Below are 1,153,433 nucleotides of genomic sequence, written 5' to 3' on the forward strand. Positions count from 1 at the left end.
AAGGAAAATATAAACCAAAAATACAAAAATATGCCAAAGTATATTGAATATTTTACTGGATATATTTCAAATACTATTACTATTGCAGTTTTAATGTACCAATGCATTTGGTGTCTGTAGCTATTAAACTAAAATACTAAAATATAAATGCTTGACAATAAATAAAATTAAAATTAAATATAAATGCTTGACAATGGACACAACAGTACTTATCAAAGTTAATAGCCTTTTACATGGTCCTTGAATAAATGCAAATCTTTGAAAAGCAGTGTTTGACATAATAAAATGTTCACTTAGGCTGAATATCACATATATTCATGAAATTCACATAAATTAATGTGATTAAATTAATAAATTAAACTTCATGCATGTTTATAAAGGTTTTTTTACACTCAGAGGCAATTAAGGTTATATAGTATAATGACTCATTTTTTATTCTGAAGTTTTGTAAGAGATAATGCAAATTTATGTGTCATCACTCCCTTCAAAAATTAATGAGATTAAATAATAATAGAGTTATTAAATGTACTCGAGAATAAATTTTTAAAAATTGACAGTATTTTAGCTATTGAATCAAATGGTTCAATAGCTAGAATTAAATGATTCAATAGCTAGAATCAAATAAAAATTATCTCTTCTTTGAACTTTCTAGTAATACATATATGACACTAAAATAAAGTAATACATATGTGACATAATGGAAATAAAGTAATACATATGTGACATGAAAATAAAGTCCTTGTGGAAATCTTTGCTAGAGAAAGCAGTGCATCCCCTTCACAAATACACATTCACTTACTTAATTATCTTCATATTTAATTGATCTTTTAAATAAAGTCACTCACCTTACAGAATAGTTACCAAATAATCTAAAATTAAAATAGTTTTTTATCAGTATATAAAGTACTTAAAATATTTAAACACTAAGTTTGTTCTTAAAATCTTAACTCAGCTATTATGAATTGTGCTGCTATGAACATAGGAGTACACACCTCTTTTTGGTTGGGTGTTATGGAGTCCTTGGGGTATAACCCCAGGAGATGAATTACTGGGTCATATGGAAGGTCCATGTCTAGCCTTCTGAGAGTTTTCCAGACTGCTCTCCACAGAGGCTGTACCAATTTACATTCCCACCATCAATGTAAAAGGGTTCCTCTGTCCCCACAACCTCTCCAGCATTTGTTGCTGCTGTCCTTTTTGATGTATGCCATTCTTACAGGAGTGAGGTGGTATCTTAGTGTTCTCTTAATTTGCATTTCTCTGACAATCAGTGACCTAGAGCAGTTTTTCATATGTTTGTTAGCCTTATGGATCTCCTCTGAGGTGAATGTTTTGTTCATATCCTCTGCCCATTTTTGGATGGGGTCATTTGCTTTTTTGGTGCTAAATTTGCTGAGCTCTTTATATATTTTGATGATTAGTTACCCAGGTGCCCAACAACCGATGAGTGGCTGAGAAAGCTGTGGTATATATACACAGTGGAATACTACGCAGCTATCAAAAACAAGAACCCACCTTCTCTGAACCATCTTGCACAGAGCTAGAAGGAATTATGTTAAGTGAACTAAGTCAGAAAGATAAAGATGAGTATGGGATGATCCCACTCATCAACAGAAGTTGATTAAGAAGATCTGAAAGGGAAACTAAAAGCAGGACTTGATCAAATTGTAAGTAGGGCACCAAAGTAAAAACCCAGTGGTGAGGGGTAGACATGTAGCTTCCTGGGCCAGTGGGGGGTGGGAGTGGGCGGGAGGGATGGGTCACAGTCCTTTGGTGGTGGGAATGGTGTTTATGTACACTCCTAGCAAAATGTAGACGTATAAATCAGTAGGTAATTAATATGAGAGGGGGAAAATCAATTGTATGTCTCAAAGTTTCTCAAAACACAAACTGAATCCTTTTAACATATAGGCTGTGTATTTGATATGCGGACTCTCTCAAAAGCCTAGACCAAGTAGAACAGAAGCATCCAATAGCACAGCTATATACAAGATATTGGATACTGTACAGCAAACCATAACAAAAGGACTTTTCAAAGTTAACCCAATTACCAAATAATATATGTGATGATAACATTAACTATCCATTGTCTTTTAGAACCCTAAGACAGCAGAAACCTCACATCTCCACTATAGAGGCCCTACTTCCCCCAGTCCTGGAACCCTTGGATAGGGCCCACTTTCCCGTATACATCTCCCAATCCAAACCAAATAATATTACATCCGCCGATCACAACCTAACCAATGCAACAATTGCCACCTCAACATGCTTCACCTCAGACTGTGTCCAGAGACTTCACGTGTGGAATGACAACCCTTCAGCTTCATTGCTTGGGTGAGACCTTTCCTTTTATAGTACACTCTAATTTCATCTCAGGTAGTTCACTTTCTAACAAAGTCCCATAACCTAGATATACACCAGTTTCTGTGAGAGAAAGCTTATGTGCACACGTATCCATAAACTACTGCAAAATATATACCAGAAAGCAGAAGTACAATAGAGTTTGCAGTGAGTACCTCCCTAACACTTCCTCTCCACTATTCCAAGCTTGGGATCCATGATTGCTCAACAAATTGCTTGGCTTCGTATGTTAACTCTCTTTTCAATCACCAGGTTCCAGATGCCACCAGGATGCTGGCCAGGCTTCCCTGGATTAAAGACCCCACCAATGTGTCCTGGAGCTCAGCTTCCCAGAGACACACCTTACTAGGGAAAGAGAGAGGCAGACTGGGAGTATGGACCAACCAGTCAACGCCCATGTTCAGTGAGGAAGCAATTACAGAAGCCAGACCTTCTACCTTCTGCAACCCTCAACGACCCTGGGTCCATGCTCCCAGAGGGCTAGAGAATGGGAAAGCTATCATGGGAGGGGGTGGGTTATGGAGATTGGGTGGTGGGAATTGTGTGGAGTTGTACCCCTCCTACCTTATGTTTTTGTTCATTAATCCTTTCTTAAATAAAAAATTTAAAAAAATCTTAACTCAGGAAAATTAGGAAGGAAGGGAGGAGAAAATGAAAGAGGAAAAACAGAAAGAGAAAGACAAAACCTCACTGATTTGGTTAACTAAATTAGCATTTACTAATAAAAATGAAATTCAGAAAAAATAGTCTAGGACAAAAAAGTCCCTAAATAACAATTATAACTAAATAACTAAAGTTTATCTATCTTTAGCATTATATAATATAGATTGTATAATATAGACCTGATTTATGGAAAAGTACCAAAGATTAATTAAGACAATTTAAAATAAACTTTTATTCAAATTGAAAACACAGTTGTAAATTGCGTATACTCCTTTGGCATGCAAAGATATCATAAATTCAGTCACTTCCTCACGCCCCAGAAAATGTGGCCATTTTTCAGAAAGATTATTGCTTTCATACTATTCCTACCATGAAAAATGCTACCTTTTTTGGCTAATACAAAGAAACCACAATTAACAGTGAAACCATAAATACTTTCTGTGCTAACCACAAATGGCCTTCCCCATAGAGAAATGGCTTACATGTGTTCCAAATGTGTTTAGTTTCATTTTTGTGTGGAGGGAGTTGTGGGTATGTTTTTATCTAAGGAAAGAGCATGGCATGCACAGCTTTCTAAAATGAGAAACACTCATTGAATTTCATTAGAGACTTGTCTGGGCTCGAAAGGCAGAACAAAGCCCCATGGGTAATGATGGTAGGTTCTCTGGAGAGGACTTTAGTATCCACATGCCCAATTTTGGACTCTCAGTACCACAGGAGACAGGAGGAGTCTACGCCATGTTAGTGGGTCTTATGTTGAGGGGCTGGGCTGTGACACATCAGGCTGAGCTTATATGTCACTAGGTCTTATCTTATAATGGGTCAGTCTTCTAAGTGTACAAGCTTCACATTGTCCAGTCAGTTCAGTTTGGGTCAGTACCAGATACAACTAGTCACTACTCAGGTTCAGCCCCATGTGTCCTGAAGCGTCCATGGGTAGTTCTATCCCATTGCTTGAGTGCACATCAGACAGTTAATATCAACTATAGGTTGATATTAATATGTATTCCTCTATTTGAATAGAACAAGTGCTAGGTCATTTTTATAAGCGTTGTCCACTTTTGGTCCGAATTTTTAAATTTATCTCCATAATTTATAGGAATATTCCAAATAATCAAAAGGAAGTTGTATCATTTATAAGTATAAAACAATAAAGATGCAGTCATAATATTAAAGCAATAATAAATCCCCCAATAAAGAAATTAAAAAAAGAATACTAAAAAAAAAAAAGCTATCACAAATGAGGGCAGGAAAGATATACAGCATAATGGTTATACAAAGACTTTCATGCCTGAGGCTTCCAGGTCCCAGGTTCAATACCCAATACCACCATAAACCACTGATGAGCAGTAATTGGCCTCTCTCTCTCTCTCTCTCTCTCTCCCCATCTTTCTCCCATTAAAATAAAATGTTTAAAAACAATTGCAAAAGGAAAATATCAGAAAATAATGAAAAAAACAGTTCTTTAGAATTATTTACATAAATCTCTTTATTGCATTTTATAACTTCTGAATTCAGACTAATTTGAATATGTTTTATATTTAAAGATAGATAGATGGTCTGTAATTCAAAATCCCAAAAAGTTCATTAAGTGGTTGGCTCATTTTCATGAGGATAAAATTTGGGGAACTGGGAGGGGGTTCAGTTAATGAGTGATTTCCAGGGTGGGGTTCACTTTCCTGAAGAAGAGGGATGGAATTATTCACAACAGTAAATCCTTATTTATATTTATTTAGTTAGGTGCCACCAGTGCTATTGCTATTGCTGGACCACTAATCCACCACTGTCAAGGACTTTTTGTTAACTTTCTTGTGTTTATTTATTTTTTAATAAAGATTAAGAGAACTGAGAGGATTGGGAGGTGGCTGGGAAGAGAGAGAGAGAGAGAGTTAGAGACTGTAACACTGCTTCACCAATCCTGAAGCTTCCCCACTACAGGAAGGATGGAGGCTTGAACATGCGTACTCTACCAGGTGTGTCACTGTACAACCCCCTGTAAACCATTATTTACAGTTAGTTGCCTCCTAAATTTTAGTGGCACATCATTGAAAAATACTGGAGTGGTCCAGGAGATGGCATAGTGGACAAAGCATTGGACTCTCAAGCATGAGTTCCTGAGTTCAATCTCTGGGAGCACATATACAGTGTAATGTCTAGTTCTTTCTCTCTCTCCTCCTATCTTTCTCATAATGAAATTAAAAAAAAATCTTTTAAAAAACTTTAAGATCTATTAAAAATATTTAAAGAGAAGAAATGCATTGTCTTATTTTGCTTCTATACAACTATCTCTTTATAAAGCAAATTCAACTATAATGTCAAAAACTCTGGGTTGCTCTTTGATATACTGAGAACCAATCTTCTCTGTTTGTAACCAAGACAGTAACTCTATATTTAAAATTTTGTCAGATGTATATCATTAAAAAGATATGTGTCATGAGAGGCATTATGATTTTAATTAGAGTTCAAAACTTTAGACAAAAAAAACATGAAAATATAATATCAACCTAATGGAAAAAACTGTAAACACTTTTGAGTAATCTTAAAGTGTTTCTTTACAATAAATTACAAGGATAAAAACATTTCCTAAAAATAGTTTTAGTATAAGATTGTGTTAATAAAACAACTTTAAAAGTTTCTAATGAGAAGTAAGAAGAGTTTAATTTATTACTGATGACTGACATCCCCATTTAGGGAAAATAAATTTTATAAAGATGGCATGGAACAGAAAGCAAAGAAAATAAAAACTTAGCTCTGAATATTTAAAAGTTTCTTCTTAAAATATAATTCATGTTGCAAAACTGAGCATTTTTTCCACAGTATATTTCCATCCTCAATACATTTTCACTTACAATACAAGCAAGAGAGAAAAAAAAAAGAGTTCCACCACCTATAATCAAGACTATTTTTATTTTCACAAATAATCAAGACTATTTTTATTTTCACAAGAATGCTAAAACAATAGTGTTGTACAAATAGCACCAGGCTTATAAACGAAGTTAAAAAAAATGTACTTAGTCAGCTTTTGCATTCACTGTTTTTATAAAGTTATCTTTCAAAATAATTCTCAGAATGCACACACTCACTATCATTCATTCTCCAAATAGTGAAATATTCAGGAAAAACATAGTAGGATCTTTGTCCACCTCTATCCGTTTAAAACAAGACATCCAAACTACATGGAAATGTATCTGACCTAAGAGATCTCTGTCCTGACAAAGCACTCTTTCTGTGCTTCAGGCCCTGAATTGGCCCCTGTCACCATGTGGGAGCATCACTGATGGCACAGGGGGAGCTCCATAGCTGGAGTGGGGGAGGAGGAGGAGGTCCATAGAGGGTGCAGGGGAAACTCCATAGATGGTCCAGAGGGAGCTCCATAGATGGCCCCGGGTGGGAGCCATAGATGGTCCAGGGGGAACTCCATAGATGGTCCAAAGGGAGCTCCATAGATGGTGCAAGGGGAGCTCCATAGATGGTGCGGGAGTGTTGTGGTGCCCTTCCCTTCACTTAGTTTCCCTTACTGTCTCTCAGAAATATTGAACAAAAATAATTGATCCAGGGCCATTCATGTGTGCGTGAGACTAGACGTTTACTCTCTGTTGTTTTCTGTTTGTTTTGTTTTTAAAGAAGACTCTAACATTTGCTTTTTCTTTTTTTTTAATTTAAACAGCAGCACTGCTCAACTCTGGCTTAGGGTGGTGAAGGGCATTGATCCTGGGACATGGGGACGTATGCATGCAACTCTTTTCTTTTTTATTATTTATTCAATTTTTTATTTATAAAAAGGAAACATTGACTAAACCATAGGATAAGAGGAGTACAACTTCACACAATTCCCACCGCCAGAACTCTGTATCCAGTCCCCTCCCCTGATAGCTTTCTTATTCTTTAACCCTCTGGGAGTATGGACCCGGGGTCATTTTGGGATACAGAAGGTGAAAGGTCTGGCTTCTGTAATTGCTTCCCCACTGAACATGGGCGTTGCCTAGTCGATCCATACTCCCAGTCTGCCTCTCTCTTTTCCTAGTAGGGTGGAGCTCTGGGGATGTGAGCTCCAGGACACATTGGTGGGGTTATCTGTCCATGGAAGTCTGGTTGGCAATATGCTAGTATCTGGAACCTGGTGGTTGAAAAGAAAGTTAACATATAAAGCCAAACAAATTGTTGACCAATCATGGACCTAAAGGCTAGAATAGTGCAGATGAAGAATTGGGAAGCCTCCATTTTGTAGGTAGCTAGTAGGAATATTTTAGTTATATTCCAAAGGGCCTGTGGCTATACTAGTGGTTTTTTGTTTCTTTGTTTGTTTTTATATGAGCTTGAAATCTAATATGCAGGTGGATCCTAATTATTGTCTGGGGAGGTAGTGTCATGGCTGGCAGAAGGTCCAGAAAACTGGATCAAGGAAGCAAGTAGCTCCCAAATATGAGAAAGGTGTATAAATATTGTTGTCTGTAAACCCCACCAATTTGATGTGATCTTTTTTTCTATAGCCACTATGCTGAACTACCTCCCCTCTAACAGTCCCTTAAAGCCTGAATTCAAATCTCTGAAGTCGCAGCTAGAAATCTGTCTTTCCTACCTTTCTATATCACTGACAGTAACATAGCTAGAAAGATCTTAGAACAATCACTCCAGGAGCATAGGGTCTTAGCATCTCGTCTGTACTATGTGCCTGGACTGGAAGAGCACTGAATATGGGAGTTGCATGACTAAATCCATAACTAACCTCTGCCCCCATGTCTGAGACCCTCACAGCTTATTGCGACTCACAGATGAACAGAGCAGAATCTTCAACCCCTGCTTCAAATTCCTCAGCTCTTGAACAATATGAAAAGCCAACACCTCACATTCAGACTTCACAATGCAAAATCCACACTAAAAGCCATGTATAGAACAGGATATAGAATGAAGAGCAAATCATGTATATTCCTATGTGACTGCATGTATAGTCTATGCCTCCTCGAATGATTCTCAGGAGAAAAATCCCCGCTACCTAAAGGGTAATTTGGACATATAGGTGGGTGATTCTATCTACTAGCATTGAATTGAGCACTTACTGACTGAAAACAGTATGTGGTTCCTTCTTATATTTCTTATGCATGATAATTACAGCAGTATAGATCCTTTAAAATGATGGGTATAGGTAGTTAAACATTAACTATAAATTTTATTTAACATTTCTAAACTTGGTACCCTACAACACATATTGTGGTACTAATTCTAGTATGATTGAAAACAGTCACTGAGCAATTGAATAATTATTAACTTAAAGATTTCACTAATACAATTAGATCCATATCTTCCCTTTTAGAAACCATTCACTGAGTGACTAAAAAACAAGACCAGAGCAGTGTCTTGTTCATATACAGTACCAGGGTTTGAACCCAGGACCGCCCAGTGTGAAGTGATATGATATACCAACAGCCATTTCCATGACTGCAAGTAGAGTAATATCAACACTTGCTTGATAAAATGCATAAAATTGGAGTAAGTAATGTTATTTCAACTTCCTGATGCTACTGAAACTTTTCCTTAGTTGATAAGTGTTCATATAGTATTCAGACATATTTCAGTGGTCAGTAGGAAAATGCAATCTATCCTATGCTGCCAAATATATTAAGTTGACCAGGGTTATTATCTACTTTGTTACCCTAAGGAAATTTGATCAACTAGTTGGTTATTATTCTCTTGATGACTTTTTTTTTTATTTTTAGAACTTTTTTTTTTAAATTTTTTATTTAAGAAAGGATTAGTGAACAAAAGCATAAGGTAGGAGGGGTACAACTCCACACAATTCCCACCACCCAATCCCCATAACCCACTCCCTCCCATGGTAGCTTTCCCATTCTCTATCCCTCTGGGAGCATGGACCCAGGGTCGTTGAGGGTTGCAGAAGGTAGAAGGTCTGGCTTCTGTAGTTGCTTCCCCGCTGAAAATGGGCGTTGACTGGTCGGTCCATACCCCCAGTCTGCCTCTCTCTTTCCCTAGTAGGGTGTGTCTCTGGGGAAGCTGAGCTCCAGGACACATTGGTGGGGTCTTCAATCCAGGGAAGCCTAGCCAGCATCCTGGTGGCATCTGGAACCTGGTGATTGAAAAGAGAGTTAACATATGAAGCCAAACAATTTGTTGAGCAATCATGGATCCCAAGCTTGGAATAGTGGAGAGGAAGTGTTAGGGAGGTACTCACTGCAAACTCTAGTGTAATCCTGCTTTCAGGTATATATTTTGCAGTAGTTTATGGATACGTGTGCACATAAGCTCTCTCTCACAGAAACTGGTGTATATCTAGGTTATGGGACTTTGTTAGAAAGTGAACTACCTGAGATGAAATTAGAGTGTACTATAAAAGGAAAGGTCTCACCCGAGTAATGAAGCTGAAGGGTTGTCGTTCCACACATGAAGTCTCTGGATACAGTCTGAGGTGAAGCATGTTGAGATGGCAATCGTTGCTTTGGTTAGGTTGTGATCGGCGGATGCAATATTATTTGGTTTGGATTGGGAGATGTATACGGGAAAGTGGGCCCTATCCAAGGGTTCCAGGACTGGGGGAAGTAGGGGCTCTATAGTGAAGATGTGAGGTTCCTGCTGTCTTAGGGTTCAAAAAGACAATCAATAGTTAATATTATCATCACATTATTTGTTAATTGGGTTAACTTTGAAAAGTCCCTTTGTTATGGTTTGCTGTACAGTACCCAGTATCTTGTATATAGCTGTGCTATTGGAAGCTTCTAATCTACTTGGTCTAGGCTTTTGAGAGAGTCCGTATATCAAATACATAGCCTATATATTAAAAAGATTCAGTTTGTGTTTTGAGAAACTTTGAGACATACAATTGATTTCCCCCTCTCATATTAATTAACTACTGATTTATATGTCTACATTTTGCTAGGAGTGTACATAAACACCATTCCCACCACCAAAGGACTGTGACCCATCCCTCCCGCCCACTCCCACCCCCCACTGGCCCAGGAAGCTACATGTCTACCCCTCACCACTGGGTTTTTACTTTGGTGCCCTACTTACAATTTGATCAGGTCCTGCTTTTAGTTTCCCTTTCAGATCTTCTAAGTCAGCTTCCGTTGATGAGTGGGATCATCCCATACTCATCTTTATCTTTCTGACTTAGTTCACTTAACATAATTCCTTCTAGCTCTGTCCAAGATGGGTCAGAGAAGGTGGGTTCATTGTTCTTGATAGCTACATAGTATTCCATTGTGTATATATACCACAGCTTTCTCAGCCACTCATCTGGTGTTGGGCACCTGGGTTGCTTCCAGGTTTTAGCTATTATGAATTGTGCTGCTTTGAACATAGGAGTACACACCTCTTTTTGGTTGGGTGTTATGGAGTCCTTGGGGTATAACCCCAGGAGAGGAATTATTGGGTCATATGGAAGGTCCATGTCTAGCCTTCTGAGAGTTTTCCAGACTGCTCTCCACAGAGGCTGTACCAATTTACATTCCCACCAGCAATGTAAAAGGGTTCCTCTGTCCCCACATCCTCTCCAGCATTTGTTGCTGCTGTCCTTTTTGATGTATGCTATTCTTACAGGAGTGAGGTGGTATCTTAGTGTTGTCTTAATTTGCATTTATCTGACAATCAGTGACCTAGAGCAGTTTTTCATATGTTTGTTAGCCTTTTGGATCTCCTCTGTGGTGAATGTTTTGTTCATTTCCTCTGTCCATTTTTGGATGGGGTCATTTGCTTTTTTGCGGCTAAGTTTGCTGAGCTCTTTATATATTTTGGTGATTAGTTTCTTGTCTGATGTCTGGCATGTGAAGATCTTCTCCCATTCTATGAGGGGTCTCTCTGTTTGTTTAATAGTTTCTTTGGATGTGCAGAAGCTTTTCAATTTGATGTAGTCCCATTAGTTTGTTTCTGCTTTGGTCTTCCTTGCAATTGGGTTTGATTCATCAAAGATGTCCTTGAGGTGTAGGTGGGAAAGTGTTTTACCAATGTTTTCCTCTAAGTATTTGATTGTTTCTGGTCTGACATCTAGGTCTTTGATCCATTTGGAGTTGATTTTTGTTTCTGGTGAGATAAAGTGGTTCAATTTCATTCTTCTGCATGTTTCAACCCAGTTTTCCCAGCACCATTTATTGAAGAGAGCCTCCTTTTTCCATTTAATACTTTGGGCCCCCTTATCAAAGATTAGATGCCCATAGGTGTTGGGATTTACTTCTGGGCTTTCAATTCTGTTCCACTGGTCTGTGTGCCTATTTTTGTTCCAGTACCATGCTGTTTTGATGATGATGGCTTTATAATATAATTTAAGGTCTGGGAGTGTGATGCCTCCATTTCTGTTTCTTTTCCTTAAGATGGTTTTGGCAATTCTAGGTGTTTTCAGGTTCCAGATAAATGATTGTAGTGTTTGTTCTATTCTCTTAAAGTAGCCTGGTGGAACTTTGATGGGTATTGCATTAAATTTGTATATGGCTCTGGGGAGAATATTCATTTTGATGATATTTATTCTTCCAATCCATGAGCATGGGATATCTTTCCAGTTCTTGGTATCAGTTTCTATCTCCTTGAGTAGCAACTCATAGTTTTCAGTATACAAGTCTTTCACTTCTTTGGTCAACTTTATTCCTAGGTATTTGATTGATTTTGCTGAAACAGTAAATGGGAGTGATCTTGGTGACTTTTTAAAACAATCAAATATTGCATATCAATGCAGATAAATACATACATTGATGTATACATAGACATATATATATAAGTGCATATGCGTATGTATCTGTATATATTACCACCAGAATTATTGCTGTGGCTCTATGTCTGTATGGTGACTCCATTATTCCAGGCAGAAATTGTTTTCTGTTTATTCTTTCTTTTCTGATAGGGAAAGTAAAAGAGGGAGGAGAAGGGAGAGAGAGTTTCAGCATTGATGCACTGCTTGTGAAATCTCTTTATGCTGTGAGGACCAGGACACTCAACCTCAGGTCCTTAAGCATAATAGAATGTGTACCTTCATGGGGTGCCCCACCACCCAGTCCTAATGCAACTTTGTTATCTAGACTCATCGCCATTCAAAAAACCACACAGGTAACAGTAACAATAAGGGAGAGTTATCCTTTTAGTAGGAGAATTCTTTTTAAATTTTTATTTTATTTTATTTACCCCTTCTGTTGCCCTTTTTGTTTTTTATTGTTGTTGTTATTATTGCTGTTGCTTCTATAGATATTATCATTGTTGGTTAGGACAGAGAGAAATGGAGAGAGGAGGGGAAGACAGAGAGGGGGAGAGAAAGACAGACACCTGCAGACCTGCTTCAATGCCTGTGAAGCAACCTCCCTGCAGGTGGGGAGGCCAGGGGCTCAAACCCAGATCCTTACACCGGTCCTTCCACTTCACTCCAAGTGCACTTAACCTGCTGCACAACCGCCCCCTGAATAGGGGCATTCTTAATATGTTCTTATATTTGACAGACAAAGCCATGGAAATTACTCAGATGCTATTGAAAAGCAATATCAACTCTAGATTTTGGTGTTCTTTTCTTCCTTAGAATGTTAAATCACAAGGACATAAACAAAGCTCTTCCTTTGAGAAGTATTGTGTTCTGACTTGCGCAGGTAAGTGATGCTGCACTCCTGATACACCTCTCATGTCTGCCATGTTGGAGGGCAGGTGTGTCAGGAGTGATACAGTGTCAGCATCCGGATGCCTCTATCAGCAAAGGAGGAGGCAAAGAGGACAACAGTGGAAATGCAGCCGGTGATGGAGTTACGAAAAGCTATTCATCACCATGTTGTATGAAGACTGTGTGACACAATGTTCCCACCAGAGCTACTCTCTACTAATCAAACCTCTGACCTTCTCTAACTCTGACCTCTGAGCTTCTCTAACTCTGACCTATGGCCTTATCTAATTGAACCACCAGGGTGTATGTTGCATAGTTTTCCAGAACAAAAGCAGATTTATAGAAGAGGGGCTGAAATAAACTCAGATGATTAAAAAATGCATTAAGTTGGAAATGCCTCCTTGGGCTAGACTACGCCATAAATTTTACAAAACATGTCATGAAATATTTATAAATTTTATTTTGTCTCCTTTTCTGCAAAACTGACACCTGTATCACTTAGCTCTGCAAAATGAATCATTGTTCAAAACTGAAAACTTTGTATTAATTTTTTTCTTATTTATTTCCCTTTTGTTGTCCTTGTTTTTATTGTTGTTATAGTTATACTTATTGTTGTTATTGATGTTGTTGTTGGATAGGACAGAGAGAAATGGAGAGAGGAGGGGAAGACATAGAGGAGGAGAGAAAGACAGTCACTTGTAGACCTGCTTCACACCCTGTGAAGCAACTCCCTTGCAGGTGGGGAGCTGGGGGCTCAAACCTGGATCCTTACACCAGTTGTTGTGCTTAACTCACTGTGCTACCACCCGGCTCCCAAAACTTTTTTTAAAAGTAAATAGCATTTACTAAACTATGAAGTATGGTAGGTAAATAAAATTATATAAGATATGGGTTTTTACTTTAAAATTTTTGGTTTGTCATACTGAATCACAACTAACTTACTATATGCTTTCATATAATCACCCTTTTCTAAGGAACTAACAAAAAACCTAAGCAATGAATGCAACATACTGAGACACAGCTGCAGGACAGTATGGCATGTAAGAGATACACATGCACATATGTGAAACATGGGGAATACCAGACAACTTCTCCACTGGGTGCAGAGGTATCTAAGATGTGTCATGCACATGACTTTCCTGATTATGCAGCACTGAGTTGATTTTCAATATTTCCTCTGTGCCTTTCATTTTGGGTTTGAACCCCTGTATAAGAGAGAGCTACAATCCAAGGGGGTGGAGATTGTGAGGAGTTTCAGAGAAATTTATTCCTTGTCAGAATGATGCAGAACTTTTTGGAGGTCTATTAAACACAGTGAGAACAATTTCAATTCTGCCCACCATTATTTTGCTTCAACCCAAGATTTCCAATTCTTTCCTACCCTGGGAGAATAAAGGGATAAAAGAACTTGTGTGTTCCCACATTAGTTTCTTCCACAAGGTTAAAAAAAAAAAAAAAAGAACAAAGGAAAAAAAAAAAACACAGTCACAATCATCAAACATGTTCCGTCCCCAACTTAGATAGCTGTGATTCTAGAGGCAGATCTCATTGGAACCTAAGAACCACAGATGACCCTTCAGAAGATAATTCACAGGTCTCTGTGTTCACCCCAATCACATGATTCTGGTGTAGGGCAGAAGGTGCCTTGTAGAGCATTGCAAATGGGGGTCTTAACCCAAGCTAACCTGTGTGTGCGATAACGATCTACTTCATAAAGAAGTCCTCACTCCTCAGATTGCAAAGATTCCTGCAGCTTTGCAGGAAAAATATGAAAAAGCCAGCGCCCTGTCCAGAGCTGAGCAAAAACATTCCTATTGGAACTGTCAGCTAGACATTGTTGTGAAGGCTTCAAGCCCTTCCTTCTGTCATTAGTTTCACTCCCTCCCACTTTCTTTCTCACTCTCTATAGTGGACATTCATAATGCTTAACACTGGCTTTTCTTCATACATCAATTAAATCGTCTTCAGGAAAAAATCTCCAACTCACTCCAATTAAATGGCTTCTTGGTTATCAACACTGCACTGACTCTTGTCTAACACACAGTATACCTGTGCTTATTATAAATTTAACTTTCTGCTTAAAATTCTGCAAGTTCATGGGAGCAGAACACCACCCTCATGTGGTTATTACATTACTAAGACTTAATATTTACACAGAACAGGTATTTAATAAGGTATCAGTTGAATGAATGAATGAATGAATGAATACCATTTTAGTATCAGGGAGTGGTAACTAATTTCTGTCATGAGACTCAGTAATCAGTTCTGCAAACAATAAACAAATTGAGTGTATGATTGTTCTGAACACGAAAGTTCTTACCACTAAATCCTAAAAACATCTCCAGATTGAACTTTCACCAGATGCCCCCTACGTACTTCTGTTAGTTTTTGGAATCCACTATGGATTCCATTAGTGTGATGGGTATTTTAAGGGGTCATTTCCTTAGTTTTAATTATTCTCTCTACACACACCCCCACCTTGTATTTGTCCTTCCTAACTTTCTTTTTTTTTCACCTGTAATTGTAATTTTATTGTAAAATCTATTTTTTTATTTAAGAAAGGATAAATTAACAACTCCATAGGGTAGGAGGGGTACCTCCACACAATTCCCACCTCCCAATCTCCATATCCCACCCCCTCCCCTGATAGCTTTCCCATTCTCTATCCCTCTGGGAGCATGGATCCAGGGTCCTTCCTAACTTTCACACTGTTAAGTTGGTTATTTAATTCTTATCTTTCAACTCTCCACCAAATTTACACTGTAAATCCAGGAACGTCTCATTGTGTTCAGTGTTGTAACCCAATACCTAGCACAACATACACATTGATCAGTGCTGTGTATTATTTTTAAAAATATTTTTATTTATTTATTATTGAATAGGTACAGAGAAAAATTTAAAGGGAAAGAGGAAATAGAAAGGGAGAGAGAAGATAGACACTTGCAGCCCTGCTTCACCACTTGTAATGCTTCCCCGCCCCCTGCAGGTAGGGACCAGGGGCTTGAACCTGGATCCTTGTGCTCTGTAATGTGCTTAACCAGGTGAACCACCTAATATTATTTACTATTAAATGCATAAATGAACATATTTTGCTATGGCTAAAATCACCCAGTTGGTATGACTACATGTCCTTACTGGTATTTATCACAACACTGTGTCTGTAACTATAAATTCTATCCCTAGTAAAAATGAAAGAAAGCCAAAAACGTACCATGTATTTTATAATCATTCCCATTTTACCAAAAATCAAGAATTTCCCATAGATATACATCAGGTCTACAATTCCTAGATTTCCCCACGTGAACACTGATGAGAAAGTCTTGCCTTAGCATCTGTAAATCCAGCCTTGCATTGTAACCTGTCACACTCAGGGGTCCTTGCTACTTGTTCTTAATAGGAACAATCATTTAAAGATGAAACTGAGGAACTAGATCACAAAGCACTTAAGTGCCATATCAGATAAATGCATTCACAAAGATCTCAGCTACTCAGTTTCATGAGAAACCTGCTCCCCTGCTCCCTATGCTAGATGGATGACTAGAACTGGTATTTTGATATCTCGGACCTCAAAATGGTAAGGCCTGACATTACCACTCATTAGAAATATCTAAAATTGATTTTAAGTGGAATAAAAGTGACTTTATACAAGAAGAGATAAGGCACTGAAGTAGATGCAAAAAAATAGATACAATTTTCCTTTCCCTGGTGACAGGAACCCTCTGGGTGTGAATTGTTTACTAGCAATGGGCTTGTTTGCTACCATTCCTTATTTCCACTGCTCTAAACTGCAAGTCTTATTAAAGGAGGTACAATTTGTATATATATTTTGGTGGTTGTGTTTGGTTCATTGAGGTATATCTCCAGAAGCATTACATGGTCATAGGGTAGGTCCACTTCTAGCCATATGAGAGTTCAAGGAGGTGCAATTGACTTATCAACCCAACAGCTTTTTTGCAGATGTATGTCTGGTTGTGACAGAGCATGTGGGAATTCGATTTTGGTCACCAAGCCCAGGTTCCTCTAAACTGCCCATGTGCCAGTTACAGGTTGACTTGCAGATATGTCAGACACACCAAGTGTCCTGGTTTCCAAATAGAGAGACTCCAGAGTCTTGTCCTCTAGCTTACAATTTAAACCCTGGAATGAAAGTACCCTTCTGGGTAGTGTGGGTGCACTGTTCGCAAGCTTTGTCTGAGCTGAGTTGCCCCACAAGGAAATTACTGGCACCATTTCACTGTGTTTCTGCTCTTTTGATGTGGTATACATTTTTTTTGGAGGCATTTGCCTAATTTAGAAGGTACCAGGATTTCACTCGGATAACCCCCAAGCCTTCCTAGCTTTGGAGAATGACTAGACTCTGTGCAACCACAAGAGCCCACTAAAGAAACTGAAAAAAAAGGGGGGGGGGTGATTTATTGTACATCTAGAATATTTGGAATAGAATAAAAGAAAGAAAACTGGTGCGTGCAGATTAGTGGCATTTACACTTCCTATGTCATCAGACATTGTCCTCTTTCCCTGGTGAGATTTATAAAAGCTTTGAATAAACAGAGTAAAATAAGACCTACACTGTTTAAACAGAAATGCTAATGGGCATGTGTGCCCCTGTGATCATGTGTTACCCACATCAGCTAAGGAGTAGAAATAGTCTACATGTACTCAGACAGTTGACTGAGTAAAGAAGTTATGGGATATACATATATTTATTCCATGGAATACTACTCTGCAATAAAAATGATGATACTGTGCCCTTTGGGACAAAAGAGATAGAAGTTGAGGTGATTGTGTTTAATGAAATAAGTAAACAGGTGAAGGGCACCTACCAGATGGTTACACTCACATGTGGAATCTAGATAACTGCAATGCATAAACTTTAAGGGGGAAAATAATCGCCTCCAAAACTTTATGAGAACTATGGTAATTATCACTGGGAGGGGTGGGGGAATAAAGCTGTGGTGATGGGTCTTAAACTATACCCTGTAAAAAATATAAATAAAAAAATTAGAAATAAAAAATTTGGTCCTTGAAGAGGTTGGGTGTGGTATGCAGACACCTGTCACTGGAAGATGCACAACTGTACACATTTGACGACTGTCTCTTAATTTGCTTATATCACTCCCATAATGTGATTTTTAAAAATGTGAAAGGCAAGGGAAATAGCATAATGGTCTCACCAAGAGATTCTCATGTCTGTAGGTTCAACACCCCAGGTTCAGTCTCCAGCACCACCAGAAACCAGAGCTGAGCAGTGCTCCAGTAAATATAAATAAACAAATTAATGAACTTGAACCATGTGGGCCATAGACGAGAAGGCAGACCGTGTAGTAGAGGTGAACCATATGATGCAAAGGAAGTGTTTCAGTCAAAGACCAATGAGGAACCCTCTACAGATGTAAATAAAAATAATTATGAAGACCAGGCAGTGGCACGCACTGGTTAAGTGCACACACTACAGTGCAAACAGACCCAGATTCAAGCCCCTGGTCCCCACCTACAGGAGGGAAACTTCGTGAGTGGTGAAGCAGGGTTAAAAATGTCTCTATGTCTCTCTCCTTTTCTATCTCCCCCTCTCTTCTGAATCCCCCCTCTGTTTCTATTGAATAATAAATAAAATATTAAAATAATAATAACAATGATTTTGCCTGGGGATGTTTTATTCCTCTTTCCAATGAATCATTATCTTTGGAAAACAAAATATGGGCAAACTTCTAAAATGCCATTGAAATAAACCCATTTTCTTGATTATTTGCAAAACAATTCACTTGCCTGTTCCACTTGGTTTGTACTGGTATAAAAACTCAACCTCCAAGGGAGTCAGACTGTAACACAATGGGTTAAGTGCAGGTGGCCAAAGTGTAAGGACTGGTATAAGGATCCAGGTTCAAGCCCCCGACTTCCCACCTACAGGGTAGTCACTTCACAAGTGGTCAAGCAGGTCTGCAGGTAACTTTCTTTCCCCCTCTCTGTATCTCTCCATTTCTCTCTGTCCTATCCAACAACGACAACATCAATAACAACAACAATAATAACTACAGCAATAAAACAAAGGCAACAAAAGGGAATAAATAAATAATATTAGGAGTCAGGCGGTAGCACTGAGGGTTAAGCGCACAAGGCGCAAAGCGCAAGGACCAGTGCAAGGACCAGCTTAAGGCTCACAGTTCAAGCCCGTGGTTCCCTACCTGGAGGGGAGTCACTTCACAGGTGATGAAGCAGGTTTGTAGGTGTCTTTCTCTTCCCCTCTCTGTCTCTATTTCTCTCTGTCCTATCCGACAACGATGACATCAATAACAACAACGACAATAACTACAACAATAAAGCAAGGACAATAAAAGGGAATAAGTAAATAAATATAAATAAATACTAAATTTTTTTTAAAAAACTCAAGCTCCATATCTAAATGATTTCAATATGCTAGTGATGAGAGTCAAGATGAGAGTCAAATATGACTGCATTATCCACTGTGTTCCTTTAAGTGTTTGAAGTGTTATTAGAATAAATTAATTATAATGGGCCAATACAAAAAAACTTGGCTTTTCTTTATAAGATGATTGAACCATTCTCACATTCATGGCATTAACAACATCACTCACACAAATCTTTTTTTTTTTTAATGTCACATTAAAAAAAAAAAAAAAAAGGGTCTTGCACTAAAATTTGTAGCTACCATAATATGAATTCAGGAAGCATGGAGTTAAAGAAGTTGGCTTTTTTTCCCTTAAATCTGAACAATTGGAATCAGCAGTTTGCATTATTTTAAAAATGAATGCTGAGAATCAGCAATTTTCTTTCTTTTTTTTTTAAGATCTTGAGGGTTTTTTTTTTTTTATTTAAAGTGGAAAACTACATTAGTGGAAAACTACATTAAGTGCAAGGCAGTCAACAAAGAAGCAGCCATAAAGCCTAAGTATTCCTAGAGTTATAAAATATGTCCATTGTGCCAATTCCACTGCCAACAATGAAGTTTTAAGCATTAATATGCTTTCATTGCAGTTTTAATGCCTTAATATTGACTCTATAGCTCTTTTGGGTAATTTTGCTTTCTCTGGTACTTGAAAGGTGATGATGTCAGCATTCTTCACACTGATTCATATGCAGGTTGATGAAGCTGAGTTATTTATTGAGTTCCATTATATTTTCTATAAACATTAGTTCTCAATAAACAGAGACATTTAGCCGAGAGTTTATTTATTAAATAGGTACTGTACAGATGGTTTTGCCACACATGATGTGCTGCAGAGGATATTACTCAGGAATAATCAGCTGTGTTATAGCCTGGCTAAATTAATAAGATGATAATGATGAAATTGATGCTTTTGAGCTAGGCTTGGTAAATGGTTTTTGCATAAACAAACTGATAAATTTGAGAAGCAATTACTTGCTTGTCAAAGATAAAAACACAACAGGGCCCATTTATAGTTAGGTCCTATTTATTTTTAAAGATTGTACCAGATTTTATGTTTAATACACTGCAATTAAAAATAATACTTAAATGAAGAAGTATAAAAAATATAAGTTTCTGAGTTATCCTTCAAATCTGAGGAAGCAGCACTGCTTGAATAGATATCAAGCAAACTTTTATTTTTGTATCTGAAGGGAAGATATGTCTTAAAAACAACATGGTAACATTTTACATAAAATTTTAATCATATAAACATGTTGTAGAAATTGACAGCTCCCTCTACTGTAATTCATCCCCTTACACACACATATGCAGACACAATACACTTAAAAACGAGTCCTACAAAAACTTTTAACTGAGTTTCCATAGAAAAAGTGATGTTTAACCTAGCTAACAGTGTTCTATAAAAGAAACCGAGTTCATTCATTCTCTTTGATCAAAAAATCCTTATGCTTTAATTGGAGCATGGATATTGAGAATGCATGCCTGTTGGTAACATTTACTAGTAAGATTCTGTTACATAATGCTAGTTAGTTTTTACCATGGTAAAGTCAGAACTTACATCTAAGGTCAGGGAAGCATTAGTTTCCTAACCGCTTCTAAGATAAAAATTCTATATTCTGATAAAATCATACCCTGAAAAGTCACCTTTTAGATCTAATATGTGCATGCTTACCCCACTATTCTCATTGAAAGTTGTGTATATTATATACAGTCCATCTGTGTGTGTAATTTTTAGCTATATAAGAAAATGTGATCAGCAGTATATATGTTAAGGTAGCTTATCAAAAACTTTCATACATAGAAAATGGCATTTTTCATTTTTCTTTAAAAAGTTTATGATTATTAAAAAAAAGTATATTCACCCTCTATCGGTATTTTTACTGGTATCTAAAGTGAGCTATTTTTCATACAGGAAGAAAACACATAGACAAGTACATATATGTATTCTAAGTGCTGGAATTCAAACTTTTGTAATCATAGTGCATATGCTTTTTAGACACATCACTGCTATTCAGAAGAATAGCATGAGTCAGATACCTTGTTTTGTTAATAGAGTCACCCCCTTTGTTTTTTGTAAAGAAGACTTTAATATCCTTGACTTTAGAGTATTAGCTTAAACCCCTTTGCTTTTTGTAAAGAAGACTTTAATATCCTTGACTTTAGAGTCTTAGCTTAAAATAAATGAACACTGTTCACACACAAAAAAACAAAAAATGAATAAATAAATGAATGCTGTGATCATTAAATGCAAAATTGAATGTTCTAATCTGTATTTTTGTGTACAAAATGTGATGGAGTAAAGTGTTGCTTATGAGTATAGTATAAATGCTATCTTCTGGGCATCTCAAAACCAAAATATTTATCTTCTCAAACATTTCCAGTCAGAACCGAAGTGCTCACAACCACTTGGTCCAGAATCAAAAGCTCACAAATTAACTAAGAATGAGTAGATTTTTTTTTCATGCTGAGGACATTTGTATCATACAAACTCATATTGTATTGCTATAATATCAGAATGCCTAATGTTTTGTTATAAAACTTCAGTTGTGATTCTTCTCCTCAGGCTAATTGGAAGCAACTGCTCTGCAGGACTAATTACAACTCCATCAAAAAAGAAGGAGAACACATAGATGTCTTAAGGGAACATGAAAACATTGAAGGTGAGGTCCCATAGACTAAATTAAGGATCAAAATTTAAAACCATTTAATGAGTTTTTTTTTTTTTTGGAATTATCGCAGTGAGCAGCAAAACAAATACTAATTTAGTGAGTTTCTTAGTGATGATGTCAAGAGGCATGAAAGTATCTCATACTGTGATGTCCTAGGCAGGGGATCTCACATTGATCAGCTTACAAATTAATTATTGTTAATAGAAATTCTGTGTTAGAGCTGCAAAATAGAATGTGCTTTACTACAGCTAATTTTAGTAAGTGCTTAGCAGAAAGCTCTGCTGCCTGAAACTAACTGTGGCTAAATCTGAATTTACTAAGAGAGCACTAGTGTGCGTCTGAATTTTGTAGCACAGTACTAATACACATGTGCACTATGTTACAGTCTTAGAAGGAGAGCTCCCTTACATGAACCACTCAGCTGATAGTTTGATATTATAAATAAGCCACATAATTAAAAAATAAATGAGGGCAATGATGCATTCCTGTTATTTGCTGGGCTGTTACAGATTGCAGTATTTCTGTTGGTTTCCCATACGTTTGGTATTGTGTCACACACACACAAGCATCTGGATCTCCTCTTGCCTTGGAAGATGCCTCACAATGAAGATTCTTAGTGATACACAGCATACTCCTGACAAATAATGCAAAGATTTTTTGGTTCTACTACTAATAGGATTCACAAAGATATATATGTTGGTGGTTAAGACAGATGGACAGTGTTATTTGCTGGGCTGTTACAGATTGCAGTATTTCTGTTGGTTTCCCATACGTTTGGTCTTGTGTCACACACACACAAGCATCTGGATCTCCTCTTGCCTTGGAAGATGCCTCACAATGAAGATTCTTAGTGATACACAGCATACTCCTGACAAATAATGCAAAGATTTTTTGGTTCTACTACTAATAGGATTCACAAAGATATATATGTTGGTGGTTAAGACAGATGGACAGTGTTAAACCCAGGAAATATATCTCTGCAAATAACAAGATAACAATTGTCCTAGTTGTGTAGTTTTTTCTAACCAGGATTTAAGCATCACTGAATATTTTTTTCTCATAAAAATATCTTGGAGCTAAACTAGTAAAAATTTTATATAAAAAAACATTTTGCTAATAAAAAACCTTAGTCAATAATTTTATACTTAAAAATATTGTCTATGTGATTTATCACATTTTTGTCAGTGTATCCAAAGTTACATTCGACACTTGCTACACTTAATTGTTCCACTTTAAATATTAATAACTTATTCAAATAGATAATCAAAATAAGGATAAAATCATTTTCTTTTTGACATGTTTAATAAGATAATTTTAGGTTTAAATTTTAAGTATTATTTTATATTTTTTCATGATAAACTATGGTTTGAAAAACAGCAAACTACTTGGAAAAATTACCTAATTCTAACATATATGAGCAAAACATTTTTAATATGTTTATTTTCTGCATACAATATAGCCAAGGCTTCTATGCTTATGAAATATTCCCCCTCTGTCTATATGACTTCATTGGTCAGAATAAACAAAATAATATTTATTAAGTTGTGAATTCACATTAAATGAAGAACACTGGACTTAGCAGCATTGAGATTACAAACTCACAGACAGCAGGGTTTCCCTGCAGGCTTGTCATTTAGAAAACTAAATTATGCCGATTACAAGGTGATTGTGGAAGATTGTTTGCTTGGATTGAACACCAAGCATCCATTAGAAATGTGAGTGGGAGACTTTCAAAGACACTGAGTAGAGTAGACTTACACAGCCTGCCACTCTGTCTCTTATTTGCCACATACATAAATGTTGATACATTTCCAGCAAGCTAAGCATGACCTCATTTACTCATTCGTTCAATCAATCACTCATTGTTTGTAAATCTATTTATTTATTTTTATTATTTATTTACTAATAAATAAATACAGAATACTTATGGATTAGGGGTACTAAAATGAATCAAGAAAGAGCCACAGAAGATCCGGAACATTGGGGAAGATGGACAGATGTGTATGCATAAGAGAAATGCATCCCATTACAACCATTTTAAATATAGCATGGGGAAAATCTATTAAAATGTTTCTATTGAACCAATGTTCTCCATTTTATGTACATGAAAAATGAAAATCCTATGTGTAAAAAAAAGCTAGAAAAATGAAAAAAAAAATGAAGCGAAACTGATGAAGAACATAGTAGAATATCCAAAAGAGATGCCCTTTCACTTCAGAGATGTTCTCTAGAAATAAAAAAAAGAATGTGAGTGACCTGGTGGTGGTGAATATGGCTGAATAAACACATCATTGTGCACAAGGACCTTGGTTCAAGCTCCTAGCCCTCACTTGTATGAGGGAATTCATGGGCAGTGAAGCAGAGTTGCAGGCACTTTCTCTTTCCCTCTCTATCTCCTCTCCCCCTCTCAATTTTTCTGTCCTTTAAAAATAAATAAATAAATATGTAAATAAATAGAAAAATAATATTTTAAAAAGTATGTGGGACTGAATTCCAGTTCTAAAATGCAAGACCATATGGGAGTGGAAAAAGAAACAAGAGAGTGGCAATAGGGAAATGAGTGAAAAAAAATCCCTTTAGGTATTGCCAATACATAGTCCTTCTGAAAGTACTATTCTTTTTAGTAATAGGTACAATTTTCTACACATATTCCCAAATGTTTCTTTATATTGAAGTGCAGGAAATTTCTATCTTCTGCTGTTGGAAAGTGAGGTTGTTGGAGAGTGGACAACAATAATGTCTCTCATCCTCCAACTGACTCCTCTGCTGAGACTTCCAACAAGGGTATCACTCTGTGCTAATTGCCTTGATGTTGGAGACGTGGACAACTGCTTTTTTTTTTTTGCCTCCAGGGTTATTGCTGGGGCTTTGTGCCTGCACTATGTGTCCACTGCTCCAGGAGCCATTTTTTCCCATTTTGTTGCCCTTGTTGTTATTATTGTAATTGTCATTATTGCTGTTGATGTTGTTAGATAAGGCAGAGAGAAATCAAGAGAGGAGGGGAAGACAGAGAGGAAGAGAGACACCCACAGGCCTGCCTCACCACCCGTGAAGCAATGTCCCTGCAGGTGGGGATCCAGAGTCTCGAACCACTATCCTTACACCGGTCCATGTGCTTTGTACCATGTGTGCTTAACACTGTCTTCTAAGTAGCCAGACAGAGCCCACCAATTCATTTCTCACAAGCCATCAAACAGATACCAACTAGCACTACCCTCTGTTTACCATTGGTTCAAGCCAAGATCTTCTCCCATGAAACTGATGATAAGTGGCCAGATCAGTATTTACTTCCCTACGAGTAAAGGACCAGTGACTGTAGCAGCAATCATGACTTCCTTCCACTCTCCATATAACCTCCATATTTAAAATTCATACAGTCAGTCACTCTTAACAAGTATTTTAATACTCATTGAAACAGAATGCAGATTAAGATTCATGTGTAGTTTTAAAAAATATGGAAACTCAATTTACATATTCATGCCCCACCATAAGATGAGGAGGTAAAGAAGGCCTGCTGTATGTTAAATTCCAAGAAGCAAAATAAACACTATCAACATCAGGGACGCATTGTATAACCATCTGCATATTGTAGTTCTCTGAAATAATGCTTAAAGTAACTTTAGAATCCTTAAGTAGAAGTGGATTCTCAGATGACCATATACATTTTAGATTTTAAAGGGGACTCAGGTTTCTTTCTAAAATGGTAATCCAAATAATCAAAGTGTAAATTGTAGTATTTAAAGAAATTAAGAAATGCTGTTCTAAAATGTACAGACCAAGGAGAAACTTTTTGGTTCATTAGTAAGAAATAGGACTGAATAATTAATTTGGGATCTGTCCTAAGAGGTCTGAAGTGTGGCTGCAGGGGAACTCCAGGAATATTGATCTTACAGTTAAGTAAATATGGGCTAGAGAAAGATCAGGGGCAGAAATGGAAGCTAGAAAATAGTGAGAGTCTTCCATGAGCAACGGAGTGTCTTAGAAAGCTTGTTGATCCAAGACTTAGATGATAGACTTCAGACTTAAAAGTAATACAACTCTTTAATTGACTGGCAGATGATGGAAAGATGTTAAAGTTAATCCTAATAGGTGCCAGGATGTAATATGCTGGTTTGAAAAATAAATGTTTGAAGACACAGGGGAAGCAAGTATAAGGGAGCAGGGGATAGGGGGAGTGGGAAGAATAGTAAAACCCAAAGTTCAGGAGGACAGTCCAGCACAGCTATATGTCTTTATACTTTTAGCATCATTTCAAAAGGTGTAACAGTGATAAACTGGAGGCAAAAGAGAGTGTGAGAGACTGCTTAGAATTGAAAGATGTTTCAAATTACTACCCAGTCCTTACCCTCAAAAGCACACTTTCAACCATGAAAAGTGATGCAGCTTCACCATAAAACAAACAAAAAACACAAAAAGGAGATATTTAGAAAGAATTAAAGTGAGATATATCTTAATGGCATAACAAGACATAGATGTGCATTTACTGTCCAGATCTTTGATACTGACTAAGTCAGGGTTTCTGGAATTTTGACTTATGGAAGCTGAAAGCTCTCTCTTTGGCTCTATCTAAAAGTAAAACAAATCCTACACTAGATCCTGCATAGTACAGCCTCTCCCCATGCATCCCCACATCCAAAGATTTATATGATCTATCACAGATAGTGTCAGACTTAGAGATGGAGTCAAGCTAGAGAAGTCCTACTATAACTACCAGAAAACAGAGTTGCATCAGCATTTACTTAGCACTAGCTAAGATACTTGACTAGTAAATGTTCCCATTAATTTGTCATTTATTAGTTCATAAATGAACTAATATATTTGCCTTACTTTTTATTTTTTTTATTTATAAAAAATGAAGCATTGACTAAACCATAGAATAAGAGGGGTAAAACTTCACACAATTCCCACCACCAGAACTCTGTATCCAATCTCCTCCTCTAATAGCTTTTCTATACTTTAATCCTTAAGAATTAAGGTCATTGAATTAAGGTCATTGTGGGATGTGAAGGTGGAAGGTCTGGCTTCTGTAATTGCTTCCTCGCTGAACATGGGTGTTGACAGGTCAATCCATACTCCCTCCCAGCCCATCTTTCTCTTTCCCTAGTGGAGAAGGGCTCTGGGGAAGTAACTCCAGGACACATTGGTGGGGTTGTCTGTCCAGGGAAGCCTGGTCAGCATCTTGAACCTAGTAGCTGAAAAGAGAGTTAACATACAAAGTCAAACAAATTGTTGACCAGTCATGGATCTAAAGGCTGAAATAGTGCAGATGAAGAGTTGGAGGGCCCCCCATTTTGTAGGCATATTTTAGTTATAGTCCAAAGAGCCTGTGGCTATACTAGTGGGGTTTTTTGTGTTTGTTTGTTTGTTTGTTTGTTTGTTTTGCCTGAGCTTGAGATCTAATATGCAGATGGATCTTAATTGTTGTCTGGGGAGGTGGTGTCATGTCTGGCAGAAGGACCAGAAAGCTGGATCAGGGAAGAGAGTAGCTTCCAAACATGGGAAAGGTGTATAAATATTGGTGACTATAAACCCCATGGATCTGATGTGATCTGGGGTCCATATTCAGTTTAGGAGCCTATGTGACCTCTACATGCCTGTAGACATGAGCAATATTCTGTGGTCATAAGTAGGAACGTTCCAAGCTGCCCCAATATCAAGCTTCTTCAGGTGTAGTATAGAGTATGTTGTCAAGCCTCCCTCGGGTGGATGGGACATTCTCTACCATTGTTGATCCAAGTTCTGGGCAAAGTCTTATGGGGTCCCACAAAAGGGTCTATTGTGTTGTTCCTGATAGGAATGACTGTTAATAATGGAGACGGGTTTATTTGAGGTCTACACCCATTATGTCAGTTTGGGAATCTCAGAACTCCCCAAATACGACCCCAGCTGATGGGGTGGCCTGACAGTGACTAAAGAGTCATTGTTAAAGTGTGCCAGTCTCTTGCCCTTATTCAGCTTTTGTAGCCTTGCTTTGATGAGGTTAGCTTTGGAGTGAGTGAGAGAACTGTAATAGGAAGTAGGTGAGGAGGGTATCTAAGTCTAAGTAGACACTATTTCATTATGAACTTTATACTGACGCACTGCAGACTATTGTATACTTTTGCTTTCAGGTATATATTTTGCCCTAATTTATGGATAAATGTGAAAATAAGCTCTATATTGTGAGACCTGGTCTATATCTAGGTTTTGGGATTTTTGTTAGGTAGTGAACCTCCCGGAATGGAATTTGAGAATACTGTGACAAAAGGTCTCACCTGAGTAATGAGGATGAAGGTTTGACATTCCATGCCTGACGTCTCTGGACACAGTCTGAAGTGAAGCATGCTGAGTTGGTACTCCATGCATTGTTTAGGTTAGGATCCATAGACGCAATATTATTTAGTATGAATTGAGAGAAGCATGCAGGAAAGTGAGCCCCAACATAGCGGTTCCAGGACAGGGGGAAATACAGGCTCTATAAAGGAAGTAGGAGGTTCCTGCTGTCTTAGGGTTAAGAAGACAATAGATAGTTATCACTATAGTTACATTATTTGGCAATTGGGTTAACTTTGAAATACATCTTTGTTAGGATTTGCTGTATCATACACAGCATCACCATAATTTATGTCCTGTGGCATTATTCGTATATAGCTTTGCCACCAGTTGCTTCTGTTGTCCCTAGTCTAAGATTTTAAGACAATCAACATATCAAAGACTCAGCCTATGTACTAAAAAGGCTCAGTCTGTGTATAAAAGGTTTGAGACATTCCATCAATTTTCCTCTATCATGTTAATTAAATAGTGATTTATATGACTACACTTTAATAGGAGTGTACATAAACACCATTCCCACCACCAAAAGACTGTGTCCCATCCCAACCCCATCCCCTTCACTACCTGCCCCATAAAGCTGAACATTCACTCTCACCCTAAACCCAGGGTTTTTATTTGGTGCCCTACTCCAAATTCAGTCAAATCCTGCTTTGAGTTTCCCTTTCTGTTATTCTTTCTCAACTTCTTTTATAAGTGGGATCATCCCATACTCATCTTTATCTTTCTGACTTAGCTCACTTAACATAATTCCTTCTAGCTCCATCCAAGATGGGTCAGAGAAGGTGGGTTCATTGTTTTTAATAGCTGCATAGTATCCCATTGTGTATATATACAACAACTTTCTCAGCCACTCATCTGCTGTTGGGCACCTGAGTTGCTTCCTGATTTTGGCTATCATGAATTGTGCTGCTATGAACATAGGTGTACACAATTATTTTTGGTTGGGTATTATGGAGTCTGAGGTTTATCCCTAGGAGAGGGATTACTGGGTCATATGGAAGGTTCATGTATAGCCTTCTCCAGACTGCTCTCCAGAGAGGCTGGACCAGTTTACTTTTCCACCAACAGTGCAGAAGGGTTCCTCTGTCCCCACAGCCTCTCCAGCATTTGTTGCTGCTATCCTTTTTGATGTATGCCATTCTCACAGGAGTGAGGTGGTATCTCAATGTTGTCTTTATTTGCATTTCTCTGACAATTAGCAACCTGGAGCAGTTTTTCATATGTTTGTTAGCCTTTTGGATCTCCTCAAGAGTGAATGTTTGTTCATATCATCTGCCCATTTTTGGATGGGGTCATTTGCATTTTTGGTGCTAAGTTTGCTGAGCACTTTGTATATTTTGGTTATTAGTCTCTTGTATGATGCATGGCATGTGAAGATCTTCTCCCATTCTGTGAGGGGTCTCTTGTTCTGTGTGATAGTTTCTTTGGCTATTCAGAAGCTTTTCAATTTGATGTAGTCCCATTGGTTTGTTTCTGCTTTAGTCTTCCTTGAAATTGGGTTTGATTCATCAAAGATGTCCTTGAGGTTTAGGTGGGAAAGTGTTCCTCCAATGTTTTCCTCTAAGTATTTGATTGTTTCTCATCTAACATTCAGATTCTTGATCCAGTTGGAGTTGATTTTTGTTTCTAGTGAGATAAAGTGGTTCAGTTTCATTCTTCTGCATATTGCAACCCAGTTTTCCCAGCTCCATTTATTGAAGAGAGCCGCCTTCCTTTGGGCCTCCTTATCAAAGATTAGATGTCCATAGGTGTGCCGGTTTAGTTCTGGGTTTAGTTTATGTTCCACTGCTCTGTGTGCCTATTTTTGTTCCAGTACCAGGCTGTTTTGATGATGATGGCCTTATTATATAGTTTGAGATCTGGAAGTGTGATGCCTCCATTTCCGTTTCTTCTTTTAAATTATTTTAATTATTTATTTATTCCCTTTTTTTGCCCTAGTTGTTTTCCTTGTTGTTTTATGTCTTCACTGTAGGATAAGATAGAAATGGAGAGAGGAGGGGAAGACAGAGAGTGGAAGAGGAAGATAGACACTTGCACACCTGCATCTTTGCCTGTGAAGTGACACTCCAGCAGGTGGGGAGCTGTGGCCTCAAACCTGGATCCTTACTCATTGCGTTTTGTGCCATGTGTGCTTAACCAGCTTCGCTACCACCGAACTCCCCATTTCTGCTTCCTTTCCTCAAGATTGTTTTGACAATTCTAGGTGTTTTCTGGTTCTGGATAAATGATTGTAGTTTTTGTTCTATTCTCTTAAAGAAGCTTGGTGGAACTTTGATGGGTATGGTGCTAAATTCGCATATGACCCTGGGGAGAATATTCATTTTGATGATATTTATTCTTCCAAGCCATGAGCATGGGGTGTCTTTTCATTTCCTGGTGTCAGTTTCTATTTCCTTGAATAGTGACTCGTATATTGCAATATACAAGTCTTTCACTTCTTTGGTCAGGTTCATTCCTAGGTATTTTATTAATTTTCTTGTAACAGTGAATGGGAGTGATTTCTGGAAGCCTTCTACTTCAGATTGGTGTTTGCATAAAGAAATGCCAATGATTTTTGTACACTGATTTTGTAGCCTGACACCTTGATATATTGCCTAATAACTTCCAGTAGTTTTCTGCTGGATTCTTTGGGTTTTTCTATGTATACTCTCATATCATCTGCAAATAGTGAGAGCTTGACTTATTCCCTTATGATTGGTATTCCTTTCATTTCTTTCTCTAACCTGATTGCTATGGCAAGAACTTCCAATACTATGTTGAAGAGAAATAGTGATAATTTACAACCCTGACTAGTCCCTGATCTGAGGGGGAATGCTTTCAGCTTCTGTCCATTGAGTATGATGTTGGCTATAGGTTTGCTATACATGGACTTCACTATCTTGAGGAATTTCCCATCTATTCCCATTTTTCGTAGAGTTTTGAGCATGAATGGTTATTGGATTTTGTCAAAGGCTTTCTCTGCATCTATTGAGATAATCATGTGGTTTTTGACTTTGCGTTTATTGATGTGGTGAATGACATTGATTGACTTATGCATGTTGAACCAGCCTTGCAATCCTGGGGTAAATTCCACTTGGTCATGATGAACAATCTTTTTGATATACTCCTGTATCCAGTTGGCCAAGATCTTGTTTAATATTTTGTCATCTATGTTCATCAGAGATATTGGTCTGTAATTTTCCTTTTTTTGTTGTGTCCATATCTACTTTTGGCATGAGGGTGTTGTTGGCTTCCTATAAGGTAGAAGGGAGTGTTCCTGTTTCTTCGATCTTGTGGAAATCTTTAGAAGTATAGGTATTAACTATTTCCTGAAGGATTTTGTAGAATTCATCTGTGAAGCCATTTGATCCAGGACTTTTGTTGTTGGGAAGACTCTTAATAAATGTTTCCATTTCTTTGTCTTTGATTAGCGCATTTAGGTTTTTTAGTTCTTCTTGATTCAGTTTGGAAGGGCACATGTTTCTAGGAATTCTTCCATTTTTCCAGATTCTCTAGCTTGGTAGTCTATATCTGCTCTAATTTTAGTTATTTCTATCCTTCTGTTTGCCAAAGGATTCCTTTGTTCCTATTCCTTTAAGTCTGTAAGGCGTGCAGTAAGGTCTTTTATTTGAGCTTTTTATTGTTCTCTCATATGGGATTGTATGGCTATGAGTTTCCATCTCAATACTGCTTTAGCTGTGTCCCAAATATTTTGATAGCTTGTGTCTTCATTTTCATGTGTTTCCAGGAACATTTGAATTTCTTGCTTCAGTGTCTCTGTGACCTAGCAGTTCTGAAGCACCATGTTGTTGAGTTTCCAAATTCTGTGACTTTTAGTAATTTTCTGTTTGTTGTTAAATGTTAGCTTTTCTCCACTGTGGTCTGAGAAGATACTTGGGATGGTTTCAATGCTCTTGAATTTGTTTATGCTGTCTTTGTGGCCTAACATGTAGTCTATCCTTGAGTATGTGTTGTGTGGATTTGAAAAGAATGTGTATTACAGTTTTGGGGGGTGAAGAACTCTAAAATGCCCAGAAGATCTAGTCTGTCCATCTCTTCATTTAATTCTCTTGTTTCTTTGTTGATTCTCTGTTTTGTTGATCTGTCTAAGTGTGAGAGTAGAGTGTTAAAGTCTCCACTATTACTGTATTACTGTTGATGTATTTTTGTAGTTCTTTCAGTAGGTGTTTGATGTATTTAAATGATCCCTCATTGGGTACACAGATATTAATAAATGTTAAATCTTCTTAATTGATTGATCCTCTAATCTAATGGCCTTGCCTGTCCTTTATTACTTTATTTAATTTAAAGTCTATTGTGCCAGATATGATAATGACTGCTCCTGTCTTTTTTGCTGGTCCATTAGCCTGTAGTATAGTTTTCTTTTTTTTTTTCTTTTTTATTTAAGAAAGGATTAGCTAACAAAACCATAGCTTAGGAATGGTACAATTCCACACATTCCCACCACCCAATCTCCATATCCCACCCCCTCCCAAGATAGCTTTCCCATTCTCTATCCCTCTGGGAGCATGGAACCAGGGTCATTGTGGGTTGCAGAAGGTGGAAGGTCTGGCTTCTGTAATTGATTCCCCGCTGAACATGGGCATTGAACATGGAAGTTCAATGGTAGTATGGAACATGGTCCATACTACCAGTCTGTCTCTCTCTTTCCCCAGTAGGCTGGGTCTCTGGGGAAGCAGAACTCGAGGACACATTGGTGGGATCTTCAGTCCAGGGAAGCCTGGCCGGCATCCTGATGACATCTGGAACCTGGTGACTGAAAAGAGAGTTAACATACGAAGCCAAACAAATTGTTGAGCAATCATGGACCCAAAGCTTGGAATAGTGGAGAGGAAGTGTTAGGGGGTACTCACTACAAATCCAGTGTACTTCTGCTTTCAGGTATATATTTTGCAGTAGTTTATGGATACGTGAGAACATATGCTCTCTCTCACAGAAATGGTGTATATCTAGGTTTTGGAACTTTGTTAGAAAGTGAACCACCTGAGATGGAATTAGAGTATACTATGAAAGGAAAGATCTCACCCGAGTAATGAAGCTGAAAAGTTGTCACTCCACACGTGAAGTCTCTGGACACAGTCTGAAGTGAAGCATGTTGAGGTGGCAATCGTTGCATTGTATAGGTTGTGATCAGCAGAAGCAATATTATTTGATATGGATTGGGAGAGACATATGGAAAAGTGGGCCCAATACAAGGGTTCCAGGACAGGGGGAAGTAGAGGCTGTATAGTGGAGATGTGAGGTTCCTGCTGTCTTAGTGTTAATGTTATCATCACATTCTTTGGTAATTGGGTTAACTTTGATAAGTCCTTATGTTAGGGTTTGCTGTACAGTACCCAGTATCTTGTATATAGCTGTGCTATTGGTTGCTTCTGATCTACTTGGTCTAGGCTTTTGAGAGAGTCTGCATATCAATTACACAGCCTATATATTAAAAAGATTCAGTTTGTGTTTTAAAAAACTTCAAGACATACAATTAATTTTCCCCCTCTCATATTAATTAACTAGTGTTTTATATGACTACATTTTACTAGGAGTGTACATAAACACCATTCCCACCACCAAAAGACTGTGACCCTACCCTCCCATGTACTCCCACACCCCACTGGCCCAGGAAGCTACATGTCTACCCCTCACCACAGGGTTTTTATTTTGCATCCCTACTACAATTTGGTCACGTCCTGCTTTTAGTTTCCCTTTCAGATCTTCTTCCTCAACTTCTGTTGATGAGTGGGATCATCCCATACTCATCTTATCTTTCTGACTTAGCTCACTTAACATAATTTCTTCTAGCTCTGTCCAAGATGGGTCAGAGAAGATGGGTTCATTGTTCTTGATAGCTGCATAGTATTCCATTGTGTATATATACCACAGCTTTCTTAGCCACTCATCTGTTGGTGGGCACCTGGGTTGCTTCCAGGTTTTAGCTATTATGAATTGTGCTCTATGAACATAGGAGTACACACCTCTTTTTGTTTGGGTGTTATGGAGTCCTTAGGGTGTAAACCCAGGAGAGGAATTACTGGATATATGGAAGGTCCATGTATAGCCTTCTGAAAGTTTTTCAGACTGCTCTTCACAGCAGCTGGACCAATATACATTCCCACCAGCAATGTAAAAGGGTTCCTCTCTCCCACAACTTCTCCAGCATTTTTTGCTGCTGTCCTTTTTGATGTATGCCATTCTTACAGGAGGTGGTATCTTAGTGTTGTCTTAATTTGCATTTCTCTGACAATCAGTGACCTAGAGCAGTTTTCATACGTTTGTTAGCCTTTTGTGGTGAATGTTTTTTTCATATCCTCTGCCCATTTTTGGATGGGGTCATTTGCTTTTTTGTTGCTAAATTTGCTGAGCTCTTTATATATTTTGGTGATTAGTTTCTTGTCTGATATATGGCATGTGAAGATCTTCTCCCATTCTGTGAGGGGTCTCTTTGTTTTTTTAATAGTTTCTTTGGATGTGCAGAAGCTTTTCAATTTGATGTAGTCCCATTGGTTTGTTTCTGCTTTAGTCTTCCTTGCAATTGGATTTGATACATTAAAGATGTCCTTGAGGTGTAGGTGGGAAAGTGTTCCTCCAATGTTTTCCTCTAAGTATTTGATTGTTTCTGGTCTGACATCCAGGTCTTTGATCCATTTGGAGTTGATTTTTGTTTCTGGTAAGATAAAGTGGTTCAGTTTCATTCTTCTGCATGTTACAAACCAGTTTTCCCAGCACCATTTATTGAAGAGAGCCTCCTTCTTCCATTTAATTCTTTGGGCCCCCTTATCAAAGATTAGATGTCCATAGGTGTGGGGATTTATTTCTGGGCTTTCAATTCTGTTCCACTGGTCTGTGTGCCTATTTTCCTTCCAGTACCATGCTGTTTTGATATGATGGCTTTATAATATAGTTTGGCATCTGGGAGTGTGATGCCTCCATTTCTGTATCTTTTCCGCAAGATGGACTTGGCAATTCTAGGTGTGTTCAGGTTCCAGATAAATGATTGTAGTGTTTGTTCTGTTCTCTTAAAGAAGCTTGGTGGAACTTTGATGGGTATGGTGCTAAATTTGCATATGGCCATGGGGACAATATTCATTTTGATGATATTTATTCTTCCAAGCCATGAGCATGGGATATATTTCCATTTCTTGTTATCAATTTCTATTTCTTTAAGTATCGACTCATAGTTTTCAGCATACAAGTCTTTCACTTCTTTGGTCAACTTTATTCCTATGTATTTTATTGATTTTGCTGAAATTGTAAATGGGAGTGATTTATGGATGTCTTCTTCTTCATATTTAGTGTTTGCATAAAGAAATGCCACTGATTTTTGTACATTAATGTTGTAGCCTGATAGCTTGCTCTATTGCCTAATAACTTCCAGTAGTTTTCTGCTGGATTGTTTGGGTTTTTCTATGTATACTATCATATCATCTGCAAATAGTGAGAGCTTGACTTCTTCCCTTCCAATATGTATTCCTTTGATTTCTTTCTCTTGCCTGATTGCTATGGCAAGAACTTCCAATACTATGTTGAAGAGTAACGGTGACAGTGGACAGCCCTGTCTAGTCCCCAATCTGAGGGGGAATGCTTTCAGTTTCTGTCCATTGAGTATGATGTTGGCTGTAGGTTTGCTATATATAGACTCCACTGTCTTGAGGAATTTCCCATCTATTCCCATTTTTTGTAGAGTTTTGAGCATGAATGGGTGTTGGATTTTGTCAAAGGCTTTCTCTGCATCTATTGAGATAATCATGTGGTTTTTGGCTTTGCGTTTATTGATGTGGTGAATGACATTGATTGACTTACACATGTTGAACCAGCCTTGCATTCCGGGATGAATCCCACTTGGTCGTGATGAACACAATCTTTTTGATATGTTGCTGTATCTGGTTGGCCAAGATCTTGTTTAATATTTTGGCATCTGTGTTCATCAGAGATATTGGTCTGTAGTTTTCCTTTTTTGTTCTGTCCCTTTTTTGTTCAGCTTTTGGTATCAGGGTGATGTTGGCTTCATAGAAGGTGGAAGGGAGTCTTCCTGTTTCTTCATTCTTATAGAAAAGCTGAGGAATTTGAGTACTAACTGTTTCCTGAAAGTTTTGTAGAATTCATTTGTGAAGCCATCTGGTCCAGAGTTTTATTGTTGGGGAGGTTCTTAATAATGGTTTCAATTTTTTGTCTGTGATTGATACATTTAGATTTTGTAGTTCTTCTTGGTTCAGATTTGGAAGGGCATATGCTTCTAGGAATTGTTCCATTTCTTCCAGATTCTCTAGCTTGGTGGCGTATAGTTCTTCATAGAATTTTCGCAGGATTCTCTGGATTTCTGTGGTGTCAGTTGTGATATCTCCTCCATCGTTTACAATTCTATTAATTTGAGTCTTCTCTCTTTTTTGTTTGGTGAGTCTGGCTAGTGGTTTGTCAATTTTGTTTAATCTTTCAAAGAACCAACATTTGGCTTCATTGATCTTTTGTATGGTTCTTTTATTTTTTATGTTGTTTATTTCTGCTCTAACTTTAGTGATTTCTGTCCTTCTGGTTGCTTTAGGGTTCCTTTGTTCCTCTTCCTCTATGTCCTTGAGGTGTGCAGTAAGGTCATTCATTTGAGCTTCTTCTTGGTGTTTAATATGTGATTGTATAGCTATAAGTTTCCCTCTCATTACTGCTTTAACTGTGTGCCAAATATTTTGATAGGTTGTGTCTTCATTTTCATTTGTTTCCAGGAACATTTGAATTTCCTGCTTGAGTGAATCTCTGACCCAGTGGTTCTTAAGGAGTATGTTGTTTAGTTTCCAAATTCTGTGACTTTTAATAATTTTCTGTTTGTTGTTAAATGTTAGTTTTACTCCACTGTGGTCTGAGAAGATACTTGGGATGATTTCAGTGCTCTTGAATTTATTGATGCTGTCTTTGTGGCCTAACATGTGGTGTATCCTTGAGTATGTGTTATGTGGATTTGAAAAGAAGGTGTATTCCATTTTTCTGGGTGAAGGAATATGAAAATGTCCAAGAGGTCTAGTCTGTCAATCTCTTCATTCAATTCTCTTGTATCTTTTTTGGTTCTCTGCTTTGTTGATTTGTCTAAGTGTTAGAGTGGGGTTTTGAAGTCTCCCACTATTATTGTATTACTATTGATGTATTTTTGAAATTCGTTCAGTAAGTGCTTGACGTGTTTAGATGGTCCCTCATTGGGTGCATAGATGTTAATAATTGTTAAGTCTTCTTGGATGATTGATCCTCTAGTCATTTTGTAATGTCCTTGCCTATCTTTTATTACTTTATTTAATTTAAAATCTATTCTGTCTGAGATGAGAATGGCTGTTCCTGCCCTTTTTTGTGGTCCGTTAGCCTATATGATATTTTTCCATCCTTTTACTTTAAGTCTGTGTTTATCTCGTTGTGACAGATGGGATTCTTGCAAGCAGCATATGGTTGGGTTATGTTTTCTGATCCATCACCCCATTCTGTGCCTTTTGATGGGTGACTTTAAGCCATTGACGTTTATTGATATTATGGATTTAATGTATTGTAGTTCCATTGTTCAAAAAAATTTTTTTTGTTTGGTCTGATATATTGCCAGTATTATAGTCATGTTCTTGTTTATAAGAGGTCTTTTAGAACCTCTTTCAGGGCCAGTTTGTTGATGGTTTCCTCCTTTAACTGTTGTTTGTCTAAGAAGGTTGTGATCCTTCCATCTAGTTTGAATGAAAGTCTAGCAAGTTATATTATCCTTGGTTGAAACCCTTTTTCATTCAGGGCTCAATAGATATCTTGCCATTCTCTTCTGGCTTTTAGAGTTTGAGTGGAGAAGTCTGCATATAATCTTATGGGTTTTCCCTTGTGTGTGACTTTTTGTTTCTCTCTTGCAGCCTTTAGGATCCTTTCTATATCCTTATTTCTTCTCATTGCCACTATGTTGTGTCTTGGTGTCTCCAGGTCTGGGTTGATTCTGTTTGGGACTCTCTGGGCCTCTTGAATCTTGATGTTCTTTCTGTTATTCAGGTCTGGGAAGTTTTCTTCTATTATTTCCTCTAGAATGTTTGCTTCCCCTTCCTCTCTTTCTTCCTCTGGCAGGCCAATTATGCGAATGTTACTTCCTTTGAGATCATCCCATATGTCTCTGTTGTTGTTTTCAGTGTCTCTCAATCTCTTTTTAAGCTCTTTCACCTCTTTCTTCGTTTTCTCTAACTCATCCTCTGTCTGACTAATTCTGTTTTCTGCTTCTTTTAGTCTGCTTTCCCTTGTCTCAGCTTCTTTCTTCATTACAGCTATTTCAACTTTCAGTTATCTAACTTCCTCAAGATAATCAGTATTTTCCTTGGGGGTCTCAACTGTTGTTTCCCTAATACTGCCATTACTTTCCTCCATGTTGTTTTCATTTCTGTGATTAATAAGTTTATTATTGCTTGCATACTTTTCTTATCTATGGTTACTTCTGGCTGATTTGTAGTTTCTTCTGGGCTCCTGTCTTCATTCATTGGAGTAGCAGTATTATTTGTTTTTGATCTACCCATTTTTTTGATTTATGTGTTTCTTTTCTATGCTCTGTTGTTCCTCAGTTGTGTCTTGAGTACAAGCAACACTGTATGAAATACCTTTATGAAAATTGCACTCACCAACCTCAGGAATTACAATAGCAACAGAAGCAAGTATTGAAGTAGTTTAATCACTACCAGTTAGCCAAACAATTTCTCCAGTCTGTGAAAAAATAGTAACCAAATCACAGTGAAGAAGAAAGAGAAAAGAAAGAAGGGATAGTAAGAATAGACATTTATGTAAATCTACTATCTACTGTATATTCTATGGGTAACAAGAGGGGAAAGGGAAGTAGAGCAGAGATACACACATAGATAGTCCACTCTGAGTCAGATTTTTTCCCCTAAATAATTCACAAATTCAGAAAGGCAAAGAAGAAGGAAGGATGAAGTGTATGAAAAGATTAAAAAAAAGAAAAAATAGACAAGAGAGAGAAAAGATAAAATATAAGAAAAAGAGCTTTAATTAAAAAGCAGTGAAAAGAATGGGTTTTTTTATTACTTTATTTTTAATTTAATTTAATTTTTTCATTAGCTAGGAGGACGAGGGAGGGGAGAGTCTGTAGAGGAGGTAGGAGTACCAAGACAAGTTCCTCCCACAGTAGATAAGATGCCCACTCCCCTAGCTATGAAAGATACCCTAAGAGTTAATTCTGATCAACCTAAAGGGGGGGAGATATATGCCTTTATACAATATTAATAATAAAATAGATCAGGGTAAAAAAAAAGCCTGTCCCAGATTACTTCAAACCTCATGATCATAGGCAGCTGATTGTTAAGAAAGAGAAAACAAACCCTCAGGACTAGACAAGGATAGCTGAAATAGACAGTTATGCAAATCTACTATCCACTGTATATTCTAGGGGTAGCTAAAGGAGGAAGGGAAGTTGAGCAGAGACACTCACAGTGAGAGTCCACTCTGAGTCAGAATTTTTCCCCAAAATAATTCCCAAAAGTGTATCAGTGAATTCAAAAAAGCACACTGTTTGGTGGTGTGGTGGATGGGGCCTGTGATTTTGGAAGCTGTAGGATTAAGGAAGATAGAATGACAAGAATGAGAAAAAGAAAAAAAAGAAAGAGAGAGAAAAAAGAAAAAGATAAGAAAAAGAACAGTAATAAAAAAGCGGTGAAAGGAAAGAGTTTTTTTTTTTATTTATTTTAAATTATTTAATTAGCTATGCAGGTTGAGGTGGGGGGAGTTGGCTAATTAGAAAATAAAGGCCAAAGTTTTCAGAAGGGTATAGACTTAGAAAGAATGATACTCCCTGGTGGGACAGGAATCTTGGTAAAGAAAGAAGCTCAGCAGGGGAGCCTGCTAGGAGCTGGTCCCCAGGGACTGGTTATGGGGGGGGGGTAAGGGAGAGGAGGTGTGCTTAATAATTTAAAAGAAAAAAAAATGTTTTCCCTTTTTTTCTACTCTATTTTTTAACCCAAATTATGTTATAGTCACCTCCTTGGTGTCACTGCTAGGACCCCTTATTGACTGGCCTACTAAAGGCAGAAAATCCTACTGTTCCAGAAGATGTGGTCAGAGCTCAAGCCACTAGCAGCTTCTCAGTCCACCATCTTCCGGGAACCCCCCGTAGTATAGTTTTCTATCCTTTCACTTTAAGTCTGTGTTTGTCTTGTTGGGTCAGATGGGATTCTTGCAAGCAGTATATGGTTGTGTTTTGTTTTCTGATCCATCCTCCCACTCTGTGCCTTTTACGAGCTGAATATAAGCCATTTACATTTATTTAGATTATAGATTTAATGGATTGTAGTACCATTCTCCAACTTTTTAAAGATTTTCTCTGATATATGCAAATATTATGTTGATGTTCTTGTTTATAAGAGGTCTTCTAGAATCTCTTTCAGGGAAGGCTTTTTGATGGTTGCCTCTTTTAACTGTTGTCTGTCTGAGAAGGTTTTGATTCCTCCATATAGTTTTAATGAAAGTTTATCAGGATATATTATCTTTGGTTGAAACCTTTTTCATTCAGGGCTCCAGAGATATGTTGCCATTCTCTTGTGGCTTTTAGAGTTTGAGTGGAGAAGTCAAATCTTACGGGTTTTCCCCTGTGTGTGAATTTTTTTTTTCATGCAGGCTTTAGGATCCTTTCTTTATCCTTATTTCTTCTCATTGTAACTATGATATGTCTTCGTGTCTCCAGGTCTGGGTTGATTCTGTTTGGGACTCTCTGGGCCTCTTGAATCTTAATGTCCTTTCTGTTGTTTAGGTCTGGGAAGTTTTCTTCTATAATTTCCTCTATTATGTTTACTTCCCCTTCCTCTCTTTCTTCCTCTGGCAGGCCAATTATATGAATGTTGCTTCTTTTGAGATCATCCCATATGTCTCTGTTGTTGTTTTCAGTGTTTCTCAATCTCTTTTTGAGTTCTTTTACCTCTTTATTTGTTTTCTCTAACTCATCCTCTGTCTGGCTAATTCTGTTTTCTGCTTCTGTTAGCTTGCTTTCCCTTCCCTCAGCTTCTTTCTTCAGTTCAGTTATAGTATTAGCTTGTTCTGCTAATTTACCTTTTAGTTCAGTTATTTCAACTTTCAGTTCTCTAATTACTTTGAGTTATCTTGTGTTTTCCTTGAGGGTCTCATCTGTTGTTTCCCTAATTCTGATAGTCCTTTCCTCCACAGTTGTCTTCATTTCTGTGACTATTAGGTTTATTATTGCTTGCATACTTTTCTTATCTATGGTTACTTCTGACTGATTTAGAGTTTCTTCTGGGCTCCTGTCTTTACTCATCGTGGTAGCAGTTTTATTTTTCTTGATTTAACCATTTTTTTAATTGATCTGTTTTGTTTTTTTATTTTTCTCCTATGAGTCATATTTCTTCCCCTACATAATTCACAAAAGATTATCAGTGAATTCAGAAATTAAAAGAAGGAGAAAAGAAGAAAGGAAGAAAAGAACAAGAAAAAAATTTTTAAAAGAGCAGTGAAATGAGGGGGGGGGGTTGTTGTTGTTTGTTTGTTTGTTTTTGAGTTAGCTAGGAGGAGGGAGAAAGGAGAGTGGAGGGAAGAGGTAGAGAGAATCATGTTCCTCTCACACTTGATAGGTCTCCCCATAACCTAGAGCTGGAGAAAACAAAAAGTTAATTTTGGTCAACCTAAAGAAGGAGCGGGGAAAAGGGACAAACGCATATAATAATAGTAATAATAAAATAGACTAGAATAAAAAAAAAACCTTAACAGACATTCTGCAGGTTGGAATGCTCAGGATCAGAAAACATGAACAAAGACAGCCAATTGTAGGAAGTATTCAAGAAAAAAAAAATACCAGGTAGTCTTTCCCAGGCAGGGGTGAGGCTCTGATTGGTCAGGAATTTTGTCACTCAGATAGAGCTCCAGCCACTTAAAAAAAAAAGAGAGAAGGAAAACAAAAAGTGAAAATATTTGGAATGACACCCCTTGTGATCCAGGAATCTTGGTAAAGAAAATAGCTCAGAGGGGAGCCTGCTAGATTCTGGGGTGGGGGGGAGGGGTGAGCTTCAGAAATAATCAAATAATCAAAATATTCCCTTTCTTTTACCCCCAGCTTCCGTTTTCTAACTCAAGAGTGGTCTCACCCTTAGGAACACTTATTCTCCCTCCTGTTGCTATCCCAGGATCCTACCCTATCTAGAGAATCCCCAGTCACAAGCTTCTGCTTGTTGAAGCTCACTCCAGCTACAGTTTGCAAGACTCCATCTTCACTCTGCCCCCTTGCCTAACTTTTTAAATTTTTTTATTGTTTATTTATTTATTTTTATTTAAGAAAGGATAAATTAACAAAACCATAGGGTAGGAGGGGTACAACTCCACACAATTCCCACCACCCAATCTCCATATCCCATCACCCCCTGATAGCTTTCCCATTCTCTATCCCTCTGGGAGCATGGAACCAGGGTCATTGTGGGTTGCAGAAGGTGGAAGGTCTGGCTTCTGTAATTGATTCCCCGCTGAACATGGACATTGACTGGTTGGTTTACTCCCAATTTGCCTCTCTCTTTCCCTAGTAGGGTGGGTCTCTGAGGAAGCAGAACTCCAGGACACATTGGTGGGATCTTCAGTCCAGGGAAGCCTGGCCGGCATCCTGATGACATCTGGAACCTGGTGACTGAAAAGAGAGTTAACATACGAAGCCAAACAAACTGTTGAGCAATCATGGACCCGAAGCTTGGAATAGTGGAGAGGAAGTGTTAGGGGGTACTCACTGCAAACTCTAGTGTACTTCTGCTTTCAGGTATATATTTTGCAGTAGTTTACGGATACGTGTGAACATATGCTCTCTCTCATAGAAACTGGTGTATATCTAGGTTTTGGGACTTTGATAGAAAGTGAACCACCTGGGATGGAATTAGAGTATACTATGAAAGGAAAGGTCTCACCTGAGTAATGAAGCTGAAGGTTTGTCACTCCACACGTGAAGTCTCTGGACACAGTCTGAGGTGAAGCATGTTGAGGTGGCAATCGTTGCATTGGTTAGGTTGCGATCGGCAGATGCAACATTATTTGATATGGATTGGGAGAGGCATACATGAAAGTGGGCCCTATCCAAGGGTTCCAGGACTGGGGGAAGTAGAGGCTCTATAGTGGAGATGTGAGGTTCCTGCTGTCTTAGGGTTCCAAAAAGACAATTGATAGTTAATGTTATCATCACATTATTTGGTAACTGGGTTAACTTTGAAAAGTTCTTTGTTCGGGTTTGCTGTATAGCTGTGTTATTGGTTGCTTCTGATCTACTTGGTCTAAGCTTTTGAGAAAGTCTGCATATCAAATACACAGCCTATATATTAAAAAGACTAAGTCTGTGTTTTAAGAAACTTCGAGACATACAATTAATTTTCCCCCTCTCATATTAAATAACTAGTGATTTATATGCCTACATTTTACTAGGAGTGTACATAAACACCATTCCCACCACCAAAAGACTGTGACTCATCCCTCCCACCCACTCCCACCCTCCACTGGCCCAGGAAGCTGCATGTCTACCCCTCACCATAGGGTTTTTACTTTGGTGCCCTACTTACAATTTGGTCAGGTCCTGCTTTTAGTTTCCCTTTCAGATCTTTTTACTCAACTTCTGTCGATGAGTGGGATCATCCCATACTCATCTTTATCTTTCTGACTTAGCTCACTTAACATAATTCCTTCTAGCTCTGTCCAAGATGGGTCAGAGAAGGTGGGTTCATTGTTCTTGATAGCTGCATAGTATTCCATTGTGTATATATACCACAGCTTTCTCAGCCACTCATCTGTTGGTGGGCACCTGGATTGCTTCCAGGTTTTAGCTATTATGATTGTGCTACTATAAATATAGGAGTACATACCTCTTTTTGGTTGGGTATTATGGAGTCCTTGGGGTATAATCCCAGGAGAGGAATTACTGGATCATATGGAAGGTCCATGTATAGCCTTCTGAGAGTTTTCCAGACTGCTCTCCACAAAGGCTGTACCAATTTAAATTCCCACCAGCAGTGCAAATGGTTCCTCTGTCCCCACAGCCTCTCCAGCATTTGTTGCTGCTGTCCTTTTTGATGTATGCCATTCTTACAGGAGTGAGGTGGTATGTTAGTGTTGTCTTAATTTGCATTTCTCTGACAATCAGTGACCTGGAGCAGTTTTTCATGTGTTTGTTAGCCTTTTGTATCTCCTCTGAGGTGAATGTTTTTTTCATATCCTCTGCCCATTTTTGGATGGGGTCATTTGCTTTTTTGTTGCTAAATTTGCTGAGCTCTTTATATATTTTGGTGATTAGTTTCTTGTCTGATATATGGCATGTGAAGATCTTCTCCCATTCTGTGAGGGGTCTCTTTGTTTTTTTAATAGTTTCTTTGGATGTGCAGAAGCTTTTCAATTTTATGTAGTCTCATTGGTTTGTTTCTGCTTTGGTCTTCCTTGCAATTGGGTTTGATTCATCAAAGATGTCCTTGAGGTGTAGGTGGGAAAGTGTTTTACCAATGTTTTCCTCTAAGTATTTGATTGTTTCTGGTCTGACATCCAGGTTTGATCCATTTGGAATTGATTTTTGTTTCTGGTGAGATAAAGTGGTTCAATTTCATTCTTCTGCATGTTACAACCCAGTTTTCCCAGCACCATTTGTTGAATGTGTTGTTTTCGACGGGTTATGTTGTTTTCTCCGGGCTGGCTTCACAGGCGGATAACAGACGACCAGGGACTCAGGGTTGAGCTGTAGGCAGTATCTCTTTATTCATGCAGGACGCAGCACAATCTAAGACGAGCTAAGCTAAACTCAAGTACCCTAAAACTCACAATGCTGTCTTTATATATACTTGCCAAGAAGGGTGGAAACAGGATGTGACATAGAGAGGGTGGAGAGAAAAGTGACTGGTGAAAATCAGAGTGTGACAAGGAGGGGGCAGAGCTGGCGAGAATCCTATCACTGAGCCACAAATGCCCTGGAGGGAGTGCTTTATGTAAAAGTGATTTATGTAAATAGACCAAAGCTTTGAATGGGATTAAATCTATCCCTATATAGGCATATGGTTAAGTAGAAGCCAGGGGGAGCTGGCATACTATCCAACAGAAGAGAGCCTCCTTCTTCCATTCAATCCTTTGGGCCCCCTTATCAAAGATTAGATGTCCATAGGTGTGGGCTTGCCTTACTTTTTATGTCAGTTTGAATCTTTCCTTTTTTCAACCAGAGCACTTCTCAGCTCTGCCTTGTGGTGGTGCAGAGGATTGAACCTCGGACTTTGTAGCCTCAGGCATGTGAGCCTCTTTGTATAACCATTATGCTGTATACCTATGCCTTTTATGTCAGTTTTTAACACAGTCACAGTCATTCACAATACAAAGAGGAGACACTAGAGTTCTGAGTATTACTTCAATATAAGCACTGAAGGTTTCAAATTGGTAACCTGATTGAATTTTAATTTTAAAGGTGGGTTTAAATTTACATTTCTAATAATGACTTTTTCTTTTAAATATTATGTCACCTATAATCTCAGACCAGGGAGACCAGAAACAGCTGGTCTTGTTTGTATAGAAGACACAGTTATTTGTAAGTGGCATTAAATGATATACATTATGGTAAGGTCTTGTATGGTACAGTAAATCCTAATCATGGAATTTTCCAAGTAAAACAAACTCCCAAATAACCGGGTTATAGCAGTAACTATCTGATGCCTTCTTAAACTCTAAGATAGCAGGAACCTTCCCCATAATCTATAAGACCCATGTCTCTCCCAGTCCTGGAATCTCTGGGGAATGGCTCATTTTTCTTTATGCTTCTCTTTCCCACACCATTTGATCCTGCACCTGCTGATCTCAACCAAATCAGTGTAACCAGTGCCAGTGACATGTTTCATATCAGAAGGTATCCAGAGACACCAGGCCTTGGATGTCAACCCTTGAACTCCGTTACTCTGGTGAGACCTTTCTTAGTTCATATGACCCCTTAATTCCATTTTGGGCCGTTCACTTCCTAACAAAGCCACATAACCTAGATATAGACCACTGCTGTGTCCAATGTTCACCTGAGAAGAGGCAAAGCCCATCTTTCCATTTCAGATGAGAAAATTTACTCAGCTGTGAAGAAGTGACTCGCTCAAGGTTCTGAGAGATCAAACAGGAAACAAGAGGCATCTGACCCCAAAACCCATCCTATCTAAAAGACTTTGTTTCTAGGGCCGGTGCCATAGCTCACTGGGATAGACCTTCTGCTTCACCATGTATGCAACCCAGGTTCAAGGAAAACTCCAATGAACTGAAAGAAAAGTTGCTCTCCTCACTCTCTTCCTGGGCCCTCTGCCTCTATCCTTCTCTGTATCTAACAGTAATAAATAAATAAATAAATAAATAAAAACAACTTTAGTTTTTTACCTTCTGGACTGTACTCAGTTCTGGAGACTGTATTCAAGTTACCAACAGAGAGGATGGAGAAAGAGGGAGAAGGAGAGGAAGTGGGGGGGAGGGTAAACATAAGAAGGAACTCATTCTCTGACCCACATGATTTTTCTCACCCAGATGCCTGAAAACTGGATCTTTCAAATCTGGGATCGAGAACTCTTATTTGTTGTGGCAGTATATTCCATAAAAATCTGGATTTTAATTTCAGACTTTCATTATATGGTTCCTCTTACTATTACTTATGTGTCATTTAACAAAACATTTTCAAAACTGAAGCAGTTAAGGCCCATTACAGGTGCACTCAAGATTGTTTTCATTTGGCAACCTATTAAAATGTATTAATTTAGAATATGTGAGAGAGAAAGTAGCTCAGTCTTACTGAATAGTCTTAACACAAAACATTCTAACTAAAGGTAATCTTAGTATCTGCTGTAGACCCCTCTGTCAAGGCAATGCAGCCACAGGGTATAGTCCACATCTCCGTAAGATGGGAGTCTATGTACCTCAACCCCCTTCCCTTCACCCCTCCCAGTAACCAAAAGGTCGGTCACTTTTTTCCACAACAGGATCCTGAGTGCATCCTCATCCTCATTCCTCTCCACTCCTCCTAGACTCTGACTTCTGGGATCTGCTCAAAATCACAAGGGACACCACAGAAAAGGTTTAAGACTTTTAATGTTGCCAACACTAAAAGACTCTTTATAGAGTCGAGCATAGTTTTGATGGCTCACTGCCTTTCCCCCAAATCTCTCCTATCACCTGTGCTGCTTGGAGAATCTACAATATAGCCACATATCATAGGCACCCCACTCTATGAAAAGGTCAGTTCAAGGGAGTGAGCCTTTTCCAAGGCATGGTAACTTCACAGATACAAATATTAATAATGATTTAAAATAGCAGTGCTCTAATAAATAATTGTATTACTTTTCTTCTGATTAGGAACACTACACTCTCACACACAGATGCCTGTGGTATGTGCTTAGTTTTCATAAAGCTTCTAAATATAATTGGAGAGTATCCAATCCTAGAAGCTCTGATGTCAATATTTATTTTACAAGCACCAAAATGTATATCACAAGAAACTGTCATTCATCATGACAATTTACATATAATGCATTGTTATAATAGAAAAATCTAAAGTTTCATTATGTTAATGTTGAGCAATGAAAATAAAACATCATAAAAAATAAGCACTCTTCAATGATTGGCTATGGCAATTTGCTGTCAGCTTTTAACACAATAAAGACACTGAATGAAAATGCCAGGAATCCAGCATCACCAAAAATGTTTTCTTGGATCCTTGGAAATCTAGTGTTAATAAGAATCAGCCCAAATAAGATAAAATACATTAAATTACTTCTGTAATAACTTAATTGTTCCGGAGAAGAATTTAAAGTATTCTTATACACTAAAAGTGAAAAAAAATGGTCTAAATAACATTTCCCTAAATAATAGATTCGATTGTTCAAAATTTAATAGCTAATTTGCATCAAATTCAAAACAGAACAAAACTGCTGAGCAGATGAAATATGGAAGTAATCAATAGCTTGAGGGTTTTTTTTAGGTAATACAGATATAGACTTGATATCCTACAATGGAGCCATCTTGTACAAAAGAAAATAGCCATATGGACAGTACTGGTATGAATAACTGTAAGTATTTTCTATCCAGATACATATCTATTAGGTAGTTGATAGAAATATGATTGGTGTAAGAGGAAATACTACTTTAGTTTAATATCACTGTTCTTATCTCAGAAAGTTAATTATTCATAAGATTCAGAACTTCCTCACTTAAAAGATATTTATCTATTTCCCTTCTCTATTATTTTGTCTAAAATTTCTTTACTATAGCAATTCTTTTTGGAATAAAACATATTTTTGTCACACAACATGATTTGGGTAATCAAGATAAAATGTATGATGATTATATAAAATGTAATCATGATAATAAATACATATTTAAGTCCCATTTACTGTTTCATGCAGAATGTCTTTCTGAGTAGACCTCTCTATTTGAAGAAGACTAAATAGCATCTCCCGTAAACTAAGAAGAAGCTATGCAGATGAGTTATCAAGCCAATGATTTTATCCCTTTATCTACAAATAATTCATGTAATAAAAATTATAGAAAGCAGGAAGATGAGCTATGTGGTGGCACACCTGGTTGAACACATATGTTACATGTGCAAAGACCTGGGTTCAAGCCCCAGCTCCCTACATGCAATGGAGGCTGCTTCACAAGTGGTGAAGCAGGTGGCCTGGGTGGTAGCAGGGATAAAGCACCAGGTCCTGAGTGCAATCCCTGGCAGCACATGTACTAAAGTAATGCCTATTTCTTTCTCTCACTCTCCTTCTTTCTTTTCATTAGTAAAAAAAAAAAAAAAAATCAAAGTGGTGAAACAGGTCTGCAGAAATCTGTCTTTCTTCCTTTATCTCCCTCCCCTCTTGATTATCCTCTGTCCTGTCAAAGAAAATAGGGTAAAAAGAGGAGGAAGAAAAGGAAGAGGTAGAGGAGAAAAATAAGGAAGAGGAGGATAAATGGGAAAAAAAAATGGTCAGAAGCATCAGTGGTTTAATAGTGCTGGCATAGTGTGTCAGCAATAATGCTGATAACAATTTTAAAAAATATAGAAGGTTAGTGAAATAGCTCAGTTGCATAGCATGACACTTTTCCATGTACACAAGCCAGGTTTGAGTCCCTATCACACTGAAGAAGCTTCAATACTCTCCTCTCAATCTCTCTCCCTCTTCCTCTCTTAAGAAATAAAAAGAAGTAGCAAATGGGTTATGCCATGATTTCATGGCTGAGGCACCAAATGTCCAGATTCAATCTCCAGCAGTAATATAACACAAAGATGAGCAGTGATCTGGTAAAAGAATAAATAAATAATTAACTGAATAAATATTTTAGAAATTATTAAAATGTTATTTTTTCCTAAATCAAGAATGCTGTCCCTAATATTAGACAGTTGAAAAAAGTCATGATACATTTTTGTATCAGGAAAATTGATTGTATGTCAAACTTTTTAAAACACAGACTGAGTCTTTTTAATACATAGGCTGAGTCTTTGATATGTGGACTCTCAAAAACCTAGACCATGTATAACAGAAGCAACTGGTGGCACATCTATTTACAAGATGCTGGGTATTATACAGCAAACCCTAACAAAGGGACTTTTCAAAGTTAACCCAATTACCAAATAATGTGATGAAAACAATAACTATCCATTGTCTTCTTGAACCCTAAGACAGCAGGAACCTCACATTTCCACTATAGAGCCTATATTTCCCCCAGTCCTGGAACCTTAGGGTGGGGCCCACTTTCCTCAAGGCATACTAAATAATATTGTACCCGCCGATTGCAACCTAAACAAAGCAACGAGTGCCACCTCAGCATGCTTCACTCAGACTGTGTCCAGAGACTTCAAGAGTGGAATGACAACCCTTCAGCTTCATTACTCAGGTGAGACCTTTCCTTTCATAGTATTCTCTAATTCCATTCCAGGTGGTTCACTTCCTAACAAAGTCTCAAAACCTAGATATAGGCCAGGTACCCTGAGATAGAGCATATGTTCTCACCTATCCATAAACTAGGGCAAAATATATACCTGAAAGCAGAAGTACACAAGAGTCAGCAGTGAGTACCCCCCAACACTTCATCTGCACTGTTCCAGCCTTTAGGTCCATAATTGTTCAACAATTTGTTTGACTTTGTATGTTAACTCTCCTTTCAGACACTAGGTTCCAGAGGCCAACAGGATGCCAACCAGACTTCCCTGGACAGACGATCCCACCAATGTGTCCTAGAGCTCCGCTTCCCCAAAGACCCACCTTACTAGGGAAAGAGAGAGGCAGACTGTAAGTATGGATCAACCAGTCAATGCCCACGTTTAGTGGGGAAGCAGTTACAGAAGCCAGACTTTCCACTTCCTGCAGCCCACAATGACCCTGGGTCCATACTCCCAGACAGGTAGAGACTGGGAATGCTATCAGGGGAGGGGATGGAATATGGAGATAGGGTGGTGGGAATTGTGTGGAGTTGTACCCCTCCTATCCTATGGTTTTGTTACTATCTCCTTTCTTAAATAAATAATTAAATTAAAAAAAGAAAAAATTCATGATGCATTTTTTGCACAGAAAAATACTTCATGGGGCAGTTGGGCATGGCACACTGTGTTAAGCATACATAATTCAAAGCAGCAAGGACCCACTCAAAGTTCCTGGTTCGAGCTCCCAGCTCCCCTCCTGCAGGGGAGTTGCTTCACAAGGAGTGTTGCAGGTCTCCAGGTGTCTATCTTTCTCTTCCCCTCTTGGTCTTCCCTTCATCTCTCAATCTTTCTATCTTATCCAATAAAAAAAAAAAAAAGGAAAAATAATGGCCACCATGAGCACCAAGCCCCAGCAATAACCCTAGAAGCAAAAAGAAAGAAAACAAAAGAAAAATACATCATGACTTTTATAACAGTTGAATTGAATATAACCTATTTTTAATGAAAAGTGTTAAGTGCTGGTCAATTATACTAAATTTTGTCTTAACAAGTTTAGTTAGATGTTGCTCAAGTCAGGACTTTGTGAAACTTGGTCTCCCTCCATGAGTTCAATTCCTTTATATCCAAGAACAGTGATTGTACAATAAAAGCAAAATTTGAAATGATTGATATATTTTTATTGATTTGCTTTCCCTTTTGTTGCCCTTGTTGTTTTTTATTGTTGTGGTACTTATTATTGTTGTTATTAATGTTGTTGTTTTATAGAAGATTTGAATAAACACACCTCTAATTCTAGATAGAGCCATGCCTATGCTTCTCTGATGGCAGAGAGGTCTCTACAGGCACTGCCCACACCCTGGGCTATACATCCTCTCTTAGTCCACACAGGTTCCTCGTGGTTTTTGTTGTCTGTGAAAACAGTCTCTTGACTGTAGAGAAAGAGAGCTGGCTGGCTGGAACTGTGTGCACCAAGTAACATACTGTTGAACAGTGCCTGAGGAAGTAGAAGAACATTATTTTAAATTATCTCAATCATAAAATCCAAGTGAAGATTTGGTAATAGAGATGCAAAAGAAAAAAATCTCAAAACCAGTCATTCCTTTTAAATAAAAACAAAAATGAGAAACAGTAACTATTAGAAATCCCACCTGGTGCTTTTCCTGTGTTAATGACGCTTCTTAAATTGCATGTGGGTAAGTGGTAATTTTGTTTCACACCATTAAAAACTAATGGAACCCTTGATGATAAGAAATGCCATAGCTAGCTTGTTGGAAAACGTTTAATTAATAAAGTAGTAAAATTATTGTAAACTAGTGCAGTTTCGGGAGAATTCAGTGGGATATAAAACATCCTAGGGAGTTTGTATAGGAAATAAACATTACTATATAAAATACCATATAAAGTTAAAGGGGCTTGTGTTACATAAAATTAAAATTAGCTATTATACTAATAAAAATATTATTCTTTCAGGGAAAAAAACACTGGAGAAAACAGCTTATAAAAAGCTGTTTCTAACTACCCAAGAAAGTAGAAAGAAAAAATTAGAAAGAAAAATATATATAGATTATTTTATTTTCCTTAAGCTGGATCTCAGAATTTAAACACAAGTATATCTATAATAAGCTAGACATAAAATGATCAAATAGTTAGTTAAAATGAAAACCATTAAGTCATTCTCTGCCTTCTTTAAATAGTGGTTAATTTTCTTTAGATAAACATTTTCTTCTCTCACAACACTTAATATTTTATCAGACATTCGGAATTACACAGGAATTTCAAGTGAGAAAGATTCCAAAGGGTAAACCACTAACTTAAAAGTTCTTTTAAAAATGTATCTATTTTAATTGATAAGACAGAGTATTGAGAGGGGAAAAGGGAGACAGGGAAGGTGAGAGAAAGACAGACATGGGAAGCTCTGCTTCACTATTCATGAACCCCCCCCCATTAGGTAGGGACCAGGGATTTGAACCCAGATCCTTGTTCATGACAGTGTGTGCACTCAACCAGGTGCCCTACTATCTATCCTCTACTAATGGTCTGTCTTCTTAATCTATATAGACTCTGTAATTTATTATTGATTATTTTTCTTTTTTATTCCTGCCTCCTTATTGACTCTTTTTCAATTACCCAACCCTCCTTGGTATCCTAGTTCTATTATTACCTTGATGCTAATACCACAGAGGTGGGGAAATTGCTCTGTCTGCAACACAGGAAATTGACTTGCTTGAGACCCCAAAGATCCCAGAGTTGATCCTGTACCACCACAGAGTTGAACAGAACACTGAGTGCTCTGTTCTCTCTCTCTCTCTCTCTCCCTCTCCCTCTCCCCCTCCCTCTCCCCCCCTCCCTCTCCCTTTCCCTCTCCCCCCCCTCTCTCTCTCTCGCATCTCTTCTCTATCTCATCTCTTCTCTATCTCTTGCTCTAGCTCTTCTCTAGCTCTTCTCTATCTCTCTATCTCTATCTTTATATACATCTAACTCTATTTCTATCTCCTCTGTTGGGAACATGTGTAAGCCTGATAGAGTTTAGGGAGAACCACCCCCGTCCTTGGATGGAGGTCTAAGAAGATAACCTCTTGGTAAATCTCTCTCAACCGAGGTGAGCATAAGGGGGGACACTCAGACTTGGTTCTTTCCTTCTTGACTCTCAGGCCCACAGAAACCCCAGTACTTCCCTCCATTAACTGCAGGCCACATGGCTGCAGATTCACTTATTCAAAGTCACCTTCTGATCACAGAAGAACACACCTTATCACACACTTCATCACACACCTCAGACCCCAGACAAGAGAAATTCCAAACTATATGGCTCTTTGATATCCATCTTCTCTCTGTCTCACCCTACGGGTTTAACCCCTATGCTTCTCTCAGATACCTTTGGATAATTAAGTTGCTTGCGTCATGGAGAATAACTGTCTTGTATCTCATTAATTCCTGTCATACCAGTCCCCTACCTTAGGGGCATGCAGACCGTTAAGAAACCTATAATTTCTGACATATTTCAACAATAATTCCCTTCATTGCTTTTCTATTTAACTCACGTCCACTTTGCTAATAAACGGATTCTAGGCACGCTAAGAGTCCCCTGGTGTCTTTTACTTCGTGTCACCCGTTGTGAGTGAGAAAGAACCAGCCTGTTGCCTTTCCCCTGGAGATCACCCCGCCAGAGAGAGACCCCGAAACTCCTCTATTTCTGTATCTTCTCTATCTCTATATCTATCCCTTCTTTATCTCTTCTCTATCTCTATATCTAGCTCTCTATCTCTATTTCTATCTGTCTTCTCTTTCTCTATATCTTCTCTATCTCTATCTTTTCTCTATCTATATTTCTATCTGTCTCTATCTCTATCACCTCTATCTCTATATCTATTTTCATCTCTCTGTCTTTTGTTTTCCTTGTCTCCCTAGTCTTCATTTAAAAAATAGAAGTGTCTAAGGTGGTGGGGGTAGCATAATGAGTATACAAAAAGGTTCTAACTCCTGAGGCACTGAGGTGCTAGGTACACTCCTTAAACCATAGCCCACTAGGGCAGGGTAGTGCTCTGCAAAGTCAACATCCTCTCAGAAAAATGTGGAATCTTCAGTCAACAGGAAAAAATGCAGTTCTAGGAATTTACAATAATACCTACCAAGAGGCCAGAAAGATTATTCGTAAGTTCCCTCACCCATATTTCACCAAATTGATCTGGTCATCAAAGTTTAGGTGACTCTGTTTTCTTCGTGTCTCTTTATCTACCCTCCTATTCATCCACACCTATAACCTTAGCTTTAGTCAGAATGTCTAGTTTGACATTTTAGTTTAATAACCTTAACTTACATTCTTTCTAATCCACTCTCTACTATTTTTTAATTTTTGTTATATTTTTGCTGCTGCCATGGTTATTGCTGGGGCCTGGTACCTGTATAATAAACCTACTATTCCCAATATCTTTTTTCTCCTATATTTGATAAGACAGAAATATATTAAGAGATGAGTAATATATAAAAGAAGAGAAACACCTGAAAACTTGCTTCACTTCTCCTGAAGCTTTCCCCCTACAGGTGGAGAGCAGGGGATTGAACCTGGTCCTTAAGCATGATACCATGTAGCCTTAACCAGGTGTGTCACTGCCTGAATTCCCTGACCATTTTTTTTCTTTTTTATTTAAGAAAGGATTAATTAACAAAACCATAGGGTAGGAGGGATACAACTCCACACAATTCCCACCACCGAATTTCCATATCCCACCCCCTCCCCTGATAGCTTTCCCATTCTCTATCCCTCTGGGAGCATGGACCCAGGGTCATTGTGGGTTGCAGAAGGTGGAAGGTCTGGCTTCTGTAATTGCTTCCCCGCTGAACATGGGCGTTGACTGGTCGGTCCATACTCCCAGTCTGCCTCTCTCTTTCCCTAGTAGGGTGGGTCTCTGGGGATGCAGAGCTCCAGGACACATTGGTGGGGTCTTCAGTCCAGGGAAGCCTGGCCGGCATCCTGATGACATCTGGAACCTGGTGACTGAAAAGAGAGTTAACATATGAAGCCAAACAAATTGTTGAGCAATCATGGACCCAAAGCTTGGAATAGTGGAGAGGAAGTGTTAGGGGGTACTCACTGCAAACTCTAGTGTACTTCTGCTTTCAGGTATATATTTTGCAGTAGTTTACAGATATGTGTGAACATATGCTCTCTCTCACAGAAACTGGTGTATATCTAGGCTTGGGGACTTTTTTAGAAAGTAAACCACCTGAGATGGAATTAGAGTATATTATGAAAGGAAAGGTCTCACCCGATTTTTTTTTTTTAATTTTTTATTTAAGAAAGGATTAGTGAACAAAAGCATAAGGTAGGAGGGGTACAACTCCACACAATTCCCACCACCCAATCCCCATAACCCACCCCCTCCCATGATAGCCTTCCCATTCTCTAGCCCTCTGGGAGCATGGACCCAGGGTCGTTGAGGGTTGCAGAAGGTAGAGGGTCTGGCTTCTGTAATTGCTTCCCCGCTGAACATGGGCGTTGACTGGTCGGTCCATACTCCCAGTCTGCCTCTCTCTTTCCCTAGTAAGGTGTGTCTCTGGGGAAGCTGAGCTCCAGGACACATTGGTGGGGTCTTCAATCCAGGGAAGCCTAGCCAGCATCCTGGTGGCATCTGGAACCTGGTGATTGAAAAGAGAGTTAACATACAAAGCCAAACAATTTGTTGAGCAATCATGGATCCCAAGCTTGGAATAGTGGAGAGGAAGTGTTAGGGAGGTACTCACTGCAAATTCTAGTGTAATCCTGCTTTAAGGTATATATTTTGCAGTAGTTTATGGATACGTGTGCACATACGCTCTCTCTCACAGAAACTGGTGTATGTCTAGGTTATGGGACTTTGTTAGAAAGTGAACTACCTGAGATGAAATTAGAGTGTACTATAAAAGGAAAGGTCTCACCCGAGTAATGAAGCTGAAGGGTTGTCATTCCACACGTGAAGTCTCTGGATACACTCTGAGGTGAAGCATGTTGAGATGGCAATCGTTGCTTTGGTTAGGTTGTGATCGGCGGATGCAATATTATTTGGTTTGGATTGGGAGATGCATACGGGAAAGTGAGCCCTATCCAAGGGTGCCAGGACTGGGGGAAGTAGGGGCTCTATAGTGAAGATGTGAGGTTCCTGCTGTCTTAGGGTTCAAAAAGACAATCAATAGTTAATATTATCATCACATTATTTGTTAATTGGGTTAACTTTGAAAAGCCCCTTTGTTATGGTTTGCTGTACAGTACCCAGTATCTTGTATATAGCTGTGCTATTGGAAGCTTCTAATCTACTAGGTCTAGGCTTTTGAGAGAGTCCGCATATCAAATACGTAGCCTATCTATTAAAAAGATTCAGTTTGTCTTTTGAGAACCTTTGAGACATACAATTGATTTCCCCCTCTCATATTAATTAACTACTGATTTATATGTCTACATTTTGCTAGGAGTGTACATAAACACCATTCCCATCACTAAAGGACCGTGACCCATCCCTCCCGCCCACTCCCACCCCCCACTGGCCCAGGAAGCTACATGTCTACCCCTCACCACTGGGCACCAAAGTAAAAACCGATTTTTTTTTTTTAATGACAAGATACACAAGTCTCTTTCAAAACCTTCTGTAAATTCCCATAGGTGTCCTCAAATTAAACTTCCTTAAAAGCAAGACCTTTGGTCGCCTGGCCCCTCCCTGCTTAACTCTGAGAATTCATTACTTCTCACTACTTTTTCTACAAGTACCCTACTACATATATCTATTTGTATTAAAGTAGTGGGTTATCAGAAAACACATGACATCTTCTTTCTATGTTTTTATGCAGAAATGTGGTATAAAGTTCCTGGCAACCCAATATATATGTTATTCTATCTTTCATGGAACAGCTATCTCTTATTTGTCCATGTCCCCATACCTTGGCATATATGGTTTCTTCTATCTGGTCTCTTTTTTTCTTCTCTTTCAGCCCCACTTTTTATATTATACAAGCTTAGGTGTTACATGATTTTCTCCTAAAATCGTTCCCTGAACTTCTTCACTAAGAGACAAGTATAGAATTCTTCTGGAATTGTATTCATTATGAAAGTAGTCTGCCCTTATATTATATTCCAATGTTATATTGGTACTTCTAACTCAAAGACTTGGATTCCCTTGAAGACAAACATATGCATGAAATAGATCTTGAAATGTAGAAGGTCCTCAAAAAGTTGGAAAATGTATTGCCATGCACCCAGGGCACCTACCCATAGGCAAGCATTTTCACTAATAATATAGTGAAAATAATCACTGACTCTCAATACCCACATAATAAATGAATCTTAGCTGTTCTGGCTGAAGAAAATCATTAAAATCAAGTGAAACATGAGGAAAATCTAGTCCTGGTAAGATTTTCAGGTAGAGCTTGACATTAGAGCACTGTCCACACTCATGCTGAACTCCTGTCACATAAACTGGTGTTGTTATCTACATTGATGCATGACTCTAAGTCCACATATTTAAGATAATGATGTTTCTAGTGACAGTCACAAAAATATGTCCTCAAAATAGGTTTTTAGACTGGAGAAAAATCTCTTTCCACTGCAAAATATCTGGATCTGTGTTTGATTTGCATAGTAGTAGCAGTTCTGTGGTGTGATGATGTTTGTCAACACAGGATGTAACTATGGATATGAAGGAAATGATAGCAGCAGACACTTGGACAGATCAGTCTGGCCAAAAAAAAGAACATGAACAGGGGAAGCTCTTAACATCATAGATCACTCAGGAGGCAGAGAGAGATAAAAGGTGTCATAAAAGGCTACAGGACAGACAAGTTTTTTTTAAGTCTGGACTCAGAAGTAGGGAGCTTCTTTGAGTCTGGACTCCAATATGCTAAGTGGACATTTCTTCCAAAGAACCAGCATGCAACATATGTTTACTTGTGTGTGTACACAGATAAAGTGACATGACACTCTTCAAAACCATTTCAACTTCATAAGGCATGACATTATATTATAAAAAAGACATTTTATGGGGCTGTGTTGTAGTGCACCTGGTTGAGCGCACATATTACAGCACCCAAGGACCTGGGTTTGAGTCCCCAGTCCCCAACTGCAGGGGAAAGAAAGCTTTGAGAGTGGTAAAGCAGGGCTGCAGGTGTCTCTCTGTCTCTCTCTCTCTCTCTCTCTCTCTCTCTCTCTCTCTCTTCTTTACCACCCTCTTCCCTCTCAATTTCTGCTGTATCAATTCAATAAATAAATAAATATAAGAAAAATATAAAAGGGGGGCCAGGCAGTAGCACAGCGGTTAAGCGCAGGTGGCACCAAGCGCAAGTACCGGCATAAGGATCCCAGTTCAAGTCCCTGGCTCCCCACCTCCAGGGATTCGCTTCACAGGCAGTGAAGCAGATCTGCAGCTGTTTATCATTCTCTCCCCCTCTCTGTCTTCCCCTCCTCTCTCCATTTCTCTCTGTTCTATCTAAATACAACAACATCAATACCAATAACAATAATAACTACAGCAATAAAACAACAAAGGCAACAAAAGAATATGGTTTTAAAAAGTATTTTCTATATTGAAAAAAAAGAATTTTAGCTATCTCTCTTGTTCACACTTATTTTAAATTGCTTTCTCTCTCTTTTACTGCAGAATCAAGTTCCTCAAGTTAACAGTGGTATTTAAGAATATCCTCCACTGTGTGAAACACAATAACCTAGCAGCCCCTGGTGGATATTTTTCATTCTTCTTCTTTTATTCCTTTGTGGCTTTTGATATTTGTTTATTGATTATTGGCACTCGCTCCTCAGACTTTGTTTTCTCATAGCTTTCCTCCTGGGCCCTTGACCATTCTTCCTTCATTCTCTTCAATAACTCTCTTCTCACTCTGGCCCTTAGGATTTATGTCTTGGGAGTAGGACTAGAAAGCTGGATCAGAGCAGAAAGTAGCTACCAAATATGGGGAAAGTGTATAAATACAGTTAACTGTAAACCTCATTTATCTGACCCTATTTTCAACTGTGACATAGTCTGTCCATATAGTACCTTTAGACCACCTGCTCATTATTTGTCCACTCCAGGCAAAAGTTAGTAGTCATGAGCCCATCAAAATATAGCTAAAATAGACTTCCTAGCTTCATCCAACATGGAAACTCCAAATCTCATCTGCAGTGTTCTTATATTTTTAGGTTCCTGGTTACCAAACAAATTGTTCTGTTTTATATCTTAATGTTTTTTCAGTCACCAAGATGCACATGACCATGACACCAACCTGACTTCACTGGGCAGACAACCTCATCAGTGTGTCCTGGGACTCCGCCTCTCCAGAACCTTGCCCCACTAGGGAAAGACAGAAACAGGCTGGGAGTATGGATCCACCTGCCAACACTCATGTATATCGGAGAAGCAATTACAGAAGCCAAACCTCCCACCTTCTGCACCTCATAAAGATCTTTGGTCCAAACTCCCAGAGGGATAAAGAATAGGTGAGCTTCCAAAGGAGGGGATGGGACAGGGAACTCTGCTAGTGGGAATGGTGTGGAATTGCACCCGTCTTATCCCACAGTCTTGACGATCATTATTAAATCACTAATAAAAATGTCCTGCACCCATCCCCAACAACAGCATAGCTCACCTAGGAGCATGTGTGTTTCATATGTGGCAACCCCAGCTCAGCTGTCACCCCTTCTCAATGACAGATGCTTCACTGCTGTGCTCACTTTGTTTCTCTCCCCTATCTGAAAAAGTTGGTCCAGAGCAGTGAAGCCTCAACAACAAGATGAATAAAAACAAGTTAACAAACCCTCATCCAAACCACACAGGAATGTACACACACACACTCAGTCACATACATACTGTCACCTGTGAAAAGAGATTTCCTATCTCACTTTCTTTACTGTATTTGGACTAATTATCTGAGGTCTTAGTGTTGTTAAGTGTCCTTAAGACACTAAGAATATCTCCATTCATAAAAAAAATTGACACAGGGTGGGGGTATAGCATAATGGTTATGTAAAGAGACTTTCATGCCTGATGTGCTCAAGTCCCAGGTTCAATCCCCCCACACCACCATAAGCTAAAGCTAAAAAAATTTTGACACAAATTAAAAATAAATGTGTAGACATTACAAATCTAAGATTTCAATAAATGAATTGCTGGGGTGGTGGATATATAATGATGTTAAATCCATGCCTTTAATATAAAGAGATAGATAGTTAATATTGAAAACTAAGAAACAGACAGTTTAAGTAAGTAGGAACTTTTGTTTTTGTTATTTATGTTACAAGAGTTATCACTGGGGCTTAGTGCCTGCATGATGACTCTACTACTTCCACAGTCCATTTTTTTTTCTTTTTTCCTTTTTCTCTTTCCTTATAGACACAAAGAGAAGTAGAGAGGAAGACAGATGGGGACACAGAGGAAGAGAGAAGGAGCAACACCTGCAGCATTGTTCCACTGCTCCATGAAACTTCCCCTCTGCAGGATTTGAAGCTGGGTCTTCACTCATGGTAATGTGTGTACTTCAGTCTGGTCCCTTATGGAAGTTATTTTAAATATGGAGGTAAACATCGGGGAGAAGACAACTAGAAACCCTGAAAGTGTTTCTCTGAGGAGAGCTACAAAAAGTCAGAAATGTGGTTGACAAAAAGATTGCAAATTTTCACAACATTCTTAAATGCCATTTGGCTCTTCAACTTTGTAAGCATCCACTGGAGAGATGAAAAGGATGCTTCTCCATTTTCACCCATTTCCTATATATAGGTGCAATCTGAAATAAAATTTACCTCAATAAAAAGATAACTGACACCATCCCAAAACAGACATCCAAGAATAGGGCAATAAAATAGGATAAAATGTTCAAAAGGCAGTTAGAGGAGACCAAGCAATACTGCCATCTGGAATGATAAGACATTGACTGCAGATCCTTTTTTCTATTAAGCCCCAAACTATACTTCTATACTTCAACAAACAACTCTGAAGTCTCTTTAATACCGTTGTTACAAGCAACTCAGCCAATAGGTGATCCTTGGTAAAATTCTACCTGACAACTGTTGTTTCTGATCTTAAATCTAAGTCTATCTTGACAGATATATAGATATATGATAGGTAGATAGACAGATAGATATAAATAGTTTTTGTTTTTTTTTTAAGTGTGACCAAAGTTATGTCTGAGGGTCCTTACTTACATGATGCTTCTGTTACTGGTGGATTTTTTTGTTAAATATATAATGAAAGACAGATGGAGAGAGAAAGAAAGAGAGGAAATACAGAGAGCACTGCTGCATCTCCAGTGGGTGAATCCCCTCTAGGCAGGTGCTCCTACACAAGGTGAGGAACTTGAACTCTGGTTCTCACACATGGCAAGGTGTGCAGTCTTCTTAGGGAGTCTTCTCCTGGCTCCCTGTTTGATATTTAACTTATACTTTAGATTAAAATTCATAACCTGTCATTTACAGTCCCTTTTTCTGACAGATAATTCAACCACTATATCTCTTAATTCCATACATTTTAAGAATAAAAATATGAACATAAAATCATTGGTCATATATCAAGAGTCTCACATTTCTAAGGTATATATCTTTTGTGTCAAGTATAATATTGCAAAAGAAGTCAGTCACAGGCCAATACATCCCCAGTGCTACAGTAAGCACATTGTGTGGTATCAGTGTGGCATACAGCTTTGGGGCTGTTCATGAGTTCTTGGATTCCAGTTCAAATTATTGACCTAATGTATCTTGTTTACAGATATTCTCAATTAAAAAAAAAAACAAGAGAACAGGTAGAAAGGGAACATGGGGAAAAAGAAGGATAATTCATTAGCAATCTCAAACTGAAAGGTGATCGTAATCCAGCAATTCAGCAGACAAAAAGTTCCCTCTGATTTAAATCAACCGACATTTATATAAATGTCATAATGCTTACAAGACATTACAACAGGTACACAGTATATTGATTAGCATGCAGTAGGATATTAAGTAAATAAATACACCACTCACCAGAGCCAAGGACTATCTGACACTCCATAGTCTTGACCAGAACAGTATGTTTTTAAAAACCATTTGTCCATTTAATGCATAAGTCCATCCATGTTGCATTGTGTGCTCTACAAAATATCCTACCCCTTTTGATAAGTAGCCACGTAAGTATTCAACAACCCAATAGTTTTAACACCATCTGTATGAATGACACCGGCATATTAAATTATCAGTGCATACCCACAAGGAAAAGTCACAGTAGTTTGGCAAAGCATGTACAAACACTGCCACCTAAGCTAAATGCTGCTGAATGGGTGCCCTAGATTTCTTCTTACTCCACTTCAAACAGGCCTAATAGGCTGGGGAATCAAAATGTACCAAAATGCAAACTCTATATTGTCAAAGGAACTTTCTAGAAATGCAAAAGGCTCAACAAAACCAACATTTAAAATTCATTTTTCTTATTCGCACTTAAAAGATGTCCTTAAAAGTTTGAGATTGAGAGAGAGCTTATGTTCACACGTACCCATAAACTACTGCAAAATATATACCTGAAAGCAGAAGTACACTAGAGTTTGCAGTGAGTACCTCCCTAACACTACCTCTCCACTATTCCAAGCCTGGGATCCGTGATTGCTCAACAAATTGATTGGCTTCGTATGTTAACTCTCTTTTCAATCACCAGGTTCCAGATGCCACCAGGATGCTGGCCAGGCTTCCCTGGATTGAAGACCCCACCAATGTGTCCTGGAGCTCAGCTTCCCCAGAGACACACCTTACTAGGGAAAGAGAGAGGCAGACTGGGAGTATGGACCGACCAGTCAACGCCCATATTCAGCGGGGAAGCAATTACAGAAGCCAGACCTTCTACCTTCTGCAACCCTCAACGACCCTGGGTCCATGCTCCCAGAGGGATAGAGAATGGGAAAGCTATCATGGGAGGGGGTGGGTTATGGAGATTGGGTGGTGGGAATTGTGTGGAGTTACACCCCTCCTACCTTATGTTTTTGTTCATTAATCCTTTCTTAAATAAAAAATTTTTTAAAAAAGTTTGAGATTATGTATATCAAGCATGAGATCCCTAGTTCAATCCCCAGCGCACTGTACCATTCTGGTTCTTTCTCTCTAAATATATATACATTTACTGCAATTTTCTGTATAGATTGAAGAGAACTAGGAAAAAAACCCTCAATCAGACTATGAACCAGTCCCTGCAGTAAATGTAAGTAGAGTGGTTTGTTAGGCTGTAACACACATGGGCAAAATAATAAATCTCCTGTTAAGTGCACAGTCAAGTTACTAAGTAAAAGTAACTCGAGGGAATCTGAAATCTATTAGAGTATGTTAGGGAGTCAGCAGTAGAGCAGGTGGTGCAAAGTGCAAGAACCAGCAAGGATCCAGGTTTGAGCCCCCGGCTCCTGCTTCAGGGGAGTCGCTTCACAGGCGGTCTGCAGGTGTCTGTCTTCCCTCCACCCCACCCCACCCCAGTCATCTTCCCTTCCTCTCTCCATTTCTCTGTCCTATCTAACAATGAGGACATCAATAACAAATAAAAAGGTGGTGCAGTGGATAAGGCTTTGGATTCTCAAGCATGAGGTCCCTAGTTCAATCCCCAGGGCATATGTATCATTCTGGTTCTTTCTCTCTCTCCTATCATTTCTCATAAATAAATAAATAAATAAATAAATAAATAAATAAAATCTTTTTAAAAAGGGAAACAAAAGGGAAAATAAATAAATAAGAATTTTTTTAAAGAATATTAGTCTCATCTTTCTATCAAACACAAATTAACCTCTAAAGAGGACAGATACTTCACAAATAACTAATTATTACTCATTCATACCCTAGTCATGGATAAACTAGTTATTTTGTGCCCCGTAAAACTAACTTAAATATGTGGAAATCTAATTAACTTATCTTCTATGTTCAATTGTACCTTGAGGTTTAAGAATGCTTCCTAGTAGAGTTTTATTAAATATGCACAAGAAAGGAATCAAGCCACCTGAATTAAAATTCTTCATTTTTGACTCTTTTCTCCTCTGGGGTCTTAGCAAGTTATTTATTGTCCTCATGCAGAGTTGGGGCAGAAAGGAGGTTGGAGAAGTTTGTATAAACTAAATCTGTTGAGGATGGAATAATGCAGAGACATTCAGAGTGCAGGATTATCTCCTTGTCTAACATTGTCAGGGTCTCAGTGCTCAGACTGGAGGATGGAATATAAACACTCTTGGGAGACGATGTTATTATTGTTGACATTTTTGTTATTATCATACTATTTTGCACAAAGTGCTTTCTTTTGTAGGTCTATTATTTTACAATGATGAGTGTAACATGAGAGAGTTCATTAAATACCTCCTACCATTTGGGTTTCACAATATAAATATGGTATATCTGCATTTAGGAAAAAAAATGATTCACAAAACAGTTTTTGGAGGTAGTATTTTTTTTCTAACTGCAAGCAAGATATGCTTATTTTTCCATCAAGAAAGGCATTTTTTTTTTTTTTATCAAATTGGCAGTGAGGTTATGTGTAAGGCACATTGTGATTGAGCCAATAATCTGTCATGTCACTCTTGCCATCCGGAATGTTCACATGAAGATATAAACAGAAAAAGAAGCCACTTCATATGTAAAGAAAAAAAATGGAGATGATGTTTCCACATCTCAGAAGCTCAGATTCACATGCATTGCTCCAGAGAGGAGAGTTAGCTGAGCAGCAGAAAAGGTTTAAAGGAGAGAGACATCAAGTGCTAATGGGGGAGAGGTGTCAACTACCAGCAGTGAATGTATGGTAGTCCTGACCTTGAAGTTCAGTCACAGCAGATAGCAAACCTGACTGGCTCCTCAGCCAGCACAAACAGGTGTTTCTTGAGAAAGAACAGCATGACCTCTAAGGTGTCTTGTGTGCAAACACCCACAGCTCCCTGGTGACCTGGGCCCAAGCCTATGAGATTACTAATAGATTCAGAAGTGGACTCAGGACAAGTTCTCTCTCTTGGCTTCCCTTACCCCAGCCCTTGAATCTCCTCTTTAAATGGGTATCTCTTCATTCCAGGGGCAGTTGACAGTTGTTAGAAGCTATCTTTCCATGCTTTGGGGACAGTCCATGGTCTCAGATAATTATAAAGTACACAAATTAAAAAGAATATATTTTCTGATTAGAAAAACAAAGAGGAAAACCACATGGATATGCACATATGTGCTCATCATTTGAGAAGGATCACTGTGCTAAAAGTTATCTTAGGTGTCAATCAGCCTTAGTATCCAGACATCTATCTATCGAAAAACTTAGCTTACCTAAAATCTACAACTAAACTGGTGCTAAAAAAGTAATTAGTTGGGGGGGTCCCTTCATGTGCTGAGGTCAGAAGGATAAGGAGCAGAGGAAAGGAAAAGGAAAAAGATGCATTAGGGACTCACTGTATCAAGTCACAAGTGACCCACACATTGGCCTTTCACCACAGCACTCCTTTTTTAGAGCCACTGTATCAGAAACCTGGGCAAAACTCCCAGCATGCAAAAGGCTGGATCTGAAACCAAATCCTCTCCATTCCACTGTCTACCTTTATTACATCTGGCTGGGAATTTACCAATGGAAATCATTACAAGATTTGTTACAGAGCTCAGTTAGCATCTTGTACTCAACTGAAAGAGAAATGGGCACGGGTCTCTATCTTTACAGCTCTTACTTCTATTAATACTACTTCACAGAGTCAAGAAGGTGGCTCAGGGGAAGTGAGTATGTCTAGCATGGCAGGAGACCCTGGGCTCATCTGCCAGCACTGCATAAAAACAAGAAAGACAGATAAAACTGTAGCTCATCATAGAAACAGTGGGATAGTGCTCCTGCCCTCCCACACCCTGCACTGTATTTCACAATTGAAAATAAATAGTGTAGCAGTAATGATTTAAATAATGAGTTGAGCTCCTGACAGTTCATTGTGAACTCTTGCCTACTGTATAACACCTAGCACAGGACGTAGTGGCATACAGTAGATGTTTACTATTTAAATACTTCCTTCACAAATAAAGAAAGCAATGACCTGGGGAAATGGGTTACCTGAACCTCATAGTGTCTCTCAACATAAAGAACTTTCCTTTTCTAGTGGAAAGGGATGCCATTGAAAGCAATTATTTATGTCTTTTCATAAACCTCAAACCTGAAATTGAAACACAACAAAAATGGCAAAATTAAAGCTGATGGCAGCATGAATTTTCATGTACACAAACACATCATATAGCCATGTGTGGTTTCAGGGAAATGTTCCTTGTCTTATGAAAGAGAGGCAACTTGTTATGATTTGTTAAACTTTAATGAAATACCAAAGGGGGGGCCTCCTGTCACTTGTCAGCTAGTTCCATCACTGCTGAGGCAGAGGTATCATTGCATATGCACTCCCCCTCTGAAAATGTATTGAAAGAGGCTTTGGTAAACTCCTGCACAAGCAGATCATATGTGCTAAAGCCAAACTGACTTGAAACTATTCCCTGATGATATGCGCATCAGATGCATCACTGATTAGTGACAACCGACACAGAAACAGAAAACTTCACTCTTGGGACATGGACAACTCACACAGGAGTGTTGTCAGGGAGGCACCCTCTGCATAGACAGCAAGCATGCCCCTTTACCAGGAGAAAACTCTCGTCAAGGAACTTTGCCTTTTAAGTACCAAGCTCTCAAGCTGATTTTAAAACACTCATGAGAATACATAGCAATATATTGTGCTCACTAAAGCCTTATAGTAGCAAGAATGACCCCCTCTCTGGTTAAAAATAATCCACTCACAAATATTTCTCAAATGCTTACTCTGTGTATTGAGTACTTCACTACGGTATAAGTTACAAGAAAGATATGCTAGTAGCATAGAAATGTCAAAATTGATTCGATAGTATACATTATTCATATGTTGAGCAATTCTCAAAGATGTCAAAGGGCAAGAGAGGGCCAACAAAGATGAGTGCCTTACACCAAGATAGAATTCAGATATCAGAGAAAGGGTGAATATCTATCATATGTGTACTAGATACATACACAAAGCACTGCATTCTTCCATTTGATCATTTTTATTTGTCCTTCTGGACAGTTAACATGAACCTCCATTAACATATGGAAAACTCTGTCATAACATTAAGAATAATAAAGAATTTTATCCATGCATGAAACAAAAGAAACCATTTTCTTCTTTTAGAGAAAAGCAAAAATATCTTCAATGAGTAATTGACATAAGTTCTCACATGAGCCCAAATTGCATGGGGACTTGGACTTAACTTGCACAATTCTTTTGTCGTATCCTTGATTGTTTTGTTGTTGTTTGTTTGTTTTTAATTCTTTACTTATCAGGTAGATTTTTTTTCTTCATAAACATAGACACGATTTTTCTCTCATATTCTATTTTTTCTTCTTTAGCACAGAAGTCTCCTGCATGTGCAAATACACTGGGCAAGCCATTTATTCTTTTTATTTCAGAAAGAGAGAAAGAAAGAGAGGCCGAGAAGGAGGAGTAGACACAACAACACCAGAGTTCCCTTCTGATGCAGTGCTTCCAAGTGGCGCCAGGCCTACTATCTAGCTCTCCACACCCTACCTGATAAGTTATCTTTCAACCCTGCAATTCATTTTGTGATGTTATTTGCCATACCTCTTTTTTAATACTTATTTATTTATTCCCTTTTGTTGCCCTTGTTTTTGTTTATATTGTTGTAGTTATTGATGTCATCATTGTTGGATAGGACAGAGAGAAATCGAGAAAGGAGGGGGAGAAAAAGATAGACACCTGCAGACCTGATTCACTGCTTGTGGAGTGACTCCCTTGCAGGTGGGGAGCTGGGAGCTCGAACCAGGATCCTTATGCCAGTCCTTGGGCTTTGTGCTACCTGTGCTACTGCCTGACTCCCTCTTGCCATACCTCTTAATGGGGTAGATTTAAGAACTCAAAGAGGGAAAATTGTGTAAGGTCTCTGACAGTGAAAGAAAGGAAAGTCCTGAAGTATAACCTACTCCATATCCATACCATACTCAATCAATTTTATTCTGAATATGTTGGTGCACTTGTTTAGTTTCTCCTGACACAAGTGTTTACTACTTGTCCTGTATGTACCTGCCTGCCTCCATCAGATCTGCTGACTTTGAGCTCTTTGGAAAGACTTCCTCCTGCTATTCTCTCTGCTACTTGAAATGCCACTCAGAGAAATTAATGACAAGATAGCTTCATTCAGTTTGCCTAACCTGTCTTCTCTCCCCACCCTAAGTATGACAACAAATGCCAGTCTCTAAGAGACATGAGTTTTTGTTGAGAGGGTGCAAATCTATCCCTACTGCATCTTACCTGCTTACAAGGTTAAGAGGAGAAAGCCAGAGTAGGTGCACCTTACCAGTTCCTATAAACTATTTTACTCAGTGATAAATAGGAGCCCTTCCTCCTTCCTCCTGCATGTATTCTGACAACCCTTCTTCCTCCCTCCTTTTTTTTTTCCACTCCTGATTCAAGGAACAGCCACACAAACGTTGCTGCAGATGCATGATTCCTGTGACATACAGGTGTGTTCTGCCAGACACACTGCTGCCTGGACTCTTCACCCCTTGGAGATCTGTGCTTACAGGCTTCCACACCAATTTCACATTCTGACTTTGGTGCAGTCGCCAGCCCCTCCAGAAGGCTGTGTATTTAAAGTTTTCCATACCAGAAGACATGCACATCAATGAAGATATATTTTGCCAGTCCTTCCAGAAACAAACAACACAACAGAACAGGAGCAAGGGGATCTTTATCAGAAAGTGAGAAAGCCTAAAGCCAAAATTCTAGGCCTTGGTAATACCCATCCTTGGTTTCTCTTTTACAAGAAATATCTTTCACATTCTTCTTTATTATTCAAGTACAAATAAAATCATGTAAATTCCATTTAAATGTTTGGTGGTTTTGTTTGTTTGTTTGTTTTTTAGCTCTTTTAAGTTTTTTTTTTTAATCACATGAGCCACTGGCTCTAATGTCCTTGGTATCTTTCTCTTAGTTCTCTTGCTTGATGTGGTTTTTGATTGTTTTTACACCCTCATCTCAATATTGTAATACATAATGAAGGTTTTCCATCTCAGTCTACATTATTTGCCAGCACTAAGTCAACTTGTATTATGTATATCATCTTAGAAATATTTCACACTTATGAAAAGGAAGCTCACAGGAGAGACTACTGTTTTGTTTTGTTTTGTTTTGTTTTTAACTAAGTCATTCCATCTGACAGTTGACTATTTACTAGAACAATACCACCTTCATGAATTGGCTGCCTTTTGCACCACCAGTTCCTGATGTTAGCAGAGGTGATAAAGAAAGTACAAAACAGAAGAATGATATTACAATCCAACCTGTTGACATTTTGAACAAGAAAGCTCTTTCTATGGCACTAAATATATTTAATGCTCTAAGTATAACTACATTAACTGTAGCATACTATTTGGGGACTTAATATACTTAACACTCTAAGGAAAACCTCAAGGTTTTAATTCTGATCCAGTCACTTTTCATAAGTTTTATGATCCAAAGTAACATATCTCCAATCACCTACTTGTTATGAAAGTCATTAAATTCTTGCAGATTGGAGGTGGAAAAATAAATTGTGTGTATTTTCGACCCTGAATGATCTTCTGATAGCAATTTTAGAACTAACTATGAAGAATTCTGCAATTTTAATCTCCTCAGTAGCTCCTATTACTAGACAAGCAGAACTCCACGGTACAAATGTAGATGTTACATGTCATCTTGATCTGCTGCCTTTTTTTCTTTCATTAAAGCTTTAATGTAGCAATTATGGCTACGTTGCCCTATAAAAAAAAAAGGAAAAGGCAGTTTACTTTAAAAAGTGAAATTGCATAGCCTACTATTTAATTATACACAAATGTAAATGGCCTATTTTTCCATAACTGGTTATTACAGCACTGTTTTACTTTCTGAGTTTTCACAATCTCTAAAACCTACAAAGCTTCCTGCTATATAATTGTTTTGTTACATTATTGTTTTCATCTTATTTTTTCTTTTAATGTGAGTGCAGCGGGATAAATCTTGGTTTTAAGCCAGCCACTACTTCATCTACTTAAGCTTTTATAGATGAAGATTGCTGTAATTATCAGAATACCCGCTTATTTCTGAAGTATTATCCTGGCAACCTGCTGGCATTTACAACCAATTAACAAGCTTTGCCATTAGTTGCATAAGGGGTATCGCAGAGTAAACCCATTGTGTGCTAATTTTCTATTTTAGATAATCAGTTTGGCCATCCAGAATGGAAAGAAAAAGAAAAGAAAAGGTTTGACACTCAGTGGTAGACATATACAAATGACTGCATGCCCCCTAGAGACAAAGGTATCCTGCAACTCAGTGATTGCTTTGTTGCCTTCACTATTGGTTCTTAAGTATTTCCTTTTGTTTCTTTTGGAAGAAAAAAAAAATGGGGATTCAGCAAAGTAATCATGTCCTGTCTCACATGCTCTCTGTCTTTTAAAGCTGAGTAGCTTCTCTAGCTGCCCTGCCCATAATTTGACCAAATTGTACAAGTGTTAAACACCTTTTTAAAAACACAGAAAGAAATTGAGCAGGAGTTCTTTGGGGCTTGGGGATTTTTTTTTCCTTTAACAATGCTTTTCAACCTCTCCTCCTTTCCTCTTCCCCTCTTGCTATTAGAGTAAATTAATGCAAGGCTCCTTCCAATGGGGCTGCCGCAAAAATTAGCCTGCAAGCAGAGTTTAGTTAAAGTGGTGTGTTGTCACTTTATTGTTCAGTTTAAACAGTTTCTAATGTTAGTATGTCCTGAAATTTGGTCTAAATCAAGACCAAAAAAACATGCAGGTAATGTTTTGCTCTTAAAGCTCAGGCTTCATCCCAAAGAGACAAATGGCATCATCAGCCTAGAATGTCAGCATAGGGCCACAGGAGACTTTGGGGGCTGATGTTCAGAGGTAAGCTGTCCTTTGAGTCATGAGCCATGCTCATAACTCACTTCACCTCATGTTGCTTGCTTCTGTCTGAGAAGTTCTAAACAAAAAGTTGCACCCTCTCATGAGCTGCAGGTCATTCCTAATCAAGTGTAATTCCATGAGGGAAAGCACAGTGTCAGTATTGATCTGAACTCTCAATTTAAGTATTGACCAGTCCTCATTACTAGTATTTGCAAAGTTCTTCTCATGCTAAACAGCTGTTTAAAATCAGTTTCTAGAATTTCCAAGATGAGTTCATAGATTATCTTTATTTGCTGTCAAGCTGGCCTTTTGATGGTAACTTGTAGTGTTCTTGAAAGAACTCAGTATAAAAGAGCATGTCAAGTGTGAAGAACATAAATCAGCATCCTTCTTGTTTTGTTAATTCTTAAGGGAATTGTATAGGACAAAATGTACCCACTGCTATGGACTTAAAACTGCTTTATCCTGGACTAATACACTAATTCAGTTCCTCTTCCTCTTTTTCCTTCTCCTCCTTTTTCTTCTTCTTCTTCCTATTCTTCTCTTTTTCTGAAAATTCCCACTATCCCACCATCAAATTAAAACCTCTAATAATTTTCTTTTGTCCAAGAGCTTGGTTACAGATGAAAGTGTGTGACTAGAGGCAGAATCATATTATCAGGGCAAGGCGCTGTTATAAAAAATAAATAAATAAAACCACAATTCATTATGACATTATATAAAAACAGTCGTCAGCAAATGAAGACAACAAGTCTGGTTTCTCACACAAACTGCTTATTGAAATCAAGAAAAGTCATTCTTCTTAAGATGTGTAATATTGTCATACTATTATCAAGTTCTCATGAAAAAAAATTCTAATTAACTTTCAGCTTTAAGATAAATCTGTGTATTTTAATTATTATTAAACTATCTATGATTATTTATATTCTGTTAAATAAGTAGCCAACTTCAGATTGTGGTAAACTGAATTTTAATTTTTACTTGGTTGTTGGAATTTTAACAATGTAAAATAAAAAAAAAACATTAAAATGCCTTTTGAGAGAATGTTAGAACTAGTAAGATCAATAGATGAGTAAAAGGAACTTTCTCCAAAAATGAAAAGTTTTTTTTTTACTCTCTCAAAAAAAGAGCACAGCTATTCCATGGATCCATTAAAGAGACACGTATTGTTCTCTTATGGACCCTACATCCACTTCTGCATCCCAAAGTCCCTAGAGTTGTGAAAATTTTCTTTCGCAAATAGTCTCACAGTCTGTGACATTGTGTTCTTGACCTACTTGCCTACTTGTCCTCAGTTCTCTAATCTGTAAAATGTGAAGGTAACTCATAGTGTTCTTGAAAGAACTCAGTATAAAGGAACATGTCAAGTGCTTAGCATAGTGTGAAGCACATAGAAAATATCACTGTAATTTATTATTATGTGATTTTTTATCTAGCAATCATGTCAAATACTACATGACTTCCAATATAAATCTGGGCAGGGGTTGTTTCACAAAAAGTTATATAACCAAGTAGAACATACAGGGAGGGGCTAAAGGAAATAGACCAGAGGCAGCACACTGAGGGCAGGAAAGACACAGTGAACTCAGTTCTCAGCATAACATAATGCCAGAGTTGAGAGCAGAGTTCTAGTTTATTCTCTCTTTCTCTCATGGAAACAAATCTTTACACACACACACACACACACACACACACACACACACACATCATTGGCAAAAGGCAGGGTGGGGGAGAATTTAAGAATATTTCAATATGTCCTCCTAAGTATAAGAGCTATGGCCTTGATTATGTCTATTATGCAGATAATGCTTAGGTTAAAATGATTTCAGCAAAGAAGTCTAATTTAGCTACACCAGTAAGCACAGGCATAGCATTTTGTAATCATCTGTTAATTTTTACAGGAGACTTAATTAAAATAAGTGAAATAAATAACAATCTCTAAATATTGTCACTAGGTCTTTGGTATTTAAAATGTATATCCCAGCTAAAATTGGTTGAATGTATCATATAACCAGACTTATGTTTTTTTTCAAAATGAGCATCATTAGACTCCTTAGAAAGTGCTTCCCACAAGAGAGGAAGTTTAGTTTTTTGCCTGTAAATTCTTTAATAGCAAAGTTCCTCTCTTTTGTTTATTCTTGCATCTCCAGATTCAACCAACATTATACACAGTGATTACATTTTGGAAGGATTAATGAATGATTCCAATTGCTGTTTTTAGTATTTCTATCACCCATTGGTCTTTAATGATATGTTTATTAAGTTAGAAAGTGTTAAATCTCTAGTGTTGTCTAAAATTATGAATTTAGAAACAAAAAAATGAGATAGAAGGATTTTTTTTTTTACTCAAAATAGCTTACTAAATAGTTGTAGGATATCTTTAAAGCCCCTGTGGTAAGTCTGCTAAGTTTAAAAACAATAACGAGCTTTTCTAAAAACTGCAAAAGCATTCTCAGGCTGCAATGTTTTATAAACAGCAAATTGAAACTTTCCATTTCAGAAGAATGCAACAAGACTGAACACACTCTCCTGCATCCAAACCTGAAAACCCAGGTAAAGTCCCAGGTTTGCTTCTTTCAAGGAATGTCCAGAGAGGTAGGATTCCTAGGCTGGCCCCTTGCCCCCTGTTGATTTAACAATCAACCATGAAAAACGTAAAATGAAGAGCAGCTTCTGAATCATAGTTGCAAATTATTGCATAAAAGACGATTTTAAATCAAGTGAATCAATTTCTAAAATAAGACAACCTGGTTTCCTTTCTTTCTTTCTTTCTTTCTTTCTCTTTCCTTTTCTCCCTTCCTTCCTTCCTTCCTTCCTTTTTTCCTTCCTTCCTTCCTTTCTTTTTTTTTGTTCTTTTAATTTTGGAATGGAACAATTACATGCCTTACAACTTACAATCCTCCTAGGCCCATTAAACTTCTCAAAGGTGATGTTTACTCTGCCTCCCTACAACTTCATCAATGTTTTCCAAATGACTGTCTTAGCTGCTGAGTGCTATGTTTCCATTATATTTCAGATGACTTTCTAGTGTGTTTTTTAATTGGCAGATGCTAAAGAAACATTTTTTATATAACAGATTCTTTTCACATTAATGAAGATGAATAAAACCTGACTAAATTATCTTCTATCAGTTTGAAGTTTATATATTTTTACATGATGCTAAACTTAAGAATGACAGAATCTAGGCAAGGAAAACTTTTAGAATGAAAACACTGAAGTTCAGATTAAAAGCAATAAGATCTTTTTCCACAAAAATGTATCCTACAAGGGTCTGTAGATCTTAAACTAAACACAAGTAAAGATAATTATAACATATTCATGTTTGTAGCACAATAATTAAGAATACATTTTAATTACCATGTTTTTTTTTAGACTAAGTATGATGTCTTTTGAAGGGAATCTAAGAACACATAAGGATGCCACGATCTGAGTTTCTTCTGAGTTCCTCATGTATACATAGAATACACAGAATCACAGGAAAGGTCCAGTTTAGTGCAAACCTTTATACACTTTATCTGTGATGCAAAAAATTCAGGTCAATACTGTCTCCAACTTCATTGTCTTCATCACATCTTCTTAAGTTGTACAATGCCAGATGAAATATAATTTATGAATATAGGGGAGTATGAAAATCTTTCTAAAATATCTATAGACCATTTTTCTCTAGAGCATAATAATTTATACATAAACCATATCTATTTTTTATTCTTTTAATTTAAGGCTAAGAGCTCTTCTTAATGCATACACACATATACACACTTTTTATCACTTTTTAACAACTTTTTCAAAAGCATTTTAAAAACAATAAGTCTATGTTTTCAAGATATTTGTGAACAAAGCCTAAATCATCAGAAACAAAAATATAAGTACACACACACAGATATATATATCACTAAATAAAAGTGCACACAGACTCTTAAGATAATCCTTACCATGCCCCCACTTTTGAATGGAAAAAGAATAAAGGTCAGGTAAAGCAAATGTTCAGCACAACAGTCTGGAATGAAAGTGAAGTGTTGCTTATCATGACATAAAAAAACATCACACAGATGAAGTGTTCTGGGTTTGGAGAAAGGGAAGTATCTGAAATTGTTGCAGAATATCATGTCAGAGTAATAGCAGAGAGGGCCCTCTCTTCCTGATTCTATGATATAATGATAGCAGCTCAAGCTGTGTCATTCACAGGGGCTCACTTACCTCCATGCTGGGAAGAGCAGTTGGCAGCCTAAATGTCATTCTCTAAATTCAGGCCCCAGCCAATAGCTCAGCCCCAATCCTAATGACAGGTCCTTCTTACCAACTTTGCTGAAGGAAACGAAAGAGTAGCAGATGACTACAGCGTAGCCTACAGCTGAAGAATCTGGAGACTACTCCTGCTTTGTGGGCAGTGGTAAAGCAAAAGGGATCTCTGGGGCTTGCATTCAAATCCTAGCTCTACCAATTCTAACTGTGTGACCTTATGTAAGTCATATAAGCTCTCGGTAGTTCATTTTCATGCTCTGTAAATGGAGATAATGATAGCACCTACCTCTCAATTAAACAACTGCCAAGACTCCATAAACTGCTGGGCATAATGCCCAGCACATATTTGGGTCTCTATAAATATCAGCTATTATTATCCTGATTGTAATAGGAGCAGTGTCCATCACTAACACTAGCTCAGTTGTCTTCCTGGTTGTGACCCACTGCACCAGAAACTACTAAAATTAATTGGTGATTCAGGACACAAACAAGCATTGAGATGGCTCTAGAGAGCAAAGTGTGACTTTAACTATTCAATCACTGACAGTTTGAGAACTTCATGATCATGTAGACTAGAGATGGATACTGAGGGCAGTGAATACAAACCATCACACAGATGAAATATTCTGGTGTTGGAGAAGGTAAACAATGTGAAAGAGTTACAGAATATAATGCCATTATGACCATGTGGTGCAAAACTTTCAAGGTATGCAGTCAGACAGAAGTGACTTGGGATCACTCTATACTTGTCAGCTATGTAGATATATAACATAGGTAAATTTGCTTGTTTGATGATTTGTTTTGAAGATTCAGGGTCTCCCACATGCACAATTATTGCTTCCAGACTATCTTTGCATCAGTGAGAGGGAGAGAGTGGGAGAGAGATCACCTCACTTGAGCTTCCCCCAAATGCCATGGAATTCTCATGCAGGCTGTATCCTTTACCTGGGCCACACGTACAGACATACACATGTGCTATCTGAAATTTCAACTCTCTCCAGTCCATGGTGAATTTGAATAGTTGAATAATATATCTGAATTGAAAAATACAAACTAATAACAACTATATTGTAAGACTGAAAACCTGAGAGGCTACAGGTAAATATTAGGAAATAGAGGCAACTTTGCCTGGTACACAGAAATGACTCCATATAGATAATGTGTCTATCAAAAATAAAAAGAGATTGTGGGAACAGGGGAGGTGTTAGGCAAAAAAATATTGAGCCCCCAATGATGTCCATGCTCATGGAGCATATGAAGATGTATGAAGATCTGTCCAGAAGATGGCCTCTTGGAGCCAAGGACAATATCCATTACGTCATCCTCACAACTGCAACGAGTTGGATCCAGCCAACATCTGTGTGATACTGGAAGCAGGCCTATGTCACAATCACAGTTGATATCTTTATTTCAGACTTGTGAAACAAGAGGGCAGAGGAATCAGCCAAGTCAATGTAGATTTCTGACGTGTAGACCTATGAAATGGTAGATTTGCGACTCCAAGTGGCAAGTGGTTAAGTTTATGGCAATTTGTTAATGCAGTAGTGGAAACATAACACAGATTCTCCCCTGTTATCCAGAAGTTCTCATTAAGTCACTTTGAGTTTTTACAAAAGGTCCATATTAGAATAGCAGATGCCTTTCATTTCATTCTCTTTCAGTTATAACATGGCAGAAAAAAAGATAATCCACCCATTGAACAAAATGATGTGAGTAAGGACATTTTTTGAGATATTTAATTTAATTTAAGAACAAGATTTACAAAAACTTATTAGATATATTAGCTTGGCACTGATTGTATCTATTTTTACTAAGTGAGAAATTTGAGTGGAATTTTTCCTTTTCTATGTTCTTATTTTAAAAGAGTGACAGAGAAAGATAAAAAGAGAACATGACACCAGTTTCCATCCATGCAGAAGGAGGGCAGGGCTTGAAACTTGGTCGAGCATATGTCAAAGCACATATACGTTCACTTATTTATTATTTATTTATTATGCATACAGTGAAATTAAGAGGAAATGGGGAGATAGGGAGGGGAGGACACAGAGAGAGAAAGAGACCAGCAACTCTGTCTCGTGCCTCACGAAGCTTCTCCCCTGTATATGGGGACGGAGGGCTTGAACCTGGGCCCTTGCCCATGGTAATATGTGTTCTCAACCCAGTGCACCAAGACCTAGACTCACACACAGATATTTTCTTTTATGCAGAAGTGAAAATAGCAGTGAGTGTCTGTTTTGCAGCCAGATTTGTGAATTCAAGCAGTAAGCATGGCATCCAGAACTACCTTATACAGGCTGTGTATTTATCATGTCATTTCTGCTCATAAAAGATGTTAGTAGGGGGATCTGGGCGGTAGCGCAGAGGGTTAAGCTCACATGGTGCAAAGCACAAGGGCCTGTGTAAGGATCCCAGTTCGAGCCCCCTGCTCCCCACCTGCAGGGGAGTCGCTTCACAGGCAGTGAAGCAGGTCTGCAGGTGTCTATCTTTCTCCCCCAACTCTCTGTCTTCCCTTCCTCTCTCCATTTCTCTCTGTCCTATCCAACAACAGCAGCTATGACAATAACAACTACAGCAAGCGCAACAACAAGGGCAACAAAATGGGAAAGATGGCCTCCAGGAGCAGTGGATTTGTAGGGAAGGCACCAAGCCCCAGTGATAATCCTGGAGGCAAAAAAAAAAATGTTAGTAGGGCTGGGGAGACAGCATTATGGTCCTGCAAAAGGCATTCATGCCCAAGTTTCTGAGTCCTCTATGAGTCCTCAGTAAGTCCAGTACCACCATCAGTAAGAGCTGAGTCTCTGTGTCTTTCTCTTTGTATCTCTATCAGTAAAATAAAATTAATAAGATTTTTAAATGATGTCAGTGTTTGTGATTTTGTCTTCTTTGGTTTGATTTGGTACAGTATTAGGGGGTCTTAGAAGGCTCAAAACATTTTCCACATCAATTCATGATTTTATATAATTACAACTTAAAGAAAATGTTATTACACTCTATTTTTGCACGGCAAAGGGGACTTGTATAGGAATTATTATTAGAGGTGTATGGGCAGTGGCACAACCAGTAATTGTACATATTATCATGTGCAAAGATCCATGTTCAAGCAGAGGGATGCTTCAGGATTGGTGATGCAGGTCTTACTCTCTCCTTCTCTATCACCTCCCTCCTCTCAATTATGCTCTGTCCTATCAAGTAAAATAAAGGAAAAAAAAACTTGCTGCTAAGAGTGGTGAATTCATATTGTAGCAATGAGCTTCAGTGATCACTCTGGTGGGAAAAAATTAAATAAGGAGAGTTATTATCAGAAGTACGGTGACTAGTAGATTGCAACAGTATCAGCTGAAATGAGATCTGTTTGAATATGGTATGTTATCAGATAATAATGACTAATGTTTTTTTATAATTTCCTAAGAAGGATACAAAGTCATGTGCTTTGCATGTATTATTTCTTTTTCTTGTCATCCATTCTGTAGTAGCTGCTACAATTGCTATCTTATAAGTGAAGAAATAAAGAGACTGAAAAGCACAGGAAGGTCATTGATCTGACCATAATCACACAGCTCACATATAGCAGAACCAGGATTCAGATTCCATCAGTAATTCCAGAGCACAAGCATCTCTCAGCACAATGTAAAGGTTGACATGCCATAAAATAATTATTTTTGGTAAGTAATTGAAGACATTAAGGAATGTATACTAAGAAATAGAGAAGTTTGTATACTAAGAAATAGAGATACTAAGAAATAAGAGTTCAGCTCTGCCCACCTAACCAGAACTTTTCATATACTGAATTCTCTCAAGAACCCTGAAGGCTGAGCTATCTAAGGTGGAATGATCAAATGATTTCTCTACTAATTACACCAGGCTATGTTTTTCCTTTTGTGTAGCCAGGGTCTCTCACATACAGTTTCATTGCTCTTAGACCACTTTTTTTTTCCAGAGAGAGAGAGACATTGTAGTGCAGGTTCTTCTTTCAGCACCATAGTATCTCCCATGTGATGCTTGGCTGGGACCTAGACCACATGTATGGCAAGGTATACACCTTACCTGGTGAGCTGTCTTTCTAGCCCCTAAAATAAACAGTTTTGATTGGGACACTCAGATCACAGATTACTCTTCACAATATCACATAGCTGAAGAACCTTCCCAATGCACAGAAATTGACATTATTATTTTAGTATTTATCTACCTTCAAGTACCAAGGAAGTTCAACTATCACAGAGGACCAGTTGAATATTATCTCAAAAGTATGGAAAGTTTGTCATTTTGACAGGTTAGAGGTATTTATGGACAGACCAAAATCTATGCCAAGCAAAGAAGCAGCTACAAAAACCAGAACTCCCTTTCTGTATCTCAAAAAGAATTTTGGTTCATACTCCAGAAGGGAAAATATTAGGGAAGGAGCATCCGAGGAAACAAAATCACAGTTCACTGGGACTTGGAACTTTAGTGATAAGGTACCTTTATTTTTGTACCATCACAGACAGGAAAGAGATTATGGATAAAATCTAACAATGACAAGCACCGGTTTGCTTATCTCAAAGGGAAGAGGAAAAGGAAAAACAATTATGGGATGATTTCACTAAGAAGTGGAATACAGAGAATTGAACCACATGAACTTAAATATATATTCAATTCATAACTATTTTCTTGGGAGAACTTAAGGAGGTTACAGTTAGGGGTGCAGAACTTTGGTGTTGGGAGTGGTGTGGAATTATACCATCGTTATTTTATAATCTTATAAATCACTAAGAACAATTTAAAAACAATGTTTCAAAACTTTAATAAAATTAGTACTTTTTACACTCTTTCCTTACAGTTAATTGGGTCTTATTTTGAGTTAATGAAGGTCCATACCTTCAGGGCTTTCTTATCTTTGGGTAAACAATGTTAGGATATTATTTGAGCTTTGTCTTTCGTATAGTTTATCATTTTTACTGGGGGGGGGGGGTAATGGTTTATAGTGCAGTCAATACACTTGATACACTTTCTCGTCTCTCTGTGCATTCTCTGCAAAACTCTCCCCCACACACCCTAGGTCCCTTCACACATCCTGTATTAAGACCTTAACATTCTCTTCAGCCCTCCCTTGCGTCCTTCCCCAGAGTCCTTTGTTTAAAGCAATTCACCAGGCCCAGTTCAAATTTCACTTTTTTTCCCCATCCTTGACCCTACTCATTAATTAGGGAGAACACAAAATAAGACTTGGGTTGGATAGGACTATCTAAATAATAAAGAAATTTTCATATAAATAAACTCATCTTCTTCTTGTAAGTCACTAGAAAGCCAAATTGTTAAAATAGAGACCGTAAGGATGATGTCCACCATTGTTTGAAATGCTTTTTAGAATGGTGTGATGTAGAAATGCAGTTCAAATTATTTCATGTTTTAATAAGAATTATATACATGTAGATTTAAATATTTCTTCTATGTACTTCTAGTATTCCAATTTCTAGTTTGACTTTATCACTATCTCATGAATGACCATACTGGGTAAACATGGTCATTTGACAAATAAAATAAACTTCCTACTGTATCCTTTTTTAATATTTATTTATTTTCCCTTTTGTTGCCCTTGTTGTTGTTGTTGTAGTTATTGATGTCGTTGTTGTTGGATAGGACAGAGAGAAATGGAGAGAGGAGGGAAGACAGAGAGGGGGAGAGAAAGATAGACACCTGCAGACCTGCTTCACCACCTGTGAAGTGACTCCCCTGAAGGTGGGGAGCCGGGGGCTCAAACGAGGATCCTTATGCCGGTCCTTGCACTATGTACCATGTGCACTTAACCCGTTGTGCGACCACCTGACTCCCAAAAATACTGTATTTCTATTCTCAGTGGAATCAGTTAGAATTAGAATGAAATTAAATGGAATAAGATCTCAGTCAACTCTAATCCAAACCAACAGTAATCCAAATCACAAAATATGTACATTTTTACTTTGTACTCAATAGATTTGATAATGAATTACAACCATGACTGAGAGATGCTAGCTTCAAAAACAGGTTTCAGTTAGCTGTTTAATACTACATTATCAAGCTATGAAAAAATATATATATGCAGGAATGAATTCAAATATTCTGAGTTTTTGTTCTATCCTTTCTTCATTAAAAATTTTCACGTTTATTAAATACAAAAGAACTTGAGCAAATTGTGGTATATATACACAATGGAATACTACTCAGATAATTAAAATGGTGATTTCACCATTTTTAGCCCATCTTGGATGGAGCTTGAAGAAATCGTGTTAAGTGAGATAATTCAGAAACAGAAGGAAGAATATGGGATGATCTCACTCACAGGCAGAAGTTGAAAAACAAGATCAGAAGAGAAAACACTAAGCAGAACCTGGACTGGAGTTGGTGTATTTCACCAAAGTAAAAGACTCTGGGGGAGGAAGTACAGGTCCTGGAAAAGGTGGACAGAGGACCTAGTGGGGGTTTATATTTACATGGAAAACTGGGGAATGTTATGCATGTACAAACTATTGTATTTACTGTTGACTGTTAAACATTAATCCCCCAACAAAGATGCTGGGCTAGCGTGGGTGTGCCTCTTCCCCAGGTACATGCTCTCTGGGTTGGAGAGAACTTGACTGGACTCAGCCTGGGCTGCTACTCACTCAGCAATGCAGGAGACAGATAACTCAGGAACTCATGGCAGTGTGGTAATGCAAAAGGATCTATTGATCAGAGAGCCAATGCTTTTATAGGATAAAACTGGAGTGGCAAGTCAGAAACGGAAATGTCTAGGAAAGGGGGTGGAGAAAAGCAAAAGCACACTGGGAAGGTAGAAGCTTCCTTAGCAACTGTTGTGAGGGCTTTAACTGGTAGGATTAATGTTACCTACAGGCAGGGTGGGTCTCAAGGTAGAAAGAAGATAGATCAATAGAATGGGTGGGAATCTTTCAGGCAAAACAATGATTATGTAAATAGGCTATAGTATCAGCAATGCAGGATGGGGGGGTTAATGCCCGATATCTCCCCCTTTCTTTTTATCTAATGGCCATAGTATCAGGAACGCAGGGTGCTTTGTGAGGCAGGGAGTCTGATAGGATGAGACACACCTTTGGGGTTACTACTATTCCTCCTTGCTCAACCTCTCGGTACAAAGAGAGACTAACAGGATAGACACACCCCTCTGGTTCAAGCCCTGCCAAGCTCAACCACATCCTCACAATTTCCCAACATCTCCCTCTTTCTATTATCTAGTGGCCATAGTTAAATAGGTCAATGTCTGTAAAAGACTCCATTTCTGTCAGGGGAATAGCAGTGTAGGGGTGAACAGAAACCTTTTGGGCAGCAACCTGAATGATATCATGCAGATATTTTTAAAAGAACTGGAATAAAACAGGGAGTGATAAGTAAGAATAACAAGGGCCAGTGTGAAACTGAAGAGAGGCCTGGTAGGTGGAGAGGGGCTGCCTGATGGGTGGAAGGGGGTACTGCCTGATAGGCCATAGTATCAGCAATGCAGGATGGAGAGGAGGGCGGCTGGCTTAATGCCCAACAAAAGAAATTAAAAAGGAAAGAAAAAATAAAAAAGGTAAAGGAAGTAAAAGATGCCTTATTTCTATTAATATTATTTATTGTAATTGTACTTAGTAAGCCTCAATGATTCAAGTGAACTTAGAGAATTTAATCATAATTAATGCTTGATTGCCTACTGTGTGTAATAATGTCAAATTAAAACTTATTTTTAGTACAAGTATTAGTTACAGATGACAATATTTTAGCTGAGTTAAATACAAAAAGCAACTAAAAGAGAGCTTTTGTTTTAGTCTTTGAAACGGACAGACTAAACAATTCATCACAATAGCATATGACAATGATAAACCAAGAATAGTTGTAATATAACAGGCTACATTTTCACAGTTTTTCAGAAGGTGATAGTTCTCAAATATTTTCCTACATTGACTGACTACTACTCAGAAACACAGGTAAACTGTGTCAGTCTCAATTACTAGCAAGCAATAAAATTAACTTCAGCAACAATCCTTTATAGGAAGATTTTCTGTGGCAATTATGAAAAGAACAGGAAATTTGAATGTTGGATATAGAGACAGGCAGCATTCAAAGATACACCCAAAGGACTAAGAAGAAGGGAAAAGAAAGCACAGAGCCCCATTTATGGTGGGAAGCCTGCAGTTAAGCATGCCACCTGTATGTCTTTGTTGCTACTGCTGTTAGGAAAGCTTCGAATCACACCCAAGAACTTGGCATCTCAGGACATGAATGCTCCCGAGAGGGTGTCTTATTGGCCAAACTTGATACTCAGTTGCCCTCTGGCAAAAACAGGGGAAAGGAAAGAAATAATCTAGTCCTCAAATTAAATTTCAAAATCATTCAGAACTTCTTACTGACTTGGAGAGACAATTTCTCCTTAAAAGGATCGGAGGGAGGCCGACAAGAGTCTTAAAGAAATAGTGCACAGTCTGGGCAGCTGAGACCTGTCAAATGTTCAAGTCAGTGTAGCTAAGACAAGACCTATGTTTATTATAAGGGAAAAAAAATAAAGATTTTATGAAACACATTTTGATTAAAGTCTTTTCAAACTTGAATTTCAGCCCATGTGTAAGAAATTGAATTTAATCTCATTTAAATTAATATCACCCCATAATCTCATCCACCCTTACACTTAAAACTGTTCCCTGATCTAGAAAGAATAAAGCCTGGTGGGAAAACTTTAAGGAAATTTATTCATTCGTTCATTTAATGAAAGCTCAGTCACTTGAGATAGAGAGCTATCATGCACAAATGATGTAAGTACAGTCTTCTCCTACCTTTCAGGTTCAAGAGTTTAAAAGCAAATTTACTCTTAACATATGTCCTCTTTTTCTTTTCAAGGTAATAATGCCTTGCATTTAAATAGCATCTTTTAACGGAGACAATTTCAGTGTCTCTAATCCTAACAATGCCTCTACACCCTAAAATGAAAAGTATTATTCATTTACTTTAGAATATAGTCACTTTTCTAAAGTCATACTAGCTACTTTGCAGAGGGTGTTACCAGATCATCATGCTTATCTTGGAAAGTTATATTATTTTTCAAAGTCTAACTTTCAGCCTAACACTACTGTTTTAATAGGATGTTATAGATGAGAGTAATGGATAACCTATGTACCCGGATTTCCTCATTCAGACTTTATAGTATGTGAAAATATTGGATAACAAAGTGCAAAGTGACAGTGAGTCAAGTCTTAAAGTGTTTATAGAAATTTTTCCAGTGGAAACAGCAATGCCTGGGAGAAAAAGAAATACTAAACTATCCCTATAATGGATGAATGAACAGACCTTGGTCCCAAGGACTTTTCCTTTTTATTATCTTCATATTAGATATGAACAGCCACAAGAAAAATAATCAGTTATAATCAACTTCCAGTACTCAAATAGTCGATGAAACCAAACTAATTATGGTACAGTAATCTATTTCACACAGAAAAGTCTGACTTGGCAGGGGGAATGCTTTTTGCGTCAAAGGTCATCTTTCACAACTAAGGATTACAAGAAGAGTATAAAGATTAAATGAGATAATGCATGTGAAAATGCCTTGTAAACTACAAGAGAATTTCAGCTGTACAGTAGATCTGGAACATAATAAAATGTCTGAAGGACAAGTTCACAGACTTTTTAATAAGTAACAAAAAAATCCAATGGCTAAATACAGATTCAAAAAATATGCCTCTTTTTTAAAATATCTTTATTTTTGAAAAAAATTTTGAGTTATGAAAAAAAAATGCCCAATAGAATACCATTTTTGCAAATAAATAAATGCACTGAAGACATTAACAAGAAAAATTAAGCCCAAAATATGTTGAAAAACCAATGACCTGTTTCCTATTCCTTACATTGATTCACTTTGACCTGTCCTCAGTGTTGGCAATTGACTTACATTCTCATCCCCCCATCAAAATCCTAATAGGAGAGCAATTCACAGTCTGGTTGCTGACTATGTTTCTCAGTGAAGTATGGAACACTACAAACACTAAGAACTTCACCACTCCTGAGAAAATGATATACAGATCAGTGGGATCATTGCAATTGATAAATTCAAGGGATGTAGTATCAATGGCAGAATTTGAGGCTTCAGAAAGTGAGGAAGAACAGGTCACATGGGATTGGAAGCCTCCTGAGAATAAAACCAAGCTCCTCAGTAGAAATAGGGCTTCAACAAAAATGAATTCTAGAAACAATCTAACATGTCAAAATCTAAATTGTGACAAGAATCTGTTGACAAGAGTGAGAAGCCTGTAGGGAAAATGAGAATCCTGGGAAAGGCAAGACCTCTTGGCTCTCTGAGCATCTTCTGATGTTGCAGTTGACTCAAGGCTTCTTTTCATTGGTTGGTTTACCTCCAGTTCTCTAGGAGGGCATCATTGACTGTAAAAAGATCACAGGCAAAAGAAAGATATGAACCTTGAAGGATGTCCCAAGTTTCATTGGGAATCTTTCTTACATTCTTGGGGCTAATGAAATAGCTTCTTGGAGAAGATGCCTTCCCCGACTTGAGCCCCTCATTGACCACATGAGGTTACTATGGCTTTGGAGTGAGGATAGGTTCTTTGGTGTTTCTGTGTCTCTGGATCTACAGAAACTTTCTGACTTTCTTGAGATTTGAGAAAAATGTATAATTTACACTGATCACTTATTTGTAAGATGTTCTACAGGTGGTAAAAGAAAAAAAACCCATTTTGCAAATATGAATGGACCAACTAGTGCATGTCAGATACAATTTTAGGCAGACATTTAACTTAAAAAGTAAGTGAAAATAAACACACAAAATGAATTAATGGTAGTGAAAAATACTAAGAGCACTTTGTCATGAGATCTGTAGGTAGAACCTGGGAAAAATTTACAAATATAAAAAATTTTTTAAAACTGGGAAAGACTTTGAAATAAACAAATATTTTTAAAGATCACTATATGCTTTGTCTAGCAGACCCTGCTAGTTTATCTCTGCCTTTCATTGCCTGTGTAATATATATATATTGTTAAAATTAATTATGACACAAATTACTTTGTTCCACAGGAATAAAAATAAGCTATGACCGCTATGACCTACAGAACACAACTGATTTTTCCCTTGTAAGTATTGACCACTTTGGCATGCTTGTCAATTAATTTCATTTCTCCATCTGCCTATCTATGGGTGAATGCAAATGTGAGCACTCTTTTAAACAGGTTAGAACACTGAGCTGTTTCTCTCGTTAACCAATGAGTGCATAAAATATTTAAGCATATATTCAGTTTGCAATTATATGAGAATTATAACTACACCTTTTCAAAAAATATATTTATATATATATCATTTCAGCAGTTTATAGCAAATGTTCATTATGGGACCACTACCTCCAAAGATTATGTTTAGAAAGAAATAGAAAATTAATTTTAAAGCTCTTCAAATGCAAAGCATTAAATGTAGGGAAATGGTTCCTTCTTTATACAATTGTAGTGTTTTAAGTTACATTTGGTAGGGCCTCAAAGTGCTTCACACTTTATCCCAGATAAAGGAATATAGCTGAGCTCTAGGCAGAAAAAAGAATATAATATCCCTTCTTATTTTTTGCTTTAGAGAAATAATAAACTGCATTGTTGTAACTCAGTGTAAGTAGATTAGAGTAAGGCAATAGCGATAGATGCCAGAAGCTACTCATAGCGTTCTTTAAAATGGAAATTTACCGTCTGCTGCATCACATGGACAAAATACTGAACTATTTTTCACAGCTTGTTCACTGAACAGATTATTGTAGAAAAAAAAACTTTTACATTTTCTGCAGATTCCCAAATCTCAGTCAAAAAAACTCTTGGCAATTTTTAGCAGTGAAACAGACTTCACTTTCAGATTGAGAGACTCCATTTAGCAGTAGTCAGATGATCTTCCAAATAAATATAGACTCATTTCACTCTTGATTTTATTTAAAAAAAAAAATGTTTTCATGAGGTGTCTTGGAGGAAACTTGCACTTATTTGGTTTTCCCAAGCTAAAGCAAAGGAAAACTCTAAGGTCTAAAAATCAGAGTTAAATTAAAAAAAGGAATGGTAAACCAAAAATGTTATTACAAATAATGCATGTTCATCACAGAACCAATAAATAAATAACCCTATAAAATCTAGAATTAGTTTCAAAAATGCTCCAGTCTTTTCTGCCCTAAATCTCAGCTCCCCAAAATATTACTAAACAGAAGTGCATGTGTTCAGTACAATATAACAGACAGCAATATGTTGAGATATTTCACACAAAGAGGTCTCTGGGCCATATTTCTCTTTCTAGAATAGCTTTATCATTTAGGTAAAAGTCTACTGCTCTTTGAATTTATTTCTAAGACCATTTTTCCCCTTTCCTACTGGTGTTTCATACCACAGAAAATAATAGGTTATGTTAAATTTAACACAAAGTTAAGCCAATGAAAAAATACTAACATGAGAATAACAACTTTAATATAATCTTATATCCAAATTCATAGTTCTGTGAACTTGATACCTTCTCCCTAAATTCCAGTATCATATTTCCTTATTCTTCTACCTATGAAAATATATATATTGTAAGTCATAAATAGCTTCCAGAAATATTGGTTATTTTCTTAATTTAAATATTTATAAAACCATGTGATACACACACACACACACACACAGGCATAATACAGGGTGTAAACTAAGCTTCACTTTTTTTTTTCTATTTTTAACAAGAGTTCATAGACTTGTTAAGGTCACTTAAATGGCACTAAAGCTGATGCCAATCATAATCAAAGCAACCTATGTCTAAAACAAAAGCTTTGCCAAGTGGAGGAAGCCAGAAATCATTCACGTTTTTAAATCTATTTATTGTCCTTCTAATGGCAATTTCACTCTCTGGGGAAGAGTCATATTTCCATAGTTAATCTGACATACTGAATAAATTAGTTTTTAACTTATATTTTTGTAGTACCAAGACATCTCACATGAACAAGCCCACTGCTTTCAGGCCATATTTATAAATGTCATTTATTTTTAGAGAGAGAGAGAGAAAAATGGAGAGGGCAAGAGACAGAGAGAGAGGGAGAGTCATCACAGCCATCAAGACTCCCTTGATGACATAGTGTTCCTATGTGGTGCCAAGGTTTGAACCCAGGACCTCAGGCATGTGGAAAGACAGTAAATTATGGTTAAGCCATTATCTAGTTCCTAGGTTAGCTTTCTAATCCACTGTGAATAATTACGAAGCTTCAAGGGGAAAAAAAGCTGTTTTTTTTTTTCACTATATAATTGTGACTCCACAAGGATTTAGATAATGTGAAAAAAAATCCTTTTCATATGATCGCTTTAATAACATAAATAAATATAAAATATGTGAAAATCTGAGTAAAGTAACAATGTCACAATAGCAAATGTTACATTTTATTTGGAATAAAAAGCACAAAATTGTGTGGTTCTCAGATTTTGATTCAGATAAAACTGTTGTGCTTTTTTATTTCAGTGCTTATTTTATTTACAGGTCAGTGACTTAAAAGAAGGAAGAAGAGTGAGGAAAAGTAAAAAAGTCTAACATTCAGAAATATCTCAATTTTTAAAAATATATTAAATGAATAAAATTATCTTTAAATTACACTTCAAGCAAATAGAAAATGATGTACAGTAAAATTTCATCTTTACTACATATCAACCTGTTCTTTCTTTTCTTTCTTTTAACAAAACTAACCCATCACCATAACTTTTTGAAAGTTAAGTCTTGAAAGATAACATATACTTCTCCCATGCAAAAGGTCATAGGTTGCTTCCTGGCACAGCCAGACTTGTGTGGTGCTTTACTGGAAAAAAAGAAAAGAAAAAAAAAGCACTACTTGCTTTAAAAAGAAATCATTAGAATAAAGTATAATCTAAACTTTAACCTGACAAAGTTTATACAACTAAGGACATTACCTTAGAAAAATAAAATCAGGGGGTAGGGCGGTAGTGTAGTGGATTAAATGCACATGGCGCAAGGCACAAGGACCCGCCTAAAGTTAGAGCCCTGGATCCCCACCTGCAAGGGAGTCGCTTCACAGGTGGTGAAGCAGGTCTGCAGGTGTCTATCTTTCTCTCCCTCTCTCTGTCTTCCCCTTCTCTCTCCATTACTCTCTGTCCTATCCAAAAACAATGACATCAAAAACAACAACAATGATAATAACCACAACAATGTTAAACAAGGGCAACAAAAGGGAAAAATAATAATAACCTCCAGAGCAGTGGATTTATGTTGCAGGCACTGAGCCCCAGCAATAACCCTGAAAAAAAAAAAAAAAAAAAAAAAGTCAGTTAAATACTGGATGTTCAAATGCGTGCAGCAAACAGGCAAATTTATCATGTAACCAGTAATAAATATGCGACTTTGAGACTGAGCGAAGGATTAGAGAAGTTGAAGAGAGACAGAAGGATGATGCATTTTAAACACCACAGGTCTTACAAATCTGATGTTCACGTGCCAAGGTGTGACGTTCATCTACCTTCACAGAGGACCATGACGACTGTGACATTGCAAAATGATTTTCTACTGATCCTCATGGCTGTTTTAAATATCCATAAAGACAAAGAGGGTTGGTGACTATTGATAGTAAAAAAAAGTTATGGTGATAGGTTTTTATTAAGTAGTTTTTATCACAAGGCTTTTTTTTTTTTTTTTTTTTTTTTTTGCCTGCTCACCTTCTTTTTCTTAGATATACAGAGAGAAAAAGAGGCAGAGAGAGAACGGAAGAGACCACAGCACGGAAGCTTCCTTCCATGCGCTGGGGGCTGGACTTAAACCTGGTTTGCACACTTGAGAGAGCAGCACACTGTCAAGTGAGCCATTTCGTCAAGTCTCAACGTTTTCTTTTTTCATCACTTAATTTGCTTTTACTCTCACTTACAACTCAGCCTCTCTAAGGACCCTTTGACCTTATGAATCTTACGCCACTTGCTCAAACTCATCTTGAGATATGTTCATTTCTTACTAATTTTTAGACTAACTGTCTTTCTATTTTAATAACAGAAAATTTTGTAGAGGAAAAAATATATAGCATTCAAGTGATGAATATCCTTTTAACACCAAACAGGATACCTACAACAATCACCCACGTAAAGAGCCCACGTTTCTCACTCTCTTTCTCCCCTTCCTTCTTCTGTTCAGGAGAGGAGGGCTGCCTACTGGGAACAGTGGGTGTACTTCATTCACCTTGCAATCATTATCATTCAGTAAGTTTTCAGCCATTATCTGGTTTGTAGCAATACCTATGAATTCCATTCTAGCGATTTTATTGCTCACAGCAGTCATTTTGCTCTTCATTCCATGCCTGATCTTTCATTGATCCCTGTGCCTATACATTCCAAAATGCATCTTTCAGACTCATTGTGCAAAGCTGAGTGCATGGCATGGTCAGGTGAAATGGCATCAGTTAAATAAAAATGTGAACAATTTTATTTAGATAGAAAGAAAAGCTAAATGGTGTCATGTTCAAAATTTTGGTCATAAAGTTGCCAGAATCTAAATGATTATTAAATCCCAACTCGTCATTTTGTATGTGAAGAATCTATGACACAGGGAGCTTGGGTATATTTCAGACCAGGACTGGAGAATCCTACACTCTGTTACAACACCTAAGTACTAGACCTTTAGCCTATTTTTACTTGTAATATTTTACTACACACCAATGAATTAAAAAGTAAACTTCATATTGAATCTGCACTGCCTTCACTTGGTGAAGACTTCCTTATAAACTTCCTAACACCATAAAAAGGCAGTGCAAGCCATGCTCTAGCTCTGCATAAGGACAATGAAATATATTGTCATCCACTTTTAAGAATATGCATAGTCACTGAATTTGACCTATCGATAGGAATTTTATGGGTTGATAATTTATAATAATTTGAGTATAAATGTATACTTAGTTTGACATTTTAGTTCCCATGGATTCTTCTATTCCAACCAATATTTTCTACACAAGGTTTTATCCCAGGAATGAATGAATGTTGTCATTCTCTCTCAAAAGCAGACTCACTGTTGGCCCATCGACCTGACTACATCTCAATTCTTCCTCAATAGAAAATATTTTATTTATTTTCCAGGCTAGCGTGGGGGTGCCTTTATTTATTTATTTATTTATTTATTTATTTAACCACATGCCTTGTCTTTAATTTCCAAGGAAGCTGAGGATTTAAATATCATCTTAACTTGGACTTTGCTCATAAGCAACAATAGATTGTAAAAGAAATATTTTCCCAAGTAAATCTTTAAAATATAACACATGCATCTGAACCTCTAAAGGGAAAGAAAAATAAACAAAATTTTAAGTGACTTTACCACATGATGTTTACAGTAATAGAAGTAATGGAACACTGGGTTTTGGCAGATAAGCACTTGAAAGGTTGTCTAGGGTCCTTTCATAGGTCTCAACTCTACCATAATTAGCAGAGATCAAAGCACTTAATTCTATAAAACTGTGATTTTTTATTTAAAGCTTCCATTGATTCCCTGCCTGGATACACTGTTTTTAACCAATCTTGGTAACACCAATGGTTCAGATTCTACAACTTGGTTCAGTTAAGTAGCCCCAGGAACTGAAACTGCATTTTGGCTTAAAAGGTATAATTGATATTGGTATCACAAATGACAAGAAAAAGTTATTAGTAACTAAACTTTAAAAAAGGATTTACTGAGATTTGACTCACTTATATGCAATGCGCTCTTAATTCTCCTTTGTGAGAAGAAATCTCAATATATACATACAAAAAAGTTATGAGAGTAACAAAATAGACTTTATGTTTTTCTGTAATCAGTCAATGACTCAGAGCCCTAGTACCTGAATGATTCACTATTCACAAAAGGAGACTCAACAATAGGATAAACACACATTTTATGAAATCGCTCTATAAAATAAACACACACAAAAAAATCTCCTTGCTTCTTCTCTGTAGTTAGGAAATCTACTTCATCAAACTGGGAAGATTATTTTCTTTCTCTTTCAGAGAAAACCTGAATGTTTACATTTTGCATCATGTTTTAACAATTTGGCTCAGGAAATATGTTTTCCTCCTGTATCTGTCAGTAACATCTGAGTTTCAATCTTATTACCTTTTCAAAAGTCAATGCTCTGCTCATTTTTTTTAATCCAGTTATCCTAGTTCTCAACTCCATACTAAACTAAACTTCTTTTTAAAAACACTCTTTTTTTTCCTTGTCTACTATCCAGGCTGAAAATAAAATCTCTGTGAATTTATCATTGTAAATAATCCTATTAAAATAATAATAAAACAACCAAGAAACAAATAATTGTATTAGGTTTTTATTTTATGTAAATCATTTTTATTTTACTTTAAGAAAATACACTATTTTAGTATTCATATTATGCCATGCATTAAAAATAATTCATAACTTTTTCTTGTTTTAAACAAGTTTTCTATCAGAACTTCTTGGCTATTTAAATATGCTTAAGCTAATGATTTGCTGTAATTTGTCCCCTCCCCCCTTTGGAAACATACCGTGCCATTGTCAGTTTCTAAAAAGAAGCAATCTTCTGACTTTGAGATTGAGTGGGTCAAGGAAAAATTACTACTGTTGTAAACCCCATAATTAAATAGAAAATGCAGCTGCACTTAGGAGAAACTAAAATTAAGTTGATTCTATTAATACTTGATTCTAAAGTGTTTGAATTTTTGGTGCAGCTTTCACTTAGATTCAGGTTTGATTTATTTTCTATCTCTGTTAAGTACTTTTAATAAGTGACATATAGGAATATAATATTTGTATTCCTGTGGAAAGCATTTCACACTCACTTCTTCCTCCTTAAACTATCATTATCAAAAGTATTTTTAAATAAACTGCCAAAAGTTTTCTCAGTTTGAATTTAATTTATTATTTCTTAATAAATATACATGTCCTCCCAATTGTTAAACTATATGTTCAAGTAATATGTTTTAAGCACTAACCTTAATGACAGTTTTACCAAAAATCTACTATTTAAAAAAAATAAAATGACAGTTTTTCTTCTGTTAAGTTTTCTCAACGTATTATACTACTTTATGAAACAATACTTGTCAAAAAGGGTTTTCAGAGAGTGCAAGCTTACTGTTGAATTTATAGAATCACCAGTTCTATCTCTTGATTACAACTCCTGTGTGAACAATTCATCAAATTAGGTTACACTTAAAGAGTTAAAACATTTTGTATAAACACAAGACTAATAAACAAATACAATCATTTAGAACAATTTAAAAGTCATAATATTTGTCACTGCTTAATTCCAATAGTGCTTTTTAACAAATCAAGATAAACACCCTTTAACCTCCCCTACAAAACTCTTGGATTGAAATCTGAATAACATTTGCATAAAATTAGGTTTAATGTGAAAGCCTTATTAAAGCAAAAGTATGAGTGCTATAAAATTATTTACTTATTGAAATTGTAATAACCTTCACATGAAAGCCAAAGCTGAGTGCAGAATACATAAATTCTTGTTGCGGTCTTAATCATAAAACTTATATTTTTTCATGTTTTGAGTGCCACAGTAATATATAAAAAGTATAATATTTAGCTGCAAATATATCTTAACTCTTAAACTTTGAAACTTCTACTTTAGAAAAAAAAATACTTCTTTTTCTGGGAAAGTGCGTTCTGGCTATGTTTTTGCTTTTGTTTAGAACTGTTTTAAACACATCATCAGTAAATATGTGGGTTTCTTCACCGAGCCCACAGACAGACCTGTGAAACTGTAAAACTACAGTATACTTCTGGGAGACAGGCAGACAATAAATACACTTTTCATTTAGTACAGATTTATGGCAACAGAGTAGCAGAGAGTGATAAAAGTACATGGTTGAAAGGAAAATTTTTACTATAAAATTTTTACTTTATTTTTACTTTGATGAAAATAGTCCTCTTAGACATCTAGTCCAGTAGTACTCCATGTTTTGTTCGGTCATTTCTATTCATTTGTTAATGTTTTAAAGGTTCTTGGAAGTCTATTTTTCCAGATGCTTCTATTCCACAGTGAAAAGGAAAACTGATCCACGAAGGTGCTATTTGCATAAGATGTAGAAGCATCTGTCACAGGCTTTGTCCTGGTTGAGTTTGGCATCTAGGGATCATACAGCTGGTGTTCTTCAGTACTAGGTGCCCATGAAGGCAATGAGAGTCCCCAGTGAGGGTGGCATCTAGGGCCAAGGACACAATCAGCATAAGAAACATTACACGTTTAGACTTTTGATAGAACGGTGGCATAACCAAATCTCTCTCTATCAAACACACAGAAATTAGCTCAGGCTAAACCCTAAGAGCAATGTTATGTTTCTCTGTAAACATCTTTCTTCTCAATGTGAAGAATAACTCCTGATCATGTTGCAGAGGATAACAGAGCACTGAGACTAGAAAATTGAAGGCAAAGTTGGAGTTGTTTCCAGGGTTAATTTTAATATGAATCTTTGCTTTGCTTGGTTTGGTTTCTTCTTGTCTTCCTTTGTGACTAATCAAAACCTATATGTGTAGAGTTCTTCTTGCTCACTACACACACACACACAAACACACACAGCTATTGCTGAAGAATGTTGTAAAATCAGGATGGGACAAATAAATTTTAAAGAAGGATATTTGTTTTATCCCTTTTCTCAACTTACTCTTGCCTAGTACTCAAACCAACAATTCTAAGTGCCAAGGTCAGTGACCAGAAACATCTATAATTAAACTGTCTATAAATGCAAGTTAAAGGGTTATGGGACACAGTTTTCCACAGGAATAAATATAAACCAAATCAAAACCAAAATTGTTTGCAACATTCTTTAAAATCTACTTTAAATACATGCCAAAGTGTCTACTGCATAACACTATGTACAAATTTTAGTCTGCATTCATGGTGCTAGTACACTCACTGTTCCTTATTTCCTGTAGACACAGTTCAGGCAATCTGTCTGATAGGGTCTTTGTGGGGAAATGGCACAGAGGAGCAGGCAGAATACCCGTTAACAAATTCAGAGTAATAACAGTTCTTTGTAACAAACTGGTATAATTGGACTAAAAGCTTCTCTGATGCAAGTTCATCAGTAAGCAGTAATCAGATAGGAGGCTTCTTTGAAACTTTTTTGATTCATAAATAATATAGTAGTTTATAAAGAGGAAGTTTGTGGGAAGCGGCAATAAACAGTCTCGCAATCCATCTGTTATTATGGAATCCAGAGGAGCTGAATCAGGATCCATATTGTTTATGATATAAAAGATGCTTGGGAAATGTCTCTGAAATAATTATTAACCCAAAATGTCATGTTGTTACTTTTTAAGATCTGAGTCTTATGGGTTGTAATAAAATGTACCCACCTGTGTGAGTAAATACAGTGAGTTTACCTGGATTATTTAGCAGAACAGCAAACAGAGCCTCTAAAAAAGTATCCCATCATCAAATATTTCCCTGTTCTTGAATTCTGGCTAATTTTTTTAAAGTTACATTCAACTATGTCCTTTTTAAAGAGTTGTGTTATTTTAAGAATATAGCTTTAGACTTCTATTGAATCAAAGAGTATGATTAAGTATTCAGTATGTGAAATTAAGACAGCCAATCATTGTATTTCCTGACCTTGACTCTTTTCCTCCTCACCAGTAACCCCATCACATGCGTGAAACACACACACACACACACACACACACACACACACACACACACACAGTGAAGAGATTCAGTGGGAGAATTTCACTCCTGTTGCAGTTTTTTGCCCAGGAATTATTATTCCTCAAATTGAATTTGCTTGAGACTTGTCTTTCTTTAATTTTGGAAAGAACAAACCATGAAGTGTGTTGATGCAAAGGAATTTCAATAGTGAGGCCTATGTTGATTCAGATTTCTAAATGAAATTGACATGTTCTTCTGCGTCAACACTTTTGTCTAGTGCATGATGACAATTTAAAGTAGGTAACCACAGCTGGAAGTCATGGTGGTCTCCAGCAGAGCAGTGGTTTTTCACATCCTAAGACAATAGCAGGACTGGAGATCTCCAGCATTATTGACCCACTAGTAAATACTTATGTTGACTATAATCCAACTAGTCTATTACCTCCCATTAACGTCGTAAGGAATATATATATATATATATATATATATATTTTATTGTGGTAAAAACAAATTTAAAATGTACAAAAATAGCTTGTCCAAATAAAATTTTATTATACTGAGCAGAGATAAGTAGCAAACACATGAATCTAGAGTATCAACCTGTAACACCGCCCTTGAATTTCAGATTACTCTGAAACATTTTATTCTTTTTACAGAATACAGAAAGCACCAATAACAACAATCAGATCTACGTGCAGTCCTGTTAAGTATATTCTGCTGCGCGGAGCCACAGAGAAACCAGCTTAAAATTTTGTTCCTCATCCTCTGCCCAAACCGCTCTCTCCCCTTGCAAACATTGACAATAGCGCCATCTTCTGGTTCAATGAATAGCGCATTTCCACACTAGTCAAATTGCATAAAGTTTGTTATTTGAACAATGAATAATCATCAAGAAGGCTTTCAAATACTATGCTATTTAATAACAAGCTATGCCTCTGTGACTGGCTTAGGGCAACTCTGCTATTCTTTTCTTTTGACGTATACTTGTACACAGAAAAGTCTTTGTCGCCAACTGTAAATTATTTCTTTTCTCCTTGCTGCATCCAGTGCTCATCTTTCATCTCTGGTATTCACCTTAGCATGAGCCTAAGGAGACCAAGTTTTTCTCTCCTAAAATCTGCCTCTCTTTTAAGAACTCTGTGCACATGTCTCAACAGCTCTGTCACACTTGCTTCCCCAGAAGCATAGGAGACGTTTACTTAGAGTTTAAGCCATATATCATCTTCACTCTCCTGTCCTGGTATTCCTTCTGAGGCACCCTCTTTTAAGTAACCATTACTTCCTATAATCCAAGGCAGTATTACTTAACAATTAGGGAAAAATGTGCCCAATAGCAATCTTTGCTTTAAAAATCATCGCAGGACCTGGTGGTGGTACACCTGGTTGAGCACACCTGTTACAGTGCACAAGGGCCTAAGTTGGAGCCCTTAGTCCCCACCTGCAGGAGAAAGCTTCATGAGTGCTGAAGCAGAGCTTGCAGGTGTCTCTGTCTCTCTCTATCATCCCTTTCCCCCTCAATTTCTGACTGCCTCTATCCAATAATAAATAAATATAATAAAAATGAAAATTAAAAAATCATCACCACAAAATATGGCTTACTGTTGATGAACATTAGGAGAAAATCTACATCTTTTCCTGGGAATTCAGCAACAGATAAATAACCAAAATAGTAATGTCTCTTTCAACCTTTCAGTATGTCAGTGGAGTACAACACCACATGGAGTAAAGCTAAGATGTGAGGGGGATTCTGTCTCTCCATAATGCGTTCAGAACTACCAGGGAAAGTAGCAAGACAGTAAATACACTGGGCGGGCTGACCAGCCACCACTGAGTGGAAAGCAATTCATCCACCAGGGCTGAGTTACGGCACAGGGGGATGGCAAAGGTGACAGGAAGATGGTTTGATTAGAAGGTTCATAGAGTGTGTGTAAATTTCCCAACCAATTGAGTGCACAGAGGACACTGAGCCTTTGGTGTGTGTGTGTGTGTGTGTGTGTGTGTGTGTGTGTGTGTGTGTGTGTGTGTTTGCAAGTACTGAGCTTGTCAAAATCTAATCAGGTAGAAAGATAACTGACATTTGAGGAATAGTAAATTAGTAAATGATGAAGAAACTAAAGTGGGCAAGAAAGAACAAAACAAGGCCAGCACAGTGTACCCTGGGATGTGCAGAGCCCAAAGGGAAAAGCAAGGAGGGTTCAGCCTTGGAAACCTTGACCTTGAACCTGGTTAATATGGGCAAGTTAAAAAAAAAAATCAACTAACACATCAATTGTTCCTGAGGTTTTGTGATTCTAGAGAATGTGCTCTCTGGGCCAAAGAGATTGACACATAAAATGAATAGGTTTGAGCATCTCCTGACTGGAGGCCAAAGGAATCCTGAAGATGTCTGTATAAACAGTAACCCAGCCTGGCTTTGCACCCCTGATCACCTTCCTCGTAACTACTTCACTGGTCTTACTCTCCAACGGCCACAGTGCTTTTCAGACTGGAGTACATATGGAAGCTACTAAAGGAGATTTTAAACTTCTTCTTTTAAACTTGCCTCTCCACAGGTCAGGCAAGGATCAGCTGAGTTTCTGGATCTTCAGATCCTCTCTGTGTGGGAACCACTGAGCTGACTACCTGTCCCCACTATACCCCCAAGGGCAGGAGGTAGAGGCCAGATGCAAATACACTGACCAGAGAGGTGTAGCAGACAGAAGACAGCTGGTTCACAAAGGTATCTCCTGTGTTGTTTCTGCATGTCACTTTACTTTTGATTTGTCTTGAAAATTTTCTGTCCTGTGATGGGGCATCCACACCTTTGGAGATGATATTTGTTCTTGGTGTTCTGCTTGGTTAGACATACAGGGTACGAGGGACATGCACAGTGAAAAGAGGACAGAAAAAGAGAAAGTACTGGAAACTGTATGACAGCGTGAAAAACAAAACAAGAGCATGTAAAAGCCAGGAGCTGGCAAGAATGTGTGGTCAGCATGCTGTGCCAGGATGTCTTCTTTAAAATGATTCAAGTTAACTCTCCACAGTTCCTTTGTGGAGATTAGGCTAAGAGGTACTTAACACACCTTTGTCAAGTACAGTAATCAGCTTATTTCTACTTCTGTGCATGTGTCAGTGGTGGATTTTATTCCAGACCCATTTCCCTCCTCCTGTAGTCTGGATCCCAGCTTTCCTGCTTCCTAGTCCTATGACCCAGGACAAGTCCTAGGCTCCCTAGGGGATTTAGTTTCCTCCTTTGTGCAATGGGCTTTGGCATAAAGCTGTTAAGAGGATCAAATGAGATAACTCAAGCAAATCCCTCAGCTCAGTGTCTGCCAAACAGCCAGCACTCCAAAAAATGTCAACCATTATTATTATCCATTTATTCATGACTTAATTCCCTGCCAGCAGACAGGATTTTTCCCCAAAAAAAAGTCATTTGTGAAAGAAAGTATCAAGAACTTTATCATTGAATTCTGAAAATGAGGGGAAGTCTGAGAGACAAGAAGATGAAGCAGTCTTTGAGGGAAAGATTTAAAGCAAATTAAAGGGCACTTAAAATGCCCTTTAAGTCCAAAAGCAGACACCTACCTTGTCTTTTAACCCTCCCATGGCGTCCCCTAACGGAACACTGAAAACAGGCAACCCATAAAGGGCACTTCAGATCTTTGTAGAAAGGGAAGCAAGCTTCAAGAGAAGGAATGGTACTTTCAGAAGTGACCAGCTGGGGATTCCTCTGTCCTGTGGCCCCAGCCAAGACCTTGGTCTTAGTCTGGCTGAGCTGTGAGCTTGTGGTCCATGTTCTACAGGAGAAAGTTTCTTGCATTGCGATACCATGAGGTCAGTCTCTGACTTTCTTGCAGCTGGGCTGCCTAAGACACTTCCCTCTGGACCCCCAGCCAGAAATTCTTCCTGAAACAGCTGAGCAGCTCCTGCTCTCAAGCCTCCCTACTCCTGCCCCTGCTGATGGTCTCTCTTCAGTGTTTTGAAGAATCTTTGCAAGCTGTCCAGTTGCAAAGAACCTTGTCAGGGTGCCTCCACTGAAGGGTGGGCAGAGAGCCACAGGAGTGGCAGGGCTGGTGAAGCACCACTGTGAACAAGATGCAGCCTTATAATTGAGTTAAATGCATTACCTTTAAGTATTTGAAGTCTGAAAGGCAAATTAACCTAAGAAGTTCTTGATAAGCATTCTGGCAGGGTAAGAAGCAGATTTCTCTGGGTAGGAAGGGTTTTCTCAAAGGCCAGGAAAGCTAGATGATTGGCTATTATGTGTAAATTGGTGTCTGTTTTCACAATAATCAACTTGTTAATTTTCAGTGAAATTATTTCAAAGAAATTTTAGCATTTCCTGAACTCTCTTTATTTGCCTCACTCCTTTTTCTTTCACCAGATGGACATAATGTCAATGTGTAAAAGGAAGTATTTATGTCTTTCTTTTAGCAGTTAATTACTACCTGTCAGGCAGTTGAAGACTTCAGGCAAGCCTGAGCAGAGTCAAATATGTCGCCTTGCAAGACAGAAATTCAGTCATTCCAAAAATGCATATGAAGTGTGTGCTGTGTGTAAAGCCCTAGTGTTTTCACTTGAAAGTGGTCAGTAAACACATTCAGAGAGACTGGCTACCACTGTCATCACCCCTTCCATGTCAAACATACACAAGTAAGAAAATAAGGAGCCATATTGCCAAGGACTGAAGTGTGCTCTCCCTGAGTTCATATACTGATGTTTGAATCTCTAATACCTGCCCCGCCAACACACACATAACATGACTGGATTCAGAGATGAATGGTCCCATCCGATCTGACTGGTGTCCTAGTAAATAGAGGGAATTGGGAACAGGAGGACAGCAGGTTACATGTACACAGAGACGCAAAGGGCACGTGAGCAGAGATGGCCAGGAGAAACTAACCCCATCAGCACACTGAGCTTGGAGACCTAGCAAACAAACTGTGAGAAAATAAATTCCTATTGTCTAGGCCCTTTATCCTTCCTGTGGTATTCTGTAATCGTAGCCTAAGCAAACTAATATTTGTAAGTCAAATCCTAGCCTGGAAAAATGCCTTTCCTATCTTCCTTATTCACTAAACAATCCTGTTCCCTCAGATGCCATTTTGGATCTTGCTTTGTTCCAGAAGGCTCAGTCCTAAACTTATCCTGGGACCCTTTGGACAAAGATGCTGCCATCTTTGCTGCTAGCAATGACTACTGTTTTGTTTGTTTGTCTATCTGGATAAAGACAGAGGCAGAGGAAGAAACTACAACTCAACTTTCCTTCAGTGCAGTGGGCAAAGCAGCACACTAAGAGAGCTCTTCAGCTGTGCCTAACAAAGAAAACTCTGATGTGAGTGGCTGTGTGGAGGCCAAGAACAGAGTCTAAGAAGGGCATGTAGCAAATAAGCCACAACCAAAAAGTGCAGCAAAAAAAAGTTTGAAAGAGTACGTAGGAACTTGATACATCCTCCTAATTTCCTTTAGAGCAAGCACAATAAAGTCAAACTTCATTATATCATGGAATACAATTTGTACAAAATAATACTACTTGTGAGGTGAGAGATTAGCTCTGCCTGAATCCAGTACACATGTCATATTTCTGGAAAGTCATTTGACATGAATCAGTCTAAAAAATAAAACAAGCAGGTGTGTAATGTAGTCCCCAGAATAATATAAACATGTCTTCATTTTTGAGTGTCAGGAGGCTCTATTGCTCCCATTAAATCCCCATCAGCTGCTGAACGTTAAGCACAGGAGCTTGGCGCCCTCTTGTGTCCATGATAGGGACAGGTTTGTGGAATTTTTGAGACTTCAAGTCAGAGCATGTCTAATTCAATCTTCAAAATTGCAGATCAGGATTTCCTGAGGCAGGGCTAAGGAGCAGCAGCATCTGTGTTTCTCTCCTCTCCTCTCCCGGGTCAACTAGGAATACCAAAAGAGACCATCTGGGACCACAACAAGACAGGACTAGAACGACTTCAGGAGCCCACCAAATCACCAGTGAGTACAAACACACAAACACATGTGGCTCCTGGACAGAGAGGAGCCTAGGGAGAGATTAAGTGGGTGGTGACAGTCCAGAAGTTCACCAATTGAAACACCACCTACAGTCTGTTTCACCAACAAGGGGACAGCTGAAGGGAGCAGAAGACTCCCCTGAGACTCCCCAAATGCAACTGTGAGTCTACATTGCTCCTTCCCTCAAAATCTGGAGCAAAGGCAGGTAGGCCCTGTGCAAACACCAGGGGACAGAGAACTACCCAGGAAACTTAGAAGATCTATACCTCCATGGCCTAGCAGTGGGGTTGTGAAAGCCTCTTTGCATAACCACTGGATTATCTCTACCACACCCTGCTTTATCTCTTGGTCAGGAGTCAGTGATTAAGCAAAGAAGCCTACTTATAGTTTAAAAGCCCTCAGGATCCCATAGCCTACAGAGAAGAAAAAGCACAAAAGAGACTTTTAAGCCACTGAGCTACAACTTAGGGATTAAAATAATATTGAAACAAAAAATACAATTTCCACAACTGTGAACCCTTTAATTACCTTATTTAGACACAAGTCAATCCAGAAAAGGGTGATCAGTAATTTGAAAAGTACTGAGAGAGGGACCTCATAACATAATATATAAAATGGTTAAACCAACAAGAAGAAATATTGGAGAAATGAACCAGGACAAGAGTACAGCTAAAAGCCCTCCAAAAAGTGAAGCACAAAATAATGAGGTCAACAACCAAACACTAGTTAAGGAAATAATCACAGGAGTGAATAAAGAGTTTGAAAGAATTGTCATCAGAAATGCAGAAACAACAAATGAGACTCTGGAAGAAAACACTAATTATCTCAATGTTATTAAAGAGCTGAAAGCTGAAATAGCTGAGCTAAGAACACAGCTAGCTGAGCAAGGTAAAACAGTATCAGAACAAGGTAACAAAATAGATGAACCCCAGAAAAATGTAGAGGAGAGAGAGAATCAGTGAGGCTGAAGACAGAATTAGCAAGATCGAGGATGAATTAGAGACAACTGAAAAAGAAGTAAAAGATTTTTAAAAGACATTAAGAGGGAGTCAGGCGGTAGTGCAGTGGGTTAAGCGCTAACTGGCATAAGGATCCTGGTTCAAGCCCCCGGCTCCCCACCTGCAGGGGAGTCACTTCACAAGTGGTAAATCAAGTCTGCAAATGTCTATCTTTCTCTACCCCTCTCTGTTTTCCCTTCCTCTCACTATTCCTCTCTGTCCTATTCAACAACAACAATGTTGATAACAACTACAGCAATAAAACAACAAAGGTAACAAAAGGAAATAAAGAAAGAAAAAATAGAAGAGATTAAACATAAAAAAAGACATTAAGAGATACTAAAAACAACAACTGAGATCTATGGGATGACTTCAAAAGAAATAATATATGTGAGGGTTGGGAGCTAACATAGTGGGTTAAGCTCACGTGGTGCAAAGCACAAGGACCAGCTTAAGGATCCCAGTTTAAGGCCCAGGCTTCCAACCTGCAGGGGAGTCGCTTCACAGGAGGTGAAGCAGGTTTGCAGGTGTCTGTCTTTCTCTCCCCCTCTCTGTCTTACCCTCCTCTCTTGATTTCTCTCTGTCCTATCCAACAACAAACAACATTAACAAAAATAATAATAACCAAAACAAGGCTACAACAACAATGTCAACAAAAGGGGGAAAAATGGCCTCTAGGAGCAGTGGATACATGGTACAGGCACTGAGCCCCAGCAATAAGCCCAAAGGCAAAAAAAAAAGAAAGAAAGAATATATGCATTATTGGCTTACCAGAGGAAGAAAGAGAGGGAGGGGAAGAAAGCATTCTTCAGGACATAAAAGCTGAGAACTTCTCTAATCTATACAGCATAAAAAACATGAAGGTTCAAGAGCCCAGAGGGTCCCAAAAAGAATTAACCCAGACTTAAAGACACCAAGAAACATAATATTTAAAATGGAAAGGAATAAGGATAAAGAAAGGATATTGGAAGCTGCAAGAGAAAAACAGTCAACTGCAGAAGAAAACCCTAAAATTAGCCGCAGACTTCTCCACACAAACACTACAGGCCAGAAGAGAATGGCAAGATATCTATGGAGTGCTCAACGATAAAGGTTTTCAACCAAGAATACTGTATCCTGCTAGACTGTCATTCAATCTACATGGAGGCAGAAAAACTTCAGAGAAGCAACAATTGAAAGAATCAATTAGCACCAAGACTGCCCTGAAAGAAGTTCTGAAAGGTCTCCTATAAACAGTCAGACCACCAGAATAGGCCATATATCAGAATACTTTATAACTCTATGAGAAAGGTGTTAAAATACCTTCAATTTTTGATATCAATAAATGTGAATGGCCTGAATCCACCTATTAAAGGGCACAGAGTAGAAAGATGATCAGAAAACACAATCCAACAATATGCTGTCTACAGGAAACCCACCTAACTCAACAAGGAAAACACAGACTCAAAGTGAAAGGATGGAAAACTATCATACAAGCCAATGGCCCAGAAAAAAAGGGCATGAACATCCATTCTCATATCTGACATGATAGACTTTAAAATAGATAAGATTTAAAAAAGATAGGAATAGACACTACTTAATGCTCACAGGATCAGCCAATCAAGAAGACTTAACAATTACTAACATCTATACATCCAATGAGAAACCATATAAATACATCAAACATCTACTGAAATAGCTACAGCAATATATTAACAGCAACACAGTCATAGTAGGGGACTTCAACACCCCACTCTCTCAACTTGACAGATCATACAGGCAGAAAATCAATAAAGACATAAGGAAGCTAAATGAAGAGAGAGATAAACTAGAACTATTGTACATTTTCAGAGTCATTCATCCCAAGAAACTGGAATACATTTGACTCAAGTCCATATGGGTCATTCTCAAGGATACACCATATGTTAGGCCACAAAGACAGCATCAGCAAATTCAAGAGCATTGCAATCATCCCAAGCATCTTCTCAGACCACAGAAGAATTAAAATAACACTTAACAATCAACAAAAGATTAGTAATCAGCCCAAAATGTGGAAGCTCATCAGAACACTATCTAAGGACTACTGGGTCAAAAAAGAAACAAAGGAAGAAATCAAAATGTTTTGAGAGTTCAATGAAAATGAAGACACAAGCTATCAAAATATTTGGGACACAGCTAAGGCAGTAATGAGAGGGAAGTTCATAGCCATACAAGCACATATTAGGAAACAAGAAAAAGCACAAATAAACAGCCTGATTGCACAGCTTAAAGATCTAGAAGGAGAAGAACAAAGGAACCCTAAAGAAACAAGAAGGACATAAATCACTAAAGTTAGGGCAGAAATAAATAACATTGAGAATAAGAAAACCATACAAAAGACCAAGGAAAGTAAATGTTGGTTCTTTGAAAGAGTGAAAAAAATATTGACAAACCTTTAGACAGACTAACAAAACAAGAAAAGGGAGAAGAACCAAATAAATCAGATCATAAATGAAACAGGAGTTATCACAACAGAAACTGCAGAAATTCAACATATCATGTAAGGTTTCTATAAAGAACTATATGCCACCAAGCTAATAAACCTGGAAGAAATGGATAAATTCCTAGAAACCCACCAACTTCCAAAACTAAGTAAAGAGAAACTAGATAACATGAACAGCACCATCGCAGCTTATGAAACTGACAGTTATCAAAAACCTTCCCAAAAATAAGGTCCTGGATCAGATAGTTTTATAAATGAATTCTACAAAACCTTCAAAGAAGAACTAATACTTCTACTTTTAAAAGTCTTCCACAAGACTGAAGACACTGGAATACACCCTTCCAGCTACTATGAAGTCAACATCAGTCTGATACCAGAAGCAGACAGGGGCATAACCAGAAAAGAAAACTATAGACCAATATCTCTGATGAACATAGATGCTAAAATATTGAACAAAATTCTAGCCAACTGGATACAGCAGTATATTAAAAATATTTTTCATCATGACCTAGTGGGGTTTATCCCAGGCATGCAAGGTTGGTTTAATATATGTAAATCAATCAACGTGATCAACCACATTAATAAAAGCAAGACCAAAAAACACATGGTCATATCAATAGATGCAGAGAAAGCCTTTGACAAAATACAACATCCCTTTATGATCAAAACACTACAAAAAATGAGAATAGATGGAAAATTCCTGAAGATAATGGAGTCTATATATAGCAAACCTACAGCCAGAATCATACTCAATGGTGAAAAACTGGAAGCATTTCCCCTCAGATCAGGTACTAGACAGGGATACCCACTAGCACCATTACTATTCAGCATAGTGTTGGAAGTTCTTGCTATAGCAATCTGGCAGGAGCAAGGAATTAAAGGTATATAGATTGGAAGAGAAGAAGTCAAACTCTCCTTATTTGCAGATGACATGATAGTATACATAGAAAAACCTAAGGAATCCAGCAAGAAGCTTTTGGAAATCATCAGTAAGGTGTCAGACTACAAAATTAACATTCAAAAGTCAGAGGCATTACTCCATTCAAACACTAAGTTAGAAGAAGTTGAAATCGAGAAATCAATTCCTTTTACTATAGCAACAAAAACAATAAATTATCTAGGAATAAACCTAACCAAAGAAGTGAAAGACTTGTATACTGAAAATTATGAGTCACTACTCAAGAAAATTTCCAAAGAGGTGGAAAGATATTCCATATTCATGGGTTGGAAGAACTAACATCATCAAAATTAATATACTACCCAGAGCCATATATAAATTTAATGCCATCCCCATCAAGATCCCAAGCACATTTTTTAGGAGAATAGAACAAATGCTACAAATGTTCATTTGGAACCAGAAAATAATTGTCATAACAATCTTAAGAAGAAAGAACAAAACTGGAGGCATCACACTCACAGATCTCAAATTGTATTATAGGGCCATTGTCATCAAAACTGCTTGGTACTGGAACATGGATAGGCACACTGACCAGTGGAATAGAATTGAGACCCCAGAAGTAAGCCCTCATACCTATGGACATCTAATCTTTGACAAAGGTCCCCAGACTATTAAATGGGGAAAGCAGAGTTTCTTCAACAAATGGGGTTGGAAAAAAATGGGTTTAAACTTGTAGAAGAATGAATGTGAACCACTGCATTTCACCAAATACAAAAATAAATTCCAAGTGGATCAAGGACTTGATAATGCTAGACCAGAAAGTATCAGATACTTAGAGGAAAATATTGGCAGAACTCTTTTCTGCATAAATTTCAAGGACATCTTCAATGAAATGAATCCAATTACAAAGAAGACTAAGACAAGCATAAACCTATGGGACTACGTCAAATTCAAAAGCTTCTGCACAGCTAAAGAAACCACTACCCAAACCCAAGAGACCCATCACAGAATGCGAGAAGATCTTTACATGCCATACATCAAGACAAGAGGCTAATAACCACAATATATAAAGAAGTTGCCAAACTCAACAACAAGAAAACAGATAACCCCATCCAAAAATGAGTGGAGGACATGGACAGAATATTCACCACAGAAGACATCCAAAAGGAGGGGAAGCACATGAAAAAAATGCTCCAAGTCTTTGATTGTCAGAGAAATGCAAATAAAGACAACAATGAGATGCCACTTCACTCTTGTGAGAATATCTTACATAAGAAAAGGTAACAGCAGCAAATGCTGGGGAGGTTGTGGGGTCAAAGGAACCATCCTGCACTGGTGGTGGGAATGTAAATTGTTCTGTCTTCTGTGGAGAACAGTGTGGAGAACTCTCTGAAGAGAGTAATGGACCTACCCTATGATCCTGCAATCCCTCTCCTGGGGATATATTCTAAGGAACCCAGCACACCCATCCCAAAAGATCTGTGTACACATATGTTCTTGGCAGCACAATTTGTAATAGCCAAAACCTGGAAGCAACCCAGGTGTCCAACAACAGATGAGTGCCTGAGCAAGTTGTGGTATATATACACTCAGCTATAAATATATACTATAAATAAATATATACTACTCAGCTATATACTAAATAAATATATACTACTCAGCTATAAAAAATGTGACTTCACCATTTTCTGCCAATCTTGGATGGACCTTGAAAAATTCATGTTAAGTGAAATAAGTCAGAAACAGAAGGATGAATATGGGATGATCTCACTTTCAGGCAGAAGTTGAAAAACAAGATGAGAAGAGAAACACAAGTAGAACCTGAACTAGAATTGGAATTTTGCACCAAAGTAAAAGACTCTGGGATGGGTGGTGGAGAAAATACAGGTCCAAGAATGATAACAGAGGACCTAGTGGGGGTTGTATTGTTATATGGAAAACTAAGAAATGTTATACATTTACAAACTATTGAATTTAGTCTGGAATGTAAAACATTAATTTCCCAATAAAGAAATTTAAAAAATTAAAATAAAAAAGAAAGAAAAATAAATAAATTCTTTTAAAATAAATAAATAAATAAATTTCATATATATAAGAAGAAAAAAATGAAGGAGACCAGTCAGTAGAATCCAAATGCCTCTTCTCCACATGAATTTTGCTAGTTGTTTCTCTACATGCATTTTGCTACTTACAAAGATGTTCCCCAAATGTATGTTATCAACTTTCCACTAAACACTTTCTAACTTCTGAACTCATTGAATACTTGAGCCGTCTTTTCTGCAGACTGTTACAGATAAAAGCTTTTTCTTTTGCCTTTATAGTAGACAGATATTCATAATAATTAAACACTAGATACTTTTACATGTTACAATGCTTGGCTGTAAAAAAAATTCCCCTACAAGTGCCCTTGGAAATTTATTTTTTTACTCAACTTTTCACTGAAAAATATTATGCAAAATAGTTTGAAAATTAAAGTAGAAAATATGCTATCTGCAACTGTACATCTTTGAAATACCCTTTGCAAAATGCTACTGTTGTTACTACCATTTTTTAAAAAAAAAAGGTGGGGTTGGGTGGTAGCACAATGGGTTAAGCGCACTTTGCACAAAGCCCAAGAACCATTGTAAGGATCCTGGTTCTAGCCTGGCTCCCCACCTGCAGGGGGTTGCTTCACAGGTGGTGAAGCAAGTCTGCAGGTGTCTGTCTTTCTCTCCCCCTCTCTGTCTTCCCCTCCTCTCTTGGTTTCTCTCTGTCCTATCCAACAATAATGGCATTAATAATAATAATAATAATAACCACAACAATGATAAAATAACCAGGGCAACAAAAAGGAAAAAAATAGCCTCCAGGAGCAGTGGATTCATGGTCCAGGTACCAAGCTCCAGCAATAACCCTGGAGGGAAAAAATGAAAAGCCGGGGCTGGGTGGTGGGACACCAGGTTGAGTGCACATGTTATAATGCCCATGGACCCAGGCTCAAGGCCCCCGTCCACACCTGCATGGGAAAAGCTTCATAGTGGTGAAGCAGTCCTATAGGTGTCTCTCTGTCTGTCTCCCTCTCTATTACCCCTCCCATTTCTATATCTGGCTGTGTCTATCAAATAAATAAGGATTAAACAATTTAATTATTTTTTTAAAGTATGCTTATATGTACTTTGCCAAAGCATAACCTCACACATATCAGCTGAGCATGTGGTGATCACAGTACAAAAGGCTACATTGCACATTCAAGCTAATTTCCTCAAGTCAGATCTAATAAAACATCCACCTTGGTTATTTGCTTGTTTGATATATGCCGGGCTAGCTTCTCGGGCGGGAGAGAGAGACGACCAGGGACTCATGGCTGAGTGGTACGCAGTTCAGTCTTTATTCATGTGGAGCGCAGCACAATCTAAGCTATCTCTAATCACAATCTTGTCCTTATATATCCTGGGGCTGCCAGTGCAGATCAGCTTATAGGCTCTCTTCAGAGGCTGTTAGAGACGGAAGTTCTGGTGAAGTGCTTCTGATGATTCTGGTGACAGGGCAGCTGTATATACTCACCAAGTAGGGTGGAAACAGGATGTGATGTAGAGAGGGTGGAGCAAAAAGAGATTGGTGGAAATTAGTGTGTGACAAGGAGGGGGCGGAGCAAAAAGAGAGCATGAGTCAGTGGGATTAAACCAATGCCCTGGAGGCAGAGTGGTGCTTAGTTAACAGTGGTTTATGTAAATAGAATACAGTGTTAAGCAGGGGGCATTAAACCAATGGAACAGAAGGTGTCTTAGAAGCAGAATTTAGAAGCATACTAACAATTCCCCCTTTCTTTTTAACTAATGGCCATAGTATCAGGAGTGTGGGGTGAACAGAAACCTATATTATACAGGCCTTTTCAAAAGAACTGGCAGAAGACCTGGAGGAACAAGTAAGAGAGCAGCAAGAACCAGTGTGATGCCAAGGGAAGGCCTGAGGGGGGGGGGATGTTTCCTGCATCAAAGGGCAAGGCCTAGCAGGCAAAAGGGCATATCCTGCCTCTGGGGGCATCTCTTACCTCTGGGGGCGTTTCCTGCCTCAAAGGGTGTTTCCTGCCCCTGGGGGCAGGACCTATTAAGGAGGGAAGGTTTCCTGAATCTGGGGAAAGGGCCTGCAGGTGAGGGGCTGTATCCTATAGAGTCCCAAGGCTCTGGCTGCAAAGTTCATGGACTGATGTGGTCAGTCTTTGAGAAAGCCAGCAGCATAAAGGGAAACTGCTGTAAAGTTGTGTAAAGTGTCCAAGAGGTGTACCAGTAAGTCCAATAGAAGCATCAGTCCAAAGCAGATGACCACGGATGAAATGCCAGGGGATGAAATGCTGCATGTCTGCCTTGATGGGGGTCAACCACTGTAATTCTGTTTTTCTGTAGAGAGTGAGCTTTGGAGTCTGTGAATCAGTTTCTTCAGGTAGTGTCAGGTCACATCATTGGTTTCGTGGGTGCGTTGTAGTCATGCCATCTTGTGGACAATGTCAGAGAACAGGGGTCCAAATGGATTTCTGGGGATTTCATTTGAGCAAATGCTTTTTCATGTGAAGACTTGACAGCTGTAATTCACTTACTTGTCAAACAAAACTTGTAGCAGATTAGAAGTTTACTATAATTGATAACTCCATTATAATTGGTTTAAGTACCTTTATAATTTTGGAAGTCCTTTCTAGTATGGTTTCAAGGTTGTTTAAACAGTATAAGCTCAATAGAAGAACCATGGTTAGAAGCCTCAAGCATGAGAATCATTAGCATAATCATTGCACTATCTACCCCACCCATAACTCATACAGTTTTCAGGATTAAACGTTTCAGATTTATACCAAGATGTAAAAAAAAAAAAAATCAAAAGAGGAAAAAACAGTTTTTTGGATTGTTTCTGGATGTCTCTAGAAATCACGGCTGAGTCTAGCATTTTTTTAAGCCAATGTCATACAAAAATTCAGTCATTCAAATCACTCTCTTATGAAACGCAACTGAAAGCAGACAGCAAACTTAAGATATTCAGAGAGAACAATGAGAGGGGAATCGAGAGAAAAGACGTAGGCAGCTTTTGTTTCTTTCACCTTGAACCAGATTATCCAGATCTCACCATGTAGCATCATGAGTCTCCAGAGGGCATCCTAGTCCAAAAAGCTCCTCGAAGTTCCATTTAGGATGCTTCTGATGGTTCCTGCTGGATTGCTGCAGGCCCCCATTTTTAAAAACATCTTCTTATTGAAGAGAGAATCCAGTCAGGAGGGTAGAACTAACCAGGTGCCTCCATTCTTGGGGACTACCAGGGTACTGGAGAATTCTCTTCAAGTTAGAGTAGTCCTTCTCCATGGGAAACATGTGAGAGGAAGTCCAGAAAGCCCAAGGAGAAATTTTCGAGCATCTCTCAAGCTCTATGATCACAGTCATAAGAAACCAAAGTGTGGCCCAGAGCAAAATGTAGTCCTCCTTGGTAAACATGGGAGAGGGAATCCAGAAAGTCCAAGGAGAAATCTCCATGCATCTTCCAAGCTCTACAATCACAGTCATAAGGAACCAAAAGTTCCTGGTCAGGGAACCAAAGTGTGGCCCAGAACAAAATGTGCCAGAGACAGAGAAACTGTCTCATGACAAAACAGTAGAGGCTTTGGGAAACCTCTTCATAAGTAGAAAGGCAGCCCATAGTGGATAGGTAGCCAAGTTTACTTATCTGGGGGATGGGCAGGTTAGGTCCCACATTGGTTGGACACCATATGCCGGTCCCTGTTCAGGTGCCATTATGCCAGGCTAGCTTCATGGGCAGGAGAGAGAGACGACCAGGGACTCATGGCTGAGTGGTACACAGTTCAGTCTTTATTCATGTGGAGCTCAGCACAATCTAAGCTATCTCTAATCACAATCTTGTCCTTATATATCCTGGGGCTGCCAGTGCAGATCAGTGTATAGGCTCTCTTCAGAGCCTGTTAGAGACAGAAGTTCTGGTGAAGTGCTTCTGATGATTCTGGTGACAGAGCAGCTGTATATATACTCACCAAGTAGGGTGGAAACAGGATGTGACATATAGAGGGTGGAGCAAAAAGAGATTGGTGGAAATCAGGGTATGACAAGGAGAGGGGATGGAGCAAAAAGAGAGCATGAACCAGCGGGATTAAACCAATGCCCTGGAGGCAGGGCAGTGCTTAGTTAACAGTGGTTTATGTAAATAGAATACAGTGTTAAGCAAGGGGCATTAAACCAATGAAACAGAAGGTGTCTTAGAAGCAGAATTTAGAAGCATACCAACAGATATAGATATCATAAATATGACTGGCATCTCTATCATAAACCCTCTGAGGCTATTCTTATTTCTTGTTACTAAAATGTAGTTCAAGTAGCTTGCATCATACTCTAGTCACCCAAGTTATAGTTACACTGTACACAGATATAAAGCCATGTTCATCTAGAGGACTTTATTTACTTTAAAGATATCATTAAATTCCTAAAGAGGATTCATTAAGCTTAACTCCAAAGACAGGAAAACTGGCAAAGTAACAAATAAGGGCTATTTAAGACGCTTTTAGAAGTTGCAAAGGCAAAGCAAAGAACTTATAAGTCACAGAAGAGACTGACAACCATTGAGAGCAAAGAGAAGTAGGGCCAGATGGTGGCACACCTGGTCAAAGGCACACATTTGGGTTCAAGCCCCTGGTCCCAACCTGTAGGGGTGAAGCTTCATGAGTAGTGAAGCAGGGCTGCAGGTGTCTGTCACTTTTCCTCTCTGTTTTCCTCACCCCTCTCAATTTCTTTTTGCTTCTATGCAATAAAATAAATTAAAATATCAAAAAGACAGAGATTAAAGATAAGCAGTTTAAAGTTGGAATCATCATAAATAACTGTAAGACCAAGTAAAAAATTTGACAAGGAGGCAGAGGAAGAAACTTTTCAATCATAAATCTGTCACATGCCAGGTGATCAAGGTAGCAAACTGATCTTGTCTCTGAACAATTTTATCTCATCGATAAAATGGAGATAATTCTTACTTTATGAATTATTCACATGACAGAACATAATAAATATTAAGGAAGGGATACAGGAAAAAAAAAGGATATAGTTGATTAGTTGATTTATCAGTACAGTTTACTTTTTCTGTTTGTTTGTTTTACCACAGCACTACTCAGCTCTGGCTTACAGAGGTGCAGAAGTTGAGCCTGGCACTTCAGAACCCCAGACATGGAAATCCTTTGCATAGCCATTATTCTCTCTCACCCACCTTTATCAGTGTAGTTTAAATATATAATACAGATCTGGAAGGGATCACACTAGTCATTTCCTTGTCATTGAAACTATGTTTTGATTACTTCAGACCCTGAGAGTTAGTCTAAAATTTGAGCTAAGTACAGTCATACCTACATGAATCCTGAAAGTATTAAGAAGATAGGTTAAAACAATATGCAGAATATACCACAGTGTGCATGGACCTGGGTTCAAGCCCCCAGTCCCCACATGCAGGAGGGAAGCTTCATGACTGGCTGGTGAAGGAGATCTGCAGGTGACTCTCTCTTCCTCTCTATCTCCCTTTCCCTCTCAATTTCTCTATCCAATATCCAAATCAGTTTCTCCGTCTCTATCCAATAAGCAGACAAATTAAATAACAAGGTACAAGAACAAGCTGTAAAGGACACAGCATTAAAAAATAAAAGAAACGTTCATTTGACAAGTAAATGATAAGAGCCACAGACAAACATGTAAACCAGATCATATGGCACACCTTCTGGGAAAGAGCACAGAGAAAAGGCAAAGAAGAAGGCTGTGATGAAGAAAGAGAAAGAAGGAAGAAGAAGGAGAAGAAGAAAGAAGGAGAACTGTCTGTGCCAGGCCAGGCAGTGGCCCACCGGGCAGAGCAGACACGTTACCATACACAAGGACCCAGATTCAAGCCTCCAGTCCACACCTGCAAAGGGGACACTTCTCAGGTGGTATAGTAGGTTTGCAGGCATCTCTCTTTCTCTCCACCTTTCCTTTCCCTTTAAATTCCTCTCAGCCTATCAAATAAAAGAAAGGCAAAAAGAGTGAAATAGCCTCCAGAGTAGTGGATTCATTATACAGGCACCAAAGCCCAGTGATAACCTTGATGACAACTAAAGTAAATAAATAAATAAATAAATAAATAAATGTGTGGACTTAGCTAGTCTGTGACACCCAGTTGCTTAGTCAAATGCCAGTGTAGGTGCTCATTTGTATGGCTTACAATGAAGTAGCAGACTATGCATGAAGCAGATTAGACTCCATGAGGTAGATGGGTCTGGCCCAGTCAGTCAATGTACCTAAGAGCAAAGACCAAGATTTCCTAAAGCAGCAGCAATTCTCCTCAGTGTGGGTGGCATGGAGATGCCTCACTGAGTGTCAGGCAGTGACTCATCTGGTTAAGCACGCGCAAGGACCCAGGCCCAAGCCCCTGGTCCCCACCTGCAGTGGAAAAGCTTTGCAAGTGGTGAAGCAGGGTTGCAGGTATCTCTCTTTTTCCCTCTCTTTTTCCCCCTCCCCTCTCTATTTCTCTCTGTCTCTAGCCAATAATTAATTAATTAATTAATTAAATTAAAAAGAGCCACCTCAGTGATAGAGCTCAGGACTTAACATACCTGAGGTTCCCAGATTTAACCCTCCGTACCACCATAGTTCAGAGCTGAGCACTGCTCTGGCTTCACTTTCTGGCTTTCTCACAAAACAAACTAATTTTTAAGACTGCAATGTGGAACTCTACTTGCTGACTTGCAATATAAATTTCTGCCTACTTTCCCACTATGCTTACAGATTTTAGACTTGCCACAATCAGTTATACACACACACACACACACACACACACACACACACAGGCACATATGTATTTTCCCCGACTAGCATATTTCATGAAACAGAATCAGAGAAAATAAATAATTAAGTTGGCAGACTTGAAGTAGAACAAATAGCCCTCCACAGTCTGAATCAGGCTTGTCTAATCAGTCGAAAGCCTGAGCTTTTGAGTGGAACCTGGAAGGAGTCCAGAAAATGAAGTTAGAAGAGGTGGAGGAGGGGAGTCGGGCTGTAGCGCAGCAGGCTAAGCACAGGTGGCGCAAAGCACAAGGACTGGCATAAGAATCTCGGTTCGAACCCCGGCTCCCCACCTGCAGGGGAGTCGCTTCACAGGCGGTGAAGCAGATCTGCAGGTGTCTATCTTTCTCTCCTCCTCTCTGTCTTCCCCTCCTCTCTCCATTTCTCTCTGTCCTATCCAACAACGAAGACAACAACAATAATAACTACAACAATAAAACAACAAGGGCAACAAAAGGAAATAAATAAAATAAAATATTTTAAAAAAATTTTAAAAGAAGAGGTGGAGGAGAAGGGGGAAAAAAGAAGAAGAAATTATGAATACGGTGGTGATGAAAACTAGAAGAGGGAAAAAAAAAGAAAACTAGAAGAGGGAAGTGTTCTGATGATGGTGACAGTGACAATGACAGCGCACCAAAATATTCAACAATATACTCAAAGAAAACAATAACACAGGTTGGCTGATGATAGCTCAGGGACAGCAGAAAGAGACAAACTAAGCAAGAAACACCCAAGAAGCTTGTCCTGATGACACAGAAAGAGCCAACAAGAAAAGAAAAGGCAGGTTTGGGAAATGTTTTTGTTTCTTACATCAATAACTTGCCTTAAAGTGGTGAAATATTTTTTATTAGTTTCATTGTATACTTATCACTTATAACACAAACGTCTTTGAAGTTTCCATGGACATTTTATGGATGCAGCATTAATCATGCTCTTTATCACATAATTTTCCTTTTAGGAAACACTCCTAAAGATGTTTCAGAGTCTGGCCACAAAAATAAAATAAAATAAATTATCTTAAGTTAATAAGAGGGAATGAAGAAAAGAGCATTGAAGGAACAGTCAAAGAGAAAAATCTATTTGTTTTTTTTCCACATAACATTAACCAACCCTAATGAAAAAATTACTTGTAAAGTCAACACTCTTTCTCTTCCTGGCCTCTAGAATCAAACTGGTTCAAAAAGAAAGTTGTTAGGTGAAGAATAACTGGTAAACTAAAATAATTATTTATAAGCACTAACATGTTCATCTGAAACTTCAGATACCAGCACTAAATCTCAGGACCGAAAATGTGCTTGGCTTAGGGAGGAAGCCACTGAAACACCATGGGTTTGGCATACTGAAACAAGCCAATCCCTTTGCTATTTGAGTTCATTTATTCTTGGAAAAATCTAACTTCCTGCTCCTAAGAAGAAAGATTTTTAAAGTCTCATAAAAATTATTCCCAAGTTCGCTTAGACTTCAAAAGGCTCTTACAAAACAACATTTTTATTAGTTAAATTTATGGAATATGGTGCATAAAGATTATATTTTCTTATATCTTAATAAGTAACAATTAGGGTGAAACCGATGTAATATAGAGTCTGGAAAGGTTTGGCAAAGAAAAAATCCACAGGGGACCACTTTACCATGACTTACAGGAAAACACACACGTTCAAAGAAGGGAATGTGCTTCTTATTCCCCTTCCTCTCCCTTTCTCCCTCTCTCAATTTCCAAAACTGGGGTGTAGCTTTGTTTTGCTTCAGATTAGCAAAGTCCAAATTCTTACCAAGGAAGGTATGTACGTTCACACCAGTGGCCACTGGAGCTTTCATTGTGTGAGTACAGATGCCTGTCCATGGATGCCTTTGTTCATTACTATTTCCACGACCTTTCTCAAACATCCTTTTGTGAGTCAAGTAAGTCAGGTTCTTGTTCAGTGATGTTCCATCAGTTCAACTCCAGCATCAGGATGCAAAAAAAAAAAAAAAAAAAAAAAATCAAATCACCCCATTGTTGGCATCTCAGTGGTGGTTCATATCTTTCAGAGGGATCCAGGATTAACATTGTGTAGTAAAGAAGCCACAGAAAGAGTCAAAATGTGAGCAGGAAAGCCCCCAAACCACAACCCATTGTACAGAAAACCAAAGGAACTCAAGGTTCTAGTGGTTCAGGCAGACTGAGCAGTGATTTTCTGTACTAAATAATGTACTAGGTTGAAAGTCCTGGAATTTAACCACAGGGTTTATTTAATGTAACCAATTGTATTTATTTGCATTATTTTTGGTATCTCATGAGCCTCTCCCATGTGAGATTTCCCACACCATACCAGTATTTTCGGACAGAGAAGAAACAACACCTCAATAATGCTTCCCCAGTTCCATCATATTTCCATGTGACATGCCTGAGACTTGAATTTGTGTTGCACTCGTGTTGAGACAGACATTCTAGTGGGTGTGCTATGACACCCCCCCATCACAGATCTTGATTTTCTAAACAGTGACCATGTGATTTCCTGAAACTGAATTATTGCTTAGGAAAAAACAAAAAAGTCATTACAACGTTTTCTTTTCTTTTTAAAAAATATTTATTTATGTATTTATCCTCTTTTGTTGGCCTTGTTTTATTGTTGTAATTATTATTGTTGTTACTGATGTTGTTGTTGTTGGATAGGACAGAGAGAAATGGAGAGAGGAGGAGAAGACAGAGGGGGAGAGAAAGACAAGACACCTGCAGGCCTGCTTCGTCACCTGTGAAGCGACTCCCCTGCAGGTGAGGAGCTGGGGGCTCGAACTGGGATCCTTATACCGGTCCTTGTGCTTTGCACCATATGCACTTAACCCGCTGCTCAGATACACCCACACACACTAGGGCTTGGCCCTAAGCTTTACACATGCCATACAAGGTGAGATATCTTCTAACTTTCTGCATTCTGATCACTTCCATTCCTATCCCAAAGACAAAGTCTATGCACATTAGCTTGGACCACTTTTTCATCAGCACTTATGATAAAGACAGCTTAGAAGTAACTTTCTCACTGATCCTATTTCCAATACTTCCCATACTGACACATTTGAAGAGCAAGAGAGAGAAACCTGGAGAAGGTTGTTTGCTTCTTGAGGAGGTGGTATAAGTAAGCAAATGTATACTGCTCTGCCTGTCTACACACTTGCTTTACAGTTGGGCATCTTGCTATGCATGACTGAGTCCTTTCTTAGCTGAGGAAAAGGGGAATGAAAGTTGTAATACAAGCAGCAACAAAGCAGGGAGCTGAAACCAGAAACCACTCACAATCCTGCTCACCTGACCCACACACATTCAGATCAGCTGTGCTCAGATTAAATTCCTGTGCTTTCATAATAATAATTGAATGCATTCTGCACTCCAAGTGTATATATATTAATTCAGTCCGTAATTACATTTTTTGGCTCTTTTAGAATTGATTATTTTATCTTACACAGAACTGGCAAAATAAATTCATCTGGTTTGCCTCATATCTTACCACTAGATGGCAGCATGAAACTGCCACAGAATCACTCCTAAGGCAGGCAGGAACCCACACAATGGATCCCTGGAACTCTCCTTTGTCTTTGGTTATAAAGAAACTACAGGGACTGACTACTGATGACAACATAAAATTTCCTTGTTTCGGCCCTGGGTAATTGATGCTAGCTTCTGAGCTTTGCTATTATGCCAATCATGGATTTTTTCACATTAATTTTGATATTTAACATTAAAATATATGACAGTGCTTAGATGTTTTAAGAATGACTAAGGGATTTTGTACACTCCAAATGTAATGACTGAGGAAAAGGTGAGGTTTTCCCTTATCTGTCCATCTGTTTATGCTCACTGTTCTCTGGTCTTTTTTTATCACCACTGACATATCCTACCTGTTTCACTGATTTGTCCTACCACTACTTCATTCCAAGTTGCCACACACCAATTTCTTCTTTAGCTCTCACTCTCTTTTCTCCCTGCCACCCTCTCTAGCACAGGGTAGCATACAGCAGTAAAAGGAGAGGCACTGTAGCTCTCACCCACCCTTCATAAAGCTGCCATGATGATGAAAGCCAGAGCCTTGGGCCCAAGTCCTCATCAGGGTAAAGTGTGCACTAGCAGCTACCCCCTGGCCTTCTGTTTTAGTTTCCATTAGAGCCCAGAGGAAGACAGGAAATGGAAATGGAAGGGAAGAGGAAGGATGAAGAGATTCAGAAAATAGAAATCTCAGAACCTAGCCAGGAATCTTAAGTTGCTCCATTTAGATTACAAGCTCCTTGTGGCATATCTGTGGCATAGCTGTGGTTATGGCACAGTGGTTGCACAAAACAAGTACATAACAAAGCCAGACAGTAGCGTACCAGGTTAAGCACATACATTACAAAACAGGTACAGGTGCTGCTCTTTCCAGGTTGGTTAAGATGATCATCTAACAAAAAATAATAAAGGTAAGTGCATTTGACATAATGTCCTGTGCAGACTGTTCCAGGGACTTGACGAGTGATGATATCCAGGGATGCTGTAGCTAATGGCCTTTGTGCCTGCCTCACCTTGAAGAATCTTGGTGTGCTTAGCTCTTGAGAAGACCAAGTGTCAGGGACTGGGTGGTGGTTAATCACACATAATAAAATATCACAAGCATCTGCTTAAGGATTCCGGTTCGAACCCCTGGCTCCCCACCTGCAGGGGGGTCGCTTCACAGGTATTGAAGCAGGTCTGCAAGTGTCTGTCTTTCTTTCTCTCTGTCTTCCTATACAAAAAAAATTTAAAATGGCTACAGGAGCAGTGGACTCATAGTGCAGGCAATGAGTGAGCCCCAATGAGAAACCTGGAAGGAGAAGAAGGAGCAGAAAGAGAAAGAGGAGAAGGGGGGAAAGGGGGAAGAGGAGGAGGGCGATAAGGAAGAGGGGAAGATAGAGGAGGGGTGTCAGGGTCTCTGGCGGGGTGATCTCCAGAGGAAAGGTAACGGACCAGTTCTTTCTAGAGTAAAGACACCGGGGAGCCCTTCAGCATGCTCAGAACTCATTATTAGCAAGGTGGACATGAGTTAAATAGAAAACCAAACAAAGGGAATTATTATTGAAATATGTCAGAAATTACAGGTTTCTTAAAGGTCGGCTTTCCCTTATGGTAGGGGGCTGGTACAACAGGAATTGATGCAGATACATAAAGGTCAAGATAATTAGTCTCCTGATGCAGGCATTTAATTACCCAAAGGTGTTTTAGGGGAGGAGAGGGGTTGAACCAGTTAAGGCAAAATAGAGAGAAGATAAGTAAGGTTTGATGCAAACTGAGGACATCAAAGTGCACTGCTAGGAGTGTGTGATAAGGTGTGTTCTTCTGTGATCAGAAGGTGACTTTGAATAAGTGAATCTGCGGTCATGTGGCCTGCAGTTAATGGAGGGAAGTATTGGGGTTTCTGTGGGCCTGAGAGTCAACAAGGAAAGAATTAAGTCTGAGTTTCCCCCCTTTTGCTCACCTCGGGTGAGAGAGACTCACCAAGAGGTTATCTTCCCAGACCTCCATCCAAGGATTGGGGTAGTTCTCCCTAAGCTCTATCAGGCTTACACATAGTCCCAACAGAGGGGGAGGAAGAGAAAGGGGAGAGGGAGGACAAGGGGGAGAAGGAAAGGGAAGAGGAGGGGAGGGGGAGGGGAGGAGGAGGGGGAAAATAGGGGAAAGAAGAGGAGGAGGAGGGGAAGAAGGAGGGGGAAGAGGCAGAGGAGAAGGGGGAAAAGAGGGGGAAGAGGAAGAGGAGGGGAAGAAGGTGGGGGAAGAGGAGGAGGAGAAGGGGAAAAAGGGGGGAGAGGAGGAGGAGGGAAAGAAGGAGGGAGAAGAGGAGGAGAAGGGGGAAAAGAGGGGGAAGAGGAGGAGGAGGGAAAGAAGGAGGGGAAGTAGAAGAGAAGGGGAAGAAGGAGGGGGAAGAGGAGGAGGAGAGGGGAAGAGGAGGAGGAGAGGGGGAAGAAGGAGGGGGAAAAGGAGGAGGAAAAGGGGGGAAAGAGGGGGAAGAAGAGGAGGAGGAGGGGTAGAAAGAGGGGGAAGAGGAGGAGGAAGAGGAGGGAAAGAAGGGGGGAAGAGGACGAGGAGGAGGGGAAGAAGGAGGGGGAAAAGGAGGAGGAAGAGGAGGGGAAGAAGGAGGGGGAGAGAAGGAAGAGAAGGGGAAGAAGGAGGGGGAAGAGGAGGAGGAGGAAGGGAAGAAGGAAGGGGAAGAGGATGAGGAGGAGGGGAAGAAGAAGGGGGAAGAGGAGGGGGAAGAGGAGGAAAATACCAAAGCATGGAAGGTCCCAAGGGCCCTTGGAACTTTCCTCAAAACCTAGTCAAATAAAGCCATTTTTCAGTAACTCACTGTCTCTCTCCCTCTCTCCCTTCCCCTACCCTCTTGATTTATGTCTGCCTCTGTCCAATAAATAAAGATAATCAAAATTAAAAATAATAAAAATTAAAAAGAATGCCTGGCTTGGGCCTCCTCCCCAGCACTTTGCTCATTTTCTCTGTAGTATTTCTCATCTGTGGTGTCTCCACTGCTCTGCTGTTTCTTACCTGGCTCCAGTGGGAGGTTGTGGGCTCTGTAACAGCAAAGCCAGGGGCTGACTTGACTGTTGATTGCTCAGTGACTGGTGGACTTCTGAGACACACTCAACAGTGAGTTAGTAACCAAGGTGAGTCTCCATTTCTTTGTAACCTTTCCATCTACAAATGAAATGTATGTTCAACTTCTGATTTGTCAAAATGAAAAGGCTTCAGAAACTAAATGTATTATCTAAAATCTTATGACATTTTTCTTTTATTGTACATATGTTTAAAATCAACTAAGTTACATAGCTTAATATATACAGTATTAGACTCAAAATGGATAAACAGATTATAGCTGGGTTAGCTACTTTCTAACAACTGGTAACTAAAGCTACTTTTACTTTTTAAATATATTTGATATCTTTTATGGTGACAAAATCCAAATATCTTTTCACTTTAACATTTTTGCCTCATCAAAAATAATGTTAGCTATAACTTTTATTTGAAACTATCATGTTTAGTTTCAGTGTTCTTCAGGTAATAGAAAATGTAAGTGATGGGAACTGTGTAGAACTGGCCACTCTTATCCAGTGGAATTGTCATTCATTATTAAGTAATGTTTTAAAAAATCTAACAAAACAAATTTTCAATGTACCTTGGTGGTGCAGCTACTGGACTTTGGCTGGTGTTTGAGAAGCAGGGATCTGGAATAGTGTTTCTCAACTTTAGATCTAAACCCAGGGCACTAGAATCACTTGGAAATTTTCTATGAATGCAGGTTCTTAGTTCCATCTGAAACTTCCCATATCTGAATCTTTATTTTCACAAGGTCCCCCCATGACCAGTAAGCATTAGAAAACTGGGTTATTACACTACCCACCCATTAAGTTTAGTCCAAACTGTAAATTTTATTGCATAAAATACATGATTTTATATACGTTTTGAAGTCATTAATCACTTGTTGTGTCACAGTCTGATCTTGATTATGAAGGCATGATGACCCTAGAATATTCTGAATCTCCTAATGTTCCTTCCAGCTTTTTTGATTCAGTCAATTAGTCTCGTTTCTATAATTGACATGTCCTATGATAGGTGACGCCACCAGTCCTAGTGACTGATAAGAGCACAAGTGTATTTCCTCCTTCTGTCTGTGCTGACTGGAGGTTACTGTTGACTCCACTCCTGCTACTACACATACCTTTACTTGGTAGGAGACTGACGGAGGGGATCTATTGTGTTGTGCTTTTCTGGAGGCAGAAAGAAAAGTGCAAGAGGGCTGCTGGAAATGTACAAGGGCTCTTAAAAGTTTTGTTTGCATATGCAATCCATCACATTAGCTTGCAATCCCTTGCCAAAATGAATCACAGGATAAATACAGTGTCAGTGGGGTGGAAAACTTGTTTTTCCATAGGAGGCAGGTTATAAAGGGAGCATTGCATCCATCCATCCCCTCTCCCCTTCAGATGAGAAATCTCATCTTCAGCATGTCTGTTTTGGAAGTGGAACTCTGGGGAGGCAGTTGGGTCTGGTGTTCAGTGAGGTCTGTAACGTCAGGACCTGAATTTCTCCTACTTTCTTCTCTTTCTGCTCTCCATCTTCCTATTTAATAAATTGTCTTCAGGGCTCCCTGCTTTAGGCTGATATTTACATAGGAAAAGTGAGACAGAGAGGCAGAGAGAGAGAGATATAAAGAAACAATAGAAACAAAGCTTACTTCAATACAACTGGGGCTGGGCTCAAGCCTGGGTTGCACACCAGAAAAATCAGTGCAATGAATGAGCTATTCAGCAACTCTTTTGCTCAGGTAGAATTCTTGCATGGTGGAAAAACTAGTCTCTACACTCATATTACACAAGAGTTAAAGCAACTAATCAAAATGCATCATTTACCCATACACAAAAAAAAAAAAACCTTAAACTAAGAAAATATTGTCCTCAATTGTTAAATAAAAATAGGCAGAACTGAACAATAAAGTTATAAATACTCGTGTGTGTGTGTGTGTGTGTGTGTGTGTGTGTGTGTGTGTGTGTGTGTGTGTGTGTGTGTGTGTGTTTGTGATCCTAAAGAAATAAATGGCAGATCCTATAGGGTGTGGCAAAAAAAAATCCATTGCAGAGAGCTTCACAGGGAAACTGGGGACACTTGTAACAGCTAGAGTCCTCTTCCTAAGAGGTCTGGATTTTATCTCCATGGGGCACTGCCTCTTTTCTTAGTTCAGGTTACTAAAACAAAATACCCAGAATGGATGGCTATAAAACAGCATATTTGTTTTTTACAGCTCTAGAGATAAGAAAGTCTGAGGTCTGGCTACTAGAATGGTCAGGTCTTGCTGAAAGTTCTGACAGGTCTAGGCATTTTTCTCTACTTTTTTGAGGAGTAAATGGTTTATAACACAATTATTGAAACCTGGGTACAGTAACTCATCTCTCCATAGTAGGTGTCTACTGAACTCTTCTCCCAGCTAAGGTTCCTTTGCATCGAGGTACACCAAGACCTTAAGGCACATTTCACCACCTCCCACTCTCTTCTTCCCCTGATACTTGTGCAACCCACAGTGCAGTGCAGGTCTGGAAATATATATATATATTAAAAACACAGAAAATATGGTGACAACATAATGATTATGCAAAAGGCTTCTATGCTTGAGGCTCCAAGGTTCCAGGTTTAATCCCTTACACCATCTTAATTTGGAACTGAGAAGTTCTCTCATAAAAAAAGAGAAAGAGAGAGAGAGAAATAAAGAAAGAAAGAGGGGGCTGGAAGGCAGGTCTATGAGAAGCAGCAGATCTGTTTCTATCCTCTCCTCTCCTAGATCAATTAGGAATACCAAAGGAGACCACCTGAGACCAAAACAAAACAGGACTAGAACAACTTCAGGATCCCACCAAATCACAAGTGAGTGCAAACAAGTGTGGCTGGTGGACAGAGAGGAACCTAGAGAGAGATTAAGTGACTGGTAACAGTCCGGCAGTTTATCAGTTGAGACACTAGCTCCAGTCTGTTTCACCAACAAGGGGATGGCTGATGGGAGAAGAGGACTCTCCATAGACTCACCAAGTGCAACTCTGAGTCTCCATTGCTACTGCCTTCAGAATCTGGAGCAGCATCAGGGAGGGACATTAGAGGACAGAGATCTAACCAGGAAACTCAGCAGAAGACATATACCTTGGTGGCATGGCTGTAGGGCTGTGAAAGTCTCTTTGCATAACCACTGGATTGTCTCTGCCACACCTTTATCTCTTGGTCGGGAGTCAGTGACTAAGCTAAGAAGCCTACATATAGTTTAAAAGCCCTCAGGCTCCCATAGCCTACAGAGAAGAAAAAGCACAAAAGAGACTTTTAAGCCACTGAGCTACAACTCAAGGATTAAAATAATATTGAAACAACTTAACTTCCACCACTGTGAACTTTTTATTTATCTTACTTAGACACAAGTCAATCCAGGAAATAGTGATCAGTAATTTTAAAAGTACTAAGAAAGGGAACTCATAACATAATATATAAAATGGTTAAACCAACAAGAAGAAATATTGGAGAAATGAACCAGGACAAGAGTACAGCTAAAAGCCCTCCAAAAAGTGAAGCACAAAATAATGAGGTCAACAACCAAACACTAGTTAAGGAAATAATCACAGGAGTGAGTAAAGAGTTTGAAAGAATTGTCATCAGAAATGCAGAAACAACAAATGAGACTCTGGAAGAAAACACTAATTATCTCAATGTTATTAGAGAGCTGAAAGCTGAAATAGCTGCACTAAGAACACAACTATCTGAGCAAGGTAAAACAGTATCAGAACAGGGTAACAAAATAGATGAACTCCAGAAAACAGTAGAGGAGAGAGAGAATAGAATCAATGTTGCTGAAGACAAAATTAGCAAGATCGAGAACAAATTAGAGACAAATAAAAAAAGAAGTAAGGGAGCTCAAAAAGAGATTAAGAGATACTGAAAACAACAACAGAGTCCTATGGGATGACTTCAAAAGAAACAATATATGCATTATTGGCTTACCAGAGGAAGAAAGAGAGGGAGAGGAAGAAAGCATTCTTCAGGCCATAATAGCTGAAAACTTCTATAGTCTAGACATCATCAAATACATAAAGATTCAAGAAGCTCAGAGAGTCCCAAACAGAATTAACCCAGACTTAAAGACACATCATATTTAGAATGTAAAGGAATAAGGATAAATAAAGGATGCTGAAGGCTGCAAGAGAAAAACAGTCAACTACAGAGGAAAACCAGTAAGATTAGCAGCAGACTTGTCCACACAAACACTACAGGCCAAAAGAGAATGGCAAGATATCTATGGAGTGCTCAATGAGAAAGGCTTTCAACCAAGAATACTGTATCATGCTTGACTATCATTCAGGCTACATGGAGGCAGAAAAACCACAGACAAGCAGCAGTTGAATGAATCAACTATCACCAAGCCTGCCCTAAAAGAAGTTCTGAAAAGTCTCTTATAAATAGTCAGACCACCATAAATAGGTCATATATCAGAACACTCTAAAACTCTACAAGAATGCCGTTAAAGTATCTTCAATCTTTTATATCAATAAATTTCAATGGCCTGAATTCACCTATTAAAAGACACAGAGGATCAGTTCTGGAAGATAGTGGAATGAGAAGCTGCTAGTAGCTTGAGCTCTGACAACATCTACTGGAAACGGTAGGATTTTTTGCCTTTGGCAGGACAGTCAATAAGGGGTCCTAGCGGTGACACCAAGGAGGTAACTTTGACTCAGTTTGGGTTATAAAATAGAGTAAAAAGAAAGGGAAAAAATTTTTTAATTATTATTCCTGAAGCACACCCCCTCCCCCCTTCCCCCCATAACCAGTCCCTGGGGGCCAGAGATCTACTCCTAGCAGGCTCCCCTGCTGACCTTCTTTCTTTGCCAAGATTCCTGTCCCACCAGGAGGTGTCATTCATTCTAATTCTATTCCTTTCTGAAACCTTTGGCCTTTTCTCTTTCTAAGGAGCCAATTCCAGATACAGATATTCCACCTAGCAGAGTCTTACAGACAGGGAAAAACCATCAGACTTTTTTTGTTTGTTTGGTTGGTTTTTTTTTTTTTTTTTTTTTTTGCTTTATTTTCTCAACAATCAGCTGCCACTGCTCAGGGGACCTGAGGCAATCTGTAGCCATCCAAGCTGAAGACAGGACAGGTTTTTTACTATGTTCTACTTTATTAACAATACAAGATAAATGTGTACCCCTTTCCCCCTCTCCTTCAGGTTGACCAGAATTAACTCTTAGTGTATTTTCCATTGCTAGGGGACTAGGTGCCTTATCCACTGCTAAAGTAACTTGTTTCACTCTTCCTACCTCCCCTACCCATTATCTCCCTCCCCACCATGCATATCTAATTAAATAATAAAAAATAAATAAATAAATAAAAACTCTTTCCTTTCACTGCTCTTTAATTACTGCTCATTTTCTTATCTTTTTCTTTTTTCTCTCTCTCTTTTTTTTTCTTCTTTTTCTCATTCTTGTCATCCTTTCTTCCTTCCTCCTTCAGCTTTCTGAATTCACTTATACAGGTTTGGGAATTATTTTGGGGAAGAAATTTGACTCAGAGTGGACTCTCTGTGTGTGTGTCTTTGCTCTGCTATCCTTTCTCTTCTATCTACCCCTAGAATATACAGTGGGTAGTAGATTTGCTTAACTGTCTATTCCTGCTATTCTTGTCTATTCCTGAGGTGATTTTTTTTTTCACTTTCTTAACAATATGCTGCCTCTGCTCAGGAGGCTTGAGGCAATCTGGGACAGGTTTTTTTACCCTGCACTATTTTATTATTAACATTATATAAAGGTGTATCTCTTTCCCCCTCTCCTTTAGGATGACCAGAATTAACTCTTAGGGTATCTTTCATTGCTATGGGACTGGGTGTCTTATCCATTGTGACAGGAACTTCTTTCACTACTCCTACCTCCTCTACAGACTTACCCCTTCTCCCTCCTCCTATCTAATTAAAAAAATAAAATAAAATAAAAAATAAATTATCAATTAAAAACTTTCCTTTCACCGCTCTTTTGTTACAGATCTTTTTCTAATCATATTTCTTTTCTCTCTCTTGTTTTTCAATTTTTTTTCTTGTCTTCCTTTCTTCCTTCCTCACTTTCTGAATTCACTGATATTCATTTGTGAATTATTTTGGGGAAGAAATCTGACTCAGAGTGGACTCTCTATGTGTGTAACTCTGCTTTACTTCCCTTTGTCCTCTTGCTACCCATAGAATATAGGTGGGTAGTGGATTTGCATAATTGTCTATTCTTGCTATCCCTTCTTTCCTTTATCTTTCTTCTTCACTTGGACTTGGCTGCTATTTTTTCAAGGACTGGAGACATTGTTTGGCTAATTGGTAGTGATTAAACTGCTTCAATCCTTGCTTCAGTTGCTATTGTAATTTCTGAGGTTGGTGATTGCATTTGTCATAACGGTATGTAGCACAGTGTTGCTTCTATTCAAAATACAACAACTGAGGAACAAAAGAACATAAAAATAATAAACACATAAATCAAAAAAATGGGTAGATCAAAAACAAATAAAACTGTTACTCCAATGAATGAAGACAAGAGCCCAGAAGAAGCTATAAATCAACCAGATGTAACCATAGATAAGAAAAGTATGAAAGCAATAATAAACTTGCTAATCACAGAAGTTAAAACAACATTGGAGGAAAGGAATGGAAGTATTATGGAAACAACAGTTGAGGCCACTAAGAAAAATACTGACTATCTTGAGGCAATTAGAGAACTGAAAGCTGAAATAGCTGAACTGAGGAAAGAAGCTGAGGGAAGGGAAAGCAGACTAACAGAAGCAGAAAACAGAATTAGTCAGATAGAGGATGAGTTAGAGAAAACTAAGAATTAGGTGAAAGAGCACAAAAAGAGATTGAGAGACACTGAAAACAACAACAGAGACATACAGGATGATCTCAAAAGAAGTAACATTCAAAAACCACATGATTGTCTCAATAGATGCAAAGAAAGCCTTTGACAAAATCCCACACCCATTCATGCTCAAAACTCTAAAAAAAAAATTGGAATAGACGGGAAATTCCTCAAGATAATGGTATACATATATAGCAAACCAACAACCAACATCATACTCAATGGACAGAAGCTGAAAGCATTCCCCCTCAGATCGGGGACTAGACAGGGCTGTCCACTGTCACCATTGCTCTTCAACATAGTATTGGAAGTTCTTGCCATAGCAATCAGGCAAGAGAAAGAAATCAAAGGAATACAGATTGGAAGGGAAGAAGTCAAACTCTCACTATTTGCAGATGATATGATAGTAAACATAGAAAAACCTAAAGAATCTAGCAGAAAACTACGGAAGTTATTAGGCAATATAGCAAGGTGTCAGGCTACAAAATCAATGTACAAAAAACAGTGGCATTTCTTTATGCAAACACTAAATCTGAAGAAGAAGACATCCAGAAATCACTCCCATTTACTGTTTCAGCAAAATCAATCAAATACCTAGGAATAAAGTTGACCAAAGTAGTGAAAGACTTGTATGCTGAAAACTATGAGTCGCTACTCAAGGAAATAGAAACTGATACCAAGAAATGGAAAGACATTCCATGCTCATGGATTGGAAGAACAAATATCATCAAAATCAATATTCTCCACAGAGCCATATACAAATTTAATGCAATACCCATCAAAGTTCCACCAAGCTTCCTTAAAAGAATAGAACAAACACTACAATAATTTATCTGGAACCAGAAAACACCTAGAATTGCCAAAACCATATTGAGGAAAAGAAAAAGAAATGGAGGCATCACACTCCCAGATCTCAAACTATATTATAAAGCCATCATCGTCAAAACAGTATGGTACTGGAACAAAAATAGGCACACAGACCAGTGGAATAGAATTGAAGGCCCAGAAATCCCCAAACCTATGGACATCTAATCATTGCTAAGGGGGCCCAAAGCATTAAATGGAAGAAGGAGGCTCTCTTCAATAAATGGTGCAGGGAAAACTGGGTTGTAACATACAGAAGAATGAAATGGAACCACTTTATCTCTCCAGAAACAAAAATCAACTCCAAATGGATCAAATACCTAGATGTTAGACCAGAAACAATCAAATACTTACAGGAAAACATTGGTAAAACACTTTCCAACCTACACCTCAGGGACATCTTTGATGAAATAAACCCAATTGGAAGAAAGACTAAAGCAGAAACAAGCCAATGGGACCATATCAAATTGAAAAGCTTCTGCATAGCCAAAGAAACTATTAAACAAACAAAGAGACCCCTCACAGAATGGGAGAAGATCTTCACATGTCATACATCAGATAAGAAACTAATTACCAAAATATATAAAGAGCTCAGCAAACTTAGCACCAAAAAAGCAAATGACCCCATTCAAAAATGGGCAGAGGATATGAACAAAACATTCACCTCAGAGGAGATCCAAAAGGCTAACAAACATATGATAAACTGCTCTAGGTCACTGATTGTCAGAGAAATCCAAATTAAGACAACACAAAGATACCACCTCACTCCTGTAAGAATGACATACATCAAAAAGGACAGCAGCAACAAATGCTGGAGAGGATGTGGGGACAGAGGAACCCTTTTACATTGCTGGTGGGAATGTAAATTGGTACAGCCTCTGTGGAGAGCAGTCTGGAAAACTCTCACAAGGCTAAACATAGACCTTCCATATGATCCAGTAATTTCTCTCCAGGGGATATACCCCAAGGACTCCATAACACCCAACCAAAAAGAGGCATGTACTCCTATGTTCATAGCAGCACAATTCATAATAGATAAAACCTGGTAGCAACCCAGGTGCCCAACAATAGATGAGTTGCTGAGAAAGCTGTGATATATAAACACAATGGAATACTATACAGCTATCAAGAACAATGAACCCACTTTCTCTGACCCATCTTGGACAGAGCTAGAAGGAATTATGTTAAGTGAGATAAGTCAGAAAGATAAGATGAGTATAGGATGATCCCACTCATCAACAGAAGTTGAGTAAGAAGATCTGAAAGGGAAACTAAAAGCAGGATCTGACTAAATTGAAAGTAGAGCACCAAAGTAAAAACCCTGTGGTGAGGGGTAGCCATGCGGCTTCCTGGGCTGGTGGGGGTTGAGGGTGGGTGGGTGGGATGGGACAGAGTCTTTTGGTGGTGGGAGTGGTGTTTATATACACTCCTAGTAAAGTATAGTCATATAAGTTCATTAGTATGAGAGGGTGAAAATTAATTGTATGTCTAGAAGCTTTTAAAACACAGACTGAGTCTTCTTAATATATAGGCTGTGTATTTGATATGCAAACTCTCTCAAAAGCCTAGACCAAGTAGAAAAGAGGCAACCAGTGGCACAGCTACTTACAAGATCCTGGGTACTATACAGCAAACCCTAACAAAAGGACTTTTCAAAATTAACCCAATTACCAAATAATGTGATGATAACATTAACTATTCATTGTCTTTTTGAACCCTAAGACAGCAGGAACCTCATATCTCCACTATAAACCTATATTTCTCCCAGTCCTGGAACCTTAGGATAGGGCCCACTTTCCCGCATGCCTCTCCCAATCCATATCAAATAATATTGCATAAGCCGATTGCAACCTAATCAACCCAACAATTGCCACCTCAACATGCTTCAGCTCAGAATGTGTCCAGAGACTTCACGTGTGGAATGACAACCCTTCAGCTTCATTACTCGGGTGAGATCTTTCCTTTCATAGCATTCTCTAATTCCATCCAAGGTGGATAATGCTGGGAAATTGTGCAGATGCATTCACATCTGCCATGTTTTCCCCTCAGGCTACTAGTTCCCGTGAGAGTTGGGACATTCTGGGAGTGCCTGTTCCACCATGTTATGCCCTCAGGACATTGTCTATATCCCCACAATATTTGGAGTGCTTTGGTTACTCCTCCCCCCTCCCATTATCATGAGAGTTATCATCCTATCCTGGAGTGCTATGGTTACTCCTCCCCCTTCCCATTCTCGTGAAAGCTACTCCTATAAAAACCCTTTGTTTTCCGCACCTTGTTTTCTTGCCATCGCTTCACTCCTCTGTTCAGACACAGGAAAGGTTACTGTGTGAGGCGATCATTTTCGCTACCTCCATGTGGCCCAACCTGCCTCTCTAGCACCCAACTCTGAGGTGCCAGCGCAAATAAAGATTTGTGTTTCCTCTTCACTCTGGACCCCCTCTCTCTCATCTCCATGGCCCGCGCACAACAACATCTGGCGCTCAACATGTCCCGCACTCACGCCCAGCCTGAGGTCCAGAAAAGCCGCCCAGACACAGGTAAGTGGCCTCCGCCCGCCTCTGTGGCCCTGCGTTTCCCTCCACCATGGGATTTTTTCCGTTTTATGAGGAGGTGTCCCAGACATTCTATCCTTCTCTCCTGGGACAGGCTTTCGATCTCAGAGACGCTTTAATTTTCGCTACACCGTGGGTTCTCATGGATATATTTACTATTTTCAGTATATGTACAAGGCCTCCTGCCAAAAGGTTAAGTGACCTTGAGGCTGATATACGGGAGTTAAAGGATATTTGCTTAAGACTTAAACACCCTAATCAATCTGCAGTCAGCCCCAAAACCACTGCCTCCAGAGACACATGTTCGGTTTCTCCTGCAGCAGCTTCCACTTCCACGACCCCTCCCCCCACTGTCCCTGGAGACACGTGTCTGCTTTCATCTGCAGCGGCTTCTGCTTCCACGACCCCTCCCCCCACTGCCCCCGCAGACACATGTTCAGTCTGTCCTTTGACCCCTCCCCCAGCTGTCCCCACAGACACGGGTTCGGTTTCTCTTGCTGCGGCTTCCACTTCTTCAACTCCTCCCCCTGCTAATACCTCATCATTAAGAGACCCTGTGGCTTTCTCTCCTTTGACTTCTCCCCTGCTGACACCTCATCATTAAGAGACCTTGTGACGAGAGTTAAAGGATATTTTTTCAGCATTTAAGGACCTTAAACCATTTTCAGTCCACCCCAAGAGCTCCATCCCCATAGATACGTGTTCAGTTTCCCCTGCCACTACAGCAGTTTCCATGGCACCTTCCACTTCCGTAGATCTCTCCCCAGTGTCATTGAACCAAATCCACACCTTCCCAGTAAACGTGGCCCCTTTTAAACAAAACCCTCAGCCATGACAGCCATACTCCTCTTAGGAGCTCTGAGCACTCAGGCAAGCGGTCAGGGAGGAGGGCATGCATGCTCCATGGACCAAGTCCATTTTAAGGAGTTTTTACCACCATCCTAACATGCCCCAGGATTGGATGGACCTGGCTAGTGCTGCACTCCCAGACCCCCTCTACCTACAGTGGAAGGCATGCTTCCGCAATGAGTGCTCTAGACAGTCGCAGGAAAATAGTAACAAACAGGTAGAATGGGATTCTGATGCTTTGTTTGGAGAAGGAGCTTATGAATCTGGAGCTCAGTAGGCAGAAGCCAGGTTTCCAACCAGTTAACCTGTTTTAGAACGGGGTCACCCTTCTATGACAGTAAAGATTGACAATATTCCTTTCAAATTTTTGATTGACACGGGGGCAGCAAAGACGATTTTAAGGCAAGAAGAGGTTCCCCAAGATTGGGAACTCATCCCTGGACCCAGTATACATGGAGTAGGAGGGGTGACCCAATCATTTCGCACACGACACTCGCTCATGTGGGAAGACCCAGAAGGTTCTACCAGACACTTCCACCCTTTGGTAGCTGATATTAGCATCAACCTACTGGGCAGGGATATTCTGGAATGTCTTGATGTTAGGATATCCACAGATGCCTCTGCAGAGTGTAACACCCGCTCCCATGAGACCAGGTCTAATCAGCACCCCCAATACTAAATGTCACTGTTAGCAGCCAAACACCCCACTTAAGCTGGCTTTCTAATGAACCTGTCTGGGTGGAACAGTGGCCTTTACCTAGGGATAAACTAGAAATTTTAAAAGAGCTCATCCAAGAGCAGTTGTCCTTGGGACACATTCGTCATTCTCGAAGCCCATGGAATACTCCTGTCTTTGTGATCCCACGTAATTACTCTAAACCTGTCTGGGTTCCTGCCTGCCATGTCCGACAATACCCGCATGATGGCACTGTTATCCCTGAAGAACTAGAAATAATACAAGAGGACTAGATGCAGGATACATCCCAGGATCCATAATATGACACGGCAGAACCTACAAAAGTTGGCTCACAGAGCCCTCTCTCCTACCCCTTCCCTGAATGTCTTATGTTATGAATGGCCAGTTGTGTTTTGTGAGTGAGTGTGCTGAATGACCAAAAATTTTTGTATGACCCATCTGCTCAGAGTACTCTAATGTTAAAACCATTGTCACTAACGTGTTAACTCTCTAAGTAACCTGAGTCTGCTTATAGTCCAAAGTACAAGTAAGTGATTACAGCTATCAAGCCTTCATATGAGGAATCATCTGTTCATATGGTAAGGTATTAAATTGTAAGAAGTTCCTCCATATCCAACCTATGTGAATTAACAACACTCACATATTCTTGTACGCTTAACTGGTGTATCTTGTCTTGCCACCATAGGCCTGCCTTTGTCAGCCAACAATTTAAAGATGTTTCCCTTTATAACATCACCCATACCACAGACATCCTTTACTACCCCCAAAGACAAATGGCTGTTCCCCTAGACATCACATCCACTGACTGCTTCCCTTAGACTTGAGATATGATCCCACCTCTTCATACAATAGATACATTCCCCCTTCCTTACCTGTATACCCTTAGTTGTAGGACCCTAGTTTGTTTTACTTCTTCTGCTCACAATAGGTCCTATTTTTTAGGACCTAAATTAATTAGAATGTTTTTTAAATTAATTAATTAATTAATTTAATTTTAAATTAATTAGAATGTTTTTTAAAAAACATTCTAATTAATTTATTAATGAGAAACAGAGGAGGAGAAAGAAAGAACCAGATATCTTTCTGGTACACATGCAGCCAGGGATCGAATTTCGGATCTCACACTTGAGAGTCTAACGCCTAACATGCCATAAAGATGCAACCTATATAAACTCACTATCATAGGCTGGACATGGCATAATATTGAGTTGCTGTGGAAGATTTGCCCCCCTCCATCAGAACGTCCACCATGTAGAGGGCTGGCTAGCCAATGACGGGTAAGAGGAAACTAGTGCTATCCAGTCAACCTCAGACAGGGCACCTGGTACTACTGGGCAAAAATGACCAGGTGTTCCAATGACAGATAAGACGGAAGGCTGATCCCCAACCTAAGACAGGCACAGTCCACCCTGCCACAAAAAAAGTCTGCCAAACATCAAAACATGATATAAGACAGGAGGACATGTGGGGAGCCACATGTGCCCTCAAGGTTGCTATTGGCATGGCCATAGAGTTTATGTTAAAAGATAGTTCCTGGGAATCGGGTGGTGATGCAGTGGGTTTAGCACAGGTGGCGCTAAGTGCAAGAACCGGCTTGAAGATCCCAGTTTGAGCCCCTGGCTCCTCACCTGCATGGGAGTTGCTTCACAGGCAGTGAAGCAGGTCTGCAGGTGTCTCTTTCTCTCCTCTTCTCTGTCTTCCCCTCCTCTCTCCATTTCTCTCTGTTCTATCCAACAACCACAATATCGTCAATAACAACAATATAATTACAACAATAAAACAACTAGGTCAACAAAAGGCAAGATACAAAAAAAAAAAGGGATAAGATAGTTCCTGCTTCTCTACACCTTAGAGTCTTTGTTAAAAGATAAGTTCTTTTTCCCCATGAATATATAATAATAAATTAATAGGAAAGATACATCCCCCAATACTCAGTTGGCTAAGGCACCAAACCTCTTTTTCTATAAAGCATTCAAATCAGATGCCCTGCTAACCATGAAAAGCAGACTGTTTGTGTTTCTTCCACAGGAATCCCGGAAAAAACCATCTGGACCCCTTGACACCCTGACATCACCCAATAGATGGCACGACTACAGTGACACACCCCTCCGAAACCCTAGATGTCACCTGATGCGATCTGAAGAACCTGATTCACAGACTCAAGGACAGAACATTTTTACTGCCTGTCTGCCTTTCCTGCTTCTGCTTTGCCTGTCACATTTTGGCGGTTCCAGCTCACTTTCTACAGAAAAGCAGAATTCCAGAAGCTGACCTTCCTCATGCAGCATTTCATCCCCTGCCATTTCTCCCCCTAGTAGCCTACTTAGGACTGAGACTTTTATTGGACTTGCTGGTATACCCTTTGGACACTTTAGACAATTTTACAGCAGCTTTCTTCTCTTCACGTTGCTGGTTTTTCATAGACTGACCCTGAGTAGTTCACAGACTTTACACACTGTTGCCCTGGGCATTAGATAAAAGGAAAGAGGGAGATGCTGGGAAATTATGCAGATGCATTCACATCTGCCATGTTTTCCCCTCAGGCTATTAGTTCCCTTGAGAGTTGGGACATTCTGGGAGTGCCTGTTCCGCCATGTTATGCCCTCAGGACATTGTCTATAACCCCACAATATTTGGAGTGCTTTGGTTACTCCTCCCCCCTCCCATTCTCACGAGAGTTATCATCCTATCCTGGAATGCTATGGTTACTCCTCCCCCTTCCCATTCTCGTGAAAGCTACATTTTCCACACCTCGCTCTCTTGCCAGCGCTTCACTCCAGTGTTCAGATGCAGGAAAGGTTACTGTGTGAGGCGGTCATTTTTGCTACCTCCACATGGCCCAACCTGCCTCTCTAGCACCCAACTCTGAGGTGCCAGTGCAAATAAAGATTTGTGTTTCCTCTTCGCTCCAGACCCCTCCTCTCTCTCTTCTCCATGGCCAACGCTCAACAACAGGATAACTTTCTAACAAAGTCCCCAAACCTAGATATACACGAGGTACTGGGAGAGAGCATATGTTCACACGTATCCATAAACTACTGCAAAATATATACCTGAAAGCAGAAGTACACTAGAGTTTGCAGTGAGCACCCCTGAACATTTCCTCTCCACTATTCCAACCTTTGGGTCCATGATTGCTCAACAATTTGTTTGGCTTTGTATGTTAACTCTCTTTTCAGCCACCAGCTGCCAGATGCCATCAGGATGCCAGCCAGGCTTCCCTGGACTGAAAACCCCACCAATGTGTCCTGGAGCTCTGCTTCCCCAGAGACCCACCCTACAAGGGAAAGAGAGAGGCAGACTGGGAGTATGGACCGACCAGTCAATGCCCATGTTCAGCAGGGAAGCAATTACAGAAGCCAGACCTTCCACCTTCTGTAACCCACTACGACCCTGGGTCCATGCTCCCAGAGGGATAGAGAATGAGAAAGATATCAGGGGAGGGGATGGGATAGGGAGATTGAGTGGTGGGAATTGTGTGTATTTGTACCCCTCCTACACTATGGTTTTGTTAATTTATCCTTTCTTAAATAAAAAAAGACACAGAGTAGGAAGATGGATCAGAAAACACAACCCAACAAGATGCTATCTACAGGAAGCCCACCTAACTTTACCAGACAAACACAAACTCAAAGTGAAAGGATGGAAAACTATCATACAATGGCCCACAAAAAGGGAAAGGAACAGCTATTCTCATATCTGGCACAATAGACTTTAAAATAGATAAGATTAAAAAAAGATAGGAATAGATACTACTTAATGCTCACAGGATCAGTCAATCAAAAGGACTTAATAATTATTAACATCTATGTAATCAAGGAGAAGGCACCTAAATATATCAAACATCTACTGAAATATCTACAGCAATATATTAACAGCAACACAGTCATAGTAGGGGATTTCAACAACCCAGTCTCTCACTTCACAGATCATCCAGGCAGAAAATCAATAAAGACATAAGGGAGCTAAATGAAAAGATAGATAAACTAAAACTATTGGTCATTTTCAGAGTCATTCATGCCAAGAAAGTGGAATACACATTTTACTCAAGTCCACATGGGTCATTCTCAAGGATAGACCATATGTTAGGCCACAAAGACAGCATCCAGCAAATTCAAGAGCATTGCAATCATCCCAAGCATCTTCTCAGACCACAGTGGAATTAAACTAACACTTAACAATCAACAAAAGATTAGTAATTGGCCCAAAATGTAGAAGCTCTACAGTACACTACTTAACAACTTCTAGGTCAAAGAGGAAATAAAGAAGAATCAAAATGTTTCAAGAGTTCAATGAAAATGAAGACACAAGCTATCAAAATATTTGGGACACAGTTAAGGCAGTAATGAGAGGGAAATTCATAGTCATATATGCACATACCAGGAAACAAGAAAAAGCACAAATAAACAGCCTGATTGCACAGCTTAAAGATCTAGAAGAAGAAGAACAAAGGAACACTAAAGAAACCAGAAGGACAGAAATCACTAAAGTTAGGGCAGAAATAAATAACATTGAGAATAAGAAAACCATACAAAAGACCAAGGAAAGTAAATGTTGGTTCTTCGAAAGAGTGTAAAAAAAAATATTGACAAACCTTTAGACAGACTAACAAAACAAAAAAAGGGAGAAGAACCAAATAAATCAGATCATAAATGAAACAGGAGTTATCACAACAGAAACTGCAGAAATTCAACATATCATGTGAGGTTTCTATAAACAACTATATGCCACCATCTTAATAAACCTGGAAGAAATGGATAAATTCCTAGAAACCCACCAACTTTCAAAACTAAGTAAAGAGAAACTAGATAACATGAACAGGACCATCACAGCTTATGAAACTGACAGTTATCAAAAACCTTCCCAAAAATAAGGTCCTGGGTCAGTTAGTTTTACAAATGAATTCTACAAAACCTTCAAAGAAGAACTAACACCTCTACTTTTAAAAGTCTTCCACAAGACTGAAGACACTAGAATACTCCCTTCCAGCTACTATGAAGCCAACATCACTCTGATACCAAAAGCAGACAGGGACACAACCAAAACAAAAAACTACAGACCAGTATCTCTGATGAACATGGATGCTACAGTACTGAACAAAATTCTAGCCAACTGGATACACAGTACATTAAAAATGTTGTTCATCATGACCAAGTGGAGTTTATCCCAGGCATGCAAGGTTGGTTTAGTATACGTAAATCAATCAACATGATCAACCACATCAATAAAAGCAAGACCAAAAACCACATGGTCATATCAATAGATGCAGAGAAAGCCTTTGACAAAATACAACATCCCTTTATGATCAAAACACTACAAAAATGGGAATAGATGGAAAATTCCTGAAAACAGTGGAGTCTGTATATCGCAAACCTACAGCCAACATCATACTCAGTGGTGAAAAACTGGAAGCATTTCCCCTCAGATCAGGTACTAGACAGGGATGGCACTATCACCATTACTATTTAACATAGTGTTGGAAGTTCTTACCATAGCAATCTGGCAGAAGCAAGGAATTAAGGGGATATAGATTGGATGAGAAGAAGTCAAACTCTCCCTGTTTGCAGATGACATGATAGTATACATAGAAAACCTAAGGAATCCGGCAAGAAGCTTTTGGAAATCATCAGGTAATACAATAAGGTGTTAGGCTACAAAAATTAACATTCAAATGTCATTGGCATTCCTCTATGCAAACACTAATGTAGGAGAAATTGAAATCCAGAAATCAATTCCCTTTACTATAGCAACAAAAACAATAAATTATCTAGGAATAAACCTAACCAAAGAAGTGAAAGACTTGTATACTGAAAATTATGAGGGAAACTATCAGGGAAATTGAAAAAGACACAAAGAAGTGGAAAGATATTCCATGTTCATGGGTTGGAAGAATTAACATCATCAGAATGAATATACTATCCAGAACCATCTACAAATGTAATGCTATCCCCATCAAGATCCCAAGCACATTTTTTTTTAGGAAAACAGAAAAATGCTACAAATGTTTATCTGGAACCAGAAAAGACTTAGAATTGCCAAAACAATCTTGAGAAAAAAAACAGAACTGGAAGCATCACACTCCCAGATATCAAATTATTTTATTATAGAGCTGTTGTCATCAAAACTGCTTGGTACTAGAACATGAATGGACATACTGACAAGTGGAATAGAACTGAGATCCCAGAAGTAAGGCCCCACACCTATGGACATCTAATCTTTGACAAAGATGCCCAGACTTGCCAGGAGCCAAAACCTTAGCTAAGTCTCTCATATAACTGGTGAACTGACATTCTGATCATTGTATCTGTGATTACCATCTAACTGTTTGGAAAGTTGCTCACCCACCTCCCTCCCCCCACTACCTTAGCTGAACTTCCTCATGGTGTGTGCTTAAAATGCGGCTGTAAAATAAAATTTTCAGAGCTTGATCAGAAACCTGCCTTGCTCTCGTTCTTCGTGTCTCTTGTCCCCTCCATTCTCTCATATCCTACCCTAGGTTTCCATCGATAACCCTGCAGGCTGGGGCACCTGGCGCCCGACGAGGGACCTTTTTGGGTCTGGGGTCCGAGAGAATGTCGCTCCCCGATGGTCGACCAAGGAGCATAGGACCGCCACTTCAGAGAAGGAATGAGTGAAGGTTCGCATTGGATTGCAGCTCTAGCCCAGAGTGAGTGAAGATCCGCATGGTGATCGCCGCAGATTCGCCCGTCTGTGAGATTGACCCGTTTTGAGGTAAGAAAAAGCGACACAATTATGGGACAAGCATTGAGTAAACATGATTTGTTGCTTAAGGGCCTCAAAGAGTCCCTCAAGACACGAGGAGTAAGGGTTAAGAAAAAGGATCTCAAGAAGTTTTTTGATTTTGTGAGTGATATTTGTCCATGGTTTCCCTTAGAGGGGACTATTGATGAAAAAAGATGGGCTAGAGTAGGAAACTGTTTAAGAGATTTTTATGAGACCTTTGGTCCAGAAAAGATTCCAGTCAAGGCTTTTTCTTATTGGAATTTAGTAAATGATATACTCAAAGTCCATAAACATTGTCCTGATGTACAGGGAGTCATGAGAGAGGGAGAAAAAGTCTTACAATGACACTCCCGGCCACCTTCTGTTTGTGAGTCTGTCTCTATTCCCATGCCTGATTCAGGAGACCCCACCCCTGAGGCTGCCGAGATAAAAACGGCTCCTGCTAAGTCCCCTCCTGTTAAGATTTACCCCTCTTTGACAACCTTAAGACCCCCCGCTAAAGATGGGCCTGATGATAGTCTTTCTCCTGAAGAGGCCGTATCCCTTGATGAAGAGATGGCCAAATATCATAGTCTTGACCGGCCACCCCTAGGCTCTTCTTTGTCCAGACCACCTCCCTATGCCACCACCCCTCCATTTTGTGCTCCGGTCCTCGACTTGGCTGACATCACTGATTATACCACCAAGGCTAAAACTCAACTAGCACAAAAAACAGCTTCTCTTAGAAAATTAGTAGAAGAAAAACGAGAGCATTTGCAATTAGTTAAAGAATTGTGGGCTCTTGATTCGGCATTAACTTCCGTCTCCTTGCCGCCCACCCCTCCCAGGGCTAAAAAGAAACCAAAATCTCAAAAACCTGTCCTGGCCTTTCCCGTCACCAGAAGCAGATCTACTGTCCTTTCAGATAGCACAAATAAGTCCCATGCCTCCCCCTCTGAGGGAGAGGATAACTCCTCGGAAGGGGAAGACAATGAGGGGGCAGCTCGCTCTGACAACGGAGCCTCCGATGATGAGAATGAAGTTCAGGAGGGCCCAGAGAGTGAGGGAGACGCTGTAAAAAATCAACAATATCGCCGTCTAGGGTTTAAACATGTAAAAGATCTAAAAATGGCAGTTACCAGTTATGGCCCAACAGCTCCGTTTACCTTATCCCTAATTGAAAATTTGAGTGAACGGTGGCTTGTACCCAATGATTGGTATTTTCTAGCCTGGACTGCCCACCCCTGTGGCCATCCCTACTGGGTTTTTTAAGATAATCATTGACCTTAAAGATTGCTTTTTCACCATTCCCCTACACCCCGAAGATAGACAGTGGTTTGCCTTTAGCCTGCCAGTTACTAATTTCAAGGGGCCTATGTCACGTTTTCAGTGGCGGGTCCTCCCTCAGGGTATGTCTAATAGTTCAACACTATGTCAAAAGTTTGTGGCACAAGTGATTGATCCCTTTCGCATTTTGTGGCCTTCTATCTATATTATTCATTATACAGATGACGTCCTTTTAGCAGGACCTGACAGTACCCAACTACTTTACTGTTGTCTAGAACTATCACAAAAATTGGCAGATAGGGGACTCCAGGTTGCCCCCGATAAGATTCAGCTTCAAGACCCTTATTTTTACTTAGGCTTTGAGCTTTGCCATCAAAAAATCGCTACCCAAAAACTTCAGCTTCAAGTAGGCCACTTGAAAACTCTTAATGATTTTCAAAGACTATTGGGTGACATAAATTGGAATAAGCCATACCTTAAGCTTACCACTGGAGACCTTAGGCCACTTTTTGAAATTCTTAAGGGAGATTCCAATCCTTCTTCCCCCCGCTCCTTGACCCCTGAAGCTACATGTGCTTTACGGTTGGTAGAAGAAGCCATTCAGAAACAGGGAGTCTCCTTTATTTCCTATGAAGCACCACTTCTGTTTGTCATTTGTGCTACTGCACATGCACCTACAGGAGTGTTTTGGCAGTGTGGCCCTATCCTTTGTGTTCATCTTCCAGTTTCCCCCACTAAAGTACTTGCTCCCTACACCTCCCTGGTTGCTGAGCTTATTCTTTCAGGATGCGAACAGAGCTGCCAGTTCTTTGGTAAAGATCCTGAAAAAATAATCATACCATATTCCAAAAGTCATGCAAACCACAGACGAGTGACCCATTGCTTGCTCCTCCTTTTTGGGAGAGATTGATAATCATTACCCTGCTGATAAATTACTTCAATTTGCAAAGGTTGATTCCTTCATTTTCCCAAAGTATACTTCCCCCCACCCCTTGTCAAATGCCTGCTTAGTATTCACTGACGGCTCCTCCAATGGAATGGCCACCTTTGTTATAGATGGACAGGCCACCTCTATTTGTTCCCCCTTTAAATCGGCTCAACTTGTTGAGCTTTTTGCAATAATACAGGTTTTTCAAAAGTTAAAAAATCATCCTTTTAATTTGTACACTGACAGTGCCTATATTGCTCATTCGGTTCCCGTCCTTGAGACGGTTCCCTATATTAAACCCTCCACAAATGCCACCCCTCTTTTTTCTCAGCTTCAAAAATTGATCACCTCTAGATGTCACCCCTTTTTTGTTGGACACCTTCGTGCTCATTCCGATCTGCCTAGCCCCCTTTCTAAAGGAAATGCTTGTGCAGATGCTGCCACCCGCTTGACTTTTCCAGTACTGACAGGTCATGTAGATCAAGCCCAAAAGAGTCATGCCTTACATCATTTAAATGCTCAGACCCTTTGCCTACTTTTTAAGATCACTCGTGAGCAAGCTTGTCAAATCGTTAAACAGTGCCCCGCTTGTGTCACACTCCTACCTACCCCCCACCTGGGTGTTAACCCCAGAGGTTTGGTCCCAAATGAAATATGGCAAATGGATGTTACACATGTTCCTGAATTTGGCAACCTTAAACATCTTCATGTAACTATAGATACCTTTAGTGGATTTATTTTTGCTTCCTTACATACTGGAGAAGCTTCTAAAAATGTTATAGCCCATGTTTTAAATTGCTTTTCTGTCCTAGGCAAGCCTAGATCCATTAAAACAGATAATTCCCCAGGCTATACAGGACAAAAGTTTCAAGAATTTTGCTGCCAGTTACAAATTAGACACATTACTGGCATTCCTTATAATCCTCAGGGACAAGGCATTGTCGAACGTGCCCACCAAACTATCAAAAATTCTCTCCATAAATTAAAGAGAGCTAAATTATACCCTCAGAAGGGGTCCCCTAGAAATATTCTTCATCATGCCTTATTTGTTATTAACTTTCTAAATTTAGACGCCCATGGCAAATCTGCTGCTGATCGCCTCTGGCACCCTGAGACAAATAAAGAGTATGCCACAGTCATGTGGAAAGACCCGCTCACCTTCAAATGGAATGGCCCAGATCCAGTCCTCATATGGGGGAGAGGTTCGGCCTGTATTTATGATACCAAAGAAGGATCAGCTAGATGGCTGCCAGAAAGGCTGATAAAACTAATTAATAATAGAAATGAATCCAGGGAGCAATCTTCTCCCTGAGAAAATTTACCCTTCTCTTTTTCAGGAAAATGATTGGATTCAAAAAACCAACAATGTTCCTGTGGATGGTCCTCTTGTGCCGATGGACACCCACAATAGCGCCTGACAAGAAAGGAGCCACCTCCCCATTTGCTTGGTGATTATTCCTGACAGAAAACTACACCAACTATGCTAAAACACAAAATTATGGTCATCTTTTAGCCACGGCTGATTGCCCACCTCAAGGGTGCCAATCTGCCATTTTTTTAAATTTCACAGATTTTAAGGCACAGCCCGGAAAGGTTGCCCCAGCCCTGTGCTTTTTGTTTGACCAGAGTCAGTCCTATTGCACAGATAGATGGGTTGAAGAAAATGTGGGCTGCCCCTATAAATCATGTAACATCCATAATGTTAAGACCCTAAGAGGTAATGAAGTTATTGTCCAGCTTCCCTATAAACAGCCATAAATTTTTTCGCTCCTCCACAGGCTATACCTGGGTTGTTTGGGACCCCTGGGATTCCCGCTGGACCATGCCAGTTAAAGGAGCCATGTATATAACCAAAGATGAAACCTGGCCTAGCAGCCGTATTTATATTTGGCCTGCTCTTGTTCAAGTTCAAACAACCCTTCATGCTGAAATTCAAACACGCGAGAAGGACCTAAATACACAGCTCTCAGCCTTAGCTACACACCACCCCTTTTCCTGGCTATCTCTATTAAGAGAAGGCCTAATGCTTTCCAATATCACCGGCCTTGGCAATGTTTCTGCATGTTTTCTTTGTGCTGCGTTAGGACGTCCCCCTTTGACGGCATTTCCATATCCCACCTCACTGACTAATTCTGGCACATCTGGTAAGGCCTTTTCTCCCATTTTTGAAGTTTCCTTGTTCCTAGCTCCCAAACAGGAACAATTTAGGTTTTGTTATTCCAATACTAGTACCAGGTTGTGCAATCAGACTGCCTTACCTGCCGCAGATCTAATTGTCCCTGATGGGTTTTTCTTTTGGTGTAACGGTAACCTTTTAAAAAATCTTTCTAGCCAAATAGATGAGAGATTGTTATGCCTTCCATTTACCTTAGTACCCCAGTTGACCCTACTTACTCATGCTGAGTATTTAGGTTGGGACAGCCCCTCATCCTCTAGAACAAAATGGGCTGTTTTTCTTCCTTTAGTGGCTGGTATTTCTCTTGCAACATCTGTAGTGGCTGCCGGCCTGGCCGGAGGAGCCTTAGGCCATTCCCTTCTTACCACTGCTAAGCTCTCTCAACAATTCTCGCTGGCAGTGGAAGCCTCGGCCGAATCTTTGGCCTCCCTACAGAGGCAACTAACCTCCCTTGCCCAGGTTGCCTTACAGAACCGGCGAGCTTTGGACCTCCTGACAGCGGAAAAGGGTGGCACCTGTTTATTTTTGAAAGAGGAGTGCTGCTTTTATGTTAATGAGTCTGGTTTAGTGGAGACCCGGGTTCAGCAGTTACACAAGCTTAACATTGAATTAGAAAAACAAAAATTTTCTGCTGCTGCTGATGGTTGGTGGAAATCCTCCATGTTCTCCCTTTTGATGCCCCTTATGTCTTTTGTTAATGATTACCTTGGGACCCTTTATTTTTAATAAGATTATTGGCTTTATAAAACAACAAATTGACTCCTTGGCATTGAAACCCTTACAAATATATTACCACAGACTTGATTTGGCTGACAGAGTCTTGGCTGAACCTGAGGGTGATACACCTCTTTTAGGAGCTGCATAAAACTCAGACTTATGCACGCCAGCCTTGGCATGGCATGGGCACCGGTAAGGGGTGCAGGGCTAAGCACTGCAGGGGGAGGACCCTATAGTCCGCCTCTGAGTCCCCTGTGAAGCAAACCTGATTTGCATGGAGGTTGATGTCAGTCATCAGAATACTTTGCCATGAGTTTTTCTCACCTTAGAAATAGTGGCTCTTCCTTCTCTCCCAAAAAAGACACCAAGAGCCATATAAGATGCGGGAAGATCAGTTCTATATTTACCCTGTGGGAGAAATCAGGTCAATACTTCACCCCTCTGGTTAATGCCTGCTTATCTCTTGATAAGATTCCTAGCTTTTACCCTCAATTGCCACCTCACTTAAATTGTAAAAAGGGAGGACATGCCGGGAGCCAAAACCTTAGCTAAGTCTCTCACATAACCGGTGAATGGACATTCTGATCATTGTAACTGCGATTACCATCTAACTGTTTAGAAAGTTGCTCACCCACCTCCCTCCCCCCACTACCTTAGCAGAACTTCCTCATGGTGTGTGCTTAAAATGTGGCTGTAAAATAAAATTTTCAGAGCTTGATCAGAAACCTGTCTTGCTCTCGTTCTTCGTGTCTCTTGTCCCCTCCATTCTCTCGCCCCCTACCCTAGGTTTCCATCGGTAACCCTGCAGGCCGGGGCACAGACTATTAAATGGGGAAAGCAGAGTCTCTTCAACAATTGGTGTTGGAAACAGTTGGTTGAAATATGCAGAAGAATGAAAGTAAACCACTATATTTCACCAAACACAAAAGTAAACTCCATGTGGATCAAGTACTTGAATGTTAGACCAGAAAGTATCAGATACTTAGAGGAAAATATTGGCAGAACTAATCTCCGCATCAATTTTTTTTTACATTTTTTTTATTTAAGAAAGGATAAATTAACAAAACCATAGGGTGGGAGGGTACAACTCCACACAATTCTCACCACCCAATCTCCATATCCCCCCCCCTCCCCTGATAGCTTTCCCACTCTCTATCCCTCTGGGAGCATGGACCCAGGGTCATTGTGGGTTCCAGAAGGTGGAAGGTCTGGCTTCTGTAATTGCTTCCCCGCTGAACATGGGCATTGACTGGTCGGTCCATACTCCCAGTCTGCCTCTCGCTTTCCCTAGTAGGGTGGGTCTCTCCCTGGACTGAAGACCCCACCAATGTGTCCTGGAGTTCTGCATAAACTTTATAGACATCTTCAATGAAATGAATCCAATTACAAAGAAGACTAAGACAAGCATAAACCTATGGGACTACATCAAATTCGAAAGCCTCTGCACAGCTAAAGAAACCACTACCCAAACCAAGAGACCCCTCAAAGAATGCGAGAAGATCTTTACGTTCCATACATCAAGACAAGAGGCTAATAACCAGAATATATAAAGAACTTGCCAAACTCAACAACAAGACAACAAATAATCCCATCCAAAAATGGGGGGAGGACATGGACAGAATATTCACCACAGAAGACATCCAAAAGGTTGAGAAACAAATGATAAAATGCTCCAAGTCTCTGATTATCAGAGAGATGCAAATAAAGACAACAATGAGTGCTGGGAAATTGTGCAGATGCAGTCACATCTGCCATGTTGTCCCCTCAGGCTATTGCTAGTTCCCGCAACAGTTGGGACATTCTCAGAGGACCTGTTCCACCATGTTGTACCCTCAGGGCATTGTCTATTCCCTGCAATGGTTGCAGTGCTCTGGTTGCTCCTCCCCCTTCCCATTCTCATGAGAGTTGTTACCCTACCCTGGAGTGCTGTGGTTACTCTTCCCCCTTCCCATTCTCGAGAGAGCTACTCCCATAAAAGCCCTTCTTCTTCCACACCTCACTCTCTTGCTGGCTCTTCACTTCAGTGTTTAGACACAAGAAAGGCTATTGCGTGAGGTGGCCATTTTTGCTACCTCCACGTGGCCCAACCTGTTTCTCTCTCACCCAACTCTGAGGTGCCAGCACAAATAAAGATTTGTGTTTCCTCTCTGCTCCGGATCTCCTCTCTCTCTTCTCCACAGTGCAGCCTGACACTTGGCGCCCAACTTGTCCCGCACTCACACCCTGCTGGGTGGCCCGGCCTGAGGTACAGAAAAGTCGCCCAGACACAGCCGCCTGACTCTGCGGCCCTGCATTTCCCCCCACCATTGGATTTTTTCCACTTTACGAGGAGATGTCCCAGACATTATATCCTTCTCTCATGGGACAGGCTCTCTATTTCAGAGATGCTTTAATTGGAGCTACACCGTTTGTTCTCTTGGCTATATTTGCAACTTTCAGGATGTGTACAAGGAGTCTTGCCAAAAGGTTAATAGACCTTGAGGCTGAGATACAAGAGCTAAAGGATATGTTCTCGGTGCTTAAACACCCTAAGCCTTCTGCAGTCTGCCCTGAGAGTTCTGCTCCCACAGACACGTGTTCAGTTTCTCCTGCAGCAGCTTCCACTTCCATGACTCCTCCCCCCACTGATACCTCATCATTAAGAGACCTTGAGGCTGAGATACAAAAGTTAAAAGAAATGTTCTTGGTGCTTAAACACCCTAAGCCTTCTGCAGTTTGCCCCGAGAGTTCTGTTCCTGTTTCTGTATTGTCAAACACATGTTCAGTTCCTCCAGCAGCCATTTCCCCAGCAGCTTCCACTTCTCTGACTCCTTCCCCCACACCTTCCAAGTCCACACCTTCCCGGTAAATGTGGCCCCCAATAGAAAAAACCCTCAGGTGTGGCATCCATACTCCTCCAAAGGGCTCAGAGAGCTCAGGCAGGCAGTGAAGGAGGACAGAATTCATGCCACATGGAACAAGTCCATTTTATGAAGCTTTTCCAGCACCTTAATACCCCCCAAGACTGGAAAGACTTAACTCATGCTGTGCTCCCAGACCACCTCTACCTGCAATGGGAGGCATGCTTTTGTGATGAATGCTCTAGACAATCCCAGAAAAATAGTCACAAACAGCTAGAATGGAATTTTGATGCATTGTTTGGAGTGGGAGAGTTTGAAACTGGAACTCAGCAGGCAGAAGCCAAGTTTCCAACTGGTTATTTTGAACAGGTACACATCTGCGCAACACAAGCATGGAAAAGGTTAACTCCATCCACAGGAGAGGCCTCAGTCCCCATTAACTCCCTTCACCAAAACACCTATGAATCCTTAGCGGACTTCATTTACAGGGTGTGGTCAACCTTAGAGAGAAAGATTTATAATCCTGAAGTCCATTCTTGTTCAATTCTCCCCCTCCTCTTTGGTAAACCTTCTAATCTTTAACTCCACCCCCACAGTAGTGGGGGTATTGTGGCAGAACCATGGGGTTCTCGAGTGGCTTCACACGCCAGTAGGTGGAGCTCCAAGACTCCTCACTGAGATAGATTCATTAGCATTCATGGTTAGCCAAGGAAGAAATAGGTCTGTGCAGGTCTTAGGGAGAGAACTGGATTTAATTATTCTGCCCTTTTCTCTCACAGATACAGAGTGGCTCATATGCCGTCATTCCTGTTTTGCCATAAGCTTCGTAGGGTTTCCAGGACAAATAGATAACCATTTTCCTTCTAATAAATTGATAGCTTCTTTACCTCTTTTGCCCCTACTAGCACCTAAACTTTTCTCTCGAGATTCCATCCCTTCTGCTCCTACAGTCTTCACTGATGGTGGAAAAAAGGGAGCTGCTGCCCTTATATATTACCCAAACAATCTTCTAAACCTCTCTTTACTGAGCTTCCTGATAATTCCCCTCAGTACAAAGAACTTTATGCTGTTTTCCTTGCACTAAAAGCTGTACCAGAATCCTTCAACCTTTTTGCTGACAGTGTGTATACTGTTAACTTACTTCCATGGCTTGCTCGTTCTTATGTTAAAATTGATGACAACCCACTTTCCCCTCTCTTGATTCAAATTGCCTCTATGCTCTGTTCTCGAACCCAACCACTGTATATCCAACACCTTCATTCCCACAGCCCTCTTCCTAGTTCCCTGTCTGAAGGGAATGCTGCAGCTGACCACCTTGCCTCCACAGGAACTCTTCTAGTCTCTATCTCTGATCCTGCTGACTTTCATTCCCTAACCCATGTTAATCTTAAAGGCCTTTGAGCTCTATTTCCTGATGTTCCTTTACCACAGTTGAAACATACCCTTGCTACATGTTCTTCCTGTGCAAGTCTCATAAAAACACCTGCTATTCAAACTCTTGGGGTTAACCCCTGAGGCTTAAAAGCCAATGCTCTTTGGAAAATCGATGTCACCCACATACCAAACTTTGGCAAACAAAAATATGTGTTTGTCTCAATTGATACCTTTTCTAAATTTATGTGGGCAGCAGCTCAGATGGGAGAAATCTCTAAAAAGCTTATAAGCCATATGCTCTCCTGTTTTGCTGTGATGGGCTTACCTCTTCAACTGAAAACTGACAATTGGGATGTATTTACCAGCAAACAATTTAAAGATTTTTGTACCCTCTGGAGCATTACTCATATCACAGACATTCCCTATAATCCACAGGGACAAAGCATTGTCGAGAGGGCCCATCAAACCCTTAAGGCTCAATTAAATAAAGATAAAGGAGGAATGTACCCCCCCAATATCCAGCTGGCAAAATCCTTAACTACATTAAATCTCTTTAATATTTACAATAACTCGGACTTACCTCCTATTATTCTTCACTGGCAAACACCATCTACTCTTCTAGCTATTAAGGTCAAGTGGAAAGACCCACTCGGTAAAATTTGGAAAAGGTCTGACCCCCTATTGACCATGGGGAGGGGTTTTGCATGCATTTTCTCACAGAATTACTCTAAACCTTTCTGGGTTCCTGCCCACCATGTCTGACAATACCCGCATGATGGCACTGCTATCCCTGAAGAACAAGAAATACTACAAGAAGACTAAATGCAGGATACATCCCAGGATCCATAATATTACATGGCCGAATATGGAAAATATGGCTCACAGAGCCCTCTCTCCTACCCCTTCTCTGGATGTCTTATGTTATGACTGGCCAGTTGTGATTTGTGAGTGAGTGTGTTGAATGACCAAAAATTTTTGTATGACCCATCTGCTCAGAGTACTCTAAAAGGTAATTGACTTTATATAAAAATGCTGGGTGCAGCCAAAGTTTCTGGAGACGTCTAGAAACATTCCCAAAACAATTTGAAAAGCAGGATCAGAAAAGAAAATACAAGTAGAACTTTAACTGGAATTGGCATATGGCAACAAAGTAAAAGACTCTGGGGTGTGGGGGTGTGGGGGGAGAATACAGATCCAAGAAGGATGACAGAGGACCTAGTGGGGGTTGCATTGGTATATGGAAAACTGGGAAAATGTTATGCATGTACAAACTATTGTATTTATTGTTGAATATAAAACATTAATTCCCCAATAAAAATTTTTTAAAAAGAAAGAAGGGGCCATTGGTTGTGCACCTCATTTTGCACACATGTTACAATGCACAAGGACCCAGGTTCAAGCCCCAGTCCCCAGATGCAGGGTAAAAGCTTTGTGAGTCATGAAACAGTGTTGCAGGTGTCTCTCTGTGTCTATGCCTTTCTATCATCCCCACCCTTCTAGATTTCTGACTGTCTCTATCCAATAAATAAATAAAGATAAGTTTGTAAAAAGGAAAAAAATAAAAAAAGATTTAGCATGTCTATTAATCTTTTCAAGCTCTTACAAACAAAATAGTATTGATTCAATGGTTTATAAGTAACAGAAATTTATTTCTCACAGTTCCGAGCAGGAAGCAACTGAAAGCATTATATTCATATACATGTTGTTGTGAAGTAGAAATCAACCAAACTAACCCTGTCATTAGACCTGATTCTTACAAGCGAAAGGACACAGGTTTGTTCAAAATTAACAAAAGCCCCTCTGTCATGCCTTCAGGTGCATATAATAAAGCCATCCTCAAACTCTAATGACAGTCTCTATTGGACTGTGTTTCATATGGCAGTCTAACATTTTGTTCATAATTGACAAGACCAGTCCATTAGAATTGTATGAAATGTCATTCCTGATGTACCTCCTTTCCTTTCTAACAATATTGCTACAGATGGCATATTTGCAATATGTTGATAATTTAAACAAAGGCAACTTTATCTTGATAAAGTATTATCATGAAATAAAATAATATTTAGGCATATTATCCTATTTAGCAAGTTATAAAAGTAAGATGTGCCTTTAATGATATTCATAAATAGAATTTTTCCAGGGAGAAGAAATTTTACACATTCCAAGTATAAATTCACGAGTCATTGCAAGGAGAAAATGATCAACATTGTTGTCATTTATTTATTTATTTACTTTATTAAAAATTAGCCATGTACCAGTTAATTGGGGCATATACCTGTGACACTTAAGATGAAAGTTTCCGGAGCCTTAAGGGTCCGTGACCAGACCTCTTACCCATTTGGGAAGAGGGAGATTGTCAGAATGAGAAGTAGTTTGATGGTGGGGGGAGTGAAGACTACAGTGAAATAAGAGGACTGATCAAATGACATGAAATTACTTTCAAGGGTGCAATGACCCTATAGCCTAATTTCCTGGATTTTCTGGGACCTCAGAGATTAGAACACAGAGCTGGGGTCTGGGGGCTGGGGATGGAGTGGAGGGATAGCTGGAAGTGTGACTGATCTGCCTGCGTCCGTGATGCGTACTTGCAATCTCTTCCACATGGAGGAGTCAGTGGAGCATTATGAAGACGTAATTTGGATTAGTCAGTTCAAATGCCAACAAGCAGAAGCCTTCAGAAAGAATGGATATGGCTGCACTAAGGTTTCAGCACTATGAGAGGAACTGGTGATCACCTGCAGGATCAGGTGGCAGGCAGCTTCATATCACATACACATCTCCCTGTCTGTGTTACTCCTCTCCAGCCAGGCCCATACTTCCACAAGGTGACTGATACCCTCCAGGGGACTTCGGAATGTCAGGATGTCAGGGGAAGGTACTGCTCTGAGCTGGGTCTCAGATATCCTCTCTCTGTGTATCTCTAGCTCCCCACCAAAAAGTGTGATAATAATAGCAACTCTTAGAGTTGATATAAAGATTAAATGAACTGGGGAGTCTGGCGGTAGTGCAGCGGGTTAAGCACACGTTGTGCAAAGTGCAAGGATTAGGCTTTGAGAATTTGTGAGAATTCCGGTTAGAGCCCTCAGCTCCCCACCTGCAGGGGGGGGGTCACTTCACAAGCAGTGAAGCAGGTCTGAAGGTGTCTATCTTTCTCTCCCCCTCTCTGTTTTTCCCTCTCTCCATTTCTCTCTGTCCTATCCAACGACAATGACATCAATAACAAAACTAATACTCAACAATAAAACAAGGACAACAAAAGTGAATAAATAAATAAATGAAAGAAAAGAATTTGTTTAAAAAAAGATTAAATGAACTGGTTGGTGGGTGTTGGTATGCTTCTGCATTCTGCCTCTTAGACGCCTTCTGTTTCATTGGTTTGATCCCCCCTGCTTGGCACTGTATTCTATTTGCATAGTCACTGTTGACTGAGAGCACCCCCCTGCCTCCAGGACATTGGTTTAATCCTCACTGGTTCATGCTTTTTCTTTCTCCCCACCCCCTATTCTACGTGCATCCTTTTCGGACCTGACTCTTCCACCTTATCAGAATAGATAAGGACAAGATTGTGATTAGAGATAGCTTAGATTGCGCTGCGTTCCACATGAATAAAGACTGAACTGCGTACCACTGAGCCATGAGTCCCTGGTCGTCTCTCTGTCTCCTGCCCCTGAAGCTCATCCTGGCATAATGGTGCCCAACAGGGGGCCTAACCCGCCCATCCCCCAGAAAAGTAAAGCTGTTTGGCTACCTATCCACTATGGGCTGTAGTTGGCGAGGTGAGTGCGGCACATGGTCAGTCCTGCCGCTCTCTCCCTCTCTGCGTCTCTTCCCTACCAGCTTTCGGAGTCGCTGCTGGAGCCACTGCTTGACCTGCCAGCCACTGCGGGCTGTGGAGTCCATGAGAACGCAGGTCCTGCTGTGGCCTCCATGGCGTCACTCTGGGCCACATTTTTTGGTTCCCTGGCCAAGAAACTTTGGTTCCTTATGACCTTGATCGTAGAGCTTGGGAGATGCACAGAGATATCCCCTGGGACTTTCTGGACTTCCTCTAGCATGTTTCTTGCAAAGAAAGACCACTCTAACTTGAAGAGCATTCTCCATTACCCTGGCAGTCCCCAAGAATGGAGACGTATGGTTAGTTCTAACCTCCTGATTCAATTCTTTCTTCAGTGGGAAGACATTTTTAAAAATGGGTGCCTGCAGCAATCCAGTAGAAATCATAAGAAGCACCCTTAATGGAATTGCAAGGAGCTTTTTGGACTAGTACACACTCTGGGCACTCATGATGCTACATGGTGAGATCTGGATAATCTGGTTCAAGGTTAAAGAAGCAAAAGCTGCCTATGGCTTTTCTCTCGATTCCCCCCTTGTTCTCTTTAAATATCTTAAGCCTGCTTCTGTCTAACCTCTCTGCTTTCAGTAGTCTTAAACCATGTGAGTAAAATGGTTTGACTAAGACAGTACAGCTCTAAATTCATGTTTAAAATGGCATGTCTTCGTAACAAAAGTTTTTCTCCTTGTGTATTGAAGACCATGTTTATGTGTGTGTGTGTGTGTGAAGTTTGGTAAATATTAACTTTAATGTTAGAAATTAAACTTTAAGGCTACATTCTTACCAGGCAAAGTTAAATAAAAAATTTTCAACATAAATCTCATAAAGGTAAAATTAAGTTACATTTAAAGTCTGAGGTAAAAATTAGTTAAAAATAAATATATTTTAACTAAATTTGGTCTGAAAATCCTGCACACACCTAGGGTGTGCCTCCATCTTGTAAGGGTGTAACAAAAGGTTAAAAAAAAGATGTTATTGATATGTAAAGCTCTCAAATGCCTTCTCAATTAGAGGTAGAACCAGCCCAGGCGAACCATAGATTGCACAATGGTTATGCTAATGATTCTCATGCATGATGCTCTAGCAATGGTTCTTTGCCTTACCACATTTTATTGCACTTAAATTGGTTAAGCAGCATTAAAATGATATGATAAAGATCTTCCAAATTTATAAAGATACTTAAACCAATTATAATCATCTAGTTATCAATTATAGTAATAATTGATATAATTCTAACTTGCTACAAGTTTTGTTTCACAAGCTGTCAAGTCTTCAAGTCTTCACCTGAAAAAACATATGCTCAAATGGAATCCCTTAAAATCCATTTGGACCCCTGTTCTCTGACATCGCCCACAAGATGGCATGACTACAAAGCACCTCCCAAAACCAATGACGTGACCTGGCACAACCTAAGGAAACAGAATCACAGGTTCAAGCTCACTCTCTACAGAAAAAGCGGAATTCCAGTGGCTGACCTTCCTGATGGAGATAGAGGTGCAGCATTTCATCCCCTGACATTTCTTCCCCTAGTCGCCTTCTTTGGACTGACACTTCTATTGGACTTGCTGGTATACCCTTTGGAAACTTTACACAATTTTACAGCAGCTTACTTCCCTTCATGCTGCTGGTTTTTTATAGACTGACCAAGCAGTCCATGGACTTTGCAACCAGCAGCCTTGGGGACTCTACAGACCACACCCCTCTCTCCTTTCTAAGTCCTGCCCACAGAGGCAGGAAATGCTGCCAGAGTCAAGAGATGCCCACAGAGGCAGAAAACATCTTTTAGCCTGATAGGCCTTGCCCTTTGAGGCAAGAAACCCCCCCTCAGGCCTCCCCTTGGCATCACATTTGTTCTTGCTGCTCTCTTACTTGTTCCTCCATGTCTTGTGGCAGTTCTTTAGATAATGCCTGTACGATATCGGTTTCTTTTTTTTTTCTTTTTTATTTAAGAAAGGATTAATTAACAAAACCATAGGGTAGGAGGAGTACAATTCCACACAATTCCCACCGCCCAATATCCATATGCAACTCCCTTCCCTGATAGCTTTCCCATTCTCTATCACTCTGGGAGCATGGACCCAGGGTCATTGTAGGTTGCAGAAGGTAGAAGGTCTGGCTTCTGTAATTGCTTCCCTGCTGAACATGGGAGTTGACTGGTCGGTCCATACTCCCAGTCTGCCTCTCTCTTTCTCTAGTAGGGTGGGTCTCTGGGGATACGGAGATCCAGGACATATTGGTGAGGTCTTCAGTCCAGGGAAGCCTGGCCAGCACCCTGATGACATCTGGAACCTGGTGATTGAAAAGAGAGTTAACATATGAAGCCAAACAAATTGTTGAGCAATCATGGACCCAAAGCTTGGAATAGTGGAGAGGAAGTGTTAGGGGGGTACTCACTGCAAACTCTAGTGTACTTCTGCTTTCAGGTATATATTTTGCAGTAGTTTATGGATACATGTGAACATATGCTCTCTCTCACAGAAACTGGTGTATATCTAGGTTTTGGGAATTTGTTAGAAAGTGAACCACCTGAGATGGAATTAGAGTATACTATGAAAGGAAAGGTCTCACCCGAGTAATGAAGTTGAAGGGTTGTCATTCCACACGTGAAGTCTCTGGACACAGTCTGAAGTGAAGCATGTTGAGGTGGCAATCGTTGTGTTGGGTAGGTTGTGATCGGCAGATGTAATATTATTTGATATGGATTGGGAGAGGTATACGGGAAAGTGGGCCCTATCCAAGGGTTCTAGGACTGGGGGAAGTAGAGGCTCTATAGTGGAGATGTGAGGTTCCTGCTGTCTTAGGGTTCCAAAAGACAATCGATAGTTAATGTTATCATCACATTAATTGGTAATTGGGTTAACTTTGAAAAGTCCTTTTGTGGGAGTCGGGCTGTAGCACAGCGGGCTAAGCGCAGGTGGCGCAAAGCACAGAGACCGGCAGAAGGATCCCGGTTCGAACCCCGGCTCCCCACCTGCAGGGGAGTCGCTTCATAGGCGGTGAAGCAGGTCTGCAGGTGTCTATCTTTCTCTCCTCCTCTCTGTCTTCCCCTCCCTCTCTCCATTTCTCTCTGTCCTATCCAACAACAACAACAACAACAATAATAACTACAACAATAAAACAACAAGGGCAACAAAAGTGAATAAACAAAAATAATATAAAAAAAAATAAAATAAATATAAAAAAAAAAAGAAAAGTCCTTTTGTTAGGGTTTACTGTTCAGTACCCAGTATCTTGTATATAGCTGTGCTATTGGTTGCTTCTGATCTACTTGATCTAGGCTTTTGAGAGAGTCTGCATATCAATTACACAGCCTATATATTAAAAAGATTCAGTTTGTGTTTTGAAAAACTTCAAGACATACAATTAATTTCCCCCTCGTATTAATTAACTAGTGATTTATATGACTACATTATACTAGGAGTGTACATAAACTCCATTCCCACCACCAAAAGACTGTGACCCATCCCTCCCACCCACTCCCACCCCCCCACTGTTCCAGGAAGCTGCATGTCTACCCCTCACCACAGGGTTTTTACTTTGGTGCCCTACTTACAATTTGGTCAGGTCCTGCTTTTAGTTTCCCTTTCAGATCTTCTTACTCAACTTCTGTTGATGAGTGGGATCATCCCATACTCATCTTTATCTTTCTGACTTAGCTCACGTAACATAATTCCTTCTAGCTCTGACCAAGATGGGTCAGAGAGGGTGGGTTCATTGTTCTTGATAGCTGCATAGTATTCCATTGTGTATATATACACCACAGCTTTCTCAGCCACTCATCTATTGTTGGGCACCTTGGTTGCTTCCAGGTTTTAGCTATTATGAATTGTGCTGCTATGAAGATAGGAGTACACACCTCTTTTTGGTTGGGTGTTATGGAGTCGTTGGGGTATAACCCCAGGAGAGGAATTACTGGATCATATGAAAGGACCATGTCTAGCCTTCTGAGAGTTTTCCAGACTGCTCTCCACAGAGGCTGTACCAATTTACATTCCCACCAGCAATGTAAAAGGGTTCCTCTGTCCCCACACCGTCTCCAGCATTTGTTGCTGCTGTCCTTTTGATGTATGCCATTCTTACAGGAGTGAGGTGGTATCTTTGTGTTGTCTTAATTTGCATTTCTCTGATAATTAGTGACCTAGTGCAGTTTGTCACACGTTTGCTAGCCTTTTGGATCTCCTCTGAGGTGAATGTTTTGTTCATATCCTCTGCCCATTTTTTGATGGGGTTATTTGCTTTTTTGGTGCTATGTTTGCTGAGCTCTTTATATATTTTGGTGATTAGTTTCTTGTCTGATGTATGGCATGTGAAGATATTCTCCCATTCTGTGAGGGGTCTCTTTGTTTGTTTAATAGTTTCTTTGGATGTGCAGAATCTTTTCAATTTTATGTAGTCCAATTGGTTTGTTTCTGCTTTAGTCTTCCTTGCAATTGGGTTTAATTCATCAAAGATGTCCTTGAGGTGTAGGTGGGAAACTGTTTTACCAATGCTTTACTCTAAGTATTAGATTCTTTCGGGTCTAAAATCCAGGTCTTTGATCCATTTGGAGTTGATTTTTGTTTCTGGTCAGATAAAGTGGTTCAGTTTCATTCTTCTGCATGTTACAACCCAGTTTTCCCAGCACCATTTATTGAAGAGCCTCCTTTTCCCATTTAATGCTTTGGGCAGCCTTATCAAAGAGTAGATGTCCATAGGTGTGGGGATTTATTTCTGGACCTTCAATTCTATTCCACTGGTCTGTGTGCCATTTTTGTTCCAGTACCATGCTGTTTTGATGATGATGGCTTTATAATATAGTTTGAGATCTGGGAGTGTGATGCATCCATTTCTTTTTCTTTTCCTTAAGATGTTTTTCACAATTCTAGGTGTTTTCATGTTCCAGATAAATGATTGTAGTGTTTGTTCTATTCTCTTAAAGAAGCTTGGTGGAACTTTGATGGGTATTGCATTAAATTTGTTTATGGCTCTGGGGAGAATATTCATTTTGATGATATTTATTCTTCCAATCCATGAGCATGGGATATCTTTCCATTTCTTGGTATCAGTTTCTATTCCCTGAGTAGCGACTCATAGTTTTCAGTATATAAGTCTTTCACTACTTTGGTCAACTTTATTCCTAGGTATTTGATTGATTTTGCTGAAACAGTAAATGGGAGTGATTTCTGGATGTCTTCTTCTTCAGATTTACTGTTTGCATAAAGAAATGCTACTGATTTTTGTATATTGATTTTGCAGCCTGATAACTTGCTATATTGCCTAATAACTTCCAGTAGTTTTCTGCTGGATTCTTTAGGTTTTTCTGTGTATACTCTCATATCATCTGCAAATAGTGAGAGCTTGACTTCTTTCCTTCTAATCTGTATTCCTTTGATTCCTTTATCTTGCCTGATTGCTATGGCCAGAACTTCCAATATTATGTTGAAGAGTAACGGTGACAGTGGACAGCCCTGTCTAGTCCCCGATCTGAGGGGGTATGTTTTCGCTTCTGTCCATTGAGTATGATGTTGGCTGTAGGTTTGCTATATATAGACTCCACTATCTTGAGGAATTTCCCATCTATTCCCATTTTTTGTAGAGTTTTGAGCATGAATGGGTGTTGGATTTTGTCAAAGGCTTTCTCTGCATCTATTGAGATAATCATGTGGTTTTTGGCTTTGCTTTTTTATTGATGTGGTGAGTGACATTGGTTGACTTACGGATGTTGAACCAGCCTTGCATTCCTGGGATGAATCCCACTTGGTCATGATGAACAACCTTTTTGATGTGTTGCTGTATCCGGTTGGCCAAGATCTTATTTAATATTTTGGCATCTATGTTCATCAGAGATATTGGTCTGTAGTTTTCCTTTTTTTTTCTGTCCCAATCAGATTTTGGTATCAAGGTGATGTTGGCTTCATAGAAGGTGGAAGGGAGTATTCCTGTTTCTTCAATCTTATGGAAAAGCTTAAGAAGTATGGGTACTAACTGTTTCCTGAAAGTTTTGTAGAATTCATTTGTGAAGCCATCTGGTCGAGGGCTTTTGTTGTTGGGGAGATTCTTAATAACAGTTTCAATTTCTTTGTCTATGATTGGTGCATTTAGATTTTGTAGTTCTTCTTGGTTCAGTTTTGGAAGGGCATCTGCTTCTAGGAATTGTTCCATTTCTTCCAGATTCTCTAGCTTGGTGGCATATAGTTCTTTATAGAAGTTTCACAGGATTCTCTGGATTTCTGTGATGCCAGTTGTGGTATTTCCTCCATTGTTTACAATTCTATTAATTTGAGTCTTCTCTCTTTTTTGTTTGGTGAGTCTGGCTAGGGATTTGTCAATTTTGTTTAATCTTTCAAAGAACCAACATTTGGCTTCATTGATCTTTTGTATGGTTCTTTTATTTTCGATGTTGTTTATTTCTGCTCTAACTTTAGTGATTTCTGTCCTTCTGGTTGCTTTAGGTTCCTTTGTTCCTCTTCCTCTAAGTCCCTGAGGTGTGCAGTAAGGTCGCTCATTTGAGCTTCTTCTTGGTGTTTAATATGTGATTGTATGGCTATAAGTTTCCCTCTCAGAACTGCTTTATCTGTGTCCCAAACATTTTGATAGGTTGTGTCTTCATTTTCATTTGTTTCCAGGAACATTTGAATTCCCTGTTTTGTGAATCTCTGATCCAGTGGTTCTTGAGGAGTATGTTGTTTAGTTTCCAAATTTTGTGATTTTTAATAATTTTCTGTTTGTTGTTAAATGTTAGTTTTACTCCACTGTGGTCTGAGAAGATACTTGGGATGATTTCAATGGTCTTGAATTTATTGATGCTGTCTTTGTGGCCTAACATGTGGTCTATCCTTGAGTATGTGTTATTTGGATTTGAAAAGAAGGTGTATTCCAGTGTTTTGGGTTGAATGACTCTGAAAATGTCCAAGAGGTCTAGTCTGTCAATCTCTTCATTCATTTCTCTTGTATCTTTGTTGGTTATGATATAGGTTTCTATTCACCCCACACTCCTGATGCTATGGCCATTAGTTAAAAAAGAAAGGGTGAATTGTTGGTTTGCTTCTAAATTCTGCTTCTTATTTTATGTATTCTATTTGCATAGCCACTGTTGACTAAGAACACCCCCCTGCCTCCAGAACATTAGTTTAATCCTCACTGGTTCATGCTTTTTCTTTCTCCCCACCCCCTATCCTAAATGCATCCTTTTTGGACCTGACTCTTCCACCTCAGAATAGATAAGGACAAGATTGTGATTAGAGATAGCTTAGATTGTGCTGCGTTCTACATGAGTAAAGACTGAACTGCGTACCACTCAGCCATGAGTCCCTGGTCATCTCTCTGTCTCCCACCCGTGAAGGTCAATCCGGCAGGTGGGGGGGGAGAGTTCAGCTCCCAGGAGAGGATGGCGGAGAATGACCTTCTGGGGATTGTATTGGTATGTGGAGAGTTGTTTATGCATTATTATATTTACTGTCTACTGTAAAGCCTTAATCCTCCAATAATGAAAAATAAATAAAAGTTTAAATGAACGTGTGTGTGTGTGTGTGTGTGTGTGTGTGTAGGGGGTAAGGTGATTATGAATTCAGAAGCAAAATGTGACTTGAACATGTGACGAATAAACATTGTCTGCAGAGATATTGATAAGATTTGGGGATGTCGTTCCAGACCCTGCTGGAGTGCTGAATATAATATGAAGCCTCTGGAGAGGGAAATGCATCTTCCTCACAGTTTTTAAATATTTTACTCTTATTGATGTTAGATCATGTGACAGAGTTGATTTCTCTCAAGCTTTTCCACTAGAAAGTTGTCCTTTAAAAATTTATTTGTGGGGCAGGATGGTAGCGCACCTGGTTAAGCACACATGTTACAATGTACAAGGACCCAGGTTCAAGCCCCTGGCCCCCACCTGCTGGGGGAAAGCTTCATGAGTGGTGAAGCAGGGCTGAAGATGTCTTTGTCTCTTTCCCTGTCTCCATCTTCTCTTCTCCTCTCAATTCCTCTGTGTCTCTATCCAATAATAAAAATAAATAAATAAATAAAATATTTTTAAAAGAAAGAAAAGTACTTTCTATATTTCTTATAATTAGGAGGTTTATAGTAAGTCTAATTGTTGACACATGGTTAAAATTTCTCATTTCACCATGAGAAGTGTCTACAAACCCTCTAAGCCTCAGCATAGGTCTCCCTCCAGCATCATGTGGACCCTCCTCGGTTATTTATGGGGCTATGTGTCTGCAGAACAAATCCACTGCTCCAAACAGCCATGCCCCCCCCCTTTTTTTTTTTACATTTCTTCCTTTTTTATTTGACAGAACAGAGAGAAATTTGAGAGGAGAGGAAAAGAGAGAACCATCAGCACTACTTCACCACTTCTGAAGCTTTCCCCCCTATAGATGGGGACTGAGGGCTTGAACCTGGGTCTTTACTCACTGTAACATGTGTGCTCTGCCATGAGCAACACAACCCTGGCCCTCCATACTTTATTTCTAAAATGCCCCAGAGTTTTAATTCTTGAACTTTACTTTCTCCAAAAAATTTTACTTAAAGAAGTCATAGACAAGTGGTTCTTCTTGTCCAGGATTTAGCTTACTGGTTTTCCTTTTAAGCAACTTTATACTTTTTTGGAAGTATTTATTAATTGATATCTTGATTTTGACATAATCTTGGTTTATGAGTCTAAAACTGTTTTTAGAAGAATTCTACACCTCTTCAGAATATCCCCCTGAATAGTTCACTGGATTCCCCACCACCACCACCAGTTCACCCTTGACAACTTGGTTTCTACCTGCAGCCCTTGAGAAAGAACTGCTCTGCAGTCTGACTCCAAAGGTTTTTTTTTTTTTTTCCATTTGGATTTGTTTGTTTCTCTTGTTTTGCATCTTTGTGTGTCTCCCACACTATATATTCATTTTATTTTGTTATTTTAAAATAATTTTTGTTATTAATAGTTTCTTACAAGACTGCAGGATTGCAGTGTATAGTTCCACACCACACCCACCACCACAGTTCTGTGTCCCCACCTTTCTACCCCCCAGAGACAACCACCAGAGTTCTCAGAAGTTTTACCATTTGCTTGCTTCTGTTTTATTTCTGAGTTATTTTTCCTGACAAGCTCATGTAAATCAGCTCTCTAGATTCTGGAGGTGATTATATTTTATTTTACATGTCCCTTTAAACTTCCTTAAAGGATTGGCTTAGTGGTAATCAATGTCTTTAACTGCCTATCTGGAAAGTACATAATTGCTCCTCTAAAGGATTGAGTGTATTTGAACAAAGTTTTTTTGTTATTTTTTTTTCCAAAACTGACTAGATCCAGCTGGTCATTTTCAGTCTGTTGGGAAATCATCTGACAGTCTTTTTGAGGATCCTTGTAGAGGTGACTGCTTTTCTTTTGCAGATTTTAAAAGTATCTTCCTTTTGTCTTTGATACTTTAATATGCTGGTAATTGGTGGCTTAGGTTTGGATTTATTTAGCTTGAAATTCCTAGTGTCCTGGATCTGAGGGCCTAGCTCTCTCTCTGGTTTGGAGGGAATTTCAATCTTTTTTTTTTCCAAGTCAGAATTCTGTCCCTTTATATTTCCTTCTCTCTTCTCCTTCCAGTACCCCTGTGTTTCCAAAGCTCTTCTTCTAGAGGAAGCCCCATAACTGTGCAGGGACTCTGCACACCCACCCAGGCAGTCTCCTTCTCTGCAGTACATTCTGTAATATGACTTTCTGAACTTTTTATTTCTGTAGAACATCTCACTACTTGCCATGATCTTATCTATTGGGTTGCTGGAAAAGCTATGACTTGTTTTTCTATATTCTTCTATGCAAAACTGCATCATGACTTTTCTGACAACCTAATATTTAGTGAATGTCATTCCCACTTATTTCCCAATAGGTTCAAAATAATTGTACTCTACACAGGCAGGTTTTATTGACAAGTGAAAACTTACACACTCTCAAATATCCAAGCACTGAACTTCTATTCAGCCCACCAACTCATGCCTTTTCTAGCAATTTTTCCAACCATTGAAGCTTCATTCTTTCATTTGTTTATGCTGGGAACTTTGGCATCTTCCTTGACTGCTATTTTTCCATACCCCACCTTCATACCTAAGTAAGTCCTGTAACCTTTACCTCCAAGCTTTATCTGATGTTTGATGCCCTCTTATTTGTGGACTTGCCTGGGTTTTTGCTTCCACCTTTGCTGGGGCTCACGTGGAGTGACTCCAGCCAGGAAGATAAGCTGACCGGTTCCCCCTCACTAGCTCGAGGACTCAATGATATAGACAAGAGACACCAGGGAGAATTCTGGTACGAACACTCGATTTATTCAGGGGTGGGTTTAGGTGTATATAGAAAGTTAAACAAAGAACATTTTTCAAATACAACAGAAATTACAGGTTTCTTAAAGGTCAGCTTGCCCCTAAGGTAGGGGGCTAGTATGACAAGAATTGATGTGATACATAAAGGTCAAGACAATTATTCTCCATGATGTAAACAGGTTAATTATATAAAGGCATTTGAGAGAAGCATAGGGGTTAAACCAGTAAGGTGAAATGGAGAGGAGATAAACAAGTATTGATGTAAATCATAGATATCAAAGAACATAAGTAAATAAAAGTTTTTGGGCTTTTCTCTGTCTGGTATTTGAGGTGTAAGATGAAGTGTGTTTCTCCTTTATGATCAAAAGGTGAGATGAAATTTGAGTAAATGAACCTTACAGCAGGCAGCCATGTGGCTTGCTGCTAGCAGGGAGAAACTGTGAGATTTCTGTGAGTCTTGAGAGTCTGACAAGGGGAAACTTAGTCTAGGAGACTTCCCTCTTGGCTCATCTCAATATGGAGAGAGGCTAACAAGGGGGTGTCTTTCCAGACCTCCATCCAAGGATGGGGGGAGTTTTCCCTAAGTTCTACCAAGCTTTCACATAGTCCCACACACCTTCTTCTGTTATCAGTCTGTCTTCCCAGCACCTCCTACCCCCTCCCTGTGAAGCTGACCTACCTCTCAGGCCTCAGGCTGCTCTGGCTCCCTGTCTTCTCTGTCCAGTCTGACTTCCCTTAATGCCTCTTTTATTTTTCTTCCCACTCATCACTCCTTTCTTCACTGACCTCCATGCTCTAGCCTCCAGACATTGTTGCTATTCTCTCTGCCTCCTCCCCCAGACTCACTGTTGACCTTCTCAAGAGCCTATTCAAGTATTCAGCTCATGCTCAGAGGGTCTTGCCTGACCACCATTTGTCACTTCATACCCCTCCAGGCTCCTTGTTGTATATCTGAGCACACTTATAATTCAGAAATATCCATAATGCTTACTGCTTCCCGACTCCTTTTCTGGGCCTGGTGTAGGCACTTCCCAGGCTTACTAGGTCAGAATTTTTTGCTCAGAGAGACTGATGACCCTCAGGTAATCCACTAGGCATGACCACAGCCTAATGGTGCAGGGGGAGGGCTTGGTTTTGATTGAGATATGGTCTGCTGAGGCAGGGGGACAAGGCCATGAGGGGACTGTTCTGGTCGTGTGCCCCTGCTCAGGCCACCAGTGCCCATATCTCTGAATCTCAAGCTCTTGTTGCTCTTTTCCAGGTCTCATCTTCTTTTCTTTCATTTTAGCTTGTCTAGCATTTCACTCTTAGAAAATGTTAGTCGTAAGTTTTAGTAGTAGTAGTAGTGGTAGTAGTTGTGGTAGTAGTAGCAGCAGTAGTAGTAGTGATAGTAGTAATAATGGTAGAAATGGTAGTAGTAATAATAGTAGTAGTGGTAGTGGTGGTGGTAGTAGTAGTAATGGTAGTAGTGGTAGTAGTAGTAGTAGTAGTGGCAGCAGCAGCAGTGTTTTAGATAGAAACAGAGAATGAAAAGATAAAGAGACAAAGGGGGAGAGAGAGCAGGAGACTGCAGCATCAATGCTTTCTTCAGTGCCATGGGGACCACGCTTGAACAGGCTCTTGCATATTACAAAGCAGAACATTATCCAAGTGAACTATTTCACTTATCCAGCTACACATTTTTGTTTTAAGTCTTGATCTATATTCTAGGGAACTCTGCAAAAAATCAGAAGCTAAATCGCTGACTTTTAAACATTTTTTCTTGTCTATCTCTCTTCCTAGTGTATAAGATGGTGTGGTGTGTGTGTGTGTGCTGTCCATGTGTGTATTTAAGGTCATATCCTTATAAACTAGAACATTGTCTAGTTCACAAAAAAAAAAAAAACTCTATTAGCTAAGCTGGTGGTCAATCAGACTATTATGTCCTACTAAAGACATTGCCATCTTTCTTATTATCAATTCCCCAGCTCCAACAACAGCAAACAGAACACATTAGCTCTTGGTAAACATTTGCCAATGGATACATGAATATGCTCAGGAAAAAACAATGCACGGAGAGTGTTGCTGAGGGAAGAACAGGCACTGTGCACCAAACACATATCCATAAAACCTTCTGGAGATATCCATGGGGTAGGACAGATCTATCAGACTGATTCTTCCAAGTTCATCACACAGGAAAGATGATAGTTCCTTTGGGACATTGTGATATAAATATTTTCAAGTAGAGTTATAATTTTTTTTAAAAAGCTGAACAAGAGGTACCCCTGGTAGTTTCTGCCCTCTCAGATGCAGAGACCAAGGGAGCCAGGTGTCTTTCCTCTGTAACTGGGACTTGCCCTTGTCTCCCAGGAACACGTGTCCCCAAGAGCTCACCAGCTTTCTCTGCCACCTCCCCCATGCCCTGCTGTGAATAATTTGAGCTTCCCCCTTATAGGAGTTTTGTCTTAAGTTTGTATGAGGGTTGCTTCTCTTTCCATTTTCCACCCATTCATGGGAAGTCAACATCCACCTTGAAATTAAGTCTAGATAGCAGCTACTACTGGGTCTTGGGGATATATCTCAGGCATGGTGGCAGTGGAAAGCAGAGGTCACACTCATACTAGACTCTTTAAAGAGAGTTTATGTAGCAGGCACTCTGTGCAGAGATATGAGTGCCAGGAGAATGAGGGTGGCTGTCAGATTTCTCCTGCCAGCTGGAGGCTCTGGGCAGGGGCACAAATAGAAGTCCACATGCTACCAATCACAGTGTTTCAGAGTTATAACCTTAACTGAGGCCTATGAATAAAATCCGAGGTACCTGGTGGTGATGCACCTGGTTTAAAAACACAAATTACAGTGTTCAAGGCTCTGGTCCCCATGTGTATGGGAAAGCTTCACCAGTGGTGAAGCAGTGCTACAGCTGTCTCTGTCTTTTTCCCTCCCTATCTGCCTCCCTCTCTCAATTTCTGTCTCCAATAATAGATAAAAATAAATAAATAAATAAATAAACCCTGTTTGTTCTTCCTACCTCAACAAATAGTCTACTTCTCAATGACTCACAAGGCTTGCCCTTCACATGAGATCACCACAATCTTCTGTGATACAGATCATGATGTCAGCACGTGGTGACAGAGCCAGTACATTTTCCCTTTCTGACTTTAGCTTTTCTTCAACTCTGCAAATAGCAAGCACCTTCACAAGCTCTGGTACAAAAGTCCTAGCTGGCATGTCTAAGCTCTGCTCATCGACCACTCTTGGTATAGGTTTTGGAATACCAGATCAGAAATCACCACCCATGCTGAGAAAGAGCCGAGGATAGGAACTTGAACAGACCCTGACTTGTGTCATCTGGATGAGAAAAGTTCAGTTCTTTACACATGGGGTTCTCTACACACTGAATAAGTGAAGGTGTGTCCTGCACCCACATGCAGGAATCTGCTAGTGGCAGCAGGGCTATAGAGACTCTAGGAGAAGGAAAAGGAAAGAGAAGATGGATAGACAATGCTGTGTTTGAGCTTCATCCCCTGAAGGTGAGGACCAGGGGCTCAACCTGGGTCCTTGTGCATTATAACATGTACACTCCAGCCAAGTGTGTCAACACCCAGCCCCTTGGCATTCTCAGAGAGTTCTTGGGAATCCTTGTGGTCATTCCAGTAAGTCAGAAGAAAAAAGATAATTTAGGGACATCATTACTCATGTGATACAAAATTGATGAACAAAATGAAATAAAAATCAATCAGTATACATTGACCACTGAAGATTCCTCAGAGGGCAGAAAGTGGAGGATGGAAGGAAGTATAGAAAGGGTGTGATAAATGTTGGTGGGTTTCCTTCACTTTGCAAGGAAAAGAAGAAGAAAATAAATTTGCATTCAATTCCTTAATTTCATATGAGTTGTGAGCTCAGATTTTTATTATTTTTAACATAAATTATTCCTTAAAATCCAAAAGGAATGGGTGTTTACAATTACAAAGAAGGAGGTCAGAGAGATAGCTTACAAGGTAGGGGAGTGTCTCTTCCACATACATGGCTTAGGGTTGAGCCTGGGACACAGAGGAGGTAAGGGCTTGAACTCAGTCCTTGCACATTGCAACATGTGCACTCAACCAGGGGCACCACTACCCGGCCTCAATAATTCATGATTTAAATAGATAGACTTCTTATTCAACATGTATGACACATATATATGAAAAAATAGATCAAATAGATTGGTACTATTTCAAATTTTGTTTGGGCATAAGTTCATTTCTATGTGTTGAACATTTGGAAATATACAATAATCCAGATGTATCCCCTTTTTCCATTTCTCTCTCTCCTCCCTTTTCCATTTCTGCAGTATAAATCACTCCCGGACACCTTAAAAAGATGCAAAGCTGACTTAATGACAAGTTTCAGGTCTGTATTTCAGCATAAAAATATATACACTGATTTTTTTTTCAAGAATACATTTGGTGGAGTATGGCCACAATAGAGAATGATTACTTTTTTTTTTTCATTCTTACCCACATGCAATATTGGAATACCCTCTCTATCCCCTTGCCCTGCTAAGGAGTGATTTCTGTGTTCTAAATGAAAGCCTGAGTGAGGAATATGGCTTCGTCCTTCCTCTGGTCTTTCTCTCCTCGTTTTATAGTTCTACTGCCTTTACAACTCTCCTCCCTTCACAAGTGCAAATTTGTAACTGTGTTAGTTGGTGAAACTGCTCTGAATGTTTTATTTAATTTTGTTATATTCTGAAAGGAGCATCATAAAGCAATTCCCACTGGCATCTGAACAAATAGCTTCCATTTGTGAAGCAATGCCCTTCTGTTTTTTAACTCTCGGCCTTCCTATAAGCAATTTACAAGGAAACAGATCTCACAGGCAGCACTCTGTTCAGATTGAACTGTTTTATTTCATAATGAATTAATGCTCAGAAAATTTTTACATTTTTCTCAGCATCCAACGTTCTGCAAACAGTCCACATAACCAGCAGAAGAAAATGTGAAGACTAAGAGGGAAAGGCCTCTACACATCCTTTGGGGGAGCCACTGCGTAACTTTGGACCATACTTGGAAATCTTGCTTCTAATTGGAAGCATATACTCATTTAATGCTTCTGCCAGCTGGGAAACTGAAACTTTTCAAATGTGAGCAGAAAAATGTGCCAAATGAATTTTCACTGGAATACTTTCGGAACCTTAGATTTTCATATTAACTACTCATACAGAGCAAAAAAGCTACCTGATTTAATTAATAATCTCTAGGAGCTGTAAAGTGAGACCATTTAGAAGTAGTGTTGTGAGCTTCTTAGTTGCTGAGGAAAAGCAGTTTATTTCATTATAGTGGTGGATGAGGTAAGAATGAGCAGGGGAAATTAATTCTTTGTATCCGTTTCTTTCCAAATTAAATCATATCACAAGGTTTGACTCAAGTGACCTGGCTCAATCAAGTACACTTTAGTCTTTCTATGTCAAGTATACTCTGGTTTTGAGTAATAGTCCATTTTGACAAAGCTCACACTTACATTTGGGAGAAGCTCAGTGTCCACAGCAGTGCACACATCTTACCTCACGTGAGGTTCTGCGTTCAAGGCCCAATAGCACATAGGAGTTCCACAATGCCACAACCTTCCTAGATGATAGAGTGATGCTGTTTTGTCTCTCCCGTTCTCTTTGTCTATCTTTCTCTCCCTTTCTGTGTATATGACATTTGAAACAGGCAGAGTAGGCTTGGATGGTGTAGAACTATGCGTGTACAAAACCCTTGTACCCCAAATATGAAAAACCTCATAGTCAAGTAATTATGTATCAATGAATCAAAAGTAAAGTTTTAATTTTATATGTGTGTACTGGTACAAATATTTTGAGTATGTATACACACATATTTTCATAAGTATATAAATATATAAGGGGACATATATGCATATTTACAAGTTGCTTTAACACCATTGCTTTAGAATGTTATATTTATATATATTTTTATTAACTATTTGGTGAGAAAATATAACTTAATATTAAATTTTAGAACTACAGAATTGTTATTTTAATTTTCTACACATATGATTTAAGCAAAAATAAAGGACTCTTGGAGATACTAAATTTTTAAATTCTTTTTATTATCTTTATTTATTGGCTAGAGACAACCAGAAATTGAGAGGGTGAGATGGAGAGGGAGAGAGACAGAAAGACACGTGAAGCCCTACTTCACCACCCTGCAGGTGGGGACAAGCATCTGTCAAACTGGGTCCATGTGCATAGCAAGTGGGCTCAATGAGGTCCACCACTGCCTGTTCCCTAAAGATATCATATTTTGAGCAAGCTCTTTGAGTTTGGGCATGGATGTCACATTTCACAATCCAAAAAAGTGTTTCAAACACAAATTAAATGGTTATAACAATGTTCAGAGCTGCCTTTTAGAGATTTTCCAATGAAGAGAAAATGAGAAGCTCTATTTGTTCTTATTAAAGCCATATAAATATTAGACTGTAATGTATCTCAAGATTACTTTATAACACCTGCTATTTAAACAGTAACTGGGGACTGAAGAGATAGATTGTGATGAAGAGTGATTGTTGGTACTAGTGTGGGTGGCCTCGCAGCAGAAGTAAGCCATACTGGCCTCTCATGTTAGCTCTAGTGGCTAACAACAGGAAAAGACCAGGAGACTATTTAGTCACAAACGATACATTTATTGTACAGAAGGCAGGGTTTAAATAGCAGAAGGGAACAAAGAACATTTTTCACATGTGGCAATAAGGGTGGGCTTTTGAAGATCAGAACCCCCATGGTGAAGGTTGCAAGGAATGAGAAGAGCTGAGAGTGGTAGGAGAGAGTTCTGAAATGATTAGTGGCAATTGGGTAAGAGAGTCAATTAGCTAAAAGTGTTTAGAAGGACATGTTAATTATCCCAGCAATGGAGAAGCAGACAGAGAGGAGCCTTGGAGGAAGAGAGATAAGATAGAAGAGTTAGATCAATGTGAAGGAGGGCTTTAAGGAAATAGGAAGGAAGAGCCTTTTGGTCAAGGCAGAATGGTGATATATGAAGTATATGTGATCACAGCAGGTGAACTATAGTGAACTTTAAGCAGGTGAACCATTTGGTTTATAACAAAGAAATGAGTTAAGTGTTAGGGGGTATAGGTTCTTGTGATTCTTGGGAAACTGACAAGGGGAAACTGAGTCAAGAAAGGTTTTCCCTCCATACTCGACCCCTGAAAGGGAGAGACTGACAGCTAGGGTATCTTTTCAGACCTCCATCTTTATGATGGGAGTTACCCTATACTCTTACCATGCTTTCACAATTATCCCCACAGGTGATGTCTTGTCATGCTGCCCACCCAGGCTTAAGCGTTGAGTCCCATGGGAGCATGATAACACCACAGCACATGCTGACACTGTGCTGTCTCTCCCTCCTTATCTATATCAGTCTTTCTCACTACCTGAATGGAGCCTTGGCTCAAAGAAGGATAGATAAATAAATAGTCACAACTGCTTGTGTCCACCTGAAGAACAGCATGATTCATCTACCATCTAAAAAATACTATTTGGAAAATATGTGTGGTGTGGTGGAATGGATTGGGCTTGAGTGTAGAAATAGAAACCTTTCAGAAAAAAAATACCTCAAAAGGACATAAATTTAAAAGAAAAAGTAAAGTATTCAATTTTCTTTTTTTTTATGTAGATTTTCTCTGAACCTTTTTCAAAATTTATTTAATAAAGGAGACATTAACAAAACCATAGGATAGGAGGGGAACAACTCCACACAATTCCTACCAAACAATATATATATCCCATCCCCTCCCCTGATAGCTTTCCCATTCTCTATCCCTCTGGGAGTATGGACTCAGGGTCATTGTGGATTGCAGAAGGTGGAAGGTTTGGCTTCTGTAATTGCTTTCCCACTGAACATGGACATTGACTGGTCGATCCATACTCCAAGTCTGCCTCTCTCCCTAGTAGGGTGAGGCTCTGGGGAAGCAGAGCTCCAGGACACATTGGTGGGGTCCTCACTCCAGGGAAGTATGGTCAGCATCATGCTGGCATCCGGAACCTGGTGGCTGAAAAGAGAGATAACATATGAAGCCAAACAAATTGTTGAACAATCATGGACCTAAAGGCTGGAATAGTGCAGATGAAGTGTTGGGGGGAGCACTCTCTGCAAACTATTGTGTACTTTTGCTTTCAGGTATATCTTTTTCCCTGGTTTATAGACATGTGTAAACATATGCTCTATCTCAGGGTACCTGGTCTATCTCTAGGTTTCGGGATTTTATTGGGGAGTGGACCACCTGGAATGGAATTAGAGAATACTATGAAAGGAAAGGTCTCACCCGAATGATGAAGCTGAATGGTTGTCATTCCACACCTGAAGTCTCTGGACACAGTCTGAAGTGAAGCATGCTGGGGTGGCACTCGTTGCGTTGATTAGGTTGTGATCAGTGGATGCAATATTATTTGATATGAATTGAGTGAAGCATGCAGGAAAATGTGCCCCACCCACTGGAGGAAATATAGGCTCTATAGTGGAAATGTGAGGTTCCTGCTGTCTTAGGGTTCAAGAAGACAATGGATAGTTATTGTTATCATCACATTATTTGATAATTGGGTTAACTTTGAAAAGTCCCTTTGTTAGGGTTTGCTGTATAATACCCAGCATCTTGTATATAGCTCTGCCACCAGTTGCTTCTGTTCTACCTGGTCTAGGCGTTTGAGAGAGTCAACATATTAAAGACTCAGCCTGTGTATCAAAAAGACTCAGTCTGTGTTTTAAAAAGTTCTAGATATATGATCAATTTTTCCCCTCTCATATTAATTAAATAGTGGTTTATATGACTACACTTTAATAGGAGTGTACATAAACTCCATTCCTACTGCCAAAAGACTGTGTCCCATCCCACTTACCCACTGCCACCCACCATCCCACCCCCTCCGCACCACACTGGGAAGCCAAATGTCCACCCTCCCCCTCACCACAGGGTTTTTACTTCTGTGCCCTACTCTAGATTTAATCATGTCCTGCTTTAGTTTCCCTTTCTGTTCTTTCTCAGCTTCTGTTGATGAGTGAGATCATCCTATACTCATCTTTGTCTTTCTGACTTAGCTCACTTAACATAATTCTTTCCAGCTCCATCCAAGATGGGTCAGAGAAGGTGGGTTCATTGTTTTTAATAGCTGCATAGTATTCCATTGTTTATATATATATATATATATATATATATATATATATATATATATATATATATATATATCACAGCTTTCTCAGCCACTCATCTGTTGTTGGGCACCTGGGTTCCTTCCAGGTTTTAGCTCTTATGAATTGTGCTACTATGAACATTAGTGTACACATATCTTTTGATTGGGCATTATGGAATCCTTGGGGTATATCCCCAGGAGAGGAATTACTGGGTCATAAGGAAGGTCTATGTGTGGCCTTGTGAGAGTTCTCCAGACAGCTCTCCAGAGAGGCTGGATCAATTTACATTCCCACCAGCCGTGCAGATGTTTGTCCCCACAGCCTCTCCAACATTTATTGTTGCTGTCCTTTTTGACGTATGCCATTCTCACAGGAGTGAGGTTGTATCTCAATGTTGTCTTTATTTGCATTTCTCTGACAATCAGCGACCTGGAGCAGTTTTTCATATGTTTGTTAGCCTTTTGGATCTCCTATGAAGTGAATGTCTTGTTCATATTCTACAGCCAACATCATACTCACTGGACAGAAGCTGAAAGTATTCCCCCTCAGAATGAGGACTAGACAGGATGTCCATTATCACCAGTACTCTTCAATATAGTATTGGAAGCTCTTGCCATATCAGGCAAGAGAAAGAAAAAGAGGAATACAGATTGCAAGAGAAGAAGTCAAGCTCTCACTATTTGCAGATGACAAGATAGTATACAAAGAAAACCCTAAAGAATCCAGCAGAAAACTACTAGAAGTTATTAGACAATATAGCAAGGTGTCAGGCTACAAAATCAATGTACAAAAGTCAGTGGCATTTCTTTATGCAAACACTAAATCCAAAGAAAAATACATCCAGAAATAATTCCCATTCACTATTGCAGCAAAATCAATAACATACTTAGGAATAAACCTGACCAAAAAAGTGAAAGACTTGTATACTAAAAACTATGAATCACTATTCAAGGAAATAGAAAATGATATCAAGAAATGGAAAGATATCCCATATTCACAGATTGGAAGAAGTAATATCATCAAAATGAAAATTCTCCCCAGAACCATATATAAACTTAGCTTGATACCCATGAAAGTTCTACCAAGCTTCATTAAGAGAATAGAACTAAAACTATAATCACGTATCTGGAACCAGAAAACACCTATAATTGCCAAAACAATCTTGAGGAAAAGAAACAGAAATGGAGGCATCACACTCCCAGATCTCAAATTATATTGTAAGTCCATCATCAAAACAGCCTGGTACTGGAACAAAAATAGGCATACAGGCCAGAACTAAACCTGCACACCTATGGACATCTAATGCACAATAAGCAGCCCCAAAGTATTAAATGGAGGAAGAAGGCTCTCTTCAATAAAGGGTGCTGGGAAAACTGGGTTGAAACATGCAGAAGAATGAAACTGAACCACTTTATCTCACAAGAAACAAAAATCAACACCACAATGGACCAAGAACCTGGATGTTAGACCATAAACTAACAAATACTTAGAGGAAAACATTGGTGGAATACTTTCCCACCTAAATCTCAAGGACATCTTTGATGAAACAAACCCAATTGCACAGAAGACTAAAGCAGAAACAAACCAATGGGACTACATCAAATTGAAAAGTTTCTGCACAGCCAAAGAAACTATTAAACAAACAAGGAGACCCCTCACAGAATGGGACAAGATCTTCACATGCCATACATCCGACAGGAGGCTAATATCAAAAATATACAAGGAGCTCAGCAAACTTAGCAAAAAAAAAAAAAAAAAGCAAATGACCCCATCCAAAAATGGGCAGAGGATATGAACAGAACATTCATTACAGAAGAGATCCAAGCACATAAAGAGTTGCTCCAGGTCGCTGACTGTCAGAGAAATGCAAATAAAGACACATTGAGATACCATCTCACTACTGTGAGAATGGCATACATCAAAAAGGACAGCAGCAACAAATGTTGGAGAGGCTGTGGGGACAGAGGAACCCTTCTGCACTACTGGTGGGAATGTAAACTGGTCCAGCCTCTCTGGAGAGCAGTCTGGAGAACTCTCACAAGGCTAGATATGGACCTTCCATATGAACCACTAATTCCTCTCCCTGGGATATACCCCAAGGATTCCATAACACCTAACCAAAAAGATATGTGTACATCTATGTTCATAGCAGCACAATTCATAATAGCTAAAACCTAGAAGCAACCCAGGTGTTCAACAACAGATGAGTGGCTGAGAAAGTTGTGGTATATATACGCAATGAAATACTACGCAGCTATTAAGAACAATGAACCCGCCTTCCCTGACCCATATTGAATGGAGCTATGTTGTTAATGTTTTGGGGGCTCCAATGTTTGGCTGGGCTAGCGTCGCAGTGGTAGACAGAGACAGACTCGGGGACACACGGCTGGGCTGGGAAGCTATATATCTTTATTCACGAATGGGCAAATCACCACACCATGTGCTTCCCCATGTTTCTTTCTCAGCTGCTGCTGGGACTCTGGGTGTCCTTAGCATAGGGGGCGGGGAGAAAGAGGGGCACGAAACTAGCAAGGACCAAACCATTTCTCTCAGAGGTAGGGGGAAGGGGGCCAAACCAACATGAAGAATACCGACAGGGCTAGAAGGAATTATGTTAAGTGAGCTAAATCAGAAAGATAAAGATGAGTATGTGAGGATCCCACTCATAAACAGAAGTTGAGAAAGAATAACATAAAGGTAAATGAAAAGCAGGATTTGACTGAATTTGGATTAGGGCACCAAAGTAAATATCCTGGGTTGAGGGTGAGGGTGGATGTTCAGCTTCACAGGGTGGGGGAAGGGGAACGAGAATGGGATGGGGCACAGTCTTTGGTGGTAGGAATGATGTTTATGTACACTCATATTAATTTGTAGTCATATAAATCACTGTTTAATTAACATGAGAGGGGAAAGATTTATTATATGTCTCAAACTTTTTAAAGCACAGACTGATTCTTTTTAATACATAGGCTGAGTCTTTGATATGTTGAGTCTCTTAAAATTTAGAACGGGGAGAACAGAAGCAACCTGTTGCACAGCTATATACAAATAATGACAAAGGATGTAACTTATGGTGCTGTTCTGTCTGATACAACAAATCCTAAATAAGCGATATTTCAAATTTAACCCAATTGCCAAATAATGTGATTATAGCAATAACTATCTATTGTTTTCTTAAACCCTAAGACAGAAGGAAACTTCCACCTCCTCTTTAGAGCCTATATTTCCCCCAGTCCTGGTACCTCTAGGGTGAGGCTCACTTTCCTGCATGCTTCTCTCAATTCATACCAAATGATATTGCATCCACCAATCCCAACCTAATTAATGCAATGAGTACCACCTCAACATGCTTCACTTCAGACTGTGTCCAGAGAAGTCAAACATGGAATGTCAACCCTCAGCCTCATTACTTGGATGAGACCTTTCCTTTCATAGGATTTCTAATTCCACTCCAGGTGGTTCACTTCCTAATAAAGTTCTAAAACCTAGATATACAAGGTCCTGTGAGATAAAGCATATGTTCACATGTATCCATAAATTAAGGCAATATATATACCTGAAAGCAAAATTACAAAATAGTCTGTAGTGAGTCAGAATCAAGTTCATAATGAAATAGTGTCTACTTAGACTTAGATACCCTCCTCACCTACTTCCTATTACAGTTCTCTTACTCACTCTAAAGCTAACCTCATCAAAGCAAGGACTGCAAAAGCTGAATACGGGCAAGAGAGTGGCACACTTTAACGATGACTCTTTAGTCACTCTCAGGCCACCCAATCAGCTGGAGCCCTATTTGGGGCCCAGAGATTCCCAAACAGATATGATGGGTGTAGACCTTAAATAAATCTCTCTCTCCATTGTTACCTGTCATCTCTATCAGGAACAACACAATAGACCCCTTTGTGGGCTCCCATAGGACTTTGCCCTCAACTTGGATCAACAATGGTAGAGAATGTTCCATCCTCTGAAGGGAAGATGGGCAACATACTTTGTGCTACACCTGAGGAAGATGGGTCGATATTGGGGCAGCATGGAATGTTCCTACTCATGACCACAGAATGTGAGCTCAGATCTATAGGAATGCAGAGGTCACATAGGGTCCTAAACTGAATATGGGCCCCAGATCACATCAGATCGATGGGGTTCATAGTCAACAATATTTATACACCTTTCCCATATTTGGGAGACACTCTCTTCCAAATATGGGAAATATACTCTCTTCCAAATATGTTCCAGCTTTCTGGTCCTTTTTTCAGCCTTGACATCATCTTCCCAGACAATAACTTGGATCCTCCTTCATGTCAGATTTCAGGCTCAGGGAAAAAAGAAAGAAAAAAAAAAAAAGAAACTAGTATAGCCATAGACCCTACTCACACACACCACTCTTCATCTGCACTATTCCAGGCTTTAGGGTCATTTGTGGCTTTTGTATATTAACTCTCTTTTCAACCACCAGGTTTCAGATGTTAGCATGATGCTGACCAGACTTCCCTGAACAGACAATCCCACCAATGTGTCCCGGTGCTCAGCTACCCCAGAACCCTTCCCCACTAGGGAAAGAGAGAGGCAGGCTTGGAGTATGGATTGACCTGTCAATGCCCATGTTCATCAGGGAAACAGTTACAGAAGCCAGACCTTCCACCTTCTGTGTCCCACAATGACCTTGGGTCCATACTCCCAGAGGGCTAAAGAATAGGAAAGCTATTAGGGGAGGGGATGGGATATGGAGTTCTGGTGGTGGGAACTGTGTGGAGTTGTACCCCTCTTATCCTATGGTTTAGTCAATGTTTTCTTTTATATATATAAAAGAATTTTAAAAGGAATTTTTGTGAAAAAATAGGCATAGACAGAATCCCCCATAAGAGAGTATAGAGTGAGAAGAGACACAGACCTGACCTTCAGTGAATTCCAAAATATCTGTCAGTAGTCAGTGGAGCAGAAAAAAATTAAATATATATAGAAAGGAGAGATCTGAGGAAACAGGGTGGCATGGAATCCAAAAGAATATATCTTGAGGGGGGCAGGTAGTAGTGTACTGGGTTAAATTAAGCGCAAGGATTCCAGTTTAAGCCCCTACCTCCCCTCCTGCTCCCCTCACAAGCAGTGAAGCAGGTCTGCAGGTGTTTATCTTTCTCTCCTCCTCTCTGTCTTCCCCTCCTCTCTCTATTTGTCTGTGTCAACAATAACAGCAGCAACAACAACAAAAAGATGGCTGCCAGGAGCAGTGGATTCATAGTGTGCAGGCACCAAGCCGCAGCAATCCAGTGATAAAATAGAATTATCTTAGATGTATGGAATGTTCAACATAGTCAGATATGGCTAACACCTTATAAGAGTTTAGGAAAATGTTTCTTGGATTTGGAAACATGGAACACAAATAACCTTAGCAGAAAAGTAAGCACAGTGGTGCCAGGAGCCATTTCTATACTTGATATATGATAAGCTTTGAGACAATGGAACCCCTCAAGACAAGTGTTAATTCCCCCCTGGGCTGGCCATTTCCCCTTAGGTAAACCATTTATCAGTAATCAAGTGAGTCAACACAAGTGAGTCAACACACAGTTTGGTTTCCTCCATTTGTTGCAAGGAACATTCTGCTTTGAAGATTGCTCCCCCTCCCCCTCCTCCAGCATTCCCTCTCCTTCCCCAAAGCCTTATAATGCCTGTGAACACAATAAAATTTTGCAGCTTGATCAGAAACCTGTCTTGCTGTCATTCTTCATATCTCGTGTCCCTTTCATTCCAGGTCTCTTTGGGTTCCTAGCCCCTGCTCACTGCCCTGCTGGTCGGGGCACAGTGGTAGTACTGAAGATGTAAAATTGAGCTGACAGATGAGCAAATATCAGGGAAGTAGAGGCAGTGTGTGTGTGTGTGTGTGTGTGTGTGTGTGTGTGTATGTGTGTTACAAGAGTGATGGCATGAGAGGAAACAGAGTTCTAAGGAAATTGCAAAAGAATTTGATGTCAGGATAGGAACAGGTGAGTATAGCATAGGACACTAGGGCATGTCTGAATACTGACAAAATAAAAAGGAGAAACTCTTGTAGAGTAAATCTACTATGACTAGTGACTATATCTCACAGTAGTAAAAATCTAGGGAATAAAAACTCAAATTCATCAAGAAGATAGAGAAAAACAAATTTTGGATGATATTCATCTCAGGTTAAGGAGAAAAAGATTGATAGTATGGAGTCTTTAATTAAGATGGAGATAATTACAATTTGTAAGGTTATATTTATAATGGTGACTTTAAGACTTTTGTGTGAGGCCAGGCAGTGGCACACCTGGTTGAGCACACATATTACAGTGCACAAGAATCCAGGTTCAAGCCCCTGGTCCCCACCTGCAGGGGGGAAGCTTCACAAGTGGTGAATTAGAGCTACAGCTGTCTCTCAGTCTCTTTCCCTCTATCCTCCCTTCCCATCTCAATCACTGTCTCTATCCAGTAACAAATAAATAGAAATTAAAAGGAAAATAGTTTTTGTGAAAAAAATAGATGTATAACATGAAGACACAGGTAGTTTTATATTGGTCACATGTTTTGAATACCATCGATGACTAATTTAGTTTTGTTTACCTGAAGTTCAATGAGCAGAGTGGGAGTGAAAGGTAGATGTGAGTTGATGAGTTCTTAAAGTGATCTTAAGATAGTCACAGATATTTACATGATGACACAACCATCTCTATATAGTAGTTGAATCAAAAGAAATGAAACTCATAGGGAACCAGGTGGTGGCATGACTGGTTCAGGGCCCATAGTACTATGAGCAAGGACTTGGGTTTGATCAGGGGATCAAACCTGCAGCAGGGATGCTTCACAAGTGGTGAAGTAGTAACAAAGGTATCTCTATGTTTCTCTACCTCTCTCTGTCTCTCCATCCCCTCTCAATTTCTTTCAGTCCTATCAAACAAAATGGAAAGAGAAATAAAAGAAGATAAAATGACCACCAGGGGTCATGTATTTGTAGTGCCATCACTGAGTCACAGATAGCCATGGAAGGAGAGAGATAGAGAGAGAGAGAGAGAGAGAGAGAGAGAGAGAGAAGGAGAAGAAGAAGGAGGAGAAGGACAAGGACAAGGACAAGAACAAGAACAAGAACAACAAGAAGAAAAACAAGAAGAAGAAGAACAAGAACAAGAAGAGTATGAAGAAAGAAAAGAAAAGGAGAAAGGAGACTCACAAATCCAGAACAGAAGCAAGAACTAAAGAAAAAAGAGCTCTTTTACAAACAATCAGTTCAAGACATTTTCTGTTGACAGTAGCCAGATACGTCATCTTCAATTTTGGTATTTCCATTTCCCTCCTTTTTTGGCATCAAAAATAATTCAGTTCACCAGTGTGAGTTGTCTGGGGGTTATTTGAATTCCAAAATACTCTTCTTATTCTTTTACTTATAGCACTTATTTAATTTTTTCACTTATTATAAATGTTTTTAAAATTTATTTATTTTTTAGTAGAAAAGGTAACAAGAGACTACAGCACTTGACCAGCTGGGGAATTATCCCTGGGGCCTCACACATGCATTTTCTGTGATCTGGCCAAAGTAATATTCTTTTCTAAAGTAATGTTGTTAGTGATATCTTTATTGATGTAAAACAATGTATCTATTGTCATTTTAACATGGTCATAGGCTCACTAATAGCCAGGTCCCCGAAAGCCTACTTTGTAATATTATTAAAGCTAGATTTTGTCCAGCTGAACACTACATTTCAATTTCTCCCCATGTGAGACACTTCATTAAATCTTCTTCTATGTATTTCTATCCATGTATTTCCTCTATCAAGATCAAATTGCATTTTCAAAGTTTCTCCTAAACAACTTGAAGTTCCTCCCATACTTTTATTATTTGCAGCTTTATTCCATTAGAGTTCTTTCCATTTTCACTTCCAAATACTTCAGAAATGTAAGTGGGGAAATTAAGCAGCTATTCAGCAGTACTTAAGTCAGAACTTTTTTAAAGACAAAAGTAAATCGAGACCAGCCTTAAGAGACTTCTTTTTTCAGTCTTGTCTAGCACTCATGGCAACATCCTTGTAGGAAAGCTCACAGAGCTTGACTTTTGTTATGGCCTTGCACAATCTTCATAGCCTGGAGGGTAGGGGGGGTTTGTCAATGACCTAAGGATTGTATTCACCAAACTTTTTCCCTAGAGACAGATTCCCTAGGAATTTTTATTCTCAGTAGAACTCCAGTCTGTGTAATACACTGTTTTAATCTCAATCAGCCCCATTATTATCTGAACTAGTACCACCCTCACAAGTAAGACAGGGTAGTTATCAACCAGATTTTCAACTCTTTCTGGATTTTGATTAATTTGTGGATTGTTAGACTATAAATTTCATCATTTATCTAAATTATTATATAGAGGTTAATATGAATTTTGTTCTGTTAGCATTAATTGTGTTAAATTCAAGATAGTTGATTAAGCTGTGAAGATCTCAAGAAGCTTTCTTGCCTTCCATATTTTATAGTTGTTTTCCTTAATTATAACAGTGAGATGATCATCTTCCTAGCCAAAACCTGTGATTTACAATGCCCAGTACTTTAGAACTTAAAGGCTTTAATTTAAAAAAAGGAGCAGTAGTCATTTAATAATGATTAACAATATTGTAAGATAACAGGGGTAAAATTTCATGTAATCCCCACCACCAGGGTTCCGTGTTCCACCCCTCCATTGGAAGCTTATTCTTTATTCCTCTGGAAGTGTGGAAAAAATTCTTTATGGGGTACAGAAGATGGAAAGTCTGGCTTTTATAATTGCTTCTCCATTGAACATGGAATCTGATATTCCCAGCCTGTTTCTTTCTTTCTCTAGTGAGGCAGGGCTCTGGGGAGGTAAGACTTCAGGACACATTGGTGGAATCATCTGCTCAGGGTCAGAATGGTGTCATAGTAGCATCTGCAACTTGGTGGCTGAAAGGCAGTAAGATACAAAACAGGACAAATTGTTTAATAAACAGAAACACAAAGGTAGAAATAGAGTAGATAAAATTAGGGGTCTTTATGTTGGAAGAAGCTAGGAAGTCTATTTTAGGTATGTTCTAAGAGGCCCATGACCTTAACAATTTTTGCCTGAGCTTGATAACTAACATGCAGGTGGAATGAAAATACTGTCTGGGAAGATGGTGTCAGAAAAGCTGGATTAGGCCAGTGAGTAGTTCCCAAACATGAAGTATATAAATACCAGTTAATAAACTGCTTACCCCATTGATCTGACCTAGGGCTTATATTCAGTACAGGAGCCTGTGTAACCTCTACATCCCTGTCAGTCTGAGCTCACAGCCCATGGTCACAGCTGGGAACATTCTAGGTTGCACTGATTTCAGGACCCATCTTCCTCAAGTGGCAGAATAAGCTGACCCAGCCTCCCTTCACAGAGTGGGGCAGTCCCTACCATTGCTGCTCTACAGTGAGGGCAAGGTCCTGGAGAGGCCCTCAAGAAAGCTTGTGATGACATTCCTTATGAAAATGACTAGTAATGTTGGAAAGAGGCATCTATTAGAATTCTAAACCCATCAGATCTATATAGAAATCCATGGATTCCCTGAGAAGGGCCTTAGATGGTGTGGTGGCCTGGTAGTGAGCAAAAAGACCATCATTAAAGAGAGCCAGTCTCTTGCCCTTATGCAGCTTTTGTAGTCCTTTCTTTATCCAATAAAGTTTGACTTTCCCCCAGTTGTTAAATCATTGAGTGTCATTTATTGTACCTAAGCCAGTACTGAGTTTATGGGATATGTCTCCTCATTAGGGAGGAGACAGACCTGGGATTTCAGTGGGATCTAAGTTAACCTTACATTTTACCTGAATTTTACTTGTTTGATGATTATAATAGAGGTGTCATAGATGATAATAATCACCTTTTACTTGATCTGTATATACCTTTGCCAGTGTATCTCTTGGTCAATTGCATACAGTATTTCTCCTAAAGATTGTCAAGAGGGTGACATTAATGTTGATGTCAGAAGAAATTAGGGGATATTTCTTATTTTGTTTTATGTAGTTAACTGAGTAGATAAAGTGATTGAGGGATATGAGATGGGGGTAGGAGCGGAGGATGTCTAGGCCTAAGTAATGAATATTTGCTTAGACATTTTATGGTGATTTATTTAGGCCTTTCTACTTGTTTGTTGAGCTTATTAAGTCCTCTAGTTTATGGATGCATGTGCACATGCCTAAGGGACAGGGTGCATGTGCACATGCATCCATAAACTAGAGGAAACTATATAAGTCAAAGCAAAAGTGCTCAGCAATCTATGATTTGACCTAGACTTAATAAGAAAGGTCTCACCAGATTATTGGAGTTGGGGGGGGTGACATCTCAGGCTTGGAGTCTCTGGATGTAGTCGGAAGTAAAATGCGGCAAGATGGCACTGGTTGTATTGATTTAGTTAAGGTCAGCAGAGGCAGGATCACAAGGCTGAGGATCAAGAGGATAAGTGTCCAGAAATACAAGTAAAGTCCCAGAGATTTCAGGACTGGGAGAAATATCAATTTTAAAGAGAATGGGGAAGGTTCCTTTCAGTCTAAGGCTAAGACTTACAGGAAATTAGACCCAGAGTTCTGCCATGACTGGGAGTATGGACCGACCAGTCAACACCCATGTTCAGCAGGGAAGCAATTACAGAAGCCAGACCTTCTACCTTCTGCAACCCTCAATGACCCTGGGTCCATGCTCCCAGAGGGATAGAGAATGGGAAAGCTATTGGGGGAGGGGGTGGGATATGGAGATTGGGTGGTGGGAATTGTGTGGAGTTGTACCCCTCCTACCCTATGGTTTTGTTAATTAATCCTTTCTTAAATAAAAAGAAATTTTAAAAAAAGTTCTGCCATAATGAAGATCAGAATGAAGCTAGAGAAATGACAGACCTCCTTGCCTCCACAGATGAAGTCTATTTACATATTTACATACAGCAGAACTCTGAGATGGAGTAAGAAAAGCTCAGTTGCTGAGTCCTGCCCCATCTTGACAGACTCCTCTCTGCTAATTCCCTACGTTGTCCTAATTCCTTTACCTTCCACTACCTCCATATCTCTGGCTAGAGTGTGATTGCTGCTAGTTGTAAAGTTCTATAACAACAGCAGCAGAAAATCTCACGTTCAACTTTTTTCTTTAGAAGCAATGCAACAATCACACTTTTAAACAATATATTGACCAAGTAAGTCATGCTTCAGCTAGGTACATGTATTGTACTAGGAATTAAGAACAAGAAAATTAACAAAATTGATACTTTCCCCATGCATGAAACTATCTTAAATCATGAGACAGCATGCCCAAGAATGGAAAATCTGTCAGATTAGAGATGCAAAGAAGCAGAATGGAAGAAACCCAGGCCACATAGATATCACTGATCAGATGAAAGAGTTTTCTGAGATTTCCCCAGGTTCCTGGTTATGTAAGATATGTAACCATGTTATTGTGAAACCTAGTACTGGTGGGATTTCTGTGTTTGTAGCAGGTACTATTAAAAGTGACATGTCTCTCTTTCCATTTTTGACTGTTCCTAGACTGCATCACTCTTGACTTACAAAGTCAAACTATATTCTGATATTGTTCAAAGAAAGCACTATATTATCCCTAGTGGTTTTTATGACTTAAAAAGCTCCATCCCCTTTTCAAACCCACTCTCAGTGGTTCTGGAAACCAGATAAAAACTCCTTAATTCAGGTATGGCAATGTCTTCTCTTTTGTCACTACCAAGCTACTTTTGCCTACTCTCTAACTACCTAGAATCCTGAATATACCTGAAGATTTATCTTCTATATATTCTAAACCACCTTATTGGCTATAACACCATCAATATATGGACTCAATTCATGCAGTTATTATATTAGTTCAGTCTAGTCAGACTTCAATGCTAATATTTTCAATACTAATATAAAATGTAAAGTAAAAAGTTAAAATATCATTTACCAAATACATAATCTTGTTTTCCATGCTGAGCATATATACATAAACATATATATTATATATAATTATATATAAGCTATATATAATTATATATAATATATATATAATTTCAGGAGGCTGGGTGGTGGTAAAAATTGTTGAATGCTCATGTTGTAATGTTCAAATCCTGGGAAGGAGCTTCTTGAGCACTGACAGGGCTTCAGGTGTCTCTCTGTCCTCTCCCTTTTTATCTCCCTCTTCCCTCTCAGTTTCTTTCTGTCTCTATCCAGTGTTTTTTTTTTTAATTTCAACAGACTCTGACTAAAACAGAAATATTACCTTAAATCTTGTTCTCCTCCTATGGATACTTCATCAAAATTAACTCTGTAAAATGCATCTAGTTGTTTCCTATATGAATTTGTAAATAATCTCAGATGAACAGGAAATAGTTTCCTAAAATAAGCTTAAATTCTACTAGGAGCACTTAAGTCAGACATATTATAGAAAGTTCAGTGGGGGGAGCCGGGCGGTAGCGCAGCGGGTTAAGCGCAGGTGGCGCTAAGCGCAAGGACGGGCATGAGGATCCCTGTTTGAGCCCCTGCTCCCCACCTGCAGGGGAGTCACTTCACAGGCGGTGAAGCAGATCTGCAGGTGTCTGTCTTTCTCTCTTCCTCTCTGTCTTCCCCTCCTCTCTCCATTTCTCTCTGTCCTATCCAACAACTACATCAACTACAACAACAATAATAAAAAAAAAAAAGACAACAAGGGCAACAAAAGGGAAGATAAATAAATAACAATTACCAAAAAAAAAAAAAAAGAAAGTTCAGTGGGGGCTCAATGATGGCTCACTGAATAGAGCACTCACCATGCATGCAGCCCCCAATCCGCACCCCCTCATGAGCACCAGCAGGGGTGAAACTCCATGAGCTACAGAACAGTGCTATGGGTGTCTTTTCTTCTCTCTCAACTGCTACACACACATACACGCACACACTTACACACCTCAGAAATAATGGAGCCATGAAGGCACTAAGCCCCAGTGATAATCCTGGTAGAAAAAGAAAAAGAAAGGAGTGGGGGGAGAAAGGGCCAAAGAGAGAAAGAGAAATCCAGCCTTTATCATGTATGTGCACAGCACTGCATCTTTTGGGTCATGCAAAGAAGAATGTCAGGAGGGACCAGGTGGTGGCACATGTGGTCAAGCGCATGGTGGGTGCAAAGCATAAAGACCCACATTCAAGGGTCAGGCAGTAGCACAGCAGGTTAAGTGAACATGGCACTCAAGGACCAGTGTAAGAATCTCAGTTTGTGGGGCCGGGTGGTGGTACAGCTGGTTGAGCACACATGCTACAGTGTGCAAGGACCTGGGTTCATAGTTCCCTATTCCCCACCTGCAAGAGGAAAGCTTTGTGAGTGGTGAAGCAGGGCTGCAAGTGTCTCTCTCTGTCTCTCTCTCTTCCTATCACCCCCTTCCCTCTCAATTTCTGGCTGTCTCTATCCAATAAATAAATAAAGATAAAAAATAAACCTTTAAAATTAAAAAAAGGATCCCGGTTTGAGCCCTCAGCTCCCCATCTTCAGGGGGGTTGCTTCATGGGCAGTGAAGCAGACTTGCAGGTGTCTGTCTTTCTCTCCCACCTTCTGTCTCCCCCTCCTCTCTCAGTTTCTATCTGTCCTATCCAACAACAAAGGCAACAAAAGGGAAAAAATGGCCTCCAGGAGCAGTGGATTCATAGTGCAGGCACTGAGCCCCAGCAATAACCTTGGAGGAAAAAAAAAAACACATTCAAGTCCCTAGTCCCCACCTGCAGGGGGGAAGCTTCATAAATAGTGAAACAGTCCTGCAGGTATAGCCCCCCCCACCCTTCCCTTCCCTCTCAATTTCTAAACTCTCTGACTATATGTCCTTCCCAGGCTTGGAGAAATTATTTTCTCTCTAAATAACCTCACAGTTTCCTTCTCTTACAGTTTCCACTCAAAGACAAACATCATTTCTCCCACGAACTTAGTGGCCATAAAATCCAAAAATACTGCTTATAATTAAATAGCTTCTCGCTCACCCAACCTTCCAACCCCATTAGAAATCCTGAGGCAAGAAGATACAAAAGACCTTGAAACCAAAGTTGACTGAAGAAAGGAGAAAATAGAGAGGGGGAAATAGATCCTTAAAGGTTCTACTCAGGACTGTTCAAATAGATCACTGATAAGACCCTGGTTCAAGGCACATGACCCTGGTTCAAGGTATATGACCCTGGTTCAAGACACCAACTTCAAGGAAAGCTTCAGTGCCATGGTCCTGCCCTGAAGTCACTCAGAGACCTATCTATGGGCACTGCTTACTCTCTGGGTATATTCAGTAGTCAACATTGTCAGCTACCAGAGGGGAAGCATAGGGAAGAAAAGGAAAGGAAGAGATGGAAGAGATGTGGCCATGTTTTCCCCATGCCTTATGAGTAAAGTCCGTATCTCCAATCACATAGACCTTTGTCTTTCAACTCTCCTGTTTCCCTCTTCCACTTACAAGGGTCCCTGTTACATATTGAACCCATTCTGATCATCCAGATTAACTCTTCCCCAAGTCTGACACCACCCCAATGAGTGTTGCCCCCCCCCCCCCGTGCCACCAACCACAATCTGACACAAGTGGATATCATTCAACTCAATTCTACAATATTGTGCTGTCAGAAAAGTCATGAAGTGTTTTTTTCTTTTTTTAATATTTATTTATTTTTTATTTTATTCCCTTTTGTTGCCCTTGTTGTTTTATTGCTGTAGTTACTGTTGTTGTTACTAATGTCGTTGTTGTTGGATAGGACAGAGAGAAATGGGAAGAGATGGGAAAGACAGAGAAGATGAGAGAAAGATACCTTCAGACCTGCTTCACCGCCTGTGAAGCGACTCCCCTACAGGTGGGGAGCCGGGGACTCGAATCAGGATCCTTATGCAGGTCTTTGCGCTTTGCGCCATGTGCGCTTAACCCACTGCACCACCACCCAACTCCCGAAGTATTTTTTTCTATGAAAAGTCTGCCACGTCTTTTCTGATAACCCACTATCTACCTGATCCCAGAGTTTCAGGACTCACTTGTCCTGACAAATCAAGATATTTATAGGTCCCAACAACTTTTCCTAAGGTTTGATTAATTTGCTATCATGGCTCAAAGCAACTAAAACAAACAAACACACAAAAAATATTTACTTACTAGTAATTGTTAAAAAACAATTTACTACTTATCTTGTTGTGAAAATATATAACTTAGGAATAAGGGAGTCGGGCTGTAGCGCAGCAGGTTAAGCGCAGGTGGTGCAAAGCACAAGGACCGGCATAAGGATCCCGGTTTGAACCCCGGCTCCCCACCTGTAGGGGAGTCGCTTCACGGGCGGTGAAGCAGGTCTGCAGGTGTCTATCTTTCTCTCCTCCTCTCTGTCTTCCCCTCCTCTCTCCATTTCTCTCTGTCCTATCCAACAACGACAACAACAATAATAACTACAACAATAAAACAACAAGGGCAACAAAAGGGAATAAATAAAATAAAAAATAAAAAATTTAAAAAACAAACAACAACAAAAAAAACTTAGGAATAAATATATATATGACAGGGCAAGGCATGTGGGAAGAAGGACAGGACTTCCAGGCTCTCTGAACCATCATTTTCCCTGAATGTTCATGTGTTCATCATACAGAAGTTCTGAAAATCCCTTCCTTCAATTTTTCAAGCCACTGAATCTCAAATATATGAAATGGACAAAAACATAGAACCAGATCACTCTGTTTATATCACTCTAGCATATAAGATACCAAGAGATATAACTTAGAACCTCATGCTTGAAAGTCTAATGCATTATCTACTGTGTTATCTAACTCCCAGGCTACACTAATATTAAAGTATTGTCCAGTGGCAGTATTGTCTCTGGAAATCAGGGGAATAGGACAGAAAGTCCCACCTGGTGGGTTTTCAGGGTTGGTCTGCATGGTAGCTAGTTCTCCAGTCTCCATCCTTAGATATTGTACAAAAATCACTCATTAATAAACTAAAGTGTGTTGTTAGAAGGTTGTTACAGTTATCAAACTAACTGTTTTGCTAACAGCCTCTAGAGATTGGAAGTAGACATGCTCACCAGGTCACTTTTATTTTCATTTATAAAAAGGAAACACTAACAAAAATGATAGGGTAAAAGGGGTACAACTCCATACAATTCCCACCACCAGAATTCTGTATCCCATCCTCTCCTCTGATAGCTTTCCTATTCTTTATCCCTCTGGGAGCATGGACCAAGGGACATTATGGGGTGCAGAAAGTGGGAGGTCTGGCTTCTGTAATTGCTTCCTCGTTGAACATGGGCATTGACAAGTGGATTTATACTCCCAGCCTCTCTCTCTCTCTTTCCCTAGTGGGGCAGGGCTCTGGGGAGGTGGGGCTCCAGGACACACTGGTGGGGTTGTCTGCCTAGGGAAGTCAGATTAGCATCATGTTAGCATCTGGAACATGGTGGATGAAAAAAAGAGTTTAACATATAAAGCCAAACAAATTGTTGACTAATCATGAACCTAAAGGCTGGAATAGTTCTTATGAAGAGTTGGGGGGGGGGTCTCTGTTTTGTAGATAGTTAGCAGTCCTATTTTAGTTATATTCAAAAGGGCCCATGACTATACTAGGTTTTTTTTTCCCTCAGCTTGACATCTGATATACAGGTGGATCCAAGTTATTGTCTGGAGGTCACTTCTTATCCTGACATCAAAATGCTTAGATTTGTCAAATTTCACCAAAGAATCTTGGCCATTTGGAGGTTTGCATTTAGATACAAAGATACAGATGTGATTGGATATAAAGAGATTTGTCACTGTATTTTTTTTCTTTTTTAGCAAGATATTTGCTATACAAAATTGGTGTAGTGGTCCAGGAGGTAGCTCAGTAATAAAGCTTTGGGCTCTCAAGCACGAGGTCCTGAGTTCGATTCTCAGTGGCACATGTACCATGTGGTTCTTTATCTTCCCTCCTATCTTTCTCATAAATAAATAAATAAATAAATAAACAAATAAATAAATAAAATCTTCAAACTTGTTGTATGCCAAAATCTCTCTGGAGAGACTGTCTGAGGGGCTGGTGACCTAGGGAAGAGTTGCAGCTTGATTTCATGGAAGGTCTTCTGGAGAATTTGTTCTCAGGGGAAATGACTCTTTTGATCTCACCAGATCTTTGGTTGATTGAACGAGGTCCACCCACACTGTAGAGAGCAATTTGCTTTACACAGTCTACTGATTTAAATGCAAATACTGTCTGAAATCAACCCCACAGAAACATTTAGAATGATGTATCTAAAGTCAGGCAATGTATCATTGTATCTCTAACAAAGAATGGATATGTCTCAATAAGACAACAAAAGTAACCACAGAACAGGAACTATCTAGTAACCACAGAACAGGAACTATCTAGCTAAATTCTTTTCTCATACTTTTTTTCACTCACCATTTACAGCTCCTTTAGGAATCCTTCTTCTATGCAGTCCTATAATAATTGCTGACACTTCTTGAGTGTATAGTCTGTTCTACACACAATAACCTAAGAAATTAGGAGGTTCGGGCTGGGTGGTGGCATACCTGGCTGAATGTACATGGTACAATGTTCAAGGACCCAGGTTTAAGCCACCAGCCACCATTCCTACCTGCAGAGAAGAAGCTTCATGGGTGGTGTTGCAAGTCTCTCTCCATCTCTCTCTCTCTCTCTCTTTCTCTCTCTCTCTCTCTCCCTCTCCCACCTCTTTCAGTTGCCTTCTGTCTCTACTCAAAATTAGTAATTAATAAAAAAATAAACTGGAAGACCTTTCAATCTATTCCTTTTCTTATTATAGAGAGAATTAAAACAGAAACACATAGAGATTAAGTAACTTACCCAAAGTCATCCCACTGAGCAAATGACCATAGCAATAAAAGTGGTAAGAGTGGGATCCAAAATTAATGCTCACCATAGCCTTATTTTAAACCACCAGGTTAAAGTACCCAAGCAGAGGAGCTGCTTGTGGAAGATACAACATTGTCTATATTTCCACTTAGGGGTAGTCCTACTATTTGTTTAAAAGTAGTACTCTAAAATAAACTGTTAAGAAATATGCCCAAAGCTGATGGAACCTTAGAATTATCTAGTATTTCAAAACTCCCTGGGGACTGGAGAGATAGTCTAGCCTGTGAGAACACTAACTTAAATATATGAGGTCCCAAAAGTCATACATTCAGTGTTCTGCCTTACCTTTCCCTTAATAATAAAGAGATGAATCTTAAAAATGAAAAAAAAAAACTTTAAAAATCTGATCACCATCTCTTGAGCAACAACCTCAAATTCAGTCAGAATATCTACCTCTCCCTGTTTGCCTTGTTTGAGATATATTACTTATCTGACCTATGACAGCAGGGAAATTTCAATGTGTGCTTCAACTATGTCAAAAGATCACTCACTGACATTTCTTAGTGCTAAAGACAGTGGTGGGCACATTCTATCTGACTGTAACAGGGGGCAGAGGTTGGCTGGCTCACCCTCATTGCCACTCCCACAAAGCCCACACTTTGCCTCCTGCAACACTGTGTACATGTGCAGTTTCATTCCTCCTGCTGACAGGGTCTGACAACTATTTCAAATAAAGCCACACATACAAATTAAAAAGAGACTGACTTCAGACAATCTTTAACTTTTGATAAATATATTACTGTGATATTGCATTTGGGAACAAAAGAATTGTGCATAGGTCACCAGGAATTTGGTCCTATGGAATCTCTCATAACAACTGAAAAATAAACAAAAAAACATGCAACAATATTTAATCACAAGTGGAGTTTTGCAGAAGACGACTAGGACATCCATGAGATTTTAAAGACCAACAGTCTAACCAGACAGACTTCTCCCTGTAAATATACTTTCCCCAGAGAATTGACCTACACTGGAAATTAATGAAAAATAAACCAAGCCACAGACCAGACAACTGCCACTTGCCAGCCTCACTCACAATTTTCTAGACAAGAAAATATGACAGGAATATTTAATTATTAGCCGACATCTAATCTGATTTCCTAGATCATCCTATAGACAGGATGAGAAGGAAGCAAAAGGTGAAGTTAGCAAGGACTAAATCACACCAGAGTTCTTTGCAAAATACTGGGTCATGAGGCTATCAAAAAGGGTTTAACTAGGGAAAATACAAAGCAGAGCTTGGACTGGAGTTGGTGTATTGCATCAAAGTAAAAGACTCTGAAGAGGGCGGGGAATGTTCAGGTCCTGGAAAACGATGGCAGAGCAGGACCTAGTGGGGGCTGAATTATTATGTTGAAAACTGAGAAATGTTATGCATGTATAAACTACTGTATTTTACTGTTGACTAAAAACCATTAATCCCCCAATAAAGAAATTTAGAAAAATGATATAACATAAAATTATATATAATGAAGGGTGGACAGGGGAGGGGAAAAAAACAAACCTCAAGAGACTGCATATTTTAATGATGACTCTAGTCACTATCAGGCCACCCCATCACCTGGGGCCCTCATTGGGGAGTCCTGGGATTCCCACACAGACATGATGGGCCTAGATCTCTAACAGATCCTTCTCGCCACTGTCACTGGTCATGTCCATCATGAACAACATAATGGACCACTTGTGGGCCCCTATAGGACCTTATCCTCAATGTGGATCAATAATGGTAGAGACTGTTCCATTCTCTGAAGGGAGGTTGGATAACATACTCTACCCACCACCAGAAAGATGGGCCCTGAAATTAATGTAGCCTGGAATGTTCCTATCCATGACCACAGAATGTGAGCTCAGACCTACAGGGATGCAAAGGGTACATAGGCTCCTGTACTGAATATGGGCCCCAGATCAAATTGATGGTTTTAAAGTTAACAATATTTATATACTTTCCCCATATTTGGGAGCTACTGTCTTCCCTGATTCAGATATCTAGTCCTTTTTATAACTATGACATCATCTCTCCAGACAATAACCTGGGTTCATCTGCATATTAGGTGTTAGGCTCAGACAAAAACTAGTAAAGTCATGGGCCCCTTGGAATATACCTAAAATAGACCTACCAGCTTTTTCCAAAATGGAGACACCCAAAATCTTCATCTACAATATTTTAGCCTTTAGCTTCATGATTATTCAACAATTTGTTTGGCTCTATATGTTAACTCATTTTTTAGCCACCAGTTTCCAGAGCTAACATGATGCCAACCTGACTTCCCTAGGAAGATGACCCCACCTATGTGTCCTGGAGCCCCACCTCCCCAGAGCCCTGCCCCACTAGGGAAAGAGAGAGACAGGATGGGATTATGGATTGACCTGCCAATGCCCATGTTCAGCAGAGAAGCAATTATAGAAGCCATACCTTCCACCTTCTGCACCTCATAATGATCCTAGGTCCATACTCCCTGAGGGATAAAGAATAGGGAAGGAGGGGTCAAGTGGTGGCACAATGGGTTTAGTGTACATGGCACCAGGATCCTGGTTCGAGCCCTGGCTCCCCACATGCAGGGGAGTCTCTTCACAGGTGGTGAAGCAGGTCTGCAGGTGTCTATCTTTTTCTCCCCATCTCTGGCTTCCCCTACTCTCTCCATTTCTCTCTGTCCTATCCAACAACAAGGACATCAATAACAACAATAATAACTACAACAACTAGAAAACAAGAGCAACAAAAGGGAAAATATTAGCTTCTAGGAGCACTGGATTCGTGGTGCAGGCATGGACTCCTAGCAATAACCCTGAAGGCACAAAAAAAAAAAAAAAAAAGAAAGACATAGAGAAGGTATCGAGGTGGAGCCAAGATGGCAACTGAGAAGTAGCTACTGGTCTGAGTTCTGACAACAACTGCTGGAAACGGTAGCATTTTTTGCCTTCAGCAGGACAGTGAATTCAGGGTCCTAACTATGACACCAAGGGGGTGAATATAGCCCAGTTTGGTTTAGAATATAGAGGAAAAAAATAAAGGAAAATTTTTTTTATTATTCCCAAAGCACACCCCTAACCCCCCTCCCCTCATAACCAGACCCTGGGTGCCAGAGAGCTGCTCCTAGCAGGCTTCTCTGCTGAGCTTCTTTCTTTACCAAGATTCTTGGCCCAATAGGAGTTCCATTCCAATCCTACTCCTTTCTGAAACCTTGGCCCTTTATCTTTCTGTCTAAGTGGCCAATTGCTTCTACAAAAGGAAAAGACTGCCCTGAGGTCTTTTTTTTTTTTTTTTTTGGGGGGGGGGTTGGTTTTTTGTTGTTTGTTTGTTTTACTTTCTTAACAATCAGCTGCCTCTGCTCAGGAGGCTTGAGGCAATCTGGGACAGGTTTTTTACCCTGCTCTATTTTATTATTAACATTATATAAAGGTGTATCTCACCCCCCCCTCCTTTAGGTTGATCAGAATTAACTCTTAGTGTATTTTCCATTGCTAGGGAACTAGGCGTCTTATCTACTGTGAGAGGAACTTGTTTCACTACTCTTACCTCCTCTACCCACTCTCCCCTTCTCCATCCTCCTAGCTAATTAAAAAATAAAATAAAATAAAAATTAATTAATTAATTAAATATTTTTCCTTTCACTGCTTTTTTATTACAGTTCTTTTTCTTATCTTTTTTCTTTTCTCTCTCTTGTTTTTCTTCTTTTTTTTCTTGTCTTCCTTTCTTCCTTCTTCGCTTTCTGAATTCATTGATATTCATTTGTGAATTATTTTGGGGAAGAAATCTGACTCAGAGGGGACTCTCTATGTGTGTATCTCTGCTCTACTTCCCTTTCTTCTCTTTTTACCCCTAGAATATACAGTGGATAGTAGATTTGCATAATTGTCTATTTTTTCCTTTCTCTTTCTTCTTTACTTGGACTTGGTTGCTATTTTTTCACGGACTGGAGACATTGTTTGGCTAACTGGTAGTGGTTAAACTGCTTCAATCCTTGCTTCAGTTGCTATTGTAATTTCTGAGGTTGGTGATTGCATTTGTCATAAAGGTATTTAGTACAGTGTTGCTTGTACTCAAAACACAACAACTGAGGAACAACAGAAAATAAAAATAAGAAACACATTAATCAAAAAAATGGGTAGATCAAGAGCAAATAAAACTGCTACTACAATGAATGAAGACAACAGCCCAGAAGAAACTGCAAATCAGCCAGAAGTAACCCTAGATAAGAAATAGAGAAGGTATCAAGGAAAGGTATAGGATACAGAGTTCTGGTGGTGGGAATTGTACTGGTCTTGTCGATGTCTCCTATATAACAGCAAAGGCCAGTGATCTTTCCCCAGTAATATTTTAATTATTTTATTTTATTTATTTTCTCTAGGGTTATTGCTGGGGTTCAATGATTCCACTGCTCCATCACCATTTTTGTCTTTTTTAAATTTATATTTTATTATTTGATAAGACAGAGAGAAAATGAGAGAGGAAGGGGGAATAGAATGGTAGAGAAAAATATAGACTCCAGGGCCAGATGGTTGTACACCTGGTTAAGCACACATGTTACAATGCACAAAGATCCAGGTTCAAGGCCCCAGTCCCCACTTGTAGAAGGAAAGCTGTGTGAGTGATTTAGTAAGGCTTCAGGTGTCTCTCTGTCTCTCTCCCTCTCTATAGTCCCTTCCCTCCTGATTTCTGGCTGTCTTTATCCAATAAATAAATAAACACAATACAAAAAAAAAAAAAAAGACACCGATGGAACTGGTTTACCCCTCATGAAGTGTAGGGAATTAGGCCTTGAACCTAGGACTTTGAACATTGTAACATGTGCTCAGTCAGGTACACCAGTGCCTGGTATCCTCTCCCTCAGTAACATTTAAAATGTCCTGGTTCTACACTCAGTGTTTCCTATGAAAGTTAGATTCTTAGTTCAATAAGCTAATTAATGTTAATTATCCTGAGGTTTGATTCCCATCATAGGGGGTGCCATTTGTTTCATCTTATATGTTATCAGGAAGCATATCTCTCTCTCTTTCTCTCTTTCTCTGTCTCTCTGTCTCTCTCTCTCTCTGTGTGTTAGTGCTGTTAAAATTAATCAGACTCCAGTTCCCCATAATACTTCACCAAGTCATTTCACCATCTGATGACAACTATTATCTGCAACAGTTATCTCATTAGAGCTATAAAAATGGTAATTATCACCAATTCTAGTATTCTTTTTCTATTAACTTGTTGAAATTCAGTAAAGAGATTTCTCCCCATCCACCTATGCCATTTATTATCCTAGAAAAGTTTATACCAGAAATTCCTGATGAATATTTAATTTTTCTCATTTAATTATCAATTTTCAGAGTAATGAGCTATGCCCTGTCTCCACTTGTTCTTAGTGAACCTGAAAGACCCCAAGTAAAGCATATTAATCATTGCACTGGCGCTGAATGCTAATGAGGATTCAGCCACTTGCACTAACTGTCCCCTGAATCTATTAAGCTTTTCTTTATGCTTGAGGGAGTGTGTGGGTAAAAAACAAAACAAAAAGACCAAGTCAAGGTCAGTCTTAGTTAATGTTCTTCTGTTCAAGTCCCTTCGTAGTTATTCCTAGTGATTCTTGGCCCTCTTGAAACACACACAAAAGAAACGGAACACAAATATAGTCTATGGATAGTGGTTGGTAAAAGAATGTAGCACCAAGTGTCATAAAGGTGCCACTACAGTGGAGTATGCTGATAATGGGAGAGACAGTGTGTGTGAGGAACTGGAAGTATATGAATGATCTCTATATCTTTAGCCTACTTAACTAGGTAGATAAATGTGTTGAGAAAACATAGTCTATAAAAAAGAAGTAAAGTAAATGTAAGTAAAGAAATGCACCACTTTACTGCATAGAGCAGTCAGAATTATTTCTCTTCTAAACAAGTGCCACTATGTGATATGTAATATCTCCAAACTATTTCTCTTTATATCTGAATATCAACTCTTATGGAAGCCAGTTCATTCCCTCTGTTGTCAATTCATACAAATTAATGAACAGTGGGGTTTAGAATAGAGTACAGAAATATGTCTTCACCACTTAAAGTGTTATACCAGAAACCTTGTTTGGTGTTGACTTGCACAAAATGCTCCCAAGTCCTTGACACTGCACTGTCCCCATCACATCTGCAACTATCACAAGTCTACAGTTCATTCTCAACTAGGTTGTGAGTCTCTCAAGTGTAGGCTTTCATCTCACTCATCTTTCTTTTTTTCCTTTTCCTCTTTTTTTATTGTTGTAGTTATTATTGTTGTTGTCATTGTAGCATAGGACAGAGAGAAATATAGAGAGGAGAGGAAGACAGAGAGGGAGACAGAAAGATAGACATTTGCAGACCTGCTTCACCTCTTGTAAAGCGACTCCCCTGCAGATGGGGAGCCGGGGGCTTGAACCAGGATCCTTATGCTGCTCACTCATTTTTCTATCTCTGCCACCTAGCATGGTTCCCAATGAACAGTTCATGGGTATTTGAAAAAATTCTGAAAAGAAATGAAGTATTTTACAATAAATAAAGGCATTTACTACATATTATATATATTCAGATCTATACAGAGCCTGGGGTGGAAAGCTAGAAACTAGGAGCACACACCCCCAGGTCTCTAATACTAGAGTATTAGAAAATCCATACTTTAGAGGAGGAACATTTGAAGGCTGTTTCCAAGGTCTATACCTGTGTACAAACTGAGTCAAAAGATGATGGTTTGGTGTATTGCACCAAAGTAAAATTCTCTGGGGTAGGTGAGGGGGGTAGAGTACAGGTCTTGTAAAATGATGACAGAGGACCTAGTGAGGGTTGTATTGTTATGTGGAAAACTGAGAAATGTTATGCATGTGCAAACTATTGTATTCACTGGTGACTATAATACATTAATTTCATAATAAGAAGTAAATAAATAATCAAAAAAGTAAAAGAATCTGGATTTAAGGGGGAGGGTTCGTGTCCTGGATCATGATAGCAGAGGAGGACCTAGTGGGGGTTGAATTGTTATGTGGAAAACTGGGAAATGTTATGCATGTACAAATGTCAACTGTAAACCACTAATCCCCCAATAAAAATTTTTAAAAGGATGATGGTGTTTAATGTTAAATGAGTGTTTATTTAGAGAAGAAGTCCTGGGAACGGCGACAGAATTATTCAACAGGCTTTCACGGCCTGAGTCTCTGAGATCCTAGGTTAAGCCCCTGATACCACCATAATCTAGAAAAGAACAGCAATATAGTAGGGGGGAAAAAGGAAGGGAGAGAAAGCCATTTACACCATCTAGAATGCTGATTATTAAACACTGAAAACTGAAAGTAATGATGTACCATTTATTTTATTTTATTATTTAGTATGCATATATTTAGTATGAATTTATTATTTCTCCAAATTTCCCAGACTATTAAAAATGGTGTGAGAATCCAACATACTGAGAGTCAGTATTTAGTTCCGTTTTATTCTGTCTTATCTTTGAGAATAAGCCTTGAACCTGACTCAATTAAGTACTCGTCCTGGACAAGTAGAAAGATTTTCTAAACTTGTACTATTTCAGAAATATCTAATAACTTTTCTTTGCCAACTCTTCTTTAATTCATGTGAAGGTAAATTGCAAATGTTCACTTTCAATGACACTTGAAAATATAGTCATCACTGTTAAACTAAGTTTGCTGTAGTTTGAGTCAGTAACAAGCTCAATATTTTAGTTTGAACAGAGGATAGCTGTTGAATTCAGACAAATATCTATTGGCCTCCCTGCTTTTAAAAATAGAGACATAGAGAGAGGAAGAGATAGAGAAAAGAGAATGAGACTACAGCAGAGACATTTCCTTCTGTGTGGTAGGTGCTGAGCTCAAACTTGGGTTATGCAGTTATGCAAGAGAATTCAAGTGAGTCACTTCATGGGCTCTAACTACCCTAATTCATAAAACACTTAACAATGCCAAACAAGCATAACAGGAGCAATATGACCACATCAAAGGAATTGTTTTTAGATCTGTGCAACAAATTCACTGGCAAGTCATCCTGCAGCAAATCTCAGTGCAGGCTGTTACCTCCCCTGGTTTTCTAGACAGTCTGAAGTCTGCTCTGCAGTTTTACTTGGTACTCCAGATAAGGGGTGCTAGAGCACTGACTTAGCATCTATTATGCCAGTGGTTGCCTCCTTCCTTTTCTTTCTTCAGTCTAAATGAAGTGATAATTGCTAGCTATCAAGAAAGAGATCAGGTAGCTAGCTCACTTGCCTCTGAATGAACTTCAGAGTTCTATGCTTGAGAACTGACCTTCTTGCTCAGTTGTTGGAAGCATAGAATTGCTCACCCCCAGCAACCACAGCTATGTGAATAAAACTTCCCTAAATAGTATTCCAGGTGAGGCAATAGAAGTTACTCTGACCATACACTTAGTACTTTCCAGAAACTAAAGGACCTAAACTATAACCCCATCATAACTTTTTAAATCACTTTAGTCACATCAGCTGGCACATGGGTGGGAGTCACAGGTTCACTTTTATTTCAGAAAAAAAAAAGTAAATGAGCATGATTCCTGAACAATGAGGGAGCTCTAGGTAGGAATTTGCCAAAGTCACATATGTTCCTCCTTGACAGGAATCCAGTACGCCTGATCAAGAGGACACAGAAGTGGTGAAGCTAATCAGAAATGGTAAAAGGAGCTCCACAGTCAGCTGCTGGAATCCAAATCTATTCAAGCAATCACAGTCATGGGAGGACACCAGGAAGGACAAGCCCTCACCAAGGCATGTTGCTAAGTAGCTTCTAGCAGAGGCTCCTTTGCTTCTCAGGATGAAGGGACCACATTATGTCATCTGTGCTCTGGACTCTTAACTATCTGTGAGAATGTGTTTTTTCTTAGAGGTTTTCAAAATTAGGTCATTAGCAAGATTACCTTACAAAACCCTCCTGCTCATTTAGGATCCCCAAGGGTGAGCTCATGGTGCTGACCGTCCCTTCCAGGAAAATAGAACTCCTGAGTAAGAGGATCATCAGTATGAACTGATGGGTTGTTTGTTTATATGATAAGAGAGAGAAAAAAATGAACTTTACTGTGAATTCAAACTTGGACATATGTTGGGGAATATACATACCACAGTGCTCTCAGCAAATTTGTCAGATATAATATTTCCAAACAATAGGAATTGTTTCATGTACATTAATATAAACCCCACGTGTCAATCTTATAGTGTTTAAAAATACAAAATGCACATTATGATTGGTGATAAATGTATTTGGATATATTATTATTCTATAGTTAAAATCAGTGCCTGCAGTGGCCAGCAAGGCCACTCAGTGGTTAGAGTATGCTATGCATGAGTGAAGCCCTTGGGCTGATCCCTGACACTGCCTGTAATAGAGTAGTTAGTTATCTGGTCTCTCTCCTTATTTCCCCGTTCTCTTAAAATAAATAAATAAATAAATAAATAAATAAATAAATAAATAAATAAATAAATAAACACTGCCTAGAGATATGGTATCTCCAGGAGATATCAGCTTATTGTTAAAGGGTAGAAACTCAAGCTCTAAAATCTGTTTGGATCTGTTATTTTTACCCATTAACTGTCTTCTTTCCATCATGAAAATGTCCCCCTCCCCTGTCCACATGGCATAGTCAACAGTGGCAGCTACAGGGTCCTTCCTGACATTTGGCACTTGAGTTTCAAGTGACTGAAACGATAGCAACCCTTATCTTGCATGTGTGATTGACCCAAGATGTCAATAAGACCAAATTCCCAAATCAAGTCAAGGAACACAAAGTGACTGAAGCCCAGAGGTCCTCAGCATCTTCTCACTGTCTCTCAGCAGCTGCTGCGGGTTGGTGTGATTTCCAGCCCAAAATTCCAGGATAGATACAAAATGGCATGTGTATCTGACTTTCCTCATCACAGTGACTAGCCCCATCAGTCAAATATGCAGGGCTTCTGTTTAGTGACTGAAATATAAAATAATCTCTCTCTTGTCCTGGACAGTATGCTGCTCCAATCTCAGTTCTAAAGTTGCTATAGTTATCTGACTAAGAGAGTTCAGCATGCAAATATGTACAGTCAGCTCATGAAAGATGACAGAGCCAAACAAAAGATACTTGACAATCAAATCCTGACTAAACTTCATCTGAACCCCATCACCATGTGGAATGCAATCTTTACTTTTAAAATTTTTTTATTAAGATTTAATGATAATTTACAAAATTACATGTCAGCGGGGTACAAATACACTCCATTACCACCACCAGGGTTCTCAATCTTCAGCCTCCCCACTGCAAGAAATCTTTACTTTTGAAAGCTACCTAGCTACTTTGTTCATAATTCTGCTTCCTGCTACTTATAATTCAAAGCACAGTGATTTGGTTCTATCCTAGTAATTCAAATGTAGGCTTGTCTGAGAAGAAAGGGGCCAGCAGAAGGCAGCAGAGGGACCCCAAGTTTCCATCACGGAGATACTTTTCTAAAGGCTAAGTATCTATCTTCTTTTCTCACTGTGATTTTCTTTGCAGTAGAGAGCTTTTTTCCATACTAATGTTTGCATAAAAAACAGAAAAATCCAACAAACCAAGAACACAGTTTTAATAAGGAGAGAAATCTCTAGGCCTGCTTTATTAATTACAGTATGTTTTCGTGTGTGTGTGTGTGTGTGTGTGTGTGTGTGTGTGTGTGTGTGTGTGTGTGTGTGTGTGTTTTAAAAATACAGTTTAGGGTCTGAAGAAATAGTCACTTACAGTGAACCTTTGACACATACAAGATGCAGGTTCAAGCCCAGTCCTCACTACATTGAAGGAAATGTTGGTGCCCTGGTATCATTCCCCTTCTTTCTCTTACTCTATCTGGGAAAAAAAAAGTCAGAAACAGGTCTGCAGGTTTCTGTCTTTCTCTCCCTCTCTATCTTCCCCTCCCCTCTCAAGTTCTCTCTGTCCTATTCAATAAAAAAAAAAATTCCAGGAGCAGTGGATACATAGTGCCTGCACTGAGCCCGTGATAATCCTGGAGGCAAAAAGAAAAGGTTAGCTTACAGTGTGTGTGTGTGTGTGATTCTAATAACACTTGATTTCTCTAGACTACACTTAGGTCACTTTAAGTATCCATATAATTAAAAGGCTGTCATGATTAGAGAGTATCATATGAAGATACTTCTGAAATGACTACTGAAATTATTAATGTTCATCCCTTTTGGGCTAGGAGATATCTCAGTGATTGCATAAAACATATACTTGAGGTGCTTGAAGTCACAGGTCCTGGATACAAACATATACCAGAGCTGAGCAGTTCAGGGTCTCTCTCCCTCATTCCCATATAAAAATAGATACACAGAAAAACAAAAATTAACTCTTTACATTTTTTCTTGAAATTTCATGACTTCTATAAAAATAGCTTTTGCTACTTAGGATCCCAAAGCATCTTACTCTTTATTCTATTAACCTCGAGTAGTATTGTTTCATAGCCATCAAGAGTTGTCACTCTTTTACCATCCTCCCAGAAATTGTTTCTATTCCACCTTCATGTTATCAAGTTATCAAGCTCAAGCAAAGATTAGTAAAGTTCTGGGCTTCTAGGAACATAACCAAAGGGACACCCTAGCCTCCTTCTACCCTGGGGCCCTGCTCTCATTGGCTATATTCCTATTCCTTGGTCCCTAATTATTAAATATTTTCCCTCTGCTTTGTATCTTACTGTGAGCCACCAAGTTCTAGATGCTACTATGATTCATTCTGACTTCCCTAGGCAGACAACCTTGCCAAACGTGTCCCAGAACCTCAGCTCTCCAAAGCCCTGCCCTATAGGGAAGATAGAGACAAGCTGAGGGTATGGATCAACTAGCCAATATCCATGTCCAATACAGAAGCAATTACAGAAGCCAGAACTCCCTCCTTTTGTACCCCAAAAAGAATTTTGGTCTACGTTCCCAAAGGTGGAAATGTTAGGGGAGAGATGACCAATGGTCTCTGAACCCCAGTTCCACAGGGGCCCAGAACTTTTTTAACAGGAAACTTTGTCTTCTCACCATCACTGAGAGGAAAGAGATTCTGGAGAACACCTGAGGAAGTCAGGTGCTATTTTGCTTATCTGAGAGGGAAGAGGGAAAAGAAAGGACCACTATGAGATAATTTCACTCAGAAGTGGAATATAGAGAATTGAAATACATGAACTTTAAATATATATATATTTCAAGTTATATACATATATATTTCAAGTTATATATATTTCAAGTTATAGATATATTTCAAGTTATATATATATACATAATTCTGATGATGGGAAAAACTGGGGGGCTGATACAGAGCTTTGGTGCTGAGAGTGGTGTGGAGTTATACCCCTATTATCTATTATCTTATGATCTTGTAAGAAACTATTAAATAACCAATAAAAGTATATTTCAAAAGATTTTTCAGGATCTTTATAAAAATTTTCAAGTCTTTCAAAAGAAAGAATATGGCATAAAACCTAGCATGGTGTTTCTATAGTGATTTAAAGATTACATACACAAGTTGTGCATAGCAACAGTATGATAAAAGCAAGGCAATGTATGAAAGTTAGGACAAAGAAATGTAGACGCAATGACAGAAGCCAGACCTTCCACCTTCTGCACCCCATAATGATCCTGGGTCCATGCTCCCAGAGAGATAAGGATCCCCTTCCAATGGTGTTGTGACCCCAACAGGAGTTTGGGACTATTAGCATAGGAATTACATCAGCCTGAAGCGGACAGACAGAGAAGGGAATGTATAAAGTACAGGAGTTGGAGCAGGTAGCTCCCTTTTGGCTGCTGCTTCTTCTCCTGGTCAGAAGCATCTTGGCAGAGGTGCTCCAGGTATCCTCCATAGCTACTTCTCCGGGGAACTGAACACGTGTGACTCTGCTAACCGGTAAACTTTTAAGACCCTTCTACAGCCATGAACAACCTTTACCTCAGCTGATAATTGTTTATCTTATGGGGCTAAACTTTTGAAAACTATACTCATATTTTATGGACCTAGTGTACTCCCGACCCCTAATGATAATTGCTTATTTTGCCTTTTACCTGTTTTACCCTAATAAACATTCTGTTGTTTGAACCCATTCCCAGGTCCCTGCCGTGAATCCTTTATGTGCCACAGTAGCCCCCACAAACTCTTTATAAGTTAAAGTTACTACACAATACACAGATGGGATGGGATGCAGAACTCTGGTGGTGGGAATTGTGTGGAATTTTACCTCTCATATCCTATGGTTTTGTCATTCTCAAATTTTTATTTTATAAGTAAATCAAATAAATATAAAAAAGAAATGTAGATTTATTTGTCGAACAGAGAGATCAGTATGAGAGCATAAATTTAAACAAAGTCCTTAGTCTTCATCTATCTTTGATAATCTTGTATCACCTATAGAACCTGGTAGAGTTAAGTCACCCTAGTATTGCCATTTTTCATATGTAAAATAGAGATGATAACATTAGTTCATAAAGTTGTGAAGTGCACAGGAACAAGTCATGTTAAAAGAGAGGCAGCATCTGTATATGACACATTTTAAGTGATGCCTCTATGCCCCTTGCTCCTAAATGTTGACATGTTTCCTGATGTCAAGTTCTATTACAAGTTTTCATAATTTTTTCTTTTTGTCTAATTTTTTCTATGCTTTTGGTTACAGTATGGTTACAGTACAGTTGTTGGCACATGGATACAATTTCTCAACTCACCAAGAATACTGTCTGCAAATACCATCATCATATACCAAGAGCTGAAAGCCTTTTCCTTCTACTGTTTCCAGTCCTCCTCTCCCAGAATCCTTTGCTTTTATGAATACACCAAACCAGTTCAAGTTTTACATTGTGTTTCTACTTTCTGTTTTCATCTCTTACATTCCACCCATGTGTGAGGTCATCCCATATCCATGCTCCTCTTTTCTGGACTATCTCACTTACCATGATTCCTTCACTCTCTACTCAAGATGAGGGTTTTCATAATTTATTGTTCCCTTCTTGGAATTAGTTGGTTTCTCCTGTCTACTTGGATCGTTGTAGGAAGACGTATGGCATTGATTCCATAAGTTATTTCTCTGCAATATTTCTCAAAAGACTTTTTTTGAGAATGAAAAGCTGATTTACAACTCAGTGTATTGATCGCTTTTGTTAAATGAGTTCATGATTGTGCTCTTTGGCATAAGACACTTTGGCTGATGTCCATTTTGCACTTTTGCTTTCTAGCAGAACTCTCTTAAGACATTACAAGGAGATGCCTCTTTTGCCTTAGAGATTTTCGGTATAAATGAAATATATGTCAAGGCTAAAAGCTGGGTTACTGTGTAAGTAGAGGAAAAGCAATGAACTTGTAATTCTGTTTTTAGTTTTACTCCATTCTACACAGCTGCCACTGTTATATCAGAAACACAGATGGAGCTGTGTTGTTAATAGTCTTCAAATGGCTCCTCATTGCCTAGAAAATGTCCAAACTCCTTAACAAGCCAAAGACTCTTAACAATCTGGTTCCAATCTGTCCCTTGTTATTCAGTCCTTCCTATGCATCCACATCCTGACTCCAGGAAAAAAAAAATATGTACTTATTTCCCACCCTTTTTAAAAAAAATATGCAACTTCTAAAACTGGCACATCTTTCTATCTGCTATACAATCTGCCAAGGTCAACAGATATATAGTCTTATTATGCTTCATGCTCATTTCGTCTTTCATTAGTTTTCAGACAGAAATAATTAACACTTGCTATCATATCACATACAAGTGAGTGGCAAGTCCGACTAATCAGTTAATATCACACAGTATAAATTAGATTATCATAAGAAAATATGCTACAATAATATTTTCCAGATGCTACAAAGAATTTTTGGAGAGATCTGAAGAATGATGATAAACTAGGAAAAGAAGACAGGAAGAATATTCTAATCAAATTGTATGCAAAGATGCTGTGGTAAAAAAAAAAAAAGCATCCAAGTGTGAGAACTGGGAGAGCATTGTGATTGGAATGGAAAGAGCACTGAGGTGCCTAAGTAGGCTGATTCTGGAAAATAACACAACAGTTCATCTGTATATCATGTACTCTAATCCATTTCTTATAAGAAGATAATTTGAAATTCTAAGAAAATCCAATGTGGGATTTGTTCTGTTTTCAATATCCTGTTACCTTAATTACTACTAAGAAGGTGAACACAAAAACCACTTCTAACTTCATAAATCAAATTTATCTGTTTTTTGTTTGTTTGTTTGTTTAGTTTTTCATATGCTACTTCAGAAAGAAAGTTCAAATTATATTCAAGATAACTCCATAACCAGCACCAGGGGGCTGCCATTACTCAGAAAATAAAGTAATAGCTTGTTTTCACTAATAAAAGCATCAGCTCTGTCAACTCCTACCACCAGTGTACTTCCTTTTCAGATTCACCCCCCTACATACACACACACAAGCACACACATACTACAAGCCCTAAAAAGATCAAACAAGCTTGTTGGTAAAATTAACAGCTTTAAGTTTACTCTAGATTGCATTCTTCACAGGACTCCTTGTGTCTTTGATTTTTGAAAATTTTGGCAAACTTTTGCAAGCAAGTTCTTTTGAAAATTTCTCAAGAATTTCATTTCCTGGAATTGGAGTATTATACCAAAGTAAAAGACTCTGGGGTGGGTGGGTGGGTGGGTAGGGAGAATACAGGTCCATGAAAAATGATGAATGAAATAGTGGGTATGTACTGTTAAATGGGAATCTAGGGAATGTTATGCATGTAAAAAAAAAAAAAAGAAAAAAAAGAAAGAAGTAGAAACGCAAAGCAGAAATTGACTGAGTTTGAGTATGGCACCAAAGTAAGAAAGCAGAAGTACACTAGAGTTTGCAGTGGGTACCTCCCTAATACTTCCTCTCCACTTTTCCAAGCTTTGGGTCCATGATTGCTCAACAATTTGTTTGGCTTTGTATGTTAACTCTCTTTTCAGTCACCAGGTTCCAGGTATCATCAGGATGCCAGCCAGACTTCCCTGGATTGAAGACCCCACCAATATGTCCTGGAGCTCAGCTTCCCCAAAGACCCACCCTACTAGGGAAAGAGAGAGGCAGACTGGGAGTATGAACCGACCAGTCAACGCCCATGTTCAGCGGGGAAGCAATTACAGAAGCCAGACCTTCTACCTTCTGCAACCCACAATGATCCTGGGCCCATGCTCCCAGAGGGATAGAGAATGGGAAAGCTATCGGGGGAGGGGGTGGGATATGGAGATTGGGCGGTGGGAATTGTGTGGAGTTGTACCCCTCCTACCCTATGGTTTTGTTAATTAATCCTTTCTTAAATAAAAAAAAAGAAAAGAAAAAGAAAAAAAAAGTGTACTGTTGAGCTTCCACATTTTGGCACTGTTACTGATCTTTTGTTGATTGTTAAGTGTTAGTTTAATTCCACTGTGGTCTGAGAAGATGCTTGGGATGATTTCAATGCTCAAAAAAAAAAAAAAAAAAAGAATTTCATTTCCCTATCTTTTCATAATGAAAATAAGGCAGAGGGCCAGGTGGTGGTGCACCTAGTTGAGCACACACATTACAGTGTAAAAAGACCCGGGATCAAGCCCCTGGTCCTTACCTGCAGGGAGAAAGTTTCTGTTTATCTCCCTCTCTGTCTCTTTCTCCTACTCAATTTCTCTTTGTCTCTGTCCAATTATCAATGAATAAAAATATTAAATAATATAAGGCAGGTAGTGAATTCTTCATGGATTATTACAAAAGCAATGGCTTATAAGTGTGTCCAATTCAGGGAAGTTTTATGCTATTTTTAACAGAGAGTTAGCTTTGTATAGGGATATATATGCATTACAAATACACTTAGAACGTGTAATAATTTGATATCCATATAATTACTTCATTCAACAGGTGCTTATTAAGAACTTAAGGACTCATCATTACACAGATACTATATTTTGGGAGCCTATAACTTAGTAGCTTCATTCAGATGATTACAGTGTCTTGGGGAGCAACTTATATATTTGTTTAAGTCACTTGATTTTCAAATGAATAGGTGTCAAATATCTATTGCATTTTGTGATAGAGTGTGTTAGGATACCATGACTATTTAAGAGTTCTGGTCACAGAAGTAATTGATGGAGCTGCAGTAATTGTGGAGACATATCGGAATGAAAGCACTTTCAGCAGAACCACAATAATACTTCCTGTATTTTGTGAAGCAGTTTACAGAGCAAAGTAGTAAACTAGTGTTAGCTTTTTTTGTATGTGAGTTTTTAGTAAGTATCTTTGCTGGAACATCACCAATGGTTCAGAACAAGAATTTCCAAAGCTTAAGTCACTAGGGTGGGAGAACGACAGGCCAACAGGGCAATGTCCAATTTATGCTTGTAGTCCTGTCTAGTACTATAAAAGGAGTCCTCACCAGTTCACTCACAAGAAGAAGGACCTTGACTAGAAGAAGGACCTTGACTAGAAGTTCCAGTGCAGTACTTCTGTGTCCCCTACCAAATTCAACTTCATGTTCTCTCTATTCTTTTAAAATGGTCACTTCTAAGACTGTTGCCTAGATATCAATGACTCCAGTCTGTGTTGTGGTAATTCATACTTCTGTCACCATCTGTCAGTTCCTTTTGTCCTTATCATATGAGACATTACATTTATAATTTCATTGTAGGAAAATGGATTTCCCTCAAACAAAAGTGAGAAAGATGGTGGTATCTCTTTCTTCCATTAAATCACTGTTTCACAAATAGTTATCTTTGTGATTTAGAAGAGCACAAACTTCTTGGTATTTGATTTTCAACTAAAGGTCACTCTGTTTCTTTTCCTGGTGTGTGTTTAGGTTAACTTTTTGGAAACAGCACATTCAGGGCAAGATAACCTCCTTAAACCCAAATCCTTAATATTGTTTAAATTCTTAAGGGTAGAAACTGTAAAGAAACTGAAAACTGACATTTAAAACCTGCAAAAATATCTCATGGTTCAAAACAATGGAACTCTAATTTTCTTCTGAGACTATGTTTTATGACTAAATGGAAAACTTTTGCTGAACAAAAAGAAAATTTGAATCAATTTTATGTAGAGAATTATCTGGGATCTATGCACACATCAATGATTTTGTTACTGCTCTTGGACACAGAGAAAGGTTTCTTTTCCCCTTTGAAATTTAGTGTGTATCATGATGGCAGAGGAGGCCCTAGTGGGGGTTGACTTGTTATGTGGAAAACTGAGAAATGTTACACATGTACAAACTATTGTATTTTACTGTTGACTGTAAAACATTAATCCTTCAATAAAGAAATTTTTTAAAGGAGAGGATTTTAGTGTGCACTCTCCCGAAACATACGTTTTGACATGTGTAAAGAATATGTGCTCTCTACATATAGAATACATATGAGGACAGGACCTTTGGTGATGGGAGTGGTAAAAGAAAAAAGAAAAGACTATACCATTACTCAATAAATCTCTAAAAAACAGAAAAGAATATTTACCCTACTTTGAACAGAAACTCTTAGACAAAGCAGAGTTAAAACCAAGGAATATGAAGAGAAGGTTCACCTAGGCTTCTTCAAGTAAAATAGGGGGGCAGGAAAGGACCCAAAAGAAACTGAATGTTGCCTAATGAGATTCATGCAGAAACAATTTTTGAACACACTTTTTCTATTGCTTCATATTAAAAAAAAAGAAAAACAACTGAGGAGTACACGGATCTTTGTTTACTGTGAGTCAAGGTGGCTAATTCATGGAGATGAGAGAATCAAATCACATCCACATGCTGCAGGTCAGACTGGGACTTTGCTGCAAAGTACAGAGTTTTCTATCAAGCCTCTGAGTAGAGGGCTTTCCAGGACCAAGATAGGAAGACCATGGTCTTTAAAGAGGGCAACACTTCTTCCCCAAGTCTTGCTCCGTGGCTACTTCTGTCATTGAGAAACAAATCCAGTTACCTGCCTTGCAGTCAGGATCAGGTCCTTGCCAGCTTCATGAAAAGTCTTCAGAACTACTCTGTTTTCATGAAAGTAAATTCATTCTGTCCTGGTGAGACTCCTCAACACAAGAAGAACTCTCTGGGTTCTGAAAGTCATCCCATCCAGGGAAACTTAGACGGTTTTGTGTGCTAAAGTTTCTTCTGATCATTCCTAGTCTTGATGTAAGGTGTAGTTTAGAGATTTGTGTGAATGACTTCTCATGGATGACTTCTAGAATTTGCTTTTATATAAATAGCAAGGAAAAGGCTAGCAAAATTATGAAGAGCAATCTGTTCAGAACTCTGAAAATTAGCTTACTTATAACAATACAGAGAACTTTATAAAATAAAGGCTGAATCTCAACCAAATCTATCCAACCAGTGCCACTTTGGCATGTTTCAAGTCAGACTATCTTCAAAAGTGGCAGGCACAGAATGTCAGCCCTCCAGCTCCAATACTCTAGTTAGACCTTCCCTAGCTCACAGAACTCTTTAGTTCCATTTTGAGTATCACACTTCCTAACAAAATTACAGAACGTAGATATAGGCCCTTGGAATAGGGCATATGTGCACATGTATCCATAAGTTGGGGAAAAATATATACCTTAAAATAAAAGTGCACAATAGTCTTCAGTGACTCATTAAGTACAGCAAACAAATAGAAATACCTAAAAAGGACACCATGAAGTACTTAGTGAAGTGGTTTCTACTTAGACCTATATACCCTTCACAGCTACTTCCTATTTCACTTCCCTCAATCACTCTAAGTCCAACCATGTCAGATAAAGTAAGCACTACAAAAGATGGATAAAGGTAAGATAATGCTACACTTTAGTAATGGCTCTTTCAGTCACTACCAGGCCACCCCATCATCTGGGGTTCTAGTCAGGGAATCCTGGGATTCCCACACAGACATGATAGGCCTAAAGCTCTAGCAGATCCCTCTTTTCACCATCACTGGTCATCTCCCTCAGGAACATCATAAACCCTCATTTGTGCTTCTACATAAACTTTCCCTCACTGTAGAGCAGCAATAGTAGAAACTGCCCCACTCTCCTAAGCAAGGCTGGGTCAACCTAGTCTGCCACTCAAGGAAGACTGTGTAGCCTAGAATGTTCCCAGCTGTGACCATGGACTGAGAGCTCAGACTGACAGGCATACAGAGGTTACACAGGCTCCTATGCTAAATATGAACCAATGTGGGCCTTAGGTCAGATCGGTGGAGTTTACAGTTAACAATATTTATATAATTCTCTCATACTTGGAAGCTACTCTCTGCCCTTATCCATCTTTCTAGTCCTAATTCCAACACTGACATCCCAGATAACATGTTTAGGCTATCTGCATGTTATCTGTGAAGCTAAGGAAAAAATTAGTAAAGTCATGAGTCCCTTTGAATATACCTAAAATAGACTTTGTAGCTTCTCCCAGCATGAACATCCCAAGTTTCAACTGCAACATTCTTACTTTTAGGTTCCTGATTATTAAAGTTTGTTCTGTTTTATATCTTAATGCTTTCCAGCCACCAAGTTTCAGCCAATCTGAATTATCTGGGAAGACTTCCTCACCAATGTGTCTAATATCCCCACATTCCCAGAGCCCTCCCCCACTTGGGAAAGATAGAAACAGACTGGAGGTATGGATCCACCTACAATGCCCATGTCCAGTGGAGAAGCAATTACAAAAGCCACAACTCCCACTTTCTGAGCCCCATAAAAATCATTGACTCATACTCCCAGAGGGATAAAGAACAGGGAACCTTCCAATGGAGGGGATGGGATACAGAACTCTGGTGGTGAAATTGTATGGAACTGTACCCCTCCTATCCCACAAACTTGTCAACCATTGTTAAATCACTGATTTAAAAAGTAATACATGATGTATGGAACGTGAAGGAATCATGTCAAGTGAGATAAGCCAGAAAGAGAAGGGTGAATATGGGATAATCTCACTCATGGACAGAAGTTAGAAATAAGAACAGAAATGGGAAACACAAATCAGAACTTGGATCACTCTGATTGATTTATGTACACTAAACCAAACTTGTATCCCTGGGATAAACCCCACTTAGTCATGATGAAGCATCTTTTTAATAGGCTGCTATATCCAGTTGGCTAGAATTTTGTTCAATATTTTATATGTTCATCAGAGATATTGGATTAATATACATAAATCAATCAGCATGATCCACCATGTCAATAAAAGCAAAACCATCTATAATTTTTTTTCTCTCACTTCTTATTTTTATTAGTGTGATTAATGGTTTACAGTAAACAATAAATACAGTTGTTGATATATGTGTATACTCAGTTTTCTGCAGAGCACTCCTCCTCCAGCCTAGTTTCTTTTGCCCCACCATGCACCGGAACCAGAAAGTCTGCCCCACCAAGAGTCCTTTCCTTTGGTGCAACACACCAAACCTCACCCAAGTTCTGATTTATGTTTCCCATTTCTGTTCTTATTTCTAACTTCTGTCCATGAATGAGATTATCCCATATCCATCCTTCTCCTTCTGGTTTATCTCACTTAACATGATTCTTTCAAGCTCCATACATCATTTATTTATTTTTAATCAGTGATTTTATAATAATTGACAAGTTTGTGGGATAAGAGGGGCACACTTCTATACAATTTCACCACCAGAGTTCTGTATCCCCTTCCCTCCATTGGGAGGTTCCCTGTTTATGACTTGGAAAAAGTAACATCATCAAAATTAATATATTACTCAGAACCATATACAAATTCAATGCAATCCACATCAAGATCCCAACCACATTTTTAGGAGGATAGAACAAATGCTACAAATGTTTATCTGGAACCAGAAAATATCTAGAATTGCCAAAACAATCTTGAGAAGAAAGAACAGAACTGGAGGCCTCACACTCCCAGATCTCAAATTGTATTATAGGGCCATTGCAATAAAAAAAAAAAAAAAGCTTGGTACTGGAACATGAACAGACACAATGACCAGTGGAATAGAAATTGAGAGCCCAGAAGTAAGCCCCACACCTATGGACATCTAATCTTTGACAAAGGTGCCCAGACTATTAAATTGGTAAAGGAGAATCTCTTCAACAAAATACATTTGTTGAAGAGACAAATGCTGTTGGAAAAATTGGTTGAAACATGCAGAAGAATGAAACTGAACCACTACATTTAACCAAACACAAAAGTAAATTCCAAGTGGTTCAAGGACTTGGATGTTATACCAAAAACTATCAGATACTTAGGGGGAAATATTGGCAGAACTCTTTTCCCTCTCAATTTTAAAGACATCTTTAATGAAAAAAATCCAATTATAAAGAAGATTAAGGCAAGGATAAACCAATGGGACTATATCAAATTGAAGAGCTTCTGTACAGCAGCAGAAAACAATACCCATAGAGAAAGAGACCCCTCACAGAGTGGGGGATGATCTTCACATGCCATACATCAGACAAGAGGCTAATAACCAAAAATATATAAAGAGTTCACCAAACTCAACAACAAGAAAACAAATCACCCGATCCAAAAATGGGAAGAGGACAAAGACTGACTATTCATCACATAAGAGATCCAAAAGGCAGAGAAATATATTTTTAAAATGCTCCAAGTCATTGATTGTTAGAGAAAGCAAATAAAGACAGTGATATACAACTTCATTCTTGTGAGAATGTCATACATCAGAAAAGGTAGCAGCAACAAATGCTGGAGAGGTTGTGGGGACAAAGAGACCCTCCTGCACTGCTGGTGGAAATGTCAATTGGTCCAACACCTGTGGAGAGCAGTCAGGAGAACTCTCAGAAAGCTGGAAGTAGACCTACCCTATAATCCTGCAATTCCTCTCCTGGGGATATATCCTAAGGAGTCTAACACACCCATCCACAATGATTTCTGTATACCCATGTTCACAGTAGCACAATTTGTAATGGCCAAAACCTGGAAGCAACCCAGGTGTACAACAACAGATGAGTGGCTGAGCAAGTTGTCATCTCTGGGCCTAGACCTATAGTGGATCCCTCTCATCACTGTGGTTGGTCATCTCCATCAGGAACAACATAATGGACCTCTTTGTGAGCCCATATCAGACCTTACCCTCAGTGTGGATCAACAGTGGTAGGGAATGCTCCATTCTCCGAAAGAAGGATGGATTACATATTCTACCTACCACCAGAGGATGACGGATCCTGAAATCATTGCAACCTGGAATGTTCCTAGATGTGACCATAGAATTCCAGCTCAGATCTAAAGGGATTCAGAGGTTACATAGGCTCCTGTGCTGACTATGTGCCCCAGAACAAATTGATGGGACTTACAATTAACAATATTTATATACTTCTCCCATATATTGAAGCTACTCTGTTCCTTGATCCAACTTTCTTGTCCTTTTTACAACTATGACACCATATCCCTAGATAATAACTTGGGTCCAACTGCATATTACAAGTCAAGCTCAGGGAAAAACTAGTAGGGTCATGGGGCCCTTGGAATATACCTAAAATAGACCTAATAGTCTTTTTACAAAAACGAGACCCCAAATCTTCATCTGCAATATTCTTGTGTTTAGGTTCATGAATAGTCAACAATATGTTCTGCTTTATATCTTAACTCTTCTCAGTCACCAAGTTACAGATGCTACCATGATGCCAACTTGACTTCCCTGGGTAGACAACCCCACTGTGTCCTAGAGCTCTGCCTCTGCAGAGCCCTAACCCACTAGGGAAAGATATAATCAGGCTGAGAGTATGCATCAACAGACCTGCCAATGGCCATACTCATCAGGGATGTGATTACAGAAGCCAGATGTCCTGCTTCTATAGCTCATAAAGATCCTGGGTTAATACCCCTAGATGGATAAAGAATAGGAACGCTATCAAGGAAGGGCATGGGTACAATGTTCTGGTAGTGAGAATTGTGTGGAAATGTACCCCTCTTATCCTAGTCTTGTCAATATTTCCATTTTTTAGATAAAACATATATATATATATATATATATATATATATATATATATATATATATATATATATATATATATATTAAAGACAACTACCACAAGGTTTCACTCATCTGTAGAATCTGAGAAACATGAACTTGAAAGTAAGAAAACAAAAGCAAGCAAACTGTTAGTAGAAATTGTGATAAATATATTGGTTATCTTTGGAAGGTGGGAGCATAGGAACATAAGATTTTGGTGGTGAGTGTGGTATGGAAATATCTATGACTGTAATCTAACCCTAACTGTAATCTGACCCTTACTCTAACTACTACTAATAACAAATGAAAAGAAAGAAATATTGTTATGTACTATCCAAATTGTATCTTCTTTTAGGAGAGTATATGCATTCCTGACCCTGAATAGTTAATATTTGAAAGGAAGCATACGTTGATAGGAGCACAAAAATAAAAAACAAAAACATATATTAATACCATCATGAAGAAGGATGTGGTAAAAAGCACAGCTGAAAAAAAAAACCCAAACCAAATAACCTTATCAACTGATCACTAGGGAAACTCTGTAATTTTAACTCAGGGAGAGGAAACTTATTAAAAAATAATAACAAGTTCTATTCTTAAAAAAAAAAGTCCACCAGGGGACTGGACAGAGCACACTGGGTTAAGCTCGCAAGTTACCATGCTTAAGGTTCAGTCCCTCTCCCACCTGCAGGGAGAGATGCAGAGCAGACTTCAGCTGTCTCTCTTTCTCTCTCCTTCTCTATCTCTCCCCTTCCCCTCTTAAATAGAAGGAATGAGGTTGGCTTTGACTGCTTCTCAAGTGTGGGATTATGTGAAAGCATGGTAGAGCTTAGAGGAACTCTCCCCATGCTTGGGATGGAGGTCTGGAAAGACACCCCACTTGTCAGTCTCTCTCTTCTAGGGATAGAGCTAAGAGGGAAAGCTTCCATGACTCAGTTGCCTCTTGTTAGTCTCTCAAAGCTTCACAAAGGCCTCCGGGTGTGGTATATTCACAGTGCTAGCACTGAGCCCCAGAGATAACACTGGTGGCAATTTAAAGAAAAAAAGGTCACCTACTTTGTCACGCATATGAGTCAGATTTAAGCTCAGCCCCTATCATCCTGGAGGAAACTCCACAGCTGTGGTATCTTCCCCTCTCAACCTCTGTATCCCTGTTTCTTCAATTATCTGAAAAACTCAACCCAGAGTGGTAAAGTGCTGGAAACAACAAAAACACTTAATAAAAGCTTATTGGGTGACTAAATTTCATTGATACAGTCTAAGCATAAAGACTTCTAATGGTGATGCATCTGGTTGAGTGTACATATTACAGTGCACAAGGACCCGGCTCCAAATCCTCAGTCCTCACCAGCAGTGGTGATGAGCAGCAAAGCAGTGCTGCAAGTGTCTCTATCTCTGTTTATCTTCCCCAGTCCCTCTCAACTTCTCTCTGTCTCCATCCAAAGTAACAAATAAGCAAACCTATAAAGCAGTAATTGGAGATCTCTACTGTGACTGTTTCTAATACCAGATACCTGTTAATGGCATGCTCTCTGATAATCTAAATGTTATGGCCACATGGAGAGCAAGAAGATACTTTATTACACCAGCGGAATCTAAGGGATTCTTGCCATGCTAGACCAACTGCCTGATTTGGAAAGCCACTTATATATACCCTTCAACCTGGGAGCAGCGTACATTGATTGGTTACAAGGTGGTACATTTGATTGGTTACAAGGTGGTTCACCGATCAGTTGTGTTCAGGGTAATGTGCGAGCGGATTGGTTATATTGTGAGTCATCAAGGTACATATAAGAGAAAGGATGAGGTGGATTGGTTACATTTCACACCCAATCCAAGCTTCCAAGGTGCAAGTGAATACAAAATGAAACATACAATTTGGCTGGCTACATTCTGCAGAAATGAAATGATTTAACCCGATTAGTTACATTTCTAGTTTCCTAGGCTTGCTGAAATGCAGAAACAGCAGATACACCTGTCTATTGTGCAATTGGGGGGTGCATTTTATTCCATGACCATGTGAAGAAAACCTCTTGGGGCTGGGTAGCAGTGTGGCCAGTTGAGCCCCAGTTCCTACTGCTCAAAAGCTTCACAAGTGGTTAAGAAGGTCTGCAGGTTTGTCTGTCTGTCTGTCTGTCTGTCTCTCTTTCTTCCTCTCTCTCTCTCTCTCTCCCCTCTCTAATCACTTCTCTCTCTACCCTCTCTACTCTCTTCTTTCTCTCTGATACTCTATCTCCTCTTTTACCCTCAATATCTCTGCCTCTATCCAAAATAAAATAATAAAACCTTTTGATTACAGAGGACCTAGTGGGGGTTGTATTGTTATATAAAAAACTGGGAAATGTTATACATGTAGAAATTGTCTTTACTGCTGAATGTAAAACATTAATTCCCCAATAAAGAAATTAAAAAAGAAAACCTTTTGATTCTACTGTTGATATAGAAAGTACTGAGTAATCAATACTAATAACTAGCTTCCTTTATATGAATAAGCATAAGAAGCAATGCACTTGAGTGCTGGTGCTCACGTAGGTGGCCTTGCAACCCAAGGCAGCTGCTGGCCTTCCCATCACCAGCTCTAGTGACCGTGTGATGCAGAAAGAAGCACCAGGGGGAACTCAGGTATGAACTTCCAACTTTATTCTGAGAATGACAAGGTTTTATAGCAAGTAAAACAAAGGACAGTTTTCACATATGTCAGTAATCACAGAGTTTCAAAGGTCAGATGCCCCTATGGTGGGGAGGGGTAGGAATGATGAAAATTGATGAGATACCAAAAGGTCAAAGCAGTTAGTTTCCATGATGCAAGACATGTTAATTATCTAAAGGTATTTATTTAGGAAAACATAGTGCTTAAACCAGCAGAGCAGAGAAGTTCAGAGCTTCATGAAAATCATAGCTATCAAAGGACAATGAAAGAAGGTCTGGGGATCTCACTGCCACAGTACTTTTAAGGCTTTTGATGGAGTATGCTTATGTGTGTGATCAAAGGTGGTGAACTTATAGTGAACTTAGTGAACTCTAAGTGAACTTACAAGCAGGCAGTATTTGGTCATTTGGTCTGCAGCAGGGGAGTGAGTTAACTGTGAGAGGTTGCAGGCCTTTGTGAAGCTTTGAGAGATTAACAAGAGGCAACTGAGTCATGGAAGCTTTCCCTCTTAGCTCTATCCCTAGAAGGGAGAGACTGACAAGTGGGGTGTCTTTCCAGACCTCCATCCCAAGGATGGGGAGAGTTCCTCTAAGCTCTACCATGCTTTCACATAATCCCACACTTGAGAAGCAGTCAAAGCCGACCTCATTAACCAGTTCACTCACAGGGATCTAGGCCTGATTGTGTCCCCTTACAAGTATTATAAATATGTTGAGAGATGTATGGATTTGGGGAAGAAGGAGATATGTACACACAACTAATGTCAAGCACCAAACTGATCATCTAATAATTAATTCTAAAAATAGATACTCTTTTACCTATATACTAATTCTAAAAATTTTACCTATATACTAATTTTAATAATTATTAAAATAATAATTTTAATATTTTTATAATTATACTATATACAAATTTTTAATTCTAAAAATTTTACCTATATACTAATTCTAAAAATATATACTCTTTTACCTTTTTATGCTTTCTTGGAATTATCTCCTGCAGTCATTCCTCTTGAGACCAATTTTTCTCCAGCACCAGCACTTGATGTCTCAAGTGGAATTTCAGTATTTTCACAGAAATAGTAACAAGTTTAATCGATCACACAGAAATAGTATTTTTTCACTGAACTCACAGACCCTGAGAACTTTCTTTAATTGACTGTTTTAAGACTTTTTAAAGGATCTTTCCATAAGTCTTGTATCTCAATATTTCTTCCAACTTTTCCTCTTTTAAAATTTTTGGTATTGGGGCCAGCTGCTGGCACACTGGGTTAAGTACACACATTACAATGCACAAGGACCCAGGTTCAAGCTTCCAGTCCCCACCGGCAGGGGGAAAGCTTCACAGATGGTAAAGCAGGGATACAAGTGTCTCTCTCTCTCTCTCTTCCTCTCTCTCTCCTCCTTTCCTCTCAATTTCCAGGTGTCTTTATACAATAAATAAAGATAATTTTAAAAACTTTTAAAAATAGTATTTATTTTTCATTTACATTTGATTCATGATCAATCTCAATAGTTTTATGTTCTTTTCCCACACCTTTAAATACTATGGAGTTGCCTTTTTGGCAGTGGTCTACTAAATGTCAGTGTAATCAAGAAACCAGGGAAGTGTTTCTTCACATTCTTGAAGATGAGTCATTCAAAAGGCATTGCTAGCTGAGAAAACAGTCCTGCACACCTGACTTGGTGCAGCATGTCACAAGAGTCCATGCCAGTAGGACACTATGTTTAATGTTTTTGGTAGCTTGGCCTGCTCTAGCAAAATATCATTGACTGGAATCAATGAAGTCTAAGGTTGGGATATAAACTGATTCAGTTCTTGGTATAAATGAACACTCTTTTCTGCTTCACAATAGTCATTTTCCAGTGTCTTCATATGATGGTGAGAGAGAAAGCTCTGTGGTATATATCTCACAAAACACTATCTTATCATGAAGAACTTACCCAAGTGACCTCATTTCAACGTGATAATCACCTACTGGCTTCATCTCCTCATACTATTACAGTGGGGGTAGTTAAGACTTTAACTTAGAAATGTGAGGAGACACTATGCAGTGCTCTAATTAAAACTAACTCTATAAAAGCAAGTGTATTCTAAAGAAGGCTTAATTGATGCATTCTTTCTTTATGGTATCTATCTTTATGCATCTCATTAAAATGTTTAGATAAATTTTGAAACAGAAATTTTGAAGTAATTAACAACATGACTAATAGTATTATTTGATGAGTCTACTTTACTATAAAAATTGTTTTTGTTAACTCCATTGTAATATTTTACTATTGAAAAAAAAAAAGGTCTGAGGATGGCGACCTGAAAGCAGCAGCTGGCGTGAGTTCCAACAAGCAGCATATTGTGACAGGGATCTTTGGATAGGGTAACTGAGTGTCCTAGCCAGTGTGAGAGGAGTTTGTTTCTCTCTACCTCTTCCCTCCACTCTCCTTTTTCCCTCCTCCTAGCTAATTAAAAAAAAAAAAAACTCTTTCTTTTCACTGCTCTTTTTTGTTTGTTTGTTCTTATCTTCTTTTCTTCCTTCCTCCTTTTGCTTTCTGAATTCACTGATATTCATTTGTGAATTATTTGGGGGAAGAAATCTGACTCAGAGTAGACTCTGTCTGTGTGTGTGTGTCTTTCTTCTCTACATCCCTCTCTCCTCTTGCTCTTCCTGTATTTTAGTGGATAGTAGACTTGCTTAATTATCTATTCTTGCTTTCACTTTTTTCCTTTCTCTTTCTTTTCCTTTGGATTTGGTTGCTATTTTTTCATGGACTAGAGGTGTTGTTTTGCTAACTGGTATTGGCTGAACTGCATAAATCCTTGCTTAAGTTACTATTGTTGTAATTTCTGAGGTTGGGTGACTACATTTGTCATAAAGATATTTAATATAGCATGACATGTACTCAAAAAACAATAACTGAAGAACGACAGAACAGAAAAATGAAAAACACATCAATAAAAAAGGTTAAATCAAGAGCAAATAAAAATGCTACCACAATAAATCTAGAACTCCAAATCATTCAGAAGTAACCATAGATAAGAAAAGTATGGAAGCAATAATAAACCTAATAATCACAGAAATGAAGACAACTATGGAGGAAAGGGCTATCGGAATTAGGGAAACAATAGATGAGACCCACAAGAAAAACAGAAGCTACCTCAAGGTAATTAGAGAACTGAAAGCTGAAAGAGCTGAACTAAGAGGTCAATTAGTAGAACAAGTTAATACTGTAACTGAACTGAAGAAAAAAGCTGAGGGAAGGGAAAACAGATTAACAGAAACAGAAAACAGATTAGCAAGAGAGAGGTTGAGCTAGAGAAAACAAAGAAAGAGGTAAAAGAGCTCAAAAAGAGATTGGGAGACATTGAAAACAACAACAGAGACATATGGGATGATCTCAAAAGAAGTAATATTCATATAATTGGACTGCCAGAGGAAGAAAGAGAGGAAGAGGAAATAAACATTCTAGAGGAAATTCTTCCCAGACCAAAACAACAGAAAGGATATTAAGATTCAAGAGGCCCAGAAAGTCACAAACAGAATCAATGAAAAGAAGTAAGGATAAAGAAAAGATACTAAAGGCTGCAAGAGAAAAACAAAATGTCACATACAGGGGAAAACCCATAAGATTATCTGCAGACTTCTCCACTCTAACTCTAAAGGACAGAAGAGAATAGCAAGATGTCTATCAAGCCCTGAATGAAAAAAGGTTTCAACAAGGATAATATATCCTGCTAGATTTTCATTCAAACTAGATGGAGGGATCAAAAACTTCTCAAACAGACAACAGGTAAAAGAGGCAACTATCACCAAGCCTGCCCTGAAAGAGATTCTAAAAAGCCTCTTATAAACAAGAACAAAACAATAATACTTGCCATATATCACAGAAAATAAAAAATTGTTGAAGAATGGCACTACAATACATTAAATCCATAATATCAATAAATTTCAATGACTTATATACACCCACTGAAAGGCAGAGAGTGGGAGGATGGATCAGAAAACACAACCCAACCATATACTGCATGCAAGAATCCCATCTGACCCAAAGAGACAAACACAAACTTAAAGTGATAGGATGGAAAACTATACTACATGATAATGGACCACCAAAAAAGCAGGAACAGCCATTCTCATCTCTGACAAAATAGACTTTAAATTAAATAAATTAACAAAAGATAGTCAAGGCCATTACATGATGACTAGAGGATCAATCAACCAAGAAAATTTCACAGTTATCAAAATCTATGCAACCAATGAGGGACCATCTAATTAAATAAAACACCTACTGAAAGAACTACAAAAATACATCAATAGTAATACAATAATAGTGGGAGATTTTAACATCCCACTCTCACACTTAGACAGATCAATGAAGTAGAGAATCAACAAAGAAACAGTAGAATTATATGAAGAGATGTACAAGACTAGACCTCCTAAACATTTTCAGAGTTCTTCACCCCCCAAAACTGGGGGTGAAGAATACTGCTAAAGCAGTATTGACAGGGAAACTCATAGCCATACAATCACATGTTGAAGAACAAGAAGAAGCTCAAATAAACGACCTTACTGCATGCCTTAAGGACTTAGAGGAAGAGGAAAAAAGGACAGAAATCACTAAAGTTAGAATAGAAATTAACAACATTGAAAATAAGAGAACCATACAAAGGATCAATGAAGCCAAATGTTGCTTCTTTGAAAAATTAAGCAAGATTGACAAACCCCCAGCCAGACTCACTAAAAAAAAGGAGAGTACACTCAAATTAAAAGAATCATAAACAATAGAGGAGTTATCACAAGTGACGCTACAGAAATCCAGAAAATCATGCAAAACTTTTATGAAGAACTATACGCCACAAGCTAGAGAATCTGGAAGAAATGGAAGAATTCCTAGAAACATATGCCCCTTCCAAAACTGAACCAAGAAGAACTACAAAACCTAAATGCACCAATCAAAGACAAATAAATTGAAACAGTTATTAATAATCGTCCCAACAACAAAAGTCCTGGACCAGATGGCTTCACAAATGAATTCTACAAAATCTTCAGGAAACAGCTAATACTTATATATCTAAAGCTTTTCCACATGACTGAAGAAACAGGAACACTCCCTTTGACCTTCTATAAAGCCAGCACCACCCTCACACCAAAAGCAGATAGGGACACAACAAAGAAAGGAAAACTACAGACCAATATCTCTGATGAACATAGATGCCAAAATATTAAACAAGATCCTGGCCAACTGAATACAAAAGTATATCAAAAAGATTGTTCATCATTACCAAGTGGGATTTATCCCAGAAATACAAGGCTAGTTCAACATATGAAAGTAAACTAATGTCATTCACCACATCAATAAAACAAACCAAACACCACATGATTATATCACCAGATGCAGAGAAAGCCTTTGACAAAATTCAACACCCATTCATGCTTAAAACTCTACAAAAAATGGCAATAGACAGGAAATTCCCCAAGATAGATACTGGAGTCCATATATATCAAACCTACAGCCAACACCATACTCAATGGACAGAAGCTGAAAGCATTCCCCCTCAGATTGGGGACTATCCAGGGCTGTCCACTATCACCATTATTCTTTAACATAGTATTGGAAGTTCTTGCCATAGCAATCAGGCGAGAGAAAGAAATCAAAGGAATACAGATTGGAAGGGAAGAAGTCAAACTCTCACTATTTGCAGATAATATGATAGTATACATAGAAAACCCTAAATAATCCAGTAGAAAACTACTGGAAGTTATTAGGCAATATAGCAAAGTGTCAAGCTATAAAATCAATGTACAAAAATCAGTGGCATTTTCTTATACAAATACTAAATACAAGGAAAAAGACATCCCGACATCTATTCTATTCGCTGTTGCAGCAAAATCAATAAAATACTTAGGAATTATGCTGACCAAAGAAGTGATAGACTTTTATACTGAAAAGTATGAGTCAATATTCCAGGAAATAGAAATTGACATGAAGAAATGCAAAGACATCCTATGCTCATGGACTGGAAGAATAAATATCATCAAAATGAATATTCTCCCCAGAGCCATATACAAATGTAATGTGATACCCATAAAAGTTCCACCAAGCTTCATTAAGAGAATAGAAAAAAAACTGCAATCATTTATCTGGAACCAGAAAACACCTAGAATTGCCAAAACCATCTTGAGGAAAAGAAACAGAAATGGAGGCATCACATTCCCAGATCTCAAACTATATTACAAGGCCATCATCATCAAAACAGCCTGGTACTGAAACAAAAATAGGCACAGACCAGTGGAACAGAATTGAAAGTCCAGAAGTAACCCCCCACACCTGTGTACATCTAATCTTTGGTAAGGATGCCCAAAATATTAAATGGAGAAAGGAAGTTCTCTTCAATAAATGGTGCTAGGAAAACTGGATTGAAACAAGCAGAAGAATAAATATGAACCACTCTATCTCAACATAAACAATAAACAACTCTAAATGGTTCAAGGCTCAGGATGTTAGACCAGAAACAATCAAATCCTTAGAGGAAAACATTGGTGGAAAACTTTCCCACCTAAACCTCAAGGACATCTTTGATGAAACAAACCCAATTTCAGGGAAGAATAAAGCAGAAACAAACCAGTGGGACTACATCAAATTGAAAAGCATCTGTACAGCCAAAGGAACTACCACACAAACAAAGAGACTCCTCACAGAATGGGAGAATTTATTCACATGTCATATATCAGACAAGATATTAGTAACCAAAATATACTAAGAGCTCAGAAAACTTAGCAACAAAAACACAAATGACCCCATCCAAAAATGGGAAGAGGATATGAACAGAACATTCATGACAGAAGAGATCCAAAAGGCTATCAAACACATGAAAAATTGCTCCAGGTTGCTGATTGTCAGAGAAATGCAAATAAAGACAAAATTGAGATACCATCTCACTACTGTAAGAATGCCATACATCAAAAAGACAACATCAACAAATGCTGGAGAGGCTATGGGGACAGAGGAACACTTCTGCACTGCTGGTGGGAATGTAAACTGGTCCAGCCTCTCTGGAGAGCAGTTTAGAGAACTCTCACAAGGCTAGACATGGACCTCCCATATGACCCAGTAATCCCTTTCCTAGAGATATACCCCAAGGACTCCATAACACCCAACCAAAAATAAATGTGTACACCTATGTTCACAGCAGCACGATTCTCAATAGCTAAAACGTGGAAGCAATCCAGATGTCCAACAACAAATGAGTGGCTGAGAAATCTGTGGTATATGGAATATTATGCAGCTATTAAGAACAATGAACCCACCTTCTCTGACCCAACTTGGATTGAGCTAGAAGGAATTATGTTAAGTGAGCTAAGTCAAAAGATAAAGATAAGTATGGGATGATCCCATTTATAAACAAAAATTGAGAAAGAATAACAGAAAGGGAAATTAAAAGCAGGCTTTGACTGAATTTGGACTAGGGCAACAATGCAAAACCTCTGGGTTGAGGGTAAGGGTGGATGTTCAGCTTCACGGGGCTGGGAAGGGGGTAGGGGAGGGGGGATAGGATGGGACACAGTCTTTTGGTGGTGGGAATGGTGTTTATGTACACTCCTATCAATTTGGAGTCATATAAATCACTATTTAATTAATATGAGAGAGGAAAAGTTTATTGACCATCTCAAACTTTTTAAAGCACAGACTGATTCTTTTTAATACATAGGCTGAGTCTTTGATATGTTGATTCTCTTAATAGCTTAGACTAGGGAGAATAGAAGCAACCAGTGGCACAGCTATATACAAATAATGTCAATAGAAATAAATTATGTTGATGTTGTGTATGATACAGCAAATCCTAACAAAGGGATATTTCAAAGTTAACCCAATTGCCAAATATTTTGATTATAGCAATAGCTATCTATTATCTTCTTAACCCTAAGATAGCAGGAACCTCCTGTTTCCTCTATAGGGCCTATATTTCACCCAGTCCTGGAAATTCTAGGGTGGGGCTAACTTTCCTGCATGGTTCTCTCAATTCATACCAAATGATATTGCATCCACCAATCCCAACCTAATCAATGCAATGAGTACCACCTCAGCATGCTTCACTTCAGACTGTGTCCAGAGAAGTCAGGCATGGAATGTTAACACTTCACCCTCATTACTCGGGTGAGACCTTTTCTTTCATAGGATTCTCTAATTCCATTCTAGGAGGTTCACTTCCAAACAAAGTCCCAAAACCTATATATAGACCATATCCAATGAGATAAAGTATATGTTCACATGTATCCATAAATTAGCGCAAAATATATACCTGAAAGCAAAAATACACAATAGTATGTAGTGAGTCAGTATCAAGTTCATAATGAAATAGTGTCTACTTAGATTCCCTCCTCACCTACTTACTACTACAATTGTCTCACTCACTCTAAAGCTAACCTCACCAAAGCAAGGACTGCAAAAGCTGAATAAGGGTAAGAGACTGGCATACTTTAACAATGACTCTTTAGTCATGATGGGCCTAGACCTTGAACAAATCCTTCTCTCCATTGTTACAGGTCATTTCTTTCAGGAAAAACAATAGAACTCTTTGTGGGCCCCCATAAGACCTTGCCCTCAACTTGGATCAACAATGGTAGAGAATGTTCCATACTCCGAAGTGAGGCTGGACAATATACTCTATACTACACCTGAGGAAGATGGGTCCTGATATTGGGGTATCTTGGAACTTTCCTACATATGACCACAGTTTTTGAGCTCAAATCTAGAGGTCACATAGGCTCCTAAGCTGAATATGGGCCCCAGATCACATCGGATTGATGGAGTTCATAGTCAACAATATTTATATACCTTTCCCATATTTGGGAGCTACTGTTTTCCTTGATCCAGCTTTCTGGTCCTTCTGCCAGCCATGACATCATCTCCCTAAACAATAATTAGGATCCACCTGCATATCAGATTTCAGCCTCAGGCAAAAAAAGAAAAAAAAAAAAACACTAGCATAGCCACAGACCCTTTGGAATATAAGTAAAATATGCCTACTAGCTATCTACAAAATGGAGGACCCCCCAACTCTTCATCTGCACTATTCCAGCCTTTAGATCTATGATTGGTAAACAATTTGTTTGACTTTGTATGTTAACCTCTTTTCAACTACCAGGTTCCAAATGCTAGCATGATGCCAACCAGGCTTCCCTGGACAGACAACCCCACCAATATGTCCTGGAGCTTCACTTCCCCAGAGCCCTTCCCCACTGGGGAAAGAGAGAGACAGGCTGGCAGTATGGATTGGCCTGTCAATGCCCATGTTCAGCAGGGAAGCAATCACAGAAGCCAGAACTTCAACTTCTTGCATCCTACAATGACCTTGGGTCCATACTCCCAGAAGGTTAAAGTTAGGAAAGCTCTCAGGGAGGGGAAGGGATACAGAGTTCTGGTGGTGGGAATTGTGTGAAGTTGTACCCCTCTTATCCTATAGTTTTGTCAATGTTTCCTTTTTATAAATTGTTGGGCAGTATGCCAGCTCCCCCCTGCTTTACGCTGTGGTCTATTTACATAACGACTGTTTTACCTGGGAACTGCCCTGCCTATGGGGCCTTGGTTTACTCCCCACTGGTTCGCACTCTCTTTTTGCTCCACCCCCTCTCCCAGTCACACCATTTTCCACCACTAGTTCGCACTCTCTTTTCACTCCACCCTCTCTTTGTTACATCCTGTTTTACACCCTACCACTTCCTTCCTGGAGAGTATAAATGCAAATGAATAAAGCCAGCATTGCATTTGCATTGCATCGCATCCCAGCTCATCCATGAGTTCCTGGTTGTCTCTCTCCCACACGTGAAGGTAGCCTGGCAATAAATTAAAAAATTATAAAAGAAGAATGAAAAAAAAAAAGATCTGACACCTACCAAAAGGTTGAATTAAAAAAGAAGTCAGTGCTATGTGAAAATGAAGGCCTATGGCAACTCAAAGTTCTTCTTCATTACAGGTGACTGTGAAATTGGCACTAATGTAGGCTTACTTACAAAATATCTGGGGGGGAGTAATGCACAGGGTTAATCACACATACTACTAAGCACAACAACCCTCACAAGGATCAGGGTCAAGCCACCAGTTCCTCACCTGCAGGGGTGTTGCCTCACAAGTGGTTAAGCAGGTCTGCAGGTATCTATCTTTCTCTCTCCCTTTCTGTCTCCCCTCCTCTCACAATTTCTCTCTGTCCTATCCAGTAACATGGAAAAAAAAAGGCCTCCAGAGCAGTGTATTCATATTGCCAGCACAGAACCCCAGCGATAACACTGGAGAGGAAAAAAGTACACTCTAGAGAAAAAATCATATCCTTGCCTTTCCCAAATCTGAAGGTCATCTGCAGTCTTTGATGGTCACTCTTCTCTCCTACACATCCTCCAAATCCTCCTCCTACCTCCAATTCTTTTTTTTTATTTATTTATTCCCTTTTGTTGCCCTTATTGTCTTATTGTTGTAGTTATTATTGTTGTTGTCATTGTTGGATAGGACAGAGAGAAATGGAGAGAGGAGGGGAAGACAGAGAGGAGGAGAGAAAGATAGACACCTGCAGACCTGCTTCACTGCCTGTGAAGCGACTCCCCTGCAGGTGGGGAGCCGGGGTTCGAACCGGGATCCTTATGCCGGTCCTTGTGCTTTGTGCCACCTGCGCTTACCCCGCTGCACTACAGCCCAACTCCCCCTCCAATTCTATAGTCAGATTTCTTACACTAGCTCTGCTTCTGTCATCATCACATCACCTTTTCCTTTTTATTAATTTACATTTTTATTATCTGCATTTACTTATTGTATAGAGAGAGCTAAAAAATCAAAAGAGAAGGGGTGACAGATAGACACTTGCAGCCTTAATTCACTATTTGCAAAGCTTTCCCCCTGCAGGTGGGGACCAAGAGCTTGAACCCAAGTCCTTGTGCAGTATGACATGTGCTCAACCAGGTGCATTACCACCCGGCCCCGTCACATCATCTTCTCTGAATCTGAACCACCTATTTTCATTTGATAAGCACATTTGTAGTTGCAGTGGGTCCACCCAGATAATTCAAAGTTAAGTTTCCATATCGTAAAACCTTTAGTTTAATCACATCTACAGAGTCCCAGATTCTGGGCCCAGGAAATGGATGTCTGTGGTAGGGGAATTTATTCTCTTTACTCTATTCTTTCTACTGAGGTAAGAAGAATAAAAAAAAAAGTACACCTCCTGCATCTACTGGGGAGGGCATGGAAGAATAATATACTTGGTTTAAACAGAATTATGTCAACCCCATAGGGATAGATGGAAAGATGATAATTCTACAGATAGAGTATCTAGTTTGTAAGTTGAATAAAGAAATACAAAGAGCACAAGTGGAGTGAGAATAATAAATGGGAAAAAAACATGCTAGGGACTGTGGGTTAAAATTCTCAGTAAGGTCAAAATTGCTGACTGGGATGCCTGAAAAACTGGGATGCCTGAAATAAACTCTTGAGTGAAAGGAGTCAAGATTGCAGGGATGTGCACTTATATTGTTATGAAATAAAATGCACAACCTTGAGAAAATACAGCTAAGGTTGAGTTACCAGCTGCAAGGAAGTCATTTGTAATTGTGCTTAGGAAAGCTGGAAAAAATAACTCATTGAATAAGGATGGAATTGAAACTTGGCAACAGATGTGGTCCATGGAACCAGACTGAAATACTTTTCAAACATCTTATTTCTTTCTCCCTCTTCCTTCTTTCCTTTCTTCCTTCCTTCTTTCCTTTCTTCCTTCCTTCCTTCCTTCCTTCTTTCCTTTCTTCCTTCCTTCCTTCCTTCTTTCCTTCCTTTCTTCCTTCCTTCCTTCCTTCTTTCCTTTCTTCCTTCCTTTCTTCCTTCCTTCCTTCCTTCTTTCCTTTCTTCCTTCCTTTCTTCCTTCCTTCCTTCCTTCCTTCTTTCCTTTCTTCCTTCCTTTCTTCCTTCCTTCCTTCCTTCCTTCCTTCCTTCCTTCTTTTCTTCCTTCCTTTATTCCTTCCTTCCTTCCTTTCTTTCTTCCTTCTTCCTTCCTTCCTTCCTTCCTTCCTTCTTTCCTTCCTTCCTTCTTTCTTTCCTTCCTTCCTTCTTTCCTTCCTTCCTTTCCAACTAAGATTATTCCTGGGGCTTGATGCTGGCATCACAAATCCAGTACTCCCATAGGCCATCATTTTTTTATGATAGAGACAGAGATAAATTGAGAGGGAAGGGGGAGATAAGGAGGGAGACAGAGAGATAGCTGCAGCCCTGCTTCACTACTAGTGAATCTTTCCCCCTGCAGGTGGGGACCAGGGGTTTGAACCTGCATCTTTGCACACTATAATGTGTGCACTAAACCAGGTGGCCACCACCAGCCCCTCACAGGCCATATATTCCTTTCTTTTTTTTATTTGTCTTTGATAAGACAGATATAAATTATAAATTGTGTTGGGTTGCGTCACAGGGTAGAGAACTTGACTGGAGCCAACCTGGGCTGCTGCTTACTCAGAGACATGGGAGAGGAACCAGGAACTCTTGGCTAAGCGGGAAAGCAATGCAATGCTGCCTTTATATCTTCTGAAGTGGAAGTGGCAGGTTGGAAAAGGAAATGGGTAGGATAGGGAGTAGGGAGAAGAAAAGAGCACAAAAGTAGCAATCTTCAATCTAACCAGTGAGGATTAAACCAATGCCCTGCAGGCAGGGCAGGTCTCCAGCTGTTGCAAAGGTTCTAACCAGTGGGGATTAAACCAATACCCTGGGTCTCAGGCAAAACAATGATTATGTAAATAGACCTGGCTTAATGACCAACAAAATTGAAAGGGGGAGATAGAAAGGAAAAGGGGGGAGGGAAGCAGGGGCTGGAATCCAGCTCCTAGCTCTTAGCAAAATGCATGCTCAGCCAGGTTCCCAAGCATCATTTTTCAACTCCTGTAGCTTTTGTTTATATGACAAAATAAAAACACAATTCAGGGGTAATGTTGGGTTAAAAATTCAAATCATCACTGTAGTAGATATTGCAATATACACTGTTATTAATCTAGGACACTTAAGTGTTCCAGGCTGAATTTTATGCCCTCAATTTATAGGGTGAAGTTCTAACCCTCCAGTAACTCACTACAAGTGTGACTGTGGGATTTCGAAGAGTTGGTTAAGTTAAAGTGAGAGGCATAGAGTGGACTCTAATTTAGTTCCCAGAAGAGAGAAGGAAGCCCCAAGAATGCATGTTCACAGAGCAGAGATCATGTGAGGACACAGCAAGCAGGAACCATCTATCTACAAGCTCAGTAGAGATGCCCAGGGGAAACCAAACCTGAAACCTTGATGCTGGACTTTCCAACGTTCAGAACTATGAGAACATTCTTGTTTAAGCCAACCAGTCTGTGGTATTTTGTTATGGCAACCACGGCAAACTAATATACCTAATTTGTTGTGGAGATTATTATTTAGAAATAGTTCCTAATTTGAGCACTGCTTTATAGAGATCTTTCTATCTGGGAAATTCTTTTTTTCTCTGGCATCTCAGAATTCATTCCATCTTACCTCCCCTAGAATTCTCTGAATATCAGTGAGGAGGACAGTGAGAAGGATTCGTGTGGACAGATGAGAAGTGGTAGGAGTTTTCCCATGGGGACAAGGGCTTTGCTTTAATTCAGAACAATGCAGGTTGGCATATGAAAAATAAGTCATAAAATGCTCAACAGCAAGGACACACACCAAGTTCTTTTCCATGGGTTGTGCCTGGAAAAGTTTGAGTTCAAGCTGGCAGCAATTTAAGAGCAACCTGGGATCCAAGTTCTTTCCTGCCTGCCTCTACCACATGTCTGCCTGTGGCAACTGATTTTCCATTGGCAAGCAGACAAAGTGGTTTTGTCATTTTTTGAGTTGATGGTATTTCTGTTAAAACACCCAGGAAACCTGCAGGAATAGGAGAGGTTGCACAGTCCCAAATGAGCATGATGTGAAACAAAATACCTGTGAAGGATAACTTGGCAAGATCACCCACACACTCTTGCAAATATCATTAGAGATGCAATTCTATCTGCTTGGAAGTATCACAATGAGAACATAATGCTGTATCCTTGTTAGTCCAGTTCTTGGTTCCTAGCTACCACAACATTAATTAATAACCTTTCTGCTCTTGTTGACTTTTAAACAAATATAAAAAGAAAACATTGTGGGATTTGTGGAGGGCAAGGAAGAAAACACAACTTAATTGAGCACCAGCTTACATTTTTGAGGCTCCAGAGACCACAGGTTCAATTCTCAGCACCACCATGTGCCTGAGCTGAGCAGTGCTTGTATTCTCTCTGTCTCTTAATCATTCATTCTCCTTTCTTTTTTACTTTCTCTCAATGCCTTGTAAAAATTTATCTGTGGAGCCTCTTAAGGAAAAAAAAAGTAGAAATCAGCAAACACAAGCTGAGTGAATCTTCTGTTTCTTTCTTTCTTTCCCATGTCACCAGCCTGACTCACCATTGGCTACAGGTGCCCATTATAAGAATTGCTACCAGGTGTACTCAGCTGAAGGAGACCACTTGCACCAACCATTGTGGCACCCACCAAGCACTACACTCTCTCTTTACCTCAGCCACAGATCTCCCAGGTGTTCCTGTGACTAATGTAGCAGGCAGGAGTCAGATCAGATACTTTCATCCAGACATGCTGCTCCACTGGATGCCAAATCGAAGCACTGCCATGAGTGCCTGCTATTGCCAAAGCATATGTTAGAATGCTTATAGCACAAGGGGTGTACACAGGTATTTTTTAAATAACCACAGGGAAAGGAATAATAATTCATCATATCTCCATATTTGAGGCTAGTACATAATGAGAAAGCAAGCACTCTTTATCTGTTGCATGAATTCATAGAACCTAAAGCCTTCATTTTACAAGCAAGGCCCAAAGAAGACTTTGCTCCACATTATGCTGATTTCTTAATATTTGGTCAAGATTCTTGTTGAATGTTCACAGTTACTGTATCTAGCATATTATGAGTCTGTGAGTTGAGCCAAGCTGTGGTCCAGCATTTTAACTTATACTCATGGTTACTCTATGCAGATGAGCGGTTCAGGGATAAAAATTAGCAGGCCTTGGTCTCATTTCTCTCAGTAGCAGAGTTTCAGTTGCTCCCCAGATCTCAGGAAATGTGGCTTCATGATATTATTTATGCTTTAAACCTTAAGTATTTGTAACTTATGTTAAACTGTTATACATCTGCTACAGCACAGTTCATAGGGAGCTAAAACACCTGTATTATTTATTCAGAAAGCAACATAATATATTCATAATAAACCATTTACTTAGACAAATATTAAATCATAGAGCTGAAACAGTAAAATAGAGCACCTGGAACTTTGGAAGAGCTACATTAATGTGACTATCCTTTAAATAGACAAAGCTGGAGTTGAGAAATGTCCTTCCTGCCCAAGAAACCCCAGATGCAGCAGTCAGAGTCAGCTGGTCAGGTCAGGGGAGAACAGAGAAGGGAGAGGCTGCTGGCAGGGATTAATGGAGGGGCATAGCTGGGAGTCTGGAGCATCTCCACTGACTTCTCCTGCTCTGCTACCCAGGAGATGATCTCATGTTGCTAAAACTATTCAACTTTGAGGGAAAAAAAAACAGAACTGCAGTGGCCTCCACTATGACAACCCAAGGAAACTATGCACAGACAAATTCAGGGGAAATCCAATTTTATTTAACCATATTTCTTAGAGATTTGACTTTGTAGGCTACCCCCTCCTTAACAAAAAGTAATTTTGTGAAACAATGGTAGGCCTGATCTGAAGATAGCTGGTCATATGAATATCCTATAGACTGTTTACCAGTAATCCTCTAAGTATGCAATGTTCTCTTTTCTATCTTTACTAAGACATGATTGGTATACTACATGATGTACACTCAAGCTACAGATGAATTCACACACACACACACACACACACACACACACAAACACAAATATAATCAAATGATGACCACAATAGGCCTAGTTAACATCTTTACTGCCTCACTGCCTCACATAAATACTATTTGTGTACACATGTGATGAAAATATTTCAAGATATACTCTATTAATGACTTTCTAATATGCAATAGAGTGTTAGAGTCACCATGCTGTACTTACTTACCTTGTAACTAGAACTGTGTGCCCTTGGACTGACATGTTTCTATCTCTTCCAACTCCTAGATTCTGAAACTTACATTCTACTCTGTATGGCTTCAACTTTTTAGATTTCAAGTATCAGCGAGATTGTACAGTTTTTGTCTCATTCACTTAACATAATGCCCACAGGCTTCATTCATTTTGTTTCAAATTACAGAATCACCTTCTCATGGCTGAAAAATGTTTTACTATAGACATACATATATGAAGAATTCTTCTTTTTATGTTTCTTCTTTTTTTTCCTTATGTTTCTTCTTATATTCAAACATTAGACTTAGAACACTTAAATCTAGTGCTTCTTTGAAATAGAAATTATTAGTTATAATGCTTTGAGTTAGTTATAATGATGAACTTAATTCAACTTATCTTCAAATAGAAAGGGAGAGGGTGTCAGCAGTAGCGCAGCGGGTTAAGCACATGTGGCACTTAGCAAGAACTGGCGGAAGGATCCCAATTTGAGCCCCCAGTTCCCCACCTGCAGGAGAGTCCATTCACATGTGGTGAAGCAGGTCTGCAGATATCTTTCTCTCCCCCTCTCTGTCTTCCCCTCCTCTCTCCATTTCTTTCTGTCCTATCCAACAATGACAACATCAATAACAACAACAATGAAACAACAAGGGCAACAAAAGGAAATGAATAAATAATTAATAGAAAGGGAGCTCCTTGGCTTAAATAACAGACTTCTAGGAGGCTGAGCTGACTGCAGGTGCTCTGGCTTCCCACTGCTCTACTCTCTGGTGAGCAGGACTTTCTATCAAAGGGTAGTTTAGGACACTCCATTTCTTTATTTATCAACAAGCAGGTAGCCCCTGGGAAGACTGTGGAATTAGTTTTGCTTGAGTTCCTCATGGTAGTCACTTAGCTCCAAGATAAGAATACAGGCCTGGGGAGTCAGGCAGTAGTGCACCAGGTTAAGTGCACATGGCGCAAACCACAACTACTGGCATAAGGATCCCAGTTTGAGCCCCTGGCTCCCCACCTGCAAGGGGGTCACTTCACAGGCAGTGAAACAGGTCTGCAGGTGTCTTTCTCTCCCCCTCTCTGTCTTCCCCTCCTCTCTCCATTTCTCTCTGTCCTATCTAACAAAGACGACATCAATAACAACAACAATAACTACAACAACAATGAAAAACAACAAGGGCAACAAAAGGGAAAATAAATATAAAAAAAAGAAAAGAAAAAGAAAAAATAAAGAATACAGGCCTGATCTTGTGTTGACCCCTAAGCTCTCTCTCTCTCTCCTCCCTTTGTCTCCTCTTGCTTGTCTCCCCCTCTTTCTTTAACCAGCCACGATAAGATTGTGAAGTCTTGCCTCCCATAAGTGGAGGACAGAGCTCAGCTTCTAATCTCCATGAAGGATAAAAGCCAGATGTGTGCACCTGCTGAATTTCTGGTTGGTGTGCACTTTCTGCGCAGGAGTGAATCTGTGTTACTGACTCATGTCTCACGTGTATGCCTCTTCATTTTGGTGGATTTCCCATTTCTGACACTACATGGCTATGGAATGGCAGCAACACTTCTGGCCTACACATGATCAGAGGAAGAGGGGGAAAACCATCAGGAGTGGGAGGACTCATGGTGTTCATACTCCCTAATAAATGTCTCCTTGGGCTTTGAGGGACAAAGTTTTGTCATATGACAACATCTGCAGCAATCCTTACAAGGGGCATAAGTGATACAGGACCACTCTAGAGCCCATATGGGGATAGATTCCTTGGAGACATGCAGACTGAGTGGAGCAGGGCCAGATTTGAGCAGAAGCAGGGAGGGAGAGGTCACTGAAAATATCCCGTTTGTCATTTTATTAACTTTTCCATCAGCTCTTGCTTATCAACAGAAGAAATTATTTAAACCTTCACTGGAGAGTTACACCAACAGATTTCAATCTGAAGAGAATAATTAAAGACTGTTTCAGATATTTAATTGTGAGAGTGTTAGTCACAGCAATCAATGATCTTAGAAACAAAGTAAATGACTTTACAATAGGTGGAGGGAGGAGGAGATACCATAATGGTTATGCAAAATAGATTTATGCCTGAGCCTCTGTAATCCCAGATTCAATGCCAGCTCCACCAAAAGTCAGACCTAAGGTGTGTTTCAGTTGAAAAAACTAAAATAACTGAGGTAGTTAAGACATCAAAATATAGTATATGCACTTGACATGACAAGATTTTCAAGAAATATTACATAGAGCAAAAAAAAAAAGTGTTATAAGAATAACTTTTTTTTTTTTTTTTACCAGACCACTGCTCAGCCCTGGCTGATAGGTTGATGGTGGTGTTGGGGACTGAACCTGGGACTTTGGAACCTCAGGCATGAGAGTCTCTTTGCATAATTATTATGCTATCTACCTACCATATACAAGAATAACATTTAAATGCCAAATAATAAAATGAAGACCACCACCGCTTTTAAAGAAATAAGAAGTGTGTCTTCTAGAATCTACCCAGAAAGGATAAGCCAAACTAATCATAAAATCACTAAGCACTTTGCTGAGGTAGGGAGTGAGATGTGTTAGGTATCAAAAAGTAGGTGTGCTTGGTAGTTATGCTAATGAAGCACTCAAAATGAGCTGTCTGGTAATGACAGAACTGCATTATTCTCTAAATAACTGGATCTAACAAGCATTTGAAAAGTTGATAGTGTCTGCAAGAGTTAAAGTTCAAAGACCTTAATCAATTTCAGCACATTGACTGGTATAAGGATCCCAGTTCGAGCCCCTGGCTCCCTACCTGCAGAGGGTTGTTTCACAAGCAGTGAAGCAGGTCTGCAGGTGTCTATCTTTCTCTCTCCCTCTCTTTCTCTGCCCTCTCAACTTCTCTCTGTCCTATTAAAATAACAATAATATTAGTAATAATAATAATAGAAAAGAACGGCCACAAGAGCAGTAGATTCATAGTGCAAGCACCAAGTCCCAGCTATAACCCTGGAAGCTTATGGAAGCAAATAAATAAATAAATAATATGAGAGAATAGATTATATGAGGTTGAAGAAAGAAAAAACAATAAGCCCATATCTGAGACTATGGGAGAACTAACTACGGTGGTTTTTATTAGAGACGGGAGCTGGGGGCTCACAGCTTTGGTAGTGGGAATAGCAAGGAACAGTGCCACTATTATTATCACTATTCAATCGCTACATCAGGGAAAAATACATTCTTTCTCAAGTACATGAACTAAAAAAGAGCAAATATGCTATCATTCTTTAAAATCTGTTCTTCCAAGTGTTTCTCTATCCCCACATTGCCTTTGGCATATGTTTCCTACCTTAAAAATGTATCTACTCACTGCTTAGTTCACAAAGTTTAGTATTACTTGGCTATACTCTGAAGCTAAGTTATCTGTGATTATAAAGCACATGAAATTCCATCTTTAAAACTTAGTTTCTCGCTGAGGAGACAACATAATGGTTCTGCAAAAGAATTTCATGCCTGAGGCTACAGGGTCCCAGGTTCAATCCCAATACCACCTTAAGCCAAAGCTGAGCAGTGCTCCGGTCCCTATCTTAGTATCTCTCTCTCACCCTCTCAACCTCACTCACTGTCTCCATAAAATAAAATGAATAAAAACAAAAAGAGTCCTTACTTCTAGCAGTTCAAATAGTCTCTCTCTAAAAAAGTAATTTGGAGAAATATCAAAAAATGTACAGTGAGCAGAGGATAAGGTTTCCTGGAACAGACATGAAGGTACCTAGAGAGTCACATAGCAGCATGTTCAAGGTTCCAAGCCCCATGAACTAGGGACAGGAGGAATCCAGTGAGTCTCAGAAGCAGCCCTGCCATTCTCAATGGATTTTTAATAACAATGTGGCTTGCTGTCCAGTAGATATTAGTAACTGCAAACAACTCTAAAGCCTCTAAAGCTGAGGGGCTGAATGTCAGTTTTTCCAGCATACTACCTACTGTTACAGTGTCAACATTTTCTGCTTTATATCTTAACTCTTTTTCAGCCACCAGGTTCCAGATGCTACCAAGATGCCAACTGGACTTCCCTAGGCAGATGACCCCACCAATGTGTCCTGGAGTCTCGCACCCCAGAGCCTTGCCCCACTAGAAAAATAGAGAGATGGGCTGCGGGTGTGGATTGACCTGCCAACACCCACATTCAGCAGGGAAGCAATTATAGAAGCCAGACCTTCCACCTTCTGCCCTTATGATGTTCCTGGGTCCATGGTCCCAGAAAGATAAAGAACAAGGGAGGGGATGGGATATAGAGTTCTAGTGGTGGGAACTGTGTGGAGTTGTACCCCTCTTATCTTATGGTGTTGCCAATATTTCCATTTTATAAATAATTTAAAAAAAAGAATAGATCTTTAACCGTGTCACTTTCATTTTACTGATGGGGAAACTGAGAAAAGGTCTACTTCAGTTTCTACTTAGAATTCTCTTCTGTCCAGAAAGAGCTCCAGTACCATGACTTCCTCCACTGCCTGTCCCAGACCACATTCAACATGCTTTATACAACCCTGCTGTTTCCCTTTAGATTCAAGGATACGCCACACTCTAGTTCATCACAGTGTCTGTATAAAACTTCCCTCAGGGCAGACCACAACTCTTTTTTCATTGTTATCAGTTGTCATTATGGCATGCGTGGAACCAAATATCCCAATGGTTTTTTTTCACAAAGACACATTCCATCTTAAAGAACATGATAGGAACATGCACTCTTAAATCCAGGTCACACCCCTATCTATTACTGTCAAAGTTGACTTGGGAGTTTCAACTGGACCTAACAACAGAAAAATCTTAGCAGATAAGGGAGAAAAATTCGAGAGTGCAGCCCAAATCATGCCCCCAAAGTGACTAACATTTTCACTTGTAGGAAAAAATAATGAGATATGAAGGGGGAGTGAGTTGAAAACTGAGCACAGACATCAGAATCAAAATGTAGGGTAGCCCATTGGATGGGGTGCTAAATTTTTAGATGATGACACAGAGGTTTGGCTGGGATTTATACACTCACTGGCTTAAGAGAACTTGGAAGAAAATCAGCAGTCTGTTATTACAGAAAAAGTAAGTAGATAGATCTACAAGATATAAGCCACCAGCACAACCTATTAAATCTCAAATACTTAGAAAGCCACCTCATTTTTCAGTTAAGAATATTGTGAAAGGTTTTCTCTCCTCTCCCGGATCAACTAGGAATACCAAGGGAGACCACCCAGACCGAAACAAGACAGGACTAGAATGACCACAGGAACCCAGTAAATCACCCGTGAGTACAAACACGCGTGGCTGGTGACAGAGAGGAGAGAGGGGCCTAAGGAGAGATTAAGTGACTGCTAACATTCAGCAGTTTATCAGTGGAGACACCATCTCCAGTCTGCTCCACAACAAGGGGACAGCTGAAGGGAGGAAAGGACTCCCCAGAGACCCACCAAGTGCAACTCTGAGTCTCCATTGCTACTACCCTCAGAATCTGGAGCAGCAACAGGGAGGGACACCAGGGGACAGAGATCTAACCGGGAAACTCAGGAGAAGACCTATTCCTCCTTGGCATAGCTGAGGGGCTGTGAAAGTCTCTTTGCATAACCACTGGATTATCTCTGCCACACCCTGCTTTATCTCTTGGTTAGGAGTCAGTGATTAAGCAAAGAAGCCTATTGATAGTTTAAAAGCCCTCAGGCATCCATAGCCTACAGGGAAGAAAAAAAAGAGGCTTTTACACCACTGAGCTTCAACTCAGGGATTGAAAAAAAACTGTTAACTTCCACCACGGTAAACCCTTTAATTAAATTACTTAGACACAAGTCAATCCAGGCAATAGTGATCAATAATTTGAAAAGTACTGATAAAGGGAACTCATAACATAATATATAAAATGGTTAAAACAACAAGAAAAAATATTGGAGACTCGAACCAGGACAAGAGTCCAGCTAAAAGTCCTCCAGAGGGTGAAGCACAAAACAACGAGTTCAACATCCAAACATTAGCTAAGGAAATAATAACAGGAGTGAGTAAAGAATTTGAAAAAATTGTAATCAGAAATGCAGGAACAACAAATGAGAATATGGAAGAAAATTCTAATAATCTCATGGTTATTAGAGAGCTGAAAGCTGAAATCTCTGAGCTAAGAAGGCAACTAGCTGAACAAGCTAAAACAGTATCAGAGCAGGGCAACAAAATAGATGAACTCCAGAAAGCAGTAGAGGGCAGAGAGAATAGAATCTATGAGGCTGAATACAGAATTAGCAAGATTGAGGATGAATTAGAGACAACTAAAAAAGAAGTAAGAGATCTCAAAAAGAGATTAAGAGATGCTGAAAACAACAACAGACTCCTATGGGATGACTTCAAAAGAAACAATATACGCATTATTGGCTTACCAGAGGAAGAAAGAGAAGGAGAGGAAGAAAGCATTCTCCAGGCCATAATAGCAGAAAATTTCTCTAGTCTAGACAACACCAAAGACATAAAGATTCAAGAAGCCCAGAGGGTCCCAAACAGAATTAACCCAGACCTAAAGACACCAAGACATGTCATACTTAGAATGGAAAGGAATAAGGATAAAGAAAGGATCTTCAAGGCGGCAAGAGAAAAACAAAGAGTCACCTACAAAGGAAAACCGATAAGATTAGCAGCAGACTTCTCCATACAAACACTACAGGCCAGAAGAGAATGGCAAGATATTTATCGAGTGCTCAATGAGAAAGGCTTTCAGCCAAGAATACTATATCCTGCTAGATTGTCATTCAGACTAGATGGAAGCATCAAAACCTTCTCAGACAAGCAACAGTTGAAGGAAGCAACCATCACCAAGCCTGCCCTGAAAGAAGTTCTGAAAGGTCTCCTATAAACAACCAGACCACCACAAATAGGACATATATCAAAACACTCTAAAACTCTACAAGAATGGCATTAAAATATCTTCAATCTTTGATATCAATAAATGTCAATGGCCTGAATTCACCTATTAAAAGACACAGAGTAGGAAGATGGATCAGAAAACACAACCCAACAATATGTTGTCTACAGGAAACTCACCTAATGCAACAAGACAAACACAGACTTAAAGTGAAAGGATGGAAAACTATCATTCAAGCCAATGGCCCACAAAAAAGGGCAGGAACAGCTATTCTCATATCTGACATGATAGACTTTAAAATAGATAAGATTTAAAAAGATAGGAATGGACAGTACTTAATGCTCAGAGGATCAGTCAATCAAGAGGACTTAACAATTATTAATATCTATGCACCCAATGAGAAGCCATCTAAATACATCAAACTTCTACTGAAAGAGCTACAGCAATATATTAACAGTAACACAATCATAGTAGGGGACTTCAACACCCCACTATCTCAACTTGACAGATCATCCAGGAAGAAAATCAGTAAAGACATAAGGGAGCTAAATGAAGAGATAGATAAACTAGAACTATTGGACATTTTCAGAGTCATTCATCCCAAGAAACTGGAATACACATTTTATTCAAATCCACATGGATCATTCTCAAGGATAGACCATATGTTAGGCCACAAAGACAGCATCAGCCTATTCAAGAGCACTGAAATCATCCCAAGCATCTTCTCAGACCACAGTGGAATTAAACTAACACTTAACAATCAACAAAAGATTAGTAACAGTCCCAAAATGTGGAAGCTCAACAGTACACTTCTTAACAACTTCTGGGTCAAAGAGGAAATCAAGGAAGAAATCAAAATGTTTCTAGATTTCAATGAAAATGAAGACACAAGCTATCAAAATATTTGGGACACAGCTAAAGCAGTCCTAAGAGGGAAGTTCATAGCTATTCAAGCACACATTAGGAAACAAGAAAAGGCACAAATAAACAGCCTGATTGCACATCTCAAAGACCTAGAAGAAGAACAACAAAGGAATCCTAAAGCAACCAGAAGGACAGAAATTATTAAAGTTAGGGCAGAAATAAATAACATTGAGAATAGGAAAACCATACAAAAGATCAACGAAAGTAAATGTTGGTTCTTCGAAAGAGTAAACAAAATCGACAAACCTTTAGCCAGACTCACAAAACAAAAAAGGGAGAAAACCCAAGTAAATCGGATAGTAAATGAAAGAGGAGAAATCACAACAGACACTGCAGAAATTCAACATATCATGCGAGGCTTCTATGAACAACTATATGCCACCAAGCTAGAGAACCTGGAAGAAATGAATGATTTCCTAGATACCTACCAACTTCCAAAACTAAGTAAAGAGGAAGTGGATAACATGAACAGGCCCATCACAGCTAATGAAATTGAAACAGTTATCAAAAATCTTCCCAAAAATAAAAGTCCTGGACCAGATGGTTTTACAAATGAATTCTACAAAACTTTCAAAGAAGAACTAATACCTCTACTTTTAAAAGTCTTCCAGAAGATTGAAGACACTGGAATACTCCCTGCCAGCTTCTATGAAGCCAACATCACTCTGATACCAAAAGCAGACAGGGACACAACCAAAAAAGAAAACTACAGACCAATATCTCTGATGAACATAGATGTGAAAATATTGAACAAAATTCTAGCCAACCGGATACAGCAGTATATCAAAAAGATTGTTCATCATGACCAAATGGGGTTTATCCCAGGCATGCAAGGTTGGTTTAATATATGTAAATCAATCAATGTGATCTACCACATGAACAAAAGCAAGACCAAAAACCACATGGTCATATCAATAGATGCAGAGAAAGCCTTTGACAAAATACAACATCCCTTTATGATCAAAACACTACAAAAAATGGGAATAGATGGAAAATTCCTGAAGATAGTGGAGTCCATATATAGTAAACCTACAGCCAACATCATACTCAATGGTGAAAAACTGGAAGCATTTCCCCTCAGATCAGGTACGAGACAGGGCTGCCCACTATCACCATTACTATTCAACATAGTGTTGGAAGTTATTGCCATAGCAATCAGGCAGGAGCAAGGAATTAAAGGCATACAGATTGGAAGAGAAGAAGTCAAACTCTCCTTATTTGCAGATGACATGAGAGTATACATAGAAAAACCTAAGGAATCCAGCAAGAAGCTTTTGGAAATCATCAGGCAATACAGTAATGTGTCAGGCTATAAAATTAACATTCAAAAGTCAGTGGCATTCCTCTATGCAAACACTAAGTTAGAAGAAATTGAAATCCAGAAATCAGTTCCTTTTTCTATAGCAACAAAAACAATAAAATATCTAGGAGTAAACCTAACCAAAGAAGTGAAAGACTTGTATACTGAAAATTATGAGTCACTACTCAACGAAATTGAAAAAGACACAAAGAAGTGGAAAGATATTCCATGTTCATGGGTTGGAAGAATTAACATCATCAAAATGAATATATTACCCAGAGCCATCTACAAATTTAATGCTATCCCCATCAAGATCCCAAGCACATTTTTTAGGAGAATAGAAAAAATGCTACAAATGTTTATCTGGAAACAGAAAAGACCTAGAATTGCCAAAACAATCTTGAGAAAAAAGAACAGAACCAGAGGCATCACACTGCCAGATCTCAAACTGTATTATAGAGCCATTGTCATCAAAACTGCTTGGTACTGGAACATGAACAGACACACTGACCAGTGGAATAGAATTGAGAGCCCAGAAATGAGGCCCTACACGTATGGACATCTAATCTTTGACAAAGGGGCCCAGACTATTATATGGGGAAAGCAGAGTCTCTTCAACAAATGGTGTTGGAAACAATGGGTTGAAACATGCAGAAGAATGAAACTGAATCACTGTATTTCACCGAATACAAAAGTAAATTCCAAGTGGATCAAGGACTTGGATGTTAGACCAGAAACTATCAGATACTTAGAGGAAAATATTGGAAGAACTCTTTTCCACATAAATTTTAAAGACATTTTCAATGAAACGAATCCAATTACAAGGAAGACTAAGGCAAGTATAAACCTATGGGACTACATCAAATTAAAAAGCTTCTTCACAGCAAAAGAAACCACTACCCAAATCAAGAGACCCCTCACAGAATGGGAGAATATCTTTACATGCCATACATCAGATAAGAGTTTAATAACCAACATACATAAAGAGCTTGCCAGACTCAACAACAAGACAACAAATAACCCCATCCAAAAATGGGGGGAGGACTTGGACAGAATATTCACCACAGAAGAGATCCAAAAGGCCGAGAAACACATGAAAAAATGCTCCAAGTCTCTGATTGTCAGAGAAATGCAAATCAAGACAACAATGAGATATCACTTCACTCCTGTGAGAATGTCACACATCAGAAAAGGTAACAGCAGCAAATGCTGGAGAGGGTGTGAGGTCAAAGGAACCCTCCTGCACTGCTGGTGGGAATGTCAATTGGTCCAACCTCTGTGGAGAACAGTTGGGAGAACTCTCAGAAGGCTAGAAATGCACCTACCCTATGACCCTGCAATTCCCCTCCTGGGGATATATCCTAAGGAACCCAACACATCCATCCAAAAAGATCTGTGTACACATATGTTCTTGGCAGCACAATTTGTAATAGCCAAAACCTGGAAGCAACCCAGGTGTCCAACAACAGATGAGTGGCTGAGCAAGTTGTGGTATATATACACAATGGAATACTACTCAGCTGTAGAAAATGGTGACTTCACCGTTTTCAGCCGATCTTGGATGGACCTTGAAAAAATGATGTTGAGTGAAATAAGTCAGAAACAGAAGGATGAATACGGGATGATCTCACTCTCAGGCCGAAGTTGAAAAACAAGATTAGAAAAGAAAACACAAGTCGAACCTGAAATGGAATTGGAGTATTACACCAAAGTAAAAGACTCTGGGGTGGGTAGGTGGGTGGGGAGAATACAGGTCCATGAAAAATGATGAATGAAATAGTGGGGGTTGTATTGTTAAATGGGAATCTGGGGAATGTTATGCATGTAAAAAAAAAAAAAAGAAGTAGAAACGCAAAGCAGAAATTGACTGAGTTTGGAGTATGGCACCAAAGTAAGAAAGCAGAAGTATACTAGAGTTTGCAGTGAGTACCCTCCCTAACACTTCCTCTCCACTATTCCAAGCTTTGGGTCCATGATTGCTCAACAATTTGTTTGGCTTTGTATGTTAACTCTCTTTTCAGTCACCAGGTTCCAGATGCCATCAGGATACAAGCCAGGCTTCCCTGGATTGAAGACCCCACCAATGTGTCCTGGAGCTCAGCTTCCTCAGAGACCCACCCTACTAGGGAAAGAGAGAGGCAGACTGGGAGTATGGACCGACCAGTCAACGCCCATGTTCAGCGAGGAAGCAATTACAGAAGCCAGACCTTCTACCTTCTGCAACCCTCAATGACCCTGGTTCCATGCTCCCAGAGGGATAGAGAATGGGAAAGCTACTGGGGAGGGGGTGGGATATGGAGATTGGGTGGCGGGAATTGTGTGGAATTGTACCCCTCCTACCCTATGGTTTTGTTAATTAATCCTTTCTTAAATAAAAAATATATATAAAATATTTAAAAAAAAGAATATTGTGAAAGAAGATGTCTGAGGAGGTGTTTATTTTTAGATGCCTCATATTTTTCCCAAGGCTTTTACTTTTCCTCAACCAAAGTAAAGGGACATACACCATCATTTTAAAGGGCAGTCTTTGTTGTTGCTGATGCTGTTGAAATGACATGGTTTTGCTCCAGATTCCATGTCAACACCCTATTCCCTTGACTATGCAAAGATCAGAGTTTTTAAATTTTTTCTTTTCATTTTAAATTAATTTTCTCTTTCACATAAGATAACTATATCAGTTTTCTTTAGAGAGTTGTGCATTGTAACGTGTGCACTCAACCAGGTGCACCACCACCTGCCACCCCCCAAATATTTTAAAGATAAATTTCACCTAACAGATCAGTTTTGTTCCCTGCTACTCCATGGCCACTCCCTTTTCTCCTGTAAAGATCTGTTAAGTGAGAAAAACAAATGATTCAAAGGCTATAACACAATCTCTAAGCAAACAATAACAGCTTTTAGATACATACTTGGATATGAGTGCATATCTATGAGAAAGGACTAAAAGGTTAAACATATTCAGTTAATTGGGGAAGGAGAGAAAGCAGGGTATTAGATAATACATAAAGTCCTTTACAAATCATAGCCAATGAAAGTACTAATATTTAATGTAAATCTTAAAGACATGAAAATAAATTTAAAGAGAAACACAAAATATCACTTAGGTGTGAAAATCTGATACTTTATAATGGTACGAATTTTTCTATTTAATTTTTTCACATTAATCATGTGAACATAATAAAATAAGAACATAATAAAAATGCTTATGATATAAGAAAAGCCTCCTGAAGTTATACTACTGGTCATACTAGTTGACTTTCATTTACACAAAACATTTATATATTTTCTGTTATCTTTTAGTTATTTTCCACATAAAATAAAAAGCCCTAGCTTTGTAGAAGATGATGAAAGTAACTGTTGTTCCTTTTTGTCAGAAAATCTTGAAGACTATAGAGATGCTTTAATAGTGTAATTTGTCTTTTAGATAAATATTGTGTAAGACAAGGGAATTCATCCATTAATTTCAAAAATGTTTACATTTTTGGAATTCTATGAAAACTGGAATCACAATTTTTTAGCAGTCTGGTAAAATTACAAAGGATTTAGAGAAGTATCAAACGGATATCCATTATATCTTAATTCTTTCTCATGCTACCATGATGCCAACCAGACTTCCCTAGGCAGACAACCCCACCAATATATCCTGGAGCCCCACCTCCCCAGAGCCCTGCCCCATTAGGAAAAGAGAGAGAAAGGCAGGGAGTATGAATCCACCAGCCAGTGCCATATTCAACAGGGAAGCAATTACAGAAGCCAGACCTTCAACCTTCTGCACCCCATAATGACCTGCGTCCATACTCCCAGAGGGTTAAAGAATAGGAGGGCTATCAGGGAGGGGATGGGATACGGAGTTCTGGTGGTGGGAACTGTGTGGAGTTGTACCCCTTATACTATGGTCTTGTCAATATTTCTATTTTATAAATAAAAAAAATTATTAAAGCTAGACTTGTGAGCTTCTCTATCATGTAACAGGTAACTGGGCTTTTACTCTCTCTCAGTCTCTGTCTCTCACTTTCTCTATTTCTTTTTTTTAAATATTTATTTATTTTCCCTTTTGTTGCCCTTGTTGTTTTATTGTTGTTATTATTGATGATGTCATTGTTGGATAGAAAAGAGAGAAATGGAGAGAGGAAAGGAAGACAGAGAGGGGGAGAGAAAGACAGACACCTGCAGAACTGCTTCACCGCTTGTGAAGCGACTCCCCTGAAGGTGGGGATCCGAAGGCTCGAACTGGGATCCTTACTGGCCCTTGTGCTTTGTGCCATGTGCGCTTAACCAGCTGTGCTACCAACGGACTGCCCCTTTCTCTATTTCTCTGTCTCTCTCTTTCCCTCATGTTCTAACATGTGAATGTTCTCAATTTTCCCAAATAAACTTTGAAATTCCTGAAAAAAAAAAAGGTAACCAAAAGATCTGAAAAATGAAACTTCAGAAGCTAAAGTTAGAGGCAAGTATTGTTTAGCAAAGTAGTTGGAGAAACTAAATAATTATTTTCAAATCTATAAAAACCTCTTGGAAAGAAAAAGACCAGCTGGTTTCAATCTCCATTAATGATGGAACCAGGATCAGGGAGGGAGAGGAGGAAATTGCTACAGATGTGACATGGGCTAACTACAAACACCTTGATGGCAAGATTTGTTAAACATGGGATGAGTTACTAAGAGGTTGTGAGATGACTTTTTCTTCTGCTGGATGGTGCTTCCCTCATCTGTCTGGAATGGTTTAACTGCACCAGGGCCTCCAGAGAGGTGAATGCCTTCATGACTTACAGGCTATTTTTGTGCTGTATGCCAAAGACAAACTTGAACAAGGGTGAATTTAAAACTAAAACAATTACATCCCCTTCCATCACTTTCCACCCCAGTGTCCAATCATGAAATATTTGCAGGAAACGTTTATAAGGCACCATGGCAAGGACTGATCCCAGCAGGCCTTTTAACAAAGAGAATGGGACATGGAACACCATAAACCTGGCCACACGAATCCAACAAAGAAATTTCATTGTGTTCTGCAAACCTAATTAAAACGTTTTTGCTGATTTCTTAAACAATTTGTTTTACTTTTGGACCATTCTATTGATAGAGGATCTTTTAAAATAGTCATAATGCAGAGGATTTTTTTTGGTAAGATGACTATACCTTATTTTGCATTCAATTTTTATTTGTGAAGCATTGCAATTATTTACAGCTGATTTCTTTTGTAATATAGATCCTGAATATTACTAAGACAAAAGTCACAAAGTGATCAAAGGTAATCCAATAGCAATATTAAATAAGGACCAAGAAAACTATAGAGAAAAAATGTTTGAAAATCAAACTGAAAATCAACAGACGGCCAAAACATCTTAGAAAATGTACTGTGGCTTCTGGATTTGTCATTTTCTGACATTTAATTATGGTACAAATAATGTAGCATAAAACTTACTATATTAACCATTTTAAGTGTACAGTCAATTCAGTGGTGTTAGATATATTTACATTGCTATGATACAGTTCTCTAGAATCTTGTTTAGCTAAACTGAAACTTTCTACCCATTAAGTTTCCACACCCAATCTCTCCTATGTTTATCTGTGCATCTGTGGATATACATTTGGATAGATATTATAAATTTTTACATGTCACACAAAATACTTTAGGAGATGTATCAGTTACTAGGTTGGTGAATGTCAGCTCCAAAAGCACTGTTTTATACTCTCTAGCTAATGTCACCCAAATTGCAATACTATCAGATTTCTGCTTTACCAGTTGTTTTCCTATCATGTTCAGTCAATAGGGGGTGCTAAAGCCTGCTAGGTAGGATGAAGAGATCGAAGCTCACTGGCTGGAGATTCTTGTCTTCGTGCCCAGGACTGTTTTCACTCCCTCAGGAGTGTTGTTGAGCCAGATCTTGTTGAGTGCGGGCCGCAGAGAAGAGAGAGGGGGTCCGGAGCTAAGAGGAAACACAAATCTTTATTTGCGCTGGCACCTCAGAGTTGGGTGCTAGAGAAGCAGGTTGGGCCACGTGGAGGTAGCGAAAATGGCCGCCTCACGCAGTAACCTTTCCTGCATCTGAACACCAGAGTGAAGCGCTGGCAAGAGAGAGAGGTGTGGAAAATGAAGGGTTTTTTATAGGAGTAGCTTCCACGAGAATGGGAAGGGGAAGGAGTAACCATAGCACTCCAGGATAGGATGATAACTCTCGTGAGAATGGAAGGGGGGAGGAGTAACCAAAGCACTCCGGATACGCGGGGATATAGACAATGCCCTGAGGGCACAACATGGCTGAACAGGCACTCCGAGAATGTCCCAACTCTCGAGGGAACTAGCAGTAGCCTGAGGGGACAACATGGCAGATGTGACTGCATCTGCACAATTTCCCAGCATCTCTCTGCTTTACCAGTTGTTTTCCTATCATGTTCAGTCAATAGGGGGCGCTAAAGTCTGCTAGGTAGGATGAAGAGATCGAAGCTCACTGGCTGGAGATTCTTGTCTTCATGCCCAGGACTGTTTTCACTCCCTCAGGAGGACCCAGTCAGAGGAAGCTTAGTGCTTGGTAGTTAGCAATCCTAGTCTCTGTTCACCACATAATTCCTCCATCTCTAAGGTGGACATGAACTGCTGGAGGAATTAAATCCTTGGGTGCTCATTAGAGTAATAATAACATTTCCCACATAGGAGCTTTGCCAGACTTTGTACATAATGGGCCTCTGATCCACTAATTCCAAGTCTTCAAAAGCATCCTCATTATCACCACCACCATCTTAAGTTATTTTGTATTAAGTTCAGGAGAACCAATGAGTTTGTCAAAGGCATCATCCACAGGATTAGTTTCAGTTTTGTCTGACACAAGAACCTGTAATCCTCTCTTTTCTCTCTAGTGGCCTGTACTACTGATCATATGTTATATGAAAGTAAAGAAAATAAACTTTTAAGAAATTAATCTACTAGCCTACTGAATTCTATTAATTATACAATGAGAGAGGTATTTTTTAAGAATCTACTGGTTATTTTTAAACAAGCTCTTCCTAGAAATACAAAGAACCTATATTTCAAAGTTCTGGCATATATAAAGTTCTTTACACATTAAACTTGCGACAGTTAGATTAGTAGAACTATTCTGAAGAATAATGCTCTGGTAGTGCTTAATAAAACAAAAGTTATAAATAAACCCAATGGCTGTGCTATACCAACCCTGGGCACAAATAATCAAGAGAAAATACCACATAGTCCAGAATACTGCAGCTTTGTAACTGTAGAAAGCAGACAATATCAAAGCCCTTAGCAAGGAAGCATATGGGCACAATGGCATAAATGCACATTACTGAATTCTAAATTAGAAAACTTTTCTACGTCTGTATGCTCACATTTTCCAGTTTTCCTTGAAGCTAGGACTCTAGAAACTGTTATGGCTACTGACAATATTCTAGGGACCTTCCTGTCATTTGGAAGGCAGCACAAAGGCAAAGGTTGGGATTGTGGTGTAGGAATGCCTGTTGGCAAGAAGTATCTGCAGGGCTTTCTGACTTCACTGGTCTGGATGACATAGGGTCGCTTGCTTCTAGTGCTAGCAACTCTTTTTGCTAGCTTTAGAATCTTAAAGAAGTTCTTGAAGACTCAATTTTCAACCTTCCCAAGCAATTCTATAAATTGTTCATTACTCTATAATAAATCTGTATTCTGTTTCAGTGAAATAATAAATTCCTATCCACTGCCCTGAGCAAAAACAGCACACTACTGTCAACTTTAAATATGGCGCCTTGGGTAGCTAGAGAGGCAGTTCAGCAGGTAGAGCACAAGGCTTTCATGTATGAGGGCCCACTTCTATTCCTGGTACTACATGCCCAAGTAGAATGTCATTCTGGGCAATCTCTCTCTCTCTCTCTCTCTCTCTCTCTCTCTCTCTCTATTTCTCTGTCTATAGATGTAATTCATGAAGACCAGAGAGAGCACTCATATGTTTATCTGTGGTAGAGTAAACAAATGAACAGTGTATGGAGTTGCTAAAATTAAGACTTTTAGCATATATCATATTTCAAAGTCAGTAAATTCAGTGTAAAAATAATAAAAGTGTCTTAAAAGTAAATACACAAAGATATATCTACTAGCTATATACACACATGTTTAGAAGTATAATCTATCTGTACCACCAGACACAAATATAACTTTATTTATACCAATATGCTTTCTGCAAGACTTGCAGGCACCTCCAGGGGAACCTTGAATCATGTTCTGTTTATTTTATTTAACTTTATAATCCAGGCTAAAATCAAATATGTTTTCTTTGTTTGTATAGCTTTACTTTAGTTGACATGAAACTAACTATGGAATTTGAGAAATCTGAAGGAAGCTTCTCAGATTCCCCTACAACAAAACCAACAACTAAACCCTTGTATTAGGATATATTTTATGCACCTACAAGGCATTTTCTTAACTATTTTCCTAGCTAAAAACAGCAATTTCCAGCACCAGTGTAAGTAAAAAAAAAAAAAACAAACAAAAAAACGGTATTGAAAGTTTTTTTGTTCTTTTTTTTTTTCCCAAAAGGAAACATTGTTTTTCTAAGGAAACAGCACATTCTTGTTGGTAGGATGCTTTGGCCATAATGAGGCCAACTGAGTTTAATCAAGAAAACGGCAGAAGTGGAGAGAAATCTCCTTTGAATGCACTACCACAACACAGACCACAGTCTGTGATGTACTGAATTTTGGGGATCAAGGCTGGGCTGATTTTTTCTTAATTGATTTTTACTAAGTGACTTAATAAGGGTTTACAAACCCACAAGGTAATAGTGGCATTGCTCCACACTATACTCATCAACACAGCTTTGCCCTCCCCCACCCTTGTCCCCACCTTCCTCCAAAGATAACCACCATAGTTTTCACCAAGTCTTAGAGACAGCTTGACTACTTTGATTTTTTAACAAGTTCATGTGTTTTATGAAGAAAACCATCAAATAATTGTCTTTCTGAAAAATACAGGTCATGTGTTAACAGATATAAAGTATAGCAATGAGAGTGACTGGACACAAAAACCTGAATAATAAAACTGCTTGACTCTACCTTTCCTAGCCCTCCCCACATCTCTGTATAATGCAGTCAGGGGTGGGAGAGGATACAATTGTTATTTAAAAAAAAAAAAAAGTGTCATGCCTGAGGCTCCAGGGCTCTGTGTTCAATCCTAGTCACCACCATAAACCAGAGTTGAAAAGTACTCCAGCAAAAGAGTGAAAAGAAAGAGGAGTCGAGTATTGGCGCATCTGGTTGAGTGCACACTTTACAGTGTACAAGGACCTGGGTTCAAGCCCCTGGTCCCCATCTGCAGGGGAAAAGTTTTGCAAGTGGTGAAGCAGAATTGCTGGCATCTATCTATCTATCTATCTATCTATCTATCTATCTATCTATCTATCTGTCTGTCTATTTATCTATCTCTTTCTCCCCTCTCAATGTTTGGCTGTCTCTATCCAGTAAAAATAAAAGATAATTTAAAAAAGAAAAAGAGAGAGAAATAAATGAAGGAAGAAAGGGGTAAGGAAGGAAGGAAAGAAAGAAGAAAGAGAATAAAAAAAAAGACAGAGTCATGAATGAACTCAAGGCATACAGGATACCACTGAGCTAGCTCATGCACCCAGTTGTTTTCTATTTATTTTCATGACTATTATTTTTTTAATTTAGTAAGAGAGGGAGGAGTGAGTAGGGGCAGGAGAGACCCCACAGCCCTACTATACCATCCATGAAGCCTTCCTTAAAGTGTCAGGGCTCAAGCCCACGTCTTCACACAGGGCAAGATAAATCCTCTACTGGAAGGGGACTCTCTTCTACCCACTCTGTCAGGCCATTCTCATAGTAGTTTATTGCATAAAAACCATCTCATTTAAACATAAATAATACAAAAGTTGGATGCAAAAGTACAAAGTACTACAAAAAATAATAATTGTCAATATGTGAAGAAAATAAACTGGAAAAAATTGTTGCCAAGTCAATGGAATATGATGCACAACACTACACAACGGATTTTAACTACAGAATAATTTCAGAAGTAAAAACCAAAGTAAAGAAACTTGGGGCATTACCTATGACAAGAAGGATGGGAAAAGCAAGCAAACAGATTTAAAAGGAAAGATGAATAAGTACCAGAGACAAAAATGACATCATTACCAAAGATAAAGAACCATGTGTACATGTGAATAAAGAAGCTATGTACAAGTGTGTTGCAAGGCAGGCCTGGTAATGGCAAATGTCCTTAATTTTTGCATATTGGCACTGTTGTTAGTGGCTCTTCGTATCTGAATATAGCCTTGCAGTGTAAAGTGCCCACAGTTGGATGTTGCAGTCATTCAACATTGAGTAACATTCTCCTGATCCCCATCCTGCCTACTGAGAAAGTCACTGCAAGTCCGACTATGCTGCCTTTACAAGTCAGTTGTTTTCCTTAACTTTTGACGGTTTTACAATGACATGTCTTGGTGTAGGTCTATTTGGGTTTAGAAATTTGGAAGTTCTCTCTGCTTCCTGAACAGTGGCATCCTTAAAATGTCCTGGATTTGGATAGCTTCTTGATATTATGTCTCTGAATGGGACTTCTGCACACTTCTCTCTCTCCTCTCCTTCTGAGACTCCAATCATTCTAACATTTGTTGTTCTCATAGAATTTTCAGTCTCTCAAAAACTTGTTCCGGGGGGCCAGGCAGTGGCACACCCAGATAAGTGCCCATATCACCAGGCTAAAGGACTCACCTGCACTCGCGGTGAGGCAAGAATACAGGTGTCTGTCTCTCTCCCTCTCTATCTTTCCTCCACTCTCAATTCCATTCTGTCCTATCCAATAAAATAGAAAGAAAAGGGAAGGAAAAAAATGGCCATCAAGAGTAGAGGATTCATAGTGCAGGCAAAATCCAGCAATAACCCAAGTGGCAAAAAAAAGGTTTCATTTCTATTTTTTTTCTCCTACTTTGAAGTCAAAGAGGGCAGTAATTTTCATCCTCTATTCCTTATGTTTTGTATTCTACATGCATAAGTCTAGTTCTTTAACTAGCTATTTAAAACTGGTATGCATTCAAAGTTTCTTCCATACCCAATAGCTCTGATTTCATGGTTTTTATATTCTCATTTAGTGATCTCTGACATCATAAATTTCTTCCTTAATCCATTTGTCCATATTAAATCAAGAGTTTCGTATTATTTCTGCAAATTTCCTGACAGTGGATATCCTAAGTGTTTTCTGTTGTTTGTTTGTTTGTTTTGGTTTTTGGCCACTGGGGATTGGTGCTGGCATTAAGCATTATGAATCCACTGCTCCTGGAGACTATTTTTTTTTCCATTTTATTGGATAGGACAGAGAGAAATGGAGAGAGGAGGGGAAGACAAAGAGGAGGAGAGAAAGATAGACATCTGTAGACCTGCTTCACCGCTTGTGAAGTGACCCCCTGCAGGTGGGGAGCCGGGGGCTTGAACAGGCATCCTTGTGCAGGTCTTTGAGCTTCATACTATGTGCTCCTAAGTTTTTTCTGTGCAGGTTCCTCTGGATATGCATCAACTGTTTTGGTTCTCCAGAGTCCTAGTGGAGTCAGGAGGACAGGGAATAGGGAAGTGGGACCCAGTCCCACCTCTGCTCTTCCCAGACTATTTCTTGAAAAAAGAATTCTGCTATGAAGTCAAAGTCACTTTTCCCACCTGAAAAGCAGTCTGACCCTATTCAACAGGTTCCCTGTAGCCAGCTGGGAGTCCTTGAAGTTTGGTTTGTTTCCCTACTGCCACATGGATACAACATTCAGTTACCTTGTTCCCCTGGTGACTCTTTGAGGTTCACGCAAAACCCTGAGTTCTCTACACCTCTGCAGTTCAGAGCTTCTTTTCCTAATTCACTTGTATTGAGTGACATTACCAAGGTCTAAGGATATTCACAAGGCTTCTGGTTCCTGAGCAGTTCCACGTGGACCCTTTAATCCATGTGGATTTGAAGCAGATATGGTGCCCACCAGCAATACAGTGCCCTGTCTCTTTATGGGTCTTTCTCTCCCCCCTCCCTTCCCTCCTGTTCCTCTTTCCACATAAAAACAGTGATGGTTTTTTCACTCCCAGAAATCCAAAGTGTGCTCTGATGAAAACCACTGAGTGATTTTATTTTAATGTTTGTATTCTGGAGAAAAAACTGTTTCCTGAGACTAGGTTACCACAGCTCCACTCCAGAAACCCAAGTTTGGGCTTTTCATACCATTATCCCTATTGCTAAAATCAAATTAAAGAGAGAAAAACTAACACAATATACCAGGAAGGAGAAGTAATAATTGTGAACACTAATAGTATTATATTACTAAAAGTATTATATTAATCATGAACACTAAAAGTATTATATTACTAAGAATAATGTATTAATTGTGAACAACAAAAGTATTGCATTTACTGCTTGTTTAATTAATTTTATTTATTTATTTTATTTATTTTGTTTTATTTATTTATAATTACTGAACTTGAAACCAGAAGCCTTGTGAGTATCCTTAGACCTTGGTAGTGTCAGTCAATACAGGTTTCTATTTCTTCCCTGTTTGTCTTTTGTGTGTTTGTGGTGGTGGGGAGGTCATCACTTTAGGTTAACTTTTCATTTTTTATGTATTTATTTTATTTTATTTTTATATCAGGGCACTGCTCAGCGCCGGCTTTTATTAGTGCTGGAGATTGAATCCTGGATCTTTTGGTGTCTCAGATTTGAATTTTTTTTTTTTCATAAACATGATGCTATTTCCCTAGCTCCTCAAGGGTCATTCCCACCCCCTACACTCACACTCACACACACATGCACATACACACTCACACAGCACTGAGACAGAAAGAGGGAAAAACAGAAAAGATGGCACCCATGCTTCCTTCAATGCAGCAGAACATAGGCTCAGATGTTTGTGGTTATTTTTTTCCTAGTTTAATCAGAACTGGAGCTAGAGTGACATACAATAATGAGCATGAGATCTCCTTAATAACTTGAGCAAGATCAAGGTGCTAGCACAGAAATATGGTATATCTTTGTTATCCATGTGATGGTTACCAAGTTCCAAAACAGCATCTGCTCCAAACACTGTTACAAACAGACATTCATCATACTTTCTATAGTAAATATTTATCAGGCATAAGTGTTTTCTGAATGACCATATGTATGAATGAGTGTCGTGTACTGTAAGGGAATGGGGCTGATTGAAATTATAAGGCGAATGCCTGACATAGCATTGCACAGAGCCTAGGGAAAGGAGAACAGATGTTCCTCTGCTTCATCATCTATATTTTTCCCTCGAAATATAATGACTAATCTGTAATCACTTTTGAAGTCCCTTGCAGGTTTTTTCCTTGACTCCTTTGCTCTTGCTTCAATGACTTTCCATATTCTCCAACTGGTGGTAACAGCTAATAATGTTATGTGGTGATAATAATTAAATTATGAGAAGGATGGGGAAAAAAGTGTTTCTGCTCCTCGCAATGACCACAAAACATAAATCTTGTATCCATTATGACATTAGAGCAGTTTGGTAATGGATGTTTTGGTAATATCCAATGTCCTAACAGACTCACTGATATATTTTCCAAGTCATTTCTCCAGCTTAGTGCTTCTCTGCTAGCAATCTGACAGCCCCATAATGCACACAGATAGCATAGATGGGACTTGTGGGTGACATTAAATAATAGGAAAACAATTTCAAAAGATGTGCATCAAGCATATGCTCTTGTACATTTTCTTTTCCTGGGGACACTGCTGTGTTATTTCTGTAAGTGAGCCAGCATTTTAGGCTCCATCTTGTCCTCTACATATGTACTTGTCAAGGAAGCCTGTCACATAGACCTCTGGGAAGAGACTGAGCTGTTGTGAAGGGAGAAGGTATTACTTAATGACTCTAAACAGTATATGTACAGGACAGAGAAAAAAATGAAAGGGGAGGGGGAGATAGAGGAGAGAAAGAGAGAGAGAGACTTGCAACCCTAGCTTTTGAAGCTTCCCCTCTACAGGTGGGGACTGGGGGCTTGAACCTAGGTCCTTGCACATGGTAACATGTGCACGCAAGTGGGTGTGCCACTGCCCAGCCCCATTGGCTTAATGATTCTATCAAGGTTTATAGACCACCAGGTCCCATTGAGTTATTTCCTGTAACAAGACCCTTCCCACTCAGACAAACCACTTCAGCAAAACACTCTCATTACAAGGCCTCTCCTAGCCAGATAAACAGCTTTATGAGGAGGCCTCACCCTCCTGCCAGATGGACAGCCTCATGGCAGGAGACTTTTGGTCAGCCAGATGTGACTGAACCCCTACTTCAGCACAGGCCTATTGCCTTTTATAAACTGAGTTCCAGTGGGCCAGGCAGTGGTGCACCCAGTTAAGTACACATAGTACTAAGCATAAGGACATGTGCAAGGACCCAGGTTCAAGCCCCCAGCTCCCCACCAGCAGGAGGGGAGGATGCTTCATAAGCAGCGAAGCAGGTTTGCAGGTGTCTGTCTTTTTCTCTCCCTCTCAACCTCCCCCCTCCCAATTTCACTCTGTCCTATCCATTTAAAAATAAATGGAAAAAAATGTCTACCAAGAGCAGTGGATTCCTGGGCTGGCATCAAGCCCCAGCAATAACCTTAGAGGCAATAAAATAAAATAAAATAAAATAAAATAAAATAAAATAAAATAAAATAATAAAAAAGAGTTCCACCCTCAGGATACGGTGATGCTTTAAGACATGTATCTTGGGAGTCAGGTGGTAAAGTAGCAGGTTAAGCACACATGGTGCAAAGCACAAGGACCAGTTCGCAAAGCACAAGGATCCCAGTTCAAGCCCCAGGCTCCCCGCCTGCAGGGGAATCACTTCACGGGCAGTGAAGCAGCTCTGCAGGTGTCTCTCTTTTTCTCCCCCTCTGTCTTCCCCTCCTCTCTCCATTTCTCTCTGTCCTATCCAACAATGACAACAGTAAAAACAATAATAACTACAACAATGATAATACAATAGGGCAACAAAAGGGGAAAAAATAGCCTCCAGGAGCAGTGGATTAATGGAGCAGGCACCGAGTCCCAGCAATAACCGTGGAGGCAAAAAAAAAAAAAAAAAAAAAGACATGTCTCCCATCTTCTCTGGTCTAACTTGTTCCTTATTGGATCTGCTTTTCTCTCACCAACTGTTCTCTATTAACTGGCCTTCTGTGCAATAAGCAACAAACCTTTTGATTTGGTAACACTTCCTCTTTTTCTAAGGTTATTGGTCAAACTTACATGGCACATAAATATGAGTAACGTTGTTCATATTTATCATAAATCACTTTCCAAATTCAGTTAACTATAGTACTGTATCTTTTACATGTGTAATAGACAGCATCTGATATTTCTTCTAAATTCAAAGCAAAACTTTAAACTCTTGAAGTTATTTCTGGACTGATATTTTATAAAATGTTTCTTAAGCCATCATCATCCCAAAACAAATAATATTAAAAGTGAAAAATCATGCCAAATTTAGAATCTTTGTATTTCAGTGCAGACAGTCCAACCATCTGGAAACTGTCCTCCTAAAGATTACATGAAACACATGCTGTTTCACTAGTCCCAAAAACTCTTCTAAAAAAAAAGTACCAATCTTTAGATGGAAACTATTTTTTTAAGAAAACCTTTTCACTATAATGGCCTACTCCTAAATCTTAATTTAGACATGACTAGTCTAGCTCTGGTGGAGAAGGACAGCAAGCTATGTTTGAACCATTTCTTTGGGTGGTTCTGATGCAGTGGTTTTCTTAAAAACACTTCTCTTGTCATTATTTTGAAAGTATTTTTGTCAAGGAAGGAGGATTAAACTGTTGAAGTTTCTGATCCCAGACTTCCTGATACTTGTTCTTAGTAGTCCTACTAATGATTACTTTTGCATCTATGATTGCAGAGTATATGATGTTGCTTGTCTGCTGAGTACATTCCTTTGACTAATATACCCTATATCCTATTTTTCAGGCTTTTGCCCTTATTACAAGATTCCTGCTCTAGGGAAAAGTCTGTATATGTCAGAGTTTTTTTCTTGGTCTACAGGCTAGGAAAGAAGGTTGTATTGCCTCAAGCAAATCACCTGTAACTCTGATGTCTGGCTGGTATCCTGAGAGTCTGGAGATTGTTCAAGGGATAATTAGAATAAACTAAGTGTCTTGTGGCATCAAAATAATGTACCTAATGTAATGCTATTTGGACAATGGCAGTTTTAATCACCCTTACTCTGACTTTTCCCCCTTAGAAAGGTATTCTTTATCTATATCTATGTCTTTATCTGTTATGTATAACCACCTGTTTGTTGTGTCTTAACATTTACTCCTGATGTATGTTTCACTTAAAAATACCTTTTAATCTCCCTCATTCTCTTTTGATGTAATACACAATTTTACAAATAAATATTCATGGATGCTTTGTTGGGAACATGTGTGAGCCTGATAGAGCTTAGGGAGAACCACCCCCATCTTTGGATGGAGGTCTGAGAAGATAACCTCTTGGTAAGTCTCTCTCAACCGAGGTGAGCATAAGGGGGGGAAACTCAGACTTGGTTCTTTCCTTCTTGACTCTCAGGCCCACAGATAACCCAGTACTTCCCTCCATTAACTGCAGGCCACATGGCCACAGATTCACTCATTCAAAGTCACCTTCTGATCACAGAAGAACACACCTTATCACACACTTCATCACACACCTCAGACCCCAGACAACAGAGAGTCCAAACTATATGGCCTTTTGATATTCATCTTCTCTCTGTCTCACCCTATGGGTTTAACCCCTATGCTTCTCTCAAATACCTTTGGATAATTAAGTTGCTTGTGTTATGGAAAATAACTGTCTTGTATCTCATCAATTCCTGTCATACCAACCCCCTACCTTAGGGGAATGCTGACTGTTAAGAAACCTGTAATTTCTGTCATATTGCAACAATAATTACCTCCATTGCTTTTCTATTTAACTCATGTCTACTTTGCTAATAAACGGACTCTAGGATTCTGGGACTCTAAGGACTCAGATTCTAGATTCACGCTAAGAGTCCCCTGGTGTCTTTTACTTCGTGTCATCCCTGTCGTGAGCGAGAAAGAACCAGCCCATTACCTTTCCCCTGGAGGACACCCTGCCGGAGAAGGAGGGAGACACCCCGAAAATGCTTGGGGGGGACAGACACATACTTGACACTGTCCCAGCTCAGGCTGTGCTGTGTGCCCCACCTGACCTCTTCTGATCCACCGTTTGGAGACTGCTGTGGCTGCTTTTTCTCCACCCTGTGGCACATCTAATCTCAGAGCCCTGGCTACTGCCTAATGTTCTCCACCTATAAATTAGCCATATTAAACAGCTGGTTAGTTTAACTTATAATATATATATATTTTAAGTCTAACACCTGACTCCTTCAGACATGTCATACTTCCAAAACAACAGAGGGAAGTCACTGTGCTGCCTGAAGTGGCCAATCCTTCTTCCAGAGGGGCGTTCAGACAGCTACTGCAGGAGAGAACATGTGTGGGGTACATATCTCTTAGTATTCCCAGGTCCTCTGACCAAAGTCAGTGGGAAAGTACAAGAAACTAAAACTAGATGGCATAGAATGACCCAAATCCTTTGGGCATGAATGTTGGGCTTCACACTGCCAAATAAAGAACCAAAACCAGTGAGGTACTTCATGAAGACAAAGAAAAAAACTAAAAGGAAAGAACACCCTGGGAAGAAGAAAATTTGTGTGCAAAAGTTTTGAGAGAAAACTCTAAGCAGAACCTGGACTGGAGTTGGTGTATTGCACCGAAGTAAAAGACTCTGGGGTGGGTGGGTGGGGGGATTTCAGGTCCTGGAACAAGGTGGCAGAGGAGGACCTAGTGGGGGTTGTATTGTTATGTGGAAAACTAAGAAATGTTATGCATGTACAAACTATTGTATTTACTGTCGACTGTAAAACATTAACTACTCAATAAAGACATTTTTTTTTTAAAGTGATATCAAAAAGCAAGAAAAAAAAAGAATCTCAAACACCAGCTAGAGCCCTCTGCTCAGTCAGAGAATCGGGTCCAATTTTCTGCCTATTTTGTTGTGAATATGTGTGTTTGTTAATCAAATGTGTTGTTTGCTTCCTTCTCTTATTTCTTTATCACATTTTAAATCATAGTATTTAGTGACAGGAAATCAAACAGAAGAGCAAACGTCACTCTAGGACATTTCTTCCTCTATTGGGAAGTTCTGGTAAAATTTGATAGTATGCAGAATAGCTGTATTGTGTCAGGGGAAATTCTGACTTTGTGACTGTCTTTATTTGGGAATTAAATTTGGTTTAGGAGATCTATATGAGGTCAATTTTTAAAAAATTTTGTTGATTTTATTGATTTAATAATTTTATTGATTTAATAATGATATAAGACCATAGGATAAGAGGGGTATAATTCCACACAGTTCCCAACCCTTCCATTAGAAGCCTCCTTATTTTTTATCCCTCTGGGAGTATGGACCCAGGGTCATTATGAGGTGCAGAAGGTGGGAGGTCTGGCTTCTGTAATTGCTTCCCTGCTAGACATGGGCATTAGGAAGTTGATTCATACCCCTAGCCTGTTTCTATTTTTCCCTAATGGGGCAGTGCTCTGGGGAGGTAGGGTTCCAGGATACATTGGATGGAGTCAATTTTAAGGATTGGACTTGTTAATTTGTGTACCAGAAATTAATAGCAATGCTCAGAAGTTTGGCCAAACATGCTGAATGTGTGTATGGGGATGCTTATGACTGAGATGGTCATCTGACTCAGTGGACTGGTCTGTCTCCTATGTGGGGGAGCCTCCATCAGTTTGAGTTGAATGAAGCAGCTGAATATGAGATAACTCTCATACCTGAGAAGAGATACCCATTATTTTAATTCTTCAGACCATAACTAAAATATCAGATACTATTTTTCCTTTTTATTATATTATCATAAAATAATGATTGACAAGACCATAGGATAAGAGGGGTACAATTCCACACAGTTCCCACCACCAGAGTTTTGTATCCCATACTCTTCATTGAAAGCTTTCCTATTCTTTATCCCTCTAAAAGCATGGACCCAAGATTAACCTATGGAGTGCAGAAGGTGGGAGTTCTGGCTTCTGTAATTGCTTCTCTACTGGATGTGGCCATTGGCAGGTGGATCCACATCCCCGGCCTGTTCCTATCTTTCTTTAGTGGGGTAGGGCTCTAGGGAAGTGAGGTTCTGGGACACACTGGTGTGTCCCAGGGAAGTCAGGATGGCATTATGGTAACATTTGAAACTTGATGGTTGAGTAATGGAGTCCCATTACTTTGCCACCAGTTCAATATCAGTTATTCTTATCTATCAAGACTGCTGACTTTTGCAAGTGCACAAACTCTGTCCTGATTCTCTAGCCTTCTGACAAGAACTAGAACAACATATCAGCTCTCCTAGGTCTCTAACTATATAATTGTAGATTATGGTGATTTTTTCCTACATACATGTGAATATATATATATACATATATATATACACACATACATATACTTATCCTATGGACTGTTTCTCTGGAGAATGCTAACTAATACAAAAGGCCTAAATCTTAAAATTCTTGAAGAAAATAACTCACCATATTCAATTATCTATGAAGAGTCTGATATTTTACCCAACTTAGAAGCAAACAATTTTATAGTTTCTGGCAGAAGAGAGGGAATTCCTGGGCCATAAACAAAAGCTTTGTATCTTACAACACAGAAGACCATAACTTCATATCCAACTCTTCCCCCAAACCCAGCAGGACAAAGGAGAGAAGCCCCATGCATACGCTGGGGATTGTGTCATAGCTAATAAACCTTAAGCTTGAGGGACCCAAATCTTTTATAGTGAGTGACAAGCTGACTTCCTCAAACTTTGCACCAAAGTGAGATTCTGTATTTATCGCCCTAAGCAGCTTTCTGTGAAACAAACATCTTTGAAAATATAATTTGGAGCAAAGGTTACTCGTGCTTCAGCTTACAAAACATTAAGAAATGCTAGAGATTCAGAGACAATTGTCACTCAACAAGCAGAAGTAAATAAAGACAAGATCCTAAGTGTTTCCACAAGCAAAGAGATGTCTCTTCAAAGTTTTGTTATCAATCACAGCAGCCAGAAAACAGTGAAACAAAACTTGCAGTCTGAGAAAATTTATTTCTCTGCCAAATTTTTCATCAATCAAGAGATTTAAAAAGAAAAAACTGCAAAGTACATAGACAAATAAAAAGAAAAAATTGCATATATCCACAGGATTTAACCATATTGGATTCTGTGCACTCTGTAGAAAATTAAGAACAGGCTATAAAGAAAATAAAATGAATTCTAGGATATAAGAAATCAGCAGAAAAAGTATATATGAGAGGACAGTGAAAGAAATCTCAAGATAACTGCAGTGAAGATTAGTCACAGACACTGTAGAAGGGAAAAGAAAAGGTGGGTCTGGGGGGAGCTGTTAGGTGGGTGGAGAACTGGAGGAAAGGGATAATTGAAATATTTTGCTTTTATTGGTCATTTGGAGAAGAATTTGGAGTCTCATTAGTAATAGTCATCTTCTGAAAATTAATCAACTAGAAGCTATGGAATAAGTTATTAATTCAAAGAAAAGTAGAGTTGTAAAAAAAAATAGTAGCACAGTATTTGACTGATAAGGCATAACAGTAAGTAGCAGAAATAATCCAATTTACTCCTGGCTACTGGATCCCTGTAGTAATTAATGACGTGAGTATGATGAGTGGAAAAGAAGTAGAAGTGATAGGAACATAAAAGTCCAGTTTTCATCTACTAGCACAACTTAACACATGGTCCCTATAGCAACTAAGCTGACAGCAATTTAAGCATTTTATTTAAGAATGTAAAAATAATAGCAACTGAAATAGCTAAAATGTTGAATGTATGTTCATAATTGGGAACCTGGACCAGGGGTATAGTGTACATGAGTAAGACAAGGAATGTCTTCTGGGAAAGGAATCAATATTGATTTTTATTTTAAGCTTATTTTCTTTATAGACCATTAAATTCTAACCTTTAGATTTATTTATGTTATGAGAGAAAGGGTAACTTCTGTATGACTTAAAAATATACACTTATCTGACTAGGATAAAGTAAAAATGAATGGAAAAAGAAATAGGAAGAAAGAAGGAAGGAAGGATGAAAGGAAGGAAGGAAGGAAGGAAGGAAGGAAAGAAGGAAGGAAGGAAGGAAGGAAAGAAGGAAGGGATATCAGAGCTCTGAATCAATGGTTTTCAAACTACATGCTATGAAATTCCAGGTCTAGATAGAGATGCTTTAGGTCCAGCATTCTTTCAGTCAACAAAGCACCTCTGGTTTCATTTTAATATACTAGTGTTCTAGTAAGTTAATTTCAAGACATTTTGTAAAAAAAAAAAAAACATAATTATAATTCAATGAAAAATTTGGAAACCAAAAATAGTAGCATTATCTAAGAAAATACTGAAGTGAAATAGAAAGTATCAAAATGGATTTGGAAAGTACAAGCTTAAAGTAATAAATATCTAATCACAAGATGCTAAAGTAAAATAGTATGGAGATAATTAGACAATCATGGTGACTTTACTTACTTTAGATCATTCTGCCCTGATAATATACAGAGCTAGCTCTCTTATAGTTATGTTATAATTCTTCTTATGAAGGATTTTGTCTTTTATTGATATCAGCCAGATCTTACCACTGCACTTATAAGTGAAGGGTGAAGGGTCTTTGGCCCTCATATAGCATCAGTTCAATTAAAATTACTTTAATGTGGAAAAGAATTCTGAACTGGCTTGTGTCACTGAACACTGGTTTGGACACTGAATACAGAAACTGCAGTCTCAGCTCCCAGCAGAGGATCTCAGTGGAATGGATGGTTGCTGAAGGATGAGGAGAGACTAAGATCCAGGACTGGGAGCTGTGACTGCAGTTTCTGTATTCAGTGTCAAAATCCCCCCAGTATTTTTCACCTGCTTCTCCATTGACTTTATCCCAAGCAACTCCTCTGTTCCTGGCAGCCCCTCTTCTCAGAGCACACAGACAGTTTCAGTGCATTCTGAGATGAGCTTATACTATCCTTGAATTCAATGTATTCACTGAGCTGGGAGCTCTCCAAAGCTCTTTTACTTTTTATTTTCTGATATTAAGGTGACTTCACTACATGAGCATGATTAATTAAATCACTAAACACTGGCTATTGATTCCATTCTCACTCTTCCCTCACTCTTCCCAGCAAGTAAGGGTAGACAACTAAAAGTTTCAGTCCTATACTTCCCTGTTTTGTTCCCTTATGCCACTAGAACCCATCCTTAAATGCTAATCCAATAAACAATGTCATTATCATAACAAAAACATCTTATTGTTCTCCTCACTTTGGAAATTCCAAAAATCTTAGTTCTGCCCAAAAAATAGGAATAAAGACCAAACACAAAGTCCTTCCTATAAATAATAAAGTTACCAATATTCTTAAAAAAATAATAATTTCAGAAGCTGAGTGGTGGTACACTCAATAGAAGGCACACACACTGCAGTGTGCAAGGACCTGGGTCCAAGCCCTTGATCCCCACCTGACTGGGGGAACAGGATTCACAAGTAGTTTAGCAGTCCTGCTTCTACTAGAAAAAAATGTTCAGGGTATGGGGTGGTGGTGCACTGGGTTAAGTATACATAGTAAGAAGCACAAGGACCCACACACAAAGATCTCATCTTGAACCCCCAGTGCCCCACCTTCAAGGAGGTTGCTTCACAAGAAAAAAAGATACCATAAATTACCTAATGAAATAGTTTCTACTTAGACCTAGATATCCTCCTCACCTACCTCCTATTGCATGTCCCTCAGTCACTTCAAAGCTAACCTTGTCAGACAAAGTACGAACTATAAAAGCTGAATAAGGGCAAGAGAGTGGCATACTTTATGATGAGGACCTTGCCTTCAATGTGGATCAACAATGGTAGGGAATGTTCCATTCTCTGAAGGGAGGTTGGATAACATACTCTACCTACCACCCAAGGAAGATGGGTCCTGAAATTAGTGCAGTCTACAATGTTCCTAGTCATGACCAAAGAATGCGAGCTCAGACCTACAGGGATACAGAGGTTACTAGACTCCTATGCTGAATATGGGCCCCAGATCAAATTGATAGGGCTTACAGTTAACAATATTTATAAACTTCTCCTATTTGGGGGAACACTCTCTTCCCTGATCCAGCTGCTCTCTTCCCTGATGCAGCTTTCTAGTCCTTTTTCCAACTATGACACCATTTCCCGGACAATAACTTAGATGTCAGGCTCAGGCAAAAACTAGTATGGTCATGGGCCCACTGAAATATACCTAAAATAGACCTACTAGCCTTTTCCAAAAAGGAGACCCCAATTTTCCATCTGTAATATTCTTGTCTTTAGGTTCATGATTAGTCAACAGTTTGTTCTGCATTATATCTTAACTCTTTTTCAGCCACCAGGTTTCACATGCTACCATGCTGCCAATCTGACTTTGCTGGGCAGACAACTCCACCATGTGTCCTGGAGCCTCACCGCCCCAGAGCCCTGCCCCACTAGGGAAAGAGAGACAGGCCAGGAGTATGGATCGACCTGTCAACACCCATGTTCAGCAGGGTGCCAGACCTCTCACCTTCTGTACCTCATAATGACCCTGGGTCCATACTCCAGAGGGATAAAGAATAGGAAAGATATCAGGGAAAGGGATGGAATATGGAGTTCTGGTGGTGGGAATTGTGTGGAACTGTACTGCTCTTATTCTATGGTCTTGTCAATATTTCCATTTTATAAATAAAAATTTAAAATAAGAATTAAGTTTATCAAAGTCACAGAATACAAACTCTACAAAAAATAAATTTATACTCACAAGTGACAATTAAAAATGAAAAAAAAATCATATAAAAAAAAGACTCCCATACACACCAAGCATGAAACACCAGTGATTTCTGAACTGGGAATTAAAGAAGAAAAGCCCTATGAATGCCCAAGTTTGCTATCTAGAGAGAGTTTCCTTGCTGTGATGCAAGAGGAGAAACCCAAACAGAGCCTAGCGATCTACCTAAATTGAAGATACAGAGTTGTGACTTTAGGTAGCTAGAGGTCACAGGACATAGTACTACAAACGTGCTGTCTCCCACAGATACCCCCAAAGGACCTGAAGAGAATTCCTCTTGGAATTCACTTGAGTACTGATCAATATATATATTTCATGAACTTGTCAGAGGTTTGGCCTGGGGCAGGGCTGAAGCCATATGAAAAGAATTAAGGGGTCACAGAGGATCAATAGATACAGTAGAAATCCTCATAATTCAAGAAAAACTACTTAGATTTATCTCTTATCAAAAACTGCGAAAAAAATATGACTCTTGGCTGAACATTCAACAGAGCACAAAATTTCAATTCAATTTCTCTCTGTCCTGTCAAATAAAAATATAAAGAAAAAAAAAGGAAAAATATGGCCACCAGGAGTGGTGGATTCGAGTGAAGGCATCAAGCCCCAACAATAAACATGAAGGCTAATAATAATAATAATAATAATAACAATAATAATGGAAGAAAGAAAGGAAGAAAAAAAGGAGGGAGGAAAGTAACCTAGAATTTTTACCCAATAAAATTATCATTAAAAAGTGAAAGTAAATGACAACAATTCTACAAATCTTTCCCAGAAAGAAAAAATAGGTACTAATATTATAAAGCAGCATTACCCAATTGTGATGAAGGCAGGACTAAAAAGACTATTAACCATTCTGCCTCATAAACAAATATGCAAAGATCCTTAACAAAATATTGGCAAATGAAACTAAGCAATATGTAAGAAATAAAAAGAACCATATACCACAAGCAAGCAGTTTGTCTTAGAAATGTAAGATTAGTTCAACATTATAAAATCAACAATCAACATAGGGGACCTGGTGGTGGCACAGTCAGCTAAGCACAAATATCATCAAGCACAAGCATCTAGGTTCGAGCCCCTGGCTCCCCACCTGCAGGGAGGATGCTTCACAGAGAAGCGGTCTGCAGGTCTGCAGGTGTCTTTCTCCCTCTCTATCCCCCTCCACACACCTCCTTTCTCAATTTCTCTCTGTCCTACACAATGAAATGGAAAAAATGGCCACCAGAAGCACTGTATTCATAATGCCTGCACTGAACCACAGCAATAACCCTAGAGGCAAAATATAAAATAATAATAATACAATAATAATAATAATAAAATCAATGTAAATCATCTTATTAACTGAAGATAAAAATAAAACCATACAATAGTACAATTTAATAATGTTTTCTATTATCAGTGATTTAACAGTGGCACACAAACATTTTAAGGCTTCAGGGTTATAATTTTTTTTTTTACTTTATAAAAAGGAAACATTGGCAAAACCATAAGATAAGAGGGGTACAACTCCAGACAATTACCACCACCAGAACTCCGTATCCCACCCCCTCCCCTGATAGCTTTTCTATTCCTTAACCCTCTGAAAGTATGGACACAAGGTCATTGTGGGATGCAGAAGGTGGAAGGTCTGGCTTCTGTAATTGCTTCCCTGCTGAACATGGGCGTTGACAGATCGATTTATACTCACAGAAGGGTTATAATTTCATACCCATCTGTGAATGTCTATTTAGCACTGAACCTACCATGAGCATTCTCCCCTCCCATTTACTGACCACTATAGTTCTCCCAAAGTCTGAGAGACACAACATGATAGGACAACAGACCTGGAAAAAATATCTGAAAATCACATTGTGAAAATCACAAAATATCTTTAATCACATGCACTTGTGATTAAAACAATAAAGAAACCTCTTACAACTAGACATTGGGAAGAAATGTCCTTAAACTGATAAAGGGCATGGGGGGGGGGGGGTCAGTCCGTATCTCTCTTAATATTTTATTTATTTATTTTATCAGAGCACTGCTCAGTTCTAGCTTACGGTGATGCTAGGGGTTGAACCTGGGACTTCAAAGTCTCAGGCATGGAAGTCTTTTTGCATGACTGTTATGCTACTTCCCCAACCCTCTCTCTTAATGTCTTTCATGCTTTTTTTTTTTTTTCCTTTTTCTCTAAGGTCAGAAATAGGATGAGGAGGACCACTCATATTCATCATAGTATTAGAAGCTCTCAGTAGTATGATAAAGCATGAAAAAGAAATCTCTTATCTGAAAACAGCATGACTGATTTGACACAGAAAGTTCCAAAGAATCTGCAGCTATGTGTAGGGGACCAGGTCAGGAGAGAGATGATGGAAAACCTGTTCTGACACAAACCTCATAGTAGAATGCTATGAACACAGCTCTCAGAGGAAAACCCCCATGACACATGCTATCAATCAGCTTGGAGGCAAAACCTCTGTATGATACATGCAGAAAACAGCTCTGAGTGATGTGCAGTAAAGGACATCACTGTCTCTGACCTCCCAGACTGGATTAGAGAATCAGAGAATGTCTCAAATCCATAAGACAAATAATTACATAATTGGGTGGAGGATCCAAATTCATGGGGAGGTTTACCAAAATGTTATGTATAAATATGTCCCAATAAATGTATTCAACACTCCATTCTCTGAATGCCAAGATTCTTTTCTCCAGAGTGTTTTTATGTCCCTCCCCTCCTTCAGACACTTGTGGGGGCTAGAGTCGCACTGAGGAGTCTAAGTTTCTAGAATTATCTAAGTCACAGACTATGAGCTCCATAATAAATAAATTTTCTTATACTCACAATTAACAATTAAAAATGAAAATAGTACAATTCACATTAGCTACAAAAATGAGACACTTAACAGATCATTCATATGAAATTGTGAGGTCCTGGTGAAAGAAATTAAATGTTATCTAAATAACTTTGAAACAGTGTTCTTATAGATTGGAAGATTCATAGTTAAGATGTTAACCCCCCTCCAGTTGATCTATATGTTTAATGAAATCTCAATAAAAATCTTATTCACGGCGTCAGGCAGTAGTACAGCAGATTAAGCGCATGCGGCACAAAGCAAGGACCAGCGTAAGGATCCTGGTTCAAGCCCCTAGCTCCCCCACCTGCAGGGGAGTCGCTTCACAGGCAGAGAAGCAGGTCTGCAGGTGTCTGTTTTCTCTCCTCCTCTCTGTCTTCCCCTCCTCTCTCCATTTCCCTCTGTCCTATCCAACAGCGACAACAACAGTAATAAATACAACAATAAAACAAGGCAAAAAAAAAGGGAATAAATAAATATTTTTAAAATCTTGTTCGGATAGAGATGAGTTTTAAAATGTATGCTGACAGGCAATGACACTGTAATTTTGGATTTTCAATGTCTGTCAGCATACATTTTAACAGTCTTTTTGATAAAGAACAAAACTAAACTACTCATTCTTCCTGATTATAATGTATAAGCTTCATATAGTATACAAACATATATATATATATATATATAATAAACTACCTATGAATAACAGGCTGTAAAATTCTAATAATCAAACAGTAGATTAATGGAACTGAATATAAATACAGAAACAAGCCCAAAAAAATCCTAAATTTATTTATTTATTTGTTATTTAATAATTATTAACAAGATTATAAGATAACAGGGATACAATTCCATACAGTTCCTACCATCAGAGTTCCATGTCCCATTCCCTCCACTGGAAGCTTCCCTATTCTTTATCCCTCTTGAAGTGTGGACCAAAATTATCTATGTTTTAATTTCTTTATTGGGGGATTAATGCTTTACAGTCTACAGTAAAGTACAGTAGTTTGTACATGTGTAACATTTCTCAGTTTTCCACATAACAATTAAATCTCCCCTAGATCCTTCTCTGCCATCATGTTCCAGGACCTAAACTCTCCCCCCCAACACCACCCCAGTGTCCTTTACTTTGGTGCAATACACCAATGCCAGTCCAAGTTCTGCTTTGTGTTTTCTCTTCTGTTCTTATTCTTCAGCTTTTGAATATGAGTAAGAAAATCCCATACCCATCCTTCTCTTTTTGACTTATCTCACTTCGCTTGATCCCTTCAAGCTCCATCCAAGATGAGACAAAAAAGGTGAATTCCCCATTTTTAATAGCTGAATAGTATTCCATTGTGTATTTTAGACCACAGCTTGCTCAGCCACTCATCTGTTGTTGGACACCTGAGTTGCTTCCAGGTTTTGGCTATTGCAAGTTGTACTGCTATGAACATAGGTGTACATAGCTCTACCTCCATAGTGCTGGAGGAATATCCTGTGCTGTGATTTCTTTCCTTCTTTTTTTCTGTCTGAAAAAGTGTGCCCAAATTGGTCAAGCCCCAGAAATACAAAAAAAAAAAAAAAAAAAGATAGAAAAGAAAAAAGGGAAAAAATGGAATACAAAATAAAAATGGAGTCCTTCCACCATTTTGCTAAGCAGGAAACCCAAACCATGGGAAAAGAAACTAGGCCCTATAATTACAAACAAATCAAATTTATATGTCTCTGTGCCTTTTTGTGCTGCCCCAGGTTTCAAAGAAACCTGCCACACAGATTAAGAGCGGATGCCGGCAGGTGACTTTAACAGCTAGCTAAACAATAGAAAGTAAAAGCCTATACCTAACCTATTAGGAAGACACTGTGTGTTATACTCAGAAAAAAAAAAATACACTGCAGTAATTATGGGCCTGTCTGACTAGTTAGGAAGTCAGACAGGTGTAACACAGCAAGAAAGTGGAAGAAGATAATGAGGTTGGGTGGAACCAGCAGGGGCTGAGAATCCTATTTATGGTGCTCTGTGCTCACAATGAATGTCAGCAGGAGCAGCAGGAGCCTGGGCTGCTGGCTCTGTGATTAACAGGGAGGGGATTTCAGGGAATGTGTTGTTTTAGTAAGATTTCGACAGATAACAGCACAAAGTTAGTATGCGCAGGATGGGGAACAGAAACAAGTGACTGTGAGTTAGTGTTTTTCAAAAATGAGCTGTCAGGAGTGAGCTTTTATTAATTCAGTGATAGTGTTTTGCTGTTCAGAGACACAGTTTGCAGAGTGTGGAAAAAAATAATGAATCAGAAGAAATTCACTGAGTGTACTGAAAGGCTGGTTTATGAAGAGAAAATGCATTGCAGTTTCTAGGTGCACCTGATTGAGTGCACACCTTATAGTGCATAGGGACCTGGGTTCAAGCCCCTGGCCCCCACCTTCAGGGGGAAAGCTTCACAAGTGGTGGAGCAGGGCTGCAGGTATCCCTCTATCTCTTTCCTTCTCTTTCTCCATTTCTGTCTCTATTCAATAATAAATAAATAGAAATATTTTAAAAGAAGTGTTAAAAATAAATAAGATAGGGGAATCCAGTGGTAGTGCAGTGGGTTAAGTGCATGTGGCACAAAGTGCAAGGTCCGGCATAAGAATCCTGGTTTGAACCCCCGGTTCCCCACCTGCAGGAGAGTCGCTTCACATGGTGAAGTAGATCTGCAGGTGTCTATCTTTCTCTCCCCCTCTCTGTCTTTCCCTCCTCTCTCCATTTCTCTCTGTCCTATACAACAACAATAACATCAATAACAACAACAATAATAACTACAACAATAAAACAAGGGCAACAAACGAGAATAAATAAATATTTTTAAAATGCTTTCATAAAATAAACAAATTAATCAATTAAATGTATTGCTTTAATTATGAAGGAAGATCAAGAAGTTCCATGGAAATTACATCAGGGGACATGTGTGTATGGTGCTGGCAGGTAACTAAGGGTAAAACACACACAAAGGGATTTCTGGCTCCCCCTGTCCTCTCCTTCACTCATTTCCCACTGCCATAAAGGGAGCAGCTCCTCTTCCTCATTCTCACTCTTTTGCAGTCTAGCCTTTCCATATGAGCCCCCACCTGTGAACCCCTTTCCAACATACTTGCTGTGTTTCTTTTGTTTCTTGCCATGTCTGTTTGTTTGTTTCAGAGATGAGGCCTCAATCAGGGCCTTTTTCATTCAGACAGACTGGTAGATCATAGCACCAGAGCTTACCCAAACGCCATGATGTGGCACCAGGTGGTACTGGGGTTCAAACCCAAGTGGAACATATGCCAAGGCACATGCCTTACCTAGTGGGCTATTGAAAATCAACCTTGTTCTAGATACTACTATCATCTGAATATTGTATTTATTCTTTATTTATTTTTAAATTAAGAAAAAGCAAGTGAGGGAAGAGGTAGAGAGAGAGAGAGGGAAAGAGAGAGAGAGAGACAGAGAGAGAGAGAGAGAGAGACCTTCAACATTGCTTCACTGTTTATGAATATCCCCCTTGGCAAGAGGGACCAGGTGCTTAAAACCGGGTCCTGGCATAGTGTGATATGTGCACTCAGATAGGTGTACCAACACCTGACTTCTAAAAGACTCAATTTTAGATGTTCTTTTCATGAATGGAAGTAAATATGAAAGTCTACACAAAGGAAAGTCTTTAAAAAACTACCAAAATTTCCCCTGTCCCTATCTCCAGAGGGTAATCTGGGATGAGAATTTTGTTTTCACTGTGTAATAAAGATTGACTGGGTTAATCACCTCAGAGATGATAATTATTTCATTTGATGAATGTTCCATTTTGTGTGTCAAGCTGACACATGGATCTGTATTTCCAGTTTTAATTGAGATGCATTATATACATTTTAAATATTTAAATATTTTAAAACTCATTTATAATATATGTACACACGTGCATAAATATATAATCATCTTGCAAGTACTGGAGTCATCTATTTAGTAAGGAGATACTTCTTCCACTTGACAAAAAAGGAAATTGAGGCACTGACAGACCCATACCTGATTATGAAGTTAATATTCTTTCACTATTCCATATCATCGTCAAAATCACTCTACCATACTGTATTCCAGAGACCTGGCAGCAGAAGGGTGAGGTGGAGAGAATGCCAGAAAGTAAAGTACAGGTCTGGTCATGTTTCCTTATGTATTCACTTTGTAAGCAAGTAGGAAACTGAGTAATTTAGAACAAATCTATTCTTCTATAGTCCTGGGGGTGGGAAGCTTAAAAGAAAGGCTTGCTATCATCTCTGGCATTGAGGTTTGTATGTGCCTAACTCCACCCTCTATGTCGAGGCAGCATCTTTTCTCTGTGTCTGTTTAAGATTTCCATGTGGTGTCTCCCCCACCACCTCCTCACCAGGTTTATCACTGAGACTCACTGTTCGCAGTGGCCATTTCCTGATGAATATTTGTACTATATTTGCTATCCCAAGATAACTTCTTAATTTTTACTTCCGAATGCATTTTAATGCAAGTGACTATAGAAATGTCTTGATCTGTGCATTTGAGATGGCAATTGATGCCTCTTCACCAGAAAGCAAGATATGGCCATTTCCTTAAGAATATTTGTACTATATTTGCTATCCCAAGCTATCTTCTTAATATTTACTTCTGAATGCAAAAGTAAATATTAATATTATTATCTTTTATCTTTTTGGTAGACAATGTAATAAAGCCAGAGAGAAGGAAGGGACACTTGTACTACTGCCCCCCTCACCATAGCTAGGGACCAGGGATTTAAACTTGGAACTTTGGAGCCCTAGGCATGAAAGCACTGGGTTATTGGAAAAAAGTCATGACATGTTTGGGGGTTCTTTGTTTGTTTTGCACAGAAAGAAATATGACGTTCCTGACAACCCAGTATTTTTGTATGACAATTATGCTACCCCCCACCATATTTCAAGATCCTTATTAGGCACTGAAATTAAACCATTTAATAGACTGTATGTAGCAACATCTCCAGTGATTTCTTTCCAATGATAAAAATACATTAAAATAATTAATATTCATACATAAAATTAGTCATACCCCAAACATGGTGAAGATAGTGCTGACTATAGCTTTCATCGTCATCACAAATTTCAGTGTCAAGATGGTTAAAAATAAGCCCTCTGCTTCAGTTCCTTAATATGTGAAGTAGCTGTTTATTACATATGGTGTCAAATCTATTTTGTAGCTGAGGTTAATGTATATTTACATGTGTTGCTTTGTGTGTATGTGCTTATATTCCAGTTAGTAGTACCCAATTTGTTATTTTCTGTCTGATTCTTTTTGTTTCTTTGCCTATCCATACAAAAACTTCAAACCACACAGCAGTGAAAAGTTATTTAACATAATCCATATACTTTTGGTGAAGAGGCATCAATGGCCATCTCAAGTGCATAGAATAAGACATTTCTATAGTTACTTGCATTAAAATGCATTCAGAAGTAAATATTAAGAAGATAGCCTTGATAGCAAATATAGTACAAATATTCTTAAGGAGAGAAACTAGCAGTGTCCTTGGTGATAGAGTTGCCTGTTGCCATGGAAATGAATTCAAAGATTCTGTGACATTTCCAGGAATCACATGAGCTAAGTAGAAAGATACATTTTAGACACTACCTCTGTGTTCTTATATTTACCTGGTAAATGTTAAGGAGCATTTTTTTTTTAATTTTGGTAGAAGTCTGTACCACACCCACCACCACCTGTGTCCCTATTCCCTCCATTGGAAGCTACAGTGGTTCTCCCAAGGGAATAGATATGAGTTGACTATTACTTCTATAACAATATATTTATATTTTTATATATTTGATCTTTTTTTCTATGGCCTACCTTCTCTTTTTTTCTGAGTCACACCTACACCTACTACTACTTCCCAATGTCCTTCCTTTTTTCCCCTTCTCCCTCAGGGGCCTGGTGGAGTTTGAGTTCATAGCCCTCTGGTCATCTTTCCCTTATCATTCCCCCTTCTGTGAATATGGACCAAAATTCTTTTTTGGGGTGCAGATAGCTGGAGTCCTAGCTTCTGCAATTGCTTCTCCACTGAACATGGGTATTAACAGGTCAATCTATATCCCTAACCTGTTCCTGTCTTTCCCTACCCCTAATGGAGTAGGGTTCTGGATAGGGGAGATTCCAGGATGCATTGGTGAGGTCATCTGACCAGGGAAGTCAAGATGGAATCATAGTAGCATCTACAACTTGGTGGCTGAAAGGCAGTAAGATATAAATCAGGACAAAATGATTAATAAATAGGAACCAAAAAGTAGGAATTGATCAGGAGAGAATCAAAATATTAAAGTATAAAGAAGCTGGGAAGTCTTTTTTAGTTATGTTCCTAGGGGCCTATGATTTTTGCAGGTTTTGCTTGAATTTGATAGCTAACATGGAGGTGGGTAAAAACTTAAGAGTAATTATCTTGTGGGGAAAAACTTAAGAGTAATTCATTTGCTTATGAGACGACTTTAATCTCAGGTCTGTCAATTTATTGCTTATATTTCCGTACCTAAAATAATAATAATATCCCATACTACTGTGCTATAGTAAATCTTTGTTTAAAGCTGCTCCTAGCCACACCACAGCCAAGTCCATTATGTGACACAGCAGAAGTCTTTATATTAATTTTAATTACAACATCTTTCCATGTAAAAATAAACCCTTCTAAAGTCAGAATAAATAATATTTCAAGAACCAACCTTAAAGGACAGCTTCTGCTTTTGCCAGAATTAACTCAGATTCTTGTGCTAGTGAGTACACTGAGTTCTGGAGAACTCAGTTCCCCTCACAGACATTACTCATCTAATCAACATGAAGGGAGTCTTGAAGATGAAGGCATCTTCTCTCAAGGCATGCTCCCAGGCCTGGTTTTGAGAAGAATTTCAGGAAAGGGGTGGAAGTTTTTCTCCATCCAACCACAAATGGAAAAGAAAATTCTAGAGGTTTAAGCTGATTAGGATTCTCCAGCTAAATGTTTCTGCTGAAATGCTTCCCTGCAAGGACCTTTGGACATTTCTCTTCTCACCTGTGTCTCATTCTGATTTTCTCAGGTGAGACTTTTCCTGAGATACATCAACACAAGTTCTCACCATCACCCACTAATCTCCAGCAAGTGGTCTTTGTTGCTACTTGGCTAGTAATTGTTGTCAAATTCCATCTCAAATGTCATCTTTCCTGAGACCAACTAGTTTATTTTGAAGAAATGTCTAGTTCAGGGTTTTGTTTTGTTTTTCCCCATTTTTTTAAAACTGTGTGATTTATCTTTTATTGTTACTTTGTACTAGTTGATTTTTACTGGTTCTTTATAACAAATGTTACTTCAGCCCAGCATCCTTGTACTTGGAACTTTTTTTTAAGACTATTCACTTGACTACTCACTTTAAGACTACCCACTTTTCTTAAGACTACTCACTTGATTTCATCCCTAGGTCTTCATTTGGACTTCCCTTCTTTGAAATGTCTTCCCAGACTCCCCCAAGATTTATGTAGGATATACCCATGAGCTACATTGGCTGCACTAATCACAACACAGGAATATATATACCTACATATATAATATTATACATAATTTATTATACATTATTTTATATATTATATACACTGCCTACTATATTGCAGCACAATTACTATTTAATACTCTAAGAAAGTTCATTTGTTATTATTCACAACTTATATTTAATTGGAATTCTATTTTCTAGCAGTAGAGGAATTTGATATGAATTTACTGAACCTTATTCCAAGTCACTGCTTGCCTTTTTTGTCTGAGTATATGTCATAAGGGGGAGAGAGGACTGGCCACTGTACATTCATTCTGAGTAGAGACACAGAAGTGGTATCCACAATGGGATGACAAGGGGGGGTCCCTTACAGCAAGACAGATATTTATTCTGGTGGGGAACCAGCTCAACTTTGCTCACCTGTGATCAGTCCTTTAGCACAGCTCATGGCTCTTCTGCCCACTCTACTTGGCTCCTTTCCTGGGCCCACCCTCAGAAGTCAGCTCCCCTCATGGCTGTAGCTCTGCCCTAGCTGCAGGGGTTCTCCACAGCTCTCCCATCTGGACAGCTGCTCTCAAGGTCAGCAGAGCTCCTTGGTCAGTTTCCAGGACAGCAGCAGCAGCTGTTCAGCTGTTCCCAGGCTCAGTGTCCTGCATCTCAACTGTAGTAGCACCTATTTCAAGTCCCCCAATTTCTGGTTCTCTGGGGGCCTTGCCCTGCCCAGTTACAGACAGACAGAGAAAAGAATGGCCTCTTGTAAGGAGACCAGCTACTGACATGAGCAATACTGGGTATGGCCCATGGTCAACATGTTTATTGCTGGGTAATCTACCTAGACACCTACTTCCCCAGGCAAGAGAGCTTGATGATCTGAGGCAGGAAGGCCCAACCAAGTTCTTTTTTTCTGGCAGTATACTTTATCAATAAATATTAAACTGATTTATTGATTCATCTTTGTCTCCACCACTAAATCCCCATGCCTGTTTCAATGTCTGCTCCATCATAGTCGCTGAATAAATTACTGTTGTATTAGCTAAGTGATCAGACTTCATTTTGCTTAAAGACTTTCCAGTGAGTAATTGCAAATCACTCAACAAGGCATCAGACTCTTTCTGCCTAGCCTGAGCTGTATCCTCACTCAGCAATCCCTGCACATTGTAGCACTTTCCCTCATGTATTCAGACCCTTGTTTACTTGTTTGTTTACTTGTTTACTTCAAAGCTGTGATGATTTTTATCTAAATGTATTATTTTAGACTAACTAATCAGTTAATTACTTTGGATGGAGACAGAGAATGGAGAGGGAATGGGGGTATGGACAGGAAAAAAGATATTTGCAGCACTGCTTCACTGCTTGTGAAGCTTCACCCCTGCAGGTGGGGACAGAGGACTTGAACTGGGGCTCTTACACACTGTCTATGTGCACTCAATCAAGTGTGCCACCACACAGCCCCTCTTTGAGTTATTCTTATAAGAGTCTCAGTATTCATTTTATCATACACATTGCTCATGACGTAGAGGTTGGGCTGGGGAGTAGAAATCTCCTACATTGCTAGTGAAAATGTAAATTGGTCCAACTCCTGAGGAAAACAATGTAGAAATTGAACAGGATGCCAGAAATGGAACTACTCTACAACCTGGCAAGTCCTCTCATGGTGCTCTATCAAAAGAAAACTAAGACAGCTATCCAAGGAGACCTATGCATACTGATTAACAAAGCTGTACAATTCGTTATAGCCCAAACTTGGAAGAAACCCAGATGCCCAATAACAGATGTGGTGCTAAGAAAGTTGTGGTACATGTAAACAATGGAGTACTATTCAGCTGTTAAAAATGATGAAATCATCTCCTTTGTAGTATCTTGAACAGAATTTGATGATATCACATTCAATGAGATAAACTACAAAAAGAAGGACCAGCATGAGATGATCTTGCTCATAGGTTTAACTTAAGAAGCAAGGACTGGAAGATAAAACATAAGATGAAACTTAAGCTGGGTGTAGTGTATTACACCAAAGCAAAGAACTCTGTGGAAGGAAAGGAGGGGGTGGAATGGAACTGAGGACCACTGGGGTCCTGGTGGGAGAAGGGGATTTAGGTCAAGGGATTATCTTCCAGATACCCAGACACCTATCATGGGAGGATGAGGGGTTGAACCTATGTGTCAATAACTGAACTGTATACCATTAATCTCCAACAAAGTAGACTTTTTTTTTCAGAAAAAAATTATATTCTTTTACAATTTCTGTAATCACAGAATTATAATTCCTTCAATGTTGTGTTAACTTTCTCTTCATAGTACAGCTCAGAGTATAAATAAATACATAGGCTCCTGTATGTCCAGAATATGGGCCCCAGATCAAATTGATGGGGTCTACTGTTCACAAAATTGATATACTTTCCCCATATTTGGGAGCTACTCTCTTCTCTGACCCAGCTTTCTAGTCCTTTTTCCAACTATGACACCATCTCCCCAGACAATACATTGGTTCCACCTGCATATCAGATGTCAGGCACAGGCAAAGACTAGTAAAGTCATTGGACCCTTGGAATATACCTCAAATAGACCTACTAGCTCTTTCCAAAACAGAGACCATTCATGTTCTCCTACAATATTCTTGCCTTTAAGTTCATGACTAGTCAACTATTTGTTTTATATTTGCTTTATATTTTAACTCTTTTTCAGCCACCAGGTTCCAGACACTATCATGATGCCAACCGGACTTTGCTGGACAGATGACCCCACCAATGTGTCCTGGAGCCCCACCTCACCAGAGCCCCACCCCACCAGAGCCCCACCCCACTAGGGAGAGAGACAGGCTGGCTGTGAGTATGGATCTACCTGTCAATATTCATGTCTGCTGGAGTTCCTGCGGGGAATGAGACAGCCCGGCTCCCACTTCTACATCTGGCCTGTTGGCCAACAGGCGACAGACAGTGGGGGGGATGGATGGGGATCCTAGGGATAGCAAAGGTAGAAGTGAGTTCACTAAGGGGTCTTCCAGTGTATCGTGGAGGTGGACGATACACAAACCTTCTTAGGGTACCGTGGCAGGGGACAGGATGTTTTAGTGACACAATTACAATTTTATAAAGGGGTAGCTGTGCAGGGGAAGTGGTCAAGCTGGCCAATGAGACCAATAACTCCTTATAAGGGAAAATAGAGCAAGGCAGTGAGAATGTATGGATAATTATGCAGGAACGGGGAAATAGAAATATAAGAAAGGCGAAGCCCACCAGAGGGAGGAGGGGTGGGGTCATGCATCAAGATTGATAGGAAGGTTGGAATTCCCCCACGAACTCTGGCCACATCTCGCTAGAACACAAGGCTGGCATGCCAAGGGAAATCTGATAGATGAGCTTCCCGGGGGGCAACCATCCATGTTCAAATACACATTAGGCCCACACATGTCCAGCAGAGAAGCAATTACAGAAGCCAGACCTCCCACCTTCTACACCCCATGATGATCCTGGGTCCATACTCCCAGAGGGATAAATAATAGGAGGCTGGGAGTCAGGCAGTAGTGCAGTAGATTACAAGTAGGCAGTGCAAAGCACAAGGACCCACGCAAGGATCTGGGTTTGAGTCCCCAGCTCCCCACCTGCAGGGGAGTCGCTTTTCAGGTGGTGAAGCTGATCTGCAGGTATCTAACTTTCTCTCCCCATCTTTCCCTCCTCTCTCCATTTCTCTCTGTCTTATCCAACAATGACTACATCAGTAACTACAACAATAATAACTACAATAATAAAAAAAACAAGGGCAACAAAAAGGAATAAATAAATATTTTTAAAAAGAATAGTAAGATATCAAGAGAGGGGATTGGGTATGGAGCTTTGGTGGTGGGCACTGTGTGGAAATGCATCCCTCTTATCCTATAGTCTTGTCAATATTTACATTTTATAAATAAAAAGAAAAATAAATAAATTGTTAAGAAAGAAATTCAGGAGCTGGGTGGTGGCACACTTGATTGAGCACACATGTTCCAATACACAAGGACCCAGATTTGAACCACAGGTCCCTACCAGCAGGGGGAAAGCTTTGTAAGTGGTGAAGCAGTGCTGCAAGTATCTTTCTGTCTCTCTATCACTCCTTCCCTCTCCATTTCTGGATTTCTCCATCCAATAAATAAATAAATAAAAATAATTTTAAAACTAAAAGAAATCCACTTAGTGTTTACTGTACACACTACAGTGTAAAATTACTTTGGTTTCAAGATGCAGGATAGTCTACTGTAGAATATAGGACAGGCACAGAAACTTGACTTCTCTAAACAAGCAGAATTAACCAGTTAGGAGCTGGTCAGTGGCACAACTAGTAGAGAGTCCGTGTTACAGTGCTCAAGAACTTGGGTTCAAGCTCCTGGGCTTAACCTGCAGGAGGAACTACAGGCATGGTAAAACAATGCTGCCTCTCTCTTTCTTTTTCCTCACTTTGCCCCTTTACCTCTCATTTTCTCCCTATCAAATGCTAATAAATAATTTTATAAATGATTATTTTTATTATCTTTATTTATTGTATAGAGACAGAAATCGATTGGAAGGGGAAGATAAAGATACAGAGAGACACCTGCAACACTGCTTTGTCACTTGCAAAAATTTCCCCCTAAAGGTGAGGCCTTATGACTCAAACCTGGGCCTTTGTGCATTGTAACATACACTCAAACAGGGGAGCACCACCCAGTTTTATAAATTAAAAAGAACCAGTTGAAATGAGTATACAGGTTTCAAAATTAAATGAAGATGGGACAAAGTTTAAAGTGGAATTTATTAGTTGGAGAAGCAAACATAAAGCATTGACTAGCTTGTCTTTTTTGTGATGGCCTTAAAAAAAAAAAAAAAAAAAAAACACTGGGCAGAGCCAAGATGGTGACTTGGAGGCAGCTGCTGGCGTGAGCTCCTACAACAAATGCTGGATAGAGTAGGATACTGGGCCTTCAGCAGGATGGTGAATAAGGGGTCCGAAGTGTAACACCAAGGAGGTGATTATAGCTTAATTTGGGTTAGAAAACAGAGAAAAGAAGGAAATTTTTTTATTACTTCTGAAGCACAACCTTCACCCCCACCTCATAACCAGACCCCAGGGGCTGGAGAGCTGCTACTAGCAGACTCTCAGCTGAGTTTTTTTTCTGTACCAAGATTCCTGGCTCACCAGGGGTGTGATTCCAATCCTTTTCCTTTATGATTCGCTTCTGTCTATTTTTATCTTTCTAAGTGGCTCAAACTCAATTTGAGTGACAAAATATCTGACCAATCAGAGCCTCACCCCTGCCTGGGAAAGACTAACTGGAGGTGTTTGTTTGTTTGTTTGTTTGTTTTTTTAACAATTGGCTGTCTTTGCTCAGGCTGCCTGAGCCAATCAGAAGCTGTCCTAGCTGCAGATTGACTGTTACAGTGTTTTACTCTGTTCTATCTTATTATTACTATTATATATATACACGTGTCCAATTTCCCCCACCTCCTTCAGGCTGACTAAAATTAACCTTTAATGTATTTTCCATTGCTAGGTTACCAGGTGTCCTATCCATTGTTAGAGGGACTTGTTTCACTCTACCTCCTCTATCCACTATCCCCCTTATCCCTCCTCCTAGCTAATTAAAAAAAAAAAAAAAAAAAAAAACTCTTTCCTTTCACTGCACTTTTTTCTCTTTTTTCCTTTGTTTTTTTTTTTCCTCATTCTTGTCTTCCTTTCCTACTTCTTCCTTATTCTGCTTTCTGAATTCACTGATACTCATTTGTGAATTATTTGGGGGAAGAAATCTGACTCAGAGTGGACTCTCTCTGTACATGTTTCTTCTCTATTTCCCTTTCTCCTCTTGCTACCCCTAGAATTTAAGGTAGATTTGCATAATTGTCTATTCTTGATTTCCATGTTTTCCTTTCTCTTTCTTTTTCTTTTGGATTTTGTTGCTATTTTTTTGAGGTATTATTTGGCTAACTGGTATTGGTTAAACTGCTTCAATCCTTACTTCTGTTGCTATTGTAATTTCTGAGGTTGGTGACTGCATTTGTCTTAAAGGTATTTAGTATAGCATGGCTTGTACTCAAAACACAACTGAAGTACAACAGATCATAAAAATAAAAAACACATCAAAAATGGTTAAACCAAGAGCAAATAAAACTATTACTATAATGAATGAAGACAGGATCCCAGAAAAAACTCCAAATCAGTCAGAAGTAAGATAAGAAAAGTATGCAAGCAATAGTAAACCTAATAATCACATAAATGAAGACAACTATGGAGGAAAAGGCTATCAGAATTAGGGAAACAACACCCTCAAGGAAAATACTAGCTACCTCAAGGTTATTAGAAAACTGAAAGCTGAAATGCTGAACTAAAAGGTCAATTAGCAGAACACGCTAATACTATAACTGAACTGAAGAAAGAAGCTGAGGGAAAGGAAGGCAACTAACAGAAGCAGAAAACAAAATTAGCCAGACAGAGGATGAGCTAGAGAAAACTTAGAAAGAGGTAAAACAGCTCAAAAAGAGATTGAGAGACACTAAAAACAACAACAAAGACATATGGGATGATAACAGAAGAGTAACATTCATATAATTGGCCTGACAGAGGAAGAAAGAGAGGAAGGGGAAGTAAACATGCTAGAAGAAATTATAGAAGAAAACTTCCCAGAATTGAACAACAATATGGACATTAAAATTCAAGAGTCCTAGAGAGTCCCAAACATAATCAACCCAGACCTAAAGATACCAAGACACATCATAGATACAATGAAAAGAAGTAAGGATAAAGAGAGGATCCTAAAGGCAGGAAGAGAAAAACAAAAAGTCACATACAGGGGAAAACCCATAAGACTATCTGCAGATTTCTTCACTCAAACTCTAAAAGCCAGAAGAGAATAGCAAGATATCTGTTGATCCCTGAATGAAAAAGGGTTTCAGTGAAGGGTAATATATCATGCTAGACTTCATTCAAACTATATGGAGGGATCAAAACCTTCTCAGTCTCTTCAATAAATGGTGCTGGGAAAACTGGGTTGTAATATGCAGAAGAATGAAATTGAACCACTTTATCTTGCCAGAAACAAAAATCAACTCCAAATTGATCAAAGACCTGGATGTTAGACCAGAAACAATCAAATACTTAGAGGAAAACATTGGTGGAACAGTTTCCCACCTAAACCTCAAGGACATCTTTGATGAAATAAATCCAATTGCAAGAAAGACTAAAGCAGAAACAAACCAACAGGACCACATCAAATTGAAAAGCTTCTGCACATCCAAAGAAACTATTAAACAAACAAAGAGACCCCTCACAGAATGGGAGAAGATCTTCACATGCCATACATCAGACAAGAAACTAATCACCAAAATATATAAAGAACTCAGCAAACTTAGCACCAATGAAAAATGGGCAGAGGATATGAACAAAACATTCACCTCAGAGGAGATCCAAAAGGCTAACAAACATATGAAAAACTTCTCCAGGTCACTGATTGTCAGAGAAATGCAAATTAAGACAACACTGAGATACCACCTCACTCCTGTAAGAATGACATACATCAAAAAGGACAGCAGCAACAAATGCTAGAGAGGCTATGGGGACAGAGAAACCCTTTTGCATTGCTGGTGGGAATGTAAATTGGTCCAGCCTCTGTGGAGAGCAGTCTGGAGAACGCTCATAAGGCTAGACATGGACCTTCCATATGATCCAGCAATTCCTCTCCTGGGGTTATACCCCAAGGACTCCATAACACCCAACCAAAAAGAGGTGTGTACTCCTATCTTCATAGCAGCACAATTCATAATAGCTAAAATCTGGAAGCAACCCAGGTGCCCAACAACAGGTGAGTGGCTGAGAAAGTTGTGGTATATATACACAATGGAATACTATACAGCTATCAAGAACAATGAACCCACCTTCTCTGACCAATCTTGGACAGAGCTAGAAGGAATTATGTTAAGTCAGCTAAGTCAGAAAGACAAAGATGAGTATGGGATGATCCCACTCATCAACAGAAGTTGAGAAAGAAGATCTGAAAGGGAAACTAAAAGCAGGATCTGAATAAATTGAAAGTAGGGAACCAAAATAAAAACCCTGTGGTGAGGGGTAGACATGCTTCCTGGGCCGGTGGGGGTTGGGGGTGGGTGGGTGGGATGGGACACAGTCTTTTGATGGTGGGAATGGTGTTTATGTATACTCCTAGTAAAGTGTAGTCATATAAATCACTAGTTAATTAATTTGAGAGGGGTAAATTAATTGTATGTCTCAAAGTTTTTAAAACACAGACTGAGTCTTCTTAATATATAGGCTGTGTATTTAATATGCAGACTCTCTCAAAAGCCTAGACCAAGTAGATCAGAGGCAACCGGTGGCACAGCTATTTACAAGATACTGGGTACTATACATCAAACCCTAACAAAAGGACTTTTCAAAGTTAACCCAATTACCAAATAATGTGATGATAACATTAACTATCCATTGTCTTTTTGAACCCTAAGACAGCAGGAACCTCACATCTCCACTATAGAGCTTATATTTCTCCCAGTCCTGTAACTTTAGGATAGGGCCCACTCTCCCACATGCCTCTCCCAATCCATATCAAATAATATTGCATCAGCCAATCGCAACCTAATCAACACAACAATTGCCACCTCAACATGCTTCAGACTTTGTCCAGAGACTTCATGTGTGGAATGACAACCCTTCAGCTTCATTACTCGGGTGAGACCTTTCCTTTCATAGCATTCTCTAATTCCATCCCAGGTGAATAACTTTCTAACAAAGTCCCAAAACCTAGATCTACACGAGGTTCTGTGAGAGAGAGCATATGTTCACACATATCCATAAACAAGTGCAAAATATATACCTGAAAGCAGAAGTGCACTAGAGTTTGCAGTGAGTACTCCCCTAACACTTCCTCTCCACTATTCCAAGCTTTGGGTCTATGATTGCTAAACAATTTGTTTGGCTTTGTATGTTAACTCTCTTTTCAGCCAACAGGTTCCAGATGCCATCAGGATGCTGGCCAGGAGCATCTTCTCTGGACTGAAGACCCCACCAATGTGTCCTGGAGTTCTGCTTTCCCAGAGACCCACCCTACTAGAAAGAGAGAGAGGCAGACTGGGAGTATGGACTGACCAGTCAACGTCCTTGTTTAGTGGGGAAGCAATTACAGAAGCCAGACCTTCCACCTTCTGGAACCCACAACAACCCTGGGTCCATGCTCCCAGAGGGATAGAGAATGGGAAAGCTACCAGGGGAAGAAATGGGATATGGAGATTGGGTGGTGGGAATTGTGTGGAGTTGTACCCCTTCTACCCTATGGTTTTGTTAATTTATCCTTTCTTAAATAAAAAATAAATTAAAAAAACCCTTCTCTGACAGACAACAGTGAAAGGAGGCAACCATCACCAAGCCTGCCCTGAAAGAGGTTCTAAAAGACCTCTTATAAACAAGAACATCACCATAATACTTGCCATATATCAGAACAAAGAAAAAAGTTGTTGAATAGTGGCACTACAATACATTTAATACATAATATCAATAAATTTCAATGGCTTAAACTCACCCTTCAAAAGGCACAGAGTGGGAGGATCGATCAGAAAACACAACCCATTCATATGTTGCTTGCAAGAATCCCACCTGACCTAACAAGATAAACACAGACTTAAAGTGAAAGGATGGAAAAATATAATCCAGGCTAATTGACCACAAAAAAAAGCAGGAACAGCCATTCTCATCTCTCACACTATAGACTTTAAATTAAATAAAGTAATGAAAGATAGGCAAGGGCTTTACATAATGATTACAGGATCAATTGAACAAGAATACTTAACAATTATTAACAACTATGCACTCAATGAGGGACCATCTAAATACATCAAACACCTACTGAAAGAACTACAAAAAATACATTGATAGTAATACAAAAATAATGGGAAACTTTAACACCCCACTCTCACACTTAAATCAGCAAAGCAGAGAATCAACAAATAAACAAGAGAATTAAAAGAAGAGATGGACAGAGCAGACCTCCTGTACATTTTCAGAGTTCTTCACCCCCCAAAACTGGAGTACACATTCTTTTCAAATCCACACAACACGTACTCAAGGACAGACCACATGCTAGGCCATAAATATAGCATCAACAAATTCAAGAGCATTGAAATCATCCCAAGTATCTTCTCAGACCACAGTGGAGTAAAGCTAACATTTAACAACAAACAGAAAATAACTAAAGGAGACAGAATTTGGAGACTCAACAACATACTGCTTCAGAACCACTGGGTCAGAGAGTCACTCAAGCAAGAAATTCAAATGTCCCTGGAAATAAATGAAAATGAAGACACAAGCTATCAAATATTTGGAACACAGCTAAAGCAGTATTGAGAGGGAAACTCATAGCCAAACAATCACATATTAGAGAACAAGAAAAAGCTCAAATAAATGACCTTACTTCATGCCTTAAGGACTTAGAGGAAGAGGAATGGAACAAAGGAACCCTAAAGCAACCAGAAGGACAGAAATCACTAAAATTAGACTAGAAATAAACAACATTGAATATAAGAGAACCATACAAAAGATCAATGAAGCCAATGTTGCTTCTTTGAAAAAGTAAACAAGATTGACAAACCCCTAGCCAGACTCACTAAAAAAAGGGAGAACACTCAAATTAATAGAATTGTAAACGATGGAGGAGATATCACAACTGACACCACAGAAATCCAGAAAATCATGCAAAACATCTATGAAGAACTATACGTCACCAAGCTAAAGAATCTAGAAGAAATGGAAGCATTCCTAGAAGCATATGCCCTTCCAAAACTGAACCAAGAAGAACTACAAAACCTAAATGTACCAATCACAGATGAAGAAATCGAAACAGTTATTAAGAATCTCCCCAATAACAAAATTACTGGATGAGACGGCTTCGCAAACAAATTCTACAAAACCTTCAGGAAACAGTTAATACCCATACTTCTAAAGCTTTTCCACAAACTCGAAGAAACTGGAACACTTCCTCCCACCTTCTATGAAGCTAACATCACCCTGATACCAAAGCAGATAGGGACACAACAAAAAGAAAAACTACAGACCAATATCTCTGATGAACATAGATGCCAAAATATTAAGCAAGTTCCTGGCCAACCGGATACAGCAGTATATCAAAAAGATTGCACATCATGACCAAGTAGGATTTATCCCTGGAATCCAAGGCTGGTTCAACATACATTTTACAGATGTGGTAAATGTCATTCACCACATCTATAAAAGCAAAGCCAAAAACCACATGATTATCTCAACAGTTGCAGAGAAAGCCTTTGACAAAATCCAGCACCCATTCATGCTTAAAACTCTACAAAAATGGCAATAAACCGGAAATTCCTCAAGATAGATACTGGAGTCCATATATAGCAAACTTACAGCCAACATCATATAATCAGTGGACAGAAGCTGAAAGCATTCCCCCTCCAATCAGGGACTAGACAGGGCTTTCCACTATCACCATTACTCTTTAACATAGTATTAGAAATTCTTGCCATAGCAATCAGGAAAGAGAAAGAAATCAAAGGAATACAGATTAGAAGGGAAAAAGTCAATCTCTCACTATCTGCAGATGATATGACAGTATACATAGAAAACCCTAAATAATCCAGCAGCAAACTACTGGAAGTTATCAGGCAATACAGCAAGGTGTCAGGCTACAAAAGCAGTGTACAGAATTAGTGCCATTTCTTTATGCAAATGCTAAGTCCAAAGAAGAAGGCATCCACTCCCATTCACAGTTACAGCAAAATCAATAAACTACCTAGGAATAAAGCTAACCAAAGAAGTGAAAGACTTGTATACTGGTAACTATGAGTTACTATTCCAGGAAATAGAAACTGATACCAAGAAATGGAAAGACACCCCATGCTCATGGATTGGAAGAATAAATATCATCAAAATCAATATTCTCCCCAGAGCCATATACAAATTTAATGCAATACCCATCAAAGTTCCACCAGGATTCATTAAGATAATAGAACAGAAACTACAATAATTTATCTGGAACCAGAAAACAATTTGAATTGCCAAAACAATCTTGAGGAAAAGAAACAGAAATGGAGGCATCACACTCCCAGATCTCAAACTATATTATAAGGCCATCATCATCGTCAAAACAGCCTGGTACTGGAACAAAAATAGGCACACAGACCAGTGGAACAGAATTGAAAGCCCAGAACTAAACTTCCACACCTATGGACATCTAATATTTGATAAGTGGGCCCAAAGTATTAAATTGAGGAAGAAAACTCTAGTCAATAAATGGTGCTGGGACAACTGTGTTGAAACATGCAGAAGAATGAAACTGAATCACCTATCGCACCAGAAACAAAAATCAACTCCAAATGGGTCAAGGACATGGACATTAGACCAGAAACTGTCAAATACTGATAGGAAAACATTGGTGGAACAGTTTCCCACCTAAACCTCAAGGACATCTTTGATGAAATAAACCCAACTGCAAGGAAGACCAAATCAGAAACAAACCAATGGGACTACATCAAATTGAAAAGCTTCTGCACAGCCAAAGAAACTATCACACAAACAAAAAGACCCCTCACAGAATGGGAGAAGATCTTCACATGCCATACATCAGACAAAAGACTAATAACCAAAATATACAAAGAGCTCAGCAAAGGTAGCACCAAAAAAGCAAATGACCCCATCCAAATATGGGCAGAGGATATGAACAAAACATTCACTTCAGAGGAGATCCAAAAGGCTAACAAACATATGAAAAACTGCTCCAGATTTCCCATTATCAGAGAAATGCAAATAAAGACAACAATGAGATACCACCTCACTCCTGTGAGAATGGCATACATCAAAAAGGACAGCAGCAACAAATGCTAGAGAGGCTGTGGGGACAGAGGAACCCTTCTGCACTGCTGGTGGGAATGTAAATTGGTCCAGCTTCTGGGGAGAGCAGTCTGGAGAACTAAGGCTAGACATGGACCTTCCATAAGACCCAGTAATTTATCTCCTGGGGATATACCCTAAGGAGTCTGTAATGCCCAACCAAAAAGATAGGTGAACACCTATGTTAGTAGCAGCACAATTCATAATAGCTAAAACCTGGAAGCAACCCAGGTGCCCAACAACAGATGAGTGGCTGAGAAAGCTGTGGTATATATATATATACACAATGGAATACTACACAACTATTAAGAAAATGAACCCACCTACTTTGACCCATCTTGGATGGACCTAGAAGGAATTATGTTAAGTGAGCTAAGTCAGAAAGATAAAGATGAGTATGGGATGATCCCACTCATCAACAGAAGTTGAGAAAGAAGAACAGAAAGGGAAACTGAAAGCAGGATTTGACTAAATCTAGAGTAGGACACCAAATTAAAAACCCTGGGGTGAGGGTGAGGGTGAGGGTGAGCTTCCCAGGGCGGCAGGGCTGCGGGGGTGGGTGGGTGGGACGGGACACAGTCTTTTGATGGTGGGAATGGTGTTTATGTACATTCTTATTAAATTGTAGTCACATATATCCCTAATTAATATGAGGGGAAAAACTGATTGTATGTCTCAAACTTTTTAAAGCACAGATTTAGTCTTTTTAATACATAGGCTGAGTCTTTGATATATTGACTCTCTCAAAAGCCTACCAGGGAGTACAGAAGCAACCGGTGGCACAGCTATATACAAGATGTTTGGTATTATACAGCAAATCCTAACAAAGGGACTTTTCAAAGTTAACCCAATTACCAAATAATGTGATGATAACAATAACTATCTATTGTCTTCTTTAACCCTAAGACAGCAGGAACCTCACATTTCCACTATAGATCCTATATTTCCCCCAGTCCTGGAACCTTAGAGTGGGGCACACTTTCCTGCATGCTTCTCTCAATTTATATCAAATAATATTGCATCCGCCGATCACAACTTAGTCAACGCAATGAGTGCCACCTCAGCATGCTTCACTTCAGAAGGTGTCCAGAGACTTCAGGTGTGGAATGACTACCCTTCAGCTTCATTACTTGGGTGAGACCTTGCCTTTGATATTATTCTCTAATTCCATTCCAGGTGAAGAATATATGTTTACATTTGACTGTGTCTCATTGCTTTCTTCCGAGATAAGAAGTGCCAGATAATATTCTTTAAAAAGCTACTGTTGCCCTTCCCTGTGGCCATGGTTTATTTTACTCACAAAGAAACTGTGTTAATTCCTTGTTAAAAAATGCTGTTTTGTTCACTAATCCTTTCTTAAATAAAAAATTTTTTAAAAAATGCTGGTCTGTGGTGATATAAGTAAAAGATAAAAAGGACTGTTAACTAGCATACTGGAAGCTATTAATATGCCAGATTTAGTCACCCTAATATCTAAACAATTAGGTACTGCACTCTATTAAGAAGTTGTATACCACCAAATGGGCAACTTCAGTAAAATAATTAAGACAGACATAGAATATTACACAAATAAGCAAATTTTTAATAAAATCTTGTATGGGAGGTGTGGCAATGGTTAGATAGACAAATGCAGATGTGAAAGTCAGTAAAGGAGCACAAATCTATTAATATCCAAACAAAGCACCAACATGAGTAAATAGACCTGTATTCTAGAATATTCTAATATACATACTAGTTAAAGCCAGTGCAGACTTAAAGAATTTAGAGCATAGAAATGCGTTTTTGCCTAGTGCCACCAGTAACAGGGTGACCACGAGGAAAATAAGTGAAGAAAGAAAATCTCATTTTTGCACCTTTGCAATGAAAATTAACTTAAATAGACTGCAATGTAAACTTAGATTTTTTTATGGCTTTTGTTATCCCAGTTTCCTTTATTCTGACAAGATACTTCTAAAACATCTGTGGAGAAATGAAAAGTCATCCAGTTGAGAGTCACTAAGTGTAACCTTTCAGGATCCCTAGTCAACAAAATAGACATTGATTTTCCTATAATCAAATGAAGGTAATAAAGACTGCTATAAAACAGGAATGCTGAAAAACTATACCAGGAATAAAATTAATAAATCAAGTTCCTCTATTAAGGGGGCTGGGTGGTAGCACACTGGGTTAAGCACACATAGTATGAAGCACACGGATTCTGGTTTGAGTCCCTGGCTCCCCACCTGTGGAGGGGGAGTTGTTTCACAGGTGGTGAGGCAGGTCTGCAGGTGTCTATCTTTCTCTCCCCCTCTCTGTCTTCCCCTATCCTCTCGATTTCTCTCTGTTCTATCCAACAACAACAGCAGCAGCAACAATAATAATGGTGGGGGAGATGCTGCCAGGAGCACCAGTGGATTCATGGTGTAGGCACCAAGTCCCAGCGATAACCCATGAGGCAAAAGTAAATAAATAAATGTTTCCCTATTACTACAAAATTGTCATTTTCTTAAAATAAATACCTCACTAGTTAATCAGGTCCTGTAAAACCTTTTTGCTGAAGTGTCAGGATCTTTTCCCAAAGTAGCTTGTCATAAGCTTTGCAAAATGAAGGGCCCCTGTCTTGCAATAGATCCAAAGTATGAGACGGAACTCCAGGACAAATAGAATAATCTAGGGAAGTTGCTCTCAGTGGCTGAATCTGAATCTCTAAATACGGGACTGAATACACATTGTTCTCTGAATTTGCCACTCTTTAGGTTTGCTTCCCACCTTTCTGTCCCACCACTAAAAGCATGAATTTCTCTAACGGGAACGTAGGGAATGCAGAGTCCCATAAGTGAAACCAACTAGCTGGTTGTGTCAAGTGGACTTTGTTCTCATCTGTATCATTATTTTTTTCCATTAGAAGGGGCTTAGATAAGTATTTTCCAACCATTTTCCTATCCTTTTTTAAAATTTTACTTATTCATTTATTTACTGGATAGAGACAGTAATATGGAGGGAGCAGTAGAGAGTAAGAGAGAAGAAACACCCACAGCACTGTTTCAGCCATCCATGAAGCTTCCCCCTGAAGGTGGGAACCAGGTCCTCAAGTGTGGTAAGTGTAAGTTCAGCCATTGGCCATCACCATTAGGCTCTCCTTCTGTAATACAGATCAAGTACCAAGAAGAGTAGAGAGTTTTTTCAGACAACTGTAGCACCACTGGAAATCTCCCTTAAAACAAGCTCACACGCCTCCCTAGTTACCCAGTTTTCAACCAAGGGATAATTCCATCCTATATGTATATGGAAACATACATTATTAAGTATTTTTTATATATAACAATCTGTTTTCATTGTCTTTCCCTTTTTTCAATCAATTCACAAGCAAAACAATCAACGGTGTTGTTCCATGTCTTTACTTTTTCAGTAATAAGCAACATGAACAGAATAGTGTTAAGAAGTCAGAAAAAACATGGTAGCTATACAAGATGTTTGTATTTGTAAAATTTCAACAATTATTTTCCCTAGACTCCTCAAATTAGCATATTTATTAATCAAACCAAATAGAAGCTTTTCAAAATAAAAGCAATGTTTTAAATAAATATACTTTTATAACCACAGAACACTTGGTTCTTCCAGAGGTAACAGACATATACACTCAAGCACTTTAAGAAAATATCAAAGCAAAAATGAACTAAATGCAATAATAAATGCACTTAGTCATTTCTTTCACCTATGTGATTTCTGCATATGTTCAGATCACATCATAGGTGTCTGAAATCATAATGAAGTTATCTGACCCACAGGACTTTTATCAACTCAGTTTGGTATTGCATTGTTTGAATAACGTCTGTTACTTTAAACTTAGTCTCCAAATTAAATTCCATCATCTGTTTATGTCTGTTCCAGAAAACAACTGTAGATTACCTTCCTACAAAGCAACCTTGAACTCTCACAACTTAATATTTGAAACATGCAAACATTCCTAATTATAACAGGACTTTCATTGTGCTTCAAAGTATTACTTAGGTGGGAATAAATTGATTTATAATAACTTCTTCCATTATGTCTATTTATCAAAAAATACAAGAAAATTATTTCTAGAGATTGATTTTATTTAATAAATGCTTCAAAGAATTCACTGAACTAGTTTTTCTGATCTTTCTAGATATTCTGATCATTTGTTGATCTCTTATTGACTTTCATTACTACTGTGAATCTGAGAAATGTTTCTAATCTAGATTTAGTCTATAGAACATTTATGAACTGGTAAATTTGGCCTCCTTCAACACTAAGCTATGTTGAAAGATCTAAATTAAATGACAAAGCTAGAAAGTAAAATTAAACACAGCAACAGATTACAGTGAGTGCTCCTTAGAATTTCAGATTAGTAACTTTGCCCCCAGATGATAAAATAACTTACTAGATGAATAACACAACAAAGACTAGATTTTAACAAGTCCTTCTCTCTCTCTCTCTCTCTTACACACACACACACACACACACACACACATACACACACACACACACACACACTTTTCTCTTTCAAGCTTCCCTCTCTCATGGATTCCCTCTCACAAGCATAAACACATACTTCCACTCACATGTGCACATATCTCAAAATTTAAAACACAGCTACTAAAGATTTTAATTTAGATAAATTAACTGCATTAAAATACTGATATTGTGAAAATATGTTTCTGCCCAGTGCCCCATAGAGGACATCACTTTGTGAACTTCTACAAAGCTTACAGAAAGAAAGAAACCCCAGAGTTCTTGCAGGAAGGGCACTGCCCAGATCACAGTTTCCCATTCTCCTCGCTGCTTTCCTTCTCCTCTATGGCTTCAAGGCTACGCTTGCTCTTGGCCTCAGTCCCATTGCTGGGTGATCTACTCAGACCACAGGACAAGCATGCCAACTGGATCTGTTTCATGTTTTCTATGGCTTCATTCTTGGCATTCTTCAGCAGATCTCCTTGGCCCTACAAAGAGGTCGAAATAAACACCGAAGAAAATGGTTAAAAGTGAGGTATATCCTGAGTGGTATCACTTTATTTCTGTTTTCTAGTTATGCTTATTTTTAAAATTTTTCACAAGTGATTGAATAGTGATTTATGAGATTATAAATTTACGAGGGTATAGCTTCACACAGCACTCACCACCATGCTCTGTGCCCACTCCCTACCCACAACAGCCACCAGACAGCCAGTAGTCCTCACACAGCCTTAGAGACAAGGTGACTACATTTTTTCTTCAAGTTCATGTGTTTCAGTTCTTGGTATCCCATATCTGAGTGTCTTTTAGTGAGTGATCTTCAGTGCCTTCCTTACTTCACTGAGCATAAACACCTCCAGCTCCATTCATTTCGTCTCAAAGGACATCTCTCATATTTTCAAACTGAAGGATGGTTTTCATATCCCTTTGCATGTGTGTTCTCGTGGCCTCTGGGTGGATGCCTAGGAGTATACTGGTATTCTGGACTAACAGGGTGTAGGAGCTGTGACACTGCTGGTGGGAATGCAAGTGGGTGCAGCCTCAACAAAAAACAGAATGGAGTATCCTTAAACAATTAAGAAAAGAAACACCTCCTGAGCCAGCAGTTACTTTGTACTGACGTAACATTGCATTTTAACACTGAGTAATTTTTGGAAGTAAAGCTTGATACTTCTTGTATATACTGTATTACCTTCTCCATTGAAAGTCTAGTCTCTGTTCCTTATAGTATAATTGACCCCTTTTCATTAAATTTACCCACCGTACCCCCCCTGCCCTTTTGTGAACCATTATTTTGTCCTTATAATCTAAATTCTGTCTAATGAGTCTGTTTATCTTCCTCATATGAGTAAAAGCCATAGTCGTGTTTTATTTATTGTTGATCCAACAAGAGACTGTACTGGGTATTAGCTCATCATCCCCTAAGCCTCTGAAAGGCAGAGAAACTTGCCTATGGTTCCACAGCCAAGAGTGGCAGACAAATTTTGCAGTGACAGTGTGGAATAAGAAGGGAATAAATGATGGAGTTGATTTCCTGCCATCCTGACAACATATGGCCACCATCTTCCACTTCTCCATGGGTCATACTCACTGCTGGGACTCTTTGAGACTCAAAGGTACGGGCTGTTTGATATAACTCTAAGAGGAGGTAAGCTGAGATTGACAAACTGGTTTAAACTTATCTCCAGCAGTTAATACATTAAACTGAATAAAATATAGGGCCAAGTGGTTGCACATCTGATAAAGGATGCATGCTACCATGGGCAAGAAACTGGGTTCAAGCCCCCTACTCCCCACGTGCAGGGTGAAAGCTTCAAGAGTGGTGAAGCAGTATTGCAGATGTCTCTCAGAGTCTCTCCCTTTCTCCCCCTACTCTCTCAATTTCTCTCTGTCCTATCAAATGGAGATTTAAGGAGGAGCAGAAGGGGAAATAGCCACCAGGAGCAGTGGATTGGTCACAGGGGTACCTAGGCCCAGTGACAACACTGGTGCACTGGTGGTAGTAAAATAAACAAAGTAGAATATGGAAATTAAATAATAATTACAAAGACTCAAATCCTGCTGCAAATTCTGCTTCTATGAACATAGGTGTACACAGTTATCTTCAGATAGGTATTTTTCATTTCCTTTGGATAAATATCTAGGAGTGAAATTACTGTGTCAAAGGATAAATCCCTGACTAGTGTTCTAGACTTATTTCCCACAAAGGAAAAGTCCTGTTTACATTTCACTAGCAGTGTAGAAGGGTCCCCCCCACCACCACCCTACACACACACACAAACATACACACACACACACACACACACAAAACCATCCTTGCCAACACTTGTTTCTGTCCTTTCTAATATGTACATTTTCCCAAGTGTAAAGTGGTATCTCCTTGCAGTCTCTATTGGTATTTCTCTGATCATAAGTGACTTTGAGTATTTTTTCATGCATCTATTTATAATCTGTATACCCTCCTTGATGAAGATTCTGTTCATGCCCTCTCTCCATTTTTTATTTTTTTTAATTGTTGAATTTGTTGAATTCTTTTTTTTTTTTTACTTTTGTTATTAGCCCTTTGTCTGATGCACAGCTTATATAGATATTCTCATACTCTGTAGTGTATCTTCCTGTTTTGGTAATCCTCTCCTTTGCCTATTTTCCTTGCTGTTGGACACTCATCTTCAAAAACATTTCCCCAGCAAAGATCATGAAAAGTCTTCTCAAAGTTTTCTTTGATATATTTGAGAGTTTCTGGTCTAATTCCAGTATATTGTATCCCTTTAGAGTTGATGTTTGTGCATGGTAATACATGGTGGTCCTGTTTGATTCATCTGCAAGGTGCAACCAAATTTTCCCAGTATCATTCCTTGAAAAGTATCATTTCTCCATTAAATGTTTGTCCAGAATTAGTTATGCATAGGTGTGGAGGCTTATTTATAGGATCTCAGTCCTATCCATTTGATCTTTGTGTCTATTTTTTGTTCTAATACCAGGCAGTTTGTATTACAATAGTCCTCTTGTATAGTCTGAGGTATGGATATGTGAAGCCTCTTTCTTGTTCTTTTTTCTCAAGATTGCAGTGGTGATCATAGATATTTTCTGAATACAGATAACTTTTACAGCTTTTGTACTATTCCCTTAGAAAATTTTGTTGGAGGCTTAATAGGGACAGCATTATATCTGTATATGGCCCTCAATAGTGCAATCATTTTAACAATGCTAATTCTTCCAGTCCGTAAGTACGGTATATCTTGTCGTATGCTTTACATTGGTTTGTTCTAGCCCTCCCCCGCCAAGAGAATTGGATGAGTCCTGTTAATTTCGCGGGCCTGCTTGGCCCCGCCCCAAGGAACCCCGAGGGAGGGTTCCTGAGTCCGAGAGTTCCTGAGTTCCTGAGTTCCTGAGTTCGAGAGTGCGAGAGTTCCTGAGTTCGAGAGTTTCAGGGTTACAGAGTAAGAGAGAGTGCCAGAGAGACAGAGTTCCTGGGTTCCTGAGTTCCAGAGAAAAAGAAAGAGTGCTTGCGCCACTGCAAAGAGACAGCAGAGTTCTGTTTGGTGATTAGTTTGTCTTAGTTTATGAATCGTTGTTCCTGAATAAAGAAATACAGCTGCCCTGCCCAGCCGTTGTCTCCGCATCTCTGTTACCCGCCGTGAAGCTAGCCGGCCCGGCAAGAGCCTTCGAAAATTTTAACAACAATATCTATTTCTTTTTTATCTTTTTTCTATTTCTTTGTATAGTGACTCAAATTTTTTCAGTGTGGAAGTCTTTTAGATCCTATGTTTAGTTTATTCTTAGATACTTGCTTGTTTTTGCTGATATAGTAAATGAGGCTGATTTCTGGATTTCTTCTTCTGGCTTAGTGTTTGCAGAGAGGAATGCCACTGATTTTTGTATTTGATTCTGTAGCCTGCCATCTTACTTCTCACTGGATGTTCTATATATACTATCATATCACCTGCAAATAGTGACAGTTTTACTTCTTCTTTTCCAATCTCTACATTGATTTTTTTTCTCTTGCCCAATTGCTATGGCTAGGACTTCCAAAACTATGTTTGTGGTAAGGAGAATTCCTGTCTTGTATCTGATCTAAAAGGGAAAATGTTCAATTTCTCTCCATTGAGAATGAAGATAGTTGTAGGTTTTCTTTTTTTTTTTTTTTTCAATTTCCATGAAATATATAATTGGGATTTTTTATTATTTTTTTATTTATTTAAGAAAGGAGACATTAACAAAACCATAGAATGAGAGGGGTACAATTCCACACAATTCCCATAACCCGATCTCCACATATATATATACACTCAACAACATTGAAGAATTTCTCATCTGTACCCATTTTTTAATGTTTTGATCATAAAAAGGTACTGAATCTTTTCAAAGGATTTCTCTGCATCTGTTGGGATTATGTGATTTTTTACTTTCTTTTTGCTGGTGTGATGGATTGTATTTATTGATTTATATATATTGAATCAGCCTTGCATCCATGAGAAAAATCCTACTTAGCCATGATTTACAAGCTTTTTAATGCTTCTATATCCAATTCGCTATACTTGTGTTCAGTCTTTTAGCATCTTTGTTCATCAAGGATATTAATCTTAGTTCTATTTTTATTGTGCCTTTGTTTTTAGTATCAGGTTAATGTTGGCCTCATAGAAGGTTGTAGGGAGATTCTTGTGTCCTCCTAACTTTGGAAGAGCTTAAACAGTGTGAGTAGTGGCTTTTTCTTAAAGGTTTTGTTGAATTCATTTATAAAAAAATCTGGACCTGGACTTTAGTTGTTGGGAAGGCTTTTGAAAATTGTTTCATTTTCTTTGGTCTGTTTATGTTTTCTAGTTTCTTCTGGTTCAGTCTTGGGAGTTTGTATGATTCTAAGAACTCACCTATCTCATCCAGGTTCTATAGCTTGGTAACAAATATGTGTTTGTTGTGATTTCTACCCTTTCATTTACAATATAATTGTTTGAGTTTTCTTTTTTTGTTTGTTTCTGTTTTTGTGAGTTTGGCCTAGCTGTTGTCACTACTTGCCCTTTCAAAGAACCAACTCTTAGCTTCATGGTATCTTTAATTTTTATTACAAATTTATTTTTAATTTATTTTGACTCTAAGTTCTATTACTTTGTTACTTCTTCTTACTTTGAATTTCCTTTGTCTAACTTTTTCTAAATCCTTCATGCATGAGCTAAGATTATTTGACATTTTTCTTGTTTCCTGATGTGTGCCTGTATGGCTATGATTTTTCCTTGCAGAACTGTTTTATCTGCGTCCCAAATGTTTTAACAGTTCATGTCTTCATTTTAACCTGTTTCCAGGAACATTTTAATTTCCTCTTTGACCTTATAGTTCTTTATCAGCATAATACTGAGTTTCATATTTTGATATTTTTCTTTTACTTTCTGTTTGTATTGAAAAAAACAAAACTGAGGCCTGCAGTGGCTACCTTTTCTACAGCCATAAAGCAACTAAGGAGTAGAACTTGGTTTTTCATCCCAGAGTCATGCAGAAGCTAATGGGCAGAGCTTGCATTAAAATAGAATCCAGGGTTAAGAGATAGCTCGGACGGTAAAGTGAATACCTTACCATGGGTAAAGGATGGAGTCCAATCCCCAGCACTACATAGGAGCACCATGGACAGCACCAAATGGTTAAGCAGTGCTTATCTCTCTCTCTTTCTTTCTCTCTCTCTTTCTCTCTCTCTCTCCCTCTCTCTCTCTCTCCCCTTCTCTCTCCCTCTTTCTCCCCCCCTCTCTCCCTCCCTCCTCTCTCCCTCCCTTAACTCTCTATTTTTTTTTCTCTCAGGATCTAGAATTTAAAAATTATTAGGCCACTGTCTCTATTATTAGAAAGGTAAGGGGAAAAGAAAGCACACAAGTGTGGCTTAGAAAAGAAATGAAGGTAGAATCTAGAAGTAAATAAAAATGACATCAATTTCCAGACAGGCTCAGTCATCTTTGCCCAAATGGCCCCTGTGCTTCTCTGGTGTGTGTCTTTTTATTTTTCTGATTAAAGTGTAAAATAAGGGCAAGGAAGTGGTACACCTGATTGAGCACATATGTTATAATATTGGAGGACAAATGTTCAAGTTCCCAGATACTGTGTGCATGAGAGAAGCTTTACAAGTGGTGAAGTAGTGCTACAGGTGTCTCTCTGTCTCTCTCCCTACCTCTCCTTACCCCTAATTTCTCTTTATCCAATAAATATAAAAAACTTTTAAAAAATTTTAAACTATCTGGAGAAAAAAAAGGCCCTATGAAGAATACTTAGATAGAATATGGGTGGGCTGCCTCTAATAATAGAATATAAATAATTCATCTGAGTCTTATAAATATAAAAAATAAGTCATGGAACAAAGACTATATTGTGTCCTTTGTTACAAAATGAATAGAACTGGCAGTGATTATGCTTAGTGAAGGAAGGAAATGATGAATAACTATGGGATGATTTCACTCATGTAGAATATAGAGAACTGAAAGCATGAATCTGAAAAGAAATCATTTGCATATAGCCAAAGTATACTTGTGACCTTGGGAGATGTTTGGTGGTTACTGCTGGATGGGAGTGGGGCTCAGAACTTTGGTCTTGGGGGTAATATAGAATTATATCCTTATTATCTTTTAATCTTAGAAAATACTATTACATCAGTAATAAAATATTTTTTCAAATTATTATATCAAAGAAGCTTCTCAGTGTATCACACATGTGTATAAACTGAACTTCATTCTTAGACACTGCATAAAAATGAATAAATTAAATCCAATAATTTGTAGTAGCCACAACAAGATGATGTATCTCTTAAATGCAAATAAAACACTCCACAAAACACATTATGATCTCAGACTCATTGACACCCATGAAAATAACACAGATAAAAAGAAATCATAGTCTGTGTTATAAGACTTTATAGAATTTAGAAAACAGATGTAGCCAATAAGAAAGATAGGATGCATCAAGAATACTGGAACCAAGACCAAAATAGAGCAGCTTAGTTTGTTTTAAACTCCATCAGTTTCTCCTTGGCCCATTTTCCCTTCTGTAAAAAAGATGAAGCGTCATAGTCCTAAAGATTAAATAAAATAGGATAAAATTTTGGATTTAAACAATCACAAGTAATCTCTTTTATCAGGTGAATAATACCATCTACACTATAACTGCTGTAATGAGTACTTTGGTACTGCACCTGTTTCAATGTGGATGTTACTAACTTATTTGAAATGTACCCAGAAGATTTGTTCTACCAAGGTGTGTATATATTTGTACTATTTTTACAGTGGACACATTCTTTTAGGAAACAAACCGTGCTAGTGAAGAAATGATTCCCACACTCACTTTCAGAATGTTAATTTAAAAATGTTTCACTTTATTTTGCTTTGAAAGCTTCATTAAGAATTTTAAGAGCATAAAAGCAAAACTGGCATCTTTCTGAACTGCAAATGAACAGTGAAACATGCAAAAACATCACGCTTGATGCTACTGATATGGAGAGCCCTCATAGCCTGATTCCTAATGCAGGTTATGAAGTGGGTCTAATTAATCATTCAGAATGGCATCTCATTGTTTATGAGAGGAGCAGCTAAGACTAAATACCAGACTGTACCAGTTCTGGTGAATAGAAGTTGCTTTCTCTAGAAAACAATGGTCAATTGAAGCCAACAGTCAGTGCCAATGCAAAAAAAAAAAAAAGACAAATAAACACACAACTACATTTCCTGAAAACTAAGAGACAACACGTTCTGGCTACATGATAGATGGGAAAAGAAGAAAACAAAATCGAACATAAATATTTCCATAGAACTGGTGACCATATTTTATCCTCTCTTATTCTTTTAGCTAATCATTTAACGTTTACAAGAAAAAGGAATGGAAGTCACCTTTCTGATCTATTGCCCAAAGAACCAACCCCCTCAGCCCTCCTGATTAAAGTGTCAGAACCAAAAACAAATGAACTATTCACTCTATACAAATTAGCGAGAACGTAAATATTATTGCTAACAACTCCATGCTGGCATTCCTTTATTAAAGTGGTTGTTTTGTTTTGTTTTTTATGAGAAAGGCAGCGAAAGAGAGAGACACCAGAGCTACACTGAGGTTCCATCTCACATCAAAAAAATTGTTAACATCAACAAAACAGGAAATGACAAGTGTTGGCAATAATGTGGAGAAAAAGGAAACTCTGCTAATCTACTAGTGAGATTGCAAACTGATGCAGTCCTTATGGAAAAGACAAGAGTCCTAAAACAAATATGGATGAAATACTTTATGGTCCAACAATACAACTCCTAGGCATAGGCCCAAAGAACATGAACACACTAATTACAAGGGGTGTGCACTCTGATGTCCATAGCTGCGTATTCTCAAGAGCCAAGGAGTAGAAGCCACATAGACACCCATCAAGAAACACTTCCTTTTTAGTGCTGCTTTTGCCATTTTCTGTTTGTTTGTTTTTTTGTTTGTTTGGTTTTTGTGCACTAGTTTCCCTTTACTGTCCTACTCTCTCCTTGAAAACCCCCTAACTAGCTAGTTTACAATAGTTCACCTCCCATAAAAAATCTCTCCATTACACCTAAATCCAAAAGGCAGGTCTACCTAACACAGTGACACTGATGAATTAATTTAAGTATAGAATAAATCTCTTGCATTCTGTTCACAAAATAATAATAATAAAATATCACAGCCCTTGTGTATCGTGTCTCACAGTATGTACGAGACATCCAAACCAGCTATGACAGTTAATGTGTAATATGTGTTTAAGGAGTATTATGATAAGGTGCTTTTAAAGAAGATGCTCAAAACTTCTCCTCAAATGGATTTAGGAGAGGAAAATAAAGAAAGATATTCCAGGAAAGTTCATTTTACTTGGTGATATAAGAATTGAAACACTTTGGGAATCGTAGTACAGCAGGTTAAGCGCAGGTGACACAAAGTGCAAGGAACGGATCCCGGTTCGAGCCCCCCTGGTTCAAGCCCCTGCTTCGAGCCCCCTGCTTCCCACCTGCAGGGAAGTTGCTTCACAAGTGGTGAAGCAGATCTGCAGGTGTCTATCTTTCTCCCCGCCCCCATCTTCCTCTCCTCTCTCCATTTCTCTTTGTCCTATCCAACAACAATGACAACAATAATAACTACAACAATAAAACAACAAGGACAACAAAAGGGAATAAGTAAATAAATAAATATTAAAAAAAAGAATTGAAATGCTTCATGAATACAAAAATCAATCTGGGATTGTAATGATATGATGTTAAAAAAAAGTCATGAATAACAAGCTGATACCAATGTTTTGATATGCTAGCGATCTCACGGGAATCGGTAGTGTTTCTTCCTCTGATAGTGATTCAGGGGGAAATTAAACAAATTGCCTTCACTCAAAGCAAAGAGTAAGAGTAGGCATCTCCAAGCACCAGACAGGAGGCTAATAACCAAAATATATAAAGAGCTTGCCAAACTCAACAACAAGACAACAAATAACCCCATCCAAAAATGGGGGAGGGACTTGGACAGAATATTCACCACAGAAGACATTCAAAAGGAGGAGAAGCACATGAAAAAATGCTACAAGTCTTTGATTGTCAGAGAAATGCAAATAAAGACAAGAATGAGATACCACTTCACTCCTATAAGAATGTCATACATAAGAAAAGGCAATATCAGCAAATGTTGGAGAGGTTGTGGGGTCAAAGGAACCCTCCTGCACTGCTGGTGGGAATGTCAATTGATCCAACCTCTATGGAGAACAGTCTGGACCTACCCTATGATCTTGCAATTCCTCTCCTGGGGATATATCCTAAGGAACTCAGAACACCCATCCAAAAAGATCTGTGTACACATATGTTCTTAGCAGCACAATTTGTAATAGCCAAAACATGGAAGCAAACCAGGTGTCCAACAACAGATGAGTGGCTGAGCAAGTTGTGGTGTATGGAATAATACTCAGCTATAAAAATGGTGACTTCACCACTTTCAGCAGATCTTGGATGGACCTTGAAAAATTCATGTTAAATGAAGTAAGTCAGAAATGGAAGGATGACTATGGGATGATCTCACTCTCAGGCAGAAGTTGAAAAACAAAATCAGAAGAGAAAACACAAGTAGCACCTGAACTGGAATTGGCATGTTGCACCAAAGTAAAAGACTCTTTGGTGGGTGGGTGGGGAGAATACATGTCCTAAAAGGATGACAGTGGACCTAGTGGGGGTTGTATTGTTACATGGAAAATTTGGAAATGTTACGCATGTACAAACTATTGTATTTGCTGTTGAATGTAAAACATTAATTCCCCAGTAAATAAATTTAAAAAAATTTTTTAAAGAGTAGGCATCTCAAGCATCCTGGTAATGTTGGCACAGGACTATCAAAAACCTTTTGAGCAAATGTCACCCAACTCAGCCTCCACAGTTACTTGTCTTCTGAATATAAAAATCCATAGAATCCCAGCACATTTAAAAAGCAGTACTTGGAGTCACTGAAAACCATAGATTGTTGAATAATAAAAATTAGGTATGACTAGTGAAATTTTTAAAGACAAAAAGCATTCATAACTGTATCTCCAACTATATTAAACTACAATAAAAATGCATGACCTAGAAGTCATGATTTAATTAAATACCTGATTTAATTTGGACTGGTGTACAATATCAACATAACTTCTATGATTTCTAATAGATTTACCACTGACAATAAGATACCACAACACTAACTAAAGTCAAACATTATTGAACATTTAAGCATATCCTTTTGATACCTTGCACACATTATTTAAATACGTCATAACCATAAAAAGTATTACCAGGATAAAGTAAGGCATCCACAACTATACCTGTAAATGATCTATTGGGGTTTGTTATTTAGGAATTTTTTTAATTTATGCTCTTCAAAAAGGCAATTCTCCCCCTGCACTACCACTGCCCCCCCACCCCCCGCCACTGTTTGAAAATAGCTTTGGCAACAATCTAGAAAATAATTCACAAAAGACATATGTGACTTCTTCACAACCATTTTTCCCATGAACTACACAATCCCTTGTGATACTAGAGCACACAAGAGCAGGAAAACATGATCATGAGTGTCCTTGTCACATGTGAAGGAAGTGTGTGGGTTGTCTGAGCACACCACAAATATTTAAAGCAGCTAATGGAGACTCTGGGAATGCAGAGGGCCTCACTTATTCACAGCTATACACATAAAAAAAAACACAAAACAAAAAACTCAGCTCTTTCTCCAAGCAGACTCCTGAGGGTAAGTTTCAGCACATGTAGGATAGCAACTGTCCTGACATTGACTCCCTATGAAGGTCACATCCACAGAGGGAGACACCTTAGAAACTACTACAGCCATAAGGATCCCAGTTGGAACCCCGGCTCCCCACCTGCAGGGGAGTCGCTTCACAGGCGGTGAAGCAGGTCTGCAGGTGTCTATCTTTCTCTCCTCCTCTCTGTCTTCCCCTCCTCTCTCCATTTCTCTCTGTCCTATCCAACAACAACAACAATAATAACTACAACAATAAAACAACAAGGGCAACAAAAGGGAATAAATAAATAAAATAAATATTTAAAAAAATAAAATAAAAAGAAAAAGAAAAAAGAAAAGAAACTACTACAGCTAGAGGTGAGTAAGGTGGTTCAGAGATGAAGTACATGGCTCATATGTGTAATTGTGTTCCTGGGAAAATTTAATCCCAGTACTTCATAAAAATGTTGAAAACAAGTAAGCCATGATAATTGGTGGGGCAGTGCTCTGCTCTCTTTCTTCCTCTCATAAAAAAAGGAGGAAATGCGGGAGTATATAGCATAATGGTTATGCAAACAAACATGCCTGAGGCTCCCAAGTCCCAGGTTCAATCCCCTGTACCACCATAAGCCAAAGCTGAGCAGTGCTCTGGTTAATTTAAAAAAAAAAAAAAGGAGGAAATATTACAGGAAAAGGCAGACACCAAGGCACTACTAGCAACTACTACTTCCTAACAAGACTGTCTCACTACATCAAAAAGCAAACTTTTAGAGAATCTCTGTATTATCTAAAGAAGGTGATTATTTTTCTCTGAACATGTAGAAATTATTATTACAATCCATTTGAGAAATTAAACTAGCAGATCAAAATTTTGTTGCTGTTATGATAGGAAAAGTTCTGCTGTTGGCATATTTTTGGAATAGGAGATAAAACTATGCAAAGATGGCCTGAGACTTTTGTTCTCCAGAATAAAATCCTTAACTATGTGAGAAATATTTACAGAATGTTGACAAGAGTTATAGGGCACAAAGGTAGAGGTACTAGGAATTATATACAAAATATCTTAATTGTACAAAGACAGAAGTTTTATCTCATTTAGTCAGCAGTAATTGATTTAGTTATACTCATATTTATCATTTTTCAATGCTTTAACCATCAAATATTTCAACATTTTATCATCAAATATTTTAACACTTTATCATCAAATATTTCAATTGGGGCCAGAAAGTGGTCCACCTGGCTGAACACATATATAATAATGGCAAGGACCCAGTTCAAGTCCCTGGTTCCCACTTGCAGGGGGAAAGCTTCACAAGTGGTAAAGCAGAGCTATAGGTGTCTCTCTGTCCCTCTCCTTCTCTGTCACTCTCTTCCTCTAAATTTATGGCTGCCTCTATCCAATAAATAAATAAAGATAATATAAAAATTTTTTAAAAGAGTTAATGATTTAATCCATGAATATACTCATGAAATAGAGTGAATAACTGTAGAATGGTTATGGTCTAAAAGTATTAGTTTGATGACTTTGTTAATGTTATTTTTTTTCTCTGAAACTGTTAGCTCAAAACCAGCTAAGAGCTGCTTCTCAAACTTTTATTAAAGAATTCAACCCACTAACTTATTTTTATAGAAACAGAAAGGAAATCACTTTGGACATATTATCTTGAGCCATTGCAACATAAGTTTTAATACTGGTCAGAAACTTCAATTAATAAATTTCTGAATTCTATGGAAAAAGACCCTAAGTAAGACTTTCTAGTACCAGAGAAACTAGTTCTGAAGGTTACTTTATAGTGTATGCAAAATATTTTCAACATATTTTAAGAATAATTTAATATGAAAGAAACCATACTGCATTTAAAAATAAAGCAGAATGGCATGATTAGTAAGCACAAACATACAAAAATCTGTTAAAATTGTGAAGCCATATTCTATTAAAATTCAACATAATAAAATTAAATTTGAAAGTATATGTTTTTAAAGACTGGCAAATAAGGACTTCTCTCTCCACATTTTTCTCTCAGATAATATCTTCTCTGCTCAAATAGTCTTTATCATCAGGAAGTATCAAGTAGGATGTGTGGGTAATCTGGCTGCTACATCTGTCATCCCCCTTTTTGTAAGAATTTTTTTTAATTTTCTTTTATTTATTTTCCCTTTTGTTGCCCTTGTCTTTTTATTATTGTTGTAGTTATTAATGTTGTTATTGATGTCATTGTTGTTAGATAGGACAGAGAGAAATGGAGAGAGGAGGAGAAGACAGAGGGGGGGAGAGAAAGACAGACACCTGTAGACCCACTTCACAGCCCGTGAAGGGACTCCCCTGCAAGTGGGAAGCCAGGACCCAACCAGGATCCTTCCACTGGTCCTTGCACTTTGCGCCAAGTGCACTTAACCAGCTGTGCTACCGCCCGACTCCCCTGTCACCCCTTTGATAACCAGGGTTGACTAGGCCAGGAGGCAAGGTGTCCCCTTCCCCACTGCATGTGCCTCCCTCTCTCCAGAAGCTGTGGGCTCAGTCAAAGAGGGCAGAGGACAACTTTCCACAAATAGAGACAATGGGGATAGAAGCAGCTACAACCCCCTGCTAGAACCTCAAACAAGCTCTCAGGAAGTATCAACCGACTTGAATGTTGAAGAAACTAAGGGTCCTATTTCTTCCACAGTGATAACTTTCTTAGGCATAAAGTCTTTGTATTGATAGCATTTTTAATAATATAGCTTGTTGAGGGAGTCAGGCAGTAGCACAGTGGGTTAAGCGCACACGGCTCAAAGCACAAGGACCTGGAGTAAGGATCCCGGTTCAAGCCCCGGCACCCCACCTACAAGAGATGCCTGCAGATCTGCTTCACAACTTGTGAAGCTCTTCCCCTTTAGGTGGGGACTGGGGGCTTGAACTTGGGTTCTAGCAAACTGTAATCATGATCACATCTAGTCAACAGAAGACGGGATAGAAAAATTATGGTATAGGGAGAGGTAGATAGCATAATGTATATGCAAAGAGACTGAAGCCTGAAGCTCCAAAGTCACAGGTTCAATCTCCTGCACCAACATAAGCCAGAGCTGAGTTGTTCTGGTAAAAAAAATAAAAGAAAGAAAAAAAGAAAAAAGAAGAAAAGAACAAAAATAGTTATAGTGTATATATAATCAATGGAATATTGTTCTGTAAATAAAAAATGATATTGTAGCCTTCAAAACAGAGTGGACAGCTAATTCATTACATAATTCTGAATGGAATAATTAATAATGATAGCTTCTCATCAACAAATATCTTTTTTTTCTTCACCATATATATTTTCTTTGCATTTAGATACGAGACATGTTGCACCTGTCACCTAACAGGGCTGACAAATCTAGAGGAGTATGACTTAAAGCAACTGGTTTTTAAAAGGGGAGGGGAATCCTTTACTAGAACCTCACAAATATCCCTAACATAAATATTAACTATGTGCTGATAATTTACTGTCTGACTTTTTACTTTCAGTGTGGGCACAGGGTTTTGAAGAATCTAATAATTGCAATCTAAGCCATATTTTCATAAAACTGTAATAGAAAAGAAGTGAGAAGACTTATTTGCTCAAACTGTGAAAAAGTGAGCTGGTCTTAAAGATATCACCATAAACCAGAATAAATCAGGTATTAAAAAAACATTTTACCTCATCAATTAGTACTGGTCTCACCTCCCCAGAGCCCTATCCAACTAGGGACAGGCTGGGGATGTGGATCCACCTGCCAATGCCCACGTCCATTGGAGAAGCAATTACAGAAGCCAGAATTCTCACCTTCTGCACCCCATAAAGATCATTGGTCCATACTCCCAGAGGGATAAAGAATAGGGAAGCTTCCAATGGAGAGGTTGGGACACAAAACACTGGTGGTGGGAAGTATATGAAATTGTACCCCTGAAATCCTACAATAATCATTATTAAATCACAATAAAAATTTAAAAAGTAGAATGATAATAGCTACTATAACAAAAAATTTTTTTAAAGAATTAAACTCATTATAGGCACCAATTAAACATTTGAAAGGAATCTATTAATATGGGCTCAATCAGTTCTCAGATACCTGGAATAGTGACTCTCCTTGCATTACGCCTGAGCTCCCAAAAATCCTCCCAATAATATGGCTACTCAAGATGGAAGCATTCACAAGACGAGGAACAGAACAGAATTCTGGGGGGTGTTGAAGGAATACAGTGGATTCTAAGGATTCCTCCTTTCTTTCATATCATAACAATGTGGACTAGAGGATTTAGATTGCTACCAAATTGCTATACTCTTTGCATGTTTTTGTTCTTCCCAGAGTACTACTCAGTTTAGGCTTATGGTGTATATGGGGATAGGGGGATTGAACCTGGGTCATCAGAGCTTCAGGCATGAGAGTCTTTTGCATTACTTCCAGGCTTCCTGAAGTACTATTCTACATTTCAGCTATAGAGTGACCTCCTCTGTCAAGCTACTGAGCTAAATCCTGGCTTCACCATTTATTGGCTTTTTTTTTTTTTCACGTCAGACAATGTCACTCAGCAAGTCAGTTTTCTTATCTAGAAAATGACTGCAATTATACCTATTTCTAGTCTTTATTACAAAATTCATATCTAAGTGCTTGAGTAATCTAAGTAATGTATGACTTCTGAATTGCTCCGAAGATCACTGGCCATTATTATTTATAAACAAACAAATTTATGGTTCCAGTAAATGCAACTATTTATTTCACTACTTTAATGACCTGTTAAAGGATCTACCGTGCTTTATCTTTGAAAAATGAGAGGAAACAAAATCTCTTTGAAATTTAAAGATAACAAATTGGCAAATTGGGAGGTATATTCTTTTTTTTAATTTTTTTATAAAAAGGAAACATTGACTAAACCATAGGATAAGAGGGGTACAACTTCAACAATTCCCACCACCAGAACTCTGTATCCCATCCCCTCCCCTGATAGCTTTCCTATTCTTTATCCCTCGGGGAGTATGGGCCCAGGGTCATTGTGAGATGAAAAAGGTTGAAGGTCTGGCTTCTGTAATTGCTTCCCTGCTGAACATGGGCTTTGACAGACTGATCCATACTCCCAGCCTGTCTCTCTCTATCCCTGGTGGGGAAGGGCTCTGGGGAAGTGAAGCTCCAGAACACATTGGTGGGGTTGTCTGTCCATGGAAGTCTGGTCAGCATCATGCTAACATCTGGAACCTGGTGGTTGAAAAGAGAGTTAACATACAAAGCCAAACAAATTGTTGACCAATCATGGACCTAACGACTAGAATACTGCAGATGAAGAACTGGGGGGATACTCCATTTTATAGATAGCTACTAAGTATATTTTAGTTAAATTCCAAAGGGCCTGTGGCTATACTAGATTTTTTTTTTCCTTTTTCTTTTTGACCCTAAGCCTGAAATCTGATATGCCAGTGGATCCAAGTTATTGTCTGGGGAGATGATGTCATGGCTGGAAAAAGGACCAGAAAGCTAGATCAGGGAAGAAAGTAGCTCCCTAATACAGGAAAGGGGTATAAATATTGTTGACTGTAAACCCCACTGATTTGATGTGATCTGGGGCCCATAATTAGCTTAGGAGCCTGTGTGACTGCTTCATCCCACTAGATCTGAGCTCACATTCTGTGGTCATGAGTAGGAACATTCCATGCTGCTCCAATATTGACCCATCTTCCTCAGGTGTAGCATAGAGTATATTGTCCAGCCTCCCTTTGGAGGATGGAACATTCTCTACCATTGTTGATCCAAATTGAGGACAGGGTATTATGGGGGCCCACAGAAGGGTCTATTTTGTTGTTCCTGATAGAAATGACCAGTAACAATGAAGAGAGGGATTTATTCAAGGTCTAGGCCCATCATGTCTGTTTGGGAGACTCAGGACACCCCAATTAGGGCCAAAGCTGATGGAATGGCCTGATAGTGACTAAAGAGTCATTGTTAAAGTATGCCAGTCTCTTGCCCTTATTCAGCTTATGCAGTCCTTGTTTTGATGAGGTTAGCTTTGGAGTGAGTGAGAGAACTGTAATAGGAAGTAGGTAAGGAGGGTATCTAAGTCTAAGTAGACACTATCTCATTATGAACTTGATACTGACTCACTACACACTATTGTGTATTTTTGCTTTCAGGTATATATTTTGCCCTAATTTATGAATACATGTGAACATATGCTCTATCTTATGGTATCTCATCTATATCTAGGTTTTGGGACTTTGTTAGGAAGTGAACCTCCTGGAATGGAATTAGAGAATACCATGAAAGGAAATTCTCACCGGAGTAATAAGGGTGAAGAGTTGACATTCCATGCCTGACATCTCTGGACAATGTCTGAAGTGAAGCATGCTGAGGCGATACTCCTTGTATTGATTAGGTTAGGATCGGAAGATGCAAAATCATTTGGTATTACTTGAAAGAATCATGCAGGAAAGTGAGCCCCACCCCAGAATGGGGGAAATAATGGGTCTATAGAAGAAATGGGAGGTCCCTGCTTTCTTAAGGTTTAATAACACAATAGATAGTTATTGCTATAATCACATTGTTTGGCAATTGGGTTAATTTTGAAAAATCCCTTTGTAGGATTTGCTGTATCATACACACCATCACCATATTTTATGTCCTTTGACATTGTTTGATTGTAGCTACGCCACCAGTTGCTTCTGTTCTCCCTGGACTAAATTTTTAAGAGAGTTAACAAATAAGAGATTCAGCTTATATATTTAAAAGACTCAGTCTATTTAAAAAGTTTGAGACATTCAATCAGTTTTTCCATCAAAGATGTCCTTGAGGTTTAGGTGGTAAAGTGTTCCACAAATGTTTTCCCCTAAGTATTTGATAGTTTCTGGTCTAACATCCAGATCCTTGATCCATTTGGAGTTGATTTTTGTTTCTGGTGCAATAAAGTGGTTCAGTTTCATTCTTCTGCATGTTTCAACCCAGTTGTCCCAGAACCATTTATTAAAGAGAGCCTTCTTCCTACATTTAATACTTTGGGGCCACTTATCAAAGATTATATGTCCATTGGTGTGGGGGTTTAGTTCTGGGCTTTCAATTCTGTTCCACTGGTCTGTGTGCCTATTTTTGTTCCAATACAAGGCTGTTTTAATGATGATGGCTTTATAATATAGTTTGAGATCCGGGAGTGTGATGCCTCCATTTCTGTTTCTTTTCCTCAAGATTGTTTTGGCAAATCTATGTATTTTCTGGTTCCAGATAAATGATTATAGTTTTTGTTCTACTCTGTTAAGGAAGTTTGGTGAGACTTTGATGGGTATCGTGTTACATTTGTATGTGGCTCTGGGGAGAATATTCATTCTGATGATATTGATTCTTCCAATCCATGAGCATGGGATATCTTTCCATTTCTTTTTTTTAATTTATTCATTGGGTAATTAATGATTTACATTTTTCAGTAAATAGAATAGTTTCTACATGCATAATGTTTCTCAGTTTCCCATATAAAAGTACAAACCTCATTAGGTCCTCTGTCATCCTTCTTGGATCTGTATTTCCCCCACCCACCCACACACCCAGAGTCTTTTTAAAATTTTTTTAGTATTTATCTATTTTCCCTTTTGTTGCCCTTGTTGTTTTTATTGTTGTTGTTTTTATTGTTGTTGTTGTTGTATTGTTGTTGTTGTTGTTGTTATTGTATTGTTATTATTGTATTGTTATTGTTGTTGTTGTTACTCGGGTGAGACCTTTCCTTTTATAGTACACTCTAATTTCATCTCAGGTAGTTCACTTTCTAACAAAGTCTCATAACCTAGATATACACCAGTTTCTGTGAGAGAGAGCTTATGTTCACACGTATCTATAAACTACTGCAAAATATATACCTGAAAGCAGAAGTACACTAGAGTTTGCAACCCTCAACGACCCTGGGTCCATGCTCCCAGAGGGCTAGAGAATGGGAAAGCTATCATGGGGTTGGGGGGCGGGCGGGTTATGGAGATTGGGTAGTGGGAATTGTGTGGAGTTGTACCCCTCCTACCTTATGTTTTTGTTCATTAATCCTTTCTTAAATAAAAAATTTAAAAAAAAACAAAGACTGAAGATATTTTAATGCCATTCTTGTATCTTTATAGAGTGTTGTGATATATGGCCTATTTATGGTGTTCTGACTATTTATAGGGGACCTTTCAGAACTTCTGTCAGGGCAGACTTGGCGCTGGTTGATTCTTTCAACTGTTGCTTGTCTGAGAAGTTTTTTATGCCTCCATATAATCTGAATGACAGTCTTGCAGGATACAGTAGTCCTGGTTGAAAATCTTTCTCACTGAGCACTAGATAGAAATCTTGCCATTCTTTTCTGACCTGTAGTGTTTGTGCAGAGAAGTCTGCTGCTAATCTTATGGGTATTCCTCTGTAGAAGACATTTGTTTTTCTTATTCAGCCTTTAGGATCCTTTTTTATCCTTATTCTTTTCCATTTTAAATATGAGATGTCTTAGAGTCTTTAAGTCCAGGTTAATTCCATTTGGGACCCTCTGGGCTTCTTGAACCGTTATGTCTTTTATGTTGTCTAAGAAGTTTTCAGCTATCATGTCCTGAAGAATTTTTTTCTCTTCATATCTTTCTATCTCTGGTAAGCCAATAATGTGTATATTATTTCTTTTGAAGTCATCCCATAGGTCTCTGTTGTTGTTTTCAGAATCTCTTAATAACTTTTTGAGATCTCTTACTTTTTTTTAGTTGTCTCTAATTCATCCTTGATCTTGCTAAATCTGTCTTCAGGCTCATTTATTTTATTCTCCCCTCTACTGTTTTCTGGAGTTCATCTATTTTGTTACCCTGTACTGATACTGTTTTAGCTTGTTCAGCTAGTTGTGTTCTTAGCTCAGCTATTTCAGCTTTCAGCTCTTTAATAACCTCGAGATAATTGTTTTCTTCCAGAGTCTCATTTGTTGTTTCTGTATTTCTTATGACAATTCTTTCAAACTATTTACTCGCTCTTGTGACTATTTCCTTAACTAGTGTTTGGATGTTGACCTCATTATTTTGTGCTTCAACTTTAGAGGGCTTGTAGGTGGACTCTTGCCCTGGTTCATTTCTCCAATATTTCTTCTTGTTGATTAACCATTTTATATAGTATGTTATGAGGTCCCTATCTCAGTACTTTTCAATTTACTGATCACTCTTGCCTGGATTTACTTGTGTCTAAGTAAGGTAATTAAAGGGTTCACAGTTGTGGAAATTGTATTTGTTGTTTCAATATTATTTTAATTCCTGATTTGGAGCTCAGTGGCTTAAAAGCCACTTTTGTTCTTTTTCTTCCCTATAAGCTATGGGAGCCTGAGGGCTTTTAAACTATAAGTAGGCTTCTTACCTTAATCACTGACTCCTAACCAAGAGATAAAACAGGGTGGGGCAGAGATAATCCAATGGTTATGCAAAGAGACTTTCCCAGTGCCACCCCTAGACCACCGAGTAATAGATCTTCTCCTGAGTTTTCTCATTAGTTCTCTGTTCCTTTGTGTCGGCACAGGACCTCCCTACCACTGCTTCTGATTCTGAGAGCAGTAGCAATGGAGACACAATTGTATTTGGTGAGTCTCAGAGCAGTCGTCTCCTACCTTCAGCCATCCCCTTGTTGGTGAAACAGACCATAGGTGGTGTCTCAACTGGTAAACTGCCAGACTGTTATCAGCCACTTAATCTCTTACTAGGAACCTCTCTGTCCTCAAGTCACACGTTTGCACTCACTGGTGATTTGGTGGATTCCTGAAGTCATTCCTGTCCTGTCTTGTTTTGGTCCCAGGTGTTTTCCTTTGGTATTCTTAGTTGACACGGGAGAGGAGAGAAACACAGCTGCTGCTGCTCCACCTCCCTTTGTTGGTATCATATTCTATTTCCTTGAATAGTGACTCATAGTTTACAGTATATAAGCCTTTAACTTCTTTGGTCATTTTTATTCCTAGGTACTTTATTGATTTTGTCGCAACAGTGAATGGGAGTGATTTCTGAATGTCTTCTTCAGATATAGTGTTTGCATAAAGAAATGTCACTGATTTTTGTACATTGATTTTGTAGCCTGACACCTTGCTATATTGCCTAATCACTCCAGTAGTTTTCTGCTGGATTCTTTAGGATTTTCTATGTATACTATTATATCATCTGCAAATAGTGAGAACTTGACTTCTTCCCTTCCAATCTGTATTCTTTTGATTTCTTTCTCTTGCCTGATTGCTATGGCAAGAACTTCCAATACAATGTTGAAGAGTAATGGTGATAGTGGACAGCTCTGTCTAGTCCCAGATCTGAGGGGGAATGCTTTCAGCTTCTGTCCACTGAGTATGATGTTGGTTGTAGGTTTGAAATATATGAACTCCACTATCTATCTTGAGGAATTTCCCATCTATTGCCATTTTTTGTAGTGTTTTGAGCATGAATGGGTGTTGGATATTGTCAAAGGCTTTCTCTGCATCTATAGAGATAATCTTGTGGTGTTTGGTTTTGCTTTTATTGATGTGGTGAATGACATTGATTAACTTAAGTATGTTGAACTAGCCCTGCATTCCTGGGATAAATCCCACTTGGTCGTGATAAACAATCTTTTTGATATACTGCTATATCCTGTTGACCAGGATCTTGTTTAATATTTCGGTATCTATGTTCATCAGAGATATTGGTCTGTAGTTTTTATTTTTTATTGTGTCCCTACCTGCTTGTAGTATCAGGGTGATGTTGGCTTCATAGAAGGTAGAAGGTAGTGTTTCTGTTTCTTCGATCTTGTGGAATAGCTTTAGAAGTATAGGTATTAATTGTTTCCTGAAGCTTTTGTAGAATTTGTTTGTGAAGCCATCTGGTCCAGGACATTTGTTGTTGGGAAGATTCTTAATAACTGTTTCCATTTCATTGTCTGTGAATGGTGCATTTAGGTTTTGTAGTTCTTCTTGGTTCAGTTTTGGAAGGGTATATGTTTCTAAGAACTCTTCCAGATTCTCTAGCTTGGTGGTATATAGTTCTTCATAGAAACCTCTCATGATTTTCTGGATTTCTGTGGTGTCGGTTGTGATATCTCCTCTATCATTTATAATTCTATTAATTTGAGTGTTCTCCCTTTTTTTGTGAGTCTGGCTAGGGGTTTGTCAATCTTGTTTACTTTTTCAAAGAACCAACATTTGGCTTCATTGATGTTTTGTATGGTTCTCTTATTTTCTATGTTCTTTATATCTACTCTAATTTTAGTGATTTCTGTCCTTCTGGTTAATTTAGGGTTCCTTTGTTCCTCTTCCTCTAAGTCCTTAAGGCATGTAGTAAGGTCGTTTGAGCTTTTTCATGATCTTTAATATGTGATGGTATGCCTATGAGTTTCCCTCTCAGTACTGACTTAGCTATGTCCCAAATATTTTGATAGGTTGTGTCTTCATTTTCATTTGTTTCCAGGAACATTTAAATTTCTTTCTTGAGTGCCTCTCTGGCCCAGCGGTTCTTAAGCAGTATGTTGCTGAGTTTCCAAATTCTGTGACTTTTAGTAATTCTCTGTTTGCTGTTAAATGTTAGCTTTACTCCACTGTGGTCTGAGAAGATACTTGGGATAATTTCAATGCTCTTGAATGTGTTGATGCTGTCTTTCTGGCCTAACATATCGTCTGTCCTTGAGTATTTGATGTGTGGATTTGAAAAGAATGTGTATTCCAGTTTCTTGGGGTGAAGACTCTGAAAATGTCCAGGAGGTCTACTCTGTCCATCTCTTCATTTAATTTTCTTATTTTTTGTTAATTATCTGCTTTTTTTGATCTAAGTGTGAGAGTGGGGTGTTAATATCCCTATTGTTGTATTACTACTGATGTATTTTTTTAATATCCCATTGTTGTTGTATTACTACTGATGTATTTTTTAGTTCTTTCAATAGGTGTTTGATGTATTTAGATGGTCCCTCATTGGGTGCATAGATGTTAATAATTGTTAAATCTTCTTGGTTGATTTATCTTCTAATCATTATGCACCCAATCCTGGCCTATCTTTTATTACTTTATTAAATTTAAAGTCTATTGTTTCAGAGATGAGAATGGCTGTTCCTGCCAATTTTTGTGGTCCATTAGCCTGTATGATAGTTTTCTGTCCTTTCACTTTAAGTCTATGTTTGTCTTGTTAGGTTAGGTGGGATTCTTGTAAGCAGCATATGAATGGGTTGTATTTTCTGATACATCCTCCCATTCTGTGCCTTTTGAAGGGTGAATTTAAGCCATTGACATTTATTGATATTATGGATTTAATGTATTATAGTGTCATTATTCAACAATTTTTTCTTTGTTCTGATATATGGCAAGTATTATGGTGATGTTCTTGTTTATAAGAGGTCTTTTAGAACCTCTTTCAGGGCAGGCTTGGTGATGGTTGCCTCCTTTCACTGTTGTCTGTCTGAGAAGGTTTTGATGACTCCATCTAGTTTGAATGAAAATCTAGCACAATATATTTTCCTTATTTGAAACCCTTTTTCATTCAGGGCTCAATAGATATCTTGCCATTCTCTTCTGGCTTTTAAGAGTTTGAGTGGAGAAGTCTGCTGATAATATTATGAGTTTTCCCCTGTATGTGACTTTTTGTTTTGCTCTTGCAGCTTTTGGATCCTTTATTTATCCTTACTTCTATTTTATTGTAAATATGGTGTGTCTTGGCATCTTCAAGTCTGGGTTGATTCTGTTAGAGACTCTCTGGGCCTCTTGAATCTTAATGTCCTTTCTATTGATCAGGTATGGGAAGTTTCCTTCTATAATTTCCTCTAGAAGGTTTACTTCTCCTTCCTCTCTTCCGCTGGCAGGCCAATTATTAAGAATGTTATTTCTGGGGGGTTCCCGGAAGATGGCAGACTGAGAAGCTGCTAGTGGCTTGAGCTCTGACCACATCTTCTGGAAACGGTAGGATTTTCTGCCTTTAGTAGGCAAGTCAATAAGGGGTCCTAGCGGTGACACCAAGGAGGTGACAATAACTTAATTTGGGTTAAGAAATAGAGTAGAAAAAAAAGGGGGGAAATTTTTTTTTCTGTTTAATTATAAAGCACACCTCCTCCACCTCCCGACTCCCCCATAACCAGTCCCTGGGGACCAGGAGGCTCCCCTGCTGAGCTTCTGTCTTTACCAAATTCCTGTCCCACCAGGAAGTGTCATTCATTCTAAGTCTATACACTTCTGAAAACTCTGGCTTTTTTTTCTTTCTAAGTAGGCAACCCCCATACCTCACCCCGCATAGCTAATTAAATAATTAAAAATAAATAAATAAATAAAATCTTTCCTTTCACTGCTCTTTTATGACTGTTCTTTTTCTTATCTTTTTCTTTTTTCTCTCTCTCTTCTTTTTTTTCTTCTTTTTCTCCATCTTGTCATCCTTTCTTCCTTAATCCTACAGCTACCAAAGCCACAGGCCCCAGCCCCCACACCACCAAACAGTGTGCTCTTTTGAATTCACTGATACACATTTGGGAATTATTTTGGGGAAGAATTCGAATTCAGTGTGGACTCTGATTGCGAGTGTCTCTGGTAAACTTCCCTTCCTCCTTTAGCCACCCCTAGAATATACAGTGGATAGTAGATTTGCATAACTGTCTATTTCAGCCATCCTTGTCTAGTCCTGAGGGTTCTTTTTTCTTTTCACTGCTCTTTGATTACAGCTCTTTTTCTTATCTTTTCTCTTTTCTCTCACTTGTATCTTTTTTCTTTTTCTTTCTTTTTTTTTATCTTGTCATACACTCCTTCCTTCCTTCTTCTTTGCCTTTCTGAATTTGTGAATTATTTGGGGGAAAAAATCTGACTCAGAGTAGACTCTCTATGTGTGTATATCTGCTCTAGTTCCCTTTCCCCTCTTGTTACCCCTAGAATATACAGTGGATAGTAGATTTGCATAACTGTCTATTCTTGCTATCCCTTCTTTCTTTTCTCTTTCTTCTTCACTGGGATTTGGTTACAATTTTTTCACAGACTGGAGAAATTGTTTGGCTAACTGGTAGTGATTAAACTGCTTCAATACTTGCTTCAGTTGCTACCGTAATTCCTGAGGTTGGTGAGTGCAAATGTCATAAAGGTATTTAGTACAGTGTTGCTTGTGCTCAAAACACAACAACTGAGGAACAACAGAGCATACAAAAAGAAACACATAAATCAAAAAAATGGGTAGATCAAAACAAATAAAACTGCTACTCCAATGAATGAAAACAAGGGCTCAGAAGAAACTACAAATCAGCCAGAAGTAACCATATATAAGAAAAGTATGCAAGCAATAATAAACTTATTAATCACAGAAATGAAAACAACAATGGAGGAAAGGAATGGCAGTATTAGGAAAACAACAGTTGAGAGCCCCAAGGAAAATACTGATTACCTTGTGGCAGTTAGAGAACTGAAAGCTGAAATAGCTGTACTGAGGAAAGAAGCTGAGGCAAGGGAGAGCAGACTAACAGAAGCAGAAAACAGAATTAGTCAGACAGAGGATGAGGTAGAGGAAACTAAGAAAGAGGTGAAAGAGCTCAAAAAGAGATTGAGAGACACTGAAAACAACAACAGAGACATATGGGATGATCTCAAAAGAAGTAACATTCACATAACTGGCCTGCCAGAGGAAGAAAGAGAGGAAGGGGAAGCAAATATTCTAGAGGAAATAATAGAAGAAAACTTCCCAGACCTGAATAACAGAAGGGACATCAAGATTCAACAGGCCCAGAGAGTACCAAACAGAATCAACCCAGACCTGAAAACACCAAGACAAATCATAGTCACAATGAGAAGTAGTAAGGATAAAGAAAGGATCATAAAGGCTGCAAGAGAGAAACAAAAAGTCACATACAAGGGAAAACCCATAAGATTATCTGCAGATTTCTCCACTCAAACTCTAAAAGCTAGAAGAGAATGGCAAGATATTTATCGAGCCCTGAATGAAAAAGGGTTTCAACCAAGGATAATATATCCTGATAGACTTTCATTCAAACTAGATGGAGGGATCAAAACCTTCTTAGACAAACAACAGTGAAAGAAGGCAACCATCAACAAACCGGCCCTGAAAGAGGTTCTAAAAGACCTCTTATAAACAAGAACATCACTAGAATACTGGCAATATATCAGAGCAAACAAAAAAATTTTTTTTGAACAATGGCACTACAATACATTAAATCCATAATATCAATAAACGTCAGTGGCTTATACTCACCCATCAAAAGGCACAGGGTTGGGGGATGGATCAGAAAACAAAAACCCAACCATATACTGCTTGCAAGAATCCCATCTGTCACAAGGAGATAAACACAGACTTAAAGCGAAAGGATGGAAAACTATCATACAGGCTAACGGTCCACAAAAAAGGGCAGGAACAGCCATTCTCATCTCAGACATGATAGATTTTAAATTAAATAAAGTAATAAAAGATAGGCAAGGACATTACATAATGATTAGAGAATCAATCAGCCAAGAATACTTAACAATCGTTAACATCTATGCACCCAATGAGGGACCATCTAAATACGTCAAGCACTTACTGAAAGAACTTCAAAAATACATCAATAGTAATACAATAATAGTGGGAGACTTCAATACCCCACTCTCACACTTAGACAGATCAACAAAGCAGAGAACCAACAAAGATACAAGATAATTGAATGAAGAGATTGACAGACTAGACCTCTTGGATATTTTCAGTCCTTCACCCCCCAAAACTGGAATACACCTTCTTTTCAAATACACATAACACATACTCAAGGATAGACGACATGTTAGGCCACAAAGACAACATCAATAAATTCAAGAACATTGAAATCATCTCAAGTATCTTCGCATACCACAGTGGAGTAAAACTAACATTTAACAACAAACAGAAAATTATTAAAAGTCACAGAATTTGGAAACTAAACAACATACTCCTTAAGAAGCACTGGGTCAAAGATTCACTCAAGCAGGAAATTCAAATGTTCCTGGAAACAAATGAAAATGAAGACACAACCTATCAAAATATCTGGGACACAGCTAAAGCAGTACTGAGAGGGAAACTTATAGCCATACAATCACATATTAAACACCAAGAAGAAGCTCAAATGAACGACCTTACTGCACACCTCAAGGACTTAGAGGAAGAGGAACAAAGGAACCCTAAAGCATCCAGAAGGACAGAAATTACTAAAGTTAGAGCAGAAATAAACAACATCGAAAATAAAAGAACCATACAAAAGATCAATGAAGCCAAATGTTGGTTCTTTGAAAGATTAAACAAAATTGACAAACCCCTAGCCAGACTCACCAAACAAAAAAGAGAGAAGACTCAAATTAATAGAATTGTAAACGATGGCGGAGATATCACAACTGACACCACAGAAATCCAGAGAATCCTGCAAAACTTCTATGAAGAACTATACGCCACCAAGCTAGAGAATCTGGAAGAAATGGAACAATTCCTAGAAGCATATGCCCTTCCAAAACTGAACCAAGAAGAACTACAAAATCTAAATGCACCAATCACAGACAAAGAAATTGAAACCATTATTAAAAACCTCCCAAACAACAAAAGTCCTGGACCAGATGGCTTCACAAATGAATTCTACAAAGCTTTCAGGAAACAGTACCCATACTTCTTAAGCTTTTCTATAAGATTGAAGAAACAGGAGTACTCCCTTCCACCTTCTATGAAGCCAACATCACCCTGATAACAAAAGTTGATAGGGACAGAACAAAAAAGGAAAACTACAGACCAATATCTCTGATGCCAAAATATTAAACAAGATCTTGGCCAACCGGATACAGCAACATATCAAAAAGATTGTTCATCACGACCAAGTTGGATTCATCCCTGGAATGCAATGCTGGTTCAACATTCATGAGTCAATCAATGTCATTCACCACATCAATAAAAGCAAAGCCAAAAACCACATGATTATTTCAATAGATACAGAAAAGCCTTTGACAAAATGCAACACCCATTCATGCTCAAAACACTACAAAAAATGGGAATAGATGGGAAATTCCTCAAGACAGTGGAGTCTATATATAGAAAACCTACAACCAACATCATACTCTATGGACAGAAGCTGAAAGCATTCCCCCTCAGATCGGGGACTAGACAGGGCTGTCCACTATCACCATTACTCTTCAACATAGTATTGGAAGTTTTTGCCATAGCAATCAGGCTAGAGAAAGAAATCAAAGGAATACAGATTGGAAGGAAAGAAGTCAAGCTCTCACTATTTGCAGATGATATGAGAGTATACATAGAAAAACCTAAAGAATCCAGCAGAAAACTACTGGAAGTTATTAGGCAATATAGCAAGGTATCAGGCTACAAAATCAATGTACAAAAATCAGTGGCATTTCTTTATGCAAACACTAAATCTGAAGAAGAAGACATCCAGAAATCACCCCCGTTTACTGTCTCAGTAAAATCAATCAAATACCTAGGAATAAAGTTGACCATAGAAGTTAAAGGCTTATATACTGAAAACTATGAGTCGCTACTCAAGGAAATAGAAACTGATACCAAGAAATGGAAAGATATCCCATGCTCATGGATTGGAAGGATAAATATCATCAAAATCAATATTCTCCACAGAGCCATATACAAATTTAATGCAATACCCATCAAAGTTCCACCAAGCTTCTTTAAGAGTATAGAACAAACCCTAGAATCATTTATCTGGAACATGAAAACACCTAGAATTGCCAAGACCATCTTAAGGAAAAGAAACAGAAATGGAGGCATGACACTCCCAGACCTTAAACTATATTATAAAGCCATCATCATCAAAACAGCATGGTACTGGAATAAAAATAGGCACACAGACCAGTGGAACAGAATTGAAAGCCAAGAAATAAATCCACACACCTATGGACATCTAATCTTTGATAAGGGGGCCCAAAGTATTAAATGGAAAAAGGAGGCTCTCTTTAATAAATGGTGCTGGGAAAACTGGGTTGTAACATGCAGAAGAATGAAATTGAACCACTTTATCTCACCAGAAACAAAAATCAACTCCAAATTGATCAATGACCTAGATGTCAGACCAGAAACAATCAAATACTTAGAGGAAAACATTGGTAAAACAGTTTCCCACCTACACCTCAAGGACATCTTTGATGAATCAAACCCAATTGCAAGGAAGACTAAAGCAGAAACAAACCAATGGGACTACATCAAATTGAAAAGCTTCTGCACATCCAAAGAAACTATTAAACAAACAGAGAGACCCCTCACAGAATGGGAGAAGATCTTCACATGCCATACATCAGACAACACACTAATCACCAAAATATATAAAGAGCTCAGCAAACTTAGCACCAAAAAAGCAAATGACCTCATCCAAAAATGGGCAGAGGATATGAACAAAACATTCACCACAGAGGAGATCCAAAAGGCTAACAAACATATGAAAAACTGCTCTAGGTCACTGATTGTCAGAGAAATGAAAATTAAGACAACACTAAGATACCACCTTACTCCTGTAAGAATGCATACATCAAAAAAGACAGTAGCAACAAATACTGGAGAGGTTGTGGGGACAGAGGAACCCTTTTACATTGCAGGTGGGAATGTAAATTGGTACAGCCTCTGTGGAGAGCAGTCTGGAAAACTCTCAGAAGGCTAGACATGGACCTTCCATATGATCCAGTAATTCCTCTCCTGGGGTTATACCCCAAGGACTCCATAACACCCAAACAAAAAGAGGTGTGTACTCCTATGTTCATAGCAGCACAATTTTAATAGCTAAAACCTGGAAGCAACGCAGGTGCCCAACAACAGATGAGTGGCTGAGAAAGCTGTGGTATATATACACAATGGAATACTACACAGCTATCAAGAACAATGAACCCACCTTCTCTGACCCATCTTGGACAGAGCTAAAAGGAATTATGTTAAGTGAACTAAGTCAGAAAGATAAAGATGAGTATGGGATGATCCCACTCATCAACAGAAGTTGAGTAAGAAGATCTGAAAGGGAAACTAAAAGCAGGACCTGACCAAATTATAAGTAGGGCACCAAAGTAAAAACCCTGTGGTGAGGAGTAGACATGCAGCTTCCTAGGACAGTGGGGGGTAGGAGTAGGCGGGAGGGATGGGTCACAGTCTTTTGGTGGTGGAATGGTGTTTATGTACACTCCTAGTAAAATGTAGTCATATAAATCACTAGTTAATTAATACGAAAGGGGGAAAATTAATTGTATGTCTCGAAGTTTTTCAAAACACAAACTGAATTTTTTCAATATATAGGTTGTGTAATTGATATGCAGACTCTCTCAAAAGCCTAGACCAAGTAGATCAGAAGCAACCAACAGCACAGCTATATACCAAGATACTGGGTATTGTACAGCAAACCCTAACAAAAGGACTTTTCAAAGTTAACCCAATTACCAAAGAATGTGATGATAACATTAACCATCGATTGTCTTTTTGAACCCTAAGACAGCAGGAACCTCACATCTCCACTATACAGCCTCTACTTCCCCCAGTCCTGGAACCCTTGGATAGTTCCCACTTTCCCGCATGCCTCTCCCAATCCATATCAAATAATATTGCATCTGCCAATCACAACCTAACCAACACAACGATTACCACCTCAACATGCTTCACTTCAGACTGTGTCCAGAGTCTTCACGTGTGGAATGACAACCCTTCAACTTCATTACTCTGGTGAGACCTTTCTTTTCATAGTATACTCTAATTTCATCTCAGGTGGTTCACTTTCTAACAAAGTCCCAAAACCTAGATATACACCAGTTTCTGTGAGAGAGAGCATATGGTCACACGTATCTGTAAACTACTACAAAATATATGCCTGAAAGCAGAAGTGCACTAGAGTTTACAGTGAGTACCCCCCTAACATTTCCTCTCCACTATTCTAAGCTTTGGGTCCATGATTGCTCAACAATTTGTTTGGCTTCGTATGTTAACTCTCTTTTCAGTCACCAGGTTCCAGATGTCATCAGGATGCCGGCCAGGCTTCCCTAGACTGAAGACCCCACCAATGTGTCCTGGAGTTCTGTTTCCCCAGAGACCCACCCTACGAGGGAAAGAGAGAGGCAGACTGGGAGTTTGGACCGACCAGTCAACGCCCATGTTCAGCGGGGAAGCAATTACAGAAGCCAGACCTTCTACCTTCTGCAACCCACAATGACCCTGGGTCCATGCTCCCAGAGGGATAGAGAATGGGAAAGCTATCAGGGGAGAGGGTGGGAAATGGAGATTGGGTGGTGGGAATTGTATGGAATTGTACCCCTACAACCCTATGGTTTTGTTAATTAATCCTTTCTTAAATAAAAAATAAATATATATATATATAAAAAGAAATATATACATATTATTTTTTAAGTATTGTGTTAAAAGTTAACAACAAAACCTTCCCACAGAGCACTCAGTGATGCAAATTTGAAAACCAGCACATCATTGAGAAAGATTATTATAAGGAGTGCACAAATGTGAACACGATAGCTCAAAATGTTCATGATTCCATTGTAAATCAGAGAATAATTTAAGATATTTATGGTACTCCTAATGTTCTGAGAAATAAATCTGCCGTTAAGTCATTAAAAGTGACACTTGCTAAACAAAACTTTATAGGAAAGCCATGTTTTGGTCCATGTACACAGTGGTATGCTACTCAGGCATTAAAATGAGTTCATCTCATTTCCTCATCTTTAATGTAACTTGATCAAGTTGAATGAGATCATTCAGAAGGAGAAAGATGAATTTCAGACAATTTTATTTAAGGATGGAACTTAAGAAACAAGGAGGGAAAGGTAAAACACCAAGAGAAAATTGGATTAAATGTGGTCTACTAAAGTAACTTGATGTGGAGAAGTGCAGGGAGGAGTTAAGTAGGTACTGGGAACTCCATGCATCATGGTGTACAAGAACCCAAGTTGGTGATGGGATTGTGTAAATACCTATCATGGAAGGTTGAGAAATTGTTCTCATATAACAACAATTGTGTAAATCATTATTTCCCTAGTAAGACAACAAAAAATAAATTTGAAAAAATGAAAAAGTAAAAAAAAATAAAAAGAATGTTATTTCTTTTGAGATCATCCCATGTGTCTCTATTGTTGTTTTCAGTCTCTCTCAATCTCTTTTTGAGCTCTTTTACCTCTTTCTTGGTTTAACCATTTTATTTTTTATTGATGTGTTTCTTATTTGTCTGTTCTGTTGTTCTTCAGTTATTTGTATTTTGAGTACAAGCCATGCTATACTGAACACTTTTATGACTAATGTAGTCACCAGCCTCAGAAATTACAACAATAGTAACTAAAGCAAGGCTTGATGCATTTTAACCAATACCAGTTAGCCAAAGAATACCTCTAATCCAAGAAAAAAAGAGCAACCAAATCCAAAAGAAAAAAAAAAAAGAGAAAGAGAAAAAGTGAAAGCAAGAATAGACAATTATGCAAATCTACTGTCCACTATAAATTCTAAGGATAAGAATAGGAGAAAGGGAAGTAGAGAAGAGAGACATACACACAGAGAGTCCACTCTGAGTCAGATTTCTTTCCCCAAATTATTCACAAACAATTATCTGTGAATTCAGAAAGCAGAAGAAAGAGGAAGGAAGAAAAACCAGAAGAAGAAAAAAAAACAGTGAAAGTAAAGAGTTTGTTATTATTATTACTATTATTATTATTATTTTAGCTAGGAGGAGGGAAAAGGGGAGAGTGAAGGGAAGAGGTAGAGTGGAACAAGTTCCTCTCACAATGGATAGGACACCAAGTCACCTAGCAATGGAAAAAAACAATAACAGTTAATTTTGGTCAACCTGAAGGAGGGGTAGAAAGGGACACGTGTATATAATAATAATAATAATAATAATAATAATATAGAGTAAAAAAACCCTAACAGTCAGTCTGCAGCTTGGACAGCTCCAGATTGGCTCAGGCAGCCTGAGCAAAGACAGTCAATTGTAAAAAGTATCCAAAAAAAAAAAAACCTCCAGGTAATCTTTCCCAGGCAGGGGTGAGGCTCTGATTGGTCAGATATTTTGTCACTCAAATAGAGCTCCAGCCACTTAGATAAAATTATGAAGGAAATCAAAAAGGAAAAGGATTGGAATGACACTGCTGGTGAGCCAGGAATCACGGTAAAGCAAATAGCTCAGTGGGCAGCCTTCTAGGAGCAGCTACCCAGGCCCTGCCGTCTGTCTAGGGTGAGCTTCAGAAATAATCAAAAGCTTTCCTTTCTTTTTCCTCCATTTTCTAACCCAAGAGTGAGCTATAGGACCCCTCCTTGGTGTCACACTTAGGACCACTTATTCACCCTCCTGCTGACAGCCCAGTATGCTATCCTATCCAGTGAATCCTAGGTCACAAGCCCCTGCTTATTGGAGCTCACACCAGCATCTGCCTCCAAGTTGCCATCTTGGCATGGGAGGTATATTCTATCACTGTGAGTAAAAGGACTGGTCATGCATAAATCCTGCTAAAGATCAAATGCTTAAAAATAACAAAAGTAACAATAGCATTTACATAGAACTTTCTCTGGACAAGTCTAGAATGTTCCTCTGTCCCCTTCCCCGAGCTTATTTTCTGACATATAATTTATAGGTTACAACACTGTTCTGTGTAAAGCATTGAAATGATTGCTCACTACCAGAATAAAATATTTTTAAACAGCTGCTGCATTTAAGCCAGAAGAGAAAGTAAAAATGAGCTGAAATCTTCTGTCACCAAAATAAATTAATGACAAACATTATCTTTTGTGACAGACTCATTATATTTCAGAAGATACTATGAGAGAGGCTTCTGCAACAGTGCTTGGTTGAAGAAACCATCTGTCTGCTTCGGGCAAATGACTGTGAGCTTAATCCATTTACAGAAAATGTCAACAACATTGCTTCAACACCAGTGAGCTGAATAATAGAAAACCCCAAGCTAAACTTTAAAAATATAACTCAAGTGCAGGCAGCTTTATGACTTTAGGTTTGTATGATGATGCTGTCCTGAGATTCCTCTCGCAATCATTCTGACAAGAGAACAGTCAATAAAAGATCAAGCTGTCACTGTCTGATGGCTCCCCTGCTCTCTGCCTTTTCCTCCTCACTATTGGGATCAAATGCCTCTATCTCAACAGATCTAATAAGAATGTATCAGTGGTTGTCAATACAATAAACAAACACAGTTTATAAGTTACAATAACTCAAATGAACTTTCCTTACATAATAAGTGACGCTGAAGCCTGAATTCATACCTCTACCATGAGTGACCTAAGTCAAACACAGTCTTCTCTATCAACCTCCACTTAGTCAATGCCTACTGCTGCCATTTCAAAAATATTATTTACAAAAGCTTGAAATATGAGGGATGTTCCAAACACCAGAGAAGAACAAAGGCAATAGTTCCTAATATTATAAGTTATTTAAAAATGTAGCACTGCATTTATTTGGTAAAGTTTTATTTGAAGAAATGACTGCTTAAAATTTGAGGATGATATATGTGGAAATTCCAGTATAAGCATGTAGGTTCAATAACAGTGGTAAGCAGTCAGAGTGATCTGACACAAAGTGATTTCAGTGGTTTAACCCCCTCCACAGTGCTGAGGACTTCAGTGGTTTCTTGTGACATCTGGCCCTGCATTGCTCCTAGTACTGCCCTACAGCCCAATACAGCCATCCCGTATCTGGCCTAGGCATGCCCTCTTACCAAGAACACCTATTTTCATTTTCCCCAAAACCATAACTCTTAAGTCAACTGAAACTGACCCCCTGTGCTGGCTGGGCCACCTAGGGAACATGTGAGCACCCATTCACACCGGCACAATTTCTGTGTTGAGTTTCAGTTGGGATGGCCAAGTAGCTATTAGCATTTGCCAAATGGACAAATGTCTTGCTTCCTCCACCCAGAGACTCTAATATATATATTTATATATATATATAATATATGATGACATTATTTTAGTTTCAAGTATACAACATGAGGAATTTTTTGTTAATGGCACTAAGCTAGTTATCAAATGAAATATACTGCTTCCTATTAATCTAATCAAGGAGCAGTTCACTCAGTTCCTCCACAATGACTGAAGATTGTGTCATCAGGAGCTATTCATTACCGGTGCCCAACTCATCAGCACCTTTGTCTGAGCACCAGACTGCAGTTACTCCAAGGGAATGTCTCAGCGGGTTTCCCCTAGCCCAAGACTAGCTCAACTCTACTCAGACCTCTAACTGAAGCTGTTCACACCAAAGTCCTAGCATACATTTTCTCCAACCTTTTGTTTATATACAAAGGTTGAAATACCAACATCTGGATTTCTATGTTATTTATATTGCATCATGATGACTTGATTTCTCTACTCCTGTCTATTGTATTGTATTGTATTGTATTGTATTGTATTGTATTGTATTGTATTGTATTGTATTGTATTGTATTATATTATGTTATATTTCATTCCAATATACAACCATGGGCACAGCATTCTACATAGATGCCTTGCTATTGGTGCCTCCAACTTAACATTCATTCATCAATTTCATCTGATGTGCATATAAAAATTCCCCTAAAAAACCTGTTGCAATTCTTTTAAATTTTCAGAATCACATCACACACTATTAACATCCTTAAAATAACTGTCAAGTTATGTAAAGTCAGCCAAAGCACAAGTGACAGAAGCATAAATGGGGAAACTCAACAAATTCATAGCAGGAATTACCACATCTGGAAAGACTTAAGTGTCCACAGCTTCACTAGGCCCCCTTGCAGGAATATGTACCACTGAGCCATCATACACACTTGTCACAATACTTCTTCTTGATGTCAAATACCACTACACCTACATTCTCATTGTTAGTCAAATGCGCGCATGTGCACGCGCGCGCATGTGCACACACATGTTTGAGAGCAAAAACTCTATCATATACATGGTAAAGTTCTCCAAACCACTCATTTTGTGAGTGTCTTGCCATGCTGATGATTCCCTAAATGCTTCTCCTATGCAGGCCTCACTTTCCTGCCTAGAATAGATGACTGTGAAAATAAAACTATCAGACAGTAGTGAGAGGAAAACCCTGGTAACTCAATTCCAAGACTTCAGTTGTCTGTATTCTTTAAGCCTTTGATGTGCAGACCAAAAAAGTTACATTGCTAGGAGAACTTTGCATAAATATCTGGTATGGAACTCAGAACTCCTTTTGGCAACCTTATGTGATCCCAGGTTTGTTCAAAGAATCTTGTCAAAGAAAATAACTGCAGCCTGGCCTTTGCTAGTAAACATAACCACAGGCTCTCCCGGAGCTGGGAAGACCTTAGTCTGCTTTATAACAACCTATCTCCCTGGACACAACTGATAGGATCAAACATTCACAGAAGCTCCAAGACAAGCCAACCAAGAGTCAAGGAGGCAGGAACTAGTCTGACTCCAGACAGCAGTGACAGTCATTAGTCAAAGCAGTGGATCTATTCAGGAGTAAATGCAAAGAGCCTTATGGAGCTGCTGGCAGAAAGATGCTAGAAAATACCGAGGAGGGGCCAGGTGTTGGCACACCTGGCTGAGCACACGTGTTACAATGAGCAAAGAACTGGGTTTGAGTCCCTGGTCCCCACCTGCAGGGGGAAAACTTCGTAAGTGGTGAAGCAGGGCTGCAGGTAGCTCTCTGTCTCCCCTCTCCCCTCCCCATTCCCTCTCAATTTCTGGCAGTCTCTATCCAATAAATAAATAAAGATAATAAAATTAAAATAACTTATTATTAAAACAAACAAAAAAGAAAAACACACTGAAGAAAGAGGAGGAGAGGGCTCTCTGTCTCTTTAAGGCCACAGCTCTCAGGTAAAAATTCACAAATTCTTGCCCCTGAGAGGAGAGGTCACACCATCCACAGAGCCATGGTCATGCTTTCCTAGGTCTGTGAAGCTCCCCATTCTGTGGTTTCCCTTCTTCCCAGAAGATATTTCCTGTCTTGTCACATGTAGACTCCCTGGAAGATACCCAAGTGACTTCCTGTTCCCTGTTACTCGGGCAACAACAATAACAACAGCAAAAATATTATACCTTAAATAAGAAGTTACGTGCCCGTGAAAATTTTTTGTTTTATTATTACCACCAGAGTTATCACTGGAGTTCAGTGACTGCACAATGAATCCACAACTCAGGTGTTCTTTTTTTTTCCCCTTTCCTTCGTTTACAGAGATAAAGAGAAACTGAGAGGGAAGAAGAAGGTAGAAAGGGAGAGAGAACGAGAAGTACTTGCACCACTGCTGCACTGCTTCTCTGCAGATGGGGCCAGGGGCTTGAACTTGGGTCCTTAAGCATGGTAATAATCTCTGCCATAACCCAGATTTCTAGTCCTATTCTCAACTCTGACACCATCTCCCCAGACAATACTTTTGGCCCACCCATATGTTAACTGTCAGGCTCAGGCAAAAATTAGTCAAGTCATGGGCCCCCTTGGGATATACCTAAAATAGACGTCCTAGTCTCTTATAACATGAAAACCTCAAAATCCAATCTGCTCTATTCTTACCTTTAGGTTTCTGCTTACTAAACAATTTATCCTGCTTTATATCTTACTGCCTTTCAGGCACCAAGTTGCAGATGCTACCCTGAAGCCATCCTGACTTCTCTGGGCAGACAACCTCACCCTGGAACCTCACCTCTCCAGAGCCCCGCCTCACTAGGGAAAGATAAAAATAAGCTGGGGGTGTCAATCTACCTGCCAACACACATGTTCAGTGGAGAAGAAATTAAAGAAGCCAGACCTTCCATCTTCTGCACCCCATAAAGAATTTTGGTCCATACTCCCAGAGGGATAAAGAATAGGAATACTTCCTATGGAGGGAATGGGATGTGGAACTCTGGTGGTGGGAATTGTATGGAATTGTACCCCTATTATCCCACAAGCTTGTCAATCACTATTAAATCACTAATAAAAACTAGCATGGTCATATGTGTTCTACCAGGTGCACCACTGCCCAGCCTCATATGATAGTTGTAATGACACTATTTCATTGGTTAGTAACCAAGACAAAGCAGACTTTAAACCTTTTGTCCATCTTAGACTTTCTAAGCTTGTAGAGAATACCAGTATCAGTCAAAGGATAGAATGGTTTTGGCTGGTATCTGCTGAGGGAAGAATGATTAAGTAGTTACGGAATGGCTATATGACCTTGAGAATATCATTAACTCCAGGGCACTGCTCTGATCTCTTAAGCAAAAGAGAGTTGGAAGAATGTTCTCTGAGGTCACCTTCCACATGAGAAGTCTGTCATTTATCATTTAGTGCATTGTTTTACAATTCTCTGTTAAAACATCATTTAACTGTTTTAGAGAGAAGATGGTTAGTCATTGAAGTGTCACAATCGAGTGAAGAATGAGGTAATTGGGGATATGTGGCAAAGATACTTAAGACAGCTGAGGATGGAGGAGAGGGGAAAAGGCAGTGTCAGCAAGGTATGCTGACCAGCAGATTCCCTACCTGAGCCTAACAGCTAAAACGAAGATGCAAGTGTCAGTGCACTGGGTAGACACCCACCAGGTAGGGCCTTTTGATAGCAGGGCACAGGACAGGTTTCTGAAGCAGAAGAGACAGCCCAGAGGCTACTCCAGGTGAAAGTGTGACTAGACCACCAAGGACTCTGGGTAGTGTGGTGTGGCTGAACTAGGCAGGGGACAGGGAGACTATGGGAGCTGGAGCTGGAGCTGAAGGAGATCAGAGAACTTCAGAAGGGATGCAGGAAGGGGAACCTTGTAAGGATTCTAAGCAGGAAAAATGGCCATAATGAGCCATACATTTAGAAAGATGATCCAGACCCCATGTTGTGGAAGGGAGGAGAGGCAGAAGGGGAATGAAAGTTTCCCCATATGATAAAGGAAAGCCGAGGTAAGAGCTATGGGAAGTGAGATCTCTCAGAGAGATATTTAAGTAGTTGACCCAATGACAACTTGGAAATTTATTATAGGTAGGGATGGAGGAGGTGGAGAAACTGGGCATAACTCCTAGTATTCTTGCTGGAATAGCTGAGTTGTTTGTCCGTTCATTCATCCATTCACTCATTCATTCATTCATTCATTCATCCATCCATTCACTCATCCATTCATTCATCCATTCATCCATCCATTCATCCATTCATTCACTTATGTAGAGACATCAGAGGTGGCTCTAAGCACAGGCACGTGGTGTGGGTGGAGGTGAGTATAGCTTGAGTCATCTGACTGCACTGTGCCTCTAGCAGGTGCCTCCAGAGTACAGGCAGGCTGTGAATATAGAGATCATTTCGGGACAAGGAGACTCTTCAGCCAAACATCACATCTGAGATGTGACAGCACAGAGGAAAAGATAATAGTCATTTGCATAGGTCTATAATCGAAGAGAAAGGGTGCAATAAGCTGAGAAGGTTGACTAGGTTAGATCCCTCAGAAATAACAATATTTAATAGAAGATTAGATAGAGGAAGGGTAACATAAACAAACTAAACAAACAAATAAAGAGATAAAAAAAAAAAGAAGAAGAAAACCTCCAGGAAGCACTAGCTAAGGATGTAGGGGAAGCAGATAGGACCCAGCGAGTGGCCCAGCAGGCAAGGAGGCAGGGCTGGAAGCTGAGTGTATCCACCAGACTCGTGAGGAGGTGCCTGGTGACCTTGGTGAAGACAGTTTAATGGAGGCTATGGGGAGAAGACAGATTCAAGCCTCTCAGGCTTATGTGGGAGGTAAGGAAGTGGATACAACAAGTGTAAACAACCTGTTTTAAATTTGGCCTGGAGGCGGAGAAAAGGGAGAAAGAGTAGCTGGAAGGGAGCTGCAAGGCTTTCTTTAAAAGACCTTTTCTAGAGATAAAGGTAGTGAGACTGAAAATGGAATTATGAGTGCAAAGATACAAAGTATTAAATGGAATAACTAAAATCACCTCACTTGATTTTCTTAATATCCTAATGCTTTTTCACCTCATTTCAGAATCCCTTTCTTTGCATCAAGTGGGAAAGTTACTCAGCAATTTAAAATATACATAACATTAGTTTAAATGTATTACATAAGTAAATCTAAATTCAGAAGTTAAAACAAAAAGGGCAGGGATGTTATATAGCCAACACACATATGCCTCCCCTCAGAAAAGGAAGACTTCTCATATTGTCCACTAGGTGGCATCCTAGTCCTAGGCTTAGGTGGTAGTCCTGTCCACAAAAAGCTTGTATTCCAATTGTTAGGCATGGTCCCTTTTATTTTAATTTTTTTATGTATTCATGTTCTAATTTTTTATTTCCACAAGGATTATTGCTGGGGGTTGGTGCCTGCACAACAAACCCACCACTCCCCCCCCCATTTTATTATGTAAGATAGAGAGAAATTGAGAGAGGTGGGGGAGATATAGAGGGAGAAAGGAGGATAGACAACCTGCTTCACCACTCATGAAGCTTCCCCCCTGCAGGTAAGGACTCAGGCCTTGAACCTGGATGCTTGGACATGTCTGTGCTTAACTGTGTGCAACACTGCCTGAAGCCTGGACATGGTCTTCTAAAACCATTTACTTCACTCCCCTGTTTCTATGGATATTTTCATATATATGACATCTACATTCATACTTCTGTATGAATGACCTCAAATAACTTCTAAAACTTAGAAAAATTCTTCAAAATCTTTAACATATATACATATACACTTAAAGTAGTGTTCCCAGAAGTGAATTATGTACAGAAATTTTTAGATGTAGAATACCTTAGTAAAATCCCATTAAAAAGAGAAATAGTCTAGTAATTTTCTCTCACAACCTGGTGGAAGGAGAATCAACAATGACTCTAAAATGTCCAACAAGTCTTAATATGATCAAACTACCAATGTCTCTTTCGCATAGAAGGCAGTATCTTTATATTCACTGTCTGATTTTTTTTTTTAGGATAAACAATCTAATATGATGACAAGGTTTCAGTTTTAAAACCTATTGGAAGTTTTAAGACAAAATCTCTACGACTTGGTAAGGATTATTAACATGACTCAGTTTGTAGAAAAGTTTGTAGAAATGGTTATCTTCATTGTGGCCATGAATGGTCACATAAATGGTGTCAGTCGAAATGCCGAGGAAAGGCTACACACACACACCCATACTGGATGAAAAGCAAGAAGGACATAGATGGCATACTCATCATGTAAGTTAAACTGGATTCCCTCACTTGCAGCCTTTCAGGGAACAGTCCTATCACTTTACTTGCTCCAAGTGCAGAATGAATGTTAGCACTTGGACTGGGCTTTTAGATGGAAAAGAGAACACATCCTGGGAAATCCCAGGTGGTGCAGCAGTTTGTTTAAGCCTATCTATTCCAATTTTATCTGTTTTCTGAGAAATTTGAAGGAAGTAAAATGTCCCTGAGAAGTATTATCTCAAAAGGCAGGGAAAGACTTGGCTGGCTGGAGAATTGTAGAGGCTAGCCACGGCTGATATTGTTGGGTTGTTGGAAGAGTTATGATACATTTTTCTGTTTCTCTATGAAAAAAATAGTCTCCAGCATGCCCCATATCTGTAAACCACAGAATGTATATTTTATATAATGAGGTCTTTTTTATTTCTAAAATGGAAATATTGACAAGACCATAGGATGAGAGGGGTATAATTCCATATAATTCCTACCTCCAGAACTGCATATCCCTTCACTTCCCTTGATAGCTTTCCTATTATTTATCCCTCAGTGAACATGGACCCAAGGTCATTATGGAGTACAGAAGGTGGGAGGTCTGGCTTCTGTAATTGCTTCTCCACTGAACATGGGCATTGGCAGGCCAATCCATACTCCCAGCATAATGAGGTCTTTTAAATAAAAGGGGAAACAAAAATCTCTGTGATTATAGACAAGTTACTTATAAATACAAAAATGAACACCAAAAGAATGTAAAATCTCAATCTCCTTATTGTAAGACAAAAACATATCTGTTTCTAGCTTAAAACTGAGCCCAATTTCTCCTTAAGAAGGCTAGACTAATATGAGATTTGGTCTGTGGCCTGCAGCCAACAGTGAACTATTTTGGTAGATAGATATATAGAGAGAGAGAGAGATAATATATATATATATATATATATATATATATATATATATATACTGTATATTTATACATGCTAAGGAGTTTAATGGGTGAGTATTCTCCTGTCTTACTTTATAATTCTGGCACAATTCTATAGCCCAAATACTGTTTGCCAAAGAAATTCTGCAATAATGTTCTCTATCTTGGCTGTCTAATGTAGTAGCCACCAGTCCACAGATGTGACTAGCATCGCTGAGGAACCAAATATGTAATTTTGTTTATTTATAATTCTATTTATTTAGCTAGATAGTTGTGGCTTGTACTTTCTAAATTATATTACACAGGTTAAAAAGTGATATCAACCTTTAACAATACAATGAAATAAATGAAATGATTTTTTTTCATTCTCTCCAGTTTCCTCTTGACCATGTATTTGCAAAGCCTGGAATTTAATAGTTAATTATTGATTCCCAGTTTTAACACATTCATTTCCAGCAAGAAAACACACTCCTTGCATAAAATGGCTACTTCTGTCAAATGTTGCAGCCCAGTAGTGGATGCAGGGTCTTATCCAAAGCAAGACTTCAAAGAAATGTCAAGGAAAGAACAAAGCAATTGCCATGAACATATCTGCCTCAGTCTGGAACTTCCCAGAACTATCACCATCCATCCCCAACTCATTTCCCATTGTCTGAATTTTGTCAGTTCCTCTCCAAGATGATCCATTACAATTAATGCATTGTCCCCTGGGTTTTATTCATATTCTTTTTTGTTTGTTTATCTATTTTTCTTTTTATTGGATATGACAGAGAAAAGAACTTGAGGAGGGAGATAGAGAGGGGGAGGGAGAGAGAGAAAGAGACCTGCAGACCTGCTTCACCACTAGTGAAGCGACCCCCCCCCCTTGTAGGTGGGGAGCTGGGGGCTCGAACCCAGATCCTTGCGTGGGTCCTTGCACTTCGTACTATATATGCGCTTACTCTGGTGCACCACTGCCCATTCCCCTCATATTCTTTTTAAATAATAAATCATTACTTTTACCTTTTTCATTATATTTATTTATTGAATAGAGACAGCCAGAAATCAAGAGGTGAGGGGGTAGTAGAGGGGGAGAGATAGAAAGACTGAAGCAGCACTGCTTTGCCAGCTTTCCCCCTGCAGGTGGAATCTGGGGACTTGAGCCCAGGTCCTTGCACATTGTAAAGTGTGCTCAACCAGGGGCGCTCATTTGGCCCCTGAAATCTCTGGTAAAATAAGGATCAGTCATGATATTAACATAAATTTCAAAGGCAGGTAGAATGATTAACAGACCTATCTGGGTGAAGTGAATCAAGGATGGGTATATAAGGTGGGAGGTGTGACTTCACAGAGTTATTCTTTCTTTTTGTAGATTCCTCAATTTATATTTGTTCAAAGTGTGCCACTAGCAAGCTTTATTCTGTTGTTTCTTATCCCCTTTAAGCTGACTCCTATTATTTGGAGAATTTCCCACTGACCTTTACACAGTTTTATCGTCATTCTATGTTTTCCTCACCCCATATCTATTATCAGTCATTTCTCTAAAGAATGATTACTTTTGGTGGGGAATGGTAGCTGGAAACCAAACTATCAGTGCTAGGTATGGTCATTGCTACTGGGTACCATTGCTTCTAGTCCTATGCAAATATTAAAAGAAATAGGAAACTTTTCAGATTTCCTTTATAATATATGGATAAATTGATTATAAAATTTGGGAGCAAGGGAAACATTATGGTTGTGCAAAATGACTTTCATGTCTAAGACTTCAAAGTCCCAGGTTCAATCCCCAGCACCACCACAAGCCAGAGCTGAGCAGTGGCCAGGTATATCTCTGCATCTTTCTGTATCTATTCAATTAAAATAAAACAGATGAAGGGTTGGGCAGTAGCTCAGCTGGTTAAGTGAATATGCTTTGAAGCCCAAGGACTGGCATAAGGATGCCAGTTCAAGCTCCCAGCTCCCCACCTGCAGAGGGGTCACCTCACAAGTGATGAAGCTGGTCTGTAGGTGTCTATCTTTCTCTCCTCCTGTCTTCCCCTTCTCTCTCGATTTCTCTCTGTCCTATCCAACAACAACATCAGTAACAATAATAATAACAAACACAAAAATGATAAAAACAACAAGGACAACAAAAGGGAAAAAAATAGCCTCCAGGAGCAGTGGATTCATGGTGCAGGCACCGAGCCCCAGCAATAACCCTAGAGGCAAAAATAAATAAATAAATAAATCAGATTTTTAAAAAAATCTATGAAACTTAAACCACACAGACAAAATAATCTCAAACAAGAAGAATAAATCCTCCCTGAAATCAAGGCTTAAAATAAAGTTTCAATAGTCAAGGCAGAGAGACAATGCTATAAGATTGAGTAACCAGACCAGTGGAACAGAGTGGGAAGTCCAGAAACACACATTCATATCCATGTGGCAGAACAATCACTGAAAGAGATATGAAATTAATTCATTGGGGAGAAAAGAAAATTCTTTCTATAAATTTTACTTGAACAATTGCACATCTGTATAGAAATTAAATGAGTCTTAGCACCTACATTTTTATTTTCTTTTTAAAAATATAGTCAACAATATTTATACATCATTCCCATATTCAGGAACTACTCTCTTCCTTGATCCAGCTTTCTGGTCCTTTTTCCAGCCATGACATCATCTCCCCAGACAATAACTTCAATCCACCTGCATATCAGATTTCAGGCTCAGAAAAAAAAAAAAAAAAAACTAGTGTAGTCATGGGTTCTTTGGAATATAACTAAAATAGGCCTACTATCTATGAAACAAAGACACCCCCAACTCTTCATAAGAACTATTCCAGCCTTTAGGTTCATGATTAGTCAACAATTTGTTTGGCTTTATATGTTAACTCTTCTTTCAGACACCAGGTTCCAGATGCTACCATGATGCCAACTGGACTTCCCTGGACAGAAAATCCCATCAATGTGTCCTGGAGTCCTGCTTCCCCAGAGCCCCTCCCGACCCCACTAGGGAAAGAGAGAGACAGGCTGGGAGTATGGATCAACCTGCCAATGCCCATGTTCAGCAGGGAAGCAATTACAGAAGGCAGGCCTTCCATCTTCTGCACCCCATAATGACCCCGGGTCCATATTCCCAGAGGGATAAAGAATAGGGAAGCTATCAGGGGAGGAGATGGAATAGAGTTCTGGTGGTGGGAATTGTGTGGAGCTGTACCCCTCTTTTCCTCTGGTTTTTGTCAGTGTTTCCTTTTAATAAATAAAAATTAAAAAAATAAAATAAATGTTTTATTTTAATGAGAGAAATACAGAGAGAAAGACCACAACACTGCTCAGCTCTAGTTTATGGTGATGCTGGGGATCAAATCTAGGACTTCAGAACCTCAGGCATGAAAGTCTTTTGCACAGTTATCATGCTGCCTTCCCAGCCCCTTGAATTTATTTTATTTATATTTATAAAATGGAAATATGGACAAAACTATAAGATAAGAAGGTTACATTTCCACACAGTTCCCACACCCATAACTTCATATTTGTAGAGTTATTCTAGTCACATGACTAAGAGACTTCCCTATCTATCCACACTGAAAATACATCATAGGGCTGGGGAGACAGTATATTGATTTTGCAAAAAAGACTCAGGCCTGAAGGTCTGAAGTCCCAGGTCCAATTCCCAGCACCACCACCAGACAGGGATAAGTTCCTGTTCGTGTTCGTGTTCATGTTCTCTCTCTCTCTCTCTCTCAAATAAAAATTATTTTATAGAAGAAGAAAGTACATCATACAGCCTTGAGCACCATAACTGTTACACTGAGGAATGCATTCTAATTAAGTTACAGTTTCTATTCAACGATCAATAACAAATTGTATGTTAAATAGGTTTTATATCTGAAAAGTATTTAATTTCAATTTTCCTTTTCTGGGCCACTGCTATGAACTATGCAGACCACCAAAATTTATAAATTGAAGTCTTAATCCTACTGTGATGGTATTTGGAACCAACCATCAAGGAAAACAAAAAACAAACAAACAAAAGAAGATAAACTATTAGAGCTACATTAAACTGAAAAGTTTCTGCACAGCAAAAGGAACCAACATTGAAAAATACACTATACAGAATATGAAAAGATATTTACATGCCATACATCAGACAAAAGGTTAATAACCAAGTTATATCACCAAACTCAGTAGCAAAAGAAAAAAAATACACTAAGCAATCTTCTAAAAATAGGGGAAAGAACTGAACAGATACTTCTCCTGAACAGATACTTCTCCAAAGAAAACATTCAACCGGCCAATAGGCTTATAAAACCACTGATTGACAGAGAAATGAAAATCTACACAACACTGAAATACCACACCTCACTACTGTGAGATTGTCCTACACCAAAAAGCACAGGAAAACAGCGCAGGTGAGGATGCAGAGAAGAAGGGAACCCTTCTCCACTACCCATGTGAATACAAATTAGAATAGCCCTTCTGGTAAGCAGTTTGGAGATTCTTGAAAATATTAAAAATGAACTTCCCATAATTGACCCCTAGACACTCATCTTCTATACAAAGAATACAAAATCACTAGCTATTCAAAAAGATTTATGCACTCCTATGTTTGTGGCCCTGTTATTGGTAACAGCTAATATTTGTAAACAGTCCAAGTGTTCAACAACGGATGAATGGTGAAGGAAGTTGTGACATATGAACTACCGCACAACTATAAGGACTGATGGCATATTTTCTTTGAGTACAAAATGGATAGATCTAGGGGGACCATGTTGAGTGAGGTCAACTAGAATGGGCAGGATCAATATGAGATAGTCTTGCTAACAGTCAGGTTCTCAGAAACTAAGCATAAGATAAGACAGGGACACTCCTCAATGGGATAGTCTATTATACAAAATGCAGGAGCTCAGAAAGAAAGAGACAGTCTTACTAAGGGGAATTCAGGGGCCTAAATCTATAAGCTGGAATAAGATGATGGCTTGATGATAGACCCGTCTGTGGGCCCCTACAAGACCTTGCCCTCAATATGGATCAACAATGGTAGAGAATGTTCATTCTCCAAAGGCAGGTTGAACAACATACTCTACCTACCACCAGAGGAAGATGGGTCCTGAAATTAGGATGTGGAATATTCATAGCTGTGACCACAGAATGTGAGCTCAGAACTACAGGGATGCAGAGGTTGCATAGGCTCCTGTGCTGAATATTGGCCCCAGATCAAACTGGTGGGGTTTACAGTTAACAGTATTTATATACTTTCCCCATATTGGGGAGCTACTCTCTTCCCTGATCCAGCTTTCTAGTCCTTTTTCCAACTATGACACCATCTCCCCAGATAATAACCTGAGTCCACCTGCATATCAAATGTCAGGGACAGGCAAAAAACTAGTAAAGTCATGGGCCCCTTGGAATATACCTAAAATAAACTTATAAGCTTTTTTCAAAACAGAAACCCCAAATCTTCATCTGCAATATTCCAACCTTTAGGTTCATGATTAGTCAACAATTTGGTCTGCTTTATATTTTAACCCTTTTCCAGCAACCAGGTTCCAGATGCTATCATAATGCCAACCTGACTTCCCTGGACAGATGACCCCACCAATGTGTCCTGGACCCCCGCCTCCCCAGACCCCTTCCCCATTCGGGAAAGAGAGAGACAGGCTGGGAGTATGGATCGACCTGCCAATGCCCATGTTCAACAAGGAAGCAATTACAGAAGCCAGACCTTCCACCTTCTGCACCCCATAATGATCCTGGGCCCATACTCCCAAAGGGATAAAGAATAGGAAAGGTATCAAGGGAGAGGATATGGTGATGGTCTCTGTGTAGAAATGCAACCCTCTTATTGTATAGTCTTGTCAATATGCCCATTTTATAAATGAAAAAATTTTTAAAAAAGATGATGGGGAGTCAGCTGGTAGCACAGTGGGTTAAGTACACATGGCGTAAAGCGCAAGGACCCGAGTAAGGACCCTGGTTCAAGCCGCCGGCTCCCCACCTGCAAGAGAGTTGCTTCACAGGTGGTGAAGCAGGTCTGCAGGTGTCTCTCTTCCCCCCCCTTACTGTCTTCCCCTCCTCCCTCCATTTCTCTCTGTCCTATCCAACAACAACAATAACTACAACAATAAAACAACAAGAGCAACAAAAAGAGAATAAATAAATAAATATTAAAAAAAATAGATGATCTGGTTGAAGATGAGAAGTACTGATGCCTGGCTTGAGGAAATCTGGAGATTTTCCCTCATGACAATGAAAATCCTGTAATTTGGGGACTGGGAGGTAGTGCAGTGGGTTAAACACACATGGCACCAAGTCCAAGGACCAGCATAAGGATCCTGGTTCAAGCACCCAGCTCCCCACCTGCTGGGGGTCCTTTCACAAGCAGTGAAGCAGGTCTGCAGGTGTCTGTCTATCTTTCTCACCCACTCTCTGTCTCCCCTCCTCTATCGATTTCTCTGTCCTATCCGTCAACAATATCAACTATAACAAGGGCAAAAAAATGGGTAAAATAGCCTCCAAGAACAGTGGATTCATAGTGCTGGCACTGAGCCCCAGTAATGACACTGGAGGCAAAAAAAAAAAAATCCTGTAACTCAAAATTTTTTCAATAAAATGATATTGGAACTAAAAAATAAAATAGTATATATATGTAAATATATATATATGTATATATATATATATTCTTGAATGAGTTTATGGAGGTAATATTTCCATGAGGAAATCAGTATAACTAATTACAAGATGAAGAGACTGATGCTTATTTTCCTTCCACCACATGAGCAGACCAGTAAGGTCTTCTCAAAAGAATCCACCCTTTTGACACTCTGGTCTCATACTCCTCAGCCTCCAGAATTGCAAATATAAATTCTTACTGTTTAAACCAAGTGTATGGCATTCTTTGTTCCCAAATCACTATACTGTGGGATAATGACTTACAGTACAGTTTTTGACAGATGGGTTTAACTTCTCATCTGTCCATGATAGGTGTGTGTGGTATTCTTATAGAAGCCTGGTTAATTAAGACAGCCCAATACTCAGTTTCCAGGGCTGCCACAGAAAATTGTCATATATTGGGTAGATTAATTGTGAAGACCAGACATCCTTTATCAAAGTGTCAGGAGGCTTTCTTCTTGTCTTGTGCATGGGCATCTTCTTCCTTTGAACTAACATGGTCTTCCCTTTTGATGTTTAATCTCTTATAATTGTACAAGTCTCACTGGACTAGGGTCCATTATAATGGTATGATTTTATCTCAATTATCCCTGTGAAGACTGTCTTCAAGTACAGGCATATTCTGAAATACTGGGATGCACTGAAGTCACCCTTCTCCCAATGCTCTCAACTCTGTGTCAAGTCAGTTCATTATCTATATCCAGCTACACTGGGAACCTCTGTGTTTAATTTGCCTCTGTATGAAGAAAAGATAATCCTGTGCACCTCACTGAATGCACATGCTGCAATGCACAAGGACCCAAGTTCGAGCCCTTGGTTCCCACCTGTAGGGGGAAAGCAGGGCTGCAGGTGTCTCTCTGTCTCTTTCCCTCTCTATCACCCACATCCCTCTTGATTTCTGGCTGTCTCTCTCCAATAAATAAATAAATATAATAAAAATATTTTTAAAAAAGGAAAAGCAAAACTAATATTTAAAAAATAAAAAGAAATAACCCCTCTTTGTATACCTGCAGGTTTTCCTTTGCATTAATATATTGATAAATTTAATATTTTAGTTATTATTCTGATGCCTATCTTTATAATTTCAGTGTGATATACACATATGCATATATATCTTTTCTAGTAAATAAGCATTTTGAGACTATCACTATTATTATTTGCTGTTGTTGCTATAATGTATTCTGAATTATAAAAATATTTAAAGGAATATCAAATTCATCAATCCAAATCAATTATATACTTGAATTCAGTTTTTTAATAACATCCTGGTTTTCCCTAAAACACTCCACTTTTTTGTCATGTGTGCATGACTTTTTTCTTTTTTTATTTTTATTAGTGATTTAATAATGATTGAGAAGATTGTGGGGTAAGAGAGGTGCAATTACGTACAATTCCCACCACCAGAGTTCTGTGTCCCCTCCTCTCTGCTGGAAGCTTCCCTATTCTTTATACCTCTGGGAGAATGGACCCAGGGTCATTATTAGGTGCAGAAGGTGGAAGACCTGGCTTCTGTAATTGCTTCTCTGCTGAACATGGACATTGGCAGGTCAATCCAAACCCCCACCTGTTTCTATCCTTCCCTAGTGGGGTAGGGCTCTGGGGAGGTGGTGTTCCAGGACACATTGGTGAGGTTGTCTACCCAGGGAATGACTTTTTTTTAATTCTCTATATATAATTGGATAAAAATATGGGCTGGCAATAGAGATTACCTAGTTGGGACACTTGCTTTGCCATGCTCACCGCACATGTTCTAGTCTGATTTCCACCACCTGGATGAAGCAAGAGTGATATCGTTCCCTGTCTCTCTGTCACTCTTTTTCTATCTGAAGAAAAGAAAAAATGGGCTTGGAACAATGAAAATCTGGTGATGACAAAAAACAAACAGAAATGATGGTTTCAAGTTGAGAGGATTTCCCCAAAAGTTATAACTAAAATAAAAGCATAGAGGGTTGAATGTGTGAGGCTTAGGTGGACTCTGGGAAAAAATGTAAACTCTCAAAGCATTTAAAATATTCAGAAGACTAGGTATATGATGAACTGTAGATAAATGCTTAAATATTATCAGTGATGAACATGGCAATAATTTACAAAGGGCAGGAAGAACTCAAGGATAAAAGTGATCAGACTTTTTAAAGGATGATATTAAAAATTCTAAGTTCAGTCAGTTGGGTTATTAATAATATCTGAACCATGCTAGAAAAAGACATGAAACCCAAAGAGAATTAACATACTTTTTTGGTCCTTTTATGAGCCACTAAAGGCAATAGTCACTAAAGTCTTACTGCACTAAAAAAATTATAAATATTCTTTCTAGGTTTATGTTCAATTCAGGTTAAGAAAATAATTTTGAACACATAGTAAAGTGCTGTTTCTACTATAATAATAAAATATTGAAAGCTGGGTACTAGAACTGTTAGACATAGAACAGGGCTAAGAAACACTGTCCAGAGTGTTCACTAAGAATATCTGTATGTATATGCACACAATATGCATGAACTGAGAAAAATCACAGGGAAGAGTTGAAAAATTATTTGTTCTGTGGACAGAGAGCATCATGGGAGGAGGAAAAAGAAGTAGCCTGAGTAGGAACAGTCCAGGGAAAGTGAAATTTCCCAGAAGCAGAAGGAAGAAGAAAAAGGACAAAACAGCAACTTATGAGCTGCCAAGAACTAAAAAATAAATAAATAAATAAATAAATAAATAAATAAATAAATAAATAAAAGTCCATTTACCCTGTGGCCAGACATCAAAGGGCCACCGTATCCATTGGACACCAGGACCCTAGAAGTTAGTAACAGGCTTTGAGTCACACAGATGCAGCTCTGCAGCTAGCCCTGCTGCCCACTTAATGGTTAACTGTGTCATCTTCAACAGCGTTTTGTACACTCCTGTTTTCTTGCCTGACATTCAGAACCTTAAAAAAAAAAAAGCCTTCACCTGGAAGGAGGAGAGTCACTACATATGAGAAAAAAAAACATGGGGAACAAAACACTGCTGTCTAGTGAATTAGGGTAGGGAACAGAGAATTGTAATTGTGCATAAATTATAGATATATTGACTGAGGAAATAAGATTATCTGCTTTTGAGGATCATTGGGGAGTAGGTGAGAGGCATGGGGAGGAGAGAGTGGAGACGCAGAAGAACGTTTGTACTGATCCTAGGGGTGAGGTAGAAGAGGTCGAATGATGGAGGAGGCAGAAAACATCATAACAGATAGGAGTAGCATACGTGAAGTTGTGGTACCTGGAATTGACTACTGTACTGTAAATCTTTTTGTTTAATGGTTGCCAAAGAACTAAAATTCCTCTATTGCTTAAAAAAAGAGAAAAAGAAAAAGAGTCTGTCAGGAGTGGTGGTGCCCCGATAATAAACCTTATAACAAAAAATAATAAAAAAATAATAATTTTACTCATATGAAAGTTGTGTTAAACTTGAAGATTGTATATTATTTTCCCACTGTCTTCTGTTTGTGCATCAGCCATATGTGGTTGTCAAAAGCAATCAAAGTTAAGGTCTAAGCTAAGCAAATTAAACTTTTCCCATCTTAATATATAGCATACTGGGGGTTTCCTGAGTTTCTCACTGTGCTTCAAATTACAATTAAGTAACAGCTCATAATAGACATATAATACACATGGATCCTCTGGGGTATTATAAAAGACTTCTAAATATAAACTCAAACCATTTTAATTGACAAAAAATATATACTACTACTATAAGTAATAAATGCTGAAAGACATTGTCAAAAATGTGATTGTAAACAATGAACTAAATAAATATGCCTGGGCTGGCACATCTGGTAGGGCACATATGTGACAATACACAAAAACCCAGGTTCAAGCCCTGAGTCCTCAATACAGGGGTGAAGCTTCACAAGCAGTAAAGCAACTGTCTCATTTTCTCTCTCCAACTATCTCCACTTTCTTATTGATTTCTCTCTGTCTATATCTAGTAAGTAAATATTTAAAAAGACACATGTTTAGACTGACAACTTCATGGCAGCTGTATGACAAATGCAGTGGCTTACCATTCACTTACACAACAAAAGGTCACCCTCTAGAGAAATGCAGTGCACAACTTCCATGACAGTGCATCTGGCGAATCAGGGTTCATATTGTTAAAACGTGTTGGATATTTTCCTCCAAGCATTTTCTCATTTTTGGTCTAACATCAAAGTCCTTGATCCACTTGGAGTTTACTTTTGCTTCTAGTGAAATATGGTGGTTCAATTTCATTGCTCTGTGTGTTTCAACCCAATAGTCCCAGCACCATTTACTGAAGAGACTCTCCTTTCTCCATTTAATAGTTTGGGCCCACTGAAACCGTCAGATACTTAGAAGAAAATATTGGTGGAACTCTTTCCCACCTAAATTTCATAGGCATCTCCAATGATACAAATTAAGTTACAAAGAAGACTAAAACAAAAATAAACCAGTGGGACTACATCAAATTGAAAAACTTCGGCACGAACTTGTACTGGAGTTCATGTATTGTGCCAAAGTAAAAGATTCTGGGGTGAAGGGAGGATATTCACCAAAGAAGAGACCCAAAAGACCAACATATATATGAAAAAATGCTCCAAGTCACTGATTGTAAGAAAAATACAAGGGGATTCCAAAAGATGGCGGAATGAGAAGCTGCTAGTGGCTTGAGCTAGGACCACATCTACTGGAAACGATAGGATTTTTTGCCTTTAGTAGGCCAGTGAATAAGGGATCCTAGCGGTGACACCAAGGAGGTGACTATAACTCAATTTGGGTTAGAAAATAGAGTAAAAAGAAAGGGAAAAATTTTTTCTTTTAAATTAGTATTCCTGAAGCGCACCCCCTCCACCATCCACCCCCCATAACTAGTCCCTGGGGACCAGAGATCTGCTAATAGCAGACTCCCCTGCTGAGCTTCTTTCTTTACCAAGATTCCTGTCCCACCAAGGGGTGTCATTCATTCTAATTATATTCCCTTCTGAAACCTTTGGCCTTTTTTCTTTCTAAGTAGCCAGCCAGCTGCCTCTGCTCAGGGGCCTGAGGCAATCTAGAGGCATCCAAGCTAAAGACAGGACAGGTTTTTTACTCTGTTCTATTTTATTATCAATACAAGATAAACGTGTACCCCTTTCCCCCTCTCCTTCAGGTTGACCAGAATAAACTCTTAGTGTATTTTTCATTGCTAGGGGACTGGGTATCTTATTCACTGCTAAAATAACTTGTTTTACTTTTCCTACCGCCCCTACCCATTTTCTCCCCCCATAGCTAATTAAATAATAAATAATAAATACATTAAAAACTCTTTCCTTTCATTGCTCTTTTATTACTGTTCTTTTTCTTCTTTTTCTGTTTTTCTCTCTCTCTTTTTTTCTTCTTTTTCTCATTCTTGTCATCCTTTCTTCCTTCCTCCTTCAGCTTTCTGAATTCACTGATACATGTTTGGGAATTATTTTGGGGAAGAAATTTGACTCAAAGTGGACTCTCTCTGCGTGTATCTCTGCTCTACTTCCCTTTCTCCTTTAGCTACTCCTAGAATATACAGTGGATAGTAGATTTGCATAACTGTCTATTCCTGCTACTCTTGTCTAGTCCTGAGGTTTGTTTTTTTTTTCTTTCTTAACAATCAGCTGCCTCTGCTCAGGAGGCTTGAGGCAAGATGGGACAGGTATTTTACTCTGCTATATTTTATTATTAATATTATATAAAGGTGTATCTCTTCCCCCCCCTTAAGGTTGACCAGAATTAACTCTTAGGGTATCTTTCATTGCTAGGGGACAGGACGTCTTATCCATTGAAAGAGGAACTTGTCTAACTACTCCTACCTCCTCTACAGACTCTCCCCTTCTCCCTCCTCCTAGCTAATTAAAAAAATAAAATAAAATAAAAAATAAATTAATCAATTAAAAAACTTTCCTTTCACTGCTCTTTTATTACAGCTCTTTTTCTTATCTTTTCCCTTTTCTCTCTCTTGTTCCTATTTTTTTATCTTGCTTTCCATTTCTTCCTTCCTTCTTTCTGAATTCACTGATATTCATTTGTGAATTATTTTGGGGAAGAAATCTGACTCAGAGTGGATTCTGTATGTGTGTATCTCTGCTCTACTTCCCTTTCTCCTCTTGCTACCCCTAGAATATACAGTGGATAGTAGATTTGCATAACTGTCTATTCTTGCTATCCCTTCTTTCCTTTCTCTTTCTTCTTCACTTGGACTTGGATGCTATTTTTTCAAGGACTGGAGACATTGTTTGGCTAACTGGTAGTGATTAAACTGCTTCAATACTTGCTTCATTGCTATTGTAATTCCTGAGGTTGGTGATTGCATTTGTCATAAAAGTATTTAGTACAGTGTTGCTTGTACTCAAAACACAACAACTGAGGAACAACAGAACATAAAAATAAGAAACACATAAATCAAAAAAATGGGTTGATCAAAAACAAATAAAACTGCTACTCCAATGAATGAAGACAAGAGCCCAGAAGAAACTACAAATCAGCCAGAAGTAACCATATATAAGAAAAGTATGAAAGCAATAATAAACTTATTAATCAAAGAAATGAAAACAACATTGGAGGAAAGAAATGGCAGTATTAGGGAAACAACAGTTGAGACCCCCAAGGAAAATACTGATTATCTTATGGCAATTAGAGAACTGAAAGCTGAAATAGCTGAACTGAGGAAAGAAGCTGAGGCAAGGGAGAGCAGACTAACAGAAGCAGAAAACAGAATTAGTCAGACAGAGGATGAGGTAGAGGAAACTAAGAAAGAGGTGAAAGAGCTCAAAAAGAGATTGAGAGACACTGAAAACAACAACAGAGACATATGGGATGATCTCAAAAGAAGTAACATTCATATAATTGGCCTGCCAGAGGAAGAAAGAGAGGAAGGGGAAGCAAACATTCTAGAGAAAATTATAGAAGAAAACTTCCCAGACCTGAATAACAGAAAGGACATCAAGATTCAAGAGGCCCAGAGAGTTCCAAACAGAATCAACCCAGACCTGAAGACACCAAGACACATCATAGTCACAATGAGAAGAAGTAAGGATAAATAAAGGATACTAAGGATACTAAAGGCTGCAAGAGAGAAACAAAAAGTCACATACAGGGGAAAACCCATAAGACTATCTGCAGACTTCTCCACTCAAACTTTAAAAGCCAGAAGAGAATGGCAAGATATCTATCGAGCCCTGAATTCTTCTTCTTCTAGCGTTTGCCCTTCTTCCGTAGTCAGTCAACAGCGTCAGGTTGAGCCTGCTGTAAAGTTTCGAGAACTCCTTTGAATATGGAGAGGTGGCAGTCGTTGACTATGTGGGTCATAGTCTGTCTGTAGCCGCAGGGGCAGTTCGGGTCGTCTCTGGCTCCCCAGCGATGGAACATAGCGGTGGACCGGCCATGGCCTGTTCGATAGTGATTGAGGAGAGCCCTGAATGAAAAAGGGTTTCAACCAAGGATAATATATCCTGCTAGACTTTCATTCAAACTAAATGGAGGGTTAAAAACCTTCTTGGACAAACAACAGCTAAAGGAGGCAACCATCACCAAACCAGCCCTGAAAGAGGTTCTAAAAGACCTCTGATAAACAAGAACATCACTATAATACTTGCAATATATCAGAGCAAACAAAAATATGTTGAACAATGGGACTACAATACATCAAATCCATAATATCAATAAATGCCAATGGCTTAAACTCACCCATCAAAAGGCACAGAGTGGGGGGATGGATCAGAAAACATAACCCAACCAATATGCTGCTTGCAAGAATCCCATCTGACACAAAAAGATAAACACAGACTTAAAGTGAAAGCATGGACAACTATCATACAGGCTAATGGACCACAATAAAAGGCAGGAACAGCCATTATCATCTCAGACACAATAGATTTTAAATTAAATAAAGTAATAAAAGATAGGCAAGGACACTACATAATGATTAAGGATAAATCATCCAAGAAGATTTAACAATTATTAACATCTATGCACCCAATGAGAGACCATTTAAATACATCAAGCACCTACAAAAGAATTTCAAAAGTACATCAAAAGTAATACAATAATAGTGGGAGACATTAATACGCCACTCTAACATTTAGACAGATCAACAAAGCAGAGAATCAACAAAGATACAAAAGAACTAAATGAAGAGATTGACAGACTAGACCTCATGTACATTTGCAGAGTCTTTCACCCCAAAATAAAGGAATACACCTTCTTTTCAAATCAACATAACACATACTCAAGGACAGACCACATGTTAGGCCACAAAGACAGCATTATTAAATTCAAGAGCATTGAAATCATCCCAAGTATCTTCTTATACCACAGTGGAGTAAAACTAACATTTAAAAACAAACAGAAAATTATTAAAAGTCACAGAATTCGGAAAATAAACAACATACTCCTTAAGAGCTACTGGGTCAGAGAGTCGCTCAAGCAGGAAATTCAAATGCTCCTGGAAAAAAATGAAAATGAAGGCACAACCTATCAAAATATTCGGGACACAGCTAAAGCAGCATTGAGAGGGAAACTTATACCCATACAATCACATATTAAACAACAAGAAAAAGCTCAAATGAACGACCTTACTGCACACCTCAAGGACTTAGATGAAGAAGAACAAAGGAACCCTAAAGCAACCATAAGGACAGAAATCACTAAAATTATAGCAGAAATAAACAACATAGAAAATAAGAGAACCATACAAAAGATCAATGAAGCCAAATGTTGGTTCTTAGAAAGATTAAACAAAAAAAAAAACCAAAAAAAAAAAAGAAAGATTAAACAAAATTGACAAAACCCTAGACATACTCAGCAAACAAAAAAGAGAGAAGACTCAAATTAATAGAATTGCAAACGATGGAGGAGATATCACAACTGACACCACAGAAATCCAGAGAATCATGAGAAACTTCTATGAAGAACTATACGCCACCAAGCTAGAGAATCTGGAAGAAATGGAACAATTCCTAGAAGCATATGCCCTTCCAAAATTGAACCAAGAAGAACTACAAAATCTATATGCACCAATCACAGACAAAGAAATTGAAACCGTTAAAAAGAACATCCCCAACAACAAAAGGCCTGGACCAGATGGCTTCACAAATGAATTCTACAAAGCTTTCAGGAAACAGTTAGTACCCATACTTATTAAGCTTTTCCATAAGATTGAAGAAACAGGAATACTCCCTTCCACCTTCTATGAAGCCAACATCACCCTGATACCAAAAGCTGAACAAAAAGGGACAGAACAAAAAAGGAAAACTACAGACCAATATCTCTGATGAACATAGATGCCAAAATATTAAACAAGATCTTGGCCAACCGGATACAGCAGCACATCAAAAAGATTGTTCATCATGACCAAGTGGGATTCATCCCAGGAATGCAAGGCTGGTTCAACATCCATAAGCCAATCAATGTCATTCACCACATCAATAAAAGCAAAGCCAAAAACCACATGATTATCTCAATAGATGCAGAGAAAGCCTTTGACAAAATCCAACACCCATTCATGCTCAAAACTCTACAAAAAATGGGAAATTCTTCAAGATAGTGGAATCTATATATAGCAAACCTACAGCCAACATCATACTCAATGGACAGAAGCTGAAAGCATTCCCCCTCAGATCGGGGACTAGACAGGGCTGTCCACTGTCACTGTTACTCTTAAACATAGTATTTGAAGTTCTTGCCATAGCAATCAGGCAAGAGAAAGAAATCAAAGGAATACAGATTGGAAGGGAAGAAGTCAAGCTCTCACTATTTGTAGATGATATGATAGTATACATATAAAAAACCTAAAGAATCCAGCAGAAAACTACTGGAAGTTATTAGGTAACATAGCAAGGTATCAGGCTACAAAATCAATGTACAAAAATCATTGGCATTTCTTTATGCAAACACTAAATCTGAAGAAGAAGACATCCAGAAATCACTCCCATTTACTGTCTCAGCAAAATCAATAAAATACCTAGGAATAAAAGTGAACAAAGAAGTGAAAGACTTGTATACAAAAACTATGAGTCGCAGCTACGCAACGAAATAGAAACTGATACCAAGAAATGGAAAGTTATCACATTCTCATGGATTGAAAGAATAAATATCATCAAAATCAATATTCTCCACAGAGCCATATACAAATTTAATGCAATAACCATCGAAGTTCCATCAAGCTTCTTTAAGAGAATAGAACAAACACTACAATCATTTATCTGGAACCTGAAAACACCTAGAATTGCCAAAACCATCTTGAGGAAAAGAAACAGAAATGGAGGCATCACACTCAGATCTCGAACTATATTAGAAAACTATCATCATCAAAACAACATGGTACTGGAACAAAAATAGGCACACAGACCAGTGGAACAGAATTGAAAGCCCAGAAATAAATCCACACACCTATGGACATCTAATCTTTGATAAGGGGGCCCAAAGCATTAAATGGAAGAAGGAGGCTCTCTTCAATAAATGGTGCTGGGAAAACTGGGTTGTAATATGCAGAAGAATGAAATTGAACCATTCTAACTCACCAAAAACAAAAATCAACTCCAAATGGATCAATGACCTAGATGTGAGACCAGAAACAATCAAATACTTAGAGGAAAACATTGGTAAAACAGTTTCCCACCTACACCTCAAGGACATCTTTGATGAATCAAACCCAATTGCAAGGAAGACTAAAGCAGAAACAAACCAATGGGACTACATCAAATTGAAAAGCTTCTGCACATCCAAAGAAACTATTAAACAAAGAGACCACTCACAGAATGGGAGAAGATCTTCACATGCCATACATCAAACAAGAAACTAATCACCAAAATATATAAAGAGCTCAGCAAAATAGCAACAAAAAAGCAAATGACCCCATCTAAAAATGGGCAGAGGATATGAACAAAACATTCACCTCAGAGGAGATCCAAAAGGCTAACAAACATATGAAAAACTGCTCTAGGTCACTGATTGTCAGAGAAATGCAAATTAAGACAACAGTAAGATAACACCTCACTCCTGTAAGAATGGCATACATCAAAAAAGACAGCAGCAACAAATGCTGGAGAGGATGTGGGGACAGAGGAACCCTTTTACATTGCTGGTGGGAATGTAAATTGGTACAGCCTCTGTGGAGAGCAGTCTGGAAAACTCTCAGAAGGCTAGACATGGACCTTCCATATGATCCAGTAATTCCTCTCCTGGGGTTATACCCCAAGGACTCCATAACACCCAACCAAAAAGAGGTGTATACTCCTATGTTCATTGTAGCACAATTCATAATAGCTAAAACCTGGAAGCAACCCAGGTGCCCAACAACAGATGAGTGGCTGAGAAAGCTGTGGTATATATACACAATGGAATACTACACAGCTATCAAGAACAATGAACCCACCTTTGCTGACCCATCTTGGACAGAGCTAGAAGGAATTATGTTAAGTCAGCTAAGTCAGAAAGATAAAGATGAGTATGAGATGATCCCACTCATCAACAGAAGTTGAGAAAGAAGATCTGAAAGGGAAACTAAAAGGAGGACCTGACCAAATTGTAAGTAGGGCACCAAAGTAAAAACCCTGTGGTGAAGGGTAGATATGCAGCTTCCAGGGCCAGTGGGGGGTGGGAGTGGTTGGGAGGGATGGGTCACAGTCTTTTGGTGGTGGGAATGGTGTTTATGTACACTCCTAGTAAAATGTAGTCATATAAATCACTAGTTAATTAATACGAGAGGGGGAAAATTAATTGTATGTCTCGAAGTTTTTCAAAACACAAACTGAATCTTTTTAATATATAGGCTGTGTAATTGATATGCAGACTCTCTCAAAAGCCTAGACCAAGTAGATCAGAAGCAACCAATAGCACAGCTATATACAAGATACTGGGTACTGTACAGCAAACCCTAACAAAAGGACTTTTCAAAGTTAACCCAATTAACAAAGAATGTGATGATAACATTAACCATCGATTGTCTTTTTGAACCCTAAGACAGCAGGAACCTCACATCTCCACTATAGAGCCTCTACTTCCCCCAGTCCTGGAACCATTGGATAGGGCCCACTTTCCTGTATGCCTCTCCCAATCCATATCAAATAATATTGCATCTGCCGATCACAACCTAACCAACACAACAATTGCCACCCAACATGCTTCATCTCAGACTGTGTCCAGAGACTTCACGTGTGGAATGACAACCCTTCAGCTTCATTACTCGGGTGAGACCTTTCCTTTCATAGTATACTCTAATTCCATCTCAGGTGGTTCACTTTCTAACAAAGTCCCAAAACCTAGATATACACCAGTTTTTGTGAGAGCGAGCATATGTGCACACATATCCATAAACTACTGCAAAATATATACCTGAAAGCAGAAGTACACTAGTGTTTGCAGTGAGTACCCTCCTAATACTTCCTCTTCACTATTCCAAGCTTTGGGTCCATGATTGCTCAACAATTTGTTTGGCTTCATATGTTAACTCTCTTTTCAGTCACCAGGTTCCAGATGTCATCAGGATGCTGGCCAGGCTTCTCTAGACTAAGACCCCACCAATGTGTCTTGGAGCTCCGCTTCCCCAGAGACCCACCCTACTAGGGAAAGAGAGAGGCAGACTGGGAGTATGAAGCGACCAGTCAACGTCCATGTTCAGCAGGGAAGCAATTACAGAAGCCAGACCTTCTACCTTCTGGAACCCACAATGACCCTGGGTCCATGCTCCCAGAGGGATAGAGAATCAAAAGCTATCAGGGGAGGTGGTGGGATATGGAGATTGGGTGGTGGGAATTGTGTGGAATTGTACCCCTCCTACCCTATGGTTTTGTTAATTAATTTTTTCTTAAATAAAATAGAAAAAAAAAAAGAAAATGAATTTATCCTTTGACCCTGCAATGCTCCTGGGAATACCACCTAAGGAACCAAACACACCCATCCAAAATGATTTGTGTATACCTATGTTCATAGCTGCACAATTTGTAATGGCCAAAACCCAGAAGTAACCTAGATATTTAATAATAAATGAGGGGCTGAGAAAGTTGTGGTATATATACAGAATAGAACACTACTCAGCTATTAAGAATGATGAAGTCACCTTCTTCACTGGATCTTGGATGGAGTTTGAAGGAATCCTGTTAAGTAATATAAGCCAGGAATGAATATGGGCTGATCTCAGAGACAGAAGTTGAGAAAAAAGAACAGAAAGGGAAATATAGTAGAACTTAAACTGGGTTTGGAGTATTGCAACAAAGTAGAAGACTCTGGGGGGAGGGTGGATTCTCAGGTCCTCTGTGGGGTGGGGAGGTGGACACAGACCTTAAATGGTGGGAATGGTATTTAAATATACTTCTATTAACTTGTAATCTTCTAAATCACTGTTTAGCCAATATGCCAGAAGAAAAATAGTTGAATGTTGAAAGTTCATTAACTGCCTAGATTTCAGTTCTGAGTATATATTCCTTTAGTCTAAGCATTTAATATTTCATATCTGTAAAATGACTGAATTTTGACACTGGCTTAAACTTTTAAAGCATTTCTAAAACTATTTTTTCAAATACTAAGATAGTTCCTAATATATTTCTAATACAACATTAAACCAGATACATCAGAGTCAAATGGGTCTATCAATACCAAAAGGACATAAATCATGGTGAGGTCAAGCAAAATATGTGATACCTGAACATGGGATTTTCAAAATAAGCCAAGCTCCCAAGTAATATGATTATAATATTAGATAGAGATTGCCTTCTTAAACTCTAATACTTCAAGGAACCTTCCCCATTCAAAAAAATCCTTATTTCTCCCAGCCATGGAACCTCTGAGAATTCACTTGTATTTACTAATGCCTCTTTTGTTTGTTTGTTTGTTTTGTTTGTTGTTGTTGTTTTGCATCCAGGGTTATCACTGGGGCTATGAATCCACTGCTCCTGTGGCCATTTTTTTATTATTTTATTTTTTTGGATTGGACAGACAGAAATTGAGAAGGGAGTGAAGAGAGAGAGGAAGAGAGACAGAGAGACAACTGTAGACCTGCTTTACCACTTGTGAAGCGACTCCCTTGCAGGTGGGTAGCCAGGGTCTCCAACCCAGATCCTTGCACAGGGCCTTGCACTTCCAAATATGTATGCTTAACTTGGTGCACCACAACACGGCCCCGATGCCTTTCTCTTGAACCCCTACCCTGTTATACTGCCTCTGCTGACATCAACTACATCAATGCAATGAGTGCCCACATGCCTCTTTATGCTGCCTTTTCACTTCAGACTATATCCAGAGATGCTAAGTCTGAGACATCAACCCTCCAACTCCATACATACTCACATTCAGGCACAGAAGTCTGTGTGACCTCTGAGACCCTGTCAAGATTGGGAGCTACTATCTACCCTAATCTGGTTTTTCTATTCATTCTCAAATCTGACTACATCTTCCTAGACACTATTTTTACTCTCACCTGCATGTTATCTCTCAAGATTAAACAAAAATTACTAAAGTCATGAGCCCCTTAGCACATACCTAAAATAGACTTCCTAGCTTTCTAGCTTCTTACCATCCTAAGATCCCTATTCTCATCAACTCTATTCCTACTTTTTTGGTTCCTGTTTATTGTTTACTTTTAATGTTTTGTCCTGCTTTATATCGTATAGCCTTTCAGCCATCAAGCTGCACATGTACTATGATTGCATATATATGCATTATACGCCTACCAGAGGAAGAAAGAGAGGGAGAGGGATAAAGCATTCTTCAGGACATAATAGTTGAAAACTTCTATAGTCTAGACAACATCAAAGACATAAAGGTTCAAGAAGCCCAGAGGGTCCCAAACAGAATTAACCCAGACATAAAGACAACAAGAAATAACAATATGCTGTCTACAGGAAACCCACCTATCTCAACAAGACAAACACAGACTCAAAGTGAAAAGATGGTAAACTATCATGCAAGCCAATGGCCCACAAAAAAGGGCAGAAACAGCTAATCTCATATCTGACACAACAGACTTTAAAATAGATAAGATTAAAAAAACATAGGAATAGACACTACTTAATGCTCAGAGAATCAGTCAATCAAGAAGACTTAATAATTATTAACATCTATGTACTCAAGGAAAAGGCATCTAAATACATCAAACGTCTACTGAAAGAGCTACAGCAATATATTAACAGCAACACAGTCATAGTAGAAGACTTCAACAACCCACTCTCTCAACTTGACAGATCATCCAGGCAGAAAATCAATAAAGACATGAGGGAGCTAAATGAAGATATAGATAAACTAGAACTATTGGATATTTTCAGAGTCATTCATCCCAAGAAACTGGAATACACATTTTCGTCAAGTCCACATGGGTCATTCTCAAGGATAAACTATATGTTAGGCCACAAAGACAGCATCAGCAAATTCAAGAGCATTGAAATCATCCTAAGCCTCTTCTCAGACCACAGTGGAATTAAACTAACACTTAATAATCAACAAAAGATTAGTAAGTGTCCCAAAATGTGGAAGCTCAACAGGTCAAAGAGGAAATAAAGGAAGAAATCAAAATGTTTTCAGAGTTCAATGAAAATGAAGACACAAGTTATCAAAATATTTAGAACACAGCTATGGCAGTACTGAGAGGGAAGTTCATAGCCATACAAGCTATGAACTTGTAACAAGAAAACAAGGAAATAATAAAAAGCACAAATAAACAAGCTGATTACAACTTTTTAAATTAATTAATCAATTTATTATATATACCCTTTTGTTACCTTTGTTGTTTTATTGTTGTAGTTATCATTGTTGTTATTGATGCTATCATTGTTGGATTGGACATAAAGAAATGGAGAGAGGAAAGGAAGACACAGAGGAGGAGAGAAAGGGAAACTAGATAATATAAACAGGCCCATCACAGCTAATGAAATTGAAACAGTTTTCAAAAACCTTCCCAAAAATAAAAGTCCTGGACCAGATGGTTTTACAAATGAATTCTACAAAACCTTCAAAGAAAAACTAATACCTCTACTTTTAAAAGTCTTCTAGAAGACTGAAGACACTGGAATACTCCCTTCCAGCTACTATGAAGCCAACATCACTCTGATATCAAAAGCAGACAGAGACACAACCAAAAAAGAAAACTAAAGACAAATATCTCAGATGAACATAGGTGCTAAAATAATGAACAAAATTCTAGACAACTGGATACAGCAGTATATTAAAAAGATTGTTCATCATGAACAAATAGGGTTTATCCTAGGCATGCAACATTGGCTTAATATATGTAAATCAATCAACATGATCCACCACATCAATAAAGGCAAGACCAAAAACCACATGGTCCTATCATTTTGATGCATGAAAGCCTTTGACAAAATACAGCATCCCTTTATCATTAAAATACTACAAAATGGGAATAGATAGAAAGTTCCTGAAGATAGTGGAGTCTATATATAGCAAACATACAGCCAATAGCATACTCAGTGGTGAAAAACTGGAAACATTTCCCCTCAGATCAGGTACTAGACAGGGCTGCACACTATCACCATTACTATTTAACGTAGCATTGGAGGTTCTTGCCATAGCAATCAGGCAGGAGCAAGGAATTAAAGGGATACATATGGAAGAGAAGAAGTCAAACTCTCCCTATTTGCAGATGACATGATAGTATACACAGAAAAACCTAGGGAGTCCAGCAAGAAGCTCTTGGAAATCATCAGGCAATACAATAAGGTGTCAGGCTACAAAATTAACATTCAAAAGTCAGTGGCATTCCTCTATGCAAACACTTAGTTAGAAGAAGATGAAATCCAGAAATCGATTCCTTTTACTATAGCAACAAAAACAATAAAATATCTAGGAGTAAACCTAACCAAAGAAGTGAAAGACTTGTATACTAAAAATTATGAGTCACTACTCAAGGAAATTGAAAGAGACACAAAGAAGTGGAAAGATAATCCATGCTCATGGGTTGGAAGAATTAACATCATCAAAGTGAATATACTACCCAGAGCCACATAAAAATTTAATGCTATTCCCATCAAGACCCAACCACATTTTATAGGAGAATAGAACAAATGCTACAAATGCTTATCTAGAACCAGAAAATATCTAGAATTGGCAAATCAATCTTGACAAGAAAGAACAGAACTGGAGGCATCACATCCCAGATCTCAAACTGTATTATAGGGCCATTGTCATAAAAACTGCTTGGTACTGGAACATGGATAGACACACTGACCATTGGAATAGAATTGAGAACCCAGAAGTAAGCCCCCACACCTATGGACATCTAATCTTTGACAAAGGTGCCCACACTATTAAATGGGGAAAGCAGAGTCTCTTCAACAAATGGTGTTGGAAAAATGGGTTGAAACATGCAGAAGAATGAATCTTAACCACTATATTTCACCAAACACAAAAGTAAATTCCAAGTGTGTAAAGGACTTGGATGTTTGACCTGAAACTATCAGATACCTAAAGGAAAACATTGGCAGTAATCATTTCCCCATAAATTTTAAAGACATCTTTAATGAATCTAATCCAATTACAAAGAAGACTAATACATGAATAAACCTATGGGACTATATCAATTTAAAAAGCTTCTGCACAGCAAAAAAACAAAACACTACACAAACCAAGAGACCCCTCACAGAATGCGAGAAGACCTTTACATGCCATCAGACAAGAGTTTAATAACCAAATTATGTAAAGAGCTTGAGAAACTCAACCACAAGAAAACAAAAGACCCTATCCAAAAATGGGGAGAGGACATGGATAGAATGTTCACTACAGAAGAAATCCAAAAGGCAGTGAAACATATGAAAACATGCTCCAAGTCTTTGATATTCAGAGAAATACAAATAAAGACAAGAATGAGTTACCACTTCACTCCTGTGAGAATGTCATACATCAGAAAAGGTAGCAGCAATGAATGCTGGAGAAGTTGTGGGGTCAAAGGAACACTCCTGCACTGCTGGTGGGAATGTCAAGTGGTTTAACCTCTGTGGAGAACTCTCAGAAGGCTAGAAATGGACCTACCCTATGATCCTGCAATTCCTCTCCTGAGGATATATTCTAAGGAACCCAACACACTCATCCAAAAAGATCTGTGTACACGTTTTTAGCAGCACAATTTGTAATGGCCAAAACCTGGAAGCAACCCAGGTGTCCAACAACAGATGAGTGGCTGAGCAAGTTGTGGTATATATACACAATGGAATACTACTCAGCTATTAAAAATGGTGACTTCACCATTTTTAGCCAATCTTGGATGGAGCTTGAAAAAATTTTGTTAAGTGAAATAAGTCAGAAACAGAAGGATGAATATGGGATGATCTCACTCTCAGGCAGAAGTTGAAAAACAAGATCAGAAGATAAAACACAAGTAGAACCTGAACTGGAATTAGCGTATTGCACCAAAGTAAAAGACTCTGGGGTGAGCGGAGGGGAGAATACAGGTCCAAAAAGGATGACAGAGGAGTGTATTATTAAATGGAAAACTTGGAATTGTTATGCATGTACAAACTATTGTATTTACTGTTGAATGTAAAACATCAATTCCCCAATAAAGAAGTTTAAAAATAAAAGAAAAAAAGAAAGACAGAGATAGGTAAAGGAGAAAAAAACAGCATAACATTAAAGTTGCCTACAATGCAGTGGAGATTGGGCTGGAAGCTGGGTTATGCCCATGACAAAGTAAACAGATCATCCAAGTGAACTATTTTGTGGACCCTTATTTATTTATTTTTAATTTGGTTGGATCGGCAGGCCATATTAACAAAAGTATCTAAATTAGATCTTCTAATTTAGAGGTAACACAACCTCAATGGTCAGAACTATAATTATTTAATTATTTAAATTGAATCAGAAATACAAAGATAAAGATAGTTATTTCTGGGGGCTGGGCGATGGTGCAGCAGATTAAATGCACATGGCACATAGTGCAAGGACCAGTGTAAGGATCCCTGTTCTAGCCCCACAGCTCCCCATGTGCCAGGGGTTGCTTCACAGTTAGTGAAGCAGGTATGCAAGTGTCTTTCTCTCCCCCTCTCTGTGTTCTCTCCTCTCTGGATTTCTGATTTCTTTCTGTCCTATCCAACAACAATGACAGCAATAACAACAATAAACAAAGGTAACAAAAGGAAAAACAGCCTCTAGGAGCAGTGGATTTTGAAGTGCAGGCACTGAGTCGCAGCAATAACCCTGGAGGCAAAAAAAAAAAAGAGAGAGAGAGAAAGAGACTTATTCCTTTCTCTTTATGGTAACATTAACTTTTCATTCTTATGTTAATTGGGCTTAAGCCTCCCAGCATCCTAGTAGCTATTACCTGTATTCCATTAACATGTATTTTGTTATGGAACTCAGAATCTAGATGGTTAAGTGTTAACTCAAAAAAAAAAAAAAAAGAGGAAGAAGAACAACATTCAGAAATAGTAATAGGTATAGGTATGACTTGGAAAGAAGAGAAGGTATAACCATAGAAAAAAAGAACAAAAATATATAAATATAGATAGTTGACAGATCAACAAAGCAGAGAACCAATAAAGATACAAGAGAATTGAATGAAGAGATCGACAGACTAGACCTCTTGGACATTTTCAGACTCCTCCACCCCAAAAACCTGGAATACACCTTCTTTTCAAATCCACATAACACATACTCAACGATAGACCACATGTTAGGCCACAAAGACAGCATCAATAAATTCAAGAGCATTGAAATCATTCGAAGTATCTTCTCAGACCACAGTGGAGTAAAACTAACACTTAACAACAAACAGAAAATTATTAAAAGACACAGAATTTGAAAACTAAACAACATGCTCCTTAAGAACCACTGGGTCAGAGACTCACTCAAGCAGGAAATTCAAATGAACTAATGAAAATGAAGATACGACCTATCAAAACATTTGGGACACAGCTAAAGCAGCATTGAGAGGGAAACTTATAGCCATACAGTCACATATTAAACACCAAGAAGAAGCTCAAATGAACGACCTTACTGCACACCTCAAGGACTTAGAGGAAGAGGAACAAAGGAACCCTAAAGCAACCAGAAGGAAAGAAATCACTAAAGTTAGAGCAGAAATAAACAACATCGAAAATAAAAGAACCATACAAAAGATCAATGAAGCCAAATGTTGGTTCTTTGAAAGATTAAACAAAATTGACAAACCCCTAGCCAGACTCAGCAAACAAAAAAGAGAGAAGACTCAAATTAATAGAATTGCAAACGATGGAGGAGATATCACAACTGACACCACAGAAATCCAGAGAATCCTACGAAACTTCTATAAAGAACTATATGCCACCAAGCTAGAGAATCTGGAAGAAATGGAACAATTCCTAGAAACATATGCCCTTCCAAAACTGAACCAAGAAGAACTACAAAATCTAAATGCACCAATCATAGACAAAGAAATTGAAACCGTTAAAAAGAACCTCCCCAACAACAAAAGTCCTGGACCAGATGGCTTCACAAACGAATTCTACAAAACTTTCAGGAAACAGTTAATACCCATACTTCTTAAGCTATTCCATAAGATTGAAGAAACAGGAATACTCCCTTCCACCTTCTATGAAACCAACATCACCCTGATACCAAAAGCTGATAGGGACAGAACAAAAAAGGAAAACTACAGACCAATATCTCTGATGAACATAGATGCCAAAATATTAAACAAGATCTTGGCCAACCAGATACAGCAGCACATCAAAAAGATTGTTCATTACGACCAAGTGGGATTCATCCCAGGAATGCAAGGCTGGTTCAACATCCATAAGTCAATCAATGTCATTCACCACATCAATAAAAGCAAAGCCAAAAAACCACATGATTATCTCAATAGATGCAGAAAAAGCCTTTGACAAAATCCAACACCCATTCATGCTCAAAACTCTACAAAAAATGGGAAATTCCTCAAGATAGTGGAATCCATATATAGCAAACCTATAGCCAACATCATACTCAATGGACAGAAGCTGAAAGCATTCCCCCTCAAATCTAGGACTAGACACGGCTGTCCAATGTCACCGTTACAATTCAACATAGTATTGGAAGTTCTTGCCATAGCAATCAGGCAAGAGAAAGGAATCAAAGGAATACAGATTGGAAAGGAAGAAGTCAAGCTCTCACTATTTGCAGATGATATGATAGTATACATAGAAAGACCTAAAGAATCCAGTAGAAAATTACTGGAAGTTATTAGGCAATATAGCAAGGTATCAGGCTACAAAATCAATGTACCAAAATTAGTGGCATTTCTTTATGCAAACACTAAATCTGAAGAAGAAGACATCCAGAAATCACTCCCATTTACTGTCTCAGCAAAATCAATCAAATACCTAGGAATAAAGTTGACCAAAGAAGTGAAAGACTTGTATGCTGAAAACTATGAGTCGCTACTCAAGGAAATAGAAACTGATACCAAGAAATGGAAAGATATCCCATGCTCATGGATTGGAAGAATAAATATCATCAAAATCAATATTCTCCACAGAGCCATATACAAATTTAATGCAATACCCATCAAAGTTCCACCAAGCTTCTTTAAGAGAATAGAACAAACACTACAATCATTTATCTGGAACCTGAAAACACCTAGAATTGCCAAAACCATCTTGAGGAAAAGAAACAGAAATGGAGGCATGACACTCCCAGACCTTAAACTATATTATAAAGACATCATCATCAAAACATCATGGTACTGGAACAAAAATAGGCACACAGACCAGTGGAACAGAATTGAAAGCCCAGAAATAAATCCCAACACCTATGGGCATCTAATCTTTGATGAGGGGGCCCAAAGGATTAAATGGAAAAATGAGGCTCTCTTCAATAAATGGTGCTGGGAAAACTGGGTTGTAACATGCAGAAGAATGAAATTGAACCACTTATCTCACCAGAAACAAAAATCAACTCCAAATGGATAAAAGACCTAGATGTCAGACCAGAAACAATCAAATACATAGAGGAAAACATTGGTAAAACACTTTCCCACATACACCTCAAGGACATCTTTGATGAATCAAACCCAATTGCAAGGAAGACTAAAGCAGAAACAAACCAATGGGACTACATCAAATTGAAAAGCTTCTGCACATACAAGAAACTATTAAACAAACAGAAAGACCCCTCACAGAATGGGAGAAGATCTTCACATGCCATACATCAGACAAGAAGCTAATCACCAAAATATATAAAGAGCTCAGCAAACTTAGCACCAAAAAAGCAAATGACCTCATCCAAAAATGGCAGAGGATATGAACCAAACATTCACTACAGAGGAGATCCAAAAGGCTAACAAACATATGAAAAACTGCTCTAGGTCACTGATTGTCAGAGAAATGCAAATTAAGACAACACTAAGATAACACCTCACTCCTGTAAGAATGGCATACATCAAAAAGGACAGCAACAACAAATGCTGGAGAGGATGCGGGGACAGAGGAACCCTTTTACATTGCTGGTGGGAATGTAAATTGGTACAGCCTCTGTGGAGAGCAGTCTGGAAAACTCTCAGAAGGCTAGACATGGACCTTCCATATGACCCAGTAATTCCTCTCCTGGGGTTATACCCCAAGGACTCCATTCTTCTTCTTCTAGCATTTGCCTTTCTTCCGTAGCCAGTCAACAGCGTCAGATTGAGCCTGATGTAAAGTTTCGAGACCTCCTTTGAATCTGGAGAGGTGGCAGTCATTGACTATGTGGGTCATAGTCTGTCTGTAGCGACAGGGGCAGTTCGGGTCGTCTCTGGCTCCCCAGTGATGGAACACAGCGGCACACCGGCCATGGCCTTTTCGATAGCGATTGAGGAGGGCCCAATCATAACGTGCTAGGTCAAAGCCGGGTTGACGCTTGCAGGGGTCTGTGATGAGGTGTTTGTTCTTTACCTCAGCTGACTGCCAACTCTGTTTCCAAGAGTCTGGAACAGAGAAGTTCAGTGTAGGCATAGGGGACCAGATTGGGTGACGAAACGTCAAGCGTTGGACAGGGTGGGCGAAGATATCCGCATATATTGGCAGGTCTGGTCGAGCGTAGACGTGGGAAATGAACTTAGATGATGCCGCATCTCGATGAATATCTGGCGGGGCGATGTTGCTAAGAACTGGCAGCCATGGAACCGGGGTGGAACGGATGGTTCCAGAAATTATCCTCATGGAGGAATATAATTTGGAATCGACCAAGTGGACATGGGGGCTACGGGACCATACTGGGGCACAGTATTCTGCAGTGGAATAGCATAATGCCAGAGATGATGATCGTAGTGTGGAAGCACTCACGCCCCAAGAGGAGCTGGCCAGTCTTGCAATGATGTTATTCCTCGCGCCCACCTTTGTTGCAGTTTTTATGAGATGTTCGTGAAATGACAGGGTGCGATCGAGAGTAACGCCAAGATAGACTGGCTGGGCTTCATGCCAGATTCTCGTATCACCAAGCTGCACATTAAGCTCACGCGAGGCCGAGGCATGGTGTAGATGGAAAACAGATGATACCGTTTTTGCAGTGCTAGGGATTAGTCGCCATTTTTCACAGTAATCAGATATCAGAGACATGTCTTTCGTGAGTGTTTCCTCGAGGATGTCGAACTTGGATGCCTGAGTTGCACAGCAGATGTCATCGGCGTAGATGAACTTCCTTGAAGAAGTTTCTGGGAGGTCATTGATGTAAATATTAAATAGCGTAGGAGCCAGACTCTGTAACACCCATAACTCCATAACACCCAACCAAAAAGAGGTATGTACTCCTATGTTCATAGCAGCACAATTCATAATAGCTAAAACCTGGAAGCAACCCAGGTGCCCAACAACAGATGAGTGGCTGAGAAAGCTGTGGTATATATATGGAATACACAATGGAATACTATGCTGCTATCAAGAACAATGAACCCACCTTCTCTGACCCATCTTGGACAGAGCTAGAAGGAATTATGTTAAGTGAACTAAGTCAGAAAGATAAAGATGAGTATGGGATGATCCCACTCATCAACAGAAGTTGAGTAAGAAGATCTGAAAGGGAAACTAAAAGCAGGACCTGATCAAATTGTAAGTAGGGCACCAAAGTAAAAACCCTGTGGTGAGGGGTAGACATGCAGCTTCCTGGGACAGTGGGGGGTGGGAGTGGGTGGGCGGGATGGGTCACAATCTTTGGTGGTGAGAATGGTGTTTATGTACACTCCTAGCAAAATGTAGACATATAAATCAGTAGTTAATTAATATGAGGGGGAAAATCAATTGTATGTCTCAAAGTTTTTCAAAACACAAACTGAATCTTTTTAATATATAGGCTGTGTATTTGATATGCGGACTCTCTCAAAAGCCTAGACCAAGTAGATTAGAAGCATCCAATAGCACAGCTATATACAAGATACTGGATACTGTATAGCAAACCATAACAAAAGGACTTTTCAAAGTTAACCCAATTAACAAATAATGTGATGATAACATTAACTATCGATTGTCTTTTTGAACCCTAAGACAGCAGGAACCTCACATCTCCACTATAGAGCCCCTACTTCCCCCAGTCCTGGAACCCTTGGATAGGGCCCACTTTTCCGTATGCCCCTCCCAATCCATACCAAATAATATTGCATCCGCTGATCACAACCTAACCAGTGCAACGATTGCCACCCCGGCATGCTTCACCTCGGACTGTGTCCAGGGACTTCACGTGTGGAGTGACGGCCCTTCGGCTTTGTTACTCAGGTGAGACCTTTCCTTTTTTGGTACACTGTAGTTTCTTCTCAGGTGGTTCACTTTCTAACAAAGTCCCATAACCTAGATGTACACCAGTTTCTGTGAGGGGGAGCTTGTGTTCACACATATCCATAAACTACTGCAGAATGTATGCCTGAAAGCAGAAGTGCACAGGAGTTTGCAGTGAGTACCTCCCTAACACTTCCTCTCCACTGTTCCAAGCTTTGGGCCCATGAGCTCTCAACAATTTGTTTGGCCTCGTATGTTGGCTCTCTTTTCAATCGCCGGGTTCCGGATGCCACCGGGATGCTGGCCAGGCTTCCCTGGATTGAGGACCCCACCAATGTGTCCTGGGGCTCAGCTTCCCCAGAGACACACCCTACTAGGGAAAGAGGGAGGCAGGCTGGGAGTGTGGACCGGAGGAGCAATTGCAGAGGCCAGACCTTCTACCTTCTGCAACCCTCAATGACCCTGGGTCCATGCTCCCAGGGGGATGGAGATTGGGAAGGCTATCCGGGGAGGGTGTGGGTTATGGAGATTGGGTGGTGGGAATTGTGTAGAGTTGTGCCCCTCCTACCTTATGGTTTTGTTGATTAGTCCTTTCTTAAATAAAATAAATAAATAAATAAATAAATAAATAAATAAATAAATAAATAAATATAGTTATAGAAATAGTCAATCTATATCTGTGACCTTGGGAGAACTCCTGCAGTTTCCAATGGAGGGGTTGGGGATAAAGAATTATGGTGGTTAGAACAGTGTGGAATTATATCCCTGTTATCTCATAATTTTGTAAATAAGTATTAAATCACTAATAAAAATAAACTAAAATAAAAGAACTTGCAAAAATGTGTTTCTGTAGAGAGACTTATAAGACCTATTTGTTTAATCATTGAGGTGAACAACACAGTTTCCTCATATATGCTTAGTCTTCGTCCAGACTTTCTGACTCACAACTCATGAAACTCTGGGAGCTTCCTACATATTGAGAGTGATCAAGACGCTTCTTGTTGTGTGAATGAGGTGGATATTGGTAATATATGAGGATGGACACTGACTGCCAAGAGTCAGTTTACTGATTAGTAATCAGACAGTCACGGATTAGCTATGTAATAACAGCTGGAGCTCCTAGTCCCACTCCAGACATCCAGGGAAGTTAACCCAAGTCTATCTATTAATTGATACTGAAGTCAATTGTCAATGGTCAGTCAGACCTAAGTAATGACACTTATGTGAAACCCAAGAGGACAAGACTGTAGATCTTCTGGGTTTGTTAACACACTCGTGTCCTAAAAAATGCCACCGCATGAAGAGAGGACATGGAAGCTCAGAAGCTTTCTCCACCCCTTGACCTATGCATCACTTCTGTCCAGCTCTTCTTGAGTTACAGTCTTTCATAATAAGACTTTATAAGGACTACAAATATATAAAGCCTATAAAGATTATGTAGTGAGAAAATAGACTTCCAGGTTCCCTTTCAGAAAGCTAATTAAAACTACTGAGAAGGTTGTAAAAACATGATTTACAGACACTGTCAAAAGTCCAGGTCTGCAAACTAGACTTGCATTGGGAACACTGAAGCTGAAGGAAAGAGTGCCACTAGAGTCTCCAACCTGCAGTTCTTGGTCAGAATTATAGATAACAGCCTGGACTTGTCACTGGCATCTGAAAAAAGCAGTCATGGGAGACTAAGGCCTGTGGGAGACAGTGGAATCTGATGCCATCTCTGGGTAGATAGTGTCAGAATTTTTTTCTATTTTATTTTATTTACTTTTATTGGACAAGACAGAGAGAAACTGAGAGGGACAGAAGAGAGGGAAAGAGAAAGACACTTGCAGACTTGGATCCTTGTACATGGTGATATGTGCACTTAACCATCCCCCCCAACAGTGTTAGAATCAAGGTGAATTAGATACCTTACTAGTAACAAGAATTGCTTATTAGTATGGGGAAGGTTCCATGTACATTCATATCAAAAAATAGATTCAGAGTCCTTTATTAACTCATATTGCAAAAAGTGAAACTGTACATATGTAGAAATGTCTATACAGGCATTTCAGAAAGATAATGTTAATTGCATTGTTGTTTAACTTCAATGGCATTCATAAAGCCTCATATAATTAATTATCAAGGCCAGCTGTAGTTCTGGGTCTTCGGTGAAAACTCTTCCTGGGTATCCTTGACAAAGGGACCGAAGGAAATTACCTTACCCGGAAAAGCTATTTAAAGAATAAGGACTGAAGTAGTCACTTCACTATTTGCTCCCTCTCCCTCTACTATAGAGGAATCTCTAGAACAAAACCATACTTTCTAAGACATGCCTAATGACGTGTCAGACAGTGGTTATTAAGAGCAGATTGACAGATATTATGCAATACAAGTGATTTTTTAATATAGTAGCTGAAAAAATACATACTTTCCAGAATTCAGGAATGGAATTACACCCTGGCAACACCTGTTATCATCATTCTGTTACACATTTTCATATGAACACCAGAGAATAATATTATACAAACAAAAAAGAGGAAGATGTCATTTCTCCATGTATCATTACAAAGCAAACAATGAGTAGCATTAATAAATGGATTGTTTAATATTAGTCAGAGGTCTATGTCATAACACATATACACAAGCATACACACACACACACTATATATATGTTCTTCTGAATGACATTCTTCCTCTCTCCCAGGCAAAAATGTATTATATATACAAGAGAACAGGAAGCTGCTGGCTTTTTCCCTCTCTGGCTTCAGACTACATGAAAAGACTATGGGCTGAGTCAGAGGATACACAATACACATTGTTATTAATCTTTTGTCTCATTTATTCATATTTAATATTAGGGCATATTTACTATTAAAATACACTTTTCATACATCAGCATTAACACCTCAGCTTTACTTCTAGCAGCCTTGGGTATCAGTTTCATGGTTAATTTCAAATCTTCAATAAACAGAAGAGCCCATTTACTACAATATGCGTAGTAAGTGCAAAAAAACATCTAGAAAGTAAGAGAATGAGAAGTAGTGTGAATCCACCCAGAACTTCACCAATACATCAACTTTCTAAAGCTTTTTGATATCTGCCTATAAGTTTATTCTACCAGATATCCAAAAAGTACTCATCCTCAGAATCTGAAGGGATAAAAAATAATAATAATTGAATAATGTGTTAGCAGAGAAAAGGAATAACTCTCTAAAAACATTAAAGTTCCCTCTTATATATATTTTAAAAAGTGAATCTAAACATGAAAAAATAGGAAAGCAATATATTGAGACAGACCTACTATTCTGACTCAAGTCAACCAAAATTAGTTGTTCAAACACAGGCCATATTTTCAGGATATCTAATATACTTTAAATGTATGTGAAAAATACATCTTTATGTTTATTTTAAGAAAAAAGTTCAACTTTCTGAAAGTAGATATGTTGGTAACATGAGATTAATATTTCTCAAGCAACAAAATCCACAAATTATTTTTATTCTAGATGTCCTATAGTCACAGCTGGTGAGTAGCAGACAATTGGGAAAAGTAGACATTTCTAGTTTATTGAAGGATACTTCTGGGAGATTTGAACTACAATATTTTTGTCCTGGAATACACTGTAAAGCAATTTAAGGGCTTCCCATCCCAGAGTCCATTGACTCAAAAGTCCATTGAGAATGGCATATTTAAAATAAACATTCAAAGAGTGTGGCTATTTTTAGAATGCACAGCTTTGTCCTGGCAAATTTACAAACCAAATCATGAGGTCTTAGTCTATTTTACTGCATACAAAAGGATTCTCTGAAGCTGAAAAGAAATCTATGCTCTTTTTTGTGTCTTAAAGTAAGCAACTTCTACCTACAGCTTTTAAACTTTCCATAAAGTTATCATCTGATAAAGAAAATATCATAAATTCAATATATGATATAGTATCCTCCTTTCAGAAGTTATCTTCTTTCAAAACATTAATATGTTGGCTAGAATAATGATGAAATTTTTTTGCCTTATTCAAGTAGCTTTCTCAATATATTTGTGTAACTTTTTTAGTGAATTCTAGCTAATTTTTAAAAATCAAGCTGATCTACTTTTCAAAATAGTTATCATCAGTGTTTTCATAAAGCCATGTATATTTTTCTTAACAGGAAAATTCAGTTCATAAGTAATCTGTCATGGTAAGCATGTGTCTTCACATATTAAAAATGATAAAAGTATCACTAGCATATGGAAAGTGATTACTGATGCAAAATTATTTTTAAAGAAGTATGAAATAAGGAGGAAATATCTTTCTCCACTATTCTGTTACTAGGAGTATGTAATTTCATATTTGACATACATTTGGGCATACTGAATCAACTTGAAATAAGAGAAACCTAATTAAATTGAGAGATAACCAATTCTGAATTGAGAACATTTTTCTCTCTGCCCATTTCATACTTTTTGGACTTTAAAGAAGTAATAGCAAATCTCATTATTCTTACTTTAGTTCCTTCATTATGTGCTTGAGTCTACACCACACACGTATGTTCACAGCAACACACCTATGTAGCATTTATATATACATATTTATATGTGCATGTGTATATATAGACAATGTAAAGGTTATATGATCTCTGTGTTTCTGTTAAGAATTTCACTGAATTTTGATGACCCCTCTCCCGAGACAAGGACAGTATATATCCTCTTTGCAGTGCTTCTTAGCACCTAGTCATCCTCCATAAGTCTTTCCAGACTAGTTTGTCCTTCATAGTACAAGAGTAATTCTCTGGAGGAACTTTTGAGAATTTATAAATTTTTAGGTAAAAGCATTAACCCAATTTACTGTTATGGTTCACACTCTCATATTCTAATTATTCTCCTATCTCTCCCCTCTCACTCTCCACCCTCCTCTCTTTCTCCTCTTCTATCTTCTCCCTCTCTCTCTCTCTCCTTTAGATACAGACAGAGAGCGAGATAAAGTAAAAAAAAAAAATACCGTAGCATCAAAGCTTCCTGAGTCATGAACATGGCAAAGCAGAATACTATTCAAATAAGTTATTCTGCTGGCCCTAAAATCTCTCTTTATGTAAAGGAGGATTTGTTTTACTTGACAAGGCATATTTACTGCACACACACACACACACACACACACACACACACCTAGAGGCATTAGTGTATATCCAGAGAAGTGAGCTCACTAGCTTAGACTTGGATTAACAATAAGAAAATGCTTAAGGTACCGGATTCAATCCCCTGGTCCCCACCTGCAGGAGGGAAGGTTTCACAAGAATTAAAGCAGAGCTGCAAGTGTTTTTCACTCCTTCTTTTACTTCCCCTGTCTGAATCTCTCTCTGTCTCTATAGACAAAAAGAAGAGAGGGAATGGCCACCAGGAGTAATGGATTCATTGTGCAAGAACTAAACCTTAGTGATAACCCTGGTGATAGAAAAAGAGAAAGTAAGTAAAAAAGCCAAGAAGATGAGCAGTGGAAATTACACAAACATATTCCAACTCTTGCCAAAAACAAACAAACAAAAAAAAAAAACAGAGGGCTAAAAAAAATCACAATTATCAATAATTTCTTTCTACAAATATCACAGTTAACATAGATTTAAGATATTGAACTTGCCTTAAATAATTCTTATCTTAGACTAAAACTCTGTCTAAGAAACTAATTTTTCTCTACAGAATGCTTTCCAGCAACAAATGTAGGACCCTCTATAATCTCACAAATTGAAGCCAAATCCCCTGGCCTATGATGCATCTATTCATTAGGACTCTGTCACTTTTGAATTATTCACAATCATTATAAAATGCAGCTTTCATCTGAAAAAAAAACACGTCCACTAAAATTAGTTCTATTGGGGATAAAGTAAAATGGTCTGTGCTTCCATTATCATGTCAACAGCCTGGCTTTTATCTCTACTAAACTCCTGGGAAGCACAGCTAGGAGGCAACCACCCAGGGCAGAAATCTGGACACCATGAAACTAGCTTGCTTATTGCTAAAAACACATTAACAATCCATCTGAACTGTCCTACATTGCTGGATGAGAGCGCTATAAAACAATGTTTTAAATTTGTGACCCTGATGATTACAGATGCATCAGTAATATATTTGTCAAAAGCAAAAAATACCTCTTTTCTAATACAAATACAGCTAATATCCTCTATTTTTTAACTCTCTGTATCTTTTCAACTTTAAATTGCAAAAATTTACCCCCAAAACCAACTCTGTAGCATCCTTCTCTGCAACTACAAGCAGTCAGATCAAGTATACAGTTAGACAAGGACATGGAACGCCACTGCTAACTATATCTTTAGGGTGTTGGCGATCAAATTCACTAGTAATTAGCATGACTACTGAGCAGATTTCATATGATAACAAATTAGCAGTGCTGCTAAGCAGATCAGGGCAGGCATTTCTGAGCTCCCCAGACCAAAGCAAAGAGGTCCAGCACATCTTTGTTTTAATTTGTTTTCTTTGCCCTGACAGTCTTCAGATGATTTTGGCAACCACAGTTGAGTATCAAGACTCAAGCAGGCCTGGGGAGTAAATGGGAAGCCCAAGGACTGTCTCTGGTACCTCCTCATGAAAACCTTCCCTGAACATTCCCACTAGGGCAGATCTCACTACATGATCACACAATACTAGGTGACTTTCTCAATGGCAAGTATAACACAGTGTGGGTGGTTATGAAATGACTGCCTTCCCCATCATGCTATTAGCTCCAGGACCAGCAGAGCTAATTCCTCTCTCAACATTCCCAGGCACAAAGCCTAGCACCCAGCAGACGCTACTGATATTGACTAAGCATATTATGAGTTTCCACATGCACACAAAAATTATCTTTTGATAATTAATAAATCACAAGCCACTTTTAAGCTTTCTGTCTTCATGTGTTGACATGGAAGTAAAGTAAATCAGCTTCTTGAGATGAAAGAAATATTTTTTATTCTTCATTCATAAGTCAAACAGTAACAGGATTTTAAACGTGTGTTTACGATTGCCTTTTCTAACACCCAAAACAAGAGTAAATACAACAAACTTAGTTTATAAAACATCAAAACTGATACCAAGAAATGGAAAGATATCACATGCTCATGGATTAGAATAAATATCATCAAAATGAATATTCTCCCCAGAGCCATATACAAATTTAATGCAATACCCATCAAAGTTACACCAAGCTTCTTTAAGAGAATAGAACAAACACTAAAGTCATTTATCTGGAACCAGAAAACACCTAGAATTGCCAAAACCATCTTGAGGAAAAGAAACAGAAATGGAGGCATCACACTCCCAGATTCCAAACTATATTATAAAGCCATCATCATCAAAACAGCATGGTACTAGAACAAAAATAGGCACACAGACCAGTGGAACAGAATTGAAAGCCCAGAAATAAGTCCACACACCTATGGACATCTAATCTTTGATAAGGGGGCCCAAAGCATTAAATGGAAGAAGGAGGCTCTCTTCAATAAATGGTGCTGGGAAAACTGGGTTGTAATATGCAGAAGAATGAAACTGAACCACTTTATCTCACCAGAAACATAAATCAACTCCAAATGGATCAAAGACCTGAATGTTAGACCAGAAACAATCAAATACTTAGAGGAAAACATTGGTAAAACACTTTCCCACCTACACCTCAAGGACATCTTTGATGAAATAATCCCAATTGCAAGAAAGACTAAAGCAGAAACAAACCAACGGGACTACATCAAATTCAAAAGCTTCTGCACATCCAAAGAAACTATTAAACAAACAGAGAGACCCCTCACAGAATGGGAGAAGATCTTCACATGCCATACATCAGACAAGACACTAATCACCAAAATATATAAAGAGCTCAGCAAACATAGCACCAAAAAAGCAAATGACCCCATCCAAAAATGGGCAGAGGATATGAACAAAACATTCACCTCAGAGGAGATCCAAAAGGCTAACAAACATATGAAAAACTTCTCCAGGTCACTGATTGTCAGAGAAATGCAAATTAAGACAACATTGAGATACCAACTCACTCCTGTAAGAATGGCATACATCAAAAAGGACAGCAGCAACAAATGCTGGAGAGGCTGTGGGGACAGAGAAACCCTTTTGCATTGCTGGTGGGAATATAAATTGGTCCATCCTCTGTGGAGAGCAGTCTGGAAAACTCTCAGAAGGCTAGACATGGACCTTCCATATGATCCAGCAATTCCTCTCCTGGGGTTATACCCCAAGGACTCCATAACACCCAACCAAAAAGAGGTGTGTACTCCTATGTTCATAGCAGCACAATTTTAATAGCTAAAACCTGGAAGCAACCCAGGTGCCCAACAACAGATGAGTGGCTGAGAAAGTTGTGGTATATATACACAATGGAATACTATACAGCTATCAAGAACAATGAACCCACCTTCGCTGACCCATCTTGGACAGAGCTAGAAGGAATTATGTTAAGTCAGCTAAGTCAGAAAGATAAAGATGAGTATGGGATGATCCCACTCATCAACAGAAGTTGAGAAAGAAGATCTGAAAGGGAAACTAAAAGCAGGATCTGACTAAATTGAAAGTAGGGCACCAAAGTAAAAACCCTGTGGTGAGGGGTAGACATGCAGCTTCCTGGGCAGGTTGGGGGGTGGGGGTGGGTGGGTGGGATGGGACTTAGTCTTTTGGTGTTGGGAATGGTGTTTATGTACACTCCTAGTAAAGTGTAGTCATATAAATCACTAGTTAATTAATATGAGAGGGGAAAAACTGTTATGTCTCGAAGTTTTTAAACACAGACTGAGTCTTCTTAATATATAGGCTGTGTATTTGATATGTGGACTCTCTCAAAAGCCTAGACTAAATAGATCAGAAGCAACCAATGGCACAGCTATACACAAGATACTGGGTACTATACAGCAACCCCTAACAAAAGGACTTTTCAAAGTTAACCCAATTACCAAAGAATGTGATGATAACACTAACTATCGATTGTCTTTTGGAACCCTAAGACAGCAGGAACCTCACATCTCCACTATAGAGCCTATATCTCTCCCAGTCCTGGAACCTTAAGCTAGGGCCCACTTTCCCGCGTGCCTCTCCCAATCCATATCAAATAATATTGCATCAGCCGATTGCATCAGCCGATCGCAACCTAATCAACGCCAACGATTGCCACCTCAACATGCTTCAGCTCAGACTGTGTCCAGAGACTTCACGTGTGGAATGACAACCCTTCAGCTTCATTAGTGGGGTGAGACCTTTCCTTTCATTGTATTCTGTAATTCCATCTCAGGTGGTTCACTTTCTAACAAAGTCCCAAAACCTAGATATAGACCAGGTTCTGTGAGAGACAGCATATGTTCACACATATCCATAAACTAGTGCAAAATATATACCTGAAAGCAGAAGTACACTAGAGTTTGCAGTGAGTACCCCCCTAACACTTCGTCTCCACTATTCCAACCTTTGGGTCCATGATTGCTCAACAATTTGTTTGGCTTTGTATGTTAACTCTCTTTTCAGCCACCAGATGCCAGATGCCATCAGGATGCTGGCCAGGCTTCCCTGGACTGAAGATCCCACCAATGTGTCCTGGAGTTCTGTTTCCCCAGGGACCCACCCTACTAGGGAAAGAGAGAGGCAGACTGGGAGTATGGACTGACTAATCAACGTCCATTTTCAGCGGGGAAGCAATTACAGAAGCCAGACCTTCTACCTTCTGCAACCCACAATGACCCTGGGTCCATGCTCCCAGAGGGATAGAGAATGGGAAAGCTATCAGGGGAGGGGATGGGATATGGAGATTGGGTGGTGGGGATTGTGTGGAGTTGTACCCCTCCTACCGTATGGTTTTGTTAATTTATCCTTTCTTAAATAAAAAATAAAAAAATATATCAAAAATAAATGGTATTCCTTCTGAATACACTCTCTTTAATTCAGTTGATGTGCTTTTTAAAGCTTTATTTTATTAATTACATAATGAATGAGGGAGAAAGATAAAGGGCTCTTCAAATGAGGCAGAGAGGCTGATCAGGGGACCACTCCAGGACAGTGAAGTGCTATGAATCTCATACAGGAAAGTCCAGTGCTCCAGTTTAGTTATCTCCCCACCACATAACTGATTTTTGCATGTGTATACAAAATTACTGATACATAATATTATGTATTATGGAACAGAACCTTTCATTCTCTTTTGTCTGCATCCATCTGCCTGGTAATAAGTGTCAAAGGAGCATTGTAAGCTGTTGCCTGGGGTCACAGGGAGGTAAAAGTTTGCTAGACTAAGTGAAAATGACCCAGATGCCACAGGGGTCAGTCCTCACCTTAGGCCCACTGTTTAGTCTTTTCCATTTTCAGTCATCAAACATGTCCAGCAGAACTAGTGCTTGATAACACCTGAATACTATTTTTTAATATTTAATAATCTTTAATAATAATAATAATATAAAGTAAATGTGGCTATAAGATGCAAATTACATTAATACATGGCATTCTCCTTCCTCTTAGGCATACTTGGTATAAGAAATTCTATAGGACAACTAGCAGATGGTTCCACTCATATGTGGCATCTAGAGAACTGATATAAATGAACATGCAACAAAGAAGAAAGGAAGAAAGAAAGAAAGAAAGAAAGAAAGAAAGAAAGAAAGAAAAGAGAGAGAAGCAAATAATTTGTTTCTATGTTTTTGTGAGAACTATGGTGGTTATCCTTGGAAGGTGAGTAAGTTCAAAGAACTTCAGTACTTCAGTAGTGGGTACAGTGTATAAACTTATATTCTAGTAACCCAAGATTAATTACAAATAAAAATTGAAAGGGAAAGGAAAGGAATTCTAAAGGGGCCAGGTGGTGGCACACCTGGTTGAGTGCACATATTACAATGCGCAAAGACCATTGTAATATGTTCAAGACCCTGGTCCCCACCTGTAGGGGGAAAGCTTTGTAAGTGGAAAAGCAGAGCTACAAGTCTCTCTCTTTCTCACTCCTATCTCTCCCTAACCTCTCAATTTCTGACTATCTTTATCCAATAAATAAAGATAATAATTTTTAATAATTAAAAAGAAAGAAAAATTCAATTTAGGATGGCAGGTAAGTTTTTTCCAGCAAATGGGTTATATCTGGCTAGCTCTATAAGTAGACATCTATATTTTGAGGCATAACTATTTAAATAATCCATTCTGTACAATTTGCTTTTACTGTATTTAACTATAAATTTTAATAGATTGTAATCTATATTTCCAAAGCAGTTTATAATTCTTTGAATTATAAACTGAATTTAATTATCAAATCCTTAGTAGTTTCCACTGCAGGGAAAATTTACAAACTGTATACCTGGAGATGGAGAGAGAGTTCATCAGGTAGGGCACACGCTCCAATGCACAAGCCCAGTCCAAGTCCCACACCACAGAGAAGTACTATGGGGGGACCCAGTGTTAAAACACTGGTTTAAGCTCACATAGTGCTAAGCACAAGGACAGATGCAAGGATCCCAGTTCAAGCCCCTGCCTCCCCACCTATAGGAGGACTGCCTCAAGAATGGTGAAGCAGGTCTGCACGTATCCATCTTTCTCTCCCCCTCCCTATCTTCACTTTTCTCTCAGTTTCTCTCTGTCCTATCCAACAACAGCAACAACTACAACAATGGAGAAAAATGGCCTCTAGGAGCAGTGGATTCTTAGTGTACGCACTGAGTCCCAGAGATAACCCTGGAGGGAAAAAAAAAAAGTACTTTGGCACTAGAGGAAGTTTTAGGAAGTGGTGTTTGTGTCTCTTTCTGACTCTGAGTGGAAAATCAGAGGAAGCCTGGGAGCCATGAAAAAGATCATTTTCTGCAACTAGAGAAGTAGTTTGGCAGATAGAATGCAGTCCTTAAATGCGTGATATCTTTGATTTGACCCTCAACACAGTGTATGCCACAGGTGTGTCATGGTCTCTCTCCCTCTCTCATTAATACACCTTTTACAAGCACACATAATTTTAAAATATTTATTTATTTATTTTCCTTTTTGTTGCCCTTGTTTTTATTGTTGTTGTAGTTATTATTGTTGTTGATGATGTCATTGTTGTTGGATAGGACAGAGAGAAACGGAGATAGGAGGGGAAGAAAGAGGGGGAGAGAAAGACAGACACCTGCAGACCTGCTTCACTGCCTGTGAAGCAACTCCCCTGCAGGTGGGGAGCCAGGGGCTCGAACCAGGATCCTTGCGCTAGTCCTTGCGCTTTGTGCCATGTGCGCTTAACCCGCTGCGCTACCACCAGACTCCCAGACAAACATGCATGACTTTGACAGCAAAAATGTCCAACAGATAGACAATATTGTTTAAAAAGTATTCTATAATATAACATAATCACTATCAAAATCCCAATGCTGTTTTTGAGTAAATAGAAAAACCCAACTTAAAATTCATATGGAATCTCAAGAGATGTGGAATAACCAAAAAAATTTCATAGAAGATGAATGAAGGTGGGGGACTCACCTATATCTATCACAGAGACTCAGAGACAGAGACAGTGAAAGAAGCCAAAGCACTGAAGCTCTCTCTAGTTTGGTAGCAGCTGGCCTCAAACCTGGATCATGTGCCTAGAAAGCAGCACACTACCCATCTGGGCTATTGGGTCATCAAAAAAGTCATGACACAGTTTCTATGTTTCTCTGTGCAAAAATACATCATGACTTTTTTTTTGGACAACCCAATGTTTTGCTGGCCTGCACTTAGTGATTTTTAAACTTCGTGCAAAGCTAATCAAAACAGTGTGGTGCTAGAATAAGTTCTGACTCTTACATACACACACTCATGGCAGGGAGAGTAAGTGTATGTAATGGACTAGAATAGAGAACATAGAAATAAACTCTTGAATATGTAACCAAATAATTTTTGACAAGGGTGTCAAGATCATTCATGAGGAAGGACACTCTTTTCAACAAATATTGGAAAAACTGGTTCTTTGCATCCAAGGGGATGAAACTAGACTGTTAGCTAAAATCCTATATGAAAACTAACTCAAAACAAAGAAAAGACCCAAATGTAAGACTTAAAATTCTTAGAAGAAAATGTAGGACAAAGCTTCATGACAATGGATTTGTCAATACTTCCTTGCCTGTAACACCAAAGGCACATGTAACAACAAAAGTAATACCAAACGGACACGTAGCAACAAAAGAAGAAAAACTAAACCTCAATAAAACCTTAAAACCCTGTGCACTAAAAGTTCATGATCCAGGGTAAAAAGACAATCAACATAATAGGGTTGAGTGTTTACAAATCATATAGATGATGAAGGGTTAGTAACCAGAATATAATTTCAAAAATTCAACAACAACAACAAAAAGAAAACAGTTCTGAGAGAGCAAGATAGCTCCCCTGTTAGACTGTCATGTGAGCAACCCAGGTTTAAGTCCAACCTTCAATGCATTAGAGGAAATTTTGGTGTTGTGGTATCTTTCCCTCTCCTTTTCTCTCTCTCTGTCTCTCAATCTGAAAAAAACCCCACCTAGGAGAGCAAAACCCTAGAAATGACCAAATAAATTACAAAAATGAGCAAAGAAACTTACCAGTCATTTGTTTCTCCAAAGAAGATACATAAATAGCCAACAAGCAAATTAAAAAAAAATGTTCAAAATCACTAATAAGTAGTAAATGAGTATCAAAACTATAATGAAATACTACCTCACATCTACTGGAATGACCTACTATCTAAACAAAACTAAAATGAATAGGAAATAAGTGTTAGCAAGACACACCTAAAGTGGAACCCTTTCATTCTGCTGATGAGGGTAAGCAGAGTAGCTGATGTGGAAAATAATACAATGGTCCCTCAACATAGGAACACATGCTTTGATGTTCATGGTTAGTGATTTTAAAACTTTGCTTTGGGGGCTGGATGGTGGTGTACCTAGTTAAGCGCGCATGTTACAATGTGCAAGAATCCAGGTTTGTGTCCCTTGTCCCCACCTGAAGGGGGAAACCTTCATGAGCGGTGAAGCAGGGCTGTAGGCATCTATCTCTCTATCACCCCCCCACCCCTCTCGATTTCTGGCTGTCTATCAAATAAATAAAGATAATAAAAAATAAAATAAAAACTTTGATTTTTGTGGCTTAGGACGTAGCACAATGGATAAAGTGCTAGACTCGCTCCTGAGTTTCAGCCCTGGCACTGTATGTGCCAGAGTGGTGCCCTGGTTCTGTCTCTCTCCCACATTTTCTCTCCTTAATAACTAAATCAATGTTTTAAAAAAGTTAAGAACTTTGTTTTTCAGGGGTTCCTTCCTTAGTGGAGTCTAAGGAAATTTCATATAGGGATTTTAACTTTCTCCTCAAATCATGTTATTTAAAGGGAGATGATTCATGGCTTCTGCTTGAACACAGGTGAGTGATACAAGACAGACTAAGAAGCCCACTTAAGATGGCAGAAATAATAGAAACCTCAACATGCCCTTCATAATTTTTGCTGGCAAAATGACTATCACACTTTCTCTGTCTCTTCAAGAATTGGAGACTGTCAATTCTAGATTTAAAATGGAACAGCAAAGCTTTTTAAGAGAAACAGGAAGCTGGTTGGGTTCTAAGGGTAGATCCAAAGTCTGAGCCTTTGTTTTGGTGTTTTTCTTTCTTGTGTTTTTGTTTTTGTTTTTGTTTTTTGCTTTCATGATCTCAGTGGTATCCAGCCAGGGGCATAATTGTATCCATTCATTCAGAGGCAGTCAGGCCTGGGGAGTGGGGATTTGAATCATGCTAACTGAGCTCATGGAAGATGGACTGTTAAAAGAGGAAGTTAGCCAGCTCATTGACAAAGATAAATGTGACTGCCAGGCAGATGGGACTAGTTATGCCACTTCGGTTAACTTAGTCTGTTTTCACTAGGAAAGTATATTAGGGAAGCCAGATCCTGAACTGAGTTGCTTAGTGAATGTAGTGTCAGAAGAGAAATGATATTCTCAAGGTAAACTCTCAGTGTGCCTTTCTGACTGTAGGAATATACTGCCACGTTGGATGGAATAGCCATATTCTACTAGGTAGGAAAGAATGAGCAAAAACTAAGTTATTATTGTAGGTTTTTATTCTGATAAAAAAATAAAAGCACTATTACTTTATAACCTTGTATACCTAAATTGATTCAGAAACCCAGAAACAAAAGAAAATTTTCCCAAGACCATACAGCTAGAAAGCATCTTACTCCAATATTTGTACCCTGGACCATCTTGTTTCATGTTTCTTTATTTTTTTTTATCCAGAGAGAGAGAGAGAGAAGAACAAGAGAGGACTGAGAAAGAAACTGGGAGTGTGGGTGTGCAGTAGGCACTGGGTTAAGAATACATAGTAGGAATCACAAGGACTTGCTCCAGGATTCTGGTTCCAGCCCCTGGCTCCCCACCTATCTTTATCTCCCACTCTCTTGATTTCTCTCTGTCCTATCTAATCACACACACACACACACAAAAAAAAAAAAAAAAAGACCAGAGAACAGCTCAGTTCTACCATGCATGGTGCTGGGAATTGAATCTTGGGCATGTGAGTTCTGTGTTATAACTGGCTGGACTATGTTCCCAGCTGTTACATATTTCTTAATAATAGATCATAATATCTAGTTCTTATTAATGCGTCGTCATTGGGAGTTCTGTGTCCAGGTTTTATAAATAATTGTTCTTTTCAGAATGGGTTGGTGCTGGAGAGAATCTGACCTTTCTACTGCTTTTTTTAAAATTTTTTTATATTTATTTTATTTATTTATTCCCTTTTGTTGCCCTTGTTGTTTTATTGTTGTAGTTATTATTGTTGTTGTCATTGTTGGATAGGACAGAGAGAAATGGAAAGAGGAGGGGAAGACAGAGAGGAGAGAAAGATATACACCTGCAAACCTGCTTCACCGCCTGTGAAGCAACTCCCCTGCAGGTGGGGAGCCGGGGTTCGAACCAGGATCCTTATGTCGGTCCTTGTGCTTTGCGCCACCTGCGCTTAACCCGCTGCGCTACAGCCCGACTCCCTCTTTCTACTGCTTTTACTGCAACAACAGTCACTGGAGAAACTCTCAATGAACAACAGGAATGGCACAAGATATGTTCATTCTCTGTGTAGATTCAGAGCAGCCTCGAGGGGCACAGTCATCATGACTACCAGAAGAGTCTGATTTAGTACACACTACACACACACACACACACACACAGTCTCATACAGTGATTGAAAAAGCCATTCAGAGAAGAATGGCTCCATTCTTGCTCTCACTCAGTCCTTCAGAGATGAATTTCTCTCCTCATATCATACTTCCTTTCCCATTGGCTATTCGTCTTGCCTTACTTCTTTCTTGTCTCTTAACAATAAACAGAAACCTCTCATTTTTCTGCCAGCTAATTAGAAAGCACATTGCTACATGGATGTCCATGTAGTTTCCCATATGCAGCAAGATATGAGGAACTAGAATTTGGAAATCAAATGAGAGGAACTGCATGGGTTAGGAAAATCTGCCATAGCTTTCCTAAGAACCTATTATCTCACCTGAGAAGATGCCTACCTCGCTGTGCACATGACCTATGCTCAAAGCCAGCCTCCACTACACCAGAGAACACCTAGATGCCTTGGTATAACCCCCCCTTTTCTATCTGAAGAAGTTGCGTTGGAGAGATGAATCCCTAGTAATTACCAAAAAAGGAGGAGGAGGAGGAGAACACAAGCATACAAGAAGAAGTGAGAAAGTTTAGCCACTATTCTTCCCAAGAAAAGTGAAAATACTGATAAGTTAAAAGAAGAAGATACAGAAGCTTAAGAGGAGGTAAAATGGTTCAATAAAAAAATAGTCATGTCTACTCAACACAGATTTATAAAAATAGCCATTGTTTATGATATGCACTAGAATGCATTAAATCATATGTTAGAGATCTATTTGAGGAAAATATAAGTACCTATCAATTAATATAAGTATTCATTGTTAAAACAAGCTTTTTTTCAATAACCATTTAACACATATCATTCAACTCATAATCACGGAAATTCATAAAAAGAAATCAGCTCTAAACTCCTTAATGACTTTCAGCTCTAGTTATCCCTTGGATTGTAACTTCTCCATAACAATTTTACTGATTTCCTCAACACTGTATTTTATATATCATTACTTGACGCTTATTCAGCCTGTTAAAATTTATTTTCACCAAACCTTTTTAAACAGCAAAGTTAATATAATTTAGTTCCTGAAATAATCCACAGGGCAAGTCAGAAAAGTACTTGGGAAAGCTCACTAGACTGCAGCACCAGTTTCAGTTCTCTTGGTGTGAACACCTTATACTAAAATTAATTTTGCATGTAAAGAGTCAAATCATGCTAGCTGAAATTCCAGACTATAAATATGTTCTATTATACTTGATAGCAAAGAAGGTTTGTTTGTTTTTTTTTTATCAATGGTATAGTATGTTCATATCTATTTTCCAAGAGCAGGTCGTCCAGGAGAAATATTCTCCTGAGTAAAACCTTTACAAAATTGGTAACACTTTATTAGACTAGGCTTGATATCCAAGTGGCACTGTACTTCTCTTTCTGGAAATGAACACAGTAACTATTTAAGAAGTTTAGATTCATACTTAAAAGTGAACCAAAAGAAAGGAAAAGGAAATTCACTGTGATAATTAAATACTGGCATATGTCAAACATATGGGGACAGGCTAGCCCTCTATTAAGCAAGCTCCTACCCTGGACTCATGCAAAATACTAAAATATGAATTAAAGAAAATCCTGTGTGGATAACCTTCCAGGACCACTTTGACTTCAACCTCTAATGCTGGTCTCTCTGTCCCAGTCTCTGACTTGGAAAACCTAAAAACTCTGTTGGTTATTCTTATCTTGCTATACTGTAGAGGTAGTCATCTTTGTAATTTTTATCAGCTTCTCTGTCATTTATTAACATCAGCTAATGTAGTGCCAAGCTATAGAAAAGATGAACTAAAGAATTAGACTTTGTGAGAACTATGTCATTAGCAGAAGGGGAGAAGGGTACAAGACTTTGGTGGAGGGCATGGTAATTGGACAGGAAATTATACAGGACATAATTGGACAGGAAATTATACCTCTGAAATTTTTAATTATGTAAAATAGTGTTAGATCACTAATAATATTATTAAATAATTTATTTTTTATAGTTTCAGCTCAAATAGTTTTAAAGGCAATGTCCCTCCCTACCACCCTATACTACTAGCCCACTATTTCCCTGAGGGCTCATTCTGTGCCTGCTTCAGTTGTTGGAAACCACACAGGATGCCAATACACTTAGATACTTGAGCCTACATATTTAACCAATATAAGCTAATTCCCTCCTGACTGGATTGTAGCGTATGAGAATAAGAAACTCTTTTTAACAGTTGATAAAGAATGTTATAAGTGAGCCTTGTTATACCGTACCAATTCTAGTTTTATGCACTTTAATGTCGATCTTGTATATAGTATTTCATTTAATTGTCACAGAACTTCAAGAAGTTGACTTATGAAGTTATTTGCAAAAACAATGTATTTGTAATTCTTACAGTTCTTAAAGTAAAATAATTCTAAATGGCTTCAGATATTCTGTAGTGTAAGACTCTCCCCTCTCATCTGTATTAGATGTTTCTCCAACACTTGGTGCCATACTTCCATGAGAAAGCACTGCCGTACTGACTTGAACAGAAGTGTTTGTGTGATTGAAAATATGCATGTACAAACACAAGGCAATGGAATTAGATCGTGCTGTCTTCCTCTCCCACCATAAATCCTTTGGTCCTCTACAGTGAGTGTGTCAATCCCAATGCATGTCTCCTCATCACTTAGAGCATGAACCTGGTGATTAGGCTACGTGTTACTTTAAATTTTGACTCACCATCATCCACCATGAGGGCTTCATATATAACACATGTGAAGAAGAAAAGCAAAGACAAAGAGGCACTGTATATTTCATTTACCTTCAATACTGTAATATTCCAAGCAAAGCTCTCTGTTGCCTTGTTGAGTTTTCTTCCTTTCAGACCCTCTTTTGCTCCCAGATTATGAAGTTCCTCGTGAAATTTCATCCCTTTGTAAAGAGAACATACAATAATTCTAATGTCAATTTCAGAAAATAAGTGTTTTGCTATTAAACTATTACCAGGGAAAATACAACTCCCCATTCCCACCCTTCTCTCATCATTTATAAATCCCTGAACTCAAATTTTCCTCTCCAGTCTGCTCACCCAGATCAATGATGGCTCCTAGGGACAAGCTAGCAACAGTCCACTGGCTAGACTGAACTACATTTCCAACAATCAGGAGTCACATGAGGCATTCAGAGAAAATTCTCCCAACAGGTCACATACATTGTCTCTGTCCTCTGCTTAAACTACATGTGAAATGGTGGACTGTGTGAATCGCAGCCTTATGTAATGGGCATAGCTTGCTTTCCTTATGAAAAATCCATCTGCCTTGGACATAGGTCCTGGAGCCTACATATACCATAGTGGTGGTTAGTAAATGTTGAGTGAAAATAAAAGATTATTTAAAATTAGCATTCTGGGAAATATACAAGTGCTCAAATTTGGGAATGGCCTTCAAGTCATTTCTAACTCAGTTTTTTTCTCAAAAGTTGAATAATATAAAAAGTCACCATCATCTATTTCTGTAGGCTTTGTCTCAGCACCTCAGGGATGGGAAACACACTTTCTCTGGGTATCTCATTTCTTCTTTGGAAAGCTAAAACCAAAACTTAGTCCAGACCAGAGTTTCTCTCTACATCCTTTTTATAATTTTATGGAAGGGAGGAGATAATAATTTACATTACAGCTGTTGACACATAGATACAGATTCTTACCTCACTGTGACAGATGCTTGCCTACCATTCATACACAGCACTGGCCCAAGTCCCCCTTCACCATCATGTACTGGACATCCCTTATGCTAGCTATCAATGAGTTAATCTCTTTTCCACAGGGCAACCCTCTAGATATTTAAATATATGCATATTCAATGAAGTCCACCAGATTCATCTACTCTCCACACTGATATTTATGGTGCTGTCATAGACATTGTACTTGGTATCTAAAGGACTGCAGTCCAGGCTTATACTCTGGCTTTACCACTGACTTAGTTTTATGAGCACAGGCAAATCCTAAAACTCCCTGGGATTGGTTTCTTCATTGTGGAAATGGTGATAACAAGTGTATTTTCTTCATGGGATTGTGTGATGATTGAATAAATCATTAAGTATTTCCAGGCACATAGGAAAATTATGTAAATATTTGGTAGGATGCATTGGATCGACCTTCTCGTGGTACATCCCGTGAGTACCCATTCATTGGGGAAACTGACGATCCTTCCTAGCTGACTGAATCCACATGGATCCCAGTCACTTTCAAAGCCAGCAACAAGCAGCTCCTGACAGCTTTCAACCTGACCCGTTGACTGGCTACGGAAGAAGGGCAAACGCTAGAAGAAGAAAAAGTATTATTTTTGTGCATCCTGCTAACTGAAACATTTACTGTAAGTCAGTCAAGATCACCCTTTTTAAAATTTAGTCTGGATTAAAAGGTCAGCTCTAGAGTGAAGAGATAGCATAATGGTTATTTAAAAAGACTTCCATGCCTGAGGCACCATAGGTCCCAGATTTAATCCACAGCACAATCATAAACAAGAGCTATTCAATGTTCTGGTCTTCCTTTCTGTGTGTACTTCTTTCTATATCCCTCTTATTAAAATAAAAGGCCAGCTCCTCCACAGCTTGATATAGGATCTCTGGAATCATTAACCAATCTCTTAAGAAATCAGACACCTCATCTATAGATTGGATATAATGGTGACTACCTTGCAAAATTAGGAGAATTATGGAACTGTGGATGTACTGAATATATCATATGCTTGAATATCAAGAAATTGTCATCTTTCTTATCTTTATGGTCATGATTGTGTATGGATTAAGGAAGATAAAAATCTAAGAATATAAAATAACAGGACTATGAATGAAAGTGATATTAATAAACAGAGATAGAGCCTTAGAAATATATGGCTCATCTATCCTTGAAAAAAGAACAAATCTAAAATGAGGAGTCATAAAGGAATCGAATGTTCAAAATGGCTCAAACTGAGAAAATGAATTGGTTCTGAAGGAGAAGTTTGGAACCATCATTCCCATATTAGCAGTAAAACGTTGTGTTGACCTCTGAGATACAAAAACAGAATCAGTGTTCCCCATCTCTCTCCAAACAGCATCACTCCCAATATGCACATGGAAAATCCACCCATGATCAACTAGATATCTTTTGTACTAAAAAAAAAAAAATACTTAAATGTAACTCAATGTACAATTAAACAGTCATATAAAAAGTTGACTTTTTAGAATAAAATCATAGGTTTCTTCCAAAAATTATCAGTAGGGTCTCTCAGCAAAAGGAGTAGGGTGAGGGAGGGAGGAAAATTACCTGATTTCTGGCACTGGACAATCTTTTCCTGGACTGTGTCTGCCACTTCTATAAGAAACCGGCTCTCTTGAATCATCTGTCACAAAAATATGAGTATGGTTATCAGAAATCTTGAAACTGAGTAACTGAAAGGACAACATACAAACTCCTGTGATAAGCCAAAATAGGGAGCCATGAACCACATTAGACATTAACCACAAGAGATGAGAAGAGGAGGGTAATCTCTGCCTCCTCCATATTCACACTATGTAACAGGAAGAGTGCCCTACCTGAAGTGCAGCGGGTAGCAAATAAATAGTTGTGGAACAAACACATACATATTCTCTTAGTTGCAGTTCACATTCATGAACACCTCTTATTCTATCCTCTCGTGTCAAAAATTGTCACAACATCCAAGCTAAGAGGTATTTTAATAATAACAAAAAACCAAAGGAGGAGTAGACATGTTGGTAAAGTTGGCAACTTGAGTTAAGTGGTCCACAAATAGTAGTCTTCCCTCTTAAGTATTATAGATCTACTGGTAACATTGATGAGTAGGTCAAATTTCTAAGTCATTAAGTCAACAGAGTTTGTAGCTAAAAACACTGAAATGGCTATTCCTGCCCTCCATGTCTGAGTAAAAACAAATTTTGTCCAAGAGGTAGCTAATATATTGAGTGAGGTACTGGAAATAAAACAGTTGTGGTAGAGGTGACAGAAATAATAGGTTAAAAAAGACAAGAAATTGGGACTTTTCTGAAGAAATAACTAGGAGGCAACCAATAACTAGCATTTCCTGAATTTCCAGTCACTGCTATACTATCAGCAAATGTATTTCACTTGGCAATTCCTTGTTCAACTGTGCTGTTCAAATCTATCCTTCACTATTGAATTGATTTCTTTTATCTTGTTACCTTTATACCTTCATTTTTGGTAACTAGTAATTGTCCTTATAGTTTGAAAGTTTATTTTTATTTTATTTAGTTCATCTGCTTATATGTTCTATGTAGAAATCCTCTCCATCAACTAACCTCAGATTTCTCCATTCTTTCTTTTCTCTACTCTCTTCTCCTTTTGGGAATTTCATCTATTTCTAGGATTATCAGATATTACACCCATGTATAACATTTCAAAGCCATTACCTCCAACTTTTGTCTATCTTCCAAATTAGATGCCTATACTTTCAATGATCTTCAATAGCAGTTTCTAAAGTGAAGTGCATGCACTCTGGAATATTAATAATAATTCATCCATGTTAGGGAAAGATGACCAGAAACTGAATCCCAGTTCCACTGGGACCTGCAACTTTTTTGACATGGAATCTTTGTTTTTGTACCTGAGAGGTAAGAGAGTCTAGAAAACACCTAAAAAAGCAAGGAGTTGGGGGATGCGGGGAAGATGGCGGACTGAGAAACTGCTAACAGCGTGTTCTCTAATCACATCTTCTAGAAACAGTAGGATTTTCTGCCTTTAGCAGGCCTGTCAATAAGGGGTGACACCAAAGAGGTGATTATAATTTAATTTGGGTTAAGAATTAGAGTAAAGGTGACACGGACTAGCGGGGCTCCAGACTTCCCAGGCGGCGCCGGGCAAGGCGAGTGCGCCCGGCATTGTCCTCCGCCTGGGAAGGCGGCTCCTCCGCCGGTTGCAGAGCGCTGCTGGGCGGCCGGCAGAGGACCCAGAGAGAGCACTTTAGCTCAGGGGTTTTCTCTTGGGAGTCTCCAGGGACCACCGCGAACCTGAGGGTGGATCCAAAGACTTCTTGAGTATAGCTCTCATTGGATCAAAGGACTTGGAGCTAGTTTTCATTTTCAAGAAATCCTTTAAAAAAGTCTGGAGGGGGGGGTTTCCCGGAAGATGGCAGACGGAGAAGCTGCTAGCCTCTGAGCTCCGAACACACTCCCCTGGAAACAATAGGATTTTCTGCCTTTACCAGGCCAGCCAATAAGGGGTCCTTAGACACCAAATAGGTGACTATAACTTAATTTGGGTTAAGAATTATAGTAGGGAAAAAAATTCTTTTTTCTTCCTTTTAATTTTCAAGCATACATCCTTCCCCCACCCCCATAAGCAATCCCTGGGACCAGCTCCTAGCAGGATACCCCATACCACCAAACAGGGTGGTTTTTTTTGAATTCACTGATACACGTTTGGGAAGTTCCTTGCACTGCTCTTTAATTACAGTTCTTTTTCTTATCTTCTCCCTTTTCTCTCTCTTATCTCTCTCTCTCTCTTTTTTTTTAATCTTGTCATACACTTCTTCTTTCTTCTTTGCATTTCTGAATTTGTGAATTACTTTGGGGAAGAAATCTGACTCAGAGTGGACTCTCTATGTGTGTATCTCTGCTCTAGTACCCTTTCCCCTCTTGTTACCCCTAGAATATACACTGGATAGTAGATTTGCATAACTGTCTATTCTTGCTATCCTCTCTTTCTTTTCTCTTTCTTCACTGGGATTTGGTTACTATTTTTTCACGGACTGGCGAAATTGTTTGGCTAACAGGTAACGATTAAACTACTTCAATACTTACTTCAGTTGCTACTGTAATTCCTGAGGTTGGTGAGTGCAATTGTCATAAAGGTATTTAGTACAATGTTGCTTGTACTCAAGACACAACAACTGAGGAACAACAGAACATAAAAAAAGAGAGAAACACAAAATAAAAAAATGGGTAGATTAAAAACAAATAAAACTGCTACCCCAATGAATGAAGACAATAGCCCAGAAGAAACTACAAATCAGTCAGAAGTAACCATAGATAAGAAAAGTATGCAAGCAATAATAAACTTATTAATCACAGAAATGAAAACAACATTGGAGGAAAGGAATGGCAGTATTAGGGAAACAACAGTTGAGACCCCCAAGGAAAATACTGATTATCTTGAGGCAACTAGAGAACTGAAAGCTGAAATAGCTGTAATGAAGAAAGAAGCTGAGGCAAGGGAGAGCAGACTAACAAAAGCAGAAAACAGAATTAGTCAGACAGAGGATGAGTTAGAGAAAACTAAGAAAGAGGTGAAAGAGCTTAAAAAGAGATTGAGAGACACTGAAAACAACAACAGAGACATATGGGATGATATCAAAAGAAGTAACATTCGTATAATTGGCCTGCCAGAGGAAGGGGAAGCAAACATTCTAGAGGAAATAATACAAGAAAACTTCCCAGACCTGAATAACAGAAAGGATATCAAGGTTCAAGAGGCCCAGAGAGTACCAAACAGAATCAACCCAGACCTGAAGACACCAAGACACATCATAGTCACAATGAGAAGAAGTAAAGATAAAGAAAGGATCCTAAAGGCTGCAAGAGAGAAACAAAAAGTCACATACAAGGGAAAACCCATAAGATTATCTGCAGATTTCTCCACTCAAACTCTAAAGGCCAGAAGGGAGTGGCAAGATATCTATCGAGCCCTGAATGAAAAAGGGTTTCAACCAAGGATAATATATCCTGCTAGACTTTCATTCAAGCTAGATGGAGGGATCAAAACCTTCTTAGACAAACAACAGTTAAAGAAGGCAACCATCACCAAGCCAGCCCTGAAAGAGGTACTAAAAAACCTCTTATAAACAAGAACATCACTATAATACTTGCAATATATCAGAGTAAACAAATTGTTTTTTAGAACAATGGCACTATAATACATTAAATCCATAATATCAATAAATGTCAATGGCTTAAACTCACCCATCAAAAGGCACAGGGTGGGGGGATGGATCAGAAAACATAACCCAACCATATGCTGCTTGCAAGAATCCCATCTGTCACAACAAGATAAACACAGACTTAAAGTGAAAGGATGGAAAACTATCATACAGGCTAACGGTCCACAAAAAAGGGCAGGAACAGCCATTCTCATCTCAGACACGATAGATTTTAGATTAAATAAAGTAATAAAAGATAGGCAAGGACATTACATAATGATTAGAGGATCAATCAGACAAGAAGACTTAACAATTATTAACATCTATGCACCCAACGAGGGACCATCTAAATACATTAAGCATCTACTGAAAGAATTTCAAAAATACATCAATAGTAATACAATAATAGTGGGAGACTTCAATACACCACTCTCACATTTAGACAGATCAACAAAGCAGAGAACCAATAAAGATACAAGAGAATTGAATGAAGAGATTGACAGACTAGACCTCTTGGACATTTTCAGACTCCTCCACCCCAAAATACTGGAATACACCTTCTTTTCAAATCCACATAACACATACTCAAGGATAGACCACATGATAGGCCACAAAGACAGCATCAATAAATTCAAGAACATTGAAATCATCCCAAGTATCTTCTCAGAACACAGTGGAGTAAAACTAACATTTAACAACAAATGGAAAATTATTAAAAGACATAGAATTTGGAAACTAAACAACATGCTCCTTAAGAACCACTGGGTCAGAGGCTCACTCAAACAGGAAATTCAAATGTTCCTGGAAACTAATGAAAATGAAGACACAACCTATCAAAATATCTGGGACACAGCTAAAGCAGTACTGAGAGGGAAACTTATAGCCATACAGTCACATATTAAACACCAAGAAGAAGCCCAAATGAACAACCTTACTGCACACCTCAAGGACTTAGAGGAAGAGGAACAAAGGAACCCTAAAGCAACCAGAAGGACAGAAATCACTAAAGTTAGAGCAGAAATAAACAATATCTAAAATAAAAGAACCATACAAAAGATCAATGAAGGCAAATGTTGGTTCTTTGAAAGATTAAACAAAATTGACAAACCCCTAGCCAGACTCACCAAACAAAAAAGAGAGAAGACTCAAATTAATAGAATTGTAAGCGATGCAGGAGATATCACAACTGACACCACAGAAATCCAGAGAATCATGCGAAAATTCTATAAAGAACTATATGCCACCAAGCTAGAGAATCTGGAATAAATGGAACGATTCCTAGAAACCTATGCACTTCCAAAACTGAACCAAGAAGAACTACAAAATCTAAATGCACCAATCACAAACAAAGAAATTGAAACCGTTATTAAGAATCTCCCCAACAACAAAAGTCCTGGACCAGATGGCTTCACAAACGAATTCTACAAAACTTTCAGGAAACAGTTAATACCCATACTTCTTAAGCTATTCCATAAGATTGAAGAAACACGAATACTCCCTTCCACCTTTTATGAAGCCAACATCACCCTGATACCAAAAGCTGATAGGGACAGAACAAAAAAGGAAAACTACAGACCAATATCTCTGATGAACATAGATGCCAAAATATTAAACAAGATCTTGGCCAACCGGATACAGCAACACATCAAAAAGATTGTTCATCATGACCAAGTGGGATTCATCCCAGGAATGCAAGGCTGGTTCAACATCCATAAGTCAATCAATGTTATTCACCACATCAATAAAAGCAAAGCCAAAAACCACATGATTATCTCAATAGATGCAGAGAAAGCCTTTGACAAAATCCAACACCCATTCATGCTCAAAACTCTACAAAAAATGGGAATAGATGGGAAATTCCTCAAGATAGTGGAGTCTATATATAGCAAACCTACAGCCAACATCATACTCAATGGACAGAAGCTGAAAGCATTCCCCCTCAGATCGGGGACTAGACAGGGCTGTCCACTGTCACCGTTACTCTTCAACATAGTATTGGAAGTTGCCATAGCAATCAGGCAAGAGAAAGAAATCAAAGGGATACAGATTGGAAGGGAAGAAGTCAAGCTCTCACTATTTGCAGATGATATGATAGTATACATAGAAAGACCTAAAGAATCCAGTAGAAAATTACTGGAAGTTATTAGGCAATATAGCAAGGTATCAGGCTACAAAATCAATGTACAAAAATCAGTGGCATTTCTTTATGCAAACACTAAATCTGAAGAAGAAGACATCCAGAAATCACTCCCATTTACTGTCTCAGCAAAATCAATAAAATACCTAGGAATAAAGTTGACCAAAGAAGTGAAAGACTTCTATGCTGAAAACTATGAGTCGCTACTCAAGGAGATAGAAACTGATACCAAGAAATGGAAAGATATCCCATGCTCATGGATTGGAAGAATAAATATCATCAAAATGAATATTCTCCCCAGAGCCATATACAAATTTAATGCAATACCCATCAAAGTTCCACCAAGCTTCTTTAAGAGAATAGAACAAACACTACAATCATTTATCTGGAACCTGAAAACACCTAGAATTGCCAAAACCATCTTAAGGAAAAGAAACAGAAATGGAGGCATGACACTCCCAGACCTTAAACTACATTATAAAGCCATCATCATCAAAACATCATGGTACTGGAACAAAAATAGGCACACAGACCAGTGGAACAGAATTGAAAGCCCAGAAGTAAATCCCAACACCTATGGGCATCTTATCTTTGATAAGGGGGCCCAAAGGATTAAATGGAAAAAGGAGGCTCTCTTCAATAAATGGTGCTGGGAAAACTGGGTTGAAACATGCAGAAGAATGAAATTGAACCACTTTATCTCACCAGAAACAAAAATCAACTCCAAATTGATCAAAAACCTAGATGTCAGACCAGAAAATATCAAATACTTAGAGGAAAACATTGATAAAACACTTTCCCACATACACCTCAAGGACATCTTTGATGAATCAAACCCAATTGCAAGGAAGACTAAAGCAGAAACAAACCAATGGGACTACATCAAATTGACAAGCTTCTGCACATCCAAAGAAACTATTAAACAAACAGAGAGACCCCTCACAGAATGGGAGAAGATCTTCACATGCCAGACATCAGACAAGAAACTAATCACCAAAATATATAAAGAGCTCAGCAAACTTAGCACCAAAAAAGCAAATGACCCCATCCAAAAATGGACAGAGGAAATGAACAAAACATTCACCACAGAGGAGATCCAAAAGGCTAACAAACATATGAAAAATTGCTCTAGGTCACTGATTGTCAGAGAAATGCAAATTAAGACAACACTAAATACCACCTCACTCCTGTAAGAATGGCATACATCAAAAAGGACAGCAGCAACAAATGCTGGAGAGGATGTGGGGACAGAGGAACCCTTTTACATTGCTGGTGGGAATGTAAATTGGTACAGCCTCTGTGGAGAGCAGTCTGGAAAATTCTCAGAAGGCTAGACATGGGCCTTCCATATGACCCAGTAATTCCTCTCCTGGGGTTATACCCCAAGGACTCCATAACACCCAACCAAAAAGAGGTGTGTCCTCCTATGTTCACTGCAGCACAATTCATAATAGCTAAAACCTGGCAGCAACGCAGGTGCCCAACAACAGATGAGTGGCTGAGAAAGCTGTGGTATATATACACAATGGAATACTATGCAGCTATCAAAAACAATGAACTCACCTTCTCTGACCCATCTTGGACAGAGCTAGAAGGAATTATGTTAAGTTAACTAAGTCAGAAAGATAAAGATGAGTATGGGATGATCCCACTCATCAACAGAAGCTGACTAAGAAGATCTGAAAGGGAAACTAAAAGCAGGACCTGATCAAATTGTAAGTAGGGCACCAAAGTAAAAACCCAGTGGTGAGGGGTAGACATGCAGCTTCCTGGGCCAGTGGGGGGTGGGAGTGGGCGGGAGGGATGGGTCACAGTCCTTTGGTGGTGGGAATGGTGTTTATGTACACTCCTAGCAAAATGTAGACATATAAATCAGTAGTTAATTAATATGAGAGGGGGAAATCAATTGTATGTCTCAAAGTTTCTTAAAAGACAAACTGAATCTTTTTAATATATAGGCTATGTATTTGATATGCGGACTCTCTCAAAAGCCTAGACCAAGTAGATTAGAAGCATCCAATAGCACAGCTATATACAAGATACTGGATACTGTACAGCAAACCATAACAAAGGGACTTTTCAAAGTTAACCCAATTAACAAATAATGTGATGATAATATTAACTATCGATTGTCTTTTTGAACCCTAAGACAGCAGGAACCTCACATCTTCACTATAGAGCCCCTACTTCCCCCAGTCCTGGAACCCTTGGATAGGGCCCACTTTCCCGTATGCATCTCCCAATCCAAACCAAATAATATTGCATCCGCCGATCAAAACCTAACCAACGCAACCATTGCCACCTCAACATGCTTCACCTCAGACTTTATCCAGAGACTTCACGTGTGGAATGACAACCCTTCAGCTTCATTACTTGGGTGAGACCTTTCCTTTTATAGTACACTCTAATTTCATCTCAGGTAGTTCACTTTCTAACAAAGTCCCATAACCTAGATATACACCAGTTTCTGTGAGAGAGAGCTTATGTTCACACGTATCCATAAACTACTGCAAAATATATACCTGAAAGCAGAAGTACACTAGAGTTTGCAGTGAGTACCTCCCTAACACTTCCTCTCCACTATTCCAAGCTTGGGATCCATGATTGCTCAACAAATTGTTTGGCTTCATATGTTAACTCTCTTTTCAATCACCAGGTTCCAGATGCCACCAGGATGCTGGCTAGTCTTCCCTGGATTGAAGACCCCACCAATGTGTCCTGGAGCTCAGCTTCCCCAGAGACACACCTTACTAGGGAAAGAGAGAGGCAGACTGGGAGTATGGACCGACCAGTCAACGCCCATGTTCAGTGGGGAAGCAATTACAGAAGCCAGACCTTCTACCTTCTGCAACCCTCAACGACCCTGGGTCCATGCTCCCATAGGGCTAGAGAATGGGAAAGCTATCATGGGAGGGGGGTGGGTTATGGGGATTGGGTGGTGGGAATTGTGTGGAGTTGTACCCCTCCTACCTTATGTGTTTGTTCATTAATCCTTTCTTAAATAAAAAATAAAAAAAAATCAAGGAGTTAGTTCACTTATCTGAAAAAGAAGAGGAAAAAGAAATGACAACTATGAAATTCTTTCACTCATAAGTTAAATCATAGAGAATTAAAACACATGAATCTGGAAAACATATATATATCCTATAACTATAAGCTTGAGAGAACTATGTGGTGACCATTAGGGGTGAGACACAGAATTTTAGGGGTGGGAGTAATGAGGATTATAGCCCTAGTACCCTCTAATCTTGCAAATCAGTAATTAGATTTTTAAAAGAAGCAAATAGTGTCGCTCTGAATATAAGTATGCATACATATCTTCAGACAGGTGTTTCTTGTCCTCTGGATAGACTGGGAAGCTTTTAAAGCCATCTACTCTTGTCAAAATCCTACCACCGTTTAAAACAAACTTTTGAGTCACAATTTATATTAATTCCACCCTGTTCGTTGGTGTCCTTATTTTCCCTCCTTCCCTCTCTCATTCCCAGAACACTATATTTTTTAACCTAATTTCAAAAATTCTTATTTTCCATGGATCCTAAATTACAATGAAATGTTTCCGTATGTTATCTCCATGGTCACCTCCCCAGTAACTTGCAATTCAAACACAGTAGGGGCCAAATCTGTTTCACCTTTAAGTTCTCAGACTCATCAGTCCATTTTTCATAATAGTAGCTTTCTTTTTATTTTTCTTTGTGGCACACACTCCTTTTGTGTATCTATTATTTAGAAGTATTTGAGCAGTAAGGTATCTTATTTATTTATCAACTCTTATATGTGTGATTGTATTTTGAATATAGTGTTTATTTTTGCTTCTAGTCCATTTTTCTGTCATCTTACGTGTTCTTAATGCTATTTCACAATAACTACTGAAAATGAATTTTAAAGCTTCTAACAAGACTATGATTATAGAAAAGATAGTGTTCAGTATATCAGTGTAAAAATGAAATGCAATTTTATTTATTTGAGATAAATTTAAGAGCAAAATATACAATAAGCCTTCTTCAATAGACTCCAAATAAACATTTTTTTAGTTTGTCTTTAATAATTTTTTATTGAGTGAATCATGAGTGATCAAGTACTTACTTTTTTAAAGTTTTTTAAATTATCATTATTTATTTTCTTTATAGAGACAGACAGAAATTAAGAGGGAAGAGGGTGATAGGGAGAGGGAGAGAGAGAGAAACAGAGACTCCTGCAGCCCTGTTTCACTGCTGGCAAAGCTTTCCCCCTGCAGGTGGTGACCAGGGGATTGAACCTGGGTCTTTGTGCACTCATCCATTGGCTGGCCCCTCAAATAAATATTTGTTCACTCCATCGTGTCATGGTTTCTGTTCCTCCCACCATCAAGGTGGCCCTTCATAAACAGTCAAGTATGATTTAACTTTCAAAGTACTCACTGAGATTCCTTAGAATCCTTCCAGTAATTAAAATCACAGCTTAATTCTAAAGTCATTAATATGCTTAAATCTTAAAACCACTGCTCACATTGAGTTTTTCTCATATGAACATTTGATCTTCCCTATAGCGGTTTACATTGCATTTAGAAGAATAATTTGACTATTTTATTCAGAAAACATCCAATTAGCAGTTGTAGAAAAAACAAATTAATGGAGGATGACTCAAATATACTAGCAATTCTGGGGTTAGGTGGTGGCGCACCTGGTTGAGCACATATGTTACAATGCACAGGGAACTGGGTACAAACCTGCAGGGGGAAAGCTTTGTGAGTGGTGAAGCAGGGCTGCAGTTCTGTCTTCCTCTCATCTCCACCTTCCTCTCAATTTCTGGCTAACTCCATTCAATAAATAAAGATAATGATAATAATAAATATATATATTAGCAATTCTAAACCACATTTAGATCAATAATTCCAACCTTCCCTCTGGATAAAAATTTTCTCTAATGTCATCCTTCTTGGAGCTGTATTCTCCCCACCCAGATGACAAAGGACCTAGTGGGGGTTGTATTGTTATATGGAAAGCTGGGAAATATTATGCATGCACAAACTATTGTATTTACTGTTGAATGTAAAACATTAATTCCCCAATAAAGAAATTTAAAAAAAGAAAATTATCGTATATTTTAGTTTAGTTTAGCTTGGCTTAGATTGTTCTGCGTTCTGCATGAATAAAGAGATACTGCGTACAGCTCAGCCATGAGTCTCTGGTCGTCTGTCTCTGCCCACGAAGCTAGTCCAGCATAATGGCGCCTGAAACAGGGACTGGCCCCAACGTGGGACCTAACCCGCCCATCCCCCAGATAAGTCAACTTGGCTACCCATCCACCATGGGTTGCCTTTCCACTTATGAAGAGGTTTGCCAAAGCCTCTACTGTTTCATCATGAGACAGTTTCTCTGTCTCTGGAACATTTTGCTCTGGGCCACACTTTGGTTTCCTGACCGGGAACTTTGGTTTCTTATGACCGTGATCATAGAGCTTGGAAGACGCATGGAGATTTCTCCTTGGAATTTCTGGAATCCCTCTCCCCTGTCTCCCGAGGAGAAGGACTACATTTTGCTCCAGGCCACAATTTGGTTCTTTATGACCGTGATCGTAGAGCTTGGGATATGGACGGAGATTTCCCCTGGGACTTTCTGGACTTCTTCTCACATGTTTCGCACTGAGAAGGACTACTCTAATTTGAGGAGCATTCTCCAGTACCCTGGCAGTCCCCAAGAATGGTGACATGTGGTTAGTTCTACCCTCCTGATTGGATTCTTTCTTCGATGGGAAGACACTTTTAAAAATAGATGCCTGAGGGGGTCGGGCGGTGGCGCAGTGGGTTAAGCGCATGTGGCGCAAAGTGCAGGGCATAAGGATCCTGGTTCGAGCCCCCAGCTCCCCACCTGCAGGGGAGTCGCTTCACAGGTGGTGAAGCAGGTCTGCAGGTGTCTATCTTTCTCTCCCCTTCTCTGTCTTCCCCTCCTCTCTCCATTTCTCTCTGTCCTATCCAACAACGAATTGTGTCAACAAGGGCAATAATAATAACCACAATGAAGCTACAACAAGGGCAACAAAAGGGGGAAGAAAATGGCCTCCAGGAACGGTGGATTCATGATGCAAGCACCGAGCCCAGCAATAACCCTGGAGGAGGAAAAAAAAAATAGATGCCTGCAATCCTGCAGGAACAGTCAGAAGCATCCTAAATGGAATTTCGAGGAGATTTTTGGACTAGGACGACTTCCGGGGACTCATGAGGCTACATGGTGAGATCTGGATAATCTGGTTAAAGGTGAAAGAAGCAAAAACTGCCTAGCACTTTTTTCTCTGTTCTCTCTGAATATCTTAAGTTTGCTGTCTGCTTTCAGTTGCATTTCATAACAGAGTGATTTGAATGACTGAATTTTTGTTATGACATTGACTTAAAAAAAAAAAAGCTGGATGCAGCCATGATTTCTAGAGACATCCAGAAACAATCCAAAAAATTGTTTTTTTCTCCTCTGATTTATTTTTTTATGTCTTGGCATAAATCTGAAATGTTTAATCCTGAAAACGGTATGAGTTATGGGTGGGGCAGATAGTGCAATGATTATGTTAATGATTCTCATGCCTGAGGTTTGTAACTGTGGTTCTTCTGTTTACCTTTCCACATTTTATTGAGTTTAAACTGTTTACACAACCTTAAAATCATACTAGAAAGGACTTCCAATTATAATGGAGTTATCAATTATAGTAAACTTCTAATCTGCTACGAGTTTTGTTTGACAAGTAAGTGAATTTCAGCTGTCAAGTCTTCACATGAAAAAGCATCTACTCAAATGGAATTCCTGGAAATCCATTTGGACCCCTGTTCTCTGACATCACCCACAAGATGGCATGACAACAACGCACCTCCGGAAACCAATGATGTGACCTGGCACGACCTGAAGAAACAGATTCACAGACTCCAAAGCTCACTCTCTACAAAAAATCAGAATTACAATGGCTGACCTTCCCTATCAAGACAGACATTCAGCATTTCATCCCCTGGCATTTCTTCCGTGGTCATCTACTTTTGACTGACACTTCCATCGGACTTACTGGTACACCTCTTGGACACTTTGCACAACTTACAGCAGTTTCCCTTTACACTGTTGGGTTTCTCAAAGACTGACTGCAGCCAGCTGCCTTGGGACTTTATAGACCACGCTCCCTCACCTGCAGGCCCTTTCCCCAGAGGCAGAAAACTCCCCCTCCTTACTTGGTCATGCCCACAGAGGCAGGAAACGCCCTTTGAGGCAAGAGATGCCCACAGAGGCATGAAGTGCCCCCAGAGGCAAGAAGTGCCCCCAGAGGCAAGAAGTGCCCTTTTGCCTGCTAGGCCTTGCCCTTTGAGGCAGGAAACGCCCCCCTCAGGCCTCCCCTTGGCATCACACTGGTTCTTGCTGCTCTTCTATTTTGCTCCTCCATGTCTTATGCCAGTTCTTTTGAAAACGCCTGTATGATATAGGTTTCTGTTCACCCCACACTCCTGATACTATGACCATTAGTTAAAAAGAAAGGGGGAATTTTTGGTGTGCTTCTAATTCTGCTTCTAAAAGCCCCTTCTGTTTCATTTGGTTTAATCCCCCCTGCTTAACACTGTATTCTATTTACATAAACCACTGTTAACTAAGCACCACCCTCCCTCCAGGGCATTGGTGGTTCAGTGGTAGAATTCTTGCCTGCCCACCCCCTCTCCTTGTCACACCATGATTTTCACCAATCTCTTTTTGCTCCACCCTCTCTACGTTTACACCCTACTTGGGCAGTATATATAGGACAGGATTGTGAGTTTTAGTTTAGTTCAGTTTAGTTTAGCTTGGCTTAGATTGTTCTGCATGAATAAAGAGATACTGCGTACAGCCCAGCCATGAGTCCGTGGTCGTCTGTCTCCGCCCGCGAAGCTAGTCTGGCAGTATATACACACAATAGAAGACTACTCAGCTGCAGCTTCCTGGGCCAGTGGGGGGTGGGAGTGGGCGGGAGGGATGGGTCACAGTCCTTTGGTGGTGGGAATGGTGTTTATGTACACTCCTAGCAAAATGTAGACATATAAATCAGTAGTTAATTAATATGAGAGGGGGAAATCAATTGTATGTCTCAAAGTTTCTCAAAACACAAACTGAATCTTTTTAATATATAGGCTGTGTATTTGATATCCGGACTCTTTCAAAAGCCTAGACCAAGTAGATTAGAAGCATCCAATAGCACAGCTATATACAAGATACTGGATACTGTACAGCAAACCATAACAAAGGGACTTTTCAAAGTTAACCCAATTAACAAATAATGTGCTGATAACATTAACAGGTTCCTACGACAGCAGGAACCTCACATCTCCACTATAGAGCCCCTACTTCCCCCAGTCCTGGAACCCTTGGATAGGGCCCACTTTCCCGTATACGTCTCCCAATCCAAACCAAATAATATTGCATCCGCCGATCACAACCTAACCAACGCAACCATTGCCATCTCAACATGCTTCACCTCAGACTTTATCCAGAGACTTCATGTGTGGAATGACAACCCTTCAGCTTCATTACTCGGGTGAGACCTTTCCTTTTATAGTACACTCTAATTTCATCTCAGGTAGTTCACTTTCTAACAAAGTCCCATAACCTAGATATACACCAGTTTCTGTGAGAGAGAGCTTATGTTCACACGTATCCATAAACTACTGCAAAATATATACCTGAAAGCAGAAGTACACTAGAGTTTGCAGTGAGTACCTCCCTAACACTTCCTCTCCACTATTCCAAGCTTGGGATCCATGATTGCTCAACAAATTGTTTGGCTTCATATGTTAACTCTCTTTTCAATCACCAGGTTCCAGATGCCACCAGGATGCTGGCTAGGCTTCCCTGGACTGAAGACCCCACCAATATGTCCTGGAGCTCAGCTTCCCCAGAGACACACCTTACTAGGGAAAGAGAGAGGCAGACTGGGAGTATGGACCGACCAGTCAATGCCCATGTTCAGTGGGGAAGCAATTACAGAAGCCAGACCTTCTACCTTCTGCAACCCTCAACGACCCTGGGTCCATGCTCCCATAGGGCTAGAGAATGGGAAAGCTATCATGGGAGGGGGGTGGGTTATGGGGATTGGGTGGTGGGAATTGTGTGGAGTTGTACCCCTCCTACCTTATGTTTTTGTTCATTAATCCTTTCTTAAATAAAAAATTTAAAAAAGAAAAAAGAGAAAAAAAGAAGACTACTCAGCTATTGAGAATGATTGATTCACCTTCTTCACCTCATCTTGGATGGAGCTTGAAGAAATTATGTTAAATGAGATAAGCCAGAAAGAAAAGGATGAATATCCTTCTCACATATGGGCAGAACCTAGGAAACAAGAACAAGAATGGGAAACAAAGTAAAAGTTGGACTGGTTTGGTATACTGCACCAAAACAAAAGATTCTGCAGAGGCATAACAAAGAGGCTTGATGGAAGGGGGACTTTGGGGTCCTGGTAATGATGGTGGAAGTGTATCTTAATTGGGGGTAAGAGTGTTTTGCAAAGACCTATGGCAAAGATGAGAAAGTATACCCATGTGTCAACAACTGTAGTGCAGACCATTAATCCCCCAGCCCCAAATAATTTTTTTTTAATTCTCTATTGATAAATCATTAAAAAGAAAACTGGAAATTGGGCAGTAGCGCAGCGAGTTAAGCTCAGGTGGCGCAAAGCACAAGGACAGGTGTAAGGATCCCGGTTCCAGGCACCGGCTCCCCACCTGCAGGGGAGTCACTTCACAGGTGGTGAAGCAAGTCTGCAGGTGTCTATCTTTCTCTCCTCATCTCTATCTTCCCCTCCTCTCTCCATTTCTCTCTGTCCTATCTAACAACGACAACATCAATAACAACAATAATAACTACAGCAATAAAACAAGGCAACAAAAGGGAATATTTTAAAAATATATATTTAAAAAAAGAAAAACTGGCTGACTTGCGCTTTCCTCCTTCCTAACTCTCTATAGCTTCTAATATAAATAAAATGTAAAGTACAGAAATGTAAGAAAAGGAAGAAAGAAAGAAGAAGAAAAAAGAAAGAAGAGGAAAAGCATGTCCTCAGATAATCCTCCAGCTGGGTAGTCAGTATGCTCAGTGTACATAGCCTTCAAGGCAGAGCTGATTCCATAGAGAGGATCTGTCCTGATGATTTACATATCTGAAGTCAGTCTGAGCTCACAGTTGCCTTTGCCAGTTGGAGTAACACAAAGAGCTTTTCTTTGACTCTTTCACATGAATATCTGCAAATGGATCTTGTTTCCTTGCCACATAATAGAGGGTTTACCCAGATAAAGGTTGGCATAACATTAAGCATTAGATGGGTCTTAAACAGGGGTAGTTAAGATTGTCAGTTAAGATCAAAATCATTCATTTAAAATGAAAACTTTGTGTAGGGTGGTAAGGCTCTGACTGTGACACAGGCCTTATCTTGCTTGTTTGGGTATGTGGGGAAATGTCCTTCCAGCTCCTCTCAATACAGAGTTTCACCTATTGTCTTGGATCATTGCAGAAGCAATGTAACTATTTTAATGGTGCTGGGGGAAAAAATGAGCTTTTATCATATCAGAACTCAAAAATCTCCTACAGATTCCAATTTCCTCATAATTTATCTAAATTCCTAGAACTATAGCACCTTATGCTTAGAGGCAGTCTAGAGGACCATTTACCATGCACAACTCCATTTAGAGCATAGAAATTGAGCCCCAAATTAACTTGCCTAAAGGACAGTTAGTGAAATGGTTTCAACTATGACTTAGGCATTCATGGGAAGCATGCCTACTGTGTGTACAAACTAGTGATAAATACTTTATAAAGATTACATCAAGTAAAACATGTGAATAAATTATACATAATTGCTAACAGCTTGTTCCTCACTTGAATTCATAACACGCACCAACCACAGGATAGGTATCTCTATGAAACCGAGAAAATCATGCACTTGTTTGTCTCTAGAAGGAGACAGCAAATTTGGAAAGACAATCACTTGAGACTGTTAAGTACATAAAGAGAACAATGTACTCTAGATCCATTTTGCTCTTTTTCCTTAAGAATAAAACAGAGACAGGCTGGAGAAATAGCTCTCTCAGATAATGTGCTGCTTTGCCAGGTTCAAGCCTGGTGCCCACTGTAAGGCTTTGGTCCTGTGATCTCTCTCTCTCTCCTTCTCCCTCTCCCTTCCCCTCTCCCCCCTCTTTCCCCCTCCCTCTCTGTCTCTATCTCTAAAGAGAGAGAGAGGAAGAATAAAATAGAGGAATAAAAAGTACTACATTGCAGCAACATTTTCTTTTTTTGTTTCTTTATATATTGGAGATTGCTGCAATTTTTCTTGTAAAGCACAATATGGAATACTTTACCTGAGTGTTATGTATTCAATATTTATATTACAGTGTAATGAGATAGTTTTTCTGAGACTAAGGGTTTTAAGAATGGCTTGGAGGGAGGGGTCAGTTTACTCTGTAGAGCACCAACTTTACCATGTGTGAAGCCTGGTTTGTGGCCAGGCACATGGAAGTCACCAGAGGGGCTCTATGGATGGTGAGTAGTATTGTGGTAGTTCTATTGTCCCTCCCCCTCCTCTTTCCCTCTCCCTCTGTCCCCAAATAAAAAATAAAAATAAAAATTTGGGTCCATAAAGCAGATTAGTAATATCCTATATCCAAGAGGCCTTGAATTAATCCCATGACATTTCCTTTTCTTGTTCTTATCATTTTCCTCTTCCTTCTTTTCCTCTTTTTTTCACTGGATCACCTGGTGGTGCCTGAGATCAAACTTGAAACCTGCAGTGTCAGGCATGAAAATCTTTTGCATAACAATGACGTTACCTCCCACATCCTAGTTCTGCATTTTAACAAAATGTTGGGGAGGGGGCTAGAGGTAAAATCAAGGGGTTTTGATCCTTCAGTTTTCTTTGCATGTACTCAGGTACTGTTTTTGCTCTGATATATGTTTTTTTTTTTTTTTTTTACCAAATCAGCTGCATTTCTCTGAGAAAGAAACACCAGATAGTTTCGCTCACATGTGCAGAGAATTGAAACACATGAACTTTGAACTTATAAAAAACAAAATAGACAAACTGTCCCTAAAACTTTGTAAAAATTATGGCTAGTATCATTGGAGAGGAGGGATGAAATCGGGCACTGAACAGCAAGTGAACACTAGCAGCAGGTGCTATAAACCATTATTAAATCACTGATAAAAATAAATTTCAGACAGATAAAAACAGTTTTAAGCAAATCCAATACTACCAAAACTACTAGTTCCCAGTGAAACAGGAACACACATAAGGTCAGAACATTTGCAAGCATATTGGAAGTCTGTTTCTATTGGTGTAGATGACAGTTTTCTCTGTATTGGGACCAGCTCTGCATCACATTTGCAAGCCTGACTTATAACAGCACAAGACAGGAGAACTCATATAGAACAGTCCTGAAGGAGGTGGTCTGCACAGTCATGACAGTGATAAGATCTACTCAGTGAACTGCTTTTTGCATAGAGGGATACTTTTGTGGGTTTTTTTTTTTTCCAGTTCTGCTTCTCAAAAAGTTGTCAAGAACATTTCAAGTAATTATTAGATATGTGTGTTGTTATACAGCTATGATTAAAATTTAGTTCATTCCTAAAACCTCTCCAGAATTTGCAGGTCAAAATGATTACCATCTTCAGGGTACCCTGCAATCTTAATATAAACCACTATTAATCACAAATTTAAAGATGGATTGCAAAAATAAATAAATAAATGAATAACTAAGTGAAGTATTGACTACCTCACATTCCTTTAACTAAAAGTTTTGCAAGTACTCAAGTATTTGGGAACACAAAGAAACCTTTGAAGATACATGCAAAATATTTCCAAATAAGCTGGGCTAAAATAGCTAAAGAAACACGTATACAAAGACTAGAGAATATTTTTCTTTTGAAATTATTTGCAAATAAAATTATGCTGAGCAGAGGTGGAGTAGGGTGAATATTTATTACAAGTCACTGTGAAAAGTCCTGCATAGGGGCCCTAATCGGGGAGTCCTGAGATTCCCAAATAGGCATGATGGGCCTAGACCTTGAATAAATCCCTCTCTACATTGTTATCAGTCATTTCTATCAGGAAGAACACAATAGACCCCTTAGTGGGCCCCCATCATACCCTGCCCTCAACTTGGATCAACAATGATAGAGAATGTTCCATCCTCTGAAGGAAACCTGGACAATATACTCTATGCTACACCTGAGGAAGATGGGTCCTGATACTGGGGCAGCTTGGAACGTTCCTACTCATGACCACAGAACATGAGCTCAGATCTACAGGGATGCAGAGGTCACATAGACTCCTAAACTGAATATGGGCCCCAGATCACATCAAATCGATGGGGTTTACAGTCAACAATAGTTATATACCTTTCCCATATTTGGGAGCTACTCTGTTCCCTGATCCAGCTTTCTGGTCCTTCTGCCAGCAATGACATCATCTCCCCAGACAATAATTAGGATCCACCTGCATATCAGATTTCAGGATCAGGCAAAAAACAAACAAACAAAAAAAAAACACTAGTATACCCACAGGCCCTTTAAATATGCCTACTAACTATCTACAAAATGAAGAACCCCCCAAGTCTTCATCTGCACTATTTCCACTATTCCAGCCTTTAGGTTCATGATTGGTCAACAATTTGTTTGGCTTTGTATATTAACTTTTTTTTCAACCACCAGGTTCCAGATACTAGCACAATGTTGACCACACTTCCCTGGACAGACAACCCCACCAATGTGTCCTGGAGCTCCGCTTCCCCAGAGCCTTTCCCCACTAGGGAAAGACAGAGGCATGCTGGGAGTATGGATTGACCTGTCAATGCCCATGTTCAGCGGGGAAGCAATTACAGAAGCCAGACCTTCCACCTTTTGCATCCCACAATGACCTTGGGTCCATACTCCCAGAGGGTTAAAGAACAGGAAAGCTATCAGGGAAAGGGATGGGATAAAGAGTTCTGGTCGTGGGAATTGTGTGGAGTTGTACCCCTTTTATCCTATGGTTTAATCAATGTTTCCTTTTTATAAATAAAAAAATTAAAAAACAAAATAAATGAATAAATACAATTATACATAAGTAATATCAATTTTAAAAAAAGTTCAACATAGGACAAATGGGCCTTAGATTCCAACCAGCTCAGAACACATAGCATCATGTGATCTACTCTCTGGACCATTTCTGTCTGTTTCTTCTCTTCTTAGGTGGAAGCTATGTCTTTATATCAAGACTTTTCATTCCTCATTCACATAATTCTTGCTTCATTTTTCTCTTGCAAGTACTTTACACACCAACAGGAATCAAAATTTTTTGGTTGCCTAATCAAAATTCTGAAAACATACAAAAATATTATTTTAGAAGAAAACATTATTTTACAAACAATAAATATTCTTCTTCCCATCTCTTCTTCACCATCTCTGTAATAAACGAGCTGGTGTGCTAAATATCATGCTTATCTGTGTTGTTTACTTATATGTCTCTGTTTACTCATCTCTGCAGGGCACATAGTTCACTAAAGTTCTTTTTATGTGGTAGGTATAGGATACTCAGAGTACAATCAATAACTGCATCTTTCTCTAATAAAGTCAGCTTTGCAAAAGGCTAAGACAAAGAGTTGGCTTTAACTTGACTGATTAAGGGAAAATGCAATACTAAGAAGGCTTTCTATGTGGAATGGAAATGTAAGTAATGGAAGATGAAAAGAGATGGTAAATAAATAAACTTCACTAAGAGTTCAAACAGAAAAAATGGAAATTAAGTTGGCAAAATCAACAACAATGATGGCAAATGTGTGTGTGTGGGTGTGTGCGTGCATGCCCATGTACGCACGCACAAGGCTGAAAGAGAATTTTAAGAATGATTATTCTTTTTTTAAGTTTTTTATTTTTTATTATTATTATTTATTTAATAGAGACAGCCAGAAATTGAGAGGTGAGGGGTGATAGAGAAGGAGAGAGACAGAGAGATACCTGCAGCTCTGCTTCACCACTCACAAGGATTTCCCCCTGCTAGTGGGGACCTGGGCTCCAACCCAAGTCCTTGCTCAGTGTAACATGTGCACTCAACCACGTGCCACAACCCGGCCCCAAGAATGATTATTCTAATCTTTGAAATAGGAAGATGGGACGACTAGGTGAAGAACCTTAATGTAAGTAAGAGGGTGCATTCTAGAAATTAATCAAAGTGAGACCTTACTGGTGAGATATGGAGAGTGTTTTGAAATGATTTGGAAGAACTGAAGACCATGGGCATAGTGGTACCTTTTGCATTAGAGAGAGGTAAACAAATACCTATGAAAAGACATATTCAGAAATTTAAGACATTATATATTTTCATTATAAAGAGAGAAACTCCATACTCCCAGAGGGATAAAGAATAGGAAAGCTTTCAAAGGAGAGGATGGAATACGGTGTTCTGGTGGTGGGAATTGTGTGGAATTTTACCCCTCTTATCCCATGGTCTTGTCAATATTTCCATTTTATAAATAAAAATTTTTTAAATTAAAAAAAAATAAAACCAAAGAAAGAAACATAGAAACCAGAGCACAACTCAGCTCTGTATCTGGTGGTGCTGAGGGGGTGAATGGGACCTCTATGACCTCAGGACTGAAAGTCTGGTACACTTTCTCCATGACAGCTCCACAGCCCTTTTTTTTTTTTTTACCAAGTTGATTTCTGTTGCTTTTGAGACATTTGATTAATAAATGTAGAAATGCAACTATAGTAAAATGTTAATGCTGGGGACAGGGATCAGTCGCAGAAATAATACTGACTCTGGGTGCCAGTAAAGTGCACACCTTAGCCTGTGCAGTGTTCACGCCCGTCTTCACCTGCTAGAACTGGGAGGAAGTTTCAACAGCAGAGAAGCAGTACTGTGGGCTTCTGTCTTCCTTTCTCTCCCTATTCCTCTCTTCCTCCATCAGAAAAGAATAAAGGAAAAATGGTCACTGGGGATGGTGGCACCAATTCCCCATGATGACCCTAGTAGCAAAAATAAATAAAAAAATATTAAGTATATATATATATATATACCATTATAGAAAAAAAATCAAACCCACACAAGCAAAATCTGATGACATCCCATTAAAATTAGAAACTGCTTTCTGGGGGCCGGGTGGTAGCACACCTGGCTAAGCGCATGTTATAGTGTACAAGGAGCCAGGTTCGAGCCCCCAGTCCCCACCTGCAGGGGCAAAGCTTTGGGAGTGGTGAAGCAGGGCTGCAGGTGTCTCTCTGTCTCTATCTTGCTTTCTTTCCCAACCCTCTCAATTTCTGTCTCTGTCCAAAAAATAAATTAATTAAAAACATATAAAATAAAAAGAAATTGCATTATTTTTATTTCTATATTGGGGAATTAATGTTTTACAGTTAAAAGTAAATACAATATTTGGTATATGAATAACATTTCTAATTTTTCCACACAGTAATACAACCCCCACTAGGTCCTCTGCCATCCTGTTCAAGGACCTAAACTCGTCACCCCTTTCCCCCACCCCCACCCACCCCAGAGTCTTTTACTTTGGTGCAATACACCAACTCCAGTCCAAGTTCTGCTTAGTTTTTTCTCTTCTGATACTGTTTTCAACTTATGCCTGTGAATGAAATCATCTCATATTCATCCTTCTGTTTCTGACTTATTTCACTTAACATGATTTCCTCAAGCTCCATCCAAGATGGGCTGAAAACAGTGAAATCACCACTTTTACTCTGAGAATGCCCAATAGTTCTTGTTTACCTATCTCTTCTTTTAGCTCCTTAGTTTCTTTGTTGATTTTCTGCCTGGTTGATCTGTCAAGTTGACAGAGTGGGGTATTTAAGTCCTGCACTATTACTGTGCTGCTGTTAATATATTGCTGTAGCTCTTTCAGTAGATATTTGATATATTTAGATGGCCTGTTCTTGGGTGCATAGATGTTAATAACCATTAAGTCCTCTTGCTTAATTGATCCTCTGAGCATTAAGTAATGTCCATCCCTATCTTTTATAATTTTATTTATTTTAGGTCTATCATATCAGATATGAGCATAGCTGTTCCTGCCCCTTTTGTGGTCCACTGGCTTGTATGATAGCTTTCCATCCTTTCACTTTGAGTCTGTGTTTGTATTGTTGAGTTAGGTGGGATTCTGGCAGACAACATATGGTAGGGTTGTGTTTTCTGATCCATCTTCCTACTGTGTGCCTTTCAATAGGTGAATTCAAACCATTGACATTTATTGATATTACAGGTTGAAGATATTTTAATACCATTCTTGTAGATTTTTAGAGTGTTCTGATATGTGGCATGTTTATGATGATCTGATTGTTCATAGGAGACCTTTCAGAATTTATTTCAGGGTAAGCTTGGTGACAGTTGATTCCTTCAACTGTTGCTTGTCAGAAAAGGTTTTTATGCCTCCATCTAGTTCAGAAAAGGTTGTTATATCAGAAAAGATTTCTATGCCTCCATAATTAAACAGTCTAGCAAGATACAGTAGTCTTGGTTGAAAGCCTTTCTCACTGAGCACTTGATAGACATCTTGCCATTCTCTTCTGGCCTGTAGTGTTTGTGCAGAGAAGTCTGCTGCTAATCTTGTGGGTGTTCCTCCATAGGTGACTCTGTTTTTCTCTTGCAGCCTTCAGGATTCTTTATCCTTATTCCTTTCCATTCTAAATATGTTGTGTCTTTATGTCTGGGTTAATTCTGTTTGGGACCCTCTGGGCTCGTTGAACGTTTATATATTTTATGTTGTCTAGAAATTCTCATCTATTATGTCCTGTAGAATGATTTCTTCATTTCTCTTTCTTCCTCTGGTAGGCCTATAATGCATATATTATTTCTTTTGAAGTCATCCCATATGTCTTTGTTGTTGTTTTTGGTATCTCAAATATCTTTACTTCTGACTCTAATACTACACATTTTCAGTAACATTTTTCAGTTTTAATAGCCCCAAGATTAGGATCAATCCTAAATGAAAGAAAAAGATTGTTCATTTTTATTTGCTGACCATAATTATTCTTTATTAGTAGCTTTAGACTTACTTAGCAGTGAATCTATGGTTCTTTTATCTACTTAGTGGTTATTTTCATAGAGAAAGTGGAAGTTCAATGTGGAAGAGTAATTTTGCTTTTTTAGAGACCTGAGCCAAAAAGAAAAGAAGGAGGGAGGGAAGGAAGGGAAGTAGGGGAGAGGAAGAAAGGGAAGTAGGGGAAAGGAAGAAAGGGAAGTAGGGGAAAGGAAGGAAGGAATAAAGGAAGGAAGGAAGGAAGGAAGGAAGGAAGGAAGGAAGGAAGGAAGGAAAAATTACAGGGAAATACAAGGAGGGGTCATTTTGAAATGGTGTTCTAGGGGCTGGGTGGTAGTGCATCAGGTTAAGCGAACATGGTACAAAACACAAGGAGTGGAGCAAGGATTCCAGTTCCAGCCCCCGGCTCCCCAGATGCAGGGGGGTCGCTTCACAAGCAGTGAAGCAGGTCTGCAGGTGCCTATCTTTCTTTCTCCTTCTCTGTCTTTCCCTCCTCTCCCCATTTCTCTCTGTCCTATCCAACAACAATGGCAGCAATAACAAAAACATTAATAACAATAATGATAAACAACAAGGGCAACAAAAGCAGGGGGAAAGAGAGAGAGGGGGAAGAAATGAAGGAAAGAAGGAATCAATCAAGGAATGAAGGAAGAAAGGGTGTTCTGATTTGAAATTACATTCTTGGGACAGATTCTGGAAAACTGTCCTAACAGCTGTAAAGCAGTCAGAAGGGCACCAGAGCAGTGTAATGTCAAAAGCTCTCCTCTGTGTGTCATTAGCCTGAGAAGACATCAATTCCACCTTCCACTTTTAAAGTCTGTTCTACTTGCCTGAGTTATTAACACTGCTCCCAGCTTGCTCCAGTGCTTTCCCAAGCTGTCCTTTCCCATCTCTGGCTATGGCATGTGCTTAATGTCAGGAGAGTCGCCTTTTTCAGTTGCCCTAAGTATCCCTGGCATCTATTCAGCTAATCCTTACTCACAGTGCTAGTGGAGGTTGTAGATAGGGCTTCTAAAGGAAAACTATTATTATCTGAGAATATCATCTACACTTTATCCAGATTTGGTATCTTTTCCATATCTCAGATAAAAACCTATTTCTCAGCAAAATCTGTTAAATGAATTCAAAAATACAAATTACTGACATCTAAGAGAAATTTTTCTATTTTAAAAGGAGGAATAACTCTTAAGCAAGGATCAATATCCAAGAATCTGATAAAAGAAATCTTTGAAAATATTTAATTAACTTGTGTTTGATAAAGAATAATGGTATCTGGGGGCCAGGCAGTAGTGTACCTGGCTAAGTGCACAAAGAATAAGGATTCTGCTTCCAGGGGGGGGGGGGTTGTTTCACAAGCAGTGAAGCAGATCTGCATGTGGCTCTCTGTCTCTCTCCTTCTCTATCCCCCACCCCCTCTCAATTTCTTGCTAGACTATAAAAATGAAAAATGGCCACCATGAGCAGTGGATTCATAGTGCAGGCACTGAGTCCCAGTGAACCCAGGAGGCAAAAAAAAAAAGGTTTATTTTCTGGTAATAAGTAGAATAGTTTGATATTTATATTAATTTTTTTACCACAATGAAAAAATCAACCCCACTGGGATCTATAATGGAGACATCATTACAAGTTTCTCTATATTCCACTGTGTTCTTTAAAACTGTGCTATTCCAGGGCTGGGTGGTAGTGCAATGGGTTAAGCACACATGGTGTAAAAGGCACAGACCAAGAAAGGATCCCAGTTCAAGCCCCCCGGTTGCCCTCCTGCAAGGGGGTGTTGCTTCACAAGCAGTGAAGCAGGTCTGCAACTGTTTGTCTTTCTCTCCCCCTCTGTCTTTCCCTCCTCTCTCGATTTCTCTCTGTCCTATCTAACAACAGCAATGATAATAATAACAACAAGGGCAACAAAAATGGGGAAAAGATGTCCCAGGAACAGTGGATTCGTAGTACAGGCAACAAACTCCAGCAATAACCCTGGAGGCAAGACAAGAAACAAACAGAAAGCCATGTTCTGGGAGTCGGGCTGTAGTGCAGCAGGTTAAGCGTACGTGGTGCAAAGCGCAAGGACCAGTGTAAGGATCCTGGTTCGAGCCTCCAGCTACCCACCTGCAGGGGAGTAGTTTCACAGGCAATGTAGCAGGTTATCGTTCTCTCCCTCTCTCTGTCTTCCCCTCCTCTCTCCATTTCTCTCTGTTCTTTCCAATAAACAAGAATATATATATATTAATTTTATTTATTTTCTTGTTTGCTGCCCTTGTTGTTTTATTGTCATAGTTATTGTTGTTGTTGGATAGGACAGAAATAAATGGAGAGAGGAGTAGAAAGACAGAGGGGAGAGAGAAAGAGACACCTGCAGACCTGCTTCACCGCTTGTGAAGTGACTCCCATACAGGTGGGGAGCTGGGGGCTCGAACTGGGATCCTTACGCTTTTGGTCCTTGTGCTTTGCACCATGTGCGCTTAACCTGCTGCGCTACCGCCTGCCCCCCCCCAAAATATATTTTTTTAATTACAAGTGATAATAACTTATGTACATATTTGGTTGCAGCAGTTAAGGGTGAAACAAACAACCTGACACTTGAGGATGTGGAATGAAAATTCGCCAATCACAAACCAGGTGTCTTCAGCTAGTTACAGCCCCAGCTACGGAAGAAGGGCAAACGCTAGAAGAAGATAGCCCCAGCTCCAGGACACCAGTCCCTCCTCCTCCCAACAAATGATTTTGCTTTCTTAGTTTAAAAAGGGAATTGGGGGAATAAATGATTTCCACTATCTGTCTCTATGGAAACTAGTACTCTAATTTCAGCTCTTAGATGGCAGTTATATCTACTCACTGAACAGCTTTCAATCCCTTCTTTTATGATGGGAAAAAATTGATTTCATGAAAAATGAGATATAGATAGTAAATGACTTACCCCTCACAACCAGCATTTTTTCTGAAGTACAATATATAAGAGGTGTGATCATTTGTAAATAAAATACACTCTGAGTTTTTTTTCTTTTTCTAAGATTTTTGTTCCAAATATTTTTCTTCTTGTCATTTTCAATGGTTAATCATTTCTTAATATTTTATTACTTAATATTTTTATTCAAAACTGAGTTCACTGTAATTTGGCAAATATAAGATAACATAGAAAAGCATAAATAGATAAGGAAATACAATTCTCCTTATTTAAAAAAAACCATTATTAATACCTGTAAAAATGTTTCTTGCTTATTCACTCATATACATCTACTACCTCACCTGTTGACAATGAGATATAATTGATGAACACAAGAGTCTTAAGTAATCTATTAGTTTCAAAGCATTATCATCAGGTTATGGGAAATTTTAATACGATTGCACAATTCTGCAAACATTTTAAATGTGCATACAATAAACATGGTTTAAGGCTTATTCTTTGAGTCAGAAATTTTCACAGAATATAAAAAATTCATCACATTATTTAATATTTTTCTAACACATGATTTTAATGGCTTCAAAATAATCTATACCAATTTTTATTGTTGTTGTTACCAGAGCACTGTTCAGATCTGGCTTATAGTTGTTTGCGAGGATTGAACCTGGGACTTTGGAGCCTCAGGCATAAGAGTCCATTTGCATAGTTATTGTGCTATCTACCCTCTGCCCTTATACCAGATTTTAAACCATCATATTAAACAAAAAAGTTTATGTATTGACCTAAAATAAGCTCTCATATATAATAATATATTTTTAAAAATATATTTATTTATTAGTGGATAGAGACAGAGAGAAATTGAGAGGGGAGGGGAAAGTGGGAAGGTAGAGAGGGAGAGAGACAGAGAGACACCTGTAGCCCTTCTTCAGCACTCAGGAAGCTTTCCCCCTCAAGGCAGGGACCAGGGACTTGAACCTGGGTCCGTGTGCACTGTAGTGTGAGTGCCTAAACAGGTGCACCACTACCTGGCCCTGACCTAAAATAAATTCTTAGAAAAGAAATATACAAATCAAATGGGATAGCATTTTTACTTATACTGCTAAATTATTCTCTAAAAAATCTATGTCAATTTATTTTCCCAATATACATAATGAGAGTTTCTATTTCCTTAAATTATTAGAAGTACTACTTTAAAAATGCTAACACGATGAATATGGGAGTATCACACTACTTTTTTTTCTTTTGCCTCCAGGGTTATCTCTAGGGCTTGGTGCCTATACTATGAATCCACTGTTCCTGGCAGCCATCTTTTTTCCATTGTTGTTGTTACAGTTATTTTTGTTGCTGTTGCTGTTGCTGCTGCTGTTGTTGAATAGGACAGAGAGAATTCAGGAAAGACGTGGAAGACAGAAAAGGGGATAGAAAGAGAGACACTTTCAGACTTCCTTCAACTCTTACAAAACAACACAGCTGCAGGTGGGGAGCCAGGGGTTCAAACCGCGATCCCTGCTCATGTACTTACCCTTGGAACTATGTGCACTTAACCCATGTGCCACCACTGGGCCCCCATCACACTACATTTCTATAATGACTTTAATAAAAAATTTATCTTAGGGGATATGGAACTCTAGTGATGGGAATTCTACCTCTCTTATCCCACAGTCATGCCAATCATTATTAAATCACTAAAAATTTTTCTTTCAAAAGCTTACTTAAGGTATGTTTTCACAATTTAATTGTTTTTAGGAGACACATAAGGAATAAGTTCTCTTATTCATTCTCTTCTGAAGAAGAGGGGCTGTCGATCAATCCCTAGCCATCTGGCCAATTGCAAACTGACAAATATGAGCAAAAGTATCCAAAGTGATTTCAGAAAAATGTTCCTTTTAAAAAGATTTATTGATTCATTCCTTTATTTATTTATGAGAGAGGGGAGAGCAGAAGAGAGAGATATTCAGAGCATCATTGACACATGGAATACTTGGGGTTGAACTTGAGACATGGGTTAGAGTCAACATTTTTGTCCACTGTGCTACCTTTCAAGACATAGAAATTTTCTCAAAGGGAAATGATATGCCCTTGTCATCATTCCTGATGACAGGAATACACATGTTACAGTGGAACTTAGCAGTCACTTTGGATGTTGGAGATGAGGGTGACCCTCGAGGGACAGTGTAGTAATAGCCAGGTGGATCCTGGCCTCCTAAGAATCTTGCAGAAGTGCTGCCTCAAGATGGCTGTGTGTAAATTAAACTCATGTGTTTTGAAGCAATTATTCGTGCACAGTTGTGTGTTTTACAAAGCTAACTTAATCTTTATTTATGTAAGCTTACTTCCCCCATATTTTTTCTCACTGACTTTTAAGTGCTCTTTATATTTTAAGAATACTTACACTTCACCTGAGATATATGTATGTTATAGTTTTTCAGTGTTTGTTTTGTACTTATTAATTTTACAGAATGATAAATTGCAAAACTGGAATTTTTCTTAAATTATTTTAATATTTTACGTATTTATTTCCATGTGAGAGGAATAGAGGGGGAAAAGGATGGGAGAGAGATACACCAGAGCACTGCTCAGCTCTAGCATGTGGTGCTGTCTGGAATCCTGCAGACTCAGGATTCTCAAGCAATAAAGTCTGATGTGGAAACTCTGCACTGTGTCTCCTGCCTTATTATACTTAAATTTAATTGCTACATAAATTTCATTACCTATTCAGAAAAATCAGGTTACAATATGAATTTCAGAGAAGCACTTTGCCTCTGCTATCATAAGGTAGCAACTGATGATAAGTTTACTTCCTCAGGTGGTTAAGACCAAGGCTGAATGGTTTCATTGCTAGCTAAAGTCACTTAGATGATCTGAACCCTTTTTGTACTTTCAAAAAAAATTAAAGGTAAGACACTCTTTGCGAGATAGATCTGTGATCTGTGGACGGTTAGGTTTGCAGTACTGCTTCAGAGGTTTCTCTTGCACTGAGAGGAGGCTGAGCTGACAGGTTGCCACCTGCACTCCAGCTTTCAAAGGCAGTCACTGTCATTGACTCAGGTTCCACAAAGGAGTCCATGCTATAAGATTTCCCACAGAGACACACACAGAGAAATAAAGCCATCATTCCTTACCAGATCATATGCTGCCAGCATCTTTTTCTGTACATCTGGAATTGACCCTAGAGGCTCCAAATATGGGAAGCTGTCTTTCATCATAAGACAGACAGAGGGAGTATTGTCACTGGTGATGAGGCGAGAGGACAGGGTCAACAGGCACTGCTTCAGACTGGCAATTGGAGGAAGTCCACACAGCTCCTTGACAGACACAATAGCATTCTGTGGGGAAGAACACATGAAGTCAGATACCTGCCCTCCTTCACACATCACTGCCTGCATTTCTGGGCTTACATGAAACCATAGTAATTAAAGTTATACCCAATGCAAACAAAATTTGGAGCACACAGAGTTGTAAACAACAAGAAATATTCTGACATGCACGAGGATAGTGCACAGGACTAATTCACAGTTACACTTCATTTTTTCTATCTTGAGCAAGTTCCACAAATAAGTCACAAACTTGGAGTTGAGTGGTAGAGCAGTGGGTTAAGTGCAGGTGGTGCAAAGCGCAAGAACTGGCATAAGGATCCCAGTTCAAGACCCCAGCTCCCCATCTGCAGGGGAGTCGCTTCACAAGTGGTGAAACAGGTCTGAAGGTGTCTACCTTTCTCTCCCCCTCTCTATCTTCCCCTCCTCTTTCCATTTCTCTCTGTCCTATCCAACAACAATGACATCAGTAATAACTACAATAATAAAACAAAAAGGACAACAAAAGAGAATAAAAAATAAATAAGTAAGCCACAAACCAAAGTAGATTGTAACATATAAAGTTACACTGTACTTTTCAAAGCAAAAGTGGATATTCAGAAAAATTAGCATTTACTACTCACTGGTATGTTATTTAATTTATATCATGATGCTCATGAGATGGGCCTGTCATTATACATTGTGATGCACTGCCTCTGAACTTTTTCCCTCAAGGTAGTAGGTTGCCATAACTCAACACCCTCCATGTGACCAGCCACCAGTGTTATTCCATTTTTACCCCACTAGAAGTGTCCTAGCAGGAACACACACTAAAACAGGTGTCCATATTATAGATTTTTACATTTTTCATCTGAAATAGGAATTATGACTATTTCACATTTAGTAACAATGAGCAGTAGTGGCTGGGCAGAGGTGTATCTGGCAGAGCACATACAAAAGAATGTGCATGGACCCAGGTTCAAGCCTCTGTTCCCCAACTGTACAGGGAAGCTGCACAAGTGGTCAAGCAGTGCTGCAGGTATCTTTCTTTCTCTGTCTCTATCTCCCCCTCCCATTCTCTCTGTTTCTATCCAAAACAAAATACATAAAAAGTATTTTTTAAATGAATTAGAAAAAAATAACAGTGAATAGTCTCATAGACCCATTAGTGATAATGATAGTATTCATTTCTATAGTCCCAAATAATCTGAATCCCAAATGACCTTATGCTGAGAGGGCTACCTAGCAAAAACTTGATAACATAACCACCTCTCCTTTATACATATTTTAACACATAACAAATATTCATGTGTGAACATATACATATCATGTGTGATGTATTTCAGACATGATCTAGAAATAAATAAAATATACTTCTTATATATAAGGTTGGGTATAGAAATGACAGAACTCTAATAGTTATAGAATGATATCAGAAGAAGCTTTAAGATGCTAATTAAATTAACTAACTTTCAAAATAAGCTAAGATAGCACCTCAAGTAAAAGCCTTGTAACCTAAGTATTTATATATAACTTATGTACCATACTGTTTGTTTGCTTTTTACCATTTTTTTTGTTATTTAAAATTGATCTTATGGAAATAAGGTAGGGGTGTGGATTGATTTGTTAACACTCATGTCCAATGGAGAAGCAATTACAGAAGCCAGACTTTCCACCTTCTGCACTCCATAAAAATCTTTGGTCCATATTCCCAGGGGAATAAAGAATATGAAGCTTCCAGTGGAGGGGAGGGGACATGGAACTCTGATGGTGTGAATTATATGGAATTGTACCCCTCTTATCCCACAATCTTGTCAATCATTATTAAATCCCTAATAAAATTAAAAAATTGATCTTAAACCTAGCCCAAAATTTCTCTATGGAATAATATAAAAAAACCTACCAAGTGATGGATTTGGCATTTGACATTCACACAAGATTTGGTAGCAGGCAATTTTGTATTGAAATATCAACATTGCTGCTTATTAATTACAATGTTTGAGGAATTATTTAGCCCCTTCAAGCTTTTTTATAGCTTGAATACAAGGGATCTGGGTAAGTATTATTATTAAAATATTAGCTAACAGAGTAGTCTGCCTTAAAAATAGGATTCCTCTCCTGATTTGTATACATTATCTATACTGCTGGCATATCTGCCAGCCAACACCACTGTGCATTTTATGAGACCCTAATAAATATTTATTGCCTGATTGCTTCTCATTAATATTACCCTAGAATAAGTATATTAAATTATTGAATTTAAAAATCTGCAGCTATCTCTGATTGAAAGCATTAATGAACGGAATGAATCTAAGCTGGATTCTCAAATGCCAAGAGTAAGCAACTGATTTTCATGTAGTTTCCTTAAGTGTTGTGTCATTTTTTTCACTATTTTTATTACCTTCTGTAGATAAAATCCAGTGATTATAGATATGTCACATAACAGCAAACTTTTATCCAGAATTTAAGTTCTTTCATTATGCTACATTTCTAAGAAAAGACTAAATAACATGCCACAATTTCCAGAGCTAAGTTGTTCCATTTTTGCTTCGTCTTGTGGGAATTAATTTACTATTGTTGTAGTACATATAAACAACTAAAATTAATCTAGTTGGCTATGCATTTGTTTATATTAATTACATACTGAAAATTCTCTACCCAAGACTGGGGACGAATCACTCCTAAAGCCTGTGCCTTATGTTCAAGGCCTTAGGCTTGAACCCTGGCACCACATGAAGACACTACAAATGGCATTGGTGGTGCTCCATGTGTGGTGGAACATTTCTTTGTCTAAATAAATAAAAAGGAGGAAAAAAATCCTTGAGAGACTACTCAATTTTACTGCCTACACACAAGGCCCCAGGTTAATAAAAGGTCCTTCCATATCTGAAGAGTTTACTCACATACATACTTGGAGTATTTAATAGGCAACTTTTAGCTATATTGATAATCCATTAATTGACTTACTTCAGGTCAGATCTAACTCAGAATTCACAAGAAGAACATAAGCACCATCTGCTGTCCACAATACCAAATTTAGCTCAGTGGTATATGGGCTTATATAAGGTGCCTGATAACTTTTTGAGGATTCAGATCATTAGTAGCAGGCAATGTCGCTAGCAAGAGAGGAGTAGGAAGAGGCAGGTATAGGGAAGAGAGTAGATAAGGCTTGTCCTACCTGCATATTTTCTCTCATATCTATGGCTTCTCTTAAGGGATGAACTGCTATTTTAAAGACGTCATCTATGGTTTTAAGACCAATATTCCTGAGCATTGTATATTCTCGAACCTTCTTGCCCATTCTCACGGAAAGGCTGCGCTTCTGTGACTTCCCTCCTCCGCTTCGATTCGTCATTGCTACGTGGACAAAGAGGGTCACGTGTTCCATGACTTCGCCCACAAAGGAGCGCAGGGGGACATGCCGATACCCAGGCTGCAAACACTCAAAGGGTATTGTATACTGCCCTATAAACTCATCCCCAATGTAGTCATCATCCAGAACAACAAAGCGTATCATGGCGAGCTCAGGTAGGTTTACTTGAAACTCAAAAGTTTCATCAAAAATAGGATTATCACTGTTTTGTTGTACAGTTTTAGTTCTCTGTTCGGAACAATCTGCCGGAATTCCGTGTATCTCTATGCAAACATAGGGATCTATGACATCCCCTTTGGCACAAGCTCCTTTGGGTTTTGGGAAATTCTGACCACTGATGATTTTGATATGAAGAGCTAGAGGAGATACCCCAGGTACAATGCCCTTTGTGTTTGCACTGAAGTAAGAGACTTCATCGCGCATGATTGATGGTCGTAGGACATAACCACAGCCTCCATTTTGAAGGAACCACCCTGTGTGAAGGTCCATCATCGGACCTGGAGTCTGAAAATTCATTGCTACAATTTGACAGCCACAGTTCCAAAAGTCTTGTGGATTCAAGTTGCTAGAATCGATCCTCATGGCACTTGGATAGATTCTTGATAAGAATTTCTTATTATAGTTTACAAAATCCTCTGGATATTCATTTGCAATACGACTAGCCTCTGTTTCAGTAAATGAACAAATTTCCCAATAGTTCTGGCTTTTCATAGACAGCTCAAAGTCCCTATACTGAACAGATTTACAGATGGATACCAAATCAGAGAGCTCCCTACACAGCCAGATTTGTTTCTGCTCACCATTGCAATCTGCTGACATCCTCTGAGACATTTCAGCTTCTTCATCTTCATCTGTTACTTCTCCTTCTAACACATCCAGATCTGATGGCAATTTCTTTCCTTTCACAATGATCATCTTTTTCAATTTTTCTGGTGATGGAAGGTAGGATTCTGAAGGCAAAGGTGCATCAGTATAGAGCTTACTGCCAAAAACCTTTTTCATCTGTTGAGCCATTATCTTCTGCTGTGGTAGCGAGCAGTAATTCCCCAAACAAAGAATAAGTGGGTATTCAGAAGCAGTAAAGGCAAATTTGTTTATCACCTCTATGACACTTCGAAAGGAAAGGTGTGGAGTCATATTATTTCGATTGCAAAGGATCGGCTCATTGTCTGTGCCATCGCTGACATCAAGTTCAATGCTTCGACAGCCCATTTTCAAAGCTCTCACATAGCCATTAATATCAGCCGGCCCCCTAAACTGGTCTTCTATGAGATAGGTATTATGAGAAGCATTGATGTAGTAGTGAGATAATGGCTGAGTCATATCTTGAGCAACCTTTTTTTGCTCAGGATCAAAGATGTCACATTCTGGTGACAACAAGTACTGGGTAAAGCCATCAATTGCAAGAAATCCTTTTTGACGCCCTTCTTCAGAAAATTCAAATCTCCGAATAATGTCTAAACACATCTCCTCGGTGATATGGGTGACTCCTTGCTCAGCTTCTAAAAAGAGCATGAGATCATTGGCGTCCAAATATTCTTTGTTTTTAGATATCTGTACAAGTAAGAAGTACACTTCTGGTCTTGTGCAAAGTTCATAAAAAGCCTCACAAAATTCTTCTTCTGTCACTCGGGTGGTTAGTTTTTCTTTGCTCTTCTGTATTTCTTTAAACTTTAATCTGATCTTGGATTCCTTCAGGGTAGGGTTGAGTTGTTTTATTAACTCTACAGATGTGTCCTCTAACATAATCCCATTCCCATCAATATCTGCTGCTTCAAACACTGTTTTCAACCACAGGAACCTGGGTGTGTTCTGGTTATCCTCCATGAAATCCAGGGGCTGCTTACTTCGAGAAACCAGGTACCGTAACCCAGATACCCAGATATTTGCTACATCCGCTGAATTGGCAACAAGGTCCAGAGACTCATAGTTTTCCTCATGGAGTATGGAAAAGGCACAGTCCTCACAAATCTGGTCAGCAAGCCCACTGTTTCTAAATGTTTCTGTGTTCTTGCCCAGTCTGATTTCTTTTATAGCTGAAATATCAAGCTTAGCTTTCTCAAGATCTTTCTTGGAAGGTTCCCAGCGAAGAGCTTGGAGGTCTGTGTCCAGAGTAAAAAAACGGTTGTAAATCCGAGAATTTGGCCGCACTTTCTTCAGTTCACAACCAGCTTGCATGAAGCTGATGCAGTCACTTGCACTGCTAATTTTCTTTTCTGATGGCATGCTGCTGAAAGACACAGTTTTCTTTCTTCCACCACATTTTTGGTTTGAAGGATCCTGCAAAATAATTTGAAAATACCTTATCAATTAAGGACAAAGGAATTCAGTAATACTCTATGAATCCTCCTGAACTCCCCCAGTCCATGATTATTTGGACAGAGGTTAGATTAAAACTTACCTTTTTCCTATTTTGGGGAAAAAAATAATTGTCAAGAAAATGGGTATTACTAGGTTCAGAAAAAATATTTTTCAAACATATGTGTATTCTTTGAAATAAAGAAAAAATTATTAACAACAAACACTCTTATTTGGTTTATTTTTATTTTATTTTCTCCAGGGTTATCACTGGGGCTCAGTACCTGCACTATAAATCTACTACTTCTGTGGCCAATTTTTCAAATTTTTGTTTGTTTGTTTTTGGATAGGACAGAGAGAAATTGAGAAAGAAGGGAAGATAGAGGGAGAGAAAGATACCTGCATACCTGCTTCACCACTTGTGAAGTGACCCACCCCCCCATCAGTTAGGGAACTGGGGCTCGAACCAGAATCCTTTAGCTGGTCCTTACACTTTGTATTGTGTGCACTTAACCCAGTGCACCACCGCCCCACCTCCTCTTATATGTTCATTAAAACAGATTCCCTAATAGTCTTTACCTTTAGTTGTCTTAACAAGTCTTTTAAAAAAAATTTATTATCTTTATTTATTTAATAGAGACAGCCAGAAATTGAGAGGGACAGAGATACTAGCTCATCCTTTACTACCAGTTGCTATATATGAGGCTCCAGGGACTACAGGCTCAATCCCTGACTCCATCTAATGCCAGTGTTGAGTAGTGTTCTGGTCTCCATTCTCCCCTGCCCTACTCAGTCATAATAAATGAATTCTTTTCAAAAACCACTTTTTTACTCACACTATTTTCATAAAAGTCAGCAATTTGATGGTCAGACTAAGGGCTAACAATAGAAAAATGACTAACTGGAGAAAATTTTCAAGTGCTACTTGAAATGCGATATTTCTTTACATTCTGAATTCTTACATATTCAGAATACAGGTGAAGTTTATAGTATTTCCAACAACTTCATCAATTCAGATAATTCTTAAGGTATGTTGATAGTACTAAATGGGCATTGTCCTGCAGGGAAACATAACCAGTCTCACTTTGTGATTATTCTACTCACTAGATGTCTGGCCTTGAGCAGGTCACTTAGTCTCTCTGAATCTTAACTTATTTTTATTAAAAATAAATAAAAATAAGAATTTAAGGAAGTATATATAGTACTGAAGTGAGACTCAAAAGATGAATATGCATAAGGTTATTCTGTTTGAGGGTAGACCAACACTTACTCATAGACCTGATTACTGCAAGACTATCAGTAGAAACTGACCAGCATTTTGGGCATTATATAGAAGTTAACACATTCCTCATCTCTGAGAACCTAAGATAAATTTCAGCAATAAACTGGAAATGGTTCCTACTCATGATTACAGAAGCCGGACCTTCTACCTTCTGCATCCCATAATGACCTTGGGTTCATACTCCCAGAGGGAGGGAAGCTATCAAGGGAGGGGATGGAATACAGAGTTCTAGTGATGGGAATCATCCCTATGGTTTCATGATCACAGAATGTGAGCTCAGATCTACAGGGATGCAGAGGTCACATAGGCTCCTAAGCTGAATATGGGCCCCAGATCATATCAAATTGATGGCGTTTACAGTCAACAATATTTATATACTGTTCCCATGTTTGGTAGCTACTCTCTTCCCTGATCCAGTTTTCTGGTCCTTTTTCCAGCCATGACATCATCTCCCCAGACAATAACTTGGATCCACCTACATATCAGGTTTCAGGCTCAGGAAAAAAAAAAAAAACTAGTATAGCCACGAGCCCTTTGGAATAGAACTAAAAATAGAACTACTAGCTATCTACAAAATGGAGACCCCCCCAACTCTTCATCTACACTATTCCAGCCTTTAGGTTCATGATTAGTCAACAATTTGTTTGGCTTCATATGTTAACTCTCTTTTCAGCCACCAGGTTCCAGATGCTACCGTGATGTCAACTGGACTTCCCTGGACAGAAAATTCCACCAATGTGTCTGAGAGCCCCGCTTCCCCAGAGCCCTGTCCTACTAGGGAAAGAGAGAGGCAGGCTGGGAGTATGAATCAACCTGTCAACACCCATATTCAGTGGGGAAACAATTACAGAAGCCGGACCTTCTACCTTCTGCATCCCATAATGACCTTGGGTTCATACTCCCAGAGGGAGGGAAGCTATCAAGAGAGGGGATGGAATACAGAGTTCTAGTGATGGTAATTGTGTGGAGTTTACCTCTCTCATCCCTATGGTTTTGTCAGTGTTTCCTTTTTATAAATAAAAAATAAAATAAAAAATAGAAAAAAAATCATATGGAAGAATATAGCCAAAGTGGTCTAAGCTATATCCTTTAGGGTATTCTTTTAAGAGAGTAAAATTTCTTCTCCAAGGTATCATTTAATAGTGATCTACCTGTATAAACAAACAAAAGCCCTCTGTTCCCTATTATTTTTGAGGAAAAAAAATCAGGATTATTTATTACTTAACTAAAACCTTGCCTATGAAAAGAGGGAAATTGCTTTTGTTATAGGATGTTGGTGGGATGATTCATGAACTCAATCAGATACCTGATCTTCAAATGACAAAAGATATAAATTACCGAGTTTAAATCAGAGAATATTGCCTCTTGGTACCCTGACATTTAAGAACGTAGTTAAGGTTTTTCCAGGGAGTTGTTATTTTTAATTATCACATAGCGGTCAATTTCCTCAGCCTTAAGTTAAAAAAAGCAACCATAAATCTTCAGCTCCTTATACACAGATATACTATCAGAATACATTTTAGTTCCTCACAACCACATGTTCAGAAATATCAGATGTTTGTGTGTACTTTTCCACATCATCAAGGCAGGCACATAAAGGCACTGCAGAGACAGGATTAATCTACCAAGTAAAAGTAAGTGGGAATCTGTGAATTGTGCTGGTAAATTAAATTGTCACTCAGCTTTTAGAGCTATCATTTGACTAGACTTTTAAGCTAATGAGAGCTTTCATAGTAAAAATTACTTTTATAAAAACAGATCACATTCCAAATAGGACTATTGCCAACAGAATTATAAAACTACCAGTAGTTCTACCGAATCTGAAATGAAAAATTAGTGATTCTCTAAGTGCATAAATTCTGCACCTGTACCATATGTGTGTTCTTACACTAGCCATCATAGTCTGGTTCTCTGCACAAGATTTTTTTTTAGCTTTTTTTTTTCCTTTTTATTAGTGACTTAATAATAATCAACAAGGTTGTGGGATAAGAGGGGTATAATTCCACACAATTCCTACCACCAGAATTCTGTATCCCATCCCCTCCATTGGATGTTTCCCTACTCTTTATCCCTCTGGGAGCATGGACCCAGGATCATTATGGGGTAAAGAAGGTAGAAGTTCTGGCTTCTGTAACTGCTTCTCTGCTGGATATGGGCGTTGGCAGGTGGATCCATACTCCCAGCCTGTCTCTATCTTTTCCCTAGTTGGGAAGGATTCTGGGGAGGTGGGGTTCCAGGACATATTGGTGAGGTCATCTGCCCAGGGAATCTGTACAAGATTTAAGCCTTGTTCACAAGTATAAAACCACTGGTGTTGAAACTTTCTCTTATAAGTTTATCTTCTCTGTGATACGATCTCCTTCCACCTGTATTTTTTCCCTTATGTTAGGCCATCAAAACACAGATGTTTTAAATATAACTTATAAAAGAGTTGACTTATCTCATAGTGTTTATTTCTTGTTTTGGTCTGTGATTCCAAACTGATCCTAAAACTTATTTTAATTTAAAAGCAGTAGAAACCATGTGATATTGGGTTGCCATCTCAAAAAGGATAAAACAAAGTTATAGTAACCCCCCATGAGACAAAAAATCGCCACAGTATATGTGAAGAAAGTCATCTTTTTATTTAAACTATGTTTTATTAGTGATGTAATATTTATTTACAAAATTATAAGACAACAGAGGGATAGTTCCCCTAGTTAGTCATTCTCATATTGACTAGAACCAAAGTGATGTATATTCAAATATGCTGGAGACATTTCAGGTCTCTGAAGCTTTTCTTGGTCTGTTCTATCAAAGGTCATGCAATTCATAAGTTCTGAAAATTTGAGAGGGGGGTGAGAAGAGATGGAAACAGTAGTGGAATGGTGATGGAGAAAGAAGACTTCAAATCTCTTTTTCAGCTTCTTCATCCCCCTGGTTTCTTTTCCAAGCCAACACCCCACACACATAAATTTGATGGTGCAAAGAAGTTAAATCAACAAACTTGCATCCACAAAATTCTCCTGGATACCTGCTCTTTGTGAGTCAAACAATGTTAAATGTGATGTAAATCCTGTATCCAAAACTTAACAAACCATTTTTTCTCACAACACACTATAGGCCTCAGAGAAACTATTATTCAGTATAAGCACAGATTTGGATCTCAATCATGAAATTACTGAACTATTTCAATTTAGCACTTTCAGAAAGAAAAAAAAAAGTAATTTGAAGCTGTACCAAGAATGTGAATGCAGTTAATGTCACAATACTATACACTTAAAATAGCAAGCTTTGTGAATATATATATATATATATATCTCCCACTGAAGCTTTGCAAAAAAAAAAAAAAATCAAATAAAGGAAGCACTGTGCCCATATTCCCTGGCTCTGACCTGACAATCATGTTTAAACAGCTAATTGTATTGTAACATATTCTTTTATCTTTTTGGCAAGTTGCTATGGAGTGGTTTTAAGATGCTTTGCTAAAACAAGTTTAGAAAATCCTTAAAAAAAAAACAAAGGCAATCAAAGCCACACTAGTCAAACCATAATCAGAAGGAATCTTTGCTTTGTCATGTAGAAATACAGAGACAAAATGGCCCATATGTGGTCACCTGGGTGCACCATGACCTGCCCCCAGAGGTAAAATACGAATATGCTAAAGTGATGGTCACTTTTCTCTTTCATTGTGGGGAGATGGATTCCTGAAGATACTCTTAAAGTCTTCACATAAAAATAAATAGGTTATAACTAAAAGACAAAAAGTTAGAGACATAAACATGGTGAGAATAAGGTTTATGCTTCTAAGTTTTTACCAACAATATTTATTTTTGTTTTAAATCTGAGCTAATCTCAAAAACAGAAGAAGGTTTTCACCAATAGACAAAATCACCAAAGGACTGTGGACAAAATAGTTCAGAATCCAAGGGACCACAACCTTGGATGCTGAGAGAACTCTGATCATGCTGGCAAGGGAGCTGATTTGTAGGGCCAGGCAGTAGTCACCTGGTCACACAGTAAGGAGGCTTATCTGCACAGTGCACCTTGTGTACATGGAAGGTCCAGGTGTGAGCCCAGCCTCCACTGCCCTGGAGGAAGCCTCAGTGCTGTGGTATCTTTCTCTCTGTACCTCTTCCTATCATTTCCTTCTGGGGCAACAAAAAAAAAAAAAGAAGAAGTTATTTCAAGAGCTTTAGTGATGGCAAGAGAGAGACCTCTGATAATTATTTGTTCAACAATTCAGTCAACAAACACTAATAAAAACTATTCTGTGTAGGGGACTGGCACATTGTAGGTTTGGTCTGAATTCAGTCTCAGGTACATCGTTCAGGATGTGCTGGAAGTACTTGCTACAGGCAAACTGATGAGAATAAAGCTATCATCATTAAAGAAAATAAAGAGTGATGACCTGGAAAAGTACTACTAATAAAAGACATTGAGTGGAAACTAATGTGAAAAAAAACTAAGTGAGAAGTTGTTGATGGGTCTAGTATAACTCACAGGTTTGTTGTTTGAATTAAGAGTGAATTCCATTTAAGGATATTGTGAGGTAAAGTTGCAGAAGAACTTCAGGCCCATAGTAAAGAAGCTGTTGGAGGACTTCTCTTTCCCCCAAAAAATGGCATTAGGACAAGAAAAACAGAAAATAAACTCTCACAGAAAATAAGGAGTAGAGTTAAAAAAAAAAAAAAGGTGTTGGGAAATAAGATATGAAGATGGCTTATTGAATTCAGCAGCTAAGATATTTCCATGAGATAGGCACACGCACACATGTCTTCATAAGTTGGGGGGACATATATACCTTAAAGTAAAAGTGCACAATAGTCTACAGTGACTTAATAAGTGCAGCGAGCAAGTGGAAAACCCTAAAAAGACACCATAAAGTACTTAATAAATATTTTCTACTTAGATACCATCCTCAGCTACTCCCCATTTTACTTCCCTCAGTCACTCTTAAGACTAACCTTGTCAGATAAAGTAAGGACGACAAAAGCTAGATAAGGGCAAGAGATGGTATACTTTAATGATGGCCCTTTTGGCCACTACCAGGCCATCCCATCATCCAGGGCCCTCTAACAGATCCCTCTCTCCACCATCACTGGTCATCTCCATCAGGAACATCATAAACCCTGTTGTGGGCCTCTACAAAACATTGCCTTCAATGGAGAACAACAGTGGTAGAAATTTCCCCACTTCTGAAGGGAGGCTGGGTCAACATATTCTGCCACTAGAGGAAGACTGGGCCTGAAATGAGTGCAGCCTAGAAGGTTCCTTGATATGACCATGGAATGCGAGTTCAGACCTACAGGGATACAGAGGCTACACAGGCTCCTGTGCTAACTATGGAAAGACATGGGCCCTAGGTCAGACCAATGAGGTTTACAATTTGTGGTATTGATTTACTTTTCCCATATCTGGGAGCTATTCTCTGCCCTGATCAAGCTTTCTAGTCCTATTTCCAACTCTGATACCATCTTCCTAAACAATACTTTCAGCCAGCCTGCATATTAGCTGTTAGGCTCAGGCAAAAATTAGCAAAGTCATGGGCCCCTTGATATGTTTGAAATAGACTTCCTAGCTTCTTCTAACATGAGGACCCCAAATCTCATCTGCTATATTCATACCTTTAGGTTGTTGATTACTAAACAATTTGTTCCAGTTTACATCTTAATGCTTTTCCAGCCACCAGGTTCCAGATGCTACCATGACAGCAACTTGACTTCCCTGGGCAGAGGACCTCAACCTCACCAATGTGTCCTAGAAACCCACCTCTCCAGATCCCTACCCCACTAGGGAAAGATAGAAACAGGCTGGGAGTACAGGTTACCTGTCAATGCCCATGTCCAGCAGAGAAGCAATTACAGTGCCAGAACTCCCTCCCACCTTCTACTCCCCATAATGATCCTGGGTCATTTCTTTCTCATACTTCACTAACTCATAGACCCTATGATTGTTTATTGTGAAACCCCAGTGACTGATGAGGCTTCTATTATCTCCCATCAAGCCCATGAATACAAATATCCCTTTCACATGATAAATATCCCTTTCATATTATAAAGGCTTTGTTTCTCATTTAAGTTTTATCACTATTCTCATGGCTGTTTGCTTGTTTTTATGTTTGTTTGTTTGTTCTTACCACTAGGGTTATCTCCAGGGCTTGGTACCTACAGAAAGATCCCACTATTCCTGGTGGTCATAATTATTTCCCATCTTTTCTGATAGTGGCAGAAATAGAGAAGCAAAGAGAGCAGAAGAGAGAGATACCTGTAGTACTACTCCATTGCTCATGAAGTGGGGATTGGGCACACTACAGCATTGGCATGAGTCTAGTGAAGATTCCTGGACCCTGCTGTGTAGGGAGCCTATGAGGACTGGCAGAGTCCTATCGCAGTCTCTAAGTCTTCTTGATCCTCAGCTTCTCTGTGGACTGTTGTGTAGGTCACTGATGAATTTTAAATAGTTTTTTTCAGTATGAGGTGGACATCTGTCTTAGAGGAATAGGACTGATAGCAGCATGCCATTCCTCAAAGACTGATGAATAATTGTCAGGTGACTTTTATTTGTGTCTGCCTCATTTTGTTGATACTGGTGCTGCAAGTGGACAGTACTGTAATATTTTCTCTTGGAGCTTATAATAAGCAAAGCTTCATTGCATGCAACTGTTTGGCCAGTTGGAGAAAATATTGTTATTTTTTACTACAAAATGGGAATGTTAATGGACCTCACAGCTACAAAGATGCAAGAAGAGAGAAGCCGGGCAGAGCACACACAATTCCATGTGTATGACATAGGTTAAGTGACATAGGAGAGGTGCTGATGCTCAGTTAACCAGAGGCCATACAATAAGGATGGATGCTGATGCTCAGTTAACCAGAGGCCATACAATAAGGATAGATGCTGATGTTAGTTAACCACAGACCATACAATAAGGATGGATGCTGATACTCACTAACCACACTACGATCATCATCTATGGCATTATGCTATTCCACTGCAGAATACTGTGCCCCAGTATGGTTCTGTAGCCTCCATGTCCACTTGGTCGATTCCAAATTATACTCCTCCATGAGGATAATTTCTGGAACCATCCGTTCCACCCCGGTTCCATGGCTGCCAGTTCTTAGCAACATCGCCCCGCCAGATATTCGTCGAGATGCGGCATCATCTAAGTTCATTTCCCACGTCTACGCTCGACCGGACCTGCCAATATACGTGGATATCTTCGCCCACCCTGTCCAATGCTTGACGTCTCGTCATCCAATCTGGTCTCCTACGCCTACACTGAACTTCTCTGTTCCAGACTCTTGGAAACAGAGTTGGCAGTCAGCTGAGGTAAAGAACAAACACCTCATCACAGACCCCTGCAAGCGTCAACCCGGCTTTGACCTAGCACGTTATGATTGGGCCCTCCTCAATCACTATCAAACAGGCTATGGCCAGTGCGCCGCTATGTTCCATCGCTGGGGAGCCAGAGACGACCCGAACTGCCCCTGCGGCTACAGACAGACTATGACCCACATAGTCAACAACTGCCACCTCTCCAGATTCAAAGGAGGTCTCGAAACTTTACATCAGGCTCAACCTGACGCTGTTGACTGGCTACGGAAGAAGGGCAAATGCTAGAAGAAGAATTTCTCAACAGAATATAATCAGCCTCATCCAATTCACAGGGCTGTTTCACTGACCAAAGGAAATAAAGGATGCTAAAGCAATTTGAAAAGCATGGAGTAAGGCATCAAAGTAAAGCACTCTGGGGAGAGAGGGATAGGCGGAGGCTGAAGAGCAAGCATCTGAGGGTCCTGAAGTGTGATGGGAAGGGGCATTGACTGTGGAGAGTGTTCTGTGGAGAGCATGCACAAGGAGATGAGACAGTGTGTACCCGGGTGCCAATGACTGCACTGTGAGGAAAAATTCCCAAGCAGTGAATAGTAGTTTCATTTCAACAAATATAATCAAAATATGGCAACGTTTTAAAGGAACAATAATTGCTTCAAGAAGCCATTTGTTTTAAGAAAATAATGAATCAATATTAGACACGTCATCAAAGTAATTCAACAAATTAAGATTAAAGGAGAAAAGTGTGTTCATATGTACTAATTTGCCAAAGACAATTGACACAAAGGAACTTCAATTCTCAAGTAAACTGAATGAATGAGAAAGAAAACGTCCTTAATGTGATTAAATTTCGGTCTCATATTCTTAAAGGAGCCATCCCAAATGATAAAAAATTTATAAGCATTCTCATTAAAATAGAAAAGAAATAAAATCCTACTATCTTCACTACATTTGAACATAAGTTTGGAAAGCTAAGACAAAATAAGTTAAGGATAAGAAATTAAGTATAAGATATTCTAAAGAAGGTAAAAGAACATTGTTATTTGCAAAGACATTAACTTGTCTAGAAAATGAAGAAATTAACATTAGAATCAGTAAAGTAATGGTGGAAAAATATAGGAACACAGAAAAAAAAGAGTAGCTGTCATATAAACCAAAATATTTCTAAATATAACAGAAAGCAAGGTAGAAACCCAGGAAAGTCCATTTGAATAAACACTGGATACTGTAAACAATGATAGAGCAAAGTTAGCAATATTCATGTAAAGGTTACATGTAGAATTTTATTTCATTTAAAGTTTTAAAAAGGAAATATCAAATTAAGGAAAATGGGAAAAAAAGTATTGGCAAAAATTCAAACACTCCACTAATAAGTAGGCAAATAAACAAATTGTGATTTAAAAGTCCAATGAAAATTTTCAAGGCATAGGAATAGAAATAGAATTTCAAACAACTTAGCAACAAAAAAGCAAATGATCCCATCCAAAAATGGACAGAGGATATGAACAGAACATTCACTACAGAAAGGATCCAAAAGGCTAGCAAACACATGAAAAATTGTTCCAGTTCACTGTTTGTCAGAGAAGTACAAATAAAGACAACCTTGAGATACCACCTCACCCCTGTGAGAATGGCATACATCAAAGGGAACAACAGCAACAAGTGCTGGGGAGGTTGTTGGGACAAAGGAACCCTTCTGCACTGCTGGTGGGAATGTAAACTGGTCCAACCTCTATGGAGAGCAGTCTGGAGAACTCTACAAGGCTAGACATGGATGGACCTTACATATGACCCAATAATTCCTCTCCTAGGGATATACCTCAAGGACTCCATAACATCCAACCAAAAAGATATGTGTAGGACTATGTTCATAGTAGCACAATTCATAATAGATAAAACCTGGAAGCAGCCCAGGTGCCAAACAACAGATGAGCGGCTGAGAAAGCTGTGGTATATATACACAATGAAATGCTATGCAGCTATTAAGAACAATGAAACCACTTTCTCTGACCCATCTTGGATGGAACTAGAAGGAACCATGTTAAGTGAAATAAGTGAGAAAGATAAAGACGAGTATGGGATGATCCCACTCATTAACAGAAGTTGAGAAAGAAGAACAGAGAGGGAAACTCAAAACAGGATTTGACTGAATTTGGAGTAGGGCACCAAAGTAAAAACCCTGGGTTGAGGGTGAAGGTTAATGTTCAGCCTCATGGGGTGCTGGTGGGGGTGGGTGGGATAAGACACAGTCTTTTGGTGGTGAGAATGGTGTTTATGTACACTCCTATTAATTTGCAGTCATATAAATTACTATTTAAAAATATGAGAGGGAAAAAATTGATTGAGTGTCTCCAACTTTTTAATGCACAGACCATAGGCTGAGTCTTCGATAAAGGACATAAATTATGGTGATGTTGTGTATGATAAAGAAAATCCTAACAAAGGGATATTTCAAAGTTAACCCGTCAAATAATGTGATTATAGCAATAACTATCTATTGCTTTCTTAAACCCTAAAACAGCAGGAACATCCCGCTTCCTCTATAGAGCCTATATTTCCCCCAGTCTTGGAACCTCTAGGGTGGGGCTCACTTTCCTGAACACTTGTCTCAATTCATACCAAATGATATTGCATCCACGGATCCCAACCTAATCAATGCAAGGAGTACCATCTTAGCATGCTTCACTTCAGACTGTGTCCAGAGATATCAGGCATGGAATGTCAACCCTCAGCTTCATTACTTGAGTGAGAACTTTCCTTTCATAGGATTCTCTAATTCCATTCCAGGAGGTTCACTTCCTAACAAAGTTCCAAAACCTAGATATAGACCAGGTCCCATGAGATAGGGCATATGTTCACATGTACTCATAAATTAGGGCAAAATATATACCTTAAAGCAAAAGTACACAATAGTCGTCAGTGAGTCAGTATAAAGTTCATAATGAAATAGTGTCTACTTAGACTCCTCACCTACTTCTATTACACTTCCCTCACTCACTCCAAAGTTAACCTTATCAAAGCAAGGACTGCAAAAACTGAATAAGAGCAAGAGACTGACATACTTTAGTGATGACTCTTTCATCACTATCAGACCACCCCATCAGCTGGGGCCCTAGTTGGGGAGTCCTGAGATTCCCAAACAGACATGATGGGCCTAGACCTCCAATAAATCCCTCTCTCCATTGTTCCTGGTCATCTATCAGGAACAACAAAATAAACCCCCCCTTTGTGGGCCCCTGTTATGACCCCAACAGGAGCTTGGGACTATTAGCATATGAATGACTTCAGCCTGAGGCAGGACACACAGAAAAAGGAAAGGTATAAAGCAAGAGACTTGAAGCAGGTCTCTCTCTTTGGCTGCTGCTTCTTCTGGTCAGAAGCATCCCTGTGGAGGTGCTCCAGGTATCAGCCATGGCTACTTCTCCTAAGAACTGAACACATGTAGCTCTGCTAGCTGGTAAACTTTCAGACCCCTCTACAGGTATGAACAACCTTTACCAGAGTTGATAATTGTTTACCTTATGGGACTAAACTTTTGATAACTATACTCAGACTTTATGGACATAGCATACTCTTGATGATTATTGCTTATTTTGCCTTTTACCTGTTTCACCCTAATAAATCTTGTATTTTTTTAAACCCATTCCCAGCTCCCCACTGTGAATCATTTTATGCACCGCCCAAAACTCCTTTTTAAGCTAAGTTTCAACAGGCCCCCATAGGATCTTGCCCTCAACTTGGGTCAACAAAGGTAGAGAATGTTCCATTCTCTGAAGGAGGCTGGAAAACATAATCTACACTACATCTGAGGAAGACTGTCAGGCTAGTGACACGAGAGAGATTACCCAGGAACCAAGCATGTGGTGGCAAGGCCATTCAAATCTTTATTCATCTGAACACCCCAGAGTTGGGTGGTAGCACACCTGGTTAAGCCACATGGCACAAACCATAATGGTTAGTGTCAGCCCCCTGGTCTGCCTGTGCACTTCCCCAGGTGGAAAAGGGAAGAGACAAGTTGGAAACAGAAGTGGCTTGACAATATCATACATGGTTAGGAAAGGGGCAGAGAAAGGTGAAAAAGGTAGGGACTTCCTTAGCAACTGTTGCTAGGGGTTTACCTGGTAGGATTAATAATACCCTATAGGGAATTAAGAAGGAGACCTTTAGTCATTTGTAAGACAAAGCAGAAGATTGATATGTAAATAACAAAAGGGCGGGCCATAGTATTGAGGAATGCAGGGTGGAGCAGGGGGAGCTGGCTTAATGTTTTAAGGAATGCTGGGCACCTGGAGGCAGAAAAATGCAGGGTGCTTTGTGAGGCAGGGAGTCTGATAAGATGAGGCAACCCTTTGGGGTTCTTGTGTTCCCCTTGCTCAACCTCTCGGTAGAGAGAGAGACTAACAGGATAGACACAACCCCCAGGTCAAGCCCTGCCATGTTCTACCACATCCTCACAATTTCCCTACAGAAGATGGGTCCTGATATTGGAGCAGCTTGGAATGTTCCTACTCATGACCACAGAATGTGAGCTCAGATCTACAGGGATGCAGAGGTCACATAGGCTCCTAAGCTGAATATGGGCCCCAGATCACAGCAAATTGATGGGGTTTACAGTCAACAATACTAATATACCTTTCCCATATTTGGGAGCTACTCTCTCCCCTGATCCAGCTTTCTGGTCCTTTTTCCAGCCATGACATCAACTCCCCAGACAATAACTTGGATCCACCTGCATATCAGATTTCAGGCTCAGGGGAAAAAAAGACTAATATAGACACAGACCCTTTGGAATATAACTAAAATGTGCCTACTGGCTATCTACAAAATGGAGGAACCCCCCCCCCCCAACTCTTTATCTGTAGTATTCCAGCCTTTAGGTTCATGATAGGTCAATAATTTGTTTGGCTTTTTATGTTAACTTTCTTTTCAGCCACCAGGTTCCAGATGCTATCATGATGCCAACCAGACTTCCCTGGACATACAACCCCACCAATTTGTCCAAGAGCTCTGCTTCCCCATAGCCCCACTACTACTAGGGAAAGAAAGAGGCAGGCTGGGAGTATGGATTGACCTGTCAACGCCCACGTTTAGTGGGAAGCAATTATAGAAGCCAGACCTTCCACCTTCTGCATCCCACAATGACCCTGGGTCCATACTCCCAGAGGGCTAAAATATAGGAAAGCTATCAATGAAGGGGATGGGATACAGAGTTCTGGTGGTGGGAACTGTGTGGAGTTGTACCCCTCTTATCGTATGTTTTTGTCAGTGTTTCCTTTTTATAAATAAAATAAAAAAATAAACAAAAGAATTTCAAACAACATAGGAAATAATATATAAATTGATTTTCAGTATTCAAAAAATTGTTGGACCCAGGCAGTGGCGCACTTGGTTAAGTGCACATACTACAGTGTACAAGACCGGGGTTGAAGCTCCTGGTCCCAACCTGCAGGGAAAAAACTTTGTGGTGATGCAGTGCTGCGGTGTCTCTCTGTCTCTCTTCCAGTCTTTCTCCCCTCCTTTCTCAATTTCTCTCTGTCTCTGTCAAATAGTAAATAAGTAAATGAATAAATAAATAAAAAGAAAAAATTTTATCCATTTGAAAAAACCATATAGCTGGATTTCTGCCTAATATCGTGTCAAAATATAATTTTAGGTAGATTCCAGGTAAAATAAAATATAAAAGTAACCAGAAATATAGACATATTTGTGTAGTGTTGGGTAGGGAAGATATTTTATTAACAAATATACTAACTCCAGAACCACAGAAGGAAAGATTACAATATCTGATCATATTAAACTTTCAATTTATTATATTTTATTTTCATATTGAAAGTTGTATATCCTGAGAACAAAAAGAGAAAACCAGAGCACTGCTCAGCTCTGGCACTGGTGGAGCTGGGCATTTTCAAGCAGTAGGCACTGGCGCCCCAGGGATGCAAGTTAGTGCTTCAAGAAGCAGAGATGTCTCTCTGATTATCAAAATTATCTTTGATTTAAGCTGGAAAATATTTGTTTTCAAAATTTGAAGCACTGATATTTTTTAATATGTAAAAATGTCTTCAAACTAAATCTAAACTAAGATGGTCACAAAATTATATAACTACTATTAAACTAAGTGAAAATATGTCAGGATTGACCTGCCAACACCCATGCCCAGCAGAGAAGCAATTACAGAAGCCAGACCTTCCACCTTCTGCTCCCCATAAAGAATTTGGTCTATACTCCTAGAGGGAGAAAGAATAGGGAAGCTTCCAGTTGAAGGGATGGCATACAGAACTCTGGTGGTGGGAACTGTGGGGGATTGTATTCCTCTTTTCCCACAATCTTGTCAATCATTATTAAATCACTAATAAAAAAAGAAAACATATCCAAACACAATAGTTATATGTATGCATATATACATAAATAAAATAATTTTTCCTATCAGATTAACAAAAGCTAAAATACGAAGTCATAGAAATGGGATTTTCATGCAATGTTATGTTGCATATATACTGGCAACACTTTCCTGAAAGGATGTAACAAGCCATAAACTGCAGACTGTGCAGATGCATCTACTATGGGGACTGGAAGCCAGCCCTCCTGGAGAGGCATGTGCCTGCCATGAGCAAAACCCCACATGGGAGTGTCACAGGCACCCAGGGAAGCTCCTGTCCTGTACTGTTTCTCCCTCTTTCGCTCCTCATCTACAGTGGGCTGTTGGAAAAGTCATAGCATATTTTTCTGGTTTTCTATGCAAACAAAATGTGTCATGAATTTTCTGACAATTAAATAAATGTGGAATTGAAAGAATTAAAAAAAAAAAAAAAAGCCTGAGAGGAGAAAGGAGTTGAATAGTGCATAAATAAGGCATGGAGGTGCCAAAACAATGCATCTGCAGCTGGGCGGCTGTCCTGTGGCTAGGGCACTAGACTCTAAAGCACAAGGTCCTCAATTCAATCACAGCATCAGTCATGCTAGAGTAATGGTCTCTCTCTCTCTCTCTCTCTTTTGCGCATGTGCACTAAATTTTTTTATTTCTGAGAATCTCTTTTAAGAAAATTACACATGAACAAAGCAATTCAATGCATCTCTTTGATGATAAAAAATTAGCAATAAACACACTAGACACCCATCATCAATAAGGATAATCAAAATAAATTACTTATAGTACATTCACATAATGGTATTCTAGGAAATCCTTCTAATGGATAACACTAATACACAAATCTTGAAATAGGTGTGTGTGTGTGTGTGTGTGTGTGTGTGTGAAAAGTAGGCAGTATAAAAGTGCATAGCCTATGAGAGCTACTTACTTACTAATGAAAAGTCAAGAACTATGGAAAGGTATATTCTCACTGATAATAGTGACTACTAACTCTAGGGGAAGAGGTTCAGAATTATCTCTAAATTGTTCAAACTGTGTAGAATTAACATGTACTGTGATATTTTATAATGAAACATATTAAAGACATTTTTAAAGCATTAGTCCTAGAATTACCTCATTAATTATCATAAAATACATTTTTCAGAGATGTTTTTAACATATACTTGAGCCAAAACTAACATGTTTAAATATTTTAAATATAAGGGTTAATTTTTATTAAAATAATTGCACTCATTTTTTAGTTAATCACAATACTTTATGTATTTGTTTTCTTTGGAAATGGTTAATACATCTCTAATACAGTATGGCAACATACCCCTCAAATATGAGGACAAAGCTTTGATTTGGAAATTATTTTAGAAACTTTTGAATTACCAACCTTAAGTAGCTTTGATGAAAAGAATGACCAAAATACAATAAATTTTAATGAAAAATACATACCATATCTTCTCTTAAATCAAACTTGATACCTCTAGGTTCTGGGAGTAGTGAATAAATGTCCCCAGAGGTAGAAAAAGAGATTAAACTGAGATTTCCTCACTAGTTGTCTCAATCAATTTGACTTCAATGAAATGTACTGCATTGATAATGAGATTCACAATTTTCTGTATTAAGTTGGGATTTAAATATATTTCAAAATGGACTCAGCAAGAACTTCATGTATGTGACAAGAACTTTAATCTTTCAGTCTCATGATAAAAATTTCTGTCATTTTCATGAACTACAAAGTGTAGCCTTAAAGGTCCCCAATAGAACCGTTAACCTCCCAATAACAAAATTTTAAAATTCCCCAACAATAGATTTGGCACACCTTCTATTTTCCTTTCTAAATAAATGATTCCAAATTTGCCTTTCTACTTAACCTCCTTAAAAGATTTCTAGGTCTTTGGGAAAAAAAAAAGTGTTGTTTGTGTTTCCCTAAATTACATCCTTTTATCTCATTGACTATAGCTACTGAATCATTGCTTTAATAGAAGTTCTTTATCTAGACTCATCCAGTCTTAACATACAAAATAACTTCTGCCCTTCTCTGTCACTTTACACACTCTCCTACCAACTTAGCTCTCTACATTTAATATTCAAGATTTTAGAAAACTCAGCTCACAAACCTAGCATTCTATTTCCAGTGTTACATGAAATAGCCACTATTTTATGAATCATTTTCACATTCTCAGAAAAAATAATTGTTGAACATTTATTTATGTAAGTTGGGGTCCAGGGGGTGGAGCACCTATTTAAGTGCACACATCACAGTGCTTAAGGACCCAGGTTCAAGCCCCTGGTCCCCACTTGCAGGGGGAAGCTTCACGAGTGAGGAAGCAGGGCTGCAGGTGTCTCTCTGTCTCTCTCCTTCTCTGTCCCCATTCCCTCTCAATTTCTCTGTATCTGTTCAATAATAGATATATAAATAAAAGATAAAAAACAAAGATATATATTAAAAGAAATTGAAACTGTTCAATTACCAATAGGATTACTGCTCTATGAAAATATAATCCACCACATGAGAAAATAATCATAAACACTGGCACCCAGAATAAAATGCTCTCATACTCCATTAAGTATGACACATGACAGTCAAATTCAGCTAGAATGCTAACAGTTTGTTTTGATACATATTGTTAATCTTTGGCTCACTTAAAACTTTCATTTATAAAAAGGAAACACTGACAAAAACCATAAGATAAGAAGGGTACAACTCCACACAATTCCCACCACCAGAACTCCATATCCCATGCCCTCCCCTGATAGCTTTCTTATTCTTTATAACTTTTTAAAAACATTTTCAGGGAGCTTGCTTTCATGCCACTAAGAGAAGTCTACAGAGCTCTGTGAAATTTGACATAGACTTGTGGCTCACCTTAGAAGTTTTTAAATCAAAAAACATTCCAATCATTTATGATTTAACACATACTGATTTCTAGGCTACCAATTTGAACACAAAGGTATTTAAAACACAATCTTAGTTATTGGGAAGGGGGTTATACAAGGTCATTAATTTTACTAAAGCACTTTGATTTCTCATCTGTTGATGAAATTTACTGGCACAACCCCAAAGCAGATTAATTTCTAATACAACTACTACTTTTCTCTGATAATGATAAGATATCTTATCCAAGAGAGAGTGAATCCCCTGGTGAAGAAATAAAAGAAAAATAGTCATATTACAGAGATTTCTTTAGGGATCAATCATAAAAGGATCAAGTCTTCCAATTCATGCTGAGCCAATTAAATTTATTTCAAATAATATTTCCTCTCTTAGATCCCATTGAAACCATCAGTTAGAATAAAAAAAATAACAATGAAATAATTTACTGGCATGGAAGTAAGTGGTAGAAAGACAGGGAAATAAAAAAACTTAACAAAACCATTTATAACTTATATTTTCCTAAAGCAACATTTCTACTAACGACTTCACAATGAAAAAGCATAGTTATTGACAAAACTTAGAGACTAATCTCTATGTAATCCTTGAGAAAAGGAGGTGTGGCCCCCAGACATGCTTCCATTTAATGAGTATCAGAATGGCTTGTAAAGAAGTGAAAGGAGATCCATAATTAACTCACTATCGTATTATCATCCTTAGGTGGTTTGTTACTAATGATTTGTATGCACTGAGAAAAAGTGATGACAGGACCATATACAAAAGTGACAAAGTCCATTATTCCTTTAGCAACCTCCAAGAAAAGCCACTTTATGTTCATAAATAAAAATCCAAATAAGAGAGGAACAGTATCTCACATATCTCAAAAAGTGTCAGTGGGCTTCCTACTTGCTCCCTCAAGAGATTTTGTTTCCAGGAGGTAGAGTCTAGCACATATATACTTTCACCACTGCAGGTCACTTTTCCACTCAGATAAAGAAACAGGGAGGCAGACAGGCAGCTAGGCAGGCAGGCAGACATAAACATTACAGCAGAAGATTTCTCCTCTGCTTTAAACAGTCATTGTAGTCCCAGGGCTCAAATTTTGGTTGGGAAAGTGGCAGAACACAAGATCTACTAGTGAGCTATCATTCCAGCCCTCTCGTCAGACTTTAAAGATGAGAGAATTAATGACACGAGCAGACTGACTCCTTGCCAAAATATATAAACCAGTGGTAGAATTAAGCATTGATCCCAGATGTTTCTATTCCTGGCTGATGTCTTTCTATAAGCTCACAATTCTGCTGCATTTTACTTGGGGTCCCTGCCCTAGTTCCCAATGAATGTTCTCACCCTTTAGTCATGATAGAGCAGGCAAGTTTTAGAACTGAAGCTACTTTCTCTCATGGAATTTCTTGCCAACAATGTTGTATTACTCAGATAGGCCCACAAGAGAATGAATACAGTTTGGAACTTTTCTCAGAATTTTGAAATGCCTGAAATTCTCCCAACACAGATTTGTAGAGGCCCACTTTAATCCCAGGCACTGAACTAATGAGCTGGTACTAGAAAAGTGCCTGTACTACAAATGGGCACTAAAGGATAATCACATGCATGTACAAAAAAAATTACAAGAAATTCTGTGACAGAAACCTTGGATATTTAAATTTAGATTTGGGCTAATTTAGATTGGGGTGGGTTTCTATAGGTTCTCTGAGGAACTAATATTTTTAATGGGCAGATTTTCAGGCACAAAGTGTGGGGGAAATATTCCATGTAGAAGAAACAAGACAGGAAGATCTTGAAGTAACTACATGAATCTCAAGCCAGTAAAGCAAATGTCTGGTGGGAAAATGGAAATGATGAAATGAATTTGGAGGGTCAGAAGAAAAAAATTTCAGCTCAAACAGGGTTATGAAATTCATGTCTAAAAAGGGAAAGGGTGCTATCATGAAATAAAGCAAACAGAAGGTAGACTTAGAATCTATTCCAGTGTGAAAGTCTATGTCATTAAGATGTCCACTATCACTATAGAACAGGTATTTAGAAACCACAATAGTATATGATCTACTCTTGCTGAAATATCCTGATATTTGCATAACTGTAATATTTAATCTTTTGGCATAGTGTAACTAGCATTTTTTTTATTTAAGAAAGGATTAATTAACAAAACCATAGGGTAGGAGGGGTACAATTCCACACAATTCCCACCACCCAATCTCCATTTCCCACCCCCTCCCCTGATAGCTTTCCCATTCTCTATCCCTCTGGGAGCATGGACCCAGGGTCATTGTGGGTTGCAGAAGGTAGAAGGTCTGGCTTCTGTAATTGCTTCCCTGCTGAACATGGGCGTTGACTGGTCGGTCCATACTCCCAGTCTGCCTCTCTCTTCCCTAGTAGGGTGGGTCTCTGGGGAAGCAGAACTCCAGGACACATTGGTGGGGTCTTCAGTCTAGGGAAGCCTGGCCGGCATCCTGATGACATCTAGAACCTGGTGACTGAAAAGAGACTTAACATATGAAGCCAAACAAATTGTTGAGCAATCATGGACCCAAAGCTTGGAATAGTGGAGAGGAAGTGTTAGGGGGATACTCACTGCAAACTCTAGTGCACTTCTGCTTTCAGGCATATATTTTGCAGTAGTTTACAGATACGTGTGAACATATGCTCTCTCTCACAGGAACTGGTGTATATCTAGGTTTTGGGACTTTGTTAGAAAGTGAACCACCTGAGATGAAATTAGAGTATACTATGAAAGGAAAGGTCTCACCCGAGTAATGAAGTTGAAGGGTTGTCATTCCACACGTGAAGTCTCTGGACACAGTCTGAAGTGAAGCATGTTGAGGTGGCAACCGTTGTGTTGGTTAGGTTGTGATCGGCAGATGCAATATTATTTGATATGGATTGGGAGAGGCATATGGGAAAGTGGGAACTATCCAGTGGTTCCAGGACTGGGGGAAGTAGAGGCTCTATAGTGGAGATGTCAGGTTCCTGCAGTCTTAGGGTTCAAAAAGACAATGGATAGTTAATGTTATCATCACATTCTTTGGTAATTGTAAGTAGATCAGAAGCAACCAATAGCACAGCTATATACAAGATACTGGGTACTGTACAGCAAACCCTAACAAAAGGACTTTTCAAAGTTAACCCAAAGCAGAAGTGCACTAGAGTTTGCAGTGAGTACCCCCCTAACACTTCCTCTCCACTATTCCAAGCTTTGGGTCCATGATTGCTCAACAATTTGTTTGGCTTCGTATGTTAAGTCTCTTTTCAGTCACCAGGTTCTAGATGTCATCAGGATGCCGGCCAGGCTTCCCTAGACTGAAGACCCCACCAATGTGTCCTGGAGTTCTGCTTCCCCAGAGACCCACCCTACTAGGGAAGAGAGAGGCAGACTGGGAGTATGGACCGACCAGTCAACGCCCATGTTCAGCAGGGAAGCAATTACAGAAGCCAGACCTTCTACCTTCTGCAACCCACAATGACCCTGGGTCCATGTTCCCAGAGGGATAGAGAATGGGAAAGCTATCAGAGGAGGGGGTGGGATATGGAGATTGCGTGGTGGGAATTGTGTGGAATTGTACCCCTCCTACCCTATGGTTTTTTTTAATTAATCCTTTCTTAAATAATAAAAAAAAATGAGCCAAGAACTTTGGAGATACCTAACCCAGAGAACAGAGCTTGCATGCCAGAGGACCCAGGTTTGATTTTGGCCCCCAGAATCACCACATGGCAGAGGTGCATAGTGCTCCACTTTCACTTTCTCTCCCTCTCTCTCTCCCTCTCCCTCCCTCCCTCTCTCTCTCTCTCTCTCTCTCTCCCTCTTTCTCTCTCTTTCTCCCCTTCATCTCCTCCTCCCCTCTCCCTCTCCCTTCTCTCTCTTTCTCTCTACCCATAGAAAATTAAATACATCTTTTAAAAATAAGTAAAAGTGGGGGAGCAGGCAGAAGCTCACCCTGTTGTCCAAATGTCCTACCATGTACAGGGATCCAGGTTTAAGACCTGACTCCCCACACTTTATGAGTGGTGAAGGAGTGATAGTTTTCTAAACAGAGATACTCAACTACCATCAAAGCAACTCTATAAGAAATATTAAAGGAGCTTATATAAAATCAAAATATGGAATGATATAACCCATGGGAAGGATAGACAAATCAAAGAATACAAGGAAAGTATAAAATACAAATATAAAAACAAAGCTTTGGGGAGTTGGGCAGTAGTGCAGCGGGTTAAGCGCACCTGGAGCAAAGCACAAGGACCGGTATGAGGATCCCTATTCAAGCCCCCAGATCCCCACCTACAGGGGAGTCGCTTCACAAGCAGTAAAGCAGGTCTTTCTCTCCCCCTCTCTGTCTTCCCCTCCTCCCTCCATTTCTCTCTGTCCTATCTAACAATGATGACATCAACAACAATAACACTAATAACTATAACAACAATAAAAAACAAGGGTAACAAAAGGGAAAATAAGTAAATAAATATTAAAAAATTAAAAAGAAACTTTGGACTTGGTCAGCTACACTGAGTTTACCAAAGGCTCTGGGGTCTGGGGACTGGGCTGCCATGATGGAGAGGTTCACTGGACAATAGTGGAGGGATAGTGATACTTTGGTGCTGGTTGTAGTATAGTAATAGATTTTGAAGAGGTGTAAAATCATACTTCTAAGCCATTTCTATCCTTGTAAGCTAAGGTTACCTCAAAAATAAAAATATAATTTTAAGTAATAAAAAAATAAGAAAGCATTTTTTATATAATAGTCTTTTCTCTTGTCTTGAATTTAAATTATAGCCATACTCAGTATAAATGTAAGGAGGGTATAATTTAAAATGTAATTTTCAAACAGCAAATTGAGATAGCTGTCTTTCAATTTTATATACAAGATGAGACAGAAACTGAGTTTGCTTACATCTAACCAGGGAAAAATAGTCTTTACAAATCTATTAAATTATTACCAACTGGGGACAGATTTATTAATTCACTGTCAGTGAAACAAATCATTTTCTCTTTTCTTGCTAAATGCTAATACAGTAAACATCTGAGGTGTTCAATCAGAATCTATTAAGAATCAAGTAATACCCCTTTTATGACTGGCAAATAAAACATATTAGTGGGATTATTGTCACATAATGAGTTGTTGACAAATCAAATATTTGCAAAGTTAAAAAAAAATACTTTAAAATAAATTTTTAAAAATCTCTATTCTAAAAGTAAAATTCATTTAACTTGCTGACATATATCAAGCAATTATTGGTGAGAATTCCATAAGAATCAAGTTATCAAGATTTTAAATAGCTCTTTCTCTCTTATTCATTTGGACTAGAAAAGTGATTGAGGCTATCTATTCTAAATTGACAGTAACTTTGGACTAAGAAAGTGTCCTCAAGACTATCGTAGTTTTTTTTTTTTTTTTTCTGAGCCTGACATCTACTATGCAGGTGGATCCAAGTTATTGTCTGGGGAGATGATGTCATGGCTGGAAAAAGAGCAAGAAAGCTGGATTAGGGAAGAGAGTAGCTCCCAAATATGGGAAAGGTGTATAAATATTGGTGACTGTAAACCCCAACAATTTGATGTGATCTGGAGCCCATACTCAGCTTGGGAGCCTATGTGACCTCTACATCCCTATAGATCTGAGCTCACATTCTATGATCATGAGTAGAAATGTTCCAAGCTGCCACAATTTCAGGACCCATCTTCCTCAGGTGTAGGATAGAGTATGTTGTCCATCCTCCCTTAGGAGGATGGAGCATTCTCTGTCATTGTTGATCCACATTGAGGGCAATGTCCTTTGGGGCCCCACAGAGGAGTCTGTTCTGTTGTTCCTGATAGAGATGACCAGTAAGAATGGAGAGAGGGATTTATTCAAGGTATAGGCCCATCACGTCTGTTTGGGAATCTCAGGACTCCTCGAATAGGGGCCCAGCTGATGGGATGGCCTGATAGTGACTAAAGAGTCATCATTAACGTATGTAAGTCTCTTGCCCTTATTCAGCTTTTGCAGTCCTTACTTTGATAAGGTTAGCTTCGGAGTGACTAAGGGAAGTATAATAGGAAGTAGGTGAGGAGGATATCTAAGTCTAAGTAGAAACTATTTCATTAGGAACTTTATGATGTCTTTTTAGGTCTTTCTACTTGCTGCATATACTGACTCACTGTAAACTATTGTGCACTTTTGCTTTCAGGTATATATTTTGCCCTAATTTATGGATACATGTGAACATATGCCATATCTCATGGGACCTGGTCTATATCTAGGTTTTGGGACTTTGTAAAGGAAGTGAACCACCTGAAACAAAATTAGAGAATCTTATGAAAGGAAAGGTCTCACCCAAGTAATGAGGCTGAAGGGTTGACATAGTATAGTCATGGGCCCTTTAGAATATCTAAAAAAAGAGACCCCTCAACTCTTCATCTGCACTATTCCAGCCTTTGGGCTCATGATTAGTCAACAATTTGTTTGGCTTTATATGTTATCTCTTTTTTCAGCCACCAGGTTCCAGATGCTAACATGATGCCAACCAGACTTCCCTGGACAGATGACCCCACCAATGTGTCCTGGAGCTCTGCTTCCCCATAGCCACACTACTAGTAGGAAAAGAGAGAGGCAGGCTGGGAGTATGAATCGACCTGTCAAAGCCGATGTACAGCGGGGAAGCAATTACAGAAACCAGACCTTCCACCTTCCAAATCCCACAATGACCTTGGGTCCATACTCTCAGAGGGATAAAGAATAGAAAAGCTATCAGGGGAGGGGACAGGATATGGAGTTCTGGTGGTGGGAACTGTGTGGAGTTGTACCCCTCTTATATTAAGGTTTTTGTCAGTGTTTCCTTTTTATAAATAAAAATTTTTTAAAAAGTAAGTATCCTCAAATGAAGAAAGGTTTTCTTTCTTTCTTTCTTTCTTTTTTTCTTTCTTTCTTTCTTTTTTTCTTTCTTTCTTTCTTTTTTTCTTTCTTTCTTTCTTTCTTTTTGCCTCCAGGGTTATTGCTGGGGCCCTGTGCCAGCGCTACAAATCCACTGCTCCTGGCGGTCATTTATTATTATTATTATTATTATTATTAGGATAGGACAGAGAGATAAGAAGAGAGGAGGGGAAGATAGAGAGGGAGATAGACACCTGCAAACTTGTTTAACTGCTTGTGAAGCAACCCCCCCCCTGCAGGTGGGGAGCCAGAGGCTCAAACCAGGATTCTTGCATGTGTCCTGGTGCTTAGTACTATGTCTGCTTAACCTGGTGTATCACTGCCTGTACTTGCACAATCTTCCCTATACTTGGTGCCTCCAAATTATCACCATGTATCTTGTGGACAAATGGGTGCTTTCTGGCCTGCAAATCAACAGCTTCCATCGTTCTTTGCTTTACATCTGTTACAATCCCACAGAAGGAAGTACCTTCACAAATGAGTTTTCATTTGGGAATGTTTTGGAAAGGCTAAAACCACCCTCTCTTCTTGCACTCGGAAATGAATTTCACTTAAATTTTCAAACATAAAACTATAAGAAAAATCAGGTTAAAGACTATAAGAACAATGATTAGCAGGAACCAATAGCAGCCACCATTTTACAATAAAATCTGTCCTCAACAAAATGAAATTTACTTAACTATAAAGTAATCCCTGGGGGCAGGGCAGTGGCACACTCAGTTAAGCACACATAGTATGAAGTGCAAGGACCCATGCAAGGATCAAGGTTTGAGCCCTAGCTCCACACTTAAAGGGGAGACACTTCACAAGAGGTGAAGCAGGTCTGCAGTTGTCTCTCTTTCTCTCTCTCTCTATCTCCTCCTCCTCTCTCAATTTCTCTCTGTCCTATCCAATAAAATGGGGGTGGGGGGCTACTCATGACCACAGAATGTGAGCTCAGTTCTACAGGGATGCAGGGATGCAGAGGTCACATAGGCTCCTAAGCTGAGTATGGGCCCCAAACCAAATAAAATAGATGGGGTTTACAGTCAACAATATTTATACCCACTTTCCCATATTAGAGAGCTACTCTCTTCCCTGATCCAGCTTTCTGGTCCTTTTACAGCCATGACATCATCTCCCCAGACAATAACTTGGATGCATCTTCATATCAGATTTCAGGCTCAGGAAAAAAAAACTATTATAGCCACAGGCCCTTTGGAATATAAACTAAAATATGCCTACCAGCTATCTACAAAATAGAGGACCCCCAACTCTTCATCTGCACTATTCCAGCCTTTAGGTTCATGATTGGTCAACAATTTGTTTGGCTTTGTACGTTATCTCTTTTTTCAGCCGCCAGATGCTAGCATGATGCTGACCAGACTTCTCTGGACAGACAACCCCACCAATATGTCCTGGAGCTCTGCTTCCCCAGAGTCCTACCCTACGAAGGAAAGAGAGAGGCAGGCTGGGAGTATGGTTCGACCTGTCAATGCCCATGTTTAGTTGTGGAAGCAATTATAGAAGTCAGACCTTCTACCTTCTACATCCCACAATGACCTTGGGTCCATACTCCCAGAGGGTTAAAGAATAGGAAAGCTATCAGAGGAGGGGATGAGATACAGAGTTCTAGTGGTGGGCATTATGTGGAGTTGTACCCTTCTTATATTATGGTTTTTGTCAGTATTTCCTTTATATAAATAAAAAAAATGAAGGAGGGCACAGGGGATTCATAAAGCCAGCACAGAGCCCTAGTGATAACCCTGGATGCAAAGAAGAAAAAAAAAATAAGTAATTCATAAAAAGTCATGAAATGAACATGCATTCAATAATTATACTGTTTCAACTTAATCAAATTCTTAATTACAGTCACCTAAAAGCATAAAATATCCTCTTTTTCTTTTGCACTGGAAATATAGACAAACTATTAATACCTAAGAGAAGATAGAAATTTTTTTTTTTGGCCTCCAGGGTTGTTGCTGCACCAGGAATCCACTGCTCTTGGAGGTTATTTTTCTCTTTTTGCTGCCCTTGTTTGTCGTTGTTGGTGATATTATTGTTGTTATTGCTGTTGTCGTTGTAGGATAGGACAGAGAGAAATGGAGAGTAGAAGGGAAAATAGAGAGGGGGAGAGATAGGCACTTGATAAGTCTTTATGGACTTTTTGCTAAGGTATTATAAAAAATAAGAAATGGAAGCAGGGGTGGGGAGACAGCATAATGATTATGCAAAAAGATTTTCACACCTAAGTTTCTAAGGTCCCAGCTTCAATCCTTTGCATAACCATTAGCAAGAACTGAGCAGTGCTCTGGCCTTTCTCTGTGTGTTTTTCTCTCTGAATCTCTCTCTCCCCCGGGTCTAAAATAAAGAGAATAAAATAATAAATGGAAGCCAAACTGGAACCCAGACATCTGTTTGCACAGACCATTTTCTTAATAGCTAATCCAGAAGTCAATTGCACAGGAACACTGTTGCCACATAATGTATGCTTTCTATATGGACACTGACCTTTCACACTCAAATTAGTTTTTCTCATAAAGAGTTGACTTCCATGAGAAGCAAAAGGAAAAAAATATTCATACTTAAATAATAGTGTTTGAACACTGACAGTGATGGCTATATTTCTTTCTTAAAATTCAACTAAATTTGCAAATACATCTTTAATCATGCATATAAAGAAAGTAGGTAGCAATGATTTTTATCCTCAACTGACATGGGGAAATAGTTCTCAGATTACTGATCTTTCCACTTCAGCATTTCTCCATTTCTTCTCTTCAGTACTTGAACTTAAAGAACCCCAACAGTAATAATTCAGACAAAGCATTCAAATTAATCAACACTGCCAAGCTTACAGTCAAGTGGCCTTTCTCATCATTAATAATTTGGTTTTTTTATTTTAAATTTATTTTTTAAAATTTTTTGATTATCCTTACTTACTAATTGGATAGAGACAGCCAGAAATTGAGAGGGAAGGGGATGATAGAGAGGGAGAGAAACAGAAAGACACCTGCAACGCTGCTTCACCACCTGCAAAGCTTTCCCTATGCAGGTGGGGATGGGCTGGAAGTCAGGCTTTGCACACTGCAACATGTGCACTCAACCAGGTGCACTATCACCATCCGGCCCCAAATTTTAACTTCTCTAAAGCAAGATTTTTATCAAAAGTTGTAATTAATAGTGGTTTACAAGAGCCTCAGGCATGAAAATTGTTAGCAAAGCCATTATGCTATCTCCTCTGCACATAATTAGTTTGAAGTATATGTTCTTTCTACTATACATCTAGCTCCTAAAATGTGATCCTTGGATAGAGCATCACCAGAGAATTTTTTTAAAATACAGACTTTCAGATTTTACCCCAGACCCCCTAAATACTGGATGGGGTTCAATATCTAAATAAAATAAGGGTGATTCACACATACACACACACACACACACACACACACACTAGAATTTTACTGGATCATATTACTCATTCTAAACTTATCTGACTATAAGAATCACCTACAATAACTCATGAAAGTAATATATTCCCCAAGTCCTACTCATCTGATGTAGTTAGTAAGTTCCAGGGTCACGTTTTTTATTTGTTTGTTTGTTTGTTTTTTATGAGGGGCTGGGCAGTAGCACACCCAGCTGAGTGCACAAGTCACTATGTGCAAGTACCAGGATTCAAGATTCAAGTCCCCACCTGCAAGGATGAAGCTTCATGAACTGTGAAGCAAAGGTGCAGGTTTCTCTCATTCTCTCTCCCTATCTTTCCTGCCCCTCTTTATTTCTCTTTCCTGTGAAGTCAAATTAATTCATTAATATTTTACAAAGATACCTAACATTCACCCTCAACTGGTCATTAAAGTCAAGGAAATCTAAAACCATCATAACAAAACAAGCTTCAACTTTATACACGTATTTTTGTAAGTAGAAAGCATATATAAATACTTGATGGTCCAATATTCAAAATACCTGTATACTGAAACTATATTTTCAACACTTAATTTTTAAATTCTACTACTATTTCAAGAATATAAAAAGAGAAGGGTAATATACACAAAAAGTGAATCACCACTTGGACATACATTAGAAAAAAACATCTTGTTTTAGATAAACCATACTAGAGTCCCAGATATCAATGGTTATGTATAATTTCAGAAACTTTGAAAGAAACAAGACACACATTAAAATATAGAAAAATTAATAAGGTTTTCATCATGAAGATTTTCTTGCTTTAAGAAGAAATGGGGCAGGGGAGCTAGGTGATGGCACAGTGGTGGATCCCACACATTGCCAAGTACAAGGATCTAGGCTCAAGCCCCCAGCCCCCAGCTGCTGAAGGGAAACTTCACAAACAGTAGAGTGGTGCCCCAAGTCTTTTCTTCCCCCATCGTGGCGTCTCTATCAGAAAGGAAAAAAAAAAAAAAACTTTCAGTGGCAAACAGTGGAGCCATCACACAGGCACCTAAGCCTCAGAGGCAATGGAGGAATTCTTGTTTTATTTTGTTTTGTTTTGTTTTGTTTTGTTTTGTTTTGTTTTCACCATACTGCTCAACTCTAGCTTATGATGGTGAAAGGGATTGAACTTAGTACTTTAGAGCCATGAAAGTCATTTTGCATAACCATGTTCTAAATGACTCAAGTCTCTTGTTCATGGGTTGCGGCTATAAAATGCACTTAGATGAAGAGGAAGAGAGTTGTCATTTATTAAACTCCAGCCATTTCCAAACCAGGTAGGGTAAATTACATTCTTTCTCAGTATCACATGATCCATGTAAAGAGGAACAGGCATGAATCTCCTGACCATAGTTATGAATGTAAGGAGAGTAATGATTTGATAAATCCTGTTTCAACATCTCTCAGTCTCCCAGATCATACAGCAGTGACTCCAGCTACACCAGTTCCTATTAGCTCCCTTCTCACCTTTCCCTTCTTCTCTAATAGCCAGCCCTCTCCTCTGCTTACTCTCTCTCTCCCTCACTGTTGGGAAGAGTTACAAAGTAAATGGGTAATAACCCTTTAATCTGTGTAGGTGGCACCTATTACACTGGGAAACATTATCTGCAGCCCAAGAATTTTCTAGTATTCAAGACATAATAGAAATTCTACCTGCAGAATAGGAGCCCATTGAGAGTCACTAGTTAACAAGTGTGCTGTGTAAGTTCCAGATGAAATTTTCATTTTTTTCCTTACACACCCCACCATTATTAGTGATTTTCAGCAATCATCCCCTTCACATCTAACCCACTGCCACTCTGCATTCCTAATTATAATCACCAGCAATCTTTTTCATGGGAGCAGATGGAACTAGAGTTCCACAATGGGGCATTTCCAATGTTAATTGTTACACTTGCTGGGTCAAATCTGCAATCTGTTCTTTCTGCTAAGACTCTTGTACATCCAGCTTACCAAGAAAGTTCCACAAGTTGGGTGTGTAGCTCAGTGGCAGAGCACATGTATAAGACCATAAATTTAATCCCCACTATGAAAATCAAGGAAAGTTCTATATAGCTGCTGATGTCTTTAAAAAAAAAATAGACTGTGTCTTCCACAACTGGCACTGTTTATAAACACTCTGTGCTAATAATCACAATTTTAATCAGCCAATAACAGTCAATAACAGTGTTCTTGTCCTGAATCAACCCTGTTAACCTTCTTTATGTTTATTTTATTTAGCTACTCTAAAGGAAGATGACAGGCAAAAGACATTTTTTTAAATCACCTCAGGAAAGAAAATCTATTATCTTAAAACAAGAGAATTCAGCTACTTTTTTGAACAACAAAAAAAAAGTACTGCAAAACAGGAAGCCCTAATCAACTTAATCTTATTCATTTATGTCCAAAACATAGTGTACTCATCACAAAAAATCTATATGAAAGTTTTTGGGGAAGAAGAAAGCAAGGACAGAGTTCATCTAAATTCCAAGAGTGAGTATGTGTGCACATGCATTCAGATAAGTGATCCCTTTGGACAAATCAACAATGTGCTGGAGAGATGTGGGAACCAAGTGCAGCAACTCATTCATGTCCACCGCTGGAGCCTAGCAGGAAAAGACACCTGAGACCCACTCAGCCAGCTGCATATTGAGTGGGAGTGGAACTGATGTTACAGTGTTGCAGTATCCTCAGATTCCAGACACAGAAGTTGATGTCTAAGTTTAACATCTGTAGTAAACTAGAAACCACTTCAACTCACGGATTAATCCATGCGTCTTTATCAAAATTAGATAATGAACCTTTCTGCCTTATTCTCATCTTGGATTCACTGCCCTCAACTTAACCATTTAAAGCTAGTGCATTTCAGTTGTGGAGATGGCAGCTAACAAATACTTCTGTGTGTTTTAAGAGAAATAATAGCTTCTGACGTTTTCATTTTTTAGACCTTTATGTTTTATTAAAGTATCACTTGCATACAAAAGAATATTTTATGGCCTCTATGGGGTTCAGTTAGTGTGATAAAAATTAGCTGCAGTGTATTCCAGAAGATGGTGGAATGAGAAGCTGCTAGTGGCTTGAGCTCCGACGACATCTACTGGAAACCATGGGGATTTTTGCCATTAGTAGGACAGTCAATAAGGGGTCCTAGCAGTAACACCAAGGAGGTGACTATAACTCAGTTTGGGTTAGAAAATAGAGTAAAAAGAAAGGGGAAATTTTTTTTTAATTATTATTCCTGAAACGCACCCCAACCCCCCACCCCATTCACAAAACCAGTCCCTGGGGGCCAGAGATCTGCTAATAGTAGGCTCCCCTGCTGAGCTTCTTTCTTTACCAAGATTCCTGTCCCACCAGGGGGTGTAATTCATTCGAATTCTATTCCCTCCTGAAACCTTTGGCCTTTTTTCTTTCTAAGTAGCCAATCAGCTGCCTCTGCTCAGGGGGCCTGAGGCAATCTGGAGCCATCCAAGCTAAAGACAGGACAGGTTTTTTTACTCTGTTCTATTTTATTATCAATACAAGATAAACGCGTACCCCTTTCCCCCTCTCCTTCAGGTTGACCAGAATTAATTCTTAGTGTATTTTCCATTACTAGGGGACTGGGTATCTTATTCACTGATAAAATAACTTGTTTCACTCTTCCTACCGCCCCTACCCATTCTCTCCCTCCCCCCCGCATAGCTAATTAAATAGTAAAAAATAAATAAATAACTCTTTCCTTTCACTGCTCTTTTATTACTGTTCTTTTTCTTTTTTTTCTCTCTCTCTTTCTTTTTTTTCTTCTTTTGCTCATTCTTGTCATCCTTTCTTCCTTCTCCTTCAGCTTTCTGAATTCACTGTTACATGTTTGGGAATTATTTTGGGTAAGAATTCTGACTCAGAGTGGACTCTCTCTATGTGTATCTCTGCTCTACTTCCCTTTCTCCTTAGCTACCCCTAGAATATACAGTGGATAGTAGATTTGTATAACTGTCTATTCCTGCTACTCTTGTCTAGTCCTGAGGTTTTTTTTTTTTCCTTCTTTACTTTCTTAACAATCAGCTGCCTCTGCTCAGAAGGCTTGAGGCAATCTGGGACAGGTTTTTTACCCTGCTCTATTTTATTATCAGTATTATATAAAGGTGTATCTCTTCCCCCCCCCCTCCTTTAGGTTGACCAGAATTAACTCTTAGGGTATCTTTCATTGCTAGGGGACTGGGCATCTTTTCTTTTTTAAATTTTTTTTATATTTATTGATTTTCCCTTTTGTTGCCCTTGTTGTTTTCTATTTATTGTTGTTATAACTGTTATTGTTATTAATGTAGTCATTGTTAGACAAAGAGAAATGGAGAGAGGAGGGAAAGACAGAGAAGGGGAGAGAAAGATAGATACCTACAGATCTGCTTCACCGCCTGTGAAGCGACTCCCCTGCAGGTAAGGAGCCAGGGGCTTGAACCGGGATCCTTATGCCGGTCCTTGTGCTTTGCGCCATGTGTGCTTAACCAACTGTGCTACCGCCCAACTTGTGGGACTGGGCATCTTATCCATTGCGAGAGAAACTTGTCTCACTACTCCTACTTCCTCTACAGACTCTCTCCTTCTTCCTCCTCCTAGCTAATTAAAAAAATTAAAAAATAAAAAATAAATTAATCAATTAAAAAACTTTCCTTTCACTGCTCTTTTATTAAAGCTCTTTTTCTTATCTTTTTTCTTTTCTCTCTCTTATTTCTCTTTTTTTTCATCTTGTCTTCCATTTCTTCCTTCCTTCTTCTTTGCCATTCTGAATTCACTGATATTCATTTGTGAATCATTTTGGGGAAGAAATCTGACTCAGAGTGGTCTCTATGTGTGTATCTCTGCTCTACTTCCCTTTCTCCTCTTGCTACCCCTAGAATATACAGTGGATAGTAGATTTGCATAATTGTCTATCCTTGCTATCCCTTCTTTCCTTTCTCTTTCTTCTTCACTTGGACTTGGTTGCTATTTTTTCATGGACTGAAGACATTGTTTGGCTAACTGGTAGTGATTAAACTGCTTCAATCCTTGCTTCAGTTGCCATTGTAATTCCTGAGGTTAGTGATTGCATTTGTCACAAAGTTATTTAGTACAGTGTTCATTGTACTCATATCACAACTGAGGAACAACAGAACATAAAAATAAGAAACACATAAATCAAAAAAATGGGCAGATCAAAAACAAAACTGCTACTCCAATGAATGAAGAAGAAACTACAAATCAGCTAGAAGTACCCATAGATAAGTATGCAAGCAATAATAAACTTATTAATCACAGAAATGAAAACACATTGGAGGAAAGGAATGGCAGTATTAGGGAAACAACAGCTGAACATGCTGCTTCAGAACCACTAGGTCAGAGAGTCACTCAAGCAGGAAATTCAAATGTTCCTGGAAAGAAATGAAAATGAAGACACAACCTATCAAAATATTTGGGAAACAGCTAAAGCAGCATTGAGAGGGAAACTTACAGCCATACAATCACATATTAAACAACAAGAAAAAGCTCAAATGAACGACCTTACTGCATACCTCAAGGACTTAGAGGAAGAGGAACAAAGGAACCCTCCTAAAGCCACCAGATGGAAAGAAATCACTAAAATTAGAGCAGAAATAAACAGCATCGAAAATAAGAGAACCATACAAAACATCAATGAAGCCAAATGTTGGTTCTTTGAAAGATTAAAAAAAATTGACAATCCCTAGCCAGACTCAACAAACAAAAAAGAGAGGACTCAAATTAATAGAATTGCAAACGATGGAGGAGATATCACAACTGACACCACAGAAATCCAGAGAATCATGCAAAACTTCTATGAAGAACTACACGCCACCAAGCTAGTAATCTGGAAGAAATGGAAGAATTCCTAGAAACATATGCCCTTCCAAAACTAAACCAGGAAGAACTACAAAACCTAAATGCACCAATCACAGACAAAAATTGAAAAAGTTATTAAGAATCTCCCCAATAACAAAAGTCCTGGACCAGATGGCTTCACAAACGAATTCTACAAAACTTTCAGGAAACAGTTAGTACCCATACCTCTTAAGCTTTTCCATAAGATTGAAGAAACAGGAATACTCCTCCACCTTCTTTGAATCCAAGATCACCCTGATACCAAAAGCTGATAGGGACAGAACAAAAAAGGAAAACTACAGACCAATATCTCTGATGAACATAGATGCCAAAGTATTAAACAAGATCTTGGCCAACCAGATACAGCAGCACATCAAAAAGATTGTTCATCACGACCAAGTGGGATTCATCCCAGGAATGCAAGGCTGGTTCAACATCCGTAAGTCAATCAATGTCATTCACCACATCAATAAAAGCAAAGCCAAAAACCACATGATTATCTCAACAGAAGCAGAGAAAGCCTTTGACAAAATCCAACACACATTCATGCTCAAAACTCTACAAAAAATGGGAATAGATAGGAAATTCCTCAAGATAGTAGAATCTATATATAGCAAACCTACAGCTAACATAATACTCAATGGACAGAAGCTGAAAGCATTCCCCCTCAGATCGGGGACTAGACAGGGCTCTCCACTGTCACCATTACGCTTCAACATAGTATTGGAAGTTCTTGCCATAGCACTCAGGCAAGAGAAGAAATCAAAGGAATACAGATTGGAAGGGAAGAAGTCAAGCTCTCACTATTTGCAGATGATATGATAGTATACATAGAAAAACCTAAAGAATCCAGCAAAAACTACTGGAAGTTATTTGGCAAAATAGCAAGGTGTCAGGCTACAAAATCAATGCAGCAAAAACAGTGGCATTTCTTTATGCAAACACTAAATCTGAAGAAGAAGACATCCAGAAATCATTCCCATTTACTGTCTCAGCAAAATCAATAAAATACCTAGGAATAAAGTTGACCAAAGAAGTGAAAGACTTATATACTGAAAACTATGAGTCGCTATGCAAGGAAATAGAAACTGATACCAGAAATGGAAAGATATCCCATGCTCATGTATTGGAAGAATAAATATCATCAAAATGAATATTCTCCCCAGAGCCATATACAAATTTAATGCAATACCCATCAAAGTTCCACCAAGCTTCTTTAAGAGAATAGAACAAACAATACAATAATTTATCTGGAGCCTGAAAACACCTAGAATTGCCAAAACCGTCTTGAGGAAAAGAAACAGAAATGGAGGCATCACACTCCGAGATCTCAGACTATATTATTAAGCCACCATCACCAAAACAGCATGGTACTGGAACAAAAATAGGCACACAGACCAGTGGAACAGCATTGAAATCCCAGAAATAAATCCCCACACCTATGGACATCTAATTTTTTTATAAGGGGGCCCAAAGCATTAAATGGAAGAAGAAGGCTCTCTTCAGGAAATGGTGCTGGGGAAACTCGGTTGTAATATGCAGAAGAATGAAATTGAACCACTTTATCTCACCAGAAACAAAAATCAACTCCAAATGGATCAAAGACCTGGATGTTAGGCCAGAAACAATCAAATACTTAGAGGAAAGCATTAGTAAAACACTTTCCCACCTACACCTCAAGGACATCTTTGATGAAATAAACCCAATTGCAAGAAAGACTAAAGCAGAAACAAACCAACGGGACTACATCAAATTGAAAAGCTTCTGCACATCCAAAGAAACTATTAAACAAAGAGACCCCTCACAGAATGGGAGGAGATCTTCACATGTCATACATCAGATAAGAAACTAACCACCAAAATATATAAAGACCTCAACAAACTTAGCACCAAAAAAACAAATGACCCCATCCAAAAATGGGCAGAGGATATGAACAAAACATTCACCTCAGAGGAGATCCAAAAGGTTAACAAAGATATGTAAAACTCCTCTAGGTCACTGTTTGTCAAAGAAATGCAAATTAAGACAACACTGAGATACCACCGCACTCCTGTAAGAATGGCATACATCAAAAAGGACAGCAGCAACAAATGCTGGAGAGGATGTGGGGACAGAGGAACCCTTTTACATTGCTGTTGGGAATATAAATTGGTCCAGCCTCTGTGGAGAGCAGTCTGGAAAACTCTCACGAGGCTAGACATGGACCTTCCATATGATCCAGCAATTCCTCTCCTGGGGTTATACCCCAAGGACTCTATAACACCCAACCCAAAAGAGGTGTGTACTCCTATGTTCATAGCAGCACAATTCATAATAGCTAAAACCTGGAAGCAACCCAGGTGCCCAACAACAGATGAGTGGCTGAGAAAGCTGTGGTATATATATACAATGGAATACTACACAGCTATCAAGAACAATGAATCCACCTTCTCTGACCCATCTTGGACAGAGCTAGAAGGAATTATGTTAAGAGAGCTAAGTCAGAAAGACAAAGATGAGTATGGGATGATCCCGCTCATCAACAGAAGATGAGAAAGAAGATCTGAAAGGGAAACTAAAAGCAGGATCTGACTAAATTGAAAGTAGGGCACCAAAGTAAAAACTCTGTGGTGAGGGGTAGACATGCAGTTTCCTGGGCCGGTGGGGGGTGGGGTGGGTGGAGTGGGTTTGGACACAGTCTTTTGCTGGTTGGAATGGTGTTTATGTACACTCCTAGTAAAGTCTAATCTTATAAATCACTAGTTTAATATGAGAGGGGGAAAATTAATTGTATGTCTCAAAGTTTTTAAAGCACAGACTGAGTCTTCTTAATATATAGGCTGTGTATTTGATATGTGAACTCTCTCAATAGCCTAGACCAAGTAGATCAGAGGCAACCAGTGGCACAGCTATTTACAACATACTGGGTACTATACAGCAAACCCTAACAAAAGGACTTTTCAAAGTTAACCTAATTACCAAAGAATGTGATGATAACATTAACTATCCATTGTCTTTTTGAACCCTAGGACAGTAGGAACCTCACATCTCCACTATAGAGCCTCTACTTCCCCCAGTCCTGGAACCACTGGATAGGGCCCACTTTCCCGCATGCCTCTCCCAATCCATATCAAATAATATTGTATCAGCTGATCGCAACCTAATCAACGCAACGATTGCCACCTCAACGTGCTTCAGCTCAGACTGTGTCCAGAGACTTCATGTGTGGAATGACAACCCTTCAGCTTCATTACTCGGGTGAGACCTTTCCTTTCATAGCATTCTCTAATTCCATCCCAGGTGGATCACTTTCTAACAAAGTCCCAAAACTAGATATACACAAGGTTCTGTGAGAGAGAGCATATGTTTACACTTATCCATAAACTACTCCTAAATATATACCTGAAAGCAGAAGTACACTAGAGTTTGCAGTGAGTACCCCCCTAACACTTCCTCTCCACTATTCCAAGCTTTGGGTCCATGATTGCTCAACAATTTGTTTGGCTTTGTATGTTAACTCTCTTTTCAGGTTCCAGATGCCATCAGGATGCCAGCCAGGCTTCCCTGGACTGAAGACCCCACCAATGTGTCCTGGAGTTCTGCTTCCCCAGAGACCCACCCTACTAGGGAAAGAGAGAGGCAGACTGGGAGTATGGACCGACCAGTCAACGTCCATGTTCAGCGGGGAAGCAATTACAGAAGCCAGACCTTCTACCTTCTGGAACCCACAATGACCCTGGGTCCATGCTCCCAGAGGGACAGAGAATAGGAAAGCTATCAGGGGAGGGGATGGGATATGGAGATTGGGTGGTGGGAATTGTGTGGAGTTGTACCCCTTCTACTCTATGGTTTTGTTAATTTATCCTTTCTTAAATAAAAAATAAATTAAAAAAAATTAGCTGCAGTAGTCTGCGAGATGGAGCATAAAGCACTGGACTCTCAAGTGGGTGCCTGCAATATGAATCCACTGCTCCTGGAGGCCATTTTGTCCACCCTGTTGTTGTCACTGCTGTCATTGTTGCTATTATTGTTGGTATTGTTTCTGGACAATACAGAGAAATGACAGAGAAAGGGAAGACAGAGAGAGAGAGAGAAAGACAGACACCTTTAGACCTGCTTCACTGATTGTGAAGCGACACTCCTCCAGGTGGGGAGCCCGGAGCTCGAAGGAGGATCCTTGCACTGGACCTTGTGCTTTGCATTATGTGTGCTTAACCTGATGTGCCACCTTCTGTCCCCTTCTGGTCTCTGTCTGTCTGTATCTTTCTCTCAATATCTATCTCTCATTAAAAAAAATACTAATAAATAAAACACTTAAAAATAAAAAGATTTATAAAAAATAAAAATAAGAATAGAACCTTTTTAAAAACTTATACATTAACACATATAGTTGGGCAAGTAAAAACCATTTTTCAAATTGCATCTAGTGAGGGAAAGTAAACCCCTTGTTTATACAGACAACTAATAAAGATGTTATAATTTTAATCTTTTCAATTATTAAAATGAAAATTACTTCTAAAGCTCAAAGAAACAAACTTCCTGATGATTGCCAGTGTATGGTCTTACACAGTGGCTCTTTTTACTCTTGGAAATTCTTGCCAATGATGTCACAATATGGTAATACATTGTTTTGGTGTGTCCAAACTCATACATTAAAATGAGAATTTTTTCCACCATACTGGATAACTTGAAAAAGAATATGACTAATTCATACATATGAATAATAATTACTTTGATTAAAGTAATCTTAAAAATGAAAATTCTCATTATAGAACACTAGGGAACAAGAAAGGAAAAAGGAAAAGTCAACAACACAAAATGCAGAGATGCAAATATCTTTCCATAAAATCACTTATGCAAACATATAAAAACAAACATTTTTAAAAAGCCATCCTTTTATACAAATAGTTCATAGCCATCTTCCCTCCACAATATAAGCATTATTCAAAATAAACAGTTTTTCAGGCCACATAGAATTTATTTATTCATGTAATTCTTTTTGATGAATATTTCAGAATTGTTCCCTCAATTTTTCACAGTCAATTCTCCAATAAGCTCAGTGCATTTTTCAAAACAACATTTTGGAGTTCAGCCTTAGTTCTAACACAAATGCAATTTTAGGAAATTGCATTCCTCTAGTGATAATTTCCCCTGAAAAATATGCAAGTTTTTCTGCAGCCAGTTCATCTCTTTTTCTCTGAGGCCTGGTACAGTGGCTGCAGGCAGAGAGCAGCCTCCACTGTATTGTATGCAGCCTGTTGTATGTATGTCAGGTCACCCTGAGAAGCCTTAGAGAAAACCCACTGGTGGACATTCATGCCTGGATTTTTGTTGCCCCCAGTCCTAGGCCCCAGGAAGGTATGTGGAGTGCCTTGGGGATGTCCTTGGGTACAGTGTGCCTTGGGGATGTCCTTGGGTACAGTGTGCAGTGGTCAGGTCACTCTATCTATTATATCTATCAAATTACAGAATAACGTGCATAGGGGGTGAGGTCCATGCAGGGCAAAGTCAAGTTCCTTGGCTACCAGAAGATCCACATCTCCTGAAGTGGGGCATCACCAGCTTAATGTGGATGAATTTGAAGACATGGTGTCTGTAGCATGCTTAGTCCTAGATGACAATGAGGTCAAATATATCCCTAAGTATGGCAGTTCCTGCACTCACTAGAGCCTCAGAACTGCCCCTCCTCAAGCATGTCCATCAGTAAATCCTACTTCCTAGCAAAGAGAAAATGAAATACATAGGTCTTTCATCTGCAAGTTTATTTAGGGCAGCACAGCACCCAGCTATGACTTGATGTAAGAAATTCTTTGGAGTTCTTCTTCTCATATGTCTTTGGAGGTAGCACAATAAGGAGAAAAGGGAATAGACTCTGAGTCATACAAACACTTTTGTTCTGATAAGGAACTTTTTGCTTTTGTATAGCTTATACACAGAAAAGTGGACAAGTTATAAGTATACCTCTCGATGTATAGTCACAGAATAAACTATGGTAAAATTGTATTTCCTTTTCCTTTTGATCTTAGTTTTCCACTTACTTATTAAGTCATTTTTGGACAAACTTGTCTGGGTCTATGATGGACGTATCAACACATGTCTTAAAGAAATACTAAAAGTGGCCTGGGAGATAGCAAAGTGGCAATGCACAAAAACTTCCATACCTGAGATTCTCAGGTAAGAGATTCAATTCCTGGTATTGCCATAGACCAGAACCAAAGGTTAAGAAAGATATACTAAGATTCTGTCTTCACTCAAAAAGCCAAAACCAAGCATTATGGCTAGAACATTGCATCAAGAAAAAATGTTATATTTTCATTACTGCAAAAGTTATACAGGTGCCAAATGTGGTATCCAATAATCCAAGTGAGAGTCAGAAACACCAAATCTTTAGATGATTCGATCCAATCTGTTAGGTCTTAGACAGCATTCTGGCACTACGCTGATGAAGAAAAAAAAACTATCAATAGTAGCACAGTAATAAGACTGCCAAATTACTACTAGTCACAAAAGAAAACAGCAGTAATAATTCCCAAGCTATTATGATTTGAAACTTATTCTTTGACACACACTCACATGTATTATATTACTTGTGCCACAGAACAGGACTCTGTGTTGGTTTCTTTATCCTTGTTTTGCAAATAAAGAAACTGAGGCTTAGTACAAAGATATTACCCATGCAAGATCATACAGGTACAATGACTTGAGATTCAAGCTTAGGTCAAATCTGTGTTTGTTATACTCCAATCTATTTGTTTCTAAAAATGACACGGTAAGGAAAGTTCAATTTCTCCCCACTAATCATGTTCTTTCCCTAATGGCAGAAGCAATTTAAAAAATTAATGGGGCGGGGGCTACAGCACAGAGTGTTAAGCACACATGGCACAAAGTGCAAGGACCAGCATAAGGATCCCAGTTTGAGCCCCCAGCTCCCAACCTACAGTGGGGGTCGCTTCCGGGTCTGCAGGTGTCTATCTGTCTCTCCCCCTTTCTGACTTCCCCTCCTCTCTCAGTTTCTCTGTCCTATACAACAATAACAACAACAAGGGCACAAGAAGGGCAACACAAATGGGAAAAGTGGCCTCTAGGAGCAGTGGATTCATAGTGCAGGCACCCAATCCCAGCAATAACCCTGGAGGCAAAAAAAAAAAAAAGAAATCAGTCTTTCGGATGAGAAAGAGACACATGTACAAACAGGACAAGATCCATTACCCTAGAAACTTCTCTGATGAAAAATTCTGTATTAGGATTTTTCTAGTTATTTTTATAGTTGGAATAGTAATATTAATAATGGGATAAACAACATGAAGACATAGAGACTTTATTGAAATAGTTGCCTAAAATAATTTTCTCCATTTCTTTGAAAGCTCTTAATTTCAAAATTGAAACAAAGGAATCTTAGTGCAAATACCATTGATCTGAAGACAAGAAGTGGTAGAAATGTCATATGGAAATTTTAATAATACCTTTCTCTCCAAAACCAATTATTTTTCTTCCCTACCAGAGTCAGCCTACCCCATTTGACTTCTAGCTATGTGCATGATGTCAGCTGTAAAACTGTTATGAGCAGAGGCTGCCAGCATACCAGGTTCCATTGTGCTTGTGTGACTGTGGATTAGAGTGATGAAATAAGAATTAAGTTTATCTCACTCTAAGTAAGTCTGACTATATGATAAGACCAGTGCTTTCAGCGTTGATTTTAAAGGAATAGAAGGAGCGTAGCTGGCTATACAACTTCCATTAAAAGAAAAATCTACTTATTCCCTGAGGTCAGAAGTTAACTGGAATTTACAGTTTTGGTGAACAAAAAAAAGTATTAATATAAAGATCAAGCTAATGGAACCATGCTTCAACCCACCATATTGTAGAAGACAAAACATAAATGGCCTTCTGCAGCTAGACCTAATTCCCTCAGAACTGAAAAAAAGACCACAGGAAATAAAAGATTAGTTTGGTAAACCATAGAATATTGATGTGTTTAACATTTAATTTAATCAATTATTCAATTAACTGGAAATTATCTTAAAATTAGATATAATGTTACACACCAAAGGCATCTGGACCCAATCTCTCTCTTTATGTCTCTTCTCTGACTCTCTCTCTCTCGCTCCCTCACTCATTCACTCACTCAGCCAGTAGTCCTTATTGTTTGAAAATATTATGAATTTAAGAGTTGAAATCAGTTTGTGTATTTTTTCAGCTTCAAGTTCCTAAAAAACAGGAAACATTATATTTGCAGAAGGCAGGTCACAGCACTAGCTACTTCTTCCCAGAACCTTCGACCTGTACAACGTGACTCAAAACTATCTGGAAAGAAAGTTGGGGAAGGATTTCCTGTTTGTCTTCAGTTATTAGACTCTTCTCTTCTTTCCCAACACATATATAAAAACATCATGAATACCACTTAATGTGCTTTCTCTTTTCTTGCCAGGATCATTTTGTTTGTTTTTCATCTGGGGTCATTTCTTAATATATCCAGACATTGACCCTGAACACATGGACTCCTTTTCCCCCTCAGAGATAACTTTCCACCAGGCCCCAGCACATAGAGAAATGAATTCTAGCACTATCAACCACCCCCATTATGAACTACCTAAACCAAATTTTCAAGTTCCTGCTGTAAAAATCAGTCCTAAAAATGTCTGTTGTGTTCTGCAGGCCATTTGGAAGTCAATTATTATCTCCTCCCACTGTACACCTCCTACAAATATTGCCCTGGCACGAGTAACTATCTGCTCATGTCAGTTTTTTTTTTTTTTTAACTATATTGATTGATCAATACAGCTGGTTCAGAGTAGCCAGACTATTCCTATCTCACTCCCTTGAGGATCAGAAAGATGGCAATGCAATCAATGGTGCTATAGGGAGGTGTGCCAGTCTCAGCAAGCTACCAGTGAACACTTGCCTCTGGGTCACACTCTGATCTCCTACCTTCCCTCTGAACTTCTGAACTTCCTTTTTTCCCCGAGAGAGAGAAAGACCATTCTGTAAATACCCATGTAGCTATGGTGTCCTTAAATGTGAGCTTCAGGGTTCAGATAGTGAAATCATGCAGTCCCCTCTTTGACAAGAGCTCTCCACCAAACCCACTGCATTAGCCCCAAATCAACTCCACATCTGGTGATACCTATCAGTGACAGTTAGCATTAACTGAACTGCCTGATTTCTCCTGGTCATCTAGTCTTTATCGCTGCTCTCTTCCTTCCTCCTTCAAAATGTCCCTTCTTCCCTTCTGTTCCTCTCATAACCAGTCTAACTGAAAGTCCTCTCAGCTCACAGCAAGATTACTACAATGGCAATGTTAATAAGGCGCCACTGAGTGGTATAGAAACTCCTCCAAGTGTTTAAAAGATAGAGCATCTAGTGCCATTCTTATGCCATTACACCAATTAGAACCCTCTTTCAATTCTCCCTCAGCACACAACCCTCCTTCTTTCTGTGGGATTTTAGGTGATACAGGATAGGTTCCCAACTTCCAAAACATGTTTATTTTAAAGACATGTGTTAAATGTAGAAATACACATATTCAATGGTGCCAGATAGGGTGGGCTAGCCAGGCTGTATGTATGTAGGAACTTTCATTTTTTTAGATTTCATCAAAAGGGAAAATATCTTCTAATTGCTGGGAAACTTGCACAGGTTAGTGCTAAAATTTAAGACACAGCTTCAGGAAGTGTTTTGTTTGTTTGTCTTTTCAAAATTGTTTTCAACTTAATATCTGTATATCAAGCATAGTGAATTTCCCCCTCTCAGGTCTGCACACTGCAAAAGATAGCCAAAGCATTCCACTTTATGATAAATTCAACTTTTAAGGCTGCATAAGTTTTCTATCTTATCTACCATAGCTCCATTATGCTTTAATATAAAATCCATGGGCTCTTATTTTAAAAAAATACCAGTAGAAGTTTCCAAGAAGAATGTTTCATTAGTATACCTAAATTTGGGAATTAGAGCATAGAGCTATAACATCCTACTAAAATGTAAATGACCCTGCAGGACAGTTTCTTTAAGCTATTATCAAGTGCTGTTGCTTTGAGATTTGTTTGTTTTTTATATAAATACAGTGAGCAATTCTTCCTAAGAGGAGGTTTTAATAGCAGAGAAAGAAGAGATACTGAGAGCCTCAGTATGGAGGCGAGGAGGCAAGATCACTCTCAGGTAGACCAAACCCAAAACAGAGGTGCTAGGGGCCCCAAACAACCCTACCCACTCTGACTATGTATAAAGACCTAGCAAGTTCATGATGGAATAAAAAAAGGCTTTGTTCCCTTTTTAAATAGGATAGACTATAACTTATACGCATTGGGAAATCCAAATGATATCATACATTCTTAAAATGTAAACAATCAGAAAATCCATTTATTTTTTATTATGATTTATAACAAGAAATATATATATATATATTCTTTTATCCGTTGGGAGCACAGAAACTTGGAACTTCCTAAGAGATGGAGCCAAGATGGTCTTTGTTATGTTAATCAGGCGACTTTGAGATCCCCTTCAGTAGCCTAGGGGTGGGGCTGGTTGCCAAGAAACAACCTTGTGATTACAGGGTTAGAGTTTTTGTTTTTTTAATTGCCACCAGTGTTATCTCTGGAACTCAGTACCTGCCATTATGAGTCTACCATTGCTGGTAACCGTCTTTCATTTTACTTTTCTCTTCATTTTACTTAATAGGACAAAGGGGAATTAAGTGGGGAGGGAAAGATAGAGAGGGATAGAAAGAGAAACATCTTCAGCCTCCTGTATGTGGGGGCCAAGGAACTGAACCTGGATCCTTGCACATGGTAATGTGCACATTCAGCTGAGTTGGGGCCAATTCTCTGTCCCATAATTCTTAAACATCTCAGTCAAAGGAATGCTATGAAATATTTTAAAATCTCTTGTCACACATCACACAAAATAATCTCTCCATATTTAACTTTGAATCAAAATAGTCAAATAAGTAAACTATAGATTTTCTTATTTTTACATTCCAAAGGCTGTCAAAATAAACATGAAGGATCTTCATGTTATACACTCAAGTAGAAGACATCTCCCCCACCTCCCTTGAATATTCTTTTATTTTCATTCTCTCACTCTCTCTCTACTCCTTTCAGCATGCCACTGGGCAGAAAGACAGGAAGGATAAAGGGTTTTTAAATATCTACATGTTAATTACGATATTGGGTAATAGTTACTAATATTTCCTAAAGTCTATTTTCTTCACATCTCTTATTTCCTCCAGATCTTGCCTATCATTTATGCGTAATAACAACCATGACAAAAAGAAAAATCAATATTGTTGAGCTCACAGCAGTGTGACCCTCACACAGTAGTAAACTCAAAGTGCCAAGTTTCGCTCAGAAGGCATGAAAGAGGCTGTGATATACAATATTCCTTCTGAGCAGGGGGAATTTCTGAACCTTTAAGCACCTGCTGCTTCTGCAGACTCTGCCAACCCCACAGCCACCCCCAAGGTATTGGGGGAGCATCCTCTCCCTCATAGAAAGACTTATGGTTAGAATAAATTGAAAATCTCTCTGTTATCCACATTTCTTTTTGTTGTTGTTGTTGTTGTTCGTTTGTTTTTTGTTTTTTGTTATCCACATTTCTTTAAAAAGGAAATAATCATGAGGGGATTTGGGCATAGAGGGGAAAAAAGGGTTATACCCCCTGCTTTGTGTTATTGCTCTGTGACCACTTTCAAAAAGAAAGAGATTCCCAAGCCACTCTGCAATTAAAATCAGAAGGTGATTTCATTTACTTCATGTTCATAGTCAATAACTCATGAATAAAAGGTTCAGAGCAGAGTCAGAGGATACAGGTGCTCTTTGTTAAGACAGATCATTTGTGCTGTTCTGTTACAAGACTGTGATTCCTCATCAGTTATAACCAGAACCAAACAAAACAATGTCAATGATTCCCAAGGTAGGCAAACATATTAACACCATTTGCTTCCTCTATACCTTACATGTGATTTCTGAGCATCAAAAATTCAACCTTATAATTAAAGAAATCATAGAACTCAGGTTGATCAAAGTAACATTAGTTCCTTTATGTTCAACCACAAATTCTTTATTATTTATTTATTTATTTATTCCCTTTTGTTGTCCTTGTTTTATTGTTGTAGTTATTGTTGATGTCGTCGTTGTTGGATAGGACAGAGAGAAATGGAGAGAGGAGGAGAAGACAGAGAGGGAGAGAGAAAGATAGGCACCTGCAGACCTGCTTCACCACCTGTGAGGCGACTCCCCTGCAGGTGGGGAGCCGGGGGCTCGAACCAGGATCCTTACTCAGGTCCTTGCGCTTTGTGCCACGTGCGCTTAACCCAGTGCGCTACCACCCGACTCCCTCAACCACTAATTTTTAAAGAAACATTTTATTTAATATTGGATAGTGACAGAGAGAAACTGAGAAGGGAAGATGAGGTAAAGAGATAAAGAGAAGACTCCTGCAGCCTTGCTTTATCACTTGTGAAGCTTTCCCCCTACAGGTGGGGACCAGGGGCTTGAACACTGTAATGTGTTTGCTTAACCAGGTGTGCCAGCACCTGGCCCTGTCAACCACTAATTTTTCTACCTTTTTTTTCTGCTCAACCAATTAATAATCATAGGCATAAACTATTATCTCTATGCAAGCTCTTTCACATAAATCATGTCCCTTCAAATCCCAGAGTCACCATCTTATTTCTCTATCAAACAAAAACCATACTTTTCTCAGGAATAGTGATGAAATCCACTGTTCTCCATAGTATTCTAAGCTAGTTCAGGTCACCATTTTAGTAGCAAGATCTCTTGTCTTTCAATTCTTATGGCATGTTATAGAAGGTAAAATATGGCTCTACTATAGGATGTTCTTAATGTGCCAACATCACAAGGGAGAATTAGGTAAGGCAACTGAGTACCTCACATTTTAACCTCCCAGCTCTGTAATAACCATTTCAATATATGACAGAAATGATGTTTAAAGGTAAGCCTTGTTTTATTAAAATGCAAGGAGCTCAAGCTAAAAAACTAAACGTAAGTTGAACAAGTCAGATACATCATCTTGTTTTGCTCATGTAAGTCCACACCAATATCAATGCCACTACTGGTAATTCCACTCCCCAGTTCACCCTCTCCCTACATATGTTCACTCATTTCTTAGGTTAATTCGCTCAACTCCATTTAGTCCTTGAAGTAAAATAGTTATTAGTCTCAAGATTTCCCATAAATTTACTAAAATTATGTCCTTCAGAAACATTTGAAGCCTGGAAAGAGAGTTCTCCTCTTTGTATCTCTCTCATTAAAAAAAAGAAAGAAAAGAAAAAGAGAAACAAAGGAGACACTTGTGGGGGTATCTCTATACCCTGATTGCAAAATCATCCCCCGGTAATTGTTTCTTATTTAGCCCATAGTCAAAGTCTCACAATTTCTACAAAAAAAAAAAAAAAGGCCCAGAATCATTGGAACCCTGGATAACCTGTATCCAACCATATATTAATAGCTTTTGTGTGGCAAAAACTTGGTGTTTCTATTTGTAAGTAATTATGTAAAAAAAAAAAATCTCCTAATTTATTGGTGTGCTCACTTGCAATTTTGAGAATTCTGGGTTTGGCCATATTGATATGAATTCCATTTCACAGAAGTTTATGACATAGAGTGTTAATCCTTGACATAAAATCATTTCCTTCCCTGGTTGTTTCATGTATGTATGTCTTGTCTAAATGAATGGGATACAGAGTTCTGGTGGTGGGAATTATGTGGCATTGTATCCCTCTTATCCTATCCTCTTGTCAGTGTTTCCATTTTATAAATAAAAACTTTTAAAAACACACAAATCTATAATAATAACAACCAAAGAAGGATGGGAAAATGTAGAATTTGGTTGAATATAATGTAAATCAATGAAAGTATTAGTTTTAAAAAATAGGAGTACATAGATGGAGAAGGTATATTGTCACCTAGTACTGAAAACCAAATCTTTGAACTGCTATTTACATTGGTGTATACATACAATAAAACAAACACAAATTTTTAAAAAATTCTCCTGGGTATGTAACTTTTTTTTCTTTTATATCTCCTTTAGTATCTTGCTAACTGGATTCCAATTAGTAATTAAATAGTATGCTGTGAAAAAAAATTGTATGCTGTGAACTTTAAATAGCACTAAAGGGAAATGTCTGACTTAACCTAAAAGTTAACAGACATTTTCAGTAAAGTGTTAAATAGCCAATATATTATCAATCAGTCCCATAGTCACATTACTTCTTTTTAATTAATTTATTTATAAAATAAAAAATATCAACAAGACCATAGGTTAAGAGGGAGTACAATTCTCACCACCAGAACTCTACATCCCATCCCTTCCCCTGATACCTTTCCTATTCTTTATCCCTCTGGGAGTACGGACCCAGGGTCATTATGGGGTGCAGAAGGTGGAAGGTCTGGCTTCTGTAATTGCTTCCCCACTGAACATGGGCATTGGCAGGTCAATCCATACTCCCAGCCTGTCTCTCTCTTTCTCTAGTGGGGCAGGGCTCTGGAGAGGTGGGGATCCAGGACAGGTCACATAGCTTCTGTTGAAACTTCTTAGCTCTCCCATTGTATACAGAGGAAAGGCAGCCATAGACAGTAGCCACATGAGTTTGGCTATGTTCCAACAGGAGTTTTATGCACGAAAACAGCAGCAGGCTGGGTAATGCTTGCAGGCCTTTGTGAACTTCAAATTAAACTATGAAAATGTCAAAAGAGACAAATGAAATACTACAAATCAGTCACCACTGTAACTCAAACTTAATTCAACAAGAACTTTGTGGTGGGTCATTAATTAAGCGCAATAAGATGTGGAAACCCATGTGCACACGTATCCATAAACTACTGCAAAATATATACCTGAAAGCAGAAGTACACTAGCGTTTGCAGTGAGTACCTCCCTAACACTTCCTCTCCACTATTCCAAGCTTGGGATCCATGATTGCTCAACAAATTGTTTGGCCTCATATGTTAACTCTCTTTTCAATCACCAGGTTCCAGATGCCACCTGGATGCTGGCTAGGCTTCCCTGGATTGAAGACCCCACCAATGTGTCCTGGAGCTCAGCTCCAACGACCCTGGGTCCATGCTCCCAGAGGGATAGAGAATGGGAAAGCTACCATGGGAGGGGGGGGATTATGGGGATTGGGTGGTGGGAATTGTGTGGAGTTGTTCCCCTTCTACCTTATGTTTTTGTTCACTAATCCTTTCTTAAATAAAAAATTAAAAAAAAAAAAAAAGATGTGGAAGCCCCAATAAATAGCTCTTAAGTTAAGAAGGATATTTACATGCTAGTGTGTTCACTTTCCTGATTGGTGTTCCCTTATGTCTGACCTCATCCCTGAGTATTTTACTCAGGATATGAGCAGTGATGTATTATTACTGACATTTTTGGTTGTGTATATATTGTCTCTGAATCCAGATAAATTCATTGCTATGCAAATGCATTTTTATTAAAGATTAGCATTTGATTTGTTCACTAATTTCTGCCAATTAAAATGTATTACTTCAGAATTCATATCCACAAATGTCTTCCCCTTCCCCAGTCCTGCTTACTGAAGTGCTAATATTAAATTAATTGCACTAAACTAATGCAAAATAATTATTCTTCCCATTTAAAAATGGAAAAATCTTATAAAATTGAACTCTATAGGAAATTTTTCTGTAATTAAATATTAGTGAGAACATGCTATGTAATAAAAATTAAGGCAACATATCCAAATGATAGCTTAGCTTCCTGCCTAAGACAGTACAGTATGTCTCACCTGCTCAGATTCCCCTAACCCTCTTTCAACTATAGTGTTAAATAAAATGAGATCAGTGCTGGGAGATTAAAGCAGATCTGTCTAGAAGTCAGTTGATTCACACTAGTGAACAAATGATATCCATTAGAGAGTGCAAAGTAAGAAACCATACGTAAGTGTGAAAAAAATAACCTAAAAGACCACTCAAAATCAATTCCTATAGCTTGTTGTCTAAGTAAATAGTATAATCAGAATATAAAATGAGATATTTCTATACTTGGAGCTAATCCTAAAAAGAACATAATGTAAATCACAGGGTGGAATATTTTATTTATTTATTTATCTATTTATTTTACCAGAGCACTGCCCAGCTCTGGCTTATAGTGGCACAAGGGACTGAACCTGGGTCTTTGGAGCCTCAGGCATGAGAGTCTCTTTGCATAACCACTATGCTATCTAACACCGCATAAATAAAATATCTTTATTTTATTTATTTATTTATTTATTTATTTATAAAGAGTAGATGCAACGAAAATGTCACTCACCACATTTACATCTTTATAATAAAAATATCAGTGAGACCTGGGTTCAAGCCCACTGGTGTCTACCTGCAGGGTGAGAAGCTTCACAAGTGATGAAGCAGTGCTACAGGGTCTCTCTCTTCCCTCTACCCTCTCAGATTTTGTCTATACCAAAAAAAAGAAAAGAAAAGAAAAAGGAAGAAAGAAAGAAAGAGAGAGAGAGAGAGAGAGAGAGAAAGAAAAAAGGGAAAAAGGAAGAAAAAAGGGAGTAAAGAAGGAAGGGATGAAGGTAGGGGAAAAGAAAATTATTGTTTGTTACCAATTAGTCTTGCTATCTCCCAGAAAAATTAAGTTTCTTGATAACTGTAATGTTTCATGCTACCTCCTTTAGACATTTTTTCTCACTACTTAGTTTTCAGAAAACAAAACTGCCAAGTGAATTGAACTACTGAATTAAGAAACAAAGTTATGTTAAATATAATCTGAGTTTCTGGGGGGGAAATTAAGTTCTTTGATTACCAAAAAGTGGCCAGTGTGTTGTTGTTTTTATTCCTAGGAAGATAAGATTAAAAGTAGTTTTAACTTCCTTCCTCCTTTTCTATTTTGAATTTTTTCTACAGTGGAAATACTACCTTGCTTAAAAAAAAAAAATCAAAAGAGAATAAGAATTTAAAAATCTAGTATGGTCCTCCAATTCATATCTACTACTTTTATTCCTTATAGTTTATGTAGTTTTTATAGGTTAAAACTAGCACTATAAATATATATATATATATATATATATATATATATGAAGAACAGTGCCAATATATAGAAAGTATCTATCTATAATATATATCTGGGTTTCACAGTGTTCCTACTGAGTTGTGAAAAAAAAACCTCCTTGTATAATTCAAATACAGTGCAAAAATAACACCGGTTTAGAAATCATGCAGCATGCCATCTGCCATGTCATCAAAGTAGTAGCTTTATTAAGGATATGTCCTAAATTGTGCTTCATAGAGAGTACTAGGCAAAGCTACTGCGAATGGATGACAGATTTCAACAACACTGTCAGAAGCCTAAGGATGAATCCAATATGCTGTAGCTGAACATGTGAAAAGGCAAAACACTACCAGAATTAGATCATCCATAGTGTTTTGTTTTATATTTAAAAAACCTCACCTAAGAGAGAGAAAGATAAAACTCATTAGTTCTATGTCTAAACTAGACGCAACCTGATTTGTATTTCTAAATAACGCGCCAGTACATTCTGACTAAATTCTGTGTGTTTTTCTCAAACTAAAAAAGCCCTACTTGGGGTGTGGGCAGTAGCACAGCAGGTTAAACACAGGTGGCACAAAGCACAAGGACCAGAGGAAGAATACTGGTTCGAGCCCCGGCTCCTCACCTGCAAGGGAATCGCTTCACAAGTGAAGAAAGTCTGCAGGTGACTCTCTCTCTCCCTCTCTGTCTTCCCCATCTCTCTCCATTTCTCTCTGTCCTATCCAACAACGATGGCATCAGTAACAACAATAACAATAATAACCACAACAATGATAAAACAACAAGGGCAACAAAAGGGAAAAAAGTAGCCTCCACAGAGTGGGAGTATGGACTGACCAGTGACTTGCCGAGTAAAGCACAGGTGTTACCATGTGCAAAAACCTGGGCCACACCTGCAGAGGGCAGGATTCATGTGCAGAGTAACAGTGCTGCAGTTATCTCTCCTTCCCTCTGTCTCTCTCTCTTTCTTATATCCCTCTGTCTCTCTTTATATAAAAGGAAGGAAGAAAGTAAGGAAGAAGGACCACCAGGAACAGTGTAGTTGTGCAGGCACCATCCTAAGTTGGTAATAAAACAAATCAAAAGGTAGACTAGTGAACCTGTCACTCTAATAAAATCATATATACATACATATGTATATATATATATATATAGCCTATTACTTCTAACATAATAAAATATCTCTTTTTATTAACGTGTTATGCTGTGATACTATTAACTGACCTAAGAAAGGAAGAAAATATCAGATAATCATGAAAAAACAATCCAAAAAATGAAAAAACCCCATGATGGAGATTTGAGACCTCATTTACAATAGCACAAAAATTGAAGTCATCTCTTTCTTAACTGGACTTTAAAAGAAATTTTGAAGACAATGTGTAAGTATAACAAGAAAATAGTTATTGCTACAATGATAAACAAATCCCACATGTATCAATTCTACATGGGATTTGGTAGTAAATCATTTCACCAACTATAGTAATAAGATTCCAATATCACATTAAGAGGGATATTAAACAGAGAGGGTCATTCTTTAAGTGTAATGGTACCAGAGTGTTGGAGATAAATATAATGAAATTATCACATATAAAGTTGTGAAACTATACTACTACTTTTCTTTATGGTGCTGGTAAATCAGTAAAATTATTTTTGAGTGTTTAAGTATTAAGCCTAATGTAAAGATTGCTACCACTGAAAATTTTTCATATTGAATCTAAAACAACTACATGCAGATGCCAAAACATTCACACCAACTCCGACCTTTCCTGAGCATAAAGAACCTTATCTCTGCCTCTGTCCAATTCCACTACCCTGCTTACTTCCACTGCAGCTTAGCATATCAACCCTCTCACTTTTTCTCTGTCCAATCAGCAACAGAAATAACAATAACAATAATGACAACTAGGGCAACAAGGGCAACAACAACAACAAAAATAAATAATGGAAAAAATGGCCTCCAGGAGCAGTGGATTTGTAGTGTAGGCACCAAGCCCAGTAATAATCCTGGAGGCAAAAACAAAATAGCAGGCTCTCAATTTATAGATATTTTAACACAGTACTATATATTTTCTAAAAATATATAAAGATGTGCAAAGAACTTGTCAAAACGAAGTACATCATATTTTGCTTAAACATTCAATAACCACTTTTAATGTGACTTGTATTTCAAAGAAGTAATATTGCTTTGGCTGAAAACATTCTTTTGCTATGCAGATACCAGCTTAATGTGTTGTCAAATTACGAACTTCTGGCTCCACTTCTGGCAGTTATTATGATCTGTCTCCTTTTAGCTTTCATAATTAGAAAATATTTTACAGAGGACAGGACACAAAAAGATATGGGTGTGTACATGTCTAGGCCATTTATTATTCTCCCAGAAAAAAATACACAAATGGAATCAAAATACACAAATACACAATGAAATACATAAATGGAATCAACAGATTTGGGGGGGGGGACTAAAAATTGATTCTGTGATAGGAGAACATATTAGAGAGGAAGGAGTTCATTAATTTCAAATTTAGTGAGAATTTGTTTGCTAAATTCTAATTAAGTGTATGTGGTGAAGAAGACTTTCATGATCTCTAATGCAATGCTTTCTTGCGTATGCCCCAGGAAAGCTAACTTCAAGAGTACAAAACATAAAAGAATGTTGGTGTCCACTAAGTTTGGGAAATGCAAAACCAAATGAAGTTAAGCAAGTTTTGTTATTGCGGGACTTTAATGTCTAAATATTAACCATTTTAATTGTCCAAGGTAACACTAGTTTGAATTTTCCCAATGCATTTTAATTGAGGGTTTTGTTTTATAAAGAATTTCTTAAAGCTAAGGTTCCTAGGAACCTTCTAGTAGTAACCTATCTCCTTATCTCCAATTCCATGACAACTTGTATGTGTGTGTTTTTTCTTTTTTTAATATTTATTTATTTTCCCTTTTGTTGCCCTTGTTGTTTTATTGTTATAATTATTCTTGTTGTTATTGATGTCATCATTGTTGGATAGGACAGAGAGAAATGGAGAGAGGAGAGGAGACAGAGAGGGGGAGAGAGACACCTGTCGACCTGCATCACCACCTGTGAAGTGACTCCCCTGCAGGTGGGGAGTCAGGATCCTTACGCTGGTCCTTGTACTTTGCGCCATGTGCACTTAACCCACAGCACCACTGCCCAGCTCCCGTGTGTGTGTGTGTGTGTGTGTGTGTGTGTGTGTGTGTGTGTGTGTGTTTAACTTCAGCAAATACAATGTAATATTGTGCTCATGCTAGTAAGTTCAAATGTGAATTCTTGGGTCAGTAGGTTAGCTTAAACAAAACTCTATACTCAGTTCATATTTTATTATAAAGGCAACACTCAAAAAGCAAACACTATAAATATTTCTATTAATCATATTATATTAGGTATAAGTGTTTATACCATCTATATGTATATCAACACCTAATATTTTGATAACCTGTATAACAAATGCTAGTAATGTATCCCAGTTGGTGAAACTCCTGCTTATTCAATAATATAAACAATTTAAAAATGAACTCATAGGCAAGGGAGATAACATAATGGCTATGCAAAGAGATTCTCATGCTTGAGGCTCCACAGTCTCAGGTTCATTTCCCTGCACCACTAGAAGCCTGAGCTAAAAATGAAAATGAAAGGGGCAAGGCAGTAACACAGCAGGTTAAGAGCACATGGCGCAAAGTGCAAGGACCAGTGTAAGGATTCCAGTTTGAGCCCCCGGCTCCCCAAGTGCAGGGGGGTTGCTTCTCAAGTGGTAAAGCAGGTCTGCAGGTGTTTATCTTTCTCTGTCTTCCTCTCCCCTCTAATTTCTCTCTGTCCTATCCAATAACAATAAAAACAAGGGCAACAAAAATGGGGGAAAATGGCCTCAAGGAGCAGTGGATTGGTAGTTCAGGCACCAAGCCCCAGCAATAACCCTAGAGGCAAAAAAAAAAAAGGGGGGGGAAGAGGAGGAGGAGGATTGAATTAGTTTCTGGGGAAGAATCAAGAGGACAAAATATAATAATATGTGAAGTGGAAAGAGTCTATTGATGACTTTTACCGTAATAGTCACCATCATTTCTTCTATACTCATTTGCTCTATTATAAGGAGTAACATTCCTTTTTAGTTCACTGTTTCATTTATGAATATACATTACTTGCAGCCTATATCACTGTAATTTATTTTTATGTTCAGCTTGTCACATTTGGCAAGTAGAAATCAGCCCATCAAATAAATACTATGTCTGTGCGACGTTATCTCAGTCAGTCTGCACACTTCCTTTCTGGTGAAATCAAGCTGTTCCTGTTCTGCCTTATTTTCCTGTTTCAGTGAGAAAGAAGTTTAGATTTTTATTTTTTTAGAAATCAACATTTGGTAAATATGATATACCATATATTACCTTAATTGTGCACATTGCTAATTATATTGTTATTATTTAGTTTCTCAAAGGGTGGGGTTAGGAGATAAGATAGGTAAGAAAGACAGATGAATTATCTATATTTACGACAAAAATCACAGGCTTTTATACTGATGTTTCTAATCTTAAACCAACACCACATGGGTTCATTCTACACTTTTATGTTTCCATATTACCTTCTGCTGTAGTAAGAAACCTGGCCTTCATTATCCTTGAGAGTCTATTTTTACAGTCTTAAGACACCACCCCATAAAAAATAAAATGTAATTTTACAGTGCAGAGATAAGAGAGATACAACATGAGTAAGTGACCACAAATAATGGCACAAGGAGATGCCATGTGCCCCTGGCAGGAAGCGTTATAAAGGGCACAGCACCATTTCTGTGGTTTTCCTACCATAATATGAATCTAATCATTAGGAAAGATCAGAGGAGCCCAAAATAACTGGCCTCTACACTTCAAAAATGTCAAGATCAAGAAAAACAAAAAAATTCTAAAGAACTGCTCCAAATGAAAAGAAACGGGAAAAAAAAGGAAACAAAATGCAAAGTGTGGTACTAGACTGGATTTCCACACTACAAAAACTGGGATTCCCACTTTGCTATAGAGGGCATGAATGAATCAATCTGCAAATTAGATAGCATTACTACTGATGTTGATGATTTTGGCATTGATAATTATGTTGCCTTTGATAATGTCTCTGATAGATGTGTGTGTGTACATATATATATGTGTGTGTGTGTGTGTGTGTGTGTGTGTGTGTGTATAATAATGTCCTTGTTCTAGAATTCACACTGAGGTATAAATAGACATTAAGTTAGTAATTAATCAGCAAACATTTCAGAAAAGTAAACCCCATATACTGACACACTTAATGTCATCAGTCTTAAGAGATCCTAATGTGCATTCACTCAAAGAATATAAAGAAGAAGGCAGAGATAAAAGATAGTGCATGGACCTTCCCAGGATCTTGCCCTCACCACAAAACAGAGGTGATAGGGAATGCCCCAGTCTCCAAGGGGAGGCTGGAGTATTCTGCCCTGCCACTGAAGGAAGACTGGTCCTGAAATGAGTAGAGCCTACCATGTTCCCAGCTGTGATCATGAGCTACCAGAGTAATAGGAACTTAGAGGTTACACAGACTCTTGTACTAAATATAAACATATATATGGTCCCTGCGTCAGATGGATGAAAGTAAATAGTTAATTTTAGCCACAGAATTTTCTTTAAGAATGGGAGTTACTCACTGCCCTAATCCAACATTCTAGCCCCTTTTTTCTACTCTATTTTCTCAGACAGTATTTTTTTTAATTTAGTATACTATATTTACCATTATTTTTATAGATAACACACAGACACTTATTCTTAAAAAGTTTTTCCAGCCTTTAGATTCATGATTAGTCAACAATTTGTTTGGCTTTATATGTTAACTCTCTTTTCAGTCTCCAGGTTCCAGATGCTAACATGATGCCAACCAGACTTCCCTGGACAGACAATCCCACCAATGTGTCCTGGAGCCCCGCTTCCCCAGAGCCCGGCCACACTAGGGAAAGAGAGACAGGCTGGGAGTATGGATCTACCTGCCAATGCCCATGTCCAGTGGGGAAGCAATTACAGAAGCCAGACCTTCCACCTTCTGCATCCCATAATGATCCGGCGTCTATACTCCCAGAGGGATAAAGAATAAGAAAGCTATCAGGGGAGAGGATGGAATGCAGAGTTCTGATGGTGGGAATTGTGTGGAGTTGTACCCCTCTTATCGTATGGTTTTGTCAGTGTTTCCTTTCTATAAATAAAAAATAAAAATAAATAAAAGGAAGAGAAAGGAAAAAACATAATATTTTTTTTACCAACTTCAGGCTAGCTATCAAACTCAAGCAAAACTACCATAGTTGTGTGCCCCCAGGAAATGCCTAAAATGGATTTCCTAGCTTTCTTCTACCTCAAATCCCTAAACTCATCTGCTTTGTTCCTACTTTTTGGTTCCTGTTCATTAACCATTTTGTCTCACTTTATGTCCTGCCACCTTGCAGACACCAAGTTTCAGATGCTGCCATAATGCCATCCTGACTTCCCTGGGCAGACAGCCTCACCAATGTCATCATCTCTTCAGAGCTCTCATGTAAAGATGAGCCTCATCTCTCCAGAGCTCTGTCACGTAATTTTGTAAATCAACATTAAATCACTAATATTTTTTTAAAGTATAGTATATAACCAGCTCAAGGAGGTGGAGACTGAGCTCAGAGAAAAAATTAAGTAACAATAAATCATACAGAAAAACACAATCCAAAATGCAAAGAATTTCAAAGAAGAGAGCTTGATGATATTGTCTGTCGCACAAAGGTTAACATGGAATTGGATAAAGGGTCATAAGTTTGGGAAGGACAGATACAAGGCCCTCACTTAACCACGTGTATGTTGTGAAAATATGACATATGGGCATGAATGATGGAAATTGACAAACCCAAACACTGTCCTAAGAACACTTACACAGGATCCTACGAGAAAATAGTCATAGTAAATCAGTTAGTCAGGAGATGCCTGGTGTCTCCAAATCTCCATTTTTACCGTGCTACCCACTGAACTTTCTGAAAACCAGTTCATTCCAGGGCCATGGGGATGGGGACCATTATTTGGAATTCTTTGCAAAATGTCACTTTCCCTGGCAGCAGAGGTTGTCTTTGTACCTTTGTACAGAGAACCCACATTCACTAAAGCCATTTCAGATGGGTGTGTTTAATTAAGATAAGGTCTCCCAATACTTTGCATGTTTGCTTCCCTTTTCTGATTGCATTTTATCTTGACATTCAAAACTTAGGTATATCTTTATTATTAAAACTACTCTTTTGTTCTTCTTTAGTGATAAAATTTATCTATTCTAGAATAAAATACATTTTCAACTTGACCCATGAACTGAGACACATGATGGCAGTGCTCTTTCAAAATCCCTGGCTGTCATATATTTATTTGTAACGTTTAAGGCCCCTTGGACTAAGAAAGCTTAAGCAGCAAACAACATGAATTTCCAGTTCTTAACTTTTAAATGAACAGACCAAAGAAATTTCCTAATAAAGCAATTTGAGTCTACAGAAGGGATTGAACCAAAACAAACATTTTACTCTATCTTAATAACAGGAACAAATCATATATAAAATAATAAAATTTTACTTTTATCCTCATAATAGGAAAGATACTAACAAGTAGTATTTTACATTTTATAAAGCTCTTTCAAGTGTATTTTTGTTTTCACAACTTTAAAGGGCCTGAAAGAAATAGATATTCAAACGAGTATCCAGTGGGGGGTAGCCATTTTCACTTCCAGATTCCTTTATGTCCATAAGACAGTTTGTGACCTTACACACACTAGGCCTTCAAACCAGGTTAGACTAGGAAATACAATAACCTGAAGAAAATAATACTAATAAACTATCATTGTGGTTCACCTGATGCTTGACAATTTTTTAATATAATGACAAGTTTAATTAATTACATGGGGTTTCTTTCATATGCCTTTGCCTTTATGAAAGTCAAAGTCAGACACAGTATCAATCTTTTTAAGGTAATCTCATCATTGATGTCACATAGAACTTTAATAATTATTATTATTGTTATTATTATTATTGATTTAATAATGATTGACAAGACCGCAGGACAAGAGGGGTACAATTCCACACAATTCCCACCACTAGAGTTCTGTATCCCATCCCCTCCATTGGAAGTTTTCCTGTCCCTTATCCCTCTGGGAGTATGGACACAGGATTATTATGGGGTGCAGAAGGTGGAAGGTCTGGCTTCTGTAATTGCTTCCCTGCTGCATATGGGCATTGGCCTTTACTTATAACAAGTAACACAGAGATGGGAGGAACATCTTTTTTTTTTATATTTATTTTATTTATTTATTCCCTTTTGTTGCCCTTGTTGTTTTATTGTTGTAGTTATTATTGTTGTTGTCGTTGTTGGATAGGAAAGAGAGAAATGGAGAGAGGAGGGGAAGACAGAGAGGAGGAGAGAAAGATAGACACCTACAGACCTGCTTCACCGCCTGTGAAGCGACTCCCCTGCAGGTGGGGAGCCGGGGTTCGAACCGGGATCCTTATGCCGGTCCTTGTGCTTTGCGCCCGACTCCCTGGAGGGACATCTTTTAAATCTCTTTTATTTTAAACTTGCTTTAGAAATGTTAATGCTGGTGTATTTGCCTAGAACAGTCCTATCTCTGAGAAAAATGTCCAAATATCTAAAGGCTAACTTATTAGGGCTTTTGTTTAAGAAGGAGGAAAAAAGCAATTGATAAGTTTTCAGTCTGACTTAGTTCACTTAACATAATTCCTTCTAGCTCTGTCCAAGATGGGTCAGAGAAGGTGGGTTCATTGTTCTTGATAGCTGCATAGTATTCCATTGTGTATATATACCACAGCTTTCTCAGCCACTCATCTGTTGTTGGGCACCTGGGTTGCTTCCAGGTTTTAGCTATTATGAATTGTGCTGCTATGAACATAGGAGTACACACCTCTTTTTGGTTGGGTGTTATGGAGTCCTTGGGGTATAACCCCAGGAGAGGAATTATTGGGTCGTATGGAAGGTCCATGTCTAGCCTTCTGAGAGTTTTCCAGACTGCTCTCCACAGAGGCTGTACCAATTTACATTCCCACCAGCAATGTAAAAGGGTTCCTCTGTCCCCACATCCTCTCCAGCATTTGTTGCTGCTGTCCTTTTTGATGTATGCCATTCTTACAGGAGTGAGGTGGTATCTTAGTGTTGTCTTGATTTGCATTTCTCTGATAATCAGTGACCTAGAGCAGTTTTTCATATGTTTGCTAGCCTTTTGGATCTCCTCTGTAGTGAATGTTTTGTTCATTTCCTCTGCCCATTTTTGGATGGGGTCATTTGCTTTTTTGCGGCTAAGTTTGCTGAGCTCTTTATATATTTTGGTGATTAGTTTCTTGTCTGATGTCTGGCATGTGAAGATCTTCTCCCATTCTGTGAGGGGTCTCTCTGTTTGTTTAATAGTTTCTTTGGATGTGCAGAAGCTTTTCAATTTGATGTAGTCCCATTGGTTTGTTTCTGCTTTGGTCTTCCTTGCAATTGGGTTTGATTCATCAAAGATGTCCTTGAGGTGTATGTGGGAAAGTGTTTTACCAATGTTTTCCTCTAAGTATTTGATTGTTTCTGGTCTGACATCTAGGTCTTTGATCCATTTGGAGTTGATTTTTGTTTCTGGTGAGATAAAGTGGTTCAATTTCATTCTTCTGCATGTTTCAACCCAGTTTTTCCAGCACCATTTATTGAAGAGAGCCTCCTTTTTCCATTTAATCCTTTGGGCCCCCTTATCAAAGATTAGATGCCCATAGGTGTTGGGATTTACTTCTGGGCTTTCAATTCTGTTCCACTGGTCTGTATGCCTATTTTTGTTCCAGTACCATGCTGTTTTGATGATGATGGCTTTATAATATAGTTTAAGGTCTGGGAGTGTGATGCCTCCATTTCTGTTGGGATCCATGATTGCTCAACAAATTGTTTGGCTTCATATGTTAACTCTGTTTTCAATCACCAGGTTCCAGATGCCACCAGGATGCTGGCTAGGCTTCCCTGGATTGAAGACCCCACCAATGTGTCCTGGAGCTCAGATTCCCCAGAGTCACACCCTACTAGGGAAAGAGAGAGGCAGACTGGGGGTATGGACCGACCAGTCAACGCCCATGTTCAGCGGGGAAGCAATTACAGAAGCCAGACCTTCTACCTTCTGCATCCCTCAACGACCCTGGGTCCATGCTCCCAGAGGGATAGAGAATGGGAAAGCTATCAGGGGAGGGGGTGGGTTATGGGGATTGGGTGTTGGGAATTGTGTGGAGTTGTACCCCTCCTACCTTATGCTTTTGTTCACTAATCCTTTCTTAAATAAAAAATTTTAAAAAAAAAAAGTTTTCAGTCTGTTAGCACACAGACTTGTTCTTAGAAATTGATTACTTTTTTAGAAATGCATGTGGGGAAAAAAAACTGTCACAGTGATCACAAAGAAATTTTAATAATTAACTTTACCTTTTTTCCACAGAAGAACGTCAATATTTTATCTCTCAAAGTACATATGAAGAAATAAGCTTCACTTTCACTAAGTTTTATGAATTCACTCCATGTGCTCAAAGAACAAAAGAAAACTTAAATCTACAGATTTCAACCTTACATAATGATGCTATTGAACTTGTGACATTATCTTTATACAGAAATTATCATTATTTTCTGATTGTCAAAATATTGAGGAGCATAAAATTAATAACAAATAATATTTTATAAAAAATATTTATTAAGGGACCAGATGGTGGTGTACCTGGTTGAGTACACATGTTACAAAGCACAAGAATCCAGGTTCAAGTCCCGGGTCCCCACCTGGGGCAAGGCTTCATGAGTGGCAAAGCAGTGCTGCATATGTCTCTGTCTCTCTCCCCCTTTCTTTCTCCCCTCTAAATTTCTGGCAGTCTCTATCAAATAAATAAAGATAATTAAAAAATTAAATATTTATTAATGTTTGTGAGTTTTTATAACTTCAAAAACTTATAATTAAATAGGAAGAAGCAAAACAAATAAGAAAAACAATAATAAAATCAAAAGTGACGTATAAAAGCTAAAATACCACAGAATCGTCTTCAGAACTGACAACAGTTAAACTTCATCTCTTCCTTTAATGTTGCTGGTATTTCTAAATTATGTAAACATCATAATTGAAAGACAATAACCATGTAATCACAGAAAAGTAGAGACTTATCTATTTAACATTACAGTGTAAAGTGTATGTATGGGATTTTGTTTAAACATTTTTAGGGACTCTTATGAAGACACTGGACATCGACAAACATTTTTAGGGAATCTTATGAAGACATTGGACATTGACAAGACACATAGTGTTGACCAGGCACTTAGATTGTGAATTCCATGGCTTTCCAGGGCCACTTACAAACAGACATCTGGGTCAGGCCCACCAGCAACACCAGACATAATATGGAAACAAAGAAACCCACCCGCATCACCCACACCGATGAATTAAGACAACAGCATAGGAAATACCCAACTACATTGCATGAATCAAAACCAGATCAAAATGGACCACTGACCTGGATATTAGACCAGAAACTCTAAAACATATTAAAGAAAACATCAGTGAAGCATTGCAGGATTTTTATATCAATGGTGTATTTGGAGACTCAACCCCATGGGTATATGAAATGAAATCAAGAGTAAATAGATGGTACTACATCAAACTAATTTATTTGATCATAAAACTATGCTCCCAGGAACAGACTGTTCCCTAGAGGACACTGTGGCAAATGCTGCATGAGTCCATGAAACTAATACATATGAACTACCAGGTGGCTTCAACCAGAATCTCAGACAGTGCCTAAGAATTGCTCTCAAAAGAGACTGATGCTAGCCTTGAAAAGCAAACCTGTACAGGAATTATTTCTCCAAATTTACTTTGCTGTGTAGTTTTTATTTTGGAATCATATGCATATTTTAAATCATTAAAAAAATGGAAAAGCAAAAGGAGAAAATAGGGCAACCCCTTATAAAAATCCACTGAGATGAGCCTGTATATCAAGTTGAATTTGAAAAATCAATTTTGCTTATGTATTCCAGTGGGAAATATCTTAGGGATAAATAGCACCAAGGGGACTGAGTGACAGCACATCAGGTACGGCTCACACACTATCATACGCAAGAACCCAGGTTCAAGCCCCAGACCCTACCTACAAAAGGAAAGCTTCATGAGCTCTGAAGCAGTGTTGAAGTGCTCTCTCTCTCTCTCTCTCTCTCTCTCTCTCTCTCTCTCTCTCTGTCTCTTCTCTTTCTCTCTAAGAAAAAAAATAAGGGAAAATAGTAGCTATTGTTGCTATTGATGTTGTTGTTGTTGGATAGGACAGAGAGATGTGAAGAGAGGAGGGGAAGACAAAGAGAAAGATAGACACCTGCAGATCTGCTTCACTGCTTGTGTAGACTCCCCTGCAGGTGGGGACTCAGAGGCTTGAACCGGGATACTTACACCAGTTCTTGCACTTTGCACCATGTGCACTTAACTCGCTGCACTACTGCCTGACCACCTCAAACAAACCAATTTTAAGAACTATATTTATTGTTACTGTTGCTTATAGTAGCATCTTCAGAAAATTATGTTAAAGTCTATACTAATAATAGAATTAAACTATAGAAATCCCTCTATTGGTAATTTTTCATAATACTACATAAAAGTAGATAATTAGGGAGTCGGGTGGTGGCACAGTGGGTTAAGCACAGGTGGCGCAAAGCACAAGGACCGGCTTAAGGATCCCGGTTCGAGTCCCCGGCTCCCCATCTGCAGTGGAGTCCCTTCACAGGCGGTAAAGCAGGTCTACAGGTGTCTGTCTTTCTCTCCCCCTCTCTGTCTTCCCCTCCTCTCTCCATTTCTCTCTGTCTTATCCAACAACAATGACATCAATAACCACAACAATGGCAGCAAACGGGAAAACAAATAAATATTTTCAAAAAGCTTTAAAAAGTAGATAATTAAAAAAATAGTTTACCATCAGTTGTAGTAATTCTTAATTATCAATTATCTTAAGATATGAAATTACAATGTCTATGTAGTAAATAGTGATAATGCCACAGGGACAAAAGCAGGACTTCATTTACCTGTGAAACATCTAGAAAACCTACAACAGTATACAGTATTATTTAAGTAAATATTTATAGTTAAATCGAGGAATTTTTGACCAGTGGTGCTCTGGAGATACATGTAAACTTACTTAAAAATCTCTTTTGTGCTATAACTTTGCGAAGAAAAATGTTCAGCATCCTGAACAACATGACATTCAAAAATCACTAAGAGAAGGGCATCATTATCTGTCCCTATTTCCAGAAGCACGAATTTCCTTGGAATTGAGAAATCCGTAAGAGAAATGTCACTGCATGAGTCTGTCTACATTGTTATATTATGTGAGAATAATGCCAAAAATCAACTCGGACAATACAGGAGAGTATACAGAGCCAGCATACCTTTAATTTTTTTCCTTTCATTGATTAAACAGTGAGTATCAGCTACATGGAAGTTTTTTTTTTTTTTTCAGATTCCTTTATTACTGTGGATAACTGCAGTGCTGAGAGAAAGGCAGAAACCTGTCACCAAAAGGCAAAATCTACTTCTGCAGATCTGATGAGACAAAGGCATTGCCACCTACACACTCAGTCGACCGATGTCTCCTCGGTTATCACCATTTAAACCAAGTCTCCTGCTCCTGAGTTCAATTCTAAGGCTAAATTCCATAAGATAATTCCAGACTGCCTCAGGAAGAAGCAGATGTTTAAAACTGGCCAGACTCCAATCTCCTTGACTGTTGTTCTTTATAGAGGTGGATTTCCATTGTGTTGTGGAGCAAGTTAAAAGGGTATCACACTTTTCACTATGGTTTTAATGATAAAAAGTATGCTACTCATTTTTAGCTACACATAAAGACTGCAACACTACATAGCACAATTTATTTTCTTACTCACCATGATGCTTTTAAAAGGGAATTTCCAGACCAGAGCATCTTCTTTGCTCTAGTACCATCACCTTCCAAAATCTGTGCTTAGAGTATGAAAACCACCAATGTCCATGCCTTTTGTGGTCCATAATTTTAAGAAACTTCTTGAAATACAGTCTATCAGTGGCAATATAAATATTAATGAAGTGTTGGCTTGGTATTGGGAACTGAGGTACAATACAAGAAAGAAAATAAATATGAAATACATTTCCTAACCTCGAGATTTTTCACTACACTGTGAGGAAAATTACATTTACAGATGGAATAACATGAAAATAGCCTCACAGAGTTCTGCAATGTCACGTGTATTCAGAGTTGAGCACTGAATACTAAACAGAACCAAGAGCCAGATATGGTACAAGGTGCCTTATAATGGCCACCTCATTAGTCCTTACACTCCCCTTCAAGGGAGCCTTTATTTCCCCAATTTTAGAGTTCAGAAAGTTTTAAACTTCCTCAATTGACACAACCAGAAAAGACTACCAACAAAGACTTGAATTCAGATCTACTGAAGGTCCCAAAACATATCTAGTGTGTCATGGTTTCTGGTGCTCACACTCGCAGAGAGATACATACGTTTTAAAAGGCTTTTGTAAACGGAAGATAACCATATGGGACTTGCAAAGAGGAGAAACAATGAAAACTCAAGGGTGAATGTATTCTTGATACATTTAAGTTGAAGAAAAACAATTTTCTCATGCAAGACCAGCTTGCATTTGTGAATAGCACAAGAAACACTAGTGTTTACCCCCTTTCTTCTTTTTCCAACCGGCTCTCCTATAAACTGGCTGTTACCACCTTGACCCTAGAAGTGAAAGACTCTTTTGATCAGCCAGAACTTCAAATAAGCTGCAAGGACACTAAAACCATTCATTTGACCCTCCCTGCCTAGCAGCATCTGCCTCCCCGCCTCCCCGCCGAGTAAAGTATTCATGTTGCTATTCTTCATGATATTATTCAGGACAGAATAGCAATTTTGAAACTAAAAAAGAAAAATTTTCATCCACATGACAGTTTTTGTACACTTCACATAAATTTTCCAATGCAAAATCCACTATAATTTGGGAATATTGTATCAAATGAAGTTCACAAGTTTACCTTTCAGATTCTTTAGTATCAAAACATGAGATGTAATACACCATTCTAACACAGATCCTTTTCTGTCTTTTTAGACATATGCAAAAATTTAACTTCAGTATTTTTTTTTCAATTCCTGGCACAACCTTATATGCCCATATGTCAGAAGTGAGCAGCAATCTAGCCCCCGCCCCCCCACACGAATACACACACATAAATCTTTAAAAATATAATCAAGACCCCAAGGTCCCTGGTTCAATCCCCAACACTACCATAAACCAGCACTGAGCAGTGTTCTGTTCTTTCTCGCTTTATTTTTTCCCTATTATTCTCTCTCTCTATCTCTCTATTTCTCTCTCTAAACAAAAACCATATAAATCAAGAGCAGTAAGATAACCAACATGTATCCAGAATCTCCCAAAGATTTCAGGTTTGATGGAATAAAAGGAAAACAGAATATGCTTTTCTGGGGTTAACTGTGTGAAATCTACTAAATTCTAACATTCTATGCAAAGCTAATATATATGTTTATTTTTTCTTTGGTAAGAAAGTCTGTAATATTTGATACTCAGCATGGCCCATGGTGATTCTAAGTTTTGGAACATTTGAAATGATTCAGGAAAAGATCTAGGTATTTCATTTTTAAAATTTATTCTGTCTTCTTCTGGGGCTTTACCACTATCAGCCGACTTTTTCAGGTAGAAAGAGACAGAAATAGAAATAGAGAGGGAAAAAAACACTTTTATTATTCATTAGATAAACTTTTATTTTTGTTGCACTGTTCTTAACAAGGATAGGAATCCAGTGTCCCTTTATTTTATGTTATTCTGATCTTCTGAACACATAGATACCATAGGTAAAGTGGATAACAACTGCTAAAAGGTTAAGACAAAATGATTCACTAGTCATTCCAGAGAAAGCATTAAGGATAACTTTACAAGTTACAACTATACAATATTACATGAGGTTCAGATATTTTTGTGGGGTGGAAAGAGTAATTTCTATAATTCCATCTGTACAAAATTGATATTTTAAGAAGAAAAAGTCCAGAGACCAAGGACTTTAAAACAATTGTCACATATTGTAGCTGGTATAAAAAGAAATATTTGTGGCAGTTGCCGTAGCATTGTTCCGTGTTTCCCCCAGCGCTTCCGGGATGGCCTTGCAAAACCACTACCCAGCTGACTCCAGAGTTACCGCCACCAGCAAAGCAGCCGAGCCCAGTAGGGGTACAGGATGAGTCCCCATGGGCAAGAGGCTACAGCAGGAACTGATGAACCTCATGTTGTCTGGTGACAAAGGAATTTCTGCTTTCCCTGAATCAGATAACCTTTTCAAATGGAGCCATTGGCACTGTATATGAGAACCCAAGCTATAAGCTCTCCCTGGAGTTCCCCAGTGGCTACCCCTACAACGCACCCACTGTGAAGTTCCTCACACCCTGCTACCACCCCAGCGTGGACACCTAGGGCAACATCTGCCTGGACATCTTGTAAGACAAGTAGTCTGTCTTGTATGATGTCAGGACTATCCTGCTCTCCATCCACAGCCTTCTAGGAGAACCCAATATCAATAGCCCTTTGAGCACACATGCTGCTGAGCTCTGGAAAAATCCCACAGCCTTTAAGAAGTACCTACAAGAAACCTACTCAAAGCAGGTCTCTAGTCAAGAAACCTAACCTGCACTGTCCAGCCTTTCGCCTTTTACTGTTTTTTTTTTTCCCTTGGATACTGTCTTTTTTATTTGTGTCTATACAGGACTCTGTCTTTAACTGTGGAGTGTGTGGTCTGTGTGTGTGTGTGTGTGTGTGTGTGTGTGTGTGTGTGTGTGTGTAGGTGTGTGTAGTCTCTTGTTACGCCCCTGTGACCTTGTGATGAATATATTAAATAAATAAATTTGAGGTGTTTTGTAAAAAAAAAGAAAGAAAAATATTTATGAAAGCTAATCTATTTGTATTTTTTAACTGAGTCATGAATCTTTCATTTAAAATGAATTAGACACTTGGGGAAATGCAAGAATTGCTTATACACTCATTACTGATGCTATCACACATTTCCTGTTAAAAAATACAGAAGCATTTATTATTTCCCACATGATGACAGAATTTCCCACATGAAAATAATGAAGATAGCATCAACAATGAAAAAAAAATAATAAATAAAAGGCTAATAACACTATGAACTTATCATGTTCCAGGTACCGTTGTGTTGACCACTGATTTACACAGAGTAATTTATGTAATTCTAAATAGAACCCATTAAATTGTGGTTATATCAGTGAACCTACCCTATGATCCAACAATTTCTCCTTGAAGGATTTATGCAAAGGAATCAAAAACACCTATCCTAAGAGATCAACATACATCTATTCATTTGTAATAGCCCAAACTTGAATGTAACCCAGATGCCCAGTGACAGAGGAGTAGTTAAAAAGCTGTGGTACATTTATGCAATGAAATGCTCCTCAGCTTTAAGAAATTATAAAATCTCCATTTGTTGCATCTTGGATGAAGTTCGAAGAGAACATGTGGAGTAAAATAAGCCAGAAAGACAAAGACAAAATAATGAATTATCTCACTTAGAACTCTGGAGACCCAGTGCATGATGGTGGAGGACTTAAGTTGGTCGTGGAGTGGAAGGAGGGAGGAAGAAGGGGAGAAAAAGTAGGTGGAAGGAGTGAGGGGAGAAGGGAGTATAGCAGTGGCAGCAACTGTATAAGGTATGCTGGGAAATTGTGCAGATGCAGTCACATCCGTGCCCTCAGGGCACTGTTGATTCCTCGCGATAGTTGTAGTGCTTTAGTTACTCCTCCCCCTTCCCATTCCCACAAGAGTTATTATCCTACCCTGGAGTTCTATGGTTACTCCTCCCCCTTCCCATTCTCATGAGAGCTATTCCCATAAAAGCCCTTCTTCTTCTGCAACTCACTCTTTTGCCCGCTTTTCACTTCGGTGATTAGACACAGGGAAGGTTGCTGTGCAGCGGCCATTGTTGCTACCTCCATGTGGCCCAAGCTGCTTCTTTCTCACCCAACTCTGAGGTACCAGTGCCAATAAAGGATTGTGTTCCCCTTTCTCCTCCAACCCTCCTTTTTCTGCGTCACACCACAGCAAGTGACAAGGTAAGTAGTCACTAGAAGCTAGAAGGTGTATAGAAAGGATTCTTTTCTAATAATTCTGAAAGAAGTCTAGCCCTACTGACATCTTCATTTCAGAAATCTGGCTTCCAGAGCTTTCATAGTGTAAAATTTTATCATTTTAAGTCTCTAAGCTTATGGTAAGGTGTTCCAGCAGCCTGAGGAAACTAATATTCATGCAATGTCCTTGCAATATAATTTGTGCTACATGTGGAATGTTGCTAAGTAGCCTTTTGTGTGAGAGTCTCAACAACACAGATTTGAGGACCATCATAGAAACTTAAAGACTTATTTAACCAAATGAAGGCAGGAAAGCACAAGAAAGCTACCTGGGTATCTGAATTCTCTTTATCCTCCAGACCCTCACCAGCCTAATGACCCCAAGACTTCTCTAGATTTTCAGTGAAATAAAATCCCAGGATATCTTTTAACACTATTTGCTGATTTTGAAAGTCTAAATTTTTCATTCAAAATGTCTTAACATCCATCCCCATTCTCCAAAGGGAGGCTGGGCAACATACCCTACCACTTGAGAAAGATGGGTCCTGAAATAGTGCAGCCTGGAATGTTCCTAGCTGTGACCACAGAATGTGACCTCAGACCTACAAGGATGCAGAGGTTACACAGTCTCCTGCAATAAATATAGGTCCCAGATCAAACCGGTGGGGTTTACAGTTAACAATGTTCATATACTTTCCCGACATTTGGGAGCTACTCTCTTCCCTGATACAGCATTCTAGTCCTATTTCCAACTCTGACACCATCTCCCCAGGTAATACCTTTGGTCCACCTGCATATTACCTGTCAAGCTCAGTCAAAAACTAACAAAGTCATGATCCCCTTGGAATATATCTAAAATAGACTTCCTAGTGTCTTCCAAAATGGAGAGCCCCATATCTCATCTGCTAGAGTCCTGGATTTAGGTTCCTGATTATTTAAAATTTTGTTTTTCTCTATCTCAATGCTTTTTCAGCCACCAAGTTCCAGATGATGCCAGCCTGACTTCTCTGGGCAGACGACCTCACCAATGTGCCCTGGAGCCTCACCTTCCCAGAATCCTGCACCACTAGGGAAAGAGAGAGACAGGATGGAAGTATGGATCCACCTACCAACTCCCATGTCCAGCAGAGAAGCAATTGCCGAAGCCAGACCTTCCACCTTCTGTACCCCAAAATGATCCTGGATCTATGCTCCCAGAAGGATAAAGAATAGGGAAGCTTCTCATAGAGGAGATAGGATACATAGTTCTGGTGATGGGAACTGTGTAGAATGAACCACTCTTATCCTATGGTCTTGTCAATATTTCCATTTTATTTAAAAAATACAAATTGAAATGATCTCACTTAGAACTCTGGAGACCTAGTGCATTATGGTGGAGGACTTAAGTTGGTCATGGAGTGGAAGCAGGGAGGAAGAAGTGGAGAAAAAGTAGGTGGAAGAAAGGAGGGGAGGAGGGAGTGTAGCAGTGGCAGCAACTGTATAAGGTTAACAGTCACTAGAAGCTAGAAGATGTATGGAAAGGATTCTTTTGTAATAATTAACTCATCAACACATGGATCCACATATTAACATTAGCCTTTAATTTTCTACTTTCCTCTTTAGAAAAACATATTTATATGCATATTTAAGCTGCATTTACATCTCCTAACTTATTTTTTATTAAAACCATCATCTTAAAATCCTGCTGGTCAAAGCAGCAATTGTTTTCAGGTGTGTCAAATACATTCTAATCTTTATCTTCATGATCTGTTCACATTTCATGAGCCCTACACACAGATTATTTTGTGTGTGTATTACAAAGTAATAGTGGTTCTCACCTGAAAGATCTTTCCAAAAGGCAGTAGCTATCATATGAAACTGATAAAAGTCTTTACTCGGGGGGCACAGTACAGTTTCAAGAAGACAAGTCAACTAGCATTCTGTGGTGGCTTTGTGGTGAAATCAGCCCTTACTTCAGTGCCTCAGAGCACAGAACACAATCAGCAAAATGTTCCAGTCTCATTCTTGCAGTTAAGACTGCAGAGACTGAAGCACAAAGTAAAGAAACAAATCTTAGCTATAAATCACAGACCTCCTGGGAAAGGCATCACTCCTCACATGACTGTACAACTACAAGAAACTCCAGACATAGCAGGAATGAAGTGAGAATAAATAAGCATAAATATAACATGCTATATGCAGATGTCTAGAATGTGGAGAAGTAGGATAAGTCATCCCTGAAGTCCTTAAGAGGAAAATGCCATTTTTGTAAAGCATTCAGGATATATGTATACTTAAAATCATTCTTTGTTTATCTAAAATTCAAATGTAAGGTTCTTGAATTGTTATATATTTTTTATTTATTTATGTGTTTATTTATTTCCCTTTTGTTGCCTTTGTTGTTATTATTGTTGTAGTTATTATTGTTGTTGTTATTGATGTTGTCATTGTTAGACAGGACAGAGAGAAATGGAGAGAGGAGGGAAAGACAGAGAGGGGGAGAGCAAGATAGACATGTGCAGACCTGCTTTACCACTTGTGAAGCGACCCCCTGCAGGTGGGGAGCCAGGGGCTCAAACCAGGATCCTTAATGCTGGTCCTTGAGCTTTGTGCCATGTGCGCTTAACCCACTTACCACCTGACTCCCTTTTTAAGTTTTTTTATTCATTTATTTTTTTACCAAAACACTTCTGAGCTCTGGCTTATGGTAGTGTGGGGGATTGAACCTAGGACATTGGAGCCTAGACAAAGACAGCCTCTTTGCATAATGATTATAACTTACTGCTAGAATATAATATCACTACCTAATTGTCCTTGTGTTTTCAAACATCTAACCCCCACTTTTAACAACCCTAGTTCTTTCATTTCTCTTTTAAAAAGACAAAAAAAAAAGTACTAGACAATGAATTCAAGGCCTCTGGCATGCATAGTAACACCTGGTGCTGTCCATGTGCTTCCATATGACCTCCCATGTGACCTTCCACATGATCTTCCGTATGACCTTGAAGATACAACCCAGCACCTCATGCATGGTTGGCGAAACACATGCTTTACCTCCAAGTCATCTCTTCTTTTTTCTAATTAATTTATTTATTTATTTATTCCCTTTTGTTGCCCTTGTTGTTTTATTACTGTAGTTATTATTGTTGTTGTTATTGATGTCCTTGTGATAGGACACAGAGAAATGAAGAGAGGAAGGGAAGACAGAGAGGGGTAGAGAAAGATATCTGCAGACCTGCTTCACTGCCTACAAAGCGACTCCTCTGCAGGTGGAAGCCGGGGGCTCCAACCAGGATCCTTATACCAGATCTTGTGCTTCGCATCACATGCACTTAACCTGTTGTGCTACTGCCGGACTCCCGCTATGTCACTTCTTTGAAAGACAGAGATGATTCTCTGTTTAAAATATATATATATATATATATATTTTATTTTAATGAGAAAGATCGGAGGAGAGAGAGAACCAGACATAACTCTGGTACATGTATTGCCATAGATTAAACTCAGGACCCCATGCTTGAGAGTCCAATGCCTTAGCGACTGCACCATCTACCATCTTTTCTCTTTGTTTAAAATATTCTTTCCATATATCCAACTTGTCTCTTTTTTGTCAACAAGTTTTTACTAATCTGTTATTATATGCACACATGTCACTCCTACAGATGTAGATGTCTCATTTTTATTAGAAAAGGAATGACCTGTGTTGGAAATGTTTGCCTTTTCCCCAGCTAAGAAGAGAAACTCCAGGGAGTTGGGCGGTGGTGTAGCAGGTTAAGCACAAGTGGCGCAAAGCACAAGGACCTGCGGAAGGATCCCGGTTCGAGCCCCTGGCTCCCCACCTGCAGGACAGTTGCTTCACAAAAGGTGAAGTAGGTCTGCAGGTGTCTGTCTTTCTCTCCCCCTCTCTGTGTGGCCTAAAGACTCTTTCTCTGGTCTCTCTACCCAGCTAATCAGTATTAGGCTTCCCTGATTACTTTTTATACCTCATTCCACACACTCAGGGCACCACATACTAAAAGTCTATTGTGTTGGGTTGGGGGCGGAGCTGGGCAGTAGCACAGCAGGTTAAGCACACATGGTGTGAAGCACAAGGACCAATGCAAGGATCCAGGTTTAAGCCCAAAGTTCCCCATCTGCAGGGGGAATCACTTTATAAGCAGTGAAGCAGGTTTTCAGGTGTCTTTCTCTTTCTCCCCTCCTCTCTCAATTTCTCTCTGTCCTATCCAACAGCAACAACGGCAATAACAACAACAACAACGACGAGAGCAACAAAAATGGGACAAATGGTTTCCAGGAGCAGTGGATTCATAGTGCAGGCATCAAACCCCAGGGATAACCCTGGAGGCAAAATAAATAAATAAATAAAATAAATTTTAAAAAATAAAAAATTACATTGTGTCAGTGCTATTTGTTTGAATACTGTTTCCCACCCTGTCAACATTGTATTACTATGGGAAAATTCCCAGGACCAAACCTACTTTCTTATATAAGACAAGAAGTTAATAAAGATTCTATAATGAAGACATGAGAGGATGGAAGAAATAAATCTCTTTTTTAATATGGTTGTTTTTTATTTTATTTATTTATTTAATGCCTTCAGGGTTATTTCTGGGGCTCAGTACATGCATTACAAATCCACTGCTCCTGGAGGCCATTTTTCCCATTTTGTTGCACTTGTTGTAGTTATTATTATTGTTATCACTGCTGTTGTTGTTGTTGGATAGGACAGGGAGAAATTGAGAGAGGAGGGGAGACAGAGGGGGGGAGAGAAAGACAGACACTTGCAGACCTGTTTCACCGCCTGTGAAGCAACTCCCCTGTAAGTGGGGAGCGGGGTCTCAAACCTGGATCCTTACACCGGTCCTTGCGCTTTGTGCCATGTGCACTTAACCCACTGTGCTACCGCAGGACCTCCCAAAATAGAGATCTCTTTCTAGCACTAACCTAGAGAGATTTTCAGAGTATAAGTGAAAACCTGTTGTTAGCCCCCAAAGAATGTTCAGTTCCCATCAACAGAATTAGGCATATTCACATCTAACTGGAGTACCAGAGGTGAAGTAACTGTAACTTCCCATCTTTTTTCCTCACTGCATATGCAGAAGTAAAGTGTGTGTTTCACTTCTCCTATCATTCAGCATGAGAAGATCTTGAATGAAAATGTTCATTCAACACACACACAGATACACATACACACACACACACACACACAAACACACACGGGAGAAATCAAATAGGGGTTGAAGTGAAAATGAGAAAGAAAGAAAAAAATTAAAGAAAATCATTGAAAAAATGTATCTCTTTACCCTGTCTTATCTGAACATTTTATTTTCACCAAGTTATCTTTAGGAAATAAGACCAGAAAGGACTATTTCTAGATGTGTTAATTGTCTCCTGATTTCCTTTCATGTTCCACAGCAATAGCTAATTTAGCAGTAAGCATTTTAATATTCATTGGCTAAGCAGGCCCTTCTGAAGAATATGACATTGAAAATAGAACTTAAGATTTCAAATCTGCAGTCTGATATACACACCTATTCTCTAAAAAAATAGAAAACACTGGTGCAAGGAGGAGGCAGGCAGTACTCATGCTGTTAAAATTGCTTTAAGCTTGGATTTTCTTACATATGTGATAGTTATATGTTTAAATATTCAAGTTATTAAAATAGAGTTTTTTTAAGAATCCGGATTTCCACAAGCATTTAATGCTTGTTACAAAAAATTAATTTGCAAGATTAATCTTTTTCTAGATTTATCATTCAAACATAACAATCATAGTTTTTATAAATAATGGTGACTATTATTAAATCTCTGTATTTCTTTCAGTAATTATAAAAGACTCTTTAACCAAAAAAATCATTGTCTCACTTGGACTCATACTCCATGGATACATTAGTCAAAACTCCTTGTGAATTAATATTGGAAACAAACCTAAAGAATACTAGTAGGATACCATCAATATAATAAAGACATTCATTCAAAGTGTAGTCTCAAATGACAACTTCAGTCATAATATTCTAATCAGTTAAATGTTCCCTGGCATTTGGTACATGTGAATGATCCATCAATAAATTGAATGACTAATCTACTATAATTCCTGTAACTCTTCTCAATCGTTCCTGAAAGCAAAAGTAGTAGCAATTTGAATGAACCAAGTGTTTAAAATTGACTGCTTCCCGCAAATGGCTAGCTACTGAGCAAAACATTTACAGAAACAGACTGAGTTTCCAAACTTACTCTTAAAAGAAAAAGCTAAATATATTACATTAAAACTGTAAATAACGCTTATTTGTTAATTTACCTTGTAGGAATATAGTAGTGAAATTACATCTTAGCTCCAAATTTTAATTACTCCGCTCATTTAATTACTTATTAGAATATGAATTTCTGGTCCTATGCATACACACACAATCATTAATGACTTCATTTTCAAAAAATCATCTCATGTACAAATGAAGCCACAGACTAGGTTAAGTTCCTTTTAATGGATTCTCTAATGAGGCTCTTTAATAGAGTGCTATAGGATTTTAAATCTTAAATCTCAAATGACAACTAGACTCATAAGAAGTCCAGCCTTGGTGGGGGGTGCTCACATTACAGAGCACAAGGATCTGGGTTTGAGCCCTGGTCGCCACCTGCAGGGGGAAAGCTTCAGGAGTGGTGAAGCAGGGCTGCAGGTATCTCTCTGTCTTTCTCCCTCTATCTCCCCCCTCAATTTCTCTCTATCTCTAATAAATAAAAAGATTTTAAAAAAAGAAAATAAAATTTTAAATAATTTAAAAAAATAATTAAATAAAAATGAGGTAATAATTAAATAATAATAAAAATTAAAAATAAATTTTTAAATAAAAATTAAATAATTAAATAAAAAAAATAAAAGGTAATAATTAAATAAATACACTTCTATCTTTCCAATTTAAAAGAAACATTGCTATAAATCCACAATGTGTTTATGACTGACTGCAACAAAATAAGTAAGTCTCATTTAATCTATTCCATAGTAATATGTATTACAATGGACTCCAGTTTTTATGCTTTGTGGGAGGTTTTGTCATTGAAGGGATCAGTTAAAGAGATGTTAACTCCTGTTATCATCTGTTAACTCCTGTTATCATCTGTTATCCAGATGTTAACTCCTCACCTGCACTCTTCCTTTTGGTACTTGGCTTTAAATGGGTGGACTATTCTACTATGGTCACAACTCCTGCTGAGAGGCCTCCATATGAATCGCCACCATCAGGCGTTCCAGAGATAAATGTTTCTATCTTCTCTAGCCCCCTCAGACTTAAGGATGGATACGTTCCCTAATGTTCCAAGTCCCAATGATTTATAATAAATTTTGTTTCCCTTCCTACTACATCTTTGTAAACATTTCTTAAATTATGCCTTGTAAACATTTCTTCAATGAATGTTATCTGACAAATTTTGTTAGTGGGTGAAAAGGCAGAAGAAAATAAATTGCATGTCTTGGGTTAAGTGGATGAGCAGATTTTCACTGTCGAGTTTTAGGGTGTCAAGTCACTGAAACATCTATAAAGATGAAACATCTCTAACATTCACACTTCTGATGTCCTATGTTCCCACAGAAAACAGGAGACTGCCATGACAGGAGAAAGTGATGTGGGTAGACGATACATAAACTGATGGCCAGCATATTAAACAGCAAGAAAATGCAAATGGTGATATTTATACAGGGATGTGTTGATACCTGTGGAAGTATCACTGTGACTGTCTGTCTCCCTTGCCTCCCCTTACCTATATACACACCTCTCACACTCAGCACCCATGGTCATAAAATTTCCACTGAACCTAGTATCACTGTAGGAAGATAGAAGCTTGTTGAGATAAGTTGGTCTCATGTCTGACTCTTCCATCCCAACGTGCCCTCACCCCTGTAACACATCAACATGACACACATACATTCACTCCTGTATACATGAATGGGCCCTTTAAGCTCCCTCAGGAAAACTGAAGAGACAAGCACAGTTTCTCTTGCACTGTTTTTGCTTGCTATGCCCTCTCGTATCACTTATCCATCACTCCCTCTCAAATCAAACCATCAAATCCTCATATTTTTTTATCAGTATCTGAGCTCTCAGCAATTCAGCCACCACAGATTGTTACTGAAAAGAGCACTTACCATGAGGCATTTTTAATTAGGAAGATTAGTAGTTTACAGTAAATACAGTTGTTGGTACATGTGTAAAATTTCTCAGTTTTCTGCAAAACACTCCCACCCCCAGCCTAGGTCTTCCTCCACCATCAGGCACCAGGATTTGAAAGCCTCCCCACACCCATTTCCAAGTCCTTTACTTTGGCACAATACACAAAACCCAATCCAGTTCTTTCGTGTTTCCTATTTCTGTTCTTATTTCCCATGAGACATTTTTTTAACATTAACGCAATTTCACATCTAAAATGTTATTAAGTTCATTGTTAATTATAAAATCAAAGGAACCAGTATTCAGTGTACTTGAGGGAAGTGTCGGTGATGGCCCTTCTTGAGATGCCTTCAGTTTCAGACTCAGTTGATACTTTCTTCCCCGTTTTCTATGAATGACTTACTCCAAGAGTTAGATGATAGATGATCATACTGGCACCCTTCCTCATGTCTGCAGAACATCAAATCACTCTAACCTAGTTAGTTTTTAGAAATCATGTAGATCCTTCACATAGAGACCTGAGAAGATTCGAGTTCCTGATCTGCAGGAATTATCTGTCTGAAAGACATGACTGTACATAGGCCTTGAAAAGGTACTTTGGATAGAATTGGGAATAATATAGTTGAGAATACATTCCACTAACAAGTACATTTTTAGTATAAATATTTTTCCAGAATTGGAAGATCATGGTAGATAAAATAATGTGACTCAGATGGAGGATAAAAAAAAGAAAGTCATCATCTTTCACTCTTTGGCTGACTTAAGCAGAAACCACTCAGCTACTACTTGAGCTAACACCAAAACAAAATGAAAGAGGAAATAGGAGTGACTTGGCACATAGTGAGTACTTGGTATTCCATAGTAAAAAATGTACACTAAAATTATTTTATAGCTGAATTCTAGGATATATATATATATATATATATATATATATATATATATGTCTTTCCTTCACTATTCCTCTCTCCATCCAAAACTCAAAATGCCAGTATTTTAGCTGTGTTTTACTAAAAATTCTCCAATTTTCTAGTGAGGAGCTAAAGTGTTAATACAGCCTTGAAAGAATTCAGCCTTCCTTTCTGAAACCTAGATTGTTTTACTAGTAAATTGAAGGAGGTAGCAAACAGGATGTACCACAGCCTGCTTTCTGATAGCTACTGATTTGCTCAACTGATTATTTCTCTTTGAGGAGAGTGGTTTTTCTTTGCTTTCTTTTAACTGTATTATGTAAGCTTGAAAACTAGGTATATGTACCAAAGATGTTTTGCAAAAATAAAGCACATCTTATTTTGGTGAGATATATTTACCAATCAATGTGTGGTACATGAAGCAATACTGATATATTACAACTAACTACTATTCAATGTTTACATTAAATTTCACAATTCTGTTATACAGTTCTGTCTATTTGGGCAAATATAAAATGTCATATATACAAATATGTGCTATATACAAATACATACTACGGAGTACCACTTATCTTACTGCAATAAGATTGTCCTTTCTTCACTTATCCATTCTTTTTCTACTCCCTAGATCACTGATTCTCAAAATGGGTCCATCCTTAGAAGACCCACAAGAGAGAACAGGGAAGACTTTACCTAAAATTGTACTACATGCAACCACATCAAGACCACAAAAAGAAGGCTGGAGTTATGCAAGACATGGAAGGCTGAAGTTAAAAGCTAAATGACAGCACATCTGCACAAAATAGGATAACATTTAATACCTATAATGTATTAAAGTCACACATATCTGTCACATGTTAAGCCTCTATAGGTACACTAAGCCCATTTGAAGCCTAAAACTTGCAGAAAGGTTTAGAACAGTATCTTAAGAAATGATAGGGGCCAGAAGGTGAAGCACTGGGTTAAACACATACATCACAGTGCGCAAGGACCCAGGTTCAAGCTCCTAGTCCTCACTTGCAGAGGGAAAGCTTCACTATTGGTGAAGCAGGGCTGCAGATGTCTCTCTTTCCTCTTAATTTCTCTCTATCTCTATCCCATAATAAGTAAATAAAATATTAAAAATAAGAAGAAATGAAAGCTTGGTAGCTTGTTTCAGAATGCAGGTGACAGAGCACTAGTGCCCTGATCAGATCAGGGAATGGATTCTTTGAACATATCTGCCATGTGTGACAATATACATGTAAAAGAAAATGACTTAAGTCTCATTCTAATATAATTTCAGAAATTAGGCCTTCAGAATTATAAAAAAAACATAATTCAGCAATGAAGTTATTTATTCCAAGACAGAAATTCTATTGGCCCTACCAAGAACTAAGCAAGCATACTTCTTGTTTAAATTTTACCTTTGGCTTTGGAGCACTTTACCAAATTTGAAGCATTTGATTTTCCTAACTTGGGTTTCATCTGGTTAAAGATAGGTTAAAGCTACATAAACTCCTTGGGAATCATAAGCTATCTTAACTGAGCTGTGTTTCTACACAAAAAGAGTTCCCAAAGAAAGTATATATAAAGTGACCTCAAATATAATCTTCCTCACTTCCTCATGAAATGACTTCAGAAATGTGTTAACTCAAACCTACAAACTTTTAAGGGTGTGGATCATATATAATGTTAGTAGTAATATTGTATTAAAATTCATTCAGTCTAAGCTTCTACTGCAGTCTTTATACCACAGCTGATACATTCCAGAAGAGGTGTTACACCACAGCACAAAGCCTGCAGCTTTGTGAATTTTACCCATTCTCCTCATCCATTTTCAGGGCATTAAAAGACACCTAGTTGTAAATGGAAGAATGCTTGTAGAAAACATTTATTGTGCAGTAAGCCTCATTCTCATGAGGAATCAGGAGAGCCTTCTCTTCATCACACCTCAACCCAGCTGAGGGACTCTATCAGAAGGACTTGGAGAAACATATCTCCACCATGAAGTGAAACTAGAATATGAGAATGGGAAAACATCATTAGAATGTAGTCCAAAAAATTAGCAGAGGGCCTGAGTAGGCCTTTCTCCAAAACCTATATGCAAATAGACAATACGTCCATGTGAAATGTACAACATGGATCAGTCACTAGGGATACACAAACCAAAACCACAATGTGATGCCACTTCACACAAATCATGACGACTACTATTCAAGAATAAATAAAGTTCTGGAAAGAAACCTTGTGCTTTGACCTCTGTAGGAGACAGCACAGCAGTTTCTCAAAAGGTTAAATGCACAATTAACCATATAATCCAGTAATTCTGCTTATGGACATATAATTAAAACAAAAGTAAAATTGAGGACTTAACTAGACATTCAGATGCCCATGTCCATAGAATTATTATTCATAACAGACAAAATATAGACATAACTCCAATGTCTACCAACAGATATACGATTATTTGTGATCACAAAACGTGATAAGGAATATTATTCCACTTTACACAGAATAGAACACAAAGTCTACACCAAATTTGAAGCTTGGGAACATTATCATAAATGAAATAAACTGGTCATGAAAAAACAAATTTACACAGCTCCTCTCCTCTGAGGCATCATCAGAAGTAGGATAGTGATGGAAGTAGAAGGCTGGTTGCTTGGGAAAGGGGAGGAGAGAGAGCTGATCCTTAATAGGCACTCACACTCAGTTTGGAAAGATGAAGGGAGTATACTGTGGTCATCATCCTAGGAGTATATTGTGGTCATCATTGCACCATAATCTAAGTGTAAGTGCCACAGAACCATACACTTAGAAAACATTCTAATTGTAAAATGTGTTATATAACCACTTTTTTAAAGAATACTGATAAGCAGGTAAGTGAACTCAATAAGAGGAACTGGAGGTATTTGGCCTGAAGCTTAACTGTTAGAGCCCAGCATCTGATGGAACTAATCACAAGAAATGTAAGAAAACTACAGATAACTAAAATCCCCAGAGATGGGGAGATTTCTAGAACCCACAGAAGACAGTAAGTACTTTCCTCTGTCATATTAGATATTCCATTGTATTTCAAAGTTAGAAAGTCAAGAGAGAGGAAGTGTGGAATGGAAATAGAGAGAAGCTTCACAACATATACCACACAGCAGATGGATCCTGCAACTGGAGAAAGGGGAAGATTTAACTTTAATTAAATGTGGGATAAATGTTTTGGACTAGACATATTAGCTATTAAAGATATAGTGTTTCATGGCCTTCTAGGAGAAATGGAAATGACTGCAAGTGATGGGACTTTATCTAAACTTCAAATAAGAGATAGAAGCACAGAATAAATTCTAAACAACAACAGATGGGTGGTAGCATAGTGAGTTAAGCGCACATGGCGTGAAGAGCAAGGACCTGTGTAAGGATCCTCCTGGCTTGAGCCCCCAGCTCCCCACCTTCAGGGAGGTCACTTCACAGGTGGTGAAGCAGGTCTGCAGGTGTCTATCTCCCCCTCTGTTTCCCCTCCTTTCTCTATTTCTCTCTGTCCTATCCAAAAACAACAGTAGCTATAACAACAATAACAACTACAACAAGGGCAACAAGGGCAAAAAAAAAAAAATGGGAAAAAAACAGATGATAAAAAAATGTACATCAGGGAAATGAAGATTGCATAGTGGTAATGCAAAACACTTTCATGCCTGAGGCTGAAATCCCAGGTTCAGTCTCCAGCACCACCATAAGCCAGAGCTGAACAGGGCTCTAGTCTTTCTCTCTAGACACCAAATAAAATATAAAAAATAAACTAAGTGGCATTAGCATGACAAGGGGTGGGAGAGATATGTGTTGGGGCTAAGACTTGGGACCTGGATCTCAGGACAAAGACCCTCATCCCCAGTTTTGGAAACACAGCAGCTCATCTGCCTTGTTTCTCTAGGGTTAATAGCTGCTCAAATTTGATAATGATATTCTTAATTTAACTTTACATATCTTAAAATACACATTCTATAAAACCATGTATCAATTTTGGGACATTTGAAATTTCATTAAGCAACTCTATCCAGACTCTCCTTATTTTTTCATTGTTTCATCAAGGAAATAATTATTTACAAGACTGCTCTTTTCACATGGGTAAATCTTTTCATCATTTTTATGATAGATGTCTGCAGACCAATCCCACCACTAACTTAGGATGTATTACACCACTGTGCACTGGGTCCCCATGCCCTGTTAGTCTCTCTTCCCACACTGTTGACCTTGTTTCTACAGGCCACGTCCAGTCACAGGTTTCCCCATGTTTTGCTTTTCCATCCTTGTTTCTTAAATTACACCTTTAAGTGAGATTATCTGATATTCATCTTTGTCTGATTGATCTCACATGATTCCTTCAAGTTTCATCCAAGATGAGGCAAAGGAAACAACTCCATCAAGTAGTATGCCATTGTGTATAGGCATCCCAGTTTTCTTAACCATCCATCACTGGATATCAGGGTTTCTTCTATTACAAATAGTGCTGCAACGAACATAGGTGTACATAAATCTCATTGCACCGGATAGATGATTTTGTCTTCTGTAGATGGATCCCCAGGATAGGGACTATTGAGTAGCAGGGTAGGTCCATGTCTAGTGTTCTGATGTAACTCTACACTATTTCTACAGGGCATGACCCAATTTAAATTCCCACGAGCAATGTAAGATGCCTTTCCCCCTCCCATCCGTGCCAGTTTTTATAGCTTTTCTTAATGAAGCATGATAATCTCACAGGAGTAAAGTGATATACCACTGTTGCCTTTATTTGCATTTAACTGATAACCAGTGACTCTGAACACTTTTTCATAATAAGCCTGGGTAACTTCTTTAGTGAAGATCCTGTCCATGTTCTCTCCTTGTTTCTCAATGGGGTTGTTTGTATTGTTGCTGACTTTTGACAGTTCTTTATATATTTTTGCTGTTAGTTCTTTGATGTGTGGCAAGTAAAGATCTTCCATTCAGTAAGACATCTTTCTTTTTTGGTGACAGTTACTTTTGCTGTGCAGAAGTGTTTTGAGTTGATGTAGTGCCATTGGTTTATTTTTCTTTTCTTTGTTGTTAGACTTGACTCTTAAAGATGTTTCCAAAGTAAACATTGTGGAGTGTTCTGTCAATGATTTATTCTATGTATTTGATGGTTTCTGGCCCAACATCCAAGTCTTTGATCCATCTGGAGTCGAGTTTTGTATGTGTTGATATGTGGTTGTCCTGCTTCACTCTTCTGCATGTTTAAATCCAATTTACTCAGAACCATTTGCTAGAAAGGCTCTCTTTCCTCCATTTGGTAGGAACTCCCCTGTACTGGTGAAATTTGTATAGTGCAACGATTTCTATATATCTATATTATGTCTTAGAGAGTTTGCTATTTAAGATTTCTATTCTTTTTTGAGCAGACTGTCTTCTAACTTGCAGCTATTAACAAAGTCATTTTACTAGTTCCCCCAGCTTATCCAATCCCAAGCACTTTTAAATGTATCAAATGGCATCAAGCTTCTTAGTTAAACATGAAAATGGTATCTTTAAAATGCAGGCTCTGTAACCTGGGAGACAAGGCCATTCACAATTTAGCATCTTCCAGTCTACTCAGCTTTTTTCCACTCTGCCAGAAAGTTCATGATCTTCAGCCACATTGGTTTCCATATAGTTCACTGCCAGTGAGATTTGTTTTGTTACTAGTCAGTCCTCTCTAAAGAAATGTCTGCTGTAAGTCTGCTCTACTGTGTGAAATCCTATTCACCCTCAAGATCTACTTGTAATCCTTAGTACTCATCCTTCAGAGAGTCCTTATAAATCAAGCCAAGAGAACTTGTGTTTTTTTCCCTCACTTGTCAGAACAATGATTCATAAGTGCTTATTCTCTGTACAATTTTTCATATCTTTCTATCTGAACTCCTCAGCTAAGTAAAAAAACAACCCAAAGGCAAAGACTTAGGATTCAACCTCTAGCTATACCCCTTGGTTTAGTACATTGTCATACACGCAGAAAACTACCATAACTTTAATCTGGTAATGTCTTCATCTAATATTTTGTTTTATACTTTTTAAACTTTCACTAAAAACGTCAGCTATTCATTGTTTATTCTAGTTATTTTTGCAAGAGCCCTAGATAGTTGTTTTGCTCAATAGAAGACTATTTATCTTTCTGTATTTCAACCATATAATCTCTCACAGAAATTACACTTCAGAAAAATGTGACAAACATTGTGCTCCATTAAGCCCATTTCTATGTATGATACTTTTTCCTATCACTAGGTAGATCACACTATCAATTTAAATCTCCTGTTCAGCCCTAGAGTAGCCATTCTTATAAGAGTATGCCGGTCTCCAGATCTTTCCTTCTCCTCACAGCCTCACTTTATACTCAAAGTTATCTACAGTTGTCTTTCTTTCCCTAAAATTTTCTTTTTAACACATACTACTGCCTAGCAAAAAAGATATATATCAGATATCTGATGATGCTTCCATTACACACAAGGGGAAAACTTACTGCTGTCTCTAAAACTGAAAATCTCTGACCTGAAATGCACTAAAAAAAAAAAAATGCATCCTTTATACAACTCCTCCAGCATAGGAAATTAAATTTCATTGGTTTAATTTACAAGACCATATTTTCCTTTTTTTACTCTATTTTTTTTAGTGATTTAATAATGACTAACAAGATTGTAGGATAAGATGGGTACAATTCCATAAATTCCCACCACCAGAGTCCCATGTCCCATCTCCTCCAATGGAAGCTTCCCTATTGTTTATCCCTCTGGGAGTGTGGACCAAAGATCTTTATAGGGAGCAAAAGGTGGAAGGTCTGGCTTCTGTAATTGCTTCTCTGCTGGACTTGGATGTTGGCAGGTGGATCCACACACCCAGCCTATTTCTAAGACCATATTTTCTAAACCAAAACCTACAATGCAGAGGTTGGTGGATGCTTACTGAAGTAATAAAGTATTTGAAATCTGGCTTAAAGGCCAAAGTATAAAACATATAACAGACCCCCACTAAGCATTGTCAATTTATTTTAAAAATGTGCCTTCTTTCTTGCCTAATTGATAATCTACCCCGTTATTCTTAAATAACCAAGGAGAATATGGAAGTGGTGCAGAGCCCAATAAAGAACTTTGTCTATGGAAAACAAGTTTCTATCTGGGTGCTGCCAAATCACCTCACAACCTGATCATTCCCTCATTGACAAATTTAATAATTTAGTTTAGATTGTGGGTCACAAACTCAAGTGACAACACAAGCCAGGCAGGTGTAATAGTGACTAAAGTGGATTTGACTGGAGGGCAGGTAGAGTCTGATGGAGATGGAAGCAAATGTCCCCTTCAGAGGAAACAAGTGGTTTTGTCATTAAACTCAACCATCTGGCATTCAGGAATGTGAGCCCAGTGTAGCCAGTTTGTTTGTTTGCCAGCAGAGTTACCACTGAACTTTTATGCCTGCTGGATAAATCTATCACTCCCAGCAGCAATTTTTCCCTTTGTTTTTTTTCTTGATAGAACAGAGAGAAAATAAGAGGGGAAAGGAAGACAGAACAAAAGAGAGAAAGAGAGACACCTGCAGCATTGCTTCACCACTTGAGAGGTTTCCCACTGCCAGTGGCAATCTGAGTAAGTAAGATTTAGAGGACTTAACCAACAGGCTTTAACAGCTGATTTCATCTTTGGTGTTTCTGTCCCTAACTCACACTACCACCAAAGTATTCACCTGGTCATGTAGTACAGTGAAGAATTTCTGAATGCCTTCAGAATTCCTTAGCTAATCTGACTTTGGGTACTCATTAAACTTTCATTAAAGAATGTGCATAATAAGAGTGTTAAAAATTAACTAAAGTAATTCATGCTTTAACTAAACTAAGCCATGCTTTAGTTGAAAAGAAGAGTAAGGCTAACTGCAATTCACTAGCCTTTTATTTTCAACTCAGTCTATAGAATATTATTTTCAATCTTTTGTAGAAGCCAAAGTGATAACAGAACCATTTCTAATGTAGTAGAGTTTTCCAAACAAGATAAATCATTTCTCTGGTATTTGTACTGGGCCTTCTCACTGCTCTTTCACTATAAACACTAGGGACATTCTTGCCTTTTCTAGTGCTTAAATTTAAAGTGCAAGTCTGCTGTGCATATATAAAAGTTGATATTATGGACCACCAAGAAGAGAGTGATTAAAAGGAAAGAGCCTACTATTTCCAAATTTAAATATTAAGCAGAAGAAAACTGTCAGCATAATAATGTTCTTTCCACAGAAGATCTGCTAAACCATATTCAAATAGGTTTTTAAAGGATTTCCTTAATGCGGAAAGTGTCTTCTAAAATGTACTTTCAACTTCCTGAGAAATCAGAACTGGTCACTTTTAAAAATTTCAATAACACAGCTGAACATTATCATTTTATATGCCAACATAAAAAAGCAGTTTATACCCAAAGAGGTGGCTCTATAAATCAATAATCACATATATAGATTCCCCAGCACCATGCCAATTTGATGTGTGACCACTCCCTCTTTCTCTCAGGAAATAAACAGATTTTTTTTAAAAAAAATGTGTTCCATTCTTTTTATGATAACCAAATTTTATTAACTATAGACCACAAAAGATAAATGTAAAATTAACAAAATCATTCAAAAAAGTTGTTCCAATTTCTAATATATAATGCATCTTTGGTTACCAAAAAAAAAGACATAGAAAGTAAAACAAGTTGAAAACAAGCCATGGGAATGTGCTTAGACTTCCAAGAAATTAGAAAGCACCCAGTTTCCATAGATGTGCTACACCAATAAAAAGTAAAATAACTCTGGAAAGTTCCTCAGCAAAACAAGATCTGTGTTTTAATAACTAACTACATGAAGCTTAATATAAACACAAATGATACCTATGCTCCAGATATATTTTCCTGAAGGGAGCTGGAAGATGCAACTGATAAATTAAAATAAAATAAAATAAAAACCTACGAAGCATACTTAAATCTTTTAAAACGAAGAAGCAGAAGACTTAACGTTTCCACATGGTGACAATATTGCATTTTATTCATTCTTTCATAATTTGTATGCATTTTGTAGTTCCACATATGACCTTAAAGAATAGGTGTGTAAGCCCTAAGTGTAAGCTTGCAGAAAGCTACAAATCCAAACTACAAAAGAAGCACATTTTTTAAAGAAAACAATGGTAATCTTAACTCTATCCCTACAGACCTCATTACCAAGCTTTGATCCCTTGAAAAATCCTTTCATCTTCTTTCTGTCTTCAGTGCCTAGCACAGAGTCTGGTAATAACAGTAAAAACAAATAACTTAACTGTATCTTTTCTTTATGCCAGGTTATGTGTCAATAAGCCTTTTATAGAAATTACTTATTTAGTTCTCAAGACAATCTAGTATCACTAAATGCTGAGTAAATTTTAAATGAATAAACAATTGTATTAACTTATTGATTTGCAATTGTATTTTCAAAGAAATACATTATTTCTCTTGCAAGGAACTCCTCAGGGAGCCTACTGAAACTTTACAATGCAATCAGTCATTCCCCCTGACTTGAAAAGAGGTGTCATTGGGGAGTACCACACATGATGATCTGTAACCTACTCTACCAACAGAGTTCATCATAGTTCCTCTGTAAACATCAGCATCCACTTTCTCACTGAGAGAAAGATCATAATGAAATCAGGACCCCAAAGAACTGGGCTGTTTGATATGGCCCCAGGAGAATAGACAACTTAAGACTGACACTCTGGGATGAACTTAACTCCAGCAGTTAGTATGCCAACCCAATTTTTAAAAAAATGTGTTTTTTATCCATCTTTTTATACAAATTCCTGGCATAAAGCAAGTCACTCACAACATATGGAATTGGAGGTGATTATGATTATTGAAACTGGCAATGAAATGAAAGACAACTACTGCTGATTCCACTCACAAATGGATAGACATATGCATATGGGTCATAGGTACATATGCAGATGTAGATAACTAAAATCAATGAACTTGCAAGAAAAACAGTAATCAAATTGACTCTTAATTTCTGTGAAAACTGTGGTGGTTAGGGGGAAGTAAAGGGGCAAATGAGAGGGATAAGCTAGAGGGCAGTACTTGGGTGCTGGCGCAGAACTTTGGTGGTGGGTATGATGAGCTGCATACATACACACATAGAAACATTAAAGTATACTCCAAAAAACCACATGACATTAAAAACCAATGCTAAATTATTTTAATTTTAAGAAAAGTAAAGTGATTCACTGCACATTAAGACTAACACTAATTTTAAAAATTAACTACTATATCACAAAAGCTCCTTTATAAATTAAAATGATGAAAATCTATAGTTATGATTATAATGCAAAGCTATAGATGAATAACAAAGTCTGCCATGAAATGCTGCCCAGAACCCCAAGACTGTAGGTTTGGAAACACTTTTTTCATTTGTAAAACAAAGGCGACTAGATTGGAAGAGTCCTTCTCACCTTCTTTTCTATAGTATGATAGCAGGTTTTATCACACCCCTAGATTAAGAAGTCTTTGTTTTTTTTAAATATTTTATTTATTTATTAATGAGAGTATAATAAGAAGAGAAAGAAAGAACCAGATGTCACTCTGGTACCATGTGCTGCTAGGGACTGAACTCAGGACCTCATGCTTGAGAGTCCGTTGTTTTATCCACTGTACCACCTCCCGGACCACAATTAAGAAGTCTTTGTACATGGATATTTTTTACTGACTACTGTAGAAAGTGGAAATCAGGCTGGGTGGTGGCACACCTGGTCAACCATATGTGCATATGTTACAATGCACAAAGACCTGAGTTCAAGCTCCCAGTCCCCACCTGCAGGGGGAAAGCTTCACAAGTGGTGAAGCAGGGCTGCAGGTGTCTCTTTGTCTCTCTCTATCTCCCCCTTCCTCTTGACTTCTGGCTGACTCTATCAAATAAATAAATATAATTAATAAATAAACATTTTAAAAAGTGGAAATGCTTTTTTAGAATCCATATAAATAGACATCCTAGATACTTGATAAACTTCCTCTCCCCCTATACCCATCACAATCTCATCAAAAACTCCATCTGAGAACAGCAAGAGGATATTAAGAGATAAAATTCCAATTACTGAGCTGCTGGAAAAGCATGTTGCAGTTTTGCATAGAAAACCACAGAAAAACATGTGATGACATTTCCAACAGCCCAATCTATACATGTATTCCTCAGTTTATGATGAGGTTATATACTGATAATCTATCATAAATAGAAAATGCATTTAATACAAATAATCTATTGAAAATAAATCATGAATCAACTTAGTCTGAGGAGGGTCAGACAGTAGCACATCTGTTAAACGTTCACTATACAGTGCACAAGGACTAGGGTTCAAGCTCCCAGCCCCGACCTGCAGGGAGAAAGCTTCACAAGTGGTGAAGCAGATCTGTAGGTGTCTATCTTTCTCTCCCCTTCGTTGTCCTCCCCTCCTCTCTCAATTTCTCTGTTCTATCCAACAACAATGGCAGCAATAACAACAATAATAATAGCAACAACAATGATAAACAAGGGCAACAAAAAGGAAAAAATACATTTTAAAAGATTTTTTAAAAAGAATTTAGTCTAAGCAAGTACACTTTATGATTTTGAAGTTTCTGGCTATGTCCCCATACTCAATCTTTATTAAGATTAATCCTCTCCAGCTTCTTCCAACATGAAGACCCCAAATCTCATCTCCTATATTCTTACCTTTAGGTTCCAGATTATTATTAAGTATTTTTTCTGCTCTGTATCTTAATGCTTTTCAGCCACTAATTTACACATGACAGCAACCTGACTTCCCTGGACAGATGACCTCACCACTCTGTCCTGGAATCCTAACTTCCCAGAGCCCTGTCTCACTAGGAAAAGATAGAAACAGGCTAGGGGTATGGATCCACCTGCCAACATACATGTCCAGCAGAGAAGAAATTACAGAAGCCAGACCTTACACCTTCTGCACCCCATAAATATCTTTGGTCCATACTCCCAGAGGGGTAAAGAATAGGGAACCTTCCAATGGAGGGGATGGGACAGGGAACTCTGGTGGTGAGATTTGTATGGAATTGTACCCATCTGATCCCACAATCTTGTCAATCATTATTAAATCACTAGTAAAATAAATATAGATAAAATATTAATCCTTTCCTTAAAGTGAATAATAAAAATGTAAGCATCCCTTTGTTTTTCCATAATTTCCTTGATGATCTTTATTACACATTACTGATAAGAAATAAGGTGTGATTGCTCAGTACCTGCCCAGCAAGGTTACATGATGTATGAGTGTACACCAATTGGCATTCTATCCTCGCTTTACATTGTACAAGAACTGCCACTGGTTGGATTGATTGTAGGGGACTGGGGCTCAGTGTGTTGGAAACTAGTGACTGCAACTTCAGTGCTTAAGAAATGTCTTTGCTATGAATTGAGAGAAGCATGTAGGAAAGTGCACCCCACCCTAAGGTTGTACACAATAGTCAGCAGTGACTCCACAACACTTCATCTGCACTATTCCAGCCTTTAGGTCCATAATTGTTCAACAATTTGTTTGACTTTGTATGTTAACTTTCTTTTCAGCCACCAGGTTCCAGATGCCAGCATGATGCTGACCAGACTTCCCTGGACAGACAACCCCACCAATGTGTCCTGGAGCTCTGCTTCCCCAGAGACCCACCCTACTAGGGAAAGAGAGAGGCAGACTGAGAGTATGAATCGGCCAGTCAACACCCAGGTTCAGCAGGGAAGCAATTACAGAAGCCAGACCTTCCACCTTCTGCAACCCACAATGACCTTGGGTCCATGCTCCCAGAGGGACAGAGAATGGGAAAGCTATCAGGGGAGGGGATGGGATATGGAGACTGGGTGGTGGGAAATGTATGGAGTTGTACCCCTCCTATCCTACAGTTTTGTTAATGTCTCCTTTTTTAAATAAATAAAAAATGCAAAAAAATGAATTATACCCCTTGGCCCCCCAAAAAAGTGTCTTTGCTCTTTCGGCATCAAGACAAAGTTTTACAGCATATATAAAATAGCCTTCCTCTAGATATCATAGCTGGTTCCTTCCTGGATTGGGTCAAATATATCCATGAAGTGCTGTTTGACCAATGGCCTAACTAAAGGACCAACCCCTACCTACTGCAGAGTCACTACCAACATATAGACCTATTATTTCCCTCATAGAATGCATTAACCTTACTGGATTTTGTCAAGGTTGAAGTTGTACATCCAAGTCTATGTTAAAAACAAGGTGTGCCGTGACATATAAGAACTCTAAGTACTAACTGTTATCAAATGTCATCTTGTTTATTTACATTCTTCTTGGCCCCAGTTGTGACTTTGACTCCTGCACTTCCAATATTTAGGGCAGTAAGTGACTTCTCTCATCTGTAACTAAGATATGAATGAGTGAACTCATCTGCTCATTATAAGATAATTAAATAAGACTATGCCCTGATGGAAGAACCACATGAACAAAGAATTGTATTACAATATGGTATAGTATGATATTACAATATGGTATATTTATACAATAAAAACATAAGTGAAGCAAGGACTGCAAAAGCTGAATAAGGGCAAGAGACTGGCAGACTGTAACGATGACTCTTTAGACACTATCAGGCCACCCCATCATCTGGGGCCCTTATTCAGGGATTCCTGAGATTCCCAAACAGACATGATGGGCCTAGACCTCGAATAAATCCCTCTGTCCATTGTTACCAGTCATCTATATCAGGAACAACAAAACAGACCCTTTTGTTGACCCCCACAGGACCTTGCTCTCAACTTGGATCAACAACGGTAGAGAATGTTCCATCCTCCGAAGGGAGAATGGACAACATACTTTATGCTACACCTGAGGAAGACGGGTCCTGATATTGGGGCATCTTGGAATGTTCCTACTGATGACCTTGGAATGCGAGCTTGGATCTACAAAGATGCAGAGGTCACATAAGCTCCTAAGCTGAATATGGGCCCCACATCAGATCAAATTGATGAGGTTTACAGTCAACAATATTTATACACCCTTCCCATATTTGGAAGCTACTCTATTCCCTGATCCAGCTTGCTGGTCCTTTTTCCAGCCATGGAAAATAGACAATAAATAGACAATTTTCCAGACATTAACTAGGATTCACCTGCATATCAGATTTCAGGTTCAGGGAAAAAAAAAACTAGTATAGCCACAGGCCCTTTGAAATATAACTAAACTGTGCCTACTAGCTATCTACAGAACGGAGACCCCCTGCCCAAGCTCTTCATGTGCACTACTCCAGCCTTTAGGTTCATGATTAGTCAACAACTTGTTTGGCTTTATATATTAACTCTTTTTTTCAGCCACCAGGTTCCAGATGCTACCATGATGCCAACCAGACTTTCCTGGACAGATGACCCCACCAATGTGTCCTGGAGCTCTGATTCCCCAGAACCCCGCCCCACTAGGGAAAGAGAGAGGCAGGCTGGGAGTATGGGTTGACCTGTCAATGCCCATGTTCATTTGGGAAGTAATTACAGAAGCTGGACCTTCTGCATCCTACAATGACCTTGGGTCCATACTCCTAGGGGGATAAAAAATAGGAAAGCTATCAAGGGAGGAGATGGGATACAGAGTTCTGGTAGTGGAAATTGTGTGAAGTTGTACCCTTCTTATCCTATGGTTTTGTCAGTGTTTCCTTTTTATAAATAAATAATAAAAAATAAATAAAAATAAGAAATAATAAAAAGCAGTCCAAAGAAAAGAAACATAAATAATCTGTGGAAATTAAGAAATTTTCCTGATAGACATCAACTGTCATTTGTTTGTTAGAATCTCCCAGGAATGTATTTTACCTTGACCACTTTCCTTGCATTCAGCCCACGTCTCCCACTGTGTGCAGGATGCAGCCTGCCAGATGGTCCAGAGGCACTGCAGAACTGAAGTCCCACTTCTCACCTGCTCCCTGCTTTTATGTCAAATTCCAAGGCTGTCCAAATACTTCATGCACCATTCTAGTGATTATTCTGTTTTTGTCTTCTTCCTGCATTATACCACATATAACCAAGTGTGAAGTCCTGGTATTCCTTGCTATTATTAATGCATGAGGTCTCTCAAACTTGATTTCTCCTCTTATTCTTATTTTCATGGAAATTTCTGTACACAATCCCAGACATGCCACTTGCATTTATGTCTCACTATATCCCCAGAATTTCTCACCAAAGGGATTTAAATACATGAATAAGTGAATAAATGATACAGGAAAAGAGAACAAGTGAATAGCATAGGAAACCAGAAAACTCCTCTTGGTAAATGTTCGTAAAGGCATCCCAAACAAGCTGGTCCCATATGATCAATGGAAATCCACCAGAATGAAAAACAAAGGGAATTGTTTCAGGCTTCAGGAATCACGGGATTTTCTAAGAGTAGTGAAAATCTCAGAGTGGCTGGACAGGAAACCCAAGAATGTGGTAAGAGATGACTTCAAAAAGATAACTTGGAATCCCAGTGAAACCAGAATTCCCACAAGAGAATTCAGACTTAGTTCCAGAAGCAACAGAGCACCAGAAAATGCAAGAAAGCAGAGAAGAGACTTCGCCCTCTATGTCTGAGTCCAGACAGCAGTGAGATGCAACTGTGGGGTTTCAGAGACAGGTCTTGAGTGACGGCTATGAGCACTTGCAGTGCACACAGAGAAAAGAGACAGATTTCACAGGTTTTTAAAAAGTATATGTAATAGAATTGATTGATGCCAGAAGAAAACTGCCTACCTCAGTGCTAACTTAGTAAGTTGTTTAAATCTTTTTTTCCTGTTTCTTAACTAAAAACTATATTAAAACTGAAAAAGACACAAACAACCTCCTATCAATCAAACTAATACCCAAGAGAGCAATTTTCATTGCAAGTGTTCGGGCTTTTTCCAGGCAAAATTATGTACAGTCCCAGGGGACCTTGAAGCCGGATGTTCTCTAAGCACATAACAGATATTGGTTTTGGTAGGATCATAGGCCAGAAAAAGAAAAATTCTAAGCAACTGAAATAACCCAGCATCAAGCATTTTAGAAATTATTAACATGATATTGGCTGGAAATAATAAAAACTGAGACCATCAGTAATGACATTATATAAAAGTAATCATAATCATAATAAATAAAAAGTGACCTATGATAAAAATCAATTTCAAGGGCAGGGGTAGATAGCATAATGGTTATATAAAGAGACTCTCATTGAGCCTGAGGCTCCCAAGTCCCAGGTTCAATCTCCCTGCACCACCATAAGCCAATGCTGATCAGTGCTCTGGTAAAAAAAGATCAATTTCAAATTTCATAAAATACTGGAACTACTTGCTGGGAAGGTGGGAGAGCCAGAAAAATTCTTATAATATGAGATACTGGAGTTAGACCTGAAAGTGTGCAACTACCTTGTTTGCAGAGTTGCAGGGAAGTTCCCTGGAAAAAAAAGGAGAAGGAGAAGGAGGAGGGGAGGGGGAGGGGGAGGGGGGAGGAGGAGAAGGAGGAGGGGAAGAAGAAGAAGAAGGAGGAGGAGGAGGAGAGGAGGAGGAAAAGGGGGGAAAAAGGAACAAAGACAGAAGTGGGGAAAACCAGGGGAACCACTGACAGAATGACCAGGGATTTCCAGTTTCATTAAATTATTTGATACATAAACAAAAATAATGGAATTTAAGATGTAAAACACAGGGTCAGGTAAAGGGGTCTGAACTTGAGGAACTGACGAGAGATGGGTTGGACAAAAATGTGTTATGCTCAGCACCAAGCTTTACTTGGAGGCAGCAAAGATCGGGTATATGGATGGGAGCATATGGCAAGGGTAGTAGAAACTGATACGGGATAAATTTTTCAGGCAGAAAATATGATGTCAGTAAAGCTTGACATGACTGAAATTAGGGAATACACAGACTAACCCCAGTGGGAAACAATTAGAAGCTAGTTAGCTACTAAACTTTAATGGAGCCAGAAAAGATCTAACTATGGATTGAAATCTGTGACTAAACTAATCAGACCATTGTGTTTTCTGGGTCAGTCCTGTCTCCTCTATATGTCCACTGGAGGTGAGTGCAAGGGCTGTCTTGCAATAAAAAAAAGACAGCTAGTCAGACTGAAGCTGAAGCTGAGAAAAGAGGAGGTGTGGGGACAGAAAGTTGCCAGTCTTTCGTTGATCTAACCATGGATCTTTTAGCTATGTGCTAAAGTGTGCCTTTATAATGGCCTTGTCATAAAAAAAAAGACATATGACTTTTATTTATTTTTTTTTACTCAATAATGTGAGAAGAGGAAAATCAGATGATAGAGCCCAACAGAGTTGGGGATTTGTAGAGCAGGTTAACGTAGGGTACGGAGACCAAAGTCTAAAGGTCATGAAGTAGAAAGGGCCAAAATGAAATGGCAAGGGGCTGGAAATATGACTCAGCAACTCGGAATATACCTCGCATGTGCAAGGGCCTTGGGCTTAGTCCTACCAACGCTTTAAAAAACAAGAAAAATAAAAACAAATGGCATAAATTGTAAGGACTGCCCCATTCTCTGTAGGGAGATGGGGTCATCTACTCTGCCACTCATGGAAGACACATCCTGAAATGAGTGCAGCCTAGAATGTTTTCAGCTGTGACGATGGACTATGAGCTCAGACAGACTCAGAGGTCACACAGGCTCCTGTGCTAAATAGGAATAGATATGGGCCCTAGGTCAGGCTGACAGGGCTAACAGTTAATGGTATTTATATGATCTTCTCATATTAGGGAGCTCCTCTCTGCTCAAATCCGTCTTTCTAGTCCTGTTCTCAACTCTGACACCATCTTCTCAGACAATACTTTTGGTCCACCCACATCCTAACTATCAGGCTCAGGCAAAAATTACTAAAGATATGGGCCACATGGAAAATACCTAAAAAAGACTTGCTCACTTCCTCCCATATGAAGACTTCTAGTTTCATTTGCCCTATTCCCACCTTTGAGTGTTTATTTTGTTATGACCCCAACAGGAGTTTGAGACTATTAGCATACAAATGGCATCAGCCTGAGACTGGGACACAAGGGAATATATAAAAAGCACAGACTTGGAGCAGGTCGCTCTTTTTGGCGGCTGCTGCTTCTCCTGGTAAGAAGCATCTCAACAGAGGTGCTCCAAGTATCCACCCTGGCTACTGAACACATGCGACTCTGCTAGCCAGCAAACTCTTAAGATTCCCCTACAGCCATGAGCAACCTATACCTCAGCTGATGATTGTTCATCTTGTGGAACTAAACTTTTGGTAACTCTACTCAGACTTTATGGACCTAGTGTACTCTTAGCCTCTAATAATAATTGCTTATTTTGCCTTTTACCCATTTCACCCTAATAAAACTTTTTCTTGTTTAAACTCATTGCCAGCTCCCCGCTATGAACCCTTTTTATGTACCACATCTCCCTCAAATTTTAAGTTAAAATTTCAACACTGTTTATTGAAAAATTGCTTTATATCATACTGCCTTTTAGCCACCATGCTGCAGATGCTACCATGACTCTATTTTGACTTCCCTGGGCAGATGACCTCACCAATATGTCCTAGAACCTCACCTCTCCAGAGCCCTGCCCTATTAGGGAAAGATAGAAACAGGCTAGGGGTATGGATCCACCCACTAACTTCCACATTCAGCAATTACAAAAGCCAGACCTCCCACCTTCTGCACCTCATAAAAATCTCTGGCCCATACTCCCAGAGGGATAAATAATAAGGAGTTTCCAATGGAGGGTATGGGACACAGAACTCTGATATTAGAAACTATGTGGATCGTACCTCTGTTATCTTACAATCTTGTTAATCACTAATAAATCACAAAAAAAATTTTAAATGAATGGGTTACCAAAATCAATGAGGTGATGTTCTCACTCACCCTCTCTCTCTCTCATAAAAGAAAAAAGTTTAAAGACAGAGTAAAATATTCATATAAGGGCCAGAAAAATAGCTCAGCTGGATAATGTGCCTGTTTTGTCAGCCCCACATTGGAAAAAGCCTTCAGTGACAACAAATAATAATACTAAGTAAATAAGTCCAGATGGTCAGGGAGGCAGGTAAAGTCAACCATCGTGTTAAGGCAAAGAATGGTGCTATGACAGCAAATAAAGCCCAGACTCAGTAGACGAGAAGAGTAAGAAAGGAACATAGTTGATATCAGTGGAGAAAATCAGCTCAAATGAAAGACAGTTCTGTTGAGGGAGAGAAGACACCACCCAGAAATGGGAGTGGTTGCAGGTGGGGCCTTTGGCTTTAAAGGGGTGAACCTTTGGGGGCACAGTCTCTTCCTGGACCACCATGAGAGCTACATGTAAGTCAGTTTTCAGTCCCCTTGCTTTTCTCCTTCTCTCTCTCTCTCTCTCTCCCCCCTAACATGTTTTTGTGTCCAATAAAGTTTAATTTACCTAGACAATCAAGCTCTCTTTTCAATTCATTTTTGAGATAAGGCAAGAAGAACTCTCAGTATGAGGAACAGAGGCTGCCCCCCCCCCCCATCCTTTTAACTTTTTAACAGTTCTAAAGTTGAGCAGGTCTGGAAAATGACTGTGCCTAGAAAGAATAAAGTCCTAAGGAAAGGAACTGGAATGTCAGATAAATATTTATGTTCCTGAAAATGACACAGTAGTGGACAAGTAAAAACATTCTCTTCCTGGGGTAAGATACAAGCAGAAGTTAATGGGCTGAAGATGGGGAAAGTGTGATACACAAAGATAGAAGATTAAAACACAATTTCTTGAAAAAAACAATGAATAAAAAATGGTCTGGTGTGAAGGTAGCAAGCAAGAAATGTGCTATCCCCTGTTCCACACTCTGGGAGTCAGACAGGAAGAAGTGGCCATCAGCAACTTAGAATAAACCCAGAATATTTTGACCAGAGTGTTAGTTAATGTTGAAGGGAATGGCTAAAAATAGTGAATTCTGTTTAACTCGTGAATTACCAGAGTGTACTAGAAAGCCATGGCTGGTGGGGGAAGACAGGGATGGCAGATGAGAGGTTGGAGGCCTCCTGTGTGTCCTAGACAGAAAGAAGCAGCAGAGGGAAGGTATATGTACCTCTGGTGACCATTAGAGAGAGAGAGAGAGAGAGAAATCAGCTAGAAAAAGATCTAGTGGGCAGAGGCAGATAGCATAATGGTTATGCAAAGAGACTTTCTAGCCTGAGGCTCCAAGTCCTAGGTTCACTCCTCCAAAAGCTAGAGCTGAGCAGTGCTCTGGTAAAAAAAAAAAAAAAAAAGAAAGAAAGAAAGAAAGAAAGAAAGAAAGAAAGAAAGAAAGAAAGAAAAGAAAAGAAAAGAAAAGAAAAGAGAAAAGAAAAAGAAAAAGAAAAAATCTAACTAGAAATACATAAAAGGGTCAGCAGAGGAAAACAGGAGTAAAGACTAAGAGTAATATGAGTAGTCGTTTTTCTAAAAGTTTTTTTAATATTTATTTATTCCCTTTTGTTGCCCTTGTTGTTTTATTGTTGTTGTTATTGCTGTCATTGTTGTTGGATAGGACAGAGAGAAATGGAGAGAGGAGTGGAAGACAGAGAGGAGGAGAGAAAGACAGACACCTGCAGACCTGCTTCACCGCCTATGAAGCAACTCCCCTGCAGGTGGGGAGCTGGTGCTGGTCCTTGCACTTCGCGCCATGTGCGCTTAACCTCCTGCACTACACCCCGACTCCCAATGAGAGTCTTAACAGCCAGACAGGATGAAAGTTGAAAACAAGTTAGAAAACAGGCAAGAGACAGGCAATGGAGCTGAGTGCACACACATTACTGTATTCCAGGTCCTGAGTTCAAGCCCCCAGCTACCACTCACTTTCTGAGCCATAAAGCAATATTACAGATGGCTCTCTTTCTCTCTCCTTATCTCCTCCTCCCCTCGCAATTTCTTTCTATCCTGTCAAATAAAAGAAAAAAATAATAATTTAAAAAGGGAAAAAAATAACCCACAGGAGCACCAGATTCTGATGCAGGCACTGAGCCCCAATAATAGTCCTGGTGACAATAGAATTTTTAATATTTGTATTTATTGTTGGACAGAGACAGAGAGAAACTGAGATAGAAGAGAGAGATAGTGAGGGAGAGAAGAGCCCTGCTCCACCACTCAAAGTGCCCCCCCTGCAGCTGGGGACTAGGGTCCTTGTGCACTCAACCAGATGCACCACCACCCAGCCCCAGAATTTTTTTTTAATAAGCAGGCCCAGATCTCAGTTACTGTTATTTTCTAGTCATGTGATCTCAAGTGCTGTTTTCATATCGTGGATGGAAATAAGAATGACAACTTTGCAGGGAATTTTAACAAAATTTGGAGCTGATCTGCGCAAGAAACAACCAGTTCTACCTTCGACACTCATTGGATGTCCAATACAAGAAGTGCTACTCTCACTACAGATAGCATCTACTGCATCCCAGCACAGCTGTTTTTGAAGTGGTTACTTAAGTGAGGGCAAGTGGAGGAACAAGAATGTCCCCCAGAAAGCATTCTTCCCAAAGCCCACAACACTGTTAGAGAACAAAGCCATTTGTTCTACAATAAAAAAAGAATGAGATTTCTGAGGTAGATCCTCCTGCAATAATTCAGCAACCCTGAATCTAAGAAGTCTGTAGAGGGAGTCTACAAATTTGGATGCAGGAACTAACATTGTGCTCTGCATTTTGTTTATTCAGTGAGTCAGCCCATTATCAGCACTTGCAAATTATACCTCATTATCAGACAAAAGTGCCATGGTTATTTTAATTGCCTGATAAAGAACTACTACAAAAGTCTGAGTAATAGCATTCATTTCATAAAGGAAACTTTTTTTTCTTTACTGAAAGCACACACTTACAAGATAAATGACAGAGCTGGTTTACATTTTATTTAGATTCATACTAGCCAGTGAGTTTCCATTTTAAATCTCCTGTTCGGGTCTTTTCCATTAAGATTCAAGCTACCTCTTTTAACATTACCCCCTCAATAGCTAATAGAACTGAAACTTAATATGATTTAAAAGAATGAGGAGTGTGGGAAGAGGGGATGGGGAGAGGGAAGAGAGAGAAAGAGAGAGAGAGGATACCTGGGGCCCAGGACATGACTCAACCAGTACAGCACACACTTTACCATGTGTGAGGACCTAGGTTCAAGCCCCCAAGTGCCACATGGGAGCACCATGCAAGGGGAAAGCTTCATGAGTGATGGAGCCATGGCACTTCCCTTTCTCTCTTTCTATCTCTCATACTCTACAAATGAAAGAATCTTCTAGTCATGGTGGAATTATGCAGGTGCATCAAAACAAAAGAAGGAGGAACAGGAATAGAATTACTACCACTCTTAGTGGAAGGACCTTTAGAGGAAGCATCTTGGTACTTCAGTGGTGGGCATCAGATGGCAACATACATCATGAAGAGAAGTTGTGCCCTTAAAATGTACAGCTTTATAAATAAATGTCACCTCAATACAAATCATTATTACTAATGACTCTAGGATTGCTTCTAAACCAGCCTAAATCAGTGTCACCTCAATACAAATTATTATTACTAATGACTCTGGGGTTGCTTCTAAACCAGCCTATCCTTTCTCTCATCAGTAAATGGCCCTGTACACCCAGTTATTCAAGCCCAAAACACAGAAGCCTACCTAGATTCATATTTCCTCTTATTCTGCCACAAAGCTCCACTAACAATCCCACTGGGATTACCTATAAAATATGTCCCAAGCCTATGATGGTCTCTTTCTTTCTCTCATTCACCACTACTTTGCTGAGTCACCATCATCTCTCACACAGATCACTAAATGTTCTAAATATTACATTCTTCTTACTCATCCACCATCCATTTGGTATCTCGCAAAGGAACCATGAAAGTAACAAATGAGTGCCCCCTTGCTTAAACATTCCAGTGGTGGGCTGGGGATATATCATAATGGTTTTGCAAAAGAGATCTTCATACCTGAGGCACCAAAGGTTCCAGGTTCAATCCCAAGCACCATCATAAAACAAAGATGAGTTATGCTCTGATCTCTATCTCTCTTCCCCTATCTCCCTATCTCTACCACTCTCTAAAATAAACCTTAAAACATTTGAACTTCCCAATGAATCATTTATCTCACAGCAAAATTCATTTATTTTCTTAAAAGGCTCATATAACCTTATACCAGCCCACCTCTGTGCCCTTGACTCCCATCAATCTGCCCTGCACATACACTGGCTGCACTGGCCTACCTCCGATTCTTCAAACATGTGAAGCTCAGCCTCACCCACCCGAAATATACCAACACCACTTCTCTTCAGAGTTGTCTCCTCTTCACAAAGGAGATGTTACCACTTCAGTGAGACTACCCCAGTCTTAGCACATCTTCTAATTGGTCTTAATTGCATTCTAATTTTCTGCCACATTTGTCATCTCCAAGATGGCATATAGTAGGCTCTCAATAAATAATGAGCAAGCTATACACAGTTCGTCCTTAATTGGAGAATAGTACATATATTCCAAGATTTAAAATACCATCCTTTGGGGGGCAGTCAAGTCTCAAGGTCACCTGGAATTCACCTTTAATGGATATATATATACTGAATTGACTCTCACTAGTGCCCACTATGTTTAGGAAGAGCAGAGGTAAGTAATGCTAAAGAAAAACACATTTGTAGTCTCCTACAGTTTTAATTCATACCTGCATGCACTCTTTTGACTAGGATTCTCCCAGAGAAAGTAACCTTTTGCTGATAAAAGCTGTATTCCTTGAAGGACATGGGTAGAACGTCCAACCCAGCTGACAGCATCTCTGTCAGCAAAGTGGACTGAGGAAGACTTGAGGGCAAAGGATGCACCAAGGAGGATGATGCTGACTGTCCTCTGCTACAGACGTGAGCCTGTGTCAGCTGAATTTTTCCTACCAGTTACTCTGACCTTTATGACAACCACGCAAAGACATTCAAAGTATAAGAAGTTGAAGATGTCCTTGAGGTGTAGGTGGGAAACTGTTTTACCAATGTTTTCCTCTAAGTATTTGATTGTTTCTAGTCTAACATTCACGTCTTTGATCCATTTGGAGTTGATTTTTGTTTCTGGTGAGATAAAGTGGTTCAATTTCATTCTTCTGCATGTTGCAACCCAGTTTTCCCAGCACCATTTATTGAAGAGAGCCTCCTTTTTCCATTTAATACTTTGGGCCCCCTTATCAAAGATTAGATGTCCATAGGTGTGGGGATTTATTTCTGGGCTTTCAATTCTGTTCCACTGGTCTGTGTACCTATTTTTGTTCCAGTACCATGCTGTTTTGATGATGATGGCTTTATAATATAGTTTAAGGTCTGGGAGTATGATGCCATCTCAGGTGGTTCACTTTCTAACAGGGTCCCAAAACCTAGATATACACCAGTTTCTGTGAGAGAGAGCATATATTCACACGTATCCGTAAACTACTGCAAAATATATGCCTGAAAGCAGAAGTTTGCAATGAGTACCCCCCTAACACTTCCTCTCCACTATTCCAAGCTTTGGGTCCATGATTGCTCAACAATTTGTTTGGCTTCGTATGTTAACTCTCTTTTCAGTCACCAGGTTCCAGATGTCATCAGGATGCCGGCCAGGCTTCCCTAGACTGAAGACCCCACCAATGTGTCCTGGAGCTCCGCTTCCCCAAAGACCCACCCTACTAGGGAAAGAGAGGCAGACTGGGAGTATGGACCGACCAGTCAATGCCCATGTTCAGCGGGGAAGCAATTACAGAAGCCAGACCTTCTACCTTCTGCAACCCACAATGACCCTGGGTCCATGTTCCCAGAGGGATAGAGAATGGGAAAGCTATCAGGGGAGGGGGTGGGAAATGAAGATTGGGTGGTGGGAATTGTGTGGAATTGTACCCCTCCTACCCTATGGTTTTGTTAATTAATCCTTTCTTAAATAAAAAAATAAAATAAAATAAGAAGTTGAAGAGACTTTGTGAGAGACTCATAATGACTCGTGGTGTTTCCCACACCATAGAATTAGGCCTTGATAAGCAAAAAGTGTGTGTGTGTGTGTGTGTGTGTGTGTGTGTGTGTGTGTGTGTGTGTAAAATATAAACCAGTATATGTTTTACTTTTTAAAAAAATGCCTAAGAAAGCGTAACAATATTTATAGTTCAAATCCTTCTTATGACACAAGTGAGAAAAATGGAAACACAAAAGTCTAAATCTTCAAGGATTCTTAAGGATCTCTAGGCAAATAATAATGCTTTTGATACACAACACCTTATCTTTTCAACATTTTTAAAGATAGAGAAAAAATTAACTGGTCATGAAAGATAATTCCTTTGCCCTTGCCCTTACTCAGGAGTTTTGGTAAAATTAATATTTTGAGGTTGTTTTCAGTAATAAACATTAATTAATAAATAACATTAATTAATAAATTTTGAGGTTGTTGTCAGACATGTAACTGAATTCAACAAGATCCACAATCTCTTGGGGAAAAGAAAAACTTTCTTTAATCATCTCACATCTTTTTACATTTTATTTTTCCTTCCCTCTAACTAGATGTAACTTTTTGAAGTAGAACATCTTCACACTAAATTTATCCTGGAAAGGTTTTCCAAGACATTAGAGATCCAAATTTTCCAGATATCAAAAAAAAATCCATATTTTCCCTTCTTTGACAAAACTTGGCAGCCTGCCTCAAAAACTGGCATTAGTTAGCATGTGCCCTTGTGGCATCATTCCTAAATTCTCTATAATCTTACAGAAGCATTATTTTTCTTTCTGAAGAAATGTTCTCTTTCAGATAAGGCACTTTCATGATCTGGGCTATTTCCTTTGGTCAACTAGAGTCTAATTAAAAAAGAAATTATTTGCCCTAGGACATGACATAATGATAAAGGAGCAGGTTTGAAAGCACGAGGTCATGAGTTCAATCCCCAGCATTGTATATACCAGAGTAATGACCTGGGTGTGTGTTTGTGTGTGTGTGTGTGTGTGTGTGTGTGTCCTTTTTGCCCATAAATAAATAAATAAAAGTCAGCATTTAAAATATTCCCTGACCCAAGTGATTATATTTACTAAGTACACTTCTGATTACTTCTCTTCTACTTATAATTATTTGGCCACTGTTTCAAAATAATACAAACAACACAGACAACTTCTGTTTGGATCCTTAAAATATGGTCCTGGTTTTCTCATAAAACCAAGAAATGCTGGATCTTATTCTTTATTATTTAGTGAGAAATGCCCATGGGGAAGGGGTTTAATGTATAGTTGTCGTTAAAGTTCGGGGCGCTAGTTGGCCGGGCTAGCTTTGCAGCGGTAGACAAAGACTCGAGGACACACACACATGGGTGGGCTGAGAAGCTGCAGTTTAATCTTTATTCACGAGTGGGCAAATCACCACCATACCATGTGCTTCCCCATCATTCTCTTTCAGCGGCTGCTGCTGGAACTCTGGACCTTCTTAGTATAGGGAGCGGGGAGAAAGAGGGGCGCAAAACTAGCAGAGGCTAAACCAAATCTCTCAGAAGTAGGGGGAAGGGGACCAAACCAATATGAAGAATACCAACATATTCCCCCTTCTCTTTTTTTTTTTTTTTTTAACTAAATGACCACAGTATCAGGGGTGTGGGGTGAACAGAAACCTGTATCGCACAGGCATTTTCAAAAAAAGAAACTGGCACAAACATGGAGAAACATATAAGCGAGTAACAAGAACCAGTGTGTTGCCAAGGGAAGGCCTGAGGGGGGCATTTTTGCCTCTGTGGGCAAAACTTTATCAGCTAAAAAAATCATTTCCTGTCTCTGGGGGCTTCTTTTGCCTCTGGGGGGTGTTACTTGCCTCCACGGGCATTTTAGGGGGAAGGGGACCAAGCCAACACGAAGAATACCAACATATAGTGAAGTAAAAATCCAGCATCCAGACAGAGAACTTTCATTCATATTTTGGTAACTGTTCTGTGATATATTTTTCAATGTATATAACATATATTATCTGCAAATAAAATAAAATATTACTTTCAGGGATCCTTTCAACATTCTACTTTTTTTTTTTGTCCTCCTTCTTGCCTCTAGTGTTATCGCCAGGGCTCAGCACCTGCACCATGAATCCACTACTCCTGGAAGCCATTTTGTTGCCCTTATCACTGTTATTGCTATTGCTGTTGTTGGACAGGACAGAGAGAAATCAAGAGAGAAGGGAAAGACAAGAGGGGGAGAGAGAGACCTGCAGACGGGCTTCACTGCCTGTGAAGCGATCCCTCTGCATGTGGGGTGTGGGGAGCTCCAACAGGGATCCTTGCACCAGTCCTTGTGCTTTGCGCCATGTGCCCTATGGCCTGGCCACCACCCATCTACTTTTTGTTTCACTCATTTAGAAGCTGCATCCCAGCATGAAGAACCCCCTTCGCCCAACACCACTAAAAGTGCCAGGACTGCTCTCTTGCTCCTTTTCTGTCTCCTCTTGATTTGTAGCACAACTCTCTATACAAAGGGCAAGAAGATATAATAACATAAATGAGTGTTGTTGGCAAGTAAGTAAGTAAAGGTCACAGTTACAACTTGACTATTTGGTTATTGGTACAAAATAAGAAAATGCTAGTTATAATTAAAATTTGATTGTCGCACAGTGGGTTAAGTGCATATGGTGCAAAGTGCAAGGACCAACATAAGGATCCTGGTTCGAGTCCCTTGCTCCCCACCTGCAGGGGGGTCACTTCACAAGTGGTGAATCAGGTTTGCAGGTGTCTGTCTTTCTCTCCTCCTCTTTGTCTTCCCTCCTCTCTTCATTACTCTCTGTCCTACCCAACAACAATGACAGTAATAACAACAAGGGCAACAAAAAGGAAAAAATGGACCCCAGGAGCAGTGGATTCCTAATGCAGGCACTGAGCTCCAGCAATAACCCTGGAGGAAAATAATAATAATAATAATAATAATAAAATTTGACCAGGGCAAGTGTTTAATGACCATATCCCCAGCAGCTTTGTAGTGTGCAACATCTTTAAACATAGCATTTATAACACAAAAGCAGCATTTGATGGAGCCAGGCACTCAGTAGAGCAGACATAATACAATGTACAAGAACCCATGTTCAAGTCCCCGGCCCCCACCTGCAGGGGGAGAGCTTCACAACTGTTGAAGCAGGTCTGCAGGCGTCTCTCCTCTCCCTCTCAATATCCCACTTCCTTCTCAATTTCTCTCTGTATTTATTTAATAAATAAAATATTTTTTAAAACATTCAATTTTCTGATAATTTAAAAATATTAGTTTTTTTCCTTTATTCTTTACGTAAAAAAAAAAAACTAAAAAAGGTTGTTGTGGCCCAGTAATTGGTACAGTGGCTAGAGAATTCAGCATCTCATGGGCCTGAGTGATACTCTGGTTTCCTTTCTTTCTCTCTTTCTCTCTCTCCTCTCGCTCATGGTAATGAATAAATAATTTTTTAATGAATCATTGTTAAACACAAAAATATACATAAGCTTCATGTGGAAGACTGCATTTTTATCATTAAAAATGAATGAAAACATCATTCACTCATTTAAAGTATACCTACATAATATATACCATATTTTTATGTTTTAATGTTAGACATTCAGAAAGCAAGTTGAAACAGAGCTACAGTCTTCAAGTTTGTAATGCAGCTTAATATAATCAAGCAGAAAGATAAAGCAAGTCACATGTGTGATTCTTTAAAAAGTAAAAGAAACAGGTGAACTTTAAGAAATAATATATTTTATTTTACTCAATATATCTAGATTTTACTATTTTAATATGTAAACAACATGTAAAAATTATTGAGATAGTTTCCATACATTTTTATATTTTTGAAAGCCAGTATATTCTTTATTTTTAAAATATTTATTGATTTTGAACAGAGACAGAAATTGTGAGGGGAGGGGGAATAGTACAGAAGAGAGACAGAGAGAAACCTGCAGACCTGCTTCACCACTCAGGAAGCTTTCCCCTGCAGATGGAGACCAGGGACTTGAACCTGGATCCTTGTGCACTGTAATGTGTGTGTTTAACCAGGTACACCACCACCTGGCCCCTGAAAGTCAGTATATTCTTAATTATAACATCTTCAGCTAGACTAATCACACATCAAGGGGTCATAGACATTATGTGACTGATCCCTGTCAACCTGGAAACACAAAACCAATGTATCTGTCAGAAGAGGCTAGTTTATGATGTGCTCAATCCATCAGCATAAAAAGAAATCACCCTCTTAACCTTTGGGCCCTCTATAGACAATCAAACAGGAATTAACACATTAATGACATAAAAAGTAAAAAGAAATACATATCCTGTGCACCTGAGAGAAACCTAGAAATCCTGAGTAACTTACCACAAGGCCTATTTAAGTAGTTTAGCTAACACAGAAGACTTCAGAAAGAAGAAAGGAAATGCCAGGTCAGACGTTTATCAAACAGGGAACAGTAAAGCACAGTCATGACCTTCTCCATTAGTGGAATCTTCCTCATGACCAGATCCTAAAGATAATCACCATTAGGCCTGTAGGACTATTCCTATGAAGAAAACCACATGTCAAAGACAGATATTTGCTTCCCTGCAAATCTGACAGGTCAGTGCCCCTAAGTATCACATATGAGTTTCTTTTTTTTTCTTTATTGGGGGATAAATGGTTTATAGTCGACAGTAAACTACAGTAGTCTGTACATGTATAACATTTCCACATAATGATACAACTCCCACTAGGTCCTCCTCTCCCATCATGTTACAGAACCTGAACCCTCACCCTGACTCCAGAGTCTTTTACTTTGGTGCAATACACCAACTCCAGTCAAAGTTCTGCTTTGTGGTTTCATTTCTGATCTTGTTTCTCAACTTCTATGAGTGAGATTATCCCATATTCATCCTTCTCTTTCTGACTTATCTCACTCAGCATGATTCCTTCAAGCTCCATCTAAAATGAGTTTAAGAAGGTGAATTCATCATTTTTAATATCTGAATAGTATTCCATTGTGTGTATAAGCCACAACTTACTCAGCCATTCATCTGTTGTTGGACACATGGGTTGCTTCCAGGTTTTGGCTATTACAACACATATGAATTTTACAAGTCAGCCAAGAGGTCTCTCTAGTTTTCACAGTCACTTGGGGAATCATAATTCATCTCAACACAGTAGCATGCTTAATTAGAAAGGAAAAGTAAGAGTTGAGCACAGCTTAGTAAGTGCCTCTACCTACAATGAATGGCATGTGCTGTTTCTGTGCCAATGTAAGCCACAGAGTGAAAGGTAGTAGGAAGTATAATCCTATCACCTGGCCAGAAAGCTAAAGGCTAGAATACTTGCTACCCAGAGCCCTTGAGTTCCATCGCTATTAACTGCACATCATGAGTCAAACAAAGAAAATCAAGAATGAAGACAAAGTGGAAGACAACTAGAAGGTAATGGGAGTACTCAGCAGAGCTGAGGGTTAAGGGAAAAAGAAAGTCACATCTGACACCAGAGGAGAAAAATCTATAAATAGTAAGTACTTGCCTAGAGTATCTTACACATCTGGAAGATGGTCCTACTCAGAGGTTGGCCTTGAGAAACCAGATACCTCTTCTCTATTCTAGAGTACAAATTGCCATTATCCACAGCCTGTAAAATATATAGTACACTCTACACTAGACTCACCCATTCATTCCAAGGGCAAGTCTATGTAACTTCACTGAACCAGTCATAAGGTCATCCAGAACTTTTTAGTATCTCAGAGAAGGAGAAAGAAGTGCAGCCATTGCAATGACCAATACTACACATTATTCTTCTGAAAACCTGTAGTAAAATCAGAACATCAAAGAATGGCCATAGCATCAGACAATGTCAACTTCCTAAGCAGTGTCTTGTGAGGTTGTTGACCAATGGTTAGGAACTCTTCTTTCTTTGGTAAGCTTCCTTGATAATTTGGGGAATATTTTATTTTCATTGTATCTCACATAATGCAATAACCCTATAATGTCATGATTTATTATAAAGTTGTGAGACCAAAAGTTTAAATATATAAAGTTTAAATATATAACTTGTGGATGCCACCTACCATAATGTACTTCATGGAAAACATCTCTGGGGAGATGTCTGCATAGGTCAGATGTCTGCATAGTCATATAGGTTACAGAAAAAGACAATAAGGGATCTGGGTGGTGGCACACAGGGTTAAACATGCATAGTGCAAAGTGCAAGGGCCTACACAAGGATCTGGTTTGAGCCCCTGACTCCCCACCTACAGGGAGAGAAGCTTCACAAGCAGTGAAGCGGTTCTGCAGGTGTCCTTCTCAACCCCTCTCCTCACTCAATTTCTCTGTCTTATTTAAAAAATGGCCACAGGAGCAGTGGATTCATAGTGCAGGCACTGAGCACCATTGATAACCCTGGAGGCAAAGAAAAAGACAACACCTTGCAGAATATCTACTGATTTGTTATACACTGCAGAAGACACACAAAAATACAGAGATAAAACTTGGACCTTGATCTTTTCATTCCAAGTTTCCACCTGCTGCACCAATTCCTGGGTCAGAACAATCTTGCCTCTTAGTTATATTTCTGTAAATTATAAAAAGCCTTTATCTTTTTAAAACTACAAAATAAATCTGAATGCTATTTTCTTGTTGTCTATGCTGTAAAGATGTGCATTGCAAACATGCTGAGAATGTGCTCATTAAACACTGGCCCTGATTAAACTTTTAGTGAGGCCACTGAGTGGCTAGTAATTGCTTATTTTGTAGAAACAGTCAAAATAACCAAGCCATGACTGCATCCTTCACTTATTTGCCTATGGCATTTATGTTATTTCTTATATTCTCTTATGCTTTGTTCATTTTCAATATGTATACACTTTCAAACAATAACAAATACATGTAAATATCCTTATTCAGTCACTGCATTTGTCCTAAGTACAGGCCTCTTTGGGCTTTTTCTCAGTCATAGTCTTGATGCCACTCAGGCCCATGGGATATCTGTTGCAGGAGACCGTCCTGCATACTGTCAGAGGCTTAATGTCAAAACTTTTTTTCAACTTTTACCCTTTCTTTTTTGCGACAAAATTAAAATGGACTCTTTTTTTTAAAAAGAAAACTTAAAGCTAGTCTAAGGCTAATAATGTGGACTGCATGACAAACCACTCTGGAAGCAGTCAGACTGCTACATTCCTTGGCTTTGAGTAGACTAAGGCACAGCCTTACTGATTAGGATCCCAGACACCAGCCTGAGAGTAGTCAGTGTGGTACACAGTCCTGGGGACATTCTCTCATTTCCTGTACACATGTGATGTACATTGTATGTTCCTCTCCTGAGCGTGTCCATATCTTTCCTTCACAAATATGTGTACATGCTCCTTCCTGGAAAACTCACAGCTCATACAAATGATTGCTTTAATCTAACTGTACTCAGAATAAAGCTAGAAATCTTCTTTGAAACTTACTTTCATAAGCTTCACTACATTGCTTTCAAGCTAATTAAATGTCCTCCCCTCCTTTTTTTTTTTTAACTTTTCCTTTCCTTTATTTGGATAAAGACAGAGAAGAAGAGGGAGGGAGACACCAGAAGTATTGCTCCACCATCTGTTGCCCCCATCACAGATGAGGAGTAGGGGCTTCAACTTATGCCCTCATTTATGGTGACTTGTGCACTCTACTGGGTGTCCCACCCTACCCCTCAAATCCTTTTCTATATAACTGTTCCTGTGATTTCTTTGAAGACAATGGTCTCCACTCAGTAAATGCTCATAAACCCTGCCTTTTTTGACAACCAAAAACATCTTCAGACATAAAATATTGCCAAAGACCTCTCCCAGGAGGTGCACAATATACCCAAGCTGAAAACCACTGTTACCTGAGATTTCATATCACATTTATGTAACTCAGGTGATTATTTGAATTTATTTGTAAATTTCAGAGATGGGTTATCAGGAAATAAAGTCAGCAAGACTACTATGCAGCATGTTTTATTTACTCAAATTGAATAACTTCAGGTTAAAATAACTTTGCTGCTTTGTAATTTAAAAACTAAAAAAAAATGAAAATATAATAGGATAAATGTTATTGGTCTCATCTGAACCTCAGCTCTCTTGTCAGTTCTGAAATAGTAAACAGTAATTAATATGTCCTCTACCAGACATAGAATATTTCATGAAAGGAAATATAATTTTGTCAAATATTTTATATGCAGGTGTCGAATTTCTTTTATGGCTTACCCATAACTTAATTACAATAGAATGACTACTTTAAACAGATACAGTCTTCCTTCAAGTTCATTAATTTATTTTTCTTGAACATAATATAATGCTTGTTCTATTCTATTCTTTCCCTGCACTGGAGACACAGCATCTCCTGCCTTTAGGTCTAAACAAAGTTCCCTTATGAACTACCCTTGTATGTCAGCCCTCCTGAAAGCTGAAGTTTCATTTCCAAAACCACCTCTCAAGTGGAGTCTATTACCAGGTTGGAAGAAAAAGATGTTAACCGCTATGGCCTTAGGATCTACGCTCATTCTATCTCTGACTACAATTTCTAACAGAATGTCATAATAGAGCTACAGTTAGTAATTTACCAAAATTGCTCTAAAAGACAGCATAGGAGGCATAAAACTTTTGCTAAGTACAATACTGTTTTTTCTATAGTTTAAAGGAAAAGATACTTAGAAATAAAATGCTAAGTGGATTTAAAAATAAGAAAGCTACAAATCTACTGAAGATGAAAATAAGCACCTAAAAAGAGGGAAGATGACCTTAATATGTTCAAAATCAATAGAAAGGAAAAGTAATAGGAAATGTCCTAAGAATGGACAATTTGCCAGAGATAAATACATTATTCTCAAACAGTAAATCTTTTACTAGACATTAAAACCTATGCATCTCTCTCTGAATGACCCTCACACAAATTAATCACAAGAATCCAATTATCAAAGAAAAATCCCGGAACACAAAAGTCAACATTCATAAATATATTCTTGGTAAAGGTAAAGAAAAATATTCTTGTTGAAACAGAATATGGCAGCTCCATAAAACTATCATAGTTATGATTATTATAAATCATTATTGACTGGGATGAATAAGGGAGGAACCAAATGCTGAGTTCCCAAATAAAATCTGGAGATACTCCAGAATACATCTCAAATTATGTGTCCTACACAGCATAAATATGTAACTTAATACTATTTGCCAAGAAACACAAAGATTCTAACATTCCTGAATCACTCTCATGAAGGATGACTTCAAGAGAAGCTATAATAATGTTGTACATCTGAAGTACATTTTTAAGCATAGGGAAGTAGAGCATGTTTGCAAACCATATGCTTGGTGGAATTAATTTTCAAAACCCTGAAGGCAATACACACACACACACACACACACACACACACTGTGGTGATAGTAGCCATCCCAAGCAGTCAGTGAAGTAAATCTTGGGCTTCCAAGTTTCTGCCTTACTGAACCCTTTCTTACTGTACTATTTTTCGGACTTACAAGGCTCCCCCCCATTTCATCTTTTCCCTAGTCTCCCATCAAAATTTATTTGCAATATGAATCTAATATCACCGCATTTTTCCTGTGTCAGTTTGAACCATGTGGGGCTACTCTCAGAGGTCTGTACTTTCTTTTCCACAATAAATTGAAAGTGACCTTTTTTCTTGTTATGAGATAAGAGGCTTTGTTCTGCTTGGAATGAATCACAGAGTAATTAGGGAAGAAGTTAGAGGCTATTTTACTTTGGAAATCTTACTATTCAACAACTGCCCATTCTGTATCTATAAAGTCAGGATAACTACATGAATGGTGACAGTCACATCTGAAACAGCTGCTTAAACCACTTCAATCCCATGCAGAATGAGCAGGCTCTTTGCCAAGACCAGTGTTGCTCCATTTTTATCTGGGGACCCCACTGGATAGTGGGAAACCCAGCTCACAATTTCTATCATTGCTTACCAAAGAAGAAAAAGGATGCAGGACTATAAAAGTATCTCATCTCTTTAATTCAAATGAAAGTAGTATTCTGAGAAACCCAGAAAAAATAACTCTTAGAAAGGTGATAAAATATACTACACAATTAAGAAATACCTTCAATTTCTCAAGCAAGTATAAATTCTCAAGTGTTTTAGAAAACCTCTGCAATTTTACTCAAGAAACTAGAGCTGCACAGATGTTTAGTCAGTAGCAGGGCAAGTATCAAAAACTCAAATGCTTACAGGGACTGAGCAGTCCATGCAGGGAAATGTCATGGATCATGAAGAGAACCAGGTAGAGGAGTGATAGATTGCTCAAGAAAACAAACCCCACCTCCAGGTGGCTCCTGTAACTCAGCTATATTATGGTCACACAACATTGCCAGATCATCAATTTTTTAATGAGATAATTCTATGAGAAGCATACTTTTACATTTCCTCAAAGAAGATGTCTTAACACATCTTATCCACCATCAAATTGCTACCTCCCTTCACCATGGGGTTTTGTGTCCCCTTCCCTCTTTTAAATTCCATCCATCCTTACTTTTATGAAACTTCAGATCCACAAACACAAAATACGGTTTTATTTATGTTTCTCTCTATCCTCTTTATTGCTCTCCTTGTAAAATTCTCCTCATAAATTATATCTTTCAGAATTTGTCTCTTTCTGGCTTATCTCACTTAACATGATTTCTTTAAGCTCCATCCAAGATGTAGTGAAGAAGATAACTTCACTCTTAATAGCTAAGTAGTATTCTGTTCTCTACATATACCACAACTGGCTCAGCCATATATCTTTTTTTAATTTATTTATTGGGGAATTAATGTTATACATTCGACAGTAAATACAATAGTTTTAACATGCATAACATTTCCCAGTTTTCCATAAAACAATACAACCCAAACTAGGTCCTCTGTTATCCTTCTTGGATCTGTATTCTCCCCAACCACCCACCCCAGAGTCTTACTTTGGTGCAATATGCCTCAGCCATTTATCTTTTATTGACATCTAGGTTGCTTCCAGGTTTTGGCCATTACAAACTGCACTGCTGTAAACATAGGTACACAGATCTTTTGGCATCGTTGTATTTGGTTCCTTAGGATATATCCCCAGGAGAGGAATTGCAGGGTCATAGGGATGGTAGGTCTATTTCTAACCTTCTGAGAGTTCCACAGACTACTCTCCATAGGGGTTGGACCAGTTTACATTCCCACCAGCAGTGCAGGAGGGTTCCTTTGTCCCCACAACCTCTCCAGCATTGGTTGCTGCTACCTTTTCTGGTGCATGACATTCTCAAAGAAGTAAAATGGTATCTCATTGTTGTCTTTATTTGCATTTCTCTGATAATCAAAGACTTGGAGCATTTTTTTCATGTCTGTTGGCCTTTTGGATTTCTTCTTTGCTGAATATTCTGTCCACATCCTCTCCTCACTTTGGAATGGGGTCATTTTGTTATTGTTACTGAGTTTGGTGAGCTCTTTATATATTTTTATTATTAGTCTTTTGTCTAATTATGGCATGTAAAGATCTTCTCCCACTCTGTAAGGAGTCTCTTTGTTTGGGTGGTGGTTTCTTTTGCTGTGAAAAAGCTTTTTCATTTGATGTAGTCCTATTGGTTTATTTTTGTTTTTATCTTCCTTGCAATTGGACTTGTATCATTGAAGATGCCTAAAAAGCTTAGATGTAAAAGAGTTCTGCCAATATTTTCCTCTAAGTATTGTATAGTTTCTGGTCTAAATAAATATATTTCTATATAAATGCACAGTCTACTGCTTCTACTTCTGTGGAGAAGCCTTGGTATTTAATTACACAGTGAGTTTGGGACAAAAAAAAATCAGAAAGCAATTTGTCTTTTTGTTTAGAGTATGTTTCAGCATGCCATAACAGACCAGGAATCCTTGTAAAATAGGAGTTGACATTACAAATATGTTTGTGTCTCAGTGTGTGTGTTATGTTATTAAAAACTGAAGATATCTCATTCAGCATATATGTCTCAGAATGTACTCATAGCACAGGAGAATCATTTGATGCCTACTTTTATACAAAGTTGAAAGTATAGATCCAGAATCTACTGAATCCAGCTCTCTAGGACTGAGGCTCGAGAATCTGCATCTTGACAGTTTCCTAGGAAGATTTCTGTGCATGACAAAGTTTGAGAACAGCAGAGTAATTAAGAGACCTTATGGTCCAGTGGTTAAGAGCATCAATTTTGGGATCCAATTGCTTAGGCTTGAAGCCCAACTCCATCACTTAATACACTGCACTAATTCCTTAACTCATGAGCCTCATACCACATGTCACAGAGATGACATGACCATTGAATAGGATAAGGTTGTAAACACTTGTGCGTAATTAGTATTCAATTAATGAGAATGATTATTACTATGCTCTCTTCTCACAGGTATTCTGACACATTTTCAGTATCATAGTAATCAATATTCCTAGTAACTAGCACAGTGGCACTTTAAGGTCTCAAAATACTTTCTAAAGCAAAAAAATGTGGTTAGATGTTATCTGATTAATTTTAAGCAAAATTTTTGTAAACTGATAACTTGTGTTTAGTATCTATGGTCACCCTTCTATGATTATCCTGAATACTATATTGAATTATAATTTGTAACAGACAGTTTGACAGTAAAATCTATGTAGCATGTAGTATGAAGACAGTGGAAGAAACTCTGCCTTTCTGAAATCCACTGACCCTCTTTCTCCTATATTTCTATAAAGGATGAGGCCAGTTCCCACTCATGCAACCTCCACAGCATGTATTCTAGTAACAATATTTACTGAATAAAATTTCATATTCACAATGATCCTGGAGCAACACTTTCACTAGCAAATTCTCATGATAAAGAAATATATATATATATATATATATATATATATATATATATGTACATTTAGAAAACAAAGCTAGAAACGATCTAAACTCATGAAATAGTTGAGTCTTCTCAACTTCCCAAATAAAGTCCAATTTATTCAACTTTCAATCTTATATCCTACCAAACTCTTAACTAGAGATTAGGTATCAGCTAGTAAGCACAGCCTGCACAAATACAGGGGCAAGGACAGGAGTAAAAGGGACCCACAGAGAGAAGACAGAGGTCACAAACATGGTGGTCTTTTAGGTCATTTATTAACAGAACTGAATATAAACTTGGGAATATTTTGCATTTGAATTTGAGAAGGTTAAAGGAAGTCTTGGGGGCCAAGTGGTGGCATACCTGGTTAAGCACATATGTTACATGCAAGGACCCAGGTTTGAGCCCCCACTCACCAGCTGTAGGGGGGGAACCTTCACAAGCAGTGAAGCAGTCTGTTTGTCTCTTTCCTTCTCTATCTCCCCTACGCCTCTCAATTTCTTTCTGTTGTAGTAAATAAAGGAGGGGGAAAAGGCCACCAGTAATGGTGGATTCATCCTGTAGGCTCTAAGCCTTAGTGATAACCCTGGTGGAAAAAAAAACAAGCCATCTCTTAGCAGAGTTATTTGAACAGAGGAAATATGTTAATGGAAATGAGGATGAGAACAAAATAAAGCTTTGGGCTTAATAAGTAGCATTCTTCTCTCTAGCACTTAAATGGCAAAAGGGACTCTCAGGAGGAGCTATAATTCTGACTGAGCAGAGACGCTGAATCAAAAGGCTGTTTCCTGTAGAGAAGGTGGTCTGAGACACTGTGAAAATGAGTCATTCATTTGACAGCTAGAATCAAAGCTAGGTATAGTTCTGCAGAGGAAAGAAAAGATTAAATAAAGTAATAGTGCTTGAAATACAAAATGTTCTCAAGTTAGTGTTTATACTGCCTAGAAAATGAGAATACATATATGCCCATTGGAATAAGAAATTTCCAAATTATGATATAGTAATTCTCAGCATGCCATCCTTAAGTTACTAAAACATTTTCACATGTTTCTTCTCAAGAGATTTATTTCAATACTTTTTAACCTTTAAATTAAAATAATCTTGAGATGGATTTTTTAAATCTAAGTTATAACAAAATGAAATTTAACAAAATGATGCTATTTGAGGGCTTGCTGTAAAAACACAGTTCGTGACACTTGGTTATGAAAGAAGCCACAAGTGCTGAAAGACTGTAAGAATTGAAACATCTCCCTATAATTTTGAAGGAGACAGGAGGCAAGTCATCTGAAAGACTAAAGCTGAGACGTGTTGCAGGTCTTACTGCCTTCAATTTTTATTCCAACGGAGTGAAAAACACAATTCTTGGTGACTTCATCCACTTCTAAACGGGTTTGTGAACAGACACATGCATCCAAGAAAAGAGAAAAATACCACCGAATGCCTAGCACTGGAGAACCCCAGATCTCACCTTGTAAGCCACAATGCAGACCTTCCTCCTCAAACACCTTATTCTAAAGATGAGAAAAAACAGTGAGCAGTTCACACAACTAGTGCAGCACGGCAGCCTAAGGCACTTCCTTGTCACTTAATATTCCCTGTATTTCTGTGTAGCCTTTGCTCTATATACCTAAGTATTCCAATGATGGATTGCCAGCTTCATCACTAGATGCCAGAATATAATCAAGGTGGAAAGAATAAAATGGGCCAAGATTGCTTCAACTTCGTCCCATCATGGGAATGAGTATTGTCTCTGGATTGTAGAGCAGTAAAGATTCATACAGATTTATTACATGATGGAATTGGGAATGTAACTTGGTCCATCCCCTGTGGAGAGCAGTCTGGAGAACTCTCAGAAGGCTAGAAGTGGACCTACCCTATGACCCTGCAATTCCTCTCCCGGGGATATATCCTATGAGACCCAACACACCTATCCAAAAAGATTTGTGTACACCTATGTTCATAGCAACACAATTTGCAACCACCAAAGCCCGGAAGTAACCCAGGTGTCCAACAGACTCAGAATAGGCAAAAATAGCTCACTTGGATACTGTACCTTCTTTACCAAGAGCAGTGAAATCTGGCAAAGATCACCACCCCCACCCCCAAAAAAGAGGAGGCAGAGACTATAGGGGAGATATCTCACCTGGCAAAGTGCACACTTTGTGATGCATGAGGGTCCAGGTCCAAGACCTAGGCACTACAAGCATGCACTATGCATAGCACCAAGGGAAGTTTTGTGAACAGTGGAGCAAAGCTATGGTGTGTCTCCTTCTCATGCTCTCTTCCCTGATTCTAACTGAAATCAAAAGGGAAAAGGAGAAATGACTGGAAGTGGTGGCATTGTGCAAACAAAAAGCTCCAGCAGACAGAAAAAAAATGTCATTAAGAGACCTACAGATTCTCAATCACCATAAGATATTGCCTAAAAGTTCCCAGTAACTGCAAACAATTAAATCATGATAAAAATAGCAATCAAGTTGTACTTGATCTGTGTACAAAAAATTTAGTGATTCTTGAGTGACACCTAGATTCTTCCAAAACTTTATTAGAACAAGAACTGTAGTGAGCTGCCAGTAACATTATAGTCACTTGGAATTACTGTAGCACCATTCCCTATAACCCATTTACAGGCAATCTGGGTTGGTCAGTGGCACTGGGAAAGTGCACACAGTGTGCAGGGACCCAGGTCCAACCTCCAACCCCCAACTGCAGGGAAGGGGAAAGCATCACGAGTAGTGAAGCAACACTTCAAGTGCTTCTTTCTTCCTCTCTGTCTCCCTTTTCCCCTCTCAATTTCACTCTGTCCTACCAAATAAAAGAAGGGGGGGAGGACGGAGAAATAGCCTCCAGGAGTGGTGGGTTCACAGCACAGACACCATGCACCAGCAATAACCTTGGTGGGAAACAGAAAGGGGTAATTCATAAAGACAATGAGTCTGATTTTTAAAAAACAGTGCTGGTGATTATCTTCTTTCTGATGCCTTCCCATTAGCCATATGACCTTAGCCATGTTGCTTAACATTTCAGTACTTAGTCTTCCTCTCCTTAACATAACAATATAATTTAAATATAATAATATAACTTCTACTTTACTTCTAAAGACTGAGTCTGAGATCTAGTATGAAAGCATCATTAGTATCTGGAACACAGTAAGTTTCTATAAATGGTATTTATATTATATTGCATGGAGGTTTAATTCATCTATACCGAACCAGTGAAGTTGGATCTACTTTATGACATATACATATAAATGTGGCATAGAATACTGTCTACCAAGAACAGTTAAGTTCTATGAAAGGCTCTCCAGGAAGTTCACCACTGATAAATGATATGGTTTCCACTACTAATAACTGGGTGCCCTTTTCATAAAAATGCTTCCCCTTATTCTTTTTTAATTTTTTATTTGTGATTAATAGTTGATAACAAGACTGCAAGATTACACTGTATAGTTCCACCACTACAGCCACCACCAGAGTTCTGTATCCCTACCCTCCCATCTTCCAAAGACAACTAATATAGTTTTTAATGTAGTAACACTATAACTAACTCATTCCAGTGAATGAAAAGGTAAGCAGTAACCAGAAAGGCAACAAAATAAGTTCTTATTAATGGCTTTCACTTCATCAGAAAGTAGTTCATCAAATTCTTCAGTCAACTAGCAAAAGAGTGTTGACTGGGAAGGGTCAAGGCAAGACATAACTTTCACTATTTGGCTATGTTGCCAGTAAACACCCTACCTGACATGTATACTCCAAGATTTCTCTGATTATTTTCTCAGCAGAGAACACAGTGGCAGGGTCCTATTAGCTCTAGTAAGTTCATCATGATGTTCATCACACAGACAAAATGAGTCTGGAGACAACTAATTTTAGGTTTCTTGACCAGTGTTGGAGCCATTCAACATTTATCAGAAAATAAATTAATTTTATTTCAATAGAATTTCTACTGCAATGAATCTATGTTCCTTAGTCATGTCCAACAAATCAAGCTGGCATGTTATATTCATATATATATATATATATATGAAAAAATGGTCACTGGGAGCAGTGGATTTATAGTGCAGGCACCAAGCCTCAATAATAATCCTGGTGGCAATAAAAAATGGAGGAGGAGGAGAGAAGAAAACAAGAGAAAAGGAAAGGAAAAATACAGATTGAAACTTTAATAGACTGTGGTCTATCACAGCACAGTCTGTCATAGGGGCTGAGGGTAGGACTAAGGAGGAGGAAGAAGGATCCAGTGATCCTAAGCCCAGTGGTATAGGGAGGGCAGTCTGATGGAAGGTGAAATATGCTAAGGTCTATCTTAGGGAGATAGAGAACTAGGGCTCTGTCACAGTCACAGTCCTGTGAATCAAAATGTCTTCAATAAAGTCACAGAAAAACAAAATTTTCCCTGTGTACAGTGGTTATGTGATTGTCAGCACAATTTTTACTAAGTAACAGAAGCCCAATCACATTACTTTAAGCAAGAGAAAATACACAAGAAGAATGCTAAATTATCCTATGCTGCTCAGGTATTATACATTCAAACTGTAGCAAGTATGCATTTCTCTATGGCCCAATGCGTTTAAGTTAGACCAGCTTCCTTCTCTGAAGTTTCTGGATTTGATATCTTATAAATTTCTGAGAAAAAAATAGTGAAATTGATTCTTAATCACCTACAAAATTCAGGAGAAAGTTCACTTTGAGTCAGATGCCTACCCCTGACCAGCCCACTGTAACTCTGGTAATAGAAGGGTAGCAGTAAATACTATCAGTAGCAGAATGGAAACTATCAGTCAAACATATCAAGACAGTGCCCACAGGAAGCCTACACCATGCCCACAGGGAAAGGGGAGCATTGTTTCAGAAACAGATTGAAGACAAGGTTGAGCAGACAGCACTGTAGAACATTACATTCCAAGTATTTAAATGCAATTCTTATTTCAACTCTCAGCATGCTATGCAAATATACATGCTTTTTCATTTTGTAAGTAAGCCTTTACCAAGCTTAGCCATGGGCCATAAATTTTATAGTGATTCATGTCAGGTAGCCCATTGCATTTCTGATACTCTCTTCCCATAATTTCCACCAGTCCCACTTCCAGAGTCTTAGCTAGAAAACAACACACCTCCTGAGTAGCAACTTCAAAGGAGGGAACATATTTTAAATGATTTCACAACCACACTTCTCTCATCTAGAAAAGTCCTCAGGCAAGAATTATTTTCGTGTTATTCTAGGTGTCTAATTTTTGCCTCAGATAAACAAAGAAGTTTTTGCAATGCAATTTTATTACTGGAAACAATTTCATTATAGGAGACTATTAGAGTGAGGTCAAAAGGTCGATGTACACATAAAAACCTCATTCCTATCTTGTAGTTCTTACATTTAGCAAATTCTGAAACAAGACAAACTAGATTAAATAGAAATATTCAGGTATCTTAATTAGCTTTTTAAATTATTCCTCACCAAAAGTATGTACACTGACTTTGATAGTGGCAAATATATAAAATATTTTCAAAGTACCTATGAGGTTTGAAATATGGCTGTAATGAATCTTGGGTTGTTTTTTTCCTATCTGAAGCAAAATTATCTTTTAACATTAGTTGATATGTCATTAACCCTTGCCTGCTGAAGTCTATATGATCATGACGTGACCTTTGAAAAATAAATAAATCTCCCCAACAACAAAAATCCTGGACCAGATGGCTTCACAAACGAATTCTACAAAACTTTCAGGAAACAGTTAATACGCATACTGCTTAAGCTAGTCCATAAGATTGAAGAAACAGGAATACTCCTTTCCACCTTTTATGAAGCCAACATCACCCTGATACCAAAAGCTGATAGGGACAGAACAAAAAAGGAAAACTACAGACCAATATCTCTGATGAACATAGATGCCAAAATGTTAAACAAGATCTTGGCCAACCAGATACAGCAACACATCAAAAAGATTGTTCATCATGACCAAGTGGGATTCATCCCAGGAATGCAAGGCTGATTCAACATCCGTAAGTCAATCAATGTCATTCACCACATCAATAAAAGCAAAGCCAAAAACCACATGATTATCTCAATAGATGCAGAGAAAGCCTTTGACAAAATCCAACACCCGTTCATGCTCAAAACTCTACAAAAAATGGGAATAGATGGGAAATTCCTCAAGATAGTGGAGTCTATATATAGCAAACCTACAGCCAACATCATACTCAATGGACAGAAGCTGAAAGCATTCCCCCTCAGATCGGGGACTAGACAGGGCTGTCCACTGTCATCGTTACTCTTCAACATAGTATTGGAAGTTCTTGCCATAACAATCAGGCAAGAGAAAGAAATCAAAGGGATACAGATTGGAAGGGAAGAAGTCAAGCTCTCACTATTTGCAGATGATATGATAGTATACATAGAAAGACCTAAAGAATCCAGTAGAAAATTACTGGAAGTTATTAGGCAATATAGCAGGGTACCAGGCTACAAAATCAATGTACAAAAATCAGTGGCATTTCTTTATGCAAACCCTAAATCTGAAGAAGAAGACATCCAGAAATCACTCCCATTTACTGTTTCAGCAAAATCAATCAAATACCTAGGAATAAAGTAGACCAAAGAAGTGAAAGACTTGTATGCTGAAAACTATGAGTCGCTACTCAAGGAAATAGAAACTGATACCAAGAAATGGAAAGATATCCCATGCTCATGGATTGGAAGAATAAATATCATCAAAACGAATATTCTCCCCAGAGCCATATACAAATTTAATGCAATACCCATCAAAGTTCCACCAAGCTTCTTTAAGAGAATAGAACAAACACTACAATCAATTATCTGGAACCTGAAAACACCTAGAATAGCCAAAACTATCTTAAGGAAAAGAAACAGAAATGGAGGCATGACACTCCCAGACCTTAAACTATATTATAAAGCCATCATCAACAAAACAGCATGGTACTGGAACAAAAATAGGCACACAGACCAGTGGAACAGAATTGAAAGCCCAGAAGTAAATCCCAACACCTATGGGCATCTAATCTTTGATAAGGGGGCCCAAAGGATTAAATGGAAAAAGGAGGCTCTCTTCAATAAATGGTGCTGGGAAAACTGGGTTGAAACATGCAGAAATGAAATTGAACTACTTTATCTCATGAGAAACAAAAATCAACTCCAAATGGATCAAAGACCTAGATGTCAGACCAGAAACAATCAAATACTTAGAGGAAAACATTGGTAAAACACTTTCCCACCTACACCTCAAGGACATCTTTGATGAATCAAACCCAATTGCAAGGAAGACTAAAGCAGAAACAAACCAATGGGACTACATCAAATTGAAAAGCTTCTGCACATCCAAAGAAACTATTAAACAAAGAGACCCCTCACAGAATGGGAGGAGATCTTCACATGCCAGACATCAGACAAGAAACTAATCACCAAAATATATAAAGAGCTCAGCAAACTTAGCACCAAAAAAGCAAATGACCTCATCCAAAAATGGCAGAGGATATGAACCAAACATTCACTACAGAGGAGATCCAAAAGGCTAACAAACATATGAAAAACTGCTCTAGGTCACTGATTGTCAGAGAAATGCAAATTAAGACAACACTAAGATAACACCTCACTCCTGTAAGAATGGCATACATCAAAAAGGACAGCAACAACAAATGCTGGAGAGGATGCGGGGACAGAGGAACCCTTTTACATTGCTGGTGGGAATGTAAATTGGTACAGCCTCTGTGGAGAGCAGTCTGGAAAACCCTCAGAAGGCTAGATATGGACCTTCCATATGACCCATATGAACCACTTTATCTCACCAGAAACAAAAATCAACTCCAAATGGATCAAAGACCTGGATGTTAGGCCAGAAACAATCAAATACTTAGAGGAAAACATTAGTAAAACACTTTCCCACCTACACCTCAAGGACATCTTTGATGAAATAAACCCAATTGCAAGAAAGACTAAAGCAGAAACAAACCAACGGGACTACATCAAATTGAAAAGCTTCTGCACATCCAAAGAAACTATTAAACAAAGAGACCCCTCACAGAATGGGAGGAGATCTTCACATGTCATACATCAGATAAGAAACTAACCACCAAAATATATAAAGACCTCAACAAACTTAGCACCAAAAAAGCAAATGACCCCATCCAAAAATGGGCAGAGGATATGAACAAAACATTCACCTCAGAGGAGATCCAAAAGGTTAACAAAGATATGTAAAACTCCTCTAGGTCACTGTTTGTCAAAGAAATGCAAATTAAGACAACACTGAGATACCACCGCACTCCTGTAAGAATGGCATACATCAAAAAGGACAGCAGCAACAAATGCTGGAGAGGATGTGGGGACAGAGGAACCCTTTTACATTGCTGTTGGGAATATAAATTGGTCCAGCCTCTGTGGAGAGCAGTCTGGAAAACTCTCACGAGGCTAGACATGGACCTTCCATATGATCCAGCAATTCCTCTCCTGGGGTTATACCCCAAGGACTCCATAACACCCAACCCAAAAGAGGTGTGTACTCCTATGTTCATAGCAGCACAATTCATAATAGCTAAAACCTGGAAGCAACCCACGTGCCCAACAACAGATGAGTGGCTGAGAAAGCTGTGGTATATATATACAATGGAATACTATGCAACTATCAAAAACAATGAACCCACCTTCTCTGACCCATCTTGGACAGAGCTAGAAGGAATTATGTTAAATGAACTAAATCAGAAAGATAAAGATGAGTATGGGATGATCCCACTCATCAACAGATGTTGAGTAAGAAGATCTGAAAAGGAAACTAAAAGCAGGACCTGACCAAATTGTAAGTAGGGCACCAAAGTAAAAACCCAGTGGTGAGGGGTAGACATGCAGTTTCCTCGGCCAGTGGGTGTGGGAGTGGGCGGGAGGGATGGGTCACAGTCCTTTGGTGGTGGGAATGGTGTTTATGTACACTCCTAGCAAAATGTAGACATATAAATCAGTAGTTAATTAATATGAGAGGGGGAAAATCAATTGTATGTCTCAAAGTTTCTCAAAACACTGACTGAATCTTTATAATATGTAGGCTATGTATTTGATATGCGGACTCTCTCAAAAGCCTAGACCAAGTAGATTAGACGCATCCAATAGCACAGCTATATACAAGATACTGGATACTGTACAGCAAACCATAACTTTTCAAAGTTAACCCAATTAACAAATAATGTGATGATAACATTATCGATTGTCTTTTGGAACCCTAAGACAGCAGGAACCTCACATCTCCACTATAGAGCCCCTACTTCCCCCAGTCCTGGAACCCTTGGATAGGGCCCACTTTCCCGTATGCATCTCCCAATCCAAACCAAATAATATTGCATCCGCTGATCACAACCTAACCAATGCAACAATTGCCACCTCAACATGCTTCACCTCAGACTGTATCCAGAGACTTCACGTGTGGAATGACAACCCTTCAGCTTCATTACTCAGGTGAGACCTTTCCTTTTATAGTACACTCTAATTTCATCTCAGGTAGTTCACTTTCTAACAAGTCCCATAACCTAGATATACACCAGTTTCTGTGAGAGAGAGCTTATGTGCACATGTATCCATAAACTACTGCAAAATATATACCTGAAAGCAGAAGTACACTAGAGTTTGCAGTGAGTACCTCCCTAACACTTCCTCTCCACTATTCCAAGCTTTGGGTCCATGATTGCTCAACAAATTGTTTGGCTTCGTATGTTAACTCTCTTTTCAATCACCAGGTTCCAGATCCCACCCGGATGCTGGCCAGGCTTCCCTGGATTGAAGACCCCACCAATGTGTCCTGGAGCTCTGCTTCCCCAGAGACACACCTTACTAGGGAAAGAGAGAGACAGACTGGGAGTATGGACCGACCAGTCAACGCCCATGTTCAGCAGGGAAGCAATTACAGAAGCCAGACCTTCTACCTTCTGCAACCCTCAACGACCCTGGGTCCATGCTCCCAGAGGGCTAGAGAATGGGAAAGCTATCATGGGAGGGGGTAGGTTATGGAGATTGGGTGGTGGGAATTGTGTGGAGTTGTACCCCTCCTACCTTATGTTTTCGTTCATTAATTCTTTCTTAAATAAAAAATTTAAAAAAAGAAAAGAAAAATAAATAAATCTTCCTCTTGATGCTTAGCAAAACTATTTACCCAAATGCTCATTATGTCTGACTTGTCTTGGGGGATCAGAGATTTTCTGGGTTCACGTATTAAGTCACGTATTCAGGACCCCCGATGTGGAACTAAAGAAATCTCATGCACAGATCACTGGCTTAGTGAGTGGAACACAGAACTCAGATGCATGAAGCTTTGGGTGCTCACATGCAGAAGCAGAGTGGTACTCTGCTGCTCCCTCTCCCTCTCCTTCTCCCTCCTCTCCTCCTTGCCTCCTCTCTCCTCTTCTCCTCCTCCTCCTCCTACTCCTCCTTCTTCTCTCTTTCTCGCCTTCTCCCTCTCCCTCTCTCTCTCATACACAAATAAAAATAAATAATTGACCACCCACAAGGCCATAGGAATAAGGGAACGAGAACTTAATCAAAAGGTAAGGGAAAAAAAGATTAAGAAGATTATACTAGCTAAAAGAGCAGACGGTATATTCTCCAGGTAAGCTCAGTTCCTCAAGCTTTTTTGAATCCCTCAACCTATAAATCCTGCTCATAAGCTTCCTTGAATATAATCACTTCTGTCAATCATTTAAAATTAGGGGTTTACACGATAGCAAAGTAAACAATTCAAACGAAGCATGAGATTTGATTTAGATTAATTAGTAAGATTAATTTTCAGTCACCCCTTTACAAGACTTGGGCCCCTCTGCCCAGCCTGGCAGCCGTCATAAGCCCCTTCTCTATTGCCCTCCTTAGAAAGAGCCATTTCGGGAGTTGGGCGGTAGTGCAATGGCTTAAGTGCACTTGGCACAAAGCTCAAGGACCCGAGGAAGGATCCCAGTTCCAGGCCCCAGCTCCCCACCTGCAGAGGAGTCGCTTCACAAGCGATGAAGTAGGTCTACAGGCATCCATATTTCTCTCCTCCTCTTTGTCTTCCCCTCCTCTCTCTATTTCTCTCTGCCCCATCCAACAACGACAACAATAATTACAACAATAAAGTAACAAGGGCAACAAAAGGGAATAAATACATACATACATACATACATACATACATACATACATACATACATACATACATAAAAAAGAGCAGTTTCCTCCATTCCCCTTGCCTACCTTGGGCCTGACCTCCAATGTGACCTCCAGTTTTGCTTTCTTATTTTTGAATTTTATTAGTGATTTAATATTTAATGATTTAATGATTGTGGGATAAAAGCAGTACAATTCCACAAAGTTCCCACCACCAGAGTTTCACATCCCATCCCTCCCTTACAAGTTTCCCTATTCTTTATCTTTCTGGGAGCATGGAGCAAAGATATTTATGGGGTGCAGAAGGTGGGAGGTCTGGCTTCTGTAGTTGCTTCTTGGTTGGATATGGGCACTGGCAGGCTGATCCATACCCTCAGCCAGTTTTGCTTTCTTCCACTATGTGAATTATCATTATATTTTGTTTTTCTCCTTTAAAAACATGGGGGACAGCTATTAAGATAAGTTAACATCTAACCCTCATGAAGACTGAAGTGAAATACTGGTTTCTACAACATTTTTATCCAACTGCAAGCTAGCTATCAAACTCAAGCAAAAAATACCATAGTCGTGGGCCCCTAGAAACATGCCTGAAATGATTTCTGAGCTTTCTTCCAGCCTATGATCCCTAATCTCATCTGCTCTATTACTACTTTTTGGTTCCTATTCATTAACTATTTTGTCCCACTTTATGTCCAACCACCTTCCAGACACCTTTCAGACAAGTTGCAGATGCTACTATGATTCCATCCTGACTTCTCTGGGCAGATGACTTCTCAAGGGTGTCCTGAAACCCCACCTACCCAGATCCCTGGCCCACTAGGGAAAGATGGAAACAGGCAGGGGATATGGATCCACCTGACAATGTTCATATCCAGAGGAGAAGAAATTACAGAAGTCAGGAAATCCTACTTTCTGCATCCCAAAAATAACTTTAATCCATACTTCCAGTGGGGGAGAAGTGATAGGAAGGAGAAGATTAAAAAAAAAAAAAAAAACAACTCTAAACTCCAGCTCCATAGGACCCAGAAAGGATGAAAAGGGGAGACATATTTGAAAGTAATAATAGGGCTATGTGTGAATTGAAGAGGAAGAGATAATTGGTCCTGGAAACAAAAGAGGGCAATTATGTACAAATGTGGACAAATAGTTGTAGAGATGACAATTAACTCATGTCTGAAACTTTGGGGGAACCATGGTGGTTTGCAATGGAGGGACTTGGGATTCAGAACTCTGGTGGTGAGAATGGTGTGGAATACTACCCCTGCTGACATGTGATTTTGTAAATCAATATTGACTTTCTAATAAAAATTTTTAAAACAAATATCAGTCTCTAAAAGGAATGAAAAGAATGTCTTTTGGTGGCTCTGTACTTGATACAACAAGCTTGATTACAAAAAGTTCCACTTGCCCATCACAAGTCAGTATCTGAAAACAGCTTTAGGAAAAGTTCTCAACAGCTTCTCTGACATCTGTAGCTGCAGAACTAAATCCCACTCCTTGAAACACATTCTAAATTTTGGCTCTGAAAAAAAAAGTATAGGTATATATTGATCATCTTTTAAATCTCGAGGAAGTCAGCTATGATTCCCATGCTCCACATTGTACCCTATGACCTAGCACACCAAGCATACATAAAAGTAGAACTTTTTGTGAAGTTGGGGTTCAAATCTGGTCTGATCTAATTCTGTTTTCTAATTTTTTTATTGGGGGATTAATGTTTTACATTCTACAGTAAATACAAAAGTTTGTACATGCATAACATTTCTCAGTTTTCCACATAACAATACAACTTCCACTAGGTCCTCTGGTTCTCTTTTGGTATTTTAAGAAAGCATCACAGGCAATTCTGATGAGCAGACAAGGCTGAGTGACAATGATGGATTTACTGTACTGTAAAGTTAAGATTCTGTTTCAAGAGTGATAAGACATCCTTGAGCATTAGAGAAAAATAATTGGATTCACTTTATTGCTGCTAAAATGAATTTTGAAACAAGGTGAATGAAATCAGTTAGAAAATGTTAACAACTGTGTCCAGAGACTTCACGTGTGGAATGACAACCCTTCAGCTTCATTACTCGGGTGAGACCTTTCCTTTCATAGTAAACTCTAATTCCATCTCAGGTGGTTCACTTTCTAACAAAGTCCCAAAACCTAGATATACACCAGTTTCTGTGAGAAAGAGCATATGTTCACACGTATCCATAAACTACTGCAAAATATATACCTGAAAGCAGAAGTACACTAGAGTTTGCAGTGAGTACCCCCCTAACACTTCCTCTCCACTATTCCAAGCTTTGGGTCCATGATTGCTCAACAATTTGTTTGGCTTTGTATGTTAACTCTTTTCAATCACCAGGTTCCAGATGTCATCAGGATGCCGGCCAGGCTTCCCTAGACTGAAGACCCCACCAATGTGTCCTGGAGCTCTGCTTCCCCAGAGACACACCCTACTAGGGAAAGAGAGAGGCAGACTGGGAGTATGGACCGACCAGTCAACGCCCATGTTCAGCGGGGAAGCAATTACAGAAGCCAGACCTTCCACCTTCTACAACCCACAATGACCCTGGGTCCATGCACCCAGAGGGATAGAGAGTGGGAAAGCTATCAGGGGAGGGGGTGGGATATGGAGATTGGGTGGTGGGAATTGTGTGGAGTTGTACCCCTCCTACCCTATGGTTTTGTTAATTTATCCTTTCTTAAATAAAAAAATTTTTAAAAAAGAAAATGTTAACAATTGTCTACACTCAAAGTGTTATTGGGTTGGTTTGGATAGTAATATTGGGAATGGTAAGAAACTGGATTCTCGACGGTCAGTATGAATTAGGACCTAGTGGAAAAAGAACTTGCTGATGGGATTGGGTATGAGAAGTGAGTGAAAGAATATGTTCAAGTATGAGAGCAATGTCGCCTTTCAGTTTGATACCATTAATTAAGAAGCTTGGGGATAGAAACAAGTTTGGAAAGCCAGGTGCATCTGGTTGAATGCACATGTTACAAGGACCTGGGTTCAAGTCCCTGGTCTCCACTTGCTACCATATCTATCTGGGGTGGGGGGGGGTGATTGAATGCAGTGAAGTCCTGGCCATGATTAGTAAAAAAAATAAATTTACTATCAAAAACCCTGGGGGCACAGAACTTTGGTGGTAGGTGTGGTATGTAACAATTCCTCTATTTTCTTATGTAAATCACTATTAAATCACTAATAAGATAAAAAACAAAAAAACATAGTACCCACATCAGAGTCTTTGGAAGTGGGTCATGGCACTGGTCTTTCTTATTGTTTTTGTCTGTTTGTTAATAGAGAGAATAGGTCTCCACTCCAGCATGTGGAATGGAGCTAGAACCCAAGGTCTCACTGCACATATGCAAGTCCTGTACTCTATTTTCTGAGCTCTTCCTCTTCAGCTTCAAAAGCATTTTTATTTTCTTATTTTTTTTTATTGTGAGGTTAATAGTTTACAGTATAGCTTTTTATTTCTGCCTCCAGGGTTATCGCTGGGCTCAGTGCCAGCACTATAAATCTACTGCTCCTGATACCATTTTCTTCCATTTTACTGGATAAGAGAAATTGAGAGAGGAAAGGGAAATAGAGAATAAAATAAAATAAAATAAAATAAAATAAAATAAAATAAAATAAAATAAAATAAAATAAAGAGAGACACCTGCACACCTGCTTCACATCTCATGAAACAAACCCCTGCAGGTGGGGAGCCAGGAGAATTGAACCCAGATCCTTGCGTAGGTCCTTGTGCACTTAACCGGGTGCACCGCTGCCTGGCCTCCTTACAGTACAGTCTTTAACAATTAGACACAACTTCTCATCTACCCTTGACTAGTGTCTAGGAGACACAACAGAATCCTAATGTCCCTTCATCCTGTCCCTTCCTCCCTGTCACAGTCCTTTGTTTTGGTGCAATACACCACCCCCACTCAAAGTTTTACCTTACTGTTCTTTATTCTTAAGTTCTGCCTATAAGTGAGATCATTCAGTACTGGTCTTTCTTTCTGGCTTGTCTCAGTCAACATTATGTTTTTGGATTCTTACCATGATATTGCAAAAGAGATTATCTCCACTGTGTATGTATACCACAGCCTCCTTAGCCATTCATCTGTTATTGGGCATCTGAGTTGCTTCAAGGTTGGGTATTACAAACTGTGCTACTATGAATATTAATGTGTATAGTTTTTTTTGGATAGGTGTTTTTCTGTTCCCTAGATAAGTCCCTAGGAAAGGGATTGCAGGATCTTAAAGTAGGTCCATTTCTAGAATTCTGATGAATCCCCAGGCTGTTTTCCACAGGGGTTGGATGAAGTTACATTCTTACCAGCCATGGAGGAGAGTCTCCTTCCCCCACAGCCTCTCCAACAGTTGTTTTTTATATCTTTTCTAACATATGACGTTCTCGCTAATGTAAAGTGGTATTTGCATTTCACTGATCATCAATGACATTGAGCATTTTTTTTCATGTTTTGGGTTGAAACATGCAGAAGAATGAAACTGGACCACCAAATTTCATCACTACCAAAGTTAACTCCAAATAAATCAAAGATTTAGAAGAAACTAGAAATTATCAAACACTAAGAGGAAAACAGGCAGAACTCTCTTCCACATAAGTTTCTGCAACCTCTTCACCAATTCAATTCCAATTGTAAGGAAATGAAAAGCAAAAGTAGACAATGAGACTACATCAAAATGAAAGGCTTCTGCATAGCAAAGAGAATCACCACCATAACAGAGTTCTCCCCCGCCACAAAGTGGGAGAAAACTTGTATGTGTCATACATCAGACAGAGGACTGACAACTAAAGTACACAATCAACTCACCAAACTCAAGGATAAAAGGGCAAACCTGTTGAAAAATGGGGGTAAGATATGGGCAGAATCTCCTCTAAAGAAGAGATCTGAAGGGCAAAAAACATTTCTGAAGTAATTTTAGAGTAGATGACCAGTACTTGCCAAGGCCTGATTTCTACCTATCTTCCTCTCCAAGTTCATCCACCAACTCTGCACTAGCCTCTTTGCTCTGTTCAGTCTATAATTTCTGTTTCACTGGAAAGCTCTTCTTTATTCCCCACTTTCTTTTACCCACCACTGATTGTCTTCACACTGAAGAGTCCTCATTATTCAGGTCTACAAGAATCACCTCAGGGCGCCGGGTGGTGGTGCACCTGGTTGAGCGCACATGTTGCAATGTGGAAGGACCCAGGTTCGAGCCCCTGGTTCCCACCTGCAGGGGAAAAGCTTCACAAGTGGTGAAGAGCAGGGTTGCAGGTGTCTTTCTGTCTCTTTCCCTCTCTGTCTCCCCCTTCCTCTTGATTTCTGACTGTCTCTATCCAATTCTTCTTCTAGCGTTTGCCCTTCTTCCGTAGCCAGTCAACAGCATCAGGTTGAGCCTGATGTAAAGTTTCGAGACCTCCTTTGAATCTGGAGAGGTGGCAGTCGTTGACTATGTGGGTCATAGTCTGTCTGTAGCCGCAGGGGCAGTTCGAGTCGTCTCTGGCTCCCCAGCGATGGAATATAGCGGAGCACTGGCCATGGCCTGTTCGATAGCGATTGAGGAGGGCCCAATCATAACGTGCTAGGTCAAAGCTGGGTTGACGCCTGCAGGGGTCTGTGATGAGGTGTTTGTTCTTTACCTCAGCTGACTGCCAGCTCTGTTTCCAAGAGACTGGAACAGAGAAGTTCAGTGTAGGCATAGGGGACCAGATTGGGTGACGAGACGTCAAGCGTTGAACAGGGTGGGCGAAGATATCCGCGTATATTGGCAGGTCCGGTCGAGTGTAGACGTGGGAAATGAACTTAGATGATGCCGCATCCCAACGAATATCTGGCGGGGCGATGTTGCTAAGAACTGGCAGCCATGGAACCGGGGTGGAACGGATGGTTCCAGAAATTATCCTCATGGAGGAATATAATTTGGAATCGACCAAGTGGACATGGGGGCTACGGAACCATACTGGGGCACAGTATTCTGCAGTGGAATAGCATAATGCCAGAGATGATGATCGTAGTGTGGAAGCGCTCACGCCCCATGAGGAGCTGGCCAGTCTTGCAATGATGTGATTCCTCGCGCCCACCTTTGTTGCAGTTTTTATGAGATGTTTGTGAAATGACAGAGTGCTATCGAGAGTAACGCCAAGATAGACTGGCTGGGCTTCATGCCGGATTCTCGTATCGCCAAGCTGCACATTAAGCTCACGCAAGGCCGAGGCATGGTGTAGATGGAAAACAGATGATACCGTTTTTGCAGTGCTAGGGATTAGTCGCCATTTTTTACAGTAATCAGATATCAGAGACATGTCTTTCATGAGTGTTTCCTCGAGGATGTCGAACTTAGATGCCTGAGTTGCACAGCAGATGTCATCAGCGTAGATGAACTTCCTTGAAGAAGTTTCTGGGAGGTCATTGATGTAAATATTAAATAGCGTAGGAGCCAGAACAGAGCCCTGGGGGAGGCCACTTGAGACAAGTCTCCATCTGCTAGACTTGTCACCCAGATGTACCCGGAAACTTCTGTTTACCTCTATCCAATAAATAAAGATAATTTAAAAAGTTAAAAATAAAAAAAGAATCACCTCAGAAAAGACTTTCTATGCACGTGAATCTCAAAGTATAGTCTTCCAAACAACAGAAGGATCTAATGACTTAATAAAAATATCAATTTCTAAGTGTAGTGGCAGGCCCCTACTGAATCAGCAGTTCTTACAATCAATTGTTTTAATAAGTCTTGCAGAAGATTCTGATGGATTCTAGTGTTTGACAAATACTATTATATGTGTATATGTGTATTATATGTGTATATGCATATCATGTATGTACATAGCTATATATTTAATTACCTCTATCCTACTACCCATTACCTCGTCCACTTCCCACTAGTAATCTATAACTATTTAACATTTTATTTACCTGTGTCTACATTCTTAAAATATAAGCTCCATATGCCCACTCTTTTATGCCCAGCAATTAGAATATCATCTGGTGATCTTGTGGGGAAAAAAAAAAGAATATCATCTGGCACATGGTAAGCATAAGCATTCAGTAAATATTTGTTGAATAAATGAGCCACAAATAAACTTGTTCAGTCCCTTACTTCCCCCGAACTCCTAAAGGTTTGTCTGGGTCTGGTTTAGTCTGGTCTGGTCTGGTCTGTCTGGGTTTGGTCTGGTTTGGCTTGCTCTGGTCTGATTTGGTTTGGTTTCCTTATGGGATGGGTCTCCTGTGAAAGATATGCATAGGAATCTACAGGAAACAATATCAAAATCTAACCACACACCAGGCCAACTCTGGCACTTTGAGAAGGGTGCCTATTTGTACACTGAACATACTTGGCTCCTCTGAACATAAAGTAATTGCTACCTGTGAACAATGCTCAGCTGGAAGGCCTCATTAAGTCTAAGGTAAACTGCCAAGGCTTTTTCCCAAGGAAACAAAGCTGCAGGTAAAGAGGGTTATCCTGAAAGGAGAGATGAGGAGGAGGCTGCCTAGTCAGGGCAAAGGGTGGGGCAACACAACAGGAAGGACCATCTCTCTTGACTCAGAATGTGAAATGATAGTTAATCTGTTCATTTCCCTTCCGACCCTCCATCCACACCACCATTCCTAATCAAAGAAAAATATTGTCTACATTTAAATGTACTTAGATGTTGTATGCTTTACATTGGGTTGTTCTAGCTCTCCCCCTGCCTAGAAAATTGGTTCAGTCCTGCTAGTTTTGCGGGCCCGCTTGTCCCCACCCCGAAGGAACCCCGAGAGAGTTCCAGAGTTCCAGAGTTCAAGAGTTCTTGGGGCCGCTGCGGGGGAAAGAGGCAGCAGAGTTCTGTTTGGTGATTAGTTTGGTTTAGTTTATGAATCGTTGTTCCTGAATAAAGAAATACAGCTTCCCTGCCCAGCCGTATGTCTTTGGTCATCTCTGTTACCCGCCCGTGAAGCTAGCCCAGCCAGCTGGAGCCCCCAAATATTAACAACACTTAGATTATCAAAAGAACATTTTATTATCTTTATCATTTTTACTTCTTTTTTCTGCAGGTTGCCTATTTTGTAGCTTTCAACAGTTTGCCATTCTCCAACTGATTAGCAATTAAATTTACTCATGTCTAGCATATGTACTGTCATTACTTATCCCAGTTTGCATTTCACTCTTGACTTTGTTTTAGTGCTTCCTTCTCAGTCAGAAGTTAAACTTTTATTTAGTCAAATATGTCAATCTTCCACTTCAAGGTTTCTGATTTTCATGTCAGTAAATTAAGACTTTCTCTGTTGCACGTACATTAAAAAATTCACCCTTATTTTCTACCACTTCATCTGTGGCTCTTTCTTCTTCTCCTCCTCCTGCTCCTCCTACCTTTTTGCAGTTTAAAATTTTTATCTCTTTGGAGGTCATCCATCTGGTATGATTATTAAACTATTCCATCAGTAGTTTATCTTTTTCCAAGTAAGTTCATTTGGGAGGTTATAACCAGAGTGCCAGTACCTGTGCCTGGAGATGCAGAAAAGGGGCTGAAAAGGATTCAGCACAAAGTAACTCAAAATTGGACTCTCTTCTCAACAAACTCACATTTCTTCACATATTTTCAGTCCAAAATCTTACTTTGAACTACTGCACAATGTGAAACCTCTAAACTAACGAGCTTGAAGTCCTGATTTTAATCTTGTGCACTGAATATGCCAGAGTCTGCTCTGGATGCCCTCCTTCTTAATAAATAAAATAAAGATTTTTTTTAAAAAAGTTTAAATATGAAAAGAAAAGGCAGTCACAGAATCGACTGGTAAATTGTGGAACGTACTTACATAGCAGTAAAATACTGAAAAAATATGTCACAAAAATTTAAATTATAAAGGAAGAAAGTAAATATTTTTACTTCACTACATAGACCAAATTATAAAATGCTTCTTGGTAGTATACAGATTTTGGATAAGGGCATTCTTGGAAGTGGATGGTAGGATTTTGAACTAAAAAATAAGAGGGGCCGGGTGGTGGCCACAGCACGTTACAATGCACAGGGACCTGGGTTTGAGCCCCTTGTCCCCACCTGCAGGGGAAAGCTTTGCAAGTAGTGAAGCAGTGTAGCAGGTGTCTTTCTCTCTTAATCCCCCTTCCTTCATGATTTCTGGCTGTCTTGATCCAATAAAGATAACAAAATAAAATTTAAAAAAAGAGAAAGTCTGTGAAAGAGGAAGTCTGTGGTGTTCCTGATAACCTACTGGGAAGTAAATTAATTAATCAAGAGGTATATTATTTTCAAATAAAGAACAAACAGCAGGGGGTCAGGCCAGTGATGCACTGGGTTAAGTGCACATCACAGTACAAGGATCCCAGTAAAAGCCCCCAGCTCCCTCCTGTGTGAGGAAGGCTTCACAAGTGGTAAAGCAGGTCTGCAGGTGTCTGTCTTTTTTCTCCCTCTCACCCTCTTCCCTCTCAGTTTCTCTCTGTCTTATCCAATAAAATGAAAAAGAAAAAAAAAAGATGGCCTCCAGGAAGTGAATTCCTAGTGCTGGCATTGAGCCCCAGCAATAACCCTGGGGGCAAAATAAAAAAACAACCAACAGCTAAAAATATTGAAGAGGATCTTTGAGTAATTTCAGTGAAAGAAGACAAAAATATTGATGTCTTATGCTTTGTATAAGCATTTAATATATTACATAATATATTATGTAACATTTTGCCATTGTTTTAATTTACATGCCTAAAAATAAAGTTTACAAATTATAGGACTACAGAAAGTATGTGAATTATCAGATGTTCTAGTAATAACATGATGGATATACTGCAACCATGGTCTGGTTTAAACATCTTGCAATAAACAAAAGTATCTATCACTGGACAATATAATCCAAGCCTTATAAGTATGTATGGGTCATTAGACAAGAGAACCTGTGATAGACAAGTTTAATCAGGGTAGCTACACCTCTTTAGCTTAAACCCTGAGGGAGGCCACAATTTATCCTGTGAACAGCCATGGTTACACATCAAATGTCCATAACAGATTTTTTTTAATCCAGGTAAATTTACTATATTTCCTATTTAACTTTAAGATGAAAAAATATTTTCACTGTTTTCTTCATACTTTTAGCTCCTGCTTTGAAACACTAATCTATTAATTGCTAGAAAAGAAAACTGATTTCATAATTAGAGGAAGTTATCAAGGGAGGAGGTTTAGAATAGTAAGAATAATTTAGAATAGAATGTGAACCAAAAGAGGAAAAGAAGAAATAAATCTTCCTGGAAATTTGACTAAGTAAAGATTTTCCCAGAGATGGGAAACGTGTAGCCTTCAAAGGAAGATGCAGACGACCCAATTTTATTTTTAAAATGGTGTGGTTTGAGTTTAGATGGAAGTGTGAAGGTGAAAGACAGCTAAAGAGTAAACTGAAAATAGTATAATTCTCATCAGTAGAGGCTTGCCCTGTGCAATGAAAACTAAGTGTCTTTAGAGACATGTTTCTAAGGTAAACAAAGGGAATATGATAAGTATTTCCTGAATGACCTTGGTTTCTTAATGAAAGCAAGAACTCAATCATGATTTCGTAAAACAGTTTCTTTTAAACTGATTGTTTCATTTATTTAATGGTTACAGACCTAGAGAAATCAAGCAGGAGAACCCAAGCTCAAGTCCTCACTTCCAAAATGCAGGGGTCTGCTTCACCAGCAGTGGAGCGGGTCTGCAAGTGTCTATCTACCTCCCTGTTCTCTCTTCATTTTTTTTCTATCCTATCTCATAAAAAATAGAAAGTGGACCCATAGTGCTGGCAATAAGCCCCAGCAATAACTCTGGAGGAAATTTTTTTTAAAAAACTATATATTTCAGTCAATATAGAAATCACAGTATGTTGAAAATATCTTTTCTGAGAAATTTTTGAAATCAACAAATTATTAAAGTACATCAGAAGAGTATGACACTATGTAATATAGCATGGTATAAATGGTCCTTTGTCACTGAACAAAATAATAACCTTTTTCTGACTGAGGTGCAGCTTTCTTTTAAGCCCAGAGAGTAAAGAAACACACACACACAGTCAATTTAAACAAATTATAGAGGCAGCTGATACACATCTTTATACAGTAGTCTCTGTCACATCATTGAAGTCTGGAAGGCAGCCAGCTGTTGTCAAGCCCCAGTGAAAAAAGTCAGATAAGTGGCTTTATTTCAAAACACAGAAATTGCCCTGATTAAATCATGAATTTTTTTCAGATTTTAATATCTGGGAAGGAAAAGACAAAAAGCATCATTTCTTTAATCAAGAAATTCCCTCACTAAAAATTATGACATTTTAGTTAACCATTTACTTTATTTCTTTTGTTTTCTGAGTGATATACAGTCACTTTGACCTATTTTCTTTGAGCAGGAAAAAAAACTAATTTAAATGCAAAAATGTATGACAAACCTCATGTTGGATATTTGAAACACTACCATCTTAGAAATATTTAGAGTTTTTGTAGACCCAAGTACAGCTTCACTATATATTCATCTTCCATAGAAAGATCATCTTGGGAGTCAGGCAGTAGCGCAGTGGGTTAAGCGCAGGTGGTGCAATGTGCAAGGACTGGCATAAGGATCCCTGTTTGAGGCCTCGGCTTCCCACCTGCAGGGGAGTCACTTCACAAGCAGTGAAGGAGGTCTGCAGGTGTCTTTCTCTCCCCCTCTCTCTTCCCCTCCTCTCTCCATTTCTCTCTGTCCTATCCAACAACGACATCAATAACAACAATAATAACTACAACAGTAAAACAACATGGGCAACAAAAGGGAATAAATAAGCTAAAAAAAAACATTTTTAAAAAGGGTGGGATGGGCGGTAGCACAAAGGGTTAAGCAAACGTGGCGCAAAGTGCAAGGACCTGTATAGGGATCCAGGTTTGGGCCCCCGCCTCCCCACCTGCAGGGAAGTCACTTCACAGGCAGTGAAGCGGGTCTTCAGGTGTCTATCTTTATCTCCTCCTCTCTGTCTTCCCTTCCTCTCTCCATTTCTCTCTGTCCTATGCAACAACAAACGACATCAACAACAATAATAACCACAACAAGGCTACAACAACAAGGGCAACAAAAAGGGGGAAAAATGGCCTCCAGGAGCAGTGGGTTCATGGAGCAGGCACTAAGTCCCAGCAATAACCCTGGAGGCAAAAATAAATAAATAAATAAAAAGAAAAGAAAGATCATCTTGTGAATTTTCAAAGAAAAAAACTAGAGGAAGTTAAGAAGTGAGAACAGAACGTATACACAGTCAACACATTGGGACAGTAGTGTTCATGCAGAGTAACACACTTAAGTTACTTAGTAACTTGAGAACCTCTGGGAACTAACAATCTGCTAGACTACATGATCAAATCTCTGCGGTTGTGATAGGATGACTAAGAACTGGTATTTTAGACACTGAAACTTCTTTCTCCCAATTTTGTTCTATTAACAGTAGCGGTTTTTGTGGATCAGGCAGTCCATTCAATATTTTGACTTTATGGTTTGTGTTTTGAGGTCATAGCTTAAGTTATTCCCACTAGAAGGTCACAGAGATGTTTTCTTATTAAAATATGTTTGGGGGGGCTGGGCAGTAGTGCAGCGGGTTAAGCACACATGGCACAAAGCACAAAGACCCATTCAAGGACCCTAGTTCAAGCCCCTGGCTCCCCACCTACAAGAAGGGTCACTTCACAAGCAGTAAAGCAGGTCTTCAGGTATCTTTTTCTCCTCGTCTCTGTCTTCCTTTCCTCTGTCAATTTCTCTCTGTCCTATCCAACAACAACAGCAAAAATAACAACAACAACAAATTGGAAGAAATGGCCACCAGGAGCAGTAAATTAAGCACCAATCCCCAGAGATAACCCTGTAGGCAAAAAAAAAAAAAAAAGATACATATATATATATATATATATATATATAGAGAGAGAGAGAGAGAGAGAGAGAGAGAGAGAGAGATGTTTGTTATGTATATGCTTTAGGGCCAACAATACAGTATATGTGTTACATGCATGAGGCGCTGGATTTGATCTCCAGCAACACATATAAACAAGAAAGGTAAAACTAGAAAATCATATATTCTGAAACAGAGCTCTGGTTTCTTTCTCCCTCACTATAGAAAAATATGTAGATTTTTTAATGCACCATATTCTTGTCCCTATTTGAGAATTAAAACATTCCACAATTTCAAAATGTATATGTAATTGACTCAGCATTAATATGGATTGCAATAGCTATACATTTTCTTTCTTCCCTTCTACAAGTGCTCGTTATTTGAGTCACATAAAATTCAAATCCAATTGGATCTACCACTAAATAACTATATGACCTCTAGGAAGTTATATAACCTCTCCAAGCTTCTAGACATTCAGCTTAAAAGTACAGGGTATGCAATCCCCCAATAAAGAAATTTAAAAAAAAAAAAGTACAAGGTATGCCTCGTTATCCTTACCCTGCCTCCTTATCCACTACTTTCTGGTAGGAGATGGTAACAAGTGGTGTCTTGGGTCTATTTTGGCCATGTTTTATAGGTAGAACACCCGAACAGCTTAAGATCCCCTGCACAGCTAGCTATAGCTTAAGGGAAAATTTGATGTTTATCTTGCATGAGATATTCATTTCATTTGCAAGAACACTGCATTGCAGCAGCATATCCTGCACCACAATCTAACCATTATGTGGAGAAGAGTTTGTAAAAAGGAAAATGTATATGCTATAAACCCAGTTAGAAGACTGGAAAATCATTTCAGAAGTCCAGGTGGTTTGAACTAATCCAGTTTTGATACAAATAGACTTTGGAAGTCAGTTGTGTAAATAAAGGTATCCTTTGAAAGCATAATCAATAGGAATAGATAATTCATTGAGTTAGAGGGAGGTGCTAAAAATGGCACCTATGGTTCTAAGACCTTAGACACATAAACACAAAAGCTGGAAGTGAATATACTTCTAGAGGAAGATTAAGAAATGTAAAGATGGGAGCCGGGTGGTGGTGCAGCGGGTTAAGGGCACATGGCAGAAAGCACACAGACTGGCATCAGGATCCCGGTTTAAGCCCCGGATCCCCAGCTGCAGGGGAGTCACTTCACAAGTGGTGAAGCAAGTCTGCAGGTGTCTATCTTTTTCTCCTCCCTCTGTCTTCCTCTCCTCTTTCAATTTCTCTCTGTCCTATCCAACAATGATGACAGCAATAACAACAATAACAATAATAAACAACAAGGGCAACAAAAGAGAAAAAAATTTTAAAAAGAAAAAGAAATGTAAAGATTTAAGACTAAGCTATCACATCATAGCTGAAGGTGTGTACATGAATTTCAGACAAGTCTGTTGCAGAGGCAATTTGAGAGGCACATCATCAGCTTTGGAATCACTGCAGGACCCATCCCAAAACAAAGCAGTCAGTCATCCAAGCAACACCATCAATAGGTGAGAAATACCATCTTAGGTGAGAAAATGGGGCTCCAAGCCAGACATTCCTCTATGTGGAAAAAGAAAAGGTTGATGATCTCTTACTACATCTTACTTTATATAGTTCTTTCTCTTTGAAGCTAATTGATGTTAAGGTCTTTGATCCTCATATAAAACATAAGATTAAGTTCTCGTTAATCTTTCATTGTAACTGTTAAACTGTTTGTTACTGTTTTCAAAATTCAAAAGTGTCTTTGCAAATGAGTAGTCACCATCAAGGAAGGAAGATGGGAGAGTGGGCAATGTTACAGGATAGAAGTGGGTTTTTAGTGGTGAACTTAGTATAGTACAGACAGATGTCACACATTCAAGCATATACTATTATAGTGCAGTGTTGCTTGAATTAAGAAATTCTAAGGGGGCCAAGCAATAGTGCACCAGGTTGAGGGTACATGGTACCAAGTGCAAGGTCCCAGTTCAAGCACCCACTCCCCCCCCCTGCAGAGGGGACACACTTGGTAAAAACAGGTCTGCAGGTGTCTTTCTCTTCTCCTCCTTCCCCCCCCTCAATTTCTCTCTGACTTATCAAAATAAGAATACAGAAAAAGAAGATAGAAAGGGGAGGAAAATGGCTTCTAAGAGAGATCTGTAGCACTGACACTAAGCCCCAGTGATAACCCTGATGGCAACTGAGAGAGAGAGAGAGAGAGAGAGAGCTTAAAAAATGATAACGGAAATAAATATCTTAGTCCAAGCAGCTGCTACAACATCTAAAGAATGTAATAACGTTCCTGGTGACCACAACCTACAGAAGTAGCAGGTGAGAGAGGGCAAACAAGAGAAAAGGAGTACAAAGTCCCATTCAGAATTTGAACACAGGCCTCTCCTATTGGACCATCTTGACTCATGTAATTTCAGTAACAATAACAGCACTTTTGAATGAGGGAGAAAAATACTTCCTGATGTTACTGCTATAGTTATGGAGAGGCATTAAGGATGCAGATATACTAAGAAGCATGAACAGTAATCTCAGTCTTATGAACACCCACGACAGCTACACATTCATAAGCTTTCATTAACTCAATGAAAATGGATTCGCGGTTCAGTAAGCATTTTATCACATTATCCCTTGCTCATAATACTTTTAAAAGAAATCCCTTGGAAGACAACTTCCTGTCCATTTACAGTTTGAATGAGATACTAACAAAAAATAATCACTTGCTGGCAAGCCAAATCATTTTTCAGGATAAAAGTGATCATAAACACACTTATTTGAATGTACTCATCATTTAACTATAGCTGCTAATATTGAATGGTAGTTGCCATAAACTCTTTGGTTGAGATGTACTCGACCTGTGTGCTCTTGAATTTGCCTTACAGACTTTTGAAAGCATCTCACAGAATGTACCACTGTAATTCCCAGCCATGTTAATCCAGTTTATTCTTTCAGGAAGTTAATTTTAATCTCAGAAGTTTAAATAAAAATCCAAAAAAAATAAAATCACAAATATTTTACAAACCATCCTAAAATGCATGACACAGTACAGGACAATAAATAAAACAAGGGAAAACCTATGAATATCAAGAACTTATCCCCTACTCTTGTCCAATATACACCTTAACCTTAATTCATTCCACAATATTCATTCCACTAAATTTCATCAATCCTTATTCATGATGACAGAAAAACAGAAGGAATATCAAAGTCACCAGTTACCATCATTTCAAAAAAACATCAATTTTTTTCAATAATTCTTCCTAAAAATTCATAATTAGGGGGGGCAAGTGGTAGTGTACCAGGTTAAGCACACATAGTACAAAGCACAAGGACCGGTTCAAGGATCCCAGTTTGAGCCCCTGCTCCTCACCTGCGAAGATCTGCAGGTGTCTATCTTTCTCCCCCTCTATCTCCCTGTCTCAATTTATCTCTATCCTATCCAATAAAATGGAAAAATGGCCATTAGAAGCAGTGGATTTGTAGTGCTGACACCAAGCCCCAGCGATAACCCTGGAGGTAGAAATTTTAAAAATAAATAAAAATTCTTAATTATTTTTTCTATCCTTTCTCCCAGCACTGGGGCAATTAACATATAGAAGTTGCACAAAAGGGACATGTTGTGGCACACCTAACTGAACACATGCCATAATGAGTAAAGCTGGATTCATGAAAACACTTATTCAAAGGGGTCTATACTCATAGCATCCCTATGTTCATAGCTGCATTGTTCACAGTAGCCAATGAGTAGAAGCAACCTAAATACCCATGAACAGATGACTAGATAAAGAAATTACGGGATATATATCTGATGCAATACAACTCTACTATCTAAAAAGATTATATTGTATTCTCTGCAACAAAACAGAGGCACCTAGAGCTTCTTATGCCTGGTGAAGTAAATGAAGAGGTCAAAGTCAACTACTTGAGAGTTTCACTCATTTGTGAAATATAGAGAATTGAAGTATATGAAGGTAAACAATTTCTAAGACTGTGAGAACTAAGGAGACGGGAGGGGGCTAACAGAACGTTGTTAATGGGTGCAGTGTGGAACCATACTCCTGAATGTTTACAAGATTTTTAAGGTAATACTGTAAACATTTTTTAATCACTAATTAAAAAATGAAAATGTTTTAAAAGAGCTTAATACCAAAATAAAGAAAATTGTTTTGCTTAATGTCTTGGAGTACAGAGCCAAGGAGGTTTAACCTTGACTTATGAGCCATTTCTCTTGAGTAAGAAAGTGTCTATTCAAAATAAAGACCTAATGTATTATCACTCTACATGAAAATATCGACAAAACCATAGGATAAGAGGGGTAAAATTTCACACATTCCCACCACCAGAGTTCTATATCCCATCCCCTCCACTGGAAACTTTCTTATTCTTTATTTCTCTGGGAGTATGAGGGAAGTTTCTAAAAGAAGACACTGGGACCCAGGAACAGAAAGTTATTAATTGCTAAAGAGAGGTTAAAAGGCATGTAAAGACTGTCTCACTTGTGTCAAGAATTGTACTGTAAACTGTTAACCCCCACCCCAATAAAGCAGGGGGGAGGAAGAGAGATAAAATGGCTACCAAAATCCAGATGTGAGGGGCCAGGTTGAGTGTACATGTTAGAATGCACAAGGCCCCAGGTTCAAGCCTTCAGTCACCACCTGCAGGGGAAAAGCTTCACAAGCAGTGAAGCAGGGCTAGAGTTGTCTCCTTTCCTCTCTCCTTCCCCCTTTCTATCTTTTCCTTCCCTCTCAACTTCACTATTTCTATCGAGTAAATATTAAAATAGAATTTTTTTTTTAATCCAGAAGTGGGTTCAGCCATCCTTGACACATTCTGATGCTCTCTAGTCAGATGCCACCACTCCAGGATCTGAGGGCAACCCTAACCTCACCCAAGGAGTGGGGTGGGAACTCATAGGCATTGCTATTCTGATACTGTGCCTACTCTAAGAAAATCAGAAAGAGAACACTGAAGTTGGACAAGTGATTTGCTAACAGGCTGCTAACAGGAAGTTCACAATGGAGCAGGGGAATCAGTCAGGATTTATAAAGAGAAAGAGGAACCCTCAAAGGCAAACCAAAGGTCATAATGGGCTGGTAGCAAGATTGAATTTCATTCAAATCATGTTTAAAATACAGAAGAAATGAAGATAGATGTATTAAGAAGGAAGTGACTATTTTTTTATTATTTATTTTCCCTTTTGTTGCCCTTGTTTTATTGTTGTTGTAGTTATTACTGTTGTTGATGATGTCGTCATTGTTGGACAGAACAGAGAAATGGAGAGAAGAGGGGAAGAGAAAGATAGACACCTGCAGACCTACTTCATTGCTTATGAAGCGACTCCCCTGCAGGTGGGGAGCGAGGGGCTCAAACCAGGATCCTTACACTGGTCCGTGTGCTTCACACCACATGTACTTAACCCGCTGCGCTACAGCCTGACTCCCAGAAGTGACTTTAAACAGTGCATCTACGAGCACTTAAAACTGAGCAGAGCGGGCAGGAGAGATAGTTGATGGGCACTGCACGGATCTTAACATGCAAGCAGTTAGAGCCCAGGCACCAGTGAGAGTGCCACAACACTAGCGCCAGGGGTGCTCTGACACTGTGATGTCTCTCCTTCCCTGTCTTCCTGTCTGGAAGAAAACAACATCACCTAGGAGAGGCCCCAGCTCTAGGAAGGAAGGAAATGGAAGAAGAAAGGAACCAGGTGGGAAAAAAAAATCGAGCCACTGCTTAGAAGAAAGGTCCATATGAGAAGAGACTAAGGAGAAGCTGAGTAGTGGCACACCTAGTAGAGAACACATTTTACTATACTCAAGGATGCAAGTTCAATCTCCAGGTCCTCACCTGCAGGGGGGATCTTTACAAGCAGTGAAATAGTGTTTCAAGTGCCTGTCTGTTTCTCTCTCCTTATATCTGCTTCTCTTTCAATTTCTCTGTCTCTAGCAACAAAAGAGGGGAACTAGCCTCTGAGAGCAGAGGACTTGTAAAGCAGTAACAGAGACCCAGCAATAATCCTGTTAGCAAGGGAGGAGGGGGGGAAAAGAGGGAGAAGGAGGGGGAAGGGAGGAGAGAGGGAGGGAGAGGGGGAGAGGCTAATGACAGAGGTGTCCATACCTTTCCCAAGGTTTTGGCAGGAGGAAGGATAGATAGCATGTAAGAGTGAGGGAGGGAGTGAAAAAAATGTAATTTAAGTTAGCTTAATTAATAGACTGTTTACATAAGTATGTGACAACTTTTATAATTTATATATAAGAGGATATATTTTTTTCCTTTGACTGCAAATGGTTCCAACAATACAACCTTGTATTATCAATGACATGTTTATAATTTGACAAGTTTATAAATCATCACATTACAGAGCTTAAGAACTATTCTCAAATACTGAAAATGTCACATCTGGACAAGCTAAGAATATACTATATTCACTTGGGAAAAAAACTTCTTCCCAAAAGCTAAACATCAATGATTAAGCAATACACTGGCTAGAACTGAGTGGCCCTACCCAAAATTTCAAGCTCATTTTTTATCTAATTAATTTTTTTAATTTCCCCAACATACTTTCTTATGCCATATTTTTATGGCATATAAGCAAATACTCCAGAAATAATAGCACAGAGCTTTAAATGTTATATTTTAAGTTAACCAACTACAAAATTTATAGAAATTTTGAGAATATATGTGGACCATTGATCTTAGACCCCCCAACTCCAAAACTGTGAGAGTGAAATTTTTCTTATTTGTTAGCCACCCAGCCTATGACATTGTTAAAGCCCAAATGGACTAACATACTTGCTATCATTCAATACAAATGAGGTTTTAAAAAGTCATTGGGGGAGAGGCATAATGATTATGCAACAAACTTTCATGCCTAAAGCTGAGAAGTTCCAGATTCAATCCTCCATTCCATCATAAACTTGAGCTGAGCAGTGCTCTAGTAAAAAGAAAGAAGGGAAATAAAAGAAAAGAAAGAAGGCTAAAATAGGAAAGGATAAAAAAGAAAAGGAAAGGAAGAAAAGAATAAAGAGCAATGATTGCTACCTCAACATGCTTCACCTCAGAATGTATCCAGAGACTTCACGTGTGGAATGACAACCCTTCAGCTTCATTACTCGGGTGAGACCTTTCCTTTAATAGTACACTCTAATTTCATCTCAGGTAGTTCACTTTCTAACAAAGTCCCATAACCTAGATATACACCAGTTTCTGTGAGAGAGAGCTTATGTGCACACGTATCCATAAACTACTGCAAAATATATACCTGAAAGCAGGACTACACTAGAGTTTGCAGTGAGTACCTCCCTAACACTTCCTCTCCACTATTCCAAGCTTGGGATCCATGATTGCTCAACAAATTGTTTGGCTTCATATGTTAACTCTCTTTTCAATCACCAGGTTCCAGATGCCACCAGGATGCTGGCTAGGCTTCCCTGGATTGAAGACCCCACCAATGTGTCCTGGAGCTCAGCTTCCCCAGAGTCACACCCTACTAGGGAAAGAGAGAGGCAGACTGGGGGTATGGACCGACCAGTCAACGCCCATGTTCAGCGGGGAAGCAATTACAGAAGCCAGACCTTCTACCTTCTGCATCCCTCAACGACCCTGGGTCCATGCTCCCAGAGGGATAGAGAATGGGAAAGCTATCAGGGGAGGGGGTGGGTTATGGGGATTGGGTGTTGGGAATTGTGTGGAGTTGTACCCCTCCTACCTTATGCTTTTGTTCACTAATCCTTTCTTAAATAAAAAATTAAAAAAAAAAAAAAACCTAAAAAAAAAAAAAAGAATAAAGAAAAGAAGATAGGAGTTATAATCACTAGATCCTAAAAGTAAAAATAAATTTTCAATTTCATCTCTACATCTTTTCAATTGAGTTGAGAAGTTAAACTACTCATGAATCAAAATTTAAGTGGTTTGTGTACTTGTTTACAATGAACATTAAATTGACTTACAAATAATGTTGTACATTGATCCATTTTAGAAATCAGCTGCAATATATTTATAGAAAAATGTGCCAATTCATTCCATTTATAACTGTTTGCATATCATATCATATATTCTTATAAGATATAAAATAGACACAGTCTTCTAAGGCACAAGACCATGGCAGATACATCTTTTTTTCACCAAATCGCATCCTTAATAACTATAATAATTTGAAAATTTGTTATTTTTTTATGTAGCACCAGGGAATGAACCCAGGGCAATACACATGCACAATACCACAACTGACAGTTCTCAACAGGTCAATATTTTCATTCCTTTTATTTTAGAGAGAGGGGAGAAAGAAGGGTAGACAGAAAGAGGAGAAAGACACCACCCCCCTACCCATGGAGCTCCCCCATATCTCCACAGTGGTGCAGAGGCCCAGAATCTCTCTCAAAGCAAAGCATGTACTATACTTACTGAACTATCTGCTGTAATTATTGGTTTTTATGAGAAGAAAAGCCCAAATTTTGCTCACTTGTGGTATAGAACTGTGGTACAGGTGATCAAACCTGAGGCCCTAAGAAGCTTGGGGTCTCAAGATAGTGCTACTTCCCACCACCAAGCCTTCTCCCCATCCTGTAACTATAATAACGAGTATGTATTAACCCAATGTTAGGTGGTGCTTTTATCACATTTTATTTCTACTTGCTCTGTCTTGTAACCATTCTGTTGACTTCCATCATTTCACTTAGCAAAACTGTTCCAATAAAATGAAGCAATTACTTAGTCAATAATAAAGAAAAGATGAGGACAGCTATTTCAGGAACTAGAAAAACAGTGATAATTCCCAGTTCCAAGAAAGAAACCTCAGTCTTCCTCAGGCATTCTGTCATCTGCTCATGGCTGATGTAGCATCTTACAGAACATGGTACTATCCAGTTTCCCTCTATTTCGAAAACCATTGGGCATCAAAAGCACTAAAGAGAAAGATGAGACAACTCATCTTCTTAGGGAGCATTCTAAAACAATCTGTAGAACAGCTGGACCCATGACACTGCCTTATGGGAACAGTTACACTATTTTGAACAGTAATGTACTCAATAGATTACATCTAAAACAAAGCAAGATTAAGGGCTTGTCTAAGATCAGAAAACTAGTAAATTATGTTGCCCAATTCAAACCCAAGCAATGTGGCCTTAAAGCTCATCATTTTACTTCCAATGGCTTAACAACTAGAGTGCAAGGTTGTATCTTATTTAAGCTGCAGGTCCAACCAACAAAAGCAGGGGTAGGGAGATGGCTTGCTAGTGACACTCACTTGGAAAATTGGGCATTCAAAAGGTGCTTTATATCTGCTGTCACCAGGACTTCCTTTCTCTTTTTGTTTTAAACCATTTTATTGGAGGATTAATGGTTTACAATACAGTGATTGACATATCTCCCCATGGCAGGTGTCTGCAAAACTCTTCCTCAGTCTAGGTCTTTCCCACCATCAAGCAACATTCCTCCATCCTTGTCCCTCCTTCTTCAGAGTCCTTTGCTTTGGTGCACCTAGTCCAAGTTTCACTTTGTATTTTTCCCTCTCTGTCCTTGTTTCTTTCTTCCTTTCTTTCTTTCTTTCTTCCTTTCTTTCTTTCTTTCTTTCTTTCTTTCTTTCTTTCTTTCTTTCTTTCTTTCTTTCTCTCTTTCTTACTTTTTTTACCAGAGCACTGTTCAGCTCTGGCTTATGGTGGTGCAGGGATTTGAATCTGGGATTCTGGAGCCTCAGGCATGAGAGTCTGTTTGCATAACCATTATGCTATCTACCCTACACCCTCTGTTCTTATTTCTTAACTTCTACCTATGAGTGAGATTATCTGCTATTTTTTATTCTTCTCTTTTTGGCACATCTCACTTAACACAATTCCTTCAAGTTCTATCCAAGATGAGGCAAAGAAGATGATTTCATCATTTTTTTTAGGTTGACACTCTTATTTTTTTTTATTTATAAAAAGGAAACATTGACAAAACCATAGGATAAAAGGGGTACAACTCCACACAATTTCCACCACCAGATCTCTGTATCCCCTCCCCTCCTCTGATAGCTTTCCTATTCTTTGTCCCTCTGGGAGTATGGACCCAAGGTTATTGTAAGATGCAGAAGGTAGAAGGTCTGGCTTCTATAATTGCTTCCCCGCTGAACATGGGCATTGACTGGTTGATCCATACTCCCAGCCTGTCTCTCTCTTTCCCTAGTAGGGTGGGTCTCTGAGGAAGCGGAGCTCCAGGACACATTGGTGGGGTTGTCTGTCCAGGGAAGTCTGGTCGGCATCATGCTAGCATCTGGAACCTGGTGGCTGAAAATAGAGTTAACATACAAAGCCAAACAAATTGTTGAACAATCATAGACCTAAAGTCTGGAATAGTGCAGATGAAGAGTTGGGGGGTCCTCCATTTTGTGGATAGCTAGTAGGCATATTTTAGTTATATTCCAAAGGGCCTATGGTTATACTAGGGTTTTTTTGTTTGTAATTTGTTTGCTTGTTTATTTATTTTTTTCCCGAGCCTGAAATCTGATATGCAGGTGGATCCAAGTTATTGTCTGGGGAGATGATGTCATGGCTGTAAAAGGAACAGAAAGCTGGATCAGGGAAGATAGTAGCTCCCTAATATGGGAAAGGTGTATAAATCAGATTTTTTACTCCTGGTCACAATTTCTTCTTCACTACACCTAATCTTTACATAAGATGCTCATGTTCATTTCCAGGGCTTCCACACTATAAATGTGTGAATTACTGGATTGTCAGAAAAGTCACAGCATGCTTTCTGTGCAAAAAATGCGTCATGACTTTTCCAGCAACCCAATAATGTAACTATACTAAAGACTTTCAATTACCTTAGTCAGTGGTTCACACTGCTGAGATGGTCAGAAAAATCACACCATTAGTCGTTACTATAAGTGCTTCATATCTGCATCTGGTTGGCTCCACAAATACTTCCCTTAGATAGTGTACTGCTTTCAACAAGTACAATCCAGTTTGACCTCAGTTTCCACTTTTGTTGAAGAAAACTTCAGTGCCATGTCTCCCCACACCAATGTTTCTCTGTCTCTCTGCATCTATCTGCAAAAGTTAGCCAAGAGTGGTGAAGCCATAGTGATGACCAAGAAAAATTATATCTGGTCATAAGCAAAGGCTTTATTAATTAACATGATAAATGGTACAAAAAGGTCTTCGTGAGTGAAAATAATGACTGATTTTATAGTATAAGGGATATCTAAAATGAAAAGTTGTTGGCAAAATGAGTAATAATCAAGATGTAAATTAGTAAGAAAATATTCCATTCCTTACAAAGCTGGATAAGGGCAAAAGATTGGTTCACTTAATGATGGTCTTTTTGGTCAATACTAAAAGGTATTGGAGCTTTATTTAGGGAACCCTTGGATTGTCAGACAAATATGATGGGACTAGAACTTTAATAGATCTCTCTCTCTACCATCACTGGTTACTTCTGTCAGGAACATCATCATAATCCCTTTTGCAGGCCTCTCTAGAAACTTGTCCTCCCTGTAACGTAGCAACTGTAGGGATTGCCCCACTCTCTGGAGACTGGGTCAGCCTGCTCTGCCACTCCAGGAAAACTGGTCCTGAAATGAGTGCAGCCTAGAATGTTGCAAGCTGTGGCCAATAACTGTGAGCTCAGACTGAAAGGGACTCAGAGGTTACACAGCTCCTGGGTCAGATTAATTGGGTAAACAGTTAATTTTATTTATAGATTTTCTTCCAGTTTGGAAGCTACTCTCTACCCTAACCCAACTTTCTTCTAGCTTATTCTCAACTCTGATACCACCTCCCTGGACAATATTTTTGTCCACCTCCATGTTAGATCCCTATTCTCATCTACTCTAGTCCTACTTTTTGGTTCCTGTTCATCAATCATTTTGTCCTGTGTTATATCTTACCTCCTTTCAATCACCAAGTTACAGATGCTACTATGATTCCATCCTGACTTCCCTGGACAGACAACCTTACCAAAGTGTCCCAGAATGTCAACTCACCAGAGCCCTAACCCACTAGAGAAAGCTAGAAACAAGCTGTGGGTTCTCCACCCACACCCAGCAGTAAAGCAATTACAGCAGCCAGAACTCCCACTTTCTGCACCCCAAAAATATTTTTGGTCCATATTCCCAGCAGGGGGAGGAATGATAGGGGAAGGTGAACAGAGGGCTTTGAACTCCAACTCCAATAGGACTGGAGAGAGAAGAGGTTTAAAAAGGAAGGACATTCTGAAGTAGTAATAGCTGTAGGTGTGACTTCTAAAGAAAGAGAATGCAAGGCCATAGAAAAAATAGGCAAATACATATAACTATAGATAGATAGTTACAGAAATAATAGTTAACCCATATCTGCAACCTTGGGAGAACAGTTGTAGCTTCCAATGGAGTGAATGGGGATACACAACTCTGGTGGTGGGCATGGTGTGATATTATACCCCTCTTAACTTAGAACTTTATAAATTAAATCACTGATAAATTTGTACTAGGGTCAACGGGTTGAGTTAATGTTTACAAGGCTATACTGCTTTTGCTGTAAGATCTGAAAGCACATCTGAGGCATGTCAACCATGTCTCAGAATCTAACAACAGAAAAATATATTTGGGAGCCAGGTGGTGGCACGCCTGGTTAAGCATATACACTACAGTGTGCAAGGACCTGGGTTCAAGCCCCTGGTTCCCACCTGCAGGGGGAAAGCTTCATCAGTGGTATAGAGCTGCAAGTGTCTCTCTGTCTCTCTCCCTCTCTATCTTTCCCCTCTCAATTTTTCTCTGCCTCTAATAATAAATAAATTTTTAAAGGATTTTAAAAATATACTTATTAAAAAAATTTCCCAGTCCTTTCATGAAAGGGGCACCAAAATATAGAAGAGCCTTCACTTCCAGACTCAAGATGACAATAAAGGTCCCTAAACAATCCTGAATCCAGTCACGGTGTAGAGGACACTGAGAAAGAACTAACTGAAACATACCCCAGAAATGTCACATTTGTTTTTGAATAAACTTGTCATACAAGTTGTAGACAAAGTATCTTTTCCATGATCACCTGAAGCTTCATCAAGTTCACAGAACAAGTTATTTACCAAGTGTGAAACTCACATCTGTTCAAACATATCTACCTGTGTGATGGAATTTGGCCAAGTTTCACTTTCCCTATGACTTAGGAGAATGCAGGGGAGACGCTACCCCTTGCCCATCTCCAGCTACCACAGCTGCTATCAGAATGAGCCAACTGGTCCTGCACAGCACATCCACTTGGATCAGTGTGCAACACACCTTTAAACTAATTCCTTTGGGGGGTGCTGGCTGTTGGCACACCTGGTTAAACACACATGTTACAGTGCACAAGGACCCAGGTTTAAGCGCCTGGTCCCCACCTATAGGGGGAAAGCTTCGCAAGTGGTGAGGCAGTGCTGCAGGTGTCTCTCTCTCTTACAATCTGTCTATCTCTACCCTCTCAATTTCTAGCTGTATCTATCTAATAAGTAAAGATAATAAAAATAATTTTATAAAAGAACTAATTCCTTTTGTTGCTTTTTTTATCTTGCTAGCACTTACATGCTAAGAAAGCTTCACCATCAACAGCTTTTTGTACAGCTGAACACTATAGACAGCAGAATTAGCAAACTCATTAGAGCATGGTATTCTAGCTAGGCCAAGTGACACTTAGGGTATTAAATATGATTTCCATATATATATATTCCAGGTTTTTACATAAGCATCTTTGCCACTTCTACTGCTAGACAGAATGAGGAACATCCATGAAGTTACAACACACTTTTACACTAAAATACAGTTTCAGAACTAGAGAAACAGCTGACTGAGTAGGGCACGTGACTTGCCATGTGAACAGCCCAGTTTGGAGCCAAAGCACCACATAAACAATGGTATAACACTGGAGGATATTTCCCTACTGTGGTATCTCTCTATGTCTGTCTCTATCTCCATCTCTCTCTGTCTCTATCTGAATGAAAAATCAGTGGAGAATAGTGTTATCAAGTATTGTGTGGCCCCAGCTCTGTAAAAATAATAAAGCACAATTTCAGAACTACTCACATCATTTTATCACAATGTAGTTCAGCTTATCTTATCAGTAAAAGGATAGTTCCTAAACTAATCTGAAGGTCCAATATTAAAAAAAAAATAAGTGAATATATTTAGCATATTTACTTCATACAGTAAGAGAAGAAAGGCAACTAGTGAGTGGCTTCAGTAACATGTGGAATATAGAGTTGGAACATATGAACTCAAAAAAAGAAGGAGGAGGAGGAGGAAGCGGAGAAGGAGGAGAAAACAATCTGTAACACCTTGTGAGAACTATGGTTGTTATAATTGGGAGGGTAGGAGTATAGAACTTTGGTGATGAGTACAGTATAGAACTATACCTCTGCCCCACTAGGGAAAGAGAGAGAGAGGCTGGGAGTATGGATCCACCTGACAATGCATGTTCAGCGGGGAAGCAATTACAGAAGCCAGACCTTCCACTTCTGCATCCCATAATGACCCTGGGTCCATACTCCCAGAGGGATAAAGAACAGGAAAGCTTCCAATGGAGGGAATAGGATACAGAGTTCTGGTGGTGGGAACTGTGTGGAGTTGTACCCCTCTTACCCTATGGTCTTGTCAATATTTCCATTTTATAAATAAAAAATTAAAAAAGAACTATATCCTGTAATCATGTACTCTTATAAACCACTATTAAATAACTAATACAATTTTTAAAAGACAGAAAAAAACAGTGGGTTTAAAATGTAACTTGCCAAACCATAAAACCAAACTGATAGTTCACAGACAGCATAGTCTTCCTCAAACTCAAACCCTATGACAACTACAGCAACTGACATGCACGCAGTGATCTCTGCAGTAGTGACTAATGCTGCCAAGTAAGTTTACTTTTATTAGTGTCTGTTATTAAGAAATAAACTTGAAAATGTTGCAATGGGTAAATCTGTGGCATCTCTCCATTTTATTCAAAAGCATAACTTTCCAGAGATAGATCTGCATGCAAGGCATGCATTCCAGGAGTCCTGGAATGCTTCTCCATGTCTTCTGGCCGGGACTGCACCAGCAGAGACTGGGTCAAAGGCACAAACTATGTTAAGAGTCACTGAGCCTAATGTTTCAGTGAAACTATTCTTGACCTGTAATTGCATCCAAAAGTATATTTTTTATAATCTCTTTTAATTTCTTTATTAAGGTATTAATAGTTTATAGTTGACAAAAGTATAGTCTGAAAGTGTTCTGGTGCCTGAATCAAAGCATTACACACTACATACAAATTAAGCGGAGTGTTAGAGAAAGAAAAAAGCGGGAATGTGTAAGAGAAACTCCTAAATTCTTTCCCTCTAATTCTTTTTTTTAATTATTTATTTATTATTGTTATTATTGCTATTGAATAGGAGAGAGAGAAAAAGAAAGAGGAGGGGAAGACAGAGATGGGGAGAGAAAGACATACACCCGCAGAACTGCTTAACTGCTTGTGAATCGACTCCCCTGCAGGTGGGGAGCCAGGGGCTCCAGATTATTAAGCCAGTACTTGGCATTTGCACCACATGTGCTTAACCTACTGTACTACCACCTGACTCCCTCTTTCCCTCTAATTCTTATGATTCCTACAAGCAACAGATGATATTCAAAAGGCAAATAAAAGATATTATATGACCCCATTCCAATTTATATTGAAACTTTTACCATTTGTGAAGGTAACTTGATTTTATTTTAATTCTTGAAGAAAATCTGATTTGGGGATATTATCTCAAAAGTTTATCTTTTCAAAACTGCCAGCTTATCATCAAAATATGATTTAATCAAGCGCACAAATATATACTCTTGAAACTTTTATATAAGGTGTATTATATCCAAAACACCACCACCCTGAGTTATGATTCATTTACAATGTACACAAGCTTAATTTCTGGTAAATTTGTGTCATGTTCATTAATGTTATAATGAAGTATAAAACCTCCATTTAGGATGGTCTTTATTCTACCTTCTCAAACTGTGGGCTTTGAAGACCACACAAAATGTATTATGCATGACATCAGACACAAAGTTACTTGCCTCTCTTGCACTTATCACAGAATGCTTGAGTTGAGCACAAAAAGGTTAGGAAAAATTATTTGGAATTCATGCTTAAGGGAATTTAAGAGATTTTCCCGGGTTTAATTTCCTGGGGAATTAAAAAGAAAAATGTGGCTTTAGATCTAATAACCCAAAACAAAGAGAGGAAGGGTCTGCTGCCAAATGACTGCTGTCATGCAGAGAAAAAACAGACATTTTTCCAAAGGTCATCCTCTTTTGATTAAAAAACCATTTAATCTCCTGCTTTATTAACCACTTTGTAAACATTAGGCCACCTAATCTCATTTATCCCCAACTACATTAACCATTAATAAGCATTACTAACCCCCTTCCACAAATGAAGAAAACAAAGAAAAAGGTAGCAATTAACCTGACATAAGGTCTCTGCTTTGAGAAAAGCTAAGATTCAGACAAAAATCTCCTTCACTCTGAGTAGAACCACACTGAGTGGAGACAAGGAAGAAGAGAGTTCCCTTTATTCCCTTTACCAATGCCAGGAGGTCACGGGATGAGCAAAGCCAGGACTGCAGTTCTACTAGATTTTTATTTTCCCAAAGGATTTTACTACATCATCTGACCCTTATCAAAGAGCAGACAGTATAAACTTTATAAGCTGACTACTACCAGCACAACTTTTCCCTAGAGAATCCAAGTTTCCAAAATTCCAGGCCACCATCCAAAATTCCAAATATCCTTTCAGAGAGGGAACTCTGCAGTAAACAGTCCATCTTCAGAGTGTAGTAGAGGAGGCTCTGCTTATGACTCAGCAGCTATGCTCAGTCTTGCCCCATTTCTGCAAAGGCTTCCTAGGACCATGAGTAGGAAGTGGGCCAGAAAGGAATCAGCAGCTGTCACCACAGACATACATGTAAGTACTATGCAGGGAGTGACTGAGGACTGAGGGAAGGTTCGCCTGATACACAGCCAATTTTCCATGTTGAAGACATTATTACTTCTAGGCACGAATTTTCAGTACCCACTACAGTTCCTTAGCAAATAATAAAAAAATAAAGACACTATCTCCCCAGACAATAACTTGGGTCCACCTGCATATTATATGTCAGGCTTAGGCAAAAACTAATAAAGTCATGGGCCCCTTGGAATATACCTAAAATAGACCTACTAGGTTTTTCCAAAACAGAGACCCCAAATCTTCATCTGCAATATTCTTGCCTTTAGGTTCATGATTAGTTAACAATTTGTTCTTCATTATATCTTAACTCTTTTTCAGCCACCAGGTTCCAGATGCTAACATGATGCCAACCTGATTTCCCTGGGCAGACAAGCCCACCAATGTGTCCTGGAGCCCCACCTCCCCAGAGCCCTACCCCACAAGGGAAAAAGAGAGACAGGCTGGGAGTATGGATCAAACTGCCAACACCCATGTTCAGCGGGGAAGCAATTATAGAAGCCAGACCTTCCACCTTCTGCACCCCTCAATGATCCTGGGTGCATACTCCCAGAGGGATTAAAGCATAGGAAAGCTATCAAGGGAGGGGATGGAATACAGAGTTCTGGTGGTGGGAATTGTGTGGAAGTATACCCCCTCTTATCCTATGGTCCTGTAAATGTTTTCATTTTATAAATAAAACTTTTTTTAAAAAAGAATAAGAACTCAGAAACAAACTTTTACTAACATTCTTTCAAACCACAATGGACAACAAAGGCTTTAGCTATATTTGGAAACATGTCCTGGCTCTGCCAAGTACCTAAAGAAGACTAATTCTTTTTTTTTTCTTTTTTTTTTAAATATTTATTTTATTTATTTATTCCCTTTTGTTGCCCTTGTTGTTTTATTGTTGTAGTTATTATTGTTGTTGTCGTTGTTGGATAGGACAGAGAGAAATGGAGAGAGGAGGGGAAGACAGAGAGGAGGAGAGAGAGATAGACACCTGCAGACCTGCTTCACCGCCTGTGAAGCGACTCCCCTGCAGGTGGGGAGCCGGGTTCGAACTGGGATCCTTATGCCGGTCCTTGTGCTTTGTGCCACCTGCGCTTAACCCACTGTGCGACAGCCCGACTCCCAGAAGACTAATTCTTTTCTGACGTATGAATCATGATCTAAACAACAAATTCCACACTCAAACTGATTCCAAGGAGGGACCAGGGAGATGAGTTATCCAAATGTGTACATACCTTCTGGAACAGAAACAGAAGGAAACTGAATGCCACATTTATCCTTAAAGACTGCATCTTCTGCAGGGGAATATAGCAAAAGTCTTGTGTTTCTATACTCTTTCATAGTCTACATGATCACTATATTGACTGTTGAAACACAGGGAGCAAGAATTCTTCCACATTGAAACCAATTCTGGAGACTCACAGTGATTATTTTAGTTTAGTTTAGTTTACATTCGACAGTAAGTACAATAGTTTGTACACATTTCCAGTTTATAACAATTCCCAGTTTATAACAATACAACCCCCACTAGGTCCTCTGTCATCCTTTTTGGACCTGTATTCCCCCCCACCCACCCACCCCAGAGTCTTTTACTATGGTGCAATACGCCAACTCCAGTTCTGGTTCTATAAGCACTGATTTGAGAAAACAATATCACAAATATTCACTGAAAATATAGCACAAAGTATATTATTAAAGAGTTGTGATGTTTAATATCATTGGATATAGACATGCTTATTGTCATAATTAATTAAGTTTAAGGTTAATATTTATGTCTGAGCTGACTTGGTGAGAAGACATGTTAGAAAGTATGACTGCCGTAAGCATGTTAAATGAGAAACTACTAACTTTGAACCAATGGAAGAAAATAATTGATGATAAATGTCTTCTGTGGTATGTACTTATTATGACTGTCACCCAGAACTGGGTGGTGGCACACCCAGTCGAGCACACATGTTGCCAAGCACAGGGACCTACTGTGTTCAACTCCCCAACCTCACCCCAGTGCAGACGTCATGAGCAGTGAAGTAGAGCTGCATATATCTATCTCCCCTGACTATCTCAACTTCCCTCTGTCCTATCAAATAAAAAATTTAAAAGAGTAAGCATATCTATGCAAATAAAAGAAGACTTTTTGAACTGTTCTTTGGTTGATAATTTACTCTTTTTAATTTTTTAATTAATTTATTTATTAATTGGAGAGACAGCCATAAATTGAGAGGAAGGGGGAGAAAAAGACAGGCAGAGAGAGAGAGAGACAGAGAGCCACCTGCAGCACTGTTGCACCATTTGTGAAGCTTCCCCCCAATAGGGGGGGACTGAGGGCTTGAATCCAGGTCCTAGCACACTGTAACAGAAGTGCACTCAGGTGAGCCAACACTCAGCCCCAGTAATTTATTCTCTATTGCTAGAACTAGTTAAACAAAAGTCAATAAAAAACTGTCATAGCATCGTTAATATATTTAGCAATAAAGAATAACTCTACTCCAATTTTGGTAGTTCTAACATTTTAGATGTTCTTTCTCATCTCCAAATAGATATATCATGGGTTACTTAAATTCCCAGTCCAAAACTGAGTCATTATTTTCTGTGCTAAACACTATGTCTATTTTTGCTCTCAGTAACCATCATTGCCATCCATTCACTGAACAGATCAAAAACAAGCAACAAGTTATATATATATTGCTTTTCTTCATCCCAAACATGTATCATTCTCCAAGTCCTGTCCATTCTCCCTGTCAAACATCTCTCATACTTGAGGTAATTTGTTAGACTAGATGACCCTCTTATACTAAAAAAATAGCTTTCAACCTTAATTGTTCATTAATCTTATCTGGAGAGCTTTCAAAAATTGGAATATGACCTCAATGTGACCAGACTATACCCAGACAAATTAGATCAAAATTTCCATGGGAAAAAAATAGGCACTACCACTTTCTAAATCTTTCAGATGATTCATAAGTGCATTTAAACTAGTAACCATAAAAAAGGAGTATTGCACAAAAAGTGGGAGTGATCACGTCCTAGAACATGATGGTGGAGGTGGACCTAGATGGGGGGTTAGAGTGTTACATGGAAAACTGAGAAATGTTACACATGTACCAGCTACTGTATTTACTGTCAACTGTAAGCCATTAATCCTCCCAATAAAGAGGAAAAAAAAAAGAGAAGCAAGCAAGTGAGATACGTAGACATTTAAGTAATCAAAATGGGAAATTTGGGGATAGGGCAGTTGAGGTTAGCATAAAAATCTTGAAAATGGGGCTAGGAGGTGGCTCACCTAGTTAAGGGCACACATTACAGTGTGCAAGAACCCAGGTTCAAGCCCCTGGTCCCCACCTGCAGCAGTGAAGCAGGGCTAAGGTGTCTCCCTGTCTCTCTCCCTCACTATTGCCCCCTCCCCTCTCAATTTCTCTCTATCCCTATCCAATAAATAAATAGCTTGAAAATATTTTAAAATAATTGAGATGCTGGAGTGCAGCATCCCAGATGAAGGTCTGTGGATGGATCTATTCACTCTCTACAGATGTGAAGGAACTGGAGCATCACTAAAAGGTGATCACAAAATGCCTTAATATAGTCATGAAAGGTATACCCTCATAAACTAAGCTAGATTCTAAAAGCTTTGAGTGCTAGAAAACAAGACAACATTTTTGTTTAATCAACTTCTAATATATCAAATTGGCATGTAAAGATTTAAAATTAATAGTATTTTTATAATTGACCAAAGATTATGTTTGAGATTGAACTTTATATTTGTTATATGCCACGAGAGAATTTTTTTAATTTCTCCAATTAATATAGCCTGGAAAGGTGAAAGCGCATTTAGTTCCCAGATAAAAATCATTGTCCGGGGGCCAGGCAGTAGCACAGTGGGTTAAGCGCACATAGTGCAAAGTGCAAGGACCCACTCAAGGATCCAGGTTCAAGCCCCAGGCTCCCCACCTGCAGGGGAGTCGCTTCACAAGCATTGAAGCAGGTCTTCAGATGTCTATCTTTCTCTCCCCCTGTCTTCCCCTCCTCTCTCAATTTTTCTCTGTCTTATCTATCCAGCAAGAAGAAGAACAACAACAATAAAAACAACAAGAGCAACAAAAATAGAAAAATGGCCTCCAGGAGCAGTGGTTTCGTGATGCAGGCACCATAATCCAGCAATAACCCTGGAGGGGGAAAAAATCATTGTCCAACCAATAGACTTTGTTATTCCTAGAAACAGGGTAGCTACCACCACAGTAATAGTAATATCAAGATATGCTAACAATATTAGTCCATTTGTGGACAGAATTCTTTCCAGTTTCATAAATGTTTAGAAATCATCTCAAAACCATGATAACAGACTTTATACACAAAATTTGTGCAGAATGTAGCTTCCTATAGATCAAATTAACACAAGTGCAGAATCACTTAATTATCTTTCACACTAGATGCTAAGGTCTGTCTAAAACTGAATCCTATCAATGAAATCTGGGTCATGAAACCTTATGAAGTATCTCAACTTATTTAGAATTAGAAAGGGTGGCCCCCATGCTGGCTCAAAGATGCTCTCCAGGAGATCTTCTCTTAACAAGTACATATGCACACATGGAAAAACTTGGCATTTGCCATTTTTAAATGTGGACAGTGGTAAATCCATCCTGTTTTTATCCCAGGAAGTCCATATTTATATCTTTGCAAATAACTCTTCTATCTACAAAATTATTAAGGAGATATCTCCACCAGACATGAAGAACAAGGATAAATTACTTATCACCAACTTGTTCATCTATTATGAAACCTTAACTCCTTGTTCTCTTCCATGCCTGCATGTGGCATACACATTTGAATTTACTCAACTGCCAACTCACCAGTCAGAAACTTGCCATATTGCCTAAGGACCCATAATTACTACTGTTACTATTACACCCTTTGTGATAAAAAAAAAAAAACTTCGCTGACCAGAAGCCACTTTCAACATCTATTTACAATTCTGTAATAATAGCGATAATAATAATAATAATAAGCATGAAATTGTGTAAAACTAAGACATTGGTTGAAATTATCAATTTCAAGGCCCAGAGTTCTCTTCCTTAAGTCAGGATAACTGAGTGCCAGACCTTTGAAAACAGTGTAGTGCTGAAGAAAAGCCACACTCAGGACATTGTCCTTATCTGACATTCATTACTTTTGTTCTACTTTGGTTGAAAGCAATAAATATCTTTTTTTTTCTCTGTAAAAGGGTGAGTTTACAAAGGTTCATCTGATTTCCTTTATAGCCTGCATTATCACATTCAGATCAAAGTTACTTTATGAGAAGTACTTAACTTAGAAAATTATTTTTGGTTTATAGGTCTTTAGGGGATTTTACTTTTCCCAATAACACTTGGAATCAAACCCAGAGGACCTGAGCTCTAGTTTCCATGATCAAACTCTCACCTTGGATAAGGCTATAACCCCTCCAGACATATCTCCACAAATATATGGGATCTAGGAGGTGGTGCAGTGGATAAAACGCTGGACTCTCAAACATAAGGTTCCGAGTTTTATCCCTGGCATCCCATGCTGCCAGCGTGATGTTCTGATATATCCTCTCTGTCTCTCTCTCTTTCACTGCAAATAAATCTTTAGAGGGGCCTGGTGGTAGAGCACCCCATAGAGTGCACATGTGTGAGGACTCAAGTTCAAGCCCCTGGGCCCTACCTACAGGGAGAGAATTTCATGAGTTATGGAGGTGTCTCTACTTCTCCGTCTCTCTAAGAAGAAAAATTTTAAAAAGAAATTTATAACTATATCTTTAGGGAAAAAAAGTGGAGTAAGTGGGTCTGAAAACAATTTAAGTCCCCTTCCTTCTCTCAACAGATTCCCACTCCACTCATCAGAAATACCACTTCTATCTCTCACATTTTCTGAGTAGTGACTCCCCCGTTTTCATTTTATTCATCTGTTGTAGTACTCACCTCTAATGCAATAATCATATGTTCTACCTAAGCTATATAGATTAGAAGCTCTGAATTTCTTACTCTGTATATCTTGTTCATAAACTATGCATAACCTGTACCAGATAATGGCGAATAAAAGCATTTGAAAGTCCTCTCATATGTTGCTTTCAGATTCTGATCAGTCAAATCTTAGTTTCCATAGTCTATGGCCTTGTCATGAAAGGGGTACACTTTAGAGATACATATATGTGTGCTACTGAGTAAATTGCTTGCCCCTTGCAGATTCAGTCACAAAAGGTAATACTTGTCAATTGATCTTCCAGTTTCTTTAGTGTAAAGATATCAGCTGATAAAACTGAGAAAGAAGGCTGGAAACAGGATTTTTAAAAGACTGCGTCCAATATTCATGGAAGAAACATTGTGTGTAGAGATATTGAAGATATCAACAAGACAGTTGTTTTAGCTTTTTCTTACACTTCAAGTAAACATCTCCAGAAAAACCCTTGGGCTTTATTGGTTGTCAATGATTCAATTTTTAATACAATTGAATTTTGTTTGTTTTGAAAAATATCTAACAGAGCTTTCACTTTGCATGTATTTAGTAAATATGAACTGAGTGAGAAATAAAGTCACAAGAGCACAGGAAACTAAGAGGAAATGATCAGAACTGAAATGAGACTCCAACTTCTTGACTTATCTTGTCCAGATTCTTCAAGATTTTGTGTGTAGTCTAAGTTAAACAGTGGCCCCAAGGTCCAGAGACTGTTTATTCTTTCACATACTGATGAGAGTCAATGTATTTTCTGAACTCAACTTTTTCTGAATATTTATACTTTTGGACACTGTATTCAAGTGAATAACATTAAATTTCCTGCCCCATTGCTTTTCTTAATTACCCTAACTTAAATTTAGTCTGTTTCCTTAAAGAGTCCACTACATTTAAAATTAATCATTACTTGTCTCATATTAAAGCAGTCTTGATCCTTAAGTCCATTCCACTACACTTAAATTTTAATCTGTCTCAATACATTCTTAAACATGTGCTCTGCAAAGTCAGTAAACTTCTTTGCATTTACTTACTCCCTTATGAAGAAGAGTATTTACTGGTCACTATTTGCCATTCAGGATTCTACATGCTGGAATACAGCAGTGGCCAAAACACACAAATTCCTATTAAGAAGTTTACACATTAGTAGAAAAAGCAACAGAAACGTGCATTTTTTTAACCAGTGCACTGCTCAACTTTGGCTTATGGTGGTGTCAGGGTTTGAACCTGGGACCACAGAAATATATCTTTTAAGAGGTGTTGAGTGCTATGAAGAAAAGTGAAAGCAGGGGGCTGGGCAGTAGCACAGCAGGTTAAGTGCACATGGTGTGAAGCACAAGAACCCTCACAAGGATCTCAGTTTGAGTCCCCAGCCCCCACCAGCAAAGGAGTCACTTCACAAGCAGTGAAGGAGGTCTGCAGGTGTCTTTCTCTCCCCGTCTTCCCCTTCTCTCTCAATTTCTCTCTGTCCTATCCAACAACAACAACAGCTATCACAATAATAACAATAACAACCATAACAAGGGCAACAAAAAATTAATAATTGGAAAAATGTCCTCCAGGAGCAGTGGATTTGTAGTCAGGCTCCAAGCCCCAGCGATAACCCTGGAAGCAACAATAAATAAATAAATAAATAAGTGAAAAAGGAAAAGAGAATTAGAAAATACCAGGGTATTAATTCTTGTGATATGGTCAAGAATGTAGCAGAGAGTCAAGCTTTATAAAAATGTGAAAGAACATCCCCAGGGAAAAGAACGTATAGGTGCTGAGACCTTGAGGCAGGAACATTCTTGATTTTGTCAAGCAATAGCAATAATTGGAAAGTTATATACCTCATCAGATTACACCAGCTAAAGACTCCATTAGACTAAGACTCAAATTTTTTCTGCTTAAATCACTTTCCCAAAAGAAAGCACCATATAAAATGTAAATTAATCTAAAGCATACTTTTTCCATAGACTAATGCCAAGCACTGGTAAGCATTCAGGTGGTTTCAGATAGTCAAACTCATATCCTAACTAGAAAGCATCCTAAGACCTAAAACATGACTTTGTGTAATAGGAATTCAGTTCCGCCAAAATCTTTTTTCTATTACTCATGCTAATCAGTTAAGGAAATGCTGTGACAGCCTAAATACTGGGTTGTCAGAAAACTCATGATGTATGCATTTTCTTTCTTTTTTCTTTTTCTTTTCCTTTTTTTTTTATCTCCAGGGTTATTGCTGGGGCACCATGCCTGCACTCCAATCCACTGCTCCTGGAGGCTATTTTTTTCCCATTTTGTTGTTGCCATTATTGTTATTGTTGTCATTGATGTCGTTGTTGGATATGACAGAGGGAAATGGAGAGAGGAGGGGAAAACAGAGAGGAGGAGAGAAAGACAGACACCTGTAGACCTGCTTCACTGCTTGTGAAGTGATCTGCCTGCAGGTGGGGAGCCATGGGCTGAAAACAGGATCCCCACACCAGTCCTTGCGCTTTGAACCATGTGCCCTTAACCCGCTGTGCTACCACCCAACCCCTCATGATGTATCCTCTATATTTTCCTCCACAAATGCACTATGACTTTTCTAACAACCCAGTACATAAAATTAGTTTATCTACATATAATTTTTTCATGTGGTTTCATAGCCTGAAATTAGTACTAGAAGGGGCGTTAGCATAATGGTTATGCAAAGAGACTGTCATGCCTGAGGTTTCAAAGTCCCAGATTCAGTTCCCCACACTACCATAAACCAGAGCTGAGCAGTCATCTGGTAAGGAAAAAAAAAATCCTTTGTGGTCCAGGAGGTGGATCAGTGGATAAAGCATTGGACTCTGAAGCATGAGGTCCTGAGTTTGATCCCTGGCAACACATGTACCAGAGTGATATCTGGCTCTTTCTTTTCTTCTCCAATCTTTCTCATTAATAAATAAAATCTTTAAAAATAATAATAATAGAATCTTATAAATGCTTTTTTCAAGAATAAATAAAATTCAAATTGTTCTAGGAAATCTCTCATATTTTATTAAACTGCCAATAATTTTAGTGCTCTGAGATTTCTGATTTCATCCCCAGAACTACCATAATCCAGAGGTAAGTATTGTTCCGGTAAAAAAAAAATTATTATTATTGCTATCATTCTTATTATTAATTTAGGGTGGCCAAGGAGGTATCTCAGTAGAGAATGCAGAACTAGAGTATGTGGCAGCACATATACCAAAGTAATGCACTCTCTCTCTCTCCCCTTCCTCCCTCCTTCCATCTCTTCATCTCATGCTCTCTCCTCTCTCCTTATTTTTTTTAATTTTGTGAAATCCTATATAGGTTAAAAAACATGACACTGAATTTGACATATAGAACACCAGTTTGCAACCTCTGCGACAAAATTAGGAGGGGGGAAATCAGAAACAAGACTAGCAATAATTTTAGGATAAGGCAAAGAAATCAGGATAAGAACCAGAAGGAACAGAACGTTTGAAGAGAATAAAAATAAGTGTAGTGTGGGGGCCAGGAGGTAGCACAGTGGGCTAAGTGCACATGGCACAAAGTGCAAGGACCAGCATAAGGATCTTAGTTCGAGCCCCAGGCTCCCCACCTGCAGAGAGTTGCTTCACAGGCAGTGAAGCAAGTATGCAGGTGTTTATCTTTCTCTCCCCCTCTTTCCCTCCTCTCTGGATTTCTCTCTGTCCTATCCAACAACAATAACAACAAGAGCAACAAAAGGGAAAAATAGCCTCCAGGAGCAGTGGCTTGGTAGTGCAGGGACTGAGCCCCCACAATAACCCTGGAGACAAAATAATAATAATAATAATAATAATAATAATAATAATAATAAACATAGTATTACAACATTCAGAAATATTATTCAAGAAAAGGGTTTAAAGAAAGGATTAGGCAGACAGGTTCAAAGCCTGTCCCCCTGAGAAGCCGTGGTTCACCACAGACTGGGGGAAAGAAAAAGGAAAAAAAGAAAGGATTAATGTTTCAAGCATTACGAAACATCAAGTAAGTACATGGCCAAAGAATCCTTTAAATTTGGTAAGATGTAGGGAGCTGCAATATTGCCAAAGTTGTAGAGCTATTAATAAAAGCTTTCTTTCAAAGGAGACTCCACCTCATTCAATACTCCATTCCCAGAGAAAAGAGATTCTGAGCAGTCCAGCAGACATTCAATGAGTATTGACAGGAAATTAGGAATATGACCAGCAAAGATAGACATTTGCTATGTTAACTGGTTATGGAGAGAGTATGCTAGTGTGGTTGTGACAGTAATAAAAACTACAGATATTTTGTGAGTTCTTGATGGCTCTGAGCATAGAGCTGTGTAGTGCAGCATGTAGTATGTACTATATGCAGTAGACACTGCCATTATCCTCTAAAAATTAATCCTTTTATTTTATTTATTTATTTATTATTGGGTAGAGTCAGAGAGAAATTGAGAGGGGCAGAGGAGATGGGGTGGAGACAAAGAGGCACCTGCAGCCCTGCTTCACCACTCGGGAAGCTTTCCCCCTACAGGTGGGGACCAGGGGCTTGAACCCGAATCCTTGAGTGCTATAATGTGTGCACTTAACCAGGTGTGCCACCACCTGGCCCCCATATCCTTTATTACTATTGGCAACACAAGTGATCAAGGTGAATGTGACCAACTTGTACAGGCAGCCATAGTTCAGATTGGAAACCAGGATCTGAATCAGAGTCCAACAAAAGAAACACACACAAAATGTTTCATTTTTTATAAAGTACAACTATCATGGATAATTTCATATCAGGAACATGAAACTTAGAAATATAGCCCGAAGATATGGATGAAAAGGTACTTTTCAGATGAAAAAGAACAAAACATAAGGGTTCTCGGAGTAAAGCCAGCCAACCTCAGATTTTCTGTACATTTTCTAAATGTACTGAAAGAGACTGAGTAATCTTGTTTCAAATTTGCAAATGACACAATGAACATCTCCGGGGTGTGAAATGCCAACCTGACAAAAATAAAGCAAAGTAACTTGATAAGTTCACCAAAGCCAAGCCTGGGCTATGGCAACCCTGTGAAGCAGGCAGTGCTTCTCTAAGCTCCAGCTGGAAGCCATGCTGCTTTCTACCTCAGTGTTTTCCTCTCTTCTCTTGTCCCCTTGAATAAGTAACCTGGCCCCTGCAAAACTAAACTATAGGTCCCAGGACTCACCAAGTCAACAATGAACCTACATTTTTTTCCCTCCAGGGTTATTGCTGAGCTTGGTGCCTGCACTACTAATCCACTGCTCCTGGAGGCTATTTTTTCCCTTTTGTTGCTCTTGTTGTTCATCATCCTTGTTGTTGTTACTATTATTATTGTTGTTGTCACTGCTGTCATTGTTGTTGGATAAGACAGAGAGAAACAGAGAGGAGGAGAAACAGAGAGGGAGAGAGAAAGAGACACCTGCTTCACCGCCTGTGAAGCGACTCCCCTGCAGGTGGGGAGTCCGGGGATCACCAAAGTCAGACATCTGATGTTCAGGATGACATAGCAAGTGCCATCAACAAAAAGGAATTCAGTGTGGTCTGGTCCTCAAAGAGCACAAGCCGGAACACTGTAGCTAAGTTGCACCTCCTCACACAGACAAAATCCTTTTCAGCTAACACATCTTACCATCCCACATGGAGACAGTAAACCTGTTGAACTCATTACCACAGCAATGCACAAACAATAAATACAACCATGTTTAAAGCCTTTTACATCAGGGTCAGTCAGTGGCACACCATATTAAGAACACATGCTACAGTGTGCAAGGACTAGGGTTCCAGCCTCCATCCTCACCTGCAGTGAATCAAGGCTGCATGTGTCTCCCTAACATCCCCTCCCCTATTTCTTTCTCTCTGTCTCTATCCAATAAATAGATTAAATAAAAATAGATGAATCTTTAAAAAAAAAAAAACTTCTTAAACCAATCGAAACTGGATTTAAGGTAAACTACCAACCACTTATAAAATAGCAAAGATCAGCTGCAGCTTCTACCACATTTGTCTTGGGACAATATCGTTAGGCAGTACTACAGCATAACAGATCACAAGAGCTGAAAATTCTAGTAGAAAATATTTTGTAGATACCAGATCTCAGGATAGCAAGTTTCCCTTTAAACTTATGATACAGATCCAGCCTGACAATCAGAAAATCAGCAGTTCTTTGGTTTTAGGTGACTGAACAAGTACTTACAGAATCAAAATATGTTCAGTAACAAATATTTCCATTATACTATTTTTTCTCACTTAATTCAAATCACAAATTATATATGTGCATATGCATGTGCTATGTACACATACATATTGTTATATATGTATATACACACACAATAGTCTTACTAGTCTTATTACAATTATTCTTATTACTATAGCTAAGAAGTAGACTGAGAGACTGAATGACTTAGCCAAGGTCACGTGGACCATTGGTGGGACAGGTACTCATATCCTGTGTATCTTGACCCCGGAAACCATGCTCTAAACCATAAACAAACTACACTGACTATATTCTCTTCTACAAAAATAAATCTTCAGGGGGCTGGGAGGTGTCACACCTGGTTAAGTGCACATACTGCAAAGTGCAAGAACACACACCCGGCTCCCCACTTGCAGAGGGGTCGCTTCACAAGCAGTGAAGCAGGTCTGCAGGTATCTCTCTGTCTCCCTCCCTCTCTGTCTTCCCCTCCCCTCTCAATTTCTCTCTGTCCTATCCAAAATAAATAAATAAATAATAAATTTTTCAAAAATAAAATTTCATTATAATGTACATCCTTACTGATTCATCTGTAAGTCTCATCCATGTCAAATAAAATCCTCTAATCCAACACAACTAAATACTACATATAAGAGAATTAACTGGAAGCTGGGAGATGGTGGTGTACCTGTTTGAGCACACATGTGCAAGGACTCGGGTTCAAAGCCCTGCTCCCCATATGTAGGAGGAAGTTTCACAAGGGGTGAGGAAGTGGCTGCAGGTGTACCTCTGTCTATCTCCATCTCTATCCCTCCTTTCCTCTTTGCCCTATTAAATTAAAATTTAAAAAAGAAAGAAAAGAAGAAAGAAAGTGGCCACTGGAAGAAGTAGATTCTTAGTGCAGGCACTGAGTCTCAACAATAACTCTGGTGGGAAAAAAATAAAATTAAGAGAATAAATAAACTCAAAAGGGCCACTGTTCTACCCCAAAGATATCATTACAAGAATATTCTACTACTATAGCTTTATCAGAAAGGACTGAAAGCAATCTATAGTCTTCCAAATGAAAGTAGCATGAAACCTCCAAACTCTTCAAGTTAGAGGTTTTTATTTCCTTTGCCTCTACTCTCAAATACAGAGGTTGTCTTAAAAGAGTCATCAGAGGTTCTATAGAGCTGTTCTCAGAGATATTGTTCCATGTAAAATAAGATCAACTACTCTGTAGACACAAATATTTACATCTGGGAGAAAGTCACCAACAAAAGGAAAACAAACTCAAAGTTGTTTTAACATTTTAACTAAACTATCTGCAAATAGAGACCACTAGGCCATAAGGAGTAAAAGTAGTGATCTGTATAAGATAAACTTTGAACATCTCTGATGCTAAGTACCATTCTCAAATTCACACATCTACCACATTAAAACATTCCAAAACTGTTTAATGTTGAGAACAGTCTTTTACCTTTTGCAAGTGCATATTAAAATACTTAGGGATAAAATTATGTCCTTTGCTTCAAAAAAATCGAAACTGGGGGAGGAATAGTGCAAGGGATAGTGGGTAAAACAAAATAGGCCCTGAATTGTGAATTGTTGAAACTGGGTAATAAGGATTTTCTATGTGATTCTAATTAACATTTATTAATTATATTGTACTTATTTGTGTATATATATTATTTTTATTTTATTATTTATTTACCTCCAGTGTTATTGCTGGGGCTTGGTGCCTGCACTATGAATCCACTGCTCCTGGAGGCTATCTTTTTTCCCTTGTTGTTGTTGTTGCTGACATTGATGCTGTTGTTGTTTTGGATAAGACAGAGAGAAATGGAGAGAGGACAGGAAGACAGAGAGGAAGAGAGAATGATAGATACCTGCAGACCAGCTTCACCGCTTGTGAGGTGACCCCCCTGCAGATGGGAAGCCAAGGGCTCAAACCAGGATCCTTATGCTGGTCCTTGCACTTTACACTATGTGCGCTTAACCCAGTGCGCCCACCCAACCCCCTGTGTATATATCTTAATACCCCACAGTGAAGTGGATTTTCTTCCTCTAGCTAATATTTTTTAAAGTACGGGGCCAGGAAATAGCTCCTGACAGAGTATATGCTGTGTTAGGTATGAGCCCCAGAATTGCATGATAGCATCATGGATGACACCAGAGGAGCTCCATGGATGGCGGAAGGGTGCTGTGGTGTTTTCCATTCTCTGTGTCTCCTCTCTCCTTCTCTCAAAGAAGTAAAGAGTAAGAATTTGGGCCTGGAAGGTTGCTCAGTGATCTCCTTTCACAGGTGACTTTTCCCACAAAGTAGTTGATCTTATTTTACACAGGTTATTCCCTAGTGCCAGGCAAAAAAAAAATATATATATATATATGAAGGAGAATTTGGTTGTTGATTCCTTTTTTCACTCTTTAAAATTTCACTCTTTTATTTAACTTATTTAGCTAAAAGAATATTCAATTACAATTACAATGAACTCTCCTGGATCTTGGGATTGAACACTGAATGGATTTGTATGGCTGTGTCCTTTTTTTTTTTTAATTAGTGATTTAATGGCCATTTACAAAATTATAAAATATCACACCCACCATTCAAGTTCTGTGCAGTTTATCCAGCACGATAACCACCATAGTTGTATCAAAATCTCTTTTTAAAAAAAGTGGACTATGTTTTCTTTATGAGTACATAGAAATCCTCTAGATTCTACATGAGTAAGACCACCCAGCGGTTGTCTTTCACTTTTGCTTACTTCACTAAGCATAATCACCTCCAGTTCCATACATTTGGTCCCAAAGTATATGATATCATCTTTTACAAAAAGAGGTTTTAAAGTATAAGTTATTTTTACATACATTTGTATATTAGATAAAATAATCTCTGTCATCAGATTAAAATTCAGATGGGAAGCAAAATGCAGATGCCTTCACTAACCAGTACACAATTTATCTATCATCTTCATTCAGTTCAGTAAAAATTTGGTATAGCCAAGTCAAGGTCAAAGGGTTTAAATTTTTAAGACTTAGTTTGATTTCTTCTATTCCTTGAATTTCTAATTCAATTGTAATGGGGCATTTTCAAAAATGTATTCTGGCCTATAAAATAAATGGTGATCCTAAAAAAAAATAATAAATGATGATCCTATAGCAATAGCAATTACCAAAAAAAGACCTCTTACATGTGATAGTATCAGCAAAAGACATTCAATTTAATAAGAATCGCAGTATGAGGTTACAATAAGCTTTAAAACTACCATATCTTGGGACTTCACTGATGTCTCATTCACCTTCTAGACTTCTCACACAAGGCCTATATTTCACATTCAATTTTGTCCTCACAATCATAATATGATACCCAGCTACAAAATTCCAAATTGCTTCTACTAAATACAAATGACCTTTGTATGATGAGAGTCAACTTATTGCTGACGTACTTTTCAGTTGTTTACTAAATTTGGGGTAAAATAAATGAATAAACTGCTTCCAAGCTCAACAGTCCAGAATGCTTCTGGAAGCAAGAACTACAGAGAGAGGGAGGATGTCGCTTGCTACAGTGGCAGCGGCGGGACGCAGAAAAAGGAGGTTTGGAGCAGAAAGGGAACACAATCCTTTATTTGCACCAGGACCGAGGTGAAAAGCGGGCAAGAGAGCGAGGGGCAGAAGAAGAAGGGCTTTTATGGGAATAGCTCTCGTGAGAATGAGAAGGGCTCCCTAACCAAAGCACTCCAACTATCACAGGGAATTGACAATGTCCTGAGGGCACAACATGGTGGAACAGGCGCATCCATGTCTAGCAGAGAAGCAATTATAGAAGCCAGAACTCCAACCTTCTGCACCCCATAATGTTCTTTGGTCCATACTCCCAGAGGGATAAAGAATAGGAAAGCTTCCAGTGGAGGGGATGGGACATGGAACTCTGGTGGTAGGAACTATGTGGAATTGTACCCCTGTTACCTTACAATCTTGTTAATAATTATTAAACCACTAAGAAAAAATTTTAAAAAACATATGTGAGGCTGTATATAAGAGTCCAGGAACCACATGGGAGCACCAGGAACAGCTCTGGAGGGGGGGGGGGAGCCTTTGGGGACAGTGGTGCTATGGTGTTTCTTCTCTCAAAAAATGAAATAGAAAATAGGGTCAGGAAAATGATCATGAATAGTATACAACAAAATGTTAATAGTGGTCACCTCTGAATAGTGGGAATATAATGTCATTCTCTTCCTTGTATCTATTTAATATATTTTATTTTTAATTAAAATGTATATCATGTATTACTTTTAAATATGTTATGCTTCAATTTATATGTTTATATAATGAATTTTTTATAATTAATGATGGCTATTCTTATACAGTTTCCAAATACAGGGATTTCCAAAAATTGGCAGTGATCCAAATGTTGGCAATATTGTTGCTAAGAAGGAGAAATTTGAAAATGTTCATCCTTAGCAACTGGCTCTCAACAGTGTTCTTCCTATTGTCTGAGATTTAGAAAAATGAATGTTCCTTAACATCTTATTAGATAACACTTTTAATTGAAATAGTCTTCCAGAGGATACAATTTATACTGTATCAATTAGTTTCATCATTAAAAAAACTATCATCATTGATTTTTAGTTGCTATCATTAGAGCACTGCTTCTTTTTTGTTTTCTTGTTTGTATTTTTCTTTACTTATTAGTGTCTTAATACTTATTTACAAAATTACAAGATAAGGGGCCAGGCAGTAGGACACCTGGTTAAGCACACACACCACAAATTACAAGAAAACAATGGTACAGTTTCACACCTTTCTAGCCACCAGAGTTCTATGTCCCCATACCCTCCACTGGAAATTGCAGTAGTTCTCCTAAGGTCACAGATATAGGTGGACTAGTATTTCTATATCTATCTGTATTTATATATATTCCCATTTTTTTCTATGAAGTTATGTGAGTAGAGAAATAACTCCAGTTTTTTTTCATGTGCTACAAGGAAAACCAACATGCAACATTAATGTCAACTAATATTTAACATAAAATCAAAATGGCTTGAAGAAAAAAATAAAGGAAGTTAAAACCACACTTCAAGCAATAAGACTATGTAATGATGGAGTAGGGCACCAAAGTAAAAACTCTGGGTTTTTACTTTGAGGGTGAGGGTGGATGTTCAGCTTCACGGGGGGGGGGGGGGGGGGGGGGGATGGGACACAGTCTTTTGGTGGTGGAAGGTGGAAATGATGCTTATGTACACACCGATAAATTTGGAGTCATATAAATCACTATTTAATTAATATGAGAGGGGGAAAATTAATTGAATGTCTCAAACTTTTTATATCACAGACTGAGTCTTTTTAATACATAGGCTGAGTCGTTGATATGTTGACTCTCTTAAAAGCTTAGACCAGGGAGAACAGAAGCAACCAATGGCACAGCTATATGCAAATAATGTCAAAGGACATAAATTATGGTGATGTTGTGTATGATACAGCAAATGCTCACAAAGGGATATTTCAAAGTTAATCCAATCGCCAAATAATGTGATTATAGTAATAACTATCTATTGTCTTCTTAAACCCTAAAATAGCAGAATCCTCTTGCTTCCTCTTTAGAGCCTATATTTCCCCATCCTGGAACCTCTAGGGTGGGGCTCACTTTCCTGCATGTTTCTCTCAATTCATACCAAATGATAGTCCATCTGCCAATCCCAACCTAATCAATGCAAATGATTACCACCTCCGCATGATCCACTTCAGACTGTGTCCAGAGATGTCAAGCATGGAATGTCAATGCTTCACCCTTATTACTCAGGTAAGACCTTTCCTTTCATGGTATTCTCAAATTCCATTACAGGAGGTTCACTTCCTAACAAAATCCCAAAACCTAGATATAGATGAGGTACTGTAAGACAGAGCATATGTTCACATGTATTCATAAATTAGGGCAAAATATATACCTGGAAGCCAAAATACACAATAGCTTGTAGTGAGTCAGTATAAAGTTCATAATGAAATAGTGTCTACTTAGACTTAGATACCCTCCTCATCTACTTACTCTTACAGTTCTGTCACTCACTCCAAAGGTAACCTCATCAAAGAAAGGACTGCAAAAGCTGAATAAGGGCAAGAGACTGACATACTTTAATCTTCTTCTAGCGTTTGCCACATACTTTAATGATGACTCTTTAGTCACTATCAGGCCACCTCATCAGCTGGGGCCCTATTCGGGGAATCCTGAGATTCCCAAACAGACATGATGGGCCTAGACCTCGAATAAATCCCTCTCTCCATTGTTACCGATCATTCCTAGTAGGAACAACAAAATAGACCCCTTTGTGGGCCCCCATAGGATCAACAATGGTAGAGAATGTTCCACCCTCTGAAGGGTGGCTGGACAATATACTCTATGCTACACCTGAGGAAGATGGGTCCTGATATTGGGGCATCTTGGAATGTTCCAACTTATGACCACAAAATGTGAGCTCAGATCTACAGAGATGCAGTGGTCACATAGGCTCCTAAGCTGAATGTGGGCCCCAGATCACATCAAATCAATGGGGTTTACAGTTAACAATATTTATACAGCTTTCCTATGTTTGGGAGCTACTCTCTTCCCTGATCCAGCTTTCTGGTCCTTCTGCCAGCCATGACATCACCTCCCCAGACAATAATTAGGATCCACCTGCATATCAGATTTCAGGCTCAGACAAAAAAAACACTAGTATAGACACAGGCTCATTGAAATATAACTAAAATATGCCTACTAGCTATCAACAAAATGGAAGGCTCCCCAACTCTTCGTCTGCACTATTCCAGCCCTCAGGTCCATGATTGGTCAACAATTTGTTTGGCTTTGTATTAACTCTCTTTTCAATCACCAAATTCCAGATCCTAGCATGATGTCGACCAGACTTCCCTGGACAGACAACCCCACCAATGTGTCCTAGACCTCTGCTTCCCCAGGGATCTTCCCCACTAGGGAAAGAGAAAGACAGGCTGGGAGTATGGATCAGTCTGTCAATGCCATGTTCAGCGTGGAAGCAATTACAGTAGCCAGACCTTCCACCTTCTGCATCCCACAATGATCCTGGGTCCATACTCCCAGAGGGTTAAAGAATAGGAAAGCTATCAGGAGAGGGGATGGATACAGAGCTCTGATGGTGGGAATTATGTGAAGTTGTACCCCTCTTATCCTATGGTTTAGCCAATGTTTCCCTTTTTTATAAATAAAAATTTAAATAAAAAAGAATATGTAATTTTAATATTTGACCTAAAGCAAAATTAAATTTTGTAAGAAGATAACATAGAAATAATTTTAGTAATCACTTGTAGGATTTTATTACAGTTTGGATCAATTTTGAAGGCTTCAAATACATTATGCTGAGTAATGGCAGAAGAAAAACATTATTTAGTATTATTACTCTTAGGCATTATAGCATTCTGTTTGTTGATAGTTAAGGTTTTCCAGAATATTAAAGTTCTGTGGAAAAATAAAATGACAAATTTTAATAAATTTTTCTTTTTACATGACTCAAAATTCTGGTCCAAAGAATACCAAAACTGAATGCAATTTCTTATCATCTAGATTTAAGAGATACAGCTGCTTATTTAATAAACACAGCTATTGTCATAAGCCCCAAACATGTAGGCAGCTACCTATGCATTCAGACTGTCCAGGGACTATAATCTATACAGAGGAAACAGAAGAGTTTTTCCCTGTTGCTGTGCAGTAGTCACAAGATTCAAGTTAGTAATTCTGCTTTTCAGAATGTCTCACTTCCTCATCTGTAAAAACAGGTATTGAGCTCAATAAAGTTCATGAACTGTTTCAGCAGATTTTCACACTAAAATTTTGATAATAAATTTAATAATAAATTTGATACAATCCTACCACTTTAACATAATTACTTTGCTTTTAAATATTAGTATCACCCTTAGTTATACATTAGTATTACTAGTCCCATGACTATAGAGAAACATGTTTTTTCAGAGGGCCAAGTGGTAGCACACCTGGTCAAGTGCACATAGTACTAAGTGCAAGGACTTGTGAAAGGATCCATGTTAGAGCCTCTGGTTCCCCACCTGCAAGGAGGAAGTTTCACAACCAGTAAAGCAAGTCTGAAGGTGCAGGTTTCTATCTTTCTGTTTCCCTCTTTATATCCCCTTCCTCTCTCATCTTCTCTGCGTCCTGTCCAATAAAAAAAAATGGAAAAAATGGCCACCAGAAGCAGTGGATTCTTAGTGCCAGCACCAAGACCAAGCACTAACTCTGGAGGGAAGAAGGGAGGGGGAGAAAGAGGAAAAGAAATTTGTATTTCTTAACCATTGAATCAGCATAAACAATAAGATGAGCTAAAGGCAGAATAACATCTAAGATTATAGTGATAAATAGTTTTGTCTTCTGAAAAAAATAGCTGAAGGCAGAAATTCCAAATTCCCAGATTCTCAATGTGCACAGTATTTTGGTCATCAGATAAATAATAGAATCTAGTGTTGACTTAGTACAATTACAGAACACTTCACATGCATAATGTTGCTAGAACTTCAGGACCCCATGAGAACATATTATAATCATCCCAACTCTGTAGATGAGGAAGCTGAGACTCCTCCTAGTCATTAAGTAAATGTCAAGGTCATAAAGAATGAGATCTAGGATGCAACCTCTTCACCTTTTTCTCTGAATATCTTGCTTTGTCTCTGTGAGTCTATTAGTTCATCAGTCTTTTGTGCTCTAAGTAAAGGACATATTAAGCTAATTTAAAGTCTTTGATTATCATAAACACCATTTAGAATCATTTGGTAGGCAGGAGAGATAGCATAGTGACTATGCAAAAGACTCACATGCCTGAGGCTCAGTGGTCCCATGTTCAATCCCAGGACCACCATAAGAGCTAAACAGTGCTCTGGTAAAAAGAAAAATGGGGGGGGGGGGAAGCTGAGTAAAATAAAATATTTTTTAAAGAATTACTTGGTAGCAAATATTTAAAACTCATGTTCCATAAAATGATTAATTTCCTACCCTTAATGTATTATACACCCTTAATTTTTTTCTTAATCACCAGGGCTTTAACATTACAAGACTACTTTTTTCTGACAGAAGCAAACAGTCAATATTCCCAGGTGGTATACCAAAGAACACCAACCTGGGCATGGAAAAGATGCCTTTCCAGATGAACTATCTAAGCCCTATCCTTACAAATAAAATAAAAACAAAACAAAACAACAACTGAATACAAATTATCAAAAAAAAAATTAATGCACCCAGAGGTTATACAGGCTCTTAGGCTAAACATGAATATAAATGAGGCCAGCATCAGATCAATGTGATAAACAGTCAAATATATGTATTTCAAGTTTGCGAGCCACTTCTGCCCTAACCCAGATCTCAAGTTCCATTCTCCACTCTAACACCATCCTCCCAAATAATATTTCTAGTCAACTTTTATGTTAGCTATTAAGCTTAAGCAAAGATTACTAAAGTTCTGGACTCCTAGGAATATACCTAAAATAGGCATCCTAGCTTCTTTCCACCCTGTGGTCCCTGTTCTCATTGGCTTGAGTCTACTTTTTGGCTCCTGTTTACTACACATTTTGTCCTGCTTTATATCTCTACAGCCTTTTAGCCACCAAGCTGCAGATGCTACTACAATGCCACCCTGACCTCCTTGGAGATGACCTCACCAAAGTGGCCCATAACCTCACCTCTCCAGAGTTCTACCCCACTAGGGAAAGATGGAGACAGGTTGGGGGTATGGACTGACCAATCAATGTCTATGTCCAATAGAGGAGCAATTATAGACATCAGAACTCCTTACTTCTGTACCTCATAAGGATTTTTTGGCCCATACTCCCAAAGGGGGTAAGTATTATGGGAAGATGACCAGAGGGCTTTGAACTCCAGAACCACTGTGACCCAGAACTTTTGTGACCAGGAACTTTTTTTCCCATCAATGAGTGGGAAGAAAATCTGCAGAACACTTGAGTAAGTCAGCTTTGGTCTCCCATACCTGGGAGGGAAAAAGTAAAAGGAAGAACACTGGAGCTGTAATAGGTATAGAAGTGGCTTCAAAAGGAAGTGGAGGCAGGGCCTTAGAAGTGAGTTTAAAAAGGTCATCAGCTTCCACATGGGGTCAGCCATCTTTGCCCATATGGCCCACATGCTCCTCTGGAGCAAGCTTTTTCACTTTCTTGATTAAAAGTTTAAAATGTTGGGGGCTGGGCAGTAAGGATCCTGGTTCGAGCCTCCAGCTCCCCACTTGCAGGGTGGTCACTTCACAAGTGGTAAAGCGAGTCTGTAGGTGTCTTTCTCTCCCACTCCCTGTCTCCTTTCCTTTCTCGATTTCTCTCTGTCCTATCCAACAACAACAATATCAATGGAGACAATAATAATAATAATGACAACAACAAGGGCAACAAAAGGGGGAAAAATAGCCTCCAGGAGCAGTGGAGTCATATCATAGTTCAGGCACCCTAGAGGCAAAAAAAAAAAAAATTAAAATGTCAGAAAACAAAAAGTAAAACAAAACAAAAAAAAAAACTCAGGAAAACTTGAGCAGAGTTGTGGAGGGGAGGAACTTTTAACAATGAAATAAAAATCAGTAATTTGAGTCTTATAAATTTTTTTAAAAAGCCATCATGGGACATATACTTCAATGGAGTACTACTAAGCTGTTAAGAAAGACTATATTGTGTCCATTGGGACAAGATAGAAGGGACATATAAATGCTTTTCTTAAGGTAAAAAAAAATTTTATGATCAAATTCCAAAATCAAGAAGCACAATTTAGTTATAGCTACACTAAGTGACAGCTTCATTGGTTGGCAGCAACAAATGATTAGAAGAGACAAGCATTCTAGGCATTATCTGTACTCTCTGCCCATCCTGGATCTAAATTAGTCATTCTAAATCCTTTTGAATCTGAAAAGTATTAAATTTGATGGCCAAAAGTCAATGTAACCATAAGTGATGAGGTTCTTAAGAATTAAAAAAAGTAGCTGTTATACGAAATTTGATTATTAATCAGAGAAATAAGGCAACCTTAAGACAGCATTAACCCGCATCCAATTTAGGTGCTTCTAAGTAGTCCTGTGAGTAAGTAACTGCAGGGACCCATTATGAGAGTGAAAGACACTTGAATGAGCTACAGGAGGCTTCGGCCTAGTGGGAGAGGAACAGCTGTCCCTCAGATCCAGCTAATTGTTCCCCTCTTTTCTGATTTCTTAAGAGAAGCTAGAAAATAAAGATTACTATGTGAAAACTCCCTATTAAAATGTTGGCACAAAAAAAATTTTAAGCACTGCATGGGCCAAATAAAACATATCTGTGGGCAGATTCAGCCAGCTGGCTGCCCACTTAAAATCTCAGGGAAACTATGGAGAAAGGAAGAAAGAAAAAGAAAGAAAGAAAGAAAGAAAGAAAGAAAGAAAGAAAGAAAGAAAGAAAGAAAGAAATTAAAAAAGAAGGAAGGAAGGAAGGAAGGAAGGAAAGAAAGAAAGAGAAAGAAAGAGAAAGAAAGAAAGAAAGAAAGAAAGAAAGAAAGAAAGAAAGAAAGAAAGAAAGAGGAGGGAGGAAGAGAGGGAATATATTTCCTTGACTTTCACTCTACCAACTTGGTAGTGCCCAACCTTAGAGATAACTACAGGAGTGTGGTCAAAGGAGGATTATGAAATGCTTTAGTCTTCAATTTGACCCTAAGGAAGATACTTTTCTACCACATTTTTTTAAACACACATACACACACTTTTCCCGGTTCAGGTTTATAAATCAGGTTCAGGTTTATAAATCATTTCTGAAGTGCCTTCATCATTGAGTTAGATATCTAGCTTGTATGTAAAGAAGAAAATGGAAATCCATTAAAACACATTTATATCTCAAAAGATAGGCTGACCTTAATTATAGTTGTCTTTTTTCTTAACAAAAGGCAAAGTGTACTTAACTGCTGCAAATTGTTCTCCCAGGTATGAAGTTATCCATTCAGGATCCAATAAGCTCATTCTTAGCAACAAGTCAAATAGAAGAATAAATAGAAAGTTCACAGATCTGGTTCACACACACAGATCTTATAATGGAGAGTTTATTACTTGCAAAGCAAGACAACAAAGCCTAAAGGAAAAGGAGTTTGCACCTCAACCCGGAGAATAAAACTAGGCAAATATCACTTTATCATATTTTTAGACATTACTGAGTGCTTTTAGTCATAGTTATATTTTACAGGCTTGGTACATTTTCTAGCTACCTACCCACTATCTCTAATAAACACACCCTGGTCACATTGGGTTAATCAATGGCTCTTAGCTTTTGTAAGAACCCGATAAAAGTGGAAGACTCACACTGGCCCTGAAACAATGCTTTCCTTTCGTTTTTTTTATCATACTTTATATACGTTTTCAAGGGATTTAAGGACCCCTGACGAAGCCCATTCAAAAGTCCTTACTTAAAAACTCTAGTAAAAAAGAAACACTGTAATTTTTTTTTTGCTTAATTTATGCTGACTTCCAAAGATATGCTATAAGAAATGAAGGCAGCATACTTGGCATGCATTTCATTACCTGTTATCATATATTGAAATAATCTTTCCTACTTGAGAACTACAAGGATTTTAAACCAGTCAAGCCTGGGCAGATAAATTAAACTACCATATTGGCTAAAAATAGGTTTACCATTCACTTACTAAAATGTATCCCTTTTTTATTTCTGGACCATAAGTGTTTTTTCCTTTCCATTATTAGATTGTTACAAATACTTATATGACATACAAAAGGAACAAAGTATGCAAGAATCACTTTCAAGAGATGCTTCCCTCAACTACTATGTTAGATGGACCATTCTTTTCCATCTTACTAAAATTTTCAACAATATAATCAACTTAGAATATCCACAAATACACAACAGAGGTCAAGTTCTCTCTTTCATTTTTTATCTATGTCTTAGTCTCCCCCAATTAGATTTTCAAGACGTTTGTCCTTTAAACAGACAAAATTTAAAGACTTGTCTGTTTATTACCTAATGAGTCTAGTAGTAATAATAAAATACTTTACAATCACCTTAGTGGTTGTAGTTAGCAATGCTAGGACATACCTATTAGGAAACACAGAATAACAAAAGTTTTTACACTATTATATCATGTACAAGGACACAGGTTCAAACCCCTGTTCCTCACCTGCAGGAGGAAAGCTTCACAAACTATGAAAGTGAAGAAAGAACTGAGGTATCTCTCTTCTCTCTCCCTATTTTCCCCCTCACCTCTCACTTTCTCTCTATCCTATCAAATAAGAAGGAAAGAGGAGGACTTCTGGAGGCGGGGCTATGGAGCAGCAGCAGCTGTGTTTCTCGCCTCTTCTCTCCCAGGTCAACTAGGAATACCAAAGGAGACCACCTACAACCTCAATGAGACAGAATTAGAACTACTTCAGGTGCAAACACATATGGCTCGTGGACAGAGAGGAGCCTAGGGAGAGATTAAGTGCTGGTAACAGTCTAGCAATTTACCAGTTGAGACACCACCTCCAGCCTCTTTCACCAACAAAATGACAACTGAAGGGAGGAGAGGACTCCCCTAAGACTCACCATATGAAACTGTGAGTCTCCATTGCTACTGCAATCAGAATCTAGAGCAGTGGGGGGGGGGGGGGAGCCCTATGCTGACATCAGGGGACAGAGAACTAACAAGGAAACTCAGGAGGAGATCTATACCTCCGTGACCTAGCAGTTGGGCTGTAAGAGTTTCTTTGCATAAACACTGGATGATCTCTGCCCCACCCTGCTTTATCTCTTGGTCAGGAGTCACTGATTAAGCTGAGAAGCCTACTTATAGTTTAAAAGCCTTCAGGCTCTCATAGCCTACAGGGAAGAAAAAGAACTCTTTAATTACCTTACTTACACACAACTCAGTCCAGGCAAGAGTGATCAGTAATTTGAAACATAATAGCTGAGAACTTCTTTAGTCTAGAAAACATAAAGAACATAAAGGTTCAAGAAGCCCAGAGGGTTCCACACAGAATAACCCAGACTTAAAGACACCAAGACACATCATATTTAGAATGGAAAGGAATAAGGATAAAGAAAGGATCCTGAAGGCTGCAAGAGAAAAAAAATAGTCACTGACAGAGGAAAACGCATAAGATTAGCAGCAGACTTCTCCAAACAAACACTTCAGACCAGAAGAGAATAGCAAGATATCTATCAAGTGCTCAATGAGAAAGGTTTTCAACCAAGACTACTGTATCCCACTAGACTGTCATTCAGACTTACAAGGAGGCATAAAAACCCTCTCGGACAAGCAACAGTTGAAAGAATCAACTATCACCAAGTCTGCCCTGAAAGAAGTTCTGAAGGCCTCCTATAAACAGTCAGACCATCATAAATATGACATATATCAGAACACTAAAACTACAAGAATGGCATTAAAATATCTTCAATCTTTGATATCAATAAATGTCAATGGCCTGAATTCACCTATTAAAAGGCACAGAGTAGGAAGATGGATCAGAAAACACAACCCAACAATATGCTGTCTACAGGAAACCCACCTAACTCAACAAGACAAACACAGACTCTAAGTAAAAGGATGGAAAACTGTCATACAAGCCAATGGCCCACAAAAAAAAAAGGCAGGAACAGCTATTCTCATATCTGAATGATAGACTTTAAAACAAATAAAATTTAAAAAGATAAGGAAGGACACTACTTAATGCTCAGAGGATCAGTCAATCAAGAGGACTTAACAATTATTAACATCTATGCACCCAATGAGAAGCCATCTAAATATATCAAACATCTACTGAAAGAGCTACAGCAATATATTAACAGCAACACAGTAATAGTAGGTGACTTCAACACCCCACTCTCTCAACTTGACAGATCAAACCTATGGGACTACATCAAATTAAAAAGGTTCTGCAAAGCAGAAGAAACCACTACCCAAACCAAGAGACCCCTCACAGAATGGGAGAAGATCTTTACATGCCATACATCAGACAAGAGGCTAATAACCAGAATATATAAACAGCTTGCCAAACTCAACAACAAGAAAACAAATGACCCCATCCAAAAATGGGGAGAGGACATGGACAGTATATTCACCATAGAAGAGATACAAAAGGCCGAGAAACACATGAAAAAATGCTCCATCTTTGATTGTCAGAGAAATGCAAATAAAGACAACAATAAGATATCACTTCACTCCTGTAAGAATGTCATACATCAGAATAGGTAATAGCAGCAAATGCTGGAGAGGTTGTGGGGTAAAAGGAACCCTCCTGCACTGCTGGTGGGAAAGTCAATTGGTCCAACCTCTGTGGAGAACAGTCTGGAAAACTTTCAGAAGGGTAGAAATGGACCTACCCTATGATCCTGCAATTCCTCTCCTGGGGATATATCCTAAGGAACCCAGCACACCCATCCAAAAAGATCCGTGTACACATATGTTCTCAGCAGCACAATTTGTAATAGCCAAAACCTGGAAGCAACCCAGTTGTCCAACAACAGATGAGTGGCTGAGCACTGGAATATATACACAATGGAATACTACTCAACTATAAAAAATGTTGACTTGACTGTTTCCAGCTGATCTTGGATGGACCTTGAAAAATTCATGTTAAGAGAAATAAGTCAGAAACAGAAGGATGAATATGGAATGATCTCACTCTCAGGCAGAAGTTGAAAAACAAGACTAGAAAAGAAAACACAAGTAGAACCTGAACTGGAATTGGCATATTGCACCAAAGTAAAAGACTCTGGGGTTGGTGGGGAGGAGAATACAGGTCCAAAAAGGATGACAGAGGACCTAGTGGGGGTTGTACTGTTATACAGAAAACTGGGAAATGTTATGCATGTACAAACTATTGTATTTACTGTCGAATGTAAAACATTAATTTCCCAATACAGAAATTTTAAAAAAGAGGCAAAGGGAAAAAAATGGCCTCAAGGTAAGGTGGGTACATGATACAGGCCCCGAGCCCCAGTAATTAGTATGGAGAGAAAAATTAATGAATAAGATGATGCAAACATCCGATATGGGAAGCAAAAAGGTCAGCCTTGGGAGCTCACCTCTCTTGGCAGTACGTAATGAATATAGGCACAAGCACTTGCTTCCTGAGAGCTATAAGTTAATTTAAATGTTTATAACTTAAAGTCATATTATGGTCCTATTTATAAGATTTTTTTTCTAATGAGAGAGAATTGTAATACCACTCCCCCCCCCATTATATTTGGTGTTTGGGCCTCACTCATGTAAGGGTTTCATTCGACCTACAGAGTCAACTCCCTGGCCAACATAGTTTACTTTTTAATTATTACCAAAAGAAGTTCAACAGAATTGAGATAGTTAAATTTTTGTTATTCTCAATTTGCTAGTATTAAAATGTGGCTGAAATAAAATTTTCTGAACAACTTTGTATCTAATATTGATACCTCAACAGTTCAGATTTGCTAACAAAGCAAGCATGGTAAAATATAAAATTGGTCAAAAATAGTCCATCCTACAGAGCACTTCTTCTGAAGACCTCCAAGATGTTCTGCTCACATTATGTCATTAATTGGGTAGGAGAAATATTTCATTAGCTCAGGTACATCTCATGCACATGGCCCAGGTTGGAACTCTGACACCACATGGTTCAATGGTATCAGACAAGGTCTTTTGATGTGGTATCTCTGCCTTCTGTTTCTCTCTGTCTATCTCCCTCTCCCTCTCTTTCCCTCTCCTTCTCTCTCTCTCTCTACACACACACACACACACACACACACATACACACGCAAATGTGGCCTGCAAGCCTGAGGCCATGAACCCACAAAATATAAAAAATAACCAAAGATGATTACCAGCCCCTTTTGTGCGGTCCCACAAAGTCTTATAAAAAACGTCCATCATTGCACTTGGCACATTGCACTATAATAGTATCCTGAGTCTGTTCCCCCAGAGGTGAGTAACATACTCTATGCTCAGGAGTGTTTGATGAATCAAAGAATACCATCACAGGGAGTCAGGCAGTAGCGCAGCAGATTAAGTGCACGTGGCATGAAGTGCAAGGACTGGCAAAAGGAATCTGGTTCGAGCCCCCAGCTCCCCACCTGCGGGAAAGTTGTTTCACAAGCGGTGAAGCAGGTCTGCAGGTAACTGTCTTTCTCTACTCCTCTCTGTCTTCCCTTCCTCTCTCCATTTCTCTCTGCTCTATCTAACAAAGACAACATCAATAACAACAACAATAAGAACTACAACAACAATGAAAAACAAGGCAACAAAAAGTAAAAATAAATTTTAAAAAATACCATCACTATCTTGCCACACTCTTATTGTTCCCCCTCGCCCCCCACCTCTCCCCTGCCCCCAATGTGTTTAACCACAGTTCTTAGATATAAATGTAAATTTAATCTACAAAAATATTTCTATACTTAGTACCTGTTTATGGTCATATTTTTTTTTCTCTTAGAGCCTAAAAACTTAGTCTAAGAGCTTTTCCTTAAAAGATAGGGGTAGATAACATAATGGTTATGCAAAGAGACTCTCATGCCTGAGGCTTTAAAGCCCCAGGTTCAGTCCCCTGCACCACCATAAACCTGAGCTGAGCAATGCTAGAAAAATAATAATAATAATAATAATGTTAATTAAAAGAATAATTTTCCCTTAGAGAGGCTTGTTTTGAAATTTTAAGATATCTGTGCCTACAGTAAAGCTGTATAATCATACAGCACAAAGGAATGTCAAAAGAGCCACATTCCAGTTTCAAACTTAGCCAAATATTTGTCCTACCTGTTTCTACTTTCCTTATCTGAACAATGGAGACAGCAATACCAGCCTGTCTCGTGTCTGCTATATACAAGAATAAAATCCATCAACCATCTAGAAAATAACTTTAAAATTTTAAATAACTTTAAAACTTTAATAACTTTAAATTTTTATCACAGTACAGGGAAATCATAAGGCAGTAGCCCCATCTTTTAACTCCAGTTCATTCTTGGATGCGACAAATGAATGACAATAGAGGAGGCAATACCGCCCCTCACAGAAATACTACGAACAGCACAACTGATAACTACATTGTTAGAAAAGACCTACTTATTTAATAATAGCTTAAGCTTTTAATTGAAGTAAGTATGCTATTCATACAGTAGAAGATACAACATGTAAATGAATGGTTATCTTTCAAAATTAATATACCTACATAACCATCACCTAAGTCAACAAACATCATATTTATGACTATTTTTCCTTATTGTGGGAGATTAATGGTTTACAGTAAACATCAAGATATAGTAGTTTGTACATGTGTAATATTTCTCAGTTTTCCACATAACAATTCAACTCCCACTAGGTCCTCCTCTGCCATCCTGTTCCAGGACCTGAACCCCTCTCCCCCACCCCAGAGTCTTTTACTTTAGTGCAATATACCAACTCCAGTCCAGGTTCTGCTTTGTGTTTTCCCTTCTGATCTTGTTTTTCAACTTCTGTCTACAAGTGAGATCATCCCATATTCATCTTTCTCTTTATGACTTATCTCACTTAATGTGATTACTCCTGGCTCTATACAAGAAGGCTCTATACACCATTTTTAACAACTGAGTAGTGTTCTATTGTATGTATATATACCACAACTTACTCAGCCACTCATCTGTTGTTGGGCCTGGATTGCTTCCAGGTTTTAGCTACTACAAATTGTAATTGCTGCTATGAACATAAATATACACAAATCTTTTTGAATGGGTGTGTTGGGTTCCTTAGGATATATCCCTGTTGGGTCTTAATATCTATAAAAATTTGAACCAGACTCCCTGATAACCATGGGAAGCAGATTTGTTTGTGTTTCTTTCACAGAAATCCCTGGAAAAAACATCTGGACCCCTGCACATTCTGACATCACCCACTAGACAGCACGACTATAGTGGCACACCCCCCAAAACCCATGATATGACCTGACACAATCTGAAGAACTGGATTCACAGACTCCAAGGACAGAACTTTCTTACTGCCTGCCTACCCTTCCTGCTTCTGCTTTGCCTGTCACATTTTGGCGGTTCCAGCTCACTCTCTACAGAAAAGTGGAATTCCAGTGCAGCATTTCATCCCCTGGCATTTCTTCCCCTGGTCGTCTACATTGGACTGACACTTCTATGGGACTTGCTGGTACACCCCTTGGACACTTTACACAATTTTAAAGCAGCTTCCATCCCTTTATGCTGCTGGTTTCTCAAAGACTGACCCACAGTAGTTCATGGACTTTGCAGCCTGTTGCATTGGGGACTATACACGCCAAATAGCCCCTCCCCTTGGCAAGCCACGCCCTCCCACCTGCAGGTCCTGCCCTTTGAAACAGGAATCACCCCTCCCCCCTTAATAATTACTAGGCCCCCGCCCCCAGAGACAGGAAACACCCCCTTGCCCAACAGCCTTCCCTTGGCATCACACTGACTCTTGCTGCTCCCCTACTTGTCTCTTCCTGTCTTGTTCCAGTTCTTTTCAAAATGCCTACAGGATATCATTCAGGTTTATGCCCAAAAGGTTTCTGCTCACCCCTACACTACTATTCCTTTGTCACAGATGGAGTCTTTTACAGACATTGACCCATAACAATGCCATGACTAGATAGAAAGATAGGGAAAGATGTAGAAAAATTGTGAGGAGATGGTGGAGCCTGGCAGAGCTTAACCTATGAGATGAGTCCCTCCAGGTAAGTCTCTCTCTCTACAGAGGGGTTGAGCACAGGGGGGACACATAAATCTCACAAGGTTGGCGGCTATGTAAGTCTTCCCTCCCCCACAGACACATCCGGAGCTCGGCATTCCTTTAAAAAAACATTTAAGCCTGCTCCATTCTAAATGTCCTATACTGTGGCCATTAGATAAAAATGTGTTTGCATAAACCATCAAATAATGGGTTTATCTAATTACTTACTACCATTAAAATGCGGGGGATCAGAAATTTAAGAAAGTAAATATTAACTGGTTGAGAACATTTGAAATACTATAGAGGACTCGTACCTCCATGCTAGCTATGGAAATGTTATTACAAGCCCATGAGATTTGGGCTTGTCATTCTGACAAGTAGTCACTTCCAGGGCAAGTACTATAAAATGGGAAGAAAATTTTCATATACTTGCTGTAAATCATGCCTCCTTTTGGTTAAAAAGCCACTCAAGGTTTACATTAACAAAACAGGAAATGACAGATGTTGGAGAGGTTGTGGAGAAAAGGGAACTCTGCTACACTGCTGGTGGGAATGCAAACTGGGGCAGTCCCTTTGGAAGATTGTATGAGGAGTTCTTCAACAAATAAAAATAGAATTACCTTGTGATTCAGCAATACCATTCCTAGGCATTTAACCAGTGGACACTCAAGCACTAATGCAAAGGGACACATGCACCCCTGTGTTCATAGCTGCATTATTTACAATAGCCAAAGAGTGGAAGCAGCCCATCATCAGATGACTGGCTAAAGAAATTATGGGGTATATACTCCACAGAATACTACTCTGCAATCAAAAATATTATATTGTATCTTTTGAGACAAAATGGATATAACTGGAGGTGATGATGCTTTGCAAAATAAGTAAAGAGATGAAAGACAACTACCAGATAGTTTCACTCATATATGGTATCTAAAGGTCTGATTTGCATGAACTTGCCAAAAAGAAAGAAATAAAGAAAGAGAAAAAGAAAGAGAAGAAACAAACAAGAAAACTGTTTCTAAGACTTGTGAGAACTCTGGTGGTTATCTTTGGGAGGTAGGAGAGTAGGGATACAGAACTCCAAACTTTGGTGGTACATGTGGTGTGGAACATTGTAATCTTACAAGCTTATATTATTAATAACAAAAAATTATTTTTAAAACTCCATTATTGATAGCATCATGCTATTTCTGTCAATCAGTGCAAACCCAAAAATTATTTCTTCTAGAAAAGAGGAAAGAAGAAAGAAAATACTTTCAAGTAACATAAAAATACTATCCTATGTTTACCACTATGTCTAAAATGCATATGATTTTTATTACTGATCATTGGCTATATGCCTCAGTAACAAAAGAATGACCAAAACTTATGATGGGAATATGAGTAGGAAGGTGAACTACCCTGGGAAATCAACAAAATAATAATAATAATAAACTATTTAAAAAGCTATGTCACTGACCTTCATAAGGTAAGTCCCTTCTAGAGTTCTGATGAATCTCCAGGCTGTTGTCCATAGGAATTGGACTAACTTACATTCCCACCAGCCATGTAGGAGAGTCTCTTTCATTTTATTTCAGTGTAATTTCAAAGGCTTGTCCAGAACACTTCACTTCACATTTTTTTAATATTTATTTATTCCCTTTTGTTGCCCTTATTGTTTTATTGTTGTAGTTATTATTGTTGTCATCACTGTTGGATAGGATAGAGAAATGGAGATAGGAGGGGAAGACAGAGGGGGAGAGAAAGATAGACACCTGCAGACCTGTTTCACTACCTGTGAAGTGACCCTCCTGCAGGTGGGAAGCCAGGGGCTCAAACCGGGATCCTTTCACTGGTCCTTGCACTTTGTGACACCTGCGCTTAACCCACTGTGCTACCACTTGACTCCCTTCACTTCACAATTTAAGCCCTGACCTGATAGTGAGATGCCAAGAAACTGACAAAGAATGAGACATCATCCTCAAGTTTTTGTGCTTATTTTTTTTTCCAAAGAGGTTTTCCTCTTTGAGAAATATAGTCTGATGTAGTGGCTTAGTACACAGTTGGTTAAGTCAAGGGACTTGAATCTGAACACTCCTACTCCCCCACTGTAGACCATATGGATTCATGAGTTGTGACTCATAAATCCCAAGGATAGCCACAAATACAGGTTCCATTATTTTAATATGTATAAAAATTCAACCAGATGGATGGGGGCAGAAGAGCCCACATGCTAGCTACTTTTCAGGGGCTAATTATATATTTGATGTTAATGGTCACAGCTTAAGAGTGTTTCTCACAGCAAGACAGTTCACTACAGTTTGGGTCCCAACTCTCATAGCTTGATGGCACCATCATGGCAAGGTCTATTTCTCCATTGATCACAGGCACCAGACTGATTCACCCAATTAGGCAGATACCAAAGAGAAAAAGAGCTTACATGTGCCCATCTACAGGTTAACATAGTGAAATGATTTTGTGATGTATTGATAAGAAAGTATTCTTGGGGGAAAAAAACCATATTTTTAGTGAAGAAATTTTACTGAATAAGCACAAACTCCATGTGAAGAATTCTGTAATATTTTTTTTAAGTTGGCAATGCTCCCTCCGTTACTCTGTTGAAGTCAGAAAGTGACTCTATCGCTAATCTCTCAGTGCTTCCATTTTTACCACTTATCAGCTGAGTAGTTAAAATGAGACAGAGCAGAGACTCCTGCAGAGCATTAGAAGGAGCAACCCACTGTGGTAACCACCTGATTTAATTCAGGTTGCATATTTTGTTATCTCCGTGTTGTATTGTTTGGGAAAAGGAGAAGTGGGGTTCAAAAAAGAAGGCTTTCTGAGGAGGTTATGCCTGAGATGAAGTGAGAGTTGGAGACTGTACAGCAAAGTTCAGTGTTCAGCTTAGTCATCAGGAAGACCTGGATTTAAATCCCAACATTGTCACATAGTATGTGATACTGGCAGCTGTTTAACCTCTCAAAACAAGACTGGAATTCTGTCAGAGTATTATGAATATTAAACTCATTCATAAACATTAAATAATGTAACATAGTACACAAAAATTATTAGATACTGTTCTAGAAAATCCTACTGATGATTTATCTTTTTCAAAGAAATTTTTCATTTTTATGGTACAAAAAAAAAATCTGGTCATCCCCAGAAGCTGATAAGCCCATCCCTGGGTATCTCAAAGTGAAGTTCTAAAATCACCTGTATTCAGGTAGAATTTGCTTAAAGGGAATTTGCTAAAGGGAGATTATTGAGGATCTCAAAGCATAGCCTTATCTGGAAAAAAATTAGTCTTTGTAGATGTAATTAAGGATTTCAGAATAGGACCAGGTGGTGGGACACCCTATTGGGTGTACATGTTACAGTGTACCAGGACCCGGGAAACTTTCATGAGTGATGAAGCAGTGCTGTAGGTGTCTGTCTCTTGCTTTCTCTATCTTCCTCTTCACTCTCAATTTCTCTCTGTTTCTATCAAATAAATAAAATATAAAAAAAAGAATAGAAATGAATTTTTAAAAAGGATTTCAGGATGAAATGATGTGAATGTATGTAGGCATTAACGTAAAAAATGACACACCTATCTAACCCCCCCCCATTCCAAAATTGAGAATGAGAAGTTCTGTCATAGCTCAAGGGAAAAAAACATAATGCAAAGAAACCAATTAGTCCAGTGCTTGAATGGTATTGAAAGTAAAATGAGGCTTAAACTGCTCCAGTTTAAAGTTGATAGTTTTCTCTCATCCAAATTCCCAGCACTCTTGGAGGCTTATGAGTATCATAAGTTTGAGAGGTTCCATCATATTTATGAGGTTTATGCAGATGTCCCCAAGTATTCATGAGGCTTACATGGGGGTTACATTTTATTTTATTTGTTTATTTATTTATTTATGCCTCCAGGGTTATCACTGGGGCTCGGTGCCTGCACTGCTCCTGGAGACCATTTTTCCCATTTTTTGTTGCCCTTGTTGTTATTGTTATTGTTGTTGCTGTTGTTGGACAGGACAGAGTGAAATCGAAAGAAGGGGGGAGGAGAGATAATACACCTGCAGGCTTGCTTCACCACCCATGAAGCGACCCCTCCCCCCCGCAGGTGGAGAGCCAGGGGCTCGAACCAGAATCCTTAAATGGGTACTTGCATTTCGCACCATGTGCGCTTAACCAGCTGTGCTACTGCCTGGCCCCAGATTATATTTTTAAAGGAGAATTCTAGACCCTACAACTACAGATTCTGATTCAACAGGTTAGCTCTAATTCCAATAGAGGAAATGTACATTTTATGCTAAAAGCAAAAAACAAGATCAATCTGACTCACCAGGATACTACACCAGGCTGTGGTTTGGAACCTGCATGGGTCTAAGTGTTCCTTGCCTAGTAGTCCACCCAATCAAGAAGACTGATGTTGGCAAATGACTAGATCAGAATTCACAACAAATTACGCAACTCTGAAAACTGGAAAGCCTCTTCCCCTTAAAGTTTACACCAATTTTTGTATATTTCAGTGGTATAATCTAACTCTAACTAGCTTTTTGAACTCATGGATGCCAGGATAGCCTGAGGGCGCTTCTTCCCGAGCAAGTGCTCTCTGGGTTGGAGAGAACTCAACTGGAGCCAATCTAGGCTGTTGCATGGGAGAGGGAGCTAACGTCGCAGGAGATACACTCTGGAACTCTTGGAGCTGGAAAGCAATTCCAAGTGTTTTTACTCAGAAAAGCAGCTTGTATATATACTAGCCAAGTAGGGTGTAAACAGGGTGTGACATAGAGAGGGTGGAGCGAAAAAAGAGATTGGTGAAAATCAGGGTGTGACAAGGAGAGGGGGCGGAGCAGGCGAGAATTCTATCACTGAACCACCAATGCCCTGGAGGGAGAGTGGTGCTTAGTTAACAGTGGTATATGTAAATAGACCGCAGCTTTAAGTGGGATCAAACCAATGCCCTGCAGGCATGCCAGTGCTTAGTTAAGCAGGATAAAAGACAGAAGCTTTAAGCCAGGGAGCTGGCATACTACCCAACAATGGAAATAAAATATGTTAAGACCAGTTAACTCCAGAGAGAAACAAAACCAAAACTCCATAGAGCTTCAGAACTTCTTAGTCACACAGAAATATGTCTTAACCTTTGTGTTTAACAAAGTTTGGTTTCTACCGTTTATAATTTCTGATAAATAAAATCTCTGAAAATATGTATGCTTAAAACATTTTTTATTAAATCAGATAAGAAGCTAAACAATAATGTGGTTTTCTTTCATCTGATTCCTGAACTATGTAAGAAGTCTCTCCACAGAACTTACCACTGCAACACACCTTTCATCACTGCTGCTTCTGTTTTTACATAATAGATAAAGATCTGCATTCAGTATTAAGAGGTGAGCAGGGGTTAAAAACAAACACTAGGATAACATCAAAACATCTGTCAGCCACAGTAATTCCCATCATTTTGTGCTCTGCATCAGTGGTAACTCAGCAAAAAGAAATTAATTTTACAAAACTGTTTTTTTTATCATAGTACCATCAGACACAGTAGCCACAGTTATCTTGAGAAATATTCCAGTTCTGATGCCTGGATGACTGCTTCTTCCCTCACAGGATCCCTCACCACAGACGGTCAGTGCAAATACCTAACTGTGTAAATCAAACATTATTATGGCCAAGGCCAGAAAGAGTATTATTATAGGCACAAACTGCATATACTCAAAGTCAAAAAGTTATTTCTGCAGATAAAAACCAAAGCAAACAAGATGTTCACATATCCATTTGTGGGCAAAAAAAGGGGAGATCAAGATATAAATTCAAGAAGTCAGGTCAGGGAGATAGCTCAGCCTGTAAGAGCACCAAACTGCCTGTCTAAGACCCCAGGCTTAATCCCAGAGCTGAGCAGAGTTCTTGTCTTCTTTCTCTCCCTCCTGTATCACTCTCCTAATAAATAAATAAATTTAAGTTAATTAATTCAAGAAGTCAGAAGAGGTTACTGTTATATCCCTCCGAGAAGTGTGTCATTCTTAAAATATTAAGCCCACCAAATGCATTGTGGGATGTTTTATATGGAAGCAACCTGTCGTGATGGAAGCAACAGAGCTTCCCCCCCCACCCCGGGTTTAGCCCTGACTCTGTCACTTATTACTTGACTTAGTTAGAGCACATCATTTCACTTATTTGAGCCTTAGCTGAGTTTTTTTTAAGTAACAAGAATAATGTTTTTGATGATAGAACATAAGTATTACAAAACACATTGGTAATGCTTGACATATTTATAGACAATAAACAGCCAGTTTGAAGTCTTTGAGCATAGCTGTTACCAGATTTATGATTAAAATGCAACTAATACACACTCTTCCACAAGTTGAACAATCCCATTTTAGTGTAGTTTATTATGTTTTTCTCTAGTAATCTATTCCCCCACCCTCTTCTTACTTGCTACTAGTCAGAAAAACTTATAGCTAAATTAGCCTAGTAGGATAATGTATCAAATGCATAAAGGCAAATCTTGCATGCCAGCCTTCAAAGGAATCTCTCATGAACAAAATACATGAGGCAAAATACTACATAAACACTAGAATATTTCTCTAGTCCACAAAATAAATTCAGCTTCATGATTTCTTGGCAAATTTGCCAACTGAATAGCAGCTGATAAGAAAGACACTGTAGTAGTCCATTCACACTCCAGTAAATGTCTAGGAGTGTATTTAAATGGTAAAGCAATATGTGAAAAGTTGTTTAACTTAAAGCAATATGTAAGCATATCAAAGTATTCAGTTTAAACTAGACACAAAAATCTCAACAGAATTTCCAGAAGCAATTGCAACAGCTAAGGCTAACCCAAGTCTAATAAATAATGCAGTGGCAGTGGGGTGGGTAGGTGTTTCAATTACCACAGGCTTTGCCCCTTGTTTTCAATTAGCATTTGGTTGGTGTTTTGCCTATAGGATCAATTATTGGCATGTTTCAAATATATGGTATACACACACAGTTGTCATTGAAATGATTGAGAGCACTTAAAAGGTTTCACACCAGACTGAGAAAGGCAATTCATGACATACAGCAAGTCTCAAAAATTTTAATGAGTGTTTCTGTGAAATCAGAGTGACAGTTACATCTCTAAGGAATTGCTGATAAGGACATATGATTGAGACATACTGGATATCCTTTAGCAGAGTAGAAGAGAGGATGATAGTTTTCATCTAAGGAGATCCCTGGGGATCCCAGCAAATTATAGCTGGAAAGGTGGGGGTGGACAACAGGATGTGTTAGCAGCTGCCAGAGTAGGCTGGGAGAGTTCCTTACTGTGAGAAAGTTCCAACTCACAATGTCTTGCACAGAACTAATAAGAATTGAAATGATGGATCAGAAGTACTGTTTATTACACCACCATTTCATCATCACCTTTCAAAAACAAATAATTGGAAACTAAGAGAAACAAGATGCTCAGAATAGTTGATGTGATGTAATTTGAAACAGTTCCTGACAGCACAGTGCTCAACATAGAGTGGTCCATTAATCAACAAATATTCACTATTTAGGTTAATAGTGCTGTGGACGACTTAGAAATAAAAAATAAGGTAAAATTTGCCAATATTAGTTAAGCTAGGATGAAAATGTTTGCCATTATGAAAAATGTGGTTGCAGGAACTGAGTCAGGACTCACATGGTACAGCATTCATGTTACCATGTGAAATGACCTGGGCTCAACCCCCCAGTCCCCACCTGCAGGTTAAAGTTTCATGAGCAGTGAAGCAGTGCTGCAGGTATCTCTCCTGTCTCTGTCTCTCATCCTCTATGAAAAACAAAGTAAAAGAAAAAAATAAGTTCAGGGAATAGTGAATCTTTGCAGGTGCCTAGGAGCTTCAGCAACAACCCTAGTAACAAAGAAAAGAGAGATATGGTAGGAGAGATAACACCAGAGGTAGAGTGCAGGGCCTGCCTGCATTTACAAGATAATCAAATTCAATCTTCAGCACTTCCTATGCTAGAGCAGTCTCCTGGTATGTATATATATTTCTCTTTTGAAATAAATAAACCAATCCTTCAGGGAAAAAAATGAATGAATGAATGAATGAATGAATGAATGAAATTCTTCTTACAAAGGATATCAACTGGGACTGAAACAAGACAGGACTAGAACGACTTCAGGAACCCACCAAATCACCAGTGAGTGCAAATATGTGTGGCTCATGTACAGAGAGGAACATAGGGAGAGATTATGTGGCTGGTAACAGTCCTGCAGTTTACCAGTTGAAACACCACATCCAGTCTGTTTCACCAACAAAAAGACAGCTGAAGGGAAGAGAGAACTCCCCTAAGACTCACCAAATGAAACTGTGAGTCTCTATTGATACTGCCCTCAGAGGCTGGAGCAGCAGGGGGAGGTGCTGTGCTGATACCAAGGGACAGAGAACTAACCAGGAAACTCAGAAGATCTATACCTCAGCAGTCTGGTGGTGAGGCTGTGAGAATCTATTTGCATAATCACTGTATTATCTTTGCCCCACCCTGCTATATCTCTTGGTCAGGAGTCAGCGATTAAGCTAAGAAGCCTACTTAGAGTATAACAGCCTTCAGGCACCCATAGCCTACAGGAAAGAAAATTAACAAAAGAGACTTTTTAAAAAAAAACAAAACATTTTTTTAAAATCTTTATTTATTGGATAGAGACAGCCAGAAATTGAGAAGAAGGGTAGACAGAGATTGAAGGGGACAGAGAGACACTTGCAGCCCTGATTCACCAGTTATGAAGTTTTCCCCCTGCAGGTGGGGACCAGGGGCTTGAACCGGGCTCCTTGTGCACTGTAAGATGTGCACTCAACCACGTGCGCCACCACCCGGCCCCTGCAAAAGAGGCTTTTAAGCCACTAAGCTCCAACACAGGGATTAAAATACTACTGAAACAATTGTCAATTTCCACAACTGTGAACCTTTTAATTACCTTACTTAGAGACAAGTCAATCCAAGCAAGAGTGATCATTAATTTGAAAAATACTGAGAGAGGGACCTCATAACATACTATATAGAATGGTTAAACCAACAAGAAGAAACATTGGAGAAATGAACCAGAACAAGAGTCCAGCTAAAAGCCCCCCAAAGGTTGAAGCACAAAATAATGGGGTCAACATTCAAACACTAGTTAAGGAAATAATGACAGGAGTGAGTAAAGAGTTTGAAAGAATTGTCAGCAGAAATGCAGAAACAACAAATGAGACTCTGGAAGAAAACAATAATTATCTCAAGGTTATTAGAGAGCTGAAATCTGAAATAGCTGAGCTAAGAACACAACTAGCTGAAAAAACTAAAACAGTATCAGAACAAGATAACAAAAGAGGTGAACTTAGAAAAGAGTAGAGGAAAGAGAATAGAATAAATGAGGCTGAAGACAGAATTAGTAAGAACAAGGACAAATTAGAGACAACTAAAAAAGAAGTCAGAGATCTCCAAAAGAGATTAAGAGATACTGAAAACAATAGCAGAGACCTATGAGATGACTTCAAAAGAAATAATATGTGTATTATTGGCTTACCAGAGGAAAAAAGAGGGGGAGGGAAGAAAGCATTCTACAGGACATAATAGCTGAGAACTTCTTTAGCCATGACAACATCAAAGACATAAAGGTTCAAGAAGCCAAGAGGGTCCCAAACAGAATTAACCCAGACTGAAAGACACCAAGACACATCATATTTAAAATGGAAAGGAATAAGGATAAAGAAAGGATCCTGAAAGCTGCAAGAGAAAAAAAAAAAAGAGTAACCGACAGGAAAACCCATAAGATTAGCAGCAGACTTCTCTAAACAAACACTTCAGACCAGAAGAGAATGACAAGATATCTATCCAGGGGAGTCGGGCTGTAGTGCAGCGGGTTAAGCGCAGGTGGCGCAAAGCACAAGGACCGGCATAAGGATCCCGGTTCGAACCCCGGCTCCCCACCTGCAGGGGAGTCACTTCACAGGCGGTGAAGCAGGTCTGCAGGTGTCTATCTTTCTCTCCCCCTCTCTGTCTTCCCCTCCTCTCTCCGTTTCTCTCTGTCCTATCCAACAACGAGGACAACAACAATAATAACTACAACAATAAAACAACAAGGGCAACAAAAGGGAATAAATAAAATAAAATATTTTTTAAAAAGTTATCTATCCAGTGTTCAATGAGAAAGGCTTTCAACCAAGACTACTATATCCTGCTGTACTGTAATTCAGACTAGATGGAGGCATAAAAACATTCTCAGACAAGCAACAGTTGAAATAATCAACTTTCACTAAGCCTGTCCTGAAAGAAGTTCTGAAAGGCCTCCTATAAACAGTCAGACCATTATAAATATTGCCATATATCAGAACACTCTAAAAATATACAAAAATGGCATTAAAATATGCCCAATCTTTGATATCAATAAATGTCAATGATCTGAATTCACCTATTAAAAGGCACAGAGTAGAAGATGGATCAGAAAACATAACCCAACAATATGCTGTCTACAGGAAACCCACCTAACTCAACAAGACAAACACAGACTTAAAGTGAAAGGATGGAAAACTATCATGCAAGCCAATAACCACAAAAAAGGGAAGGAACAGTTATTCTCATATCTTTCATGATAGACTTTAAAATAAATAAAATTTTAAAAGATAGGTATGTACATTGCTTAATGCTCAGAGGATCAGTCAGTCAATAGGACTTAACAATTATTAACATCTATGCACCATGAGAAGCCAAATAAATACATCAAACATCTACTGAAAGAGCTACAACAATATATTAATAGCAACAAAGTAATAGTCGGTGACTTTAACACCCCACTCTCTCAACTTGACAGATCATCCAGGCAGAAAATCAATAAAGACATGAAGGAGCTAAATGACAAGATAGACAAACTAAAATACTGGACAATTTCAGAGTCATTCATCCCAAGAAACTTGAATACATATTCTACTCAAGTCCATATGGGTCATTCACAAGGATAGACCATATGTTAGGCCACAAAGACAGCATCAGCAAATTCAAGAGCATTGAAATCATCCCAAGAATCTTCTCAGACCACAATGAAAATAAACTAACACTTAACAATCAATGAAAGATTAGTAAGAGTCCCAAAATGTGGAAGCTCAACAGTACACTTCTTAACAACAAATGGGTCAAAGAGGAAATAAAGGAAGAGATCAAAATGTTTTGAGAGTTCAATGAAAATGAAGATACAAGCTATCAAAATATCTGGGACACAGCTAAGGCAGTACTGAGAGAGAAGTTCATAGCCATACAAGCACACATTAGGAAACAAGAAAAAGCACAAAAAACAGCCTGATAAATCTTAAAGACCTAGAAGAAGAAGAACAAAGGAACCCAAAGCAATCAGAAAGACAGAAATAACTAAATGTAAGGCAGAAATCAATAACATTGAAAATAAGAAAACCATACAAAAGATCAACGAAAATAAATGTTGATTCTTTGAAAGAGTGAACAAATTTGACATACCTCTAGCCAGACTAAGAAAACAAAAAAAAAAAAAAGAAGAAGAAAAGACGCAAATATCAGGTCATAAATGAAAGAGGAGATATCACAGCAGTCACCGCAGAAATTCAAGATATCATGTGAGGCTTCTATGAACCCTATATACCACCAAGCTAGAGAACCTCGAAGAAATGGACAATTTCCTAGATACATACGAACTTCCAAAACTAAGTAAAGAGGAACTGGATAACATGAACAGGCCCATCACAGCTAATGAAATATCAAAAACCTTCCCAAGAATAAAAGTCTTGAACCAGATGGTTTTACAAATGAATTCTACAAAGCCTTCAAAGGAGAACTAATATCTCTACTTTTAAAAAATACTCCCTTCCACCTTCTATGAAGGCAACATCACTGATACCAAAAGCAGACAGGGACACAACCAAAAAAGAAAACTACAGACCAATATCTCTGATGAACATAGATGCTAAAATAATGAACAAAATTCTAACCAACCGGATACATCAGTATATTAAAATGATTGTTCATCATGACCGAGTGGGGTTTATCCCAGGGATGCAAGGTTGGTTTAATATACATAAATTAATCAACGTGACCCATCACACCAATAAAAGCAAGACCAAAGACCACATGGTCATATCAATAGAGGCAGAGAAAAAATTGACAAAATACATCCCTTTATGATCAAAATACTACAAAAAATGGGAATAGATGGAAAATTTCTAAAGATTGTGGAGTCTATATATAGCAAACCTACAGCCAACATTATACTCAATGGAGAAAAATGGAAGCATTTCCCCTCAGTTCAGGTACTAGACAGGGCTGCCCACTATCACCATTACTATTAAACATAGTGTTGGAAGTTCTTGTCACAGCAATCAGGCAGGAGAGCAAGGAATTAAAGGGATACAGATTGGAATAGAAGAAGTCAAACTCTCCCTGTTTGCAGATGACATAATAGTATACATAGAAAAACCTACAGAATCCAGCAAGAAGCTTTTGGAAATCATCACACAATACAATAAGGTGTCAGGCTACAAAATGAACATTAAAGTCATGGGCATTCCTGCATGCAAACGCTAACTTAGAAGAAGCTGAAATCCAGAAATCAATTCCTTTTACTATAGCAACAAAAACAATATAATATCTAGGAATAAACTTAACCAATGAAGTGAAAGACTTGTATACTGAAAATTATAAGTCACTACTCAAGGAAATTGAAAAAGACAAAAAGAAATGGAAAGATATTCCATGTTCATGGGTTGGAAGAATTAACATCATCAAAATGAATATACTAAAAATTTAATGCTATCCCCATCAAGATCCTAAACACATTTTTAAGAGAATAGAACAAATACTACAAATGTTTATCTGGAACCAGAAAAGACCTAGAATTGCCAAAATAATCGTGAGAAGAAAGAATAGAACTGGAGGCATCACACTCCCAGATCTCAAATTGTATTATAGGGCTATTGTCATCAAAACTGCTTGGTACCTAGTAAGGAAGGGGGTTCCTGACTCTGGGGACAGGGCCTGCAGGTGAGGGGACATGGCCTATAGAGTTCCCGAGGCTGCTGGCTGCAAAGTCCATGCACTGCTGCGGTCAGTCTTTGAGAAACCCAGCAGCATAAAGGGAAACTGCTGTAAAGTTGTGTAAAGTGTCTAAGAGGTGTACCAGTAAGTCCAATAGAAGTGTCAGTCCAAAGCAGATGACCACGGAAGAAATGGCAGGGGATGAAATGCAGCACGTCTGTCTCGATGGGGAAGGTCAGCCACCAGAATTCCGCTTTTCTGTAGAGAGTGAGCTTTGAAGTCTGTGAATCAGATTCTTCAGGTCGTGTCAGGTCACATCATTGGTTTGGGGGGGGGGGGTCTGCTATAGTCATGCCATCTTGTGGGCGATGTCAGAGAACAGGGGTCCAAATGGATTTCTGGGGATTTTATTGGAGCAGATGCTTTTTCATGTGAAGACTTGACAGCTGTAATTCATTTACTTGTCAAACAAAACTTGTAGCAGATTAGAAGTTTACTATAATTGATAACTCCATTATAATTGGAAGTCCTTTCTAGTATGATTTTAAGGTTTTTAAACAGTTTGAACTAAATAAAATGTGGAAAGGTAAACAGAAGAACCATGGTTAGAAGCCTCAAGCATGAGAATCATTAGCATAACCATTGTGCTATCTACCCCACCCATATTCATACAGTTTTCAGGATTAAACATTTCACATTTATGCCAAGACGTAAAAAAAAAAATCAAAAGAGAAAAAAAACAATTTTTGGATTGTTCTGGATGTCTCTAGAAATCATGGCTGCATCCAGCATTTTTTGTTAAGTCAATGTTATACAAAAATTCAGTCATTCAAATCACTCTCTTACGAAACGTAACTGAAAGCAGACACAGCAAACTTAAGATATTCAGAGAGAACAATGTGGGCGGGGATCAAGAGAAAAGTGGTAGGCAGTTTTTGCTTCTTTCACCTTGAACCAGATTATCCAGACCTCACCATGTAGCATCATGAGTCCCCGTAGGGTGACCTAGTCCAAAAAGCTCCTCAAAATTCCATTTAGGGTGCTTCTGACAGTTCCTGATGGATTGCTGCAGGCACCTATTTTTAAAAATGTCTTCCCATCGAAGAAATAATCGAATCAGGAGGGTAGAACTAACCACGTGCCTCTATTCTTGGGGACTGCCAGGGTACTGAGAATGCTTTTCAAGTTAGAGTAGTCCTTCTCTGCAGGAAACATGGAAGAGGAAGTCCAGAAAGTCCCAAGGGAAATCTCCATGCATCTTCCAAGCTCTACAATCATGGTCATAAGAAACCAAAGTGTGGCCTGGAGCAAAATGTAGTCCTCCTCAGGAAACATGGGAGAGGGAATCCAGAAAGTCCAAGGAGAAATCTCCGTGCATCTTCAAAGCTCTACGATCACAGTCATAAGGAACCAAAGTTCCCGGTCAGGGAACCAAAGTGTGGCCCAGAGCAAAATGTTCCAGAGACAGAGAAAATGTCTCATGATGAAAGAGCAGAAGCTTTGGGAAACCTCTTCATAAGTAGAAAGGCAGCCCATAGTGGATAGGTAGCAAGTTTACTTATCTGGGGGATGGGCAGGTTAGGTCCCACATTGGGCGCCATACGCCAGTCCCTGTTCGGGCGCCATTTGCCTGGCTAGCTTCGCAGGCGGGAGACAGATGACCAGGGACTCATGGCTGAGCTGGAAAGCAGTATCTCGTTTATTAATTAGATACATTGCCTTTTATGCATCTCTTCAATGGAAGTGACAAGGGAAAGGAAATGACTAAGAGAGGGGACAGAGCAAAAAAAAAGAGCACGAACAGAACATAGAAAGCTTCCATTTAACCAGTGGAGATTAAATCAATGAATACAATGATTATGTAAATAGACTACAATGTCAAGCAATGCAACAGAAGGGGTCTTAGAAGCAGAATTTAGAAGCATACCAACATTTTCCCATATTTGGGAACTACTCTCTTCCCTTATCCAGCTTTCTAGCCCTTTTTCCAGCCATGACATCATCTCCCCAGACAATAACTTGGGTCCATCTGCATATCAGATGTCAGGCTCAGGCAAAAACTAGTAAAGACATGGGCTCCTTGGAATATGCCTAAAACAGACTTACTAGCTACTTCCGAAATGGAGACCTCAAATCTCCATCTTCAATATTCTTGCCTTTAGGTTCATGATTAGTCAACAATTTGTTCTGCTTTATATTTTAACTCTTTTTTCAGCCACCAGGTACCAGATGCTACCATGATGCTAACCTGACTTCCCTGGGCAGAGGACCCCACCAGTGTGCCATGGAGCCCCACCTCCCCAGATCCCTACCCAACTAGGGAAAGAAAGAGACAGGCTGAGAGTATGGATCGACGTGCCCATGTTCAGCAGGAGAAGCCAGACATTCTTTCTACCTTCTACACATCATAATGACCCTGGGTCCATACTCCCAGAGGGATAAAAAACAGGGAAGCTATCAAGGGAGGGGATGGATATGGAGTTCTGGCAGTGGGAATTGTGTGGAAGTGTACTCCTCTTATCCTATGGTCTTGTCAGTGTTTCCATTTTGTAAATTAAAATGAATGAAGAAATAAATAATTTTTTAAAAAGGAGTTCATGTGAAATTTTTCTTTCATTCTTTGGCCCACTCCTATCATTATAATGAAATCATCATTGTCATTCAGAGAGAAAGGAATATGAGGGGAATAATTTCTGTGTGACATACTGATATGGTCAATGTGGAGAAAGGTAGCAGTCTCTCAGTACTCACCCAGCTTCTGCTGTACTACTTGAGAGGTTATCAACTATGCCGTCAAAATATCATTGTCAGGCATTACTCTCCAGAGTTATCTCTGGGGTTTAGTGCCTGTACTAAGAATCAACTGCTCTTGGAGGCCATTTTTTCCATTATGTTGTCATTGTTGTTGCTGTTATTCAATTGGACAGAGAGAAATAGAGAAAGGAGAAGGAGAGAAAGATAAGACACCTGTAGACTTGCTTCCCCACCCCCCATTCCCCTTGGACCCAGGGGCTAGAATCAGATCATAGCACTTCAGGCCATGTGTGCTTAAGCCACTGCACTACCACCCAGCCCCTCAGGCATTACTCTCACAGCTTACTTTCTATGATCTAAATCAGTCTAATAGGTAACCAGGAATGTAGTTGGAAGGTCAAACCTATAGTTAAAAAAATTAATTATTCCTGTTATTAAACATTCTGCCAGAAATAAGCAATGTGACTTTCCAAAACTATCACAATTTATAAGTATTTAAAAATATATATCCTTCCCTAATAAAGGAAGATCCATGCCAAAAATCACATGACTGACAATATACTTATCAGAGTGCTTTATGAATTAAAAAAATAAGTAATAACACTGTCTATCCTACAGAGAATTTAATATTAACTTTAGAAGTTTTCCATGAACCTTGATAACAAGCTATTTCTTATTAAATATCCCTTGCATTTTAAATTACTCATTTTTATTACAAAATCAACCTTGCTTTAGCAAATTCCTGATTTGATATAAACTGGATAAATATAAAATATTTAATGTCTCATATAGTATGAAGTGTTTTAAGAGTCTACAAAAATCCTAAGCAGGGCACTAAGCACAGGGACCAGCACAAGGATCCTGCTTCAAGCCCCCGGCTCCCCACCTGCAGGGGGGTCACTTCACAAGCAGTTAAGGAGGTCTGCAGGTGTCTTTCTCTCCCCCTCTCTGTCTTCCCCTCCTCTCTCGATTTCTCTCTGTCCTATCCAACAACAGAAAAAAACAACAATAACAACAATAACAACAACAACAACAAAAACGGGAAAATGGCCACCAGGAGCAGTGGATTCATAATGCAGGCACCCAGCCCCAGCACTAACCCTACAGGAAAAAAAAAATTCAAAGCAAAAGAAACACTTTTTTAAGCATTTACTTTTTAAAGGCCTAACGGGGTTAAAGTTCAATCTAATTTGAATTTACAAAGTAAAACATCTTAAGCATTCATTGAAATTTTATTTATGTCCAGCTTTTCTCAAAAGCTATGAAAACCTCTATTCAATTTCTGTTTAAGTTCAACAAAAATAAGCAAACAGGGTTCCGGGCAGTAGTGCAGTGGGTTAAGCACACAGGGCATGAAGAACAAAGATGGGCCTAGGACCCCAGTTCAAGCCCCTGGCTCCCCACCTGCAGGGGGAGTCGCTTCACAGGAGGTGAAGCAGGTCTGTTGGTATCTTTCTCTCTCTCTCTCTGTCTTCCCTTCCTCTCTCAATTACTCTCTGTCTTACCCAACAACAATAATAACAACGATGAACAACAAGGGTAACAAATGGGAAAAAATGGCTTCCAGGAGCAGCGGATTTGTAGTGCAGGCACCAATTTCCAGCAATAACTCTGGAGGCAAAAAATAAAAATAAAAAATAAGTAAATATGGGAAGAGAAGATAATTAATGTCTATCAACATCTATTAATTTATGTTAGACCACAAGTGAAATCTGGAGTGGTTGTGGTGTGTTGCACCAAAACATGGGATGCAGAAGGATGAAAGAACAAGACAGAAAAGGGTGTTGGGGACCCAGTGCACATGGTGAAGAAAGGCTTAAGTTGAGGGTGAGAGTGGTGTACAAAAAACTAGCAGGGGGAGTTGGGCTGTAGTGCAGCGGGTTAAGCGCAGGTGGTGCAAAGCACAAGGACTGGCATAAGGATCCCGGTTCAAACCCCGGCTCCCCACCTGCAGGGGAGTCGCTTCACAGGCGGTGAAGCAGGTCTGCAGGTGTCTATCTTTCTCTCCTCCTCTCTGTCTTCCCCTCCTCTCTCCATTTCTCTCTGTCCTATCCAACAACGACAACAACAATAATAACTACAACAATAAAACAACAAGGGCAACAAAAGGGAATAAATAAATAAAATAAATATTATATAAAAAAAACTAGCAGGGCGCAGGTGAGAAATTGTACATATGTGTCAACAACTATCCTATAGCCATTATCCCCCCAGTAAGATGATCTGCAAAATATGACCACAAATTTTTTTCCAGCCCATTCTAGCAAAGAAAGGAGTCCCTTAACAGTACTAACCGTGTATCTTACTTTGTCAAACAGAAAGCAACACAAGTGTCATTTTGGGGAAATCTTTTTATTTTCTTCCTCTTGAAATGTTGTGCCATGTGCACAAATCTGAGTCTACTGGGAAGTCCCATGGGAGAAGAAAGTAATCCCACCAACAGGCTGACAACTGTCAGAAATTTGAGTAAGGGCACCTTGGACCATCCGGTCTGTGACAAATCACCAACTGATTGCTACCACAGCAGCAAGCCCAGAAGAGGCCAGCAGGAGAACCACTAAGCTGACCACAGACCATAGCATATCAACAGAATTTGTTGATCAATAAAATAATTAAGTTGTTGCTGCTCTAAGCCATTAAATAGAGGAAGAGCTATTTAACAATAAACAATACAATGTTTTTTCATTTAGTCTTGGTAAGAATCTTAGGAAGTGATCAAGGAGTATCTAGGTTTTGTAAAGAATGAAGTTTACACAACTCAGGGAGTTCTCTTCAGGAAAGAGATAACAAAATACAAAAAATAAGAAAATAGCATGTTTCTAGGAAGGTGCCACAGTGGCTAAGATATTGGACTGTCAAGCTTGAGGCCCTGGGTTCCATCCCTGGTATCCAAAGTACCAGTGATTCTTTCTCTTAGCTCTCTCATGGACACAGCAGGTGGCAGGCAGCACACTCAGTCAAGTGCTTCCATCACAATGTGTAAGAAGCCCAGGCTTAAACCCCAAGTCCTCACCTGCAGAGAGAAAACATCCCAAGAAGCAAAGCAGTGCTGCAGGTCTCTATCTCCCTTTCCCTCTTTTCTAGTACACTTTTAAAAAAATTAAATTAAAATAATGCAAAATCACAACAAAGAATATTAATATGTAACACTTAACCCAAAACTATGCATGGCTATTCAGTGAGTGAATCAGAGGAGAAAGTACATTAATGAAAATATATAGCATGGAGACATGTAAGGTCCTTCCCAGGAGCTTCATCAGCTAAGCTACACTGACTTCACAGAAAATTCACTTCTACAGTCAGCACTGCTACTCCATTTTACAAAAACTAGCTACATGGAAGGCGAGCTGAACAGCTGGAATCTAAGTTCAGACTCACTTGTTTCCAAAACATCTGTGCTCTTTGTACTAGTCTTATATTTTTGTGATCTTGTAGTTCACTCTTTATCAAGTTTCACAGCACCTGAAAATACCTCTCTTTCAGTGACCCACATGTTTCCAGGAAAATGAAAGTTCCTGAATCTTGAGTCAAGATGGCTATATAAAAAGAGGTTGAATCCTCTCAAAAAAAAATCTCTTCAAATCCTGGCAATTCTAAATGCAAGCAGGATTTCTAGGCCAGTAGGAGAGAAATGACACAGGAGGGAACAAAGAGAAACCATGGTGGAAAATTATAGCCCATCTGTGAATTGGCAAAAGGGTGCTGAAAAGAAATAAAGGAGAGCTGAGTGCCACCAATCTGACTGCTACTATTATTCTATTTTGACTTCCCTGGACAGACAACCTCACCAATGTGTCCTGGAATCCCAACTCCCCAGAGTCCTACCTGACTAGAGAAAGAGAGAAACAGACTAGGAGTGTGGATCCACCTGCTAATGCCCATGTCCAGCAGAGAAGCAACTACTGAAGCCAGATCTCCCACCGTCTGCACCCCATAAAGATCTTTGGTCCATACTCCCAGAGGGCTAGAGAATAGGGAAGATTCCAATGGAGGGAAAGGGATTTGGAATTCAGGTGGTGGGAAATGTGTGAAATTATACCCCTGTGATCTTATGATCTTGTTAATCATTATTAAATCACTAATAACAATTTTTCAAGAAAATGAAAGTTCCCTAAAAGAGTCCATCTAAGAACTTCACATGAGGTATGATCAATAATGTTATGTAGCAGGGGCAAGAGGGTCTGACTTTCTGTCCATTTTTTCTTATCAGATGGAGAAACTGCTGGTGAATATTCTAAAACAGGGGCCCTTTTAGATCCCATTTTTTCAAGATTTTTTTTTTTACCAAATGTCAATTATCTTAAAAGCAAAGTTAAATAATGCCAAAAACACAGTTACTTTGCTCTCCTATTATTATTATTATTATTATATGGCCTTGCCATTCTACTTTTTTGTTCATTCCCTAGTATGGTGTCCTTCTATTTTGTTCTATTTATATCAAAAAGTGCATATTTAAGTTTGCCTATGCAGAATAAACCCAAGCAGAGTTGGATTTTAATATTTTCTAATGGTTCTGTGTTTAGCTAAGTCCATCACTGTTTCCTCTCCTTTCAAAATATCTCTGTTAAAAAAAAAAGGAAGAAAAAGAACTGGTGAGTCATTACTACAACAGAGATGCCAGGTTTCTTCCTGTTTAACATTTACATAGTTTTCTTGCTTGCAAGAAATCCCTAGGTTTTCACCTCACTAAACTGACCCTCACTATCAGCTGACTCTGTTTCATTTCAGCTTCAAGGTCAGAAGTCTTGGTCAGCAGTAGTGCAGAAGTTTATTCAATGTTCCTATCAGAGAACAAACTGTGTAAGGTCTAACCTTGGGAGAAAAAAATAAGTTTCTGGGGAAAATAACTTAAGTTCTCTGCCAACATAGTACTGGTAGTGATAAGCATACCAAGCAGTCTGGTACACTACAAAGAATGCAGAGGAGTTACAGGCTTCAGTAAGTCATTGCCACTTCTGGACCTTCATCTGAGTCAGCTGACCTTCCTAATTCCTTCAGTTGTAAAATTATATGAATAATCTGTGCTTCTAATTTATCCTTATCTAAGTGATCTTTTTTGAAGTATTCAATTCTCAACAAATATTGTAATAGCAGTAGAAATTTAAATACACAATCTTCTTAAAGAGTTGACTTTGAGAAAATCTCAAACACCCTCAACAAACAGAAGTTTAAAACAGAACAAAGAGCACGGAGAATAAGGCAGATAATAAGTGCCAAGTCATTAACACTGAGCATAATGGGAGAATAATGGCTCATTTCATCTTTATCTATATATTTGTTATAGAAATTTGGCAACAAATCAGTAAACTGTCCTTAAAAGTGACTTACACATTTTCTACATTATAAAGCACTGGGCTGTCTATAATCCTTCCACTTCCAATAAAAGTATCTCATATTTGACTTTTAATAAAATTTCATATGATTTGAATAAAATTTGGTCTTTGGTTACTAGCCAAAAACTCATTTTATATCATTTGTAACTTCATACATAAAATAAATCTAAGATGTTTTGACAATAACATTCTGCTCAAAATGAATACTTATTTTTCCCAGTTCTATTCCATGTATATGTAACTTTTGATAGATTGTTTTTAAAACATATATAATATATAATATATATAACATATATTATATATATATATTATAACATATATAATATAATATATAATAGCAGCACTAAAACAGCATGAATCTAAGAATTTATCATGCCAAAGAAGATTATCACTTTCCTCTAACATACTTTAACTTTCATTTACAAGTTGTCTTTACATTATATGACAACCACGGCAGAACAATGAAAGCTGCATCTCAGCACCTTTGTGGTCTAGGGAGTTGGGTCAATGGCCCTCTAGGATATTCTATAGAATCCATGAACTCCTGAGTGTGTAAATAAAATGTGTATAAGAAAATACATGTGATTTCTCTAAAGTCAATACAATTACAAATACAATTAAGCAAGCAAATCAAAATTATCTGTTGTGGAAACCAGGAGATAACTGAGCCAGTTGAGCATACACTTGACCATGTACGAGGATCCAAGTTAGAAAGCGAAATGGGAACACCACACAAGAGGGAAACTTCACAAGCAGCTGTGGTATCTTTCTTCCTCTCTGTCTCTCACTCTCTATCTGGGAAAAAAGAATGAAGATTCCACCTGGGCCAGCAGAATTTCATAGGCAAGGAGCACCAGCAAACTCTTAGAGACAAATTTTAAAAATGCTTAGTGTGTTCTTAAAAGTTCATTCAAAATCACCTTAGAAGCTAAGGCCTACACAACAAAGAAAATTGGTGGTGACCTTTCCTTAATGTGACTGAATTCTGTTTTAGGAAGAAAACATATAAGGCAGCCAAACTAAAACAGATGCCCCTTTAGCAAATGGCATTCTAAAATGTCATATTTTATTGTGTTCAAATAACATATGTGAACAGCTGGTTGAGATGTAAAGGTTAACCAGGACATTTATCTCTTAATGACCAAAAGCACATATGTCAAAAGTTAGCCACTGAATTAGTTTTTGATTCTCCAAACCAGGACTCAAATGAAACAGGATGCCCTGGACTAAGGAGCACTAAGAAACAACGACTAAATAGCAGCTAGGTAGTCACCTCAACTGGAAAGCATAAGACTTGTTTGTGTGAGGTACAACATTTGATCCCTGGCACTGCATATGCCAGAGTGATGCCTCTAAATAAATAAATAAATCCTTTAAAAAAAAAAGAAAGAAAAAGAAGAGAAAATGTATGTATCAGTTTAAGTAGACTCACCCCAATGGGGAGAGATTATGGAAAGGTAAAAGACATTACATGGGGAGTCGGGCTGTAGCGCAGCGGGTTAAGCGCAGGTGGCGCAAAGCACAAGGACCAGCATAAGGATCCCGGTTCGAACCCCGGCTCCCCACCTGCAGGGGAGTCGCTTCACAGGCGGTGAAGCAGGTCTGCAGGTGTCTATCTTTCTCTCCTCCTCTCTGTCTTCCCCTCCTCTCTCCATTTCTCTCTGTCCTATCCAACAACGACAACAACAATAATAACTACAACAATAAAACAACAAGGGCAACAAAAGGGAATAAATAAATAAAATAAATATTTTTTTAAAAAAAGACATTACATGCTCCTAACTATATTAGACAACCAATAAAGTTAGATAGGGTTCTAAATAACAAAGATCTTAGTATTAGGTAGTAAGTAATTTTGAGCACAAGGTAAAACAAAAAACAAGTCCCACCAGAAGTTGGTTGATTTGTGGTGAACAGCTAGACTAAGCCTCAGAATTAGAACAGAATCGATTCTACAAAATAAGACAAGGCAGAACCCATTTCAGGGCTGAAATGACTTCAGCATTGAACAATAGCAGAGAGTCAGAAAAGAGCAAAGCTGAAAGGAAGAAGGAAGGTCAGTTACATGGAGATAAAGGAGCAAGCAGTCCAGATTGCAGCGCCCCATCAAAGTTCACCAGCCTGACAGGGTCATCTCCTCTGGACCTGCATTCAGACTTGAAGGAAGCTGGGCAGGAGGACGAGAATGGGTCGACGCATTCTCCCCCGTTATTGCTACAAATAATTATACTGTCACAATTGATTAATAACACTTTGGCAGTGCCTGGTGGGAATGGAGAGTCAGAAGCACCCCCTCTCCCTTACAAAGGGGCATATTTGAAAGTTACATATGAAAGTGGGGAAGGTGGGTCAACATAGACGGACAAAACAAGTAATGTTATGACCTGCCCCTCAAAGAAAGAATGCAAAGATTGAGGCCTCCCTGGTACAAGTTGACGTATTGAAACAAAGAAAGATTAATAGTTAAACTGTACCAGACCTAGATGAGCAGTGGTCCATGACTAGGCAAAGATCTGTATGCCCCCCATAGAAGATTAATGATAGAAATAGCCCTCCGCAAAAGTCAAAAACAATTCTGGGTATGACCTCTCCTGAGAACAGGGCGATACTACGTATTGTACCATTCTTTACAGTAAAAGAGGAGTAACATATAGCCTGCCAAAGCCACAAGACTATGATGCTTATTCCTACTTCCTTATGAGCTGGTTGTTTAGGCAAACTGAATGTAACCTGAAAAAAGTATAAAAGCTAATGCAGTTTCACTATTAAAATGAGTCCAGATTCACCCTCCGATAGAGTGTGGTGTCTATCTGTTCTCCCTCGCGCCGACTCCTGACCCACCAGGGAGGTTGCCTTCAAGACCCCTGACCCTCCTGCTGCTCATCCACTGTGGTGGTCCGCAGCACCAGATGAGCAAAAATAACACCAAGTGCCAGTCACAAAGCACAAACTCAAGACCAGAGCATACTCTCTTAGAACAAAACTTTTCTAAATTCCTTCTACATTATCCTTAAACTAAATGAAGAAATCAGTTTTCTGTCATAAACAGTACTGAGCTTTAGTAATTATTTGCTGCCATGATAGTGACCAAAAGAAGCTCTCAGCTGTCACAAGGCCGATTAGGTATTCAAACAAATATCCATAACAATGACCATACAACTGACTACAAAGCCTATCTTTTTCTGAAACACAAGTAACTGTCAGTATGAGATTTAGCTTATGATCTAAATCAAAAAGTCACATAAGTGGAAAAGTATGGCATTTTATTAACACCCAAAAAAGTGACAAGTCATTCATGATTAACTCAAGTAGAACCTGACTGCAAATAATTTCAAATCCTTAAATAATTCATATCTATCCACCTTTTCTCCTTCACACTAAGGCTCAAAATTAAGTTTATCTTCTACACTTTATGAAAAAATAGTAAGTCCTAGTATACAAGTTTTAATACTACGTGCATATAAATCATATCTACATATATAAATGTTAATATTATGTTATTCAAAGAAGTTAATTCAAATTCTTGCACAATACATCTTTTCAAGTATTATAATCCTTAACAAAAAGGAAGAGAATTTTCTCTGGGAACTAAAGAATCATTAGCATTTGAAAGACTGGCATGAATCTAAGGTGATTTCAGGTTAAACTTTCCTTACAAAAGATCTAGAGAAAAGACTAAGGGCAAGAGAATTCCTTCTCAGCAAATTATCAAGAAATGTTAAGACATTCTAGATGGCTTGAGACTTAATTGTTGGGAAAAAGATATATCTAATATATCTTTTTGTTGTTGTCTTCACACTGCTCTGGGTCTACTTTTTCAGAAAGGGAGAGAGACAGAAACAAAGAAGGAGAAAAATACAATAGCCTCAAATTTTCCTCCAAGATTGTGGGACCTAGCTTGAAAGTGGGTCACAGGCAGGGCAAAGCAGGTACACTATAAAGGTGAGTTATTTTGCCATCTAAAGCAGATTTAATCTCTAGTCCATTATAATCCTGGTTCTGCTACTCATATGGAATTTATAATTCCAATCTTACTCTACCCAAGAGTACTCCACTGTTTCAAGACTTATTTTCTACACACCTACTTCATGACTGGAATTGTATTCAGAACTAAGTGGTGAACTCATTTTTCTAGTCAGGGAGATATTCAACCTATTCGAGCATTCCTGAGACCTCAGCACATGCCAAGTATGCCTGAGGTCCCTAAGGTCATAGGTTCAATCACTCAACCAGAGCTGAACAGTATTCTGGTATCTCTCTTCCCCATTTCTCTTATTCTCTCTCCCTCATAATAAATAGATATTTTTAATGAATTATTTTCATGGAATCGCGTAAGTCACAGTCACTGTGCACAACAATCACCCAAAGTGAATGTTAAAAATTCAGATATCTAGGAGCTTGAGCCATGGTGCACACAGTTGAGTGCAAAAGTCACCATGTGCAAGGACCTGAGTTCAAGTTCATACTCCCTACTTGTGGGGAGACAGAAAGCTTCACAATCTAAAGGTGTCTATCTTTTTCTCTACCCCTTATCTCCCCCTCCTCTCTCAATTTCTCTCTGTCCTATGAAGTAAAAAAAAATTTTTTTAAATAGGATAAAAAGAAAAAGCAAGGGAGGGAAGGAAGGGGAGAGGAGGGGAGGGAAAAGGGAAGAGAGAAGACAGGAAGAGGAAGGGAGGGAAGGGAAAAGGGACTAGAGAGGAGGAGAGAGGAGGGAAAAGGCAGGGGAGAGGAAGTGAGAAAGGGAGGGGAGGGGAAAGGGAGAGGAGGAGAAAGGGAGGGGAGGGGAGAGGGATAAGAGGGGAAAGGAGGAGAGGGGAGGGAAAAGGGAGGGGATAAGGGAGGGAAAAGGGAGGGGAGAAGATAGAAAAAGGAGAGGAGGGGAAGGGAGATAAGGGGAAAAAGAAGGGAGAGAAAAGGGAGAGGGGAGGGGAAGTCAAGGAAGGGAAAGGGAGGGGAGGGAAGGGGAATAGAGGGGAGGGTAGGGGAGGGCAGAGGAGAGTAGGGAAAGCAGAAGAGGAAGGGGAAAGGGAATAAATGGCTTCTGGGAGCAGTGGATTTGTAGCTCAGGCACTGAGAATCAGTGGTAACCTTGGAGGCAATGAAATAAAGACAAAGAAAGAAAGAGAAAGGGGGGAAGAAGGAAGGAAGGAAGGAAGGAAGGAAGGAAGGAAGGAAGGAAGGAAGGAAAAAAGAAAAAGAGAGGAGAGGAGGGAGGGAAAGAAGGAAGGAAGGAAGGAAGGAAGGAAGGAAGGAAGGAAGGAAGGAAGGAAGGAAGGAAGGAACCTAATACCCAGCCCCAGAATGGTTCCACAGGTGATTCTGATGCAGGTCATCTTTTAGACTACACCCTAAGAAACTGGTTCGAATGGAGCTCCCTGCATAATCTGTGGGCATCTTGTCACCACAAGATACCAGAACTGACCACATTAAAGATACTTCAGTGCATACTAAATCTACAAATAGGAGACAGAGGAATGAAGAGATAATCCCTACTCAATATGGCAGATACAATAATGATGATGCCACAAAAGTGCATAGGACATGAAACAGCTTGGGAAGAAGCAAGTACAAATTCCTAGGGAAGATACCCAATGCATGTTGTCTGAGGATAAGGACAGAGTCTAGCAAGAGAGGAAAACAACAGAGAGGAAGCAAAAGCAGGGGCAAGATCTTAACAGCAAATTTAGGGTAAAAACTACTTATTTTGTTCCTAGTCTTTACAGACAAGAAATAATGCTGGAATTTCACCTACATTAACTCTAACCCTCACAACCCTCTCAGAGCAAGTAACACCACATCCTCTTTATGAATGATGAAAGTGTGTCTCGGGTTTACTGTTACCCTCTATATTGAAACCATAACCTTCGACAAGATGATAGGAGGAGGTGGAGCCTCTGGGAGGTGATGAGGTCACAAACAAAATTAGTGCTCAAAAAAATTTTCTCTTTTATACCTAGAGAGTTTTCTCGCCCCTTCCACCATGTGAAGACACAAAAAAAAAAAAAAAAAAAAACATACAACAAGAATATTCTTACCAGATTGGCAGCCTGACCATGAACTCCAGGTATCCAGAATGATGAGAAATCAATTTCCATCTATAGTCTATGATACCCCATTATAGTAGTCTAAACTTCCTAAAGCAGGCCATGTCTGAAAAAAATTAAACATAGTATTTCCATATGATCCAGCAATTCCATTTCTGGGTATAGAGCTAGAAGAACTGAGGGCTGGGACTTAAACAGACATTTATATACCCCAGTTCATAGCCACATTATTTGCAGTTGGAAACATCTAAATGTCCATCAACAAAGTCAAGAATTAACAAAACATATTATATAGTGGAGTACTGTTCAGCATGAAGAAGGAAGAAAGTTCAGAAATTTCTAAAGTAGGAAGATTAGTAGAGATAAAAGTAGAATGACCAGGCTTTAGGTCCATGACTGTTCAACAATTTGTTTGGCTTTATATATTAACTCTCTTTTCAGCCACCAGGTTCCAGATGCTAGCATGATGCCGACCAGACTTCCCTGGACTGACAACCCCACCAATGTGGCTTTGAGCTTCACTTCCCCAAAGCCCTTCCCCATTAGGGAAAGAGATGGAGAGTCTGGAAGTATGGATCTACCTGTCAATGCCCATGTTTATCGGGGAAGCAATTACAGAAGCCAGACCTTCCCCCTTCTGTATCCTACAATGATCTTGGGTCCATACTCCCAGAGGGTTAAAGAATAGGAAAGCCATCAGGGAAGGGGAGGGAAGGGGATGTGGAGGTCAGGTGGTGGGAATTGTGTGAAGTTGTACCCCTCTTATCCTATGGTTTTGTCAATGTTTTCTTTTTATAAATAAAAAATTAAAAAAAAGAAAGTAGAATGGCTGTCTACAGCGATACCACCCTGATCTCGTCTGATCTCGTAAGAAAGTAGAACGGTGGCTGCCAAGGAGCAAAAGAAGGATGGTGAGCTGTTTAAAACAGAGGTTTTGAACCTCTATTTGACAGAGGTTCAGTCTAGGAAAATGAAAAGATTCTGGAGATGAATGCTGGTAATGGCCTCTCCACAATGTAAATGTACTTAATGCCACATCATTGGATATTTAACAATGATTACGCATATTACACCACACTAAAAGCTACTTAAGTGGCCCAGGAGATGGTGCAATGGATAAGGCCTTAGACTAAAGGATGAGGTCCTGGGTTTGAGCCCCAGCAATGCATGTGCCAGAGTGATGCTCTGTTTTCTCCTTCCCCTGCCACTGATTAATAAATCAAAAAAAAAAAAAAAAGACATTTAATGTTTGTCCCACTGGGTGCACTGGGATGCAAGCCCAACTCTATCTCTTGGATATATCAACTAGCTTCATCCTCAGAGCCAAAATAAGAGAGATTTCAAGAAAGGATTTGGCCAAAGTTATGAACAATTCACCACACCTCAGAACTATTATATTAATTATCAGTGAGTAGAACCTGCCTTTACAGCTGTATGTATTTAAATATTGACAAAAAATAAATTCAAAGATTTTTTTAGATTTGAAAGAGTATCAATACCTTGGCATTTGTTTGCTTGCAGCCTGTGTTTCAAGACCTGCCTCTCCCCCCATTTCAAAGATAAATTTTTAAGTGGAAAAAAAGGCAATATGATATATTAGCCCTAAAAACAAAGGACAGAGACTTCCATCTTAATGTACTACACATGTAGGTGAATGAGTGTATTAAGAGGTGCCAACCTCTCTGGTTTTTTTATTATTTCTTTATTGGGGAATTATTGTTTTACAGTCGACAATAAATACAATAGTTTGTACATGCACATCATTTCCCAGTTTTCCACACAACAATACAAACCCCACTATGTCCTCTGTCATCCTGTTCAGGACCTGAACTTTCCCACCCACCCACCCCAGAGTCTTTCACTTTGGTGCAGTACACCAACTCCAGTGCTGCCAATTTTTTTAACCAGTACATTCATATAAAGATTTATTCAAAATGCATAGTTAACAGATCACAGTTGCAACATAGGTAAAATAATATGTAGTCAGATGACAGTGTAGTGTCCAGACTGGTACTCTCCAGCTGATGTGTCAGAGTTTGACCAGTCAAAATGGGACAGGGCTGCACATGGTGGTGCCATGCTCCAGCATCCTCCCTGCTCCCTCCCCCATTGCCTCACACTGCAGCTGTGCAGCTGGAGTTGCCAGGAATTGAGAGGCGTCCTGCCTTGAAGAACATTTTCACCCTCATTCTGCATGCTATTATGTCATCCCTACCTCCAACTACCACCAACCCAGACAGCAAAAGCATGCCAAAGCGTGTCACTGAATTTATCCACCGTATTAGCTACATCTTTCAAACACACAGCAAAACACACAGCTGCCCTTATTCATACACAAGAGGAGGTCATTGGGTAATCATTTTACACCTTTCACTGCTAAAAACAAAACCACATGCCAGGACACAAAACAATTTGTCGTGTGGCCTCACATTAGTACAGAAAACTTCACCTTCATATAAAATTATCAGAGTGAATGGATGCTAGTGCCAGTTCTTTTTCACCTAGTCTAGACTTACAGTCCTTGAGTTTTGTGCCCTTCTGCCTCCTGTGTCTGCTGTTTCTTTCTAAACAAGGATTTCCAGATGAGAGGTAGAGTCTCTCTTTCAGAACTGCTGTCTTTTCTCTTCCACTGCCTCTGCTGTTTTTTTTTGTTTGTTTGTTTGTTTTTGCCACTTTCCCCAGTTTTTGTTTCTTCTCTCTCCTATCATTTGTAGACAGGTTTTAGGTATCACTGGAGAAGTCTTTTTTTTTTTCTTTATTTGGATCATGGCATATGTTTCCACAACATATACCAGCCATGGTGGCTCAGGTGCCACATGTTCTCACCAACACAAACTGCTTCTTTTTTTTTTTTTTTTTTTTTTTTTTGCCTCCAGGGTTACCATTGGACCTCAATGCCAGCACTACAAATCCAGCACTCCTGGAGGTATTTCCCTCCCCATCTTATTTGGTATAACAGAGAGAAATTGAGAGGGAAGAAGGAGAGAGAGAGGGAGAAAGACAAAGAACTGTAGACCTGAGTCACTGCTAGTGAAGCACCCCTGCTTCAGGTGGGGAATCTCTTTAAATCAGATGCCTGCACCCAAGCAGAGAACTGCTTTTCCTGACAGGTCATCTGTCATTCCAGCACTGTGTGGTAGAAATAGCTTCAGGTTCAACGATGGCTGATGAGGCATTGCTGAGCCACTTATATACTAAACATATCTCTACTGAAGCTTTTCTTCTACTTATTCTCCATGTAAAATTGTTTTAGAAGTCTCTGACTTCCAAAAATTCTTAAACAAAAATAGCAATCACATACACACATGGAAGGCCTTAAGTAACTCGATATAGTTGTTCTATAGACTATATGGCCTGTCTTCTTCAAAGTCAAAAGGGAAAGAAAAAATATAAGAAAAAAAAAGTAACTCAGAGATTTTTCTTTGCTATTTAGGCCTGTGTTTGACTAAACTGATTTAAAATCCACCTCCAAACTTCCTAAATGAGATGTGTCTAACTTCCTTTATTCTTTGAGCCCTCTTGCTTCTCTAAATGTCTGAGGAGAGCTTCTCCCCTTCATCCCACCCTCCATTCAATGTCCACCATCACTGAATACTTTAAGAATATTTTCTGGGGCTGGTGGTTGCACACCTGGTTGAGCACTGTGCAATGACCCAGGTTCAAGCCCCCCAGTCCCCACCTGCAGGGGGGAAAGCTTTGCGAGTGGTAAAGCAGGATTGCAGATGTCTTTCTTCTCTCTCTGTCTCTCCCTTCTGCTCAATTTCTGACTGTCTCTATCCAATAAATAAATAAAGATAATTTAAAAAAAGATTATTTTCTTCAGTTGGCCCATGTTTTTTGGAATGTACTAGCAGTGGTGATTAAAATATAAAAGGAGTATACCACTTTTAGGATTTTATTTCAAGGAAATAGTGAGAGTATATTATAGTAAAACGACACATACAAGGATGTTCATGCAGTGTTATTTCTGATAGTGACACAAAGAAAACACTATATGACCAATGTTAACACTTCAATAAAAAAATAAAAGGATGTATACCTTAAAGCAAAAGTGCACAGTAGTTTGCAGTGAGTCAATAATTGCAACAAGTAGAAAGACATAAAAAGACACCATAAAGTACCTAGTGAAATAGTTTCTACATAGACACAGATATCCTACTTGGCTACCTCTTATTGCACATCCCTCAGTCACTCCAAAGCCAACCTTGTCAAACAAAGGACTACAAAAGCTGAATAAGAGCAAGAGACTGGCATACTTTAATGTTAACTCTTTAGTCATTACCAGGCCACCCCATCACCTGGGGACCTAGTCAGGAAGCCCTGGGATTCTCACACAGACATGAATAGATCCCTCTCTCCATTGTCACTGGTCATCTCCATCAATAACAACATGATAGACCCCTCTGTGGGCCCCCATAGGACCTTGCCCTCAATGTGGACCAACTACGGTAATTCTCTCGTTCCATCCTCCAAAGGGAGGCTGGACAACATACTCTATCTAAAACCTAAGGAAGATGGGTCTGGCAATGGGTGCAGCCTAAAATGTTCCTAGCTATGACCACAGAATTCAAGCTCAGACCTACAGAGATGCAGAGGGTACATAGGCTCCTGTACTGACTATGGGCCCCAGATCAAATTGATGGTTTACAGCCAACAATATTTATATACTTTTACCATATTTGAGAGCTACTATCTTCCCTGATCCAGTTTTCTAGCCCTTTTTTCCAGCCATGACATTATCTCCCCAGACAATAACTTGGGTCCACCTGCGTATCAGATGTAAGGCTCAGGCAAAAACTAGTAAAGTCATGGGCCCCTTAGAATATACCTAAAATAGACCTACTAGCTTTTTCCAAAACACAGACCCCAAATCTTCACCTGCAATATTCCTGTCTTTAGGTTTATGATTAGTCAACAATTTTTTCTGCATTATATCTTAACTTTTTTTCAGCCACCAGGCTCCAGATGATACCATGATGCCAACCTGACTTCCCTGAGCAGAGAACCCCACCAATGTGTCCTGGAGCCTCACCTCCCCAGAGCACTGCCCCATTAGGGAAAGAGAGAGACAGGCTGGGAGTATGGATCAACTTGCCTATGCCCATGTTCAGCAGGGAAGCCATTACAAAAGCCAGACCTTCCATCTGCTGCACCCCACAATGACCCTGGGTCTATACTCCCAGAGGGATAAAGACTAGGAGAGTTATCAAGGGATGGGATGGGATGGGATACAGAGTTCTGGTGGTGGGAATTGTGTGGAATTGTACCCCTCTTACCCTATGGTCTTGTTGGTGTTTCTATTTTATAAATTAAAAAAATTATAAATAAATAAATAAATAAATGGATGTTTTCTTTGAGATGCACCACATTGAAGGCACATGTTACAATGTGAAAGGACCCATTTCCTCGCCCTCAATCCTCACCTGCAGTGGAGAAGCTTTATGAGTGGTGAAGCAAATCTTCTAGTCTCTCTCTCTCTCTCTCTCTCCCTCCCTCCCTCCCCCTTCCTCTTTCAATTTCTCTCTGTTTTATCAAATAAAATAAATATTTAAAAGGATATTTTCTTTAAAAATTCAGTCTTCTGCTTCTGTGCGCCTCCAAATTTCTTACCTTGTTTCTGAATTTTTATATTTATTTATTTATTCTTTTTGTTGCCCTTGTTGTTTTCCTATTGTTGTAGTAGTTATTGTTATTGTTGTTGCTGTTGTTATTGATGTCATTGTTGTTGGATAGGACAGAGAGAAATGGAAAGAGGTAGGGAAGACAGAGAGAGAGAGAGAGAAAGATAAACACCTGCAGACCTGCTTCACTGCTTATGAAGCAACTCCCCTGCAGGTGGGGAGCCGGGAGCTCGAACTAGGATCCTTATGCCAGTCCTTGCACTTGGTGCTGAATTAATTTTTTAACTGGACAATATAAAAGGCAATTATGATGTATTTTAATTTTTCCATTATCTGTCACTGGATATTGCATAATGACTTTGAGTTCCTTTAGAACTCAAGGCAACATTTAAGGAAAATCCCCCCAAAATACTGGCTTATTTTTATTATTTTGTTGTGTTTTTTAAATTAAACATACAAGAGAATACCAACAGTACTGAAAAAACTACTTTCTAGTCTCCTGCCTGCTGCCATTATCCAGGGACTCAAAGATGCAAGGACAGAAGCTATCCTCTATGGACTGTGGCCTTGGGAACACAGCTCACCTACCTTAGTACTGAGTCTTTAGCAACAACTCAGTGTAGCACCAGGGGAATAAGACATACCTTGTGAAGTGCACTGAACACAGAGAATACATGCCTGTAAGGAGACACGTTGGCTGCAAGGACTATCTCCTCTAAAGAGAGCTTTGGATAATGTTCCACAAAGTTTTTCATTTATTTTCCTACCCTGTTTCTTTGGTGAGCTATGTTCTCTCACAGTGATACATCACAGTCCTGAGAAAAGTGATTCCCCATTTACTTTAAATATATCCCAGTTTGCCCCTTATCTCCAGGAAAACAAGGAAAAACTCTGAAACAAGAAGCCTCTAATAAGCTACCTTTATATTTACTCCAACAAGAACCCATCTCTAAGTTTCAAATACTGCAGGATCCTCAGTTTACCAGGTAAATTAGATGTCTGCCTCTCCTCATACTTTTTCACAATCTTGATCTCTCTCCTTGACTCATCATCATAAACAGCATGTTCCTGTTGTAGTTCAGAGGTTAATGAGTGCCAAGTGCTCAGTCATGCCAAAAATTCTGCTTGCTCCCAGTATTTTCTTTCAATGAAAACTGTTCAAGTTTTTCAGAAGCTTATCTTTTTGTCTAGACTGTCTAGTTCCATCTGACTTAATTTAGTAGTATATTTTTATTATATGCTTAAATCAAAGGGCATTAATTTTTCTCTATTGTATGTTCTTTGGTCAACTTTAACACTTTTAAGTTTGATTATAGTTTTATTTTATTAGTACTCTTTAGAAGCTTGAATAGGGCGGTTGGGCAATAGCGAAGCGGGTTAACTGCAAGTGGCACAAAGCGCAAGGACCAGAGTAAGAATCCCTGTTCCAGCCCCGGCTCCCCACCTGCAGGGGAGTCACTTCACAGTCGATGAAGCAGATCTGCAGGTGTTTGTCTTTCTCTACCCCTCTGTCTCCCCCTCCTCTCTACATTTCTCTCTGTCCTATCCAACAATGACAACAATAATAACTGCAACAATAAAACAACAAGGACAACAAAAGGGAATAAATATTTTTAAAAAGAAGCTTGAATAGGAAAAAAATTATCTTAAGTTGCACAGCTGTACTTTTTGATTCAAGCTACCTAGCAACTGTCAAAATACAACTCAAACCACAAAGGTGTTTGAAGTTGCATGTGAAAGTTTATTCTAAGAAAGATACTGCCAACCTTTCCACTGTCTTATACACAGCATGTTATTTCAGCACAAAAAGACGGGGAGACAGTTTTGAAAGCAGAGGAAAGTGTTCTGGTGATCTAAAATGGTTCAATATTTTCAATTGTGTGATTCAAAATATAACATAAGGTCTAATTAAAGCCAAACTCATGTGTTTTAAAATGAGAAAAAAAATTTTCTAAATGTCAGCATCAGTGAGGCCTTAACTTTACAGAAACACAAATTTGTGTCTCTTAGGTTAGAGCACTTGGTTCTAATCCTCAAAATACAGGTTTTTAAAAACCTCATTAAGAGATGGTAAAAATGTGAGACTTGTTTCTATCACACTAAAGGAAGCACTGATGTTGTGCTGTCTCTCACTTTATCTAAAAAAAAAAAATTAAGTTGGCCTAAAGTGATTACATGATGACTAAGAAAAATGAGAAATTATGGATAATTCTACTAAAAGCATTGAGGGGACTACCTTTATACCTTCCAAAGGTAACATAAAAAACTATTTTCACTATAGAAATAAAACATTTGTGTTATGAAAGACTGCAACAAACTGTTAACAGGGTGAGAGTAGATAGTATAATGGTTATGCAAAGATTCTCATGCCTGAGGCCCCAAAGTTCCAGGTTCAATGCCCCATATCACTATGAGCCAGAGTTGAGCAGTGCTCTGGGAAAGAAAGAAAGAAAGAAAGAAAGAAAGAAAGAAAGAAAGAAAGAAAGAAAGAAAGAAAGAAAGAAAGAAAGAAAGAAAGAAAGAAAGGAAGAAGGAGAGGGGGAAGGGAGGGGAGGGGAGGGGAGGGGAGGGGAGGGGAGGGGAGGGGAGGGGAGGGGAGGGGAGGGGAGGGGAGGGGAGGGGAGGGAAGGGGAACTGTTAGCAGGCTCACAAAGATGGTTCATTCAATAGAGGCATGCTTTACCAAGGACAGGGCCCCAGGTCTGAGCCCCAGCACTCCCTGGGGTTACTGTAAAGCCAAGAGAAACTAATGGTACAGTGTTGCTGTGATGCTTCTCCCTTTCTTTTTCTCTCTCTCTCTTTCTTTCTCTCCCTCCTTCCCTCTCTCCTATGAGCACTGCTCAGCTTTGGTTCATGGTGGTGCATAGACTTGAACCTGAGACTTTGTAACTTCAGGCATGAGATTCTCTTTGAATAACCATTATGCTATCTACCCCCACCCTTCTCCTTGTCACTCTATCTAAATTATTTTTTTAAGTGGGAGGAAATGCCTAAATTTTAGAACATAGGGCTTACATGTCTGGAGCTTGTGAGGATTCAGGCTCAGTCCCCAGCTCCACCACAGGCCAGAGCTGAGCAGGGCTCTTGTTTCTATCTCATAATAAATAAATAAATAAATAGATAGATAGTTTTTTAAGAAACTATTAGCGGTGGTTGGCTCTGGGGTGCTGGAGGTCTAGAGCTTACTATTCATTATGTAATTATTGTTTAGCTTTTCTCATGTCCTTCTGTTGTTTTTACAGGAGTAAAACAAGTGTTAAAAAAGAAACTGACTAGAATGCTGTACAGGTTTCATGGTGAGATAATCCCCTTGGGCTCAGGAATGGAAACATATCTATGCTGGCGTCTGCAGAGAATAAGAGGTTCCTGCAGTAAACACTCCTCCCCGAAGTGTTTTCTGACCATATTTAAGAAATACAGATTTTTCTCACTGGAACTACTGAGAAAATAAACTGGAATTCTATTTTGAGAATCCAAAGCACATACCATTCATACAAACCAGAGTACACTTGCCCAATGACCCAACCTACTATTTCAGAGTTGGGAAATGTGGAAAAGGAATCATAAGTCTCATGGCAGGGAGATAACTGCACAATTCCCAAGATCTTTCCTGAGAGAACACAACCTTAAATGTTAATATATCAAACCCACAGAGCATCTCTGAGAGTCCATCACCTATGTGAGTCTCTGCTTTACAGTGTTTACCTTCAAACTACTATACTTGCTAGACTTCTTTTCCCACCTCCAATATTTGCACTACTTCTTTCTTACCTATGTCAAATTAAACTAGAAAATTACTTTGTAAACTGCCAAGTGCCCAAGTGTTCATGCATGACAGTTATTTTAGTTTTCAGCCCAAGTATCTTAAATTCTTCATTAAACTTAATTGTCAGTGTCTTAAGGCCCAGGGGACAACAGCTTAGTCATATCTGTCATTCTCCTAACTAAATTACATGCTGCCCTCTCAAAGGTGAGAATTCAGAGTGTGTGTCCATTTATCTCCCACATCTAAATATTTTATCTTATAGAAATTCTATGAATATTAAATGATTCAAATCTGAAAAACACAGCAATAAAACTAAGTAGCTTCTTAATTTACATAGATATTTTTCCACCAAAAGACTAACCCATCAAATATCTGCCTTGCACTGAATTGGATAAGGGAGAGAGGATTGATTTTGTGCATGTATGTGTGTGTTAGCTGCACAGTAAGCATATGAGAGCAAAATTTTGCAAGCCCAAAATATATCATTGGCAAAATGTTAATTTTACAGGACAGTTCCTAAAAGTCCCTTTTGAAATAAAACTGTTAGCATATAAACATCTTTCTTAAGAGATGCATTCTCTTTATTACAAGAACTTACATCTGCATAATCTGACTTAACTGAGTTACTGGGTGTCCTCCTTAATGGACCTCCCTCACTCCTCCACCATAAGCAAAGGGTGTTTGTGTCACATCTGAATATCATGAGTGTAAAGTACTCAAATTTGCTGGATCTCTCCTACATATACAAATGGTATACAGGTTACAAGTAAAGCAATTGTTCTCAGTCTATCTTAAGCTTGTTTGTTATTTGTCCAGTTTCCAAATAACCTAGAGGAATACAGGATGATTTGTGTCTCAACAATAGATATTTAGAGGGTGTGTGTGTGTGTAGCCAGATCAAGACCTGTAGTGCCTTACTTTGCATATGCTTTAGGAAATTTATCTATCTTTTTTTAACAGTTAAAGCATTTTATTTTTTTCTTCTTTTTCTTTTTTATTTATATAACTTTTATTTATAAAATGGAAATATTGACAAGACCATTGGATAAAAGGGGTACAATGTACACACAATTCCCACCACCAGAGTTCTGTATCCCATCCCCTCCCTTGATAGCTTTCCTTTTCTTTATATCTACTCTATTTCTATAAAAGATGGTGCTAAGAGTAGGATTCCCACTTTCATCAGGATTTGTGAAAATAAAATTGAGCAGCCTGAGCTGCCCCAAAATCTCTGATCTAGGCATCCGAAGCCTTCCTACAATATACAAAGCAAAGTAGCCTAAAAGAATGAACAAGCCTACATAAAATGTTCAGATTTTAGAAACAGCAAAATAGCTCACCTGAATAGTGTGCTACATACACAACCCAGGCTAAAGTCCAGCCCCCGTCCAACTGAAGGAAGGTTTAGTGCTATGGTCTCTTTCTCCCTCTATCTTATGAAAATGAAAAATAAAAATGAGCATATTTATGTGGCACGATATGAAACAAATCTTTAAAATTAACAAAATTGAAATTGTTTTCTCACTGAAAGTTATAGTTGCATTAACCAAGAGTATTTCAAAATCTCTGAAGATAAAATCCCTTACTGACTCAAACTGGTAGAAGTAAATTGAGTGCAAAAAAATATTCCAAAAACAATGAGCCAAATTATATTTAATTCATTTGAAAGTTTCATGCTCTATTTCAGAACTGCTGCCAACTCTCAGGGTGAAGTAAAGAAATTTCCCTCCCCTATTTCCTTTATCCTTCCTGAGATACATTCTTTCCTTGGAAATCTAGAGCCTTTTGTATTTAGAGATGACCTTGCATTTTCTACAATAATACTTCGCAGACAAGAGAGAAGTCTTCCGCTGCCAAGTTTTAAACAGTTCTTAAGGAGAAAAAAAAAAAAATTTAGCCTGAGTTTCTGTTTACATTTATTTTCCTAGAATTCACCTCTAGTAGGTATTTCTTGCTATATTCTTCAAAGGTTAAGACCACAAGAGAAGTGAAAAAGCAACTTAAGAGCATGCTGATACTGATTTCAAGACATAGTATATGAGTAATTTCTTCTCAGTGGTCTGAACTGGTTTAAAGGACTCCCTAAAGATGTCAACTATAAATCCTGCTTCTTAAAACATTTCATTCCATAGTGCACTGTGGAATTCTTACACTGCATATAAAGGTAGCTTATTAGAATTGTTAGGGTATAAGTTTGTTTGGCATGAACTATAAATTTGGTCTATTTCTGAAGGTTGATTTTAGAGTTTCTTTATAAAACTATCATGTATGCTATTGACAGGAAGATATTAAATAATAAATCTTTTGTTAGCAAAATGATTTCCTTTTTTAAAAATTTAGTGTAGTGTTGAGAACAACTGCTTTTCAAAAATAGATACAGTCCAGCAGAGAAACAATTACAGAAGCCAGACCTCTGACCTTCTGCACGCCTTAGAAATCTTTGGTCCATACTCCCAGAGAGAAAAAGAATAGGGAACCTTCTAATGGAGGGGGAGGGGATATGACATGCTGATTGTGGGAACTGTATGAATGTACCCTTCTTATCCCACAGTCTTCTAGATCATTATTAAATCACCAATAATAAATATTTTAAAAGAAGCTAAAAAATAAGAAAATACAAAGCAGAACTTGTACTGGATTTGGTATACTGCACTAAAGTAAAGGACTCTGGGTGGGGGGGATGGGGTTCAGGCCCTGGAACATGATGTCAGAAGACCTAGAAGAGGTTGAATTATTATATGCAAAACTGAGAAATGTTATACATGTACAAACTATTGTATTTTAATTTTTTGTTACTGTATTTTATTGTTGACTGTAAAACATTACTGTGTCCAATAAAAAGATTTTTTAAATAAATACAAAAATAATGATGTCATGTTAAATTCTTTTGTAAAAGCTGACAAAGCAGTAAAGATTACAACCTAGAGTGGATATATAAGGCAGTAACTTTTTCGTTAAATAGTCTTCCATCTAAATGCATATGCAACAGAACAGTGGTCTAGTCTAATTATAGTTGGCTGTAATTGTACTAAACATCATGTTTCTAAGACTAAGTTGGTTCCTAAGAGAATTCTCAAAGTGATCGCTTTAAATGAATCAGGGGGGAAAAAAATCATTCACATATCAACTATAACTAAACCATCAAACCTACTGAGGGTCAGAATGTGGTCCGCTTGGCCTGTGTTGTTGACACACTGTACTAAACCCAGTCAGTTCTCCACTGCCATCTTCTAGCCTTCCCTGGGAAGGAAGAAAGTACTAACAGAAGCTCCACTGCTGCTTAGCCCCTGAGGTAAAATTTCAATCATACCTTAATGTGCCTGCTTTTATTTCCTTTGAACAGAATACCCAGGGTTCTGTCTTTGAGGTATAGAAATACCTTGCATGAACAAAAGACTTTTAGAGACTTTTCAATTCACTACTTTTTTTCCTAAATGAAACTGAAAGCATGATGCATGTTCTTTATAAGTCACTACTTGTCAAGTTATAAAGTCATCTATTTTCTGGAAAAGTCAGCCTTATTCTTTCTTCAGGTAGGGCCAAAACTAAGGAAATAAGCATTCTAGATTATTCTACCACTACACAGTAAAATTTAAGTACTAGCAATTAAATTCATTAGTACTTATGACTTAATAGTTTTAAGAGCTTTTCTTTGAAAGTAAAAGATCTTCAAATATAGAACCAAATGGGCCCTCTCCCATCTAAATGAGGAAAACAAAAGTCAGTTCATTAGTCAACTTCTTGAGATATCCAAAGAGAAATGAAATCCTAAGATGATAAGCACTGAGAGCAGCAACAGAATACGAACAAACCAATAATCCCTGGGTACTGATGTCAGAAACACGCTGCCACCAATCACAGACAAAGAAATTGAAACTGCTATTAAAAATCTCCCTAACAACAAAAGTCCTGGACCAGATGGCTTCACAAATGAATTCTACAAAACCTTCAGGAAACAGTTAATACCCATACTCCTAAAGCTTTTCCATAAGATCGAAGAAACAGGGACACTCCCTTCCACTTTCTATGAAGCCAGCATCACTCTGATACCCAAAGCAGATAGAGACACAACAAAAAAGGAAAACTACAAACCAATATCTCTGAATCACTCTGATACCCAAAGCAGATAGAGACACAACAAAAAAGGAAAACTACAGACCAATATCTCTGATGAACATAGATGCCAAAATATTAAACAAGATCTTGGACAACCGGATACAGCAGCACATCAAAAAGATTGTTCATTACCACCAAGTGGGATTCATCCCAGGAATGCAAGGCTGGTTCAACATCCATAAATCAATCAATGTCATTCACCACATCAATAAAAGCAAAGCCAAAAACCACATTATTATCTCAACAGATGCAGAGAAAGCCTTTGACAAAATCCAACACCCATTCATGCTCAAAACCCTACAAAAAATGGGAATAGATGGGAAATTCCTAAAGATAGTGGAATCCATATATAGCAAACCAACAGCCAACATCATACTCAATGGACAGAAGTTGAAAGTGTTCCCCTAAGATCAGGGACTAGACAGGGCTACCCACTATCACCATTACTCTTCCACATAGTATTGGAAGTTCTTGCCATAGCAATCAGGCAAGAGAAAGAAATCAAAGGAATACAGATTGGAAGGAAAGAAGTCAAACTCTCACTATTTGCAGATGGCATGACAGTATACATAGAAAAACCTAAAGAATCCAGTAGAAAACTACTGGAAGTTATTAGGCAATATAGCAAGGTGTCAGGCTACAAAATCAATGTACAAAAATCAGTGGCATTTCTCTACACAAACACTAAAACTGAAGAAGAAGACATCCAGAAATCACTCCCATTCACTGTTGCAACAAAATCAATAAAATACCTAGGAGTAAAGCTGACCAAAGAAGTGAAAGACTTGTATACTGAAAACTATGAGTCACTCTTCCAGGAAACAGAAACTGATACCAAGAAATGGAAAGACATCCCATGCTCATGGATTGGAAGAATAGATATCATCAAAATCAATATTCTCCCCAGAGCCATATACAAATTTAACGTGATACCCATCAAAGTTCTACCAAGCTTCTTTAAGAAAATAGAACAAAAACTACATTCATTTATCTGGAACCAGAAAACACCTAGAATTGCCAAAACCGTCTTGAGGAAAAGAAACAGAAATCGAGGCATTATACTCCCAGATCTCAAACTACTGGGAAAAACTATACAGGGACCGGGTGGTGGTGCACCAGGTTGAGCACACATGTTATATTGCTCAAGGACCTGGGTTCAAGCTCCCGGTCCCCACCTACAGAGGGAATGCTTTGCAAGTGGTGAAGCAGGGCTGCAGGTGTCTCTCTTTATCTCTCCTCTCTATCTCCCCTACCCTCTCAATTTCTGGCTGTCTCCATTCAATAAATAAAGATAATTTTTAAAAATGATAAACTATACAACATTCTAATTAGGATACATGTTTTCTTCCACTTCAAAATAGATCAAGTCGTTTCTATAATAATTAAGGACTGGTATAACTTTTGGAACAAAATAACAAAAAATTATTCCAGAAATATAATTTTAACTAGTAATGTGCCTCCTAATTTTGTGTATTGAAACATTCTACTCAACTGTCCATCCTCTGGATGTTGCTGGAAACCTTCCTATCTACTCTGTCCAGTCCTCTCTGACCCTTACTCCCACCCTTAGTGCAGTCCAGTTGGGTTTCTGGCATTCATCTCCTTGGAGGAAATTAAGATACATGTCCTGAAGTGGACTGATCTTGAGATAGCATCCTAATATATTCCTGTTGCTCATTAATAACAGGTTCTACCTTTTAGAAGTCAGTGATTTTGTTGACCCATTTCCTCTGCTTTACTTGCTACCCAGCTACTGTCTACAACACCATCATTCTCTCAAAACTCATGTTTCCAAACTTGGTATACTACGATCTTAAGACTTCGATGCAAAAGTAGTCTCCCATTCCAAGGGGAATATAAACTCTTTGAAAGAAAAGCCCTAGGGAGTTGGGCAGTAGCCCAGCAGGTTAAACGCAGGCGTTGCAAAGCACAAGGACCAGCATAAGGATCCTGGTTCGAGCCCCCGGCTCCCCACCTGCAGGGGAGTCGTTTCACAGGCGGTAAAGCAGGTCTGCATGTGTCTGCCTTTCTCTCCCCCTCTCTGTCTTCCTCACTTCTCTCCATTTCTCTATGTTCTATCTGACAATGATGACATCAATAACAACAACAATAATAACTACAACAATAAAACAACAAGGGCAACAAAAAGAAATTAATAAATATTTTTTAAAATTTTAAAAATAAAGAAAAGCCCATATTGCATAATTTTTAATCCTCCACAAGAAAAGCCTTAATACTTTACAATAAGAAAATTTTCAGTAAATATCTGCTAATGGATAAATCAGAAATAGCTAAATATGTAACAATATAGGAACATGACAACTTGAACAACTTCATTACTTGGATGGTTTAACAACTTTGGTTCTTATAGTACAGAAAATTTGTTTCTTGAAGCTTTACCAGTACTAATAGAATTTATCGAAATAAGATAAATCACTTCTTGAAGCCTTACCAGTACTAACAGATTTTGTCTAACTAAGATAAATCTTTTTTACATGCTCTAATATGGCAGTGAAAAATAAGGACTTGAGCATGGATTATTTACCAATAGAATAAAGAGACAAAAATGTAGTGAAAGATAAAAGATTCAGTGTGAGCTTATAATATATACACAGGTTGATTCCAATGATATGCATATGAGACTTCTAATATTTTATTTAAATGCAATGTCATTTCAATTTTAAAAATAATTTAATGTGACCTGCAAGATCACCTGGGAGGGTGCCTGCTACAAAACTCGAGTTCAAGCCTAGAGTGCAGTGCTGTGTGTCTTTCTCTTTCTCTCCTCTCTCTGTCCCTATCAGAAAAGTTGATCCAGACCAGTAAAGCCCCAGCAATGACAAAAAAAAAAAGAACTTACCAAAAATAAAACTAAAGGCTGGAACAGTGTAGACAAAGAGTTGGGGGGGGTCCTCCGTTTTGTAGATAGCTAGTAGGCATATTATAGTTATATTCCAAAAGGCCTGTGGCTATACAATTTTTTTTCCTCTGATTCCTCACAACCCAGCCCCACTAGGGAAAGAAAGAGGCAGGCTGGGAGTATGAGTCAACCTGTCAATGCCCATGTTCAGTGGGGAAGCAATTACAGAAGCCAGACCTTCCACCTTCTGTATCCCACAGTGACCCTGGGTCCATACTCCCAGAGGGTTAAAGAATAAGAAATCTATCAAGGGAGGGGATGGGATATGAAGTTCTAGTAGTGAGAATTGTGTGGAGTTGTACCCCTCTTATCTTATGGTTTTGTCAGTGTTTCTTTTTATAAATAAATAAATTAATAATAAATAAATTTTTTAAAAGAAAAGAAAAATAATGAGATAAATCACTACTTTTCTACCATTAATAGCTAGCATATATATATATATATGTAGAATATATAGTCAAAAAAATCAGGACATATGTTTTTGCTTTTCCATGCAAAAGTGCATCATGACTTTTCCTACAACTCAGTGTGTGTGTGTGTGTGTGTGTGTGTGTGGTGTGCGTGCGTGCGTGCATGCACACAAGCTAAAACACTGGTTAAAAATCTATCTTGCTATTTGCAAGAATCTATCATTTCTGCTTGAAAAGTTATGAAATTTATTTGTAACACTTTGAAACATCTGGAAAGTAGATAAATTTGAATTCTCAGTGCCCTAGCATCAAGCAGTGATTTAAATGGTTTTGGCAGAAGCACTTTGGGAGTAGAGTGACAGTTTAGTACTAAAACTCTCTGGGACTAGAGTGACAGTTTAGTACTAAAGCACAAGACATGCCCGCCTGACGCCCCAGGTTTGGTCCCTGGCATTGTCACCCATGCATATTCTCTCCTTCTCCTTCTCTTTCTCTCCCTCTATCCTTCCTCTCTCCTAAAAATAAATAAAATATTTTAATTGTCTAACTGGAAAATGAGCTAATACTTTGAGAATGTTCTGTATTATGTTATAATATTATTTTGAATGCATAACATGAGTCAGATGTTTTACATGTCTTACCTTATCTGCCTCACAGTACAAAACACTACAAGTGCTGTTTTAGAGGTAATGAAGAAAATAATATATCACTGTTATAAACTTGAAAAATGGCAGAAATGGTCTGAATCCAGTTCCATATTTTTCCTGTCTTCTTGTGCTGCTCCTACTAATAATGGGTAACAATGTTTAGCACTACCAAAAATGGCAATATAGTGCAATATATTTCCAGTATACACACACAAAAGAAATTTAACACAGTAAAATTAATTCTTGGACTTGATAATATATACATGGGCTACCAAAGGTAGAATAAAGTGGGAGGACGAGTTAGATGGGGGGGGTTGGTTTGGGGGGGGATTTTTTTGTTGTTTTGCCTCCAGGGTTACTGCTGGGATTCGATTCCTGCACTACAAATCCACTGCTCCTGGAGGCTATTTATCCCCTTTTGTTGCCCTTGTTGTTTATCATGGTTGTTGTTGCTGCTGCTGTCATTGTTGTTGGATAGGACAGAGAGAAATCAAGAGAGGAGGGAAGACAGAGAGGGAGAAAGACAGACACCTGCAGACCTGCTTCATCACAGGTGGGGAGCCGGGGGCTTATGCCAGGATCCTTACACCAGTCACTGCACTTTGCACCATGTGTGTTTAACCCACTGCGCCACGACCTGGCATCCTACTTTTTTTTTTTTAATAATTTGGTCCGCAGTTTGAACTCTCAAGAGGCAATTTTCCCAATTTTAGTAAAGTACAACTAGTGCCAATAATGACTGAACCCCTGAAATTGGTAGAATGCTTTTTGTATTATCCAGGAATATCACTGTGATCCTCAAGTTCATGTTCTATCTATGAATTCCCTTTTTTAAAGGGTGGGTATTTATCCTTAACCTGAAAGGTAATTAATCTTACAACTGCATGGAATTTACTATTGTTCTGTTCTATTGGGATGTTGTGGATAAGACTGTGTTCTCAGGGCATGCTTTTTATGAGAATTATAGGAGAAGTTATTTTAGATCTGGAAATCAGCAAGTTCTGCCTCTCTGATTACCTGACTTTATTGATCTGTGTATCTGTCACATTTCTTGCTTTGCTTTGGCCTCTGGGAAGCTTATTGTCTATGGGCTGCTACTGAATACATGAACTGGGATGCTCATCTGATTCCTTGAATGTATGCTCTTTTTTGTGTGTCTATTTTCTCTTTCCCTCCCTATCTCCCTCTCCTCTCTCAATTTCTCTCTGTACTATATAATAAAATGGAAAAAACAAAAAGGAAAAAATAGCCTGTAGGAGCAGTAGATTCTTAGTGTGGGCACCAAGCCCCAGCAATAACAACCCTGGAAGCAGAGAGAAAGAGAAAGAGAGAGAGAGAGAGAGAGAGGGAAAGAGAGAGGGATAGAAACAGAGAGAAAGAGAGACAGCAAAGCACAGTTTGTATCTATGGAATATATATATTTATACATTAATTTTTCTAATAGCCCTCTAATAATTTTACAGCTGAGTAAATTAAGATGAACTGATTTAATTATGTAGAGTCAACTTAAGGCTTAATTCTGCAGGATGTAAAGAGTGGAAACAACATGTCAACTAATGATTTAAATTTAAATTGTGTGTATTCAGCCATCTATTTTATTTATTTATTTATTTATTTTATTTTTCACCACTCCCATCACCTGTGTCCCCATCCCCACCTCCACAGATAACCACTATAGTTCTTCCACAGTCTTAAAACTAGGTTGATATTTTGTCTTTTTTACATTTGTATTTTTTACATTTGTATTTTCAATTGCCTATATTCCACATGCTAGTGAAAGCATCCTGTAGTTGTCTTTCATCTCGTTACTTAATTCACTAAGCATCACCTTCAATAATTCCATCCACTTTATCCCAAAGGACACAATATCATCCTTTTGTTGCTGCATAATACTCTGTTGAGTCTATATCCCATAACTTTTTTATCTAGTCATCTGTTGAAGGGCATTTTGGTTGTTTCCAGGTTTTTTTATTGTGAGTAAAGCCATTTTGACATTACAATGGCTAGAACTGTGGTGGTAGCTACAGTGAGGCTTATATATGCATATAAAGACTGGAAACTATACTCCAAATTTTGGATAATATTTAATCTACTATTCAATAACTTAAAAATTGCTTATAGGGCTGGGCAGTAGCATACTCAGCTGAGCACACATCTTACCATGCACAAGGTTCAACCCCTAGTTCCCATTTGCAGAGAAGCTTCATGTACAGTGAAGTAGTGCTGCAGGTATTTCTTTCTCTTCCTTTCTAACCAGCCCCCCTCATTTTTTCTATGTTTCCTATCAACTAAAAATAACCAAATAAATATATTTTTTAATATTTATTTTTTTAATTGTTTAATAATTAATTATTTTATTTATTCCCTTTTGTTGCCCTTGTTGTTTTTTTATTGTTGTGGTTGTCGTTGTTGGATAGGACAGAGAGAAATGGAGAGAGGAGGGGAAGACAGAGAGGGGTAGAGAAAGATAGATACCTGCAGACCTGCTTCACTGCCTGTAAAGTGACTCCCCTGCAGGTGGGGAGCCAGGGGCTGGAACCAGGATCCTTGCACTTTGCACTATGTGCACTTAACCTGCTGGGATCCTTACGCCGGTCCTTGCGCTTTGCGCCACCTGCACTTAACCCACTGTGCTACCGCCAGACTCCCAAAATACTTAAATTTTTGAATGGTCTTTACAAACAGAAATGACAAAGAATGATAAAAGCCAGGCTTGGGGGTAGGGGTGAGAAGTTACTGATTAATGGTTAAAGATCTCAGTTTGGTTTGATGAAAAAGTTCTAGAGATGAGAAATATTAAATGTACTTAGTGTCAATAAAGTCTACTTTTAAAATGATGAATTTATAAAAGGATGGTGTTCAACGTCATATCCATTATGCTGGTTTCCTACAAATTCTATTAGAATTGCAATATAGAATTCAGAAGACTTAAGTTCTTACATTATGGATGTGTCTGTTGTTGGACAGGCATGGAAGATTTCAAGATAACCTAAAGCTGCAGATTTACATTGCTTCACTGTAACTGATACAAGGAAGAGGCTTCATGAGCAGTGAAGCAGTGCTGCAAGTGTCTCTCTCAATCTCCCCACTCTCTATTTCTCTCTGTCCTACCAAATAAAATAAAGGTGAGGGAGGCTGGGGAGACAGCGTAATAGTTATCAAAAAAACTTTCATACCTGAGGCACCAAAGGTCCCAGGTTCAATCCCTAGCACCACCATAAGAGCTGAGCAGTGCTCTGGTAAAAATTAGTTAATTAATTAATTAATTAATTTAATATATAAATAAAAATAAAATAAAGGAAAGGAGAACATAAAGAGGAAGAAGAAAAAAAGGTAACCAGGAGCAGTAGAGTCATGGTGTAGGCACTGAGCCTCAGCAATTACCCTGGTGGCAATAAAGACAAATAAAATAAAATAAATGAAAAATAAATGAAATAAAAAATAAATGAAATAAAATAAAATGTCATACATCTTAAATAGCTGTTAGGCTGTCTTGTTATTGTTTAATTGAGGTCTCTTTTTTATTCTTAAATGAACTAAATCAGTATTACAGTTGAGAGTCTTTATGGGAAAAGGTTTCCTTTAGCAGAAAAAAGAAACACGCTAAAAAGATGAATATCACATAAAGTCATTCCAAGCATTCTCGGTAGCTTTTTTGATATCACTTTTATATTTAAAAGATTTCTAGTTTCAAGACTTTTGTGACTGTTAGATTTTTATACATTTATACTTACAAATTAATGAGTGCAGTTCACAAATTATTACAATATCTCATATGTAGCACCTGCCTAATTTTATTGATGAGATGAGGTCTAAGTAAAAAAAAGGTAACCATTGCCACGCATGGAAAAAAAAAAAAAAGCTTCCCATCACGTGGAAAGAACACTGGATGATTGATGGCGACAGCAGTAGATATGGAAGCCAGCCAAGCAAAAGAAACAAGCAGAGCACTAAACAGTTCCAAATAGCATGGGTGCTTCCTAGCTGCATGGTGCAAACACAGTAATCCAGCCTTAACAAGCAAAGCATTATTAATCATACACAAACAAAAACATTTGGTTAAGCTAATAACACTTAAAATAAGAACATTGGAAATCTGCATCATTTTATTTTCAAGTCAAAATAACTAACTTTAGAAAAGAAAAATATAAAAAAAGAAAAATATACATTAGTTTACTTACTTCTTAATGTAAAATAGAAAATATATTTTAATGATGCAAAACCACAATATAAGAGTAAAATAATGTGGAGTAACAGAATTACTTTTAATTTCACTAACACAAACACCAACAAATGAGGTTAACTCCCTTGTTCAAACTCAAGCTCCAAATTTATTTACCAGTTGAGATGGCCAATGTATTTTGTATTTGATTGTGAAGAAATTTCAGGAAAACAATTTTATTCCTTAAGAAAATTTTGTTTCTTTACTATTACCTATATCTCTCCAATATTTCTTGTTGCTTTAACCATTTTATATAGTATGTTATGAGGTCCCTCTCTCAGTACATTTCAAATTACTGATCACTCTTGCCTGGATTGACTTGTGTCTAAGTAAGGTAATTAAAGGGTTCACAGTTGTAGAAATTGACAGTTGTTTCAATAGTATTTTAATCCCTGAGTTGGAGTTCAGTGGCTTAAAAGCCTCTTTTGTTCTTTTTCTTCCCTGTAGGTTATGGAAGTCTGAGGGCTTTTAAACTATAAGTAGGCTTCTTAGCTTAATCACTGACTCCTGACCAAGAGATAAAACAGGGTGGGGCAGAGATAATATGTTGGTATTCTTCATATTGGTTTGGTCCCCTTCCCCCCACCTCTAGGAGATTGTGGTTTGGCCCTTGCTAGTTTTGCGGGCGCCCTTCTCCCCGCCCCAGGAACCCCTACAGAGTTCCAGAGTTCTTGGCGAGGCCGCGTGAGGAGAAGGATGCAGGAGAGATCTGTGTGGTGATTAGTTTGGATTAGTTTATCAATCATTGTTTGTGAATAAAGAAATACAGCTTCCTGGCCCAGCCATGTGTCCCTGAGTCTCTGTTCACTGCCGCGAAGCTAGCCCGGCCTGCTGGCACCCCGAACTTAAAACGACAATAATACAGTGGTTATGCAAAGAGATTTTCACAGCCCCACCGCTAGGCCACCAAGGTATAGATCTTCTCCTGAGTTTCCTCGTTAGTTCTCTGTCCCCTGTTGTCAGCACAGGGCCTCCCTGCCACTGCTCCAGATTCTGAGGGCAGTAGCAATGGAGACTTATAGTTGCATTTCGTGAGTCTCAGGGGAGTCCTCTCCTCCCTTCAGCCATCTTTTTGTTGGTGAAACAGACTGAAGGTGTTGTCTTAACTGGTAAACTGCCAGACTGTTACCAGCCACTTAATCTATCCCTAGTCTCCCCTCTGTCCACAAGCCACACTCACCAGTGATTTGGTGGGTTCCTGAAGTTGTTCTAGTCCTGTCTGGTTGCGGTCCCAGGTGGTTTACTTCGGTATTCCATAATGACCCGGGAGAGGAGAGGAGAAAAACACAGCTGCTCTGCTGCTGCTCCATAGCCCCTATTATTACCTATATCATATCCTACTTCTAGTGTTGCCAATTTTAGCAAATACAAATATAAAAAATCACTTCAATATTAACTTGAGATCAACTATGAATAATTTTTTCAGGGCCAGGTGGTGGTACAGCTGGTTAAGTGCACACACTACAATACATAAGGACCTGGGTTCAAGCTCCTGGTCCCCACCTGGTCCCCCTGGTCCCCACCACTTCTTGGGAAAATTATTATCATTGTAATTTATTTACTAAGACATGGCTATACTGAAAAATTATGGTATTTGAAATGCAAATTTAAGTAGGGAATCCACTACAGCCTTTCTACTAATATGATACATAAATTGTTCATTCTTGTATTAATAAAAACCATAAAATCTCACTAAAAAGTCGTGATTTATACTATTGGCATGTAATTACATAATCAGCATGCAGCCCACTTAAAGAAACTATAGTGGATAGACTAGGATTACTAACTTTTGGAAGGTCGTCGTTTACAAATTGCTTTTTCGGGTCCGGTAGTGGTGCACCTGGTTGAGCATATGTTACAGTGTGCAAAGACCCGGTTTGAGTCCCCTGTCCCCACCTGCAGGGGGAAAGTTGTATAAGTGGTGAAGCAAGGCTGCAGGTGCCTCTGTTTCTCTCCCTCTCTACCTCCCCCTACACTCTGGATTCCTGGCTGTCTCTAGCCAATATATAAATATAATTTTATGGAGTTTTAGAAAAGACTGCTTTTTTTTTCTTTCATTGTGTTTATTGCCACCAGGGTTGTTGCTGGGGCTCAGTGTGTCATGCCAAGTCCACCACTGCTATGAATGATTTTTTTCATGTTTTATAAAATAGAGACAGAGAAATCAAGTGGGAAAAGGGAGGGAGATAGAGAAGTGAGAGAGATACTCACAGCACTGCTTTACAACTCATGAAGCTTACCCCTGCAGGTGAAAACTGGGGGCTTTAATCCAGGTCCTTGCACACTGTGACGAGTGTACTCTACCCAGTAAATCACTGCCCAGCCCCAGGACTGCTTCAGAACAATTCAAAAACATTGTTTCTGTTCTTGATATCCTACTTATAAGGACAGTTTTTAGTATTAGCATTTAATATTTAGTATTTTAGTATTTGCTTATACCCAAATGAAGTGGTCAGAATATTCAATTGTGAGTTTATGTATATAATTATAAAATTGATCAGGGTAATAATGGCCATTCCAGGCACATTTCATATCAGTGTGAAGAGACTACTATAAAATTCCCTATACAAACTTTTAAAAGACTTTTTTATCACCATATCTTTACCACGCCATACTGGCTTTTTTTTTAGATACAGAGACAGAGACAGAGAGATAGGATAAGAGAGAAAGAAACCACAACACCTTGCACAACCTTTCTTCAATGGGTTGGAGCTGGGCTTGAGATTGGGTCAACATAGTAGCTGCACACCATCCTACTGAGCTATTTTTGCTGGCCCTTAGAAGATTTGTTTTAAACTTACAAAATATCAGGCTTGGGAGATATGATGATAGTTATAAAAGACTTTCATGCCTGAGGCACCAAAATTTAGCTACCAGTGCCACTGTGAGAGATAAGAAAGAGGGAAAGAAAGGAAGAAAGGGAAAAAAGGGAAAGAAGGAAGGAAAGTAGGGAGGAAGGAGGAAATTACTTTTAAGATATTTTATTTATTTATTTATTATTGGATAGAGATAGAAATTGAGAGGGGTGGGGAGACAGAGAGGGAGAGAGCCAGAGAGATACGTGCAGCTTTGCTTCACCACTTGTGAAGCATTCCCCCTGCAGGTGGGGACGAGAGGCTTGAACCTGGGTCCTTGTGCACTATAATGTAAGCACTTAACCAGGTACACCATCACTTGGCCCCAGAAAGTACTTTTAAATTATCATTACTAAATGTTTTTTTTCAAACTTGGATGATTAACTCATAATCATCCTAGGATTTTTAAATTCTATGCTAGATAATAATTCCACTTAAACACGTATTGGTATATTGAATTAGAAAAAAAATTAACTGAAGCTACTGTATAATTCAAAGGCATTAAGCAAAATATTTTGTAGTCTTTTTACTGTCAGTTTTCTAACCATAACTTTTGAGTTCAAGGATAATTTTGATCATCAAAACATCTTAATATTTAGAAAATTCTGTACATAGTATTTATACTACTTCAAAGACAACTGACAGCAGTCATGAGATAAATCAATCTATCACCAAAGGTTTCATTAAACAAAGAAATATCACTGAAAATTTGACATTTTCAAAAGATGAATTTACTCTGAACTTAGGACAGTAAATCTACTAATGAAAATAATAACGATCCTACAAAAAAAGTAGTGACAAAACTTATTCATCTTTAAAATATGACCATAATGATTCAACCTCAAGTTATTAGTACTTGTCATGCCACACACAAAAAAGTTAACTAATTAAATTTTATTTCCTCCCTTACACACAAACACATTTGTTATTCTGTGAAAGTAGTGAAAACAACTAAAGATAAATATCAGTAAAACACAACAGAAAAGTTACATTCCTCTGAGTCAGCATATTCCATTGACTAAAAATTACAATTTAAGGAAATTCTGTAGCCAACAAAACACTTAACAAAGGTGCCATAATCCTTTGGGAGACTTTGGAAAACAACATAAATCTTGAAGAGTGAGTATCTGGTGAATTTTCTATGCTAGATCATAGTTTCAACAAACAAACTTAAGATGCAAAAGTCCTTGAATTATTTTTGAAAATCAACCCAAATTAAAGTATATTGTATTTAATAATTTCTCAATCTTCACCATGATAACCACTTTTAGTTTAGTTGCCAGCATCATAGAGTATATTAATATATCCTCTTTCCAACTGGGTTTTTCTTCCTTGCAATTCCTTTGTTCAAGGCTCCTACAAACATTTTTTGAGTTGTGTCACTTTCAGAGAAGGCACACTGAAAATAATAAAAGTAGCTCCTGTATGCTGAGTGACTGTGGACAAGGATGTATATATCCATCTCGTGGAATGGCCTATGAGAAGTAGGGATTGGTAGGAGATGGAGCTAGAAGAACAAGTCGGATCTACATTTTACCAGCAACCCTGAGTCGTGTAAAGAGATTTGCAGTTCATAGTTGGGACAATGAAGTTGTCAGAAAGTTATAGAACTGTTCCTTATAATACTAGCACACCTCTTTTGGTTAGGTAAAGGAAAAAAATTCAGAAGGAAATACTGGCCACATTGGAAGTGTATAAAAACCCTGCCGTAAAAAGTCTTTACAGGGCTGGGGTAAATAGCATAATGGTTACGCTAACACTCTCATGCCTGAGGCTCCAGAGTCCCAGGGTCAATCCCATGTACCACCATAAACCAGAGCTCAGCAGTGCTCTGGAAAGAAAAAAAAAAGTCTTTACAGAACTATGGGTGTTCTGTTGGTAGCAAACAGGTAGTATTTTGAGTAGAGTAGTTGGTAGTTACAAGGATTCTCAAATTTTCCCTCTCTGTTACTCATGCTTTTTCTTTTAAAAAATAAATTTGTGGGGGGCTGGGCAGCAGCGAAGCAGGTTAAGAGCACACGGCATAAAGCACAAGGACCAGCATAAGGATCCCAGTTTGAGCCCCTGGCTCCCCGCCTGCAGGGGGGTCGCTTCACAAGTGGTGAAGGAGGTCTGCAGGTGTCTCTGTCTTCCCCTCCTCTCTTAATTTCTCTCTGTTCTATCCAACAACATCTATACCAACAAAAGGGAAAAAATAGCCTACAGGAGCAGTGGATTCATAGTGCAGGCACCAAGCCCCAGCAATAACCCTGGAGGCAAAAAAAAAAGGATCATGGGATACATACTCAGTGGGCTACTAGTCTTCCATTAAACAAATAATACTGTGCCTCTTAAAACAAAATGGACGTGGGAGTCAGGCTGTAACACAGCGGGTTAAGTGCAGGTGGCACAAAGCACAAGGACCAGCGTAAGGATCCCGGTTCGAGCCCTGGCTCCCACCTGCTGGGGAGTTGCTTCACAAGCGGTGAAGCAGGTCTGCAGGTGTCTATCTTTCTCTCCCCCTCTCTGTCTTCCCCCTCCTCTCTTCATTTCTCTCTGTCCTATCCAACAACAATGACAACAATAATAACCACAACAATAAAACAACAAGGGCAACAAAAGGGAATAAATAAATAAAATAAATATTTAAAAAATGGATGTAATTTAATGTGGTAATGATAGGTGAACTGAGTAAGAAAGTGAAAGCAACGAGCAACTCAAGTAAAGCAAACAACTTGCAGATATAACAATATTCTAACTGACACAGACTGAAAACTATGGCAGTTATCAAAGATAGTGGGGGGAGAGTGTGGAGTACAGACGGAGGTCTTTCTTTGGTATAATTGTGTGTGTGCGTATTGCCAAATTTTTTAAGTATTGCAAACCAATGCCAAATCAACTTGGAAAATAGAAAATGAATACATGAAATATGAGCTATGACCAGGAGCTAGCAAAAGGCATGCGAGACTGGGGCCCTGACCGGGTTTCTGCACCACAGAAATCCAGAAAATCATGTGAAACTTCTATGAAGAACTATATATGTGGGGGCTGGATGGTAGCACACCTGGTAGAGTGAACAGGACCCAGGTTCAAGCCCCCAGTCTCCACATGCAGGGGGGAAAGCTTCACAAGTGATGGACAGGGCTGCAGGTGTCTCTTTTTCTCTCCCTCTCTATCTCCCCCTTCCTTCTTGATTTCTGGCTGTTTCTATCCAAAAGATAAAGACAATAAAAAAAAATTTAAAGAACTATATGCCACCAAGCTAGAGAATCTGGAAGAAATGGAAGAATTCCTAGAAACATATGCCCTTCCAAAACTGAACCAAGAAGAACTACAAAACCTAAGTGCACCAATCATGGACAAAGAAATTGAAACAGTTATTAAGAACCTTCCCAACAACAAAAGCCCTGGACCAGATGGCTTTACAAACAAATTCTACAAAACCTTCAGGAAAGAGTTAATACCTATACTTCTAAAGCTCTTCCAAAAGATCGAAGAAACAGGAACACTCCCTTTCACCTTCTATGAAGCCAACATCACCCTGATACCAAAAAGCACTGCCACTTAACCAAACTATTATTCATAATAAATCAAGTAATAGCTGCTAGTCTTACGGTTCACTCCTTTCTTAATGGTAAGGATTTAAGATTGTTCATTATTAATGTAAGACCCCTGTCTTGACAGAATACATTATACTCTCTCTTGTGGTTCCTTCCAAGGACCACAATCAGTCTGAATGAGTTCTTGCTTTTAGGAAATTCATGATCCAACAAGGAAGGCAGAAACTTAAACTCACAGAAAATCTGAGTCTGATTCATGACAATGATTTTTTTTAAATACTTGCTAAAGCTTTCATTCACACTTTATATATATTCAGAACTTTCTCCAGCCAAACCTAATTCCTGAATCTAAAGTACCTAATTAACTGCGAGAGGATTTCTGTTCATAAAAAGCAAAGATGTAGGTGCACTGTGACATGAGGCCAGTCCAGCTAGATTAATGAAAAACTACACCTGACACATGCCCTTAGCAAACCTTGGGTGCACCAAAGGCTTAGTGCCAGGGTGGAGTTTACAGGGGGTTCTCTAAAATTTCAAGCTACTTTAGTAAAGAAAAAAAAGTATTGCACCAAACTAAAAGACTCTGGGGGCTTGGGGAGGCTACAGATCTTGGAACATGATGGCAGACTTAGTGGGGGTGTATTGTGTGGAAATGTTATGCATGTACAAACTACTGTATTTCTCTGTCAACTGTAAACCATTAATCCCCCAATAAAGAAATTTTTAAAAGAAAAAAGGCCATGATATACTATTCATTAAGAAAAATAATTGCCAAAGCTGAGCACACAACATAGTGCTAACTTCAGTAAGTACTTTAAAATCATGTGCTGGATAGATGGAAACATCAATATACTAAATTTCTTTCTAGATTATGCTTTACTTAGAATTTGAGGAAGTGAAAAGCCATCTTTGCATAAACTTGACCTGCTAACAAAATTGGTATGATGGCTCATCAACAATAGATATGGCAACAATTACAAGTCTTCCTGGTTGGTTTGCAAAATTTTTCTTGGTAAGAGTGAGAAGCTCCTTTACTAATTTTTATCATTTACATTTTTTAAAATTTTTACATATAAAATGGAAATATTGACAAGATCATAGAATAAGAGGGGTACAATTCCACAAAAATCCCAGTACCAGAACTCCATATCCAATCCCCTCCCAAAAACTTTCTTATTCTTTACACTTCTGGGAGTATGGACCCAGGATCATTATGTGGAAGGTAGAAGGTCTGGCTTCTGTAATTGTTTCTCTGCTGAACATGGGCATTGACAGGTCAATCCATACTCCCAGCCTGTCTCTCTCTTTCCCTAGTAGAGTGGGGCTCTGGGGAGGTCGGGCTCCAGGACACATTGGTGAGGTTGTCTGCCAAGGGAAGTCCAGTTAGCATCATGGCAGCAAGTGGAATCTGGTGGCTGAAAAGAGTTAAAATATAAAGCAGAATAAATTTTTTACTAACCATGAACCTAAAGGCAAGAATAGGGGGCTGGGCAATGGTGCACCTGGTTGAGCACACATGTTACAATGCACAAGGACCTGAGTTTGAGCCCCCAGGCCCCACCAGCAGGGAGGAAGCTTCACGAGTGGTGAAGCAGGGCTGCAGGTGTCTATCTTTCTCTCCCCCTCTCTGTCTTCCCCTCCTCTCTCCATTTCTCTCTGTCCTATCTAACAACGATATAAATAACAACAACAATAACATTATAATTTGTGTGCTTAACAATAAAAACAACAAGGGCAACAAAAGAGAAAATAAACAAATATTTTTTAAAAATTTAAAAAAAGAAAAGTGACCACCCATCCCTAACCAGGTTATACACATAACAGCCAGAAGACAGGATTTGTTTGGTGACTTAAAGTGAATTCTATCCAAAGGCCTCCAAGATCAAAACCTGTGTGGTGTCACTAATAAATAATAAGGACTAATAAATAATCAGGACTCCATTGCTGATAGTTCAAATCTAGGGGATAGCCCTGTAATTGAAAGTGCTTTGACACTTCTGGACAAGATACCTGATGCTAGAAACTTCCAGCCATTCCCTTAATCCCAAATGGATCTTCATTGTTTCAGAGTTGTTATGAAAAGCTTTGTTTTGGGGGCCTGGGCAGTGGTGCAGTGGGTTAAGCACACATGGCGCGAAGCACAAGGTACGGATTCCAGTTCAAGCCCCTGGCTCCCCACCTGCAGGAGGGTCGCTTCACAGAGTGGTGAAGCAGGTCTGCAGGTGTCTATCTTTCTCTCCCCCTCTCTGTCTTCCCCTCCTCTCTCGATTTCTCTGTCCTCTCCAACAGCAACAACAGCAATAACAAGGGCAACAAAAGAAAAAAATAGCCTTCAGGATCAGTGGATTTGTAGTCCCAGCCCTGGAGGCAAAAAAAAAAAAAAAAGGAAAAAAAGTCTTAGTTTTCGGTTTTTGTTTTTTTTTTAACCAATTACATACCTATTTAAGGAAACTACAGAGGCTTTTATGCCTGGGTTCCTAAATCTCAGATTCAGTCTTGTCCTTACAACCCCTCCCCACCTCCATAAACAGGAGCTAAGGGAGAGGGTAAGAGAGAGGGGAAAGAAAAGAAAATTTGCAGATGATTTCTTATCTAACGAAGGTCTGAGGGGAACAAAAATAAAAAGGAAATACAGTATCAACTCTGCAGAATCTCTCAAATTTATGTACATAGCTTTTCTGAATATAAAGAAAATTGCTGAACTGCTGTCAACATAATGTTTCCCACACCTGGGAAACACGGAGGTAAGAATTCTCATTGGTTACATTTGTATAAATATAGCATTCAGAAAAAGGAAGAGGGAGGGTAAAATCACACATTTGCCCCCTCCCACCCTCTAAAGGAAGTTTTGGTGCTACAGTCTCTCTCTCTCTCTCTCTCCCTTCCTGCCTCCCTCCCTCCATCTCTGAGAAAGTCAGCCAGAAGTGCTGAAGCCCTACAGGTAACAAAAAAGGAGGACCTGAAAGGAGGGACAATCTGATATGAGACCACAGTGCAGTTAACAACTAGTGTTTTGAAACAGAATTTCAATTAAAAAAAAAAAAAAAAAAGACTGACAAATCAGAACACAGCACTAACTTACTGTGTGAATCTAGGCAAGAAATTTACCCTGTCTGTGCCTTGATTTCCTCATCTAGGAGATGAGGTAGATGGTTTCTATTTCTTAAGTCTAGTGTGAACTATCTTAGCTGATACATATAAAGTGGTTAGAACAGTGTCTCCAGCATGGTAAGCATTCAGTAAATGCCAGGGCTTATTAATATGTTGAAAGAGGCATAATTCCTTATGCAAAAGCAATCATATGAAGACTTAAACTTAGTCTATCCTGAATGGGCAGAATATATATGTAATGAAGTGCAAGGACCCAGTTTCAAGCCTAGAGCCCCCACCTGCAGTGAGTAGTGCTACAGATGTCTCTCTTACTATCTCCTTCCCTAGTTTCCCTTCCTATTTCAATTTCTCTGTGTCCTATCAAAACTGAAATAAAATTATAAAATGAAAACTTTCCCTGGCATCTGAAAGTAGAATTTGAAAAAAACAAGAATATGTGTTTCCCCTAACACTCTGCTGTTGTAAACAGTTCTACCAACTCCTTGACCAATCCTAGAAGATAATAAATTGGGTGGTTTGAAGGCTAGAGCTTGTGGCATTTATTATAGCTGCAATATGACTCTAATACTTAGGGTTTCTAAGATGTAGGCTTTGAATAGTAACAGACCCAAACCTCCCATCTAGATGTGCCAGAACAACCACCTGTGATTTATTCTTGTTTCTTTAATCCCTCTGACACCTCACTTGAATGAAATGAAGCATATACACAGAGCTTAATGACTAGTGATCGCTTTTACTACAAAGTAATGCCAAATCAAGTCCCCTTCACTCTGTTTTCCAACCGGTCTCATCCCAGGCAGATCTTAAAGTACCATTTGTTTTTGTTTTTGTCTTTGAATCTAGAGCATTCATGTTGCTTGGTTTGAAGAATAAAAGAAAACAGGGAGAAAAGGTATATCCTCCCTCCACCCTATCCAACACACACACATACTTAATTGCTCTAAGACCTGACTTTCAAATCTATAAAGATGAAATGCTAGTGAAAGCTGTGGCATACCAAGATGTTGCAAGAAATTGAAGATCTTGATCATTATTGTGACCATAATCATTTTTTTTCTTTTTTGCCTCCAGAATTATCTCTGGGACTCAGTGCCTGCACTACAAATCCACTGCTCCTAGAGGCCATTTGTTGTTGTTGTTTTTGTTGCCCTTGTTGTTGTGATTATTATTATTGCTGTCACTGTTGTTGGATAGGACAGAGAGAAATAAAGAGAGCAGGGGAAGACAGAGAGGTGGAGAGAAAGACAAGACACCTGCAGACCTGCTTCACCGCCTGTGAAGCGACTCCCCTACAGGTGGGGAGCCCGGTCCTTGTGCTTTGTACTATGTGCACTTAGCCCAGTGCGCTACCACAGGCCCCCAACCATTGTCATTCTATATAACAAAATGGTAAAAGAATCCTCCACTATCCACCCACGAGATCATAAACAACTCTAATACTTAACTGGAAGAATACAGTAGTGGACAGTACAGCAGCAAATGAAGGGTAGAATTAGAGAGTGATCTCTGAGCTCCCCAGTTCTATAACAGTGTGACTGGGTGATCAAGTAGTCTCCTGCTGTTAGAGTATAAACAATGTGATATTTATTTTGCTCACAACAGCTTCCCAATGAGATTGTCCCAGACCCATTATAATCCTGAGTATGCTAGTTATTATAACCAACTTACTTAGACTCCATAACATTTCAGTCTCTTTCTATTATTAAAATATCCTATCTTTAAAATTTCAGTCCTGGCGACTTCCGGAGGCGGGGCTATGAGCAGCAGTAGATCCGTTTCTCTCCTCTCCTCTCCTCTCCTCTCCCAGATGAACTAGGAATACCAAAGGAGACCACCTGAGACCGAAACAAGACAGGACTAGAACGACTACAGGAACCAACCAAATCACTGGTGAGTGCAAAAACGTGTGGCTGGTGACAGAGAGGAGCCTAGGAAGAGACTAAGTGGCTGGTAACAGTCTGGTGGTTTATCAGTTGAGACACCACCTCCAGTCTGTTCCACCAACAAGGTGACAACTGAAGGGAGGAGAGGACTCCCCAGAGACTCACCAAGTGCAACTCTGAGTCTCCATTGCTACTACCCTCAGAATCCGGAGCAGCGGCAGGGAAGGACACGGAGGGACAGAGATCTAACCAGGAAACTCAGGAGAAGACCTATACCTTGGTGGCATAGCTGAGGGGCTGTGAAAGTCTCTTTGCATAACCACTGGACTATCTCTGCCACACCCTGCCTTATCTCTTGGTCAGGAGTCAGTGATCAAGCTAAGAAGCCTACTTATAATTTAGAAGCCCTCAGGCTCCATAGCCTACAGAGAAGAAAAAAAAAAAAAAAGGAGGCTTTTAAATCACGGAGCTCCAACTCAGGGATTAAAATACTATTGAAACAACTGTTAACTTCCACCACGGTGAACCCTTTAATTACCTTACTGAGACACAAGTCAATCCAGGAAATAGTGAGCAGTAATTTTAAAAGTACTAAGAGAGGGAACTCATAACATAATATATAAAATGGGTAAACCAACAAGAAGAAATATTGGAGAAACTAACCAGGACAACAGTCCAACTAAAAGCCCCCCAAAGGGTGAAGCACAAAATAAGAAGGTCAACATCCAAACATAAGCTAAGAAAATAATCACAGGAGTAAAGAGTCTGAAAGAATTGTAGTCAGAAATACAGGAACAACAAATGAGACTCTGGAAGAAAACACTAACTATCTCAGGTTATTAGAGAGCTGAAAGCTGAAATAGCTGAGCTAAGAACACAAGTAGCTGGACAAGCTAAAACAGTATCAGAACAGAGAAACAAAATAGATGAACTCCAGAAAACAGTAGAAGGCAGACAGAATAGAATCAATGAGGCTGAAGACAGAATTAGCAAGATCGAGGACAAATTAGAGACAACTAAAAAAAAGTAAGAGATCTCAAAAAGAGATTAAGAGATGCTGAAAACAACAACAGAGACCTATGGGATGACTTCAAAAGAAACAATATACGCATTATTGGCTTACCAGAGGAAGAAAGAGAGGGAGAGGAAGAAAGCATTCTTCAGGCCATAATAGCTAAAAACTTCTCTAGTCTAGACAACATCAAAGACATAAAGATTCAAGAAGCCCAGAGGGTCCCAAACAGAATTAACCCAGACTTAAAGACACCAAGACACATCATATTTAGAATGGAAAGGAATAAGGATAAAGAAAGGATCCTGAAGGCTGCAAGAGAAAAACAAAGAGGAAAACCCATAAGATTAGCAGCAGACTTCTCCACACAAACACTACAGGCCAGAAGAGAATGGCAAGATATTTATCGAGTACTCAATGAGAAAGGCTTTCAGCCAAGAATACTATATCCCGCTAGACTGTTATTCAGACTAGATGGAGGCATCAAAACTGTCTCAGACAAGCAAGAGTTGAAAGAATCAACTATCACCAAGCCTGCCCTGAAAGAAGTTCTGAAAGGTCTTCTATAAACAGTCAGACCATCATAAATATGCCATCTATCAGAACACTCTAAAACTCTACAAGAATGGCATTAAAATATCTTCAATCTTTGATATCAATAAATGTCAATGGACTGAATTCACCTATTAAAAGACACAGAGTAGGAAGATGGATCAGAAAACACAACCCAACAATATGCTGTCTACAGGAAACCCACCTAACTCAACAAGACAAACACAGACTTAAAGTGAAAGGATGGAAAACTATCATACAAGCCAATGGCCCACAAAAAAGGGCAGGAACAGCTATTCTCATATCTGACACGATAGACTTTAAAATAGATAAGATTAAAAAAGATAGGAATGGACACTACTTAATGCTCAGAGGATCAGTCAATCAAGAGGACTTAACAATCATTAACAACTATGCACACAATGAGAAGCCATCTAAATACATTAAAATTCTACTGAAAGAGCTACAGCAATATATTAACAGCAACACAGTCATAGTAGGGGACTTCAACACCCCACTCTCTCAACTTGACAGATCATCCAGGCAGAAAATCAATAAAGACATAAGGAAGCTAAATGAAGAGATAGATAAACTAGAACTATTGGACATTTTCAGAGTCATTCATCCCAAGAAACTGGAATACACATTTTACTCAAATCCACATGGCTCATTCTCAGGGACAGACCATATGTATCCACAAAGACACAAAGACAGCATCAGCAAATTCAAGAGCATTGAAATCATCTCAAGCATCTTCTCAGACCACAGTGGGATTAACCTAGCACTCAACAATCAACAAAAGATTAGTAATAGTCCCAAAATGTGGAAGCTCAACACTACACTTCTTAACAACCTCTGGGTCAAAGAGGAAATCAAAATGTTTCGAGAGTTCAATGAAAATGAAGACACAAGCTATCAAAATATTTGCGACACAGCTAAGGCAGTACTAAAAGGGAAGTTCATAGCTATACAAGCACACATTAGGAAACAAGAAAAAGCACAAATAAACAACTTGATTGCACATCTTAAAGACATAGATGAAGAAGAACAAAGGAACCCTAAAGCAACCAGAAGGACAGAAATCACTAAAGTTAGGGCAGAAATAAATAACATTGAAAATAAGAAAACCATACAAAAGATCAACAAAAGTAAATGTTGGTTCTTCGAAAGAGTAAGCAAAATTGACAAACCTTTAGCCAGACTCACAGAACAAAAAAGGGAGAAGACCCAAATAAATTGGATGGCAAACGAAAGAGGAGATACCACAACAAAAACTGCAGAAATTCAACATATCATGTGAGCCTTCTATGAACAACTATATGCCACCAAGCTAGAGAACCTGGAAGAAATGGACAATTTACTAGATACCTATCAACTTCCAAAACTAAGTAAGGAGAAAGTAGATAGCATGAAGAGGCCCATCACAGCTAATGAATTGAAACAGTTATCAAAAATATCCCCAAAAATAAAAGTCCTGGACCAGATGGTTTTACAAATGAATTCTACAAAACTTTCAAAGAAGAACTAATACCTCTACTTTTAAAAGTCTTCCAGAAGATTGAAAACACTGGAATACTCCCTGCCAGCTTCTATGAAGCTAACATCACTCTGATAACAAAAGCAGACAGGGACACAACCAAAAAAGAAAACTACAGATCAATATCTCTGATGAACATAGATGCTAAAATAATGAACAAAATTCTAGCCAACCGGATACAGCAGTATATCAAAAAGATTGTTCATCATGACCAAGTGGGGTTTATTCCAGGGATGCAAGGTTGGTTTAATATACGTAAATCAATCAATGTGATCCACCACATCAACAAAAGCAAGACCAAAAACCACATGGTCATATCAATAGATGCAGAGAAAGCCTTTGACAAAATCCAACATCCCTTTATGATCAAAACACTACAAAAATGGGAATAGATGGAAAATTCCTGAAGATAGTGGAGTCTATATATAGCAAACCTACAGCCAACATCATACTCACAATGGTGAAAAACTGGAAGCATTTCCACTCAGATCAGGTACTAGACAGGGCTGCCCACTATCACAATTACTATTCAACATAGTGTTTGAAGTTCTTGCCATAGCAATCAGGCAGGAGCAAGGAATTAAAGGGATACAGATTGGAAGAGAAGTTAAACTCTTCCTATTTGCAGATGACATGATAGTATACATAGAAAAACCTAAGGAATCCAGCAAGAAGCTTTTGGAAATCATCAGGAAATACAGTAAGGTGTCAGGCTATAAAATTAACATCCAAAAGTCAGTGGCATTCCTCTATGCAAACACTCAGCTAGAAGAAATTGAATTCCAGAAATCAAATCCTTTTACTATAGCAACAAAAACAATAAAATATCTAGGAGTAAACCTAACCAAAGAAGTGAAAGACTTGTATACTGAAAATTATGAGTCACTACTCAAGGAAATTGAAAAAGACACAAAGAAGTGGAAAGATATTCCATGCTCATGGGTTGGTAGAATTAACATCATCAAAATGAATATACTACCCAGAGCCATCTACAAATTTAATCCTATCCCCATCAAGATCCCAACCACATTTTTAGGAGAATAGAACAAATGCTACAAATGTTTATCTGGAACGAGAAAAGACCTAGAATTGCCAAAACAATCTTGAGAAAAAAGAACAGAACTGGAGGCATCACACTCCCAGATCTCAAACTGTATTATAGGGCCATTGTCATCAAAACTGCTTGGTACTGGAACATGAATAGACACACTGACCATTGGAATAGAATTGAGAACCCAGAAGTGAGCCCCCACACCTACGGACATCTTCTTTGACAAAGGGGCACAGATTATTAAATGGGGAAATCAGAGTCTCTTCAACAAATGGTATTGGAAACAATGGGTTGAAACATGCAGAAGAATGAAACTGAACCACTGTATTTCACCAAATGCAAAAGTAAATTCCAAGTGGATCAAGGACTTAGATGTTAGACCACAAACTATCGGGTACTTAGAAGAAAATATTGGCAGAACTCTTTTCCATATAAATTTTAAAGACATCTTCAATGAAACGAATCCAATTACAAAGAAGACTAAGGAAAGTATAAACCTACGGGACTACATCAAATTAAAAAGCTTCTTCACAGCAAAAGAAACGACTACCCAAACCAAGAGACCCCTCACAAAATGGGAGAAGATCTTTACATGCCATACATCAGACAAGAGTTTAATAACCAACATATACAGAGAGCTTGTCAAACTCAACAACAAGAAAACAAATAACCCCATCCAAAAATGGGGGGAGGACATGGACAGAATATTCACCACAGAAGAGATCCAAAAGGCTGTGAAACACATGAAAAAATGCTCCAAGTCTCTGACTTTCAGAGAAATGCAAATAAAGACAACAATGAAATACCATTTCACTCCTGTGAGAATGTCATACATCAGAAAAGGTAACAGCAGCAAATGCTGGAGAGGGTGTGAGGTCGAAGGAACCCTCCTGCACTGCTGATGGGAATGTAAATTGGTCCAACCTCTGTGGAGAACAGTCTGGAGAACTCTCACAAGGCTAGAAATGGACCTACCCTATGATCCTGCAATTCCTCTCCTGGGGATATATCCTAAGGAACCCAACACATCCATCCAAAAAGATCTGTGTACACATATGTTCTTGGCAGCACAATTTGTAATAGCTAAAACCTGGAAGCAACCCAGGTGTCCAACAACAGACGAGTGGCTAAGCAAGTTGTGGTATATATACACAATGGAATACTACTCAGCTATAAAAAATGGTGACTTCACTGTTTTCAGCCGATCTTGGATGGACCTTGAAAAAATCATGTTGAGTGAAATAAGTCAGAAACAGAAGGATGAATATGGGATGATCTCACTCCCAGGCAGAAGCTGAAAAACAAGATCAGAAAAGAAAACAGAAGTAGAACCTGAAATGGAATTGGCGTATCGCACCAAATTACAAGACTCTGGGGTGGGTGGGTGGGGAGAATACAGGTCCAAGAAGGATTCAGAGGACCTAGTGGGGGTTGTATTGTTATATGGGAAACTGGGGAATGTTATGCATGTACAAACTATTATACTTACTGTTGAATGTAAAACATTAATTCCCCAATAGAAAGAGAGAGAGAGAAAACCCAGTTGGAGCCCCCAGCTCCCAAATAAAAAATAAAATAAAAATTAAAAAAATAAATAAGGGCAACAAAAAGGGAAATAAAAAAAACTTGGAAAAAAATAAATAAAATTTCAGTCCTTTAAATTTTAAATCTTCCTTCTCACATTCAAGTCAATGTCTTCTTGTACTTCAGTTCAAAATAAGTTATTGATATAATAGTGGTTGTAGTGATAGAAAATAGGTCTACCAGATAACTTCTGCATTTCTCTTCCTTCCTGCACTTCCCTTCCAGGGCTAGATTGGAGAAGGGACTGGAGAGGTCATGCTCACCATAGATAGCCACAAAAGGAAGTTTCAGGCCCCACTGGATGTTTGTGGTTCTCTCTGTGAGACAAACAACCAAAATACTGACTTTCTGTGACAGTGTTATTTCTCTACAATGTCCTTCTTCCCAGCACATTGCTCATCTTCATGTTAGAAATCTGACTTAGATATCTCTCTCTCTCTCTCTCTCTCTCTCTCTCTCTCTGTCTCTCTCTCTCATCACTGAGCCTCTGTCCTAGCTTTTTATTACTGGAATTCCTTTCTGGGTGGGGCATTAGCAGAAGTTTCCCCTTTCTCCACAGAGAACAGAATACAGTCCTCTAACTCAGTAACTTCCAGAGAAAAGATGAATATCAGTCCCAAGAAAGACATGGCAGAAAGAGGTACCATTGGATGTTGCCACTTTGCATTCTCTTGAGTCTTCCTGCCTAATTCAGAAAAGATTATGATCTCACCCTCTCCCCCAGTGTGGAAAGTGGAAAGAGCAAGTTTTCATCGGAAATTGTAATCCCATTCCAAGGTTACCTCCTCCCTTTCTGTCTTCCCATTTATTTAATGAGAAAAGAAGAGTAGACGAAAGAAGTAGTCGAGGCTACCTCTCTCAGTAAGACTGCAGGTGGCCTTGAATCTGCAGAAGCTTAGAATCTTTTGTTCTAAACAACAATGGCTAACTCTAACACTCAGCTATTTCTCTCATGTTATATCAACTTCTATGATATACACATAATCTTATATCTTAATTTCCCACACAGTGAAATTGTATTTTAAAATTTTAAATAATTAGATTTCCAGTTTAATGGAATTCCACAAATATTTCTCTATATCTCCCTATGTGAGTAACAATACCTTCCTCAAAAGTAACTGAAAATCCATCTCAATCATATACCATCATATTCACTACCACTTAACATTGTTCAAACAGAAATTATTATTTAAGGGGGGGCTGGCAGTGGCACACCTGGTTAAATGCATAAATTACAGTGCACAAGGACACAAGTTCAAGTCCCTAGTCCCTACCTGCAGGGAAAAACTTCATGAGTGGTGAAGCAGGGCTACAGGTGTCTCTCTGTCTTCCTCCCTCTCTCCCCATCCCCCTCAATTTCTCTCTGTCACTATCCAATAATAAATAAAAACATTTTTAAATTAAAAATTATTATAAATTATTATAAAATTATAATTAGAAATTGTTATTCAGATTAGAAGTTCAGCGGCTCCTGGTTGATTTATTGAATCTGGAAGACAAAACTATTAAACTACAAAAGAAATGGTAGCAAGTTTCAGTGATTAACAGCTCATTCTCTATAGCAAAATTAAATCACAAATTCTTAGTTCATGGTAAACATATTATATGTAATTAAAAGCAGACTTTTTCAGGAGAAAGTGAAGTGCAATATTAATGTAAAGTCAAAAGCATTTTACATGAAAGAGTATGAAGCATAGAAAAACATATCCAAATATGATTTAAAGTCTCCCAAAACTGTTTTCATCATCATTTATTTTTCATTTGTCAGCTAAATTCAGCTTCCAAAGGTTGTCATAAAATGCCCACTATTCTATCTATATTATCTAGGGCTTAAATATTATTTAAAATATTAAATAGGATAAAAAAATTTAAATCTCTAGAGCCAAGATATTTGAGTTCATTTCCTGGCTCTGCCACTTCCTAGTTATGTGACCTTGGGCAAGTCACTTAACCTCTCCACCTTTAAGTGAAGATAATGATTTGAAAAAATATGGGTCAAGTGGTGGTGCACTCAGTGGAGTGCATGTTACAAAGCGTAAAGGCCTAAGCTCAAGGCCCCAGTCCCCACCTGCGAGAAGGGGGAGCTTCATGAGTTGTGATGCAGTGTTGCAGGTGTCTCTATCTCTCCCTCTCTATCTCCCTCCCCTCTATTTCCCTGTCTCTAACCTAAATAAATTAAAATAAGCATTAAAATGCATTCAATTAACAAGTTTTAAAAATGATTTTAAAAATACTCATGTGATATGGTTATTGAATTAAACGAGTAGTAAATGAGTAGCACATGAATACATTTAAAGTGCTTAGAACAATGCCAATCAGGGCCAACCAGGTAGAATTCACATCTTGCCATGTATAAAGATCTGGCTTCAAGCTACCAATTCCCACCTGCAGTAAGGAAATTTCATGAGCAGTGGAACAATGCTACAAGTTTCTCCCCTTCATTGCCTCTCCCTCCCTCCTTTCTATCTATCTGTATCTCTTACCCTCTATAAAAAATGAAAGACAAGGGAGTCAGGCGGTAGTGCAGAAGGTTAAGCACACATGGTGCAAAGTGCAAGGACCAGCGTAAGGATCCCAGTTCAAGCCCCTAGCTCCCCACCTGCAGGGGAGTCACTTAAGCAGGTCTGCAGGTGTCTATCTCTCTCTCTTTCTCCCTGTCTTCCCCTCCTCTCTCAGTTTCTCTCTGTCCTAGCCAACAACAACGACATCAATAACTACAACAATAAAACAGTAAGGGTAACAAAAGAGAATAAGTAAATAAATATTTTAAAAATTTTTAAAGAAGAAAAAGATTGAAAAAAAATGAACGACAAAATGGTGATCAGAAGCAGTGGAGTTTTGCAGGCACCAAGCCCCAACTACAATTCTGGTGTCAAGAAAAATAAAAAGAACAACAGCAGAGCATAAAGCAAATTATACAGTAAGTATGTGTTATTACTCAGAAAATCCTCAAGAAAAAAAATCCTTTGATGGGTCATTGTATATTTTATCTATTAAATAAATAAAGGAAGTAATTTCATTACTAATAACACTTCTAAATATATATCAAACTATAGTATGGAATCAATATATTGAAAAAGAGTTTCACCCAATGCTAAGGCTGTCTCAACATCTTGTGGGTCAGCCTCGAGGGGGAAGCACAGAATTCAGTTTCCATCCCACTCTATCAACCAAGAAATAAATCATGATGAATGTCTAAGAGACTGCTAGTTTACAGGCACTGGTGAGTTATGTTTTATAAAAGTGATGCTTTCAAGGAACCATAAAGGTCAGAGTGAATGTCTCTGTCTCCTCTCTCTTGCTTCCACACCCAACTATCAGGGCTAGCCTGAAAGGCAGAAGAGTCGAGTTGTTTGCACTGAATATTGACACAACTGTCCTTTTTCTGAACCAGACCACACCCCAGATTAGGCCACAGGAGATTTGGAAAGTAACCTCATTTTTCCACACTATCTCACTCATCTGCAGACCTGAGTGATGTGCTCCTGAGTACTCACTGCCATCCTCAGCTATCAGATCTAGAATGTGGTACATCAGCTTTAAGCACACAGGCTATTTGTAAAGCCTGCTTTAGTGTGAAATGACTTCGGCCTTATGAAAAATTACCTTGAATGCGGTCAGATTCACCAGTCTAGTGTTACTTTGCAACTGCTGTTCCACCTAATAGTCAAGTGTTCTTTTGTTCTTTCTTACAAATGTGTATGGTCAAGGGAAAATGCAGTGTCCTTGCATACTGTAGCTACAGACTGGCTAATACAAAGTAAGAAGTCTCTGAAGGGGTCTGGAGATACCTCACTAAGGAGGGCACACACTGTTCAGAGAGTGAGGCCCTGTGATCAAGATCTAACACCACATATGGTACCAGGAGCGCTCCATGGATGGTGGCATTGTGATTTGCTGTCTCTCTCCCTCCTTTATTTCTTTTCTCTCTCACTCTCTCAAAGAATGAAATACAGCACATTTGGACGAGGGAGGCCACTCAGTGATCTCATACCCACAAAGGGCCCTAGGATTATTCTTTATCACTGCAAAACCAAAAAAAGAGAAAATATGTTTTTGAAAACTTAGCATATAGAAATGACTTAGTTTTTATGTTTTGTTGTTGTTGTTGTTATGTTGGAGACACTGTATTATTTTCAAATTAATTTGTCTTCTTCCTGAAGTGATTTTAAAAATGTTATAAAAATGATTGTTTTATATTCACTATGTACAATTTCACTTTTATCACTAGATTAATTATTAGCAAGGTGAATTAAAATAGTACTATTGAAAATAAACTAGATTGTGTCCCTCTTAAACACTTCCTCACAAGATATTACAAATAAAACTATAAATCTAATCTGATTTTAAATACAAAGGACTATTTCAATACTTTGTCACACTATAATCTGGTTGCCATCAGATGTTAGCTGAAATATACAGTACATTTTGTACTGCACAGTGAAAGACACAGTTCAGGCCTTAGAATAAGACAGAACATTGTTGCTATAAAAGTTGGCCACTTGGGACTAGTTCTAAGTTAGCACTTGAGCACAGTATGACTATAATTACTCCTGTCTATTCCATCTTGTAGTAGGAACTGAGATACAGATATAAATAAGACTTAATAAAACAACTAAACAACTTACATCACTAAAACACTTATAAAAATGTAGGATTTTGTACAACATATTTCACTATAAGGATTACTGATTTATTAGCTTACATGTAGGTTGCAAATGCAATCAAATTATTCACTCTCCCCATCTAATAACAAAGGATTCATTTACTGCTGCTGAAATCAGTAAGTAACTTTGTTCTGGCCTCTTCTGTTGAGTCATTTTAAGCTAGATAATATTTTTATTATACAATCGTACACATCTTAATTTGGACATTGCTCCTAGAACCATGGTTAATGTTAAGTTATTAAAGCTGGGAAGAAGTAAACAGGAGAGCAGAAATGATTGCTATCATCTTTCAGCCCCTCCTGGGTTGAGCATGCATTCCCTAGAAGCATTATGGGCTGTTCTGTTCAGGAGCACTAAAAGTAAAGTAGGTTGTCTCCTGATGTTTTTCATAATACCCTGCTGTGCCTCGGGTGTTATTTGGCAATATAGGTTCAATTGACAGTTTACTACAAAAAATTTCATTATCTTCTTTCTCCCCTGCAAAAAGGGGATAGTTGGGAAAACTACAATGCAGTCTTTTTTATTATTTTTATTTATAAAAAGGAAACACTAACAAAAATCATAGGATAAGAGGGGTACAGCAGTCTTTTTTCAGTTTTTATTTATAAAATGAAAATTTTGACAAGACCATAGGATAAGATTCCACACAATTCCCACCACCAGAACTCCATATCTCATCACTTCCCCTGATAGCTTTCCTATTCTTTATCCCTCTGGAATCATGGACCCAGAATCATTATGGGGTTCAGGATGTGGGAGGTCTGGCTTCTGTAATTGTTTCTCCTCTGAACATGGGTGTTGACTATGCAGTCTTAATTGCACTGTATAATGAACCCCTCATTGACTAATTTTAATTTTTGAAACTTAGAACATTTTCCAAGGAGGAAAACAAATCATGTGAATGCAGGTAGTAGTAGCAAACACTAATAAAATATGGCAGGGTTCTTTATCTACATTATATTGAATATTTATAATTCTCTTACAAATTAAATAAGAACTATCAGAAAGAAGCAATCACTTTGAAGGTGAAATGTGACCATGTCTCCATGGCACTTTCAGAGAAGTCCAACACTTTGAAGTTTCAGGGAAAAGTAAACAAAATCCTCCTCGCAAGAAGTCCAATGTTATTCATACAGCTCTGCCATACCTCAGGAAGAGCACCAGATGCCCCAGCAACTGACCCCACCAGGGGTCACCATCCTCACAGCACCCCAACAATGAAGGCTGGACAACTCGACCGTACATTCAGCTTGTTCTCCCAGTTGCTCATTTGGAACTTTTGATGTTCATTTCTATAAGCAAATGAGTTCATTGATGCTGATTAATTTCCAGGCCATTCTACAGAAGTCTGTTTGAATTACATGTGCCTGAATTGTTTGTTACGTTTGATTCACATTTAATTTCCCTTCATAATTATCTCAAATGGTTCCAGAATTCCAACTTAAGATCCCCTACTTCATATCTTCCATGCAATAGCATGGGAATAGATCCTTTGTCCCAAGTGCATGTTCTCTGTGTGCCTCACTCCAGAAGACAGCCCTTCATAAATTCAAATGTCTGCAGCGTCCCGGAAGACGTAGTCCTGTTATAAAGCAACAGATAAAAGTTCCACATATTGGCAAATAGGATATTTATCAAATGGCTCTGCCTTTTAAAATACAGTGCAGGCCTAATTCTAGAGAATTTTCACTTAAGTAAAATGAAAAGCAAGTGATAAATATGGAATCTTTCAATCTATGTTACATATAATGGAAGAAAACCGAAGGTTATTTTAAAAGCATGCATCTCAGTTCCCACCATCTACTATAGGGAATAAGTTACACAGTTTTCTTTCTCCAAAACATTACTAAGATACAGAGCCATAAATAATAATCTCAAATGTTAAGCATTTTGAACATCAAAAATTCTACAAGTGCCAAGAGATAAATGGTCTAATCTCCCCCTTCTCTCCCTCTCTCATCCTTTCTCTCTGTGTTTTATTTATTTTGATCCACTGTGTCCCATCTTGTCCCTCCCCCTCTCACTCTGAACTTGGCTAATTTAAGAGCTAGAAATATATTCAATAGCAGAATTGTATGTAATTGTTAGTCATTGTAAGCCTTGCATATAACTAACTTGTTATGTTTGAACTTGTCAGTTTAAGCACCAGCTCATCAAGAAATAGTTAAGAGGCGGGGGTAAATAGCATAATGGTTATGCAGAGACTCTTATGCCTGAGGCTCTGAAGTCGAAGGTTCAGTCCCCCACACCACAATAAGCCAGAGCTGTGCAGTGCTCTAGTGTTTCTGTGTCTTTCTCTCTCTTCATCTCTTTCTAAAAATAAAATAAATTAAAAAAAAAAAAAAGAAACAGTTAAGATGCAGCTTACTGTAACACTGTGGTATAGAACACCACCAAAAACATGCACATGTATCAATGTTGAGCTTGTCAAAAATAATTAAAGACAAAAACAGAGAAAAATGGGCAGATTAAAGAGATCCTGCCTTAGTTACCACATTAAAATTGGTAAAATTTAGAACTGGATACATGAAGAAACACAAACACAGATGAAAGATTTTTCTAAAGACTTGTGAGAACTGCAGTAGTTTCTTTGGGAGCTTGATTGGAGGGTGGAGATATGGAAGTTTGGTGGTGAGTGTGTTATAGAACTATACATTGTAATCTTATAATCTTGAAACAAACTATTAATAACAAATAAAAATATTTAAGAGTATTTTTTCTGAAGATGTACACAGATAAACGTTGTCATGGTTTTCATCAGTTGAGAAGAAAACTGTTTTCTCAGCTAATCACATGTTTTGGTGAAATAGGGAGAGCAGATTTACCAAAAACATTCTTTTTGTTAATATACTAGAGAGTCTGCTTTCTGTCATGACAGAGGAATGTACTATTCTGAGTTGTCTAATGGTGGATTGGTCTAATTTCTGATTAGACCAATAGACTATCAGACCGTAATGGCCTAATAGTGAAGTTAAAAGAGAATTAGCCTCCAAATAATTAGAAAAGAAACAATATCCTTAGATTAAGCTACAAAGAATTAATAGTTGATGATTTTCAAACCTTCAGGGATTCAAAGTTATGATCATTCATATCAATTATTATTGTACTAAGGTCAGTTAATTAACAGAAAATTTAGTAAGACATTTCCTTGTGTATACACTAAAAAGCCCAATATCTTTAGAAAAAACTATGAAGAATATATTTTCTGTGTGGGAACCCCAGGGCTCTCAGGCTAGCCTAGACCTCTTACAGATCCCTCTCACCATTGTCACTGGTCATCTCCATCATAACAACATAATGGACCCCTGTATGGACCCCCATAGGACCTTTCCCTCAATATGGATCAACAATGGTAGAGAATGTTCCATTCTCCAAAGGGAGGTTGGACAACATACTCTACCTACTACCCGAGGAAGATGGGTCCTGAAATTAGTGCAGCCTGGAATGTTCCTAGCTGTGACCACAGAATGTGAGCCCCAGATCAAATCAATGGGGGTTAAAGTAAACAGTATTTAGATACTTTCCCCATATTTGGGAGGTACTCTCTTCCCTGATCCAGTTTTTCTAGCCCTTTTTCCAGCCATGACATCATCTCCCCAGACAATAACCTAAGTCCACCTGTATATTAGATGTTAGGCAAAAGCAAACAACAGTAAAGTTATAGGCCCTCTTGAATATACCTAAAACAAACCTACTAGTTTTTTCCAAAACAGAAACCTCAAATCTTCATCTGCAATATTCTTGCTTTTATGTTCAATATTCTTGCTTTTAGTCAACAATTTTTTCTGTTTTATATCTTAACTCATTTTCAGCCACCAGGTTCCAGATGATACTATGATGCCATCCTGACTTCCTTGGGCAGAAGACCCCACCATGTGTCCTGGAGCCCCACTTCCCCAGAGCCCTGCCCCACTAGGGAAAGAGACAGGCTGAGAGTATGGATTGGTCTGCTAATGCCCATGTTCAGTTGGGAAGCAATTACAGAAGCCAGACCTCCCACATTCTGCACCCCACAATGATACTGAGTCCATAACTCCCAGAGGGATAAAGAATAGGGGAAGCTATCAAGGGAGAAGATTGGATCTGAAGCTCTGGAGGTGGGAATTATGTGGAAATGTACCCTACTTATCCTAAATAAAATATTTTTTTTTCCCTCCAGGGTTATCGCTGGGCTCGGTGCCTGCACCATGAACCCACCGCTCCTAGAGGCCATTTTTTCCCCTTTTTGTTGCCCTTGTTGTTGTAGCCATTATTATTGCCATTGTTGATGTCGTTGTTGCTGGACAGGACAGAAAGAAATGGAGAGAGGAGGGGAAGATAGAGTGGGGGAGAGAAAGACAGACACCTGCAGACCTGCTTCACTGCCTGTGAAGCGACTCCCCTGCAGGTGGGGAGCCAGGGGCTTGAACCGGGATCCTCACGCCGGTCCCTGCGCTTTGCGCCACCGCCCAACCCCCTAAAATAAATTTTAAAATAATACATTTTCTATTGAGATAGGACATGTGCACATGTTTGTTATATGATCTTTTCTTTCTTTAGAAAATTTCATTTTTATTACACTAAATCAAACAAATCATGGGACAGCAGATTCAAGATATCAACAGAAACATCTCTGACCATCTTTGAGAGGGTATGGAACAGAACTCACCACACCTGCCTCCTTTCCCCACTGGGAGGAAACGAAAGCTCTAGGAACAAAGCCATGAGCCAATGTCCATGACATGACCTACCAAGATATCCTTTAGATTAGCTGCTCTGAGGGCTCTGAGCTCCAACTCCATCAAGTCCCAGAGAAAGAAGAGGAAAAAAGCAAAGACCATCAGAAGTAGCAATAGGTGGAGGTGTGACTCAGAAAAGGAGAGAAGGCAGAACAATAGAATAAATAGGCTAATATACATAAATAGAGACATACAGTTACAGAAATAATAGTCAAGGCCTATCTGTGACTTTGGCAGAGCTACTGCAGTTTCCAATGGAGGGAATGGGAACACAGAACTCTGGTTGTGGAAACAGTGTGGAATTACACACATTATCTCAAAATTTTATAAATCATTAATAAAAAATTAACTGGTCCATCACAATGACTCTGGACAGCTCTATAGACATCAATATGTTTGAAGTAAATCTAAGGATATGTGGGTTGTAAAACACTAAGCAAATTTTACCACACAAAATGTTAAGTACCAGCAACTTACTACAAATACTATGAATATACATGATCATATATGCATGAGATACTTTTGGAAGGATACATAAGAAAATGTAATAGCTCTAGGGCTGGGCAGTGTAAAGGGCAATATCAAGTAGCTGGAAATCTTCCTTTCATTCTCCTTTGCAGCATCTGACTTTTCAATTATATGTATATATTAAATGTTTTATTTTTCAATAGAACTTAGATAATAAGAATCTACTTCAATTTCCAGTGTTTTTTATTTTAAAGGTCTTTTTTTTTTTACCAAAGAGGAAAAATATTGAGCTGATAGTCTCTTATCTCCTCCCCTGTCACAAAAATTTAAAAATAAAAAGGCACCACTACTCAGCGAGAACCTTCTGAAAATATAAAGCTGTATGAGGAGTAACTTAAAATTCAAATGTATGTGGTAGCACACAGTTTGCAAAGAAATAGAATTGTAACACATTTTGTAAGTCAATGTTACCTTAATACAAACAAATATTATAACTTCAATTAAAAGAGTTTATATATTTCTTAAACCCTGTTGCTTTTCTTAAACCCTGTTGCTTTTATTACTTTTTTTTTACAACTCTATAGTCCATTGTTTTTTATGATGCATATTTTAAAATATCCTGGTTGTTCTTGTTTTCACACACCAGGACCACATGTGATACCACTGTCTTAGAATCTAACAGGTATGGTTTTTCCTAATTATGATGCCATAATGTGCTGGCATTAAATGTTGTGGATCAATTGTTAGACTCTCAAGTATGAGGTCCTGGATTCAGTCCCCAACATAAAGTATGCCAAAGCTTCTCTCCTCCATCTTTCTTCCCTCTCCTCTCTCTCCTCTCTTTCTCAGTAAACAATACAAAAATATTTTAATGTGCTTTCCGACCAATAGGTTGAAATGTATTAAAAATCGATCATTTCTTTTTTATCCAAATTCACACTCACAGAAGTAGACTCCTTTTCACATGATGTAAAAGTCACAAAATACCAGAAACTACTACAAGTCATTTGCAACTACCACCCACTCTTCTAATATAGAAAACTCTGTTGATTTTAAACGTTCATGTGTCAGTGTTGGGGACAGCCTAGCTCATACCTGGAGCTAGCCAAATGTACTGTGGGCACAGTCTACCACTGGGAGTTCCAAATTAAAGCTTGAGAAAAAGAAGCATATGATGTACTTACAAGCTTAGACCTCAACGAGAGCTTCTAATCTCCTAGCATGCCAAGTTCAACAGTAAATAGCACTGAGTCCATTTCTCACAATCATCTTTGGCCTTTTAAAATAAATATAAATAAGCAGGGGGTAAGAAATGGTGCAGCAGCAGTGCAGAGGGTTTGCATGTGAGATGTCTCAGGTCCTGTCCCCAGCACCACTAACAATCAGAAGTGAGTAGTACTCTGGTCAGAAAAGAAAAAAAGAAAAGAAAATGTGACTGTGTGCCTGGTTCCATGCTGATAACACTTCCTCAATCAGTTTTAATTTCAACTGCACATGATTATTCACTTGCATATATGCTGAGGCCCTTTTCCAAAATCTGTGGGAGGGTTGTGATTCCCAGGAGACTTTCCCTCATCACACACTTAAATAAAGCATGAAATCTCAAACAGGAAACAAGCCCCAAGTAGCAGTGAAACAAAAAAAAGGTGGAGGGTGGCGATGTCAAAACCTGCAGAGATGCGTCCTGTCTGGTAGTTGCGGCTGGGACCAGGACCTTGTCCCTGGATGTGCTGTGATCACCGTGATGCAGGAAGATGCTTGGCGCACAGAGCTGACTCCACTGCTCACTCCTGAGGATGGCGGGGCTCCAGAGTTCTGTCTACCAGGAAAGGCCACCGCTTCTTGGGCTTTGTAGGACTTGGTTTTGGTTCTGAGTGTTGCACCCTTTCTTCCTTCCTTCCTTCTTTCCTTCCTTCCTTCCTTCCTTTCTTCTCTCCTTTCTTTTTGCGGGAGTGAGGGGAATAGGCGCGAAGGGGGTGGGGGCAGAGGAGTCCTACCAGAGGGTAAGTGCCTACGTTCGTTCATTCCCTTTACTACTCCGGAGAAGCTGACCTTTCTGGGGCCACCCAGGTCTGCTTTGCACTGGGTTCTCCCATCCAGGGCAGCGGGGCTCTCAGAGGGGATGAACACAGACTCGGAGAGCAACTTTCCCCCGCCATCAGGGGAGGAAGAACAGTCTGTCTCTCCGGCTTTCCAGAAGCTCAGGCCGGCCGGCTGACAAGAGGTTTGGTCGTGAAGCGGGTGGGAGGATGCGATGCCCAGAGCACAAAGCCTCCCGACACCGCACCTCCAGCCCGGCTCCCACCCTCCCGCACCCACGGCCCCGCCGGGCCCCCCACCCTCCTGGCACCCAATCTCTCCAGGACCCCACCCTCCCGCACGCAGTCTCTCCAGGCCCCCCACCCTCCCGCACCCAGTCTCTCCAGGCCCCCACCCTCCTGGCACCCAGTCTCTCCAAGTCCCCCATCCTCCTGGCACGGAGTCTCGCCGGGCTCCCACCCTCTCGGCACCCATGGCCCCACCGGGCCCCCCACCTTAACGATAAGCGGCGCGTCCTGACCCACCTTAATGATGCTGCTGCGCCGGGGAGTGGCCCGCGCCGCCTCCAGGAAGCCCGCCTCGCCGTCCGCGGCCCCTGCAGCGCCCGGCAGCGCGACCCCGCTGCGACGGTCCCTCGACCGGGCCCCGGGGACAGCCGCCACGCCGTCCCCCAGGAGGCTGTCGGGGCCCGGGCGGGAGTCGTACTCCGCCCCCGCGGCGTCTGGAGCCCATCTGCCCGCCGTGCCCTCCGCCATGGCCCGCGCGCTCGGACCCGGGACCCGCGCGCTCCTGCGCCCGGGCAGCCCCACCAGACTTTTGTTTCACTGCCCGGCGGGGGCGGCGGCGGCGGCAACTTTCTGGAGCAAGGACATGGCTCGGGCAGAGGTCCGCGGGGCTCCGGTCCTGCAGCCCTGCTGTCTGAGGGCTGAGGTGCGAGCAGGAGGGGAGACGAGAAGTGGGAAGGAGCGGCCGGCCTCCGCGCCGAGCTGCAGCCCCTCTCGGCTGCAGACAAAAGGCACCGGGCGCGGGGCTCGGCGGCCTCCTGGGCTGGGCGCGCGGCCGGGAGGTGCGGGAGTCGCGCGGCCCCGCAGCCCCGAGTGCAACCCCGAGCGGCGGGGGCGGCCTGCACTCTGTTCTGTTTTGACACCCGGCACTTGTTTTGACGGCCCGCGGGGATTGGCAGGCGCCCGGGCCTCTCTGGAGCCCCGTCTCGCTGGGGGGGCGGGGGCGCGGCGTGGCCAATCCCCGGCACCCAGGGGTGTGCCCCGCGGGGAGGAGGGTGCTGGGCCGCCCCGCCCGCTCCCGGGCGCAGGCAGGTGAGCCCCTGCGCGCCCCTGCGCCTCCGCGGGCGATCCCTGTTCGTTTCAGCAAGTTTCCAAGCCGGAAAGGAGCCCTAAGTGCTGCAGAATGTGAACGTGGGGAGGGGGGTGGAGGCCGCCTTGGTTTCCAGAGCAGAGCAGTTTGGAGGAAAGTGGGTGCTGAGTATGGATGTTGAAGCCTTTGGTCTGAATGGAGCACCCTGGGCACGCTCATGGGTACTTGTTAACGGGAATACCCACCTTCAGATGCCAACCCATGCAGAGATAACACTGGGGTGTGTTGAGACTAGGGTTGGATAGTTCCCTCGGGGTTCTGTGAAAGAATCCTCAGTTCGCTATGCAATGTGAATGAATATGACAAAGAAAGGGAGTCAGATCAAAGAGCTGAATGAAGGTAACAGGAAATTGAATAGACTAAATCCTTCTGGAGAATGACTCCTAACAAAGCACAGGTTTCAGGGAAGTTGCCTAAGAACAAGATGGAGTGGGAGGTTCAGTCCCTATTCTAAAACATCCTTATTTGATAGTGGCTAACCCTCCTGTCTCAAGATAATCCTATATATAGTCAAATTTTGCTTACTGACACTCAGCTGTCAATCAAGTACAGCAGTCTTAGAATCACTGACACTGATCACAGACAGCTACGATAGATGCAAAGGACTGACTGGGATTTCCTAGTAGGGCTGAAAACTTGACTTTTCTCTCCAGGGGTTATCACTGGGGCTCGGTGCCTGCTCTATGAATCCACTGCTCCTGGAGACCATTTTTTCCCTGTTGGTGCCCTTGTTTATCATTGTTGTTGTTATTATTGCTGTCGTTGTTGTTGGATAGGATAGAGAGAAATGGAAAGAAAAGGGGAAGACAGTGATGGGGAGGGAGAGACAGCTGCAGACCTGCTTCACCACCTGTGAAGCGACTCCCCTGGAGGTGGGGAGCCTGGGCTTACGCCAGTCAGTGCCAGTGCCCACTGCGCTACCGCCCAGCCCCTGACTTGACATTTTCATGTAAAAGCTTTTTGATATTAAAAAGACATTAAACCTCAGATGTAACACTAAAATGTATTTTAATTGTTAATAATTTGAAACTTTATTTGTTCCTTTGTCATAAGCATGAAAAATTCTTCGGTCTTTTAAATCACAAATTTGTTAGAATCTCAGAATTTAAGGATCATCTAGGGCAACCCTTTTATTGTACAGGTGAGATGAAAGCCCAAGGATATGTGTGTGTGTGTGTGTGTGTGTGTGTGGTGTGTGTGTGTGTGTGTGTGTGTGTGTGTGGTGTGTGTGTGTGTGTGTGTGTGTGTGTGTGTGTGTGTGTGTGTGTGTGTGACGGCACTCAAATTACAATCTGCTGCCTATCTCCTCCAGTAATTTCGTCACTGTTTTACCTGACTCCTTCAGGACTACAACTTGCCAGAAATAGATGAGGTCCTTCAGACGTGTTAGACTTTACATTTATCAACTTTCAGAGAAAACTGAGAAGACTGAGTTTACCTATTCTTTAAATATAAGAACAGTCCAGTAATGAAAGTATGATAGGTTAGCAGTCTCTGCTTTTAGAGACAATACCGCCCTCTAGTGATATTCTGAGAACTACATCCATAATAACAAGTGCTATTTTCTTTTCTGTCTTCCATCTTTCCTAATGTAAAAGGCAAGAGGGGAAATGCAATTAAAGGTTTCTTTTGAACAGATCTGCCTTACATAGTATATCCAGTGGCTAATGGAAGTAAAAGGGCACCACATCTTTCAGCCTGACTCACTCAAGAATTCTCACCAGTCTTGTATAGTAATTTTTTTATTTGCTATTTTCTTTTTTTCTTTTTTTTTAGAGAATTACTTTATATATTTTTTAATTTCTTTACTGGGAAATTAATGTTTTACAATTGACATTAAATACAATAGTTTGTACATGCATAACATTTCCCAGTTTCCCATATAACAATACAACCCCCACTAGGTCCTCTGAATCCTTGGACCTGTATTCTCCTCACCCACCCACCCCAGAGTCTTTTAGTTTGGTGTAATACACCAATTCCAGTTCAGGTTATACTTGCGTTTTCTCTTCTGATCTTGTTTTTCAACTTCTGCCTGAGAGTGAGATCATCCCATATTCATCCTTCTGTTTCTGACTTATTTCACTCAACATGAATTTTTCAAGGTCCATCCAAGATCGGCTGAAAACGGTGAAGTCACCATTTTTTACAGCTGAGTAGTATTCCATTGTATATATACCACAACTTGCTCAGCCACTCATCTGTTGTTGGACATCTAGGTTGCTTCCAGGTTTTAGCTATTACAAATTGTGCTGCTAAGAACATAGGTGTACACAGATCTTTATGGATGGATATGTTGGGTTTCTTAGGATATATCCCCAGGAGAGGAATTGCAGGATCATAGGGTAGGTCCATTTCTAGCCTTGTGAGAGTTCTCCAGACTGTTCTCCACAGAGGTTGGACCAATTTACATTCCCATCAGCAGTGCAGGAGGGTTCCTTCGACCTCACACCCTCTCCAGCATTTGCTGCTGTTACCTTTTCTGATGTATGACATTCTCACAGGAGTGAAATGGTATTTCATTGTTGTCTTTATTTGCATTTCTCTGAAAGTCAGAGACTTGGAGCATTTTTTCATGTGTTTCACAGCCTTTTGGATCTCTTCTGTGGTGAATATTCTGTCCATGTCCTCCCCCCATTTTTGGATGGGGTTATTTGTTTTCTTGTTGTTGAGTTTGACAAGCTCTCTGTATATGTTGGTTATTAAACTCTTGTCTGATGTATGGCATGTAAAGATCTTCTCCCATTTTGTGAGGGGTCTCTTGGTTTGGGTAGTCGTTTCTTTTGCTGTGAAGAAGCTTTTTAATTTGATGTAGTCCCGTAGGTTTATACTTTCCTTAGTCTTCTTTGTAATTGGATTCGTTTCATTGAAGATGTCTTTAAAATTTATATGGAAAAGAGTTCTGCCAATATTTTCTTCTAAGTACCCGATAGTTTGTGGTCTAACATCTAAGTCCTTGATCCACTTGGAATTAACTTTTGTATTTGGTGACATAGAGTGATTCAGTTTCATTCTTCTGCATGTTTTAACCCACTGTTTCCAACACCATTTGTTGAAGAGACTCTGCTTTCCCCATTTAATAGTCTGGGCACCTTTGTCAAAGATTAGATGTCCATAGGTATGGGGGCTTACTTCTGGGCTCTCAATTCTATTCCAATGGTCAGTGTGTCTATTCATGTTCCAGTACCAAGCAGTTTTGGTGACAATCGCCCTATAATACAATTTGAGATCTGGGAGTGTGATGCCTCCATTTCTGTTCTTTTTTCTCAAGATTGTTTTGGCAATTCTAGGTATTTTCTGGTTCCAGATAAACATTTGTAGTATTTGTTCTATTCTCTTAAAAATGTGGTTCAGATCTTGATGGGGATAGCATTAAATTTTTATATGGCTCTGGGTAGTATATTCATTTTGATGATGTTAATTCTTCCAACCCATGAGCATGGATTATCTTTCCACTTCTTGGTGTCTTTTTCAATTCCCATAATTTTCAGTATACAAGTCTTTCATTTCTTTGGTTAGGTTTAATCCTAGATATTATATTGTTTGTTGCTATAGTAAAAGGAATTAATTTGGGAGTCGGGTTAAGCACAGGTGGCAAAAAGTACAAGGACCTGTGTAAAGATCCTCCAGTGCCCCAGCTGCAGGGGTGGTAGTTTCCAGGCAGTGAATCAGGTTTGCAAGTGTCTATCTTTCTCTCCTCCTCTGTCTTCCCCTTCTCTCTCCATATCTCTCTGTCCTAACGACGACATCAATAACAACAATAATAACTACAATAAAAAAGGGGCAACAAAAGGGAAAATAAATAAATATTAAAAAACAAAGGACTTGATTTCTGGATTTCAACTTCTTCTATGTTAGCGTTTCCATGCAGGAATGCCACTGACTTTTGAATGTTAATTTTGTAGCTGGACAGCCTGATGATTTCCAAAAGTTTCTTTCTGGATTCCTTAGGTTTTTCTATGTATACTATCATGTCATCTGCAAATAGGGAGAGTTTGACTTCTTCTCTTCCAATCTGTATCCCTTTAATTCCTTGCTCTTGCCTGATTGCTATGGCAAGAACTTCCAACACTATGTTGAATAGTAATGGTGATAGTGGGCAGCCCTGTCTAGTACCTGATCTGAGTGGAAATGCTTCCAGTTTTTCACCATTGTGAGTATGATGTTGGCTGTAGGTTTGCTATATATAGACTCAAGATAGTGGTATCTTGAGAATTTTCCATCTATTCCCATTTTTGTAGTGTTTTGATCATAAAGGGATGTTGTATTTTGTCAAAGGCTTTCTCTGCATCTATTGATATGACTATGTGGTTTTTGGTCTTGCTTTTACTGATGTGGTGGATCACGTTGATTGATTTACGTATATTAAACCAACCTTGCAAGCCTGGGATAAACCCCTCTTGGTCATGATGAACAATCTTTTTAATATACTGCTGTATCCAGATGGCTAGAATTTTGTTCATTATTTTAGCATCTATGTTCATCAGAGATATTGGTCTGTATTGGTTGTGTCCCTGTCTGCTTTTGGTATCAGAGTGATGTTAGCTTCATAGAAGCTGGCAGGGAGTATTCCAGTGTCTTCAATCTTCTGGAAGACTTTTAAAAGTAGAGGTATTAACTCTTCCTTGAAGGTTTTGTAGAATTCATTTGTAAAACCATCTGGTCCAGGACTTTTATTCTTGGGAAGGTTTTATTAACTGTTTCAATTTCATTAGCTGTGATGGGCCTGTTCATGTTATCCACTTCCTCTTTACTTAATTTTGGAAGTTGGTAGGTATCTAGTAAATTGTCCATTTCTTCCAGGTTCTCTAACTTGGTGGCATATCGTTGTTCATAGAAGTCTTGCATGATATATTGAATTTCTGCAGTGTCTGTTGTGATACCTCCTCTTTCATTTATGATCCAATTTATTTAGGTCTTCTCCCTTTTTTGTTTTCTGAGTCTGGCTAAAGGTTTGTCAATTTTGTTCACTCTTTCAAAGAATCAATATTTGCTTTCGTTGATTTTTTGTATGCTTTTCTTATTCTCAATGTTATTTTTTTCTGCCCTAACTTTAGTGATTTCTGTCCTTCTGGTGCTTTAGGGTTCCTTTGTTCTTCTTCTTCTAGGTCTTTAAGATGTGCAATCTAGTTGTTTATTTGTGCTTTTTCTTATTTCCTAATGTGTACTTGTATGGCTATGAACTTCCCTTTCAGTACTGCCTTAGCTGTGTCCCAAATATTTTGATAGCTTGTGTCTTTATTTTCATTGAACTCTCGAAATATTTTGATTTCTTCCTTTTTTTCCTCTTTGACCCAGTAGTTGTTAAGTAGTGTGCTGTTGAGCTTCCACATTTTGAGACTATTACTAATCTTTTGTTGATTGTTAAGTGTTAGTTTAATTCCATTGTGGTCTGAGAAGATGCTTGGGATTATTTCAATGCTCTTTTTACGGATTTAATAATGATCAATAATACCATAGAATAAGAAGGGTACAATTCCACACAATTCTGCCACCGCCAGTTCTGTATCCCATCCCCTTCATTGGCAGCTTCCCTACTCTTTATCCCTCTGGGAGTATGGACCCAAGATCATTATTTGTCATCTCCCACCCCCCGCCTTTTTTTAAGGTCCCATCTTCTCTTCCTTCCCCAGTCACACCTACACCTATTACTACATCCAAATGTCCCTCCCTTTTTCCTCCTCTCCAATTCCTGATGGAGTTAAGAGTTCTGAGCCTAGGAGTCGGGTGGTAGCACAGCAGGTTAAGCACACAAGGTGCAAAGCACAAGGACCGGCATAAGGATCCCAGTTCAAGCACCCAGTTCCCCAACTGTAGGGGAGTCACTTCACAGACAGTAAAGCAGGTCTGCAGGTGTCTTTCTCTACCCCTCACTGTCTTCCCCTCCTATCTCATTTCTCTCTGTCCTATCCAACAACGAATTGCGTCAACAAGGGCAATAATAATAACCACAACGAAGCTACAACAAGGGCAACAAAAAGGGGGGGGAAATGGCCTCCAGGAGCAGTGGATTCATGGTGCAGGCACCGAGCCCAGCAATAACCCTGGAGGAGGAAAAAAAAAAAAAAGTGTTCAGAACCCTCTTGTAATCTTCCCCCTGTCATTTCTCCCCCACTGGGAGTATGGATAAAAATTATTTTGGGGATTCGACTTCCGGAGGCGGAGCTACAAGCAGCAGATCGCTTTCTCTCCTCTCCTCTCCTCTCCTCTCCTCTCCTCTCCTCTCCTTTCCTCTCCCTGATCAACTAAGAATACCAAAGGAGACCACCCGGACCGAAACAAGACAGGACTACAATGACCACAGGAACCCAGTAAATCACCCGTGAGTACAAGCACGCATGGCTGGTGACAGAGAGGAGAGAGGGGCCTAAGGAGAGATTAAGTGACTGCTAAAAGTTCAGCAGTTTATCAGTGGAGACACCACCTCCAGTCTGCTCCACAACAAGGGGACAGCTGAAGGGAGGAAAGGACTCCCCAGAGACTCACCAAGTGCAACTCTGAGTCTCCATTGCTACCACCCTCAGAATCTGGAGCAGCAACAGGGAGGGACACCAGGGGACAGAGATCTAACCGGGAAACTCAGGAGAAGACCTATACCTCCTTGGCATAGTTGAGGAGCTGTGAAAGCCTCTTTGCATAACCACTGGATTATCTCTGCCACACCCTGCTTTATCTCTTGGTCAGGAGTCAGTGATTAAGCTAAGAAGCCTATTGATAGTTTAAAAGCCCTCAGGCTCCCATAGTCTACAGGGAAGAAAAAAAAAGAGGCTTTTACACCACTGAGCTCCAACTCAGGGATTGAAAAAACTGTTAACTTCCACCACGGTAAACCCTTTAATTAAATTACTTAGACACAAGTCAATCCAGGCAATAGTAATCAATAATTTGAAAAGTACTGATAAAGGGAACTCATAACATAATATATAAAATGGTTAAAACAACAAGAAAAAATATTGGAGACTCGAACCAGGACAAGAAAGAGTCCAGCTAAAAGTCCTCCAGAGGGTAAAGCACAAAACAACGAGTTCAACATCCAAACATTAGCTAAGGAAATAATAACAGGAGTGAGTAAAGAATTTGAAAAAATTGTAATCAGAAATGCAGGAACAACAAATGAGAATATGGAAGAAAATTCTAATTATCTCATGGTTATTAGAGAGCTGAAAGCTGAAATAGCTGAGCTAAGAAGGCAACTAGCTGAACAAGCTAAAACAGTATCAGAGCAGGGCAACAAAATAGATGAACTCCAGAAAGCAGTAGAGGGCAGAGAGAATAGAATCTATGAGGCTGAAGACAGAATTAGCAAGATTGAGGATGAATTAGAGACAACTAAAAAAGAAGTAAGAGATCTCAAAAAGAGATTAAGAGATGCTGAAAACAACAACAGAGACCTATGGGATGACTTCAAAAGAAACAATATACGCATTATTGGCTTACCAGAGGAAGAAAGAGAAGGGGAGAAAGAAAGCATTCTCCAGGCCATAATAGCTGAAAATTTCTCTAGTCTAGACAACACCAAAGACATAAAGATTCAAGAAGCCCAGAGGGTCCCAAACAGAATTAACACAGACCTAAAGACACCAAGACATGTCATACTTAGAATGGAAAGGAATAAGGTTAAAGAGAGGATCCTCAAGGCTGCAAGAAAAAAACAAAGAGTCACCTACAAAGGAAAACCCATAAGATTAGCAGCAGACTTCTCCATACAAACACTACAGGCCAGAAGAGAATGGCAAGATATCTATCGAGTGCTCAATGAGAAAGGCTTTCAGCCAAGAATACTGCTAGACTGTCATTCAGACTAGATGGAAGCATCAAAACCTTCTCAGACAAGCAACAGTTGAAGGAAGTTGAAAGAATTCTGAAAGGTCTCCTATAAACAACCAGACCACCACAAATAGGACATATATCAAAACACTCTAAAACTCTACAAGAATGGCGTTAAAATATCTTCAGTCTTTGATATCAATAAATGTCAATGGCCTGAATTCACCTATTAAAAGACACAGAGTAGGAAGATGGATCAGAAAACACGGTTGTTGTCTACAACAATATGTTGTCTACAGGAAACTCACCTAACTCAACAAGACAAACACAGACTTAAAGTGAAAGGATGGAAAACTATCATACAAGCCAATGGCCCACAAAAAACGGCAGGAACAGCTATTCTCATATCTGACATGATAGACTTGAAAATAGATAAGATTAAAAAAGATAGGAATGGACACTACTTAATGCTCAGAGGATCAGTCAATCAAGAGGACTTAACAATTATTAATATCTATGCACCCAGTGAGAAGCCATCTAAATACATCAAACTTCTACTGAAAGAGCTACAGCAATATATTCACAGTAATACAATCATAGTAGGGGACTTCAAGACCCCACTATCTCAACTTGACAGATCATACAGGAAGAAAATCAGTAAAGACATAAGGGAGCTAAATGAAGAGATAGATAAACTAGAACTATTGGACATTTTCAGAGTCATTCATCCCAAGAAACTGGAATACACATTTTACTCAAATCCACATGGATCATTCTCAAGGATAGACCATATGTTAGGCCACAAAGACAGCATCAGCCAATTCAAGAGCATTGAAATCATCCCAAGCATCTTCTCAGACCACAGTGGAATTAAACAAACACTTTTAACAATCAACAAAAGATTAGTAACAGTCCCAAAATGTGGAAGCTCAACAGTACACTTCTTAACAACTTCTGGGTCAAAGAGGAAATAAAGGAATAAATCAAAATGTTTCGAGAGTTCAATGAAAATGAAGACACAAGCTATCAAAATATTTGGGACACAGCTAAAACAGTCCTAAGAAGGAAGTTCATAGCTATACAAGTACACATTAGGAAACAAGAAAAGGCACAAACAGCCTGATTGCACATCTTAAAGACCTAGAAGAAGAAGAACAAAGGAATCCTAAAGCAACCAGAAGGACAGAAATCACTAAAGTTAGGGCAGAAATAAATAATATTGAGAATAGGAAAACCATACAAAAGATCAATGAAAGTAAATGTTGGTTCTTCGAAAGAGTAAACAAAATTGACAAACCTTTAGCCAGACTCACAAAACAAAAAGGGAGAAGACCCAAATAAATCAGATAGTAAATGAAAGAGGAGATATCACAACAGACACTGCAGAAATTCAACATATCATGCGAGGCTTCTATGAACAACTATATGCCACCAAGCTAGAGAACCTGGAAGAAATGAATGATTTCCTAGATACCTACCAACTTCCAAAACTAAGTAAAGAAGAAGTGGATAACATGAACAGGCCCATCACAGCTAATGAAATTGAAATAGTTATCAAAAATCTTCCCAAAAATAAAAGTCCTGGACCAGATGGTTTTACAAATGAATTCTACAAAACTTTCAAAGAAGAACTAATACCTCTACTTTTAAAAGTCTTCCAGAAGATTGAAGACACTGGAATACTCCCTGCCAGCTTCTATGAAGCTAACATCACTCTGATAACAAAAGCAGACAGGGACACAACCAAAAAAGAAAACTACAGACCAATATCTCTGATGAACATAGATGCGAAAATATTGAACAAAATTCTAGCCAACCGGATACAGCAGTATATCAAAAAGATTGTTCATCATGACCAAGTGGGGTTTATCCCAGGCATGCAAGGTTGGTTTAATATATGTAAATCAATCAATGTGATCCACCACATGAACAAAAGCAAGACCAAAAACCACATGGTCATATCAATAGATGCAGAGAAAGCCTTTGACAAAATACAACATCCCTTTATGATCAAAACACTACAAAAAATGGGAATAGATGGAAAATTCCTGAAGATAGTGGAGTCTATATATAGCAAACCTACAGCCAACATCATACTCAATGGTGAAAAACTGGAAGCATTTCCCCTCAGATCAGGTACTAGACAGGGCTGCCCACTATCACCATTACTAGTCAACATAGTGTTGGAAGTTCTTGCCATAGCAATCAGGCAGGAGCAAGGAATTAAAGGCATACAGATTGGAAGAGAAGAAGTCAAACTCTCCTTATTTGCGGATGACATGAGAGTATACATGGAAAAACCTAAGGAATCCAGCAAGAAGCTTTTGGAAATCATCAGGAAAAACAGTAAGGTGTCAGGCTATAAAATTAACATTCAAAAGTCAGTGGCATTCCTCTATGCAAACACTAAGTTAGAAGAAATTGAAATCCAGAAATCAGTTCCTTTTTCTATAGTAACAAAAACAATAAAATATCTAGGAGTAAACCTAACCAAAGAAGTGTAAGACTTGTATACTAAAAATTATGAGTCACTACTCAAAGAAATTGAAAAAGACACAAAGAAGTGGAAAGATATTCCATGTTCATGGGTTGGAAGAATTAACATCATCAAAATGAATATATTACCCAGAGCCATCTACAAATTTAATGCTATCCCCATCAAGATCCCAAGCACATTTTTTAGGAGAATAGAAAAAATGCTACAAATGTTTATCTGGAAACAGAAAAGACCTAGAATTTCCAAAACAATATTGAGAAAAAAGAACACCTGTATTATAGGGCCATTGTCATCAAAACTGCTTGGTACTGGAACATGAACAGACACACTGACCAGTGGAATAGAATTGAGAGCCCAGAAATGAGGGCCCACACGTATGGACATCTAATCTTTGACAAAGGGGCCCAGACTATTACATGGGGAAAGCAGAGTCTCTTCAACAAATGGTGTTGGAAACAATGGGTTGAAACATGCAGAAGAATGAAACTGAATCACTGTATTTCACCAAATACAAAAGTAAATTCCAAGCGCATAAAGGACTTGGATGTTAGACCAGAAACTATCAGATACTTAGAGGAAAATATTGGCAGAACTTTTTTCCGCATAAATTTTAAGGACATTTTCAATGAAACGAACCCAATTACAAGGAAGACTAAGGCAAGTATAAACCTATGGGACTACATCAAATTAAAAAGCTTCTTCACAGCAAAAGAAACCACTACCCAAATCAAGAGACCACTCACAGAATGGGAGAAGATCTTTACATGCCATACATCAGATAAGAGTTTAATAACCAACATATATAAAGAGCTTGCCAGACTCAACAACAAGACAACAAATAACCCCATCCAAAAATGGGGGGAGGACATGGACAGAATATTCACCACAGAAGAGATCCAAAAGGCCGAGAAACACATGAAAAAATGCTCCAAGTCTCTGATTGTCAGAGAAATGCAAATCAAGACAACAATGAGATATCACTTCACTTCTGTGAGAATGTCATACATCAGAAAAGGTAACAGCAGCAAATGCTGGAGAGGGTGTGGGGTCAAAGGAACCCTCCTGCACTGCTGGTGGGAATGTCAATTGGTCCAACCTCGGTGGAGAACAGTCTGGAGAACTCTCACAAGGCTAGAAATGGACCTACCCTATGACCCTGCAATTCCCCTCCTGGGGATATATCCTAAGGAACCCAACACATCCATCCAAAAAGATCTGTGTACACATATGTTCTTGGCAGCACAATTTGTAATAGCCAAAACCTGGAAGTAACCCAGGTGTCCAACAACAGATGAGTGGCTGAGCAAGTTGTAGTATATATACACAATGGAATACTACTCAACTGTAAAAAATGGTGACTTCACCATTTTCAGCCGATCTTGGATGGACCTTGAAAAAATCATGTTGAGTGAAATAAGTCAGAAAGAGAAGGATGAATATGGGATGATCTCACTCTCAGGCCGAAGTTGAAAAACAAGACTAGAAAAGAAAACACAAGTATAACCTGAACTGGAATTGGAGTATTACACCAAAGTAAAAGACTCTGGGGTGGGTGGGTGGGTGGGTGGGGAGAATACAGGTCCATGAAAGATGATGAATGACATAGTGGGGGTTGTATTTTTAAATGGGAATCTGGGGAATGTTATGCATGTACAAAATATTGTATTTATTGTTGAATGTAAAGCATTAATTCCCCAATAAAGAAATAAATTATTTAAAAATAAAAATAAAATAAAAAAAATAAATAAATAAATAAATAAAATACTACACCCAAAATGGAAGTTGGGCGGTAGCGCAGTGGGTTAAGCACACGTGGCACAAAGCGCAAGGACTGAATAAGGATCCCGGTTTAATCCCCTGGCTCCCCACCTGTAGGGGAGTCGCTTCACAGGCAGTGAAGCAGGTCTGCAGGTATCTATCTTTCTCTCCCCCTCTCTGTTTTCCCCTCCTGTCTCCATTTTTCTCTGTCCTATCCAATAACGACGACATCAACAACAACAACAATAACTACAACAATAAAAAAACAAGGGCAACAAAATAGAAAATTTAAAAAAATACTATACCCAAATTAAGAAATAAGGCAGGGAATCCTGAGGGTCATGGTGTAAGTTTGGGGGTTCCTAGCAGGTAGTGATAAAATAGTAGGTACAGAATGTCAAAAGATTCTGGGGGAGACTTCTTCAAGAAGGTAAAAGAAAATTAATATACATATTAACATATTTGCTTCATTCATAGTCCTGATAGTAGCTGGGGGAAGTTTCAAAATGAGAATATTTACACAGATGTGGCTACTAGCAATAGTTAGAATCTGTGATTACCCTCTGGCCTGAAGAGACAAGTGGAAGGAGTGGTTTCCTGAGTCCAAAAATAGTAGAGAATGGTTCTAACAGTATGACTCCAACCTAGAACAAACTGGTGGGGAAAAAGAAACAAGCAAATACCTGATCTTACTCTCTTCCTGCCCTTCAACTTCCTGCCAGTGCTTCCCACTCACTCTAGTTCTAGCCTAGTTGAAAATCTCTTTAAAGTTCATACAAATCAGTCTATCAGGAAAGAGAAATGTTCAGATTAGAACTTCAGGGGCAAATGGAAATAAATGGCAATAAATAAATGGAAATAAATAAATGGAAAACATTAGCCGGCTGAGTAAAGGTTGGAGGGATATTGTTGATAAATCTATAGGATGTTAACTAAAGAAAGAAAAGTAATCCTTGGGGTGAGAAGATTAGCATAGTTCAGGTGTCAATAGTATATTAAATGTAAGCACTGAGTATTACAGAAGTGTAAACTATAAACACTGAATATTAACATAAGCAAAATATTGATGTAAATGGGTGAGTAAATGTACATATGTGTGCGGTGAAGTGTGTTAAAGGGAATTAGGTTTACGTCTGACACAGTGGGAAGTCAATAAATAATGCATGAAATTTAAAAGCCAAGACGCAGTAACATAAGTAAGTAATTTAGAAAGCTAGTAATTAAAAAAAAAATTATTTTGGGGTGCAGAAGGTGGGAGTTCTGTCTTCGGTAATTGCTTCTCCACTGGACGTGGGCATTGACAGGTCAATCCATAACCCCCAGCCTGTTTCTATCTTTCCCTAGTGGGGCAGGGCTCTAAATCAGTGAGATTCCAGAATACATTGGTGAATTCATCTGCCAGAGAGGTTAGGATGAAATCATGACAGCATCTGCAACTTGGTGACTGAAAGGTGTCAAGGTAGAAAGCAGGATAAAATGATTAATGAACAGGAAACAAAAAGTAAGAGCAGATGAGAAGAGGAATCAGGGTGGACGGAAGCTAGGAAATCTATTTTAGCCATGTTCCTAGGGGCCCATGACAATTGTCATTTTTTTTGTTTGTTTCTTTTCCTTTTTTGCCTCCAGGGTTATTGCCGGAGTTCGGTGCCTACACCATGAACCCACTGCTCCTGGAGACCATTTTTTCCCCTTTTGTTGCCCCTGTTGTTTTATCATTGGTGTGGTTATTGCTGTTGTTGTTGTTGTTGTTGTTGTTGCTGTCATTGGATAGGACACAGAGAAATCGAGAGAGGAGGGGAGACAGAAAGAAGGAGAGAAAGATAAGACACCTGCAGACCTGCTTCACCGCCTGTGAAGTGACTCCCCTGCAGGTGGGGAACCAGGGCTTGAACCGGGATCCTTATGCTGGTCCTTGCACTTCATGCCACGGGCGCTTAACCTGCTGTGCTACCACCCAACTCCCTCTTTCCTTTTTTTTTTTTTTAAGCTTGAGTCTGATGGCTAGCATGGTATTAAACAAAAATATTGTCTGAGAAGATGGTGTCAGAGTAGACAAAAGGACTAAAGAATTGGATTAGGGCAGAGAGTAGCTCCCATTCTTGAAAAAAAAAATCTAGGATTAAAATTAACTGTTTACACCATCCACCTGACCCAGGGTCCATATATATTTATATATTTATATTTAGCACAGGAGCTTATATAACTTCTGAGTCCCTGTTGATCTGAGCTTGAAGTTTATGGCCACAGCTGGGAACATTACAGTCTGCACTTATTTCAGGACCAGTCTTTCTCGAGTGGCAGAGTAGGTGACCCAGCCTCCCTTCAGAGACTAGGGCAGTCCTTGCCATTGCTTCTTTATGGTGAAGGCAAGGTGCTGGAAAGGCCCATAAGAGGGCTATGATGATGTTCCTAGTGGAAGTGACCACTGCACATCCTTGATATTTTTTAAGTATTATAACTCATATCACCCAATTAACATTTAATATCCATAAAAGGAACAAGGGGAAATGAAAAAAGAAGAAGAAAAAGCCACAAAGTAGTTTATAGTGTATAAAAGTGTTTGTTTCAGACTATATCCAGTTGCTTTTTTAAAAAAAAAAAAACTTTATTGTATTGGACAGAAATTGAGATGGAAATGGTGAGAGGGAGAGACACTTGTGGCACCACACCACCACTCCTGAAGTTTTCGCCCTCCATTTGAAAACCAGGGGCTTGAAACTGGGTCCTTGCGCATGGTAACATATGCACTTAACCAGGTAGGCCACTGCTCAACCCAAACTATTTATTTTTCATTTATTATAAGTGAGAGTTTCATCTGAGGGAGAGAGAGAGATAGAGAGAGAGTGTGTGTCAGAGTCCAAGGCACTGTCCAGGATATGCAATGCTGGGGATCAAACCAGAAACATAAAACATGAGAGTCAACTGAGCTATTTCCCTACCCACCCAATTTTTCGTTTCTTGTTTTTGCCACAAGGGTTATTCTCAGGACTCAGTGCCTGCATGATGAATCCACCACTCCTGACAGTCATTTATTTCCATGTTTGTTTGTTTGTTTGTTTAATAGAGACAGAAAGCAATTGAGGGGGGAGTAGAAAGGGAGAGAATTAAAAAAAAGGAAGAGAGAAAGATATATATTCATGAAGCTTTCCCCTACAGGTAGGAAGTGGGGCCAGAACCCTGGTGTTTATACACAGTAATATGTACTCTACTGGGTAGCCCCCCAGTTGTACCTTTCTGATTCCCCCTCTTAGAAACCTCTCTCACCCTTATGTGCGGGTAGCAAATGCATGAACACATCCCTACCTCTGAGTCTTTTGGTCAGAGACTCTGTTCATAAAGCCTCTTGTGTAATTCATATCTGGTTTAGGATAACTGGACTTTGCTCACTTGAGTCTTTGGTACTGTTGTCCTCCAGCATAGCCTCAGGTAGATTCACCTGGCACTCCCCTTTAGAGAGTTTAAGAGAAGGAGGGAGTAAAGGTCACAAACAGAATTAACTCCAACTTAAAGACACCAAGATACATCATATTTACAATGAAAAGGAATAAGGATAAAGGAAGGATCCTGAAGGCTGCAAAAGAAAACCAAAGAGTCACCTACAGAGGAAAACCCGTAAGATTAGCAGCAGACTTTTCCACACAAACACTACAGGCCAGAAGGAAAAGGCAAGATATCTATCAAGTGCTCAATGATAAAGGCTCTCAACCAAGACTACTGTATCCCACTAGACTGTCATTCAGACTACATGGAGGCATAAAAACCTTCTCAGACAAGCAATAGTTGAAGGAATCAACTATCACCAAGCCTGCCATAAAAGAAGTTCAGGAAGTTCTCCTATAAACTATCAGATCACCATAAACATGCCATATATCACAACACTCTAAAAATCTGCAATAATGGCATTAAAATATCTTCAAACTATAGTATCAATAAATGTCAATGGCCTGAATTCACCTATTAAAAGGCACAGAGTAGGAAGATGGATCAGAAAACACAACCCAACCATATGTTGTCTGCGGAATCCCACCTAACTCAACAAGACAAACACAGACTCAAAGTGAAAGGATGACAAATCAGACAGGGATACAAAAAAAAAAAAAACTACAAACCAATATCTCTGGAAAACATAGATGCTAAAATATTGAACAAAATTCTAATAAACTGGATATAGAAGGATATTAAAAATATTATTCATCATGACCAAGTGGGGTTTATCCCAGGGATGTAAGGTTGGTTTAATATAAGTAAATCAATCAATGTGATCCATGACATCAATAAATGCAAGACCAAAAACCACATGGTTATATCAATAGATGCCGAGAAAACTTTTGATAAAATACAACATCCCTTTATGATCGAAACCCTACAAAAAATGGGAATAGGTGGAAAATTCACCAAAGCAAAGGATTCTGGGGAGGGAGGAGGAGTATAGGAAGAAAACTTGGAGGCCTATTATATAATAAAATTGTATGTGTATGTCAATGATTGTACTATAAAGTATTAATCCCCCTTAATAAAAAATTAAAAAGTAAAGGTCTTCCATTGAACCCAATATTACCCTGAGAAAGATTCTATTCTCTCGCCCCATTCTTAAAATTGAAGATTATCCAGAAACCATGACACATTCTTACTCCTTCATTAATAAAGCCCCTTTTTCAAATTACTATCACCCACAATTCTTGATTCCCAGCCTTTCACCAAGTATGTTAGGAGTAACAAATATGGGAGACTTGATAGATAAAAACAATCTTCTGATAAAGAAAGATGGCTGTCACTCCACCAGGCAACAGGACTTTTCATCCACAAGGATTTCAGGACTCCAATTTAGGGTAGAAACCAGAACAGACCTAAGCAAACAGTTACAAAATTAGAAGGACAGTATTAAAAAAAGAAAAGAAAAAGGACAATATAAATTAGAATAACTTGAAATCTAGAATTAGACTAGTAGAAACCTATCCAAGCCCATCAAATCTAATAATACCTAACATACCATTAAAAAACAAATATCACATACCTATGGACATCTAATCTTTGATAAGGGGGCCAAAGTATTAAATGGAACAAGGGGGCTCTCTTCAATAAATGGTGCTTGGAAAATTGGGTTGAAACATGCAGAAGAATGAAACTGAACCATCTTATCTCACCAGAAACAAAAATCAACTCCAAATGGGTCTAACATGGATGTTAGACCAGAAACTATTAAATACATAGAGGAAAACATTGGTGGAACACTTTCCCACCTAAACCTCGAGGATATCTTTGATGAAACAAACCCAGTTACAAGGAAGACTAAAGCAGAAACAAACCAATGGGACTACATCAAATTGAAAAGCTTCTGCACAGCCAAAGAAACTATCACACAAACAAAGAGACCCCTCACAGAATGGGAGATCTTCACATGCCATACATCAGACAAGAAACTAATCACCAAAATATACAAAGAGCTCAACAAACTTAGCCACAAAAAAAGGTAAATGACCCCATCCAAAAATGGGCAGAGGATATGAACAGAACATTCACTACAGAAGAGATCCAAAAGGCTAACAAACACATGAAAAATTGCTTCAGGTTGCTGATTGTCAGAGAAATGGCAATAAAGACAACATTGAGATACCATCTCACCCTTGTGAGAATGGCATACATCAAAAAGGACAGCAGCAGCAAATGCTGGAGAGGCTGTGGGGACAGAGGAATCCTGCACTGCTTGTGGGAATATAAACTGGTCCAGCCTTTGTGGAGAGCAGTCTGGAGAACTCTCACAAGGCTAGACATGGACCTTCCATATAACCAAGTAATCCCTCTCCTAGGGATATATCCCAAGGACTCCATAATACCCAACCAAAAAGAAATGTGTACACCTATGTTCATAGAAGAACAATTTGTAATAGCTAAAACCTGGAAGCAAACCAGGTGCCCAACAACAGATGAGTGGCTGAGAAAGCTGTGGTATATATACACAATGGAATATTATGCAGTTATTAAGAATGAACCCACCTTCTCTAACCCATCTTGGATGGTGCTAGAAGGAATTATGTTAAGTGAGCTAAGTCAGAAAGATAAAGATAAATATGGGATGATCCCACTAATAAACAGAAGTTGAGAAAGAATAACATAAAGGGAAACTCAGAGCAGGATTTGACTGAATTTGGAGTAAGGCACCAAATTAAAAACCCTGGGTTGACGGTGAGGGGGGATATTCAGCTTCACAGGGCAGTGGGGGAGGGAGAGGAGGGGGTTGGATGGGACACAGTCTTTTGGTGGTGGGAATGGTGTTTATGTACATTCCTATCAATTTGTAGTCATATAAATCACTAATTAATATGAGAGGGGAAAATTGATTGAATGTCTCAAACCTTTTATATCACAGACTGAGTCTTTTTAATACATAGGCTGAGTCTTTGATATGTTGACACTCTTAAAAGCTTAGATTAAAAAAAAAAAGAAAAAGAAAAACTTAGACCAGGGAGAACAGAAGCAACCAGTGGCACAGCTATATACAAATAATGTCAAAGGACATAAATTATGGTGATGCTGTGTTTGTTACAGGAAATCCTAACAAAGGGATAGTTCAAAGTTAACCCAATTGCCAAATAATGTGATTATAGCAATAACTGTCTATTGTCTTCTTAAACCCTAAGACAGCAGGAACCTCCCACTTCCTCTATAGAGCCTATATTTCACCCAGTCCTGGAAATTCTAGGGTGGGGCTCACTTTCCTGCATGCTTCTCTCAATTCATACCAAATGATATTGCATTCTCGGATCCTAACCTAATCAACACAAGAACCACCTCAGCATGCTTCACTTCAGACTGTGTCCAGAGACGTCAGGCATGGAATGTCAACCCTTCACCTTCATTACTCAGGTGAGGGTAACCTTTCCTTTCATAGTATTCTCAAATTCCATTCCAGGAGATTCACTTCCTAACAAAATCCCAAAACCTAGATATAGATGAGGTACTGTAAGAAAGAGCATATGTTCACATGTATCCATAAATTAGGGCAAAAAATATACCTGAAAGCTTCTTCTTCTTCTAGTGTTTGCCCTTCTTCCTTAGCCAGTCAACAGCATCAGGTTGAGCCTGATGTAAAGTTCCGAGACCTCCTTTGAATCTGGAGAGGTGGCAGTCGTTGACTATGTGGGTCATAGTCTGTCTGTAGCCGCAGGGGCAGTTCGGGTCATCTCTGGCTCCCCAGCGATGGAACATAGCGGCGTACCGGCCATGGCCTGTTTGATAGCGATTGAGGAGGGCCCAATCATAACGTGCTAGGTCAAAGCCGGGTTGACGCTTGCAGGGGTCTGTGATGAGGTGTTTGTTCTTTACCTCAGCTGACTGCCAACTCTGTTTCCAAGAGTCTGGAACAGAGAAGTTCAGTGTAGGCGTAGGGGACCAGATTGGGTGACGAGACGTAAAGCGTTGGACAGGGTGGGTGAAGATATCCGCGTATATTGGCAGGTCCGGTCGAGCGTAGACGTGGGAAATGAACTTAGATGATGCCACATCCCGACGAATATCTGGCGGGGCGATGTTGCTAAGAACTGGCAGCCATAGAACCGGGGTGGAATGGATGGTTCCAGAAATTATCCTCATGGAGGAGTGTAATTTGGAATCGACCAAGTGGACATGGGGGCTACGGAACCATACTGGGGCACAGTATTCTGCAGTGGAATAGCATAATGCCAGAGATGATGATCGTAGTGTGGAAGCGCTCGCACCCCATGAGGAGCTGGCCAGACTTGCAATGATGTTATTCCTCGTGCCCACCTTTGCTGCAGTTTTTATGAGATGTTCGTGGAATGACAGAGTGCGATCGAGAGTAACGCCAAGATAGACTGGCTGGGCTTCATGCCGGATTCTCGTATCACCAAGCTGCACATTAAGCTCACGCGAGGCCGAGGCATGGTGTAGATGGAAAACATTGCCTCCCTGGATGCAGCATGCCAAGCCCGCTGGCAACAACTCACGGAAAGTCTAAACTTCACCCACTCAAGTAGGAAGGCCTGGAAGCTTCTTCACAGACTGGGTGGCGGTAGCCAACCCCCTCCTGTCTCCCATCCTCCCGTATCTCCAAACTCAGTGGCCAGTTACCTAACTCAAGTTGGACGTGCTAAGATCGACCCAGTCTGGAAATGAGAAATTTCCCATGAGTGGTCATCCCACTTCCGGTTATCTTGTCCATCTCCAAAACTCTCTCCCTTTACACTGTCTGAACTGGAAGACGCTTTGAAAAGGGTTAAACCAGGAACAGCTGATGGCTATGATAACATCACCCCAGAACTCATTCTTAACCTGGGTCCCGCGGCAAAGAAGTGGCTTGCTTCATTCCTGTCCCACATCTTGGAATCTGAGTCTACGCCCAAAGTTTGGCGTCGTGCGAAGATTATAGCGGTTTTGAAACCAAAGAAAGACCCAACACTGGCCGCCAGCTATAGACCAATTTCTCTCCTCTCCGTGTGTTACAAACTCCTTGAGAGGCTGCTTCTGTCACGTATTTCTCATCTTACAGAGAAATTCCTATCACCCGCCCAAGCTGGTTTCCGCCCAGGAAGATCTACCTGCGAACAAGCCCTGGCCCTCTCAACTTACATTGAAAATGGATTCCAGAAGAATTTAAAGACGGGTGCTGTCTTTGTTGATCTCACAGCAGCCTATGACACAATCTGGCACCGTAGTCTCCTAGTCAAAATCTCAAGATGCCTGCCTCCATGGGTGGCCAACACTATATAGTTTCTTCTCCAAAACAGAAGATTCCCGGTGCATCTGGGTGACAAGTCTAGCAGATGGAGACTTGTCTCAAGTGGCCTCCCCCAGGGCTCTGTTCTGGCTCCTACACTATTTAATATTTACATCAATGACCTCCCAGAAACTTCTTCAAGGAAGTTCATCTACGCCAATGACATCTGCTGTGCAACTCAGGCATCCAAGTTCGACATCCTCGAGGAAACACTCACAAAAGACATGTCTCTGATATCTGATTACTGTAAAAAATGGTGACTAATCCCTAGCACTGCAAAAACGGTATCATCTTGCTCAACAAATTGTTTGGCTTCGTATGTTAACTCTCTTTTCAGTCACCAGGTTCCAGATCCCACCAGGATGCTGGCCAGGCTTCCCTGGATTGAAGACCCCACCAATGTGTCCTGGAGCTCAGCTTCCCCAGAGACACACCTTACTAGGGAAAGATAGAGGCAGACTGGGAGTATGGACCGACCAGTCAACGCCCATGTTCAGCAGGGAAGCAATTACAGAAGCCAGACCTTCTACCTTCTGCAACCCTCAATGACCCTGGGTCCATGCTCCCAGAGGGCTAGAGAATGGGAAAGCTATCATGGGAGGGGGTGGGTTATGGAGATTGGGTGGTGGGAGTTGTGTGGAGTTGTACCCCTCCTACCTTATGTTTTTGTTCATTAATCCTTTCTTAAATAAAAAATTAAAAAAAAAAAAAAACGGTATCATCTGTTTTCCATCTACCTGAAAGCAAAAATACACAATAGCTTGTAGTGAGTCAGTATAAAGGTCATAATGAAATAGTGTCTACTTAGACTTAGATACCCTCCTCACCTACTTCTCTCACTCACTCCAAAGCTAACCTCATCAAAGCAAGGACTGCAAAAGCTGAATAAAGGCAAGAGACTGGCATACTTTAACGATGACTTTTTAGTCACTATCAGGCCACCCCATCAGCTGGGGCCCTAATCAGGGAGTACTGAGATTCCCAAACAGACATGATGGGCCTAGACCTTGAATAAATCCCTCTCTCCATTGTTACCAGTCATTCCTAGTAGGAACAACAAAATAGACCCCTTTGTGGGCCCCCATAGGACCTTGCCCTCAACTTGGATCAACAATGGTAGAGAATGTTCCATCCTCTGAAGGGAGGCTGGACAACATACTCTATGCTACACCTGAAGAAGATGGGTCCTGATACTGGGACAGCTTGGAACGTTCCTACTTATGACCACAGAATGTGAGCTCAGATCTACAGGGATGCAGAGGTCACATAGGCTCCTAAGCTGAATATGGGGCCCAGATCACATCAAATCGATGGGGTTTACAGTCAACAATATTTATACACCTTTCCCATATTGGGGAGCTATTCTCATCCCTGATTCAGCTTTCTGGCCCTTCTGCCAGCCATGACACCAACTCCCCAGACAATCATTAGGATCCACCTGCATCTCTGATTTCAAGCTCAGGCAAAAAAAGAAAGAAAACACACACACACACACACACACACACACAAATATAGCCACAGGCCCTTTAGAATATAAATAAAGTATGCCTACTAGCTATCTACAAAATGGAGGGCCCCCTAACTCTTCATCTGCACTATTCTAGCCTTTAGGTCCATGATTGGTCAACAATTTGTTTGGCTTTGTATGTTAGCTCTCTTTTCAACCACCAGGTTCCAGATGATACCATGATGCCCACCAGACTTCCCTGGACAGACAACCCCACCAGTGTGTCCTGGAGCTCCACTTCCCCAGAGCCCTTCCCCACTATGGAAAGAGAAAGACAGGCTGGGAGTATGGACCAGTCTGTCAATGCCCATGTTCAGCGGAGAAGCAATTACAGAAGCCAGACCTTCCACCTTCTGCATCCCACAATGATCTTGGGTTCATACTCCCAGAGGGTTAAAGAATAGGAAAGCTATCGGTGAGGGGAGGTCTGGTGGTGGGAATTGTGTGAAGTTGTATCCCTCTTATCCTATGGTTTAGTCAATGTTTCCTTTTTATAAATAAAAAATTAAATAAAAAAACAAATATGAGGGCAGGGTAGATGGCATAATTGTTTTGCAAAGAGACTCTAATGCCTGAGGCTCTGAAGTCCCAGGTTCAATCCCCTGCACCACCATAAACCAGGGCTGAGCAGTGCTCTGGGAAAAATAAATAAATATGTCACTGTCCAGTAACCAGAAAAATATGTGACCAAAAAAGTCACTCCAGAACTCTGGAACCAAGATATATCTAGTATGATTATTAAAATTCTTCATATCCTGGTCAACAATTTGTTTGGGTTTGTATGTTTTTTATATAAACATACAAACTTTATTTAATATATGCAACTTTATTTTTATATATGCAACATACAAACTTTATTTAACAAAACATAACAGGTAAAGTCAAACAGGTACTAAATATTAAGAGAGAAAAACAAACTAGAAGAAATTTTGTCTTAAACATCTTGCAGGAACTACTTGCAGTTGCATTTAACTGAGCTCTGTTGCTTTTAAGAATATAGCTCATGTGCAGGTATGGATGAACAATTTGTAGTTTTTTCAAATATTCACTGAATATTACCTTATATACACATTACCTTATATTCACTGAATATTACCTTCTATACACATATACATTAAATTTGAAAAAGATTTAACTGATGGTCTACTATACTTTATTTTTGTTGATCTTTTGGAAGAGGTTGTCTGAAGAGAAGAATATGTGGTTCTGGTTCATGAATCATATAATGAACCCAGCCTAGACTCTGCTGGACACTGTCTCCTCCACTCCTATTCAGACATCAGATGAGTTTTGGGTACTTTTTTGGAAAGTTCTCTGGGTAACATGTTGATAGTGGTAGTGCTCATCGAAGTACTTATCCGAGTAGTAGTTCTGCTTGTGGGCCATTCTACGAAGGAGTGGAAGAAGAGAAGGAGCTAAGGGATACATACACACCCCGTCACAACAGAGCAACCAACTCAACTCTGGCTTTGTATGTTAACTCTCTTTTTAGTCACCAGGTTCCAGATGCTAGCATGATGTCGACCAGACTTCCCTGGACAGACAACCCCACCAATGTGTCCTGGAGCTCCGATTCCCCAGAACCCTTCCCCACTAGAGAAATTGAGAGACAGGTTGGGATTATGGATTCAACACTGCCTATGTTCAGTGGGGAAGCAATTACAGAAGCCAGACCTTCCACCTTCTGCATCCCACAATGACCTTGGATCCATACTTCCAGAGGGTTAAATAGGAAAGCTATCAGGGGAGGAGATGAGATACGGAGTTCTGGTGGTGGGAATTGTGTGGAGTTGTACCCTTCTTATCCTCTGGTTTAGTCAATGTTTCCTTTTTATAAATAAAAAATAAAAAATAAAAAATAAAATTACATGACTACAAAAAAAAAAAAAGAAAGAAAGAAAGTTGTCGGCCTGTTGGTCCTCTGTGTCCGGAAGCAAAGAGTGAGCCACCACAGATGACCTACTATGAGAAAACGGACTGAACCAATTCCAGCCTCTGGCTTTGGGAAACAGGATTATGGTTGGTGTTTTAATTCAAACACAAGGGTGCAGCCCTCTCAACATGTGCCACGAGTTGGAAAGAATGGGTTCAATCTCTGTGAAGGGCTCTGCCTTTATAAAGCTGGAGGCCTATAGAGGAACTGGTCTGACACCAGGACAGCAAGACATGAATCCCATTCCACTGGCTCTAGAGCCAGGTCTGCCACCTCTCTGGGGGCATGGACATCAGGCATCATTATCAGAGCTGATTCTGACCCAGGAAACTCACAGGACTTCTCCCCCATTTCACACACACACACACACACACACACACACACACACGCATAAAAATATTGACTTTTTTTACCAGATAGTATTTATCCATTTTCCTCATTATTATCTTTGTGATAACCATTTGTACATCTTGCTTAGAAGAAAAGGTTCCTTTTAAAGGAAAGAGAAGAAAGAAAGAATGAAAGGTAAATCGGGTATAAACTAGTTCTTTCAATTACTTTGACATTCAGATTCTTAATGCACAAAAAAAAAAAATCAGGGATGTCTAGAATTTAAATAATAGTACCATATTTAAAAAAAAAGGTAATGTACATGAGATACCTTTACTTCCTAGAAAAACTGAAATAACCCTTTTTAGTGAATCTAATATATTGTATTTTTAATGACTAGTAATATTACTTATTTCTAAATGTATACAGATTGTTCGTGTAGTACACACACAAGTGTGTTATATAGAGGGATATAAGTATATCTGTAAGTTTTTGTACATCTGTTTTCATTCATTTATATTATTACTATCTTAATATCTATTGCGAGAGACTGAAAGTCTAAGGGAAGGAAGAAGAGAGTGGCAAGAAAAAGGAGAGAAAATCCTGGAAGACTGATTTAAAAGGAAGACTCAAACTGTTTACAGTGATGCTGAATCTGTGTTGATGGATAGATCAGGGATGTTTTTAGTATCACGCCCTATAGACTGTCTACCTTCAACCATTCACATCAGATGTCCTAGAGTTTAGGATTGCTATCTAAGCCAGTACCTGAAAGACTGTTTCTAGTAAGCTATCTGACTATTTTTCACACATAAAAACCAGAGCCAGAGGGAAGCCAATGCTCCTGGATATTTACTGTCTTCACCTTTTATAGGTTCCTTGGGCATGATAACATGTGCTCTCATCAGGGTGAGCCACCACCAGCACCCCTGTGGAGTTTCTCTGTAATTGGCTGTCTGGAGCTGACCACCCCCTGGGGCTCAATCTTGAAACTTAAGGCCAAAAGTGCTGCCTCCTGCTGGATCCTTTCCCTCTTTCTCATCTGCATAAGCTCCTTTGCAGACAGAACTATGTAAAGAAAAATGCATGTTTCATTCTTGGCCCAAAATGTATGAGGCAAAGTTATTACTCAGTGACTATATTAATGACATATTAAGATGTAAAAGATCACTTATTGATGTTTCTCTAGGGCGTTAGGTAAAAAGCTGTCCATTTACTAGCTTCATTTTGGGGCTGGGTGGTGGTGCACCCAGATAAGCACACACAATACATGGTCAAGGGCCTAGCTTCCAGTTCCTGCTCATCCTTGCAGCAAGGAGGCTTCACAAGTGGTGAAGCAGGTCTGCAGGTCTGTCTCTCTCTCTCCCCTCCTCCCTTCTCTTCTGAATTTCTTTCTGTCCTATCCAATAAAATAGGGAAGAAGAAGAGGAAAAGAAAAGGTAAAAAATGGCAACCAGGAGCACTGGATTACTAGTGCCTACACTGAGCCCCAGCGGTTATAACCTGGACACAAAAAAGGGATCGCAAATGTCCTAAGGAAAGTCAAACTATTTATTGTGATAGTTAACTCTGGAGACATAAAAAGCAGTGTGTAAATTTAGATCCAGATGCATCTCTAAAGTATGGAATAATTCCAAAGTTCTGAAAAACATAAATCATAGAAATAATCATTTTACAAAATATTGCTGAATGCCTCCAGCTGACACTTAATATCAATCTACATGTACTTTGAATTTCTGATTCTTAGTCAACACTATGCACTATTATAAGTTGATCATTCACAATTAAAATATGTGAATGGATCTTTTAGAATAATCTAGTTTCTAAGTACTTGAAGAAAACTGAGTGATTTTTGTTCATTTTGCTGCCCTGTGTAGGGGATGAGTTCCCTCAGGTGGCTGAATCACAAAACTGCAGCTAAAGCAAATCTGCCTGAACCTTTTAGAGGTGAAGTTCCACTGAGTCTCTAACAGACAAAGGAACTGAATGAAATCATGGCCACCTGACTGTGCTTTACCCGTGTGCCAGCAGCATAAGGGAAATCTAGTATATGTGATCCATTGCCTCCTTAATCTTTTAGTCATTCCTTATGGCAAAGACAAACACCTGTCTCATTTTTCCTGGATTGAGAAAAAGCATTGTTCAAGCATCACATCATTAGTAAGAACGTCACATTTTCTTTCAAACAGTTTATAAGATATTAAGGAAAGGTAAGAAAGAAAGAGAAGTCTGAGGAACCACTCAGCCTGGTCAAGCACTCAGATGATGCAACAGGACAGTAAGAACAAGCTTCTTCCCATGTTTCTCCCACACAAGCAGACACATACACAAACACACCTGTCTGGTGCTCAACACCCTGATTTTTCTGACCAGTGATTCTCTCACTGATGTTAATCTGTATGTTTCTTGTCTGTGATCAGATGGAGTGCATCTTACCAGAGCTGTTTAAGACAAGAAGTGGTGGAGGGGCGGGGGTGCACCTGGCTCAGAGCACTAGTTACAAGCTGCTGGGTTCAAGTCACTGGTCCCCTTGAAGAGGAAGAGCTTCACAGGCAGTTGAAGCAGTGCTGCAAGTGTCTCTCCTCTCTCCCTCCATCTCCTTCAATCTACTTTTTCTGTCACTATCCAGTGAACTATAAATAAAATAGCAAAAAAAAAAAAAAAGAAAGTGAAAGATTTTCATGTGTGAGGACCTGGGGTCCATTCTAGGTTCAATCCCCTTGCCAAAGGCCAGAGCTGAGCAGTGCTCTGATCTCTTTCATTAAGATAAATAAATTAGTAAAAGAGAAAAATCATACCAACAAGCTAAGGCAACTATTCTAGGCTACATCAAGTCCTCTAATGATTCCTTGAATGTGTCTTTTACACTAGAGTTGAAGAACATCAAAGAATGTCCACAACTCATTTGCCAAAACACAGAGAGAGAGAGAGGGACACACTTATGCTCCTGGAAATAGTGTGTCTCTGACAGCATCCATGTGAATATCCTACTGTGATATTTACTCTGTTTAGAATTATATAATTAGATGACTACTTCGTGAAATAGGGGCAAGGCTTGTGGTATCTCTATTATTTCCAATAAAAGCCTGGAAGTCTATAATCATCTCAAAAGAAAAGGATTAAAAAACTCAAAGCTGGGAGTCGGGTGGTAGCGCAGCACTTTAAACACACATGGCGCAAAGCGCAAGGACCAGCATAAGGATTCCAGTTTGAGACCCTGGCTCCCCACCTGCAGGGGAGTTGCTTCACAAGCAATGAAGCAGGTCTGCAGGTGTCTCTCTTTCTCTCCCCCTCTCTGTCTTCCCCTCCTCTCTCAATTTCTCTCTGTCCTATCCAACAATGATGACATCAATAACAACTATAACAATAAAACAAGGGCAAAAAAGGGAATAAATAAATATAAAAAAATTTTTAAACCCTCAAAGCTGCAGGTGCAACTGTCTTCAGAGAGTCATTCTATCAGCTGTCAGTTATGAAGCTGACCTTTGACTGCTAACATCACACAGCCCAAGGGCCTTGGCTACAGCAGAATCTTCAGTCTTGGAGACTGAGCTGACAGTGTACACAGTGCTGTGTCCAGCTCTCTCTTTAGTGTCAAGGAGTGAAGAGTAGAGGATGTCTGCATCTACCAGAAAGTCTTTGAGGCTTTCAGGGTGTCTGAGCTGGCTCCCCTGCTTACGGTAGAGTCTGTTCACATGCCCTGTGTGACCAGCAGAGGAGGAGGAGGGTGGTCCAGGAGGTGCTCTGTTTGATTCCCACTGACAGAATCCTCAGCTTCAGCCCTGATCTCATGAACAATTACTTGTACTCATGAGATTCCCTTCCACTGATGCCAGAGAGCAGGCTTGACCTGTTAGGATCAGAGTCCTGTGGGCTTACTCAGGGCACAGCCAAGGAATGGCTTAGTGCTTCCTTGAGTTGAGAAACATTTGAATGTTTATTATCTGATGATCATGGGATTCCTGCCCCCCTCAACCCCAATGTGATGACTTAAAGAAGATTAGGGTCAGTTTTCCAGAATCCTGTTATGTTATCTAAGTGTGTATGTTAACCTGAGACCACAATGGAATAACTTCTTGACACTCTTGGATGACATGCAATCTGACCCCTATAGGTCACACACAGATCTGTTTAAAATTATTTTTATGACAGAGGAAGAGAGAGAGAATTTTAAAAAGAGTAAAAAGAAGGAAAGAGGAACGAAAAGGGGGAGAGGAATGGGTAGGGAGAGAAGCAGAGTTACAGAGGCAAAATCTGCAGATGATACTTGGAGTTGATGATGTTCTGACAACACGCTAGACACTGTGCTGCCTTTAGGCCTTGGCCCTGAGTTGGTTCTTTGAAACATTTCTCATCCTCTCTCCTTTGACCTCTTAGCATCCCCTTACATTTTTTATCCTTATATTGGGGGTCAGTGCGATTTGTTGATACAAGGTGTCTGCAGAACACTCTCATCCCCACTCAGCTCCTTTCCCAGCACCAAGCACCAGGACCCCAATACCCTCACTCCTCCTCACTCCCTCTTAATGTCTCCTTTCCACCACATCCTGAAACTCTGCTACTTCCTTGTCCCCTGACACTGAAGTGACAGCCCCTGTGCCCTATCCTTTAAGCTGCCCTCCATCTCCACCAGCCCTGAATGACCTCAATTCTCACAGGAGCTCTGTCTACCTTGAGACTCCTGAATCAGGGTGCTGAGCCCTTTTGGAGGACAGACTCCTCCGCAATGCTCTGTGAGTGCTGACATCAGCACGAGCCCCTGTATCTCACCTGCCCAGTGACAAACTGCCCTGCAGGTCTGCTGTGTTGCAGTTCTTCTGTGGAGGAGGGCAGCCCAGAAGAGGAGAACATCCCAGTGGTGCCTCATGGCCACATCCAGTTTTTCAGCCCTGGCAAATTCCAGAAGGGTAGGAGGTGGCAGAAAAGGCAACTGATCTTATATTCCAACATGCTGCTCATCTCCAACACAAAGTATGTACCTGCTCCTGACCCAAAATCTGCCTCTTCTCTGCTGCCCTGAGGACAGAAGAGGTCGCTTTTCTGCAGTGTTTCTGTCTGCACTGGGCAGGCAGCAGAAAGGAAGCAGGGAGACTAGACAGGGGCCCAAGTCCTGGGGAAGGGCAGCCAGGGTGGAGAGGCTGAAGGAAAGATGCAAAGACAGGGGCCGGCAAGGCCCCAGCCTGGAGGACCCTCTCATGGCCTGCTCTTCCTTCACATGTCTACCCTTCCAGCTCAGCCTGAGGGAGGGAAACAGGATAAATCACAGCCAGTTCCTGCTGCCTGGGACTCACAGACACTCACACTGAGTTTCTGCTGTGTTTGCTTTCACAGCCTGCACATGGTGACAGGGACCTGGGACTGAGGAAGTGATTCATTAATTGACTGAACTTATTCTGTGTGTGGCCGGCCACTCTGGATCCCACCTTCCTTCCCCGGCTGTTGGGGAGACGGAGGTCAGAGCAGCCCCCTCAGTGTCCTGGGGTAGCTCCGTATGCTGAGAGCAAAGTGCTCAGAGAGACAAGCAGTCAGTGGGGCAATTCACTTATTGAAAGAAAAGGCAGGCAAATATACCCATAACTCAGGGGGAAGGTTGAGGTAACCATTAACACAAACATAGAGCAACACAATGCACAGTCACATTTTGACCTACAGACTGATCACGAGTAAAAGATTACCATTCAAGGTTTGGTCACAAGCTTTACAATGTACATTTTTCTGGAGGTAGATTGGGATCAGACCCGCTCGGGCCTCATGGAAACTATGGCCTAGACTTTCCCGAGCAATGGGTAGAGCCCTCAACAATTCTGTGTGACAGGAGGCAAAGAATTCAGTGCGTGGACAACACTGTTGAACCAAGTTCTCCTCAAATTTCTCTTTAAGTACCTGAGAGACAGAGAAGGAGATGGGGAAGGGAACAGAGAGAAGAGACACCCAATGACAGCTCCACCACCCATGGAGTTAGTTCCCTTTGCCTCTTGCATGGTCTCTCCCCTTGGGACTGGTGTGCTCTCCACACATGCAGCCTCAGGTTGACGTGAAGGTGGGGTCAGTATTCAAGCAGTTTTGATCATGTTTTCCCAGAATCTAATGAAAGAAATATAAGTACAACATCATGAAAGCACATTTTAAATAAGGTTGAAAGATATGAAAAGCTCTTCAGAACTGAGACTGAGGACCCAGGTGGTGGTGCAAAGGTTCAACATATATATTACATTTGCAAGGACCCAGGTACAATTCCCATTGCCCACCTCCAGGGGAAGAAGTTTCATGAGAGGAGAATCAGGGCTACACACCTCTCTCCTCAGTCTCCACACCCTCCCTATTTCCCTCTGTTTTATCAAATTAAAAGGGGGGGGGTGGTGGGTGATAGAGCACCCTGTTAAACACACATAGTGCGAACCACAAAGACTGGCACAAGGATCCCAGTTTGAGCCCCAGCTCCCCACCTGTAGGGGAGTCACTTGACAAGTGGTGAAGCAGGTCTGCAAGTGTCTATCTTTCAATCCACCCCCCAAGTCTTCCCCTCCCTCTCAGTTTCTCTCAATCCTATCCAGCAACAGCAACAGCAGCAAAAGTAGCTGCCAGGAGCAGTGGATTTTTAGAGCAGGCGTCAAGCCACAGCTATAACCTTGAAGGCAAAAAAAAAAAGGGGGGTGGGGTAGGGAATGATCAGTCAGCACACAGCCCTCAGGCCCCAGCTCTCCCTCTGTTGTGCACCCACAGCTGAGCTCAAAGGGGAAAGGGCCACAGATACACTTAGTCTGAAGAACTCACAGGAGGCTAGAAATGGACCTACCCTATATGATCCTGCAATTCCTCTCCTAGGGATTTATCATAAAGAACAAAACACACCCATCCAGAAAGATCTGTGTACACCTATGTTCATAGCAGCACAATTTATAATAGCCAAAGCCTGGAAGCAACTCAGGTGTCCAACAACAGATGAGTGGCTGAGCAAGTTGTGGTTTATATACACAATGTAATGTCATCTCTTAAAAATAGTGATTTCACTGTTTTCAGCCAGTCTTGGATGGAGCTTGAAGAAATCATGTGAAGTGAAATAAGTCAAAAACAGAAAGATGAATATGGGATGATCTCACTCTCAGGCAGAAGTTTAACAAGATCAGGAGAGAAAACACAAGTAGAACCTGAACTGGAGTTGGTGTACTCCACCAAAGTAAAAGATTCTGGGGTGAAGGGGGAGGGGTGTACAGGTCCTAGAAAAAGATGACAGAGGACCTAGTGGGGGTTGTATTATGTGGAAAATTGAGAAATGTTATGCATGTACAAACTATTGTAGTTACTGTCGACTGTAAAACATCAATCCCCCAACAAAAAAATTAAGTAAAAGAAATACACTAACCATCTCCTCAGGAGAAACCCAGCTGCTCCCAGATCGCTGGGATGCAAGCTAACAGTGCTGTGCTCTGCTCCCTCTCCGAGTCACTTCAGAATCAAGTACCCGGTGCCCCTGCTGGACATGTGGGTGGAACCCAACAAACAGGAGGAAAGCCTCAAGAGCCCACACATCGCTGTTCTTGGGCTGGGCTGACCGCAGCTTTGTGGTCTCTTTTTCAGTAAGCCTGGCCCTGTCTCCTCATGACCCTCAGGAGGAGCACAGATCCATCTGAGGGTCTATTAGTCACACATGCTCTGATCCCCACAAGGACAGCTTTGTGCTCTCGATTGTCCCCCAATGTCTCTGATTCAGGCAAACACATGGAGCTACTAAGCCCTCTGCAGGTGGGGACCAGGCACTTGAACCCAGATCCTTGTGCATGGTAACATGTGCAGTTAACCACCAGCACCACATGACCCCCAACCCAATTTCTCCTCTGTTTAGAAGATTTCCTTGCCAACCCAGCAAACTGTCAAAGAGCAGGGCCCATCACCACCCAGTGACCAGGACACGCCTCCTGGCTCACACAGTCCCATCAATAACAATCAATGGTGATGTTTACACTGGCCAGCACTCACAATGTTTGTGTGAATTTTGTGCATTTTCACTTTCTTTCTCCCCCTCTCTTGAATTTCAGAATAGTTGAGAAGATGGAGCAATGGTACAACAAGCTTTCTGAATATGTCCTTATTTCACATTTGTCAAGAATAAGCCTTTCTGGCTGGGTGGTGGCACAAAGGATTGAACACACAAGTCCTCATGTACAGTGTGGGGGGGGGGGCATTGCAAGCCTGGAAGCAGCCAAGGAGGGGTCCCCCATATGTCTCCCCCTCTCTACCCCCCTCCTCTCTCAATTTCTCTCATGTTCTATCAAATAAAGTAAAAAGGAAGAAATGGTCACTGCCACTGGGGGTTCATACTGCCTACACCAATCCCTGGTGGTACTAAATTAAAACAGAAAACAGAATACCGTGTGTGTGTGTGTGTGTGTGTGTGTGTGTGTGTGTGCGTGTGTGTGTGTGTGTGTGTGTGTGTGTTATTAAATAGCTACTTTTAAAGTCTTTCAATTTATTTGACAAATTTTTGAATTTTTTTTTTTGCCTCCAGGTTTATTGCCAGGGCTCAGTGCCTGCACCACGAATCTACTGCTCCTGGAGACCATTTTTTCCCCTTTTTTGTTGCCCTTGTTTTTTTTTTATTGTTGTGGTTATTATTATTGTTGTTGCTGCTGTTGTAGGATAGGACAGAGAGAAATGGAGAGAGAAGGGGAAGACAGAGAGGGGGAGAGAGAGACACCTGCAGACCTGCTTCACCACCTGTGAAGTGACTCCCCTGCAGGTGGGGAACCAGGGGCTTGAACCAGGATCCTTATGCTGGTCCTTGTGCTTTGCACCATGTGCGCTTAACCTGCTGCGCTACCGCCCAACTCCCAAGTTTCTGAATTTTTATGCATCATTTATGGGGGCTAGGGAGTGGTGCACTGGTTGAGCACACATGTTATAATGTTCAAGGACCCAGGTTCAAGCCCCCAGTCCCCTACTTGAAGGAGAAAACTTTGCAAGGGTTGAAGCAGGGCTGAAGGTATCTCTCTGTTTCTTTCCCTATCTCCTATCCTCTCGATTTCTGGCTATTTCTGCCCAATAAATATAAATAATCAAAATCATATATGTTTATATCATAGGGATAGTTGTGTTTTTTTTCTTTTTCTTCACCAGAGTTATCACTGGACCTCAAAACTGCATTATGAATCCACCACTCCCTGGTGGTTATTTTTCCTCTTTTTTTTTCCTTTCTCTTTTCTATTTTGCTTTTGATAAGACGGAGAGAAACTGAGAGAGGAGAAAGTGAAAGAGTGGGAGAAAGAAAGATAGACACCTGCAGACCTACTTCACCTCTCATGAAGCTTCCCCATTACAGACAGATAGGGAGCGAGGGTTCAATCCTGGGCTCTTGCACTTGGTAGGGTGTGTGCCTAACCTGCTGCACCACCTCCTAGCCCTCTTTTTATATTTCTTCATTTTCATAATTTGAACATCTGCATCATGTCAGGGTTGGCCTTCACTCTGCAGCATTGATGACATTTTCCTGCTTCTTCATACATACACCAGGCAATGCTTCTCAAGTGGGGGGAAAGATTTTTTTTCAAAACATTTGATTACTTACTCAAATTACTTACTCAACTGGGAGTTACCTGTGTGTATATCCCAAGACTAAAGAGCAAGCAGGAAGAAATTCACATATCCTTGTCAACACACGTCTGAACATGCACTGAAAATCCAAGGATTCACTAAAATCTAGTGTCGATTCTAAACCACAGTCACCCCCAAGGGTCAAGTAGCTTTGATACTGGACACAGGGTTCTCTCTCTCTGGAGAAACAGAGCTGCTATGAAATGTGTTCTTCCACTGCTCACTCCAAAGGCTTATTATGACCCTGACTTCTTTATCTCCCAGAACTCTGAGGGAGCCAATCAGGGGTCTGTGAGTTCCAGGATGGAAGAAACCACAGAGCCACCTGCAGGTGAGTATCAGTGCAAGCTAAGAAGAGGCTGACTGGAGTGAGACATTAACTGCAAAGGCTCAGGGTAAATTGTTTCCTGCTTAGCTTCAATACCTTCTGACAGAGAAAAGTGCAGGCAATAGGCCTCCATGCATTCAACAGTGACCAGCTCTGTAACAGGCTCTAATGACAGTCCTTGCTTCTCTACTTCTCTGTGGCAGATTGAGCTGCTCTGTAGAGCTCTTCCTCATAAGGAATTCATTGCTTTCCAGGCACAGGAATGTATTAGAGCATCTTCGTCTTTACTTTGTCAATTCTTTGCTTGGGCACATGCTAGGGTAGGGTCTCCTGTCAGATTCATGGACATAAGAGACACAGAGACACAGCCTTCTTTGCACAGAAGGTCCAGAAGGCCTGTGTGTCATCTTCTACAGTGAGGTGAGTCTCTTCATGGTCAGCCTGGACCTAGATTGAGGTTTTTCTCCATCTAGGTAGCAAACATCTGCATGAACATGAAGTGGGCCAAATGCCAGCCACTGAAGGGCTTCTACTAGAAGCAGATTATTCCCTCAGCCTCGCATGTGGAGACCAGCAGGGGAGAGGGGACCTCCTGGGTTCCTCTATATGCCTTGTTCCAGGTCATATCTTCCTTCCTGAAACAAGCTCATGACACTGAAAATCAATCCCATGGGGGAGGGGAGGCAAGGCTGTCAGGGACCCAGTAGCCCCCCAGAAGCCATGCACATCTCCTAGGAAAACACAGCTAGTTCCTTTGCCATGCTGTGGGTACATCCTGTGGTCATGTTGGGCTCATCACGACCACCTCAGCCTGATCCTATGCTTGGATTTTTCTCCATACAGACTGTGAATATCACCATGAAAATGGAATGGCTCCACTGCTGGTGACTGAGGACCAGTCACAGAAACAGGAAGTCTCTGGCTTGGCTTCCAGCCACCAGGAGTCCTTCCTTTTGGAGCAGCTATTTGAGGACACCCCAGGTTAATTCCTCCTCAAGCCCAGACCCCAGGTCAGGGCCAGCAAAGGACAGGGAAATTGAACACTTTGCTACAAGTGCCACCTCTCTGGCCATTTAACCCCTCCTGAAAACAAGCTCATGAAAACCAGCCTCACTAGAGAAATGGGACCAGAGTATACACCAGAACTAATAGTGACCCAGCATGATAACTTCTAGTTCCAAGTTTCTAGAAACCTCTTCAGTCCTCAAATAAAAAGCCAAGTCCAGTTATACACCTTCAAATTCAATAAAAAGTAGGGAGTCCTTATCGCACCAAAGTAAAAGACTCTGGGGTGAGTGGGTGGAGGGAATACAGGTCCAAGAAGGATGACAGAGGACCTGGTGGGGGTTGTATTGTTATATGGGAAACTGGGGAATGTTATGCATGTACAAACTATTGTATTTACTGTTGAATGTAAAACATTAATTCCCCAATAGGGAAATTTAAAAAATAAAATAAAATAAACACACTTGGAATTGCCTTCCAGAAAAAAAAAGTAGGGAGTCCTATCTCAAATCCTCAAATGTTTTCCTGCTGATATGGAGGAATAATCTCCTAGACTTAAGACTGGGTTTGCTTTCTCCATCTGTCCCTCTACAGTGGTTTCAGTTAGGAAGTGGACCCTCGGCCCCTTGCTTCTCGAAGTCCTTCATCCTCTCACTGCCTCTGCTCTGCTCCCTAGGGCCCCTCCTTTGTCCATTGCTAAACCCACTGCTATGTTCACAGGTCTCTGCACTGGGGGTGACTCTACCTTGACCCTGGGCAGCTCTGTTGACAGAGCCCACTACAAGAGAATCTTGGTGGCTGTGAACCAGAAGGGTGACACTGTCACCGCCCTCCATGATGTGGAAAGAATCAGAGCTCCGTGTTCAACTATCTGCATGGGGGGACCCCTCATGGCTGCCTCTGCTGGACTTCACTGCCTCTGAGCTCAGGATTGAATACCTGATGGTCTGTGGGGACAGGGCCACCCACAGGTATCACTCTATAACTATGCCCTGGGCCACCCCATCATCCCCGTGAACCTGGCAGTGGAGGATATCATGGACTGTGTCTATCTGGTCCACCAGAAGGAGAAGGCCACCAGCACGCAGCTCTCCTGCATCATGGCCGTGCTGTGCACCAGCAACCACACAGAGCTTAACAAGGAAGAGAGGGAGGAGTGAGGCCCTCCAACCTGGTCCCCTGTTCCTGCTAGAGGTAGGCACCTTCTTCCTGACTGATGCCAGTGGTACAAAAGTGAACAGGCTCCTGGACACACCTCATCTACACCATCAGTCTGGGTGAGCCTAGGCCATGAGAGATTAATTCTAGCAACTAGTCTGTGTGAGACACAAGGTGTTCTGGTTGATTAAAACAGGACAAGAGAATCACATCCCAACAATGGCATGACTTTACTCATTCTTCTGGCAGCACAGTCTGGGTGGAGGCTGCAGAATTTTGATGTATTGAGAGGAAAGATTTCTACTACATGCTGACTAGGTTTTAATATATTTAACTCTTTTGATAATAATTTACCTAATGGCTAGAGACAAATTAAGATGAGAGGGAGAGACAGAGGGGGAGAAAAGGGGAGACATCTACAGCTCTGCTTTCCAGCTCCTGAAGCTTCCCCCCTGCAGGTGGGGACAGGTGCGAGAACCCAGGTCCTTGCTCACTATGGCATGTATGCTCACCAGGTGGGCTCAGCAGGTGGGCACCCTTCATGTATTCATCTCCTTGGAGAAATTCTCTCTTTGGAATAACTCATTTAATTCTTCAGGAATCAAGAGGAAGCTAGTATATGAGAATGTGATTTGACTAAGACAGCTCTCTGTTTTTCATTTCAGGCATGACAATAAGACACCCTCCTAATTTCAAGCTGGGAGAGTGACACCTACAGAAAGGCACAGTGATGAGCCATCTCAGGCCTCTGTGAGTGGGGTCCAGACAGCCCCCTGCCTACACCCTGCTCAGCTGATAAGGGCTCAGGGCTCCTCTCAGAACCTTACTGGGGGCTCCCCCGGCAAGTCTGCAATCAGTGAGGTCACCTGGGTATCTGCTGGGATGCCTACAGCCAGCCTTCCCCTTTCTAGAACTGATGCTTTCTTTCCCCTGTTAGTTTATGATATCCAATTGAGAGCAATTATTTTCCTAATCCTTTGCAGGATTTTGAGTTAGTCCTCAGTCCTGCCATCTATGTATAAACTTCCTGGTGGAAGACATGAAGCCCTCTAAGACAGTTCTTTTAAACTTTTTCTCTAGTGGGGCCACAATGAAAAATGTCAACATTCCACATCCAGCTCATTTCATTTGAGTCATCTTCCTTGATCCACTACATCCTGGTTTGAGGATCTTTTCACAGAAATCTCTCTCTTATTCCTTTCATAGTATGTATGTAGTTATATAGTCTTTTACTGTATTTTCTTGTTTATTGATATAATAAATATCACTCCCTGACTCTGTGCCTTATATGACGCCTCTTTTTAGTCAGGGCTCAGATGAGCCCTTGGTGGGCTTATTCTGGCAGCTCTGCATCAGCTGAGGTCACATGTGTCTGCAGGCAGCAAACAGCTCAACTGGAGCTACTTTCTGTGTGTTGCCTGTTCCCCAATCCTCCACAGGGTGACACCTAGCTTTTTCAGTGCTGGAAGAATGACTCCTACAGCCAGACAGGCACTGAGGTCTCTGCCTGCTTCCCATTTGTCAATGTCCCGTGGGCCACAGCAAGTACATGGCTGAATCTGGAGTCAGCCCAGGAGGAGACAACAGCAGAGATTAAAGATGGCACACTTCCAACTTCTGGATGGCTGTTACTGTGATCAGCACACTTCACAGCAAAGCTCAAGCTGACACCTCTACTACACTAGGCCCTCAGCTACTAGCCTTTTACTCCTTAGCCAAGCACTTCCCAGACAGATGCCAAATGTGGGGACAAATGGTCATAGAATGACTCATTCTGCTGACACTGGCATCTGCGCACCACATGCAGGTCAGAAGGTCACAGGTCAAAACTGGCATCCTGGGAAAATGAAGGTCACTGTCCAAACTGACTGCCCTTTCTCTTTTTAGGAAAACATAATACTACACTGTCTACTAAGAACTTCAGAAAATATAACACCTAATGTTCTTTCAAAAAGAAGTGACATTTTTAAACAAGCAAGTATACATTTTCCAAAATAAAAAGTACAAATTTTCTAAAAATCAGAGTATGCTTTTGTCAAAATTAAAAAAATTAAAACCTGTGTACACTATTACCACACCTGAAAATTATAAAAGTTTAAACTGAGTTCCAAATCACTGAGCACAGGAGGTTTTTTTTTATATTTTTCAAAAGTGACCCACTTTTTGCTAAGTTGATTCTACTTATAAATACAATCAACATTATAGTTTCTTTTGCATCCCCCTGATAATAACATAACAAGTGTAATATTTTTATGTATGTATTGACTACCTGTACTTTTTCTGTACCCTATTCATAATATTTGAAATCCTCTAAACGCCAATGTGTCATTTTCTTCTCGATGTTTAATTGTTGTTAATGATATGCCTTCTTCTCATTAGTTACAGGACTCTATCATCATTATCAGCTGTCTTTATTTTTAATTATTTATTTTATTTATATATCACCTATTTATATATCATTCATGTTTTTATTATTAGCTACAGGACTTTAACATCATTAACAGCTGTCTTTATTTTATTTATTCATTTTGGATGGATGTAGAAACAAAGAAAGATGAAGAACTCAGGTACAGAACTGTTCTACTATTTGTAAAACTTGCCCCCCCCTCCGCCTCATGGGTGGGAACTGGGTTTGGAGCCCAGGTCACCAACATGGCAACTTAAGTGCTCTACTGAGTGACACACAAACTGCCCACTTTCCTCAATTTTTAAGAACTTCACATAGTCTTAAATATTCAGATTGTCTCCAGGCATGTCACTCATCTAACTTCCTTATCTTCCATTGTCCCCACTAGGGAGACAGCATAATGGTTCTATATGTAAAAGGCTCTCATTCCTGAGGCTCTGAAGTCCCAGGTTCAATTTTCAGCTCCACCATAACCCGGCATAACTACAACTCCTGCCTTTCTCTCTGCAAAGCAGTGGCTTAAGAGCTAGAAATATAGAGTGAGGGCAGGATTTTGCGGGTCAGTGGTTGAAAAAGCACACAGCACACATCAAGGAGAGGCAAGAAGGAGAACAGCAGATCACATATAAGCTGGAGCAGGCTACAGCAAGGACACACACATACCAGATCCTGAGCTGAGTAGCTGTGTGAGTTCCAATTCTCCCTTTGTACCACCCCCTCACTCCCTCGCTCCAGAAGATGATCTCAAAAGAAATAACATTCACATAATTGGCCTACCAGAGGAAGAAAGAGAAGAAAGGGAAGTAAATATCCTAGAGGAAAACTTCCCAGCCCTAAACAAGAGAAAGGACATTAAGATTCAAGAGGCCCAGAGAGTCCCAAAAAGAATCAACCCAGACCTGAAGACACTAAGGAACATCATAGTAACAACTGAAAGAAGTAAGGATAAAGAAAGGAACTAGGAATACAAAAGGAGACCACCTGGAACTGAAACAAGACAGGACTAGAATGACTACAAAAACCCACCAAATCACTGGTGAGTGTAAACACGTGGCTAGTGACAGAGCGGAGCCTAGGAAGAGACTAAGTGGCTGGTAACAGTCTGGCGGTTTATCAATTGAGACACCACCTCCAGTCTGTTCCACCAATAAGGCGACAGCTGAAGGGAGGAGATGACTCCCCAGAGACTCACCAAGTGCAACTCTGAGTCTCCATTGCTACTGCCCTCAGAATCTGCAGCAGCGGCAGGGAGGCTCACTGGGGGACAGAGATCTATGCAGGAAACTCAGGAGAAGACCTATACCTCAGTGGCATAGCTGTAGGGCTGTGAAAGTCTCTTTGCATAACCACGGGACTATCTCTGCCACACCCTGCCTTATCTCTTGGTCAGGAGTCAGTGATTAAGCTAAGAAGCCTACTTATAATTTAGAAGCCCTCAGGCTCCCATAGCCTACAGAGAAGGAAAAAAAAAAAAAAGAGGCTTTTAAATCACGGAGCTCCAACTCAGGGATTAAAAGACTACTGAAACAACTGTTAACTTCCACCACTGTGGACCCTTTAATAACCTTACTGAGACACAAGTCAATCCAGGAAATAGTGATCAGTAATTTTAAAAGTACTAAGAGAGGGAACTCATAACATAATATATAAAATGGGTAAACCAACAAGAAGAAATACTGGAGAAATTAACCTGGACAACAGTCCAGCAAAAAGCCCCCCAAAGGGTGAAGCACAAAATAACGAGTTCAACATCCAAACATTAGCTAAAGAAATAATCACAGGAGTGAGTAAAGAGTTTTAAAGAATTGTAGTCAGAAATACAGGAACAACAAATGAGACTCTGGAAGAAAACACTAACTATCTCAAGGTTATTAGAGAGCTGAAAGCTGAAATAGCTGAGCTAAGAAAACAAGTAGCTGGACAAGCTAAAACAGGATCAGAACAGGGAAACAAAATAGATGAATTCCAGAAAACAGTAGAGGGCAGAGAGAACAGAATCAATGAGGCTGAAGACAGAATTAGCAAGATTGAGGATGAATTAGAGACAACTAAAAAAGAAGTAAGAGATCTCAAAAAGAGATTAAGAGATGCTGAAAACAACAACAGAGACCTATGGGATGACTTCAAAAGAAACAATATACGCATTATTGGCATACCAGGGGAAGAAAGAGAAGGAAAGGAAGAAAGCATTCTCCAGGCCATAATAGCTGAAAATTTCTCTAGTCTAGAAAACATCAAAGACATAAAGATTCAAGATGCCCAGAGGTCCCAAACAGAATTAACACAGACTTAAAGACACCAAGACACATCATATTTAGAATGGAAAGGAATAAGGATAAAGAAAGGATCCTCAAGGCTGCAAGAGAAAAACAAAGAGTCACCTACAGAGGAAAACCCATAAGATTAGCAGCAGACTTCTCGACACAAACAATACAGGCCAGAAGAGAATGGCAAGATATCAATCAAGTTCTCAATGAGAAAGGCTTTCAACCTTTCTCAGACTACTGTATCCTGCTAGACTGTCATTCAGACTAGATGGAGGCATCAAAACTGTCTCAGACAAGCAATAGTTGAAGAAATCAACTATCACCAAGCCTGCCCTGAAAGAAGTTCTGAAAGGTTTTCTATAAACAGTCAGACCATTATAAATATGCCATCTATCAGAACACACTAAAACGCTACAAGAATGGCGTTAAAATACCTTCAATCTTTGATATCAATAAATGTCAATGGCCTGAATTCACCTATTAAAAGGCACAGAGTAGAAAGATGGATCAGAAAATACAACTGAACAATATGCTGTCTACAGGAAACCCACCTAACTCAACAAGACAAACACAGACTTAAAGTGAAAGGATGGAAAACTATCATATGAGCCAATGGCCCACAAAAAAAGGCAGGAACAGCTATTCTCATATCTGACATGATAGACCAAAGAGGACTTAACAATCATTAACATCTATGCACCCAATGAGAAGCCATCTAAATACATCAAACTTCTACTGAAAGAGCTACAGCAATATATTAACAGCAACACAGTCATAGTAGGGGACTTCAACACCCCACTCTCTCCACTTGACAGATCATCCAGGCAGAAAATCCATAAAGACATAAGGGAGCTAAATGAAGAGATAGATAAACTAGAACTATTGGACATTTTCAGAGTCATTCATCCCAAGAAACTGGAATACACATTTTACTCAAATCCACATGGCTCATTCTCAGGGACAGACCATCTGTTAGGCCACAAAGACAGCATCAGCAAATTCAAGAGCATTGAAATCATCCTAAGCATCTTCTCAGACCACAGTGGGATTAACCTAACACTTAACAATCAACAAAAGATTAGTAACAGTCCCAAAATGTGGAATCTCAACACTACACTTCTTAACAACTTCTGGGTCAAAGAGGAAATCAAGGAAGAAATCAAAATGTTTCGAGAGTTCAATGAAAATAAAGACACAAGCTATCAAAATATTTGGGACACAGCTAAGGCAGTACTAAAAGGGAAGTTCATAGCTATACAAGCACACATTAGGAAACAAGAAAAAGCACAAATAAACAGCCTGATTGCACATCTTAAAGACCTAGAAGAAGAAGAACAAAGGAACCCTAAAGCAACCAGAACAGAAATCACTAAAGTTAGGGCAGAAATAAATAACATTGAGAATAAGAAAACCATACAAAAGATCAACGAAAGTAAATGTTGGTTCTTCAAAAGAGTAAGCAAAATCGACAAACCTTTAGCCAGACTCACAAAACAAAAAAGGGAGAAGACCCAAATAAATCAGATAGTAAATGAAAGAGGAGATATCACAACAGACACTGCAGAAATTCAACATATCATGCGAGGCTTCTATGAACAACTATATGCCACCAAGCTAGAGAACCTGGAAGAAATGGACGATTTCCTAGATACCTACCAACTTCCAAAACTAAGTAAAGAGGAAGTGGATAACATGAACAGGCCCATCACAGCTAATGAAATTGAAACAGTTATCAAAAATCTCCCCAAAAATAAAAGTCCTGGGCCAGATGGTTTTACAAATGAATTCTACAAAACCTTCAAAGAAGAACTAATACCTCTACTTTTAAAAGTCTTCCAGAAGATTGAAAACACTGGAATACTCCCTGCCAGCTTCTATGAAGCTAACATCACTCTGATACCAAAAGCAGACAGGGACACAACCAAAAAAAACTACAGACCAATATCTCTGATGAACATAGATACTAAAATAATGAACAAAATTCTAGCCAACTGGATACAGCAGTATATTAAAAAGATTGTTCATCATGACCAAGTGGGGTTTATCCCAGGCATGCAAGGTTGGTTTAATATATGTAAATCAATCAATGTGATCCACCACATGAACAAAAGCAAGACCAAAAACCACATGGTCATATCAATAGATGCAGAGAAAGCCTTTGACAAAATCCAACATCCCTTTATGATCAAAACACTACAAAAAATGGGAATAGATGGAAAATTCCTGAAGATAGTGGAGTCTATATATAGCAAGCCTACAGCAAACATCATACTCAATGGTGAAAAACTGGAAGCATTTCCACTCAGATCCGGTACTAGACAGGGCTGCCCACTATCACCATTACTATTCAACATAGTATTGTGTTGGTATGCTTGTAGTTCTGCTTCTGGGATCCCTTCTGTTACATTGCTTGACGTTGTGGTCTATTTATAGGGTCATTCTGTTATATTGGTTTGGTCTCACTCCCCCTGCCTCTGGGAGATTTTAGTCTAGTCCTTGCTAGTTGGCACTCTCTCCCTTCTCCCTGCCCCCTATCCTAGATACTTCCTGGGTTCTGGACGTGGCTGCCACCGGAGGACAGAGATGGAGGAGCCCATTGTGTTGTGATTAGTTTGTTGGACTGCTTGCCCACTTGTGAATAAAGATTAAACTGCGTTCTCAGCTCAGCCACGAGTTTCTGGTCGTCTATGTCTCCCGCCTGTGAAGCCAGCCCAGCGAAAACAACATATAGCGCCACAATGTGGGACCTGACCTGCCCATCCCCCAGATAAAGTGAAGACGTTTGGCTACCTATCCACTATGGGCTGCTTTTCTACTTGTGAAGAGGTTTCCAAAGGCCTCTGCCCTTTCTTCATGAGACTGTTTCTGTTTCTGGAACATTTCGTTGTGGGCCACACTCTGGTTTCTGCTCGCTGCTGCCCACAGGATCCGGCTTGCTGCCGCAGAGCGAGGGGCAGGACTCGGAGACATGCTGCCACCACTGGCACAGCTGCCGCAGCCTCGTGAGCCAGGAGCAGGGTAGCAGGCATGGCGGGCAGGGCTGCAGCCCATCCTGGCCCCCGCCCTGGCACGCCTCGGCCCACGCCTTCTACACAGCCAGCCCGCCCACCCTCCTGCTATGAAGTCTGGGCAGATCCTGGACCACCCAGAGACCATGGGCTCCCTGCCAGGACTGGGCCCCCTGTCAAGATCCCCAAATCAGCTCTGAAGGCAGAGGAGCTATAATACGCAGACATACGTACAGTGATGGCACCCTGCAATTCCTAGAAGTGAAGTTGCCCAAGAAGCCACCGCCGGACAACACAGCCCCCAAACAACTAAGACAGTACAGATCTAAATTCGTGTTTAAAATGACGTGTCTTCGTAACAAAAGTTTTCTCCTTGCGTATTGAAGACCACGTATATGTGTGTGTTTGCAGTTTGGTAAACATTAACTTTAAGGTTAAAAATGTAAATTTAAGGCTACATTCTTACCAGGCAAAGTTAAATGAAAAAGGTTTTCAACATAATTCTCATAAAGGTAAAATTAACTTACATTTAAAGTCTTAGGTAAAAATTAGTTAAAAATCAATATATTTTAACTAAATTGGTCTGAAAAACCTGCGCACACCTAGGGTGTGTCTCCATCTTGTATGAGTGTAACAAAGGGTAAAAAAAAAAAAAAAAAGACGTTGTTGATATGTGAAGCTCTCAAATACCTTCTCAATTAGGAACGGTGGACTGCACAATGGTTATGCTAATGATTCTCATGCCTGAGGTTTTTTACCATGGTTCTTCTGTTTACCTTTCCACATTTTATTGTTTAAACTTTAAACAACCTTAAAATCATACTAAAAAAGACTTCCAATTATAATAGTTATTCAATTGTGGTAAACTTTTAACCTGCTACAAGTTTTGTTTCATATGTAAGTAAACTGCAGCTGTCAAGTTCTCTACGGAAAAGCGGAATTCCAGCAGCTGACCTTCCTCATGCAACTTTCCACCCCTTGGCATTCTTCCGTGGACATCTGCTTTGGACTGGCACTTCTATCAGACTCAAGATACACCTCTTGGGCATTTTACACAACTTTATAGCAGCTTCCCATTATGCTGCTGGGTTTCTCAAAGACTGACTGCAGCCAGCTGCCTTCGGACTCTATAGGACATATACCCCCTTACTAGGTAATGCCCACAGAGTCAGGAAACGCCTGTCGAGGCAAGAAATGCCCACAGAGCCAGGAAATGTCCTTTAGCTTGATAAAGCCTTGCCCACAGAGGCAAGAAACGCCCCCCTCAGGCCTTCCCTTGGCATGACACTGGTTCTTGTTGCTCACTTACTTGTTCCTCCATGTTTGTGCCAGTTTTTTTTTTAAATGCCTGTACAATATAGGTTTCCATTCACCCCACACTCCTGATACTATGGTCAATTGGTTAAAAAGACACGGGGGAATTGTTGGTATGCTTCTAGTTCTGCTTCTGGGATCCCTTCTGTTACATTGCTTGACATTGTGGTCTATTTACATGGTCATTCTGTTACATTGGTTTGGTCTCACTCCCCCTGCCTCAGGGAGATTTTGGTTTAGTCTTTGCCTTTTTGTGCTTCTTGCTTCTCCCCACCCCATATTTCTGGGTACTTCCTTGGTTCCGGACTCTGCAGCCGGAGGAGAGAGATGGAGGAGCCCATTGTGTGGTGATTATTTTGTTGGACTGTTTGCCCGGTCATGAATAAAGATTAAACTGCGTTCTCAGCTCAGCCATGAGTTTCTGGTCATCTCTGTCTCCCGCCAGTGAAGCCAGACCGGCAAAAACAACAGTGTTGGAAGTTCTTGCCATAGCAATCAGGCAGGAGCAAGGAATTAAAGGCATACATATTGGAAGAGAAGAAGTCAAACTTTCCCTATTTGCAGATGACATGATAGTATACACAGAAAAACCTAAGGAATCCAGCAAGAAGCTTTTGGAAATCATCAGGCAATACAGTAAGGTGTCAGGCTACAAAATTAACATTCAAATGCCAGTGGCATTCTTCTATGCAAACACTAAGCTAGAAAAATTGAAATCCAGAAATCAATTCCTTTTACTATAGCAACAAAAACAATAAAATATTAGTAAACCTAAGAGCAAACCTAACCAAAGAAGTGAAAGACTTGTATACTGATAATTATGAGTCATTACTCAAAGAAATTGAAAGAGACACAAATAAGTGGAAAGATATTCCATGTTCATGGGTTGGAAAAATTAACATCATCAAAATGAATATACTACCCAGAGCCATATAAAAATTTAATGCTATCCCCATCAAGATCCCAACCACATTTTTTAGGAGAATAGAACAAATACTACAAATGTTTATCTGGAACCAGAAAAGACCTAGAATTGCCAAAACAATCTTGAGAAAAAAGAACAGAAATGGAGGCATCACACCCCCAGATCTCAAACTGTATTATAGGGCCACTGTCATCAAAACTGCTAGGTACTGGAACATGAATAGACACACTGACCAGTGGAATAGAATTGAGAGCTCAGAAATGAGCCCCCACACCTATGGACATCTAATCTTTGACAAAGGGGCCCAGACTATTACATGGGGAAAGCAGAGTCTCTTCAACAAATGGTGTTGGAAACAATGGGTTGAAACATGCAGAAGAATGAAACTGAACCACTGTATTTCACCAAATACAAAAGTAAATTCCAAGTGGATCAAGGACTTAGATGTTAGACCACAAACTATCAGGTACTTAGAAGAAAATATTGGCAGAACTCTTCCACATAAATTTTAAAGACATCTTCAATGAAATGAATCCAATTACAAGGAAGACTAAGGAAAGTATAAACCAATGTGAAGCATAGCAACAATTCCCCCTTTTCTTTTTAACTAATTGAGCATAGTATCAGGAGTGTAGGGTGAATAGAAACCTATATCGTACAGGCATTTTTAAAAAAGAAACTGGCATAAACATGGAGGAACATGTAAGTGAGCAACAAGAACTAGTGTGCTGCCAAGGGAAGGCCTGAGGGGGGGCGTTTTTGCCTCTGTGGGCAAGACTTTATCACCTAAAAAAATTTCCTGCCTCTGGGGGCTTCTTTTGCCTCTGAGGGGCGTTACTTGCCTCGACGGGCATTATTTGGCATGGGGGTAGGGGTATGGCCTAGAGTCCCAAGGCAGCTGGCTGCAGTCAGTCTTTGAGAAACCCAGCAGCATGAAGGGAAGCTGCTAGTTTCGTGCAAAGTGTCCAAGAGGTGTACCAGTGAGTCCGATAGAAGTGCCAGTCCAAAGCAGATGTCCACTGAAGAATTGCTGGGGGGAGGGGGTGAATTGTTGCATGAGGAAGGTCAGCCGTTGGAATTCCACTTTTTTGTAGAGAACTTGACCACTGCAATTAACTTACTATGAAACAAAACTTGTAGCAGGTTAGAAGTTTACCACAATTGATAACTCTATTACAATTGGAAGTCTTTTTTAGTATGATTTTAAGGTTGTTTAAAGTATAAACAATAAAATGTGGAAAGGTAAACAGAGAACCATGGGGAAAAAAAAGCCTCAGGCATAAGAATCATTAGCATAACCATTGTGCTATCTACCCCACCCATATTTGAACACACACATAAACATGGTTTTCAAATACACAAGGATAAAAACTTTTGTTACGAAGACATGTCATTTTAAACACAAATTTAGATCTGTACTGTCTAGTTGTTTGGGGGTGCGTTGTCCGGAGGTGGCTTCTTGCCCAACTTCAGCTCCAGGAATTGTAGGTTGTGATCTCTGGACAAATCTCTGTGTATTCTAGCTCTTCTGACTTCAGAGCCGAGTTGGGGATCTCGGCCAGGGGGCCCAGTTTCGGCAGGGAGCCCGCGGTTTCCAGGTGGTCCGGTATCTGCTCAGACTTCATAGCAGGAGGGCGGGCGGGCCAGCAGTGCAGAAGGCAAGGGCCGAGGTGCCCCGGGGTGGCGGCCAGGATAGGCTGCAGCCCTGCCCGCCATGCCTGCTGCCCTGCTCTCAGCAGCCGAGCAGCATGGGGGGAGCCCACGCCCAATGCCCGCGCCACGTGGCGGAAAGCCGGCTCATGCGGGCTGGCGTTGGGCGAAAACCAGAGTGGTCCAGAGATAAATGTTCCAGAAACAGCGAAACAGTCTTGTGAAGAAAGGGCAGAGGCCTTTGGAGATCTCTTCACAAGCAGAAGAGAAGGCCATAGTGCATAGGTAGCCAAATTGTCACTTATCTGGGGGATGGGCAGGTCACGTCCCACGCTGTAGATGCCATATGTTGTTATCACCGGGCTGGCTTCTCGGGTGGGTAACAGAGATGACCAGAGACACACGGCTGAGCTGAGAACACAGTTTAATCTTTATTCACAAGCGGGCAAACATGTGCTCTTCTGTCTTTCTCCTCTTGCGGCAGAGAGGGACTCCTAAACTAATCACCACACAGATCTGTCCTGCATCCTTCTCCTCCGGTGGCTGTGGCAGGAACCCAGGAGGTACATAGGGTAGGGGGTGGGGAGAAGGGAGTAGCGTGAAAACTAGCAAGGGCCAAACCAAATCTCCCTGCGGGGGATAGCGAGACCAAACCAAGTGAAGCACAGCAACACTGAACCACTCTATTTCACCAAATACAAAAGTAAATTCCAGGTGGATCAAGGACTTGACTATTAGGCCAGAAACTATCAGATACTTAGAGGAAAATATTCACAGAACTCTTTTCCGCATAAATTTTAAAGACATTTTCAATGAAACAAATCCAATTACAAAGAAGACTAAGGCAAGCATAAACCTATGGGACTACATCAAATTAAAAAGTTTCTGCACAGCAAAAGAAACCACTACTGAAACCAAGAGACCCCTCACAGAATGAGAGAATATCTTTACATGCCATACATCAGATAAGAGTTTAATAACCAATATATAAAGAGCTTGCCAAACTCAACAACAAGACAACAAATAACCCCATCCAAAAATGGGGGGAGGACATGGACAGATTATTCACCACAGAAGAAATCCATAAGGCTGAGAAACACATGAAAAAATGCTCCAAGTCTCTGATTGTCAGAGAAATGCAAATCAAGACAACAATGAGATACCACTTCACTCCTGTGAAGATGTCATACATCAAAAAAGGTAACAGCAGCAAATGCTGGAGAGATTGTGGGGTCAAAGGAACCCTCCTGCAATGCTGGTAGGAATGTCAATTGGTCTAATCTATGTGGAGAAGAGTCTGGAGAACTCTCAGAAGGCTAGAAATGGGGAGTCAGGCAGAGGCACAGGTTAAGCACAGCAAAGTGCAGGTGGCACAAAGCACAAGGACCGGCATAAGGATCCCAATTCAAGCCCCCAGCTCCCCACCTGCAGGGGAGTGTCGCTTCACAAGCAGTGAAGTAGGTCTGCAGGTGTCTTATCTTTCCCTCTCTGTCTTCCCCTCCTCTCTACATTTCTCTCTGTCCTATCCAACAATGATGACAACAATAATCACTACAACAATAAAACAAGGGCAACAAAAGGGAATAAATAAAGGCTAGAAATGGACCTACCCTATGATCCTGCAATTCCTCTCCTGGGGATATATCCTAAGGAACCCAACACGCCCATCCAAAAAGATCTGTGTACACATATGTTCTTGGCAGCACAATTTGTAATAGCCAAAACCTGGAAGCAACCCAGGTGTCCAACAACAGATGAGTGGCGGAGCAAGTTGTTGTATATATACACAATGGAATATTACTCAGCTATTAAAAATGGTGGCTTCACTAGTTTCAACCGATCTTGGATGGACTTTGAAAAATTCATGTTAAGTTGAATAAGTCAGAAACAAAAGGATGAATATGGGATGATCTCACTCTCAGGCAAAAGTTGAAAAACAAGATCAGAAGAGAAAACACAAGTAGACCCTGAACTAGAATTGGCATATTGCACCAAAGTAAAAGACTCTGCGGTGGGTAGGGGGAAGAATACAAGTCCAAAAAGGATGAGAGGACCTAGTGGGGGTTGTATTGTTTTATGGGAAACTGGGAAATGTTATGCATGTACAAACTATTGTATTTACTGTTGAATGTAAAACATTAATTCCCCAATAAAGAAAAAAACTGAATTAAAAAATTGCTTTTTTTTCTTATTTCTTACAGCCGACAGTAAAATACAGTAGTTTGTACATGTGTAACATTTCTACACAACAACAAAGCCCCACTAGGTCCTCCTCTGCCAGGAACTGAAACCCACCCACCCCCAGTCTTTTGTTCAGGTTTTACTTGTGTTTTCTCTTCTGATCTTGTTTTCCAAATCTGCCTGTCAGTGAGATCATCCCATACTCATACTTCTCTTTCTGACTTACATCACTCAATATGATTCCTTCAAGCTCCATCCAAGATGGGGTGAAGATGAAATCACCATTTTTAATAGCTGAGTAGTATTCCATGGTGTATATATACAACAACTTGCTCAGCCACTTATCTGTTGTTGGACACCTGGGCTGCTTCCAGGTTTTGGCTATTACAAAGTGTGCTGCTAAGAACATATGTGTACACAGATCTTTTTTGGATGGGTGTTCTGGGTTCCTTAGGATATATCCCCAGTAGAGGAATTGTAGGGGCAAAGGGTAGGTCCATTTCTTGGTGTTTTTTTGTTGGGTTTTTTTTCGTATTTTTATTTATTTATTATTGGGATGCATTGGATCGACCTTCTCGTGGTGCATCCCGTGAGTACCCATTCATTGGGGAAACTGACGATCCTTCCTAGCCGACTGAATCCACATGGATCCCAGTCACTTTCAAAGCCAGCAACAAGAAGCTCCTGACAGCTTTCAACCTGACGCTGTTGACTGGCTACGGAAGAAGGGCAAACGCTAGAAGAAGATTTATTTATTATTGGATAGAGACTGAGAGATATCGAGAGGGGAGATAGAGTGAAAAAGACAGAGACACCTGCAGCCCTGCTTCACCACTCCAGAAGCTTTTCCCCTGCAGGTGGGGAGTCGGGGCTTGAATCTGGGTTCATGTGCGCTGTAGTGTTAGAGCTTATCCCGGTGCACCACCGCCTGGCCCAGGGTAGGTCCATTTCTAGCCTTCTGAGAGTTCTCCAGACTGCTCTCCACTTGGTCAAATTTTGCTTTTCGTCAGAAACAAAGGCTTGGGCATAAGAAAGATTGGCAATAGTAACTCAGATCCACTTTAAATGAGGGAAAGGGGGCATGCAAAGAAAATCAGTTCTAAGGACTCTGAACAGTGAGTCTCGGCTGCAGGCACCGAGAGCCGAGGAAGCCCATGTGGGAACAAGTCTGGGGACTGGGGCGGCATTTACCACACACTGTCTTTGCCTGCAGAGTTATCGCTGGGGCCTGGGGCCTGCACTCGACATCCACTGCTCCTGGAGGCGATTTTTCCCCATTTTTGTTGCCCTTGTTATTATAGCTGTTGTTGGATAAGACAGAGGGGGAGAAGCGACTCCCCTGCAGGTGTGGAGCCAGGGGCCCGAACCCGGATCCTCCTGCTGGTCCTTGCACTTTGCGCCAAGTGCGCTTAACCCGCTGCGCCACCACCTGGCTGTTCTCTCCTACCCCAAGGCGGGCTGACTCGCTGGGGCTGGGCTGGCTGCTGCGGCCCTTCCTACGTTCGAGCCCTGCCCAGCAGCCCGCCGCGAGAGCCGTCGCGGGGAAGCGTGGGCCTGCGGACCTCGGCCTCCCGCACACTTTCCGCAGGCGGCTCCTCCTAGGCCGCGAGGCCCCCCGGGGCATGTCGGGGCGCTCACCGAGGGAAGGACCCACTGCGCCGCAGCTGCGACGGGCGCCGCTCAGAGCCCCGGGCCGGCTCTCCGCACTCGGTGCGGCCGGGCACCGCTCCTCGCGGAGGGCTGGGCTGCGGCACCGCTCCTGCAGCCGGACAGACGGACGGGACAGCCGCGCCCACCCTGCGCTCCGCACACGCGGCCCCGACTGGCCGCCCCGCCCAGCTCCCGCCGCCAGCCTCGGGCTCCAGGTTCGAGCGTGCGCCCTGCCGCCGCGTCTGCGGGCTGGCCGCCAGGGGGCGGCGTCTCGGCCGGGAGTCGCGGTCCAGCCGGTGGGAGCCAGGTGCCGCGCGCCCGCCGTCGGGTCTCCGTTCCTCCTCCCCGAGCTGTGAGGACCGGGCCGGCCAGGGAAATGGAGAGCGAGGTGGAGGCGGTGAGTGCGGGCCCGCCGGCCGGTGTGCGGGGAGCGGGCGACCTGGGGGCGGTGCGGGGCGTCGCGAGCGCACCGCTGGCCGCGGGGTCCAGGCGGGGGAGACCGCGGCGGCCGCGGGATGCGAGTGGCAGCGGCGGCCCGCGCCGAGGGCGACTTTCCCGCCGAAACTGGGCTGTGCCGCGTCTTTGACGCTAGCTCCAGCGGGACTCCAGCCCAGCCGCTCATGGCGAGGGGGTGGGGGGCGCGGGGCGGCTCCCGCTACTGGCGCGTTGAGGTGTGGCTGGTGGGTGCGGCCGGAAGGCCTGGGGGCTGTGCAGGCCCTGCGGTGGCCGAGCCGGGCCTGGGGTGGGGGAGGGGCTGGGCGGGGTGGCGTTGCCGGGCAACGTGCCACGCGCTCCGCTAGCAGCCAATCAGCGCGTGGGGCGCGCAGCGTGGGGGCTGCTGGCGCACGAGGCCGGCGTCCCGCTCGGTGCCGTTGAGGGTTCCCGCCACTGCTGCTGGCGGGTTTGCGGAACAAAATTTCTCGCTGGCTGGCCTTCTTTTCCCTCCCGCACTTTGGTGGGGAGGGGGTGGACCCTCGCGTCCCCGCACAAGTTCACGATGACCCAAGAGACCCCGAGGACTTGGTGGCGGCGGCCATGTCCCCCGGCGCGTCGACGTGCTGGCCCCGTAGGAGAAGGAGTTCTGAGGCGGCGACCGCGACGGTTAGCGCCCAGGGGTGGCGGGGGGTGTGGGGTGCGGGGCGGGGGTGCGGGACGAGGGCTGAGGGGTTGCGGGGGCGGGGGTTGAGGGGCGGCGGGACGGGAGCTGCAGGGACGGGGGCTGAGGGGCGGCGGGACGGGGGGCTGTGGGGACGGGGGGGTGAGGGGCGCGGGACGGGACGGGGGCTGAGGGGCGCGGGACGGCGCCGCACCGGGCCGCCCTTCCTGGTGTGTGCGCCGGAGCCAGAGCTGCTCTCACGTGGCGCCTCGCTATCTGCCGCTCTAGGTTTGCTGCTTGCGCGGTATTTCTCTTTCTCTCTCTCCCCCTTTCTCTCCCTCTCTTTTTCTCCTCTCTTTCTCCCTCTCTCTCTCCAGAGCCCTGCTCAGCTCTGGCTTATGGTGCTGTGGGGCTTGAACCCGGGACCCCGGAGCCCCACCCGATAGTCTGCAGTCCTGGCGCTCGCGTCCCACCCGGAGCTTTTTGCAGGGTTTTGCAGCCTTAGACGGCGGGCGCGGGCCTGGAGGAGACCCGGCGCCATCTTTCTCTCCGGCCCCCTGCTGCGAAGGCAGCTCTTGAGTAACAGCGTCTAGCAGACTGACAGACGGACAGACGAACAGACACTATCCTAAGCAGCGGGCCGGGTGAGAGCGGTCACAGACGCTGGAGCCCACCAGCATTGAAGCCTGCATTGGTTCTGAGAAAGGGCCTTTGTTGTGTTTTCTCACTTTGTAGCTTCTGGAGATCAGAAATGAAGCGCGCTGACCACTTCTGCTCATGTCTTTCCTCTTTGGAAAACAGTAGAGCTTTTATTTAAACAAGTTTGAGGATAAATGAGTGTGCCCAATGAACCTTTTTGTTTTTAAGTCTTTTCCTGGAGACTGTTTTATGTCAATTTTGCCAAATTGGTAATTTGTATTTTTTATTTTTTTAATTATCTTTATTTATTGGATAGAGACAGCCAGAAGTCAAGAGGGAAAGGGGAGGGAGAGAGACAAAGAGACACCTGCAGCCCTGCCTCACCACTCACAGAGCTTTCCCCCAGCAGGTGGGGACCAGGTCCTTGCACGCTGTAACAACCAGGTGCCACCGCCTGGCCCCCAAATAGGTGATATCTACATGCTAGATGAATCAGAAAAAAATTACTGCAAGACCTATTTTTTTTATCTCTAGTAATACAACCACGGTTGAAAAATAAAACTAAGCATCCCAGAACCACCAAGTCTGTGTACCATGACCTACAAATAAAGTGAATGAAGCTATGATAATTTCCATATCCCCAGAGAGGGTCTTTAATTGGAACCTATGCCATAATAGTCATGTGGTGGTGCACAGGGTTAAGCGCAGGAACCTGGTTGGAACCCCTGCTCCCACCTGCAGGGGGTCAGTTCACAGGCAGTAAAGCAGGTCTGCAGGTGTCTTTCTCTCCCCCTCTCTGTTTTCTGCTCCTCTCTCCATTTCTCTCTGTTCTATCCAGCAATAACAATGGAAAAAATAGCCACCAGGAGTAGTGCAGGCCATTTTTAGTGCAGGCAGAGCCCCAGTGATAACCCTAGAGGCAAAAGGAAAGGAGGCAAAAAAGAAGAATAATAATAAATGAAAGGAAAAAATACTGAAGTTATTAACGTAAGAATATGTATTGAGCTTTTTCTGGAATGCAAATTTGTGTCTATGAGCTGTAGATGCTTATTTTTATTATGTTAGTCCAGTCTTTAAACTGACCAGTACATTCAAAAATCTCAGCATTGGAGCACAGAACTTCATGCCTGAGATTCATAGACCCGGGGTTCAGTTCTGGCAATGCCACATGCCAGATCTGAGTAGTGTTCTGGCATTCTCTTTTTCACTCTTTCGTAAGATTAAATGTATCTTTTTAAATGTTTTAAAAATTATTAAATAAGCTTAAACTTGGCTTTAGGACTGAAAAGAGTCAACTCAAATGTCAGGGATTATTAACTTGCCAGTGCTGCTCAGACACTGGCCACCAGAAACATACTTGTAGTTTAATAAAGTTGACTTGTTGGATGTTTACAACATGGTAGAATATGCATCCTCTGTGGAACTCTGGGTGTGGGCATTGTGTGGAAATGTACCCCTCTTATCCTATAGTCTTTTCAATATTTCCACTTTATAAATAAAAAAGTAAAATAACAATAATAATATACATCTTCAAGCCTCCCAGTAAGTATTAGGGGAAAAAACTTATTCTAAGGTTTAGATTTGTAGTGAACAATTTAGAGATTTTAGGAAGAGCTTTAATATGGATATTGTTAGAAGGTAGGAGTTCTATGACTGAATTTCTTCTTTAGAAGGCAGGAAAAGTTGGGACCTGGTAGTGGCACACCCAGTGGAGTGCATCCGTTACCATGCATAAAGGACTCAGGTTCAAGCCACTGGTGGGGGGAGGGGGGAATTCAGGTGCAGTATTGCAGGTTTATCTTTTTCACTCCGTACCTCCATCTCTCTCTCCTCTCTCAAAATCTTTCTGCCCTTCCAAAATAAAAGGGGGGAAGTTCCCTGGGGATGGTATAATCATCATACAGGCACCAATCCCCAGTGATAACCCTGGTGGCAATAAAAAGTAGATGGAATGTAAAACTGTCCATTGATAAAGGTGCAGTCAGAGAGAAGGAGAGACACCATGAAGCTTCCACTTGCATGGAGTTCCTATGTGGTAGCTGGAATTAGATCCTCACACATGGTAAGATATATAGCATAAGTATGTTAAATAGTGTATTTAAGTTTTTCTCTGTAGTGAAGTAGATTCCACATGTTCTGTGTGTTTTCATTGGCTCAGAAAGAGATTAAATTTTGATAATCTTCATATTAGAATAAAAGTGAACTCTGAAATCCTACATTTTATTTGAGTAACATCTTGTTCAAAAGACATGTTTTCACATTTCATCAAAATTTGCGGAGTGCTAAATGTTTAAATTTTATTTTACAGCAGACATCAAATCAGACGCAAACAGATTCATTATCTCCATCCCCTAATCCCGTGTCACCTGTGCCTCTGAGTAACCCAACAAGTGCCCCAAGATATGGAACAGTGATCCCTAACCGAATCTTTGTAGGAGGAATTGACTTTAAGGTACCTATTCATGCATGCATCAGAGTACTTTTTGCATTAGAAATCATTTTATCTCAAAAATTGTTCGAACAGCTACAAAAATAACATTTGCTATTTGCATAGTAATTAGTAGGTTTCAAATCTCTTAATATATATCATCTTTCCAATAGCACTGTTGGTTAACTAGAGAATATATGATTGTTCAGTTTCACATATGAGTAAATTGAGGCCTGTCATCATGCCTATAGTAGGTTTCCAGCTACATAAAGACTAGAGCCATGGTTTTTGGACTCACAGTTCCATGGTCTTAATAACTATACTTTCTTGCATCATCATCATTGCACTCCACTAGCCCAAAAAATTAGTGATTGTAATTTTCAAAAGAAAACTCAGTTTTTAAAAACACACATAACTTAGTCCAATGAAATCCTTGTTTGTATGTTGTATGAAAAAGAACCAGTGGAATCGCTCGGTTAGATAGTGCACTGCTTTGCCATATGCTCAACCTAAGTACGAGCCCAGCCCCCACTGCACTGAAAGAAGCTTTGGTTCTGTGGTCTGTGTCTCTTTCTGTCTATATCAAAAGGGGGTGGGGAAGAGCCAACAAACCATTCCTGGAGATCATGCCTAGAGCCTCACACATGTAGCTGAAATGTATACTGAAATGTATAAAATATCTAAAAACTTTGCCCTGTGGCCATTCCATTATTACCTAAATTTGAGTCCAAATACTTTGAAAATGCATTCTTTTCCTAATACCTTACTCTTCCTTAAGACTGTTGATTAAAATATAAGCCATTGTGGATGAGCATAATTTACATCTACTGCCATGATCATGAGCTTATCTGAGCCATAGGAACCAATGGTAATATGCATTTTCTAGTACATAGCGGAGCCTAATTCAGTTTTGTTGACTAGCAGTAGAGTAAGAATTTCTTTTTAATGTGAGATTTCTTTATAATTGTAATGCAGTTCAGCTCACAGAATTTTTGTTGATATGTAATAGCTTAGCAATGTAGTTAATACCTAAAGCAAAATATATTGTTTTAATGATTGTTTTTATGATGATATTCTTTTATCTGTATTATTATTTATACTTGTCTCTGAAAAAGCTCAAAATTATTTTATTTTTGGTCAAATAAAAATGTTTTTGTCTTTCTTTTTATGCCATTAGACAAATGAAAATGATTTAAGAAAATTTTTTTCCCAGTATGGGTCTGTAAAAGAGGTGAAGATTGTAAATGACAGAGCTGGAGTATCCAAAGGGTTAGTATCATTGTATTTATATATATAATGTCTGATACATATATATATATATATATGTATATAATGGTCTGTAGAATTAACTTGTATTTTCATCAAATTACTCGATTTTTACAATAACTTTTATTTTATGGATAGATAGCAGAACACTGTTTCATCATTTGATGTATCACTGTGGTTGAAGTCAGAGACTCATGCATGCAAGCCATGCCCTCTACTGCTGAGTCGCCTCCTTGGCCCATTGCATTCTTTAAAAGGACTTGGGGGAAGCACTAGGACCCACATATGGATCCCGGGTCGAGCCACCCCCCCCTCCCCCCGCAGGAGTGTTGCTTCACAGATAGTGAAGCTGGTCTGCAGGTGTCTATCTTTCTCTGGCCCTCTCTGTCTTCCTCTCCTCTCTTGATTTCTCTCTGTCCTATCTAACAACAACAGCTATAACAACAAAAGCAACAAAGTGGGGAAAATAGCCTCCAGGATCAGTGGATTTGTAGAGCAGGCACCAAGCCCCAGTGGAGGCAAAAAAATAAAATAAAGTAAAAATAAAAAATAAAAGGGCTTCATGGCCTCTTTATATGTGTTTATGTTTGAGAGGAAGGGTTATACTGTCATATTCCTTAGTTTGTTGGGAAGTTATTTTCACATACACTGAAGAACCACTTAGTATAGGGTAGCAAATGCTTAATGTGGAGGAGATAATTCCCAGTAGCACAAGAATCACACATTAAAAGGAGTCACATCATTTGAGAAATTACATGCCTGCTTCAGACTATATGGTGGTTTATTTTTAAGATGTTGATAAAGGAGTATCTATAGGTTTTGCCTTGAATTTGGCAACTTAATATGAGAAGTATGCTCTGTTTCAGCACTTAGTTATTTTTATCAGAGGTACAACAAGAAATCAGTAGAATATTTTTAGTAATATTTGATGACCTTAGAATTGTTTCACTGGATTGATATATACAAACTCCAATTTCAGAAAAGAAAAATAACTTTCATTTAGACTATTCATTTAGAATGAACGTTTTTTCCTTTATCTTTTTATCATCAGGGTTATTGTTAGGGCTTGATGCTTACATGTTGGCTCTACCACTCTTAATGGCCTTTTATTCTTTTTTTGTTGATGTGGGGGGGGCATTTGCAGCACTGCTCCACTGCTTGTGAAGCTTCCACTTGCCGGTAGGAACTGTGGGCCTGAACCCAGGTGCTTGCTCATGCAAGTGTATCACTTAGAACTTTTAACTGCAAAGTTAAACAGAAATAGAAAAGGCAGTGGAGTTCAATAAAGGATTGTAGTTTTCTTGAAAGGGGGAAAACGTTTATAACTGAAATAAAAACAACTGTATAAATAAATATAAGAAGTGACTGACTGATATGTGGTAGATGTGACAAACAGTAAAGGTGAAGTGAGTTTATACCTCTTGGTTGGCTAAGAGAATTTGAATTGATTTGCTAATGTCCCCCCCTTTTTTAAATCATTTAAAAATGACTAAATCATTTTTTAAAATCATTTAAAACCACTTGTGAAAATGTAAACTGTACTTTCTATCTTTTCCACTGGGTGGTGTATGTGTCCTACTAAAAAACTATAGTGTAAACCTACTCCTTTACCCTTGTTTACTGTTTAAACAGGTAGGAAATGAGAAATACTTTTGTTATAAAAGGAAATTGCGGGGCCAGGTAGTGGCACACCTGGTTGAGCACATATGTTACAATGCGCAAGGACCCAGGTTCGATCCTCTGGTTCCCACCTGCAGGGGGCTTCACAAGTGGTGAAGCAGGGATATGCAGGTGTCTCTCTGTCTCCCTCCCTATCACCCCCTTCCCTCTCGATTTCTACCTATCTATCCAATAAATAAATAAGTATAGTTAAATTTTTAAAAAAGGAAATTGCACATAAAATGCAGTAATTGTGAACTGAAGAAAATAGTCGAAAATTCAGTATAAATTGAGTTTCCTCAAGTAACCTAAGTTGAAATCTCACTTTGAGGTATATACTTATTTCTTCTGTTGTTACCTATTTTTTTAATATGCCATACACTACACATTTGTATCTTGAATATTATATGAACATTAATCTGAAATTAATAATTATAAGAATGCCACTAAAAATTAGATTGCATATTTTAATCAATTTTGTTTGAGAAATTTTGCTAATAATTGCATTGTTGATATGTGCTAGTGATAATATATAAAGTTTTGTATTTACTTAGCAATACTTTTTTTTTTTTGCCACCAGGGTTACCGCTGGGGCTTGATGCCCACACGAATCCAACACTCCCAGAAGCCATATTTTCCTTTTTCAGTTTTGCAATTATGATAGAGACAGAAATAGAATGAGAGTGGGGATAGAGAGGGAGAGAGAAAGATAGATCTGTGGCTTGCTCCATTCCTTATGAAGCTTCGCCCTGCAAGTAGAGACCAGGGGCTTGTGCATTTTACCAGTTGTCCTACTACCTGGCCCCACAGCACAAAAGTTTTATGTTGAAATTGTTAAGTTTTTTCCCTTTCACTTTGACTTCTGTTTAAGTTAAACTCATTACTTTCAAGCAAGATTATTACACAGGACTGAAATTCATCGCACCCTAGTTTATATGCTAGGGCATAAATGCTTTTTTGTCTTACGTGCAGCTCAAGCCTAAAACCAAATTTTCTGGATCCTTGAGTTCCTTTCTCTTTTAGTCTTCTAACAATAGTTGAGGTGAGAGTTTTAAATTAGGATCATTCTCTTCTAAGTTTTGTGTGCTAGTGTACGGTAGAAAAACTATTTACTTCTATATTGACCAATTCTTTAAAAATAAAAGAATTTTTAATCTAGTGTTCTGAGAAAATAATTAATGCATTTATCTAGGTATGGTTTCGTCACTTTTGAAACACAAGAAGATGCTCAAAAAATTTTACAAGAGGTAAGATCTTTTGGTGTATTTAACTTCATTTGGGAGTTTCTTTGAAACTAATCCATTATGGTAGTGATAGAGTCCCAGATCAATTGCTAAAACTTTTCTTAATATCTTTGAATGACAGTGGTCAAGCATTTGGTCTTATCAGTGCTTGAGATTTTGGTCATTCTAATATGTGTGTAGTAATATTTCACTGTTACTCTCATGACAAGTGGGACATATTTCCATAAGTTAATTTGTTATCTATGTATTTGATAAGGTAGCTATTAAGGACTTTGGCCCAATTTTGAATTACATGTTTTGTTTTCTTTTAAAGACTTGATATTGGTTTCTAAAAATTTTTAATTAAATAAAAAGACTAAGGAGAAAATTTTATCTAGCAGAAAAAAGTTCCAAATCTTAACATGAGTGTTGTTATAAACTTAATTCAATTTTTATCTGGCAGTTAAGCTAAGAACTTGGAACTGTGTCTTTTGTGAAGTCTTAACTAGCACTTTCAATCCTTAATTTAAAAGAAATTACAATTATGGATTCTTACAGTGAGGTTAATCATTTCCCTACTATGAAGAACTTTGTATAGACTATTCTAAGAATATTCATAGAAAAAGTATGTAGCTTTTAGTGCAGCATAATACATTATGGCTAATTTAGATTTTAGCCTTTTTTAAAGACAAATTAGAATTTGAATTAGCTGGGTTGGTTGGCTTTATAATTATACTTTTCCTTTCTTTTTTGCCACCAGGGTTATTGCTGGGGCTCCCTACAAGACTCCACCTTTCCTGGTGGAAAGAGAGAGGCAGGGAGAGAGAAAAGAGAGACAGAAAGGAGAGACACCTGCAGCACTGCTCCTTGTGAAGCTTCCCTACACCCCCACTGCCCAAGGTGGGAGCCAGGGGCTTAAACCCAGATCCTCTCACATAGCAACATTCTACTGAGCAAGCCACTTCATTGTCCCCCAGATTGGATATTGCTAAAGCGCATGCAGTGAGTTCTTGCTACTCATAATAAGTTGGATTCTTTTTTTATATATAATAAATTGGATTCTTATAAAGTTGCCCCAGACAGGAAGTCGACAAACACTAAACTGTTCCTAGAAGAAATGCAGGGCTAGACTCCCACAAACTTGGAGTCACAATATTTTCCTTAGTCAGACAATACAAAACTTTGTCTGTTTGAGGGGGTTTTTGTTTGTTTTTGAGGGGGGTAGACATTTTTATTATGTTTATTTAATGGATAGAGAGCAAGAAATTGAGAGGGAAGGGGGAGGTAGAGAGGGAAAGAGAAAGAGATACCTGTAGTACTGCTTCACCATTCGTGAAACTTTCTCTCTGCAAGTGGGGGCCAGGGATTTGAACTAGATCCTTGTACATTGTGGCATGTGCACTCTACCAGGTGTACCACCACTTGCCCCTAAAACCTTGTTTTGTATGTTTCTCTTTAAAAACACAATATATAATATATATTTCTGATTCATTACTACTGAACTCATAACCAATAGCACTGTAACTCATGCCTGAAGTAAGCCATTCTAACTCCTTTTTCTTTTAGGCTGAAAAACTTAACTATAAGGATAAGAAATTGAACATTGGCCCTGCAATAAGAAAACAACAAGTAGGGATCCCACGTATGTATTGACAATTAATGTATTTTTCGTTATTTCTATGGTTACTTTTTGAAATATTGCACTTTTGCAGAACTTCACTAAAATATCAGATTTATTTCAGTTAATAAAGTTATTTTAGGAAATCTGGTGAGCACATGAGTATTTCTGTTACTAATATGTATTGTGTTATTTTAGCTAGGAAAAAGCTTACATAAATAACGGTGCTTAACTATATTACATACATTTATGTCTTTAAAGTAAAAACCTTTTATGCCTTTATAATTTAAAGTCACAAGAGTAGAAGTTAGAATTAGTAATTAGAAATTTTTTGAATTAATGAAAAATTTTAATGTAAAATACTCAAAGTAAAACTACAGACCTAATAAGAATATTTTTCAGTGTTCAGTTTACATTTTTAAAGGTTAAAATTAACATCTCAGTGGTGGTGTCATTATTACTATTACTGTTGCCTAACTCTTGGTTTAGGCTCCAGTATAATGCCAGCAGCTGGAACTATGTATCTAACAACTTCAACTGGATATCCTTACACTTATCATAATGGTGTTGCTTATTTCCATACTCCGGAGGTAACTTCTGTCCCACCACCTTGGCCTGTAAGTAACTTCATTTTACATGGATTTCTACCTATATAGTTTCCTAAAACTTTTATACATTTAGTTCTTAAAATACCTCAACAACAGACCAGTTTCTTTGTGCTCCTACTCCGGGCTAACCATATATCTTCCGTGCCTATTTTATGTTTTTTTTTTCATATTTTTTTTATTTACTTATTAATGAGAAAGAGAGGAGGAGAGAAAGAGCCAGACAGTACTCTGGTACATGTGCTGCTGGGGATTGAACTCAGGACCTCACGCTTGAGAGTCTAGCACTTTATTCACTGTGCCATTTTCCAGACCACCTATTTTATGTTTTTACTAAATCTAAGTTGTTCAATTCTGTAAAAAGCCTCTTGGGGTTTTTATTAGAATTCTGATGCAGGGGCCAGGTGATGGTGCACCTAGTTGAGCCCACATGTTAAAAGGTGCAAGGGCCTGGGTTTTAGCCCCCGGCCTCCACCAGTAGGAGGAAAGCTTTTGTGAGTGCTGAAGCAGGGCCTCTTTATGTATCCCTACCCTCTCAATTTCTGGCTGTCTCTATCCAATAAATAAAGATAATTTTAAAATGTTAAGAATTCTGATGCATACATAGGTTAATTGAGACATATGGGACACAAAGCAGAACTTGGACTGGGTCTGCTGTATTGCACCAAAGTAAAGGACTCTGGGGTAGGGGGCTAGGCAGAAGTTGAGTTAACAAGATCAGAAGGGAAAACTCTAAGCAGAACTTGGACTGGAGCTGGTATACTACACCAAAGGAAAAGACTCTGGAGTGGGGAGGGGGAGGGTTCAGGTCCTAGAACAGAATGGCAGAGGACCTAGAGGGGGTTTGTATTGTTGTGTGGAAACGGTATGCATGTACAAACTAGTTTATTTTACTGTTGATTGTAAACCATTAATCCCCAATAAATAAATTTAAAAAAAAAAGACATGGGTATAGGGGGCTGGGCAGTAGCACAGCACATTAAGCACATGTGTAAAGTGCAAGGACTGGTTAAGGATCCTGGTTCAAGCCCCCAGCTCTCACCTGCAGGGGGGGTCACTTCACAAGCAGTGAAGCAGGTCTGCAGGTGTCTTGTCTGTGTTCCCTTCCTCTCTCAATTTTCTCTTTGTCCTATTCAACAACAGCAGCAGTGACAACAGTAACAAGGGCAGTGAAATGGAAAAGAATGGCCTCCAGGAGCAGTGAATTCATAGTGGAGGCACCAAGCCCCAGCGATAACCCTAAAGGCAAAAAAAAAAAAAAAAAGACTTATGGGTATAGTATTAAACTTTCCTACCCATAATCATTTCTTTATCTACATATTATTTGATGGCACTGTGAGAGGTTGAGAAAGATGGGGAAAATAGAGGAAGAGAGAAAGAAGATACTTGCCTCACTGCTTCACCATGGACTGGGATCCTATACCTGGGTCCTTTGCATGATAACATATACACTCAATTGGGTGTGCCATTCCAGCCCCAATAAGCATTTCTCTACATCTTTTTTTACGTCTGTCCATCAATAAAATTTTCTTTTTTCACAAAAAATTTGAAATATTTTTGTTTGGTTTGGTTTGGTTTGGTTTATTCTTGAGTACTAGATAGTTTTCTGCTTTTATGAATAGGATATGTATATATATAGTTTTTCTTTTCTGAATCATTTTATTGAGGAAATACAGTTGTTGTCACATGAGTACAATTTTCCTCTCCATGTGACAGGTCTCTGCACTACTCCCACCATCGACTTGTCTTCCTCTACTATTGTGCACTGGGCCAAAACTATATATTTTTAAATCAGGTTTCCATAATAGCTTGTGAATAATGTGTAGTAGTGCTTTTGTTTTTAAAACGTTGAATTGAATCTGTAACTCAGACTCTCATGAAAAGTCACTAGGGATTCAGTTTGATACTGTCTCTTTGTATTCTTTTTTATTGTAGTTATTATCGTTGTTGATATTGATGTCGACGTTGTTGGATAGGACAGAGAGAAATGGAGAGAGGAGGAGAAGACAGAGAAGGGGAGAGAAAGATAGACACCTGCAGACCTGCTTCATCGCCTGTGAAGCAACTCCCCTGCAGGTGGGAAGCCGGGGCCTCAAACCGGGATCCTTAAGCCGGTCCTTGCGCTCCGCGCCACGTGCGCTTAACCCGCTGCGCTACCGCCCGACTCTCCTCTTTATGTTCTTTAGTTCACTTTTTCTGTCAAATTATTGCACTGAAGAATTTATGCAGTGACCTTTTTTTACCACCAGAGTTATCTCTAGGGTTCAGTGCCTACACAACTCCGCCATTCCCAGAAGTCATTTTTTTTTCTAGAGGGTGAGGGAGGAAGGAAGGAGAGAGTAGGAGAGAGAGACTCCTGCAGCATGGCTCCACTGCTCATGAAACTTCACCCCTGCAGGGGGTGCTCTACTAGGTGAATTGCCACCTGACCCTAAACAGTGATTGTGTGTGTGTGTGTGTGTTAGGTTTTAGACGATATTTTTATCTTTTTTGAGAGGGTTAATGCCTTAATAGTGCAGTCACTGACCATTGGCACATAGGTACAATTTCATTCTACACCCCAGAGTTCTCTTCCTCCCTTCCTTTCCCCTCCCTTCCCAGAGTCCTTTGATTTGATGCAATACACCATGCCCAGTCCAAGTTTTTACTTTGTGTTTTCCACCCGTTTCTATTTATTAGCACTCCCTTATAAATGAAATTATTTTGTATTCACCCTTCTTTTTTGCTTATCTCACAACATGATGTCTTCAAGTTCCATCCAAGATGTTTGATGTAAAGAGATGACTTCATCATTTTAACAGCTGAGTAGTAGTATTCCATCATAGAAATACACCACAATGTCTTTAGCCACTCACCTATCATTAAATATCTGAGTTACTTCCAACTTTTAGCAATTTAACACATTGTGACACTATGAACAGAGGTATACATAGATCTCTTCTGATAGGTGTGTTTATTTCCTTCGGATAAATCCCTAGGAGAGGAATTACTTCATCATAGGGTAGGTCTATTTCTAGAGTTTAGATGATATTTTAGCCATAACCAGGGTTTTTCAGCCTCAGCATTATAAACATTATGGACCAGATAGTTTCTTCATGTGGGAGACATTCCTGTACATTGTAAGATATTTTAACAGTGTCCTAACCTCCTCACCTTTATGAAAATAAACAAAATTACTTAGGGACAATGTTCCCTAGTGAAGCCAAGTCACACCTGGTGGATAGGCATTGCCCTATTAAGGAAATTTCATTCTCTTTTGTTTGCTCAGATTATTACCAGGAAAGTATGTTGAATTTTAACAAATGCTTTCTCTGTATCCGCTGACGTTATCATGATTTTTCCCTCCTTTATATAATGCTATAGTAAATTTTAGCTATTTTCTAAGATTTATCTGTGGTATGATTTTATTAGCAGGTAACAATCTGCCTAGTGTACAAAACTGACAACCCAATTTCAGAGTGAGAAGTGAACAGTAAAATAAAACAACATAAATCAGGTCCCATGTTAAAATGAATTCTAGTTGTCATCACTGAAACCTAATTTATGTATCTAATAATGCAATGTGTCTGTCTTAGTTATCTAGCTTTAATTAATCTATTTTGGAATTTACTACTTTGAATTACTAGGTGTGTTCTGTGTACTTTCTTCAAATATAGATGTGCGTCTAAAAGTAGGCTGTGTGCCTTGTATATGATGAGGAGCCTGATTTGAGGAGGAGACTGGTGAAGCAGGTCTGCAGGTGTCTATCTTTCTCTCCTCCTCTCTGTTTTCCCTTACTCTTTGCTTAGTTTTTACATGTTGAAGATAGAAGAAGAAGAAGAAGAACTTAAATAATACAGGCCTCTCAGGGGGCCTGGCAGTAGCACAGCGGGTTAACCGTACATGGCATAAAGTGCAAGGACCTGCTTAAGGATTCCAGTTTGAGCCCCCAGCTCCCCACCTACAGGGGGGTCACTTCACAGGTGGTGAAGCAGGTCTGTAGGTGTCTGTCTTTCTCTCCCCCTCTGTCTTCCCCATCTCTCTCCATTTCTCTGTCCTATCCAACAATGATGACATCAACAACAATAACAGTAATAACTACAACAACAACAAAACAAGGTCAACAAAAGGGAACATAAGTAATTTTTTTTTTAAATAGGGCTCAGAAAATACCACAGTGGTAGGCTCAGAATCAATCCCTCAAACTACCATATGCCAGAACTGAGTAGTACTCTAGTTAGTCCCTCAACCTTTTTCTCTTTTGTCTCTCTCCATTTCCTAAAAATTTTTAAATATCAAATTAGTAAAGCAGAGTCTGACAAATACTTAAGTATATATATTTGCTCTAGTTGATTATATAGCAAAGGAATAGGATGTTGTCTTTGTTAATGGGGAATCAGTGGGGAGGTAGATGATTGTTCATTCAGTTTTAAATGCTGTGTCAGCCATCTATTACTGATCTTCATAGTGGAGGTAGGCAGTGTCACCTAATTTCTGCTGCCATTTTCCTCTCTATATTCTCTTTGAACTGTGCTTTCATAATCTTAGGCACATTCGTACTAAAAGTAATTCTTGTGCTTACTTTAGCTTTGTAATGTAAGTGAAGCCTCCTGGAAATAAGAATACCATGGTGAATTTAATCAACTTCAATGGATTTCTTAATATCAAAAAAAAAAAAGAAAATGATATTTCTAATTGTAAACCATAGCTTGACTGGGTTTCAATTCAAGATATATTTTATTGCAAACTGTTATACTTTGACCTAAAGTATTTTTCTGTTGTTCTTTCCTTTTGACAGTCACGTTCTATATCTAGTTCCCCTGTGATGGTAGCTCAGCCAGTTTATCAGCAACCTGCATATCACTACCAGGTAAACACTAAAATTACAATGAAAATTCAGTCCTCTTTTGGATAACTTTCACTTTACCCTTTTGAATACATAGTTAAAAAGAGATTGTCAGGCGTTGATAGCTCTTGAGTTTTGGACATTCATGTACAGATTTTCTTGTGGGCATGTTTATTTCTTTTAGGTCTTAAACTTAGGAGTGTAATTGCTGAGTTGTCTTTATGATTAACTTTTGGAGGAAACACTACACCTTTTTATACTCCCTCCAGGAACTTTAATTTCTCTGTCTGCTCACCAACACTTGTTATCACCTACTTTATTTTTTTTTACTCTAGTTGTGTTAGATGTGCAGTAGCAACACATTTAAGTTTTTTGGATTTGCATAACCCAAAGGCTAATGGTATGAAATAACTTTTCATATGCTTTAGACATTAGAGAAATATCTACTCATATGTAATATCCTTTTCCCATATTTAACTGGATTATTTGTCTACTATTGCCCTATAAGAGTTATTTTAGCTCTTTATCAGATACGTAAGAATTATAAACATTTTCTGATCTCCTGTAGGTATGTTCACTTTCTTGATGTTATCCTTGACAACATAGAAGTTGTTCATCTTGGGAATTGGGTGGTAGTGCAGCAGTTAAGCGCACATCGCACGAAGTGCAAGGACCGGTGTAAAGATCCCGGTTCAAGCCCCTGGCTCCCCACCTACAAGAGAGTCGCTTCACAGGCGGTGAAACAGGTCTACAGGTGTCTGTCTTTTCCCCCTTCTTGTCCCCCCTCCTCTCTCCATTTATTTCTGTCCTGTCTAACAACAACAACAATAAAAAAGGCAATAAGAGGGAAAATAAATATTAAAAAATAAAAATTAAAAAATATTTTTTAAAAATTGTTCATCGTAGTAAAATCTCATATATCTCTTTTGTTGCTTGTCCTTTTTTGGTGTCATAATTTTTAAATTGCCTGATTAAGAAACAGAAAACATAAAAACTCTTAGACTCAGTGATGACAGTGATAGTTACCAGAGGAAAAGGGGAAGGCAGGATGGCAAGAACAGATAGTGAAGTCCTTTTGATAGTGAAAGAACACTATAAATTTGGTAATGATTATGAAATATATTCCCCCTGATAGTTTTTTAATAATGTAGCCAATGTTAAGTCAGTAAAATTATTAAGAAATTTTACTCCCAGAGTAAAATTTTTATCCCATACTCCCAGAGGGATAAAGAATAGGGAATCTTCCAATAAAGAGGATGGGGTATGGAACTCTGGTGGTGAGAATTACATGGAATTACATGTACCCCTGTTATCCTACAGTCTTGTTAATCATTATCAAATCACTAGTAAAAAAATAGATAATTCTAAACAAAAGATATTTTACTTGATTTTTATTATATAAAAATAAGTTCGGAGTCGGGCGGTAGTGCAGTGGGTTAAGCGCAGGTGGCGTAACTAAGCACAAGGACCAGCGGAAGGATCCCGGTTCAAGCCCCTGGCTCCCCACCTGCAGGGGAGTCACTTCACAGGCGGTGAAGCAGGTCTGCAGGTGTCTATCTTTCTCTCCCCCTCTCTGTCTTCCCCTCCATTTCTCTCCATTTCTCTCTGTCCTATCCAACAACGATGACATCAATAATAACTACAACAACAAAACAGCAAGGGCAACAAAAGGAATAAATAAATAAATAAATTTTAAAAAAATAACTTCATTTATTTTCACACAAAATTATTAAAATCACCTAGTTCACACTCACAAGACTGCTTATGTAGGGAGCCTGGCACCTAACAAAGAGTGATGCACCCAGCAGAAAACACACATTACTACCTTTGTTTTCTGCTATCAGTACTAGACTTTTCATTTTACATCTATGTCTTTAGTATATGTTGAGTGAGTTTTTGTATATGAGTTAAAGTGAAAGTGTTCACTGTCATTCCTGTATATATAGATATCTGGTATTTATCATTGTTCATAACCTTGATGGTTCTTTTTTGCTTCGTACTTTAGACCCCTACTCAGTGTCTCCCAGGACAGTGGCAGTGGAGCGTTCCTCAGGTATGTAGTCAATTTTTCATTGTGTTTTTGTGAAGACTCCATGAATATTAAAGTTGAGAGAACAGAATTTGAGATTTTTTCTTCTATTCGCTATCATACCTTTGGCAGTTCATTTAATCACCCTTTTGATGTTTACTCATTAGTAAAATGGAAGTAATGCTATATCTTTGTAAGTTTATTCACATAAATTTTTCAAACACCAAATGAAATAATTTTATTAATAAGTAAATTTTAAACATGAAAATTCATTTTGTCTACTATTAATCTTACTGGAAATTGTCAATTTTTTAATTAATATTTTTCTTCAAATTGACTTTTGCTCCTGGATGAATACTCCATTTGTCAACTTCTGATACCAAATTGTATACCATCAGAAAGATTGTTTAGTTGACATTTCTCACTTTGACAGAAAGTCATAAAGCTTAGGAGACATTTGAGATCATTTAAGTACTATAGTTTTCTTTTTCTTAAAAATAGAAACAGAGAGTGTAGTGGAAGAGACCACAGCACCCAAATGTCCTTCAGTGTGGACCCCAGACTGAAACAAGAGTCATGTACGTGCCAAAGCAGCACACTGTCCAAGAGCCATTTTGACCCAAATGTCATAAGTCCTCTTATGACTTTTCTTGCCATGATGGTTACTACTAGGGCTCTGCACCTACATGACTCCCATTCCTAGTAGACTTTTTTTTTTGAGAGAGAGAGAGAAAAAAAAAAATTGACCACTGCACTGCTTGTGAAGCTTCCCCTGTGCAGGTGCTCCCTCCCCATGTGGTTGTGAAGTACTGTATGTAACCCAGGTCCTTACTACACATGGTAAAGTACGTACTTCCCTGGATGAACTGTATGCCAGCTACTATTACAACTTTAATAGCAATAGTAATATAATTCTTTTCTGAATGAGATTCTGAACCACTAAAACTTGTGTTACCAGTGGCCAAGTCTTTGTGACATCTGTAAAATTGGAATTTTTGATATCCCAGAGTTCCTAGGTTGTTGCTAAGATACTTCTCTATTCCTGAAAAACAGATACAGGAAAATATAAAACAACCTCTGATGTGTTGTGTAATCACTTCTTTGATTGAAATAACTCTTTGCTTTGAAATATGGTTTTGTTTTAGTCTCCTACCTCTTCTGCTCCATTCTTATATCTGCAACCTTCTGAGGTTATTTATCAACCTGTGGAAATTACACCGGATGGTGGATGTGTCCCTCCACCATTGTCTCTGATGGAATCTTCAGTTCCAGAGGTGTGTTTTGGTCTCAGTAACTTACCTACAACTTCCTTGTCCTAACATTTATGTCTTTTTTATTGTTGTTGTTCAAGGCCCTTATTAAATCTGCTTGCCTTATGAAAGTTTTCTTGATTTTATTCACATCTCTCCCCCTATTTTACATCTATAATATGAATGTTTACTCTTTTCTAACCAGGGCACTGCTTAGCTGTGCTTATGGGAGCTGGGGTGGGAGGGGGGGAATTGAACCTGAGACTTTGGAACCTCGGGTATGAGAATCTCTTTGTATAATTATTACTCTGTCTCCCCCAACCCAGAATATTTAATCTTTAACTTTTGTTAATTTTTTTAAATGTGTTTATTATTGGATAGAGACAGAGAAATAGAGAGGGGATGGGGGAGATAGGAATGTTGACAGAAAGACCCCTGCAGCCCTGCTTCACCACTTGTGAAGCTTTCCCCTTGCTTGTGGGGACCAGAGGCTTGAACCCAGGTTCTTGAGCAGTGTAATGTGTGTGCTTAACCAGCTGCACTACCACCTGGCCCCAATCCTTAATTTCTTTACACACTAGTTCAATTCTGTTACTGTTCTACCTTGAGTGCTTGACTTTGTCACAAGATAGAAACTAGGAATAAGTCAACAGACATGAAGGTATAAAGCAAATGACAGAGGAAGGAGGAGAGAGTAAAATTCGGCAGTTGGCTTGGAGGGGGGGAAAAATGAGCCTTGAGATTCTTTGTCTTGTTGTATTTCTAGTTCTTTAAAAGTTTAGGAACATCTTCAAAACTTATTCCATGTTTGTTCGTGACTTTGGGAAGCTTTATCAGCTTCCTGCAATTTCTCCTGGTCCCTGAGCTGTCAGCTCTGGAAGACCAACTGAGAGTATTATCAGTAGGCAGAGATCAACAGAATTTACTTTCCCAGTTCACACCCAGAAAGCTCCAATAGCTGTTAAAGGACCTTCTTTGGCCTAGGAAGACCACTTCCATCACTTACTAGTAAGTTACTTTGGGCAGTTCATAGTCTTGTTTTCCATATTTATAAAATGGATACACTAGTGAAGTATTTGTGGGTTGATGTAAAGGTTAGCATTGTATACAACGTTACTTTTTAATTTTTAAATTATCTTTACTTAGTTATTAAATAGAGACAGCCAGAAACTGAGAGGCCAGGAGGAAATAGGGAGTAAGAAAGAGAAACACCTGCAGTACTGCTTCACCACTCACAAAGCTTTCCCTCTGCAGGTGGGGGCTGGGAGCTTGAAATCAGGTTCTTGCACTTATAACATGTGCTCAACCAGGTGCACTACCACCCAGCCTTCTTACACAGTTTTTTGTAGAGTTCTTAACTCCTGGTAGGAAGCATTTAGCATTGAATCATTAGTTACACATTTTTCAACAATGCCCTACTTCTGTTCAACCTTAGAAAAAACAAGCTTAAATAAGTATTTCCACTGTTTCACTATCCATTTGCTGTTTAACTACTATAGTTTGTTTCATTACATATGTTGAAGCTGCCTTTGAAAAAAAAATTTTTTGACCCCTCAGCTCTGGCTGTTGGTGGTGGTATGGATGAAAACTGATTTCTTAACGTACAAGTCTCTTACATTACCACTACTGTCTCCATAATCCTGAAGCTGACTTTGAGAAATGTCTTTAATGACATTGCTAAATACTTTCTTACTTAAAAAAAAAAAAAGCTGGGGGCTGGGTGGTAACACACCTGGTTAAGTGCACATGTTACACTGCCCAAGGACCCAGGTTCAAGCCCCTGGTCCACACCTGCAGGGGGAAAGTTTCACAAGTGGTGAAGCAGTGTTGCAGGTGTCTCTCTGTCTCTCTCCCATACTATCTCCCCCTTCCCTCTCAATTTCTGGCTGTTTCTATCCAATAAATAAATAAAGATTTAAAAAAAAATTTTAAGTTGGCACTAGAAAGTGAACCCAAAGTTTCATGCACAAAGTGGGTTCCCTGGCCCAATATTTATTTTATATTTGCCCTTTTTTATTGACTTAATAATAATCAACAAGACCATAGGAAAGGGGTACAATTCCACAAATTTTCCACCACCAGACACAATTCCACACATTTCCCACCACCATATCCCATCCCCTCCATTGGAAGCTTTCCTATTTATCCCACTGGGAGCATGGACCCAGGATCATTATAGGGAGCAGAGAGTGGAAATTCTGGCTTCTGTAATTGCTTCTCTGACAGACATGGGCATTGGCAGGTCAATCCATAGCCCCAGCCTGTTTCTGTCTTTCCCTAGTGTGGTAGGGCTCTGGAGAGGTAGGGTTCCAGGACATCTGCCCAGTGAAGTCAGGTTGGCATTATGGCAGCATCTGCAACTTGATGGATGAAAAATCATTAAGATATAAAGCAGATAAATTGTTTAATAATCAGGAACCTAAAGGCAAAAATATAGGAGATGAGATTTGGGGTCTCCATTTTGGAGAAAGCTAGTAGGTCTATTTTAGGTATATTCCAAGGGGCCCACGACTTTACTAATTTTTGCCTGAGCCCAACAGCTAACATGCAGGTAAAGGTATTATCTGAGGAGATGATGTCAGAGTTGGGAATAGGACATAGGACAAGCAAGCTGTATCAGGGAAGAGTGGCTCTCAAATATGGGAAAAGTAGCTCTCAAATATGGGGAAAGTATATAAATATTGCTAACTGTAAACCCCACTGATTTGATCTGGGGCCCATATTCATCACAGGAGCCTCTGCATCCCTATAGGTCTAAGCTCTCATTCCATGGTCATAGCTAGGAACATTCTAGGCTACACTCATTGCAGGACCTGTCTTCCTCGAGTGGTAGAGTATGTTGACCCAACCTCCCTTCAGAGAATGGGGCAGTCCCTACCATCGTTGACCCACGTTGAGGGCCAGGTCCTATAGAGGCCCACAGAAGGGTATACTGTGTTCCTGTTGGAGATGACCAGTGACAGTGGAGAGAGGGATCTGTTAGAGGCCTACGTCTGTCGTATGCTCATACGTCCATCCATCATGTTTATTTAGGAATCCCAGGACTCCCTGACGGGTCCCGGATCATGGGGTTGGCCCTTTTTTATCTTTTTTTTTTCATTCTTTGGGAGTAGGGGAGAAAGAGAGGAGACACTGGTGCCTTCCATGTAGTATCGGTACTCAGACTCAGGACATCATACACAGTGAGTTGTGCATTCTACCAGGTGAGCTGTCTTCAGTCCCTTCTTTATAATCATCCTGGTCCTCTCACAGAGCGTAGTCTCTGAAACTCTTGGTTTTCATAGTACTATGTTCTTCTAACTTCTCTTCCCCTGTTATTTCCTTTTTAAATTTTTCTTTATTGGGGAATTAATGTTTTACATTCAATAGCACAGCGGGTTAAGCACAGGTGGCACAAAGCACAAGGACCAGCCGGTTCAAGCCACCGGCTCCCCACCTGCAGAGGAGTCGCTTCACAGGTGGTGAAGCAGATCTGCAGGTGTCTGTCTTCCCCCACCCCCCGTCTTCCCCTCCTCTTTCCATTTCTCTCTGTAAATACAATAGTTTGTACATGCATAACATTTCCAAGTTTTCCATATAACATTTCCAAGTTTTCCATATAACAATACAACCCCCACTAGGTCCTCTGTCATCCCTCTTGGATCTATATTCTCCCCACCCACCCACCCCAGAGTCTTTTGCTTTGGTGCAATATGCCAATTCCAGTTCAGGTTCTACTTGTGTTTTCTTTTCTAGTCTTGTTTTTCAACTTCTGCCTGAGAGTGAGATCATCCCATATTCATCCTTCTGTTTCTGATTTATTTCACTAAACATGAATTTTTCAAGGTCCATCCAAGATCGACTGAAAATGGTGAAGTCACCATTTTTAATAGCTGAGTAGTATTCCATTGTATATATAAACCACAACTTGCTCAGCCACTCATCTGTTGTTGGACACCTGAGTTGCTTCCAGGTTCCCCTGTTACTTTCATATTTATGATTTCGTATTTACTTTTTAAAAAATTTTGTTCTTGTTATCTTTATTTGTTAGAGACAGCCAGAAATTGAGAGAGAAGGGAGAGATAGAGAGAGAGACAAAGACACTTGCAGCCTGCTTCACCACTTGTGAAGCTTTCCCCCTGCAGGTGGGGACCAGGGGCTTGAACCTGGGGCCTAGTGCTTTGTAACGTGTGCTCAACCAGGTGCGCCACCACCCGGCCCCTTATATTTACTTGTTTATTCTTTTACCTCTCATACTCACTGTTATGTTATCATCCATACTTGCATGCCTCACTCACTACTGAGTTTATACTTAAACTGGTATCACCTCCTCCACTTTTCCAAGCTAGACAAGTAGCTCTTACCTTTTCTCCTGTGACTCATAGGACTTAAGGTGAGTGGCTATATTTATCCCTGGTTAGACTACAAGTTATTGATAATGAATATGGGTTTTGATGTGTAGTAAAAATGCCTATTACATTGCAATTTGAATAGGTATTTTAATCAGTAGAAGGCCATAACTTTTTTTTTATTTTTTCTGAAATAGCCATATTCTGATCATGGAGTTCAAGCAACCTATCACCAGGTTTATGCTCCAGGTGCCATTGCTATGCCTACGCCAATGATGCAACCTGAACCAATTAAAGTAAGATTTTTGTTAGTTTGTTTTTCTTCAACCATACTTCAAATTTTCCAAATATCGCTCCTTAAGACTTAATTTTGACTTTTTACATTGTGAATATTTTTACATTTATGTGATATAAAGTAGCATATAATTAGTGACCTCTTACATGTGAAAATATAAAATTCTAAATTCTAATGCCTATTAATCTTGAAAATGTATAAGCCATACATAGTTATAAAATTTTATTTACTGTGTTAAATATTATTTAAAATTTAGAATTTGTCTTTTTTTTTCTTTGCCTCCAGGGTTGTTGCTGGGGCTCAGTGCCTGCCCTACAAATCCACTGCTCCTAGAGGCCATTTTGCCCATTTTGTTGCCCTTGTTGTTATTGTTATTGTTGGTATTGCTGCTGTTGTTGGATAGAACAGAGAGAAATTGAGAGAGGAGGGGGAAACAGGGAGAGAAAGACGGACACCTGCAGACCTGCTTCACTACTTGTGACGCGACCACCACACACACCCCACCCCACCCCCCCGCAAATAGTGAGCCAGGGGCTGGAACCAGGATCCTTGTGCAGGTCCTTGTGCTTCACTCCAGGTGTGTTTAAATCCACTGCGGTACCACCCAGCCCCCAGAATTTGTCATTTTTAAGTATCTAAGTGGCATTAATTGCTTCCATACTGTTGTCCAGCCTTCACCAATGTCTATTTCCAGGATTTTTCACTACCAGGAATAGAAACTACAGGCTCTCAAAGCAATGATTTCCTAGTCTCTCCCACACCCTGGTAATCTCTGGTATACTTTAGTTATTTTATATTTTCCTATTTTGATTATGTTGATGGCATATAATATCTCTAAGGAGATGGAAACAGTCTACTCTTTAAGAAATTGTGCTCATGCTTCCTAAATAAAATGTAGTCCAAGAGTGGTAATCTAGCTAGATTCTTCTACTCTGTATTTTATTTTTATTTTTTTATTTGTTATTGGATAGAGACAGAGAAATTGAGAGAGAAGGGGGGAGATAGAGAGGAAGAGAGACACCTGCAGACCTGCTTCACTGCCTGTGAAGTGACTTCCCTGCAGGTGGGGAGCCGAGGGCTCGAACCGGGATCCTTACACCAGTCCTTGCACTTTGTACCACATGTGCTTAACCTCCTGTGCTACTGCCCAACTCCCACTCTGTATTTTTGACAGCTTTATTGCAGGGAATTCTGCTTCTTCCCATATGACCCAATTTCTTAGTGAAAACTCTTACATTATACTTTAGGAAAATGGACTATATCTCTAGATTGAACATTTTAAAATTTTATTTATAAAAAGGAAACACTGACAAAAACCATAGGATAAGAGGGGTAGAACTCCACACAATTCCTACCACCAGAACTCTGTATCCTATTCCCTCCCCTGATAGATTTCCTATTCTTTATCCCTCTGGGAGTATGAACCCTGGATCATTATTGGGTGCAGAAGGTGGAAGGTCTTGCTTCTGTAATTGCTTCCCCACTAAATGTGGCATTGGCAGGTCGATCCATACTCCCAGCTGTCTCTCTTCCTTAGTGGAGGAGGGCTGTGGGGAAGCAGGGCTCCAGGACATATTGGTGGGGTCCTCTGTCCAGGGAAGTCTGGTTGGCATCATGTTAGCATCTGGAACCTGGTGGCTGAAAAGAGAGTTAACAGTCAACAAACAAATTGTTGACTTTATGAACCTAAGGCTGGAATAGTTCAGATGAAGAGTTGGGGGGGGGGTCTCTGTTTCATAGATAGTAGGCCTATTTTAATTATATTCCAAAAAGTATAGTCCCCTGACTATACTAGCTTTTTGATTGTTTTTTTCCTGAACTTGACATCTGATAATGCAGGTGGATCCTAGTTATTGTCTGGGGAGATGAAATCATGGCTGGAAAAAGGACCAGAAAGCTGTATTAGGGAAGAGAGTAGCTCCTTTATATTAGAATAAAGGTGTATAAATATTGTTGGCTATATACCCCATCGATTTGATCTGATCTGGGGCCCATATTCAGCTCAGGAGCCTATGTGACCTCTGCATCCCTGTAGATCTGAGCTCACATTCTATGGTCATGAGTAGAAATGTTCCAAGCTGCCACAATTTCAGGACCCATCTTCCTCAGGTGTGACATAGAGTATGTTGTCCAGCCTCCCTTCGGAGGATGGAAAATTCTCTACCACTGTTGATCCAAGTTGAGGGCAAGGTCCTATGGGGGCCCAAAGAGGGGTCTATTGTGTTGTTCCTGATAGAGATGACCAGTAACAATGGAGAGAGGGATTTATTTGAGGTCTAGGCCCATCATGTCTGTTTGGGAATCTCAGGACTCCCTGATTAGGGCCACCTGATGGATGGCCTGATAGTGACTAAAGAGTCATCATTAAAGTACGCCAGTCTATTGCCCTTACTGAGCTTTTGCAGTCCTTGCTTTCATAAGGTTAGCTTTGGAGTGACTGCAGGAAGTATAATAGTAAGTAGGTGAGGAGCGTATCAAAGTCTTTAAGTAGACACTATTTTGTTTTGCACTTTATGGTGTCTTTTTAGGTCTTTCTACTTGCTTGTTACATTTACTGACTCACTGCAGACTATTGTGCACTTTTGCTTTCAGGTATATATTTTGCCCTAATTTACGGATACATGTGAACATATGCCCTATCTCATGGGACCTGGTCTATATCTAGGTTTTGAGACTTTGTTAGGAAGTGAACCACCTGAAATGGAGCTATAATATTCTATGAAAGAAAAGGTCTAAGGGGCTGGGTGGTGGCGCACCTGGTTGAGCACACATGTTACAGTGCGCAAGGGCCTGGGTTTGAGCCCTCAGCACCCCCCTACAGGGGGAAAGCTTCACAACTGGTGAAGCAGGGCTGCAGGTGTCTCTCTGTCTCTCTCCCTCTCTGTCACCCCTTTCTCGATTTCTGGCTGTCTCTATCCAAATAAATAAATAAAGATAGTTTTAAAAGGAAGGAAGGAAGGAAGGAAGGAAGGAAGGAAGGAAGGAAAGAAAGAAAGAAAGAAAGAAAGAAAGAAAGAAAGAAAGAAAGAAAGAAAGAAAGGAAGGAAGAAAGAAAAAGAAAGAAAGTCTCACCTGAATAATGAGGCTGAAGAGTTGACATTTCATGCCTGACGTCTCTGGACAGTCTAAAGTGAAGCATGCATAGGTGGTACTCAATGTGTTGATTAGGTTGGGATCAGCAGGAGCAATGTCATTTGGTATGAACTGAGAGAGGCATGCAAGAAAGTGAGCCCCAACCTAGAGGTTCCAGGAGTGAGGGAAATATAGGCTCTATAGAGGAAGCGGGAGGTTCCTGCTGTCTTAGGGTTTAAGAAGGCAATAGATAGCTATTGCTATAATCATATTTGGCAACTGGTCTAACTTTGAATATCCCTCTGTTAGGATTTGATGTATCATCAACATCACCATAATTTATGCCCTATGACATTATTTGTATATAGCTGTTTCTAACAAGTAATGCCACCAGTTGCTTCTGTTCTCCTTGGTCTAAGCTTTTTTTTTTTATTATTTAAGAAAGGGGGTATTCACTGCAAACTCCAGTGTACTTCTGCTTTCAGGTATATATTTTGCAGTAGTTTATGGATACGTGTGAACATACGCTCTCTCTCACAGAAACTGGTGTATATCTAGGTTTTGGGACTTTGTTAGAAAATGAACCACCTGAGATGGAATTAGAGTATACTATGAAAGGAAAGGTCTCACCCGAGTAATGAAGCTGAAGGGTTGTCATTCCACACGTGAAGTCTCTGGACACAGTCTGAAGTGAAGCATGTTGAGGTGGCAATCGTTGTGTTGGTTAGGTTGTGATCGGCAGATGCAATATTATTTGATGTGGATTGGGAGAGGCATACAGGAAAGTGGGCCCTATACAATGGTTCTAGAGCTGGGGGAAGTAGAGGCTCTATAGTGGAGATGTGAGGTTCCTGCTGTCTTAGGGTTCAAAAAGACAATGGATAGTTAATGTTATCAAGAACAATGAACCCACCCTCTCTGACCTATCTTGGTAAGAGCTAGAAGGAATTATGTTAAGTGAGCTAAGTCAGAAAGATAAAGATGAGTATGGGATGATCCCACTCATCAACAGAAGTTGAGAAAGAAGATCTGAAAGGGAAACTAAAAGCAGGACCTGACCAAATTGTAAGTAGGGCACCAAAGTAAAAACCCTGTGGTGAGGGGTAGACATGCAGCTTCCTGGGACAGTGGGGGGTGGGAGTGGGTGGGAGGGATGGGTCACAGTCTTTTGGTGGTGGGAATGGTGTTTATGTACACTCCTAGTAAAATGTAGTCATATAAATCACTAGTTAATATGAGAGGGGGAATATTAATTGTATGTCTCGAAGTTTTTCAAAACACAAACTGAATCTTTTTAATATATAGGCTGTGTAATTGATATGCAGACTCTCTCAAAAGCCTAGACCAAGTAGATCAGAAGCAACCAATAGCACAGCTATATACAAGATACTGGGTACTGTACAGCAAACCCTAACAAAAGGACTTTTCAAAGTTAACCCAATTACCAAATAATGTGATGATACATTAACTATCCATTGGTATAAGCTTTTAAGAGAGTCAACATTTCAAAGACTCAGCCTATGGTCTGCATTAAAAAGTTTGAGACATTCAATCAATTTTCCCTTCTCATATTAATTAAATAGTGATTTATATGACTACAAGTTAATAGGAGTGTACATACATAAACACCATTCCCACCACCAAAAGACTGTCCCATTCCATCATTCTCCCTCCCCCAAGGAGGCTGAACATCCACCCAGACCCTCAACCCCCAGAAATTTTTTATTTGGTGCCCTACTCAAAACTCAGTCAAATCCTGCTTTTAGTTTCCCTTTCTGTTCTTCTTTCTCAACTTCTGTTTATGAGTGGGATCATCCCATACTCACTTTGTCTTTCTGACTTAGCTCACTTAACATAATTCCTTCTAGCTCCATCCAAGATGGGTCAGAGAAGGTGGGTTCATTGTTCTTAATAGCTGCATAGTCCATAGTGTATATATACCACTGTCTTATGATGGTAATTTGAATCTTGGTTAAGTGTATTTGTTAAGAAATATAGATGTACTCTTTATAAAAGATAATGGAAGTTAGCTACTTCATACGCATGTTTATATTCCTGACTCATTCCATATACTGCACTCCATATCAAGAGTATCTTCTTTAAGTATATCCCTACTTTTTTATTTTTATTAGTGATTTACTAATGATTAACAAGACTGTAAGATAACGGGTACAATTCCACACAGTTCCCACCACCAGAGTCCTGTGTCCCATCCCCTCCATTGGAAGCTTCCCTATTCTTTATCCCTCTGGGAGTCTGGACCAAAAATTTTTGAGGGGTTTAGAAGGCAGAAGGTCTGGCATTTGTAATTGCTTCTCCACTGGACATGGACATTGGCAGGTCAATCCATACCCCAGCCTGTTTCTGTCTTTCCCTAGTAGGGCAGGGCTTTGGAGAGGGGAGGTTCCAGAACACACTGGTGAGGTTATCTGCTCAGAGAGGTCAGAATGGTGTCATGGTTGCTACCATTTGCTACAGTTTGGTAACTGAAAGGTGGTAAGATATAAAGCAGAACAAATTGTTCCGATAAACAGGAATCCAAAGGTTAGGAATAGAGCAGATGAAATTAGAGATCCTTGGGTGGGACAAAGCTAGGAAATATATTTTAGGTAAGTCAAGAGGCCCCATGACTTTAGTAATTTTTGCCTGAGCCTGATAACTAACATGCAGGTGGACTATAAGTATTGTCTGTATCCCTACTGTTTTATACTCCCTTCCCATCACCATTCACTGTCATTGCTACTGTATTGAAAACCTGAAATTGTTTTTTTTTTAATGACAGTATTATTAAGATGTTTTACATACCATAAAACGTGACAATTTTAAGAGTATAGTTCAGTGGTTTTATATATTCGTGGAATTGAACCTTCATTATCACAGTGTTAAAACATCTTCATCACCATTGAAAAGCCCCACACACAAAATTACTTGCTTCCCTTCTCCTCCCTGACCTGCTCCCCAGCCCCTTGTATCCTCAGGCCTATGCAACCCCTAATCTACTTTGAGTCTTACTGTTGTTTCCTTTCTTGCTTTAAAAAATTCTTTACAAGGTCAGACGGTGGCACAGCCAGTTGAGTGCATGCAGTACTCCATGCAAAGACCTTGGTTCAAGCTCCTGCTCCCCACCTACAGGGTGGAGATTAATGGGCAGTGAGGCAGGTCTACAAATGTCTCTCTCTCTATCTCAATTTCTATCTGTCCCATCTAATAAAAAAATAGTAAGAAAAAGAAAAAAATGAAAAATGGCCACCAAGATCAGTGGACTCAGTGCCCCAGCAATAACTCTGGTGGTGAATTAAATTTTTTTTTACTTAAAAAATTTTTTTTAATTTAAATTAAAAATTAAATTAAAAAAAGAAAAGAAAAACTCTTATTACAAGCATATAGATATTTTCTGCCCTCTGATTTTAAATATTGTGTTACTAGTTTTCACATTTGTCTCTCATAATGTTCAGGTAAATCCTCTGTAAAGTAGCAAGTTTCCAAGTGTGTGTGGTTCTTTTGAGGGGTACTCAACTCTGTTCCACTGGTATATTGGGTTTTTTACTGTTGATTTTTTTATATTAATGGTTTATAATAAATACAGTTGTTGACACACATAAAATTTCTCAAATTATCTGCAAAATTGTCTCTTTGGCCAGTTCTGTTCTGGTTTCATTCTTGTTGTTTCTTAAATCTGCTAGGACAGTTCTCGCATTTTGTTTTTCAGAAATTTATCCTTAAAGGCTTTCGTATAAATCTTACAGTTCAGTTTGTCCAGTTTTGTGAAAAATCTTTCATGGCTTTTTTTCTTTTTTAGTAATTTAATAATGACTAACAAGATTGTAAAATAATAGGGGTATAATTCCGTATAGTTGCCATCCACCAGAGTTTCGTGCTCCAGTAGAAATTTCCATATTATTTATCCTCTGGGAGAATGGACCAAAATTGTTTTTGGGGTGCAGAAGGTGGAAGGTCTGTCTTCTGTAATTGATTCTCTGCTGGACATGGACATTGGCAGATTGATTCATTCCCCCACTATGTTTCTGTCTTTCTCTAGTGGGGTAGGGCTCTGGGGAGGTGAAACTTTCAGACACAATGATAAGGTCATCTGTCCAGGAAAGTCAGAATGAAATCATAGTAGCATTTGCAACTTGGTGGCTGAAAGGCGGTAAGATATAAAGCAGGACAAATTGTTTAATAAAACAGGAACCTACAGGTAGGATTAGAGCAGATGAGACTAGGGGTCTAGTTTCATGTGGGAAGAAGCTAGGAAGTCTATTTTAGGTATGTTCCAAGGGTCCCATGAATTTTGTAATTTTTTCCTGAGCCTGATAACTAACATTCAGGTAGACTAAAAATATTGTTTGGGAAGATGATGTCAAAGTTGACAATAGGACTAGAAAGCTGAATTGGGGCAGAGAGTAGCTCCCAAACAGATCTGACCTAGGCCCATAATATATATTCATATTTATTAGCACAGGAGCCCCAGTGTAACCTCTGAGTCCACTGTTTCTTGGATTTTTATTATAATTCTGATACACACACACACACACATAAATTAGGCACATCTGGGTATAATCTCCCATCCATAACATTACTTCAGATCTTTTATCTTTATCCACTAGTGAAAATTTTCTATTTTTAATATTGAGAGGGGCTTGGTGGTGGTGCACCTGGTTGAGTGCACGTTACAAATGCAAGGGCATAGTTTTGAGCCCCTGGTCCTCATCTGCAAGGGGAAAGCTTTGCAAGTGGTCAAGCAGGGATGCAGGTGCCTCTGTCTCTTTCCCTATCTCCCCCTTCCCTCTCAATTTCTGGCTGTCTCTATCCAGTAAATGAAGATAATAAAAAATTTTTAAATAAATTATTATTCTCTCTTCTACTTCCAAAAAGAAATCTTTAAAAAAATTAAAAATTTGAGAGAAAAGATGCTAAAAGAACTCCATGCCTTCTACTCTAATACATCTTTGCTATACTGTGCCACTGTGCCACAGGCCAAAGGGGAACAAAACCACTGACTTGTTTTAATTAGGACTTAACCTTTCTTGTTAAAAATTATGATTTGGAAGGGTCTAGGCAGTGGCACACCTGGTTAAGCACACGCATTACAGTGCACAAGGACCCAGGTTCAAGCCCCTGGTCCCCACCTGCAGGGGGAAAGCTTCAGGAATGGTGAAGCAGGGCTGCAGGTGTCTCTGTCTCTCTCCTTTTCTGTCTCTCCCTTCCCTCTCAATTTCTCTCTCATCTCTCTCCACTAATAAATAAATAAAAATATTTTTAATTATTTTTTTTTAATTATAATTTGGTCTACAGCCAGGAAGAGAAGGATGGGTACTGGGGGGGGTCACCTCCTGCTGGACTTCTGTCTGTCCTGCAAGGGGAACACAGGACCTCAGTGCAAGCATGAATTAGAAAAATGATTTCTTTCTCCTAAACCATGGTATATATCAGTTACACAGAAATACCAGTGTGAGGCCTTATATTCAGTCTCAGCACTGTGTATGCCAGAGAACTTCTCTAGTTCTCTGTGTGCCACTTTCTTCATAACAAATGTAACTTTCAATCAAAAATATATATACATATATATATATATAGTCTTAGTGTTTTGTAAATGGTCCTTGAATTACTTAAGTGAAATAAGTCAGAAAAAAAGATAAATGCTATATGTTACTTACATGTGGTATCTAATTTTTTTTATTTATAAAAAGGAAACACTGACAAAACCATAGGATAAGACAGGTACAACTCCACATAATTCCCACCACCAGAACTATCTAATTTTTTTAACTGACACAGATTTAAGACCGATTATTAGTTTCCAGAGGTGGTAGTGATTGGTGATGGCTAGGTTGATGAGTAAACATGACTAGAAGATAGAAACTTCCAACCAAAGTCAGGGGTATAATATTGTACAATATGCTGAAAAGGTATATTTCCACATTACCCCAAGATAGTATTTTTTTGGATACCTAGGAGAGGAATAGTTAGATCACACCGTACTCTCCATACTGTTTTTCACAGGGACTGGACCAACCCAACCTCTGCACAAACATTTCTTCTTTTAAAAAAATATTTTATTTTTTTACTTTTATTAGATAGCTACAGAGAGAAATTTAGAGGGGTGGTGGAGATGCAGAGGGAGGGACAAAAAGAGACACCTGCATCCCTGCTTCACCACTTGTGAAGCTTTTCCCCCTGCAGGTGGGCATCAGGGGCTTGAACCTGGATCTTTGAGCACTATAGCATGTGCACTTAACCAGGTACACCACCGCCTGGCCCCCTGCACAAGCATTTTATTTTTAATGTGTGACATTGCCAAAGATGTGTGAGGTATGTTGTCTTGATTTACATTACATCTCTCTGGCAAATAAACAACATTGAGCTTTTTACATATGCCTATGTACCAGAAATCATAGGATGACACAAGTAAATAGAATTACATTATTTTATATGAAGTAAATACCAATAAGCCTTTCCTATTGATGTCTCTATGTTGACTATACCAAACAATTGTACTAGATTAGAAACTAGATAGATTATAAGCTCTCACGGAGCAGAGATAAAACTTTTTCTGAATTCTGGACACAACTCCCAATTCTATCATCTTATAGCATTCAACTAAATTAAGTAACTCATTTCTGCTGGATTGATGGAAAAGCCATGACATATTTTTTCTATTTTTCTATGCAAAAAAATGTATCATGGCTTTTACCGTAAACTCATATTTAGTAAATAAATATATTTCTTGGAATTGTGAATTGGGGTTACATACACAAAAATCGTTTCCCTGAAGTAATGCATTGATAATGTTGAAATACTGAACAGGAGGGTATCCAAAACAGGTTTGACACCATGCTTCAACATGCTCTGTGGTTATATAATAAATGCCCACCCTAATAATATACATTAATTTACTCTAATTTACTTTTTTCTCCCCTAGGTAGTCTTTCTAATCTGTATTTTCTTTTCTTAACAGACAGTGTGGAGCATTCATTATTAAGACAATTGGGCAGCTCTAGTCCAGCTCAACTGATTTCTTGTCCAGTGATACTTGTGTGACCAAGATCCAGCTTCAACAAACGGGCTAGAAGCTGCCCATTGTGAAATTTAGGGTTAGTTAATAACTTGCCTTACTTATTTATTTCACTATAAGCTGTCTAAATTTGATGAAATTTGCTTTTTCAGCTGTTCTACAGAATTTTTTAGGTAGATGTGGCATGTTGGCTTTTTATGTGTTAATCCAACTGTAGTAACATTTTCTACATGTTTTATCCATTCCATAAATAATAACCATATTGGGAATAGTAGGTGTCTTTCATTTGCTCTGCTTTGTGTTATTTCTTTTCTTCTCAGCCTAACAGATGTTGTGTTTCATGTTTTGCAATTTATATTTAGGATAAAAGTTTTTCCTAATCCTAATAGAATTTTAATACTTCCATGCCTTTTGTCATAAGCATATTTAATTTTAATAATTGAATTCTACTGCATTTCAATTTTATGGCTTAGCATGTTTTTGTCTTAACTTTCTTACCTATTACTGTTACTTAAATAATTTTGTTTCTGCCATGGTTATAAAAATTTCAGTAGTATTTCTACTTTAATAACATTTTTTCAGATATCAGAAATGTCATCAACATAATCTTGCATTTTATGGGATTAACTCACTTATATTAAATATTTCCTTTAGTGTTTGTGATAATTTTGTAGCCTTCCTATAATATATGCCAGTTGATACCAAGTTTTATATAATATGAATCAGTTTTCATTTCTAACATAATCCCAAAACACTGACATTCCACTTTGACATTCTTTGTGTGCTTTATTTGACCTTTTCTTTTTATATATTGCCAATATACTTAATTACATATTAATTTTAAAAGGAAAATCGTTTTCATAAAAGTAAAACTGTCTTATACCAAAGAAAACTTTTATATTCCAATTCTAAAGTCAGTTCTTATTATATAATTGGAATATAAATGGGGAGGAAAAGCCATTGTTGAAAAGTTGCTGAACAAATCATACAAATTTTTAACATTAAAATTTCTGAGGTAGAATAAAAAATATTTACAGTAATTTGTAGTTCTTTGACTTTCTGATTTTAGGAAAAAGAATGAAAAGATGTAAATAGTATTAGCCTAGTAAATCTATTTCTTGCTCCACCCCAAATATATTTTTTACTCAATAGCAACAGCAGAAATAATAGAGCATAGACCCAAAGATTTTTCTGGTGAGTGAAATAGGTTGTTTCTTCTGAAACCAGAACGAATGTTTGCCAATCAAATAGTTTCAAGAGAATAACAGGACTGTATGATTATATACTAGCACCCAAAGACGTCATGTACATTAATTACTATCAGTTTTTATATATGTAAATAAACTAATAAGTCACATAATAAAATTTCAAAAGGTTTTATTCTGTAACTAAAAAATTATTAGCCACTAATGTTAGAGACCTTGTTTTCATAACACTATCCTTAAGAACAGAAAAAGTAAATGCTTTGATTTTTATACTGTTAAACATGATGATAAGCAAATCCTGGACTGTTAATAAAAATTAATGATGTATTATTGGGTATGGAATTTTTATAATTATTGATACCCAGGCGTTTCTTCCGCAGTGCTATATGAATTACATGTAAAACTCATATGTAGTATATATTAGTCATATGCTCATAAGATGTTCTTTCTAGACTGGATTATATTATAAACCTGAATATATATGGTGGGTATCACTAGCCCTCATGACCTAGCTTGATAGCACAAACCTGTTAACTTCTAAAAATGCACATAGGGAAAGATGAAGCCTCCTCAGTTACACTAAGTAAAGCACCACCCTACTTTTTTTTTCTATTTTGTAGTATGTCTCCTATAGATAAATTTGAAAAGTAAGGCTTTACTTACTTATTACCCAATTCAGAATCTGATTTAAAAGCATGTAGAATTCCTGCTGTAGGAGTGAAGTTGAGTGATACAAATACTAGTGCATGGGGGCCCAGGTAGTGGTGCACATCGCTGAGCTCACACATCATCATGCTCAAGGACTCAGATTCAAGATCTTGCTTCCCACCTACACAAGAGAAACTTCATGAGTGAAGCAGTACTGCAATTGCCTTTCTCTCTGTCTCTCACTTGCCTCTCAATTTCTCTGTCCTATCAAATAAAAAGAAAAAATGGCCACCATGAGCAGTGGATTTGTAGCATCTCCACTGGACCCCAGTGGTAACCTTGGTAACAATAAAATTTAAAAGAAAAAAGACAAACTAATACACTCAGAAATGGAAAGATGGTAGCATATCAAAAGGATTAAAGAAAATTAAAGCCTGGGGCCAGGAAGTGATGTACACGATTAAATGCACACATTACCATGTGCAAGGACTTGCATTTGAGCCCCAACTCCCACCTGCAAGCGGGGAAACTTCACAAGTGGTGAAGCAGGGTTGAAGATGACTTCCTTCTCCCCCCCATTTATCTGTCTTTCTTCCTTGCCCCTCTCAATTTCTATCTGTCCTATCAAATTAGAAAAAAGGGGGGGGGGATGACTGCCAGGAACAGCGGATTCATTATACAGGAACCTAGTGAAAACCTTGGTTGCAGTAAGAAAAATAATTATAAATAAACATTAACTTCCTCTATCAACTGACTTCAAAATGGTAACTTGGAAGAGCTATGCTTTTATTATAACACTGCTTTACAAATTTCTGCCAGTAGTGATAATACAACATTTTCAAACAAATGCATACATAACTCTCACATATAAACAAGTATTTCAGGCAGAGGGTAGATAGCATAATGGTTATGTAAACAGACTCTTATGCCTGAGGCTTCAAAGTCCCAGGTTCAAGCCCCCACACTACCATAAGCCAGAGCTGACCGGTGCTCTAGAAAAATAAATAAATAAAAACATATTTCTTGGATTTGTGAGTTGAAATTACATACACAGAAATAGCTTCCCAGAAGTAATGCATTGAAAAACTAGACAGGAGGGTATCCAAAACAGGTTTGATGCCTTGCTTCAACATGCTCTGTGGTTATATAATGTAAATGCCCACCCTAATTCCTACCCTTTAACTAAAATTTATTCTGAAATTATTATAGATATGAAAGGAAGTGGAAGAGAAATAGCTCACTTGGAGTGTGCAGCTTATCCAAATGCACAACTGGGTTTAAGCCTGGCCCCCACAGCACTAAAGGAAGCTACAATGTTGTGGTGTCTGTCTCTCTTTGACTCTCTACTTCTACCTAAAAAAAGATTTTATAGAGGGCAATTGCAAAATTTTACCTACAAGATAGCTATAAATAGTGTTCAATTCATAATGGATATTATGTCTTTCACTCTATTCAGTATTTTCATTCCTCTATACACACATTCCAAACAATGCTCTATATGCTTTACTTTTATGTACTGCATAAGTTTGCTGTTTTTTTTTCCATTGTCCTGATTTCTGTCAACACAAATGTCACTCAGCATCACTTGTTTCATTTCACAATATTAGTATAGTATTTCAACTTTTTGTATTCTATAGTCCTTCATTTTTCTGAATACCAGTTTCATGGTTGTCTTGTTAACTTCCTGACCTGTCAGCATCTGCAAATATGAAATACCAAGTAGGGAATCTTAAACAAGTGAATAGATAGTTTAAGAATTTCCAGCTTTAGGCTGGGAAGATAGCATAGTGATTCTGCAAAAGACTTACATGCATGAGGCTCCATGGTCCCAGGATCAATCACCAGTACCATCATAAACCAGAACTGAGTAGTGGTGTCCCTCTGTACCTTTCTGCATTTAAAATATATATTAACTTCCATTTTGGATTTCTGTCCAGGTGAGTACCTGTGAATAGCTGTCATTTAGTATGTCTCTAAAGATGATTACATGAGTTCTAAACATCTTGGTATACTTCTCTTTGGAAATCAGGGATGTAAAAATGTGCCTCTCTGTACTTAGGACCCAAAACCCATCCTTATTTTATTTGCTGGTTTTCATTCTTCATCAGAAAAAAAAAAAATGAGAATATTAGATCCTTAAAATTCCTTCAGATGTGCCTTTAAGATTACAGTATGCTGGGAGTCGGGCAGTAGCGTAGCGGGTTAAGCCTATGTGTCTGAAATCACAAGGAGCAGCCTAAGGATCCCGGTTCGAACCCCTGGCGGATCGAACCGCCAGCAACCCACCTTCATGGGGAGTTGCTTCACAGGTGGTGAATCAGCAGGTCTGCAGGTGTCTATCTTTCTCTCTCCCCCTCTGTTTTCCCCTCCTCTCTTCATTTCTCTCCTAACAATGATGACATCAATAGCAACAACTACAAAAACAAAAGATAAGAAGGGCAATAAAAGGGAAAAATAAAAATTTTTTTAAAGATCCCAATATGCTTAGTCCTAGAATTTCTACTTCTTCAAAAAGTCCTTTTTAGATTTTTAAAAAATTTTTATTAATGATTAACAAGATTGCAAGATAACCAGGGTACATTTCCACACAGTTCCCACCCACCAGAGTTTCTTGTTCCAATTCCCTCTATTGGAAGCTTCCATATTCTTTATCCCTCTGGGAATATGGACCAAAATTCTTTATGAAGTGCAGAATGTGGAAGGTCTGGCTTCTGTAATTGCTTCTCAGCTGAACATCAACATTGATAGGTTGATCCATACCCCCAGCCTGTTTCTATCTTTTCCTAGTGGGGTAGGGCTCTGGAGAAGTGGAGTTATAGGACACATTGGTGAGGTCATCTACCCAGGGAGGTCAGGATGGTATTATGCAACCATCTGCAACTTGGTGGTTGAAAAGTGGTATGATATAGAGCAAATTGTTTAATAAATAGGCACCCAAAAATGAGAATAGAGCAAATGTGTGGGAGGAAGTTGGCAAGTCTTTTTTTAGGTATGTTTCATGTAACCCATAAAAAAAAAAAAAAGTCCTGGGAGTCAGGCTGTAGCACAGCGGTTAAGCGCAGGTGGCGCTAAGCACAAGGACCCGCATAAGGATCCTGGTTCAAGCCCTGGCTCCCCACCTGCATGTGTGTCGCTTCACAAGCGGTGAAACAGGTCTGCAGGTGTCTATCTTTCTCTCCCTCTCTCTGTCTTCCCCCTCCCCTCTCCATTTCTCTCTGTCCTATCCAACAACAATGACAACAATAATAACTACAACAATAAAACAACAAGGGCAACAAAAGGGAATAAATAAATAAAAATAAATATAAAAAAAAATTTTTTTAAGTCCTTTGGTTAGATACTTGCTTTCTTCATTTTATCCTTTTGAAATAGAGAAGGTAAAGTACATTTGAGTGATTTTGTTTCCTGGGGAAAGTACTTTCAAAGATATAGTGGATTTGTTTTGTTACTTGTTATTTGGCTTTATGAAATGAATTGCTGTGCTCAAAAGTCCTTAGAATTTTTCCCCTCCCATTACTTAACCTTCAGCAGACTTTGTGGCATTCACTAGATCTTCAGTAGTATTCAGTGCTTACAAAAGCAGATTCTTTTTGAAAAATTCCAAGTCAAATATAATTGTATTATTCCTATACTTTGAGTTTTCTGAGACTATCAATTGTCCTCTTTCAATCTGGAAATAATTTTTCTGTCCATTCACCTGAATATTTCCACTTTGTTCTACTTTAAGTACCAATTACATCCTCATTGTTGGAATCAATTTTAAAAAACAAAAAAAAAACAAAACCTCAAGACAGTGGGAAAGGCCTCTTTCCATTTGGTTTTCCCCACTCTGATTATAACATTCCAAAGGATCTCTGTTTTGGATGGAATTTCTCCGAATTTTAGACACCCTGGAACTCATATATATGTTTTCCCTTTTGGTGCCCTTATATTTCCATTGTTGTAGTAGTTATTATTGTTGTTGTTATTGCTGTCATCATTGTTAGGACAGAGAGAGAAATGGAGAGAGGAGAAGACAGGGGAAGAGAAAGACACCAGACCTGCTTCACCGCCAGTGAAGTGACTCCCCTACAGGTGGGGCACCGGGGGTTCAAACCGGGATCCTTATGCAGGTTCTTGAGCTTTGCGCCACGTGTGCTTAACCCGCTGTGCTACTGCCCAACTCCCCTCTTTGGATTTTTTTTAAGTTTCTTTGAAAGGGCAAAGACAAATTGAGAGGGGCAGAAGGGATACAGAGAAAGAGAAACCTGCAGCACTGCTTTACAGCTCATGAAGTCCACTGGTGAGGACCAGATGCTTGAACCCAGGTTCTTTTTTTCTTCTACTTTTTTTTTAGCTCCAGGATTATTGCTGGGCTCGGTGCCTGCACCATGAATCCACTGCTCCTTGAGGCCATTTTCCCCCTTTTATTGCCCTTATTGCTGTAGCCTCATTGTAGTTATTATTATTGCCATTGTTGATGTTATTCGTTGTTGGATAGGACAGAGAGAAATGGAGAAAGGAGGGGAAGACAGGGAGAAAAAGACACCTGCAGACCTGCTTCACCACCTGTGAAGGGACTCCCCTGCAGGTGGGGAGGCGGGGGCTCAAACCAGGATCCTTACACAGGTCCTTGGCGCTTTGCGCCACATGCGCTTAACCCACTGCGCCACTGCCCAACCCCCCTGAACCATGGTTCTTGTGTCTGATGAATACTCTGTTCATGTCCTCTCCCCATTTTTGGATGGCGTTATTTGTTTTCTTGTTTAGTTTGGCAAACTCTATATATATATTGGTTATTAGCCTCTTGTCTGATGTATGGAATGTAAAAACCTCCCATTCTGTGAGGGGTCTCTTGGATTGGGGAGTGGTTTCTTTTTCTGTGCAGAAACTTTTTAATTGGATGTAGTACCATTGGTTTATTCTTGCCTTAGTCTTCTTTGCAATTGCGTTCATTTCATTGAAGATGTCTTTAAAATTTAGGTGGAAAAGAGTTCTGCCAATATTTTCCTCTAAGTGTTTGATAGTTTCTGATCTAACATCCAAGTCCATAATCCACTTGGAATTTACTTTTTTTTTAAATTTATTTCTTTATTGGGAAATTAATGTTTTACATTCAACAGTAAATACAATAGTTTGTACATGCATAACATTCCCCATCTTACCATTTAAAAATACAGCCCCCACTATGTCATCTATCATCCTTCATGGACCTGTATTCTCCCCACCCACCCACCCCAGAGTCTTGTACTTTGGTACGAAATCCCAATTACATTTCAGGTTCTACTTGTGTTTTCTTTTCTGATCTTGTTTTTCAACTTCTGCCTGAGAGTAAGATCATCCCATATTCATCCTTCTGTTTCTGACTTATTTCACTCAACATGAATTTTTCAAGGTCCATCCAAGATCGGCTGAAAACGGTGAAGTCACCATTTTTTACAGCTGAGTAGTATTCCACAACTTGCTCAGCCACTCATCTGTTATTGGACACCTGGGTTGCTTCCAGGTTTTGGCTATTACAAATTGTGCTGCCAAGAACATATGTGTACACAGATCTTTTTGGATGGAAGTGTTGGGTTCCTTAGGATATATCCCCAGGAGAGGAATTGCAGGGTCATAGGGTAGGTCCATTTCTAGCCTTCTGAGAGTTCTCCAGACTGTTCTCCACAGAGGTTGGACCAATTGACATTCCCACCAGCAGTGCAGGAGGGTTCCTTTGACCCCACACCCTCTCCAGCATTTGCTGCTGTTACCTTTTCTATTGTATGACATTCTCACAGGAGTGAAGTGGTATCTCATTGTTGTCTTGATTTGCATTTTTCTGACAATAAGAGACTTGGAGCATTTTTTCATGTATTTCTCGATCTTTTGGATATCTTCTATGGTGAATATTCTGTCCATGTCCTCCCCCCCATTTTTATATGGGGTTATTTGTTGTCTTGTTGTTGAGTTTGGCAAGCTCTATATATGTTGGTTATTAAACTCTTGTCTGATGTATGGCATGTAAAGATCTCGTCCCATTCTGTGAGGGGTATCTTGATTTGAGTAGTGATTTCTTTTGCTGTGAAGAAGCTTTTTAATTTAATGTAGTCCCATAGGTTTATACCTGCCTTAGTCTTCTTTGTAATTGGATTCGTTTCATTGAAAATGTCTCTAAAATTTATGTGGAAAAGAGTTCTACCAATATTTTCCTTTAAGTATCTGATAGTTTCTGGTCTAACATCCAAGTCCTTGATCCACTTGGAATTACTTTTGTATTTGGTGAAATACAGTGGTTCGGTTTCATTCTTCTGCATGTTTCAACCCATTGTTTCCAACACCATTTGGTGAAGAGACTCTGCTTTCCCCATTTAATAGTCTGGGCACCTTTGTCAAAGATTAGATGTCCATACGTGTGGGGCCTCATTTCTGGGCTCTCAATTCTATTCCACTGCTCAGTGTGTCTGTTCATGTTCCAGTACCAAGCAGTTTTGATGACAGTGGCCCTATAATACAGTTTGAGATCTGGGGGTGTGATGCCTCCAGTTATGTTCTTTTTTCTCAAGATTGTTTTGGCAATTCTAGGTCTTTTCTGGTTCCAGATAAACATTTGTAGCATTTGTTCTATTCTCCAAAAAAATGTGGTTGGGATCTTGATGGGGATAGGATTAAATTTGTAGATGGCTCTGGTTGGTATATTCATTTTGATGATATTAATTCTTCCAACCCATGAACATGGAATATCTTTCCATTTCTTTGTGTCTTTTTTAGTTTCTTTGAGTAGTGACTCATAATTTTCAGTATACAAGTCTTTCACTTCTTTGGTTAGGTTTACTCCTAGATATTTTGTTTTTGTTGCTATAGTAAAAGGAACTGATTTCTGGATTTCAATTTCTTCAAATGTAGTGTTTGAATAGAGAAATGCCATTGACTGTTGAATGTTAATTTTATAGCCTGACACCTTACTGTGTTTCCTGATGATTTCCAAAAGCTTCTTGCTGGATTCCTTAGGTTTTTCCATGTATACTCTCATGTCATCTGCAAATAAGGAGAGTTTGACTTCTTCTCTTCCAATCTGCATCCCTTTAATTCCTTGCTCCTGCATGATTGCTATGGCAAGAACTTACAACACTATATTGAATAGTAATTGTGATAGTGGGAAGCCTTGTCTAGTACCTGATCTGAGTGGAAATGCATCCAGTTTTTCACCATTGAGTATGATGTTGGCTGTAGGTTTGCTATATATAGACTCCACTATCTTCAGGAATTTTCCATCTATTCCCATTTTTGTAGTGTTTTGATCATAAAGGGATGTTGTATTTTGTCAAAAGCTTTCTCTGCATCTATTGATATGACCATGTGGTTTTTGGTCTTGCTTTTGTTGATGTGGTGGATCACATGGATTGATTTACGTATATTAAACCAACCTTGAATGCCAGGGATAAACCCCACTTGGTCATGATGAACAATCTTTTTGATATACTGCTGTATCCAGTTGGCTAGAATTTTGTTCAGTATTTTCGCATCTATGTTCATCAGAGATATTGCTCTGTAGTTTTCTTTTTTGGTTGTGTACCTGTCTGCTTTTGGTATCAGAATGATGTCGGCTTCATAGAAACTGGCAGGGAGTATTCCAGTGTCTTCAATCTTCTGGAAGACTTTTAAAAGTAGAGGTATTAGTTCTTTGAAGGTTTTGTAGAATTCATTTGTAAAACCATCTGGTCCAGGACTTTTATTTTTGGGGAGATTTTTGATAACTGTTTCAATTTCATTAGCTGTGATGGGCCTGTTCATGTTATCCACTTCCTCTTGACTTAGTTTTGGAAGTTGATAGGTATCTAGGAAATCGTCCATTTCTTCCCAGTTCTCTAGCTTGGTGGCATATAGTTGTTCATAGAAGCCTCGCATGATATGTGGAATTTCTGCGGTGTCTGTTCTGATATCTCCTCTTTAATTTACTATCCAATTTATTTGGGTTTTCTCCCTTTTTTGTTTTGTGAGTCTGGCTAAAAGTTTGTCAATTTTGTTCACTCTTTCGAAGAACCAACATTTACTTTCGTTGATCTTTTGTATGGTTTTCTTATTCTCAATGTTATTTATTTCTGCCCTAACTTTAGTGATTTCTGTCCTTTTGGTTGCTTTAGGGTTCCTTTGTTCTTCTTCTTCTAGGTCTTTAAGATGTGCGATCAGGCTGTTTATTTGTGCTTTTTCTTGTTTCCTAATGTGTGCTTGTATAACTATGAACTTCCCTCTCATTACTGTCTTAGCTGTGTCCCAAATATTTTGATAGCTTGTGTCTTCATTTTCATTGAAGTCTCAAAACATTTTGATTTCTTCCTTGATTTCCTCTTTGACCCAGAAGTTGTTAAGAAGTGTACTGTTGAGCTTCCACATTTTGGCACTGTTACTAATCTTTTGTTGATTGTTAAGTGTTAGGTTAATCCCACTGTGGTCTGAGAAGATGCTTGGGATGATTTCAATGCTCTTGAATTTGCTGATGCTGTCTTTGTGGCCTAACAGATGGTCTATCCTTGAGAATGACCCATGTGGACTTGAGTAAAATGTGTATTCCAGTTTCTTGGGATGAATGACTCTGAAAATGTTCAATAGTTCTAGTTTATCTATCTCTTCATTTAGCTCCCTTATGTCTTTATTGATTTTATGCCTGGATTGTTGTTAAAATTCGGAGGCTCTAGCTGGCCTGGCTTGCTTCACAGGCGGGTAACAGAGACTCGAAGACACACGGCTGGGCAGGGAAGCTGTATTTCTTTATTCAGGAACAACGATTTATAAACTAAGACAAACTAATCACCAAACAGAACTCTCCTGCCTCCTTCCCCCGCAGCAGCGCCAAGCACTCTCGAACTCTGGAACTCTCTCGGGGTTCCTTGGGGCGGGGACAAGCAGGCCCGCGAAAACTAGCAGGACTGAACCAATTTTCTTGGCAGGGGGAGAGCTAGAACAACCCAATGTAAAGCATACAACAATTCCCCCTTTTCTTTTTAACTAAATGACTATAGTATCAGGGGTGTGGGGTGAACAGAAACCTCTATCATACAGGCATTTTTAAAAAAGAAACTGGCACAAACATGGAGAAACATGTAAGCAAGTAACAAGAACCAGTGTGCTGCCAAGGGAAGGCCTGAGGGGGCCAATTTTTTGTCTGTGGGCAAAACTTTATCAGCTTAAAAAAACATTTCTTGCCTCTGGGGGGCATATATGTCTCGACGGACATTTTCATGGGGGCAGGGAACGGCCTAGAGTCTCAAAGGCAGCTGGCTGCAATTTACTTACTATGAAACAAAACTTGTCATTAGCATAATCATAGCATAATCTAACGTTCTAATAGAGAAGGAATTTGAGACTTTTACATATCAACAACATCCTTTTAACCTTTTGTTACACCCATTCAAGATGGAGACACACCCTAGGTGTAAGCAGGAAAGAAAACCTCAGTCATGAGAATAATTAGCATAGCCATTGTGTAATCTACCATTTCTAATAGAGAAGGTAATCGAGAGTTTTACATATCAACAAGTCTAGTTAACCTTTTGTTACACCCATTCATGAGACACATGGTATGTGCAGGTCTTGTTTAGACCAACTTAGTTAAAATATATTGATTGTTAACTAATTTTTACCTCAGACTTTAAATGTAAGTTAATTTTATCTTTATGAGAATTACGTTGAAAACCTTTATCATTTAACTTTGCTTAGTAAGAATTTAGCCTTAAAGTTACTCTTTACCAAACTTTAAACACACACATAAACATGGTCATTAATACACAAGGAGAGAAACCTTTGTTACGAAGACATGTCATTTTAAACACGAATTTAGATGTGTACTGTCTTAGTTGTTGGGGGTGTCACCATCTGGAGGTGGCCTCCCGCGCAGCTCCACTTAAAGGAATTGCAGGTTGCGATCTCTGCACGAATCTCTGCGTACTCCAGCTTGTCTGCCTTCAGACTGGAGCTGAGGATCTCGGCCAGGGTGCCCAGTTTCAGCAGGGGGCCCGGGGGGTCCAGGAGGACTGGGATCTGTATAGAATTCATAGCCCGAGGGTGGGCGGGCCAGCCTTGTAGAAGGCGCAGGCCGAGGTGCTGTGGGGTGGCGGCCATGATAGGCTGCCACGGCCCTGCCCCATGGCCCTGCCATGTCTGCTGTCCTGCTCGCAGTGGCCGAGCAGCGTGGAGGGATCACGCGTCCAGTGTCCTGCGCCACGTGGTGGAGAGCCGGCTTTTGTGGGCTGGCCTGCATGTTGGCATTGGGCTCCAGCATGTTGGCATCAGGCTCCTGTGTGCTGGCGTCGGGCTCTTGTGTGCTGGCGTCCAGCTCCTGTGTGCTTGCGTCGGCCTGCTGCAGGCGCAGTGCGCGGGGTTGTCTGTGCGCAGGGTTGTCTGGGCGCAGCCGGCTGGCTGGCTGCTCCACCAGGTGGAAAAGGCAGCTCCGCGCCTCGCCTCTTGCCTGCTGGCTCTTTCCGACTCCGCTGGCTGTTGTGAGTGTGCCTGAGCGAGTGGAAACCACAGAGTGGTCCAGAGATAAATGTTCCAGAAACAACTCCCTTATATCTTTATTGATTTTATGCCTGGATGATCTGTCAAGTTGAGAGAGTGGGGTGCTGAAGTCCCCTACTATGACTGTGTTGCTGTTAATATATTGCTGTAGCTCTTTCAGTAGACATTTGATGTATTTAGATGGCTTCTCATTGGGTGCATAGATGTTAATGATTGTTAAGTCCTCTTGATTGACTGATCCTATGAGCACTAAGTAGTTCCATTCCTATCTTTTTAAATCTTATCTATTTTAAAGTCTATCATGTCAGATATGAGAATAGCTGTTCCTGCCCTTTTTTTTTTTTTTCTTTTTCCTCCAGGGTTATTGCTGGGCTCGGTGCCTGCACCATGAATCCACCGCTACTGGAGGCCATTTTTCCCCCTTTTTGTTGCCCTAGTTGTTGCAGCCTCGTTGTGGTTATTATTGCCATTGTTGACGTTGCTTTGTTGTTGGATAGGACAGAGAGATGGAGAGAGGAGGGGAAGACAGAGAGAGGGGGAGAGAAAGACAGACACCTGCAGACCTGCTTCACCGCCCATGAAGCGACTCCCCTGCAGGTGGGGAGCCGGGGGCTCAAACCAGAATCCTTACGCCGGTCCCTGCGCTTTGCGCCATGTGCGCTTTACCCACTGCGCCACCGCCCGACCCCCGATCACCATTCCTGCCCTTTTTGTGGGCCATTGGCTTGTATGATAGTTTTCCATCCTTTCACTTTAAGTCTGTGTTTGTCTTGTTGAGTTAGGTGGGTTTCCTGTAGACAGCATATTGTTGGGTTGTATTTTCTGATCCATCTTCCTACTCTGTGTCTTTTAATAGGTGAATCCAGGCCATTGACATTTATTGATATCAAATATTGAAGATATTTTAAAGCCATTCTTGTAGCGTTTTAGAGTGTTCTGATAGATGGCATATTTATAATGGTCTGACTGTTTATAGAAGACCTTTCAGAACTTCTTTCAGGGCAGTCTTGGTAATAGTTGATTCCTTCAACTGCTGCTTGTCTGAGAAGGTTTTGATGCACCTCCATCTAGTCTGAATGACAAGCTAGCAGGATACAGTAGTCTGAGAAAGGTTGAAAGCCTTTCTCATTGAGAACTCGATAGATATCTTGCCATTCTCTTCTGGCCTGTAGTGTTTGTGTCAAGAAGTCTGCTGCTAATCTTATGGGTTTTCCTCTGTAGGTGACTGTTTTTTCTCTTGCAGCCTTCAGGATCCTTTCTTTATCCTTATTCCTTTCCATTCTAAATATGATGTGTCTTGGTGTCTTTAAGTCTGTGTTAATTCTGTTTGGGACCCTCTGGGCTTCTTGAATCTTTATGTCTTTGATGTTGTCTAGACTAGAGAAATTTTCAGCTATTATGGCCTGGAGAATGCTTTCTTCCTCTCCTCTTTCTTCCCCTGGTATGCCAATAATGCGTATATTGTTTCTTTTGAAGTCATCCCATAAGACTCTGTTGTTGTTTTCAGCATCTCTTAATCTCTTTTTGAGATCTCTTACTTCTTTTTTAGTTGTCTCTAATTCATCCTCGATCTTGCTAATTCTGTCTTCAGCCTCACAGATTCTGTTCTCTCTTCCCTCTACTGTTTTCTGGATTTCATCTATTTTGTTGCCTTGCTCTGATACTGTTTTAGCTTGTTCAGCTAGTTGCCTTCTTAGCTCAGCGATTTCAGCTTTCAGCTCTCTAATAACCATGAGATAATTAGTATTTTCTTCCATAGTCTCATTTGTTGTTCCTGTATTTCTAATTACAATTTTTTCAAATTCTTTACTCACTCCTTTGATTATTTCTTTAGCTAATGTTTGGATGTTGAACTCGTTATTTTGTTCTTCACCCTTGGGGGACTTTTAGCCGGACTCTTGTCCTGGTTCGAGTCTCCAATATTTTTTCTTGTTGTTTTAACCATTTTATATATTATGTTATGAGTTCCCTTTATCAGTACTTTTCAAATTATTGCTCACTATTGCCTGGATTGACTTGTGTCTAAGTAAGTTAATTAAAGGGTTCACAGTGGTGGAAGTTAACAGTTGTTTCAATCCCTGAATTGGAGCTCACTGGTTTAAAAGCCTCTTTTTTCTTTCTTCCCTGTAGGCTATGGGAGCCTGAGGGCTTTTAAACTATCAATAGGCTTCTTAGCTTAATCACTGACTCCTGAACAAGTGATAAAGCAGGGTGTGTTAGAGATAATCCACTGGTTATGCAAAGAGACTTTCACAGCCCTACAGCTATGCCACTGAGGTATAGGTCTTCTCCTGAGTTTCCTAGTTAGATCTCTGTCCCCTGGTGTCCCTCCCTGCTGCTGCTCCATATTCTGAGGGCAGTAGCAATGGAGACTCAGAGTTGCACTTGGTGAGTCTCTGGGGAGTCCTCTCCTCCCTTCACCTGTAGCCTTGTTGGAGCAAACTGGAGGTGGTGTCTCAACTGATAAACTGCTGGACTGTTAGCAGTCACTTAATCTCTCCTTACACTCCTCTCTCCTCTCTGTCACCAGCCACACATGTTTGTACTCACTGGTGATTTAGTGGGTTCCTGTAGTCATTTTAGTCCTGTCTCGTTTCAGTCCCGGGTGGTCTCCTTTGGTCCCAGTTCGGAATTTACTTTTGTGTGTGGTTAAATACAATGGTACAGTTTCATTCTTCTCCACATTTCAACCCAATTTCTCCAACACCATTTGTTGAAGGGACGCCCCTTTTCCCATTTAATAGTCTGGGGGGGGCACTTTTGTCAAAGATTAGATGTCATGGACCAGGAGGTGGCGCACCTGGTTAAGTGCACACATTACAATGCACAAAGACCCAAGTTCAAGCCCCTGGTCCCTACCTGCAGGGGGAAAGCTATGCAAGTTGTGAAGCAAAGCTGCAGTTGTCTATCTCTCTCCCTCTCTATCACCCCCTTCCCTCTTGATTTCTGGCTGTCTCTATCCAATAAATAAAGATAATTTTTAAAATATATATTAGATGTTCATATGTGTGGGGGATTTTTTAGGTTTTTCTATGTATACGGTCATATCTCTTCAAATGCTAAGAGTTTGACATCTTTTCTTCCTACCCATATCTCTTTAATTCTTTGCTCCTGCCTGATTGCTATGGCAAGAACTTACAATACTATGATAGTGATAGTGGACAGCCCTGTCTACTACCTGATCTGAGGGGGAATGCTTCGTTTTTCACCTTGAATATGATGTTCGCTGTAGGTTTGCTATATATGGACTCCACTATCTTGAGGAATTTCCCATCTATTCCCTTTTTTTTTTTTTTTTGTAGTGTTTTGATCATGAAGGGATTTTGTCAAAGACTTTCTTGGCATCTATTGAGATAATCATGTGGTTTTTGGTCTTGCTTTTATTGATGTGGTGGGTCACGTTGATTGATTTACATATATGAAATCAACCTTGCATCCCTGGGATAAACCTCACTTGGTCATTATGAACAATCTTTAATAGGCTGTCATCTTCAGTTGACTAGAATTCTGTTCACTATTTTAGCATCTATGTTCATCAGAGATACTGGTCTGTAGTTTCCTTTTTTGTTGTCTGTTTTCTTTTTTGCTTTTCTGTTTTTGGTATTAGGGTGATATTGGCTTCATAGAAGCTGGAAGGGAGTAGTCTTGTATCTTCAATTTTTTTAGAACAGTTTTTTCTTAATATTCCTTTTTGTTGCCCTTGTTTTATTGTTGTTTTAGTTATTATTGTTGTTATTGATGTCATCATCGTTGGACAGGACAGAAATGGAGAGAGGAGGACAAGACAGGGGGAGAGAAAGATAGACACCAGCAGATCTGCTTCACCACCTGTGAAGCAACTCCCCTGCAGGTAGGGATCCTTCTGCCGGCCCTTGTTCTTTGAGCCACATGGGCTTAACCCTCTGCACTACCGCCCTACTCCCTTTTGGAAGAGTTTTAAAAGTAGAGGAATTAATTCTTCCTTGAAGGTTTTGTAGAATTCATTTGTAAAACCATCTGGTCCAGGACTTTTAATAAATGTTTCAATTTGTTCAGCTGTGATTGACCTGTTCATATTTTCTAAATCCTCTTTAATTTTGGAGGTTTGTATGTATCTAGGAGCTTGTCCATTTCTTCCAGGTGGCATATAGTTGTTGATAAAGCCTCAAATGATACGTTGGATTTCTCTAGTATCTGCTGTAATAATCTCTTTTATTTACAATCCAATTTACTTGAATATTTTCCTTAGTCTGGCTAAGAATTTGTCAATTTTGTTTACTCTTTAGAAGAGCTTCATTGATCTTTTCTATGGTTCTTTATTTTCAGTGTTATTTGTGCCCTAATTTTAGTTATTTCAATCCTTCTGGGTGCTTTAGGGTCCCTTTGTTCCTCTTCTAAGTATTCAAGGTATGCAGTCAGGTTGTTTACTTGAGCTGTTTCTTGTTTCCTAATGTGTGCTTGTATGAATTTTCCTCTCAGTACTGCGTTAGCTATGTCCCAAATATTTTGATAGCTTGTGTCTTCATTTTCATTCAATTCTCAAAATATTTTAACTTCTTCATTAATTTCTTCCACTTTGACCCAGTAGTTTTAAGTAGTGTACTGCCGAGTTTCCGTATTTTGGGACTTTCGTTTTTTTGTTTGTTGTCAAGTGTTAATTATACTGTGGTCTGAGATGTTTGGGATGATTTCCATATTCTTCAATTTGACACTTCTTTCTGTTTCTTCCTCCAGTAAGATAATGCATATATTAATGTATATATTACTTCTTTTGAAGTCATCCCATGTGTCTTTCTTGTTCTTTTCAGTATTGTATCTCAATCTTTTTTTTTTTTAGTTTTCTTTTATTCATCTTCAGTCTTGGTAATTCTGTTTTTCTGCCTCTTATTATGTTCTCATTCCCCTTTGATGCTTTCTTTTTTTTTTATTTAAGAAAGGAGACATTAAAATCATAGAATAAGAGGGGTACAATTCCACACAGTTCCCATAACCCGATCTCCACATCCCACCCCCACCCCTGATAGCCTTCCCATTCTCTATCTATCTGGGAGTATGGATCCAGCATCCTTGTAGGTTGCAGAGGGTGGAAGGTCTGGCTTCTGTAATTGCTTCCCCGCTGAACATGGGCGTTGACTGGTCAATCCATACTCCCAGTCTGTCTCTCTCTTTCCCTAGTAGGGTGGGGCTCTGAGGAAGTGGAGCTCCAGTACACATTGATGGGGTCATCTGTCCAGGGATGATCTTGCTGGCATCCGGAACCTGGTGGCTGAAAAGAGAGTTAACTTGTATAGCCAAACAAATTGTTGAACAATCATGGACCTAAAGACTGTATGTAATAGTGCACATGAAGTGTTGGGGGTATTCCCTGCATGCTCTTGGGTACTTCTGCTTTCAGGTATATATTTTTCCCCTAGTTTATGGGCAAGGGTGAACCTATGCTCTATCTCAGGGGACCTGGACTATATCTAGGTTTGGGGACTTTATTGGGGAGTGGAACACCTGGAATGGAATTAGAGAATACTATGAAAGGAAGGTCTCACCTGAGTGATGAAGCTGAAGGGTTGTCATTCCACACCTGAAGTCTCTGGTCACAGTCTGAAGTGAAGCATGCTGGGGTGTCACTTGTTGTGTTGATTAGGTTGCGATCCACGGATGCAATATTATTTGATTTGAATTGAGAGAAGCATGCAGAAAAGTGGGCCCCACCCTAAGATTGCAGGACTGTGGGGAAATATAGGCTCTATAGTGGAAATGGGAGCTTCCTGTTGTCTTAGAGTTCAAGAAGAAAATGGATAGTTATTGTTATCATCACATTATTTGGTGATAGGGTTAACTTTGGAAAGTCCCTTTGATAGGGTTTGGGATATAGTACCCAGCGTCTTGTATATAGCTGTGCTGTCAGTTGCTTCTGTTCTCCCTGGTCTAGACTTTTGGGAGAGAACATCAAAGAGCGCCTATGTATTAAAAAGACTCAGTCTGTGTTTTAAGAAGTTCTAGACATAGCATCAGTATTTCGTCTCTCATATTAATTAAATAGTGGTTTATATAATGTTTACACTTTAATAGGATTGTACATAAACACCACTCCCACCAACAAAAGACTGTGTCCCATCCCCACCACCCACCCCCACCCCCCCACCCTCCACCGTGCCGGGAAACCCAATGGCCACCCTCCCCTTCACCACAGTGTTTTTACATTGGTGCCCTGCTCTCAATTTAATCAGATCCTGCTTTTAGTTTCCTTTTCTGTTCTTCTTTCTCAACTTCTGTTGATGAGTGGGGACATCCCATACTCATCATTATCTTTCTGACTTAGCTGACTTAACATAATTCCTTCTAGCTCTGTCCAAGATGGCTCAGATAAGGTGGGCTCATTGTTCTTAATAGCTGCATAGTATTCCATTGTGTATATGTACCACAACTTTCTCAGCCACTCATCTGCTGTTGGGCACCTGGGTTCCTTCCAGCTTTTAGCTATTATGAATTGTGCTGCTATGAATATAGATGTACATACATCTTTTTGGTTGGGCATTATGGAATCCTTGGGGTATATCCCCAGGAGAGGAATTACTGGGTCATATGGAAGGTCTATGTCTAGCCTTGTGAGAGTTCTCCAGACTGCTCTCCAGAGAGGCTGGACCAATTTACATTCCCACCAGCAGTGCAGAAGGGTTCCTCTGTCCCCACAGCCTGTCCAACATTTGTTGCTGCTGTCCTTTTTTATGTATGCCATTCTCACAGGAGTGAGGTGGTATCGTAATGTTGTCTTAATTTGTATCTCTCTGACAATCACAATCAACGACCTGGAACAGTTTTTCATATATTTATTAGCCTTTTGGAATCTCCTCTGAGGTGAATGTTTTGTTCATATCCTCTGCCCATTTTTTGATGGGGTCATTTGCTTTTTTGGTGCTAAGTTTGCTGAATTCTCTGTATATTTTGGTGATTAGTCTCTTGTCTGATGTTTGGCATGTGAAGATCTCCCATTCTGTGAGGGGTCTCTTTGTTTGTGTGATAGTTTCTTTGGCTGTGCAGAAGCTTTTCAATTTGATGTAGTCCCATTGTTTTTTTTCTGCTTTAGTCTTCCTTGCAATTGGGTTTGTTTTATCAAAGATGACCTTGAGGTTTAGGTAGGAAAGTGTTTCACCAATGTTTTCTTCTAAGTATTTGATAGTTTCTGGTCTGACATCCAGGTCTTTGATCCATTTGGAGTTGATTTTTCTTTCTGGTGAGATAAGGTGGTTCAATTTCATTTTTCTGCATGTTATAACCCAGTTTTCCCAGCACCATTTATTGAAGAGAGCCTCCTTCTTCCATTTAATATTCGGCCCCCTTATCAAAGATTAGATGTCCATAGGTGTGGGGGTTTAGATATGGGCTTTCAATTCTGTTCCACTGGTCTGTGTGCCTATTTTTGTTCCAGTACCAGGCTGTTTTTATGACAATGGCATTATAATATAGTTTGAGATCTGGGAGTGTGATGCCTCCATTTCTGTTTCTTTTCCTCAAGATGGTTTTGGCAATTCTAGGTGTTTTCTGGTTCCAGATAAATGAATGTAGTTTTTGTTCTATTTTCTTAAAGAAGCTCGGTGGAACTTTGATGGGTATCACGTTAAATTTGTATATGGCTCTGGGGAGAATATTCATTTTGATGATATTTATTCTTCCAATCCGTGAGCATGGGATGTCTTTCCATTTCTTGGTATTGGTTTCTATTTCCTTGAAGAGTGACTCATAGTTTTCAGTATACAAGTCTTTCATTTCTTTGGTCAGCTTTACTCCTAGGTATTTTATTGATTTTGTTGCAACAGTGAATGGGAGTGATTTCTGGATGTCTTCTTCAGTTTTAGTGTTTGCATAGAGAAATGCTACTGATTTTTGTACATTGATTTTGTAGCCTGATACCTTGCTATATTGCCTAATAACTTCCAGTAGTTTTCTACTGGATTCTTTAGGTTTTTCTATGTATACTATCATGCCATCTGCAAATAGTGAGAGTTTGACTTCTTCCCTTTCAATCCGTATTCTTTTGATTTCTTTCTCTTGCCTAATTGCTATGGCAAGAACTTCCAATACTATGTTGAAGAGTAATGGTAATAGTGGGCAGCCCTGTCTAGTCCTTGATCTGAGGGGAAATGCTTTCAACTTCTGTCCTTTGAGTATGATGTTTGCTGTTGGTTTGCTATATATGGATTCCACTATCTTTGGGAATTTCCCATCTATTCCCATTTTTTGTAGGGTTTTGAGCATGAATGGGTGTTGGATTTTGTCAAAGGCTTTCTCTGCATCTGTTGAGATAATAATGTGGTTTTTGGCTTTGCTTTTATTGATGTGGTGAATGACATTGATTGACTTACGGATGTTGAACCAGCCTTGCATTCCTGGGATGAATCCCCACTTGGTCGTGATGAACAATCTTTTTGATGTGCTGCTGTATCCGGTTGGCCAAGATCTTGTTTAATATTTTGGCATCTATGTTCATCAGAGATATTGGTCTGTAGTTTCCCTTTTTTGTTGTGTCTCTATCTGCTTTGGGTATCAGAGTGATATTGGCTTCATAGAAAGTGGAAGGGAGTGTCCCTGATTCTTCGATCTTATGGAAAAGCTTTAGGAGTATGGATATTAACTGTTTCCTGAAGGTTTTGTAGAATTCGTTTGTGTAGCCATCTGGTCCAGGACTTTTGTTGTTGGGGAAATTCTTAACAGTTTTGATTTCTTTGTCTGTGATTGGTGCATTTAGGTTTTGTACTTCTTCTTGGTTCAGTTTTGGAAGGGCATATGCTTCTAGGAATTCTTCCATTTCTTCCAGATTTTCTAGCTTGGTGGCGTATAGTTCTTCACAGAAGTCTTGCATGATTTTCTGGATTTCTGTGGTGTTAGTTGTGATATCTCCTCTATCGTTACAATTCTATGAATTTGAGTCTTCTCCCTTTTTTGTTTAGTGAGTCTGGCTAGGGGTTTGTCAATCTTGTTTAATTTTTCAAAGAACCAACATTTGGCTTCATTGATCTTCTGTATGGCTCTCTTATTTTCAATGTTGTTTATTTCTGCTCTAATTTTAGTGATTTCTGTCCTTCTGGTTGCTTTAGGGTTCCTTTGTTCCTCTTCCTCTAAGTCCTTAGGTGTGCAGTAAGGTTGTTTATTTGGGTTTTTTCTTGTTGTTTAATATGTGATTGTATGGCTGAGTTTCCCTCTCAGTACTGCTTTAGCTGTGTCCCAAATATTTTGATAGGTTGTGTCTTCATTTTCATTTCCAGGAACATTTGTATTTCCTGCTTGAGTGTCTCTCTGACCCAATGGTTCTTAAGCAGTATGTTGTTTAGTTTCCAAATTCTGTGACTTTTAATAATTTTCTGTTGTTAAATGTTAGTTTTACTCCACTGTGGTCTGAGAAGATACTTGGGATGATTTCAATGCTCTTGAATTTATTGATGCTGTCTTTGTGGCTTAGCATGTGGTCTATCCTTGAGTATGTGTTGTGTGGATATGAAAAGAATGTATTCCAATTTTGTGGGGTGAAGAACTCTGAAAATGTCCAAGAGGTCTAGTCTGTCCATCTCTTCATTTAATTCTCTTGTTTCTTTGTTGATTCTGTGTTTCGTTGATCTAAGTGTGAGAGTGGGGTGTTAAAGTCTCCTACTATTATTGTATTACTATTGATGTTTTTTTGAAGTTCTTTCAGTAGGTGCTTGATGTATTTAGATGGTCCCTCATTGGCTGCATAGATGGTAATAATTGTTAAATCTTTTTGGCTCATTGATCCTTTAATCATTATGTAATGACCTTGCCTATCTTTTATTACTTTATTTAATTTATAATCTATTGTGTCAGAGATGAGAATGGCTGTTACTGCCTTTTTTTGTGGTCCATTAGCCTGTAGGATAGTTTTCCATCCTTTCACTTTAGGTCTGTGTTTATCTTGTTGGGTCAAGTGGGATTCTTGCAAGCAGCATATGGTTGGGTTATGTTTTCTGATCCACCCTCCCACTCTATGCCTTTTGATGGGTGAATTTAAGCCATTGACATTTACTGATATTATGGATTTAATGTGTTGTAGGGCCATTGTTCAACAAGTTTTTATTTGATATGTTGCAAGTATTATAGTGATGTTCTTGTTTATAAGAGGTCTTTTAGAACCTCTTTCATGGCTGGTTTGGTGATAGTTGCTTCCTTTAACTGATGTTTGAGAAGGTTTTGATGACTTCATCTAGTTTGAATGAAAGTCTAGCGGGATATATTATCCTTGGTTGAAACTCTTTTTCATTCAGGGTCTCAATAGATATCTTGCCATTCTCTTCTGGCCTTTAGAGTTTGGGTAGAGAAGTCTGCTGAGTCTTATAGGTTTTCCCCTGTATGTGATTTGTTTTTATCTTGCAGCCTTTAGGATCCTTTCTTTATCCTTACTTCTTTTCATTGTGACTATGATGTGTCTTGGTGTCTTCAGGTCTGGGTTGATTCTGTTTGGGACTCTCTGAACCTCTTGGATCTTAATGTCCTTTCTGTTGTTCAGGTCTGGGAAGTTTTCTTCTATAATTTCCTCAAGAATGCTTGCTTCCCCTTCCTTTCTTCCTCTGGCAGGCCAATTATATGAATGTTACTTCTTTTGAGATCATCCCATATGTCTCTGTTGTTGTTTTCAGTGTCTTTCAATCTTTTTGAGCTCTTTCACCTCTTTCTTAGTTTTCTCTAGCTCATCCTCTGTCTGGCTAATTCTGTTTTCTGCTTCTGCTAGTCTGCTTTCCTTCCCTCGGCTGTTTTCTTCATTACAGCTATTTCAGCTTTCAGTTCTCAAATTGCCTCAAGGTAGTTAGTATTTTCCTTGAGGTTCTCATCTGTTGTTTCCCTAATACTGCTATTCCTTTCCTCCAAAGTTGTTTTCATTCCTGTGATTAATAAATTTATTATTGCTTGCATGCTTTTCTATGGTTACTTCTGGCTGATTTGTAGTTTGTTCTAGGCTCTTGTCTTCATTCATTGTATTAGCAGTTTTATTTGCTCTTGATCTACCCATTTTTAATGTGTTTTTTATTTTTATGTTCTGTTGTTCCTCAGTTGCTTTGTTTTATGTACAGGCCACACTATTCTATTCTTTATGACAAATGCAATCACCACCCTCAGAAATTACAATAGTAACTAAAACAATGACTGAAGCAGTTTAAGCAATACCAGTTAGTCCCACAATGTCTCCAGTTCATGAAAAAATAGCAACCAAATCTAAATGAAAAATAAAGGAAAAAAGGGATAGCAGGAATAGAAAATTATGCAGATCTACTGTCCACTGTAGATTCTAGGGGTAGCAAGAGGGGAAGGGGAAGTAGAGCAGAGACACACACAAAGAGAGTCTGCTCTGAGTCAGACTTCTTCCCTGAAATAGTTCACAAATAAGTATCAGTGAATTCAGAAGGCAGAGGGAGGAGGAAGGGAGAAAGGAAGACAGAAAAAAAAATAGAGAAAAGATAAAAGGAAACAAAAAAAGCAGTGAGAGTTGTATATATATATATATTTTTTTTTTAATTGGCTTGGAGGTGGGAGAAGGGCGATAGTGTATAGAGGAGGTATGAAAAGTTAGACAAGTTTCTCACAGTGGGTGATAATTCTTGTCGTCTAGCAATGGAAAGTATACTAAGTTAATTTTGGTCACCTGAGGGGGGAAGGGATATGCGTGTATATATAATAGTATTTGTAAAATAGAACAGAGTAAAAAGCCCAAGCAGTGGGTCTACAGCTTGGACAGCTCCCTGTTAGCCTATGTACATTTAGTCTAGACAACTGATTAAGAAAACACAGTACAAAACAAACGTGAAAAAAAAAAACAAAACTTTCAAGCAGTATTTCCCAGGCTGGGTGAGGCTTGCTTGATTAGCTAATTGTCACTTGAATGGGTCTAAGTACTCAGAGGAACAGAAATAGCCTAGAATTTTGGAAGCAGGGTTTAATGGCACCCCGGAGGGCCAGGAATCTTGGTAAAGAAAGGAGCTCCATGGGGAGCCTGATAGCAGCAGCTCCCTACCCCTGGGTTCTGGTTATGAGGAGAGGGGGGCTGAGAGAAATAATCAAGAAGTTTCTTTTTGCTCTAATTTTAACCCAAATTGAATTATAATCACCTCCCTGGTCTACCTTTAGGATGCCTCCTTGCTTGTCCCGCTGAAGGCCAGGATTTCAAGACTTTCTAGCAGTTGATGTCAGAGCCCACAGGTGCTGCTACATTCCAGTCACCATCTTGGCTCCGCCTCCCCTTTGATGCTTTCTATAGCTCAGCTATTTTTGTTACCCTGTTCAGATATGTATTAGCTTGTTTAGCCAGTTGCGCTCTTAACTCAGCAATTTCAGCTAATTACCTCGTGATAATGAGTTTTCTTTCAGAGTCTCACTTGTTCCTCCATTTCTGGTATCACCTTCAAAAGTTTTCCTCCTATAATTACTGTGTTTGGATGTTGTCCTCATTTTTATGTCTCTACCTTTTGGGGATTTTCTGGGCTTTTGTCCTAGTTCATTTCTCCAATGTTTCTTCTGTTTAACTATTATATTGGGTGTGTTATGAAATTAACACAAATTTCCTGGGTGTTGCTGTTTATATATAGTGTGAGGTGTTTTCTAGTCGATTGGCTTCTGGATCCTTGAAGCTGGTTGCATTTGGCCTTTCGCGTTTCAGGAATGGGTTGAGCTGTTAGTCTAATATTGAGACAGCTGCTTTTGTTAGGGTCTCGTGTTCAAATGAAGAGATAAATGGATGACTGGAAAACAAGATGGCACCTAAGTTGAGTACAGCTTCTAGAGTCTTGAAGGGTCACTCCCTATTTCTCAATACACTGATCACACATACCTGGATTGACTTGTGTCTAAATAAGGTACTTAGGAGTTCACAACTGCAAAACAGTTGTTTCAGTTTTTATCTCAACCCCTGAGGTGAAGCATAGTAGCTGTTAAAGCTTTATGTTGTTGGTGATGTGTATGTTACTTATCTTCCATTCAAGCCAGAGAACTTTTTAACTATATTTTTTAGCTTAATCACTAACTCCTGACCAAGAGATAAAATAGAGCAGAGGATCAACAGTGCAGTGGCTATGCAAAGATACCCAAGCCTGAGGGTCCAAAGTCCTGAGCCCAGTCCCCCACTCCACCACCAACCAGAGCCAAGCTGAGCAGCGCTCTTTGGTCTTGGGAGTTTATGAATAAATCCTGGTTGTATTTGGTGAGTTCTGAGGTAATTATTCACCATTTCTACTGGTTTATCAGAACAATGTGAAAATTTTCCTACTACATAGCCACACATCTGGACCACCAGGAGAGTAGATTCTATTGTGAGTCACCCGGCCAGTTCTGTCCCCCCAATGTCAATATAGGGTTTCCCTGCTGCTGTTCCAGTCTCTGGGGCAACACCAATGGAGACTCACAGTTGTAAACTGGTGAGTTTTAGATGACTTTCTCCTCCCTTCAACAGTCTTTTTGTTAGTAAAACTCAAGACAGGAAGTGGTGTGTCAGTGGCACCTATGAATGGCCATTTAGCCTCAGAAAGATCTCCCTCAGCCCCTCTGTCCACACATGTTTGCATTCACCCATGACTTGGTGAGTTTTTTTAAGAGAATCTGGTCTTGTTGGGTTCTCAGGTGATCCTCATTGTTTTTCCTAGTTGATCAGGAAGAGCAAAGCAGCTGCTGGGGACAGAGCTTAAAATGCAAATAGCTTGTACACTGTCACAGAAGGACCAGAGAGAGAGACACAGTTAAGGGTATCTTAGCAAGAACATTGAAGGGGCAGGAGAAAATAATGCTTTTCTTTATTGATGCATACACATTGAAGTTATAAGTAACATTTAATTAAAATCTGTAAAAATATACTGATAAAAGTATTGTAAACTTGGTCATTACATGGCTATCATATCAACATATTGTACTCTGCCATTTTAAAACTTCTTTGGTTTAGATTTTTCAGTTTTATTCCAGATGGCATGTACAAATTATATACAGCAACAGGCGCCACATTTTATAATATTTTTAAGACTTTTGTCAGCAACATGTTTATAAGATCCTAGTTCCACATTATTTTGGTTCAGTGTGTAAATTTGTATATATTTTACATTTAAATTCTTCTATAAAGCACTTCTAACTATAGACTTACATTAGCATTTCTTTTTTTGTAGGGGGGAAGCACTTTATTGAGGGGGCTGGAGAGGTTCCCGGGTACAGCCAAGCATCTAGACACTCCAAATGTAAAGCAGCAGAAAGCTTACATTACCATTTCAACAGACACCTATGATGTGTACATGTGATTTGTAGAATGTTGTCATATCACAACCATTTCTTTTATAGGAATTATGGCCAAAGTGGACACTACTCTTCCTCTCCCCCCCCTTTTTTTTTTAATCAGAGCAGAGCTCAGCTCTTGTTTATGGTGGTATAGGGAATTGCACCTGTGACTTCAGAGCCTCAGACATTCGAGTCTACGTAAACATTATGCTGTCTACCCCCACTGTATTTTACTTTTTTTTAAAGATTTTATTTATTTATGAGAAAGATAGGAGGAAAGAAAAAGAACCAGACATCACTCTGGCACATGTGCTGCTGGGGATCAAACTCGGGACCTCATACTTGAGAGTCCAAAGCTTTACCATTGTACCACCTCCCGGACCACCTTTTTTTTTTTTTACTTATAAAAAGGAAACATTGACAAAACCAGAGGATACAAGGGATACAACTCCACACAATTCCCACCACCATAACTCCATATCCCATCTCCTCGTGATAGCTTTCCTATTCTTTAACCCTCTGGGAGTATGGGCCCAAGGTCATTGTGGGATGCAGGAGAAGGCTTCTGTAATTGCTTGCCCATTGAACACTGGTGTTGACAGGTTGATCCATACTCCCAGCCTGCCTCTCTTTCCCTAGTGGTACAGGGTTCTGGAGAATTGGAGCTCCAGGACACATTGGTGGGGTTGTCTGCCCAGAGAAGTTGGTATCTTGTGAGCATCTGGAACCTGGTGGCTGAAAAGAAAGTTAACATATAAAGCTAAACAAACTGTGGACTAATCATGAACCTAAAGGCTGGAATAGTGCAGATGAAGAGCTTGGGGGGGGGGGTCGTCTGTTTTGTAGATAAGATAGTAGGCCTATTTTAGTTATATTCTAAAGGGCCTGTGGCTATACTAGTTTTTGTTGTTTTTCTTTCTTTTTTCCCCGAGCCTGAAATCTGAAATGCAGGTGGATCCAAGTTATTGTCTGGGAAGATGATGTCATGGCTGGATAAAGGACCAGAAAGCTGGACCAGGGAAGAGAGTAGCTCCCAAATATGGAAAGGTGTATAGATATTGTTGACTGTAAACCCCATCAATTTGATGTGATCTGGGGCTCATATTCAGCTTAGGAGCCTATGCGACCTCTGCATCCCTGTAGATCTGAGCTCACATTCTGTGGTCATGAGTAGGAACATTGCAAGCTGCCCCAATATTGACCCATCTTCTTCAGATGTAGCATAGAGTATGTTGTCCATCGTCCCTTCAGAGGATGGAACATTCTCTACCATTGTTGATCCATGTTGAGGGCAAGGTCCTATGAGGGGCCCACAAAGGGTGTCTATTTTGTTCCTGATAGAGATGACCAATAACAATGGAGTGAGGAATCTATTTGAGGTCTAGGCCCATCATGTCTGTTTGGGAATCTCAGGACTCCCCGAATAGGGCCCTAGCAGATGGGGTAGCCTGATAGTGACTAAAGAGTCATCATTAAAATGCCAGTCTCTTGCCCTTATTCAGCTTTTGCAGTCCTTGCTTTGATAAGGTTAGCTTTGGAGTGAGTGAGGGAAGTGTAATAGGAAGTAGGTGAGCACAGTATTCTTAAATATACTTAAAATATCTCCAAATCCATTTCTGTTCCACTTTGGCATTTACATTTGAAATTTATGGGTTCTTACAACAATTTAGCACATCAGTATTCCTGATGTATATCCTGTCAGATTCCATACAGGTTTTTAAATCTTAATACAGTAACACTATCAATATTTTTTTCATTGAGATCTTAGTTTTTGAAGCTTTAAACTTTCAAAACATTAAACTTTAATAAAATGCACCTATAACATATTTCCATCCTTTACTATAAATAGCTATGATTATCTACTCTTAAAGAATTTTAGAAACATTTTTTTAAAATTTTTATTGAGGGATTAATGGTTTACAGTCAACAGTAAATACAGTAGTTTGTACATACGTAAAATTTCTGTTTTCCACATAACAATTCAACCTCCACTAGGCCCTCCTCTGCTATCATGTTCCAGGACCCGAACCCTCCTCTCTCCCCACCCTACAGTCTTTTACTTTGGTGCAGTACACCATCTCCAGTCCAAGTTCTGGTTAGTGTTTTCCCTTCTGATCTTATTTTTCAATTTCTGCCTATGAGTGAGATCATCCCATATTCACATATTCATCCTTCTGAGAAACATTTTCTAATTATATATATATATATATTTCCAGACTTGGGGGCTGGGTGGTAACGCTCTGGATTAAGTGTACACATTACCATTCCTGAGTGCCTGGGTTCAAGCACCCACTCACAGAAACCTCCCTTGAAGCTTCAGAAATGGTTGAAGCAGGCCTGCAGGTTTCTCTCATTCTCTCTCCACCTCAAGCCCCCCCCCCCAATTTCTAGCTATAATATCAAACTTAGAAAGAAAAAATAGCACCAAACCCAAGTGATAACCCTAGTAGCAATAAAGTAAGTAAATACAAAATTTACAAAATAATGTGAACATTTTTAACTAAAATGACTATGCTAACTTTTCTTTAAATGATGTTTGTTTAATATATTCTAGCTATCTTCTCTGAAAACATTAGAGTCCTTTTATAGAAGATAGGGTGAAACAATAAAAATTATATAAATAAGCAATTTTAATTGACTGTATGGAACTTTATTCCAGCACTCATAGAGATTTGGTAGCACAACTCTAGAGGAGTTTTTCCTATAATTATAACTTCAGGTTCACTCTGAAAACCACAACTAGTTTGTACATGTTTTAGAAAAATATGAAAATTATATATTAAAGCCTCCTAATCACATTAGGAAAATAATAACCCAATTATAATTTGAGTTAAATTTTATGTTGTCAAAAAATGTTTCCTCATGAGTGATGAGTTAGCCATTGACATCTGTATATGTCCTGTATCACCGTGTTTCTGGGTTAAAATACTGAGGTTGAGAAATAAATTATAATAACTATACTACATATTCTGACATACCTAAAGGCCACTTACAATACTTACTTTGAAAATAACATGCAGAAGAGTGACAAAAATAAGATTTGAAATAAATAAGTAAAAAGATAAGTAAAATAATAAGTGAAAAAAAAGATTTTAAAAAGTAAGAAAATGGGAGTCGGGCGGTAGGCGCAGTGGGTTAAGTGCATCTGGTGTGAAGCACAAGGACCAGCATAAGGATCCTGGTTCAGGCCCCCGGCTCCCCACCTGCAGGGAAGTCACTTCACAGGTGGTGGAGCAGATCTGCAGGTGTGTTTATCTTTCTCTCCCCCGTTTTCCCCTCCTCTCTCCATTTCTCTCTGTCCACAATAATAATAACCACAACAATGATAAAACAACAAGGGCAACAAAAGGGGAAGAAAAAAAAAGGTCTCCGGGAGCAGTGGATTTGTGGTGCAGGCACCGAGCCCTGGCAATAACCCTGCAGGCACACACACAAAAAAAAGGTAAGAAAATAAGGGGAGTCAGGCGGTGGCAAGCAGTGGGTTAAGTGCACATGGCACGAAGCGTAAGGACTGGCTTAAGGATCCTGGTTCGAGCCCCCGGCTTGGCATCTACAGAGGAGTCGATTCACGAGCCGTCAAGCAGGTCTGCAGGACTGGCAGATCCCCATTCAAGGCCCCGGCTCCCCACCTGCAGGGGAGTCGCTTTACAGGCGGCGAAGCAGGTCTGCAGGTCTTTCTCTCCCTCTGTCTTCCCCTCCTCTCTCCGTTTCTCTCTGTCCTATCTAACAATGACATCAATAACAATAATAACTACAACAATAAAAAAACAAGAGCAACAAAAGGGAAAAATAAATATTAAAAAAAATTTTTAAACAAAACATACATGTCAAGGTCAAGCCTTTGTTCAGTAACTAGGCTACTTAAAAATATGAAATATTCTATTTTATTATTTTTGTTTTAAAACTTTTGTAAATATCAAGTTAACTCCATCTTAGTTCAAAAAAGGACTTGCATGTAGAGTGCTTTCATAGCTATTTTATTGTAGGCTACTGTGAACTTTACCAAGACAAATGGATGTACTTCCACAGTACTCTCAATTCCATGAGGATTATATTCATTTTTCTCTTCAAAGTAAAACAGAAAAGGTATGAAAATTAATTGATGAGGGTGTGGGGACTGGGTAGTGGTGCACCTGGTTGAGCACACGTTAAGAGTGCTGAAAGACCCAGGTTCAAGACCTGGGTCATCACCTGCAGGAGGAAATTTTTATTCATGTTCCTTGAAACAGTGTTAAAGGTGTGTATCTCCTTGTCTCCTACCCTCTCAACTCCTGTCTCATATCTAATAAATATTTGTTGTAGTTAAACCCTTTCTACCTTCATTGCACTATTTTGCTCCACTTTTATAGATAACTTGAAATAGCCATGACAGCAAAAGCAGCTTTAATACCCCCCCACTTGTTTTTTCTTTTTTTGCTTCCAGGGTTATCATAGGCTTGGTGCCAGCACTGTGAATTCACTTCTTATTTTTCTTTCCATTTTATTGGATAGGACAAAGAGAATTGAGAGGAGGATGGGGGAGATCGAGGAGAAAGACCTACTTCGTTTTTTGTGAAGTTTGTACCCCCACCCTGATCCTTATGCAGGTCCTTGCACTTAGTACTATGTGCACTTAACCAGGAGTACCATCACCTGCCCCCCCAAAGTCTTTTCCATAAATAATTCTATAAAGATATACAACATCAAATAATTCTGAAATGATCAATGGTAGTATATAAGAGATGTATTTAATATTAAAAAGATGTATCTTATTCTTTGGGGTTTTAGGATAATAATTTTAAGGTATACAATAACAATTTGAGGTTATTTGAATACTTTTAAATAGTTTTTTACTAATTCTAAATTCTTACATATTTGCCCTTTTTGGAGGGTTATTATTTATTTTGGACAGAAACTGAGAATGGGAGATAGGGAGAGAGACACCTGCAGCCCTGCTTCACCACTTGTGGAGCTTCCCCATCTGCAGGTGGAAACATCTGCTGTTTGGTACCAAATGAAAATAAGCTACACAACAACTTTTTTTTTTTTTAAATCTCATCTTAAGTGTATCTATCTACTTACATTGATTTGAGTTTGTTTTTTTTTTTTTAATCAGACACTACTCAGCTGTGGTTTATAGTGGTAATGAGACCTGAGACCTTTGGTGCCTCTGGCATGAAAAAAAAAAAAAAAAAAAAATATATATATATATATATATATATGGATAAATTCAGAACACTAGAAGATAAAGCTGACTTTAGATAAAAACAGGAAAACTGAAAGCTTATTGTTTAACAATTAAGAGTAATGAGGGTTAGTTGTTGGTGTGTTGCATCAAAATAAAAGTTGGGGGGGGTGTTCAGGTCCTAGAACATGATGATAGCAGAGGAGGGCCTGGAGGGGATTAGTGTTGTGTGGACAACTGAGAAGTGTTGCCCATGCACAAACTATAGCATTTTACTGTCAACTGTAAACCATTAACTCCCCTATTAAATAAAAAATGAGGACTAGGCAAATTTAATGGTTATCAAACCTATCATTTTTAAGTTTGCAGAGGTAGATTCGTATATATTTACAATATATATTATATAGCTATAATATATACTGTATATAATATACTTATATTTATAATATATTATATACTTGTAATAAAATATATAAGTATATAAATATAAAATACAATATCTACATTATTTTTATATCCGAGAGTTACTAGTTCCACTTTCAGATGGTCACCATGGATTATGGGAAAAGAAGTGCTATATACTCTTCTTAGGCTAAAAAACTTTTTATGACATCAGTTTACCTGAGAATGTTTCTACAGGCTGATTTTTATGTACACAACATTTTAGTAAGAGAAATATTTCTACTTTAAAAATTACTAACAGTTTTAATACTAATAGACAAGGTCATACTAAATATTAATAAGGGGGTCAGGCAGCAGCACATCAAGTGAAGCACACATAGTATGAAGCACAAGGACCAGAGCAAAGATCCCAGGTTGCTTCACAAGTGGTGAAGCAGGAGGTCTACAGGTATCTGTCTCTCTTCCTCTCTACCTCCCCACCCCACCCCCCGTCTCAGTTTCTCTTTGTCCTATCAAATAAAAATGAAAAACGGCCACCAGGAGCAGTAGATTCCTAGTGCTGGCACTGAGCCCTAGCAATAACCCTGGAGGCAAAAAAATAAATAATATTTGCCAGGAGTTACATGCATGTGGCACAAAGCACAGGCAGTGAAGCAGGTCTGCAGGTGTCTATCTTTCTCTCCCCCTCTGTCTTCTCCTCCTCTCTCCATCCTAACAATGACGACATCAATAACAACAATAACTACAACAATAAAAAACAAGGGCAACAAAAGGGAAAAATAAAAAATATTTGCCTTATATTCAGCAAAATAAAAAAGCTCTTTCCAAATAGTAAAATATCATGAAAATCCAACCACCAGCTTTCATGCAATTAACTACATATTTTCAATTTATTTTAGTACTTACAATTTTTCTTCTATAACATCAAAATAGGCTTATGTTGTAATTTGATTAACTGCATTCCATTCATGAGTTACAAATGAAATTGAGCTTAAACTAAATATTTTTATTTTGCTATAATGAAGGAAGCTTCCATAAAATAAGTTTTATAAAAAATTTAAATAGGAGGTTAATGCAGGAGGCCAGATGGTGGTGCACTTGGTTGAGTGCACACATTACCATGCACAAGGACCCAGGTTCAAGCGTCCACATGCAACCTGAGGAATGAAGCAGGTCTGTCTCCCCTCCTTTCTTAATTTAGGTCCTATCAAATAAAATGGGAAAAATAAAATTAAAAAGGAAAAAATGGCCTCCAGCAGCAGTGGATTTGTAGTGCCAGCATGAAGCACCAGTGATATCCCTGGTGGCAATAAATAAATAAATCAGAAAGTTAAGGTGCCAGGAGGTAGTGCACACATTATGGTGCGCAAGGACCTGGATTCAAGCCCCTGGTCCCCACCTGCCAGGGGAAAGCTTTAGGAGTGGTGAAGCAGGGCTGCAGGTATCTCTCTCTTTCCCTCTCTATCCTCCCCTCTCAGTTCCTGTCTCTATCCAATAATAAATAATTTTTTTAAGTTAATGAAGATCCTTTTTCAAAGCCTTTATCAAGTGCTTCAATAATTGTTTTTTTTAAAATAACCCTTAAAATGTTTATAGGATACTATTTTATAATAACACCAGTCTAATTCTACCAAATATACCAATATTCCAAAAATATGGAAAAAATATTCTTTATGCCATGCTAACTGTGGGATGTGTAACTTGAATTTAGAGTTAAGAAATTATTTAGAACATAAAGATATGTCTTCCAGGGTCAGGTGGTGGTACGCCAGGTGGTGGTACACCAGGTTGAGTGCCCACATTAAAGTGTACAAGGACCCGAGTTCAAGCTGCTGGTTCCTAGTTCCATGGGGAAAGCTTCATAAGTGGTGGAACAGGGCTGCAAGTGTCTCCTTCCCTCCCTATCTCCCACATCCCTCTCAATTTCTATCTCTATTCAATAAATCAATTTAAAAAAAAAAAAAGAGCAAGATGTCTTCTTGGTCATCCAAGTTAGCAAGAGCTTTAATATTTATTGGTAAAGTATTTTTAAATTACAACTTCATGACAAATAAAAGACCAACCATGCTGTCATGACACTTCTTCAAAGTGTAACCCATTTCCAACAGCTACACTTCACAGAAATGTAAAATGTTTTTTTATGTAATTCATAATGTCACTAATCCCCCCCCCCCCAGCACTGCTCAGCTCTGGCTTGTGGTGGGTGGTGCAGAGGACTGAATTTGGGACTTTAGAGCCTCAGGCATGAGTCTCTTTACATAATCATTATGCTATCTACCCCTACTGAAATGTCACTAATTTGGGGAGATTAGGACCTAATAATTTCACTGTCCTATGTGAAATACAATTTACCAGGAATTTTCAGGTATGTGAAATTTTAACAAAGTGATGTTTGCTTTGGTAGTAAGTGGAGTTAATGAGCACTTAATCTGGTTTCTGTAGACTTGAGAACACAGTACTAAATGTTCAGTAAGTTGACAGAATTTAAACTAAGGAGCCTTTTAATAGGTTGCTTTGTATTAAAAGTACATGTGAAATGAAAAATCTCGGTGTTTGTGACCTCTAATAAAACTCTTGTTACTGTAATAGCTAGCTCAAATAAAAATTTTAAATATTAAATGTTTTTCATGTTTAGAAATAAATGTGTATTTTTTAAAGTATCATTTAGTAAAATGTTATCTCAAAATACTTAAATTTGTGAATCTGTGATGATATAAAGAATCTGAAACACTGTTCTGAAAATAAGAAACTTAAAAAATAGAGCCTGGGGCTGGATGGTGGCACACCTTGGTTAAGCACAAATAGTACTCTGCGCAAGGATCCAGGTTCGAGCCCCTGCTCCCCACCTGAAGCAGTAACACTCCCCAAGCCGTGAAGCAGGCCTGCCAGGTGTCTTCCTTTCTCTCTCCCTATCTATCTCCCTCTCCTTTCTCAATTTCTCTGTCCTATTGAATGAAATAGAAAAAGGAAAAAAAATGGCTGCCAAGAGCAGAGGATTCATGGTGCAAGCACCGAGAGCCCCAGTGACAACCTTTGAAGCAAAATAATTAAATTTAAGATAAAATTAAAAATCCTGACCTCTCATACCATCCTGTTCTTTTAAGTGAGGAGCTGTGAACTTTTAAGATGTATGATGAGTTAACCATGCCATAAACCAAACAGGGAGAGTGGTGGCAAAATTCTGTTTATAGCCAAAGATGGAGCTACCTTTATATATAGATACGGTCTTTCCTTACTTTGGTCAAGACCAAGACCCAAGGATTGGGAACCTTCCAATAGCTCTTAGGAGAACAGACACATCAGAAAATACATTATTTCTAGTTGTCAAAAACCAAAGAAAGGTCCTCTCAGGGTATAGTTCTTTCTGATTTCCTTCCTTCACCAATAAAATGCAAGTAGAAACTGGCTGTGGTTAGATTCTTAAGCAGACTGTATAAAAGGTGGTCAGCTATTTCCTGTTATACAGCTAGCTCCCTTAATTCAGAAAGTTAACCCAGAAAAACATAAAAACTAGGAAATCAATTCTAGACTTAATATTCCATTTCATCTTAAAATAGTATTTGATGATAAAGACAGCTTAAAACTGGGTTTCCCTTACCTTCCTATCTTAAAAAAGAATGATGCAATCTTTGAGAGGTTTAAAAATCCATCCTTAATTAAGTTGGTTGATATTGTTCTGGTCCTTTTGGTAATAACCTCTATTCCTATCCAAAATTCCTAGGGTCAGATGTATTGTACTAAAATATTATACTGCCTTAGTTTTGCATAAGTTGCAAAGCTTTCTTCAAAAACTAAACCCTCCCAGTTTTCTGAACTAGTAGGAAAAAAAAAAAAATCTACCACTACTGGCAGCCATTTTTCTCGTTTGGATAGAGACAGAAATAGAGGAGGGGAATAGAGACCCTAGGCCACAGTTACATGGCCTGCAATCCCAGCAGATAACAAATGTGTCATATGGAGAAACCAGGATTCCATTCTGGTGAAAAAGGAGTCTAAGAAATATTTATAGAAATAGTCCTCCTACCTCTAGAATACCTACAGGCATTCTTTTCTAAATCATGTTTCCTAGCAACCAGAAATCACTCACCACACTGATTAATAAACAGATGCTGGAACTAAACAGTAGCACTTAGAATAAACTTGGGCAAACACCACCAACAGTGTTTTACTTTATAGTGAGCCTCTGCTTGGGAGTACTTCCAGGCAAATTCTCATTGTAAACTTTGGCCTAACTGTCCAAATACCTATGAGGTAAGATGGCTTACTGTACTGTAGTCATTGTGAGTTGATACTGTAACATTTTCTGTTTTCTTCTATGGAGTCTTAGAGATCCTCAAGTTCAGTTTGAGATTCCTAGAGTGCTCTTTCTTCCCTTCCCCATCACCTTCATCAAAAAAAGACAACGGAAGAGGTCTAAGGTACTTTTATAAACTGAAATTTGCATAAGTTAAAAAAGGAAAAGTAGCAAAAATTCCTTGAAATATAACTACTACACAATCTCTATATCACACTATAGATTCTGACCAAAAGAAATCATACAAGATAAATCATGTATATCGATAACAAAATTCAAACAAAGAAATACAAGAAAATAAATTGCCCTTTGAACTGCCTACACAAATTTTAATTATACTTGTGACCTATTAGTAAAGACTAAATTTGAGCACACACAGTGTCTCAAGAGAGCTTTATATCATAGTCCACATAAATGATTACAGTCTGAAGATTCTGGTCTTCTTAAAGTTAATTCATGCAAAACAAGCGGTCGCAGTGATACCTGATTTTAAACAACAGATTTCTATAAATGTGAAGCCTATAAAAATAGAGCACAAAACTTATTCTGACGCCAGATGTGAAGAAATGCGTGAGACGAGCGCCATCTACTAAATGAAGTTGAAGTCACAAAACAACCACTGGACCGCCAGCAAAGCAATATGGAGTTTAAGAATTGAAGATGTAAACGTGTTTCATCTGGATTACTGGGTTTTCGAGGCTTAATCCAAGAAGCAAATTTCTAACAGAAAACATAACATACATACCAAGACAGGGATGACGCTGCAAAAACCAGGGTGGGGGAGTTGAGTCCCCACACCCACTCGTGTGCCCAGCAGAGGCCGGGCCAGCGGAAAGCCGCGGGAGCAACACGGAGGCGGCGCGGTGAGGTGGCATTTGTCAGCACGCCGGCCTCGCCCCTTCCCGCTGGGGTCTGCAAAACTGGGGCTGCGGACACGGGACTTGCAAGGCTAAACAAACACCAGCTTCGGGGTGAGAGAACCAGCGGTACATGCGCTTTCTTACCACGAGTCAACCAGAACCACAGGTCTAGGTCCGGTGGGCTTTCACCTGCTTGGCCCTGGACTGGTCCAGTCTTGGGAAGAAGAGCCCGGTCTCGGACCCCAGCCTTCTCCCTTCGAAGGGGCTCGGATGTCCGTAGAACTGTGGCAGGAAGTCAAGCTCTGCAAGGCCCCTCTCCGTGGCCCCGACGCCCAGCCTGGACAGCAGCCTGTCGGCGAGACTCGGGGTCACGGGCTGGAGCAGAGTCCCGAACACGCGCAAGCACTCCAGGGCCACGTGCAGCACCGTGCCCAGCCAGGCGGCGTCGGCTGGGTCATCCCGGCTCAGCTTCCAGGGCGCGTGCCTCTGCACGAAGCCATTCGTCTGCCGCACACAGCCAGACACCGCCTCCAGCGCCTTGTACACCTGGAAGCTCTCGTAGTGGCTCGCCACCTGGCCGGGCAGGGCGGCCACCGCCCGCAGCAGCTCGTAGTCCTCCGGCCCGGCGCGCGCAGAGAAGCAGGTGGCGCCGAAGGTCGGGTAGGTGCCCGACGGGTTGATGCTGGCTGCGGTGCAGCGGCTCAGGAGGCCGCCGAGCGCATCGGCCAGCTCGGCGTCCAGCAGCTTCACCACCTTGGTGTCCGAGTAGTCGCAGTCCCAGGCGGGGACGCCCTGCCGCAGCAGGAAGTAGCGGAAGCCGTCCACCGTGTAGCGGTCCAGGCAGGCGCCGGGGTCCACCACGTTGCCCAGGCTCTTGGACATCTTCCGGCCGCGCACCGTCCAGTGCGAATGCACGAGGATGCGGCGCGGCGGGCGCAGGCCGGCCCCCAGCAGCAGCGCGGGCCAGTAGATGGCGTGGAAGCGGAGAATGTCCTTACCGATAACGTGGCAGCTTCCCGTCCACCATGCCTGGAAGCCCGGCTCCGGGTAGCCCAGCGCGGTCAGGTAGCTCACCAGGGCGTCCAGCCACACGTACACCGTCTGCGAGTCATCGCCCGGCACCGGCACGCCCCAGGGCAGCAGGCTGCGCCGGCGGGACACCGACAGGTCCGGCAGCTCCTCGTCCAGCCACTCGAGCGCCGCCTGGCGGAAGGGCGCGGGGACGATGGCGCCCGGCTCGCGATCCAGCCAGCGGCGCAGCTGCTCGCGGAACTGGGACAGCGGGAACAGGTAGTTCTCCTCCCGGGTCCAGACCACCGGGTGGCCGCTCTCCAGGGACACGGTGCTCGGGGCCCCCTCCGGGCCTCGCTGCCGGCCGACCTTGGCCTCCGGCAGGAAGCACTCGTCTGACGCGCAGTACCAGCCCTCGTACAGCCCCTTGCGGAGCAGCCCGCGGGCGCTCAGCGCCGCCCAGAAGTGCTGCACCGCCGCGCGGTGCCGGGGTTCTGTGGTGCGCACGAAAGCGGTGGACGCCACGCCCGCCCGTCGGAACAGCTGCCGGAACTGGGCCGAGACGCGGTCGCACAGCTCGGCAGGCGCCAGGCCCGCGGCGGCCGCCGCCTGCTGGATCTTGAGGCCGTGCTCGTCTGTGCCGGTGGAGAAGCGCGTGGTCGCGTCGCCCACGACGCGGAGGCGCCGGTGGCGGCACAGGGCGTCCGCCAGCAGCGCTGAGTACAGGTGTCCGATGTGCGGCGCCGCGTTCACGTAGAAAATGGGCGTCGTGAAGAAGACGCGCGAGTCACCGTCGGCGTCGCTGTCCCCATCGCGGGCGGCGACGGGGCGCGAGCAGTAGCTGCGAGGCCAGGAGACGTGCAGAAGCCAGAGTTTCCCCGCCCCGGGGCGCCCCAGCAGCCTGGAGGCAAACGGCGGCAGCATGTCCCCGGTAGGGACCCAGCAACGAAGGAGACGTCGGGGGGGGGGGCACGTGTGCGCGGCGCATGCGCAGCCGTGCTGCGCCGCCGCTTCCGGCCCCGGAGCCAATGAAGACCGCACGGAGGCGCCGTCTCGCCCCGCCCCCGGATGGCCGCCCCGCTCCGCCCCCAGACGTTCTCCCCGCCCCGCGCGCGCCCCGTCTCGCCCCGCCCCTGGGCGTTCAAACACCCCCCCCCCCGCCCCCAAGACCTTCGCCCCGCCCCACGCGCCGTCTTACTCGGTCCCCGGACGTTAGCCGCTGGGAATTGTGGAAACGGGCTAGCAGCTGAGGGAGGGTGGTGACTGCTGCGGGAATGGCGGGAGGAAGCCGGGGCTTTGCAGCGCCGTGTGCTCCGCGTCTTCCTGTGATCTGAACGTCTCCTCTAGCCTGAGCTCTTCAGGGTGCGGGCTACGACACGGGCAGGCACGTCGTAGCCCCAGTCGCTGCCTGTGGACCGGCGTGTCGGACCTGGCGGCGAGCTGACGGGGTTAATTTAGTCTCTAGACCTGCTCCGCAAACCGGGCGGCTCGGGGCGCGGCCACGGGGACGTTGGTGGGTTTCTCCTGTATGGCCCCGAGGACCGGCTGAGCCTTCTGCCGCTCCCGGCCTGTCTGAGGTACAGCGCCGGCGCTGAGGGAGGCAGACGTCTGCGCCACTCCGGCCTCCGTCCGCCCGTCATTTAACAACATCCAAGTGGACGCTGTGGCTGGCGGGTAGCGCTGGACCGGGCGTCCTGTCCCACCACGCGGGTGGGGGCGGCTCCCCAGGAACTTGACGGCCGCGGCGCCTACCTCGCCACGCGGCAGACCGCGGCCACCCCTGCGGCTCCACCATCATGGGACCGGACACCTGCGATGAAGCAGCTCTGAGGGTCGATGCACAGGGAAGCTGGCAGAGTCGGTCTCCAGGGACCAGGCATGGCCTTCTCCTATGCCCCTCTCCTCTTAGCCGCTGGCAGAGACTGTGACCAGGCATGGCTCTTGTGTACCGCGTCCTATCAGCCTGCAGGCATAGAAAGTCTTTAGTGATCAGATCTGACCCCTCTTTTGTCCCCTTTCCTCTCAGCCTGCTGACATAGAAGGTCTCCAATGACCAGCCCTGGCCCTTCTCCTGTGTCCAGTCTCTTCTCAGTGGTGACCTCTTCTCTGGAGTCTGTACCTTTGTATTCCTGTGATAACAAGTATAGCTTAGGGATCTATTGCTATTTTAAAAGTAGTATTTATGGCGGGCGTAGATAGCATAATGGGTGTGCAAACACGCCCTCATGCCTGAGACTCCGAAGTCCCAGGTTCAATCTCCCGCACAGCAATAAGCCAGAGTTGGTCAGTAGCTAGTCATATATATATATACATATATATGCTGTTAAAAGAGGTGAAGAAAACCAGAGCATCATTCTGGTACACGGGATTCTAGGGTTTGAAAGCAGAACCTCATGCTTGAGAGTCCCACACTTTATCCACTATGCCACCTCCCAGACCCCAGGAACATTGTTTAATTCTGCTATTAGGTAACCATTCTTTAAAAGGACAGACTATGTATAGTTTTTTTTAATTATCCTTATTTATTTATTGGATATAGACAAGCCAGAAACCGAGAGTGAAGGGGGAGATGGAAATAGGGAGAAAGAACCTGCAGCCCCGCTTCACCACTTGCAAAGCTTTCCCACTGCAAAAGGGAGGGGCTCGAACCCAGGTCCTTGAGCTTTGTAACGTGCACTCAACCAGTGTGCCACCACCCGGCCCCCATATAGTCTAACTTCCATTTTTTTAATAATTTATTTCTTTATTGGGGAATTAATGCTTTACATTCAACAGTAAATACAATAGTTTGTACATGCATAACATTCCCCAGATTCCCATTTAACAATAAAACCCCCACTATGTCATTCATCATCTTTCATGAACCTGTATTCTCCCCACCCACCCACCCACCCCAGAGTCTTTTACTTTGGTGTAATACGCCAATTCCATTTCAGGTTCCATTTGTGTTTTCTTTTCTAATCTTGTTTTTCAACTTCGGCCTGAGAGTGAGATCATCCCATATTCATCCTTCTCTTTCTGACTTATTTCACTCAACATGATTTTTTCAAGGTCCATCCAAGATCGGCTGAAAACAGTGAAGTCACCATTTTTTACAGCTGAGTAGTATTCCATTGTGTATATACACCACAACTTGCTCAGCCACTCATCTGTTGTTGGACACCTGGGTTGCTTCCAGGTTTAGGCTATTACAAATTGTGCTGCCAAGAACATATGTGTACACAGATCTTTTTGGATGGATGTGTTGGGTTCCTTAGGATATATCCCCAGGAGGGGAATTGCAGGGTCATAGGGTAGGTCCATTTCTAGCCTTCTGAGAGTTCTCCAGACTGTTCTCCACAGAGGCTGGACCAATTGACATTCCCACCAGCAGTGCAGGAGGATTCCTTTGACCCCACACCCTCTCCAGCATTTGCTGCTGTTACCTTTTCTGATGTATGACATTCTCACAGGAGTGAAGTGATATCTCATTGTTGTCTTGATTTGCATTTCTCTGACAATCAGAGACTTGGAGCATTTTTTCATGTGGCCTTTTGGATCTCTTCTGTGGTGAATATTCTGTCCAAGTCCTCCCCCCATTTTTAGATGGGGTTATTTGTTGTCTTGTTGTTGAGTCTGGCAAGCTCTTTATATATGTTGGTTATTAAACTCATCTGATGTATGGCATGTAAAGATCTTCTCCCATTCTGTGAGGGGTCTCTTAGTTTGGGTAGTGGTTTCTTTTTTTTTTTTTTTAATTAATTAATTTATTTTTTATTTAAGAAAGGATTAATTAACAAAACCATAGGGTAGGAGGGGTACAACTCCACACAATTCCCACCGCCCAATCTCCATATCCCACCCCCTCCCCCAATAGCTTTCCCATTCTCTAGCCCTCTGGGAGCATGGACCCAGGGTCATTGAGGGTTGCAGAAGGTAGAAGGTCTGGCTTCTGTAATTGCTTCCTCGCTGAACATGGGCGTTGACTGGTCGGTCCATACTCCCAGTCTGCCTCTCTCTTTCCCTAGTAGGATGGGTCTCTGGGGAAGCTGAGCTCCAGGACACATTGGTGGTGTCTTCAATCCAGGGAAGTCTGGCCGGCATCCTGATGACACCTGGAACCTGGTGACTGAAAAGAGAGTTAACATACAAAGCCAAACAAATTGTTGAGCAGTCATGGACCCAAAGCTTGGAAAAGTGGAGAGGAAGTATTAGGGAGGTACTCACTGCAAATTCTAGTATACTTCTGCTTTCTTACTTTGGTGCCATACTTCAAATTCAGTCAATTTCTGCTTTGTGTTTCTACTTGGGTAGTGGTTTCTTTTGCTGTGAAGAAGCTTTTTAATTTGATGTAGTCCCATAGGTTTATACTTGCCTTAGTCTTCCTTGTAATTGGATTCGTTTCATTGAAAATGTCTTTAAAATTTATGCAGAAAAAAGTTCTGCCAATATTTTCCTCTAAGTATCTGATAGTTTCTGGTCTAACATCCAAGTCCTTGATCCACTTGGAATTTACTTTTGTATTTGGTGAAATACAGTGATTCAGTTTCATTCTTCTGCATGTTTCAACCCATTGTTTCCAACACCATTTGTTGAAGAGACTCTGCTTTCCCCATGTAATAGTCTGGGCCCCTTTGTCAAAGATTAGATGTCCATACGTGTGGGGCCTCATTTCTGGGCTCTCAATTCTATTCCACTGGTCAGTGTGTCTGTTCATGTTCCATTACCAAGCAGTTTTGATGACAATGGCCCTATAATACAGTTTGAGATCTGGGAGTGTGATGCCTCCGGTTCTGTTCTTTTTTCTCAAGATTCTAGGTCTTTTCTGGTTCCAGATAAACATTTGTAGCATTTGTTCTATTCTCCTAAAAAATGTGCTTGGGATCTTGATGGGGATAGCATTAAATTTGTAGATGGCTCTGGGTAATATATTCATTTTGATGATGTTAATTCTTCCAACCCATGAACATGGAATATCTTTCTACTTCTTTGTGTCTCTTTCAATTTCTTTGAGTAGTGACTCATAATTTTCAGTATACAAGTCTTTCACTTCTTTGGTTAGGTTTAGTCCTAGATATTTTATTGTTTTTGTTGCTATAGAAAAAGGAACTGATTTCTGGATTTCAATTTCTTCTAACTTAGTGTTTGCATAGAGGAATGCCACTGACTTTTGAATGTTAATTTTATAGCCTGACACCTTACTGTATTGCCTGATGATTTCCAAAAGCTTCTTGCTGGATTTCTTAGGTTTTTCCATGTATACTATCATGTCATCTGCAAATAAGGAGAGTTTGACTTCTTCTCTTCCAATCTGTATGCCTTTAATTCCTTGCTCCTGCCTGATTGCTATGGCAACAACTTCCAACACTATGTTGACTAGTAATGGTGATAGTGGGCAGCCCTGTCTAGTACCTGATCTGAGGGGAAATGCTTCCAGTTTTTCACCATTGAGTATGATGTTGGCTGTAGGTTTGCTATATATAGACTCCACTATCTTCAGGAATTTTCCATCTATTCCCATTTTTTGTCGTATTTTGATCATAAAGGGATGTTGTATTTTGTCAAAGGCTTTCTCTGCATCTATTGATATGACCGTGTGGTTTTTGGTCTTGCTTTTGTTGATGTGGTGGATCACATTGATTGATTTACGTATATTAAACCAACCTTGCATGCCTGGGATAAACCCCACTTGGTCATGATGAACAATCTTTTTGATATACTGCTGTATCCGGTTGGCTAGAATTTTGTTCAATATTTTCGCATCTATGTTCATCAGAGATATTGCTCTGTAGTTTTCTTTTTTGGTTGTGTCCCTGTCTGCTTTTGGTATCAGGGTGATGTTGGCTTCATAGAAGCTGGCAGGGAGTATTCCAGTGTCTTCAATCTTCTGAAAGACTTTTAAAAGTAGAGGTATTAGTTCTTCTTTGAAAGTTTTGTAGAATTCATTTGTAAAACCATCTGGTCCAGGACTTTTATTTTTGGGGAGATTTTTGATAACTGTTTCAATTTCATTAGCTGTGATGGGCCTGTTCATGTTATCCACTTCCTCTTTACTTAGTTTTGGAAGTTGGTAGGTATCTAGGAAATCATTCATTTCTTCCAGGTTCTCTAGCTTGGTGGCATATAGTTGTTCATAGAAGCCTCGCATGATATGTTGAATTTCTGCAGTGTCTGTTGTGATATCTCCTCTTTCATTTACTATCTGATTTATTTGGGTCTTCTCCCTTTTTTGTTTTATGACTCTGGCTAAAGGTTTGTCGATTTTGTTTACTCTTTCGAAGAACCAACATTTACTTTCATTGATCTTTTGTGTGGTTTTCCTATTCTCAATGTTATTTATTTCTGCCCTAACTTTAGTGATTTCTGTCCTTCTCGTTGCTTTAGGATTCCTTTGTTGTTCTTCTTCTAGGTCTTTAAGATGTGCAATCAGGCTGTTTATTTGTGCCTTTTCTTGTTTCCTAATGTGTGCTTGTATCGCTATGAACTTCCCTCTTAGGACTGCTTTAGCTGTGTCCCAAATATTTTGATAGCTGTGTCTTCATTTTCATTGAACTCTTGAAACATTTTGATTTCTTCCTTGATTTCCTCTTTGACCCAGAAGTTGTTAAGAAGTGTACTGTTGAGCTTCCACATTTTGGGACTGTTACTAATCTTTTGTTGATTGTTAAGTGTTAGTTTAATTCCACTGTGGTCTGAGAAGATGCTTGGGATGATTTCAGTGCTCTTGAATTGGCTGATGCTGTCTTTGTGGCCTAACATATGGTCTATCCTTGAGAATGATCCATGTGGTTTTGAGTAAAATGTGTATTCCAGTTTCTTGGGATGAATGACTCTGAAAATGTCCAATAGTTCTAGTTTATCTATCTCTTCATTTAGCTCCCTTATGTCTTTACTGATTTTCTTCCTGGATGGTCTGTCAAGTTGAGAGAGTGGTGTGTTGAAGTCCCCTACTATGATTGTGTTACTGTGAATATATTGCTGTAGCTCTTTCAGTAGAATTTTGATGTATTTAGATGGCTTCTCATTGGGTGCATATATATTAATAATTGTTAAGTCCTCTTGATTGACTGATCCTCTGAGCATTAAGTAGTGTCCATTCCTTTCTTTTTTAATCTTATCTATTTTAAAGTCTATCATGTCAGATATGAGAATAGCTGTTCCTGCCCTTTTTTGTGGGCCATTGGCTTGTATGATAGTTTTCCATCCTTTCACTTTAAGTTGTGTTTGTCTTGTTGAGTTAGGTGAGTTTCCTGTAGACAACATATTGTTGGGTTGTGTTTTCTGATCCATCTTCCTACTCTGTGTCTTTTAATAGGTGAATTCAGGCCATTGACATTTATTGATATCAAAGATTGAAGATATTTTAACACCATTCTTGTAGAGTTTTAGAGTGTTTTGATATATGTCCTATTTGTGGTGGTCTTGGTTGTTTATAGGAGACCTTTCAGAACTTCTTTCAGGGCAGGCTTGGTGATGGTTGCTTCCTTCAACTGTTGCTTGTCTGAGAAGGTTTTGATGCTTCCATCTAGTCTGAATGACAGTCTAGCAGGATATAGTATTCTTGGCTGAAAGCCTTTCTCATTGAGCACTCAATAGATATCTTGCCATTCTCTTCTGGCCTGTAGTGTTTGTATGGAGAAGTCTGCTGCTAATCTTATGGGTTTTCCTTTGTAGGTGACTCTTTGTTTTTCTCTTGCAGCCTTGAGGATCCTTTATCCTTATTCCTTTCCATTCTAAGTATGACATGTCTTGGTTTCTTTAGGTCTGGATTAATTCTGTTTGGGACCCTCTGGGCTTCTTGAATCTTTATGTCTTTGGTGTTGTCTAGACTAGAGAAATTTTCAGCTATTATGGCCTGGAGAATGCTTTCTTCCTCTCCTTCTCTTTCTTCCTCTGGTAAGCCAATAATGCGTATATTGTTTCTTTTGAAGTCATCCCATAAGACTCTGTTGTTGTTTTCAGCATCTCTTAATCTCTTTTTGAGATCTCTTACTTCTTTTTTAGTTGTCTCTAATTCATCCTCAATCTTGCTAATTCTGTTTTCAGCCTCATAGATTCTATTCTCTCTGCCCTCTACTGATTTCTGGAGTTCATCTATTTTGTTGCCCTTCTCTGATACTGTTTTAGCTTGTTCAGCTAGTTGCCTTCTTAGCTCAGCTATTTCAGCTTTCAGCTCTAATAACTATGAGACAATTAGTATTTTCTTCCATATTCTCATTTGTTGTTCCTGCATTTCTGATTACAATTTTTTCAAATTCTTTACTCACTCCTATTATTATTTCCTTAGCTAATGTTTGGATGTTGAACTCGTTGTTTTGTGCTTTACCCTCTGGAGGACTTTTAGCTGGACTCTTTCTTGTCCTGGTTCGAGTCTCCAATATTTTTTCTTGTTGTTTTAACCATTTTATATATTATGTTATGAGTTCCCTTTATCAGTACTTTTCAAATTATTGATTACTATTGCCTGGATTGACTTGTGTCTAAGTAATTTAATTAAAGGGTTTACCGTGGTGGAAGTTAACAGTTTTTTCAATCCCTGAGTTGGAGCTCAGTGGTGTAAAAGCCTCTTTTTTTTTCTTCCTTATAGGCTATGGGAGCCTGAGGGCTTTTAAACTATCAATAGGCTTCTTAGCTTAATCACTGACACCTGACCAAGAGATAAAGCAGGGTGTGGCAGAGATAATCCAGTGATTATGCAAAGAGACTTTCACAGCCCCTCATCTATGCCACCGAGGTATAGGTCTTCTCCTGAGTTTCCCGGTTAGATCTCTGTCCCCTGGTGTCCCTCCCTTTTGCTGCTCCATATTCTGAGGGTAGTAGCAATGGAGACTCAGAGTTGCACTTGGTGAGTCTCTGGGGAGTCCTTTCCTCCTTTCAGCTGTCCCCTTGTTGTGGAGCAGACTGGAGGTGGTGTCTCCACTGATAAACTGCTGAACTGTTAGCAGTCACTTAATCTCTCCTTAGGCCCCTCTCTCCTCTCTGTCACCAGCCACGTGTGTTTGTACTCACGGGTGATTTACTGGGTTCCTGTGGTCATTGTAGTCCTGTCTTGTTTCGGTCCGGGTGGTCTCCTTTGGTATTCCTAGTTGATCCGGGAGAGGAGAGGAGAGGAGAGGAGAGGAGAGGAGAGGAGAGGAGAGGAGAGGAGAGGAGAGGAGAGGAGAGGAGAGGAGAGAAAGCGATCTGCTGCTCGTAGCTCCGCCTCTGGAAGTCCTAAAACCCTCTCCTAATTTCCTTTTATCACTGAAATTTTTGTTACTAAAATTCATCCATACTCAATAGGCTACATACTGTATTCATATTGTAGTTTTCGTTCTGTTGATTTTTTAATTGGGACTTATCACCATATAAATTTTATTTCTAATGATATGGGAAGTAGATAAAATTCTCTGTAGAGGTCACAATAGATTGTATGGAATTGTACCCTTCTTATAACACAATCTTGTTAATCATTAAATCACTAATAAAAATGTTTTTTAAAAAAGTCACAATAGGTAGGACAAGTATATTTTGAGTATTTGGTTGATGTCTTCTTTTTGATAAAGCAAAGTGAAAAATAGCTAAGACTTAAAACTAAGTGTGTATGCAAATGCCCTCCAAAACTAGAAAACAAATCTGTGTTAAGTCTCTCAAAAAGCAGTTTCTTGGGGTCCTGCGGTGGCGCAGTGGGTTAAGCGCATGTGGCGCAAAGCACTGGGACTGGCATAAGGATCCCGGTTTGAGCCCCCGGCCCCCCACCTGCAGGGGAGTCGCTTCACAAGCGGTGAAGCAGGTCTGCGGGTGTCTATCTTTCTCTCCCCCTCTCTGTCTTCCCCTCCTCTCTCCATTTCTCTCTGTCCTATCCAACAATGAACAACATCAACAATGGCAATAATAATAACCACAACGAGGCTACAACAAAAAAAGGGGGGGGGAATGGCCTCCAGAAGCAGTGGATTCATGGTGCAGGCACCGAGCCCAGCAATAACCCTGGATGGGGAAAAGAAAAAAAAAGAAAAAGAAAAAAAAGCAATTTCTCCCTGTAGCAATCCCTAACGTAATCCCTCTCCTTTTTTTTTCGGGGGGGGGGGAGATAGAGAAATTGAGAGAGGAAGGGGAGATGGGAGAGGGAGAGAAAGACAGATACATGCTGCAGCACCACTTTACTACTTGTGAAGCTTCCACCCTGCAGGAATCATGTGTACTCTGCCAAAGGCCCCAATAAAAATAAGTTCTTAATTCCTACTACTGCTCCATTTCTTTCCTTCCCTTATAGCTAAAAGACTTGCAGAATTAACTTTGATGTACATTTACATGATTAAAGTTTTTTTCCAATCTGAAGAAAGTATAACCATTAACTATCTCGTATGTGTCACCTAATAATTATATGCTCAAGTTCTTCTTGGATATAAGTATAAAGTGTTGCTGCTGTATCATGAATAATGTTCAGTTTCACAAGATAGTGACAAGTGGTTTTCCAACCTAGTTAAGCAAATTTACATTCCCACTAGCATCATAGTCTTGAAGAAGTCTCTCTAATAGTCAATGTTATCTATTAATGTTTTTCCAGATAAGTATGTGTTCTCACTAATGTTCATAAAAGCATTATTCACAATATCCTAAAGGTGGAAACAGCCCAAATGTCCGTCATTCATGTTTAAATGAATAAACATACAATAAAGTATAATTCAGCCATAAGAATGAATGAAGAGCTGATATGTGCCACTATCTGGATAAACTTTGCAAATGTTATGTTAAAGAAGCCAGGGACCAGGAAGATAGCTCAGTATGTTAGAGTGCAGTATGTGTATACCTTAAGTCCCAGACATCTGTGATTCAATCTCTAGATCACCATAAGCCAAAGCTGAGTGGTGCTCAGATGTCTCCACACCCATCTCTCTCTCTCTCGTGTATATATGCACATAATTAATCTAATTTTTAAAATCTTAAAACCATTTAGTTATTTAAAGAAAAATTCCTGACCAGAGAAGTATTCTGATAACAAAAGAAGCCAAAAAAATCACATATCATACATACCATTTAAATGAAATTTCAGAGTATTAAGTGTTTATATTCTTTTTTAAATATAATAGCAGGTATCAGATCCAGTGCCTCATACACGCAAAATATGTGCTATTCTTTATATGTTCTTGATTATGTTTCTTTACTAATTGGTATTTTTGAAAAATCATCTAACAATTTGCCTCTTGCTCTTCCACTTAAAGAAAGTGTAATTCAAGTTGTGAAATTTAAAATTCATTTATGATTATCATTTTATGATTTTCTCTGCTTCAAAAATAATCTAGTGCACTGATGTCAGAATAAATAAATGTATTTTCATACGAAAGCATAAAATTTTGGCTGAGACAGTTATATTCTTTGTGTATTATTAGAGAATTGCAATTTATATATGTAATATGAGATAGGAATCTAAATTTCCCCCAAGTGGATAACAACTGTCAAAACTCCATTTTCCCACGGATTTGCCAGTCGCCTCCATCATATCATATATCAAGTTTGCACACATCTTTAGGACATATTTTTCAAGATTCGTTATCTGTTGCATTAATTAGTCTATTATGTCTTGCAAAAAAATTAAATCTCTATATCTTTACAATTTAATATATCAAGAATTATCTTCAGGGGCCACATGGTGGCACACTAAGTTAAGTGCACATAGTACAAAGCTTAAGGACCTACAGAAGGATCCCAGTTCAAGCTGTGGCTCCCCACCTGGAGGGGGTCACTTTATAAGCAGTGAAGCAGGTCTGCAGGTCTCTCTCTTCTTCTCTATGTCACCCGCCCCTCTCAATTTCTCTCTGTCCTATCCAGTGGATTTGTAGTGCCTGCGCTGAACCCCAGCAATAGCCCTGGAGGCAAAAAAAAAAAAAAAAAGAAAGAAATATCTTCTCATTCTCCTTCAGATGTATCTTAGACACTCTTGCTCCTTTCACTTTATGCATAAATATTAAAATCAATTTGACAAATTCATTGCAAAAAGTAGGGCAGAAGGTGAGGTCACCATAGCATTAAAGCTATAGCTCAAAATGAGGTATTGGGATGGGGAAAAAGATATCCTTACAATATTAAATGTTCCTTAAAATGTGCATATCTTTCCATTTGCTCAAGTCTCCTTTGGTTCAGTGAAGTTTTTAAAAATTTTTAAATTAATTTGTTTTCCCTTTTGTTGCCCTTGTTTTTTATTGTTGTTGTAGTTATTATTGTTTTTATTGATGTCATTGTTGTTAGATAGGACAGAGAAAAATGGAGAGAGGAGGGGAAGACAGCGAGGGTGAGAGAAAGACAGACACCTACAGACCTGCTTCACCACCTATGAAGCGACTCCCCTGCAGGTGGGGAGCCAGGGGGCTCCAACTGGAATCCTTACATCTGCCCTTGTGCTTTGCGCCACCTACACTTAACCCGTTGTGCTACCGCCCAACTCCCCGACATCTAAGTTTTTGACAAAGGGGTCAAAACTATTAAATGGGGAGAGTCTCTTCAACAAGTAGTGTTGGGGAAAGTAGATTGAGACCTTCAGCACATTCAGAAGAATGAAACAAACTACATTTCACCAGACACAAAAGTAAACTCCAAATAGATCAAGGATTTGGATGTTAGACCAGGAACTATCAAATGTTTAGAGGAAATATTGGCAAAACTCTTTTCCATCTACATTTTATGGGAATCTTCAATGATAGAAATCTAATAGCAAGATTAGAAAGACTAAAACAAAAATAAACCAGTGGGACTACATCAAATTAGAAAGTTTCTGCACAGCAAAAGAAACCACTATCCAAACAAAGAGACCACTCACAGAAGGGAGAAGATCTTTACATGCCATACATCAGACAAGAAGCTAATAACCAAAATATAGAGAATTCACCAAACTCAGCAACAAAAAACAAACAACCCCATCCAAAAATGTGGAGAGGATATGAACAGAATATTCACCACAGAAGAGATCCATAAACATATGAAACCAACAAACATATGAAAAAAAAATGCTCCAAGTCATTGATTGTCATAGAGATGCAAATAAACACAACAATGAGATACCACTTCACTCCTATGAGACTGTCATACATCAGAGAAAGTAGCAGCAACCAATGCTAGAGAGATTGTGGGGTCAAAGGAAGTTGTAGTCTATAGAAGAATGAATATGAATGAATGAGAATGAATATCTCACAGGCAGAAACTGAGAACAGTAGGGGGAAAACAAAGCAGAACTTGGGCTGGAAGGTTTATTGCACCAAAGTAAAAGATTTGGGGCAGTGGTGGGAGAGGGTAGGGTTCAGGTCCTGGTGCAAGGTGATGGAGAAGTACCTAGGCTGGGGAGTTAGAATATTTTTCATAAAACTGAGAAATTATACACATTTACCAACAAGTACCAACTGTTGACTATAAACCACTAGTCCCCTTAATAAAAACATTTTAAGTACATAATTTATTTTCTTTTACTTTTTTCTTTTTTAAAATTTGTTATTTTCCCTTTTGTTACCCTTGTTGTCTTTTTGTTGTTGTTGTAGTTGTTATTGTTGTTATTGATATCATTGTTGGATAGGACAGAGAGAAATGGAGAGAGAAGGGGAAGACAGAGAGGGGGAGAGAAAGATAGACACCTGCATACCTGCTTCACCACCTGTGGAGCGACTACCATGCAGGTGGGAAGCCAGGGGCTCGAACCAGGATCCTTACATTGCTCCTTGCGCTTCGCGCCACGTGTGCTTAACCCGCTGCGCTACTGCCGGACTCCCTTTCTTTTACTTTTTAATGAGGGGGATATAGGCAGAAGAGTTTGACAGAGAGACCAGAGTACTGCTTAGCTCTGACTTATGTTGATACTGGGGATTGAACCTGAGACCTCAGAGCCTCAGTCATAAAAGATTTTTTGCATAATTATATGCTATCTCCCCAGGCTGTGATTGATTTTATTATTATTTAACTTTTTTATTTGTTCTTAATAGTAGATAACAAGTATATAGTTCCACATCACACCCACCAACATTCTGTCTCCCCAACCTCCCACCTCCTACAACTCCCACAAATCTTAGGAATAGTTTGCTTGCTTCTGTTTATTGTTGTTTTTCAAGTTTATGTGTATCAGATCACTAGATTCCACATATGAGTAAAACTATCTGGTAGTTGTGTTTCATCTCTTATTTTGCTAAGCATATTTACCTCTAGTGCCATCTATTTTGTCCCAAAGGACACAATATCATCGTTTTTGATTGCATACTAATATTCTATGGAATATATATATATATATATATATGCAATAACTTTTTCTGTTGATAGGCAGTAAGACTATTTCAAATCTTTGACTATTGTGAATAATGCAGCTATGAACAAAGGGATACCTCTGTCCCTTCAGATTAGTGTTTGAGTGTCCTTTGGATAAATTTCTAAAAGTGGTATTGCTGGTTCATGAGGTTTAAGGGCTGAAAACACAGTCTTCCCAAGGGGCTGCCCCAGTTTGCATTCCCACCAGTAGTGAAGCAGAGTTCTTTTTCTCCACAACCCCTGAAACACCTGTCACTTCCTGGTGTGTTGATGTAAGCCAGTCTCTCATGTGTGAGATGGGATCTCAGTGTAGTTTTAATTTGCATTTCTCTAATGATAAGTGGAGCATTTCTTCATGTGTCTGTGGGCCATGTGTATCTCTTCTTTATAAAATTGCCTATTTAGTTTTTTGGCCCACTATTTTATTAGGTTATTTTTACTTCTTTTGTAGATCTGTACCAATTCTGTATGGTTGTCTAGTATCAGTGATTTATCAGATGTGTAATGGGCAAATATCTTCTCCCATTTACTGGGCTGCCTGGTTATCCTTATGTAGTTTGCTTTTGTTGTGTAGAAGCTCACTTTTTTTCTTTTTTTTAAATACTTCATTTACTTACTGAATAGAGACAGAAAGGTATTGGGCAGAGGGAGAAAGAGACACCTGCAGCCTGGCTTTACCTTCTCCCCTGTAAGAGGGAACCAGAAACTTAAACCTAGGTCCTTGGACATTGTAACATGCGTGCACTTAGGCCAAGTCCCTCAAGATCATATATATTCTTCCCATATATACACCACATATATATATATGTGGTGTATATATATATGAAATATATTTTCATTTATTTTTTTTATTATTATCTTTATTTATTTATTGGATAGAAACAGCCATAAATAAAGAGGGAATGGGAAACAGAGAGGGTGAAAGATAGAGAGACACCTGCAGCCCTGCTTCACCACTTGTGAAGCTTTCCCCATGCAGGTGGGGACTGGGGGCTTGAACCCAGGTCCTTGCGCATTGTAATGTGTGTGCTCAACCAGGTGCACCACCACCCAGTCCATTTTTCTTTATTTTTCCTTATTGCGTAGAAGTGTTTTGGCTATTCATGAGTGTGTGTGTGTGTGTGTGTGTGTTTCTTTTTTTCTTTTTCTTTGTTCAAGATTCCACAGAAGAAGGCCTTTCTTTGCCACCTTCAGACAGGGATAACTTTATATCACCATGGATATGTGTGTGTTTCTACACAGATCTTTGGACAAGTTGTTCAACTGGCTTTAAAAATGCCTGACTCCTCTTGGTCTTATTTCTATAGCCATCTATATTTATATATGTTTGCCAATTTTTCTATGCTCCTCCCTTCCCTTCCTTCCTTTCTTTTTTTTTTTTTTTTTTCCTCCAGGGTTATTGCTGGGCTCGGTGCCTGCACCATGAATCCACCGCTCCTGGAGGCCATTTTTCCCCCTTTTTGTTGCCCTAGTTGTTGCAGCCTCGTTGCAGTTATTGCCATTGTTGACGTTGCTTTGTTGTTGGATAGGACCGAGAGAAATGGAGAGAGGAGGGGAAGACAGAGAGAGAGGGGAGAGACAGATAGACACCTGCAGACCTGCTTCACCGCCCGTGAAGCGACTCCCCTGCAGGTGGGGAGCCGGGGGCTCGAACCGGGATCCTTACGCCGGTCCCTGCGCTTTGCGCCACGTGCGCTTAACCCACCTTCCCTTCCTTTCTAAGCCATACCTACACCTGTTACTACTTCTGAATATCTTTCCTTTTTTCCTCTTCTCTCTCTGAGTCCTGATGGAGTTGTAGTTCAAAGGCTTCTGGTCATCTTCCCCTGTCATTTCTCTCCCTCTGGGAGTATGGAGCAAAAAATGTTTTTCTTTTTTCTTTTTAATTTTTTTTTTTACCAGTGCACTGCTCAGCTGTGGGTTATGGTGATATGGGAGGTTAAACCAAAAACTTCGGAGTTTCAGGCATGAGAGTCTTTTTGTATAATCCTTATGCTGTCTACCCCCACGCTGGACCAAAATTCTTTATGGGTGCAGAAGGTGGGAGTTCTTTGTAACTGCTTCTCCACTGGACATGGACATTGGCAGATCAATTCACACCCTCAGCCTGATGAAATACATTTTTTAAAAGCTAAGCTATTTTTGTTTAAAGAAAGAGTGGTGCAAGGCCAACAAAAAGGGAATAAATAAATATTTTTTTAAAAAATTAAATAAAACAGTGGCAAGGGGAGTTGGGCGGTAGCACAGCGAGTTAAACGCAGGTGGTGCGGTGTAAGGATCCCAGTGTGAGCCCCCCCCCCACACACCTGCAGGGGAGTGGATTCACAAGCGGTGAAGCGGTCTGCAGGTGTCTATTTTTCTCTCCCCCTCTCTGTCTTCCCCTCCTCTCTCCATTTCTCTCTGTCCTATCCAACATTATGACATCAATTACAACAATAAAACAAGGGCAATAAAAGAGAATAAATTTAAAAAAGAGAGAGAGAGGCAAAAGAACTAGAGTCCTGGTGACTTCAGCTTCCGCTCATAGTGAAAGCACCTTTTCTTCACCAAAAACAGGCAACTCTTTGGACCAAAAGACCAAAAGACCACTGCAATGTATAGTGTGTGTGTGTGTGTGTGTGTGTGTGTGTGTGTGTGTGTGTGTCTTCACACATGCACAATTCCACTACTTCCAGATTATTATTTTTCTTTTTAATTTCAGAGAGAAAGGAAGAGAAACAACAATGCTACTGCACCATCTTCACAACTTCCGCCAGTGTGTAGTGGCCCCATTATGATGCCAGAGTTCAAGCCTGGGTCCTTGACCTTGCTAAGACATTTCCTACGAGGTGAGCTTGCCATACGTGATTTATGTAAACTTTCTAAAGGATTCACTCATTTGTTTAATAGGTCAGACATGACTCTGGCATATACAGAGCTGGGGATAAAACTTCAGACCTCACATGTACCACTGTAAATTTCTCATCTAAAAGAATGAACAGTTAAAAGTTGACAATAATTTTTAAATAGTATTAATACTGTGAATTTCTGGACATTGATAAATTATGGTAATACACAATAAAAAATTAAGTCTATAATACCGAGAAGATAGTTTAAAGAACACAATGGGGGAGGCGAGCCGGGGCGCATCTGGTTAAGCGCAAAGATCGACTCAAGAATCTCGGTTTGGGGGGGAGGGTGGTGGCATTCCTGGTTGAGCACACAGATTACAGTGCACAAGGACCTGGGTTCGAACCCCTTGTCCCCACCTGCAGGGTGCAAGTGGTGCAAGTGGTGAAGCAGTGCTGCAGGTGTCTCTCTGTCTCTCTCCCTTTCTATCTCCCCCTTCCCTCTCAATTTCTGGCTATCTATCCAATAAATAAAGATAATTAAAAAAAAACTTTAAAAATCTCAGCTCGGGATTCAGACGGTAGCGCAGCGGGTTAAGCACACGTGGCGCGAAGCACAAGGACCAACGTAAGGATACCCAGCTTCCCACCTGTAGGGGAGTCGCTTCACAAGCTGTGAAGCAGGTCTGCAGGTGTCTGTCTTTCTCTCCCCCTCTTTGTCTTCCCCTCCTCTCTCCATTTCTCTCTGTCCTATCTAACAACGACGACATCAACAATAATAACTACAATAAAAAACAAGGGCAACAAAAGGAATAAATAAATAAATAATCTAATGCGGGGGTTGGGCGGTAGCGCAGCGTTTAAAACACACATGGCGCAAAGTGCAAGGGCCAGCTTAAGGATCCCGGTTCGAGCCCGGCTCCCCACCTGCAAGCGGGGGGTCACCTCACAAGCGGTAAAGCAGGTCTGCAGGTGTCTATCTTTCTCTCCCCCTCTCTTTCTCCTCTCTTCTCTCGATTTCTCTCAGTCCTATCCAACAACAACAGCATCAATGGCCAACAACAATAATAATAGCAATAAGGGCAACAAAAATGGGGGAAAATGACCTCTGCAAGCAGTGGATTTGTGGTGCAGGCACCGAGCCACAGCGATAACCTGGAGGCACACAAAAAGAATTAAATTAAAAAAATCAAAGCCAAAAAAGTTTATATATATATATATATATGGAATCTTGGTTCAAGCCCCTGCGCACCACCTGTAAGAGGAAGCCTCCCAAGCAGTGAATCAGGTCTGCAGATATCTCTCTCTCTCCCTAACCCCCTCTTCTCTCAATTTGTCTATGTCCTATCCAAAAAAATAGGGGGGGGGGGGGCGCGGAAGCCGCCAGAAGCAGTGGATTCATAGTGCTGACATCTAGCCCCAGCAATAACCCTGGAGATGGGGGCCAGGCAGTAGCACAGTGGGTTAAGCAGCACATGGTGCAAAGCAAAAGGACCCACGCAAGGATCCCGGTTCAAACCCCGGCTCTCCACCAGCAGGGAGGCGTCGCCTCACAAGCGTTGAAGCAGGTGTCTTTCTCTCCCCCTCTCTGTCTTCCTCTCCTCTCCGAATTTCTCTCTGCCCTATCCAGTAATAATAATAACAACAAGGGCAACAAAAATTAGGAAAAATGGCCTCCAAGAGCAGTGGATTCCTAGTGCAGGCATGCAGCAATAACCGTGGAGGCAAAAAACAAACAAACAACAACAAAAAAAAAACGCTCAAGTTATTGTAAACTCATTTCAGGACCAGATGAAATATGCAAAAAAAAAAGTTGCATGTACGAGATGCATAACAACTAATTAACTCTTCCAGATTCTATGACTTAAAAAAAAAAATTATGACTTTGCTGAACCAAAGTGGTCCAAAATTAGGTAGTACATATGAAAATAACGTGGTATCAGTTATGTAGAATGTTATCACAATGTGATAATGTAACTGCTGTCTGGGTGATAACATGTCAGTGAAGTTTCACTGATTGTACAAATGTGTGCAAGGTTCTGCATGTGGGAAGAGGGGGGCTGGGGGTAACTCTCTTTATATTCCACTCAATTGTGCTCTAATTTTTTTCTTTATTGGGGTATTAATTTTTAACAGTAGACAGTAAATACAATAGTTTGTACATGCATAACATTTCCCAGTTTTCCACATAACAATACAGCCCCCACTAGGTCCTCTGTCATCCTGTTCCAGGACCTGAACCTCCTCCCCCCCCACCCTATCCCAGAGTCTTTTACTTTGGTGCAATACACCAACTCCAGTCCAGGTTCTGCTTAGTGTTTTCTCTTCTGATCTTGTTTTTCAACTGCCTGTGAGTGAGATCATCCCATATTCATCCTTCTCTTTCTGGCTTATCTCACTTAACATGATTCCTTCAAGCTCCATCCAAGATGGACTGAAAATGGTGAAATCACCATTTTTAATAGCTGAGTAGTATTCCATTGTGTATATAGACTACAGCTTGCTCAGCCACTTATCTGTTGTTGGACACCGGGTTGCTTCCAGGTTTTGGCTATTAGAAATTACACTGATATGAACATGGGTATATGCAAATCTTTTTGGATGGGTGTGTTGGGTTCCTTAGGATATATCCCCACCAGAGGAATTGCTGGGCTATAGACTAGGTCTACTTCTAGCTTTCTGAGAGTTCTCCAGACTGTTCTCCCTCCACAGGGTTGGACCCATTGACATTCCCACCAGCAGTGCAGGAAAGTTCCTTTGACCCCACAATTTCTCCAGCATTGGTTGCTGCTACTTTCTCTGATGTATGACATTCTCATAGGAGTGAAGTGGTATCTCGTTGGTGTGTTTATTTGCATCTCTCTGACAATCAATGACTTGGAACATTTTTTTTTCATATATTTGTTGGTCTTATGGATCTCTTCTGTGGTGAATATTCTGTTCATATCCTCTCCACATTTTTGGATGGAATTGTTTGTTTTTTGCTGCTGAGTTTGGTGAATTCTCTTTATTTTGGTTATTAGCCTCTTGTCTGATGTATGGCAAATAAAGATATTCTCCTTTCTTTTTTTTTTAATTCTTTATTGAGGAATTAATGTTTTACATTCAACAGTAAATAAAATAGTTTGTACATGCATAACATTCCCCAGTTTCCCATTTAACAATACAACCCCCACTATGTCATTTATGATCCTTCATGGATCTGTATTCTCCCCACCCACCCACCCCAGAGTCTTTTACTTTGGTGCAATACGCCAATTCCATTTCAGGTTCCATTTGTGTTTTCTTTTCTGATCTTGTTTTTCAGCTTCTGCCTGGGAGTGAGATCATCCCATATTCATCCTTCTCTTTCTGACTTATTTCACTCAACATGATTTTTTCAAGGTCCATCCAAGATCGGCTGAAAACAGTGAAGTCACCATTTTTTATAGCTGAGTAGTATTCCATTGTGTATATATACCACAACTTGCTTAGCCACTCGTCTGTTGTTGGACACCTGGGTTGCTTCCAGGTTTTAGCTATTACAAATTGTGCTGCCAAGAACATATGTGTACACAGATCTTTTTGGATGGATGTGTTGGGTTCCTTAGGATATATCCCCAGGAGAGGAATTGCAGGATCATAGGGTAGGTCCATTTCTAGCCTTCTGAGAGTTCTCCAGACTGTTCTCCACAGAGGCTGGACCAATTGACATTCCCACCAGCAGTGCAGGAGGGTTCCTTTGACCCCACACCCTCTCCAGCATTTGCTGCTGTTACCTTTTCTGATGTATGACATTCTCACAGGAGTGAAGTGGTATCTCGTTGTTGTCTTCATTTGCATTTCTCTGACAATCAGAGACTTGGAGCATTTTTTCATGTGTTTCTCGGCCTTTTGGATCTCTTCTATGGTGAATATTCTGTCCAAGTTCTCCCCGCCCATTTTTAGATGGGGTTATTTGTTGTCTTGTTGAGTCTGGCAAGCTCTTTATATATATTGGTTATTAAACTCTTATCTGATGTATGGCATGTAAAGATCTTCTCCCATTCTGTGAGGGGTCTCTTAGTTTGGGTAGTGGTTTCTTTTGCTGTGAAGAAGCTTTTTAATTTGATGTAGTCCCATAGGTTTATACTTGCTTTAGTCTTCTTTGTAATTGGATTTGTTTCATTGAAAATGTCTTTAAAATTTATTTGGAAAAGAGTTCTGCCAATATTTTCATCTAAGTATTTGATAGTTTTTGGCCTAACATCCAAGTCCTTGATCCACTTGAAATTTACTTTTGTATTTGGTGAAACAGAGTGGTTCAGTTTCATTCTTCTGCATGTTTCAACCCATTGTTTCCAACACCATTTGTTGAAGAGACTCTGCTTTCCCCATGTAATAGTCTGGGCCCCTTTGTCAAAGATTAGATGTCCATAGGTGTGGGGCCTCATCTCTGAGCTCTCAATTCTATTCCACTGGTCAGTGTGTCTATTCATGTTCCAGTACCAAGCAGTTTTGATGACAATGGCCCTATAATACAGTTTGAGATCTGGGAGTGTGATGCCTCCGGTTCTGTTCTTTTTTCTCAAGATTGTTTTGGCAATTCTAGGTCTTTTCTGGTTCCAGATAAACATTTGTAGCATTTGTTCTATTCTCCTAAAAAATGTGCTTGGGATCTTGATGGGGATAGCATTAAGTTTGTAGATGGCTCTGGGTAATATATTCATTTTGATGATGTTAATTCTTCCAACCCATGAACATGGAATATCTTTCCACTTCTTTGTGTCTTTTTCAATTTCTTTGAGTAGTGACTCATAATTTTCAGTATACAAGTCTTTCACTTCTTTGGTTAGGTTTACTCCTAGATATTTTATTGTTTTTGTTGCTATAGAAAAAGGAACTGATTTCTGGATTTCAATTTCTTCTAACTTAGTGTTTGCATAGAGGAATGCCACTGACTTTTGAATGTCAGTTTTGTAGCCTGACACCTTACTGATGATTTCCAAAAGCTTCTTGCTGGATTCCTTAGGTTTTTCCATGTATACTATCATGTCATCTGCAAATAAGGAGAGTTTGACTTCTTCTCTTCCAATCTGTATGCCTTTAATTCCTTGCTCCTGCCTGATTGCTATGGCAACAACTTCCAACACTATGTTGACTAGTAATGGTGATAGTGGGCAGCCCTGTCTAGTACCTGATCTGAGGGGAAATGCTTCCAGTTTTTCACCATTGAGTATGATGTTGGCTGTAGGTTTGCTATATATAGACTCCACTATCTTCAGGAATTTTCCATCCATTCCCATTTTTTGTAGTGTTTTGATCATAAAGGGATGTTGGATTTTGTCAAAGGCTTTCTCTGCATCTATTGATATGACCATGTGGTTTTTGGTCTTGCTTTTGTTGATGTGGTGGATCACATTGATTGATTTACGTATATTAAACCAACCTTGCATGCCTGGGATAAACCCCACTTGGTCATGATGAGCAATCTTTTTGATATACTGCTGTATCCGGTTGGCTAGAATTTTGTTCAATATTTTCGCATCTATGTTCATCAGAGATATTGGTCTGTAGTTTTCTTTTTTGGTTGTGTCCCTGTCTGCTTTTGGTATCAGGGTGACGTTGGCTTCATAGAAGCTGGCAGGGAGTATTCCAGTGTCTTCAATCTTCTGGAAGACTTTTAAAAGTAGAGGTATTAGTTCTTCTTTGAAGGTTTTGTAGAATTCATTTGTAAAACCATCTGGTCCAGGACTTTTATTTTTGGGGAGATTTTTGATAACTGTTTCAATTTCATTAGCTGTGATGGGCCTGTTCATGTTATCCACTTCCTCTTTACTTAGTTTTGGAAGTTGGTAGGTATCTAGGAAATCATTCATTTCTTCCAGGTTCTCTAGCTTGGTGGCATATAGTTGTTCATAGAAGCCTCGCATGATATGTTGAATTTCTGCAGTGTCTGTTGTGATATCTCCTCTTTCACTTACTATCCGATTTATTTGGGTCTTCTCCCTTTTTTGTTTTGTGAGTCTGGCTAAAGGTTTGTCGATTTTGCTTACTCTTTCGAAGAACCAACATTTACTTTCGTTGATCTTTTGTATGCTTTTCCTATTCTCAATGTTATTTATTTCTGCCCTAACTTTAGTAATTTCTGACCTTCTCGTTGCTTTAGGGTTCCTTTGTTGTTCTTCTTCTAGGTCTTTAAGATGTGCAATCAGGCTGTTTATTTGTGCTTTTTCTTGTTTCCTAATGTGTGCTTGTATAGCTATGAACTTCCCTCTTAGGACTGCTTTAACTGTGTCCCAAATATTTTGATAGCTTGTGTCTTCATTTTCATTGAACTCTTGAAACATTTTGATTTCTTCCTTGATTTCCTCTTTGACCCAGAAGTTGTTAAGAAGTGTACTGTAGGGCAGAGGGTAGATAGCATAATGGTTATGCAAACAGACTGTCGTGCCTGAGGCTCCAAAGTCCCAGGTTCTATCCCCTGCACCACCATAAGCCAGAGCTGAACTGTGCTCTGGTAAAAAAAAAAAAAAAAAAAAAAAAGAAGTGTACTGTTGAGCTTCCACATTTTGGGACTGTTACTAATCTTTTGTTGATTGTTAAGTGTTAGGTTAATCCCACTGTGGTCTGAGAAGATGCTTGGGATGATTTCAGTGCTCTTGAATTGGCTGATGCTGTCTTTGTGGCCTAACATATGGTTTATCCTTGAGAATGATCCATGTGGATTTGAGTAAAATGTGTATTCCAGTTTCTTGGGATGAATGACTCTGAAAATGTCCAATAGTTCTAGTTTATCTATCTCTTCATTTAGCTCCCTTATGTCTTTATTGATTTTCTGCCTGGATGATCTGTCAAGTTGAGAGTGCGGGGTGTTGAAGTCCCCTACTATGATTGTGTTACTGTGAATATATTGCTGTAGCTCTTTCAGTAGAATTTTGATGTATTTAGATGGCTTCTCATTGGGTGCATAGATGTTAATAATTGTTAAGTCCTCTTAATTGACTGATCCTCTGAGCATTAAGTAGTGTCCATTCCTTTCTTTTTTAATCTTATCTATTTTAAAGTCTATCATGTCAGATATGAGAATAGCTGTTCCTGCCCTTTTTTGTGGGCCATTGGCTTGTATGATAGTTTTCCATCCTTTCACTTTAAGTCTGTGTTTGTCTTGTTGAGTTAGGTGGGTTTCCTGTAGACAGCATATTGTTGGGTTGTGTTTTCTGATCCATCTTCCTACTCTGTGTCTTTTAATAGGTGAATTCAGGCCATTGACATTTATTGATATCAAAGATTGAAGATATTTTAACGCCATTCTTGCAGAGTTTTAGTGTGTTTTGATATATGTCCTATTTGTGGTGGTCTTGGTTGTTTATAGGAGACCTTTCAGAACTTCTTTCAGGGCAGGCTTGGTGATGGTTGCTTCCTTCAACTGTTGCTTGTCTGAGAAGGTTTTGATGCCTCCCTGTAGTCTGAATGACAGTCTAGCAGGATATAGTATTCTTGGCTGAAAGCCTTTCTCATTGAGCACTCGATAGATATCTTGCCATTCTCTTCTGGCCTGTAGTGTTTGTATGGAGAAGTCTGCTGCTAATCTTATGGGTTTTCCTTTGTAGGTGACTCTTTTTTTTTCTCTTGCAGCCTTGAGGATCCTTTCTTTATCCTTATTCCTTTCCATTCTAAGTATGATATGTCTTGGTGTCTTTAGGTCTGGGTTAATTCTGTTTGGGACCCTCTGGGCTTCTTGAATCTTTATGTCTTTGATGTTGTCTAGACTAGAGAAATTTTCAGCTATTATGGCCTGGAAAATGCTTTCTTCTTCTCCTTCTCTTTCTTCCTCTGGTATGCCAATAATGTGTATATTGTTTCTTTTGAAGTCATCCCATAAGACTCTCTTGTTGTTTTCAGCATCTCTTAATCTCTTTTTGAGATCTCTTACTTCTTTTTTAGTTGTCTCTAATTCATCCTCTATCTTGCTAATTCTGTCTTCAGCCTCACAGATTCTATTCTCTCTTCCCTCTACTGTTTTCTGGAGTTCATCTATTTTGTTGCCTTGCTCTGATACTGTTTTAGCTTGTTCAGCTAGTTGCCTTCTTAGCTCAATGATTTCAGCTTTCAGCTCTCTAATAACCATGAGATAATTAGAATTTTCTTCCATATTCTCATTTGTTGTTCCTGCATTTCTGATTACAATTTTTTCAAATTCTTTACTCACTCCTGTTATTATTTCCTTAGCTAATGTTTGGATGTTGAACTTGTTGTTTTGTGCTTCACCCTCTGGAGGACTTTTAGCTGGACTCTTGTCCTGGTTCGAGTCTCCAATATTTTTTCTTGTTGTTTTAACCATTTTATATATTATGTTATGAGTTCCCTTTATCAATACTTTTCAAAGTATTGTTCACTATTGCCTGGATTGACTTGTGTCTAAATAAGTTAATTAAAGGGTTCACAGTGGTGGAAGTTAACAGTTGTTTCAATCCCTGAGTTGGAGCTCAGTGGTTTAAAAGCCTCTTTTTTTTTTTTCCCTGTACGCTATGGGAGCCTGAGGGCTTTTAAACTATCAATAGGCTTCTTAGCTTAATCACTGACTCCAGACCAAGAGATAAAGCAGGGTGTGGCAGAGATAATCCAGTGGTTATGCAAAGAGACTTTCACAGCCCCTCATCTATGCCACCGAGGTATAGGTCTTCTCCTGAGTTTCCTGGTTAGATCTCTGTCCCCTGGTGTCCCTCCCTGTTGCTGTTCCAGATTCTGAGGGTAGTAGCAGTGGAGACTCAGAGTTGCACTTGGTGAGTCTCTGGGGAGTCCTCTCCTCCCTTAAGCTGTCCCCTTGTTGGTGGAGCAGACTGGAGGTGGTGTCTCCACTGATAAACTGTTGAACTGTTAGCAGTCACTTAATCTCTCCTTAGGCTCCTCTCTCCTCTCTGTCACCAGCCACATGTGTTTGTACTCACGGGTGATTTACTGGGTTCCTGTGGTCATTCTAGTCCTGTCTCGTTTCAGTCCCAGGTGGTCTCCTTTGGTATTCCTAGTTGATCCGGGAGAGAGCAAGATCTCCTTTCTGTGAGTGGTCTCTTTGTTTAGATAGTGGTTTCTTTTGCTGCGCAGAAACTTTCTAATTTGATGTAGTCCCATTGGTTTATTTTTGTTTTAGTGTAATTTGCAATTGGACTCATTTCATTGAAGATATCTTTAAAATTTTTATGGAAAAGAGTTCTACCAATATTTTCCCAGAGTTCTGCCAATGAACTGTCAGTTCTGTCAGGTCTCCTTTAAGTATCTGATAGTTTCTGGTCTAACATCCAAGTCCTTGACCCACTTGGAATTTACTTTTGTGTTTGGTGAAATATAGTGGTTCAGTTTCATTCTTCTGCACATTTCAACCTATTTTTTCCAACACCATTTGTTGAAGAGACTCTCCTTTCCCCATTTAATAGTCTGGACACCTTTGTCAAAGATTAGATTCCATAGGTGTTGCTTTGAATTTTAAATGGTTCTTTAAAATATCTATTTCATTTTATTTTTTATTAGAGCGATTAATGGTTTACAGTAATTGCAGTTGTTGGTATATTTGTAAAATTTCTCTATTGTCTACAAAACATTCTTGCCTCCAGCCTAGATCCTCCTCTATCAATTTTATTTTTAATAATTTTAAATCCCTTTATTTTATTTATTTATTATTGGATAAAGCTAGAGAGAAATTGAGATAAGAGAGGAAGATAGAAGGAAAGAGACAGAAAAGACAGCTGAAACCCTGCTTCACCACTCATGAAATTTTCTCCCTGCAGGTGGAGACCAGGAGCTTGAACCCGGATCCTTGTGCACTGTGATGTGTGCACTTAACCAGGTGCACCACTACCTGGCTTGCAAATTTATTTTATTTATTTTTTTATTTCCTTATTTTTATTTCTTTATTGGGGGGTTTATGGTTTACAGTCAACAGTAAATACAATAGTGTGTACATGCATAACATTTCCCAGTTTTCCACATAACAGTGGTCACCCCCCACTAGGTCCTCTTTAATCCTGTTCCAGGACCTGAGTCCTTCCTCCCATGCTTCCTCCCATTTTCTTTTTAAAACAAATATAATTACTGGAGCTGAGAGATAGCTCACCCAGTAGAGCACATGCTTTCCCATACTCAAGGAGCTGGGTTCAATCGAGCCCTTGATTACCACATGGGTGTGCCATACAGTGTGGCAGTTTCATCAGTGATGGAACAATGTTGTGTGGTATATGTGTGTGTGTGTGTGTGTGTTTTTGTGTGTGTGTGTTCGTGTGTTCCTCACTCTCTAAAGGAAAAACAAGAAAAGCTGTTTACTGGGAGCAGTAGAGTCAAGCAGTCACAAAAAAACTCCAGTGAGTGGGTGGGGATACCAAGTGACAAGGAAATAAATAACTAGTAGGAGAGGAAGGACTGGAAAATGGCTCAGAGAGTACAATGCAGGCCTTGTTCTGTTTGTTTTTGTTTTTATACAGTATCAGTGAATGGAACCCAAGGCCTTATACATGTAAGCCATACACTCTACTGCTGAGCCACCTCCTTCGTCCCAATTATTACCTAACAAACAATCTTTCAGTCATTGAAGCAGTTACTAATGAACTTCACATATTCCATTTCTGCTCTCTCAGAACTCCATCCTGTTACAGTGAAGAAGAGGTGAAAATGACAGGCATGAAAACACTATGAATGGTCAGGCAAATCACACTGGGTCAGATTCTGCTGCCTTTTTAACTAAATTTACCCAGAAATCACCTACCACCAACCCTGCTCTTCCTTGAATATGAAAGACTATGGAATTTTCCTTTATTAAAAACATTTCCAAGAAGTCAACTATTTAAAGACAAATAGTCTGAAGGAAGAGGCAAAAGGTCATAGTGATCTACAAAGTAAATAATCCATCCTCTCATTGAGAGTTTTCACGTACATTGAAAAAAAAGCTCTTTTCAGCCTTAATTTTTCTAGAATCTAAAATAAGATCAGAGCTTATTTTGAAAATAATGAGAACAGTGTCAGAATTGCTTCCTTTGTGTTACAACATTCAACCCTGTTCAACAGTGTAAGCACATTAATAAAATCATTGTATGCTACTTGGGCTTAGGTGATAAGATTATCTCATTCATCCTTCACAAGATTATGAAGTAAATACTTACTAACCCTGTTTTGTAGGGGAGGAAATTGAAACTTGAAGAGGTCAAGTAACTTACCCAGAAGATCACACTTGAATAGGCGTTCAAAATAGAATTTGAAGTTATGCTGACCAGTTCCAGGATTCACAGTTAAGATGAGTGCACCATACTCCAGATTTGTAAATGATAAATGCAACCAACAACCTTTACAGTTGTGGACTGTAATTGGAAAGGTGACTTAGCAGGTAGCATGATGCCTAGTACCTCATATGATGGTGTTGTGGTCTCACTCATTAAATTATTTTTTTTATAATTTTTTAAATGTACTTATTTAGGATAGAGGCAGAGAGAAGTTGAAAAGGAAGGGGGAGATGGAGATCAGAGAGAGAAAGAGACATGGAGTACTGCTTCACAACTCCTGAAATTTCCTCCCTGCAGCTGAGACTAGGGATTTGAACCTGGGTCTTTGCATACTGGAACGTGTACGCTCAATCAGTTATGCCACCACCCAGCCCCTTACTTCAAGTAAATGGCAATTTATTAGACTGAATTAATCAAATGTTTGTTTTAAGGTGATTTGATTTTGTGCTTGAGACTCTGAGGTTCCAGGTCAATCCATAAAACAGAATTCAGCAGTGCTCTGGTATCTGTCTTCTTTCTCTCTGTATCTCTCTCATTAAAAAAATAAATAAAATATGTTTTTAAAAAATACTTTGAGACTTGTAGTAGTGTTGTTAGTTACTGTTTAAGCCTTCTAATAAAGTATTTTAAACTTTAAGGATGTTGGAGGAACTGATTACCCACATAATGGTTTATTCTTTGCAATTAAATGGTTTTTCTTAATTAAAACACTGTAATTGTAAAACTTTCCAGAGAAAAGAACTGTCATGTAAGAGAAAATCCAAAAATCAGAAGTGTTGTTGTTTTCTTTTCTTTCTTTCTTTTCTGGTTTTTTTTTTTTTTTTTTTTTTTTTTACTTTACTTTTCGCCTGTTAGTCTCCAGAAATAGTTTCCTCATAAATTGACTTCCTTTCTGGAAATGATTTTTCTTTCCAACCACGTTGAGACTCTCTTGCTCCCTCTCCCCTTGGTTGGAGCAGGGAGGAAGGAGGGGGTAGGCACAGGGAAGACAGAAAAGAGACAGCAGGAAAAGAATTGTATGCCACTGTAATCTAAATGTATCTTCTACTTGTAAATGATATCATCTGAGTTGCACTTTGCCTTTTATTTCTGGTTTGTTTGTACATGTCTTTTATCATCTAGCCAACTGGGATAGACAAAGCACTGTTGGTGCTCTGAGCGACAGAACTCTGGTAGAGGGCTGGCTATAAATTGACGTGGCATGGAAATTCTCCGCTGAGCTGCTACAGCTTGCATGTTTCTCTGAACTGAAGCTCAGCCTTACCGAAGCTGCAGCTTAATCATCATGGGTTCAGCAACTTTACAGAAAAATGGATAGAAGAACTCTTCGGTTCCTTTTTTGGACTCAAATGTTTTTTTGGGAGGCATCTATGATTTAACTGGGAAAATCAAAGCAGTTAAATCTGTAACTTTATTTTTGCAGCTTAAACAACGGAATTTGCTGCTCCTCCTCCCCTGCCCTGCAGTTTAATTCCTTACAGATTTTGCCATGGGGTGTGGGCTTAGGAAGCCAGAAGACCCTGATGATAGCAGTCCTGGAAAAATATTTTCTACTCTGAAGAGACCGCAAGTGGAAACAAAGACAGAATTTGCTTACGAATATGTATTGCTGGATTTTACTTTACAAGGTACTTTTGGCTTTTATTTTCTGTGTTAAAATATTTCAGATATAAAGGCTACTGGGTGTAAGTATTGCCTTGTGAGTTTTTAAGTTGATCTTCATAATCAGACTGTATAATCAATCTAACCATAATGCTTCATTTCTTAATTATATTTTGAAAGATTTTTTGTTTTGCTTATTTTTATAACATGGCTCGTATGTACCTTCTAAAAATGTAAGAGTTGCTTGGAATTTTTATTTCAGTTTTAACTCAAGTGCTTGTTTGTACAGAGACACATGTCAGATTTTCAGGACAATTAGTTATGACCTAAATGACAGTTTCTGTTTTGAAAAAATAAAAACAAAAGCAAGAGACATAGGGTATGTAGCCTTTAAGTAACAATACCTACATAATATTGGAGTGCCTTGCTAAGACAATTTTGAGATTTCCAAGGATGTTAAAATTTGTGATTGGGCTAGCTATTTGAGATTGTTAGCCAAACTAAACTTGAGGTTTGAAAATATTGTAAGGAAAAAAAAAAAAGGTGAGGCCCACTAATCTTATGTGAGACACTTCCTTTGCCTGGTGCTTAGTCCCTAACAGAGAAACTCCCTGTTCCAAAAAAGTTGGAAACACAAATAAACGAGCCCAGATGGTAGCCCTGTGGGAGGAATAGAGGAGGCCGTGGTTTGACTTCACAAATAGTTACCTCCCTTCTTTTTGGAAACATGAGAATTCAGTACAACTGCATGGATAAAGCTGAACATTTAGAAAGCAGGACTTTACCTTTAATTTTGAAGTATCAAAAATGAAATTCAGAGTATTTTCTTTGCCCTAAGAATTGCCAGACACTTGTATTTTTAAATTCTTGCTGATGAGTTATACTTTGAATTATGAGTCACAATTTTATCAGCTAATAGATATTTTATACCAACTGCATTTTCATGTTGAATATGCCTTCATTTCCTTTCAGCTTATACACAAATTCTCCGTCTCTAGAGCTTTCACTCTGGAAACAGTGCATCTTTGTGCGAGGAGCAAAAGCAGTCCTTTTTTCTTTGTCAAAAATTGAACCGGCAGCAAACAAACTCATTTTAGGAACATACAGAAAATCTATATGTACACTTTTAACGTTCACATTTTTACCTACAGTTAAGACTATCAAAGAAGTCATTTTCTTCTCCTTCTTTTTTAAACCATTTCTAATACTTTTTATTTGTTTTACTTTAATGAGAAACAGAGTTATAGAAAGAGAGACAAGAACACTGCTGAGCTCTGGCTTGTGGTGGTACGCGGGAATGAGCCTGGGACTTTGGAGCCCCATGTTTGAAAGTCTTTTGCATAAGCATCATGCTATGTACCCTGCCCTCTTAATTTTCTTTTTAGTTAAGAAGGCTAAAAGATGATTTAGATAATGGTTATAATCAGAGAAATAATCAATCATAGGGTTTTTTTTCTGTACTTTTTTCAAGAACTATCACATGAGAAAATGTATGTGATTTGCTTTTATGTTTGCTCCATTGATTAGGTCTGTCACTCATTTTTAGAACTATTTTCTGTAAATTCACAGATCAGATACACACACTCTCATTTAACCTTAGGACTCTGTCTGTCAATCAACGAGCCATTGTGATCTGCATTTCAAGACTGACTGCATGACCTAAAGTGGTTTGATTTTTTTTCTAATTAATTTACATTTGACAATATTGACATTCTCAAACATTTTTGTATAAATGCAGTTATCCTCATATCAAAAAATACCTACAGCTTTCTTCAGAAGTTGTTTCGGTTTTATGATTACCAGAAGCCCTTCTCTGAATAAGGAACATGCTTCCTTACCTTCCAGTCCAGAGAAGATAGCAGACCACTGTGCTATCCAGTCGAAGTATGTGCATTGTTTGTATATATTAACATAGAAAGCAGATACACATTGTGAAGTTGCTCCTAGCACCTATTTGGTCCAGGTGCTTAGCTTTCTGGTACCCTTTCTCACTCCTGTTCTTCCACGTGCTTCTTGTGTTTTTGTACTTGCCTTTGCATTGCCTCAGAAGCCAAGTCTCTTCACCAGCCTAGTTTCTTTTTTTTAATATTTTTTTATTTTTATATTTATTTATTTTCCCTTTTGTTGCCCTTGTTGTTTTTCATTGTTGTTGTAGTTAATATTACTGTTGTTATTGATGGCGTCGTTGTTAGATAGGACAGAGAGAAATGGAGAGAGGAGAGGAAGACAGAGGGGGGAGAGAAAGACACCTGCAGACCTGTTTCACTGCCTGTGAAGTGACGCTCTTGCAGGTGGGGAGCCGGGGGCTCGAACCAGGATCCTTATGCCAGTCCTTGCGCTTTGCGCCACGTGCGCTTAACCCGCTGCGCTGTCTCCCAACTCCCACCAGCCTAGTTTCTAAAACCACCTTGCTTTCTCTGTACTCTGACACCCAATGCATAGGAAATGAGTCAAGGAGTCTAAGACATTAAGCCTTTCTTTAGCATGAGCAATTCTTTTCTGGGACTTGCTGTAAGTTTTCAATAGTGTCACCTCCTGTCTCTCACAGTAAACCTGAATGGTAAAACAACCATTCAGGAAACAAAATGCTTAGTGACAGCTGTGTGTGCTCATTAGTTGTCTCTGACCTTCTTTTCTTTTGTTTTTCCAAACAGTGGATTAGAAAGTAAGATCCCAGGGACCTAGGAGGGAAGAGGAGGAAGAGACCCTTTTGAAGTTGCCAGTGCTATTATGATGTTTATAACTACCTTAAACAGCTTGTTGATTTTCCACTCAGTTCTTGGAGGTGAGGTGGCAGGGAACTTTGAGTCATTATTATGCTTTTTAATTGAGAGGAAGACCAAAACACAATTCACCTTCTTACCTTTGTGCTAGAGATCGGCCCCAGGACGTGGCACTCTACCAAGCCACTTTCCCAGCCTGTCCTGATCTATAGCTCTGCTGAAGAGATGCTAACATAAGTACTTAAAGTTCTGGGGTCAGAGTCTCCAAATTCTGAATGTGGACTCTTCTATCACTAACTGGCAAGTTTCACAAGGACCTAGGTTCAAGCCCTGGTCCCCACCTGCTGGGGGAAAGCTTTGTGAGTGGTGAAGCAGTGTTGTAGGTGTCTCTCTGTTTCTCTTCCTTTGTATCTACCCCTAACCTCTCAATTTCTGTCTTTATCCAATAAATAAATTTTTTTAAAGAAGATAATCTACTTGGAAAGGTATCCAGTACTTAGTAAGTTAATTAATTGTCCCACCTGATTTCATGCCAGTTCTACCTAATACATGAGTGAGGTTTCAGTATAATTTTTGTGAGATTACAGTGCGTAGAGATGGAAGTCAGAAGGGAAAAGTCTGACTAACTATAGTGGTCAAAGCTAGTGCGAGGGAGATATAATGACATTACAATGGCTACAAATAGTCTTCAGCTGACTAGAAAAAAGTAACAGGAAAAAAGAATCCAAGGTGACTTCTTAGTTCTGGGACCTGAGTAACTATAGAAATAACAATAGTCTGATAGTATAAGGGGTGTCTCAAAGAGATGTACTGCATGGTGAAATAGTAATTCCGCTACAGACATATTGTGCTTGAAGTGGTGGTAGAACTATAGAGACAGTTACAAATTCTTGGTTAGAGGTGGTGGTTTCTTGGAGGAATTGAAATAGAAAGCCTTTGGGGGCCAGGGGGCTAAGTGCATATAGTAAAAAGCACAAGGACCAGAGCAAGAACCTGGGTTCCAGCCCCTAGCTCCTCACCTGAAGGGGAGTCGCTTCACAAGCGATGAAGCAGGTCTGCAGGTGTCTGTCTTTCTCTCCATTTCCTCCTCTCTCCATTTCTCTCTGTCCTATCCAACAATTCAAAAACAACAATGGCAATAAAATGGAAAAAATAAATTCCAGGAGCAGTGTATTCATAGTGCAGGCACTGACATATTTAACCATGTAGAGAACAACTCAACAAAAATGGCAGATAATAAAGATAATCAGGACTACATATAGCAGAATTTTAAAAAAAATTTTATTTATAAAAAGGTAACATTGACAAAGCCATAGGATAAAAGGGCTACAACTCCACACAATTCCCACCATCAGAACTTCGTATCCCATCCCCTCCCCTGATATCGTTCCTGTTCTTTATCCCTCTAGGAGTATGGACCCAAGGTCATTATAGGGTGCAGAAGGTGGAAGGTCTGGCTTCTGTAATTGCTTCCCCACTGAACATGGGCATTGACAGGTCAATCCATACTCCCAGCCTGTCTCTCTCTTTCCCTAGTGGGGTGGGGCTCTGGGGAATCTGGGCTCCAGGACACACTGGTGAGGTGTCTGCCCAGGGAAGTCAGGTTGGCATCATGGTAGCATCTGGAACCTGGTGGCTGATAAGAGAGTTAACATATAAAGCCAAACAAGTTGTTAGCTAATCATGAACCTAAAGGCTGGAATAGTGGAGATGAAGAGTTGGGGGATCTCCGTTTGTAGATAGGCCTATATTCCAAAAGGCCCATGGCTATACTAGTTTTTTTTTTTTTTTTTTTTACCCTGAGCCTTAAATCTGATATGCAGATGGATCCAAGTTATTGTCTGGCAAGATTATGTCATGGCTGGAAAAAGGATCAGAAAGCTGGATCTGGGAAGAGAGTACCTCCCAAATATGGGAAAGATGTATAAATATTGTTGACTGTAAACCCCATTGATTTGATGTGATCTGGGGCCCATATTCAGCTTAGGAGCCTATGTGACCTCTGCATCCCTGTAGATCTGAGTTCATATTCTGTGGTCATAAGAAGGAATGTTCCAAGCTGCCCCAATTTCAGAACCCATCTTCCTCGGGGGGAACATAGAGTATGTTGTCCATCCTCCCTTCAGAGGATGGAAAATTCTCTACCACTGTTGATCCAAGTTGAGGGCAAGGTCCTATGGGGTCCCACAAAGAGGTCTATTGTGTGGTTCCTGATAGAGATGACTGGTAATACTGGAGAGAGGTATTTATTCAAGGTCTAGGCCCATCATGTCTGTTTGGGAATCTCAGGACTCCCCCACTAGGACCCCAGATGATGGGGTGGCCTGAGAGTGACTAAAGAGTCATCATTAAAGTATGCCAGTCTCTTGCCCTTATTAAGCTTTTGCAGTCCTTGCTTTGATAAGGTTAGCTTTAGAGTGAGTGAGAGAAGTGTAATAGGAAGTAGATGAGGAGGGTATCAAAGTCTTAAGTAGACACTATTTCATTATCAACTTTATATTGACTCACTGCAGACTATTGTGCACTTTTGCCCTAATTTGTGAGTACATGTGAACATATACTCTATCTCATGGGACCGGTCTATATATATGTTTTGGGACTTTGTTAGGAAGTGAACCACCTGGAATGGAATTAGAAAATACTATGAAAGGAAAGGTCTCACCCAAATAATAAGGCTGAAGGGTTGACGATCCATGCCTGATGTCTCTGGACACAGTCTGAAGTGAAGAATGCTGAGGTCATACTCATTGCATTGATTAGGTTGGGATCAGCAGATGCAATATCATTTGGTATGAATTGAGGGAAGCATGCAGGAAAGTAAGCGCCACCCTAGAAGTTTCAGGACTGGGGGAAATATAGGCTCTATAGAGGAAGCAGGAGGTTCCTGCTGTCTTAGGGTTTAAGGCAATAGATAGTTATTGCTATAATCACATTATTTGGAAATTGGGTTAACTTTAAAAAAATCACATTGTTAAGATTTGCTGTATCATACACAGCATCACCATAATTTATGTCCTTTGATATTATTTGTATATAGCTGTGTCTTACAGAGTAATGCTTCTGTTCTCCCTGGTCTAAGCTTTAAGAGAGTCAGCATATCAAAGACTCAGCCTATGGTCTGTGCATTAAAAAGTTTGAGATATTCAATCAATTTTTCCCTCTCATATTAATTAAATAATGATTTATATGAACACAAATTAATAGGAGTGTACATAAACACCATTCCCACCACTAAAAGACTGTGTCCCATCCCCCTCCCCAACCCACCCAGTGAAGCCGAACTTCTGCCCTCGCCCTCAACCCAGAGATTTTTACGTTGGTACCTTACTCCAAATTCAGTCCAATCGTGCCTTGAATTTACCTTTCTGTTATTTCTATAGCAGAAATTTTGAAGAAAGGCATTTGAAGAAAATAATTATTTTCTATATTATTTTAAGTAATGTTTATATGTGAGTTTTACGAGAGAGTTTATAATCCAGACAACAATGTAAATAATAATAAACTTAAGGTTTTTAGACCATTTATAACTTTTTTTTTTATGCACTGGGGGCTGCGCCAGGCACACAGCCTGTCTCCCCTCCGGCGGGCACTGGCCCAGCTGTCCTCAGAGCGCCGCCTAGGCACACTGCCCGCCCACCCTCAGTTCTGGATACATTTTTTGGGGGGGGTGATGGGGTTGGAGAGTGGGCTAGAGCCCCTCGGTGCTGAGGGGAGTTTTAGCAGATGTATGCCTGAACAGCTCAGTCAGTGGCCATAGAGGTGACTGGAACATGTGACATGTAACCCTCCCAAGAGGGCTGCCTGGCTGGGGCAAAGAGGTGATCCATTTCTTTCTTTTTCTTTCTTTCTTTTTTTTTTTTTTTACTTTGATTTTTGTACATGCATAACATTCCCCAGTTTCCCATATAACTATACAACCCCCACTAGGTCCTCTGAATCCTTCTTGGACCTGTATACTCCCTACCCACCCACCCCAGAGTCTTGTAATTTGGTGTGATACTCCAATTCCATTTCAGGTTCTACTTCTGTTTTCTTTTCTAATCTTGTTTTTCAACTTCTGCCTGGGAGTGAGATCATCCCATATTCATCCTTCTGTTTCTGACTTATTTCACTTAACATGAATTTTTCAAGGTCCATCCAAGATCGGCTGAAAACGGTGAAGCCACCATTTTTTACAGCTGAGTAGTATTCCATTGTGTATATATACCACAACTTGCTCAGCCACTCATCTGTTGTTGGACACCTGGGTTGCTTCCAGGTTTTGGCTATTACAAATTGTGCTGCCAAGAACATATGTGTACACAGATCTTTTTGGATGGATGTGTTGGGTTCCTTAGGATATATCCCCAGGAGAGGAATTGCAGGATCATAGGGTAGGTCCACAGAGGTTGGACCAATTGACATTCCCACCAGCAGTGCAGGAGGGTTCTTTTGACCCCACACCCTCTCCAGCATTTGCTGCTGTTACCTTTTCTAATGTATGACATTCTCACAGGAGTGAAGTGGTATCTTGTTGTTGTCTTTATTTGCATTTCTCTGACTGTTGTTAAAATTCGGAGGCTCCAGCTGGCCAGGCTAGCTTCACGGGCGGGTAACAGAGACTAAAGGACACACGGCTGGGCAGGGAAGCTGTATTTTTTTATTCAGGAACAACGATTTATAAACTAAGACAAACTAATCACCAAACAGAACTCTCCTGCCTCCTTCCCCCGCAGCGGCGCCAAGCACTCTGGAACTCTCTCGGGGTTCCTTGGTGTGGGGACAAGCAGGCCCGCGAAACTAGCAGGACTGAACCAATTTTCTTGGCAGGGGGAGAGCATACAACATCTGACAATCAGAGACTTGGAGCATTTTTTCATGTGTTTCTCGGCCTTTTGGATCTCTTCTATGGTGAATATTCTGTCCAAGTTCTCCCCCCACTCCATTTTTAGATGGGGTTATTTGATGTCTTGTTGTTGAGTTTGGCAAGCTCTATATATGTTGGTTATTAAACTCTTGTCTGATGTATGGCATGTAAAGATCTCCTCCCATTCTGTGAGGGGTCTCTTGGTTTCGGTAGTGGTTTCTTTTGCTGTGAAGAAGGGGACTTCAACACCCCACTATCTCAACTTGACAGATCATACAGGAGGAAAATCAGTAAAGACATAAGGGAGCTAAATGAAGAGATAGATAAACTAGAACTATTGGACATTTTCAGAGTCATTCATCCCAAGAAACTGGAATACACATTTTACTCAAATCCACATGGATCATTCTCAAGGATAGACCATATGTTAGGCCACAAAGACAGCATCAGCCAATTCAAGAGCACTGAAATCATCCCAAGCATCTTCTCAGACCACAGTGGAATTAAACTAACACTTAACAATCAACAAAAGATTAGTAACGGTCCCAAAATGTGGAAGCTCAATAGTACACTTCTTAACAACTTCTGGGTCAAAGAGGAAATCAAGGAAGAAATCAAAATGTTTCGAGAGTTCAATGAAAATGAAGACACAAGCTATCAAAATATTTGGGACACAGTTAAAGCAGTCCTAAGAGGGAAGTTCATAGCTATACGAGCACACATTAGGAAACAAGAAAAGGCACAAATAAACAGCCTAATTGCACATCTTAAAGACCTAGAAGGAGAACAACAAAGGAACCCTAAAGCAACGAGAAGGACAGAAATCACTAAAGTTAGGGCAGAAATAAATAACATTGAGAATAGGAAAACCATACAAAAGATCAATGAAAGTAAATGTTGGTTCTTCGAAAGAGTAAACAAAATCGACAAACCTTTAGCCAGACTCACAAAACAAAAAAGGGAGAAGACCCAAATAAATCGGATAGTAAGTGAAAGAGGAGATATCACAACAGACACTGCAGAAATTCAACATATCATGCGAGGCTTCTATGAACAACTATATGGCACCAAGCTAGAGAACCTGGAAGAAATGAATGATTTCCTAGATACCTACCAACTTCCAAAACTAAGTAAAGAGGAAGTGGATAACATGAACAGGCCCATCACAGCTAATGAAATTGAAACAGTTATCAAAAATCTCCCAAAAAATAAAAGTCCTGGACCAGATGGTTTTACAAATGAATTCTACAAAACTTTCAAAGAAGAACTAATACCTCTACTTTTAAAAGTCTTCCAGAAGATTGAAGACACTGGAATACTCCCTGCCAGCTTCTATGAAGCCAACATCACCCTGATACCAAAAGCAGACAGGGACACAACGAAAAAAGAAAACTACAGACCGATATCTCTGATGAACATAGATGCGAAAATATTGAACAAAATTCTAGCCTACCGGATACAGCAGTATATCAAAAAGATTGTTCATCATGACCAAGTGGGGTTTATCCCAGGCATGCAAGGTTGGTTTAATATATGTAAATCAATCAATGTGATCCACCACATCAACAAAAGCAAGACCAAAAACCACATGGTCATATCAATAGATGCAGAGAAAGCCTTTGACAAAATCCAACATCCCTTTATGGTCAAAACACTTCAAAAAATGGGAATAGATGGAAAATTCCTGAAGATAGTGGAGTCTATATATAGCAAACCTACAGCCAACATCATACTCAATGGTGAAAAACTGGAAGCATTTCCCCTCAGATCAGGTACTAGACAGGGCTGCCCACTATCACCATTACTAGTCAACATAGTGTTGGAAGTTCTTGCCATAGCAATCAGGCAGGAATTAAAGGCATACAGATTGGAAGAGAAGAAGTCAAACTCTCCTTATTTGCAGATGACATGATAGTATACATGGAAAAACCTAAGGAATCCAGCAAGAAGCTTTTGGAAATCATCAGGCAATACAGTAATGTCAGGCTATAAAATTAACATTCAAAAGTCAGTGACATTCCTCTATGCAAACACTAAGCTAGAAGAAATTGAAATCCAGAAATCAGTTCCTTTTTCTATAGCAACAAAAACAATAAAATATCTAGGAGTAAACCTAACCAAAGAAGTGAAAGACTTGTATACTGAAAATTATGAGTCACTACTCAAAGAAATTGAAAAAGACACAAAGAAGTGGAAAGATATTCCATGTTCATGGGTTGGAAGAATTAACATCATCAAAATGAATATATTACCCCGAGCCATCTACAAATTTAATGCTATCCCCATCAAGATCTCAAGCACATTTTTAGGAGAATAGAAAAAATGCTACAAATGTTTAGCTGGAACCAGAAAAGACCTAGAATTGCCAAAACAATCTTGAGAAAAAAGAACAGAACTGGAGGCATCACACTCCCAGATCTCAAACTGTATTATAGGGCCATTGTCATCAAAACTCCTTGGTACTGGAACATGAATAGACACACTGACCAGTGGAATAGAATTGAGAGCCCAGAAATGAGGCCCCACATCTATGGACATCTAATCTTTGACAAAGGGGCCTAGACTATTACATGGGGAAAGCAGAGTCTCTTCAACAAATGGTGTTGGAAACAATGGGTTGAAACATGCAGAAGAATGAAACTGAATCACTGTATTTCACCAAATACAAAAGTAAATTCCAAGTGGATCAAGGACTTGGATGTTAGACCAGAAACTATCAAATACTTAGAGGAAAATATTGGCAGAACTTTTGTCCGCATAAATTTTAAAGACATTTTCAATGAAACGAATCCAATTACAAGGAAGACTAAGGCAAGTATAAACCTATGGGACTACATCAAATTAAAAAGCTTCTTCACAGCAAAAGAAACCACTATAGAAACCAAGAGACCCCTCACAGAATGGGAGAAGATCTTTACATGCCAAACATCAGACAAGAGGCTAATAACCAGAATATATAAAGAGCTTGCCAGACTCAACAAGACAACAAATAACCCCATCCAAAAATGGGGGGAGGACTTGGACAGAATATTCACCACAGAAGAGATCCAAAAGGCCGAGAAACATATGAAAAAATGCTCCAAGTCTCTGATTGTCAGAGAAATGCAAATCAAGACAACAATGAGATATCACTTCACTCCTGTGAGAATGTCATACATCAGAAAAGGTAACAGCAGCAAATGCTGGAGAGGGTGTGGGGTCAAAGGAACCCTCCTGCACTGCTGGTTGGAATGTCAATTGGTCCAACCTCTGTGGAGAACAGTCTGGAGAACTCTCAGAAGGCTAGAAATGGACCTACCCTATGACCCTGCAATTCCCCTCCTGGGTATATATCCTAAGGAACCCAACACATCCATCCAAAAAGATCTGTGTACACATATGTTCTTGGCAGCACAATTTGTAATAGCCAAAACCTGGAAGCAACCCAGGTGTCCAACAACAGATGAGTGGCTGAGCAAGTTGTGGTGTATATACACAATTGAATACTACTCAGCTGTAAAAAATGGTGACTTCACCGTTTTCAGCCGATCTTGGATGGACCTTGAAAAAATCATGTTGAGTGAAATAAATCAGAAACAGAAGGATGAATATGGGATGATCTCACTCTCAGGCTGAAGTTGAAAAACAAGATTAGAAAAGAAAACACAAGTCGAACCTGAAATGGAATTGGAGTATTACATCAAAGTAAAAGACTCTGGGGTGGGTGGGTGGATGGGGAGAATACAGGTCCATGAAAGATGATGAATGACATAGTGGGGGTTGTATTGTTAAATGGGAATCTGGGGAATGTTATGCATGTACAAACTATTGTATTTACTGTTGAATGTAAAACATTAATTCCCCAATAAAGAAATAAATTATTTTTTTTAAAAGAAAGAAATAGAAAAAGGAAGAGGAGGAGGATAAAAAAGTTGGCTTGGGATCAGTGACCCACCAGAAAAAAAAAAGGGATGGGAAATAGAGGTCTGGAGAGGTGAATTAGAGTACATGCCTTCCATACATGAGACCATGGGTTCAATATCCCTGACCAGATGAGAACACCCAAAGCAGGAAAAAAAAAAATAAGAAGGAAGATAAATTTTCATATTTGCCTCAATCTATTAAATTCTTAGATACTTTCTCAAGCAGCTAAAATATTTTCAGATGTGAAGTACTGCATAAAAAGAAATTAATAATAAAAATGGCTAGCATTAAGATAATAGCTATCATGAGCTTAGTCCAAGTTCTCACATGTAGAGAAAACTACATAAAGAGTTCTATTATGTTTGAAATGATAAGATGTTTGGGTTTAAAAAAAAGAATCAAACCTCATAAATTCAAACTACTATGGAAGAGAAGGAGTCTATTTTTACCAAGCAGTGAAATCACTGATAATAGCATACAGATGATACACTTAAATAAATATTGAAGACAACGTAGTTCATATTGATTTTTCTTCCTATATATGCCTCTTCTATCTGGATAGACATTTGTTTATTCTTTGAACTAACACTCACTGAGCACCTACTGAATACAGATATTTAAGTGTGCAAACATACAAAATCTTTTTTTTCCCCTCTGTGAACTGTAACCTGCTGAGGGGTACTAATAAACAGTATTCAACTGCACTATCTAGAACACACTGTGATCCAGGCTAGGATAGAAATGCGATGGTTAAAAAAGCAGATAGAAGCACCTCCACTTGACTCGTGGATCAAGGAAAAAGTGCCACCTCATCTAAAGAACCTCATCTTAAGAGTGGAATTTAGACTGCTTTTATATCTTTTGTCTAAAGCATATACGGAAGAAGGGCAAACGCTAGAAGAAGAAGAAGAAGAAAGCATATAAACTACAACTGCAAATCAATAAGGAAAAGACAAATGGGCTGGGGAGACAGCTTAATGGATATGCCAAAAGACTCTCCTGCCTGAAGCTCCAAGTTCCCAGGTTCAAACCCCCAGCACCATTAGAAGCCAGAGCTGATTAGGGCTTGGTAAAAGATTTAAAAGAACAGGAGTGGGAAGGGAGAAGGGGAGGAGGGAACTATTAGAAAAAGAAGCAAAGAACCTGGATAGGCAGTACACAAAATGAAAAATCCAAATAGCCAGTATGCACATAAAAATGCATGCTGATAACCCCAGGTATTCTTTTAGATCAACTACTACTCTTAATATCTACCTTCCTTTCCGAGTAATCTGTTCAGTCAAATTGTATTGTCAATCTATTACATATATTTTCACTGAAAAGGGTGTGAAAAACTACTTAATAAACATGCTTCCAGCTTTTTTGTTTGTTTGTTTTTAGGTAGAGACAGAGAGGGAGGAAGGAGAAGGAGAGACCATCGCACCAAAGCTTTTTCCTTCAATGCAGTGGGGGCCAGGCTTGAACCTGGCTCATCCACATGGCAAAGAAGCATCCAAGTTACATGTGTGTGTGTGTGTGTGTGTGTGTGTGTGTGTGTGTGTGTGTGTGTGTGTGTGTGTGTGTTGATAGGACAGAAATCCAGAAGAGAAAGGGAGATAGATACCTACAGCACTGTTTCACTGCAAGAAGCTTCTGCCCTGCAATAGGGATTGGGGGTTTGAACCAGGCCCTTGGGCATTGTAACATTTGCACTCAACCAGGTGAGCCATTGCCTGGCCCCATGCTTCTAGTTTTTAAGGAGCAAATTATCTCATGTGAGACAAAATAAAACAAAATACATGTTAAAACCAGAGTAATGTGGATACAAATCATCCACCATGGCTAAGATCTATAAAAGACTGCTAATACCAGAGGTTGGTAAATTGGTACAGTGTTTAAAAAACAAAATGACTTGCATGTGCTGTAGACAGCTACTTAGGTGAATATGCACACAGTAGAAATGTCTAGTGTCAAATAATTTTCACCTTTTTCTTGTTTTTGAATTTCTACAGCACATGCAAGAATGTTCATAAAAATGTTATTTGTAGTAGCCCAAAAGTATGAATGACTCAGAAATTCAAGAACAAGAGAAGAGAAAAATAAGTCGTGGTACACTCATGTAATGCATCACGAATCTGAAGAAAGCAGGAAACTACAGTAGTGAATGTTTTAGGCTTTGGGAGCTCTGTGGTCTCTGTCACAACTACTCAGCCTTTTTTTTTTTTTTTTTCCCTCCAGGGTTATTGCTGGGCTCGGTGCCTGCACCATGAATCCACCGCTCCTGGAGGCTATTTTTTCCCCCTTTTGTTGTAGCCTTGTTGTGGTTATTATTATTGCCATTGTTGATGTTGTTCGTTGTTGGATAGGACAGAGAGAAATGGAGATAGGAGGGGAAGACAGAGAGGGGGAGAGAAAGATAGACACCTGCAGACCTGCTTCACCACCTGTGAAGCGACTCCCCTGCAGGTGGGGAGCCAGGGGCTCAAACCAGGATCCTTACGCTGGTCCTTGTGCTTTGTGCCACATGCTCTTAACCCACTGCGCCACCGCCCGACCCCTTCAGCTCTGCCTTCTTAGTCTCATATATCAAGAGTAACAACACAGTCCACAAGCATGCCTTTGCTGACCTCTGCTATATACTTGGATAAATAGGATTCAACTACAGCTGTACAAGCTACACACATGCATGGCACAAGCAGAATGTTGCCTGAAAGAAAATAGACACAAAAGTACATGGAATATGATTCCATTTGCCTGCAGCTCAAAGAGGCAGCAAACCTGACCAACATAGTGTTTAGAGCAGTATGTTAGGATAATAGAGCAAGAAAGAAAATACTATAAAAGTGAAAAATGGGACCAAGCGGTGGTGCACCTGGTTAAGTCACACTACAGTGCACAAGGACCCAGGTTCAAGCCCCTGGTCCCTACCAGCAGGGGGAAAGTTTCACAAGTGGTGAAGCAGTCTCTCTGTGTCTTTCCCTCTCTGTCTTCCTCTTCCCTCTCAATTTCTCTCTGTCTCTATATAATAATAAATAACAAATAAACAAATAAATAAAAGTCAAAACAGGGTAGGCGGTGGTACACCATAGTGAGGGCACATAGTACAAGTGAAACAACCCACACGAGGACCCCAGTTTGAGCCTCGTTCCCCCACCTGCAGGGGAGACACTTCACAGGCGGTGAAGGAGGTCTGCAGGTGTCTTTCTCTCTCTCTATCTCCCCCCACTCCTCTCAATTTCTCTCTATCTTATTCAGTAAAACGGGGGTGGGGGAAGAAACATCCTTCAGGAGCAGTGGATTCATAATGCAGGCACCAGCGATAACCCTGTAAGAAAAAAAAAAAAACAGTCCAAGTCAAAACCTGGCAAGGGAGACAGTATAATGTATAATGGTTATGCAAACAGTCTCAGGCATGAGATTCCAAGGTCCCAGGTTTAATGGACCTGTACCACTGTAAGCCAGAGTTGAGCAGTGCTCTGGTAAATAATAATAATAATAATAATAACTTTAAAAACATAAATCAGGGCTGAGGGTAGATAGCATAATGGTTATGCAAACATACTCTCATGCCTGAGGCTCCAAAGTCCCAGGTTCAATCCCCCACACCACCATAAGCCAGAGCTGAACAGTGTTCAGGTTAAAAAATAAAAATAACTGAAAAAAATCAATCAAGACAATGCAGAGAGGGTGGGGAGTTGTGATTGGAGAGGGTGAAACAGATTTCTGGAGTGTCAGTCTTTTCTGATTTATGGGTTTCTGTTTAATTTATTATTGCTACAATTATTATTACTTGTTTAACTTTAACCAAAATGCACAGCTCTGGCTTATGGTGGTGCTGTAGACAGAACCTGGGACATCAAAGTCTTTGGCATGAAAGTCTTTCTGCATAGCCATTATGCTGTCTCCCAACCCTCTTTACCGATTTTTTAAAAATATTTTTATTATTTATTTATTTTCTCTCTTTATATATATATATTTTTTTTATTTAAGAAAGGAGACATTAACAAAACCATAGGATAAGAGGGGTACAGTTCCACACAATTCCCACCACCCGATCTCCATATCCCATCCCCTCCCCTGATAGCTTTCCCATTCTCTATCCCTCTGGGAGTATGGACCCAGGGTCGTTGTGGGTTACAGAAAGTGGAAGGTCTGGCTTCTGTAATTGCTTCCCTGCTGAACATGGGCATTCCCTGCTGAACTGGTCGATCCATACTTCCAGTCTGCCTCACTCTTTCCCTAGTAGGGTGGGTCCCTGGGGAAGCGGAGCTCCAGGACACATTGGTGGGGTCGTCTGTCCAGGGAAGTCTGGTCGGCATCGTGCTGGCATCCGGAACCTGGTGGCTGAAAAGAGAGTTAGCATACAAAGTCAAACAAATTGTTGAACAGCCATGGACCTAAAGACTGGAATAGTGCAGGTGAAGTGTTGGGGGGTATTCCCTGCAGGCTCTTGTGTACGTCTGCTTTCAGGTATATATTTTTCCCTAGTTTATGGGCACGTGTGAATATATGCTCTATCTCAGGGGACCTGGACTATATTCAGGTTTGGGGACTTTATTGGGGAGTGGAACACCTGGGAGGGAATTAGAGAATACTATAGGAAAGGTCTCACCTGAGTGATGAAGCTGAAGGGTTGTCATTCCACACCTGAAGTCTCTAGACACAGTCTGAAGTGAAGCATGCTGAGGTGGCACTTATTGCGTTGATTGGGTTGCAGTCTGCAGATGCAATATTATTTGATTTGAATTGAGAGAAGCATGCAGAAAAGTGGGCCCTACCCTAAGATTCCAGGACTGGGGAAAATATAGGCTCTATAGTGGAAATGTGAGGTTCCTGCTGTTTTAGGGTTCAAGAAGACAATGGATAGTTTTTGTTATCATCACATTATTTGGTGATTGGGTTAACTTTGAAAAGTCCCTTTGTTAGGGTTTGGGGTATAATACCCAGCATCTTGTATATAGCTGTGCTACCGGTTGCTTTTGTTCTCCCTGGTCTAGGCTTTTGAGAGAGTCAACATATCAAAGACAGCCTATGTATTAAAAAGACTCAGTCTGTGTTTTAAGAAGTTCTAGACATATGATCAATTTTTCCCCTCTCATATTAATTAAATAGTGGTCTATTTGTCTACACTTTAATAGGAGTATACATCAACACCATTCCCACCACCAAAAGACTGTGTCCCATCCCAACCACCCACCCCCACCCCCCCACCCACCCCCGCCACGCTGGGAAGCCCAATGGCCACCCTCCCCTTCACCACAGAGTTTTTACTTTGGTGCCCTCCTCTATTTTCTCTTTTTTGTTGCCCTGGTTGTTTTTCATTGTTGTTGTAGTTATTGTTGTTGTTATTGATGTCATCGTTGTTAGATAGGACAGAAATGGAGAGAAGAGGGGAAGACAGAGAGAAAGATAGACACCTGCAGACCTGCTTCACCGCCTGTGAAGCAACTTCCCTGAAGGTGGGGACCCAGGGATTTGAACCAGCATCCTTATGCCGGTCCTTGTGCTTCGTGCCACGTGTGCTTAATCCACTCACTGCGCTACCTCCCGGCTCCCCCCTTTACTGATTTTTTAACAGATGCTGGTTGCCTGAGTGTTGACAGTCTTAAGTATGTTTTGTGTTAACATTTCTACTCTTACCCAATGGTTTTTAAAAGAGTAACAAAAAAAAAAAAAAAAGAAAGAAAGTAAAGACGAAAGAGGAAAGAAGAAAAAGAATAGACTGAATAGGAAGTGGAGTTAAAACAAGAACAAGTAAGACTGAAAGACAAGATTTGCTCTCAAAAGTGTGAGCAAATGTTATGGTCTGTCTGTGAACTGTGTGTGAAATATAATGGTGAACTGGAGGCTGGGAGACATCACAGGAGTAGCATAGGGACTTGCCAGGTCCCATCATGGGGAGTCACCAAAAAAAAGAACTGAGCAGAGATCTGACTTAAAGGTGGTGTAGTGTATGTAGGAGACAGCAGTGAGACAAGGCTGAAGGAATCTGAAGTGGTTGAGTGGTTGTAATTTGATCTTGCCTATAATAATAAACCATGTAGCCAATAGTTTCACTGTATTTTAAATTGTGTTTATATTAAATATATGAAAGACTACAAACTAGACAGTCTCCACTGAAAATTTACAAGAGAGGGGCGGGGATAGATAGCATAATGGTTATGCAAAGAGAGTCTCATGCCTGACACTTCAAAGTCCCAGGTTCAATCCCACTCCCCAACCACCACCACTATAAACCACAGCTGAGCACTGCTCTGGGAGAGAGAGATTGAATGTTGGGCAGTGGCACTCCAAGATGAACACACAAGTTATAATGCAAAAGGACCTGGGTTCAAGACTCCAGCCCTTACCTGGTACAACTCCACACAATTCCCGCCACCTGATCTCCATATCCTATCCCCTCCCCTGATAGCTTTCCCATTCTCTATCCCTCTGGGAGCATGGACCCAGGGTCATTGTGGGTTGCAGAAAGTGGAAGGTCTGGTTTCTGTAATTGCTTCCCCACTGAACATGGGAGTTGGCTGGTCAATCCATACTCCCAGTCTGCCTCTCTCTTTCCCTAGGACACATTGGTGGGGTCTTCAGTCCAGGGAAACCTGGTCAGCATCATGATGGCATCTGGGACCTGGTGGCTGAAAAGAGAGTTAACATACAAAGCCAAACAAATTGTTGAACAATCATGGGCCTAAAGGTTGGAATAGTGGAGATGAAGTGTTGGGGGGTACTCACTGCAGACTATTCTTTACTTCTGCTTTCAGGTATATATTTTGCCCCAGTTTATGGATATGTGTGAACATATGCTCTATCTCATGGAACCTGGTCTTTATCTAGGTTTGGGGACTTTGTTAGGAATTGAACCACCTGGGATGGAATTAGAGAATACTATGAAAGGAAAGGTCTCACCTGAGTAATGAAGCTGAAGGGTTGTCATTCCACACCTGAAGTCTCTGGACACAGTCTGAGGTGAAGCAGATCATGATTTCTTGAACAGAGTCTTTAGGAACCCATGATATCTTTCCAGTTTGGGTATGATAAATTTGTATAAGAATTCTTGGGAAAAAAGGAAGTCCAGCTCTCCAAAAATGTTTTTTGGTTGAGGATAAGAGACAGGATTTATTTAAGTGGAGTAAAGGTCCAGCCAATCCAGGGTTCCACTTAATACCTAACCTGAAGTAGCTAAAAGGAAGGGAATAATCCCAAATTTTGGAGTCTTGGATTAATAATCCTTAGAGACCCTGGTTCTGGATAGTCCAGTTATTTTTTAGGGTCTGTGTAGCATAATTAACAGATCTGCATATTTCCCAGGAGAAGTTGGGATCTCCATCAAGAGGAAACAACTTTGTTGTACAGAGAGGAGCATTAGGTTTAGACTTGTGGTCTTGGTAGTGAACAGTCTCATCCTGTGGACAAAAATGACATTCAGCAGCTGTCTGATTGGAGGAATTACAATTTAAGAAGTTTAATGTATAGAGAGCTCTCTGTAATTGTTCCTGAAGTGATAATGACATGTCAATATTCCCATTTCTGTTTAAGAATCTATCTTTTTAGGAGTGCATTACAGCATTCTACAATAGCATGTCCAGTGGGATTGCAGGGTAAGCCAGTCATATGCTTAATATTTCACTGAGGAAAAAATGAGCTAGAGTTTTAGAAATATATTCAGGGCCGTTGTCAGTCTTGATTTTATGAGGGATGCCTTTAGCAGCAAAGGCTGAGAGGAGGTGCTTAGGAGCATGAATCGCTTTCTCTCTTGTCTGACAGGTGGCATGTATAAAACCCAAAAGGTACCTACAGAGACATGAACAAATTTCATCTTGCCAAACTGAGGGATGTGTGTAAAATCCATCTACCATAATTCATTACTAGAGAGCCCTCTGGGATTAACACTTATAGAGGAAGAAGAGTTATGGGCAATAGCTTGACAATCTGGGCATGTAAGAATGATGATCCATGCCTATTTTAGAGAGATGCCTTGGTGCCTTGGATGCCTTTGGTGCCTTGGTGAAAAAGGGAGTGAGAATTAGTAGCCATATTTAATATAGTGAACATGACTAATTTGTCAGCTTTATTATTTCCCTCAGCAAGGGGTTCAAGAAGACCTATGTGGGAACAAATGTGAGTTATTAAAAGTGGACAGGTTCTGCTCCAGATAAGATATTGGAGACTGTGAAACATCTGTAGAAGAGAAGGATCATTAGCATCTGAGAGTAAGGAAGAATGAATAAGTTTAACCAGGTTGACTACATAGGCAGAGTCAGTGAGGATATTAATAGGATCCTTGTTGAAGTGCTGGAGTGCTGCGATCACCATGGCAAGCTTGCTCGCTGGGTTGAAGTCTGTGGATCAGTCAAAAAAATGATGCCACTGTGAGTCACTATGCCAGATAAATGTCCCTTTGCCCGTTTTTCCTGAACCATCAACAAAAACTGTGGTTGCATTAGATAAAGGTTTGGAGGATATACAAGAGAAGAGTCAGATAGGTAATAGTTCAAGCCCTCTGAGTAATTTGTCATTAGGCAGAATGAATTCTATGTCTCCCAGGTAATCTGCTAAGGCAATTTGTAGTGACTCCTGAGAAAACATAAGTCTATTAAAATCATGTTTAGTAAAACCCAGATGAATCACATCACTCTTCTCTCTCAATTTCTTTCTGTCTCTATACAATAGCAAATAAATAAATTAAATAAATAAATAATTTTTTAAAAGTGTGTGGCAAATGTAACTTAATCATCTGAGGGATATAGTCTTGGCCATAATATTATATCACAGATATTTCCAAGGTGAAGTTAATTGGATTTTCTCTGGAGCTATCTGTAGCCCATATAATGCTACGTGTTTTAGGAGGTCCATGTGACAAGCTAACAGATATGATAGATCTGAATGTGCCATTAAAATATCATCAATATAATGGTACAGAATAACTTTTGGGAATTGTTGTCAAATAGGTTTTAGCACTAGATCAACATAATATTGACAATTACTGGAACTATTCATTCCTTGTGGTAGGACTTTACATACATTAAAACCTCTGGAGGAGTTTGGATGAATTTAGCACAGGTAGGGAAAAGGTAAATCTTTCTTTATCCTTGGGATGAAGTGGAATATTAAAAAAAAAAAGAGAGACAGCCCAGCTAGCTAGCTCAGTCGGTAGAGCATGAGACTTTAGCTCAGTGTCATGGGTTTGTGTCCCATGTTGGGCACCAGTTATAGCAAAAACGCATGGCTCTGTTTAAGATTAAATCAAAAGAGTGATTTATTTATAAAGTCACAGTAATCATGAGGAAATAAGTCTAGTTAAGTGAACAGGTAAAGTCTAAAATCTGCAAACAAGCTGCCCAAGACTACTATATGTAGAGATTAGTCCAGAGTTCAAACCAACAAGAGTGTGCTGAGGTGAAGGTGACCCAACCAAGTGAACGTGCTGCTCCATGAGTCCCTCTTTTTATACATTCCCATCTGTGTCTCCTCAGGCTTATGTCATCATTCATATGCTAATAGTCCCAAACTCCCATCGTTGGGGTCACAACACAGCTAAATTTCTTTCTGTCTCTTCCCAATAAATAAATAAAATATAATTTAAATAAGGAAAAAGTAACATAATTGAGTGTTGTTTATCTGTAATTTATATTTCTTTTTTTTAATATTTATTTATGTATTCCCTTTTGTTGCCCTTGTTGTTTTATTGTTGTAGTTATTATTGTTATTGTTATTGATGTCATTGTTGAATAAGACAGAGAGAAATGGATAGAGGAGGGTAAGACAGAGAGGGGGAGAGAAAGATAGGCACCTGCAGACCTGCTTCACTGCCTGTGAAGCGACCCCCTGCAGGTGGGGAGCCGGGGGCTCGACCTGGGATCCTTACTCCGGTCCTTGCGCTTTGTGCCACCTGCACTTAACCTACTGCACTACCGCCCGACTCCCCTGTAATTTATATTTCTAAGTAACTTAAAACATACTGCTGGGAGTCTGGTGGTAGCGCAGCAGGTTAAGTGCATATGGCGCAAAGCGCAAGGACCAGCGGCATATAAGGATCCCAGTTTGAGCCCCTGGCTCCCCACCTGCAGGGGAGTCGCTTCACAAGCAGTGAAGTAGATCTGCAGGTGTTTATCTTTCTCTCTCCCCCTCTCTGTCTTCCCCTCCTCTCTCCATTTCTCTCTGTTCTATCCAACAACAGTGACATAAATAATAACTACAACAATAAAACAATAAGGGCAACAAAAAGGAATAAATAAATAGATAAATAAAATATTTTTTAAAAATACTGCTATGTAGAGTAAATCAAATATCCTTTTAATATTCATATATCCCACTGAATAATAATTTATCATAGTCTAAAAACCTTAATCCAGTTTGTGTCCAAATTTTCACAAATTCCTGAATGTTAATTTTATAACCTGACACATTACTGTATTGCCTGATGATTTCCAAAAGCTTCTTGCTAGATTCCTTAGGTTTTTCCATGTATACTATCATGTCATCTGCAAATAAGGAGAGTTTGACTTCTTCTCTTCCAATCTGTATTCCTTTAATTCCTTGCTCCTGCCTGATTGCTATGGCAAGAACTTCCAACACTATGTTGAATAGTAATGGTGATAGTGGGCAGCCCTGTCTAGTACCTGATCTGAGGGGAAATGCTTCCAGTTTTTCACCATTGAGTATGATGTTGGCTGTAGGTTTGCTATATATAGACTCCACTATCTTCAGGAATTTTCTATCTATTCCCATTTTTTGTAGTGTTTTGATCATAAAGGGATGTTGTATTTTGTCAAAGGCTTTCTCTGCATCTATTGATATGACCATGTGGTTTTTGGTCTTGCTTTTGTTGATATGGTGGATCACATTGATTGATTTACGTATATTAAACCAACCTTGCATGCCTGGGATAAACCCCACTTGGTCATGATGGACAATCTTTTTGATATACTGCTGTATCCGGTTGGCTAGAATTTTGTTCAATATTTTCGCATCTATGTTCATCAGAGATATTGGTCTGTAGTTTTCTTTTTTGGTTGTGTCCCTGTCTGATTTTGGTATCAGGGTGATGTTGGCTTCATAGAAGCTGGCAGGGAGTATTCCAGTGTCTTCAATCTTCTGGAAGACTTTTAAAAGTAGAGGTATTAGTTCTTCTTTGAAAGTTTTGTAGAATTCATTTGTAAAACCATCTGGTCCAGGACTTTTATTTTTGGGAAGATTTTTGATAACTGTTTCAATTTCATTAGCTGTGATGGGCCTGTTCATGTTATCCACTTCCTCTTTACTTAGTTTTGGAAGTTGGTAGGTATCTAGGAAATCATTCATTTCTTCCAGGTTCTCTAACTTGGTGGCATATAGTTGTTCATAGAAGCCTCGCATGATATGTTGAATTTCTGCAGTGTCTGTTGTGATATCTCCTCTTTCATTTACTATCCGATTTATTTGGGTCTTCTCCCTTTTTTGTTTTGTGAGTCTGGCTAAAGGTTTGTCGATTTTGTTTACTCTTTCGAAGAACCAACATTTACTTTCATTGATCTTTTGTATGGTTTTCCTATTCTCAATGTTATTTATTTCTGCCCTAACTTTAGTAATTTCTGTCCTTCTGGTTGCTTTAGGGTTCCTTTGTTGTTCTTCTTCTAGGTCTTTAAGATGTGCAATCAGGCTGTTTATTTGTGCCTTTTCTTGTTTCCTAATGTGTGCTTGTATAGCTATGAACTTCCCTCTTAGGACTGCTTTAGCTGTGTCCCAAATATTTTGATAGCTTGTGTCTTCATTTTCATTGAACTCTCGAAACATTTTGATTTCTTCCTTGATTTCCTCTTTGACCCAGAAGTTGTTAAGAAGTGTACTGTTGAGCTTCCACATTTTGGCACTGTTACTAATCTTTGGTTGATTGTTAAGTGTTAGTTTAATTCCACTGTGGTCTGAGAAGATGCTTGGGATGATTTCAGTGCTCTTGAATAGGCTGATGCTGTCTTTGTGGCCTAACATATGGTCTATCCTTGAGAATGATCCATGTGGATTTGAGTAAAATGTGTATTCCAGTTTCTTGGGATGAATGACTCTGAAAATGTCCAATAGTTCTAGTTTATCTATCTCTTCATTTAGCTCCCTTATGTCTTTACTGATTTTCTGCCTGGATGATCTGTCAAGTTGAGATAGTGGGGTGTTGAAGTCCCCTACTATGATTGTGTTACTGTTAATATATTGCTGTAGCTCTTTCAGTAGAAGTTTGATGTATTTAGATGGCTTCTCATTGGGTGCATAGATATTAATAATTGTTAAGTCCTCTTGATTGACTGATCCTCTGAGCATTAAGTAGTGTCCATTCCTATCTTTTTTAATTTTATCTATTTTAAAGTCTATCATGTCAGATATGAGAATAGCTGTTCCTGCCCTTTTTTGTGGGCCATTGGCTTGAATGATAGTTTTCCATCCTTTCACTTTAAGTCTGTGTTTGTCTTGTTGCGTTAGGTGAGTTTCCTGTAGACAACATATTGTTGGGTTGTGTTTTCTGATCCATCTTCCTACTCTGTGTCTTTTAATAGGTGAATTCAGGCCATTCACATTTATTGATATCAAAGATTGAAGATATTTTAACGCCATTCTTGTAGAGTTTTAGAGTGTTTTGATATATGTTCTATTTGTGGTGGTCTGGTTGTTTATAGGAAACCTTTCAGAACTTCTTTCAAGGCAGGCTTGGTGATGGTTGCTTCCTTCAACTGTTGCTTGTCTGAGAAGGTTTTGATGCTTCCATCTAGTCTGAATGACAATCTAGCAGGATATAGTATTCTTGGCTGAAAGCCTTTCTCATTGAGCACTCGATAGATATCTTGCCATTCTCTTCTGGCCTGTAGTGTTTGTATGGAGAAGTCTGCTGCTAATCTTATGGGTTTTCCTTTGTAGGTGACTCTTTGTTTTTCTCTTGCAGCCTTGAGGATCCTTTCTTTATCCTTATTCCTTTCCAATCTAAGTATGACATGTCTTGGTGTCTTTAGGTCTGGGTTAATTCTGTTTGGGACCCTCTGGGCTTCTTGAATCTTTATGTCTTTGGTGTTGTCTAGACTAGAGAAATTTTCAGCTATTATGGCCTGGAGAACGCTTTCTTCCTCCCCTTCTCTTTCTTCCTATGGTAAGCCAATAATGCGTATATTGTTTCTTTTGAAGTCATCCCATAGGACTCTGTTGTTGTTTTCAGCATCTCTTAATCTCTTTTTGAGATCTCTTACTTCTTTTTTAGTTGTCTCTAATTCATCCTCAATCTTGCTAATTCTGTCTTCAGCCTCATTGATTCTATTCTCTCTGCCCTCTACTGCTTTCTGGAGTTCATCTATTTTGTTGCCCTGCTCTGATACTGTTTTAGCTTGTTCAGCTAGTTGCCTTCTTAGCTCAGCAATTTCAGCTTTCAGCTCTCTAATAACCATGCGATTATTAGAATTTTCTTCCATATTCTCATTTGTTGTTCCTGCAGTTCTGATTACAATTTTTTCAAATTCTTTACTCACTCCTGTTATTATTTCCTTAGCTAATGTTTGGATGTTGAACTCGTTGTTTTGTGCTTCGCCCTCTGGAGAACTTTTAGCTGGACTCTTGTCCTGGTTCGAGTCTCCAATATTTTTTCTTGTTGTTTTAACCATTTTATATAAGTTAACAGTTTTTTCAATCCCTGAGTTGGAGTTCAGTGGTGTAAAAGCCTTTTTTTTTTCCCCTGTAGGCTATGGTAGCCTGAGGGCTTTTAAACTATCAATAGGCTTCTTGGCTTAATCAATGACTCCTGACCAAGAGATAAAGCAGGGTGTGGCAGAGATAATCCAGTGGTTATGCAAAGAGACTTTCACAGCCCTTCAGCTATGCCACCGAGGTATAGGTCTTCTCCTGAGTTTCCCGGTTAGATCTCTGTGCCCTGGTGTCCCTCCCTGTTGCTGCTCCAGATTCTGAGGGTAGTAGCAATGGAGACTCAGAGTTGTACTTGGTGAGTCTCTGGGGAGTCCTTTCCTCCCTTCAGCTGTCCCCTTGTTGGTGGAGCAGACTGGAGGTGGTGTCTCCACTGACAAACTGTCGAACTGTTAGCAGTCACTTAATCTCTCCTTAGGCCCCTCTCTCCTCTCTGTCACCAGCCACGCGTGTTTGTACTCACGGGTGATTTACTGGGTTTCTGTGGTCATTCTAGTCCTGTCTTGTTTCGGTCCGGGTGGTCTCCTTTGGTATTCCTAGTTGATCCGGGAGAGGAGAGGAGAGGAGAGAAAGCCATCTGCTGCTCGTAGCTCCGCCTCCCCAAATTTTCACAAATTCCTAATTAACATGATCCCAATCCATGATGTGCTATTTTCCTGACTAGCCTGGGATCTTTGCTCCTGGTTTAGTCACATCTTTACCACTTACTTACTAATAGTTTAAGCAAATTACTAAACCTCCCCTTATCTGAAAAGATAGATAATATCCACTTTATGGAGTTTTTCTTAAGAACAAATTAAAATTAGTCTTATAAATCACTTTGCATAGCACTTGGAGCAAAATAGGTTTTTGGCATATGTCACTGGCTACTTTTATCTTTTTACTACAATTGCTCAGTATGTATGAAAAATGAATATTCATTTCTGAAAATATGATGAAACTATTGCCTGAGTTCACACATTTTAATATCTGAAAGAAAGTGTTTCATAAATACTTCAAAATTGCATACCAATCTCCAGAATTAAGGCAGTAAAAAGAAGAAAGCACACATATGTGTATGTAGGGGTGTATGTGAATGTGTGTATGAGTGAATGTGTGTGAGTGTGTGTGTATATATGTGAGTGTGTGTGTATGTGAGTGTGTGCAAGTGTGTGTGTATGTGAATGTGTGTGTATATGTGTGTATGTGTATGTGAGTGTGTGTGTGTGAGTATGTGTGAGTGTGTATGTGTGTGTGCAGGTGTGTGTGAGTGTGTATATGAGTGTAAGTGTGAGTGTGTGTATATGTGAGTGTGTGTGAGTGAGTGTGTGTGTTTATGTGAGTGTGTGTATGTGTGTGTGTGCAAGTGTGTGTGTGTATATGAGTGTAAGTGTGATTGTGTGTATATGTGAGTATGTGTGAGTGTGAGTGAGTGAGTGTGAGTGTGTGTGTATGTGAGTGTGTGTATGTGTGAGTGAGTGTGTGTGAGTGTGAGTGTGTGTGTGTGTGAGTGTGATTAATTTCATGGAGTCACATCAGAGCAAAGAAGTTTTTGACATTGAACAAGTTCTAAGCTTCAGGCCAGATTTTACTGTCTTTAACATTTGTTCCTTTCTTATGGATCTTTTAAACAAAATAACATTTTAAAATAAATTAAAGAAAGCCTTGCTGGGACATAGCATAGAAGTAGGACAAGAGGTTCCAGGTTCAATCCAAACTACCACCCACAGCCACAGCTGAGCAGTGCTCAGGCAAGTATGGGGGTGTCTATTGCTATTCTAGAAGCTGTACAGATAAACAGGAAATTCAGAGTGATTAAATTTTAACAATAAAGTCCAAGTTTCACTTGTATAGTTTTCAATGCAATGTTTTCTTTTATCCTCTCCACATAATAAAGCACTTACAGATCATGTAAGTAGTTCAAAGTAAGTAGACACAGCCCTCCATGCTGCAAACACCACCATTTGTTCCTTCTGGCAAACAGAAAAAGAACTGAGGATGGTTGGGAAGCCAAGAAGAAGGTGGTTTGCAGCTGCTGCTCACAGTCTGTGCTGTTCAGATCCTAGCCAAACTGCCACCTCCCCCTAATGTCCTGTGTTTAAAGAGTAATCAAGGCTGTGATATTACAATCCTAGGGTGAGGACATCCGATCGAGACTTGGCCTCAAAGTCTGTGCCTGTCAAAGGGGTATAATTATCCACTCTGATGAGCACTGATGGCAAGTCCTCACTCTTTGTGCAAAGTTCCCCACACCTCAAGCTCCTCCCAGTCTCCTTTCAGTACAGTTAAAAACATTTGTAAGGGACAGGGGAGAGAGCAAAATGGTTAAGCAAAGAAATTCACATGTCTGAGGCTCCAAAGTCCCAGGTTCAATTCCCCATACCACCATAAACCAGAGCTGAACAGTGCTTTGGTAATAAATAAATAAAATAAAATAAAATAAAATAAAATAAAATAAAAAATATGTAAGGGGGAAAGTAGTTATGCAGGAAAATCTTCATGCCAATGGCACCAAAGTTTCCAGATTCAAACTCCAGGACCACCATAAGTCAGATCTGAGTATTTTCCTCTCTCTCTCTCTCTGTCTCTATCTCCCTCACTCAAATAAAAAATATAAAAACAAATCTGTAAGTTATATGAAGGAAGAGGTTATATGAAGGACGATCTCAACAGAATTTCCAGATATCTTGTTTTCCTCTTCTTGCTCCAGGGCTCACATTTACTGAAGGGTTAGAGCATGTTTGAAGTCAGCCCTAATGTAGAATTAGAAAAACAATATGTTAATAGTGAATCCCCGCTGTCTTATCACTGCTATTCTCCTATTCCCAATGATAAGAAAGCATTCAATCACTCTTTCCTGTGACCTGAACACTGCCTAAAATTGTCTACGTGGCCTGGTCTGAATCTGGGCAAAATCCTTGAAGTGACCCAAGGCAGAAGTCTCAAACCAATGAGACATGGGCCATATTTAGTCAACTCTCTGGTCTCACCTGGTGAGTACAGTGTTCAAATACTTGAACTGTGTAGTTTTTTTAAATTGGGAGATACCATATCAGAATCTGATTGGGGCAGACATTTCTAAAAAACTAAAAGATCCAATAACATTTCCCTGTGGCAGCCACAGTTAAGATCCAGCACTCTGAATGAGGTTTCTCTGGCTTGCAGGATCCCCCGGCACAGTTCCTTTGCTAGTTTTGTAAGCTTGGCATCTGGGGGCACTTGAGTCTGAGACTCCGTGTAGTGCAGACCAGTATGAGTTGGAACCTTTGGTCTGGAATGTGAGTCAGCAATCCTTACCTCTGTATGGTTAGAGCTTGGGGTAGGGTCCTCTAGTCTAGAGTTCAACTGTCTTTGAAATGAGTTCAGATCTTGGCAGTGGTTGCCATCCTGGAGATTTTTTTTTATATTTATTTACTTATTTTTCCTTTTGTTGCCCTTGTTTTTTAATAGTTATTTTTTTTATTTATTCCCTTTTTTGCCTTTGTTGTTTTATTGTCGTAGTTTATTATTGTTGTCATCGTTGTTGGATAGGACAGAGAGAAATGGAGAGAGGAGGGGAAGACAGAGAGGGGGAGAGAAAGACACCTGCAGACCTGCTTCACCACTCGTGAAGCGACTCCCCTGCAGGTGGGGAGCCAGGGCTCGATCTGGGATCCTGACGCCGGTCCTTGTGCTTTGCACCACCTGTGCTTAACCCGCTGTGCTACAGCCCGACTCCCAGCCCTTGTTTGTTTTTATTGTTGCTGTAGTTATTATTGTTGTTGTTGTTGATGTCGTTGTTGGATAGGACAGAGAGAAATAGAGGAAGGGAAGACAGAGAGGGGAGAGAAAGACAGACACCTGCAGACCTGCTTCACTGACTATGAAGCAACTCCCCTGCAGGTGGGGAGCCGGGGGCTAGAACCGGGATTCTTACCCTAGTCCTTGTGCTTCAGGCCACGTGCGCTTAACCCGCTGCGCTACCGCCCGACTCCCCCTGGAGATTTTTTTAAGCCAACAGTGACATCTCTCTCCTCAGTTCCACCTTCATTTGAAACTGTCTCCTCTGAATGTATGATGATGGCACAGCACTAACATTTGTTTACTTCATGGCAGGTACCACGTTCACCGTTGACTCTCAAAGCAATTTACGAGGCTAGGGCTGTTATATTATCCTGTCTAAGAGAGATGATGAACTTCAGGTCACACATCCAGTAAATGGCAATCCAGGATTGAACCCAGGCAAAAAAGGACATTGCCTCTCTGCAAGGGAGGGCCGCACTTAACAAAGCAACCAACACTTGGATGGCATTTACTATATACTTCCTAGGAATGGATGTTAATTTATTTAGACCTCTAGTCAGCACTAAAACACCGGTGCTGTCATTACTGTCACTCTGCAGATGAGGAAACCAAAGCATGTGGCTGTAAAGTGCCTTTGCCAGGCTGGGACAGAGCTGGGGCCCCATTCCAGAGGAACTGCCTTGGAGAATTTTCCTAACTGCTGTTGCATGAGCACCCTGGCATGCAGTTCCCTGCCTAGATTAGTATTTCACTCAGTTCTTGATTCAGCCAGCACGTTAATAAGTATTTCTAAGAATTTAATCATACATGTCGTATATATTTTTATATTTATTTATTTATTTTCCCTTTTGTTGCCCTTGCTGTTCTATTGTTGTAGTTATTATTGTTGCTATTGATGTCGTCATTGTTGGATAGGACAGAGAAATGGAGAGAGGAGGGGAAGACACTGAGAGGGAGAGAGAAAGATAGACACCTGCAGACCTGCTTCACCGCCTGTGAAGCGGCTCCCCTACAGGTAGAAAGCCAGGGACTCAAACTGGTATCCTTATGCCAGTCCTTGCGCTTTGCGCCACCTGCACTTAACCCACTGCGCAACCGCCCGACTCCCATGCATGTCGTATCTATGCTAAATGCTAATAGACCAATTTAAAAAGGAAAAATCAAAGGCACAGAACCTTTAGGAAGAAAAGAATGCACTGAATCAACTGAATAATGGATGAACAACACTGGGCTCAAAGCAAACCTCACCTGTACGTAAGCTTATGTTAAGATATCTTTATTACTATCATTGTTCTGTATTTTTTAACATGTAGATTTTGTTCTTCCTTGAAACTTTTTGAAGTGAATATGATCTTTAACTCTAGGTAGATTATTTTTTATTTTTTAAATATATTTTATTTACTTTGGAGAGAGAGAGAAATCAAAAGGGAAGGGGGAAATAGAAAAGGAGAGAGAGGGTCTGGGAGGTGGCGGAGCAGATAAAGCATTGGACTCTCAAGTATGAGAACCAGAGTGATGTCTGGTTCTTTCTCTCTCTCCTCTCTTTCTCATGAATAAATAAATAAATTCTTTAAAAGAGAGAGAGAGGAGAAAGACAGACACCTGCATCTTCTTCAGTGCAGCTTTCCCCCTGCAGATGGGGACCAGGGCTTCAACCCAGGTCTTTACACATTGCTATGTGTGTACTCAACCACCGGCCCCTAAAATTTTAGATTATAAAAAGAATTTCTAGGGAGTCGGGTGGTAACACAGCGGATGAAGCCCAGGCGGCCCAAAGTTCAAGGACTGGCGGAAGGATACCAAGCCCCCGGCTCCTCACCTGCAGGGGTGTTGCTTCACAGGTGGTGAAGTAGGTCTGCAGTTGTCTTTCTCTCCCCCTCTGTCTTCCCCTCCTCTCTCCATTTCTCTCCTATCCAACAATGACAACATCAATAACAACAACAATAATAACTACAACAATAAAAACAGAAGGGCAACAAAAGGGAATAAATAATTTTTTTAAATTTTAAATTAAAAAAAGAACTTCTAGATACTTTTACTATTTTGATTCCTTTACCCAGACACTTAGATAAATACCATATAAAAATAATATTTTCGGCTTGCTCAAGAAATTTATAAACAATGTTTTGGAAGTCTTACTTAGAAAGAGGAAAGCACTTGACAATTCTAGCTTAACTGTTATCTTTCCCACTTTTAGTTCTTACATTTGTATTAATTTCATTCTTAAGCAAGTATCTCATTTCACCAAAACAAATTACTCTGGGGGAAGAAGGAATGGAAAAGGGCAAAGAAGGTTTAAGGGGCCCAGAGCACTATGGCAGAGTCGGTCGTGGGAGTGTTTTGCAGACATCTGTCACCAAGGGATGAGAAATTGTCCCCATGTGTTAACAACTGTACTGTGACCTCTTTCCCCCAATAAAATGAGTTTAAAAAAATATGTTATCTCATCTTGTTAATCATAAAAACATCTCCGCTACTCAGTTTAATATTGTTTCTCCTGTGTATGTCAGAGGAAATGTAGGGGAGTAGCAAAGTGGTGGCTTGAGGTCTGGAAGTCCCCTGCACTAGCATTAAAATAAAATAAATTGGGAGTCGGGCAGTATCGCCGGGTTAAGCGCAGGTGCCAGCAAAGCACAAGGACCTGCGTAAGGATCCCAGTTTGAGCCCCCGGCTCCCCAACTGCAGCGGAGTCACTTCACAAGTGGTGAAGCAGGTCTGTAGGTGTCTGTCTTTCTCTCCCCCTCTCTGTCTTCCCCTCCTCTCTCCATTTGTCTCTGTCGTATACAAGAACGACGACATCAGTAGCAACAACAATAATAACTACAACAATAAAACAACAGGGGCAACAAAAGAGAATGAATAAATAAATATTAAAAAATTAAAATAAAAAATAAGTCTTTTTATGATTCTTTAAAAAAAATTTTATATTTATTTTCCCTTTTGTTGCCCTTATTGTTTTTTATTGTTGCTGTAGTTATTGTTGTTGTTGTTATTGATGTTATTGTTGTTGTTGATGTTGTTAGATAGGACAGAGCGAAATGGAGAGAGGAGGGGAAGACAGAGAAGGGGAGAGAAAGATAGAAACCTGCAGACCTGCTTCACCACCTGTGAAGCGACTCCCCTGCAGGTGGGGAGCTGGGGGCTCAAACTGGGATCCTTAAGCAGGTCCTTGTGCTTTGTGGCCACCTGCGCTTAACCGGCTGCAATTCCGCCTACTCCCAATTAATTTTATTTATTTATCCTTTCCCTGGTCCTTGCTCTTCTCCACGTGCACTTAACCCGCTGTGCTACCACCCGACTCCCCAATGTCTTTTTTTAATGAAATCCTAAAACATAAATCATCTTAAGTAAAAAAGAAAGTACTGTATTTCAACTTTAAGATATATTGATGTTACTCCATTCACTAGTATCCACACAGAAAAAGTAACATATCCAAGTTTATTAATAAGAAAATTTCTCTTTGCATTTGTCATTTCAGCTTCAACAAATCCAGAAGTCATCAAGATAAACTCGGTTCTGGAGATAGTAACCAAAGTGGAAGAGTACTATCACAAAGGCTATGTTGTTGGAGCTGTCCACTCCATCATACAGCCAGTAGGGCAGCGGAAACACCTGTCGGCGAGTTACCTCTACAGGGTGGTGCTTTGGCGCTTAAAATTAAAGTAAGTCTGAAGCACAGTGAGCCAGCCTTACTGAAAGGCTGTAGAAGGTGACTTTTTTTTTTAACTAAAAGAAAAGAAAGTTGAGCCAAGGAAAGAGCTCACTAGAATAGTGTGCTGCTTTGCTGTGTGCTGCTTTGCTGTGTGCATAACACGGGTTCAAGTTGAGTCCCCACTGCACTGAAGAAAATTTTGGGGCTCTCTGTCACAAATAAATCAATACATAAATAAGAAAGTCGGGCTGAAAAAATAGCTCACTTGGCTAGTGCGCTGCTTGTGTGTGCCATGTATGAGACCCAGATTTGAGCCCAGCCCCACCTGACCACATTGAAGAAAGCTTTGTGCTATGGTGTCCTTCACTCTCTACCACCATGTATCTCTGCATCTCTGTCTCTCTATCTCTGAAAAAGTCATCCCCTGATGACAGAAAAGGAGGAAGAAGACAGGGGGAGTGACACAGCTAGTTGAACACACACATTACAGTGCACAAGAACCTGGGTACAAGTTCCCAGTCTCCACCTGCAGGGGAGAAACTTCATGAATGGTGAAGCAGGGCTGCAGGTGTCTTTCTCCCCCCCCCCCAGCTTGCCCTTCTCTCTCAGTATCTCCCTGTGTCTATCCAAAATAAATAAATAAATAAATAATACGTTTTCTAAGTGGGTCAAAGGAAGAAAGGAAGAAAGGAAGGGAAGAAGGAAGTGAGGGAAGGAGAGAGAAAGGAAGGAAGGAAGGAAGGAAGGAAGGAAGGAAGGAAGGAGAAAAAGGAAGGAAGATTAAACAAGGTGATGAAAAAGAAGGAGTAGTTAGGGTGTTTGATTTAAGGCACATTTTCCAGCACTTAGACCTGAATAGAGAGAACACTGACACCTCCTTCCTTAGAAATCCTCATTGATTTTTCAAGCAGGAAGATGACCCAGTGGCAGATCACCTCACATGCTTGAAGCTCTTGAGCTATATCTTTTTTTGTTTGTTTGTTTTGCTTCCAGGGTTGTCACTGGGGCTGTATGCCAGCACTATGATCCATTGCTCCTAGTGGCTCCCCCCCCCCCATTTTATTGGATAAGACAAAGAGAAATTGAGAGAGGAGGGGAAGATAGAGATAGACACCTGCAGACCTGCTTCACCACTTGTGAAGTGTCTCCCCAGTCAAGTGGGGAACTAGGGGCTCAAACCCAGATCGTTGAGCAGGTTCTTGTGCTTTCCCCCTGCAGGTGGGGACCAGGGTCTTGAACCCTCGTCCTTGTGCATTGTAACATGTCGGTTCAACCAGATGTGCCACCATACAGCCCCCTGAGTCACCACTTTCAAAGCTCCTCTGTGCAGGAGGGAACTGGGGGTTGAGCTCTGGTCCTTGCTCATTGTGATACGTGCGCTCAACCAGGTGCGCCACCTTCTGGCCCCATAAATAAATAAAATAGATCTTGAAACTTCCTGCCTTCTGCAACTTCCATGAGCAAGGAGCTTGTTCGCCCAGCAGGACATGAGTTCAAGGCCTGGCACCACATGGAGGACCAGCACAGAGAAAGCACCACAGATGGTGGGGCGGCGCTGTGGTGTCTCCCCAGGTTCAATCACCTACACCACCAGAAACAAGGACTGAGCAGTGCTCTGGCAAATAAATAGATACATAGACAGACAGACAGATAGATGACCCAAGAGGAATACAATTCATATGAATGACTCTCCAGTGAAAAAGATGAATATAACTTTTACAATAGAAAGGCACACCAGGTTCTCACAAATTAGATTTCACCAAAAATGGGAAAATGCTAAAAAGCATCCATTTTAGTTTATTTAAAGACCTTTTTAATAGCTATGATCCCTAGCAACACTACAACTACTTTTGCCAGCCTACCTTATAAGTTTGATAGTTTTAAAAAATAACATTGTTCCTCCCAAAAAAAGAAAGGAAAAGGAAAAAAATTCAAAAACAGACTAACTTAGACTGGCAAACTAAATTCCTCCAGAACTACTAATAAATTGTTAGAGCTGTTACTCAGGTAGAAAATTAATCACACCTCTTAACTATACCCAGACTACTTCAAAACCAGGGTAAAAACTGTGCTTCCCTTTATAATAATAGAGCAATCATCAGTCACTCTATGAAAAGGCTAATTGGAAAAAATATAAATGAAATTTTAAAATGGGGGTTGCTTAAAAAAATCCTAGGTGGGGGCTGGGTAGCAGCACACCTGGTTGACACACACACTCCCATGCACAGGGATCTGGGTTCAAGCTTCCAGGCCCCACCTGCAGGGGGTAAGTTTCACAAGTAGCAAAGCAGGTCTGCAGGTGTTTCTTTGTCTTTCTCCTTCTCTGTCTCCTCTTTCCCCTCTCAACTTCTCTCTGTACTATCAAACAAAAAAATAATAATAATAAAATGGAAAAAAATGGCCACAGGGAGTAGAGGATTCTTCTTGCAGGCACCAAGCCCCAACAATAACCCTAGTGGCAATGAAAATATTGATAATAAATAGAATCAAATTAAATTCCAGGTATGCTTTCAAGAGACTGTGCTACTAAGTAATTGCCTAGGACTTGCTCATATCTGGGACACTATGTGCAAGGTTCTTCTGTCAGCATTTCATGGAGTCTCAACAGAAACTCAGTTCAAACAATGCTACTACACATACCACTTTTTGGCTAATGTCATAATTACAAATCTTGTAAGCCATGAAAAAAATATTTTTTCTTCTTTAGCATTACTTCAAATAAGCCGAGCAGTGCTCTGACATTGTTAAGAACAAGGAAAGGGGGAATAAAAAAAGACAGGACAAAATCTCTTTGTATTTAAATACAATTTTTACTTGTGTGGATTTTTTTGTTTGCTTGTTTACCTCCAGTTTCTGGGGTTCAGTGTCTACACTACAAATCCACTGCTCCTGGCAACCATTTTTTTCCTTTTTTTTTTCCTTCTATTTTATTCTATAGAACAGAAAGAAATAGAGAGGGGAGGAGGAGATAGGAAGGGAAACAGAAAGATAGATAGCTGCAGACCTCCTTCTGCAGCTTCTGGTGGGGGGCTGGGGCTCAACTCGGGTCCTTGACTGCTTAACTAGGTACACCATCACTTGGTAACCCCCCTTGTGCTTTTAAAAAAAAAAAAAAAAAAAACATGGTTTTATACAGTGATGAGTTATTACAGTGACTTTGTTAAAATAGTTTCTCATTATAACAACAGGCATGAATATTTTCTTCCATATTAAGTCAAATGAAGAAAGGCTTAAAATTCAATTTAAAAATAATTGAAGTTACTGTTTGAAAAGCAAAGAAATTATTGCCATGACCTTATTTGTAAGTTGTTCACTCATATTCACATGAGCACATTAGCTGAAAATGAGCAACTGACTTCCAACCACAAACATATTCTCTGTTACAGCTCGAAGCATTCAGCAACACCCAGTGGACACAGACGCCCAAAGCTTGTGATTGAGGAATGTCCTCTAACTTATGAGACACAAACAAATGATGTAGCAAAAGAACTCATAGAAAAGGTACTAAATATATTTTTTTCATGAACTACTGAGGACTACTTGGGTTTTTTTTTTTTCTTTATCAATTTCCTTTCTTTAAAAAGAACAGAGAAATGGCAAGTGATTTGTTATGTCAGAATTTAAAATATATTGAATCACATTTTAAATAGTACAAACTTAAAAGCAGACATACATCCCAATGAGGCAGAATGGAAGTGCCAGAAATAAATTTACACACAAATAAAGTTCAATGGTAAACCTGGAGAAATAAAATAGGAAAGCACCAATTCCTAATAAATGTCACTTAGGAGGGCAAACGCATCTTGTTCAGTAGAAAATAGACATCACACATCTCAGACGAAGTAAATATTTTCTAGCTATAGTAGTATGAAAAACAAGCTGCAGGCATACTTTTAGATACGTTATGAATAGATCTAAGGAGTTGAACTAAATGTGACTTTTATGCTAGCAAAACTAAGCTTTAGAAAAACACCAGGGAGAGCTGGACAGTAGCGCAGCGGGTTAAGCACAGGTGGCGCTAAGCGCAAGGACCGGCATGAGGATCCCGGTTTGAGCCCCCGGCTCCCCACCTGCAGGGGGAGTCGCTTCACAAGCGGTGAAGCAGGTCTGCAGGTGTCTGTCTTTCTCTCCTCCTCTCTGTCTTCCCCTCCTCTCTCCATTTCTCTCTGTCCTATCCAACAACGACGACATCAACTACAACAACAATAAAAAGACAACAAGGGCAACAAAAGGGAAGATAAATAAATAACAATTACCAAAAAAAAAAAAAAAAAAAACACCAGGGAGGAAACCTGCAACAAATGTTTCCTTCGGAGCTTCCTTTTCTGAATATATAGAATATTAGTGGAGATACTCATGTTATCTCCACACTCAAGTTATATCCACATTTGATTAGATGGGCAAAATTTACAGATAGCAAGCATAGTATTAAAGATACATTGGGAGAGAAATTAGAAATAACCAATAATTTTTTCAATTTTATTTTTAATTAGTAATTTAGCAGTGTTCTACAAAATTATAAAGTTTCAGGGTTATAATTTCACATTCATCCATGGTGTTTGTAAGTTATTGCACTTTCCATCAAAGCCTTGTGCCTAACTATCATTTTCATAAAATCTAGGAGACAGTTTGATGACCAGTAATATTTTTTAATACTTAATCATTTATTTTACTTGATAGAACAGAGAGAAATTGAGAGAAAAGGAGGATGGAGAGGGAGAGACAGAGACACCTGAAGCCCTGCTTCACTGCTCATGAAGCTTTCTTCCTGCACGTGGAGACCAGGGGCTTGAACCTGGGTCCTCATGCATGGCAACAGGTGTACCACAACCTGGTCCCAATAACCAATAATTTTAATGGAAATCAAAACTGAGACCAGTTCATCAGTATTTAACAAAGAAATTAAGTTAGAAAGTACTAAGCCCAGCCTTGGCAGGGTTTTAAGAGAACATTCATATATTGCAACTGGCATTGTAGTGAATAGTACTTTGTTTCTGAACATCAAATTGGTAATAAGAACCAGAAATTCCATTTATTTCATGGCATAGTGGTTTCTTCTTTAAAAATCTAGCTAATTGAAAAGAGAAAAGTCGTTTTCATGTTGAAGTATTTTAATTAGCAGTAAGGAGGCAAATTCCCAGTAATGGAAAAGCTGAGAAAGAGGCAATGGTGTGTCCATATGATGTAATATTTTACAGGCTTTATTGGCTGTCGAGATAGAAAAGTGTTTCCAATGTCACTTTACTGAAACAAATGAAAAGTTGAACACCACACATATATATGCATATATATTGATAAGATTGATCTCAAAACCAAAAAATAGAGTCAGAAGGTAGTTCACTTGGTAGAGTTTTCATCTTGCCATGTGCAGTCTAGTATTTTTTAATTAGTGACTTAATGATCAACAAAACCGTAGGATAAGAGGGGTACAATTCCACACAATTCCCACCACCAGAGTTCCGTATCCCATCTGGTCCATTAGAATCTTTCCTATCTTTTATTCCCTCTGTGATCATGGACCCAGAATCATTATGGGGTGCAGAAGCTGGGAGGTCTGGCTTCTGTAATTATATCTCTGTTGGACATGGACTTTGGCAGGTGGATCCATCCCCTCAGCCTGTTTCTATCTTTCCCTAGTGGGGCAGAGCTCTGAGGAGGTGGGCCTCCAAGACACTTTGGTGAGGTCATTGTGCAGCCTAGTTTCAAACCCTTTCAACCACAAAGGGTCACCATGGCACTGGGGGAAAGTTCTCATGCTCTAGTGTCTCTCTATCCCTCTCTGTTTCTCCATGAAGTGAAAATAATGGGAAAGTCAGCCTGGGAGCAGTGTCATTGCACATATGAAGGCCCTGCAGCTACCAAAAGAAAGAAGAAAGGAAAAAAAGGAAAGAAGGAAGGGAAGGAGAGAGGGAAGAAGGACAAAAGGAGGGAAGGAAGAAAGAAGGGGAGCCAAGAGAAGTTGTGCATTCATAAATGCTCTAAATGGATGGATTTTTTAGATGCTTTGACATACTTGGATCATAGTTAAATACATACAGCTCCTCCCAAAGCCCCCAAACACTGTTGACTGTTTCTATTGTCCCCAAGCTTTAAATGACTGTGTATAGAGGCGTCTGTGATTGTGGTTAGCCAGTTATAGCAGCTGATGACATTTCTTCCATTTAGATTCAAAGTCAACATCAAATAAGTGTTTTCAGGAACACCTCTGAGATTAGATTTCTATAAACAAGTTATACTTAGTGTTTATTACTACTATTCTGGGAAATTTCCAGATTGTTTTTCCCTGGGAATCTATCTATTCCAGAAAGTTTCTTTTAAAAACAAAAATTTAAGTACTATTTATTCCTAGTCATCATCACAGTCTTTGTTCTGCATTTGACTTCCTGGACACAGTTAAAGATCTATTTAAACAGGAAAGTACTGTTATTTCAGCAATTAGGGCAATAGGGATATTTCATGAAAAGAAAAGTTTCAGGAAACATAACAAATGAAATATTTGAACATTGCCTCATGCGTGGACAAATGAAATATTTGAACATTGCCTCGTGTGTGGACGAGAGCAGTAGATGAATGCCAGACACTATTCTCGAATGGATACATTATTACATGTTGATCTTTGAAGCACAATGTTTTAAGTTGGGTTTTAACATTATGCTGGTGTTCTATTTTTAAAATTAGGTATGCAAAATTTTCCCTAGGGTTTTTAAGTGAAAAAATAGCCTTTAAAAATGCCAATCTCGGGGGTCAGGCAGTAGCACAGCGGGTTAAGCACACATGGAGTGAAGCACAAGGACTGGTGTAAGGATCCCGGTTCGAGCCCCCAGCTCCCCACCTGCAGGGAGGTCACTTCACAAATGGTGAAGCAGGTCTGCAGGTGTCTGTGTTTCTCTCCCCTTCTCAGTCTTCCCCTCCTCTCTCCATTTCTGTCTGTCCTATCCAACAACAACAGCATCAGTGACAAAAATAACAACAACAACAAGGACAACAAAATGGGAAAAAATAGATTCCAGGAGCAGTGGATTCATAGTGCAGGCACTGAACCCCAGCAATAACCCTGTAGGCAAATAATAATAATAATAAAGCCTATCTTCCAGCTTAAAAAAATGGAAAAGATATTATTAATACTCGTTATCAAACAGTTCAGATAAAACTTTCTCATAGTAGAAAAGAAGTCTTCATTTTTTTCCTGAAAACCAACTAGTAATACGTTTTTGTCCCCACTTCTGGACTTTTCCTTTTCATTTCTTTATAATTTTTAAAAAATTTTTATTATATTTATTTATTCATTCCCTTTTGTTACCCTTGTTGTTTTATTGTTGTAGTTATTATTGTTGTCGTTGTTGGATAGGACAGAGAGAAATGGAGAGAGGAGGGGAAGACAGAAAAGGAGAGAGAAAGATAGACACCAGCAGACCTGCTTCACTGCTTGTGAAGTGACTCCCCTGCTGGTGGGGAGCCAGGGGCTCGAACCAGGATCCTTACGCCGGTCCTTATGTTTTGCATCACCTGCGCTTAATCCACTGTGCTACTGCCTGACTCACTCTTTTTTTTTTTTTACCTTTATCTATTGGATAGAGACAGCCAGAAATCAAAAGAGAAGGGGAGATAGAAAGAGAGAGAGAGAGACACCTGCAGCCCTGCTTCACCACTCACAAAGCTTTCCCACTGCAGGTGGGGACTGGGGTCTTGAACCTGGGTCCTTGCGCATGTGCACTCAACCAGGTGCACCACTACCCGACCCTTCCATTTCACTTCTGACTGTAAATGTTTGCATCCATCTGAACTCTTTCCCTCCCAGGTAACTTTTGTAATGTTTAATTTAACTGTTTCAAACAGTGACCATATGAAAGATATTACTATTTTTTAAATTTGTTTGACAATTAATTATAAAGTGCCTATAGGCACAAAAATGAATAGCCCTCAAAAGAACTGCTAGTTTATCACAAATACTGCAAATGAAGTAAAACAGAGAATGGAAAATTTGCTGAACACGAAAATAACCATGCTTGGGCTGGGGGAGAAAGCATGATAGACATGAAAAGGACTTTTACACCCAAGGCTTCAAACTCCCAGGTTCAGTCTTCAGTAGCACCCTAAGACAGAGCTGAACTCTGGGGGAAAAAAAGCCATTCTGTGGTTTCTCTGCAGCAGTATGTCATTTCATTCAGAATCCATTTATTTAACCAATAGGACTGAATGTAATCATGTGGTTTTGATCCATACAGAAAACAATAACATAAAGATAAGGCAGGGAGTCGGGCCGTGGTGCAACAGGTTAAGTGCACATAGTATGAAGTGCAAGGATCTGTATAGGATCCCAGTTCAAGCCCCCAGTTCCCCACCTGCAGAGAGGTAGCTTCACAAATAGTGAAACAGGTCTGCAGGTATCTATCTTTCTCTCTCTATCTTCCCCTTCTCTCTCAATTTCTTTCTGTCCTATGGAAAAAGAAAATTTTTTTTTGAAAAGATGGCCTCCAGGAGCAGTGGATTCATAGTGCAGGCACTGAGCCCAGCAATAACCCTGGAGGGGAGAAAAAAAAAAAGATAAGGCAGGTCAGAAAGCTTCCTACGAATGGTGATATGAACTGAGCCTGTGCACTAGATATGCATTTGCCAGCACTAGTGTTCCAACACCTTTGACTACCTATATCAAGCAAATAGTGCTGTTAGGATTTGTTTTATTGGGTTTTGGGGAGGAGTTGCTTTTAATTCTTTATTAGTTAAGATGTAAGTGGTAGTTTTATTTTTTTTTTTAGCAGTTCTTGAAATCTTTTTAGTTTTGCTTCAGTTGGAGAGATCATTTTACAATGTAAGTAAGGTCTGCAAAAAGTCATGCTATAGATTTATTCGACTTTCAAGGGGAAAAATGTAATTTTATTTTCCACCTGGGTTATCGCTGGGGCTTGGTGTCATTTTTTTCTTTTTACTTGATAGGACAGAGAGAAACTGAAAGGGGAGGGGAAGATAATAGAGAGGGAGAGAGAAAGACAACTACAGACCCACTTCACCACTGGTGAAGCATCCCATCTGCAGGGAGGGGACTGCCCAAACCCAGATTCTTGTACTCAACTGAGTGCACCACTGCCCAACCCTGATTTTATCATTTTTAAAGTATATTCTGTTCCAAGAAGCCATGATAATAGTGTGACACAGTCTTAGGAGTAGTGCTATATTAGAGGGTAATAATTAGTTTATAACTGAGTCATTAGTTACTAATCAGTTGACTCCTAATAGATCTTCTCAATAAGTCATAAGGCTAATTGATAATGTGATCAATGGAAATGAAGTTGACAGTTTGTTCTATTGTCTCTTTTTAAACCACAGATTAATGTAGCTGCTAAAAAGGGAATGAAATTTGTTGGCTTCATATCACAGCATCATCCACCATTTAAATGGTGCAATGGAACCAATCAAGATGGGGATATTGAATCCATACTGCATGTGGGACACAGCTCAGATGAGAACTGTAAAAGTTGGAATGAAGGAACATTAAGTGGGCAGTCATCAGAGAGTGGAATTGAGGAAGAGCTTCATCATGAAAGCGGGCAGTGTCAAATGGAAGATGGCAGCTCTGGTTCCACTAAATCAAGAAAGGGAGAAGGTAATGTTTACAATGAATAGAAGTAGATAGAATATTGTGGTCTGAGCGGTGGCACAGTGGATAAAGCACGAGGTCCCAAGTTTGATCCCCAGTGGCACATGTACCAGAGTGATGTCTGGTTCTTTCTCTCTCTCTCCTCCTATCTTTCTCATTAATAAATAAATAAAATCTTTTTTAAAAAAAGAAGTAGAATATATTGCTAGTATAAATTTAAGTTTTTGAAGGTTTTCTAGAAATAAGGAAAAGTATATTTTTTGATAAAAGCCTTATTGAAATTTCTAATTTATTTATTTTTAATTTTTATTTATAAAAAAGAAACACTGACAAAAACCATAGGATATGAGGGGTACAACTCCACACAATTCCCACCACCAGAACTCCGTATCCCATCCCCTCCCGATAGCTTTCGTATTCTTTATCCCTCTGGGGGTATGGACCCAGGGTCATTATGGAGGGAAAAGTATATTTCTAAGGATCATAAAGGCTGAATAATCATATATAAATGTGTCATAAATGTGTCTTTCTTTTTGCCTCCTTTTTTGTTATCACTGGGGCTCGATGCTGGCACTATGAATCCACTGCTCTTAGAAGCCATTTTTTCCATTGTATTGGATAGGATGGAGAAAAATTAAGAGAGGAGTGGGAGATAGAGAGGGAAAGAAAAAAATAAACACTTGCAGACCTGCTTCACCGTTTGTGAGGTGATCGCTCTGAAGGTGGAGAGCCAGGAGCTTGAACCAGGATCCTTCTGTGGGTCCTTGCACTTCGTACTATGAGCATTTAACTTGGTGCACTACCACCCAACCTTGTGTCTTGATATTTTTTAACAATAAAAATAAGTAAGAACAGTGGAATTGGATGTAGGAGCTTTGGGTTTGTATGTGTGATCCTGAGTATATTTTTGCCTGTTGCTCTTGCCTTTTTCTCTTTTTCTTTTCTTTTTTTTAAATGTATTATCTTTATTTATTTATTGGATGGAGACAGCCAGAAATAGAGAGGGAAGGGGGAAATAGTGAGGGAGAGTGACAGATACCTGAATCACTGCTTCACCACTTGCAAAGCTTTCCCCCTGCAGGGGGGACTGGGGGCTCGAGCCTGGGTCTTTGTGCATTGTAACATATGGACTCAACCAGGTGCGCCACCACCCAGCCCTTCCTTCCTCTTTCTATAGTCCATCAAATAAATAAAATAAGTATCACAATTTAAAAATAAATAAGTTTGAAGAGTTTTCAAGCAGTTGTCCCTGACGGCCACACAATGCTATCCACATAATGAAATTTTGTGTTAAAAATTATTTCCCATGTATTCATTTGCCACTCCCTTGCTAAATGGAGGTTATATATGTATACCCCCCTTTTTTAAAAAAAAAAAGAGTGAATTTTTTTAAAGAAAAATCTGTTTTGGTTCATGTTTGTTTTTATAAACAATGTGAGAATTTTAGTTTTGGTTTTTCCCATTTGGTGGATGATTTTCACCTTTGAAGTTTATTGACTTTCTTTGATCAACATTTAGAACATGAAAATAGCACATCATGATGAAGCAATTAATATAACAATAGTGTTTCCATCCTTAAACAGCTTTTAAACAACAGTTTTACTCTGCTTTGGCAACCAGTAAGTCTTCCCTCCAATTGAGAGTATTTTATCCATGAATTTTGGACTATTCAGAGTTTTCTGAAAAGTTCTACTAGAGGAAAACAAAGACTGTGTACCATAAAGTTGAGATCTCTGGAGTCAAGTCATCTGAAGTTGTTAGTAGACAAGAGATGCCTATGAAGAGTTCTGCTTAACACCTGGTTCAGAGAACTCTGTGCTAAGTTAACTGCTGCTGACTAACCCTTGATGAATGTTCACACTGCAGCTGCACACGCTGTTGACATCAGCTTCAGGGCCATGGTATGAGGTGCGCTATGTCTCACACACTGCACACATGCATTCATCCAGTCACACAACTGCCTTAAGAGAGAACCGGACACAGCCTGGGAGGTGGCACAGTGGTCAGTGACACTGGACAGTGGAATGGGGCCTCTCATTCTGTCTCTGACAATGTATGAGTCCATAATGCTCTGGCCTCTCTCTCCCTCTTGCTCTGTTCCTCTCCCTCTCTTGTGAAATAAAATAAATCAAATGAGGATGAGGAAGAAGAGAAGAAGTAAGGAAGGAAAAAAGGGAGGAAGGGAAGGAGGAGGGGAAACAGGGAGGGAGGAAGGCAGAGAGTAAATGAGCCAGGAGTTTTTCCCAGCTTATCATCTCACCCAGCCTCACCACCAACAAAAGCTTCACCTTCCTCACTTTTCTGCCAGTTCCTTAGCTAACAACCAACCTAATTTTCCTGCAGTATAAGAAAGATAAAAATGTAAAAGTGAACAAGAGCTGGGAACAGGAGATAACTCATCCAGCAGAACACAAACTTTATAAGGCACAAGAACCTTTGTTCAAGCCCCCAGCCACCCCATGGGAACACTGTGACAGTGAGAAGTTTCATGAACAGTGAAGTGGTGCTGCAGTGTCTCTCTACTCTTTCTTTCTCTATATAGAAAAATAAGTAAATAGTAACATGCTGATGTAAAGCCCTGGCAAAGCCCTAGTAGAAAAAGAAAAAAAAAAAAAAGGAAGGGGAGGGAGGGAGGGACGAAGGGGGCTGGGTGGTGGTATATCTGGTTAAGTACACACATTTTTTAAATTATCATTATTTATTTGATATAGACAGTATATCTGGTTAAGTACACACATTTTTTAAATTATCATTATTTATTTGATATAGACAGTTATCAAGGTGAAAAGGAGAGGGAGAGAGACAGAGAGAGACACCTGCAGACCTGCTTTACCACTTGTGAAGCTTTGCCCTGCAGGTGGGGGGCGGGAGCTTGAACCTGGGTTTTTGAGCTTGTAATATGTGTTAAGCACACATATCACGATGTGGAAGGACCTGGGTTGTATCCCCCACACCCCACCTGCAGGGGGGAATGCTTCATCAGTAGTGAAGTGTGTTTACAGATGTCTCTCTTTCTCTCCCCCACTCCTCAATTTCTCTCTGTCCTATCCAATAAAATAAAGGGGAGAGGGCTGGGCATTATCGCAGTGGGTTAAGCGCATATAAGGATGCTGGTTCAAGCCCCTGGCTCCCCACCGGCAGGGGGGGTCGCTTCACAAGCAGTGAAGCAGGTCTGCAGGTGTCTATCTTTCTCTCCCCTCTCTGTCTTCCCCTACTCTCCATTTCTCTGTCCTATCTAACAACGACATCAATAACAACAACAATAACTACAACAACAATAAAAAGGGCAACAAAAGGGAAAATAAATAAATATAAAAAAAGAAAAAGAAAAGAAGCATTGTGCAGTAAAGTGAGCCCCACTCTAGAGGTTTCAGGACTGGGAGAAATACGAACTTTATAGAAGAAGCAGGAGGTTCCTGTTGTCTTAGGGTTTAAGAAGGCAACAGAGATGACCAGTAACAATGGAGAGAGGTCTAGACCCATCTTGTCTGTTTGGGAATCTTTGACTCCCCGACTAGGGCACCAGCTGATAGGGTAGCCTGATAGTGAAAGTCATCATTGAAGTATGCCAGTCTCTTGCCCTTATTCAGCTTTTGTAGTCCTTGCTTTGATAAGGTTAGCTTTGGAGTGACTAAGGGAAGTGTCATAGGAAGTAGGTGAGGAGCGTGTTTAAGTCTAAGTAGACACTTTCATTAGGAACTTTATGGTGTCTTTTTAGGTCTTTCTAGTTGCTTGCTGCATATACTGACTCACTGCAGACTATTGTGCACTTTTGCATTCAGGTATATATTTTGTCCTAATTTATGGATACATGTGAACATATGCTATATCTCAAGGGACCTGGTCTATATCTAGGTTTTGGAACTTTGTTAGGAAGTGAACCACCTGAAATGGAATTAGAGAATCCTATGAAAGGAAAGGTCTCACCTGAGTAATGAGGCTGAAGGGTTGACATTCCATGTCTGACATTTCTGGACATAGTCTGAAGTGAAACTTGCTGAGGTGGTACTTGTTACTTGAGTCAGATGACCCCACCTATGTGTCCTGGAGCACCACTTCCCCAGAGCTCCACCCCAGTAGGGAAAGAGAGAGACAGGCTGGGAGTATGGATCGACCTGCCAATGCCCATGTTCACTGGGGAAGCAATTACAGAAGACAGACCTTCTTCCACTTTCTGTACTCCATAATGTCCCTTGGTCCATGCTCCCAGAGGGATAAAGAATAAGAAAGCTATCACGGGAGGGGGGGACTCTGGTGGTGGGAATTGTGTGGCATTGTACCCCTCTTATCCTATGGTATTTGTCAGTATTTCCTTTTTATAAATAAAAATTATTTTTAAAAAAGGCAATAGATAGTTATTGCTATAACCAAATCATTGGGTTAACCTTGAAAATACCATTATTAGAATTTTCTGTATCATACAAGACCTTACCATAATTTATGCCCTTTTATGCTACTTACTTATACCTGTATCTTATAAAGGAACACCACCAGTTGCTTCTGTTCTCTGTGGTCTAAGCTTTTAGGAAATTTAATATTTCAAAAAACAAGTCATTATTAGAAACGCATTAACAATTTGAGCCCACTGTTAAAATTCAATCTGATTACTAATTTGAAGTCTTAAGTGCCTAGGTTGAAGGAACATTTACTCAGTCTATGATCTATGCAACAAAAATTTTGAGACATTCAATCCATTTTTTCCCCTCTTTTATAAATTGAATAGTAATTTGTGAGACTGTAAGTTAATACTAGTGCATATTAACACCATTCCCACCACCAAAGGTCTATGTCCCATTCCCCATCTCCCTAGTGAAGCTGAATGTCTACCCTCACCCTCCATCCAGAGATTTTTACTTTGGTGCCCTACTCCAAACTCAGTCATATTCTGCTTTGAGTTTCCCTTTATGTTCTTCTTTCTCAACTTCTGTTTATGAGTGGGATCATCCGATACTCATCTTTGTCTTTTTGACTTAGCTCACTTAACATAATTCCTTCTAGCTCCATCCAAGATGGGTTCATTGTTCTTAATAGCTGCATTGTATAAATATACCACAGCTTTCTCAGCCACTCATCTGTTGTTGAATACCTGGTTTGCTTCCAGGTTTTAGCTATTGCAAATTGTGCTGCTATGAACATAGGTGTAAGCATATCTTTTTGGTTGGGTGTTATGGAGTCCTTAGGATATATCCCAAGGAGACAAATTACTGGGTCATATGGGAGGTCTATTTCTAACCTTGTGAGGATACTCCAGACTGCTCTACACAGAGGCTGGACCAATTTACATTCCTATAAGCAATGTAGGAGGGTTCTTTTGTCCCCACAACTTCTCCAGAATTTGTTGCTGCTGTCATTTTTGATGTATGACATTCTCATAGGGATGAGGTGGTATCTCAATGTTGTCTTTATTTGCATGTCTCTGACAAACAGTGACCTGAAGCAATTTTTTTCATATGTTTGTTAGCTTTTTGTATCTCTTCTGTAGTGAACATTTTGTTCATATCCTCTGCCCATTTTTGGATGGGGTCATTTGCTTTTTTGTTGCTAATTTTCGTGAGTTCTTTATATATTTTGGTTATTAGTCTCTTGTCTGATATATGGCATGTGAAGATCTCAAATTCTGTGAGGGGTCTCTTGGTTTGTGTGATGGTTTCTTTGGCTGTGCAGAAGCTTTTCAATTTGATGTAGTCCCACTTATTTAAGAGAGCCTCCTTCCTCCATTTAATACTTTGTGGCCCCTTATCAAAGATTAGATGTCCATAGGTGTAGACTCCACTTTCTACTAACTCACTTTCTAAATAGTTTATTTTTTAATCAAATACTTCTTGTATTTTTTATTACTGGACATATAAATAGAAATTGAGAGGGAGACAGAGAAGGAGAGAGACATCTGCAACCCTACTTCACCACTCATGAAGCTTTCCCCATGCAGGTGAGGACCAGGGGCTTGAACCCAGGTCCTTGTGCATTGTAATGTGTATGCTTTTAACCAGGTGCACCACTGCCTGGCCCCTTATACTTCTTGTATTTTCTACAGCAGTTGCACTTAACTTTAGAAAGGGTAGGTACAAAGAAGTGTTTCTTGAGGAATCCAGCAAAATCCATGAAGATTCAAGCCACAGAAATGTACATCACACCCATGTCCCCAACACTTGGTCTGAAATACAAAGGGCATTATACTTTTAAAACACAGCCATAGATACAGGTCCGTAAGCTGACCCCAAACTAAGAATTTACCAAATTCCATGTCTAAGAATGTACTCTTTATGTGACTCTCACACATGTGTAGCATTTGTATAACAAAAATTTAGAAATAATTTGTCCATCAATAGAATAGCACTCTAGAATGTGTAGCAGCTAAACTAAATGAATGAATCTATATTACTAATTACAAGTTTTATAGAGAATGAAGCACAGAGAGAAATAGAGAAGAGAGAGAGACACACAGAGAGAAGGAAAAACACCTGCAGCACTGCTCCACTGCTGATGATGCTTCACCCCTGCAGGTGTGGACTGGGGACTTGAACCCCATTTCTTGCATATGGTGTGTGCACTCTACTAGGTGTGCCTCCACCCAGCCCCTACTAATTAAATTTAACAAACATTTTTAAATTTTTTAAATCTTTATTGATTTTGAATAGAGACAGAGAGAAATTGTGAGGGGAGGGGGAATAATGTGGAAGAGAGGCAGAGAGAAACCTGCAGACCTGCTTTACCACTCGTGAAGCTTTCCCCCCTGAAGGTGGGGACCAGGGTCTTGCGCACTGTAATGTATGCACTTAACCAGGTGCGCCACAAACATTTTTAACAACAAAATCAATTTGTAGTTTGACATGTTTAATTTTAATTGAAAAATAATGCATATGTATTATGTATAACTATATAAAAGATATATTAAAAGAATACAAGTTTGTGTGGAAATGATAAACACCAAATACACCATAGTAACTATTTTGGAAAATCAGGTTAGGGAAGACTACATAGAAGACTGAATCATAGGGAGTCGGGCTGTAGCGCAGCGGGTTAAGCGCAGGTGGCGCAAAGCACAAGGACCGGCATAAGGATCCCGGTTCGAACCCCGGCTCCCCACCTGCAGGGGAGTCGCTTCACAAGCGGTGAAGCAGGTCTGCAGGTGTCTATCTTTCTCTCCTCCTCTCTGTCTTCCCCTCCTCTCTCCATTTCTCTCTGTCCTATCCAACAACGACAACAACAATAATAACTACAACAATAAAACAACAAGGGCAACAAAAGGGAATAAATAAATTAAATAAATATTTAAAAAAGGAAAGAAATAAAAATGGTCATTTATTATCATAATAGTGTGAGCAGAATTTAAAAAAAAACAACAAACAAAAGAAGACTGAATCATATTCATTTCTCATTTTCCTTAAAATCATTTCAAGTATGGATGGAGAGCTAGCTCGCTGGACAGGGTACATGCTAGCATAAGCATATGCATGCAACCTTGCTTCAAACCCTGGCATCACATGAGAAGAGCCGTGGTGCCAGGGGTCGCTCTGGGGTCATCATTTCTCTCATCAGTCTGTTTCTTAAACGAAAGAAAAAGCCCAAGAGCATGTTATCAGGCATGTGCAAGACCGTAACTCTGGAAAAACAAAAGGTCTGAAGTAAGCATAGCATAATGTTAACACAGGTAAAGCTGAATGGTTGGATCATTTCTATTATTGCCTATGCTAGTGTGTATGCTTAAATAGTTCATGATTAGTAAAAGAAGATTTTGAAGAATCTTTTTAATGAAATTTATTTCCCCCTTTTTTTCCTGCCTTATGAATACCTACCCTCAGATAGCAAATTATATACAATCTTCAATGTTTTTGATGATGAATCAACCTGCTGGACCTATCAGGAAGGCATACTGTCAATGAAAGTAACAAGAAAAGGATCTGTCATCAGTACACTTGAAGCTGACTGGCTGGAGCTAACAACATTTTATTACAAGCAAGGCTTGTCTTTAATTGATTCATTTGTATATTGGGAAACACCTAAAGGTAAGTGTTATGTCATGATATATTAGTAGCTAAAGAATTTGGGGCCAGGTGGTGGCACAGCTGGTTGAGAGCCCAAGTTATAAAGTGCAAGGACCCAGGATCAAGCCCCCAGTCCTCACCTGCAGGGGAAAAGCTTTGTGAGTGGTGAAACAGGGCTGCAAGTGTTCTCTGTTGCTCTCCCTCTCTATCACCCCTTTTCCTATCAGTTTCTGGCTGTCTCTATCCAATAAATAAATAAAGATAATAAAAAAATAAATAACAGGGCAGGGTGGTGGCTCACCTGGTTGAGCATACAAATTACAATGTTTTCTCTCTCTCTCTCTCTCTCATCCCCCTCCCTCTCAATTTCTGTTTGTCTCTGTCCAATAAATAAATAGCTAAAATAAATTTTAAAAGGAGTAATTTTTGTCTTTTCAGTCATAGAATTTGAAAGGCAAAAACACTGACATAACATCAGATTCTTTTTTTAACCATATTATTCAGTTTTGCTTATTTATTTATTTTTTTAAAGAGATCCTTTAAAAAATATATCTTTAAGGGGTTGGGGGGGGGGTAGCGCAGCAGGTTAAATGCACATGGCGCAAAGAGCACTGACCAGTGTAAGGATCCCGGTTCGAGCCACCAGCTCCCCAACAGCAGGGGAGTCGTTTTACAGGTGGTGAAGCAGGTCTGCAGGTGTCTATCTTTCTCTCCCCCTCTCTGTCTTCCCTTTCTCTCTCCATTTCTCTTTGTCCTAACAATTACGACAACAATATATATATATATATGAAAGAAACCTCTCTTTAAAAAAAAAAAAAAAAGAAGAAGCAGATGATGTGTGTGAAGGAAATTGCACAATGGTTATGCAGAGACTCTCATGCCTGAGGACCCAAAGTCCTATGTTCAAAATCACACAGCTAAGCAGTACTCTGGTTAAAGATATACATATAATAATAATAATAATAATAATTTTTAAAGAGAAAGAAAAAGAAAATATTTTTTAATGTGTTGCCTCCTAGACCCAAAACCTATTCTAAGTATTTTTTTTTTTTGCCTCAAGGGTTATCAATAGAGCTCGTTGCCTGCACCAGGAATCCACTGATCCTGGAAGCCACTTCTTCCCCCCTTTGTTGCTCTGTTGTACATCTATGTTGCTGTTACTGTTATTGTTATTGCTGTCATTGTTGTTGGATAGGACAGAGAGAAATGTAGAGAGGAGGGGAAGACAGAGAAGGGGAGAGAAAGATAGACACCTGCAGACCTGCTTCACCTCCTGTGAAGCAACTCCCCTGCAGGTGGGGAGCCGGGGGCTCAAACTGGGATCCTTACACTGGTCCTTGCACTTCGCACTACGTGTGTTTAACCCACTGAGCTACCGCCTGACCCCCACTTATTCTGTATTTTTTGAAAGAGAGAAGAGAGAGGGAAAGGCAGAAAGAGAGAAACATCAGAGCCTCACTGTATCCATTCAGTTCCCTTGGTGTGTGTCCACAGTGGAATTCAACTCAAGGCCTCACATGTGCTTAGCTGTCTCCCAAGTCCAGATAGTCTGTAAACTTAATTTCATTGTCCTGTGTGGTATAAGGCGGTGTTTGTTGTTGGACTGTAAATGTTAGGGACAGATCTCTGTGTAATCTGATTCCCCCAACTTCCCCACCCCCGCCCTACCATCATCACCACCAGAGCATTTCTCAATTCTGCTTCCTGATGGTGCTGGGGATTGAACCTGTGATCTTTTGGTACCTCAGGCATGAGGGTCTTTTGCATAACCATTATGCTAGCTCCCAAGTCCTAGGATAATTTGTATTTTCCTAAATCAGATGTACTATAACAGGCCAATCTGGTTATCTGTACTAGCACTTGACAGTCAATACTTAAATTCAGTCCACGATACCATTTCTGGACAGTACCTACCACATGTTCCAATCTATTCCTGACTCTTCTTGTAATTTGTATGGAAAAATATAGAAAATATTGAGGGGCCAGGTGGTGGCACACTTGGTTGAGTACACATGTTACAGTGAACAAGGACACAGGTTCGAGCCCCCAGTCCCCACCTGCAGGGGGAAAGCTTGGCAAGTGGTGAAGTAGTGTTGCAGGTGTCTCTCTGTCTCTCCCTCTATATCACCCCCTTCCCTCTCAATTTCTGGCTGTCTCTATCCAGTAAAAAAAAATAATAAAGATAATAAAAACCTTTTTAAAAAAAGAAAATACTGACCTTGAATTTATTTTATTATCTTTCATCTTTCTCTAGCTTTCCACTTGTAGTTACAACAGGATACATAATCATTAGCATCTCACAAAAAGAAACACAACTTTCCAGAAGTGACTTTTAAGTGTTTTCAAACACAGACTAGTCAATGCCCATGTTCAGCAGAGAAGCAATTACAGAAGCCAGACCTTTCACCTTCTGCACCCCATAAAGATCTTTGGTTCATACTCCCAGGGAGATAAAAAATAGGGAAGCTTCCAATGGAGGGGAGGAGATACGGCACTCTGCTGGTGGGAATTGTATGAATTATACCTCTCTTGTCCCACAATCTTGTTGATCATTATTAAATCATTAATAATAATAAGAAGAAGCAAGTTGAAAATTGAAAAAAAAAACAAAAAAACAGAACTTGTACTGGGTTTAGTGTATTGCACCAAAGTGACTCTGGGGTGGGGGAGTGAATTGTTATGTGGAAAACTGAGAAACATTCCACATATACAAACTGCTGTATTTTACTGTTGCCTGTAAACTATTAATCCCCCCCAAAAAAATTATCACCATATCTAGTCAAAAAAAAAAAAAAAACTACTTAATACCTGGAACTAATGTTATATATTAGTTATAGCTTAATTTTAGAGATATTAGTGCTAAAAGAAAAACAGAAACAAATGCATTTGGGAAGAATAAAGGCAAAATATGAAAGCCACTGTAATTAGGGATCCTGACTCAGTGAGGTTAGAGAAAAAGAATGAAAAAGCAAGTAAGAAGAGATCTCAGCATTAAGTCAGGCTAGTGATACCTTAACTAAAACAACTATAGTCCGTGGACAAGTATTTAAAATTACCAGAGTCATGTTCCTGTAGATCCTTTCAACTAACAAGCAAGACTGCAAACCAAGCCTGTTGGAATACTCAGAAATGCAGTATTTTACAGTGTGCAAGGCACATATAAGTATACTCAATAAGTATTTTTCTAGTATTTTTTAGTTATTAGCAATTTCCTCCACAGCAAGATTTGCCAAGGAGAGAATGTGGATTTCAGAATCAAATAGACCCAGGGTTTAAGTCCTATGAGCTTTGCTTAGTAGCTAAATGATCTGGAGAAGTTAACTGAGATCACTGAGCCTCAGTTTTCTAAAAGAGCGATACAAACATTCCCACTTAATTGTCGTGAGCATTCGTGAAGGTGTAGTGTATGCAAGGCCCCCCAGGAACCTGCCCACAGGCGGACCTTGTTTGCTGGTGTCCCTGTCTTTCCTGTAGCTTGCTAGGTGCACTTATAGTCCTTTCAAAATCGCTCTGTTGTGGATGATAGTTTACACTTGATGAGGTTCTCTCTTTTTCTTCCCTCCAGAAAGCCTAAATTGGAACTGACTCAAATTTCAGTTTGTGACTAACTGCTGAAGGAAAAAAAAAAAGCCCCCTTTCACAATCTCTTTCAGGCATCCCTGCCTTGGGCCTTGCCTGATGAAAATAAAATTAGCCACAGCAGTTGCCAGCCAGAGGCTCTGTGGGGCTTTTGTCCTCAAGCCTCAGAAGCTATTTAAAGAGCCTGGGGAAGAATCTCTCCCTGTCAGCAGCTCTGGAATGTCTCATTAGACATTTTACATGGTAGGACATGCCAAGCCCCTTAATGAGCCACCAGGTCTAGCAGTTGGGTGTGTCACCCCGGACTTGTTTGGAGCACATAGGCAAGCCACAGAGGGGAAGTTGTGACCAGTGGCTGTCACTATGAGAAGCTAGTCAGAGGAAGCAGGACTGAATTGGCCACTTTGTTCTGGGACATCTGATGCCTGATATCTAACACACATGGGGGACAATGCATATTTTGTTTTGTCTTACTTCCATCCTCTTCCAAAATATTGTCAGAAGTCAGCCCACATGAAGAGAAATTCAAATACCAGACATGAAACTATAGTGTTCCACAAATCTCATTTTAAAACAAAAAGAGAAAAAGAAAGAAAACTTGCAAAGTTTCCCTTTTTTTTAACTTTGGCAGGATCATGGTGGAATAGTTGTAAGGTCTGTGAAGGGTTTTTCCCCCTCTCTTCAGAGTTTTACAATTTAATGACTTACTTTGTGTGTTTGTTTGTTTTAATTATACTGGAGGATTGAACCTGGAACTTCAGAGCTTTAGTAATGAAAGAGTTTTGCATAACCATTATGCTCTCTCCCCCTCTGGCTATGAAACTCCTTGGTGTCCTTTTATACCCACTGTCAAAGCCTTCTTTGCTTTGGAAACCCCATTGGAAAGTCACCCACTGACTTGCTGTTCTTGCAGACTGGGGATTCTCACTGCAGTGGGCTCCTGTCCGTGACCTTCTCTGACATTGCTGGGCCTCCACCAAATCGGTCCTCAGCTGCATTCACTGCACATTCAAGGGCTTGAGATAGTGAGTAAACATTGACCCAGTGGAGCCTGCAAGAGGCTTATCCAATTGAGCAATAAAGAAAATGCTTTATTCTGCTAAAACACAGAAATCCATCAGGCAGTTGACATGGGATGAAATGGAAGCTTTGCCAATTGATACAACACAACACACACACCTATAAGGCTCTCAAACTTCTGTAGCCTACAAAGCACCCCATCATCCTAAAGTTGTTGAGGGAGGAGTACCTGGAGGATACAGTAGGACCCCCAGAAACCTGGTGATATGTGTGGCTGGGAAAGGTGGAGGTGGGGCTTGGGTTTTAAAAGCTAGACCCCTGGGCTTACAGGCTCTCTCTCTGCCCCAACCATCATGTAAGTGGTAACTTGGTTTTTTTCCCTCTCTCTTCTTCTCTCTGTCTCTCTCTCTCTCTCTGTGTCTCTCTCTCATGTCCTAACGTGAATATTCTCAGTTCTCCCAAGTAAAATTTAAGGTACCTGGAAATCATGCTCTCTCCTCAATTCTTTGTTGAGATGATGAGTGATAAACGTTTTGATGCTGGGGGAATGAGCACCGACCTCCCCTTCCCGCCAACATTCTAAAGTTCGTCATGGAGGGCTGGGCAGTAGCGCAGTGGGTTAAGCACACGTGGCGCCAAACACAAGGACCGACACAAGGATCAGGGTTGGAGCCCCGTCTGCGCACCTTCAGGGGAGTTGCTTCACAGACGGTGAAGCAGGTCTGCAGGTATCTATCGCTTTCTCTCCCTCTCTGTCTTCCCCTCCTCTCTCCATTTCTCTCTGTCCTATCCAGCAATAATGACAGCAATAACAACAACAATAACTACTACAACAATGAAAAAAAGAACAACAAAAGGGGAAAAAAGTTTATCATGTATTATCTCAACAAAAAATTGAGGAAAGAGCATGATTTCCAGGTACCTTAAACTTTATTCGGGAAAATTGACAACATTCACATGTTAGGGCATGAGAGAGAGAGACAGAGAGACGGAGAGCTAGAGAGACAAAGAAGAGAGAAAAAAACCCAGAGTTACCACTTACATGATGGTCGGGGCAGAGAGCAAGTGCGCAAGCCCAGGGTGCTAGCTTCTAACACCCAAGCCCCACCTTCACTTTTCCCAGCCACACCTGTCACCACTCCTATTATCTGGGAGTCCTACTGGACTCTCCAGGTACTCCTCCCTCAACAAGGTTAACAGTTTCTCCTGCCTTTAGTATGCTCACATCATTTGACATTTTGATTTCTTACTAATCCCTTTCACTTGTCACCTGACACTGATTTCATTTTTTAGTGTTTTAGTTTAATGAAAGAGGCCCAGGAGTACTGCTCAGCTATGACCTATAGTGGAGCTTGGGGATTACATTTGGGACCTCAGAGCCAAAGGCATGAAAGTCTTTTGCATAATCATTATACTTTCTTGCTGGTCCTTATTTCATTTGATTTAAAGATTTATTTTTTCATTAATGAGAGAGAGAGGAAAAAGAGAGAGAGCCAGAGAACCACTCTGGCATATACAATGCTGGAAATGGAATTTGTGACCTCATGCATGCAAATCCTTTGTTCTGCTTACCGCACCACTCCCAGATAGCTTTCCCCCAGATAGAACTGGGACCTAGTCACTGGAAGCCACATTTTTTGCATTCAAAGATAGAGTAAAAGGGAGATGCCACCGCATGGAAGCTCCCTTTGTTTACAAGCACCTCCCTGTGGCTCTGGAACTCAGGTCTGGGTCGCATTCGTGGTAATGCAGATGCTCTGTCCAGTGAGCTGTCTGTCTAGCCCTTTGATATATATATTTTTTAATTGTTGTTGTAGTTATTGTTGTTGTTGATGATGTCTTTGTTGGATAGGACAGAGAGAAATGGAGAGAGGAGTGGAAGACAGAGAAGGGGAGAAAAAGACCTGCTTCACCGCCTGTGAAGCGACTCCCCTTGCATGTGGGGAGCCCTGGGCTCCTTACGCTGCTCTGCTTCTTGCTACCTGCATTTAACCCGCTGCACTACCGCCCAACTCAGTCCCTTTGATGTTTATTTCTATCTTTTCATTCCTATAAAAATGCTTACAGGAGGAGGGAGATAGCATAGTGCTTATGCAAACAGACTCTAATGCCTGAGCCGAGGTCCCAGGTTCAATCATCCACACCACCATAAGCCAGAGTTGAGTAATACTTTGGTTTAAAAAAAAAAAAAAACTGGGGAGTCGGGCGGTAGCACAGCAGGTTAAGCGCAGTTGGCACAAAATGCAAGGACCGGCATAAGGATCTTTCTCTCCCTCTCTCTGTCTTCCCCTCCTTTCTCCATTTCTCTCTGTCCTATCCAACAACGACGACATCAATAACAACAACAGTAATAACTACAACAATAAAACAACAATGGCAACAAAAGGGAATAAATAAATATTTTAAAAAATTTTAATGAAGGGGTGAGATAATATAGTGGTTATGCAAAAAGGTCTTCAGTCCAAAGGTTGTAGGTTCAAATCCCAATACTGCCAGAAGCCTGAGTTGAGCAGAATTCTGGAGAATAAATAAATAAATAAATAATTAAAATGCTTGTGTGGAACTAGTAAGGGAGACATATCAGAATGTGAAGTGGAGTAGTGCAGTGACCCTGAAACAAGCATTTATTTATTTCACACACTGAGCTCTGGGTTTCGCTCCCCTGCTCTGAATGATGTAGTCATATGACATTAGACTAGGCAGGCAGATGGAAACAGCTATTGATTGACATGTAAATATCTGATTTCAGACTTGACCAAGTCTTGGTATGTTACCTAACAGGATGGTCATCAGAGTCAAAGGGAATCATCTACTTAGAGACTGGTCAGAACTTCCTGTCTGACAAGGTAACAAGCTCACTGTAACTAGGAGGTTGGAAAGGAGCCACAGATGGGAGCTAGGCCAGACCACACCAGGCACAGGAAATGCCTCCAATTGTACACAGAGCCTGGAGGATGAAAGAGGGAGTGTGAGCTGAGAGAGGTGAGAGAATAGACATCACCACTCCTGAGAACCAGCACCAGCATCCACTTATCCTGATCATATTCCAGCACTGATCTAAGCACATATATTAGGTCACTTAGTCACTGCAAGAGGTGGCATAGTGGATGGCATGTTGAGCTCTCAAGCATGAAGTTCTGAGTTCCGCCTCCAGCATGCACCAGTTACACTCTCATTCTCTCACACAAATAGATAAATCAGTTAAAAATAATAATCACTGGAAACCCTATGAAGTAGATATGACTGCTCCCTTTTATAGTTGAGGCACAGAAATATTGAATAATGTGCTCTTGGGGCCTGAGCTAACTCACTTGATAGAGCACACATTTTACCATGTGCAAGGACCCAGGGTTCAAGCCCCTGGCCACCACATGGGTGCAATGCTGTTGTCTCGGTCTCTCTCCCTCTCCCTCTCCCTCTCCCTTTCCCTCTTTCTCTCTCTAAATATTATTTAAATTTGTTGTCAAAGCAGAGTTCAAGCCAGGGAACACTCAGGTTCACACACTGAAACTCTTCCCAGAGTGGCAGTGTTGCTTTGAGATTGGAGGAGGGGAGACAGCAGAAGGGAAAGCACTACCTCTTACATAGTATCACTCTACTAGAAAAAAATGCACACTTGGTGTGAATTTTTTCTTAAAAAAAAAAATTACCGGGCTCCCCACCTGCAGGGGAGTCGCTTCACAAGAGGTGAAGCAGGTCTTCAGGTGTCTGTCTTTCTCTCCCTCTCTCTGTCTCCCCCTCCTCTCTCCATTTCTCTCTGTCCTACCTAACAACAATAAAACAAGGGCAACAAAAAGGAATAAATAAATATTTTTTAAAAATTTAAGAACTTTAAGAAAAACTTGCAGTAGCCACTGCAAACTAAATCTAGAAACCATCCTTCAAGTGAATTTCCTACTACTGGTGCTGTTTGGCTAAAAATAAGTTTAAATAGTGAATCAGGTCCACGCTTTGTGAAGCTATTCATATCCTGCACACAGAAAAATGGCAATCATGCAGTAAGGGTGCAGCTGCATGCAGAACCCTGTCAGGAGGGGGAGTTTTGTGCCCCGGCCCACCTGTAGCAATCACTGCTCACCTATAGGATGCACACTCCGAGAAGCTCTGAGGCCTGTGCTGCTAGTGGGGTGATCAGCGCCCTGCACTTAATAAGTGATTGCTCAGTCCTGTCACCTTACCCCTGGACAGAGGTGGTCCCTTCTCGTGAAACCTTCTGTCACCCACACAAATAGTTTGTGTTAGGGAGAATTTCCCTAGAGATTATGAATATTCCTGTACTGTGGAGCTGTCAGTCTTTTCTTATTTGTGTATTTTGTTTTGCTGCCAGGGCGCCTGGCCTAACAGCTGGAACTAGGTGCTGGCATTTCTGCTCCCAGTGGCTACTTTTTTTTTAAGGTGAATTCACCTTTTTTTTTTTTAAGTTGTTTTTTTGTTGTTGGTTTCTTTGTTTTTGCCTCTAGGGTTGTTGCTGGGGCTTGGTGTCTGCACTATGAATCCACTGCTCCTGGAGACCATTTTTTCCATTTTGTTGCCCTTGTTGTCTATCATTGTCGTTACTATTATTGTTGTTAATGCTGCTGTCGTTGTTGGATAAGACAGACAGAAATCAAGAGAGGAGGGAAGACAGAGAGGGGGAGAGAAAGACACCTCAGACCTGCTTCACTGCCTGTCAAGTGACTCCCCTGCAGGTGGGGAGCCGGAGGCTCAAACTAGGATCCTTATGCTTTGCGCCATGTGCATTTAAACTGCTGCGCCACTACCCTCTTCCCCCCCTCCTTTCCCTTTCCCCCCTCCCCAGTGGCTACTTTTTGCCTTTGGTTTATTTGATAGAAGCAGACAGAAGTAGAGAGGGAGGGTTGAGAAGAGAGGGAGAGAGAGACTTAAAGCACTGCCCCACTGCTAGTTAAGCTTCTTTCCTACAGGTGGGGACTGAGGCTCAGACATTACCAGGTGTTCCACCACCTGGTCCCAACTGCCAATCTTCTATGATTCTCAGGACTTGAGTAGATGCTAAGACTAAAACCCTGAGGAGCTCTCAAAGTGAGAATGGATTTTTAACCAGATGGTGGCGCCCCTGGCTAAGCATACACATCACAGTGCTCAGGATCTGGGTTCAAGGCCCTGGTCCTCACCTGCAAGGGGTGGGGCCTCACAAGAGAATGGACTTTTGTTTTCAACTGTAGTATAACAAACATAGACTAAAGTTCATTATTTTTGTGTACAGTTGAATAAAACCTTATTGTTCAGTATACTGAACCTTTATCTATGTTTCAATGATACCCCACTAATGCTGGGGCAGATGTATAGATGCAAAATAAGCAAAGATAGTGGTCCGGAAGGTGGCACAGTGGATAAAGCAGTGGACTCTCAAAGCTGAGGTCCTGAGTTCAATCCCAGCTCCATGTGTACCAGAGTGATGTCTGGCCCTTTCTCTCTCTCTCTCTCTCCTATCTTTATCATGAATAAATAAATAAATAAATTTTAAAAATAAATAAGGGAGAAGGGTGGTGGCGCAGCGGGTTAAGCGCACATGGCATAAAGCGCAAGGACCTGAGTAAAGATCCTGGTTCGAGCCCCCGGCTCCCCATCTACGGGAGTGGAGTCGCTTCACAAGCAGAGAAGCAAGTCTATAGGTGTCTATAGAAGCAAGTCTATAGGTGTCTATCTTTCTCTCCCCCTCTGCCTCTCCTCCTCTCTCGATTTCTCTCTGCCCTATCCAACAACGACGATGATAAAAAAAAGAGCAACAAAAGGGAAAAATAAAGAAATTGATTAATTAATTAATTAATTAAGCAAAGATAAAGAAAATTCAGTGGTCCAGGAGGTGGCACAGTGGATAAAGCATTGGACTGTCAAGCATGAGGTCCTGAGTTCAATCCCTGCCAGAACACGTACCAGAGTGATGTCTGATTCTTTCTCTCGCCTCTTCCTCCTCCTATCTCTCTCATGAATAAATAAAATCTTTAAAAAAGGAAAGAAAAAATTTTCTCATGACTCTTCCGTCACTACCCTTCCATCCTGAGACCCAAAGATAAGCATTATCTGTCATCTGGGTTAAGTCTGCTGGCTCTCAAACCTTATATAGGTCTAAGTGTACGGTAAATACTCTCATATCTGTCTTAGATCAGGAGTGTTCCATGTAGCCTGGTCATAGAAACCAGTTTTTTTTGTTTTGTTTTGCCTTGTTTTGTTTTTTGCCTCTAGGGTTATTGCTGGGGCTCAGTGCCTGCACCATGAATCTACTGCTCCTGGAGGCCAGTTTCCCCCACTTTTGTTGCCCTTGTTGTTGTAGCCTTATTGTGGTTATTATTGTTATTGTTGATGTCGTTTGTTGTTGGATAGGACAGAGAGAAATGGAGAGAGAAGGGAAAGACAGAGAGGAGGAGAGAAAGATAGACACCTGCAGACCTGCTTCACTGCCTGTGAAATGACCTGCAGGTGGGGAACCAGGGGCTCGAACTGGGATCCTTAAGCAGGTCCTTGCTCTTTGCACCACGTGCGCTTAACCCACTGCGCTACCGCCGGAGCCCCAGAAACCAGTTCTGTCTTCTTTTGCTCAAGGCACTAGCTCCGAAATTCTTTGAAATATATAGTTGCATACCGTATAAGCCTTATTCCGTGTACTTCATTATCATGATGATTGGTTCTACCACTTTTATTTTCTAAAGCAAAAGAGTTTACAGTCACAGACTTGATTAAAAATCCCATGACCTTACATGATCTCAGTGTAAATAAGGAGCAGATTATAATTACATAATTTTCACAATATAAAATTATTTTTAAACATATTTCCTTGTTCTAAAAAAGAACTTGGGGCATTCTTTTTTAAATAAACAATTTTAGGGCCTTGAAGATAGTATAGTGATTATGCAAAAGACTTTCATTCCTGAAGCTCCAAAATCCCAGGTTCAATCCCTCCCCCACCACTACCATCATAAGCCAGAGCTGAGCGTGCTTGAATTAATAAGAAAGAAAAATATACAAATTTGAAGATGATCTAGAAGTGATTTGAGTTTAGAAGCAAAAATAGACTTAGTTTCATTACCCACATCCATGTGACAGTGACAAGTGCACTTAAAAGAACAGAACATAGAAAACCAATTCCAGGAGCTGGGTGCTGTGGGGTGGTGGCTCACCCAGCAAAACATACATGTTCCCATGCACAGTTATTGGGGCTCAATCCCCCAGACCCCACCTGCAGGGGGAAAACCTCTCCAACAGTGAAGCAATGCTACAGGTGTCTCTCGTTCTCTTTCCCTCTCTATCTCTCATCTCGTCTCAGTTTCTCTCTGTCTCATCCATGGGGAATAAAATCCAATTCCAACAGGTTATTTAAACTTTACTGAGTTTTTGGGAACTACTCTGAACAATGCTACATCTTCATGATGTTCTGTCCTGTCAATTATATGAAGATAGTAATGATGATGATTTTTTCTCTTCAATATTTAACCTATTAATAAAAGTTAAACCATTAGTTAATTCTTTCATTTTTAGATACTTAAGCTTAATGGATCATTTGAAAACCTTATAAACAGGCCATTATAACTGTCTGTAGGTAAATAGATAACTGTCAGCCAGGAAAACTTCTATGTGATATTGTGTGGCATAAGAACCAAAATATTTAACTAATACAGGACCATGGGAAAATTGCCTCCTACTGCAAAATAGGAGACAAAAGAATTCCATAAAATCAGTTTAGTTTGGCCCAACTGGTTATTGTCAGCTATTCAAGAAAATGACAGAGAGGCCCTTCCTTCAAACTTCCTTCCCTGCAGGAATTCTTTTGACAATGACTTCTGTTTAGCATCTTCCTGTTACTATTCTTCTTTTTATTCCCCAGACTTCACTGAGGTAAAAAAAGAATTATCCTATGTTTACATCATTTGAAGTAATCTTACCTCGTGCTAATCTTAATAATACCTGTAATTTCAAAAGTTACTATGTTGTTGTTACTTCTCTGGAATAATTAACATACATATGACTTGTAGGCCCGGAAGCCAAAATTTCGTTTTAAGGGGAAACTCTATTCTAGATGTTTAGTTTCAGGAAATACACTCAGTGTACTGTATTATTTTTTTCTTATTTTTGTTACTATCTTTTCACATTTAGTTTGATTTTAATTTAATGAAGCATATAGTCTTGGTCTTTGAAAAATAAAATTAAGTTCCAAAGAAGAGTAGAATATTAATAAATATTTATTAGCTGATATATTTTTCCTCTCAGCTTTCTACACAGCTTAAGAATTTAGAGTCTTGGTTCTGTTTTTTTTGTTTTGTTTTGGTTTTTTAGGTGGGTGGATAAGTATTGTTTGTTTGTTTTTGTTTCTTTATTGTTGTTTCACTACTCTGGGTCAACTTTTCCAGAGAGACACATAGAGATGGGGGGCAACACCATATCATGAAACTTCCTCCAGTGTACTAGGGTCCAAAGTGGCACCTGGGTGATTCACAGGAGCCTTATTATTCCTAACTCTTCTTAATTCTAGCTTTCTCTTCAAAGGGGACCATCTGCCTAAGTCTTTGGAAGGAATATTTATCTATGAAGAAGAAGGTTGTGGAGTCCCCGGTTCCAGCAGGAAAGGGAATGATGCTATTGTAGTAGAACAGTGGACTGTTATTGAGGTAAACTGTAGTATTCTGGAATTTTAGCTTTGCTTCTGTGCTTAGTTTTTACATGTTGAAGATATTAATTACTTAAATAATACAGGCCTCTCAGGGGGCCTGGCAGTAGCACAGCGGGTTAACCGTACATGGCATAAAGTGCAAGGACCTGCTTAAGGATCCGGGTTTGAAGCCCCAGCTCCCCACCTGCAGGGGGTGGGGGAGGGGTCGCTTCACAGGTGGTGAAGCAGGTCTGCAGGTGTCTATCTTTCTCTCCCCCTCTCTGTCTTCCCCTCCTCTCTCCATTTCTCTCTGTCCTATCCAATAATAACAACAACAAGGGCAACAAAATGGGGGAGAAAAATGGCCTCCAGGATTAGGGGATTTGTAGTGCAGGCACCAAGCTCCAGCAATAACCCTGGAGGCAGTAAATAAATTAATTAATTTAAATAAATAAATACAGCTTTCTTTAAAACACATTGCTACAAGAGTTCAGGCTTTAATCCCAAATACATGAACAAATCTTTTCAGATTGGTGAAAGGGGATCTACTTAACCCAGTGTTCAACGTTGTTTAAGATAACAGAATAGGGGCGCCCCTGGTTAAGCACACACATTAAAGTGTGAAAGGAAGGACCCAGGTTCGAGCCTGCAGGGGAAAACTTTGCAAGTGATGAAAAAGGGCTGCAGGTGCCTCTCTGTCTTTCTCCCTCTTTGCCCTTCCATCTCAATTTCTGGCTATCTCTATCCAATAAATAAATAAAGATAATAAGAAAATTTAATTAAAAAGAAAACAATAATTATTCATGGTTGGGGAGATAGCATAACGGTTATGCAAAAAAGACTGTCATGCCTGAAGCTTCCCAGGTCCCAGGTTCAATTCCCTGCACCACTATGAGCCAGAGCTGAGCAGTACTTGGGAGGCAGCAGGTGGTGAGGAGAAAGAAAAAGGGAGAAGAAAGAAGAAAAAGAAAATTGTTCATATATAAATAGTAGTAGATTCCAAAATATCTGGCATTGTAATCCTACATAAAGTCTCCTCTGAGATTCTCTTTTTTTTTTCTTTAAAGATTTATTTATTTATTTATTTATTTATGAGAAGGATAGGAGGAGAACGAACCAGACATCACTCTGGCACATGTGCTGCGGGGGATCAAACTCAGGACCTCATGCTTGAGAGTCCAAAGCTTTAACACTGCACCACCTCCTGGACCACTGAGATTCTCTTTAGCAGGTCAGAGAGACTGCAGGTACTTTGTGCAGCTGACTTTAAAGGCTGAGACATTCCAGGTTTAATCTTTTTTTATTATTATGATCTTTATATATTGGATAGAGACAGCCAGAAATTGAAAGGAAGGTGGAGATAAAGAGGGAGAGGGAAAGAGAGAGACACCTGCAGCCCTGCTTCACCACTTGCAAAACTTTCTCCCTGCAGGTGGGGACCGAGGCTTGAACCTGCGTCCTTGTGCAATATAACATGTGCGCTCAACCAAGTGCACCACCTTTGGCACTACCATAAGCCAGAGCTGAGCAAAGCTCTGGTGGTAATAATAATCATACTGCTACTAATAACAGTAATAATTAAATAAAATAATAAAGAAATCTGGTAGGAGAGATAGCATGAATGTCATGCAAATAGACTCATACTTGAGGCTCTCTCATTTCAACAGCTTCAATACCTTTCCCTCTCACTTCCCAATCTTTAAGTGAATTTTCCTCAAAGTGTTAATATTTAATACCCAACAAGACTGAAAAAGACCCAAACTTTGGAAAACCAGCTGGAAACCTCTCTCCACTCTGATCCCTGAGTGTCTAAGTTGGTTCAAAGGTTGGGAGGCTACAGGTAGTAGAAAATTAAGTCAGAAGAATATTACTTAGTAAAGAGTAATCACCCTTTGTTATAATGACCTATGTAACTACCATCTTCACCACTGGACTCTGAGCTTTTATACTTATTCACACAGGGCTGCGAAATCAAGACAGATTATGGCCCTCTGCTGCATACTCTGGCTGAGTTTGGATGGCTCCTGACAAGTGTGTTGCCTACACCTGTATTGAGACATGACAGGTAACTCCAAAATGTCCTCACATGAACCATTTAATCCTAAAATACACTTCATTTGTTGGAGAACTCAATGTAGCAACACTTACTTAATGCCTGCTGAACTCATTGTCCTGGTCATTTTTATTTGTTTGTTTTGGGTTTTTGAATGTTTTCTTTTTTATTAGTGATTAAATATTGATTTACAAGATTGTTAGGGGTATAATTGTAATGGCTGTAATTCCACACAGTTCCCACCACCAGAGTTCTGTATCCCAACCGCTTCATTGGAAATTTCCCTGTTCTTTATCCCTCTGGGAGCATGGACCAAAGATCTTTATGGGGAGCAGAAGGTAGGAGTTCTGGCTTCTGTAATTGCTTCTCTGCTAGACATGGACATTGACAGGTTGAGCCATACCCCCAGCCTGTCTCTCTCTTTCCCTAGTGGGATATGGCTCTAAGGAGGGGAGGTTCCAGGACACATTGGTGAGGTCGTCTGCCTGGGGAAGTCATATCCTGATCTTCTAATCTGATTTCATGATCCATGGAGATCAGCAAATCAAATTCCTTGGCATGATATGTGTATGATCGATGATGCCTCCTTCTCAAAGGCATATGAGTTCATGTTGGTGAGAATGGAGTAAGGACACGGGAGACTGACCTCCAACCAGTGCTGCTTTTTTTCCAACTCAAGATGCTGGTATTTTTCCCAGCATAAAGAATAAATTGATATAAATCTGCAAACAGACAAACATGGCCCTTTCTGTAGGTCCAGTGCCCTGCTCCTTTGTACTGCCTGTGTGAAACTGTCCATATGCCAGGGCAGCGGGTTTAAGCTATGTTGGGTCCCAGCATGTGGTGTGCTGACTTTCCCTTGGATGGAGCACCAGCTTCTGAGTTCTTTCTACTAAAATAAATACCTGCGTCAAAACCCAGATGCCGGCACTTCACATAAGCCAAGCCTGCATTTTTCTCTTTTTTAAAAAATATTTTTATTTATTTCCTTTTATTGTCCTTGTTGTTTTATTGTTGTAGTTATTGTTGTTGTTACTGATGTCATTGTTGTTGGATAAGACAGAGAGAAATGGAGAGAGGAGGGGAAGACAGAGAGGGGGAGAGAAAGACACCTGCAGACCTGCTTCACCACCTGTGAAGCTACTTCCCTGCAGGCGGGGAGCCGGGCTCGAACCAGGATCTTTACGTCAGTCCTTGCGCTTTACGCCACATGCACTTAACCCACTGCGCTACTGCCCGATGCCTCATGTTTCTCTTTTTTGTTAGCTCTCCCATTTATTTTCTGGAGGAAGAAAAATCAAATCATACTATTTTTTCGTGAGAAAAATATCTATAGAATTTTCTTTATGAAAATGCTTTGCTCTCCTTAGCATCCAGAGGTTTGCTCTGTCCCTATAGCATTCAGAAAAATGAGGACAGCACAGTGCCACGTGGGCCTCGCCTTCTCAGCTGTCACTCATAGACCAGTGGGAACCCAGCTGTGTTGCAGGCAGCTGCCCCTCCTCATCTCCACCCACCTTCCAGCTTTCTCTGTTCTCCCCAGTTTAGCAACCAATAACTGTCTAGTACCCTAAATTTCCCAGAAGCTTAATTTAATTTAATTTAATTTGGGGTTTTGTTTTGTTTGTTTTTGCCTACAGGGTCATTGGACTCATACAGAGTCATAGGACTCATTGTGCTATGAATCCACTGCTCCTGTGGCCATTTTTTTTCTTTTTTCTTTTCTTTTCTTTTCTTTTCTTTCCTTTTTTTTTTTTTTTTGGATAGGACAGAGAGAAATTGAGGGGAGGGTGAGATAAGGAGAGAGGATGTGAGGGCAATCTGGCTGTGACATCTGTCACCCCTGTCACCCTACTGATTGCCAGTTTGATTTGGCTGATCTGGCTGGCTAGGCGGGTATCCCCTGCCTCCCTCACTGCTCCATGTGCATCCCTCCCAGAATAGAGACAGACGAGGTCTGTCTCTATTCGGGGAGGTCCTCTAGCATACGAGATGTTGCGCTCACCTGCTAGAACCTCCAAACAAGCCCTCAAGATAGGGAGAGAGAAAGATAAGCACCTGCTTCACTGCTTGTGAAGCAAACCCCTCCCCTCTTCCCCCCCACCCCTCAAAGCTAGGGAGCCAGCATCATTGCAGGGTCCTTCACTTCATACTATGAGTACTTGACCGCGTGCGCCACCTTCGGCCACCTTATCTGTTATTTTCCTGAGCACTACTCAGCTCTGGCTTATGATGGGGCTGGGGATTGAACCTGGGCCCTTTGGTGCCTCAGGCATGAGAGTCTTTTTTGCATAACCATTATGCTATCTCCCCAGCCTTCCCCACAAACTTTAAAAATTTTTTATTGAGTGGTCCAGGAGGTGGCGCAGTGATAAAGCTTTGGACTCTCAAGCATGAGGTCTCGAGTTCGATCCCTGGCAGCACATGTGCCAGAGTGATGTCTGGTTCTTTCTCTCTCCTCCTATCTTTCTCATAAATAAATAAATAATCTAAAAAATATAAAGAAAAAAAAACTTTTGACTGAATGGCTATATAATAGCCTTCACAGGAAAGAGAGGGATAAGAATATAGATACCTAAATTTTAAACGGAGTGAGGCAGCCAGAGAGGTGGCTCAGTGGGCAGAGCACATGGCTTGCATTTGTAGGGCCCTGGAGTTGATCCCCTGCACTGCGTGTGACCAGCCAGTGCTCCAGTCCCTCTTTCTCTCTCCCTAGGCAGCCCAATCATAGAGTTAATGGAAGACTTAGGAGTGAACAAAGCAGCCGAGCTGCGTTTCTTCTCAGAAATCTCAGCTATCACTCAGAGTGAGTGACAACTCCCTGAAGCAGTTATTTCCCAATTTTTAAAATCTGTGACATTTCCCTGAGAAGCCAGTGCAGCCACAGTGCTCAAGACCTGGTCTTCCGGGCAAGCGTACTGACTCACCCTGGGGCCTGTGAATGTGCATGTACTAAGGCAAGACGGGGTGGGAAGTGAGGGTGGGATGGACAGATGCACATGCACACATGCACAAGGATCCAGGGTGAGTCAATTCGCTTGCTTAAACCCAGGTTTAAGCTCCCAATAAACACCTGCAAGGGAGCAGCTTCACGGTGAGGTGCAGCGGGTGTCTCTCTTCCTCTCCCCCTCCATCCTTCTTTTCTCCTTGTCTCTGTAAAAATAGATGAGGCCAGGTGGTGGCTCAGCGGATTAAGCGCAGATGGCGCAAAGCCAAAGACCAGCACAAGGATTCTGGTTCGAGCCCCCTGCTCCCCACCTGCAAAGGGGTTGCTTCACAGGCGGTGAAGCAGGTATGCAGGTGTCTGTCTTTCTCTCCCCCTCTCTGTCTTCCCCTCCTCTCTCCATTTCTCTCTGTCCTATCCAACAATGACGACATTAATAACAATAATAACTACAACAATAAAACAACAAGGGCAACAAAAAGGAATAAATATTTTTTTTAAAAAACTATGGGAAAAAATGGCCTCCAGGAGCAGTGGATCATAGTGCAGACACTGAGTCCTAGTGATAACCCTGAAGGCAAAAATAAATAATACATAGGTTCAATCCCCTGGTCCCCACCTGCAGGGGGGAAGCTTCATGAGTGGTGAAGCAGGGCTGCAGGTGTCTCTCTGTCTTTTTCCCCTCTCTATCTCTATCTCCCCTTCCCTCTCAATTTCTCTCTCTATCTCTATCCAATAATAAATAAATAGAATAAAAATAGGATTTTTTTTTATTTAAATTTTTAATTTAAGAAAGGATTAGTGAACAAAAGCATAAGGTAGGAGGGGTACAACTCCACACAATTCCCAACACCCAATCCCCATAACCCACCCTCTCCCATGATAGCCTTCCCATTCTCTAGCCCTCTGGGAGCATGGACCCAGGGTCGTTGAGGGTTGCAGAAGGTAGAGGGTCTGGCTTCTGTAATTGCTTCCCCGCTGAACATGGGCGTTGACTGGTCGGTCCATACTCCCAGTCTGCCTCTCTCTTTCCCTAGTAAGGTGTGTCTCTGGGGAAGCTGAGCTCCAGGACACATTGGTGGGGTCTTCAATCCAGGGAAGCCTAGCCAGCATCCTGGTGGCATCTGGAACCTGGTGATTGAAAAGAGAGTTAACATACAAAGCCAAACAATTTGTTGAGCAATCATGGATCCCAAGATTGGAATAGTGGAGAGGAAGTGTTAGGGAGATACTCACTGCAAACTCTAGTGTAATCCTGCTTTCAGGTATATATTTTGCAGTAGTTTATGGATACGTGTGCACATACGCTCTCTCTCACAGAAACTGGTGTATGTCTAGGTTATGGGACTTTGTTAGAAAGTGAACTACCTGAGATGAAATTAGAGTGTACTATAAAAGGAAAGGTCTCACCCGAGTAATGAAGCTGAAGGGTTGTCATTCCACACGTGAAGTCTCTGGATACACACTGAGGTGAAGCATGTTGAGATGGCAATCATTGCTTTGGTTAGGTTGTGATCGGCGGATGCAATATTATTTGGAATGGATTGGGAGAAGCATACGGGAAAGTGAGCCCTATCCAAGGGTGCCAGGACTGGGGGAAGTAGGGGCTCTATAGTGAAGATGTGAGGTTCCTGCTGTCTTAGGGTTCAAAAAGACAATCAATAGTTAATATTATCATCACATTATTTGTTAATTGGGTTAACTTTGAAAAGTCCCTTTGTTATGGTTTGCTGTACAGTACCCAGTATCTTGTAAAATGACCCCATCCAAAAATGGGCAGAGGAAATGAACAAAACATTCACCACAGAGGAGATCCAAAAGGCTAACAAACATATGAAAAACTGCTCTAGGTCACTGATTGTCAGAGAAATGCAAATTAAGACAACACTAAGATACCACCTCACTCCTGTAAGAATGGCATACATCAAAAAGGACAGCAGCAACAAATGCTGGAGAGGATGTGGGGACAGAGGAACTCTTTTACATTGCTGGTGGGAATGTAAATTGGCAAAAATAGGATTTTTTTTAAAAAAAAAAGAGTAAGTAGATCTATATGTATATCGTTGAATCAAACAAATGTTTCAGGGGCCAGCACAATACTTCACCTATACTGGGCATCACTTTGCCAAGTCTGAGCTGTGTCCCTACTATACTGAGGGAAGCTTTGCTGCTGTGCTGTCTTTCTCTCTCTCTCTGTGTATGTGTGTGTGTGTGTGTGTCTCTCTCTTTCTATCTGAAGAAGTCAGCCCAGAGAAATGAAGTTCAAAAAAAAAAGAAGAAAAACTTGAGTATTTTTTTAAGCTTATACAGTTGAGATTTATCTAGCAAAACTGAAAAGCTACATAGCAAATCCTAATGAGTACTCAGTTCTCTGCAGAGAGACACAGACTCCCTCTCTGAGGGAGTAAGGGCTTCTATTTTGTTTGTATCCAGGTGTGGGTCTTTCTTTTTCTCTTTTCTACCTTTCTTTCCTTCTTTTTTCATTTATTTCTTTATGATTTATGTTCTTATAAGGAATTTGTTTGTGACCTTTTTAAAAATTAGTTGAAAAAAAAGTCATCAGTTAATAAAAAGACATGGAAGCTGTCTGCTCTGAAGGGACTTTTGCCTGGTTTAGCTTCCATTTAGCACCTCACTAGGGAGCTGTATTCTGGCTAGAGCAGGGTAAGCTACATATTACACACTATAATGCAGCAATTAATCAAGTATTAAATTAAGTACTTATTTGACAGACCCTAGAGGAATATATATATATATATGTATATATATATATATATACATATATATATATATATATATGTATGTATATATATATATATATATATACATATTCCTTGGAGATATATATATCCAAGGTTAAGTGTGATCTTCAAACCATAATGAAATGAAAAGGCAGCTTCTACTGTTGACCTTGGAGAGGAGATAGCAGGAAAATGTACGTCAGCTATAACTGCCATTCAGCAGCATGGAGTACTGGAACAGATAACGTTTACTGTTCTTTCCTGGGCCAGGAACATTGTGCAGTATTGCTGTTTGTTTTATTCCGTTACACTTTGTAACTTGGGTTCTTCATTACCAACAGTGTAGACATTATCAGATGAAGGTAAAAGTTCACTGTTATGATCTGGTAGCAAAGACTGTTGGTAAAACCTGTTTAACCCTTTTTTTTTTTTTGCCTCCAGGGTTATCACTGGGGCTGCACCACCAACCCACTGCTCCTGGAGGCCTCTTTTTTTGTTTTCTTCCCATTTTTTGTTGCCCTTGTTATTATTGTTACCATTGCTGTCGTTGTTGGACAGGACAGAAAGAAATGGAGAGAGGAGGGGAAGACAGAGAGGGGGAGAGAAAGATAGACACCTGCAGACCTGCTTCAATGCTTGTGAAGCGACTCCCCTGCAATTGGGGAGCCGGGAGCCTCAGACCGGGATCCTTATGCCAATCCTTGCACTTTGTGCCACGTGCGCTTAACCCACTGCACTACTGCCTGACTCCCAAGCCTGAACATTTTTAATTTCTGAATCTAGAAGAATGTTTGAGAGTCCGTGCACTATGGAGCTGAATATGTCTGGGTTGTGTTGGGAAAACAAACAACCAAAACAAGAAAGAGTTTAACATTTATAGTGTTTACTCTTCAAAAAGAGGAGAGTTCTATGATCCTGCAATTCCTCTCCTGGGGATATATCCTAAGGAACCCAACACATCCATCCAAAAAGATCTGTATACACATATGTTCTTGGCAGCACAATTTGTAATAGCCAAAACCTGGAAGCAACCCAGGTGTCCAACAACAGATGAGTGAGCAAGTTGTGGTCTATATACACAATGGAATACTACTCAGCTGTAAAAAATGGTGACTTCACTGTTTTCAGCGATCTTGGATGGACCTTGAAAATCAATGTTAAGTGAAATAAGTCAGAAACAGAAGGATGAATATGGGATGATCTCACTCTCAGACAGAAGTTGAAAAACAAGATCAGAAAAAAAAAAAAACACAAGTAGAACCTGAACTGGAATTGGTGTAGCGCAACAAAGTAAATGACTCTGGGGTGGGTGAGTGGGGAGAATACAGGTCCAAGAAGGATGACAGAGGACCTAGTAGGGGTTGTATTGTTATATGGGAAACTGGGGAATATTATGCATGTAGAAACTATTGTATTGACTGTTAAATGTAAAACATTAATTCCCCAATAAAGAAATTTAAAAAAAGAGGAGAGTTAATGGTTAAGGGAACGAAGGTCCCTAAAAGGGGCAGAGGAGGGGTGTACAGCAGGTTTCTTTAAGGTGCAGGGTAGGAGAGGGCTGCAGGTGTCTGTTTATCTAGAGAAGCTGTTTGTCCTGCACTGTCACCCCTGCCCAGCTTACCCTGAGGTAGAGTGGGGGAAGGAGGCACAGGGCTTGCCAGAACCAGTCTGTGCAAGTAGTCCTGGATTACTAACAGCCCTGGGAACTGCAAAGTGGGCATCTTTTAGGCCATCATGTAGGGAGAAAGAAACAGACAGACTCCATACAAACTCCATCCTGTGGGCTTAACCCCATCAAAAGCAGAACTTACTTGGATTAATTTCACCACTTACTTTGACTTTGGAAAGTCACCAGACTTCTCTGGGTCTCTTGTCCTCATCTGGAAAATGGTACAGGCTCTACCGGTTAGTCACGATAACTGAGATAACATCTGCAAAATACTTATAAAGGCCTGTGCATTTGAGGCTAATAAATTAGAGCTGTAGGGAGTTGGGCGGTAACGCAGCAAGTTAAACGCAGGTGGCACAAAGCACAAGGACTGAAATAAGGATCCCGGTTTCAGCCCCCGGCTCCCTACCTGCAGAGGACTCGCTTCACAAGTGGTGAAGCAGGTCTGCAGGTGTCTATCTTTCTCTCCCCCTCTCTGTCTTCCCCTCCTCTCTCAATTTCTCTCTGTCCTATCCAACAACAACGACATCATTCATAACTACAATAATAAAACAACAAGTGCAACAAAAGGAAATAAATAATAAATAAAAAATATTTTAAAAAATTAGAACTGTTATATGAGACTTGACCTTTTAAAAACACCAAAATCCCTAAGATGTTGAAGTCAACTGTGCAAGTGTAACTGCTGAGATTATCCAAAATCAGGCTATCAGGGCCAGGAGGTAGCTTACCTAAAAAAATATTTTTTGCCCCCAGAGCACTGCTCAGCTCTGGCTTATGGTGGTATTGGGCATTGAACCTGGGGTCTCAAATCCTCAGGCATGAGAGTCATTTTGCATAACCACTATGCTGTCCCCACAGTCTTTTTTTTTAAATTTTTTTCTTTAACAAACTTTTTTTTTAAAAAGTATTTATTTTATTTATTTATTCCCTTTTGTTGCCCTTGTTTTATTGTTGTAGTTATTATTGTTGTTGTCATTGTTGGATAGGACAGAGAGAAATGGAGAGAGGAGGGGAAGATAGAGAGGAGGAGAGAAAGATAGACACCTGCAGACCTGCTTTACCGCCTGCGAAGCGACTCCCCTGCAGGTGGGGAGCCGGGGTTCAAACCAGGATCCTTATGCTGGTCCTTGTGCTTTGCGCCACCTGCGCTTAACCCGCTGCGCTACAGCCCGACTCCTGTCCCCACAGTCTTAACAGGCACATTTTACCCTGCACAAGGATCCTAGTTCTAGCTCCTAGCATAGGAGCACGTCAGTGTGGGAGGTGGGGGAGGAATCTCGTGTATAATGGAAAGGAACTGTAGTGTCTCTCCTCCTTTCTGTCTCTCCTCTTCTTCTCTGCATCTGAAATTAAAAGGAAAAAATAGTCTATTAAGAGTGAAATAAAAAAGGACAAAATCCAGTACCAAATTAAAAAACTGAACCAGGATATTTCAGAAAATGTACATGTTGGTTTTTTTATTTTTTTTTATTTTATTTTATTTTTTTTTTGGTTTTTGTTTTTCACCAGAGTACTGCTCAGCTCTGGCTCATGGTGGTGTGGTGGACTGAACATGAGATCTCAGAGCCTCAGGCATGAGAGTGTTTCTTCAGAATCATTATGCTATCTCCCCATATTGTATTTCTCTACATACAAAATCAATACTGAGGAGTACTAGCCCATAAAAGGAACAAGTGAAAAACAACATGAAGATGTATGCTTACATGTATGTTCAGATCCAGAAAAAAATTAATGCCTGTCAAAAATCTTTCTTTTTTTTTGCCTCCAGGGTTATTTATTGCTGGGGCTCAGTGCTGGCACTACAAATCCACTGTTCCTACAGTATATATATCAGAGAGAAATTGAGAGGGAAGGGGAAGACAGAGAGGAGGAGAGAAAGATGGTGAAGCGAACCACCTGCAGGTGGAGAGCCAGGGCTCAAACCAGGATCCTTGTGCCGGTCCTTGCACTTCAAACTATGTGCACTTAATCCGCTGCATCACCTCCCAGACCCCTCAAAATCTTTCTTTGGTGATTTGTGTGTCTAAAAATTAAACTTGGAATGAATCAAATGGGAAGGCTTCCTTCCCGGGCTAGAGAGCTCACCAGGTAGGGTGGTAACCTTGCCACTCTTTGGTGGAGGCTCAAGCCCTGTCACCTCATGGAGATGCCATGGAACCGGGGGATGCTCTGGGACAGTGGAATCTCTCCTCTCTTCATCTTTCTCCCTATATTTCTGTCTGAATGAAAGTCAGCACAGGTGGGGGGGGGGGCAGGACTGGAATTGTGCATATGTGAGTTCCAGCTCCACAGAAATAAATCAACCACGCTTCCTGACTTGAACATTTTTGTCCCATTTAGAACAAGAGTATTTTAATCCATTTTAACTTTTTCTTACACTTCTCTTACCCAAACCATACTTTAGTAACAGAAACATATGGTACTTTGTGCATCATCTTCCCTGCCAAATAGCAAAACCCACCTCGTTTATTTTGGAAGGTCTTACTGGTTTTATTAAGGAGCTCATGAGTTTGAACAGTATCCCATCTAGCAAGTAGATAAGACCTTCCAAAAAGCTACAAAAGGTTTGGAGCTGGTGAAATAACTTAATAGATACACAAAAAGATTTCCATGCCTGAAACTCTGAGGTCCTAGAGTTCACTCCCCAGCACCACCATGAACCAGAGCTGAGCAGTGCTTTGGTCTTTCTCTTTGTCTGTATCTCTCTCTCTCTCTCTCAAATTAAATAAATAAAATATTTTTAAAAGGAAAGCTTTTGTTTTGCTTTAGTTTGGTTTAACAGAAAGGATATAAAGTAAGGGAAAAGAGAATTATCCCAAGCTTAGGTGACTCTCCTGAACAGACTGGGAAAAGATGTCTCACCTTCCTTTGGGAAATGGAAAAGATGAGCTCACTGGCGCTGACCAGGAAACTGCAGGCTCACTCATCAAGACCACATTCCTGCAGGAGACTGGGCCCCAGTCAGTCCAGGTGTTTGGTCAGTCTAGCCCCTCTGTTGTATCTGTCATTTCCTTTTTAACACCTTCATTGCTCAAATATGCCGTTTCCAAACTGCATATATTTTCCAAGTGCATCCTAGACTAAGATTGTTGTTTCTTTATCCCAGGTGTTATCAGATAGCCAAGATTTAAAACTGTATTGCCATGAAAACATGATGCAGTGATCTGATATCATTACATTGTTCTGTGGTTATTGTTCCATGGTTATTATATGAAAAGTTGCCAGAACCCTCCCCCCCTCCTTTTTTATTTTTTATTTTTAACCAGGGCACTGCTCAGCTCTGGCTGATGGTGGTTGGGGGACTGAACCTGGGACTTTGGAACCTCAGGCAAGAGAGTCTCTTTACATAACCATTATGTTGTCTACTCCCAGTCTGCCAGAGTCCTTTCTTAATCATTATCACTATATGATTATGCAGCTGGGCCCAACCCTTTTCTTGCATGATACCAAGGTGAAAAATCAACAATAAACTTTTCAGGGCCAGTCTGGGGGATGATCAAATTAATTAAAAAAGCAACATGTAAGGGCCGGGTGGTGGCACACCTGGCTGAGCGCACATGTTACAGTGTGCAAGGACCTGGGTTCAAGCCCTTGGTCTCCATCTACAGGGGGAAAGCTTTGTCTCTCTGTTTCTTGCCTTCTCCATCATCCGCATCCCTCTAAACTTCTGGCTGTCTTTATCCAATAAAGCTAATTAAAAAAAATTTTTTTTAAAGCAACGTGTATTGCTGACCTTTAAAATACTACTAGGATAAAATGACTACTTCAAAACAGTGGGATGACCACCTTATCTCTGAATTCTAATTTAGTAGTAGTCTTCAGGGGGGTATGTACAGGAATCTCAAGGTAGGACCAGAGAGCAGTTCATGGGGCTGGCTGGTGGCACATGGGATTAAGCGCAAGGACCCCAGTTCAAGCCCTCAGCTCTCCACCTGCAGGGGGGTCATTTCACACGCGGTGAAGCAGGTCTGCAGGTGTCTATCTTTCTCTCTCCCTCTCTATGTCCTCCTCCTCGCTCAGTTTCTCTCTGTTCTATCCAATAAAATGGAAAGAAAAAAAAGCCTCTAGAAGCAGTGGATTTGTAGTGTCAGCACCAGGGTTAGGACCCTGGAGGCAAGAGAGAGAGAGAGAGAGAGAAAGGGAAAGAGAGAGAGAGCAGTTCACTGGGTAGGGCAGATGCATTGCCATGCCTCTGATCTAGGTTCAAGTACAGTGCAGTCCTCTCTCTCTCCCTCTCTCTCTCTCTCTTTCCCTCCCTCCCCCCCTCTCAAAGTGTTCCAGAGCTGTGAAGTTGCACATGTGCAAGGCCACACATAAATATCAAAATAATTCTGATGCACTTCAGAAACACTGAATTTCTTGTACAACTTTACATTATAAGAGACAGAGTGGAAGAATTTTAGAAGACAAAATAGAAGAAAAGTATATATCATCATTTGTATCTCAGAAGACTATTCTAAAGATTCACACGTGAAGGAAAATTTCACATGAGATAGGGAGGAGGAGAGGAACAAAAGAAAATAAATAAATATTTTTTAAAATAATAAACAATAAGTAATAAAAAATATAACATGCAGCTATAAAAATTATGATTCTGGGGGCCAGGTGGTGGCGCAGGGTGTTAAGTGCCCATGGCACCAAGTGCAAGGACCGGAGTAAGATGTGGGTTCGAGCCCCTGTGCAGGAGAATCGCTTCATGAGCAGTGAAGCAGGTTTGCAGGTGTCTTTCTTCTTTTTTTGTTTGTTTCCTTCTTTATTTATTTTTTCTTTTTATTTTATTTCTTTCTTATTTTTTGGTGTTTTCTTTTTTATTTCTTTTTTCCCTTTATTCTTTCTAGGTATCTATCTTTCATTCACCCTTTCTATCTCCTTTCCTCTCTCAAATTCTCTCTGTCTATACAACAACAAAAATGGAAAAAACAGCCACCAGGAGCAGTAGATTCTTAGTGCAGGCACCAAGCCCCAGCGATAACTCTGCAGGCAAAATAAAAAGAGAAAATTACTAATCCACAAATTCTAATGCTATGTTTCCATTTTCAGTGAAGGAAATTTGGCTACAAAGCAAATTGTGTTCCTTCAGAGACCTGCTATGTGGAATTCGTCTGCTCAGATACCAGAAGTGAGTAAAACTGATGCTTTATAAACTGAATGTGCTAACAAGACATCTAATTCTAATCTTTGTTGTAATTCTAAATGGCAGTTACTGGTGAGGAATTGTGAACGTGTCTGACAACAGTCTTCTGAACCGGGTATAAAAAGGAGAATGTGGGGAGTCGGGCTGTAGCACAGCGGGTTAAGTGCAGGTGGTGCAAAGCACAAGGACCCTAAGGATCCCGGTTGGAGCCCTGGCTTCCCACCTGCAGGAGAGTTGCTTCACAAGTTGTGAAGCAGGTCTGCAGGTGTCTATCTTTCTCTCCCCCTGTCTTCCCCTCCTCTCTCCATTTCTCTCTGTCCTATCCAACAACAACGGCAACAATAATAGCTACAATAATTAAACAAGGGCAACCAAAGGGAATAAATAAATTAAATATTTTTTAAAAATTTAAAAAAGGAGAATGTGCCAGCAGCCAGGCGACATAAGAGCCCAGAGGGGGCCCGGACCCCAAAGGATGGCACTTTGCTTTCGAGGTTATGTCGAGCTGAAAGCAGCTAAGAAACCCAGCTTCAGCGGTGGGTGTGGTGTGTATAATCTTATTATCTTGTAAATCAAGAAGGATGAATATGGGATGATCTCACTCTCAGGCCAAAGTTGAGAAACAAGATTAGAAAAGAAAACACAAGTAGAACCTGAAATGGAATTGGAGTATTACACCAAAGTAAAAGACTCTGGGGTGGGTGGGTGGGTGGGGAGAATACAGGTCCATGAAAGATGATGAATGACATAGTGGGGGTTGTATTGTTAAATGGGAATCTGGGGAATGTTATGCATGTACAAACTATTGTATTTACTGTTTAATGTAAAACATTAATTCCCCAATAAAGAAATAAATTATATTTAAAAAAAAGTTAAAAAACAAGATTAGGGGAGTCGGGTGGTAGCGCAGTGGGCTAAACGCAGCTGGTGCAAAGCACAGAGGTGGTGTAAGGATCTGGGTTCGAGTCCTCAGCTCCCCACCTGCAGAGGAGTTGCTTCACAGGCATTGAAGCAGGTCTGCAGGTATCTGTCTTTCTCTCCTCCTCTCTGTCTTCCCCTCCTCTCTCCATTTCTCTCTGTCTTGTCCAATAAAATGGGAAAAAATGGCCTCCAGGAGCAGTGGATTAGTGATGCGAGGCACCGAGCCCCAGCAATAACCCTGGAGGCAAGAGAGAGAGGGGGAGAAAAGGAGAGAGAGAATCTTTAAAAAGAGGGTGGATGGGACAAGAAGACAAAGCTATGCTGTCTCCCCCATTGGTTATATCTTGAGGGTGAGGGATGCCTTTGAGGGAGATGTTTATGTGTAAATATCTCATGGAAAGTCATCTCCAGCCAGGGGCTTGGCACCTGCATGGCCAAACCACCATTCCTGATGGCCAGTTCTTTATTGTCTGTTCTCAGAGACAAAGAGGTAGAGAGGGGAGGGAGAGAGAAAGACAGCTGCAGCACTGCTCACCACTCAAGGAGCTTCTCCCAAGCAGGGTCTTGAACTTGGTTTTCCACATGGTAGTGTGTGAGCTGTACTGAGTGCACCAGCAACTGGCTATAACCACATGCCCCACAGTGAATTCAGGCCTGGTTTCAGTGGGCGCCCAGAGAAAGTGCTACAGTCCAAAGGAAGAAAAGGTTAGTGACACAGTCAGGAAGGAGGTGGTGAAGCACTAAATTCAAAACCCAACAAAAGTAGGAGAGGCTGCAGAGGCTAGGCTAGAAAGGAACAGACAGAACTGGCAAAGTGCTATGTCTGAGGGAATGGGTCTGCTTGGGAGGACTGCAGGGGTTAGCAGAGGTAAGGAAAGCGTTAGGCTGGGAGGCAGCGAAGGCCACACTGAGGACTTATTCCCTGGGCACAAGTGCTCAGTGGAGTTTCAGATGGGTAATCTTGGTGACTTTTTATTTATTTATTTTAAGATTTTTTTTTAATCTTTACTTATTTATTGGATAGAGACAGCCAGAAATCGAGAAGGAAGGAGGCAACAGAGAAAGCAAGAGACAGAGAGACCTGTAGACCTGCTACTCCACTCACAAAGCTTTCCCCCTTTTCCCTTTTGTTGCCCCTGTTGTTTATCATTGTTGTTATTGCTGTCATTGTTGTTAGATAGGACAAAGAGAAATGGAAAGAGGAGGGGAAGACAGAGAGAGGGAGTGAAAGATAGAAACCTGCAGACCTGCTTCACTGCATGTGAAGTGACTCCTCTGCAGGCGGGGAGCCAGGGGCTTGAACTGAGATCCTTACTCCGGTCTTGGGCTTCATGACACTTGCACTTAACCCACTGTGCTACCGCCCAACTCCCAAAATTTACCTTTTACCAAAGCTAAATATATTTGCTCCTCTGCCGTGCTGGCTTTGCAGGAGACAGAGATGACCAGGGACTCATGGCTGAGCTGAGAACGCAGTTCAGTCTTTATTCAGGAGCGGGGATGTAGTTCAAAAAACTAATCTCTTCTAATCACAACACAATTCTGTCCTGCATCTCTGTCGTCCGGTGGAAGACTCAGAAACAACGGAAATACCTACGATAGGGGGCGGGGAGAAGGAAAAAGTGGGAACCAGTGAGGACTAAACCAAATGTCCCAGAGGCAGGGGTAGCAAGGGCCAAACCAATATCCCGAAGGCAGGGCAGTGCCCAGCCAACAGTGGACATGCAAACAGAACACATCGCAAACAAAGCGAACCCAATGTGATGATAAAAACAGAAGGCTTCACAAGCAGAATCCAGAAGCATACCAACACTCCTCCACACTGATATAAGCAGTTATAATATGATCCTAAGTGGAAATGTTCAGCTATACACATCTATGTGTGCATATGTAAATATGAACATATTTAAAGAGGAAACAGCAAAATATCCCAAGATTTTAATATTGGGTGAGTTAAACAGTGAGTTTAAAGTGGATTTTCCTTTTTTTCTTTGTTTTTTGCCACTGAACACATTTTTTTTGTAATTGAAAGAAGATTCTATTTTGGAAACACAAATCTCTGATTATAAATATAGTCAGATGTTGTAAGTTTGGGTAGTAATGAGTCAACAGAGTTGTTGTTAATATTTCGGAGGCTCTTGCCGGCCGGGCTAGCTTCACGGCGGGTAACAGAGACGCGGAGACAACAGCTGGGCAGGGAAGCTGTATTTCTTTATTCAGGAACAACGATTCACAAACTAATCACCAAACAGAACTCGGCTGTCTCTTTGCGGCGGCACAAGCACTCCCTCTTACTTTGTAACTTGGGAACTCTCCAACTCTGGAACTCAGGAACTCTGGCACTGGGGAACCCTCTGAAACTCTCGCACTCTCGAACTCAGGAACTCTGTCACTCTCGAACTCAGGAACCCTCTCTCGGGGTTCCTTGGGGCGGGGCCAAGCAGGCCCGCGAAATTAATAGGACTGATCCAATTCTCTTGGCGGGGGGAGGGCTAGAACAAACCAATGTAAAGCATACGACACAGAGTAAAGTAAGACGCTCAGGGTACAGGCCTGTCGACCACTCCCTAACCTTGGATAAAGCCTGTTTTGACTTGGTCTGGGTCTTACCTCTGTGGAATGAGGCCAAAGTACAGGGACCTCCAAGGACTGTTGGCTTCTGACACTCTTAAGTTATAAGAGTGTTGCAATGTCACTTGTTGGGAAAGCTATTATTTCATGTGGGGTGAAGGTGAGGTGGGGGGAGGTGATGGCATTGCTTAAGGTGTGGATGATGGAACTTAACAGGCACACAGTAACAAAGTTAGCTAAGTTCTGAAGTCAGCTTTAGAGAAGTGCTGTGTTAATGTTTAGTCTTTTTAAAGATTTTATTTATTTATGAGAAGGATAGGAGGAGAGAGAGAAAGAACCAGACATCACTCTGGCATATGTGCTGCCGGGGATCGAACTCAGGACCTGTGAGTCCAAAGCTTTATCACTGTGCCACCTCCTGGACCACTTAATGTTTAGTCTTTACATTTGAAATTTACATTTGGAGACTTTTTACTTGTTAACTCTCTAAGTGTGAATTACTACTAATATCTTATTATTCTGAACAACAGCCAGTTTTATTAAGAAAGTTAAGGGAAAGCTACCAGAGGAGGGGATGGGATACGGAGATCTGGTGGTGGGAATTGTGTGAAGTTGTACCCCTCTTATCCTATGGTTTTGTTAATGTTTCCTTTTTATAAATAAAAAAGAAGGAAAAAGAAAGTTAAGGGTTGGCCTCTGTTGAGTGGTACTAGATAAGGACTTACCACAAAATTTACCTTTGACCCTGACACTGGTAAGGAAAGAAACATCCAGGCAGCCAAATGTTCCAGGAGCGCCAGCCTGCTCAGCTTACTTCATTCAGGTCTGAATGCATTCTTTGTGCCTGTAGGAGAGAGAGCCAGGCGCCAGGAGCCAGGCCTGGGAAAGGAGCCCAGGCTGGCAGGCCCTTCAGCTATGCCTGCAGCCAGAGGGCTGGCGCCTCCTGACCAACTCCCCAGTGCCAGGGAGAATGAACGGCCATTATAAAACCCTATGCCCTGTCTCAGAGTAAATCTGTCAGATTCTGCTGCCTGAGTTAAATTCAGTACACTTGGTGAATGAGAGTTTTAAAAAAGAAGGGAGTCGGGCAATAGCACAGTGGGTTAAGCGCACGTGGCCCAAAGCGCAAAGTCCAGCATAAGGATCCCGGTTCAAGGCCCTGGCTCCCCACCTGTAGAGGAGTCGCTTCACAGACGGTGAAGCAGGTCTGCAGGTGTCTGCCTTTCTCTCCCCCTCTCTGTCTTCCCCTTCTCTCTCCATTTCTTTCTGTTCTATCCAACAACAATGGCATCAATAACAACAACAGTAAAACATGGGCAACAAAAGGGAATAAATAAATATTAAAGGAGGAGGAGGAGGAGAAGAAGAAGAAAAGAAGAAGAAGGAGAAGGAGAAGGAGAAGAAAGGGAAGAAGTTGCAGCCTTGCAAGATTAAGTCAGCTGGAAGGTTGCCTGCTTTGCAATGTGCATGGCCCAGGTTTGAGCCCCACCCCCACCATACTGGGGAAGCATTGGAGCTGTGATGTCTTTCCTTCTCTCCCTCTGACTCTCTGCCTCTCTTTTTCACTGCTAGCCCAGAGCAGTGAAGTCTCAATAGAGACAGAAAAAAAATTGAAATCTGATAATTCTGTTTTTATTTTTACTGCCAAGAGTGTCAGTGAAAAATGTCATGATAAAGCTGGGGAGACAGCACAGTAGTTCTGCAAACAGACTTTCCTACTCTGAGATCCCAGGTTCGATCACCACCAGAGCCAGAGCTGACGGAGTGTGTGTGTGTGTGTGTATGTGTGTGTGTGTGTGTGTGTATGTGTGTGTGTGTGTCTGTATTTCTTTCACTGACTGAATAAATAAATAAATAAATATACAAAATAACCACCAAGTTATATCCGACTTGGGACTACAAGGGAGGGCTCTTTTGAGGAAGGACCCACTATAGACTTAGTCCCTTCAATTTGTTCAGGAACTGAGTCAAGAAAAAAAAAAAAAAAGCTGATCTTACATACTTTCTCTAGACCACATACTAAGAGTTGTGTCTTCCTGCGTAAATGGTGATTACAACTCAGAGTATGCCACAAATCCAATTAATAAGACTGTTTGCTTTATGCATTTGCCATGCAAACCATTAGACATTTCTTGTGTGTTTTGTATACCATAGCGCAACAAGCCTGTGAGTTAATAACTTCTACATGACCAGCCTGGGGATCTGACATGTATGTTTCTTTCCTATGAGTTTCATAATTGTAGCTCTTACATTCCAGAAAATGTAATTCTAGTTCCCAGGTAACACAAATAGCCTTTCAGCAAATGAACTATGTAAACCAGGAAACTACTGTGCTATAGTTATCTTTACATCTGTGCTCCACATTTTTGTACCTAAGTATCATTTTAATATAAGGCATTTTATCAGTATTAAAAATAGATACTGTAAACTATAAAACATTAATCCCCCAATAAGGAAATTTTTAAAAAATAGAGCTGCAGGGGGGGGGCAAGCAGTAGCGAGCATAGCAAGTTATAAGCTCACATGGTGCCAAGCACAATGAGTGGCATAATGATCCCAGTTCAAGCCCCCAGCTCCCTACCTGCAGGGGAGTCGCTTCACAGGTGGTGAAGCAGGTATGCAGGAGTCTATCTTTCTCTCCCCCTCTCTGTCTTCCCCTCCTCTCTCCATTTCTCTCTGTCCCATCCAACAACAACAATAACAACAAGGGCAATAAGTGGAAAGGATGGCCACCAGGAGCAGTGGATTTGTAGTGCAGGTACTGAGCCCCAACAATAACCCTGGAGGCAAAATAATAATAATGATAATAATAATAATAGTAGTTTTCTCTTTATTTACTTAGAAATCTTATTTTGACTGATGTAGGCAACAGACCATCAGCTGCCCCAAGGACATTGTCAGCCAACAGTAAATGTTCCACAGCAGAATCATCTACAGCTCATCAGACTGCAGGATGAGCATTCCATCCGTTGGGCCATGGCCACATGCCAGGCAGGAAAGAGGTCCCTCAACTCAGCAAGATGCCACAGCATTCCCTCTATGATCTGTGACTCCTCAACGTAGCCTCTTTCTATGTGAAATGCAGCCAGTGAAGCACTTTTTAGTCTGTTTTGATCTCAACTAATACCCAGAAACAAAAAAATGGAGTTGGGGTGGGAGGTTGATAGCATAATGATTACGCAAAGAGACTTTCCTGCCTGAGGTACCAAAGTCCCAGCTTCCATCCCCAACACCGAATGTCAGAGATAAAGGGAAACTTGCACATATCTCTCCTTGCTGTGTTGTACAAAGTATGATTTTTTTTGCTCAGTAGATTTCTTTGCTCAGATTGTGCACAGCCAGGCCCCTAGAGGGTGGGGGGGGGGTGGTATCTGAAGAGAGGCAGAGAAGGTTTGTCCAGGCAGCAAAGCCACGTGGCAAGGCTCGCAGATGCTCATCTGCCCACCTCCTGTTTGCCCATTACTTGTGTTGCAGAGGAAAGCCGGCCAGCACATGAAAGGGGAAGGCAGAAGCAGAGTCCCCAGCAGGAGCATCGGCCTGGACACAGCCACGTCACAGCCTCCAGAGAGCAGGCCTCTGCCTGAAGGGAGGCCCTTCTCGCCCTTCCAGGAGTGCTGGGTGAAGGGGGCCAGGCGGGCGCAGTGCAGCAGCTTCTCCGGGATCAGCAGCAGTGACAGTGCCCTCAGGGAGCTGGACGAAGGGCAGTTCGAGCAGGAAGACGGCGTCACACAGGTCACTTGTATGTGAGCAACAAGTAAAGCAACAGGTGCTGTAAATAATTATTAAAGTGATTACCAACTAACTCTGCTCTGATACTGTGTCTGCACCTAGGCAACACTCTGAATACTTCCAGACGCAGGATTACCAATGTTATTTGTAAGTTTGAATCGTGTCTGCATTTATGTGTAAACAGATGTCTCACTAGGTTATTAGCTAGTAATCCACAAGGTACACTTATCTATTATTCCTGGAAAAATAATTATCTTAATTGGTATTTTAACTAATTAGAAAGCTCTCAGGAAGTTAGAATCTTACTTAAACTGAAAATCTTTTTTTGCCCTCTGTCCCCCTCCCTCCTTCTGTCTCATATACACACAGGGTTAAATAATCAAATATTTATTTCCTGACTATCAACTCTTAACCCAATTTGTGTCTTGAACTATGGTATGGTACATACAAAACAAACCTATGTATATGTTAAAATGATCTCTGGAAAAGAATTCTTCTTAAAGAGTTATGATGCCAACCCTGTACTGATTCACTGAACTTAAACTTTGTTGCTCTTAATTGTCTAAAAATAAGACAAAGCAACATTTTCTTAATTCAATAAAAAAATAATTCACCGGGGGGTCGGGCGGTGGCGCAGTGGGTTAAGCGCATGTGGCGCAAAGCGCTGGGACCGGCGTAAGGATCCCGGTTCGAGCCCCCGGCTCCCCACCTGCAGGGGAGTCGCTTCACAGGCGGTGAAGCTTGTCTGCAGGTGTCTATCTTTCTCTCCCCTTCTCTGTCTTTCGCTCCTCTCTCCATTTCTCTTTGTCCTATCCAACAACGAATTGCATCAACAAGGGCAATAATAATGACCACAACGAAGCTACAACAAGGGCAACAAAAGGGGGAAAAAAATGGCCTCCAGGAGCGGTGGATTCATGGTGCAGGCACCGAGCTCAGCAATAACCCTGGAGAAGGAAAAAGAAAAGAAAAAAAAAAAAAGAATTCACCATCTCAATACTGAAAAACTTTAGCAGGCAGAAAGAATTAATTTTCTCACTTTTTAATTGCAAATACTATGAAATGGGAAAACATCAACTTTACATGGAAACTCGTCCTTTGTGTCTGATTAGATTTAAAGTATGCTTTTATTTTGATTGCTAAATTCTGAAGAATGTGGCAACCCAGCAGCCAGGGAGTTAGCACAATGTTCTAGAGCAACAGACACACAAGCATGAGGTCCTGTGCTTGATCCCTCACACCAACACGCCAGTGTGATGTTCTGATTCTTTCTCTTATTAATAAGTCAATCTTTCTACCCTTTCCTCTTCCCTCCTGTTCTCTTCGTTTCTTCCTTTCCAGAGCACTGCTCAACTCTGGTTTATGGTGTTGCTAGGAACTTGGCACCTTTGCTGTCCCAGACATGAAAATAGTTTTATATGACCATTATGCTATCTCCCTAGTGCCCCTTCTGCCTCAGAATATGGGAACCTAGAATTTTCAGTTCTGCAGAGTAAGAAGGTGCTCACAGAGCATATTATGAGTACAGCAACCCATCTCTGCTTTTCTTATTTTGCTAAAAAGGGTGCTTTCACCTTGTCCAACCATTAATAGATAAATATTAAAATTCCACAAAACACAGGACTTCATTTATTTGTGAAAGTCTTACTTTGAAATGTAGTAACCCTTACGTGCATTATAACAGAATTTGCGATTTATGAATTCAGTCTATCATATCTTTTAATACAACTGGTATTGACACTATAAGATTATTTGAAAAATAAAGTCTCATTTGTTACTAGGCTGTTGTTTTATTGAGTCCACCTTTCACACCTTTCCCAGGCACGTCACTTGTTACTGTGCAATATGCTGAACCTACGTGGACCTTCGTGGACCATGGACAATACTGATAGGAAGTGCCACCACGCAGAAGCATCGCCTTTCTAGCTACAAAGGTGATTTTTTTTCTAGCTATACTCTGTTCAGGAAGTCAGGCAGTAGCGCAGCAGGTTAAGCGCAGCTGGCACAAAGTGCAACGATCAGCATAAATGATCCTGGTTCAATCCCCCAGCTCCCCACCTACAGGGGAGTCACTTCACAAGCGGTGAAGCCGGTCTGCAGGTGTCTATCTTTCTCTCTCTCTCTCTCTGTCTTCCCCTTCTCTCTCCATTTCTCTGTGTCCTATCCAACAACTATGACATCAATAACTACAACAAGGGCAGCAAAAGGGAATAAATAAATAATAAGGATACTCTGTTCAGAATTACCCTATGAAAGTGATCCTATCAACACCTTTTGCAGAATTTATGTTTTGTTTAAATTTCAGGCTGATAGTATTTGGTAGAATCAAACATTTCTTCTAGAATCCACAGAATTCCATAAAGTTGTACATACAGGGGATACACTCAGAAAAAAACAGGTTTTTTAAATTATAAAATAGAAAATATTGACAAAACCATAGGATAAGAGGGGTAAAATGCCACACATTTCCCACCACCAGAACTGTTTCCCATCCCCCACCACCCCACTGGAAGCTTTCCTGTTCTTTATTCCTCTGGGAGTCTGGACCCAGGATCATTATGAGGTACAGAAGGTGGGAGTTCTGGCTTCTGTAATTGTTTCTCCACTGGACATGGATGTTGGCAGGTCGATCCATACCCCAACCTGTTTCTGTCTTTCCTTAGTGGGGCAGGGCTCTAGGGGAGGAGGGGTTCCAGGACACATTGGTGAGGTCCTCTGCCCAGAGAATTCAGGTTGGCATCATGGTAGCATTTGGAACCTGGTGGCTGAAAAAGCATTAAGACATAAAGAACAAATTGCTCAATAATCAGGAACCTAAAGGCAAGAATATAGCAGATTATATTTGGGGTCTCCATTTTGGAAAAAGTTAGTAGGTCTATTTTAGGTATATTCCAAGGGGCCCATGACTTTACTAGTTTTTGTCTGAGCCTGATAGCTAACATTAAGGGGGGCCAAAGGTACTGCCTGGATGGAGCTAGAAGGAGTTATGTTAAATAAGCTAAGTCAGAAAGACAAAGATGAGTATGGGATGACCCCACTCAAAAACAGAAGCTGAGAAAGAAGAACAGAAAGGGAAACACAAACCAGAATTTGGAATAGGGGCACCAAAGTAAAAATCTCGAGGTGGGGACAGTAGATGTTCAACTTCACTACAGAGGGGTGGAGGTGGGGATTCAGACCTTGATGGCGGGAATGATGTTAATACACACTCCTATTAATTTATAGTCTTATAAATCACTATTTAATCAATATGAGAAGAAAAATAGATTGACCATCTTAAACTTTTTGATGCACAGACCCTTAGTTCTGAGTATATGTTCCTTCAATTCTTTCCACTTAAGACTTCAATCTGATTGAATTTTAACAGTTGGCTCAAATTGTTAATACATTCCTAATAATGACTTTTTTTGGAAATATTAAATCGCCTATAATCTTAGACCAGAGAGACCAGTAACAACTAGCTGTGCCAGTATATTAGATAGAGCTATATGTAAATAGCATTAAATGACATTAATCACAGTGAGGTCTTGTATGATACAGAAAATCCTAACAATGAGACTTTCAAAGTCAACCAAATTCCCACATAACCTGGTTATAATGATAACTCTCGTTAAAATTCGAGGCTCCAGCAGGCCGGGCTAGCTTCGCAGCGGTAAACAGAGACTCGAGGACACACAGCTGGGCTGGGAAGCTGTATTTCTTTATTCACGAACAACGATTCATAAACTAACCCAAACCAATCACCACACAGATCTGTCCTGCATCCTTCTCTTCCGGCGGCCGCGGCCAGAACTCCAGAACTACATAGCATAGGGGGCGGGGAGAAAGAGAGGCACAAAACTAGCAGGGGCTAAACCACATCTCCCGGCGGGGGGAGAGCGAGACCAAACCAATGTGAAGCATAGCAACAATTCCCCCTTTCCTTTTTAACTAAATGACCATAGTATCAGGGGTGTGGGGTGAACAGAAACCTATATCGTACAGACATTTTTTAAAAAAAAATAAACTGGCACAAACATGGAGGAACATGTAAGCGAGTAACAAGAACCAGTGTGCTGCCAAGGGAAGGCCTGAGGGGGACCTTTTTTTGCCTCTGGGGGGCATTACTTGCCTCGACAGGCATTTTCTAGCATGGGGGGAGGGTGAGGCCTAGAGTCTCAAGGCAGCTGGCTGCACTCAGTCTTTGAGAAACCTAGCAGCATAAAGGGAAGCTGCTAGTTTTGTGCAAAGTGTCCAAGAGGTGTACCAGTGAGTCCAATAGAAATGCCAGTCCAAAGCAGATGTCCATGGAAGAATGCCAGGGGGTGGAACGTTGTATGAGGAAGGTCAGCTGTTGGAATTCCGCTTTTCTGTAGAGAACTTGCAGCTGCAATTTACTTACTATGAAACAAAACTTGTAGCAGGTTAGAAGTTTATCACAATTGATAACTCTATTACAATCATTAGCATAACCATAGCGCAATCTAACGTTTTTAATTGAGAAGGAATTTGAGAATTTTACATATCAATAAGTCTATTTAACCTTTTGTTACACCCATTCAAGATGGAGACACACCCTAGGTGTGTGCAGGTTTTTTTTTTTATATAGACTAACTTAGTTAAAATATATTGATTTTTAACTAATTTTTACCTCAGACTTTAAACGCAAGTTGATTTTATCTTTATGAGAATTACATTGAAAACCTTTTTCATTTAACTCTGTCTGGTAAGAATATAGCCTTAAAGTTATATTTTTAACCTTAAAGTTAATGTTTACCAAACTTTAAACACACACGTAAACATGGTTTTTAATACACAAGGAGAGAAACCTTTGTTATGAAGACATGTCATTTTAAATACGAATTTAGATCTATACTGTCTTAGTTGTTGGGGCGGGTCACCATCCAGAGGTGGCCTCCCGCGCAGCTCCACTTCTAGGAATTGTAGGTTGCGCTCTCTGGACGAATCTCTGCATATTCTAGCTCGTCTGCCTTTAGATCCAAGTTTGGGATCTCTGCCAGGGGGCCCAGTTTCGGCAGGGAGCCCACGGTCTCCGGGTGGTCTGGGATCTGCCCAGACTTTATAGCAGGAGGGCGGGCGGGCCAGCTGTGCAGAAGGAGCAGGCCGAGGTGCCCCGGGGTGGCAGCCATGAGGGGCTGCAGCTTTGCCCACCATGTCTGCTGCCCTGCTCCCGGCGGCTGCGCAGCGTGGAGGGAGCCCGCGCCCAATGCCCCGCGCCATGCGGCAGAAAGCCGGCTCATGCGGGCTGGCATTGGGCTCCTGTGAGCTGGCTTTGGGCGGAAACCACAGAGTGGTCCGGAGATAACTGTTCCAGAAACAGCAAAACAGTCTCGTGAAGAAAGGGCAGAGGCCTTTGGAGATCTCTTCACAAGCAGAAGAGAAGGCCATAGTGCATAGGTAGCCAAATTGTCTTCACTTATCTGAGAGATGCGCAGGTCAGGTCCATGTGGGCGCCATTTGTCGTTAAAATTCGTGGCTCCAGCAGGCCGGGCTACCTTCGCAGCGGTAGACAGGGACTCGAGGACACACAGCTGGGCCAAGAAGCTGTATTTCTTTATTCACGAACAACGATTCATAAACTAACCCAAACCAATCACCACACAGATCTGTCCGAAGCTAGCCCGACCTGCTGGAGCCACGAATTTTAAAGACAGATAACTATTGCCTTCTTAAACCCTAAGATAGCAGGAACCCTCCCCATTCTCTATAAAACCTTGTTTCTCCCAGTCCTGGAAACTCTGGGGTGAGGCTCATTTTTTTAAAAAAAAGATTTTTTTTCCTATTTTTTTTTTTGGGGGGAATTAATGTTTTACATTCAACAGTATGTACAATGGTTTGTACATGCTTAACATTCCCCAGTTTCCCATATAACAATACAACCCCCACTAGGTCCTCTGAATAATTCTTGGACCTGTATTTTCCCCACCCACCCACCCCAGAGTCTTTTACTTTGGTGAGATACGTAAAAAAAGATTTTTAAAAATTATTTATTTATTTTCCCTTTTGTTGCCCTTCTTACTTTTTATTGTTGTTGTTATTGTTGTTATTGATGTCATCTTCATTAGATAGGACAGAGAGATGTGGAGAGAGGAGGGGAAGACAGAGAGAGAGAAAGATGGACACCTGCAGACCTGCTCCACCGCTTGTGAAGTGACTTCCCTGCAGGTGGGGAGCCGAGGACTCGAACAGGGATCTTTCTGCCTTTCCTTGCACTTTGTGCCACGTGTGCTTAACCTGCTGCACTACTGCCCGACTCCCAGTGAGGCTCATTTTCCAGCAGACTTCTCTCGACCCATACCAACTGATACTGCATCTGCTGATCTCAACCTACTCCGTGCAAACAGAACCAACTCTTTCTTACAGATGTTTCACTTCAGACTGTGTCCACAGACGGCAAGCCTGTGATATCACCCCTCCAGCTCCAGTGCTCTGCTGAGACCTTTCCTCCCTCACAGTACTCTTTCCCACTTTGTTCCTAACAAAGCCCCAGCACCTACATATGAACCAGAGCATGTGTGCACATGTATCCATAAGTTAGAGGGAAATATATACCTTAAAGCAAAAGTGCACAATAGCAACTATTGACACAGTCAATACAGCAAGCAAGTAGAAAGACCTAAAAAAGACAACACAAAATACTTAATCGAATAGTTTTTTTTTTTCTTTATGGGGGGATTAACAGTTTACAGTTGACAGTAAAATACAATAGTTTGTACATACATAACATATCTACATAACAACTCAACCCCCACGAGGCCCCCCTCTGCCATCATGTTCCAGGACCTGAATCCTCTCCCCCAGTCTTTTATTTTGGTGCAATACAGTAATTCAAATAGTTTCCACTTAGACCTAGATACCCTCCTCACCTACTTCCTAGTTCACTTCACTCAATCACTCCAAAGCTAACCTTGTTAGACAAAGAAAGGACTACAAAAGCTGAATAAGGGCAAGAGACTGACATACTTTTTAAAATATATATATATATATATATATATTTTAATTTTTTTAACCAGAGCACTGTTCAGCTTTGGCTTATGGTGGTGCGGGGGACTGAACCTGAGACTTTGAAGCCTCAGGCATGAGAATCTGTTTGCATAACCATTTTGCTGTCTACCCTCCGCCCAAGACTGGCATACTTAAATGATGACTCTTTAGTCACTACCAGGCCACCCCATCACCTGGGGCCCTAGTCAGGGAGTCCTGGGATTCCCACAAAGACATGACGGGCCTAGACCTCTAACAGATCCCTCTCACTGATCATCTCCATCAGGAACATCACAATGGACCCCTTTGTGGACTCCTATAGGACCTTGCCCTCAATGTGGATCAACAATGGTAGGGAATGTTCCATTCTCTGAAGGGAAGTTGGAACAACACCCTCTCCTCTGGCAATGAGTACAGCCTAGAATGTTCCTAGCCATGACCACAGAATGTGAACCCAGACCTACAGGGATGCAGAGGTTACACAGGCTCCTGTGCTGACTATAGGGCCCAGAACAAACCTATGAGGTTTACAGTTAATCATATACTTTCCCCAGATTTTGGGAGCTACTCTCTGCCCTGATCCAACTTTCTAGTCCTATTTCCAATGCTGACACCATCTCCCCCATCTCCCCAAACAATACCTTTGGCCCACCTGCATGAAAAACACAGTTGTGGGAGTCAGGCGGTGACGCAGTGGGTTAAGCACACGTGGCGCAAAGCGCAGGGACCGGCATAAGGATCCCGGTTCGAGCCCCCGGCTCCCCACCTGCAGGGGAGTAGCTTCACGGGTGGTGAAGCAGGTCTGCAGGTGTCTTTCTCTCCCCTCTCTCTCTGTCTTCCCCTCCTCTCTCCATTTCTCTCTGTCCTATCCAACAACAAAGCAACGTCAACAATGGCAATAATAACTGCAATGAGGCTGCAACAACTAGGGCAAAAAAAAGGGGAAAAAATGGCCTCCAGGAGCGGTGGATTCATGGTGCAGGCACCGAGCCCAGCAATAACCCTGGAGGAAAAAAAAAAAAAAATTAAAAAAAAAAAAAAGAAAAACACAGTTGTGCCCAATATCAAGGTCTACAGGAAGCAGACATGCCCTTACTGTTCTCTCAGTACACACTGTTGGGAAATTGTGGGGAGGTGGTGAAGCCTGGCAGAGCTTAACCTATAAGATGAGTTCACCTGGTAAGTCTCTCTCTCTACAGAGGGCTTGAGCAAAATAGGGGGACATGTGAATCTCATATGGTTGGCGGCCCCACAAAATGCATCCTCCCAGCCGACAGCTTTGTTAAGCCTGCTCCACCCTATTTCCATGCTAGTATAGCCAGTCCCTTTATATATCAGTCTTCTGCTTTGTCTTACAAATGACTAAAGGCCTCATTCCTAATTCCCCTCAGGGTATTGAACCCCTAGCAACCGTTGCTGGGGAGGTGGCTTTCTCCACCCCTCTTCTATGTATTGATTGTCAAGCCACTCCCATTGTGGGTGTGGTTGCCCAGGTTCAAAGCTGGAGAAGAAGACAGAGAGGCTGCCACTGGGTCACTCACATGAATAAAGATTTGTATTGCCTTGCCTCCTCAATCTTGGTTCCTGGATCATCTCTCTCTCTTGAGACGCTAGCCCGACACACACAAGGGATATGACGTAGTAAAAGCAGACTGGTATAGTGCATATTCACACAGAGGAGGCCTGAGTTTTCCAAAAAGGAAAAAAAAAATTATACTTGAGTAAAGGAAAACTCAGGAACATACCAACCCCCCTTATTTATTTGTTTGTTTATTATTTATTTTTATCAGAGCACTGTTAGGCTCTGATTTGTGATGTTGTGGGAATTGAACCTGAAAGCCTTTTTGAAGAACTACTACGCCACTGCCCTAGTCCACAATTTTAATTTTTTGAATCTGTGTAAGATACTTTCTACAGAAGAAAGGGGGATACAGAGTAAAGAAGAAAGAGAAACATGTGTAGCATTGTTTGACACTTGTGAAGCTTTCCCCCTGCAGGGGAGGTGAAGGAGTAAGGCTTGAACTCAGGTCCTTATAGGAGTGCTCTGCCCAGCCCCTACAGTTTGCTATTAAACAGTGTGTGTTTGACTGCTAAAAATTTTATTATCAAGCAGTCAAATCCTCCAAATGTATTTCATAAATGTTTATTCTTCAGGTACCTTTAAGCAAATTTATGTCACAGTGAATAATTAATAAACAGGTATTTCTAGGGTATTTTAAATATGTAAAAGTAATTTGAGTAAAATCTTTGGGAAAAAAGTAACAAAATTTGGACTCTCTATGTAAAGAGTTGAATGTGTCTCCATTTTTTTTTATTGTTGTGTGGTTATCGTTGTTGTTATTGATGTCGTTGTTGCATAGGACAGAGAGAAATTGAGAGAGGCGGGGAAGACAGAGAGGGGAAGAGAAAGATAGACACCTGCAGACCTGCTTCACCACCTATAAAGCGACTCCCCTGCAGGTGGGGAGCTGGGGGCTCGAACCAAGATCCTTACACCAGTCCATGTGCTTTGCACCATGTGCATTTAACCCGCTGCGCCATTGCCTGACCCTGTGTCTCCATTTTTTAAGAGAGAGAGGCAGAAGAGTGTAAACAAGGCCAACACACCACAGATCCCTTCAGTGCAGTGGAGGCTTGGCCCAAACCTGGAATGGTCTTTCTATGCAAAAATATATCATGACTTCTGACAAGCTAAATATGAAAGTTCTCTTCAGGCTTGTATCAAGACAGCTCAGACAGCATTCTTAGCTACAAGCAACAGAAGCTGAACTTGGTTCATTCATCAGTAAATGAGATACTGGAGCCAGGCAGTGGTTAAACGCTCATGTTATAGTGCACATGGATCCAGGTCAAACCCCTGGTCCCCATCTGTAGGGAGGAAGCTTCATGAGTGGTGGAGCAGGGCTGCAGTTGTCTGTCTCTTTCCTTCTCTATCTCTTCCTCCTCTCTCAATTTCTCTTCCTCTATCCAATTTTTATTAAATTAATTAAATTTTATTAAAATTAAGAAAATGACTTTTTAAAAAAAGAGATACCTAGAAATGGACTTCATCAAAACTTAAAACTTCATCAAATTCACAGCTTAAGAAATAATAATTTTCTTTGTTAATTTTATGAGAGAAAAAAAAACATCATACGTAGTGCTTTGGGGTCAAACCTAGGTCCTCACACTTGTGAAATGTGTGCTTTACCACTGAGCCACCACCTGGGCCCCTTCCAAAAGCAATTTATCATTTTTTAGTTAGACTTAATATTGACTTACAAAATTATAAAATAACAGGGTATAATTCCACACCACTCCCACCACCAGAGTTCTGCATCCCCATTCCCTCAACTGGAAACTGCAGTAGTTCTCCCAAGGACACATATACGGGTTGACTCTATAACTATATTTGTAAATATTTGCCCACTTTTTCTATCATCCTGCCTTCTCTTCCTAAGTCATACTTTTTTTTTTTTCCCTCTTCTCTCTCTGGGTTCTAATGGAATTAAAGTCCAGAGCCCTCTGGTCATCTTCCACTAATATTTATCCGTCTGGGAGTATGGACCCAGAGTCATTATGAGGTACAGAAGGTAGAAGGTCTGGCTTCTGTAATTGTTTCCCCACTGAACATTGGCAGGTGGATCCATACTCCCATCCATACTCTTTCCCTAGTGGGGCAGGGGTCTGGGGAAACGGGGTTCCAGGACACATTGGTGGGGTTGTCTGCCCAGAGAAGTCAGGTTGGAATCATGGTAGCACGGTAAGATATAAAGCAGGACAAATTGTTCAAAAAAACAGGAGCCCCAAGGTAGGAATAGAGCAGATGGGAGTGTGGATTTTAGGGTAAAAAGAAGCTAGGGAGTCTAAAAATATTATCTGGGAAGATGGTGTTAGCTGAAAATAGGACTAGAAAGCTGGATCAGGGCTAAATCTTTAAGAAAATAGAGGGTGCAGGCAGTGGCGCACCTGGTTAAGCACATATAGTGGAATTGCAGGGACAGGTGCAAGAATGCAGGTTCGAGCCCCAGCTCTCCACCTGCAGGGGGTCACTTCAAGGGCGGTGGAGTAGGACTCTTCCTTGCCAGACTAGCTTCGCGGGCGGAGACAGATGACCAGGGACTCATGGCTGAGTGGTATGCAACGCAGCACAATCTAAACCAAGCTAAGCTAAACTAAACTAAACTAAAACTCACAATCCTGTCCTTATATATACTGGCCAAGTAGGGTGTAAACAGGATGTGACATAGAGAGGGTGGAGCAAAAAGAGATTGGTGAAAATCAGGGTGTGACAAGGAGAAGGGGCAGAGCAGGCGGAGCAGGAGAATTCTACCACTGAACCACCAATGCCCTGGAGGGAGGGTGGTGCTTAGTTAACAGTGGTTTATGTAAATAGACCACAGCTTTAAGTGGGATCAAACCAATGCCATGCAGGCATGCTGGTACTTAGTTAACAGTGGTTATATAAATAGAATACAGTGTTAAGCAGGGGGGATTAAACCAAATGAAACAGAAGGGGTTTTTAGAAGCAGAATTAGAAGCATACCAACACTTCCTCTCCCCTCTGTCTTGACATAGAGTGCACCTTGCCATACACAAGACCTGAGGCCTGGTCCCTGACCTCACATGAGTCATGACATCAAGGGATGTTCTGCTGTCCTCCTCTTGCTCTCTATTTGAATTAAAAATGACTATCGACTGGGGGCCAGGCAGTAGCGCAGCAGGTTAAGTGCACGCGGCATGAAGTGCAAGGACTGGCATAAGGTTCCAGGTTCGAGCCCCTGACTCCCCAACTGCAAGGGGCTCGCTTCACAGGTGGTGAAGCAGGTCTGCAGGTGTCTATCTTTCCCCCTTCTCTGTCTTCCCCTCCTCTCCATTTCTCTCTGTCCTATCCAACAATAGCAATAACAACAATAATAACAATGATAAACAACAAGGGCAACAAAAGAAAAAAATAGTTGTAGGCCAAGGATTGATGAATTATGCAAGTGTAAAGTCCTGGATCAGAAAAAAATATTAAAATCTAATATCCACAAATAATTAATACATATCTGCAAGGTTAATAAGATCAGTAGTTAGTCAATATTTGGCAGTCAAAGATCCAAGATCAGATGATAACAAGGGACATATCAAGTCTATAAAAAACTATTCTGCTTTCACCAGAGATAAAGCAAAGGCAGACAAATGTTCCCAGGAGGTACTGTAGACTCAGTTCTCATAACAGGAGTTTTTTTTTTTTTTTTTTTTCACAGCCTGGGGTTGAATCAAGCTGCCAACACCCATGTCTAGCAACTATAGAAGCAACTACAGAAGTCAGAGCCCCTACCTGTTGTGACCCCAACAGGAGTTTGGGACCATTAGCATACGAATGACGTCAGCCTGAGGCGGGACACAAGGGAATGTATAAAAAGCACGAACTTGGAGCAGGCCACTCTCTTTTGGCTGCTGCTTCTCCTGGTCAGATGCATCTCAGCAGAGATGCTCCAGGTATCTGCCACGGCGACTTCTCCTGGGAACTGAACACCTGTAACTGCTAGCCTGTAAACTCTTTTTTTTTTTTCCTCCTCCAGGGTTATTGCTGGGCTCGGTGCCTGCACCATGAATCCACCGCTCCTAGAGGCCATTTTTCCCTCCTTTTGTTGCCCTTGTTGTAGCTTCGTTGTGGTTATTATTATTGCCCTTGTTGACGCAATTCGTTGTTGGATAGGACAGAGAGAAATGGAGAGAGGAGGGGAAGACAGAGAAGGGGAGAGAAAGATAGACACCTGCAGACCTGCTTCACCGCCTGTGAAGCGACTCCCCTGCAGGTGGGGAGCCGGGGGCTCGAACCGGGATCCTTACGCCGGTCCCTGCGCTTTGCGCCACATGCGCTTAACCCACTGCGCCACCGCCCGACCCCCCTGTAAACTCTTAAGACTCCCCTACAGCCTATACCTACACCTTGAGCAACCTATACCTTGATTGTTTATCTTATGGGACTAAACTTTTTATAACTCTACTCAGACTTCATGGACCTTTTTATAACTCTACTCAGACTTTATGAACCTAACCCCTGATGATAATTGCTTATTTTGCCTTTTATCCATTTCACCCTAATAAACCTTCTATTGTTTAAACCTATTTTCAATTCCCTACTATGAATCCGTTTACACACTCCCCAAAACCTTTTTAAGTTAAAGTTACAATACCAACCTACTGCACCCCAAAAAGAATTTTGGCCCATATTCCCAGAGGTATAAACAATAGGGGGAGATGACCAGAGGATTCTGTGCCTCCATTCCACCAGGATATGAAGCATTTATCACTAGCTACTTTAAAAATCCTACTGTATCAACACACTTTACTTATGGTCAGATGTTCAAAATAACTTTACAGAAATACAGCAACAAAGGAAACCCTTTTTTGTTTATAGGTTGTGAAAATAGCTTTAAAATAATTAGCTGTGTAGATAAACAAAAATGTTTTGCTTTTTTATTCTTATATATTTTTCCCTTGTTGCCTTTGTTATCGTTATTGTTGTTGTCGTTGCTGTTGGATAGGACAGAGAGAAATGGAGAGAGATGGGGAAGACAGAGAGGGGGAGACAAAGACAAACACTTGAAGACCTGCTTCACTGCCTGTAAAGTGACTCCCCTACAGGTGTGGAGCTGGGGCTTGAACTGGGATCCTGATGCCAGTCCATGTGCTTTCCACCATGTGCGCTTAACCTACTGTTTATTTTATTTATTTATTTTAATTTATTGGGGAATTATTTTACATTCAACGGTAAATACAATAGCTTGTACATGCCTAACATTTCCCAGTTTTCCATATAACAATACAACCCCCAATAGGTCCTCTGTCATCCTTCTTGGATCTGTATTCTCCCCACCCACCCACCCCAGAGTCTTTTACTTTGGTGCAATGCACCAATTCCAGTTCAGGTTCTACTTGTGTTTTCTTTTCTGATCTTGTTTTTCAACTTCTGCCTAAGAGTGAGATGATCCCATATTCATCCTTCTGTTTCTGACTTACTTCACTCAACATGAATTTTTCAAGGTCCATCCAAGATTGGCTGAAAACGGTGAAGCCACCATTTTTTACAGCTGAGTAGTATTCCATTGTGTATATATACCACAGCTTGCTCAGCCACTCATCTGTTGTTGGACACCTGGGTTGCTTCCAGGTTTTGGCTATTACAAATTGTGCTGCCAAGAACATATGCGTACACAGATCCTTTTTGAATGAGTATGTTGGGTTCCTTAGGATATATCCCCAGGAGAGGAATTGCAGGATCATAGTGTAGGTCCATTTCTAGCCTTCTGAGAGTTCCACAGACTGTTCTCCACAGAAGTTAGACCAATTGACATTCCCACCAGCAGTGCAGGAGGGTTCCTTTGACCCCACACCCTCTCCAGCATTTGCTGCTGTTACCTTTTCTGATGTATGACATTCTCACAGGAGTGAAGTGGTATCTCGTTGTTGTCTTTATTTGCATTTCTCTGACAATCAGAGACTTGGAGCATTTTTTCATGTGTTTGTCAGCCTTTTGGATTTCTTCTGTGGTGAATATTCTGTCCATGTCCTCCCCCATTTTTGGATGGGGTTATTTGTTTTCTTGTTGTTGAGTTTGGCAACCTCTTCATATATTTTAGTTATTAAACTCTTGTTTGATATATGGCATGTAAAGATATTCTCCCATTCTGTGAGGGGTCTCTTGGTTTGGGTGGTAGTTTCTTTTTTATTTTTTTTTATTATTTATTTATTCCCTTTTGTTGCCCTTGCTGTTTTATTGTTGTAGTCACCATTGATGTCATTGTTGTTGGATAGGACAGAGAGAAATGGAGAAAGGAGGGGAAGACAGAGAGGGGGAGAGAAAGATAGACACCTGTAGACCTGCTTCACCGCTTGTGATGCGACTCCCCTGCAGGTGGGGAGCTGGGGGCTTGAACCGGGATCCTTACACTGGTCCTTGCACTTTGCGCCACCTGCACTTAACCTGCTGCGCTACAGCCTGACTCCCGGGTAATAGTTTCTTTAGCTGTGCAGAATCTTTTTAATTTTATGTAGTCCCATAGGTTTATGCTTGTCTTAGTCTTCTTTGTAATTGGATTCGTTTCATTAAAGATGTCTTTAAAATTTATGTGGAAAAGAGTTTTGCCAATATTTTCCTCTAAGTATCTGATAGTTTGTGGTCTAACATCCAAGTCCTTGATCCACCTGGAATTTACTTTTGTGTTTGGTGAAATATAGTGGTTCAGTTTCATTCTTCTGCATGTTTCAACCCATTTTTCCAACACCATTTGATGAAGAGACTCTGCTTTCCCCACTTAATAGTCTGGGCACTTTTGTCAAAGATTACATGTCCATAGGTGTGGGGACTATTTTTATTTATTTTTTACCAAAGTACTGTTCAGCTCAAGTGAATGGTGGTTCAGGGATTGAACCTGAGAGAAAGATGTTTTAAAAAATCTTGGTGCCAAGGCTTCTAGTCTTTTTATGTGCAGAGCATTCATATAAACCAATGTTATACAACACGACTTGTATCTTAATGAAAATGTCTGACTTTACATGAAGAATTTTTGGAAAATAACCCTACAATGTAGACCTACAATACTATAAATTATGAAATATCCCAAATTTACATAAGGAGACACTGAAAATCTATAAAGAGGTGTAGGATTATGTGAAAGCATGGTAAAGCTTAGAGGTCTAGAAAGACACCCCACTTGTTAGTCTCTCCCTTCCAGGGATGGAGCTAAGAGGGAAAGCTTTCCTGACTCAGTTTCCTCTTGTTGGTCTCTCAAGCTTCACAAAGACCTGCAACCTCTCACAGTTAACTCATTCCCCTGCTGCAGACCAAATGGCTGCCTGCTTGGAAGTTCACTATGTTCATTATAAGTTCACCATCTTTTGATCACACACATAAGCATACTCCATCACAAGCCTTACCAGTACCCTGGCAGTGAGACCCCCACACCTTATTTCCTTGTCCTCTGATAATCTATGATTTACATCACGCTCTGACCTTCTCTGCTTCATCTCACTCTTCTGGTTTAACCACTATGTTTTTCTTAATACCTTTAGATAATTAACATGTCTTGCATCATGGAAACTAATTGTTCTGACCTTTTGGTATCTCATCAATTCTTGTCATTCCTACCCCTCCCCACCATAGGGGCATCTGACCTTTGAAACCCTGTGATTACTGACATATGTGAAAATGTTCTTTGTTTTACTTGCTATAAACCCTTGTCCTTCTCAGAATAAAGTTGGAAGTTCATACCTGAATTTCTCCTGGCTGTTCTTCTGTATCTTGAGGCCCCTTGAGCCCTTGACGGGAAAGCCAGCAGCTGCCTCGGGTTACGAGGCCACCCATGTGAGCACCGGCAAAGATGTACTTTTTAAATATTTATTTTCCTTTTTGTTGCCCTTGTTGATTTTTCATTGTTGTTGTAGTTATTATTATTGTTATTGATGTTGTTGTTAGATAGGACAGAGATAAATAGAGAGAGGAGGGGAAGACAGAGAGGGGGAGAGAAAGAGACACCTGCAGACCTGCTTCATTGCCTGTGAAGCAACTCCCCTACTGGTGGGGAGCCGGGGGAAGATGTACTTTTTAAAAATATTTTGTTTATTAATGAGAATGATAGGAGGAGAGAGAGAAGAACCAAACATAGCACCAGTACATGTGCTGCTGGGGGTTGAACTTGGTACCTAATGCTTGAGAGTTCAGTGCTTTATCCATTGTGCCACCTCCCTGATCACAAAGATGTACTTTTTAAAATTCTTAATAACTTTATTTACTAGATAGAGCCAGAAGTTGAGAGAAGGGGCAGATTGGGGGGAGACACTGGCATCCTGAAGCTTCACCCCTGCAAGTGGGGGATGGAGGCTTGAACCTGGGTCATTCCTGATGACCCGGTGCACAATCATCAGTCCTCTAAAGATGTACTTTTTATTAATTAGTCCTTCTCCTTCCCCTCCTTTTACCAGAACACTGCTCTCAGCTCTGGTTCTTGGTGGCACTGGGGATTGAACCTGGATGGGGCTTTTGGTACCTCAGGCCCGAAAGCCCTTTTGCAGAACCATTATGCTGTCTCCCCGGTCTGTTCTCTTCTAGTCATGAACATCACATTTTCTCTTGTCTAACTTCCAGAAAACTGTATATTTATTTCCTTTTCTTTCTTTTTTTGTTTTTTACCAAAACACTGCTCAGCTCTAGTTTATGGTGGTGTGGGGGGTTGAATCTGGGACTTGGAGCCTCACAGCATAACCATCATGCTATCTCCCCAACCACTGAAAACTATAACGGCAATTATGTATAGTTTGTATCCTAATTTATCTCAAGACCATGAATAAAGTGTTCAAAAAGCTGTATTCATCTACCTAGCTAGACAGATGCAAGTGCTGTCTTGCCAGGGGAAGGGCTTAATTTAAGAGGAAGCCATTCATGAAATGTTATCTGCATTAATAGCTTAGAGTTTCTCAATTTATTCAGACTGAATTCTGCAGGACTATGATTTGAAATTTTATACTAAATCAGTCCATGCATAAATACAGAGGGTTAAAGCCAAGTGGACACAACAAGCACATTTGAGTCCAACCTGAGAAGTTGGTCAGGTCAGTGTTTGGTTGTATAGGAAGCCCTGAAGAATAGGTGCATTGTTGGGTCTCTGGCTTGCACGCAAATCAGTTAGTGAAAGCTAAAGACAAATGGGATTTTAGCCAGTTAATGACTGGCCTATTTTAAAACTTAGAATAGGAGCTGTTTATAATCAACCCAAACCACAATACTGATTAAGATGTGCCCTGGAAATAAATCAGGGGCTTCAGAAGTCCCTGATATCACCCGTTTAGTGAACCACACGCAGATGTACCAAATACCCTATTAGGTGAAAACTTTGACTTACTCCCAGGCACAGACAATAAATACAGTCTTAAGTCTGGAGCTCAACTAGAAAATCCCCCCTAAACTGCAACAACTTTGGCATTTCTTTCATGGCAACTATCTGCTGACTTAGGCCTGGTACTACTGACAATCCACATGGAAGGGGATGCTGGCTTCCTAGATCCTGGGGAGAAATCTTTCTCCTGTTTTGGCTGTTCTGCACTGATGCCCACACTTTTACAGGCTTGGGGCTAAAGACCTTCAGTAACTAGACATTCTACACAATCACGTAATTCCTGTTGGCTTGTCGGGCTTTCTGCTTTATTTGGCGCAAGTTTAAGCCTCCTTTTCCTGCCTCTAAAAGTGTTTTTCTCTTCTCCTTGGACTTTTTCCCCCCAGAGCCTCCACTTTCCCCATATGCAGTTTCACCATTTGGTTAACTTTTTTTTTTTTTTTCCATTCAGGGAGACATGAACACAGAGAGAAACATCACAGCCTGGTGCTGTGGTAATCTCATGGACCCAACCTGGGTCATACTCAGCCTTGCCCATGAGCTCTCTGCAGGGACACACCTTAATCCAAAAGTCATGCTACGAGGTTGCTAGCTCTTGCTTTAGATTTAGTTCCCAAAATAAAGCAAGCCCAAGTGAAGGCTGGGTAGTGGTGTATCTCATTAAATGCATACATTACAAGGACCTGAGTTCAAGGCCCCAGTCCCCATCTGCATGAGGGAAGCTTCACTAGCAGTGAAGCAAGGCTGCAGGTGTTTCTTTTCTCTCTCTCCATATCTCTCCTTCCCCTCTCAATTTCTCTGTTTTATCCAATAAATAAATAACAATTTAACAATTCTAGACAAAACAATTTTTAAAAAAAGGCTATGACCTCAGGACCGGGCAAGGACACACCAGGTTGAGCACACATATGCTGAAGAACCTGGGTTCAGGACCTCAGTCCCCACCTGCAGACAAAAAGCTTCACTAGCAGTGAAGCAGGGCTGGAGGTTATATCTCCCCTTTCCACTCCCAATTTATCTTATCAAATAAAGAAATAAAGATAAAAAAAAAAAAAAAACTATGATCCTCAATCTAGAATATACTAAAGACCACAAATTTGATGCAAAGATTACTTATCCCTATCAAATGTCCTAAAAGTTAGCATACATTCTTTACTTTCCAGAAAAGCTAGTTTAAGCCCCCAGTCCCCTCCTGCAGGGGAAGCTTCATGAGAGGAATAGCAAGTGCTGCAGGTATCTCTCTAAAGCAGGGAGGGATGACAGATGGTCAGCAGGAGCAGTGGATTTACTAGGCATGAAGGCAGAGTCCCAGAAATAATCCTGCTGGTGGCAATGAGACAGGAAGAGGGGAAGAGAACAAGGGAGGGGTAGGGAGGGGAGGGGAGGGGAGGGAAGAGAAGGGAAGAGAAGGGGAAAGGAGGGGAGTGGAACTAAATAGTCATTTACTCAATACCCATCCATTAAAGCAGAGATATACTTGGAAATTCTGCAATGACAGCCTCCTCATTTATACTGCAGACCTGTTAAAATTTACCTGACTGACATCAAACCACAATACATAAGAGTTATCTCTAGTGATCCGGGAGGTAGTGCAATGATAAAGCTTTGGACTCTCAAGCATGAGGTCCTGAGTTCAATCCCCAGCAGCACATGTGCCAGAGTGATGTCTGGTTCTTTCTCTCTCCTCCTATCTTCCTCATTAATAAATAAAATCTTAAAAAAAAAACAACTTACTAATAAAAAAAAAAGTTATCTCTAGTATCAGTGACACGACAAAAGAACCTCAGGAATCAAAGTATGAGATTCGGTAAGTTTCAAATAGACTTCCAGACTGGAAAGTGTATCAGCATGCCCACAATGTGCTCCTTTTAATCAGCTTAACTCAAGAAGTAAATTTCCAGGCAGTTGGTAGCACATGTCGTAGTACGCACGTTACAATGCACAGGGACCTCAGTTCAAGCCCCAGTACCTACTATTAGGGGGGAAGATTCACAAGTAGTGAAGCAGTGCTGCAGGTATCTCTCTCTCTCTTTAAAGTATTTATTGATTGATGAGAAAGTAGGAGAGAAAGAATATAGATATCTGTGTACCAGATATCACTCTGGTACACATGCTGCCCAGGATTGAACTCAGGGCCTCATGCTTCAGAGTCCAACGCTTTTTCCACTGTGCCACCTCTTAGATCGCTGCAGGGGATCCCCTTTCCTCTCAATTTCCCTCTCTATTCAATTTATTTTTATTTATTCCCTTTTGTTGCCCTTATTATTTTGTTGTTGTAGTTACTATTGTTACTGATGCCGTCGTCGTTGGATAGGACAGAGAGAAATGGAGAGAGGAGGGGAAGACAGAGAGGGGAGAGAAAGATAACACACCTGCAGACCTGCTTCACCGCCTGTAAAGTGATTCCCCTGCAGGTGGGGAGCCGGGGGCTCAAATCGGGATCCTTACGCCAGGTCCTTGAGCTTTGCGCCATCTGTACTTAACTCGCTGCACTAACACCCGACTCCCTCTATTCAAATATTTTTAAAAATCCAATAATTTTACTAAAGTATTTGCTCAACATAAAAGAACTTCGTTAAGAAATCTTCAGGACAGGGGAGATAACAATGGTTACACAAAAAGACTGAGGCACCAAAGTCCCAAGTTCAATCCCCTGTACCATCATAAGCCAAAGATAAGCAGTGTTCTGAGCTCTGTGTGTATCTTTGACTTTCATTACAACAACACATAGACGTTCAGGTGGCTGGGGAAATACTTGACTAATGCAGCACTGGACTACCTGTCTGAGGCTGACGGTCAAATCTGTGGGGCATATGCCAGTGGTGCTCTGCGTTTTCTCTTTGTCACATGTAAAACTCTGATACTCCCATTCTCATAATAATAAACCTTAAATATTTTATTTTTTTAATATTTATTTATTCCTTTTTGTTGCACTTGTTTTATTGTTGTAGTTATTGTTGTTGTTATTAATGTCATTGTTGGATAGGACAGAGAGAAATGGAGAGAGAAGGGGAAGACAGAGAAGGGGAGAGAAAGAGAGAGACCTGCAGACCTGCTTCGCTGCTTGTGAAGCGACTCCCTTGAAGGTGGGGAGCCGGGGACTCGAACCAGGATTCTTACGCTGGTCCTTGCACTTTGCGCCACCTGTGCTTAACCCACTGCGCCACTGCCCGACTCTCTCGTAAAGATTTTATTAATACAAGATGAAAGAGAGAAAGAGAACACCAAAGCATCAGTCTGGCACAGGGGATGCTGGGAATCAAACTTGGGACCTCATACTTCCAAGTCCAGTATCTTATTCATGGCCCCACTTCTCGAACTTAAGTTTCTTTAAAATACAGTGGCTCAGAGGTGGCACAGTGGACTAAGTGTTGGGCCCTAAAGCATAAGATCCTGGGTTGTAACCCCTCCATCTCATATGCAGGAGTAATGCTCTGGTTTTCTCTCAAATAAATATGAAAATATAAATGAAGTACATAATGGCTTAGGAGGCAGTGTGGTAGATATAGCACTGGATTTTCAAACATGAGGTTCCTAGTTCTATCCCCAGCATCACATGTGCCAGTGTGATACTCCCATTTTCTCTCCAACCCCCATCATCGACTAATCTTTAAAAAAATAAAAAAATATATAAAATACAAATTTAACTACACAAATAAAAAAAAATCCTGTAAAGAGTAGAACCAAATGCCCATGGTCAGAATGAGTTCCATTATAATGAATCTGGTATTCGTCAGTGTCCAATGCCATAATACAGTACTTGCAAACAGTTATGGATTCTCTGTTTCTGACAATAGTAGGAATTCACTCAAGAATCTGGTAAGGGGCTGGGGAGATAGTAGTACCTGAGGCTCTGACATCCTAGATTCAATCCCCAGCACCATCATAAACCAGAGATGAGTAGTGCTCTACCAAAAAAATAAATAAAAATTTAAAAATAAAACTAATCTGGGGCCAAGAGGTGACACACCCTGCAGCACAAACACTTCACCATGCATAAAGACCTGGGCTCAAGTCCCCACTCCCTATCAGCAGGGGAGCATCAGCAGCAGTGAATCAGGACTGCCTTTCTCTATCCCCACCTCCTCCTTCCCTCTCAATTTCTGTCTCTATCATCAAAAAGAAAGCAACAGTCACCAGGAGTGGTGAATTGGGCACCAGTGATAACCTTGGTGGAAACAACAATAAAAAAGAATCCAGTGAATCTGAACAAGAAATGGTTTTGGAAATGCAAATTAACACCTCAGAAAAATGCACACACCAAGAGAAGTGTTAATGGGAACAAAATTATTTAAAGTTATCTAGAGGCAGAGAGACTGGCATAGTGGTTATGCAAAGGACTTTGTTTTTTTAATTTTATTTTGGATAGAGAGAAATTGAGAAGGGGGATAAGGAAGGAGGGAAAGAAAAAGAGAGTACGGGGGTAGAGAACACAATGATTATGCAGAGGCTCTCACAGTTGAGGCTCAGTCCCAGGTTCAATTCCCTACACCACCATAAACAAGAACTGAGCAGTGCTGAGAGAGAGAGAGAGAGAACTACAGCACCACTTTACCTCTCATTAAGCATGAAGCTTCCCCTCTGTAGGTGGGGGACTGAGGGCTTGAAGCCAGGTCCTTGTACACTGTGATGTATGCACACAACAAAATACTCCACCACCCAGCCCCATTAAGACGTTCATTCATGAGGTTACCGGGTCTCTGGCACCACTATAAATCAGAGCAGAGCAGTGCTCTTATAAAATAAAAGAAGGGAAATTATCTACTTTTCCAGATATGATAGGAGAAAAAGAAGTGATTATATATGCCCAAAATAATTTCCCCCATTTTTCTTGGCCTTGCTGTTATTATTGTTATTGCTGTTGTTGACTAGGACAGAGAGAAATGGAGAGAAGAGGGAAGACAGAGGGGGAGAGAAAGATAGACACTAGCAGACCTGCTTCACCACCTTGAAGCGACTCCCCTACAGGTGGGGAGCTGGGGCCTCGAACCGGGATCCTTAAGCCGGTCCTTGCACTTTGCGCCATGTGCACTTACCCTACTGCACTACCGCCCAGAACCCCAATTCCCAAAATAATTTTACAGAAGAAACTTATTATTTGGATCTGTATTATCTAAACAAAAAGCAAAGCCTAACTTCCTTATCTCATGAAACAGAGCTCTCAGGGAGTCCGGTGGTAGCACAGCAGGTTAAGTGCACGTGGCATCAAGCACAAGGACCGGCATGAGGATCCTGGTTCGAGCCGGCTCCCCACCTGCAGGGGTGTTGCTTCACAGGCAGTGAAGCAGGTCTGCAGTTGTCTTTCTCTCCACCTGTCTTCCCTTCCTTCCTCCATTTCTCTCTGTCCTAACAATGATGACATCAATAACAATAGTTAAAACAACAATTAAAAACAAGGGCAACAAAAGGGAAATAAATTTTAAAAAATTAAAAAAAAAACTGAAGAGTTCTTTTTGCCCTTTTTTTAGGATACTTAACTCAGTAATCAATGGGTTGCTAGGTTTATTCCTTTAATACTTCTTAGGTACATAAATTGATATAAAATTTCTATAAACAGTTTTTTAAAAAGAACAGTACTATTTCATTTAGCTTTTATCTAGTAAAGTGAGTCAATTTTATGTGATGATTAGGATGAAATGTCAATATGAATACAAAAGCAAGACTACAAGCTGATGTTTTCTTTTAGGGAATTTTTTTTATGACAAGTTCCAAACACACAGTACAGGGAAGATGGAATGAATAAGGAAAAAAAAAATCATTTTGTTATTTTCCCATTGATACCAAGCCATAGTATTCAAAATGTCTCAAAGTATTAGCCAGATCACCACTCCCAGCTATAATTTACTTCCTTAATCAAAATGTACACTAATAGTCAAGCAACAAAAATATTTTGAAATACCCTCTAGAGAGAACAACTACATTACTATATATCATTTGTTTACTTAGTAGTTTAATCATTCAATATTTAGCAAGTTTGTGTAAAAATTACTATTCCCACTAGTATTTATAGTGACATTAATATAAATGCATACTTTTAAAGTCAACATACCTTTCACTGTGAACATAAAACATCTCAAAAGATAGTTGTGGGCTTAGATGAAGTAACATCTAGCTGTTAGGACAGCACTATTCCAAGTTAAATATACTGATAGGCCTGGAAAGGTATAAATATATATATATATGTGTGTATATATACTTCCAGTATGCTACTTTCTCTCACATTTTTGCTGTACCATATTTGTCTAATAACATGGATATATTTTTCTCAAATTTAAAAGAATGTAATCAAGTAAGATGAATATATTTTCATCTTAATTCTAAAATAACCTTTCTAATGAAAGAGATTCCTTATGTTTGCTCACTCTGTTCAAGAGATGGACTGAAGTACTTTCTTCACTACATGTACAATTTTTTTTTTTTTACCTTGTCTCAGTGCTTCACCACAATCAGTCTGGTGATGAGAGCTCCAGTGCTTTGTTAAAAATAGCATTCAGGTAAAGCATTAATTCCCCAATAAAGAAATAAAAAAAAAAATAGCATTCAGTAGATAAGATTATAAAGTCTGGGAGGGTAGATAGCATAATGGTTATGCAAACAGCTCTCATGCCTGAGGCTCCAAAGTCCCAGGTTCAATCCCCCGCACCACCATAAGCCAGAGCTGAACAGTGCTCTGGTTAAAAAAAAAAAAAAATTATATATTATATATATTGCAGACCATATATATATATGGTCTGCAGTTGAATTAATAAGACATTGAATTATACAGAGTCAAAAATTGTATGACCATTCATCAGCACCTATGAACTATTCCAAAAGAAAATCTCACTGTGCATATAATTCAAACATCAACTTTGTTGGGAGAGAGCATAAAATAAATACAAAGTTTTCAAATCTAAATGTTGCCTTGATGGTTAAATGAGAAGATTAATATTACTAATAGGAGGATTCAAGCTACTTTAGACTGCTTTCCAAGTAAAGCAGTTTTTTGCAAAACAAAGAGCTTATACATTTTTCCTGTAGTGTAATATAGTTGCTAGTATGAGGTATAATCTGTAAGCAATTAATTCTAATATAAATAGGCATAAGCCACTACTAAATCAGTCCTATGAAAAGTTTTCTCAGTTACTGTAAATTAGAGAGGGGTTAAGGGAAATGTTAAGGGAATACGACAAACTTCCAATGGGAACAACACCATTTATATGCCTTTTCTTGTATATAGAAGCCTTTATTGCAGAAAGGCTAACCCCTTTTTAGTATGCTGGTCTAGAATATATTTTACGTAGCACTCAGAGATAATCTAAGTATTACCAATGTTTCATTTGCATTTGTATGTTGATATACACATAATCACATGTTGATCAAAATTATAAACAAAATTTTAAAACACTTATGTTTCGAAAGTTAAGACTGGATTACGTACTAGTGTCTTTTAGAATATCTACACGCTGGGGGTAATATTACTACTTCTTTAGTAAATGGCTTGTGTGAAACCTCAAGCTCACTCATCTTTTTATAGGTGGGTTTATCTGATGAGTATTGTGACCCAATGATTGTTTAGCAGCAATTTACCAAACTGTAAATTCTTTTATTAACAGGCATTATAAACAGATAATACTATTCTTATTTAAAAACCATGAGTGCCACACTGGTGAATATACAGCTCATGAATAACTTAAAGTATTTCTCATTTTAAAAGGAAACACACAGCATACAAAAACCTATACTAAACAAAGAAGCTAGATGGATACATGATTGATGTGTCTAAAATGATGGATACATACAGCACATAATTAATGTTAATTATGTGATCAGTACATTTTTCTATATGATTCCCTTTATGCTTCACTTTCCCCAGAGACTGAATTTTGAACTTCCTCTTCTAAAATTGGTACAATCAGGTTATCCTTGGACATCAAATTATATTTCATCACAAATTTAGTAAACCGATGACACAAAAATGTTTCATTCTGTAGAGAGGAAGAAAAAAAATGTCATTTTATTATACAAAGATAAAAAAAGACATGTAATATCATCTATTACTGTCATTCTGAGAATGCATCAGGGTAATTAGTAAAATACACTTACTTCATATTCATCAAATATCTGCCGGTGGTGAAAATAAGCATGTGAAAATATTCTGTAAATCCTACGGCATACTGATCCTAGTTTCGCTACAGATGATTCTTTTATGCTAACCCTAGAAACACAAACCACAAATTCATAAAGCCAGTCAGTCTCACCAACAATATAAACTCATCTTTTCAACTCACAAGAGTAGAAACAAACACCTAGGAAAAAGTCCCCAGGCCAATGTCACCCCTGTTCATTGCTATAACTACTAGTGATTTTAAGTGGCAAGACTAGAACGTACTCTTTATTCTTGGGTCAGTGCTCTTTCTACCTAACCACAGTTCCGAAGTTAGTTCAGAATTATAGTTTTGAGACTTTATTAAACACTAGTGAATATAAATTCCTAACTAATTAAAACTTTCTTCATGTTATAATATGACCTCTTTGCCCACAAGAAATGATAACTGATAATAATTCCTTTATTAACAGGCATTATATTAATTATATTATATATTAATTATATTAATAGGCATGCTATAAACTTGACCTTTTGAAAAATAAAAATTATACATTTCTGATATTCTTTTTAAAATACATATAAGAACTGAGATAAAACCCAATGATTTTTACTTTCATTTAAAAATATTTTTTCACTTTTTTTTTTTTTTTTGCCAGCAGGGTAAATGACTCCAGTGGTGGCAGCAGCTTCTTCTTCTTCACCTTCTTTTTAATAAAGGTGAGAGACAGAGAAGGAGAGGGGAAGAGATGCCTGCAGCACTGCTGCATCATTCATGAAGCTTACCCATGCAGGTAGAGATGGGGGACCTGAGCCTGGGTCATCACTCATGGTAACTAATATATACACTCTACCAGGTGAGCCACCACAGAGACCAATTTTTTACATATATAATATGAACTCTTTAGAGTTACAATAAAGAAAAATCTCAACCTACCTATCCACTTAGCAAGCAATAACATTCTAATAGAAATAAAGAGCCAGTCACAAACTTCACTGATACTGTATTAACAGTATGCACAGGCTTCTTCCCAGATGTTAAAAATCTACAGGCAGGGATAAGAAATCCTTAAAAAAAAAAAAAAAATGAAGAGTCCTTGTATTTACTGTAGAATGTAAAACATTAATCCCCCAATAAAGAAATTTTTAAAAAATGAAAAGTCCAGGGGCCAGGTGGTGGCACATCTGGTTGAGTGCACACATCACTGTGCACAAGGACCGAGGTTTAAGCCCCTGGTCACCCCACTTGCATTGGACCAGGGCTGCAGTTGTCTCTCTCCCTATCTTGTCTCCCCACCTCTCAGTTTCTCTCTGTTTCCACCCAATAGTAAACAAACAAACAAATAAATAAATAAAGGTTTACACTTTAAAAAAATGAAAAGTCCACAGGGTTGGAGAGATGGCATAATGGTTATTCAAACACCTTTCATGCCTGAGGCTCTGAGATCCCAAGTTCAACACACAGCACCACCAATAGCCAGATCTTGCAGTATCTGGTTATATATATATATATTTTAAAAAATAAATAAATAACTGCAAAAAAATGAAAAGTCCAAACTTAGGAAAAGTCTGCTTTTTTTAATCTTTATTTATTGGATAGAGAGAGCCAGAAATCTTGAGGGAAGGGGGTGACAGAGAGACACCTGGAGCCCTGCTTCGCCACTCACAAACTTTCCTCTGCAGGTGGGGGAACAGGGCTTGAACCAGGTTTCTTGTGCACTGTGATGTGTGCGCTCAACCGGTTGAGCCACCACCCAACCCCGAAAGTCTGCTCTAGGCATAGTGCCTGTAAGACAAGATTGAGAGGCCAAGGAGGTGATCCATTGGGTAGAGTGCAAGCCTTGTACACATGAGGCCCTGTGTTCAATCACTGGTATTGCATGTGGTAGAGCAGAGCACTGATCTGCCTTCAGTCTTTCTCATAAAAATAATAATTTAAAAAACTGAAAGAGAGGGAAGGCCAGCCTCTGGTGCACCCAGTTGAATGTTCATGCTACTATGTGCAAGGACCCAGGATTTGAGCCCCTGTTCCTCACCTGCAGTGGAGAAACTCTACAAGTAGTGACAGCAGGTCTGCAGGTGTCTATCTTTCCTTATCCCTCTTTATCACCTCCTCCCCCTCTCAGTTTCTCTATGTCCTGTCAAATAAACTAGAAAGGGGGGGGGGAGGAAAAATGGCTGCAGGGAGCAGTGGATTCATAGTTCTAGCAGTGAGCCCCAGTGAAAGAGAAAGAAGATATATATATATGATAATTTTATTTATTTATTCCCTTTTGTTGCCCTTGTTGTTATTATTGTTGTCATCATTGTTGGAAGGACAGAGAGAAATGGAGAAAGGAGTGGAAGACAGAGAGGGGGAGAGAAAGAGAGACACCTGCAGACCTGTTTTGCTGCTTGTGAAGCAACTCTCCTGCAGGTGGGGAGCCAGGGACTCGAACCACGATCTTTACACCAGTCCTTGTACTTAATGCCACCTGCGCTTAACCCGCTGAGCCACTGCCCTACTCCCAAGCGAGAGATATAAGTAAGTAAACACATAAATGCCCCAACTTTAAATAAAGGATAAGAGGAAAAGCCCAGGAGAATGCCTCAGAGTAGCCATGAATTTTGGGAGGCAATTTCTGCTGCCTTTAGTTTACACATAGCCTTAGTTTCAAATGTAAGTAACTTTAAATATGTAAGTCAAAAAATTATAGAATACAACGTACTAATCAGAGTATTTCATTAAATTAATACCAAAAAGTTTACTATCATGTTTAGAAGTTTTGCTTACCTGCTAGGAAAATATTTATTGCTATTCAAAAGACATGCAGCACCATCAAGTGTGTGTCTAGTATAGTCTATAGCAGGACACTACAAAAGAAGGCATAAAAAAAATGCATCAGCAAATAGCACTAACTCTTAGGAGTATTGAATATATAAGCTCCTCCCACTATTATGAGGTAACAGGGGTATGATTCCACATCCCTCCTACTACCCTAAGTTGTTTGCTCTCACCCTCAATGTTTTCATATACGCTGGGAGTGAGCAGTCAGGGTGCTGGTTCATATATCTTCTAGAACTTGGTATTGTAATTATAAAGACGGGAAGGCTTATTTACTGGAATATTATTACATTTTATGTAGTCATTCTGATAATTAGAATAGTATCTGAATGGGGCTCACCCGCACTACGAATCCACTGCTCCTGGAGCCCAGTTTTTCGATTTTTCAGATAAAGAGAAATTAAGAGAGGCAGAAAAGATGGGGGGGGGGGGGACGACACCTGCAGCCCTATTTCACCACTCGCAAAGCTTTCCCTTTACAGGTGGGGATCAGGGGCTTGAACCCGGGTCCTTGAGCACTGTAACATGTATACTCAACCAGGTGCACTACCACCAGCTCCCCCAAGAATGTGCTTTCTTAAAAGACAAAATAGCAAATAGGGGCTGGATGGTGGTGCACATGGTTGAGTGTACATGTGCAAGGACCCAGGTTCCAGCCCCTGGTCCCCACCTGCAGGTGAAAGATTTTGTAGTGAAGCAGTGTTGCAGGTATCTCTCTGTCTCTCTCCTTCTGTATCTCCCTCCTTTCCTCTCAATTTCTGGCTGTCTTTATCCAATAAATAAAGATAATTTAAAAAGTTTAAAAAAAAAAAAAGGCAAGGGGTAGATAGCATAATGGTTATGCAAAGAGACTCTCATGTCTGAGGCTTCAAAGTCCCAGGTTCAATCCCCTGAAGTGCCATAACCCAGAGCTGAGCAGTGCTATGGAAACGAACAAACAAACAAAAAACCAGATAACAACTTGCAACCAAAGTTATTTGTCTTTAAGACTTAGAGATTCTTGGCACTACAGTGACCTCATGTCTATAATTTTTTTCTTTTTTTATTGCAGTATTTTAAAAAAATTTTAATATTTTTTATATTTATTTATTCCCTTTTGTTGCCCCTGTTGTTTTATTGTTATATTTATTATTACTGATGTCGTTGTTGATGGATAGGACAGAGAGAAATGGAGAGAGATGGGGAAAAAAAATAGGCGGAGAGAAAGACAGACACCTGCAGACCTGCTTCACCACTTGTGAAGTGACTACCCTGCAGGTAGGGAGCCGGGAGCTCGAACCAGGGTCCCTACACCGGTCCTTGCACTTTGCACCACCTGCACTCAATCCACTGTGCTACCGCCCGGCTCCCTTAATTTTTATTTATAAAATGGAAATACTGACAAGACCATAGGATAAGAGGGGTATAATTCCACACAATTCCCACCACAGAGATCCATATAAAGTCCCCTCCCTTGATAGCTTTCCTATTCTTTCTACAGAACTGGTCTAACACAATTCTTTTTTTAGGTAAAAAGATTTTTAAATAAATATTTTATTTTATATGTATGTATATATTTGCCAAAGCACTGCTCAGTTCCAGCTTATGGTGGTTCAAGGGGATTGAATCTGGGACCTCTTGTGCCTGAGGCCTGAAAGTCTTTTGTATAATCATTAATCTATTTCTCCTGCCTGATCTTTTTTAATTTTTTTATATTTATTTATTTTCCCTTTTGTTGCCCTTGTTTTTTCATTGTTGTTGTAGTTATTGTTGTTATTGATGCTGTCATTGTTAGATAGGACAGAGAGAAATGGAGAGAGGAGGGGAAGACAGAGAGGGGGAGAGAAAGATAAACACCTGCAGACCTGCTTCACCACTCATGAGGCGACCCCCCTGGAGGAGGGGAGCCAGGGGCTCGAACTTGGATCCTCACGCCGGCCCTTGCGCTTCGCACCACCTGCACTTAACCCGCTGTCCTATCGCGAGGCTGCCCTGCCTGATTTGTTTTTATGAGAAACCAGAGTTCTGCTCAACTACGGTATATGGTGGTGCCAAAGACTGAAAATTGGGAGGCATATCCTATGCCCTAACATGCTGAACTACTTCCCTCAACCCAATTATTTTTTCTATTTTTTATTAGTAGTTTAATACTGATTTATAAAATTACAATGTAACAACTGCATACCATTTCCACTGATGAATTCTGTGTCTATATTCCCTCCACTGGAAACTATGATGGTTCTCCCAAGGTCAGAATATTATTTCTACAACTATCTGTCCTGCATATCTATCTATCCCTCTATCATTCTACCTATTTTTGCCCATTTTTAAAGGTTTATTTATTTACTTAATTTAATCGTATTTATTTACTTATTTACTAGAGACAGCCAGAAATTGAGAGGGAGGTAGAGAGGGAAAGAGACAGAGAGACACCAGCAGGCCTGCTTCACCGTTTCTGAAGCGAACCCTCCCACCCCCCGCAGGTGGGGAGCCATGGGCTCAAACCAGGATCCTCGCTTGGGTCCTTGTGCTTAGTATTATGTGCATTTAACCTGGTATGCCACCGGCCACCCCACCCCCTTCCTTTCTAAATCATGCCTATACCTACTACTACTCTTTTTTTTTTTTTCCCCCTCCAGGGTTATTGCTGGGCTCGGTGCCTGCACCATGAATCCACCGCTCCTGGAGGCCACTTTTTTTCCCCCTTTTGTTGCCCTTGTTGTAGCTTCGTTGTGGTTATTATTATTGCCCTTGTTGACGCAATTCGTTGTTAGATAGGACAGAGAGAAATGGAGAGAGGAGGGGAAAACAGAGAAGGGGAGAGAAAGACAGACACCTGCAGACCTGCTTCACCGCCTGTAAAGCGACTCCCCTGCAGGTGGGGAGCCGGGGGCTCGAACCAGGATCCTACTACTACTCTTGAATGTCCTTCCTTTTTACTCTTTTCCCTCCATGTCTGGACGGAGTTGGCATTCAGAGCCTTCTGGTCATCTTCCCCTAACATTTCTCCCTCTTTAGGATATGAACCAAAATTCTTTTTGAGGTGCAGAACGTGGGAGTTCTGTCTTCTGTAACTGCTTCTCTGCTGGACATGGGCGTTGCAGGTCGATCCATACCCCCAGCCTGTTTCTATTTTCACCTAGTGATCCAATTATTTTTAATGTCAGTATCAAGTAAAAAGCAATTACCATGGAATAAAAGAAGATACAATGCATAGGGTGTTTTTTTAATATTTATTTATTTCCTTTTGTTGCCCTTGTTGTTTTACTGTTGTAGTTACTGATGTCATTGTTGTTGGATAGGACAGAGAGAAATGGAGAGAGGAGGAGAAGACAGAGAAGGGGAGAGAAAGATAGACACCTGCAGACCTGCTTCACTGCCTGTGAAGCAACTCCCCTGCAGGTGGGGAGCCGGGGCTTGAACTGGGATCCTTATACCGGTCCTTGCGCTTTGTGCCACCTGTGCTTAACCCACTGTGCTACTGCCCAACTCCCTACAATGCATAGGTTGTTGTTTTTTTAATATATATTTATTTATTCCCTTTTGTTGCCCTTTTTGTTGTTGTTGTTGTTGTTATTGTTGTAGTTATTATTGTCCTTGTGTTGGATAGGACAGAGAGAAATGGAGAGAGGAAGGGAAGACAGAGAGGGGGAGAGAAAGACAGACACCTGCAGACCTGCTTCACTGCCTGTGAAGCGACTCCCCTGCAGGTGGGGAGCCAGGGCTTGAACTGGGATCCTTATGCTGGTCCCTGCGCTTTGCGCCACCTGCGCTTAACCCGCTACGCTACAGCCCAATTCCCTACAATGCATAGGTTTTTTGTTGTTTTTTTTATATATATTTATTTATTCCCTCTTGTTGCCCTTGTTGTTGTAGTTATTATTGTCCTTGTTGTTGGATAGGACAGAGAGAAATGGAGAGAGGAAGGGAAGACAGAGGGGGAGAGAAAGACAGACACCTGCAGACCTGCTTCACCGCCTGTGAAGCGACTCCCCTGCAGGTGGGGAGCTGGGGGCTCAAACCAGGATCCTCACGCCAGTCCTTGCGTTTTGTGCCACGTGCACTTAACCCACTATGCTACCTCCCAACTCCTGTACAATGCATAGTTTTAATTAGCCAGTTGTAAAGGACATTTTTCAGATAATTAAGAAAAACTGAACTGTTGCAGAAAATGGCTCAAACTGAAAAAGCCTCAGTTAATAGAATTAAGTACCAGGGTGAAGACATAACTCACTGTACGGTAGGGTCCTATGCTCAGTCCAATTTCCTCCATGGCATTGAGGGAATCTCTGGTGCTATGTGTGGTGTTTCTCTATACCTCTCTATGTAAATGGAAAAAGTGGCTTGGGAGTAGTTAAATCAACTATGTGCAAGAGCAAGGCTCCACAAGAAGGAAGGAAGGAAGGAAGGAAGGGAAAGGGAAAGGGAAAGGGAAAGGGAAAGGGAAAGGGAAAGGGAAAGGGAAAGGGAAAGGGAAAGGGAAAGGGAAAGGGAAGGCTGAGCAAACAAGCATCAATTAGTAATCATCACCTATTATTTCTACCAAAGAACGTAAGAATGAATTTAAAATGTAAGCATGTGGGAACTTCTGGAGGCATGGCTACAGAGTAGGAGCCATTTCAGATTGCTCTCTGATAAAACTAGAAAAAAAACAATGAAAAATCAGCTGAAAATTCAACAAAAAACAACCAGGATTTCTTCAGAAAATCACTAAGCCCCAGACACCATGCTGCAGATGCTACCATGATTCCATCCTGACTTCCCTGGGCAGACCATTTCACCAATGTGTCCTGGAGCCTCACTGTGTCTCCACTACGAAAAGACAGAAACAAGCTGGGTGTGTGGATCCACCTGCAAATGTCCATGTCCAACAGAGCAGCAAACACAAAAGCCAGAACTCACACCTTTTGCAACACAAAACTAATTTTGGTCCAGGGGCCAAGCAGTGGTGCACCTGGTTAAGTGAACACGTTACTATGAGCAAGGCCCTCTGTCCCCAGCTGCAGGGGGAAAGCTTCACAAGTGGTGAAGCAGGGCTGCAGGTGTCTCTTTTCTCTCTACCTCTCAATTTCTCTATCTCTCTCCAATAATAAATAAAAATATATACATTAGTAGAAGACAAAGGAGGGGAAGAGGGAGAAGGAGGAGGAGGAGGAGAAGGAGAAGAAGAAAGGGGGAGGAAGAGGAGGAGGAGAAGAATTTTAGTCTTATACTCCCAGAAGGGCAAATGTTAGGGAAAGATGATGAGAGGGCTCTGAACTCCAATTACATCAGGACCCAGAGACAGAAAAGGGGGCGGGGTGGGAACGATACTTGGAAATAGTAGGTATGACTTAGAAAGGAAGAGAAGGTCGGACCATGGAAAAAAATAGGCAAATGTATATAGACATAGTTACAGAAATGATAGCTCACTCACACCTGTGATCCTAGGAAAACTAATGCAATTTCCAATAGAGGGAATGGGGACACAGAACTCTCGTAGCAGGGAAAAGATCTGGAATATTACCCCTGTTATCTTATAATTTTGTAAATCAGTATTAAATCACTAATAATAAAAAGTAAATCCACAGGAAGTAAATGAATAGCTGCCTGAAGCTAGAGGAAGAACATAAAGAAGTGCTACTCTAATGGGTGTGGGTTGCTTTTGGGAAGATGAAAATATTCTGTTAGCAGTACATCACTGCGAATATTTTTTTTTAAAAGTAAACAAGGGGTCCGGGTGGTGACACACCTGGCTGAGAACACATGTTACAATGCACAAGGACCCAGGTTTGAGTACACGGCCCCCACCTGCAGGGGGAAAGCTTTGCGAGTGGTGAAGCAGGGCTGCAGGTGTATCTCTCTCTCCCTCTTTATCTCCCCTTCCCTCTCAATTTCTCACTTTCTCTATCCAACAAATAAATAAATACAATTTAAAAAAAGAAGCAGGGAGTCGGGCGGTAGTGCAGTGGCTGAAGCGCACATGGTACAAAGTGCAAGAACCAGCATAAGGATCCCTGTTCAAGCCACCTGTGGGGGGTCGCTTCACAGGCAATGAATCAGGTCTGCAGGTGTTTATCTTTCTCTCTCCCTCTCTGTCTTCCCCATCTCTCTCCATTTCTCTCTGTCCTAACAACATCAATAACAATAATAACTACAACAACAATGAAAAACAACAGGGCAACAAAGAAAATAAGTAAATATTAAAAAAAAAAAAAAGGAAACAAGGACATTTTACCAACTATACATTAGAAGCAACATGTTAACATTAGAAGCAAATGTGACATGTTATTCGGAGTCAGTGGAAGCATAAAATGAGTTCTAGAACATGTAATTGTCCATTTATAAAAAGTGACTCTAATCATAAATGCTTTAAAAAATAAAAGGCAGGGGGCTGGGTGGTAGCTCACCTGGTTGAGTGCGCATGTTACAGTGCATAAGGACCTGAGTTTGAGTCCCCAGCCCCCACCTGCATGGGGAAAGCTTCACGAGTGGTGAAGCAGTGCTACAGGTCTCCCTCTCCCTCTCCTTCTTCCTCTCTCTCTCTCTCCCCCCCATCCCCTCAATTTCTGGCTGTCTCTATCCAATAGGCAAATAAAGATAATAAAAAAATAAAATAAAATAAAAGGTAATAACAAGGGCAACAACAAAAAAAAACAAACAAGGGCAACAAAAGGGGAAAAATAAATAAATAAAATTTAAATAAAAAATAAAAGGTAAATAAAGCACCTTGCAACAAAAAGCTCTAAACCAAAGGATAAAATAAACAGTGAGCTGAAATTTGGGTTATAGGGATTTATTTATTTATCCATCTTTGTACTTTTTAAGTATTTACCTCTTTTGGAGTTTTATGAGCCGCACAAAGAAAAATCCACTGCTCAGTTGCTGTCATCTGAGTACACGTATCTGGATGGCATTCACTCTGTTAAAAACAGTTACATTTCTTAATATGTAAAATAATAATGAGAAAATATCATTTGAGTAACTGTATTTCCATATAGAATAATTTTATATTTCTTTATAAGCACATTGCAACAAAAACAGCTAAAGAAAGTATTACCTGAAGTTTGACAGCAAGTCCGTTTAGCTCAAGACAGAATTGCCTAAAAATACAAATGCATAAATGAAAGTCTTAATACATAAATGAAAAATCTACTCTCTATGTATTTTTACTATATTCAGTGCAGAAAGAGAATTTCATCAGTGCCATTCTTTCACTCTCATGACCATTATTAGTATCACTCGAACTGGTAAGTCTCATTTACTGCAAAGACAAAGTAAAAACTAACAATCTTAACCATGTCCTATATCAGAGTTCTCTGAAAATTGTGTCATTTTCCTGAAAAGTAATTTGAATTATTTCCCAAGGCTCTCAAAAAGTACAATGTTTTAAAAGACTGATTTGTGGTGCTGCAGAGACAGGTCACCAGATAGGGGTGTGCTCTGCCAGGCAGAAGATCCAGGTTAAAGCTCCAGTATCAAGTGAGAGTGCCATGGTATTTTGGCAAATTCTAATACTATTGTCACTTTCCCCTGAGTATTCTGTCTCTCTGTTGAATGAAAAAGTCCAGGAGTGAGGAAACTGTATATGTAAGAGGGCCCAGCTCTGCAAAAAAAAAAAAAAAAAAAAAAAAAATCATGATTTTTATCAGAGAGAACCATTCTGGTAATATATATGAAGTTAGAAATCAAATCTGGGTCTCATGCATGCAAATCCTGTCCTCCCTAGCCACGGAGAGTGCACTTTTTTTTTTAAATATTTATTTATTCCCTTTTGTTGCCCTTGTTGTTTTATTGTTGTTATTTGATAAGACAGAAAGAAATGGAGAGAGAAGAGGAGAGAAAGACACCTGCAGACCTGCTTCACCGCTTGTGAAGCGATTCCCCTGAGCTGGGGGCTCAAACCAGGATCCTTCCGCTTGTCCTCGCGCTTCATACCACCTGAGCTTAACCCACTGCGCTACCACCTGACTCCTGAGAGCACACTTCTTAATCAAGCCATTCTCCTGCAACCTGAGAGGAAGAATAATGGATAAAGAACTGGACTCTTAAACGAGGAGATCCTGAGTTCGATGCTCAACATCTTATGTGCCAGACTGATGCTCTGGTTCTCTCTTTCTCATTAGTAAATAAATCTTTAAGTAAGTCATTCATCTAAGTATGTATTCTAATTAAATAATCAGAACTCAACACAGACATATGTAGAGAGACAGTTACAGAAACTATTTCTGTATTTTCTCATATATTAATATATAATGTACATATATATGTACATACATACATGGGAAAATAAAAATATTCTGAATAATTGCAGAGAAGTAAAATGTTGGTATACACATAAACAGAGAGTACACTCAAGGCTGGGGAGATAGCACATCAGCTATGTAAAAGACTCCTATAAGATCATATATTCAATTCACTACACCAGCAAAGAACAAAGAAAAAAAGAATACATTTACACTAAGAATCCAGTTGTGTAAAAATGGTACACATCTGTATATGCACATATATCTTGTGTGTGTATATATACAAAATAGTACACACGTGCACACTAGAGGCTTCTTCTTTCTATCCTTTTTCCCAAGTTCTGACTACAAATGATGTTAGTTAGAAAAGAAAAAAAAATGGTAGGAAATGAAAGTCCTTGATAATTCTACTACCTCTTCCCAAAAGGTAATGACATGAAAATTTGGTTTGCAGTCCAGGGGGTGACGCAGTAAAGTATTAGACTTAAGCATGAAGTCCTGAGTTCAATTCCTTGCAAAGCATCTACCAGAGCGATAAAATAAATCTTTAAAAAGAAATTTTGATTTTTCTATACACAGATTAAAAGGTACTAGGATGTTATATGTAATTTTCTAAATTGCTTCTGTCACTTAATAGATCCTGGGAATTTTTTTCATGATATACTTTCCTCCCAAACTGCCAAACTAAGAAGTATCAAGTAATGTTCAGTGACTGTTTTTGAATAAATGAATAAAGAAAATGATATGAGAGGCCAGGTGGTGGCACACTTGGTTGGGCGCACATGTTACAGTATGCAAGGACCAGGATTCGAGCCCCCAGTCCTCACCTACAAGGGGAAAACTTTGCGAGTGGTGAAGCAGTGTTGCAGGTGTCTGTCTCCCTCCCTCTCAATTTCTTGTTGTCTCTATCCAATAAAGAAAGAATAAATTTTAAAAAAAAGAAAAATTATATGATGCTAAGATCATCATTTGAACAGACCTATCATTTACCATGAGAAAGCAAATTAATACTCTATGGTACAAAGATAACTTATTCTCTATAGTTGTCAAAACATTTGATGTTCTAAAAATTCTCGATAATCATTATCATGTTTCCCAAACAAATGGAAACATTTTGGCTTCCCACAAATAAATGCAAAGCTAAAACCTACATGATTAGATAAAAAGAGCCTGATAACGGAAAAAAAAAAAAAAAATATATATATATATATATATACACACACACACTTGAAATAAATTATGTACTCATTTACTTAAAGTATATTATAGCAGAAGAAAGCAAATACGAAGGCAAGGGTCAAATTTTCAAATTATCTGTAACTATATTTCGTTCCCAGATGCCTAAAAACAAATGCTAATCTTAAGTTACAAAACGTACCATTTCTGAATCACTACATCCCACTCTCTTGTGCCATTTTCAGTAAGCCCCATGTTTTTGAGTTTTTACAATAGCACCAGGACAAATAAAATAAACATGAGAAAGACTTTATAATCCCAGTAAATAAGATATTATTTTTACTGGCCCAGGAGACAGTACAATGAATAGTGTCAGACTCTCAGAAATGAAATCACAAGCTCTATCCCTAGTATTGCATGTACCAAAGAAAGGTTCTTTCTTCCTCTCTCATTAATAAATAAACTTTAAAAAATTAAATTTGGGAGTCGGGCAGTAGTGCAGTGGTTTAAGCACACGTGGTGCAAAGTGCAAGGCCAACTTAAGGATCCAGGTTGGAGCCCCTGGCTCCCCACCTGCAGGAGAGTCGCTTCACAGACGGTGAAGCAGGTCTGTAGGTGTCTGTCTTTCTCTCCCCCTCTGTCTTCCTCTCCTCTCTCCATTTCTCTCTGTCCTACTCAACAACAACGACATCAATAACTACAACAATAATAAACAAGGGCAACAAAAGGGAAAATAAATAAAAAGAAAAAAAAATTAATTAAATTTAACAAGGGCAACAAAGGGGAAAATAAATAATAAAAAAGAACTTATAAAAATTTTAATTTAATTTAAAACTAGATCAAATGTTCAAGTTATTTGTCCAAGACACTTAAACAAAGAAGTTTAAGCACTGTGAAATTGCTGAACTGTTACAACACTGTGCTAGGGCAATATCTAGAAAACAAACCTACAGCATCAAAAAAATGAACATGTATAATGCTGAGGCACTCATCACAGAAAATACTATAAAATTTATTCAGGAGAAGTTGTATTTCTACTGCAATTATTATTTAAAAACCAACTTGATGGGCAAGGGAGAGTACAAATGGCAGCACACCAGACTTTCATGCTGAGGTCTCAGAGTTCCTAGGTTTAACCCTTCACATCACCATTAGCCAGAGTTGAGCAGTACTCTGGTTTCTTTCACTCATAAAAATAAGTCATCTTCACAGCTACATACAAGATACTGGGTACTATACAGCAAACTCTAACAAAAGGACTTTTCAAAGTTAACCCAATTACCAAATAATGTGATAATAACATTAACTATCCATTGTTTTTTTGAATCCTAAGACAACAGGAACCTCACATCTCCACTATAGAGTCTGTATTTCCCCCAGTCCTGGAACCTTAGGATAGGGCCCACTTTCCCACATGCCTCTCCCAATCCATATCAAATAATATTGCATCTGCCGATCGCAACCTTATCAACACAACGATTGCCACCTCAACACGCTTCAGCTCAGACTGTGTCCAAGGACTTCACGTGTGGAATGACAACCCTTCAGCTTCATTACTCGGGTGAGACCTTTCCTTTCATAGCATTCTCTAATTCCATCCCAGGTGGTTCACTTTCTAACAAAGTCCCAAAACCTAGATATAGGTTCTGTGAGAGAGAGCATATGTTCACACTTATCCATAAACTACTGCAAAATATATACCTGAAAGCAGAAGTACACTAGAGTTTGCAGTGAGTACCCTGCCCCCCAACACTTCCTCTCCACTATTCCAACCTTTGGGTCCATGATTGCTCAACAATTTGTTTGGCTTTGTATGTTAACTCTCTTTTCAGCCACCAGGTTCCAGATGCCATCAGGATGCCGGCCAGGCTTCCCTGGACTGAAGACCCCACCAATGTGCCCTGGAGCTCCGCTTCCCCAGAGACCCACCCTACTAGGGAAAGAGAGAGGCAGACTAGGAGTATGGACCGACCAGTCAACGTCCATGTTCAGTGGGGAAGCAATTACAGAAGCCAGACCTTCCACCTTCTGCAACCCACAACGACCCTGGGTCCATGCTCCCAGAGGGATAGAGAATGGGAAAGCTATCAGGGGAGGGGATGGGATATGGAGATTGGGTGGTGGGAACTGTGTGGAGTTGTACCCCTCCTACCCTGTGGTTTTGTTAATTTATCCTTTCTTAAATAAATAAATAAATAAAATAATAATAAATAAGTCATCTTTTTTTTTTAAAACCTCAAAAGTAAAAAACTCTGGTGGACATATATGTCATACTACATTCTCCCTTATTTAATCTATAACCCATTCCAGCTTACATTTATACTGGGAAATGTCTACTTCAAGTAACTTCAATATAGTAACTATAGAATACAGCTGTTTCTACTATTAACTTTACATACTCCCTAGTCATCAATTTTCTCTTTCAATTAATATTATGAGAAGATACAAAACTCCTTACTTCAGAATTACAGTTACTCTCTCTTTACCAAAGTGAAGGCTGAAGTTGTTCACAATAGTTAATAATTAACCCATCCAATACCAAGCCTAGGTTAAGGCTCAGAAGTGATACTCTATAAAGCAAAAAAGTCATTCATGAGTAAGCAAACAATATATTTGTGGTTAAAAAATATAGTTAAGAAAAACTTTAAAAATATAATAAAGCCCAGAGCCGTAATTGCAGAGAATGGTCAATTAATAACAACACTGGAAACTTTATAACAACGAAAACATAAATGCTTTAGATCATGGTTTTTGCCCCAGGGTTACACAATTCTATGATTCAATTCATAATTGGCATTAAAGGGTATTTTTATTAAAGGAAGTGCTATGATTTTTTTTTTCTGTGTATGGCTCTAGTAAATTTTATTTTGGGGAAGCCAAGCAGTGGTGCACATGGTTACATTACAGTGCACAAGGGCCAGGGTTCAAGCTCCCAGGCTCCCAATCCCATCTGCAGGGGGAAAGCTTCATGAGTAAAGGTGTCTATCTACAGGTGTCTATCTCTTACCCTTTTTTTTTTTTTTAATATTTATTTATTTTCATTTTTGGATAGAGACAGAGAGAAATTGAGAGGGGAAGGGGAGATAGAGAGAGGGAAAGAGACAGACACCTGCAGATGGCTTCACCATTTGTGAAGCTTTCCTCCTGCAGGTGGGGACCAGGAGCTTGAACCTAGATCCTTGTGTGTTGTAATGTGTGCACTTAACCAGGTGCGCCACTGCCTGGCCCTCTCTTTCCCTTCTCCTCTCTCACTATGTAATAATTAATAATTTTAAAAAGAAAAGGAAATGAAACATGACTTGTTCTCTAGTCTATTTAAAATTTTTTTTTAATTTTCCACTTTACTGGAGGGTTAATGGTTTATAGTAAAATTGTTAATATATCCTAGAACTATTGTGACATTTCATAAAGACTTACCTTAAATGTTCATACTTCCATACACCTTCATCTTGGCCTTCAGGTGGTTCAAGAATTTTGTCAATATTGGAACAATCTGCTCTTATGTTCTGCTGAATATACTATAAGCAAAGAAGTTCTTGTATTTAATTTAATATGTCATATGGTAAAATTTCTGTTAAATATATACAAATTTTGAATAGCCACTCTATGATTCAAATTTAGTGTTACATATGAAACAGAAAACCAAATAAACTGAGGCCCAACCCCACAACACTGGGGGCAGCTTCAGTGTTGTGGTCTCTTCTCTGTTTCTCTATATTTGAAAAAGTTAACCCAGATAGAAGAAGCCTCGGAAAACAAAAGAAAATGGAGGGAGGGAAAGAAAAGGGGAGAGGGGAGTAGGAGGAGAGGGAGAGAGAAAAAGAGAAAGAGAGAGAAACCACATACCGAAGTCTTATATTATTCTTGTGGTTCAGGAGGTGGCGCAGTAGATAAAGCATTGGACTCTCAAGCATGAGGTCCTGATTTCAATCCCCAGCAGCACATGTACCAGAGTGATGTCTGGTTCTCTCTCTCTCTCTCAACTCCTATCTTTCTCATTAATAAATAAAATATTTTTAAAAAACAGAAGTCTTATATTATTCTCCAATTTGATTTATTTGGGATAGGATCTTCTACGAAACTGTAGTAATGGTATTTACCAAGATTGGAACTGGGATAAAAAAAATATAAATCATAACTTTCATATAAACACAAAATATGTAGATATAATTATGTAGAACATATTATATTGTGCCATTAATAAGTAACATCTAATATATACAAATAATAAGAATAGCAATTTTAATTACTTATCTGTTAACTGAATTTACTTACAATTATTAAATTCTGTTATAAATGAAGTTATAAGCCATCGATATTTATGTAGTCTAGAATCATTTTACTTTTTATTTTTATTACATTACTTTTTTAAGATAGAGTCAGGCAGAGACCAGAGCACCAAAGAGTCATCCTTCAATGTAATGGGGCTCAAACCTGGATCACACAAATAGCAAAACAGTACACTATCCAAGTAAACTATTTTTTAAACCCACACTTATTATTACTATTTGAGTATGTATTTATTCATTTACTAACAAGAAGGAGAGAGATACACAGAGAATCAGAGCATTACTCTTGCACGTGCAATGCTGGGGATAGATACCTCACGCTTGTAAATTAGGCATTCTACCCACCGCACACCATCTTCCAGGCTACTAGAATTCTTTTAAGTGATAATTTATATAAAACAATGAAAGAGAAAAAAAATGAAAGAGGGGCTAGCAAAAATAGCTCACTTGGACAATGTGCTGCTTTGCTCTGTGCATAACTGAGATTCAAGCCTTGCCCCCACATTGAAGAAAGCTTCATGTTGTTATCTGTCTTATTCTTTCTACCTCTTTGACTGTTTCTATCTGAAAAAGCCATCCCAAAATGGTGAAGCCCTGATGGTGACAAAAATAAATAATAATAATTCTTTTAAATAACAAGAGCAATTCTTAGAAACAAAACAAAAAGTTGTTATTTTTCTAAAGTGAGTTGTCCACATAATGTTTAAGAAATGCTATCAGGATATACTGACTTCCCAGACCTTTCATGTCTTCTCAGTATGTAATTATACATTCAGATTTAATTATATAAAAAAGTACTACATATCAGATTTTAGACTATCTCCAGAAGGCATGAAATCTTGTGTCCTTCCATATGACAAAGAGGGAAATACCTTTTAATTGATTGATTCTGTGTGCAACAATTATAATGATCTTGTACTAAATTATATCACTTTTCCTAAAGGCATTTTTATAAATCATTTGGGAAGAATCAAGTACATAATAACAATAAAGCACCATGCAAATTAAATTTAACATTTTCAGTTAGGAGTAAGATGTAGTATACAATCATCAACTCTTCCTTTCCACTAAAAAAAGTATAAAATCTAAACATACTGCTTGTTATACCTGTTTTATTCTATGACAGTAAATATCAAAAAGAGGAGCAGGAAAGACTACCAAAGTTCAAAATACCACTGAGTCTGTAGTGAGATTGTTCTATTTCCTTTCCAGTCTGGAAAATCCATATCTGAACTCAATGCAGAATGAAAGAGAGAAATGAGCACTGTTAGTGCTGAGTCATCCAGGAAAACTACTTAAACCTGGCTCAAGAAGTAGAAAAAGGAAGTCGTAAAGTTCAAAAGAGAAGAACCCCCCCCCAGCTTACTTACTTGTTTTTAACATTTATTAGCATAAGACAGAGAAATAAAGAGACAGACAGACAGAATATGAACACAAACCAGAATATCACTTTGGATTGATTGTTGACCAGAGCACAGCTTTGGCTTATGGTGGTGGGGCAATTGAACCTGGGACCTTTCACATAGTCATTATGCTATCTCCCCAGCCCCAGATCATCAAACTCAGGACATCATGTTTATATATAAAAAATTTTATATATATAAAATTTTGCTTATTAATTTATTTTGGAATAGACAGAAATTAAGAGGGGAAGGGAGAAATAAGAGAGGGAGAGAGGCAGAGAGACACTTGCAGCACTGCTTCACCACTTGTGAAGCTTCCCCTCTGCAGGTGGGGACCAGGGGGCTCGAGCTTGGGTGGTGTACATGGTAACCTGTTTGCTCAACCAGCTGCACCAACCCACAACCACCAGGACCTCATGGTTTTAAGTCCAGTGCTCTAGCCTCTGCACCACCTCCTGGGCAGCATCTAGTTTTTGAGACAATTCCATGATGTCAATAAAACCAGCTAGCAAAATAAAAACACAGTAAACAAAACTCTAAATATGACTGGCCCAGTACAAAGTCCCTGAGTTTAGTACAAGTTTGTAGGTTTGGTTCCTAGCATCACATTTACCTCAAAGCTACAACAGTTAAAATAGGGTAGCACTGACATCACGTTGGACTTATTAATCAATGAATATAAACAGAAAGACCAGAAATAAATCTTTACATATTAAAAAAACTACATATATATATATATATATGTGTATATATATATATATATATATATATATATATATATATATATATATATATACACAACTTAATTCTACATGACAATTCACTAGAGGAAAGGACAGTCATATTTAACACAGTTAACATATTTAAGCATAGAGTTTAAAAGAACAGTGGGGGAGGGGCAGGTGGTAGCGCACCAGGTTAAGCGCAGATAGTATTAAAAGCTGAAGGATCCAGGTTCCAGCAACTGGCTCCCCACCTGCAGGGGTGACACTTCGCAAGCGGTGAAACAGGTCTGCAGGTGTCCATCTTTACTTGTTTTTTTTTTTATTACCTTTATTTATTTATTGGGTAGAGACATCCAGAAGTCTAGAGGAAGGGGGAGACAGAGAGGGAAAGAGACCGAGACACACCTGCAGCTCTGCTTCACCACTCGCAAAGCTTTCCTCCTACATGTAGGGACCAGGGACTCAAAGCTGGGTCCTTGAGCATTGTAACATGTGCACTCAACCAGGTGCACCACCACCAAGCCCCAGTGTCCATCTTTCTATCTCCTCCTCCCTCTCAAACTTCTCCCTGTCCTAGCCAATAAATGGAAAAAATGGCCACCATGAGCAGAGGATTTATAGTGCCAGCACCAAGTCCCAGTCATAAAAGGGGGGGGGGGGCAATTTTGTGCTTTAAAAAAATTTTTTTGTGCATACAAAGAAAAATCCTGGACTTGAAGGTCTCACTGGTAAATTCTACCAAATATTTAAAGAATTAATAGCAATCCTTCTCAAACTCTTCTCAAAAATTGATTAAGAAGAAATGCTTCCTGACTCATCCTATGACAACAGCATTGCCTGGTATCAAAGTCAAAGCACTCTGAGAAAACTAGAAACCAATATTCATTATAAACATTAAAAAAAAATTCTAGCAAATTAAGTTCTGCAGCGTAGTAGAATCATTACACTCCATGACCAAGTGAGATTTATTCCTGGAATGCAAGGATGGTTCAACAAACAAAAAGTAAGCAATGTGTTAATATCACATTAACAGAACTTTAAAAAAGCATTATCATCTCAATTATTATCTGCAACAAAACTCAACCACTGATCAAAAAAAAAAAATTGGGAGTAGCACAGCGGATTAAGCGCATGTGGCGCAAAGCCCAAGGACCGGCATAAGGATCCGGGTTCAAGCCCCTGGCTCCCTACCTGCAGCAAAGTCGATTCACAGGTGGTGAAGCAGGTCTACAGGTGTCTGTCTTTCTCTCCCCGTCTTCCCCTCCTCTCTCCATTTCTCTCTGTCCTGTCCAACAACGACATCAGTAACAACCACAATAACAACTACAACAATAAAACAACAAAGGCAACAAAAGGGAATAAATATTAATAAAAAAATTTTTTTTAAACTTTAGATGGAAACTACCTGAACATTACAAAAGTCCCATCTGAAAAACTCGGAAAACAACACACTCAATCAGCTAAGGGTGCTTATTTTGTCACTTCTATCCAAAGGACTTCTGTAAATTCGACCTACGCAGGCAACTGGGCAAGAAAATAAGAAATAAAAGAAACCAAGGGCAGGTGATGGTGCACCTGCTTAAGTGCACATGTTACAATGCACAAGGACCTGGGTTCAAGCCACAGGTCCCCAACCTGCAGGGGGAAAGCTTCAGAAGTGGTAAAGCAGGGTTGCAGGTGTCTCTCTGTCTCTCTCTATCTCCCCTCCCCTCTTGATTTCTGGCTATCTCTATCCAATAAATAAAAATAAAAAGTAAAATAATTATAAAAATAGGGTGGGGGTAGATAGCATAATGGTTATGCAAACAGACTCTCAAGCCTGAGGCTCCGTCAAATCCCAGGTTCAATCCCCCGCACCACCATAAGCCAGAGCTGAGCAATGCTCTGATAATAAATAAATAAATAAATAAATAAATAAATAAATGGGACCCAGATAGGAAAGGAAGAAGTAGAATAACTTATTTGCAGATTATATAATCTCATAGGTAGGGAGGAAAAAAAGGTTGTGAGAACAAACCCAACCAAGAAATGAGAAATTATCTCCCCCTCACTCCCAATGTTTGAATCTGCGCTTTCTGGGGTAATAAGAATGTAAATTATGTGCTATAACAAGCTGAGATATTTCCCCGCCCCCGCCCTCACCCCTACTCCATCTTTACTTTTTTTTTGCAGCCAGGGTTATCTCTTGGGCTCGGTGCCTGCACTATGAATCCACTGGTCCTGGAGGCTATTTTTTCCCTTTTGTTATCGTTATTATTGTTGTTGGATAGGACAAAGAGAAATGGAGAGAGATGGGGACGACAGAGAAGAGGAAAGAGAGACACCTACAGACCTGCTTCACCGCCTGTGAAGCGACTCTCAGGTGGGGAGCCGGGGACTCCAACTGGGATCCTTATGCCAGTCCTTGTGCTTTGCGCCACATGCGCTTAACCCACTGCTCTACTGCCCAACCCCCCACATCTTTACTTTTAAAGAGAAAACTGTATGCACATATTTTCTTTTCGTTTTTGTCCACTACATGCACGGAACTCTAGGTTTATATTTCTGTGTCCTCCAAACACCTTACCTCACTACTAGTCATATATTAAGACCCTAAAAAAACATCTACTAGTTGGGGGAAGGGCGGTAGCGTAGCGGGTTAAACTCACGTTGTGCGAAGCACAAGGACCAGTGGAAAGATCCTGGTTCTAGGGTTATCGCTGGGGCTTGGTGTCAGCACTACGAATCCACTGCTCCTGGAGGCTATCTTGTTAATTTTATTGGACAAGACAGAGAGAATTGAGAGAGGAGGGGGAGATAGGGAAAGATAAGATACCTGCAGACCTGCTTCACTGCTTGTTAAGTGACCCCTCTATAGGTGGGGAGCAGGGGCTTGAACCAGGATCCTTACGTGGATCACTGCCCTTCTTACTATGTGCACTTAACGGGGTGTGCAACCACCCAGTCCCTCAGTGAACTACTTAATAGTAAAGGAAGGGATCTGAGTCCTAATATTAATTTATTTGCCACCAAGGTTATCACTGGGACTTACTATCTGCATGATGACTCCACCATTCTCTCTCTTTTTAAAAAAATATTTATTCCTTTTTTGTTGCCTGTTTCTATTGTTGTTGTGGTTATTATTGTTGTTGTTGTTGTTGTTGTCATCATTGTTGGATAGGACAGAGAGAAATGGAGAGAGATGGGGAAGACCAAGAGGGGGAGAGAAAGACACCTGCAGACCTGTTTTACCGCCTGTGAAGTGACTCCCCTGTAGGTGGGGAGCTGGGGACTTGAACCAGGATCCTTAAGCCGGCCATTGGTTTTGCACCATGTACACTTAACCCACTGCGCTACCACCTGACTCCCCATTCTTTTTTTTTGTAGAAAAATAAAATTAGAGAGAGATACCTGCAATACTGCTTATAAAGTTTCCCCACCCCCACTTCGAGCAGGTGGTAACTGGAGGCTTGAACCAAGGTCCTTTTTGCTTGGTAGCATGTACTCTCTCATGCCACCACTCAGCCATTGAACCTTCAAATTTACTGGAGGGGGAAAACCACTAAAGGCAGGAAGGGGAGATTACATAATGGATCTGCAAAAACATTCTCATGCCTAAGGTTCTAAGGTCTAAGGTACCATCAAAGCCAGAGACGAGCAGTGCTCTGGTTAAAAAACAAACAATAACAACAAAAACTGAGTTAAATTAAAAATAAATAAATAGAATGAAGTTGGTGTATTGTACTAAAGTAAAAGCTTCTGGGGTGGTGTGAGTGGGGAAGGGCTCAGGACCTGGAATAAGATGGCAGAGGACCTAATGGGGTTGTATTGTTATGCGGAAACTGGGAAGTGTTATGCATGTACAAACAACTGTATTTACTATCAACAGTAAAACATTAATCCCCTTTTAAAGAAAAAAATTAAAAATAAATAAATAAAACTAAACCTATTTAAACACATATATCTAGGAGTCGGTAGGTAGTACACCCAGTAGAGAGCATGCGCTGCCGTGCATGAGTACCTGGGCTCAAACCCCTCATCCCTGTACAGAGAGGCCTCATGTGCAGTGAAGCAGTGTGTGTTGCAGATATCTGCTTCCCTCTCCATTTGTTTTTTTTTTGGTTTTTTAAAGTAATTATTATTATTTTATTTTTCCCTTTTGTTGCCCTTGTTTTTTATTGTTGTTGTTATTGATGTCATCGTTGTTAGGACAGAGAAATGGAGAGAGATGGGGAAGACAGAGAGGGGGAGAAAAAGACACCTGCAGACCTGCTTCACTGTCTGTGAAGCGGCACTCCTGCAGTTGGGGAGCCCGGAGATCAAACCGTAATCCTTACATCGGTCCTTGTGCTTTGTGCCACCTGCAGTTAACCTGCTGCGCTACCACCCGACTCCCTCTCTCCATTTGTTTTATCAAATAAAAGGAAAATATGGCTGCCAGTAGCATTGAATCTATCATGCAGGTACTGAGCTCCAACAATAACCCTGGTGGCAATGAAAATAAGTCCTCCTACCTTATGCTTTTGTTCATTAATCCTTTCTTAAATAAAAAATTTAAAAAAATAAAATAAAATAAATAACATATTTATAAAGACTTTTAAAAAAATACTTATTTATTCCCTTTTGTTGCCCTTGTTGTTTTTTATTGTTGTAGTTATTGATGTCGTTGTTAAGACAGAGAGAAATGGAGAGAGGAGGGAAAGGCAGAGAGGGGGAGAGAAAGACAGACACTTGCAGACCTGCTTCACCACTTGGAAAGTGAACCCCTAAAGGTGGGGAGGCAGGGGATCTAACCAGGATCCTTATTCCAGTCCTTGCGCTTTGCGCCACCTGTGCTTAACCTGCTGCGCTATGGCCCAACTCCTATATAAAGACTTTTTAAAGAGCTAAAATATAAACCTAAGATACATATTCTTTTCAAAATAATTTATTGATTCATTTATTTATTTATGGGAAATAAAGAGCGAAAGAACCAGAGCACCTCTATGCTTGGGTCCTGATTCTTGATGAGGGTCCAGTACTTCATCCAATGCATCACTTCCTGTACCACAAGATACAAGCTCTAAATTGTTCAGTCACCATAGAAACATACTATTTCATAGGACCTTGCCCTCAACTTGGATCAACAATGGTAGAGAATGTTCCATCCTCCAAAGGGAAACTAGACAATATACTTATGCTACACCTGAGGAAGATGGGTCCTGATATTGGGGCAGCTTGGAACATTCCTAATTATGACCTCAAAATGTGAGCTCAGATCTACCGGCATACAGGCCCCAGATCATATCAAATTGATGTGGTTTACAATCAACAATATTTATACACCTTTCCCATATTTGGGAGCTACTCTCTTCCCTGATCCATCTTTCTGGCCCTTCTGCCAGCCATGACATCATCTCCCCAGACAATAATTAGGATCCACCTGCATATCAGATTGCAGGCTCAGGCAAAAAAAAAAAAAAAAAAAAAAAAAAAAACACTAGTATAGCCACAGGCCCTTTGGAATATAACTAAAATATGCCTACTAGCTATCTACAAAATGGAGGACCCCCGCCCAAGTCTTCATCTGCACTATTCCAGCCTTTAGGTCCATGATTGGTCCACAATTTGTTTGGCTTTGTATGTTAACTCTCTTTTCAGCCACCAGGTGCCAGATGCTCGATGATGATGACCAGACTTCCATGGACAGACAACCCCACCAATGTGTCCTGGAGCTCCGCTTTCCCAGAGCCCCACCCTACTAGGGAAAGAGAGAGGCAGGCTGGCAGTATGGATCGATCAGGCATCGCCCATGTTCAGCGGGGAAGCAACTGCAGAAGCCAGACCTTCCACCTTCTGCATCCCTCACTGACCTTGGGTCCATACTCCCAGAGGGATAAAGAATAAGAAAGCTGGGAGTCAGATGGTAGCGCAGCAGGTTAAGTGAATGTGGCAAAAAAGTACAAGGACCGGCGTAAGGTTCGAGCCCCCAGCTCCCCACCTGCAGGGGAGTCGCTTCACAGGCAGTGATCAGGTCTGCAGGTGTCTGTCTTTCTCTCCCTCTCTGTCTTCCCCTCCTCTCTCCATTTCTCTCTGCCCTATCCAACAATGAAAACAACAATAACAACAATAACTACAACAATAAAAACACAAGGGCAACAAAAGGGAATAAATAAATATCAAAAAACAACAAGGGCAACAAAAGGGAATTATTTTTTTAAAAAATAGGGTAGCTATCAGGGGAGGGGATAGGAGATCTGCTGGTGGGACTTGTGTGGAGTTGTACCCCTCTTATCCTGTTTTTTGTCAGTGTTCCCTTTTTATAAATAAAAAATTTTTAAAGAAAAGAAACATACTATTTATACCTATTTAATTATGTTAGCATAATCTAACAGTCAATTAACCTTTCTTTTTTTTTTCCAAAGTATGGCTCAGCTCTGGTTTACGGTGGTACTGGGGACTGAACCTGGAACCTTTGGAGCCTCTGGCATGAAAGTCACTTTGCATAACTATTATGCTATCTCCCCAGAATTCCACGAATTTTAAGTTAAAGTCACTGTAACATTAAAAAAAGTGTCATGGCATATATTTTTTATTCTTTTCTATTTCAGAGTAAAAACACAGCACAACTCCACCATCCAAGGAGCTCCCCCTAGTGGTATGGTGCTCCCAAGAAACCACATGATGAGATGTGAGCTATCTCCCATGCCCAACTATGGCATATTAACAAATACTAAAATGTATCTGTTAATAGTAAAATAGTTTACTTGGATAGTGTATTGCTATGTCAAACTTCAACTGAGCACAACCCCCATCACACTGGAGGGAGCGTCAATGCTTTCCTTCCCTCTCTCTGCCTCTTTGTCATCTATCTGAAAAGTCATTCTGGGAGCAGTGAAGCCTCAGCTATGGCCGAATAAATAAACAATAAAACTACTTTTGTTTGGTTATAGTTTAATATGACATCTTAATCAAAAAATATCAGTAAGAGTTTTAAACAATCATTCCATCACTCTGGTTTGCACTAAAATAACACATATATGCCAATGGAGATGAACCACTTCGGTTATTTAAAAAAAAAACCTGATATTACCTGCTGAACAGCTAGTGTACTGTCCATCTCATCAAAGGATTCATCAGGCCAATTATAGAAATCCTATAAAATAAAATTCAAAGTTAACACATATACAAAAATGCAAAAGATGAAATTCTGATTAACTGCAGTATTTTTTTTTCCCTCCAGGGTTATCGCTGGGGCTCGATGCCAGCACTACAAATCCACTGCTCCTGGAGGCCATTTTTCTATTTTGTTGCCCTTGTTGTGGTTATTGTTATTGTTGTTATAGCTATTGTTGTTGTATAGGACAGAGAGAAATTGGGAGAGGGGAGACAGGAGGAAAGATAAGACACCTGCAGACCTGCTTCACTGCCTGTGAAGCGACCCCCCTGCAGGTGGGGAGCTGGGGGTTCAAACCAGGATCCATATGCTGGTGCTTGTGCTTTGTACCATGTGTGCTTAACCCGCTGTGCTAGCACCCAGCACCCTGCAATTTTTCTTTTAACCAGAGCTCTGGTTTATGGTGGTGCGGAGGATTGAACCTGGGACTTTGGAGTTGGAGCCTCAGGCATGAGAGTCTGTTTGCATAACCATTATACTATCTACCCCCACCTAGTTAACTGCAATTTTAATACATATGAGGTAGAGGACTTCACATGAGACAGAGAGAAGTCACAGCACAGCATCACTCAGGCACACAGTGCTGGGGAACTGAACTGCATCTCTCTCAAAAATAAAATAAGTAAAATTCTTTTTAAAAAATGTTCTTTCTACTTAAAAAAAAAAGTTGTTTATTACAAGCCCCAGCTCCCCACCTGCAGGGGAGTCGCTTCACAAGCAGTGAAGCAAGTCTGCAGGTGTCTATCTTCTCTCTCCTTCTCTGTCTTCCCCTCCTCTCTCCATTTCTCTCTGTCCTATCCAACAATGACATCAATAACTACAATAAAACAATGGCAACAAAAGGGAGTAAATAAATATATATTTTTTAAAAAGGTGTTTATTTATATATGTGAGAAGAAGAAAGAAAAAACCAGTGCCACTCTGACATAAGCAGTGCCAGGGACCAAACTCAGGACTTTATGCTTTAGAGTTCACTAGTTTATATATACTGTGCTACCTTCTGGGTTGCATATTTCAGACTTTCAATTTGAGACAGAGATAGAGGGACAGACACCAACACAGCTTTGTCTCTCATCTATGGAGCTTCCCTTGGTACTCTGCTGCTCCACAATGTGTCAGGGCTTAAACCCAGGGCTCTACACATGCTAAGGTGTATGCCCTGCTGGGTGAGCTCTTTCCCTGTTCCTATATGACTGACTACTTTTTGATGGAACTGCAATTATGATTTAAAAAGTTAAAACTGGGGTTGGGCGGTAGTGGAGCATGTCAAGCGCAGGTGGTGCCAAGCACAAAGACTGGAGGAAGGATCCCAGTTCAAGCTCCCAGCTCCCCACTTACAGAGGGGTCGCTTCACGAACGGTGAAGCAGGATCTTTCTCTTCCCCCCTCTGTCTTCCCCTCCTCTCTCCATTTCTCTCTGTCCTATCCAACAACAGTAACAGCAACAATAATAAACAACAAGGGCAATAAAAGGGGGGGGAGGAAAAAAAAGTTAAAACTGCTGGGGTATGGGCAGTGGCACACCTGGTTGATCACACATGTTCAAGGACCCTAGTTCAAGCCCCTGGTCTCCACCTGCAAGAGGAAAGCTTCACGAGCAGTAAAGCAGGGCTACAGGTGTCTCTCTGTCTCTCTCCCCGTCACTCACTTCCCTCTCCATTTCTGGCTGTCTCTATTTATAAATAAAGATTAAAAGAAATAAGTAAATAAATAAATATAATTTAAATTTTTTAATTTAAAACTACTTTTGGAATTAGAATATTTTTTAACTTTTTTTTTTTTGCCTCCAGGGTTATTGCTGGGGCTCATTGCCTGCACAGCAAATCCACTGCTCCTGGAGGCTATTTTTTCCCTTTTGTTGCCTTGTTGTTTTATTATTGTTGTGGTTATTATTATTTTTGTTATTGTTATTGCTGTTGTTGGATAGGACAGAGAGAAATGGAGAGCAGAGGGGAAGACAGTGAAGGGGGAGAGAAAGATAGACACCTGCAGATCTGCATCACCACTTGTGAGGCGATGCCCCTGCAGGTGGGGAGCTGGGGGCTCCAACCAGGATCCTTATGCTGGTCCTTGCGCTTCAAGCCATGTGTGTCACCCACTGCAACCCCCTTTTTAAAACTTCTTTATCACTTCATTGATGAAATGTGATTTACAGGACTGTTCATCACAGGTGGAATAAAGTATTAGTTTCAATAAATTATTACTCTCCCCGAAATAAAAAGTTTGAAAAACTTAAGCAGGGAATGAAGTTATACATGTGCAGTACCAGTGTCATCAAACAAGTAATTAATGAGATCTTTCTATTTGATTTTCCAGCAAAATTTACCTATGTATCCTTAACTGGTAGCACAATGCCTGATAATGAACATCTCTGGAACAAAATAGGAGAAAATGTAATAGTAAACGAATAATTAATAAACCTGTATCAATTATCAAATAGCTTGAACAAAAAAATTTGGAGGATGCATTGAATCAAAATCTGACAGTAGCTCTAGAGGTGGTGCAGTGGATAAAGCACTGGAATCACAAGTCTAAGGTCCTGAGTTCAATATCTGACACAAGACAGAGTACCAAGTTTGAACAGCAGCATTTCATATACTAGAAGGATGCTCTAGTTCTCTCTTCGTCATTAATAAATACAGTTTTGAATTAAAAAAATATAAAGTATACTTATAAGTGGTGGAATTATAAAGACAAGATAATCAACATTATCAGATGGAAAGAGTGAGCAGAAGGTAGAAGAATGTAACACAGAAGAATTAAACTATATTAGCAATGCCTTAGTTCCAAGTATGTGATGGGTGTAGGTTTTCAAATGTCTTAAGCACTCAGGGAAGGGGGCTGGATGATGGTGTACCTCATTGAGCACACACATTACCATGCACAAGGACCTGGGTTCAAGCTCCCACTCTCCATCTGCAGTGGGGATGCTTCATGAGCAGTGAAGTAGGTCTGCAGGGATCTTTTTCTCCCTGTCTCCCCCTCTCAATTTCTCTTTGTCCTATTAAATAAAATAGAAAGGGAGGGAGTCGGGCGGTAGTGCAGCAGGTTAAGCGCACGTGGCATGAAGCACAAGAACCGGCCTAAGGATCCCAGTTCCAGCCCCCCGGCTCCCCACCTGCAGGAAAGTTGCTTCACAAGCAATGAAGCAGGTCTGCAGATGTCTATCTTTCTCTCCACCTCTCTGTCTTCCCCTCCTCTCTCTATGTCTCTCTATCCTATCCAATGATGACAATAATAATAACTGCAACAATAAAACAACAAGGGCAACAAAAGGGAATAAATATTAAATAAATAAATAAATAAAATAGAAAGAGGAAAAAAAGGGGGGGAGGAATGGCCACTGGGAACGATGGAATTATAATGCAGGCATGGTGGTCCGGGAGGTGGCGCAGTAATAAAGCTTTTGGACTCTGAAGCATGAGGTTTTGAGTTCAATCCCCGGCAGCACATGTGCCAGAGTTATGTCTGGTTCTCTCTCTCCCCTCCTATCTTCCTCAATAATAAATAAAATCTTTAAAAAATAATAATAATAATGAAACCCTAGTGACAACCCTGATGACAATAAAAAATAAACATTCAGAGGGGTTGGGGAGAAAGCATAATAGTTATGCAAAAGCCTTTCAAGCCTGAGGCTCTGAGGTCTCAGGTTCAATCCCCAACATCACCATAAGCTAGAACTGAGCAATGAGCAGTGTTCTTTTCTTTTTCCCTATACCCTCTGTATTTTTCCCTCTGTATCTACCTTTATTAAAATAAATAAAATATTAAAATAAATAAACTTTCAGGGGCCAGTGGTAGCTCAGTGGGTTAAGCGCACATGGCACAAAGTGCAAGGACCGGCCTATGGATCGGAGTTGGAGCTCCCAGATCCCCATCTGCAGGAGGTCGATTCACAAGTGGTGAAGCAGGTCTGCAGGTGTCTGTCTTTCTCTCCCCGTTTTCCCCTCCGCTCTCCATTTCTCTGTCCTATACAACAACGACAGCAATAACAACAATAACAACAACAATGATAAACAACAAGGGCAACAAAAGGGGAAAAATAGCCTCCAAGAGCAGTGGATACACACAGAGCCCCAGCAATAACCCTGGAGACAAAAATAAATAAATAAATAAATAAATAAATAAATAAATAAATAAAGACTGCCAAGCTGGTGTAGTGGCTCTGCCTGTGGACTCAGGCAGGCAGACAGGGCTTCGTTCAGGTTCCTCCCCAGAAGTAGTTCGCCATTCTGGGGAATAAACAAACAAACAAACTTTCAAGGCTAGGAGACAAGTTCCCACCTTAAAGAAATGAGGCCCTAGATTCATTCCCTGACACTAACATTAAAGGGGAAACAAACAAAGACAACTTTCTGAAAATTGTCCCTTATGTTTTCCAAGAATGTATCTAAATATTACTAAAGGGGAACGGAGTGGGGGGAGGAGATAAGTCACCCAGCAAAGCATGGTGCCTAACCATCTGGGAGACTGTGGACTTAAGTCCTGGTACCATAGAGGAGAAACACAGGATGAGGGAAATCTCCAGATGCTGGTTGGGTGATGCTTGAGAAGAGCAAGGCAGCTCAGGAGAGGTATGGTATCTATCACACATGAGGGCATACATACAAAATGAAACTACAGTTTTAAAATTCTTCCTGGGGCCAGGTGGTGGTGCACCTGGTTAAGTGCACACATTACAGAGCGCAAGGACCCAGGTTCAAACTCCTGGTCCCCACCTGCAGGGGGAAAGCTTCACAAGTGAAGCAGGACTGCAGGTGTTTCTGTTTCTCTCCCTCTCTGCCTCCCCCTCCCCTCCCAGTTTCTGTCTCTACTGAATAATAAATAAAATAAAATAAAAATAGAAAATTTAATAAAATTCTTCCCGTATGAGTCATACTAAAAAAAAAGTCTATATCAACATGTTTTGTCTATCCTTTCCATTAAACAAAAATAACGCTAGGGTTATTCAAAGAGATTCTTGTGCCTGAGGCTCCAAAGTCCCAGGTTCCACCTCCCATAAGCCAGACCTGAACAGTGTTCTGGTAAAAATAAAATAAATAAATAAATAATAGTGATTAAGCTTGCAAGATATTTTATTTTAGAAAATATTAGAAAACACACATACAGGAAAGAAAATATATATATATATAGTCTCCAGGGTTATTATCTCTGGGGCTGGGTGCCTGCCTGCACTATGAATCCACTCCTACTGGAGGCCATTTTTTTCCCTTTTTTGCCATTCTTGTTCATCGTTGCTATTATTATTATTGCTGTCATTCCTGTCATTGTTGTTGGATAGGACAGAGAGAAATGGAGAGAGGGGAGGGGAAGTCAGAGGGGGAGGGAAAGACTGACACCTGCAGACCTGCTTCACCACCTGTGAAGTGACTCCCTGCAGGTGGGAAGCCAGGGGCTTGAACCAGGATCCTTACACCGGTGCTTGTGTTTTGCACTATGTGCACTTAACCTGCTGTGCTACAGCCCGGCCCCCTATACAGAAAATATATTAAAAATTATAAGTTAATTGGGAATTAAACATCTCATCCCACCAAAACTTTGATATAATTTTATCACCAGGGTTTTTGTGCCTCCATAACTCCACCATTCCTGGTAGCCACTTCTTTGCTTTAGTTTGGTTTGGTTTGCCTTAGCTTGGCTTAGATGTTTTTTGACAGAGGATAAGAGATGGAGGGCAGGAGTGAAAGAGAGTAATACCTGCAGCAGCACTGTTCTACTGCTCATTAAGCTTCCTACAAGAGGGTACTGGGGGCTCAAACCTGGGTCCTTACACATGGTAACATCTCTACCCGATGAAGCACCACTCTACCCCAACTGTGACACACTACAGACATTTATAAGAGGAAACAAAAATCTGGCCTAATTAACACTATTTATATAATTATATAAATATTTATATATAAATATATTATATATTTTATAATACATATTTCTATATATTTATATAATATATATTTCTATATATTATATTCTATATAATATATAGAAAATCAATTCTTCCAGTGGAATATATATACATATTTCAGATACAGCTCTAGGGCTGGGGAGACAGGAAAATGGTTATGAAAATAACTTTCGGGAGTCGGGCAGTAGCACAGCGGGTTAAGTGCACGTGGCGCGAAGCGCAGGGACTGGCATAAGGATCCCGGTTCGAGCCCCCACTCCCTACCTGCAGGGGAGTCACTTCACAGGCGGTGAAGCAGGTCTGCAGGTGTCCATCTTTCTGTCCCCCTCCTCTCTCCATTTCTCCCTGTCCTATCCAACAATGACATCAACAATAATAACTACAACAACAATAAAAATAACAAGAGCAACAAAAAGGAAATAAATATTTTTTTTAATTATTAAGAAAAAAAAAGAAAGAAAAAAATAGAAAATAACTGTCATGCCTGAGGCTCTGACCTCCCCGGGTCAATCTCGAGTGTAACTACTAAGGCAGAACTGAGCAGTGCTCTGGTCAAAAATAAAGAAGGAAAAAAACTAAATAAATAAAGAAGAAGGAGAAATAGATAGGAAAACACCACAGCATCTCTCCACCATTCATGAAGAATCCCTTGATTCTGTGCACAGTGCTCCTAAGTGATGCCAGTGACTCAAACCTGAGTCCTCACACATAGAAAAGTGTGTATTATTCTACATGAGCAATTTCCCAGACCCCAAAAAATGAATTTTAATGACAAAATTTTAAAACATTTACTGAAAAATTACTTGAGAGAAGTAGCTCTTGGGGGGGGGGGAAAGAAGTGGATAGCATAATGGTTATAATGGTTATGCAAAGAGACTCTCATGCCAGAGGCTCTAAAGTCCCGGGTTCAATCCCCTGCACCACCATAAGCCAGCACTGAGTAGTGCTCTGGGAAAAAAAAAAATGTTTTGTGGTCTGGGAGTGGCATAATGGATAAAGCACTGCTCTCTCAACATGAGGTTATGAGCTTGACCCCTGGCAACACATGTACATGTTTCTCTCTCTCTTCCTATCTTTCTCATTAATTAATAAATAAAAAATACCTGCGAGAGAGAGAGGAAGTAGCTCATAGGGTAAAGCACAGGACATGCAAGCATAACATCCCAAGTTTGATAGCTGGTATCACATGTGCTAGTGTGATTTTCTAGTTTTCTTTTTTTATTATTATTTTTCTTTTTTTGGATAGGACAGAAAGAAATCAAGAGAGGGAGGGAAGACAGAGAAAGATAGACACCTGCAGACCTGCTTCACTGCTTGTGAAGCGACCCCCCTGCAGGTGGGGAGCCGGGGGCTTGAACCAGGATCCTCGCATTTTGCGCCACGTACATTCAACCTGCTAAGCTACTACTGCCCAGCCCCCTAGTTTTCTCTTTCTAATCCTCTTACCAGTATATTCTTTTTTTTTTCCAGATACAGGTGAGAGACAGAGAGGACTGCCATAACTTGTGAAGCTTTCCCTTTTGGTGGTGCTTCCATGTGGTGGCAGTGGGCCTGAACCCATATTTTCACATGTAATAAAGTATGGCTCTACCAGATGAGCTATCTCTTAGGCCAAATTAGTTTATTTAAATGTGTGTGTTTGGTATATTGTTACTGCTCAGCTCTGGCTTATGGTGTGCTGGGGATTGACCCTGGGACCTCAGAACCTCAGGCATGAAAAGTCTTTTGCATAACCATTATATTGTTTCCCCAGTACAGCCCACCAAGTAATTTTTTTTTTTTTTTTAAGAAAACCATGGAGGGTTGAGACATAGCTAGCCAGGTTGAGTGAGCACTTTATATGAGTTCAAGCCCCAGTAAGTACATATGAGCACCTATAGGAGAAAATTGCAAAAGTGGTGAAGAAGTGCTGTGGTCCTTCTCTGTCTCTCTCCCTCTCACTATCTAACTAAAAATAAAACGGGGAGTCGGGTGATAGCGCAGCGAGCTAAGCTCACGTGGCGCGAAGCGCAAGGACCAGCATAAGGATCCTGGTTCCAGCCCCCGGCTCCCCACCTGTAGGGAAGTCGCTTCACAGGTGGTGAAGCAGGTCTGCAGGTGTCTATCTTTCTCTTACCCTCTCTGTATTCCCCTCCTCTCTCCATTTCTCTATGTCTTATCCAATGATGACAACAATAATAACAATAACAACAAGGACAACAAAAAGGAATAAATAAATATATATAAAACAGGATAAAGTTACCCAGGAGCACTGTAATCGTGCAAGCATGGAGACCTAGCAATAATCCTAACAGCAAAGTAACCTGTACCTGTATCTCAACCTTACCAATCAGAAGGGAAGAAGGAAAAAAAAGGATGGGGTCAGAGGAGAGTTCCCAGACACAGATAGGGTACCTGCACTCCCACACTGCAAGACAGAGGCTCCAGACCTGACATCACAGGGTAGGTACAATAACAGAGGAAGGGTAGTGCAGTGGGTTAAGCGCAAGTGGCATGAAGTGCAAGGACTCGAGTAAGAATCCGCGGTCGAGCCCATGGCTTCCCACCTGCAGGGAAGTCACTTCACAGGTAGTGAAGCAGGTCTGCAGATATCTATCTTTCTCTCCCCCCTCTGTCTTCCCCTCCTCTCTCCATTTCCCTCTGTCCTATCCAACAACGACATCAATAACAATAATAACTACAACAATAAAACAAGGGCAACAAAAGGGAATAAATATTAAAAAAAAAAAAAAAAGAGGAAGCACTGACATTTCTCTCTCTCTCCCCCCTCCTCTGGAAAAGTGAACCAGAGGACCAGGCGGTAGCAGGTTAACCACACATGCCATGAAGTACAAGGATAGGCATAAGGATCTCTGTTCAAGCTCCTGGATCCCCACCTTCAAGAAGGTGGCTTCACAAGCGGTGAAGCAGGTCTGCAGGTCTCTCTGTCTTCCCTTCCTCTCTCAAGTTCTGTCCTATCCAACAATGACAGCAATAACAATAATGAGGGCAACAAAATGGGAAAAAATGGCCTCCAGGAGCAGTGGATTCGTAGTGCAGGCACTTAGCCCCAGTGATAACCATGGAGGCAAAAAAAAAAAATAGGCTCTGATAGGATCTGATAGGATAGGATAGGTATAGAATAGGTGGACCAGAGCAATGAAATTGTTCAAGTGCTAGACTAGGTTACACAATTAAAACAAACAAACAAAAAAAAAAAGTAGGAAAATACTCCACAGACCCTATTGTATTCTAATTAAAGCATTTTAAGTTTTGGTTAATTATTTTTATCTACTGCAACACCTCCCGGACCATGGTTAATCTTTTTTTTAATTTTTAATTTTAAGTTGTATTATTTTCCTATGAGAGAGAAAGAAGCCACATCACTCCAGTACTTGCAGTGAAAGTGGGGCCAAGAAACTAAACACATACCTAAGGGCCACAAGTCTTGAAATACACAGCTCAATTATTTTCAGGAGCAAGAACAGGTTTTAGTTTTCTTGTTGGGGGGGGGGGTGCTGCAGATTGAACCCAGGGCCTCACAGCTGGGCTACAGCCCTGCTCAGTAATGCATTTTAGAATGGGCCAACTCAGGGAAGGAAAATTACAGAAGACAGCAAACTCTTAAGCAGTTTTTTAACCCTAACTTTTTGTTTCATTTACTTAACAACCCTGACCTAGGACAATGTAAAACTAAAGTTTTTTTTTTTTTTTTAATTGTCCTGCTTTATTTATTTGTGCCTCCAGGGTTATTGCTGGGGCTGGGTGCCTGCACTATGAATCCACTGCTCCTGGAGGCCATTTTTTTTCCCATTTTGTTGCCCTTGTTATTTATCATTGTTGTTGTTATTATTATTGCTGTCATTGGATAGGACAGAGAGAAATGGAGAGAGGAGGGGAAGACGGGGGGGGGGGGGGGGGGGGGAGAAAAAGAAAGACCTGCTTCACCGCTTGTAAAGCAACCCTCCTGCAGGTGGGGAACCGGGGGCTCCAACCAGGATCCTAATGCTGGTCCTTGCACTTTGCGCTGTGTGCACTTAACTCGCTGCGCTACCGCCCGGCCCCCTAAACAAGCTTTTTTATATGTGGCTTATTTATAACAATATAGCAAAAAGTAGGTTACAATATTAACTTACAGTATGTTCTTTTTTTTTCCTTAAAAATTTTATTTATTAATGAGATAGGAGAGAGAGAGAGAGATAGAACCAGAGCATCACTCTGGTACATGAGCTGCCAGGGATTGAATTTGGGACCTCATGCTGGAGAGTCCAGTGCTTTCATGCACTGTGCTATCTCCCAGACCATAAGTATGTTATTTTCTAACCTTCCAAAATTAAGAATAAAAATTATCAAACTGCGTAAAAAGTTGTTTTTTTTTTCTTTACTGCTTCCATGGTTATTGCTGGAGGCAATAAAGAAAAAGCACCTACAATAGAATCCACTGCTCCTAGAGGTCATCTTCTTTTTCCATTGTTGCTGTTGTTGTTGGATAGGACAGAGAAATGGAGAGAGGAGGGGAAGACAGAGATAAGAGAGAGAAAGATACCTGCAGACCTGCTTCACCGACCCCCCTGTAGATGGGGAGCAGGGGGCTCGAACAAGGATCTCTGCGACTGTGCTTGCACTTGGCTCAATCCGGTGCGCCACTGCCCAGACCCCAAAAGTTCATTTTTGAATAATATAAAAAGTTATTCACTTAAGAATCAGAAACAAGGGAGTAGGGTTAAGCACAATGGGTTAAGCACACGAGGCCCGAAGCGCAAGGACCAGCGTATAATCTCGGTTTGAGCCCCTGGCTCCCCACCTGCGGGGGTGGGGGGGTGGTTTGCTTCACAGGTGGTGAAGCAGGTCTGCAGGTGTCTCTCTTTCTCACTGTCCTCCCCTCCTCTCTCCATTTCTCTCTGTCCTATCCAACAACAGCAATAATAATAAGGGCAACAAAAGGAAATAATTATTAAAAAAAAAAAAAAAGACAAACAGTGGTCCGAGAGGTGGCGCAGTGGATAGATCACTGACCGCCCAAGCTCGAAGTCCAAGTTCAGTCAGCGCAGCGCATGCGCATGTGCCGGAGTGATGTCTCATTCTTTCTCCCACTATCACTCTTCATTAATAAAGAACTGAAATATTTTTTAAAATATCATAAACAATGGGGCCAGGAGGTGATGGCTTGAGCAAGGACCATGTTAACATGTGGAAGGACCCAGGTTCAAGCCCCTGGTCCCACCTGCAGAGGGAAAGCTCTGTGAGTGGTGAAACAGGGCTGCAGGTGTCTCTCTCTCCTCATCCTCCCCCTCCCTCTCTGTCTGTCGAATAAATACAATAAAAATAATACATATAAGAAAAAAGGCTTGGCTAAAAAAGAAAAAGGCTCAAGGGGCCGGGTGGCAGCGCAGCACACAGTACAAAGTGCAAGGACCCAGGTTCAAGCCCCCCCCCCCCCCGTTCCCACCTGCAGGGAGCTGCCCGTATCTATCTCCCCTCCCTCTCAATTTCTCTCTGACTCTGTCCAATAATAAATAAATAAAAAGAATCGTTAAAAAGTACATGAAAGTGCCCAGAAGACCAGGGCGCCTCCCCGGGGACAAGCGGCTCAGTCCACCTGCCTGGACCTAGGGAACAGCCCTCTGGACCGCAGCAGTGGTTGAGGGAGGAACGTCCTCTGCACGGGCTGACAGCCCCGATGGCGCGTCCTCGCACCCGGCTGACCCGACGGCGCGTCCTCCGAACCAGGCTGACAGGCCCGACCGCAGGCCCCGGGCGGCGGGCGTCACAGAGGCGGTATCGAGCACCGCCGCCCGCCCACCAGGCGGCCGCGGCACTCGACGCTGGTCGGCGGGGAGCTCAAGCTCGGGAAGCGGGCGGCGCAGCGCCGCCCCCGGCTGCCCACCCCACGTCCCAGAGCCCTGGCGCGGCCACCGCCTCTCACGCCAGCCCGGCGCTCCACAGGCCTCGCCGCCGCCTCTATAGATGAGGGGAAGAGGCTCCGGAAGAGCAGGGCCGGCGCAGGCCGCCGCCCGCCCCGCCTCGCCCGGCCTCCACTCAGAGGCGGCCAGACACCGGCAGGGTGCGGCGGCACGGAGACGCTGCCCGCCGGAGAGGCGCCGAAAGGGTACCTGAGCCTTGGTGCCCGGCCTATTCCGCCTCAGCACTGCCGTCCCCTCCGCCATGACCATAGTGCCTGAGTCCCGGAGGCTCCAGCGGGTACCCGGATGTGGGGGACGCAGCCTGCGTGAGGGGCGGGGCGGCTGACAGATGGGGGCCTGCACGGGGGATGCCGGGAGGGGGCGGTTCCGCGCGCGGATGGGCGGGGCCCTGTGACGGGGCCGCGCTGTGGACCGCGCCCAGGGCTGCGGAACTCCTGAGCTCCGACGCAGCGCCCCTGCAGCTGGAAGCTTCGCAAGTGGTGACGCAGGGCTCATCGAGTCTCTGTCTCTCTCCCTCCTTCCCTACCCTCTCGGTTTCTTTCTCTATGCAATGATAAGTGATCAGTAAGATAATGACAGTGACGATGATTGGCTGGCCCTGCGAGGTACCAGCCCAGTCTCGGGCCACCCTTCACCCCTCCGCGGACAGCGAGGCCGAGGAAAGTGCAAGTGTAGACGTATTTGTGCCGGGGCCCTGCTGTCTGCCGTGGCCTGGGACGTCCGCAGGACAAGAACCTTCCGTGTGTGTGGATGTTAAGAGTTCTCTTTTTATATTTTATTCACTAGACAGAGACAGGGAGACATCGGCAGGGGAGTGGGAGGGAGAGGCAGACACCCGCGGCCCTGCTGCACCAGTCGTGAATCTTCCCTCTCAGATGGGGACTGGGGCTTGAACCCGGGCTCTTGTGCGCTGTAGTGTGTGCGCTTCACCACGTGGCCACCGCCTGGCCCAAAAATATTAAATAAAATATAATATAAAACCTTAAGATATAAACTATCGGGGTGGGCGGTAGCGCAGCGAGTTAAGCGCAGATGGCGCAAAGCCAAGGACCGGCATAAGGATCCCGGTTCGAGCCCCAGCTCCCCACCTGCAGGGAAGTCACTTCACAGGCGGTGAAGCAGGTCTGCAGGTGTCTGTCTTTCTCTCTCCCTCTCTAACTTCCCCTCCTCTCTCCATTTCTCTCTGTCCTATCTAACAAGGAGGACATCAATAACAATAACTACAACAACAATGAAAAACAAGGGCAACAAGGGAAAATTAATAATTTTTTTTTATTTTTAAAAAAGAAAACGAAGAACTAAAGCATCAGTATGGCACATATAGTGTGGCCAATCAAACTTGGAACCTCATGCCTTCAATGCAGGCACTATCTGCTCTAGAAGTGCTCTGCTGAAATCAGGACAATTGTATCAAACTCCCCTACCCTTTTCCCCCCTGCTTAAAACCTTAATTTTTTTTTTAATCTAGGATGAAAGAGGCCTTCAGATACCAGATAGAAAGACAGTTCAGAAGTGAAGGACAACTGTGGGATAATTTCACTCATAACAGAAAATAGATAACTCAAACCCATAGAAAAGATATTTGCGTGCAAGGACTGCTGTAAGAATCCTGGTTCGAGCCCCTGGCTACCCACCTGTAGGGGAGTCACTTCACAGGCAGTGAAGGAGGTCTATCTTTCTCTCCTGCTCTCTGTCTTCCCCTCCTCTCTCCATTTCTCTCTGTCCTATCCAACAACAACAACATCAGTAATAACAATAATTACAACAGAGCTGTATTTCCTCTCCTCTCCTGGGTCAAGTAAGAATACCAAAGGAGACCTCCTGGGACCGCAACAAGACAGGACTAGAACGACTTCCGGAACCCACCAAATCACCAGCCACCAAGCTCCAGATGCCACCGTGATGCCAAACTGACTTTCTTGAGCAGACATCTTCACCAGTGTGTCCTGGAACCCCACCTCCCCAGAACCCTGCCCCACTAGGGAAAGACAGAAACAAGCTTGGAGTGTTGATCAACCTGTCAATACCCATGTCCAATGGAGAAGCAATTACAGAAGCCAAACCTTCCACTTTCTGCACCCCACAATGATCCTGGGTCCATGCTCCCAGAGGGATAAAGAACAAGGAGGGAAGCTTCCAATGGAGGGGATGGGATGTGAAATTCTGGTGGTGGGAATTGTATGGAATTGTACTCCTTTTATCCCACAGTCTTATCGATCATTATTAAATCACTAATAACAAGAAAGAGCAAGAGCTCTTGAAAAGCAGCAGCTCCTGGCTTAATCCTTAAGCCCAGAAATAGGAAGGAAAAAGAACAGGTCACTGAGGCACAGTAGCCAGAAGGATACTGTGGTTAAATGTAAAATGTGTAGAAGTCAGGGGGTAAGCCAGGGGGTTAAGCGCACGTGATGAAAAGCGCCTTGAGGATCAGCCAGCGTAAGGATCCCAGTTTGAGCCACCGGCTCCCCACCTGCAGGAGAAATGTTTCACAAGCATGTCTGTAGGTGTCTTTCTCTTCCCCTCCTCTCTCCATTTCTCTCTGTTCTATCCAACAGTGACAACAATAACTACAACAATAAAACAACAAGAGCAACAAAAGGGAATAAAAAAATAAATATTTTTTAAAAAGAACTAATACAACTCAACAAAAAGAAAAAAGAACAACCCAATTAAAAAGTGGGCAGAAGATATGAATATATGATTCTCTAAATAAAACATACACATGGCCTAAAAACTTATGCAAAAATGTTCCAATTCACTCATCACCAGAGAAACGCAAATTAAAACAATATTGAGACTCCATCTCACATCTGTGAGAATGGGTTCCATTAATAAAACGAGAAGATCAGTGTTTAAGATGATGTGAAGAGAGAGGAACTCTACCTTTTCTGATGTATGACATTCTCATAGGAGTGAAGTGGTATCTCATTGTTGTCTTTATTTGCATTTCTCTGACAATCATAGACTTGGAGCATTTTTTCATGTGTTTCTTGGCCTTTTGGATGTATTCTGTGGTGCATATTCTGTCCATGTCCTCCCCCCATTTTTGGATGGGGTTATTTGTTGTCTTGTTGTTGAGATTTGCAAGTTCTTTATATATTTATATATTCTGGTTATTATCCTCTTGTCTGATGTATGGCATCTTCTCCCATTCTGTGAAGGGTCTCTTGGTTTGGGTAGTAGTTTCTTTAGCTGTGCAGAAGCTTTTTAATTTTATGTAGTCCCATAGTTTTATGCTTGTCTTAGTCTTCTTTGTACTTGTATTCGTTTCATTGAAAGTGTGTTTAAATTTTTTTAATGTTTTTTTTAACATTTATTTTATTTATTTATTCCCTTTTGTTGCCCTTGTTGTTTTATTGTTTTAGTTATTATTGTTGTTGTCATTGTTGGATAGGACAGAGAGAAATGGAGAGAGGAGGGGAAGACAGAGAGGAGAGAAAGATAGACACCTGCAGACCTGCTTCACCGCCTGTGAAGTGACTCCCCAGCAGGTGGGGAGCCGGGGTTCGAACCGGGATCCTTATGCCGGTCCTTGTGCTTTGCGCCACCTGCGCTTAACCCACTGCACTACAGCCCGACTCCTGTGTTTAAAATTTTTTTTTCTTAATTTATTTTATTTTTGAGAGAGATGCAGAGACAGAGAGAAACACCAGAGCACTGCTCAGCTCTGGTTTATGGTGGTGCGGGGGATTGAACCTGGGACTTAGGAGACTCAGGCATGAGAGACTATTTGCATAACCATTATGCTATTTCCCCCACCCGATGTCTTTAAAATTTATGCGGAAAAGAATTTTGCCAATATTTTCCTCTAAGTATCTGATACTTTGTGGTCTAACATCCAAGTCCTTGATCCACTTGGAATTTACTTTTGTATTTGGTAAAATATAGTGGTTCAGTTTCATTCTTCTGCATGTTTCAACCCATTGTTTCCAACACCATTTGTTGAAGAGACTCTGCTTTCCCCAATAGTCTGGGCACCATTGTCAAAGATTAGATGTCCATAGGTGTGAGGGCTTACTTCTGGGCTCTCAATTCTATTCTACTGGTTAGTATGTCTATTCATGTTACAGTACCAGGCAGTTTTGATGACAATAGCTCTATAATACAATTTGAGATCTGGGAATGTGATGCCTCTGGTTCTGTTCTTTTTTATCAAGATTGTTTGGACAATTCTAGTTCTTTTCTGGTGGGTTGTACTGTTATATGGAAAACGGGTAATGTACAAACTATTGTATTTACTGTCGAATGTAAAACATTAATTCCCCAATAAAGAAAATAATAATAATAAAAAGTTCCTACCACATAGTAAGTCTTTAGTCAACAGGACTTTTGGTTCCCTCTTCTCATGTCCTGACACAGCAGCCAATGACTTGCAATTTAATATCTTAGTTACTTTTTTTTTTCCTAACAACTAATGATAATAAAGATGAGAACAGAGTTTTAGCAACTTGTGCCAGGCATGGAAGTGGAAAAAAGAAAGGACTTAAAAAATTATATGTGTGTATGTATGTATACATATGTATATATTCAAGCCATATATTTCATCTTGGGAGAATTATGGTTTCTTTTGGAGGGAATGGGATACAACTTTGGTGATGGAGTGGTGTAGAAGTATTCCCCTTTATCTTATAATCTTGTAAATCACTAATAAAACATATATAAAAACAGGACTGAGTGGTGGTGCACCTAGTTGAGCACACATGTTATAATGCATGAGGACTCAGGTTCAAACCCCCAGTCCCCACCTGCTAGAGGAAAGCTTCACAAATAGTGAATCTGTGCTGCAAGTGTTTCTGTTTCTTTCCATCTCTTCTCCTTCCCTCTCCATTTCTGGTTCTTTCTATACAATAAATAAATAAAGATAATAAAAATGAAAAACTAGATATAGATATAGGTAGATAGTTCAGGGGCCAGGCAATGTCGTACCTGGTTAAATGCACACACTACAGTGAGCAAGGACCCAGGTTCAAGCCCCTAGTCCCCACCTGCAGGGGGAAAGCTTTACAAGTGGTGAAGCAGGGCTTCAGGTGTCTCTCTTTCCCTCTCTACCATCTCAATTTCTGTCTCCAGTAATAAATAATAAAGTAAATTTTAAAAAAAATTTTAAAGATAGTTCAAAAGCCAAAGAGTGGGGCCAGGCAGTGACACACCTGGCTGAGTGCTCACATTATATTGCACAAGGACCCAGGTTCAAGTCCCTGGTCCCCACCTGCAGGGAGAAAGCTTCACAAGTGGTGACGCAAGGCTGCAGGTGTCTCTCTCCATCTTTATCTCCTCCGCCCCTCTCAATTTCTCTCTGTCTTTATCCAATAATAAGTAAATAAAAATGTAAAAAAAAATCCAAAAAGTCTGCTCCAGGAAGAGGTATAGTAGGCTGATTGCTGGACTTAACATGCATGAAATCCAAGTTTGATTCCTCACACCTCATGTGCCTGTTAGAGAATGGGCCCACTGTCCCGGAAAGTCCAGACCATTGTTTGCATGAGATCGAGCAGGTTGACCCCCAACTCTCCCTTCAGGTCAAGAGAAAGGCAGGTTCCCCCGTCTCTGGAATTTATGATGGCTGGACCCCTGGACATGGGTGCCTTTCTACACATGCCACCTCCCCCCTTTCTTTCTTTGATTAAAATCCATGGGTTACTGTTTTAACTTTAAAACCCCAGCAAACATTGCTCAGCTTTCCCTCTCTCCTGCTGCAATAAAGTGCCTGCAATTTACCTCTGGAAAAATGTACATTATAAAGCTCATGATCAAACAGTCTGTTGGTAAAAATGTAACTATGCATTGTGTTGCTCTATGTTTGGGTTAATGGATATCCCAAACCTTCCTCCCACCCCCGAGTTATGGTCTATATCTACCTGCTTTTTCTTTCAATAAATGAATTGTCCTCCAAGGCTTTTCCCAGAGTGCCGGGCTAGCTTGAGGGTGTTTCTTCCCAGGCACGTGCTCTTCGGGTTGGAGAGAATTCAACCAGAGCCAACCTAGGCTGCTGCTTACTCAGCGATGCGGGAGAGGAACCAGGAACTCTCGTAGCTGAGCAGGAACGCAATGAAATGTGTTTATTGGGGAGTCGGGCTGTAGCGCAGCGGGTTAAGCGCAGGTGGCACAAAGCACAAGGACCGGCATAAGGATCCTGGTTCGAACCCCGGCTCCCCACCTGCAGGGGAGTCACTTCACAGGTGGTGAAGCAGGTCTGCAGGTGTCTGTCTTTCTCTCCTCCTCTCTGTCTCCCCTCCTCTCTCCATTTCTCTCTGTCCTATCCAACAATGACAACAACAATAATAACTACAACAATAAAACAACAAGGGCAACAAAAGGGAATAAATAAATAAAATAAATATTTAAAAAAGAATAATTTAAATTAAAAAAAGAAATGTGTTTATTGATCAGAAAAGAATCTGCCTTTATATCTTCTGAGGCGGAAGTGGCCAGCTGGAAAAGGAAGTGGGCAGGAGAGTGGGTGGGAGAGTGAGTGACAGGTGAAAGGCAGTAGGAAAGTTCTGTCCTTGGAGTCTGTGAATCAGGTTCTTTAGATCATGTCAGGTCACATCATTGGTTTCAGGGTGGGGGGAGGGGGGCAATGTCAGAGGACAGGGGTCCAAATGTATTTCCGGGAATTCCATATGAGCAGATGCTTTTTCATGTGAAGACTTGACAGCTGTAATTCACTTACTTGTGAAACAAAACTTGTAGCAGATTAGAAGTTTACTATAATTGATAACTTGATTATAATTGGTTTAAGTACCTTTATAATTTTGGAAGTCCTTTCTAGTATGGTTATAAGGTTGTTTAAATATTTTAAGCTCAATAAAATGTGGAAAGGTAAACAGAAGCCTCAGGCATGAGAATCATTAGCATAACCATTGTGCTATCTACCCCACCCATACTCATACAGTTTTCAAGATTAAACGTTTCACATTTATACCAAGACATAAAATAGAATAAAAAATCAAAAGAGAAAAAAACAGACTTTTTGGACTGTTTCTGGACGTCTCCAGAAATCATGGCTACGTCCAGCTTTTTTTTTTTTATAAAGAATTAAGTTTCAGAATACTCAGAGCAAAATGGATCGTACAAAAATTCTGTCATTCAAATCACTCTCAAAAAACACAACTGAAAGCAGAGGGGTTAGACAGAAAATTTAAGATATTCAGAGAGAATGAGGGGGGAAGATAGAGAAACTGTAGGGAGGTTTTTTTTGTGTGTGTGGCACTTTGAACCAGATTATTTAGATCCCATTATGTCACATTATAAGTTCCTGGAGGGCGTCCTAGTCCAAAAAGCGCCTCAAAATTCCAGCTAGGGTGGTTCTGACTGTTCCTGTGGGATTGCTGCAGGCACCCATCCCCAAAAACATTTCCCCATAGAAGAAAGAATTGAATCAGGAGGGTAGAACTAACCACGTGTCTCCATTCTTGGGGACTGCCAAGGTACTGGAGAAGGCTCTGCAAATTAGAGTTATCCTTCTCCGAGGGAAACACGGGAGAGGAAGTCCAGAAAGTCCCAGGGGAAATCTCGCATCTCCCAAGCTCTATGATCACGGTCATGAAGAAACAAGTTGTGGCCCAGAGCAAAATGTTCCAGAGACAGAGAAATTGTCTCATGAAAAAAAGAGTACAGGGTTTGGAAAACCTCTTCATAAGGAAGAAGGTAGCCCATGGTGGACGGGTAGCCAAGCGGCGTATACTTATCTGGGGGATGGGCGGGTTAGGCCCCACGTTGGTGTGCCAATATGCTGGGCTAGCTTCGCAGCTGGGAGAGAGAGACAACCAGGAACTCATGGCTGAGCAGGAACGCAATGCAATGTGTTTATTGATCAGAAAATAATCTGCCTTTATATCTTCCGAGGCAGAAGTGGCCAGCCAGAAAAGGAAGTGGGCAGGAGAGTGGGTGGAAAGAAGGAAAAGAGTGCGAATTCCATCTAACCAATGAGGATTAAACCAATGCCCTGCAGGCAGGGCAGGTCTCAGACAAAACAATGATTATGTAAATAGACCACAGCGTTAAGTGATGCAGAGGGCCTGGCATAATAACCAACACCAGAGCTGACTGTCCTGTCTCTCTGTGCACTTTGCCCTTAGCATGCTGAGCTACCCCAGGGCCCCTGGGGCCGCTTTTGACCTCCGTCTCCCAACTATGGGGGAAACAGGCGGACCCAGAGGGAGCCAGCATGTGCCAAAGTGATGCTCTGGCTCTTTCGTTTTCTCTCTCAGTAAAATAAATACTTTTTTTTTTACAAGGTGAAGAGTAGATACAGTGAGATGACTTCCCAAGAGAATAAATAATCAGATAACCGTACTAAAGGAGTACTGAGTATATTGAGGAGAAAGCCATGCCACAGACACCATTCAGAGATGAGAGAGTTCACCAGCATGGCTGTGGTGTGTCCCTTGCTAGCTGGTAGGATTGAAATGGGTCCAAAGAGGAATCATTTTCAGTAATTTGGAAAGTTGTTCATAGGATTTTGTCAATAAGAATTTTATTAAGGGGTGGGTAGTACACCTGGCTGAGTGCACATATTACAATGTGCAAGGACCTGGGTTCGAGCCCCTGGTCCCCACTTGCAGGGGGAAAAGCTTTTCAAGTGGTGAAGCACAATCTCTCTTTCTCTATCCCTCTCTATTTCCCTCTACCTCCTTGATTACAGGCTGTTTCTAACCAATAAATAAAGATAATTTTTTTAATTTGGAGGGCCGAATGGTGGCGCACCTGGTTGAGTGCATATGCTGCAATGTACGAGGACCTAGGTTTGAGCCCCCAGTCCCCACCTGCAGGGGGAAAGCTTCACAAGTGGTGAAGCAGTGCTATAGGTGTCAATCTCCCTATCTCTATCTCTCCTTCCCTCTTGATTTCTGACTATCTCTATCTAATAAATAAAGATAATAAAAATATTTTTAAAAAATTTAAGAATTTGATTTACCTTTAAGTAAGTGTCCCTCTTTCTGGAAGATGAACTTGTTAAGTTTTCAAGAGCAAGGACTTACTTCTGTACCCTCATCACTAATTCCTATATACCAAAAGACCTATTTATTCAACAAATACTTAAGTCTCAATATATAGTAGGTACCAAGTTGGTAAAAGTATGAAAAAAAAAACAGTCCTTAACTTTAAATTGCTTAATGTCTAGAAATGAAGTCATAAATCACCAATCATCATATTAAATGCAGGGAGAATAAGAGTGGGAGGTGACCTAATGTTGTCTCCTAAGAGAATAAGCGAAGGCTTGGTGAGTGAAATCCTAGGTAGACTTTGTGGTATATGGATAGGCCTGTCTCACTTACTCCAAGGGTTAGCTTAAAATTCCCCCGATTGCTGGTCAAGTACGTGCCTCACCTGGTAGAGCACCCACTAAGCGATGTTCACGGACTCGGTGTTTGAGCGCTAGGCCACCACATGGGAGCACCTTCAGGGAAAAGCTTCACAAGTCATGGATTAGTGCTGTGCTGTTTCTCCTTCTCTGTTTCCCTCCCTCTATATCTATCTTTTGTTTCTCATATCTAGAGGGAAGAAAAACAAATGGCAACCAAGAGAAGTTGAGTTGTGCAGGCAATAAACTCCAGCAATAGCCTTGGTGGCATTAATTAATTAACTAATTAATTAAATGTCCCAGATTGTGTAGTACCCCTACACTGTAAAAGCAATTAGCTGTAATTAAAGGGGCTCATCTTTTTTTTAAATATACTTTATTTTTATTTTTGAGAGGGATGCAAAGAGAGAGAGAAAAACACCAGAGCACTGCTCAGCTCTGGCTTATGGTGGTGTGGGGGATTGAACCTGGGACTTAGGACCCTCAGGCATGAGAGTCTGTTTGCATAACCATTATGCTATCTCCCCTACCCAAGGGGCTCAGCTTAATTTCTTTTTTTCTTTTTTTGTAATTAATAGTGGGTGTCCCCACCCTTAATGTTCTCTTAATTTCAGCTTAGTTATACTGTTTCAGCCCATTTGAAGAGAAAAAATTAAATTCAGGAATAAAATACACACACTCCTTCTGAAATTCTAATCAAGTTCCATTGTGATGTCAATTCTGACCTTCTTGATAAGAATAACCTTGTTATTTAGAGTTGTCATGCTTTCTTACTCATAACCTTCACATTTTACATCCTCTATCAGTCTGAAGATTATGACCTGTAAAAAAAAAATAATTTTATGACCAGAGTCAGAGTTAACTTAAGGGGGAGTTAAAACAAAACCAAAAGAAAAAAAAGAAAAAGAAAAAACCCACGGTGAATGATAACACTTACCTGTAAAATGAGCTACTTGAATACTTCAACGCAAGAGGTAGATTTTTTGTTTTTAAAGTTTTATTTATTTATTTATTTGTTATTTAGAGGAGAACAATGAGAACCAGAGCATTACTCTGACACATGCAATGCCAGGGATCAAACTTGAGCCCTTATGTTTGAAAGTACAAGGTTTTATCCACTGTGACACTTCTGAGGCCAGGGACTAGTTTGTGTTTCTTTGTTTGTAATATAGACAACATAGAAATAGTTCTGGCAGGAATTCAGAAAAGTCTAGATTCTCTTGCATGTAATTGTAAGACTTTGATACTACACAGTATTTCTTTTTTTTTTAATAGTATTATTCTTTTTTTTTAAAGTACAGTCACCTCCCAGTGTTTTTTTATTTATTTTATTTATTTATTCCCTTTTGTTGCCCTTGTTTTATTGTTGTAGTTATCATTGCTGTCGTTGTTGTTGGATAAGACAGAGAGAAATGGAGAGAGGAGGGGAAGATAGAGAGGGAGAGAGAAAGACACCTGCAGACCTGCTTCACCACTTGTGAAGCGACTCCCCTGCAGGTGGGGAGCCGGGGCTCGAACCAGGTGCTTGTGCTTTGCGCCACCTGCGCTTAACCCGCTGCGCTACAGCCCGACTCCCACTACACAGTATTTCTTCTATTTGAAAGAGAATGAGAACAATTATAAAACTTGCTTTTATGGGCATTTATTTTTATTTCCTTTTTTTTTGCCAGAGCACTGCTCAACTCTGGCTTATGGTGTTGCTGGAGCTTGAACCTGGGGCTTCAGAGTCTCAAGCATGAAAGTCTTTTTGCATCATCATTATGTTATCTCCCGAGCCCTTATAGAAAATTTACAAGGGGGAAGCTTCACAAACATTGAAGCAGTATTACAGGTGTCTCTTGCTGTCTCCCTCTCTGCTGGGAAATTATGCCGATGCAGTCACATCTGCCATGTTGTCTCCTCAGGCTACTGCTAGTTCCCGCGAGAGTTGCCTGTTCTGCCATGTTATGTCCTCAGGGTATTGTCTTTATCCCCGCAATATCCAAAGTGCTTTGGTTACTCCTCCCCCCTCCCATTCTCACGAGAGTTATCATCCTATCCTGGAGTGCTATGGTTACTCCTCCCCCTTCCCATTCTCGCGAAAGCTGCTCCTATAAAAGCCTTTCTTCTTCCGCACCTCTCTCTCTTGCCAGCGCTTCACTCCGGTGTTCAGACGCAGGAAAGGTTACTGCGTGAGGCAGCCATTTTCGCTACTTCCACGTGGCCCAACCTGCTTCTCTAGCACCCAACTCTGAGGTGCCAGCGCAAATAAAGATTTGTGTTTCCTCTTCGCTCTGGACCCCCTCTCTCTTCTCTGCGGCCCGTGCACAACACCTCTCTACCTCCCCCTACTCTCTCATTATCTCTCTGTCCTATCAAAAGATAATTAAAAAAGAAAAAATAATGGGATAGTGGGTTTGTCATCCAGGCACTAAGCCCCAGCAATGATGTTGGTGGTAACAAAACAAAAAAAAAAAAATTTTTTTTCTCTTTGGGAAGTTTAAAGTCCAAATAAAGTAGTAAATACTTGGGCTATGTAAAGCAGCATGTATATTACCTCAAAGAGTCTTAAAGTGAGTGATAAGTGGGTATATGTAAATTACCATACTAAAAACTAAATGTCTAAGTGCAGAAGCAGCCCTAGCTGGGAGTCTTCTTGCTCTCTGGTCCCCTTCACATATGTTCTTTCCAAAAAGACTCTGAATTGACTTAGCATTCCCATCTCTCCCCTCTAAGACCATCTCTAGTTGAAAGATAAATCTGTCTTCAAAATTATCTCCACAAATATTTAGTTAAAAGGCACGAATGTGACTCCATTGTAATCTAAAGAGATTAAAAAGTTATTAGTTTGAACACTTTGAGGAAGTATTTTCTTGTTTATTTTTCATTTATTTTACTTATGAGAAAGGAAAGAACCAGAACATCCCTCTGGCAAATGCAATGCCAGGGATTGAACTCAAGACCTCCTGCTTGAACATCTAACACATTACTTATAGCATCACATCCTGAATCACAAGGTTTTCTTGTTTTCAGCCTGAGAGGTGGCACACAGTTGAACACACACATTATCATGCACAAAGATCCAGGCTCAAGACCCCTCCCTGAAACCCCTACCCTCCTAAGGGGAAGATTCACACAAGCAGTGAAGCAGATCTGCAGGTCTGTCTTTCTCTCTCCCTCTCCCCCCTCCCTCAATTTCTCTATGTTCTATCAAATAAGACAAAAACAAAATATTTTCTTGTTTTTGAGGAAATACCAAAAAATATTTTTCCAGCCAATAAACATCACACAGACTGTGACTGCCACAGGCCTCCTGATGTGGAGGAAGCCAACCTAAGAACATAGCAACATAGTGGATGGAGTATAAAATAGTTGAAATGTGTCCTAAAGTATACAGGGCTATATGTTTGTATGTGAAGATGCAGGCTTCCTTCCAGATCAAGCAAAGTTAAAGCATCAGGGAGAAGTGGATGTGTATTTACAGTTGATACATACATATAAGCATACATGCACTCAACATCTTGCTTGAAGATTATTCTGTAAAGATTTATGTTTATGGGGAGTCAGGCTGTAGCGCAGCGGGTTAAGCGCAGGTGGCGCAAAGCACAAGGACCGGCATAAGGATTCCGGTTCGAACCCCAGCTCCCCACCTGCAGGGGAGTCGCTTCACAGGCGGTGAAGCAGGTCTGCAGGTGTCTATCTTTCTCTCCTCCTCTCTGTCTTCCCCTCCTCTCTCCATTTCTCTCTGTCCTATCCAACAATGACAACAATAATAATAACTACAACAATAAAACAACAAGGGCAACAAAAGGGAATAAATAAATAAAATAAAATATTTAAAAAAAGATTTATGTTTATGGAAGAGAATGAGACAAGAAAGCCAATCAGCTCTGGCATATTGTAGTGTTAGGGGATTGGACCTGGGAACCTCTGGGGTTTCAGGCAGATAAATCCTGTGCTCTAATGTAGATCTATCTCTCCAAATCAAAATTCTATTTAGAGAGAGAGAGAGAGAACCAGAGCACCACTCTGGCATATTTAGTGCCAGAGAGCAAACTTTTTTAAAAAATTTTTTTTTATTTAAGAAAGGATTAATTAACAAAACCATAGGGTAGGAGGGGTACAACTCCACACAATTCCCACCACCCAATCTCCATAACCCACCCCTTCCCCTGATAGCTTTCCCATTCTCTATCTCTCTGGGAGCATGGACCCAGGGTCATTGAGGGTTGCAGAAGGTAGAAGGTCTGGCTTCTGTAATTGCAGAGAGCAAACTTATAACTTCATACTTGCAAATCCTGTGTTGTACCACTGAGCTACCTCCCTAGGCTTCATTGCAGTTGACCAAGAGTTTTTTCTTTTCTGTTTTTGTCTTTTTTTAAAAAATGATACTATATTCCCTTTTGTTGCCCTTGTTTTATTGTTGTAGCTACTATTGTTGTCGTTATTGATGTAGTTTTGTTGGATAGGACAGAGAGAAATGGAGAGAGTAGGGGAAGACAGAGAGGGGGTGAAAAAGAGACACCTGCAGACCTGCTTCACCACCTGTGAAGTGACTCCCCTACAGGTGGGGAGCCGGGGGCTCCAACCGGGTTCCTTAGGCTGGTCCTTGCATGTGCTTAACCCAACTCCCCTGTTTTTGTCTTTTTAAAACTAGAACACTGCTCAACTCTGGTTACTGGTGGTACCAAGGATTGAACCTGGGAACACTTTCAGGCAAGTCCTTTGGGCTACTGCTACATGTTGTAGTCCTCCTCCTTGTCCTCCTCTTCCTCGCTCTCCTCATTCTTCCTTTTTATCTTTCTTTCTTTATTTGATAGAAACAGCCAGAAATCAATAGGGAAAGGGGTGGTAGAGAGGGAGAGACACAGAGAGACACCTGCAACACTATTTCACCACTTGCAAAGCTTTCCCCCTGTTGGTGGGGAATGGGGTTCAAACTTGGCTCAACCAAGTGTGCCACCACCTAGCCCCCTCTTTCTTCCTTTTTGTGAGGCAAACCAGAGCACTGCTTACTTCTGGTTTTTGGTAGTGTTGAGGATTGAACCTGTGGCCTTTTAGGACTCAGACATACAAGTAAAAGTAATTGTTTTCTATTCGAAAGTTGTTAGAGACAGCTACTGGAGGATGATTTCGAGGTGTTCAAACTTAGACAACAGTTAGATATTGAATTCCCATAGTACTTTCTTTTTCTTTTTTTTTTTCTTTTTTTTATTTATAAAAAGGAAACATTGACAAAATCATAGGATAAAGAGGGGTACAACTCAATGCAATTCCCACCACCAGATCCCATCCCCTCCCCTAATAGCTTTCCCATTCTTTATCCCTCTGAGAGTATGGACCCAAGGTCATTGTGAAATGCAGAAGGTTGAAGGTCTGGCTTCTGTAACTGCTTCCCCACTGAACATGGGCGTTGACAGGTTGATCCATACTCCCTGCCTGCCTCTCTCTTTCCCTAGTAGGGTGGGGCTCTGGGAAAGGAAGCTCCAGGACACATTGGTGGGGTTGTCTGTCCAGGGAAGTCTGATCGCATCCTGCTAACATCTGGAACCTGGTGGCTGAAAAGAGAGTTAACATATAAAACCAAACAAATTGTGGACCAATCATGGACCTAAAGGCTAGAATAGTGCAGAAGAAGAGTTGGGGGGGGTCCTCCATTTTGTAGATAGCTAGTAGGCATATTTTAGTTATATTCCAAAGGGCCTGTGTCTATACTAGTTTTTTTTTTTTTCCCTCTGAGCCTGAAATCTGATATGCAGGTGGATCCAAGTTATTCTCTGGGGAGATGATGTCATGGCTGGAAAATGAACAAAAAGCTCATGACCACAAAATGTGAGCTCAGATCTACAGGGATGCAGAGGTCACATAGGCTCCTAAGCTGAATATGGGCCCCAGACCAAATCAAATTGATGGGGTTTACAGTCAACAATATTTATAGCCTTCCCCATATTAGGGAGCTGCTATATTCCCTGATCTAGCTCTCTGTTCCTTTTCCAGCACTTCATTTTTTTCTATAGAATTCTAGATTAGCCCAAACTGGTGGTTGTAGATACCAACCCACCGGCGGGGAGGGGGGGGGGGTGTTGCTTCACAAGCGGTGAAGCAAGTCTGCAGTTGTCTTTCTCTCTCCCTCTCCTTCTACCCCCCCCCCCCGAATTTCTCTCTGTCCTACCAATAAAATGGGAAAAAATGGCCACCGGGAGCAGAGGATTCATAGTGCCAGCACTGAACCCCAGCAATAACCCTGGAGGAAAAAAAGAAGAAAAAAAAAACAAGAAAAACTTTATTTCGTTTGATAGGTAGAGAGAGACAAGCAGCACTGCTTCACTGCTCTTGAAGCATCCCCCCACCCCCTGCAGGTGGGGACCAGGGGCTTGAACCTAAATCCTTGCACATGGTAACATGTGCACTTAACCAGGTATGCCACTGCCAAGCCCCCAGGATAAATTTTTCAGCAATACATAGAGAGAGGTAGGGACAATGAGGGAGGAGGGAGAGAGAGAAGACACAGCACTGAAGCTCCCTCCAATGCAGTAAGAGCTGGACTTGAACCTAGGTCAAATAAATTTTTTAAGGGAGAGGAGAAAGAGAAAAGAGCCACCATAGTACCCCACCATCAGTAGAAACCCTGTGGATTCACCTATACTGCTCCCATGCAATACCAGGATTTCAAACACACACACACACAAAGGTATGTTCTCTACTAAATGACCTATCTCCCTGTCACCCCTCCAGTGACTAATATGCAGCAATTATCATCTCCTGGTATTTACACCTTCATTTGGTTTCTCTCACAATGAATGGAGTGGACCTATATAACCCATAGGATATGCAAAAATGATGGTGTGTGATTTCTGATGTTATGTCATAACAGATACTTGAAGGGGCTGGGCAATAGCACAGCTGAGTGAACACACATGTGTTACAGTGCACTAGGACCCTCTCTGCCTCTCCCTTTCCTCTAAATTTCTCTCTGTCTTAATCATGTGTGCATGTGTGTGTGTGTACATACATATATAATATATATTATTCTGGCTTTTGCCTTGCCTTATCTTACCGTGAGTGAGACACTGCCATGTGTGAGGACATTCAAGCAATTTTTTTAAAGTATTTTATTTATTTATTTGTGAGATAGATAGAAACTGAGAGGGTAGGGAAAGATAAAAGAGTGAAAGAGAGACACCTGCAGCACTGTTCCTGTCAGGTTGCGCGTCGGGGAGAGAGAAGAAACCAGAAACTCATGGTTGAGTGGGAACGCAAATCTTTGTTCAGATGCCCCAGAATTAGGTGTGAGCACAAGGTTTAGGTCACGTGGAGCTAGCAAAATGACCGCCTCCCACTATGCCCACCAGCCCTTCTCCAGTCCGGCTGAGGAAAAGAGTGAAAGCAGAGGGGTGGGTGGGTGGGTGGGGAGAATACAGGTCCATGAAAAATGATGAATGAAATAGTGGGGGTTGTATTGTTAAATGGGAATCTGGGGAATGTTATGCATGTAAAAAAAAAAAAAAAAGAAGTAGAAACGCAAAGCAGAAATTGACTGAGTTTGGAGTATGGCACCAAAGTAAGAAAGCAGAAGTACACTAGAGTTTGCAGTGAGTACCTCCCTAATACTTCCTCTCCACTTTTCCAAGCTTTGGGTCCATGATTGCTCAACAATTTGTTTGGCTTTGTATGTTAACTCTCTTTTCAGTCACCAGGTTCCAGGTGTCATCAGGATGCCGGCCAGGCTTCCCTGGATTGAAGACCCCACCAATGTGTCCTGGAGCTCAGCTTCCCCAGAGACCCACCCTACTAGGGAAAGAGAGAGGCAGACTGGGAGTATGGACCGACCAGTCAACGCACATGTTCAGCGGGGAAGCAATTACAGAAGCCAGACCTTCTACCTTCTGCAACCCACAATGACCCTGGGTCCATGCTCCCAGAGGGATAGAGAATGGGAAAGCTATCGGGGGAGGGGGTGGGATATGGAGATTGGGCGGTGGGAATTGTGTGGGGTTGTACCCCTCCTACCCTATGGTTTTGTTAATTAATCCTTTCTTAAATAAAAAAGAAAAAAAAAAAGAGTGAAAGCAGAAACAGGAGAGGCTTTTATGGGAGAATTCCGGAAGTGGCAAGTCCGGATGGGATTGGCTAGGAAAGAGGGTGGAGAGAGGCAAAAGGCATGTTGGGAAGGTGGAAGCGTCCTTAGCAACTGTTGCAATGGTTTTAACTGATTTAGCAATACCCTGAGGGGATAACGTGGTGGAGATCTTTAAATAATACTTGTATGGAAATATAGTGGTCTGTGGGCCCTGCCAATGTTCAACCACATCTGCACAATTTCCCAACATGTTCCACTGCTTGTGAAGCTTTCCTCATGCAGTGGGGGCAATTTTTGTTTTCAACCAGAGCACTGCTCAGGTCTGGTTTATGGCTTATGTTGGCACCTGGAATTGATTCTGGTATCTCTGGTGCCTCAGGCATAAAAGTCTGTCGCTACTAATGGTGCCACCTCCCCAGCCCTACTTAAGCAGTCTTAGGCATGTTCCACATGGTAAGAAAACGAGGTTCCTGGGAGTTGGATGGTAGAGCAGCGGGTTAAGCACATGTGGTGCAAGTACCTGCGTAAGGATCCCATTTCGAGCCGCTGGCTCCCTACCTGCACAGGAATCATTCCACAGGGGGTGAAGCAAGTCTGCAGGTGTCTGTCTTTCTCTCCTCATCTCTGTCTTCCCCTCCTCTCTCCATTTCTCTCTGTCCTATCCAACAACGAGTGACATCAACAACAACAATAATAACCACAACAAGGCTACAACAAAAGGGGGAAAAATGGCCTCCAGGAGCAGTGGATTCATGGTACAGGCACTGAGCCCCAGAAATAACCCTGGAGGCAAAAAAAAAAATTATGCCAGAGGGCACAGCCGAGAGCACAGTGATAATGTACAGGAATTAGATATGAGAATATCCAAAGTTTAATTCCCACAGTTGCACCAATAGCCAAAGCTGAGTAGTTATGGTAAAACTGCGCTTAATCTGCTGTGCTACCGCCCAACTCCCAAGAACATGATTTCTAACAGGGTTGTATAGCATAATGGTTATGCAAAGAGACTTATGAGTGAGGCTCCAAAGTCCCAAATTCATTCCCCTACACTACTATAAACCAGAGTTAAACTGTGCTCTGATAAAACAAACAAAAGAAACCACTATAGCTTCTATTTATTCATACTATTCAATGCTGTTTACATTTGAATGGATGATACCTTTTTTAATCTTGTTTTGCATATATATATATATATATATATATATCTGATGCAACTGTTCATTTTTGCTAAATACAATATTGTAGGAATATGCTAATTCTTATGTAAATGTATATACATACATATCTCTCATCTACAATTTCATATATCCTTTAATTTATTCTGTAAATTAACAAATTTTCAAAATAGTACAGAATTTCTTTTTGGACTGAAGTTGTTAAATATATTGTGTATTCTTTTTAGCATTCTGAAATACTTTCACTTTTTTAAAGACAAAATTAAATTAATCCTCCAATAACTCTAAAAAAAAAAAGAGAGAGAGATAGATACGAAGAGATCAGAGGACTGCTCAGCACTGCTTTATGGTAATGTAGGGGATTGAACTTGGGACTTTGGAGCCTCAAGTATGAAGGTTTTTGCTGTTGTTTTAAATTTTATTAATTTATTCACTTACTGGATAAAGAGAGAAAAAGAGAGAAACTGAGATGGAAGGAGGAGCTAGAAAAGGCAAGAGAAAGACACCTGCACACCTGGTTAAGCACACACATTACAGTGTGCAAGGAACCACGTTAAAGCCCCTGGTCCGCACATACAAGGGGAAAGTTTCACCAGTGGTGGTGAAGCAGGCCTGCAGGCATCTGTCTCTTTCCCTCTATTATCCCCCATCTCAATTTCTCTCTGTTCCTAATAGTCAACAAATAAATAGCGATCAGAAAAATGTTAGAGAGAGAGACCTGTAGCACTGCTTCAACACTTATGAAACTTCCCACATAGTAACATGTGCACTTAAGAGCACCACCACCCAACCCCAAGTCTTTTTGCATAGCCATTATACTATCTCTCCCCCATCTTCTTCCTTTTCTTCTTCGTTTTTTTTTTTACTTTATTATTATTATGATTATTATTTTTACTTGATAGGACAGAGAGAAATTAAGAGGGAGGGGTAGAGAGGGAAAGAGAAAGATACCTGCAGCACTGCTTCAGCATATTTGTTAAGTGCAAGGGCTGGGATTCAAATCCCCAGCTCCTACCTGCAGAGGGAAGCTTCATGAGCTATGAAACAGGGCTGCAGGTATCTGTCACAGTCTCCTTCTCTGTTTCCCTAGTCTCTTTCATTCTATGTCTCTGTCAGAAATAAATAAAAATCAATTAAAAATACTTAAAGAAACTCTGGAAAATGTGACTTATGATGGTGCCTGGACAGAGCATTAGAAAGAACACTTCAGGGGGTCGGGCGGTGGCGCAGTGGGTTAAGCGCATGTGGCGCAAAGCGCAGGGACCAGCATAAGGATCCCGGTTCGAGCCCCCGGCTCCCCACCTGCAGGGGAGTCGCTTCACAGGCGGTGAAGCAGGTCTGCAGGTGTCTATCTTTCTCTCCCCTTCTCTGTCCTCCCCTCCTCTCTCCATTTCTCTCTGTCCTATCCAACAACGAATTGTGTCAACAAGGGCAATAATAATAATAACCACAACGAAGCTACAACAAGGGCAACAAAAGGGGGGGAAAAAAAAAAGAAAGAACACTTCAGTTTGACATAGTACTTCAAAGTCAGATTGGAAAACATTAGTCCAATTACATCAAAATGACTTCCTCCAAGTTTGAAGTGTAAGCAAAGTTTACAGAAAAGTGACAAAGTAGAGGGGAAAAAAATCACAAAAAAACCCACTTTTTTTTTCCTATAAGGTGATCTATAAAAGGTCAATCTTATATAAAAATAGAAGAGAGTAATAATATAAAAATCAGATTAATAGCAAAGGAATAAAAATAACAAACACATGAGATATCCTCATTCATAATGATAAAAGCTAAGTTATCAGATTGGCAAGATTACAACCTTTGTAACTTCCTGTAATATGGAGAATAGGGAAAAATCAGCAGCAGTCTCATATGTTGCTAGTGGGACTGTTGGAGGAAGAATTTTCATAAAGAGTATCTTGGAGGGTGGTGAGAGATAGTATAATGGTTATGCCAAGAGACTCTCATGCCTGAGGCTCCAAAGTCCCAGGTCCAGGCCCCCGAACCATCATAAGCCATAGCTGAGCAGTGCTCTGGTAAACAAAATATAAAAATAAAAATAAAAAATAAGCTTGGAGCAGGGGTAGATAGCATAATGGTTATGCAAAGAGACTCTCATGTCTGAGGCTCCAAAGTCCCAGGTTCAGTTCCCCAACCATCATAAGCCAGAGTTGAGTAGTGCTCTAGTAAAAATAATAATAATAATAATAATAAATAAATAAATAATAAATAAATAAACTTGGAGATACGTTTGTGTTTAAGTATACACACGATTAGAACCTATATAACTCTGGCATAGCAATTACAATCTAGGAATTTGTTGGGACCATGTGTAAGCCTGACAGAGCTTAGGGAGAACCACCCCCGTCCTTGGATGGAGGTCTGAGAAGATAACCTCTTGGTAAGTCTCTCTCAACCAAGGTGAGCAAAAGGGGGGAAACTCAGACTTGGTTCTTTCCTTCTTGACTCTCAGGCCCACAGATACCCCAGTACTTCCCTCCATTAACTGCAGGCCACATGGCCGCAGATTCACTTATTCAAAGTAACCTTCTGATCACAGAAGAACACACCTTATCACACATTTCATCACACACCTCAGACCCCAGACAAGAGAAATTCCAAACTATATGGCCTTTTGATATCCATGTTCTCTCTGTCTCACCCTGCGGGTTTAACCCCTATGATTCTCTCAAATACCTTTGGATAATTAAGTTGCTTGTGTCATGGAGAATAACTGTCTTGTATCTCATCAATTCCTGTCATACCAGCCCCCTACCTTAGGGGCATGCCGACCGTTAAGTTGAAGCCTGTAATTTCTGACATATTTCAGTAATATTCCCTTTGTTTGTTTTTCTATTTAACTCATGTCCACCTTGCTAATAAACGAGTTCTGAGTTCTAAGTTAACACGCTGAGGAGCTCCCTGGTGTCTTTTAATTCGTGTCACCCCTGTCGTGAGCGAGAAAGAACCAGTCCGTTACCTTTCCCCTGGAGATCACCCCGCCAGAGAGAGACCCCTAAAGGAATTTTTTTTTTGGCCTCCAGGGCTATTGCTGGGGCTTGGGGCCTGCACTGCTCTTGGAGGCCATTTTGCTCATTTTGCTACCTTTGTTGTTATTGTTATTGTTGCCATTGCTGTTGGATAGGACAGAGAGAAAATCAAGAAAGGAGGGGAAGAAAGACACCTGCAGACCTGCTTCACCATCTGTGATGCGACCCCCCTGCAGGTGGGGAGTCGGGGGCTTGAACCCAGATCCTTATGCTGGTCCTTGCTATTCGCACTATGTGTGCTTAAGCCGCTGCACTACCATCTGTCACCCACAGTCTAGAAATTCTTATGGGTATGTTTATTCATATATGCAAAATAATTTATTCATTGTAGAAGTGTTCCAAGAGTATAAAATTAAAACTTAAGTGTGGGGGATGGGGGGTGGGGGTGGGGGAGGGGAGATAACATAATGGTTATGCAAACAGACTCTAATGCTTGAGACTCCAAAGTCCCAGGTCGAATTCCCTGCACCACTATAAGCCAGAGCTAAGCAGTGCTCTGGTATTAAAAAATAAATAAATAAAAGTAAAAAACAACTTAAATAACTGGGGCCGGGAAGTGAAGCATCTGCTTAAGCGCACATAGTACAAAGCACAAGGAGCCCCAGAAGGATCACATTTCGAGCCCTTGTCCACACCTGCAAGAGGGCTGCTTCACAAGTGGTGAAGCAGGTATGCAGGTTTCTTCCTCTCTCCCTCTCTTTCCCTCCTCTCAATTCTCTCTGTGCTAGCCAATAAAATGGAAAAAATGGCCTCCTGGAGCAGTGGATTCATAGTGCTGGCAAAGACCTCCAGCAATAACGCTAGAGGCAAAAAAGAAAGAAAAAATCCAGCAACCACATATGGAGGTGGGGAACAAAAAACAGTAATCTCAAATAAAAAAAAAAAAAGGAGGGCAGTTGGGCAGTAGCACAGCAGGTTAAGTGCACCTGGCTCGAAGCGCAAGGGCCCACATAAGGATCCGTGTTTGAGCCCCCGGCTCTCTACCTGTAGGGGAGTGACTTCACAGGCGGTGAAGGAGGTTTGTAAGTATCTCTCCCCCTCTCTGTCTTCCCCTCCTCTCTCCATTTCTCTTTGTCCTATCTAACAACGATGACATCAATAACAACAATAATAACTAAAACAATAAATAACAACAAGGGCAACAAAAAAGGGAAAATAAATAAATATAAAAAAGAGGGAAGCTAGGTGGTGGTGCCATTGTTTAAGTGCACATTACCATGCACAAGGACTTGAACCTGGTATCCCACCTACAGGCGGAAAGCTTCATAAGCTACAGATGTCTTTCTGTCTCTCTCCCTCTCTGTCCCACCCTCTCAATTTATCTGTTTATCATTTTTATCAAGTAAAATAAAGTTTAAAAAGGGGAGGGCGGGGCGGCGGCACACTAGGATAAGCACACATAGTACTGTTGGGACTATGTGTAAACCTGATAGAGCTTAGGGAGAACCACCCCCGTCCTTGGATGGAGGTCTGAGAAGATAACCTCTTGGTAAGTCTCTCTCAACCGAGGTGAGCACAAGGGGGGAAACTCAGACTTAGTTCTTTCCTTCTTGACTCTCAGGCCCACAGATACCCCAGTACTTCTCCCCATTAACTGCAGGCCACATGGCCGCAGATTCACTTATTCAAAGTCACCTTCTGATCACAGAAGAACACACCTCAGACCCCAGACAAGAGAAATTCCAAACTATATGGCCTTTTGATATCCGTCTTCTCTTTCTCTCACCCTGCGGGTTTAACCCGTATGCTTCTCTCAAATACCTTTGGATAATTAAGTTGCTTGTGTCATGGAGAATAACTGTCTTGTATCTCATCAATTTCTGTCATACCAGCCCCCTACATTAGGGGCATGCCGACCGTTAAGAAGCCTATAATTTCTGACATATTTCAGTAGTAATTCCCTTCGTTTGTTTTTCTATTTAACTCATGTCCACCTTGCTAATAAACGAGTTCTGAGTTCTGAACACGCTGGAGAGTTCCCTGGTGTCTTTTAATTCGTGTCACTCCTGTCGTGAGCGAGAAAGAACCAGTCTGTTACCTTCCCCTGGAGATCACCCCACCAGAGAGACCCCGACATGTACTGAGTGCTAGGGTTCCCCACCTGTTGGAGGGTCACTTCTCAAGCCAGGGGAAGCAAGCCTGAAGGTCTCTTGCTCTATCCCCTAGTTTCTCTCTTTTTTTATCCTATAAAATGGGAAAAAAAATGGTTACCAGAAGCAGCAGATTTGTAGTGCTGGCACTGTGCCCCAGCAATAACCCTGGAGGGGAAAAAAAAAAAAAGGCCCAGGAAGTAGCATAGAAGTTAGAGCTCTGTAGCTGCAAGCATGGTATCCTAAGTTAAATTCCTGGCACTCTGGCCAGACTCTTCCACGAAATAAATGTATCTTGAAAAAAAAAAGGGGGGGGAGGCCGGGCAGTGGTGCACTTGGTAGAGTACAGACATAGCATGTGTAAGTACCTGGGCTCGAACCCTTGGTTCTCACTTGCAGGGGGGAAGCTTGCAGGCAGTGGAGCAGGTAGCAGAGCAGTACTACAGGTGTCCCCCCTTTTATTTTTCTTTATTTCTTTATTCGGGAATTAATGTTTTAGATTCAACAGTAAATATAATAGTTTGTACATGCATAACATTCCCCAGTTTCCCATTTAACAATACAACCCCCACTATTTCATTTATCATCCTTCATGGACCTATATTCTCCCCACCTACCCACCCACCCCAGAGTCTTTTACTTGGGTGCAATATCCCAATTCCATTTCAGGTTTTACTTGTGTTTTCTTTTCTGATCTTGTTTCTCAACTTCGGCCTGAGAGTGAGATCATCCCATATTCAGCCTTCTCTTTCTGACTTATTTCACTCAACATGATTTTTTCAAGGTCCATCCAAGATCGGCTGAAAATGGTGAAGTCACCATTTTTTACAGCTGAGTAGTATTCCATTGTGTATATATACCACAACTTGCTCAGCCACTCATCTGTTGTTGGACACCTGGGTTGCTTCCAGGTTTTGGCTATTACAAATTGTGCTGCCAAGAACATATGTGTACACAGATCTTTTTGGATGGATGTGTTGGGTTCCTTAGGATATATCCCCAGGAGGGGAATTGCAGGGTCATAGGGTAGGTCCATTTCTAGCCTTCTGAGAGTTCTCCAGACTGTTCTCCACAGAGGTTGGACCAATTGACATTCCCACCAGCAGTGCAGGAGGGTTCCTTTGAGCCCACACCCTCTCCAGCATTTGCTGCTGTTACCTTTTCTGATGTATGACATTCTCACAGGAGTGAAGTGATATCTCATTGTTGTCTTGATTTGCATTTCTCTGACAGAGACTTGGAGCATTTTTTCATGTGTTTCACAGCCTTTTGGATCTCTTCTGTGGTGAATATTTTGTCCAAGTCCTCCCACCATTTTTGGATGGGGTTATTTGTTGTTTTGTTGTTGAGTCTGGCAAGCTCTTTGTATATGTTGGTTATTAAACTCTTATCTGATGGATGGCATGTAAAGATCTTCTCCCATTCTGTGAGGGGTCTCTTGGTTTGGGTAGTGGTTTCTTTTGCTGTGAAGAAGCTTTTTAATTTGATGTCGTCCCATAGGTTTATACTTGCCTTAGTCTTCCTTGTAATTGGATTCGTTTCATTGAAAATGTCTTTAAAATTTATGCAGAAAAAAGTTCTGCCAATATTTTCCTCTAAGTATCTGATAGTTTCTGGTCTAACATCCAAGTCCTTGATCCACTTAGAATTTACTTTTGTATTTGGTGAAATACAGTGATTCAGTTTCATTCTTCTGCATGTTTCAACCCATTGTTTCCAACACCATTTGTTGAAGAGACTCTACTTTCCCCATGTAATAGTCTGGGCCCCTTTGTCAAAGATTAGATGTCCATACGTGTGAGGCCTCATTTCTGGGCTCTCAATTCTATTCCACTGGTCAGTGTGTCTGTTCATGTTCCAGTACCAAGCAGTTTTGATGACAATGGCCCTATAATACAGTTTGAGATCTGGGAGTGTGATGCCTCCATTTCTGTTCTTTTTTCTCAAGATTGTTTTGGCAATTCTAGGTCTTTTCTGGTTCCAGATAAACATTTGTAGCATTTGTTCTATTCTCCTAAAAAATGTGCTTGGAATCTTGATGGGGATAGCATTAAATTTGTAGAGGGCTCTGGGTAATATATTCATTTTGATGATGTTAATTCTTCCAACCCATGAACATGGAATATCTTTCCACTTCTTTGTGTCTTTTTCAATTTCTTTGAGTAGTGACTCATAATTTTCAGTATACAAGTCTTTCACTTCTTTGGTTAGGTTTATTCCTAGATATTTTATTGTTTTTGTTGCTATAGAAAAAGGAACTGATTTCTGGATTTCAATTTCTTCTAACTTACTGTTTGCATAGAGGAATGCCACTGACTTTTGAATGTTAATTTTATAGCCTGACACCTTACTGTATTGCCTGATGATTTCCAAAAGCTTCTTGCTGGATTCCTTAGGTTTTTCCATGTATACTATAATGTCATCTGCAAATAAGGAGAGTTTGACTTCTTCTCTTCCAATCTGTATCCCTTTAATTCCATGCTGCCTGATTACTATGGCAAGAACTTCCAACACGGGGGTCGGACGGTGGCGCAGTGGGTTAAGCGCATGTGGCGCAAAGCTCAGGGACCAGCGTAAGGATCCCGGTTCGAGCCCCCGGCTCCCCACCTGCAGGGGAGTCGCTTCACAGGCGGTGAAGCAGGTCTGCAGGTGTCTATCTTTCTCTCCCCTTCTCTGTCTTCCCCTCCTCTTTCCATTTCTCTCTGTCCTATACAACAACGAATTGCGTCAACAAGGGCAAGGACAGTGTGGGCGAAGATATCCACTTATATTGGCAGGTCTGGTCGAGCGTAGATGTGGGAAATGAACTTAGATGATGCCGCATCCCGACGAATATCTGGCGGGGCGATGTTGCTAAGAACTGGCAGCCATGGAACCGGGGTGGAATGGATGGTTCCAGAAATTATCCTCATGGAGGAATATAATTTGAAATCGACCAAGTGGACATGGGGGCTACGGAACCATACTGGGGCACAGTATTCTGCAGTGGAATAGCATAATGCCAGAGATGATGATCGTAGTGTGGAAGTGCTCGCGCCCCATGAGGAGCTGGCCAGTCTTGCAATGATGTTATTCCTCACGCCCACCTTTGCTGCAGTTTTTATGAGATGTTTGTGAAATGACAGGGTGCGATCGAGAGTAACGCCAAGATAGACTGGCTGGGCTTCATGCAGGATTCTCGTATTGCCAAGCTGCACATTAAGCTCACGTGAGGCCAAGGCATGGTGTAGATGGAAAACAGATGATACCGTTTTTGCAGTGCTAGGGATTAGTCGCCATTTTTTACAGTAATCAGATATCAGAGACATATCTTTCATGAGTGTTTCCTCAAGGATGTCAAACTTGGATTCCTGAGTTGCACAGCAGATGTCATCGGCGTAGATGAACTTCCTTGAAGAAGTTTCTGGAAGGTCATTGATGCAAATATTAAATAGCGTAGGAGCCAGAACAGAGCCCTGGGGTAGGCCATTTGAGACAAGTCTCCATCTGCTAGACTTGTCACCCATTTTGGAGAAGAAACGATATAGTGTTGGCTACCCATGGAGGCAGGCATCTTGAGATCTTTTAAACTATCAATAGGCTTCTTAGCTTAATCACTGACTCCTGACCAAGAGATAAAGCAGGGTTTGGCAGAGATAATCCAGTGGTTATGCAAAGAGACTTTCACAGCCCCTCAGCTATGCCATTGAGGTATAGGTCTTCTGAGTTTCCTAGTTAGATCTCTGTCCCCTGGTGTCCCTTCCTGTCCCTGCTCCAGATTCTGAGGGTAGTAGCAATGGAGACTCAGAGTTGCACTTGGTGAGTCTCTGGGGAGTCCTCTCCTCCCTTAAGCTGTCCCCTTGTTGGTGGAGCAGACTGGAGGTGGTGTCTCAACTGATAAACTGCTGAACTGTTAGCAGTCACTTAATCTCTCCTTAGGCCCCTCTCTCATCTCTGTCACCAGCCACACGTGTTTGTACTCACTGGTGATTTACTGGGTTCCTGTGGTCTTTCTAGTCCTGTCTTGTTTCGGTCCAGAGTGGTCTCCTTTGGTATTCCTAGTTGATCCGGGAGAGGAGAGGAGAGGAGAGGAGAGAAAGCGATCTGCTGCTCGTAGCTCCGCCTCCCTTTTTTTTCTTTTTCATTCTCCCTCTCTATTTCTGTCTTTTTCTCTGTGTCTCCCCCCTCCCCTTTTTTTGGCTCCAGGTTTATCACTTGGGCTCAGTGCAAGTACTAGGAATCAATTCTGTGGCCATCTTTTCGATTTTTTTTTTGAGAGGACAGAGAGAAATTGAGAAGGGAGGGGGAGATAAAGAAGGAGAAGAAAAGACAGACACCTGCAGACCTGTTTCACGGTTTGTGGGCGATGCCCTGCAGGTGGGGGCTCTAACCGGGATCTTTAAGCTGATCCTTGCCCTTCATACTATGTGCTCTTAACCCGCTGCGCCACCTCTCACCCCCCATTTCTGTCTCTGTTAGAAAGAAATAAAAAAATAAAAGTTGTAATTAATGTAGAAGATTTTTAAAAATAACTTAATTGTATAGAGCACTAATTTGCCATTTGTGGGACCCAGGTTTGAGCCCAGCTCTCACTGCATTGAGAAAAGCTTTTCCTTTTCTATCTTCCTCCCTGTCTTGCTTTTTTTATCTGAAAAGGCCCAAAGATGACACTCCCGGTCCCCCAAAAATCATTAAAAATAGAACTATCAGTGAGTCAGGCAGTAGTGCAGCAGGTTAAGCGCATGTGGTGCAAAGCGCAAAGACCAGCATAAGAATCCCAGTTCGAGCCCCTGGCTCCCCTCTTGCAGGGGAGTCACTTCACAAGTGGTGAAGCAGATCTGCAGGTGTCTATCTTTCCCCATCTCTGTCTTCCCCTCCTCTCTCCATTTCTCTCTGTCCTATCCAATAACAATGACATCAAGAACAACAACAATAATAACTACAACAATAACAAGGGCAACAGAAAGTAAAACAAATAAATATTTTTAAAAAATAGAACTATCATATTACAATCCCATTACTGGGGGGGATTTATCCAAAAGAAATAAAATCAGGATCTCAAAGGAATATCAGCACACCCACACAGCACTTTTTACAGTAGCCAAGAAGTGGGATTAACCTAAATGCTCATATTTGATAAATTGGTTTGTCAGTGATAAATTGATAAAATTGCAGTGAAATATTGTTCAGCTTTCCATAAATGTAATCCTGTAGTAGTGACACGGACGAACCTTGGGAGGTTATGTGAATTAAGCCATTGGCTGGACAAATGTGCATGATCCCAATCATACTATGTATCTAAGATATTCAGACTTGGGCCAAGGAGCTAAATCAGCCTCCATAGCACCATCTTACACAGCTGACCCCCAAAGGTTGCAGGTCCAACCCAACCTCACCATATGCCAGAGTTGATCTCTTTTTCTCATCTCTCTCATTCACCATCATCCTTTCATAATAAATCTTTTTGTTTTTCCTTTTCTTTTTTTCCCCCCAGAGCACTGCTCAGGTCTGGCTTATGGTAATGCTGGGGGTTGAACCTGAGACTCTGCTGTCTCTTTGCGGCGGCGCAAGCACTCTCTCTAACTCTGCAACTCTCCAACTCTGGAACTCTGGCGGAGTTCCTAGGGGCCCGCGAAACTAACTGGACTGATCCAATTTTCTTGGCGGGGGAGGGCTAGAACAAACCAATGTAAAGCATACAACAATTCCCCCTTTTCTTTTTAACTAAATGACTACAGTATCAAGTGTGTGGGGTGAACAGAAACCTATATCATACAGGCATTTTTAAAAAAGAAACTGGCACAAACATGGAGAAACATGCAAGCAAGTAACAAGAACCAGTGTGCTGCCAAGGGAAGGCCTGAGGGGGCCATTTTTGCCTCTGTGGGCAAAACTTTATCAGCTTAAAAAAACATTTCTTGCCTCTGGGGGGCGTACTTGCGTCGACAGGCATTTGCATGGGGGCGGGGAATGGCCTAGAGTCCCAAATGCAGCTGGCTGCAATTTACTTACTATGAAACAAAACTTGTTATTAGCATATTTCTAATAGAGAAGGAATTTGAGACTTTTACATAGCAACAACGTCTTTTTAACCTTTTGTTACACCCATTCAAGATGGAGTCAGGAAAGGAAACTTCAGGCATGAGAATAATTAGCATAGCCATTGTGGGATCTACCATTTCTAATAGAGAAGGTAATGGAGAGTTTTACATATCAACAAGTCTATTTAACCTTTTGTTTAGACCAACTTAGTTAAAATATATTGATTGTTAACTAATTTTTACCTCAGACTCTAAATGTAAGTTAATTTTATCTTTATGAGAATTACGTTGAAAACCTTTTTCATTTCACTTTGTCTAGTAAGAATTTAGCCTTAAAGTTACTGTTTACCAAACTTTAAACATACACATAAACGTGGTCATTAATACACAAGGAGAGAAACCTTTGTTATGAAGACATGTCATTTTAAACACAAATTTAAATCTGTACTGTCTTAGTTGTTGGGGGGGGGTTCACCATCCGGAGGTGGCTTCCTGCACAGCTTCACTTCTAGGAATTGCAGGTTGCGATCTCTGCACAAATCTCTGCGTACTCCAGCTTGTCTGCCTTCAGACCGGACCGGCAGCTGGAGATCTTGTGTGCCCAGTTTTGGCAGGGAGCCCGGGGTCCGGGATCGTTACAGAATTCATAGCAAGAGGGCAGGCAGGCCAGTTTTGTAGAAGGCGTGGGCCTAGGTGCCCAGGGGTGGCGGCCATGATAGGCCGCCACGGCCCTGCCCCATGGCCCTGCCATGTCTGCTGCCCTGCTCGCAGTGGCCGAGCAGCGTGGAGGGATCACACGTCCAGTGCCCTGCGCCACGCGGTGGAGAGCCGGCTCCTGTGGGCTGGCCTGCGTGCTGGCATCAGGCTCCTGCGTGCTGGCATCGGGCTCCAGCGTGTTGGCATCGGGCTCCAGCGTGTTGGCATCGGGCACCTGCGTGCTGGCGTCAGCCTCCTGCGGGCTGCGGGCGTGGTGTGCGGGGTTGTCTGGGCAGAGCCGGCTGGCTGGCTGTTTAACCAGGTGGAAACAGCAGCTCCGCGCATCGCCTCCCACCCGCTGGCTATTCCCGCTGGCTGTTCTGAGTTCGCCCGAGCGAGTGGAAACCACAGAGTGGTCCAGAGATAAATGTTCCAGAAACAGCAAAACAGTCTCGTGAAGAAAGAGCAGAGGCCTTTGGAGATCTCTTCACAAGCAGAAGAGAAGGCCATAGTGCATAGGTAGCCAAATTGTCTTTACTTATCTGAGAGATGCGCAGGTCAGGTCCACGTGGGCGCCATTTGTCGTTAAAATTTTCGACTGGCTCTAGCTGGCCGGGCTAGCTTCACGGGCGGGTAACAGAGATGCGGAGACAACGGCTGGGCAGGGAAGCTGTATTTCTTTATTCAGGAACAACGATTCATAAACTAAACCAAACTAATCACCAAACAGAACTCTGCTGTCTCTTTGCGGCGGCGCAAGCACTCTCTCTAACTCTGCAACTCTCCAACTCTGGAACTCTGGAACTCTGGCGGGGTTCCTAGGGGCGGGGCCAAGCAGGCCCGCGAAACTAACTGGACTGATCCAATTTTCTTGGCGGGGGAGGGCTAGAACAAACCAATGTAAAGCATACAACAGTCGTCGATGTTGGATAGGTCAGAGAAATGGAGAGGAGGGGAAGACAGAGAGGGGAGAGAAAGATAGACACCTGCAGACCTGCTTCACCGCCTGTGAACTGACTCCCCTGTAGGTGGGGAGCCATAGGCTTGAACTGGGATCCTTAAGCCTGTTTTTGCGCTTTGTGCCATGTGCGCTTAACCCGAGCTGCCACCCGACTCCCGGTTAACAACTTTTATGCCTGAGGTTCTTATTTTATTTTTTATACAGGTGAGCTCCATGCATGGTGAAGTTGTTTGGCTTTTCATCACAGAGTAAATGGGATGCATTGGATCAACCTTCTCGTGGTGCATCCCGTGAGTACCCATTCATTGGGGAAACTGACGATCCTTCCTAGCCGACTGAATCCACATGTATCCCAGTCACTTTTAAAGCCAGCAACAAGCAGCTCCTGACAGCTTTCAACCTGACTCTGTTGACTGGCTACGGAAGAAGGGCAAACGCTAGAAGAACAGAGTAAACAAAGACATATAAATGAATGTGTGTGTGTGTGTGTAATTTTTATTTTCATAATTTTAACGTAATATTTCATTGTCACCAGGGTTGTCACTGGGGCTCAGTGCCAGCACTACGAATCCATATTAAACCAGAGCTGAGCAGTGTTCCAATAAACTACCTCTGTAATATTTTTTCTTTTTTCTTAATAGATGGGGATGAGGAGCCTTCCTATTCTTTTTTTAAAAATTTTAAAATTATCTTTACTTATTGGATAGAGACAGTCAGAAATCAAGAGGGAAGGGGGTGATAGAGAGGGAGAGAGACAGAGAGACACTGCAGCCTTGCTTCATCACTCATGAAGCTTTCCCCCTGCAGGTGGGGACTGGGGACTCGAACCCAGGTCCTTGTGCATTGTAATATGTGTGCTCTACCAGGTACGCCTCCAGGTGCGCCACCACCAAGACCCCTTTTTAATTTTTAAGGTTTCTTTGTGTATAATAGTGGCAGGCAAGGAAGTTAGACAAGTTACCGTCTACCTTTCACCTGTCTATGAGGCAAGAAAATCACATAGGGTAGACATGATTATGTCTATAGTTCTTGGCACAGTATCACTGGTATGAAAAATTCTAATTAGAAATTTACATATTTTACCTTGATTATTCAGAAAGAAAATAACATGCTGTTTGGTTGTCAGAGAAGTCAGGATGCATTTTTGCATAGAGATTTTTTTTTTTTTTTTGCCTCCAGGGAGGGTTATCGCTGGAGCTTGGTGCCTGCACTATGGATCTACTGCTTCTGGTGGCCATTTTTTTTCCATTTTGTTATTGCTTAGGACAGAGAAAAATTGAGAGAGAAGGGGAAGATAGAGAGGGAAAGACAGACACCTGCTGACCTGCTTGTGAAGTGACACACACCCTGTCCCCAGAGGTGGGGAGCTGGGGGCTCAAACCCTATCTGGGATCTTTGCTCGGGTCCTTGTGCTTCATTCTATGTGCTCTTAACCCAGTAGGCCGCTGCCTGGCTCCCAAAAAATATTTTGTGACATGTGCGATCAACTAGGTGTGCCACCACCCAGTCCCTCTGAAAAAATTTTGAAATGTGGTTTTTGCACTCCCTTATCTCTAGACTAAATCTCTAATGCTAAAACTATTTTTCCTATTTTATCAATATAATCCACATTATTTTTTTTCCCCCAGAGCACTGTTCAGCTCTGGCTTATGGTGTGTAAGGTGGGGGGGCAGGGGGAAGGGGAGGATTGAACCTGGGTCTTTGGAGCCTCAGGTATGAGAATCTCTTTTCATAATGAGTATGCTATCTACCCCCACCCTAATCCACAATATCTTTAAAAATTTACTTTTTGGGGAGGTTGGGTGGTGACACACTTGGTTAAGCATGTAGTATGAAGCACAAGGAACTGGGTTCGAGCTCCCACTCCCCACCTGTAGGGGGGACACTTCAGGAGTGGTGAAGCGGATCTCCAAGCATCTATCCTCTCTTCCTATCTCCCATCCTCTCAATTTCTATCTTATCCAATTAAAAAAAAAAAAAGAAAGAAAGCCACCAGGAACAGTAGAAAAAATATTTCTTTTTCTACTGGGGCACTACTCAGCTTTGGCTTAGTATGTCCTGAGGCTTGAAGTTGGGACCTCAAAAACTCAGGCATGAAAGTCTTTTTTCCATCACTACAATGCTGTTTCTCCAGGCTCCCCACAATTTATTTTTTCTGTCTCTTTTTATCTACCAGGGGTATTGGGAAGCTTGGTGCTTGCATGAATCCACCACTCCCAGTAGCCACTTTTTTCTTTTTTTGATGGGACAGAGAAATTGAGAGGGGAAGATGTCAGGCTGAGCTTCACTGACGGGAGACCGACGACCAGGGACTCATGGTTGAGCTGTACGCAGTATCTCTTTATTCATGCAGGACGCAGCGCAATCTATACCAAGCTAGACTAAACTAACTAAAACGAACAATGTTGTCTTTATATATACTTCCCAAGTAGGGTGTGAACAGGATGTGACGCAGAGAGGGTGGAGAGAAAAGTGAGTGGTGAAAATCAGGGTGTGACAAGGAGAGGATCAGGGTGTGACAAGGAGAGGGGGTGGAGCAGGTGAGAATTCTACCACTAAACCACCAATGCCCTGGAGGGAAGGTGGTGCTTTATGTAAATGTAAAAGTGATTTATGTAAATAGACGGCAGTGATTATGTAAATAGAATACAGTGGTTATGTAAATAGAATGCAGTGTTAAGCAGGGGGGATTTAAACCAAATGAAACAGAAGGGGTTTTTAAAAGCAGAATTAGAAGATACCAACAGGAAGAGAAAAAGACATCTAAACCTCTGCTTCACAGGTGAAGCTCCCCCACATACAGGTGGGGGCTTGAGGCTCTACCTGGGGTTCTTGCTCATAAGTGCACTCACCACCACCTGGCCCCTCCCAGAATCTATTTATTTATTTAGCAGGTATGCTCTCTTACCAGATTTATACAGTGCAAATAAATAAATATTCTGATTTAGTAAGTTATCTCCAAAATAAAATTTAAGTATACCAGATAATCCAAGGATGAAGAACCAAGGTGTAGCAAACTGTTGTCTAATTTGCTTGGGCCTTGAAAAAACATTAAGAGAATAATGGACTGGGGAATGCTATGCATGTACAAACTATTGTACTTACTGTTGAATGTAAAACATTAATTCCCCCCCCAAAAAATAGTGAAAATAAATAAATAAAGAGAATAATGGAAAAGATACGGCCTTTTAACTAAATCCCATTTTTTAATTTTTGGACCAAATTCTTTTTAATTTATTTATTTCCTTTTAGTTGGCCTTGTTTTATTGTTGTGGTTATTAATGTCATTGTTGTTGGATGGGACAGAGAGAAATGGAGCGAGGAGGGGAAGACAGAGAGAAAGACAGACACCTGCAGACCTGCATCACCGCCTGTGAAGCCATTCCCCTACAAGTGGGAACCCATAGGGCTCCAACCGGGATCCTTCCATGAGTCCTTGCACTTTGCACCACCTGCGCTTAACCCGCTACACTACCTACGGCCTGAATCCCTGGACCGAATTCTTATTGGTGCAATTTCCCAGTCACATGTCCTTTAACAAGTTTTCTCATCCCTTGTAAATTGTTCAAGTTGAAAAACACATAAGGAAGGAATTGCACCAAAGTAAAAGTCTCTGGTGTGGGTGGGTGGGTGGGGGGAAGAGTACAGGTCCTGGAAAAGGATGACAACCTAGTGGGGGTTGTACTGTTATGTGGAAAACTGAGAAATGTTATGCATGTACAAACTATTGTCTTCACTATCAACTGTAAAACATTAATCCCCCATTAAAGGGGGAAAAAAGCATAAGGAAGTTATCTAGTTATGCTAGGAGCACAGTAGGAAGTTGATAGTCCACTTAAGATGCTTTCAAAAAGCTTTTGTGGGGGTTAAGTGCACGTGGCTGTCCAAGGAAGTCTGGTCGGCTTCTTGAACCTGGTGGTTGAAAAGAGGGTTAACGGGGAGTTGGGTGGTAGTGCAGTGGGTAAAGCACAGGTGACGCAAAGGACAAGGACCTGCATAAGGATCCATTTTGAGCCCTTGGCTCCCCACCTGCAGCGGAGTTGCTTCACAGGCAGTGAAGCAGGTCTCCAGGTGTTTCTCTCCCCTCGTCTTCCCCTTCTCTCCATTTCTCTGTCCTATCAACAACGACGACATTAATAACTACAACAATAAAATCAACAAGGGCAACAAAAGGGAATATGCAAAAAAAAAAAATCTTAAAAAAAAAAGCTTTTGTGGGAGTTGGGCAGTAGCATAGCAGGTGGGGGGGTGGGGAGGGGCTTGAACCGGGACCCTTATGCGGGTCCTTGCGCTGTGCCACATGCCCCTAACTCACTGTGCTACCGCCCGCTCCCCCCCCATTAAAGTCTTAATGTCTAAGCTGCTATAGTTAAGTCAAGCTATTTATTAACTTGAGTCAGCTTCCTCTGTTAAATTCAATAAAATATATTGAAGACATACTCATTATGAACACTTAAGATACTACCAGTATCATTATGGTCGGCACCAGCATTGATGGAAATGTGTAAGTAGAATTAATCTGACAAACTAGCTAATAAAAGGTTTAAAGGATAGTTCTGGATATCTGAAGATGGGCTGCTTATGTACATATTTGTTTTGCCCTTTCAGAGTGATTTTAGTTACTGTTTAACCATCCTATGCTTCATCTGCAAGAACATTAGCTAAAATATTAGCTGAACTTATCTTTCAGTGCCATATATACCAGAGCACTGCTTAGCTCTGATTTAAGATGGGGGTAGGGACTGAAGCTGGGACTTTATGGACCCTCAGGCAGGAGTCTCTTTGTATAACCACTATGCAATCCCCCCCTTAAAATTTTATTTAATAGAGATACAATGAGACCGGAGCACTGCTTAGTTCTGGTGATGTTGGGGACTGAACCTGTTATTGCAGAATCTCAGGCATGAAATCCTTAGCAAAATCATTGTGCTGTCAATGCAGTCCTTCCTCTGCTTCTTTAAAGATAGATACCTATTTACCGGAGCACTGCTTAGCTCAGGTATGTGTGGGCTAGTACTGGGGATTCAACCTGGGATCTTTGGTGCCTCAGGCATGAGTCGGCCATGCCATGGATAAATCTTAAGAGACGCTCATGCCTGAGGCTCCAAAATCCCCAATTTAGTCTCCTGCACCACAATAAGCCAGAGAAGAGTAGTGCTTTGGTTACAATAAAGCCAAACAGGTTGTGGCACATTTTGTTGAGTACACATGTGCTCAGCCAGGCATGCAAGGCTCAAACCCTAGGCCCCCACCTGCAGAGTAAGCTTCGTGTGAAGCAAGTGCTACAGGTGTACCCCATTTCCTCTCAGAGCAAACCTATGAAAGGGAGGGGGGGAAAAATGGCTGCTGTATAGCAAGCCCAATGATTACCAGGTGGCAGCTTTAAAAAAAAAAAAAAGAAACTTTCGTATACTCACCAGCACCAGTTAGAAAACTGTAGCTAGGGAGTCAGGTGGTAGCACTGTGGGTTAGATGCATGTGGCGGAAGCAGGAAAGCATCCCCGGCTCCCCACCTGCAGGGGAGTGGCTTCACAGGAGGTGAAGCAGGTCTGCAGATGTCAATCTTTCTCCCTCTCTGTCTTCCCCTCCTCTCTCCATTTTTCTGTCCTGTCCAACAATGACAACATCAACAACAATAATAACTACAACAATAAAAACAAAGGCAACAAAAAGGAAATAAATATTAAAAATCTTAAAAAATTAGAAAACTGTAGATAAACGGCTGGGGAAATAAATGGTGGCCTTACATAGTAGACTACAGGAGCTGTCAGAGCAGTTTTTCCATCTAATTTCTCCAACATGAGAGGAAAAAAATAAAGCATCACTGGCATATGCAATACAGGGAACTAAACTCAGGATCTCATGCTTGAGGGACTATTGTTTTATTGTGCCAACTTCCAGGTGGCCTTAAGCTTAAAAAAAAAAAAAGATTAGAGGGGCTGGGTGGTAGCCATCTGGTTGAGCACATGTGTTGCAATGTGTAAGGACCTGTGTTTGAGGCCCCTGGTCCCCAACTGCAGGGGGAAAGCTTTGCAAGTGGTGAAGCAGTGTTACAGGTGTCTCTCTCCCTTCTTGACTTCTGTCTACTCAATAAAGTTAATAATAAAAAAAATAAGACTCAAGTATTGCACCAGAGACCCTAGAGTTCAGGTCTTGGAACATGGCAGGAAGACCAAGTGGGGGTTGAATGGAATGTGGAAAACTGAGAATTGTTACACATATACAAACAAACCACTGTATTTTACTGTTGACTGTAAACCTCTTGGGATTCACTTCTAATAAGACTGTTCATTAAACTTATTTATTCATTCATGAGGCAGACAGGAGAGAAAGAACCAGACATCACTCTGGCACGTGCACTGCTGGGAACTGAACTCATGGTTGAGAATCTAGTGCTTTATCCATTGCACCACCTCCCAGGCCACTCACTAAGCTTTTTAATGAAGCAGTACTTCAAGTGTCTCTCTCCCTACTCCAGCCTCAAATAACAGTAACAAAAGGCAACTAGTAATCCACCAGTCAGCATATATTATGTTAAAAAAAAAAAAAAAAAAAAACAGTGCTGTTTAGCTCTGGATGATGTTGCTGGGGACATTTGTTCCCTAAGGCATAATTTTTGCCTCCAGATTATTGCTGGGGCTCAGTGCCTGCACTAAGAACTCACTGCTCCTGGAAGCTACTTTTCCCCCTTTTGTTACCCTCTTGTTGTGGTTATTATTGCTAGACAGGACATAAATAGAGGGGGAGAGATCGAGACACCTTCAGACCTGCTTCACTACCTGTGAATCGACCCCCCATCTCCCATCTCCCGCAGGTGGGGAGCCAGGGGCTTGAACTAAGATCCTTGTGCTTTGTGTCACCTGTACTAAACCCCTGCGCTACCGCCGGACCCCCCCAGGCATAATTTTTTGTATGGCCTTTATGCTATCCCCCCAGCCAAATGTTTTAAGGCCAAATCTAGTGTGAAAAGGAACAATCTTGTTTCTCAAAAGGTTAAGGATCTTAAAACCACCTTAAAATTACTACATGGAGATTAACCATGAATTCATATATTTTTATTTGAAATATTTTAGACACTGGATGTTATTAGTTTGGATATCACTAGTTTATTATAAAAGAGACATGGAAATTATTTACATGATGAAGGATTTCAACTTCAGTGGAATGAAGCAGCTTCATATGATGCCACTTGAACAGTGATTTCAGTCTACATACTTTCCAAGAATATCGCCATCTCGAAATAAGAAATAATCCTGCCAAGAAACACTATCAGTTAATAAAACTAATAACAAATGCTGAGGTTTTTTTTTAATGAGTAAATATACATACCTTGTCATCTAGAACCACTTTGGTGCCTCCATATTCTGGCAGAAGAACTTTATCTCCAACTTTCACACTAACTGGTTGAATCTCTCCAGTCTAAAGAAAATGTTAAAAAACCGATAGAATTGTACTTTGAAGTAATGCACACAGTGACTTAACCTGACGAATACAAAAGTTAAACTAGTTATACCGAAAAAACTTAAATCAAAGCTAATTTTTCAATCACTAAATATTAACCTGTGGACTATGTGAAGGGAATTCTTAAAGCAGTACATACAAACCACGTTCAGCTTCTTTTACTGTCAAATATATACGATCAATCTGGAACATTACTTTAAACTGATTCAACCTTTCCCCCTCCCCCCACAGCCCGCTCACCTTTCCTTTGGAGCCGGATCCGACGGCCACCACAGTCGCCTGCAACACCTTCCCCTGCGACTTCTCTGGAAGCATGATGCCTCCCTTGGTCACAGTTTCGGCCGCGCTCCTCTCCACCAGGACCCGGTCGAAGAGGGGAAGGAACTTCCTGAACGCCTGGCCGGCCTGTAGGGAAACGCGCCGTGAGCACGGACGACACGTGCTTACGTGAGCGCGGACACAGCCCGACGCGGGAGGCAAGGGCGCCTGTCCGCGCACCCCAAGGTCACCCACGCCTACGCTAGGCTCTCCGGGGCGTTCCAGGCACCCGCCAAGGCCCCGGGCAATGGCGCTGTGCGAGGAATGTGCCACGGCTTGCCTCTGTCGGGACGCCTTGGGCCGCGCGGGCCAGTCCGCACCCCGGGAGCCTCTGGCCGGCCCAAAGCGGCAGCGTGCACACGCACACACGGGACTCACCATGACTGCGACGCCGCGGCAAACTGCGCTTTCGAGCCAAGCCCAAAGGAGAGAGCTGCAGCCCGGGCCGGACACTTGAAGTCGCCAAAGGGCCGCCCAGCGCGCAGGCGCGCCGCTGCCCCGCCCCGCATGCCCCTCACGCCCCGCCCCTCGGCGACTCCACGCGCCGCGATTCGCCCGGAGTCTGTGCGCAGGCGCCTGACGCCGGGCCGCAGGCTCCTTCCGGCTCTTCTCGGCAGCCTGCCGCGGGGAGGTGCCGTCCTGCGCCCCCGCCCGGAAGTGACGTGCTCCGTTCTTTGACCTACTGAAGACCGCGGAGCTTTCCGGAAAGTTCTGGAATCGAGCGGAGCCCGGGAACCAGCCTAAGTGACCTCGGCGGGCCGGGGCCCTGCGCGGTGGCTGGGGGCGGGGCCGAGGCGCCGATTGCTGGGCGGCTGGGCGGTGGTGGGGCCGGGGTGGGGGCGCCGGGGTGGGGGCGGTGCACACGCGGCCGAAGGGCGGGGACACGGAGGAGGCGGGGACTCGGGCTCTTCGCCGCGCGCGCCCCGCATTCTGCCCCTCACTCGGTGCTCGCGGTCCCGCTCGCTGCCCGCACGCCTCCGCCCCGCAGGTACGCGTTCCCCGACGCCCGCCTTTCAGCCGTCCGACGCTCGCCTTCCCGCCGCGAGGGCCCGGGCAGGGCGGCCGTTCAAGTCCGCAGGTCGCAGCCGTCGCCTAGGCCGCGCGGAGCATGGGGGCCGCCACGTGCGGGGCGAGGGGCGGCTGTGACCTTGCGGGCGTCGCTGGGCGGCTCACGGGGTGGGGGTGGGGGGGTTCCGCGGTGGGCGCTTGGCCTCGGGCCTTGCCGTGCCGCCCCAGGCTGCTGTGCGCTCACGCTCGCTTTCCTCACAGACATGCTCCGGTTGCCCGCAGTCCTCCGCCACGTCCGCCCGGCGTCCGCGCTGGCGCCGCAGCTCACCCGGGCCTACGCCAAGGACGTGAAGTTCGGGGCGGACGCCCGCGCCCTGATGCTCCAGGGTGTCGATCTGCTCGCCGACGCGGTGGCCGTCACCATGGGCCCCAAGGTACCGGCCTGGGGCTGCGCGCTAGGGAGCAGGGCAGGCGCCATGTTGCGAGGCCCCGGGCCTGCCCGCTGCACATGGCCGCGCTCCCCCATCTTTTTGATCAGTAAATGATCTTTAAGAGAGAGAGAGACATCTGCTGCATCACTCGTGAGGCTTCCGCCCTGCAGGTGGGCACGGGGCCTTGAACCCGGGCCCTTGAGCGCTTGACCAAGCTGCACCACCGCCCAGCCCCCTTTTTTCTGTTTAGATGCGGTGGTTTTCAGATTTAGCTGAACTGCCTCCACATTGCTGAGGCTTTTATGTAATGTGTGATGTAATCGAACGGCAGCTCAGCTCAAGGTAGAGTTGACCTCGCCTACCTGCTGGACTTGAATTTTGGTTCTTTACCTAGTGCACTGGTAAGGGGTGATACTTGGCCGAGGGCTTTTGGACGTGATGCCTCACTTCCTACTTAAGATGCTTGAATATCAAAATGGTACAGATTTTATAAAATAAGAGCATTGGTATGCCTCACGAGCACGGCCGCTTTGGTTTAACTGTAAAAGCGCTGATACAGTTTGTATTAGTAAAGCAACTACAGAATGTAAAGAATATTCTGGAGTTGTAGTCTCCATTATGAGTCTTCCAAGAGAAGGCAATTTAAGTTAAATAGTATTTAGAGAGTAACTGTCGCTTCTTGATCCTTTTGTAATTACAGGGAAGAACAGTGATTATTGAACAGAGTTGGGGAAGCCCAAAAGTAACAAAAGATGGTGTGACTGTTGCAAAGTCCATTGACTTAAAAGATAAATATAAAAATATCGGCGCCAGACTTGTTCAAGATGTTGCCAATAACACAAATGAAGAGGCTGGTGATGGTACCACCACCGCTACTGTACTCGCTCGCTCTATCGCCAAGGAAGGCTTTGAAAAGATTAGCAGAGGTGCTAATCCAGTGGAGATCAGGAGAGGTATGCACATATTTGACTAAGATCCATAATGACCCGAACTGTGTTAATTTCAGTTTAGAAGGCTTTGGGTGGAGAAACAGCATATTGGTAATGCAGAAATTTACTTGCCGGAGGCCCCAGAGTCCCAGCAACACCATAAACCCAAGGTTTTGGTGGAGACAGCAGCAGGGGAAAAAAAAAAGTTGATTCCCCACCCCTATTTACCAAAAATAAAAAATGCAAGATTTTCTCAACTGTGTTCATAGCTCACTGGGTAAAGTGCATACAGCAAGACCCAATACATGTGGCTAGCTCATGGAAGCCCCTACTGGCGAAAGCTTCAGTAGTGAGTCAAGTAGGAGCATTGTCCTGGTGTCTCCCTGTCTCTCACCCTCTCTAAAAGGAGGGGGGGGCAACAAGTCTGCCTCAATTAGAAAGGAGCCCCAGTCACAGCCCTTGTTGCAGAAGAATGGAAAGAAAATAAATATTAAGCTATCTACATGCGACCTGTTCAGTCCCTCAAATATGATGTTACAGACTTACAGGAAATAATATCTTGGGGGGGGAGGTGTTTATCCTGTAGAGTGCATATTACCATGTGTGAGGACCTTTATCCAAGGGGAAAATGGCCACCAGGAATGGTGGTCATGCAATTAGCAAGACCAATCAAAATGGGGAGGGGAAGCTGATAAGCTTACAGCAGCAAAAATGCTTATCTTTGCAATCAAGGTTATCTAATCAGTGGGGCTGCTTGATGAATCCACCTCTCCAGGTGGCTGGCTACTCGCCTCCTCCCCCTTTGATAGAACTGAGGGGGGGGGGCTGATAGGGCAATGGAGAAGCAATTGCAGCTCTGCTTCAACACTAGTAATGTTCCGAACCCAGGTCATTTGTTTATTTTTGCCTCCAGGCTGGGGGTTTGGTGCCTGCACTATAAATCCACTGTTCTGGCAGCCATTTTTTCCATTTTGTTGCTGTTATTGTTCAGTAAGAGAGGAGGGGAACACAGAGGGGGAGAGAGAAAGACACCTGCAGACCTGCTTTACCGCTTGTGAAGCCACGCCCTGCAGGTGGGGAGCAGGGGGCTCGAACTGGGATCCTTAATGCCACACTTAACTGCCCGACCCCCAGGTTTTTATTTTCTAAGGATTTATTTATAGAGGATAAAGAGAACCAGAGCACCACTTGGTCTGTACTGCCAAGTATTAAATATTTGATAGCTCGTGGCTGTTTTGGTTATTGAAAAAGTCATGCTGTTATGTGTAGTGTGTGGGATTGAATTTAGGGCCACATGCCTGGGGATTTAGTGCTGTATTCATGGCTGTGCACACACATGTATGTTTACCAGAGCGATGCTCAGCTCTGGTTTATGTTGGTGCTGGGAATTGAACTTGTTGCCTTTGATGCCTCAGCCATGAAAGTATATAATTACGCTTTCTTTCTGCCCTCAATTTAGTGTTTTTATTCAGGGATGTAGCTCATTGTCACAGTGCCTTGTGTGTGAGAAGCCCACCTAGTTTTTTTTTTTTAACTTTTCTTTTTATTGCCACTGCTCCCAGCAGTAGCCATTTTTTTCCTTTCTCCCGTACCCCATTTTATTGGATAGAGAGAAATTGAGGGGAGGTGGAGAGAAAGAAGCATCTGCAGACCTGCTTCACTGGATTGGGGGCTTAAACTGGGTCTTTGTGCATGGTAGTATGAGTGCTTAACCAGGCTCCCCTATTTATTGGATAGAGATAGCCAGAAATCAAGAGGTGAGGGAGACACATTTTGCTTCACCACTTGCAAAGCTTTTCCACTGCGGGTGGGGACCAGGGGTTCAAACCTGGGTCCTTGTACATTGAAACATGCACTCGACCAGATGTGCCACTGATTGATCCCAAGTCTGACCCCCCCCCATTTATTTATTTGTTTTTACCAGAGCACTGCTCAGCTGAGGCTTAGGTTGATGCAGGGGGCTTGGACTTTGGAGCCTCAGGCATGAGAATCTATAACCATTATGCTATCTAACCTCTTCCCCCCCCCACTCTGATTTTTTTTTTAAATTTATTTAAGAAAGGAGACTAACAAAATCATAGGATGGGGGGTACAACTCCACACAATTCCCGCCACCCAATCTCCATATCCCATTCCCCCCCCCCCAATAGCTTTACCATTCTCTATCCCTCTGGGAGCATGGACCCAGAGTCCTTGTGGGTTGCAGAAGGTGGGAGGTCTGGCTTCTGTAATTGCTTCCCCACTGAACATGGACATAGACTGGTCAGTCCATACTCCCAGTCTGCCTCTCTATTTCCCTAGTAGGGTGGGTCTCTGGGGAAGCGGAACTCCAGGACACATTGGTGGGGTCTTCAGTCCAGGGAAGCCTGGCCGGCATCCTGATGGCATCTGGAACCTGGTGGCTGAAAAGAGAGTTAACATATAAAGCCTAACAAATTGTTGAATGATTTTTTTTTTTTTTAAATAACTTCAGCCATTATGGGATTTAATTAAATTTTTTGTTTGGGTGCATGCTGTTTATTTCCATATGACTAGAAAAGGTACTGACATTGAAGTAGTGTAGAATAAGGAGTGTTTAACAGGGAATAAGCATTATCATGACATGTATTCTTAAACCAGGTGTGATGTTAGCTGTTGATGCTGTAATTACTGAACTTAAGAAACAGTCTAAACCTGTGACAACCCCTGAAGAAATTGCTCAGGTGAGAATTTAAGTTTAAAAATGAATTATTAACATGTTGAGTCCATTCTATAGTCATACATTTCAAGGTAATAGTGCCCACTAACCAACATTGGAGGCAGTTTTGCTATTGTTGAAATGTTTAAAGATAATGGTTTTAATCTTTGAAAAATGTTGAATAATAAACTGAAATAATTGTAAACAACTTTTTTGTTAGGACAGAAATTGGGGGGGGGGATTGAGAGGGAGAGTCAGTCAGTCACCTGCAGCACTGTTTCAGCTCTCTGAAAGCTTGAGCCTGGATCCTTCCACATGGTAATGCCCAGGATTTTATTAGATCTGTTAAAACCACAGAGTCTTCTCTATCATGTACATATCCATAGGGGATGGATCATTTAGAATGTGAAAAGACAGGAAAGTTGAGGATACTAGCTCTACCTTCTGATATGGAAGAGTGAACTTATTTCAGGTTGCTACAATTTCTGCAAATGGAGACAAAGAAATTGGCAACATCATTTCTGATGCAATGAAAAAGGTTGGAAGAAAGGGTGTCATCACAGTAAAGGCAAGTGTGTGTGTGTGTGTGTGTGTTTTATGTGGAAACTAGAGCACAGCTTTAGCTCTAGCATGTTTAATGCTGGGGATCTCGTGGGGGGCCTCATGCATGCAGCACTGCTTTACTGCTAAGATGGATTAACAGTCCACAGGATCTTTGTAATCACTATATTGGAGGAAATGGTAGTTTATAAGACTTGTCACACTTGTAGTTTCCACAAATATATTTTATTCTTCTGTTACTTCAAACCAGCCATAGTCCACTGCTCCTTGTAGGGTATTCCCCCACACCCACTCTTTCTCATCAGATGATGAGAGAGACTACAGCACCACTCTTTTGTTCAGGAAACTTCCCTTTTGTATGTGCTCCTGTGTGGTGACTGATGGTTTGAATCTGTCCCTTGAACATGGTGAAGTATATGCTGCACCAGTTCCTGGCTGAGCTGACTGATGGCCCCTACAAGTGTCTTTATTGAGGAGAGGATGAGAACATCACTGTTAACATGCAGTGCTGGAGATAGAACACAGGACCTCATGCGGTAACCACTGAAACACTTCCCAGGCCAGCAAGTGATAATTATTACAATTCTTAGTGGTAATTCAAAGTGAGATGTCTCATAAATAAAATTGAATTTAAATGATAAAAACAAATCAGTTATTTATGAGACAAATCAAGAGGGTAAATAAAGAGAACAAGAGATACCTGTAACACTTTACCACTCATGAAGGATTCCCCTTATAGATGGGGGCAAGGGCGTATTGCACAATGTAATGTGTGTACTTAACCAGGTGTGCTGCCCCCTGAACACTGATAGCTTATATGTTTCAAAAGTATCTTCTATTTAATTTTTTGTTCTCTTAATTCTTTACAGAGGGGAAATGATAGTTTACAGTTGACATTTTTTAATGAAGGCTGCAACTGGCAGAGTAGAACACTCAGTTTGCAAGCCCATGATCCTGAGTTCAATCCCTGGCATTGTCTGTCCCAGGGTAATGCTCTGGTTCTTTCATTAATAGATAAGTCTTTAAAAATAGATAAAATTAATTAAATGATTGGGTTGTCATGACTCATTTGCATAGAAAAAACTGTAATGACTTTTCTGACAACCCAGTAGATTGAGAATTATTCTTGTTGAAATGGACTCTTCTACACTTAAATGACACTGTTGCATAAAAATTACAACATATTTATATTCTTTTAGCAGAAGTCCCCTAGGGGGCATTTTTTTAAAAAAAAATCTTTTTTTTTTTTAAATTTATTTATTTTATTTATTCCCTTTTGTTGCCCTTGTTGTTTTATTGTTGTAGTTATTATTGTTTTTGTCGTTGTTGGATAGGACAGAGAGAAATGGAGAGAGAAGGGAAGACAGAGGAGGAGAGAAAGACACCTGCAGACCTGCTTCACCGCCTGTGAAGCGACTCCCCTGCAGGTGGGGAGCCAGGGTTCAAACCGGGATCCTTATGTCGGTCCTTGTGCTTTGCGCCACCTGCGCTTAACCCGCTGCACTACAGCCCGACTCCCAAAAAAAATTTTATTTATTTGGATAAAGAGAGCTAGAAATCAAGAGGAAGGGGTGATAGAGAGCTTTGTGAAGCTTTCCCCCTGTAGGTGGGGACCAGGGACTCAAACCCAGGTCCTTGCTCGTTGTAGCATGTGGGCTCAACCAGGTGCACCACCACCTGGCCCCTCTAGGGGGCATTTCTATGTTCCTATTTGTAACCAGTGGTATCTAATTGTCAATTTGTTTTAATGAAATATATATAACTTTGGCTTTTTATAGGATGGAAAGACACTGAATGATGAATTAGAAATTATTGAAGGAATGAAGTTTGATCGTGGTTATATTTCTCCATATTTTATTAATACATCGAAAGGTAACAATGACACTAACTGAATGCTTTTAAAGTCTTTGTGTCTACTTGTAGACATTAATGGATATCATTCTTGAAAAAATATATAAATTTCCCAAACTGATTATGTAAGAAATAAAGACTCATCAGTCAGTTAAAACATACTGTAGGCGGGGGGAATGACTGGACTCAGCAGGTTAAGCACACGTTGCATGGGGTGAAGCGAAAGGACCAGGATAAGGATCCTATTCGAGCCCTCAAATCCCCACTTGCAGCGGGTTTGCTTCATGTGGTGAAGCAGTTCTGCAGGTGTCTAGCTTTTTTTTTGCTTGCAGGGTTATTGCTGGGGCTGTGCCTGCACCATGAATTCACTGCTCCTGGAGGCCTCCCCCCCTTTTGTTGTCCTTGTTGTAGAGAGAAATGGAGGGAGGAGGGGAAGACCGGGGAGAGAAAGAAAGACAGACACCACCTGCAGACCTTCTTCACCGCCTGTGAAGCTACTCCCCTGTAGGTGGGGAGCCGGTGGCTTGAACCGGGAACCTTATGCTAGATCTAGGCGCTTGGCACTACTTGCGCTTATTAACCCACTGCGCTACTGCCTGACTCCTCCCCTTTTTTTAAGATTTTGTTTATTTTCCTTTTTGTTGCCCTTGTTTTACTGTTGTAGTCTTTGTTGGATAGGACAGAGAAATGGAGGAGGGGAAGACAGGGAGAGAAAGATAAACACCTGCAAACCTGTTTCACTGCCTGTGAAGCGACGTCCCTGCAGGTGGGGAGCCAGGGCCTCGAACTGGGATCCTTGCGCTTTGCACCACGTGCGCTTAACCTGCTGTAGCACATACTGCCCAACTTCCAGTTTGCTTAGTTTCTCAGTTTTATACAGATGAGTTTTTTTTTTTTATAACCAGACCTCTGTTCATCTCTGGCTTATGATGGCATGAGGGATTGAACCTGGGACTTCAGAGCCTCAGGCAGGAGAGTACCATTGCATAACCATTATGCTATCTATCTACCTCCACTACAAATGAGTTTTTCTTTGTTTAAATTATAGTGGTTTGGGGTCTGGGCGGTGGTGCACTCTATTAAGCACACACATCACCATGCACAGGGATTCAAGTTTGAGTCCTTATTCCCCACCTGCAGGGAGGTTGCTTCATGAACAGTGAAGCAGGTCTGCAGTTGTCTTCCTTTTTTCCTTTTTTTAAAAATATTTATTGATGAGAAAGGGGGTGTTAGAGAACCAGATACCACTCTGGTATATGTGTTGATTGATTGAAAACAACACATCATACTTCAAGGGTCAATGCTTTATCCACTACCACCTCCCAGACCACTCTTCCTCACCATCTCCCCCCAATCTATGTTGTGTCAAATAAAAGCAAAGGGAAAAGGAAAGTATGACTGCCACCGAGTCCCAGTGATTACCTTGGTGGCTATGAAAAAAACAAAAACTGCAGTGGTTTTCATAATGGTGTTTTCTGGGTTTTGGTATAAAATGTTTTTGTTTGTATTTTTTGCAGGTCAGAAATGTGAGTTCCAAGATGCATATGTTCTGTTAAGTGAAAAGAAAATTTCCAGTGTTCAGTCCATTGTACCTGCTCTTGAAATTGCCAATGCTCACCGGAAGCCCTTGGTGATAATTGCTGAGGATGTAGATGGAGAAGCTCTGAGTACACTTGTTCTGAACAGGTACTAGGCAGGGTTTTTAGTTTTTCTTCCTAAAGATGTATAATTTAACTGCCTCCTACGGCAGTTTTTTTCCCATTTGACTTGAGAGGCATATGGAAGGGCATAACCACTCCGGCTCTCGTGTCACCCATGCACCAGGGGTAAGCTTCATGTCATGCTGAGTCGGCTGTCACCCATATTCCATCTAAAATGGTTCTCTCCTTCATATTAGTATTTCAGTTACTGTTTTGTATAGTTTTCTATGAGATCATGTTTTTATTTTTAATTTACACCCCTTCCTCTCCCTGTCATTGTTAAGGCTACATTGCTTTGAACCAATAATTCCAAACATAGCACCTAAGGTTCCTCTCGTGTGGGGAACAGGTTCAAGACCAAGTTGAACATAGGGCAAAGCAGGTGCACTACCCAAGTGAGATATTTTGTGATTTTTTTCTCCTTGTTATGTTTTTTATTTTAAATCTTTATTCATGTGTTGGCTAGAAACAGAAACAAAAAGAGAGAGATCCCTGTAACTCTGCTTCACCACTTGCAAAATTTTCCCCTTGCAGGTGGGAACTGGGGTCTCAAACCCAGGTCCTGTGCACAGTAACGTGCCCAACCAGGTGTGCCACCACCCAGCTCTTGTTAGCTGTTTTTTTTTTTTAATAGCACTTAGGTGAATTTTATCTGTTAACATAAAAATAGAACAGAATCATATCAATCTGGCATGTGAAGTCAGGGATTGAAATTAGTATTTCATACTTTTAAATCCAGTGTATTAGTTACTGTACCATCTCCCAGGCAACTTACACTTTTCAGGAAAAAAATTATAATAACTTTATTAAATTACTGTTTTTTGTGTGTGTGACCACTACTCGACTCTTGCTTATGTGGTACTCAGAATTGAATCTGGAAGTTTGAAGCACCAGGCCTGAAAGTCATTTTGTAGAACTGTCACACTATTTTTTTTCTTATTACCAGAGCACTGACAAGCTATGGCTTATGGTGGAGCTGGGGATTGAACCTGCAACTTTGGAGCCTTTGGCATGACAGTCTCCAGAAATCAAGAGGGAAGTGGGTGATAGACACCTACAGCCCTGCTTCACCACTCGCAAAGCTTTCCCACTGCAGATGGGTACTGGGGCCTCAAACCTGGGTCCTTGCACATTGTAACATGTGCGCTCAACCCAGGTGTGCCACCACCCAGCCTCTTCAGATTCCTTTGTTTTTGCCAGAGTTCTCAGCTCTGGCTATTGATGTATGTATGTCCTGTGCATTATCTCCCAAGCTCATAGGGCATTATTAAAGCCACATATAGAGTCAGGTTTATTAGAAGTAGAGTATATAAACTACAGCAGTGGCCCAGGAGTTGTATAACAGAGCACTGCACTTGGCAATTGTGAGGTCTCCAGTCAAAACAGCATATTGTATACATCAATGTGATGAGCTGGTCTCTCCTGTCGACTAAAATTGTATCTGAAAACTATTACAGGCTAAAAGTTGGTCTTCAAGTTGTAGCAGTCAAAGCTCCAGGTTTTGGTGACAATAGAAAGAACCAGCTTAAAGACATGGCTATTGCTACTGGTGGTGCAGTAAGTAAAAAGCATTTTTATTTACTGTAATGGTAGATCTAAAGTTCATAGGTCATTCCCACATTCTTCAGAACTGTCTGCATACTTAGTCTTTGGATTACATAGTACTATTAAGGTTCCTTTTATATATATATTTGTCTATTTTCCTTTTTTGTTGCCCTTATTGATTTTCATTGTTTTAGTTATTATTGTTATTGATGTCCTTGTTAGATAGGACAGAGAAATGGAGAGAGGAGGGGAAGACAGAGGGGGAGAGAAAGATAGACACCTGGAGAATAGTGAACAGTGACCTGCTTCACTACCTGTGAAGCGACTCCCCTGCAAGTGGGGAGCCAGGGGCTCCGAACTGGGATTCCTTAAGCCAATACTTGGTTTTGCACCACATGCGCTTAACCTGCTACGCTAACACCCAACTCCCTAAGTTTCCTTTTCTATCTTGCCATGAGTTGGGCCCAAGAATAGGTTAATTGACTAGTCCTTTTTCAATTTTTAAAGAATGTTGTAGAAAAGACAAAGAAATTGAGTCTGGGTATAGGATCTGCTTCTGATTCCACTTGGATGAATTTTTACATTTCCTCAAATGGAATGGATACTGAGGATTAAATGAGACACTGGAAATGCAATTAAAGATTATATTCAAGCCTTACATGTATTGTCGGTACATACAACACTTTTTTTTTTTTCCCTTTTGTTGCCCTTGTTGGTTTTTAATTGTTGTAAGTTATTGTTGCTATTGATGTTGGTTAGGACAGAGAAATGGAGAGGGGGAGAGAAAGACACCCACAGATCTGCTTCACCGCTTTTGAAGCGACACCCCTGAAGTGGGGGACTGGGGGCTCAAAACGGGATTCTTACGCCTGTCCTTGTGCTTTGCACCACCTGCACTTAACCTGCTGTGCTACTGCCCGACTCCCACAACACTTTATTTTTTTTTTCCCTTTTGTTGGCCATGTTTTATCGTTGTGGTTATTATTGATGTCATGTTGGGCAGGACAGAGAAATGGAGAGAAAGATAAAACACCTGCCTCATCACCTATGAAGTGAAACCCCCTGCAGGTGGGGAGCCAGGGACTCGAGCCAGGATCCTTACACCGCTCCTTGTGCTTCGTGCCATATGCACTTAACCCGCTGCACTGCCCATACAACACTTTCTACAAGGTGTTTAATCAAAACACTTGATGATTCTTGGCTGTAGCCTATCATTGATTCATTTTAACTGTCTTAAGGTATTTGGAGAAGAAGGACTGACTCTAAATATTGAAGATGTTCAGCCTCATGACTTAGGAAAAGTTGGAGAGGTCATTGTAACCAAAGATGATGCCATGCTCTTGAAAGGAAAAGGTGACAAGGCTCAAATTGAGAAACGTATTCAAGAAATCATTGAGCAGTTAGATATCACAACTAGTGAATATGAAAAGGAAAAACTGAATGAACGTCTGGCAAAACTCTCAGATGGAGTAGCTGTCTTAAAGGTAAGATTTGTAAATAGATTTTGGATTCTGGATCCAAGAATTTCTTTTTTAATTGACATCAGGGTTATCAATGGCGTTGGTGCTGGCACTGTGCATCCACTGCCCTTGGTGGCTATTTCCCCTTTTTCTTTCTGTTGTATCTGATTAGAGAGATGGAGACAGACACTTGCAAATCTGCTTCACCACTTGGGGAGAGGGGCCTCAAACCTAGTGGCATGTACAATTAACCTGGATGTGTCACAGACTGATCCCTGAGAAATAATTTTTTTTTTTAAACCAGATCACTGCTCAGCTGTAGCTGGTGGTGGTACAGGGAGTTCAACCTGTGACTTTGGAGCCTGAGGCTTGAGAATCTCTTTGCATAACCAATAACGCTATCTTCCCTTGCCTGAGAATTAACTTTTCAAACTGTCAAACCAGAATTAAACTTGTTGGAGGTTTGGGCAAGGTAGTGTTATGAGGAAAGATACTTTGTGAGTAGTCATTTGGGCGATAGAGCATGGTGATGGATTTATGGCAGGTCCTTCTGTGTGGGCCTCTCATAGTGTACCCATGCCAGAGTGAACTGCGGCCTCAAACCATTGCCCAGCCCCCACACAGTGAGCTGTGAGCACTGAGTGAGGTTGTACAGTTGAAATGGAAGAAAAAGTTCTTGTTCTAGTAAGTCCAATATTAGACTTCTGAAAGGTACTTTTTAAAAAAATATATTTATTCCCTTTTGTTGCCTTGTTATTGTTACTGGTGTCGTTGTTGTTGGATAGGACAGAGAAATGGAGCAGGGAGGGGGAGAGAAAGAGACAGCTGCAGACCTGCTTCACAGCTTGTGAAGTGAGTCCCCTGCGGGTGTGGAGCCAGGGATCCTTGCGCTTTATGCCACCTGTGTTTAACCTATTGCATACTGCCCAACTCCCATGGAGGACACATTTTATTGACTTTCCAGGGAGGGGGGGGACCATGTATTGTTTCTTTGTCACATTAACAGTTTCTGCTTTGAAGACAACCTTTCCCCTCCCTTTCCAGGGTTCTTGCTGGGACTCAGTGCCTGCACCATGAATCCAATGCTCCTGGAGGCCATTTTTTCCTCCTTTTGTTGCCCTTGTTATTGCAGCTATGTCGTGGTTAATTTTTGTTGTTGTTAATGTCGTTCATTGTTGGATAGGACAGAGAGGAGGGGAAGAGACATATTCCCCCCCAACTTTTATCATTTCTGTTGAGTTTTCTGAATTTTATGGGGTCTGTTTATGAACACTGATGTCCCTTTGGCCATTTCATGATTTAGTAGAGATTTAATTTCTGGCACCAAGTGGTGGTGAAGCTGGTTAAATGCACATGATACCATGTTCCAGGACCCTGGTTCAAGCCCCTAGTCTCCACCTACTGGGGGAAAATTCACTTATGGTGAAGCAGGACTGTAGGTGTTTATTAAATAGTTGTAAAGTTTTTTTAAGTTTGTTTTCCTTAAAAAATATTAGGTGCCCTTTTTTTTACTGTGCTTTCTCAAGTGAATGTGGGACTTAGTGTTTTCTTCAGGCAGACAAAGCATATTGAATGGGAGAACCCATACTAACTGGAGTTCTCTTAAATCTCTAGGTTGGTGGGACAAGCGATGTTGAAGTAAATGAAAAGAAAGACAGAGTTACAGATGCCCTCAATGCTACACGAGCTGCTGTTGAAGAAGGGATTGTTCTTGGAGGGGGTTGTGCTCTGCTTCGGTGCATTCCAGCCTTAGACTCACTGACTCCAGCCAATGAAGATCAGAGAATTGGTAAGACCTTGCAAAGATGGCACAGTGGCTACAGTGTTAAGTTACCTTAAGATGGTTTTATTATAGCCAGGATGTGGCTCAGGGCTAGAGGGCAGGAGTTAAGGCCCCAGGTTCAATTAACAAAAGCACTATACGATATAGTGCTAATGCCAGAGGTGTGATACCTTTCAAGGGTAATACTTTTTCTTTCACCTGTGGTAGAGCTGAAATTAATTGGCTTGTATTTGCTTTCTTTATAGGTATCGATATTATTAAAAGAACCCTCAAAATTCCAGCAATGACCATTGCTAAGAATGCAGGTGTTGAAGGATCATTGATAGTTGAGAAAATTTTGCAGAGTTCCTCAGAAGTTGGTTATGATGCATTGGCTGGAGATTTTGTAAACATGGTGGAAAAGGGAATCATTGATCCAACAAAGGTAAGTAGTTGACCATTTTCTTTTTTTAAAAAAAGACCCATTTTATTTATTCCTTTTTGTTGCCCTTGTTTTATTGTTGTAGTTATTATTGTTGTCTTTGTTGTTGGATAGGACAGAGAGAAATGGAGAGAGGAGGGTAAGACAGAGGGTTAGAGAAAGACACCTGCAGACCTGCTTCACCGTCTGTGAAGTGATGCCCCTGCAGATGGGGAGCCGGGCCTCAAACCAGGATCCTTAGGCTGGTCCTTGAGCTTTGCACCATGTGCGCTTAACCTACTGCACTACCGCCCGACTCCCAGTTGACCACTTTCTGAAAGCATAGAAGAATTTTTCATGTTTGCCTGTTCATTGAGAGAAAGACACCTGCAGACCTGTTTCACCTTCTGTGAAGCAACTCCCCTGCAGATGTGGATCCAGGGCTTCTTAGGCTGGTCCTTGTACTTTCCGCCACGTGCGCTTAACCTGCCTGACTCCCGCCTTTGTTTTTTCATTGTACTTATTGTTGCTGTTGTCATTGTTGGATAGGACAGAGAGAAATGAAGAGTGGAGGCGAAGACAGAGAGGGGGTGAGAAAGATAGACACCTGCAGACCTGCTTCACCGCCTGTGAAGCGACTCCCCTGCGGGTGGGGAGCCGGGGCTTGAACCGGGATCCTTAAGCCAGTCCTTGTGCTTTGCGCCATGTGCGCTTAACCTGCTGTGCTACCACCTGACTCCCCTGCCTTTGCAACCTTTTTATTTTTACTAAGCTCTAAACTTTTTTTTTTTTTTAGGTTGTAAGAACTGCTCTCTTGGATGCTGCTGGAGTGGCCTCTCTGTTGACTACAGCAGAAGTTGTAGTTACAGAAATTCCTAAAGAAGAAAAGGACCCTGGAATGGGTGGAATGGGTGGAATGGGTGGAATGGGAGGTGGTATGGGAGGTGGCATGTTCTAATTCTTAGAATAGTGCTCTACCATTATTAATGAACTGTGAGAGGGAACTCAGTAGTGTTCCTCATCAATAACTTCAGAGAAGTCAGTTGAAGGAAATAACTGAAAAAAAAAAAAGGCTGGCTGATGCTTAGGAAAATCACTATAATCATCAGTTACTGGTTTTAGTTGACAACATATAATGGTTTACTGCTGTCATTGTCTATGCCTACAGATAATTTATTTTGTATTTTTGAATAAAAAAGACATTTGTACATTCCCGATGACTGAGTGCAAGAGCCATATAGCAATATACTGCTTTCAACTTAAATCACTGAGGCATTTTTACTACTATTCTGTTAAAATCAGGATTTTAGTGCTTGCCATCATCAGATGAGAAGCAGCAGCCTTTATGTGGAGACTAAGAATAATGATGTACAAAGTAGAGAACTATCCAATTATGTGACAACTTTTGTGTAATAAAATTTTTTGTTTAAAGTTAATTGTGTTACCTTTCCATAACCTAGGAGAGACATGTGAAAGTGGGTTGAGGAATGGGGTTTGATACAAGAGTATAAAGCATTCTACCTGGAGAGTGTGTGTGTGTAATTTTTTTTGTCGTTACACACTGAATGCATGATGTTGATAATGGCAATTTTTTTGATACTTTTGGATAGAGAGAAACAGAAGGAGAAACAACCAGCAGTACTGTTTCACTTCTCATAAAGCTTTCCCCCTAGCAGATGGGGGTGGGGTCTTTAAGCACTGTGATGTGTGTACAACCAGCTAACCTGAGTAACCTGGTTGTTACTGTAAAACAAATGAACTATGGGTTCCTGCTAAGTGCCTTCAAGAGAGGAGAGCCAGGGTTAACAATATAACTTAGCAGAAAGGAAAAAGAAATGTCTGTGCATGATAGTAGGGAAAACCACCCTTAGCTTTATAGGCACAATACAGTGCTTCAGTTTTATTTTTAAAAATATTTAATCAGACCAGAACACTTCACCTCTGGCATATTAGTGCCACTGGGGATTGAACCTGGGACTGCTGTGTTGTCTCCATAGTCTGCTTTATTTCCTTTGAACATAGAGGGACATATGGGATGTATGTTTTTTAATTTTTTTATTACCTTTATTGGATAGAGGCAGCCAGAAATTGGGAGGAGGAGGGAAGCTAGAGAGGGAGAGACCTGCAGACCTGTTTCACCACTTGCAAAGCTTTTCTCCTGCATGTGGGGATTAGAGGCTCGATTCCTTGTGCACTGCAGCATGTGTGCTCAACCAGGTATGACACCACCCGCCCCCCCTTTTTTTATTGCCACCAAGGATATTGCTGGGGTTCTAGTGCCCGCACAATGAATCCACCATTTTTCTTTTTGATAAGACAGGAGAGAAAGATAACGACAACCTGGGTCCCTTGGCACATGGTAACATGCTTTTAACTAGGTGTGCCCCCACTGTTTCTGTTTAATAGTGGGTTACAGGATTGTAAGATTACAGGGTATAGTATCACACCCACCACCCCTGCTCTCTCTTATTAGATGAAGTATGGAATGGAAACGTGACAGATCATGACTATTCTGATGACCCAATGGTGGGTAGTATGTTGGAGAAGGTCATTACTTGCAAAATGCAACATTGCTTTCTATACCATGATTTTGACAACCTTACTAGGGAGGAAGAATAGACAGCTGTAGCACCATTGTAACATTTGTGAATCATTCCTACTGCAAGTGGGAACCAGGGGCTTGCACTACTTCACTTTATTTGTGGGATAGTAATGGGGAGGTAGGGACTGCTTGCACATAATGTGCCCTCAACTATGTGCAACCTAACTTCAAAAATAAATTTTATTAAAAGGCTACCACCTGAGAACTTTTTTTTTCCTTAATTGCCGCTAGAGTGGGCCTCTGCTTGCACCACAAATCCACTACTCCCAGAGGCTGTTTGTTCCTTTTTTTTTTTTCTTTTCTATTTTGTTGATAGAAATTTGAGATGCATGGTCCGGGAGGTGGCGCAGTGGTAAAGCTTTGGACTCAAGCATGAGGTCCTGAGCTTGATCCCCGGCAGCACATGTGCCGGAGTGATGTCTGGTTCTTTCTTCTATCTTTCTCATAAATAAATAAAACCTTTAAAAGAAAAGTTTTTTTTTTGAGAAGGGAGTGGTCCAGGAGGTGGCACAATGGAAAAAGTGTTGGAATCTCAAGCATGAGGTGCTGAGTTCATTCCCTGTAGCATATGTACCAGAGTGATGTCTGGTTCTTCTATCCCTCTAATAAAATGTTATTAAAAAACCCATTAGAGGACTTCCAGAGGCGGAGCTACGAGCAGCAGATCCGCTTTCTCTCCTCTCCCGGATCAACTAGGAATACCAAAGGAGACCACCCGGACCGAAACAAGACAGGACTAGAATGACCACAGGAACCCAGTAAATCACCCGTGAGTACAAACACGAGTGGCTGGTGACAGAGAGGAGAGAGGGGCCTAAGGAGAGATTAAGTGGCTGCTAACAGTTCAACAGTTGAGACACCACCTCCAGTATGCTCCACCAACAAGGGGACAGCTGAAGGGAGGAAAGGACTCCCCAGAGACTCACCAAGTGCAACTCTTGAGTCTCCATTGCTACTAGCCTCGGAATCTGGAGCAGCAACAGGGAGGGAAACCAGGGGACAGAGATCTAACCAAAAACTCAGGAGAAGACCTCGGTGGCATAGCTAAGGGGCTGTGAAAGTCTCTTTGCATAACCACTGGATTATCTCTGCCACACCCTGCTTTATCTCTTGGTCAGGAGTCAGTGATTAAGCTAAGAAGCCTATTGATAGTTTAAAAGCCCTCAGGCTCCCATAGCCTACAGGGAAGAAAAAAAAAAGGCTTTTACACCGAACTCCAACTCAGGGATTGAAAAAACTGTTAACTTCCACCACGGTAAAAACCTTTAATTAAATTACTTAAGACACAAGTCAATCCAGGCAATAGTGATCAATAATTTGAAAAGTACTGATAAAGGGAACTCATAATATATAAAATGGTTAAAACAACAAGAAAAAATATTGGAGACTCGAACCAGGACAAGAGTCCAGCTAAAAGTCCTCCAGAGGGTGAAGCACAAAACGAGTTCAACATCCAAACATTAGCTAAGGAAATAATAACAGGAGTGAGTAAAGAATTTGAAAAAATTGTAATCAGAACTGCAGGAACAACAAATGAGAATATGGAAGAAAATTCTAATAATCTCATGGTTATTAGAGAGCTGAAAGCTGAAATCGCTGAGCTAAGAAGGCAACTAGCTGAACAAGCTAAAACAGTATCAGAGCAGGGCAACAAAATAGATGAACTCCAGAAAGCAGTAGAGGGCAGAGAGAATAGAATCTATGAGGCTGAAGACAGAATTAGCAAGATTGAGGATGAATTAGAGACAACTAAAGAAGAAGTAAGAGATCTCAAAAAGAGATTAAGAGATGCTGAAAACAACAACAGAGTCCTATGGGATGACTTCAAAAGAAACAATATACGCATTATTGGCTTACCAGAGGAAGAAAGAGAAGGAGAGGAAGAAAGCATTCTTCAGGCCATAATAGCTGAAAATTTCTCTAGTCTAGACAACACCAAAGACATAAAGATTCAAGAAGACCAGAGGGTCCCAAACAGAATTAACCCAGACCTAAAGACACCAAGACATGTCAGATTGGAAAGGAATAAGGATAAAGAAAGGATCCTCAAGGCTGCAAGAGAAAAACAAAGAGTCACCTACAAAGGAAAACCCATAAGATTAGCAGCATACTTCTCCATACAAACACTACAGGCCAGAAGAGAATGGCAAGATATCTATCGAGTGCTCAATGAGAAAGGCTTTCAGCCAAGAATACTATATCCTGCTAGACTGTCATTCAGACTACAGGGAGGCATCAAAACCTTCTCAGACAAGCAACAGTTGAAGGAAGCAACCATCACCAAGCCTGCCCTGAAAGAAGTTCTGAAAGGTCTCCTATAAACAACCAGACCACCACAAATAGGACATATATCAAAACACTCTAAAACTCTACAAGAATGGCGTTAAAATATCTTCAATCTTTGATATAAATAAATGTGAATGGCCTGAATTCACCTATTAAAAGACACAGAGTAGGAAGATGGATCAGAAAACACAACCCAACAATATGTTGTCTACAGGAAACTCACCTAACGCAACAAGACAAACACAGACTTAAAGTGAAAGGATGGAAAACTATCATACAAGCCAATGGCCCACAAAAAAGGGCAGGAACAGCTATTCTCATATCTGACATGATAGACTTTAAAATAGATAAGATTAAAAAAGATAGGAATGGACACTACTTAATGCTCAGAGGATCAATCAAGAGGACTTAATTATTAATATCTACGCACCCAATGAGAAGCCATCTAAATACATCAAACTTCTACTGAAAGAGCTACAGCAATATATTAACAGCAACACAGTCATAGTAGGGGACTTCAACACCCCACTATCTCAACTTGACAGATCATACAGGAAGAAACTCAAAGACATAAGGGAGCTAAATGAAGAGATAGATAAACTAGAACTATTGGACATTTTCAGAGTCATTCATCCCAAGAAACTGGAATACACATTTTACTCAAATCCACATGGATCATTCTCAAGGATAGACCATATGTTAGGCCACAAAGACAGCATCAGCCAATTCAAGAGCACTGAAATCATCCCAAGCATCTTCTCAGACCACAGTGGAATTAAACTAACACTTAACAATCAACAAAAGATTAGTAACGGTCCCAAAATGTGGAAGCTCAACAGTACACTTCTTAACAACTTCTGGGTCAAAGAGGAAATCAAGGAAGAAATCAAAATGTTTCGAGAGTTCAATGAAAATGAAGACACAAGCTATCAAAATACTTGGGACACAGCTAAAGCAGTCCTAAGAAGGAAGTTCATAGCTATACAAGTACACATTAGGAAACAAAAAAAGGCACAAATAAACAGCCTGATTGCACATCTTAAAGACCTAGAAGAAGTACAACAAAGGAATCTTAAAGCAACCAGAAGGACAGAAATCACTAAAGTTAGGCAGAAATAAATACCATTGAGAATAGGAAAACCATACAAAAGATCAATGAAAGTAAATGTTGGTTCTTCAAAAGAGTAAACAAAATCGACAAGCCTTTAGCCAGACTCACAAAACAAAAAAGGGAGAAGACCCAAATAAATCGGATAGTAAATGAAAGAGGAGATATCACAACAGACACTGCAGAAATTCAACATATCATGCGAGGCTTCTATGAACAAATATGTGCCACCAAGTTAGAGAACCTGGAAGAAATGAATGATTTCCTAGATACCTACCAACTTCCAAAACTAAGTCAAGAGGAAGTGGATAATATGGACAGGCCCATCACAGCTAATGAAATTGAAACAGTTATCAAAAATCTTCCCAAAAATAAAAGTCCTGGACCAGATGGTTTTACAAATGAATTCTACAAAACTTTCAAAGAAGAACTAATACCTCTACTTTTAATAGTCTTCCAGAAGATTGAAGACACTGGAATACTCCCTGCCAGCTTCTATGAAGCCAACATCACCCTGATACCAAAAGCAGACAGGGACACAACCAAAAAAGAAAACTACAGACCGATATCTCTGATGAACATAGATGCGAAAATATTGAACAAAATTCTAGCCAACCGGATACAGCAGTATATCAAAAAGATTGTTCATCATGACCAAGTGGGGTTTATCCCAGGCATGCAAGGTTGGTTTAATATACGTAAATCAATCAATGAGATCCACCACATCAACAAAAGCAAGACCAAAAACCACATGGTCATATCAATAGATGCAGAGAAAGCCTTTGACAAAATACAACATCCCTTTATGATCAAAACACTACAAAAAATAGGAATAGATGGAAAATTCCTGAAGATAGTGGAGTCTATATATAGCAAACCTACAGCCAACATCATACTCAATGGTGAAAAACTGGAAGCATTTCCCCTCAGATCAGGTACTAGACAGGGCTGCCCACTATCACCATTACTATTCAACATAGTGTTGGAAGTTCTTGCCATAGCAATCAGACAGGAGCAAGGAATTAAAGGCATACAGATTGGAAGAGAAGAAGTCAAACTCTCCTTATTTGCAGATGACATGATAGTATACATGGAAAAACCTAAGGAATCCAGCAAGAAGCTTTTGGAAATCATCAGGCAATACAGTAATGTGTCAGGCTATAAAATTAACATTCAAAAGTCAGTGGCATTCCTCTATGCAAACACTAAGTTAGAAGAAATTGAAATCCAGAAATCAGTTCCTTTTTCTATAGCAACAAAAACAATAAAATATCTAGGAATAAACCTAACCAAAGAAGTGAAAGACTTGTATACTGAAAATTATGAGTCACTACTCAAAGAAATTGAAAAAGACACAAAGAAGTGGAAAGATATTCCATGCTCATGGGTTGGAAGAATTAACATCATCAAAATGAATATATTACCCAGAGCCATCTACAAATTTAATGCTATCCCCATCAAGATCCCAAGCACATTTTTTAGGAGAATAGAAAAAATGCTACAAATGTTTATCTGGAACCAGAAAAGACCTAGAATTGCCAAAACAATCTTGAGAAAAAAGAACAGAACTGGAGGCATCACACTCCCAGATCTCAAACTATATTATAGGGCCATTGTCATCAAAACTGCTTGGTACTGGAACATGAACAGACACACTGACCAGTGGAATAGAATTGAGAGCCCAGAAATGAGGCCCCACACCTATGGACATCTAATCTTTGACAAAGGGGCCCAGACTATTACATGGGGAAAGCAGAGTCTCTTCAACAAATGGTGTTGGAAACAATGGGTTGAAACATGCAGAAGAATGAAGCTGAATCACTGTATTTCACCAAATACAAAAGTAAATTCCAAGTGGATCAAGGACTTGGATGTTAGACCAGAAACTATCAGATACTTAGAGGAAAATATTGGAAGAACTTTTTTCCGCATAAATTTTAAAGACATTTTCAATGAAACGAATCCAATTACAAGGAAGACTAAGGCAAGTATAAACCTATGGGACGACATCAAATTAAAAAGCTTCTTCACAGCAAAAGAAACCACTACCCAAATCAAGAGACCCCTCACAGAATGGGAGAAGATCTTTACATGCCATACATCAGATAAGAGTTTAATAACCAACATATATAAAGAGCTTACCAGACTCAACAACAAGACAATAACCCCATCCAAAAATGGGGGGAGGAATTGGACAGAATATTCACCACAGAAGAGATCCAAAAGGCCGAGAAACACATGAAAAAATGCTCCAAGTCTCTGATTGTCAGAGAAATGCAAATCAAGACAACAATGAGATATCACTTCACTCCTGTGAGAATGTCACACATCAGAAAAGGTAACAGCAGCAAATGCTGGAGAGGATGTGGGGTCAAAGGAACCCTCCTGCACTGCTGGTGGGAATGTCAATTGATCCAACCTCTGTGGAGAACAGTCTGGAGAACTCTCAGAAGGCTAGAAATGGACCTACCCTATGACCCTGCAATTCCCCTCCTGGGGATATATCCTAAGGAACCCAACACATCCATCCAAAAAGATCTGTGTACACATATGTTCTTGGCAGCACAATTTGTAATAGCTAAAACCTGGAAGCAATCCAGGTGTCCAACAACAGATGAGTGGCTGAGCAAGTTGTGGTATATATACACGGTGGAATACTACTCAGCTGTAAAAAATGGTGACTTCACCGCTTTCAGCCGATCTTAGATGGACCTTGAAAAAAATCATGTTGAATGAAATAAGTCAGAAACAGAAGGATGAATATGGGATGATCTGACTCTCAGGCAAAAGTTGAAAAACAAGATCAGAAAAGAAAACACAAGTAGAACCTGAAATGGAACTGGCGTATGGCACCCAAGTAAAAGACTCTGGGGTGGGTGGGTGGGTGGGGAGAATACAGGTCCATGAAATATGATGAATGACATAGTGGGGGTTGTATTGTTAAATGGGAATCTGGGGAATGTTATGCATGTACAAACTATTGTATTTACTGTTGAATGTAAAACATTAATTCCCCAATAAAGAAATAAATTATTTAAAAGAAAAAAAAAGAAAAAAAGAAAAAAGAAATAAATTATTAAAAAAAAAAAAAAAGCCATTAAAGATTTTGTTTAAAATTAAAGGAAATGTGGGGGAGGTTGGGGGGGGCAGGCACACTATAATGCACAAGTACCCAGGTCCAAGCCCCTGTTTCCACCTGCAGGAGGAAACTTCATGAGTGGTGAAGCAGTGCTACATGTGTATCTTGCCCCTCTCAATTTCTGCCTTTATCAAAAAGAAATAAAAATGAATTTAAACATGGAGTTCTAAGTTCGATCTGTAGTGCATCTGCCAGAGTAATGCTGATTTTCTTATCTTCATCATGTCGTTCCTTTTGCATAGAGAAAGCAGCAGAAAGACTTGAGAGGACAGCAATAAAGGTTCCTTCAATGCAGTGGGGATGATGATCAAAGCAGCACATTTTTTTTTAAGTTATATATATAATTTATTTAGTTATGAGAAAGATAAAGAGCCACACACCATTCTGGTACATATGCTGCCAGGGATTGAACTCAGGACCTCATGCTTAAGAGTCCAGTGCTTTATCCATTATGCCATCTCCCAGACCACTGTTTATTTATTTATTGGATAGAGACAGAAAAATTGAGAGGGGTAGGGAGATAAAGAGGGAAAGAGAGTGGTCTGGGAGGTGGCACAGTGGATAAAGCATTGGACTCTCAAGCATGAGGTGCCGAGTTCAATCCCCAGCAGCACATGTGCCAAAAAGATGTCTGGTTCTATCTTTCTCATTAATAAATATTAAAAAAAGGGGGGGGGACCTGCAGCCCTGCTTCACCACTCATGAAGCTATCCCCACAGGTGAGGACCAGGGGCTTGAACTTGGGTCCTTGTGCACTGTGATGTGTATGCTAAAGTAGGTGTGCCACTGCCTGGCCCCAAAGCAGCACATTGTCCAGGTGAGCTACTGATTTTTGCCAGCTCTTAAGCAGTTTAATATCTGTTTTTATTCCAGTTAGGGTTGGGAGATGCTACAACACATTTCACCATGCTCATTTCACACATTGAGAAAATGTAGGAGATATGAATAACCAGAATAATGTTAAAAATTTAACTTTATTAAGTTGCTAGTTCTGTCCTTACATTGATTTTTTTTTTTTTTTAAACACAAAAACATTTGTTTGAAATACATTATTGGAAGTGAGCACACACAATAAATACAAAACGGATGCATGGAGCTTAAGATCTATCAACCAACTTATTTCAAACAACTTATTTCTCTATCTGCTGCCCACTGTTGTAGACAAAAATCAAACCTACAATCAGCATTACTGAAAGACCAGTTAAAATACTTGGAAAAGGTTGCAACTACTAGAAAAGGACCTTAAACATCTGGACCACTTGGCAAAAAATGTTCACTTTAAAAGGAAATTATTTATTGGATAGACAGAAATTGATAGGGGAGAGGGGAATAGAAAGGGAGAGAGACAGAGAGATACTGGAAGCTCTGCTTCACCACTCATGAAGTTTTCCCCATGTAGGTGGGGACCAGGGGCTTGAACCTGAGTCCTTGTACACAGTAATGTGAGCCCTTCACTGCGCCACTGCCAAAATCTTCACTGATTTGAACGAAGATTTGAAGATTTACCTGAGCACTAACCCCACTACAACACTGACCTTTCTACCACCAGCCTTAATAATTTGAAAAAAAAAAAAAAGTCAGGAAAGCTTCACTAATGATATTTAAAAGTCAAAGGCTTTAAAGGCCTTATAACAAGTTATAAATAGTCTGGATTTAATAAGTTAAATGTGGTGGGGTTAATATAATACAGTATGGTATCTCAACTAACTTCTTTCAGGTAAGATGAAATTAAAATATTTAATTTTAGTTTCAATTTCTGCTCAGAGTGATATCAGATGTCAGAGATAATACTAACAATACCATTCCTGTAAATATGTCAATGTGCATATTTTAAATTACTTGATTGAATTTTTTTTGGCCTCCAGGGTTATTGCTGGGGCTCGGTGCCTGCACCATGAATCCACTGCTCCTAGAGGCTATTTTTTCCCCTTTTGTTGCCCTCGTTGTCTTATCATTGTTTTGGCTATTATTGTTATTGATGTTGTTTTGGATAGGACAGAGAGAAATAGAGGAGGGGAAGATAGAGAAGGGGAGACAAAGACAGACACCTGCAGACCTGCTTCACTGCTTGTGAAGCGACCTCCCTACAGGGAGCTTGAACTGGGATCCTTAGGCTGGTCCTTGCACTTTTGCGCTACGTGCACTTAACCTGCTGCGTTACCTCCTGACCCCTACTTGATTGAATTTTATGCACATATGATTCCATATCTCAGATACAATTTTTTAGTGGTGCAAAGTATCAATTTTATTATAAAAGCCAAATTTAAAAATCCTTTCTGATGCCTTCAGGTGAATGATGAAAGCACTTCCTAAAAGTGAATTAAAGATATGAATCGATGACCAGTTCTTTTTTTCCATTATGTGTGATGAACTTCATGAAACATTAATTCCCTAGGTATATTTGTTTCTGGACCATACAGCTTACAGGCTCTTCTTTCAAAGGCAGCTACCATCTGCTTCACGACTTCATCAAAAAACATTGTGGCAAGCTGAGAGTGTAGAAGTGAGCGAAATTCAAAAGAAATCTGTAGAAGATAGTAACAGTTATTTCAGAAACACCCTTACTCTACTAACTTTCACACACTGAAATGGGCTAGTACTAGTACATCAAGATGAGAATTTTTGCACCAAAGAACCTTGAGGACGAGGGCAGGGAGGAGACTTAAGAGTACACGGGGGCCTGGTGAACAATGGTGGAGAAGGACTTCAGTTGGGATGAGAGTGTTTGGCAGCTACCCACCACTGGGAGGTAAGAGATAGTACCTAGGTGTCAACTGCACTGCAAGTCATCAGCCACAAATAAAATTAAAAATTTTTTTTGCATCTCTAGAAAAGACATTTTTGGTGAACGGTAGATAGCATAATGGTTATGCAAAGAGATGCTGTGAAGGTCCAATCCCTCAAATCACTGTAAAGCAGAGCTGAGTGGTACTCTGGCTAAAAAAGAAAGGAAGAAAAATCTGTCTGGAGTGGTGAAGTCTCAGTAATGCCAAAACAAGTATCTGAAAGCAAGAAACTGAAAAGTTTATTGGGATTACGGTGGACTAGACTGAGTGATGCACTGCACTGTGAGGTTATTAGGTAAATCAACCATTAAAATTTTTTTTTTATATTTATTTTATTTATTTATTCCCTTTTGTTGCCCTTGTTGTTTTATTGTTGTAGTTATTATTGTTGTTGTCATTGTTGGATAGGACAGAGAGAAATGGAGAGAGGGAGGGGAAGACAGAGAGGAGGAGAGAAAGACAGACACCTGCAGACCTGCTTCTCCGCCTGTGAAGTGACTCCCCTGCAGGTGGGGAGCCAGGGTTCCAACCGGGATCCTTATGCCGGTCCTTGTGCTTTGAGTCATTTGCGCTTAGCCCGCTGTACTACAGCCCGACTCCCTAAATCAACCTTTTTTTACTGAGGGAGGGGGGTGGATTAAAAACATTTTACCGTCCCCAGAGACACACCTTACTAGGGAAAGAGAGAGGCAGACTGGGAGTATGGACCGACCAGTCAACGCCCATGTTCAGCGGGGAAGCAATTACAGAAGCCAGACCTTCTACCTTCTGCAACCCTCAACGACCCAGGGTCCATGATCCCAGAGGGCTAGAGAATGGGAAAGCTATCATGGGAGGGGGTGGGTTATGGAGATTGGGTGGTGGGAATTGTGTGGAGTTGTACCCCTCCTACCTTATGTTTTTGTTCATTAATCCTTTCTTAAATAAAAAGTTAAAAAAAAAAAAATTTTACCGGGAGTCAGGCGGGGGCGCAACGGGTTAAGCGTAGGTGGCAACCCCCAACTCCAATAATTTGGTGAGTGTTCGGACTATGTGTAAGCCTGATAGAGCTTAGGGAGAACCATCCCCGTCCTTGGATGGAGGTCTGAGAAGATAAGTAAGTCTCTCTCAACCGAGGTGAGCAAAAGGGGGGAAACTCAGACTTAGTTCTTTCCTTCTTGACTCTCAGGCCTACAGAAACCCCAGTACTTCCCTCCATTAACTGCAGGCCACATAGCCACAGATTCACTTATTCAAAGTCACCTTCTGATCACAGAAGAACACACCTTATCATACACTTCATCACACACCTCAGACCGCAGACAAGAGAAATTCCAAACTATATGGCCTTTTGATATCCATGTTCTCTCTGTCTCACCCTGTGGGTTTAACCCCTATGATTCTCTCAAATACCTTTGGATAATTAAGTTGCTTGTGTCATGGAGAATAACTGTCTTGTATCTCATCAATTCCTGTCATACCAGCCCCCTACCTTAGGGGCATGCTGACTGTTAAGAAGCCTGTAATTTCTGACATATTTCAGTAATATTCCCTTTGTTTGTTTTTCTATTTAACTCATGTCCACCTTGCTAATAAACGAATTCTGAGTTCTGAGTTAACATGCTGAGGAGCTCCCTGGTGTCTTTTACTTCGTGTCACCCCTGTCGTGAGCGAGAAAGAACCAGTCCCCTGGAGATTACCTTTCCCCTGGAGATTACCCCACCAGAGACCCCGACAGGTGAGACCTTTCCTAACACACAGGACTCCCTAATTGCATTTCAAATGGCGCACTCCCTAACAAAGTTAACGACCCTGGATATAGAACAGGACCTAAGGGACAGGGCGCATGTGCACATGCATCCATAAATTAGAGGAAACTATGTAAGTCAAAGCAAAAGTGCTCAGTAGTCTGCTATGATTAGACTTAGACTCAATAAGTTAAGCAAGCAAGTAGAAAGACCTAAGAAGATACCATAAAGTACTTAATTGCATGCTTTGGTTAATACCAAGCCAACCCCATCATCTGGGGCTCTATTCAGGTAATCCTTGGGATTCCCACATAGATATGAGAGGTTTAAACCTTTTATGGATTCCTCTCTATTTTTTTTTACAGTATTTATTTTCCCTTTTGTTGCCCTTGTTTATCATTGTTGTTATTGCTGTCATTGTTGGACAGTACAGAGAGAAAGGGAGAGATGAGGGGGAGAGACAGAGAGGGGATGAGAAAGACAGACAACTGCAGACATGCTTCACCGCCTTTGAAGCTACTCTCCTGCAGGTGGGGAGCCAGTCCTTGCACTTTGCTCCACCTATGCTTAACCCGCTGAGCTACGCCTACAGCTCTGGCTTATGGTGGTTGTTGAATTGAAACTGGGACTATCGAGCCTCAAACATAAGAGTCTGTTTAGGAGTCAGGCGGTAGCACAGTGGGTTAAGCGCACGTGGTGCAAAGCTCAAGGACCAGCCTAAGGATCCCGGTTTGAGCCCCAGGCTCCCCACCTGCAGAGGAGTTGCTTCACAGGTGGTGATGCAAGTCTGCAGGTATCTATCTTTCTCTCCCCACCTTCCCCTCCTCTCTCCATTTCTCTCTGTCCTATCCAATGACAGCAACAACAACAATAATAACTGCAACAATGATAAAACAACAAGGGCAACAAAAGGGGAAAAAATGGTCTCCAGGAGCAGTGGATTCGTGGTGCAGGCACCGAGCCCCAGCAATAACCCTGGAGGGGAAAAAAAAGAGTCTGCTCCTCCGAAGGGAGGATGGACAATATACTCTATGCTATACCTGAAGAAGATGGGTCCTGATATTGTAACCTTCCTACTTATGACCACAGAATGTAAGCTCAGATCTAAAGGGATGCAGAGGTCACATAGGCTCCTAAGCTGAATATGGGCCCCAGACCACATCAAATCGATGGGGTTTACAGTCAAAAATATTTATACACCTTTCCCATATTTGGGAACTACTCTCCCCTGATCCAGCTTTCTGGTCCTTCTGCCAGCTATGACATCACCTCCCCAAACAATAACTAGGATCCACCTGCATATCAGATTTCAGGCTCAGGCCAAAAACAAACAAAAAAACCCCACTAGTATTGCCACAGACTCTTTGGAATATAAAATATGCCTACTAGCTATCTACAAAATGGAGGGCTCCCCAAGTCTTCATCTGCACTATTCCAGCCTTTAGGTCCATGATTGGTCAACAATTTGTTCGGCTTTGTATATTAACTCTTTTATTTCTTATTTATTTATTCCCTTTTGTTGCCCTTGTTGTTTCATTGTTGTAGTTATTATTGATGTCGTCGTTGTTGGATAGGACAGAGAGAAGTGGAGAGAGGAGGGGAAGACACCTACAGACCTGCTTCACCGCTTATGAAGCGACTCCCCTGCAGGTGGGGAGCTGGGGGCTCGAACCGGGATCCTTATGCTGGTCCTTGTGCTTTGCCCCACCTGTGCTTTACCCACTGCGCTACCGCCCAACTCCCTGTTAACTCTCATTTCAACCACCAGGTTCAAGATGCCGACCAGACTTCCCTGGACAGACAACCCCACCAATGTGTCCTGGAGCTCTGCTTCCCCAGAGCCCTTCCCCACTAGGGAAAGAGAGAGACAGATTGGGAGTATGGATTGACCTGCCAATGCCCATGTTCAGCGGGAAGCAATTACAGAAGCCAGACCTTCCTCCTTCTGCATCCCATAATGACCTTGGGTCCATACTCCCAGAGGGTTAAAGAATAGGAAGAATAGGAAAGCTATCTTGGGAGGGAGTGGGATACGGAGTTTTGGTGGTAGGAACTGTGTGAAGTTGTACCCCTCTTATCCTATGGTTTAGTCAATGTTTCCTTTTTATAAATAAAAAATTAAATAATAATAAAAAGAGTCTGTTTACATAACCATTATGCTATCTACCTCTGCCCTGGATCCCTCTCTCCACTATCATTGATCACCTCCATCAGGAACAACATCATAATCCTTTTTTTTTTTAAAGGTTTTATTTACTAATTAATGAGAAAGATAGGAGGAAAGAACCAGACATCACTCTGGTACATGTGCTGCCGGGACCTGAACTCAAGACCTCACGCTTGAGAGTCAAGCTCTTTATCCACTGCACCACCACTGGACCACATTATAAGCCATCTTGCGGGCCTCTCCAGGACCTTGCCCTTACTGTAGAGCAGCAATGATGGGGACTGCCCCACTCTCTGAAGGGAGGTTGGGTCAGCCTATTGCCACTCAAGGAAGACAGGTCATGAAATGAGAGCAGCCTAGAATGTTCCCAGCTGTGACCATGGACTGTGAGCTCAGACTGACAGGGACTCAGTGGTTACACAGGCTCCTGTGCTAAATGTGAAGAGACATGAGCCCTAGGGCAGACCAATGGGGTTAACAGCTAATGGTATTTTTTATACTTTTCTCATGTTTGGGAGCTACTCTGTGCCCCAATCCAGCTTTCTAGTCCTATTCTCTGACATCATCTTCCCAGACAATATTCTTTAGTCCACCTGCATGTTAGCTATCAGGCTCAGGGAAAAAAAAAAAAATCACTGAACTCATGGACCCCTTGGAACATACTATAAAGACTTTTTAAAAAAAAATTAATCTATAAAAAGGAAACACTGACAAAAACCATAGGATAAGAGGTACAACTCCACACAATTCCCACCACCAGAACTACATATCCCATCCCCTCCCCTGATAGTTTTCCTATTCTTTCCTATATTTCCTCTGGGAGTATGGACCCAGGGTCATTACAGGGTGCAGAAGGTGGAAAGTCTGCTTCTTCCCACACAAAGACCCCTAGTTTCATCTACTTTAATCCTACCCTGGCTCCCCAACTGCAGGGGGGTCGCTTCACAAGCAGTGAAGCAGGTCTGCAGGTGTCTATCTTTCTCTCCTCCTCTCTGTCTTCCCCACCTCTCTCCATTTCTCAGCAGCAGCAATAACAACAACAAGGGAAACAAAATATAAAAAATGGCCTCCAGGAGCAATGGATTCATAGTGCAGGCACTGAGCCCCAGCCTGGAAGCAAAAAAAGAAAACGAAAAACAGAGACCAGCACTGGCCTATACTGGCAAGGAGGACTGCACTGAGCTCCTTATATATGAGTCCTGTGACCAACTCTCTGAGCTACCTCCCCAGCAGCAGATACATTTCTTAACTTTTTTTTTAAATCATCTCTTTGTATTTAAGATTAATTAGGGTGACTAGAACAATGATTCAGCTGGTACGACATAAGACTTGTCATGTGAGACCCTGGACTCAATGCCCTGTATAGCATATGCCAAAATAGTATAGTACTTTGCTCTCTATCTCACTCTCATAAAAATAAATCTTAAAATAAAAAAAATCACATGGGATGGGACTGGGTGGTAGTGCGCCTGGTTGAGCACACATTACCATGCATAAGGAAACAGGTTCAAGCCACTGGTCCTCAGCTGCAGGGGGTAAACTTCGCAAGTGATAAAGCTAGGCTGAATGTGTCTGTCTGTCTCTCTCTCTCTACCTCCCCATTCCCTCTTCATTTCTGGTTGTCTCTATCCAATAAGTAAAGATAATTTAAAAATAATATATATGGGAATCTAGATTCTAAAAAAAAAAAGATAATTATAGGCTGGGGAAGACAGTATAATGATTAGGCAAAAAGACTTTCATGCCTGAGACACCAAAGGTCCCAGGTTTAATCCCAAGCACCAGCATAAGCCAGAGCTGAGCAGTGCTCTGGTAATTAAAAAAAAAAAAAAAAAAGGGGGGGGGGAAGTTGGGTGGTAGCTTAGCAGGTTAAGCACATGTGGCACAAAGTGCAAGGATCTGTGTAAGGATCCTGGTTTGAGCCCCTGGCTCCCCACCTGCAGGGGAGTCGCTTCACAGGTGGTGAAGCAGGTCTGTAGGTGTCTATCTTCCTCTCCCTCTCTGTCTTCCTCTCCTCTCTCCATTTCTCTCTGTCCTATCCAACAATGACGACATCAATAACAACAACGATAACTACAACAACAATTAAAAAAAACAAACAAACAAGGGCAACAAAAGGGAAAACTAAATATATATATAAAATACTTCTTTCCAACTTTACCAATATTTGGAAAAAACTAGGGCTTTAGGGGAGTTGGGCTGTAGCGCAGTGGGTTAAGTGCAGGTGGCACAAAGCACAAAGATCTGTTAAGGAACCCAGTTCAAGCCCCCAGCTCCCCACCTGCAGGGGAGTCACTTCACAGGTGGTGAAACAGGTCTGCAGGTGTCTTTCTTTCTCTCCCCCTCTCTTCCCCTCCTCTCTCCATTTCTCTCTGTCCTATCCAACAACGACGACAACAATAATAACTACAACAATAAAACAACAAAGGCAACAAAAAGGGAATAAATAAATAAGTAAATATTAAAAAAAAAATAACAAAAACCCTAGGGCTTTATGAGAAACTTACTGAAAAGTCCAATGTGCAGGTTCTTGGGTAACCAGGAAGACCTGGGCTAAAACGCCAAACAGTCTCTAAGTGGTTGAAAAGCTTCCCATCAGTACAGGATGCCTAGAAAAAGAAAATCAAACCACAGTAAAACATTAGTGTTCAGCATTGACAAGTGAGAATGGTTTCGTTGAAAAATCATTATATTGTGGTCCTGGAGGTGGCGCAGTGGATAAAGCATCGGACTCTCAAGCATGAGGTCCTGAGTTCATTCCCTGGCAGCACATGTAACAGAGTGATGTCTGGCTCTTTCTCTCTCCTCCTATGTTTCTCATTAATTAATAAATAAAATCTTAAAAAAAAAGAAAAATAATTATAAAGTGCACTTCTTGGAGGCCAGGTGTACCTGGCTAAGTCCATGTATTACTGTGCATAAGGACCCAGGTTATAGCCCCCACTCCCCACTTGCAGGAGGGACACTTCACCAGTGGTGAAGCAGGTCTGCAGGTGTCTTCCTCTTTCTCTCTCTCTCCCTATCTTTCCCTCCCTCTCTGTTTCTCTCTGCCCTATCCAATTAAAAAAAAAAAAAGCTACCAGGGCACCAGGGGTGGTGGATTCATAGTGCAAGCACCAAGCTCCAATGATAACCACAGTGGCAAAAATAAATAAATATAAGTAAAAATAAAGTGCACTTCTTGATAATTATATAAGTTTATAGGAGATATTAACACTAAAGGAGAAATAGCTGCTAGAAATACTAACAATGTAACACCTTCCTAATTAGGCTGAGTAACAGGTGAAAAAAAAAAACTTGGTATTAGGAAGTGAGGTCTAGTCAATAAAGTTATTTGCTTTTCTTCTTTTACTAGAGCACTGACTCTGGCTTACGGTGGCTGGGAGACTGAACCTAGGACTTTGAAGTCTCAGGCATGAGTCTCTTTGCATAACCATTATGCTATCTATCCCCACCCTCATGTTGAAGGAAGTTTCAGTGCCTGTTTCTCTGTCTCTCTCTCTCTCTCTCTCTCCCATATACCTGAATGGTGCTATGGTTCTCTCTCCCCCTCTCTATTTCTCATCAATAAGTAAGTAAACTTTTGATTCCCAGCATCAAATGTGGCAGAATAATGCTCTGCTTCTCTCAAAAATAAATAAGTAAATATCTTTTAAAGGAATCAGTGGGTATAACACCTATAAAATGAGTGTATCAATTTTAAAATATTATAATGAGGGCAAAAATATTAATAAGCTGCCTGGCATAGACCTCTAGCACAATTTTATGATTCTTTCCTACACAAGTACATTTTTTTAAAGAATATATTTATTCATGAGAAAGATAGTAGGAGAAAGAACCAGACATTACTGGTACATGTACTGCCAGGGATTAAACTTGGGACCTCATGCTTGAGAGACCAAAGCTTTATCCACCTCCTGGACTACTACAAATATTTTTCTTTATGTTTTGCTTTATATAATTAGACTTTATTATTTTCCCATGAAATTCCTACTCCACTGCTTTCTGTGATCTCTTTGCTCATGTTTATTTGTGTGTGTACACAATGAAAGAATACTCAGCAGTACTATGAGCAGTTTATCTTGCTAATATACTATTAAAAAATTCTGACTGAAATATACTAAAGAGTTGCTTTGGGGGCCGGGCAGTAGTGCAGTGGGTTAAGTGCAAGCAGCACAAAGAGCAAACACCAGCGTAAGAATCCCAGTTCAAGACCCTTGGCTCCCCACCTGCACAAGCGGTGAGGCAGGTCTGCAGATGTCTATCTCTCTCTCCCCCTCCCCCCATCTCTCCTGATTTCTCTCTGTCCCATCCAATAACAATGATAGCAATAATAACAGTAATAACAACGATAGACAACCAGGGCAACCAAATGAGAAAAATAGCCTCCAGGAGCAGTGCATGCGTAGTGCAGGCACCGAGCCCCAGATATAAATAACCCTGGAGGAAAAAAAAAAAAAGTTGCATTCTGGATTGAGAGATAGCTCACCAAGTTAATTACACGGTTTCATGGGGCCTGAGTATCTGGTCCAAGCCCTGGCACCACAAGGGAACACCATGTGGCAGTGTGGTATCTGTCCTCTAACAACAAAAAAGGTGGAGGGCAAGTGGTGGTGCACTTGGTGGGGCACAAACATCAACATGCACAATGTCTTGGGTGGTGGGGGCTGGGCTTGAACCTGGGTTGCACACATGGCAAAGGAGCACTTGATCCAAGTGAGCTAATTTGCTGCCATCCCCCCCCCTTTTAAATTAAAGACCTACTTATTTAATAGGAGGGAGGGAAGGAAGGAAGGGGGTAGGAAGGTAAGGAGGAAGGAAGGGAGGAAGAGAGAGAGAGGAAAATCACTCTGACAAATGCAACCTTAAGGCTAGGCTTGAATTTAGGACCTATTAATTATTTGAGAACTCCATCTACTGAATCACCTCTCAGGCTGTGGAAATCTTTTTAAATGATCACATTTTAATTTTTTTGTTGTTGTTATTGGATAGAGACAGAGAGAAATTAAGAGAGGAAGAGAGACAGAGAGATGCCTGTAGACCTGCTTCACTGCCGGTGAAGCGACTTCCCTGAAGGTGGGGAGCTGGAAGCTCGAACCAGGATCCTAACTGGTCCTTGTGCTTTGTGCCATGTGTGCTTAACCCACTGTGCTACCGCCGGACTCCCAGAAAATGATCACATTTTAAATTAATTTATATCATATAATATTGAGAGCTGGTTTCACATGAAAGAGAAAGAAGTCAGAGTACCACTCCAGTACAAGACTGAATCAGGAGTCTTAGGCAGCAAGTCCTGTGCTCTACTAACTTGAATTATTTTCCTAGCTGCATGCATGCATGTGTGTACGTGTATATATTATTATTATTACTTCCTTTGAGTAAGGTACCAATGCACACATAGCTCCAACATCCATGGTTACTCTGGGGGCACCTCTATGTGGCATCAAAACCTGAACTGAGGGCTTTAGGCATGGTAAGGCATGCACTGCCCCAGGGTAACTATCTCCCAACCTTAACCAGTTACTTTTTAATTCATTTGATATAATCAATATTTGGATAATAACTAAAAAACAATGAATATAACTATAAGATTATTACCTTTACCAAATGTGGTTTCACTAAGGTTACTACTGATGTATAGTGCTCCAGTACAGGTGGGAACCCAATTTCTAATCGTGTTTTACAGTATCCGGATCTCCTTGATATTATATCAGATTTTTTACACCAAGGAACAAAATGCTTGTAGTCTTCCATTTCCGATACTACAGCATACATTTCCTGCATAGAATATCTTTAAAAAAAAAAAAGTGTTGAGTCTAGCTATATGGTACATGGCACACTTTTAACTGTATATAAAGCAGTGAATTATTTGGTGCATATGTTAAACAACATTCTGAAGAAGTAACTTAAGTAATACAGAATAAAATGATTAAATACATATTTATAGCGGAGGCCACAATTTAGCAGTTCACAGATTGGATTTAACTTGCAGGTATAATTTAAAATTTTTCCACTAATTATAAAATAATATTTTATTTATTTATCTATTAATGAGAGAGGGCAAGAGAGAGGAGGGAATGGGAGAGGGGAGATCAGAGTAGTACCACGGCCTATGTGATGGTACACAGGAGTGGAACACAGGCCCTTAGGCTTAAAAATACAATGTATCATCCATTGCATCACCTCCTGTGCTGCTAAATCTAAATTTTACAGGACAGAGAAAATTGAAAGGGGAAAGGGACAAAGAAGGAGAGAATGAGAGACACCTACAACACTGCTACACTGCTCATGACGCTTCTCTTCAAACATGGGGACCAGGGCCTTTTTCATTTTTTTTTTTAATATTTATTTATTTCCTTTTTGTTGCCCTTGTTTCCATTGTTGTTGTAGCTATTATTGTTGATGTCGTTGTTGTTGGATAGGACAGAGAGAAATGGAGAGGGAAGGGGAAGACAGAGAGGGGGGAGAGAAAGACAGACACCTGCAGACCTGCTTCACCGCTTGTGAAGTGACTCCCCTGCAGATGGGGAACCAGGGCTCGAACCGGGATCCTTGCACCAGTGCCTGCGCTTTGCACCATGTGCGCTTAACCTGCTGCGCTACCGCCTGACTCCCCGCCTTTTTCATTTTTATGAAGAAATAAACTTTTGGGTTTTATCTGTATGGGTTCTAGTACAATCTTCACTGACACAATCACTAACCAGTAATAAAGATGTTTTTCTTGACAAAAATTTTAAATCTGCCAAAGTCTAGAGAAAAATATAAATGAAATTAACAAATGGAGTTTTATAAAAGCTCATATAATGCTCAATAGGCGATTGCTTAAAACATCTCTTTGTAGAACTTTCTATATAAAGGGCTTAGCAGCTGGGGAAATAGCTGAGTGTAAGCACATGGGATTTCCTTTTTAAGACAAAGGTTTAAATCTATTCTATAGGAGGGCTGGGTGGTGGGTATATTATCATGCACAAGGACCAAGGTTTGAGCCCCTGGTCCCCATCAGTAGGGAACAAGCTTCACAAGCAGTGAAGCAGGTCTGCAGGTGTCTCTTTCCCTCTCTATCTCCTCCCTTCTCTCAATTTTTCTTTGTTCCAACAAGTAAAATAAATAGTCAGCAAGCTTTTTTTTCCTTTTAAATAAATGTATCCTATAGGACCAGGAAGATATGCTGAGGTAGCTCACTAGACTGTCCTGTCTGAGGTCCCAGAGGTTGTAGGTCCAATCCTGGCACCATCATATGCCGAAGCTGAAGAATACTTTGGTCTCTCTCTCTCTTTTTTTAATTATCTTTATTTATTGGGTAAAGACTGCCAGAAATTGAGAGGGAAGGGAGTGACAGAGAGGGATAGAGAGAGAGAGACACCTGCAACACTGCTTCACCACTTGCAAAGCTTTCCCCCTGTAGGTGGGGGACCGGGCCTCAAACCCATGTCCTTGCGCACTGTAACATGTGTGCCCAACCAGGTGTACCACCGCCTGGCCCCAGTCTCTTTTATGAAAAAGAAAAAAAAAATCTATCCAATAAAGCTACCAAATAGTTATAACCAGTCAGCAAACATTTGTAAAGCAGTAAGTGCTATGCAAAGATCAAAATAATCCGGAGCTTAGACTGTAAGAAAAAAAAAAGGGGGGCATAAAATCCTACAGAAAATTAATGTTAATATACACAAACCCAACAATTCTCCTCTCCGAGTATTCTTTTCTTTTATTTATTAATGGCGCAGTAATTTTGAAGAAAGTTCTTGCATATATATCCTTGGGCACAACTGAGGTACGTAGCGGAAGCGTTCTGCTCATCAGTATGCCGCAGGGAGCTGAGTGTCTGGGAGGACAAGTGACACAATCAGAGTGATGCTGACAACTGAGGAAATATAAATCACAACTCATACAGTTAAATTACTAAGACATGCAAACACAGAAGAAAAAAAGCTTTTTTAAAAAAAATGTTTTGTGGGAGTTGGGCAGTAGCTCAGTGGATTAAATGCACGTAGTGCAAAGCATAAGGACTGGCATAAAGATCCCGGTTCGAGCCCCCAGCTCCCCACCTGTAGAGGAGTCACTTCACAGACGGTGAAGCAGGTCTGCAGGTATCTATCTTCCTCTTCCCCTCTCTGTCTTCCCCTCCTCTCTCCATTTCTCTCTGTCCTATCTAAAAAAAATGTTTTGTGGTACGGGAGGTGGTGTAGTAATAAGGCTTTGGATTCTCAAGCATGAGGTCCTGAGTTCAATCCCCGGCAGCACATGTGCCAGAGTGATGTCTGGTTTTCTCTCTCCTCCTATCTTTCTCATTAATAAGTAAGTAAAATCTTTAAAAGAAAATGTTTTGCAGGTTAAACACTGGTGGCACAAAGTGTAAGGATCGGCGTAAGGATCCTGCTTCGAGCTACAGGCTCCCCATCTGCAGGGGGGGTCACTTCACAGGCAGTGAAGCAAGTTTGCAGGTGTCCCTTTCTCCTCCTCTGTCTTCCCCTCCTCTCTCCATTTCTCTCCATCCTATCCAACACCGACAACATCAATAACAACAACAACAACAAAAAAAACAAGGGCAACAAAAGGGAATAAATATTAAAAAATGTTTCATTTTAAGTTTTCTTTCTTATTTTGCCTCCAGGTTTATTGCTCGGGCTATGTACCTGCACTACGAATCCACTGCTCCTGGATGCCATTTTTCACCATTTTTACTGCCTTTGTTGTTGTTATTATTATTTTTGTTATAGCTGTTGTTGGGATAGGACAGAGAGAAATGGAGAAATGAGGGGAAGACAGAGAGGAGTAAAGACAGACACCTGCATCACCACTTGTGAAGGGACTCCCCTGCAGGTGGGGAGTCAGGGGCTCGAAACCAGGATCCTTACACCAGTTCTTGCACTTAGTGCCATGTGTGCTTAAACTGGTACTCTACTGCCCGAACCCTAGTTTTAACTTTTTTTTTTCCAGGTTCATAATTTATTAAATTATCACGAGTTGCTGTTAGCTTTGCCAGGCAATGGGAACTGAGCAGGTGAGGTACAGTTTAGAATCATTCATGCTGCTTTCACAGCGAGAGTTTTCTTAAGACTTTAATTTGAAGTATAAGACCAGCAATGCAATTTCTCAACATGTAGCCAGCACACAATTCATTCTACCTGTAAGAGTTGAAATACTTTTTAATACCAGTGAACTGGAATTGGGCACCAGATTCTGATCTTCCAAAAGGTACAATGACTGCAGGTTGTGTCCTTCAACGTATGCACTGCTTTCACTCAGTCCGGCCGGAAGCAGAGGACTCTAATTTTAATTTTAATGAGAGATAGAGAGATATACAGAGACAGACATAGAGCACTGCTCAGCTCTGGCTTATGGTGCTTCTGGGGATTGAACTTGGGACCTTGGAGCCTCATGTATAGTACTCCAATAAGGTGGGAACCCAAATTCTAATCATGTTTTATAGTATCTGGATCTCCTTGATATTATAGCTGATTTTTTACACCAAGGGAACAAAATGCTTGTAATCTTCCATTCCTGACACTACGTCATACATTTCCTACATAGAATATCTTAAAAAAAAAAAAAGATTCTAAAGTCTCATAAAATGACATTCAAAATGTGGAGGACACCACCCACAATGACTTGACATGACAACCAGGAAAATCCCAAGGGCTCAACTGACCCCAACGCCAGATGAACCATGAATGTCCTTTGCATAGCCATTATACTGTCTTCCAAGTCCCCCCCCCCAAAAAAAAAGCTTTTGAAGTATTCTAAAGAAAATAAAAATAGTACCTTAGTGGATAAAGCACTGGACTCTCAAGCATGAGGTTCTGAGTTCAATTCCCAGCAGCACATATACCACAGTGATGTCTGGTTCTTTCTCTGTCTCTCTCCTATCTTTTTCCAAATGAATAAATAAATAAATAAATAAAATCTTAAAAAAGTAACAACTGACATTTAGGATTAGAGGCTTCTGGCACAAATAGTATCCACTCTTAGAAAGTTAGCTTTGAGCCTGTGGCGATGTGTCTTTTCTCTTTTCTAGGAAGATTTACTTATTCATTAATGAGAGGGGAAAAGGAGAGCTTCACTCTGGCAGAGTTGTGGTGGCTCCACCCCAGGCCCTCATGCTCGAGTGTCCTACTCTCTCTGCTCTACCAGCTCCAGGGCAGCACTGAAGTCCCATCTTCGGTAAGGCTGTGTCCAGCCCCCATCTCTGACTCTCAACCTTCTCTCATGGCACTTAAAACAGGGTCTCATCCTCAGACTGCAAGCAGCTCACCTGGGCAGTGTGCTGCTGCTCCATCTGCATGACCTGGGAGCCTGGCCCCCAGCATACTGAAGGGAGCTTTGCCTGACTCTATGGCCTATGTGCCCCTCTGTCTGTCTACCTGTCTCTGAAAGTCAGTTTGGAGCAGTGAAGGCCTGGAGATGACTACCACAAAAAACCTTTTTCTGACTCAGGAGCTGGCAGAGCAGGTAGAGTTGACCTGTGAGCATGATATCTTGCATCCCTTTGCTAGAATGAATCTGAGTTAGCTCTCCTTCTGATTTTTAAAAATTAATTAATTTATTTTTTAAATATTTCCTTTTTGTTGCCCTTGTTGTTTCCATTGTTGTTGTAGTTACTACTGTTGTTGGGTAGGACAGAGAGAGAGAGAGGAGAAGACAGAAAGGGGGAGAGAAAGACACCTGCAGACGTGCTTCACCACCTGTGAAGCTACTCCCCTACAGGTGGGGAGCCGGGGGCTTGAACCTGGTCATTGTGCTTTGCGCCACATGCGCTTAACCTGCTGTGCTACTCCAGACTCCCGACATATTTTTTAAATAAAGCAAAATGGGGTTGGCAAAATAGCCCACTTTGCCATGTGCATGGCCCAGCTTTGAGCCTGGACCCTGAGTCACACTACTGAAGAAAGCCTTGGTACTGTGGTCTCTTTCATTCTCAGTGCCTTCTCTGTATATTAATAATAATAATTTTAAAAAGCCAGGGTGGTGGTCAAGCCTTGGTGTCCACCTTTAGGGAGAATGCTTCCCAAGTGTTGAAACAATATTGTATCTTTTTTTTTTTTTTTAAGAATTTATTTATTTATGAGAAAGATAGGAGGAGAGAGAAAGAACCAGACATCACTCTGGCACATGTGCTGCCGGGGATCGAACTAGGGACCTCATGCTTGAGAGTCCAAAGCTTTACCACTGCGCCATCTCCCAGACCACACTGTATCTTTTTCTAGTTCCCTTTCTGTTCAAATTCTTTCTTCCTCTCTCTCTTTTTTTTTTTTCTTGTTTTTTCTTCTACCAGAGCACTGCTCAGCTCTGGTTTATGGTGGTACAGGAGACTGAACCTAGGACTCTGGAGCCTCAGGCTCGAGTTCCTTTGCATAACCATTATGCTATCTATCGCTGTTTTTTTTTTTTTTTTTTAACTACCCAGCACTGCTCAGCTCTAGTTCATGGTGCTGTGGGGGATTGAACCTGGGACTTTGGAGCCTCAGACTTGACAGTTTCTTTGCATAGCCACTATGCTACCTACTATCTGTGCCCTGTTCAATTTCTGTCTCTATCCAATATAAATACAATTAAAAAAAGATGTTATTCACTAATGAGAAAGATAGGAGAGAGAAAGAGCCAAACATCACCCTGGCACATGTGCTGCCAAGGACTGAACTCAGGACCTTGTGCTTGAAAGTCCAATGCTTTATCCACTGTGCCACCTCCCGACCACTAAATACAGTTTTTTAAAGTTGTTTTACTAAAACAAACAAGAAGCAAATAACCCAACTTCTTGTGGCCCAGGAGTTGGCTTGGCTCAGTGGATAAAGCATAGGACTCTCAAGGATGAGGTCCAGAGCTAAACCCCAGTATCACATGTACCAGAGTGACTCCTGTGGTTCTCCCCCACCCCAATCTTACAAATAAATCTTAGAAACAAACAAACCCACTTTACATTCATTGGTTGACTAGGAAGCTTACTTTCCATTACATATGATGTTGAATTTTGTACCAAATCATGTGTCACTTTCCCCCAGCCATCCCCAAAGAAACTGTTACAGAATATGTGTGCTGTTTTGCCATGGGCACCACTCAGGTTTGAGCCTGTTCCCCACTGCATGAGATAAGTTTTTGTGCTATGGTCTCTTACGTTTTTGCCTGTCACTATGTAAAAATAAATAAACAGACAGTGATTAATTAATTTTTTTTCCTTTTTATTTACTGGATAGTGACAGAAACTGAGAGGGGAGGGGATGATAGAGAGGGAAAGAGACAGAGAGACACCAGCAGCCCTGCTTCACCACTTGTGAAGCTTTCCCCCTGCAGGTGTGGACTGGGGGCTTGAACCTGGGTCTGTACACACTGTAATGTGTGCGCTCAACCAGGTGCGCCACCACCTGGCCCTAATTAATTAAATTTAAGAAAAGAAACCCCAGGAGTCAGGCAGTAGTGCAGCAGGTTAAGCGCACCTGGCACAAAGCACAAGGACTAGCATAAGGATCCGGGTTCGAGCCCCCGACTCCCCACCTGCAGGGGAGTCCCTTCACAGGTGGTGAAGCAGGTCTGCAGGTGTCTGTCTTCCCCTCCTCTCTCCATTTCTCTCTGTCCTATCCAACAACAATAAATAAACTGTAACAAGGGCAACAAAAGGGAAAATAATAAAAAAAAATTTAAAAAAAAGAAACCCCAACAAAATTTAGTTATAAGTACCTGTATATAGGAACCAGGAAGTGGTTCACTGAATAGGGCACATGTGTTACTATGTTAAATTCAAACTCTGGGCCACTATCTGGAAGCACCTGCAGAAAGAAAGCTTCACTAGAGGTGTACAGTGCTGTGGTATCTCTCCCTTGCTATCTATCAGTATGAAAGAGAAAAGGAGTGGGGGAAGATGGTGGTACACCAAGTTGAGCACACATTCCAATGCTCAAGGACCTCGATTTAGGCCCCTGCTCTCCACCTGCAGGGGAGAAGCTCAGGAGTGGTAAAACAATGCTAGAGATGTCTCTATCTCCCCTTCTCCCTCTATCATAAATAAATAATTAAACAAACAAACAGAACAACAACAAAAGGCTGCTGGAGGTTGTGGAAGTGGTGGAGTTGAGCAGGCCCTGAACCCATTAATTATTCTAGAGGCAGAAAAAAAAAAATATATATATATATATACTTCCAGGGTTACTTGATAGGGCTCAGTGCCTGCACTAAGAATCCACTGCTCCTGGAGGCTATTTTTTCCCTTTTTGTTGCCTTTGTTGTTGGATAGGACAGAGAAAAAAATTGAGAGGAGGGGAGACAGAGAGGGGAGTGAAAGATAAACACCTGCAAACCTGCTTCACCGCCATGTGCGCTGAAACCGCTGCACTACTGCCCGGACCCCAATAAATAAAATTTTAAGAAATAAATACCTGCATTTAATGCAGGCTTAGTTTTCCTGATAAATTTGTATACTATGTTTACAATTTCCTAAACTGATAATTGTTTTCACACACTACTGAGAATGTTTTCAACAGTAATTTTAGGAATATATACAGTTAAACCATAAAAGAAATACTGGATGGTCAGCTTTTTTGGTCAAATCTTACAATCTTATTTATAATGTTACAATATTAGTATCTCAACTATTTTATTACAATAAGGATCATAATCTACAATAATGCTTCAGCTTTTCAATAAACTCATAGATTTTAAAACATTTTTTTTTTCTTTTCCTCCTCCAGGGTTATTGCTGGGCTCGGTGCCTGCACCATGAATCCACCGCTCCTGGAGGCCATTTTTTCCCCCTTTTGTTGCCCTTGTAGCTTCGTTGTGGTTATTATTATTGCCCTTGTTGACGCAATTCGTTGTTGGATAGGACAGAGAGAAATGGAGAGAGGAGGGGGAGACAGAGAGCAGGAAAGAAAGATAGACACCTGTAGACCTGCTTCACCGTCTGTGAAGCTACGCCCCTGCAGCTGGGGAGCCGGGGCTTGAACCGGGATTCTTAACGCTGGTCCTTGCGCTTTGCGCCACGTGCGCTTAACCAGCTGCACTACAGCCCAACAACTTTATAACATTTTTTATCGTAGTCCGGAGGTGGCGCAGTGGATAAGGCACTGGACTCTCAAGCTTGAGGTTCTAAATTCAATCCCCGGCAGCACATGTACCAGAGTGCTGTCTCGTTCTTTCTCATTTCTCATGAATCAATAAGTAAAATAAAATAAAATAACGTTTTTTATCGTGAACAGCAGGCATCTCTCATATGAAGAAATGCTATTTTCTCAAAAATTAAGAGTTTTATTTGCAAGTCACATTTTATGAAAGTAGTTCCAGAAGACCTAAAGAATGACAGAAAGAACGTGCAGGGGAGTCGCTTCACAGGTGGTGAAGCAGGTCTGCAGGTGTCTTTCTTTCCTCCTCTCTGTCTTCCCCTTCTCTCTCCATTTCTCTCTGTCCTATCCAACAATGACATCAATAACAACAGTAAGACAAGGGCAACAAAAGGGAATAATAAAAAAAAGAATGACAGAAAGAAAGATGCTCTGCTTGAAACTAATTTATTTATTGATACCCAGGGCACTGCTCAGCTCTGGTTTATGGTGGTGCTGGGGGATTAAACCTGTGAACTCTGATGCCTCAGGCATGAGAGTCTTTTGCAGAACCATGTGTTATCTTTCCAGCCGGAACCCCCTTATTTTAGATTATTTTCTAAAGCAGACATAAATGATAAAAAATATTTTTTCTTGGGAGTCGGGCGCGAAGCGCAAGGACCGGTTTAAGGATCCCGGTTCAAGCCCCGGCTCCCCATCTTCAGGGGGGTGGCTTCATAGGCAGTGAGGCAGGTCTGCAAGTGTCTTTCTCTCCCCCTCTCGTCTTCCCCTCCTCGCTCCATTTCTCTCTGTCCTATCCAACAATGACAACACCTACAACAATAAAAAAAAAAGGCAACAAAAATGGGAAAATAAAAAAATATTTTATTTCCTTTTCAAGTAAAAGTTGTCTAAAAGGGGTGGGGAAGACAGCATGATGGTTACGCAGAGAGACTCTCATGCCTGAGGTTCCAAAGTCCCAGGTTCAATCCCTGCACCACCCTAAGCTAGAGCAGGACTCTGGGGGGAAAAATAAAAATAAAGAATTTCAGTCCCCTAAAGTAGCTTGTTGGGGCCAGGACTGAGGCCACAACCAATACCCGCTGGCCCTCGCAGGGAGGAGTCGGGAAGCGCCCGGAGACCAAGGCGGCGGCCCCTCTGGTGGCCACTCCGATGACTCCTCTGAGTGTCCCCCTGGGTGTCCCCACTGGGTGAATCCCTGGGTGTTCCTCTGAGCATCTCCCTGGGTGTCCCCACTTGGAGTCCCTCTGGGTGTCTCCCTGGACGTCCCTCTGCGTTTCCCCACTTGGCGTCCGTCTGGCTGTCCCCACTGGGTGACCCCTTGCTTGGTGCGGCCCCAGGAGCGTCCCCAGCGTACCCCTGGGCGGCAGGAAGCCGGACACTCGGCCCAGTCCCGCCCCCGCCGCTCACGGAAACTACCGTCGGGAAGCGTCTCGGTACTTCTTCTCTTTTACCTGGTGCTCCGCGCAGGCCTCTTCACGGGGGCCGGCCCTCGGGTCGCTGCTGTGGGCTGCGCACAGCACCTAGCGACCAACTCGGCCAGGGCCCTCTGCCCGGGGCGAGCTGCCATGGCGGCCCCTCTGACGCCAGCCGCCACTTCCGGGTCCCGGCCCCGTACCGTCCCCAGCCGGGCGGCTACACCGGCACCTCCCAGCCAATCGGCGGGCTTCGCAGGGTGCGCGCCACGCCCCCTCACCCCACCCCTATGACGCAAAGGCGACGCACGCTCGCTCGCCATAGGGCCATTGTAAACGCGGCCGTCATCCCGCCGGCCAATCAGCAGGGGCGCCAGGGGGCCCGGCTTGCCCCCAGCCCGCGCGGAAGGTTACGTCACACGCTCTGCGCGCGCGCGCGCTCGCCCCTCGCGTCGGACCCCTCTGCGCCGCTTGCCCGCGCCGTCGGCTGCTTCCGGTCGTGAGGGACGCGCGTGCGCGCACCCGGGCTGGGGGGGCAGCCGGGGCCGTCGCGTAACTGCTGAACAGGTGAGTGCCCGACCGGCCTACGGTGGCCTCAGCTGTGCGGGCGGCCGGCAGTCTCGCTGATAACCGTTGTCTGCTGCCTGCTGTACTTGCTGCGCTCACCCCATGGAGTCGGCGTGGTCGCAGGCAGCTAGAGGCCCTTCCCTGGGGAGGCTCCGTTTGCCTTTTTTGTCCTTTAGGGTTTGGGTAGTTTCCTGTGCTCCTTCCACCTGTGCTTGCATTCACCCCTCCGCAATCAGTCACGAAGTCCTGACGCTGCCCCTGTTTCTTTCTCGGGCTCTGATACATATATTTTGAAAGATCTTACTCATTCAGGAGAGAGCCGGGCACCACTCTGGCCCTGTGCTGTCGGGAGCTGAGCTCCGGGCCTCGAGCGTGGGAGGCCGCCAGCTGCTTGATCAAGATTTGCAGGCAGGGGTCACCCGCAAGGGCCGCAGAGGCCGTTCGCCACGTCCAGGGAGTAGGCGCAGCCCACGAGAGGCAGAAAGGCAGAGCAAGGGGGCGGAGTAGCATGATGTCTGTGCAGAGATAGCCGTGCCGAGGCTTCGGAAGTCCCAGGTTCAATTTTCCTCCACTGCACCCTAAGCCAGAGCTGATCACTGCCGACAGACAGCCGGACAGGGACGGACGGACACACACACACACACACACACACACACACACACACACACACACACACGTATTGGGCACTTACTCTTTGCTGATTTGGGTGATGGTAGATAGGTGAACAGAAGTCGTTGCCTTAACTGGCCATTCTGGAGAAGGAAGGATCAGAGTCTGCTGTAAGAAAAAGAAAACTGAACAGTGAGAGGCGTAGTGAGCTACTTTACGCCTGCTGTCATGTGGGCGCTGAGACCTGAGTGAGGAGAGGGTGTGACTGCGTGAATATCTGTGGGAGGTGGTGTAGGCGCGGGAGACGTTAAAATAGAGTGTGGAGCAGCTCTGCCCTTTTTTATGGGGAGCACAGGTCTTGGAGCAGAGTGAACTCGGTGAAGTAGCACTGGAAATGAGGTCAGAGAAGCAGCGAAGGTGAACTCATACTGCCTGCTAGCCATGACAACAACTAGGGATTTTAAGTGTGAAGTTACTTGAGGCTGAAGATAGTGACTGATCTGATTAATATTTACAGAGCTATTCTAGGTGATACTTATTTATCGGATAGAGACAGCCACAAATTGAGAGGGAGAGTGAGAGACCCGCAGCTCTGCTTCACCACTTGCCTGGGCCCGAAGTGCGCTCTTCATTTTTCTTCATTTATTATTTTCTTCTCTTACATTAGTTTTTGCCATCATTCCTTACCAGGTACTTTGTGGAGTGAATTGAAATCACCAGCTATAGTTTGTCAGTTATTTCACAGGATAAATTTATTGATTGATTGAGATGGTTTTATAGCTGCAACCAAGAATTCTATACCAGGGTTGGGGAGATAGCATAATGGTTATGCAAAAAAAACTTTCATGTCTGAGATACCAAAGGTCCCAGGTTTAATCCCTAGCACCCATCATATGCCAGAACTGAACAGTGCTCTGGTTTAAAAAAAAAAAAGTCTATACCAGATTATCTTTCTTAAATTGATTTGTTTGATGAGACAGAAATTTGAGAAGGGAGGGGAAAACTTGAGTCTTTCAATCATTGTTCCCATAAAGCATACAGATAGCTAGATTATGATGTACACAGGACTGTATCTCAAATAAATGTCCTCATGAAGTTTGGGGCCTTGCTATATGGTATGTGGAAGCTTTTGGCTCACCAGCGTGCAAGCTCTCCAAACCTCTTCCTTTTGTGTTCTTATATAGCTTTACATTGATAAGATTGTTACATTGATAAGATTGTTCTTATATAGCTTTACATTGATAAGATTGTGGCCATTGATGACTGATACAACCTCCAGTTCATTTCCACTTTCTGGAATCCAAGGGGTAGAACTGAGGGCCCCACTCCTATATTTGTGGTCTGTTCCCTTGGCTACCACGCCCATTTCTGAAATTCTTTCTTTTTTGCCGCCAGGGTTATTGCGGGGGCTAGGTGCTGGTACTATGAGTCTACTGCTCCTACAGGCCATTTTTCCCTGTTATTTCCTTCAGGGAATAGAACAGAGAAATTGAGGGAAGAGGGGAGACAGAGTGAGAGAGAAATGCCTGCAGACGTGCTTCACTGCTTGTGAAATGACCCCCTCTGCAGGTGGGGAGCTGGGGGTTCGAAACAGGATCCTTGTGCTTTGTATTATGTGAGCTTTATCTGTTGCGCTACAGCCTAGCCACCTCTTTTTTTTTTTTTGTATTTATTAATGAGAGAGATATAAGGAGAGAGGGAACGAGAATCAGAATATCACTGGCACATGCACTGCCAGAGTTTAAATTCAGGACCTCATATTTGAGAGTCCAATACCCTATCCACTGCACCACCTCCTAAACAGCATCATATATACATATATATATATATATATATATATATATATATATTTTTTTTTTTTACCACAGTACTGCTCAGCTCTGGCTTATGGTGGTATGGGGGATTGAACCTGGGACTTTGGAGCCTCAGGCATGAGAGTCTCTTTGCAATCACATAAATTCATCTGTGGTTGAAGAGGTTTATGAATAACAAGATGCCCATTTCACCTCTGTGGTTCTGAAGCAACTTAAGGAACTGAGGACAGAAAGTCAAATGTCTCAACAACTGTATTTACTGTAAACCACTTATATACATATACATATATAAACATATACATGTATAAACTATAAGCAAATGTAAGAGTTAAAGAAAGCTCAAAAAAAAAAAGTAGAAACGCAAAGCAGAAATAAAAAAAAAAAAGAAAGCTCAAATGTCACAGAAGATGTTCTCTTTAATCTCATTGCTCAGAAAATTCCAAGATTTGGGGAACTGTGAACCAGAAATCTTGCTTGTAGATGTGTATGTACACATAATCTTTCCATGATTTGCAGAATAACTTCAGTTACCGTAAAACTTAATCTATATTAACGTTGTGCAAGAATATATGTGAAATACTTATTATTTTGGTCATAGTGCCCAGGCACGTGAACATGGCCTAGGTTGGGAGGGAAGCCCAATGTTTTGAGTTTTAGTTATGTAACTGCCCTGTCACTGTTCTAGGTTTCTCTCCCCCCCCCCCCCCATATAGAGAAAGACACCCTGGCACTGAAACTTCCTCCAAATGTGGTGGGGGCTGGTTCGAGCCTAGTGTACCATGCAAGTGAGCTATTTTGTTGGCTCTGTGGTGAAATTCTAAGGCCAGAGAATTATAAAGTTATTTGTTTTTGCTTTTATAGTATAACTTCTCTCTCTCTTTTTTAAACCAGAGCACTCCTCAGCTCTTCAGTTCTGGCTTATGGTGGTACAGGTGATTGAAACTGGGACTTTAGAGCCTCAGGCGTGAGAGTCTCTGCATATATGCTGTCTACTCCTACCCACATACAGTATAACTTATAAGTTGTAGGGAGTCAAACATCCTGGTTATATGTGCACAATACTGGTAACTTCTTCCATTATTGCTACTTTGTGTTTATTTGTTTTCTTTAACCAGAGCAATGCTCAGTTCTAGCTTGTGCGGTGGGGAGTTTAGCTTTAGGACCTTTGAGCCTCAGCATGAAGATCTCTGCATAACTACTATGCTGTCTCCCCAGTCCTCATGATTACTTCTAAAATTATCAGCAAGTTTCTAGAATGTCCTCCAGGGGGCAGTATCACCAAAACTACCAATGTAGAAGACAATTTAAAAAGCAATTTTTTAATGTTTGCAATTTTTAAAGAGAAAATGAAATAAACTAAGCAATAACATTAACAGCCCTATTTTGTCATATTTAATAATATGTACACATTCAGTATTTAACTTGTATATAAGAACTTGCTACAGTGATAGCTTAGTTACAATGGCCATTTATTATTTAAAAAATTTTTATTTTAGGGCAGGGGTAGATAGCATAATGGTTATGCAAACAGACTGTCATGCCTGAGGCTTCGAAGTCCCTGGTTCAATCCCCTGTACCACCGTAAACCAGAGTTGATCAGTGCTCTGGTAAAAAAAAAAAATTTAATTGAAATATTTAATTACTTTGTTTAATGGATAGAGACAAAGGAAAATCAATAGGGGAGTTTAAGCACTGCTTAAACTCTTGTGAAACTTTCCCCCTGTAAGTAGGAGTCTGGGTGGTGGCGCACCTGAAGGAACGCATATATTACAGTGCACAGGGATCTGGGTTCAAGAGCCCAGTCCCCACCCACAGGGTAAAAACTTTGCAAGTGGTGAAGCAGGGCTGCAGGGTCTATCTCTCTAATCCTCTTGATTTCTGGCTATTTCTATCCAATAAATAAAGATAATAAAAAGAGATTAGAAGCCTGGAGTTTGAACAAGGGTCCTTGCACATTTTAACATGTGCACTCTGCCAGGTGTGCCACTACCCAGCCCCAGGTTCTTTTAAAATTTTTTAAAATATTTATTCCCTTTTTGTTGCCCTTGTTGTTTTATTGTTGCAGTTATTATTGTTGTTATTGATGTCGTTGTTGTTGGATAGGACAGAGAAATGGAGAGAGGAGGGGAAAACAGAGATGGGGAGAGAGACACCTGCAGACCTGCCTCACCGCCTGTGAAGCGACTCCTCTGCAGGTGGGGAGCCGGGGCCTGGAACCGGGATCCTTATGCTGGTTCTTGCGCTTTGCGTCACATCCGCTTAACCTGCTGCGCTACTGCCCAACTCCCCCAACCCCAGGTTTTATTTATTTATTAATTAATGAGAGATACAAAGGGAGAGCATCAGAACATCATTATGGTCTATGTGCTGCTGGGAATTAAACGTGGGGTCCTGTGCTTGAGAGTCCAACCCTTTACCCACTGCACCACCTCCCGGACCACATTTATTATTTTAAAGATGTATTTACTAAGGAGAGAGAGAGAGGGAGTGAGAGAGCCAGAGCACATATGAACTCTGGCACATGTGATGGTGGAGATCAAACACAAGACCTCATGCTTTTCAATTTAACACTTTAGCTACTGTATCACTACCCAGACTTCACAATGGTGATATTAATGTTGTACAGCAAATCTCGCTCTTTAAAAATTATTTATGAGAGAGAGAGAGAGAATCAGGGCATTATTTTGACATACAGGATTCCAGGGATCATACTCAGGATATCATGCTTGAGAGTTCAAGGCTTTATCTCCTGTACTTCCTCCCAGGCCTTGGCTTTAATACTTATTAATGACAGAGAAGGGGAGAGAGTAAGAACCAGAGCATCCTCTGGCATATTTGATGCCAGGAATGGAACTCAGTATCTCAGGCTTGATAATCCAATCTAATCCTTCATCCAATGGAGCACCTCCTGAGTCATCTGCTTTTATGGTCTTTTAATTGATTGAATCAGATCCACCCAAATTAACTCCTTAAGGCCCCTCATTATATAGTTACATTGAATCTAAAACAGTCTTTGTACTAACACCTAGATTACTATTTATTTGAGTAACTGGGGACTGTAATTTAGTCATGTTGACATATTAGGAAACTATCATTCATTTATCTAAAAAGTTATGTTAAGGAGGATAAGCCAAAATGTGATGGACACAGATAAATACAAGATCTCGCAGATAAAATTTAAGAAACAGAGAGAAAGAGAAAACTGTATTGCACTGAGCCAAAATATTTGAGAGAGGAGGGGATGTGAGTTTTGGGGTTCCTTGTAGAAAAAGAACCTAAGTTGGGGTTGGGGGTGTTTTGCAGACACCTATCACAAGGAGATGAAAGTCCTGCCCATGTGTCTACAACTGTAAACTATTATACACTCAATAAAATGATTTGAAGGAAAAATATATAACTATAGCATTTCAGTTTCTTTCTTTTTTTCTTCCTTTCTTTCACATCAGATCACTGCTCAGTTCTGGTTTATGATGGTGCTGGGGATTGGCCTGGGACCTCGGAGCTTCAGGCAAGAAAATCTTTTGCAGAACCATTAATGCTGTTTCCCCAGCCCTGCATTCCAGTTTTCGTGGACACAGTCCCTGTAGCTGTCTGGGACACATACCCTGAGTTTACTTATGTGGTTTCTGAATATAGATATTTCACTGTTATGACTTGAAGATAACTTAAAAAATGTATTAATAAGAGAGAGAACACCAGAGCATCACTGTGGCACATGTGAAGATAGGGATGAAACTCAGAACCTCATACTTGAGAATCCAATGTTTTATCCTCTGTGCCACTCCCAGACTGCAAAGACCACATCAACTGCCGGAATAGCCTCTCAGGCAGGAGAGGGAGATGACCAGAGACTCATGGCTGAGCTGGGAAGCAGTATCTCTTTATTGATGAGCGGAGATGGGGTTCAACAATCTAATCTCTTCTAATCACAACACAATTCTGTCCTGCATCTCTCCTGAGGCAGAAGAGTCAGGAACAAGGAAGTACGTAGGATAGTTGGCGGGGAGAAGGGAAAAGCGCGAACCAGTGAGGATTAAACCAATGTCCTGGAGGCAGGGGAGTGCTTAGTTAACAGTGGTTATATAAATAGAATACATCGTAAGTAATACTAGCGAACTTAATGTGATGGTCAAAACAGAAGGTCTCATAAGCAGGATTTAGAAGCATACCAACAATCAACTAACTCTTATTAATGACTTAAAAATTTTTGGGGGAGCATGGGTTCGGTGAGATAGCATAATGGTTATGCAAAAGGACTCTCATGCCTGAGGCTCTGAAACCCATCCTATGCCACTATAAACCAGAGTTGAGCAGTACTCTGATAAAATTAATTAAATATTTAACTGGGTCAGTGAAATAGCTCACTTGGATAGTGCACTGCTCTGCCATGTGCATATGTCAAGTTTAAACCTGCCCTCTTCTGCACTGAGAGAAGTCTTGGTGCTGTGATCTCATTCACTTTTTCATTGCTTCTCTGTCTCTATCTAAAGAGAGAGAAGTAGTTCACTTGGATAGTATGCTTTGCCATATACAAGCCTGGCCTCTATCATATTGAAGAACATTTTGGTGCTGGCGTTTCTCAATATTTTCATTTTTTACTTGAAAGATAGATACATGCATACATACATATACACAGAAAGACTAGAGCACTGTTCAGCTCTGCCTTATGTTGTTGTGGGGGGTTAAACCTGGGACTAAAGAGCTACAGACATGAAAGTCTTTTACTTAACCACTATACAGTCTCCTCAGCCCCTCTCACATCACTCTCGTAGCCTCTGTGTTCCTATCTAGCCATCCATCTATCAATCTATTAATCTATTTATTTTGGATAGAGATAGAATTGAGAGGGAAGGGGAAGACTAAGAGGGAGAGACACCTGCAGCTCTGCTTCTCCATTTGTGAAGCTTCTCTCTTCTGCAGGTGGGGATCAGCGGCTTGAACCTGAGTCCTTGCACATTGTAATGTGTGTGCCATCACTCAGCCCCATTTTTTTTTTTTTATCAAAGCTCTGCTCGTTGTGATGGGGGGCAATTGAATATGAGACCTCAGAGTCTCAAGCATGAAATCCTTTTATATAACTCCTACCCTATTTACTCCTTCAACTAAAAAAAAAAAAAAAAACACGTGACACAGGAGAGAGATAGAACTAGACATGGGTGGGGGTAGATAGCATCATGGTTATGCAGAGAGGTTCTCATGCTTGAGGTAGTGCATTTGGCTAGTGTTAACTCTCAACAGATCATGAGTTCAAGCCTGGTATTGCATGTACCAGAGTGATGCTTTGATTTTTTTTTTTACTTTTTATCAGAACACTGCTTAGCTCTGGCTTATAATGTGGTATGGGGAATTGAACACACACACATATTTTTGGGTAGGACAGAGAGAAATTGAGAGAGAAGGGGGAGTTAGGGAGAGAGACAGAGAGACACTTGCAGACCTGCTTTACCACTCATGAAGCATTCACCCTGCAGATGGAGAATGGGGGCCCAAACCCTTATAAATATTTTTTAAATAAACTAGTTAATGAGTTCACACTAAGATTTAATATAGTGCTTTGATGTTCTAGTTAGGTCAAGCAAAGCAATGTTAAATAAAGAACAGCTTGGGGCCAGAGGTGGTTCTGGATTCAGGAGATCACTGAGGGAGGAATCCAGAGAGAGGTGCTCATAGTTCTTTATTCTTGTGTCATTAAATAGCATTTTCTTTTGGTAATGTTTCAGTAGTGACTGCCAAGTTCTTTTTATAAAGCCAGTTCCAATATCCAAGAGAAAGAATCTTGGCTTAGCAAATGCCTTGTTGTGGGCAAGATGTCCTGTATTCAAGACGAGGTTCTCAGTAGCTAGCTGGATAGGTGCTTACCTGTATGCATAAGCTGTAAATCCTATAAGGAATAGTGAGTGCTAAACCAAGAATTAGAATTTGCCATTACTTGTAAAATAACGTACATGTTCTCTCTCTTTTGTAACTTTTTTTTTATTATTATTCTCTATTTATTGGACAGAGAACCGGAAATTGAGAGATTAGGGGGAGACAGAGAGAGAAGAGAGACACATGCAGCTCTGTTTCACCACTCGTAAAGCTTTCCCCCTGCAGGTGGGGACCTGGGGTTTGAACATTGGGTTCTTGGTGCACTGTAACATGTGTGCTCAAACAGGCCCACCACCAGGCCCCTCTCTCTCTTCGTAGCATTTGTGGGGGGTGGGGGTAGTGGTCACATTTGCAATTTCACCACTCCTAGGGTAATTTTTTTTTATTTCATTATTGGGGAGTTAATGTTTTACATTCAACAGTAAATACAATAGTTTGTACATGCATAACATTCCCCAGTTTCCCATATAACAATACAACCCCCACTAGGTCCTCTATCATCCTTCTTGTACCTGTATTCTCCCCACCCACCCACCCCAGAATCTTTTACTTTGGTGCGATATGCCAATTCCATTTCAGGTTCTACTTGTGTTTTCTTTTCTGATCTTGCTTTTCAACCTCTGCCTGAGAGTGGGATCATCCCATATTCATCCTTCTGTTTCTGACTGTTAAGTGAAATCACTTAACATGAATTTTTCAAGGTCCATCCAAGATTGGCTGAAAACGGTGAAGCCACCATTTTTTATAGCTGAGTAGTATTCCATTGTGTATATATACCACAACTTGCTCAGCCACTCATCTGTTGTTGGACACCTGGGTTGCTTCCAGGTTTTGGCTATTGCAAATTGTGCTGCCAAGAACATATGTGTACACAGATCTTTTTGGGTGGATGTGTTGAGTTCCTTAGGATATATCCCCAGGAGAGGCATTGCAGGGTCATAGGGTAGGTCCATTTCTAGCCTTCTGAGAGTTCTCCAGACTGTTCTCCAGAGAGGTTGGACCAATTGACATTCCCACCAGCAGTGTAGGAGGGTTCCTTTGAGCCCGCACCCTCTCCAGCATTTGCTGCTGTTACCTTTTTTGATGTATGACATTCTCGCAGGAATGAAGTGGTATCTCATTGTTGTCTTTATTTGCATTTATCTGACAATCAGAGACTTGGAACATTTTTTCATGTGTTTGTCGGCCTTTTGGATCTCTTCTGTGGTGAATATTCTGTCCAAGTCCTCCCCCCATTTTTGGATGGGGTTATTTGTTGTCTTGAATTTTTTTTTTTTTTTAAAGAGCTACAGATTTTATAAGAGAACTGAAGTCTCTCGCTGGCACTTGCAATTCTGGGGATCAAACTTGGGGCTTCATGCTTAAGATTCCAACACTTTGTACAACATGAAGGAAGTAATAGAAACAAGCATTGCAGGAGTGTCTTCTCTTCATTCAGATAACACTACTAATGAACTTTAAAATATAACACATCAACTGTGAATATATGCCCCAACTACAAAGATTGCTTTTTTTTTTTGGTGGATTTTTTCATTAACTATTTATTTATTTCCTTTTGTTGCCCTTGTTTTTTCAATGTTGTAGTTATTATTTTTGTTGTTATTGATGTCATTGTTGGATAGGACAGAGAGAAATGGAGAGAGGAGGGGAAGACAAGAGAGGGGGAGAGAAAGACAGACACTTGCAGACCTGCTTCACTGCTTGTGAAATGATTCTCCTGCAGGTGGGGAGCTGGGGGTTCAAACCGGTATCCTTAGGCTGGTCCTTGTGCTTCGCGCCGCATGGGCTAAACCCGCTGCGCTACTGCCCGACTCCCAGATTGCTTGTTTTTATCTTGCTAGTTTTATAATCCTTTAAAATGAGCAATTAAAATATTGCTGAGACATAAAAAAAAAAGATTCCAACACTATCCACTACACCACTTTGTGTGCCACAAAGCTTTTTATTTATTTAGTTGTCACCAGGGTTATGACTGTGGCTCAGTGCCAGCATTACAAATCCACTGTCCCTGGAGGCTGTTTCCCCCCTTCTATTCTGCTTGGTAGAAATTGAGGGGAGGGTGGAGAGGGAGCTCGTGAAGTGTCCTCCCCTGCAGGTGTGAGGACTAGGGGCTCCAGCCTGGGTATTTGTGCATGGTGATGTGTGCACTCCGGTTATTTTCCTAAAGGGATGTCCTCCATTGAATAGCTTCCTGTCTAGTCATATGGAAACAATTATTCACCTGATGAACTTTAGGAAGTTCATTCACTTTGGGAAGAGAACCACCTTTTTCTTTTTCTTTATTTATTAGATGGAAACAGAAATTTAGAGGGGAGAGGTACATAGAGAGGGAAAGAGCGAGACACCTGCAGCCCAGCTTCACCACTTTGGAAGCTTTCTCCTTGCAGTTGGAGACCAGGGGCTTGAACCCTGGTCCATGCACACTATAATGCGTGTGCTTAACCAGGTGTGCCACTGCCTGGCCTCTCACCTATTCCTATATTTGTTTACATTTTGCTTTTAAAGTCTTCTATAGGACTAGATCTTTTTTTGTTGTTTTAGGAGGTCTTTTCCTGTTGTTTTTTTTTGAGGGAATTTTTGAGGTTTTTTTTTTTTTTTTTTTTCTATCTATTAGATAGAGACTGTCAGAAATTGAGATGGAAGGGGGGTGGTGATAAAGAGGGAGAGAGATAGACACCTGCAGCACTGCTTCACCACTCCGCAAAGCTTTCCTCTTGCAGGTGGAGGCCAGGGGCTTGAACCTGGGTCCTTGTGCATAATAATGAGCCACCACCCTGACCCTGGTTTTGAATCTTTTCATTGTGATGATAAATTGGTGTTGGGATTTGAACTTCATGCCTCATGCTTGAGAGTTCAGTGTTTTATCCATTGTGCAATCTCCTGGACCACTTAAGCTGCTTTCTATACTGTCTTGTCTTCCCTTCTAAATTACTTTCCTTTTTTTTTTTTAACTATTTATTTATTTATTTATTTAAGAAAGGAGACATTAACAAAAGCAAAACCATAGGATAGGAGGGGTACAACTCCACACAATTCCCACCATCCGATCTCCATATCCCATCCCCTCCCCTGATAGCTTTCCCATTCTCTATCCCTCTGGGAGTATGGACCCAGGGTTGTTGTGGGTTGCAGAAGATGGAAGGTCTGGCTTCTGTAATTGCTTCCCCACTGAACATGGGCGTTGACAGGTCGATCCATACTCCCAGTCTGTCTCTCTCTTTCCCTAGTAGGGTGGGTCTCTGGGGAAGCGGAGCTCCAGGACACATTGGTGGGGTCTTCTTCACTCCAGGGAAGTCTGGTCGGCATCATGCTGGCATCCGGAACCTTGGTGGCTGAAAAGAGTTAGCATACAAAGCCAAACAAATTGTTGAACAATCATGGACCTAAAGGCTGGAATAGTGCAGATGAATTGTTAGGGGGTACTCACTGCAGACTCTTGTGTACTTCTGCTTTCAGGTATATATTTTTCCCTGGTTTATGGACACGTGTGAACATATGCTCTATCTCAGGGGACCTGGTCTATATCTAGGTTTGGGGATTTTATTGGGGAGTGGACCACCTGGAATGGAAAGGAAAGGTCTCACCTGAGTGATGAAGCTGAAGGGTTGTCATTCCGCACCTGAAGTCTCTGGACACAGTCTGAAGTGAAGCATGCTGGGGTGGCACTCCTTGTGATCAGTGGATGCAATATTATTTAATATGAATTGAGAGAAGCATGCAGGAAAGTGGGCCCCACCCTAAGGTTCCAGGACTGGGGGAAATATAGGCTCTATAGTGGAAATGTGAGGTTCCTGCTGTCTTAGGGTTCAAGAAGACAATGGATTGTTACTGTTATCATCACATTATTTGGTAATTGGGTTAACTTTGAAAAGTCTCTTTGTTAGGGTTTGCTGTATAACACCCAGCATCTTGTATATAGCTGTGCCACTGGTTGCTTCTGTTCTACCTGGTCTAGACTTTTGAGAGAGTCAACATATCAAAGACTCAGCCTATGTATTAAAAAGACTCAGTCTGTGTTTTAAAAAGTTCTAGACATATGATCAGTTTTTCCCCTCTTATATTAAATAGTGGTTTATATGACTATACTTTAATAGGAGTGTACATAAACACCATTCCCACCACCAAAAGACTGTGTCTCCCTCTCCCCAACTGCCGCCACTGGAAGCTGAATGTCCACCCTCCCCCTCACCACAGGGTGTTTACTTTGGTGCCCTACTCTTTTTTTTTTATACACTAAAGCCCAAGGCCAGTGTGACAGCACAAGGTTTTGCTGGAAAGAAAGGAGAAAAAAAAAGTCTGGTTTCTTGTAAAATTTGATTTAAGAATGACATTTAGGGGAGTCAGGCAGTTGCACAGGCACAAAGCGCAAGGACAGGCTCAAGCCCCTGGCTACCCACCTGCAGGGGGTTCACTTCACAGGCTGTGAAGCAGGTCTGTCTTTCTCTCCCCCTCTCTGTCTTCCCCTCCTCTCTTCATTTCTCTCTGTTCGATCCAATGGCAGTAACAACAATAATAGTAACTACAACAATAAAAAAACAAGGGTAACAAAAGGGAGTAAGTAATTTTTTTTTTTTTTTTAACCAGAGCACTGTTCAGCTCTGGCTTATGGTGGTACAGGGGATTGAACCTGGGACTTTGGAGCTTCAGGCATGAGAGTCTGCATAACCATTATGCTATCTTCCCATCAGAATAAATGAATATTTTAAAATAAGAATGACACTTAGGATCTAAGACAGACATTTCATCAGCATTAGTGCTTATAATCAGAAGTTTTCTAAGACCCTATAAAATTTAAAATGTTTTTAAAAAATATTTATTCTCTTTTGTTGCCCTTGTTTTATTGTTGTAGTCATTATTATTATTGATGTCATTATTGTTGGATAGGACAGAGAGAAATGGAGAGGAGGGGAGGACAGAAGGGGAGAAAAAGACACCTGCAGACCTGTTTCACCACAGTGAAGTGACTCTACTGCAGGTAGGGAGCTGGGGGCTGGAACCCGGATCCTTACACTGATCCTTGTGCTTTGCTCCACGTGCGCTTAACCTGCTATGCTACCACCCAACTCCCTAAAAATGTTTTTTTAAAAGGGAGGTGAACAGTGTGTTCTAGCTTTTTTCTTTTTCTCATGTGAATCTAGACCCCTATGTATATATATGTGTGTGTGTGTGTGTGTGTGTGTGTGTATGTGTGTGTATCATATAAAGTTAGTTAGAAATAAATCTGAAGAGAAAAAATAGGGGGGGGGTACTGTGGGTCTTGGCACACCTGGTTGAGCGCATGTTATAATGTGCAAGAACCTGGGTTTGAGCCCCCAGTCCCTACCTGCAGGGGAAAACTTTTTGAGTGGTGAAGCAGTGCTGCCGGTGTCTCTCTCTTTCTCTCCTAACCTCTATTTCTGGCTGTCTCTATCTAATAAAGATAATTTAAAAAGTTTTCAAAAAGATAGGTGGTAAAATACCAGCTCTGTAATTTTATAAACAATTTTTTTTAATAATTTAACTGTGTAACCTTGCACAATTTATACAACCCTGCCTCAGTCCTTCTCTCACTTCTTAAATGGCTTTAATAATACCTTATTGAGTTATTTGTGAAACTCAACAGTGTTTGTGAATATATGGTCCTAAGTGTAATTCCTCTAGAAATGACAAGCACTAATGATTATTATTGTTTATCTAGATAGGGAAAGAAACCACAGTACAGCAGATTACTTCAGTGGTTGTGGGCTGGCTTTAACTCTGAGAAAGTGGCACACTTTACAAGTGAGGTTTTTTTTTTTTTTTTTTTTTTTTTGTCATCACTGAGAGTTCCACTGGTCTAGGCTAACTTTTTTCAGAAAGGAAGAGGCAGAGTGCAAGAGATCTGTGCATGGAAGTTTCCTCCAGTGTGATGTGGGCCAGGTTCAAACCTAGCTAGCAAGTGGGGACCAGGGGCTTGAACCTGGGTCCTTGTGCATGCTGACATGTCCACTCAACCAGGTATGCTATTACTTATCCCCTAAAGATTTACTTTTTTTTAAAATTTCTTTATTGGGGAATTAATTTTTTTTTGTTTTTTTGTTTTTTTTTACTTTTTTTTTTCCCCTCCAGGGTTATTGCTGTGCTCAGTGCCTGCACTATGAATCCACCGCTCCTGGAGGCCATTTTTTCCCCCTTTTGTTGCTCTTGTTGTTGTAGCCTCGCTGTGGTTATTATTATTGCCATTGTTGTTGTTCGTTATTGGATAGGACAGAGAGAAATGGAGAGAGGAGGGGAAGACAGAGGGGGAGAGAAAGACACCTGCAGACCTGACCTGCTTCACCGCCTGTGAAGCGACTCCCCTGCAGGCTCGAACCCGGATCTTTATGCCGGAAATTGAGAGATTAGGGGGAGACAGAGAGAGAAGAGAGACACATGCAGCTCTGTTTCACCACTCGTAAAGCTTTCCCCCTGCAGGTGGGGACCTGGGGTTTGAACATTGGGTTCTTGGTGCACTGTAACATGTGTGCTCAAACAGGCCCACCACCAGGCCCCTCTCTCTCTTCGTAGCATTTGTGGGGGGTGGGGGTAGTGGTCACATTTGCAATTTCACCACTCCTAGGGTAATTTTTTTTTATTTCATTATTGGGGAGTTAATGTTTTACATTCAACAGTAAATACAATAGTTTGTACATGCATAACATTCCCCAGATTCCCATTTAACAATACAACCCCCACTATGTCATTCATCATATTTCATGGACCTGTATTCTCCCCACCCACCCACCCACCCCAGAGTCTTTTACTTGGGTGCCATACGCCAGTTCCATTTCAGGTTCTACTTGTGTTTTCTTTTCTGATCTTGTTTTTCAACTTTGGCCTGAGAGTGAGATCATCCCATATTCATCCTTCTGTTTCTGACTTATTTCATTCAACATGATTTTTTTCAAGGTCCATCTAAGATCGGCTGAAAGCAGTGAAGTCACCATTTTTTACAGCTGAGTAGTATTCCACCGTGTATATATACCACAACTTGCTCAGCCACTCATCTGTTGTTGGACACCTGGATTGCTTCCAGGTTTTAGCTATTACAAATTGTGCTGCCAAGAACATATGTGTACACAGATCTTTTTGGATGGATGTGTTGGGTTCCTTAGGCTATATCCCCAGGAGAGGAATTGCAGGATCATAGGGTAGGTCCATTTCTAGCTCTGAGAGTTCTCCAGACTGTTCTCCACAGAGATTGGACAGTTGACATTCCCACCAGGTATAGGAGGGTACCTTTGAGCCCACACCCTCTCCAGCATTTGCTGCTGTTACCTTTTCTGATGTATGACATTCTCACAGGAGTGAAGTGGTATCTCATTGTTGTCTTTATTTGCATTTCTCTGACAATCAGAGGCTTGGAGCATTTTTTCATGTGTTTGTCGGCCTTTTGGATCTCTTCTGTGGTGAATATTCTGTCCAAGTCCTCTCCCCATTTTTGGATGGGGTTATCTGTTGTCTTGTTGAGTTTGGCAAGCTCTTTATATATGTTGGTTATTAACCTCTTGTCTGATGTATGGCATGTAAAGATCTTCTCCCATTCTGTGAGGGGTCTCTTGGTTTGGGTAGTGGTTTCTTTTGCTCTGCAGAAGCTTTTTAATTTGATGTAGTCCCATAGGTTTATACTTGCCTTAGTCTTCTTTGTACTTGGATTCCTTTCATTGAAGATGTCTTTAAAATTTAAGCGGAAAAGAGTTCTGTCAATATTTTCCTCTAAGTATCTGATAGTTTGTGGTCTAACATCCAAGTCCTTGATCCACTTGGAATTTAATTTTGTATTTGGTTAAATACAGTGATTCAGTTTCATTCTTCTCCATGTTTCAACCCATTGTTACCAACACCATTTGTTGAAGAGACTCTACTTTCCCCATTTAATAGGGCCCCTTTGTCAAAGATTAGATGTCCATAAGTGTGGGAGTACTTTTTAAAAAAAATTTATTTTATTTTTACTTTTTTAACCAGAACACTGCTCAGCTCTGGTTTATGGTTGTGCTGGGGATTGAACCTGGGACCTCAGAGCCTCAGGCTTTGAAAGGCTTTTGCATAACCATTATGCTGTCTCCCCAGCCCAAGATTTACTTTAAAAAAAAAAAAAAAGTTTTGTTTTTTTAATTATTTAATTTTTTTTTTTTTTTTTAGAGAGATGCAGAGAGGGACACACAAACACAAACACCAGAGCACTGCTAAACTCTGCCTGTGGTGGTGGGGGGGGGATTGAATCTTGGATTTAGGAGCCTCAGGCATGAGAGTCTGTTTGCATAACCATTATGCTGTCTCTCCCCCGCCCTAGATTTACTTTTTTTTTCTTTTTTTTCTTTACCACAGCACTGCTCAACTCTGGCTGATGGTGGTGCAGGGAATTGAACCTGGGACTTTGGAGCCCGAGGCATGAGAGAGTGTTTGCATAACCATTATGCTATTTACCCCCCTTCAACCCCTCCAAAGATTTACTTTTTTTTTGCCTCTAGGGTTATCGCTGGAGTTCAGTGCCTGTAGTACAAATCCACTGCTCCTGGAGGCTGTATTTTTTCATTTGTTACCCTTGTTTATTATTGTTGGATAGGACAGAGAAATGGAGAGAGGAGGGGAAGATGGAGGAGAGAAAGACACCTACAGACCTGCTTCACCACCTGTGAAGGGACACCCTTCAGGGTGGGCTCGAACTGGGATCCTTAAGCTGGTCTTGCGCTTTGTGCACGTGCGCTTAACCCGTTGTGATACTACCCCACCCCCAAGATTTACTTTTTTAATGGCAAAGAGGGAGAAAGAGAACCAAAGCATCCATCACTCTGGCACATGCGGGATTGATGCAGTGCTTCATGCTTGAGAGTCCCAAGGCTTTATCCACTGCACCACCTCCCGGGCCACCTCATTATTTTAAACAAACTGGTTGGGGTCCTGCTAGTTGTGCACCTGGCTAGGCACACATGTTGGGTTACCATGTGTAAGGACCCGGGTTCAAGTCCCCTGTCCCCATCTGCAGAAGGGAAGCTTCACATGCGGTGATGCAGTCCTGGGGGTGAGTCTGTCTGTCGCCTTTCCTCACAGTTACTCTCTCATCAAATAAAACATAAAATAAAATAAAATAAATGGCTGTTGGGCAGGGGAGGAAGCATAAAAAAGGGCTTTTCGTGCCTGAGGCACCGGAGCCCTAGCGCAACCGCGGCCCGCGACAGATCGAGCAGAGCGCCGCAGAGAGGCAGCAGCAGTAGCGCGGATGCCTGCAGGCTGGTGCAAGGCTCGGACCCGGGCGCTTCGGTGCTGTGGGCTTTCCCGCCCTCTGCCCATCTCTATCTGGAAAAAAAAATAGCGAGATAAAGAATAAAAAGGACAAAAGTGGCTGCTGGGAGTGAGGACGCCAAGCTCCAGCGGTAACGCTGGTGGCAATAATAAGAGAAAAAGGAACCGGTTTCATAGCCAGCACCGTAGGGAGTCAAGGAAGGTGCTAAGGAAAGCTTGTCCGGCCCCTGAGACGGTTTTGGCTGGCTGCCCACCAGTCGTTTCTTGCCCGCCCCTCCCTCACCCACAATGCACTTCTGTTCATCTAGGTGGCGCCTCGTCACGTGCCCTCCACGGAGCGCGCTCCCGCCTGACGCATGCGCAGAGGGCGTTCCGGGTATTTTCTTCGTGGCGGCGGCGACGAGCGGAAGTGCCGAGGAGCGCCAGTTCCGTGTGTGTGTTCGAGTGGACAAAATGGCGAAGATTGCCAAGACTCACGAAGGTAAGCGGACTCCCGGGTTCTGCGGGCTTTCACGCCGCCAGCCTGCTAGGATCGCGTGCGGCGAGGTTCCTGCCCCCTCCTGAGGCCTCCGTCGAGGGCGGCGTCCGCGCCGTGGGCCTCGCGCTCGCAGGCCGCTGCCCGCGTAATGGCGTCCGCGCCCTCCGGTGGCGGCTTTGTTCCGAGGTCGGGCCCGCTCCAGAGTCGCTGGGCCTCGGGCGAGTAGCGGGGCCGGGGGCCATGATGCGGAAGCGGTGGTCGGGTCCTGCGTCTGCTCTGGCGAAAGCGGCCGGGGTGGGTCTGGCCGAGCCTTTGGGCTCCCGGGAACGGCCAAGGTGCTACAGCTGCGGGAGTGGCGGGAGCCGCGGCCCCGCAGCGACCGCTGTGTTCTGCTTTGGGAGGCCTCGCAGCTGAGCCTGGTCCGGGCTGCACTCGATGGAGCCCGCGGCGGTAGCTCCGGTGGGCGGCCCGGTGGTGAAGTCGCTGGTGAGAGACTGCGTCGCCGCTAGGGGCCCGTGGGAGGGCTGTGCGGCCTTCCTGTCTGCTTGTCTGTATGTCAGCTTGTCTGCTTGCGTGCCTGCCAGTGTTCCTATATGTCGGCTTGCCTGCCTGCCTGCCTGCCTGCCTGCCCAGCCGCTGAGCACGTGTCCAGCGCCTTGGCTCCGTACTCTGCAAGGAGTAGTGAAAGGCGAGGCCGGCTGTCCGCGGTGCAGAGCCGGGACCGCCCGGGTGTGTGGCGCTGTTCTGTTCTTGCGGGCCTTAGAGCTGCGGTGCTGAGAGCAGGGCGGGGAGACAGCCTGTGGCCCCAGAGCCCTGGGTTCAGGACCACTCCTCCCACCCCGCCCCTCAGCAGAGGCCGCGGTAAAGCTCTGCTCTGCTCCTGGGCGGGACTTCTCTGCCCTGACACACGCAGGCCTGGCCTGCGCCCGCACTGCCTTTAAAGCCGAAGCGCCGCTCTTCCCGTGCTGGTAGCAGCGGCTGCAGCCGGGGCTGCCGAATGCCGGGCGTCTGGCCCGCCTGCGGTGGACGCGGCTCTCCCGCTGCTCTGCAGTGCCCTCGTGGCCGGGAGCTGGCTCCTCGCTGTGGCTGGAGCTCAGGCTGGTGCCGCGGGCCTCAAGTTTCTTTGTGACCATCCTGCCATCTTCTCCCGCTAATGCACCCTTACTAGGTGCAGTATTCTGTTGCGTCTGTCTTCCCTTGATATGCCCAGTGCTCTCTACATAATAATGTTGATGTGAAGGCATGTCTATTTAATAGCCTTCGGGTACATAGCATAATGCTCATGCAAACAGACTCTTGCCTGATGCTCTTAAGTCCCAGGTTCAAACCCCTACCACTGCTATAAACCAGAGCTAAGCAGTGCTGCGGTTAAGAGGAAACTTTTTACTTACACTGCACATATTAAAAGAGCTTCATGGAACAGGAGCACTGAGACTGATTTGAATATGAATAGTTGGGTGGGTTGGGTCACACTCCTTTGGCTGGGTAGATAAGGTTTACCGTATGCTGGAAATCCCCTAACTGGGAGGCGGAACTGTTAGGCTAGCATCAAGTTGTGCAGGTGACTGACTGGCTTTCTCCTGAGTAGCTGTTTGACTTGGGCTTTACACTACAGGGTTAAATTCTCTCCTTCCCCATGTAGCTGGTTACATCCATGGTCTTGGGGTGAAACTTGCTTTAGAGGAATGGAAACAGTTTTACTTTATGTTCTCTCTCTCTCTTTTTTTTTTTTTTTTGCCTCCATGGTTAATGCTGGGGCTCAATGCCTGCACCATGAATCCACTGCTCCTGGAGGCCACCCCCCTTTTTGTTGCCCTTGTTGTTGTAGCCTTGTGGTTATTATTGTTATTGTTGTTGTCATTTTTTGTTGGATATGACAGAGAGAAATGGAGTGAGGAGGGGAAGACACCTGCAGACCTGCTTCACCGCTTGTGAAGAGACCCACCTGCAAATGGGAAGCCAGGGGCGAGAAACAAGAGGTCCTTGAACTTTGCGCCTCATGCACTTAACTGTACTGTACGGCCCGACTCCCTTCCTGTATGTTTTAAAGATAGAGAATTAGAGTACTTTCATTATGAATGTTTCTTTTAAACTTTTTTTCTTTTTAAAATTTATTTATAAAATGGAAACACTGACAAGACCATAAATAAAAAATAGAGAACCCTTCACGAATTTGCATGTCATCCTTGTGCAGGGGCCATGCTAATCTCTGTATCATTCCAATTTTAGTATATGCTGCCAAAGCGAGCACCTTTTTTAACTTTTGGAACGGGGTAATAGAGTGAGAGAGACACACCTGCTAGGGGAAGCATCACTAATAAGTGTCTTTCAGTCTCTCCCTATCTTCTACCATTCAATTTCTGGCGCTCTCTCTCTCTTTTTGCCTCCAGGGTTATCTTTGGGGCTCAGTGCCATCACTACGAATACACTGCTCCTGGAGGCCAGTTTTCTATTTTCGGATAGGACTGAGAGAGGAGAGGAAGAAAGACACCTGCAGACCTGCTTCACCGCTTGTGAAGTAACCATTCCTGCAGGTGGAGAGCCGGAGGCTCCAATCCAGGCCCTTGCACATCATAACTTGTGCTCAACTAGGTGTACCACCACCAGTTCTCTCAGTATGGATGTTTCTAAAAGAAAATGAAAAAGAAGAGAAGTTGCTGTAAATATTTTTGAAGTTTTTTTTTCTGTAAAGTTGTTTAGGAATTGATTTCATTCACAAAGTAGCTAACAGTTAGGAGTTGATATCTATAGTGTTTTTTTCCTATTGGAGTTTTAAGGAAAAAAGAGTTGAGTCATACTTAAAAAATAATGTATGTTCTTTAACTCCAATATCACTTTATTCAAGATATTCAAGAAATGTTGATTTACAGGGTTTCTGTTGTCATAAGGATGCATTTCCCCAGGATAGGTATCAATGCATTCACCCTCAACCAAACCATCATCTTATCCCCTTGGTAATCCTCCTTACACCTTTGAATCCCTGAATCTGCTGTGATAGACTATAGTTCTTTGATAATTCATCCTGTATTGCCCTTTTCTCTTTTGTAGAGCCCATCTGTGTATGGGATCATCAGGCTTATCTCATTCAACACAATTCCTCTTTGTTCTTTTGTTACAACAAAGGAGAATATGCCACTGTCTTAAAGTTGTGTAGTGTTCCATTGTGTATATATGCCACAATTTATTTTTAAAATGTTTTATTTATTTACTGATAGAGACAGAAATTGAAAGGGGGGGAGAGAAAGATCTGTAGTGCTGCTTCATTGCTCATGGACCTTCCCCTGGAGGTGGGGCCTGGGGACTTGAACCTAGGTCCTTGCACATTGTAGCCTGTGTACTCTACTAGGTACACCCCAGGCAGGCCCCCACCACAGTCTCTTAAATTATTCTTCTGTTGTTGGACATTTGGGTTATTTGCAAATGTTGTGTATTACAAATATCTTTGCCATAAACATAAGTGTGGATAAGTATTTTTGTGCTGTTTGGATAGATTCTTTTGTGGGGTTTTATCATAGGCTGATTTCTAACACTTTCAAGATTTAAAAAAATACTCCCTTTTGTTGCCCTTGTTGTTTTATTATTGTTGTTGATGCTATTGTTGTTGGATAGGACAGAGAGACATGGAGAGAGAAGGGGATGACGGGGGTGGCGTGGCGGGGGAGAAAAACACCTGCAGACCTGCTTCACTGCCTGTGAAGCGATTCCCCTGCAGGTGGGTAGCCGGGGGCTTGAACCGAGATCTTTATGCCAGTCCTTGTGCTTTGCACCACCTGTGCTTAACCCACTGCACTACTGCCCACGACTCCCTTCAAGAATTTTTTAATGTTTTATTTTTTATTAGTGATTTAAAATATTAGAAGGGGTATAATTGTAATAGGGGTGTGATTCCATACAGCTCCCACCACCAGAATTCTGTGTCCCATCCCCTTCTCTCCATTAGAAACTTCTTTATTCCTCGTCTCTGGGAGTATGGACCAAAGTGCTTTTTTTTTTTTTAAAGTATTTTATATTGTCCAGGAGGTGGCACAGTGAATAAAGCATTCAACTCTGAAGCATGAGGTCCTGGCAGCACATGTACCATAGTGATGTCTATTTTTTCCTCTCTTCCTGTCTTTCTCATAAACTATTTATTTCTAAAGATTTAATTTATTTACTCATAAGAAAGATAGGAGAGAAAGAACAAGACATCATTCTGGTACCTGTGCTGCTGAGAATTGAACTCAGAAGAGTCCAATGCTTTATCTAATGAGCCACCTCCCAGACCACATAAATTATTTACTTAAATAAAGATAAGATAAATAAGGGGCCCGCTGGTGGTGTATCTGGTTACAATGCACAAGGACTCAGGTTTGAGTGCCTGTCCCCACCTGCAGGGGGAAAAGCTTTGTGAATGGTGAAGCAAGGCTGCAGGTGTTTCTGTCTCTCTCCCTCTATCTTCCCCCTTCACTCTTGACTTCTGGGTATCTCTCTCTCTCTTTATTATTTATCACTGGATAAAGACAAATTGAGAGGTGTGGGGGCAATAGAGAGGGTAAGAGACAGACACCTGCTTCACCACTCATGAAGCTTTCCCTTTGCAGGTGGGGACCAGGGGCGTTAACCTGGGTCCTTGTGTAACGTGAGTACTTAACCAGGTGTGCCACTGCCTGGCTCTGACTTCTGGCAGTTTCTGTCCAGTAAATAAAGCTAACTTAAAAGGATAAAGATAAGACCTTATTTATTAATGAGAATGATAGGAGAGAGATAGAACCAGACATCACTGGCTTATATACTGCTGGGGATTGCACTCAGGATCTCTGTTTGAGAGTCTGCAACACCTCCCAGTTCATGGATCAAATTTTTTTTTGTGGGAGTCGGGTGGTAGCGCAGCATGTTAAGTGCACCTGGCATGAAGCTCAAGGACTGGTATAAGAATTCCGGTTTGAGGGGCCAGATGGTGGCTCACCTGGTTGAGCACACACATTATAGTGCACAAGGATCCAGGTTCAAGCCCCCACCTGCAGAGGGAAAGCTTCACGAGTGGTGAAGCAGGGCTGCAAGTGTCTCTCTCTGTCTCTCTCCCTCTCTATCTCTCCCTCTCCTCTAAATTTCTGTCACTATCCAGTAAATAAACAAAAAGAAAAAAAAAAAAGAATCGAATCCCGGTTCGAGCCCCTGGCTCCCACCTGTAGGGGAATCGCTTCACAGGCGGTGAAGCAGGCCTGCAGGTGTCTCTTTCTCTCCCCCCTCTGTCTCCCCATCTCTCTCAATTTCTCTCTGTCCTATCCAGTGATAACAACAACAATAATAACCACACCAATGATAAAACAACAAGGGCAACAAAAGGGGAAAAATGGTCTCTAGGAGCAATGGATTCACGGTGCAGGCACTGAGCCCTGGCAATAACCCTGGAGGAAAAAAAAATTTCCTTTTGTATTGAAGAGGGGAGTGCTGACTTTTTAAATTTTTATTTTTTATTTTATTTTTCAGAGAGATACACAGAGAGAGAAACACCATAGCACTGCTCATTTCTGGCTTATGGTGGTGTGGGGGATTGAACCTGGGATTTAGGAGCCTCAGGCATGAAGTCTGTGTAACCATTACGTTTTCTCCCTGACTTATATAATTGCTCTCGGCTGGAGCTTTCAGGAATTTTCAAATTGTTTTCCATAGTGGCTACATAATTTGCACTCAAAACAGGTCTTTCTTTTCTGGATTATCTTTTAGCAATTTCATAGATTGAAAATTACTAATTGCTTCTCTGGTGGAAAATAGATGTCTATCATATGTGGACCAGTCTGAAATAGTCAAAGATACATTACGGGGGTCAAGGTGGTAGCTCACCTGGTTGAATACACGTTACAATGTGCAAGGACCCAGGTTGAAACCCTCGCCCCACTGATGGGGAAAACTGGATGGTAAAAGCTGCGTTTGAGGTGTCTCTGTCTTCTCTTCCACTCTGTCTCCCCCTTCCCTCTCGATTTCTAGCTCTCTCTATCCAATAAATATAGTGGAAAAAAATTAGGAAGGAGGAAATTCTGCAAACTGGGTAGAAGATACTATACAAGCAATATTTTGGGGGTAGAGAAACAGAACCTTCAGAGAGACATGGTAAGGAGAAGTTAACAGTTATCCTAGACTTGAGCTTCTGTTAACAATGGTGTAGGTTCTTCATCATCTCAGAGTTCAGTACTTTAAAATATAAATAATAATTTCTGAGATAGTCACAAGTCTTATTTTCTTTAAAAAAACATAAAATTTTAAGTGCTAGTAAAATACAAACAATAGGTTGTCCATTTTTAAGACTCCCAAGTTCTGCCATACTGTCATTATCAGAATCAATTCCAGTAAAATATTTGGTATGTTTATGTCACAAAAATGGTTATGATTTATTATCTATCACATCTTTCTGATTATAAAATAGATTTGATAATAAATTAAAATTCATTTTTTAATTGTTTTATTTTTTTTCCTTCTGCCAGTCCTTGGCTTTAAGCCACCTGCGCTTAACCTACTGAGCTACCGCCCAACTCCCAGAAATTGTTTTATTATATTTATTTCTTTATTGGGGAATTAATGTTTTACATTCAACAGTAAATACAATAGTTTGTACATGCATAACATTCCCCAGTTTCCCATATAACAATACAACCCCCACAAGGTCCTCTGTCAACCTTCTTGGACCTGTTTTCTCCACACCCACCCACCCCAGAGTCTTTTACTTGGGTGCCATACGCCAATACCATTTCAGGTTCTATTTGTGTTTTCTTTTCTGATCTTGCTTTTCAACCTCTGCCTGAGAGTGAGATCATCCCATATTCATCCTTCTGTTTCTGACTTATTTCACTCAACATGATTTTTTCAAGGTCCATGCAAGATTGGCTGAAAACGAACGGTGAAGGCACCATTTTTTACAGCTGAGTAGTATTCCACCGTGTATATATACCACAACTTGCTCAGCCACTCATCTGTTGTTGGACACCTGGGTTGCTTCCAGGTTTTGGCTATTACAAATTGTGCTGCCAAGAACATAAGTGTACACAGATCTTTTTGGATGGATGTGTTGGGTTCCTTAGGCTATATCCCCAGGAGAGGAATTACAGGGTCATAGGGTAGGTCCATTTCTAGCCTTCTGAGAGTTCTCCAGACTGTTCTCCAGAGAGGTTGGACCAATTGACATTCCCACCAGCAGTGTAGGAGGGTTCCTTTGAGCCCGCACCCTCTCCAGCATTTGCTGCTGTTACCTTTTTTGATGTATGACATTTTCACAGGAGTGAAGTGGTATCTCATTGTTGTCTTTATTTGCATTTCTCTGACAATCAGAGGCTTGGAGCATTTTTTCATGTGTTTGTCGGCCTTTTGGATCTCTTCTGTGGTGAATATTCTGTCCATGTCCTTCCCCCATTTTTGGATGGGGTTGTTTTCTTGTTGTTGAGTTTGGCAAGCCCTTTTTATATTTTGGTTATTAAACTCTTGTCTGATATATGGCATGTAAAGATCTTCTCATTCTGTGAGGGGTCTCTTGGTTTGGGTAGTGGTTTCTTTTGCTCTGCAGAAGCTTTTTAATTTGATGTCGTCCCATAGGTTTATACTTGCCTTAAGTCTTCTTTGTACTTGGATTCATTTCATTGAAGATGTCTTTAAAATTTATGCGGAAAAGAGTTCTGTCAATATTTTCCTCTAAGTATCTGATAGTTTGTGGTCTAACATCCAAGTCCTTAATCCACTTGGAATTTACTTTTGTATTTGGTGAAATACAGTGGTTCAGTTTCATTCTTCTGCATGTTTCAACACCATTTGTTGAAGAGACTCTGCTTTCCCCATCTAATAGTCTGGGCTCCTTTGTCAAAGATTAGATGTCCATAGGTGTGGGGGCTCACTTCTGGGCTCTCAATTCCATTACACTGGTCAGTGTGTCTATTCATGTTCCAGTACCAAGCAGTTTTAATGGCAATGGCCCTGTAATACAATTTGAGATCTAGGAGTGTGATGCCTCCAGTTCTGTTCTTTTTTCTCAAGACTGTTTTGGCAATTCTAGGTCTTTTCTGGTTCCAGACAAACATTTGTAGCATTTGTTCTATTCTCCTAAAAATGTGCTTGGGATCTTGATGGGGATAGCATTAAATTTGTAGATGGCTCTGGGTAGTATATTCATTTTGATGATGTTAATTCTTCCAACCCATGAACATGGAATATCTTTCCACTTCTTTGTGTCTTTTTCAATTTCTTTGAGTAGTGACTCATAATTTTCAGTATACAAGTCTTTCACTTCTTTGGTTAGGTTTATTCCTAGATATTTTTTTGTTTTAGTTGCTATAGTAAAAGGAATTGATTTCTGGAATTCAATTTCTTCTAGCTGAGTGTTTGCATAGAGGAATGCCACTGACTTTTGAATGTTAATTTTGTAGCCTGACACCTTACTGTATTGCCTAATGATTTCCAAAAGCTTCTTGCTGGATTCCTTAGGTTTTTCTATGTATACTATCATGTCATCTGCAAATAGTAAGAGTTTGACTTCTTCTCTTCCAATCTGTGTGCCTTTAATTCCTTGCTCCTGCCTGATTGCTATGGCAAGAACTTCCAACACTATGTTGAATAAGTAATGGTGATAGTGGGCAACCCTGTCTAGTACCTGATCTGAGTGGAAATGCTTCCAGTTTTTCACCATTGAGTATGATGTTGGCTGTAGGTTAGCTGTATATGGACTCCACTATCTTCAGGAATTTTCCATTTTTTAAAAATTTATTTTACTTATTCTCTTTTGTTACCCTTGTTGCTATTCCCATTTTTTTAGTGTTTTGATCATAAAGGCATGTTGGATTTTGTCAAAGGCTTTCTCTGCATCAATTGATATGTCCATGTGGTTTTTGGTCTTGCTTCTGTTGATGTGGTGGATCACTTTGATTGATTTACGTATATTAAACCAACCTTGAATGCCTGGGATAAACCCCACTTGGTCATGATGAACAATCTTTTTAATATACTGCTGTATCCAGTTGGCTAGAATTTTGTTCAGTATTTTAGCATCTCTGTTCATCAGAGATATTGATCTGTAGTTTTCTTTTTTGGTTGTGTCCCTGTCTGCTTTTGGTATCAGGGTGATGTTGGCTTCATAGAAGCTGACAGGGAGTATTCCAGTGTCTTCAATCTTCTGGAAGACTTTTAAAAGTAGAGGTATTTGTTCTTCTTTGAAGGTATTGTAGAATTCATTTGTAAAACCATCTGGCCCAGGACTTTTATTTTTGGGGACTTTTTATTTTTTATTTTTGATAACTATTTCAATTTCATTAGCTGTGATGGGCCTGTTCATGTTATCCACTTCCTCTTGACTTAGTTTTGGAAGTTGGTAGGTATCTAGGAAATCGTCCATTTCTTCCAGGTTCTCTAGCTTGGTGGCATATAGTTGTTCATAGAAGCCTCACATGATATGTTGAATTTCTGCGGTGTCTGTTGTGATATCTCCTCTTTCATTTACTATCCGATTTATTTGGGTCTTCTCCCTTTTTTGTTTTTTGAGTCTGGCTAAAAGTTTGTCGATTTTGTTCACTCTTTTGAAGAACCAACATTTACTTTCGTTGATCTTTTGTATGGTTTTCTTATTCTCAATGTTATTTATTTCTGCCCTAACTTTAGTGATTTCTGTCCTTCTGGTTGCTTTAGGGTTTCTTTGTTCTTCTTCTTCTAGGTATTTAAGGTGTGCAACCAGGCTGTTTATTTGTGCTTTTTCTTGTTTCCTAATGTGTGCTTGTATAGCTATGAACTTCCCTCTCAGTACTGCCTTAGCTGTGTCCCAAATATTTTGATAGCTTGTGTCTTCATTTTCATTGAAATCTTGAAACATTTTGACTTCTTCCTTTATTTCCTCTTTGACCCAGTAGTTGTTAAGTAGTGTACTGTTGAGCTTCCATATTTTGGGACGATTTCTAATCTTTTGTTGATTGTTTAGTGGTAGTTTAATTCCACTGTGGTCTGAGAAGATGCTTGGGTTGATTTCAATGCTCTTGAATTTGCTGATGCTGTCTTTGTGGCCTAACATATGGTCTGTCCTTGAGAATGACCCATGTGGATTTGAGTAAAATGTGTATTCCAGTTTCTTGGGATGAATGACTCTGAAAATGTCCAATAGTTCTAGTTTATCTATCTCTTCATTTAGCTCCCTTATGTCTTTATTGATTTTCTGCCTAGATGATCTGTCAAGTTGAGAGAGTGGGGTGTTGAAGTCCCCTATTATGACTGTGTTGCTGTTAATATATTGCTGTAGCTCTTTCAGTAGACGTTTGATGTATTTAGATGGCTTCTCATTGGGTGCATAGATGTTAATAATTGTTAAGTCCTCTTGATTGACTGATCCTCTGAGCATTAAGTAGTGTCCATTCCTATCTTTTTAAATCTTATCTACTTCAAAGTCTATCATGTCAGATATGAGAATAGCTGTTCCTTCCCCTTTTTTGTGGGCCATTGGCTTTGTATGATAGTTTTCTATCTGTTTGTCTTGTTGAGTTAGGTGGGTTTCCTGTAGACAGCATATTGTTGGGTTGTATTTTCTGATCCATCTTCTACTCTGTATCTTTTAATAGGTTAATTCAAGAAAGGATTAATTAACAAAACCATAGGGTAGGAGGGATACAACTCCACACAATTCCCACCGCCCAATCTCCATATCCCACCCCCTCCCCCGATAGCTTTCCCATTCTCTATCCCTCTGGGAGCATGGACCCAGGGTCATTGAGGGTTGCAGAAGGTAGAAGGTCTGGCTTCTGTAATTGCTTCCTCGCTGAACATGGGCGTTGACTGGTCGGTCCATACTCCCAGTCTGCCTCTCTCTTTCCCTAGTAGGATGGGTCTCTGGGGAAGCTGAGCTCCAGGACACATTGGTGGTGTCTTCAATCCAGGGAAGTCTGGCCGGCATCCTGATGACACCTGGAACCTGGTGACTGAAAAGAGAGTTAACATACAAAGCCAAACAAATTGTTGAGCAATCATGGACCCAAAGCTTGGAAAAGTGGAGAGGAAGTATTAGGGAGGTACTCACTGCAAACTCTAGTATACGATTGAAGATATTTTAACGCCATTCTTGTAGAGTTTTAGTGTTCTGATAGATGGCATATTTATGATGGTCTGACTGTTTATATAAGACCTTTCAGAACTTCTTTCAGGGCAGGCTTGGTGATAGTTGATTCCTTCAACTGTTGCTTGTCTGAGAAGGTTTTGATGCCTCCATCTAGTTTGAATGACAGTCTAGCAGGATACAGTGGTCTTGGTTGAAAGCCTTTCTCATTGAGCACTCAATAGATATCTTGCCATTCTCTTCTGACCTGTAGTGTTTGTGTGGAGAAGTCTGCTGCTGCTGCTGCTGCTGCTGCTGCTGCTGCTTCTATCGTTTGCCCTTCTTCCGTAGCCAGTCAACAGGTCAGGTTGAAAGCTGTCAGGAGCTGCTTGTTGCTGGCTTTGAAAGTGACTGGGATCCATGTGGATTTAGTCGGCTAGAAAGGATAGTCAGTTTCCCCAATGAATGGGTACTCACGGGATGCACCACGAGAAGGTTGATCCAATCCATCCCAATCTTAAGGATTTTCCTCAGTAGGTGACTCTTTGCTTTTCTCTTGCAGCCTTCAGGATCCTTTCTTTATCCTTATTCCTTTCCATTCTAAATATGATGTGTCTTAGTGTCTTTAAGTCTGGGTTAATTCTGTGTGGGACCCTCTGGCCTTCTTGAATCTTTATGTCTTTGATGTTGAGTAGATTAGAGAAGTTTTCAGCTATTACGGCTATTATTATTAAGAATGCTTTCTTCCTCTCCCTCTCTTTCTTCCTCTGGTAAGCCAATAATGCGTATATTGTTTCTTTTGAAGTCATCCCATAGGTCTCTGTTGTTGTTTCAGCATCTCTTAATCCCTTTTTTGAGATCTCTTCTTTTTTAGTTGTCTGTAATTCGTTCTCGATCTTGCTAATTCTGTCTTCAGCCTCATTGATTTTATTCTCTCTGCCCTCTACTGTTTTCTGGAGTTCATCTATTTTGTTACCCTGTTCTGATACTGTTTTAGCTTGTTCAGCTAGTTGTGTTCTTAGCTCACCTATTTCAGCTTTCAGTTCTCTAATAACCTTGAGATAATTAGTGTTTTTTTCCAGAGTCTCATTTGTTGTTCCTGTATTTCTGATTACAATTCTTTCAAAGTCTTTACTCACTCCTGTGATTATTTCCTTAGCTAATGTTTGGATGTTGAACTCGTTATTTTGTGCTTCACCCTTTGGGGGGCTTTGAGCTGGACTCTTGTCCTGGCTTGTTTCTCCATTATTTCTCTTGTTGGTTTAACCAGTTTATATATTATGTTATGAGTTCCCTCTCTCAGTACTTTTCAAATTACTGATCACTCTTGGCTGGATTGACTTGTGTCTAAGTAAGGTAGTTAAAGGGTTCACAGTGGTGGAAGTTAACAGTTGTTTCAGTAGTATTTTAATCCCTGAGTTGGTGCTCAGTGGTTTAAAAGCCTCTTTTTCTTTTTCTTCCCTGTAGGCTATGGCAGCCTGAGGGCTTTTAAACTATAAGTAGGCTTCTTAGCTTAATCACTGACTCCTGACCAAGAGATAAAGTAGGGTGTGGCAGAGATACTTCAGTGGTTATGCAAAGAGACTTTCACAGCCCCACCACTATCCCACCAAGGAGGTATAGGTCTTCTAAGTTTCTTGGTTAGATCTCTGTCCCCTGGTGTCTCTTCCTGCCGCTGTTCCAGATTCTGAGGGCAGTAGCAGTGGAGACTCAGAGTTGCACTTGGTGAGTCTCCAGGGAGTCCTCTCCTCCCATCAGCTGTCCCCTTGTTGGTGGAACAGACTGGAGGTGGTGTCTGAACTGATAAACTGCCGGACTGTTACCAGCCACTTATCTCTCCTTTGGATCCTCTCTGTCACCAGCCACACGTGTTTGCACTCACTGGTGATTTGGTGGGTTGCTGTAGTCGTTCTAGTCCTGTCTTGGTAGCAAATAAATAAAATGTATACATTTAGGAAAAAGGTATTCTCATAGTACTAGTAGAGAAAACACTATTGACATTTTCTTGGAAATATTAAGAAAATCTATTATTAACTTTCTTACAGATATTGAAGCCCAGATTCGAGAAATTCAAGGCAAGAAGGCAGCACTTGATGAAGCTCAAGGAGTTGGCCTTGATTCTACAGGTTATTATGATCAGGAAATTTATGGTGGAAGTGACAGCAGATTTGCTGGATACGTGACATCTATTGCTGCAACAGAACTTGAAGATGTAAGTTACAGATATGTAGACATCAAGCTTTTTTTTGGTTTTGTTATGGAAATCAAAAAAATAGTGGGGACTAGGCAGTGACGCACCAGTTAAGTGCACACACTATAGTCTGCATGGACCCAGGTTAAGTCCCCCACCTGCAGAGGGAAAGCTTCACGAAACAGGACTGCAGTCTTTCTGCCTCAATAAAATAAAAACCAAAAAATAGAAAGTAATTTTTTTTCCAGTTATTTAGTTATAATTTAGGGAGTTGTTTTTTTGGGGGGTTGAGAGATTGTTCGTTTGCAAGGTAAAAGTGGTCCTTTCTAAGTTTCAGAAGTTCTGTTAGTGCTGTGTTTTGAGACTAGTTTATACAGCAGAACACCTATAACTCATAAACCTGAATTACATACCCCCCAGAATTAAGCTTTACTAAGCTGCCTAGAGCAATTTGTCCATGTGAGAAATTATGAATGATGAGCTAAAGTCTAGAGCACTTTTCCACTCTGATATCATACCAGCATTTGGTGATGATTTTTTTTTTTAATTTTTATTTACTTATTTTCCATTTTGTTGCCCTTTTTATTGTTGTGGTTATTATTGTTGATACTATCGATGTCGTTATTGTTGGATAGGACAGAGAGAAATGGAGAGAGGTGGGGAAGACGAGAGGGGGGGAGAAGGACACATGCAGACCTGCTTCATCGCTTTTGAAGTCACTCTCCTACAGGTGGGGAGCCAGAGGATCGAAACAGGATCCTTATGCCGGTCCTTGCGCTTCGTGCCGTGTGCGCTTAACCCTCTGTGCTACCACCCAGTTCCCTGATACCAGCATTTGAACTCAGGACCTTATGAGGAAGTCTTGCCTTTTGCTGCGTGATAATTCACTTCCTCAGCCACCTGCTTCTTTTGATTAACATGATTGAAAGGATTCTTGTTATTCATGGACTATTTGTATGTTTCAGTTACTCAGTATGATTGAAAGATATTCAAGGTTTTTTTAAATTATATGAGTACTGTTCTGCCATTTATGATGTTTTTGTCTTTTTGTCAATGCTGTGTTTTGAATACAGGGTATGTGAGTCCTATGCTTCTAATGCAGAGCCATCTCAGCTCTCACATGTGTTTTCGTTTTTTAATTTTTTTTTTACTATTTATTCCATTTTGTTGCCCTTGTTTTACTGTTGTTGTAGTTATTGTTGTTATTGATGTCATCATTGTTAGATAGAACAGAGAGAAGTGGAGAGAGGAGGGGGAGACAGAGGGGAGAGAGAAAGAAAGACACCTGCAGTCCTGCTTCACCGCCTGTGACGTGACTACCCTGTATGTGGGGAACTGGGGGCTTGAACCGAGATTCTTATGTTGGTCCTTAAGCTTCATGCCACGTGCACTTAACCTGCTGCACTACCGCTCGACTTCCCTGTTTTCTTTCTTTTCTTTTTTTTTTTTAATTATTTATTGAAATAGTGGGTAGCAGATGCACTCTACTGGGTGAGTTGTGTTCCCCCCCCCCCCCCAATTTCTATTTATTGGTTAGAGACTGAGAAATCAAGAGGGAATGAGGAGATAAAGAGATACAGCTTACTCCCTGCAGGTGGGGGCTAGGGCCTTGAAGCCAGGTCCTTGCATACTATAATGTATGCACTCAGCCAGGACTGCCTGGTCTCTACCTGACCCCTTTAATACTTTTTTTTATGAGCGACTAGCATGCAGTGGCATATGTACCAAGAACTGAACTTGGCACCCTGCGGATGTATGTTCTTTGGTTTGCTCACTAATACTAGAAGTCCTTTATACATTCTACCTAGCTGACATTTTGTTAGATCATCCCAGACATCCAAAATTGATGAAATAACAGTCTGTTTTTTTTGAGTCATTAACAGTTAACGTATATAGATTATTAAACTTGTTATTTTTTAAATTTTTATTATCTTTATTTATTGGATAGAAAACAGCCTGAAAATGAGAGGGAAGGGGGTGATAGAGACACCTGCAACACTGCTTCACCATTTGTGAAGCTTCCCCCTTAACCTGCAGGTAGGAACCAGGGTCTTGAGTATTGTAACTTGTGTGCTCAACCAAGTGTGAGCCCCAATTTTTTCTTTAAAGAAAAAGTTCAAAAGGTTAAGTTTGTAGAAGTCAATCAGGTTTCTGTTTTATATTATATTTTAATTATGGCAGTGATAACTATATGGTTGAAGTTGGGGGAGTCACTTAGTAAAAAAAAAGTAACACAATTAAAAAACTTAGTACTTTTGGGGTAACTAATGTGCTTTAAGTAAGCTTTATAATTTTCCAAATTCAAAAATCAAATTTCATCATGCCTTATTTGAAAAAAATAAAATGCTTAGTATTAGTCCATCCTTACTTTTAGCTGACTTCCATGGAAAGCAGCTGTCTAATAATTTCAAGAGAACTAAAAATTTAATTTCCTTAAGAGCATTTATAAGTGAGAGAGAAAATAACCCAGGGCATAACTTACGTGGTATATGGGATGGACCTCAAGTATTCAAGTCCTGCACTCTGCCCCCTGGCCATATTAATATTAGCATTTTAAGTTGAAAAATGAAAACTTTTTTTTTTTTTTTTAAGAATTTATGCATGAGGAAGGTAGGTGGAGAGAAAGAACCAGCCATCACTCTGGTACATGTGCTGCCAGGGGTCAAACTCAGGACCTCATGATTGAGAGTCTAGTGCCCTAACCACTGTGCCACCTCCCGGACCACAAAAAACTGTGGTTTTATGCATTTATTTTGCCTCCAGGGTTATCGCTGTGGCTCGGTGCCTGCACTGCGAGTCCACTGCTCCTCTGACATTTAATTTTTTTGGATAGGACAGAGAAATTCAGTGGGGAGGGGAAGATAGGTAGAAAGACACCTGCAGACATATTTCCTTGTGTGAGTACTTGGGCTTAACCAAGTGTGTACTTAACTCGAGGGTGTGCTTAACCAGGTGTGCCACTGCCTGGCCCCTGAAAACTGTATCAATATTTAGACTCCCATTTGAATCATTATGTATTGCTGGGTTTTAAATTCTGATACTTTGTGACTGTTGGGTGACTTCCCATTGCTTGCAGGATGACGACGACTACTCATCATCTACAAGTTTGCTTGGTCAGAAAAAGCCAGGATACCATGCCCCTGTGGCATTGCTTAATGACATACCACAGTCAACAGAACAGGTAACCCCCTCAGTTTACTCAGCTAAGGATAACTCTGTCTTTTTTTTTTTTTTTTTTTTTAATGTATTTCTTTTTAGAGAAAGGGGAAGAAGACACAAGCACAACTCCACTATATGCCATGCTGAAGATTGAGGCTGGGCCTCAGGCATGCAAGTCCTTTGTATAGCTACCTTACTGGCAGCAAAATTAGCCAAATGTTTTTAATTTCCATAGGAACAAATTATCAGAATATTTTAATGAGTTGGTTTGGAAGAATTAAAAATACTACTTAATTTATAAAGATAACTATTTCACAAGCCAATGAACTATGGAAACATGGACATGTATATTGTCTAACTTTCAAATGTCTTATTTTTTCATATTGACACACAAAATGATAGACTTTTTTATTAGTAGGATTTTACTAAATATTTTTACGTGCTTTAATGCTGTTGATATTGTTTGTGATTGTCTTTTATTACTTTAATAATGAATGCAAATTGAGACATAACTTCTTTTCAGTATGATCCATTTGCTGAGCACCGACCTCCAAAGATTGCAGACCGGGAGGATGAATACAAAAAGCACAGGAGGACCATGATCATTTCCCCAGAGCGTCTTGATCCTTTTGCAGATGGTAATCCTTTCCCACTTATCTATAAGTATTCAGCAGTTTATTTGTATTGTTGTCTTTAGCCCTTTGATTTTTTTTTTTTTGGCATGCTTATGGATTTGCTTTCCTTTTCTTTTTTCTTTTTTTTTAAGTCCCCCTATAGATATGTATAGATTTGGTTTGAAATCACACATGCCATATTTTTCATCTTTATAATACAAGTTTTCTTTCCAGGTAGAAGGACAAGAAAATAATGAGCCAATGCCATAGAAACGCAAAGGGTTAAAGGTTTTTCTTTTACTTTTGTTTTGGGTACGCTTTCTATACTTGGAACAAATGTGTTTTTCTGCTCAGAATACTTAGAAATAAATGAAAGGTTTCATTCCAAATCCTAGATTTTTAGGATTTTTAATTTTGAGAAACTTTCTCACACTAGATCAACCCACTTAATGCTCAATAAATGCATCTACTTTGCTCTGAGCATACTTAGAGTTGAAACTAAAGTATATATACAAAGACTTTGATACTTTTAATAGTTAGAGTCTGCCTTGCTGATTTTAGTGTGCAGGTCAGCACAAGGGACATAGTGAGCCTGATGGAAGCTTTCCTCAGGTGAGTGAGCTTAAAAATCAAAATAAGGTGCCTGTTTCTTAAATTAGATTCTGCTGCAGGTTTACAAATTAGACTTTCAGCCTGCATGAATTAATAGGGATATTCTTTTTTTTTTTTACTTGCATAATTGTAATTGATTTAAACATGTATGTCAGAATTCACAGGCCCATACTAACTGTCCTTAATTTCTTTCCTACAGCAGTACTGCTATATGCCAGTCCTGTCTGCATTCTTAAGGGTGCAGTTCAACACATCCTCTCTAGATTATGGTGAAAAAGTATTTCAAAGGAAGTCTTATCAGAGCTAGTGTCAGAAAGAACGACACTATCAATTGGGCATGATCTTTCTTCAGCATAGGAAATGTCTTAGAATTTTATAAATTTTTCCTGAATTATGCTATACTATGTGTATAGCTCTTAGCACATTTCTGAAATCTAGTGTGCCTCTGTGAACCTTACTATATATGGCTTGGGCTTCTTTAAGATATTTTGAAGTTTGCAAAGCAAATACTGAATTTTAATCAAGAGACTAACACATCTCTTTGTATACCACTTTTTCTGTGTACATCATAATAACTGGTAGAAGTAATATATTTCAAGTAATATGTTTTCAGTTGTAATTTATGCTTTCTAAGAAAATGAAAATATGTTTCTGGGTCAAAAACTTAAAAGTCTGAAGCCCTTTTTTAGTAACGTGACAGTGGAATTAAGATTATAAGGATGTTTTTAAAATTCAGAATTTCTAAACTATAACAATTTTTAGAACATTGTATGGAGAACTAGCCATAGGCATTTGTAGTCAGGATTTTAACAGCTTGCAACAGGTAATGTTTTGAATATAAATATCTTTCCAAAGTGTTACTAATGGTAAAGAGATAATTTTCTAGGCTTCTATTCTGCTGCTTGAAGTCAGAACTGCTGATGGAGACAAAGGCACGAAAGTGTACGTATTCCGGATTAGCAACCCAGGAACCCATCACTTCTGAAGACTAAACTATGCTGTCATTTTGTTTTTATATGCATTAAAATTTGTTTTAAACTGCTATAGATGTTTGTGTTCAAACAGGTTAAATTGATCAGCAAACTCAATAAAAAGTAAGAAGTATAATTAAAGTTTTCTATCAAAAAGTAAATTAAATTATTATGGAATAACAATATTAGAGCAGGGCAGATAAATTAGTTGAACTTAAATATCCTTTATTTATTGTACTCTTGTCCTGTTGCTGTTCTTTTCTGCAGGAGGGAAGACCCCTGATCCCAAAATGAATGCTAGGACTTATATGGATGTAATGAGAGAACAGCACTTGACAAAAGAAGAGGTATGTGTACCAACTTCACGTTAATGCTTGAGACTAAATTGAGATGATTTTTGTTGTTCATGCTGCACAAGTAATAGCTTATATTTTTGTGGCCCTGGGAATTAGACCCCAGGTGTGTTTATGTGTGTGTGTAACAGAGATTGAGAGAGAAAAGGAGACGCTTATTTTACTTGTATAACTGCTTGTAAAACTTCTTCCCTAGAAATGGGGACCCAGGGGGTTGAGCATGATAGCAGGTGCACTTAACTAGGTGTGGCACCACTTGGTTCCTTTTGTCTTTTTTTTTTAATATTTATTTTATTTATTTATTCCCTTTTGTTGCCCTTGTTTTATTGTTGTAGTTATTATTGTTGTTGTCGTTGTTGGATAGGACAGAGAGAAATGGAGAGAGGAGGGGAAGACAGAGAGGAGGAGAGAAAGATAGACACCTGCAGACCTGCTTCACCGTCTGTGAAGCGACTCCCCTGCAGGTGGGGAGCCGGGGTTCGAACCGGGATCCTTATGCCGGTCCTTGTGCTTTGCGCCACCTGCGCTTAACCTGCTGCGCTACAGCCCGACTCCCCCTTTTGTCTTTTTTTTTTTTTTGCCTCCAGGTTTATTTCTGGGACTTGGTGCCTGCACTACCAATCCACTGCTTTTGGAGGCCATTTTTCTCATTTTGTTACCCTTGCTGTTATTGTTATTGCTGCCATTGCTATTGGATAGGACAGAGAGAAAATCTGCACTACGAATCCACTGCTCCTGAAGACTTGTTTTTTCCCATTTTGTTGCCCTTATTGTTATTGTTATTATTGCCATTGATGATGATGATGTTGGATAGGACAGAGAGAAATGGAGAGAGGAGGGAAAGACAGAGCAGGGGAGAGAAAGACACCTGCAGACCTGCTTCACCACCTGTGAAGCAACCCCTGCTGCAGGTGGGGTGCCGGGGGCTTGAACCGGGATCCTTACGCTGGTCCTTGTGCTTTGCGCCGGGTGCATGAACCTGTTGCACTACCGCCCCACCCTCCGTCTTTTTTTTTTTCCTTTAATATTTAAAAAAATATTTATTCCCTTTTGTTGCCCTTGTTTTGATGTTATTGATGTCATTGTTGGATAGGACAGAGAAATGGAGAGAGGAGGGGAAGACAGGGAGAGAAAGATACATTTACAGACCTGCTTCACCACTTGTGAAGCGACTCCCCTGCAGGTGGAGAGCCGGGGGCTGAACTGGGATCCTTAAGGCAGTCCTTGGACTTCTCGCCATGGGCGCTTAACCTGCTGTGCTACCACCCGACTCCCCTGTTTTTGTTTTTTAAGAAAAAAAAAGGTTTTTTGATGGAAAGAGAAAACTCCTTTTTTTTTTTTTTATTTCTCTCTGTATATTATTTAAAAACAAAGTCATCCCCTCAAAAAAAAAAAAAAGACATAAAAATTTAAAGAAGAAAGGAAATGAGAGAGACCCAAAGTAACATTGTGGCACATGGGGTACTGGAGCATGAATTCAGGACCTCATGCTTGAGAGTCCAGTGCTTGACCCACTGCACCATCTCCAGGGCTCCCCTGGGTTCTTAGACATGGTAAAGTGTGCATAATTTTTTTTTTTTTACTTTTAATTAAATCTTTATTATGCAATATACATCTATATATAGTTCATGAAAGTAACTATACCTCAAATCTCCATCCATTGCTCATTAAAAATAATGAATTTTAGTTTTCCTTTCTCATATGTTTCAAATCCCTACAACTTTCCCTTTAGTCACCCTCAGTTATTAGACTATGAAAACCTCCAGGGTGAATGTGTTGGGTTCCTTAGGATATATCCGCAGGAGGGGAATTGCAGGGTCATAGGGTAGGTCCATTTCTAGCCTTCTGAGAGTTCTCCAGACTGTTCTCCACAGAGGTTGGACCAATTGACATTCCCACCAGCAGTGCAGGAGGGTTCCTTTGAGCCCACACCCTCTCCAGCATTTGCTGCTGTTACCTTTTCTGATGTATGACATTCTCACAGGAGTGAAGTGGTATCTCATTGTTGTCTTGATTTGCATTTCTCTGACAATCAGAGAGTTGGAGCATTTTTTCATGTGTTTCACAGCCTTTTGGATCTCTTCTGTGGTGAATATTCTGTCTAAGTCCTCTCCCCATTTTTGGATGGGGTTATTTGTTGTCTTGTTGTTGAGTCTGGCAAGCTCTTTATATATGTTGGTTATTAAACTCTTATCTGATGTATGACATGTAAAGATCTCCCATTCTGTGATGGGTCTCTTGGTTTGGGTAGTAGTTTCTTTTGCTATGAAGAAGCTTTTTAATTTGATGTAGTCCCATAGGTTTATACTTGCTTTAGTCTTCTTTGTAATTGGATTCGTTTCATTGAAAATGTCTTTAAAATTTATGCAGAAAAGAGTTCTGTCAATATTTTCCTCTAAGTATTTGATAGTTTGTGGTCTAACATCCAAGTCCTTGATCCACTTGGAATTTACTTTTGTATTTGGTGAAATACAGTGGTTCAGTTTCATTCTTCTGCATGTTTCAACCCATTGTTTCCAACACCATTTGTTGAAGAGACTCTGCTTTTCCTATGTAATAGTCTGGGCCCCTTTGTCAAAGATTAGATGTCCATAGGTGTTATTATTATTTTTTACCAGCGCACTGCTCAGCTCTGGTTTAGGGTGGTACGGGGGATTGAACCTGGGACTTTGGAGCCTTAGGCATGAGAGACTCTTTGTATAGCCATTAAGCTATCTACCCCATGCCCAAGAAACAACTTATTCTTTGAGAAATCTGTAATTCAAAGTCCACTTTTGATATGGGTGGAGAGGTGTGAAGAATTCCAGCTGTTCTACAGAATACTGAGATCTCTTTCCCTGTCTCTTTCCTTTTTTTTTTTTTTTTTTAATATTTATTGCCTTTTGTTGCCCTTGTTTTATTGTTGTAGTTGTTATTGATGTTGTTGTTGGATAGGACAGAGAAATGGAGAGAGATGGGGAAGACAGGGGGAGAGAAAGATAGACACCTGCAGACCTGCTTCACCGCCTGTGAAGCGACTCCCTGCAGTTGGGGAGCAGGGGCTCAAACCGGGATCCTTACACCGTTCCTTGCGCTTTGCACCATGTGCACTTAACCCGCTGTGCTACCGCCCAACTCCCCTCTCTTTGCTTTTTAAACCAGAGCACTGCTCAGCTCTGACTTTGGGGTTACAAGGACTTCATTGTGTCAGGCATTATGCATTCTCCTAACTCTCCAATTTAATAGAATTTATAACTTTACTATACATATATGGTAGGTCATTTAGGTTGAATATGGCTGTAACTTTTACATGTTTGAGATAAATTTATCACTTGCAATATTTATGTGTTATACTGTATATATTTTTAGCCGTTTTCCTATCTTGTTACATAATTTATTTCTCTTTTACTCCCTCCCCCCCTTAAACCAGTGCACTGATGAGCTCTAGTTTATGATGTGCAGGGGACTGAACCCAGATCCTAGCCTCACCTCACATGAGAGTCTCTGACCATTATGCTGTTTGCTCTCCTCCTTTTTTCTTCTTTCATTTATTAGGACAGAGGATTGAGAGGGGCAGGGAAAACAGTGGTGGAGAGAAAGAGACAAACACCTGCTTACCTACTTTTCGAACACTTACGAAGCTTCCCCACTGCAGGTGGGGAGTGGGGCTCTAACCTGGGTCCTCATGCATGATAATGTATGTGCATAAGCAGGTACACCACTGTCAAACCCCTACATAGTCCTTTATTTATTTTAATTTTTAAAAAATCATCTTTGTTGGATACATACAGCCAGAAATCAAGAGGGAAGGGGCAGAGAGAGAGAGAGAGAGAGCGAGCGAGCGAGAGCGCAGCACTGCTTCACTACTTGCAAAGCTTTCCCCCTACAGGTGGGGACTGTGGTTTAAAACTGAGTTCCTGTGCATTGTAACATATGTGCTTAACTAGGTATATTACCACCTAGCCCCCTACATAGTCTTTTAAATTATTTATGAGAGAGAAACCGTAGCATGTTTGCTCATTTGTGGTGCTGGGAATTGAACCCAGGGCCTTCCTTACATATTCAAAGCATGGACTTCACATGTATGCTACTTTCCTTGCCTACATAGTCTTAATTATATATCACTGTGAGTTTTAAACAAACCCTAATTTTTAAAATTATGGTTATAGTTGTTATTGATGTTGGATAAGACAGAAATGTGCAGAGATGAGGGAAAGGCAGGGGGGGAGAGAAAGATAGACACCTGCAGACCTACTTCACTGTTTGTGAAGTGACTCCCCTGCAAGTGGGGAGTTGGGGGCTGCAACCGGGATTCATATGCCAGCCCTCACACTTTGCGCCATGTGCGCTTAACCCACTGCGCTACTGCCTGACTGACTCCCCAAACCCTATTTTTTTTATTTAAGAAAGGAAACATTAACAAAACCATAGAATAAGAGGGGTAAAATTCCACACAATTCCCATAACCCAATCTCCATATCCCATCCCCTCCTCTGATAGCCTTCCCATTCTCTATCTCTCTGGGAGTATGGATCCAGGGTCGTTGTGGGTTGCAGAGGGTGGAAGTCTGGCTTCTGTAATTGCCTCCCCACTGAACATGGGTGTTGACTGGTCGATCCATACTCCCAGTTTGCCTCTTTCTTTCCCTAGTAGGGTGGGACTCTGAGGAAGTAGAGCTCTGGACACATTGATGGGGTCGTCTGTCCAGGGAAGTCTGGTCAGCATTTTGCTGGCATCCGGAACCTGGTGGCTGAAAAGAGAGTTAACATACAAAGCCAAACAAATTGTTGAACAATCATGGACACCTAAAGACTGGAATAGTGCAGATGAAGTGTTGGGGGGGTATTTCCTGCATGCTCTTGTGTACTTCTGCTTTCAGGTATATATTTTTCCCCTAGTTTATGGGCACGGGTGAACCTATGCTCTATCTCAGGGGACCTGGACTATAGCTACCTAATTTTTTTTTTAATGGAAACATTTTCTATTGAAAAAATATCTTTGCTAAAAAAGGAAAAATTTCTTTGCTATTGACTGGCGAATTTTGCTTCAGTGTATGTAAAGTTGGTGTTTTGGGTTATAAATTTTGTGCTTGTTCCTCTATTGGACAGAGGGGATGGTGGGAATAGAGTTCTCTGTGATAGAGAAGGTGAGGTGTACTGATACCGGTCTTAGGGAAATGTGGAACTATATGTCTGTGGCAACAGCAGTCCTAAAAATCAACTTTTCCTCAAAAGGTCATATTGAAATAGAAAGTGAACAAGCAGGGGTGGGGGTGGGGTGGGGGTAGATATCATTATGGTTATGCAAAGAGGCACTCATGCCTGAGCCTCCAAAGTCCCCAGTTCCATACCTATACCACCATAAGCCAGAGCTGAGCAGTGCTCTAGTAACAAGCAAACAAAAGAAGTAGAAATAATCATATCTACTGGCAATGTCTTAAAAATACTCACTGCTTCATGATAAACTTTTGCAGAGAGAAATTAGACAACAACTAGCAGAAAAAGCTAAAGCTGGAGAACTGAAAGTCGTCAATGGAGCAGCAGCTTCCCAACCTCCCTCAAAGCGAAAACGTCGCTGGGACCAGACAGCTGACCAGACGCCTGGTGCCACTCCCAAAAAATTGTCAAGTTGGGATCAAGCAGAGGTGATTAAAAAAAAAAAAATTCATGGGGCCCTAGTCGGGGAGTCCTGGGATTCCCACACACACAAAAAGATTCATTTATTTACTTACTAATGGGGGTGGGAGAAAAACCAGAGTATCACTCTGGCACATGTGATGCCAGGGTTCAGATTCACACTCACTAATCCAGTGTTACACTTGCTGTGACACTTTCTGGGCTGAACACCCCTCCCCCCTTTTTTATTTAAAGATTTCTTAATATGAGAGGGAACCAGACCATTACTCTGGCATGTATACTGGGTGACCAGATGTGGGGTCTCATGCATCAAAGTCTAGAGCTGTACCTATCCACTATGCCACCTCCCTGGACATAGGGTAATTAAAAAATTTTTTTTTAAATTATCATTTATTACTTTTGATAATTTTATTTTTTGTTACTCCTATTTAAATTTTTTTTCCTTATGCGGAGTTGAGTCTGTTCATCTTGCCATTATAAGATTTCCAGACTGAGTGGCTTAATGTTGGTATGCATGAGACCCCTTCTGTTTCATTTGGTTTAAATCCCCCCTGCTTAACACTATTCTATTTACATAACCACTTCATTCTATTTACATAACCGATGTTAACAAGCACCACCCTCCCTCTAGGGCATTAGTGGTTCAATGATAGAATTCTCGCCTGCTCCACCCCCTCTCCTTGTCACACCCTGATCCTCTCCTTGTCACAGTCTGATTTTCACCAGTCACTTTTCTCTCCACCCTCTCTGTCACATCCTGTTTCCACCCTACTTGGCAAATATATATAAAGACAGCATTGTGAGTTTTACGGTACCTTTAGTTTAGCTTAGCTCAGCCTAGATTGTGCTGTGTCCTGCATGAATAAAGAGATACTGCCTTTAGCTCAACCATGAGTCCCTGGTCGTCTGTTATCCGCCCGTGAAGCCAGCCCGGCGAAAACAACAGCTTAACATTTATTTTCTCACAGTTCTGGAGAGTTCTAGTCCCTGATCAAAGTGGCAGGAGGGTTGATGTCTAATGGTGACCTTGAGATCTCTGCCTTTGTTCTGTATCCTCGTGGTATTTTCTCTTTGCAGAGGTCTTACATCTCTCTATGTCTTTAACAACAACTAGGGGCTGGGTGGTGGTGCACCTGGTTGAGGAAACACATTACAATGTGCAAGGACCCAGGTTCAAGTTCTTGGTCCCCACCTGCAGGGGGAAAGCTTCACAATTGGTGAAGCAGGGATGCAGGTGTGTCTCTCTGTCTCCCTCTCTTTCTATCTCCCTCTTCCCTCTAAATTTCTGGCTGTCTCTATCCAATAAATAAATTAAAAAATTAAAAAAATATATATATATATAAATAAAATACTAGGGGCCAGGGGTAGCACACGTGGTTAAGCGCACATGTTACAGTGTATGAGGACCAAGGCTCAAGCCTCTGGTTCCCACCTGCAAGTGGTGAAGTAGTGCTGCAGATGTCTCTGTCTCTCTTCCTCTCTATCATCCCCTTCCCACTCTGTTTCTGTCTGTGTCTAGTAAGTAAATAAAGATAATTAAAAATTTTTTTAAAACTATTGATGATTTAATATTGATTTACAAAATTATAAGGTAATGGGTATAATTCCACACCTTTCCTACCACAGAGTTCTGCATTCCCATTCCCTCCATTGGAAACTGCAGTAGTTGTCCCAAGGTCACTGATAGGGTTGACTATTATTTCTCTATATATTTATATTTGCTCATTTTCCCCTATGGTCCTGTCTTCTCTTCCTTTCTTTGTTAAACATACTACTTCTGAGTATCCTTCCTTTAAAATATTTTTTTCTTTTATATTTCTTTATTTTCTGGCACAAATTATTTGAATCATACATGTATTTACTTTAAGGTAGGGATCTTAATTTTCGAAAGCAGCAGTGTTTTAAGCAGGACAATAACTTTCAATGTATAAAAAGAAAAAAAAAATTTAATAATTTTGTTTTTGCTTTGTGAAGACCCCTGGACATACTCCTTCTCTAAGGTGGGATGAGACACCAGGTCGTGCAAAAGGAAGTGAGACTCCTGGAGCAACCCCAGGCTCAAAAATATGGGACCCAACACCTAGCCACACACCAGCAGGAGCTGCTACTCCTGGGCGAGGTGATACACCAGGCCATGCAACACCAGGTCATGGAGGTGCAACTTCCAGTGCTCGTAAAAACAGATGGGATGAGACCCCCAAAACAGAAAGAGGTACTATTGGTGGAGTTTGGGTGGTGTTGACTTGAGTGGTTTGGTTATATGCTGAAATCTTCTCACTATAGCCTGGGTAGGTAGGTTAAAATAATTAACCAGGGAGTTGGGCGGTAGTGCAGTGGTTTAAGTGTACATGGAGCAAAGTGCAAGGACCGGCGTAAGGATCCCGGTTTGAGCCCCCGGCTCCCAATCTGCCAGGGGAGTTGCTTCACAAGCGATGAGGCAGGTCTGCTGGTGTCTATATCTTTCTCTCCCCTTCTCTATCTCCCCATCTCTCTCCATTTCTCTCTGTCCTATCCAACAATGATGACATCAACAACAACAATAATTGCAACAATAAAACAAGGGCAGCAAAAGGGAATAAATAAACATTTAAAAAATAATTAACCAGCTGTTTGAGGACAGAGGACTGAGCAGCTCATCCTTTTGTAGAAATTCGAGCCTTAATTTAGGAAGAACATTAGGGAAAAGTAGGTTTGGAGATCATAACCTTTTGCTTTTTATTGTGGTATAATTATATGTAAAGTCGTCGTGTCCCCCCTCTTATAGGACAGAGTAATAGAGAGCTCTGCTTCACCATTAATGAAGCTTCCCCCCTCCCCCCGCAGGTGGGGGTCAGCTGGGTATGCCACAAAATGGCCCCAAATTTGCCATTTTAAAAATACTTATTTTTCTTTTTTGTTGCCCTTGTTGTTTTTATCATTGCTGTGGTTATTGTTGTTGATGATGATGATGTTGCTGGATAGGACAGAGAAATGGAGAAAGGAGGGGAAGACAGAGATGAGGAGAGAAAGATAAGACACCTGCAGACCTGCTTCACTGCCTGTACCCCTCCCCCCCCCCCCCCCCCGCAGATGGGGTGCAGGGGACTCAAACCGGGATCCTTGCACCGATGCTTGAGTTTTGCACCATGTGCAATTAACCTGCGGCGCTACAGCCCGACCCCCCAAATTTGCCATTTTTAGCATTTTCTTTTAGTGTACACTTACCATTAAGTACCATCACTATATGTATGTTTGTGTATATGTGTGTGTGTGAATGTGAATGTTTTTCAGCTATCCCCAGCATTTTTAGAATCTTGCTATCTTTTTCCAGTTGGAGACTTTATCCGTTAACTCCTTTCCTCTTCCCAAATTCTGGTAACCTGTTCTTCTAAATTTATCGAAGTCTTTTCTTTTTTTTTCATTTTTATAAATTATTTTAAAAATTATTCCCCCCCCCTTTTTGTTGCCCTTGTTTTATTATTGTTGTTGATATCGTCATTGTTAGATGCGACAGAGAGAAATGGAGAAAGGAGGGGAAGACGGGGAGAGAATGAGAGACACCTGCAGACCTGCTTCACTGCTTGTGAAGTGCTCCTGCAGGTGGGGATTCAGGTCCCTGTGCTTCACACTATGTGCGCTTGACCTGCACTATTGCCTGACTCCCAGTCTTTTCTTTTTGTGTAAACTAGTTGCATTTCATTAACTCCCTGTGAGATGAGCCTAACTTAGTATTTAATAGTACACTAAACAGACATTTAATACAGATTTTTAATACGGGAATGTTTTGAATGTGATTGAAAGGAACAGCACAGATTATTTTTAAATGAAATGTTTATTTTTAAAAATTTTTAATATTTATTTTCCCTTTTGTTGCCCTTGTTGTTGTAGTTATTGTTGTTATTGCTATCATTGTTGGATAGGACAGAGAGAAATGTAGAGAGGAGGGAAAGACAGAGAGGAGGAGAGAAAGATAGACACCTGCGCAGACCTGTGTCCCCGCTTGTGAAGCGACTCCCCTGCAGGTTCGAGACAGGGGTTCGAACCAGGATTCTTACGCTGGTCCCTGTGCTTTGTGCCACCTGCGCTTAACCTGCTGCGCTACCGCCCGACTCCCACAGCACAGATTTCTAAATGCAGACTAATCTCAACAATATGAGAAAATGAAAAGTGCCTCAAAGTATAGTGGTTTCTTTCAACAGATATTGGTGAGAGCGCTGAATCCTAACCACTAGACCACCAGGGAGCACGTCTCAACAGATATTGGTGGCTGGAACTTCACTCTTGTTTTCCTGTTTCTCAGTTACTATGTAGTACTGTTGGAATCAGAAGAAAAGAGACAAAGTAGTGAATAAATACAAATAGGCAGTCTAAAATGGAGCATTAAAACTTTTACATTAAAATGGAGCATTAAAACTTTTAGGCTGATTCTGCTCTTGAACTTCATCAGATTGAGCATTTTATCTATTTTAAAATAGTAATTTTTGTACAGATGTTAAAATTCTATATATGTTAATTCTTTCTCTTTAAAGATACTCCTGGGCATGGAAGTGGATGGGCTGAGACTCCTCGGACAGATAGAGGTGGAGACTCAATTGGTGAAACACCAACTCCTGGAGCCAGTAAAAGAAAGTCACGTTGGGATGAAACACCTGCTAGTCAGATGGGTGGAAGCACTCCTGTTCTGACCCCTGGAAAAACACCAATTGGCACACCAGCCATGAACATGGCCACCCCTACTCCAGGTATGAGCTCTTACTGGAAATCACTAATTTTTATGATGGAAGTATTTTGAAGATTATTTTCATGGTTTCCTGTGTACTATCAAAAACTGTTGAGCAGGGGTAGATAGCATAATGGTATGTAAAGAGACTCTTGAGCCAGAGGCTCCAAAGTCTCAGGTTCAGTCCCTTGCACCACCATAAGCCAGAGCTGAGCAGTGCGCTGATTAAAAAAAAAAAAAAAAAATTGGATACCCAATTAAGAAGTTCCAAATTTGATCCTTGTCATCACATGTTCCAGAGTGATATTCTGACTCTTGGTCTCCTCTCTCACTCATTCATAAGTAAAGGGGAAAAAAAAAACTTTTTTGTTTTTTATAAGAAATATAAGACATAAGAGTTCTTGGTTTTAGTTTGTATTGAGAGCATTTAAATACTAGAGTTGATCTTAATTGTCCTATATTCATCCATTACACCATAAATTATATAGAAATTTGCTTTTTTGGTAGGTCATATAATGAGTATGACTCCTGAACAGCTTCAGGCGTGGCGGTGGGAGAGAGAAATTGATGAGAGAAATCGCCCCCTTTCTGATGAAGAATTAGATGCTATGTTCCCAGAAGGATACAAGGTAAAATAAGTTTATATGAATGTGTTGTTTAAAATGTGATGTGAATTTTATTTTACATTTTTTTTTCTTTAATAAAACAGCTCTTAAAGTTATTTTCATTTTTTTCCAAGTATATTTTAGTTTGAAAAATAATGATGATGGAGATGAAGAGAAAGGAATAGTTGAAGTTTTGTGGAAGGTGAGAAGTCTCAGGACCATACTTGGACACCCCTGCCTTAGGGCTGTGGAATACGTTTTTGCTTTACCTGTTCACTGAGTCCTAGGACTAAGCTTTCTTTCTTTCTTTCTTTCTTTCTTTCTTTCTTTCTTTTTTTCTTTCTTTCTTTCTTTCTCTTTCTTTCTTTCTTTCTTTTGGGGGGGGGCCTCCAGGGTTATTGCTGGGCTTGGTGCCTGCTCTGTGAATCCACTGCTCTTGGAGGCCATTTTTCCCATTTTGTTGCCATGGCTGTTGTTGTTGGTAGGACAGAATGAAATGGAGAGAGGAGGGGAAGACGGGGAGAGAAAGATAAGACACCTGCAGACCTGTTTTACAGCCTATGAAGTGACTCCCCTGCAGGTGGGGAGCCGGGGGCTCGAATCAGGATTTTTTACGCCGGACCTGGTGCTTTGTGCCTCGTGTGCTTAACCCGCTGCACTACCGTCTACCCCCTTCTTTCTCATTTTTTAGCACTTATTTATTCCCTTTTGTTACCCTTGTTGTTTTATTGTTGTAGTTATTATTGATGTCTTTGTTGGATAGGACAGAGAGAAATAGAGAGGGGGAGAGAGGAGGCGAAAACGGGGAGAGAAAGATAGACACTGCCTATGAAGCGACTCCCCTGCAGGTGGGGAACCGGGGACTTAAACCAGGATCCTTACTCTGGTCCTTGCACTTTGCACCACCTGTGCCTAACCCAGTGCATTACCGCCTGACTCCCCTTTCTTTTTCTTTTTTAAAGACCAAAGGTGTTTTACTTAGAGCCTCACAAGGTTTTGTATGTTTTAAGTTTATGAATTGCTAGTGAAAATGAATGTCCCTCTGTCTCCTTCCTTTTTGTGGAACCAGGGCATCATACATATCATACATAGCATCATAGTGGGCCACTTTTCTTTTTTTTTCTTCTTTTAAGATATATTTATTGGTGGCGCACCTGGTTAAGCACACACATCACAGTGTAGAAGGACCCAGGTTCAAGCCACTGGTCCCTACCTGCAGGTATCTATTACAAGAGTAAGCAATCAAACATAGCTTTTTTTTTCTTTTCCCTATTGCCACCAAGGTTATTGCAGGTACTCTGCCTGAAGATGACTCCACTGATTTTTTTCTTTTCTCCTTGGTAGAGATTGAAAAAAATAGGGAGAGAGGAGACATATACAACGTAGTTCCACTGCTTGTGAGACTTTCGTACTGTAGCTGGGGACCAAGGGCTTGAATCCAGGTCCTTGGCATGATAATGTGTGTTCTCTGTGTTTTCCTTTTTTTTTTTTTTTTTTAATTCCCTTTTGTTGCTTGTTTTATTGTTGTAGTTACTATTGTTGTTGTTATTATTGTCATTGTTGGATAGGATAGAGAGAAATGGAGAGAGGAGGGAAAGACAGAAAGGGAAAAGAAAGATAGATACCTGCAGACCTGCTTTCACCACCTGTGAAGTGACTCTTCTGCAAGTGGGGAGCTGGGGGCTCCAACCGGGATCCTTAGGCTGGTCCTTGTACTTTGCGCCACGTGCACTTAACCGCTGCACTACCACCAACTCCCTGTCTTTCCCTTTCTATCTCCCCCACAGTCTCTCTTTTTCTCTATCCAGTAACAAAATTAGAGAAAAATTAGGGGGAAATATACTTATTTGTGAGATCTAGAGAAAGAGAACCAGGGTATCACTCTGGTACATATGATGCTAGGGATTGACTTGCGTCTCATACTTGCAAATCCAACAGTTTAGCTACTTTGCCACTTTCTGGGCCATCCTGGACCACTTTCTCACTCAGAGAGAGAGGTAAGGCTTCCTCTGTTGTCATAGGACCTTTATGTAGAGCTCACATATCAGTACAAATATCCTGCCCATGAACTATCTAGCCAGCCAGAGGATATTCTTTTGGCCACAGCAACTTGAAGTTGACTTTGAAATTCAGCATTTTCTGTAGTCGCATAGCTGGTGTCATTACCAGGATTGCAGCCTACACTGTCTGGTGTCATTTATGAAAAAGATCCGTTTCTGCCTTTGTATATTGCTTGAAGCAGTTATTACCACCTTCTAGGCTACTACAGGGTGGGAATTTACATGGATGTCTTAAATTCCTGATGAAAACACCTTTAAATACCTGTGTATTGGGTAGGGGAAGACAGCAGGATGATCATGCACAAAGATCTTCATGCCTAGGCCACCTAAGTCCCAGGTTCAGCCCCCTGTCCCACAGTAAGCCAGAGTTGAGCAGTCCTCTGATTAAAATAAAAAAATATTATATTACTTTGAATTTTATTTTAATTAGTAGGTAGGTATTTTCATATACATTTTAAGCTTTTAAATAAAGTAGAACGGGATAGTAATTTTTGCCTTCATGTAAGCAAAAAGGTTTGTGGTTATAAGCTAAAATACTTTTAAGTGCAAACACGTTACTCAGGAAAATTTTTACCACATCTTTTTAATGCATTAGGTACTCCCACCTCCAGCTGGATATGTTCCTATTCGGACTCCAGCTCGAAAACTGACAGCAACTCCAACACCTTTGGGCGGAATGACTGGATTTCACATGCAAACTGAAGATAGGACTATGAAAAGTGTTAATGACCAACCATCTGGAAATCTTCCATTTTTAAAACCTGATGATATCCAGTACTTTGATAAGCTTTTGGTAAGTGGCCTGTGCAAAAAAGAATTACATTTTATTGCGAAGTTATAAATAATACTTCAGTTGATACTAAGACATACTTCTTTATACTCTTAGGTTGATGTTGATGAATCAACACTTAGTCCAGAAGAGCAAAAAGAAAGAAAAATAATGAAGTTACTTTTAAAAATTAAAAATGGAACACCTCCAATGAGAAAGGTAAATACCCTTCATTAGATTATGTTATTATCAAGATTTAAAATACAATAAAGATTCCAAGGTCACTATGTGAGAAGTTATGCTAGCCTCAAATGTGACTTGAAAGTATATTCGAGTTCTCCTTGTTTTACTAAATTACTTCTTGTAAATTAATTGAAAGTATCGACTTCTATCTTTTGAGTTCAAACTTCAGATTGATTTTGATGGAGTTACTCTGTAAAAATGTCTATGAAGTTTATGCTAAAACATTAAAAGTCATGGAGTAATGTGTTCTTCAAATTGTTTAATTAGAAGAAAAGAGTGCTCCAAGGACCGGCATAAGGATCCCGGTTCGAACCTCGGCTCCCCACCTGTAGGGGAGTCGCTTCACAGGCGGTGAAGCAGGTCTGCAGGTGTCTATCTTTCTCTCCTCCTCTCTATCTTCCCCTCCTCTCTCCATTTCTCTCTGTCCTATCCAACAACGACGACAATAATAACTACAACAATAAAACAACAAGGGCAACAAAAGGGAATAAATAAATAAAATAAATATTTAAAAAAAAAAAAGAAGAAAAGAGTGCTCACTAGAGGCTGGGAGGTAGCACACCTGGTTTGCATGCATACTTTACCATGCCCAAAGACTTGTGTTCAAGGCTTGCGGGGGGGGGGGGGGGGGGGGATATACTTCATGAGTGGTGAAGCAGTCCTGTAGGCATCTCTTTTCTTCCGCCTCCCCTCTCAATTTCTCTGTCTTATCTAATAAGATAGAATGGGAGAAAAACTGGCTGCCAGGAGCACTGAATTTGTATTGCCGACACCAAGCCCCAGCAGTAAATAACCCTGTTTGCCTTTGACCCCCCCTTCTCTCTCCAGGCAGCACTACGTCAGATAACTGATAAAGCCCGTGAATTTGGAGCTGGACCTTTATTTAATCAGATTCTTCCTTTACTGATGTCACCTACACTTGAGGATCAAGAGCGCCACTTACTTGTGAAAGTTATCGATAGAATATTATACAAACTTGATGACTTAGTTCGTCCATATGTGCACAAGGTTAGTTCTCTTAAGTAGTGTTTCTAATAAATTCAGTACTTTAATAAAAAAGAGATGATTTTTTTTTCCTTTAGAAGTATATGTGTGTTTGTGATTTTAGGATTTCGAGCAGCCAGTGTTTTTATATGTGCACAATATAAAGGGAAGTTACACCCCTTGCACAGACATTCAGAGTTACTATGAAGTTTTCATGGTCTTTAAGATCCCTTTTATGTTTACTTATTTATTTAGATGTAGTTACTTATTAAAAAAGGGAGAGAGATAACCACAAGATTATTCTGACATAAGTGATGCTGGGCATCTAATTCAGTACCTCAGGCTGAGTCCAACACTTCATCCATGCCACCACCTTTTTTTTTTTTTTTTTTTTTTTTTTACAATTTAAAATCCCACAGTTTCCACCCCTAGAGTTCTCTGTCCCTATTCTCCCCATTGGAAACTGCACTGGTTGTCCCAAGGTCACAGATAATGGGTTGATTATTTAATTTCTATAACTATCTGTATATTTTTGTCTATTTCTGTGGTTCTGCCCCCTCTTCCTTTCTTTTTTTTTTTTTAATATTTTATTTATTCCCTTTTGTTGCCCTTGTTGTTTTATTGTTGTAGTTATTATTGTTGTTGTTGTTGTTGGATAGGACAGAGAGAAATGGAGAGAGGAGGGGAAGACAGAGAGGAGGAGAGAAAGATAGACACCTGCAGACCTGCTTCACCGCCTGTGAAGCGACTCCCCTGCAGGTGGGGAGCCGGGGTTCGAACCGGGATCCTTATGCCGGTCCTTGTGCTTTGCGCCACCTGCGCTTAACCCGCTGCGCTACAGCCCGACTCCCCCCCTCTTCCTTTCTAAATCAGACCTGTACCTATTACTGCTTCTTAGTGTTTGTCCTTTTTTCCTTTTCTCTCACTGGGTCCTGATGGAATTGGGTTTCATAGCCCTTTAAGTATGTTCTCCTAACATTTCTCCCCCACTGGAAGTATGGACAATTCTTTTTGAGGAGGAGAAGGTGGGAGTTCTGGCTTCTGTAATTGCTTTCTGGACATGGGTCTTGGCAGGTGGATCCATCCCCCTAGCCTGTTTATATCTTTCCCAAGTGGGGCAGGGCCCTGGAGAGGTGAGGTCTTTTTCTCCTCCTCCTCCTCCTCCTCCTCCTCCTCCTCCTCCTCCTCCTCCTCCTCCTCCTCCTCCTCCCACCACCACCCCACTTCCTTGTCAGTGCACTGCTAAGGTCCAGCTTATGGTGCTACTGCGGATTGAACCTGGGACTTTGGAGCCTCGAGTCTTTTTGCATAACCATTATGTACCTACATCTGCCCTCTTGAATTAGGATGAGAAAATGTAAATGTTTTTGTACCATGCAAGTTAGTGTTTAGGACCATCTATTTTTTTTTATTCCCTTTTTGTTGTCCTTGTTGATTCATTGTTGTTGTTATTGATGTCATTGTTGTTGGATAGGACAGAGAGAAATAGAGAGAGGAGGGGAAGACAGGGGGAGAGAAAGATAGACACACCTGAAGACCTACTGACCTACACTGAAGACCTACTGACCTACTGACCTACACTGAAGACCGCCTGTGAAATGACTCCCTTGCAGGTGGGGAGCTGGGGACTTGAACGTGGATCCTTATGCCGGTCCTTGTGTTTTGCGCCATAGGACCATCTTTTTATAGTACTAGAACTGGGTCACAGATGTATTTAGTATTGAATTAAATGTGAGTTTGTGTGATTAATAATTTACTGCAATTATTAATTTGACAGACTTGAAATTGTGTGATTAAAATTCTTAATTTGTCCCTTGGTTATAGTAGTCCTGATATTTATAAAGTCTGTAATTGAGATGAAAATATAACTTCTTTTTTTATTTAAAATTTTATTATTTTTTTTTTCTTGGCCAATGTTTTTTTTATTTTTTATTTATGAAAAGGAAACATTGACTAAACCATAGGATAAGAGGGGGTACAACTCCGCACAATTCCCACCACCAGAACTCCATATCCCATCCCCTCCCCTGATAGCTTTCCTGTTCTTTAACCCTCTGGGAATATGGACCCAAGGTCATTGTGGGATACAGAAGGTGGAAGGTCTGGCTTCTGTAATTACTTCCCTGCTTAACATAGGTGTTGACAGGTCAATCCATATTCCCAGCGTGTCTTTCTCTTTCCCTAATAGGGAAGGGCTCTTGGGGAATTAGAGCTCCAGGACACATTGGTGGGGGGTTGTATGTCCAGGGAAGCATGGTCAGCATCATGCTAGCATCTGTAACCTGGTGGCTGAAGAGAGTTAACATACAATGTCAAACAAATTGTTGACCAATCGTGGATCTAAAGGCTGGAATAGTGCAGACGAAGAGTTGGGGGGGGGGGGTCCTTTTTGTTGATAGCTAATAGGCATATTTTAGTTATATTCCAGAGGGCCTGTGGCTATACTGGTGGTTTTTGTTTGTTTGTTTGTTTTTCCTTTTTCCCCCAGCCTGAAATTTGATAAGCATATGGATCCAAGTTATTGTCTGGGGAGATGATGTCATGGCTGCAAAAGAGCCAGAAAGCTGGATTAGGGAAGAGAGTATCTCCCTAATAAAAGGTGTATAAATATTGTTGACTGTAGACCCCATCGATTGGATGTGATCTAGGGCCCATATTCAGTTTAGGAGCCTGTGTGACCTCTGTATCCTGTAGATCTGAGCTCACATTCTGTTGTCATGAGTAGGAACATTCCAAGCTGCCTCAACATCGACCCATCATCTTCTCAGGTGTAGCATAGAGTATGTTGTCCATCCTCCAAAGGGAGGATGGAACATTCTCTACTGTTGTTGATTCAATTTGAGGGCAAGGTCCTGTGGGCAAAGGACCTATTGTGTTGTTCCTGATAGAAATGACTGGTAACAATGGAGAGAGGGATTTATTCGAGGTCTAGGCCCATCATGTCTGTTTGGGAATCTCAGGACACCCCAATTAGGGCCCCAGCTGATAGTGACTAAAGAGTCATCCTTAAAGTATGCCAGCCTCGTTCCCTTATTCAGTTTTTGCTGTCCTTGTTTTCATAAGGTTAGCTTTGGAGTGAGTGAGAGTACTGTTTTATTATTATTTATTTTCCCTTTTGTTGCCCTTGTTTTTTATTGTTGTTGTTGATGATGTCATCATTGTTGGACAGGACAGAGAAATGGAGAGAGGTGGGGAAGATGGGGGGAGAGAAAGAGACATCTGCAGACCTGTTTTCTGCCTGTGAAGTGACTCCCCTGCAGGTGGGGAGCTGGTTCTTGGTGCTTCGCACCACGTGCGCTTAACCCACTGCACTATTGCCTGACCCCCTTAAAAAACTTTCAATAGTGACTTGTGAAACTAAAAGTTAATAGGAGCGTATATTGACACCTTCTCTGTCAGCAAGGGTTTGTGTCCCTCCCCTCCACTGTGAAGCTGAACATCTACCCTCACCCTCTATCCAGAGATTTTTACATTGATGACTTATTGAAACTCAGATTCTCCTTTGAGTTTCCCTTTCTGTGTTTCTTCCTCAACTTCTGCTTATGAATGGGATCATCCCATACTTGTCTTTCTGACTTATCTCACTTAACATTCTTTTTTTTTTCTTTTAGATCCTTGTGGTCATCGAACCATTGCTGATTGATGAAGACTACTATGCTAGAGTGGAAGGCCGAGAGATTATTTCTAATTTGGCAAAGGTAGCTTTCCCAGGAAGAAATTATTTTCTCTTGATGGGATTATCAGTTGTCAGATGGGAATGATTTACTGTCCTATCAACTCTTGATTGAATTTTATTTTCATTTTAGGCTGCTGGTTTAGCTACTATGATCTCTACTATGCGACCTGACATAGATAACATGGATGAGTATGTTCGTAACACAACAGCTAGAGCTTTTGCAGTTGTAGCCTCTGCACTGGGCATTCCTTCATTGTTGCCTTTTTTAAAAGCTGTGTGCAAAAGCAAGAAGTCCTGGCAAGCAAGACACACTGGTATTAAGATTGTCCAACAGATAGCTATTCTCATGGGCTGTGCCATCTTGCCACATCTCAGAAGTTTAGTTGAAATCATTGAGCATGGTAAGTTACTTTGTCTTACATGTATTTTTTAAATTATTTTTTAATATTTATTCACTTACTTTGTATTGAGAGAAAAATTGAGAGGTAAAGGAGTGAGAAGGAGGGAGGTACACCTGCAGCACTACATCACCATTTTGAAGCTTCCCGCTAGCAGTTAGAGGCTGAGAGCCTGAACCTATGTCCTTATGTACTGTAACATGAGCTATGTGTGCCACCTCCTGGCCTCGTTATTTTTTAAAGTTTTACTTAGTGATTTATTGGAAAGCAACAAATTGAGAGGAGAGGAGGAGGAAAACCTGAAACACTGTTCAAGAAGCAGCCTTCCCACTGCAGGTGGAGACTTGGGGCTTAATCCTGTCTTTGCCTTCCTGTTAAAGACAGATGTCAGGGTGGGTGTAGACAGCATAATGGCTATGCAAAGAGATTCTCATGCCTGCTGCTACAAAGTTCCAGGTTCAGTCCCCTGCCCACCATAAGCCAGAGCTGAACAGTGGTCTGGTTAAAACAAAAAGAAAAAGACAGGTGTCCTGAAATTGGGTGTTGCAGTGTGAAGAAATAAGTGGAATGTCTTTAAGTATATAAATGCCATATCATTTCTAGTACCTAGTAGTAGGCTGCGGTTCATGTTGAGTATAGCATGACTTTAATGTGAATAGATTTTGTAGTTTGACTTAAATGGTTAAATAATAGTGTTGGGCTTTGGATGCTACTGTGAAAGGTAATGTTTAGCTAAAATATGTGCTTGGTATTAATAGGTCTTGTGGATGAGCAGCAGAAAGTTCGGACCATTAGCGCTTTGGCCATTGCTGCCTTGGCTGAAGCAGCAACTCCTTATGGTATTGAGTCTTTTGATTCTGTCTTAAAGCCTCTGTGGAAGGGTATTCGTCAACATAGAGGGAAGGCAAGTTCACCACTTTGTTGTTAATTTTTCTTTGATTTCTATTCATTGAACTTAAGGTATAACTTTAAATCTGATTAACTGACTATATATCCATGTGTGTTGTTAATAGGGTCTGGCCGCTTTCTTAAAGGCTATTGGTTATCTAATTCCTCTCATGGATGCAGAGTATGCCAACTACTATACAAGGGAAGTGATGTTAATCCTCATTCGAGAATTCCAATCTCCTGATGAAGAAATGAAAAAAATTGTGCTGAAGGTAAATTTTCTAAATAGTTGCTATTCTAGACTTGTTGCTCTAAAGTTAGTTTTGAGAATTTTAAGACATTTTAACAAAAGAGGTTATAGGTTAAACCAGTACTGTGTTTCCTTTTTTTTTTTTTTTTAAATTCCCTTTAGGTGGTAAAGCAGTGTTGTGGGACAGATGGTGTAGAAGCAAACTACATTAAGACAGAGATTCTTCCTCCTTTTTTTAAACACTTTTGGCAACACAGAATGGCTTTGGATAGGAGAAATTATCGACAGGTAAGTATTATTTTAAAGAAAAAAGTATGCATATATATTTAATCATAATACTGCTCTGGTTTATGGTGGTGATTGGGATTAAACCTAGGATTTGAGAGCCTCAAGAAAGTTATATATAAGGAGTTAGGCAGTAGCACAACGGGTTAAGCGCAGGTGGTGAGTGAAGCAGGTCTGCAGGTGTCTATCTTTCTCCCCCCCCCCCCCCCCCCCCCCGTCTTCCTGTCCTCTCTTGATTTCTCCGTCCTATCCAAAACAGTGTTATCAATAACTACAACAATAAAAAGTAAGGGCAACAAAAGGGAATCAATCAACAAATAAGTAATAAAAAAATTAATTGGTACAACCTATAAAAAGTTATATATATTTTTTCTTTGCATATAACTTTTGTGAAGTTTCATCTTTTTTATGATAAAGTCATCTTTTTAAAAATACTTATTTTTCCTTTTGTTGCCCTTGTTTTTTATTGTTGTATTTATTATTGTTGTTGTCACCATTGGGTAGGATAGAGAGAAATGGAGAAAGGAAGGGAAGATGGAGAGAGAGAGACACCTGCAGACCTGCTTCACTGTCTGTGAATTGATCCCCCTGCAGGTGGGGAGCCGGGCCTCTAACCGGGATCCTTAGGCTGATCCTTGTGCTTTGCACCACGTGCGGTTAACCCGCTGTGCTACCACCCGACCCCGAAGTTTCATCTTTTAAAAAAACTTTAAAACTTCATTTTATTTGGTAGGACAGAAATTGAGAGGAAAAGGTGATAGGGAAAGGGAGAAAGACATCTGCAGCAGTATGTCATTATTTGTGAAGCTTTACCCCTGTAGGCTTAAAGCTGAGTCCTTGCCCCACTGTAATTTTTTTTTTTTTTAGTCAGCTTTACTCCATGTTACTTTTCTCTCAGCGTCCTCCACTAAACCAAACCAACCACAGCACTTGTTCCACTGGATCATGAGGCATCAGGCAAAAAACTTTTGTGTAACCACTGTGTTGTCTTCTTGGTCTGTTACATATTATTTTTGCCCTGATTATCTTTGGTACAGATGCACATGATAGTGAAAGGAGGTGCATTTTAGTTAAGCAAACTTCCAGTTTGATCTTGCATACTAGAGTAAATTGCCAGTTTTGAATTTACAGTTTTGTTTAGTGGTTAGGTTGTTTATGTGGGGGAAGAAATACACACACTTGGGAGTCAGTGAAGCAGGTCTTCAGGTGTCTGTCTTTCTCTCCCCCTCTCTGTCATCCCCTCCTCTCTCCATTTCTCTCTGTCCTATCCAACAATGATGACATCAGTAACAACAGTAATAACTACAATAATAAAAAAAAAACAAGGGCAACAAAGGGAAAAATATATATGTATATAAAAAGAAATACAAATTCTTTTTTTTTTGTTTTTAAAATTGTTAACAGCAACAGACCATGGGGTGGGGGGGCCCTTGTAGGGAAGAGCCAAAGCATTGAGTGGCACATGGTAATGCTGTATATCAAACTCAGAGAACCTCATGCACCCTACTTAAGCACTTCCCAGGCTCTAGGTGTTAAATATTAATATGATTTAACCCCAAATCACTTTTACTTGATCCTCATACAGTTATTGCTCTTACTAAAGTTTGATTTTTCACTCTGAGAGATGACCAGAACATTACTCTGTTTTTGTATGTCTTTATTCTGTGTTAGTGCTGAAACTCAAGACTTCAGACATTCAAAGCATGTGCTCTACTTTGAGCCACTTTTCCCAGTTGACAGAATTGGTAACCAGGAACACAGTTTAACTGGAGAGGGAAAAACTGGGCTTCTCTCTTTTGGGTGCTACTGTGAAAGTTAGGAAATTAAAAGTGAGACATTGTCTACTAAAATGAAATAAGTGAAAAATCCTGGGGGAAAAGTAAAGTTAATAAAACCAGTTACCTATTTGAAGCATACTTTTAAATGTTTAGTTTTCACAATGTCTGTTTCTCTGGAAAAGCAATAAATTTAAAAGTATTTTCTTTCTTTTTAGTTAGTTGATACTACTGTGGAGCTGGCAAATAAAGTAGGTGCAGCAGAGATTATATCCAGGATTGTGGATGACCTAAAAGATGAAGCTGAACAGTATAGGAAAATGGTGATGGAGACGATTGAGAAAATTATGGGCAACTTAGGAGCAGCAGATATTGACCATAAGCTTGAAGAACAACTGATTGATGGTATTCTTTATGCTTTCCAAGAACAGACTACAGAGGTAATAATACTAATTATGATAGTGAGTTGCTCCTGACTTTTCATTATTTGTAGAAAAGCATGCTACTTTTCAAGTAAATATTACCAGGGGGAATAAATTACAGGATTTGAAGTAATTTTCAGTTATCATATTCTCTTTTAATTATTAATCATAATACGTAATCTTTTTAAAAATTACAATTTTAGATCCCATTAAAAAAGAGTTTGGGTGGTTGGTTAGAGAAGGATAAATTTAAGTATACTTAAATTATTAAGTGAAAACTAAATTCTAATTTCCAGTGGCTTTTTTTTTTTTTTTTAATTTAACGTTTCTTTCTTAGGACTCAGTAATGTTGAATGGCTTTGGGACAGTAGTCAATGCTCTTGGTAAACGCGTCAAACCGTACTTGCCTCAGATCTGTGGTACAGTTTTATGGCGTTTAAATAACAAGTCAGCAAAAGTCAGGCAGCAAGCAGCTGACTTGATCTCTAGAACTGCAGTTGTCATGAAGACTTGTCAAGAGGTAAACTTCTATACCAGGATCTTCGTTCTTTTCCATATAGCTTAGTATGTGGAGTAAATATTTAATATTTCTTTTACAGGAAAAATTGATGGGGCACTTGGGTGTTGTCTTATATGAGTACTTGGGTGAAGAGTATCCTGAAGTATTGGGCAGCATTCTCGGAGCATTGAAGGCCATTGTAAATGTAATAGGTATGCAGTGTTCTGGTCATGTAAGACCTTTTTTTTTGTTTTCTGCTTTTAATTTCTCTGGTATTTTGAAAGTAAATATAGACTCTTTAGTCGGGCAGTAAATTCTGATACTCCCTCTTAAAAGTACTTCAGAGTTGTTGTAGTTAAGCCAGGTACTGTCCTAATATCCATGTGTCCAAAATCCCATTTGTATTTTACTTTGCAAGAGAATCGACAAGGCTTAGCACCTACAGAAGAGGTAGGAGTAACCACAATTTGAAAAACTAGGCTAGAGGATCTTAGTAGAATAGTGTTTCATCTGAAATGTATTGTATTCTGCAGAGGAAGAAAAGGACTATTCTTGAGTTTTTAGTTTTAGAATAAAGAATTACATAATTGATTCATCCTTGGATTAATGATTTTTTGGCAGATTTTTCTGTCTACTGTTCAAGGAATATATATAATCAGGAAGAAGAGCAATCACTCGTTACCTCATGTTTATTTATATCCATCAAAAAAAAAAGTCTGCTTAGTTTCTACCCCAAGCATATTATTACAAATGCCTTGGGCATGGAGAGGGGAAAAAAGTCTTTTTTTTTATTCCTTAAGGAAATTGTGATAAGGTAAACAAATGATCTCTTATGTTTGGTCTTTCATATTAACTGAACATGACTATTGCCAAGTTACTTCTATAGGGTTTAGAAGTATTAAAATAATCTAGCAGAAAATGAGATACTGGCTGTGATGGCCATATTAAACTCCCCCTCCCTATTTTAGTAAGGGTTTTTTATGCAGTGGTAGGAGATCTTCAAATTGTTATATAAATAGAATTCCCAATTTAACCCTATCTTCTATACTTGAAGATAACTACTTGGGGGAAGAGAGGTTTGCAGGTAGTTATTGACTGTTGTCTATCAGGGAAACCTGGGGGAAGCAGTAGAGATTGCCAGAACAAGCAGTTCTAGTCAGAACAAGAGCCCCTGCCAGCTGCCTCCTTTTTTCTCTCTTCATAGGTATAAATACCATCCAAGTGTGCCCTGCATTGCAGGGAGACTGGAGATCTGTTTGTTTTGCAGTTAAAGGGTAAGGGGGCCCTTTCTGGAAAAATTTGCTTTTAATTTATGTGTTTACCTCTGGCATACATTGTTATATATGGCCGGAACATCAGTTGTCCCCTTATTAAACATTGGTGTACAAGTACATTTTAGAACCAAAAAAAAAAGAGAGAGAGAGAGAGAGAGATTTTTTTTTTGTTTGTTTTGTTATTGAGTATCCATCATTCTTTAAATCACTACACTCACTAATTTCTTTCATTTCTGTGCATAATCAGAAGTTGTTAATAAAAACAGTTCTGAGTCTGGTCAGAATCTGGGCTTTTTTTTTTTTCTTCTTTTTTTTCTTCACAGGCAGCTATATGAGTTTATATTTATGCCTAATCCTATATATGAAATTGCTAAGTGCAAGGGGGGAAATGACAAGTGTTAACAGCTCAATGTCTTGACTTGTGTTACATAGGTATGCATAAGATGACCCCACCAATTAAAGACCTGCTGCCTAGACTTACCCCCATCTTAAAGAATAGGCATGAAAAAGTGCAAGAGAATTGTATTGATCTGGTTGGACGTATTGCTGACAGGTATGCAAGTGATCTAAATGTTTTTATAGTTACTATTCACCCTCATGTTTTGCCCTTTAAGTTCATATTGTAAAATGTCTGTAATGTTGCTTATAATGTCACATATATACATTAGTATATATGTGAAATTTCAGCTTAGTGGCAGTGTAGCTTAAGACTAGTAAGTACCCTTTCTGAAGTTAGCAATGCTTTTATTTAATGTTTGTATTAGCATATTTGGCAGTGTGTTTTGAGAATAGAATTTTAAACCTATATTCTAAATTTTTTATTGTGGGCCAGGGAGATGACTCAGCTGGAGCTCAGAAAGCCCTGGGTTTTAGGATCTGGCCCCATAAGGGAGGGAGCACTGTGGAAGGAAGAGTTAAGCTCCAGGGTGGCAGGCAGAGCTGCTGTGTCTCTTCAAAATAATATAAATGGAAAGAATGTTTTTATAATTGACTTTTTTTTTAAACTAGGGGTGCTGAATATGTGTCTGCAAGAGAATGGATGAGGATTTGCTTTGAGCTTTTAGAGCTTTTAAAAGCTCACAAAAAAGCTATTCGGAGAGCCACAGTAAACACATTTGGTTACATTGCAAAGGCAATTGGGTGAGTAGTATTTACTTATAAACAAACATACTGGATAATCCATTTTGTTATTTAAAATGCTTATGTGGTGGTAGGCAGCTTCTGGTGTACCCAATAGAGTGCATGCTACTATGTTCAAGGAACTGGTGCAATCCCCTGGTCTCTACCTGCAGAGAAAAGCTTCACAAGCAGTGAAGTGATGCTGCAGTGTCCCCCTCCCCCCTTTTGCCTCCAGTATTATTACTGGGGCTCGACGCCTGCACTACGAACCCACTGCTCCTGGAGGCTATTTTTTCCCCTTTTGTTGCCCTTGTTTTGTTGTTTTTTTTAATCGTTGTTATTGTTGTTGGATAGGACAGAAATGGAGAGAGATGGGGAAGATAGACACCTGCAGACCTGCTTCACTGCCCTTGAAGTGATCCCCCTGTAGGTGGGGAGTCAGGGGCTGGAACCGGGATCCTTAACACCAGTCCTTGCGCTTCGTGCTATGTGTGCTTAATTTGCTGCGCTACTTCCCACCCACCCCCTTTTTTTTTGAAGCACCTGGCACACTCGTGCTCCAGGCTTGAGAGTCTTTTTGCATAACCATGCTATCTCCACCACCCCTCTCTCAAATCCTTACTATACCCCTTCCCTCTCCATTAAAAAAAAAAAGTCTGCTAGTGGCAGTAGATTCATTGTGTAGGCACCAAGCCCCAGCAATACCCTGCTGACAATAAATTTTTTTTCTTTCTTTCTTTTCTTTTTTTTTAAGAAAGGAGACATTAACAAAACCATAGCATAAGAGGGGTACAATTCCGCACAATTCCCATAACCCGATCTCCATATCCCATCCCCTCCCCTGATAGCCTTCCCATTCTCTATCTCTCTGGGAGTATGGATCCAGGGTTGTTGTGGGTTGCAGAGGGTGGAAGTCTGGCTTCTGTAATTGCCTCCCCGCTGAACATGGGTGTTGACTGGTTGATCCATACTCCCAGTTTGCCTCTCTCTTTCCCTAGTAGGGTGGGGCTCTGAGGAAGCGGAGCTCCAGTACACATTGATGGGGTCATCTGTCCAGGGAAGTCTGGTCAGCATTTTGCTGGCATCCGGAACCTGGTGGCTGAAAAGAGAGTTAACATACATACAATAAATTTTTAAAAAGAGGGATAGAGGGGACACATAGATGCAGCCACCTCTTTCTAAGTCTTAGTCTGAGTAATGTAGTTTAATTCCTGACCTTCAGTTTTTAGAAATATTTATTAAAATTTAAATTAAGATAGATGGGAGTTTTTTGAATTTCATGTTATCACATATCAGATACTTCCAGAGAGGAAAATTACTATTTCTAGAATAGTTTCAGATTTTGTTCCTCTTTGCTAGGATGCTATTTAAGACACCAAGTCCAGTTCTTAGTAAGACAGTGTGATTCAGGCTCCACATGAATGCTTATGTGTTCTAGAATTATTTTCCTAGACTTAATCCCAAGAAGTATCTAAAACTAAAACAGTGACTGGTGCTATATTTCTATCCTCTTGAATTTGTGGTAAGATGAATGTTTAAAGGAGGAGAGTAATGCTGTAAAGATGTGATGGGAGAGAAGGAAGTAAATTGTATGCATTTGAAATTGTACGCATTTCCTAGAGACCAGTGTAGGTGGGATTGCAGGATTGCTTTAAACCACTCAGCACTTATTCAAGCTAAATGTATAATTAAATTTCTTTATATTTTAGGAAATTTACTAAAGACTGATTATTACTTTTTTAATTCTTTGTTTAAAACTGACAACATAAGTTGAAACAATACCTGTGACAATAAATACCATTCAAGTTCCCTTCCCTCCGATTATTTAGCTATAGGATTTCTTTCCCTTTTGGCTGTTTTCTCTTAGAAGAAATTTGGCTTGCAGTCTGACAGTTTGCTGATATATTTTCCTTTCTTTCCAGTCCTCATGATGTATTGGCTACACTTCTAAACAACCTTAAAGTTCAGGAAAGGCAGAACAGAGTCTGTACCACTGTAGCAATAGCAATTGTTGCTGAAACCTGTTCACCCTTCACAGTCCTACCTGCCTTGATGAATGAGTACAGAGTTCCTGAACTGAATGTTCAAAATGGAGTGTTAAAATCACTTTCTTTCTTGTTTGAGTATATTGGTGAAATGGGGAAGGACTACATTTATGCTGTAACTCCGTTACTTGAAGATGCCCTAATGGATAGGTAAGTGACATGAATTAAATGTAAGAAAATCTTATTTTTAGAAGAACTTAACTGAAACAATTACCTTATAAACTGTTTGTTGTAATACATTTAAAGGAGGTAAGTATTCATTTGGGTTTTTGTTATAATTTATGTGCTAAGTGGCTCCCCTAATTTTCCTTAAGAAGTATTCCGCTCTTTTAGTTCCTTTGTATCAGATTAAATACATTTTGAAAAGCAGTAATCACTTTTGAAAATAAAGTCAAATATAAAAATAATTAGAAGAAATGAGCACAAGTATGCCAGTGAAGTTATTTGAACTACAGAACATCACTATTTCCATTGCAGGCCCCTGCTTGCTCACATGGTGACCATCAATCACTGCTTACTGCTTAAGTAATTTTGGAAAATTTGGATACCTTTATTCATATAGACTTGATAATTTTAATTTATTTTTATTTTTTTCAAACTTTATTTTACATGATAGAACAGAGAAATTGAGAGGGAGAGATTATTTATTTTTAAAGTTCTTTTTTTACTTTTATTATCTTTATCTATTTATTGGATAGAGACAGCCAGAAATTAAGAGGGAAAGGGAAATAGCGAGGGAGAGCGACAGAGAGAGACCTGCAGCACTGCTTCACCACTCGCAAAGCTTTCCCTCTACAGGTAGGGACCGGGGGCTCAAACTTGGGTCCTTGCGCATTGCAACATGTGCACTCAAGCAGGTGCACCATCACCCGGCCTCGAGATTATTTATATATATATATATATATATATATATCTTCAGGATTATTGCTGGGGCTTGGTGCCTGCACAACGAATCCACCACTCTTGGAGGCCATCTCCCCCCCCCCCCCCTTTGTTGCCCTTGTTTTTTTTTTTTGTTGTTGTTGTTACTATTATTAATTGTTTTTGCTATCATTGTTGCTGGATAGGACAGAGAGAAATCGAGAGAGGAAGGGGAAGACGGAGGAGAGAAAGATAGACACCTGCAGACCTGCCTCACTGTCTGTGAAGCAATCCCCCCTGCAGGTGGGGAGCTGGGGCCTTAAACCGGGATCCTTATGCCGGTCCTAGCTCTTTGCGCTATGTATGCTTAACCTGCTGCGCTACCACCCAGCCCATTATAGTTTTTTTTGGCCAGAGTACTGTTCAGCTCTGGTTTATGGTGGTACAGGGGATTGAACCTGGGAGCTCAGCCTCAGAGTCATTTTGCATAACATTATGCTGTCTCCCCCACCATTAGAATTTAAATATAAAAGTAACTAAATAAGGGGCAAGGCAGTGGTGCCACCTGTTTGAGTGGACAAGTCACTATGCACAAACCTGAGTTCAAGCCTCAGTGCCCACTTCTAAGAGGGACAGGCTTCCAAGCAGTGAAACAGTGCTGCCAGATTTCTTTACTTTTCTCATCTGTCTGTACCTACCCTCTTAGTTTCTATCCAGAAAAGAAAATAATAGCTGCCAGGAGCAGTGGATTCATCATGCAGTTGCCTAGCCCCAGTGGTAAAATAAATTAATAAATAGTAAGTAAGTAAAGAACGTATAATGGGGAAATTTAAGGTTAAAGGAGTAAAGGAAAGTGTTACAATAACTTTATGAATAACATTCCCAAAGGGAGACTTAGTACTCAAGGAAAGAGTGCAGATTCTTTATAGCTATCATAAACCCACTGTCTATATATAAGTTCACTAATTGTGGAGTGAATAAGTTCTTGATTTAGTACAAGCCAGTTCAGTTAACATAGGAGATGGTAGAACTCTATTTATTTAAACAATTATTTATTAATGAGAATGATAGGAGAGAAAGAGCCAGACATCACAATGGTACATGTGCTGCCGGGGGTTGAACTCAGGACCTCATTCTTGAGAGTCCAGTGCTTTATCCACTGCACCACGTCTTGGACCATGATAGAATTCTCATTTCTGTAAATTTGAAAAAAATTGCTGATTCTTTCTTTTGGTCCTTCTCTACCTCTTCTGGAGTTCGGTACTTGAATGAAACAAATTTATTTTACTACTTCCAAGGCCAAGCGATTGAATTTTGATTAATTTTATTTATGTGTGTATTTACTCATTAAGTAGAGACAAAGAAGTTGAGAGGGAAGGGGGGGGGCGGATAGAGACAGGTAACCTGCAACACTGCTTTGCCAGTCAGGGAAGTATACCCCTTGCAGGTCGGGACTGGGCAGTTTGAACCTGATCTTTGTATACTCTTAATATGTGCTCAATGGGTGTGCCACCACCCGTGTCCTAAAACATGGCTTATTTATGAGAAGAGAAAGAATTGGAGTATCACTCTGACATATGCAACACCAGGGATTGAACTTGGGAACGCATGTGTGAGACTTCAATGCCTATTTACTGAGCCACTCCCCAGACCATGGTGACTTAGTTTTAAAGATTGATTGATTGATTGATGAGAAAGATAAGAGGAGAAAGAACCAGATACCGCTCTAGTACATGTGCTGCTGGGATCAAACTTGGGGCCTCATACTTGAGAATCCAGTGCTTTATCTTCTGTGCCACCTCTCGGACCACTTAAACTTAATATTTTTATAAATAAAAATACTTACATGCAGTATAAAATACATTTGAAATACTTAAAATTTTTTAAAATTATTTATTGGGTAGACGCAGCCAGAAATCAAGAGGGAAGGGGGAGAAAGAGAGGGAGATAGACGGAGGGATACCTGCAGCCCTGCTTCACCACTCAAAAAGCTTTCCCCCTGCAGGTGGGGACCAGGGGCTCAAATCCGAGTCCTTGTGCATTGTAACAGGTGTGCCACTGCCTGGCCCCTTTGAAGTACATTTTGGTTGAGAAAGAACAAAGCAGACCAAACCACTTGTCAGGCTTATGTGGTAATAGGCTTAAACCTGGAGCCTATGTGTACAAGCCCCTAGCTCTACTTGCTAATTTGAAAGATTAAAATAAAAGTTTTTTTTTTTTTAATTTCTTTATTGGGGAATTAATGTTTTACATTCGACAGTAAATACAATAGTTTGTAGATGCATAACATTTTTCAGTTTTCAATATAACAATACAATCCCCACTAGGTCCGTGTTATGGATGAGGTCTGAGGAGACACCATGATGGTTATGCAAAAGCCTTTCAAGCCCGAGGCTCTGAGGTCCCAGGTTCAGTTCCCAGCCCCACCATAAACCAGAACTGAGCAGTGTTCTGGTGTCTCTGTCTCTCTTTCTCTGTGTATCTTTCCCTATGTATCTACTCTTATTAAAATAAATGAAATAAAAAATGTTATGGATGACTTCACATCTGTTCAGTATATTGAACTAGAAATTTAGTTTTCTACGTGGCAAGAAAATCTATTCTGTAAAGTTAAAAACTATCCTAACACCATTTCCCCCCCTTTACAGAGATCTTGTACACAGACAGACGGCTAGTGCGGTGGTGCAACACATGTCCCTTGGGGTTTATGGATTTGGTTGTGAAGACTCTCTGAATCATTTGTTGAATTATGTATGGCCAAATGTATTTGAGACATCACCCCATGTAATACAGGCAGTTATGGGAGCCCTGGAGGGCCTGAGAGTTGCCATTGGACCATGTAGAATGTTACAATATTGTTTACAGGTATGTTAGAGCTTTTTAACTTACTCAGTGAGAAATACAATTCAGTTGAATGTCAGTTGAGTGTAAGTCATTATTCCCAATTAGGGTAATTTGGGCTGTGTGGGAAAACATTTGAGGGAGGGTACTGGATCTTTGCAGTGTCGTTCTATTTTCTCCTTTTAACGTGGTCATGGAAAATGAACCATGGGCCACAAACACACACATTACTGCTGAGAGGGAGAGACACATAGCACCACCCACCTGAAACACCACCCACGTGAAACACCTCACGCCCCCCAATGCTGTCTGTGGGATTCTGGGCCTGCAGCTCAGAGCTTTATATGACAAAGTGTGTGCTCTGTTGGCTGAGGTATCTCCTGGCCCTTCTGTGTTGAAGTTGTATACTTGGGAGTTGAAATAATATAATCTTTAAATTTATCCTAGGGTCTGTTTCATCCAGCTCGAAAAGTCAGAGATGTATATTGGAAAATTTACAACTCCATCTACATTGGTTCCCAGGATGCTCTCATAGCACATTACCCAAGAATCTACAATGATGATAAGAACACCTACATTCGCTATGAACTTGACTATATCTTATGATTTTATTGCTTATTTTATGTTTAATGCACAGCTATTTCACAGCTTAAACCTGCTTCAATTTGGTGATGTAAACTTTTAAACATTGCAGGTCAGTGTAGAACTGGTCATAGAGAAAGAGCTAGAAATCCAGTAGCATGATTTTTAAATAACCTGTCTTTGTTTTTGATGTTATACAGTAAACACCAGTAGTGACCAGGAACATAGTGATCACACACTATACTGGAGGAATTTCATTTTTAATTCATCTTTATGAAGATTCAGAATTCGTTCCTCGTGTTTAAAGGGAATGTTTAATTGAGAAATAAACATTTGTGTACAAAATGCTATCTCTGTGTTTTTTGAACATGACTTGTAAAATGAGGAACTTTTCAAGTATTGGCTTGTGTAGAATAAGTGGTTTAATCTCATTTTCTGTCACCTGGTTTATAGAAAGTAATGAGCAGAATACAAAATATATAAAGTGATGGCATCTTTGTCAAAATTCTGCTGTTCTGTTGATAATGTCAATGAAGAGTAGCTTGGATGGGGATATTCACCTCTATTACAATTGTACCACTGCCACAGAGAGTAGAGCATCTTTGCTGAACTGTCTTGATAATACTTTTTTTTTTATACTTACATAGCGCCTTTCATCTCTTGATTTCTCAAAATGCTCTATAAAAATGGTCTGAAGCGATTCAAGTCATGCCTAGCTCTTGACAAGTTTATACTTATTGGGGCAATATCTTTACTTGAAACTGCCTTTTGTAAATTGGGCATGAGGCTTACCTGGATGATACTGAAGGAATACAACTATCTGGGCTTTGTGCTCTGTCATAAGCCAATACTCAACATTCAAGTAAATACTTATTGAATGCGTACTTACTTGAGCCACTGTGCTCAATGCAGGGAGATGTAAAGGTGCCTTCGATTAGCCACTGGCCTGCTGAGAAAAACAGGTGGTGTTGGTTCATCTGTAAGGCACAGTCTGGTGGTGTATTGTGGTGTTAAAACGTGCAAGGAGCTGAAATGTCTGTTTGCTTAGTTTTTCTTTTAGTTATTTAGATAAAATGATCTGCAGGTATCAAACTGAAATGGTACTCATTTCTAGAGGAACCAAGAAATAAGGCAGTACTTACAAGTATTTTTAAGGATATTTCACTTTCCCCTAATTTTCTGGCTAAAAACTTGGTTTTAGGTCTTTCGTTATCCATAGCTGACTTTCTGTGAACTAGCAGCATAAGAATAGATGACCCTGCCACTAAATTGTTACTGAACCTAGAAGATTTGTGTTCTGTTACTGTTAACATTTAGAGAACTTTTCTGGTTTTGATGATTCAGACAACATTAGCTTATAAAAAATGGTACACATAGAGCAGCTAAAGCTCTATACTTCAGGCATCAATATGTTGGAAGCACAGCACAGTTTCTCTTGGTATTTGGACATCTGGTTCAAATTGATAGTTCCAACATCCCCTGAAGAGGGGGGAACAGCTTGTAATTGGTTGTCTTTTACAACATTGGTACTGTGTATGCACTGACTCAAAATTTGCAATTCACTGTTCCTGTCTGATGTGGCAACACTCACCTTCCTGTTCTTGGAGGTATTTGTAAAAAGAAAAGAAATAAAAAAAGTGGAGGGAAAAATGCCCCAGTGGGATTTTAAATGTTGCTGTTCTCTAGTTAGTGTCAAGTGATCTTGGACTTCAAAGTCAAAATTTGATTTGTCTTGAGGAAATGTGATGTAATTTAATTTCATTTTCATTTCAGTTACTTTCATAATAACTTCAGCTTGTGGTGGTATGGAGTGAAAAAGACGGATACTCTAAGTAACTTTTTAATTGGTGCAAATAATAATTGAAGTTAGAAGTGAGGGAAATATGGAAGGTTATGACCTTAGAAGTCGGGACCAAGTAGGAGCTCATGGATGTTTGGATTCTTTTATTATTAATGAATAAGGAAGGCATTTTGCGATATACTTAAGTGAAAGACACTATGTGAAGTTTTAACTCTTACAGACTTTCTTTTGCACTTTTGGTATTTCTTAAAGCCAAACTTAAAGTGGGAAGAAATTAAATGTTCTTAAGGGGTCATGGGTTTTTCTGTGGGCCCTTCTAATGGAATTGATCTCTGGCTGTTGAATTTTTTTCATACTGTATTTTTAAAATTTGTTGTATGGTGCCTTGTGAGCATCAAGTACTACCAGATGAATAAAACTTGTATCTAAAGTCTTAGACCAGTTTTATTTATTAGTGATTTGATAATGAGATTACAGGGGTAGAGTTCTATACTGTACCCACCACAGTTCAGTGATGCCTACCTCACCATGATTCTCACTAAAGCTCAGACAGTTTGGCCACTTTGGGTGTTTTTGTTTTGTTTTCCAAGTTCAAGTGTTTCAGTTCCCTGTGAGTGAAAAACACATGAGTGAAAAACATCTGGTAGCTGTCTTTCACATAATCACCTCCAATTCTATCCATTTTTGTGCCAACGGATACATTATCAGTTTTGTTTTTAAATGGCAGAGTAATATTCCATTGAATAAATAATGTCCCATGACTTTGGACACTAGAAGTTGTTTTCACTCCTTAGCAGATGTGAACATAGGGGTACAGTGGGTTTTGGAATTTGTGTTTTCAAGTCCTTTGGATACATGTGTAGGAGTGGTATTAAAGGAGTAGAAAAGTATTTCCAATCCTTTAAAGATTTTTGTAGACCCCAATTTTTTTTTTTAACCTTAGTGGGCTCTTGTTACCAGGTAGCACTTAATACTTTTAGTAATATTGAGCCTTTTTAGCTGTTCTATAGAAAGGGACTTAATGTTGGAAAAGCCTTTTTTTTTATCAAGTTAGAAACAATAATTAACAGCTGTGTAAGTTCAATAGTTTTCTTTGGCCTGTTAAGATAAAATGTTTTTTAAGTTATAAGGTTTTTCAGCCTTAGCATTGTAAAAAATTTTTTAAAATTTTTTATTGGAAAATTAATGTTTTACATTCAACAGTAAATACAATAGTTTGTACATGCATAACATTTCTCAGTTTTCCATATAACAATACAATCCCCACTAGGTCCTCTGTCATTCTTTTTGGACCTGTATTCTACCCCCCACCCACCCCAGAGTCCTTTACTTTGGTGCAATAAAAAATGTTTTTCCTTAGGTGTGCAAAATGCAAACTTTATCTCAGAGGTGAAGTAGAAGTCACACAGAAACAGTTAAGGTGCAAGATAGCTCCTGACAAACTACACATGGGCTGTGAAGAGAAATAGCCCATTTTATTTCAGTGAGAGACTAGAGCACTGCTCAGCTCTGGCTTGTGCTGGGGATTGAACCTGGGACCTTACATCTTAGATATGAAAGACTTGGATAGCCATTATGCTGTCTTCCCCGGGCCTAGCATTAATTAGTATTAACATTTTTGTCAACTGCTCTGAGAGCTAAGCTGTCTTGAGCATTGTAGTGTCAAGTAGCAGCCCTGACCTACCCACTGTACTCTCACCTCAGTTTTGGCAACCAGATAGGTTTCTGTACATTGTTTCACCCTTTGAGGGCAAAAAAACTTAAGTAGGTTAAGAACCCGAGACCTTTGTTTAAGTAGAATTCTCACGTGTGTCTGATATTTTCATTATTTTGATTTTGATTATTGTGGCAGGGGCTGGTTATGTAGTGTGATTGAAAGTTGGTCCGGCAGGACAAGGGGACCTTGTGGCTAGGAAGACATGGAATAAGGAAAGTGAGCTAACAATGTAGCTGAGCAGGGCAATCTGACTTTAGTCAGAAGAGAATAGATATATGAAATACATACTGTAAAAACATGATAAACCTTGAGAGTATAGGTTATAATTGAATTTAAAGTTTGTTTTTTAAATTTGTATTGAGATGCCAGAGTGCCACCCATTTTGTATGATGGCCATTAAGTCCAGGGCACTTGATTTACCTCTCAGTCACCTCATTGGCCTCTTGACAGCTATTTGAGAAATAGATCCCCCAAACCTGGATAGGACCCATGACATAGCACTCTCTAAATGTGCTATTTTATCAGTCCAGATGAAATGTAAAAGCTGGTCATGTTTAAGGGGCTGAAAGTAGCTCACTAGGTAGGTTTGTACCTTAGCATCCACCAAGTGATGGGCTCTAGACTGAGCACCAGCTGGGAGCACCACAGAACCTGAGGAAGTTTTTTAAAATTTTTAAAATTTATTGGATAGGGAAGGAAGGGATAGGGTGAGAGACAGACACACCTGTAGCACTGCTTCACCACTTGTGAAGCTTTCCCCCTGCAGGTGGTGATTGGGGGCTCGAACCTGGGTCCTTGTGCACTGTAACGTGTGCGCTCAACCAGGTGCACCTGGGGAAGCTTTGAGCAGTGCTATGATGTCTTCCCTTTCTTTTTGCCCTTCCTTGTTCATCTGTGTCTCTCTGAAATAATAAAAGGAGAAAAAGAACACAGAAAAAGAAGATGTGAGAAAAAACACCGAAAAAGAAGATGTTAGAAAATTTAGACTTGTACAGAGAGTTAGTGAGGAGATAGCTTACTGGTAGGATTCAAGCCTTACTATCCTTAGGACCTCGGCATTTGAGCCCTGGCGCTACATGGGAGCATCATGGAACCAGGGAAGCTCTGGTGCTGTTTCTGTGTCTCTGTTCTCTGATTCTATAAATATAAATAGCGAACACTAACGAAATAGCTTACTTTGGATAGTATACTGTTTTGTCGTGTGTGACCCAGGTTCAAGCCTGATACCGTCCCCCAACCCTAGGCTGGAGGGAACTTCAGTGCTGTAGTCTCTTCACTCTGCCTATCTCCATCTAAAAACATCAAAAATGAAATAAACAGTACAAAAGCCAACATAGGAATAGTGGAGCTGTGCATTCATGATTGTGTATGATGGTGTTGCATAAAAATATTTCTAGACCAAGTAATATTTTTGGGTAGAGACACTTTATCGTCTCACACCTTTTTTTAAATTATTCCCTTTTGTTGCCCTTGTTTTATTGTTATAGTTGTTGTCATCGTTGGGTAGGACAGAGAAATGGAGAAAAGAGGGGAAGACGGGGAGAGAAAAGACACTGGGAGACTTGCTTCACTGCTTGTGAAGCGACTCCCCTGTGGATGAGGAAACAGAGGCTCAAACTGGGATCCTTAGCCAGTCCTTGCACTTTGTGCCATGTGCGCTTAACCCACTGCACTACCGCCTAACTCCTCAAATCTCTCTTTTTTTTTTTTTTTTTTTTGCCTCCAGGGTTACTGCTGGGTCTCAGTGCCTGCACCATGAATCCACTGCTCCTGGAGGCCATTTTTTCCCCCTTTTGTTACTCTTATTGTAGCCTTGTGGGTATTATTGTTGATGATGTTTGTTGGTGGATAGGACAGAAAGAAATGGAGAGGGGGAGAGAAAGACACCCGCAGACCTTCACTGCCTGTGAAGTGACCCCTGCAGGTGGGGAGCCGGGGGCTCGAACCAGGATACCTATGCCAGTCCTTGTGCTTTGTGCTGTGTGCGCTTAGCCCACTGCGCTACCACTAGACTCCCTTTTTTCCCCTTTTGCTACCCTGGTTTTACCATTGTGTGGTCATTATTATTGTTATTGATGTCGTTGTTGGATAGGACAGCAATGGGGAAGACGGGGAGAGAAAAACACCTGCAGACCTGCCTCACCGCCTGTGAAGTGACTACCCTGCAGGTGGAGAGCCGGGAGCACGAACTGGGGTTCCTCCGCTGTTCCCTTTGCTTTGTGCCACATGGG

At 39.9% G+C, this 1,153,433-nt stretch overlaps 8 protein-coding genes, 2 long non-coding RNA genes, 1 other non-coding gene and 3 pseudogenes across 32 annotated transcripts; 7 read left to right on the plus strand and 7 right to left on the minus strand.

Moving 5' to 3' along the window:
- Positions 1–170,025: 170,025 nt before the first annotated feature.
- PLCL1 (phospholipase C like 1 (inactive)) lies at positions 170,026–690,840 on the minus strand. 3 transcript variants are annotated; one of them, XM_060194204.1, is made up of 6 exons: positions 690,599–690,840; positions 421,177–423,651; positions 417,828–418,031; positions 388,062–388,137; positions 385,578–385,687; positions 170,026–171,239 (listed from the first exon to the last, which is right to left on the minus strand). In XM_060194204.1, the coding sequence occupies exons 1-6, from the start codon at positions 690,827–690,829 to the stop codon at positions 171,189–171,191; spliced, it is 3,147 nt and encodes a 1,048-aa protein (XP_060050187.1). In that variant the 5' UTR covers positions 690,830–690,840; the 3' UTR covers positions 170,026–171,188. The 3 variants fall into 3 exon arrangements, with proteins under 3 accessions (XP_060050187.1, XP_060050186.1, XP_007534473.1); XM_060194203.1 differs by lacking the exon at positions 170,026–171,239 and adding an exon at positions 231,133–231,372; XM_007534411.3 differs by lacking the exon at positions 170,026–171,239 and adding an exon at positions 290,442–293,828.
- On the plus strand, positions 490,872–491,396 carry LOC103123758 (ubiquitin-conjugating enzyme E2 C-like; annotated as a pseudogene).
- A 24,001-nt stretch (positions 690,841–714,841) lies between the features above and the next one.
- Positions 714,842–715,097, minus strand: LOC107523155 (cyclin-dependent kinases regulatory subunit 2-like; annotated as a pseudogene).
- Positions 715,098–721,658: 6,561 nt separating this feature from the next.
- Positions 721,659–743,605, minus strand: LOC132539269 (uncharacterized). Its single transcript, XR_009550533.1, has 2 exons — positions 743,444–743,605; positions 721,659–722,058 (listed from the first exon to the last, which is right to left on the minus strand). It is a non-coding gene; the product is annotated as an uncharacterized LOC132539269 (long non-coding RNA).
- A 132-nt stretch (positions 743,606–743,737) lies between these two features.
- BOLL (boule homolog, RNA binding protein) lies at positions 743,738–802,304 on the plus strand. 6 transcript variants are annotated; one of them, XM_060194219.1, is made up of 12 exons: positions 744,352–744,556; positions 747,499–747,642; positions 748,796–748,887; positions 751,736–751,790; positions 753,333–753,408; positions 753,874–754,001; positions 758,767–758,838; positions 760,820–760,867; positions 761,989–762,117; positions 766,619–766,717; positions 776,747–776,882; positions 802,112–802,304. In XM_060194219.1, exons 1-11 carry the CDS (start codon positions 744,491–744,493, stop codon positions 776,768–776,770), a joined length of 933 nt encoding a protein of 310 aa, XP_060050202.1. In that variant the 5' UTR covers positions 744,352–744,490; the 3' UTR covers positions 776,771–776,882; positions 802,112–802,304. The 6 variants fall into 6 exon arrangements, with proteins under 6 accessions (XP_060050205.1, XP_060050204.1, XP_060050201.1 ...); XM_060194222.1 differs by lacking the exons at positions 744,352–744,556; positions 802,112–802,304 and adding an exon at positions 743,738–743,852 and having other exon boundaries at positions 747,502–747,642; positions 776,747–777,074; XM_060194221.1 differs by lacking the exons at positions 744,352–744,556; positions 802,112–802,304 and adding an exon at positions 743,788–743,852 and having other exon boundaries at positions 776,747–777,074.
- A 376-nt stretch (positions 802,305–802,680) lies between these two features.
- MARS2 (methionyl-tRNA synthetase 2, mitochondrial) lies at positions 802,681–816,063 on the minus strand. Of its 3 annotated transcripts, XR_009550677.1 has the most exons (3): positions 814,220–816,063; positions 803,228–804,090; positions 802,681–802,800 (listed from the first exon to the last, which is right to left on the minus strand). XR_009550677.1 is itself a non-coding variant. In XM_007534423.3 (2 exons), the coding sequence occupies exon 1, from the start codon at positions 816,008–816,010 to the stop codon at positions 814,244–814,246; it is 1,767 nt and encodes a 588-aa protein (XP_007534485.1). In that variant the 5' UTR covers positions 816,011–816,063; the 3' UTR covers positions 802,866–804,090; positions 814,220–814,243. The 3 variants fall into 3 exon arrangements, 2 of the variants coding, with proteins under 2 accessions (XP_007534485.1, XP_060050196.1); XM_007534423.3 differs by lacking the exon at positions 802,681–802,800 and having other exon boundaries at positions 802,866–804,090; XM_060194213.1 differs by lacking the exons at positions 802,681–802,800; positions 803,228–804,090 and adding an exon at positions 810,898–813,305.
- RFTN2 (raftlin family member 2) lies at positions 813,074–931,815 on the plus strand. 4 transcript variants are annotated; one of them, XM_016193115.2, is made up of 10 exons: positions 813,074–813,172; positions 844,804–845,008; positions 877,321–877,504; positions 880,881–880,995; positions 886,819–887,095; positions 894,892–895,095; positions 908,173–908,294; positions 910,237–910,340; positions 922,726–922,804; positions 929,786–931,815. In XM_016193115.2, the coding sequence occupies exons 2-10, from the start codon at positions 844,870–844,872 to the stop codon at positions 930,056–930,058; spliced, it is 1,497 nt and encodes a 498-aa protein (XP_016048601.1). In that variant the 5' UTR covers positions 813,074–813,172; positions 844,804–844,869; the 3' UTR covers positions 930,059–931,815. The 4 variants fall into 4 exon arrangements, with proteins under 4 accessions (XP_016048601.1, XP_060050198.1, XP_060050199.1 ...); XM_060194216.1 differs by lacking the exon at positions 813,074–813,172 and having other exon boundaries at positions 844,300–845,008; positions 929,154–929,924; XM_060194214.1 differs by lacking the exons at positions 813,074–813,172; positions 844,804–845,008 and adding an exon at positions 872,932–873,052.
- LOC132539408 (uncharacterized) lies at positions 824,205–931,815 on the plus strand. The gene is made up of 2 exons (XR_009550678.1): positions 824,205–824,730; positions 930,678–931,815. It is a non-coding gene; the product is annotated as an uncharacterized LOC132539408 (long non-coding RNA).
- A 23,635-nt stretch (positions 931,816–955,450) lies between these two features.
- Positions 955,451–1,033,534, minus strand: MOB4 (MOB family member 4, phocein). Of its 3 annotated transcripts, XM_060194206.1 has the most exons (9): positions 1,033,048–1,033,534; positions 1,032,592–1,032,756; positions 981,645–981,707; positions 971,594–971,694; positions 965,815–965,857; positions 965,590–965,676; positions 958,746–958,825; positions 955,972–956,083; positions 955,451–955,853 (listed from the first exon to the last, which is right to left on the minus strand). In XM_060194206.1, exons 1-9 carry the CDS (start codon positions 1,033,048–1,033,050, stop codon positions 955,722–955,724), a joined length of 786 nt encoding a protein of 261 aa, XP_060050189.1. In that variant the 5' UTR covers positions 1,033,051–1,033,534; the 3' UTR covers positions 955,451–955,721. The 3 variants fall into 3 exon arrangements, with proteins under 3 accessions (XP_060050189.1, XP_007534477.1, XP_007534478.1); XM_007534415.2 differs by lacking the exons at positions 1,032,592–1,032,756; positions 1,033,048–1,033,534 and adding an exon at positions 993,725–993,880; XM_007534416.3 differs by lacking the exons at positions 981,645–981,707; positions 1,032,592–1,032,756; positions 1,033,048–1,033,534 and adding an exon at positions 993,725–993,844.
- Positions 1,033,524–1,048,450, plus strand: HSPD1 (heat shock protein family D (Hsp60) member 1). Its single transcript, XM_007534417.3, has 12 exons — positions 1,033,524–1,033,657; positions 1,033,939–1,034,111; positions 1,034,809–1,035,061; positions 1,037,657–1,037,739; positions 1,038,187–1,038,282; positions 1,040,054–1,040,147; positions 1,041,644–1,041,812; positions 1,043,284–1,043,383; positions 1,044,610–1,044,855; positions 1,046,446–1,046,620; positions 1,046,860–1,047,038; positions 1,047,811–1,048,450. Exons 2-12 carry the CDS (start codon positions 1,033,941–1,033,943, stop codon positions 1,047,970–1,047,972), a joined length of 1,728 nt encoding a protein of 575 aa, XP_007534479.1. The 5' UTR covers positions 1,033,524–1,033,657; positions 1,033,939–1,033,940; the 3' UTR covers positions 1,047,973–1,048,450.
- LOC132539686 (small nucleolar RNA SNORA42/SNORA80 family) lies at positions 1,045,353–1,045,488 on the plus strand. The gene has a single exon (XR_009551014.1). It is a non-coding gene; the product is annotated as a small nucleolar RNA SNORA42/SNORA80 family (small nucleolar RNA).
- Positions 1,048,451–1,057,104: 8,654 nt separating the features above from the next.
- On the minus strand, positions 1,057,105–1,078,497 carry COQ10B (coenzyme Q10B). 5 transcript variants are annotated; one of them, XM_060194208.1, is made up of 6 exons: positions 1,078,332–1,078,460; positions 1,071,983–1,072,096; positions 1,070,502–1,070,651; positions 1,068,428–1,068,620; positions 1,065,337–1,065,438; positions 1,057,105–1,058,674 (listed from the first exon to the last, which is right to left on the minus strand). In XM_060194208.1, the coding sequence occupies exons 3-6, from the start codon at positions 1,070,624–1,070,626 to the stop codon at positions 1,058,507–1,058,509; spliced, it is 588 nt and encodes a 195-aa protein (XP_060050191.1). In that variant the 5' UTR covers positions 1,070,627–1,070,651; positions 1,071,983–1,072,096; positions 1,078,332–1,078,460; the 3' UTR covers positions 1,057,105–1,058,506. The 5 variants fall into 5 exon arrangements, with proteins under 5 accessions (XP_060050191.1, XP_060050192.1, XP_007534480.1 ...); XM_060194209.1 differs by having other exon boundaries at positions 1,071,955–1,072,096; XM_007534418.3 differs by lacking the exon at positions 1,071,983–1,072,096 and having other exon boundaries at positions 1,078,332–1,078,493.
- Positions 1,078,498–1,096,671: 18,174 nt separating this feature from the next.
- Positions 1,096,672–1,149,921, plus strand: SF3B1 (splicing factor 3b subunit 1). 4 transcript variants are annotated; one of them, XM_007534419.3, is made up of 25 exons: positions 1,096,682–1,096,871; positions 1,109,940–1,110,106; positions 1,113,162–1,113,266; positions 1,113,768–1,113,882; positions 1,115,709–1,115,788; positions 1,121,247–1,121,417; positions 1,123,384–1,123,621; positions 1,125,918–1,126,130; positions 1,126,616–1,126,737; positions 1,129,369–1,129,566; positions 1,129,660–1,129,761; positions 1,130,614–1,130,793; positions 1,134,381–1,134,467; positions 1,134,576–1,134,846; positions 1,135,602–1,135,747; positions 1,135,857–1,136,003; positions 1,136,144–1,136,269; positions 1,138,260–1,138,481; positions 1,138,801–1,138,983; positions 1,139,063–1,139,174; positions 1,140,669–1,140,789; positions 1,141,245–1,141,376; positions 1,143,278–1,143,550; positions 1,146,910–1,147,126; positions 1,147,550–1,149,921. In XM_007534419.3, exons 1-25 carry the CDS (start codon positions 1,096,844–1,096,846, stop codon positions 1,147,706–1,147,708), a joined length of 3,915 nt encoding a protein of 1,304 aa, XP_007534481.1. In that variant the 5' UTR covers positions 1,096,682–1,096,843; the 3' UTR covers positions 1,147,709–1,149,921. The 4 variants fall into 4 exon arrangements, 2 of the variants coding, with proteins under 2 accessions (XP_007534481.1, XP_060050195.1); XR_009550675.1 differs by lacking the exons at positions 1,143,278–1,143,550; positions 1,146,910–1,147,126; positions 1,147,550–1,149,921 and adding an exon at positions 1,140,167–1,140,236 and having other exon boundaries at positions 1,096,678–1,096,871; positions 1,141,245–1,141,273; XM_060194212.1 differs by lacking the exons at positions 1,096,682–1,096,871; positions 1,109,940–1,110,106; positions 1,113,162–1,113,266; positions 1,113,768–1,113,882 and adding an exon at positions 1,115,351–1,115,412.
- LOC132539610 (U6 spliceosomal RNA) lies at positions 1,099,018–1,099,117 on the minus strand (annotated as a pseudogene).
- Positions 1,149,922–1,153,433: the final 3,512 nt, after the last annotated feature.

The sequence above is a fragment of the Erinaceus europaeus genome, chromosome 7 (genome assembly GCF_950295315.1).
Source record: "Erinaceus europaeus chromosome 7, mEriEur2.1, whole genome shotgun sequence".
NCBI classification, from domain to species: Eukaryota; Metazoa; Chordata; class Mammalia; order Eulipotyphla; family Erinaceidae; genus Erinaceus; species Erinaceus europaeus.

What these genes read in the sequence shown, in the direction of transcription:
- BOLL (XM_060194218.1), top strand. Translation starts at nt 744,491, where the DNA reads ATGTCCCCCGGCGCGTCGACGTGCTGGCCCCGTAGGAGAAGGAGTTCT. An exon ending in CTGAGGCGGCGACCGCGACG is followed by an intron (nt 744,557 to 747,498) that starts GTTAGCGCCCAG and finishes TTTATTTTACAG; the next exon opens with CAGACATCAAATCAGACGCA. An exon ending in ACAACAAGTAGGGATCCCAC is followed by an intron (nt 753,409 to 753,873) that starts GTATGTATTGAC and finishes CTCTTGGTTTAG; the next exon opens with GCTCCAGTATAATGCCAGCA.
- RFTN2 (XM_016193115.2), top strand. Translation starts at nt 844,870, where the DNA reads ATGGGGTGTGGGCTTAGGAAGCCAGAAGACCCTGATGATAGCAGTCCT. An exon ending in CAAAAGAACTCATAGAAAAG is followed by an intron (nt 880,996 to 886,818) that starts GTACTAAATATA and finishes TTTAAACCACAG; the next exon opens with ATTAATGTAGCTGCTAAAAA. An exon ending in AACAGTGGACTGTTATTGAG is followed by an intron (nt 908,295 to 910,236) that starts GTAAACTGTAGT and finishes TTATTCACACAG; the next exon opens with GGCTGCGAAATCAAGACAGA.
- HSPD1 (XM_007534417.3), top strand. Translation starts at nt 1,033,941, where the DNA reads ATGCTCCGGTTGCCCGCAGTCCTCCGCCACGTCCGCCCGGCGTCCGCG. An exon ending in CCGTCACCATGGGCCCCAAG is followed by an intron (nt 1,034,112 to 1,034,808) that starts GTACCGGCCTGG and finishes TTGTAATTACAG; the next exon opens with GGAAGAACAGTGATTATTGA. An exon ending in CTATTGCTACTGGTGGTGCA is followed by an intron (nt 1,043,384 to 1,044,609) that starts GTAAGTAAAAAG and finishes AACTGTCTTAAG; the next exon opens with GTATTTGGAGAAGAAGGACT.
- MOB4 (XM_060194206.1), bottom strand. An exon ending in GTACACTAGCTGTTCAGCAG is followed by an intron (nt 971,695 to 981,644) that starts GTAATATCAGGT and finishes CTTTGCTTATAG; the next exon opens with TATATTCAGCAGAACATAAG. An exon ending in AGATATTTGATGAATATGAA is followed by an intron (nt 955,854 to 955,971) that starts GTAAGTGTATTT and finishes TCCTCTCTACAG; the next exon opens with AATGAAACATTTTTGTGTCA.
- SF3B1 (XM_007534419.3), top strand. Translation starts at nt 1,096,844, where the DNA reads ATGGCGAAGATTGCCAAGACTCACGAAG. An exon ending in GACCCCCAAAACAGAAAGAG is followed by an intron (nt 1,123,622 to 1,125,917) that starts GTACTATTGGTG and finishes TTCTCTTTAAAG; the next exon opens with ATACTCCTGGGCATGGAAGT. An exon ending in AGTACTTTGATAAGCTTTTG is followed by an intron (nt 1,129,567 to 1,129,659) that starts GTAAGTGGCCTG and finishes TTATACTCTTAG; the next exon opens with GTTGATGTTGATGAATCAAC.
- PLCL1 (XM_007534411.3), bottom strand. Translation starts at nt 690,829, where the DNA reads ATGGCGGAGGGCACGGCGGGCAGATGGGCTCCAGACGCCGCGGGGGCG. An exon ending in GGCGCAGCAGCATCATTAAG is followed by an intron (nt 423,652 to 690,598) that starts GTGGGTCAGGAC and finishes ATTATTTTGCAG; the next exon opens with GATCCTTCAAACCAAAAATG. An exon ending in ATATGAGAGAAAATATGCAG is followed by an intron (nt 418,032 to 421,176) that starts GTAGGACAAGCC and finishes TCTTCCCCACAG; the next exon opens with AATGCTATTGTGTCTGTCAA.
- COQ10B (XM_007534418.3), bottom strand. Translation starts at nt 1,078,447, where the DNA reads ATGGCAGCTCGCCCCGGGCAGAGGGCCCTGGCCGAGTTGGTCGCTAGG. An exon ending in AGGCCTGCGCGGAGCACCAG is followed by an intron (nt 1,070,652 to 1,078,331) that starts GTAAAAGAGAAG and finishes TTGTCCTCCCAG; the next exon opens with ACACTCAGCTCCCTGCGGCA. An exon ending in CCTGCACATTGGACTTTTCA is followed by an intron (nt 1,058,675 to 1,065,336) that starts GTAAGTTTCTCA and finishes TATCTTCTACAG; the next exon opens with ATTTCTTTTGAATTTCGCTC.
- MARS2 (XM_007534423.3), bottom strand. Translation starts at nt 816,010, where the DNA reads ATGCTGCCGCCGTTTGCCTCCAGGCTGCTGGGGCGCCCCGGGGCGGGG.